Genomic DNA, 1,106,321 nt, shown 5'->3' with positions numbered 1-1,106,321 from the left:
AGCAGTCTCCATAACTTCATTTTACAAAATTGAAAATCGAACAATTAACTCCTCATGTCCTCCCCATCCCCTATTTTCTTTTTATTTCTGGGGGTATCATTAACTACTCCAGATACCTCGAATAAGTGGAATCATACAGTATTTGTCTTTCTGTGACTGGCATAATTCACTTAGTATAATGTCCTCAAGGTTCATCCATGTGGTAGCTTGTGCATTGGTTCTTTTTTTTAAAACCTACTTTTTCTTTAAAGTTTCTCTGTTTCCTTACAGAATTTGAAAAGGATTTTCCCCAAATGGCACATTAGCATTTTCTATTTTGAGTAAAAACTTCAAAAGAAAACAAGTAATACCAAGTATATATGCCAGCTATTTCCATATCACTTTCTTTACCATTTTTACCACTTTTTGTGCTGTGTTCTCTTTAATGGTTATGTATAATTTCACATCAACATTTCATAGCATGGGGTACAAAGTATGCTTTCAAAGCAAGCCATGTGATTTTGAAATTGTAGTGTATTAATAGTAATTACCATACTCAAATGCTTTTTTTTTTTTTTTTTTTTTTTTTTCTTCTTACTGCCTGCTGAAAAGGAAACTAAAACTTTGGCATGTAGTAAACGCAGTTTTTGGATTGGATATTCATTTGCCACAAAGGAAAGAAGAAAAACTCTATTCTCATTTCTTTTATTTGGCCCTAAGAAAATGCAGAGCCTCAAACTGTTTACAGTAAGGAACTTGCTTTTTGATTTTTAAATGAGATGTGGCAAGGCCTAGTGTGGAAGGGGAGGAAGAGCCTGGGCTGTGGAGTCCTATTTGGACTGGAATTCCCAGCTATTCACCATTACTAGCTGTGTGATATTTCGGAATCTAATTTTCTCACAAAATGGGTACTGACCTTGGGTGTTTATTGTAAGCGTGAAATCACATGTAAATCACTGACACATAGTTATACAGTGGTATTTGAAATTAATAACCGTATTTGAAAACTAATGATGGGAACATCTTTTAACTAAAAATAGAGTTATACTGTAATTCCATAGCACTGTAATACGTTTTATAAACTTACATTGGGGATATACATTGCTTTATTGCAAACTGAATATCCGTATATATTCTGTCCCAGTCTTACAGGTGGCATTTAATTCTTAATATTTTTATTTTTATTTTATTTTTCTCTGTTACAGCAGCTTTTTTTTTAGTTTAACTTTTTTTTTATTTAAAAAAATTTTTTTTTTCAACGTTTATTTATTTTTGGGACAGAGAGAGACAGAGCATGAACGGGGGAGGGGCAGAGAGAGAGGGAGACACAGAATCGGAAATAGGCTCCAGGCTCTGAGCCATCAGCCCAGAGCCCGACGCGGGGCTCGAACTCACGGACCGCGAGATCGTGACCTGGCTGAAGTCGGACGCTTAACCGACTGCGCCACCCAGGCACCCCTAATTTAACTCTTTAAATTTACATCCAAGTTAGTTAGCTAGCACATGGTGCACAATGATTTCAGTAGATTTCTTAATGCCCCTTACCCATTAAGCCAATTCCCCCTCCTACAACCCCTCCAGTAACCCTCTGTTTGTTCTTCGTGTTTAAGAGTCTCTTATGTTTTGTCCGCCTCCCTGTTTTTATATTATTTTTGCTTCCCTGTCCTTATGCTCACCTGTTCTGTGTCTTAAAGTCCTCATATGAGTGAAGTCACAGGATATTTGTCTTTCTCTGACTAATTTTGCATAGCATAATACCCTCTAGTTCCATCCACCTAGTTGCAAATGGTAAGATTTCATTCTTTTTGATTGCCCAATACTACTCCATTAGGTATATATACCACATCTCTTTATCCATTCATCCATCAATGGACATTTGGGCTCTTTGCATACTTTGGCTACTGTTGATAGTGCTGCTATAAACATGGGGGTGCATGTGCCCCTTCAAAACAGCATACCTGTATCTCTTGGATAAATGCCTAGTAGTGCAATTGCTGGGTCATAGGGTAGTTCTATTTTTAATTTTTTGAGGAAGCTCCATACTGTTTTCCACAGTGACTGCACCAGCTTGCATTCCCACCAGCAATGCAAAAGAGATCCTCTTTGTCCACATCCTCACCAACACCTGTTGTTGCCTGAGTTGTTAATGTTAGCTATTCTGACAGGTGTGAGGTGGTATCTCTTTGTGGTTTTGATTTGTATTTCCCTGATGAGTGATGCTGCACATTTTTTCATGTGTCAGTTGGCCATCTGAATGTCTCCTTTGGAGAAGTGTCTATTCATGTCTTTTGCCCATTTTTTCACTGGATTACTTGTTTTTTGGGTGTTGAGTTTGATAAGTTCTTTACAGATTTTGGATACTAACCCTTTATCTAATTTGTCGTTTACAAATATCTTCTCCCATTATGTCAGTTGCCTTTTAGTTTTCCTGATTGTTTCCTTCACTGTGCAGAAGCTTTTTATTTTGATGAGGTCCCAATAGTTCATTTTTGCTTTTGTTTCCCTTTCCTCTGGAGATGTGTTGAGTAAGAAGTTGCTGCGGCCAAGATCAAAGAGTTTTTTGCCTGCTTTCTCCTTGAGGATTTTGATGTCTTCCTGTCTTACATTGAGGTGTTAATCCATTTTGAGTTTATTTTTGTGTATGGTGTAAGAAAATGGTCCAGTTTCATTCTTCTGCATGTTGCTGTCCAGTTTTCCCAGCACCCCTTGCTGAAGAGACTCTTCATTCCATTGGGTAGTCTTTCCTGCTTTGTCAAAGATTAGTTGGCCATATGTTTGCGGGTCCATTTCTGGGTTCTCTATTCTGTTCCATTGATCTGAGTATCTGTTTTTGTGCCAGTACCATATTGTCTTGCTGATTACAGCTTTTTTTTTTAAATTTTTTAAATTTTTAATTTTTTTTTTTAACGTTTATTTATTTTTGAGACAGAGAGAGACAGAACATGAACGGGGGAGGGTCAGAGAGAGGGAGACTCAGAATCTGAAACAGGCTCCAGGCTCTGAGCTATCAGCACAGAGCCCGACACGGGGCTGGAATTCACTGACCGTGAGATCACAACCTGAGCCGAAGTCGGACGCTTAACCGACTGAGCCACCCAGGCGCCCCAGATTACAGCTTTGCAGTACAGTTTGAAGTCCGGGATTGTGATACCTTCCGCTTTGGTTTTCTTTTTTCAAGATTGCTTTGGCTATTCGGGGTCTTTTCTGGTTCCATACAAATTTTAGGATTGTTTGTTCTAGCTCTGTGAAGAATGCTGGTGTTACTTGGATAGGGATTGCATTGAATACGTAGATTGCTTTGGATACTATTGACATTTTAACAATATTTGTTCTTCCTATCCAGGTGCATGGAATATTTTTCCACTTTTTTGTGTCTTCAATTTCTTTTATAAGCTTTCTAAAGTTTTCAGTGTATAGATTTTTCACCTCTTTGGTTAGATTTATTCCTGGATATCTTATGGTTTTTGGTGCAATTGTAAATGGGATCGATTCCTTGATTTCTCTTTCTGTGGCTTCATTGTTGGTGTATAGGAATGCAACTGATTTCTGTGCATTGATTTTATGTCCTACAACTTTGCTGAATTCATGACTCAGTTCTAGCAGTTTTTTTTTGTGGAATCTTTTGGAGTTTCCATATAGACTTGTCGTGTCATCTGTGAAGAGTGAAAGTTTGACCTCATCCTGGCTGATTTGGATGCCTTTTATTTCTTTGTGTTGTCAGATTGCAGAGGCTAAGACTTCCAATACTATGTTGAATAATGTGGCAAGAGTGGACATCCCTGTCTTGTTCCTGACCTTAGGGGAAAGCTCTCAGTTTTTCCCCATTGAGGATGATATTGGTGTTGGGTCATTCATATATGGCTTTTATGATCTTGAGGTATGCTCCTTCTATCCCTACTTTCTTGAGGGTTTTTATCAAGAAAGGATGCTGTATTTTGTCAAGTGCTTTCTCTGCATCTACTGAAAGGATCATATGGTTCTTGTCCTTTCTTTTATTGATGTGGTGAATCACACTGATTGTTTTGCAGATACTGAAGCAGCCCTGCATCCCAGGTATAAATCCCACTTCGTTGTGGTGAAATAATTTTTTTAATGTATTGTTGGATCCGGTTGGTTAATATCTTATTGAGGATTTTTGCATCCATGTTCATCAGGGAAATTGGTCTATAGTTCTCCTTTTTAGTGGGGTCTCTGTCTGGTTTTGGAATCAAGGTAATGCTGGCTTCATAGAAAGAGTTTGGAAGTTTTCTTTCCATTTCTATTTTTTGGAACAGCTTCAAGAGAATAGGTGTTAAGTCTTCCTGAAATATTTGGTAGAATTCCCCTGAAAAGCCACCTGGCCCTGGACTCTTGCTTTTTGGGAGATTTTTGATTACTAATTCAATTTCCTTACTGGTTATGGGTCTGTTCAAATTTTCTATTTCTTCCTGTTTCAGTTTTGGTAGTGTATGTGTTTCTAGGAATTTTTCCATTTCTTCCAGATTGCCCATTTTGTTGGCATATAATTGCTCATAATATTCTCTTATTATTGTTTTTACTTCTGCTGTGTTGGTTGTGATCTCTTCTCTTTCATTCTTGATTTTATTTATTTGGGTCCTTTCCTTTTTCTTTTTGATCACACTGACTAGTGACTTATCAATTTTGTTAATTCTTTCAAAGAACCAGCTTCTGGTTTCATTGATCTGTTTTTTTTTTTTTTTTTATGATTTCAATAGCATTAATTTCTGCTCTACTCTTTATTACTTTTTGTCTTCTGGTTTTGGGTTTTATTTGCTATTCTTTTACCAGCTCCTTAAGGCATAAGGTTAGGTTGTGTATCAGATCTTTCTTCCTTCTTCAGGAAGGCCTGAATTGGTATATACTTTCCTCTTAAGACCTCCTTTGCTGCGTCCCAGAGGTTTTGGGTTGTGGTGTTATCATTTTCATTGGCTTCCATGAAATTTTTAATTTCCTCTTTAACTTTTTGGTTAGCCCATTCATTCTTTAGTAGGATGTTCTTCAGTCTCCAAGTATTTGTTACCTTTCCAAATTTTTTCTTGTGGTTGATTTTGAGTTTCATAGCGTTGTGGTCTGAAAATATGCACGGTAAGATCTCGACCTTTTTGTACTCATTGAGGGCTGATTTGTGTCCCAGTATGTGGCCTGTTCTGGAGAACGTACCATGTGCACTGGAGAAGAATGTATATTCTGCTGCTTTAGGGTGAAATGTTCTGAATATATCTGTTAAGTCCATCTGGTCCAGTGGGTCATTCAAAGCCATTGTTTCCTTGTTGATTAGTTGATTAGATGATCTGTCCATTGCTGTGAGTGGGGTGTTGAAGTCCCCTACTATTATGGTATTAGTACTGATGAGTTTCTTTATGTTTGTGATTGATTTACATATTTGGGTGCTGTCACATTTGGTGCATAAATGTTTACAATTGTTAGGTCTTCTTGGTAGATAGACCCCTTAATTATGATACAATGCCCTTCTTCATCTCGTTAACAGTCTTTATTTTAAAGTCTAGATTGTCAGATATAAGTATGGCTACTTGGCTTTTTTTGTTGGCCGTTAGCATGATAGATGGTTCTCCATCCCCTTACTTTCAATCTGAAGTTGTCTTTAGGTCTAAAGTGGGTCTCTTGTAAAGAGCATATCGATGGATCTCGTTTTCTTATCCATTCTGTTACCCTAGGTCTTTTGATAGGAGCATTGAGTCCATTGATGATTAAAGTAAGTACTAAAAGATACGAATTTATTGCCATTATGTTGCTTGCAGAGTTGGAGTTTCTGGTGGTATTTCTCTTCCTTTCTAGTCTTTGTTGCTTTTGGTCTTTATTTGTTTGTTTGTTTTTTTCTTTCATCTTTTCTCCCCTCAGAGAGTCCCCCTTAAAATTTCTTGCAGGGTTGGTTTAGTGATCAGAAACTCCTTTAATTTTTGTTTGTCTGGGAAACTTTTTCTCTCTCCTTCTATTTTGAATGACAGCCTTGCTGGATAAAGAATTATTGGTTACATATTTTTTCTGATTCAGCACATTGAATATATCCTGCCACTCCTTTCTGGCCTGCCAAGTTTCTGTGCATGGGTCTGCTGCAAACCTGATCTGTCTTCCCTTGTAGGTTAGGGACTCTTTTTTCCCTTGCTGCTTTCATGATTCTCTCCTTGCCTGAGTATTTTGTGAATTTGACTATGATATGCCTTGTTGATGGTCAGTTTTTGTTGAATCTAATGGGGGTCCTCTGTGCTTCCTGGATTTTGATGTCTGTGTCTTTCCCCAGGTTAGGAAAGTTTTTTGCTATGATTTATTCACATAACCCTCTACCCCTATTTCTCTCTCTTCCTCTTCTGGGACTCCTATGATTCTGATGTTCCTTTTTAATGAGTCACTGATTTCTCTAATTCTTAAATCGTGCTCTTTTGCCTTCATCTCCCTCTTTTTTTGTGCTTCATTATTCTCTATAAGTTTGTCCTCTATATTGCTGATTGTTTGTTCTGCCTCATCCATCCTTGCTGCCGCAGCATCCATCCGTGATTGCAGCTCAGTTATAGCATTTTTAATTTCATTCTATTTTTTACTTCTTTTATCTCTGCAGAAAGGGATTCTAATCTATTTTCAACTCCAGCTAGTATTCTTATTATCGTGATTCTAAATTCTGGTTCAGACATCTTGCTTGTATCTGTGTTGGTTACGTCCCTGGCTGTCATTTCTTCCTGCTCTTTCTTTTGGGGTGAATTCCTTCGTTTTGTCATTTTGAAGGGAGAGAAGGAATTAATGAGGTAAAAAAAATTAAAATTAAAATTAAAAAAATACTAAAATTAAAAAATTAAAACACACACACACATAAATGATGCTAGATCCTAGGTGTGTTTTGGTCTGGGTGTTGAAAGGGGCTGGATAGATTACAGAAAAAAGAGGAAAGAAAAAAAGGAAATTGTCTGAAAATTTGAAAAAATGAGTACACTGAAGTAGAATAAAATGAAATGATGGAAGTAAAATAGTATTTGAAAAAATTTACACAAAAGTAAAAAAAATATATAGTAGAAAAATATTAAAAAAATTTTTTTTTTATTTAAAAAAATTTTTTTTCAACGTTTTTATTTATTTTTGGGACAGAGAGAGACAGAGCATGAACGGGGGAGGGGCAGAGAGAGAGGGAGACACAGAATCGGAAACAGGCTCCAGGCTCTGAGCCATCAGCCCAGAGCCTGACGCGGGGCTCGAACTCACAGACCGCGAGATTGTGACCTGGCTGAAGCCGGACGCTTAACCGACTGCGCCACCCAGGTGCCCCAAAAATATTTTTAATACAAATTGAAAATAAAAATGAATTTTTTATCTTTCTGTATTCATGAAAACAAAAAGAAACACAAAAGAGAAAAAAAGAAAATAAAAGAAAAACTGAATATATGGACTGGCAAACAGATTGAAATATGACTGAAATTACTTCGTTTTCCCCTAGAAGTCAAACTGTGAAACGCTTTATAGTCCATAAACTAAGCAGGTGGAGAGACTTGTGTTCCTGAAGAGCAAGGTTAGCCCTGTTGGGTGGGGCGTAGTGTAATGGCTCCATTCTCCACTAGGTGGCGCTGCCTAGCTTATTGGGGTTGATTATTGTGGTGCTCGTCGGTGTGTGTGCGCACGCGCGTCCGCGCGCACGGCGAAAATGGAGTCATCCAGCTGTTCAAACTCTAATATCGGAACTCTGTTCTTCCCAATCAGCAATCGCGTACCAGTCCTTTGTCTTCGGCTTCCGTCCACTCCCCGCTTTTACACTGTGACCAGGCGCCAGGCAGAACCTCCCTCCTGAGTTTTATCAGATGTGGCTGTTTTTCCTGACCCCTTATTTCTGAGGGACTATGGCTTTGACCCGTTCTGTCCCTCTGCTGGAAATGACCGGGTGCTGGCTGCGCCCAGGAACGTTTGCGAGACTATGCTGCTGCTGATGCCCAGAGCCTGAGGCTGGGTGCCAGCCTGCCCCAGAAGAAGTTTATGCGGTCATGTAGCAGCAGCGTTTCAGGGATTATGGAAAATCACAACACGCATCTGGCACCAGCACCCTTAACAACCTTGTTCCAGCACCAGTGCATGTGGTTGTTCTCCCGGGTCCACTGGGGCCTTTGTCTTTGGGGGAATCACAGCCTCTACCAGCTGTCCTCCCAGCAGGGGAACTGGCTCTCCCCGTGGCCCCAAGACCTCCAGACTTCACTCTGCTCCTGGGGATTCACCCTTGTCACCAGAGCACCGCCAGGTATCGAGCTATGGAGTTTCAGACTCTGTGATCCCCCTATTTATAGAGTCTTAATGGAATTTAAACCCTCTTCTTTCTCCTTTCTCCCTTTTTTGTTCAGTCCCTGCGGCTGTTTCTGCTTTTCCACTTTCTCTCAGCTGCTTTTGGGGGGGGGGGTGTGCTTTTCCCATTTCCCCACTTCCCCCCATCTCAATCCTCTCTCTGCACGCAAAAACAGCTCCTTGCCCTCTGTGGCTTCTCTCTCCCCCAGCTCACATCTCCGTGCGGAGTACCTGCTGAATTGTGTGATTCAGGTGGTGCAGATTGTCGTGTTAATCCTCAGATCAGTTTTCTAGCTGTGCAGGATGGTTTAGTGTTGGTCTGGCTGTGTTTCATGGATGGGAGACACACAAAAAACTTCCATGCTGTTCTGCCATGTTGGCTCCTCCCACCTTAATATTTTTATTAACTAGATTTTTAAAAATAGTTTTTATTAGTTGTCATTTATTATTGTAGAGTTCCATGACAAAAGTTTCTGAGAGAAAGCCCATAAAGGAACATTTAATTGTGAGCAACTTAAATAGGGTATATGGTGAAGGAACATAGAGAACAGTATGAAATATGATGAAGCACTAGAATTTTTGCCCAAGTTCAAAGTAAAAAAAAAAAAAAATCACATTAACAGAACTGAGCTGCAATGTGGGAATTTTTACAAGATGAATGGACAGAGAAGAGTATCCTGAGAGAAGACTAAGGTTAGTGATGTGAGGAGAATTGAACTCTTGTATTTTGTGTATATGTGTATGTTACAGTTGGTATTTTCAGATTATGCAGAAATAAGTAATGTACCCTAAAAATACCCTTTAGACTGGAGAGCTGAAATGATAAAGAATTTGGAAAGGAAATGACACTTTAAATTCTGCTCAGAAATAATGGCTTTGTAGTAATGTCCTCAGGACATTTGTAAAACTCTTCAGAGTTCTTGCGACTTACACAAACATGAAGCTGGAAGAGCAAAACTTTGATTCAAAACACTATTTGATCCTCCATAAAGCGGAAGCATTGAAATTGAAAAGAATAAGCACCTCACTATATGTTGGCTACCTTAGCAGCTAAATAGTCCTATTCCATGAAGTGCTATTAGATGATTTTTCTTGTTTCAGCATATTTTGTTTTATGGCATTGCAATAGCCAACGGGTGTGAGCGGTTTATTAAGAGCATTTAGGAAAATGAGTTTCAGATGGTTTTTGGCCATGCTAGCATTGTAGTAAAAGATCTGTCAAACTGTTCACTTACTTCTGGAAAAGTAAACTATTTGGGTCTAACATAGGTCTTCCTCACAGGGTATAGTGAGGTATCAAAACTCAAATGGTGATCTAAGTAGATTTTTTATCTATATTCTCCAATCACAACATTCAGCTAATGTGAATGTCAACTCTAAATTTCAAAATCACGTATTATGTGTACCCTCAGGTGCTATTTCATTGGGTGCTTAGCCACAATTTCTTATACATCCATCTTATTTTAAGAATGTGTCCTCCCTAGAAAGATCTACAGCATGTTCAGCTCTGTGCCAAGTACTGTATATGTGTAAGTGCCACCAAGCAGAAATATCACTCATCAAGTACTTCTTAAGAGGCATCAACTTCTAAAAATACTGGTTTAATTCTGCATTGATCTCTCTAAAAGCATGTTTTATTTTACTTAAATAGCAGGTGTACGTTAGAGAAAGTCTTTAAGCAGGGAATGATCTGTTTACCTGTTTGTTCTCCTGACTCAATGTAGAAATTGTCAAAACCTCTCAGAATATCCTTTATTTGCATATACTTTGTAATGAAACCTAGTATATTCTTAACTTTGTTGTATAATAAAGCCATGACTAACAATGTATGAAGGAGAGAAAGTTTTGGTGCTGAGATAAACAATTACTCTGTCTACTATATATTTCAGAGCTTATAATACTATTAGTGGTAAGGCGCAGAATTCACCTATCTAGCTCTGTTTAGAACAGTTTATCATCTTATATGGCACATACACTGATAATTGTCCTATCCAGTGAAGAGTGCAAATGATTCTCTTTAAGTGCCGTAGCCTATCACAGTGGAATTCAAAGTACTGAGCTACACAGATCACCACCTCCTCATAGCTTTGCTTGAACCTCATACATCCTTATATAACTTGGATTGTAGAAAAAAAAAAACCTTCAAGCTATTTTTAGTGCCTGAGTACACTAATGCCTACACCTCTTTGTGTCCTTACATGCACCCATTGGGGGTCCAAAGGTCCTTGACTTTGCAAAGCTTCTTGTGTCTGTGTGGCAGATGGTTTACCTCTATTGAAACAGGACCCCCCCCCATTTAAAAAAAAAAAAAAAACATTATATTTTGAGAGAGAGAGAACGCTAGCAGGGGAGGGACAGAGGAGAGAGAGAATCCCAAGCAGGCTCTTTAGGGCTTGAACTCATGAGCTGTGAGATCATGACCTGAGCAAAAGTCAAGAGTAAAATGCTTAACCAACTGAGCCGCCTAGGTGCCCCAGAAACAGAACATTTTGATGAAAATGGAGGAGAATATAATATGCTTTTGGCAGAAATAGAGGACTTCCCCTGCCCTCCTTACCTCCTCTGATTGACCTCCCCACTTTCTCTGAAGCTTTTAGTTCTTTCCTTGCAGAATGTGTTGCAGACAACAAAGTAAATATGATAACATGCCTGATTTGGGCTAAAGTGACTTCTCTCTGATTAATTTGTACAGATCCTTACCTTTGACCAAACCACTGCCCAATGCAAGAAGAAAGACTGGAGCAAGGGCATGAAATATTAGATGTAATCACTTCCATAATCTCCTGTATGAATGTGTCCAGTTGTCAAACCTTAGGACCTTAGAGCTCTTTGGATATTTTGGGTAGAATATGATTTCTAAAAATGAATTTCTAACCTTGATCATCTTTTTTTTATTTTTTAATTTTTAAAAATTTTTTATGTTTATTTATTTTTGAGGGACAGAGACAGTGGATGAGCAGGGGAGGGACAGTCTGAGGGTAAGACACAGAATCTGAAGCAGGCTCCAGGCTCTGAGCTGTCAGCACATAGCCCCATGTGGGGCTTGAACCCACAAACCATGAGACCATGACCCGAGCTGAAGTCGGACGCTCAACCAATTGAGCCACACAGGCGCCCCTAACCTTGATCATATTTAATAAATCTAGATTATTTCCTATAGGGCTTGACAGGCACAAAGTTCACAGAAGGTGAGTGCTTCCTGGAAAACCTAGTTCTTTGTATTGTGTGACCGAGCAGGACTTGGCCAGCCATACAACATAATAACTGGACTCCAAAGACTCCTTTCAGGCTACCGTCATTGCATAGCATGGGTTCTGATCACTTTCCAGCTGTGTGGCCTTGGTCAAGATGCTTAACCAGGGCATTTTGAGCCCATTTCCTCATCTGCAGCATGAGTATGCCATCCAGGTTACAGGGGTCATCAACACACTGAGCATTTACTATGCACCAGGCACTGTTCTAGGTCCTGGGCATATAAGGTGATGAATAGCACAGACAAGGTCTTTTGGAATTTACATACTAGTGGGAGAGTCAGACCAAAAAGAAAAAAAAAAAAATCAAGATAATTTCAGATGGTAAAATGGACTGAAAAACACAGTGGTGAGATAGAAAGTGGGTGAGAGGTACTTTCATAGATAGGGTAGTCAAAGAGGGCCTCCCAATGGCACTAACATTGGGAGCTGAGCTGAATAATAGCATGGAGCTAGCTATGTGAAGATAAGGCACTGAGTGCTCTGGGCCAAGGGAGCTGCCAGTATGGAACTTTTAAGCGGGAACAATATTGGTGTGTTGAGGAATGGAAAAGCACTTGAGGAAAGCAGTCAGCGTGGCTTGAGGGCAGTGAGGAAAGGAAGGTGTGTCATGAGATGAGGTTCAGTAGAACTGGACAGTTTAAGCAAGGGGGTGAACTGATGTCGTTTCAGAAGCTCACTCTGGTCACTGAGCAGGGAGAATGGGAGAGGAGCAAGGGGAGAAGCAGGGAGACCAGTTAGGAGATTCTTGGCTGTGGAGATTAAATGGTCTTATAAGTAAAGTATCCAGCATCGCCCCAAGCAAACAGCAGCTCCCTGATAAATAATTCAGCCTCTCCTCTCATCATGTTCTTGGATCTTGTGATTTCTTTTCCCCCAACAGAGGCTCAGTATTCACCATAAGATTAACTTCACTTGGCCTCTCTTAAACCAAGCTGGCTACATCACGACAGAGCATCCCTGTCGCTCTCGGGCTGGTAGATGAGGAACTGATAAATTGTGAAGACTGCATAAGCATTCCTTCATATATTCGGTGTGCTGCCGGCCACTGCTCCTGCTACCTACTGCCCTGCACAGTGAAACTAGGTGTTACTTAGAAAAAAAGAGTCATGTGGTCAAGTAAATTGGAAACACTAGGCTAATAGGCTTTTTCAGCAGAACTTCTCATAAAGGACTGAGACTATGTACTCTGTATCCCCAGGCAGGAGACATTATGTCATATTTCCCCAACTTATCTGATCTCAGAAGGCTAAAGTTCTACTGGAAAGACTCTGGAAAACACTTTCAAGCTGTAATTGGGCAACTATTTTTCAGAGTCTGATGATCTGATTAATGGGTTAGTTAGATGTGTCAGTGTCCTTTGGCACAAACAACAGAGGACATCTCTAGCGAAGTTAAGCAAAAAGGAATTCAGTGGAAGCCTATGGAATCTCTGAGAATTGACAGTGTAGCTGGTGAGCCAAATGTGGGAATCAGCAGGACAGGAGAAAGCAGTGGGCTGAGGGAGCCAGAATCCAGCGGTGGGCAATCTGGCCAGGCTACCCACCCAGACGATCACAGCTCCAGTGTTCTGCAGCTGCTTGGTCTTTCGGTTGGAAGTGTACATTCCAGGAAGGGAGCACCACGTGGACCTTGCTTTGCAGGTTATCAACTTTTAGAAAATATGACTTTAGTGGCCACAAACAATCCTTTACTGTAGTTTGCCAAGGTCCTGTTGTTAGAAACTTGAGTTGTTGCTTTTTCTTTTCTCAGTAATGCTGTGATGAATATCACTATGTATAATACTTTTGTTTTCATTCCTTCAAAAATTTTTTGGATTATTCTCAGATATGGAATTATTGGGTCAGAGAACATAAACACTTTAAAGCTCATATTGCCAACTGTCTTTCCAAAAATGTACCATTATAGAGTTTCTGTGATGTGGGGGATGGGTATGTCACCACACCTTTGCCAACACTGGGAGTTTGTGACATACTACTTTAAAAAGAAATTCAAATTGGCTGAAATTACTTGCTCCCAGCTGGGGAGATTTCTGGAATCTATAAAACAGAGGGTGATTTTGGCAGGCTATATAGATGAGTGAGGTAACTAGTCTAGTCATCTGAAGAAATGTGTGGGTCTAAAGCAATCCTACTTGCATCAACCATACTGAGTGATAGCTATGTCCTTAGATCCACACTGATTTCCTCTGACAGGTCAGGCAAAAGGCCAAAGACTCCCAATATGAATCTATCGATTATAACTTAGTTTAAAAAAAAAATCACTAGTTTTATACTATGTTTAGAAGAGAGAAATTATTTAATAACTCAAATGTAAGTTTTTTGGGTGATGTTAGCTGTTTTCATTTATTTACATGTGATTTTTCAGGTTAGTTTTTCACGTGTGTAAGTGTATGAGTGTGGTCCTGTGTTGCGTGATGAGGATTGGGGGTGATAGAGAGAAGTATATTTCTGGTACATTAAAAGATCAAGCCAAGCAATGCTGTCTCCTTCCACCCGCCCTCCCCCCGCCCCCCAAACAAGGGACACCTAGATGGGTATCTTTTTTTTCCCTACTATATCTTGATATATTTAGTTAGGGGAAACCTTCTCCTCCCTGATGATTTTTGAGATGGAATGCTGTAAAGTCTTCCTGTACTAAGAGTTAAAAAATTGGACCTGCATGTTCTTATTCTCCAAATCTTATCTTGTGTTTGATTAGAACAGTAGCAATATTGAACATCCATTATGGTAGCAAGGTAGGGGAGTGAGACATATCTCCCCTAAACTTCCTACCCTACATCATCAGGGGTGATGAGATGTCTCCAGCTTCTGCGCCAGCGAGAACCCAGCACTTTTGGTGTGGGTTTGCCCCTTTAACAACAGAGGTCAGATTAGGAGTGAACCTCCCTTAAGCCTCTGTCCCCCAACAGCAAAGGTCAAGAAGAAGTCCTCATTTTGGGGTCAGTTGGTTAAGTGTCTGACTCTTGATCTTGGCTCAAGTCATGGTCTCATGGTTGGTGAGATCGAGCCCCAAGTTGGGCTCTATGCTGACAGCATGGAGCCTGCTTGGGATTCTCTGTCTCCCTCTCTCCCTGACCCTCTTCTGAACACTCTCTCTCTCTCAAAATAAATAAATATACATTAAAAAAAAGAAGTCCTCATATTAAACAGTGGTCAGGAGAAGACCACAGACACCTCTCCTTTCTCTCCTCACAACTTCTCACAACCACTCCTACCATTATTTTTCCTTAACCTGCCAAGACTGAATTTATCCAATTCCTTATCCCAGGTTAGGTCAGCTATCATGAGAAGCCCCAGACTCCTATGCCACCTCTAACATTTAATACCTGTCAGGCTGAATATCTCCCTTTCTGTTCAGGATTCACAGTCCAACAGAAGCAATATTCCCTATGTCCTCAACCTCCATTCTGAATGTTCTGTTGCCATCTGGTTTCCATTTAGAAAAGAGGTTGAAGATAGAGGGGATTTTGCAACTACTGGACCGTGAATCCTGAAGGACAGCAAGGGAAAATTTGTGATCTCCATGTATAATCTCATTCGGAAATAACATTGGAGATCTTAAGTTTGTGTTCCTATGTGCAGGTGTGGCTCAAAAGTCCCCCCTCCATTTTTGTGATAGACACTGAGATCTCATGGATAACCCCATGGGACTATGATTTCAAAGAGATAAAAGATCCTAGACAACTCCCAGAGTGCCTTCTGAACACAATGTGTTCAAACCAGGCCAAAACATCATGCTGCCCAAGAGGGTAGCACATTCTGGATCTACGGTATTTGTATTCAAGAGGCTACCTATCATCTTGGAAAGGATCTTGGGCAAGATTTAAGAAACTTGGGTTCTTCCATGAATTAGTTATGTGAGCTTGGGCAAGAAATGTACTGTCATTGTGCCTCAGTTTCCTTATGAGTTAAATCACTGTTTCCTAGACACTAGTCCACAGACCAGCTACGTCAGAATCACATGGGGGCTCTCAGAACTCAGATGCCAGGTTCTTGTATCTGAGATCCTGGTGCAGCAAGTCTGGGGTAGGGCCTAGGACGTGATATATATGTACTTTTTTTTAATTATGGAAATTTCAAACCTATGCAAAAGTAGAGAAGGTAGTATAATGAACCCTCTTGAATATATCACCCAGCTTTAACAATTATCCTTTAATTAATTATATGTATTTTAGTAGGTTTCTCTACAAGATACAGACTTTAAAATATTCACAATACCATTTTACACCAGAAAATATAACAGTAGTCTTTTAATATTATCAAAACTCTTGTCAATGTTCACAAATCCACAATTGTCTGATGAAAAATGGTTCCTTTTTGTTTGTTTGAATTGAAATCCAAATAAGGATCGTACAATATCATTGGTTCATATACCTCTTAAGTAACTTTTAATCCATTGGTGTTCCTCAGTTTAATTTTTTTCTCCTTTAAACCTTTTGTTGAAAAAAAACTGGGTTGTTTGTCCTGAAGACTTTCCCATAGTCTGGATTTTGCTGATTGCATCCTTACCTCCCATGTTTATTTTCTGTAAAACAGAAATTTGACCTAGAGGTTTGATCTGACTTAGGTTCAAAAGTTTTGGCAAGAATACTTCATAAGAGGTACTGTGCATTTTCATTAGGGTCACATAATGTCTGGTTGTGTCTCTTTTTGTAACATTAGCAGCCATTTATGGTCATTGCCTGTGTCCATTAATTCATTATGGTTGCAAATGATGATATCCTAACCCCAGCATTCCTTTTTCACTTATTAGGTGGAATAATACAGAGAAACTTGCCCTCATCTACTACTTACTGATTTCACAGTACAGTTCAGTAGGAAACATACCCTAAATTCTTTCATTTTCCAGTTTTCAAAGTCATTTTGATGCTGAGATATTACTATGATCCTCCAAAGTGAGCATTGAAGTTTCATTATTATTTTTAGTACCATTCTAACCTCGTGGATTTTTAACATATTTGATGTGCTCTGGTCTACTGCAATTCTTATTCTTAGAATTCCTCTCTTTGGCCAGTGGCAGCTTCTTCAAGTTTTCTCTTGAGTTCTTTGGACACATGGCATTGGTCTTTGATAGTTTCCTTGTTTTCTGAAAATGACAAGTTCTCCAGGCTCATCTTGTACATTATTTACTCCAGACTTAAAATATTGCTCAAGCTTTAGTGGAATTCATATTGTGAAGACTCTTCAGTTAATTCTGATGGGCAGCCAAGTTTGGGAACCACTGGGCTAAATCTGAGTTTCCTTTCAACTCCAAAACACTGCTTTGTTTTATTTTTTCTTATTAAAGTAGCAAAAATTTATTTGGAATGATTTTTAAATATTTATATGAAATAAACATATATTTTGACAACCGATATTCTTAGCTGCACTTTCAAATGTATCTCTCCTGAAATATCTTCATACACTTTGACCCAGAAATGCCACTTTTGGAAATCTGATCTAAGGAAATAATTTTAAAAATGGAAAATGCATTCATCAAAGCTTTATTTGCAAACTGTAAAAAGTTAGACATAGCTCAAACATCCAAAAATAGGAGAGTAGTTAGGTAGATTGCAGAGAATTTACTGGAAGGGATATCATGAGGCCATTAAATGATGCCTAGGAGGACTATGCAGCCAGATGCAAAATTGTATTTATGACATTATGTTAAAATATGCATATGAAAGTGTTTAAAATGGAATATGCCAAAATGATAGCAGTTGGTTAGTAACCTAATGGGTGATTTCTCTCTACCCTCCCCCTTTTCCGATTTTTTCCCCCAAATTAGTTATACATGTATTTGGAAATTCTACAAGTCTGTGATATTACATGATTGACTGACATGCATTCCCTTGTCATTTAGACAAGGTTTAGGGAAAAGGAGCACAAAACGTAAGATAGAACCCAGAGTTTGGGGCATTATCTGGGGAGTGGTGGGGGAGATATGAGCACCAGGCTGAGAAGGGCCAGGGTTGGGGGGGGTGACAGTGGACACGACAGTGCCCCCCCTTTAGTCTTACCTGATCATTGTCTTCATTAAGCTCACAAATGGTTCACCTATGAGCATGAGGAATCTTTAAAAGCTCTTAGGCTCCCTGTTGACCATCTCTGGCATGTCCTCATTGAGAGCACTGTGGATAGTTTTCACACCAAGGGCTTCGAAGAACGTGGCTTGATGGTGAGGATGACTGTCCATCCTGTATGGACAGTCTGTCCAACATGACTGTCCAACATGACTGGCATGTTGAGGAATTTGGCTTCAATATATTCAGGTAACCAAGGGAGTATCCATCAAAGTTTGTTTGGGGCTTGCCCTCTTCATTGCTTGGCCTTCTGACAAGCTCCTTTAGGTTGTATGTATTGATAGGTGAAGCATATTTTCTCAACTCCTACCTCCCCAGCACCTGGAAGGTCCTGCCCTGGCTTTCTCTCTCTTGACAGGAGGTGGAAGCTGAGGGTGAGGAAGCGGATAAGCACCGGCTAACCAGGCTTCTTTCACCCCCATCTCTTGACATCTACTCACGGGCACTTATCAGTACTTCCCCTGCCTGGGAGAGGAGACCTTGTGAGGGAAAAGGTGGAAAGGCAGGTAGGAGCCACATTACAGAGGACTTGGAGGGCTGGGCTGAGAAATTTAGATTTTCTCCTTTAGAAATTACAGGGGTTTTTGAGCAAGGGAGTGACGCCATCTGACCTATAATTCAAGAGAACCACTCTGGCGGCTGTGTAGGAGAGGTTGGCATGAGGTAAAATCATTGGGAGGGCAGCCAAAACCACACAGGTCAGGTGAAGAAAGGCCACAGGAGCTTGAACAGAGGTGGCAGCGGCAGGAAGGATGGATTTACCTACCCATGAAAAAGATTCTGTCGCCTTTTCCTCCTTAGCACACAGCACACTTGTATTTGTCCCATTGCCACTGTAACGAATTGCCACAAACTAGGTGGCTTAAAACAATACAAACTGGTTCTCTTGTAATCCGGGATGTCAGAAGGGTGTTGGCAGGGCTTTGTTCCATCTGCGGGTTTCTGGGGAGAATGTATTTACTTGCCTTTTCCAGCTCCTAGAGGCCACCTGTGTTCCTTGGCTTGGGCTCCTCCCTCAATCTTCAAGGACATCACTCCAAGCTGCTTGCACCCTTGCAGCCCCTTTTCTGACTTTGGCCCTCTGCCTCTCTCTTATGAGGACACTGGGATTACATTGGTCCCACCCACATAATCCAGGACAGCCTCCTCATCTCAGGATTCTTAATGACATCTGCAAAGTCCTTTTTGGCTAGGAACATATAACACAAGTTCTAGGGACATCTTTGGGGGCCATTCTTCTGTCTGCCACACTGCTCATGCTGGTCTCCCACACGGTTAAAAGAGTTATGAAGCCAAATTCTGGCCAATGGAATGTGACCAGAGAAATATGATTTTTACTCTTCCCTCCCAGGCCTGGCCCATAAAATCTCCCTTGTAGTCCTCATGCTCTGTCCCTTTCCCTGCACTGGGGACACAAAGGAGGGCAGAGTCAGAAGGTGGAAGCACCTGGGACCCTCAAGGATGAACCAGAATGCTGTCTGCCACTGGAACATCCATAATGAGCGGAGTGAAAAATAAACCTCTGTGTTAAGCCACCAAACTTGGGAGTTTGTTGTTAGCTAGCATTGCTTACCCTAGTATCTCAACTAAACTGATTATTGTTTGAGACTGAGAGTGAGGAACAGGATGGTTTAGAGCCTCAGGAAGTGGGCAGGCTGGAGGCTATTAGTCAAGATACAAATTCAACTTGGAAATAAGAATAAATAAGAATCCATTACCTCAGAGTAAAAACGAAGTAAGGCAATAGATCTAAAGATGTTTCATAAATGCTTCTCTTTTCTATATTTTTATTAGGCTTTCACAGAAACCCGTTCTGGGGAGGACTGAATATATTTAGATGAGCAGATTCATTTGTGGTCTTGCTTTGATCAGATACCTGAGAGGCTTCATAGCAACAGGGATGGAGAGTTACAGGAATGGGCCATGTCCCAGTGCAGGAGGGACAGGGCTGGAAAGACAAGGGGCTGGGGGAGAGATAGTAGCCCTGACCGGTGGTCAAGGTTTCTGGCTGAGACCAGTTTTGGTGGAAGTCTTAAGCATTTTTTTTTGTTCTACGTATACTTAGAAGTAATAAAAGAAATAATAAAACATTTTAAAATTTAAAGTGAATATGCTATAAAGTGAACATTTCCAGTGGTAATGGCTAACAACTTGTTTAGATTACCTGGGTGTTTCTCTATTCATGCGCTAACACACACACACACACACACACACACACACACACACTTTCAACTTCCTTTTTATACTTGGTATATCTTGAATAGACTTCCTAATCATTACTTATAAATATTCCTTATGCTGTAACTATTATTGATAGACATTAAGTTGTTTCCATTTTTTTCTGATTACAAATACTGTCTCAGTGAACATCCTTTGAGCACTTTAAGAGCACTTTACAGAGTCTATCCACTGGAGGACAAATAAATTCCTGGGAGTGGAATTGCTGTATTAAAGAGTAAGAATATTTTATAATTTTTTAAAAGTTTATTTATTTATTTTTGAAAGAGAGAGCACAAGTAAAGGAGGGGCAGAGGGAGAGAAGGAGAGAGGATCCCAAGCAGGCTCCACGCTGGCAGTGCAGACGCCCATGTGGGGCTTGAACCCACAAACCGTGAGATCATGAGCTGGGTTGAGATCAAGAGCCAGATGCTTAAGCAACTGAGCCACCCAGGTGCCCCAGGAATCTTTCATAATCTTGACAGGGATTTAAATTTCCCTCCAAACATATACCAATGCCCTCGTTTTGAGGGACTGAAGCTGTGGAGTCAAGGAGGTGGGGTCTGGTGCAGAGGAAGGATGGATTCTTGTGTGAAGACATGATGAGGACAGGAGGGTGGGGTGAGCAAGAGTGGTAACTCTCTGGTCTCAATAGTGCGGGGCCAAAGACAAGGCCTTGGGAAGAAAGGCACATGCTGAGCTTAATGCTCTCTTGTCAGTGTATTAACACTATTATTATTAAGTCTTACTACTATTTCAGCAAAGGGCCCCAAATTTCCATTTTCCATTAGACCCCACAAATTATGTAGCCGGTTCCCACAGGGAGAAAACTTGTCCTTGTGGTGAGGGAGTTGCTGCCTGGGTAGCACTTGGCCCTGAAATCGAAGGGAACAGGCCTGGCGCCAGTCCAGGGAGATCTGGACCTCTGAGGAGAGGGGTCACAGGGGCCTGAAAGCCAGGGGCCTGAAGAGCAGCTGGATTGGGGCATCCATGAGAGCCTGTATTCACTGGCTTCCTTAGAGTGTCCTAAAGCAGTGCCCCATTTTGTATCTCCAGTGATCCTAGAGTGTGGTCCCCATAGCAGCAGCAGCAGCTCTGGGAACTGGTTAGAAATGCAGATTCTTGGCCCCCCTCTCCTCCCGAGTCCCAAACATCAGCACAGCCAGAAATTCTGGTGGGGCCCAGCAATCTGTGCTTCAGCCAGTCTTCCAGGTGATTCTGACAGGTGCTCAAGTCTGAGAACGGCTGTCTAAACCAACTCTGAATCCACAGGAGACCTCTCAGAGTTGTTTTCCAGAAGAGTGTACACCATCTGGCCTCTCGAGGGCAGAAGTGAGCCCTACGAGAGAAGACCCTGGAGCCTGCTGGTTTCCTTGCCCAGGCTAGGGCTTCTTCCTCCTGTTTCAGCTTGACAGAAATGCTTTGGACCATTATAAGTCTCTTGGGGGTGTTAACTTGCTTTTTCTCCCTCTCCATCATGAATATAATCTATTGGGCTAATAAAATGCCACGCAGGCTTCATTTCTGTGGTCCCCTGGTGGATCCAGCATATAATCTATAATAAGTCCTCCTCACCTTGGGGGATAAAAGAAAGCTTGGCAAAGATGGATATCCTAAAAGACTTATTAATGATGTGAGTTCTGTTTTGAAGAAGCTAAAAGTCACCGTGTTAGCAAATGCTTTATGATCATAGTTTGGACTCCTGGAAGTCACACATATCTAGGTAAACATCTTTGTCAGGGAAGGGCCCTCTTGGGATGCACAGAATATGAGAATATTAGAATTGGAAAGGGCAGCTAGAGATGGTAATAAAGCTGTATCTTATCTAGCAATAATATTGAAAAATGCTAACAAATTGTTTAAACACCCTGAAGAGTCGGTTCTTTGTGCTGTGGCCAGTAGAATGGGTTGTGGATACACTGTAGAATGGATATTACAGGGACCTGTTGGGCACTGTGGTTGAGTCCAGGTCTACACCACTGTCCTCCACTTCCCTGCAGTCTGGGGCTAGAAAGGGACGAAGCCACTTGAACTTGCAGTGGCTGAAACTCAAAGTGCATACACTTTGGAACAATGCAAAGGAAATGCTCATCTCTGATTGAGTGTCCTGGATGAGGGGCATGGCAGCCTGAGGGCAAGCCTGGGGTGCCCAATGTCCCCTACCCTGGGAGCTGGATGGAGCATCCCAGCCCTTCCCCGCCCCACCCTCCCCCAATCCTGAACCTAACCTGTGGGACCCAGATCTGTCTGGTCACTTCTGTGCTGTAGGGAGGGATCAGAGCTGGTATTTGTGAGTGCCTCTGTATTTGGGCTTGCCCTTTGGAAGGGCGAAAGGATGAACGAACTCAGCCTCAAGAGCTGGAGAGCAGTCATCCTCTACCTGCCCTCTGAGGCCATATAAGCGGCATTTGGTTCTGTGGAGACAGCAGAAGGCTGCAGGTCTCCCTTATGTGCACCCAGACTTTGACATTCTCTTGGTAGCACCTTCCCCTAAAAGGAATCTCTGTGTTTGCCTTAGGCCAGCTGGCTGCAGCCGGAGCTGTGCCTGTCGGAGACATGCCGAGGGCGGCCTGGTGACAGACTGATTCATAGAATTTTCTCTAAGCTGCAGGTGTGAAAAGAAGATGGGTTTAGGGTGTCATAACTGATGAAAAGGCTCAGTGGAATAGAATTGACTTTCCAAGTCATTGACACCGGCAGGAAAATGTTAACTCATCCAAGCCGCTTGTTCTGGTCTGATACCCCGGAGTCCCCGGAGGCTCTGCTCTTTCCCATGGTGGCCGCCCAGGGGCTGACTGTTGTTCATCTTCTCCAGCATGTTTGCAGTGAGAGGGGACACGATGCTGTTGGCTGGATTTGCAAACAAGAGTGTGTGATATTCTCTAAAGGGTGTGGCGCCCTGACTTTATAGGATTAAAAAGTAAGTCTTAATGCAGGAGTATTCATCAGATGCTCTGCATTCAATTTTCTTTTTTCTTTTCCCTTGTAAGTGACCTTTTGTTCTAAGAATGGGCTTCTGACTAGCAGGGTTTCCTTGTGTTGGCTGCTTTTTCTCTTTCTGGGCTCATTCTTCGTGACATGATTACCATGTCCCTAGCCTCTATGTTGGATGCTACGATTGGAGGTTACACTGGTGAGAAGAAAAAGGCTCAAATAGATGAATTCTTAGGAGACCAAGGTCTTGTATTTATCTCGTTGCTTGAAAAAGATACAGAGTAGGGAAACACACAGAAGCTGTGACACACAGGTGGAATTATGGCTACATGGAATGCTTTTCAAAGCGTTAGATGGCATTGTTAGGTCCGTGAAGAAACTCTTCTCCTGGGAGGCTCCATAAATTCTGAAATCCAGTCAGGGCGCTGTGCAGGCTGGATTTCCACTCATTGCCTGAAGGAACTGGAATTTGTGTATGGAACAGCATTTCTGTACAGTCTTCTCTCTCTCTCTCTCTCTCTCTCTCTCTCTCTCTCTCTCTCTCTCTTCTGGCTTTGAAATTTGCATTCCTTTTAGTAAAATTCGTTGGTTCCAAAACATGTACACATACTTGTTTGTCCATGCCACTTAATCCCTAAGAAATTCGGAATTTTACAAGCTTTTCTTATTAAGAATTCAGTGAAACAGAAGCTGGTATTGGCAGCTCCCTATTTTAGGTGAGAAACTGAGGCACATTTGAGGTCTGGCACCTTGTGCAACCACTGTGTCCCCACATTCCTGATTTGGTACTGAAAGAGTCAGGGTTCTTAGCTGCATGAGGTCACAAGCTTGGATGCTTCATGTAGAGTCTGGGAATGCATGTGTTAGCCCTTTTGGCTTCTCTATGGGGATGGAGTCATGCTGGGGAAGTTTCCAAATTTAGGAAAGGGATTTGATTGCCAGTGAAGTGTCTGTTCATATCTTTTGCTCATTTCTTTATTGAGTTGATAACTCATCAAAACATTCTTTCTGGGACGCCTGCGTGGCTCAGTTGGTTGAGCATCCAACTCTTGATTTCAGCTCAGGTCATGATTCCAGGGCCGTGGGATCGAGCCCCCTGTTGGGCTCCGTGCTGAGTGTGGAGCCTGCTTATGATCCTCTCTCTCTCTCTCTCTGCCTCTCTCCCTGGCTTATGCACTCTGTCTCTAAAATTGAATTAAATTAAATTAAAATAAGTTAAAAAAAATTAAAACATTCTTTCTGAAAAGCCCTTCTTTAACATCTGTATTTGGGAAAAGTCTGGGAAACAATAAAACGCTTAGAAGCTGAGAACTGGCTTATCCCCAAACCATAAATTTAAAATTAAATGTATTTATTTCTCAGACTAAAATACTTATTGTTAGCAGTGTATTATATAGGGTTATTTGGGAATGTTTGGTGGGCAGAATTAATAAGGAGCCCTGGGATGCTTTGATCTCTCATTTTTATAGCTATCAGGCATATGACCAGAGCTGAATGTTTAAAATAATTAAACAAGTGAAGAAAAAAAAGCGTATTTGTTGTGTTTTTGATTATCAGAAAAGGTAATTCCCTAAAGCCATAACCTCAGAAAACCTAGGAACAATTTATTTTGAGCCCATTATTTGAATATCTTAGTTCTTCCATAACTATAATAAGACATTTAACCCAGAGTGCATTGATCTGCTAGAATTTCATACCACTTGCTTTAAATTGTACAATCCATTCTTCCTACCACATCTATTAACATGTATTGAACACTCAGTACAACCTATCATTTAGGAGATGTAGAAAGACCTAATCTTGAAGCATTTACCAATTAGGAGAAGTGGATCTGTTCCCTGTGAGAGCACTGCATTTAGCTACTACATTTCGTGAAGGAGCAGGGCTGCTTAACCTCCCAACCTCCGGGCAAGTCAGGCAAGGACACTTCACCACCTGATTTCTGACTTGATGATCTTGATGGTCAGGATATTTCACAGGCCTTGCTAAGATTTACATCTTGGGATCTCCCTGCTGCCTGGGTCCACACCTTTCTGGGGCTCCATTTTCTCCTCTATATAGATCCTTTCCAGAGGTACACATACTTGACACATACCTGTAACACATACCTGCCAGTCACAGGGCAGTGGCCTCTGTCAGCAAATTTTATGAGAAAGGGGAAGGAGTTCTCCAGACCTTACCTCCACAGACCAATGCAAACCAAGGGAAATCTTGGAGAGCTCCTAGATCAAGAAAACAAAATCCAAAGACCCTTAGGGAGAGTTGAGGCATCTGGGTAGAGTGGTGTTCTGCTAGATTTAGAACAGTTCTATGGTCCAATAGCAGGTAAAAGCTTTCATTTACTTTGGTGATAAGGTTTCTTGTGGAAATCATGTAGACTGGCATGCAGGGATCCAGGACTAACACTGTGTAAAGAATTGATCCCTATGATCTAAAGTCTGAGTGTTAAGACTGAGTTTATGGAACTGACGTGTTCCAAGACTAGGAGTCCTGAGGACTCACAAGAAACACTTACTCTCCCCTCTTGTCTTTGGTCCCGTACAGCCTCTCTCTCCTTTCACTTCTCCCCATAGAAGGGGGAGGGGGGGAGGAAAATGTTCTCATTTTGCTAAAGGCTTTTTCTAGAACCTCTTCACCTCAATCCTTAAAACCTTTGAGATGGTATGGAGCCAAGGACTGCAATTTTGGAGCCCCTCTTTTGAGTCTATGTGGATGGCGTAGTACTAATGTGTGACATGTGGGAATACCTGACACCTATTGATTTGTTTGTGGCCATGTGGAGCTTTGACCACAACAGAGCCTGAAAGAGGCTCACCTTAACAGCCTGGTGTGTGTGTGTGTGTGTGTGTGTGTGTGTGTGTGTGTTCTTCCTCCTCATCATTACATCTCCCAACTTGTTATAGGGATATAAAAAACAAACAAAACTGGCACGCCTGGGTGGCTCAGTTGGTTAAGCATTCGACTTAGGCTCAGGTCCTGATCTCATGGTTTGTGAGTTCTAGCCCTGTGTTGGGCTCTGTGCTGACAGCTTGGAGCCTGAAGCCTGCTTTGGATTCTGTATCTCCCTCTCTCTCTGCCCCTCCCCCACTCGTGCTGTCTCTCTCCCTCTCTCTCAAAAAAAAACATTAAAAAAATTAAAACCCCAATACTCATAAAAGAAAGTAGGTGGAGCTGAGAAGGGGTGATGGAAAAAGAAAAATACATATAAATATGGAGGGTGGCTAAAAACCACACATTTTACTATCAGTGGGCCAGCAGTTGGTTTAGAGCTTTCTAGTCGATCTAGGAGAAGCCCAGCTGGTCTTAGATTACGAGCCAGAAGGAATTTCTTTTGGGCCAAGTTAATCAGTAGATAACAATGATTAAAGTACTTTTAATCCATTTAAATCAGATTTACTTTTAAAAGCCAGACAATTTGGGGGTGGCTAGGTGGCTCAGTTGGTTGGGCATCTTGATTTCTGCTCAGGTCATGATCCCAGGGTCATGGGATCAAGCCCCGAGTTGGGCTGAGCATGGAGCCTACTTGGCATTCTCTCTCTCTCTCCTCTCTCTTTGTCCCTCTCCCCCACTCATGCTCTCTTTCTCTAAAAAAATAAATAAATGAAAATAAAAGCTAGACAGTTTTAGTGCTATCAATATCCTTTGCCCACCCTTCCTCCTAAAAAGCTCCAACATCAAACAAGTTAATGAGATAAAAATCCCTGAAAGGAACCAAATCTGATTAAAAGACACAACATTATTTCTACCTTCAGTGAGAAGCTGGGAAAATACTCTTCCCACGAATAATGTGGCAGAGTCAGTTTTCAGTGAAGAAGGAAATGAGCAGAGAGCGGTCTTTGGGTGTGGCAGCATCCACTGTATAGTTGCACCTGAGCCAATAGCTATGAGGTGAGCAAGAGACCCAAGTAGGCCCATGGGAATTCCCTTCCTGGGGATTTGACTCACAGCATGACTTAGAGGCTGAAGATGCTTGGTTGTCATTCACTCTGATGTGGGTGTCTGGATGGGGCTTGAGTCCAGTTTCCTGGATATCCCACCCCTGACAAGACCTACTGGTCCAGTCCTTTGTGAGACTCTTCACATCCCCGCCCTCTGATGCCCCCAAAGATTCCAATAAAATATATTTTAATTTATGGTGGTCAGACTCAGTTCCTATTTCTTGCAACCCAAGTATTCTGACATACTGTCAATATGGCTCCAGAGTGAAATACAGTCAGTGGGATCATTTGAGGTGGTACCAAGGAGCATTTAGAATTTTCAGTTATGTAATTATTTTATTGCATATTGGGGAAAATGGTAAACAGCACATCAAACCCACAATGTTATGGGTATTACTGCTTAGAGTGAGCATACAATTATTTAGGTCAGGAAGTGAGTTGTTCTAAAGACAAGCACTAAGTGATAGCATAGGTGTCCATGGCTATGGGAAACAAAATTCTCAAAGGTGGTGTCTGAATCACTGGTGGAGGCCATGGGGCCTGTCACATTTTTTCAGGAAAGGGGACACCTTATCTGTGTTTTGAAAAGTTCCCTCTGTGCCATTGTGGTGGCAGAGAGAGGAGAGGCCAGAGACAGTGAGAAGTCTTGTACCAAGGGCCCAGGGAGAGGGCCCCAGGGGTAGCAGCACACATGGCCAAGTGGGGTTGGAGAGGAGGGGCTGAGAAACACTTTGAGACCACCATGTGATCCTTCATCTCCCCTCTTCCTGGTTGCAGGTAGAGAGGTCAGCTGAGACAGACCTCTCTTTCCCCCCTTTTTTCCTCCCCTTGTCATTTCAGTGTGCCCTAACCACCCCCATCCCCAACTCAGACCTGTCTGGCTTCCAGGGCTGCTTGTCTCCAACAAAGGGATGAAGGTAGATCATAACTCCAATTCTGCAACCTCTCAGCTGAGGCTCAGGTCATCAGGAGGGCCCCCTAGATGCTTTCTGCTGTTTCTCCCGTTTGCCACTCTCTAAGCTTAGGCTCCACGATTAAGGTGGGAAAACTGCCAGCATCTCAGTTATCTCATCTAAAAAATAGGGATGCTAATAATAACACCTACTTCATAGGATCAGATGGATATTGAGTAACACATTCATTGAGAATATTTAGACAGTTGCAAAGTAAGTGTGCCATACATGTTAGGTATTCCCATGAAGATTTCTAGTGTCCATTTAGACAGTAGTACTTGGAAATCCAGAACCACCACTGGGAACACTTTTTGTCTTACAATAACTACAGAGGACACTCAGATGTTTTCCCTCACTCCCAACTAAAAGACAACACTGTATTTTTCTACCAAAAATTCTTTTTTTTTAAGTTTGTTTATTTTGAGAGAGAGAGAGAGAGAACACAGTGGGGAGAGGGGTAGAGAGAGAGAGGGAGAGAGAGAATCCCAAGCAGGCTCCATGCTGTCAATGCAGAGCCCGATGTAGGACTTGATCTCATGAACCATGAGATCATGACCTGAGCCGAATTCAAGAGTTGGACGCTTAACTGAGCAAGCCACCCAGGCACCTCTCTAATAGCAATTCTAACATTGAATTTGTTCTCTCACCACATGTAGACCCACTGTCAAGGGAGTTACTGAGATTTTTAAAAAATTTTCCGATGGATGATCTGAACCATATGACTTTCTCCCCAGCTCCAGGTTGCAGCTACCTTCTGATACCATAAGTCTGGGTTGGGGAGCAACGGGTATACCTTCAGCTTTTGGGCCAGGACTTCTGTTCCAGGGCTGAGAGTTTAAAGGCCTTGAAACTGTCTGACACCAGAGAGAGAAAGAACCTTGCTTATAATGTAGCAAGACAATACATTTTTATTGCTGTTTTACAAAGATGCCGAGGTTTTAATGGTGATCTGAAGAGAGAAACAGTTTCTAATGATTTTAGCAAAAGAAACATGGAAAAGGGACTTCTGATTTTGTTTGCTAAGATCCTAGAAGTCACAGGAGTTTCAGATTTCCTTAGGACTTCTCCTTAGTCTCCAGCTCTCTCATCCAACCCCATTAAGTGTATATATATATATACACTTATGTGTATATATATATATATATATATATATACTTATGTATATATATATATATACACACACACACACATATATATGTATATATATATACACACATATATAAGGATATATATACACATATATATGTAAATATATATACATATATATGTAAATATATATAAACATGTATATATATGTCATTGTCATCATCACCATCGTCAAGCTTTGAAGAACTTACCATTCAGAAGGATAGAAAGAGGAAACATTGCACATTTTTCCTTAATATTGGCATGAAATATTTGGGGGCAATAGTTTTGGAGCTGTAGGTTTATAAATTAGTCTAAAAGTGTGTGTGTGTGTGTGCGCGCATGTTTAGAGTTCTCATACAGACAGCTACTCTTTTTTTCTCTTAAGAGAAAAAAAGGAAAAAGTATCTTTAACATTCAGCTAAATAAAGTTCTTTAAAGATTAGTGGATTTTGAAATCTGGTGAAAGCCATGAAGCTATTCAATTCAGTATGTTCTTACTAACTGCATGAAGAGCAAAAAAATGGAATTAAAAATCTCCCTCAACCACCAGGGCCCATCCCCAGAGGTAACCACCGTCAATAGTTTCTATCATAAATTCTTCTGGCACTTACTGTCATCACTTTATGTAATATGCTCATCCCCCTATTTCTTGATTTATTATTTTTAAATGGAATCTTTTAACTTCCTGCCATCTGGAAAGAAGGCTTTAGCTCATTCATGTTTCTGTCCACCTCCTGCTCTCCACACTGGCTACCTGCTGCCTATAATTTTAACTACTTCTTCTAGTGGTTGCCTACATCAGCCAAGAGAATCCCTACAGATGACCCACTTACTCCTCCTTCCATCTTTTCTTGTCTCTCTCTGACCTCTTTCACTACCTCCCATCGTATGCTTGTTACAGTTACAATGTCACTGTTTGACACCTTCTGCATTCTGTTCATATCAGTACAGATCTTCCTCCACTCAGGATGGGGTTACATCCCGATAAACCCAGGGAAAATTGCAAATACCATTAAGTAGAAAATGCATTTAATACTCCTAATCTACCAAATATCATAGCTTAGCCTAGCCGACCCTAAACGTGCTCAGAACCCTTGTGTCAGCGTACCATTGGGCAAAATCATCTAACACAAAGCCTATTTTATAATACAGTGTTGAACGTCTCACTAATTTATTGAATACTGTACTGAAAGTGAGAAACAGGGTGGTTGTTGGGGAACACAATGGTTGTTTGTGTATCAGTTGGTCACTCTTGAGATGGCGTGGCTGCCTGGGAGCTGTGGCTGCTGCTCAGCAACACGAGAGGGGACCGCACCACATATTGCTGGCCTGGGAGGAGATCCAAGTTCAAAATCTGAAGTATGGTTTCTACTGAAAAGTGTATCATTTTCACACCATCATAAAGTCAAAAGGTCCTAAGTTGAACCATTGTGAGTCTGGACCATCTCTATATAACTAAGGCTCCCATCCTGTCTTTAGGTTAATTCTAAAAACTGAAAACCTATTAACAGCATTTACAATAATGTCAGTAGGTAGGTGTTGGTCATTGTAGAGCCAACTATGATTTGAGCCATATAGTTGAAATTGTAATCCTTTTTTTTTAACGTTTATTTATTTATTTTTGAGACAGAGAGAGACAGAGCATGAACGGAGGAGGGTCAGAAAGAGGGAGACACAGAATCTAAAACAGGCTTCAGGCTCTGAGCTGTCAGCACAGAGCCCGATGCGGGGCTCGAACTCACGGACCGCGAGATCATGACCTGAGCCGAAGTCGGCCGCCTAACTGACTGAGCCACCCAGGCGCCCCTGTAATCCTTTTTTTAAGGTTTGTTTATTTATTTATTTTAAGAGAGAGAGAGAGAGAGAGAGAGAGAGAGAGAGAGAGAGAATGCAGCAGGGAAGGGTTAGAGAGAGGGGGAGACAGAGAATCCCCAGGCTCTGCATTATTGGTGTGGCTCGAAGTCACAAACCATGAGATCATGACCTGAGCTGAAATCAAGAGTCGGTCACTCAATCAACTGAGTCACTCAAGTGCCCTGTAATCCTTTTTTTTTTTTTTTAAATCTTTGCTCATAGAAAAATTTTGTAAGCATCTCATCCCAGTGGATTTTCCCTTAAATTTTCCTACTTTCCTTCACTTCTATGAGATCAGTATTGCCTAATATAGATTTATTTTGCTTCATCTAATCTTGCTTTAGTTTTTTCCTATAGGGTATGTGTGTGATAAATCTTTTGGTAATTGTTTGGTACTTACTTTACTGGAAATATTTTTTTTTTGATTGGGAATATTTTTCTTTTACTCTAATGTTTGATTCAATTTGTGAGGGCATAAAATTCTTCGTAGAAACTGACTTTTTTTTAATTTAATTTTTTATTTTTTAAAATTTACATCCAAGTTAGTTAGCATATAGTGCAACAATGATTTCAGGAGTAGATTCCTCAGTGCCCCTTACCCATTGAGCCCATCTGCCCTCCCACAACCCCTCCAGTAACCCTCCATTTGTTCTCCATATTTAAGACTCTCTTATGTTTTTGTCCCCTCTCTGTTTTTATATTGCTTTTGTTTCCCTTCCTTTATGTTCATCTGTTTTGTCTCTTAAAGTCCTCATATGAGTGAAGTCACATGATTTTTGTCTTTCTCTGACTAATTTCACATAGCATAATCCCCTTCAGTTCCATCCACATAGTTGCGAATGGCAAGATTTCATTCTTTTTGATTGCTGAGTAATACTCCATTGTGTGTGTGTGTGTGTGTGTGTGTGTGTGTGTGTGTGTGTATACCACATCTTCTTTATCCATTCATCCATCGATGGACATTTGGGCTCTTTCCATACTGTGGCTATTGTTGATAGTGCTGCTATAAACATGGGGGTGCATGTGTCTCTTTGAAACAGCACATCTGTATCCCTTAGATGAATGCCTAGTACTGCAATTTCTGGGTTGTAGGGTAGTTCTGTTTTTAGTTTTTTGAGGAACCTCCATACTGTTTTCCAGAGTGGCTGCACCAGCTTGCATTCCCACCAACAATGCAAAAGAGTTCCTCTTTCTTCGCATCCTTGCCAACATCTGTTGTTGCCTGAGTTGTTAATGTTAGGGAAACTGATTTTTCGACTATTAAATATATTGCACGACTGTCCTCAGAATCCAATGTTGCTTAAGGAAAGTCTGATTTTTGTTCCTTTTTGGTAATCTCATTTTTTTTTTCCTGGAAGCTTTTAAGATTTTTCTCTTTATCCTTGGGGTCAGGAGATGTTAGCAGAATATGTCTTGATGAGGATCATTTTCTTTAATCTTGTTTGGAACTTGGTGAGCCCTTTTGGTCTGAAAAGTCACATCTTTCTTCAGTTCAGGGGCATCTTTTTTTTAAATGTTTATTTTTGAAAGAGAGAGAGAGAGAGAGAGAGAGAGAGAGAGAGAGAGAGACAGAACATGAGTGGGGGAAGGGCAGAGAGAGGGGGAGACACAGAATCTGAAGCAGGCTCCAGGCTCCAAGCTGCCAGCACAGAGCCTGATGCAGGGTTCGAACTCACAAACCGTGATTCATGACCTGAACTAAAGTCAGATGCTTAACTGGCTGAGCCACCCAGACATCCCAGAGTCATCTTCTTTTAATATAATTTTGGTTATTTTTTCTCTTCAGCTATGAGTGTACACTCTTACTGGAATTACTGTTAGATGTAAGTCAAACTGCCTGAATATATTCTCCTTCTCCACTCTTCTGTCGTATTTTCTATTTCTTTGCCTTTTTACTCTGTATATTCTGGGAGGGTCTGACTTTGCCTTTAAAATCATCAACTCATTCTTCTATCTTTCCCTCTCTTCCTTCATTTTTTATATCGATGATTACATTTTTTAATTAATCAAAATCTTTGCATTTTTTTTTTCAAATTGACCATTTTCCATAGCCCCCAGCAGCTGACATGAATTTCCTTTGGAGGTGTGTGGGTCTGAGTTTTCCCGGAGCAGGAGCCTGGTGCTTTTGTCTGAGTGGGTGGGGCACGTTGAAAGGCCCACCGTGTATGTATGTTGCCAAGTCAAGTTGGCGGGTGGCCGTGGGACACGCACACTTGCCCGCATCAGGAGGTCTCCTCTTTGGGTGGAGTGTTTCAGTGTGGCGGGCTTGCTGTGGCTCCGTATCCTCAGTGCCTTCCTTCTCTGCAACCCCGTGATTTGCTCCAGGACAGTCCTTTGTGTCTGGTGGAACCTGCTACCTCTCCAGGCCTCCCTTGGACAGACCTGCACCCTACACTTTTGTCTACTATCTGGCGGTGCCTTTTTCTCTGCTCTGTCTCCCTCAGTCCCAGGCCATTTGTCAGGGATTCCTTAAGACTTCCGTCTGCTGATGCCACCTTTCCTGGTGGCTGGGGAGGGAGATGAGATAGCCCTGGGCCCTCAGCCCAGGCAACACCAGGAGCCAGAAGCTGCAAAGTTTTTATCTTGAGTTGTTCAAAATTCTGCTCTAAAAGCCCCCCACATGGAATGCACAAAGAATCTATCAAGTTTATCTGTATGCTAGATTTCTGAGGTAGCTAATATGCCTTGCGTCTGTATGCCCAATTAGCAACAAGAAGATGAGTTCCTGCACATTCTTTGGTTAATTAGATTGGCTATGAAATCACTCATTTGATGACCACCCTAATGAAGCTAATAAAAGCCTCTTCTGAAGCAGTCTATTCTTCGTACCTTAAGTACTGTACCTCGCTCAGCTACGCTGTCTATTTTCACGCTCCGTTGATTTCATTAGATACAAAATAAAATCACTACCTATTAAAATTGCATTAAAGTACTAACTTAAACTGACAAAGGCTTAGAAACTTAGAGCCTGAGCTGTTGTTCGGCCTCCTGTATATGGGAAATTCCTGCATTAGGCAGACAGTGGATTGGGCATGGTCCCGTGCTTTATCATCTAAACATTCTGCATTTCCCCAGGCTGGGTGGGGAGCCAGGAGTGCAAGCTGCCAATGAAATTACTTGGTTTCTCATCAATCAGTGATTCAACAGCATTTTAATGGTTCAGTGGTTATTTTCTGATTTCCAGAATCAGATGCAGCAAATGTGATGATGAGAAGAGAGACACTTTTTACATGGCCAGCGTAGTGCCTTCAGAAAAGATCCCCCATGGAGACATTTTCACTGTTGATGGTTTGGAGCTGCTAATGCAGAGGCCAAGGCCAGTAGAATGGCTATATACTTCCAGCATCACATGTAATCAGTGTTACCTGATTTTTAAAAAACAAAAATTATTAAAAAAACCCAACCTTGGTTCTTATAAAAATAGGAACAGATAGCTTCCCAAAACCAATATGTGACCTGACTATATCCAGGGAGCGTGAGGCAGAATGGGAATCTGGGGGCAGGTTTTGGAAGTACGTAGCTGGCAGGTGCACAAAGAAAAAGGTATTGGCTGAGAAAAGAACTCTGTTCCTGGCCCAGATCTGGGTTAACTTGTGACCTTCAGCGCGTTACTTTGTGGACTTCAGCTTCCTCATCTGTAAAATGAGGCTGTCATGCCATATATTACTATTGCTCTCACCAACCAATTCAGTGTGTGTGTGTGTGTGTGTGTGTGTGTGTGCGCGCGCGCGCGCGCGTGCATGCATGCGCATATGCGTGTTGGTGCAAGCCTGTGTGTGAGATTTTTAAAAACTGCCCTCCAAAAAATGGCCCCTCTCCAAATTGAGTGCCACTGTTCTAATCCAAGCTTCCTGCTGCTGCCAGGTAATGTTCCCTTTGGGCCCCACATTAAGAATTTTGTTCTGATCACTTTGAGACTGTAGTTCTGATAGCTTCTGAATCTGTGCTCAGGAGAATGGGATGGTTTGTGCTCACAGGCTTCAGAGGAGGGAAGACTCTGCCATTTCTTTCCTTCCATCTTCCCACACTTCCTCACCCCCTCTATGGACTCTTATTAGCTGACCCCTGAGGTCGGGTCCTCAAGGCAGGAATCCAGAAGGTGACAGGACACTGTCCCTGATGCACATACTGAGATCCTAGCACTTGCACAGCAGCTTTCTAGGTGCCACAGCATTCTAAAGAAAGTGTCATGTAGATGAAGAGTATGACACAAAGATGTAAGGAAAAACTGACATAAAAATCAGTTTATTAACTACTTGCTCTGTATAAGGCATTGTGCAAAATCCCTAAATAATTGTCTTGAATCCTTACAACAGTCTAGTAAAGTAAACATTATTCTCCCATATTACAGATGAGAACACTGAGACCCAAGTGGTTAAGTAATTTGCCTAGGGCCTCAGAGCTCCTTAAGTGGCTGATCTAGGACTGGAGATAAGCAGAACTCCCTGCCACATGGCCAGACAAGGAAGAATCATGGAGCACACTGCTTTTTGGACTGTGGGTTGTAAACCATTAATGGGATATGAAAATCAGTGTGAAATCAGGGTTTACGAACAGCATGAAGAAAACAGAACAGACTAGAGAGTATCAATTACATCTCATGTTTTGTGAATTATGTATGAGTGTGTACATGGTTATAACGTAAAATCAGTTTCCTGTGTTGTGATAAGAAATAGTTCTAAAACTCTGGCTTGGAGAAGTTAATGAATGAGAGGGAGTGAGAAGGGCTCTGCTTTGGGGAGCCTAGGCTTTTCCCTCCAGAAATCGACCATGACCTGGTTTTGTCATTTTATTTTATTTAAAAAAATTTTTTTTTTCAACGTTTATTTATTTTTGGGACAGAGAGAGACAGAGCATGAACAGGGGAGGAGCAGAGAGAGAGGGAGACACAGAATCGGAAACAGGCTCCAGGCTCTGAGCCATCAGCCCAGAGCCTGACGTGGGGCTCGAACTCACGGACCGCGAGATCGTGACCTGGCTGAAGTCGGACGCTTAACCGACTACGCCACCCAGGCGCCCCGGTTTTGTCATTTTAAACACCCTCTTTACATCCTGATCTCCTTTCCTCATGGTTCTTTCCAGCTCTGAAATTCAGTGATTGTTTGAGAAGCACAGACAATTTGTGTCCTAGGAATTTAGGGGATGACAAGGTTGCTGGCACTGAGGAGCTTCATGGGGATGTTGTCGCCTGAATGGAGAGAGGAGGCTGGTGTTTCTGGGCAGGGGGACCAGCCTGAGCAAAAGCATGGAAGTGGACTCCAGGGGTACAGGAGTAGAGGGGTAACTCACAGGTGGGGTGGGAATGCAGCACTTCCCATGCTGGGCTGAAGAGGCTGGGCAAGGTCTTGTTGGCCGTAGGGAGTGAATGAAATCTTTGGGTCAGAAGAATGGGTTGATACAAGTACATTGAATTCTGGAGTTGCAAATTCCTCAGACGCCAGTCAGATCCCATGAGAGAATGCAGTGGACCAGGTGGGGACTCGGGAGCTATCCATCTCATGGCCCCTCTGAGGGGCAGCCACCAATGATCTCTGGAAGATCATCTTACAAGATTCAGGTCCAGTGTTGCTAAAATTCAGATTTTTCAACAGAAATCTGAATTTTTAAAATTACTTATTTATTTGGAGAGAGAGGGAATGTGAGCAGGGGAGGGGCAGAGAGAGAGAGAGAGAGAGAGAGAGAGAGAGAGAGAAAGAGAGACAGGGAGAATCCTAAGCAGGCTCCGTGCAGTCTGCACAAAGCCTGAGGAGGGGCTCAGACCCACAAACTGTGAGACCATGACCTGAGCTGAAGCTGGACGCTTAACCCGAAGTCAGATGCTTAACTGACTGAGCCACCCAGGCGCCCCCAGAAATCTGAATTTTTATGTGAAACTCCTGAATTGTAATGTAGGTAACTAAAAGACAAGACTGCTGTAACAAATACACTTCAAGATGCAGTGCCTTTAAGAAGATGGACCGTGGTTGGTTTGGGGGGGCCAGCTGTGCTCCACCTGGTCACTGAGGGACCAACGCTCCCTCCATCTTGTGCTGCCCCGCTTTACGGTATTTTACGCTGGGTCACAGGCTTGTCCCTGCTTCAGTGGCTATTTGCAGTTGAGGCCAACCTCAGAGTAGCTGGCAGCTGGGGGAAGTCTGCCAGCCACACTCCCTATAGCTGGGTGGCAAGTCCTTCCACAAACAGGTATTTGGGCAGAGCGTCTCCATATTTACCACATGCCATGATCCACCATGGCAGTGAATGTATTTCTGTAACACTATTTGTTAAGTTACATAGACTTTGATAATGCCAATATATTGTATCATATGGGGACACACACATCTGATTCCTCATTTTGGGACTTTTAGACTGTTTCTTATATTTGAAATTAGAAACAATGTCATAATGAACATTCTTAACTAAAACTTTAGACACATCCTCATTATTTTTAATGCTCGAGTTTCTAAAGTAAGATGTCAGTCAGAGAGTGTGTATTGATCTTTCTGCCTCCGATCTCATTTCCTCCCTCCCTCACTCCTACTTTCCTTTCTTCCTTCCTTTGTCCTTTCCTGGATTTGTCTTCCTTCATTATCCTTTTATTTACTTTTATCTTATAAAATACACCACGCCTAAGGAACGTACATGGATGTACATTATAATTAATATGGAAAAGACGAATACTCATACCACCAAGTCAAGAAATACAATGTCACGAGTCTCCCTAAAGCACTTCCATATGCCTTCTCCACAGAGGACCCCATCTGACTTTTGTGGAAGGCAGTTCCTTGATTTTTAAATAACATAATTTTGTCACCTATGTATATACTATGGTGTAATTTCACCTGCTCTTGGACAGGTATTATAGTATTATATGGTATAGTATTACAAATAATGTAGGCCTTGCTCCTTTTACTCAGAAGTGTATATAAGATTCATCATGTTTTTATATATACTCTGGTTCATCTCTTTTCATTTAATATTCCATTGTTGGACAATGCAACTTATTTGTCTCTTTTGGTGTTTTGGATTTTATAAACAGTGTTGTTTTGAAGACTCTGGTCTCCTGGTGCCCATGTCCACAGATTCTTCAGCACGTAGGCCCTGTGAGTAGAATTGCTGGGTCACAAGGTTGAGCATTTCAAGTTTAGTAGATAATGCCAAGACGTTTTTCATACAGTATCAATAGTTAGTGATTTTCACTAGCAGTAGATGAGAGTTCCCCTCCTTACCAACAGTTGATGTTGCCAGATTTTTTTATTTCTTTAGCAATTTGGTGTTGTGTTTCATTGTGGTTTGTGGTTTAAAAAAATTTTTTTTAATGTTTATTTATTTTTGAGAGAGAGAGAGGAGAGAGAGACAGAGCGTGAGCTGGGGAGGGGCAGAGAGACTGGGAGACACAGAATCTGAAGCAGTTCTGGCTCCAAGCTGTCGGTATAGATCCTGACACGGGGCTTGAACTCACAAACCATGAGATCAGTTTCATTGTGGTTTTTAATCGCATCTCCTTGATTACTAATGAGACCGAGCACCTTTTCATGTATATTAGTAATTTCAATTTATTCCTTTGTGAAGAGCCTAAATAAAATCTTCTGGAGTTTTTTTCTATTAGGTTACCTGCCTTTTTCTTACTGATCTGTGGAAAGTCTTTGTCATGTGGTTAGAAGTCCTTTGTCACTTATGTGTGTTGCCATATCTTCTCCCATTCCATTTGGTTTTTACTTTATGTTCTTTTTTGATGAACAGAAGCCCTTATTTTTTTAAAAAAAATTTTAATGTTTATTCATTTTTGAGAGACACAGAGAGTGAATGGGGGAAGGGCAGAGAGAAAGAGGGAGGCACAGAATCCAAAACAGGATCCAAAACAGGATCCAGGCACTGAGCTGTCAGTGCAGAGCCCAGTGTGGGGCTTGAACTCATGTACCGTGAGTTCATGACCTGAGCCAAAGTCATATGCTTAACCAACTGAGCCACCCAGGCACTCACAGAAACCCCTATTTTTAATGTAGTTACATACATATATTTTTTTTCTTTCATGGTTAGGGCTTTTGTGTTACATTCCACCACCACCACCCCCCCCCCCCCCCACTGAGATCATTAAGCTGTTCTACATTATTTCTAAAAGCATTATTGTGTTTACCTTTAACATTCAGAATTGTAATTGAGCTGGACTTGAGTTTTATATATAGTATGAGGTAGGTGTCTTTCCATTGTCATTTTTTCCCCATACGAACATCCACTTGTCCAAGCATCATTTATTGAAAGACTATCTCTGTCTTATCCTTTTGCAATGGCAGCTTGTCACAGCTCAGGGTCCATAAATGCATGAGTCTGTGATGGAGTCTGTGATGGTCTATTCTGGTCCATGGTCTATTTTTCTGTCCCTGTACTAATATCATACTGTCTTCATAATGAGAGATTTCTACCAAGTTTTTAATATCTGTAAGAGGAAGTCTTCCTATTTGTTCTCCTCTGAGCTTTCGTTGGCTTTTTCTTGACCCTCCACATTATATATCCATCAACTTTTGTAGTTAGCGGGGGTGTTGATCTGAATAACCACAATTGTTATTAGCAGAAGCAGTACTTTCTGGATAGAACATTTGAATTTGGATTTAGACATGTCACAGAGATACGTCACTCTGCAAAAGGTGAGATACTAATGTACACTCCCACAAGTGGGTCATAACAAGATTTGGAATGAAAAAAATGCTATCTATAAGGTTTGAGATTTAATTTGGGTGGGGATATAGTGTTGACATCATGCCTCTTGTAGCTGCTCAAAAGGTCTGTGCTGAATATATGAATCTTTTGGATGATAAAAATGCCAGGTGTAAAGACAAGCAGTATGGGTTTTCCCTTATCATTGAAACTGCATGTGTAGTACCCATGTTTGAAAATGATTGATTATATACTATCCTGAAAAGAAGGCCTAGAGACACTTACAGGCAAAGTGAGTGTTTAAAAAAAAAAACCCTTTGTTACCTAATAACCTTAACGGCAAGAACAAACTATGTGTATGTATATAGTTTACAGAAGCATTCAGAGGACATCGCAGATCTTGGGTGCGTGGAATTGGCTAGCACCTTTGCAGTGCTCTTGAGCCAGCAATGAAAATATTTACCATTGAGTTAATCTGGAAATAGCATGACGAGGTTGTTCAGTGAGCTGGATCCAGGGCTGCAGGTTGAGTGAGACCGCTTTAGGTGCACGGGCATAATCATAAACCCTTAGCAACAGGGAAGCTGGCAACTAAAGGGTTAATATTAGACACCCACTCCTGAACCAAAATCCAAACATAAAAACCAACCCATGGCTCCAATAAACTGTGTGGTTCATGACCTAACATAGATGAAAGGGGTGATGGGGCACACAAGATGGAAAGTGTAATAAACAAACACACAAGCAAAAAAGCCTCCGTTAATGAGCATTCTGACCACGATCAAATAACATGCAAATTGGGAGCTGTCTATTTGAATTGTGTAATTGGAACTCATCACATGGGGGAAGAAATTCATAGGGTAGAATTTGGATTGTACTAGGGAGACACTGAACTGAACCACTAAAGGTTAATGGAGCAGTTAAGCTGAGGAAAGTTGCAAAATCAATTTTACAACCAGGATGTTTGTACATTCTTTCATTCATTCACTCAACAAATATTTGCTCAGTGTGCTCAGTGTACTCCATATGCAAAGCACTCATGCTAAGTCCTAAAGCAGTTTTAAAGATGGGCATGACAGTAGTATAAAACGTTCACACTGATTTCTTTAAGTGGCAACATGTCTGCCTTTGAGTTGTTATGTTTCCCACAAATTATGGTCTTTGTCTTAAGAAACTTATTTTCTGGGACGTTTCTGAAAGACTGGAACCCTACCATTCATGGTATGTCAGATAGTTTTCTTTATTTTGTTTTATTTGAGAGAGAGAGAGAGAGAGAGAGACGCAGGGAGGGAGAGGGGCAGAGGAAAAAGAGAATCTTAAGCAGGCTCCCCACTCAGCGCAGAGCCCAATATGCGGCTTGATTCCATGACCCTGGGATCATGACCTGAGCCAAAATCAAGAGTCGGTGCCCAATAGTTTTCAGAAGAATGAAGGATGATTTTTAATTTTAGTCTGGGATTGGTCTGTCTTTAACACTTTTTAATACTTGCTAATCTTCCTCTCCTTTAAAAACAAAACAAAACAAAACAGAGATCACGTCTAAACCTTTTATAGGTGATAATCTAACTAGAATTTAATAATTTTCTTTTGGTTTTTGGTTACCTTTCAGTTTTGGAACATGATGGTTTTCCATACCATTTTTATTTATATAATTTTTATTTAAAATAAACACAGGTCAGGTCTGGAGTAAGGAGTCAGATGAAAGAAAATAGTGGATAAATAATAGAACAATATGTGCATGTGGCAAGAAAGAGGGGAAGTAGCAGTGGAAAAAGCGAAATTTGGGAACCTTACGAGGAGAAGTGAGGCGTGCTTTGCTCAGCTAACTCAGTGGTTCAAGCAGGAGCTGCAGAACACGCTAGGCATTGGCTGCCTCTTCCTTCTGTGGTAATTATGGAAGCTCCCAGAAGGAGGCTTTTCTGCCTGTCTTTCTGTGGTTGGAGACTGACATTGGAGCAAGGGGCCTTCCAAGTGGGGAAATGACTGTGGAAGCCTGAGAGTCAAGGTGTGTGCTACAGTTGACGGTGGTGCCCCAACTGAAGTATGCATCAGAATCAGCAGGAGGGCTTTTCCAGGTACTGTTGGAAATGCTGGAGGTAATATCCAGTGACTGGGGGAAGGGGAGTGTTTAAACCTCACCTGGAGAAGGTTGTTGAAGGCCATGTGAGAAGGCCTGTGAATCTGGAGAATAAACACAGAACTGGCGGTCTGGCCGCTGAGCTTGGAATGTGCATCCTTTTGTGGTTATGGACTTGCAGTACCACCAGGTGCTTCTGTTTCCTCAGTTCTTCACGGCAGTCAGTGACTAAACTCTGTTTTAGCACATTTATGTATCTCTCCCGTTGCCCATGAGACCTCCTTGCATATTAGCCCCAGTTGGGTGGCACTTTTGTGGGAGAGATTGGGAGGAGAATGCTTGGATGTGGGAGGACGGAGAGATCTTCTGATCTGGATTCTCTGTTCTTGCTTTGTATCGAAGCTGAGTACAGGGTTAGGCTTTCAGTAATCCTTGGGGGACACCATGAAGTCAGGAAGCTAAAATTCTACTGGACCTAGTTATTCATGGGGCAAAATTAGTGCCTCATTTCCAGTCCTCTTGAAATATCTATCCTTCTCTGGTGAGCGATTATAAGGATCAGCATCTGTAAATTGCTTTGAAAGTGAACCATGGTTGTGCCAGGAGATGACATTATCTACCTTCTCTTGATGGCAAGAAACAGCAATGTGGGGAGTCTTGTAGGTAAATAAAGACTTTTTGAATCAGGAGGAATCATGGGATTAAACTAAATGTGAGCCCCAAATGCACGAAGTGCATATTCAGCACTTTGCCTTGAACTACCAGATGGATAATAATCTGTTAGGGGATATTCTGTGTGGGTTATTTAAAAGGATATAAAAGATTGCTGACCCAGACTGGGACTGTATGCAAGCTGTGGGCTCATCTGCAGCGATTGTACACATATTTCTAAGGGTTTCCAGCAAAACATAAGTAAACAATTGCCTGCCTGAGTGATACGGGAATTTCATAAGGGCCATAAACACCCAAGCTGATGGCCAACATGGTTGGACAAATCCAGCTGTTTACAGAAACAAGGCCATTCAGCCAAAGCATACCAAATGGCACCATCTTTCATGGGTTCTTTTCCAACATGCCATGCCAAGCAGAAGGGTAAAATCTGAGAGATGGATGCCTAAGCATTCTGACTGGGTGACACCAGCAAAAATGCTGCAAACATGTGAAGATGTCGTGGCCTTCACATCATTATGGACAGAATTAAACAAGCCAGGGATCCAAAAGCCTCCAGAGAAGTGCCATGCATATTAATTGAGAACAATTAATTTTCACTGGAGAGGCCTTCTTTCTGTCATTAGTGACTGTTATTCCCACTTTGTCGGCACTGCTATTCTGTCAAACCCGATATTATGTGTTATGATGCTGCACATCCAATCTTCATTCTCTAGGTTCAGAGTCCAGGCCATGGCAATGGCTGAACATTGGTTTTCCATAACGGGTGTTAAGGGATGAACTGAACCAGTAGGGCTAAAGCCCAACAGTCTCTTATGTTCTGTGCAGAGGAGATTTGGGGAAAAAACCCAAAATATCCACCATTAAAATAACAGTGGAAAAATAAATTTGAATGAACCCAGGTGTTTGTCATAAAAATCACAGCAAATATCTCAGTACAATAAATTCCTAATTTCTTATGTTTTCCTGGAATTTCATCAAGTTGATTAGATCCTGAAATAAATGACAAATGGGGCATTGGCTGGAAATGAAGAAAGCAATGCATTTTCATATAAAGGCTAGGAGTTTAGATATATATTGGATTGGAATTTGACCTATGGCATTAAAATGCAGATTGTCTCCCAAAAACTGTAAGTGGGACACAGACCTGCAGATGAGACTTTTTTGCATAATAAGTTGTGTCCTAACAATGAAATCTTGCATAAAAATAGACAGCTAACAAGGCAAAGGAAAAGAAACAGTTCAACAAATCAACAAAACATTTTGTGCTCTAGAAATGAGTGTGACAGAAACCGAGCTCAAGCCGAAAGGTTGCTCCTTTGAAGTGAGTCAAACCACATGTTGTGTCGTGACTGAGAAAAGAGGAATCTGAAGAAGGACAAGGATATATCATCTGAAAACTAATGAGATGTTACATTTTGAGCCAAAGTTGCATCCAACTTTTTAGCATGTAACTAGGCAAGATCTGAGCCAGAGGATAAAGAGTTGACATAAAACTTTGGGGATTCAGAACTCAGACACTACTACAGAAAAGGAAAGGGGGAAAGGACAATCTATAGAGCTGAGAAGATGCAGAATGCAACAATCCAGGCTGAGAACTACTTTCTATCTCCAATTTTTCCCTCTGAGGGATTTGCTATCTTGTGACTGCCAAAACAATGCATGTATGAGACCATACATTCCACTTTGTTCACCAATACATCTTAGAAATTATGGAGCATACATTAAGCACAGAGGTCACCTAAGGAAAGTTGCTGTTTCTGCATAACAGTTTGTCTATAAGTTACAAGAATAGAGAGATAGCATTGCCTAGAATGGAATCTGCTTTTGTGTGTGGCACCGTGTACCGTGAGACTCATGACATGCCCCAAACACTCATTCTTCTGCAGAAAGAACCGATGTCACAGTATGTTGCTATTGTAATTAAGTGCTGCCACGATTTCTTTTTCTTTCTGTTTAATGCAAGCAAAGGAGGTATTTCTGTTGCTTTCGGCAAATACACAAGTTGAGAGTAATGGACTAGTTCTGGGAATTGTGAGCATTATTTTACTTATTTTTGTGCTAAGAACAAAATATTCTCATATGGTTGTGCAAGTTGTGTACTGCACAAAGGCTCCAGCATCTGCTCATTAGCTGTGAACCCTGACGAGGGGCTGTACCTGGGGGCAGGGAAGGGGGTAGGGAGGCATCTCTTTTTAATTTGCACTGCTCCAGGAGAATCCTCTATGAACCACCTGGTAATCTTATGTAGCCCAGAGGCGGGAATGGAGGGGACCCGTCCACCCACCTGCATGGCCCTGAGTAATTTATTGTAGGTGTTTACCCATCATTAAACATCAAAGTGGCTGCTACTTTGCTTCCTACACTCTAATGTGTGGACCAGTCACACAGGAATCTTGCTAAACTGCAGACACTGATGCAAGATGTCTTGAGCCTGAGATTTTGCATTCTAACAAGCTCTCAAGTGACCTCGTTCAGCTGATCCACTGACCACACTTTGGGTAGCAAGGCCCAGGGGACATCAAGGCCATCAAGACACACAGGTCAACTCCAGCTGTGATGGGCTCCATCCTCCCTGCTGTTTGAATACTTCTCCCCATCTTTCTGCACCCTTCCAATGTCAACCAGAACCCTTCCTGCCTGAAAAGAAGCCCTCACCAAACCAAATCCCCAAATATCCCTAACAAAAGAGGAGGAAAGAAAGTGATAGGACATCCTTCTTTCTTGTAGATCCTAAGTTCTTTCAACTTGCTTCATTCCTCCCTTAAGAGAAAAGACCCTTCATGTGGGGTGGGGGCAGGAATTACTAAGGGCTCCATGCCATGCTGTGTGCTTTACCTCTGAACCCTCCCTGGCCTTTTCTGTCTATTCTAGGAGACAGATATTATTATCCTATTTACAGATGGGAAACTGAAGCTCAAAGAGATTTCATATCTTGTCTAAGAACATTGAACTTGTAAGTAAACTTGTAGGGAATTAAATCCAGAGCTGATTCCAAATTCTGTACATGGGCCACTATCTGTTTTTAAATCTCAAAGAACTTAATTCTTTCTGTTAATAAAGAGACGGTTTTCCAATTGACCGCCTATTATCAGATATTGTGGTACATGAGGTAGAAGTCACATTGAAGGCATGAGGGTGTTACAGCAGACATACCTTTATTTGTTTTTAAACAGAATTCTATTAGTGCAGAGGCGTGTGGATGTCCCATGGAATTTCTGCCAATGTGATGTTATCTCTTCATCCTCATGACTGTTGATTTGGGTGACTGGTTAATTGTTTTTAAAGCATTTCTGATCAGGGACTGAAACTTCAGTGTCAAAGCTTCTCATGTTTTCAAATGTCGTATTTCAAAATACTCTTGAGAGTTATCTCTCCTGACTGATCAGGATGGATGGGGGCGGGGGGGGGGGCAGAGATGGGCCTAGATGGTCCACAGAGAGGGGGATGGCTGCCTCTCAGCAGATACAGGGAGGCCTGGCCTCTGAGCATCTGTTAGGGTACAGACCTTCTGTGGAGAGAACAGGCTTACTCCAAGGAGGAATTCCTGTGAACTGGAGCTCCACACTGGGGATGAGGGGCAATAATCAGAGCAAAGCACTCTGCACACTCCCAGCTTCAACCCTATTCAGTGTGTTCATAACTCACAAGTCCTGACCAACTGAGGGAGAAAGCCAGGGAAATGAAATGATTTTCAAAGCGCTTCAAGACCACTGTCTAGCTGAGGATAGCAGAAGACACAGCTTTTACTGCCACTGGGCGATGTTTGGCATGGAGATGTGGAAAGAGATGACAGAAGCCGGGTCTCTTGTTTCCAGGTAATAGTTTCTCCAAGAAGCCTTGTCCTAGAAGTTATTCATCCTTACATGCTTCAGCATGATAAATAGCTTCATTCAGCACGCTGAGATGACCCAGCAGCCTAGTGCATCAGAGGGGTAGATGTAGCCCACACTAAATTGCCTTTAGTGAACTGAGCATTGACATTATGCCATTGGATTGCATTGACTGGCCTTATAAGAACCAGCACTTTCTGCCCCAACTCTATAGTTGTTTTTATTGTAGATTACAGAGACACATTTAAGGACTTAGTCTACTTTCTATACTGCATAATTCTTTTATGAGGACCCACAGCAAATCGACCAATATGTATTTATTGAACACTTACATGCCAGATACTATGCTAGTATTGGGAAAAGAGTAGTAAACAAAGAAATCACATAAATGAGGCTTACAATAGAAGGAAGATAAAAATTTTTTTCTTAGTTTTCTGTGTCAGGTAAGGCTGTTGGTCTCCTGACCAGTTTTCTTTCTTTACACTGGCTACTGGGAAGCTCAGAACCAATTTTTTTTTTTTTTTTTTTTTTGGCTCACCTCTAATAATTGAATAAGACCTCATGGAATGAATCGCTATATAGAAGCACACCCTTGGCTTCATGTTATTTTCCATTTGATCACTTTTCTTGTATTTATCTTTGTGGGCAATCTCATATCCCTACTATCTCTCTCTCTCTCTCTCTCTCTCTCTCTCTCTCTCTCTCTCTTTTATAGGGGGCTGTAATAAAATAATAATCAAAGAGCCCAGCAGGTCCTTGGAAGCAGAGGTCAGGAAATACTGATGATTAGATGTGGTTTCTGTGAGTAAATCTGACTAAAAAGGCATGCTAATTAGTGTGATAGCAGTCCTGGCTGTGTGGCTGAGGGGGGCAGGGATTACAAGTTCGCAGCCCAGCCAGTGTTGGTGATAAATAAGGCCAGGGGAAGGTGTGAGTGGTGAGGTCACTGATGCCCATGTGGGGGCTGGGCTGCATGGAGATCCTATGATCACTGCCTGGCTAGATACTGGAATGTAAAGGTGGGAACTCAGAAGAGAAAGCACTGCTTTAAGGGCAGGTGGAGAATAAGGCACAAAGATGAAGCATGAATGAAACCAAAGCTGCAATTAGGCAGTAAGCCATCACGTTGATTAGGAGTTTTTGGTTGTAAGTAACAGAAATGGACTCTGACAAACTTAATGGGGAAGAGGGAGAATTTGTGGATGCATTTGGAGTAGCTCACAGGATCTAAAAAATAAATCCCCCAGGTTAATAGGCTTAAAGATAGGGCCCCTCTGAAAGGTTAATGGAGCATCTCTCTAGGGCCCCACTGATGGGAGGAGGAGGCTGCAACTGTTTTCTGTTTTTCAGTCTGTCTGATGAAGATTCAGACTGTCTGGCATGTACAAGGAGTTCAATACACATTGAATGAATGAATGGAACTTTCATGAAGAGAACACTTAACTTGCTAAGTCTGGGTCCCACATATGCCCCTTGGGAGGAGAAGAGGAGTACTTTGGCCAAAGTTCCCATCAAAGCCACAGTCAATGGGGCGGGGTGGGTCAGACACTGTGCCTGAAGAGAGGAAGAACGGAAGGGCAGGCCAACCCCAGAAGGATGCCTGTTGCAGGCAGCAGAGAAATGGCTGGTGGACTAGTTGTGGCAGGGGACATCTCCTTGTCCAGTTAGCTTGTCCCTAATGTCTGGTAGGAAAAACTGTGCAAAGAGACTCCAAGGCTTTGTTCCCAATCTTCTGTCTTTATTCCCACACTCAGTTAGATGTGTCTTGCTAGTATTTATTTAAGAGTTTTGTGTGTATATTAACCAACGCAAAGGACCTATTTCCTCCTCTGAAATCCTCCTCTAGTTATCATCCCCTTAGAATGAGTTGGGGTAAGTATTCACTCTTCTTCTGTTCTCTGGAAGCGTTTGTATAAGATAGGAATTATTTACCCCTTGAAAGTCTGGTAGAAAGCCTGATAAAGCCCTCTGGGCCTGTTGTTTTTCTTATGGAAAGATTTTAAATGACTACTTCATTTCCTTATAATCATAAGACTGTACAGGCTATTTCTTTGTTTGACAATTAAGGCAAGTTTTTTTTTTTTCTTCTTGGAACAACCATTTCATTAAAAAATTTTAAGTAAATTAAGTAGAGCGTTTATCTCTGGAGGTTTTTGGGCTCTGTAAAGGGCTCGTGAGTATTCATTATCTTATTTAAAATCATACGAAATAGAAGAGAGCCGCCCTTGGACTGATGATGGTGTGTTTTAAATCAAGGATTATGATTAATCCAATTCTGTGCATTTAAGTTCCACTGAAAATGCGTATTTGTTGCAAATATGAGTGAGCCAATCTATCTTGGTGTCCAGGGGTGAATCTGGCAGGCCCCCAGTGACACTGACAAGCTTGGCTGGAAATTGTCCAGATACCCTTGACTTACATTTTTTTCCAAATCCTGATCATGGAGGAAGGTCTTGGAAGATTTTGATGCCATGGGCTGGGGTACTGGGCTGACAGCACCCCGGAATGTTAGGCCCCTATTTGTCAGGGATTAGGCAAAGGTCACAGCCAATGTCCAACAGCGTTCCTTTTCCCCATCACAGGGGTCTGAGAAGAGATACTGAAGGAGCATCCTGGAAAAGACTCTGAATTGCAATGAACTAAACAGTGAGCCGAAATTAAGGACAGCCTATGGCATGACTGGCTCCTCTGCCAGTGAAATTATTAGGTGACTTATTATATGTCTGGGTCATTACCATGCTAGAAGAATAAGTGGATTCAAATGAAAAGAATTTCTGAACAAATGTGGGAAGAAAGGCATTGTTAGCAAGTCTTTGGATGTCATGACTTGTGACAAAGTTTGGAATTAATAATGACACCATGCAAAATGGTAAAATTTTTGCCAGCAAGGAGAGGGTGGAGATGCCGGAACCTGTAAATTTATGCCAGCTGAGCACTGGCTGTGGGGGCGTGTGGCAAATGGATTTACTATTTTGCCGACTCTAGTGAAGTGTTAGAAAATTGCAACAAAATTTTTCCTATGCAAACAATTGTTTAAAAAAGGGTCTTCCCTCAAATAACTGCAATTCATGGTGCTTTCTGAGTAACCACAAACCCAGAGACTAAATTAAAAATACTAGAAATTATTTTTCTTGGAATCATGCTGAATATGAAAATGGAGATTTTCTTTCCTCCACAACGCCCTCTCTCTTTAATCAGGCTTTCAGTGAGCCAATATAACTTATTTATTTTTATGGGGAAAAGGTAGAGGGAAGAAGGGACAGGGACTTTTGAGACAGCAGCGGAGGAGAAGTGGGTGGGTCCAGAAATGGAGAGATGAGAAGTCACACAATTAAACTCTACCGCCTTCCTCTGTAAACAGGGATTAAGGGCGTCTGTCCTGACCCGTTCCGAGAGGGGATGCTTGCTACTTGAGAAAGCTGCACACAAAACTCTACTCTGTCCTAGAAATGCCTCATCCTTACACTTTATCAGAACGACAGGGGGAAAAGTTATTTGAACTCACTCAGGGCGTTATGGATTTTTCTGGAAAACGGGGGAAAGTCAAGTTCTTTGAACATTTTCCTATCCTGAAAACCCATGTGAATTAGGTCACTTTTCAAGAGTCCTTGCACTCCTGAGATTCTATAAAACTCACTGAAGAATAATGGCGCAAACAGCAACATTTTAAATTTAGAAGAGTCCTTTGGCTGCGAGAGGCTACCCAAAATAGCACAAATGTAATTTTGCAGTAACTGTCAAACTTCCAAAAACTTCATCGGGCAGGAGGTAACAGAACACCTCCAGCAGATCCGCGCTCTGTTTACCCGCAGCCCGTGAGCTTCAAGACTCCTAGTGATTCGCTGCTGCTCAGGCAAGGCCTCCAGTAGGGTTCGACCATCTGGGCATCTAACACCCAATCACCGCTGAATTACTGGAGGCTATTATAAGTGTCCCCATTTTACGGATGCAATTGAGGGTATGGCTTAGTCGTCTCTCTTAGTCGCAGGAGCGAGCGATTTTTCGTCTTTTTGAAAAGAAAGCAACTCAAAATGACTTCTTACTTCCAACGACCGTGTTTCCTTTAGTCAAATCATTTGAGCTCCTCTGTAAAAGCAAGAAGCAAGGCAAGTTGGTGTGTGTGTGTGTGTGTGTTTTAAACTGCAAACTACAACAACAAAGAGGCACTACTCCCCGACCCTCCACCACCCCGGTTCCCGAGGATGTCAGTCACCCTGGAAGCGTCACCAAGAGAGGAGGTCGGGAGAGCATTTTCGGGGGGCGGCCCGAGCGGCCCTGTCCGTAGGTGGAGTAAAGCGGGAGGCAAGACGCCCCGCCTGTACACTCCTCCCGAAAACTGATGCGTCTTCTTTGACCCGGGGGTCAGAAAGATTTATTACTTCCTCAGTGAGGGAGAAACCCCAGACCAGCTGGAACGCGTGAGCCGGGAGTAGAAAGCCTGCAAGCGGCGCTCGGCGTCCTCGGAGCGCTCCGGGGAGCGGCTGTGTCCCCGGTTCCCGGAGGAGCCGGGCGGTGCAGACGCCGAGGGAAGAGCAGAGTGGGCGGCCGCTGAGGGATTTCTGTTCAAACTTTATCACCAACTCTTTCTGAGAGCAAAAATATGCGGCTGAGCCTGGCAGCGGCAAGGAGACTCCCAAGTTTCTCAGAGCCCCCGACGCCCGATCGCTCTGAACCCCGCGCTCGCGCCCAGGCTTTATGCGCACGGATTGTTACGGCCTCTGCCGTGCGGCTGGCGGCCCGGGCTGCGTCGCCGTGAATCGAGTCCCGCATCTCCAGCCCCCAAGGCGGCGGCGGCAGGAGCCCGACTCTGGGAGGAGGGCGGGCGCGGGACGGGCGGAGGAGGAGGGCAGCGCGGCGAAGGGGAGGAGCCGCAGCGACAGACGGCGGCGCGCACCAACCCGGCGCCGGCTGGCAGGAGCCGCGCAGAGGCTGGCCCGAGCGTGTTGCAGCCGCTCGGCGTAGGGGGAGTCGGGTAGCAGCATCCTCCCGGGCGCCGCTTTCGCGCGGCGGCGGCGGCGGCAGCGGCGGGGGCTTTCTCTGCCCGGATACCTCTTTGGCCAGAACTGGTCGGTGCCCGGGGGCGGGCCGACAAGGGAGCGCTGCAGACTCGGACCCCTTGGCCGATTGTTGTGTGTGTAGGGTCCTCCCCGGCCAGTCGGAGGCTGCGGAGCGGCGGGTGCTGCCGGCAATGCCGGCCCGGGCATCCTCCGAGTGATGGAAGAAGCAGCTGCTGCCGCTGCAGGGTCGCGCTGCGCCCCATCCACCGCCGCCAGAGAGATGGGAAGGTTCAGGGCGCGGAGGCCGAGAGCGAGAAAGGCGGAGCCGCTTTGCCGGGAGCTGGGTCCTGTATAAGCCCCCTCCCCCAGCCGGCTTCGCCCCCCAAAGCAAGGAAGGAAGCTGCGGTCTCGAGAGGGCAGCGGAGACGCCGCTGGAGCTGGGCACGCCGGGCTCAGCGGAGCGCAGAGCAGGGTTCCAGGCCCGGTGAAAGTTTCCCTTCCCAAGCCGCAGGGCGCCTGCCGCCCGGAAACTGCCCAGGGCTTGCGCTGCTGAGTCCCGCGGACCCCTCTGAGGCGCGGGGACTCCCGGGGAAGACAGAGAAACCGAGGAACGAGTGACAGCAGGACAGACCACCCGGCCGTGAACCCGGGCGGCTCTGGGGTGCGCCCGCGGCTCCAGGTGAGCGGGGGAGCCTGGCAGACCCGAGGGTGGGCGTTACTTAGGTGGAGGAGGCGGATGGGGAGGAGGATTGGGGCGCATCGGCTTACTCTGCTTCCCCTCGCAGGTCTTTCTCGGAGCCGCTGCCATGGGAGAGCCAGCTTTGGGCGTCGGGGACCAGCCGCCGCTGCTGCCGCGCCTGCCTCGGAGCCGCGGCCCCAGTCCCCGCGCCCGAAGTCGGCCCGCTGCGTCCCCCTCTCGGGCTGCAGGGCCGCCTCCGCCGCGCCGCCGGCCCCGGCTGTGCCTGTGATGAGCCGCAGCCCGCTGCGAGCCCTGCCCCCGGGCGCGCTCCCCCGGTTGCTCCCGGCCGCGCCTGCCGCCGCGCCGCGCGCCCTGCTCCCGCCGTGGCCCCGGCGCCCGGGCCGTCGTTGGCCCGCGTCCCCGCTCGGAATGAAGGTGTTCCGCAGGAAGGCGCTGGTGCTGTGCGCGGGCTACGCGCTGCTGCTGGTGCTCACCATGCTCAACCTCCTGGACTACAAGTGGCACAAGGAGCCGCTGCAGCAGTGCAGCCCCGACGGGCAGCTGGGTGCCGCGGCAGGGGCGGCTGGCGGCGGCTGGGGGCGCCCGGGGCCGCCGCCAGCAGTGCCGCCCCGCGTACACACCCGCCTGGACCCCCGTACGCCGTACCGCCCTCCCGCCGCCGCCGCCGCCGCCGCTGCCGCCGCCGTCGTTGGGGCGGCCCCCGCCGCCGCAGGAGGGGCGGCGGGGGCCGTAGCCCCTCCCCGCAATGGCAGTCGGGGCACCGGGGGTAGCGGAGAGAAGCGGCAGTTGGTGTATGTGTTCACCACGTGGCGCTCGGGCTCATCTTTCTTCGGTGAGCTCTTCAACCAGAACCCCGAGGTGTTCTTTCTGTACGAGCCAGTGTGGCACGTGTGGCAAAAACTGTACCCAGGGGACGCTGTTTCCCTGCAAGGGGCTGCGCGGGACATGCTGAGCGCTCTGTATCGCTGCGACCTCTCCGTCTTCCAGCTGTACAGCCCCGCGGGCAGCGGGGGGCGCAACCTCACCACGCTGGGTATTTTTGGTGCGGCCACCAACAAAGTGGTGTGCTCCTCGCCACTCTGCCCCGCCTACCGCAAGGAGGTCGTGGGGCTGGTGGACGATCGTGTGTGCAAGAAGTGCCCACCGCAGCGCCTGGCGCGCTTTGAGGAGGAGTGCCGCAAGTATCGCACGCTGGTCATCAAGGGCGTGCGTGTCTTCGACGTGGCCGTGTTGGCGCCGCTGCTGCGCGACCCTGCCCTGGACCTCAAGGTCATCCACCTAGTGCGCGATCCTCGTGCTGTGGCCAGCTCACGCATCCGCTCGCGCCACGGTCTCATCCGCGAGAGCCTGCAGGTGGTGCGCAGCCGGGACCCGAGAGCCCACCGCATGCCGTTCCTGGAGGCCGCTGGCCACAAGCTCGGTGTCAAGAAGGAGGGTGTGGGCGGCCCGGCAGACTACCACGCGCTTGGCGCTATGGAGGTCATCTGCAACAGCATGGCCAAGACACTGCAGACGGCCCTGCAGCCCCCGGACTGGCTGCAAGGCCACTACCTGGTGGTGCGGTACGAGGACCTGGTGGGAGACCCCGTCAAGACCCTACGGAGGGTGTACGACTTTGTGGGGCTGCTAGTGAGCCCCGAAATGGAACAGTTTGCCCTCAACATGACCAGTGGCTCAGGCTCCTCCTCTAAGCCTTTTGTGGTGTCCGCTCGCAACGCCACGCAGGCCGCCAACGCCTGGCGGACGGCCCTCACCTTCCAGCAGATCAAACAGGTGGAGGAGTTTTGCTACCAGCCCATGGCCGTGCTGGGCTATGAGCGGGTCAATAGCCCCGAAGAGGTCAAAGACCTCAGTAAGACCCTGCTCCGGAAGCCCCGGCTCTGAGAGGGTTTCCTGGGAGACTTGATTCCTTGTAGAGACACCCACGGGAGGATTGTGGTGTATTTAAACAAAAACAGCCCAGACCCAAACTGAGGAAGCCCACGTATTCTATTATAGATATATAATATAAATAACCACACAGGCACTTGCTGTCAATGTTTTGAGTCATTGAATTTCAAGGAACAGCCACAATACACACACGTCTCAGAAAAGGCAAGACTTGAAAGCTCTGACCAGCTCCCCTACTCTCCTCTCCCCTACCTTTTTTCTCCCTTCCTTTTTCTCCCAGTTCTTACCCTCTCTCCTACCTGCCTTGTGTTTTGAAGTGGGATGTTGATTAAATCAAGGTCCAGTAACTTAAATCTTGTTTACAAAATTTTCGTCGCATCTGTGAACACATAAAAGAGTCATTTGGATGTGGGGTGGGGTGGGGTGGAGAAAGGGGAAGTTGTCCAGGAGCACAAAGCTCCGTTGGACAAACCAAGGAGGCATTCTTCTAAAAGTAGACTTGTGTAAAAGGCAAAGGTTATAAAGTGAGTATTAATAAAAAAAGGTAATAAATAATATTCTTTTTAATATCTGCCTCCATTACTTTGGATTTACCTGTGCTACTTGTCCTGTGTAGCTTCGGACGGAATTTGCTTCCCCTCCCCCCACCCCATTTTCCCAGTCTGTTTCCTAGAAAACTGCTAGGACGGGTGGCAGCAGCTTCTGACTCCTTGATAAGAACCTTGGAGTTGTTTTCTCACACGTAAATCACAGCCTGTCAGGTGCCCAGGAATGGGAACAAACCTTGAAATTCTAAAGGCAAAAACCAAGCAAGGCACTGGAGGAGAAGGCCCACTCTACTTTCCTGTTCCACTGTGGGCACAGAAAGGAAGAAGCAACCCGTGAGGATTTGACGGCATTCGGTTTTGATTGTTGTTGGGTTAAGACTGGGGAAACTTGATGCAGAGACGTGTTTTGGTGCTGAGGTTAGTTCAGAAAAAGGATTTTGTTTTTTGACGAAAAGTGTGTAATTAAATTTTCTGAGGATTAAAACATAGACCTCGAAAATTAGTGTGAACACAGTGTTGACAATGGTAGCAACTTCTTTAGAAAAATGAAAGAAGTATGTGTGTCTGGAGTGTTTTTCTGCCTGTGACATAGTACATGGAGGCATTTGAAAAGGGGAAGTTTTTATCTGAGAACCATAAGGGTACGCACAGGCTTTTCCTTTTCTTTCTTGCTTCCTATTTAAATTAGTGCAAACAATATGAATTTATAATGGCTTACTTGGGATGCCCATGAGGCTACATTGCTTTTCCTTACTGTGTTTCCTAAAAGTAAAATTGCAAAGAAGCTATAACATGTTGCAGACAGTATAAGGCTTCAGCCAAGAGCTTCTTTTAGATATGAAAATGAATTATGGGAAAGAGGAAATGAAATGAATTATGAGTAAGTGTGTTGGATTTTGAGATTTGGTATTTTCCAGGGAGAAAACCATTCCAATTTTCCTGCAATGGTAATGGTGTTGCTGCTGTTCTGAGCCCATTTATACTGAAACATTCTGCAGAATGTCATATTACAATAAGAAGTTATGAAGCCTGAATAGGAACAAGAGACCGTGTAGTTCTATGTTACATTAAATACGGTACAAGTTCAATATCATCATGACTTTATTTTCTATAATTTATTGTGAAATCTCTGCAGGCCAAGCTGTGTTGGTTAAATGCTGAGGATTTTAAGGAAAATATGATGAAAAATTATACATACATGGGAAATATTCAACACAAGATGATTCTTAAGTATAATTTTCATTACAAGGTGAAATCTCACCACGCTGTTAAGCATTCAAGATAAAGAAGCACAGAAGTTAAAAAGAAAAGTTGTATTTAGCAGTGGATTTTATAACACATTCTAGAATGATTAGTTCCTGACTTACTAAAATAGTTTATAGTGTTGTGTTTATTAAACCAGATTGTAGCTATAACATATCGATCCTGTTTTCTATGGTGTTTTCATGGTAGCGCCTATGCTGAAGTATCATGGCCAATAGTGGAATATTTGCAATAGCTTTAATTTAAGAAGACTTTAAAATTAAATGAACAAAATTAATATGAATGTGGGATGACTATAGATGACACAGGTTTAACAGGAAATCAAGACAGCATCATTAAAAAGCAACCATTCTGAATAAAATAACCACTTAAAAACAAATTTCATACGGCATGAGAATCAGCTATCGCTTAATCACAGTAGAATTCATGCTTGGTTTTTGAGTGAAGGAGTTTTAAACAGTTGAATTCATTCTCCTCTCAGTATATCTAAGGACTTTGTGTTGAAGTGGAAATATGCTGTTTTTGGATTTTGTATTAAAAAAAATATTAGATGCTGTGTAGAGCCTTTGCAGCCTGCAGAGCATTGTGGCCTCTGCTCAGATGAAATTTTAAGCGTAAACACAGAACATTTGTCCCCTGTGCTGTGTCTGAACGTGGTTTCCGCCCGAAATACCCTTGTTTTGTAGCGATGCATTCTCTCCACTCTGCCACTCTGTAATTTGAAAGGTGAATTGTCGCTCCTGGAGATTTGTTCCTAGCTGCATTCTAGGAAAGCAAGACAAGTGTAGTTCCCACTAACGGCCGACATAGTCATATCAGTGGCATCCAGCTTCCATGGGTTTGAGAAGGAGAGATGCATTTTTTGGTGTTAATAAGCTTCTGTCAGCCCCTGGTGCAAGCAGACCTGTGTCCCAACAAATTGCAACAGAACCTGTGACGATTTCTGAGGCAGCAAACGTAAAAGAGATCCTTTCACATTTCCCAACCTGGCAGGATATCCATCAGCAGGAGGAAATATTCTTCAGAGCAGGTTATCTGAGTGATTTTTATTTTCAGATTCTGCTTAGCTGATAGCACGCCTGACTTACTCCTTTGACTTTGGAATGCCTTTGTTAATTAGAAAGCTCTGTTTAGAAAATGTAGTCTACCCAGTGCATTTAGTCAACAAATATGAGTTTAGAACAAGGCAGCGGCACTGGCTGGGTGCTTGAATTTCAGGGAGCTCAGAGGCACTCAAAGGCCTCATTCAGGCTGACCTGTGGGCACCTTGCAGGCAGGGACTGGGGTAAATCCTGTACCCTTCAGTGTCCATAGAGTGAGTACTTGACAAACACTTGCTAAGTACCTCCACGAAATCTAGAACTATCAAAATTTGGAAGTCCTCAGAAGGGCAAGAGCGGAAGAATGTGTTACCTGTTTGGAGAAACTGCCAAGCTGTTCACCAAAGTTTGCTGAAGGAAAGGGGGCCTTAGGCTCCTATGTTGATGTGGGGAATGGGCAATAGGAACATCTTCAGGATTTCCAGGGTGACTGTGCATAGGCTAGTATTTCCCACAGATGAAATAGAAACAAAAACTCAGAATTTCTGAATGTGGACAAGTAAAAATTTCCAAATGAGGAATTTGATGTTTATTCTTTGTTTTCCCAATTGCATTAACAAGATAAAGGCAGAACTCAAAACATCCCTGCAGAAGAAATGAACTCTCTGAGGGAGAGCTATGAGGTTGTTCATTATTGCAGAAGCCATGTAATATTTATTTATTATTTTGAGTGCTTTGGATGTGCAGTTTAAAGGACTTTGAGGTGGATTTCACCCAGGCATAGGAATAGTTACTTTCAGGAAGTTTGGCCTATTGTGGATGCTGAATGAGACAATGGCTGCCTGTTCCCATGCATCTCTGCCTGGCCGTGGCCAGTTCTGTCCAGGATTTCTGTTGCACACAGTATAGTTGCGGTTGGATTATGCTGTCGGTTTGAAATTAATGTGAATCTGAGTGAGGCTGTTAATTAACATTCCTTGGGTCTGAGCAATGAAATAAAGATCATGTTTGAAACCTCGTCTCTAGAGATGACTTCAGAAAGACCAAGAGGGAAATAAAAAGGCATGTCTTATCTGTAGTCGCGAATAAGGATGAGGTGTCACTTTACCACCCTCCCCCAACTTTCTTCCCTCCCCACACATGACACCCATGCGCGTCTGCACATGCATTTGAGTTCCTGTGTTGTCTTCAGTCTGGAAAAGAGAACGTTTTGACACCAGCTAACAGGTATGTGGGGAGGGGTACTTTCGATTTCAGGCGAAATTGGGAGAGTGAGTGGCCAATGATTCTATCAGAACCTATGACTGTTCTGTGTCAGGATCCAGTGTGGACACGTAGAAAATGACAACTGCAAAGTGAGGAATGGCTTGAACTGTGTAATGGGCTGTCTTGAGGTAAATGCACACGTTACAGACCCCTCTTGTCATTCACCTTGAGGAGGGCCCCTTCAAATCTGTCACGGCGAAGAACATAATTTGTTCATGTCCTTCCCCCCCTTTCTGGACTTGAGCTGCTACTTTTGCGGTTCAAATGCATGCCACTGAGCCGGCTCGGGTACAGGCTCTCGTACGAGTGTTTAATAATTTAAATTACAGGGCTTGACTTTTATTACATCTGATGCAATTCTGCACACCCTTAATCAAAGTATGCTGAGGAAATTGTTAAATTCTGAATAACACATTAAGCTTATAGAATGGGAAACTTTATGAACCAGTGCTTGGATGTGGTATTGTTTGTAAACTTGAAGGGGCCTTGAGGGAGTAGGAGCCTATCCTATACTTGGCAGGATGGTAAAGGATGATCAAGTGTGGCTAAGGCCAAAGCTTAACTTTTGGTTGAACCAGTTACTTGTAATCAGAGATCAAAAAGTGTTCGGGGACTGCTTGAACTTGCAGGTTTGTGATAGTCACCCTGCCAAGTGAATGGCGGTGAAAATGATCACCAAAGTGGCTCCCATCCCAAAGTGCATAGGCAGGGCTTGGCAGAAATTCACCTTGAAGCAGTTAATCCTCTAGACAGGACCAGCTAAATAATTTGTGGAGCGCAGTACAGAATGAAAGTGTGGAACCCCTTGTTAAAAAAAATTATGAAGCATTTCAGTTGAGCAACAGCAAAGAGTTAAACCAAGCGTGGTGTCCTTCTGCCTGCGAGGCCTGCAAACTGCACAGGCTGTGTGCCGTGGAGGCAGTCCTGCATCGGATGCAGGGGCTGAAATGCCTGACTATAGGAGAGAGCAAATAATGGTGGCATTCAAGTTCCTGGGAAATCAGTGCAAAGGTAGAAGCTATTGTGTGCAACTATAATTAAAGCAAAGACATACCAGTGAGACAAATGTACTTTGCATGATGGAATTCTAAGGAGGTGGAAGTGCACATGACAAATAATCCTTAGTAACTGCAGCCAGTGATTGACAAGGCCTTCTGAGTCATCAGTTGGGCTTGAGGGCACTTGGGACTGAGTGTTCTGAGGACTGGTCGGACAGAGACAGCCTATGCTGTTGCAGGAATCCTCACAAGAACAGGATAGACGTCTTCCAGGAGGACGGAGAGCACACTCTCCTTGTCCTCAGCAAGTGGATCCTGGTGCGTGCCGCTAATGATAAAGTTACCTTCCTTCTGGAACTACTGTGGGGCTCTGCGTTTGCTTCTTGTGTAATAGAGAGGGAAAGTCTATGTATGGAAGAGCAAAAGGTCAAGTGACAATAAACTCAAGGAGTAAAGGTGCAAGATGTACTAAGCCGACTGGTGTGTCTCTTCATTGTGCTAAGTATAGTTGGCTCGGTCTATTTTTATTGCAGGTGTGATATGTCCCATTTTCCTCCAGGTAGCAGTTCTCCACCCTCTTTCCCTGTCTCCTGCCTCCCATTTCTTCTCTGCTTTGTGGATTCCTACTCATTAGTGAAGATCCTGGATCCTTCGGAAGGTTTCATTTATTGGCCCTGCTCCAAGATGCAGAACTGTCTTTCTGTTCCCTACTTCCCCTTGTTCCTTTTGCATTGATCTACTGGTGTCAGTCACTGCAGATTGAGCTTCTTTGTTCACAGCCTCCTTCCTTTCCTAGTCTGGGCGCTTCAGGAAGGGTGGGACTGGATCCATGTGTGTGTGTATCTCCCCCACGCTGAAGCAGTGTCGCGCTCACAGGTCTTTAATAAGTGAGTGATAAATAAAAGATGTAGCCCAAGAAGACATTTGCTGAAGAGCCTTTAGAGTTAGTATGCTACATTCCATAGTGTCTTGGGCTTTGTACGTGTGGCAGACAGGAGCTGAGAAAGAAGGCGAATGAATGTGGACGAAAGGAATACCAAATAATGCCTTCCATATTAATGCCCGCCCCCCCCCCTGCAAGAAAAGTAACAAATGAACTTCAGTTAAACAGAAATGATGCAAGTTTTTAAGAGCCCAGTAGGAAAATGTATTATTGTAAAGGAGGCAGAGGCTGTGTATTTGTTTTTCACACATGGATCTCACCTCCACTGTGATTCTCTTTCAACCTCTCTGGGGACTAGAAATTTTCAACAAGCAACATGGAGGTCTAAATATTACATTTCCATTTTCAGGTGTCCCAGTTACTCTGGCAAACTCTTCTTCTCTCTAGGGCTGAATGAGCTCCTGGGAGGAATTAAAATATTTGATGTTCTTATATTGGTGCTCAGTATCTTTAGATGAAGGGCGGTATTACGTTACTCTTTTTTAAAAGAAAAATATAAATGAAACACATTTTCTTTCTGAAATAATGGCCCTCACATTTATAGTTTTTAGTCCTGTTATTTAACCAGCCCTACTTGCTGGTGAGACCAGTAACCTTCCCAGGACGTGAGTTCCAAGTGCACTTTATTTAGGGTAAGTCTCAGTTGCACATAGTTTTTCATTTGTATTTCCACATTTCCCAAGTGACTTCTTGATGTGCTGTGCTCTTTATAACTCGCTATCACCGTTTTAATTTCACTTTCAAGTGCCCTAAGTGGCAGTAATGATGGTAATAATCATAATACTATCATTTACCCTTTGTAAATCATTTGTTTTGTGCTGGTCACTGTGCAAAGCACTTTGAATTATGATCCTATTTTATTCTCGCAACAATCCTATGGATAAGTATTATTATTGTCCCCATTTTACAGAAGAACAATTTAGGTTTAGATGGGTAATTTTCCAAAGATCCCATAGCTAGGACGTGGCAAAGCCTCTTTCTTTTTGCTTGGTAGATCAGAGATCACACTGTTTCCATTAAGGGATACCAACAAGGCAGCAAATCTTTTTGTCCCAGCCAAGTGCTTTCTGAGAAATTCTTGAATGCTTGTTTCTGAATGCTTGAGGCATGATGCCTTCAGCCAAAGAAGAGGTGTTACCTATATCTTTAGAGATGCATTTTTATGCAGCAGGAAGAAAAAGGCCACTGTTGGTTTGAGTGCTGTTGGATGAAATTCCTCTTGGAATGACCCCTGTTAGGCAAACAAGTCACGGGCCATTTGGGTGGTGGGAAGAAGCTCTTCGTGACACCTGGACAGGAAATTTGGGAGTTGGGAGAAAGAGAGTGAAAGGAGAGGGGAGTGGTAAAGGGAGGAATAACAAGGGACAAGTAATAGGACAGGGGGCTCAGGATGCTGGGGCCCAAGGAGGGGACACTGACATGGTGCTCCCCAGAAGAGAATGGCCAGTGGCAGGAAGACTGATGTTCAGCTGGGCATTGTTTGCCCTACTGAGCTGCACTATAGTTGCCTTTGTTACCCAAACCTCCAGTAAAGGCTGTTACATGCCTCACATTGGGTGGGTGGTGCTTTGCAGGTGGAAGGGATCAGAGTAGTGTCAGCTAGGAAGACATGGAACAAGAAACCAGGAGAGGTGAAATGCATTGAAGCAAATGCAAATTCTGTAGTTGACCTTGGAACTGTTGGCTTAGCCCTTGAGTCCCTGGGGGAGTTTGAGAGGGAGGGGAATTTCTCTCCTACTGTGAGCTGGGGCTTCCAGGCAATCTTATTTGAATTATAAAGGACAAGGTAGCCTGAGCAAAGCTCAAGGAGGGGGCTTGTCAGCAGGCTTATATTTGTTCCAGGGTTAGGAACTCACTGGGCAAGTGGAGACCTAGCAAAGTCAGGAAGTGTTGGTATGTCATAAAAACTGAAGTGACAGAGTCAGCTCAGGCATTTGCAAGTATCAAGTGAGGTGCAGAAAGGCTGTGAGATGTACTCTGTGTCCCTAGTTTAGAGGAGGAGCACAAACTAGAAATCCCAGCTCCTGATTCCCTGTTGGAGTCTCTGACATTTTCTCATCCTAGGACTTTTTATTTTCTTGGTTCCTACCAGTCAGTCTTTTGGCCACTCCAGTATTGCTCAATGTCTCTATACTATGTCTGGGGATCAGAAGAGTGCCCTTTGGGATTCTGGTTAAGCTTTAGTAAGAGATGAGGTTGAAACCAAAGCAGACAGCTGAGTTTCTGTTCTGGGTGGTCTGAAAATGTCATTCTGTTGGGCATCTGTCAAGGTTTTTTGGTTGCAAATCTGACTCAATTACAATGAGAAAAATAAGTAATGAACTGGAAAGGTTGTGGGGAGCCACAGAATTGAAGAATAGCTAAGGAGCAATGCTGGACACCTTGCTTTCTTCTCTCCCCAGCCCTGCCCTCCCTTCCCCTCTCTCCCTTTACCTTCCCCTGTCCTCTCTTTTTCTCAAACTCTCCTTCTCTTCTCTTCTTTCTCTTCTCTTCTCTTCTCTTCTCTTCTCTTCTCTTCTCTTCTCTTCTCTTCTCTTCTCTTCTCTTCTCTTCTCTTCTCTTCCCTTCCCTTCCCTTCCCTTCTCTTCTCTCCCTCCCTGCCTCCTTCCTTCCTTCCTTCCTTCCTTTCTTTTTTCCTCTCTTCCTCCCACCATCTCTCTCTCCCTCTCTCCCTTCATCCCTCCCTCCTTCCCTCCTTTCTTTGCCTTGTTTCACACATTCAAAATTCAAAGTGCTGGATGAGAGAGTTGCATTGGCTGAGGTTGGGTCAGGTATCTGTTCCTTGGCACCTGAGCAGAACACCTTGCCACCAGTGGGTGCCACCAGTCCCACCCACCAGCATCGATGTGGGGAAGTAGTTTCCCCGTAACAAAATCAGAATGCAATTATAAAAAGTAGGGGGATGAATGCCAGGTGGCCTTAAACTAATAAATATCTTTTATATTCATTTACACACTTATTATTCTCCTGTTATCTTGAATAATTGGAGGCTATTTAGAGTCCACTGCACACAAGGTGGTTAACTCCGCATTGTTATGTTAAAATGAGGCAGAGATGTGCCTCATTAGTTAATTGGGCCACCATGCCTGTTGGACATAAAGAAGATCATCCACTTATTTACCCTTAAGTAATGTGGATGAGGGAGACTCCAGATGGAATGAGTGTGGTGAAATTCATGTAAATGCCATATTTTGTGACGTGTTTTCCTTCAGGTTTTAATAGTAATGCCACCCTATACTGCCATAATGCTTTGTAATCTGCCAAGGATGGCAGATATTACCGGTTTCCCACCCACTAACCATTCTTGTGTCTTACTCCCAGAACCTTACTTTTGTTCAAGGAGGCAGTATGCTCAGCTAAAAATATTTCCCAGTCTCCTTGGTAGGTAGGAATGATCATGTGATAGTCAATGAGTTGTAAATGGAAATCTGCTCGGGGTTTTGGGGCAAGTGTTATGTTTCTAAGAGAGACAGTTTTTTGTTTTTTGTTTTTCTTGCCTGTTTTGTTTTCTTCCTCCCTCCTTCCCTCCCTCCCCTTCTTTCTATCTTTCCTGCAGATTGAGTCTGGAAGTGGGGCCTCTATTTCAGAACTGAAAGGCAGCCACGAAGGTAAAAGCAGCTTGCAGAAAGACCGAAGCTGGGGACACTGAAGCTGGGGATACTGATGACATTGTTGAGCCACTGCATAGCCTTGGACAACCAGCCTTCGAAATGTCCTGTGATGTGGGAAAAATAAACACCTAATTGTTTAAACTGTTGCTGCCAATTTTAATTGGCATAATCTTAATGAATACACCAAATACTTTCACTAAGGCAGATATAAGATTACGATCCACTTTTATAGGAGAAGAACCTGGTAGTCAGGCTGAGTTGTTTGCTCAAGGTCTCAAAGTGTAGGAAGTGACAATTTTGATGTTCAAATTAGTGCTCTTTTCACTCAGCCAGGGGCATTCAGCTGGGTGTGGAACTGTTCCTGCAATCTGGCTGGGGGCGGGGGGTGGTGGGGGGGTTGTGGATTGGGGGCCGTGTGTGTGTGTGTGTGTGTGTGTGTGTGTGTGTGTGTGTGTTTTGCCATGACTGGGGAGTAATGCTGAATGTTTTGCTATGCACAGGACAGGCCTATGTAATGAACAATTGTTCTGCTAGAAATGCCGAGTGGTTCCATTGAAAAACACTGAGCTAAATTAAGCCAAAGAGAATTATGTACTTACTGACTCAAAATCAAGAATAAGGCTGGTTCATAATGATATTCAATAAATGTTAAATGATAATGATATCACTATTGTCATAGCATCATTATCATTGCTATTCTGGGATTTGTGGCTATCATGAATTTAAAAGTTGCATGTTTCTCTAGCTACATTCTGCTGTTTTAGGTGAGATGTGGAGAAGATCGCTGACTGGACGATGGGTAATGGATAGGGAAAAATAGGAGAAATACTGGCTTGAGACTGTCAATGAGATCAAAGATTTGAGATTTTCTGTAAATAAAAATAAAATCAAATGATATAAATAATTCCGGCAGAATAAAATATAGAACGTTGGTCAGGAATTCTTGAAAACTACATGTCTGCAGTTGTTACTAGTCAAGGGCTAAGGTATTTGGTAATTGTGTTGGATTGGAGGGGGAGATGTTGAGAAGCTGAAGGACTGAGATGTCAGATGGGTTTCCAACACAAATACTGAAGTCACGGATAATGGTGGTGGAGACCATGGTGGACAGGAGGTCATGGATCTGGGTGCTCAAATCTTGCAGGTATCTCTGGTTTCTTTCTTTCTTTTTTTAAATTAATTAATTAGTTTAGTTTTTAATTTATATCCAAGTTAGTGTATAGTGCAACAATGATTTCAGGAGTGTATTCCTTAATGCCCCTTACCCATTTAGCCCATCCCCCTTCCCACATCCCCTCCAGCAACCCTCTATTCTCCATATTTAAGAATCTCTTATGTTTTGTCTCCCTCCCTGTTTTTATATTATTTTTGTTCCCCTTCCCTTATGCTCATCTGTTTTGTACCTTAAATTCCTCATATGAGTGAAGTCATATGATTTTTGTCTTTCTTTGACTAACTAATTTTTCTTAGCATAATAACTTCCAGTTCCATCCACATAGTGGCAAATGGCTTAGATTTCATTCTTTTTGATTGCCAAGTAATAGTCCATTGCTTGAATAGTCCACTCATCCATCGATGGACATTTGGGCTCTTTCCATGCTTTGGCTATTGTCGATAACACTGCTATAAACATTGGGGTGCATGTGTCCCTTCGAAACAGCACACCTGTATCCCTTGGATAAATACCTAGTAGGGCAATTGCTGGGTTGGAGGGTAGTTCTATTTTTAATTTTTTGAGGAACCTCCATACTGTTTTCCAGAGTGTCTGCACCAGCTTTCATTGCCACCAGCAATGCAAAAGAGATCCTCTTTCTCCGCATCCTCGCCAACATCTGTTGTTGCCTGAGTGGTTAAGGTTAGCCATTCTGACAGGTGTGAGGTGGTATCTCATTGTGGTTTTGATTTGTATTTCCCTGATGATGAGTGATGTTGAGCATTTTTTCATGTGTTGGTTGGCCATCTGGATGTCTTCTTTGGAAAAGTGTCTATTCATGTCTTTTTCCCATTTCTTCACTGGATTACTTGTTTTTTGGGTGCTGAGTTTGATAGCAGGTATACCTGGTTTCTGAAGATGACACTGTCTTTGCCCACTGCTTGTTTGGTCTCATCACATTCCAATGCACAAACCAGCATCTGCATGTTTGTGCCTTGTGGAAACTTCTGTTCTGGTTCACACAAATGCCTTTTTCCTTTGATCACAAATTAGCACTCGCCTGCATAATATTTATACTGGCTTTAAAATATGATGTGTTTCAATCTAGTCTACAGTCCAACTTAATCCTAATCTCAGGAGCAATTTAACCACACTTTTTGTTTCTTGTCCCCTGCACAGAAAGTAGTGTAATGAAATATTTCTGGAGTGACTGAATCACACCACAGCTGAGGCAGAGGTGGGGCAGTATTGTGTCAAAGGCCTCCAAAGCCAATCAGTGCCCAGTCCTTTCCAAACTTTGTGTGCTTTGCACTGTGGCTGGTCCATCTGCCTCCCTCCACATGGTTGTTGATAGTATTTATCAAGTGTCAGTGCTTTTCTCCATGCTTTCACTGTCCCCTGTTTGTGCTTCTATCATGTATTTGGAGTGGTGACTGTGGGCTTTTGGCTCCTCAGCATCCAACCCTTGATTTTCTTTTGGGAATCCATGTGTCCTGCTTTCTTGGTACACGGGGTTCTGCTGGAGCTGACTCTACCCCAAACTCCAGGGTTTGCCAGGAGCAAAGTCTGACTTCTTAGGACACAGTGATTGGTTAAGGGCTGAACACGTGACCCAATTAGGACCAATAAGATACCTTGAATTTTTCCTGAGACATCTGGGATTGGCAGGCACTCTTATTAAGAGAGGGCATATGGGAGGTTCAGTCGGTTAAGTGTGGGACTTCAGCTCAGGTCATGATGTCACTCTTGGTGAGGTGAGCCCCGTATCTGGCTCTGTGCTGACAGCTCAGAGCTTGCTTCAGATTCTCTGTCTTTCTGTCTCTTTTTCTCTCTCTGTCCCCTACCCTGGCTCTCTCTCTCAAAAATAAACATTAAAAAAATTAATTAATTAAAAAAGAGAGAGAGAGAGAGGACATATGGACTGGCCAACCCATGTTGCCTCCAGGAGAAAGAAGTCAAACCACAGAAAGCAGAGCAAAGAGATGGGGAGAGAGAGAAACCACGTATTGGAGGAGAAAGGGGAACTAGGTATTGGTGACATCATTTTAGCCCTGCTTTGAAGTGGACCTGAAGTTGGCCTTACCAGGGTTTTGCAAATACAGGAGTCAATTACATTCCCTTTTTGACTTGAGCCATTTTGGATGAGCTTTTTCTTTCTTGTAATACAAAGAATCTCAATGAATACTGAATTTACCCGGGGTGTTATAAGCTGTCTCTCCTATTACATGGCCCGTCCCTCTAAGGCAGGGCCCTTGTCTTATCATCTTTGTGTTTTCTGTAGAAGGCACAGTGCTTGGCACCTGGGATGCCTCCAAATTATGTTTATTTAATTGTGAATGGAATGATCTTGAGCTCACTTTACAACTTTGCTGCTCAAAGTGGGGTCCTCAGACCCAGTCACCAGCACCAGTGCCTCATTATCTTGCCATATGGAGTCTGCATTTTAATAGGATCCCCACGCAATCAATGTGCATGTTAAGGTTTGGGAAGGGCTGCCCTGCAGACCTATAGACAACTTCGGTTTGCAAACATCCAGCCCGGAGTAGCTGTACACACGAAGCAGCACCTCTGCCAATTCTGGCTGCATTTCAGTCCTCTTCAGTGGGCATCTTGCCCACGGGGCTCCATAAACGTATAGATAAAGATGCTCAGAAAGCCAGCAGTGGCATCCGCAGCTGGTCCAGTCCCACAGGGTGAGGGAAGTGAACGACCCTCATGGCTTCCCCATAGATGCCTGGATCCCTCCCTGGCACCACGTCCTGGCAGCCTGCCAAGAGACTGAGCATTTGTTTATTTATGAATATGTTAACAACCCACTAGATTCTTTTTGGTTTGGGGAGCCTGGAGAAGGCTAATTGAAACCTGAATTCTGTCACAGTCTAGGGAATACCACACATTAAAATGAATTCTGGGCTCCCATCCTGCAGCATTTTAGCCATGAGGCTGACTCAAGAATGTGATTTTTAGAAGTCTTTTTGAGCATACATTATCAGGAGAGGTAAAGGCAAAAAAGCATCATGTAAATAGAAAAGATGAGGATCACTCTCATTTCTTATCTTCAGGTGGTGGGAAAGTTTGGTTGCCACACCCCTAAAAATCGAACGTTTGCCATAAAGGACAATGTTGATTCCTGCCCCCACCCCACGACTTCTGCTCACTCCATTTGCGAATACATTTTACCATAGGAGTTTTACACCCAGCCGTAACACATGAAGTCTGAACCAGTTTAGAAAAACAGAGTCTCATGGAAGGATCATATTTGCATGTATTTATACATATGTACATGTGACCTAAATGATCTGCACAATGTTTGAATAACACAGGGCAGAAGGAATGAGTCATTTCTCTTCTGTAACTTAAGAATTTGTTTAAAAATGACTGTTAGGAGACTTGAAGCTGGGGGCAGAAGAGGGACACACTCACGTCCTCTAACTGCGGTTTGCTGTCCTGCAAGTGGGACTTGGACTGACTCAGCATTGTCCCCACGGGGACGTGGTTCTGGCGTGGCCATTGGCAATTGCTCTTCCAGGCTTCTCAAAACACCTGAAGTAATTCAGAACTTTGGCCATCATTTCTTCCAGCCTCCAGTCCACAACTGTGTGTCAGTTGTGGATCAGCTCTGTGGGTTGCAGTCATTTTCTGATGATACTGTCAGAGGACTTCTGTGAGCTCTTAATTGTGAATAGGTTGTGACCTTACCACTCTGATAAAAATATCCCAGTGTGGGATACTTGCATTTTAATATCCAGCATGTTACTCATCCTTTGTTTCTAAGTGTCTTCATGTACACAAGTTTTGACAACCAACATAGTTTGCAATTCCAGTAAGTGGGAGAAAGCAAAACCACACTGACGAAACAAGACACATAGTGGAGCACATTCGACTAGGGGTAGCCTGGAGAAGCATTCCTTGGGCAAGAATTCTGTACAGCCAGCCAAGCTGACTCTCACCAGCAAAGGCTCAGGACAGCCCTGAGTGTAGGGCAAAGTCAAGAGGGTGGCAATACATGGTTCTGTATACATTGTATCCCTCTATCTGTGTAGATAGTATGGATTTTAAAGGAAACGATTTCATAGACAAATAGCGTTTTAACATATCAGAGCTGAAAAAGGTGGGGCTAAACACCCCACTTTGGGCTTGAGTGCACCTAACAGGTGGTATCTAATCTAACAGGTCCCTAACCTAACAGCTGGTGCAGATAATGCCTTCTTCCTCCAGAACAGATGCCAGCCCTGTTAGATTTGCCAAGCTAGTGGTTGGTTAACTTTTCAAAAGCAGTTTATATTTGCAAAGAATGGGTACAGAAGATTCTTCTTCCTTTGACTTCAGGAATTACTATCAGAGGATGATAACCATTTGCCTACCTTGATTGAGGGTACTGTTCTAGCCACTGTGCTGTGAATATATTTAATCCTCACTGTGACCCTCTGAGGCAGCCACTACTCGTATCCGTTTACAGATGTGGCTGAAAGAGGTGGAGATGGGGTGCCTGGGTGACTCTTGATTTCAGCTCAGGTCATGATCCTGCGGTTCATGAGTTCGAGCCCCACATCGGGCCCTGTGCTGACAGCATGGAGCCTGCTTGTGGTTCTCTCTCTTCCTCTCTCTCTCTGCCCCTCCTCCAACTGGCTTGCGTGCTTAAAAGAGGTGGAGTGACCTGCCGGGTGTTGCACATTTATAATCACAGGGCCATTGGCCTCAGCCCAGAGCCCAAGCCCTTACTAGTCAAATTCCCGCCCCCCCCCCCCCCCCCCCCCCCCCCGTTAAAGTGTTTGTAATTGTTCTCATCTCAGACTAACATGGCTACCTTCTGTCAAGTTAAAACCCTAGACTAGGCCTGACTGTTTGCCAACAAGAGGAAAACATCACACAACTCCTTCCTCACCTGGGCGTAATGACTGAGGAATTTTTGTTTTTCATTTTTTCAGGTTTTTATTTTTTTAAGAAAACTTTTAAATTTTATATAAAACTATCTAATCCAGAGTCCCAATTAGGATCCAATTTCTGATTTGAATCATCATCATGTATTACCCATATTTTGAATTGAATGAATGTTTTTTTTTTTTTTAACGTTTTTATTTATTTTTGGGACAGAGAGAGACAGAGCATGAATGGGGGAGGGGCAGAGAGAGAGGGAGACACAGAATCGGAAACAGGCTCCAGGCTCTGAGCCATCAGCCCAGAGCCCGACGCGGGGCTCGAACTCACGGACCGCGAGATCGTGACCTGGCTGAAGTCGGACGCTTAACCGACTGCGCCACCCAGGCGCCCCTGAATGAATGGTTTTAATGCGAAGTCCAATCTGGGTGCACGAGGAGAGCAATTATTTCTGTTTTGGTGTTATATAGAGTCAGCCAACATGAAATGATTTAGGAGGACTTATTTATGTGTTTTCTTAATCAGAATTGAAAGCAGGGGACCTCAGTGACCTCACTGTTAATAAAGATGCACATGTAAAACATAGTCACACGTGGATATTGGTTTTTTCGGGATTGGGTCCTCAAGGCATTATGAAGATATCGTATGATGTTCTGAGTAGGCTGAAAAGAAAATCCATGGGGTGCCTGGGTGGCTCAGTTGGTTAAGTGTCCGATTTCAGCTCAGGTCATGATCTCATGGTTCGTGAGTTTGAGTTCAGTGCTGACAGCTCAGAGCCTGGAGCCTGCTTCAGATTCTATGTCTCCCTATCTGCCTGTCCCTCCCTCTACTCACACTCTGTCTCTCTCTTAAGACTAAATAAACATTAAAAAAAAAAAAGAACAGGAAAGAAAATCCACAGTATTGTGTGCTTAAAAATAAGGATAAAGACATTATGTGTGTATGTATGTATGTGTATGTATGTGTGTGTATGTGCATGTATGTGTGTATATATGTAGGTGTGTGTGTGTCTGTGTGTATATGTGTATGTGTGTGTGTGTGACAACCACTATTGTTTCATGTCGTAGCTCTGTGCTCGCTGACACAGGAGGCAGCTGCAGAGCACAGATTTAGTTATCCAGAAAATACACACAAATCACTCTGGACCAGTAAACAACCAGTAAGAGGCAAAAAGTCAGGGACTGACTAAAAGTGATGTTATCAACTGATAACATCACAGACTAGTTTGGGCAAAGGACCCAGAATGATCCATGCTTTTTTACTCTGTCATGAAAGAGTTCTTGGATTCCCTTTAACTTTCCCTGAATATTCAGAGAAACATTGTATCTTTGCTTTCTTTTTCCAGGTGGTGGTCTCTGATAAAAAGATACTGTCCTTTCATTGTCTGGGGACCATGCTAAACCCTGTTTTATTACTGATTTTATATAGTTGGCAAGAAAGTTAGGTGAGATGAAACTCCTAGCAGAGCACAACACTTTGAGTGCTTGATGGTCTGATATTGAAGGAATGCTTCCTTAAACAAAAGCAAACGCTCAATCTTGACAGTTATGTTTAAAACTATGATTTGGAAGTGAGGGAAGGGTGAGGCAGGAATTCTCAACACAGTAATAGTGAGTTAGGATTAAGTTTAAAATTAGGTTTCATTGAGGGGCACCTGAGTGGCTCAGTCAGTTAAGCGTCTGACTTCGGCTCAGTCATGATCTCCCGGTTTGTGAGTTCAAGCCCTGCTTCAGGCTCTGTGCTGACAGCTCAGAGCCTGGAGCCTGCTTCGGATTCTGTGTCTCCCTCTCTCTCTGCCCCTCTCCTGCTTGTGCTCCCTGTCTCTCTCTCTTAAAAATAAATAGATATAAAAAAAAAATTAGGTGTCGTTGATACAGCATCTTTAGCAATGGTAACTTCTCTTTGTTCTTCCATCTGAGCTTGGTATTTTTCTCTCTTCCCCTTTATTGAAAACTTGGGCAACAAAACAGCCTAAAACCACTCCTTTGCCTCCCTTCCTCAAACAAACAAAACTAACCCAGGATCCACAAACATATATTTAAGACTCTGACTTGGAACTCACGGAAATGGTATTAAGCAAGGAAATTTAGTGTTTTGGTTGAAATGCCCCTTCTCCTTGGCTCATATACTTTTGCTTACAGTTTGCAGGGCTCTGAAAGAATTCATCTGGAAAAAAAAAAATCAAAGGCTTTTAACATTAAACAGCCTTTTCATGTTCATAAGCCATCTGTGCTGTGACTTCAACCAGCATAGTCTCGATGTTGCCACACTAAGTCTCCTTGCCCAGGAAGTGAGCATGTGCTGTCTCGAGTCCAAAGACAGCCCCCAGTCCAGCTGATTTCACTTAGGGAGGCATTGGCGACGGGTCTCTGTCCTACTCCAGCTCAGTCGGATGTAAACATAAGTGAGGAATATGACAGGCATCCCCAGGGTCCTGTGGAGCCCACAGCATCTGGATTCCCTTCTCTCTTAAGCAGTGGGTCTGATTTCACTCATACGTTCTCTACAACCTGCCTGGGTCTGGGGTGGGTTGGTCATATTTATGCCAAGAATATTTTTCCATGGGGCAAAACAACAGTAGCTTGAAAATTGCCATGTCGATTCTCAAAAGTATGTACTTAATAATTCAGCAGAAATTTAAAGATTTGTAAGGTGCAAGGGACACAGGTGGTCATATTCTCTCTCCTCATGGAGTGTATCCTGGAGAAGGAGAGAGAGACACTGCCAGTGTAGGACAAGTGCCGGGAGGAAGGAAAACTTCGTTGGATGGAGGAAGAGCTGATCCATACTGGGTGGTGGTGGTGGTGTTGCTCAGGAAGGTTTCAAAGAGGAAGTAATGCCTCTCCAGGGGTCTGGGAGGCAAAATAGGAATTCTCTGGAGGGGTGGGGTTAAGGCCAGGTTAGGGTATCTGGCAGAAGGAGCAGAGCCTGGGAGAAGAGTGGTGGGGTTGGCGTCGGAGAATGTGAATGGTGAGCTGGAGAGACAGGCAGGACTGCTGGTTGCTTCCCAACAGCATTATCCCTCCACCTATCCTCTTCATCAGAACCACCATGTTTTATGGAAGCACCCAGTATAAAGACTACATTTCCCTGCCCCCTTTGCAGGGGTGTGGTCCCTGTCTAAGTTCTGTGAGGAGGAAATAGAGTGATGTGTATATCCTCTTGGCTGTGCCCTTAAAGAGTGTGCCCTTCCTCCTTGCCTTTCCTGCTTCCTGAGGGCTGGAATGTGGATGAGATCAGAAATGTTCTGGGGATGGCCCTGCCCTAAGAAAGGGTCTGGGACCTTACAGTCATGGACTGCTCATGCTCAGATGGTTATATGAAAGAAAAATAAACTTCTGTCTTATTTAAGTTACTGGTAATTGGGGTTTCTGTTATAGAAGCTATATTTATGTTCATAACAATTCAAGAGGTAAGGGGCCAGATGTTTCTTTCCTCCATCTGAATAGCATGCTCACCGAGTGCCTCTTCTCTGGAGGGCTGTGTGACAGGCTGGGGTTATAGTGGTGACTGGGCTGGGTGGAGTGCCCACTCCCATGCAGCTAGAGTCTAGTGGGCCAGCGTGTAGGGCTTTGTAAGCAAAAGAATAATAATGATGATGATGAAAAAGATGATGATGATTAGAGCAGCTGACATTTATCAAGAGCTTTCTCTTGGCTACACATCATGTGGAGTACTTGTCACATTACTTCATGTAGTACTTACAGCAGCCCAGTGACTTAACTACTTTTGTGTCCCCATTTTATAGAAGAAGAATGAAGAGATTAAGTAATTCGTCTCAAGTCCCATGAAGAAGTTTATTCTTCATTTTTTATTTTATTATATTATTTCTTAATTTATTTTGAGAGAGAGAGAGAGAGACAGAGAGAGGGAGGGAGAGAATCTCAACCAAGCAGGCTCTGTGCTGTCAGCTCATGAACCGTGAGATCATGACCTGAGCTGAAATCAAGAGTTGGACACTTAACCCACCGAGCCACCGAGGCCACCCAAGAAGTTTGTTCTCCATTTTCTCAGCAGCTGGAAGCAGGGTGGGGTCGAAAACACCTGTGGGTATAAGTAGGTAGGCGTGGCCAAAAATGGGCTAAGGTTAGTGTAGGGTTTGTTTGAACTTTTGCACTTTCAGGTCACTGCTGCCACCTGTTGTTGGCTGACTTCTTAGTTCTCTGACAGACCACACAGTCTGGTTTCTACAAAGCTGGTTCTAATCACACCCTGCCCCCTCCTTGCTAACTCCAGCCACTCCCCAACCAGAACCGTCAGAAACGTTTTATTTTTTTAATGCTTGATTTTGAAATAATTTCAGATTTACAAAATATCGCAGGAATAGTACAGAAGACGTTTGGAGCCCCTTCACCCAGATTCCTCACATGTTAACGAATCTCACACACACACAGCTGCAGTGAAATGATAAAAATCAGAAATTGAACATTGATGTGATACTGTTGTATAACCTAGAGACCTTATTCACATTTCTCCCATTGTCCATCTAACATCCCTTTTCTGGTTCAGGATCCTGAGGTTAACATGTTGTGTTTAGTTGTTACGGCTCCTTAGTTTCCTTTAATTTGTGACAACTTGCTCCTCAGTCTTTGTACTTCATGACCTTGATGTTTTTTAAGAGTATTGGCCAGTTATTTTGTGGAATGTCCCTTAAATAGGGTTTGTCCAGTTTTCATGATGATTAAGTTCACATTATGCTTTTTTGACAAGAACGCCACAGAAATGATATTGTGTTCTTGTGCAACATATCAGGAGGCACATGAGATTGACCTGTTCCATAACTGGTGACATTAACTTTGATAGCTTGGCTAAGGTGACGACTGACAGATCTTTCCAATGGGCAGTTACTATTTTCCCCTTTGCAATTAATAAGGACTTTATGGAAGATATTCTGAGACCTGCGTAAATATCTTGTTTCTTATGGCATATGTCAAATGGTAATTCAGATAGGATCTTTCCATTCCCTCTCATTTATTTGTTTAGTCAATTATTTACATTGGTATGGGTTAATGAATTTTGTTTTATTCTATGGGCAATTACCTATTACTACCACTGTTTATCTTATTGCTATAATTGTCCCACATTTGGTCAATTGGTTTCTGTGTCATCTTGACATATCCCCATCATTTTTTGAGCATGTCTTACTTTTGCTCTAAATGTAGAGCTTGAACTCACGACCCCAAGATCAAGAGTCACATACTCTACTGACTGAACCAGCCAGGCACCTCTGAGCATGTCTTACTTTTTGGCATCATAAGATGACCTAGCCTCACCTTTTATTTTTTCTTCCCTGGGCTGGAATCAGCCATTTCTCCAAGGTTCCTCTTTATTGAAGAATGCTGCTTAGAAATTAAGATCTGGGTGCTAGATCTGGTCATAAACCAGAATAATTTAAGCCTCAATGCAAAGGGGCTTGGCTGTGTGTTGCCATTTTTCATTCTTTCCTGCTCAGTCACTTCTTTATCATCCACTTATTTTTGACCTGTGAGGTGTCATAATATAAGCTATTGTTCTGATAGTTACAGAAATATCAGTGTAGATATTTATTTTTATTTACTATGTTTCAGCAAATATTTATGGAACACTTACTATTCTAACAATTCATCTTTTTACTTGTGAGCACCAAAATTTATTGCTACTATAGCCAAAAAGAGAGCAGATTACGGATAATCTAAGTCTGATCATATACTTATGCTTTGGTGTGAATAGATTGTATCTATTTAACTCCTTATCAGTTGGTTAACTCGAACCATTTGCTCAAGCTACTGTTCAATTTAGTGGAGCAAAGTCATCTTGACTAGCTGTTTGGCATTGTTAGATACTAATTAACTAACACATTTTTCATTTTTTTAAAACAATTGTGCTGTGGTGTAGATATGACGTTGGCTAGAAATTCAATTTCCCAGTTTGTAATGCATTTGTCAAAATGGTTGAATCATATCAAACCTCAGCGTAGCTGATATGCTGGAACACCTATTTCCCTGAAGGATATCAGAGAATTATATACGTAGTCAACAGGTAATTTATGAACTCCAAGGCCAAATATCCCAGTGCAAAAGCTAATCTATTCTGTTTTGGTGAAGGATGTCTCTATTTCATTTGCTATGGATTCCTCATCAAATTCACTCTATCGCTCAAACAAGAGTGCAGCGAGCAAACCCTCAGAACATGATTTAATCATGTTGATTTAGTCCACAATTTCCCACATGGGTAATGCAGTTAGAGCAATCATATAAATCAAAACACCTGATTCTTCTCTAGAAAGTCAAAGACTTTTCTACATTGTACTTGATGTATCTGGTGCCAAATGATAGATTAAGAAGGAAAGATGCAAGATTTGAAGAGAGAAGTTAGAAGGGATTCTATATATTCTTTTTATAAAAATGCATTTTTGTTGTTGCTGTTGCCAGAGCCAGTCCCCCCAAAACTTGAGCAGTTCCTGGTATGATCACACATGGGTTGTCATTGTAAAAGTCATCGCTGTTCAAGATATGCATCTGAGTATAGGATGTTTACCAGACTTGATGATGGCACTGTCCTTGCAAAGAGAAGAAGATCCCCAACCGTCTTGGAAAGGTCATCCAGATATCTCTACTACTTCCTAGGTGCCTCAAGAGACTAGTTCAACAGAAGGTGTTTCATCTGAGTAGTTCTTCCCTTATCATTGTTTTCTGAAAAACTAAGGTCCATTCAACCTCCATCCTAGCCTCTCAAGACATAATATGGCACCATTTTGAAGCCACTTGGGAGCATCATTTCTTCATCCAGAGCTCCTGATGTAGAAATAGTCAATGTCTCTCTTCTCAGCACACAGAGACTCATCTTCCTGCTGCCCAGCTGATAATCCTCGATTTCAATTCTCCTTCGCAGACTATCCCTAACAGCAGGTATTGTTGTCATCATGAGAACTGTGGGACAGAGGAAAACTCATGACTGACCCAGATCAGCCAACTTGGCAACAGAGTATGTTATCCCTCAGTATTTGTTAAAAACCTAACAAACGGCCTGGTGTTTGCCAAACACCTTTTCAGCATCCCCATTCTCCCCACTCTATCCCAGGCCTTTTGATTCTGTGTGTTGTCGCTGCTGGTAATTGCCATAGAGGGTTCAGAGGGAGTTCTGTAAACTAGTTCTTGCACCCAGAAAACAGCAATTATATTTTCCTACTCTCTTGGGATTCTGTATTGATCCCCTATTACTACATTCATTCCTTCAATAAGGTGGTCATTTTCTGTATGAGAATGTTCTACCTGTTCTACCTTGGAGAGATAGGCCAATCTGTTTAAGAAATGCTACAGTGAGAAGATTTGACCTAACATGACTTGCTTTGATGGTGAAAGAAAGAGAACATAGTGCAGACTCACCCCAGGGCCTTTGCACTCGCAGTACCTTCAGTTTGGAATGTTATTTCCTGAGATCTTTGCATGGCTGTTCCTCTCTTGCCATTCAGGTCTCAGCTTAAATATGCTTTCCTCAGAGAGACTCCCCTTACCACACAGGCACTCTCTTTCCTGTCTTCCAGTTTTATTTTCTTCATAGCACTTACCATTTGATATCATTTTGTTGGTTGATTTGTTTACTTGACACCCAGGGGCTAGAATGGGAACCCCTTGAAAGCAGTGACCTTGTCTGTTCTGGTTGTGAGCATATCCCCAGAGTTTAGAACAGGCAAGGTGAAATCTCTCTTATAACAGGTCCGGGACACCTGTGTCAGCTCATAGGTAGAGCTATCAACGTCACCCAGAAGAAACAAGTCCTTGCACCTCCTTCATTGGTATGCTGTGTCTCAGGTATATCACCAAATTGTAACTCCGCCTGCTCCCGTAGCTGTCTGTCTCTTGGAATTTCATGATTATGATTGCCTTCTTTGTAGAGATTAGAAAAGATGGATTTTGGTGGCAAGTGAGGAGTCATTTGCCTCTTACTTACTTCTAAGCCTTCTTCCCCAGATGAAAATTACATAAATTAAGCGGTTGTGGTGTCCAAGCCAGCGAGCTGTCAACTGTGTGTGGAGTATAGTTCACACTGTAAGTCATTTCATAAGCAGGGGTGCAGATAGGATTTGCTTCGCCATGACATTTGGGGCTGGCTGCTGCTTCTGAGGGGCCGAGGGGAGACTGTGCCACCAGGCCACTTGACCGTGCGCGCCAGGACTGAGTCCTGCCGTCTGATGTCTCTCCCCTAGCTTGCCTCTCCCCACGCCAATTAATATTACAAAAGGGCAATGTTTATGCAAAACCACATGCCGAGAGGTCTTTTGCTCCTAATTTAAACTATTAAAATGCCATTAAGAATTGCACAGCACATTTCGGCACTGTTTTCCTTCATTATTTCTTGTTGAAGAACAACCATGTGGAAAGGAATGCATTTTGTTTCTGTGCAAAGTGGAGCTCATTTTTTCAGGAGGGTTTATGGTTCCCATTGGTGGAATTCATTTCCCCAGACCCAACCCCTCTATCTGGACATAGAGTTGGCAGATACGATTTCTGTCAGTGAAAATAAGCACAGTTCATACAAACATACCAAGGCATTTATTTTAAACATTTGGCTGAATAAAACATTGTGGCCACTGCACTGGAGACAACCTTCGTTTCAACCATGGAATGTTTTGGAGGCCATGATATTTCTATTGTTTGCTTGTTCCTTTTCGATAAAGCATCAACATTGATTGTACCATGGCTAATACCTCATCAGAAGTTACATCTGCTGCTCAGAGGCAAAACTGGTTATCGGAAGACCAGTTCATATGTCATGGGAAACTTTTCGTGAATATATAGTCTACCTGCAGGGCTTGTTATTTTTGAAATTTTTGCCCAATTTACATTTTTTTGGAGATTAAAACACACTCAGTTTGATCCCAGCTTTGACCTTTTAAATTGCTACAAGTTAATCTTTGGCTAAAAGCATGGAGAGCGGGAGTAATTATATTTTGTGAAAGAAGCAGGTTATGTGCACAGAGGGTGACCGCAGTTATGGTAATGTGTCTCTTAGACAACGTTTCGTTGCTAGAAATGGTATAAACAAAGAAAAACAGTATTTTCATGCATTTTTATTGAAAAAGTGTACTTAGATTCTAGATGGTTGCTTTGCAAACAAGCTGCTCCTGGGTATTTTCCTTCGCCTTGCTTTTCTCCATGAGCGATGGTGTTCCTTGGCAAACATTGCCCACGGACTGCCATGACATGGGGTGGGGATGCTTCCTGGCTCACGCATGCTGAGTGATTCATTTGGGGGAGCCAGTGTGGTTCAGTCTGAAGTCTGAGTCCCCTTAGGCAATGTCCTGTTGACCTTTGAAGAAAGAGTAGTTTTTGCTTTTTGCCTCCTCTGCCCTGTTAACCTCCCACAGCTGGCCACAGAAGTGGCTCCTCTGGGCCCCTCTACTTCCTGCCGGAAGGGACAGAAAAAATAGTGGAACTTGTTCAGTGCCAACATTATCAGCATTATGGTCAAGGCTTGGCATCCATGAACTTTTCTAGCCCTCACGCACCCCCCCCGCCGAGGATGTACCATCTAACCCCATTTTATTGGTGGGAGAAACTGAAGTTATTCACCTGGGAGGTGGCAGAGATGGGAGTTGGATCCAGGAGTCAGACTCCAGAGCCCTTGGAAGGCTCTAAACCATCACAACAGGTGGCCTGCCATCTAAAGGGCCCAGAAGTCCTTCAATCATACCATTTGCTTGACTGAGGAAATGAGCAGAAATTCTAGAAATCTCCAAGCCCCAATGTCTAGGGGAATACATTTTACACAGACAGCCTGATGCTGTTGTCTCTGTGGGGACAAGTACCACCAAGGCTTCACATAATGAGATCTTGTGAGTTGGGACTCAACACAGGTAGATACAATGTCCTCCAAAGTCAAAATCTAAGCCAGATTGGCTTATTCCAAAGAGCTTATTCCAACATGTTCTGTTCCTCTTTCTCCTTGTCCTCTATATCCTGTGCTGGACAATGAAGCTCCTCTTAGAAATGGAGGAAAAGCACAGGGTTTAGTGTCATCCATTGGAAGTTCAAGCCTGGGCTGTACTGACAACAAAATAAATGACCTCAATTTACTCAAACTCTCGACTCTTGACTTCCTCCTTTGTAAAATGGAGATAATTACAACCTCATCGTCATCTCCAGGGATGCACCAGTCTTTATCCTTTGAGTATTGGTTTGATCTTTGGAATAAAGCCAAAAAAAAAACCTTTGCAGGAAGGAGCTGTGAATAGGTGGGCTCTCTGGGAGTAGCTGTGCAGAGAAGATGAGACTGCCCTGCCGTGATGCTTCTTTCCTCAGGTGACCTGTGAACTGACTCTGAGGTAATTTCAGAAATGGCGTCCTCTTGGCACAATTGTGGGAAGAAGAGTAGCACCTTCCTCCCGTTGGGATGGAAAAGTTCAGTTTGCTAAACTCACTTGTGGATCATATGATGCCTTATGGATCTTTATTTCCTTAGAGACCATGGTTGAATGTTTACCGCTTCATAAATTTTCTTTGCGAGGACCTCAGGCCTGGGTAGGTACTTAATTCTTTCACAAAATGGTGAAACCTGGTGAGTGGGAATAGCCATCTTCCACTTATTCTTTATGGCACAAACTTAGACAATTAATTGAAACTCTTGAAGCTTCTGTTTCTCAACTAAGAAATGGGACATTGTTGTGTCTTTGCAGGATTGTTGAAAGGATTAGAAATAATGTATGAAAAGCATTAGCTGGTGTGAAGTAGGTACTCAATAAATTATATGTGCCATCACTGAAATTCCTTGAGCAGAAAAGGATAATCATATTCACAGCTGGCTTTAAAATGTATGCTACTTCCAACAAACTATGGCTCTCCCAAGTATTTAAGGACCTTAATACTGGTTTTAATACACATTTACCAGTACCTATGTTTGTGCCCAATTAATGAAGTATTAGTGGAGATCTGGGGTCACCTCAAGTGTGGGGAAAGCGACAACAGAGAAGGGAGAAAAAACCCTGCAGAACTGAATGAGGTCCCCATGTTACTGTGTTGGCCACGATGGACAGGTGCTGCTATAGCCCAGCCTGCTATGTTGTGGAGCCACGATGTGGAGGCAGAATAGGGTAGTGGCTAACATCATGGCTCTGCAGTCACCATCTGGCTTTCAATCTCAGTTCTGCCGTTTACTGTGCAACCTTAACCTCTCTGAGCTGCAGTGTTCTCATCTGAAAAATGGGATGACAGCATTTACTTTATAGGCTTATATAAAGTTTAAATGAATTAGTATATGTAGAGCACTTAAAATCATGGCTAGGCATACTCAATAAATGTTTGCTTCCAGATTATTGCACTGACACTTATTGAGCACCTCCTCTATGCTAGGCACTGCTCTAGGTGCAGGAGAGAGTATGGGCAGAGTGCGTGCCCTCATGGAGCTCTTAGACAAATAAGCAACATAGACTAGAAGCACTGTGAGGGAAAGTGAAGGAGAGCAAGGAAATACCTCATGAGTTAGGGAGGGTGGCCAGGGAAGGTCTCTCTGAGAGGAAGACATTTGACATGAAGATGATGGATGCCTGGTGAGTTTAGAGCCTATATGAAGAGTTGAAGGTAGAGAAACACTAACTTTCAAGAGGGTTTCAGAGCTGTGACGTGGTCCTGTGGTCAGGAACTCCCTGAGAGATATTATGTTGTTCCATAACCCCATGAGCCGGCAGTGGCCTCACAGCAGGGTCATCCACACAGAGTGGAGTGCATTCAACCAAGAATTCTCCAGAAGATGCCACAATGCACAGTGGCAGCCCATGCCCTCCCCGTCAGAGGGCTCATTGTCTTCGGGAGGTGTAGATGGAGGAAATGGCACCCAGAGAGAGACCATGGCTGAGAGACTTTGACTCTCCAGGTCACTCCATAGCTGATAACAGTTCCAACGTGAGCAGCCCTCCGGCCTGGTGTTGCCCCCTAGCGACCAAGAGCCTCTCTGGGGAGCCCTGGCTGCGGGACCTGGGCCCAGAGAGGCTTCTGTCTCCTCTCTCCATCACCCACCCTCTGCCCTCGCTGTCCTCTCTTCCCTCCACCTCTGCCTGGAAATGCCCAGAGCTGGCAGCAGTAGAGGTGGGGATTCAGGAATTCTGACAATATGACCCGAAGATCCACGTGATCCATGCCCCCTCTCTTAACAGCAGCAATTATAAAGGCAGACTTTCATTAAGCAGCTTAGGGGCTTTTAATGGAATTGGAAATTGGGTAATTATGAAAACAAATAATCACAAATGGAAGATTCTATGCAGCTGAGCAGAAAACTAAATCAAATGCACGTCTCACACCAGGTAATTCCAACGTGCTTAGACCCACTTTATAGATGTGGAAAAGTGAGCTATTAAGACTACTCCATATCCAAACTTTTCAGCATTATACATTTGTACATTAATATAAAACGCAAGTGTTCTTCACATCTGAACTCAGCAGATTACAATACTTGCACTAAATGACAGACCTGCTAATTATCTGGGCTCGTGCTTGTGGTTGTGCAAGATACACTTAGCCCAACTGTTGCGGTGGCCCTGCTGGTTGCCTATCCGACGTATACTTTCATTTTTACCAGGATGGTAATTTTGATAGGGGTTGGTGATATGTCCAGTAAAATGCACACCTCTCAGACTCCCTTGCTGCTATGAGTGGCTATGCGAATGTCATGATGACACTCATTGCTTACACTGAGTTGTAAGCAACACGCTGCTAAGTGATTTTTGGGAAAACGTGCTTTCCGGATGCAAATTCTTCCCGTTTCTATTTCTTTATCTCTTTCCTGCCGGAATGTAGATGTGATGATTGAAGGTACTGCAGCTATTTTGGAACCATGAGGCAACAAGCATGAGGGATAGAAGGCTTGTGGGGCAGAAAGAAGAACAGAGCCTGGGATCCTGATGCCGGTGTTACCTTTCTGAGCTATTGCTAGGCTGCTGACCCCCCGGACTGCTTCTCGAAGAAGACCTATAAATCCTTATCTATTTAAGTCCTTGGTAGTCAGGTTTTCTGTTGTTTGCAGCTGCCCACATTTCTAACTGGCACAAATAGCTTCCATAACAATGGGCTAGCAGACATAAATAAATTTCTCCTTTCTGAAATGGGCACTAGATTTCGTGTGAAAACAGAGGGCATATGAATGGATAATGGAAACAGTAGATAGTCTAGTTCTCTGCAGGAGAATTGGCCTATCTAGCTATTGCTTTGTATTAAATTATGGCATCTGGCCTCCTATGTCTTTTGTTCCTTAAAAAAAAATTAAATGGAAGCATTCCTTTGTGAAGACACTGACAGGCCACTGGGTTTCCAGATCTGGCTGGGCTTCGTTCTGTTCCTGTTTAGCCTGATGTCTTGTCCTGGCTCTTTTCTTCTTGGCTCCATTTACGGCACAAATACTGATCTCCCTGCAGTTGTGATTTCAGAGTTCTTGCCCTTTCATGTTGACCAGGAGTGACTTGATGTAGAGCCAAAAGAAGGGCCAGGGAGACACCAGCCTTGGTCCCATTTGCTTTTCTTGGCCCTTTAGAAAAAAATTCAACAACATTCCTAGTTAATTGTATCTTCTCTCCCTTTTATTTTGGCCCCTGGTCCACTGGATGAGAAAGAGGAATGTGGTTTTAGGCAAGGGGCTTCCAGTGTGCAGTTACAGTTTGGAGTCTGGTGCTCCCCCTCACTCCTCCGTGTGGCTTAGTAAAAGCAAGAGAGTGCTGGAAACAACATTTGCACGTTCCTTCAAGCCATCGGCACACAGGGGACTCTGATGCATGCCAAGATGTGGCCTAGCCTCCAGACCCTTCTTTGTTTGTGTCCACATCTGCCCAGGGATTTCCCAGAGAGAAAAAAATTCACATACTTCCTTTCTCAGAGTGCTGAGGGTCATGTAGAGAGCCTGGGGTGAAAAGCAGAAGCAAGCATGGCATTTATGGACTGTTCTTATATGTGGGAAATAATCACCCTCTGAGCCCTTCCTTTTCCAGCAAACATATAATTGCATCCCAAATCGAGAAGTGCCAATACCACATACCTGCGAATGCCAAAACTGGTAAAAAAGATTAAAATGAAATGGGCGTCTCCCAAGAGGCTTTGCTCTCCTGTGTGCTCTGGCAACTACCACCTGCTGCAGGCTGGCTCCTCATCCAAACTCCTTGTTGTGCAAAAGAGGTGTTTTGTTTTGTTTTGCTTTGTCCTACTGTCTCATTTCATTTCCCTTACCCCTTTGTCCTTGTGTTATTTATGGGACAAGGCTGAGGAGTGAGTTGCTGAGGCACTTTTCAGCATATGCTTCATAAGTTTTATGAACCTCAATTGGATTTGCTTTTTTGTCTCCATGTCTAGGCTGAATAACTTCTTTCTGGAATATAACCTATCAGCCTGCTAAAGGCAATGAGTACAATGCCCCTCCCACCGCCCGGTGCCTCCCCGAACCTTCCCAGCCAGCCAGCCTAGACTCTTTCCAATCATTTGCTTCATTTCCTGATGCGACGGGACACCTGAAATGGGGCACACAGCTTCAGCTGTGGCCTGTGGGACAGGCCATCAGTCACCTCCCCTGCTCCTTGGCTCAATAAATAGACGTCTCATGGATGCTGTTAACTGATGCCCTTTTCAGAAGTGAGGCTCCCTTTTCTCTGTGGGACCTTCTTCCTTCATGCGGTTTGTAAAGTGCTAAGCTAACTCGAAGTGCTCAGAAGTCAGAAGCAAATGAATTTGCTAGACCTAGGCACTTGAATAGGAAGGTGGGGTCTCAGATCAATAATCAGGCAAATTTTTCAGTCAAGTGTGGCTGACACCTATCACTGTCAGCCTTCTCAGCATCAGAGCATCCTTCTTACTGGAGACTCATCTTTCCTTGAGGGGTCTTAGAGAGGGGGAGGACCCAGATGCCCTCAATAAAACCAACGAGGGTGACAGATACTCCTTGTTTGCTTGGCAAATAAGACACTTCCTCTGAACTTGGAATTTTCAGGGAGTGATGCAGAGGATGAAGAGGCCATTGGAGATAAGTTGTAGCAGGTGGAGTGGGGTGGCCTTGGCTCTGGTTGGGGCCAGCCTGACAGCACCCTGCCTGGATCAGAGCTTGTCTGTGTTCCTGGGATGCCAGGCTTCCCCTCTTCTATTTTCCAAGCCTAGATCTCCAGTCTTCCCAATGACTCAGCATGCCCCTATTCTTTCAATATGTTGCTTTTCATACAGCCTAACTGGCATCCAACGGAAACATGAACTCTCCCACCCCTCTGCCCACCTCACAAGCCACTAGAGAAAACTCAGGAGACACTGGCTTGACCTTCCATTTCGGTCATCGTTTTTACTGGAGATGGACCACAGTTCATTTTTTATCCAAGAGGAATGACCCTACTCACCCACCCCTATCATGATCTGAATTAAGGCCAGGCTTGTTTGCTTTATTTCATTTTAGGGAGAAGTTCAGAGAAGGTGACCAATGACTGGTGTTTTTAGCACACAGGTAGTGCACCAATGCGTGCTTTTCATAAAAGGTTCAAAGAATGCCAGAATATTTAGAGGAAAACACCATAGCCTTCTCAGCCGGTGCCCCAATCGCTCTTGCCTCCTCCTGTCCCACATGGCAGGAATGGTGAACACTGCTTTGCATTTGTTTGGTCCATATACCTTAAAACACAGAATTGGGACATACTATGAGTTTTGCTTTGTTACTTGTTTTTTCAGATAATAACTTGTCTGGGATATCTTTTTTAAAAAAATGTTTATTTGTTTACTTTTGACAGAGAGAGAGAGAGAGAGAGAGGCAGAGAGAGAGAGAGAGAGAGAGAGACAGAGACAGAGAATCCCAAGCCTGATGTGGGTCTTTGAACTCACGAACCATGAGATCATGGCCTGAGCCGAAACCAAGAGTCAGATGCTTAACCAACTGAGCCACCCAGGAGCCCCTCGGATATCTTTTTATAAAGTTTCCATATATTCTCTTAACATACACACACACACACACACACACACACACACAATATTCTATATCATACTTTATTTACCCTTTCCCATTTAGGAGTTTCTAATTTTTCACTAGTAGAAAAAAAATGCTCCCATGAACAGTCTTGTGTATTTATCTTTGTGTTCATATGTAAATATCTTTTCCAGAATAGATTTTTCTGGAATTGAATTTTTTCTACAATGGCATTCCTGGCTCAAACATTATATATATTTAGTTTTGATAGGTGCCATCCAACAGCTTTCCAAAAAGGCTCCACTGATTTGCGGTGCCTCTTATAGAACAGCCCAGAGCTCAGTCCTTTAGCTCTTTCAGATTCTATAGGCGCTTAATTCTCTCTCCACTTAACATTGCCACAGTGGTTTTGATTTCCTGCAACAGAATCCTGCCTGAGATCCCATGCTATGATCACACGTCTCCTCTGCTTTAAACACTTCTGTGGCTACCAAATACAGTTCAAACTAAAACATTATATGCTTCCCTTGAGCCCCACTTTTACTCATGGCCCAGTCACAGCTTCTCTTGCCTCTGGCATCAAGAACAGCTCAGCCCGCCTTTCAGGTTCCCCAGAATCCGACTCCATTCCCTCATTAGTCAATATGGTTTTGCTGTTTTCCTACAACTCACCCTGTGCTCTCGATGTTTTGAATGAGTGTATCTCCTACTGGTCTGCTTTAATCTGCAAGGTGGAAATAAATACCTGGCACCCACTCAGAGGGACTCCTGTCTTTAGGCTTTTGCTTTTTCCCTCTAGGCTCAATTGTCGTTCCCAGCTTTCCCTTATCTGTGCACACCACTCAGGACAATCCCATCCTCTTGAAAACTGCCAGGAGGATGATGCTTGCTTTTGTGTGGGTTCTGCTCTGGTGCACAACCCCTCCCCCCCCCCCCCCAATTGAACTCAACATTCGATTGTATCAGGGTGTAAAGCTGTTCTTTGGTAATTGGTGCACACATGTGTATGTTTTGTCTCAGTTTAGATGGTAAGGCCTCCATGTAAAAGCTACCGCATCTTGTTTTCCTTTTGTATTCCAAAATGTTCAAAACAAGAGAAAAGAAAGGATTTTTACTGACTACCAATTATGGATAAAATGCTTTCTTTGCATGACCTCATTCAATTTCCACAATAACCCTGGAAAGATATTTTTACCTTTTGGAGATATGAAGCAACTTTCCCCAGGCAAATTCCCCAAATTTAAATTTAGATCTGTCTCACCACAGCGCCATAGTGCTCCTAAATCTGTTGCCTGACCAAGTGCCCCTTAGTTTTTTATACTTCTGGGGAGGGGGAAGGGATGGTGACTCCTACTATGAGTAACCAATTCATGGAACATGAAAATGGGGCTTCTTTGTCTAGATAGTGTTTCAGGATTTTCAAAGTATTTACTCTGTGTGCTTTTATTTTCTTCCAGATATTTAAAAAACTTTTTATTTTGAGATAATTTACTTACAAGGAAGTTGCCAAAACAGCACAGGAAATTCTCCAGTATACCCTTTACGAAGCTCTCCCTAATGTTAAACCTTTATATAAATATAATTACAATAACTAAGAAATTAACATTGGCCCAGTGTTAGTAATTACGGATGATGGTAGAATTTTTCCAGTTTTCCTACCGATGTTCTGTTCCAGAATCCAATCCAGGAAGCCACATTGCATATAAGCATCATGTCTCCTCGGCCCCCTCCGTTCTAGGACAGTTCCTCAGTCTTTCCTTGCTTTTCATGACTTTGATAGTTTTGAAGAATACTGATCAGGTATTTTGTAGAATGCTCTTCAATTTGGGTTTGTCTGGATTTCTCAGGATTATATGAGTTATGGATTTGGGGGAGGAATACCACAGAAGTGACTCGTCTGCCCTTCTCAGTGGATCAGATCAGGTGGTACGTGCCATCATAATATCACTAGCAATGTTGGCCCTCATCAGTTGGCATGGGTGATTTCTCTGCTGTAAAATAACCATTTCTTACCTTTAAATGAATAAATACTTATTTGGGGAGAGGATAATAGTTTGAGATTATGGAAATATCTTGTTTCTTCCTACATTTTCTCCACTAATTTCAATATCTCTCTGTGGTTTATGCCTCCAAAAGGTGTTACTGTGGTGTTCTAATAGTGATTTTCTATTTTTCTCATTCCATCCACACTTATAAATTGGAATTCTTGTGTAAGGAAGTGTTGTACTTTTTCTCCTATGTATGTATGTATATATGTATGTATGTATGTATGTATGTATTCAATTGTTTGTTTACCCAGTGTGGACTCAGGGATATTTACTTTATTTTTTGGGTTATAATCCAATAGGATTGCCATTTATTTTATTGCCCAGATTGCTCTAGCTTCAGTCATTGGGAGCTCTTTCAGGTTGAACCCTGTGCCTTTTAACATGTTTCTTTTTTCTTATTTTTAATAATGTCTTCTTTTTTATAGTCGTCTTTTTGCTTTTTACCACCATGAGACACTTCCAATTCCTCTTGGATTTTTCCTGCTTCAGCCCTGGGGTCAACTATTTCTCCAAGGAGCACTGGTTCCTTTCATTGGAGTGTGGTATTAGAAACCAAGATCAGGGCACTAGGTGTATTCATTGCTACTGGGCTATTACTACTTCTAGGCTCTCTCAGTGGACAGACTGAGTTAGAACACACATGTGTGTATCTTTACATATCTATCTATCTATCTATCTATCTATCATCTATCTATCATCTGTTTATCTGTTATCTATCATCATCTACCTATTGCCTAAAATAACCATGAGACTTGATATCAAAGCCAAAGACTATGATATCAGAACAGTGGGACAATGAGGAGTTATTGTTTAATGGGTACAGAGTTTCAGTTTGGGATAATGGAAAAGTTGTGGAGATGGATAGTGGCAATGGTTGCACCACAATGTGAATGTACTTAAGGACACTGACTTACCCATCTAAAAAGGGTTAAAATATTAAGATTTTATGTTACATATATTTGATCACAATAAAAAAAAGTAGCCATAAGTTCACGCTGCTCCCTCCCATACCCATAAAGCCCTGCAAGGTTTCTACTAGCTTTCCTCTTGCCTTATTTGTAACTTCTTTCTCTAACAGTAAGAAACTTGGTTCTCATTACCCACAATATATTTTCTTATATGTTCCATACTGGCATACATATAAAGTAATTTCAGAATTGTTAACCAATACCCTTGTGAGAAATAAATTTACCAACTAGAGTACAGTGTTTATGTACTTTCTTTTTTGTCCCTAGCCTTAGAGTACCCAGTCAAGATACTGTTTTCCAAAGTTACTTAGCTCAGTTCCTTTCCTCCTCACCCTCTTCGATGTGGTCATGTCACTCATTTGTAATACACTTGGATTCATTTGTCACAAGTGCTTGCTTGATGGCCAATGAGATAATGCATGCAAAGTGCCTAATGCACTACCTGGCATGAAACAGAGTCTTGAGAAATATGAGCTGAACCTGAATTTGTGGCAGTGATTAGTGCTGTCCATCAGCTTCATTACTCCAGCCCTACGAAATGTCAAAAGAGCTTGCATCAGGTTTCAAGGGCCATTCTTGTCTGTGACTCAGAACCAGGGTAACCAGCCCACAAAAGTTGAGTCAGAAGAGCTGCCCTCATTAACATCGTGCTTTACACGGCTGAGCTGCTTCTCCCAGGACGGTAAGTCTGTAGGTTTAAATGATGAGTAACAGTGAAAGGTGTGAATTATGCAAGGGATAGAAGACTCCACGAGTGTAAAACTATACAGAAACACAACAGAATGTCTCAAAACAGCCCTCATTTCACCTCTCATTCACTTTTCCATATCGGCCAGTCACCTCTTTATCTCGGCAGAGGAATCTCAGAGATTCCAGTCTCCCCTTGGTCAGCTGGAGATGAAGTTAGGATTTTATAGTTGCAGGCAACAGGAACCAGCTAACTTGAGCAGAACAGGAATGTGTGGGAGGATATATGGTGGATGACAGGACTGAAGAGAAACCTGCTGGACCTTGTTTCAGAACAACAGGGACTCAGAAACTCTGGGAAGCTTGGTGGCAGGAGCCAATTGTCAGTGTGCCCAGGTCATGGCTGCCAGAATGAACCAATTGCAGAATTCTCTCTGCGTCTTTCCACTCAAGACTCGATTTAGGGGAGGGTTCCATGGATCTAGCCTGGGTCACATGCCCACTCCTGGCTTGAGGGAAGGCAGAGAACCTTGCATAGAGACCCACTAATGGGGACAAGGTGGTAGATGGCAGGCAGCAGATGTCCACTACTTTCTGGGATGTACGCATCTTCCTTCCATCTGTTGTGAGCTCTAAGTTAATTTACCAATAAAAAAAAATCAAAGAAATAAGCTCCTTTTCTGCACATTCCCTACATGTATTTACTTAAATTTTAAATAGTTACATCCCCACTGCCAGGGCAGGTGTGAATTAGGCTGTGACATGTGGTTGGCTCTGCTATTGTCCAAGTGGTTAGTGTTCTAGGCCATCCTTCAGGTCAGTGAGAAGTTCATGGTCAGGGCAGGTCACTCGGACTTCTATCCAGCTTCTTTTGAGACAGCCCTTTACTGTGGAGTTTGGGTATTGGTTTGAAGCCCTTGGAGTTTCCCTGATTTCACATTGTATGAAATCCTCAAATAAAATCCAAAAAGAAGTTACGTTGGGTGTGCAAGTCAATTTAATACAACATCAAGTTTAAAAGCATGGAAATTTGGAATTAGAAAGACTGGAATTCTGGGGCGCCTGGGTGGCTCAGTCAGTTAAATGTCCCACTCTTGGTTTCGGCTCAGGTCATGATCTCAGAGTTCATGAGTTCAAGCCCTGCATCAGGCTCTGCACTGACGGCATGGAGTCTGCTTGGGATTCTCTCTCTCCATCTCTCTCTGCCCTTCCCCTGCTCTCTCTCTCTCTCTCTTTCAATAAATGTTTTTTTTTTTTTTTAAAGAAAGACTGGAATTCAACTTCTGATGTGACCGCTCATCTTCTGTGTGTTCTTTGGTGGTATCAACTTCCTTAGGGCTCAGTTTCCCCTTCTGTAAAATGTACAAAGAGTCTAGATGGTAAAGATAGAAGCAATGGGATGAGACCCTTGAGTTGATTCTCCAGTCCACACTCAATAGCTGCATGACCATGGGAAAGTCACTTGATGTCTTTCACATCTTTTCTTATCTGTAAAATAGAAATAATGGTAGTGCTTCCCTCCAAGACTTGATCTGAGAACTAAATGAAATAATTTACAGAAGTCACCAATGTTATTACTGGCACAGAGTTTTCTTGAAGATTAAATTCCTGTAGGTGAGGTCCGAGGTGTAGGGCCTGCCCTACCGTGGTAAACCTTCAATAATGGTGACCATTGATACTGCGTGTCTTAGTGGCTGTTTGTGAATTTTCTGTGCTTCCTTCTATTTGTGTGGGTAATTGAGTTTCTGTGTATGTACCTATATTTTCAGCAAATTGCCTTATATCTGGTGAGAGACTTGCTGTTGCTGTTTTTATCTTCAGAGAATTCTAAAAGATTGCAAAGACCCGAGGAGGCTTTGGAAAACTGTTTAATAAACTGATTTGACTCAACACTCTAACTTCCTCTTGAGTTACTGAGGTGGTGAGACTCATCCTTAACTGCAAGTTTCTATTTGTAGAGCTCTAAAGGTAGAGCTGAAAATATATTCTAAATGTAGTCAAATATAGATGAAGAAAACAACAGGCAGTCCTATTTCAAAAAGTCTGAGTTCTTTGTCCCCAGTTTCCTGGAGATTTGCTGAATTCTCTACTTAACTTTGTGGAGACTGAAATGTCTGACTGTGTCCCAATATTAGGGGAGGCCCACAGATCCCATGGAAGGGGCTTTAAAGCTAAATTTCTTGCTGGCTTCTGCATGAAGAGTGTTTTCCTTTCTACGACCTAGATTTCATATCTTTATCACGAGTTCTCCTATTCTGCTTTTCCATTCCTTTTGAATTCTTGGACACTGCCCTTCTGTCTTCATGATTTATCACCTCTCTGTTTCTCTAGAGGCTGCCCGATTTCTTCCCTGGAGACCTCAGTGTCTGTCACAGTCATCCCGTGATTTCATGCTGACAATGTTCTTGGGATGGAAACCACTCCATCAACTCCTCTAAGGGACAGGCTGTTCTGAAAAATTAATTTAACTTCTCAGTAACCACATCACCCCTGGATTAGCCCCAGACCCGTGGCTTCTCTGACTCCCAGACACCCCTGCCTATGAGGGGGCTGCTTTTTAGTTGGGTTTCTTGGTGCCCTTTGAGTTTCCAGCATGGGCCTCTGGGGACTACAGCTCCGCTCAATAACCTGGCATGTTCTTGTGAGATGTGCCTTTTAAATTCTTCAAAACAACTTTCTCAGGATGGCTCCCAAGCCCCTCCATCCCACAGTGACCATGATTCAGTCTTCAATCCCTTTTGTGATTCCTTTGCATCTAGTAGCACAGACAAGAGTCACATTTATGACAAAGCTATGGTTTTGGGGGGACTTTGAAGGGGGTTGCACTATTACTTTCAAAGTCTCCCTTTATTTAATTGCTAATTTCCCATTTCTTAATTTCCAAGTTCTACATAGGTGAGTTCTCCCACTGCAACTGTGAATTTTGCAAGATAAGTTCAGGGTTAGACTTCTATCCGGGATCTCTCTGAATAGTAAACTGTGAATGGGCTTTGGGAAAGAAATGTGTTGTGGTGAAAAGTCATTGTATTCATCAAAATATTAAGAACCTTAGTTTTGCTTATGAATTTTTTGGGGCATTCAGAAAACTTTTGAAATGAATTTGTGTTTAATTTCAAAGCCCATCATTCTTTTGCTAATCTGTAGCATCATCACTCGCTTACTTAACTGGAGGCATAAATAACTCGGGAGGGAGACTTGGGGAGTGAGCCAATGAGGAGTCTTCCCTGCTGCCTCTTCTGAATCTCTGCATGTGAGGTGTGAGGGCAGCGACACCATTTGTGTCTGGGTGAACTGAAGCAGGATCTGGTGACATCATATGAAATTCAAAGTGTCTTGAACAAGGTAGGATGGGCACAGGGCTCCACTTTTCAAATGAAGTCATTTTTCCACTTTGGGAAAGTACTTATGGAGCACTTACTATATACCCAACATCGTGCTTGGCAATATAGGAGGCATAATCAAATTAAAGACCTGGCTTCTGCTAACTTCAAAACACTATTGGTGGAAAGACGGGCACCTGGGTGGCTCAGTCGGTTAAGCATCCAACTCTTGATCTCGGCTCAGGTCATGATTTCCTGGTTTGTGGGATCGAGCTCTGTGTCGGGCTCTTTGCTAACAGTGCAGAGCCTGCTTGGGGTTCTCTCTCTCTCTCCCTCTTCCTCTGCCCCTCCCCCACTCTCTCTCTCTCTCTCTCTCTCTCTCTCAATAAATAAATAAACTTAAACAATATTGTTGGAAAAAGAGGTACAGATTTTGGGAACTGACATAGATATCAATTAGAAAATGGTGCACATCAGTAGAACAACCACCATGAGTGTAATTAAATTCATACGCTAAGTGCAACTGGAGTTTACAAACGTGAGAGAGAAGAAGATTACAGCTGTTGGGAGGTCTTCCTGGGGGAAGTGGGCTTTGAGTGGGTCTTTGAAGGAAGGAGGCTATATCTGCTGGTGTCCAGATATGTTGCCTTATAGACAGGCAGAAATGGGTATGAATCACATGCCTTATTTCAGAGGTTGTGTGACATTGGGTAAGTTATCTCATCTTTCTGAGCTTCAGTTTCCTAATCTGTAAAATACAGAAAACACATCACAGTGTTATGAAGATTATATATGATAACATGGTAATTGATGGAGGGGCAAAGTTGTTTCAATGGGAGAAAAGAAAAACTTTTCAACAAATGGTGCTGGAAAAATGGATATCCATATGGGGAGAAAATGAGCTTAGGCCCCTACAATGATTCATGTATAAAAGTTAATTTGAGATGGTTGATAAATGCAATACATAAAATCAGATCCACAAATCTAAAAGAAAGCATAGGAGACTATCTTAGTCACCTTGAGGGTAGGCAAAGACTTCTATGTCAGGACATGGAGAGCACTTACCATAAAAGATAAATTCATAAATTAGACTACATCAGAATTAAGAATTTCTACTTTTTGAAAGATATTGTTAAGAAAATAAAGACAAGACACAGACTGGGAGAAAATATTTATAATACATATACCTGACAAAATACATATCCAGAAAATAGCAAGCACTCTTACAACTCAACAATAAGAAGACAACTCAATAAAAACATGGGCAAAAGATTTGAACAGAACATTCAAAAAAGAAGATATATAGGTAATAAATACATGAAGAAGATAATCAATATTTTTACCCATTCAGAAGAAGCAGTGTAAAGCCAGAATAAGATACCACTAGATATCTATTAAAATGAGTAAAATTAAAACAAGTATAATACCAAGTTGTAGAAGAACTGCAACATTCACACTCTGCTGAGGAATTTAAGTGCATAACACCACGGAGAATGTTTGCCAGTTTCTTACAAAGTTAAACGTACATGTATGCTATGACTTAGCAATTAAACGTATAGGTATTTATCCAAGAGATGTTGAAACTTATGTCCACACATACAAAAAAAAGATTTGGGGCGCCTGGGTGGCGCAGTCGGTTAAGCGTCCGACTTCAGCCAGGTCACGATCTCACGGTCCGAGAGTTCGAGCCCCGCATCAGGCTCTGGGCTGATGGCCTGGAGCCTGTTTCCGATTCTGTGTCTCCCTCTCTCTCTGCCCCTCCCCCGTTCATGCTCTGTCTCTCTCTGTCCCAAAAATAAATAAACGTTGAAAAAAAAATTAAAAAAAAAAAAAGATTTGTGCAAGAATGTTCAGAGCAGTCTCATTCATAACAGCAGAAATTAGAAACCTACATGTTCATCACTATGAAAAGATAAGAAAATTAGGGGATATCCATTGTAATTGAATACTACTCAGCAATAAGAACAATGACTAACACATAACAACATGGGTAAACCTCATTATGCTGAGTGAAAGAAATCAGACACAAAGGAGTATTTACAGCATGATTCCATTTATGCTAAATTCTATAACAGACAAGATGAATCTATAGTAATAGAAATCAAACAATTGTTGTTTTTGTGGGAGGGAACTGAATGGAAAGTGGCACAAAGGAATGTTGTAGGATGATGGACATGATCTCTATCTCTACTGGACTTATGGTTACACAAATGTGTATAATTGTCAAAACTCATTGTATAATCATCAAAACTCTAATGTATGGAATTGTTGAATCATTATATTGTATACTTGAAACTAATACAACATTTTATGTTAGTTATACTTCAATGAAAAATAAACATTAAAATACCCTCATTGAGCTGAACATTTAAGACCTGTGCATTTTACTGTATGCAAATTATTCCTAAATACAAAAGGACAGCATGGTAAAGTGCTCAGTATGTGGTAATTCTCAGGAATGGTGGCTATGAGTATTACAGGTGTGGACAACAATATCAGGGGTTTTAGTTTTGATCTCCTGCCCAATAAGCCAGTGGCTTGGTCAGCCATCTGCTTTGCCAGCAGGGTCTTGTGGGACTCAGATGAAACTCTTGGCAGATGCTAGAATGTTCTTACTGTACCCATAAAAATGCACCTGAATTCTGTGTGAACACAGATACTCCTTCTCTCTCCTCAATGCTCTCTCTCTCTCTCTCTCTCTCTCACAAACACAAAATTATAGACCTTCCTTCCTTCTTTCCTTCCTTTCTTCCTTCCTTCCGTCCCTCCCTTCCCTTCCTTTCTTCTTTTCTTCCTTCCTTCCTTCCTTCCTTCCTTCTTTCTTTCTTTCTTTCTTTCCTTCCCTTCTTTCTTTCCTTCCTTCCTTCCTTCTTTCTTTCTTTCCTTCCCTTCCTTCTTTCCTTCCTTCCTTCCTTCCTTCCTTCCTTCCTTCCTTCCTTCCTATCATCTATCATCTTTATGCCACCTCATTCCAAAGTCACTTTAATGTGGATTATAAAATACATGTCAGGGGCACCTGGGTGACTCAGTCGGTTGAGCGTCCAACTTTGCCTCAGGTCATGATCTCATGATCTGTGAGTTTGAGCCCTGCGTGGGGCTCTGTGCTGACAGCTCAGAGCCCGGAGCCTGCTTCAGATTCTGTGTCTCCCTCTCTCTCTCTGCCCCCCCCCCCCCACTCGTGCTGTGTCTCTCTGTCTCTCTCTGTCAAAAATAAATAAACGTTAAAAAAAAATTTTTAAATACATGTCAGCCACTGGATAAATGGTGTAGGAAATAAATGTACAACCAAAGCCACAAAGACATAGACACCATTTGGTCCTGAACCCCTGCTAGAAGCAGGTTGCAGATAGATTTGACTCTAAGCTTCCTAGTCAGAACAACAAGAAGAGAAACATGATTAGTTACTAAACAGCCCACAGAGCAGATTAACTTGATCATAAAGCAGCGTCTTGGGCTGAGGTCTGTTGTTCAGAGCCCCAGGTTTCCAATTTGTTTGCCTGAGTGGTGGATTAGTGGTGAGGGGAGAAGGAACCAGAGAGTTTTTCACTCTTGGCTCAATTTTCCTGGCACGGAGACGCTCAGAGTTTCCTTTTGGAAGTGAGTGGAGCTGGGGCACTCCCTGCAGTGGAGACAGCATGATTTGTATTCCTAGTCTCTGTGGTCATCGTCTGTGTGCTCAGCCTGTCCTCACTGCACAGTTCATCCTCACGCTGTTTTTCTGTGATTTCAGTTTTGATGTTGACACCTTTTCTCGAGTTAAATTCTGGCAAGACAAACTTGTTGCTGAATGGTGCATCCCAGCAGTGGTCCCTTTCATTCATCTTGGCTGTGTTTCTTTGATTACGGTAGACTTCTATTTTTCCTTCCCCTTCTCAGAGTCATTTTAGACTTTAAAACCTCTTAGGGCTTTGGCTGGAGCTATCAAGTGCATGGATACAGGCATTTTTTTAGATGGAGAGCACTCTTCCATTGACCCTCTTAAGAATGAGCTTCCTAAGTGGAGGCAGTCATTGGTCTTGCAATAGAGTACAATCCATCTTCCTCTTGTCCTAAAATGTTACTACCCCTAAGAATCTGCCATTTGGTAGCTTGAAATGAGATTTTCAGGCTGGCCTCTGGACTTAAATCTTGATTTCCAAGAATGGGGAGCTTGTAAGTGTCAAGCCACCAGACTGGGTGTTGGGGGATATAGATTTTAGGTTAACTTCTGGGGCTGATGTTAGGCAGGTGACATAACCTTTCCAGAGCTGCTTTCCTCAAAGTGCAGTGGAGGAAATAGGCTCAGAAAGTTGTTCTAAAGGTCAAGTAAGATATAACTCTTGAAAGTGCTTTGAAAATCTGAGTGTTTTAAATTCTCAGTCTGGGGGTGCCTGGGTGGCTCTAATGTACTGGTTAAGCATCCAACTTTGGCTCAGGTCATGATCTCACGGTTTGTGAGTTTGAGCCCTGCGTTGGGCTCTGTGCTGACAACTCAGAGCCTGGAGTTTGCTTTGGATTCTGTCTGTCTCTCTCTGTCTCTCTGCCCCTCCCCCACTAGTGCTCTGTCTCTCAAAAATAAAAAATGTAAAAAAAAAATTAAATTAAAAAAAAAATTCTCAGTCTGCAAGGGAGAGGAAAAGAAGGAAATATATTTTCACCAGGATTGAATTTGCAGGTTGTATTCAGCGCCTTGGCAGGAGGACAAAAGAATTAGGAAGCATATTTCCTGTCCTGAAGAGTTTTAGAGTTTGAAGAATGTACATAAAATGCAAACCATTTACTCTTGAAACTCTGTCTGAAATCTTTTTTTTTTTTTTTGTCTGAAGATTTTGGGGCCAGACTTGTTTCTTTTTGTTTCCTTCTTTAAATACTTAACTTCTTCCTCCTGACATTGATATTTAGGTATCACAAGAATATCTCTTACTTCTCTTGAGAGGTATGTTTCAGATAATGAGAGTTTCATAATGCATCATGTTTCTCTTATTGCTTTGGCTACCAGGAACCTCAAGGCTACAATTATTGCTTAATCTAAATAACCATGATATCCAATTTGCTTGAGCCATTTCCTTTTGCTTCCTCTTTTTCTTACCTGATGTCTTATTTTTCTTTTGCATTTGAATAGTCTTACTGAATATCTCTCTGCTGGTGCAAGTTGTTGCAGATTTTTTTTGGAATTAGAAATAATTTATATAAATTAATTTGGAAGTATAAATAATGCCAATACATAACAACACCTAACAAACACTGTTCTATGAGAAAAATGCATTCTGAGTTCTAATTCAACATCTTTCCTCCAGTCTTAGTGGTTGAAGAGCAGCCTGTCTTGAATTCTAAAGCAACTCTAACAGCCAATGGCCACCATTGAAGAAATTAAGTACCAGGTGTGAGGCACTGACCACTTGAGAATTCTCTAGATTGGTGGAGGAACAGGACAAGCTTCAGGCCAATTCTTTCTCAGCAGCTCTTAAAAGGGTCTGCTCAAGCAGATCTCCTTCCTGGTCCCCATTTGCACATTTACATATAGTCAGTGCTTGATACTCAGAATATTTTTCTCATACTTTAACATGCTTGTGAGGGGCGCCTGGGTGGCTCAGTCGGTTAAGCGTCCGACTTAGCTCAGGTCATGATCTCGCGGTCTGTGAGTTCAAGCCCCGCATCGGGCTCTGTGCTGACAGCTCAGAGCCTGGAGCCTCTTTCGGATTCTGTGTCTCCCTCTCTCTCTGACCCTCCCCCGTTCATGCTCTGTCTCTCTCTGTCTCAAAAATAAAAAAATGTTAAAAAAAAATTAAAAAAAACCCATGCTTGTGAGTCCCCTGGACATCTTGTTAAAATGCAGGTTCTGATTCAGTATTTGTTGGATGGGGCATGAAAGTCTGCATTTTGAATGAGTTCTCAGGTGATACTGATACTGTTAGTCTGGGGAACATGCTTTGAGTATCGAGGACTTAGAAGTCATTTAAACCTGATCTGTTGAATGGGCAAATCTGACTTGTGTATGAAACATACTTCCTAACATTAGAACTGGCTATATTGCTAGACATGCTTTCTTTTAAGAATCCTAATTCTTCATAGTTCCTAGTTTTTATCAGTTGAGCATCTTCTGTTAGAAATTTATTATCTCTTCCACCTCTTGGTGAGTTTCTTCTTTCTTCCTTCACCTCCTGACCCACATCACACCCTGAAGTCCATACCTAAAGAAAATATGTTGTGAGCTGTAGTGTCACTGGATAAAGGTCTAGGCTCTCTGGTCTCAGGGGTAGACTGGCTTGTACTTTTTCTCAGAACTGGGGGTCCTGCAGGGCCTCGCACCTAGTCGGTCCTTCTTAGATGTTTGTTGCTTGATTGGCCTGTGATTCTAAATTTTTTTGATAACTGAGGAGAAAAGATCAACAGAAAAATTTATCAACATCTCTCTGCCCATCAAAAGCAGAGGCTAATGCACACTGCATTGGTTTCAGAAATTACCGGGAAGATGATGGCCCTACTCTGCAAAATTAGGGATGATGATGGGCATTGGTGTCCATGTACTGGTTGCATTTGCTCAGGTTTTCAGACAGCTCCTATAATGCTGGTTCACTTCACATCAGGCCACAGAGACCAAAGGTATTCACAAACCAGTGGCTAGAAAACTCTACAAAGTATGCTGTGGAGGCTGCATGTATGAGCATCTATGCCACATGCTGTCTGCCATGTTCCTTCTCCATTCTTGATTCTCCATCACCTTCCTCCTTGCCTCAGTCAGAGAGGTGAATCAGGGATGCCAAGTGACATCTCAGAACTTATACATCTGCATAAACGCACATTTTTCTACTGAGTTCCTCACCTTGGAATAAGCTTGTAGTTGCCCCAGTAAAGGAAGGGTTCCATTCATGTTGCAAAACATCAGTCATGCTGTGTGTCAAAACAAATTTTTTATTGGCTATGCTTAAAGCATCCAAGTTTGTTCATAGAATATATGAAAAATAAATTAGGATGTATTAAGGAGTTACTGTTTAATAATTTAATTCTCACTGATTTGCATTGATATGATTTTGTGAGTGGAAGAAGAATGTTTTGTTACAATTAGTGAGTGGTAAGTCGCATACACATCAGATATTGAATGGCACTTCTGCTATCTTGAAAAACTTAGCTAAAGTCCCCAAACCAATAATTGGATAATAATTCCTAAGGAGTTGCTGCTAGACATGTTCCTGCAGCACCTTTAATGAAGTGGCCACACCAGCCCAGTGATCTTCAGCCTAATAACCACCTGCAGCCTACATGAGGAGAACACTCGAAGTTCAAGGGGGATCATTAAGGAAATGAATCACAGGTCTTTGGGTTTTCCTTACAAGCCTGGGGCAGGGGTGGGTCCTCCAGGGCACCAACAATGTATCACAAAAGCATCAATGAGGGAGAACGTAAGTCCACTTTGTACCGTCTCCTTTTTCCCTGCTCTTACACTGGAAGAGAGATGGGTAGAGATGGAGAAGGTGTGGAAGGGCAGGGAAGTACAGACCACTCTCCACCCACATGCAGATCAGGACTAAGGTGGAAGAGAGGGTGATCAAGTTGTTCAGGGAGAGGTGGTTAAGATCAATATTTTGATTGAGATTGGACCAAGCCAGAGAGAGCCTTGATTATCAAAATGAGGCTTGTTCTTAGACATGGCAGTGATTGCAAAGTTATGAGATCTGTCAAGTGTGGTCAAGGGATAGAAAAGGGAGATCTGACAGGGCAGGTGTGAAGGCAGTGGCTGAGGAAAACAAAGCTGTTTCCCTTTTCTTTTTTAATTTTTAAAAAGTTATTTATTTATTTATTTATTTATTTAAATTTTATTTAAATCCAAGTTAGTTAACATAGAGTATAATAATGGTTTCAGAAGTAGAATTTAGTGGCTCATAAGCTGTTTCCTATTTGAACCCCACTTGATCCAGGCCAGTCAAAGCTGGTGTTTCACATAAGCCTGGGTGCACCTAAGGGAGTACATCATGTCAGTGATCATTGTCTGTCCTGGGTGTTTCAGGGAAGAAAGGGTAGAGAACCTGTGAGTTATACTTTATATTTTAGCCTCAAGAAATACCATCCTGGTGCTCAAGGGGTGAGGCCCTGTCCCATGCTGCATTCCTTGTAGATATTATCTCATTTGGCTTCTATTTCTTTGGATTAACAAACACCTTTTTTTTGCCTTTAAAAGGTTTTTAATTGAAATATAAATATTTCAGGTGGCACAGTCAGCACAATATTTCTGGGTGGCTCAGTTGGTTAAAGTGTCCAACTCTTGATTTCGGCTCAGGTATGATCTCACAGTTTGTGAATTTGAGCCCCACATCAGGCTCTCTGCTGACAGTGCAGAGCCTGCTTGGGATTCTCTCTTTCCCTCTCTTCCCCTATTCCACTGGTGCTCTCTCTGTGTCTTTCAAAATAAATAAATAAACTTAAAAAAAGAAGAAATATAAATATCTCTAGGAGGGCAGCACCTGAAGTAGTATTAGTCAGTGACTTTGGTGGAATGTCTGATGGGATCAATTCCCCATCCCTGCTCAGGAACCTTCAGTGGCTCCCCAAGGCCTGTGTAATTGAGCCTGAACAATCTAGCCTGGCACACAGTCCCTCCAGGAACTGGTTTCAGACTGCTCTTCTGGATTGGATTCCTAAATCCTCCCATCTTTTAACATACAGTGCATACAGTGTGCTCTTGGTTTTGGGGGTAGATTCCCTTGATTCATCGCTTCCATACAACACCCAGTGCTCATCCCAACCTCATATTGAATCTAATGAGACCTCTTCTCCCTCAAGAGTCATCCAGGTTCCTTCCCCTGCTGATCACATGGCAATTCTCAGAGGAGTTCCTTGTAAATTCTATGTGTTAAGGAACTGACTGATGAATACTCCCTTCCTATCTACCATGCAGCTCTTAGTGGAAGACAAATCTTTAAAAAGTTTTCTGTATCCAGGGGCACTTGGGTGGCTCAGTCAGTTAAGCATCCAACTCTTGAGGTTGGCTTAAGTGATGATCTCAGGGTTCTTGGGATGGAGCCCCCACGTGTGGCTCTGCAGTGACAGCACAGACCTTGCTTGGGATTCTCTCTCTCTCTGGCCCTCCCCCACTTGCTCTCTTTCTCAAAATAAATAAGTAAACATTAAAAATTTTCTGTATCTGTAGATTTATTGTTTACATCATCCTATAGTGTTGTCTGTACACAAAGTCCTTAACTATATTGTCTTGCTATTTTTAGTTAGTTTCTTTAATAACTTGTCTTTTATTTGCTTCAGAGCTCATCTCTACCATTGCTTCCTTGCTTCTTGTCACATGAGGCAGTTGAACACGTAGGAAGAAGTCGGTGATTGTTAATTGTTTTACTCTCTAATTAGACCCACTATGGAGTAGATACTACAGGGTATTGGTTTTTAGGGGTGTAGGAAAGTAATTTGGGACAGTCATTTCTAAAGACCAAATGTGTAAATATTAACTGAGTTTGCCTCTCTCTAGTCCTCAGGGGACTTGAAGCAGATCAACAGACTTTTCAAGAAATAAACCACAAGTAGCTGAAAAACACCAAAGTTCAAACTGCATCCGGTATAAGTCTGTGAGAGAGTTTCTGCAGCAGAAGGAAGTTTGTTGTTCTTGACCTGAACCTTAGTATTCTATGATACTTTTGGGGCTGCAAAAATGCTTCTAATCTCACTGACAAAGTTACGTTCTTATCCATAAATCATATCTGGAATTAGAGGAACTGACTGACTGATAGAGAAAAATTTCCCCAGTGACAGTAGACAATGTATGTGTGTGTATATATATATGTATTTAAATAAGTGTAATTGGTTACTATTATGAAAATATTATTTCAGTTTTAAGTGGTGTTTTTCTGAATTTGATGTGTATTATTTTAAAAATACGATACAGACATAGCTTTTAAACCACCCCCCATCCCATGCCTCTGACATTATTCATACTGAAGCTTTCAACCAGCCAACTTGGAAAGCACTTTCAACTACAACTCACATCATTAGTGTTTTTGCTGTCTAAGCAGAAAAAATTGGGATGCAGCTTAGCAAAGGCTGAGGAAAACATAAAAGAAGAAGGGTAATAGATCTGTTTCTCAAATAGTTTTCCTGTGTAATGAGCAGCCTAATGATGTTTTTCAATTAATATATTTTCATTTATCTCAAGATGAGAAACCCAAGAATATTTTGTTAGGATAATCTGTATTTACCAAGATGTGTGCACTTTGGAGTCATTGGTCTTTACTCAGCTCTTGCTCTGCCAGACTTCCCCTTCTGGGCCCTCACAGCTTGGTGTCAGCTCCTGATCTTGCTTCTGGGCTCCAGGCTGGACTTTCCAACTCCCTGATAAACATTTGAGAGAAGTCTGGTTGATATTTGTAACTAAACAGGCTAAGGTAACCTTACAATATATCCCCTAGCAATATTTGCATTTATGCCATTGACATCTCTCTGCACACCTGAATCACCTTCGACTTATTTTTTTGGTTTCCTGTAATCAGTGGCAGCCAATTCCTGTTGATTCAGACTTTAAAATATTTAGAGAGCACTTTCTCAGGTTTCTATTTCTATTTCTGCTGTCCTAGTTCAGGTCACATCCTCTTGTGCTTGCCTAGGTCATGGCAACTAATGATGGTCTAATTGATCTCATGAGCTACTGTGATTCTCTCTCAAAAACACACTTCATGTTACCCCCACAGTGCTCTTCTTAAGGAATTACTTAGATGATGCCCTTCTCCTGCTACAAGCCTTGTGGTGGATCCCCACTGCCGACTGAATCTGCCTCTTTTTTTTCCTTTTAATGATTTTTAAATTTATTTTTGAAAGAGAGAGATAGAGCATGAGCAGGGGAGGAGCAGAGAGAGAGGGAGACACAGAATCTGAAGCAGTCTCCAGGCTCAGAGCTGTCAGCACAGAGCCCAATATAGGTCTTGAACCCACAAACCATGAGATCATGACCTGAGTGGAAGTCCGACGCTTCACCAACTGAGCCACCCAGACACCCTGACTGAATCTGTTCCTAATCTAACTTTCCAGCTTCATTTTCTGTAACTCCCTCCCATCTCCCTGCTCTGAACTGCAAGCAAACAGCTCACTATTGTTCAACGAGATACTTACTCACGTTCACCCCTGTTCTTTGCTTGGGTTGTTTTCACCCCTAGATCCTCCAGCAAGACAACATACACTGTCCTGCAACTTCCCCTAGTCCCTCACCCCTGCCTGTCCCAAGCATTACTCTTTTTTTTCAGGTTGAGAAACACAATCTTTCCTGGTAGGTTTTATGGAGACCATGTTTACATTTCTGTCTCTTCTGCACATCAACTTGAGCTCCTGGAAAGTAGGGACTGTGTTTTATTTTATTTTATTTTTTAAAAATCATTATTATTATTATTATTATTATTATTATTATTATTTTTAAGATTCAACTTAGTTACATTATTAAGTGCTCAGTGAATCCTTCTTGTTGATAAATGAATTGTTGCCCTCTTTATGAATCTTTATCTGATCCCTGGAAGCAAGATTATTCTCTTCTTTATGTAACTATACTAATTTGTATATACCTCCAAGGTTTTTCTCTTTGCATTTGGTTTTTAATGATGTGGGTTAGTATGTTTTTCTTTGTATTTATCCTGCTTGGGGCTTGAGGGACTTTCTGAATCTGTGGCTTGACGTATTCTGTCAGCTTTGGAAAATTCTTGGTCATTATTTCTTCAAATATTGGTCTGCCTCCCTTTTTTTCCTGCTTCTCTTTGGGACTCTACGTCCATATAATTCTGCTGGGCCTCCTGTGTTCCTTTCTGTATTTTACATCCCCCTTCTCAGTGCTTCACTCTGGATAATTCCCACTCTTCTATCTTCCAGATTACTAGTCCCTTTTCCAGCTGTGTCTAATCTTCTATCAAATCTATTTGTTGAGTTCTCAATTTCTGATATGAGTTTTATAATTTATTTGTGATTCTTTTTTATAGATTATAATTATTTTACTTTTTATTTTCATTAATCTATACATCATAGGGGTTTTAAAGTATTTAAATAACTCCTTAAATCTCTGGAGGGTCTGTTTCTATTGTCTTTTTTTTTTTGTGCCTCTTTTTCATCTCTTTTGGATATCTGGTAACATTTTATTAAATTCTGGACAGGTATATGAAAAACCACAGAGGTTATAGATGGTACTTTCTTCCTCCAGCACCGAGATGCTGCGGGCAGCTCTGCTCAGCTTCCCGTGGTCTTAGAGGCCATTGTCTACCTCTTCATAGCTGCTCCTTCTGAACCAGCAAATGCCACGAGGGGAAATGCTGCTCTGATTGTTGGGTTCCTCCCTCTGGGGTTCCTTCTTTTCCTAGATCTGGGCCCTTTAATTCCTGGTTATCTTGCTGGCCCTGAACTCCAAGTTTTGTCTCCATATTTCTGTGAGAAAATGAAAGTGCTGCTTAGCTCTTTTGCCCCTTAGCAGTTGCGTTCTGCTTGGCTTCTCTGCCTTTCTGTATGTGCCATGCCCTGAGGAGATACGAGGTATGGAATGCTGGGCTCACCTCAGTGAGTTTCTCTTTTCTCTGGGCTTCTGGCCGTACAAAGCCTGACTTTCCTGAAAATTCCCAGTGTCTTCAAACAGATGTATCACACTTTTGTAGCTTGTTCAGTGGGATGATTGCTCTGCTATATGATAGTCTGCTATAGCTGAAAGCAGGACTCTATGTTCTATTACAGCACTTTCTTCTACTATAAATTTCTAGGTGTGTTTCTTTCCCTCATTTATAAGTTACTTGAGAGCAGGAACCACATCTTATTCCATTTATCTCTGGTAAAATGCCAATTCATTCATTAATTCTTTCGATAGTATTTTTTGAGCACCCACTATGGGCTAAGTGTGGAAAGATTCATCAGTGAATAAAACAGACAAGGTCTCAGCCTGTAGTCCTTGTAGTGGAGCTTATTTGCTAGTGGGAGAGAAGGCACACGAACAAAAAAAATGCAAAAATACCAAATAGTAACATGTGTTAGTGTAATATTAAATTAGAATGCTGGAATGGAAGGCGGGTGGCCACTTAAAGCACTCTCTACGTGGGTCATCATTAGGTTGAGGTCTAAATGACAAAAAAAAAAAAAAAAAATCAGGCATGAAGAGCCCTGGAGTAGATCCAGGTATAGGGAGGAACAATGGCAAGGGACCTGGGGTGTTTGCTAAAGTGGATTAATGTGTGAGATTCTAAATTCAAAATGTCAATGTAAGCTTTTTTTTTTTCTTAAGAGAACATTACTTTATACGTCTTGAAATGGCTTCTAATTATAAGTTGTAAATGTATCTGAGGTACTTCAGTCATTTAGGAATCTTGAATATTACTTATGGCTCCTGGAAGAACCAAGACATCTATAACAGGCATACTTCACTGCAGGAGGGTCCCTTGCCTGGCAGGGTGGCAAAGCTGAATGGAAACAATAACTGATTTTTCCTTATCTTTGAGGCTATCTGAATTTGAAATATGCTATTTTTGTTTAACAATCATATTAATAATTATTTATATATGGGGCGCCTGGGTGGCTCAGTCGGTTAAGCGTCCGACTTCGGCTCAGGTCATGATCTCGCGGTCCGTGAGTTCGAGCCCCACGTTGGGCTCTGTGCTGACCTCTCAGAGCCTGGAGCCTGTTTCAGATTCTGTGTCTCCTTCTCTCTCTGACCCTCCCCCATTCATGCTCTGTCTCTCTCTGTCTCAAAAATAAATAAACGTTAAAAAAATTATTATTTACATAAAACAATTATATTTTTATCAGGGCTCTGTATCAGTCAGGAGCTTAGCAACCAACAAATTCCGATTCATATAGTTCAAGAGACTGCAAATAAGAGGCTGCTTACAGGGGTGTAGACAGGGCGAAGGGAACAAGCAGGGATGGTGAGGGATTAGCAATGGTGGGAGCCAATACTGTCCTAGGCCTGAAGGGACAAGGGGTGTTACAAAGTCCATTACTTCAGTCCAGTGCAAGCTGAAGTCAGGGAAGGGTGCAGCTCAAAAAATATGGCCCAGAGCAGGAAAGGAGCAGGAAAGAAATGCCCTGTCTTCTCTTTCCTTCTGCCTCATCTTGAGGTGCCTCCTTTGGCCAAACCCACCCAAGAGCCAGCTGGCAGTGGAGCCTGGTTGATGCAATGCGGCCCGCAGGAGTTGGTCCCCAGAGCTCAGAGCTGCATGGACAAAGGCCAAGGATGGACCCAGGGTGAGGAAGAAAGTAAGCCACAATGCACACATCCTCACTTTTGAAATAACAAGCAATAATAGGTCTGAAGAGAGTTTGTAGGTTTCTTTTGGAGCTCCAGCCTCACTAGGACCTGTGTGATACAAAGTGCCTTTCCCCAGCTAAGGATAGAGAACCTGAGGGGTTTTCAGTCATGTCTTTAAACATAGGAAATTATTTGAAAAGAAGTTGAAATCAGCTCGGGGGACTCTGAGAATGGAATTCGCAGTGGAGTTTTTAAGGCTTGTTTTAAGGCCAAGTCTTGTGTTTGTGCTTGTGGGAGAAAGGGATAGACCAGGAAAGAGTAGGTATGAAGGTGCAGGATTGGGGGTCTGGGAAGAAGAGCCCTGTGGCTGACATGGATTTCTCAATGTATAATCATTGATACCCCCAGAAATTCTTGAAATCTAATCATATGCTGAAAATGTGTTTGCTAATGAAAGGTTCTTGACATTGATACAAGCATGGTTTTATGACGCACAAATACTTACATTTTCAATTCAGTAATTTAAAGTAGCCAAAATCTTCAACTGTCATTGCTCGACATATACAAAACGCCCGTGCATACTTGTCTGTGTATTCTCCTACATAAAATATCAATGCTCCCAGGCTCAGATACTTGGTGGATTTAGGCTAAGTCATATTTAGACCACATCTGATATTTTGTCTAAAACTTCCCGAACTGAACAACCTCTTATTCTACATCCAAATATTGTGTAATATTTCAGTCAATAATTTTTTGTTAATGTCGAACTTAGATTTCCATTGTTTCTCTTTCACGTGGAAAATAGAACAGTTTCTAGATGGGGAAGGGCATGGGATATATCTTATTGGATCAAAGGGTATGCATACCGTTTTGTTCTTGAGCACTTGAAATGATTTATGTCACATATTCCCTTCCAAAAGCTTAGTATTTGCCATTCTAACTATTTTATAAATTGTTAACTCATTAAATTTCAAGCATTTCTGTGAAGTAGGTACTATTATTATTATGATGCTCATTACACATATGCGGGAGCTGAGAATGGTGGCATGGAGGGGTTAAGTACCTAACACAAGGCTGCACGGTTAATAAATGGAATTAAAACTGAGATTTAAACAGGAAATCTGGCTCCACAGTCTGTGGCCTGCACTGCTATGCCAGGCTGTCTGCATTCAATGGTGGCTTGAGTTTTATGATAATTCCACTATTGTAGGGTTGAGATTTCCATATTATGAATCGAAGTGTGTACCAAACATTTAAACCAACATTTTCAAAAGCACCCAGTACATCAGCCCTCACATTAAAAATACTGCTAATTAGAATATTACCATAGCATTTAAATACAGAGAACAAACTGAGGGTTTCTGGAGGGGAGGTGGGTAGGGAGATGGGCTGAATGGGTGAGGGATATTAAGAAGGGCACTTGTTGAGATGAGCACTGGGTGTTAATATGTAAGTGATGAATCACTGGGTTCTACTCCTGAAAGCAATACCATGCTGTATGTTAACAAACTTGAATTTAAATAAATAAATTAAAAAAAAAGGATATTACCAAAATAGAATCCATTAATGTTTCTTTGGGCCAATAAAAGGAAAAGATTTAACAAGCATTCCTTAAAATTCACTGCAGGAATGCCGCTATAGGATGTCCCCCGTAGAAAGGTTTCTCTCAATGAGTAAGTTTGGAGAACATCATGTGTTATATCCATGTATTTGAGATTCACGACCCACATAGTAAAAGTTCAATGAAGTCCTCACTAAAGACACCTGTTTAACTTTTTTTTAGCCCAGAATTTACCAAGTTAAGTTGACAAAAATTATTTTTTCACAAAACACTTATTATCAGACCAAAGGGCCAGTGTTGTACAATTTTGAGCTGGTCCCTTAAAATTAAAGCCTTGGCTCTGAGATTTCTTGAAGGCAAACAAAAAGTGGGGAGGGGCTGAAGAAAATGACCAGCAAGCGAAATGATTCAGGCTGGCATCTTTGTGTCTTCACTGTCCAAATTCTCCTGTTAAGGTCTACAACAATCTGCTAAAAGGGTATTTCCTATCACTGAATAGCGTCGTCTGTTGGATTTCTTTCTGATTTGAGGCAGCTCTTGATGCAAATTTGGGAAGAGTAGCGGTGAATCTCACTTGCCTTTCCTGTGTGTGCTGTAGATATCTCCTCAAATAGCCTTGCTTTGTTTGACATTTTAGAGTGATTTCTGAATGTTCAAAAAGGGCAGATTCTAAATCCAGATCTGGTGAGAAATGCTGTTACTTATCTGAGAAGAGCAGCAATGGAGTGCACACACAGATGTGAAAGGAGATCTTTTTAAAACAGAAATAAGAGAGGAGAGAGATAGAGAAGAACTTGATGTAGGAATTTGATATTACTGAAGGCCCTGCAGTTATGGTAGGCACCTCATGCTGTAATTTCTCTTCATTTGGGCTGGGATTCCCAGCCACATTCTAAGAATATGGTTAAGAACATTGTATTCTCTGTACTGTAACTCTCTCTCTCTCTCTCACTCTCGCTTTCTCTCGATTTCTCAACACCAGTCAGGTTTGGGCTTATTGTATTTTTGGACAACTCGTTCTGACTCTGGCTTTGTCCTCTCTTCCCATGTCTTCCCCATGGTAGTGACCCCTCCCCCCCATCTTTTGGTCCCTCTGGACAAGTCAACCCTCCCCAGGGCAAGATGGAGAACAACTTCGCTTTCTTATAGTCATCATTGCTTCTCCTGTTTCTCCCCATCAACTGGCTCCCAAGGCCCAGGACTATCGGGAACCACTGTTGTGTGGACCCTCAATGCTGCGCTTCTATTTTCCATTAGTCTTGGGCCTGCGCCGGCAGGGAGAAAACTGCTCTCTGGAAGTAAACTTGTGACCTGTGCAAAATGAATTCACTTTTCGATGGCACCAGAGGACCATTTAGTAAATTACTTTCATTGTACAGAATACCACCCTGGTGTCCTGGAAGATGGAATTGGTGTCACATGGGTGAGCTATTTTCTCCCTGAGAAAAAGTATACTTCCATAAAGGGCTCTGGCAGGTGTGTGATGAGTCTGGTCGGGGGACAGTGGGAGGGGGGTCTGGCAGGACAGGGCAAGCATGGCGATAGAGTTTGGTCCCTAACACTTCTAGAAGTGGGTCAGGAGGGTTTTCTGGGGACACTAAAACTAATTCTTCACTGCAGTTTGTGGCAGTAACATTGACTAATGGAAACAACAACAATGGCAACAAGTGTTTACTTAGCTCCTGTCAAACTCTGGCACAGTGGAAGATACTTCACACATATTATGTCACTTAATTCAGCAAAAACAGTAAGAGATAGGTATTTTGATATCACTGTTTCATGGAAATGAGACTTTAGAGAAATTAAGCCTCATATTAAGGTCAGGCACATGGAGTGTGTTGACATGAGAGTACAAATTCATTCATTCATTCAACAAATATTTATGTTATGAGACCCTTCTGGGTGCCAGGGATATAGCAGGCAACAAACCCCCCAAATGAGAATATAGTATATTAGACAATGAAAAGTGTAATGGAGAAAAATAAAGCAGGATAAGGAGATGGAAAGCCTTTGTGTGGATGACTGTTCTATTTTATGTGAGCAGGGGTCAAGGAAGTTGTCTCTGATAAGTTGACATTTAAGTAGAATTGAAAGGAAGGCAGAAGTGAGTCACGTACATACTTCAGAGACCAGGAAACAGTAGGAGCAAGGGCCCTGTGATGAAAACGTGCTTGGCGTGGGCAAGGACAGGAGATCAATGTGACTGGAGCAGAAAGGGGGAGGGGCAGGGGTAAGAAATGAGGGTAAATGCCCTTATCAAAGAGACCTCCGAGAGCTTCCTTGCCTCTTTTGCCACGTGAGTACACAGTGAGGACTGTGGCTATCTACAAACCAAGAAGTAATCTTTCATCAGACACTGAATCTATTGGTGCCTTCATCTGGGATTTCCCAGCCTCCAGAACTGCGAGAGAGTTTTTTTTTTTAATTTTAATTTTTTAATGTTTATCATATGGGAGAGAGAGAGTGAGAGAGAGAGAGAGAGAGAGAGAACTCGAGCAGGGGAGGGGCAGAGAGACAGAGACAGAATCTGAAGCAGGCTTCAGTCTCTGAGCTGTTATACAGAGCCTGATGTGGGGCTCGAACTCACGAACCATGAGATCATGACCTGAGCTGAAGTTGGACACTTAACCGACTGAGCTACCCAGGATCCCCAGAGAAATAAATGTTTTTAAGCCACCCAGTCTATGGTATTTTTGTTAGAGGAGCTCAAATGGCCTAATTCACACTATAAAGGCTAGTAAGGGTTCTTCCTTTTGCGTGGGAGATGTCAAGCCCCTGGTACTCTTTAATTGCCCAGAGTCAGGAGGCCCAGCCTCTATGCCCCAGGAGAGGATAGTCACCCTTTGGGGTTCCATGAATGGATCACAGATGGATGCTGTAATTCTTCACTCTTCCAGCTAGGTATAGAGGAGAACAATACCCCTTTCACCTTCACCATCTCTGTGCTTTTTGAAACTTGCATGGGGAAGTGAGTTGCCCAGCAGAACAACTCTGAGGAGGCCCCTGCCACCCTCTAGACCCACATACCACTTTGAGTCACAAGAATGGACAAATGGCTTCGGGTTTTCCCACATTTCTTCCTGAGAGGTTTCCTGGGCCAACTCCATGCTGAATATGTCGTGAATATATTTTCTTTAATCCTTAATCGCCATCTGATAAGCCCTCCCTGAATGTTCCCCTATCCCCACGCTACCTGTACATGCTGAAATCTGACCCTTCTTCCATTTCTCTTCATCTGTCCAACCCTGCCTCTATGCCCTTTGGAGCTCTTGGTTGTCATTCTGTCATCAGCACACACATTCTCATCCTCTTCCCTGGATGTGCCCTTTACCCTCTCACTCCAGCTGGACCCTGGCTCTCCCTGAGGACACTGCTTCTTCTGCAGTCTTCTCAAGGAGAGACTTTTGATTTCATACCCCATGGACCTTAAAGCCTGGAAAAAAGGGCAAGTCTCTTCCTGACTTGCCTTTGCTACTTCTAATTAATCATTGCTCTTGCTTCCAACTTCAAAGCTTTCAGCCCCTTTGAAGCACATCATCTGATGTTACCACCTGCTACCCCACCTTGTTGTCATTCACTGACCTTAGTCCTTGTGCCTCCAGCACCTGCTTTGCTGTCTTTATCTCTACTGCCAACGATAATGATAGTGACAGCGCTCACTGAGTTTTCTCTCTTCTCCTGGAACTCTTCTAAACACCCCAAAAGCTTTATCTTATTTAATTCCTTTAATGCTATGAGATAGGTATTGTTACCACCCTCATTGTATAGATGAGCAAACTGAAGTGCAGAGAGTAATACACTCTGCCTAACATCACACACAGTTAGTGACAGAGTCAGGACTGGAAATGCAGGCTGGCTCCTGAGCGTGCGCACTTACACACTATATTAAGCTGTTTCCTTGTCAATGTTCTTGGCAAACTTAACAGCTATGCAGTTGACCCGTTTGACACCCTGGCCTCTCCGCTCCTTGATCTCCTTGGTTCCTCTACTCTACCACAACTACCCACACCTACAGTCACATCCATGGCCTTATCATCAGTGATAACAGCATTACCTCAAAATGTTGATTTTGAGTTTTGCACTCTTTGTGTCTTTCTAACCCTCTACAGTAGTAGTCCCAATTCAGAAATCCCTCAACCTTGGGAAAGCCTCAATTCCAACAAATGGTATTAATATATCCCGTACCCCCTGCCCCAAATCTTCATATCCTTTCAGTGGAGTATGGCAACAAGTTGAGGGAGCACTTCCTGATTTATCTAAGGCTGTATAACAAATCACCACAGAGCTTAGTGGCTCAAGACAGCAAACTTTATTTGCTCACAATTCTGCAGGCCAGAAATTTGAGCAACACTTGACTCGATGGCTCTTCTGTTCCATGTGGCTTCAGCTGGAGATCCTCATGAGGCTGGAGTCAGATGACAGCTGAGATTGGAGTGTCCACGACGGCCTATCTCAGGTCTGGAACCTCGGTGGTGATGGCTGGGATCTCTCTCTTGCTCTCTCTCACTCACTCTCAGTTCATGCAGGGCTGCCTCCAGGGTCTGTCTTGGGCTTCCTTACATGACAGCTGGATGGCAAGAGTGAGTATTTTAATTGGCAAAGCTCGAAGCTGCAGAAACTTTGCACACAGCACACAACACTTTGGCTGCATTCTCTTAGTCAAAACAAAATATACAGTGAGCCCCAATCCAAAGGGAGGGGAAATAGACTCCACCTCTTGGTGGGTGAGTGGCAGGATCATACCGCAAAAGAGCATGTGCATGGGGGGTATTGTTGTAGCCATCTTTGGAAATACATTTTAACCGTGACATAGCACTTCAATTTCCTATTTCCTGTCTCATCCTCTCCCCTTTCCTCCTTGCCTGACAATATTCCTGACCTGGTCAAACCCAACTATCAATCCACTCCATGCTTGCATTTGAGTAGATGAATGTTTCTGGAGAAAACTCATGCAACTTTCTGAATTTTTAATAGAAACGTTCTAACTTTCTAACTTTGCTTCCAACCAGCTGGCCTTCTTTCAAATTTGCATGCCATGCTCCTTCCAGTCTCTGGCCCCTGAATGTGACACTCCCCCAAACATTTGCATGGCTGTTGTCAACCATTCACATCTCATCTCCTCCCAGAGGCCTCTGAACACTTTAGTCAGGAAGATTTCACTTGCCCTCTTGTAGACACCCCATATCACATTACTTCATTTTTTCATAGCAGTCACCCTCTAAAATTTGCTTATTCATCAAATGGTTTCTGTGTTTACTGTTAATTTCCTCACCAGAATGCTAGATTTTTGAGGGCAAGACTTTATCTTGTGATTCATAGAGTCTAGACAAGGCCTAGCACAGAGTATGTTCTCTGTGGATATTTATTAACTCGCTGAACCAATGCTTTTTGATTTACTGAATCATATAAGTAATTCAAGCATATGAGAAAAATTTCAAATAACATAAAGGCATAAAATAAAAAGTAAAATTATCCTTCTGCCTTCTCCAGGTCCTGCTCCTAAAAAGTAAGTTGGTTTGGGAAGTTGTGGAATTTAGCACATGAACATCATCCCTCTCTCTCCTCTTTTTTTTTGAAAGTTATATTGTTGTTTAGAATGTCTTATTTTGTTTCCCTTTATAACTATATACCTTCTTTTGGTTATACTTTATCACTATTTCTTGGGTCCCCTTTTTTTTTTTTTTTTTTTTTTTTTTTTTTTAAATTTTTTTTCAACGTTTTTATTTTATTTTTGGGACAGAGAGAGACAGAGCATGAACGGGGGAGGGGCAGAGAGAGAGGGAGACACAGAATCGGAAACAGGCTCCAGGCTCTGAGCCATCAGCCCAGAGCCTGACGCGGGGCTCGAACTCGCGGACCGCAAGATCGTGACCTGGCTGAAGTTGGACGCTCAACCGACTGCGCCACCCAGGCGCCCCGGGTCCCCTTTTTGTAATAAGAGAAAAGGTACCATAGCCTCTCCCTTCCCCTAGTCTCTATCCCCTCCCCTCAACATGGGTTATTACTGTTACATGATCAAGGTTTATTACATTTATATTCTGATCTGTAACTATAATTACGTCTTCTGTGCTTTTACGATAGGTTAGTTTCTTAAAATCAAAAACCATTAAATGGCAATTGGAAATTATAATTATGTAAATATTATTCAGTGGAGAACCAAGTAGTTTGATTAGAGTTGTAGAGAAAGAAAAATAATCCTAAATTACCAAACTTATGGCACTCAAAGGAGAAAAGACCCAATCTTCAAGGTCAAATGAGTTCTCTGTTTTCCACTTCATATTACTTTACTTGCTAAAATCATGCTGCAGTTTAATTTGCTTTGATTTGACATATGACATTTCTTGACAGCTTTCTTTATCTTTTCTAAAATCTCTAATTGCCTCTCTTTTTTTCTTGTTGATATGAATATTATAATAATAAAATAAATCTTTTATAGCAGTTACTCAAGGTCAGGCACTAAATACTGTGCATGCATTATTTCATTTAATACCCACAATGACCCTAGGAAGTAGAAATTATTTTTATACCCATTTTTAAACCAGAAAAGTGAGCCAAGGGGAATTTAAGTAATTGCTCAAGGTCACATACTTAGTTTGTAATTTGAACCAAGCAGTCTGATTTTGGAGATGGAGACTTTAATCACGTGATTTATTTATCTAATTAGTAGGTATATCAAGCTTCTATAATTACACTGTTGTCGAAATAAATCGATTTTTTTAATTGATGGCCTTTACGGGGTGCAGGGGGCATTCCCAACTTCCTGTTTCAGTGTGAGTTTTAGGTTTTAGTATTGCTGCATAGCCGTCATCTTGACATTTTTTTTGTTGCACTTCTGGTTTGATCCACACATCTTCCTGTTTCTTTCGTTTCATTTAAATTTTTGCTGGCATACATATAAGTCTTTTAGAAAGTGTAACTAGAAAGCCAAATTTCTGAATCCTTGCATGTTTAAAAAGTTCTCGCACTTGATTGATGGTTTGCTTAGCTATAGAATTTAGGTTGAAAATAATCTACCAGAACTTTGCTGGGATTGTGCCACTATCTCCCAGGATCCAGAATAATTGATGAGAAGTCTGATGCCCATTCTTTTGTAGATATTTCCCCCATCCCCCCCTTAAGGTTTTTGTTCTTCTCTTTAACTTTGATGTTTCAAAATTTCATAATAATATGTTTAGGTGTGGGCCTTTTTGTTCAGTAATTGGTGCATCCAAGACTTGTGTTAGCTTCTGCTCTAGGAAATTTTCTTCAATGATTTATTTAATTTTCTTCCTTCCAGTTCTTATTTTTTTCTCTCCTGGAACTCCTGTGGGATTGGTGGTGGAATTCCTAGATGGAAGTTAGAGCTACCATTTTGCTTAAGTTTTTCTCCTCTTTTCCTTTAAAAATTTCCTCCTTTCCTTTCTTCTTTCTTCCTTCTTTTAAATCTCAGTCTTTTCTGTGACTTTGTCTTCTGGCCCTTCTATTGATTTTTCTTTTGACAATTATGTACTTAATTTCCAAAGCATTGCAGTTGTTCTCTGTACTATGTTCAAGTATCCTGTTCAATTTTGATGGATACAGTCTCTTTTCAAACCTGTACATACACTTTAGTAATCAGTTCCTTTGTTTACCTTCGAGATTCTTTCATGCTGTTGGTTTTCTCAAAATGTTTGCTGAGACTTGGTGGCTTGTTCCTGTTTGTAATAGAAAGATTAGATTTTTAAATGTGGGCCACTAAGGTAAATTCCTTTTGGAGCCAAGGAGATCTCTTTTTACAGCAGATATCACCATCCTTCTTTTCCAAAAAGATGTCTCTGGGCTATTCATACTCTGGGAGCAGTTCACACTGCTTGCTCCCCATATATAACCTGGTATATTTTTATCCAACTAAAACCAGAATAAAGTGAGTGCCATGGGAAGGCTTAGGGAGAAAGAAGGGGAGTCTGTCTTATAGGTGGTGGTTCTGCCACGGGTTAGTATTTTAAGTGGCTGATTGTGTACAATGGAACCCTAGAAGGTTTTTGTTTTTGTTTTATTATTATTGTTATTGTTATTATTTTATTTATTTATTTTTTTTAGCAAGAGCAGGGGAGAGGGCAGAGGAGAGAGAGAATCTTTTTTTTTTAAATTTTTTTTCAACGTTTATTTCTTTTTGGGACAGAGAGAGACAGAGCATGAACGGGGGAGGGGCAGAGAGAGAGGGAGACACAGAATTGGAAACAGTCTCCAGGCTCTGAGCCATCAGCCCAGAACCTGACGCGGGGCTCGAACTCACGGACCGCGAGATCGTGACCTGGCTGAAGTCGGACGCTTAACCGACTGCGCCACCCAGGCGCCCCGAGAGAGAGAATCTTAAGCAAGCTCCATGCCCAGTGTGGAGCCTCATATGGGGCTTGGTCCCACGACCATGAGATCATGACCTGAGCTGAAATCAAGAGTCAGATGCTTAACTGACTGAGCCACCCCGGAGTCCCTGTTTTTGTTTTTTTAAAATGAAGACTTTATTTTTGTAGAGCAGTTTAAGGTTCATAGTGAATTGAGAGGAAGGTACAGAGGTTTCCCTTATACCCCCTTCTTCCACACACGCATAGCCTCCCCCACAATGGATATTCCACAACAGAGGGGTACATTTGTTACAACTGATGAACCTACACTGACACATCCTGATTACCCCAAGTCTATAGTTTACATTAAGGTTCACTCTTGATGTACAAACGTATGATGACATGTATCCATTACTATATTATGCAAAGCATTTTCATTGCTCAAAAAGTCCTCTGTGCACTTCCTGTTGCCCCTTCCCTCTCCCTGCCCCCAACCCCTGGCAACCATGGATCTTTTTATTGTCTCCATAGTTTTGCCTTTTCTAAAATGTCATATCCAGAATGTCATATTATTGGAATCATATAGTATGCAGCCTTTTCAGATTTGCTTCTTTCACTTAGTAATATGCATTTAAGTTTTCTCTCCAAGTCCTGATAGTTCACTTCTTTTTATTGCTAAATAATATTCCTTTGTCTGGATGGACCACAGTTTATTTATCCATTCATCTACTGAAGGACATCTTGGTTGCTTCCAATTTAAAGTGTTTTTTAATGGTGGTGAGTTTTTTGTCCTTGTCTCAAAACCCATTGATCAGAACTATCTCCTCCAGCCCCGCATTATCTTACAAAGTCACTGCCCCACTGTAACCACTGGCAACACAGCCAACTTCCAGGACTCAGAATATAGAGCAACTGATTAAATCTCTGTTGTCTAAGAAGGGGCTCGGCAGGTTACCCTTGGGCCAGCCCTGGCCTCTTCCTAACTTCTTATTTCGTGCCTATTTTACCATGAATATATCTTTTTTTCCCTCGTGAATATGAGATCATTGTGAAAATTCGAAAAGTTCTGAAGTTGGAATATTAACTATCACTCAATATTATACCACTCAGTAAACAGGTGAAAAGGTAAGTAGCACATGATGTATACAGTTTTTAGTTGACTTAAAAAATTTTATAGCTCGTATTTTTTTGGTAAGTTTATTTATTTTTGAGAGAGACAGAGACAGTGTGAGTGGGGGGAGGGGCAGAGAGAGAGAGAGAGAGAGAGAGAGGGAATCCCAAGTGCGGTCAGCACAGAGCCGGATGCAGGGCTCAAACTGACGAAACTGTGAGATCATGACCTGAGCTGAAACCAAAAGTCGGATCCCTAACCAACTGAGTCACTCAGGCGCCCCTATAGCTCGTGTTTTTAAACATTCTTCAAAACATGATCCCTGATTGTTGCATGGTATTTATCACATGGGTATACTACAGTTCAATTTTTCTCTACTTTTGAAGTTTGGGATATTTCTAGGTTTTTTTTTTTTTTTTAATCATGAATGCTACTATGAGAAATAAACTCATTCATAAAGTTTTGCTTTGTTTTGTTTTCACACATTTCTTAGTTCCTTGGATTAATTCTTAGAATGCAGGTAAAAGACAAAAGTGTTTCAACACATTCTAGAGCTTTTGTTACATACTGCCCAATTGTCATCTGATGGTGAAAAATGGCTATACTTTTTGCTAGTATGTAAAAATTCCCTTTTGACTGAACTAACATCTAAACTTGATATTGTTTTAAAAAAGAGAGAGACTGGGGAAACAAAGATTTTCTATCAGTATGATAGGAGAAAATATTTTTAGGCGTTTTTTTCTCTTGCATTTTTAAAAAATCCTTAGTGAGATTAAATATGTCTGGTATCCCATTTGCATCTCTTCTTTAGCAATTTTTCCTTTCAGATCTTTTGACTTTTATTGTGCTAGTGTGCTTCTCTTTTATTAATTTATTTGTAAGCCTTTTATAAATTAAGAATTTTTCACACATTTATATGGACGTATGCATATCTATATCTACAAAATCAAACAATTTACTTAAATATTGTTTATTTAAATCTTGTTATTGTTGCGTTTCTAAAGCAGGGGTGAGATGTGAGCCCTCCATGGAAGGGTTGGGCCTCCTCTCGGAGGCACAGAGCCCACAGAGCGGTCAGCGCTGTTACCATTTTGCAAAGCTCCAGGGAAGCAAAACAAAAGAAACAGGGCAGCTTTGAAGGTCCCTGCCAAACTCTTTAGAGCAACAGGATTAGGAGGAAAATGAGGCTTCTAAGAGCATGACTAAACATTTAATACCCCCTCGGAACCCACAAAACAAAAACACAATCATCTTCATCTCACAATTAGAAAGAAATCACGAAGGACAGTGGCTTTGCTGATCTCCTTAAATGCATTATAAACCTTAGATGGAAATTTTTTTTTGCAACAACGTGGCCAAAGCTTTATGGCCAGCACAGGATAACTCAGAGCGAATCTTCAGGTACCCAAGACTTTTCATCCCTAGAAACATGGGGCTTAATTTCTACATCATACGTGGTTTTAGTCTGCATAAATTTACTACTGCTTTTGAAATAATTCAATTTCAAGAACAATGGAAGCTTGAACCCACTTTGGTGGTGGCCATTAATAGCTCTTGTTTGATGAATAATTCTGAAAACTCTTTTTTTCTCGTCACAAAAAATGAACTGGTGATGCATATGCTAGCATTAAGAAAGAGCTTAATATATTGGCAGATAAAAACACAGCACACACTGAAGGAATGTATTATGGACATAAGCCATAAAAATGTTTTCAATTTCTTTTGGTGTTAAGATGCAGCGTAAGAAACTAGTCAATTTCTGGAGAGTCACTTGAGGCAATTTGCATATAGAATGTTTATGGCAGATGTGACTGAATAAATGGAGCCAGTTCCTGTGAATGTTGCCTCCCATCTTTGTCCCGGCTACCAGCATCTGGAAATTGTGGCCATGCTGCATTAAGAAAAATGATTACAGGGATCGAAGACAATATTAGGTCTTCCCCACAAAGTTTATATGATTTTAACTGAATTTGCAGCTAACTGATGTAGTACTATTAGAGGTTTCTGTGAAGTGAGCAACTTAAGGAACTCTTTCAACAGCAAGAGAAATAAATATTTTTCTCCCAGTCCCAAAAACTTTTTTCTTTTCTTTTCTTTTCTTTTCTTTTCTTTTCTTTTCTTTTCTTTTTTCTTTTCTTTTCTTTTCTCTTTTCTTTTCTTCCTTTCCTTTCCTTTCCTTTCCTCCCTCCCCTCCCCTCCCCTCCTCTCTCTCCTCTCCTCTCCTCTCCTCTCCTTTCCTCTCCTCTCCTCTCCTCTCCTCCTCTCCTCTCCTCTCCTCTCTTCCCCTCCCCTCCCCTCTCCCTCCCTTTTTCTCTTCTCTTCTCTTCTTTTTTTCAATGGTGTAACATGAATTCACCCTGTTTGTACGCACTGACATCCTTTCGCATTTCATCCTGGAAGAGAGCTTACTGCAAAGTCTTCTTTACCGCCAGATTCTGGGGAAGCATTTATTTATGTACCAAGGGAGGGGCACTTCATGTGGATAAAAAGTGATGAAAAGTCTATGAAAATGACACCACTGAAAGAGGATCATTCGCCAAATTACAAAACGCAACAGACAATTTTCTTTGACTCCATTCCAGATGTGAGAAACAGGTAACGTAAGGCAATCATCCTGCCAACAGGACCGGTTTCCTTGGGGGCCCTGGCAGAGACAAGGAGGAGCACAGTGAGTGCCACAGATTGTAGCTCATCATGGACTTCTCAGCCCAGATGCAATGGTGAAAATAGATAGGCTCCACTTTCTGTTTGGTTACCTTCAGGGGTCAGGTCCCAGTGCATGTCACGAGCTCTGCTGGCCGGCCTCTTTCCCAGCCACCCTCCGCTGGCTCCAGGGTCTTCTCAAGACCAAATGTCACCAGCTCAGGTTGGCCTTCCGTGACCTGCCCATTTAAGTTACATCTCACAGTCACAGACACTCATGGCCTCCTGTGGTGTTCCTTCATGGCTCCCACCGTCATCTGTAAATGCTCATTCAATTGTGTGCTTACCGGTTTCTCCCGTCAGGCTGTGGTCAGGGCTCTCTTCTGCTCCCCTGCACCTGTAGAAAAGGTGCCCAGTAAACCTTGGTGGCAAACGTGGGAGATTTGTGGTTTTCTGAGGGCGACTGGTGTCCATTCTCCTGCCTTGTCCAGGCAAAATTCTCCAACAGCTTGATTTCCATCTGTTTCCTTTTTCACTTTCTCTTTCCTTTTCTCTGTCCTCCCCCCCTTCCCCCTGTTCATTTGTAACAACTTTATTGGTTTCCTTGTTTTTTTCTCCCGTGTTTCTCTAGAAGGAAGCAGATGGGTAGAGGATTTCAGATGAATACTGAATATCACATCCCCATTGATGAGATCATTTCAGAATATTCTAAAATTATTCTTCATGGTTCCATGGCCGGGGAGAAAATATCCCTGGGTTTTTGAGAGTCAGGATGCTGCTGCTGCCAGGTTTAAATCATTATTAAAGAGACAAAGGCTCACCAGGATAAAGCTGCTGGAAAGTTTTCTTCAGCAGTAGAGTATATTCAATAAATACCACTCACCTGGAGGTGTGCTGGGTGAGAGCTCCTTCTTTTGTGTGTATGTATATAGTTACTTGTTACTGTACCTAAATGCCACATCTGGGGGGAGCTTACTTTTCTTTAGAACTTTAAGATAGCATCCACCCCGGGACTACCAATAGGAGATGGCTTGGTCCTGGAAAGAATTTTTAAAAAATTTTTTAATGTTTATGTTTGAGAGAGAGAAGGAGAGGGGGAGAGAGAGAGAGAGAGAGAGAGAGAGAGAGAGAGAGGCAGAGTGCAATCAGGGGAGGGGCAGAGAGAGAGGGAGACACAGAATCCAAAGCAGGCTCCAGGCTCCAAGCTGTCAGCAGAGCCCGCTGCGGGGCTCGAACGCATGAACCATGAGATCATGACCCGCGCCGAAGTCGGTCGCTCAACCGACTAAGCCACCAAGGCGCCCCTGGAAAGAATATTTTTAATGGTACGATATTAATGGCCTGAAATTTCCCACCCCTCCTCTTATAAAAGCAATGTGGGCAACTGTGTCAGAAGGGCGATGTCATGCCTTGATACATGAGAATATGACACGTGTTCCAGGTAGTAGTGCCTACTTGCCACATTTGATCATCTCACTCTTTACTCTCTGGAAAATAAAGGACACATGGGCTTGGCTCCTTTAGAGAAGCAATCTGAACTTTGTAAGGATTAAGCCCATCAGTTGGGTGCTGAGCCATCTCTAGCTGAGTCGTTGGATTCAAAGAGCAAGCAGACCCAGCCATGTTACCTGAAAGGTAAACACCCTCCCTGCCCAGCGGTGTCCACGACAGTTTGACTCAGGTCAACTGCCTCTTTCTCTCACCTTCAGCTCAGCCCGGGAAAGGCTGCCCTGGTGCAAAGCTCTAGAAAGGCTCAACATCTCATGCAGGCAGGCAGATCTGTCAGTAACCTAGCAACGTGGCAACAAAAGCATCCTCATGCTGTTCAGCTTTTCAAATAATGAAATGATAGTCACAACATTTTGCATTTAAACTGCACTGTCTCCAAGGATCTTAAAATCTGTTGTGAATAGAAAAAAGGAGTCCCAGGAACTTGCTCCTCCTGGGATGGCTAGCTCCATTTTACAGATGGCTAAGGCAGGGCAAACAGAGCATGGAGGTCCATTTCACATGAGTGGGAGAACTAGCTGGGCATCCTACAGAAAGGACTTCTAACCAATAGAAAAAAACTGAAGAAAAGGAGCTGCAAACCAGCCCATTTTTTCTCATTAAACTTTACAACTCCTACGGAGCAGAGAATATGTTGATCATATATTTTGAAAAGTCCCAGCTTTACTGATTGCTAAATTATAGATGAGATCAATGGGTAGGTGGTCTTACAGCCACACTGCTGAATAGAGAATCAGCTCTAGGAAAAGTTTGCAAGACATGGTTAGTTTTCTAAGAATGTGATTATACCGTGATTGTTTTCTCAAGATGTAGTTCATTTCTGATCTGAAGGCAGATACTGTTGTTTGTCTCTGCCTTCTTTTTTGTTAGCAATGGTGGTTTGAAAAACATCGCTACAAATTTTTTGATATTCCTTCCAGTGAGAGATAGGGTCTTTGTAATCTCCCCTGAGTCTGGGTGGGTTTATGACTGATCCAACCAACAGAGTATTGTAGAAGTTATGCTATATAGCTTCCTAGGCTGAATCCTATAAGGTAATACAGTTTCTTCCTTATTCACTGACATTGGGAGCCCCAGGAGGCCATGTAAGGAGTCTGACTACCGTGAGGGTGGCACGCTGTGTAGAAATCCAAAGCACTGTCAGGCTATGTGTAGGTACTCTAGTTAACCATCCCAGCTGAGCTCAGCCTTTGAGTCATTCCCACCCAGGCACCAGACATGTGAGTGAAGAAGTCTCTAGATAATCATTCTGCCCTCCGCCCACCGCCCATTCATTCTAAAGGTCCCACCTGAATCCTCCAACATCGTGAAACAGATACTAGCTATCCTTTCTGTGCTGTTTTCCAAATTATCTGCAAGAATCATTAAATCATTGTTTGATGCCACTAAGTTTTGTAACCAAACCCATTTGTACGCCCAATGTGTGGTGCGGTCAGTCACTGAGACATCGAGTATGCGTCAAGGAAAGGGTTTATTTGAGAGATGGCCAACCAACCAGGGCAAGGCAAGCCTCAAATCCACCTCCCCAAGGGTCGGGGTTGTATTTATTTAAGGGTGACTGCTCAGGATGTCACGGGGGATGTAGGCTGAATGCAATATGCTTATTAGATATAGGGACAAAGGAGTGTGTCCTCCTTTCTGAGCATGAGCAGTCAGGAATCCTGTCTCTTCATGGGACATGTGTTCATTAAATGGCAGCATACACACGACAAACAGGGGAACATCCCAGGTGTGTCCTCACAGTGGTTACTTTCGTTTCCTCTTCTGTGCGTCTGCAAGAATTCTTCCCAGCCTGATCTAGTCTTAACTAGTCTCATTGGTGGTCCGTAGGCTTCTGCAAGACAATCTCGTAAATCAGTCAGATCAGCCAGTGTTTCCTCAGGGTAGGATGGTAAAGCATTTGTTAATGTGTTGGTTTCAGTTTAAGGACATTTCTTGACTAGCAACAATAACTAGAACACTAACAAGACCCCAGTGGTTCACCCTCCTCTGCATATTTGTGTTCCGGAGGAGAGGCTGTGGCCCTTTCTCAACCGCTGAGGATGAATATTTATTTGTCTAAGAGAATTATGGTCATTTCGTTTCTTTTACTACATGTTTAGATTGAGTATGGCCCAGAGATTCAATCCTGGCCAATAAGGAGAGTGGAGAAGTTTGCTGGGGCTCTGCTCTCAGGACATTTCCCCTTCTTCTCAATGAGATTTGCAGGGCAGAGTGGTTCTCAGTGCTACCTTTGGGTGCTGTTGTCTGTACATGATGCCTACTCCTGTGCTACCCATCCTGGGACTAGGAGGAGAGCCGAGAGCCCACGAGGATGAGCCACACGCTGAAGGTGATAGGTCAAAGAGACAAGGATGGAGAAGCTATGTCCTTGGTTAAGCACCACATTGGTGATGCTCGATCCTGGAACCACCACCACCACCATTTCCTCATTGTTTAAGCCTGTGTGTGTTGGGCCTTCTGAGACCCGCAGCCAAAGCTTCCTAGTAGCTCCCTGATATTTCAGAGCATAGGTTTTGGTCCTAAAGCTCTAGGTTCAAATCTCAACTCTGTCACTTACTTGCTGTGAAACTTTGAGTTGTTCTAACTCTGTTTCTTCATCTGTAAAATGAGGATAAACACGTTTTCATCGCTGAATTTTTATGAAGATATAATGATTCACTCAGTAAATACTTATCGAGTGCCTGACTCCCAGATCAAAGAGGCAGAGAAATTCTTTCCAAAGACGGCCTGCTTCGAATCCCCCTCATCGACAGAGCCTCGTCGCCTTTTTTTTTTTGCACTGTCTTTTATTTCTCTATGAACACATCCAACTACTCTTTTCTTGTTTTCTTCCTCCCTAATATTCATGGCCTGTCAATGAAGATCATGCTTAAGAGCGGTCTTGATGTCCACTCACACCTGCAGCTGAGAGACGTGGTTGAGGGGTTCTTTCCTGTGTGGCTGGAAGCATCACACATGCTACGTGCTGCCTTGCCCCTGTTTATCCCGAGGAATTGCCCCGTCTCACATTTTAGCTCTCTGGGCCTGGTTGGAATTCTGTCTGCCTGGCTGCCTAGGCAGCCCTTCAACCCTGAGTGAGGTCTTCAAGTGCTGTTGTCAAGCCCCTGGGGGAGAGAAACAAGTCACGTCCGCCCAGCCTGGCTCTGGGCTGCTGGGCCCCGGAGAACTGCAGCCGTAGAGCCATCGTGTCATGAGTGATGGGCCATGACCTCTCAGCTGTGCAGAACCTCCCCTCCAAAAATGCACATGCGTCCCTTTCCTTTTTCTGTGCACTTGCATCTGCTCACTGAGGCATCTCCCTGGAGCTCAGGATGCTGCATGGTTTTTAGGGTTTTTATGGGCTTGTCAGTTCCAAGTGCTTCTTGCAGTCTTGCAAAGGAAACCTGCTAAATCACCACGGGTGGCCAAATACTGTGGCCAGAACTGGCATTTGGCAGGGTTTCTGAGGAGGAGGCCACTGGCCGTTCAATCCTTACAATTTGTGAGGGGGTGTGGTGGTCTCATTAGGAAGGGAGCAGGCAAGTAGTTGCCTTTTGGGGTCCTACCTCTCATCCCGACTTTTTTACCTCCTTCTTTTGGTTATAGAGAAAACACCTCGCCTCTTAAGTCAGACAGATCTAGATTTGAAAGCTGAACTTGCTGATTAGACACTGTTTGTTCTTAGGTAAGTTACTTAACCTCTCTGAGTCTGTTTTTTTTTTTTTTTTTGAAAAAAGATAATGCTTAACTCAGGGTTGTTGGAAGGATTAGATGAGCTCACTATGCCTAGCGTAGTGCTCAAGAAATGTCTCATTTTAGATGTCCTCTTTGAAAACACAAGTGCACATCGAGGATTCCTATAATACAATAAGTGCTTATCAATGAGCACTCCCTCATCACTTAATGATAATTAAAGCAAGGATCAACAGGAGTTAAGTAGAGAGGGTCAAAGGAGAGAGACAGAATCTCGTAGGAAATGGGTGATAGTACCAAAGACATTGATTTTCTCACCTTGCGGCTTTCCCTGGAGTTGGGCCTTTTAGGGGAAATGACTATATATATATGTATATATATATATATTTTTTTAAATTAGTTCTAAGGTATATACTTTTTTCACAGTTTAACATCTCTGAATTTTGAATTCATCTGACAGTTTGTGGCATTTATAATTACAACTTTTTAAATGATACATAAAGTAAGCTATAATTGAGGGCATCTTAGTTTTGATGAATATGGTAATACTTTTTGTAAACAACAATAGTGCCAGGGATCTGGGGCTTTCACTGGGATCTCTTAGAACTGCACCTCCAGACAAAGTAGCCACTATCACCATGTGGATTTTCAGAACTTGAAATGTGGTGAGTCCCCCCACCGTGACATGGTGTAGTGCAAAACACTTACCAGATTCTGAAGATGTAGTATGGAAAAAAATAATGCTAAAATATCTCCTGAACACTTTTTTTTACTGATTACATGTCAAAATAATTATACTTTGGATATAGTGGGTTAACTAAACTACATGACTAAAATTGATTTCATCTTTTTACTTTTTTAAATGAAATTTTTAAAAATGTTTACTCATGGGGCGCCTGGGTGGCGCAGTCGGTTAAGTGTCCGACTTCAGCCAGGTCACGATCTCGCGGTCCGTGAGTTTGAGCCCCGCGTCGGGCTCTGGGCTGATGGCTCGGAGCCTGGAGCCTGTTTCCGATTCTGTGTCTCCCTCTCTCTCTGCCCCTCCCCCGTTCATGCTCTGTCTCTCTCTTTCCCAAAAATAATTAAATGTTGAAAAAAAATTAAAAAAAAAATGTTTACTCATTTTTGAGAGAGGGAGGGAGAAAGAGAGAGAGCATGAGCAGGGGAGGGGCAGAGAGAGAGGGAGACACAGAATCTGAGGCAGGCTCCAGGCTCTGAGCTGTCAGCACAGAGCCTGACACGTGGCTCAGACTTACAAATCTTTGACATCATGGCCTGAGTGGAAGTTGGCTGCTTAAATGACTGAGCCACCCAGGCACCTCTCATCTTTTTACTTTTTTAAAGTGGCTACTAGAAAGTTTAAATTCCCACGTGCGGCTCGCATTACATTTCTCCTGGGCAGCATTACTTTGGAAAAAGATCAGACATTGTCTGTTGTGACCACCCTATAGACTCTGGATGGACTATAGCCCCAAATTTGGTTCAGATTATAGCATATATCAAAAGGATAGGAAAAGGCTTATTATCACATAATGATGCTTTTTAGGGGAGGGTGGAGTGGATCCCAGGCAGGTCCAAAGATGGCTAGAGAGAGGAGGGAAAGGAGACTGGTTAGAGGATGGGACTGAGGTGGGCGTTCCCACCCCCAGAGATTTGTCTGACCTAAAACTCCCTCAAGGGAACACCTGGGCTCCCCCCCCCCCAGCTTTCCCAGATGTGGCACAGAAAGGGAAGATGAAAGGGGAAGGTCAAAAGTGTCAGTTCCAAGCGCTGATAATAAACGAGCCATTAGCTAATCCTGCACCCTCATTTTACCAGTGAAGACTCAGACGTAGAAAGGGGAGGTGACTTGCCTGATGTCACACAGCCAGCTAGTGGCAGTGCTTGTCACTGGGGAGACCAGAGATGTTTTCCCTTCTGTTTCACGGCTCCTCTTGGAAAGCTACCTTGGAGGACAAGAGAATCCTTTGTCCAGGGATGGTCTCCATGTTTTGTGGCTCTGTTGGGAAGGAGGAGAGGCTGAAGGGTAGTGGTCAGGCGTGGCAACAGCCCCCAGGGACTCTCTTGCCAGGGCAGAGGGAGGCCAATTTGGCTGATGTTTGCTGACAGGCTGGCTCAGGAAAATGATTTGAAAAGTTAATACTAACTCACCATAGAATGAAAAGGAAATCAAGAATCCTGAAAAAAACAAACAAAAACCAAAAAACCCCAAACACAAATAAATCCATGAGGATGGAGTGGGCATTGTGTGTACACTTTTTCTCAACATTAAAGTGGCTTTGAATCAGACCAGGAAGCCCTCACACCTACATTTTGCTTGAGGATTAAAAACTTCCAAGAGAGGTTACTAGTCCGGGGACAGAGGTCTCCCCTTGCAGGTGCACGGCTTAAATGCTTTGCAAAGAAAAGAAAATAAACTCATCGGGATTTGTTTGAAAACTTCCAGGAGAGTTGTCTTGACTGTACAGCATGAATTTTGGAAGCCCAGGTACTTAAAAACACACTTGTGAAGAGACTGATTTTAAAATCTGAAACTTTGCCTAGTTCTTGGCTTCCCTGAAGGGCCTAGTGGCACTTCAGTGTTTTCTGTTGATTGTAGCATACACAAATGCAACTGCATTAGTTTTGACTTGTCTGATTTTCTTCCATCCCGGAAGTAGAGCAGACTTCTCTTGGAAATGACATGGGGTAAAGTCTCAAATAATTACCAATTCCAGCTGACACTTGGTGGGACCCTGGAGCATGCTTATATCTGCTACCTTCTTGAAAGAATATAGGATAGAAGAAATTGATTGAGAACCAGGCAAAGAGCTCCTTGTAGATTGCGGCCAGTCAAGAGAATTTCAAGAATATTTGCACGTCGAGTCAGCCCACAGTTGCCTGGTGAGTGGGACGTGATGGATATAAACAGGTAAAAGCTGTGGTCAATACCCAATTAACTATATTTAGCTTTGAAATGTCTTTTGTTTGGTACTGTCTTCTGAATATGAGGGATTTTATGGTTGAAACAATACCCACCTATACCAAGTATATATTCTGTGCCAAACCTGGGGTAAAGTGATTTCACACTGGGGATAGCCTCTCTATTGACTCTATGATTTACTGTCTGAGGGGCTCTTTTCCTTGGAGAGGAACATTCACTACTATCTATCTTTTTACTGATGCTCAATTTGTTAATTTTTTAGATTTTATGAAACAGTAGACAGCTCTTTAATAATTAAACAGTTAGTACTCCTCAGAATATTTGTACCTACTTACCATGACTAATCAGTCAAAATTTAGGAGTTTGATATTTTCCCTCTCAAACTCAGAAACTTATTTGATTAAACTATTTTAAACAGTTAACTTTCCCAAGTCCAAGGTATCAGAGTCTTTTAAATGCTCTAAAAACCTTAAGAAGGAGATAAAACATGTGGAATACTATGAAGATTGCAGACCTTATTCTTGCAATTACAGTACAGATTCCAATGTTTTATTGTTTCTATCCATACCTGTACCCTCATTATCACTCTAATTTCTTATGCCTTCCCAAGGTAGCAGTAATTTTACCAGAGAAACTTACATGGCAGAATAAACCAGCAGAATTTTGGGTCTGGGCATGGTACCCATTTTCCAAGTTCAGGATGCTTTAAACCAGAGTCTGGTCAGTGGCCCTGACTGTGTCTGCTTTTTTTTTTTTTTCTTTAATTGTTAAAAAAGTTTTGAGAGAGAGAGAGAGACAGAGCAGGAGTGGGGGAGGAGCAGAGAGAGAGGGAGACACAGAATCTGAAGCAGGCTCTAGGCTCCACGCTGTCAGCACAGAGCCTGACGTGGGGTTCGAACTCACGAACTGTGAGATCATGACCTGAGCCGAAGTTGGATGCTCAACTGACTGAGCCACCCAGGCACCCCTGCATCTGCTTTTTAATTTGTTTCTCTCACTAATCATGAGATTGTAGGATTTTAAGGCTTTCAGACTTTTGATGTATGCTGTTTTTTTCACTGTCGTGGTGTATATTGGCCTGGCCAAGTCTTTAAGTAAACATGGAAATATAGTTACAATTTCCTAACATTTCATTATTATTAATAAGTGCATGGAGATGGTTAGCTTCATGTTGTACGTTCTCCTCTTTGGGCTACAAGGTGGATGCTGAGATATATACCTTCTAGGTCCCTCCCTGAGGACTCAGGCACTCATTCCCCCAGAGGGCAGGCATGTTGCCCGCTGATGGCTCATAGCAAGGTCCACCCTCAGAAACTGACCTTAGACAAAGGCAGATCCCTTTCTCCAAGGACAGGTTGACGTGGTGGTGCAAATGTCTGAGCCCCTTGCCTCAGTATGGGATATGTCTGAAAAGCCATTCCACTTTGAGAGCTCCCCACGGGATCGGCTTAGACTTTGGCTGCCACCGCATCACATTTCAACACTCCCCTCTGCCCCTTCCTGCCCACTTGCTTTCAGCAGTTGTTCCCAACAGGACACCCCAATAAACTTCCATCTCAAAGTTTGTTTCCATGAAGCCCATCTGTGAAGGTTGGTGCCAGGTGTAGTCCTAGGAAATAGGATCTGGGTGATGATGCCACCAACCAAGTGGCAGTGAGGACCCCATCACCGGTTGTGGCCCCCTGGTGTGCGATATGGTGCAATTGCTAAAATATGGTGGACTGAGATGGGATACTGGCAGAGTGGAATTTACCAGCAGATGAAATATTTCAGTATTTGAGAGGTCAGGAAAACTAAACATTTTTAGCATTATGAAATTGGATGGTAGTTGGTTGGGGGTACCAAGGCACTGAGAAAATGAAAGACTGAGGGTGATTAATCACCAATTTAAGGTGAAGTGTGAAACGCAGAGGGCCTCCTTGGCAGCACATAAAGAGACTCTCATTTCCTGTAGCCAAAGGGCAGAAAATGCTCAGCATTAGGTTTAGGACTTAATTATAAGGGTGATGGACCTCCAGAAGAGGTTGAATTCTCAAACTTGGTAAGTCTGCTACCCCAAGGTCAGGGTCCTGATGAGAAAGGTGTGGGACTCTGAGACTTGAGATGGGGTCATCTGGGTTAATGTACTTGAAAATTTTAATTCCTACAGTCCCCTGAACCCTCTAGGCCTGTGGAATGGCCATAGTTCTCACTAATAAAGGCTAGTTCACCGTTTTCTTGAAGACAAGACAGAGGTACTCATCCTGGCACCCTCCAAGATCTATCTGTATCTCTTCCTGAGACCAACGACTAGAGTTGAGTCACAATGTAACCTGGCCAGAGAAGTGCTGGGCCTGTAAGGGAAAAAAGGAAGTAGCAGTCCTTAGTGAATATGTGGTATCCTGATGGGGAAGAGCTGGGTGGGATGCCGGATCGAGTGGTGGTGAAGGGAAATAGAAAGTTGCCTAAAGGAGAGTTTACTGATATAGGGACACTCTCACAGGACACATAATCTGACACCCTGGAAAGAACCTTGGGGGATGGTGCCGATGTGCTGCTGGCACATTGCTCTTATAAGTTTGAAGAAAGTAATGGTCTATGCTAACTGAAGGAGAAATGCCACAACTGTGTAGCAGATGGTGGAGGGATCAAAGAGTCAGAGAAGTGAATGTGCTAGAGATAATATACTAAGTAAGGGTAAAACAAAACAAAACAAAACAACATTCCCCCCCCCCCCCCCACCAAACAACCAACTGCATTCCAAGGGAAAGCCAGAAGAATCATCCACTTCACACACACACACACACACACACACGGCAATGAGCTGGCAAGAAGGACGTTCACATCATTGAGAAGTTTGGTGGTGTTGGTGTTCTGCAGGTGCCAGGGCTGACAGCAGACAATGCTGTTAGAGCAATGAGTTCAGCAGTGAGGCTGCTAGGATTCAGGTGCTGGCACTCAACTATCAGGAAAAAGTGGAGCACCATCTTCATAATTAATGGCAAGGTCAAGGTGGCAGCTGGAAACCTTGACCCACCGAGAGCTGGAGAGATGGTTAGTAAAATACAGTATCCCTACAGGTGAGAGAGAGTGGTAGCCATCAAAGGATTGCTCCATCCATGCAACCAAAAGGTATCGAGGATAGATTATCAGGAGTTTGAGGGAACTACTCCAGTAAAAATTCATGATGTCTCGGGTCCAGTTTCCAGACCTGAGACAGTTTTGGACTCGAAACCTGTTTACTGAAGGAGAGGCAGAGTAATCAGGAGGAAGAAATCTGCAACACCATGGAAGGTGCATATGGTGATAATTCCTCTGGGTAATAATTCATCCAAGGGCCTCCAGTGGTTTTCTCAGCCAACTGTGCACTGGATAAGGGGGCATACCGAAACATTTCAGATACTGTTGGCCACAGAGTCTGAATTGATGTTAATACCTGGGATCCCTCCCTCTTAGACAGTCCAGGCCCAATTCACAGTATACACTGGGCTCATCCAGAGGTCATTTTCCTGGAACAGACATACTTGGTAGTTTGCAGAAGTGTCATACTTGTTCCTTAGCCTCTAAGCTAAGAGATAGTGCGGTGGAAAAAGCCAAGTGGAAGCCTTTGGAGCTGCTGTCCTCCAAATGACCAAATAGACAGTAACTCTGGTGACCTTCAATGAACTATGCCTCCCAATGTTTACACCTTTGTGTAGTCCCCTCCAACATTGACTTTGAACTTGGGAAAATGGATATGAGTAGGCATGGTACAAGCAAAGGCTTAATAAGAGGTTGCACAGAGGGGCTTGTCCTGGAATGCTTGCTCTTAGAATCCGGCTGCCATATGGAGAAGCTCTAGGTAGCTGCATGATGAGACTACATGGGAAGAGAGGCTCCAGCCTGCCAGCCATCTCTGCCAAGGTGCCAGCCATGTGAGTGTGGTTATCTTGACATTCCAGTTCCAGCTGCCATCTGACTGCATTTGCATGAGAGGCTCCAAGCAAGAACAACAGAAGAATGATCCAATTAAGCCCCTGAATTATGCTAAATAATAAAATAGTTGCTGTATTAAGCCACCACATTTTGTGGTAATTTTGTTATTCAGCAACGAGTAAACATAAAGAATATAATGGGGAATGGCGGAGGTTAGTATAACTGATAAAGACCTAAAGCCTCTCAAAGTGCAGAATTTTGAGTGGTGCATTTACTTGTATACTCTCATGGGAGGACAAGTGGTTCAAGGTGAGAATATGAATGAACTCTAGGCACTTGTGAATGGGTTGACTGGTTGGTCAGAGGCCTGGCAGGAGAAAGATCAGAATGCTGGGGGTAGGAAGGCCTGGGAAAGAGACATGTGGATGGATCTATGGGAGTGGCCACGAAGTGCATCCTGTGAATACTGGAGAACATTTTATTTCCCTGTTCTCACTGGTTCACTTCCATGCTGTATGTGGGAAGTACCATTCTTAAATTTAATGTTGCTCTCATTTCCTGATCTTGTTTTTGTCCTGGCTTATACCTTCCTAGGAGCAGGTAAACCATTTATGTCTAAGATGGAAATGACTTTCCTGGTAGCGGGTCTGAGTGTGGTGAGAAAACCCCAAACCTCCCTTCCTATGGGCTGGGGTAGTGTTCAGATGATTACGCAATACATTTTCTGATGTATTGGTTCAAATGCTAAGGTTTGCACATATTGTTGACAAGACTGCTGCAGCCATTATAATCAATCCTTAACTGTGAAATCTGAACCTTTAATCTAGGAAACATATCCAGAGATGGCCACGGCAGTTCGTATTATTTGAGGTAGAATATCTTATCCTTCCTTTATTAAGAGACTTGAGTAGGTACTTGATGTTGTCTTTAACTGGATTAGGTACTTGGCTGTCTTCCCAGTCCACAATAACATGCTTTCTTAGAGAAGTACACCTTCATTCCCACGGATGCGGTTCTGGAAGCCAGGTTTGTGCTACCTGACGCCTGCCTCTCTGGTCACAGCGGTTTGGACCAGAGGGGGGCACCTGACCCAAGTTGAACCAACCAGACTTTTCTCCTGGGGACTTGGAATTGAGAGTATGGCCCAGGCAGTTTGTGCTGGTCTTTTGCTGAGAGAGGACAGAATCTCGGGAGCTGGGGCACACTCACCTTCTGCTCACACGTGCATGGGGAAGCATTAAAGGCTTGTCTTCAGAGGGAAAAGAGAAACAGATGTTAACAGCTCCAGAGAGCTTTCTTCTTTTGGGGCTTTCACCCTTTTCTGATCCTACCTTTCTTTTGCCTTCTGAGATACTCCTATCTCTTTATAAAGCCTCCTCCTCCCTTTAAGCTAACTTGAGTTATTTTCTGTTACTTACAACCGAAGAGACTTAATCAACAGAGGCCCTTTTGCCTGAACATTCTGCTGGTGCCTGCACATTGCTGCACAGCTCTTCCTGTCTCCTTCTTCCCCTCTCTCTCCATCCTGCCTCCACTCTCTTTTTGTTTTTGCTTTTAATTCTTCCCCCCAACACTGCATTATGATTGTAAATTAAGGTTACAGAGGATCCCTGTTCCAACCCAAAGCCATTTTCTTGCCAGGAATCCCAGAGCTACAAACCCTCAGCTTTGAAGGGTAAATTAAGCTGAAGGGTATACCTCTCAGAATATAGTTCACAATCTCTTATCTAAAGAAAATATGCAAGGTCATTGTCTTCCCTAAAGGCAGCCTCCTCCTAGTTAAGTACCTATGTCTGGTTCTGTTTGTGTGATCACCAACAGCTCCTTTCAGTGAGAAGGAATAACAGGCACCCAGCAGACAAGGGAAGACAAGAGGGTGTTGTGGCCTTTTACATGAGTTTTTTCATCTTTCTTTATGATTGTTTAATATAAAAGAAGAGAGACTTCATAGTCCCTCCACCTGTCAGTCAAGGAAAATCAAAATGTGACTCATTTGTTTAAATATATTTGATAAGTTTCCTCCAAATTCAAGTACTCTTGCTTGTGTGGCAGAGGGAAAACAACAGAAACCTAGAAATAACAATGATTTTCAGAAATAGGGGAGTGGTTGGATAACTATAACATAGCCACCTTTCAGAAAATTGAGTATTTATTTAAAAAAAAAAAGATTCAGAGCAGCATGTATAATAGTAAGAGCTCTATCTGGGGCAAAGGCTGCTAGTTCCTACCACCATCCTCCAAATAAGTCTACCCCTTTCTGAGACTTTTTAGCTTGGACACATAGTTGCCCAGGGGAAGACTACACTTCCCGGCTTCCCTTGCAGCAAAGTATAGCCGTGTGACCAAGTCCTGGTTAATAAGAAGTGAGGGGATGTTAGGTGGCCAACTTCTGTGTTGTTCTGAAAAGAAGGAAGGGGGTGGGAAAGATCCTTTTTTCCCCTCTTTCCTCCACCGTATTTCCTGGAATGTGGCCATTTTCTGGAATGTGGCTATTTCCTGGAATGTGGCTATTTCCTGGAATGTGGTTAACAGGCCATGTGGATGAATGATTCTGCTTGGGGAGGACAGACAACAAGATAGAAAAGGCTTGAATGCCTGGCTCACTGTGTGCAGCAGAGTTCCAGAAGGCCCCTGGACCATCTACCTAGGGACTCTGAAGGCAGGAAGAAATGTCTGTCTTCTTAATTTGGATCTGTTATCTGCAGCCAGACTTATAGCCCAATTAATATCTTATCTAAGTAGGAAAAGAAATTCAGTTGTAATGTGCACAGCATGATGTCATTTAAAAGTGTGAGTGAAAGACTCTACCTTGTACACAGATGCATATATGCTTGTAAATGTTTAAATGATTATAAAGAAAGGTGGGAAAGTAAGTGACCAAGCTTCTAACTTTGATTTCCTAAGAGGTGGGGTGGGGAGAAAGTATTTAAACTTTTCTTTAACATCCTTTTTTTTTCTGACTTATAACAAAAAAAATTTTTTTAATCTACAGAAGAAATTATTTCAAGTTTTCCTGAAATTAGCATAGCTAATGCGGAAGTATTTATTTAAACCATGCAGTTGAAGGCTTTTGTGGTAAAAGCTCAGGGTCAGAAGCCCAGCCTGTCCTTCTGCCATGGTAGGGCACTCTATCTGAGTGAGAGATTTATGGTTGTGGGTCATTCTTACAAACTTGTTTCTAGGTAGAGGTGCTGCCAGCTCTTTTTATGTATTCGAAAAGGGGAAATGTTGTGTTTTGTATACAGTTGTCTCTCGATTTGCTGCCACTGTGGAGCACTTAGAGGAAGAGATGGACAGAATGAGTGAGGAAAATAATTAAGCTGTGGAAAGTCATGTCCCTAGTAACTTCTAACCAGCTGACCACATGGTCAAAGCTCAGGGTGAGAAGGGGAGTCAGATAGCCCTGAGTTACTGCCTACAACGTACCTACAACAAGTAGTGAGATTTATACATTTGCTGATATGGGCTCAGTTGGAAATGAAAATTGGGAAATCACACGCGTTAGAGTCAGTAACCAACAGCAAAAGCTTTCAAATACCTTTTCCAAGCATTTGTTTAAAAAAAAGAATTGTTTTTTTTGTATTCCACCAAATCTCCCTATTTCTCTAAGTGTGAATGCCACAAGAATACATACAGTTTGACAAAGGTTGAAACTCTGCTATTTATTGAGCATAGGAGCTAATTAAATTTTTCCACTTGGGGGACCTAGGTGCCTCAGTCGGTTAAGTGGCTAACTTCAGCTCGGATCTTGATCTCATGGTTCATGAGTGTAAGCCCCACATTGGGCTCTCTGCTGTCAGTCTGGAGCCTGCTTTGGATCCTCTGTTCTTCTCTCTCTCTCGCCTCTCTCCACTCTCTATTTCTCAAAAATAAATAAACATTAAAAAAAAATTTTTTTTCCATTTGACCAAGGACAGAGAAACCAAGGGTTTTTCATCCCTTGGTAAAGTGGAAAAAAAAATCAGTGAAAACAGAAGGGTGTGATGTACATACATTTGGAAAGGCATCTTTTCCAGGACGGAAATGAAGACTATCAAAAAAGTACTAAATAAATTCCAAATGGCATAAACTTAAAAGGCATAAAATTCTTAATTAGACATAGGTGAAGGTTACCTGGCATAGTAGGAAGAACATGGACTTTGGAATCAGGTAGGTGTGTATTCAAATCATTGATTTTACACTTATATCAGTGTCATAAGATATTAAAATAGAACACTTTTGGTGAGGCTTCAAGACCATGGGATTAACTTATATTTCAAGGTGAGGAGACCATCGTGATGACCTGCAATAAAGTGTTTGAAACCAGTTTTGGGTCCCTTATCCCCTCAGCCATCAAGGGTTTAAAAAGGTTGAATAGAGATTTAAAAAAGATTTTTGTTTGGAAGGGTGGAGCATTTTTCTTTTACCTCAAGCCTGGGGAGAAGGTCTTCAATGGAACCACCAGTGAGTTCGATGTTTTTCCCAATGAACCAACGTCTGAGTCATGCCTGAGACAGCAGAAAGGTAGACTGCTGTGGCTTTGCTTTGCTGAGAGAGGAGTGAAAAGATATTGCTGCAAAGAAGGGGAATTTCACTCCCAAGTTGTCTGGCACAAAGAATATATGTTTTCTTTTCACCAGGTATTGTTCAGGGCTATTAGAAGACTGGGGAGGGTTGTCTTCGATACCAATCAAGAAGACTGCCTTGAAGGGCAAGGTGACCCGAACAGAGAGTGGTGTTGGGTATCACTGGACCAAGTTTGATGGGAGAAACCAGGGTTGGCGGGGGGGGGGGGGGTCCTCTGAAGAACCCACAAAAGTGCTCCTCAGAAGAAAGAGTCAGTTGTATACAGCTGCCAGTCCTAGGAAGCACTGGTGTCAGGTGCACTAATGGTGGCAGGTGGGGTATAATTGCTAAAGAAGACTCAAGGTCACCAATGTCAGTGCTGACAAATCTATAGTTTATTGCAAGAGGGGATAAAATATAGCACCAGCATTAAAGCAGATATATACATTTCAGCCACAGGTTGTGTCACAGTAAGGAATCAGGAGAGACCAGGAGCAAGCTCTAACTGTCTTCCTTCTGTAAAGGCCATGGCAAGATGCGCTAACTCTCTCAGAGAGGAACCACTGTTGTATGCACAGAATACATAGGAATCGGGGAGCCCAAAGTAGTCTCAACCAGAGTTTCTTTTCTTTTTTTTGTGTTTTTTTTATTTTCACTTTTTAAAATTTACATCAGTTAGCATATAGTGCAACAATGATTTCAGGAGTAGATTCCTTAGTGCGCCTTACCCATTTAGCCCATCCTCCCTCCCTCAACCTCTCCAGTAACCCTCTGTTTGTTCTCCATATTTAAGAGCCTCTTATGTTTTGTCCCCTTCCCTGTTTTTATATTATTTCTGCTTCTCTTCCCTATGTTCACCTGTTTTGTATCTTAAAGTCCTCATATGGGTGAAGTCATATGGTAGTTGTCTTTCTCTTACTAATTTCGCTTAGCATAATACCCTCTAGTTCCATCCACATAGTTGCAAATGGCAAGATTTCATTCTTTTTGATTGCTGAGTAATACTCCATTGTATATATATACCACATCTTCTTTATCCATTCATCCATCGATGGACATTTGGGCTCTTTCCATACTGTGGCTATTGTTGATAGTGCTGCTATAAACATGGGGGTGCATGTGTCTCTTTGAAACAGCACATCTGTATCCCTTGGATAAATGCCTGGTAGTGCAATTTCTGGGTCGTAGGGTGGTTCTATTTTTAATTTTTTGAGGAACCTCCATACTGTTTTCCAGAGTGGCTGCACCAGCTTGCATTCCCACCAACAATGCAGAAGAGATCCTCTTTCTCTGCATCCTTGCCAACATCTGTTGTTGCCTGAATTGTTAATGTTAGCCATTCTGACTGGTGTGAGATGGTAGCTCATTATGGTTTTGATTTGTATTTCCCTGATGATGAGTGATGAGCATTTTTTCATGTGTTGTTTGGCCATCTGAATGTCTTCTTTGGAGAAGTGTCTATTCATGTCTGTTGCCCGTTTCTTCACCAGATTATTTGTTTTTTGGGTGTTGAGTTTGATAAGTTCTTTATAGATTTTGGATGCTAACCCTTTATCTGATATGTCATTTGCAAATATCTTCTCCCATTCTGTCGGTTGCCTTTTAGTTTTGCTGATTGTTTCCTTCGCTGTGCAGAAGCTTTTTATTTTGATGAGGTCCCAATAGTTGATTTTTTCTTTTGTTTCCCTTGCCTCTGGAGATGTGTTGAGTAAGAAGTTGCTGTGGCCAAGATCAAAGAGGTTTTTGCCTGCTTTCTCCTCGAGGATTTTGATGGCTTCCTGTCTTACATTTAGGTCTTTAATCCATTTTGAGTTTATCTTTGCGTCTGGTGTAAGAAAGTGGTCCAGGTTCATTCTTCTGCATGTCGCTGTCCAGTTTTCTCAGCGCCACTTGCTGAAGAGACTGTCTTTATTCCATTGGATATTCTTCCCTGCTTTGTCAAAGATTAGTCAGCCATACATTTGTGGGTCCATTTCTGGGTTCTCTCTTCCGTTCCATTGATCTGAGTGTCTGTTTTTGTACCAGTACCATACTGTCTTCATGATTACAGCTTTGTAGTATAGCTTGAAGTCTGGGATTGTGATGCCTCCTGCTTTGGTTTTCTTTTTCAAGATTGCTTTGGCTATTCGGTCGGCCAGAGTTTCTTATACTCTGCTGGTCATGTAGGTATATTTTTGGTATGCAACCAGCTCCAATGGCTGAGACTTTTGGGGGTCTCACTAAGGCCAGATGCAAATCATCAACCTCATTCTTATTAAACAATGCTGACAAGTTGGTACCAACCAGCCCAAAACTTGGACACATGGCTATAAAGTGACTATTAACTGTGCCTTGACCAGGATTCATTGCCATGCTGGTGTACATTTCTTTTTTGAGTAAAACAGCTCAGGTGTGTTCCAGGCTTGCTGGAATTAATCTTTGTAGTGCACCAACTCATGACAGTCCCTGTGTAGTAAGAATGTTTCCACTGCTCACTCTCCCTGCACACTAAGCCTAGAAGAGGTAGAGAATAGTGGAGGAGAACAGAAGCCCAAGATGAAGAAATAGAAAGAGTTGATCACACCTATTTCCTTCTCAAAGCATGTCTGTCTAAGGGACAGGTAAAAGAGTTCATTCTAAATGGAGTTGAATATTACAACTATTACCTAGGACTAGATATTTTAATTATTGAACTGAGAACATTTTCATGACTACAAGTACCTAAAACGCTTTTTTTTAAAAATTGGTGACGATTGACCATAAACCCATGAGACTTGCCTTAAATTTCATCTTGTGGGCAGGGGAAAAAATTAGCCCCTCAGAATGGGTTTGAATAAGTAGGAGGAGAAAATGATCAAGCCATTTGTTATTATATCACATGAGTTTGGTTCTTTTAACATATTGGTTATATGGGAATATCAGGGGTGCCTGAGTGGCTCAGTCAGTTAAGCCTCCAACTTTGGCTCAGGTCATGATCTCATGGTTCATGAGTTCGAGCCCCACTTCGGGCTCTGGGCTGACAGCTCAGAGCCTGGAGCCCGCTTCGGATTCTGTGTCTCCCTCTCTCTGTCTGCCCCTCTGCTGCTTGCACTCTGTCTCTTGCATTGTCTCAAAAATAAGTAAACATTAAAAAGTTTTTAAAAAATATGGGAATATCAAAGGTAAAATTGGACAAGTGCTAAGGAATGTCCAAGAAAAATAAATAATCAAATAGATACGTATTTCCCACTCCAAACCCAACTAGAGACAAGGAGTGGAGTCTTTTTGCTTTCCTTATGAAGCAGAAGGTTTACTTACATCATTTGGTTTTGTGATGAAGATAAAGGGATTAAGGTACCAGTTTTGAGTTTGAGAGCTTGGTTTGCAGGATTAAGAGGTATCTGGAACCGCTGGGAAGGTTGCAGGGTTGGTGTGTGAAACTGCTCTTCTAGGCTGTTAAGGCATGTGACCAGAAGCAAAATGAAAGTGCCTTTTCCCTGCCTTCCCCCCTTCCCTGCTTTGGGGTTGGTTTGATTGGGTTCCGTGACTGGATTCTGGTCATCTGATGAGGGCAGAAGTGGTATGCCACTTGCAGACCTGGCTCTTAAAAACCAAGTGGATGCTCCAGATTTCTCTTTCTCTGCTGCTGTGATGTTTAAAGGTAATGCTTTCTAGATGGAGACAGGACAGAGGAAGTTTTCCTGACCTGTTCAGGGCTTTGTGGGAGCAAGTTCAGCCATAGATATGTTGGGTTAAACCATAGGTTAAATTATCCTGACTAATACATGGGAAAAGAACTGTGAAGAAAGGAAGGAGCGGGTACGTGAAGCAGTTTTCACAGACAGAGGTCTAAAGGTGGAATCAATATTTCTTTTAGATCAATATTTGTTGAAGAGAACAGGGAATAAGGAAAGAAGAAATGACACAAAATAACTCTATCTTGTGGTTGCATTAAAAAAACTTAAAATATATACAGAAATGTACAAACATCATACAGTTTTCACAAACTGAATGTGCCTGGCATGTGAATACAAACAACCCCAAACATCCAGAGCATTACCAGGATCCCAGAAGCTTTCCTCCTGGACCTTCTCAGTCACAAGCTCGCAGGAGCACCTGCAGGCCTGACCTCTAATGCTGTGGCTGCACCTTGACCTCCACTTCACCATGTGACCTGAAAAGGATCTCCCTGCCCCAGCCTACTTAAGTTTCCATATTACCCAGAAACTCTAGGCTTCTTGAAATTTCTTAATTTTCTAGTTTTCATAACTACTAGAAAAAAATAAAGACAATGGGGAATTGAATGAAAAAATTATCAAACTGATTTTAATTCTTGGTGGACTTTAGTTTAATTAATATCAGTTTAATTTTCTTCAAATGAGTATTATACATTTTTGTATGTCCATACAAACTTAAAAAATTAGCTATATATGTTACAAAAAGGATACCTTTTTACATTTTATTTCTTCTTCTTATTTTTTAAATGCTTATTTATTTTTTGAGAGAGTGAGTGTGAGTAGGGGAGGGACAGAGAAAGAGGGATACAGAGAATCCAAAGCAGGCTCCACATTGTCAGCACAGAGTCTGATGTGGGGCTCGAACCCATGAGCTATGGGATCATGACCTGAGCCAAAGTCAGACGCTCAACGGACTGAGCCACCTAGGCACCCTTCCTTATTATATTTTAAAAGAGATTTTACAACGCAAGTTGTATAGTCATAATCCAGTATAATTAAAAATAAATACTGGTGAAAACAAAACAACACAAGAAAGCAAATACTGGAGAGTAACCAAAATATTGCTACATGGAGAATAAGAATAAACAGAAAATACTTGGTGCAATCAAAAGTAAAAACTGTAATTTACAATCTATGTACAAGCAAAAAAAAATAGCTTTATACTTAGACCTCATTTCAAAAGCTGTTCTCATAGAAAAAGTCACAGCCTCAAGTATCTTCATTAATACAGAAGGACTAAAAATAAACATATTACCTCTCTTTAAAAAGGGGGAACCCCCCCCCAATTAACCTAAATAAACCAGGAAGTGAGGATTACCATATTTCATGGTTTCTAAGACCCATTTTATTTTTTCTTTCGACATCTCGGAAATCAGAGTGCGTCCTCAATTTCTGTTGACCGTGTAGCAGGGTGACCTTGTTATTGCTCGTGCATGTAAGAATTTGTCTGTTCTTTCTGGTAGCATGATGGCAATCCCTTGGTGTCTCAGTCAAAAAACCATTTAAACACTATTTGAGGAAGGGATATGAATACTGTTTCATGACTGAAATATTTTGAATGACACTTCCAGTAACAGAGAACTACAGCAAAACTTGTAGAACAAGTATTAGCAATTTGGGAGATCACTCTTAAAAAATGCAGTGTCATCAGCACAGAGGACAGTATCGTATGGGAAAATGGTAACATTAATGAGTGAGTGGATAGTGATTTAAAAGAGTTGGGTTCTCGGGGAGAAGACATCTTAGAAATCTCTTAAGCAATTCTGTATTTTCCTTTTATGGATACACAAGAGAAATATGATTAAAATTTATGCCTCATGAGTTTCAAAAACTCTTCCAATAAGTATGAAATAATATTCTAAGTGATAAGAAGGCCTTATGTCCTAAATTATGTGAAAGTGTTTTATTTTTCTTAGTGGTGTCCAAAATAATGATGAAATGTGGTAACACAGCCAATAGAAAATGAAAAGAGTAGAATGTACAAATAAATATAAAAACTAGATTTTTGGGCGCCTGTGTAGCTCAGTCAGTTAAGTGTCAGACTTTGGCTCAGTCATGATCTCAATGGTTTGTGAGTTTGAGTCCCGCATTGGGCTCTGTGCTGACAGCTCAGTGCCTGGAGCCTGCTTCGGATTCTGTGTCTCCCTCTCTCTCTCTGCCCCTCCCTCACTCATGCGCTGTCTCTCTCTCTCAAGAATAACAAACATTAAAAAAAATTAAAAAGACTAGATTTTTGAAAAGATTAATAATGTCTACATAAACTCTTCATGAGCCTGATTAAGAAAAAAAGTGTGAGCAAAAATATATAAGATCAGGAGTAAGAAAAGAGACAGGGTTACAGACAATGCAGATTAAAACGGTAAGAGAATGGCATATGCAACTCATCAGCAAACAATGTGAAAATCAAGAAAAGGGGCTGGTGAACTTTTTCTACAGAAGGCTAGGCAGTAAATATTTTGGGCTTTCCAAGTGAAGAGGTAAATCAAGGGTATTATGTAGGTATTTAAATAACCATTTAAAAATTTATAAACCATTCTTAGCTCAAAGACTGTAGAAAAATAGATGGCGGGCCAGATTTGGCCCATGAACATTATTTGCTGACCTGAACTAGAAGAAAATGATGATTTCCCAGACAAATACAATTTCCAAATACGACCCAAAAAAGATTGGGTAATTTGAACAGAACAATTATTGTGGAAGAAATTAGAACAACACTTAAAGATCTACTAATATAAAAGACACCAGGGTCGGATGATTTCAACAGTTGAAAAATATTTAACCTTTAAAGAACAATAATGCCAAGGTTATTTCTGACCATAGAAAACTGTTACAGATCATACATAGAAAAGAGATGGAAATCTCCCAAATTCATTTAGTGAAGTCACCATAGTGGTAATATCAAACTCAGTTTTTTAAAAATTTTATTTATTTTTTATTTAAAAAAATTTTTAATGTTTATTTACTTTTGAGAGAGAGAAAGAGAGAGCGTGAGTTAGGGAGGCGCAGAGAGAGAGAGGGAGACACAGAATCTGAAGCAGGTTCCAGGCTCTGAGTTGTCAGCACAGAGCCCCATGCAGGACTCCAACCTATGAACCGTGAGATCATGACCTGAGCCGAAGTGTGACGCTTAACCAACTGAGCCACCCAGGCACCCACAAACTCAGTTGTTGCGCAGCTAGTATGCAAAACATATAGACAAACAGTACTTACAGATATAGCTGAGAAAATAAAAAATGAAATATTAGCAAAAGAATACAGCAAAGTATCAAATGAATGGCATATTTCAACCAAGTAGGAAAGGCAAGGGTAGTTAGATATCAGGAAATCTATCAGTATAATTTATCACATCAACAAATTAAGAGGAAAATCATGTGATCAGAGCAATAGATGCTAAAAGGACATTTTCTAAAGAGTATTTTAAAAGAGTTTCAAGAAAAGAAAAAAAACCCACCAAAAACCAAAAAAACAAAACAAACCGGCAGTTATTCCTACAAAAACACTCTAAATAAATGGCAATAAAAGGAGGCTTTTATCATTTAGTTATGATTAAGACTATTTTTCAAACCAAAATAGGAAATGGGGCACCTGGGTGGCTCAGTTGGTTAAACGTCTGACTCTTGATTTCAGCTCAGGTCATGATCTCAGGGTTCAAGAGATAAAGCCCTGTGTGGGGCTGCCTGCTGAGTGTGGAGCCTGCTTGGGATGCTCTCTCTCCCTCTCTCTGCCCCTCCCCATGCTTGGACTCTCTGAAAACAAACAAAAAAAATAAACATTTAGAATTATATTTCTAAAAAACAGAAACAAAACAAAACAAAAACAAAACAGGAAACATCGTTCTAAGTCCTGAAATGATAAAGGCAAGTCAATGAAATTCAGAAACAAGATGCCAAATCTTACCTTTATTATTGAATACTATTTTGGAAATTGTATTGGATGTACTAAGATAAAGCAAGATGTTTAAATATTGGAGACAAAAGAACTAAATTGATCATATTATTTCAAACCTAAAAAACCAAGAAATTCTAGTTTTAAAAATTTCTAGAACAAATAAGAGCATTTGGTAATGCTGGACACAAGCTTTTTTTAATTCCAGAAATAAGAACCTAGAAATGGAAATGAGAAAACATTCTGTTTATAACACTAACAAAAAATTTAAAATATGGATAAGAGAAGGACAGAATCTATGTACATGGAATAAATGACAATGTGAGATGGAAGGATATAAATTAGCTGAATAAATGAAAAAACACATCATGTTCTTGGATGGAAGAGTTAGTATCATATAAAATCAATTATGTCACTATTAATATATCAGTGCAATTCGAATTAGAATTCCAATGAAGGCTTTTGGGAGGAAAATTGATTACAATGATCTTAAATTTCATATGGAGGAAAAAAGTGCCTATGAATAGCCAGTAAAAGTGTAAAGGGAAGCAGAGCAAGGCAGCATCTATTTTACTAGGTATTAAAACACGAAAAAGCCACCATAATAAATCAATATGATACAAGCAACGGGACAGCTGTATAGATCAGAGCACAGATGGACAATTCAGAAATAGATCCTATTTTAAATGAGAATTTTATATATGAAAATGTGGTATTTCGACATAGTGGAAGAAGAGAGATTTACTTAATAAATAACGTGAGCACAACAGGCTATCTGTCTGCAAGAAAATTAAAGAGGACTCTCATCTAGTATCATTTATAAAAATAAATTCCAAATAGGTTAAAGGAATGAGGTTTGTAGGGTCTCTTTAAACTGATGGATCTCACTGTTGGAAATCATGCTTTGGCTACCCCATCTCTGTCGCCCTGTCCAAAATCCTCTCAGGATGAAGGGAAGCTGGGGGCTGAGGTGGGGCCTCTGTTGCAGCTGCCTTGCTGCGAGGGAGCTTGGAGGTGAGGCTTTAGACACGACAAGGAGAACAGATATTGAGTTGGAGCTAGTGTGTCTGTCCACTTAAGAAAGCCAGTTGGGGGGGTGGGGAGGAGAGAGAGAGAGAGAGAGAGAGCTCGAGGAGGAGAGAGAGAGAGAGAGAGCGCGTGCAAGAGAGTGTTAGTTTATGTTGGTGTGTGTAACCCTCCAAGCTTTCTAGAATAGCTTTTACACAGGAAGAAAAAAAATGTAATTACTGCTGCCTCTTTCTTCATACTTAAGTACTTTGGAAAAAAATAAGGAATGAAAGCCAGAAAAGTAAGCAGAAGGCTGACTGCTTTCTTCACTCATTAAAAAAAAATTTTTTTTAATGTTTATTTTTGAAGGAGAGTGAGAGAGGGGTGGGGAGGAGAGAGAGGGAGACACAGAATCTGAAGCAGGCTCCAGGCTCTGAGCTGTTAGCACACAGCTTGGTGTGGGACTCGAACTCAACAACTGTGAGATCATGACCTGAGCCGAAACCAAAAGTTGCACGCTTAACCGACTGAGCCACCGAGGCACCCCTCTTCACTCATTTTTAAGGGACACCAAAGACAGGTGTGGGGGTCATTCAGCATTTCCCCAGCAGCCTTTAGAGGAGGACCCTTGGGTAGGGGTGCTTGGAAGTGAGCATTTAAGGCCCAGTGGATAATTGCTCTTGAAGGAAATCCTATTCCCAGTGCTTCTGGCATCCTGGCCTGAGAGACAGCCAGGCACAGAGGTCACCTTAGAAAAGCAGTGGGCTTAGGGAGGAGAGAGGACAAGAGGCTGCCTGAGCAACACCGCCAGGGAGAGGCCGGTTGTGGCCCCTGATGACAAGAGGGAGGAAAGGAGTTCTCTGCTGCGCTGGCCAGGGATGTGAAGGACATTTAAGCTTGGAGCCCAAGGTGAAGCACTGTTGTAGCCACAGCTATCGTCTGAAGGACTTGGAGGGGCTGGGGGGGGGACAGGGATAGGAGGGGTCCCCAGATTCCAGATAACTCTACCCTAGGCCAGAGAGGTGTTTATGTAAGGGCTGGTACGTGAACACAGAGACAAAGCACATTTAGCACTGTCGGGGTTCTCTGCCAAAGCCAGTGCCTGGGTGGGGCCCCTGTCCCCAGGTAGTGACAGAGAGGCAGAGCATGAACAGCACAGCCCCTTGTCTCTGGCTCTCACCTACCATGCCAGCTTGGAGAACTTCCCAAATATGAAGTGGTCAGGGCTAGAGGCCCCCAGGAATGGTATCAGAAGGAAGGAATGGTTTTGGGCTTGAATCCCAAGTGACCTGCTCTCTAACTGGCTATCTGGTCATGGGCAGGTGGCCAGGTACTCTGAGCCTTGGTTTCATTGCTGTTAACATGAGAACTAAGGGACACGATGGGGCTGTCAGGAGGTTCAACAGAAATGAATTAGATAGCACTTTGCATAGTCTGCCATAAAGTAGGCACTTAGTAAGAATTTTCTTCATTCTCTCTGAGGAAGCAATCGTGGCCTCCCATGGTATGATGGAGGCCTCTCTTTAGTCAGGTCGCCTGGCCCTGCCTCAGAAGGGTGGGGTGAGTGTGGTTTAGTGAGCTGTTTCAAGGTATATTGTTATCTGCTGGTTTATCTAACTTGTTTGCTATTGCACCCCTTTGTCTAGAATAGTGCCTGGCACATGGTGGATGGTCAATACAAGTGTTCAGTGAGCGAATTAATTTGTTTCTTTTATCATTGGGCTACTTTGAATGAAACCCTAGAAATTCCATAATTTTCACCCAGACCATTTTTGTCGCCTGAGGATCTATCTTCCTTTCAGTTAGTTTTTCACAAAGAACTGACACTTTCTTTTTTAAAAAATGTTTTATTTATTTTTGAGAGAGAGCGAGAGACCACAAGCAGGGGAGGAGCAGGGAGAGACGAGAGAGAGAGAGAGGGAGAGAGAAAGAAAGAGACAGAGGATATGAAGTGGGCTCTGTGCTGACGGGAGCAAGCCCAATGCGGGGCTCAAACTTATGAACTGTGAGATCATGACCTGAGTTAATGGATGCTCAGTCGACTGAGCCACCCAGGCACCCCAGAACTGACACTTTCTATGGTCAGTACCAGGTCTCAGATCTCACAAAACATTACATGTATTAATATATACCCCAACTAAAGTCTGCATTAAAAAATAAATATTTTACTGGTATATTAATAAAAAGATTTCTGCCTGATGTTTTAGAAATTACTGGCTACTGGAAACATACTTAATTTACTAGGATTTCTTTGCAATCATTATGCCTACTCAGGAGTTTTTGCAAGGTGAGCAAAACTCACTTACAAGTGGTTTTTTGATGTGATGAAATTTTTATGAATGCTAGACTCAACAATTATGAGGTTAAAATAATATTGTATTTTGGCAATAAACATTTATTTATTTATATTTTGCTGGTTTCTTTTCATATTTGGGAGCCCGTGATTTTACATTCTGGCCTCAAACATTTCTGTAGATCTCTGAAGAACTTACAGGACAGAGGCCCTGGACCTAGAGTGCCTGATGGAGAAGATGGTCTCATAGGATCATAGACTCTGCACATTTGTAACTTATCAGGAGTGGGTCTAGGTGCTGTCTGAAAGAGGCAAAGGACATTTTAGGAGATTGTCTTTTAGCTCTGGCCTCCATTCCATTCAGCCCTGATTCTCCTTTTAATGTCTCATCCCCCCTACCCGCCCCATCTTCTTTTGGTTTTCATTCTCTGCACTCATTGAAACCTGTCAGTTGCATCACCTGCCCTCAAGGCCACAATTCCTGGCTAATTGGGCACAATGATCTGCATTATTTTTTTTTTAACTTTTTTTTTTTTAACTTATTTTTGAGACAGGGAGAGACAGAGCATGAACAGGGGAGGGTCAGAGAGAGGGAGACACAGAATCCGAAACAGGCTCCAGGCTCTGAGTTGTCAGCACAGAGCCTGACGCGGGGCTCGAACTCACGGACCGCGAGATCATGACCTGAGCCGAAGTCGGCCGCTTAACCAACTGAGCCACCCAGGTGCCCCAATGATCTGCATTATTAAATAGTTGCAGTGCTGGGCTAAGTCATTCATTTTTGTACTCCTTCACAAAGGAGGGTTAGCAAATGTGAGTTGAAGGTAAGAAATGGTGGATGGGTTCTTTGCAGTAACTAGAAGGCATCTTCCCTTCCCAGGTAACGTGGCTAGTTACAAGGCCTTCTGGTGAAGGTGCTCCTGTATGGAAATTCCTTCAGTGTCTCTCCTCCAGTTTTGTCCCTATTCAGAGAGTGGACAATGGAATGAGGGGGAGAGGAATGAAGATCACACATCTGAGATCTGATTATACAACTGCCTTTTTCAGTCTTGCCACTCAGATTATGCTTTGAGGATAAGTAGCATCTGTATCACCTGGGGGCTTGTTTGAAATACAGAACCCCAGGCTCCACCACAGGCCTGCTGAGTCAGAAGCTGCATTTGAACAGTCTCTACGTAAGTTTGTGTGAACATTAAGGTTTGAGAAGCCCTGTACCAGACATCATCACCTGGATGTCCCTTAAGTACTCAGTGTCCACTAGTATGAATCGAACCTGCTCATCTGCCCCCACAACTTGTCTTGCTCCTGACGTTTCTTTCTTTATCTGGCTTTATGGGGTATCTTAAATATAATTTCATCATAGGACTTGTGTATTGTGTATTATGTTTTATTTTTACTGCATTCTCCCTGTTATATTATAAGCTTCTTGAAGACAGGTATTAAGTCTATTCAGTTTCTATCACCAGCAACTTTCAGTGAGACTGAAGCAAGCATTGACTTCTCTATACCTCAGTTTCCTCATCTGTAAAGTGCAGGGTCTTCATCTCAAAGAGTCCTTCCAACCCTAACATTCTGTGATTCCATGATGTGCCTAAAAGAATCAGAAGTGCGAGGTTGAAGCACCTTGAAAGCCACCTAACTCAACAACTTCCTTTCCCTATCTAACGTCCCATGATACTCTTGCTAAAAGTAAACCCCTCAGCCACATCTGCCTCAAGTGATGGTCCAGCGTAAGCATAGCCATCTCTAGTAACAGAGAATTTAGGACCTCTGCATCAGTATATTCTATTTTCAGAAGACTCTACATTTTTAGAAACGTATTCTTATATTTTTGACACTTCATAGTTAAACTAAAAGAGAATGGATATTGGGATAAGATAGAACTGGTCTCCAGTTCCATGAGAGCCACTAACTAACCGTGTAAGTTGGACAGACTCTAAGATGACTTTGTGACCTCTGCCTTCTGGTGTTCATGTCCCTGTGTAATTCTCTTCCCCTGAGTATAGGTGAGTCCTGTGACTTAGTTCTAGCCAATAGAATACAATAGAATTACACTATGTGGCAAAGGTGATGTCACTCCCACAATTATATAAGATTCCATGTCCCTAACAGACTGTCTTGCTATCTCCAACGCTGGCTTTGAAGAAGCAAGCTGTCATTAATTTTATAGCCACAAGGAAACAAATTCTGCCATCAGCCTGAGGGAAATTGGAAGGGGAAACTTCTCCAGTCGAGCCTCTAGATGAGAACCCACCTCTGACTGACACCTTGATTTCAGCTTTGCAGTGGACCCAGTAGGCCTTTCTTGGCCTCTTGACTCTCAGAAGCTGTGCAATAATAAATATGTGTTGCTTTAAGCTGTTATTCATATTTCAAGAAGTGTGGAAGGGAGGGAGGTATCATGGCAGTAGTAGCGAGGTAGGGGTGGATCGATTATGTGACTTTGGGTGCAAGTGATAGAAGATTCAACTACTGACAGTGGATTGAATAATAAAGATGTTTAATATCCCATATAAGCAGTGAAACTAGACAGAAACCAGTCTTTAGGCTTGCTTAAGAAAGTAGTTCAGTGATGTCATCAAGGATTTATGCCGTCTCCATCTTCTGTCTCTGTCATCTTCAGTGTGTGTCTTTGTCTCTCAGTTGCTTCCTCATGGTTGCAAGATGGCTGCAGTAGTTTCAGGCATCACCAAGTCCAGCGATGGAAAAGACACCTTATTTTTTCCTTCTCATGCATCTTTGTTTTTAAGATCCCACCTTCCCTCTTCCCTTCCTTCATATCTCATTGGCCGAAACTGTACTACATGCCACCCCTAAAATAACCAATGGGAAAGAAAAGAGACCATCATGTTGTGATTGGTTAATGAAAATTCTCTGGGGTAGAGGAGAACCAGGTCTCCTCTGAAGTACAAGTCTCCCTAATCCTTGAATCAACTCAGGGTTCTGTTAGCAGGGGAAATAGGGTATAAGATGGCAACTGATGACATCTGCGATAGGGTGGGTGATGCCTTTGGGTACTGAGGCCTAGCTCTGTTTCAAATCCAAGTCTGAAAGTGGCTACCGTTTCTTGGATGTAGACTGACCCTTTACAAATTCTCAAGCACTTTAACGGGTAGCTGTGGGTTTTATTGGTTGAAAGTTATTCTGGACATACTAGATTTCATCAGACCTAAGAAACCACACAGTATAAGATTCACCATTATTTTATGAACTTCTAAGATTAAAAAAGTGGTTTTAAACTCTGACATAATGTCCTAGAAGTAGTTGTACGTGGCCCTTGCATCTGTAACACTAGCCCTTTGCTACCCTGAAATTTCTTTCGTCTCTTCCAAGGGATTCTGCTGTTACTACTGCTTTCAGTTGCATTGTTGGTGTGGGGCAAATATAGCTGCTTCATTTCTCGTGGATTTCTTCTTTTTTTTAGGTCTTGAAAGCAGTTGGTTGCTGCTTTGGGAGAAAGTATGGAATTGCAGTTGTTCCTATAACAACAAATATTTGCTTCACAAATGTCAATTTACACCCCACTCCTCTGCTTCTTTATGCACACACAATAGCTCATTATTTGAATGCCAAAATGTAGGATAATCTTTTGAGAGACTTTTAAATGGCATTGAACCTCAACACCCGTCCTTGCAACCACATATTGAACTCAGCCGAAATTCAGATGACAATATAAACAGCTGTGACCAAGTTTGCCATGCAGAGGCAATGACAACTATACCATGATTGCCTTGATTCTGAGGCACATTTTGATTTGAAAGATGTTAAAACGTGGGAGGAAAAAGGCATGTCTTAGAATGGATGAAATATGGTACATCTAAATAGTGCAATAGTCTTTGGCTTAATCAAAACTATTGATGGCTTCATGTTCCTCATTAACGTCCAAGAGAGTGCAGGCTCTGCAATATACTAAAAATGCAGGGAAAAGCTGGTCAGTCGTGGCTTGAATGGTTCTAATTACATCGGAGAGATGTGGAGCAAGGCTCTTTGCTGAGCTGGCTGTTCAACATGAGTGGTCACCACCGGTGCTTATGATTTTCTCATTGCTAATTGGACAAATGCTTGTGTCGTCTGTCACTTCCTGAATCTGTTTTCTGCTTCACTGCACTCTTCACTAAGGCAATAAGATACTGCTAGAAATGAAGAGGAGTATGTGTGCACGGACACACACACACACACACACACGCACACACAAGAGTGACAGAGACAGATGAGAGAGGCAGAGAAAGAGACAGAGAGAGGAGCTTGCCAGTCTTGAGTTTAGTGAAGAAAATCACTCGCTGTAAAAGGTTGGTTCCTGAAATGCTGAGATCCAGTCAGCCATGTGAAATCAGAGAGAAACCACAGCCCTTAGTGGGACTCTGTGGATGGGGCTTCTGGGCATAGTCTCCCTCAAGGGCCCTCTCTCGAGACGAGTGTGGGCTCCTGCTGTGCCTGCATCCGAACGCTGCAAATCCTGGAAAACAAAACCAGGTTCAAGACCAGACTGCCCTGCGTGCAGATACAGGTTTCCAGAGGAAAAACAAAGAAAGAAGAAAAAAAAAAAGTGTGAGAACCATCTTATCTGATGTCAAACAAGTGAACAGCACTTTCTTTTTTGATGGTTTGCTGCAGAAAAGAACACTTTTTTGGCAAAACTCCACTCTGCCTTGAAGTTGGCTGTTCTTCAGAATCCTGGTCCCTGGCCCACCCACCCTGCATGACTATTTGCTGCGTTGCACGAACTATACTAAAATGGCAGCATGTGCTTGTCAGATGCAGGAAGGGAGGACTGGAGTCACAAACATCTCTCTGATCCCCATGGTCCCCTTTTGTCCCCAGCACAGGCAAGTTGAGGCTGAGGCAGTTGGTGATGTGATTTTAGTAAACCCCATCTTTCTTCATGCTTCTAGCCCTGAAATCATTGCCTATTCTTCTAACGTTTGTGCTTTTTAAATTTTACCTCTTGCCTTGGTAGAGTGGAGGAAAAGAAAACTTCTTTCTTTTTTGCGAATAGTGTGTGGTATTAGACCACCACACATTAGTGAGAGGTTCGAATCTGATAGAATGAGGTTCAAAACCTGGCGCCTTCACACACTGATGTATTACCCAGGGTGAGATTGTTAACCTCTATAAATCCAGGCCTGCTTATCTGAAAAATGAAGGTCATAATGCGAAACACCTCCCTGATTGTTTGAGGATGAAATGAGATCCCTCATGCACAGTCATGGCTGCCTGGCACCTGCTAAATGTCCGAGAAATGGTAGCCAACACTGCTATGTTCCGTTTATGCATTTTGAGGGGGTTTAAGTTCATTATTAGCCTTTACCAATTCCATTACTGTCAACCCCTATGTTCCCAAAGGGAGGATCTGGCCCCTGACCTTGTTTGGTTCTCACAACACTCTTTCTGTGGGCGATTGATTGCACCTCCCTCCATCTTGTGTCTTCTAGTTCTCTGTTTCTCCTGTTGGTCAAGCCTCTCTTCCCAGCCCCAGATGTCCCCAGTCTCCGGCTGGCAAGACCCAGCTTGCAACTAATACTGAAACTGAACTCAGTGTCTTCTCCCCAAATGTGCTTTTCCTCTGAGGTTTCTCTCTCACACTGGCTCCCAGGCGCCCCACACAGAACTGCAGCTCATCCCAGCCCCACTTTCTCTCTGACTCTTCACTTCCAGGGATTCACCAACACTCCTCTGCCCCCTATGCTCCGTCCCCTCATTCCTGTCCCAGTGCCCGTGGACTTCTGTAGTTTTACTGTAATAAGCATTCCTAACAGGTCTTGTTTCCATTTTCTCCATCTACCAATCCATCCTTCCCTCTGTTGCTCTTATCTATTTACATTCCTCTTTAAAAACCTTTTGTGGTTCCACGTCATCCTCAGTGTAAAATCCAAACTCCTTAACAGGGCCTGCAAAACCCTTCCTGATTTGATCCACCCCTCTTGTTCCTACAAAGGGACTTTTCCCTTTGTTTTCAAATTCCTCACACTCCAGCCATATGGGAATGCTTGGAACACTCTTCCTTTTTTTTTTTTTTTTTTTTAAGTTTATTTATTTATTTTGAGAGAGAGACAGAGACTGTGTGTGCATGCTTGTCTGAGAGCGGGGGAGAGCCAGAGGGAGAGAGAATCTTAAGCAGGCTCCATCCAAGCCCAGCACAGAGCCCGACATGGGGCTTGACCCCATGAACCCTGAGATCATGACCTGAGCTGAAACTAAGAATTGGACACTTAGACTCAGCCACCCAGGGACCCCTTGAATACTTTTTCTGATCAATGGGAATCTCCTGAACTTTGCATAAATTCTTCCCTCAGTCTGGAATGCAATCTTCCTAATTTTTTCTTTGGGTTATTAATTTCATTGGGTGACTCATTTCAGCTCAGTTGACTCCCATAAAGCCCTTCCTGACTGTACTCTCAAATATGGGTTAGGTTCCCTTCCATTGCACTTCATTCCTTATGCATTCCTTGATCGTAACTCTTACCACACTCCTTAAATGAAGGGAATTTATTTTTAAGCTCTGTATCCACCATACTTAGCATTAAGCCTAGCACATGATAGAAATACAGTATGTTTTCTGAAAGAGTGAATAGAAGAAGGAAGGAAGGAATAGATCATTTTGATGGTAATAAATCTAGAAAGTACACGGTCCTCTGAGACTCGATGCAACATCTCAGTACTTGCCACAGCAGACTTTATATTGGGATATAAATTGCCTGTGTTCCCTCTCAGTTGTCTGCACATGAACAGAACCCCACTGTGCTCTCCAGAATCAAATACCATTACCTTCTAGGGCTAGGTTCCAGGCATGGGAGGAATGAATCAGCCGGCTTGCAAGTTCTGTCCTTCCGACAATGGAGGTCACATAAAGAGTTTAAGTCCACCTTCTCAGTCACTTGACCTAGGAGTACTGAAGACTCTGAGAGAATAAATGCCAAGATGCATCAGTACATCAGTCCTGATTCCGGCCTTTCTCATTGGATACTGTTCAGTTTTTATTTTCAAGCGGCCTTCTAATGGTTAATAACCTCTCTTCCGTCTCACTTTCTATCATTATTTCCTGTTTCTCTGTAACAAAAGAGAGATTTTGACAACACATGAATATATCTGTAGATCTGGGGTGCTCTTTCAAAGCTTGTGGGTTTTTATGTTTTTCATCAGATTGTCGAGACTTCTGAATCTCTAATTTACCCTGAATGTATGCCAGTTCTGAGCGGCTCTGATCAACTTAATTTTCAAAGCGTTTATCTTCCACACACGGAAGGGGTTTGAACAGTTCCTTTACTGGTCTGTGCACTTTTGGTACTTTTGTCCCTTATTTCTGGGAATAGTGGACTAAAGGACTAGGGAGCCGGCAAAGTTGGAATTTATTAGGAGGACTTGCCCCTCTCTAGATCATTAACAACTTATATGAAAAAGAAGTCATTAAACGAAAAACTTCCTGGTTTTTTTTTTTGTTGTTGTTCAGCCATTATAGATCAAAAGCTGATTTCAGATGAGGGCGAATGCCTTTTATTTCTATATAAAGGATCTTTGAAGTGCCAAGAAGGCCATGCCCATTCCTCAAGCGGGTAAACTTGACAAGGGAGGTTACTAGATTGATCCAAGGTCACACAGCAAGTTAAGTGTCAGAGTCTGGGAAGAATAAACACCCAGGCCCTGACATGCTGTCACTGCAAAATTTTGCCAAGTGTACCCTAATGGTCTGATATTTTATAGCTTAGGTGACAAACTTCCTTTATCAGTCACTGTCTTCCTTTGTGACTAGACATTTTTTTTTTTTTCTCATAAGCCCAGGAGATTTGGCCTCCTTTAAAGCTGACCTCAGGATCCTTTAATTCACAAGCTTGTCATCCCCAGGTACTCAAGACACAATGAATGGGACACACAGTTCCTAGGAGACTTGCAGACATCTTTTCCCAGGTGACACCAGCCTGCGGACGAATCAGAAATGATGTCCTGGACTGATGCCCTGAGAATCCCAGCATCCTCCCTGCTGTGTAGTTCTTGGCTGCATGTTTAAAAGACAATCCCAGAACGTAGGCCCCAACCTCAGAGATTTGTATTTAATTGGTTTGGGATGAGGCTCAGGCATGGTTATTTAAAAAAGAAATCTCTTTGAATGATTTTAATGTATGACCAGGGTTAAGAACCAATATTCTTGTCTACCTTGCTGATTTGATGCAGAATCACTTCATCCTTAAAAGCAGGCTTTGTAGAGCCATGGCCAAACAGGTCAGAACTTCACTCTATTTTTAATTTAAGCCACATTTACTATACTCTGCAGATGCTGAAGAAAGCTGGCTTATCCTAGCGAGTCACAGGCTAATGATATAACTTCTCTGTAAGGCGGCCCAGACAAATGAAGCAAACTCAATCTCTCATCTTCTAAAGCAGCTGGATGGGTAGAGCGTGAATGGAACAGGCTGGCATGCCTCTGGAGTGAGGAAAATTGTGTCTCTTGAACCTGTCAGAAGTTCTTGAAATAAAGCAGTGGATAAAAGGGACCAGTGGCTATAATTTATTTAGTTTTTTTTTTTTTTTTTTTTTCAGAAGCCTTTGATAAGTTCTTCTTAAGAAGAACTTACAGCTTGTTCTGGTAACTGGGGAGCTTGTAACTGGGGAGGAAACTAGAAAACTGCCAGGGATTGAGGACTGATCAGGAGATGAGACAGCCCAAATTAGGAACAAATGGCCATTTTTCAGTGTAGCCAACTTTGGCAGGGAACTGCACGGTGATCTGATCAACAAACCTTGTGAGTTTTACGGTTCTTTTTTGTTTTCATTACCCAATTTCATAGAACCCTTTGAGAAACAAGGCTCCTTAAGCAAATGGGGTTAATAAACCAGCTTTCTGCCCTCCTTCTTGTCCATGATGGCTTTTCCAAAACAGAGCAGCAAGGTTGGGTGGCTATTTGCCTGGCTTTAACCTCAGTTCTTGGTTTATATTATGAAAATGTAAGATCTTCTAAAATGTTGTAAAGAAAATGAATCATAGTCATTCTAGAGACTGTCTTGAAAGGCTAATGTAATGGGTTGTGGTAATCACTTGATGATAAGCAGATAGGGCTAGAGCTCTAAGAGGGTGAGTTACTTAGACTTTACACACCAGTTCCTCCCATTTTTAGGGCCTGCTACACTGGTCTGGAGACCTCGTGTTGCCCAGGTAACCGAGGCCTTCTTATCTTGGATCCTGTGGAAGATTTTGCTTCTCTACCATCTACTCCTGCCTTTTCAAAAAATCTTAGCACTGTGTTTTTGTTGTTGTTGTTGCTGTTGTTGATAAACTACTTATCACTCACTCAATTCATGGAATTCAGGTGGGACCTGTTACTAACCTGCCTGCCTAACATCCATATATCTTAGCTCCAAGGTGGATATGTCCCCTTGGCCTGGCCAGTTAGCACCCTCCATCCCTTTGTCCTCAGCGACTGAGTGTTGGTCACCTTGCTCAAGTTGGTCTAATGAACTCTGGCCAAGGGATTTTCTTGGGAGCTATTGAGAAAGAAGTTCCTTCTGTCTGTTGCATTTGTGAAGCTGGTTACCAAGGGTCACCATGAAGAGCCAAGAGATGGAACATGACACATTTCCTGACAATGTCTTTTGAGTATCTGGATCCAGTCATATTTACCAGATATGCCCACTGGACTTTTATGTTATATTAGTCAACAAATACCCCCTCCAATGTGTCTTTCCTCCAGCTGGTTAAAGCTGTGTCTCTTTCATTCATACAATCCTTTCCTTAGAGGTTCCTAGTGAATACTTTCCTATACACACTAGTGTCCCATCCAATTAAAATGAATCTGTCTCATCTCCTTGGGGCAGTTGTGCATGGTGAGCTCACCTAAGAAATGAGTCTGTGCTCCTGAGCCATTGGGAAGGGGATGTCGGGGGAGGGGGTTGTCTCAGGAAAAAGTTGATATTCTCCAGTTTTCTGGAGCCAACAGTTCTTCTTTTTTGGTGAACCCAACAGAATAGATATGAGGAAGGAGGGGTTAGGAATGAATCGTTACTGATTGAGTTCTCTGTGCTGGGTATGGTGTCAGCCGCTTCACACACATTACCTCAATTCTTATACAGATCTTATGTATATTAGTATCCCTGTTTTACAGATCAGAAAATAATATCAATAGCAATAATAGCTACTATTTATTGAGTGCTATGTTCTTTTTTTAATTTTATTTTTAATTAAAAAAAATTTACATCCAAATTAGTTAGCATATAGTGCAACAATGATTTCAGGGATAGATTCCTTAGTGCCCCTTACCCATTTAGCCCATCCCATTGCCCACAATCCCTCCAGTAACCCCCTGTTTGTTCTCCATATTTAAGAGCCTCTTATGTTTTGTCCCCCTCCCTGTTTTTATATTATTTTTGCTTCCCTTCCCTTATGTTCATCTGTTTTGTCTCTTAAAGTCCTCATGTGAGTGAAGTCAAATGATATTTGTCTTTCTCTGACTAATTTCGCTTAGCATAATACCCTCTAGTTCCATCCACATAGTTGCAAATGGCAAGATTTCATTCTTTTTGATTGCCAAGTAATACTCCATTGTATATATATGCCACATCTTCTTTATCCATTCATCCATTGATGGAGATTTGGGCTCTTTCCATACTTTGGCTACTGTTGACAGTGCTGCTATAAACATGGGGGTGCATGTGTCCCTTTGAAACAGCATACCTGTATCCCTTGGATAAATGCCTAGTAGTGCAATTGCTGGGTCGTAGGGTGGTTCTATTTTTAGTTTTTTGAGGAACCTCCATACTGTTTTCCAGAGTGGCTGCACCAGCTTGCATTCCCACCAACAATGCAAAAGAGATCCTCTTTCTCTGCATCCCTGCCAACATCTATTGTTGCCTGAATTGTTAATGTTAGCCATTCTGACAGGTTTAAGGTGGTATCTTATTATGGTTTTGATTTGTATTTCCCTGATGATGAGTGATGAGCATTTTCTCATGTGTCGGTTGGCCATCTAGATGCCTTCTTTGGAGAAATGTGTATTCATGTCTTTTGCCCATTTCTTCACTGGGTTATTTGTTTTTTGGGTGTTGAGTTTGATAAGTTCTTTATAGATTTTGGATGCTAACCCTTTGTCTGATATGTCATTTGCAAATATCTTCTCCCATTCTGTCAGTTGCCTTTTAGTTTTGCTGATTGTTTCCTTCGCTGTGCAGAAGCTTTTTATTTTGATGAGGTCCCAATAGTTCATTTTTGCCTTTGTTTCCCTTGCCTCTGGAGATGTGTTGAGTAAGAAGTTGCTGTGGCCAAGATCAAAGAAGTTTTTGCCTGCTTTCTCCTCGAGGATTTTGATGGCTTCCTATCTTACATTGAGGTCTTTCATCCATTTTGAGTTTATCTTTGTGTATGGTGTAAGAAAGTGGTCCAGGTTCATTCTTCTGCATGTCGCTGTCTAGTTTTCCCAGAACCACTTGCTGAAGAGACTGTCTTTATTCCATTGGATATTCTTCCCTGCTTTGTCAAAGATTAGTCAGCCATACATTTGTGGGTCCATTTCTGAGTTCTCTAGTCTGTTTCATTGATCTGAGTGTCTGTTCTTGTGCCAGTACCATACTGTCTTGATGATTATAGCTTTGTAGTACAGCTTGAAGTCAGATTGTGATGCCTCCTGCTTTGGTTTCCTTTTTCAAGATTGCTTTGGCTATTCAGGGTCTTTTCTGGTTCCATACAAATTTTAGGATTTATTCTAGCTCTGTGAAGAATGCTGGTGTTATTTTGATAGGGATTGCATTGAATATGTAGATTGCTTTGGGTAGTATTGACATTTTAACAATATTTGTTCTTCCTACCCAGGAGCATGGAATCTTTTTCCATTTTTTTTTGTGTCTTCTTCAATTTCTTTCATAAGCTTTCTATAGTTTTCAGTGTATAGAATTCTCACCTCTTCGGTTAGAGTTATTCCTAGGTATTGTATGGTTTTTTGTGCAACTGTAAATGGGATCAATTCCATGATTTCTCTTTCTGTCACTTCATTGTTGGTTTATAGGAATGCAAACAATTTCTGTGCATTGATTTTATATCCTGCAACTTTGCTGAATTCATGAATCAATTCTAGCAGTTTTTTGTGGAATATTTTCAGTTTTCCATATAGAGTATTATGTCATCTGTGAAGAGTGAAAGTTTGACCTCCTCCTGGCCATTTTGGATGCCTTTTATTTCTTTGTGTTGTCTGATTGTAGAGGCTAAGACTTCCAATACTATGTTGAATAACAGTGGTGAGAGTGGACATCCCTGTCTTGTTCCTGACCTTAGGGGGAAAGCTCTCAGTTTTTCCCCATTGAGGATGATATTGGTGTTGGGTTGTTCATATATGGCTTTTATGATCGTGAGGTATGCTCCTTCTATCCCTCCTTTCTGAGGCTTTTTATCAAGAAAGGATGGTGTATTTTGTCAAATTCTTTCTCTGCATCTATTGAGAAGATCATATGGTTCTTGTCCTTTCTTTTATTGATGTGATGGATCATGTTAATTGTTTTTGTGGATATTGAACCAGCCCTGCATCCCAGGTATAAACCCCACTTAGTCGTGGTGAATAATTTTTTTAATGTATTGTTGGATCCGGTTGGCTAATATCTTGTTGAGGATATTTGCATCTATGTTCATCAGGGAAATTGGTCTATAGTTCTCTTTTTAGTGGGGTCTCTGTGTGGTTTTGGAATCAAAGTAATGCTGGCTTCATAGAAAGAGTTTGGAAGTTTTCCTTCCATTTGTATATTTTGGAACACCTTCAAGAGAATGGGTGTTAACTCTTCCTTAAATATTTGGTAGAATTCCCCTGGAAAGCCATCTGGCCCTGGACTCTTGTTTTTTGGGAGATTTTTGATTATTAATTCAATTTACTTACTGGTTATGGTTCAAAATTTCTATTTCTTCCTGTTTGAGTTTTGGTAGTGTATGTGTTTCTAGGAATTTGTCAATTTCTTCCAGATTGCCCATTTTATTGGCATATAATTGCTCATAATATTCTCTTATTTTTGTTTTTACTTCTGCTGTGTTGGTTGTGATCTCTCCTCTTTCATTCTTGATTTTATTTATTTGGGTCTTTCCCTTTTTCCTTTTGATCAAACTGTTAACTCTTTCAAAGAACCAGCTTCTGGTTTCATTGACCTGTTCTACCGGTTTGTTTGTTTGTTTTTTTTTTGGTTTTGATAGCTTTAATTTCTGCTCTAATCTTTATTATTTCCAGTCTTCTTTGGTTTTATTTGCTGTTATTTTTCCAGCTCCTTAAGGCATAAGGTTAGGTTGTGTATGTGAGATCTTTCTTCCTTCTTTAGGAGGCCTGGATTGCTATATACTTTCCTCTTATGACCGCCTTTCCTATGTCCCAGAGGTTTTGGGTTGTGGTGTTATCATGTTCATTGGTTTCCATATACTTTTTAATTTCCTCTTTAACTTCTTGGTTAGCCCATTCATTCTTTAGTAGGATGTTCTTCAGTCTCCAAGTATTTGTTACCTTTCCAAATTTTTTCTTGTGGTTGATTTTGAGTTTCATAGCGTTGTGATCTGAAAATACGCATGGTATGATCTCGACCTTTTAGTACTCATTGAGGGCTGATTTGTGTCCCAGTGTATGGTCTATTCTGGAGAATGTTCCATGTGCACTGGATAAGAATGTATATTCTGCTGCTTTAGGATGAAATGTTCTGAATATATCTGTTAAGTCCATCTGGTCCAGTGTGTCATTCAAAGCCATTGTTTCCTTGTTGGTTTTTTGATTACATGATCTCTTCATTGCTGTGAGTGGGGTGTTGAAGTCTCCTACTATTATGGCATTACTATTGATGAGTTTCTTTATGTTTGTGATTAATTGATTTACATATTTAGGTGCTGTCACATTTGGTGCATAAATGTTTCCAATTGTTAGGTCTTCTTGGTGGATAGACCCTTTGATTATGATATAATGCCCTTCTGCATCTCTTGATACAGTCTTTATTTTAAAGTCTAGATTGTCTGACTTTCTAATGTCAGAGTATGGCTGCTCTGGTTTTCTTTTGTTGACCATTAGCACGATAGATGGTTCTCCATCCCCTTACTTTCAACCTGAAGGTGTCTTTAGGTCTCAAGTGGGTCTCTTGTAAATAGCATATCGATGGATCTCGTTTTCTTATCCATTCTGTTACCCCATGTCTTTTGTTTGGAGCATTGAGTCCATTGATGTTTAGAGTGAGTACTGAAAGATATGAATTTATTGCCATTATGATTCTTGTAGAGTTGGAATTTCTGGCGGTCTCTGGTCCTTTCTAATCTTTGTTGCTTTTGGTATTTATTTATTTATTTATTTATTTATTTATATTTTAATCTTTTCTCCCCTCAGAGAGTCCCCCTTAAAATTTCTTGCAGGGCTGCTTTAGTGGTCACAAACTCCTTTAATTTTTGTTTATCTGGGAAACTTTTTATCTCTCTTTCTATTTTGAATGACAGCCTTGCTGGAGAAAGAATTCTTGGCTGCATATTTTTCTGATTCAGCACACTGAATATATCCTGCCACTCCTTTCTGGCCTGCCAAGTTTCTGTGCATGGGTCTGCTGCAAACCTGATCTGTCTTCCCTTGTAGGTTAGGGACTTTTTTTCCCTTGCTGCTTTCATGATTCTCTCCTTGCCTGAGTATTTTGTGAATTTGACTATGAAAAGCCTTGTTGATGGTCAGTTTTTGTTGAATCTAATGGGGGTCCTCTGTGCTTCCTGGATTTTGATGTCTGTGTCTTTCCCCAGGTTAGGAAAGTTTTCTGTTATGATTTGTTCACATAACCCTTCTACCTGTATTTCTCTCTCTTCCTTTTCTGGGACCTCTATGATTCTGATGTTGTTCCTTTTTAATGAGTCACTGATTTCTGTAATTCTTAAATCATGCTCTTTTGCCTTAATCTCCCTCTTTTTCTCTGCTTCATTATTCTCCATAAGTTTGTCCTCTATATTGCTGATTGTTCTGCCTCATCCATCCTTGCCGCTGCTGCATCCATCCGTGATTGCAGCTCAGTTATAGCATTTTTAATATCATTCTGGTTATTTTTTACTTCTTTTATCTCTGCAGAAAGGGATTCTAATCTATTTCCAACTCCAGCTAGTATTCTTATTTTCATGATTCTGAATTCTGGTTCAGACATCTTGCTTGTATCTGTGTTGGTTAAATCCCTGGCTGTCATTTCTTCGTGCTCTTTTTTTTTGGGTGAATTCCTTCATTCTGTCATTTTGAAGGGGGAAAAGGAATTAATGAAGTAGAAAAACTGAAATTAAAAAAATTAAAATTAAAAAAATATTATAATTAAAAAATTAAACACACACACACACATCAAATAAATGATGCTAGATCCTAGATGTGTTTTGGTCTGGGTGTTGAAAGTGGTTTGACAGATTAGAGAAAAAAAGGGGGGAAGAAAAAAAAAAGGAAACGTTTGAGAATTTGAAAAATGAATACACTGAAGTAGACTAAATGAGATGATGGGAGTAAAATAGAATTTGAAAAAATATACATAAAAGTAAAGGATATAGTAGAAAAATATTAAAGAAAAATATTTTTAATAAAAATTAAAAATAAATATGAATTTTTCTGTATTCAAGAAAAAGAGAAGAAATGAAAAAGAGAAAAAAGATAAAAAAAGAAAATCGTTTGAAAATTTGAAAAAGTGAATACAGTGTAGTAGACTAAAATAAAATGATGCAAGCAAAACAGAATTTGAAAAAATTTACATAAAACCAAAAAATATACTAAAAAATTTAAAGAAAAACATTTTCAATAGAAATTGAAAGTAAAAATGAAGTTTTTCTCTTTCTGCATTCAAGAAAAAGAAAAGAAACGAAAAAAAGAAAAAAGAAAAAAGAAAGGAAAAAATGGAAATTGTTTTAAAATTTGAAAAGGTGAATACACTGAAGTAGACTTAAAATTATGGAAGTAAAATAGAATTTGAAAAAATTTACACAAAAGTAAAAAATATAGTAATAAAAATTAAAGAAAAATATTTTAAATAAAAATTGAAAGTATATATGAAAAATGAATTAATTAAAAAAAAATAAGATGAATTTTTTCTCTTGCTGTATTCAAGAAAAAGAAAGAAATGTAAAAGAGGAAAAAAAAAGAAAGAAAATTGAATAGCTGGCCTGCTAACTGATTGAAGTAGGACTGAAATTACTTCGTTTCCCCTAGAAGTCAGGTTATGAAGCACTTCATAGTCTGTAAACTAAGTAGGCGGTGAGACTTGTGTTCTTGAAGAGCGAGGTTGGCTCAGGTGGGCGGGGCTCAGTGTAACGGCCCTCCTCTCCACTAGATGGCGCTGCTAGCCATTGGGGGTGGATTGTTGCAGCGCTCGTAGGTCCATATGCGCCTGCGCAGGAGCGGTGAAAATGCGCCACCCAGCTACCCAGTCTGTTTTCCCCAATCAGCAATCATGCGCCTGTCCTCTGTCTTCAGCTTTTGTCCACTCCTCGCGTTTTCACTCTTTGTGACCAGACCCCAGGCAGTACCTCTCTCCTGAGTTTTGTCTCAGATGCGGCTACTTTCCCCGGCCACTTACTTCTGAAGGACTGCGGCTTTGACCTGTTCCACCCCTCTGCGGGAGGGTCTCACCGAGCAATGGCCGAATGAGCAATGGCTGAACGTCGGCTGCACCCAGGAGTTTTTGCTGGACCTTGCTGCTGTCGGTGCCCTGAGACTGCGGCCAGGTGCCTGCCCGCCCCAGAAAAAGTTCGTGAGATAGTGTAGCAGCAGCTTTTCAGGGATTATGGAAAATCACAACACACATCTGGCACCAGGCTTCACCCTTAAGGACCTTGTTCCAGCACCAGCGAATGTGGCCGCTTTCTGGGGTCTGCGGGGACCAGGTGGCTTCAACAGTCTCTACCAAATGTCCTTCCAGCAGTGAAACTGCTTTTCCCTGTGTGGCCTGAGAACCTCCCAGACCCCACTCTGTTCCTGGGGATTCGTCCTTCCCACCAGAGCACCGTGAGGTATGGAGCTGCGGAGTTGCAGCCTTTGCGCTCCCCTTGTTTACAGTCTTAATGGAATTTAAACCCTCTCCTTTCTCCTCTCTCCCTTTTTAGTTTAGTCCCTGCGGCGGTTTCCAATTTTCTGCTTTCTCTCCAACTGCTTCGGGGGAGGGATGCCTTTCCCGTATTCTCCCCCCACCATCTGTCTCCGTCCTCTCTCCGCCCGCAAAAGCACCTCCCTTCCTGTGGCTTCTCGCTCCCCAAATTCGCCTCTCTGCGCCGCATACCTGCTGAATTCTGTGGTTCAGGTTGTGCAGATTGTCGTGTTAATCCTCCAATCAGTTTTCTAGATGTGCAGGATGGTTTAGTGTTGGTCTGACTGTACTTCACGGACGCGAGACACACAAAAAACTTCCATGCTGTTCCGCCATCTTGGCTCTTTGAGTGCTATGTTCTAATGTTGACTACACTTCTACTCTATCCATTAGAATCATAATAACCTGCAAGGTAGAGATTATAATCTATATTTTATAGATGATGAAACCAAGGTTCAGAAAAGTTAAGTTCACCATTATGCAGCTAAATGAGGAGAAATCTGCATTCAGGCAGACCTAATTTGAAAGCCAAGCTTGTTGTGAAACAGATCTTCATTAATAGGTTTGTGATGGGTCTGATCAGGTATATATTTAGGACTAAGGAGGGCCTCTCAGCATGCCTGATATTGGAAGGGAAGAACAGTCAATAGGAATAAATCACATATGGTGCTGCCCACCTTGGGCCCTGGCATAGTGACCACCAGTTTTAGTTTGGACCTCTGGTCAGGTTACTTGCTTAACAAGATCTAAAGGAGATCTCCAATAAAAAGGAAAAAAAATGGGGAGTGCCTGCATGGCTCAGTCAGTTAAGTGTCTGACTCTCGATTTCGGCTCAGGTCATTATCTCATAATTCATGGGTTCGAGTCCTGCGTTGGGCTCTGTGTTGACATGGCAAAGCCTGCTTGGGATTCTCTTTCTACCTCTCTCTCTGCATCTTGCCTGCATGCGTGTGCGTGCTCTCTCTTAAGATAAATAAATAAACATTAAAGAAAAATAAAGGGAGTTCTTTACCCAGGACTTTAGAAAGACAACAAGAAGGAATAATTAAGACCACAATGTAGATCACAGCTCTCATCCAGCCTATATGTTGTAAAATAAACCCACACAGATCCAACACATACTGGATGCTCCTTATATTTGAGCATCTGGTGTTAATTACTAGTTGATAAAATGTGGAGCTGGCTGGGATTAGGGGTTGTTTGCCAGGGCCTATTAGTATTCTTCCCTTATGTTGTGCCAGTCCTGTTGATCTGTGCTAATGTCCTGTGGTGATTTGTGTCCCACATTGGTCCATGCCAGCCCACTTCAGATGTGTACTCTTCTTTTTGGGTCAGAGTCAAGATCCAAGTTACAAAGTGTTCTTTTTTAGAACACACCCCCTTGGAGCACAGTGTTAAAGGTTTATCAATTGCATTTTGGTTGTGCCATGTACTCCTGTTCCAATTGTTAAATTTATTAAACAAAAAGGTCACTAGACTGAGGTGTCTCTAATGCTATGGCTGCCTAATGTAAGCAAACCAAAATCTAAGCCTGTAAATGCTTCAAGATTATAAAATCGAAATGCTAAAGATGACCAATCACAGCCAACTAGGCTTTAAGCTGTAGCCAATCAAATACTTTCTTGGTTTTCATACCTTCTCCTTATAGGTCTTTTCTCTTAGCACTTATCAGCAGAGTGCTCTTAACCACTTCTGGTTTGGGGTGGCTCAGTAGAATACATTTTTGTTCAAATAAAATAAAATTTAATATGTCGCAGTTTATCTTTTAGCTGTATGCTAAAATATGGCTGTATGCTTATGGTACACTGAAAATGGCTGCCAGAGATATTCATGTTCTAGTCCCTGAAACCTGTGAATATGTCACCTTACATGGTGAAAGGTACTTTGCAGATGTGATTAAGTTCAGGATTTTGAGAGGGGGAGATTATCCGGATTATCCAAGTGGACCCAATGTAATTACAAGGTCTTTATAAGAGGGAGGATCAGGAGGATCAGGCGGCTCAGCGTCAGTAGAAGGAAATACGATAGCGGAAGCAAGGAAGTGGTGATGAGCCCTGCTCTGCAACAGCCTCCAGAAGCAGAAAAAGGCAAGCGGCCTCTCCCCATGAGCCTCCAGGAGGAGCTTCTCTCCTGACACCTGGACTTTAGACCATTGGGCCTGATTTGAATTTCTGACCTCTAGCACTGCAAGATAATAAATGTGTGTTGTCGTAAGCAACTAAATTTGTGGTGATTTGTGACAGCAGCAATGCTCCAGACCAAAGCTTAGAAGTTGGAAGGATTTTTTTTTTCCCTCCAGCAAATGCCTTCTGCCAATATCTGCCACATGGTACTTTAGTGATGTGCTTATGAAGGTGTACACATGACTTCCCCCGATCCTCCTAGATGGGTTTCGTGGGTTCCTCTGGCTTTAAGAGGGAAAAGAGTAACTTCTGATTTGTGTGCATCCTGAAAAACATTCCCCCTCCTTGGCAAGGCCCTTTTTCTCCACTTACTTCCTGTGTCCCACTAGCATTCGGTCCCCTTGCCACACCAGCAGCCAGTAAAAACTGTCTACTTGCTCTGTCACTGGTTTTACTGTGATAGAACAGTGCTTGTCAGTTAACTAATACAAAATTAACCATTTAATTCACACTTTGATGTTGTAATTTGAAGACTGCAGTGGAATGCCAGTTTCCACTGGGTTACTGAGGGACTTGAGGATGGTGACTGCATCCCTGGACTGGACTCAGCTGGATAGGAGGATGACTCAACTTGGAATAGCACTTATGGGCTGTGTGAGCCAGTTAAACTCAGAAGATACTGGGGACTAAACTTGTTTTTATCCATCCATCTTCCCTTTAGTAGGGAACAATGATCATCAGAAGCTTGCTTAGCATCTACGAAGTCACCGCAAAGGGAAGTGTTAATATGTGAAAGTTTTGAGGATATTTAATTCAGGAGAGCTGTTTAAAAGCAGGGAATTAAAAAAAATGCTTGGTGAAGTCTAATATGTGAAAGTATCAAGGGAGAGCTATTCTGGGTGCGTCAGGGTGGGAGTTCCTCCTCCGTGGTGGCCCCTGAAGGTCCTTGGAGAGCCACCGTGTTCCTGCCACGGAGAGGCCTGGTACATCAGCCCTGTGTCATGGCAGAATACACCTTGTTGATGCCAGCTGTGGAATCTCTCCCATCCAGACTGATGGGGCAAGACAAATGCTCCATGATGGGGTCTCCGAGCTTCCCCCTGTGTGCTCCAGGCCAACCACACCCCCTTGTGTGCCAGAGTCTGTTCTTAAACTGGGTACAATACAATTGATTAGGATTTATTTTTCTAAATTACAATTACAGTTCAGTTTTGTTTCTTTGAAATAACACCCTGGTTCCCTTGATTGGTGTTTTGAATGTTCCCAATCTCTTCAGTCATACATTTACAATCTTTTGGCTTATTTCTACAGATGGCTAAATTCATGCATTATGTATGGGTTTTGCAGGTGGTGTCTCAGAGGGCAAATTTATTCCTGAATATTTGTTGAGTATTATGGTCACTCTTTGTGCCACATAGGTGGTGATGGTCTCAGTTTGAGTGGAGCTGTCTACTCTCCTCATGGGAAGCCCGCTCACTAGCGCGGCAAAGAATGCCTGTGAGGGGGTTGGACAGAGAACATATTTCCTTCTTTCCCCCCAAATTTCTGAATGGGGAGGGTATCCTAAGTGTGGAAGTTGGATTAGAACTGTCAAAAGTGTATAAACTCAGCTTTAAAGCTTGAGAACCTCAAGTCATGGTTCTCTTTGTTCTACAATAATGCAAAATGCCTGTGTTTGTCACCAGTCTAGAACAGAATGACAGTTTGAACAATCAGGCAGAAACAACTTGACTGATAATGACACTTCAGTCCCAGCATCCCTATCTTCACTGAGACTGTGCTAACTCAGCTCTGCTTGGTTTAGGACTCATAGCTTTACTCTCCTTTAATGAATTAGTATCTCAGTTGAGGTTGGTTGTGACTTCTTTCTTATAATTGTGTCTAATTAACATCGAAGTCAAAACAATAGCTTTCTTCCCCCCCCCCCCCCCCCCCCCGCCCCGCATCCTTCAGCAGCTTATATAGGAGCTTCTGGTCTTCCTCTCTGCTCTAGCTTTCTCTCACTGCTGCCAACTCAGCCCTCACCCAGCTCTGAATTTCTGTGAAAGTTGGAAGAGGGGGGACGATGACCCTGGCGCATACCAATCATATGCTTCCTGTCCTCTCCACCCCCAACACTTCCGTCACATGCCAGCCATATGGTTCAACTACTGTCCTGTCTCCAGGGGCATCAATATTTTTGTTCAGAGACCCTCAGGCCCCACCTCATCTCCACAGAGGGCTTTCTCATGTTACACAGCTGTGCTATGTGTCTTCATCACTTGAACTTGACCCACTAATGCCGCTCTCCAGGGGATCCACACAGTGTGGGAGATGCATCACTGAGATAATTACATGCGATGGAGAAAAGTGTATCCCTCAGAGCAGGAACTCTTTTGAGGTTAAAGCCACCATAAGTGCTTGTGAAAGTGCTGATGCCTGGAGAGAAAGAGCTCATAATTGCCATGTGGTTCCAGGCCACCCGAGAAAGCCAAGCCTAGTGGGTACTGGAGGGAGGATGTGTCACTGTAACAAGTGTGATGGCTAGAGGTCGTCTTAATTGAGCTGCTAAATGGAGTTGTGTGTGTTTTTTCCTTTTTAATGTGGATGGGTCACAGTTTTTATGGCTGCACTTGTTTCATCTTTCTTATAACTGGCTTGGCTTTATTGGCACAGCTGGGTGTTGTGGACTGAAAATTATTAGGAGTAATTACTTTTCCCTTCAAATGGAAAGCCTTCTTTACCTCTTCCTAGGTTATCTGTCAAAAGTACTTAGTATAACCTGACCTGTGGTAGGTGACTGAATCGGATTTGCTTGCAGCTTCTTGGCATGTGTTTCTCAAAACGTTAGCATATGATGATACTAGCAGGCATTTGATACACTTACGGGCCACCATTTTCATAGGAAAAAAAAAAGATGTAACACAATTTTTAACAAAGTAAAATGAAAACTGCCTTCAGAATTGAAAACAACAGTTTTGTTTCTGTGAGAGACACGATAGAGTTTACCATCCTTCACTAATGAATCCATATGTGTATACAGACCCTATAATCTCTGTCCGGTGGTGGAGAGTCTGAGCCACAGATGAATTTCTCTATCTAGCCTATTGCTTTTTAGTTTGCATTTCTCCCAAATTTTAAAAATCTGAATTCATAATATGTCTTCGGTAATGGAGGGACATGTAGGGTGTCTCTGTCAGATAGTTCTGGGTATCTGAATATAAACCCCAAATTACTGAGTGCTTTCTCGTTATTGTCTTGGTGCCCAGAAGCCCCTCTTTCAATTAGTATGTCTGACTGTGAAAATAGAAATGTTTCAACAAGGAAGGTGATAGTGAGTGGAGACCTTATTTATTTTTTGGCTGTATTTGTAAGTCTTCTCCATATTCTTTTGTAGCATTTAGATATGGCTTTTAAAGTACTTATTTGGGGCGCCTGGGTGGCGCAGTCGGTTAAGCGTCCCACTTCAGCCAGGTCAGGATCTCGCGGTCCCGGAGTTCGAGCCCCGTGTCAGGCTCTGGGCTGATGGCTCAGAGCCTGGAGTCTGTTTCCGATTCTGTGTCTCCCTCTCTCTCTGCCCCTCCCCCGTTCATGCTCTGTCTCTCTCTGTCCCAAAAATAAAAATAAATAAACGTTGAAAAAAAAAATTAAAAAAAAAATAAAGTACTTATTAAATATTTGTTGAATAAATAAAGGTCAAGAGGTATATTAGTGACCACTGAGGTTCTCTCTGAATAATGCAGTGTGTGGATGGACATTTTTATTTGCCTCTCAAAGGGCTCCCTGGGTACCCTAACCCATATTTTGTCAGTATGACCCTAACACACTTTTCTAGTCTACCCGATGAGGCATGAAACAATCATTGTCAAAATGGAAAGTCTTTTCTGTAGCAAGGGCTTTAAGTAACAAAGGAAATGAAAAGTTAGAGGGCATTTCATTTATTTATCTCACATAAGCCAAGAGTTGATTTATACTTGATTCGTAGGTGGTATTGTCCACCTGAAACGTGAAATACCAACTAACAAACATACATGATCATAAAGGCTTTTCACCTTGAAAATTGTCGGCTAAAGTTTACTTTTGTTTCCCCTGTAAGCATATTTATAATGAAACTGGTTTAACAAACATTTTGACAAAAGCATAGCCTGACCCATTTTGCTGTTAGGCATTCAACTTTGAATGAGGTGCCTGTGGCTTATGACTCTTCTTCAACTTTGGGCCAGATCTATCAATTTTGTACAGGAATGTATTATTTTGTACTTGTTTTGGACAGATTCAAGGGTCTTATTACAGAAAAGAAGAGCTCTTTGAGCTCTAAGGATGAAGGGAAAGCTTTTTACCCTCCTCTGACAAGTTTCGTACCAAATGATGTCCTGCAAGGGGTCAGCGGTGAGGTGATCGCTGCTGAGCCACAGCCCATGTTCTCACTCGAGTCTTGTTTGCTACCTATGTGCATACCATTTTGAATCATAGTGTTTCCATTACTGTTTCTGTTTCTGCTTTAACACTCCATTGAACTCCTTTTGAATCACTGATCCATTTTTATGAATTGTGATGACATGATATTAACAACCAAAATGCATATTTGTCTAATGTAGAGACTTATGCCCAAATAAGGAGTAAACATGTTATTCCAGATAAGCTGCATCCTGTTAACTGAAGACTAGCTAACTGGAGAGCTGCTGGGGCAAACTACCCAATACGATGCTCATCTGTCATGGACCGACTTTAAAAGTAGAAGGATTTTTGTGAAAGATCACAGTTAATATTACATTTAAAGTGAGTGATCTGGCTGTGAAATAAATGGTTCTGTCCCTTTATTTTTAAAACTGCCAACCTGCCTGTACACCCCTTGAAAGATAGTTAAAGACCACCTGTTAACCAAGTCCCAAGCCTGAGAAACACAGCTCTGGCCTCAGCTACTCAAAGTGTGGTCCAGGGACCAGCAGGTCAGCATCACCCGAGAGCTGGCTAGAAATGCAGAAGCTTGGGTCCTGACCCAGACCTTAGGAATCAGAATCTGTGTTTTAATAAGGTCCTCATGGCATTCAAATGCACATTAAAGTCTGAGAAGCTATTCTAGACCTCTCTTTCTAAGATGGATGTCAGGAGGGTGTATTTACCCTCTTAATAAAGAACGGCAGCATCGCAGCCTTTAAGGATGTCAATCCACACCCACTGAATTGTCAATTGAAGAGGAACAGAATATGCCACCCCCAGAATGTGCCACTTTGGCCATATGGATCATTTTGAGTGGAAAACTCTGGGCTCGTCAGACTCAAGAAGAGCTTTTTACCTCCCTCTTAACTGCCTAAAGAATTGACATAGCCTCCTCTTGCTCCCCACCCCCCCCCCCCAAGAGAACTACCACCAGAGATAACTTTTTACATCACAAGGACATTTCTGTATGGCATAGAAAAGTTTATCAACATTTGCTCTTCCCATCTTGCTGTGAATTGTCTTCCTTCCCTTTGAAGCCCCAGAGACACTACCCCCTTCTCCTTAGCTCAGGATGGTGTATCAGCCTCAATGACCTGACTGCCAGGGAGTCTCATATTTTTATGGGGCTCCTGTATGTACAGAATTTGTTTTTCTCTTGTTAATCTGTCTTATGTCAATTTAATTATTAGATCATCCAAAGAACCTAGAAGGGAAGAATGAAAATGTTTTTCGCCTCTATGCAATCCCTGACTGACCCAATAATCATCTCTTCATTTCTGGCTGGTGCATACTGTGGGGTAAGGGGGGTGCATGGGTGGCTCTTGGTCAAGGTTTCACCAGGGAAAGGATGCACTTGGAGACCCATAGCCAAAGTTGACTGAGCCAAGGTTGGGCCAAATTCTGATGCAGTTCTCATCTTTGGAGCCAGTGTTATGAAAAGGAGCAATTTGAAGTGATTTGGCAGATGATGTTGCATGGTCACGGGGGCTTGGAGGGAGCAGTTATTTTTTCCTCTTTTGTTCAGGCAGCAGCTGTGGCTCCCTATAAATGATATCCCAAATGTGTTGTATGCCAGGGATTTAGAACTTGATGATTCACAGGTTTTGTGAGTTGGTGCTTTTGTAGCTGGACAGTGGTCTCAGAAATACATGTAGTTATAGTCTGAGGGTTGAGAATTGGCATCCTCAGCACCTCTCAGTTACTTTCTAGCCAATGAGCTCCTTCTTGCTCAAGGAAATGTGATACCACTGGACAGGCCCTCTGCCCCTCCTGACACAGCTTCCTCCCATCCTTCTTTTTCGTTAGATTGTCCTCACCACGTTCCTAGCTTTTGCAGCCAATTCTAACCACCACTTCCTCTAGGAAGCCTTTGATGACTTTCTGCAACTGGATCATGTCTCTCCTTCCTAGAAAGTCTTTGTAATCTAGTGGTTCTCAACCTTGGCTGCAAATTTGAGTCACCTTGGAAGCTTCACGAACTCTCGTTGTTCAGGCCAAAGCCCAGACCAATGAAGTCAGAACCACTGGGCTTGAGACTCAGGCACCAGTAGATTGTAAATCTCTCCCAGTCAGTCCAGTGTGAAGCTAGAGTGGAGGAGCAGGACCATAATTCTTTTTCCTTTAAAGTTCCTCTTTAAATTTTTATTTAACTTTTTTTTTAAGTAGGCTTCACACCCAACACAGAGCCTAACACAGGGCTTGAAATCACGACTCTGAGATCAAGGCCTGAGTTTAGATCAAGAGTCAGATGCTTTACAGGTGTGCTGTGTTGAAGGGACACATGCACCCTAATGTTTATAGCGGCACTATCCACAATAGCCAAAGTATGGAAAGAGCCCAAATGTCCATCGACGGATGAATGGATAAAGAGATGTGGTATATACATATATACAATGGAGTGTTACTCAGCAATCAAAAAGAATGAAATCTTGCCATTTATAACTACATAGATGGAACTAGAGGGTATTATGCTAAGTGAAATTTCTCAGTCAGAGAAAGGCAAAAATAGTATGACTTCACTCATATGAGGACTTTACGAGACAAAACAGATGAACAAAAGGGAAGCAAAAACAATATAAAAACAGGGAGGGGGACAAAACATAAGAGACTCTTAAATATGGAGGACAAACAGAGGGTTACTGGAGGAGGGGGGATGGGCTAAAAGGGGAAGGGGCACTAAAGAATCTACTCCTGAAATCATTGTTGCACTATATGCTAACTTACTTAGATGTGAATTAAAAAAATAAATTAAAAAGATAAAAAGAATAGAGTCAGATGCTTAACTGACTGAGCCACTTAGGCGCTCCCTCTCCCCTTTTTAAGGTTCTTCTTAAACCTCATTCTGCTATGGATCATACAAGAGACCACTGTTTTCACTTTATTCCTGTGCCCAGATTAGAAGCTCCCAGAAATCAGGGGGAGAGTTTTCTCATCTCTGTGTCCCTTGATAGCATCTAGCACATAGCTCAGTGAACTTGTACATTGTTTCTCCTGCTAGTCATTCACCCTGCCTTGGGTGACCACTGACCCTGATCAGAGAGGGTGTGGGTACTGTGGTTCCTGTGGTCATCATCACTTACATTTCTGGATTCAAGGATTGGAGGTGGGGAAGTCAGATATGTGTGTGCTGAGATATGCCAAAAGTTCTGGTATTCCAGGACCTTTATCCATTAAACAAAGAATTATATTCTGCTAGAAAAAATGTGCTTAAAGGTGTAGATGACTAGACTTCTTTCTGTCTGCTCAGAGTCATCTCTGAGATCCTCATTTGAGTCATCTTTGCAGCATAACAAACTAGTGGCTTAAAACCACAGTAAACATTTACTGTCTTACATAGTCTCTGTGGACCAGGAATCTGAGAGTGGCTTAATTGGGGCAGGGTTCTGGCTTAGGGTTTCTCATGAAGTTGCAGTCAAGTTGTCAACTAGAGCTTTGGTCATATGAAGGCCCGAATGGGGTGAAGGATTCACTTCTAAGGTGGCTCATGCATATGACTGACAAGTTGGTGCTGATTGTTGGCAAGAGGCCTCAATTCCTTGCCACATGTTCTCCACAGGACTACTTGAGTGTCTTTAGAACATGGTAATTTATTTCCCCTCAGAGTGTTCTAAGAGAACAAGGCATAAGCTGAAATGTCTTCTTTAATTATGTACTATTATGTCCACAATATCATATTGGATATACAGGTCAATGTGGGTGGGGACAACACAAAGGACTTTGCTTTTTCTTTAGGCAGGAGCAGTCATTTAAATGATTATGCTTGATCCTGTATAGGATGAGCATATGATGTAGGCTGGCCAACTGGATAACTCTATCCCTTGGGTGAATATTATTGGTGTAAAGGTGGGCATGTGTAGACACAAACTAGGCCAACCACTGTCATTCCTAGGATTTTGCTAGAGCATTTGAGAGAAAAGATGTCCTCTTGGTTTGGAGCTGCTGGCAGACATCTTTGCAGCTGTTGGTCCTGGTGAGAACAAGGCAAAAATGGAGAAGACCAGAGTAAGGAGAGAGAGAGAAAGGAAGCATGTTGATGGCCTGGTTTGTGCCCCAATATTTAGCTAACTTCCTCTCCTGGGCTTCTAAGTTATACAAGTGAAGACATTTTTTCTTCAGCTAGATTGACCTAGATTTTGACCTCTTGGTACCAAATCAGTTCCGACTAATCCAGGGTCTGGAAGCCTGGGGCCTCCCAGCTTGTTCTGGTTCACTCTGCCCTTTATGTGGTCATTCTCCAGTCTCTGGTCTCTCTACTGCTTTTTTTAAATTATTAAATATTTTATTTATTTTTGAGAGAGAGAGAGAGAGAGAGAGAGAGAGAGAGAGAGAGAGACAGAGAGAGACAGAGCATGAGTGGGGGAGGGGCAGAGAAAGAGGGAGAGACACAGAATCCGAAGCAGGCTCCAGGCTCTGAGCTGTCAGCACAGAGCCGGATGCAGGACTCAAACTCATGAACGGTGAGATCATGACTTGGGCTGAAGTCAGATGTTTAACCAACTGAGCCACCCAGGTGCCCCTGGTCTTTCCACTGTAAACCCCAGGAAGCTGAGGTGTATTTGTGTAGTCTCCTGTCTCCAGTGTTGGGGCATCAAAGGTTCCTAGTGCATACTGACAGACTTGTGCTAATTCCTTCTGCAGCCTGGTATATGGGAAATAATCATGATCTTTGAAGCTATACAGTTCTGGATTCAAAACTCTCATCTGCCCTTAATCAACTGTGTGATCTTAGGCCAAGGGCTTACCATCTCTGTCTCCAAGGTCCCTGCACATAAAGCAGGGCTTGAAATGTGATGTTCCCAGGGCTCTCATGAGGATGAAATGAGATATCACACATGGAAAAGTGAGGCCCATATCAAAGGGCCATTTTTTTCTTTTTTCCTTCTAGACATAGTGCCAGGTACAATAGAGCCCTACCTAGCCAGGATTTATTTCAGTTCAGTTCTGTTAAATTAGCATATCCTGAATGCTTGCATCTGCAAGATGATGAGTGGACAATGAGGTTTCAGAAGAGTGACCTGGTAATTTTGCTTAACTGAGGGCTGAGTTTCACCGTATGATCGCATTGCCTTAGGCCACGTTATGAAGTAGAGGGTATTTGAATCTGATCTCTTGCACTAAATCCTTGCTGAAGCACTCCCCTCCCACTGACCAGGATGGGGAGTATTAGGGAGGATGCTGGCATTCAGAGAAGCTGATCCCTGTGGTGTGGTTCAGATGGTCCATTCCTCTCCTTCACCTACAGGCTGGCTTGTTGGAGCTCCCCTCTCCTCCCCATTCATCGCTAAAACTAATCAATCTGTGTGATGAGGTGAGCCAAGATGTCTCTGAATTGATGTGCTTCCTGGACTCTATCATTGCTCATCTGTTCCATCTTTATTTATCCCATTAATGATGCTGACATTGGCAATTCCTAACCTTGATTATCAGCAGTACATTGTAAGGGTTTAATAAATGTTTGTCAAACTGAATGAATGACAGGTTGATGGACAATATTTGGGAGATATATGGAACCTTCCGCAGGTAAGTTTCTTACTCCTTGCAACCTCCCCCACACCTAGTCTAACAGCTGCCCTGCTCTGAATAACAAACATCTGAAAGCTTCTTTGCTAATCTCACAAGTACTTTAAGATTTTGCTTCAGGGCCATCTTATGAACATTAGTTATCCTTGAACTGTGGTACAGATGGAGAAGGGGTAGGAGACCAGATCAACACTCTGAGTAAATCAGAATATAGCAGGTAATGTATATTTTAGAAACAAATCCCTAAAGTGCTCCTTTCAAACACATTTGAATTCAGCAAATAATCTGCCTGTTTCCTTAATTTTGGTGAGCATTCCTCTTACAACCTTTGTCCTTCTGTTCCAGTCAAGAGGGAGATGGAGAGGGAGGGGAGGGAGATTAGATGAGGGAAGTAAAATCTCAGCTCAGGGCAGACCTTCAGAATGGGCAGTGTGGAGGTCTCTGGTATGAGCTGAAACTACAGTTCAAAGGCAGAATTTCTCCTTCTTCCCAGAAGCCTCAATTCTGCTCTTACAGCCTTTCAGTGGATTCAATCAGGCACACCCAGATTATCTAACATAATCTCCTTTACTTAAAGTCAACCAATTATGAATGTTAATTATACCTACAACACACACATGCATAGCAACACCTAGATTAGTATTTGATTGAATAATTGGGGATTATATGCCAGCCAAGTAGACAGGTGAAATTGGCCATTACAGTTGAGGAGAGGTTGGGCAGTTGTATAAGGCCAAAAACACAGTAACAGTAGAAATCAACATTTTTTCTGCATCTAACCCTTGTCCCACGGGAATGCCAGATCTCCCTATAAGGGATTCTCCAAGGTTTATTTCACAGGTGCATACTCTGTCCACCCACTGGATTTTGCACTCCTCAGTTCTCCATTCTGTTCCCTCTTTCTTCTTGTCAGTGGTTTACCCAGGATTTGAATGAAAATAATCTGTGATCCCTTTTGAAGAAAAATATGCTCATCCATGCAGAGATTCTGGCATCGTCTTTTCGTGGGGAGGGCATATTGGAATTTCTTTGCAGGAGTTAGAGAAAGGTGAGGAAGTTGTGGCATTTGAAAAACTCTTTGGTAAAGCTGTGATGCAAACCTCATCCTTCCAAATACACATCTTTAGGCTAGACCTTTTCCTTAAACTTCAGATCTGTGTAAACAACATCTGGACATTTCCATGCAGCTCTCCCTAAGAACCTCAGGCTCAACATGTCCAGAGTTGAATCTGTTGGCTTTTCCCCAAATCTGTTCCTCTTCCCAATACCCTCAATGACTGGAACCATCCACCTGCCGTCATGTAAGCCTTAAACTTGGGGTCATTCTGGGCTCTTCCAGCTTCCTCACTTTCCATGTCCAATCAGTTACCAACATTGTAGATTTTAGCTCTGAAACTTACCTGGAACCTCTCCTTTAGTCCATTCTTCCTGATTCTGCCTTATTTAAGTTTCTCATCATCTCTCTCCTGGGCTATTGAAATAGCCTCTTGACTGGGCTATTATGCCTTCTCTAGGCTTACTTGTACTCCATCTCCCCCCAATCTATGTAATTAACTTTCCTGTTTAAAATATTTCAATAGCTCCCCATTCTCACAGGATCATGGCTCAGACTCCTTAGTTTGATCCGTACCTCCAGAATTATCTCTTATACTCCCATTCCTATATGGTAGCCTATATGGTAGCCATGTGGACTAAATTATATGTAGTTCCTCTAATGTGCCAGGCTGCCTCACACCCCTTCGTCCATGCTGTTCCTTTTAACTGGCAGGTTCTTCCCATATTCTAGTGATCAGTCTTACCTCCTGCCCCACAGACCAGCACCAATCATATCTGCTTGGCGAAACCCTCTCATCTTTCAAGATCTCACATGTAACTTCTTCTTTAAAGCCTTTCTTGACCATGCCCCCTCCCACACCCCCATCTTGAAGCCACTTTCAGAACTGACCATACATGAATATGGTATCATTATAAAAATTAAAAATAAGGTGGATAAACCAAAGGCTCTCTTGATTCAGCCCTTGTAATTGCACTCCCCTCTTGGTTATCAGTCTGTCATGGATCTTTCCAGACTGTTTTTCACTAACAATTTATCTTGGAAATATTTCCATGTGAGTGCATGCATATGGACCCATTCTACACAGAGTAATTGCTGCAGAGAATTCCCTAGTATGAGAATATTGTGGTTCCCTTATGTTATTGATGGATATTCTCCTCCCCAATATTTTGCAATAACAGTGCCACGATGAATATCATTTTGTCTGCTTCTTTATGCATAAATGCTAAGTATTTGTTTTCTACACAGATGCCTAAAAGTAGAAGTCTGGATAGAAGGTATACATATTTGATTCTGCATATTCTTTCCATATTTTTATGTCTGGTTGAATGTTTTAATTTTTCATGCATTGGTAAGAGTTCTTTGTGTATTTTGAACAATAATCCTTAGTCTGATATACACATAGACGCACACACAAACGGAAGTATGTGCGCATGTGTGTGTGTGTATTTCTCCAAGTTTGTTTCAAATTTTGCTTATTGTCTTTGTCATAAGAAATTTTGTGTTTTTATGCAAATTTATCACTTTTTGTTTTGGGTTTGTGTCTTTCTCATGAAAACTGTTCATATGCCAAGGTTATTTACATATTCTTTTTTAATTTTGTTATCCTATAGGTTTTTTTTTTTTTAACACTTAGCTGTTTAAATTAGTTGCAATTTAGTTTTTTATGTTGTAGGGTATTACCTGATATTTTTCTTTTTCCAAATTGAAAGTCAATTGTCTGCATTACTTACTGTGTAATAGCCCATTTATTCTCAGCCCAAATTTAAATGCCATTTTTTAGTAACTAAATTTCTAACTATATTCATGAACCTGCTTCTGTACTTTGTAGTAGATTTTCTTGACCTCTTTCCTTATTTCTAGGTCATTACCACACAGTTTTGGCTACCGTAGCTTTATTGTATGTTTTGGTATCTTATAAGGAACCTATCATTTTTTAGCAGTCTGTCTTCTCCTACCAGATGTTTGATGGATGGGACGGAGTCATATTTGTCTTTGAATTTTAAGGACTTTTTATGTAGTTTTCATCCATGTTTGTTGGATGGTGCAAATGAATAAACCCAGAAGCTATTGGTACTATTGACGCTACACTTTATATTCTCAAGGTCTCAAAGATCATCGTGAAAAATAACAAATTTTTTAGTTTTTATTCCACTTCCTGTTATAGTTCAGTACTTCGATGAGTTATTCATAGGACTCTTATTATTATTTAATTTGTTTTTGAATAAATAATTCGTCCATAGTGTACAAAACCCCACAGGCACAAAAGTGATAAATTAAGTCTCCCCTCAGTTCTTAAGAGGAAATTATACTACCAATTTCTTCTTTAACCTTCCAAAATGACAGCATACCATCTACTCTGTTCTGCACTTTGCTATTTTCATTTAACAATACATCCTAGAGATCATTCCATACCAGTACATGTGATACTGTCTCATGAGATGGCTGTGCTGTGTTTTATTTAACCAGCAATTCAGTTGTTCCAATAAATATCCTTTGTATGTATAATATTCTCAAATATCTAGAAGTTCTGCACATGAAATTGGTGGGTAGAATGGTATTTGAATTTTCAGCTTTGATTTATACCATTAAATTGCTCTCCAAACAGTTTCTAGAAACTTCATGAATGAAGACCTTAATGGCACTTCCCATCAGGCTTCTGACTTGCTCTGGCATGTACTGAGTACCACGGGGACACTACAGAGGGTCTAGCTGGGAGACTGACAGTGAGTGGAACTCTGTGTGTGTGTGTGTGTGTGTGTGTGTGTGTGTGTGTGATGTATACTTAGTAAGAAGCTCAAGGAAAAACCATAAATCAATTAATTAATTAGAGTCCTGTTTAAAGCTCTAATAATGAGTGCAAGCATTAGTGGTTTGAATAAACCTCCTTTGCCTTTATTATTCATTAGAAACTGGCAGTAAATAATAGGTTTGAATTTCACAGTCCTCATGCTGCTAATCAAAGCACAGAGATCTTAAGATCATAAATTATTATCCCTCACAACAGGACAATAAAGGAAATTTGGTTTTATGAATTGCTAACTGGGACACTGGCTAGCGTCTCTCTGGGTCTTGGGCTGATTCAGAGGGAAGGAGACTGGTAATCACATCTTGAAACTGGAACACTGTCTTATAGATCAGGTGGGGCACAATTTCCTCAAACTCATGATATTTTACTTACCTGGAGTCAGGGGGACGAGTGGTCTGACCCAGATTAAACAGCCCCTTATTCTCCTTGTTGGCCGTGGTTCATGATGGTCAGCTGGAAAGGGTATTTTTCTAAGCAGGAAGAAGGCTTTCCTGTGGGCAGGAGGCTGTTTTTGCTGTGCCCTCTTAGGGAGTTGGTGCTGGGTTTAGATTGCGTGCCTTCCTCTCCCCACTCCTTCTCATTTCCATCTCATATGTCATTTTTCTCTCTACTCCTGCCTCCACTAATGTTAGTCTGTTTTGAGAGGATCTTCTCTTTCCCTGGTGTGTCTTTCTCCACACAAAGCAGCAAAACACCAGGTTCTTATCTCTTCTTTTCATAGGATGAGGACAGAAAGAAGATGAATCCTTATCTTCTGACTTGCCTTTTTATTCCTCCCCCCATTTTTGAGGCTTTTCACGATTGTGTGTGTATGAAAGTGTGAAAGGAGGAGGCTGTTCCACTCTGCCTGCCTTAGCTCTCCCTTCTCTGGCTGGCACACCCTCCCAGCCCACCAGTGTTCTCTTCTTTCTTTCAGTGGCTTGTGTGCCAGTCCCTATGGCTTTTCCTGGGCCACAGGACCCTTGCATCTCCCTTACATTACCTTTCAGTGCCTACTTCACCTGGCATTTCAAGTATAAAGGCTTAGAACTACCAATTAGCATGAGCAGAGAAAATGTCTTTATCTATCATGTATCCATCTATCTATCATCTATCTACCATCTATAATCTATCTATTTTAGGGGGAGAGAGAGAGAGAGAGAAAGAGAAAGAACACTAGAAAGTGAGCATGTGAGTGGGAGAGGGGCAGAGGAAGAGAGACAGAATCTCAAGCAGGTTCCACATTCAGTGCACAGCCTGTTAGAGGGCTCAATCCCATGACCCTGGGATCATGACCTGAGCCAAAATCAAGAGTCAGAAGCTAAGCTGACTGAGCCACCAGGTGCCCGAAAATGTCTTTAAATAAAGCATTGGCCAACACAATCATACTTTATGACAAAAGTTTATTAGGATTAGGTCAAATAGAAAACTTCATGCTTTGCCATTTGCATATTTACCCGGAATGACCAGATTATACTTAGCTGAGTATAAAACAGTTTGTGCCCCTGGATCCTACTGTTTGGAAGAAAATCAATATATGTAGCAGTGTGTCTGACACCACCATGGTTAATAGCCTAACAACTGGTTAGCAAAGCATATGCTATTTTCAAGCTTTGGGCCTGAGGAAGACATCATTCCCTACCTCCTTCAGAAACAGACCCATCATAGCCTGGGCACCTAAGACTAGAGCCTGCTTTTTTGGAGTCTAATATTAACATCTGTATTTCAAGAGAAGCTAGGCTTGAGGTATCTTTATGGCTTAAAAGGCACAGATCATGCAGCTGAATTAAAAGCTATTGTGTCGGTCTGTCTGTCATGGGCTATGAGCCATATCTTGTAAGAGGAGTCCCCAGGCTGCATCCTTGAGTCTTCAGTATGGTCTATGCATCATCGGCTCTGCTCCTCTAGCTTCTGCTCTTGCTAATCAGCTGTGGGTATTGGGTCTGGAAGACGGGTTGGGACTCCTGCACTGTCTCCTGCCACGTGGAGAACAACCTGTGCTGTGGAATCTCATTACTCAGCGTACAGAGGGGACCTGCCACAGGCCTAAGGAGTGACTCAAATGCAAGCAAGGACGGGGAGCCTTGTTCTTCAGGTAAAATATAGTATGGAGAAAAGAAAACCGCTCTTCCTGGAAGGGTCCTACCAAGTTGGAAAACGGAGCTGCATTTAGCGCAGGGTACACCCAGCTGGAACTAACCCTTTGATTCATTCCATGGGAGAAGCAGCTTGACAAGAATGCCCATGAGAACAGTGGGTCACCACACGGCACGGCTTCTGTGAGGCCATCAGCAGTGGTATCGATCCCTTGTCTGGGCTTTGCAAATAGCTCTGAGGTCATTAAGGGCACGTGGGAGTCTAGGTCTTTATAACATACAAATAATCAGGTACTAAATAACTTGGCATAACCTCCAGCTTAGGAGCCAGATGTTTTGCTCAGAAACTTTTTTCCTTATTTTTAACCTCTCCCTAATGAAGGGAATGAAATCCAAAATTGAAGCGAAGGCCTGGAGAGCTGCCTACTGAACGGAAACCCCTCAGACACAAGGGTATCTGTTCCTCCCTCAGCAGCAGCGAGACTCCTGACTCCCTCGCTTCTCTGCCCTTCCCACCTCACCCAAGTCGCTAATAAAAATGGCTGCTGTCAAAAACTTAAATTCAGTTGCATAATAGAGAGGGGTGATAATAAATTCTCATTTCTTTAGGCACCAGAGGATACTTGTGACAAGGTTTTGATTCTCTTCAATTTGTGCTCTTACTGCATTTTCCAGCTTCTATTCCCCATGCTGCCTCCCCAGCTTGGCTTGTATCTCTCAGTGAGCCTGGCATTACTTGTGATTACGTCTGCACTGTTCACCACTAATTCAGCTGGGACTGACCCGGAGTCTGCTCGAGCTTGAGTTCGTAGCTTCCTAGGCCGAGATCCCCCTCGTAAATGTTGTCTTTGCTTGGAGTCTGCGGTGAAGCTTTCTGGTCCAGACCCAGCCCTGCAGGAGGACTGCAGGGCGAGGTGGCTTGCTCCTGGTAACTCATGGCCAGTTCGTCCTGATTCACAATGCATTCTACATCTTCCTCTTTTAGCTGCTCCTGGATTTTGGGAAGAGAGAGAAGTCACTTCATGATGAAGAAAGCAAGAGCAGTCTGACAGTGTTAGAAAGTAGGGTGTTTGTTTTCCTTTCTTAATGGCCCTGACTTGCCTTGGCTGAGGTACCTGCTGCAGGCAGGTGTCGCGTTTCCATGTCTGTGGGCATGGTGGAGCATTTCCCCTGGAAGACCTGGAGGCATAACACAGCCATATGGGGCCTCCAGGCCTAAGGTGAGAATTGGTAGAGAGCGCGTGCTAACCGAGTGCCTCCTTGGGTTAAGGGAGTTAAAATAAAATTCAGTGGATTTCTTGAACTGGTACATAACTAGGTTGAGAGGAGTCAGGAGTTAGGAGAATCTTGGCACCTCAGAGTACGGAATGATTCTCAGTGTTGGTTTTGGAACACTCCTGCCTATCACGAAATTCTCAAAAGGCAGTTTCTGTTACATTTTATTTGAAAAGTGTGTCCTCACAGCATGCTTCTTGGGATGGGTATCACAAAGCTAAAAATGGTTGGAAGTCACCATAGTAGATAATGGCAGAAACTAACTGGATCTGACCAACGTAGTTTTCCTCAGACAGAGCTTTCCTTGAAGGAAAGAATAAGATTTCAACTCTTCCTTCATTGGTTTTGGGAAGACCATACAAAATCACTCATAGAATGAGCCCTGGCTAGGTGACTGAGGTCAATGGTTTCCAACGTTAGGCCGTTGAATCCCTTGGAAGGCTCATGGAAGCATAGATACTGGGCCCCAAGCTCAGAGTTCTGAGGTGGGGGGGGGGGTGCTGATAATTTGTATTTCTAGCAAGTTCCCAAGTGATACTGAGGCTGCTGGTCTGGGGACACACTTTGAGAACCACTGCCTTAGGCCATTGTGTCCTGAGCACATCTGAGACACATTTTTCTCTGTTTATGCAAGGGAGTGCATAAACCTCCAGCTGGACAACCTCCAGGGGCACCACACACTCCAAGGCTTTGCTCCTCTCCAATCCCTGATGCTGGTTTGTTTGTAATGATTCTAATTGCTTTTCAGCATTTTTTATTCCACTCCCTTGAGCTATAAAGCACAGGCCTAATATTCAAAACCTCAAAACACAGCAGTTTGTGAGGACATGTTACTTCTTTTATGTTTTCTAAATTCATTTTATGGTTAAAAATATTGATTTAAAAAAATTGTATTCTTAAAAGAAGAATGAGCCCACATAAGCAACATATGAAAGGAAAAGAGAAATGCTTCTTGGTGCAGTGAATTTTAAAACGCTTCCTCGTCAAGCTGGGAAGTAATAGCCCTGAGGTTCCTGGGCTCATCGGTATTCACCAAGCCCGGCCCACTCCGGGCAGTTACTCACCCCATAGGCCTGCGGACTGGTGAGCAGCCGGGAAATTGGCCCGCACCATTCAGGTAACGTGGTGGTCAATGGAGGACCAGAGTGGGTTAAAATTGGTTTCAGATATCTGTAAGGCCTGTTAAGGAATACTTGCCAAAAGGAAGTTAGAATTTAGTTTCTCACACAGCACAAACCTTTGCATGCAGTGAAAGAGACAGTTATGTTCACCTTTAAATCCCCTACTCCCTCATTTAGGAGGCAATTTGGCCTGCAAAAATTGCTGTTTATAATCTTTGCTCCACACACTTTTCCAGCCCTCCTGGAGGTCTTTAATCATGAAGAAATGGGGACTGGGCCAGCCAACATCAGAGAGAGGGGTGAAATGTTCCTCTTCTCCTCCCCTCCCCCCACCAATGTCTCATCTGCTTAGAGAATGCATTCTTAAGAATTATCTTAAAACAATAGCATAAAAGATTGTGTTTTCTTAAAACAGCACACATAGCTTAAACCGCCAGTAATTTTCACAAAGAAGCAAGAGGTATTTCATAAAATGTTCAGTCACTTTAGGACTGGGTAGTGAACATTGATTGTTTTCCAAAATACTTTATTTTCACTATTCAACACAGGCACTTTATACTTCATACATCAATGCGCTTCTATACAAAATTATGTAAATAAGCTGGTGCCAAGTTCATTCTATTGTCTAGCACCTGTCTTTCTTATCTCTTCATCCCAAAGTGCTCTAACAAGTTAAAAGAAAACCCTGTTCATCTAAAGCTGTTATATTTCCCTCCAATCTAGCAATAGTGAAACCCCTAGAGGCTGCCTCAGGTTGCCTTATTATTTCTTTTTTTTGCTCAAAGGAAAGTAGTGGAATTATTTCCCCATTCCATCAGACACAACTTTTAAGCTTTATATTATTTCCTCTGCTGGAGAATATTTCACCTCATCAACTTTCTGAAAAGCTATAATAAATAGAGAAAAGGAAAAAATGGAAAGCGGTTAACTTCGTTTGGCTTGTGAAAATCTGAAGTCATCCCCAGGCACTAAGGATGTGAGAGGACCTTGGAGATGGCTCTCCTGGAACCCATCTATATCTGGACACCACTCTGTCCTTCCTGTGATGCCCGAGCATGTGACAGCAGAGGGAGATGCAGCCTACAGGGGCCAGGAATCTTGTTGCCTCTGGCTTCAAATCTTTCCCCATCAAAGTGGTGATGAAACAGGAGATACTCATGAACACAGTCTAGTTATGATGTAAGGAGAGCTGCTTAAGAGCATCTATAATTCCAACTGAAAATGGAAAACTTGGCAATTCCTTTCACACGGGCAGCTGTTGTGCTCAGTGAAGGACCAGGGAAGATGTCAAAGTTCAGAGCCTGGCATTCCCTGTAACATTTTTTGAGTATGTTTGTGACTCTGGAAAGCCTGTGATGGTCTTCCATTAATTTTCATTACAAATTGTTATTTCCTTCATTGTATGGATGAATGAATGGAAGCCTAGAGATATAATGATATTAAGTAATCCAAAAGCTCCCATTGCTATTTGAATCTGCCACCATCATCACTAGCAAAAGATAAATGAGCAGGGCAGAATCATGCATGTGACCAGCTGGTTCTCTAGAGAGAAACACTTCCAGACCTTATCCCTGCTGATGAGCTGTAGACCTTCTCACATAGGGGCATGTGAGGATACATGGTCTTATTAGGGTTTATGGTGTGAACAGGTGAGCAAAAAATACTTTTGTAGGGAGGTGAGATGGGTAAGACAGATGTATAACTGTAATGTAAATCAGGGAAAATCCAGCCAATTTTATTTCAAGATGGAAAAGTGACAGTAAGTATGCAACATTTTTAGAGATGTCATATTAAAAACAAAAACAAAGGGGCGCCTGGGTGGCTCAGTCGGTTGAGCGGCTGACTTCGGCTCAGGTCATGATCTCATGGTCCTTGAGTTTGAGCCCTGCGTCGGGCTCTGTGCTGACAGCTTGGAGCCTGGAGCCTGTTTCGGATTCTGTGTCTCCCTCTCTTGACCCTCCCCTGTTCATGCTCTGTCTCTCTCTGTCTCAAAAATAAATAAACATTTAAAAAAAATTTAAAAACAAAAACAAACCTGAAGAGATTCGTCAAGGCTTTAATTGTTTCAGAGAGGCCTGGGCAACTTTCTCTATTTGAGGTTCTCAGAATATTGAAAAATTAAATTATATAACACCAAAATAATGTTACAAAAGTAAGGCACAAATTTAGAATTGTGTAATGGACATTTTCTTGTTTTAATCCTGATGAGGTATCTCTTTAAGTCTATGTGTAATGTTACTGGAGCTAACACTTAGAGGCGAAATTTTAGCTTTTTTGAATGTGAGGCCTGGACCTCAGGGGGTACCATTTGGCCTCTTTTGGATAGGTTCTGGGATTTTTGACTCTCAACGCCTTGGCATAACTGTCGTCTCTGCCACTTTTTGACTGTGTGAACTGTGGTCTAGTTATTTACCTCTGTGAGCCTCAACTATTGTTGTGAATATTAACGGGAAACAACATTATGCAAAAATGTTTTTAAACTCTCTGTGCTATTCACATGCTATTTATTTTGTTTTAAATAATTATTTTCTAAGCAATGCTTCTGAGAAACTTTTGTCTTGATCATTGTTCAGATAATAGTGGGGAGATGGAACTGAGGGTAGAGAGGAGAAAATGGCACTCCACGCATTTGGTGTGGCCTTGGGGGTCACAGGCTAGTTAGCAGGTGGGACATTTAAGGTACCCCTACATCAAAAATGGCTATTTGGGTCAAATTTTGTTGTATAGGCAGCTAGTGTGAGGTGGTAGGTGACAGGTGGGCAGAATTTATTGATGTATGACTCTTCTAGGAAACTGATGATGTTGCTTTTGCTGCTCTGATGTCTCAGTAGCTGTGAGTTCAAAGGAACGAGGCATACCCTGTGTGGCAGTGAGCGGAATGTGCAAAGCACCACCCCTAGCCATGTTGCACGTGCAGCAGAATCTATGTCAAACATCTCGGTTTGCCCAGTGCTTATCATATATCCTGTGCTCAGTGGATGTTTGTTGAATTTCTGATATAGGAAACTATTCTGGGGTGGTATGAGTGATGGAAGTAGATCCTGGGTAACTGTGACAAGAGAAGATGAAGGGGGCAGATAATAGCCAACGAACGAGGTTTTTCTGAGGATAAGAGGCTAAGAAAGGTTACGTTGAAGATGGACCTCTTGGGCCTGAGTTATTAGACTGAGGGGACCATGAAAAAAGACTGGTAATGGCATGAACTGAAGTGGTTAAAAAATAATCTGGTTTCTTACTCATTCATTTGCTCCTTCATATGCTCACACGTTTTTGTTTTATGTGCCAAACTGGTGAGGCATCCACATAAGGACATGGAAAATTAATTGCATTATAAAATGGAAAGCTCCCTGGTGTCCACACTGTGGTTTCCTTGAGGGCAGGCCTGCTCTGTTCACCTGGATACAGTGCTTCGCACATTTTAGATGTTCAAGAAATAGCTGTTGAATTAATGAAGACAACAGGCTCAGAGAGAGGAAAAGAATTGCTCAATGGAACCCGGGCAGATAGTTAATGGCAGCGCTGGGCCTGTGATCAAGGACATTTCCATCACACGGGGCATCTTTCTTCTGCTACAAAGACACTGAATGACAGGTCTCATCTGATTGGACAGCTGATTTGGAATTGAGCAATCCATGATTTTCCGAGTTCTTTATTGCTGAGCACTGTCTGGAAAGTGGCTGGATCTCCAGGGTTACCTTAATTATTAAAGAGTAAGAAAACTCTTCTGATCTACAAAAAAAACCCATGCTGCTGATTTCGCAAAATGTGTTATTTTTTCATCAAGTTCTAGTATATGTTTGGGGAGGGAGATTCCCTGTTGGGTATTTTTGGTACAGCTAGTTTTGCTTCTCTAATAAGCTAGAAATGTATCGAGATGAAATGTGAAGCTCTGGGGGGAAGAAAACAATGACTTTTCCCATCTAAAGGGCATAGGTTTGGGAATAGCAGTTTGGTTCAGGAGATGTAAGTAAAAGCTGGAATTCCATCCAGAGTTAACACACGTGCAACAAGGAAGACAATTAACAGATGCCCTTTTGTTTTTGGCCTGAGCTATCAGAAGGTCCAGAGCTAAATTTAATGCTTAACTGAACTAACATCTAAAATACCTGGCAACACTGATTTCTTTCTCTTTTTTGTTTGTTTGTTTTTAATTATTTTAAATCCTCATGTTTTACCCATTGTAAGTTGCCAAAACCAATGAGTGTACAGCCTGCTCATATGCTTCATATGACATGGTCTTACCTAGACTAGTGAGATGCAAAACCCCAAGCAAAGATGCAGCTCTACAAATGAGTATCTGCCCCTTTGAGGAGACTAAGCCCCGTTGCCCCCTACCATGGACTGAATGTCTGCATTCTTCCCAAATCCATATGTTGAAGTCCTAACCTTCAATGTGATTGTTTTTGGAGATGTTCTTTGGGAAGTAATTAGGGTTAGATGAGGTCATGGGGGTGGCCTCCATGATGGGATTACTGCCCTTATAAGAAGAAATACCAGCGTTTATTTGCTCTCACTCTAAATGTCCACAAAGAAGAGGTCATGTGAGCATAAGTGAGATGGTGACCATCTGCAAGCCCAGAAGAGAGTTCTTACCAGAACCTAATCATGCTGGCACCCTGATCTCAGACTTCTAGCCTCTAGAACTGTGAGAAAATAAATGTCTGTTGTGTAAGCCACCCAGTCTATGGTATGTTGTTATGACAGCCTGGGCAGACTAACACACTCCCTCTCTCTGGACCTCTTTAAAAATCTCTGAGAGTCCTGAAGACCTATGTTCTATCCTGGCTTTCTCTAAACTTGCCTCATCATGAAGATCATCTTGGACATTTGTTAAGAATTCAGATATCCCAGGGGCACCTGGATGGCTCATTCGGTTAAGGGTCCAACTTTGGTTCAGGTCATGATCTCACAGTTTGTGAGTTCGACCCCTGCATCAGGCTTTGTGCTGACAGCTCAGAGCCTAGAGTCTGCTTTGGATTCTGTGTCTCCCTCTCTTTCTGTTCCTCCCCAACTCATTCTCTCTCTCTCTCTCTCTCTCTCTCTCTCTCTCTCTCTCTCTCTCTCTCTCAAAAATAAATAAACATTAAAAAAAATTTAAGAGTTCAGGTTTCCAAGTCCTGCCCTGGAGATTCTGATTTGGCAGGTCTAGGAAGTGGCCTGGGACTCTGTATTTTACAGATAGTCTATATTTTAAGCGCCCCAGATGACTGGTGATTAGGCAAGGTTGGAACACGATTCTCTCTGGAGTGTTACCCTCCATAGGAGATTCAAATTTTAAATAGGAAGAAAAAGAACATAGTGTCTTACATCTACAAAGCCATCATTTTTAGGGTGAAGATAGTTATGAGGTAAGCCCATTTGGCCCAGAACCCAGGCCTATCTAATGTAATGACCTTTGCCATTTGTTCCATCTTGTCTGGGGGATGGGTCGGATAGTTGGCTCAAAAAGATGAAGCCTTGATGATGTTACACCTGAGATTGAATTAATGAAGTGTCATGTCTGAGCTTGTGTAGGAAGACTTTGTGTATATTGGGAGCATTTGCATGTGCTTGTATGTATAAGTTTGACAAATGGTCTTGCTATCTGAATAAAATACTCATCACTGCACAGCTGTGTCAAGAACAAAAGCGCATTTAGCTCTCTATAGGCTTTTAAAGAATATATTCTGTGCTCTTTCATTTATAAAACATTTCCATATGTCTTATTTTCTCCTTACAACTGTAGGTAGGAGCTATAGTCCCATTTTACAGATCAAGAAATGTATAAACAGATGGCTTTTCAATTCTCTTCTAATCTATTCTTACCTTCTTTTCCAGGGTGCATTTAGCTTCCAGTTCTGGCTTGCCTTCAGATAGTCAGGGATCAATGAGGTGGGTGGGGAAAGATAAGTACATCCTGTAGTGGAAGCCAACCTTGCCCTCTAAGCCCATACATGCCAGCAGAAAACCAGGTCCCACTTACTATTGACTTTCTGAGTCCCACACTATTATTTGAGTCCCACACTGTTATTTGAGTCCCACACAGCATCCATGAACAAAGCCAGTAGAGGATACACAAAATTTTACATATCCTATCACTCTTTGCTTCTAATATACAAATTACACCCCTTCTGCTTTGTTTCCCAGGAAATATGGCCTAACAAATTGACTGTGTGTTCCTTCTTTCCTTTGCATATATCACATTTCACAATTGAACACTCACTGTCTTGCCATTTTGGGTGAGTCTGCGATGAGCCATTCTGCAGAGAGCTGGCTAGAGGTTCAGGTTGGAGGAAGGCTCTAAGAGCCCAAAAAAGAAGCCTTCTTCTTTGAGCTATTTCATCTCTCTGTTCTCTCTACCTCGAGGGAGGACTTCCAATTTTGTACCAGGCACTTTCAGAGAACATAGGAGTAAGATCCTGTCTTTGCAAGCAGTCACTCTATTTCAAGAACAAGCTATCAAGATGGCACCTTCTACTAGGCTATTCATGAAGTTATGGTTTTAAAATAAGGAAAAGGCAGAAACCCTCTTTCTCTACACAGATGAACATATACTTCTTTGGTTGACAATTCTAACCTTTACCATCTTAAAGGAAATTGCTCTAGACAACTGCTGGGGCAGAAAGAAAGCAGCAAATGCTAGAATAAACACCTGATGCATAAGCAGAATTGCCTGCAGGAAGCCAGCAAGGAGTGACCGTATCCCCCTTCGGCCTGGTCTCTAAGCTCTGCTACTCATATGTCTAATCGGTGAATGGCTCTCCTTTCAAGGCCAAGCTGGTATGTCCCTTTCTCCCAGCAACTTTCTCAGACATGCCATGCTGAGCTGCTTCAGTTCCATGGCTGTTCTGTAGCAATGTGTATCTATCTCTCTGGTAGCATTTATCACATTGTCTGGAAGTTAATTGTTTACATCTCCATCTTCCTCTAAGCTCCTTGAGGGCAGGAACTTTATTATTATTTAACAAAATATTTATATTGTAGAATGGAAAAGGGATACATCAAACCTCACCAATCCAATATATAGCCTAATGGATCATTATAAAGCAAGGAAATCACCCAGACCAGGAAACAGAATTTTGTTACCCAGACCTGAGGCCCCTTCCAGGTATCTCATCCTAATGCAAACTCCATTCTCTCCCCACAAAGAACTACAATCCTGATTTGTACACTAATCACTTCCTTGAGCTTTTTTCCCCCTTTAATGTTTATTTATTTTTGAGAGAGAGGGAGAGACAGAGCATGAGCAGGGGAGGGGCAGAGAGAGAGGGAGACACAGAATCCAAAGTAGGCTCCAGGCTCTGAGCTGTCAGCACAGAGCCCGATGTGGGACTCGAACTCACGAACCGCGAGATCATGACCTGAGCTGAAGTCAGACACTCAGCCGACTGAGCCACCCAGGCGCCCCATTAAATGTGTTATTTCTTTTAATCTGTAGATTCCTCCTCCACCCTTTTAACTTCTCTAAAATTTATCTGCTGAAGAACCTAGGCAATTTGACCTGTGGGCTTCCCATAGTCTGAATTTTGCTGATTGCAAACTCAGGTGCTGCCCAGCATGTTCCTCTGCCATTGGTACTTCCTGTAAGTTCCTAGCTGGATCCAGAGATTGGATTCAGATTCTCTTCCATCCCGTTGGCAAGACTGAGAAAGGCACCTCATATCTGGTTGTGCCTCTTTGTGTGATTTGAGCAGCCTCTAATGTGTAATGCCTATATCTATTTGCTCACTGGGGATTGCAAATAGTGAAATTCTAATTATATATTTTTTATTATTTTATTAGTAGAATCCTTTTATAAAGAGACATTTTTCATTTATTCTATTGAGATATTCAGTGAATAGTCAAAATAGGAAAGACAAGATAAATGCTTGATTTATTCCATCTATTTATCAGTTTTCCAGATGTTTGGTTATCATCCTCTGAAAAGGACTGATTCTTTGTTTAAATATCATTATAAAGTAATGAATTTAAATGAATTTGATTGCAATTATTATCATTGTTGAAATGCAAACTGACCCATAGTTGGTCAATGGGAGTCTTTTCAAACTGACTCCTGAGTCCTATTGACATGATGCCAGTATCTTTGATAGCTTCTTTCTCATTTGTATGACAACTTGTTCTAGGCTCATCTTGAACATTGCTTGTTTCTTACCTCAAACCAACCATTTCTCCAAAATTCTCTGATTTCTTTTAGTGAGAAATGGTATTTTAACAGCAAAATCTGTGTGCCAAGGGCTACAATTTATAGTGAGGTACTGTTAAGTGTTCAATAAGTGACTCTTTTTTTTTTTTTTTAAAGCTAGATTTGTAGCATTTCCCAGTTTCCATGGTATAAACACTCCCATTATGGCTGATTTCAATATGTCAACATGAAGTCCCTGAATGTGGAGTTGGGACAAGATGTGTACAATCTGTTCTCACCAGTTAGTGCAGACCAGCTTCAACATGCCACTGGTTATATATCTCATGAGTTACTATGGATACGTCCAATTCAAGTTCAAGATTCAAGTTCTGATTCTCAAGGACATAAGGAATGGTAGAATTAGAATAGTCCATAATTACTCATTTGTTTTATCCTTTATTAAATATATAGTAGTCTCAGAATAATAATAATACTGATAGAACCACCATAAAAATTACATGATACTTAAAAAAACTTCTGCATATCCTCCCTATATTCTAACCTCTCATTTAAAAAAAAAACCCTATTGTGCAACTATATGTAGTTATACTATATCTACATTGTCAGATCATATAGCCATTACATCCTACACCCTCTCTCTTAGTTCTTGTTTAGTCCTAGCTCCCTGGGTAACTATATACTTAATGCTCACCTTCCTGCCTTATGTCAATGTTTTTCTAGTCATTTTGATTGTTTGAAGCTTGTTTTTTATTAGATTCCTCAGGAAGAACTCATGGAAAAATTCTTGAGTTCTTGAATACTGATACCAAATTGTGCCTTTTATATTTTGAAACTCTGTTTTTCTGGAAACAAAATGATTGGCTTATCACTTTCCTTATTTGATTATCTTGCATATGTTTCTAGTTTTGTTTTTTTTTTTGACATAAGTAGTTGCTACTGAAAAACATAATGCAAATACAATTTTCTTTTCTTTATAAACCACATGGGCTTTTTTTCTAGATGCCAAAAAGACATTTTATTTAAAGTTCATTAATTTTAGTAAATTTTTTCTGATGTTGGTTGTTCTAGGTTGATAGTCTCAGGTACATGGTGTGATCTTTAAAATGGGTAGTTCCAAATGTTTTAAATATGTTGTATTTCAGCAAAGTTCTCCTGCATTAATACTTGTTCTGTTTCTTTGCTTTGCTTTTTTTTCCTCAGAGACTCCTATTTCTGGATGTTTAATCTTTGGCTATCTTCAATATTTGTCACTTTCCCTTGAATCCTTTTTATCTTTTTCTTCATTTCTGTTTGATGTAAAATTTTTTTCTTTCCTTTAACCTACTATTAAGGTATTATCTGTTGTGTTTATTTACTTTTTTATTTCTTCTAATTTACTATTCATTTCTGATATGAGCTTTTTCTTCATTTTAAATTACTTTCAGCGTTTTTTTCTAATTCTGATTCATGTTGTTCCTTTATGTCATCATTTTCTTACTGTTTTAACTTGTTTTATTATAGCATATTATAGTTTTGACCTAGTTGTGGCATGTCCCTCTGGCATGCTTTGACTGTCAATAGGGATATTATTCTGTTATCTCCTTTTTTTCTTACAATAACTCTCTATGGGATTTGAGTTCTGTACTTTTCTGTTGTTGTTTTTTTTAATCTAAAATTAGTTTTCCTTAACTTATAGAAGGAGGCACTATTCAGGAAAGCTTTTTCAACTTCATAGGGCTCTCTCCTCTGTTGTTTTTATATAGTGGTAAGCATGAGATTTTCTCATCTGTTTTCCTCCTCAGCTGATCTGGACCTTGTCTTTCCTTCGTCACTATTGTCTTTGTCCAGCTCAATTTTGATTTTACTCCGGGTAGCTACTCTTGAGTGCAGGACCCTGATCTTGAAGGGCACCCTGGTGGATCCATTTTGAGAGCTCCTGACTGCTCCAGCCCTTCAGTCCTTCTTACTGGGACCTTTCATTTACTCCTGGTAGAGAGGGCAATACCCCTACCCCCACCCCCACTCCCACTCCAGTTTCAGAGATGTTTATCAAATTAGCCCAACTACCCTCTTCAGGAAATACTATTGACTATTTAGGAGTTCTTCTGTTTTCAGGTCCATCACATACTACCCTAATTGCTTCCTTTTCCCCCCTTCACAGACACTTGTGTTAATGGTGGTTTGTCTCTACTCACTTGTAACTTGGGCTTTGTGAGAAAACTTGTTTTCTCAAAACTAGTTTTGATTTGAATGTGTCCATGGATTTTTGGTTTTATTATCTAATTATTCTGCCTATTTTTATGTAGGCATTTGGAGGGATTGAAAGACTGCTGTTGATGCTTCCCAGAATGGAGAAGTGGTTCTTCACCTTCCTGGCCTTGGACTGAGAGCTTTGAAAATTTGCCCACATGCTCATCATTTGCATACAATTTCACATGACATTTCAAAGTGTTCCCAGAGGTCTTGAAATGCATCCATGCTCCCCTAGAGGTCCTGAGCTAGGAAACTCTGGTCAGGAGCAATTAAGTATTAAGAATGAGGACAGACTAAAGGCTGATAAAGTGGGGTACTTTTTACACTATTTGTATTGGAAGTTGGTTTTCTCAGTGATATCTCTAAGATCTACCTATCAAATGTTAAGATAATTCTATTTGGTTCTTTGGTTCCAGACAGACAATCCAGAGACAGAAAAAGGGCAGTGGAGTTTGTGGAAAGTTTAAAGGAAAGACAAGAGTGGTAGGATGCCGAAGCAACCAACATAAGTAGGGCAAGTGGACATCAGATAAACAAGGGGAATGTTGGAATCATGAGGCTGGAGATAAACCTGAGAGCTCATTTGATCCACAGTCTTAGTTCTTAATAGAAAAGAAAGTCTAAACCTGGGGTTTTCTCCAAGTGTGGTTACTTGACCATTTGCACTGGAATTTCCTATTTTGCTTGTAAAAATGCAGATTCCCAGGTCCTTGAATATGACCTGCTTGGGTGGGAGTTCTACTAATCTGCATTTTACCAATCCCCTAAAAACCACTGGTCTAAGTGATGCAGAGAAGAATGGCATCTGGTCTCATGAAGGACTCTGGATGTGGAGGTGCCACATTTATGAACTGCATAGTATAATAATAATAATAATAATAATAATAATAATATTTATATCACCTTTACTCTATTATTGTTTTTTTCTCCTACTATTGTGTCCTCAAGAATTTTCTCTTTGGACACAGGAGATCAACAGATTTCCAGTGATTTTTTCTGACTATCACATGCATTTGAAATCCACTGTGCCACACGGAATGCTACATTTGGCTCAAGTTGTTTTGAGAGAAAGAGTTCTGGAGTAAAATGTTGCTGCTATTCACATGGAATAGGTCTTGGCTTTTAGTGGCCTCTGGTTAAAGGAACTGCCACCCAGATCCAGACCCCCTCTGTCAGCTCACGATGATTTGACAACAGACCTTTATGGGTCACCTCCCTGGTGGTGTGTCAGAGAACTGGGCTTTGGGAAGTAATTCTACTCCAGCATTCCAAGTCTTCATTCTGGTTTGGAGGGAAATTTCTACTTGATTTCTTCCTCCAGCATTGATTGCATATGGTTTTATTAATGCTGGAGCCTCAGCTGGCTACCCCAGGATTCACATTTAAGACATAGGTGGCCAGCCCCGCCCTAGCCCTCTCTCAAGTCCCAGAAGAGTGTGTGTCTGAGGGGGACTGGTCTCCATGTAAGCATGGACAGGGATTCCTTGGGAATGCATAACTGTTCTCATCTTCTACCCCTGGGGAAATAGGAATAGTCCATTCTGTATCGGCAAGTGGAGCCTATGGGTCAGGACTCTCAGAGCATGAAGTTAAAGTAAAAACTACCTTCAATACTTTCATGGAAAGGGAGATAGCAGACACCAAATACAGATGGCTGAGGTTCTGGCTGCTGTGATTGTTTCTCAATTCGAGCAAAAGTCTCCAACTCTTTATGCCTTGATTTTCTCATTTCTAATAAGACACATGGTGCTATGTTAGGTGTTGGTTGGGTAACTATTTAGCGATTGCAATTACCTTGTGTATTTGTTTCCCAGGACTGCCATAGCAAAATACCATGGGCCAAATTACTCCTAAAAAAAAAAGATATATTGAAGTCCTAACCCCTAGTAACCACGTGGCTTAAACAACAGAAATGTATTGTTTCACAGTTCTGGAGGCTGGAGGTCTGAGATCAAGGTATTGGCAGGCTTGGTGCTGTCTGAGGGCTCCGTCCCATGCCTCTCTCCCTGGTTAGGGCCAGCAATTCTTGGTGTTTGTTGGCTTGTAGATGCGTTACTCCCATCTCTAACTTCATCTTCCCATGTTGTTTTCCCTGTCACTTCGCATGATTAAAGTTTTCTTATAAGCAAACTGGACCCATCCCATTCCAGTATGACTTCACCTTAATTAATTACATCTACAATGAACCTATTTCCAAATTAGGTTACATTTCAAGGTACTAGGGGTTAGGACTTCAATATATCTTTTTTTTTTTAGGAGTAATTTGGCCCATAACATCCTGCTTCTTCTGAAAAATCCCAAGTCTTCGGTTCATTTTTAATTTTTTTCATAGCAGTTAAAAAGACAGGCTGGGTGTGAATCATAGCTTTGCTACTTACTATCTATGAGTGGGAAAATTTCCTAAACTCTTTGAGCCTCATTTTTGTCATCCCTAAAATGAAAATAGCTTACAATAGTGACCTCACAGGGAAGAAGATTAAGTGAGATGAAAATAGATACAATTTTTAGCACAGTTTAGGGCACATAATAAGCACTCAATAAATATTAGTTAACATTATTATTATTCTTTCACTGTATCCCTTAAGGAGTTTTGTGAGTATTAGAAACATATTTCAAACATCCTCAAGTCAATTTACTCATGAAACACCCACCACATATCCTGCAGAGTTCATAATATTTCTTGTGCTGGCTGCTGGAGCCCTGAGACAAATATTGCAAACTTTCTCTCAGAAGATTCCCTTCTATTCTTGGAGCAGTGCCCCCACACAGGGTGCCCAGGGAGGCATTGCTCGTTGTTTCCTGACAGCAGGATTTCTGTGGAGCATTTACATTGTGAGGGTCCTCATAGGACCCAAACAGGACAGGAATGACCTGTCTGTAAGAATGAGGCGCTTGCTCAGAATGTGCTTGCTTTAAGATCACCTTAGAGCACCTCTTTCTCATCATCACATTTGTTTCTCTGGGCCATGGTTGTCCTTGAGGCCATTCTAACCTTCCAATACTCTAAGGACACCTTCTCTGACCTTTTAGCAAACTCAGTAGAATGCATGCCCTGTGGCTCTTTGAGGAAGACAAAACCTTTTCTTTCTCTTTCCCTCCCTCTACCATCCCTACCCCAGAAATGCTGGCTGCTGTAACCCACTGAGTTTGTTATAGGTATGGGAATCAGGGTATGTGACATTAGGTTATTTTTGAGCTATAAAATGAAGCCCGTTCAGGAGACATTAGAAGCTTTATTTCCTTTGACTGAGGAGATACAAGAGGAGAGCTCTTTGTTGTTACAGGGTCACGTGTCATAAATAATCTCATTCCCCTCTCCAGGCACATTTTTCTCTCAGATGCAATCACTTTCAATTTTTTTTTTCTTTACCTCCACCCCCTACCTGGAAATACATTTTACAATTGCCACTCAGTACATGCCCTAACATCTGCTCAATCATACATATATAACACTAAAAATACTTCTACGATGCACTTGGATCTATTCCTATTCCCTATCCAATCCTATCCCCTACCCTATTCTATCTTACCCCATTCCATTCCACCTGTCTTCTGTTATGCTTATACTAGATACGGCTAGTGTGCACCAATATCCAATCCTCCTCCTTTTTCAGGTGCCTGAAGTAGGTATATCAGCTTCCTTGAAGGAGGGGTGGGGGTAGCTATATGACTAATTTTACCCAATGTGTATGGTTCTAAGTGACTAGTGTCACTTTTACATGGAAACATAGACTGAAGACCTCTATTTCGATTAAGCCCTAATTCTGTAGGGCCTGCATGCAACCTTGTTGACTTCTTCCCTGCTACCATGACCCAAGGAGGCCTCAGGCTGAGATAGTGGAGCCACAGATCAAAGCTGCTTGGATCACTGAATTGTCATGTGGAGGATAGTGGCTGTAAAGAGTCATCCACATCCTTTGTGGCCTTTACGTGAGAGAGAAATAAACTGCTTGATGGGCCACTGAGATTTGGGAAATGTTTGTTACCATGGTATAGTCTATCCTGTTCTGACTAATACACTGCTTCTCTTCCATTTCATTTGTTGTTTAGAAATGCTGGTTCCAACCCGTTATGGGTAGCCTCGTACAGTTTGCAAATCATTTTCCCAAAGCATCTGCCACATCGATAACCCCAAAATAGAGACGGAGAGAGGGCTCTCCATAGTGGAGGGAGAACATAGACGACCACTGTCTGTCCTCAGGGTCCTAATTTCTGGAGTTGGTGGACTTCAGGAATAAGGGCTAAGTGGTTGTGTGACTAGGGTCCTAGAGAGTTAGGTTATAGTTGCTTCGGTGGGGGATGCACCAGAGACTAGGTCCAAAGGTGACTGAGTAATGGACTTACCTTTTCTGTGTGATTTTGCCTTTGAGATGTACATGACTCCAGACTCAGGTCTCATATTCTTGACACTTGAACTTCATTGCCCTCTGTTGATCTCATCCCACTTACTTTTCCAACCTTATTCCCCACACTCTTTCACAAACCTTAGCTCCTGATAAATAAAATAAAGCAACAATTCCCATTTATGTATCACTATGTTTCTGGGCCTTTGCATATGCTGTTCCCTCCATTTGAACAACTTTTCTTTTCAGCTGGCATTTGGAAATCTTAAATCCGTTCTGACACAGCTCAACTGTCACTGCCTCTGAAATCCCATTTATCTTTTATTTACATCCCTTCTAGCATTTACCATTCTCTCCCCTATGGTTATTATCGTTCTCCTCCAATCTCATCTTGAGCTAAGCTGCTTCTCTTTTAGTTTTTTCACAAAAGTCCATCCAGATAAAAGGGTTCCTATGAACAATAACCACAGTACATACCCCAAATTAGAAAATCCACTGACTTAAAAAAACAACAATAACAAAACAAGGTTGATTTACTAAGGTTGACATGGAAGGCCTTTCTAGGCTGCCACAGTTCCCATATCCACCAAATACTTTATAGATTTTTATCTTTGAATGTTCTACTTCCACTACTGAGGATGTCCTTCCTTACTTTGTCTTTCAGGGACACCTGTTTATTCTTTAAATCCTGTGGAATAGATTCCTAGTATTTGCCTAGCCAATATCCAGTCTCCCTTTCCTCCTTACAACAGAAGGAGGTTCTATTTCCTCAGCAGATTGAATGGCAAGTGAAATGGAAAAAGTTTGTTGGGTAGAATTTCTAGAGAAGCTCCTTAAAGACAGCATCAAATTTGATGTTTCTCCATTCTTGCCTGGAACTTAAATGAGCTGTCTGGAGTTCCAGCAGCCATATAGAATCTATAAGGTACACTTGGGGCAGAAGCTGTATACTCAGGACTATAAAGGAGAAAGACAGAAGGACCAGAGAAATACTGATGACATCATGGAAATCTATCACCAGCTTTATATTGTCTAATGCTTCTTTTACATGAGATGAAAACTTCTATTTTGATTAAGCCATGTTATTTAGATTTTTCTGTTATATGCAGCCAAACACAGTCCTAATGGGCATACAGCTCAATGCAAATAGTTCCTCTTTGTATCTATCCCTGTATTTTAACTAGAGGATTTTTTTCACTGGGGCTCCCACAGGCTTTCACTCAGACCTCTCTGATTACATTGATGATAATATATCAGGATTTTTTGACTATACATCTCCTCTCCTGTTAGACTGTGAGCTCCTTGAGGGAGGAACATTTTCTCATTCCTTTTTGTATCTGCAGTGATTAATGCCCCATAAACAGAAATGAGCCTTCCTAATCGATGTTTACTGAATTTTACTGAGACTTGAAAAGCCTTTAAGGTTTTCCGTTAACATGTAAATTATTTTGGGAAAGGTATTATCTAAAGCCTAAACTTTATTTGGGATTTAGTTGGCAAGAAATAAAGTCATGGGAAATGACACTGGATGGGAGTCCTAGGGATGGGGTGAGAGAGATGAGTAGGGTTGGACTGGCCCCTGGAAGGAAAGGTGGGAAAAACTGCAGCCAGAGATTCCAGTCTGCCTGGATCTCTCAAGGCGGCTCTCCTTTGCTGTTACGTTTTCCAGTATACAAAACCTCACTCCCCTGGAAAGCCCTGAGAGGAGACGGCCTGCCTTAGGAATGCTTTACATTACCCCTCCTGCCTCTCTGAAAGGCAAAGCTTCTCTCCTGAGACTGGGTATCACAGATAACTGGCTCCTTGGGCATACTTGCAAGTCCCTTCTGTGTGCCCCAACCCTGTCCCTTTGGTCCTCCTGAACCACTTTGGAAGGGTCCGTCACTCTTGAGTTGCAAGATTAAATGAATGCATGTTTGGATAAGATGCTTTTGGGCCCTAGATCAAAGTCTTCACTGTTCAGGGTCTAGACCTCTTTCAGAGCAAGTATAAAACCTGCCTTCCCCTTCTAGTGAATTATGGGTGCAAAAGGAAAGAAGTACTGCCCATATCTGCCATATCAATACATCTTCTCAGGAGCGGAGCTCAGATGGCGTACTCAGAAACCAATGTACTGAGAAAATGGAAAGACGTACTTTCTATTAAAACCACTCAGAAATTTTATTGGCCTGGACAAATATGATCCTTTGGCTAGGAAAACCCACTGGAGAGCAAGTTAAACTATGTCTCATAATATGGTTATTCTCCCCTTGTAAAAATAATAAAAAATGTTTTGGTAGGTTTGTTCTGTGTGTTTGTGTGTCTGCTTTAACAAACAGTTCCAGGCCCCCCCCCCTTTTTTTTTTTTGTAAGTCACAGATCTGGACGTATGCCAAACTGGTGGCAGGAGCTGTCCCGCTTGCCACAGAAAAGGAAGAGAAAGCACTGAGTCGTTATACAATCTCACTCTCCTAAATCAAACCTTCCATTTGCCATGATTATTTACCATTGCTTTGTAATTGTGAGCAGACAGCTGAGTGGAGCTGGAAGTCTATTCATTCTTTAAAGTGACATAAAGTGGCACTTGGAGTCCCAAATGATAATTGTTCTTTTCTCCTTGTTAATATCTAACCGCTGCTAGGAGTTCTGTGCAAGATTCATTTAATGCCAGCTCCAGAAATTTCTGTGGGATTTGGCTCTTGGCCTCTTTTTGAAACCCAATTTGAAATCACCCTGAGGAACTGGGAAGGCTGAATTGATTGTGACCTTCAGTCAGAATTCCTCTCTAAATATTTTAGCAGTATGGAGAGTTTTCCCTCATTTACATTCCTCTGCTACTCAGTAGTGGTCATGGGTAGGAAGTATTGGCCGTTTCTCAGAAATGCGATTACTTTGAGGGCATTTCCAGCTCAACCTGAATCTTAGGAATCAGAATCTGGTAAGGAAACTAGGTCTTTGGAGATTTCCATCTTAGTGTTTAGACAAAAATTTGAAGCCTATGAAAACCACTCTGCAATGGTGGACGGGTCCTTGCTTTCAGGGCTTCCCCCACCCCACACTGAAGTGATCATTTGTGGGTGAGCTGCCAAACCTACTAAAACTTTCTGTTGATCACATGAGTGAGATACAGACAGTCACATCCTTTGGCTGTATGTGAGGTTTCAAATATCCTTGCAATCCCTGCTGATTAACTACAAAAAGGGATAAGAAAATAAATATATGCTGATATTAATGGGCCTTTCTTTTTTTTCAAGCTTTTATTTATTTTTGAGAGAGACAGAGCATGCGAATGCGGGAGGGGTGAAGACAGAAGGAGACAGAGAATCCCAAGCAGGCCCCACGCTGCCAGCACAGAGCCTGATGCAGGGCATGAAACCAAGAGTCAGACGCTCAACTGATTGAGCCACCCAGGTGCTCCTCAATGGGCCTTTCTATAGCATAGAGGAGTTCCTGCTATTCTTACCTCCTGATTTCAAATTCTATGTAACGTAGTTGAGTTTCTGACCTGAGCTAGAATAAAAAGCAGTAAATTTACCCCTCTTTGACCCTCTGGCTCAGAATTGCAGTGTTAATGGTGTCTAGCATTTATTAAACACTAAGTATGTTGAAAGTTCTGTGTTAAGCACTTTACATGAATGATCTCCTTTAATCCTAGGGGGTACCTCTTTCATTATTCCCATTTTATGGGTGAGGAAACTGAGGCACAGGGAGACAAAGGAGCCATCCCATGGCCACACAGCTAGATAGTGGTAAAGCCAGGAGGTGAACTCAGGCTGCTGTCCTGCCAGATTGACTCTCTATCTCTTTGATTCTGGAGCTCAATGGACTTGAAAAGAGTCATGAGAGGTGACTCGTAGGAGGTCTTAGAAAAGACCTGCACTTTTCTGAATTCTCTGAGGCTTCTTCGGCACCATTCGCACCTGAGGCCATCACGCCAATAGGTGACTGTAGCCCAGAAACTTTGTACCAAGACTCACGGGCTTGGGTTGGGAGAATTGCCCACCATTTGGTATTTGCCATGAGAGAATTTCCTGGAGATTTCCATTTGCAAAGGTTGGATTTTAACATTTTGTCCCATGTATCACTGGTTGTTTGAGGAAAAGGAAAGGAAAATAGGGATGCTGTAGAAGAGGAACTGAGGTCTCTCACCATCCCCAGTTTCTCTTATAGTTTTGAGTTTCCATTCATAAGCAGTAGTGTTTCAAGCATTTTAGGAATTGGATACACAGTTGAGAGAGTATGAGATGTGGCTTGTAGCCCAGAACCCAGGAGAGTTTTGAATATAGAGGTTAGTAATGCAAGCAGAACTGAAAGATTCTTTTCTCTTTCATCCAACAAAAGAGAGGTCAAGGGCTTTCAAAAATTGGTGACTGTGGAAGCTTGGAGAATTTTCATATTACACATGCCATCTGCTGACTGAATAACAGTTATAATTTTCTCCTAATTGAATTTCTTTTTTTGTTGCCAATTTTAAGAGTGTTTGCAAAGAAAGGTGTGTGTGTACTCTGGAGGTGGTCGTGGTAGAGAAGGCGTGAGGGTCTCAATAAACCTTCCTAGCACCTGCCTGAAAGCTAAGGCAAGGCCCTGGGCCCGTGTGCACGGCACTGCTAGACATAGAAGCTCTGTGACCTTCTTGAGAATTAGGAGGAAGCCAAGCCAAGCGTTCCAGGACTCTTTCTGTTGATTTCTGTGGGGCTGCGGGACTCCTGACACCATTCAGAGCCCTCTGAGTAAATCTAAAATTTTGAAAGGAAGCTAAGGCATTGTCAGTACAGGCCGTGCCCAAGGTCCCCACTGATCACTGAAGTTTACCACTTGGTAACATCCCCTCCAGCTCCCAAACTTCCTTTCAGCTGGGGACTCACAGAGTGTTCTTGCTCAGGGTAAGGTTATATTGTTTTGCAGTGTGGAGTGATATTCTTTATCTCCCATTGGTATTTCCCAGTTTAGGGATGCAGTTCTAGATTTAAGTGGAGCTGGAAAGCCACCACAGCAGATTTCAGTGACTGCATATAACCATCAGAATGGTATCTTCTGGTGTCCCCCCGCCCCCCCCCCCCCCCATCAGGAGGCAAATAACTCAGATTAACTCCAAACTCTTCAGAATCAAACTGCATAGTGTCTGACAGACTGTGAAACCCGGGGCCAGTGCAGGTCACCTTTGAGTCATTATAACCCACATCATTAGAAGTCTTAAAGCAAAATGTGGCTCCCCTATTTCTGGACCTCACAAGGTGTGGGTCACCATCTCCATCTCTCAGGTCCTTCTCTGTCCTGTTAGCTGGGCTGGCGTGAGATGGGGATAATTGCTGGCAAGCAGGGAAGGCCCTAGAACTCACAGCAAGGTAGCTCTCAATGGGCAGTTGGTGTTGACTCGGAAGAGGTGGCAAGGCTGACATTTCTTCTTTGGTGCTTGACCTTTGACTTGGCCAGCTCATACTTCGGGCACAAAATTTTTCTTTGCCAATTTAGGAGACTGCTAATAAAGCAAACTGATTTATTTGAGGACTCAAAAAATAGCCTTTCAAGGGGCAGACATCAAAGGGTGCTACAGATTGAGAGGAAAAATTCTTTCACCCCTTCTTTATACTCTGGGAGTTCTTTTCCTGTGCTTCCCATTGCTAGCTTCTGGTGTGAGTTTTGTGTTTCATTTTTATGATTCACAGGTTCCTGAAGTTGAAAGAACCTGGAGCAGATTGTCCATTGTTTTGAGTTATCCTTGCAAATTTTCTCTCTTGGCCTACACAATGAAGGAACTGACTCTATAGCTATTCCCTCAGGGTTTGGAATAATTCCCATTGCTGCTATTCCTACAGGCGAGTACAATCATTTCCTCATTTTCTGCTCAGCACCTTGTCCCTCAGTGGTAATGGAATAATAGTGAGTTTATAGAATCATTGCATTTATGGACCTTTGCACTTTAATTAGAAATGGCCTGGGTTAAGAGAATTGCATGACGTGGACCCCAAAGGGGATTTTAGAGATTAAAACATTCCAAGAGAAAACAATTTGGGTTTTCCAGGAGGGCTCAAAATTATATGAAGTGCTTACTTTTAAGTATAACTAGGATGGTGTTCACAAGTAGATTTTTGCCTGTACCAAAAAAATGCCTTTTTGGAAGAAAAACAAATTTAGGCTTTTGATCGATTTGTTTTTATTCAGAAAATCTGAAATGGAATTAATTTTATGTGTGGAGAACTGGTCATTGCTTCTACTGGGGACAGTACTACAATAGGAAAAAAAGGAACATTTCCTTCTGAAGAGAATTGTAGTGAATTGAGAACTAAAGAGCTTATGGAAAATAGCTTTCAAATGATTATTTTTGTTTGCTTAAATGCTTGATTATGATGATTGTAATTCCAGCTATACACAGAGAGAGCATGGACTAAAAAGCTAAGCCTAGACTCCCATTATGACAAAACCCAAAGAACACATCACACTTTATAAAATCCAAATGCCCACAGGTTTCCTGGGTCTGCTGAGTGAAATAGAAATACACAGTTCAGGTCCTACTGATGTGCATTTTCAGGGCCAGGAATTCTTTTCAGGTGTCCTTTAAAAGATGTTCTTGGCCCTGGGTCACTGTAACAACTTAAGAAATGAGACCTGAATTTGAAATTTTCTTGCTTGCATGCAAAGGTCGGCCCTCTGGATTCCGACAGGAAGCCTCTGGGGTGGGGGTGGGGGGTGAGTAATACATCTGCAGATGGCTCAGGGTTCCAGACAATAAGCTCATTCCAGTCCCTGAACCAGACAGTTTTGAGTGAGATGATTTCATCACTGCTCTAGACGGGATGCCTCCTGCTACTGTGTCACTGCTGAGCAGAGTCCTGTTGCCAGTGACGTTCCATGAAGCAATTCTTGTTCTTTGTGTGGAAAGAGTAGAATCATTACACACATGCAGTCATTTTAACTTCTCAGACCATAACCCACATGACTAATACCAATAAACTTTGAGCCAAGAGCCTAAAGCCACAATGGCCAGACAATCAAGTAGAGAATTTTAAATGACTTTGGAAGATCCAAGGGCTGTCATGGCAATTTAAAGCTCTGATCCTTTCTGGCCAAAAGCAAACCAAATACCCTTGCTTCTGCCCTCATCCAACTTGCATCATGCCCCCAGAGATGGCGAGGATGTGGTTGCAAGAGAACTGCCACTGCTGGTGGAAGGCTCAGAGGTCTGGTAAATGGCTTGGAGAGCGTTCCATTGTCAGAATGTGAGCCTGCCTCAGCCTGAAGAAGGACTAGGGCCATTTGATAGCTGCTGGTCTGCTCAGCTGGGTTGTCAGTGGTAGCACAGGCTGGAGGCAGAGGGTTCTGTATGAAGGGTGGGTGGAGGGATGCTTCTACACCTGCTCTGTTGTAGGGCCAAACAGAAGAGCTTGGTGTTGGAGGCTTAATTTTACTGCCTCCCAAACAACAGCAGCCAGTGATATGTCGTGCCAGTAACAAGGCTGCTCTGGTACCCTTTGACTTGGCTTTTTGTTTTATTCAGTTTCAAAAATGTTTCTGAATAGTTTTAAAAAACGTTCCTTTGTCTTCACCCTATCATCTCTGAAGCTCTGGAAAAAAAGGCCAAGACACAGCAAGGGCACCTCACATTTGTTCTGACCAAAATTGACTTCCTTGTCTCCATCTCCCCAAGACCTGTTCTTCCCCCCATGCTCCCTGTCTCATTAAAAGCTCCATCATGCACTGTCATGCTCAAGCTCAAGCATGGGTCTGACCTTCAACTCTGTTTTCTCACTTCTACATCACAATTGATCAATCAGTTACCAGGTTCTGTCTATTCCACCTGCCAAAGACTTTCCTGTCTGTCCGTCCATCTGTCCGTCCATCCATCCATCCATCCATCCATCCACTTCTCTCTAGCCCACAACTTGCTGCTGTCACCCAGGCTGCCAGCACCTCTCTTCTCAGTGGCTGCAACAGTCTCCTCACTGGTATTGGGGTTCTGCTGAGCAGCCCCAGCTCACTGCCTGCCTCCATTCGCAGCCAGAGTGGTTCTTCTGCAATGTTGACTAGATTATGGTACTTCCTTACCTACAACCCTACTGAAAGCTTCCCGTGGCCCTGAGGAGTCTAAACTGGACCCTTTGAGACCCATCTCCTGCCTCTTGAAATGTAATTGCACGTGCTGAGTCCTGTCTTCTCTTATTCTTTGCACTTCTGTTTCCTCCACCTGAGTGCTGAGTCTTCCACTGTCCCTGGCTAGTTCTTCCTCCTCAGTTACTCAGGACTCAACTCAGGTGTCAAGGCCTCTGAGAAGCTCACTGTGACTCTCCCTCCTCTGGACTTCTACATCCTGAACCCACTATAACTAGGGGGGCTGTGTAATCTATTGTCAAAGCTAGGACACTCATGGGAGTAAAAGGGGGCACCTGTACATATTATGCATGGACAACAGGTGTAAATTGGGACTGACCCAGGCAAACCAGGATGTATGGTCACCCTGATTATGGCATTTATCACACCTTCAAATTGCCTGTCAGCTGGTCAGTCCTCCCCTCCCCCTACCAGGTAGTCTGCAAGTTCTCAGATGACAGAGAATACCCAGTTTCAATGTAGTTACTTCCATAAAAGGTTCTCAGTACATATATTTTTTTGTTAAACAAATGAGCGAAGGGACAAATATGGCTGAAACAAGTTGGAGTCTAGTCACCCGGTCCCAGTCTCCAGAGTCGGATGGGAAAACATTAGTCCTCAAACCCTGCTGGCAGGCATGGATGTCTAATGGAGCTAGATATTCTCTGTTTCCTCTCTGAAGAAGTCTTCAGCCATCACAAATTGCATAGAGAGGGGGTGTACTAGTTTACCTTGATAACACCCCCCAAATTCTGAATTCTAAGGCACATCTAGCTGAAACGAAGCAGATGGGTTGGGTCCCAAAGTATGTTTCATGGCAGATTAAGCACCTTATGATGTTAAGACACATTACATGTTAAATGGATTCTGGGTCTAAATAAGTCACGAAATTAAGCACATCTCTTTATGGCTGAGACCCTTCTACACTGTAAAGTAAGCAGTGTTTCTCAAATTTAGATAGGACCTATCCTCCTTACCTCTTCTCTCTCCTAGACTTCTGTCTCCTAGACTCCTAGACCCACTTTGGGAATTAATAAAATCATATTGCCCACACATCTTTAGGCAGGTGAAAGCTTTGAGTCCCTCAGGGTAAGGGCTGTGCTTTATTTATGTCTTCCCATTGCCTAGACTGGGACCTGACACATAATCAATGCTCAAAAAATGTTTGTTGCATGTGGACTAGAATGCCATGGATTCAACTGAGGACACAAGAGCTTGGGGTTGAGGGAATCCAGGTAACCCTGCCCTGCAGCATCACAGGTACCTTAGCAATAGGGAGGGTGCTGACTTGCCTAAAGATGACCAGTGAGGCTGGTGGAGCTTATCTTTCACTCCCTGTCACCCTCCTTTTGAGCAGTGCCCTCCTTGGCCTCACACCCTGTTTCCATCACACCCTCCCAGCGTCCACTCCCACAGGATTTGACTGTCAGTGTCTGTTCACCAAAATGCTAAGTTGATGAGGCTTAGTCTTACTTGGTGATGTTTGCTTACATGGTTCCTGCTGACTAACACTCTCCTGGTCTCAAAGCGATGCAGCTTGTGTGGCAGAAGCCCAGGTGGCAGGGCTTACATTGAGCAGGACCTCGCCCCCTCTACTACACATTATATTTCTCACTGGACTCACTTGTGAGGCTGTCCTCGATGGTGTACCAAAGCCTGGTGTTCTCTCCAGCACTGGAAGGAAACCTTATGGGTCAGCATTCAGAAAGGAAAAGGCTGAGGATCTTGGCTTTGAGACATCAGAAAAGAAAAGCACAAACTAACTTAAAACTACCCAGTAATGGAGAGAAAAATACAGCAATCACAAGTTCACAAGTGCAACCCAGCTCCCACAGCACAGGTTTAAAAAGTCTCTCTTGAAGAGGTTTTTTTGCAGTGTAACTTTGATTTTTTTTTCTTTTGAGATACTATTCCTTCTTTCAAATTTATTATTTATTACAGAATGAAAAAATTCCATGAAGCTACAAGCCTCTTTTTCCACTTTCCTTTCTGAAAGGGGGAAAAAAAATCAAGAAATGCCACAGTGAAATTTTGTAGTTGAGCCAATATGAGCTGCAAAGCGAGTCCAGCTGAAGAGACTGTCACCCGCACCTCTGCTCTGAGCCAGGGAGGGTAGGGCTTGAGGGGACTCTCACATAGGTTCCTTTGCTCTCACAAACAAGGGTCATCCTCTGGGCTCCTTCCTGGCCTAACCTGCTACTCCAACTGGAACAGCAGGCAAGAGCCAGGAGTTTCAAAGCAGCAGAAGCCCCTCCATTGAGCACACGGAGAACACAGAGCCAGAGGCCTTCTGTTTGGCTTAGAATCCCCTGTACCAGGCCCTGGCATGGTGCTTGGCTGCCATGGAATAAATAAGGATGATATGTAGCCTTGTCACTTTAGGTTAGATTTTACCTCTGATTAAGTTCAGTCTCAGCTGACTTTGCTATCACATGGATTGGAAGCACTTTGGATTTCAGGGCAGTTTGGATTTCTGAACTACTGGTGACAACTGGTAGACTTACACTGTCATTTCCATGTATAGCTGAGTAAACCAGATCAGAAAGGTTAGGGAATTTGGCTTAATGCCTTCATCTGTGACTGGAACCCAACTTGGCCTAGTTCCAGAGCCCATGTGCTTTCTGCTGTATCCTGCCTCCTCCTGGCCACACGAAGATCCTCTGTGCTTTCCTGTGTTTGTGGAGCAGCCCTTGTAGCTGGAGGACATCCTAGAGCTGTAAGATGAGGGGTGTGGATTAGATGATCTTGAAGGTTCTTCCTGACCTCACATTTTGTGACGAAGCAAATGTATGTTCCACTGTCTCAAATGGGGTTCGCACCTAAGTAAACACCTAGGAAGAGAAATCTGTCCCCTTCAGGATCCTTTTCCCAAATTGCAAGACCCTGGTGCCTTTTGGACCAAGTGGCATATGTGAGTCCCCAGATCCCTCTGTGCTTGAGGTCACTGCTCTGGCTACAGCAAAGGTGATCTTAACTGAGACAGGAGCCTGGGGCTGGTTAATGTTACATCTCCTGGGGGACAAAATAGAAGCCACTAACCACATTATAGGCCCCAGAGCTGTAATTAGAGCTCTGATTTCTTTCTTTCTTTTATGGTTTTTTTTTTGGAGGGGTTGGAGGACCCCCCCCCCCCCCATTAAATTGGTGAATGCGTGGGTATGCATTTCTCTTCTCATCTTTCTTTATTTTGGAGTGTGTTTAAGGATACATATTATGTGCATTCCTCTCCCCATATATCTCTATGCTTATATCAATTCATAAATAAAATATATAGCTGCTTGGCTAAAATGTATCACTTGTCTGCAAGATTCCTCCTGCAGGTTAATGTCTCCTGCCAGGGGAGCTGCCCCGGTTTGCATTGACTTTCAATGACCTACTTGTATGCACTGGTTCAGGCAGAGTTTAACAAGTGGCCTGGCAGATATGTGTATCTGCACGTATTCCTCATTCTTATAGTTGTTTTAGTATTATTTGACTTCATTCTGCCAAAAATCAATAGTATGTGCATAAAGTTAGCTTTGCCATCACACCTTTAGATAGGAAAAGGGTCATGAATAGATATTTTTAGAAATGGCTGAGAAGGGGAGGCTAATTCATGCTGTTTATCATTCTATGGCTGTTCTGTTATTGGCATAATTGACATTTTCCTGATAATTGCCTTCAGTATCCTCAGTGCTTATGGGAAAAAGGATCTTCAAGATGGAATCCACCTGAGGACTGGGCATCGTGCAAGTTCGCTTTCTGTTGTTGAATGTGATCTGAGACTGAGGTTGGTGGTTGTGAATTTTAGTAGGTTAGTGTCAATCACGAGAGCTTATCTGAGTCATATTTGGCCTGGAATTGTAAATTCCTGAACAATGTGACACTCGAGCACTGGGCAGTCTCAGAATTGGAAGTTGGTTTAATCCCCATAATCAGATTTTAAAATATGATTCCTACAGTATTTACTCATACTGAAGAATTTTATCTTTTAGCAAAAGTCAATGTCTTAAATTTCTCTGTTACCTTTGCAGGAGGTATTTATTGTTCACATCAAGCATTCAACTGGGACCAAAGTAAAAAAAAAAAAAAAAGAAAAGAAAAATTTTATAAACTTATTTGCTTATACACATGTGTAAAAACAAACAGAACAAATAAGATGGGATGATAAAACATAAATTCCTATAAAATATTGTAGAATACACTCAGCCAAGTCAAGTTCTTGGTGTATTGAGAATAATTGTTTCTTGTAAACTAAATCACAAAGTTGGATAAAGAAATCAATGGACTATTATTTATATTTCATTTAATCTAGATGCTTTAATAATGTCTATTTGGCCAAATACAGTATTGATTTTTCATTGCTGTGGGATTCACTTAACCTCAGGTAAAACTAAAAAAAAACTAAACCCAAATTGCCTACCTTCTCTTGTAATTGTTGGTGTTTACAGTGGGAAAGAACACGCTGAATGTAGGCAACTGATGGAGGAAGGGGGAAAGAATGTAGGAGTTTGGTTTTCTGCCTGCTTTCAACTGGCAAATGCCTATAGTAGGTGTGAGATAATAGAAAATATGTACGCTGGTCTCTGTCTCCTCCCCACTCCCCACTGGGCTCCTGACCCAGGGCTCCTGATACTTGGTATCTTCCTAAGTGATCAGAGTTCTAGGAGTACCACTTGTCCTAATATTTGTCTTTGCCCTGGCCCTGACCCAGGGCTCCTAAAACTCTTGTAAATTCCTAAGTGATAAGAGCACTAGGAACATTTCTTGTTCTAATGAGGCAACTCTGGGTAGGCTCCCTGATGGGGGCTGGTCACCAGAAAGACCAAGCCATGATTAGAAGCTTGGAATTTTCAGCTCCACCCTTCACTCTCCAGAGTGGGGAGAGGGGCTCAAAATGGAGCTAATAATTGGTCATGTCTACGTGAGGTAGCCTCCATAAAATCCCAATAGCAGGGGGTTTGGAGAGCTTCCAAGTTGGTGAACACATCCACATGGGGAGGGTGACGTACCCCAGCTCCACGGGAACAAAAGCTTCTGTGCTCGGGTTCTGTGCTCCAAGAACTTGCCCTATGTACCTTTCATCTGTATATTCATCTGTATCCTTTACCAAAACCTTTAACAAACTGGTAAACCTATGTTAAGTGTTTTCCTGAGTTCTGTGAACCTTTCTAGCAAATGCATTGAACCTGAGGAGGGGTCATTGGAATCTCTGATCTGTAGCTGGTTGGTCAGAAACGCGGGTGACTGCTTGGACTTGTGACTGGTGTCTGAAGGTGGGGGGCAGTCTTGTGGGACTGAGCCCTTCCCTGCGGGATCTGATGCTATCTCTGGGTACATAGTGTCATTTTAACTGTGGATATCCAGCTGGTGTCTGAGACTTGCTTGTTGTTGTGGAAAAACCACCACACATGTGGTGACCAGAAGTATGAGAAGTGGTGTGCTATGTGAGTAGTAAAATGGGCTCACAAGAATGAAACACAGTAGGGAAGAACTGGGTTTTTCCCACTCAGGAAAGAAAACAATCTGGGTTTTTCCTCTAGAGTCAGGTAAGCCTCACATCCTTACAGTGCATTTTCCAAGCTTGACAAGGCAAGACTATTGCCCAACAAGGTACTTAGTAAGTGTGTGACAAGGAAGCAGAGAAATCTAGTGGAGGAGTCTGCATCAGATAAAATTAGAAATTCCAGCTTCTATTTTACATGAACTTTATAAGGAAATTGGCTGGATTCTAAATGGGCTGTCCAAATACTAAAAGAAAAGAAATTCAGAGACAAGGCTGGGTGGATGGGAGAAGGATGGGCAGTAGCAATCGTGAAGGCCTTGACCAACAGGCCTTATATACTATAACTTCTAATAATTGCCTTATTTTATTATTTTTAAATTTTATTTGAGAGGCAGAGAGAGAGAGAGAGAGAGAGAACGTGAGCAGGGGAGAGGGGCAGAGGGAGAGAGAATCTCAAGCAGGCTCCACACTCAGGGTGGAGCTCTACGTGGGGGGCTCGATCCTACTACCTTGGGATCATGACCTGAGCCAAAATCAAGAGTTGAATGCTCAACCCACTGAGCCACCCAGGCACCCCTAATAATTTTCTTAATTAATTCTTATGGATTTGTAATTTACATGCAATGTTTCCATTTTGCACATGAAGAAATTGGGTGCTCAGAGCAGTTAAGTTACTTGTGTAAGGCCACACAGCTCCTATTTAGCAGGACTGGATTCCAGCCTTTGTGGGACAACACGCTATGCTCTTTCTGCACATGGCCCATGTGGGAAATGGAATTATGTCTAAAATAACATTATCATTAAGATTATTATTTACAATTTCAGTTTGTGCTTATGACTTGTAACATTTTCATCTGCACGGTAGAGGAGCTGACCAGAAGATCACTGAGGTCCTACGTATGCCAAAATTTAATGATTTGATATTATTGGTTTAGAAAAAGCTTGAGATTACCTCTGGCACTCCAGGAGCTGAATTTGGTTTGCAGATAGGTTTTGTTTTTCCTGTTGATGGAACAGGCAAACGTCTGATGTTTAAGATTTTTTTGAGCTAACATTAAAACAAACAAAAGCTTATCTAAAAATCTGACTTCCAGCTTTTCTTGAACAATCAGAAGATCTGGCAGTTGAGTCTGCACTCCTGAAAGGTAACAATCCCTTGCTTCTGAGTCCCAGCTGTTCACTTTAGATGTTGTCTGTAATTCTCCACTTTGCCATAGCCCCCACCAACCCGATGAAGCCACATGTCGATTGCTTTTACTTTTTACCCCCCTCAAATCTGGTAGCTCCCCTTATCTGTACTGCCTGCCTTGTCCCTGTAGGCACCTTTAGGTGGGTTTCATGATACAGGGAACAGTAGCAGCTCGAAGAGTACAGACTTGCATTCAAGAAACTACCATGTCACTGATCAGTTCTGTGATCTCCGGCTAGTCCATTAACCATTCTGAACCTCAGATTCCTCTTCTGTTGTGTGGGAATGATGAATGATTTGGGGAAGGTTAAATAAAATAGTCCATGATATTATGCTCTATATATGTTAACTGACCCTAAGGCTGTCTTGAAAACCTTCTTTAAAGAAATTCTGCTTCCCCCTACCACTCCACAGAGGATGCTATAACAGACAATGTAGCCACAACCTCTCATATCCATCTTCACAGCTAACCTAGCCACCTATACCCTTTTCTAGACCATTTCCCCCTCCCTTTCATGCTTTCTTTAGCCAAGTGATTTTTGATTGTGCTTCAGACCATTTCCAACACTATTATAATTACATAGCAACATCTTTTCATAATGTGAAGAGGAACAATTGAGCAAAATTTGCAAGGGCTCCTGTCCTCCACCCCCAACACTCCTTCACGCAGCTGCTGTTGGCACCTTTCTTTCCCTACTGAGAAGTGAGGCCCCTGCGCTTTCAGGCATTTGGCTACTACTGTGGGATTGTTCCATTGTCACTCCGGTTTCAAGGGCCTGAAATAATATGGCATTGCCCATCATGTCTGAATCACTTTTTTCTTGATTTTAATCGAGTGTCAGCTATGGTGGTGGTACATGCACATGGAATGGGGAATGAGGAGTGGACCCTGGAGTCCCAATAGTGGCAAGTAAATAGTAACCTTTGGGCTTTGAAAACCTTTGGTTTTCAAAGAGTCCCAGGCCTGACTCAGCCTCAAACAAGAGGGAACGCGGTCCGTGGGGGCCTTTACAGAAGTAACCTGCATTTCGGCAAAAGCATGAAGTTCAATCAAAATTACTCAGAGTGGAGAATGGCTTTCTCCTTGCATGAATGAGAAAGGTGAGACACAACTTTTGTTTGCCTGCTGAGTTCTCTGCAGGGTTTATCTGTTTGGACCAAGTGTTGAAGCCTCATCGCAGGGTTCAGGTTAACCACTGTGTGTCCACCTTGTGGATGAACACGACTAGAAAGTGGGTGTTTAGAGCTTGTGCTGGGCAGGTGCTGGGCAAACAGGGAAGGGAGTCTGTATGGATTTACAGCCCAACGCTGGTCCTTCCCCAGGTGTCTGTTTGCTTCTGTGCTTGAGTTAGTGTCCTTTTTGCTCTACTTATTGGATTATAGCTCTGAGCCTTGTTGCATTTCGTAGCAGGAACATGAGCTCTTACTGGGGAGGTGGAGAGGATGTGGCTCACTAGCACTATCTTGGTGTGTTTCTTTCTCTTGGGGATTCATTTCCCAAGTTCAGGATGTGGCAAAGAGCTTCCCTGGTCTTCTGAAGAGCCAAACTCAAGGCTGCTAGCAGGGCATTGGCAACAGAGGACCTGCTGCCTTGGGACAGATACTGCCAGTTAGGAATAAATTTCTTTTCTTTTTTAAAAAAAATTAATGTTTATTTATTTTTGAGAGAGAGACAGAGGGAGAGAAAGAGAGAGAAAACACAAGTAGGGGAAGGGCAGAGAGAGGGAGACAGAATCCTAAGCAGGCTCCAGGTTCTGAAGTATCATTACAGAGCCCGAAGTGGGGCTTGAACCCACAAACCGTGAGATCGTGACCTGAGCCGAAGTAGGAGCTCAATGACTGAGCCACCCAGGTGTCCTGAGGAATAAATTTCTAAGTGTTTCAGGGTGCTCAAGCACGGCTGAATGAATTCCTTGGCTGGTTTATTCTTACACTTTGAGAGCAGCTTCCATAGTGCAGTGAAAACACAGAATGCAGGAAAATGCTGTTAAGTTAGGCATCCTGGGGGCTCTGAGTAGATGGATCCGTTTTGGGAGCTTGCTCTGAGAAATTTGGAAACCAATCGTTGCAGGTAGTGCGTGTGTCCTAAACTCTTTACCTTTCTTGCTGGAGGGCAAGGAATACAGGAGCATGGGCGGTGAGACAAACCCTGGGGCTGCCATTGCTACTTTATAATCTTAGGCAAATCACTTCATCTCTCTGAGCCTCAGTTTCCCTATTTTTTAGACAGGGATCACTGCATTCATTGAGATGATGCATGCTTGCATCACTGTATGCCTGATGCTTAGCACACAGTATGTGTTCAAGGAATGTCAGTTTCATTCTCCGTTTCCGATGGCCATGTATTTGCTGTCCTAGCAGAAAGTGGGTTGAAGGCATGGAAAGAGTGTTTAATATTTTATCTGTTATCCATCATTTACTTTCTCTTTTCTAAAGCATTACAGCTCTTTTCTGAGAGGTAAAGAAGGCCCTAAGAAGATTAAATCAGCATGTAAATTTCAGCTTAGTTCAAAGCTAAGCCCCTTAAGAAACCTTTATTTTGCAGAGAAGCTGCAGCTGTAGCAGGGACTCAAGCACAGGAGCTGCAAGCCCGCGCCCTGGCAAGGCCATCGGGGCTGCTTGCCTTAGCACGCTGGTTCTCAAACAGGCAGACAGCAGGATGGCCTGGAGGGCTTGCTAAGACAGCTTGCTGTGTGGGACCTGAACATTTGCATTTTTTATGATTCCCAGAAGATGGTGACGTTCCTGGTCTGGGGACCACAGCTGAAGAAGAAACACCACTTAGTGGGAGGAGGCACGCAGGCAGTGGAGACTCCTGGGCTCTGGGCCTGTAGTGTTTTTAAGTAGCTGCATGACCATAGGCAAGTCAGTTACTTGAGCCCTAGGAGACACAGCTTCTTTGTTGGACAAGACACAAAAAGTATAATTTGGAAAAAGTGTAATTTAGAGCAGAGTTTCCTAATCTTTTTTTCTCTAGGGGGTGGCCACCCCAGGCCCTGCTGGGCTGATAGGGGCCGCTGAGGGGATGAATATCATGGTACATCTGTAACATATCCAGAGTGTTTGGCATACAGGCTGGGAAAGTCTGACCAAGTGGTTAAGAGCATGTGCTTTCGTGTTCTGGAAATCTTAGGTTAAGTACTCCTTCTGCCTTTCCATGTGGTCTTGCAGCTGTTCACTAAGGAGTCAGCCTCAGTTTGGTCAGCTGTGAAATTGGCACAGGGCTTGTACCTATATCATAGTTTTGTGGTGGATATCAAATGAATGCATTATTATTTCCATCTCTAAAATTCTGCGATTCACTCTTTGGGCCTATCCTGTACCTTATTGGAAGAAGGGGATAAACCTTCCCTGTTTAGAAATGTAAAAAGTTAAAAAAATTTTTTTTTTTGAAGTGGGGAGTGCTCTAAAAGCATGCTTCTCAATCTCTAATATGCATCCAGATCACCTGAGGGAGGACCTTGTTAAAATGCAGGCTCTATTTCCTCTGGTCTGGGGTGGGGCCTGAGATTCTGCATTTCTTTTCTTTTTAATTTTTTAATGTTTATTTTTGAGAGAGAGAGCATGTGTGTGCATGTGCAGTGTGGGGAGAGGGCAGAAAGAGAGGGAGAGAAGAGTATCTAAACTGGTGCTGTGCTGACAGCACAGAGCCCAATGCAGAGCCTGGACTCGTGAGCTGAAGTTGTATATGTAACCGACTGAGCCACCCCCGAGATTTTGCATTTCTAGACAGCTCTCAAATGATACCTGGTCCACAGAGCTACACTCTGAGTAGCAGGACTCTTGAACAGCCATTCCCGAACTGGTTTGCATATTGGAATCACTCGGTGATCTTTCAACAACCCCAGGCCATTCTCCAAAGCAATTAAACCACAGTCTCTGGGGACAGTGTACAATGGTTGAGGCTTCACATGTAATCCCAAGGTGCAGCTTCTGAAAGTTGGCTGTGTATTGGAGAATTAAAAAAAAATGATGTTTGGGTCCTGCTTCCAGAGATTCTGACTTGGTCTGCATGAAGTCTGAGCATTAGGGTTTTTAAAAGCTCTCAGATAATTCTAATAAGCAGCAAAGTTTGAGAACCTCTCTCTGAAGTCTAAAGCACTCTTTAGTAAGGCACAGGGAGAAATTGGAGTGATTCATATTCCAGAAGTTTCAAATAATTAATTTCCCTTCACATGGACCCCCCCTTCCCTAGGAGATTTGCACTGAAATATGGCCAAAATAAGAACATGTTTTACTCTTATTTTAAAGGCAAAAACCTGTTTAACATCTGCATTCAGGAAGCTGTGTTGTCTAGTAGCTCAGAAATAGGCCCGAGAGAGCATTCAGCTCCTAATCCCTTTCACCACTGCCTTCAGTGTGACCTTGGGAAATCTTTTCATGTTCATTTTCCATATTTCCTCCTTTGCAAAACCTGGCTAATCCCACATAGTGACCACAGGACTGGTTTATGGTCAGATGTGACTTCAAAAACATTCCTGCTGCACGTCTCCTAAATTGTTGTGATTTGCTGACTAACTTTGGACATTTATGCAAATGCACATTTGTGAGTCTTGAAAATCTGTCCCATTTGAACTATAGTTTTCTATGTGTTCCCTCTTTTAATGGTACCAACTACTTCCTGTTCTATTCACACAAGGTTTAGGCTTAACATACCCCAGAAATTCATAGAAATCAGCAAGAAAGCAGAAATGGTTTTTTAAAGCTGTGCTGAGAACGCTGACTGTACCCAGCTAGTGTTCTTCTCAATCCCCCAGCGGAAACGTCCCTCACTTGTCTGTGTAGTACACCTGGTGGCCCAGCCCATGCTTCTGGATGATTGTCTGAACTCCGGCTTAATGAACTGAGCTCATGAATCGTTGTTTCATCAGCACTTAGTGCACTGCCCTTACGTGCTTAAGAGGTGCCTTTCGGACAAGTGAATGAAGCGGTGGAAAGAAAGAAAATAAGATAGTACAGAAGAGCCAACGGCTTCCAGAAAACAGGAAGGAAACAATATTAAAGGCAAAAAGGAGAAAATAAGGAATTGATACTAATAAAGAGTAAAGGGAATGAAGTAAAGGGCTGAAAAAGCCCAATGAAGGAGATGTGGGAGAGGCCTGGATGTCTGAGGGAGGTGTGTGTGGAGTGGGGAGATTAAGAAGGCCCCTGAAACAGCCAGAGAAAGAGTAAAAAATGACAGAGAGAAAGAAATAAGGATAGTGAGAGGAGGGCCTAAGGGAAGCTGAAGGTAGAGGGAGAGGAGCAGAAGCTGGGAAGAAGGGGTGGGGAGAGAGGGAGGGCTGTCACAGGGGACAGGACCTCCAGGGGACAGGACTCTTTCTCTGTACCAAGGACAGCCCACTGTGGCTCTGGCCTGAGAGAGGCCTGGAGGGAAAAGCCAAACTGGTACAAGTGAAGTGGGTCACTATCAGGGATTATCACGTTTTCTGGAATTGGATGTTCAAATTGCATAATACTCCTTGTTCTCAATTATCCTCCACAAGAGAGCAGAGTCCCTCCCGTGGTACAAATGCACCTCAGCTGAGCCCCAGACAGCCACTACGAACACCACAGACAACCCCTTGGCAGCCTTTCCTGCCCTTCCTTTCTACCATATCCTGCCCTTCCCCCACAGAGCCACAACTGCATATCCAGGCATTTCCCTTCCTGACTTCTGCGCACGGCCATCTAGGCTACCTTCCTGTTCCTCCAGGGCCTCTGCCAGCCCATTCACAGCCTTTGTGCAGATTAGAAAAAGGGGCCCATGAGGGTCATGAGCAGATGGATTAGAGAAGGGTACAGATAAGAGCAAACAAGACTAGTATCACAGAGCCCGAGATTCCAAGGAGAAGCTCTCTGTGTGTGCTGGTGGTGGGTGTGTGGATAGAGCAGTGTTTGGGGAAAGTTTTTCATAGAAAGTGATATTGGAACTGACTTTCCAAAGATAAGCAAAATTTTCCCTGTTCCAGGTGTTCTTTTTAGGCGGGGAAAAGTGGAATGAAGGGAGAGGCCTTCTGCAGGGACGGGAATAGCAGGTGCAAAGGAGCAGAGGTGGGCAAAGTTAAGATACACAGTATTTTTGGAATGCTCATGTAAAAGGCAGTCAGGAGGGGCTGAGTGATGGAAATAAGGTTAGAACAGGTAAGAAGGGCCATGTCATGAAGGAACTTGAATGCCAGGCTCAGAACCAGATGTCACCTTCTATGAAATAGGGAGTGTCTGGTGTTAAGCAGGGATAAGACATGAGCTCTGCATTTGAGAACGATTACTCTGGAAAGGTATGATTCATTGCTTTTTATATATGAGCAAACTCATCCTCAAAGGTGTATTTATAAGTGAACTGTTCTGTGTCCCACAGTTAATGACAGAACCAGAATTTGACTCCATTTTGTTGTGTTAAACCACACCTCAGGTCTGAGTGACCTCCGTGAGATTTCCCTTACAGAACTTGTGAGGCTCATCTCACCTCACTCAGAAGCCAAAAAGGACTAGATTCAAGGCTAGCCTTGATAGTACTCTTTGGGCTTCCAAAAATATGATTTAAAAAAACCTAGTTCTTTCATTTCTTAGCAGAAGGACTTTATTCATGTCAGATTAGTCTTTAGAAAGCTAAACCAAAATGCTCCATTGGGCATTTATTGGCACTGAGTTCCAGAAAACATGTCTATTGTCAGCTGAAAGAAGGAAAGGGGGAAAATCGGGGGGAAGAGGGCTCAACTGTCTCTAAGATCCCCATGGGAAGACTGTAGCCACGTCAATTCTTAGTGGCCCACTGCTATGGCAGACTTGGAAGCCAAGTTGTATCCACTTGTTTTGGTCTGTTCCTTCAACATAACTTCATACCAGGTTTGTTTATGATAACAAAATTGACATTCTTCAATGTTTTTATCCTTTTCTTGTCTCTTATACACAAGTGAAAATTCTACTAACCTGAGATGGCCTCAGGGAGAAAAGAGAAAGGGCCTTGAAAATCCCTTTGATGAGGTTGATCTTGTGAATCTCTGGTTGCTTGAGCCATTCAAGGAAACAGCTTCCCCATCCCCCTTTTAATGCCCATACCTGGGAAGTGACTTTGTTTTAACTCCAGCAGCAAGAAACACTTGGGTGAACAGGGGATGTACCATGAGTCTAAGCCACAAAACCGAGAGGAACCCAAAGTCTGCTAGTCATCTGGAGTTTTATAAGAGAGGCACTTGGGATAAGGGGATGTTGGTGCCTTTTGCACTTGGCTTCAATTTGAAGACATGCAGGCCTCAGTCAAGAACTTGGTTTCAAGTTGATAGACTTGATAAAAGTCCAGCCAAGGCTGTCTCATAATGAGATATCCAACGTCTGTCTTCAGAGAAGCCAATAAATTACTCTTATCACTGCTGATAAGGCTGAGACTCTTTGAGGCTTCTCTCAATAAAGAAAATGTGAATAATAATGACTCTTCCCCAAATGTTCCCTGAGACATTTAAAATCCATTGTCTATTAGTAATTTTTAAAAACGTTGGTTTAATATCCTCCCCTTCTTTAAGTCTGGTGGCTTTAAACACGTTAGTTTTAACACACAGATCTTTCCAAAGGTTGACTGTGTACCTGCAAGCCAAAGTGAAAATTATCCCCACCCTTAGGTCACAATTCCAGCCCCACAAATTCCCCCTTAAACACACACACACACACACACACACACACACACACACCCCCCACACCCACACACTGGCCTTCTAGCTCCTCCTGCTGGTGACTGCTCAGCTCTGCTTTTAACTTTATAACTGGGTCAACTAATTGATTTATGTCTATGAATAATAACTTTCAAGAATATTTTATATTTTGATATCTGATCCTGGACCAGATGTCAAAATTAAAATCTGGGGATTAGGAAAAAGATTCCCCTTTCCTTCGCACAGGCAGTGACCAGGCAAAATCACAGCTTTTATATCAATATCTACGTGCTTGCGATTCCTAAGTGCCAACTGATGTGTGCCCTTTGGGTAGGGTGGGAAAGGGAGAGATCTGAGGGCAATTGTTTGAGAAGCTCCATGAGGCATTTCTCCTGCTGCTTCTCACCATGTTCTAGAAGGTGGTGTCTGGTCCTTCTCCTAAACCTCTTATTGAATCACAATTATTTTGTGAGGCTGCAGCAGCGACTGGTGGTGATGATGACAACACTAGAAGTACTGAGTGCTAAGCACTTTATATTCTTTACCTCATGTATTCCTCTTGACAACCATATGAGGTCGGCAACACCATTTTACAGCTGAGAAACTGAGGTTCAGAGAAGTTAAGTATATCTCATAAGTGGTGAAACGAGAATCTGAACCAGGTCTATGTGATCTTAAAGTACTGAAGGCAATTTTTGTTGCTTTGGTAAAAGTTCACAACTGCTTGGGTTTCACTCTCTTTATGACAGGGGTGCTGGGGGAGAGCAAACTGATAGGAGGAGAAAGTCTAGGGAAGAGGCAGCCAATGAAAATACAAATACTCTACATAGGGTAGAAAGCTCTCAAGGAAATGCTTTGGCAAATTTGACACAACTGGTTAGTGAAGGTCAATTCTATTTTAAAGCCCCTGATCAAAACTAACTGCCCATCACCTCATTAAAAAATAAATATGTGAAGATAAAAAGTACATCTTTAACCAGAAGTGGGCTGGCAGGAGTCACAGTTCAAGTCACACAAGTGCCTCCTCATCTCTTTTCCTGGCCTGTCTCACTTTCTCAGCTGTCAAGTGCTGGAGAAGAATATTTGCTGTTTGTCAAATTCGTATTTATCTGAGAATGGACAAAGCAGTCTCAGAAAACCTCCTTTTGTGTTATATTCTAATCAGCACTTTAATCAGATTATGAACATTTGTTTTTTTTTCTCTTTGTGCATATGATCAAAAAATCATAAAAATGGAATTCCTTAGAATAACATCCTAAAATGTGACCATGAGAAATATGGACATTGTTTTCCTTACTGTCTCACTCTACCCTCACTTTCTTCCTGAAAGATTCAAATGCACCTCGGAAGCACCACGGGGGGGGGGTTGTGGGGTCATAGTAGGAGCGCTGAACAGGAAAGCAGTGGTTTGTTGGCAGAAGGCTGAGGGCTCCCCAGAGGACCTGGCCCCCTTTTGCCATCACGTCAGCATCCACCTGCTTCCAGCTAAAAAACCTCAGGACACCAGCATCTTCTGCTTGGGGTATTGCCATGGCCTGCTCTCCCTGCTTGCCCTTTGTCCCTCAACACATTCCCTACACTTCAGTCAGAGTGATGATTCTAAAGTATGGCTTCCTTAGCATAAAACCCAGCACTGGAACCTGGTGAACTTGGCTCCTACACTGTCTGGTCTCTGCTCCTCCCCACCTTGTCTTTCCCTGTTCCAGACCTTTCTCAAATATGCTTGCCTCTTTCTTCCTCTCTTTTCTCCTGACCTGCAAGCATGCTGACTCCTTCCCCTGGTTATATCTCAGAAGGAATCTTACTTCCTCAAGGGGGTCCTCCCTACTCTCTATCCAAAGTTATGTTGACCTGTTTCCCCCTTTCCTCTTCTATAATAATTATGGGTAGTTTGTTCTTTATAATAACAAGTAACTCAGGGCTCTGCTGGGACAGGCTCCCTAGAGCAGATTAAGCACTCTTCCCAACTCTGTATTCAGTGACCTCACGTTAGTAGACTGACATCAACCAACGGTGGGAGGATTTTTACCTTATAAATTAGCATATGCTATAAAGCAGTTTTTAACTTTTCCCCCAGAGAGCTGGTTGTTAAACATTTATGAGCACACCACTGGTTATTCCCATAAGAACTGAAGGTATCCCAGTTCTGCCCACAGAGCCTGGCTCATAATAGGGTTCTATAAATATTTATGAAATTAAACAAACATAAATTGAGACTTTCAGTGTGGCCATACTGAATTGTATTTTATAAATATATATGTAAATATATATATGTGTGTGTGTGTGTATATATATATACATACATATATATAAAATCTCTCCTCTTGACAATGATCTCATGAAGCTAGTATTGCGTCCCTTATGTTTTGAATGAGGACATTTAGATTCAGCAAAGTAAGTGATGTGCCCATTGTAATAAAGTGAGTTAGCTGACGATCCCTTGAGCCTGTACCCTGGGGCATTGCTCCCACCCATTGCCTTCTGCTCTTGGCCCTCTGCACTCATGCTGTCTTCAGCCTGGCTTGGGTCTCTAAATACAAACTGCAGCTTGTCTTTTCCTGAGCGGACTTGTCTTTGTGTATTCATTTGCCTGGTCCCAGTCTCACAATCATAGCCAGTTGACTGCCCACACTCTGCCTGATCAAGGTCTCTAGTCTGTCCTCCGGATGGGCCCTGCCTTTGGACACCTGCATGTGGCCCAGAAGGCACAGGACATGGCATAACAGAAGAAGGCTGGGAAGCTTCTGGAGCCCCATGCCTGGGACTCAGCAGTAGGGTAATCAACTCATCCTGGTTTACCCAAAACTTTCCCAATTTTAGCACTGAAAATCCCACGTCCTGGAAATCCCCCAGCTGGTATGGTTGGTCACCCTACTCAGAGCACAGAGAGATCTGAGGCCATTAGAGGAAGGGAAATCCCAAGAGAGTTCTGAAAGCACAGCATCCATATAGACTTCCTTAGGTCCACCTTCATACTGCCTGCTGACTTTATGTGTCTGCATCCCCATCTTTGAGAGTGACTAGCACCAAGAGCAAGTCATTTAATTTCTCTAAGCCTCTGTTGGTTGATGTATCTACAACATAGAGATAATGAAGACTAGCTGCATAATTTGTGGGACTCAGTATAAAATGAAAATGTGGGGTCCCTTGTTCAAAAATTACTAAGAATTTCAAGATGGTGTCCACAGAGCACGGAGCCCTTCTGAATGGGGGTCTCTCTGTGGCTCCAATCCTCTCAAGCCTATGAAGCTGGGCCTGGAAGTAGATGATCACACATCTCATTCAAAGTTGTGAGGATTCAGTGGCCCAAAGCATCAACAGCACTGGGAACGATGCCTGTTTCAGGGATAATGTTCAGAAGATGGTGGTAATTGTTTCTGAGGTCTGATCCTGTTTCCCCCTCACTTGCTCAGCCTCTCCCAGAACAGACACCTGAATTCTTACCTTGACAGTAACGTGAATTCAGTAATCTTTTGTAAGTCACTTCAGCTTCTCTAGGCTCAGAGTTTTCCCTCTATGAAACATGGGGATTGCGGGAAATCTCTAAAGAGCTTACCAGCTCTAAATTTGTTTCGGCCAACTCCGTGACATTTATACATATGAGCAAGGTCTTAATGTTCTTTGGAAAGCAGTTTCTTCCTCCCTGGGTTTTCTGAGATTCTATTTGGCCTTCAAGTTCCATTCTTATCAAAGAATCTCTCTCCCTTCAACCCTGAATAAATCAAGCGTTCTTAGAATATTTCTAAAGTTCTTTTAATTCAAAAGTCAACCCATTTTATACCTGAGCAGTCTAAGGCTTGGGGCAGCTGAACACCTCACTTGAAGCCATAATGAGTTGGAGAAGTGTGGGAATCAAACCCAGATCCTCCACAGTAATATACTGTTTCTATCTTGCCTCAGGAAACACCAGAGAGTACCTTTATAATTGTACTTTGCAATTATTCTTTCCTAAAAATTTTCTTATAAAAATAGGGGCGCCTGGGTGGCGCAGTCGGTTAAGCGTCTGACTTCAGCCAGGTCATGATCTCGCTCAGAGCCTGGAGCCTGTTTCCGATTCTATGTCTCCCTCTCTCTCTGCCCCTCCCCCGTTCATGCTCTGTCTCTCTCTGTCCCAAAAATAAATAAACGTTGAAAAAAAAATTAAAAAAAATTTTCTTATAAAAATAAAGAGGAAGTAGAAAAGAAAAAAAAAGATTTCCATTTGGGCTCACTCGATGAATTTTTTTTTTCAAGTATGTCCCCATTTTCCTCAAACCCTAGGACATCTGACCTAGTTCATGATTTCTCTAGTATTTTCTATTTAGTAAGGACAAGGGTTTCCTCTCTTCCCATTTGAGTGTAGGATTCTCAGACCCTCTCAGCATGTTTCTGTGCTCTAGAGAGAATTAGCAGATGTTCCTTTAATGGCACATCTTCTTAACCTTTTGTTACCTCCTATCACAACTGGTCTCTAGGGGATATCTAATTCCCATAAAAGAAAAGGTTGGACAGAGGGAAAGAATGTTCTCAGCCATTTCTTGGGCCTGGTCCATGTGAACTCCTACTAGACCTCTCCATGGGCATCTGGTCATGTGCCTGGTAGTTGGAAATTTTTGAGCTTTTCCCAAGGATAAGAATTAAAAAAAAAGTCTCTGTCTCTGAAAATCCTGTTGCTTCCTAAAATCATGCCTACCCTTGTCTGTGCTGGTCCTTTCACCAAGGATCCTCAGCTGGACAATGGATCCAGCTTGCTTTTTGAGTAATTTATTTTTTAATATAAAGTTGTACTTCTCACACAAATTGGCTGAGGGCCAGACAAAACATGTATTGTTTTAATGGGAGTGAAGACTGTAATTTTATGTTCTTCTATTAGTTTAATCCAACCTTCTTCTGCTGCAATGTTACTGAACTGACAGATGTTCCAAGTCAACTGGAAGGAGTTTTTTGGTGCCACCCTTGGCATTCATTAAGATTTAGGGCAATATGCCATTTTCTCCACTTCAAACAGCTTAGAAAGGAAGTTCAAAGGCTCAAATTCTAAGGAACTATGATTTGCCAACCAATGCCTGAGAATAATGTTTGTAAACTAAGAACAATTTCCAGTGAGTACTTTCTTCCTTTTCCATAAGGTTGTGTAATAATCTCTTTTCTAGAAGAAATTCACATATATTTGGGGTTGCTATAAATTTTCAATAGGTATCAGGTCAACATGAGAGCTTCAAGAAGCTTGGAGTGAAATGCAGGGGTGGAGAGGCCTTTACAAATAAAACCAGAAAGTCTTACACTTCAAACAAAATCTCAGTTTAGAATCTGGGTTTGCATCTACTTCAGAATTGGATACTTTCTGCTTCCTGCCCACTATCCTGGCACGGGGATGCTTCCTAGAGACTGCAGAGACTGTAGAGTTGCAGAGATGGAGTTGTAGTTGTGTAGGTGGATGGAACATTCCTTAGAGGGCCAAGAAAGCTAGTGGGCATAATCCTGTGTGTGCAGAGAGGGCAGTGATGAGAATTGGTATATCCAGAAGAATTTGTGCCATGGTGACCCTCATATGCTCATGAGATTGTGTGAACACTAATAACACAGGTGACCATAATTTTCATGGATAGAAAATAAGAATGAAAATTTAAGTTCTAGAGAAAATTTTCTGGGCCTAAAATTCTTCAGGGCTAAAAACATCCTTAAGTCAAACTGGATTGTTTATTTGGGAGGATGTCGGATGTCCTTAGGCCTCTTATTTTAGAGATCAGGAAATGGGTGCCCAGAAAGGTTAAGTGAGCTGCCGAGGTTGTAAAAGGGAAGACTCTCTGTATAAACAACTTGATATCCACAGAACCTTTCCCATCCAGTTCAGCCAAGACTGAAAGTGGCTTCTTACCTGCCCCACAAAGTCAGTGGGAAATGGTGGTCTTTTCTTTAAAAACAAGTCTCTCTTCTTAGCTGCCTGGCATCTTTGTCTTGTGTAGGAGGGTTTATACTTTCTCCAGAAAGGGAAGAATGTCTCAGTGAGCAGAAAAGACAGTGAAGTACCCCTGATAGCCAGAAACCAAAATGAATATGCCTTGACAGTCCATGTTTTGATAATTTGGGTCCATCTAGGGAAGACCTTACATGACTGGTGAAATGACACGGCATATTATTTTTGGCATGGGATCAAATATATTCTGCATTAATAAACTAATGTGTTTGCGTTTCCTAGTGGTTATGACCCTCTGTTTTGGTTAGCCTGGAACTTTAATGGAATAAAACCATTGAAATATCATGCTTTATCATACATTTGTGTAGCACTTAGTTACTGAGAACACATCACCTCATCTATCCCAAATGTCTGCTGTGTGAGGCATGTGTTCTTATTTTTACAGATAGAGAAATTAAAAGCACTGGGAAGAATGACCTTCTCAAGGGCAGACAAAGAAGTGGCAGATGTAAGGGCTTGACCCTGGGACTTCTTATTCTGATTCAAAATTCTCTTTCTACCATATCATAATTAAATTTTTTCAGGTGGTGATAAATTCTTCTGTAGGACTCAGGTGAAAGCAGACTTTACTCCCGGGCAGGTTAAGTGCTTCTTGTACCGATAACTACACATGTTACCTTGCAGAACTAAACAACAGTAATGAGGAGGATTAGCACTAAGTAAAGTTGTATTAGAAGCAGGTGACATGGCAGATCTGATTACATAAAATAAAAATATTGGGAAAAATGTCTTTTCTGATTGTGTTGACAATGGCGGGGAAAGAAACAATGTTCTGAATGTTCTTTTGTCTCTACCTATGGCTCTGGATGAGTTTGCTCCCCTGTGTACTGAATACCATCCCTGAACATTGTGAGACTGAAAAGTGACGATCGCCATTCCATATTTTCGTTTCTTTGAGATCTTTCCAAGTTCGGCTTTTGAAAATATGTTGAAAATATATCACACTTCTTTACCTGATGGGGAAAAACTAAATGAGCTAGTACTTTTGAGGGATGAGACATATTCTATTTGTCTACCGGAAGGTGAAACAAAGTATTAAGTTCCAATCTTTCTTTTTTAAGCTCCAATCTTCAGGGGGGAACAAAGTCTGGATACTGACAATTTGGTCTGTTAAATCTTTTTTAAGTTATAGAGAATCACACCCCAGGAAAATACTCAATTGCCCTCTCACAATGTCAGAGGATATGGTGTAATCTACTTCTGTCGTTTGCTGAACAAGAAGTGATGTGTGGATGCGTGGGTATGGGGATGGTGGATGGTTGAAAATGCAGTGTAGCAAGCCTCCATCAAGTAGCAAATCAAAGGAGCAGGAATAAACTTTGGAGGAAAACTGAAGTGGTTGCCAAAAAGTTGACCCTCAGTTGTAATGTCACCAAAGCACTCCTACAAAAGGTCTGGCCTCACCGTTTCCAGCAACGTGAGCACTTGTCTGGAAAGAGGCTCTTCTTAAATCTTTGCTCCAGTCTCCATGTGACTATCTCTGAATCTGTCCCAAAGACAAGAAGCAGGTAAGCTGCTTGATGTCACACCAGTACAGTAAGCGTGGCCTTTCCAAATTGGACACTAGCTCACCAGCCCAAAGAAATCATCTGTTCCCTCATCCTGCTTTTCTTTCTAGTAGGTGAAAACCCATCCTGTCTTACACAGCTGACAGAGAAGTAATATTCTACACCTTCCTTTGGACAATTCATTCTTTGGAATAGCAAACCCAGGTTCCTAGAAATTTTTCTGTCTTGAAACTGAGTCCTTCATATTGCATCTTACTTCAGTGTAGCTGGTCACTACTTTCTAATAATATCAGGCATTTGGAGACTGACATCCTCCTCCTCATACCTCTGACCATTGCTCAGACCAAGATGGCAGCTCACACTCTGTGATAACCCCTGCTGTATGATGCTGACTCAAAGACTTCCCCAATCTTCTGTCCCAGAGAACATGCTCTCTTCAAATACCCTCCTTTGGGTCATTCTCTGGGCAAGAGAGCTAACTAATTCATCTTATTCTTTGATGAAGCTAGTGATATTACCCAAGAAACAGAACAAAGGCCAAGGAGGTTAAAAAAACTAAAAAGCTATAATTAATTAAGCTTCTACTGTGGACCAAGAACCATACCAAATTCTTCTACATGAGCCCTCACAGGTGAGCCTCAGGTAGGCCCTTCAAGGTAGGTTTGGGTGTTGCTGCTTTTGTAGTTGAGGAAATGGAGCCTTGGATCCATTGTGAATGGAAGAACTGCAGTTCAGTGTCTTGCTGATTCTAAGGCCACACAGCTTCTCACGGAGGACAGGGGCTCATTGATGGTGAAGGGTTCCAACCCAAAGCTTAAATCCTATCCGTACTTCTTTTTTTTCTTTTAATGTTTGTTGCTCCCCCTACAGCCATAGGAAAATAGCTCCACATGTGATTCACAGAACACACCCAGTAAGCAGCTGGTTTGAGATTGAAAAAGTCATCTAAGCCATAGCCCTGCTCAATCCTGGCAGTCACAATGATCAGAAATCAGGAGCACCTGCGTGGCTCAGTCAGTTGAGCATCGGACTTCAGCTCAGGTCACAGCTCATAGGTTCTAGCCTCGCATCAGGCTCTGTGCTGATGGCTCGGAGCCTGGAGCCTGCCTGGGATTCTGTGTCTCCCTCTTTCTCTGCCCCTCTCTAACTTGCACTCTTTCTCTCTCTCTCAAATAAATGAATGAATGAATGAATGAATGAATGAATGAAAAAAAAAAAACCAAACACAACAACAATGGCCAGAAACCATAAGATTTCTTCAGGCTGTCTCACCAGCATGTCAATAGTTCTATTTTCTCCCTGGATTCTCCCAAAATGTTCCAAGTGTTATTCCCATTCTACAGATAGAGAAACCCTTGTCCTGTAGTGAAAGTTCACAATTTTTTGACTGGTTGGCTTTTAGGGAACACGTGGGTCTTCTTGTTCCCTTCTGGGTAGAGGGGCAATACAGCATGTCTCTCTTCCCCTAGACTGTCCTACAGAAAGGCCTTGGCTGCTATGCTGGCTTTCAAAGTGGGAAGTGCTGCAGCACAGAGCAGGGGGGCAGAGGGGAGCACATTCCCCCTTGATTCCACATGGGCGGAGCCCATCCCCAGGGGGTGACCAGGCCAGGCCCAGGTGTGGAGCTGACAATGCTGCCAGGACCTGCCTCTTTGTGGGACCAAGAATGGGGGGTGTGCATGGGTGGAGTGGAGAGGGAATTCAGTCACCTTGTCCTTATGTCCACCTCCATCATAGCAATTAATTCTCTCAGTTATGACTTTGAAAGTCTCTGTCTCCCCACTGGACCATGAGCTTCTTGAGAACAGGGTCTGCCTCTTCCCATTTCCATCCTTAGCAGGCAGCATAGTTTGTTAGCACAGAGTAACTTTTCAGTAAGAATATATTGGACAAATGGAGGGAGAAACGTGGCTATCATGTGAAGATCACCCTTCTTTCCCCTGCTGCTGAGATCATGAATTGCTCTATTTCACTATATGTTGGGATCCCACGCTCCCTCCTGCTCACCAGCCTCTCCTCACATTGTGCTGTCCCTTCTCCCTCTGGCCTGTCCCCACACAGGGCTGACCCCAGGGAATAGAAATAAGGAACCTGGCAGACAGAGCCATCTGAATGAGCATTATGAGTTAGTATGGGGGTGGGGAGAGACTGGTTTGAATTATAGTTTTCCGGGGCTGGAAGTGGGGACTGTGTGAGTGACACACAGCAGCTGTTTCCACTTAAAATTGATTAGCAAGTATCACTACAAATGAACTCAGAATTTAAAACAAAACACCATGGAAATGAATCATTCTAAATCATTCTAAACTGGTCGAAGGAAAGACTTTCTCCAGCTGAAGACCAAAAAGATCTCCTTTAGTTCTGCTTTTCCCCACTGGCCAGCCCTCCTGGAAGCTACAGTCCCCCACATCACTGAGATGAAATGCATACCAATTCTTTCCTGCTGGCTGCTTGTCACTAGTTTTAACTGGCCTCGAGCAAATGCCCTGGCACTGTCTGCAAAACTGGAAGTAAAATGCCGCCTGAGACAGAGGCAGCCAAGGCTAGCTTTCCCCTGCTTTCAGGCAGGAGCCACATTCTCAGAGCAGCCCTGGGGGCTCTCAGAAGTGGTCTATTATGACAGTCAAAAGTGAATAGCTGATAGGCTCGTGGACAGTGCTATTTCCATTAGCCTTAAAAGGTGCTAAAGCACCTGGAAAGTTAAACATAAAATACTGTTTGGTTTTCCAAAATGTTCTCATTAGAGAATTAAGAGTTTAATTCACAGAAACAAATAACCCCAAGGTGTGATACTCAAGGAAATTTCAGAGAGTCCTGTGGTTATTAATGACCATACAATGAGCAGTCTTAGTAGAAAGCCTGATAGGGGAGGCAAATCAAATAAAGAAAATCAATTTCTGAGAATAAATTAAATTTAAAATGCGTCAGCTATAGGCCTCAGCAAAGACAAGTTATAGTACATCTTCTGGTCATCTAACTAATGGAAGTCACATTTTATTCCCATTATACTGGGCACATATTACCAAGCTCTGATCTCTCTAAAATTAGATCTTTGCAAAGATATAGTTGGCTCATCCTGACAGGGCTGATGGGTGGTGAGAGCCTCTAGCAGCAACACACTCCATCTGGGAAGATTCTGTTCTGTTCAGCTCTATAAAGCATCTTTGTGTTTCAAGAGTTGATGGATTGCTACATGGCACAAAACAAACCTTAGTGGCCCGTTGTCTTTCCACTGCTGCTTAGCACACAGAGTAAGTACATGGCTGGCCCTAGCCAAACATCCATGTCACTCCCCGACAAGAATTGGAAGATGCCACTTAGTCACTTTCCTACCTAGTTTTGTTTAAAACCATGTGTAAGAATCATGGTTCGGGAACCATAAGATAAAAAAGACCTAGGGGTTGCCTGTCCTTTGGCCAAGGAGACATCATGACACTTACTTATTGTCTATACCAAGTTTAGGCTTTTACATTATCTTTTTTAATTGGAAGAATTCCCACTTGAGCAGAGTTAAACTGAGTGTTTAATGCTTCCCCAGGGTAATGCTAAAGTATATATTAATTGTGCACTGGTAGAATGAACGTGATCCCTTGGCCCTGTTTTGTGGAAGGTACTGGAAAAGATGGAGTGTGGGATCTAGACAGACAGAAAAGACCTCCAAATAGTAGCCAGGAAGGGTCTTCGGCTGGTGAAAAGAAATCAGGAGGCAGAAAGGGGAAGATAACACCGAGATGTACCCTTGCCCAAAGCTTCATCTAGAGGGTTCTAAAATATGTTTTTGAGTTTCTGAGTAGACAAAGTTGGATTATTCTTGGCTGAGGAAGTCAAGATAGAGGGGTATTGGGTTTGGGGAGTTGGAGGGTTTACAGTTAAGATAGGAGGAGGAAATGATGAAATCACACAGGTGAAAACATCCCTCCCCCAACCCCCAATCTTTAGATATTGAAAACCACTTGCCACCCACAAGATGGCAAATTTGACCACACGGGAAAATTTTATTTTGTTTCATTGTTTCAACCATTCAACATTTATGATGTGCAATTATACATGTCAAGAAGTCTGTTAGCCAATGGGGATATAACCTTAATTATAACATAGTCTTTGCCTTCAAACTTGCTCCTATTCTAGTGTGGGAGACAGAAAGTAAACAGGCAACTTTGTTCATCTTGTTCAGAGCCCCTTGTGTTCAGTGCTCTGAGGGGGGCTAATGAGAATCTCTGGGAGTGTATGGGATAGGCAGTTATTACCAAACTTGGTGGCAAAAGGACCTCGCCTACATTGCGGGACTTCTGAGAAGAGCTGGTCTGCAACAAAGTGCCAAGCAGACAATATCCATGCAGTGACTGCCTTGGAGGTGTACTTTTAAACTGCACTGACACTGGTAGGCACAGTGCTAAGAAAATACTTGGTTTCCCTCCTCTGCCCACGTAACCCTGTCTTCTCTCTGCCTCAGCCTTATATCCAGGCAGTAGGTCTGGGTTCCCTCCCTGGGTCGCTGAGAGAGGTGTCTTTCTTCAGAAAACCTTTGGGATTTGGATTTTCTCAGGAAGATGGAGGATTGAACACCCACTCTTGGGTCTAATCCTTCCCCTTGACCCAAAACTTCCCAGAAAAATGTCTCAAAAAAGCTTTCCTGAGACTTAAGCCTTCTGCCCCACCCACTAATTGCCACTTCTCCAAGACTGGAGTAGGGCAAATAATGGGGCATTATTGAGGGGGCATTTTTTATCAGAGATATATGGAGTCAGGAGATAGCCACCTTCATGTACCGCTCTGTGCAAAGAGGAATAAAATAGATTTCTTTTCCAAAAAAAAAAAAAAAAGAAAAAAGAAAATAACTGGTTGACCCCATATCAGGCTTATAAATATATAGTGATGCATTCCAGACATTTGCTAAAATCCTGACTATCTCATAAGAATCAAAAATAGAAGAGTTGAGGAAAATCAGTTCTGCTGGAATCCGCAACATAGAATGGACACACCAGGGAAGGAGTAGAGAAGGATGATATTGACAATATTAAGACAAAATTCATGTTGAGCACTTAAAACTGTTTGCAAGTGTTACTTCATGTGATTCCCCCAACAACCCTCCCAGGAAGGAGCTATCATTATATCCATTTCACAGATGAGCAAACTGAGGCTCAGAGAGGTTAAGTAGCTTGCATGGGCACAGTAACACAAAAATACTAAGTGGTGGGAACAGGATTCAATCTTAGTTCTGATCCTAGGATTGTTGTGAGGACTAAATAAGTTAATACTTGCAAAGTGCCAGCAACAGGGCCTGAAACAGAGCCAACATTCAATAAGCATTCACCATTATAACTAATGCAGATAAATCTCTCCTGCAGATTTCTTCCAAGAGAAAAACAAATGATCTCCCTTCAAATTACCAACCTAATGTAGATCCCTCAGTGATTAAAGTCACTAATTATCTGCCTCTGAAGGAGAAAAGAAATAAGGCAGGAATTTGCCCACTCCCTCTGTCCAGTCAGGTATCGGGCACGCAGTGAGATGAGAACACGGTGTGCATTGCTCGGGCAGCCCTTCTCAGAGCTGGGCTCCCGCCTGAGGGGCTTGCTGCCCATGCACATGTCAGTGAGGCTCTTCCTGAGCCCGTGGCAGGGAGAACTCCTACCCCATTTGCCTTTTGCTTTTCTCTCAGATTGGATATCTCAGTGTTACCCAGATCAAAAGACTTTCCTTAGTCACAATCCTCCTGATTCCCATACCAGCAGGAGGGTGTGAGGTCTTTTAGGGGGTTGATAGATGAGATTTGCTGAACCACACTTCCCACCAGTTTTTTTCCAAGATATAACACTCTGGGAACTGGAGAAAACAGACATCTATTTTCCTTCTTTGAAAGAAAGCAGTATGTACAAAATTTATTATTTATTTCTAGAGATTTGAAATGTTCTGTGTTCCATTTTCTTCCTTCTTGCTCCATCCCAGTATCTTTGTAGGTCTTTGCCACCCAAAGGGATTTGTAAGATTGTTACAACCATCAGCAGTGCAGTGAGATGTTGATATATAGTTGCCTGATTTTTTTTGTTTTTGTTTTTATTTTTGTTTTTTTACTTTTTCTCAATCTACTTTCAAAAACTATACCTAAGGTTGTTTCGCCATTAACTAATAAATGCTCCTAATGAATTTCACCCTTCTTTCAACAAATCAAGACTGGGTTTTTCAAAGGGAACATGAGAAATAAATTAAAACTGTATTAGGAAGAAGCTGTCATCACTGTAATTTTTAGAATAAGATAAGCAAGCAATTTTGTGTTATTTCTTTGAGGAACTCAAAGTAACAATCAATTAACCCTGTGAAGTAAATATGAGAGAAATGTGATTAGGTACATTTTTCTCATGAGAAAACAAACATGGAGAGGAAAAGCAGTTTGCTTGTTCAGAATTCACAGTGCAGTCAAGCAGGACTTGTAACCATACCCAGACCTTAGCCAGTAAGTGTTAAGAGTCAACCACTAGAAGTAGCCATTGGATCAAATAAAACAAAACAATTGTCAGTTGCAAGCAGCTGCCCTTCATGGGGTACAAACTCTGGACTTGCCAGAGTCCCCGCCAGTTCTCCCTGAAATGGGGTAGCATCTCAGTTGTCATTCCTGTCTTTATTCAGCCTGCGATACTCAGTTATGCCATCTGCCTGAGGATAAGGTATAAGACGCCCCATCTACCCAAGTGCAGTTGTCACCATAATTGTTTTTAAAGTTTATTTACTTTGAGAGAGAGAGGAGCAGAGAGATAGGGAGAGAGAATTCCAAGCAGGCCCACTGTTAGCGCAGAGCCCAATGCAGAGCTTGAACTCATGAACCAAAGATCATGACCTGAGCCGAGATCAAGAGTTGGACACTTAACCAACTGAGCCATCCAGGCACCCCTATTCTTGCCAGGATTCTTGAAACTAGTTGCATAGGACAGAGGCAGGACAAAGGGAGTTAGAGACACGGGGAAATGCTAATGTGAATTGAAGTCTTTTTGGGAGACAGGGACATGATTTTGACCTTGCTAGAGAGGGACTGGCAAGCTAGAGAAGGGAGTGGGAAGGTGGGGGAGAAGGCATAGATTGTGATGCCACTAAATAAAGGAGTTAGTACAGTAAGGCTGGTTTTCAGTTGTCTTCTGGTTTCATATGTCACTTGCTCTGGGTCTGTGGGAAGGTCTCTTATCTTGACCTCAGTTTCTTATAATACATAAATTTGATTTCTTATAATTGTCAAACTAAAATAAAGTATCCACTATGTAAAGGTAATGGAAATTGTCATAAATTGGTCCTCCTGAAATGGCACCTGATAAAACGGGAGCTTACTCATTGCAGACCTGATCGATGGCTAGGCATGCTGGAACTCACATGCCTTGTACATGAATTGATGGAGAAGACGAGGGGCAGTTTAATAGCAGTTTGAGAATGTATGCAAAACAGAGGCTCTGGTCCCCAGGTGGGTTCTGGGCAGCCCAGGGCAGAGGCTTCCTTGGATCTCACTTTGGGTGTCCCACAAATTCTCTTTTTGACCTTGTCAAAACCACTTTGGCTGTTGCCTCATGTTTCCCATCTACAAACAGTAGCTAATGAATGATACCTACCCACAGGTTGTAGGTAGATGAATTAGTTAATGTTTGCCAAGTACCTTGAAGATCAGAGCTCTGCCTATTGTAAAAGCTTTTTCCTGCTTGTCCTGAGAAGTCTAATCCCTTAGAAAAAGAGGCCATTTCACAGGGCAGTGGCTGCCCTCTAACTGATGGGATAAGATCTTCCCCCATGTTTTTATCTGTCAGAAGAAAGGAGTTTGTTTAATTAGCAGGCAATACTTTTCTGGAAACAGCTTCTGTGAATTCGCAAAGAGGCTACAACTCCCAGTGTATTATTATCACTTATCTTTCCCCCCCAGCTGACATTTGCAGCCTGTTGCAAGTCACAAATTCCTAAAGGATGGACGTAGTGGAGAGAAAGCTAAGTGGCAATGGTGACAAGCCACTAAGGATTTCTGCTGAAATCGAAATTTGAAAACTTGCAAGAAACATCTGCAAGATTCTCAGGGCAAAATGGTAGCAGAGAGAGTGTAGGCCTAGAGGGACTATGGGCAAATGCCTTCCCATTTTGTGATTCTATTTTCCTGACTCTGAAATGGGTTGGAAGTCCTTGGCTATTCCTTTGCTTTTCTGGCATATTGTATGGGCTGGTGCTGTCACCTGGGTCCAGTGCTTCAAGATTTTTACCACAGCATGCCCTATACACATGAACTATTTGTCTATTGGAGGTCCACTTAGTTCTCTGCTACCCGGATGGCCACATTGGAGCAGCTGGGATGACGGTTCTCATCACTCTCCAAATTTATTCTGCTTCTTTGTTAGTTCATACTCTGCTTCTCTCCACTGCACTGTGAGTTCCAGGAGGCCAGCCAGGCACCTTGTTCCCCTTATTCAGTGCGGTATCCTCAGTGCCTGGGACTGGCCTGGTGCACAGTAGTTGCTCAGTGAATATTGCTTGAGCGAATTATTGCCCATCCTCTATACACTACCACTCCAATGGCAACAAACACCTGTTTGGAAGAAGAGGAAGTTTCACAATTCACAACCTGAATTGTTGTGGGTTTAATTGTGTCTCCCCCCAAAAGATACATTCAAGTTCTAACCCCTGGTACTTGTGAATGTGACCTTATCTGGAAATAGGTTCTTTGCAGATGTCATCAAGTTAAGATGAGGTCGTACTGGATTAGGGTGGGCTCTAATTATGATGACTGAATGTCTGTAAGAAGAGGGATGTTTGTACACAGAGACACAGGCAAACAGGGCAAAGATGACGTGAAGACAAAGACAGAGACTGGAGTGAAGCATCTGCAAGTCAAAGAATACCAAAGATTATCTGACAGTAACCACCAGAAGCTAGAAGAGGCAAGGAAGGATTTTTCCTTGGAGCCTTTGGAGGGAGCATGACCCTGCTGATGCCTTGTTTTCAAACACTGGGCTTTCAGAACTGTGAAAGAATACACTTTTGTTGTTTTAAGCTACCCAGTTTGTGGTACTTTGTTACAAAAACCCTAGGAAGCTAATGTGTGAATGTTATTACAGATCAAAGAGACCCTTTGGGGAATGAGATGAGAAGACTTCTTACCTTTGCTTAAAAGTTTAGTTTACTTATGGCTTCCACAGAAGAGCAAAGCAGTGTGTTTTTAATCATAGCAGATTTGTCAGAGAGGTAACAGATAAAGATGGAAAGAGAGGGAAGCGTGTGCAATCTACAGAGGCTTTCCCTTTGTGCCAAAGAGCCTCCTGATCCTTGTCTGTCTATCTGGTCTTCGAATATGGCCACCCAAAGTCCTTCACATCCCACGGTTAGCTTCACTCAGCAGGTCTAACTCTTTGTTCTTTGGTTGCCCTTCACTTTGGAGCTTTAAGTTCTTAGTTTGTGTGCCCTAGATTTTCTGTTTCCAGAGAGACAGAGGGGTCTGCCAGAGGTACTGTGGTCTGTGTGTCAGGTATGTGTTAGGACAATTCCCCTCACATTAATTTTAATCACTAAGGCCCAAAGAGTCAGCTGAAATAGTACATACATTGTTCTGAAGTATATTTCTTCTTGTAAGGAATATTTACAAATTCAATTCAAATATTTTTGGAATGTCAATGGTCCTTGATTCTGAATTTTAGATCCTTAATAAGACTCTACTCACTCTGGAGCAGTGATTCTTAGACTTGTTTAGGTGACAGATCCTTTGATGGTCTGATGATGTTATGGAGTCTCTCCCCAGGCAGGTGAACATCCACACAACATCTTGATGATGCTTTAGGCCCTGGATTCCACATTAGGAAACTATGCTCTACTCTAGGTGGATCAACTTCTCCCCCATCCCAGCTGTCAAAAGGGGAATCCACTTGATCCTTCCACTGACTTCTCAGAAGAGAAAGGGGGTGCAAAGGAGTCCTGGCCTCCAGCTTTTGGGAACACAGTAGATCTGACCTTTTGGTGGATCTCATCTGACTCTTTTTCCTTAATTTACATAGTTTACCAGTGTGATGGTTAATTTTATGTGTCAACTTGACTGGGCTATAAGGTGTTGAGTTATCTGGTCAAACATTATATTGGGTATGTTCGTGAGAGTGTTTCTGGATGACATTAACATTTGAATATGTAGAATGAATAAAGTAGAATGCCCTACCCAATGTGGATGGGCTCCAACCAACCAGTTGAAAGCCTAAATAGGACAAAAAGCTGAACCTCCCAGAAATAAGAGGGAATTCCTCCTGCCTGGCTGGCTTTGAGCTGGCCTTTTGGTGACTTTGGACTTCACCTGAAACATTGACTCTTCCTGCGTCTTGATCCTGGTGGCCTCCAGACTGGAATTTATACCATCATCTCTCCTGGGTCTCCAGCATGCTGACTGTGGATTTTGAGACTTCTCAACCTCCATAACCATGTGAGCCAATTCCTTAAAATAAATCTTTTTATAAATAGTCTATTCTGTTTCTCTGAAGATCCTTGACTAATACAGCCAGGGAAAGAGGAGGCAAGACCTTACCTCTTTTTGCCTGTAAACTAGTTCTTCCTCAGGGGATCTAGGCCTTCCTTTTTTTGTGTGTCTTCAAGCCAGAAATTCTAAGGGTTACTTTTAAGGTGTTTATTAGGACAAAATAGGATACCTATAGATTAAAAGAAAAAAGAAGTCTATCAGACCAGTGTCTGGCATGTTGTATACAATGGTAATCATAAAAGATGGTTACATTTGCTTTGTTTCTGGCATATGGCTCCATTTGTAATACATATATGCACCTTGAGCATACAAATATTTTAAAAATGGTTTCTTGAAGTTGGCTTATGTCAGTCTTCAGTTTGTCAGGCTAAGAAAATGAATGGTTACCTAATTTTCTAATTATTTAATTAGAAAATATACCTGGTCCCGATGTCTCCATTTTTCTTTGCATTACATTTATCAGTCTGCTCTTGCTGGTAGAGGTGACAATCCAGGTGAAAGCTACTTCCCTTTGCTGTCCTTTGTTGTTATCATCACCTTTCTCCCTTGCTCAACTTAAAACTCCTGCTCTCCTGGGTGGGGGCAGAGATGAGGGCAGGAGAACAGCATCAGTCTTCCTTGAATAAGACTTAACAAACAAGTGGGAGCACCATAGGTTCACTGCACTGCTTCTCAGGCAACATGTAAACCTGGTCTAAATCTTCCTCCCCATCCTCATGGCCTGCTTGGGTCCTTGAAGCTCCAACAACACAGCCCCTGAGAAAGCACTATCCAGGCAGACCAACCTGGGCTCCAGCTGCATTCAGGGGCCTTCCTCTTACTGGTGTGTGACTCCCATTGGGTGGGTTCCTCCACTTCTGGAAGCAATACCTGCATATCATGGTTTCGAGGAGTGCATAGATGTAAAAGGACTAGGGCTGTGATGATACAGTGTGGATGCTCGGTAAATGGTAGCTGCATCTCTGTTAGTCTGCATTAAGACTCTCACTGTAGCCTCTGAAAGGCTGTTTTTCCCACCTCGTCCACTACTGTCAGCTTAATCTTAAACTAATGTCACTTCTTTCATTAAAAACCTTCTTTGGAAAATAAGCAAAAATTCCCCAGATCTTTTACTCTGGTTGGTCAGATTATAGGCGACTTGCTATTTTCTTTCTTGTGTATTTCTGTCTCTTCTCACTGACCAGTAAAAGAAATAAAAAACAAGCCTCCATTTTTTCCACAATGGTGAGAACAGTTCTGAGCCTGCTCTCCATCGGCTCTGGTTAAATTTGTCCTCATTGGTCATGTCATTGTGTCAATTAACCTGTCCCAACTCCAGATTCTCCTCACCTATAAGAAGTACTTTGTGTAAGGATTAAATGGGAAAATACATGTGAAATAACTAACACAGCGCTTAAGTAATCAGAGCTTTGAGTTCCAGAAAATACCTGAAATACTGGCTTTGGTAGGTATTTGTTAATAGATATGTGGAACATAGTCAACCATGTCTCTGATTTCCTCACCCTCTATAACCCAAAACCTTGTCCTTGGCCTCAGTTCAGGCAGAGCTTACTGTCAGGTCAGGTTTTCCTCTGGCAAGGTCAACCTGGCTGTCCTTTTGATCTTCTGTCTCAGACCGCAGGCTCCCAAGGCTGGACCCTGTCTTACATGTCACATATGCAAGTCAGCATAAAAGTCTTCCAAGGGGCGCCTGGGTGGCGCAGTCGGTTAAGCGTCCGACTTCAGCCAGGTCACGATCTCGCGGTCCGTGAGTTCGAGCCCCGCGTCAGGCTCTGGGCTGATGGCTCAGAGCCTGGAGCTTGTTTCCGATTCTGTGTCTCCCTCTCTCTCTGCCCCTCCCCCGTTCATGCTCTGTCTCTCTCTGTCCCAAAAATAAATAAACGTTGAAAAAAAAAAAGTCTTCCTTAACTTTTCTAAGGGCAGAGATGCCATGGGCAGGAGAAATGGAGCAGCACAGACGCTCCTGGAAGGTCTTGGCCAGTTCCATAAGACACAACATGCCCCTGGGCTCCGTGGTGGTTTCAAACCTTTGGAAGCCCACAGCCTAATGGCAGTTAGTACCATCTGTGGCAGCACTAAAAGGGACAGTTGCAGAAGATCTATTGGTGCCTTGTCAGTAACTGTTTAAAGTGAATCCTGCAGACCTGATCTCTGCCTATAGGATCAGCTTGGGGCAAACAAACACAGGACATATCAGCCATCACTTGTCCATGTTCTGGAATGTACAGATATGCCCTCAATCGGTTCTTAGGAGTCAAAATGCATTTTGGTTTAATGTATTGCTTTAAGAAGGAATAATCTGTTTTCTTATGGTTGAAGCCCTGATACCACTTGGTATTGGTTTTTCTATTCGTGTGTGCAACTTCTCTGTGTGCCTTTATGTATGTGTATGTGAATATTCACAAAAATTCAATAAAAAGTTTTTAGCAATAATGGAAAGAAAAAAATGTATAAATCTTGGATGTGTAGTGAAAGGAGATTTTGACTATGTTTGGACTCAATTACTGGAGAAATGACTACTTTGAAGGGTATAGGGAAAAAAAGAAGAAATCCCTCCCTACATGTGTTTCATATTTTGTCAGCACTTGCTGGCTATCTCTTATTCCCAGGAACCTGTGTAGTGTTTGGGTTTCATTTCAGGGAGAGATTCTAGTCCTGGTAGGCATTGCTGAAGCCACCTAATGTTAGCGCCTGAACAGGGACACATTTTCTGGCAAGTAAAAGGACTTTTCCCGGAAGAAGCAAGAATGATCCTCTTCTGGACAGCATTGGAGAAAATTGTTCAACTGAGTCATGGTAACAAACCTCAACTGGGTACTTAACCCTGCCAGATACCCAATTATCTGTGTGTGTGTGTGTGTGTCTGTGTATGTGTGTGTGTGTGTGTGTGTGTGTGTGTGTGTTTAGAAGACTTGCTTTTCCTCCCTTAAAATGACTTGCTTTTCTCTCCTCTAGTCCTATTCTATCCTTGTTGCCAGCCAATGACCTCACCGCATACTCTATTGCAAAAAAAGGGGAGCCATCAGCTGTAACAGAAGGGAACCACCTCATCTCCCCCTCCCCAACCCCCTATCATACTCCTACCTGTCTGGGCTGCAAGCTCTATTTGTCTTTCTTCCATGTGTTTGACAACACCCCCACAAAAGCCAGTAACTCCTCATGGGATCTGGATTGTATCCTCTGACACATTTTCAGGGAATTCCTTTTTTATTCACTCTTTATCACTGATATCTTCCTTCCTACTGAATCATTTCCATCAGCTACATACAAACATGATCTAGTATCTCCCGTATTTCACTTCCCTCTACACCTTGCCCCATCTATTTACTTCCTTTTAGAGCTCCCTCAAAAAGTTAATTTATGTTTATTGTCTCTTTTTCCTCATTTTTATTCACTCCTCAATCTACCCCCACTATCTGTTGCACCTGCCACTCCACTGATTTTGTGAAGATCAATGACATCTGTGTTGCCAAGTCCAAAGGACTCCTCTCTGTGTCCCTCAGCCCTACCAGCACACTGTACATTCTTCTCCACACACTCCCCTACCTGACTCTCAGGACCTTGCTTCCACCTCCCTACTCATGGGCCTCTCCTTTGCAGTCTTCTTTGCTGAATCCCATCCCTCTCTCTAGGTCTAAATAGTGGTGTCCCTGGAGGGTCTGTCCTGAGAACTTCTCTCTTCCCCCAAATACCATCTCTCTAGCTGATCTCATCCATGGCTTTCAATAGTACCTAGAGGTTAAAAAATCATATGTATGTGTATAGATACATATCCATATATTTTCATATTTTTTTCTGAGCTCTAGACTTATATATCCAACGGGCTACCTACCATCTCCATTGGTTAATCTCAAACTTAACGTGTCTGAAATGAATTCTCAAGTCTTCCCTGCCGCCAGCCAGTCCTTCCTATCTCTGTAACTGGGATCACCACCTGGTTGCTCAAGTCAGAAACATGGAAGTCAATCTTTTCCTTTTCCCTCACCCTGCTCCCCATACCAAATGCATGAAAGTCCTGTGATTCTACTTCCAGGCTACATCTCAAAGCATTACAATTCCTTGCGTCTAGGCTACCCTTGTCTCTTGCTGCACCAGTGTAAACGGCCTTCTGACCTTCAGATGCCATGCTCACTGTCCTACAATTCTCCATAGCACAACAGAAGTGAGCTGTACAAAAGCAAATTAGATCACATTGCTTCCCTGCTTAAAACCCTTTGATGGATGCCTACTTCACTTAGAATAAAATATATACAACTTAGTCTGGCCGACAGGACCTGCATGATCTATCTTCCCTCACTGGCTTTCCCTGCTTTCGCATATGGGGTTCCTTCTGCCTGGAACCCTCTTCTATTAGTTCAAGCGAGCTCATTTTCAGTTTCAGAAAGCCTTTCCCTGACATGGCAAACAATGACCAATTGTGTAATTATTCCACCTGCTTGATTTGATTTTTGTTTTTCACCTTGCTAGATTTTAGGCTGTAAGCTATGTGACAACAGGGGCCATGTGTTCTATCCTCACACCTAGTGTAGTGCCTGGCACTTAGTAGGTACTAAATAAATATTGTAGGGTCAATGAGGTAGTATATCTTGGTGCGCTTAAAATCAATGGTCACGTGTCTCTCCTTTAGGGGCCCATTTTCTCTTGTTTTGTGCTCATAGTTCTTACAAATGGTGATAGAGGCACTCATCTATCTTGCAGTAAAATAAAATTTTTTTTCCTCAGCAGTAACGATCTTCTTGAATCTGTCAGCAGACACACATTCAGAAATAAGTCTTAGGATAATTCCAGTTGAAAAAGCTCAGAAATGGTCCTTGCAAGTATTCTGAGAGTTCAGTGGGGAACTGGAAACATATTCCCCTAGAATTTCAACCAGAACTCAACTTGTGGAGGCTCTTTCAGACAGAACAGAAAGAAGGAAGTTTAAATCCTCCAGAAATGGCAGATGATAAATCCAAATGAGTGCTAAAATTCCTCTCTTAAAAAATCACCGCCTCCTACAGTTAAAGAAAAAAATTCATAAAAGCAGACTTGGGCAATGGTAGTAAAGGAGGGTGAGAAAACTTTTAAAATGTGGGGGAAAAAGCCAACCTAGACACTAGATCAGACAGTGCACAAGAAGACCTTTAGCATGGTGCCATGTGGGATAAATACAAATTTTAATTCAAGAGGATAAGGAGACATAGCTTTTGTCTGTTTTATTTTCCCATCTCCTCTTATTACTACTAGTAGATTGATTCTATTTTTTGTGCCTTGAGGCTTTTATTGTTTCCTATCATTTGAACTTAGAAGTATTTTCTCTGCCCCCCCTCCTGTGCCCCCTCTCCCCTTCACTATTCTTAGTTCTTCCACAAACATCTTCCATCTATGGCCAGCTACTCAAGATATAGAAATACCCTCTAACATCTTTCCTGTTCAGTGTACTTGGGGATAATACTGTGATTGTAAATTAGGATGAACAAAACATTCTGACCCCAAAAGTTTGGTGTTCCCACACCGTTCTGCTATGTGGTAGTGACTAGATTTCCCAGGCTACCTAGGGAAAAAATCAAGCACACACAGTAACTTTTGTGGGTAGCCATGTCAGTTCTTCTAAATTTGTTCTAAACTCTTTGAGTGCTACCTAGCCCTGTCCCCAACTTACATGTTCCACTAAAAGTTGCAAACCTGGGTAAGCTATTCTTACTGAGAAAACATGGGTTCTGAAAGCCTCCTCTCTTCTCGTGGAATGCATGTCAACAGGGTGAGTTTTTCTATTTGAATATTTCTGCTGTATGTACAAGTACTATTTTCCCTGCCTACATGGATCTTAATTAACCAAGAGTAGATAGATACCAAGAAATCTGAGTTTTTGTTAAAAAATAAACTATTACATATGGTACTATGACATGGTGGATCAATGTCATTATATATTAGTCTAAACCCGTAGAATAAAACCCAAAGACTCTATTTTTTGTGCCCTGAGGCTTTTCCTGTTTCCTATCATTTGAACTTAGAAGTATTTTCCTCTGATCCCCTCATTTGCCTTTGTACAACACAGAGAATGAACCCAATGTAAACTGTAAGCTTTAGTTAATAATAGCGTACCAATATTGGCTCATGAATGGTAACAAATGTACCACGCTAACACAAAATGTTAACAATAGGGGAAACGGTGCAGAGATGCAGTATATGGGAACTCTGTACTTTCTGCTCAAAATTCTGTAAACCTAAAACTTCTCTGAAAAATAAAGTCTAGGGGCACCTGGGTGGCTCAGTTGGTTAAGCATCCAACTTCGGCTCAGGTCATGATCACATGGTTTGTGAGTTTGAGCCTCATGTTGGGATCTCTGGTGCAGAGCCCACTTCAGATCCTCTGTCTCCCTCTCTCTCTGCCCCTCTCCCACTAGTGCTTTCTTTCTCTGTCAAAAATAAATAAACATTAAAAAAATAAAGTCTGGTAAATTAAAAAAAATACAAAGTAGTTTATCATCCCTATGGTCTTAAGATATTTGCTGATATTGAAGATTATTCTGCTTAATTATTCTGAACAGCCTGAAAAAATTGCAACAGTGAACCATAAAGAAACAGGAGAAATTCTCCTGCCATCTTAATGGGATGCCAATATAACACTGGAGTCTAGATGTCCCTGATCATGCTTGACACATTCCCCTTCCTCCAGCTCCTTGATTCAAAGCCCTACACAGTATTCAAAACCCAGTTCCCTGTGATCTCCTTATCAGAACTTCCAACTCTCCACCTGGAAATAATTTTATCATTCTTGAACCTGGAGGTAATTTGCTTGAACTTTCCTAGCTTTCGCATGTTATACATAGGACCTCTCCATTTTTTGTTATTGTTGTTCTTGTTTTGTTTTGTTTTGTTTTTAAATCACAAGTTATCTTTAGCTGCTGGAGCATTTTTGGGTTGTTGTCCCTGATTAACTTGATCCATTCTCCTATCTGCTATGGACCCCAAAGATTGCTACAACACTACATGGGTTTCTCCTCTTGGTGACGCTGTTCTTGCCTGCCTGACAGTATGTAGGCCTGTTTCATGCTGTTCCATATCTGCATCAACTTTGCTTGACCACATTTGACCCTTTAAGGATATTGTTAAGGAGCCTTGAAAATATAACCTTATTGCCTCATGTAGGCTCCAAACTTTCCACTGAAGTTGACCTTTGCATGTGGCATTTGTTCTAAAAGGGTCAGGTAGACAAACAGCTGACTTTCAAGTATTCAGCCACTTAAGAACAGGGAGCGGTTTCTGAGCCTCCGTGCAGCCATAACCCAAACGGACACATTGCTCTATAATACAGTAAATTTTGTGATATGAGGAATGTTCCCTATTTGGGACAGCCTTACAGATCTGGTAATTTACTGTCCCTTGAAAATGTGTGTGTGTGTGTGTGGGTGTGTGTGGGTGTGGGTGTGGGTGTGCGCGCGCGCGCGCACTTGGGATGGAAGTGGTAGTAAGGAAGTTGATGGGTGAATAAAGAAAGGTGAGAACCTGATACCAGGGCCAGAACAGGGAACTCGGTAGAGCCACGAGGAATAAAATAGCCAAAATGAAAAATAAGTAACTTGTAGAAGACGTAAAGGGGGTTTCCTTTATGGGTGTTGGTGGCACAGATCTCTATTGACAGGAAATTTGAAATCACTGATTAGCAAAAGCAATTTTGATTTCCCATCAAGTTCTTGGCATGTGTGTGTGGATGATATAGGTGAATCTGGCTCGCAACTACCCATGGAGCTCACACTGCAGGCGTGCTGGACACCTGCGCGTCCATCTCACTCCGCTCCTTGGACTCACTGGCCTGGCAGGCGGCTCCTCTCGCCTCGGGGTCAACTCGCTTGCCCCTCGGAAGGAGCTCCATTCCCGTTCCATCCCCATTTCTGAGCGCCCAGCCGTCCCCCCTCTTGGAAATGCCCTTCTCTTCGGCAGAGACATTAGGGTCCTCATTGGCAGGGCCTCGGGGCCCCGGTCTCGGTCCCTGGGCTTGGTACCTGCGGGGTCTCAGAGGCTCACTGGTCCCCCAGCTTTTCTTCCACACCTACACTGCCCGCAGGCCTGGCTCTGTGTTTTTTCTTCAGAATACAGGGGGGAGGGTAATTAAGAGAAAATCCCAAGAAAGAGCCTTCGAAATACTTGTGAAACGCTGTAGGTTCAATTCGTGGGAAGCAGAATGTGGCCAGGCTTTGAACTCCAGGGTGTGGGAGACAGAGACAGTAAAGTGAGACACGGCAAGCCTTTGGACAGGCCAGAATCATCCGCAAGAGCGCTGATGTGCTGGGAACCGCCCAGCTGCATTTTAAACCAACCAACGTGGACTTTAGAGCAGGAGAATAAAAAGATAAAGCTTCATAAATGGGAAGTCTTAAATGGGTTTGTGAATGGAATACGCTCAGTCTTTTTATTTTAAATTCAGTGCCAAGTGGCAGGGAGGGGACTTTATTAGCTTCAAATCTCACATTCAACACTGGGGACAGCTAGCTCATCAGAAGCTAAGAGGGACAGGCTTCAGGCAGTCTTTGGCCATTTCTGAGGAATGTGCCCAACAGCCAAGTAGTAAGATCCAAAATGTGGAATAAATGGCACCGGGAAATATCTCTTTCTCATTAATTTTCATTTATAAGTAGACAGAGAAGTGGTTGGATATTATTTTGAGAATGTCTCTTTAAGCAAAATTTATTATTAATGGCAAATATTTTAGGACATGGTTAGTTGCACCTTCTTGGGTGTCAAGCACATGCTGTTTCCTGAAAATCATAAAATATTGTCCTTCTGTTCCTAGCGGGAGGCACATATCCCATTGTCTTGTTTCCACAATGCTTAACTGTGTTACAGCAAATGTCAATAGTGAATTAACTATCCCTTCGAACGTTTCAAAAGTGACTTTTAATTAAGCGTATTAACCTGATGTATCATCATTTGAGCAGCAAGTAAAATAAGATTATAGGCATTTTCAGCTTTTGGATGCCTGCAGAACATGAAAAGCATTTTATGAGGCTTGCATTAATGCATATTTCATTATAATGTAATTCTATATTAGATATTCCACTTATGCATAGAGCTAAAATAGTTTCTGCTCTGTAGCGATGCCGATTTAAATGAGTAAACCACATGGAATGGAGAAAGCTTAACTCTTTGTGCATCTCAGCATTATGCTTACAGAAGAAATCTTTAAGGGCAGAATTTCACCTTCAGTAGAGAGAGTATAACACTTCTGCTTCAGGTGGGATGGGGCGAGAAAGAACGGATGTAACATTTCTTCTGCACAACATTACCTGATCAGGGATAATTCTGAGCATACCCTGAGCATTTTCCCTTTATTCCACACATAGCCAGCTGATAGGTTTAGATGCACTGAGCAGTCCACAAGACCGAGTTGCACATGAGAGACTTGTGAGGGCTGGTGGGCTGCCTTGACCACTTGGATAAGTAGAGCAAGCACAACATAAATGCAAACAGAAACCCTGGGAACTAGGTGCATGGCCCTCTGCAGGGCTGCCATGAAGTATCCTGCACAATATTACTAATAGACCTTTTACAATTTTTATAGCTTCCCGAGTTATTTTTGAGTCAGTGCTAGCATTCAATTATTTCCTGTTGAATAAGGAACAAAACAGGCCTAAAGACTGAAAGGAAAGGCTGCTGCAGGGAGCGATCTCTCCAGATGGAAGTTTTCTGGCAGATTGTGATTTGTGACTCAGAATGAGCCCAGATCACTGTGCCATATGGGTGGCAGCAGAGCCTGTAGACACTGACTCAGTGAAGTCACTCAGCAACCCCTGAATTCCTACTATGTGTCAGTTACTAGCAGGGCACCAGGAAACAAACATGAGTAAGTGATAGTATGTGCAGTAAAGGAGTCCATTCGTTCATTCATTCATTCATTCATCAACATTTACTGAACATTAACAATGTGCATCATATATTCAGGGATTTGAATATGTAAACATAGAGTAAATCACCATATGGTATTATGACAAAGTCAGTTATAAAGATAGGAGGAAAATGCTTCACAAGCATGGAGATGGAGAGAGAGACTAATTATATCTGGCATATTCATAGAAATTCTCCCAGAAAAGGTGACATTCAGCCTGAATCTTGAAGAAGGATTAGGGGATTAAGTAAGGAGGAAAGAAGGACAAGGCCATTCCTAGCAAAGGAATAGTGTGAGCCAAGTCATGGAGTTAAGGATTCGTGTTTGGGAGGAAAAATAAGAAATCAACTGTGAATATAGCTTGTGGCCTCATAGGCAGGAAATGCAGCTAGAGAAATAACATGTGGAAGATCTTCTATGCCATGTTAGAGTTGTAGCTGTATTCCATACATTGGGGATGGCAAATCCCAGAATTCTGCATTTTCTATCCTCATGACAGATGTTCTCAATCTGCCATGAATGGTGTTCTTTTCTGCTGAGCCCAGGACAACCCATACAATCCTTCTCTACAAAAGACTGTGGAAGCCACCACCAACCTACTGGAACTGGTCCATAAGAGAAGAAATATATTCACCATCTTTGCTACAGGCAAAGGAAGCTAAGGGTTTTAAATATAGGAATGACAAGGTTGGATTTGATTGTTGGAGAGACTCTTTTACTAAGTACACTAGAGCATAAATTGGAGTGGGGAGACTCTTGAATCAGGAAAACTAATAGTAAGCTATTTAATAGTTTAAGCCATTGGTTTTCAACCCAGATGCATATTGAAATACTCACGTGCTTGTTAAAAATATCTTCTACTTATTTTGCTTTAAGTCAGTCAGAGAAAGACAGATATGTGATTTCACTCATATGTGGAATTTGAGAAACTCAACAGATGAACAGAGGGGAAGGAAAAGAAAAATAAGATAAAAACAGAGAGGGAGGTAAACTGTAAGAGACTCTTAAATGCAGAGAACAAAATAAGGGCTTCTGGAACGGGGGTGGTAAAGGGATGGATTAAATGGGTGATGGGCATTAAGGAGGGCACTTTTCAGGATGAGCACTGGGTGTCATATGTAACAGATGAATCACTGGGTTCTAACTCCTGAAGCCAAGACTACACTGTATGCTTAACTCACTTGAATTTAAATAAAAACATAGATGGGGAAGCAAACCATGAGAGACTCTTGAATTACAGAGAACTAACTGGGGGCTGCTAGAGGGGAGGGGGGAGGGGGGATGGGCTAAATGGGTGTTGGGCATTAAGGAGAGCACTTGCTGGGATGAGCACTAGGTGTTATATGTAAATGATGAATCACTGGGTTCAATTCCTGATACCAATACTACACTGTATGTTAACTAACTTGAATTAAAAAAAATAAATTTATATTAAAAAAAGATATTTGTTGAAAAAAAGGTACAAAATTCCCTCTCTCCCTCTACCCCCTCCCCCACTCATGCTCTCTCTCTAAAAAATAAAAAAAAATTTTAAAAATTAATAAAATATCTGATACTTAGGTCCCACCCCAAACCAATGAATCCAAGTGATTCATGTGTGCCCAAGGGTTAATATATCTTGTCTGGGTATTAGTTAATGAGAATATTTATTAAACAAAAGAGGTTTTATTCTCTTTCAGTATGAGCTTAGATAGGAAAGAAGATGATTTGGGGAAGATAGGAAAGGATTTGCCATTGTTTGGTCTTTACTCAAATACTACTAATAAAAACTGTGCTTTCTTGGTGTCTTCTGTCTATTGACTTATATATAGATATATCATTTCCTTTAATCCCCACATTAATCCTCTCAGTATGTGTTTATTATCCTCAATTTACAGCTGAGGTAACCAAGTCTCAGAGACTTTAAGTAACTTAAGATCATAAGGTAATCTGATGCCAAAAGTTATATTCTTTTTACTCCTTCTTACTACTATCAGGTCTTTTATTTAAATCACATACAAAACACAGCAAATATATTAGAAGAAATAATAGCAGTTGGGGAGTGTGTTGTTACTTTTGGGTATGATCAAATTCATGTTCAGAAACTAAAACTTGAGTACTTTTGCTGTGAAGCAGGCTGGGCTGGCCCTTTGGCCCAGGAAATAGGTGATTTTACACCTACTGAAGTCTTGGGGGGAAGACTGTTAAGAACATAAGCATTTCTCTCTGGGTCAGGATATGGTTATTCCCACCCATCAGGAAAAGTGCTTTCACTTTGTGTTCTATTTGCCTCAAATTCTACTTGTATACACATCACATCATAGGCCTGACTAGGTGCATTTGTGTGGTTGTGATTCCTGAGTACAAACAGTACAAAGACACATCTAAAATTAAGAGATATACCCACCCATTTTAAATGTCCTTTCACAAGTATCTATAAAATTTGGGTTTTACCAATTGTTATTTAGCAACCAAATAATGCTGAATGTCTGCCTAATTATTTGGGTCATTTCAGTACTAAGAAGCAGGAAACTAGTGGTAGTATTCATGGTAAACATTAAGTTCTTACTTGGTTTGAAACTTCAATTCTAGAATCTCTACAAAACCAATGCAGCTATATAGCCAGCACCCATGATGTGTGTCTAATTAAACAATCTGTATCTCATCTACAAGTCGGCAGGCTGCTTCCTGGCTTGGGTGATAAGCCATGAAGGTTGGGCTCAGAGAGGGGCATGTCACTCAGCCAGGCCCATGGCTTGCCCTGATAGTATAGATGCCAGCAGTGGAACGTACGACAGAGTGCAGAATTCCTAACTCCAAGTCTAATGTCTTCATCTGTCAGATCATACTAATTCATAGCGACAGAGCCAAGGAAGGGGTATTTTATGTATGTGTTATGATTTATTCTGTTGGCAAAATCTTATACATTTCATTAACATTTGCTTTTTTATCACTGGAAGGAGACCCTAGGACCTTGACTTCTCAGCGATGTTCTGTGGATCACCCAGATTCCTTGGTGGGTAAGAGGAGACCTAAGTGGAGGTCATGAGGAGGAGACGAAGTTGGAAGAGGGAATTGGACTTTAGACTTTAGGATATTCATTCCATTTTCAACCAGAGAAGTTTTGCTTTTATTAATTTCATTTGAAAAATAAAGGCTATAATTGGTGTGAAGAGCACTATTTCTAAGGAATCTCTGGGTAAAACATTTGCATATGTCAATCATTTGGACTACTTTCAGTTTTAATCAACTGGAAATCCAATTTTGATCCTGCACATGTTTGGAAAAAGTGGCCTGAACATAGCTGAAAAGAGTTGTCACAAAGCCCATGAACTCGATTCTCAGGAGAGGTCTGGATCTACCTGCAGGTCCTTACTCGATGGCCAGTGGACTTCAAATGGCTTTAAAGATAAGGTTTCTGATTTAACAATCCTGGTTACTAGATTTCAACAGCATATATCAGCAGAGAGCTATTGGAAGCTGACATGCTGCAAAGTCATAGATGCCACGGCAGAGGAACTGTGTTAAGACTTAGTCACCTGCTGCACTGGAAGGACTATCTCATAGTGGGGTGAAATATGGAGTCTAGACTCTGACAGGTTTGGGTTCATGACCGAGTTTGGCCCCTTACTTGCTTTATGACTTTGAGTCTCAGTGTTATTGTCTGTAAAATGGGCATAGTAGTCAAGCTGTACTTGAATCTGACAGGACAGCTCTTTCACAGAACTTCTGGACTTTCCCAGAGCTTTCCTGTCAGCCTGCTACAGAAGAATCCCCTTGGCTGGTGGTTAAACATATAGATCCTTCTACCCCCAGGCTGCCCGAATCTGAATCATCAGGGGAAGGGCCAGTAATATGACCATATAACCGAAGCCCCAGTGGATTCTGAGCTGCCCCACTTTAGAGGTAGCTTGATAAACCCCAATAAAGGTTCCTGGGGAACTAAAGAATGGGGAATTCCCAGCCTATGGTGACCCTGGCCCCATGTCCCTTTCTTCCTAAACCTGTGTCCTCTCTATTGGTAGAGGAGCATCTTCCTTGGTGCTTTGAAAGTCACAACTCATTACTGCTTCTTGTCAAGGTCAGGGCCAGAGTGCAACCAGTCAAAACCCCGTGAAGGTGAGTCACATGGTTTTTTTTTTTTTCTTTCCGTACTTAAGGGAAAGGCTAAAAGAAGCAATTGAATGCCAATTAAGTGACTTTTATATCTAAGAGACCAGCATGGATGTCCCTTTAAATAGTTTTATTAAAATGTACACTCATGTGTATTTGAAGATGAGTGATTGTGTACTTCTTGCACCAGGCTGAAAAGGGGCTACGTTATCTTAGTGGTCTTGGAGGGCTTCAAAGAAGAAAAGAGCTCTCATTTTGATTGCAGTGTCAAAGTGTTATGGCTGTCAACCCAGTTATGCCTGAATATATTTTAAGAGGCTTCATTATAAATAAAACTGAATCCTGTTTTCTGTAATATTTCTGTTTGCAGAAGGCATGTGGCATAGAGAAGGCTATTGTAAACATTTGTGACCCCATTTGGCCTGTGTGTTTTTCTGCATCAGACTGAAAATCCTGACTGGCAGACGGGGCAGTGTCATATTTAACAAACACTTTTGTGAAACCCATAGAGAGAGGGAGAAAGGAAGCAAGTAGGAGCCAGTCAACTCTGTTTAATCGTTTCTTTTTGGTTTAACTCATTTCCAGCCCGAATTGTGTGTGTAAATCTTGGGACATACATACATATATTTTTAAAGAGGTCTTTAAAAATAATGATACACCAGACTACACCCCAAAACCAGATGATGGCTTTACAGGTGCCTGCTTCCACTCACAGCAACCACGGGGTAGAAGACAAGAATTAGAATGGCCCAGGGCAATCAGTCACCTTTATGTTTAAAAAAAAAAAAACAGTCTGAGGCTTGCATGTCTAGTCTTCCAAGTTATTAAAATAATCACGAATGAGGGCATGGTGCTTGGCACTTTACCATTATAACAACAGCTTCTTCCAATTTTGAAGATTAGGAAGCAGAGATTTGAAAAAGTTAAGTACTTGCCAAGGTGACTCAGTTGTAAGTGAAAGAGACAGGGGTCTGAACCCATTGTTTTAAATCCAAAGACCTAAGTTCTGCAATGTTACACCACCTCTACCTTATACCATAAAATAAGGCCATGTGATCTGAAAATGTCCTCACCTCTCTTCTCAATTCTTGGCTGGAATTATAGCCAAGGAGTGGTTGAGAATGCTGGAAACCTTCAGACTCCATGATTTGAGTCTTACTGATGCCTCCCACATGAGACAGCTGAGGGATGGAATTTTGGCTTCCCCATGCCACTATCTGCCACCAGTGGTTTCACTGTTAATCATCATCAATAATCATTTGTGAGTCACTTGGAATTCCACCTTGCTCTATCTCACAGTCTTCTCAGGGCTCCCTCCTGGTGTGAAGGTTCATCACGAGGCTCCTTGGACAGGTGCCCTCAGCCTCCTTCACTGTTCGTATGTATCGGCTGCCATCTCTCTGTGATTAATTACAATTAGCACAGCTGCATATGAGCAGAGCGTTTGGGGGAAAGAAATGCAGTTTCTAGCTCTCTTGCTCACCTATTCAGTTCAAGCCCTGGGTGAGGGTCTTCTGTTTGAGTCCCCAGTTGGTTAATTCTTGCTCAATGCACACGTTTCCCTTTTTCGTCTTTATGTCCACTCCCCCCTTCTACACTGACATAGGACTCTGTTTCTAACATGAATAAATTACTCTTCAGATCCTTTTTACTGATGTCTTAAGACTTTCCATCACATGATATTGCCACATTGTTGAAAGCTGTTGCTGTGCCTGGTGAACAATAGTTATTAGTAAAAGTGCAGATTGTGGAGGTGCACTCTGGAGTTCTCAGCAATCACATCTACTCTGATGATTTCTATTCCTGTTCCAAAGCTGATCTTCAGTGTATTCAGTTCTGATCGTTAGGTTCGGGTTAACAACTGTTGCTCAATTCACTGTTCTTACAATTATGATTATGAATCCGGGACTGACAACTTCTTCTGTCAAGGGATGTGCTGCCTGAATTAGGGACTGTGCTACATACAATTATAGCTCCCAAAAAGGTGTTAACTGACATGGAAAAAAACCCAACCATGTCAAAGACTAATACATAGGAGAAATCTCAAAAGCATTAAGGATACAACATGAAAACTTTTGCATCATGACATTGTAAACAAAATAATAAGTGACCTGGAATCATGGTTGATTAAATTCATGTTAGAAGCCCTCAGTACTATCGTACCATGCTTAGTCTCTTGGGCACCCTTGCGCATTGTCAGCCACAAACTATAATTTCATGCTTGACTAGCCTAATACGGTCTTAGGTTCCAGATTCTGTGCACAACCACAGCGAGCCACAAAAATTAAGTGAAAAGCAAATCAATAAATAAAAGAGTGGGCAGAAATCAAAAGACAGTGCTGAACACCAACCTGAAATAGAACAAACTTCTCAGTGGAATACATCAGTGTTTTTATTGTCATTTAACTAAAGGGCCTTTTTGATTACCTGATGATTCAACATTTACTAGACATATACTAGAACACCTGCTATGTGCCAGGTGCTGTGGTAAGCCTTGGGTGGTCGGAATTTTTCAATGGAAAGCCAGAGGAGAACCCATCTCAACTACTCTCTAGCTAGTCAAGTCTTCAAAGAGACTCTCTCAAAAGGGTTTTGGTTTGTGTCTTTGGCAGCTTTCCCAGTGCTCCCTGTTTGCACCTTCAAGATTTCTGCAGGAAAGGGGGCATCGATCCTTTCTCAGATGCAATTTATAATAATTATTGACTTGACGCTTAAAGTATTCATCTGTTTATGTTTCAGAATATACTCAGAAAAGGTCTTCTGCTCAGACCTTCCTTCATTCACTAAAGATTCTCCTAAGGTCCAAAAACCTGTTAGCAGGCATCCTTTCATTTCTTCTTTCCTAGATGGTACTATGACTGGATCAGTATGAGGAAAGTAAAAAAGAGATGGAAAGTTTATTGTAACTTGTTAGTCATCAGCACAAAAGTTTGTGTTAATTTCTATATGTTTTGTGCAGTTAAGTTCATTTGAATGTTATCATTCTTGCTGGTAGCAGAATCATAATTAAAGCTGAAAAGGGTACTTAATTCTAGGGAAATTCTTTAAGAAATCCCTAAAAAAATTCTACAAACTAACCCTCCCATCATCTTCCTTTAGGCTGAATAAAATCTGTCCAAATGTCTTTTGGAACTTACATTGAATACAATCAGTTCTTTTCTCTGAGTTTATCTCAGGGTAGCATTAATTTGGTATCATTGGGAGGGGATTTTCCTTAATTAGGATTAATTAGGATTTTTTTCACTGTTCTTTTGTCCTTCTGTTGTGCAGGCCTTTTGGAGCTGAGGGCTCACAGGTGCCTAGTTCCCATGAACTTGGTTATGAGAATGTACATCTGAGATGTTACCAGTTTGGGAGCCTTCAATGCCTAAAATTAAAGACTTTAAAGGGTGGTTTGGTGGCTGCAGAATAGGGTTTAAAAGCAATAATTAATTCATAACTGCACTGTGTTGCAAAGGAGGGCAAGAGAATCATTCTAGGTCAGTCTTAGCTGTGCAATACAAATTTGTATTGAAGAATTAAAGGTATTGGAGGATATCCTATAAAAACCATTATTGGGCATCTGTGAATTAAACACACTTTTCAGGAGGTGGCAAGTTGCTTGCCATGGTATTATGAGCAGGAGAAATGGTGCAAAATGGTTGGGAAGAGATGTGGAGAGGAATAACATCTTCGGGTACCAAATTGAAAATTAAACTTCTTGAGGGATTTTTGAATCCTGGTCAAGTAAATTGACAATATATTCTTTTACTAGAACTAATCCAATAAGCAAATGCAGAAAATGGTGCCATATGAATGCTAGAGATTGAAATCTTTCACAGTGATATAATATATTGTAATACTTAATATTACCGTGAGACCATATATTCATCATGTTTTCTTTAGCATGCTTATCCACATAGACAGGACTGGATCCAGATTTTGTATAGCCTGAAGGATACCCACCCCTTCTTAATATAAAGGATATAAACTTCCGAAAATAAAATCAGGACAAATCTTTTACAAAGGGGCTCCTTTAAGTGAAGGACCCTGAAAGCTCAGTGATATTAATTCCTGGTGAATCTACTTCTGAATGTTTAGAGCTATGTTATGGGAACCTATGTCATGGGCAAGGCCTAGCTCTCCTGTCATCTCGGAAGAAGGCAGGCAAAGGTAAATATGAAAACTATATTTCCAAGGTTCACGCTTAGTACATTTGAGTGCTTTGCTGACCATCTTTGAACCTGCTGTTGACCCCTTTGGAAGGGACTGCTCAATGAAACAAACACCAGGACTTCTGCTTCCTTATGACCAGTGGGCCCTGATCCAGTATTTACTGGATTTCTTCTCAGGGGCCATTTACAAAGTTATTGCTGATGTATTTCTGTTTATTAGATTTAAAATACCCCACCCAATGTTACTGCCTATGTAGCAACCAGAGCAATATCTACAAATAAAATAATTTTCAAGGCCAAACAAGTGCTAGGACCTAGATTTGTCAAGATTAACTCAAAAAAGTTGTTACAATCAGGGAATTCTTGTAAATATCGTAACACATCACCTTATTTCATAAAAGCAAGCAAACTGAAAATTAGCTTCCTTTCCTACCTACTGGGTGATCTATTTAATCTCTCAGGCTGGGTAGGGTGTATCTAGCGCATGTTCAAGCACACACGCATGCACACACACACACTTGCGCACATGCACACACACACACGTTTTTTCTTTGTGAAAAGATAATTTCTTCTTTCTATTTTATCTCTCTTTGAACAAATTGTAAAAACAATCTTCAAATATTAGCTAATGTAATCTTCAAATGCTAGTAATATAAAAATGACTGTAATAATAAAGTGGTACTATTGCCATCCATAGCACTGGCACTTCTACTATTTCTCAAATCTGCAACTACCCTATTTTCTAGTTTTTATTCATTTATTCACTGAAATGACGGATATGGGTAGTTTAGACACCCAGAGGAGGAGATTATGATTTTGACCTTAATAGATGGTTTGACTGTGCAGAATATCCCTTGGACTTAATACTAAGAGAAGTTATGGATTTTTCCCCCCACTTGGCTCTTTTCCTCTTTATTATGAAGGAGACTAATTGTGTGATCATGAGCACATGTGTGACAGGAAATATTAAATTCCTTTTGATTTTAACTTTTTAAAAAGTTTACTTATTTTTGAGAGAGAGAGAGAGAGAGAGCACATGATCAGGGAGAGGAGGGGCAGAGAGAGAGAGAGACAGAGAATCCAAAGCAGGCTCTGAGCTGTCAGCGCAGCGGATGTGGGGCTCAAACTTACGAACTGTGAGATTGTGATCTGAGACCAAGTTGGACACTTAACGGACTGAGCCACCCAGGAGCCCCACCTTTTGATTTTTCCTTTTGTGGTGATAGGAACAGAAGGGTATTCTTTTAAAATTCTTTTCTTTTTTCTAGGCAAAGTGGGGGAATAGACAGCAAGAGTAAGTCAGTTCTCAGAATGAGATATTCTAGCAAGATGTAAAGAATGAAAAGTAATTTTCGAAAGCTAGGAGAGAGCTGCCACAGGTGGTAGTTGATCAAATCAGTGACATGGCTTCATAATGTGGTCTCAGAGTCAGCAAGAAAATGCAGGAGTCCCTATTGTGTCCCCCAGCATGAATTTAGAGGGTCTTCTGGAAGTTGGAGGGCTGTGAAGGTGGCATGTCTACTAAGATGGTATCAAAGGTGATTCATGCTTATGTATAAAAGAAAGCACTTTTGTCTGTATTTTCACCAAGGTCATTTACCCAACAGTGCTGGCTTGGAAGCATGGTTCTACATCCTGTGAGTTCCCATTTAAGGAGTTTGTCTATGATCTGAGCTCTGAGCAAGGTCCTGAGCCAAATACCTGAGCAATATTATATCTAAACTAACAGCCAGGTGTAGTGATCAATGATCTGAACAGCTTGCAAGTTATGGCTAAAAGAATGGCTTACCCATCAAAACCAATAACTCCCAGAATAATTATGATTCTAGCTTTTGGGCTGAAAATTATTTAAATGAAAGAGTATTTACAAAAGGAACAGCAGGGAGAAGAATCATGTAAATTAGATTCATTAAATGGACAGATTCACTCACAGTTCATTTTGGGATAATTTATGCCAGTTTTCTCTGATGTCATCTGTTGTTCAGGTTCATAATTAGTCATGCTCATTATTAACTGATGGAGGTTGTTTTGTATTTTGGCAGAAGGAGGCATATTATCTGGGAAATCTATGGATATTAAGCTTTCAATATAGGTGCAACATTTATTTGCAAAAATGCAACTCTTATATTTTCCCCAATAATTCACTATCCTGATGCATTTATCCTGATGCATTCTGTATCCTTACAAGGCTTTACAGAAGAATCTCTCTCTTTACTAGTATATAATCTAGAATAGGATAAAATGCTCATTCGAACTCTTAGTGTTTTCTACTTAGAATAATTTTAAGATATATTAAGAGACATCTATTTTATGGGCCAAGTTACAGATCTCCTGAAAAATCCAATAAGATGATGATGCCCATTTACAAGATTTTATGATCAGAAATTCATTTTAAAGCTGTTTTATAACTCTTCCAAATGTAAGCAATATATGTATCTAAGAGGGTAAGTCACTAATCCATTTAGACCCTTTGAAATTCTTGGTGTAGCTTGCAGTCCTTTATGTGTCTCAGTTCTATGAGTTTAGTGACTCTAACCTTGAGAAAGTAACAAGAATGATGCCCACCGTTAATGTTTCTCTTTTAAAAAACAAAATGTTTCCTAGCATGTGATTGTTTTTTTCAAAAAATAGTTGACTCTGCAGTATTGTACTTAGATCATTTCCCATTTATAATTCTTTCTTGTTTCAGTGTGTCGGAGGGAAAAAAAAAAGGTGTTATGTAGTTCTTTTTAAAAATTTTTTTTTTCAACATTTATTTATTTTTGGGACAGAGAGAGACAGAGCATGAACGGGGGAGGGGCAGAGAGAGAGGGAGACACAGAATCGGAAACAGGCTCCAGGCTCTGAGCCATCAGCCCAGAGCCTGACGCGGGGCTCGAACTCCCGGACCGCGAGATCGTGACCTGGCTGAAGTCGGACGCTTAACCGACTGCGCCACCCAGGCGCCCCAGTAGTTCTTAAAAAATTCCACCAAACAATAACAATCAGAACATTCTAAAGGGTTTATCTTGAACGTAAATTCTGAAAGTAGTAAAACTGGTGAAGGATGATTTACATAATAGCTGGATGAAAGAGAGAGTATTCAGGAAAACACTTGAGTTTTTTGCTTCCATAACAGAATAGAGGAGACACTGGATGGGGATTAGGTTTGGAGAGGATTCTTGAGTTTGGTTTTGGGTATACTGACAGTGATGAGTCTTTAAGGCATACAAATGGAGATATCAAGTAAATTGAATTTATGTGTCTAGAGTTTGACGGTTATAAATCTGTGACTCACCTCTGTTTTCATGTTATTTTAAATTAAGCTTGTAGATGGAATCATTTAGGGATAGAGAAGAGGGCCTTGGATGGAATCTTGATTAACTCCAGTATTAATGAATAGAGAAAGATGAGTCTAGAAATAACTGGCCAGAGAAGTAGGAAAAAAACTCAAAGAGAGTGTTGAGTCAGGGAAGACAAGGCAAAGAAAGAGTATTACAATAGGAAGGGAGCAACCAATGGTATCACATGCTGCTAAGAAGACATGTCAAAAGAAAACTGAAAAATATCCATCTAATTTAGGGATATGCTGGTCGTTGTTTATGTAACAAGCTGCTTTAGTAAAGTGGATGAGGTGAAAGCCAGATCTCAGTGGTCTGAGGTGTGAACAGAAGGAGCGCAAAGGAGACACTGGGTATAGTCAACTTTTCTGAGAAGTTTGACTGTGAAAGGGAAGGTGATAGAAGATGATTGACATAGGGGTTAAGGGGTTACTGGAAGCTTTTATTTATGTTGCTGTTAAATGATTAAGATGTAAGCATGCCTAAAAGCCAGTTCAAAGGCTTTAGTTGAGAAGGAATTGGTTGATGTTATAAGAAAAGAGAAAGTATAGAAGTAGGTTAGTTTTAATGTTTGATAGATGGATGAGAGTTCTCACCTAATGGCGTCTATATTCTCTGTGAAGTAGGGGGTGAGCTCATTTGTTGAGAGATGGGAAGTTGGAGAGTTGAAGTTTGAGGAGAGCAGATTAGGTATGAAAAATAATTAAAGATAAAAATTATGACAGACGTGAGGTAAAACAGTTGGGCAGTACGGGTCTGTTTGAGGTGGGTGATCAGTAATTTATAAGGGAAACAGTCCTCCCAGGTGTGTAACTATAACAGGGCTCAGCTACTCATATGTGGTCCCCCCAGAAGCAGAGAGTTGGGTTCATCACTGCTTGGGGTTTTGTCAGATGGATATACCAAAAAGAATGGGCAGGGGAATCTAGAAGTGCTTGCAAAGGTGTTACTGAAGTGATGGAGCATGGATTCCAATGTAGGAAATATGGAGAAAAGGGAGATCTTAGTGAACTGGAATCTCTATCATGCTGAAGAAGGAGATTATCTATTCATATGTCCCCTTAATAGTTTGTCTATAGAAGAAGAAAAAATAATGTCTTGTTTAAAGTTATATATCTTTAAAGTCACTGATTATAAAGAATTTCTTTTTGATTATACCAGAGGGCAAAAGAGAACTAAGCCTAATTTAACTGTTTCCCCTCCCCTCAAATTTGTAGGAGGGCCCAAGCACAGACAAAACAAATTTCAAAGACAAGCACGGGCTTGTATATATTCTTATCTGAATATAGATTTCTCCCTATCTGGCAGTTAAAACTCTCTCTGCATAATAAATTTGTGGGAAAAATACTCTCTTCATTTGTTAAAGTTAAAGGAACAATATCATGTACACAAAATTGTAGTCCAGATGAAGAAAAAAAAATGGAGAGAGAAGATAAAAACCAGAACTTTACTCAAAGGTGAACCTCATTTAATTTTCCCATTATTTTCAGTAAAATGAATGCTGAGCTAATTGCTAGAGAAAACTGATACGTGGTGTTGTAAAAAATATACTTAAAAATAATCATCCAAAGCCTCATTTTTTTTTTCTGTACTATGTGGCTTTTTAAAATATATTGTTTTTATTAAAACCTTTAGATGAAAGGGAAAGAAATAAAACACTAGCTATTAGAACACAAGAGAAACACAGTGAGAAAGAACTTTATATTCAAACTCCACAAAAATGTTCAGATGACTGTTGTCAATTTCCTTCACTACATAATAGGTGATATCACAGCCAAGGGCAAGTCTAACTTTTCGTTTTTTCCAGAAAGGAAAATGACTAGTTATTCCGGAAAAGCAAATGAAAGGAAATGGAATTTTCTCCTCACCTCAAATAAACCTCAAATAAACAAAAAGCATCGAACAGTTCAAGGACCTGAACTTGGACCTCGTAGAAGACCTATACTGAAGCAATTGCTAGAAGTCCAGAATGTGCCAATCTGTGAGCCTAAGATGATGGATAAGATTTATCTCAGCAAGGCACACCAAAGGTATATTCTGTCATTGACTTTGGTCATGTACTGGCTTAGGAACTTTCACAAGCATGGCAACCAACAGTTTAGAGTCTTAATGGAAAAGGGGCTTTATGTATGGTTTAATCAGATGGTAATGTGAGAAAGGAGCAGGAATAGTTTTGTCTGTGTTAACAAATGGAGGTGTGAGAAATCGAAAAGGGGAAATCAAGAAGATCGCTCAGATAAGTGAAGGAAGGAGTAAAAATGAAATTCCTCCAAAGAAAATTTGTTATAAGAAATTGTAGGCTTTTTTGGCTAATCCAAAATCAAATGGAAACTACTTCCAATTGAGGTCTAGAGTTATAAAGCACAAGATAGGGAAGGGGCCCCTGGATGGGGATTTCCCATGCCCTCAACTTTGCTGAGCCTCAGTTTCCCCACCTGAAAAGAGAGAAAAATGTCTCCTGGTCTGTGCTAAAACAAAAAAGGCCACCAGACTTGTCACCTGACACCCTTATCTATAGCCACCTTATTTAACTGAGGAGAGCTGGCTTTTCAACACTTCTTCCCAACACTTGGGATGTATTTTATAGATAACCTGTGAGTGAGCAGCTATTTCTAATTGAAAGGATTACTCCAAAACCTTGATGAAGCATGATGAAGAAGATCCAGTTAGAAAAAATATTTGTAAAGTGACAATTTAAGGAGCCATTTAAAAAAGATGCGTTCATGGCTTGTCAGGAGCAATGTAAGATTGCTTTTTTTGTTTCTGTCAGAAATGAGGTAAAATCAGGCCATTCTGGAAGCTAGATGAGAGGGTAAGCAGCTATTGGCGGTGGCATATTGGATTTTATTCCATTTATCTCTTCCATTTTCATGTATGCTTCCTGTGATTGAATCATAGGAAGTTAATATGTCTATTATTTACTTCCTCAGAGTCTAAGAAAGTACCATTATTAACCATATGCCATCAAAATGGGCTATTACATTCTGTTGAGTTTGTAAGAAAAAAAACATGACGAGTATGCCCTATTTCTGGAAAACAGATTCCAAGTGTGCATCAGAGAGCCAGGCATCTCTTTCCTTTCTTCACACAATACCACGAAAGAATATACACTCCTTTTCATAAAAGTGGCTTTCGTTAGGCCAAATTCTCAATGAAGGATTGTTTTAAGCACTTGCATTGTGCAATATGGTTGAAAGCATAAATAGACATACAAGACTGAAAAGCAAGCTCTAATTTCCAAGCCCATTAAAAAATGTGGAGGATACTCTGTGGGAATTATGAGTGGTCAAGGCCTCAGGGATTCCTGAACTTGTGTGCAGACCGCTATGTATTAGGGGAGTTTTTCTCACTGTTAAAGCATAGCAAGTACATTCCATGTACTGTACAGATGGGGAAACTGAGTCTTGGTGTGGTTTGTTAAAAAAACCCAGCAAAACCAGGGTCCAAAACCAGGATTTCTGACTCATAATCTTGCTACTTTGTGACCCCTGGGGCCTGACGGCATGCTCACTGAATATGGTTTCTGGCTTAGCTAGAGAATACCTGACTTTTCTCACAAGGAATACTCTATTCACTGAAAGTGATGCTTGAGTGTAATGCTTGCCATCATATTTTACGATGGAAAAACAGGCAATTTCATGGCCGGATGGCATCTCCAACCATCCTCTTGACCATGGGGCAGGAGGAAGCCAGCTGTCCCGGGTCTCAGCTGACTGCAGCCACGGGACTCCATCTTCCCCTGCTCTGAATGCCTTGCTCCTGGCTACTGGGAGACCAGGGTGAAAACACATGCAGTAGTCCTACCTCCATGTGTTTACTCCCAGTGAGGGACACGTGGCATATTCAGACCAACCACCGTTGAGCTGGAACAAAGTTGTTTTGCCTGAAAAGCCTGTAGGTGGGCTTAAAGGGATTTACTTGAGAAGAGAGGAGCTGTGAGAGCCTTTTTGCTCCTACAGAGGCAGGCGTTTCAAGGTCAGCCCTGGAAGCTCCTCTCCTTGGGCAGAACCTGGGCAAGCCTATCCCCTGGAACTAGGGAAAAGCCATAGTGTATGATCATGAAGGAGAGTGGAACACATTAATTGATGCCATTAAGTAATAATAATGATAGCAGCCCTTTATTGAGGGCCTATTTTTTTTCCTAAGCTCTGTGTTAGGTATAATTACTAAGTCTGACGTCACGAATCTTACAACAATCCTGAAAGATAGGTATTATCATGATCACCATCCCCATTTTAAAGATTAGGAAATCAAAGTTCAGAGAGTTCAATAACTTCCTCAGTATCACACAGCTAGTAATTGGCAAAGATTTAAACCTACTTATTTGACTCCATGCTGCTCCAGACCAATAAGTTTGAACTTCACTTGGTTGGATGTAGTATCAGTGATGTATTCATAACGTAAGTTAACCTGAAGGTTAATTTAAGCAAAGTCTACAAACAGAAGACAGGTTGATGTGACTGAATTTTTATGAAATACTAAAATAAGCATTCTGCCTCTTTTTGAGTGGGATATTAATGGCAGAGCATCTCACTAAGGGGGAGTAGCTCAGAAGAAAAAATGAGTTCACTCAGAGGTCTAGAGAACTCCATTTATGAGGCAAGGCTGGGTGAGTGGCTTGTTTATCCCAAAGAATAGGCTCAGCAAGAAGACAGAGCAGGCTCATATAAATAAGTTTCCACCTGGGGTGAACGAACTGCTTGTCTTCTCCATTCGAGTAGTCTGCCTGCCTTTACTCTGGGACTGGCAGAAGCAAATGTACAGTGAGGAGGGCTGGACTACTCCCCCCGCCCCTGGCACTCAGAGCCCCCCACCTCCTTGTAACTACACCTCCCTGGCCCGTCTCTCTGCAGCCTTGATACCCTTAGTAACACAGCATTGGGTTCTGTGAATTTGGGGCTAGGATTTTCTAGAATCTATCTCTTTCCTCTCTATTCTTATCACAACAACCATCACTTAGGCCTTTGTGACTTCTCCCTAATCAATGCTGTTAGATCAATCTTTCTAAAACAAGACTCTGTGTCACTCCTATGTCTACAAATCATCAGATTCCCCCTTATCTATGGAATCAAATCCAGACACCTTCATCTGATACTCAAAATCTTTATGGAGTTCCATAAACACGGCTTTTTAGTCCCTTCTCTAATACCCAACGCTAAGTGTACCACGCTGTCATCCTCACTTTATCCCAAGCATACATAATACTTCCCCACATTCTCACCTTTGCTTTGCTTAAAAAACGTATAAGCATTAGCTAGTGTTTATTTGATACTTCATAGTTTTCAAAATGGTTTCACTTAACCTTTTTCCATTTAAAAATTATGGTTGCTGAGTGGGGTAGATACAATTATACTCATTTCACAGATTAGAAAATGTTGGTTCTGAGCAGGTCTAGAACCTGAGGTTCCATAGCTGAGGGTCCAAGGCAGGTCTAGGGGCCAGATCTTCAAATTCGCTCTATTTTATAGTTCTGTGATGCTTTTCTCTCTCCTGCATCTGGCCTTTCCTCTGCCTCCCTCCAGCTGCTACTTGTCAATTCTACCATTTCCTCAAAGTCCAGCTCAGACCCACTGACTCCATGAACTCTTCCAAAATAATCCAGGAGAGTTATGGCTCTCTCTCCTCTGAGCTCTTCACAGCTCCTCCAACCTTGCCTGGCACTTAAAGCAATTAGGTGAGGAGGCCTGGGAGTTCCTGGATAAGGGCCGGAGGTCAGCTTAGATCAAGTATTAAAACTTTTTGATCATGACTCCAGTTAAGAAACACATTATATATCACAAAGCAGTGCGTACGTCATGAGTGTGTGAGCACACGCACACGCACACACACACACACACACACACACACACACACCTCTGAAACAAATTTCATGAAATAGTATTAACTTCTAATTTTGCAATACACCCTCAGATTTTCTCTACCGTGCTTTTGTTTATTAAAAGTGCTGGTTAGGAACCTGCCAAATTGATTTTGAGAACCATTAGTGAGTTCTGATCAGTAGTTTGGGAAACTCTGGTTTAAATCTAATCTGTTTCTTCCAAATGGTCTAGACAGCATTTTCAAAGATTTGCAAGAGACTGAGCAAGCAAGAGAGCTATGTTCATCAGGGATTTAATCAGTAATTCCTAACAGGAACACAAACAGCTCTCACAATGGCCAAGCCAGGAAGGAAGAGCACTAGGTTCTACTTGCTGGAAGGTCAAGGATAGGGATTATTTCCACCCCCTCCCCCCCAGCTTTACTGAGGTACAGTTGACAAATAAAAATTGTATACATTTAAGATGTACAAAATGATGTTTAGATGTATGAATACATTATGAAATGATTACCACATCAAGCTAATTAACAAATCCATCACCTTAGATAGTTACTATTTGTGTGTGTGTGTACGGTGAGAATACATAAGGCCAACTATCTTATTAGAACATTTTAAGTATATGATTTAGTATTATTAACTATAGTAAATATGCTGCACATTAGATTTTCATAACTGACTCATCCTGCATAAGTGAAACTTAATAACCTTTGACCAACATCTTCCTATTTTCCCTAAACCTCAGCCCCTGGTAACCACCATTATACTTTCTACTTTCATGAGCTTGAACTTTTTAGGTTTCACATGTAAGTGAGGTTTGCAAGATTAGGGATTCTTTTTTTAAATTGTAGTTGACATAAAATTTTATATAAATTTCGGGCATATAGTGTAGTGATTCAACATTTCTATTTATTACTCAATGCTCACTACAATAAATGTAGTCACCATACAACATTACTACAATAGTATTGACTATATTCCCTGTGCTGTACTTTTCATCTCTGTTAGTTTGTACCTCTTAATGCCCTTTACCTATTTTACCCATCTCATCACCCACCTTCCCTCTGGCAACCACAATTTTTTTTTCTCTGTATTTAAGAGTGGGTTTTTTGTTTGCTCATTTGCTTTGTTTTTTAGATTCCACATTTAAGTGAAATCCTGTAGCATTTGTCTTTCTCTGACTTATTTCACTTATCATATAATACCCTCTAGGTCTATCCATGTCATCACAAATGGCAAAATTTCATTCTTTTTTATGGCTGAGTAATATTCCACTGTATATATATATACCACATCATCCTTATCCACTTATCTATTGATGGACACTTGGATTGCTTCCATATCTTGGCTATTGGAGATAATGGTGCAGTAAACATTGGGGTGCATATATCTTTCCAAATTAGTGTTTTCACTTTCTGAAGGTAATTACCCAGTAGTGGAATTAATGGATCATATGGTATTTCTATTTCCTTTTTTAAAAAGTTTATTAATTTATTTATTTTGAGAGAGAGAGAGAGAGAGAGAGAGAGAGAGAGAGAGAGAGAGAGAGATGCAGACAGAGGAGAGAGAGAGAATCCCAAGCATGCTCCATGCTGTCAGCACAGAGCCCGATGCGGGGCTCAATCTCATGAACCGTGAGACCATGACCTGAGCCAAGATCAAGAGTTGGTTGCTTAATTGACCGAGCCACCAAGGTGCCCCAGTATTTCTATTTTCAATTTTTTGATGGACCTCTATATTGTTTTCCACAGAGGTTGTACTAATATATGTTCCCTCCAACAGTACATGAGGATTCCCTTTCTTCCACATCCTCACCAACACTTGTTATTTCTTGTCTTTTTGATTCTAGACATTCTGACAGATATGAGGTGGTATCTCATTGTGGTTTTGATTTACATTTCCTTGGTGATTAGTGATGTTGAACATCTTTTCATGTGTCTGTTGGCAATCTACATGTGTTCTTTGGAAAAATGTCTATTCAGGTCATCTGCTCATTTTTTAATTAGATTTTTTTTTGGTGTTGAGTTGTATAAGCTCTTTATATATTTTGAATATTAACCCCTTATTGGATATATTATTTGCAAATATTTTCTTCCATTCCATAAGTTGCTTTTTTGTTTTGTTGATAGTTCTTTGTTGTGCAAAAGCTTTTCATTTTGATATAGTCCCAATAGTTTATTTTTGCTTTTGTTTCCTTTGCCTGAGGAGACGTATCCATAAATATGTTGCTAAGGCCAATATCCAAGAGATTACTGCCTATGTTTTCTGTTAGGAATTTTATGGTTTCAGGTTTCACATTTAGGGCTTTAATTCATTTTGAGTTTATTTTTGTATATGGTGTAAAAAAGTGGTCTTGTTTCATTCTTTTGCATGGAGCTGCCATGTTTTCCCAACATCATTTATTGAAGAAGCAATCTTTTCCCCATTGTATATTCTTACCCCTGGTGTTATAGATTCATTGACAATACAGGCATGGGCTTGTTTCTGGACTCTCTATCCTTTTCCATTGATCTATGTGTCTAGTTTTGTGCCAGTACCATACTATTGTTTATTACACAGCTTTGTAGAACATCTTCTAATCCCAAATTATATACCTCCAGCTTTGTTCTTCTTTCTCAAGATTGCTTTGGATATTTGAGGTCTTTTGTGGTTCCATACAAATTTTAGGATTGTTTGTTCTAGTTCTGTGAAAAATGCTATTGGTATTTTCATAGGGATTGCATTGAATCTATAGATTGCTTTGGGTAATATGGACATTTAAATAATATTAATTCCTCTGGTCCATGAGCATGGTGTATCTTTCCATTTGTTTGTGTCATCTTCAATTTCTATCATTAGTGTCTTAAAGTTTTCAGAGTATAGGTAATTCACCTCCTTGACTAAATTTATTTCTAGATGTGTGACTCTTTTTGGTGCAATTGTAAATGGAATTATTTTCTTAATTTTTCCTTCTACTATTTATTATTAGTGTGTATAAACACAACAGATTTCTGTATATTAATTTTGTATCCTGCAACTTTACTGAATTCTTCATTAGTTCTGATAGTTTTTTGTTGGAGTCTTCAGAGTATTCTCTATACAGTATCATGTCATCTGCAAATAATGACAGTTTTACTTATTTCTTACCAATTTGGATGCCTTTTATTTCCATTTCTTGTCTTATGGCTATGGCTAGGACTTCCAGTACTATGTTGAATAAAAGGGGTGAGAGTGGACATCCTTGTCTTGTTCCTGACCTTATAGGGAATGCTTTCAGTTTTTCACTACTGAGTATGATGTTAGCTGTGAGGTTTTCATACATGGCCTTTATTATGTTATTTGTTTCTTCTAAATGCACTTTGTTGAGAGTTTTTATCATGTTGCATTTTGTCAAATGTTTTTTCTGCATCTACTGAGATGGTCATATGGTTTTTATCTTTCCTCTTTTTTTTATTAAAAAAATTTTTTTTAACGTTTATTTATTTTTGAGACAGAGAGAGACAGAGCATGAATGGGGGAGGGTCAGAGAGAGAGGGAGACACAGAATCTGAAACAGGCTCCAGGCTCTGAGCAGTCAGCACAGAGCCCGACGCGGGGGCTCAAACTCACGGACTGCGAGATCGTGACCTGAGCCACCCAGGCACCCCATCTTTCCTCTTTTTAATGTGATGTATCACACTGATTGATTTGTAAATATTGAACTACCATTACATCCCTAGAATAAATCCCTCTTGATCATGGCAAACGATTCTTTTAATATATTGTTGGATTTGATTGCTAATATTTGGTGAGGATTTTTGCACCTATATTCATCAAGGATATTGTCCTGTAGTTTTCTTTTTTTTTTGTAATGTCTTTTTCTGGTTCTGGTATCAGGGTATTGCTGACCTCATAGAATGAATTTGAGAAGTTTTCCTTCTTCTTGTATTTATTGGAATAGTTTGAGAAGAATAGGTATTAATTCTTCTTTAAATAATTGGTAGAATTCACCTGTGAAGCCATCTGGTCCTGGACTTTTCTTTGTTGGGAGTTTTTTGATTACTGATTCAATTTTGTTACTAATAACTGTTTTGTTCAAATTTTTCTATGTCTTCATGATTGAGTTTGCTTCTAGGAATTTAAAGGATAGAGATTCTTAATGGGCTAATTAATGGAGGCATGGGGTACATCGATTACACAGTGTGTCATCTTCAAGGGATTTGTGGGTGCCAGGGAGTTGGGGAGGAAGATTTCTTAATAAGACATATCTGCAGACTGAGAGGAGACTTATGTGCTCATCATAATCTTGAATATCATAGGAAGTTAGCTAGAATTTAAAAATAATAAAAATGTAATAAAATTGTTTATATCTGCATAGTGGGTCTGAGGGCCTTCAGGCCTATAAACCTGTCATTGAATTTAGTATCATTTCAACTTTATGAAGCACTTGATGTTTGCAAAGTGCTTGTACAATTACCAATTATAATGTTCATATTTTAAACATTTTAGTTCAGAGAAGGCCTGAAGACTTCAATCTAATAATTAAAAAAAAAAAAAACGGAAAAATAATTGGTCAAGCTAAAACCTAGGCTTTCTAAGCTTGTGCTGCTGAAGCTGTTTCAATGTGGGGCACCTGCTTCTGAACTGGGGTCCCCTCTTCCTTTTGGCACCTGGAGTCTTCAGTGCATGCAGCTAGCCTGGGGCAACCACTCCTCCTGACAGACACTGGCACGCTGCTTTTGGGAGCTCCAAGCATGGTCTGTGTCCACGTGAAGCAGGGGATGGAAAGGCAAAGCACTTGGCACCTGCAATCCCAGCACTAGGCACCAGTGCAGGATGTGGGGAGAGGGGTGCTTGCTTTCTGGGAAAGAGCAGTGAGGAAAGGGAGAAGCAGTTACCCTCTTTCCTGTTCCTTGTATTAACCACATAATAAATGATTAGAGGTAGACTTGCTTAGGAGCCTGTACATACATACAAGCTGGAAATAAGCTCTGGCCATGTTTACAGTGAACAGGTCAGCGAAACCCAACACACTGGTGGATTTCAAGAAATTCCAAGGAAATGGTTTCAAGAAATATAAAAAGTAATCGTTTGAGGATGTGTCTGTTTCCTTTGGAAAAAGGTTAGCTCTCCCCTGCTGCTTCTACATTTAAAAGCCCATAGCATTGGCTACCACTGGCAAGTAGCTGTCCCAAAAAACTTCTGTCAGAAATTCTCCCATTTCTGACCATGGATTGGTAACTGAAATATGAGAAGCTGAGATGAAAGACTGGGTTGGCTTTTTAAATTAGGAAACATTTAGAGACAAAAAAAAACCAGACTCTTAAATACATAGAACAAACTAACAAACTGGTGGTTGCCAGAGGGGAGGTGGGTGGGAGGATAGGTGGAAATAGATAAATGGGATCAAGAGTACACTTATCGTGATGAGCACTGAGTAATATATCAAATTGTTGAATCATTATATAATACACCTGAAACGAATATAACACTGTATGTTAGTTATACTTCAATAAGAAAGAGAAATAAATAAAAATGGTTAAAATGGCACATTTTATGTAGTGTGTATTTCACCACAATAAAAAAATTGCTGAAAGAACTTGATAGAAAATGCAAGATGCTTCCAGGAACCTCTTTAAGGTGCAGCATTCACATATCTTATTACCATTGCAGCATGGAGTTAATTCTTACAATCCCCGGGGGAAAGTACTGAGATGACCAACTGTCCCATTGTGCCTAGGACGGAGGGGCTTCTCAGGAAGCAGGACTTTCAGTGCCAAAACAGGAATCCAGAGAAAAAGTTGGTCACCTTAACAGTAGCCAGCAAAGGCACATCTTCAAGAAAGACAAGATGGCAAGATTGCTACTGGTGGAGGACAAGGTTAGGTAGTGCGTAGAGAGGCAGTCTTCAGATGGCAAAGCAGGCCCAATCAAGACTTCTTGCACTTACCACAATGGAAATGTTTTTTGTTTTTTTGTTTTTTTGTTTTTTGCTTTGCACTTTTATCTAAAACTGGATTGCCTTGGCTTCTTTAATTTACCTTTTTGATGACCAGTGGACAATTTGAATAAGGAAACCGTGTGGACCTGGCCTACATAGGGCTGGAGGTGCTGACAAAGAATACGCTGATGGACATAATGCAGAATGCAGAGACTGTCTGTTCTGTAAGCGTTCAAGTTAAACCCCTTGGGTCTTCTGGAGAATAAACAAACAACTGAAATGGCTTCCTCTGATGAGCCACTTGGCTGCTCAAGGGCAGAATCCCCTGATCGACTTTTTTGCTGGCTGCCAGCTACTCAGCATTGTACCCCAAGTATGAAAATCAAAATTTGTGTTCCCAAATGACTTTTCTTTTGCCTGCTCTACTTCTCTCTCTCATATTTAAATCCTGTTTGATTTTTTTTTTTGCCTTTGTTAGAGGAAATCAGTCTATTATTTCCCCTTACATACAAATCAATAGCTTGTTAATAATTTAAAAAGTAAACCAGAAAATATTTTGGTAGACTCTAACAATTATACCACTGGATCATTTTTGTTAGTGAAACTTAAAAACCAATCTCTTACTGAAATAATGTTTATCTTTAAATACATTTGTATTTTGAAACACATCCTCAGTGTTCCAAAGCATCTTTCAAAGAAGAATGAAAACATTCCTGTCCTCATTTTTACCCACATAGGAAACTGGTGGGTGTTTTCATTAGCAACTATCCAGAATCATTTTAATTTTTCTGCTCTCCCCATTGCACCACTTTCCAGATGGCCACGAGTTCTCTTCATTATAACAGATTGGACTGTGTGACTCTGTGTTTAAGGTGCTGCATTGGTTTCCTGCACTCAATAGGATAAAATCCATTTTCTTGACCATCACACAGGTGGTTCTGCCCCATCTGTCCACACGGTAACTCTCCAGTTTTGCTTCCCATTGATCCAGTCACACTGAAACTCTCACCATTTTCCAAACACCTCACACCCTGTTTGTGTCTTTGCCTGAGCTGCTTCCATTGCCAGGAAGTGCCTCACACCCTCAGCCCAGCTCCTTATAGTCTTACTTTTTTCCCCCACCCAGTTCGAAAGTTACTCTGTGTGGCTTCCCTGATTCTCCACAGCTGGTTAGTTGGCTATACCAGCCGCTGGCTTCCACAACACTTTGCTCATAACTTTAATATAGTTCTTACTCATTGCTGCTGTCTCCACCTCATTAGGATGCTGGTATCTTGAGGGCAACCAGTATTTCTTACTATCTCACCATTTCTTATTTCATGACCTCAAAAGAAGCTCGAAGACATACTTACATTAGTTCTTAGAGAAGAAGCATTAAAACTAAATTCAGTTAAGACAATGGAAGAATATTTAAACAAAATACTTATTTTTTTTTCAGGAGGAATAAATATTAAAACCAAATCTAATTCTGGAAGCATTAAATGTGTAGGTACCCTATCAATGACTGTCACACAGATGAATCAGATTTGTGACAGAAAGGAAGCTTCAAGGCCCTTCAGCCTATGATACATTGCTCTACCGTTAGCTACCTGATTTGTTAAACAAAAGTATAAAATTAATACTAATAAGAGAGAATTCTGATAATACAAAGTGTAGGGTATAAGAGTATCATCCTCTACTTCAAAGGCTGAAAGCACTGTTCTCTGGAGACTACCTCCTTTCTCGTCTTTCTTCCAATTCTGTGCCTTGCAGGCAGATCTATTCAGGCTCCTTTCGGCTACGCATGCCACACCTACACGGGTTCTCCACAGCATTCCCTTTGCCCAGTATGCTCTTCCTCCCTTCCCATTGTTTCATTTCATGTTAGGAAATCCCAATTCCCCACAGACTCCTTGCCGCATGATTAAAAGAACAGTATTTGTTTCTCCAACAATCTCTTCATCCTCTAACCACCAGGACACTGATCTCTTTGCCCACCTTTATTTATGAGTTGATTTGACGTACGTCGAGAATCTGTCATCATCATCTACCTGGGGAAGTGAACTTTAATTAGGCAGGGCCATGTCTGCCCACATGCGTTGTGTTGTGTCTATCACAACTTCACACGCAGACAAGGGCTGAATAGTGTGGTCCCCAGAACAGACCCGGTCTCTGTCTCCCTGTCAGGTGAGAATATGTGAGGCTGGTGGCAATGGCTCATGCTAATAATGTGTTTCTGGTAGCTCATGAATGTGTTGGCAGCCTGTAAATGCGTTGGCTCCTACAGTTGAGAAGGAGTGAGCAGGTAACAGTTGAAGAAAATTTAAGCAAAATACTCTTTCCCATAGGGAAGAAATATTAAACCTAAATTCAAATCTGGCAACATTAAGGTAATACATATATTTTTGTCAGTCTCAACATTTTTCCTTCTTCTTTTTTTTTCCAAATAAAATGATTCAATGCTGACCCAGAAATCTTCAAATATAACATCTTATAGCTAATGACAAAACACCACCTGAAAGGTGCAATTGAAAGATTTTCTTTATCATGAGAAGGTACAAGAGGAATAATTATCATCAAAGGCTTGTATTGCTTTCATTGTGGAACAGCAAAATTGCTGCCCTTCTCTATCAAGTCAAAATTGTTATCTATGGTGTAATTTCCAGAAAAATAACTATGGGACGATGGACTATAACTTAGAAAAATCATAAATGAAGCAATTGCATGTGCAGAACAGAGGACACAAGGAAACTGCCTAACACCACTATATCCATTGACTCAAGATCAAATAAGAAGAATTTTATATGATTTGTAGTGTAAGTGGAAGCTTTCGTTTATGTGGCAACTGAAGACTTTCCTATGGTAGTAAAATATGGCTGTTGCAACTGAAACTTGCAAGCATACAAAATAATGGATACTTTGGTCACTCAGAGATAATAAATGATGGTGAATATGAAGCAATTACATGATGTCTCCATTTAAGGAATGTAGCCATCAACAGGTAGTCGTGATAATATAATGAAGCTAACATTATTAAGTACTTATCTAAGTGCTTTGTGTTAACTCATTTAATTCCCAAAACAATCCTTGGAGGCGGGAACTTCCAGTATTTCCATTTTGCAATTTAGAGACTGGGCACGGAGATGGTGCCCAGTCTTTCCCAAATTTACACAGCTAGTAAGCAGACAGGTTACAATAGCAAATCAATATATCCTGATCTGTGAGCCAGACTTTCCTCAATTTGATAAAAACCAAGAGTGGAATGTCTAAGTGTATCTTTCTTTATACCACAGTCATGTTCCTGCAAAGACATCTGTAAATCAGAAATTTAAAAACAGAGCCAGAGTAGAATGTAAGCTTTGTGAGAATTTGTCAGTGGCTGTGTTCCTAGTGCCAGGATAGTGCCTGAGTCATGGTAGGCTCTTGGTAAACATGTAACAAGTAAGTGAATAAACAGCGAAATGAGGAGAATCTAACAGGGTACTTTGCAATGAGAAAGTGTTCAATAGATTTGTTTTTAATGGGATTTAAAGGAATTTACTTTATGAATTCATTCTAGAAGAGGAGTCACTTTCTGATTTTTTATATGCATAAATCCAGATTTTCATATCATTTGCTTAAAGATGAAATGGGAAAGCATTTTCATTTAATAGAATATTCTTAAATTTTTTATAGAAGAAAAGGAAAAAAAAATCAAGGATGTCAAAATTCTTGTAGAGTCCTAACATTATTGTAGAAAGCTCAGTTATCATCTCAGGACCTATAACTTTTCACATTCACGGTGGGAGATCCAACATTTTTGGGCAACAATTCACAAAGTCATACTTGTAGTCACTTCTCAGGCCTCCAGAAGAGTTTTTAGTCCAACTATGGAATACTGCAACGTATTTAGGCTATAGAATCTTGAGAAACCTGCACCCACTTAACTGTCTTAATCATGTTTTGGCTCTGAGAGGTAAATGAAAAAGTTTCCAGTAGTAAAGAAAAAAACCCAAAATCAAAACTAATAACTCACCAACTTTTCTCATAGATTTAGCCAAAATAGAGGACAGTAATGGGAATACCCATTATATGGAATAAGAAATCATGGAAGCCCTAAGTCAGGACCTGAACAAAAGACAGTCTGTGTTTCGATCCAGGTACCATTAACATTCCCCTACATTGGTTCTTACCAACAAGTTGTGGGAACACCAGGGCCCAGTAACCTAGTGGTTTTTTATTTATTTATTTTTTATCTATTTTTTAGTAAATTTTAATTTCATTTCACTTAGGTGCTATATCAAGGGCTATCTATAAGATCTTTCTACACCAGCACCTATGAGGACAAGGTTGACCAAAGTCAAGCTGAATACCCAATGAATTACCCACCTGGATAAGAGTGGTAGCTGCCCTGCTGCCTGGTGCAAGCTTAGCTCCTCCCTACATCCAGCTTCTCAGGGGCAAACAGTTACAATGTCCCGTGTACCATATGCAGAGAGAGTCTTTAGAAAGCTGATTACTTATATTTCCAATATTTCAAAATCTGCTTTCTGAAACCACTTATGGAATCACCTGTTTCCATTTTGCAAAGTTAGGGTTATAAATAATTTTAATTTATGGCTTTTCCAGAGAGGTCTCTCCTTCCCCACTCCTCCATTAAACTCTGGAGATGCCAGGGTCTCTCTTTCCTATGCTAAGGACCACCTGCCATTTGAAAGGGTCCTCAGAACCTAGCATATTGCCTGGCGCACAGTAGGCACTAAATAAAATGGAATGAAAGATATCTTCCTTATATCCTCTGCCTGCAAACTAGTGAAGCTTTTGATGAGCCACCAAAGAGGCTATCATATACAACTGCCAATTGTATGCCAGACACACTTGCAAACAATAATGTCACACATATATTTATGCTACCAAAACTCAGTGGATGGACCACCAGAGCCAGGACCCTTGGATTCCTTAGGTGGACACAGCCTGCTCTTTGTTGATTATGAATGCTGGCTCCAAGTCCGTCAGTAACCTTGGATATGCTTTTTCTCTCCTTTGGGCTCTGTTGCCTCATTTATAAAATGGGGATCATAGAGCTAACATTCCTTGCTCCTCTGAGAATTTTTTGTGAAGTAAACTCAAGTCATTCACAAGGCCACAGTACTACCCCAATAAATAATTCATGGATGCTGCTGCTAGTCAGAATAAGTAAAACTGCAATGCAGTGATCATCATTTAAAATGGAAATTGCTGCTCACAATATTCATACCTACGATTGAAAATAAGTACGACTGTGTGGGATATAATGAATCCTGTCAGGTTTTAGGAGGGGAAGGGTTTTTTTCTCCCTCCTTTTTTTTGTTAAGACTATAATGCAATTACATTTAAATCCATTAAATACTTGGTTCCAAGTGTCATTTTGGATGATCCTGAGGTTTGCCTTTACTTTCCTGGAATGCAGCCCCAGCCTGTCACACTTCAGTAGAGGAGGGGGTCTGGTATCTGCCACTTCTCTTGCCAGACTCTTTAATGGGAAACTCAAGAGCTGCAGCTTCCACACGTCTGCCGTGGGCCTTTCATTTTGTTGGTAATACCTCAGTGCACTCTTCATTCCAAACCAGTGATGGGAAGGAAGTCTCCATCCATGTTGTTTTCTGTCATTCTGTTACTGTGTCAACTTGCCAATCCATTATTATCTTTGCACTTTCTTACATTTATGTAAAAGGTTGGCAACCACATAATAACTCCTTATTTTCAGCTGATGTCGATATACAGGAAGTGCTAAAAATGATTTTGGCTGCCCTTTTTACTTTGGAAAAGGTCATTCTTATCCTGTGTCATTCACAATTGTAAAACTAATATATACACATGCTTAAGCGCTAAAATACACATATCTCTTAAGGAGAGACATGATAAATGATAGAATGGAAAGAGACTGTAGGAAGCAGACAGTTGAACAGGATCATTAGTCACCTATGAATAAGGCAACCTAAGATTCCCACTCCGGCTGTAACACTGTGGATCTGAGCAAATCATTTTACCCGATGCCTTAACGATATGAATAAGGGGGTATTACTTTCTGTTTCTAACCTCCTTGTTATAAGAGATTGTTAGTGAGGATGATAGATGGCTCTAAAATTTTGAGCTCTGTAATCTAATACTAAAATCCACACACAATAGGTGAGATAAGATGTATTCAAAGTCACCCAGACAGAGAGTGGGTTCTAAGCTTGATCCAGGCTTGCATGTAGCAGATGAGGTGTACTAATTAAGCCTAAGGAAGGATGAACCAACGATAGGAAGGAGGTCAGTGAGGAAACAGAGATCCATGTCTGCTGTGGTGGCTGTCCCTGCTTGGGGAGAGGGACACTGAGTCTTGGGGGTGTAGATGTTGTTTGGATACCAAATGGCAGTCTGGGTGAAAACCCAAAATTATCTATTCTGCCTTGCCCTGGTTTCAAACTCAGTTAGCAACCTACAAATAACTATTTGGGGGCACCTGGGTGGCTCAGTTGGTTAAGTGTCTGACTTTGGCTCACGTCATGATCTTGTGGTCCATGGGTTTGAACCCCATGTCGGGCTCTGTGCTGACAGCTTGGAGCCTGGAGCCTGCTTTGGATTCTGTGTCTCCCTTTCTCTCTACTCCTCCCCCACTCACACTCTGTCTCTGTCTCTCTCTCAAAAATAAATAAATATTAAAAAAATAATAATTATTTGGATTTTCCTGCTACATCAATGTCTGTCTAGAATGAAGATGCCCTGAATAGAAAATACTGCTTGCTTGCTTGCTTTATTCATTCATTCATTTATTCATTCATTCCACAAATATTTACTGAGTGTCCACTATGTGCTAGGCACTGTTCTATGCCCTGAGAACACACTAGTGAGTAAGAACAGACCCAAATACCTGTTTCAAGAAAGCACATAACCTGGTTGGAGGAGACTATTGAAACAAATGAATAAAATACATACTGTGTCAGATGGTGGGTGATAAGTGTTACGGTGAAGAATGAAACAAATAAGGGATGACGGAGACCATTTCTATGAACCTAAACCATTCTTGGAGTTTTTGGCATATTTAACGTTCTGCCCCTGAAAAGTTGAAGACCTGACCCAGAAACCGGGGGACTCCTTTATGGTGCTGTTCTTAGGGTGACCAATCAAGATTCCTAACTTTATCATCGCATGTATCTTCAACAGGTATTTGAGATGTGAGCTCTGTACTACATCATGTATTCATCACTTTAAGAGTGACTTAATGAACATATTTAGATGGGGTTTTACATGTAAAGTGAGGGATATAATGGATACAGAGTTGTCAATGAGAAAGTTCATGTAAGTATATTGATGGACCTGACGGTGAGAGATCTGGGCTTGAATCATGGAACCAACACTACCTATGGAAGCTTAACAAAGTTTTTTTAAGTTCTCTGAGACTTTGTTTCTTCCACCTCCAAAAGGGTGGTTGTAAGAATGAAATAAAATGAAATGGGTGGTTAGGAGGATTAAATGAAATAATGTACCCACTGGCAAATCATCTGTGGTCAGTAACATCGTTTCCTTTTTCATCTCCCCCTTCTCAAACTCTCCTTTGCACTGCGTGATTCAGAATTGCTGCCCACCTTGAATCACAAGGAAATCTTAATTACCCATCAATTTTGGCACCATAGGCTTCCAATAACGCTCTTGAACAAAGGAGCCCAGGTTGTTTCAGTGAAGGCCAACACAATCAGCAATCCATTTGGTTTGCACCATACTCTCTAGACCCTTCCAACCTCCTACAGAGCCGTGGAGGTGGAATGGTATTATAAATGTAAGGCACCCAACACAGTGTTTGGCCATTATTTGTCCTCACTCAATGTTAATTTTTATTATTTTTATTCCCCTGTAGTTTTTTTGGGAAAATGTTATGGAAATGTATATGTGTATGAATTATGCTATGAAAAAGTAAAAAAAGAAAACAAAACTATGAGCAACTGGGGCTTGTTTTACTGATACCAATAGTACATTAAGAGGGTCTTTCTAGGGTCTGAATTATGGGTATAAATTGAATGTGAATTGAGTACTGTGATGCTTGGTTTTATTTACTACCCCAAAATTGGTTTTTCTACTACCCAATTATTCAGTGGGTATGGGTCACTATCTCAGTCACCGATCAGTTGACTTTAAGGAGATAATCCTCAGTAATGTGAGTGAGCCTCATGTAGACAGTTGGATGACCATAAGAGCAAAACTGAGGCTTCCTTAAGGAACAAAGAATTCTGCCTCAAGACCACACCATTAGCTCCCACCCGAGAGTTTCCAGACTGAGAGCCTGCCCTACAAATTTTAGACTTGCATCCCCCATATTCACATTAGCCAATTCCTTGACATAAATCTATGTATATGTGTGTGTGTGTGTGTATGTGTATGTGTGTATGTATATGTTTGTATATATTTATATGTATGTGTATGTACATATATATCTATGCATGTGTGTGTGTGTGCACACATGTGTGTATACTCCTATCGGTTCTGTTTCTGTCTCTCTGGAGAGTCCTGATACAGGTGCATATGAAGGCTTATTTATTCTTCTTTTCCTTTTATCAGTAATTCTTTATGATGCCTAATTTGCATGATGCAATTTTACTGAAATGAAACTCGAGCAACTCTAAATGGCATAGTCAGTTTCTTTCAGCCTGTCAACAATTCTTTTTGGCCTAGGCCAGGCCACTTGACCCTGGGGTGGGGGATCATCCCTACACTGATGGTGGCTGGCACAGCCTACCTATGAGATTTAAAGGGCACATCACCCGTGTTCTAGGTGAAAAGCAGAAAAAAACATAAATGCCAGGTGGATGATTTGTTTCGGAAATACAGATGTCTCAAGAGGTCACGAGGTGGAAACTGGTTGGTTTGCTACTCTCTGGGTATGAATTCAGAGCGTAAGTAGGGTATAAAAACTTTGTTGTCTAAGTGAAAATACATTTGTGCAGTGGTGGTAGCACTGCAATTTGTAGAATGAATGCACAGGAGGACATATTACCATGAGAAGAGATGCTACTGACAGGGTAAATCTGCTTTCAGTTTTTGCAAGTCTGTCCGCAATCATATGGAAATAAACCCCTGGTGAAAAGTGAGATAAAAACTGTGACGTCATCTGAATTTAGTGTCACTGCTCTAAGCTAAAATTTTGGGTGAGTCTCTGCTTTCATTTCTGGTCTCCAAGTTATTTTTCCCACTTTACTCCTTTTCTTCATTATAAAGCATTCCTCACAGCACTGTCAGAATTTGAACAAAAACATCTTATATCTCATTTCCAATTTGTCATTTTGTGTTATTATGATTTATAATAAGACATATATATATATCTATATATGTGGTCTTTGGCCTTTAAGAATTTCCTAAGTGATTACAGCAACAATGGTATCCTTTGTTATGTTAATGAGGTGGCATTTGGACCCCACATAAGGATGGGGGCTGCTTGCCAGGAGAACCAATCTGTGATCTGAGGGCTAGATATTTCAGTTTCCCTCTCCTTCACCTCTGAGGGGCGGGGAGAGGGGCTAGAGATGGAGTTCAATCACCAATGGCCAGTGATTTGATCAGTCATGCCTATATAATGAAGCCTCCATAAACACCCAAAGGACAGGGTTCAGAGAGCTTCTGGGTTGGTGAACATGTGGGTATTTGGGGAAAGTGGTGCACTTTGAGAGGGCATGAAAGCTAGGTAACCTTTCCCACATACCTTGCCCTCTGCATCTCTTATCCTTTTATAATAAACTGGTGATACTTACTAGCTAGTAAAATGTTTCTCTAAGTTCCATGAGCCACTCCAGCAAATTAGTTGAACCCAAGGAGGAGGTCATGGGAACCTCCAATCTGTAGCCAGTGAGTCAGAGGCATGACTTGAAAATTGGGTTCAGGAACCCAAAAAGACATTTTCTTACTTTATACGTTTCATAATCAAGCAGCCTTTTGTGTATTCTTTAGTCAAATTTTTATAACTTCCTAAAAATTTGGTTATCAGATACTGTAAGCAATGGCAGGGGAAAACCTTATTTCCAGATGAGAAATCAACCTGGAACATAAACCCGCATAACTTGCTAAGAACCAGCTTGCCTTAGAGAGACCAGGAAGGCTTTACGTAGTTAATGAGATTCCAGAACCTCCAAGAGGAAGTTAATGGCCAAGACGAGTGCTTTTCAAGTGGTGGAAACCTACACTGTCCATAAAGGCTCAAGATTGATCAAGGCAAGGTATCTGTCCCAAGAGAGAAGGGCTGTGGGAAAACAAAACTGTAGGCTCAAAAAACCTCTACTTTGCACATGTCCATTTTGTAATTCTTGGAATGTTCTACTTTTGCAGAATTGCTTTTTAAAATCTCACCTGTTTTACTTTTGCTTATATCTGCAATCTTCAATTGGCTTCTCTTCATTCTTACATAATTTTTTTTCTTACATAGCCATTCCTCCAATTTGCCTTCCTTCCCTCCCTGCTGTGAATTTCCTGTATTTCTCTTGCCTCCTCTCCCATTTCCATTTTACCTCTTCTGCACCTTACTCTTTGAATTTCTTTTGGCTGTTCTTAATTCTTCCTTCTCTCCCACTGATCTGTTGTGGTTTTAATCATTGCTTAGGCACTTTAAAATCACCCAGTGACTGACATTTTCTCCCTGAAAGGAGAAGGATTTGTGACTGTGGAAAACTAACCACAAAGACCCAACACATTCAATTTTCAGCGCAGTTCTTTCCTTTCTTCCGTGGTGCTTTTGCTTGGGATTAGAGATGGACCACTTACTGCAATTCACAATGGCAAAGCCCTTCAGGCCTCACTTCTCAGCCCTGTCAGTCACAAGGCAAGGTGTATCGGAGCCACTATGCTTACACTGATTGGTAGAATGTTAAAATTGGCCTTCATGAAGAAAAGCTTACTCAAATCTGCCTGGAAAACAAACTTTTCCATTATTTTATAATGTGGTGATCAGACTCATTCTTCCTCTCAGACCACTCGTTCTCTTTGCCCCCTGCCCCACCCCATGTTTTTGCCTCATGAAACAAGAGCACACAAATGGGTTTCTGGGAGAAGGGTGAAGGATTTTTGTTGTTACCCTGGCCAACTGACAAGAAGTAAGATCTTTGCAAAGGGAAGAACAGTAAAATTAGTTCAACAGATCAGTCCTCAGGACTATACGATTTTATCATCTGGCATTTAGGGAAATATTAGGTTGCCACGAATACACTAAATTCGTTTGACTCAGAGATTTCACTTCAGCTCTTTGTAACACTTAAGTATAGACTAATTCAGCTTTTCACTTTTAGATAAATTTGGTCGTGAATTCACTTTACCTTTCTGTGTTTCTTGAAGAGCAGGAACATATATCTCAATGACTAAGTGCTTGAAGTTAATGTCTCGCAGGCAGCAGGATCTGGGAGATCATCATTATCAAAGGATACTTGTGGTCAAAGCTGTACCACATTCTGAAGAGCCAAGCACTCTCTGTTTTGGTTGTGTTTTTATCCAAGTTATTTGCTTCCTGGAGAAAGACAATAGAAAAAGGTATTGGATAAATAATCAATATAAAATATTGACATATATGATCAACATTAATATAGAATATATTCATATATTTTCACTATAAAAATACATGTCAAACAAATTTAATCACATTAAATTTTTTTTTTCTGGGTTGTGAGCATTTTTTAAAAATATTTTTAATTTTATTTTTTGAGAGAGCACAAGCAGGGGAGGGGCAGAGAGAGAGTGAGACACAGAATCGAAAGCAAGCTCCACGATCTGAGCTGTCAACACAGATTCTGATGCGGGGCTTGAACACAGGAACGTGAGATCATGACCTGAGCTGAAGTCAGATACTCAACCAACTGAGCCACCCAGGGGCCCCTGGGCTGTAGGCGTTTTTATCTAAATGGTGAAACAGCTGCCAAGCAAATGAGCTCATAGATCTTGCCGTGTGGATGAGACTCTTGTGGCATAATTCAACATTTACTTTTCCTCGTAATCCCTACTTTATTAAACATCTAAGAAATGCCACTTTTTTGACATCAATAAAAGTGATATTTCTGTCAGAATGCTGTTGTGTGATTTTTCCAGTTTACTTCTGTCAAATTTGGATGGTATTTATTTATGACTTACCAAAGGTCAAGTCTAAAGGGATGATAACAATCTAATAATTGTTAAGCTAGTTTTCATTCATTTTCTTTTTGATCATTACCAAATGCTATGGTTAATTTTTGATATCTTTCTATTTTGATTTTAAGAGTTTTGAAGTACATATTCCTTATAGAAAGCCTGTAATAATCGAATGTGCTTGTCTATTTTTTTTTTTTTTCTCAAAATGGTCAAAGTGGGAGGGAAGAAGATAAGGAATTAAAAAGGGAAAGCATTTGGCCTTTCAGACAGCCATGGTCAACCCCACCAAGTTCTTCGACATTGCCGTCGACATTAACATCTCCTAGTTGTTTACAGACAAAGTTCCAAAGACAGTAGAAAACTTGCATGCTCTGGGGAGAAAGGAATTGGGGAGAAAGGATTTGGTTATAAATGTTCCTGCTTCTACAGGATTCTTTCAGGACTTATGTGCCAGGTGACCTGACTTCATAATCCATAATGGCAAGTCCATCTATGGGGAGAAATTTGATGATGAGAATTTCATCCTGAAGCACATGGGTCCTGGCATTTTGTCCATGGCAAATGCTGGACCCAACACAAACAGTTCCCAGTTTTTCATCTGCACTGCCAAGACTGAGTGGTTGGATGTTCGGCATGTGGTCTTTGGCAAAGTGAAAGAAGGCATGAATATTGTGGAAGTATGGATTGCTTTGGGTTCAGGAACGGCAAGACCAGCAAGATCACCATTGCTGACTATGGACAAATAAATTTGACTTGTGTTTTATCTTAACTACCAGACTATTCCTTCTGAGGCTCAGGAGGGCCCCCCTTTACCCCCATTTGCTCAAAATATCCTATAATCTTTGTGCTCTCACTGAAGTTCATGAGTTCCATACTTTCCTTACTCTCCTCCAAGTCTAGCTCAATTGCAGAGGTAAGTTTATGATTATGAAATAAAAACTAAACAACAAAAAAGAAAAAAAGAAGAGAAAAGCATTTGATGGGTGTTTATGTGAGACTAGAGGATGAAGTGTGAGAAAAAGGAAAGAAGGTAAAAAATGTGAACCTTAGAGACAGATGATAATGAATATTGCAGTGTGGTAGGAAGGAGATTCAGTGGCATTTTTACTGCTTTTGTGTATCCGATTTTGCATATTAAGAAAAGAGATTTATTTCTAGGCTTCAATCTGTTGTAACTTTCTCCATCAATAAAAGCATTTATATATCTTGACATGGACTTTATTGCTTTGTTCCATTGCTTTGTTTGGACCCACAGTTTTAATCCCCAAATTGTAACATTTGTTCACAGTCCAGTAACGATGTGAACATTCTCAAGAAATGATGATGTGTGGAAGACAATTGCAACCCACGGGCTGTTCCAAAGCCAGCCCATAGATGAACCCAAGTAGATTTGCTTTCATTTATTTTATTTACTTTTCTCCCCATTCCCAGACAGTTCCACTGATAGTGAATGATAAAGAGCTGTGTTCTGCTCTCTGAAACATGTGTAGCAGCAGATGCTATAGTTCCACCCCCACAAATAAAATGGGAATACAAGAAAGCAAAATGTGGTCCATTTCTAGTTCATATCTTTTGTCTAAAATGGTTGAAGCAAAGACTCACAATAAAATTAAAACCCAATCTGGCAGCAAACCTTGTATAAATTCTTGAATGGTGTTCCCTAGAATGCCACTGTCCTACATGGTGCTGATGGAAATTTTATGTTAATTGTTTAGGAAAAGACAGGTCTGATAGTGTTGGAAAGGTCTCTTATATACGGACTTCTCAGAGGCTTTCATTTATAAATGAGCATTGTAAAATCTTCAAGAGGGAAGTGTTTCTCAAACTTGGAACCGTAGAACCCATTCATCATTCCCAAGCCCCACGGTGAGACATCTATGACCTTTTCAGGGACATTAGGTTTAAAAAATCTGTTTTCTTATAAACCTGAGTTCCATGCCTTGTTATCTAGAGTTAGACTTTATTCATCATATCCCCCTCAAAAGGAAACCAATGTCAATTTAATTTCTGTCCTTCCCCTGAGTCTTTCTATAGCCGTTTCTATCTCAACAAAGGTGTCAGATTTGCAAAATCACAGCTGCACATAGTGTTTTCTTTATTATTTTGTAACATCTGCAAACTGTTTCTGAGTCACCATTTCTCCAACAGGCATAGCTTTTGGAGTTCAGCTGGCAGAGTAAAACTACTCACCCTAAAGCAAACTAGTTAGAAAAACTGGGGGCCAACAGTAGAGAGTTGTCTATCTGTCTGTCTATCTCTCCATTTTCCTTTTCTTTAAGAACAATAAAGGACTTACAAAATCTTATCCATCAGCAGGCACAGGAAATTTTTGTTAGCTCTAACATCTACTGATGACAAGATAGTCATTGAAGAAAACTGATAGAAATTAGTGTAAGCAAATCACAGTTTGGGTTTGACTGTTCGTTTTTAAGTATAGGTGGTCTGTGTGGTGGTGAGCTCTCCCAGCCTCTAGCACCCTCTCTGCAGCAGTCCCACTGAATGACGTTTGCAACAACGACACTGAATGCTCATTAATTCCTTGGCAGCATGCTAGCCCCATTATTCAGTCATTAACTTTTTTTTTAGTCATTAGTTTTCAGCTTTCAAAACACTCTATCTATCAGGGTAGTTGTGTTTACACCTATTGTATAGGTGAGGACCTAGAGAAGCCCAGAGAAGGGAAGAGATGAGCCCAAAGTCACACAGCAAGCGCAAGCAACAGATCTGGAATTTGATTGTAGGACTGCTGGACTCCAAAGGTGATGTTCTTTTTGCCAGTATCTCACTTAGTCTTTAAGCTTTAGAAAGTACAAACATTAAATAAGTTATTGGGCTGCAGCTTCCTAGCCTGAAAAACTAATTGAAGAAATTGGATTGGCTGGTCTCCAAGGTCCTAATCATATCGAAAATATTATATTTATATATAAATGACAACAACAACAATCACAGCTGATACTTCTTGAAAACTTACCATGTGCCAGACAGTATTCTAAGTGCTCTTCATAGATTAACTCTTTTAATTATTATAGCAGCTGAAGTATGTTCTATTATCATTCCTATTCTACTGATGAGGAAACTGAGGCAACTGGGGCACAGAAAGGCTTCCAAACACACTTGGGACCTCTCAACAGCCAAGATTCCTCTCATCCAGGTGAGGCCCCAAGTTATAAGTGGGGAGTAAACTAGGGCAAAAGAATATTTGAATAGGGGGGGCACCTGGGTGGCTCAGTCAGTTAAGCATCTGACTTTGGCTCAGGTCATGATTTCACAATTTGTAGGTTCGAGTCCTGCATCAGGCTCCGTGCTGACAGCTCAGAGCCTAGAGCCTGCTTCAGATTCTGTGTCTCCCTCTCTCTCTCTGCCCCTTCTGGCTTGCACTCTGTCCTTCTGTCTCTCAAAAATAAATAAACATTAAAAAAAAAAAGAATATGTGAATAGGGCGATGAGGTCAGGATTCTGGGGTGATCATGTAAGTTAAGACAGAGCTGCTACCTACATCCCCAAACATAATGAAAATGCATGGCTCCCATCAGCTGGGTAAAGTGCTGAAGGCTTTGAAAGTGTCCCTATAGAAACTTAACATCATTGTTAGGAATTTCTCTAGACTCCTAGATACTGGTTTCAAGGGTTTTTCAAGGTCTTAGAAAAACCTTTTCTGGCTTTCTTTCCTCCTTCCCTATCCTTTTTATTTTATTTCCTGAGGGGAATATACTAGAACTCACAAGCACTAGTGAAATATCTTATACTCTATTTCTGGCAAGACTTTCAGAGATTTTTTTTGACAGTTGATAAGAGCAGCACATATTAGGTAGCACTTTGGAAAATGTTAACAAATGTAAATTTTTTTCAACTTTATTTTACTTGAGAGATTGGAGATGTTATTTATTTTACTAGTTTGTAAAGAAGCTGACTGGGTTCTAATTAGAATAAAACATAGACCATATTTTCCCAGGTGAGGGAAATGCCACTGATGACCCAGCATTGACTTTTCTGCTGATCATAGATAAAATTTTCAGTGGATATCTTAAATATCTGTTGGCCCAGTTCTGGATCCATTCATTTATTTTTCTGAAGTTATTGATGACTTAATAACTCGGTTATGAAAGGCCATCAATAAATGAGTAGAAATAAATGAGTTAGTCTACTCTGTGCTCTGCTTGTTCACTGGGGGTTGAAGATAAATGTGCCCAGGGAAGGCCAGCCTTTGCAGTCACCCTGGAACAGGAAAGGTATCTGATGAGGCAGCACCGAGGGTAAGCCTCTGGGAGGGTCCAGATGGGCAGAGGACAGCAGGTAGCATTAATTTACCTAGATTACTCTGAAGCAGAGATCAACTGACACCCAAGGACAATGGATGTGACCAGTCATTAGAAGTAGAATCTGGAATTTGATGGTATTTTCTTTATCACTAGCAGTATTTCTTTTCTTCTGAGTTCCTTGTCTCAGAGGGGAAGTGGTGTGCATGTTGGAACACACAGAGGATACAGAAACTGAAAACCAAGATTTGAGTTCTGACTCTCTACCATTTACCATTTAATAACAATACACTTATCAACTCTGAGCCTCATGTTTCACGGTTGTAAATGGAAACCAGAGATTCAAGAGCATTGAATCCTAACTTTTATTTGCCCTTGATACTTCTAAGAAGCAGAGTGCTTGATATATGTGCAATTTCTGGTTCCTTTATTATCTTCTATTTCTGGGAAAAGGTAAAAGCGACTGGGACATTAAATATCTTTCTTTTTCCTCCTTAGACAAAGGAATAAACCAGAGGTTGGGAAGTGACTGAGCACAGAAGGGAGTGAGTCCTTACCTTTTAAGTGATGCCCTCACCCTTAGCACCACCCCAGAGAGGAAGCAGTAGGAAAATTGTGAAGGTGTTCTTTGTTTTATGCTTATTTAGACCTCTGGGAGAAAACAAAAGGCTCAGGCCAGAAATCTGTGAAATCCAGACAGTGAAGCAAGAAGGGACTGTTTGTTATATTAACCTTAATGAAAAAGAACTAAGCAAATGCAAATACATTCCTCTATCAATATTCAAATGTGGGGCCTTTGTTAAGTGAACTGGATGAACTCTGCTCTGGGATAATCATGTGGGATTGCTCCTCATTTCAGGGGGATTCCATGGATTAGGAGACAGAGATTTTCCTTTCTATTTTTTGAGATTTCATATCCAATATTAATGTCAGTGGAAGTTGCACAGAATTATAATAAAGACAAATAATTATCATAACAAGCCCGTAGAGCTCCTTATGGGTTCCAGAGCATTTTTACAAGTTGTACCTTTGAATAAAATTTGATAGCAGTACTTTTGATCTGCCATTTCCCCACAATTTGAAATGTATTTATGTAATAATTTCAAGTTTATTGCCTTGATTTTCTAATTTCCAAGGAGAGGGCCAGATTCTGTGCCCCTAAGGAGAAAAAATTCTGGATTTTGAGGAAGGAGCATAATACAATTGAAGGTCAATAGGAAATTTTTCCAAATTTACATTTTAAAATGTATATCATTAATTCTTAGCCTCCACATAGAAACTACTTTATACAAATCTTCTCACCATCCCCATGCCGTGATGAATTCATAAATATTCTCTAGAAGGTATAGTCAGAAAATACATGCTTAGGGAAGAAAAAATGAAGGAAAGAGCTAGTCAAGGATGGATAAAACTGTTACGGTGACATGTAGACAAAGATAAACTACCAGATGGGCTACACTCATGGTTTAGCTACAAAGAAAGGGCTTGTTCAAATAGCCTTTCTGTATAGGACATCCAAGTTAATCCGGGGGAAAATAAATTATTTGGTCCAGATAAATATAATATTGCAGTGGTTTAAAAATATATACCCATAAATTCTTTGGCACTTTTTCCTTTAAAAGATGGAGATTGATTTCCCTTCCTACTCAATGTGGATTGTACTTAGTGACTCATTTTTAATCATTAGAATGGAGCAGAAGTGATGGTGTGCCATATCTAAGACTAGGTCATAAAAAGACATTGTGGCTTCCTCCTTGCTATCTGGTGTTAGACCATGTGAGGGAAGTCAGGGGCCATATTGTGAGGACACTCAAGTAGCTCTATGGAGGGAGAGATACATGTGGTAAGGAAATGAGTCTTCTTGATGATAGTCAGCAGTAAACTGGTGGCCTTCTGCCATCATGGAAGTAGATCCCCCAGCCCCAGTGAAACCTGCAGATGACTGTAGTTCTAGCTGACATTCTGATTGCAACTTCATGAGAGACCTCAAGTTAGAAACATTCAGCTAAGTTGCTTTCAAATTCCTGACCCATAGAAACTGTGAGATAATAAATATTTGCTGTTTTAAGCCACTAATTTTTGGGATAATTTGTTATGCATCAATAGAAAGCTAATACAACTATATACTAGAATCATCAGTTCCCAGCGTAAAAGGCATTGGAGTGGGAATTGGGAAGAGATAATAAGATGATACGTCACAACTCTGTAGTTTACAAAGTGCATTCACAAAGGTAACATATTTGGGGTATAGAAGATATATTTCCCCCTTAAGACTATATCAAAACTTATCCTAGATCTAGTATACCATGTTAGGGATTTAGGACTGAATATAAGGCATAAAATGATGGACCAATTTACAGGCAGGAGGAGATTCACATCATTTCACTATACTTCATAGTATTCTTAACTAATGCCTGATTTATATCGCAATTTAGTTGGTATGCTCTTTTATATGCATGTACACACACACACACACACACACACACACACACACTTACATCCATGTACACACATCATAATGGAAAATGCACCTTGGAGTATCTTACTCATAATGTCCCCTAGTGATGGTGTCCCAAACCACAAACACCAAAGCAAAGATAAGAGTCTCATATTGAGACTTGTGATTGGAATATATAGTATTATATATTTGAAAATAAAACAAAACAATGTATTCCCTTATAAACCTACTTCTAAAATATGTAATGGCTGACAATCATAGAATAACTGGTTTCATAAGAATATGTTAGAATTTTGGTATTAGATGACAGGCAGCAAAAGCCTGTGATTCTCAAGAGAAGGACAATGGATGAGGTGAGCCTATATTCTCCTGGACCCTGCCTGCAGGCCCTATTCCCATTGCAGTGCAAGAAGGTAGAGTCCACGCTGAGAACAGTCCAAGCAGAGAGCTGCCATCTCACTGAATCAAGGAACTAGGGACTAGAGTTTGGGTGTTGCTGAAGTGTCTGGAATTTGTTGTTGTGGTGGTAGTCTTGGGAAAGTTCTTTTAATTCTTTGAATTTCAATTTCGTAATTTATAAACTAGGGGTAGTAACAGGTGTTTTGATTGGCCACGGTAAAGGAAAGTGGGTATACACATGGCACCTAATATATAAAAAGTGCTCACTAAATGGTAGTTGCCATCTTCTTCCACTTCCTCTTTCTCATTATCATTCCTGCTTTCTAGAATATGCAATGATTAAATGTATAGGTATGAGAAATATATGGAATTTAGTCCTATGCAGTAAAAATTAGTTGGAGGAAATACACTTTTGGATGTATAAAACAAAAGTAATTATAACCCAAATAAAGTCAGTATTACCAAGGGAAAACCTAGGATATTTGCTGTGAAAAATCCCTTTTATTTTTCTCAAAATTCTACTAGTTACAATGCAACATAAAAACCCCTCATCTGGGTCAGGTCAATTTTATAGAGCTTAGTATTCTATTTCTGAAATATTTGTGGAGGTACAGTATGGAATTTATATTCTTATGAGGTCAATTCCAACAGTATAGGAGCAAGTTTGGAAAAATGTTAATTGTTAAATCTGGGGTGTGTGTGTGTGTGTGTGTGTGTGTGTATATACACACATGGAAATATTTATTCTGTTTTCTATAAGTTTCTTAGGACATTTGAAAATATTCACAGGGGAAAATTAATTTTTTCATATATACTTTTCATATATACATGAATATTTATTCTGTTTCCTATATGTTAATTAGGATATTAGATTTGAGAATTCACAGGGAAAAATTAATTTTTATTTAAAGATGAGATGATACCAGCATCTGCTAATTAACTCTTCTCCTCTTGAACCTACTTATATTTCCAGCCCTTACAACTCTAGATGACCATGAGAAATAAGTATCAATTGCAGAAGAACAAATCCTTTTATTCTTCCTCAAATGAGCGCTTTCAGATTTTAGGGGTATTCCAGGTTATGGTTTTCTGGGAATTGGCAAACAAGACTTCATTCACCTTACTCACACTCTTCATATTTTTATAGATACTTTATTGTATTCCTTCTTAGTGCTAATCTTTCTGCAGGAGAAATAGTAATCCTTTTAATCTCCCTCTGCTAAGTTATTGAAGTTGCCCTTCTCTGGACCTTTCTCAGCTCTGCTCTGACTTTCTTGAGCTGCAGTGACCAGAACTGATCCACACAGGTTACACAGAAGCATAAGTGACAACCAAAACCAGAATTTCAATGAAGAAACTATGGGAACAACAACAACAACAAAAAAATTGGAAGTGAGCATTAAGAGAGCACATAGAGAAGCACAGTGTTAAAAAAAATAAAAATTATGTTAGAAAAGATGAAAATTAACCTCATTGTAATAGTTGGAAGAGTACAGATGGGAGAAAAATGAGTTCTTAAAAAGGGTTGATTCCATTACTTCCAAGCTCCAAACCTTTAAGGGTTTTCCCTCCATCACACGTAGAATAAAACCACACTTATCACCTTGGCCAATGATTTGGCTGCTCTCTGTTTCTCCCAGTTCATGTCCGTCTCTCCTAACTTGTTCACCAATTCACAGCCACACTGGCCTTCCTGTTACTCATGGAGCACACCATAACCCATTGTGACTCTACAGCTTTCATCCTTGCGGTACCCTTTTTCTGGGCTGTTTTTTCTCCAGATCCCACACGCCTCACTTCTGCACATCATTCAGACCTCTGATAAAATGCCACTTCCTTAGAATGGTCTACCCTGGGGCATCTGGGTGGCTCAATTGGTTAGGTGTCCGACTTCTGCTAAGGTCATGATCTCATGGCTTGTGAGTTCGAGCCCTGTGTTGGCCTCTGTGCTCAGAGCCTGGAGCCTGCTTTGGATTCTCTATCTCCGTCTTTCTCGGCCCCTCCCTCGCTTGTGCTCTGTCTCTCTCAAAAATAAATAAACATTAAAAAAAATAAAATAAAAACAAAGGCCCGCCCTGATGAGGCAATAGCCTCTCCTCCATTGTTCACCATCCTCTTATCTGCTGTACTCACATCATTTACCTTTTTTCTCATCAGCATCGTCCATTAGAACAAAAGCTCTGTGAGTGAAAACTTTGAACTGGTAACTGCTGCATCCTCTTCACATGTAGAGTAGTCTCTGACATGGTGGATTGTATGGATGAATGAATGAATGCATGAAAGCATACCATTTCAGAGTGGAAGTTCTGGAACCAGATTGTCCAGATTAACATTCCACCTCTTCTTGCTATGTACCCTTGGACCAGCTATTTAACTTATTTGTATAGAGTTTCCTCATTTGTAATATGGGGATAACAATGGTATCTGCTCATAGGGATAGGGTTATCTTGGAAATTGAATTAATACAGACAAGGTGCTTAGAAGTGTTAACAATAGTCTGTACTCAACAAATGTTAGAATGATTATGAGAAAAATGGCAAAAAGGGAAAAAGAAGCAACAGTGGTTAGCCTTCTTGGGCAGCAGGAATTTCTATTAATATATTAAGGCAAGTGTGATGCTCCAGTGATTCTCAACTTCTGTGCAGTTCTGTGTTTTCAAAAACTCAGCATCAATTACAAGGAAAACCTCTTATGGTGGGAGTAGGGGAGGGGGTGGGAGTCTCAGAACTCTTTTGTTTTTGCTTTTAAATTTAAGAGACATAAAATTCACAACTGTACTATCTCCCATTTCTCAAAGAAGCACATTTGCATAGAGTACATATTTAAACTTTAATACCTGTATGTAGAACATGCTTTCTAAAGCTTTTGGGTCTGGTACAAGCAAAAGTATAATACCATTCACACTCTAAAGCTGTTGCAAGGCAAAAAGGAAAATCGTGACATTGCTGGTTAGTGACAGAAGTTTGCATTTCCCAAAGGCTGTTTTACTGTCCACCAAATGAGAAAGAAGAAGTTCCTTAAAAAATATAATAACGTGTGTTTGTTACCGATTTTGAGAGTATACAATCAGTAATTGCCATAACTGTAAAATTTTTAGCTTTTGGTAAAAATAGTCTTCCTCTTTTTCTTCTATTTTTAGAAGTTGACTGGTGCGAAAATCATCTTATTTGTTAACACAAGCCCAACTGAATACATGCAAACCAAGTGGAAACATGCAATCCTCCTAAGAATGAGGGTTTATGCTCTTCAGTCCTCCAGAGCAACAGATGCTGATAATAAGCAAAGAGATGTCAGGCAAAATGAGGGCAAAGAGGTTCTTGACACATGGTTTGGAAAGTACCAAAAAAAACACCAAAAGCAAAAACAAAAAAAACTGTCCAGGTCAGTTGGCAGCGGCATGGACACTGTTTTTTTTTGTTTTTTTTTTTTGTTTTTTTTTTTTTGTTTTTTTAATTTCTAGCTCAATGCCACTGTTTCCTATACTTGACACGGAAGATAAGAATTATTCCAAGGTTTGGAGAAAATCTCTTTCTGAAATGTAGCTACCTTGGTAGTCAAATATTATTATGAATAGGAACACTTCCAGGACACCTCTTAAAAACAAAATTATTTGAAGGAGCAGAAGTTCAGTAGGAACCATGTAATTTATAATAAGATTAGTTAGCTAACATTTGTACAGCTCTTTATGTGTCCTGTACAGGAAGCCCCGAGTGAGAAATATCTTTCAAAACGGTGGCCTGCGAAGTTTTGTACTGCTTGAGGAGAGAGTACACTTTTTCCCTCTAATGATAATAATTTAGTATATTAGTGATTATTTTTTCCTCTTTCCCCGCCTTGGCTACCAAAGCTCACTTGTGGCTTGACTAAGCAAGTATATAGGACCTTATGATCTGCTTATTCTTGATTCTCTTTATCCCTCTGGTTTTGACTTTCTGCTATTAGTAATATTATTTATTGAATTTTAAAATTCTCTTAAAATATTTTACTATTATTTTATTCTATGGGTAAGCTGCCACAAATCCTTCATAAGATGAGATGGGTTTAACTAAATTAAGTTTCGTAGTTTTCATAAATATAATTTCACTTGATCGTTATACCAATCTGGAGAAGTAGACATTATTATCAACCACATTTGACACATAGGGAAACTGAGACTCAAAGAGGCAAAACAACTGTTGGAGATTCAAATACAATGCAGTTTTCACTGGACCTAGTTGCCCTATCTCATGTCTCTAACAACAACAACAACAACAACAACAACAACAACTACTACTACTTTCTACTGGTTTAAGTATCTTCAGGTAGCAGTTATTACTGAATTAACGATGGTGTGAATGAGCTAAAATAAAATGTTTAAATTGTAAAAGGAAGGAGTTAGGCTCCCAGGTAATCTTCCTAATAATTATATGTGATTTCAAAATATTAGGCAGCTAGAGAAAGATGAAGAATTTCCTTTGATGCATTTTCTTATTCTATCTCTTTTAAAGAAAAAGATAGAAGAGAAAGATAGAATTTAGATAAAAGTTTTGCTTGAAGGTAGGAGGACGGATTAGTTGACCTATATGAGATGAAAATGCTTTTCAAAAATCAGCCACCATGGCACCTTACTAACTACTCATTACAGCCCATGAGTATAAGGAGATGGGCTTTATTCTCCCTTCTCAGGTCACCAAGCTGGCCCCAATCCCAGTATGCTGGCACACCTGCTGTGCTCACTCCTACAGTGAGGTGTGTTTCCTGGGCTATGGAGTCTGAGAAAACAGCACCAGCCTGGCCTTGAAACACATGTACAAAAAAAAATTGAAAGTACAATAAGCCAGGATCATCACCAACTTAATTTTCCAGGCCTTTTTATAGAGCACAGGATCCTTCCTTCTTTAAGTCTATGTAAACCAGGAAAGTAGCAACATTTTGCCCAGGAGCACTAACCAGCTGTGCCTCACTGATGGCATTATAGAAAAAAAAATCACAAAATAAAAGAGATGGATCCTCTTTAAATCCAGGTATGATCATAACACGAGTCATTAAGCAACATCACTTATTTATATTATACTACTGTGTCTATCTGCTTACAATTTCAACAAAAGGTGCAATTCCTACACAATTGTTTTAAGTACTGAATTAGAAATGGCTAATGCAAAATTGCCAATGGCAGATTCTACTGCGATGTCAGGTTCAAGTTCAGAGTTTGGGGAATACATTTCCTGTACTTGAGGGAACAGCACATTATTTTGAACAAATTTCCCTAAGGATTTTCAGGTCTCTTCAGAGAATGGTTGTGTGGTTAAGTTAGGAATGGATCACCTAGACAGTTTTGCTGTGCTTTTGCAAATTTTCAATGTTTCAATATTTCTATACACGTAGACCTGATTAATGAGAAGCTGTGCAGGAGAAACAGGTCCATTTGGGCATGTGTGCCCAACATGCATTGGACATGCACTGAATAAATTTCACTGAGATTACCTAGCTAGCAAGTCCCTGGGCAGAGGATTTGAACTCCAGGCTACCTCATTCCAAGAACCATGCTCTTGCTTCTATACTGTAGAGTTTCCAGCTTCTTGTTGCCACAGAGAGGGTGCAAGTGCATTCTAGTTCTAAGCATTCTAAAGGTTATACAAAGGTTATCGATACCCTGTATTCCCAGGTATTTTATAGGCATTGGATGTATTTTATCCGTGGAGGCAGTGCCCTTTAGGTTGATCCCCTTGGCCACATGCTGGACAAGCATGGAAGATTCCATGGAACAGAACATTTTATATTTCTATACTCTATGAATTGGCCTCTTTGACTTGCCTGGTGTGAGGTGGGCTCCTTCAGATCTTCATCCAGATCCACACCAACTCTGTTAAAGAAATGAGAAAACTGGTAAGAGCCTTGCTGCAGATGAGACGCAACAGTTTTGTGTGGCAGATCACTGGAACCAAATATGATACAGATCAAAGGAAAGGTTTGGCAGAAAACCATCCTACCTCTCCCTGAATCAAAAGAACCTCAAATGCATTCGTGTCAAAATGAGAACTTGTACAGCTGGGCCTCAGCACAGCTAGTGAGACTGAGCACCAACTCCTATTCCTCACTGCTGTCTCTCAATAACAGTAGGAGCCTGAGAATGTCCACAGCCCTGAAAATAGAGATCCTGGAGGAAAGGCCACCTGCTATCCCTGCAGGACTCATTGACCAAACTGCTCCCGGAATGTGGGGGCTGGGTTGGAGCAGGCTCCTGGAGACAGAAAAGAACAGGCCTTTGTCCAGATGCTCACCAAAGCTGCCAGTAGAGAGGATTCAGGGTTCTGGGGCCTGAGGCTTAAACAATTTGACGTGGGGGCCTCTTTTTAAAAGAGCCTGTAATACGGTGTATCTGGGTGGCTCAGTTGGTTGAGCGTCTGATTTCGGCTCAGGTCAAGATCTCATGGTTTGTGGGTTCGAGCCCCATGATGGGCTCTGTGCTGACAGCTTGGAGCCTAGAGCCTACTTTGGATTCTGTGTCTCCCCTTCTCTCTGCTCCTCCCCTGCTCACGCTCTTTCTGTCTCTCAAAATAGATAAACAGTAAAAAAAGAAAAAAGGAAAAAATTAATACAAAAATATGACCACAAAATTAGGTATGGAAATGACTTTTGGGAAAGAAAAAGTAAATTACAAAACGTTTCATGATTTAAAAATCTGACAAATGCAACAGACGTTTCAAAATCCATAAAATAATTAATACTCGAATTAACTGCCTAACACACTTTTAAAATAACTTTTTCCTCTGTAAGTTTTGCCTCCATACTTTGATACTTTCTTTATATGGCAATGATTTTGTACAAGAGAGAATAGGAAGATAAGGTTAGCCTTTCCTCTAACACGATCGATCGAAATTATTGATAATTGGGAGGCACTAAAGCATGCCTGCTTACAGACATGCCAGCTGTGTGCAGTGCTGCTACATATTAATGCCCTGAAAACACAAGATTTCTGGTAAATTTCATTTTGTGCAATTCCCATAAACAAAGCACAGTGGGCTTGTCAGTGTATATACTGCGTCATCGAATATATTCCTGAATTCTGTTTTGATGGGGGCACCAATGAGAACGGAATCCTCCACTTGGAATTTTACACATCTCATAATTGGAAGAATTTTCCACAGACTAGCTTCAGGCTCAGGACATTTCAAGCCTTGTTTTTCTACAACTGCCCACAGACTTCTGAAGCCTGGTGCTGTAGGACATATTCAACTTTGATTCAGCCTTGTGGCACTATTCTTATAAGCCATTCCTGCACTGGGATGGCCAGCCATGACTTGCCCATGCACAGAAGTGACTGCAGACCACACAAACATATCCTACTAAATATAAACTAAATGCATTCCCAACTCAGCTTCCCCTGAGTCGGATCCCCCAAATGCCCACTCCAGGGCCAATAGACCAGAGGAGAGGTATGACTGAGGGGAAACTGTAGTGGAAAGAGTCATCAAACCCCACTGTGGTTAAAATATATTCCTTTTGCAAATCTTGCAAAAACATAGGACCATGGGAACACAATGCTGGGTTTCTTCCCAGGGCCTCGAAAGGGCCAGAGCAGTTGAGGGTCCTGGAGTTTGAACTTCCTCTGCTCCAGAGTGGGCCTCTGTCTGTCTGGAGGCAGGCTGGGAAGACTAGGGGAGGACTAGGGGGAGCAGCTCAGGGCCTCAGACATCCCACCCAAGCTCCACCAGCACCTGTCCTGTGAATGCCTCAATTCCTAGAGCTTTGAGGTCTTCCCTTTTAACTCCTACCCCTGAAAACACTTCTTTAGCCCCCTTGCCATTCTGTTCTCCAGGTGGAGGAGGGGAAAGCAGGGTGAGGAGCCAGCAGCTGGCAGGTGTGCTGTCCAGTGAAAGGAAAGCAGCGCAGAGATAGCTTATTTAAAATACTTCTGATGCTTCAAAAAATCACTGTCTTCTGGCAATGAATAGCCTCTTCTTTCTAAACCAGGGAGCAAAATGGGTAGCTATTTATTGTATGTGGAACTGAGAAGAGCCTCTGGTAGGGACTAACCTTTGATTTTCTTAGAGTAGAAAGATCTCTTTTATCTATTTGAAGTCAGATGGAGAGAAGGAATGAGAAAAGAGGGAATGAGAAAGGAGGGAGGGATAGGGGTCAGGGAGGAGAGACAAGTAGGGATGAGGAAAGAAGAGAGGGAGAGTCACCCTGTGGCCTAATGGGTAAGGCATTGGCTTCCCAAAGAAAGAAGGGAGGAAGGAGGCAGTGCATGGGGAGGGAGGCAGGGGGAGAGAAGTCCTGGGGAGGAGAGGAGCAGGAGAAGGGGCAAGGAGGGTGGAAGGCTAGGAGAGGTGAGAGACAGGGAGGAAATGAGGAAGGGGTAGGGAGAAAGAGTGAAGGGGGAGCTAGGGCCTGGCCTTCCAAGGTGGGTCCAGACAGTGACGCTGTGGTGCAGATGGCCTGGGTCCAACCTCTGTGAACAGTGAGGGACAGGTGTGGAGACACCCTGGCCCCCCGCCTCATGATGCCAGGCCACATTCAAAGCTCTGATGGCTCTGAGCTCTCTGGCTGATGCTGAGGACCCCTAGGAGGCTTTATTTCTGGGTAAGCCTAGATCCCCCTTCTCCCTGTCCCCCTCCTCAATGGACTACCTGGCACCTATCTAGGCTATGAATTGAACTGGGGGTCCCAAAGTTCCCATTGCCGCATCTATTTAGGGCCTTTTCCTGGTTCCCTGTCTAGAAAACTCAAGAGGACAGAAATCGAATTTCACAAGAAACCCAATAAGGTTTCTTGTTTGAGGCAGTACTAAGGTTTTCCATGAAAACTTGAGTTTTCCTTTCCAGCAGCAATCAAAGCAGACGTTTCTAGTTTCAATTATTCCAGCAGCCAGATGGAGCTGAGGAATGATGGCAGCAGATTAAGTTCTTTGGTTTTATGTGAGACTCAGTGAGAAGCATCTCAGAGGCCTGAGAAATGCTGTTCTACTGGGAGCAAGAACAATGCTTCCTCCCTCCTCCCATTTCATGGAAGGCCAAAGTCTGCCCCTGGGGCCAGGCCTGTGGCCCTTTTTGGCCTTCAGCAGACTAAACATCTCCCGTGGCTTGAGGAAAGAGAAACTCTATATAAGTTCTTTCTTCCCTCTTGGGGCAGCTGTGGCCCTGTCCTCAGAGAGTGTGCAGTTTGGCAGGTTTAATTAGAAAAATCTAAAACATTTACTGTAATTTATGTGTTATGAAGGGAAGTCACATAAGAACAATATCTTCCTCTCTTGATTTTACCTCATTTGATAAAAACCCTGCTAAAATACATTACCTGGCTCCCTGCCTCCTTAAACAGAATGTGATGGGGATACTTGGATCTTTCCTGGAAGTCCCAGCACCACCACCGGCCCCATAAAGTGTAATACTCGCTGTGTTATAATGATTTCCAAGCACTATATGAACCTCTTTATGCCCACATTAAATGGTCTCTGGCTACTATTCTTTCTCTTTTAAAAATTCTTATATCTGCCAGTTAGATTGCCTAGATTTCCTGCCTGCAACAATATATTAGCAGATGGTACCTTTTAATTTAGTACGGGACTGATTGCTTGATAGTCAAATTTAATACATTTTTTCAAGTTTACAACACACAGATATGCACACATACACAACAAAACAATAAAACTGAAATGTTATAGAAGCGATTACAGTAAAACACAGTTGTTCCCTGCCCCACTCTCTGCCCTACTTCCACAGACCAAGTCCCCATTGCCTCTGAGGGCAATTTTCTACCTTTTCTCTACTGAGATAAATATACTGATATCAGCACGTGTGGCACGTTCACACAGCATCCCCAGGGTTACGCAAACATGCCAGCTGCATCTGTGTCTCTTACTCTCTTGTTCAAGAGAGCAAGTCAGAGTGTCAAAGTGACATTCTGCTAGGGTTAACTTTGAATCCACTCACTTTTAGGTATAAAAGATCATTTACACACTATGGGTTTGAGAAACTAATAGAAAGAAGACACCATGGCACACAGCTTGTAGTGGTATGTGTGTTTATAGCAGCTCCCCAGGTGAGAGATCACAGGTGTATGGCACGCATCTTTCCTGTGGTATCAAGCCCCCTTTCTGTTCATCTGATCCGGATACAGTGCCCCAGGGTTGGTAACCGGACCTGTCCTTATTTCTGAGCATTACCCAAAATGGTCCCTGAGCTGTGGCCCCACCAGATCTGCCAGTGCGTCTCCCATCGATTGAATCCCCTCCCTCTAATCTCCAGCGTGGCAACCACTGGGTACCTGTCATGCACTACCTCCTTTCCTGAACGTTCCACTACAGTCCCTAATCTTCTGATCACCACCATGAACCATCCATCTTGTTTCCCTACCTTGTTTCAGATTCCCCATCACTGTCTGCTTTCATTGACTTGGACTGTAAGTAGCTTTGTACCTCCAACTCTGATCTCTGCTCGCAGACTGAACCCTTTCTGTAGCACCTGTGATCATCTTGCTCTGGCTACTGCAACCCTAGCCCACCTTGTGTTCACCTGTCTGGTTCTACCTGCCAGTGCTCTTCATGATATATCAGCCCTAGCTGGAATCCCAGGACTCACAACTACCCTGTGGTTGCTGAGGTGTCACTGAAGCCCAGCTATTAAGAGCCTCTCACTGCTGTGTGACCTGCATCACTCACTGTGCTCTGGTTTCCTCATTACAATGGGGATAATAACAGAAGATACTCCCCAGACTTCTGGTGAGGATTCAATGAGAAAATATTTATAAAAGTGGTTAGCTTAGGACCTGGTACCTTAGGACCTGGTACCTGGTACCTGCTCTCAAGAGATGTTAGCAGCTATTGTCCATGTTATTGTTTTTATTATTATCAGTACTTAAAAAAAAATCCCTGAGGCCAATGCTCACTGCCATGCTCACTGCTCACTAATTTCAAGATCAAACCTTCTAGTCTCCAGCTCTGCAATGGACAACCCTTGAATATATTAGAGTAATACCTACAGTTGAGCCACAGAGATTTCAGAGGAAAATATTATTTTCATTTAAGGGGGGGGGCAAACTTCCAAGATTGGAATTTGTTTCAAATTTACTGGTAGGCTGTTGGAGTCAGAGGTCAAAGAAGGAAAGGAAGGTGTCTGAAGAGCAATGAGAAGAGAGGGTATGGGTAGAGCCAAGCAGAAAGAGCAGAGAGAAACAAGGTGAGAAGGAAGCACAATGTGATTACAAAGATTAGGTACAGGTGGTGGATACCTAACTGTAAAGGTGCATGCAACTGTAGAAAAGGGAAGCCAAGGGTGGATGATGAACAACCACACAGCCCCCAAAACATTTATGAAAATACAGTATAGAAAAATAAAGAACCAATAAGAGATTAAAAAGCAACTAAAAAGACTGACTGGTTAAAATTTTATACAATGTTTTGCATTCTTGATGTACCTTTTAATTTTAAGCAAGTTGAGTGCTGCCTCTATGGTATTCAAATGAAAATGAAAGTGAGCTTTGCACATATTCCCAGCTGTGCTCTCAAACATCTCACTCCGGGTTCCTCATTTACAATGAGCATCCAGCTCCATTTTCAGAGCAAAACACATCTCTGTACTACCATAATGCACTTCCCCTCCTATCGCGCCTCCATTCTTTGGCGAATTTTATTAGACATATTGAAATCTCAGGATGCTCCCATATCCAATCATGGTCCAAAAGAATGCTCCAAAGTTGGGTTTTTCTTGGAGGGGAAGCAAGGTGAGTAACTAACAAAAGGCTCACTTTTCCCATTAAAGTCAACAAAATCCATTCTGATCCTTATCACTTAGCACCTCCAGAAAGGCAGTGAAATATTACTAGGGCTTAGTCTTATTGTGTGAATCCCAATGGTCCTAGGTGCAATTTTGGTTCTTTTGAACCTCCTGCTGACAGGGGCTGGGTGGTGGGGGAGGAGATACGATTTTCTCTAAGAATTGTGTTTGATGACTAAGTGTAAAAAATGACATTTTCAGTAAGGGAAGAGTGACTGGGACAATGGAGGAGTCTTCAAGACACCCCCAGAGGTTTGGGGACTATTGTGTAGCTGGAAGAACATCACACAGGGGCCAAAATCTGGTACCACCCAGAATCACCACCCCCATCCTATATCACTTGAGTAAATATTAGTGGAGCTTGTGTATGACCCAAATTAATCTAATTAATCACTCATACATTTTATATTTGTTTTGGGGAAATAAGAAAATGAACTAAAGTAAATGAAAAAACTCACCTTGGTTCATTTTGCTATTTCAATGTGGCACAATAGTTAGGAGTTGGGAGTGTGGAGCCAGGCTATATGAGTTCAAATCTCATTTCTATCATTTACTAATTTATAACTTAGGGACAAATAACTTAACCCCTCTAAATCTCAGTTTTCTTCGTTATGAATGGAGTTAAGTATATATCTACACTATGGACTAATATAAGGATAAAATGAGTTAATACATATAAAGTGTGTAAAATATTGACTGCTACCTACAAAGCTCTCATGAAACATTAGCTAATGTTCTTATTGTTCTTGTTATTAATAGGAAAAAAATTGATGTATCCTACATTGAATGATAAATATAATATAGGTTAGGGTTGAGAATAGATATCCTATAAATGACATATGCTAGGATATAAGGGGGAATGACAGGATTCCTGCCATCAGCGGTCCAAGATCTAATAGGGAGACAGACACTGGAAACAAAGAGCTATGGTACAGTGAAATAAGCATTGTACACAGAGTTATTTGAACACACAACAAATAGCCCAACCAAGACGGGATATAGAGAGGTTGGGTACATTTCACAGAGGAGTAGGGTATTGAAAAGTGAATGCTGTATAAGTGCTGACACTAAGCTTTTTGACTGTAGTGTGAGTGACTGACATCAAGCTTTTGTTTACTGAGGCATCCATTTCAAAGTACATCCATCTTGAATAAACACACTGCCAGCTGTATGATACAGCTACTAGCTAAACAACCAGATAGGGAATTCAGCTGTCCCACTCATAAAATTTCCTCTTTCAGAAAAGCCCTGGGTAACCTAGATGACTGACCACTTGAGTGATCCCACTTCTGATTTCCCACACCCTAATTCCTGCTCTTTGCTTTACATTAGCCACTAAAGAGTGAACAAGTGAACACCTAGATACCCCACCCTTGGACCTTAATAAAGGCAGAGGTCCAGGTCCATGCCCTTTCTCTCTGTGTGCCCACAACCTTGCTGCATGGCCTCAAGCATGCCAAGTATATACTGTCCAGGACTCATGATAATAAATCTCATTCCTCAAAGTTCCCTGATGGTTTTTGCTGAAGTGTAGGCATCTTGTAATCATGATGAAAACCACAAGGGCTGGTCCAGCCACAACATTGGCCCTGGTGGAGAAAATGTCTGTGGGATCTTCTCTATGAGTAATACAGCCAGGTGTGTGCCTCAGGCATTCCTAGCCCATAGCATCACTATCAATAGGCTTGGACCAACACAACAGAAAGGATAAGTTTAATGGTAAGTGAAAAGGAATTTGGGAGAGGGCACTCCAGGCTGAGGGCATAGCATGGACAAAGGCATAGAAGTTTAAAAGTACCAAGTAGGTTTGAGACATGGTAAATAGCACTGTATGGCTACACTACAAGCGTTACCTGTGATGAGGTGGGCAGGTGAGATCAGAAAGTAATTTCAGGACAATTAAAAAGGGCCTTGAATGCTATGCTAAGAAAGTGGTTTGTTGTTGTTGTTGTTTTTGCTTTTGTTTTTGTTTCCTATAGGCAGTAGAGGTTGAAATAGATTCATGTTCTAGAAAAATCACTAGTGGCAAAATTGTGATATTAAGAAACTGGAGGCATGAAGGTCATTTAGTAGTAGACTACTGAAATAGTCCACCCAAGAGTCCATTAGAGTTTAAAGGGAGAGAGTGTGGTGGAGAAGAGGTAGATTTGACAGATGTGTACTTGGAGGGGTGGTGGTAGCACATGAAAAACTGTGTAGTGAAGGAGAGGAAAGTATTGAAATGTTTCTGAGTTTCCTCTCAGGACACCAGAATTGTTTACCCCTAACATTAACCACATTATGGGAGAAGTAGGAGAGGGAATTTTCCCTGAGGTGCATCCTGTTAGAAAGTTGAAACAAGCTCAGAGTCAGTAGGGCCTGAGCAGATATATTGTGAGTGAAGCAAGGTCAGCTCTATATATTGTTATCAGCTCAAAAAAAAAAAAAAAAAAAATAGCCCCTCCCCTTTAAGAGTTTTGGCTGTTTGCTGTCTGAAGTGGAGGTTGAGACCAAACAGTAAAGTTCAAGGAATAAAGGAGGTATAACGGGTTTCAAGGTCAAGATCAGTGGACTAGGAATGTGAATGGAAGCTGGAAAAGGGTGTGTCACGTTTGGTATCTGCAGACAGTTTGGGCATCTTATTTACAGAGAGGCTGGTAGGAAAGAGGCTCAGGAGAGTAATTTATCATAACCTTGGAAAGAAGTGAACACTTTCTGAATGAAGTTTGTGGCAATAGATGTAGAAAATTTCGGTGTGGATTAATATGCACTACATGGGACAGTCCCATATGGGAGATGCCCAAATGTAGTCAATGCGGGCTCAGTATCAGGAAAAATAACAGCCCTTCACTCCTTGTTTGCTTTCAGACGAAGGATGAGGAATTATATCAGAGGTGTAATAGAGACTCTCTTGGCCAAAGACTGGGTAGAAGATTTTATACATCAGAAGACTGGTTTTAGAATACAAAGGTTAATGTGTACTGGGAGGCAACTGGAATTTCAAATTTGGGAAGTGACAAGATGACATATCTGCCAGTGAAGTGAAGGAAGAAAAGGAAGTTCCCCAGTTTGGGGACATGAAGCATGTGATATAATTGTGAACCCCTATTGAAGAGTAAGCTTCAAGCCTGGGGATGCTGCTGAGAGCAGAGCTTCCCCTCTGGGTTTCCACCAGTGCATGGACACTCTGTCATCTGTTGGTTCCCTGTATGTTCTCCTAGGTTGCACTTTCCCACACCTGGGACATGTCTGATTACCAAATTGAAAATGGCTAGATCAAGGGTTCACGTGCTGTCTTGGTGTCCAGAGGTTGTCCACATGACTTTTATTTTCTCCCAGAGATTATGGATGAGTCTTTATCAGGCTGACCAGAGTAAAGAAGGGTCTGGTCTCTCTTTAACTTTTTGCTGACACAGTTTACTGAAAATACTAGGGAACAGCTAACTAGAGGCATATAGCATAATCACCAGGAGTTAGATGCCCTGACTAGCTAGTTCCACCATTTACTCTGTGACTGTAGCCAAGAAGCTATGCCTCAGTTTCCTTTTCCATAAAATGGAATATGAATAGTAACTGTTCCAGGGTGCTTGTGAGAAAATGCACTCAAGGGGCTCAGCACAGGACTATAACTAGAAAGTACTCAGGAGCAGTAGCTGCTACTGTTATCGAGGTAATTGTTGATGTTGTGGTCATTGCTACTTAGGCCCTCTGGATGAAGATGTAACTGAATAACTCCATCATCACAGTTATGTTTTACCTTTCCTCACCTGAGCTTAAAGTAGGTTTTCCTTGTGATTCGGGTTCCAGTGAAGGCTTATTTACAGTGTAAAGACAGATTAGAGTAGGTGTGCTCTGGATGTGTGGATGAGCTGTGGGGCCAGTGTTTGTAATGTCTGACAATTTAGAAATACATTTGGGAATATGTAAGTATGCTGGAAAAATTATGTTCTTTGAGAAATAAACACCAATAAACAAGTACATGTCACAGACACAAATGCAGATCTACGTCCTGTTCTTTAAGTCTGGCAAGACTTCCTCTGAGCTTGGAGTACTTAGTTCTGCCAAGATGTAAGCTAATTTCAGGCTACAGATAACAGTCAACCATAACCTGGATTGAGACTGAATTCTCAGACTAATTTCTTTTGACCTAAACCACAAGCACACTGACATCCTTTGGTGGGAAGACAGATACAATAGCTTATCAAGTCATCTGGACTTTCTGCCCTAAGGCTTCACTCACGGTGCCCTGCTTGGGCAATTAGGGATTTATCAGAGCCAAGGGCACATTCCCCAGAAGAGCTATCCTTTCAAGTGGATTAGCTTGTTTAAATTCTCATATGTTACCCGGTGGAGCATATTCTCGATGTCAAACTGAAGACTATGGGGAAAACAAGACATTTTATTACTGAATATGAGGTTGTTACAGGAGTCTGCTTTCTACGTTGGTATGAAACTAAAAGTGGTTGAAAATATCCCAGACTGTTAAGGGTCTGAATGAGAAGCAGAAAACTTAAAACCTAGAAACTGATGTGGTTTTGGAGTGATGGGGATTCGGAGCTGAGGGTCAAGAAAGAATTCTTGAGACATCTTTTGGTGCAAAAAAAGGTGATTTTATTAAAGCATGGGACAGGACCTGTGGGCAGGAAGAGCTGCTCCGGACTGTGAAGAGAGACTGATCATATACTTGGGAGCTGGGAATGGTAAAGTCAAAGGGAAGTTTCCAAAGGGACTTTCATATGCTAAAGAAGACTCAAGGATACTGGAGGCCTAGCTAGTCTCAAGCGGAAGGTTGTTTTTCCACCTAGCAAAGCATTAACATGAAGACAGTAGGAAGTTTTCCTGGAGAAATGTTATACTCAGCCAGCCTCAAGTATTTGTCAGTGGGCTGCAGGTTATAAGGAAATTTAATTTTATCTGCCATCTCCTTGTGCCTCTGTTGCCCACATCATAAACTGTTGTGGTTACTTCTCAAATGGCTCATATGACAGTATCAAAAGTGCATCTCCTTGTCTCACTCAACACCATTCCAAGCTATTAAGAACTCCAGGTGTTCCCTATCAAAATAACACCAGCATTCTTCACAGAGCTAGAACAAATAATCCTAAAATTTGTATGGAACCAGAAAAGACCCGGAATAGCCAAAGCAATCTTGAAAAAGAAAACCAAAGCAGGAGACATCACAATCCCAGACTTCAAGCTATACTACAAAGCTGTAATCATCAAGACAGTATGGTACTGGCACAAGAACAGACACTCAGTTCAATGGAACAGAATAGAGAACCCAGAAATGGACGCACGAATGTATGGCCAACTGATCTTTGACAAAGCAGGAAAGACTATCTAATGGAATAAAGACAGTCTTCTTCAGCAAGTAGTGCTGGGAAAACTAGACAGTGACATGCAGAAGAATGAACCTGGACTGCTTTCTTACACCAGACACAAAGATAAACTCAAAATGGATGAAAGACCTAAATGTAAGACAGGAAGCCATCAAAATCCTCGAGGAGAAAGCAGGCAAAAACCTCTTTGATCTTGGCCGCAGCAACTTCTTACTCAACATGTCTCCAGAGACAAGGGAAAAAAAAAGCAAAAATGAACTATTGGGACCTCATCAAAATAAAAAGCTTCTGCACAGCGAAGGAAACAATCAGCAAAACTAAAAGGCAACCGACAGAATGGGAGAAGATATTTGCAAATGACATATCAGACAAAGGGTTAGCATCCAAAATCTATAAAGAACTGATAAAACTCAATACCCAAAAAACAAATAACCCAGTGAAGAAATGGGCAACAGACATGCATAGACACCTCTCCAAAGAAGACCTCCAGATGGCCAACCGACACATGAGAAAATGCTCAACATCACTCATCATCAGGGAAATACAAATCAAAACCATAATAAGATACCACCTTACACCTGTCAGAATGGCTAACATTAACAACTCAGGCAACAACAGATGTTGGCCAGGATGTGGAGAAAGAGGATCTCTTTTGCATTGTTGGTGGCAATGCAAGCTGGTACAGCCACTCTGGAAAACAGTAGGGAGGTTCCTCAAAAAACTAAAAATAGAACTACCCTATGACCCAGCAACTGCACTACTAGGCATTTATCCAAGGGATACAGGTGTGCTGTTTTGAAGGGACACATGCACCCCCATGTTTATAGCAGCACTATAAACAATAGCCAAAGTATGGAAAGAGCCCAAACGTCCATCGATGGATGAATGGATAATGAAGATGTGGTATATATGTACAATGGAGTATTACTCGGCAATGAAAAAGAATGAAATCTTGCCATTTGTAACTATGTGGATGGAACTGGAAGGCATTATGCTAAGTGAAATTAGTCAGAGAAAGACAAAAATCATATGACTTCACTCATATGAGGACTTTAAGAGACAAAACAGATGAACATAAGGGAAGGGAAACAAAAATAATATAAAAACAGGGTGGGAGACAAAACAGAAGAGACTCATACATATGGAGAACAAACTAAGGGTTACTGGAGGGGTTGTCGGAGGAGGGATGGGCTAAATGGGTAAGGGCACTAAGGAATCTACTCCTGAAATCATTGTTGCACTATATGATAACTAATTTGGATGTAAATTTAAAAAAATAAAAAATTGAATTAAAAAAAAAAAAAGAACTCCAGGTGTAATGGTGGCCTGATCCCAGCTCTCCATTAAAGAGCGTCCCTGGTATGCAATGTTGATCTGAAGTGCCGTCACTTTTTTTTAATATGAAATTTATTGTCAAACTGGTTTCCATACAACACCCAGTGCTCATCCCAACAGGTGCCCTCCTCAATGCCCATCACCCACCCTCACCTCCCTCCCACCCCCCATCAATCCTCAGTTTATTCTCAGTTTGTTTTTTTTAATTTTTTTTTAACGTTTATTATTTTTGAGACAGAGAGAGACAGAGCATGAACGAGGGAGGGTCAGAGAGAGAGGGAGACACAGAATCCGAAACAGGTTCCAGGCTCTGAGCTGTCAGCACAGAGCCCGATGCGGGGCTCGAACCCACGGACCTCGAGATCGTGACCTGAGCCGAAGTCGGACGCCCAACCGACTGAGCCACCCAGGCACCCCATCAGTTTTTAAGAGTCTCTTATGGTTTGGCTCTCTCCCTAAATTTTTTTTCCCCTTCCCCTCCCCCATGGTCTTCTGTTAAGTTTCTCAGGATCCACATAAGAGTGAAAACATATGGTATCTAGTTTTTCACATGTCCTGGCTTCAGTGGGAAGGGGCCTGGATGGGAATGTGTTATCTGGATGCAAGGAAGGTATTCTCTCCATGAGACATCATCTACAAAAACCAAGAATGAACTTTGACAATGAAAGTAAACACATGGAATGTACACTTAAGGAAACATAAAATTCTCTATGCAATCATTCAGGAGCAAAGGTGACTCAGCCAAAGTGAATGATGACTAGGAGACATTTAGGTGGAATAATGTCCTGGAGGTAATCCTAAAAGGATAACAAAACTTTGCAAAACTTGTGGATGTTTATCCACAGCACAAGTGATGAGAAAGGTACAATTCCAATACTTGGTTCTGAACTCTTCATCCCCAAATGACTTTACTTGTTAGTAGGGCAGGTAATCTACAAGTTGTTTTGAGAAGGCTACCTCCCCACATCATGACCTTCTATAATTTCTAATGCCTAAATTTCCTTAGCACTGGAAAAAGCTCTTCATTCGCCATCGAAGATTAGACCTAAAGGCAAAAAACTTGGGAGATGTAATATTCAGGGTTGTATTCATACAAGGTGCAAGGGAGTAGATCAGATTTATTCCTGAGAACAGAAAGAGGTGAGAACAAAATCCCAATGGCAAAAGGGCACCAAGAGTTTGAGAGAAGGCACCATGGAGCATGGGAGTTAGGGAGGCAGAAGGTAAAAAGGCAGCTGGAGATGTAAAATTATAATAGTAGCAGCCAGCATGTATTGAATGCTTATGGAGGGTTATAATATGCAGTAGGTAATATTCATGTATTATCTACAGCATATGGAGGTTGGGAAGAAGATCTGAAGTTGTCAATGTAACACTATACATTTTAGTAATTAAAAATAAAAAAATATATTACCCATTTGTGTAAGTTAGTCATTAAAAAGCACTTGCAACTGGGTTCTGCAATAATTTTTTACCAGTAAGTCTGTTGCTTCTGGCTATCTATCACCAACATCCTACAGATGGTAGAGAATTATTAACCACGTATACTTAAAACATGAAAAAATAGCCAAAGAAGATTGTTTCACCAACACTAATAAATCATTAAAATAGAAATTGAAATAGCTTTGGGATAAATAATGGTTGCCCACACCATTACTTTAGCCCACATTTGGAAATAGATTGTGATCCATAACCTCTACAAACAACTGAAATCTTACTCTCCTTTGGGGTGCTTACTTATCACTTTGGAAGGCCATGTGATGGCCTTTGGAAGGTTAACATGTGATGCTGTTAACAGTTAGTGCCCAACTTTGTCATAGACACCTATTTACTTTTTAAATAAAAACATCTTTTGTTTATTCCAAGAAAAGTTAAACCAGAAACACCAGTCTTAATGTTGCATTATCTTGCTTTTACCTAAAAATGAATAAATATCTTATTTTTAAAAGGGAAATTGACAGGGAGAGATAATGGGTAAGCTAGGAAGCTGATATTGCATGACTCATCAAAAGAGAAGAAAATAATTTTAGTTTCTTGCTGAGAGGGATTAAAAAGTACATCACTAGAAAAATAATGTTCTTTTCTGACCAAACCAGCTGCTATTAACAATGAGGCTGAGGCACAGGCTTGCATTCAGGCCTGTGTTAAAATGAAATTAAATGTTTAAACTCTAAAAAGGAAAAGACTTCATGGTTACTGCTATGCATCGAAAAATTGCACTTTTATTTCACAATGAAAAGGTTAAAATCAGGGGTGTGAGGGAAGAATTAATGAAAGTGCCATTGGGAAGAAGTTGTCTTAGAGCAGATGAGAAAGAGGAAGACGAAAGGAATGGGTAAAGATCTGCTATAAAACTGGTTTTCAAATTACCATGAAGATTGCAGAAAGTGCACAGCATGGGAACAGAATTAGCATCAATTTGGCAGAAAATGAAATAATGAGAGTTAAGTGAATGCTCATGGCCAATGCAATATTCAGGCCTTTCCAGTCGATCATACTGCAAGATCATGATAACAGCTTAAACAACTATTGCATATGAACTGATATTTTTCTTGACACCACACTCTCTAAGTCCTAAAAGTATGTATCAACTAGGATGGGTGAACTCTTTCATTAATTCCTTTCTTCCCTGACTTCTTTCATTCATTCATGAAATCATGGTTGAAGATATATCATGACCATTATTACATGCTAGATATTGTGATAGATATAAAAAAAATGTGTTAAAGTGGATACATCCTCAAAGTACTTACACTGAATTTCATCGAATCAAAGGTGCCATCAATTATAAAGCACACTATTACTTTATGTGTTTCTAAGAAGAAACATGCTGCTAATTGTATTTCTGACACCATTGACTACAAGACACATCTTGACTTTAGATATGTTAAGACGTGAAAAAATGTACTGTTGGAATCAATGACACACCTGCACAAAATAATTTAAAAAATCCATCACTCAATAACAGTGCCAGACCATTAAGCACATCAGCCTCTGGGCATTCATGTATGAGTAGGATGTTATCTGCCCCTTCCTTGGAAAAGACCCAAACAGGTATTTTTAAATCTTTTAACAAAATGTTTCTCTCTGCTTACAGATTAAAAGATAATACATTCCCGTTCTTAATTCTATGGCAAACAACTCCAAGTCTCTAGGTGAAATCAGAGCTGGGACTAGGTGACATGAGGCACCCTCTCTCCATGGGCTATGCAAGGGCTGACTGAGCATTTGTCTGATCCTGAGAGTGTAGATTTTGCATCTTAGGTACTATGTTTGCCTCACCCTCATCCTGACCTTGGGTGAAGTAACCGCACAATTGTTTAGATTGCCCACCTGCCCCCCACCCTGCATCTTTAGGAGTTGTAGGACTTTTTCCATTTGTTCCTCTAGATCTACTCTCCCTCCTTCACTACACTGTTCTGGGCTCCAAGATGCTCAGGGATGTGGATAGCATTTACTGCATTCTCTTGTCCTTCAAACTTTGGATTGGTTTGGGCAGAAGGGGAGCAATGGCAGGATATTGGAAGGAGGGAGGAGAACAAAGACAGGATATTTATTCCTCAGGCTACCTCTGTGCCAGGTCACCATGGTTGTCTGTGTCCCTCTCCCAAAGCTTCAGCTCCTAATTGGCAGCCTTTTTTATATAGCTACTCTCTATGGTTCTGGTCAATACTCCTTCCTGTCCTTTTCAGTATACAGTGGTAACTACCCTCCACAGATTCCAGCTCTGGAGTACTGCACTAACCCTTAATGGTTTCCTAAAACCAGCCTGTGTCTTTGTAAATGTTCCCTTTATGAATTTTCTTTAAATGACACAGTTTGAATGTACTACTTGTTTCCTTCCCGTATATAGAAAATTTCACATCCATAAGCATGCAGCTACATGAAAGGTCTCACTTGAACTGGGAGCTTTTAAGTTTGACATTTCTTAAGAAACTCTTGAATATTATAAATTTAAACAGAGTTTTGTTTCTAGCCTTAAAGTTACAATGGTGGTTTTTAACTGTTTCTCTAGGGTGCCTGAATAGTCATGCCCAATTTGATATACACTGATCCAAAACCTAGGCAGGATCAGGTTTTCACAGGGAATTTATATATAAGTTGTGGCATCTGCCAGTTGCAGATGTGAGGAGTGCAGATCATACCATAAGGCACAGTAGGACCTAAACAGGAGCACTGAAAATGTTCCAGAACAGAATCCACTTATTATACCCAACGGTGAATGTGCTTTATTAAATGTTCCAACTTAAACTACTGAATTCTGTAGAAATGTTAAGCACTCTCAGAAGTCTTTCTAGAAACTGAAATTGTACCCTAGTGAAGAGTGAGGTAGAGCTCTCTAGCTCAGACTGAGCAATCTGGATCCTGCTGACCTTCCTAATGGTGAGCTTGGTGAAAACAGTTCCCATCAGGCTCAGAATTACAAGCGTAAGGGACCTCAGATCATCTCGTCCTACCACATTAAAAAAATTGTTTTTTAACATTTTATTTATTTTTGAGAGAGAAAGAGACAGAGTACGAGCAGGGGAGAGGCAGAGAGGGACACAGAATCCACAAAGCAGGTTCCAGGCTCTGAGTTGTCAGCACAGAGTCTGATGCGGGGCTCGTGAACCACGAGATCATGACCTGAGCCGAAGTTGGACATTTAACCGACTGAGCCACCCAGGCGCCCCTCATCCTACCACATTTTAAAGATAAACATGCTAAGATCCACACAGAACACTTGGCAAAAGTTGTGAGGTAGTAAGTAACAGAAGCAAGGCTTTAACCAGTTTTTAAATTTAGGTTGTCTCCTTTCAACTTTGTATGCTGCCTACCTGAAATAAACAAATGAATAAGGATGAAGGAGAACATGAAACCTTTTTTAAACACTTCAGTGAGAATGAACTATTAGGAGAGGGAAAGATTAAAATGTGTAAATTAGTGGAAGAGACTTATGTCCCAAATGTCAGCATACAACAATACTGAGTGAATTTGAAATTTGAAAGACATATGGCTGTAGTGTGTTATGATGTGGTATTTCTCAAATTCTAATAATTCACGTAGCAAGTTTGTGATTTTTTATGTAATTGAAAACTATTTCTATCCTTATTTCTTCAATATTTTTCTTTAACTTTTCTTTCTTCTATTCTGCCAGTTTGCTTCATGTAATTTTGGGTCTTCTTGCTATGAACATGTGTTTATAATTGTTATACATTTCTGATGCACTGTCATAACATATTATCATTATAAAAAGGTCCTTAGTAACATGTATCTGTCCATGTAAATGTCACAGTCCATTTTGTCTGCTATTAGCATACTATTCTGCTTCTTCTACACTTACTGTTTTCATGGTATATCTTTGCCTTTTAGCCTATTTGTTTCTTTGAATCTAGTTGTATCTTGTTTATTTTTGTATTTTTAAATCTAGTCTGATAATCTTTGCCTTTGATTAGATTGTTTAGTTGATTCACACTTAATGTTTCTATTAATATAGTCAGATTTACTTTTGCCATTTTACTAGTGGTTTTCTATATGTCTCATGTATTTTTTATTCCTCTGCTCTTCCTTTACTGCTTTCTTTCATATTAGATATTTTCTATGTTCTTTTTTAACTCCTCTAACGGCTTCCAAGTTATATTTTTTGACTTCTTTTCTGAATGGTTGCTTAAGGGATTACACTATATATCTTATCAAATTCTATTTCAGATTTATTCTATGTTAATTCCAGTGAGATATACAAAATTTGCTCCATTCTATTCTCTCCCCCTTCCTTTGTACGTTTAGTGTTATATATATCACATTTATATACGTTACAGATATAAAACTATAGTGTTGTATTGTTGATTTACATAATTTTACACCTTTTTAAGAAACTAAGAAGAAACCAGAAAACTATACAAAGTTTTTGTATTAATCTTCTTATATCTTTTTTGGTACTTTTCATTTCTTCCTGTAGACTCAAGTTACCATCTCATGTCACTTCCTTGCTTGCTCCTTTCCTCTTTGTATTATTATTGTCAAATATATGTCTCTATATGCTGTAGGACCCACAATTCAATTTTATAAATATTGCTTTATCCTGTTGTTTTAAAATTAATTTCAAAAAGAAGGGAAAAGATGTACATAATTATGCTGTCTTTTATAGTTAACGCTTAATTTTCTTTGCCAGCATTTTTTGTTTTTTTTTTTCATATGGATTAAATTACAATTTAGTGTCATTTCCTTGCACCTTAAAGAATTCTTTTAGAATTTTTTTTAAGGTAGGTCTGCTAGCTACACATTCTCTGTCTTTCTTTATGTTAGAGTATCTTTATGTGCTCTTCATTTTTGAAAGATAGTTTTGCTGGTTAGAGTGTTCTTGGCTAACAAATTTTTTTGAAGCACTTTAAATATGTTATCTACTATCATTTGAACTCCACTCTTTCTGATAAGAAGTTAGTTGTTCATGTTATTGGAATTCTCTTCTATGTGATAAATCATTTTTATTCATTACCTTCAAGATTTTCTCTTTGACTTTCAACAGTTTTACTGTGATATATTTAGATACGACTCTATTTTGGTTTTCCTACTTGGAGTTCATTGAACTTGGGAGATATAGATTAATATTTTCCATATTTGGGAAATTTCAGTCATTATTTCTTGAACACTTTTTCCCCTTTCTTTCCTCTCCTTCTGGTGCTCTCATTATATGCATGTTGGTGTGCTTAATAGTGTCTCAGAAGATCTGTTTATTTTTCCTTTTTTTTCATTAGTTCTTCAGATTGAATAATTTTTAATGACTTATCATCAAGTTCACTGATTCTTTCTTCTTCTCAAATCTATAGTTGAGCCCCTCTAGTGAATTTTCCATTTTATCTATTGTACTTTTCAACTTCAGAATTTCCATTTTTAATATAATTTTTATCTCATTTATATTCCTTATTTGATGAGTCATTGTCATCATACTTTCCTTTAATTAGTAAGCATGGTTAAGTTAGTTGTTTGAGGATATTTATAATAGCTGCTTTGAAGTCTTTGTTGCCTTCATCTAGGCCATCTAAATGTAGTTTTATTACTTGGTTGTGGTTGTTGTTGTTTTTCTGTACAAGGGTCATACTATCCTGTTTCTGTCCATGTTTCATAATATTTTGTCAAAACTGGACATTATGGATATATATTGTAACAATTCTGGATTCTGATTAGCCCCCTCTCCCATCCCCAGGGCAAGTTGATGTTGCCATTTTTGGTTAGTTTAGTTTTTTAGTGGCTTGCCTGGACAAAGTATGTGAAGCCTATTTCCATTTTGGAAGTCCTGATCAACTGATGTTTTACAAGTTTAATTTATCTTAAATAATATTTATGAAATCATGGTTTGCTATGATAGCTGTATATTTAATATTCTTTAATCCTCAGTATACCATCAGGACTCATTGGACCTAATTTTAGTTTTTGAGTTTATTTTTGAGTTCTATTTATAAGTATTGATTTTTCATGTCTTTTAAAATTATTTCTTATAAACCTTCCAAAATACAAAGAGAGGTCTTACTTATTTAGGCAAATAAAATACTATTTTTTTCCTTATAATTACTACATAGGTCCACTGGATTCTTTTAAAAATCTAAGATATATTATAAACTGATAATGATCTTATTTCCCATCTCTTGAAAAATTTTTCTGTTTTATCATCCAAAAAATTATGTCAGCATTACTCATTATTCTCAGTGATGCTAAACAATACTAGATTAATAAGAAGACAAGAAGACTGATAGGATACCTAGATATAATAGTGAAATGAGTCATCATTATTTTATTATCTTTCAATTATCTTATTATGTTACATCTGTCAAAATGGTGTAAAAGAAGACAGGAGACAAGTTCTGGGGAAAATGGCAGACTAGGAAGATCCTAAGCTCATCTTATCCCACAGATACAACTAGTTAACACTCACATTAGTGTAAATAACCCAGAAAATGACCTGAAGATTAGCAGAACACTCTCCACAGCCAGTACCCTGACCACAGACAAGACCCTTCCCCAGAGAATCAGCCTGGGTCTGAGCCACAGGGGTCTCTGAAGTGTGGGGTTCTGAAACACAGCCATGTCTGAAATAAAACTCTGGAGGGAGGTGCCACCTGGCAGGTGGACAGCTGGGAAACAGAGTGAAGGTGGGGGGATGACTGAAGCCTGAGACACAGGAGGGGTGATTGATTATGTGTTTGTGAAGGTACAAACTTCCTGCTCCAACTAGACAGCAGGGTGATGCCATTTTCACCATTAGGCCACCAACACTCATGGACCCCAGTGAGCTAACCAGCGTCACCAAGTGGAAAATGGAGAGTTTACACCAATCCCGGCCCCTCTGTACCTTCTGGGCACATCTCCACTAGGGCAAGTCAGCCTGAGAATCAGAGCAATAAGCCCCTCCCACAGAAGACCAGCACAAATCCCTTCCATGCACTTAATCTACTGCTCATAGAGTGCTGCAAATTTTCAGGGTTAGGGGAAACTCAATCTAACTTCATTTATTTATTTGTTTGGTTTTGTTGTTGCTGCTGTTGTTTTATTTTGTTTTGTTTTTTTTGCTTCTGATTTCGTTGTTTTTTCTTTTTGAATACAGAAAGAGCAAATTTTTTAATTTAATTTAATTTTATTATTATTTTTTTAAAACTTTTAATTCTTTTTTTCTTTTTTCTGTCGAGACTCTCCTTACAAGAAGACCAAAGCACCCCTGGTACCTAGCTTCCTTTATTTAATTTTCTTAAATTAAAAAAATTTTATTTAAAGAAAGAAAGAAAGAAAGAACAAGAAGAAATGATAGAGATTTAATCAATACAGATATAAGTAAGAAGTCTGAACTAGAATTTAATACAACAATTATAAGGATACTAGCAGGAATTAATGTAGTATAAATCTGAAACAGCATCTGATAAGTTAAGATATATAGTGTAATCCCTTCAACAACCACTCAGAAAAGAGGTCAAAAGATATAATTTAGAAGGCATTAGAGGAATTAAAAAAGAACATAGAAAATATCTAATATAAAAGAAAGCAGTAAAGGAAGAGCAGAGGAATAAAAAATACATAGATGACATGATATTATATATAGAAAACTCTACATATTCCACCAAAAAGCTACTAGAACTGATAAATGTATTTCATAAGGTCACAGGATACAAGATAATGAGGCAACAGAAAGAGAAGTTAACAGAACAATTATGATTGCACCAAAAATAATAAAACACCTAGGAATAAACTTAACCAAGGAGGTAAAAGACTTGTAATCTAAAAACTGTAAAACATTGTTGAAAGAAGTTTAAGATAACACAAAGAAATGGAAAGATATTCCATGCTCATGGATTGGAAGAAAAAATATTGTTAAAATATTCATAATACCAAAAGCAATTTACAGGTTGAATGCAATCCCTATCAAAACACTAACAGCACTTTTCACAGAACTAGAACAAATAATACTGAAATTTGTGTGGACTCATGAAAGACCCCAAATAACCAAAGCAATCTTGAGAAAGAAGAACAAAACTAGAGGAGGCATCACAATCCCAGATTTCAAGGTATACTACAAAGCTGTCATGATCAAAACGGTATGACATCAGCACAAAAATAGACATATAGATCAATGGAACAGAATGGAAATCCCAGCAATAAATGCATGCCTAAATGGTCAATTAGTCTTTGACAAAGCAGGAAAGAATATGCGACGGGGAAAAGATAGTCTTTCAGCAAATGGTGCTGGGAAAACTGGACAGCTACATGCAAAAGGAAGAAACTGGACCACCTTCTTACACCATATATAAAAATAAATTCAAAATGGATTAAGGACCTTAAAGGACATTAAATGTGAGACTTGAAACCATAAAAGTCCTAGAAGAGAACACAGGCAGTAATTTCTCTGACATTGGATGTAGCAATCTTTTTCTACATATGTCTCCCAAGGCAAGGGAAACAAAAGCAAAAACAAACTATTGGGACTACATCAAAATAAAACCTTCTGTATAGTAAAGGAAACACTTGACAAACCTAAAAGACAACGTATTGAATGGGAAAAAGATACTTGCAAATGATATATCTGATGACAGGTTAGTATCCAAAATATATAAAAAATGTATACATTTATATACATAATTTATTGTCAAGTCAGCTAACATAAAAAAAATTGGAAAAAAAAGAATGTATACAACTCAATACCAAGTAAACAGATAATCCAATTAAAAATGGGCAGAAGATATGAACAGACATTTCTCTAAAGAAGACATGCAGATAGCCACAGACATATGAAAAGATGCTCAGCATCACTAACCATCAGGGAAATGCATATCAAAACCACAATGAGATATCACCTCACACCTGTCAGAATGGCTAAAATCAAAACACAAGAAACAACAAGTGTTGGTGAGGATGTCGAGAAAAAGGAACCCTGGTGCTCTGCTGGTGGGAATGTAAACTGGTGCAGCCACTGTGGAAAATAGTATGGAAATTCCACAAAAATTTAAAAGTAGAAGTTAAGTTTAAGAAACAAGACAATGAATAAAGAAAAAAAGATATAAACCAAGAAACAGACTCTTAATTATAGAGAATAAACTGATGGTTACCAGAGGGGTGGTGGGGAGGAAATGAGTGAAATAGGTGAAGGGGATTAAAATTACACTTATATTGATGAGTCCTGAGTAATGTATAGAATTGTTGAATTGCTATATTGTACACCAGAAACAAATATAACACTGTATGTTAATTATATTGGAATTAAAATTTTAAAAATTAAAAAAATAAATAGATATTAAAAAAAGAAGACTGGCGAAATTTTGTCATCATCTTTTGGCTTTCACTGGATGCAATTAAGAATTGAGAACTTTTCAATTTTTTTCACCCATAATGTCAAAAAAAAAAATTACAATGAAAGGTATTTTACAGCTCTTAGACAAATGAGAAGTCAAATGCAAAGGGCTACCCAAACTCTATACTCTAAGTATGATGGTTGAATTGACTGTATTAGCAAAATCTTACACATAACTCTTCAGATAACAATATCCTACATGAATTGTTTTAAACTCAAGAATTCATTAATGAATGTAATTCTAAGAGCGCAAAGGAAATATGACATTCTCATTCAGTCATTGAACATAAAAAACTTTATCATGTAATATTTTACAAGAACTCAGATTATCCCATGTTTCAAAAGGACATATCCATTACTCTTTCATCTTTTATGTTTTTATGCCAAAATTACTCGACATGATTTGTAAGTGGACAAATGCTGAATCAGGAATGTATACAAAAATGAGTGGAAGGAAATTAAAATAATTTAATAGATTCATTATTCTAATTGCTGTTTGTAAATCTAAAATGGACATGTTTTGTAGTGTGGAATTTAAAATATGGCCTTATTCTCTTCAACAAAATTATGATTGACCAAAAGTTCCACCCAAATCTTTAATTTTTTCACTTTGATAATGTTAAGCACAAGAAAAAGATCCATAAATAATGATAAACTACAACTTCTTAGTTATGTATTTGAAATCTGTAATAAGTATTCACAAATTAAATATTTTCCAGGTGCATGTATGACAGTTGATGAGCAAATAGTTGTACTCAGAGGATGTTGTCCATTTCAGATTTCTCTTTCTCTCTTTCACAAAAAACTGTTTGATGTGTTTATATTCTTTACCAAAATTTCCAATAAAGTTGTTTTTCACTATCCTTTTATTCTTCTGAAAATTATTTGTAAAATGTCTTAAAATGTAAACAATAAAGTGCATTGGATGGCAAATGATGGTGAATATTTCTCCTATGATACTAGTGGTTAATCATAAATGTACAATTAAAAATATTTAAAGTTCATCTTCTACCACCTAAAATACTGTATTCATGTAAATGACACTTTAGGCACAGGGATGTGCTAGAATACCTAATAGGTTTGGAACCAAAATGACTCAGTTTTAATTTTGGTCCCACATATTTTGGCTGGGTAACCATGGACAAGAATCCTCCCTTCTGTGAATCTTCATTTATTAACTTATAAGAAGAGGGTAATAGAGCTTGCTTTGCAGAATTAGCATCATATTCAGTGATGAAGACAAGGCACCCAGCATACTTAGTAGGAAACAGCAGGTGCTCAATAAATGTTTGCTTCCTCATTTTTTTTCTCTTTAGTATTGATAATTTTTGTTGAGGCAGATGCATGACTAGATTATGACTAGTAGAAAAACAGGTCTGGCTCAAAATAAACATTACAAATAGAGGAATGGCACTTTGTGTGTGTGTGTGTGTGTGTGTGTGTGTGTGTGTGTGTGTAGGCATGTGTGCATATATGCATGAACATGTGTTTAAAGGCATACAATTAAGTGAAAATAAACAAATCTTAGTGGAAAAATGAGATGAAGAGTGTTTATACATGAATGAAAGAGAAGTGGGAGGATTATATTAGGGGAGTATTATACAAATTTCCAGGCCTGATAGAGACCTTGATGTGCTCTCTTAATGTTATGTACACACCAAGAGAGAGAAAGCAAGAGCACCTATTCTTGGGTCTTCAGTGCTCCAGATATCTTTTGAAATGTAAGTCTCTCTCTCTCTCTTTAAAATTTTTTTTAACGTTCATTTATTATTGAGAGACAGAAAGAGACAGAGCATGAGCATGGGAGAGGCAGAGAGAGGGGGAGACACAGAATCTGAAGCAGACTCCAGCCTCTGAGCTGTGGGCACAGAGCCCGACGTGGGGCTTGAACTCACAAACTGTGAGATCATGACCTGAGCTGAAGTCAGACACTTAACTGACTGAGCCACCCAGGCACCCATCTCTGTCTCTTTTTAAACGAAGTGAATGATTGTTTCTTAGTTTTCCCTGTTGACAATTTCATTACTATTATTCAGAAGAAAATGGAAGCAACAAAAGGGATTGATATGGCTTTCATTATTGACCAAGAAAGCAGAACAGCGATAACAAAGAAGGAATGGGAGGTTGCCATGTCATCTTGGGATTTATTAATGTGAGAAACAGAAATAGTAGACTCAGTCAGGTATATTCTTTGGCATTAGGAAGGCATACTTCATAATATTTAGGAAAAATATGGCAAAACTGTCAGTGATATTAGGAATCACTACATCTCTTTTGGAGAAAAAATTAGGCAATATATAAAAGTCATACACTATTTGGCACCAAAAGTCTATTTCTGGGAAATAATTCTGAAATTAAGCCATCCAACTGGCAATTAAAGTAAAACCCAAATTACAAGCATCATGTGTATCTACATTCCAAAAACCCATCTGAAACAATTAGGATATTTTGTCTCCTCACCTCCATTCCAATTACCCTAGAATAGCAGTCAGCAAATGTTTGATATAAAGAGCCAGTAGTAACTATTTGGGGCCATACTCTATTGCAACTACTCAGCTCTGTGGTTGTAGCACAAAACCATCCATAGACAATATGTAAACAAATGAGCATGGTTATGTTCTAATATTTTATTGTGAACATTGAAATCTAAATGTCCTACAATGTTTACATATCAAGAAATATTATTCTCTAAAAAAGTTATCTGAAAAATGTTGCTTCACCCATTAAAAATATAAAAATCATGGGGCACCTGGCTGGCTCAGTTGGTTGAGCCTCTGACTCTTGATTTTGGCTCAGATCATGATTGCTTAGGGTTGTGAAATCGAGCCCTGCATTGGGCTCTGCAATGAGCTTGGAGCTTGCTTGTGATTCTCTCTCCCTCTCTCTCTGCCCCTCCCCTGCTTGTGCTCACCCCCCCCCAAAAATAAATAAATAACTTTTAAAAAATGTAAAAATCATTATTAGTTCATATACCATACAAAAACAGGTGGCAAACTTGACTTAGGATGTTCTTAGGACCTTTCTCCCCTCTCACTCCACAATTGGGTCTGGATTTTTATAGTATCAGCCCATAGAAAATGTATATTTATTCTTTATTTGTCACCTTGGATGCCAATCCCTATTTGTAATGTCCTTTTTAAGACACAGTTTTCCATTAATCGTGTTGTGGTTATACATCCTACCTCACCAAATATTATTGATACCAAGGAGAAGGGAAAGAAGAAACAAGTATTTATTGATCACCTTCTATGGTGAAAAAACATAGGTTTTTGGAAAGGGAGTAATGGTGTTCCAAACAACATTGTGTTGTAAACTTGATGGAACACCAAATAGACTGAAGAGCAGATTGAAGAGCAGGCCCATGCCACAGATAAAAGTAAATGTGCAACCGGTTTAGTTTTGAACCATTCAATCCCTAGTGACTCTTATAGAATACTCCTGCAAAAGGAGTGTAACTTTCTAGGCTTATAGATGCATAGGGTTTTTCAAGGAGCATCTCTCCCCCCATAACCACAGCCTATGGGTTCTCTCCATTTCAGAGGCTGGTTGGCAAATTGAGGCTGACCAGGATCTTTTGAATCAGAGAGTCAGGACCCAACCAAGCCTAAGGCTCATTTAAAAGTCCATCCCAATCCATAGTTCAAGTTCTTTCCACAGAAAAATGACAAATTAAATGAATTTAAATAATGTCATGATCAAGGTTAACTAAAGCAGTGTGTTTCTTATAATATGCATATTTATCACCCAACGATTTTGTTAGCATGAAGAATCTGATTCAGCAGATGTCTTAGTCAGCTTGGGCTTCCAGGACAAAATACCATAGACTGGGTGGTTCAAACAACAGACATTAATTTCTTCCAGTACTGGAGGCTGGGAAGTCCAAGATCAGAGTGCTGGCTAATTTGCTTACTAGTGAGAGCTCTCAGATTGCAGATGGCTGCCTTCTCACTGTGTGCTCACATGCTCTCTTCTTTGTGTGTGTCTGGAGAAAGAAAGAGCACTAACTCTCTGGTACATCTTCTTATAAGGACACTAATCCTACTGGATCCCACCCTTGTGACCTCATTTAACCTTAATTACCTCCAAATAGGGGCGCCTGGGTGGCGCAGTCGGTTAAGCGTCCGACTTCAGCCAGGTCACGATCTCGCGGTCCCTGAGTTCGAGCCCCGCGTCAGGCTCTGGGCTGATGGCTCAGAGCCTGGAGCCTGTTTCCAATTCTGTGTCTCCCTCTCTCTCTGCCCCTCCCCCGTTCATGCTCTGTCTCTCTCTGTCCCAAAAATAAATAAACGTTGAAAAAAAAATAAAAAAAATTACCTCCAAATAGCCTCTTTCTCCAAATACAGTCATATTGGGAGTTAGAGCTTCAACATATGAATTTGAGGGGGAGGACACAAAGCAATCTGTAGCAGTAGGTGAGTGTGGCACCTGAGATTCTGCATTTCTAATAACTTCTCAGGTGATGTGGAGGCTGCTGGCCTTTGGACCACATTTTGGGTATCAAGGAATGAAAGTCTAAGTTCCCAAGTCCTGCTTTAGGAAAGAGTGAGGGTGATCAATGATGAATGGGATGACATATAGTTAATCATATTAATAAGGTTTGTTCAGGAATGATGCTGATGACAATAACAGCACTGTATCCTGTTTGTATGTAAGATGTCATCAAAGAAAGCACAAGACATGAAGAGATGCACGAAGAATGACGGCCTAGTCTTCAACAAATGACTCCAATTAGAATTGTCTTGAACGGTATCTTTGAGATTTCTGGACTTTTTGTAAGACATGTGAAATTCTCCAGATCAAAAGCTTCATGCCTCTAAATCTAAAAGTCTTACCAAAGACTGAGTCTCTGAAACATTATTAAAAGTTCATTCTCAACTAATGTGAAGAGATGAGAAAAAGAGTGCCATATGAGAAAAATAATCTTAGCATATAAAGAGGAAAGAAAACCCTGTCATAGTTTCCAAACTCATACTTCTATTCACTCTGCAGAGATAGGTGCAGCTTGAAGGAAGATGAAGAAAGAGGCCATTTTGCCATAATTTTATTTGGACCTCCAATTTGTACATCAGTGGCCAGGAGAAATGAGGACTGACTTTACAAAAGATCGGATAAAAAGAAAAAGAAAAAGAGAATGCCTTCCCAGATATATTTTGACAATTTCCTACAAATGAGGCTAGTTAATTCTGGGCTCAGGAATACCAGTTTTCTCTAGTGATATGTTGGTGGTTCTCAGAACTATTTTGGATATTTGTGTCATTCTTTTTCTTGAGCATGAAGTGGGCTCATTTGGATGTGAGGTCAGGCCACTGTACCCATGTTCAGTTACTGGTATTAACTGAAAGTAAAACTTTGGAAGCTTCAATTGTAAATGATGTGATGTCCTTCTATTTCTTTGACTGAAAAGTGACAAGCATAAAAAATAATTATCTGACCTTCCATGGCCTGACTTTGGAAGAATGCTTTTTTGGGATACTGGACATTTCAGACTCTGGTTCATGGCACAAGGACCAACACTGTGAGCATCCCTGGAAGCCTAGAATAGTGGTTTAACCTCCCAGTCCTTTTTTTTTTTTTTTTTTTTTTGCACAGCCTTGAACAGAGCAACAGAAAGATCTGATTAAAATCAGCTGACAGTATTCAACATTCCCATTTCATTCACAGTTTAAACCTTCTCACCAAGGACTAAGTTAACATGGCAGAAATCAGTGGCAAAGGATTAAGCAAATATACTTTGCCTGAAGCTATCCCTCTGCATCAAAGAATCAAGTCAAGCTGGCCTAAGTGGAGGCACAGGATGGAAGAGAGTTTTTCTAGGAGGCTCTCTGCTTGGCTCTTTTTTTTCCAAGTGAAAATCTTGATTGACCTGCTGCTTTTCCTTGAAGCCAGGCATGAAGACTGATTTGGATGGAATCCAGAATATTAACAGATTTGTTTGAAAGAGTTATCTGAATATTAAGAGATCTTTACCAGCAATTCTTTTATTTGATTCCCCAGATCTAAATTTTTCGGTGATATGTTGCTGGTGTTATGGGCTGCAAGGGGTGGAGGGAAGAAAGACAAAAACCATAAATAGACCTAAAGTGCTAAAGTTGTATCTAATAATCATTGAGTTTACAGTGTGAGGTTGTGTTTAATTTACTTTAGGGACAAGTCTTTTAAGAAGCTCACTTGTTTCCTTAATAGTGTGTTTAAGTTGAATAATGGGGTCCAGTTGAGGAAATGCTGTCCCCCACCCTTCATTTTCTATCTCCAAGGCAGTCCCTTTGACCTGCAGCAGAAGAGAGTGTTGGAGAGGGTGGAGCCTTCTTCTCCCTCACTTCAGAGACTGGGCTGGACATTTCTAAGATCAGCCTTTATTAAACATATACTTTTTGGCTTATTTGTCACATTAATATGTTAACTGCAGCCCTGGACTGGTGACAAAGGAATCTGAGGTGAGCAGGGGGTATATGCAGATTTGTAATGAGTATGGTGCCTCATACAGTGCCTTGACCATTTCAGGCACCTCAAACTTTATATATTTGAAATGGAAGTTTGTGTCTTTCCTTTCAAACTTATTCTTCCTTCTCCATTTTCTGCCTTGCTAGTAGTATTTATTACCTTCACCTAGTTACCCAATCTCAAACTCTTACTCATCTTTAACTCTTCTCACTTCCTATTCTCCACTTCCAGATGCCAGCATCTTTGTACTTCCAGAACGGCTTCTCAGTTTGGCTCTTCTTTTTGATCCTGCTGCATCTGTATTTTAGGCTTTTATCACTTTACTGTAGAATTATTTTCACCCTTTATCCCAGGGCATTGCTGCTGGAATTGTCTTCTTTTGCACTCTATTCCTTTTCTAATTTTTTAAAGCTGAATAGGCATATTTTATTTATTTTCACTATTTTTGTTTTAATTTTTCTAATATACTGAAAGCACTTAAAGCTATACATTTTCCTTTGAGCACAGCTTTAGCTGTGTCCTATCCTTTTTGGTATGAAGTATTTTTTTTTATTAGTCTCTAGATAATGATAAATTTTAGCTAGAGCTTGCCTATTATACCAAAGATAATTCAAAAGAATGTTTCTTTTTGCAACAAATCAAAAATTTTTGGTAATAATTTATTGTTGATTTACAATGTTACTGGATTATAATTAGAGAATGGAGCCTATCATATTACTCTTTCTTTTCTCTTTTGGATGAATGATACTTTGGCTGGATAGGATTTTAGGATCATGATCTGTTTCTATTAATAATCCTTCTTTCTTTCTATATGTGTTAATTCAGTATTCTTTAGATTCTAGTACTCCAGATGACGTATAATCTGTTCTTTCTGTCAGAAGGTCTGTAAGATTTGCTTCCTACCTTTGAAATGTAGGAATCTCACCAGAGTAAGTCTTAGGATTTTGTTGTTGCTTTCCCTCTTAATTCATCCTCTCTAGGATTCAGCAGGGACTATAATCTGAAGAACCCAGTATTTTTTCAGTTAGGGAATATTTTCTTCCATTATTTGCTTAGTACTTTCCATGCATTTAGTACTTCCCATGCACTTGTTACTTCATATCCTCTGGCATTTCCATTGTTAACATGGTAAATCCTCTGGATTGGTCTTCTGAGTCTCTTTTCTTGTTCCACATATTTTTACTTTGGGGGGTAGTTCTCTGTGTCTTGAAATGTTTCTTTAACTTGATCTTCCAGAACACAAATTCTATTCTCAGCAGTGAACATTCATTTTTTCAAATTGTCTAGTGAACTTTTAAAATTCAGAAATATCGTTCTTAGTTCCGGAAAGGCTTTTCTGTGCTCCAATTACATCTTTGTTCTAATTACTTTTATTAATGTCCTCTCTCTCTCTCTCTTCTATTAGTTCTACTATAAATGAAGCTGCCAGCTCTACTTGCTCAGTGTAGTCTTTTTCCCTCTAGTTACAGAATCCCCTTAAGTGGGCTGTAATTTTTCATTACCTACTCATTTTGTGTGCTCTCTCAATATCTGTACCGACCAGACTGTTAGGGTGTTCTATCAGTGATGGCAGAACAGGGGGCAGGAGGCATGCCAGTGTCCATTTTTGTGGCCTGTAGCCAGCAACAAAGCAAACTGATAACTTTTGCTGAGGTGCTGATTGAATCCTTTTTCAACATAACACACAGATCAGTCTGGCTCATCAGAGAAACCCCATGTAGGTCCAAGAGTGTGAGTATGATCTGGTGATCTTTTTGCATTCCATACCTGTGGTCAGGAGCAACATAGCCCCTCTTCTAAGAGACAGACATATGCCACATGGGCTTCTTCCGGGAGCCACAAAATGCAAGGCCTTCGCTTTCAGGCTCCTTCTCTGCTGTTGGGCAGCAGGTCTTGCTGAACACCATGGAACCAGAAGTCCCCAATATGCTCTCCCCTTGAAGTGTCCTCTGGACTCTGCCTCTAATCTCACTTTTGACTCCAGAGAAGGGATTGAAAAGGGCAGGGAACAAGGACCATGCTTTTTCTCTGGCAGCCACTTTCTCTGATTCCAAGTTATCTTTTTAAAGTGCAGGCATGATAATCCCAGTACATCCAGAGCCTCCCCATTTCCTGTAGCACAATGTCCAAACCCTAAATCCTTTGAGCCCTCCTCAAGCTGGATGCATTGAACCAGGCCACGTATCCTATATTCTATGTTTTCTGTCATCCTAGACTTCATGTTCTCCAAACCCATGCCATGTATTCTCCCTTCTGTGTTGATGTACCTATTCTCTTCATCTGGAAGTCCTTCCACTTTCCCCATCTTTGACTTTTGGCATCCTTCTCATTCTCTAATTCAGGTACCATCTTTTACAAGAAGCTTCAGTTGGAATCTATTCCTCACTCCCCAGTGCTCCTGTTTCTCCTATTTGTTCCCCAGTGACAGCACTTAACACAGCTTGCCTTTCTTAGATAACCTGTGTACTTTTCTCCCTCTCCCACCCCAAAACCTAAATAACGTGAAGGCAAGTTCCAGGTCTATTACATTCTATCTCTTCCTGTAGTGTCTTCCATGAAATGAGTGCCCAATCTTTGTAGGGTTGAATTGATAATGGAAAACATTTAAACTGGAAATTGGTAGATCAATCCTGACCTTTTCTTACCATAGGTGAGAGATACAGCTATAAAGATCTGCTGAAGTTTAATGGAAGAAATGAAGCCTGAGCAGCAGTTTACAGGCTTCCAACTTCATAAAAGCCCTCTGAATCCCACAAAGGACTTCCAATTATTTTATTCCATCCCATTGAGGCATTACTGTACAAAGAGCAATGGGATGTGGAGTAACAGGGACCATGGTCAGTCATAGCCACTGAATTTCATGCAGAGCCTTATCCTCAAGCATGAAGGTTAGTCACGTAAAAGATGGCTGGCTTTAGCAGCACATCCTAGAAGTTTGTCCTTTTCAGAAGGCATGTTGTACATGAACCATTAAAGAGATGAACTTTGAAGGGGAAATGCCTCTGATACTGCAGGAAGTTTGAAAACATGCATCATGTAAAGAAGTAGAAAGATTAGACAAGCAAGTAAGGGGTAGTCCTATGAAGTGCACAAGAAAAGACTTTTCTTATCAAAGGCATTTTCAAAGGTGACTCATTACAATGAAGCAAGACTTGCCCTACTCGTCCCAGTGGCAAACTCCCACTCAGACAGAAGCTGGACACTCTCCTGAGTAGGAGCCCCTGTGCAGAAGGAGGGTGTGCTATGGAAGGAGAGAAGAACAGGAACTTACCAGACCTCTGTGTGACTTGGGAATGAGCAAAGAAAAGGCTGTTGGATGAGCAACAGTCTAATCTTGACCTAGTCTAACTATTTCTCTGCTTGGGGGCTCCTTGAAGTAGCTAATCTCTGGTGCCATTTTTTTTGCTGTTGCTCTGGAAGCCATGTTGAAGGCATTAAAATACAGAGACCAGTATTATTAACTGTGTATCTGTGTGTGTTTATTGTAAAGATGTGTTAGCATGCTCCAAGCAGCTTTCCTTGGGTGAGAATATACTGCAGCTCTTCCTGGAGAGGAGCCTATTGTCCCCTTTAAGAATTCCATTAAAGTACGCTGTTGCTTTAAATAGACCATTTAAAGTTAAGGGCCAGTGCCTTACCTAGGGCCAGACACATAGCAGCCTCTTGAAAAATGTGCTGAAATTGAATAGTCAGTATTCAGTGAAAAGGCAGAGATTCAGTCTGATATTTTATTCCTTTTGGAACTTCATACCATTTATTTTTACAATTGTATTCCAGTTCTTTTTTTCCTCTTCACAACCCCTTCAAGACTATCTGTGTATTTTTGCATGTGTTTGTATGTGTATGTATATATGTGCTTTTGTGTGAAGCGTGTATGTCTTTATACTTGTGTGTATATGTGTATATCTTTATAGACATCTGTGTATGTGTGAGTATATTTGTGTGTATATCTGTCAATAAGTGTGTTTGTATCTATTAATTGTGTGTACATGTGTAGCCATGTCTGCTTATGTGTGTATACCCATATGTATATATATATGTATATATACTTGTATATGTATGTATAATTCCATATATATGCATTATGTGTGTGGGTATGTGTGTATATGTGTGCATGTATAAATTTTATGTGTATATATTAGACACCCACTACAGCCTAGTGATAAAGTAATTTCTTCATAGAAACTAGTTGAAAAGAGTCTAAATGCCATTTTGCTTGGGTTCATTCTCTGAGTCTTGTAGCATTACCTGAGCAGGATGGGGAAAGGTAATGAAGACAGAGTTACTTTAGTGGAATGGGGTGTGGGAGAACACTTTGGGATGTTGACATTAGCCATCCAATCTAAAGAGAGATATTGATGGTGCAGGAGATGGGGAGGGGAGAGCTGAGGGAGGAAAAATCTGAGAAATGACAGAGGATGGAATACAGAGCTCAGGGAAGGGTTACCATAGAAAAGAGAAGGGGCAAGTCTTTTACTGGGTTAGGAAGCTCTTTCCAAACCAGGTGACCTTGTTTCACTGCTCTCAGGGAAGAAGCAATGATGACAGCAGACTTGAAATACTCCTTGCTATGGACTGGATTGTATTCCCCTAACATTCATATATTGAAGTCCTAACCCCCAATATGATTGTATTTGGAAATAAGACTTTTAGGAGGTAATTAAGACTATGGAGGACATAAGAATGAGAACTTAATCCTATAGCATTGGTGGAAGGAGAAGGAGAAGGAGAAGGAGAGGAAGAGGAAGAGGAAGAAGAAGAAGAAGAAGAAGAAGAAGAAGAAGAAGAAGAAGGAGGAGGAGGGGGGGGAGGAGGGTGATGAGGGGGAAGAGGGGGAGAAGTAGTGGTGGAAGTGACCTCTCCACTTGCATACACTGAGGAAAAGCCATGTGATGATATAGTCAGAAGAAGGTCATCTGCAAGGCAGTCCTCAACAGGAACTGAATCTGCTGGGACTTCCCAGGTTCCAGAATTGTGAGAAATAAATTTCTGGGGTTTAGGCCATCCAGTCTGTAGTATTTTGTTACAGGAGCCCAGGCAGACTAAGACACCCCTCAATAACTCTGCATGTGCAGCCACTAACCTGTGGGAGAGTAGCCTCCAAGGCCCAGAGGGACTCTAACTTTGGGAAAAGCACATCCTTGCTTGATGTGATAGTCGCAGAGGCTGGGACAATGGGAGGCCTTCAGAAGAAGGGGTGTTGGGATTCTGTAGTCTCTTCTCAGTCAAAGGAGCTTCATTACATGCATTTCTTGTGCGTCTCTACCATGACATTCTATTTGGCTAATTCCTACTCAGTTCCCCCAAGAAGGAAGCTGACCCAGCAGGAGGTTCTGTTCTGAGCATCAAAAGGTCATAAAAATTCATGATTTATTATCTCTTCTTCCCATATCTGCTACCCAGTCTTCTTGGTAAGCCTGTACTGGGTTAAGAATTCAGTGTCTGAATTCTTCACTTACTGGTATTGTGACCTAGGGCAGGTTGCTTAACCACTCTGTGCCTTTGTTATCTAATCCATCTACCTTGTAGCCTTGCTGTGGAGGATCAAGAAAGTTAATGTATGCATTAAAAAAAAAATCTTAGCATGTGGTAAAGACTCAATGTTGGCTGTCACTATCTTTTGCCAACCCTCTTCCTCAAATTCAGCACAGTACTTGTGGAAGTTCCTGCAGCAGATGCATGGGCAGCTCAGGCCTAGGCACATACTTCTAAAGGAAAATGCTGTTGATTGTATCAGGAGAAGAAGATGGGCGCAAGCGAAGTTGGGATGGCAGGTTTGGTAGTTGAAGGTGAAGGGGTTCATACCTGTTGGCTTCTGTTTTCTCAATGAAGTGTGAACCAAGGTCATCAGTTGATAAGTGCAGGCAGGAAGGGCTGTGTTGTGTTTGTGAGAGATGGAGAAGGAATGAATTAGATGTCTAAAGGAGGGGGAAAATGAACCTTCTAGAGAAATCTAGTAAGCTTGCTAAGCAATATTGAGTGCCAATTTGAGTCTTGAGATCATGAATTTAAAGTGAAAACAGAGGCTTGATTGTGTGAATTTCTTCCAACATCCAGCAGCCCGGGTGTTGGCAGGGAGAAAGCACGGAGAAAGTAGGGAGTTGCTTTCTGATCGATTGCCCTCATTTGTGTGTGGGGGGGTGTCCACTGTCCACTAAAGTATGCTTTTATAGACAACAATTGTGCCAATTTTTTTTCTGTAACACATTGTGTTAATGATAAAGGGCAATATATTAGAGTCTTCTCACCTTGGTGCAACTTCATTTTTATTCCCTTGTTCCTTTCCCCTGAGACTACATGTTTAAATTACCAGTTTATGGTAATTTAATTTGTGGAATGCTTTGGACAAAGAACTCATTTTGTTAGTTTATGTGGCTTTGGGTCCTATATTTTCTTTTCATTATCCTTTTGGAGCTTAATTTCTGCCAAAGCAACAAAGGCACAGGGCAATAACAAAGGCTCCTATTTATAAAGCCCTTACTAGGTACCAGCCACTGTTCTAAGCACTCTGCATATATGAACTCACTCATTTTTCACAACAGTCCCATTTTACAGATAGGGCATAAATAACTTGCATGGGGTCACACAGTGAGTATGTATCAGAGCTAGTGTTCAATCCAGGCAGCCTTCCTCTGGAGTCCATGCTCTGCACTTCTCTAATGCACCCTTGAAAATAAGTAAATTAAATATTGACTTTACTAAATATTGAAAGATTGACTTTCTGAAAAATTTATAGATCTACCTGCCTCTAACTGTACCATTTCCTTAGCTTCCTATCATGCTGTATTTATCTTCCCACTCCCCACTCATTAAGGATAAAGTTACGAGTATCATCTGTCAAGCTGGCCAATATATGTTTATGAAAGGCCTACCCCATTTTAGTGCAAATGAGATAAAGATGACCAAAGCACCCGTAGACACAAGAGCTGATTGAAAAACAAGCTATGTAAAGAAAAAAAACAGGTCAATGATGTTGAATTTATTTTAACCTCAGTGGGAGCCTTTTTAGCTCCTGAGCAGATGCCAACTGGTCTGGTTGTGTTGGAGAATTGCTCTGGCAACAAGATGCCAAGGACTCTAGTCACTGAGCTCTTGAATTTCCGAGTATAGAATGCTAGGAACTAGAGGTGATGTTCTGAGTTCAGTGTTAGCAACTTTAATTTGTCTCTTTGACCAAATGGGATATGGCTGGAGCTCCAAGCATCAACCAGACAAGGTCACATCCTAGTAGTGTTTCTCATGATGGGTAAGGCGACAGTTGGCTGAATGGAGAGAAGGCAAGTTTGGAACCCCTAATACATAGGACCTAGTCTGGACCCAGTTGTTTACTGGTGGTGCTGCCTCAGGGAGGACATTTAAGCTTTCCAAACTGCAGTTTTCTAATTTACAAAAGGAGGAAGTAATACCTTCCTTGCAGGGATGTTGTAGGGATTAGCAATCAGCTTGTAAACTTCCTAGTATAATATACATTCAATTAACTAAAGCCATCCTTATTTATTATTACACAGAGTTAAACATGGCAGTTAAAACTCTCTAGAAGAATTTTCTTAAATATATCCTTCATTGCCTGAGCAGTCACCTATTCCTCCTAGTTCTATGTCACCTTGGGGATATTCAGAGAGGGTGAAAAGGCCATAAAAATGCAACTTATTATACTCATTTGTTATTTTAGAAAGTTTTCACTAGATGGCACTTAAGAAATTACATGATCATTTTAACTTGTGTTGGGCTTTCTATTACTGTATATATATAATTATGGTATTTATTATTGTTATTATTATTACTTAACACTGTGGTGAAGAGAAAGGTGAAAGAATTATTTATTGATTGTTTCTATTGACCAGGCACTGTGCCAAGTTGTTCTGCATACATTTAAATATCACAACAACTTGGGAAATTTAGTGGCAGCATTATTTACATTAAAGATAAAAAACAAGGCTCAGAGACGTTGAGTCACTTTTTGCAAAGTCACACAGCTAGCGAGTGTCAGAGCCAGTTTGGCCCCAGCCTCTCTGCTCTGACCTCCATCCTGTATGACTTCCTGAAATGGATACTTATGGTCATAGCTGTTTGATGGTAGCAGTTAAGTGACTTGTTCAAGGCCATACAGCTATTGAAGAGGAGACACAAGACTGAGTCCCAGTTTTTCTCATCTTTAGTCCAGTTTTCCTCTTTTTCCTTGACTGTCTCGGGGTAGATAATATAGAATGTTTGAGAACATGGACTATTAGGTTTCTTACTGTCAAAAATATGGAAAGAGAAACTAAAATGGTGTTGGACTAGAACTGAAGGTATTGGTGTGAACTCTCTATGCACAAATGAACATATATAGAAATGAACATTGTGTGTCTCTTTTTTCACACACATATAAGTTCCTAATCCTTTCCACCTATAGAGCCAGCCTTGAAGCAGCAATGAGCACACCAAACACCAGATCTTGGTTTCTAAATACCATTGTTCACTAAAAGGATTGAAGAGTCCTTGGAGGAGTGGAGGTTGGAGTAGGGAGGGTGCAAGATAAGCCTGATACATCTCATTGTGCCAAATCACAAGGAAGTGCTCTAAAAATGATGGAAAAATATCAAAAAGCCAGAGCAGACAGGTTGAAGGGATTCCCAACAGGCAAACTGGAAACAATCTGAGCACAGAAATAAATAATAGTAGTAACACATCATAATCCACTGAATAAAATAGAAAAGCACAAGTCATTCACTGATATAAATAAATGACTTCAAAGTTTGTAAGGTCTGGAATATTTACGTAGCTTCAAAGTGCCTTCCCACAGAACACTTATTAATTATGGAGGGCAAAAAGAGTAACTTCACAGTGGAGAAACCTAGTTGACATCATTTCTATTAAGTGATCAAAGTGAGTATCACCAACAATGTGACAAGCCTAAATCACGTGCCCCTTGAGAGCATGTAATGAGAAGAACTCAGGATCACTTCTGAGATATTCATGCTAAACATGCAACACCTGAATCTAATCATGAGGGACTATCGGATACCCCCAAATGAAAGATCCCTACAAAATATTTGGTTTGAAATCTTCAAAAGTATCAAGGTCATTAAAGCTAAAAGATTGAGGAACTACTCCCAATTAAAAGGGACCAGTGGGACGTGACAAGTAAACACAACACATGAGTTTGAACTGCAGCCTTCTGCTTCAAAGGGCATTACTAGTAGGATTGGTAAAACTTGAGTGGGGTGTGAGAAATAGATGGAAGAAATGTTTTGAATGTTAAATTCCTGATCTTGGTGTTTGTATTGTGGTTATGTAGGAGAATATTTGGTTTGTTGGAACTATATGCTAATGTATTTCAAGGTGATGATGTATCCGGTGAACAATTTACTCTCAAATGGTTCGGTAAAAAAAAGGTATATGTATTGTACTTGCAACTGGTTTTAAGTTTGACATTTTTTAAAAAAAGTTATCTTCTGAAACAATAAAAACCTCAAAACAAAAACAATAATAAAAAAGGAACACGGGTGCTGCATGCAGGGTTTATAGTAAAGTGGTTAAAAACACAGCCTCCAGATTTGAATAAGCTTTGCCACTTACTAGCTATGTGAACTTCAGTTATTTGTGACTTACTTTCTTGGTGTGTAAAATGGGGATAATAAAAGCACCAATATTGGATCCTTGTGGATTTAAATGCATTGGGAACTGAAAAGTACTTAATATCAGGGCTTAATACTGTTTGTTGTTTTTATTACATATTGGCAACAACATGATTCTCTGGGATCCATTTTCCCCTCAGGGCACATGCCAGGGAGAAAGATCTGATGTGTCCCTTCTGACTTCTTCAGCTACAAATATAATTCAGCTAGAAAACATTTGCTGTATGGTCAACTGTATTATTCAGGCAGATGGCTAGAGGTTTTATAGACTGAGGAAATTTAAAATAACACCAATATGTTTATAATCTTTGGATATATACCTAGTTTTGATGTGGGGCCTAATGGGGATTAGGGTTTGTTTGTTTGTTTGTTTGTTTGTTTTTTGACTATACATAATCATTGTATCAGGCCCAAATATTGTGTTGGGAATAATATAGGCATTAGTATGAAGACAAAGTGATTATCACATTGACAAGATGTCTCTTAAGCAATTTAAACATATACATGCATTGCTATTACAAAGGATTAAAGTATATCCACTACTAAAAATGGCTAATTCAATTAAAAATGCAAATTTAAAAACTGAAATGAAAACAATGTTCTGGTTGGAAAGGAAATATAGATAGCGTTTTAATGTTGATTCTTTGAACTTAATTCTTTTCTGCCTTTTGGATATTTAATTTCAAGCCATAATAGTGCAATACAAAGAGTTGAATTTGGGGATGGGGAGTAAGGCTAGTATTTTGCAAGTCTCTTTCAGTGTATATTTTTTGGTTCATCTCCACTAATGAAATTCAGTTTAAGAGCCCTGAGTTCTTTTCCTGTCAACTTTGGTTGACACGAGAGCAGATGGCCTCTGACAAAGCCTCTTCGATTTCTCATTTAGTAGTCTTTCAAAATGTTACTTTAAAATGCTTTAGAGGTTCACAATGACCATTGCTAATATGACAAGATGGGCTCTACTCCACCTCACAGAAAAGAGTGAAAAACTCCAACGGGTCTGAACTCTAACTTTGACCCTGGGATGCCCACTTGAATATGCCCCTGGTCCTAACTAAATAGCCACATTGGATTTTTTTCCCCCCGAAAAAGGCAGAGCATTTTTGATGCACCGTCAAGATTCCATTTATATCAGTGACATAATGGTGTCAGCTCTTTGAAGGAAGAAAGAACAGGCAGCAATGGGTATTGTATTGTTAAGTGCCCAAGAATCAATTACATCCTTGCTGAGACAAGAGGCAATTTTCCCATTTAAACTTCACAGATGTACGGACTGGCAAATTATTGTTGGGTTGTTGCTTCTTTTATTATAATTAACAATTAAAAAACACACGTTATAATGTAATTAGCTGTTTACTGACTATTACTGGCTCAGGTCGTAGTGGAGACTTTACTTTCAAGGATATGAACTACTAAAAAAGTATTTTAATCAACCCTTTTATATTCACTCACTAGTGTGGAACCACTTTGGCCCCTCCCAATTAAGCCACTGGAAATTTCCAAGCTGATCTGGGTTTATAAGAAGCATCTTGTGGAAACCTATCAGTTTCCTTTCTTAAAATAACCTGCTCAGAGTTCATTGATTCTCCATTTCTGGGAAATGTGGCAGCAATATTCTTGCATACCCCCCATTCCAACCACCCTTGTTGCTCTTATTCATCCCTAAATAAATTATTTTATCTCAGTGTAGGCTCATATTCTTAATATTTTGCAAACACACACACACATGTAGTATGCATAAGAAACTGTTTTCACTCAAGGTCAGCTAGACTTTTTGTGATCACCCTTATGTGGACAACCTATTCGCAGGAAGCTAATAATCTGGATAATAAGCAATGCCTTGTTGGAAAAAGGCACTAGAAATGGAAATTATTAAGTTTTAACAATAGATGACTGTTCATAGTTATAAGAGCTAACATTTGTAAGGTACTTATTAGGTACTAGGCACTTTTTTAAGTACTGCCTATACTATCCACATAGAAACTCATTTAACTCAGCCAAGAGACTGTACTCAGTCTCTTAGGCCATGGCTACAGAACTTGAAAGTGATGGTGCTGGAATTCAAATCCAGGCAGGTGACCCCAGAGCCTGTGCTTTTATCACTATAGTCTACTTGTATCTACAAAACATGATGACTTTTAAGCAAGGTCAAGTCAATTTTTGATTTAAAGAAAAATCCATAGAAATGAAGTAAAAGAGGCTTGAAAAGCAATTTCTTCATATCCTGATTGACAATCAATGCTGATGAGATTCCTAGTGAATGTTTCATTTGCTAACTCTGTGCCAGGCTAAGGCATGAAATGGGTTAAATGCCCAGAAAATATCCATGGAAATAATGGCAAAACTTATGCCTGTGTAATGCATTCATGCATATAACAGATTATTGAAGTTGCCTATATACCTCCTTATGTGGCCTCAGACACTAAATCTAAGAAAAGAAACTGCCATATTTTGCCACATAATTAAAGCTATTATTATTATTTAGATATTTAGGCTACTTTTTAAGTATTTAAAATTATACTTAGAGGGCTCCTGGCTGGCTCAGTTGGAAGAGAATATGACTCTTGATCTTGGGGTCATGGGTTGGCTGTAGAGATTATTAAATAAAAAATAAGGGGCGCCTGGGTGGCTCAGTCGGTTGAGCATCCGACTTTAGTTCAGGTCATGATGTCACAGTTCGTGGGTTCGAGCCCCTCATCGGGCTCTGTGCTGACAGCTTGGAGCCTGAGCCTGCCTCAGATTCTGCGTCGCCCTCTCTCTCTGCCCCTCCCCTGCTCACACTCTGTCTCTCTCTCCTTCAAAAATAAGTAAACGTTAAAAAAAATGTAAAAAAATAAAGAAAAAATAAACTTAAAAAAATAAAGTAAACCCCTTTAAAATAAAACAAGCTATTCTTGGATCTTCTTCCTCTTGCATCAGGGCATCTTGTGTAGAGGAGTAAATGGCCTTTAACAATTATCAAGTAAGGTACTTCTTACTTGTACCCTAACCTGTTAGAAAATAGGGCTAGAGGCAACTTAGGATAGGAGGTCAAGTAGCTGAACAGGGACAGGTGCTATGTGATGAAAAGGGAATGGGGTGGTGTGAGGGGTGGGTAGAAACGCTGGTTTCAGAAAATTTAGGGCTTAGACGTAGTTATTACAACTGAGCCCAGCACAAGGCAACAGTGGAACAGTGAAATGTGTTTTGGCTTCTGAGATTTCATCTTTTATCCTTGTCCCCTGCCCGGCTGCTGGCACTTAATGCTGATATTTCTCTCAGGCATGTCTCCTGCGGCTCCTTCCCCCCAGGGTCTCTTAGCTGGCTGTCAGCTCATCTCTTAGAAGCCACAGCTTGATATAGGCTTGAGAAACTACCTCTCCCGGGAGAGCTGGGGTAGAATAAATGAGAGGACTTGGAAAACTTGAAAAGGTGTTACAAGTATTTATTGTTATTATTAATGGGACATTTGAAACAGTAATACCTTTAAACTATGAAACTGAATCAAATGATAACTTAGGCAGTTATGTAGATTGTGAAGATGTTTGGATGATGTTTGAGGTGAGGGGCCCAACTTGGGACTCATAATATGACTGTGTGTAAAGACTTTGCCTTGTATGAGGGAGAGAGGAAGGGAGAAAGCAGGTGAAGGTAGAAGGCAAAGCCCCACTGAGTCTATTTTCCAGGAGGGGAGGGGAGGGGAGGGGAGGGGAGGGGAGGGGAGGGGAAGGGAGAGGAGGGGAGGGGAGGGGAGGGGAGGGGAGGGGAGGGAAGGGGAGGGGAGGGGAGAGGAGAGGTCTCCCCTTGCTACCATTCTAAACACAGTGAGAGCACTTCACCTTTACAAACATTTCTTGACTGCCTGCCATGTGCCATCACTGTGCTAGATGCCAGATGAAGCACCATGGTGACTCAGACATGTCCCTACCCTCAACTAGCTGATGGCCCAGTGAATGACACCAACAGGCAGATCCTCTCCATGACTGTCCAAACCCAGACACCCACTTTTAGAAAGTCAGGCAAAGGTCTGGGAGGAAGGATGAGACACCTGGAAAGAGATCGCCTCCACAGGGGGAGAAGCAGAGTGCGTGGCGTCCTGGTCATCACAGAGTGTGTAGGACAAAGCCTCTGTATCAGTTACACCCATGATGGCAGCTAAGTGCCAGCCAAGGCCAGAGTCACAGAGTATCCTATGTTCATGCCAGAATGTATAGACCTTAGAGGTAATCTCTTCCAAATCTGTTATTTTACAGATAAGGAAATTAAAGCCCAAAGATGTGCTGATTCATGAGGCAGTGAGAGGCAGAGCTGGGCACAGAAACCAAGTACTCTCATGCCACACTTAGGCCTGCGCCACAGGGCCTTGGCAGCTATTAAAATGAGGACACACCTAGGGGAGGGGGCATTTTCAGTCTTATGAGTCATTTGCACTTCAGGGTTAATGACTTCATCAGAGCCTTTTGGAGAATGGATTTGGGAAGAGGGTGATGCGAGATGGGACTAGGCACCTCAGGTGAAGGAGAGCAGATTGAGGCCACCGAATCAAGCTTCGCTGACTCACAATGTGGCTCAATCACACAGCCATGGGTCTCCCCACACATGTGCCTTAATATTTTATCATTTAGGCTGACAAGGCAGAAACCTCTTGTAACAGAAGTGAGCCCTGCAGTCTCAGGGAAGTGCTGAGTGTCATGTACACTCCTGCATCCTTTTTCTCCACAGAGGCAGATTCCAAAGATGGTGCAGGGGCCGACCCCACTGTTGAATCCGTGATACTCACAGACATGCACAAAAGGCAGGATACGGACGCCCCAGCTGGCCCACCCAGGGCCCGTGTGGAGGAAGCATGGCAACCGTAGCCAAGCTCCAAGAGGTGGGGAGGCTGTGCAACTGCATGTGGCCTTCTGGGGAAGCATCCTGTTTACTTGCATCAGCTGCATTAAGAACTCACGGCAGTCAGTCGCTGTCAGTCACTGACATACCTGGTTCACCAGCCCTTCTGTCCAGCCATCTTTCAGGTCGGGATGATCACATGACCCAGCTGGGCCAAAGATAAGGAAGCACAATTCTGTTGGGTAGGGTTTTTAGGAGATTTGCTTTCCTGATTAAAAAAAGGGTGACAGACTTGTGGGTTATGCATGCTCTCTTCCTTCTTCTTCTTCCTGGAACACGGATCTGTGTCAGTCTCTTATGACCATGACAAACTAACACAACAAGGATGATGGAAAGAGCCTGTTATCACTGTCATCATTGATTTTCTGTACTCGTTCTGGACTGCTTCCTCCACATATCTTAATGCGTGAGACAAATAAGGCTGTATTTGTTTAAGTTGTATAGTTGAATATTTTCCTGGTTTCATAACAAGCAATGATCCTGAGACTTAAGACCTTTCACAGTCTGATACCACAAAACCTCCCCTGTCTCACCTCCCGCCACCTTTCTCCCTTCTCCAAACCACTTTTCTCCAATTCAAAAGTTGTAGCCCTGAGAAGTCTCCCCTGGGAGAACTGCTTGCACACTCTCCCCTGTGTTCTTGCCTTGTACACACCACTAATGACAGCATGTAAAACCATGTATTATTCATTGATTTGCTAAGATTCTTTCCATTGTCTCTGAATTTGATTCCCAGCCTCCATCTTTGCCTCCTACAGTGTATTCTCAAACAGCAGATGGAGAGGCTCCTTTAAAACACCAGACTCCAACCCTCCTCTTTGCAAAACTGTCCACTGCCTCCTCATTTTTTTCAAAGTAAAAGGTGAAATCCTTATAATGGCCTCTAAGGGCCCGTACGATCTTTTTGTCCCCATTAATTCTCCAACCTCCGCTCCTGCCAGTCTCCTACTCTCTAGCTCTTTGGCCACACTGGCCCACTTTATCTTCCTCCAGTGCTCAGAATCTGGATCCTGCTTCAGATTCTGTGTCTCCCTCTCTCTGCCCCTGCCCCACTCACACACATTCCCCCCACCCTCTCAAAAATAAACAGTAAAAAAAAAAAAAAATTAAATACAGCCCTTGGGCCAGCATTCCTTTTCATGAAAATCTCACCAGACTCAATCATAAGATTTAAACTTGATAAGTTTGCTCTCGATTTTATGTAAAAATGGACGATTGATGTAGTAGCTGCAGAGATTTCTTCCCTTTGCTCAAATATGTTAGGGCAATAAGGGCTCCTCTTGATTTTACCTTTTTTGTCTTTTTGTTTAAAGGGATGGTCACTTGGGCTTTTTGAGGAGTCTTCTACAAGCAGCATGGAGATTTATTTACCTTATTCAAAAAAATTGTGGTGAATAATTTTTATTGTGTGTTTCAAGTCTCCTTATTCCTTTGATAGAAAAGTACTTTATAACTGATAGGCATTTTAGCAGATCAAGGAGATTCATTACCCTGGCGGTTTTTCATTTTCAGATAGAAATGAGTAAAAAATTATCCAATTTCTCTCTTTTATAATAACGTCCAATACATTTAGTGTCCAATTTCACACTGTCCCTTGATTTATAGCGTTTGCCAGATTAATCAAGATCTGCTGATATTATAAAATTTTGGGTGTCTCTTAACTCTACAAACCTCAGGAGGCAGGCACAGAGAACAATACAAAGATAAATCTGTTTGACTCTCAAACACATTCTAGAAAGTAAAAGAATCTGTATTCTATTTACTCATGTGTTTCTATCTTGTCCTACCCTGTCCCAAATCTGGAGGAAATGAACAGATTCTTGGCAGCAGAAAGGATCTCTTGGAAACCTTTGTTAAAATCAACTGGAAAGTAAAGAAAGTTGGAGGTACATATCAAACCTTTAGAGTTTCGATAGTCTACATGTTCTGTATCTTTGCACGTCAACTTTTCATCTAAGATGCCTTTCTACCTGCTATCTCACTAAAGCGTGATGTGCTGCAGATGACCTTTGGGTTAGACTTTCCCAGGTCTGCCACTAACTGGCTGTGTGACTTTGAACAAGTCACTTAATCTCTCTTGGCTTCATTTTCTTATCTTTAAAATGGGCACAAAAACAAGATAAGAAGTCAAGTATACGACACATAAAAGCATGATACTATAATCCCCATCTTCCTCCCTACATACATCATTTCCCCTAATTTAAGCAATGACTCAAACTCACTTCAAGTCCTAGCACCTTTTTCAAGGTAGCCTTCATTGTGAACTGTGGTATATGATGCCATATATATGTGGATGCAGTTCTATCTCCATAAATACATTGAGAGGCATTTGAAGACAGGGATTAGGTATTGAACTGTGTTCTCCTTGTTTCCTACACAGTGTACCTGCTTCATAGATGTTAGTGACTGATCACAAGAAAGAAACAAAGAAAGAAAGAAAGAAAGAAAGAAAGAGGAAAGGAAAAAGAGAAAGGGTTATCTTTTTTTGCTTATGTAGAAATCTCATGTTTAGTTTTCTGTGTGCTGACATCTCCTGCAGCTCCTCAGAGCTGAAGACATCTTCATGAAAGAAAATCCTGTAATTTTCCTTTCCAGCCTCTGCATTGTGCTGTAATTTTCCTTTCCAGTGTTCTATTGCAACTACTAACCACCTTAACCTCTTTTTGTAGGCCCTGTCCAGTTTGAGGGCACAGGTCAAAAGAAAAGTCCTCTCTAGTGCTTACTTCTCCAGAAACTGCTGATTTTCCCTCTGAAATGCTTCCTGTGCCTGCCCGGTCTCCGCATCCCTATGGCTCTTGCCCTAGGTCAGGTGCTCTTCTTCTCTCACCTGGATTCAGTTCCATCAATTTCCATCTTCCCCTGTTCGATCCATAACCTCTGCTGTGGGGCCAATTTGACTCAGGTAGAGCTCCTACCATCTCAGTGGCCCTACCCACAGAATCAAATCCCTCAGCCCCATCCCCAGCATCCTCCATGACCTCTCCACACTTAGCTCTTCCATTTCTTCATGTCCTCTGGGCTTCATTCTAACCACGCTCATGTGGTCCATCCCATGAGCCCCTTCTGATCTCTCTGTTACTACTTGTTAATCTTTCCCTGGCCACCCAATGCTGCCCTTGTCTATAGCTCTGGATCCCTGTTTTTTGTTTTGTTTTGTTTTGTTTTGTTTTAGGCATGGTACCTGTGCCTGTCTGTCATCAAGCTTTCCCATCCCTCAGCTAGAGTAAACCCCTTCTCCTGGAATCCCTTGGACCCTATGAAGACCCCTATAAAACATTTATTCCTCTCAATCCTGTCTTATATTTAATAATATATTTTGTATTACAAAAATTTCTATTTTTGGATGTCTTTTCTCTATTTGATTTTCTTGTAAGCATTTTGAAGAGAGAATGCATGTCTGATATGTCTTTGCTTTTTAAAGAAGTTTTTTTGTTTTCCCATTATAAATACAATGCACCTTACTTCTCTGAGTTGGAGGAAAGGCATTTGTAGATAGATAGTGAGAGAGCTTGAGTCCAATAGCCTTGTGTTTTCTTGGTGAAGAAGACAGCAAAGTCAAGGTTTTAATGTGAGAATTTCAAGAAAACTTCTTAAAAAAACTAATACTATTTTTTAAAAAATATTTATTTATTTTTGAGAGAGAGAGAGAAAGAGACAGAGAGCACTAGCGGGGGCGGGGGGGGGGCAGAGAGAGAGGGAGAAAGAATCCCAAGCAGGCTCTGGCACTGTCATTGCAGAGTGGGACCCAGGGCTCCAACCCATGAACCGTGAGATCATGACTTGAGCCAAAAATCAAGAACCAGATGCTTAACTGACTGAGCTGCCCAGGTGCTCTTATTTCTCTAATACTATTAACAATGCTTAGCTTATTTATTTCCACTTCCAAATACAATTTTATAGAAAACTCTATTGTCTAAAAACATTTGCCGACTACAAAATATTTGGAAAATTCAGAAGTTGGAGCAAGGGAGGAGGTCTTCACCTTGAGTCTAACACATTGCCTAGTACATTAGACTTTCTCTAAATTAATTATCTTGAAGGAACAAAGTGGATGAAATAAAGCTTTTCATAAGATATGAGACTTTGGAATGAAGACCAGGGCCATGTAAATCTGGGACAGGTGTCCAGAGCAGCTTGTAAAGTGGCAGGATTTGAGGGGGGAAAGGAAGCCCCATTTAGGTCTTTCCCGAAGGTTCCCCGCTTGAATGTCACTCAGTCCAAAATGGCACATGAGAATACTTCTCTCTGTTCCTCTCAAACCACTAATAGACCTGGAGGGCAAACACAATTATACACAAAATAGGACTACTTGGCACTTTTTACACCCTTTCCTCTTTGGGGGGACCTACTTGGGCCAGAGGTAGGACTAGGAGAACTCGTGTAGAAAGGGAAGTGATATATTATGAGCAATTATATGCCAATAAAATGGGCAATCTGGAAAAAATGGACAAATTCCTAGAAACATACACACTACCAAAACTGAAACAGGAAGAAATAGAAAATTTGAACAGACCCAGAACCAGTAAGGAAATCAAATTAGTCATAAAAAATCTCCCAAAAAACAAGATTCCAGGGCCAGATGGCTTTCCAGGGGAATTCTACCAAACATTTAAGGAAGAGTTAACAGCTATTCTCTTGAAGCTGTTCCAAAAAATAGAAATGGAAGGAAACTTTCAAACTCTGTCTATGAAGCCAGCATTACCTTGATTCCAAAACCAGACAGAGACCCCACTAAAAAGGAGAACTATAGACCATTTTCCCTGATTAACATGGATGCAAAAATCCTCAAGATATTAGCCAACTGGCTCCAACAATACATTAAAAAAATTATTCACCACGACCAAGTGGGATTTATACCTGGGATGCAGGGCTGGTTCAATATCCACACAACAATTAACATGATTCATCACATCAAAAAAGAAAGGACAAGAACCATATGATCCTCTCAATAGATGCAGAGAAAGCATTTGACAAAATACAGCATCCTTTTTGGATAAAAAGGGAAGTGATAGACATTGGCAACAAACCTTTAAGATGATTGCACACCTTTTCTTTCTTTTTTCTTTTTTTTAATGTTTATTTAATTTCGAGAGGGACACAGAGCATAAGTGGGAGAGAGGCAGAAAGACAGGGAGACACAGAACCCGAAGCAGGCCCCAGGCTCTGAGCTGTCAGCACAGAGCCCGATGTGGGGCTCAAACCCATGAACGGTTGAGATCATGACCTGAGCTGAAGTCTGATGCTTAACTGAATGAGCAACCCAGGTCCCCTGCACCAGCTTTTATCTCTAACTAACCAGTATCCAAGTCCCAACCCACGTGTACTTCCCCTGCTCCTCAAGACAGCACCTTCGTGTTTACCTACAGTCTCTCTCTCTGCCCTTCTCTTGTGCTAAATTCCTGTCAGTCAGCCCTCACAGTACCTCTCCAAGTACCAGGACTGTGGGGGCTACCCCTGGCATGGGGAGAGGTGGGTTCCATCCTGCCTGAGGCTGTGGCTCGGTGTCTGTGGGGAGAGCCCCACTGTGAGTCTCAGCGCCCGGCTGCATTCCCGGTGTGCCCCTCCCTCACTCCAGCTGGCTAATGAGCCAGAGCCTGGTCTGTGAAAATTTATTATGAGAGCATTTAGTATTAGCATGAGGCCCTGTTGCCCATCACTGCTCAAAAAACATTTTGAGGCCTTCAGGTGGAAAGTGCTATAAATGCAAAACAGCTTCAGCTAGGTCTTGTTCAGTCCATCAGCAAATGATAGGTGAGTAACTGTCCTGTTCCAATGAGTCCCTTCCACTTTGTGGATGATGATTTGTGAAAATCACAGCGGAAGCAAGGTCCTCCCCTCTCCCTTGCTTTCTTCATGGTGCAGATGGAAGAGGAAACAGTAAAAGTACAGCTGCCCTGGTTCTTGGTCTAATGCAGCAAAATAAGACATTTCCTCTTCATGGACTGTAATTTGTGGCTAATTAGGTATAAATGCATTCTGGCTTACCATCTCTGATCCAGAGGTCAGCTGGTGTGTTTCCTAATGGATCAACAAGAGAGAAGGCAAATGCTCATCACAGGGAAATGAGCATCCTCAGCTGAGATGTGCTGACCATATCTGTGTGAGCATTGGTTCTCTGTCTGGAGGGAGTCTGCCTGGGGGCCATCTTCCTTCTAGTTAACGCATCTTTAATGAGAACACTTAAACATTATTCCCTTCTAAAGGCTTTCCCCCACTCCCTGGATTATACATAGCCAGGCTGGAGCTAGATCTCCCTGTGATGTTTCATGGTACTATGTGCCATTCATGCATAGCTCTTGCCAGAATATTATCATCTCACAATTGATTCAACCTGTTTCTCCCACTAGACTCATAAGGTCCATGATGGCAGGATTAAGTCTGCCTCAGTTCCCCACTACTGCTCCAGCCACAGTGTCTTCCACTTAGCAGCTGCTCACTATGTTTTGAATGAAAGAATCATAGACCATTAGCACTGGAAGCGACACTGAAGCCACCAGACATGACACAATTTGCCCAAAGACACACTGCTCCTTGCAGCAAATCATATTTTCCTGATTCTTAGTCCCACATTCCTTTCTACAGTCACTTGTGAGTCCCCTCCCCTCAGAATGAAACAGTCACTCCAGAACCACTCTGGTCGGTGGCCTCAGCTCAGATTCCAGAATGGTGATCAGTGGATACAGGGTGGTTGGAGGGAAGGGACACCCGGTGACAGCCCTATCATATCCAGCTCCCTCAGACTGTTAATGTATCCTGCTTCCTTTGAGGCACTGGGACATTGTATTGAGTTCAAGATCTAAGACTTAACCCAGAAAACAGCTGATCTCTACTAGAAGAACATTTGAGGCCTGAGGCAGCTCAGCAGGCAGAAAAGTAGGTCAAGTTAAATTGTATAAGCAGGGGAAATCCCTGGTTAAATGATGGGAGGCATGTTGTGATCCCACTGACAGGGTCTTGGGGAAAGAAAGATTTCCCACCCCCATCCCCCCAACTGGAGGTAGAAACAATTAAAGGACTTTACTTACCAGAAACATCTATTCTGTTCAGGGAAGAAAAATAGCTCTTAAGAGTATTCATGAAATAATTGCAATCAAGAGCAAAGCTATAAACATAACAGCATGAATGGTACAGAAAGATATAAAGAGCCAGGTGCACCAGAAAACACACTGTCTTTAAGTTAAATGGCTGAGTTCTCTCTTATGGTCACTATGAAATTATAGAGGGGAGTTGTTAGCTTGGCATTTCCTTTTTCAATAGTAAATCAATGGATCCTTCATTTTCACTAAATTGTTTTCCTGCCCTCCAGGGAAAATATGACACAAGCATAATGCAGATGCGGAAAGGAAAGGCCAGGCTGGGACAAAACATTTAATTAAATCCCCTTTTATAAAACAACCTTCCTTCAGCTTGACAAATGGATGAAGCAAAATGTGCTTATACAGGCAAAACAATTAACCAGGTTCATAACAGTTTATAACTAGCATGGATCAATCGCAGGTGGCAATTCATTCCATTACACGTCACATGTGTGCTGGGGAAGGGGGAGGGGCAGAGAGGCCCAGTCTCCTCAGAGTGGTAGCTTCTGAGCAACTCGCTCCCTCATGGAGCAGAGATTTGTGGGGGGTTGGCAGTGCCCAGGGTTCTGTGTTTAAGGAGCAGGGTAGAAATGGGTTCTATGGAATATGCCCCCAGTGTACGTGCATGTGTGAGTGCAGGGAGTTGTACAAAAAAAGGACAGTCCAGTGGCCCAAGCTGCTGAACTCAGGCCTCTTGGTCTGCCCAGGGCTGTCGCTACAATAAGAGGCTGCTTCCTATGTCCTTACTAAAGTGCATTCATTTGTTAAGTCATTTGTGCAATTGCTCGATTTGTATAGCATGAAACTTGTGTGATTGCCCACTCTGTGCTACTCACAGCTGCAGGTGATGGGGATATAAAGATAAATAAGCAGTGTCTGTACCTTGGGGAATCACACAGCCTAACAGCAGTAATAACACATAACACTCATAGAAACTGATCACATGATAGGCACCATTCTAAGCCTTTTCTATTAGTTAATTCCCCACAATAACCCCAAGTTGTAAGTGCTCTTGTTCCCATTCTGCAGATGATGAAACAGAGATGCAGAAAAGGCAAAATAACTTGCCTCAAGTCACACAGCTAAAGAGATCCAGATTAGTACTCCAGTAGGTGGGCCTCTGAACCCACCTTCCTGTACACTACCTCCAGCTGCTTCCTGCTAAGACTGCTATACCTTCAGAGTTCAGTGGGGGCACAGGGACCAAGGGGTCATTTGTCTGTGGGATCAGGAAATGTTCATAGAAGAGAAGTAGCTATGATGCAGCACCAGGTGGAAGATGAGTAAGAAGGAGAATTGTGGCAAGAAAGGCAGCCTGAGCCATGGGGGTTTCAGAGGCAAAGGCTGGAGGGACCTCACAGTAGGTTACCTGTCACACCATGGCTTGTGGAGTCATGTAGCTTTCACTCTGTCCCCTAGTCAAGGGCCAAATTTTGGGATCATGCCATTCTTTTCTGTGTCCCCCATTCCCTTCCCCAGAGCTCCCGATAAATATGAGGTGAATGGAAAAGAAAGTGTGGGGCAGAGAACACAGAGACTTGGGCTCTGAGAGGAGGCTGAGTGGTCTATTATGGCCCTGGTAGGTGGAGGGGCGGCAGTTCAGGGGGATGTGGCCGCAAGCACAGCACAAAGCTGAAGCTGGTTATGCTGGGGGCAGAGGTGGCTTTTCTAAAGTTCTGGCACCTAAGTCTGGGTTTTAGGGATGCCTGTGTGGCTCAGGCAGTTAAGCATCTGACTCTTGGTTTTGGCTCAGGTCATGATTTCATAGCTGTGAGTTTGAGCTCCACATCAGGCTCTGACAGTGTGAAGCCTGCTTAGTATTCTCTCTCTCTCTCTCTTCCTCTCTCTCTCTCTTTCTCTCTTTCTCAATAAACAAACAAACAAACAAACAAACAAACTGAAAAAAAAGTTAAGCCCACATTGGCTCTAGTTAAGGAGTTCAGAGGCTACCCTGGTGCTACATTCAGTGTGCTTTGACATTGTGGGCTTTCCAGGGCAGCAGAATTAGCCAGTGCAAGTTGCATTGTCTTCATGCTCACTTAAGCCACATTCATACTGTGTTTACAGCAGGAAAGGGACAGTTAAGATGGAGTGAATGGTGCAGGAAACAAGGGAAACACATGCTGATGACAGCTGAGAATGTATTTGACTTTCATTTGCCACTTTCCTCTGCAGGGGAGACCCACCTCAGGATTTTACAAGCCCTGAAAACACGGAATTTCATAATGTTTCCTGTAGGAAATCAAAAGGGCCTTTAAGGCATTCTAATGATTTCTTTAATTGCCACTAAGCTCATGCTGCTTGAATTCTGGGAGTTTTCCCCATTGTTTATTGTTAGCAGAGTGGGAACACACCCCATTGGGTACATGAAGATATTTATGAAATGAGCCATAGGAACTTGGAGGAGTTCTCTGAGGGCCTTAGCAAGGCTTTACTTCTCAAGGCAGGGTCTTTACTGAACATAGTGATTCTTTCTTTCTGATGTGAAATTCCAGGGGGCTTTGCGGTAGAAAATCACTTGAACAGTGCACCCTCAAAAGGATTTTGGCTGGCAAAATTGAAGCTGTGTAAGTATGTTCATATAGAAGAGGCTTTAAGACAAGCCTGGCATAACTTTTTTTTTAAAGTTTTTTTTTAAGTTTATATATATAGAGAGAGGGATGTGCAGGGAGGGGCAGCAAGAGAGGGAGAGAAGATCCCAAGCAGACTCTGCACTGTCAGTGCAGAGCCTGATGTGGGGCTCAAACTCACAACTGTGAGATCATGACCTGAGCCGAAACCAAGAGTTGGATACTTAACCAACTGAGCCACCCAGGCACCCTACGCCTGGCATAAATTTTGTGAGTTGCTATTCTACAGAGCTTGCTCTAGATTTAAAGATGCTCTTCTTGGGAATTCTAGTTAATGAACTGGAGTTGCCTCCATTCCATGCTGTCAGAAGTCTGTCCATCCTTGGGCTGTACCCTTCCAGACAGGCTTACTCTTCTCCAAGATCTTACTCTGCTGATAATAGATATCCTTGCTCATACAGTGTTTTCTTTTTATCTTCTCATTTTTCTATTCCCTCCCTTACATCAAAACTCACATATGCTGTCTCATTTTCTCCAGAGTCTACTTTCTGTTTGCCCAAGTGGTAAACAGTAACTGATAATCTCATCTGTATTCATGAGTAAATGGGATATACTAGAATCCCTCTAAATTCTTCTCCTAACCCCTTTCTCCACTCTGTGGTAGAATACCTGTTTAATAAGTGCTCTTTGGGGCTTTAAAGAGTATTGCAGTCCACATGAAAAAGTGTGGAGCTATGCTAGGGAAACTGAAAGGTGTATTTGTACATAAGATGGTACCCTCACAGAAAACCTTGGATGAAAAATTTTAGCATCAAACTATGAGTCCATTCCTACTGTGTCAGATACCTTAGCATATACTCACAGCCACTTTCTTGTAGCCATCGGTTTCTCTAACTTTCCTAAAGAACCCACAAGTTAGTCAAAGGCATCCTGGCAGGTAAACAGGTATATCTCTCAAGCATTTAGGACAACCCAACACTGCAATTGCTAATTTCATGTGAACCAATATCTGTACATTTTATTTTTAAAAGAAAACCCTTCATCTTTCAATGTAAAGAGTTATATTGAAGTGGGCTTTGTGTGTCCAAGATGGCCTGTGCAGAAAGAAAGTCTTTTCTATGCCAGCTTTTTTATGGGTCCTTTCCCCAGAATTCCTTACCTTGGCCTTCCCAGAATTCCTATACCCTATGTTTAGCTATATATAAAGTGTTCTTTAAAATATCCTGTAGGCAGCAGGTCATTTATTTATCCATCCATCTATCCATCCATCCATCCATCCATCCACCCACCTACCCACCCACCCACCAACCCACCCATCCTTTTATTGAATCAGGTCACTTGTCATTCCCTTGCTCAACATTTTTCAATAGTTTGCCATCACCCTCATGATAAATCTGACTCCTTGCCATGGCTACCCACCCCTTGCCTATCCTTCCTATGACTGCACATTTCTCCCTTCACAAGCAATACAGACTTCCTCATGTTCCTTGAAGGCCTTTTTGGTCACTATTCCTTCTGCTCAGAACCTGCTTCACTGAGACACTTAACACCCTTCAGGTCTCTGATCAAAAGTTACTTTCTCAAAAGGTTTTCCTTTCTACAATAGAGACCCTTGACCCCATAGCGTCCCTTTTCCCTGCTTTAGTTTTTATCCCAACACTTACTTAAGATTATCATCATATAAGATCACAGATACTTATTTGTTTTCTACCTGTCACTCTTCCTACAATATAAGCTCCAGGAGAGAAGGATCTTAGTCTTTTCTCCTCTTTGCTCTATACCAAGACACTAGAGAAACACTTAACAATAGTTGGCAGTCCATACGTATTCATTGAATAAACGAATGGTTGTCTGAGGTAAGTACTACGTTATCCCCTTTTTAAGGTGGGGCAATTGAGACTTAGGTGACACACAGGAAGTGGTGGATCTAGGATCCAAATCTAGTTTTTTTAAAAAAAATTTTTTTTTCAACGTTTATTTATTTTTGGGACAGAGAGAGACAGAGCATGAACGGGGGAGGGGCAGAGAGAGAGGGAGACACAGAATCTGAAACAGGCTCCAGGCTCTGAGCCATCAGCCCAGAGCCCGACGCGGGGCTCGAACTCACAGACCGCGAGATCGTGACCTGGCTGAAGTCGGACGCTCAACCGACTGCACCACCCAGGCGCCCCCAAATCTAGTTTTAAATCCAGGTCCAATTCTCTTTAACCCCTAAACTCAACTGTATGCTATTGCCATACTATTTGTTGGATCCCCAGAGACAAATGGGACATAATTATTGCCTTCTGCGAATTCACAGGTAATAGTAACAGACAGAAATAGATTACATTAAGGAAGAGTGACTACCTGGATAAGGCACAGAAAGGGAAATGTTTAACTCCATACAAATCTAGTTGGAATGGAAAATATTTGCTAGTCAAAAGGGAGAGGTCATTATTGGTAGGAAAAACAATGTGTTGCAAAAGCACTGAGACTTGAAGTGTTGGGGGGTGGGGGTGAGCACCCTGAGCCGTCTGGCCTTGCTGGAGTGGTAGAGAGTGAGAAGGTGGAGTGAACCAGGGCTTCACAGGCAGGTACTGGCGCAACAGAATTCTACCCTGTAAGTCTGATGGCGACACATACATGCAGATGTACATATTGACCAAAATGAGCGTACAGGGACAATTTTATACAAACAAAAACATAGGTGTCCCATACTTTCTTAAAGGATACTTTCTCAAAGGACTCAGTATATTGTTACAGAGCAGCATCTCAGAAAGATATGCCCCCATTTCATACAACAGAGAATATAGTTTCAGCTACCCAGTTCAGAAGGCTCACCAAGCTCTCTATGCTTAAAAACCAGTGCTATCAGCTTCTGTAAATTGCTTGCTACCCGTATAAATTTGAATTTTTAAAACCCACAGGTTTCAAGTAATTTTTGTTAACATGATAAAGTGAAACAGAGCTGGTGAGGCCAGTTAGGAGAGACTAACAGAGGCACGTTTAGGTTTGCTACAGGACGGAAGGGTACACATGTAGTATAAAGAAACTATGTGGGTCCATGGGCCTGGTCTGGCTGGATCTGGGGATGAAAGACAAGGATTTTCCTACTTCATTTGGAAGAATGTTCTCCAGCGTTATGATCCATTGACTGTTTCCAGTACTTCAATATGACTGACGGCCATTTAAGCCATATAAAGTATGACTGAGGACTCTAGTTACAACCTCCGGGAAAGAGAGAGGTTTTTGAATCCTGTCTAACCCTTTCTGACTAAACAAACACAGGAAAGCATGGTATACAACAAGCCATCCCTAGAGGTTAGCAGAGCAGGGGAGAGGTAGGGAAGGTTGGAAAATTATATTTTTGAGGCAAGGTTTACAGTAATTTGTGTCACATCATGCTTTTCCATTTAGGATTTCTCAAAGCTACCACAGAGTCTGCTGCACTACTTACACATGCACCTGCTATACTGATGAGATGGGCATTGTTTTAAGGTTTTAAGCATAATAGTATTTTAAGACATAACCTCATTTGCTGCTCTTTTAATTGCTGCTTTGTAATGCTTTATCTATCTTAATTACTGTCTTAATGTACTGCTTGTACCCTGAGGTGCTTTCTGTGAATGGTACCATTTTAAGAAATGAAGAATTAAATAAATAACTTCACAGGTGAGAAATCACATTAGTCAAACCTGTGTCTAAAAGAGCATTTGTTATTTGCCTGATACGGAGTGCTAATAAGCAGTAGTCTCTCTTTCAAGCATAAGGACTGAGCTGTGATGTCCAAGGTCAGACACAGAGCATGGGTAAAACTGGGAATGGAAGGCAAGATTCCCAAGGGTTCGTTTAGTTTCCAATAACTAGAATTCATGCTATCATGTTTAAGTTTGATCTTATGTTCTCAACAAGTCTTTATGAGTAACAATAGCTCTAATGAAGGCAAAAGTATATATTTTCCACTTAACTCCAGCAGCAATTGAATTGTAGTTCTCTTGGCCAGGAAACAAATTCCATAGACCCAGTTCTTAACCTGAGTCATGTTACCCTTAGTCACACACTCGATAGCATTCCTTGGCTTAATAAAGTAGGAAATGGACTGCTGGCTTGGAGTTTCCTGACTTGAAGTAGGTGCTGTAATGACATAACTCCCCTCTACACCCCCACAGCCACACTGAGCTTTTTATTCCCGTATTTAAAGCACAGGCAAGGTCAAAACAATAGATGAAATTTCATAAAACAGTAGTAGTTACGCCTAGATGTTTTTACTAACTTCCTAAAAACACTTTGGAATCAGCTCCAACTGCGTTTATAAATGAAAAAGGAAATGAAGCACAACACCCCAGCCACAAAATTCTTTGGTCTTGAATTGGCCAGATGTCTAGATTTCCTTTACGTAAACAGGGTCAAATGTGAGGCCAACCATTTGTAAACTCCCAGATCCTCATGGGCAAGGATGCTAATGAAGTTGTCTAGTTTCCACAAAACTGTGATGCAACTTCTTAGGATGGAGAAACCAGGCAGATGGATGCAGTCGGCCCAGGGCCTAGCCCGGAGGCCTACATGGAGTAGGCCATTACTCATGGAGTAAATGTGGCTCATGGAGTGCAAAAGAAAAGAACTTTATCACACCTCCCCTTGGCCCCAATATACACATATGTACACACTTGCTTCTACAGACTCCTATGACTTTTTATAAATCTCAGTCAGCTTACAAGAGTCCTCTGGTCACTTGTAATCACAGAAGTGGTCTCAGTTCAGTAATAAATATGTTTAGTTACATGAATAACACCAGAATGTGAATATGAAATTCTCAGAGTGAGACCCCAGTTTGGGCCTGCTGCAAGGGTCAAGTCCTTCTTTCTATCCTCCTTTTATTTCCCACCCTACTCCTACTTACAGGCTGGTCTCTCTCTCCAAGGATAAGGAACAGGAGAAGGAGGAGGGGCAAATGGGGAAGAAAGGTTATGTCTGTGTGGCATAACTATGGCATTGTTTCCCTTTGGTTATGGCAGATATTGGAAACGTTTGTCAGGGCTCTTCAGAGGCCCATCCATGGCTGGGACTAATTTGTAAGTTCCTGACATGGATTGTGTTTCATCCACTTCTTCCTTGGCCCTGAACATCTGACTGTACAGACCTGGCTTTCTTCTGCTGTGACTTCCTCACCTCTCCAGGTGACATTCTAGGGCAGGGTCTAAGAGACAACTCCATATAGGCTTTCTCTATTACATCACACAATTAATAAGAAACGTACTCGTTAGGTATGTTTTTGGTGGGAATGTATCAAATTCCCAAACTGTGGATCTCACTCTGTTCCAGGCTACTTCAGCCAGCTTCTGAATTTCTCAGACCCAGGTCTGCCCCTTGAATCTTTCAGTCTTCTGGGGACATGCAGCAGTCTTGCCGATGGTCTCACTGAACTCCATCTCATGGGCTTATGATGAGGGACAAACCTTCTCTGTGTTATTCCTTTCTCACAGGAAATGGGACTCACAGATCTACCTTGGCCAATGGCATGTGAGTAGATATGATACACACCATGAGCAAGCAGAAGTTTTTAGAAACTTTGGGAGTTTCAGCTCCTTGCTCCTTTCCTTTTCCACGAGAGAACAGCATGTTCCATGTAGGGCTGCTCCCTTAGTCTGGGTCTTAGAATGAGAAAACAGATGGCAGAGCCCCGGCCAACCTGCAGTCTAGAGGAGTTGAGCCAACCTGAGCCACAGATGAGAGCCCAGTAGAGATAAGCATCCCTCTAGCTGACCCCTAGCCTTTACATAATTTGAAAAAGAAACATATCTTTGTGAATGCAAATCATTTAGATATTTGGGCTATTATTTTTGCAGTGAAAACTTGACTTACACAGTAGCCAAGTATTGGCCAGGAAGGTATTAAGGAAATTGGAATATGTCCTGGAGTCCAAGTGAAGACTGAGGTTTCAAGTAAGATGGAGGGGCAATTGAATTCAATATTGTTGACAGTCCCATAAAAATTAAAAATGAGGCTTGGCCATTGCATTTAGCAACATGGGGGGCATCAAGACTAATAAGAATAGTTTTGGGGGCAGAATGATGGGGGATACTACCTATTCATAGTAGGTTCAAGAGAGATTGAAAGGAGAGGAGTTGTAGACACTGTGAGCTGAAACTATTTTGAGAGGTTTTGTCTTAAAGGACAGCAAGGAATGAGGCTGTGGCTGGAGAGGGATGTGCAAGCAAGAAAGGTTTTTTATTTTTATTATTAAAGATGAAAGTAATTAAACTAGGTTTGAAAATTGTTCAGTGAAGAGGACAAAATGATGATATGAGAGAAAAGAGAGACAACATTGGAGTGATGTCTTCCAATAAGTGAGGGAGGATGTGACTACCACATGAATAGAAGGATGGGCCTTAACTAGAGTAAGGTCAGTTTGTTCCTCTTGATATAATGGAAGGTGGAACTTAAGGACTCTGATGCTGGAAGGTAGGTTTATGGAGAACTTGTGGAAGCTATCTTTTTATTGCTTCTATTCTCTTAGTGAATTGGGGAGATCATCAGCTGAAAGAGAAAGCTGGGGAAAAGGTAACAGGTGCTTGACAGAAGGGGAGGAGACAAGGTGAGAATGAAATTATCTGGTAGAATTGGAATGTTGATGGGCTAGGGAATTTTAGGATAATTGCTGGGCAGCCCCCAAAGTCCCTGAAAGCCTACTGCATATGAAGTGTTATGCTCAGAGCTGGGAGACAAAGGGAAGAAGAGACCCAGACATTGCCCTCAGTGGCCTCACACTCTAAGGTAGAGAGCTGTCATTCAGATAGATCAGTGAATCATGAGTTACTTCTGCGAGGTATGGTCTATTAGGAAAGGAAGTATGGCGACTGCGGTGGGAGCACAAAGCAGGGAAGAACCTATTTTACCTGGGTGGTAGGATGCTGCTGATGAGACATTCTCATCATTCTCAGAGGGGATGACTGATTCTTAGTCTAAGGCATGAAAGGCACATAGTACTCATCTAGGTAATGAGAGGGGAAGGCTGTCCTGGTAGAGAGAGAAGCCCTGTACAGAGGAGGTAGTGTGGCCTGTTTGGGGGAAATAGAAGTATTTCAATATGGCTGAACTCTGTGTGTGTGTGTGTGTGTGTGTGTGTGTGTGTATGAATGTGCACAAGTACATTGGTGTATGGACTCAAATGCATGTATGTTTGGAGGAGGGGTGTATTTGTGACCAAGTGACTCCTAGAGATACATGTGTTGAATGTCATGATCAGCAACAGTCTGCCTTCCTATTTCCATTTGATGTGTGTCACTTGAAAGTATCTCCCCCCAAACCCCACCTATTATTGCAAATACTCTTGGAAGAAGCCAAAATTATGATGATGTTTTTTATTTTTATAGCATGTATTAGAAGTAATAGGACACAATGAACAATGCAATGAGAAGTTCGTTGTAAGATATAAATATAGGCCAGATTTCCATTTCACCTTGGTGTCCTGAGTTACACAGACTAGGGATTCGGCTCAGTGACTGAAACAAAACAAAACAAAACAAAACACAATCCTAGCCAAATGTTTGTGTTGAGGATTGGAGGTAGAAATATTAAGTAAAACAAAAAAATCAAAACTATACTATCAACATACATCAATACCTTTACAAAATACATTTACTCCTACAGCTTTGTGTTTTTTTGTTGCCAACAAAAAAATTCTCCCAAAACCATCACCTCAAAGTTTACCTTGAAAAAGGAAACAGCAAAAGTCATAGTTTACAAATGCCCTGTGTGACTTCTGTTTAAAATGGTTTCGAATTAGTAGTCCCTAATGGTGCCTCTGCTAAATTCCTACTCAAATGCTTTTGAATGCCCAGAAAAGGCAAACAATTCCAATATCATTGAAAACCCAAAATAATGGGCAAGTGAATGTTATAATATCCTAAGAGTTTTTAATAATCATAAGGCTTATAGAGCTATTTTGTGAAAAACAACAAGCATCCTATCCCCACTTCATGGAATATCACATCCTTGCTTGCCTGCAAGACAGCAGAAATATACTTTGTTCTTAGTCCCCCAAAAAACCTATGGCAAAGAGTCATAGGGCAGTAGTAGAAGGTGGGAGTTGAGACTATTGTGTCAGCTACACAAAGGCAGGGACTTTTGTCTCTTCTGTTCTATGTCTTACTGGTTGCTGGCACAGAGTAGAAGCTCAATAAATATTTGTTGAGTGAATGTGAATGAATGAAGGAAAAGATGGGGGACAGAAGTCGGTATTTCCAATAGCACATTGCATTCTGTGGAGAGTATATGTCCCATATGTAGAGTTGTAGCCAAGGATGAAGGTAAAGAGATGCCAGGAATACAGTATGCTACATTGGCTCAAAGGGCCTGAAAACCAACAGTGAGGACAACAGAGAATTCCTCACACATATGGCATAGCTTCAAAGATGAATATTTGCTTGATCCTAGGGCCTGGGTTATAAATGTTGCAAATTGACTTGCTAGCTATGGCTCCAAGAAAAGAATGTGATGAACAACCAGATGGACATTGTGGGAGCCAAGGGCAATTCACACACCTGTCTGTTGGCAAATATTGAGTCTAGAGAGATTTCTCCTTATTAAAATACTAGCAAAGACAAGAAAAGTAGCACAGAGTTTATCAAGATATTCTATACAATAAAGAAAAAGAAACATCTTCCTGAAGACCTAGAAGAAAGGAGTTTCTGGAATTACAACAAAGTTTTAGAAATCTGTTAGGCATCTTCAACAACATCCAATAATTCTGGACTATAAGAAACAGGACAGAAAGTCACCAAGAAAAGAACAAATTACGTTGCCAGTGTTTAACTCACTCTTACTAGAAAGCAATTAGGCAAAATACATTTTAAACTTTGAAAAATATTCTACCCCTTGACTCTTTAATCCCATGTTTAAGGATCTACTCTAAGAAAATAATCAGAAACACAAACAGGTATATATGTATGTAATAATCATAGTATAATTTATGATAGTTTAAGATAATTCTAATTTAATTCTAATTTAATATATTCTAAAACCAATTTAGATAAATAATTGTGGTATATTCATATGATTTTATTATTCAGTCATTTAAGATAAAATTTCAACAGATATCTAATAAAATTAGAAAGCTATCATGCTGTATTTTTGAGTTAAAAAGTAACAGACCTGAATTTTGTAAAAAAGATTGATTGCCAAAAATGTCTTTGGAAATGTACTAAAATGTTAACAGTAATCATCTCTGTAAAAAGACACCAAGTGAATTTTATTTTTTAAACCATTTTTTAGTTTTTAAATTTTATATAGTAAGCACATATTAGTTTATACTCATAAAATTAAACACCTGTTTAAATTTCTGGTATTGGCTAAGGAAAAATAAAATTACTGTTTCAAACACATTTAGAATAAAACCTTGGTTTGAGAGCATAATTTGTTCTGGAAACATGCTTATAATCCAAAGTGCTTGTTTATCAAAGCGAATTTCATTTACCATTGGCTCAGTTGTGATCATGTGACATTTGGCATCATGTACTACTCGTATTGCAAGACATCGATCATTTATCAAGTTAAAATTTATTAGAAATGTCTGCTTGTCTTGCAAAACACTCTCAGAACAAGTTACTCATAATTGAAACTTTTACTGCACTTTCTCCCTTTCTTTGAGAATCCCACTGAAATAACAAGACTGCTGTACAAACGTAAACAGACCCATAAAGACAATATATTAAAGAAAGAAAAGGATGAGATTATTTTGATGACTAGACTGTAATAAACTACAACCTGCATGGACAAATACTGCAGGCCACGCTACTCTGTGGCAGAACTTTGGGAGGGCCACACCAGAGGGGCAGGTGGTCCCAGAATGGGCTGACCATATCCATTTCCAGCATTTCAGCTGCAGTTTTCCAAACTAAGGGATAGTTTGCTTGGTGGGAACTCATATGTGGGTGCTGTGCTTGAGGAGAAATAGATATAAAGAGGCTCAAGGGGACATCAGGTGACCCTTAATGTACAAATTGAAGCTTGGAAAATATGAGAAAAAAGTAGCCAATGTCACTGAAAAGCCAGCTGTTGAGATGCTTTTGTACCATCATCTCCAAATATGGGTGCTGCCTCACTACAGGCCAATTATATTTTACTTTACAAACCCAGCACTAGGTTGGGTGGAACACTCTACCCATTAAAAAAAAAAAAGCTAATGTTTTTCCAAACATTCCTTGTACTCAGTACAATGAAACCTGCATTAAAGCATATTTTGCCTCTAATGGGCAATTCCCTGTCTTAAGCAATTTCTTCAGAGTGATTCTGTATGATACAATCTGGCAATTATTTTTAAAATCTCCAGCTAAAATCCCATATTTTGGCTATGCAACTGATCTTTAGGGTGGATGCAAAATGGGAGTTTTATTGCAACTCTGGATTGTACACAGTAATTTTTCTTAAACCATTTCATTAAGGTTTAAAATGCATACTAGCAGGTAAAAGATTATAATAGATTAAAAAAAAAAAACTAAGACTTTATTTTCTGAAGAGAAGTTAAGGACCCCGGGGAATTAAATTATGTTGATTAAAACATGGAAATCTATTTCAAGCAACACTAGCTCACTGCTCACTTATAACCAAAATAAAATGGGGGGAAAGAGAGAAGTCCCACTGTTCAGTGCTTATAAAAATGACTTTTCTATATTGCTTTCACTCTTTATTTTAGGATTCTACATTACCAGGACTAGAAGAAAGAAAAGGAGCATGAACATGTTAAGAAGGATATGAGGATTTTAAGTTTTATTTCTGGAATGAGAAAAATATAGCAGACAATTTGAAGATTTTTTAACTGTCATAAAATGATATATCACACACATCAGATACACATAAAAGACTAGAGAAAATAAGAATGCAAGACCTTGATTACAAATAAAATTATAGTGGGAAATCTAATTTACCTTATTCAGAATCTGAGATCTAGTAAAAACATGGGTAAGACTATAGAGAATTGGAGTAACATAATCAATAAACTCAATTTAATAGACACAGAAAATTATACTGGGAAATCTAACGTACCTTATTTGGAATATGACATCTATTAAAAATATAGATAAGGATATGGAGAATTTGAGTAACATAATCAATAAACTCAAGTTAACACACACACACACACACACATAAATTTTTTCCTCAAAAGTAGCAAATATACATTTTTTTCATGTCCATGGAACATACACCCCAATCAGTTATGCACTTGATCACAAAGAAAATCTTATATTTCAAAAGTAGAATCACTACAGTTCACAGCCTCATAATTTGATAAATTAGGAATAAATAATAAAAAGGTAACCAAAAATTGTAATTGTTGGGTAAACTAAGAAACTTTCAAAAAATTATCTATCAAAGAGAAACAAAAATTGAATCACCTCAAATATAATCACTGATTCGGGCAAGGATCATTGACAGATGTTAAAAACAGTAGGTAAAAGATTGCTGGAAACAAGATATTTACACAGTGGTCAAGTATTACCCCATAGGTTAAAAAATAGTTACCAAGGTAAAACTGTACCTTTACAGTAGACGTTACCACCATAACCATATGAACAAACTTGGTATCATCAATAGTGGGACAGTCTGACCTTATATGTCTGCTGACATGAAATACACACTATTGAGCATATAACGTCATCCATGAATATTCTTGCCAAAAATGTTCAACCTGAATTTCAGGCCTGAACATAATTTCCAGTTTACAGTAAATGTAGCAGAGAGAAAAATACATTAACTGATGCTATGTAGAAACAAACAAGTCCAGAATGTGGAATAGTGTACATAACAATTGACCTGGTTTCTTCTAAAAATCAATGTCATGAAAAATAAAAAAGAAGAAGCTGATTTAAAGAAACTACAAAAATTTTTTTAACCAAATACAGTGTGTAACTTTGATTGGATCTTGAATTTAAAAATATCTATGCAGTATTTATTTTCTTGCAATAACTGGGGATATCTGAATATATATTGACATGATAAAAACTATTCATTGTTTTTTTAATAAGTATTTTTAAGCATAGTAATGGTATTTTGGTTAAGAGAATGTCAAAGATGTATGCTTCAGTATTTGGGTAAGAGGTGTATGATGGCTGTGCTTACATCCGATTCAGTGAAAAAATAAAAGAATAAATAAAAAGCACTTACATATTTAATATATGTGATCTATATGTACATGCAGAGAAGTATGAAAAAACAAGATGGAAAATTATTAATGTGTAAAACTAGCTGAAAGATATATGAATATTTATTTTACTATTCGTTGAACCATGTAAAATCACCAATACTTTACCATTTTTGAACTACAAAATGATAATTTTACATTTGAATATACCAATTACCAGAGGAGACCCTGGAAACGTGATTATAGACCTACTATTAAAATGACTCCAGGAACCAGATGGTTTTACAGCTGACTCCTAACTAGTCTTTAACGACTTGACCATTTTTGGGGTGCCTGGGTGGCTCAGTTGTTTAAGCCTCCGACTTTGGCTCAGGTCATGATCTCACTGTTTGTGATTTTCAGCCCTGCATCAGGCTCTGTGCTGACAGCTCAGAGCCTGGAGTCTACTTTGGATTCTGTGTCTCCCTCTCTCTCTGCCCCTCCCCTGCTCATGCCCTGTCTCTTTCTCTCAAAAAGAAACAAACATTAAAAAAAATTTTTTTTAAGATTTGATCATTTTTATGTTATTTTAGACCATAAAAAATAGAAAAGTCTTCAGTTAATGTCATGAATATACCATAGTCTTATTAATATCTAAACCTAATAAAGACAGTCTTCTCTCCCCCAAAGAGAAAAACTATAGATTAATTTCATAATTATTATAGATATAAAATTGTAGAAAAACGGCTTTTCTGAGAATATAAGGATTTTTAATTATCAGAATATCTATCAATATGTTTCATCACATCAATAAAATAGAAGAAAAAACTTTGGACAGAATTCGGCAGTTACGCGGTGCGGAGAGGTGAACTTGGGGAGCGAGAGAAGCTGCGGGAAGGGAGGTGCTTTTGCAGGCAGAGAGAGGACGGAGGCGGCGGCGAGGGGGAAGAATATGGGAAAAGCACCCCTCACCAAAAGCAGCTGGAGAGAAAGTGGAAAATTGGAAACAGCCGCAGGGACTAAACTAAAAAGGGAGAAAGGAGAAAGGAGAGGGTTTAAATTCCATTAAGACGGTAAACAAGGGGAGTGCAAAGTCTGCAACTCCACAGCTCCATACCTGGCGGTGCTCTGGTGGGAAGGGTGAATCCCCAGGAAGAGTGGGGTCCAGGAGTTTCTTGGCCACATGGGGAAAGCGGTTCCACTGCTGGAAGGACATTTGGTAGAGGCTGTGAGGCAACCAGGGCCCAGCAGACCCCAGAAAGCGGCCACATTCGCTGGTGCTGGAACAAGGTCCTTAAGGGTGAAGCCTGGTGCCAGATGTGTGTTGTGATTTTCCGTAATCCCTGAAAAGCTGCTGCTACACTATCTCGCGAACTTTTTCTGGGGCGGCAGGCACCTGGCCGCAGTCTCGGGGCACCGATAGCAGCAAGGTCGAGCAAGAACTCCTGGGTGAAGCTGACATCAGCCATTGCTCATTTGGCCATTGCTCGGTAAGACCCTCCCACAGAGGGGCAGAACGGGTCAAAGATGCAGTCCTTTAAAAGTAAGGGGCCGGGGAAAATAGCCGCATCTGAGGCAAGACTTGGGAGAGAGGTACTGCCTGGGGCCTAGTTACAGAGAGTGAAAAAGCGGGTAGTGGATGAAACCTGAAGACAGAGGACAGGTGCAGGATTGCTGATCGTGGAGAACTGCGATTGCCGATCAGGTAGATGAGTGACACCATTTTCACCTTTCCTGCGCATGCGCGCGCGCGCACGCGCTCGCGCACACACAACTACAAGCACCACCCCAATCCACCTCAGTAGGTTAGCAGCGCCATCTAGTGGAAAGCGGGGCCGTTACACTGAGCCCCGCCCACCTGGGCCAACCTCCCTCTTCAAGAACACAAATCTCACCGCCTACTTAGTTTATGGACTATGAAGCGCTTCATAGCCTGACTTCTAGGGGAAAACAAAGTAATTTCAGTCCTATTTCAATCTGATAGCAAGTCCATCTATTCAATTTTCCTTTTTTTCTCTTTCACTTCTTTTTTCTTGAACACGGAGGAGAAAAAAATCATTTTTATTTTCAATTTTTATTAAAAATATTTTTATTTAATTTTTTACTATATTTTTTACTTTGGTGTAACTTTTTCAAATATACTTCCATCACTTTATTTTAGTCTACTTAGTGTATTCACTTTTTCAAATTTTAAAACCATTTCCTTTTTTTCCTTTTTATTTTTTCTCTTCTTAGTTCTTTTTCTTGAATGCAGAAAGAGAAAAACTTCATTTTTACTTTCCATTTCTATTAAAAATATATTTAATTTTTTTACTACATATTTTGCTTTTATGTAAATTTTCTCAAATTCTATTTCATGTCCATCATTTTATTTTAGTCTACGACAGTGTATTCACTTATACAAATTTTCAAATGATTTACTTCCTTTTTTCCTCTTTTTTCTTTTTCATTTCTTTTATTTTTCTTGAATACAGAAAAATTCATTTTTAGTTTTAATTTTTATTAAAAATATTTTTCTTTAATTTTTTCTACTATATTCTTTACTTTTGTATAATTTCTTTCAAATTCTATTTTACTCCCATCACCTCATTTTAGTCTACTTCAGTGTATTCATTTTTTGAAATTTTCAAACAATTTCCTTTTTTTTCTCCCTCCCCCTTTTTTTCCTCTGTCAAACCACTTTCAACACCCAGACCAAAACACACCTAGGATCTAGCATCGTTTATTTGATTTTGTGTGTGTGTGTGTGTGTATTTTTCATTTTAATATTTTTTAAATTTTAATTTTTTTTAATTTTAATTTTTCTACCTCATTAATTCCCTTTCTCCCTTCAAAATTACAAAACTAAGGAATTCACTCCAAAAGAAAGAGCACAAGAAACAACAGCCAGGGATTTAACCAACACAGATACAAGCAAGATGTCTGAACCAGAATTTAGAATCACGACATAAGAATACTAGCTGGAGTTAAAAATAGATTAGAATCCCTTTCTGCAGAGATAAAAGAAGTAAAAAATAGCCAGAATGAAATTAAAAATGCTATAACAGAGATGCAATCACGGATGGATGACATGGCGGCAAGGATGGATGAGGCAGAACAGAGAATCAGCAATATAGAGGACAAACTTATAGAGAATAGTGAAGCAGAAAAAAAGAGGGAGATGAAGGCAAAAGAGCATGATTTAAGAATTTAAAAAATCGTGACTTGTTAAAAAGAACAACATCTGAATCATAGGGGTCCCGGAAGAGAGAGAAATAGGGGTAGAAGGGTTATGTGGGCAAATCATAGTGGAAAACTTTCCTAACCTGGGGAAAGACACAGACATCAAAATCCAAGAACCACAGAGGACCCCCATTAGATTCAACAAAAACTGACCATCAACAGGCGTATCATAGTCAAATTCACAAAATACTCAGGCAAGGAGAGAATCATGAAAGCAGCAAGGGAAAAAAAGTCCCTAACCTACAAGGAAGACAGATCAGGTTTGCAGCAGACCCATGCACAGAAACTTGGCAGGCCAGAAAGGAGTGGCAGGATATATTCAATGTGCTGAATCAGAAAAATATGCATCCAAGAATTCTTTATCCAGCAAGGCTGTCATTCAAAATAGGAGAGATAAAAAGTTTCCCAGACAAACAGAAATTAAAGGAGTTTGTGACCACTGAACCAGCCCTGCAAGAAATTTTAAGGGGGGGGCTCTCTGAAGGGAGAAAAGATGAAAATATAAATAACTAACTAAACAAACAAACAAATAAATACCAAAAGCAACAAAGATTAGAAAGGACCAGAGAACACCACCAGAAACTCCACCTCTACACAAATCATTAAGGTAATGATTTCATATCTTTCAGTACTCACTCTAAATGTCAGTGGACTCAATGCTCCAATCAAAAGACATAGGGTAACAGAATGGATAAGAAAACAAGATCCATCTATATGCTGTTTACAAGAGACCCACTTGAGACCTAAAGACACCTTCAGATTGAAAATAAGGGGATGGAGAACCCTCTATCATGCTAACGGCCAACCAAAGAAAGCCGGAGTAGCCATACTTATACCAGACAATCTAGACTTTAAAATAAAGGCTGTATCAAGAGATGCAGAAGGGCATTATATCATAATCAAGGGGTCTATCCATCAAGAAGACCTAACAATGTGAAACATTTATGCACCAAATGTGAAAGCACCCAAATATATAAATCGATGACTCACAAGCATGAAGAAACTCACTGATAGTAATACCATAATAGTGGGAGACTTCAACAACCCACTCACAGCAATGGACAGATCATCTAATCAACTAATCAACAAGGAAACAATGGCTTTGAATGGCACACTGGACCAGATGGACTTAACAGATATATTCAGAACATTTCATCCTAAAGCAGCAGAATATACATTCTTCTCCAGTGCACATGGTACGTTCTCCAGAACAGGCCACATACTGGGACACAAATCAGCCCTCAATGAGTACAAAAAGGTCGAGATCATACCGTTCATATTGTCATACCACAACGCTATGAAACTTGAAATCAGCCACAAGAAAAAATTGGGTAAGGTAACAAATACTTGGAGACTGAAGAACATCCTACTAAAGAATGAATGAGCTAACCAAGCAGTTAAAGAGAAAATTAAAAAGTATATGGAAGTCAGTGAAAATGATAACTCCACAATCCAAAACCTCTGGAATGCAGCAAAGGTGGTCATAAGAGGAAAGTATATAGCAATCCAGGCCTTCCTAAAGAAGGAAGAAAGATCTCAGGTACACAATCTAACCTTATGCCTTAAAGAGCTGGAAAAAGAACAGCAAATAAAACCCCAAAACACAAGAAGACAGGAAATAATAAAGATTAGGGCAGAAATTAATGCTATCAAAACAAACAAAAAAAACACAGAACAGATCAATGAAACCAGAAGCTGGTTCTTTGAAAGAATTAACAAAATTGATAAGCCACTAGCCAGTGTGATCAAAAAGAAAAAGGAAAGGACCCAAATAAATAAAATCAAGAATGAAAGAGGAGAGATCACAACCAACACAGCAGAAATAAAAACAATAATAAGAGAATATTCTCAGCAATTATATGCCAATAAAATGGGCAATCTGGAAGAAATGGACAAATTCCTAGAAACATACACTACCAAAACTGAAACAGGAAGAAATAGAAAATTTGAACAGACCCAGAACCAGTAATGAAATTGAATTATTAATCAAACATCTGCCAAAAAACAAGCGTCCAGGGTCAGATGGCTTTCCAGGGGAATTCTACCAAACACTTAAGGAAGAGTTAACACTAATTCTCTTGAAGCTTGTTCCAAAAAATAGAAATGGAAGGACAACTTCCAAACTCTGTCTATGAAGCCAGCATTACCCTGATTCCAAAACCAGACAGAGACCCCACTAAAAAGGAGAACTATAGACCAATTTCCCTTATGACCATGGATGCAAAAATCTTCAACAAGATATTAGCCAACCAGCTACAACAATATATTAAAAAAATTATTCACCACAATCAAATGGGATTTATACCTGGGATGCAGGGCTGGTTCAATATCCACAAAAGAATTAATGTGATTCATCCCATCAATAAAAGAAAGGATAAGAACCATATGATCCTCTCGATAGATGCAGAGAAAGCATTTGACAAAATACACCATCCTTTCTTGATAAAAAGCCTCAAGAAAGTAAGGATAGAAGGAGCATACCTCGAGATCATACACTTGATCTTAGCCAAAAGGCCGAGAAGTGATTACCTCGAGATCATAAAAGCCATATATGAAGGACCCAACACTAATATCATCCTCACTGGGGAAAAACTCCTCCCCCTAAGGTCAGGAACAAGACAGGGATGTCCACTCTCACCACTGTTATTCACCATAGTATTTGACGTCTTAGCCTCTGCAATCAGACAACACAAAGAAATAAAAAGCATCCAAATTGGCCAGGAGGAGGTCAAACTTTCACTCTTCACAGATGACATGATACTCTGTATGGAAAACCCAAAAGATTTCACCAAAAAACTGCTAGAATTGATTCATGAATTCAGCAAAGTTGCAGGATATAAAATCAACGCAGAGAAATCGGTTGCATTCCTATAAACCAACGATGAAGCGACAGCAAGAGAAATCAAGGAATCGATCCCGTTTACAGTTGCACCAAAAACCGTAATATACCTAGGAATAAATCTAACCAAAGAGGTGAAAAATCTATACATTGAAAACTATAGAAAGCTTATGAAAGAAATTGAAGGAGACACAAGAAAATGGAAGAAGATTCCCTGCTCTTGGATAGGAAGAACAAATATTGTTAAAATGTCAATACTACCCAAAGAAATCTACATATTCAATGCAATCCCTATCAAAATAACACCAGCATTCTTCACAGAGCTAGAACAAATAAACCTAAAATTTGTATGGAACCAGAAGAGACCCTGAATAGCCAAAGCAATCTTGAAAAAGAAAACCAAAGCAGGAGACATCACAATCCCAGACTTCAAGCTATACTACAAAGCTGTAATCATCAAGACAGAATGGTACTGGCACAAGAACAGACACTCAGATCAATGGAACAGAATAGAGAAGCCAGAAATGGATCCACAAACACAGCAGGAAAGAATATCCAGTGGAATAAAGACAGTCTCTTCAACAAGTGGTGCTGGAAAAACTGGACAGCGACATGCAGAAGAATGAACCTGGACCACTTTCTTACACCAGACACAAAAATAAACTCAAAATGTCTGAAAGACTTCAATGTAAGACAGGAAGCCATCAAAATCCTCGAGGAGAAAGCAGGCAAAAACCTCTTTGATCTTGGCCGCAGCAACTTCTTACTCAACACGTCTCTGGAGGCAAGGGGAAAAAAGCAAAAATGAACTACTGGGACCTCATCAAAATAAAAAGCTTCTGCACAGCAAAGGAAACAATCAGCAAAACTAAAAGGCAACTGACAGAATGGGAAAAGATATTTGCAAATGATGCATCAGATAAAGGGTTAGTATCCAAAATCTATAAAGAACTTATCAAACTCAACACCCAAAAAACAAATAATCCAGTGAAGAAATGGGCAAAAGACAGGAATAGACACTTTTCCAAAGAAGACATCCAGATGGCCAACTGACACATGAAAAAATGCTCCACATCACTCATCATCAGGGAAATACAAATCAAAACCACAACGAGATACCACCTTACACCTGTCAGAACAGCTAACATTAACAACTCAGGCAACAACATATGTTGGCGAGGATGCGGAGAAAGAGGATCTCTCTTGCATTGTTGGTGGCAATGCAAGCTGGTGCAGCCACTCTGGAAAATAGTATGGAGGTTCCTCAAAAAACTAAAAATAGAACTACCCTACAACTCAGCAATGCCACTACTAGGTATTTATCCAAGGGATACAGGTGTGCTGTTTCAAAGGGACACATGCACCCCCATGTTTACAGCAGCACTATTAACAATAGCCAAAGTATGGAAAGAGCCCAAACGTCCATCGATGGATGAATGGATAAAGAAGTGGTATATATATACAATGGAGTATTACTCGGCAATCAAAAAGAATGAAATCTTGCCATTTGCAACTACGTGGATGGAACTAGAGGGTATTATGCTAAGTGAAATTAGCCAGAGAAAGACAAATACCACATTACTTCACTCACATGAGGACTTTAAGAGACAAAAGAGATGAACATAAGGGAATGGAAGCAAAAATAACATAAAAACAGGGAGGCGGACAAAACATAAGAGACTCATAAATATGGAGAGCAAACAGGGTTACTGGAGGGGTTCTGGGAAGGGGGGATGGGCTAAATGGGTAAGGGGCAGTAAGGAATCTACTCCTGAAATCATTGTTGCACTATATGCTAACTAATTTGGATGTAAATTAAAAAACAAAAAACAAAAAACTCTTTAAAGCCCGCCCCAAAAGCTAATTGGCAGAAGTCAGAATGGAAACTCAGTTGTCTCATCCCCCCCCAAAAAAAACAAAAACAAAAAAAACAAAAGAAAAGCCTTTGTGATTATTTCAACATATGCTAAAAATGCTATTAAAATTCATCTGACATTTTTAATAAAAGCTGTGAGTAAAGCAGGGTTATTCAATGAGTGCTAGGTTCTGCTCAAAGGATATTAGCATCTATTTTGTTATTTAAAGTTCACATATTTAATCTTCGGAGGCAAATGCTGTTGTCCCCATTTTATTCTCTAGGGCAAATGTCTAGAAGGGGGATCCTGAGTCATATGGTGATTGTATATTTAACTTTATAAGAATCTGCTGCAGTGATTTACAAGTTGGCCATACCATTTTGCATTCCCACCAGCAGTGTTCCAAGTAATGTTCTAGCAATGTCCCACCAGCAATTCTTTTCAAATCTGTAACTTGTATTTTCATTCTCTTAACAATGTCTTTTGCAAAGCAAAATATATTTCAATTCAATGAAGTCAAATTTATCTTTTCCTTTTATGCATGATGTTAGTATTATAGCTAAGAATCCTTTGCCTCATTCAAGGTCATGAAGATTTTCTATTACACCTTCTAGAAGTTTTATATTTTACATTTTGATCTATTGTCCATTTTGAGTTAATTTTTGTACAAAGTTTGAAGTTTAAGTCAAGATTCATTTTTTTAGTGTTTGGATATTATATTAAGTTTCTATTGCTGTGTAACAAATTACCACAACCTTAGAGGCCGAAAATAACACCTATTTATTAGTTCACAGTTCTGTAGATCAGATGTCTGGCATGGTGTGACTGGATCTTTTGCTCAGGGTATCATAAGACTAAAATCAACATATGAGCTGGGCTGAATTCCTGTCTGGAAGCTCTGGAGTAAACTCTGCTTCCAAGTTCATTCTTGGTGGTGGTGGAATTCAGTACTTTGTGGTTGTATGCCTATGGCCGTCTTTTTTGTCAGGAATATGCTCAGAACTTAGAGGCTGCCCACATGCCTTGCATTCCTTACTACCATCTTCAAGCAGCAGCAGTGCATCAAATCCTTCTTGTGTTCTAACTCTCTGAATTCCTCTTCTGTGACCAGAGAACATGCTGTACATGTAGAAAGGCTCATGTAAACACTCCCCAGATAATCTACCTATTTTAAAGTCAACTGTACCATATAATATAAACTAAGCCTAGGAATAAAATCCATCATATTTGCAGTTCCAGTAATTATGCAAGGCATGTACATCAGAGTGAGAAGGGACAGGAAATGTTGGAAGGCATTTTAGAATTCTTCCTACCACAAATACCCAATTATTCCCATACCATGTGTGGAAAATACTATCCCTACTTCATTGAATTGCCTTTGTACTTTGCTAAATCAATGAGTCATATTCGTGTGAGTCTATTTTTGGACGTTTTTCTGTGTAGTTGACTTGCTTGTTTCTTTCATCAATACCACATTACTTGGTTACAGCAGTTTTATAGTAAGTCTTAAAATCAAGCAGTGGGAGTTTACATCTTAATTCTTCTTTTTCAAATTTGGTTTAGTTATTCTAGTCCCTTTGCCTTTCTTTCTAAACTCAAAAATAATTTATCTGTATCTACAAAATAGTCACCTGGAATTTTGATTAGGTTTGCATTAAATTTATGGACCAATTTATGGGGAATTCATAACTGTATTGAGTCCTTCAATCCATGAACATAGTATGGCTCTCCATTTATTTAGGTCTTTCTTGATTTCTTTCCTTGGCATTTTGTAGTTTTCAGTATACAGATCCTGGATGTGGCTTGTTAGCTCTTTTTACTAAATATTTAAAATTTTTAGAGCTATTGTTAGTATTTAAAAAATTTCTGTTTCCAATTGCTCACACACACACACACACACATATATATATATATATATATGTATATATATATATGCACATACACATGCATATACACATATATATATATTGATACAGAGTTTTTGGGTATTGATCTTGTATCCTAGAACCTTGATACGTACTCATTTATTATTTCTAAAAGATTTTTTTTGCAAATTCTTTCATTCTTCATAGATGATTATACTGTCTGCAACTGGGTGGTTATATGTCTTCCTTTCCAATCTTTATGAATCTTGCTGATTTTTATTGCCTTATTTCATCAACTAGGATTACCAATATAATGTTGAATAGAAGTGGTGAGTGGATGTTCTTGACACATTCCTGATATTCAGAAGAAAGTATTCAGTCTTTCATTATTAAATATGATGTTAGCTATGGGTTTTTGTAGATGAATCTTTACCAGTTTAAGGATGTTTCCTTCTATTCATAGTTGTCTAGGAATTTTTTTTTTAACATGAGTGAAAATTGTTTTTTGCCAAATGCTTTGCCTGCATCAATTGATATGATCATGTTTTTCTTTAACCTATTAATATGATAGGTTTCATTGATTGACATTAGAATTTTGGACCTGTTTTTCATTCCTAGGGTCAATCTCATATAGTTGAGATGTTTAGGTTTTTTTTTTCACATATTGCTGGATTTGATTTGCTAATATTTTGTTGCAGACTTTTGCATCTATGGTCATGTAAGATTTTGGTCTATAATTTAACTTTCTTGTGATGTTATTGCCTGGCTTTGATATTTGAGTAATCCTGCCCTCTTAAAATAAATTGGAAAAAGTTTCTTCCTCTTCTATCTTGGAAGAGATTATTTAGAATTAGTGTTATATCCTCTTCCAAAGAAGAATTTGCCAGTGAAACCATCTGGGCCTGTAGTGTTCTTTTTTAGAAGGTTTTAAACTATGAATTCTATTTCTTTAATGGATATAGGATAGATCAGTGTATTTCTTCCAGAATGGTTTTTGGAAGGTTGTCAATGATTGTTACATTTCACCTATTTTGTTGAATTTATGTTCATAGAGTTGTTCATAGTATTCTCTAAATATTCTTTAAGATCTGTCATGATATTCTCCTTTCGTTTTTGATATTGGTGATTTGCATATTTTCTCTTTCTTTTTGTTAGACTGACTAAAAATTTATCAATGTTATTTATGTTTTCAAAGAACCAGATTTTGGTTACTGATTTTTCTCTATTCTTCTATTATCAATTTCTTTGATTTCTGCACAAATCTTTTATTATCCTTCCTTTTCCTTGCTTTGGGTTTAGTTTGCTCTCTTAATCTTCTAATTATGAGAGATTAAATTGTTGATTTGAGAACTTCCTTGTCTTCTAATATCAGCATTTAGTGCAACAAATTTATTTTTGAGCACTATTTTAGCTGCATCCCACAAGTTTTGGTATGTTGTATTTTTATTTTCCTTTACTTCAAGATATTTTTTAATTTCCCTTGAGTTTTTGTCTTTGAACCATAGATTGTTTAGAATTGTGTTAATTTCTAAGTATTTGAAAACGTCCAGTTATTTTTTTTTTAATTAATGTTTATTTCTTTATTTTGAGAGAGAGAGAGAGAGAGAACGAGAGGGAGAGGGGCAGAGACAGAGGGAGACAGAGAATCCCAAGCAGGCTCCGCACCATGTGTCAAGTGCTGTGCACTTGAAAAGAATATGTATTGTTCTGCTGTTGGGTGGAGTGTTCTGTAAATGTCAGTTAAATTCAGTGGTTAATGGTATTGTTCAGTTCTTCTATTTTATTGTTGATTATCTACTTGTTATACCAATTACTTAGGGAGGAGTATTGCAGTTTTCAACTAAGTGTGGATTTGCCTATTTTTCCTTTTGGAGGTACTTGCTTTTGCTTCATGTATTTTAAGGCTATGTTATTAGGTGCATACACATTTTATATAGTCATCTTCTTGCTAAGTTGACTCTTACCATTTTGTAATGTCTTCTTTATCCTTGAGAAATTTTCTTGTTCTGAAGACAATTTTGTCTGAGATTAATATGACCACTCCAGCTGGAGTTTGGTGTTTGCCTAGTACATATTTTTTTTAACATATTTTCCACTTTTTAAATATTTAACCTACTTATATTTTTATACTTAAAGTGTGTTTCCTATAGACAGCATATCAGCATATAGTTGAGCCTAATTTTTATCTACTTTGATGATCTCTTTTTTTTAATTGATGTCTTCATACCATTTAAATTGAATATAATTATTGATATGTGAAGATTTAGATCTACCATCTTATTACTAGTTTTCTGTTTGTTCCTTTTTTCCTTCTTGTTCTCTTGCTTTCTTTGGAGCAACTCAAACAAATTTGAATTTGTTGTGTACTCCACATCATATATTTAATTTTTTACTGTATCTCTTTGTTTAGATTTTTTTAGTGGTTGATCTAGAAATTATAATATAAAATCTTTCACAGTCTACTTTGAACTAATATTTTATTATTTGAGGTGGAATATAAAAAACTTACCACCTTTCAGGTCCCTTTACCCACTCCCCTTTTTTAAAACTCCATAAGACAATGTTAAAATGTTTCTTATAACAATCATGTATATTTGAAATATATTAAGAGGAAAAATATTTTCTATTATATTAAAGAGATATTTACCATTTTTTGTTGCTCTTTCTTCATTTCTATTGTTCAAAGTTTCCCTCTAATATAATTTCCCTTCCATCTGAAGCAATCTCTTTGGCTTTTTTTGTAAGAGCAAGTCTGGTGGTGAAAAATTTTATTCTCATTTTTGTACAAATTGGATGATTTCTAATAACCTACAAGTTCACAGACTCTTTCATCTGTCATCCTTTATTTTGCTGTTAATCCAATCCAGTGAATGTTTCATTTTGTTATTGTGTTTTCAGGTCTAAAGTTTACATTTCTCTCTTTCCTATACCTTCTATTTCTCTGCTGATTTTTTTTCCCATTTTTCCATTTGTTTCCATTGTGTTTGCTCTTCCTGGAGCCTGGTAGAGTAGCTGCTTTAAAGTCTTGATCTGTTCATTCCAAATTCTGTGTGACCCTTGGGATTAGTATCTGTTGATTGTCTTTTCCCTTGTGAGATATTATGATTTTTCTGTTTTACATATGTTGAGTAATTTTGGATTTATCCTGGAAGTTTTGAATATTATGTTAAGTGACCCTGGATCTAGATACGTTACGTGACATAGGATTCTCCTATGGAGAATGTTGATATTGTGTTTTACCAGTCAATGAACCACATTAGGTCCGAGACACAAGCCTTACCAGCCTTCTGTTGCTGGTGCTTTCAATGTCAGTTGTTTCAAAGTCTTTGCAGTGTAATCAGATCTGTCCTGCATGTGCTAGGCACTGGATCTGTGCCACTCAGTGTCCAGTCTGGAATTTGAGTGATTCTCTACGTTGTAGCTCATTTCTCAAAGCCTTTGGTGTGCTATTTAGGGTCAGATATATGCATACACAACTTGGAGATAAGTTCTAAAATTTACACATGATTTTATTGGATCACTTTCTTGTACTCTCTCCACTCTACAATTTCTTCTATAGGGCTTTAATTTCCCTATATTACATGTTTCCCATAATTTTTCCTATAATATTGTGCCTACATCAGAGCTCAAGCAGTGAGAGGATTAAGAGAGAAAAAAATTCAATGGGAATTCTTCCCAAGGTCTCAGTACCTCAGTTTTTCTATTTGGAATTTTAGGGGTCTGTCCAACCGCTACTGTCATCACCACCACTGCTGCTTCAGAATTGCTTGGCATTGGGGTGAGACAGAATGAAATAAACAACAAAAACAAACCCATGGGATTTCCCCCATTCTTCTGACCCATAGGGGTCTCCTTCTCTGTTCCTTGTGCCCAGAAAAGAGCATTTCTCTTGCAGTTCTTCTTCCTTGTTGCATAATTCTGGTCTTTGTACTGCTTTTGAGTCTAGGTCAAGATATTCCAGAGAAGAAAAAAAAATAGGAAATTCACTGCTGGTTTGATAGTACATACTCTGAATTCTGTTTGCCTTCCTCAATCTGTCTGCTACTATTTACTTTTAAGAGCCCTTAGATAACTGCTACATGCATTCTGTTCAGGGCTTTTAGTACATTTAGTGAAAGACACATGAGGGAGTACATATTATTACTCAATCTTGACCAGAACTGGGACTCCCTCCACAGACTTTTGAATAGCAAGATTCATCTATTAAATTTAAAATCACTTTTTTTCAGACTTACTTAAAGTAAGATAACTTTATTGGATCATACTTTATGATAACAGGCTAATAAATTCTTTCCAATAGAGCAGAATGTTCATTGTTTGGTAAACTTAATAAATAGGTGAAGTTTATTGATACTGATGTTCTCAAGAGCATTTGGAAAAGATAAACAAGCACATGTCTAATGGAGGATAGCTGGCAGTGTGACGATAAAGCTGTTATCTCTGGAAGCAGGAAGATTCTATACACAGAAAGAAAGCATATTAAAGAACCCAGATGATGGGGCACCTGGGTGGCTCAGTTGGTTAAGCATCTGACTTTGGCTCAGGGCATGATCTCATGGTTTGTGGGTTTGAGCCCCACCTCAGGCTTTGTCCTGACAACTCAGAGCCTGGAGCCTTCTTTGGATTCTGTGTCTCCCTCTCTCTCTGACTCTCCCCACTCATGCTCTGTCTCTCTCTCTCTCAAAAATAAATGAACATTAAAAAAATTTAAAAAATTATGAAGAACCCCGACAGCATTGAAAGCAAATTTAGGAGCTTCTAGTTCATATACTTGTTAGAAACCTAGGATATTTTTAGATCAACAACAATAGGTTGTGACTGTTATCCAATATCTTTAATAGAATATGTCAAACTAGATTGATTTGAGCAATAAATATCTGGAGTTGTGGAAGAGTTTTTAGAAGAAACTACAGAAAATAGAACATAATTTTAAATGGGGGTTAAGGGTCAGAAGTATAAAGTACAAGTCTACATTCAAATGAGTACATTGGTTTTCCATGTTTCACGATGGAAGGTATTTCTGAGGTCTGTCAATTGATACAAATTAATATAAAATATTTAAATTAGTAAAAAATCAATGTAAAATAGTAAATTTTATACAAATTGATAAGACAGTACAAATTAAGTATCAGGTAAGATTGTAAGCAAAGCTTATGTTAAGAAGAAAATAGAAGCATGCTCTAGAAATAAACTTTCTGAGCTGTTGGATAATGGTAATGATTTTTGTGAGCATTTTTCTTTATCATTTTGAATGCATAAATAGGAGCTGCCTACAAAATTGATTAATCTAGTTACTACTTAAAATGAACTAAGGTCCTGGGGCGCCTGGGTGGCTCAGTCGATTAAGCATCCATCTTCGGCCCAGGTCATGATCTCACAGTTTGTGAGTTTGAGCCCCGTGTTCTCTATGCTGACAGCTGGGAGACTAGAGCCTGCTTTGGATTCTGTGTCTCCCTCTCTCTCTGCCCCTCCCCTGGTTGCACTCTGTGTCACTCTCACAAAAATAAGTAAACATTAAAAATTTTTTTTAAAAAATGAACTAAGTTCTCCAGAGACTATTTTTTTTTTTGTTTCCCATGTAAACTATGCTTTCACAAATACAATTAATTAATAATATTTATATGTATGTATGTGTGTGTATACATATGCCACAAGCAGTAAAAGAATGTTTGGATAGTAAAAGGCTCATAGTTGGTCATGGTATTGCTATAGGAACATTTGTTGAGCACTTACTGTGTGCCCTAAATTCTTTATACCTGTATCATTTAATCCTTATAACAATCCACAGAGGTAGGTATTCTTATTCCACTTTTACAGATAAAATTGAGGCATAGAGAGGCTGACTCTATTGCTCAGAATTCCACAGCTAGTAAGAGAAGGAGGCAAGGTTGGTACCCACACTGTCTTATCTCCAGTTTATGTGAACTGACTTACTGCATTAGTATACCAGTGAGGCAAATTGGTAAACATGCATGAGACTTTGGATACTAGAAAGGAAACCCAACAGAACACAACTAGGTACTGAGGAGACTTAATTATCTGAATTCCTCCATTATATTATATGGACATTTTCTTAACTCAGTAATAAAGAACGTCTGTGAGCAGGTGTATTTAACTCTGTTATTGTTTAAAATTTTAAAAATGCTCCTAAGGACAGTTCTGTCATTATATCTGTGTGTATTCCTTTGATAGTTGTTATTAAAAATTTTATAGTTAGCGGGTATAAATGATAAAGAAAGCATTCTAGCATGGCATAAAATGGGATGGGTCATAAACCAAAAATATAAGTTAAAATTTTAACAAAAATAATAATAGTGGAGACATTGTGCTGTTATTTACTCTGCAAGGGACACAGGTTAGTGTGTTAATTTTTTGTGTGATATGTGGAAGAGGTTGACAAAAGGCTGACTTGGGATCCTGGATGGGGTTGGGAGATAGGTGACAAATTCCTACAATTCCAAATTCCTATAGTTGAGGAAGACAAGCTTCCTCACTTGGCTACTTTGGACCAGGGTTTAACCTTGTTTACCTTTAACTGTTCTAGGTCAAAGAGAAAATCTGCACCAAGAAATTTCTGTGCTGCATAAGCAAGTCAACACACTCATGATGGATGAAGATTTCCTGTGTTTGTTTTTAACAGGCCTGTCTTGGTTATAAAAGCACATCTCTTTTTCCCCAGAGGACCTGTTAATCAAGGCAGATTGCAGGCATCAGGAATAAGCTAATTTATTTAGGGCCAGAGAAGAATATGCTACTTGAGCATACAGGCCTTGGGCTTAGGCTGCCTGGCCTGGCGTCTGGCTCTGCAACCCAACAGCCCAACCCTAGGCCAGTTTGCCAGGACTTACTCACCCTTGGAGGTAGCTACTATTATTATCCCATTTTATACATCAAAAACTGAGCCACAGGGAGGTTATATGACTTGCATTTTGTTAAATAGTATCTGGCACAGATTAAGTACTCAATAAAAGCTGACTATTATTGTTTGGAATGTTAGCAGCCAAAATCTGGAAGCTGTAGAAATCACCTTGCTGAGGGCACTTTCTAATGCTGTCTGGAATACAAGTTCTGTATTGCTCTGGTGTGTAAAGCTTTCTGTACTGTGGTTGAGATATTTGGAAGCATTCCTATATGGGGGGAGCCCAGGAAAGATTTGCACTGGGGTATAGGTTCCATTATCATGTGCTTTGTTAGTGCCATACCCTAAACCTAGGATGGGGCTACCAACCCAAAACAGTTACTACTGCCAGAGAGTTCTGCCCTGTTGGTCTCCGAGGTTTTATTTGTAAGCTACATGTGTGGTCATTTGGTGGATAATCCTGTTTACTGGCTTCTGTAGGGCAAAGCCTGATACGTTTGATCTCTTTTGTTTCCTGGCTAACAGCAAAGCTAATCCTTGGAGTCTGAGGGTTGGGTTTTCCTCACCACCAATATTAATGTATTCTGCAAAAAGGAGGAGATCTGGATTCTAGTCAAGAAACCATTCTTCTTTCTTTTACATGGAAACCTCCAAAATAATCCTGCAGGAGTCTATTCTTTTTCTTTAGAAATTTGAGAAACAAAGTTCTGTGATTTATTTCAAATACTGCATTAAGAATATTTTATTGTTTTTTAATGGAAAATAAAATAGCTTTAGGACAAGAAGTTTGAATGTGCTTAAGACAAGACTTTATGAAGAATTTGTTTCATATATAAAGATCATTCTGAATTTCTCTAAGCACAGGATCCTTGCTGTTTTGAAGTCATTTCCATCAACGTGCAATTCATATTAATACTATCAATTGTTACCTGATATAAAACATTTTATCTGCACATCCTACTGTGGTAGTTTGAGGCTAAATGGAAAATTTTATAGGGGTAAAAACTAACTCAAGTACATACCTAGTAATTTAAAAGAAAAGATGTAGAATTAAAGGAAATCAAGAGAGAAAGGTAATGTGAAGTGTATAAATACATTATATACCAAATGAGGATGTCTGAGTGTATTCAATATCACATTTGCATTCCTGCTTCTTGGGCTTTCCATTCTTGTCATTTTATTAAAGCTCCAATTTACTTACATCCTGGTATTTTATGGAAAAAGTCTGACACGAAAGTTGGTTAATGAGACGTTGCTCTGTAAACAAGCAAAGCTTTGAAAAATACAGTCTAAATAATGGACCACTATCATTTAAAAGCTATGATGGAACTGAAGATTTCTTTGATAACATTGTAAATCATGACAGGGAAGTGAAGCGTATGATGATGGTATCACTAACACATGACTGAACCAAATCTATGTTATACTTGTGTGTCCATTTGTACACGCATTAACTTATGTTCCTATTCTTTAATGTTTATTCTATTATATTCTATTTCCCTCCCACTAATCAATGCACTGTGACTCTTCCTTCTCAAGTTAGCCCCGGCCTTCCTCTAGTACAGGTGTAAAGAGTTTAAACCGAAGGCTTAGGTGTGCCTGGCCCTGGGCAACCCCAGTCAAATCTGGCAATATTTATTATCAGCCTCATCTTCACTCGGGGTTAGGAAGTCTAAACCAGTGGTTCTCAAGATGTGACCTTAGAACCAGCAGCATTAGCATTGCCTAGAATATGGTAAAATGCAAATTCTTAGGCCCTGGTCCAGACATATTAGGCCAGAAATCTGGGGGTTAATGAGTCCTCTGGGTGATTCTGATACTCACTCAAGTTTGAGAGTCTCATCTTGGTCTTGTTGTATCCTGTCCCTGGGTTGACTTCCTGGGTACTCACATATGTATGAATTTCGGTTTTCCTTCTTTGATTTCCTCATGACTGCATCTCTGATCTCTCTGGCTGGATTTCTGCCAATTCCAGATTTAACAGTCTAGTTCCCAGCTGAGATTTCCACCTTTCCTATTATACTGAAGCCCTGCCAGTTTCTTTCCCTAAATACATCACAGCCCTCCCTATAACCTTCTCCACCTGGCCGGTGGTCAAATCTGGCCTTGAATTGGGCCGTTTGGAGCTAATTCCCTCTGGGGCCTCTCCATTATCTGACCGCATGCTGTGCCCCCCAGCAGGCCATAATAATGCTGGCTTAAGCTGACCTCCAGACCCCTCACCTGTGGATGCTATGGTTGACATCATGATCCTTCCTTAAGAGGCTCTGTTGTATATAACCTCAGTAACCATTCTAACCTGCCTAAAGACCCATTATTAAACTCCCCTCTCCCTGATGTTCTGGATATCAAGAGAGTGAATAAGCTATGACATCTATTCAAAATCAATGGATACCTTTGGAAAACACTATAGGAAAGTTAGGTAAACACTTTAGGGATAAAACATGCTCCTGATTTAGGGATGATTTCTTCAGGGTAAAGAAAGACAACATTAGAAAATAAGTTACATTTGAATTACTTTAGGAAAATGTTGATATCACTACTTCATGTTCTAATTATTCTAATTTATCTGATGGGGTAGTTAATACTTTTATCTTGTGGAGATTAGTATCCTCTAACTTTTCTTTTCCAAGCCCTAATATTTCCATGCCTGGATCCACCTACTTAAATTTATTTTCTAGAAACCTGAACACACCACTATCTTGCTAACAGTTCACAGGGGACCCAGTGCTGTAGAGTTTAATGCAATATGTGTGCTCATCCATAGGAGCCTACAGGTAGCTACTACTGTGAAGGAAATTGCAGGTCACATTTATATGCCTAGAAAATAATTCAACAAGCATTTCAAAACTCTCCATTCACCTTTGGTCAAAGCCCTTTTATGTGTTTAGCAATAGTCACAGTACTTACTTCAAGAAGTTTTTTATTTCCTTGAATTTGTTTTAATGCATGGCCACTTGGCCCAGTTTAAGCCTAAGCTCTCTTGTACTAAAACTCTGAGTCCTGTTTCTGCTTCCTCTTTGTCAAATGGATAGAAAATTATCAGTAAGTGCTTAACAAAAGGTAATTTACATTGTGGTTATATTCATTTAATGTTTCATGTAGCAATTATTTATTTAATACTGTATTGGTGCTAGAATAAGAATCTTTGAAAGAATCTTCTTGCAAGTCATTTGATAGTCAGATGGATCTTTTCCTATTAGATGTGACTGTATGGAATTGCCTTATAGAGACTGGGTAAGGACCAGGGAGGGATTGCATGATCATCAAGATATACAGCATCGAGAAATAAAATGTGATTTACCTAAAGCACTGTTACATCCTGGGATATGACAGGATATAACAGAACCTAGGCCAAAAATATACTTAAATAAAGACAATAACATTTTAAAATAGATTTATCATTTTTACAATTGGCACAAGCTATTCATTTTAATCAAATTTCAACCTTGTCTACTATACCAGAGCCCTGTCAGCTCCCTAAATACATCACAGCCCTGCCTTTAACCAACCCTCGCCTCATGGTGGCCAAGTCTGGCCTGGAATCAGTTGTAGTTAATTCCCTCTGGGTCATCTCCATGATCTGACAACCCCATGCTGTGCCACCCAGGAGGCCATAATGATGCTGGGCCTAAGCTGCCCTCCAGACTCCTCACCTATCAATGGATGCCACTATCTACTATCAACAAATCAGTGGATGCCACTACCCATCCACTATCTATATACTTTAGGTTTATAGCGATCTTCTTCCAGGCACTTCTTGGAGGGTCTGTGACTGAAGCTTCATTGCCTTTTCCTTTGAGAAACCATCTAACTCGTGTCTACAGAGGATCCCTCTGACTAAACATATGGTTCACTAATCAAATATATTTAAGTATTTCCTGTGTCCCCAATTCTATCCTAAGTGCTTTGAAGAATTAAAAACAAAACAAATATACTTTCTCCTTGGTATTACAGTTTTTCTGTATAAATCCTATTGAATTGTGAATATCTTGAGAACAAGACCTGTGTATTTCTCATTTTTTGTACTCCAGAGAATACTACATTGTCTTCAATAAATACTGCTGAATGGAAGAATTCATAGATAAATAAATTCCTTTCTAGAGACAGACTGTAAGCAGACATCACCCTGAGAATTCTAGGACTCTTAGAAAAGTCAGTTCAGTTGGTAATAGGTCTAGGAGAGGACAGACTGTTTCACCTTGTGAATGAAAGTCAACTTTACCCTAGGGAAAGTTAACATACAGACCTGCCATTGTACTCCTGACCAAATCAGCAACACCACAAATGAGACAGTGAAGCCATGCCTCGTAGTGACATCCTTTGCTGAATGGAGCCACTCACCTGATCTGAAGCCAAGTCAGCATGGGGGTTGTTCCTCCTCCAAAGACCCAGACTGTGAAGAACACAAGGAGCAGCGTGGTGGTAAACATCATTTGTTTGGGCTGAGATTCTGTGTCCCGAATAGCTAAGGCAAATGCTATTGCTCCTCTCAAACCTTATGGGAGGAACCAAGAAAGCATAAGAGAAAATGAACATCTGCATGAAACTCATTCTCATTTTACTAAATTTATCTTTTTGATTTTCTAACAAACACAATTACTTTTTCAAATTAAACTTTTTGAGATAACTATAGATTCACATGCTGTCCTGAGAATAGAGACTTATCGTGTGCTCTCTCCCACTTTCTCCCCAATGAAAACATCTCGCTAAACAAGTACAATATCACAACCAGAATTTTGATGTTGATTCGGGTCAAGATAAGGCACATTCCCAGCCCACTAACATCCCTCATGTTGCCCTTTTATAACCACATCTACTTCCCTCCCACACATTCCCTCCTTAACTTCTGGCAACCAGTAATCAAATCTCCATTTCTATAACTTTGCCATTTCAAGAATCAAATGGAATCATGAAGTGTGTAGTTTTTTTGGAATTGGCCTTTTTCACTCAGAATAATTCTCTGGATATTCCTCCAGGTTTCTGAACATATCAGAAGTTTGTTCCTTTTTATTGTTGAGTAGTATTCCATGGTATGGATGTGCCATAGTTTGTTTAGTCATCTATCTGGTGAAGGACATCTGGGCTGTTTCCAGTTTTATGGCTATTCCAAAAAAGGCTGCTGTATATATAACATAAGTGTTCATTGCTCTGAGGTAAATGCCCAGGAGTGTAATCACTGACTGCATAGTTTTAAAAGAAATTACTAAAATGCTTGCCAGAATGGCTACATACCATTTATATTCCCACCAGAAATATACAGGTCATGCAGTTTCTCTGCATCCTAACCAGCATTTAATGTTGTCACCATTTTTTTAACTTTAGTCATTCTAATAGGTGAGTGGTAGTAGCTTTATTGAGTTTATAATTTGCAGTTTTCTTCTTTAAAAATTATTTATTTTTTTGGAGGGTACAAGTGGGGGAGAGGCAGAGAGAGGGGGACAGGGGATCTGAAGTGAGCTCTGTGCTGACATGCTGACAGCAGTGAGACTGCTGTGGGGCTTGAAGCAGTGAGGCTGATGTGGGGCTTGAACTCACGAACGGCGAGATCATGATCTGAGCTGAAATCGGATGCTCAACCGACTGAGTCACCCAGGTGCCCCAATAATTTGCATTTTACTAATAACTAATGGTGTTGAATATTTTTTAATGTGCCTAGTTGTTATCTTTATACCCTCTCAGATGAAATGGCTCTTCATGTCTTTATCTCATTTTCTAATTGAGTTGTTGGATTTTTGATTGTTGAGTTTTGAGAGTTCTTTATATATTCCAGTTTTTAAAAAAAATTTCTTTTAATGTTTATTTTTGAGAGAGAGACAGAATGCAAGTGAGGGAGGGGCAGAGAGAGAGGGAGACACAGAATCTGAAGCAGGTTCCAGGCTTTGAGCTATCCCCACAGAGCAGGGCTTGAACCCACGAACCGCAAGATCGTGACCTGAGCTGAAGTTGGCCACTTAACCCACTGAGCCACTCAGGTGCCCCTATATATTCTAGATACTATCCTTCGTTGGGTGTATATTTTGCAAATATTTCCTCCCACTTTGTAGCTTTTTACTGATTAAGTCTAATCTGTAGATTTTCCTTTTAGTAATCATGTGTTTGGAGTCAAGTCTAAGACTTCTTTGCTTAGCTCTAGGTCCCAAAGATTTTTCCTTATGTTTTTAAAATTTGTTTGCAAAAGTTGTATAGCTTTACATATTACACTTAAGTCCATGATCATTTGAATCAATTTTTGTATAAGGTATGAAATTTAGGTTGAAGTTTTATTATTATTATTATTTTTTGCCTGTGAATGTTTAATTTTTTCATTGAATTGCTTTTGCAACTTTGTTAAAAATCAGTTGGGTATTTTGTGTGGATCAATTCCTGGATTCTCTATTCTGTCCCATTTATCTCTGTATCTTTCCGTTATCTAATAGCACTCCAACTTGATTACTGTAAATATATAGTAGGCCTTAATATTGGGTATAATGATTCTTATATTTTGTTTCTGCAACTGTTTTAACTATTCTAAATTTTTTGCTTTTCCATAAAGTTTTAGAATAATATTCCCTATATCTACAAAAAAATATTTCTGGGCACAATTACTTTTAAAAAATCAAATGTGTGAGATAATAAGAAAAACCAAGCCTATGGACCACTGAAATTAATAAATAATTAAAAACTGTTTAAGAATTACGTTAGCCTGAGTACATACTATTATACTGTCTATAATCTAAACAACCTAATAAACCTGCTTTTTCTTGTTTTTTTCTTAATAATAATAAGTGAATTTTTATGACTCCACATTAAACATATTTCCAAGAGGTATGTTAAAATTTCAAATCGGAGTGTGATGATACAAGTAAAAACAGAGATGGAGGCTTTGAAAAAGAAGTAAAAGCACACATAGTAAAGTAAAAAAGTTAAAATGGAAGATCTCTCTTGGGTAACACAAGACTTGTGAGACATTTATGGGCCTTGTTATATCAAGTAACAGGTCAAATACACATTTATAAGGACAACAAGAATAAGTCTAACAGGTAGGGATTTGGCTGTTTTTATACGAAGGTTTGAATCACATACATAAGATTTCAATGGTCTATTTATTATAACATTTACTGCATCTAAATTTCCAAATTTTTATTCATACATTAAAAGAATTTTAGAAGTTAGACGCAGTGGGGGTGCCTGGGTGGCTCAGGCGGTTAAGTGTCTGACTCAGGTTTTGGCTTAGGTCATGATCAAACAGTTCATGAGTTTGAGTCCTGCACTGGGCTCTGTGCTGAGAGCATGGAGTCTGCTTGAGATTCTCTTTCCCTTTCTCTATATTCCTCCTCTGTTCACGCTGTCCCTGTGTCTCTCAAAATAAATAAATAAACTTAAAAAAAAAAAAAAAGAAAAAGAAACCGGACACAGGATAGAATGAAGAAAACTATAGCCTGGTTTATATCCCTGGCTTCCCAACTTAGATATGATGTTCCTTTCTTATCTCCACACCACGAATATACAAGAGACAAGTGGCATAACACAAGATTCAGAGGGTTAGGCTAGAGAGACTTAACATATTTTGCCTGAAACAAGGAAACCTCAAAAGAGAGAGGAACATGTACTCCGATTATAAAATACCTTCAAGGAACAAAATGTAATGGAGGAAGGAAATTATTCTAAATTTCCATGTAGACAAGGAAATTGCCTGAAGATAAGGGAGATAACATTTGAAGTAGATATTAATATAAAAAATTCTTATACATCAGAAATTCTGAACACTTGAGATGCCTGTACTTGAGAAGAAAAGTCCTCCATTAGAGATGTTCCTGCACTCAGACCCAGCTGGGAACAAAAGAGTAGGGATATTAATAACCCTTAATACTGGGGAATATTTTCATAATGTCCTCTCCAGGAAATACAAATGGTGTCATTAGGGAACAAAAACTAAAAGAAACTCTTGCAACAGACTTCTGTATCAGAGGAGAGAATTTATAGGTCAAGGTAAAGCTCCTCACAGTGTTTAATCACAGTATAAGATTAGAGATAGAAATAATCTTTTCATTTTCTCTTCTCTTCAAGCTCACATTGCTAGAAATAAAGCAGCATTTCCCCAATTAGGTGGTGAGAATTAGAAATATTAAGTGATGACACTTTAAGTATTTCTTATTTTATTGAATACGTGTGTGTGTGTTTCAACTTTGAATTTTTGTGAGAAAGAAGAGAGTAAAGACTGGAATAACAGAAAAAAGTTGTTACATTATGCTTATTGTAAACTCTTTCAAGTTAGATACCAAGGGCAAGAAAGTATACAATCATTTCTTTTCCTAAATATGTTTAATAATGTGTTATGTTAAACTAGTGTAACTATGCTTTTAAATCTAAATTATCTATACACGAGCAGTTCTTGGTTTAAAACTATACTCAAAAGATAGCTGTTATCTGACTTCATAAGAGACATATCCTTTATATAAAACTTTCTATTTACAGGAGATTCAGTGTAAAGATCTTTGAAGAAATAAAAAAAGGAAAAGTTCAGCCACTGCCTTTTACTTCTGGCAGGTTTGAGATACATTGCTAAAAGAGCCAAACTCCAAAATGTTGACAAGAGGATGCTTTCTCCACGTGATGATCATCTGACAAACCACAGAAACAGGATATTTTTAGACAGGGGATCATCTGTCTGTAGCCCTGGTCAAATGTGCCACATATGGCACATGCCACTTGTGAGACAGCCTGGCACCATGGGAAGCATGGAACTGAGACAGGTGAGGTTATAAGTGGACAAAGGTAGGCTATTTTAGAACTCCAGATAAAAACTAGTGCCTATATTCCACTCATCCTTTATGATTCTGAAGTTACTTCTCACACATTTTCAGCCTAGACTATTGCCAAACCAATGGCCATTCATTGCTTCATTCAATATACATGTGTCTTAGTTTGCCATAACAAAATACCAGATGGGCTGCCGTAGCAAAATACCATGGACTGCGTAGCTGCAATAGCAGAAATTTATTTTTCACAGTTCTGGAGGTGGGGATGGCCAAGATCAGGGTGCCAGCATGGTGGATTCTGGTGAGAGTTCTCTTCCTGGCTTTCAGAAGGCTAACTTCTTGTGCAAAAGCAAGCTCTGTATGGTGTCTCTTCTTATAAGGGCAGTAATGCCATCACAGGAGCCCCACCCTCATAACATCATCTAAACCTAATTATCTCCCACAAACTCCATCCCCAAATACCATCATGTTGGATTAGGACTTCAACATATGAATTTGAGGGGACACAATTCAGTCCATTTGCTTTGTGGAGATTCTGTGTACACCTATCCTATCTACTTACCATGGATTTGGGAAGCAGAGGGCTTTAGGATTGAAATAAATTACTTCACCTATCAGCAAAATACTAGAAATGAAAAATTAATTTTGACTTAGGAGTTTCTTTTAGCAAAACACTATTTCTAAAGAATATGTCCACTTTGCTTGGAAACTCAGAAAATCCAGAATTCATTGTCAAAACTTGTGTTTTGTTTTGTTTTATGGGTACACTGACCCTTTGGACTTACCTTTCTTTTTCTCTTTGCTTTCATCAACTAATGGAAATGATTCTATACCTTTGAGGGTTGATAGACTATACTATTACATTTTAGATGGGTTTACTTTGCAGAGATATGACATATTTCACATACTCGGTTGGAAAGTTAGCCTCATCTTGGGGAATAAAAGAATTACCTGCAATTAAATGTGGTTTCATTTAAAATTGGCCTCTAAGGGATTCTTATGTTAATTATATTGATGTTCTATTCATAACAATAGAAGACTATTGAACTAAGGAAAGCTTCCTAGCAAGGACCCCTGCTGCAGAAAATATGCAGCTTCCTGTTTATCTTTAAAGAGCAAAACTGAAACTTAATCTGCTATAAATTTGCAAATGCGTTCTGAATGGTTGAAGGTCAGATACAGCTACGTTTAAATCACAGGAATATAAGTACTCCCTAAGGCACTTTTACTAAAGGTACAAAACAACAGTCAAAAACTAAATTACTGAGCATTCACTATGTGCTATACGTTACCCAAGACACAGTGGGTATATGCAATAGTGAGGAAGTTGGGGCTCCTCTCTTGCAGGGCCCATGATCCTTCAACTATGACTGTCTTAACAGGTAAATGGAGATAAGGTACATTAAAGGTGTAAAGTGTATATTTGCATGTATAGTCTGATGAAGAAAAAGATAAGATTTCTAAACCTCATGAGGGTCCAAATCAAAACCATTGTCAACAGATATGTAATGTTTAAGGAGCTATAATCAATGGTGGGACACAAGAAGTCTTTGCATACATGGTTTTCTATACCTGAGTCATTTTCTCCCATCCAAATTCTCTCCACTTCTTTCTTTTTATAACTCTCACCTAGACTTCACCTAATTCCAACTAATCTTCAGAGCTCAAATGAGCCACTAATTTCTCTATGAAGCCTCCTCAGAGGTCTGGGCCTGGGTTGGACTAATTTATGTGCCTAGTACAACCTGTGCTTCCCTTATCAGGGGACTTATGACATTACATTGCAATTGGCTAGTTGTTGTTTATCCACAACACTTATAGCAATGCCAAGCACATAATTGGTGCTCAATAAATATTTATTGATCAATGAATGCATGAATGTTCTGTTTTTGATTCCAGATTACATATAGAAAAACAATTGATACCTTCTAGTTTAATGAAATGGTTGAGTAATTGTTTCTGCAAGTTCAGCTTCTGCCCTTTTATTATTTATTGAGACTCTTAAAACCTTATATTGAGAATCAAGAGACCTGGGATCTGTTCTCAGGCCTGCTCCTAATACGTTGTTTGGTCATAGGCAGGTTGCGTTATTGGGATCTGTATTGTCTCATATCTAAATGGAGGTTTTAAGATGAAACTTATGGTCTTTAAGTAGTAGTACCCATCAGAATCAGCTTGGAACTTAAAAATATATGTAGCTATTGATGCTAGTGTCCTGACTCTAGAGATTTGGATTCAGTGGAGAATGGGTTACATGATATCTCAGGCTCCTCTCACTTCTCACTGTACCACCTAGGTCCAAGGCCCATTACCTTAGACCCTGACTATGCTGCTGGCCAACACTCTTGGTACTTGGGCCTCACAGCCTCCATCCTCTCCTCTTTCCAGACTATATTCCTCTGAGCAGTTTCTTTCTTTATTTATTTAAAAAAAATTTTTTTTTCAACGTTTATTTATTTTTGGGACAGAGAGAGACAGAGCATGAACGGGGGAAGGGCAGAGAGAGAGGGAGACACAGAATCGGAAACAGGCTCCAGGCTCTGAGCCATCAGCCCAGAGCCCGACGTGGGGCTCGAACTCACGGACCACAAGATGGTGACCTGGCTGAAGTCGGACGCTTAACCGACTGCGCCACCCAGGCGCCCCCAAGCAGTTTCTTTAAAACCTGGCTTTATTAGGTTCTGATCAGACCCAGCAACCGTAAGTGGCTTCCCACAGCCCACAGAAATCTTTGAATCAGAACCTTACCCCACTTTTCCCTCCTCTTCTCCTAGTGAGAATTTTCATACCAACAAGATGCTCTTCATCTCTTCCCATAAACAGTTGCTGTCCTTACCTCTGTGCCATGCCCCCACTGTCAATCCCTTTCACTTCTTTCTGCATATATTCTACCCCATGAAATTTCCCCAGAATACTCCAGTCCACATTGTTCTCTCTTTCCTAGAAATCCTTAGAAATCCTCTCTCTTTCTTAGAAATAAAACATATTGTCATGCCACTTGTATTAGTAAATGATATTCTGAAATGAATCAGTGGTTTAATTTGTCATTTACTCTCAACTCTTAATCTTTTAAAGGCTGGAATTACATCTTCCTTATGCTCACAGTACTCAAAACATGAAACTCAGTATATACTTATAAATTGAAAAACTGTGTTTAGGGTGGTTAGGAAAGCCACTCTGGCTGGGTGATTTTTGAGCAGAGACTGTAATAGAATGAGGAGAAAAAACATAGAATGAGGAGAGATCATGTGGGTATCTGGGAAAAAAAGCATTCCATGCTACTGGAACAGTAGATGCAAAGTCCTTGAGGTAAGGTTATGTCTGGTATGTTCAAGTAGCAGCAAAGGGGCTGGCATGGTTGGAATGGAATGAATGTGGCAGGGGGTAGGGAGTGGAAAGAGATAATGCCAAAGAGGTAACAGAGACAGATCATTCTGGGCTCTTGAATAGCAAGGTTTTTGAAATTTTTATTTTCTTAGAATTTATTTTATTTATTTTGAGAGAGAGAGAGAGGGAGTGTGAGCAGGGGAGGGGCAGAGAGAGTAAGGGAAAGAGAGAATCCCAAGCAAGCTCTGTGCTGCCAGAGCAGATACCAATTGCAGGGATGGATTCCACAAACTGCAAGATCATGACATGGGCTGAAGTCAAAAGTCTGACACTTAACTGACTGCGACACCCAGCACACTGACTGAATTTTTTTTTTTTTTTTGAGATGGAAAATTTCAGGAAGGTTTATGGCAGGGTAATGATATGATCTATTCTACTTAAAAGCATCACTCTGGCCCTGCTATCAAAAACTGATATTGGGGCACCTGGGTGGCTCAGTTGGTTGAGCGTTTGACTTCACCCCGGGTCATGATCCTGCGCTTCGTGGGTTCAAGTCCCGTGTCTGGCTCTGTGCTGACAGCTTGGAGCCTGGAGCCTGATTCAGATTCTGTGTCTCCCTCTCTCTCTGCCCCTGCACTGCTTGCACTCTGTCTCTCTGTTTCCCCCAAATAAATAAACATTTAAAAAAACCCAAACTGATATCAAGACTGGAGGTAGGAGGTCAGTCAGGAGGCTGCTGCATTATTCTGGGTAAGAAATGAAAGAGAATCAGACTAGAGTGGAAGCATGGCAGATGCCTGACTAATTCAAAGGTTGACAATATTTGCTGATGGGTTGGATGAAGGGTATGAGAAGAAGACAGAACTCCAAGAACTTAAGGCCTGAGCCACTAGAAGAATTGGGGAAAACTGTGGGAAATGCATGTTGGTTTAGGAGGGATATCAAGGATACTGATCTGGCTATTTGAAATCCAAGATGCCTGTTGGTCATCCAAATGAAGACACTGAGTGGGTAGTTAGATCTAAGAGTCTGGAGTTCAAAGGAGAGGTTAGTCTTTTTACTGGGGAGAGTGGGAAGATGGGAGGGAAGTTTGGAGCTTGAAAAGTGTAGGAAGATACAGTTTATTTTAAACCAAGTCTGTTCTTGCCTCAAGGCCTTTGTACTTGCTGCTCCTCCTGCCTCCACCTCCTCCCAGACTGCCCCTTGGCTGTTCTTCCTCATCTCAGTCCTCAGAAAGGCTGCTCTGACCATGCCATCCAAGTATCCTCCACTTTCACCCAGGTCTTCTTTGCCTGTCTTTTATTGCACTTACCAACATCTGAAATAAATTATCATGCTTATTTTTCAATCTTTAAGATCCGTGTCCCTTCACAAGAAAGCAAGCACGGTGAAAGCATATCTAGTGCTACTGGATGAATCCATGAATGAATGGAGGAGGGAAAGGTCATATTTGCATTTGGAACACGCTGGAACCCAAAAGAAAATGAGCAGTAGATGGACACAGAAATTGACCCATCCCTTAAAAGAAAGATCTCTAAGATGAGTTATTTTGCTGATTTTCTTTCCATTTGGGATATAATCAATTGCAATCCTTTTTTCCCTTTCATTTAGAGTACTGTTAGGGGGTTGATTTCAAAGATTTTACACTTTCTTATCATTAATCTGATAAATCAAACCCTACAGTGGACCTACAATTGAATTATGTATTGCTTTTACCCTTGTGGAAGTCCCATGACCTTGCAAAGGGTAAGTAACCACTTTCAGCAAAAATGTCAGTCTGGTTTCAAAATACATTTTCCAGGATAGTACAACCTTGCTACACAGTTCCATTTTCAGTTCAACATCATTTTATCACATGGAAGCGATACCAACAGATTGTTTCAGTGGAAAAGCCTTCCACTGAATTCAAAATAAATGGAGTTTTTTTTAAAACTAAATCTGTATTAGACAAGCAGAACTTTCTTTCCTTCATCTCTCTTCCTGAACTTGAATCATTTAAACTTAAGGTCACTGAGAAGGAATGCAACATAACTTTGGTATATTTTTGCATAAAATGAAGTTTGTTTTTGGATGCCTTGAGCAGCCAGGAAGGGTACTGTAAATAGGATTAACTCTGTCACGGCTCTGAGTCAACATGCATAGATGCCTCTGGCTTTGGAAGTTTATTTTTATGTAAGTAAGGTGGATGTGGTAGTAAACTGTGGAATAATCCTTGCCACTAGCTGAAATCTTCAACAGAGTTTCAAAAGAAAGGCTAACAGATCAGAAGAAAGCCAATATTTGGTAAGTAGTACCCAACTTATTTCCAGGTTGCATTTCAAAAGTCAACTTATAAGTTTTCTGTTCAAACAAGTGGTTCTCAACTTCGGTGATTTTTGTCCCCTCAGGGAATATGTGGCAATGTCTGGAGACATTCGTGATTGTCTACAACTAGGGGGCAGAGGACACTACTGTTAATCTTGTAGGTAGAGACCAGGGGTACTGCTTAACATCCTATAATGTACAAGACAGCCCCCACAGAAAAGAATGATCTGGCCCCAAATGTCAATAGTTTGCTGGGGTTGAGAAATCCTAGTGTAGACACTGGATTGCTTTTTCCCATAGGAGCAATGTTATAAATGGTGATAATGTTCCTATTGTGGAGGGCTATTTTGGCAAAGATGGCTATTTAACCTATTCTTATCCTTCATTGTATGCTGATGTAACTGCACAAACCACATTTCCTAGCATCTCTTGCAGCTAGGTATAGACAGATGGGAGGTTCTTACAGTGAAACAAGAGCAAAAGTGACAGATGTCACTACCGGGCCAAGGCTTCTATGAAGTGGATGTTCCTACTCCAGTCTCTCTTTCCTCTTCCATTGGCCAGTTATAAATCACAGGGAGTCCCTGTAGCAGTGATTCCCACACTTTAGCTACATCAGAATCACCTGGAAGACTTGTTCAACCTCAGATTGCTGACATTCAGCCCCAGAGTATCTAATTCTGTGGGTCTATGGTGGGGCCCAAGAATGTATATTTCAAATAAGTTCCCAGGTGGTGTTGATACTGCTGGTCCAGGGACCACACTTTTAGAATTCTTGACTTAGGTAATTATGATGCTACAATATGGAAAGAGCCTGGTGATGTTTGAGTCACTATCTAGAGGAGAGGCATCATTTTCCCTGCTTCCATGTCAATATCAACCCTGGCCTGTAACATGAACCAGAGAGGAGTTACTACTATGGTTCAACCAGTGAATTTTGAGAGTCTCTGAATTCCAGCGGCTTAGCTTATCCTAAAGCTCTCTACCTTAACTCTCTCTTTCCCTACATGTCCCTGTAGCATCACAGAATACTTTTTCAACAGGTGAGAAAATAGGGGCCAGGAGTGGCCAAGGTTACATAATAAATGTTTGGCTGGTTATCAATCTGTTTCATCCCCCCTTTTGAATATTTAACTCACAACAAAGATAAAAGAATCATGGTTATCTTAAATTTGAGTTTTAAGGAAAAATGCAAAAAAGAAAATTTTCTTCCCCTCTCCTAAGGAGAAGATCAATCTGAGGCAACATTTTAAAATAGCTATTTTCCCTTTTGCTCCTCCTCCCCTACTCTTTCTGCACGACTTCTTACTCTCTTTCTTTCTCTTTCTCCTATTCTCAGCATCAGTCTCCCCTAATCCAGAATGACCCATTTTAGACTCTCCTGTCAAAACCCCCATTTCCTTTTGCAGCCAAAATTAGCTTCCTGCCAGGAAAAAAAAAAACAATTGAAAACAATCAGAAGGAAGAAATCTGTTGAGGAAGGATAGCACACAATCCTCCTGAATGGCATGCATTTAAAAATACTTGTTAACATGCATACTTTCACGTTTACTTGTGGAATTTAAAAAACAGCTTCAGGAAAGTCCAGTGACACTTTTCAGACACTAAGGGAAGTGGGTGGTGAGTGGGATGAGGATCCTATATAGGGAGGGCAAGGCTGTCATTCACAGGCAGGGCACCTGCCTTGGTGTCTGTTTCTTTCCTCATGTGGAACCATGAGTTTCTAAAGTAGTTCCTGGTGCTTTAGGAAGAAAGATTTCTAGGCAAAAGCAGAGGAAGACTGGGCAGTGGGCCTGAGACCCAGCCCTAGTCACAGAGGTTTGGTCTATCTGTGAAAGATTTGGTTGCCCAAATAGCATTTGAATCCTTCTGATATATCAGAACTAACGCTAAAAATTCCTAAATTACTTAATGGCTCTATGGACATTTAGCACTGGCATTACTGAAAGTAACTGCTTCTTTCTCATTTGTGCATATAACTTCAGTCAATCTTAAGTGACTTCTTTCAAACTCTATCCATAGAACCTGAGGGCAGAATTAGAGGGATTGGTGCTTGCCACAGACAGACATACTTTTTGAACTCAGTTCATGTGTGTTGATAGTTTTCTAAGGTTATGTCTACATTATAACCAAACAAGCAAGCAGTTAGTAAGCAAATTCAGGCAGAAAACGGGAGGAAATAAAGTAGATTATTTGTTTGCCTCAATGGACAGGTTAATTTGGTTAAAATTATCAGATATTGGTGATATTTCTGAATTCTGGACATCCTGAAAAACTGAAATGTACACAGAAATTTCCTGAATTAAATGATAAAATTATTTCTTTTCTGTATCCTAGAATCTTATCCTTGAAACAGGGAGAGGTGACAGGCACTCTGGATTGTCTCCTTTCATCACTCAGTAGCTTTCAGGGGCTGGCATGCTCCTGTTGGCTGCACTCTCTCACTAGATAGGATGATTGGGTTACCTACAAGATCTTGCCTCTTTCACACACTCAATAAATGTTTAAGTAGACTGTGACATTACGCATGGGTCAGTTTGTCCCAGAGTGGGCTACACCACATTTTTCTCATAAAAATTGGTACGTGGAGTTATAGCATTTTGACTTATGTATTTAGTGCCAGGAGTGAGTCACTGCTAGAAAGAAAGGCAGAATGTCAACAACTGTCCTTAAATGAAGGGAAGGAAGGAAAGAGGAGTCCTTGTCTTCCATGAGTGTGTCACTAACACTTCACACTGGCCTGAGATGGTATCTTTGGCAGCAATATGATAGTCAAGCCTATTTTCTGGAATTAAAACCTCAGTCTCTGATAGGAGGTTTTCCAGAGAGCAGTTGTGAGTTTATATGAATCATGTCTCTGTAAAGCACTAATGGCTGTCTCATCTGTGGTAGTTAAAGAAAGTGATAGAAACTCCCACCCGTTGAGTATTTCCTAGGTGGCAGTTCCATGCCAGGCATTTTAAATATATTTTCTAGTCTATTTTCAACATTGAACATCTAAGGTAAGTATTATTATCCTATTTTACAGCCAAGGGAGTAGAAATTTGGAGAGGGTTAATCATGTAGCTCTGTGTGGCTGAGCCTGCTTGAAAGCCTGAGCTCAGTGCACTTCACCAAAACAGCAGTTTATATTCAGAAAATATTGTGGTGTGCCAAATGGCAGAATCTAATTTGTTGCTTAAAAATTCAAGAGCTGGTAATTTTTATTATAAATTTATTTTGGAGCTAAGTGAAGAATGATAACATTTTGACCTAATAATAGGAGAAAACAACTCTATGGGGCTGGCCACAGGTCTAAACTAGTTCTCAGATGTTCTGAATTTATCATAACCAAAATAAACGCTTCTCAGCCTTTGAAGCTATGAGGATTTAATGGCATCTGAAATTCATATGGGCCTACTATATCTGTCTACTCTGTCACAGCAATGGTGCTCATGGTTATTTCTTATTCAAGGTGACTTTTTCTGTGACTGCTTGATACACCGGTTAAAACACTTCTCATGTCTCATTTCCTGCATAAGCTGGTTAATTCTGCCCCATTTGAAGACCTCAGAAGACCTATGTCAGTTGTCTACTTTGCTCACTAATGCCTACCCCAGGCCTACAGTGAGAGATGAGGGCTCAGTGGAAGTTCATCTCCTCTAATGAAGAAAAAGTTCTGAGCCTATGCTGCAGATAGTTAGTTCCCATACACTGGTAAGGGAGAAATAGTGACCTAATTAATTGCACAAGAAATGGCCAGGGAAAGAAGGATATATAGCATGGGCTGGTGAGAGAACACTGGACTCTGAGTGAGGGGACTGCAAAGAGGTAGGCCTGGCAAGGAATGCTTGACCACATCCAGTCTGTCTCTCTGGAATTATGAAGAAGGGAAGAGGCAAGGTAAGAAAGAGCCTGTTGCTTAGATGGCTCAGACTCTCAAAGAATCCTTGATATACATTTAAAGAAATCTTTTCCCAAGCTGAAGTTAGAGTCAGCCTGATCTTAATTCAAATCACCTGGCTCATGTAAGTCTCAGGGTTTTTAATGAGATTTTAGTTATTTTATTTTATTTTATTTTTCATTTAAAACAATTCTCTTTAAAAAATGTTTATTTTTGAGAGAGAGATAGATAGAGCATGAGCGGGGGAGGGGCACAGAGAGAGGGAGACACAGAATCAGAAGCAGGTTCCAGGCTCCGAGCTGTCGGCACAGAGCCTGATGTGGGGCTTGAACTCATGAACTGCAAGATCATGACGTGAACCAAAGTCAGACTCTCAACTAGCTGAGCCACCCAGGTGCCCTGAAAGATCTTAGTTTTTTAATGGAAAAACAAACACATCTCTCCAACATAAAGCAGGCAAAGATTTGAAAAATACTCTCAGATCCAAATGGTACTGTTGTGAAATATTAACAATGTTTACTGTTATCAACACTCAGCGAAGGGTGAAAATATTTTCTTTCATTTAAAAAACGAAACGTTTTAGTTGTTGATCTCTTTCCTTAAAATTATCGTTGCTTGGCTCCTACCTGTGGAACCAGGTAAGCTTGGCCTGAGAGGTTCCTATGGACCAATTCTGGAATTAGGAGTTCCTAGGGCTGACAGAACAGGAATGGATAGTCCTTAACTGGTCATTTTAGTGTAATGTACAATTTTAGTTGGGTAGAACATGTTGTAGGTTGTTCATTTATTTGCTTATTTATCTACCAATTATTTGTGGAGGGGTAGTCTGTTTCATCTAATGTGCTGAGTGCTGATGTGGGTTTATAAACCTTCTAGCATAGAAGGGATTGCAAACAGGCAAGCAAAAATTCACGGTAGAATGTGAAGGGTACCAGGAGAGGAGAAGTATTGGGTGCTCTGGAAACAGATGAGAGGGACCAACCCAGATGGAGTTATCGAGGCTTCCTATAGCAAGTGACGTCTAAGTCAAGATCTGAAGAAAAAAGAAATTAGTTGAATAACAGAGTGAAGGTCCATGGGTATGGTAAGGGTTTTGAGCAGAGGGAAAGACTGAGTGAGTAGGGGGAAAGACTTCAGCAAGCTAAAGGAAGTGGAAGAAACTCAGTAACTGGGTAAACATTGTTAATGCTGATCAGACGGCAAAAGGAAGAACAAGAAGACTGGTATCTAGGAGGGTCTAAGGCAAAACAGAATAAGGTAGAAGGAATAGATCGAAGAAAGAGGTTCAGAACAGAAAACCATGAATTGTGATTATGTTCTGGGATGTGCTACTCAAACTTTCACATCCACATGACCTACCTTATTAGAAGGCAGGTTTGGCCTCATTATTTCTAAGGAACTCTCTAGTGATGTTAACGTTGGTCTGAGGAGTGCACTTTTGGTTATCAAGGATCAAGGACATGGGAGTGTCCCTTTACATGGTGGCTGTTAATTGTCGTGAGGCAGTCCTGGTAGCTTAATGGAGTTCCATTAGCTCCGGTAGTAACAGACACAGATTCTTGTTCCTAAGCATTGCTGAGACAATGACTTTTGCTCTTTACTTTCATGAATTCCTCTTGTTTTCTTCCTGGCTGCAGTTGATATGTCAGCTGGGTAAGGCCACTTCTGAGTCAGTCTCAAATTGGCTCTGACCATGGCATGACTGACTAATGGCTCACCAAAACGACATGGGGAAAGGTGGTCTTCTCCACTTCGACAGTGGTTCTTTAGTTGTCCTTCTGTAGAATACTGCTGTTCTGTGAGCTGCTGGCCATAGTGTTCCCTAACACTTGAATAACAGTGGCGGTCTTTTTACCATTGAGGGGAAAAGATGAATGCTAATGGGAAAATTTTCTTAATTTAAGTTTTTCTTCCATGACTTTCTCTTAATCCTTTGATGCTGGCAGCCATTCGGAGGCTAATAAAGAGTGCTGGTGGACAACCAAATGAGCAACAACAACATTAAGCAGCAGAGCCTGGGGACGCTAGTGCTGCTGTCTTCATGGCAGAATGAGCTTATGGATGAGGTTTTGTATTTTATCGGTACACTCTGGCCACACTGTCCTGGTTAAAACTCTTCCTAGTTTATGCAGTAACGCACATCAGGGTTCCAATGTCTCTCCCAAGAGGAGCAGAAATGGACAAACTGGAGAAGCATGTTCTCTGACATGTTGTCAGGCTCCTTCGCCCTGCTCAGGCACTTCCAGGCCTCCCTCCCGTTCAGATGAGCACAGCGTCTCTGCACAGAGGCTCTGCAGCCCAGCAGGCCACAGTCTCCAAGTCAGTGGTTTCAGGAGGGCTGCCAGGGCTCACTTGGGCTTGGCATTTCCCCTCCTTCCAGCAACTCCTGGCTCTTATTTAGTTTTAAATTAAATAAAAATTGTAGCACATGGATTTGAATTAAAACAAGAGGCCTGATCTTTGTAATATGCGCCACATCAATAGGAAAGCTAATTTGTGCGAAGCACATCTCCTCCTTTAATTTAAACCACAGAACTCTGCCTCTTTGGTTTCAAGGGAACTGAGAGCTGGGGCGGGGCAGCTCACTCCTGGCATTAACTAGGGCTGTGCTCCAGGGCACCAGGAACAGTTTCAGGAGAGCTTAGTGTTCCTCTTAAGCCCTTTGTGCTGGGTGTCACACGATACACCAAAGCAGTTCCGAACTCCTGGCCTTGAATTTAAAGAAGGCCTTAAAAATGTCTCGGGGTAAACTTCCTCCAATTGACTCTAAACTGCAACCTAGCTACCAGAAAGAGAATCTGCATCACTGAAAGCTTTCCAAGGCAGAGAGACCACTACTGAACTTGAGGCTATTCCTCATTTTCAGGTTCCAAGTCTTTGTGTGTGTAGATTACTAGTCTGTGCCAGGTGAGGAATTCAATCTGGGTTCTGACAGTTGCTTCACTCAGTTTCACTGGCTGTAGTGGCAAAAGGTGGAGACTGGGGTGGAGACGGCAGTAGCGCTGTCACCCATGAACAATGTGAGCTTTACTCAAAAACACTGCAATCTACTCAGCACCAAGCCCTTGTTTCAATGCTCACTGCAGGTTCCACTCACTGCCAGGAGATGGGTGATAAATAGCGGGATCCCTTTGTAAACTTTCACCTCCAGGGGAAATTTATATATCTGGGGCACCCTCTTTAAGAAAAATAATACAAAAAAAATCTTTTACCAACTTTATATACCATCAGACACACTTCCAGGGCCCCTCCAGGATCTTGGAAGGGGCCCGTGTGAATGAGGAAGCCTGAGGCATACGCTTCTTTGGCTTTACAAGTGAATCCACTTCTGTTAGGCAGGCATTGCCAGCTATCCTCCTGCCCAGGGCCAAAAGGGTATGCAGAGGGTGAGGGTAAAGATGATAGAAGAGGATTTATTAGATGATAGGTGTAATCGATTAAGACAAAGTTCTTGTTCTGATCTGACTGGGTTTTGAATATATTTTAAGTTTATTTATTTATTTGGAGAGAGAGAGAGCATGAGCAGGGATAGGGGCAGAGAGAGAGAGAGGAGAGAGAGAGAGAATCCCAAGCAGGCTCTGCGCCATCAGCACAGAGCTCGATATGGGACTTGAACTCACAAACTGCGAGATCATGACCTGAGGCAAAATCAAGAGTCAGATACTTAATTGACTGAGCCACCCAGGTGCCCCTTGACTGAGTTTTGAACCACTTGAGGTGCACTGTCTTAGTGAACCAAATTTAGTCCACACAAAGCCAAGCTCTCTCTAGGCTGCAAGTCTCTTAAGGGCAGGGTCCATATCTCTGTGTTTGTTCCTAAATACCTACCCAAGAGCATGTCATTGAATGTCTGCTGAATGAATAGTTGGAGACTGTGAATGAGTAAATGTGTAAATAAGTCCACACCCCATTTTAGATAAAGGGTCATTGTTTACAATCTCTACAGGACTCTGAAAAGTGTTTTGAACTATGTAAAGAAAGGCTCCAAATAAATGTATTTTTGGAGTATGGACAACTGGATTCTGCCAGAGGGCTACTAAAGCCATACTTCTTATTGGGTAACTCAAACTACTCTAGGCATAGTTAAGAACATTAGGCTATATTATAAAGCAAATATTTTTTTTTAAATAAAATTATGCCAAGTATACTTTTATTTTTTTTTTTCATTTTTAACTAAGTATCATTTTTTTTTCTGAAATTTATTGACAAATTGGTTTCCATACAACACCCAGTGCTCATCCCAAAAGGTGCCCTCCTCAATACCCATCACCCACCCTCTCCTCCCTCCCATCCCCCATCAACCCTCAGTTTGTTCTCAGTTTTTAACAGTCTCTTATGCTTTGGCTCTCTCCCATTCTAACTTCTTTTTTTTTTTTTTTTTTTTCCTTCCCCTCCCCCATGGGTTCCTGTTAAGTTTCTCAGGATCCACATAAGAGTGAGACTATATGGTATCTGTCTTTCTCTGTATGGCTTATTTCACTTAGCATCACACTCTCCAGTTCCATCCACGTTGCTACAAAAGGCCATATTTCATTTTTTCTCATTGCCATGTAATATTCCATTGTGTATATAAACCACAATTTCTTTATCCATTCATCAGTTGATGGACATTTAGGCTCTTTCCATAATTTGGCTATTGTTGAGAGTGCTGCTATGAACATTGGGGTACAAGTGGCCCTATGCATCAGTGCTCCTGTATCCCTTGGATAAATTCCTAGCAGTGCTATTGCTGGGTCATAGGGTAGGTCTATTTTTAATTTTCTGAGGAACCTCCACACTGCTTTCCAGAGCGGCTGCACCAATTTGCATTCCCACCAACAGTGCAAGAGGGTTCCCGTTTCTCCACATCCTCGCCAGCATCTATAGTCTCCTGATTTGTTCATTTTGGCCACTCTGACTGGCGTGAGGTGATACCTGAGTGTGGTTTTGATTTGTATTTCCCTGATAAGGAGCGACGCTGAACATCTTTTCATGTGCCTGTTGGCCATCCGGATGTCTTCTTTAGAGAAGTGTCTATTCATGTTTTCTGCCCATTTCTTCACTGGGTTATTTGTTTTTCGGGTGTGGAGTTTGGTGAGCTCTTTATAGATTTTGGATACTAGCCCTTTGTCCGATATGTCATTTGCGAATATCTTTTCCCATTCCGTTGGTTGCCTTTTAGTTTTGTTGGTTGTTTCCTTTGCTGTGCAGAAGCTTTTTATCTTCATAAGGTCCCAGTAATTCACTTTTGCTTTTAATTCCCTTGCCTTTGGGGACGTGTCGAGGAAGAGATTGCTACGGCTGAGGTCAGAGAGGTCTTTTCCTGCTTTCTCCTCTAAGGTTTTGATGGTTTCCTGTCTCACATTCAGGTCCTTTATCCATTTTGAGTTTATTTTTGTGAGTGGTGTGAGAAAGTGGTCTAGTTTCAACCTTCTGCATGTTGCTGTCCAGTTCTCCCAGCACCATTTGTTAAAGAGGCTGTCTTTTTTCCATTGGATGTTCTTTCCTGCTTTGTCAAAGATGAGTTGGCCATACGTTTGTGGGTCTAGTTCTGGGGTTTCTATTCTATTCCATTGGTCTATGTGTCTGTTTTTGTGCCAATACCATGCTGTCTTGATGATGACAGCTTTGTAGTAGAGGCTAAAGTCTGGGATTGTGATGCCTCCTGCTTTGGTCTTCTTCTTCAAAATTCCTTTGGCTATTCGGGGCCTTTTGTGGTTCCATATGAATTTTAGGATTGCTTGTTCTAGTTTCGAGAAGAATGCTGGTGCCATTTTGATTGGGATTGCATTGAATGTGTAGATAGCTTTGGGTAGTATTGACATTTTGACAATATTTATTTTTCCAATCCATGAGCAGGGAATGTCTTTCCATTTCTTTAAATCTTCTTCAATTTCCTTCAGAAGCTTTCTATAGTTTTCAGCATACAGATCCTTTACATCTTTGGTTAGATTTATTCCTAGGTATTTTATGCTTCTTGGTGCAATTGTGAATGGGATCCGTTTCTTTATTTGTCTTTCTGTTGCTTCATTGTTAGTGTATAAGAATGCAACTGATTTCTGTACATTGATTTTGTATCCTGCAACTTTGCTGAATTCATGGATCAGTTCTAGCAGACTTTTGGTGGAGTCTATCGGATTTTCCATGTATAATATCATGTAATCTGCAAAAAGCGAAAGCTTGACTTCATCTTTGCCAATTTTGATGCCTTTGATTTCCTTTTGTTGTCTGATTGCTGATGCTAGAACTTCCAGCACTATGTTAAACAGCAGCGGTGAGAGTGGGCATCCTTGTCGTGTTCCTGATCTCAGGGAAAAAGCTCTCAGTTTTTCCCCGTTGAGGATGATGTTAGCTGTGGGCTTTTCATAAATGGCTTTTATGATCTGTAAGTATGTTCCTTCTATCCCGACTTTCTCAAGGGTTTTTATTAAGAAAGGGTGCTGGATTTTGTCGAAGGCCTTTTCTGCATCGATTGACAGGATCATATGGTTCTTCTCTCTTTTTTTGTTAATGTGATGTATCACGTTGATTGATTTGCGAATGTTGAACCAACCCTGCATCCCAGGAATGAATCCCACTTGATCATGGTGAATAATTCTTTTTATATGCCGTTGAATTCGATTTGCTAGTATCTTATTGAGAATATTTGCATCCATATTCATCAGGGATATTGGCCTGTAGTTCTCTTTTTTTACTGGGTCTCTGTCTGGTTTAGGAATCAAAGTAATACTGGCTTCATAGAATGAGTCTGGCAGTTTTCCTTCCCTTTCTATTTCTTGGAATAGCTTGAGAAGGATAGGTATTATCTCTGCTTTAAACGTCTGGTAGAACTCCCCTGGGAAGCCATCTGGTCCTGGACTCTTATTTGTTGGGAGATTTTTGATAACCGATTCAATTTCTTCGCTGGTTATGGGTCTGTTCAAGCTTTCTATTTCCTCCTGATTGAGTTTTGGAAGAGTGTGGGTGTTTAGGAATTTGTCCATTTCTTCCAGGTTGTCCAATTTGTTGGCATATAATTTTTCATAGTATTCCCTGATAATTGTTTGTATTTCTGAGGGATTGGTTGTAATAATTCCATTTTCATTCATGATTTTATCTATTTGGGTCATCTCCCTTTTCTTTTTGAGAAGCCTGGCTAGAGGTTTGTCAATTTTGTTTATTTTTTCAAAAAACCAACTCTTGGTTTCGTTGATCTGCTCTACAGTTTTTTTAGTTTCTATATTGTTTATTTCTGCTCTGATCTTTATTATTTCTCTTCTTCTGCTGGGCTTAGGCTGCCTTTGCTGTTCTGCTTCTAGTTCCTTTAGGTGTGCTGTTAGATTTTGTATTTGGGATTTTTCTTGTTTCTTGAGATAGGCCTGGATTGCAATGTATTTTCCTCTCAGGACTGCCTTTGCTGCATCCCAAAGCGTTTGGATTGTTGTATTTTCATTTTCGTTTGTTTCCATATATTTTTTAATTTCTTCTCTAATTGCCTGGTTGACCCACTCATTCGTTAGTAGGGTTTTCTTTAACCTCCATGCTTTTGGAGGTTTTCCAGACTTTTTCCTGTGGTTGATTTCAAGCTTCATGGCATTGTGGTCTGAAAGTAAGCATGGTATAATTTCAATTCTTGTAAACTTATGAAGGGCTGTTTTGTGACCCAGTATATGATCTATCTTGGAGAATGTTCCATGTGCACTCGAGAAGAAAGTATATTCTGTTGCTTGGGATGCAGAGTTCTAAATAGATCTGTCAAGTCCATCTGATCCAATGTCTCATTCAGGGCCCTTGTTTCTTTATTGACCGTGTGTCTAGATGATCTATCCATTTCTGTAAGTGGTGTATTAAAGTCTCCTGCAATTACCACATTCTTATCAATAAGGTTGCTTATGTTTATGAGTAATTGTTTTATATATTTGGGGGCTCCGGTATTCGGTGCATAGACATTTATAATTGTTAGCTCTTCCTGATGGATAGACCCTGTAACTATTATATAATGTCCTTCTTCATCTCTTGTTACAGCCTTTAATTTAAAGTCTAGTTTGTCTGATATAAGTATGGCTACTCCAGCTTTCTTTTGGCTTCCAGTCGCATGATAAATAGTTCTCCATCCCCTCACTCTCAATCTAAAGGTGTCCTCAAGTCTAAAATGAGTCTCTTGTAGACAGCAAATAGATGGGTCTTGTTTTTTTATCCATTCTGATACCCTATGTCTTTTGGTTGGTGCATTTAATCCATTTACATTCAGTGTTATTATAGAAAGATACGGGTTTAGAGTCATTGTGATGTCTGTATGTTTTATGCTTATAGTGATGTCTCTGGGACTTTGTCTCACAGGGTCCCCCTTAGGATCTCTTGTAGGGCTGGTTTAGTGGTGACAAATTCCTTCAGTTTTTGTTTGTTTGGGAAGACCTTTATCTCTCCTTCTATTCTAAATGACAGACTTGCTGGATAAAGGATTCTTGGCTGCATATTTTTTCTGTCTAGCACCCTGAAAATCTCGTGCCAATTCTTTCTGGCCTGCCAAGTTTCAAAAGAGAGATCAGTCACGAGTCTTATAGGTCTCCCTTTATATGTGAGGGCACGTTTACCCCTTGCTGCTTTCAGAATTTTCTCTTTATCCTTGTATTTTGCCAGTTTCACTATGATATGTCGTGCAGAAGATCGATTCAAGTTACGTCTGAAGGGAGTTCTCTGTGCCTCTTGGATTTCAATGCCTTTTTCCTTCCCCAGTTCAGGGAAGTTCTCAGCTATGATTTCTTCAAGTACCCCTTCAGCACCTTTCCCTCTCTCTTCCTCCTCTGGGATACCAATTATGTGTATATTATTTCTTTTTAGTGTATCACTTAATTCTCTAATTTTCCCCTCATACTCCTGGATTTTTTTATCTCTCTTTTTCTCAGCTTCCTCTTTTTCCATAACTTTATCTTCTAGTTCACCTATTCTCTCCTCTGCCTCTTCAAGCCGAGCTGTGGTGGTTTCCATTTTGTTATGCATTTCGTTTAAAGTGTTTTTCAGCTCCTCGTGACTGTTCCTTAGTCCCTTGATCTCTGTAGCAAGAGATTCTCTGCTGTCCTGTATACTGTTTTCAAGCCCAGCGATTAATTTTATGACTATTATTCTAAATTCACTTTCTGTTATATTATTTAAATCCTTTTTGATCAGCTCATTAGCTGTTGTTATTTCCTGGAGATTCTTCTGAGGGGAGTTCTTCCGCTTGGTCATTTTGGATAGTCCCTGGCGTGGTGAGGACCTGCAGGGCACTTCCCCTGTGCTGTGGTGTATAGCTGGAGTTGGTGGGCGGGGCCGCAGTCAGACCTGATGTCTGCCCCCAGCCCACCGCTGGGGCCACAGTCAGACTGGTATGTGCCTTCTCTTCCCCTCTCCTAGGGGCGGGATTCACTGTGGGGTGGTGTGGCTCGTCTGGGCTACTTGCACCCTGCCAGGCTTGTGATGCTGGGGATCTGGCGTATTAGCTGGGGTGGGTAGGCAAGGTGCTCGGGGGCAGGAGGGGCAGGCTTAGATCGCTTCTCCTTAGGTGATCCACTTCAGGAGGGGCCCTGTGGCAGCGGGAGGGAGTCAGATCCGCTGCCGGAGGTTTGGCTCCGCCGAAGCGCAGAGTTGGGTGTTTGCGCGGAGCGAGCAAGTTCCCTGGCAGGAACCGGTTCCCTTTGGGATTTCGGCTGGAGGATGGGCGGGGGAGATGGCGCTGGCAGGCGCCTTTGTTCCCCACCAAACTGAGCTCTGTTGTCAGGGGGCTCAGCAGCTCTCCCTCCCTTTGTCCTCCAGCCTTCCTGCTTTCCGAGCAGAGCTGTTAATTTATGACCTCCCAGACGCTAAGTCGCGCTTGCTGTCGGAACACAGTCCGCCCGGCCCCTCCGCTTTTGCCAGCCAGACTCGGGGGCTCTGCTTGGCCGGCGAGCCGCCCCTCCGCCCCGGCTCCCTCCCGCCAGTCCGTGGAGCGCGCACCGCCTCGCCGCCCTTCCTACCCTCTTCCGTGGGCCTCTCGTCTGCGTTTGGCTCAGGCGACTCTGTTCTGCTAATCCTCTGGCAGTTTTCTGGGTTATTTAGGCAGGTGTAGATGGAATCTAAGTGATCAGCAGGACGTGCGGTGAGCCCAGCGTCCTCCTAAGCCGCCATCTTGCCGCCAAGTATCAAAGCAAATATTTTTAAATTTTTTAAATTATTTTATTTATTTTTTGAGAGAGAGAGAGAGAGCAGGGGAGGGGCAAGAGAGAGAGGGAGCGAGAGATTCCCAAGCAGGCTCCACAATCAGTGTGCAGAGCCTGATGTGGGGCTCAGTCTCACAAACCTTGAGATCATGATCTGAGCTGAAATCAAGAGTCAGATGCTTAACTGACTGAGCCACCCAGGCTCCCCTAAAGCAAATATTCTTTAAAGGGACTGGCTTTCTCTTCTGGTTTCTGGGTGTTGTTGTCATACGCCCCCAAAATGCTAGACAGTGTGCTACGTGATCTGCTTCTTTACCTCCTCCTCTGGCTTATGTTACCTTAAGTTGACCTCTTAAATTATTTATTTCCTGGCAAATACATTTAAAATGTTAGATCCTGAGTGAATGTAGAACATGTCAAAATTCACACAGAAAATCAAAGCTGAGTCTGGAACACTCTTTTCTGAAGACAAATACTGCCCTGCACATGGTGAACTCACCTGATGCTTCCTACACTCCAATGGGGGTCAGTAGGCACAGTGTACAACTTGAACTGATGGTTGGGAAGGGTGTCACCCAAATGTTTGATTTGTTGTAAAATGGTCAATGACTGGGTTTGCTTGAGAGACATGTTAGACATGTTGGGATTGGCCTATGTTAGGAAGGGCCTGGTTTTAATTCTCTTGAACTTGAGGGTAAATCTGAAGTAGTGTCATGCGGGTGAGAAGGCTCTAAATTTGAAGTCAAGAGGCTTGGGTTCAAGTCTCATTTTCATCTCTAACTGGTTGTGAGATTGTGGGCAAGATAACCAATCTCTCTATGTCTCACTCACTCTGTCTCTCTGTCTTTTTAATCTGCAAGAGACTAATAATGCCTAGCCTACCTTGGTCTATATCTGAGTCTCAACTCATCGCTCCTAAAAGGTCTTAGAAAGGTTAGAGTGACTTTTAAAAAAATGTTTGTATTTATTTTTGAGAGAGAGTGAGAGAAGAGAGAGAAAGACAGCACATGAGTGGGGGAGGGGTGGAGAAAGATGGAAGCAGAGGATCCGAAGCGAGTTATGCACTGAGAGCAGAGAGCCCAATGTGAGGCTCGAACTCACAAACTAGTGAGGTCATGACCTGAACCAAAGTCAGACCGACTAAGCCATCCAGGCACCCTTACAGTGACTTTTGAGTTGAATATCTATGATTCCATTATGTAACCATATAACATTGCAATTTCTTCATTTTAAAGCTAGGAAGATAGCTTTTTAGTAGAAAATCCAATGTTTTTCCCATCATATTGGGAATATCATCAATATTATTAACTTGTAATTAAAATGGCATTAAAAATAGAATAAGTAACCCAATCTCTTTGTTGTTCAGATTCACTTCAATGTGAACAGCATACAAAACAAAAATCTAGTCAAATTTATAAAAAGAAGCCCACTTTGACTTTGAGGTCAAGCTGCTGAACTGCTAACAGTGAGTGACTGATGCCCAGCAGATGACACAGATGCTCAGTGTGGAAGACAATGGGTGTCAGTCTCTGGATTATAATCATGTACAGTAGGTGTCCTAAAAATTTGGCATGATAGTCTTTTTGGTAATTGGAACTAGCTGATTGGCATTCTCCTGAATTAAACTAATAATATCAACTCCCTTTATGTCATGGGGGTTATTGTTGTCCCTCTAGAGGGTGAAGATGCTTTAGAACAAGGCCAGATAGTAAATATTTTATGTTTTGTGGGCCATGCGGTTTCTGCGGCAACAAGTCAACTCTGCCTTTATAATGCAAAAACAGACAAGACAGTATATAAACAAAACAGTGTAGCTGTGTTTCAACTTTATTTACAAAATTGGTGTGGGCTAGCTTTGGTTCAAAGGTCATAGTTTGCTGACTCCTGCCCTTAGAATATCATAAAGATACCATCAAATTCTGGGCCTCCTAGGAGGGCCTGGGTGGCTCAGTCGGTTAAGTGTTCGACTTTGGCTTAGGTCATGATCTCAAGGTCTATGGGTTCAAGCCCTGCATCAGGCTCTGTGCTGACAGAACAGATCCTGGAGTTTGCTTTGGATTCTGTGTCTCCCTCTCTCTCTGCCCCTCCCCTGCTCATGCTCTTTCAGGGTATCTATCTCTCTCTCAAAAATAAGCATTAAAAGAATTAAAACAAAAGAGTTTTAAAAAAAATTCTGGGCCTACCCACATCCCTGGGTCATACATACTGCTGGCCTCAGTTTTTAGCACAGCTTTACTCCTAAAGCTAAGCAAACACAGAAGGTGCCAAACCCTGGAGGAACCATCAAGCCAGGTGGCCATTTGGGCAGGCGCTTCACACCCTGACATGGCTATCCCAAACCTCACACCTTTCTCAGAAGTGATCTTTGTAAAATAAAGCATTGTTTAAAATATAATACTTGAGTTTTAAAAATAAGCCAAAGTAGTTATTCTCTGGAGTAAAACTACGGATGTTTTGATGGGAAGGAAGGAAAAGTGCTTTCCAGCTTCAGAATTGGGTTGCAAAAGTGCAGCTCAGTGCTGACTTCCTATTTACAAATGATCAAACTTGCCTTTGTTTACCCATAATAGAAGTCAACTCATTTCCAAAGTTCATTGCTGTTCTAAGTCAAAGATCACCTGTCAGTTGAACTTATTCTCTTTATGACTCTTTCACTTCGGCATATCTGGAAATGGAGGGAAGCATGGTCAGAGGCCCACACAAGGGCAATTTTAAACTCTGGGTCTTCATTTTTTTTCCATACTTGATTAAATAACTCCTTCTCAACCTGGGAAGTACCCACCCCTTACTGTGTGGAACAGGCTACAAGGGAACTGAAGGTGAAACAAGCCTTTTATTCCTAGTACTACTTCTGAAAATGTGGATTTTGAGACACTTGGGTGGGTTCAAAGTGGAGTCTCACAGACCTGGATTTAGGAATGCTTTGTTCCTTGGCCAAGTTACACAACCTGTGTGAGGTTCTGAACTTCAGTTTCTCCATCTACAAAGTGGCTTAATATATACTTCATAGAACTGATCTATAGTGAGTGGCAGATAGTAGATATTCAATAAATGATAGTTTCCCTCAGTTTTTCCATTTCCCCTTGTATGCCCCAAATTCTATTTGTTTGCTCTATTCTGAGAGTGTTTATTATACTCTTACATATATTCCCACGAACTGCCTCTGAGGGTAATGTAAGTGTATTCACACATAGAAGGCATGTAAGGAAAAAGCTTTCTGAATAAGGAAAGACTGCTGGTAGGAAAATTGATTGAACAGAAAGAAATCACCATTCCCAGAGTAGTTCAAGGTCAGAAAATTCATTTGGTTTATTTTCTTTTGGAATAAGGTACCTTCAGGTATGGTTTAAATAAGTAGAACATAGCTTTTTGAGAGCAGAGAGCTTGTCAGTTAATACACCCGTGTTTAGAACTGCTCTGGGCAATAGGTAAGTGCACAATTAATACCTGTTTTCTCAACTAATAACTGAACATACTTAGATATGAGTTACTTGTGTATTAACTATGGGAAGTTCCTGGAGTTTTGCATAGGGAAGGAACAGGGATTTTAAGGAGAAGTCTTTTTTTTTTTTAATGTTTATTTATTTTTGAGAGAGAGAGAGAGAGAGAGAGCAAGAGAGCAGGGGAGGGAAAGAGACACAGGGAGACACGGAATCCAAAGCAGGTGCCAGGCTCTGAGCTGTCAGCACAGAGCTAAATGAGGAGCTTGAACGCACGAACTGTGAGATCATGACCTGAGCCAAAGTCAGACACTTAACCTACTGAGCCACCCAGCGAACCTCTAAGGAGAAGTCTTAACACTGGACAAATGTGGCACCATTTACATACTGTTTACCTTCAAGTATGCAATTTGTGAAATGACTATGCAAATTCTCTGATATGAAAATTGATCTGAAATAAGTTAGGGGAATGTCTAATACCCATTCTAGGCCAGTTTCTGGCAGATACTTCAGTTTTATTTTCCTTCTGGAAATAGAAATCCCCCTGTTGCTCAGAACTTATGGAGTACCAGCATGGCACTAGGTAATGATGGGGTAAAGAGTAGTAGATGCCATGGGGGTAAGAGAATCAGGAGGTCTCTACGTCTCCTGCTTTCCAGGTGCTGCAAAAGTATGAGAAAACAGTAGTGCTAACACACAACAGTTCACATACCTGAAAACATCATCATGTGCTGAAAATTCCAGGGGATCTTCTGTTTTCGGCCCAGATTCAGGAGGAAGGAGAGGGGGTATATGTTGCAGGCTCTGGCCAGAAAAATTGCCAGCTATAGATAAGCAAGGAAAAACATTGAGGAAAATGCTACAATTGAGGGTGCCAGTTCTTGAGCTGTCACTGTTACATTCTTAAGCTTCTCTACTTTATGACCCAGAAAACAGGGACAAATATGTCAATACGTGTATGTCCAACTTGCTGCCAAAACTCATCTTTAAATGTCAACTCCTTTCCAGAAATAATAGAGAACTCTGCTTTTCTTTGAATATCTACTTGGTTTAGAATTGTTAGCCCCATACCATTTCAATCACTGGAAATTTTCTCATCACATTTATGTTGCTGATGATTGACTCTTTGCTCAACTCTGTCACCAAATGTGAGGCAGAGACCGTTCAGAGGCTGTGGCATTATCTTCTCAAGCAGCACTTTAGAAAGGATAAATGTACTTCTGCTCATGATTGCCATCTTACTTTCCATCAGTTTATACTCCCTGTATCTAGCAAGCTTCACTTCCGTTTTTCTTTTAGTTGATTTGACTTTAAGAGGAATTGCTTGTCTAGATGTATAATACAGCTGCTGCTTTAGGAGGTATTGTGCTGAAGTCCAAGCTTTGTAGGTTAAAATCTAGGAAAATATTGGTGGGAGTCATCTCTCCCCTTTTGTCACCCAGGACTCCTGCCCTGATAGTCTGTCTATCCCAGTTTGACCTTAAATAGGATGCAGTTATTTGGGAAGAGGGAGCTACCGTCCACGATGTAGGGTTGATGAGATTGGAGAGTTCAGCTGAATGTTCAGTGAAAAGAGGACAAGAGGCAAATGCAGGTGCTTAGCTGGAGCAGGGCTTACAGAAGTGCGGTCAGCTCTCCTGGCTGTCAAGATCACCTGCCTGTGATCTGATAGGACATCTGCCTAGTTCCTAAGTGGAAAGAAGGACAACAGTTGCTGACTGTCCTTGGAGACATCCCCAGCACCTCACTATCCTTTCAGACAGACATCCATTCCTACTGGGGAATGCTTATACCCCAGGCCTAGAGCTCCCAAAGTCCTCTGCATTAAAAGTAAGGCCTGCATTTTGTTATTTTACTTATAGGAAAGGGCTATCTTATTAAAATAGACTTACATGTACACAATGATTAAGACATTGAAAGCACATCCATAATGCCAATTTCATCTGATTTTTACTCTGTGTATCCTATTTTCAAAGTCTTCACTGGAGAAAAGATTTTACCATCTTCTAATGAAAATATTTCTAAAGCTTAGTAATCTTGGCTATATTCTGACACATTCTACTGCAGATTAAGTATATTTCTCTGTAAAGAATGGATTGACATATTTTTATGTAAATGATTTATAATTTAAAAACATACTCTGAATATTCAGAAAATCAATATCTTTTGAATATTTATTTTCGAGTATTCTATTCTCCTTTAGTTTTCCTCGTTTATTTCTCTCAGTATTTTCCAAACTTCTTATCTTGAAGCATAAGCACTTAATAAAGGTCTGAATTTCTTAGCATCTTTTCTCTCCTAACTAGAAATTACGTATCTGCCAGGAATTTGAGGCTTGCAGTAAACTTGAGGAAATTACTTTTTTTTTTTTTCCAACGTTTATTTATTTTTGGGACAGAGAGAGACAGAGCATGAACGGGGGAGGGGCAGAGAGAGAGGGAGACACAGAATCGGAAACAGGCTCCAGGCTCTGAGCCATCAGCCCAGAGCCTGACGTGGGGCTCGAACTCAGGGACCGCGAGATCGTGACCTGGCTGAAGTCGGACGCTTAACCGACTGTGCCACCCAGGCACCCCGAGGAAATTACTTTAACAATTTAACAGAATGAGTAAAAGTAAGTAGTTTATTCTTTTCCCTCATCACTCCATGTTCTGTATTTCAAAGGATACAAAGGCTCCGAGTATAAAAAGAGCATTAAAGATATGATTTTGGAACGTGAACAGCGCCAGGCCCATGTAACAGAAGATGACATTCTCAGCCAAGAAGTTCATAAATTCAAACAGCTGAAAACAAAACAGAAACCAAAAACCATTAATTATGACTCAGGTTTGAATCCACTTAATATCTTGTGACTGTTTTGGTGAGTGGATGGTTTTCTTTTATCTGTGTGTGCAGCTTCTGGAGGGGTGGGTGCAGGCCCCCTGACTATCCTGTCAGGCCCTCTAACTCTACCCTGGCTCTCTACCCAGGGACAGAGGTGGCAGCCATGTCAACATCCCATCTTCCTTTCCAGCTACAAGGCAGCCAGAGATATACCTGGGTATATTAACCATCATGATCCTTCATAGAACAGTTCCTACAAGGATGAAAGACTATTCCTTGGCCTAAAACTGAAACTCAGTGACTGCTTAAGGTGTACTTTAGGAAAGGTTGCAAAGATGGTGTGGCTGCTTCTGACATTACTCAGTAGATGCACTTGGGTTCCTAGGCCCTGAAAACTGTTCAAAAAAAGTTTTAGCTAGATTGCCTTCCTCAGGTAGGCAGGAGGGACAAACTTGGAAAACTTGAAAACTTGGAATAAGAATGAATGTCAGTTATATTTCAATATCAGAATGATCAGTATATTTCAAACCCGAGACAATGAGACTCATTAAATTGACTGATGTAGGTATATCCATTAAATGTCTACAATTTCTAGCTGGTAAAAAGAAAATGATTAATCCCAGGGATCAGTTTATGCAATGAGAACACAATAGATACATCAAATTCAGTCAGAGGAATGGAGTAATAACATGCTATGCAGAAGGATGCTCCCAAGAGTTATTCTTAGATCATTAACTAAACAATTTAAGTTGAACATGAAAAACGTTCTCCAGCTTCCACATTAGAAGTAAAAGGGAAATGTGTCCAGAGGCTACAAGAAACACATATTTGGAAGAGACTTTAGTTTATGTTCCAGAATTTTCATTTGGAAGTTTCTGAAACTTCATTCTCAGACCTACATAAATCACCGTGTTAGGTAAATGTCTCTGGAGGCATTTCTCTTGACTTTTTAAGGACTCATTATTTTTTCATGTAATGTATTTATGGCCCCACAAATAATGCCCAATACCTGCTTACCGAGAGTTGACAGAAAGAAAAGCAGAATCTTGTCAGAAACATTATTTAAAGCCAGTAATAGAAATAAAGGATTAAAAAAGACACAGCTCCTGTGGTACAAGATGGTCTTTCTTCAGTGGCAGTGATCATCAATTATCCTGAGAACTCGTTTCACATTCTAGGCCTGCTCATCTTAATAAACACTGTCACCCAAATAACCACCAAAAACTTAAAACCATGGGAGAAAATAAAGGGGATAGGGAGCACTTTGCTACCTCATCAAATCTTTACTTTTGCAGAAACCGAGATTTGGCCACTGTCTTCATTTGCTCAGTCTGTCATAGCAAAATACAATACTGGGTGGTTAAAACAACAGAAATTTATTTCTCACAGTTCTGGAGGTTGAAAAGTCCAAGATCAAAGTGCCAGCCAATTAGGTTCTGGTGAGAACTCTCTCTGGTTTGTAAATAGCAGCCTGCTTTCTGTGTCTTCACATGGTAGAAAAAGAGATCATCTCTCTCATGTCTCTTCTTGTAAGAGCATGCATGAATCTCATTCATGAAGGTTCCACCCTCATGACCTAATCAGCTCCCAAAGCCCCACCAGTACATACCACCACACTAGGGGGTAGGACTTCAACATATGAATTTGGATGGGGGGCACAAACATTCAGTTCATAGCAGCTATCCAGTTCCTAACATTAATAACCACATGCAAGATTAAATTCATAGAGCCTCTTCTCCTGTCCCCATCCCAAGTACTGTAGAGAGGACATTTCACCATCTAGCATCCATTTGGCTTCTTCTTGGTGGTCACACCCCGATTTCCCTGGGATCCCTCTTCTTCCCCACTCTCAGATCACATGCTGACACTTCCATACTCAGATATAGAATATATGATTTAGGACTAAACCACTCAAATCAACGCATTTCTCTCTAGTCAGCATGTTTGGTGCAGAAATAGGTGTGGTGCATTCAGAGCCAAAGAAGTACAGTGAGATCTTGGCAGGAAATGCTGAGACAAACACCCCCACCTTTTCACTGTGTGAGAAAGTAGGATGCAGGCCAGGAGCTGCTGTTAGTCACCTTGTGATTAAGGGGAAATAGCTCTCTGAAAGAGAAGCCATGTCCTGATGACACTGCTTAATCTGTGTTCGACCTCTCCCAAAGCAAAATCTATCCTTGGACTTTTGAATTAAAAAGACAGATGAACATAGGGGAACAGAAAGAAAAATAAGATAAAAACAGAGAGGGAGTCAAACCGTAAGAGACTCTTAAAGACAGAGAACAAACTGAGGGTGGCTGGAGAGGTGTTGGGTGGGGGAATGGGCTAAATGGGTGATGGGCACTATGGAGGACATTTGTTGGGATGAGCACTGGGTGTTATATGCAAGTGATGAATCACTAAATTCTACTCCTCAAATCATTATTACACTATATGTCAACTAGCACTTAAATTTAAAAAAAGATATGACAAATTAATTTGTAGATCAATGTTTAATGAAACAAAAAGATAAAAATTTATTACCAATTTTCTGCAACATGCCAGTTTAAACATGATTTTTTCCCTGTATTCTCAGTACCTGAAGTAGACAATTTTAAGGTTTTCTAAGTAGACAGAGATAACATATACATATAAACAATGAGAATTTGTTTCTTTCTTTCCAGTTCCTATATGTTGTTTCTTTTACTCTTTCAAATTTTACTGGCTAGAACATACATCATAATGAAGTACTGATGGTAAAAAAAAAAAACAAACCCAAAAAACAAAAAACAAACAGACAAACAAAAAAAACAAGGGATGCCTGGGTGACTCAGTTCGTTAAGCATCCAACTCTTGATTTCAGCTCAGGTGATGCATGATCTCAAGGTTTATGAGTTCAACCCTCACATCAGGCTCTGTGTTGACAGTGCTGAGCCTGCTTGGGATTCTCTCTCTCTCTCTCTCTCTCTGCCCTTCCCCAACTTGTGCATGCTCTTTCATTCTCAAAAATGAAGAAATAAACTTAAAAAAAAGACCAAGAAATCACTTTTTGGTTTGAGGTAAGGTTTCTATCACTTAAAAGGATATATATATATATATATATATATATATATATTCCTTTACAATCCCGTACCAGTTTAACAAAACACCTCTCTGACTCAATATAGATTACAAAGTAAAGGGTGTGAGCAACTTTTTGATTTTTTTTCAGATAGCAACAAAATCAGTTATCCCTGCCCACCCCTCCTCCCTGCTCCCACCCCCAACTTTAATCTATTCCTCACATGTAAAGGAAAAAAAAGTATTTGGTAAGTCAGTTTTTTTCTTTTTCTGTTGGTTGTTGAGACATAATGGGAATTTGCCCTATACATTTTACATGGAGACTCATGGTATTAATTGTTTTGGAGATTTGCTTCTGTTGGAAAACTCAGGATTTTAACTTGATTTAGTCACTCAGTTTACTGAAATCTAGCACTGACCAAAATTAGAAGTAACTGTTTATATACACATTATACAGAAGTTCCATTTTCCATTTAGGTCCATTTCTAGGTCTGCTCTTTGTTTCTATTGTTATCTATTCCTCTACTAATACCATCTCTTTTTAATTAATGTAGATCCATAATACATTGTAATATTTTATAGATCTAGATTTTTCCCATATTTTACCTTCTTCAGAATCTTCCTGATTATTTTTGCATGTTAAAAAATGTTTTTTATGCTTAATCACTTAGAAGTGTATACATCACATATTTACAATTTAAGATTAAAGAAGAGAATATTACCAGCACCCCAGAATTACTCAATTCCCTTCCCACTTATACTCCACACCCTGATAGCACTGCTATCAGCACTTCTGTCATTGCACATGACCTTTCCTTCAGTTTCATGTGAATGGAATCAGACAATATATATTCTTTTGTATTTGTCCTCTTTTACTCCACATCACGTCTGTGAGACTCTTCATGTTGTTGCATATAGAAGTAGCTCATTTTTTTAATTATATGAATATGCCACAGTTGATTTATTCATTCTACTACTGATAGACATGTGGGTTGTGTTCCGTTTCCGGCTATGATGAATTTTGCTGTTGTACATCCATGTTTGCATTCCTATGGGATTGTCAGGACACAGCACCAAGCAGTTTTCCAGGTTGGTAGTTCCAATTTGCACCTCCCATCAGCAGTCCTTGTTGGCTCACGTTCTTGTCAACACCTGGCTTTTGTTGCTTTGTTTTTGAATTAATACTTTTGCCTGCTCACATTGCCATCTGAACTTATTGGGGATCAACTTGTCCATTTCCACAACAATAACCCACTGGCATTTTAGTTGGAATTGGATTAAAGGTATAGAGAAATTTGGAGAGAATGCACATGTTTAGAATATTGAAACCTAAATCCATGTACATCACATATCCTTATAAGGATTTTGTTTTTCTTTCATTTCTCTCAGTAATTTCTGCATAAAGATTTTTACATATTATTGGTTAGATTTATTCCTAGATTTTTTTTGTTACTGGTGTAAATGATACCCCTTTCAAAGTTCATTTTCTAACTGTTGGTTGCTAGATACATGTATACAATTAATTTTTTACCAATCTTGTATTCAGGGACTTACTAAATTTATTCAATAATTCTCATAGCTTTTTGGTAGATTCTTTTGGATTTCCACAATTATGTTGTTTTCAAGTAAGGATATTTTGTTTTTCTCCTTTCCATTTGTTATACATTTTGCATCTTTTTTTCTTGTCTGATTATACTTGTCAGGACATCCAGTTCAGTGCAGAATAAAAGTGGTGATGGAGCATCTTTGTCTTATTCCCAGTCTTAAAGGAAAAACTTTCAAGATTTTTCTACTAAATTCATAGAAACCCTTTAAACAGATTAAATAAATTCCTTCTATTCCTAGTCTATTAGGAATAGATATTTAAAAAAAATCAAATGCTTTTTCTTCATCTATTAAGATGATCATACAGTATTTTTTTTTTCATTTTTTAATGTTTATTTATTTATTCTGAGACAGAGAGAAAGAGAGTGTGTGAAAGGGGGAAGGGTAGAAGAGGGAGACAGAGAATCTGAAGCAGCACAATATCCCTTTGGGATATGGATTGGATATGGATTTGGATTGTGCTAATGGCAACACAATATCCCTTTGTATTTTCCTACCAAATTTTATTTCACTGTACCCATTATTGGACATTCGGTTGTTTCCAGATTGTTCCCCTTTAGACAATGCTGCATTGAGTACCTTTGTACAATAGCTCTCCCCAGTTGAGTGATTACTCCTTTGGTAATTCCTAGACATGAGCTACTTCTGTTGAAGGGTATACGTTAATTTTTCTTTTTCAACGTATTACCAGTCTGCTCTTCAGAAAGAATATACCAGTTTGCATCTCTAATAATGATGCAGAGGGTGCCCTTTCCCCACATACTTGCCAAAAGTAGTTTTTATCAATTTAAAAAAAAACCTTGACAATCTGATAGACTCACTTATTTTAAATTGTAGATAGTTATTAGCATTTTTAAAAAGATTCCTTTCATAGCAGTGTAGCAGCATTGATTAGCACTCCTTTGTCTATTTATATCATGTGGCAACATTCCTCTGAATGAACAGGCTTCATAATTTCCTTCTTGGGGCACTTAATGAAAACGTGTGGGTGAATTCAATTTTATTTCACATGAAAAATCTCCTGAAGGCATTTCAAAAGGAGAATCTATGGTAAGACCATGCTGACAGAAGTAACCAATTTGACCATTAGGACATCATTGCCTGAGTCTGGATGGAGTAATTATTGAGGGAATAGATTTATTGGTCAATTTTGGAGGGGAAAAAAACCCCCAAAAAACCAAAACCCAAACTCCATTTCCAAACTAACAACAACAACAACAACAACAACAACAGTCAACCTAGTCAATTCATGATTCAGTATTCACTATGAATAACCTCAAATGTACTTTGTCCTCACTCAGGGTCAATGAAAAAACAAAACAAACAAACCTTAACTCAACATTTTATTTATCCAGTACAGTAAACAACATTTGTTTTATTTCCATTAATTCTCAGTTGTGTGCTTTTGGAGAGGATCCAACTTAAGTTAGCTTTGCTTAGGAAAGCTTTTCTTCAGGAAAATAAAAAGCAAGTTAATACCACAAAGACTAGGGAAATATTGAAACTACATAAGAGGGCAACCAGTGTTTAAAAACTCTGAAGGTTCATGGTAACCATTCATATGTTAATTAAACAACTTAAACAATTTAGCAAATGATGTTCTCTGAAGGCTTCCTAGACGTTAAATTTTTTAGTATGAGATACTAAGAAAGTAAAAAAAAAAAAAGTCATACTTATTTTATAAAATCACATCACTAATTCTGATGGGCATTTTTCTCCTATTGGTAAAAGAATGAAACTTTACCATATTACCCTGGTTCATACAGAGAAATATTACAGTGGTGCACTGTACCGCATTCTGCTTACCTAATACCAATTAAATTCACATGGATTCCTCAACACAACTTTTATTTGGCATAGTATAGTTTGACACCATTTACTGACTTGCCTCTACTTCTCCACGTAATATGCTGAAATCCATTTTATTTGGGATGTGAAAGAAGCTACAAAACTAATAAAAATGAAAGAGAAGGAAGAACTAAAAATGTCCCTTTATTTTCTCCATAATTTTGTCCCAGGATTAATTTTTTGTTTGTTTGTTTTAAAATTTGTCTTTCTTCCTAACTGGGACCTTTCGTTAGAGAATATCTCAGATTTCATTTTTTATATACTATTGGGTATACCTATATTTTGAACAAGCTGGAGTATAAGCGAGTAATTTTTATTCCTGCATTGGAGGATTTGAAAGCAAACATTATAATATATTTTACTGGAATTATAAACTTTTGCTCCTGAGATTCTAATATTTGCTTAGCTCCAGTCCTGAGGAAATTTGTTAATGGTAAACCCAATAATTCCTATGGGATTTTAGAGGTAGCATAGGAGTTGAATGATACTGAAAACCTGTGATCTTTACCACTAGGATGTAAACGATCTAAAGGCTTTACTTCCAGTCATGGTCTTGGTTCCCAGAGTGTAGCCTCTCTTATGAAGCTAAAGATTTATAATTACATATAAGTACAACTGCAAACCTTTGAGATTCTTCTAAATTTAGGACACTGTAATAAAAGCAGTTTGACTACTTCTAAAATAGTAATAATACTAAGGGACTAATTTTTTTAGGATTTAAATTATGCTAGGGAATGTGTTAAAGACTTTTATGTACTTTAAAATGTTTTAACAGTTTTTTTATAACGACAACAAAACTCATAAAGTGATAATCTTATTTCCATTTCACAGTTGGGGAAGCTGTACTCAATGGCATTAATGTACTTGCCCACATAAAACACAACAAAGGGAAAAACTGAGCTATCTTAAGTTTTGTTCAAGGCCCACACCACTTTTGCCAGACTAGGCTGTCTCTCCATTATGTGAGTTTCAGGTTTGGGGGCAGCAAGATGTTTGTTAACAATAGTATTGGTGAACATTTATAACACCTTAGAGTTTTCAAAGCATATTTAATATATACTTTTTTGTTGGATCATCAGAGCAACTCTGGGGGTTGGCAAGGAGGGTATCTGCGACTCTGACCACATTTTTTTTTAAGTAAAGAAACCAGAAAGGTAAATTTCTTTGTATCCAACTAGTGGAAACAATAGGGGGTAACTTGAGGTGGTGGATACTTATCCTCTCCCAATGTCTACTACCACCCGGTCACCTGAACCAATCCCACCAAAAAAATCAAAAAGTGAAAACAAAACTTTTGCCCTGCAGTTGTAATGTTAAGGGAAAACTCCTTTCCAATCCTAGAGAAATTTGCATGTAATGATTATATATATATATATATATATATATATATATATATATATTAGTTTTTTTTAAGTTTATTTATTTTTGATAGAGATAGAGAGAGAGCACTTAAGTGGGGTAGGGGCAGAGAGAGAGAGAGAGAGGGAAAGAGAGAACCCCAAGCAGGCTCCATATTGTCTGTGCAGAGCCTGATATGGGGCTCAAACTCATGAACCATGAGATCATGATGTGAGCTGAAGTCAGACGCTTAACCAACTGAGCCACTCAGGTGCCCCTCCAAGATCAGATTCTTTAAGTTTAGGACTATAAAGTCTCTGAAGTGGAGGAGGTATACCACTTAAGTGTTCAGAGAGTTTCTAATTTGTCATAAATTTCTTTGAGAATTCTTGGGCTCCCTATGCACTCTGGGCTGGTACCCAGCCCTCTCCCATACCCTGAATTTCATTCTTCTTTTAAACTTAATTTGACTTTTTAAAAACATGAGAATTTCAGAAGCACAGCCTATAAAAACACAACAAAACACATTTTAGGAAGATGAATAGGCATCATTAAGTAAGTAAAGTTAATATAGGAAATAAATGTAGTTACAGCTACAAGGAATTCAGCTTCATTAAACTGAATAAATACTGTAGCCAGATTTTCTTGAAATCCTTGAGCTTATAACTTAAGGGGAAGGTTATTTTCTATGAACTTGTTAAATTACTTTAGCCAGTAAATACTGATAATAGTATTCTTATTTCAGGAGGTTTTCCATTTTTGATTCTTTTTCTTTTTTGTGGGGGATGGTAATTAAAGTGAAAGTACTGAGTTTGTAAGGTTTTATTTAAGTCAATACACTACTAAGTTAAGAATAGCTCCTCTAGTATGCAACTTCGCAGAGTGATTATCATGATATTGATCAGAAATACTGGCCCCCAAATAAGATTGGGCTTAGATCTATTTTGATGAATTGCGCACACGTGCGTGCACACGCACACACACACACACACACACACACACACCCCACAATATAGGATTACAAGATTTCAAGGATAAAGTCACCTTATAATATATGTGCAGACATCTGGCCAATGTTTGACTGCTCCAACATTCTTGTCAAGGGGCTGCTCAGCATGTAACTGAATAGTGCCAAAAGCAGAAACCTCACTACTTTCCAAGGAAGCAAATGGCATTTTTAGACATCTATAACTGTTAGAAAATCCTTCCTTATGTTGAGCTGATATGTGGTTCTCTATCACTTTCAACTACTTCTTCCACTTCTACTTCTTGGGTTCATAGAAAAAAAGTCAAATACAGTATTATTTATTGCATACTGTTTTGCTCTAGCAGCAGAAAGGGGATTTCTATCAGAATCGTTGCAGTGGTAGGCAATTCTACAGTTTAGGCAGCAACTGCCAGTTTTCATTCCACAGTCTTGTTAGTCTTGAAAATAAACATTTTGCTGGGAGTTTGTGGTTGGCATATAGGACCCCAAGTGTAGAATAACTGCAAAGACTGGGCTGGGGGGCTACATAACCAGAATTATGTTCAAAGGATCAAAGGAGTGTTCTCTAGAAGGATCGTCTCAGGAAATCTAACAGTACTGGCCCTTAGGAAAAAAAATTAAAATCGTGGCATAACATAATTAGTTTCTCTGTTGTTTTGCCAATAAATACTAGCTAAAGAAAACTAGCTGAAACAATATATTTTCTGGGCAGAAATTAAAACCACGCTGAAAAAATTCTCTTAATGAATAAACCAAGAGAAACATTGCTATTAATATTAGGTACTGGTATGAAAAATTCACACATTATCAAAAATTTTTAAAGGTTAATTTCCATTCTTTAACTTTTTTCATTTAGCTATGATGAATTTCCTTTCTTATTCATCTTGTGTGTCTTTTTATCGTTTGTAATTAGCCAATGCTAATTTTTTTCTTGAGTGGGAGTATGAAGAATGTACACACAAAAAGGGAAGATTTCTAATGATGTCATTTTTTTAGGTCTCTGAGTTGTGTACCAATTTCCCAGGTCTTGCTAGTGATCTAAGCGATAGCCTCCCACGACATGGCTGTGGATACACCTCTGCATCCACCATGAGAACAATGTGCTCTTACTATATGAAGATTTACCACTGGAAGCATACAGAAGGAATACTGAGCCCCAAATGTCATGAGCTGTGTTTGATTTTTCCATGCCACTCCATTCTCTTGATGAAAGTGTTGCAAACAAAAATACTTAGGATCAATGACATTATTAAGTGCTGCTTTTTATCAGCTATTTCAGAGAAAAATGCATTAAAATACTACTAGATATTTATCCAAAAGATACAAAAAATGCTGATTTGAAGGAGCATATGGACCCCAATGTTTTTGGCAGGCTATCAATAGCCAAATTATGGAAAGAGCCCAAATGTCCATTGACTGATGAATGGATAGAGAGGATGTGGAGTGTGTGTGTGTGTGTGTATACATATATATACATATATACATACATATATACATGTGTGTGTGTATATGTGTATGTATATATATATATGTGTATGTATATACATATATATGTGCATGCAATGGAATCCTACTCAGCAATCAAAAAGAATGAAATCTTGCCATTTGCAACAACATGGATGGAATTAGAGTGTATTATGCTAAGTGAAGTAAGTTAAGCAGAGAAAGGAGAAATATATGGTTTCACTCATATGTGAATTTAAGAAACAAAACAGATGAACAGAGGGGAAGGGAAGGAAAAATAAGATAAAAACAGAGAGGGAGGCAAGTCATAAAAGACTCTTAAATACAGAGAAAAAACTGGGGGTTGTTAGAAGGGAGGTGGGTGGGGGGATGGGCTAAATGGGAGGTAGGTATTAAGGAGGGTACTTGTTGGGATGAGCACTGGGTGTTTTATGTAAATGATGAATCACTGAGTTCTACTTCTGAAACCAATACCACACTGTATGTTAACTAAGTATGAATTTAAATAAATTAATTAAAAAAAAGAAGAACATCAGGACAAATGCAAAAAGCTAGAATCAAATAAGTATTCATTGAAAAAGGCTTTCCTTCACTATTTTAGAGTCAGAAGTAGAAACGTGCGTTTGGAATAACACTTAGTATCACTAGCTTGAAAGTTTCAAGAGCCTCTTTGCTTCATGTTACGTTTTTCCTAATAAGCACTGTCATTTATACTAGTGCATTGACCACATTCAAATTCCTTTGACAAACTTTCTAAATTAGCTAATTTTGAATATACTACTGTATGTAAGGGTATAGCAGTAATCAGAAGTTTTCAGAAAAATTTCTTTTACCATCCTTCCCCCATTTCATATTTTTGAGGGAAAATAACTTGAACACTAATTTCTTTTTTTTTTTTTTTTGGAACAATGCATGGGAGTAGATATTTTATTAATTTAGAAGGTAAAGAGATACGGATTTTTTACTTGTGTGTTTCAATATGATTTTAAGTCTAATGCATATACAACTAAGGGTTAAAATCATTTTCATTATGCAAAAGAGTTTGAATTCAATTTTTGAACTATGGTGGAGTAGAATATGGAAAGGCATTCAATAGAAGGCTTTCATTGAATGAAAAGCATTCAATGAAGTTTAGAGTAGAATATTGATTCTGCTGAACATGATGAGAAATTGGAGAGTGTGAAAGGGTCTTTATAAATCAGAGAAATCAATGAAAACGAAAGACAAAAAGCATATGACATTTGAATAATGCCATTCAATTGGATAACAGCTATCAAATGATTTTTATGAAGGCACGAATATCAATAAATCATTATTTGATGAAAATTAAGTTTGCTTGACTTGCTTCTTTGTAATAGACAGTTAAAATATAGTGGATATAGATTGTCAGTACTTACACTGAACTCGAGAAAACTCTTATTATACACTGATAAACTTCGTTGAGTTTTCATTTTCAGTAAGATTTATAAAGCCCTTCTCCTTAAAGCCTCTTTGTATTGAAACTATTGCACATCCTTGACAATATAGGTAACGTCAAAAATTATGAATTATCACAGTACAAGAACGCATTTCTCTTTGCTTCAAGGAAGACACTTATATTTTCACATAAAAACCATGCATGCATAAATCAATCTGAATGAGAGCTTTAGCTTTGACTTATTTTGGTGGTTTGGAGCTAAGTTTATTCTTGTTCCGAACTGTTTAGGTACTTCAAAGTAACCCACAAAGATCCCTCAGAAAGTTTTCTTGGGCTATATATGTATTTTTGATGATATTCGGGATGAGTTGCTATGCAAAAAAAAATATACATATATAGAGGGAAAGACTCTATTATAGATGTGCACTAAAAGCTCTTCATCAGTTGCCACTCTGTAGTTTAACCCTCCATTCCTTCTGTAAAGCGCAATGATCTATGCCTTCTGCACAGTAAGTGCTGATGGCTACTGAGTTACTCTCCAGGATGCCCAGGTCACTTCTATCCCCACCAGGTGAATTTTAGGCTTAACAAGGGTCAATCCCACTTATTTCAAAGTCAATTTTTCTCTGCTTTAAATATGTATTTGTATATATGTAATATATATATAAAGTATATATAATTTAACTATATAGATTCATTAAGTATGAATATGAAAGAGTTGATATTTTTCAAAAAAACTAAGTTAAATGTGTAGAAAAGACTTGGTAAAATTTAGTTGCTTAGAAAACCTTACTAACTGAGTAGGGAGCAGGACAACTGTAAAATGTTGCAAAAATATATGTCTAAATATAGAAGGGTTCTTAGCTTATATTGCCTTGCCAATGTTTTTGAATTCTTGCTCTGAACTAAAGACACAGAAATAGAAACTAGAAGTTCTGGTAGGTACATTTTAGGTGTGTGTGTGTGTGTGTGTGTGTGCAAGAAAGACAACCTAGAACTCTCAGATTCAAAGAAAACACATTGACTTTATCAAAAGATTGGCAAACATGCATTTATATCAGTGATAATTAAATGCTGGAGGTATTTGTGTCATTTTTTTATATGATTCCTTTCTTTGACTTTTCCATTAAGTGATGTTGGATCAAAGTAGTGTCTTTTCCTTCTCTATTTCAACTTCTTTTTTTATTTAAAAAACTTTTGTTACCATTTATTCATTTTTGAGAGACAGAGACAGAGCATGAGTGCAGAGGGGCAGAGAGAGAAGGAGACATAGAATCTGAAGCATGCTCCAGGCTCCGAGCTGTCAGCACAGAGCCCTGACACAGGGCTCAAATTCATAGACTGCAAGATCATGACCCAAGCTCAAGTTGGACGCTTAACCGACTGAGCCATCTAGGCAACACTCAACTTTTTTTTTTTTTTATATTTGGTATTTCCATTTGGTTCTTCCTACAACTTCCTGTGCTTGCTTCATGTTACTAATATCCTTTATCTCTTTAAGGATACTAATTATACCTTTTTAAAATTCTTGGTCTGTCCCAATCATTTTGCTTCATGTGGCCTATGTCATCCAGATTTTGGTCTCTGTTTTACAGTAGTTGCATTCATAGGGTATCTTGTTATTTTAGCCTATAATCTCATATCTTCTCAGGGTCAATCTTATTTGCCAACATTATAAAGAAAGGCCCATATGCACACTAGAATGTCCAGTGATTTTTAGGAGATGGGAGGAGATGAGAGGAGATGAGTTCCTGGGTCGAGAACACCCTCAGCATCATCAAATTTTAATCTCCCCCCAAAATTGATTTGGGTTCACTCCTCTGGCTATTTCTTTGTCAGGGATTTACCCCTAAATCTTTAGAATGAAGCAACACTGGGAAGAGGTGATCTCTATAGGTTATCTTCAATCAACCTGGGGATTTGGAGACACAGGAGATGGAGAAAAGGATGCCCAAGAGCAGAGCACCTAGTCATCCTGCACCTGCATCAACTTCTTTACTGCCTACATGCTACCCCTGACACTACAGAGGATGCTCTAGATTGTTGCAATGAGGCAACTCTTCAAGAGAAGAGTTGAATGTACAAGTTAAAAATCTCTAACTGATCTTTCTTCCCACTCCTGCTTCTGGCTCTTGTCCAGGTGTGATCATCCTCCATACAACTTCATGAACACCTCTGGCCTCTCCAGGTATTCTTAAAATTTTTGTAACTTGCTCAGGTCTATGTTTCCTCTCTATTATGTAATTTCTCCAGATTTGACTTGGGACGAAGGAGCCAGCAGTTGAAGCTAGTTTGCTATCTTATTAGCATTGAGTTTTGTATTATTTTTTAAAGTTAAAGTTGCTGGTTGAGAATGATAAATGGTATTGAGGGTTCTCCTCTATAGGGGTTTCTGAGTTTAATTTGAGTCCATTTATAGCCCAGATCAAAATTACTGCAGGGTCTGCTCAAGGAATAACCAGGGAAATGATGTAGTCTGTGGCTTATGCCCTTCAGTCTCTCTGTATATAGCACTTCCTCCACTTTCCATGGGTGAAGAAGTCATACGTTTCAAAGTTTTTGGGACTGATCTATATTCACATGCTTTTTCTTTTGTCCCATCTAAGTACAATTGTGCTTTTCCACCATGTGTTCTATTTTTGATTTGGAAAACAGTTACTCTATGAAAAAGATCTAATTCCTTGAACTCCTTATCCTCCAGATTCTGAATATCCTAGAATCTTGTCTTCCAGTCAGCCAAACCAATTACTTAGAAAAGTGAGTAAAGTCATGCACAGGAAATTTCTTAAAGAAGATGCACAGATGACCCCAAAACTCATCTGTAAGGCCTGGAAGGATACTGACCACATTTGTGGTGTTTGTCACTGAACACCAACTCCCAGCATAGACTTTAGCATATCATAATGCTTAATAAATACCTGTGGAATGAATAAAATAGATAAAAGGGGGGAATTCCCAGTGCTTTGTGTCACTGTAAGTTTGCACATTTTTTTCTACATGAAAATTTAGGAAAGTATAATAAAATTTATGGTTCATAAAACCTTGATTGGAGCAATTCCACCTCTGGGAATTTATCCTAAAGAACTAACATGACAAGTATACATAGATTTATATCAGGATGTTCACTGCTTAAAATAAAAAATATGGAAAACGACCAAAACATATATTCTCTAAAAGGAGAATCTTAAATGATATAAAAGGGATGACACATCTAAAGTTTCACCACCATGTATGATGTTGTCTACAGGTTTTTACAAGATATGTTCTATCAGATAAAGGAAGTCCTTCCCTTCTATACTTTGCCAAGAATTTTTATAATTAATAAGTGTTGAATCTTTTATATTCAATATTTTTTCTATATCTACTGAGATTTTTTCCTTTGGTTAATGTGTTAAATTATACTTACAATATTGTAATATTAAGAGTATCCTTGAATTGCTAGGATAAACCCAGTTCAGTCAGAATGTATTTTTTTTCCACACTGATGAATTTGGCTTGATAGTATTTTCTTCATAACCTTCATATCTATGTTTATAAGTAAGACTGGCATGTATGTTTCATTTTTTATTACTGCCACTGACAAGTTTTGATTTCGGGAATATTATAGTAGTTTCATGAAATGATTTGAGGGACCATTCCTCTGTCTTTTTTCTTGACAGGTTTGTATAAAATCGAGTGATCCATTTCTTGAAAATCAGATAGAACTCACCTATAACACAATCTGGGCCAGAAACAACCAAATCTACCAAGGATTTCTCTGTGCTACTTTAACCCTGTCCCATGGATCTACCTATATACTATGATACAATCTTGCCACTTCACACCATTATATTCACCATATTAGAAATCTATAAGGATATAAGAAAGGATATAAGAATATAAGAAAGTGTAAGTGGAAATATGCTTAAAATTTCAGTAAAACACCCTTAAACATTGTCCTGAAAAATGGAAAAAAAGGTAAAAGAAAGAAGAGGAAGAGTCTGTTTAACTTCTCATTAGGAATATTGCCTGACCCTCATTACACACACCTCCTGATTCTCATTAGGCCTCCTCAGATTTCATTTAGTTTTCATGTCATTGCTTATTTTATATGAGGGCTACATAACAGGTTCTCTTCCAGTCCCAGAATTCCATGGAGAGTAAAAGAGAAGATCGCAATCATTAATGAGCTATCAAGGAGACACATCTTCAGCACCTCCTGAATCATGTAGAAATCCCTAGTCCACAGGTCTTAGGAATGACTAGCAAAAAGCCAGTATTTTAGTTTTCTAAATATATTTTCACAAAATAATGCTCATCTTTGCTTTCAGGGTGCATGATTTTGTGAGGTAGGAAAAAATGACTTGTAAATTGAAATGAAAAATATAAATAAGAGTGTCTTATTTTTACCTTTTATAAAACTTCTAAACTTTGAAGAACTTCATATTTTTCTTAGTTTTTAGAAAAACAAATGAACAGATTTAAAAAGCTATATAATTGATTTTATCAAAACTCAAAGCTAACCCCAGTAATTACCCCTCTTTGTAATATTTAAACCTTCTGGCAAACATGAAGGGCTCATTGAAGAATAACTCTTATCATTATAGTTGTCTATAATCCCCTCGATGTCTAGCATATTCTCAATTGTTAATTGTTGAAAGACAATGAATTATGATAACATTGTGTATACTGAAGGTAAGCAGGTAAGGAGATAGGAATGAAATTTTGGTGGCATACATGTTTATTTTTACTTCTGCCCCATAAGCTATATAAAAAGAAGAAAGGCTTGAATGTCTTTTACCCAAGTCAAGCAATGAAATCCAATGGTGATGTTTTATTTTTTTGCTATGCTGAAAGGACATGATTTTGGTGTCCTTTTTGAATGCAAATTTTAATGCTGTAGCAGAACAGATGGAAGACTGAGAAGGGAAGACCAGAAAGTGGGAGGGAGATCAGGAAGGGACTGACTGTCTCAGAGAAACCAAGTGAAGAGGAGGTTTGAAGAATGTATCCATTGTCTACAGTGAAAAACTGGGCTGTGGAAGGGAATGAGAGGTTGAAGATACAAAGGGGAGAGAAGATGACCCAAGTCCTTGCTAACACAGGAGAGGAAAAGGATAGAGGCTGAAATGAGATGGGGGGTCAAGGTTAACAGAGTCCCCATCCAACTGATGGCCTCACTGTCTCAGTCAAGCTTAAGGCAGGGAGGGTGAGATTGCAGAACACACAGAAAGAGGAAAAAGGGATCAGCTTTAATAAGCAGGGAAGAACATGCAGTGACCATGTAGTTTCTTTATACGTAAATAGTTCTTTTGAAAATGCTTGAGAGGACTAGAAACAGTTTATGCACATATATTTTGAACTAAGTCCCCCAAATTGTATCTACACCAACTGCATGGACTTTCCAGAGTGCCTACCATTATGACCAATTCATGGAATAAGATCTCTTAAGAATCTACCTCTGTACTTGACAGAGATGAACACGTATGCTGAATACCATACAGATGTCAGAAGAAATTGTCAGCCTGGGCAAAATATGGGCTACTTACTTTATAAAGTGCTAGCCAAAAGAGGATGCAGTTAATTAAGGAACTGGTTCTCACATTTGTAAGGCTTTTGGAAATATACTTTTTTTATAAACTATCATTTAGATGAACACAGATTCATTATGAAAAGACCTCTTCTTGAATCGTAAGTACAGAGTTCTAGCAAGCATCAATGATATGCTAAACAGTGTCCCTGTGTGAGCTAAATATTATTTCTCCCATTTTGCAGATGAGGCCTCTGTGGCTCGGGGAGGTTCACATACTCAAGATGCCACAGCGAACAAGTGACAGGCGAGGACTCTGGCTCTATCAGCTTATTGATAGATGCTTTCTCTAGAATGTTGAAGTAGCATATAAGTCTTATCTTCTAAATCTTCCCACAATCTTCTCTTTGCCCTGTGAGTCTCCTAGGGAAACATTTCTTCATTTACTCTAGGAATTAGAATTCAAATATCAACACATCCTTACAGCATATTTCTGTGCCTGTGACTACTGAGGAATAGTGTACCCCTTTAAAATGTACTTTTTTTTTTTTTTTAATTTTTTTTTTTCCAACGTTTATTTATTTTTGGGACAGAGAGAGACAGAGCATGAACAGGGGAGGGGCAGAGAGAGAGGGAGACACAGAGTCGGAAACAGGCTCCAGGCTCCGAGCCATCAGCCCAGAGCCCGACGCGGGGCTCGAACTCACAGACCGCGAGATCATGACCTGGCTGAAGTCGGACGCTTAACCGACTGCGCCACCCAGGCGCCCCTAAAATGTACTTTTTCACTTAGATTGTACAGATGAGTTGTGGAACCAGATTTAAAATGATGCATAAATAAGATAGAATGAAACGATAACAATCCACAGGTTGTAAGAGAAATAAAGTAGATGGTATCTAGATATATCTGTTTGGCCAGTCATGACAAAAGAAAGAAGAATTAGAACTGAAGGGAAATGTTGGGGTTACAACTGTCAAGCAAACAGTGCAGGATGCAAATTTGTCCACACACAGTTTTATCCTTGACAAAATTAAAATAGCTCAGAAAGATGGAAGGAAAAATGCCAAAATATTAGTAATTACACTGGTTGCTTTTAGGCAGCAGGGTTTTCTATTAGCTCATTATTCTGTTTCATATTTACCAATTTACTACAAAACTTATGCTGTTTTTATAAATAGAAAAAAATAATGAAGTCATAGCCATCACTGAAACCTTTCGGCAGGTAGCTCTGATGGTTGTTTTAAACCCACGGTGGTGGTGGGGGCGGGGGGGGGACTACACCAAGCCCTCCAAACACAAATCCCTGCTTGTTTGGGGCAGGGAGTAAGTAGGCAAAGCAGTTGCCAGAAACACCACAAGGAAAAGTCTCTTGGGTTTGTTCTCTCATTTCAAGGGAAAAACTGAAATGCACCTTTGCACAGGATTGTTTCAATTCACTTGTGTCATAGCAGCGAGGAGTGGCCGCCCAGGAAGGCTCAGGAGCAGGCTGCTCTGTGGGCATGCGGTAATAAAAGAAAAGAGGCAGTAATTGCCCAGCAATTCCAGTTGTCTTTAATGTAACTCCAAGCTAATATACTTACTTCCTGTATTTTAGCATCCACACCAGGTTTAGAGAAACAGACCTGCCAATAATTTTAAGAGAACAAAGGCCCCTCTCAGCTCGCACATCCCCCTCCCCAGCATTGCACCCTGCCTCCTCACAGCAGCGCTCCCCTCCAGCAATCAATTCCATTTCTAAGGAGACAGAGAACAATTTATTCAGCTTCAATTTGCTGAGAGGAAAACCTCCTATTCTCTAATATTAATTCTTGAAGCAGATTCAAAAACAATTTTTCTTCCTTGCCAGGGTTTGGGGCTTTGAAAGATATTAATGTAGACAGTCTTTGAAATATTAGGACTTGGCAGCCATTGTAAGGATCTTGAACTTATCAAGGCATAAAAGGAAGTCTGAGGGCAAAGTATATGTTATTTTACGTGTTGAAATATATATCAAGCTTCTGGTCAGGGAGGGGCTTGGGCACCCCTGGGGTAGCATGGACATATGCATAGATAACTGTTGTATTCACTTAAACACAAATCTTCCTGGTAATAAGGATCAGGATTATTTGAGGCAATATTTTCTTATTTTAAAGTAGGTTTTCTTAAAATTTTTTTTAATGTTTATTCATTTTTGAGAGACAGAGACAGTGTGAGTGGGGGAGGGGCAGAGAGAGAGACAGACACAGAATCCAAAGCAGGCTCCAGGCTCTGAGCTGTCAGCACAGAGCCTGAGGCGGGGCTCGAACTTACGAACTGTGAGATCATGATCTGAGCCGGAGTCGGACACTTAACCAACTGAGCCACCCAGGCACCCCTAAAGTAGGTTTTTATATGTCTAGTTCTGAAACTATGTCCATGAGATTTTATACAAATCCACAAGCATATAGTGAACAGTGATAAGATAGCTTGATAACAAATTTCAGCACCTGTATTTCTCTTTCATAGATTTAATATTGCTATTTTTTTAAACCATTTTTCACAGATAACATGTAATGTGTTCCAGCTGCTTCTTTCTAGTCTTTATCATTAGATTAATAAACTATCATTTTAACTAAACACATTTGCTGTATTGGAGTATAGTAAGCTCCAACACATGACTAAAATGTTTAATTGATGGGTGACTCTGTGTGTGTGTGTGTGTGTGTGTGGCTAGAATTTTTTATTGGTTCATAAAAGTAAAAATCAGAAAACATCACAAAGCTGAAGTAACTAGATTAGGTTGATTTTTTTCCACTTAATTTGAGTAGATGTCTTGGTGCCACACAGTATGTGTTTAGCAGTACTGACTCAGAATTGACAAATATAAGCTCTCATGTAATAAAGACAATCCCAAGGACTCCCTGCATCAGTCCATTTTCCATCTTATTTTCTAAAACACAGATGTAGTCATGTCACAGCTTATGAACCTTAGCTGGATTCTTACTGTCTATCAAATAAAAACCAAACTGCTTCCTTTGCGTGACATTCAAGACTCAAGACCTTCTAAGAACTAGCAACATGCCCACCTCCCAATTCTTAACTTTTTGCCCCTCTGGACCTCCAGTGAGGGCAGAACCAAGGAATGGAGGGGGCCATAGATGAAATTGTTTTGTGGGGAGTTGTGGTTCAGGCACCATAGGTCTAGCCTGTGAAACAGGCTTAGCAGGAAAGAGAATGGCACCTCATGTCAAGAGCTGGGCAGTGTGTACCTGGAACAAGGGGAGAGGAATGTCACCAGGCTGGGGCCAGGCTGAGGCATGGCTAAGGCTAACTGGCTACAACAAAGCTAGATACTCAGGGCATGGGAGCAGGAGGAGAAGGAAGAAGACTAAAGCCAGAGAGAGATGGAGAAAACTATTTCCATTTCTTTTCCTCCAGGATCATGTCCATAGGCAGGCTTTGTAGAAAATATAGACACTCAAGGAAGGGGAGAGTTAGTATTCCTCTTTTGACCACTAATTTAGACCCAGGTTCCTTTTGTTCATCTTCCTTCTCTGTGCTGCAGGCTCTGTGACCTTGGTCAGTTTACTTTGCTTTTCTTGCTCCTTTTAATCTCCACTGGTGAAATGGAGACAGATTAGTACCTACCTCATAGAATTAATTATTGGAAGAATTAAACAAATTAATTCAGGTGTCTGCACATGGTAGGTCTTCTATAAATCTTACTAGTTATTATATTATTATTATGATGTTTAAGACATTTTTTTTCTTTATGCATTTAAGAAATAATAAAGCATAGAAAGCAGAATTTTACTACCATGTAATTAAGAGGGTGACCAACTAGTATCACTTTTCTGGGATCTTTTTCTGTTTTAGCACTGAAAGTCCCATATCCTAGGATCCCCTTATTACTGGGAAAACTGTTGGCTGATTACCCTACTAACGAGTGTGAGAACTCTTTACAAATAGAACATCCACTGCTTAGCAGCACAATATTGATTTAATCATATAAATTGGCCATTTTTGTAGGCCCAAACCATCAACTAGTAGCAATTTCATATGATCTAACTTTGTAGAAAGTCCTAAATGGCTATAAAGGGGCTAAGTAGTGTAAGGGGACTTCTATACTTTAACTTCCCTCTAGATTTTTTTTTTTGTGCCTCCAGATCAAAAGAAAGAAAAGACAACAAATATTTCTTAAGCAGACTGTGTACCACGCATTGGACTATTTCATAAATAAGGAGTTTATTAACTTTACTTTGGTTGATCTTTATGACTCATAAGTCAGGAGAATCAACAAGACAGAAATATGAAGCCAGCAAGAACCTTAACTCTAAAGAAAACGAAAGAAAGAAAAAAAGCCTGAAGGAGAACATATGTGTCTTAAAGATGAGAAGGAGCAAGCCAAGACCATGGAGGGAGGAGACAGACTTTGGAAACGAGGTGCACAGACTCCTGGATAATCTAACTCATTGAGGTTCAGAGACTCAGCCAAGCTTCTTGAGCAGGAATCACAGCATCTTATTTTAGGGTGGCAAATGCCTTTCTGGAAGGAAGTTAGCATCTTATGGCCTGAACCACAACACTGAGATAGTTAAAAAACAAACAAATACACACACACACACACACACAACATAAATGAAAAATTTTTATTGTATAAAAACACAAGAAGGAGATGCAGTCCAAATTCATCTTGGCTTTTGAAAAAGACATAGAGAATTTCTTAATTCATCTGAAGCATTTTGGCCCCATTTCTAGTAAAAAGAAGTTTTAATTGTTTTTGACATGTCAGCCTCCTCAGAGGTTTAGACAAAACAAGGGCATTATGACCTTTTGTTTGTTTTGTTTAGGGAGTATCATCCTATGACAAGATCTGTGAATGGATTTTGTTAATATCCAATGCTGTTGTTGGATACTTTTATATTTGGGTGAGATGAACACATTAGAGCAGGGATATTTAACTCTTAAGAAAAGTTAAAGTAAACTTTAACGAAGAGAAGAAGACAGAAGTTATAGCCTTCAATTCCAAGGACTCTGAGACCTACGAATGTTACTGGTTTCTAGGGAGAAACTGAAAAATCATAGTATTTTATAAAGCACTTTATATTCAGATAAAATTGTATGGTATTTATAAAGTACTACATTACATAAAGTTGTTGATATGTACATTAAAAAGTGAAGACTTCACAAGCAGGAGACTAGAAAGATTGTAAACTGTACCTGATGCTGTATTTCTAGGAAATTTGGCAAAAGAAAAGTCTGTCCAAGGTGTGCCCTATTTTGTTTTGACTTGCCAATAAGGGGAAAAGATGACTGCCCATCGCCCAAGTCCAGGATAGAGGAGTGCAAACCTGGAGTCATGCTCGCCTGCAGTCTAACTGGAACGTCACCTAATCTTAGAACTCAGAAAGGCAGCTGCACTTCAGATTTATGGTGCATTGCAGTCTGTGTTTATTGAGTTGGTAACATGAACTGTGTGAGTGGAAGGGAATAAATACCTGCCTTCAAGGAATTGAGAAAGTTGAGGTTTATAAACTACAAGTGGTGAATAAGCTAGTGAATTATCATGATTAGTAAAATATTCAAGTTATATTATCTAGTCAAGCCTTCTCCTTAATGACCAGATGAAAAAGTGCTCACACATTTCCTCAAGTCCACCAAAAATCTCAAAAACGCTATCCAAATAGTTGTTGCAATGCATAAAAAAGGGACAGAAGAATCAGACCAGATAGCTGTCTAAAGGGCAGAGCTGGCTTCTCATTACTCCATTAAGAAGAGTGTTATTCACTATATGTTTTCTCATCTAACCAGCTTCAGTTTGGTAGCTACTCTAACTAAATTCATTGAAAAATTACCATAACGTGATTCAGGATTTGCCTAGGTCAACCTGTCTTCTTTTAGCATTTTAAATTTGATTTAATGGAATAAGATAATCCCATTGTAGACCAGAAGCTTAAACTGCAAGATGTAATTATAAGCCCCAATTCTAGCACTCAAAAACAAAACAAAACAAAACAAAACAAAACAAAACAAGATAACCAAAACAAAACCTAACATGCATATAGTGCCACAAACACCCTGTAAAAACAAATGGGTACAAGCTAATTTGATCCTCACAACAACCCTATTCATTCATCAACAGCTATTTGGTGAGTACTGTTATGGTATGAGTACTATTATCCCGGTGTTGTGAAGTAGAAGCTAAAATTACCTCCATTCACGAATGAACTTGATTCACCTGACCCTCATGCCTCCTCTTGGGCATCCCTGGTCCCACTCAGCTCTTGAGATTTTGAATGCTCTCTTGGCAAGAAAGCAAACCACAATCCCCAAACTTCTTTCCTGGTCTCTGCCCGTAACACTCTAGAGCCTGTAGTGAATTCTGCTGAGCTTTATTTATTTGAGTTATCCTCAAAAGAGTACTAAGAGCACCTGTTCATGCCTTTGGGGACAGGGACTCAGATGAGGATATGCAGGAGCTGAAACCATGAACAGTCCATAGTCCATCCTCTTGCTGGAAGGCGCACTAAACCAGGGAAGACATCATATGTGGGAAGCTTGTCTTTAAAATCTTTAGAAAAGAGGCAGTCTACACAAAACTTTCTTTACTGAGTCCTTCTCATCTCCTCTTTATAGCCTAACTCTATAAAATACAGTGTGTGGGTGTAAATGATGAGAAATGGTAGGAAAAACAAGACCAAATGATGTAGGTTGTTGTTAGCATATACCAAAGAGTTTCATTTTAATGCAGTATATCTATATCATGGCTTGGAAAATCACCTATGACATAGTAAATTAAAAAAAAAAACTTTAAAGGGGTGACGGGGTGGCTCAGGCAGTTGAGTGTCTGACTTTGGCTCAGGTCATGATCTCAAGGTTTCTGAGTTCAAGCCCCATGTCAGGCTCTGTTGACAGCTCTGAGCCTGAAGCCTGTTTTGGATTCTGTGTCTGCCCCTCCCCTACTCATGCTCTCTCTTTCTCTCTCTCTCTCTCTGTCTCTCTCTCAAAAAAATAAACATTAAAAAGTTTTTTTAATAAAATTTAAAAAAAGCTTTAAAATAGTAAAAAGTAAAAGAGAAGAATCTTTTGTGTAGGGAAATAGCAGAAGCAGACCGAAGCTGAGAGCCCATGTCCCGTTCTTGTCCTCTACCTGCCCTTACTTCCCAGGTGTCAAGGTTGTGTTATAGACTGACCTCGAGATACACAGGATAATTTGGCACTTTTATTTTCTCACTTCTGGGCAGCATTGTGCCAGGTGTTAATAATTCAAAAAAGTCAGGGATCCAACCCAGCAGAAGATGCTTTGAAAAGGACAAATACACTGAAATCTGGGAAAAGGCAGTGAGTGAGGCTAATCAGATAGAAGTAGATGTATGAGCATACCATATGCAAAACATAGCAAAGCTGACCTTTGTTGTGTTACTGATGCATAACCATGAAGAAAAAACCTTGCATCTTTAAATACCATATATCTTTGAATCTTTTGGAGGTAGAGGCATTTTAAAAATGTATCCAAGAGAGGGAGAAAAAGAATTCAAACAGACCATTTGCAGCAAATGCGCCTCTGTCAGGGAAAGGTCTTTGTAGCTAACGGGAAATGGCATTTCTTTGTTAATGAGGTGAACATTTATGAAGAGCTATTATGCATATTTTTCAAAAAATAATAATGTAGATCTCTCCTGCAATGCAATAAATGTCTGGGTTTAGTCCACCTAACCTATTGTCTAAAATATAATGCAATTCCTAACATAAGCAGCTATGAAGAAAGTGAGTCATATACTGCTAGTTGTAACAATTCTCAAAGCTGTGGCAAAAGCTTTTGTTATTAAAGATTTCACACAGTAAAAAGTGAGTGTAATAATTGCCTTGCCCAGATTTCACCTGAAAAAAACAAACAAAACAGTTCTGTTCATGGGGAAAAAAGCCCATATTTTACACACTGAAAATTAAATCAGCTATCAGATAATTTTTGAAACACAACACCAAAGCTCATAGTAATTAAAAGATGGTAATATTTCAAGAATCAGGTAAATCTGGAAGTCAAAGGAACACAAAAATTACTTATTGGTGCTTTTCAAGTTTTTAAATTCTAAAATTATTTTTTTTTAAAGTTTATTTATTTATTTTGAGAGAGAGAGAGAGAGTGAGCCAGCAGGGAAGGTACAGAGAGAAGGACAAAGAAAGAATCCCAAGCAGGCTCCTTGCTGTCAGCACAGAGCCCGATGCAGGTCTCAAACCCACCAACGCACCAACTCTGAGCCGAAACCCAGAATTGGACGTTTAACAGACTGAGCCACCTAGGCACCCCCTCAAATGATTTTTAAATGGTGTGTAACTTCTGTCCAGCAGAGCCACAAATCAAATCATCTCTATGTTCATCAAGGTCAAAATTTGAAAGGTAAAGTGTGACTTTATGAACTTTGACTATAAAAATGTGAATTGTATATACTGGTTTTCTCAGCACGGTTACCATGAAGTCTCATATTCCTGTGGCAATCACTCTCTCCCAGAGCCTACTGCATTAGGCACTTCTTACAGAACCATGGAAATGCTCCTCCCCAGGGTCAGGCATTGATGCTTTTGAATGCAAGTGGTGGGCCTGATTTAATAGGCAGACCATTGGCTCATGTTAAGCTTCAGGGCATTCAGAGGCCCCAGACTCTTTTGGTCCACAAAGCTTGGGTTTATACTCACAAGGTGGTGGCAGGGCAGATCTGGGGGGCCTGGCACCCTCCTAAGTCTTGTGTGCTGACCAACATAGTACATATAAGTGTTTTTTTATCGACCCTAGCAGTTGCTTGGCTTGACATTTGGAAATTGGTAGAAGAGTTTGAATGATGGACAGTGGGATCAGAAAAACATACTTGGCTTATGGTTCTCTTTGAATTGCAACCCGTTTCACTGAGAAACTAACAGTATACCTAACATTTTACTTAAAAAAAAAAAAAAGGCTTATACATCAGTCATTTTTTGTGTCCTGTAGCATAAGCTGAAGCTTCTGATGTAATTTAAAATCAAGCATTTTCTTTTCAAATAGAATTCCTAGGTTGAGGCCTTTTAAAATAGTGATAAAAAAGTACCTTTGATCACATAAATCATTAGAATATTTGGGTGAACAATAGAAATGAAACTGTGTCTCTTTTCAAAGCAGATCTGAAGCCTAAATCCTGAAGGTTACCACTTAAATCGTAATAATAAATCATAAGCAAGGAAAATATTTAGAAAAGAATAACTTAAAAACACTTAAAGTGCTGAGAAGGCATATATATATATATATATATATATATACATTCAAGTCAAAGTAAAATTAAGCTATTGATGAGCATACAGACTGGCGCATTTCTTAGACAGTTGAAAACACTTCAGCATTTTGTTATGGAAATTGGGATACTTTCTACATCACAAAATCCATGAGTACATATTGTTTCTGAACAAAAAGATTCATGTTAAAAGCAGAAACCTGGAGTCTGGTTCAATTCCATCACTTCCTGCCATTGATTCCGGGTGGTATATTTTCATGTCCAGTTGAACACTGTCAGTGAATTTACATCTATTATTCTGTTTAACTCTGAAAAACATTGCATTACTTGCTTAAAATTAAGTATTAACATATGCTTTTGGATACAGGATTTTCTGTTTTTCTAAGTAGTTGAATATGTTCCTCGTGGTGATGTGAGCTTTTGAAGCACTTATGACTTATGATGCAAATGTGTTCTTTGGGGAGGGATTCAGTGAATAGAATAAGGTGTTCTAAGTTGAAAGCTCTTGAGAATGTAAAAGAATCTGAAATTTCTAATACAAACATGTGTAACATTTACACATAGATTATAACTTTACACACATATTTGATTCTTCTCTACACATTTATTATGTAGAAACATTTCACTTTTCTTTTGCACAATTCTGAAAAATTGTCAGAGTGCCTTAGCCATAACTATGGGAAACAGACATGGTAAGTGTTCTTCTAATTTATACTCAATAGTGTACATTAATTAGAATCATTGACAGTTAAGAAACACCACCTCCTCAGCTGATGAAGTTAGAGATTGATTTTAGACTCTTAGACTCTTAGACTCAAGAGCATTGAGACTAAGAAGATGTTTTTTTATTGGGGCTCCAAACAATTTTAGGTGGAGAAAAAGTGGGAAAAATTTCTCTTTCCTAGAATTACCTGTAGTAGAGGATAGTATAGGTAAGTCCAGAGTCATATAGATCCTATACTTAGAAACTTTCCAAAAGTATTTTATGAAATTCATCCTATAATAATTGTCATGTGAAACTGAAACTGGTAAATGAGAAGTAAGTTGTGATACTTTTAAGTCAGTAACTAGAGATGGAAGAAAGGAAGTTTGGAGAGGTGAGAAAGGAACTAGGTTTGAAGTGTGTACCACTCTCATTTTCCCCATCCCTACCTATTTGCTCTGTGATCCCACGTATGTTACTTACCCCCTCTGTGTCCTAGTTTCCTGCTCAGTAAAATAGCTGCTAATAAGACCTAACTCACTAGTTGTTGTCATGAAGATTAAATATAATAATTTTCACCAAACTGCTTTAGATTGGCAGCTATTAGATATTCAATAAGTACTAATTAAATCTGCATTCTACTAAGTTAAGGATTGAATAAGTGGAAGTAGAAACCCTTAACTCATTCCGGTTGGAGTTCCAGTTTTTATGCAGTGGAACAGTTTTATATGCTGTGATTGCTATAATGAGTCTGAATCTTAAAGTGAAACCTCCATTTGTTTGCTTCAGATAGGTGAGCAAGTCACCCTATCAGAGAATCTGTCAGTTGGTCTTTTTAATTTGGGCAGTGTGACTGCCTACTGAGATCTATGAACTGTGGAAACACTTATTTGGGTGACATCTCCAAAACGTCCTACTTGCAAATATGAAGTTATTTATACAGACATACAAATTTTGATGTCCCTAAGCCTCTACATCCTCACACAGAATATAAAATCCCTTCCAGAGTTTCCTTTTGTCTTAAATATTTATGGGAATCCCAAACAGGAGTTTCATGGGTGACTTCAATGTCCCCTAGGTCACTGGTTCTTAAGTATGGCTGCAAATTAGAAGCAGCCAAGGAGGTTTGAACGTTTTGGCTGCCCAGGCTGCACCCCATGCCAATTAAGTCATTATCCCTGGGGGAGGCATCATGATTTTGACAACTCCCTGGGTGATTCTAGTGTGCAGCCTGGTTGGAGAATCAGTGCCCCAGGCCCAGCAGCATGTGGTTCACACATGTCGCCACTTGGGCGGCTCCAATCTGCTGGATCAAAACCCTCACCTGTCAAATGACAGAACCTCAGTCCTACTGTATCCAGTATCTTTCCAGGCTCTTAATTTTGGCCACTCATTAGAATCACTTAGGTAGAATTTTAAAAATATTGCAACTCAGGCCCCACCACAGGGTAAGTAAGTCAGAACTCTTGGGCATGGGGATCAGGCATCTGGGATTTTTGAAATCTCCTTAGTGATTCCGATGGGCACCAGAATTGAGAATTACTTCTCTGGGAGCTTCTAACAGGAGGGAGCAGGGGTGGTTCATAGGATCAGAGTCTAGAGCTTACCATGCCTCAGCTCTGGCTGCCCATATGGTTTTTCTACTCAGCCATCCAGACACTACTTACACTGACCTATTCTTGCTTTATTCCAAGCTGCTGACCATTCTCTCCACTGCTGCCCACATTGCACCACCTGTAGTCTGCAAGTCTAGGACTGCCTCACTCCTTGCGGCACCTGACACTGGTACACCTTAAGCTCTATTCCTGCCTGATTCCTAGTCTCTGCCACTTACTTCTCTCTCCAATCAGTAGAAGAGGACTTCATTTTCCTATGCCTACTTCTTCTAGAGATGGTCTAGTAGAGTTGCTTGGATACCTGCTTAAATTATTTCAAGTTTGCTACTCAACATTCTGAACTAAGAGGAGGATCCCAGGAGTAAAACAATGTTGCCACCCCCATTTTACAATTAGTGCTCTCCCCCTCAGAGTGCAGGCATGCCAGCAGGTGAGTGGCTTTGGAGGGCCACGTTTATTTCTACAGGGTTCCACAAGAAGATGCTGACCCTCGGGATATACTAGATGCCTTCTTTATTAAAGGTTTACTTACTTCTCTCTATGTGTAACTTCTTTCTTTATCCTTTTCCTCACATATATATCACTACATGCCTAAATTCCAATTACAGATAAAGTTCAAGCTCCTTCCCTGGGATTGCCTGGATCTTGGGCAAATTAAAACCAGGGCTAAACATGTGTGTTAGTGCCTAAAAACATTCCAGAGCCTTTAATAAACTGTTTTCTTCCGGGAAAATAGGGAACACCCTCCATGAATGTTTTTGCCTTATTCCACAGGCCCATGTATCTAAGTCCTGGCAATAGTCCAACCATTACATGAAACATTCAGTAAGGCCAAATGGGGAAGAAAGGTTCCCTTTAAAATCAGACTACTTTTCCCTGGAAGGTTAGATGACCTAAAACTCTCTTAAAATACTTGGATGAAACAAAAGACTCCTGTACACCACCTGTCCCAACTTGGTACTATAAAAGCAAGTCCCAAACCAAACAATAAATCAGCACAAAGGGAATAATAGTGGTGTTTTCCCTAAGAGGGCAGTATAAATTATTAATTTATGCTAGAAATGAGTACAGGCACTGTCATAAAACTGAATTATTATAACACCAGCCTGCAGACCACCATTTGAGAACACCTGCATAAGGACATAAAAAGTTAAGCTATAAGTTTGCTTTGTGGCCCTAGGGAAGACCCTGGGGGGCTACTCACAGAACTTTACATTAACCATCCAGAAACCTGCTGTGTCAGAAGTCAGAATTCTGAAACTCACTGGTTCTGGTTCTTGTCCCACTTGCACTAGCTGCGAGCCCCTCTCTGTCTCTCTGTTTCTGGTTGGCCCAAGAGATATTCTACCTTGGCTGGCCCTATGTTACCATCAGAATAACATCTTTAGAATGGAAACATAAGATGCAGGATGATAAGTGCTGAGGTATGAAGCCATAGTCCTAGAAACCAAAAATAACACTGTCTCCAGATCGGAGTCCCAAGGACCACATTTTCACAGATCTCTGGGAAAGAGAAGAGTTGTGCAAATCCAGTTACCTGCAATGACTGAGAAAAGATTAGACATCCTCTCCCAACAGAATAATTCCTTTAGTTTTGATCGATATCTTTGTCCCTCAAATTTGCCCTTGAAATTTTAATTTGAATGGAGCAAAGCACATACAAAAAGGGAAAATAAATATGTTATAAAGCATAATTTTTTAACTGCCTGGAACCAATGGACAAATACAGCAGAAATAACTTGTTACCTGGATGTTCACTGCTAAAGCAGGTCCATTATAAGGGACATTCTCTTCTTCCTTAAGAACAGATTGGTCACTGCTGATTCCAATCAAGTTCTTTCTCAATATAACCCAGAACAATTGTGTTAAGTGACTTTCCTAAAACCAAATTCTTATTATCATTTATTAGGTTTCCCTTTCAGGTACCTTAATCAAGGTTCTATATCATATATCCACTGATGGAATTTTTTTGGATTCTTGAGCTGTGCCACCAGAAGCAATTCAATTTCTCTTCTGAAGGAATTGCACAAAGACTTAACATTTTATTAAATCCATTTGCTGCATCTTTCAAGACCATCAAGGAAATGGCATCCTTAAATTTGGCAACATTCTTTAGCAAACACACACTCCAGCACACATATTCAGCCTTGATGTTTTCTGTGCTGCATCAATAAAATTTAATTAAAATGAGTAGAAAAATTACAGTAATTTCCATTTATCATCCCAAAATGCCATTATGAGACTGAAACCCTTCATACCTGTACCTATCAAGCAGGGTAATAAAACTATAATGGGCTATTCAAGGGGGTAATGCCATTGTAATCCTTAGAAATTTTAAGGTAATAATGAGCAACCATCTGTCTTGAATGTCATTAAAGCAAGGACCAAGCCAGCTGATCTTTTAAATCCTATTCAGATAAATTTTTCCATGATGCATTGAATCAGACCCATACATAGAAGGACATGGATCATAATGGATCATATATATTTATATGTTGATATTTGAGTAATAATGATGGTATTTGGTTTTGTTTTCTAAAGGTGAAAGAATGAGAGAGAAAAAAAGTGAGACAAACAGCAAGAATGAGAACGAGAAAGAGGGAGAGAGGATTATCTCTCTGAGGAGCTAAGCCTCCACATAATGAAAAATAATACAAAGCCATTAGTTTGGAGAAAATGTAATAAAGAAAGTTAAATTTTAGGAAAAAGCTGAATGAAATAAATATATTTTCTTGGAGTTTTGGAAGTTGAGAAAGACAAAGTGTAAGAAAGCTTTGAAATCTTGTTGGCAAGAAATTTACAGGCAAATTAATATGGCCACAAAGATACTGCCTGTCGGGTAAAGATAAAGATAGTCCTGGTAGATGAATCTAATACAGAGCCTTTCACAATGATGATGAAGAAGCAGAAGAAAATAACTAGCAATACCCAATTACTCTTAGCTACATGGAATACTGATGAATCTTTTTTAAAAAATTTTTATTCATTTATGAGAGACAGAGAGAGACAGAGCATGAGCAGAGAGAGGGAGACACAGAATCTGAAATAGGCTCCAGGCTCTGAGCTGTCAGCACAGAGTCCGACACAGGGCTCGAAGTCACAAACTGCAAGATCCTGACCTGAGCCCAAGTCGGACACTCAACTGACTGAGCCATCCAGGTGCCCCCTGATGAATCTTGAAAAAAGAGAAAACCAACAGTAGCAAAATGGCATAAAATATCTGTCACAAGATAAAGAGTAGAATAGGATAGAAGAAGTGATAGCACCAACACTTTGGTGGAAAATGAAAAAACTTTCTTGGTTCTACCTATTAAGACCCTCTCAAGCCAGTGTTAAAGCTGAGAAAGGAAAAGAAGAGCAACGAGAGGAATGGTGGGTCAGCAGCAAAAAGTTTACTTAGGTTCATAGTCCTCTATTAAAGGAAAGAGGGAAGAAGAGAAGCCCAAGGAGAGGCAAGACAATGATAGTGATAAAGGAGAAAAGAATGAATTAGAGGAAACAGTAGTGGAATGGATAAGTAAATCCAAGAGCTGTTTCTTAAAATGATTGGTATAATATGCAGTTTCATAAATTAAAAAGGAGGAAAATACATACACATCATTTTCTATAGGAAAGGTACATGATCAGATGTATTAAAACAATATTAAAAAATAATGGGCTATGATGCACAACTCTATTCTTTGCAAAATCTGACTAAGAGTGGTATTTACCCCATGGATCTTTCAGTGAATATTAATTGGGATAATTGATATGAGAAACGTATTTATAGTACCTTGCACAATAGAGTTCAAGAACTGTTATTAACAATTTTGAAAATCTGGAGAGGACAAATGGTTTATTAGGAAAGTAAAGTTGACTGAAGAAGTAGAAAAATTCAGCCACATAAGAAATTGAAACCATTATCAAAATATGGCTTCCAAAAATGTCATCAGGCACCATGGTAGTTTTAAAATATGTCCACAATGCTTTCATACACCTCCCTTCAAGAGGTGGAGCTTAATTCCCCTTCCATTGAGTGTGTACTGGTCTTAGTGACTTGTTTCTAACAAACAGATTATGGTAAAAGTGACAGTGTGTGACTTCGGAGGATAGTTAATCAAAGTCATTTCTACTTTTTGTTCTCTCTCTTCTCCTCTCTCCCCCTCTCTCTTTCAGGGAAAAGTAAGCTTCTATATCATGGAGGACACCCAAACAGCCCTCTGGATGACACAGTGAAGAACTGAAACCTTTTACCAACAGCCATGTGAGCAAGCCATCTCATAGTGGGTCCTCCAAGCCCAGTCAACTGTTAGATGCTTCAGTTTTGGCCAACAGCTTGTCTACAACCTCATGAGAGACTGGTAGCTACAACTACCCAGATAGATGGATGCTCCTGGACTCAGAGCCCTCAAAAACTACATGAAATAATAAAAGTTTGTTGTCCTAAGTTTCTAAATTTTAAGGTGATTTGTTACACAGCAGTAGACAACTAATACACCAAAAGTTGCTTTTAGAGGTAGGTGCTAGGTATTTTTAGGTTGCAGTGCATGTCCCTTGAGCTCAGATTCATGTCCAGGTTGGCTCCTGGGTTGGAGAACTGACTCTACCTCTCCAAGTCATAGAACTTTTTTGGGATTCAGTTTCCTCTAATAAAATTCTGGGTTTAAAGGCTTATCTTTATAGTCTCACCTCACTCTGAACTTCTTGGACTTTATGACTTAAAAAATTCAACTGCAATTATATACCATGATAAACAAACACAGATGTGTGGTTAAAAGAGTTGGTAAGATTTAATTGAGAAGTTACAGTACAATTATAGCTTTATCAAAGAAAAAAATTACATGAAAGATTTTCAAGGGAAAGCACAGTTCATGTCTTACTTAGCTTTATTTCTCCCTGAGCCTCAGTACCTGGCATACAGAAGGTACCCACTACTAAAGGTGCCGAATGGTCATTTGTGACCTCGACTATAATGCACATTGATGTGGAGTAAGGCTTCTTAACTAGGGGTTCACAGATAATAATTCTTTCTGGGCACTGAAAGTACAGCGTGTTCTTGCCATGATGTAGGAGCTCCACTCTCATTAGCATTTAAAAAAGAACACTTATTAGCTGAACTACTAAGTGTCCTTTATACAATATAATGAGTTTCATTGAAAAGAATCACCAGCTTAGCTAAGGAGAAATTTAAACACTTTGCCATCATTTATAAATTCAACCCTTCTAGGATGGTATTTTAAAGGTACTTTGAATGAAGGGAAGAAGAAAAGTGGTAGAAATCTTGACAAAAGAAATGTAATTAGAGTAAAAAAATTAAAAAGGCAATTCTATCCTTTATGAAGATATCTTTGATCTTACTTCTCAGAAGCCAGGGAAGCAGGGGCATTGTTGCCTATGACATTCTCTCTCTCTCTCTCTCTCTCTCTCCACTGTGACTTGGAACAGGTAACTGGGATGGAACGTGCCTGCTTTTGTTAAAAGTGATGGAGAAAAATTGCATAAAACCATAATCAAAAACCACTGTAATGCAAATCAAAAAGGTGGAGGCACACTCCATGAAATTCACACAAGCAATGGAATTGTATTTGATCTTTCTTTCAATATCTCAGGATTACCCTAGACATTTGCTTTATGCCTCCAACTCATTACATTTAAATTAATGCATCATATCAGAATTAAATAAAACCATTAATTAGCATATATTGTTTCCCCTCTTTATTTTTTATCTTGGAATGTTAATGGTCATAATTCATTCATTCATTCATTTATTAATTCGGCAAGAATTTAATGAACTTCTAAGTTCAAAGCAAAAACAAATGGTAAATTTCCATAATGTTTCATATAGACCACAACATCCGAAGAAGTTAGACAGGACAAAAATATGTCTAGAGCTACAGAAGGTTAAGATAAATTTAGATGTTATATATATAAGCAGTTTATCAAAAGGAAGTGTGGTGAGCAGTGAGATGGATGTCATAGATTGATGTCATGTCCTCCATGATGCTACCTTCATTATCTTTGTAAGGCACAGATCTGATTTTTATCATCATCTCCATGCCTAAAAGCCTTGAGCAATTATTTGCCTTATAGGATACAGTTCTCTTAAATGTAGCACAGACACTAAAAGGTCTGCCTGAAATCACCTCTCCATTTTAATTCTCAGTTCTCTCTCATAACCTTTCCTTTCTGCTCCCTGCCTTATACCAGCGGCCTCAACACACTTCTACCTACTTCCCCAAGGCAACTCCAGTCACAGTCCACTCCCTCTTTGTTTCTGGGACTTGTCAAGCTCTTCCTTAAGTTTACGGTTTTGCCTACTCTTTTCTCTTTGCTTTCATCCCCCATGAAATCTGCATGATAATCTTCTAATTACCCAAACATCCAACCCACAATCAGCTTCCCATGAACACCTTGCCTCCAGGAAACAATTCCGTCCTCTGGTTCCCATGACATGTTGCACATCCCTCTGTGTTAACATTTGTCACATGGAGTTGTTGTTTGTGCATGTGTTTGCTAGCATGTGTACACACACATGTGTACGTGTGCATGTGTGTGTCCCTGCAATATTAGGAACCCCTAAGGATGAGAATTGGGTCTTATCTGCCTTTGTCTCTCTGGTGTCTAGCATGGTGTCTGCCACACAATCATGCGGTGCATAGTTCACTGTCAGTCCATGCTTGAATTGAAAAGCCGGAAAGCCCTTCAGTAAGATCTTGAGACTCAGCAGTAGCAAGGTAAACTCTGTACTCTCCACCTCAGGGATAGAGACAGTCTTAAAAAACCCATTACAATCACTTTCCAGGAAAAGATACACAGCCCTCCATGAAACTTTTCACTCTAGTATGAACCAGGGACTTCAGTTTTTGATCACTTCATCCTTGAATTTGATTCAACAATTTATTAAACATGGTCTACCCAATGATTTGTCCTCAAGATCAATGGCAAACTCTGATCTCTCCTCTCATCTCAACTGCATTGCAGTCTGTAAGCAAGTGATCTCTGCCCAATCTTAGAGAGAAGGAACAAGATGCATATCTTACGTTCTAGGTAAAGCCACAGAATATTAGGTTTAGAGCATGATCCTTAAAACCCAGTCTGGGGCGCCTGGGTGGCTCAGTTGGTTAAGCGTCCGACTTCGGCTCAGGTCATGATCTCGCGGTCCGTGAGTTCGAGCCCTGCGTTGGGCTCTGTGCTGACAGCTCAGAGTCTGGAGCCTATTTCAGATTCTGTGTCTCCCTCTCTTTCTGACCTTCCCCCATTCATGCTCTGTCTCTGTCTGTCTCAAAAATGAATAAACGTTAAAAAAAAATTAAAAAAAAACCCTAGTCATATAGTTCAATCATCCATTTTACAAATGAGAAAACTGAAGCTCACAGGTATTCAGTTAATTACCCAAAGCCTCCACCATTAGTCATAGAGATGAGGGGCAAACTCCAGCATTCTGGACTCTCAGTCTCCTTTCTACCATATCATCTGGCTTCTCCCACGTTCTAAATCTTTTTCTTGAGTTTTCTTACAAAGTCATACACAGCACATCCAATTTGGCATCATTGTTTTTTTTTTAATTGGAAATTTAAATTTGGATTTGCATTGCTGCCTTTCCATTCAATGGTGATAAACACTCAAAAGATCATCTGGGGGGAATGGAAATAAAATAAGCATCTGGAAAGAATGTGCTATAATGAATATGTCATTGTTTGCTCATAAATGCTAGACAAAGAATCTGGTTTTCAAAAATAAATGCATGGGAAAATCTATGTCAACCCCAACCTGTACTTTAGTAAGAAATAAATAAATAAATAAATAAATAAATACACTAAAATTGCTAGATTTACAAAGATTATAGAATTAAATATAAGACTGGAGCACCTGGGTGGCTCAGTTGGTTAGGCGTCCATTCTTGGTTATGGCTCAGGTCATTATCTCACAGTTTTGTGAGTTTGAGCCCTGCATCAGGCTCTGTGCTGGCGGTGTGGAGGCTGCTTGGGATTTTCTCTCTCCCTCTTTCTCTCTGCCCCTACCCCACTCATGCTGTTTCTGTCTCTCTCAAAAATAAATAAACTTTAAAAAAATAAAAAAAGAATTAAATATAAATGACTCATTACCTGAATTAGCTGAAAGTGTAACAAAGATCACCAAACATTCATGCATTCATTCATTCATTCATTCATCTATCCATCCATTCAAGGTTTACTGAATAAATGATACTAAGCCCCACAGTTGCTGCTATCACAGCTATTATTCAAAGAATATTTAGTAATAGGCAAAATAGTTTGAACTACAAGTCAAAAGATATAAGTTCAAAGTTTGCCTCTTCCACTCAGTCTTTTCTGTGTTATTCCTTAATTTTTTTTTAATGCTTATTTATTTTTGAGAGAGAGACAGAGTGTGAGCAGGGGAGAAACAGAGAGAGAGGAAGACTCCAGGCTCTGAGCTGTCAGCCCAGAGCCCAGTGTGGGGCTTGAACTGACTAACTGTGAGATCATGACCTGAGCTGAAGTCAGAGGCTTAACCAACTGAGCCACCCAGGTGCCCCTTCTGTGTTATTCCTATCAGCATATAAAAGTACTGTATTTTTCCACCTTAAAAATAAAAAGAATTTTCTTTTGGCATCATGTCTCTCTTCAGGTATCATCTCATTTCTCTGTTCTCTTTCACAGCAAAACTCCTTTGAAAAACAAGTCTGTACATGCAGTTTCCAATTTCTTTCCTTCCATCCTCTTTTGAACCTATTATAATTAGGCTTTCACCCTGACACTCTACCAATATGACTCTTATCAGTGTCATCAATGACATTCATTCTCTTCATCTTAATTGGCCATTCAGCAAAATTTGGCTGAATTCATCATGCTCCTTTTTGAGACACTCTCTTCATTTGATTTCCAGGACACCATACTTTTCTTGATTTTTCCTTCTCCATACTGGCTACTATCTCTCACTCTCCTTTACTGGTTCCCAATGTCTTACCATTGGAGTGCCTCAAGACTTGGTTTCTGATCTTTCCTCTATTTCTCTCTTAGACATCTCATCTAAGAGTTATAACCAGTCTCATGTTTTTAATATCATCTCTATACTGATGACATCAAAAATTATACTTCTCACCCAGACCTCTCTCCCAAACTCCAGAATTCTAGGTCCAACAAGGTACTCAACAGCTCCATTTTATTGACCAATATACATCTCAAATGTAACAAGTCAACAACCAATTGTCTCTCAAACCTGCTATCTTGCAGTGCTCCTTGGCTAATAAATGACACCTCCCTTCTTTTAAAATTTAAATATTATCATGCCATGCCTTTACTTAACAACCTCCAGTGTTTCCTTGCCTTGTATAGGCTCTCCATGACCTGAGCCTATGACAGGTCTCCATGGACAGGTCTCCATGACAGCTCCTTGTCACTGCTTTGCTACTGTCTTTCATATTTTCCCCTGGTCCACTTTACCTCAGCCACATTGGTCAATTTGACCCAGGTGGCCTTTGTATCTGTTGTTCTCAGTTCCTGGACAGCTCCATTCCAAATGTCCATGTAACTCTCTCTTTTTCTTCTTTCAGGTTTCACTTTCTTATTGCAACCTTCCCTGACCACCCTATCTAAAATTGCAACCCTGCTTTCCCAAACACACACTCCTAACTCCCTTGTCTGCTTTATTATTGGCCTATGACTTGTCATAAGTGCACTATATATTTAGCTTGTTTATTCTGATTATAACAAAATCTCCTCTACTAGAAATTCTTTTTTGTTCACTCTTGTACCCCATCACCTTGAACAGGGGCTGGCACAAAATAGGCCCTCAGAAAATATTACTTGAATGAATGAAGGTAGTCAGTGATAATAAAATAAGCTACCTTTTAGGTAAAAAGGTAAGTAGAAAGTAAATGAGGAAAGTATGTCATACATGTTAATGCATAATGCATGTTAATTATTCCAATTAATACTATATCTCTTGTGTATCTGTTGAAAACAATTTTTATGTGGGAACTGCAGGAAGGGAAGGAGAAATTCTAGTTAAAAGGGAGTGGTATGGAAGTATGTGGTTTTGCAAGTTAGCCTCAGGCAAAGTAAAGAGAGCTTTGGAAACACCCTGGAGTTTGGCCCAGATCACCAGCTCCCAGGTCTGCTTAGCAAGTGAGGACATGAAGGAGGAAAGGGCTGGGAGGCAGGCTGGGATTTGTATGGGTAGTGTCATAGGGTCTATATGCAGTCTTCTGGATGGTTCAGGGTGAGACCTCGAGGCTCACAGACTTCTATGTGCTCATGTCCATCTTGAGCATCTCTAGCAGTTTTCAGTTTCTAGGGCAAGAGTCCAGGCTTATAGTATTTGTCTATTTCTAGGGCTAGGTGTGCATACCCTAAAGGAAGTGCTTTGTTATGGAAATATAAATCTTTATGGTGGGTAACAGCAACGATGTCTCTATTATGCTGCTTTGTGCCTAACACATAGAGATGTTACATGTGGTTTTCATAGGTTGGAGTGAAAATTAATTTGCAAAACATATTTTAAAGTGAAAATGCTTAAAAACTGAGAACAAACTGAGGGTTGATGGGGGGTGGGAGGGAGGAGAGGGTGGGTGATGGGTATTGAGGAGGACACCTTTTAGGATGAGCACTGGTTGTTGTATGGAAACCAATTTGACAATAAATTGCATATATTGAAAAATAAGAAAGAAAATGAAAAAAAATAAAGTGAAAATGCAATTTTAAAAAGGCACTGTAATTTCTGAAGCTATAAAGGATATATAATTCTTAAAAGTCTTTGTATCCAGATATAGCTATTTGATTAGCTGATATAGCCACAGTCCATGAATACAATTCCTTTATAAATCATATCACCTTTGCATTTTATAATAAAAAGTTGATTTTCACAGATTGTCCCTAGACTTTACTAATTAACTTCCCTTGTTCCCATTAAATAGTCCTGGGGACAGAGGCACAGAGCCTGTGCAACTTCTATTTTTCCCACTGACAGTGAGAATAGTGTGGGGAGGTACAAAGAGATATTATTCTCTGTAACCATGTATTATCATATAATATTTTACAAATTTTTCCCTGTTTCAGAAAGGAAATAATGGTAACCTCTATAATACCTGCCTCAGCCTTTCTTTACAATTTGTAATTGGTTTCCCACATGGAGTTTGAACTTCGCTTGCTACACTGCTACAGATGTGGCCAAGAACTTCTTATCTGTGAAGTTAATTAAAGGGCTGGATCTCATTTCTTTCAAAGTGGTGACCTCAGACTGTCCATTAGGGTGGAGAATATGTGCGCGTGTGCATGCACGTGTGTTCAAAATATGTACATATGCTAGATATGCATATATTATGAAAGAAAAATAAGTAGAAAATGACAAATCCTGAGAGAAAAGCAATGAAGAAAGGTATGAGAAGGGAAGGGAAGGCATTCATTAAGTTTCTACTATGAATCAGGCACCCAGGAAAGGAGGTAAAGGGGGAAACAAAGATGGAGGGATGCAATTACCTGCATGTTAAAGAATGAACTTGTAAAAATCCCCTTTCTTAAAGAAGAGTACTGTAAGAAAGGATGTTGGCAGTCCATCAGGGAGTGCTTGTCAAGTCATTCAGAGGAGAACAGAAGTCTGTGGGGCACTGATTTTGGCTTTGTCTCCCCTAGGTGCTGGGTTGCTCTCTCGCCATGGGATGAGTTAACTTTGAAGTTCTGCTGAGCAGTCTAGATAGCATGACTTAAAAGTTCGAGTCCCTAACCAGAGTTTAGTTCCCCAGAATACAAATGCTCAGAGAACCAGACAAGGTCAGGAAAAACCAGCCCAAGGCATTTCCCTTTAAACCCTAGGGAATGCAGTAGTCTCTATAATTAAAAGGATTCCTATACTGGAAGTTTCTAAGTATTGGTATCATTTTTTTTTTTCATTTTTAAAAACTGTGGGTCCTTAAAATGTCTCTAATTGTATCTTTATGATTCCTCTGATTGTAAGAGGGGGAAGGGTGACCTTGCAGAGTCCCTGGGGAGGCAGGAGATAGGGTCAGGTCCAGCTGATCTTGGGACATGAAAAGAGAAAGAGAAGAAAACAATTAACTATTTTAGAGAGCTTTAAGGTAAGTTTTCAAAAACTCCTATTTAGGTTTTGCTAAGATGTCACTTTGGCTTCCCCCACTCCCACTGCCCCAATATCACATCAGATATCTTCAGCACTGATGAGCTTATTATAGAAGATTCTCTGCCTCCATTTGCATTTTGGGGTAGATTATACTTTGGTCCAATTCTTCATTATTCTCTATATCCATACTCCTTACCATATAACCTTGTAGTGCTTTCCCAATGTGGGCTGGTGACCTGCTCAGTCTCTTGACCTTGGGCTCAGGCATGTGATTTTCTTTGGCCTGTAGGATGTGGAAATGTGATGCAAGCAGAGGCTTGAAATGAACTTGCACATTGGGGCTTGTTCTTCTGCTAGGAGAAGAATGACAGACAGGGGGCACTGGGACATGCCCCAGCCAAGCCTACCTTAGACTTAAATCCTGCAAGATGTGTGCAAAATAAATGTTTCTTTTTGAATGCCACTGAAGTTAGGTTGTATGGTTGTTTGTTACACAGCAAAAGGTAACTAATACAAATGCCATTTGATCCATGCTCCTCTTCTTTGCCAGAGTGACGTTTCTAAAATGGAACACCACTTATCCCTTATCCTAAAATTACTTTGCTTAAGATACATTGGTGACTTCTTGTTATGGGCTGAATCCCACCCCCCCCCCCCAACACCAACTCCCTACCCTTCGTCAAATTCATATGTTGAAGTCCTAACCCCCAATATCTCAGAAAATGACCTAATTTGGAAATAGGGTCATTTTAAATATAGTTGAGTTAAAATGAGGTTATACCAGAATAAAGTGGGCCTCTAATCTAATGTGACTGGTGTCCTTATAAAAAGGGGAAATTTGGAGACAGACACACTCTTAGGAAAAATGTCATGTGAACATGAAGGTAGGGATCAAGATGATGTGTCTACAAGTTAAAGAATAACAAAGATTGCCAGAAAACCACCAGAAGCTAAGAGAGAGGAATAGAACAGATTCTCCTTTACGGTCCTTAGAAGGAAATAATCCTGCTGGCACCTTGATCTTAGACTTCTACATTTCTCAGACAATACTTTTCTGTTGTTTAAGCCACTCCCCATTACCTCTAGGATAAAGTCAAAACACTCTTTCACAAGGTATGAAAGTCCTTTCATAAACTGGTCTCTGGCTTTATCTATGGTTTCAACCCTCACTGTAGCCTTACCCCATTCCCTAGCCACACAGAACTAGTTACAGTGCTTTGATCAACTGCTTCAGAGATTTTGTCCACCCTCAACTTTGGTTTCAAATGCCCTTCATACTGCCTTCCCACCCCCTACTAGGTTCCACATGATTACCTAATTAACTTCTATTTGTATTTCAAGCTTAAGATCAGATATCATCTCTGGAAACTTTCTCTTCACCTTCCCAATTCTAGCTACAAGACGATGCCCTATTGAATGCTCCCCAAACACACTATACAGATATTCCTATCACAGTCCATATCACACTGTGGATAATTAGTTGTTCATTACACGTCCTTACCCTCATCAACAGACTTGATAATGAACATCTTAAAGACAAGGTCATATCCCACATCCTTTTATTCCTAGTACCTAGCATAGTGCTTGGCACAGAGGGGCTGTACAGCACATATTTGTGTAAGGAATCTATATCCAAACACATGTGTTTTTGGCATATGGAAGCTACATTCCGCTAGTGTGACAACTGGCAGCTGAGTTTACGGAGTAGTGAAAGCACCCAATTAAAGACCAAACATCACTTCCTTATTCTTCACATTTCCTTCTCTCTGTATAACTACCAATCTCACATGCTTTATAATGCTTTTAGATGTAAGTGACTGTGAATTATTACCGACTGTGGGCCTTTCATCTTCAAGACTGACAGTCTATGTTCCACATTTCTCAGGAGGGAGAGACTATTATAACTATATTTTTGCTTACCAAGAGAATTGTTAATGGTTACCCTGGAGGAAAAAAAATCTATAAATATCCAACCTATAATGAAGCCTTAAGCGTACTTTCTTCCTTCGCTAATGAAATTCTTTCCAAGTGCATTGGCAGACTTGCTACATAACCATTACACTGTGAAAAGAGACAAAGCCTGTAGTGAATTTTTTCTTTTACCTGTTTAGTCCTCGTTTTGGAATCCAATGACAGATTGTTGTAGGTATAATGTGCCTGGGTGACTCCACAGAAAAGAACAGCGACTATTCCTGAAATTCAAAAACATACTGGTCAAAACCAATTTTCTAAGCCAAAGGGTAGGGCCAAAGGGTAGGGCCACCTCAGCTAGACGAAGATGGACTAGGTGTCAGTAGAGCTACTTCTAACAATTACCATGACGTAATAGTCTCTAAAATTAAAAGAATCCTATATTGGGGTATACCTTGCTACTTATTTTAAACATGGGTCTTACAGGATTAACCTAAAGAAAAGTATTAAGAAGTACCTTCTTCTCTTGTCATGAGTTAAAAAAGTTATGCTTGGAGAAACATGAACAAAAACTATATAATCAACTCTGGGCTTCTCCTAGCCAGTGCCAACTGCATTTTTTGCATTTTACACTAAATGCTGGCATGTTCGCTCAAACATTGGCTTTTCACTGGGTACCCTGATGAACCTGAAGAGGTTCCCATCATACACAGTATTAAAAACCATGAATCACAGACCTAAGAAATCTGCAAGGGTTTTGTTGCTCATGCTGATGCCTCTACTTGCCAAGCACAAGAGGAAGGTCCTTGTTTGCCCCTATGCCTCCTTGACAGAGCTGGGAGTTCTGTTAATGCTGCTGAAGAATCACATGAGCACATCCAAGGCACACACTCCTTGCAGGTAAGCTGGTCTGTTCTTGTGTGTTTCCAACCCACAGTGGGCTCTCAGCTGCTTCTAGGCTAGCTGCAGGATTTATTTCTTAAGCCATCAGTATACCCAGCTTTTTTTTTTTAATTTTTTAAAATTTATTTTTGAGAGAGAGAGAGAGAGAGAGAGACTGACTGAGCACAAGCAGGGTAGGGGCAGAGAAAGAGGGAGACACAGGATCCAAAGCAGGTCCCAGGCTCTGAGCTGTCAGCACAGAGCCCAAGGCAGGGTTCGAACTCATGAACCATGAGATCATGACCTGAGCCAAAGTCGGCTGTTCAACTGACTGAACCATCCAGTCGCCCCCAGTATACCTAGCTTTAAATGATACATGAAACCATACATACATTAGATGTTTCCTGGGGACAGAGGAGTAGCAACCCTGAGACAGATGTGTCATTTGTCTCTGGGCTGTTATTCTCTGTTATCCCTCCTGAGCTGGGGTATGGAAGTGGTGGGGGTGGCATTCTACTTTGGATTAAATATTCTATTAATTATGGGAAATTGAGCATAGAGGAGGGCTTTGGGAAAAACACAAGATGTAAGTATTCCTCAAGTCAGACCAAGGGGATTGAATTGAATTTCAAGCAGCAGAATCTTTCCAACTAAAAACACTCATAAATTAAATGCTGATGATTCTTAAGAGTATAGAGATATGTGAACTGAATACTGACATCGCAAATGAATCTGCAATAAAGAATTTTAAAGAACCAAGCATTTTTTTAAAATGTTTAGACTGGATGCTTCTATTTATACGTCGGTTATTTCTTGGATTGGCTTTGGATAAAATATTGCTATGGCACATTTACCTAGTACAAGTGCACAAACATTTATATTACTTATTTTCTTTTAATATGCTTCAAAATTTTAGGCAAAAGGATAAAAATGACTAGGAAATTTTGCCAAGAAATATATATGCAGTAAGCATTCTATAGATTTTTGGGTAACTTTTCAGTTTCTTAGCCTCTCCTCAGAAATACTAAGAAAAGGATGCTTACAAAATATTGTATGTCACTCTTCACAAATATTCTATTAAAAAACAAACAATACCAGAGAAACTTTTAGGGTACTGAAGCACTTTAGGTACTTGAGGCACTAGGAAGATTGCCATGCATGTTATTTTGTTATCAAATATTTTTCTTTCTTTATTTAAAAACATAATTTATCTCTCTCTGCTGATTCTGTAGTCTGTTGGAGATTTTTCTGGGTGAGGTTTAGCTGACCCTCCCACTGATGTGGAAATGTTTTGATTATATATATTGATTTGTGGAGAAGTGGTGAATAAAAAGGGTGGGAGTACGTGTGGGTAGTACCTAAATGTATTCTGAGAACAAGTGGCAACAAAGAAGTGTTATAAAGGATAGGGAGGGGATTTAAGATCTGCTGAATGCCTACAGTGAACCAAGAATGCACCATTTTGTAAAAATCATCTCATTTATTGCATTGATTTATTACCTCACAACAGGCTTAGCACTATTAACCAGCTCTTCCTACTGTCTTCCCCTTTCCAGTAACAGCATCTCCATCCTTCCTGCTGTTCAGGCCAAAACTCTGGGATCACCCTTTACTTTTCCTCTCTCTGTAAGTCAGTGATTTTGTTGGCTGGTCCTTTGAAACTTACCTGAATCCAGCCACTTCTCAACGCTTCCTCCCCTAACACTCTTTTCCAGGCCACCATCACTTTTTTTTCCCTCCTAGATTACAGATTCCTGATTGGTCCCCCTGTGTCCACTGTTGGACTCTCACAGTCTAGCTTCCATAAAGCCAGAGTGATTCTTTGGACAATTCAGATCATGTCAGTCCTCTGTTCTAAACTTTGTAATGGATCCCCATGATGAAAAGGCCCTGTAGGATCTAGTCCTGCCTCCTTCTCCCCTTCCTACAGATCTCTGAGCTCATCTCCCACTATCCTCACCCCTTGCTGTACACTATATCCTTGCTAAGCACGTTCTACTGCAGTGTCTTGAGCTTCTGGTTCCCACTGTTTGGAAAGCTGTTCTTCATATATCCACATGGTTCCCTCCCTCCCTTAAGATGTTACATTATCAGACAGGCCTTCTCTATGCATTCTATAAAAATGGTCCTTCTCATCATTCTCTACTTGCCTATCTTGCTTTATTTTTGTATATTATTCACTGCCACCTAACATTTTCTATATTCATGTGTTTATTTTCTGCTTTCCAGCATTGCAAAGGAAAGCTCATGGAGTGCACAGGGATTCATTGGTCCCTAACCCTTTGAGCAAAGCCAGGCACATGGTAGGCATTCAGCGAGTGTTTGTTGAATAAGTTAATGAATATCCCTATTCCCATGTAACAAGTAAGAAACAAAAGTAATTTACTCAAGGTCACCTTGAAAGTGGCAGAGCTGAGATTCACAATTTCACAAACTCCCTGTGCTTTTCTGCCTATATTAGACTATCTGCGAATGTTTTAAGGTAATCTTAAACCATCTGAAAAAATATCATTTCTGATGTCCCAGGGAAATAGAGATTACATATCTGAGGTGGCTGGATATCTTGTTTTCCCTAGTAGCTTCATTGGTTTTCCTTTCTTTGCCTCCATTAAATACTAACAGGCAGTGTTTCTGCTAATCCTTTTTTTTTTGTTTTTTGTTTTTTTGTTTTTTTTTAGCTCTGTGTATAGATACGTCACAGAAACAATGAAAAGTGTACCTATCTGACCAGATGCTTGGTGTTGTAATTAAAACAACTGAGTTGATCTAACCCTTAGTATTAGCTACATAATCATAATTCTATACCTTAGTAATTAATTAACTCACATAAATTACTGTAATTAGTATGACTTTTACAAGCCAAAACATATTTTGAAAATGTCTCATCTAAATAAAACTATTATCTATAAATTCTCTGCCATGTAAGCAAATTCAGAGTTGAGAGTTTTCTACCTTACAGAAGTATATTTTAATTGTCATTATATTTTTGCATACCTCTGCCTGTTAGCACTAGTTGTACTACTGTTGTGTGGGGCCCTAGACAACTCTCTTACATGCTCTGCAACTCAGATTCTCAGCTGTACGAGGAGAGGGAGGGGCACCAAGTGCTCTTTGTGTGGGTCAGTAAACTAGTGTCTCAGCTCCAAACCCAGCCTCTTGTGCTTGCCCTGTGATATGGGCCTGGGACCATGCAGACCACATCTTCCTTTGCCACAGCCTGTTGAGCTCTGCTAATATGAGTCCCAGAGGGAGACTAGGATGTGAGAAGGGGAAAGGCCTTGCTCCCTTCCTGTTTGCTTGCTGCTCCTGTCAGTTGCATCTCAGCCATGGTTCTTCTCCATAGCTTTTTGAAGTTGGTTCCAGCCTCACAGGCCCCACTCAGAAGTCTGGTTCCCAGCTTCAGCAGTTACCTCTTAGGAAATTCTAGATTCTCTTCCCTTTGCTTCTCCTGGCCCAGGGTTTACACTTGCTTCCTGTAATTACTACCTGTATTGCCTCAGTGCCCCATTCTATTTTTTCAGGTCTCTATCATCTGTATACTCAATCTCCTGCATTAAACTCTGGGCATAGCTAGTTGGTTTCTCTTTTCCTGATGAATCCTGACAAGTCTTCACTTGTGGGTCCCTTCTCATTGTAAACTTTGATGGTTCTCTGAAACTACTGAAGCCATGTCATCTGGAAATAATATCCAACCTGTATCCTCCTGTTATGACTGGGACAACAGGGGATGTCAATGGCAGCTGTGATGCCATGCCAAGTTCCATTCCTACTTATGGAAGGAATTGACATTTTTAAAAAGTGATGGGAGTTTGAGCCAGTAGATTAGGACAAGAAGCTTGGGGGAAGGGAGTAAGTTAGGCCTAGAACTACTAGAGAGGCATGGGCTATACTTGGACTTGTGTCTTCTGATTTCCAGTCACATGATCTTTCCAAAATATGAGCACTATCCTACAAAGAAGTGACTGCCTTGAAGTGTGAGAAGTTTCCTATGATCTGAAATGTTTGGATTGAATGATTATCTGCCAGAGCTGCTGTGGAAAAAATTTCTTTTCCTAAAGTTTGGATATCCTCCAATTGTGTGGGTCTGTCATTTTCCTATATATTACTTTATTAATTCACTAGGATTAACACCTCAATTTAGTCTTTTTTTTGTTTTTTGTTTTTGAATTTTTATTTGTTTTGAGAGAGTGTGGGGAGGGGTGCACAAGTGGGAGAGGAGCAGAGAAAGGGAGACAGAGAGAATCCCAAGCAGGCTCTGCACTGCCAGCACAGATCCTGATATGGGGCTCCATGCCATGAACCATGAGATCATGACCTTAGCCAAAACCAAAAGTCAGACACTGAACCTATTGAGCCACCCAGGTCCCCCCCCCCCCCCCCCCCCCCCCCGCCGACCCGTTTTTAAAGTTTAGGACAAGGAACTAATACTGATTCCAAATGAATCAGACATTTTTAGTAGAGGCAGCCCAACTTTCTCAAAAGGTAAAGACAAGATAAATTTATAGATTTTCAAATATCCTTTTAAGTTTACACAGGCAATTCTTCTAAAGTAAAATTTTAAAACATATCATTATCATACCTTCTAATGATAAAAATTTTTTCAAGAGCTATGAGGTTTAAAGATAAACTCAGGAAGTCTCCTGGGTATAGAACAAAAAAAGTGTTTCTAAATCTTTAGACCACAAACTTTCAGGTCAAAGGACACTGAAAATGGTGAATTCCAATGTCTGTGTCTAAGTGACAGACACAGCTCACCTCAGAGGAACCCACTTCCTTTCTTTTCTCTTACTGCTGTTTCTTACCCCTCTGTTTTGCTTGTCCCTCTCATTCCCAGCCTGTGCTTAATTTACAGCGACCCTACTATCCTTTCCATATATCAGAAGCTTCTTGGGGGAGCCTGGGTGGCTCCCTTGGTTGAGTTTCTGACTCCTAATTTCAGCTCAGATCATGATCCCAGGGTCATGGATGGAGCCCCAAGTCGGACTCTGCTGGCAATGTGGAGCCTACTTAAGATTCCCTCTCTTTCTCTTTCTCTGTCTCTCTCTCCCTAAGCTCCTTTCCCCTACTCACCCTGTCTCTTGCTCTCTCAAAAAAAAAAAAAAAAAGAAAAAAGAAGAAAAAAAAAAAGAAAAAAAAAGAAAGAAAAGAAAAGAAAAGAAAAGAAAAGAAAAGAAAAGAAATGAAAAGAAAAGAAAAAAGAAAAAAGGAGCTTCTTGATCCCACCTGAAAGCTCAGGTGGCCTGAGCATCTGTGGCCTGAAGCATCTGAATTTGGCAAGAGAGATTTCAGAACTTTACTTAATGCCTCTGGAATGTTAATCTACATTTGAATCACCTGGAAATCTTGTTGAAATGCAGATTATGGGTGTGCCTGGGTGGCTCAGTCCTTAAGTGTCTGATTCTAGATTTCAGCTCAGGTCAGGATCTCACTGTGTCTGAGATCCAGCCGCACATCAGGCTCTGAGCTGACAGTGTGGAGCCTGCTTGGGATTCTCTTCCCCCCACCCTCTCTGCTACTCCCTCACTTGTGTGCTCACTCTTTCTCAAAATTAATAAATAAACATTTAAAAAATGCAGATGCTGCTTCAATAGGCTGGGAGTGGAGCCCATGATTCTGCATTTTATACTACCAGGGCTATCTGTGCTACTGGTCCTAGCATTGCATTTTGAGAAGCAAATCTCTGACCAACACTTTGGCACTAAGTATCAATTAATTCACTTTTGTTGTGGCTTGGTTTTGACCTTGTACCATCCAAAATGTCTTTTGCTAACTATAAAAAAAGTTTTAAAATTCTATATCTGTATTTTAGTCTCCATTTTTATTCACGTAACTTTCTAGAATTGACATGATTCTATGAAGTAATTTCAGTTTCATGGACATTTGAGGAGTTTAAAATTTTTTCATTTGGGGATTATTTATTTTTAATCCCAGCAATACTAGAATGTGAAAAGAAATTACCTGCATGGAATAAAATTGATTGTATATTTTACTATCAATAGTTCAATAAATCTTTCCCCCTCAAAGAAAAAGCAAACAAATCAAATTCTTTGATCACAATGTTATAAAATTGGAAGTTAACAAAACCATACCTTAAAAAATGTATCCATTAGGGCTTTTTAACTATATTCTCCTAGATGAAATTGAAGATGAAATCAAATTTGAAATTTTAGCTCATGTAAAATAAACAGCAATAAGTGTAGAGTAAATTCTTTATCAACACCAATGAGATAAAACCAGATTACTCAGAGGAAAGTTTACAGTCTTACATGCTTTCCATTAGGAAAAAGAAAAGGAAAAGAAAGGAAAGAGAAGAAAAGAAAAGAAAAGAAAAGAAAAGAAAAGAAAAGAAAAGAAAAGAAAAAGAGAAAAAATGGACTGTTTACCTCAAGAAGCTAGATAAGAGACATAACAATGGACCCAAAGAAAGAATTAAAAACCTAAAAAAAAAAACGAAAAAAAAAAAAGAAAAAAAAAGGAAAAAAGAAATAGTCAAAGAGAACATACAAAAACTAGATTTGGTCAGTAAAATTAAGAGTTCTAGGGGTTCCTGGGTGGCTCAGTCAGTTAAGTGTCTGACTCTCGATTTTGGCTCAGGTCATGATCTCAAAGTTTTGTGAGTTTGAGCCCAGCATCAGTCTCTATGCTGATGGTGCAGAGCCTGCTTAGGATTCTCTCTCTCCCTCTCTCTGCCTCTCCCCTACTTGTGCTCTCTCTCTCAAAATAAATAAATAAACTTTAAAAAAAGGATTTTTAAAGTAACCATATGGTTCATGCCCCTCAGGGCTTGGGGTCCATCAGGGCTTTATCCTGCCCAGGTACCACTCACTCTCTGTTCATGGCTGCAGATAGAAAAAGAGTAATGTTGGCCAATGGCTTCACTCATCTAAGAGACAATTTTTCTTATTTGGATAGCACCCATCTGTCTTACAGGTCTGTTCTGAGTATAAAGCCATATGATGGATATTAACATGCTTCATAAATTAAACATTAATAAGTAAGTACATGTAAGGTTTTACTACAATTACTAGAAGTAGATGAAAGGAAGAAGACATGAAAAGAAGGAATAACTTAGAGAAGCTCATTCCATGGATAGACACAATACTTCTGGTTTAATAAACTGCTGGGGGAAGAAGTACAAAGCCTCTAGTACATGTCTTGCATATTCTATGCCCTTAATCATTATTTATTACCATCTCTTCCACAGTAACTCCTGCATCAAGGAAAAACAAGTGAAAATGTACTCTTTATTCCTAGTAATCCAAACTTAGACAATTCTCAGTAATACTACAGTGAAGGTACCAGATTTTTGCAAGTTACCTTGGGTGTCTGCTATCATCTACTCAAATTCTATTAGTCTACTGAGGTCATTCAATGAGCAAAGCACAGGTTATGGCTATGGGGGACACAAGGATGAATATACCTGGTCTGACATCCCAAGCAGCTTTTTAACTCCTAACAGAGACAGCATGTACACAAAGACATCTAATAGCAGGTATAATGTAGTAGGAGACAGGAAAATAGAAATCCTGAGACGGTGTGATTTCTTTTGGGCTGTGGTAGGTGGAAGAGACATGGGGAAAATTTCCCTAAAAGATGCAGAGGCATTAGGGCTTTGAAAGATAGAAAGAGTTTGATGATGCAGGGTCAGAAGTAAAGAAATCAAGTGAGTGAAGAGGGCGAGGTAGGAGACCGTGGAGCATGTATGAGAAGCATGCAGCTTACCTGCACACTTAGGTTTTACTCCATCATAGGTTAGGAAATAAATACAAATTGAGTTTATTAATTATATTTTTCTAAATAAAAAATACAATAAAAGAAACTGTTATCACACTGTATTCTTAAAATGGTCAAACTAATTACTATAAGCATAAAAGCATTTAATTTACATGTTTCATTAGTCCTGGCATCCATAAAAATGTGAAGCCTCCAGTATGCCCATCCTGTGCAGGCAAGTATTATTTCATTTTCCTTTGCAACAAAAGTAAAAACTGGTCATTCTATTTCCATCTCTGCTGCAAAAACAAGCAGTCACTAAATGCAACTGCTATGTTGCATGCCTAAGATCTTGGATTCAAGTTCTATTTACGGGGTCCTGTTGCAATGACGAATGGAATCAAGTACATATATCTGGGGCCACAGGGGGTGAAACATGCTCAGAAAATATCTGGGATCTAAAATAAAAAGGAATTCTGAAAGAAATCAAGAAGTGGCCTAGAGAAAATAATAATACTTTCTGACTCATGTGTATACACAAGATTGCCTTTCACTGTCTGCACGGTGAGACTACAGTGGTGTACAAGATCCCTAAAGGGCTGGCTGCAGGGGCTCATTTATGCAATTTTAAACAAGAACTAGAACCAATACTTTATGACACTAGCTAAAAGAGCTGTTTGAGAAACCACAAAGAGGTACACAGTTAAATTCAAATTAATTGGCAAGCAAAGAAATTTAGGGAACAGCATGAGGAGGTCTGTAATTCTCTGGGAAAAATAATGATTCTGCTGGCAAGAAAATTCTTTCCATTGAGATCAGTTTTCATAGGACAATTAACACTTTCTGGTTAATGGAGTGACATGTACACTGTTCCCCTTGATTCCCACTCTTGGACCCTTTCAGAGAGCATTAGTCCTACTAAATATTGTATATCTATATGTATACATGTACACATAAAACATATGCTTACCTGAGCAAGATTCAGTGTGTGGTTGTAAATCATATAAGGAAAAATGTACTGGGTTGGACATCAAGAGACCTGGGATGTGGTCACAGTTCATCCACTTAACTAGGTGGGTGACTTGTGCAATTTAGATTCATTGCCTGGTCCATTGTCTTCTTCTCAATGAATTCAAGAAGATGGTATTCACCAAATTGGAGTATATAAGAAAACACATTGAAATATGGAAGAAAATATAAAAACTTCATAGTTTTTAATTAGAATTTTTATGTATTCTCAAGTATGTAAGTACCTTTGTGGGCAAACAATTATGCTTGTGTGCAGACAGGTGCATGATAAAGCTATTTTATTTTATTTTTTTGCCAATAAGGGTCAAGAAATGCTGACAAACACTGCTCTAGATGATCTCTAAGCACTTTCTGGTCTTAAAAATCTGTGATCTGAGTGGTTCAGCTTTTACATTTGCTTCAAGGTCTGTGTATACGGATTGAAGAACTACATGGGGCTCCAGAGCTTCACTGTGACTTCCTGTCAACTAGATTACTGGTGTCTCCCTAGATCTCAAGGACTCGGTCTACACTCCCTCTTTGTATCACCCCCGAACTCCCATAACAGTGTTCACAGACATCAGGCACAGAAATGTAGGTTGGTCAGAAGAAAGAATCTCTGTTTCAAAAAACATTTATCTGCTTTGAAAAGACAATCAAGAGAAATTAGTTTTTGATCCTCACATACAAATAGATGTTTTTCTAGACTTATTAGTGGCAGGTCCATTTTCTTCTAATATTTAAATTTTCTTATTCAAGAGTATCTTCACCTATAGTCTCTGTTACTGATAACATTATTCAGTAGTTCTTTTTTCATTAAAAGTTGATGAAGCCCTCAGATACAAAAGCGGAAAAACAAACGTCTGTCACAAGGAGCATGATTTTCTTTGACATTAAATGCAGACTTGAGGGGTTTCTAAGAGTGAAGAATATTGCATTTTTGGACAGGAAATATTGATTATATTATCAGAACACAGAAAGAGAGTGAGAGAGAGAAAAAAATGTGTCTTGCTCTCAGATGGTACTCTGAGGGGTTTTAAAGTTGATGAGTTATTTTTCCATGCCATACTTTTATTTGTTTTTGACCTAGTAAAAAGAGACATTTCTGACAGGTTTCCTACCACCACTGCTGAACGTGAACCTGGAACTGAGAAGTCAAAGATTTAACGAAATGGAAAACTCCTTCAGGGAATATGAAAGATTCCAAGTTTCCAAAGAGTACGATTACTGTCTAGTTCACCATATTTGGCAACACCACAGTTGGCAGATTAATCATGAGTCTGTGGAATACAAGGACATCAATACACAAAACAGCACGAATCTATGTTCTTATTTCTGTTTTTTTCCAATGCAGTATAGGCATGCATTTAAGAGTTACTTCCTGTCTATGTTGCAAGGTTTATAAATTTCCATTTAAAACAAAAATATCCTTCAAAATGTAGCAGAGGGTATTTATGCAAATTAAACTGAGGTCTGGAGAAGAAGTAAAACACTTTTTCACTTATATCTCTGGCATTCCATCTCAAGCATTGGTGTTCATCAAGCTTACCCTCTTTTCAGTTTTCATTTCCTTGGAATCAGCTAGCACATTTGCACCGAAGTCACTTAAATCTCTAATGAACAATGTCACTCAAGATTTCCATGTCCAATTGCCCACTATACCCTTCTATGTAGTTTCCACATTTCTGTAGCATCTAGGAGACTTTTGAATGAAGTAATTTTTGTTTGTCTCTTTCTGTTGCATGTATATTCCCCATTTTGGTGAAATAAACCGTTGATCCAGTTGATATAGGGACTTGGAGTTATCCTTGACTCTTCTTTCTCCTTCACCTACATGTTACATATTTGTGCCATCTATTTTGTGACAATTTTCTACATGCCTATGAAGAAAATGGGTTTTGTAAAAGAACTTTCTTTTGTTTCCCCTATGCCTACTGGGGTCATGAGGAGACATTAAACATTGACTGAAAACATTTACAGTGAAGAAAGCAGGGGTAAATTTGTCCACTACTCAAGTTACATGTGCAAGGTTGTTTGAATATTGAAATGATGAGCTATTCAGTTCAAGAAAGTGCAGCTGTGAGCTAATGAGTTATTATGCGAGGAGATGCACTTTACACCTGTGTTTATTGAGATGGCAACATCGCGTGTTTGCCCTTGGTTCAGTGTGGTTAACTAAGCCCCTTGAGAATTTTGGATGCCTATTACTACAGTTTGAATGCCTAATATTCTGAGCCTCCAGGTTTTATTTTTTGGCTTGGAAAACACTCATTTGTTTTTAGTGCACCTCATGTGTTAGTGAATTGTTGGCTAATTAAATGGATTCATGTGGTTCTGTCAATATGAAAGCATGAGCAGTTTTAAGCAAAGAGATGTCGGCTAATGACATGTCCTTAGAAGCAAAAACTGGCCAGATATGTTTTAAGAAACAATTCACACCAAGTCCCCTCCCAGTGATTTGTTTTATTTACTGAGATCCAGAAATATATTTTCCACCAATTCATGCAATGCATCACTGGCAAGCCAAATGGAACACATCCACCTCTAAGCTAAAGCCTTCTTAAGAGTTTCAGACAAATTTTTGCCAAGCTGAGAGAGGATGGAGGTAAGAAGTAACGAGCCAACTTACTTAGATCAAGTAAAGTCTCAACATGTCCAGTAACAGTCGCTTCATTTGGTAATCTTTCTTCCTTGTCTATTGTAAATGAGAAAGACTTTCCCAAGTTCTCCTTTTCCTGACTACTTACCCTATAAAAGCCTTTCAAGAACTGACCTGACAGATAAGCAGAACCTTAGCTTCCAAGCTTCAACTTTTCCTTATCATGACGATGTAATTAGGCCCTTGTCATTTGAGACCAACAAGAGAACAAGACTGGGTGATGGGCTTGAGATGAATTAACTGTTTATGTTGTGCCTGATGTTTTTGTGTGTTGAGTGCTGCCTTCAGACATCCTGGTTAATTCCTTCGTAAACGTGCCAGAGCATCATTCGTTTTCACCCTTCTACATTTAAAAAGTTTTTCAGAGTTTCTTACTCTCTAGAATCAGACTGCAAAGCCCAATAGCATTACTTAGTAATCAGGAGTTGTTTTTTTTTTTCTTTCAGATTTTTACATGGTTTTTTTTTTTTTTTTGGTAGATGGAGATGATTCTAAGGTGAGTAAACAGCAAACTATACCGTTTAACTTTTTGTATGAGAAAATGAGGTGTGCCAGTGGCCTTCCTCCCCCTCCTTTGCCTTCAGTGGATATAAAATATGCCTTAGGAATCTAAAAATGGAACCTGCTTTTATTACAGCAGTGCCCGGAAGCAGAGAAATCATTAGACATGGTGTCAATGTTGCCATTAGAAATCATACTCTTCGTGTGTTTAATGACAGTCCCTGTAAGTTTGCTTCTGGCAAAAACCTGACCCCCAAAGCCTCAGCTGGGAAACAGATTATAAAAATGAATTCTCAAACAACCTGTCCAGCTATGCTTTTTGGTTATCTTTATAAACTGAAAAGGAGCTTCTATCACAGGATTCAATTCCATTAGAGATTATGCTATAAATAATACTGCCAAATTATTTTCAATATTCAATTTAAAATAATGGCTCAGTAACCTAATGACTTTTAGAAAATAGAACTCTGCACAAGAAAAATTCTACCTGATCAGAAATTAGGTATGCATGTGTATCGGGTACCTCATAGAGAGAACACCTTGGGGTCATGTATTTACTCAAAAGCCACATTTTGTACCTGTACAATGTCTTTCCATTACAAAATAATAAAATCCTTTTACCTTAGCAGTAAAGAAAATTGAGATACCAGTGGATAGGATGACTTATCCTAATCCCTCAGCAAGTGAGCCAAAGAGCCAGAAACCAGAGACATATCCCTAAGTGGCTGATTTTGTAAGTTGAATGGGCACATCCATATACATTCTCTTCTTTCTATGTTCTCCTGGCTTGAAAGAACTCCCTAAAGTCCATTTCTATCTACATACTCTCATCCTCTAGAAAGACTTCTTCCTTGCATTTGACATTTTGCCCAGTCTTCCCAAATAAAAGTTTTCTCAAACTACACTTGTATATTTCCAACAGCAGAGAACCAAACTTCTGGCTAATAGAAATCAGAACATTCATTTGCATGTCTAAAAGCCACTTGTTTCTATAAAACTAAGTTCTTCTATATGACTATTGAACATTTGCAGGTGCAATTTCCAAGTGACTGAGATGAGGCGGCTGCAAATGTGGCCCTTGAAGTAAAAGATAATCAAAATAAATCAAATGATCATCATCAAATTAGTAACAACTGAAAGTGAAAGCAGAAGATGTGGTAATGAGCAAGCTCCCCTCACACTGGAGTGTTCATAATGAATCTTATAAGAAGCTGAATCGAAAATGATAATGAACACTGTGCAAACTGTCTTTAAAAGCTTGATCCTTTTTGTTTGCCTATGACTGTGCATCTGGCATAAGAGGGTCCCAAGTGTCCTAGCCTAGAGGCTGCACTGTCTTTGAGCCTCTTTCCCTTCTGATCTGTCACCAAGTTATTCAGTTTCTTTTGTGGAAATACATCATGGATAATTCCTTCCCTTGTACCATTTAGGTCTCTTTGTTTGCAAGCAATAAACACTGATTCTGGCTACTGTCATCAGAAAAGAATTTATTGGAGGGAAGAGTGATAGCTCTGAGAAAAAATGTACAAAGGCAGCCCCAGGAATCTTTGTCAGGAATAAATAGGGGGTTTCAACAGGGCTTTGCTGTTGGAAAGAACAGGTGCCAACAATCATACATCCTTCTATCTCCCTTAAAGGATCACATCCTAGGCAAAGAGTGTCTGATTGACCTTGCTTCAGGTGTCCCTATTCTCTTTGGCAGGGGAGGCTGGGACACTTTGATCAACAAGATGGTATCTGATGAAGGAGGGGTAGTTTTCTAAGCAACAACAGGATGCTATTACCAGTGAAGAGGAGAATGGGTGATGGTAGCCCAAATCAATGTATGTCTATTATATTCCTCTCAACTAGGCTCTTGTTTCCTCAGGTCTATATATCTGTATTTTAACTTAACAGTGAAGCAAATGAAATTTCTGATTAGTGTGATTTCTGATATATTCTTTAGTTGATGTATAAATCTGCTCTGGAATATACTGACCAGTGGACATATACAATCTTTAAGAATGTTATCAGGCACAGGTCACTCATTACCTTATAAAGCAATCTGTTATTCAGATTTTGGAAATTTTTCCTCTTGTTGAGCTAAAATCATTCATTCAATTGCTGAAAAGATAGTGAGTGCCCAGAAGGCTTCAGTCATACTCTTGGTGCTAATACAGCCCTCACAGATCTGACAGTCTGATGTAACTTTGGCCTATCAATCCTAATTCTACCCATCAGCTCTAGTTCTAGATTTCAGAACTACAGGGAATAGATTGAATAGCCTAGTGAAGTCTAGATGCACATAAACAAACAGTAGCCAGTTAAAAACCATAACGGAAGAAGTTTTGATTCATCCGCATACCCTCCAATATAAGATAGTTTAAAAAGTACTTAAGAAGAAATTTGTAGTTGGAGTGTGACGACAACTATAAAAATTTACTAAGGATCATAAAAGATGACTTGAATAAATGGAGAGACGTAACATATTCCTTGGTGGGAAGACTCAGCATTGTAAAAAGACCACTTCTCAAATTAATCTAAAAATTTAATGCAACCACAATCATAGTCCCAAAGTTATTTTCTGCTTGAAACTTAACAGTTACTTTCAAGTCCATCTGGAATAATAAAGATGTGAGTATAGCAAAGAAGCTCTCGGAAATGAGGAAAGGGGGTGAGGGATGGAGCTACTAGATAGTAAAATGAACAATGAAGCTGTAAAGGGTACATTTTTTAAGTTTCTGTTTTTACGTTTATTTTGAGAGAGCATGCACGTGCGAGAGAGAGAGAGAGAGAGAGAGAGACAGCTTGCACCACTGGGGGAGGGGCAGAGAGAAGGAGACACAAAATCCCAAGCAGGCTTCAGGCCATCAGCACAGAGCCCAATTCAGGGCTTGAACTCACAAACTGTGAGATAATAACCTGAGCCAAGATCTAGAGTTGGACGCTTACCTGACTGAGTCACCCAGGCACCCCTGAAATTATCAAAACAGTGAAGACCAAAATCTCAGTGGTACAATAGAAAGCCCAGAACCTGCATACACATTTATGTACCTACAGACATGGACACTATATCATAAATACATAGGTTACATTTGAAGGGTGTTAGGGTGAATGGATAACCTTCTAGGAAGATGATCAAGTCCCTACTATATCCTGTACTACATATCAAAACAAATTTCAGTTGGATTCCAATGCAAAAATAAAATTATTAAAAGAAAGTACATATTATCATTAGTAAACACTTGGGCTTTCCATGCAAAAATTAATAAAATCTTAGGCTTTCTAAGGAGGAGATAAAATTAACCATATAAACTTAAAAATGTCCATACTATCTTTTTCCTTTACTAAGCAAACAAAATATAACATATTTAAAAGATAAAACCACAGATTGGAGAATATTTATAGCTTATGTGACAGTCAAAAGGTTAATTTTTTAAAGAAATAAAAAGCTTCTAAAATTCAATGTGACAACCATAAGCATCTCAGTAGGAAAAAGGACTAAGGGCAGAAATAGGTAGTTCACCAAAGGAGAAATATAAATTGCCCATGACATGAAACTAAAATGCTTTCTTTGGTACAAATATAATAAATGTAAATCACAATGAAATGGAGGCTGATTATCAAATTAGCAAGGATGGGTAAGATTTCGTATGGTAAAGATGTAAGTAAATGAGGTCTCTTTCATTGTTTGTGGAAGTATAAAGGGTTACAAATTTTCTGGAAGATAATTTGGATGAATTTTTCCAAGATATTAAGATTTTGGCCTTCCTTTTAACCCAGTAATAGAAATGAATACATCAGTCTATAAGGATGATCATGGCAATCATATGTATAATACTGAAAAGTATAAACAATCAAAAGGAGGGGAGAATAATTATGGCAAGTTGATAGGATATCCTATTAAGCATCCATTAAATAATAGAGAAGAATATCATGAAAAATAGTCACTATAAATTCTTGAGTGTAAAAAGCAAGTTACTTCAAACTTAAAAACTATAATTATATTCTGCATGAATGTATATATTTAATTAAATGTATGTATATGCATATAATTAGATGCATATAATTAGATGTATATTAACAATAGTTATTGAGTAAGAAAACAGGTAATTCAAATATCATGTCCTTCTGTGAATCTATACTTTCTAAATTTTCTATAATGTTTATGTATTAATTTGGTAGAAAAACAGACATACTTTGTTTAAAGTAACAGAAATCCGTTTTTCAAATGAAATCTTATGTGAAAACCCAATTGATGGAACCAATAAAAGGGATAGTGTAGGGATGACAAGCCTAGCACCCTGCTCACTTGGTGGGCATCCTGGAGCACCACTTTGAAATGTCAGGGTTGGGGGTATTCTGCTGAGAAACCAGTGCATGTAAGCACCATCCCTAGGACCTACATGATGGGTTGTTCATGAATGCAGACAAGGCCCCAGGATTGCTGGTTACCTCCATGGTTACTCATCAACTGTTTATAATAGCTTATTCCACTTAGTTCCTTATATTTGTTGTCACATATTCATTTGTTATACACTTTTTAGAAAGTTTTCTAGATTTTAGCTTTGCAATATCTTAGTTTACTTGTGGATTAGAACTAAAAGGATTGTATCATTACCAGAAATAACATTAGATAATTATGTTTTTATTATTATTATTTTAATGTTTATTTATTTTTGAGAGAGAGAGAGAGAGAGAGAGAGAGAGAGAGAGAGAGAGAGAGACAAAGCATGAGCAGGGGAGAGGTAGAGAGAGAAGGAGACACAGAATCTGAAGCAGGCTTCAGGCTCCAAGCTGTCAGCACAGAGCCTGGAGTGGGCTCGAACTCACGAACTATGAGATCATGACCTGAGCCAAAGTCAGACACCTAACTGATTGAGCCACCCGGTGCCCACCCTTAGATAATTATAATTTGATGCCACTCTCAGATTTTCTTTGAAGTTGATCTGAGAAATTACTACATCAAGAATACATGTTCATCTTCCCTAAACTATTATTAAAAATATTGTCCCCTGTGGTGTTCATAGGTCCCTTATACAGGGATACATGTGATAAATTCTCCTAAAATTTTAGTACTGGAAAAAAGTTTGCCCATTTTTACAAATAAGTATGATTTCCTTTTATAATGTTGTATTATTCCTGTATAACTCATCATCTTTCCCTTTTGGCTTTGGCTGCCAGAAAGCCCAGAGTTATTATTTATTGCCAAACCACAGCAATGAACAGCTGTCTAATTTTGCAGAAAAACTCTATCCCAAAGCACTTGAGTATTTACTCTCAACTAAATGGTCCTATGATATGCATGGCTCATGTTATGAACTGTCTCAAATCCAATCTGGAAATAGGCAAGGATTAAATAATAAACAAACAAACAAACAAACAAACAGACAGACAGACACATTAGTAATTTAGACTAACCGGGCTTGGTATTGGCAGTAGAAAATGCTTACACCTAGAGTTTGGTTTCTATCAAATATTTGTTAGGCACATTGCTTAATCTGGAGTACTTCTCTGACGTGAGTGTGTTCTTGGGTGCAGCTGTGGACATTTGGGTCTTTCCACTACCATGGCCCACACATACATTCACCCATCCCATGAGGTGGTCTGTGTGGCATCCAATAAGGATATTAGGTAGAAAAGGGTGGCAAAAGAGAAACGGACAGGTAAACCAGCAATCTGTACAAGGACTATAATCTTTTAAGTAGTTACTAGAACAAGATCTTGCTGAAATGGATCAGAAACTAGAAAGACAATTTTCACACATAAAAACAAACAATTTTTAGGTATTGGTGTGTGTGTTTATTACAATGTTCAAAAGTAGACTTCAAAATAGCAGGTGAGTTAAGAGATTTCTTTACCTTTCTAGAAGGTCAAATATGTATTCTTATTGTTAACCTTGCTTACCTTTTACAACATGTTGAGTAGTGAAAAGGGCATAGAATCTGGAGAAAAGGGAACCAGAATTATTTTGAATGGCTGATGTAAATTTTTTACCTTCATTATTTTAAGGGACACAATTGATCTTTTTCTCTGGAATGAATAAGCTCTTTAGCAACCTCCCTACCAACAGTGGAAAGCACTAACATAACATTGTGTTGTGATGATTTGGATATAAGGGCCGGTAGGGTGGACTCTGGTAATGTAGCCTTGGTATACACTACCCTAAGAACTGGCAGGGTGGCTATCTGCATCAGCAACAGACACCTTCAAAGTTGTGGGGAATAGCTTGGCCCCTGTGACTCTGCAGTAAGTTGGGTCAGCTGTCCAGAACAACAGGTTATCATTACAAGAAAGATGTGCCATGCATTTCACAGGAGAGCCAAAACCAATCTATGACCAAGTGGACCAGGCAGGCTCCTGAGACACCAAATATCTTCCTTCTCATGAGGGCTTGCCTGATATTCCACAGATGGAATTTCATTCAAGATAGCAACGCTTCATGCCCAAGAGCCTAACTGTGGAATCAAATCTCCTAGTTTTAAATCTCAGCTCCATCACTTACTGTTGGCTGAGTGGCCTGGGTGTAGGCCCTAACTTTGAGTCCTGTGAATGAGCAAGGATGTGCATGAAAGGCGGTTAGCTAGCACTTGGCTCATGGTACACCTTCAGTATATGTCAACTTTTATTATTATTTAGACTTAAAGTACCACCTAATAAAATGCAAATAGTCAGAGAGGCATACCTTGTTACCAGTGAATACTTGGAGTGGGGTGAAGAATCTCACCATTTGAATGTCAATTAAGATGACAACAGTAGGGAACAGCAAGGGATCAAGGGCTGAAACCTGGGAGAAGCAGGGAACTAGGCCAAAGGAGAGAAACAGCTTTGACATTTTGCTCAGAGCCACAGTGATTCTTCTACACGGAAAGGCACCCAATCGTTGCAGCTATCCAAGCGCAAATCCTTGCTGTTGCAGAAAGGCAATCTAATTGCCGAATCCAGATCACAGGATCCATGGCCCTTGGGACATTATGGACTGCCCCTTTCTCTATTAACTGCTCTGCCTCAGAGGATTCTATATATAAACTTTCTATGGTAAGAGATATTAAATTGTAGAACCGCCACGTTAGCTCTTTGTTTTCTGTATGCAAAGATTCTCAACACTGGTGTGGGTGGAAATGTGCACGCCCTGGGCCGGCTGCCTCTACTGCCTACTTGCTGTTAGCAGCCAATGGAAAACCACCACCCTTTTCTATAAAGCACTTGTGCACCCCTTCACGTTGTGAGTAGACTTCCATTTGTAAAGTCGTCCATCACCTCTATAAATCAGTCATTTGTAGATTTTAACATACCCTCCTGACCAGTGACAGAGAAGAGGAAATAGCATTTTGGAGGCTTTCCGTTAAGTTTTTGCATACAAAATGGATGAGTTATTATCCTCCCCCCTCCCCCAGGGTACCGAGCAAAGGCTGATTCAGACACAAACCCATCTTGGAGAGAGTCCATTGCACCTCCTGCTGGGTCAGGCAGGCATACGCATGGGAGCACATACACATATCACGCATCCAATTTGCTGTGCAGAATGCACCACTGACCTGTCAGGCCGGCAGCCTCAGCAGACAGGAAGGCGCTCCAAGACAGGAGGAAAAACAGGCCTGTTTCCAGCATAGGGAACTCACACAGCTTGGTAAATTTGGTCAAGTGACAAAGACACGTTAAGGGAAACAACAAATGCTTTGAAAGCGAAATCTCCTCCTTGGCTGAGGAAAACTAATCTTGTTGTGATTGGTTTCGAAGAAGAGCACTGATTTTCAGACCTGACTGGGAGGCTGTAGGTCTCACTGGGACTGCTTTGAAGGCCAGCATGAGTTTCATGCCTCACTGGGGGCTGAACACTCCAGTAAAAATGTAAACCTGTGTTCCAATTTAAAAAAAGGTGTCTTACTAAGAAGATAAAATCACCTAACTGTGGGTACAAAACCTCCTGAATTTGGCCTTGGTCCTTGCGGTGTGCCTCTTGGGAGCCTGCAGCAGATGAGGCAAAACAAAGCCATGGAGAGTAAAGCAGGGTGAGGTGCTTCAAATATGTCAGCACCAAAGGAGGTCACTGCTCCCTGGAGAGCCATAAGCCGTGGACAGATCACCTTAAAGACTCCTCTCCTGGGGATGGAAATAGGATCAGAGCAACATTCACATTCAGTGATAGGGAAGATACCCATGCCATCTTAGTATAAGTAGGCTAGGGGAAAAAGTATATCATTTCTAGGTCAGGCAAGAAGCCCTTTGGCAGGCGATGGTTCATTCTGGCTGAGATGACACTTGGTCAATAAATAGCCTATAAATTACATATAGAGCAAAGGCATAGTGACCCAAATCATGCAGGGAAGGGATTATAGGAAGATGATTAGGAATAGGTGATCGATGGAAAAGGGTCACATCGCAACTATGCCTACAGTTAGGCAAAAAAAAAAAAAAAAAAAAAAAGAGCCCTCACAAATAAGGATATGTTATGTGGCATTTTTATGCTTCAAGAAAAAAAAAATCTAAAGAGATTCCACATTAAGAGATGTTTAGCAGTAGGGCAGGGAAGTGAAAAGCATGACCCCTGGGGCAGAAGATCAAGGTCTGAGTCTTGGCTTTGCTAGTTGCTGGCTGTGTGATTTCTGAGCAATATGTTAACCTCTCTGAGCCTCATTTCTATCCTATGTGAATTATCTGCACCAAGTGTGCAGAGTAAAATGAGATGAATATTTAAAACGTTTTTGCAAAGTTTTAGAAAGCACAAAATGCCAAGGATAAGCAAAATAACACCATGGTTGGGAGTGTAGCCTCTGGAAGCCAACTCCACTTCACTGTATCAGCTTCTTCGCCATGCTCCATAGCCATTTTGTATCTTGGTTTCCCTGTCTGAAAATGGGGATAATCATGTAACCTACCTCCTAGGTATATAAACCAGTCATTATGTGTTAAGAGTGCTTGGTATGCAACAAGGAATATATAAATTTTTCTATTAGTGTGATTTAAATTAATTCATTCTGTAAAACATCTTTCCTGGAATCAGATTCAGTAAACACCTAGGAGCAATTCTTTATCTGGAAGAAAACATGGGCTGGACCCTTTTCCAGCAATCCTTCTTGTGACTTGGAGGGCAGGCTTTGTTTTTAATGGAGTTTGTTCTTCTGAATTCCCTCTTTTACGTTATTGTAGAGAAGGCTTAGGCCACTTTGAGTAACGGTATATCAAATGGACATAGGACATTCTTCTCTTTCAACCTTGTCCAGAAAGTAATTCAGTTCTGGGTCAAGACCCCAGCTTGCATAAAGCCCAGGGACCTGTGCCCTGAGGAGCATTGCCTCATTATGGACAATGTATCAAGGTTATGATGATGGAGGGGATGGTTGCACACCTGTCTCCTCTGCAGCCTGAATTTGTGAGAGGCAAGGCCATTGATGCTGCGTGACAGATTCTCCCACTGAGACTGAGCCCCTGTCCCTTCCATCTCTCCACCATTTTTTCCAGATCTGATCCAATCTCATGGAAGACTTCCAAACTCCAGGAATTTTTTCCCTTCCCTTACCACCTTATTTACTTATGTGTCCATACATTGCTTTCATGCCAGGTGGAGAAGAGTTCCAATTTCAGCTCTTCCACCTAGGGCAGGCTCTGGAGCCAAAAGACATGGGTTTAAATCCTGGCCCTGAAATCTCCTAGCTTCAGACAAGTTGTTTAACCTTTATGTGTCAGTTTCTTTAGCTGTAAAATTGAGATAATAACTGTATCTCCTTCCCAGTGTTATTATAAAAGCTATATGAGAACATCCATTAGCAAAATGCTAATGACAATGGCTGGCAAATGGTAAAGTTCTCAACAAATGTTACAATAATAATAATAATAATAATAATAATAATTGTGTCCACTATTAATGATATGTGACCCAGAGGAGCTACTTAACCTCCTTGAGCCTCAGTTTCCTCATGTGTAAAATGAGGATAATAACAGCCTATCTTACAGGGTTAATTCAAATGAAGAGATATATATATATAAAGTCCTTGGCACATGCTAGACATTCATTAAATGTTGCTATCACCATTGCCATTACTTATTCAAAACAACATGTGGCCTCCATCATAATTCCACTTAATAATCAAGAGGCAATAGGGATTAGTGATAAAGAGCATGGTCTGTCTCTGGGTCTGTCTCTTGGTTTCAATCTTGGGTTTGAATTTTGGCTCCAATTCTTACAAGCAGCAGGACACTGGGTATTACCTTGACCTTTCTAAGCTTCAGTGTCCAATAAAATTAAAATATCTGCATGATATCATCATTGTCAGGGTAAAGGAGGTACAGTGTGTAAAACAAATAAAGGCTTTACATATCATAAGTACTGATATTAATCATTAGATTATTACCATTATTTTTATTAGGAATCAGCCCTACTTTTTCTGAGTTACTTTATTTCTTTGTCAATGGAATTGATACTCTCTAGGATTTCTGGGATAAAACTTGGGAGTGGCCTTTGAGTCTCTCCTCTTCCAATCATTAAATCCTAGAGATTCTTTTAAACATTAGTCTCCTTCTTGATGATTCTAATCTTCTTTTTCTGATTTGTCCTGTGAACCTGTTTCTTACTTATTGTTTAAAAATGGGACTTTCAATACATCACTCTCCTGAGCAGAAACCTTCAGTAGCTAACTGTAGACTATAGAATGAAACTCAGATTTCTCTGAATAATACTCCAAGATACTTCAAGGTGATTCCAACCCATTTATGTATCATCTTCCACTGCTCACCAGCCTGAGCCCTGTGGTCCTCTCAGGCACATCTGCATGTACCACATTAGCCCCATCCCCATACCTTAATGAATGCTGGTTTTCTCCTGAATCACTTATCACATAGCCTTGTTTATATCCTACCTATATTTCAGGCTCAGCCTACACTGCTATCTGCATGTAAATACTGCTTTTAAAATTATTTTTCAGAATTATAAGGTTGGCCAAGAGTCTTTTGGACTATTCAAGAAACAATGGACCCATCCACATCTGTATTTTTAGCATCCTAATAAGTTGGCTGTGGCTTTGCAACTCACCTTCTAAACAACTCTTATTGCAGCCCTTGTCCTTCCAAGTTTGTTACTAATTGAAGGTAGAGTCCGTATTTTATTCATCTTCTGACTCATGTTAGAAACCCTTAGTAGGACCTAACCTTTTAGCAGCTGCTCAGTGAAACTCTGCTCTGGGTCAGTCCCCACAAAAAAGAACCTAACATTTTGCTTTCTTTGCTAGAGACTTGACCCTTCTTGCACCCTTCTTCTTTCTCTTTTCCCCAACATCTTTGGTCTTTGATCCTTTGTCCTGCCTCTTTGGATGGCTTCTGCTAGGCCCTCATACTTGACATCAGCTTTCTGGCTTTCTTCCTCAACTCTAACTTACTTTTGTCCCATCCAACTGCTCTGACTGAACCTCTCACTAGACCAGCTTCAATCTCTGGCTCAAGTCCTCTAGGAACTCTGCCCATTCTCCTACCCTACTACTGCATAAGAGGGAATGAGACATGACACAATTGCCCATATATGGCAAACATGTCATTGCTGCCTTCCTTGCAGGTCTTCTTCTGTAAAATAGCCAGAAATGCTTCTTTAAATATACAGTGATCTTTGCCTTGGCCAGCCTTGTGATCTACTGATTGACAGAAGTTTGAAAAGGAAGAAGAAGATACCCAGTTAATCACCCCTGGTCAATCCTGTCTTGTTCTTGACTTCGAATTTTCAGCTCTTTCTCTTGGCCCTAATGGAGCCAATCCAGATCATGTCCAACTATTTTCCTAGGTGGCAGTTTTTTAGGACTGTTGCTATCCTAGGGGCAGACAGTATCAGCGGTGCTAGAACAGGCCTTGGACAAGAAAAGAGCCTGGGCCTCTGTACTGCTGGTATCAAACTGTGCCTCAAGGATGACTCAGAACTAAGATGGCCCCAGTGGAATTGTATCACACTTGAACTAGACTATCTAGCCATTCATAGCCTAGAGATTGTCCATCCTCAGAAACATTCCAGGGACACTGACAGCTCTTAACAGTCCCCAGCTATGCACACACACACACAAAGGATATCAGTGCTGTGACAACAGCATATGCAGACCCCATTGCAAACGAGCCAGCGAAGATCCCCAGGAAATTCCCCACGGACTGGAAGAATGCTGCAGCATCAAACGCATTTGGATTCTCCTTGGGACTGTAAATGGATATAGAACTGAAAAGAAAAGAGGGTGAAGGTTAGTCAGTGACTTCCCTCTTATAGCCCAAATACCAGAAGTCAGAAGTTATCACCCACATTTGAGGAGGGCACCTTCTTCTGTGAGGTTCGGTGATGGCTGGAAGAGTTCAGAAGAAACAAATGAGAACAGGGAGAGGTGGAGAAAGTAGAAAGCTTTCCTTTTCCTTACAGCCCAATCCCATGGTATCAATATATTGTTGCCAGTCAGTAAACATTTTTATATTGGAAGGGTCATAAAGAATATTGTTTTTGAGCAAACTAGGCATTAAAACATGGTAGGTGTATAAGGAATCTGCTGAGGAGATAGATAACTGTGAATTATTTAGTGGCCATATGTCTTCAGTGCTGTTATATATTCACAAATGCTCCTGATAAAAAGTGCACTTTTATGGCCTGTGCACAAATGGGCAATACAAATCACAGCGTGCACAAAATATTCTGCTGTGATCTTGTCATAAACCACAAAGCATTCCTCCTCTCCAGTGTAACCCTTCAGAAACAGAGCCCAGACGATGCGTAGAGCATCACAGTATTAACCCCTGGGGAGAGACAAAACCCTCATTTTCCCACTGAAACAAATGGCAGCAGCTGCCCGAGGTCATCTTTTAGACCCCAATTCTGGTGGCTGCCGACAGATTTATTTCCATAGAGAAAAATCAATCCGCCAATAGGCAGTCTGCTCACTTAAATATTTTTGAGGACGCTGCATTTGCTATTTTTTTTTAACCAGGGCCTCAAATCCCAGAGTGTTAATATGAAGGACAAGGTGCATCCTATTTTAGGAAATATGAACTCTGTATTGTAGCATTAAAATGAACAGACATGCTAGAACCAGTTTTGGGGAGACAAATAAAGTAGTATTTCAGGGATTTTTTTTTACAGTTTTTATTTTAATTATGAGGTCTTTAAGCAGGAAAATCAAGAGTTTTGCAAAAGGTACTGTTAGGGATTTTGTAGCAGTGTAGAAAGCAAAAAGTACACTAGACATGCTGACTTGAGATTAGATTGGATTTTACAGAGATGTAACTGACGCTTTATGGTTTGGATAATTAGAACATGTTAACTTTCTGATTTGACTTTTTGTATCTAGAGACTAGCTAAGTGGGGGTGGGGGGTGGGAGGTGTGTGGGGAGGGTGGAATGGATTCCATTTCTTCTACAGGAAGATGTGTGGCTTAAAAAAGGTAGTTTTAAATGTTCTTACTTTTTTCCCTGGACGTCTTTAAAGCATTAAAGTAGGCCAAACACTTCTACTTTGATCATGTAATTGGATAAGGAAGATGAATGTGGATCTCAAATGGAACCCTGAAATGTATGCAAGAAAAGGATTGCCTTTGATGTGTTTTCTTTTTGTAAAGTGTTGTGCTTTGCAGGAAAAAAAAATGGAAAAGCAAACCCATATTAAGGTCCTTTGTATCTGACAGTCTAGAGAATGGGTGTAAAACCCCATGACCATTATGAAACTTGGTGGCCAATGCTGCAAAGCTTGACGTGTGAGTTGACATTCACCATATTTCTTCATTCCAACGAAGGAACAATAGTGATGAGAAAACATTCTATTTGCATTCTGCCCTTTCAACAAAGAGCTTTGCATAGTAATACAGTTGTGTAAATAATTCTGTTAATTCCTGGGGCTACCAATAGACCTGGTCCATAAACAGGTACCTCTTCACCCTCATCTCCAGCTCTGCACTCCTAAAAGTATTTGTCTGTCCTTATGCTTCCTAACCCTGGAGCACCATCATCACATCTTTTGGCCATATCTTCTACCATTATTTATGTAATGTTTTTCTTTAAATCAACTCATTTTTATTCACATGCAAGAGCATTTATTAAAGAATGTTTACGAAGTCATAGGTTTGATGTGCTAATTTTATCTCTTCTTACTATATACGAGATTATGTAACTATTACATTTGATAAAAAGTTCACCTTTGTGTCACCTAAAATCATCTGGGTAACCCCACTGTTCTCAGTCTGCATTTTGGGAGACATTATCTTCCTGGGCCCTGATGCTCCACCCAGTACAGGCAAATTTCATATACTTCCTTGTGATGTTTGATTTAACTTAAAGGTAAAGGCTAACTCCCCTTGACTTATGAAGACTTGTATGTTGAATTTGCTACCCCTAAAGCTCCACAGGATGTATACATTGGGTACCTACTAAATGCCAGGTGGTGCATTAGGTGCAGGGTGTCAGGGGACAGGAAGGAAAGGGCATAGAGAAGAGAAGCAGAATTTGAGTCAAAAAACATTTTATTGAAGATATACAAGGCATATATATGGAGGCAGAGAGGCTAAGATGTAGATGACCTTGACTCTAGTCATGGTGCTAAGTGTGATTTTGTGAGAGACACACAACATTTAATGGTGCAGATGAGGCAAGAGTCACTATTTCAGATTAGAGGAGATGGCATTTGATCAAGGAAGCAAGTCAACAGACAGTGATGGGAAGAGGGCACTTGAGGCCAAAGAAAAAGTGTAAGCAAAGGCAGGAAGGAAGATGAGATGAGGGCATTTCAAAGCAGAACCGTATAGTTATGGCTGGAACACAGGGACCATGTACGTGGGCACCTACGGAGAGGGACAGATAGGTAGATGGTGTCACTCAGCTTTAAATTTCACGTTAAAAATATACAAAAGCCCTCATGTTTACATAACATTTTGTTCCCCTTATGCCTTAATTACAACTTCATCTGATCCTATAGCATTCCTGCCAAGTAAACATGGCAGATATTGTTATCCCTCCTTTTCTTTCTTTTCTTCTTTTTTTTATAAAGCAAAGAACCTAAGTCAGAGAAATTAAGACCATAGAGCTATTGTGTTCAAAATGTAGATTTTTTTTGGTTTCTCCCTTAAAATGATTTTGGGAGGAAAACATGAAATCACATCAGTATAGTTGAATGAGTGCTGCACTGACTATAAATACAGTAGAAGTTCAAGTACTAGAACATTTAATTTCATCCCTGTATGGAACATGGGCAGCCCTTTCCTTTATGCAAGGACAGAGCAGAGTGCACTGTATGGGACAATAGTACCCTCTTCCCCATCTAATTAGATGGCAAGACTTGGGGCTTCTCATGGGAACCTGCTTTCAGGCTTGGCTCCTGGACCTAAGCTTTGCTGGGCCTGGCCTGGATCTTTTTCCTCTTTCTATGCCCAGGACACGGACTGGTGCCTGGCACATGGCAGGCCAAAAAAAGGCTAACAGAATAAAGGTAGAATGATTGGAAAGTAGAAAGGAAAGAAAGAAGAAATACAGGAAAGAAGCAGGTTTACAGAAGCTAGTCTTGAAATGAATCATCATCTATGAGATTTGTTTTTATTAAGCAATGACTTTATATAGTTACATTGCGGGTACTTTTAGATTCATTAACCCAAACTGAAGATGACACTTGAGACTCTTAAGCCTTAAAGGCCTGACCCTTATTGGCTATATGGTTTGGGGCAAGTTATTTCATCATGCTCAGACTCAGTTTCAAAGTCTGTATAATGGAAATTTAATTATATTATCTCCCAGAAATGCATGAAGATATGAGGTACATTTAAATCCTGTATATTTATCTTGTTGATTGCAGGGCCATTCACTGGGTGCTGATTATGTTCATGAGAAATAAACACTCAATGAATGTTGACTATCATCATCACCATCATCATCATCATTCTGCCAAGAACTTCCACAAGCCTGACAATGACAGAGAAGAGAGTGCTGTGGCTGAACCTGGCCTCAGCTCCTACTGCAGGGAGATGGGGTGAGGCTCCCCTCCTGGCATGCTGGGCTTCCAGGTTGTTGCAAGGAACTAGGCACTTTTACCTGGGAATAGACAGGTCTCTGGGGGGAAGAAATGACAGTAGAAGTGAGGCTAAGAAACTGTCATGTTTGTTGCACAGCTTTTCATTCCATGGATCCAAAATGAAGGGAGCATCCTCAGCAGTCTGGGCAGGGATCTGTCTCAGGATAAGAACAGGAGAGGAAACTGAGCTTGAGTTGGGTCACCCCTAGGTAAGTGGCACTGCTAGTGGATTCCTAGTAGACATTCTTCAGGCCCTCTGGATTCTGGTGAGGAGTGATGTAAAGAAAAGTCAGGGAGGATGCATCTCTCTTGACTGCCAGGATTTTAGGAAGCTGTTCCCCCAGGCTCTAAATCCTGGTGAAGGAGGCATCTCTTTGGGCTCTGGTTTTCAGCTGCAACACTAAGCCTATGGATTGTAGAGCAACAGCTGCAGAAGGTGCATTCTGGAAACAAACAAGGGTTTGGGTAGCATATTCCAACTTCCACCCAAGAGAGGAAGAAATACCATGTTCCAGCAGTTTCAGCCCTTTGGACTTAAAAAGAAAACCATTTCCTCCCCTATACTGAGGGGGCTGCTTGGACAATTCGCCAATGCAAATATTGGAATGGAGAGAGGAGGAGAAGAGGAATTAGACTTTCTGTTAACCTGTGTGTGCTTGTTCTCTGGGGGCACTACTCTGAAGAGGCACTGTTTATAGCACAAGCTGGTGAAGATAGATCTACAATCCCCACATTTCTGGAAAGAATTTTTAAGTTAGATGAAACCAATATCCTTGAAAATGATATGAGCAGAAACACATAGTGGTGTTTAAATATTCATCTCATAAATTGGAAATAAGTCCAGGTTATTGATTCATTCTGTTCAGGAACAGATTATTCAGCAAAAACTAGTTTGATGATAGTATATTGTATCCGTTCTCAGAAATAAATGTGTGCAGCATCTTTTATTCACAAATTTTTGAAATGGATGAGATATCCTAAATTCCTTTGATGAAAGCAACATGAATAAGGATCATGTTGCTCACTGTATCATTTAAGATTCACAGACAGGATCACAACTCCAATGACCCATTTTTTTCCCCCATCTTTATGATGTTTCTTCAGGGAACTCACCTGGAAGCTTAGGTAGTGTTAAGAGCATAGAAACTGAATCTGGCATCTGGGTTCAAGTTTCAGCTCTACCACTTACTGCATGTGTGACCTTGAGCAAGTTACTTAAATTACATGCACCTCAGTTTCCTATAAAATGAGGATGATAATAGTAGTAACTATCATACAAGTTGCTACAAGAATTCAATGAATTAATGTTTATAAGGCACTTGCTATGGTACCTGGATCACAGGAAGAACTGGATAAGTATTTCTTAAGTAAATCTTACTTCTTCAAATAACCCATTCCTCCTCCTGCTCCTCCTCCTTCCTTTCTCTCTCTTTTTCTCTCGTTTGAACTGAGAGTTTGCTTTACTTCTAAAAAAAAGTATCTCAAATTAGGTGTCCAATTAGCACTTCAACTGAAACAGAACTGAGATGTCATCACATGTCTCTCTTACACTCTGACTCACTGGTCCCTGGTCTAGGATCTCTGGGTGTCAGGGATCATTTGATCTTAGAAATTGTTTTTTGTGGAATGGTGTATGATATGTATGCTCAATAAATGCTAGTGATGAAGAAGAAGGAGAGAGCAAAAAGTAAGAAAAAAAGGAGAAAGAAGAGAAGAAGGTACTACAATTATGCTGGAAGTGAAAATGATAAAATGTAGGGAAAGTAATCTATAAATGGTACCACCATCACTACTACCAGTGCTATCCCCTCTGTGACTCTGGTCTCCTTACCATTCTGGATCCTATTGAATCCTCTCTCTCTTGGTTTTTACAATCTTTCTTAAGATCACCTGGTTTCTAATACCGTCCACTTTGTTAATTTTCACTGCTACTGCTAAAATATTTTTCCTCACATTGGCTTGTTTAAACTACTCAACAATGCCAAGCTCCTGGGCAGTTATTCTTTCATTATGATACTGTCCTCTGACTGGCCCTCCCAGCTCCCACAGTCTACTCATGGTCCTGGGTGCCTGACGGGGAAAACCTACTTCTCCTAGCCCTAAGTCTAGTCTATTAACATGAGATCAATGTCACTCAAAGACCTTCAAAAGTAAAATATTAAAAAAACACATTGTATCCCTGCCAGAATTTTTATGAACATAATCATTAAAGAAAAAAATGAGAAAATCATTGCTATACCCAAAGATATGCAAAGGACTTACCATTTTCTCTGAAAAATCTTTAATCCCTAACAAAAATATTTCTAACTGCTGACACTAGTTTATTATAGAGTTACTGATTGGTTGGGATACATATATCTATGTGCGCGCGCGCACACACACACACACACACACACGAAGTGGTTTATTATTTTTTTCTATTATTTATTCCAACTGTACTATATCAAATCCTTCTTTGTGTGGGTATATAGTTCCATTAATGATGCCTTAGCCAAATTCCACTATTTAGTTTATTTTAGTTATTAAGACTTGGTACAGTCTAGCTTAAAACCTAAATTGTCATAGCAGTATTCTTCTCCTCCCTACAGAATGTTCTACAGCAGCAAGCAAGATGACTTGGAAGCAAGGAGAGGCAGAAGAGGTGTTCCTCCAATTCTCTTCTAGGCACCAATGTTCCCTGCTGTTGGAGGCACAGAGGAGGGATGGGGAGCCAAACTTGTTCCTGCTTGATCCCTCTCTTAGAGGCCTCTGCTGACATGGTAGCAACTCCATTTTGCTGAGAATCCCCTCACAGGCACCACTTTATCTTCCATCTGTCCTGCCAGCTATGTACATTCCCAGCCCTTTTCTATGGCTTGGATCAGGGACCATTTGGACAGCTTGGTGCCTCTCACCTTTTGTTTGACCTCCAATCCCCTTTAGTGGGCCATGGACCGCTGTGCCAAGTGGGCTCACCTTGCCCACTCCCTAAACACCCCAAACCAGGAAGCCTTCAGGTCCTGCTGACATGGACTGTTCATGCTAACTCCTTTTAGAAATCTCTAGGTCAGTCCCCAAGTTTTTGTGTACTCCCATTCCATGAAACCATATCCAAGAAACCCCTTTCTTTGTTCTATTTTGAGAGAGCCTTAGACCTTTTGCAGTTTTCTCCAATGGGGAGTGAGCTGGCAAGGCCTCTTCTTGCAGGTAGCCTCAATCTATTGGATGATTCCTTCCAGTGGAGGCCCTTCCACTTAACTTAGGATGGAGGAAGCACCCCCATGGACAGAGCTAACAGCTTCACATCTCAGACACTGCAGTCTCTCCAAGGATGACCCCATCCTTCCCTAACCCTTCATACACCAATTTGAAGCAAAGGAGATGGTGGGGAGGTTGAAGGAAATGAGACTGATTCTGTTGCCAATTAAACCAGTTGGGAGGCCTGTGGCCTTAACTGCTGGGGAGAGCTGCTGTTTTTTTTTAGTATGGAGACATTTATTAGCTTTTGTTTTCATCTTTGCTCCCTAAATGCAATTTGGAAAACAGGAAAAGACCCACAGGAGGATAAAGTTGTGACCTTTATGTCAGGGTGCGCCTAGTTTCTTTTCTCACTATCTATAGTTGCTTAAAGATTCATGTTAAGGAGAAACACAACATAGAAGGGCAATGAAAATTTGTAAAAGCTCCTCTGTTTAGTTGGCCCTAAGTGTCACAGGTAAGAAACAAAGTAGAAGAAAAACTAATTACAGTGCTATGTTGTGGTTAAATTTTTTGTCCTTAAAAAAAAAGAAACAAGTGGATCCTTATCTATTATTTATCTTTTAATAACTGTACCAACCTGCCCTTTCTCAAGAAGTTGCTTAATTATGAATAAGGAATTGATTTTTATGGGGCCAAGAATTGTGTGTACACATTGGAATTCATTCTGGCATCTGCCTGCCCATTATTCTGGCTTATGTTTTGCCAAAGGCCAATGAAGCTCTGTCAAGAGGACCTGCTGTAAAACATAATGACTTCAGGAATTGGGGGCATTCCAGGCACCCTGGGAGGTTAGAAGAGCTGCCTGTTAATAATAAGAGGCTCTATCCAGAAGTTTGCTGAGCTTGAGTTAGAACCACTGGGTTTCACCTTCCCAAGGGCCAACAACCCTGTAGGGTGGAGAGCCATATTTGCCGAGGGCACATTAATAACTCTTTCAGCTTCTGGAGGACCATTTAGTTAATGACTGTTTCCTGAGAATCCAAATTCATACCAAGGTGTGATTTTCCAAATCCTTGACAAATATCATTTTGCCATTTTGACATCTGGCACAAAAGAAAAAGATGAGGGGAATTCTGTGGGAAGTATGAGTTAATGTGTCATAGCTGCCCCCAGAATAATACAGTCTCAAGCTATATCAACTGATTCATTCCATCCATAAATATTTATTAATCACTTACTTTGTGCAGATATTGTTCTAGGCACTAAAGATCTAGCAGGGAACACAACAAAGCTTCTGACCTCATGTTTCTTACATTCTAGTGGAGAAAACAACATAAAAAGTAACTAAGCAGATAAACATATGATTTAATGACAAAGGCTGAAGAGCAAAATAAAGTAGCATGAGAGGATGGGATAGAGTGATAGGGAAACTGCTTTAGTTAGGGTGGTAAGGAAAGACTTTTCTGAGAAAGATTATTAAGTGGAGTCCTGAATAAAAAGAAGTGGAGAGAGAGACCTTTCTAAGTCCCTGAAGCAGAGCTTGCTCAGTGGGTCTGAGTTGCCACAAGGAGGCCATGTGGCTGGAAGGAAATGAGTGAGGGGAGAGTGGTGGGAGACCAGGCTGGAGATGGGGCTGGGGCCAGGCCTTGTGGAAACTTTCAGGCCATTTTTACGTCTTAGGATAGTCTTCTAGGGATTAAAGGGCAGCCACTGGAGGGTTTGGGGTCAGAGAGAGCTACAGTATGGAATATTTCAGATGAAGGCTATGTCAATATCAGAAGAAGTTGGTCCCATTGTACTCCTCAATGGCTGGAGCACACCAGGCCTCTCTTCATCAGTCCAGATGCTGCCATCATCTGAATGAGACCCAACAAACCACAGCAGACCATAGGAGAAGGAGTAAGGTGGTGAAGAGGAAGATGGAAGGAAGGAGGAGAGCTTAAAGGATAGATGAATTTAGTAGCAACAGCTTCAGTGAACATCTGAAATGTGGTCATGCAGAGGAAGGACTGGACTCATTCTTTGGGTTTCAAGAGGCAAGATACAGTCCAAAAGTAAAAATGTCAAAGGGAGAAAGATTTTAGCTTTATATTCTATTCCCAAATTTCCTAATTCTTATATCTGATGCAAAAGGAAATGGGCTCTATAAAAGGATAGTGAGTTCTCTGTTGTTGCAGATACTTAAACACAGAATGGAAGAGTTACTTGTAGGGTGGTATGGAGCAAAATTCATGCACTAGATGTGGGATAATGTGGCCTCTAGGAACCTCTCACCCCCAGAGTTATTGATTCACTATCTATTTTCAAGCTTCTTCCAGGAATACTAGGAGAGGGATGTAGGGTGCTTGGCTTTCTGTGCTAACCCCAATCCCGCTGTTGGAAATGGCTGAGCACTGTACTGCAACAGGGATGCAGTGAAGGCACCAATGATTTAGGTTGGAGCTGGGTTGATAATGACATCAAGAACAGTTACAAATTTCAACATGGAATAAAGCCTTTGACAGATTCCTAAGTGGCTCTGCTCCATTAAGTTCCAACTTTAAGGTGACAAAGAGAGCCCTGAGTTTAAAATTGGTTAAAAGGGAAGAAGAGTTAAAGGAGGTTTGTTATGAATTATGTGTGCATTTTCTTTGAAAGGAGATCTTAAATTACTTTGCAATTTAGTCTGAAAAGTCTTGTCAGAATTGAATTATTAGTCTGTGGGCTTTGAGAAATTTTCTCTTACACCTAATATTGAGAGGAAAGTGAATTTGAGATAGTCTTTAAGATAAAAGTAACTTGCAAATACTCTTCTTTTATTTTGTTTTCTTTCTTCCTTTTATGAGGCAGAAACAGGAGTTTGAATCCCACTACTGTGAGCCTATTTAAAAAAGAGAGAGAGGGACTAATTCTTACCATCTAATGGGAATTTCAACCCTTTCTCCTACTTTTCACTTCCTTTAATCCTCACTAATGAAATCTTAGCTCCAAAGAGTACTGTGGTATGTGAAACTTTTAGTCATAATAGATATTAAAAGATATAGAAAAGTAGGTTAATAGCCACTAAAGATGGAAATCTAGTTAAAATTAAAATATAATCATTAACAGGTTGAAGCACGACCAAGTATTAATCCCCAAGGTTGAAATGGAGAAGGGGGTCAGGTGCTTCAACATTTATTCAGCACTCAAAATACTATTTCTTGTATTCATACCATGGATCATTCAGCATGGATCAAGCACTATGGTAAGCATTTTTATAAACATTATCCCATTCAGCCATCACAGGACCCCCTGAAGTAGGTGCCATTGTGATTTCCATTTTACAGATGAGGAAATTATGGCTTAGAGAGATTAAGTAACTTCATATATTTCACCTCATTCAATCCTTCCAACAATCTAATGAAGAAAGCATTGCATTTTAGAGATAAACAGACTCAGGGAAGGTAAATCATTTGCTCATAGCAACTTACTAGTAAATCGAACAGGAGGTATTTAACTCAGATCTCACCAATTGAAAGCCTGTGTACAATGCAGACTAGAAAGAGGTAGCATCGGGATCTGGCACCTGAGTGTGATCACAGATAAATAACTCAACAAATGCTTCACCTTCATAGGAACGAAGAAAAGACCACTCTGGGAGTTTAAGGTTTTAGGACATCTAGTTGTGATTTGTAAGAAAAAGTGTTGCATTAGTTAATATATCCATCTCAATATGAGGAGTTTTGCTGACAACCTAGTGTTGCTTATAGGCCAGGATTTCCTCATGGAGACCTCTTTTCCATATTGAATGGTTTTAATATCTTGGCGTTCATACCAACATCAACCCACGTTGTTCATTCTATGTGGCTGTTCAGCCTGTGCTTCCACATGGTGATTTCTATCTCTTTATGGTAATTACTTATCTGTGTCTCAGGATCCTCATCTGAAAAATGGTGATGATAACAATTATGCCTCCTACTTAGAGTACTTAGAGTAGGGATTAGCTGTATCAACATGTGTACAGTGCTCCTCCCTGGGACACAGAAAGCACTCCATAAATGTTAGCTGTTATTGTTGTTACTGTTATTTGTATGGATATTATTGGAATGATCGCTATATCTTTCACCATTTGCTCAAAAGAAATCAACAAAAACTGAGCTCTAAGAATATGGAGGCATTTAGGAATTCCAATTAATGTGTCAGAATATTATAAGAATCTTCTGGAGGTGAAATGAGCAGTATGTTTAGAGTTAGATCAAATACTGAATTCATCTTTTTCTTAATGAAGCCTGTAGAGCAGAAGGCTACTGGGATAGTATCAAACAAGGAGATGCATATAAATTGTTAACAATACCTAAGCACAAAAGATCCATGGTTGTCTTGCAAATCCAATGGAGCTGAACTTCTAGCAGCTTTGCCAGAGAAGGGGACACAAAGGTAAACATACCACAGAAATCCTGTTGCTTTACCTAAGGCAAAAAATGTTCATGAACAGAGGGTGTCTAATGAAGTTGTGTGGGATTGCTGATTAGCAACAATCAAGGAAAAATCATGAAACCAATGGAGTTTGCTTTTATGGAGATCACCAATTCACAGCTCACCACATGCTACATAGAGATAAAGAAGAATCTAAAAACAGGCATTTGCTTGCATTGGGGCCTGCAATGTTTCAGACATGCTGTGTGCTGAGGACAGAGATGAGTGGCTGAATGAAATGCTAGTTTCCTCTGGCTGGTCAAAGGACTTTTCATAGACAATGGGCTGCCTTCCTAATGTAAATGCCTTTCATTCCCATATTAGACAAATCCCACTCTCATTATAAGAGATTCCTGAGACAGCCTGAGTTTTACCTGATGACAAGCAAGTTCCTGGAAAATACTTGCACTGATCAGCTCATTCCTCCAGACCCTTTCCCTACTCTTCCATTTATGAGCAATTAAGTGAGTATCTGGGCCCCAAATCACAAATTAATTTAATTAAGAATCTGCATCCATCTTTTTAGAGTTAAAGATAATTTCGCTTGAGTTCAAGGTTATCTTTGGGGGCAAAGCACACAGTTATCTTCTTAAGTTAATGTATTTTACCAAGATAGTTGCCTCACTGCCACAGATTTCAATTTTGTGCTTGAAGCATGGGACTTACAGACCAACAAATTATACCAAACAGAGTTTTGCTTCTACATGATGTTTTTATATTACATTATATGTGTCTAGCAGTTGTTATCAAGTGGATATTGTAGAATGCTTAAGTTTCACAGAAGAGTCATCTCTAATAGTAGGTCTTGAAGACACAACTTCATCTGGGATAAAAATGTGGACTTTGAGGTATATTTGAATCTCAAGCCAATACATCTTGTAAGAATTACGAGATTCCTCACTCAAGCAATTAATAGGCCTTTCCTACCCCACGCAGTAAAGACAGTTACTAAGATATGGAGGCAGAAGACAAGCACAAAGATGAACACTTCATTTCCTAAGGCCATTGCTGAGCTTTGGAGGAGTACAAGCTACCACTGGGTGCCAGGAGCTAGAGCCCTGGGCCATGAAGCAGTAGAGAATGGATTTTGCACATCTAGGCAGGCAGTAGCTCAGAGGCTGGGGGAACATGCAAGTTGGATGTCTCAGTTGGGGACTGGGGTGGAAGGAGGTCAGTGGAAGGCTTTACATCAGAACCAGGTTAGCAAACCAAAATGAGTACATAAATAACCAGTGAGGGGGCCAGGAAATCAATGATTCAAGGAGTCCAGGGATGGATGTGAACCCAACATAAATCTACACATGCACGTTTCTGGGAAGGGGATTCCTTAACTTTCATCACCTTTTCCATTTAGTTCATGACCTCAAAAAGATTAAAAACCACTGAAGCATGGGTACAAGTATACTGATAATAGAACAAGGAGGGGTGGTTAAAAGCTGAGGCAAACAGTGATCTGCAGAAGGTGAGACAAGAGGTAGAATCAGATAACCACTGCAAGGCACAGGAAACAGGAGCACCTTGGTAATGGAGGAAAACTTGTGCCTAAGTCATGACCTTTTTTCACACACATCCTGCTGGGGCAGGGATTGTATGTGGCTGATCTGGGAGAGCAGACAATGTACACAGGAACATAAGTGAATAGTGACAGGTTAGAAAGAGTGGCAATTCCTGACATTTAAGTATATCTGGATAGAAAGTTGAGGTTTTGAGAGTTATATTTGCACAGAAGTAAATGACAGAGTTAGGAAGTATATAGCAGGTAACACCATGAAGCATACATTAACGTGTGGCCTGGGTCAATCCTACTCTCTATACATGGTTTAGCTTATGTCAACTCTATTGATACAACACATCCAAAGACCCATGTCAAGACTTACTATCATCACCACTATTGGACTTGGCTTTCTGTAGGCCAACCAGAACATGTGAGACACAGCAGCTCCCAGGCTTGATTCATTGTGCCCATGACGTGATATTCAAAGGATCTTGTCTTTGTTTATACGTTATGAGAAAAAATAGGCTGATGCTCCCCCCGAAATTTGGAGGGAAATGTCCCTTGAGGGTTACATTATGAAATAAATAGCACAATGGTAATATCCTTAGGGATGCAGACGTCTATTTCTAAAATGGGTTAAAACTAGTGAATTTTTCCTATAATTTGTGAGGGAAGAAGCAGGTGGCCAGGGTGGGTCTGAAGGAGAATAGAATTATTCTTCTATCCATTTAATGGGTATGCTACTAACTAGTGTTGAACTTTACTTCTTGGGACGAAGGTTATATAGAGATTGCAAACTCTTTGAGAGACAGGGCAGAATTCAATGATTGTACCACACTGTCTCCTCTGGATTAAGTGTATTCATTAGATTTTTATTCAAACGTATTACCACCTTCTTGGTAAATTCCAGTTTTTAAAAAATGCCTCAGGGCCATTGTTAGAAAGTATCCAAATGAAAACAGAGGTGAGCCAGTGATAGGAGAATGCCATTTAGTTGAAAATAATAAAGGATTGTGGCTGCTTTCATATTCATTAACTGTGCATGCGTATGTGTGTGTGCATGTGTGTGTGTGTGTGTGTGTGTGTATGTGAGTGAAAGAGAGAGACAGAAGCTCCACAAAAAAATCTTATGCTAAGAAATAGCAAAATCCCTGTTTTTGTGTGTGAAAAGTCTGCTTTAGCACTTAATGCTAATGAAACTTTATCAGGAGGAGGTCAGTGCACAATTAGAGATTATAGCACTGTAAATTCTTATGAAATGTGATGGAGAAGGCCTAGGTAACTTCATCACAGGAAAAGTATGATAATCCCTGCAAGCCTAATGCCAGAATTTGGGGTCTATAATGAAATGGAAGGGTAGGAAAACCGGACAAGTGCTTCTGCCATTTTGCCTACTGACTTGGAATTGCATGACAATTCTTGGCTCTGAGACCGAACAGTCTGTGTAGGTGGTAGTGGAAAGGAAGGAGGGCATTGGTTCTGTTAAATTATTTACACTGAAAATGTTCAGGCTTTAAAATTCTGGGTTAAAAAAAATAACTTAAGCTGTAAGTTACCAAAATGATGAGATAGAGAAAAAATGATTTCTGGCTTTCAAACCATAATAGAATTAACTAGTAAGATATAAAAAGACAGTTTGTTGGTAAATTGAGTGATCAGTCTGTGCAATGCCAGCTTAATTTTAGAGTCTTAAATACTGAATTTGGAGAGCCTGTATGGTCTGTTTCTGCAATATGTTCCATGTTAAAATTCTCTTGGACTTTGTGCTTTCTACATTGCAATGTTAATAGCTGCCAGTTATTGAGGGTCTCTTGTAAGCCAAACATGCATTTTGTATATACTATTTGTAATCTTCACAATAATCCCATAGGAGACATAACAGTATCTATGTATTACAAGGAAGAATTGAGGAAATTGAGGAAGGTTAAGCTACGTGACCAAAGTCATGTGGTGAGTAAGTGGTAGGACTGGCATTAGAACCCAGTTCCAAGCCTTCTATGTTGCCCTCTCCCTCTCTGCTACCAATAAACTGTATGTTGTCAAGTTCGTGTATCAACAAAAGGTTAGTTATATGTAGTGGTTTCAATGGGTAAGTGCTTTCTTTAGGTAGTCTCTACTGGTGAGGTCTTTAAATTATCTACTTTAACTTGTATCTGTGTATTTCCTTAGTTCTTTCTTCATGTATTTATTTAATAGTAAACCAGAAAAAAAAAACTGGCCCCGAGAGCTACTGAAACTGAAATAGAATAGGGTTGCTCTACTCCAGACTTTCCCCTAGGCTTAACAAAATGTTTATGTTTGAAAGGTAGGATGTTTTGTTTGTGATCTGGCAAGAAGTCACATATCTGTTCTTGGCTGCTACTAAATTTTACAAATGATTAAAACATTATTTTTCTATCACAGTGGAATGTATTACCAAATGGAGACTCCTCTTGGGGCAACATGATGGAAACCTACACCACAAAAGCAAACTTGGAGACATCTGGACTGGATGTCACCAAGAAATGGGAGCCTCAATAAGTTCTCTCTGAGCTTATTTGTTCTTCAAAATACACAAGGGTTTGGGGCAGTAGTCCCTTGCGATGTAGGTATACCAACAAAAGTTTAAAATGGAGCTGGCAGACCTGATGGTTCTTACAAATCCAAGATCCTCCCCAAAGAACCATATTCCTTTGACTTCAGAGGTGGTTCAGCAAAAATGGAAACATTTTTTAAATGAGAAATTAATTATACTGAGATGCATCCTATACCAGATGATGATCTCTTCTCTACCAACGACTCTTATCAAACATCAGCCTAAGGCTACCATAACCAGGAAAAGGTACTACTGACTTCTTCTGAAGAGACTGATTATCTCCTTTCTTCATTGCTGCATTCTTTTAGAAGCTTCCCTTCCTGTTTCAGAATTTAAATCAGCACATCCTTCATTCTTGCCTAGTTTAGTGAGAATAAAATTGTTAGAATTACTTTCCTTTTGAGTCTCTCAACTAAGATGCAATGCCATACCATGAATAAATTGAATATGGTGGTGTGGCTAACATGTAGAAATGGGAGAGATAGGGGTGCCTGGGTGGCTCAGTCAGTTAAGCATCTGACTTTGGCTCAGGTCATGATCTCATGGTTCATGGGTTCAGGCCCAGCATTTGGCTCTGTGCTGACAGCTCAGAGCCTGGAGCCTGCTTTGGATTCTATATCTTCCTCTCTCTCTGCCCCTCCTCTGCTGGCGTTCTCTGTCTCTCAAAAATGAATAAACATTAAAAAAAATTAAAAAAGAAAAAGAAATGAGAGAGAGACAGACAGACAGACAGACATGTCTTATGAGCACTGAACTGAAACTCATACTTGCCCTGATTGCCAAGGCAAGTGACATGTGGAATAAATGTGGGCAATGAAGACTTCTCTGGAAAAATTCCATCAGGTGGTATTCTAATCCCAAATTCTGGCTTATTTGTGTGTAACAATTTCTCGGTTGGCTTAAATGGGAAACAAACCTGGCGGCGGAAAGGAGAGAGATGGGATATACTGCTCACTGTACAATAGATTCTAATATGCTACCTTGTCCTTTAGTAAAAGTAAAGCAATCCCTTGTGGCTGAGCTTAAAGGGAGAAGGTTTTTTGTTTTTTGTTTTTTCAGTCAATTTCTGGAGTAGGATGTGATGGAGCCTTCTGCAATACCTTCACTGTAGCCCAGATCAAAAACTTTCTCCATGGGCTTCTCTGCTTCTTCTGAGTGATAGGAGGAGAACAAACCAGGGCACAAAATGGTTCAGCAAAGTTGGGATGAAATATAATTTAATTTCATATAATATATAAATATAATTTATAAATTAAATGTATATATTTAATATATATATAATTTATAATTAAAGTACCTCATAGTTAGGTACTTCTTGTTGAGTTACTGGCTGTTTCCATCAAGGACATGGTTTATGAGATCAATAAAATGATGTGACATCATGCTAAGGGAATATGAAAAACTCATTCAAAACTCAGCGTACAGAAACTCCCCAACAATGCATAAAGTTTTGAGCACATGTCACGGCAAAATCTTTCTTCGCTTGTCTTCCTATTTACTTTCCTTCTTAAACCTCAGCAAAAAGAAAGTGCCAGAACTTTTAGCATGAGCCCATGAAAGACATGATTAATCTCAGAACTGAGTTAAAAGGAAACTGAAGCTTACTCTTAAACTATTTCACACTTACTGACTGAGATAGAAGCAAATTTAGAGGTTCCTCAAAGCTCAGAGAAAGGTGTGGTGCTGAAAGAAGCAGAAGAAAAACGCAGCTTTGATGAATTCTAATCATAACTGTTATTGCTATGAAGCAATTCTATTCAGAGTGGCATATTGGGGGGGGGGCTAAAAAATGAGTGCTGTCCTCCCTAGAATCCTAGTATTGAGAGCTAGTAACAAACAGTTGGATTTTAACTCAGGGGCCACAGATAAAAGGCTCCATTTCTGCCTATCAATTCCCTGAGCTTTCCAGTCCCCTAGGAAATTTCTTTTGAACATATTCTCATACCTTTTTTTTTTTTTTAATGGAAATGTTAGTGGGAAAAATCCACTTAATTGTAAGGGACACATTATTCTGAGAGCATAGCTTCCCTCACAAATATCAGCGTCACTTCCACTGCTCTGTAATAAGTGGCTGCAGCTGTTGCCATGGCAATTTTCATTTTTAAAAAACTGTATCCACACAAAGACAAGCAACACAGCTGTTTCCATGAGGCATCATAAAACAACCCCAGATGTAATGACGCTCGTGCCTTTTGCCAGAATGAAGGGAACATGTCTGTAAATCCAAGCAGAACCAAAGATGGGGCTGTGACTCTGCTCTGATAGGGTCTTCTTGGAGGGTCACTTAGAGCTGATGAGAGTTCAGCTTCTATCCATTTTTCTCAGGCAGATATTTAGCATCAGGTCATCACTGGTTATGCTGTTTACATAACTTGCTCCAATAGCTGTCTTTGAAAAAGACACCCTCATCCCCTAAATCTCCACATGCTACCCCAGAACATTCCAGAAGCAAGCTCTACTGACAGCACTAGCCCAGGACTTGTTTATCTGAAGTTCCATGCCCCCCTACCTACATGCTATGAAAATGCTACCAGAAAGTCAACACAGCATGTTTAAAATCATTTTCCATTTTCCTGTTAGGAAGGTGGGCTGCCTGCTGTTGTCCTTGCTCCTCAATAGGGAAGGCATTTGGTTTTCTCTGTGTGGGGTCCTGTAGGCACCAATAATACAAAGACAAAAAGATACCTGTGGAGCTGCCATTTCTTGAACAATGGAATTCTCTTAGGGAGCAGGAATCTTTTGTTTGTTTTGTTTTTTTGTTTTCAGGGTCTTGATTTGCTTGGCAAATCTGATGCTGAAAATTATGTGAGGAGAACTCACAGCTTCAAAATGTTGGTGGCCTCAATCCTTTATTTTGAACAAGATTCAAACTAGCTACCCTCCCATTGACCTGGGGCGATAGTTCTTGCTGTCACACAGGTGCAGTGGGACTGTGACAGCAGATTAAGTTGGAAAAGAAAGTCTAGGATGTGCTTCATGGGGAAAGGTTTGAAAAGAAATTATATTCCCTGTCATTCTTCCTCCCCAGCTCATATTACTATTTAACTCTCAAAAAAACATAATTATGTTTCTGGATTTCTCTACAGTTTATTAAACAGTCAGTTCCAGCTCTTTTGTTGTTATTATGAGCATTGAAATATGAACAGTATAAATCACCAAATGCCCAGGAATCTAATAATAAAAGGACTTTACTTGGAAGGCATAAGTGGTTCTTTTATTCCACGAGGAGGGCCTTTGTTTGCAAAGAAATATGGCTGTTCTTAACATTTGAGTAATCAGCAATCTTTGTGGTGGTTGTTGCTATTAAAGGTAAGCTTGAGATGTGACCTACAAATAATCCTCAGGAAACTGTGGGCTTCATGAGCTAAAAACAACGGCCAGGCCTGTGTTTGATCCTAACTTGCCACGGACACTCTCTGTGACCCAGCAAAATACGACTTCTCTCCCTCATGCTATTGCAATGCAAATGGCACTACAGGAGAAACAAAGAATCCAAATTCCTTCACAGTGCCTTAGGTGTTAAAATGTCATACATAATAAAGTATATGATGAAATGGAAATAATTAAAAGACACAAACACTTTATGGATCCCTCCATAAGAAATCAGTGTATCAAAATATTTCATGTCTCTTGTCATCTCTCAAAGTAAGAAATCAATCAATGGCTCTTCCCATTTTTTTTTTTCAACGTTTATTTATTTTTGGGACAGAGAGAGACAGAGCATGAACGGGGGAGGGGCAGAGAGAGAGGGAGACACAGAGTGGGAAACAGGCTCCAGGCTCTGAGCCATCAGCCCAGAGCCCGAAGCGGGGCTCGAACTCCCGGACCGCGAGATCGTGACCTGGCTGAAGTCGGACGCTTAACCGACTGCGCCACCCAGGCGCCCCCCCCATATATTTTTTTTAAACTCAGAAACCAAAGGAAATATGGAGGATGATGTCGCTCGTCTGAGGTCACACAGCTAATCAATAACTGTTCTATTATTTTCTGGCCTCTTCCCTACCAGCCCATTGTTGCTTCCAGATATTCTGTTATCCTGAAAGGCAGCAAAAACTGAGAAATTCCCTCTGGGTGGACTATAAGTGTGTGAAAAATATTCAAGAGTAGTACTCAATAATTTATCAGATTTAAATATTAACACGGCTAGGTCAATCCTTAAAGCTAATAACTCTACTATTTTTTTAATATTAATGATGTACAAAGATTAGTGACATTCTTGTTCCTCCAATGGGTTTGATATCACCCTCCTGAAACCCAACTCACAGTAATCAGAAAAAGTGATCAGTATGAAAACACCCGTGTTGGTCAGCAACCATGGCTAAGGAAAGAATTGGGAAATTCTCTCCTTAGAGAGGAGCTAAGATAATGAAATATAGGAGATACAGATTGTTAAAAAGACCATAAAGCTGAAATATTTTCTCCACAAATGTTTTAGACTATTTCAAATCCTCTTTTTCACTGTGCCCCAAGGCTGAGAGGAGAGACCCACTGGGCTGCCTGCCTCTCTCCTTCTTGGCAGGGCTTGCTAAAGATCAGAAAACAATGTGGGAAGGAAGCTCTGTGTGATTTATTTTAACTGATCATAAGAAAGTGGCAAAAGAGAATGTAAGCAGAAATGCTGCAAGTGTATTTAAGCACACATTTCATTTCCCTTAAACACAGGAAGCTGAGGGGGAAACAGTCTGAATAATGACAGTAGGGGAGTTATTTTTCCAAAATATCTTCTCTTACTCTTAAATATAGAGAACAAGCTGAGGGTTGATGGGGTGTGGGGGAGAGGAGAAAGTGGGTAATGGGCATTAAGGAGGGCACTTATTGGGATGAGCACTGGGCGTTGTATGGAAGCCAGTTTGACAATAAATTATATTAAAAGAAATATCTTCTCTTTGATGAAATTCTGATATGATTACTTCTATTAGGATTCATATTTATTCATTCAATGACTATTTACCGAGTACCTATTAAGTATCTAGCACTACTATAGATTCTGGGGATATCTAGGTGAATATGGGAGGTGGAAAGGCAGAGACAGTCAACAGATACGTAAACCAACAATCAGTCTTTTGAGATGGGGAATGAGCTGTGATCCTCCCCACACAAAGATTTAAAATAATTTAGACTTAAAAATTAGAAAGTGACTTCATAGACAATATCTGAGTTTCATCATATTCTAATGAAATAAATTTTGTGGTGAGCTCCATTTTGTAGATTTGGGAACTGAATTTCAGCAAAGTTAAGTGATTTGGCCAAAACCATCTCAACAGTAAACGGGGGAGCCAGGATTTAAATTCAGGACATCTTTCTTCAAAATCTCTGCTCTTCACCATATCATATCGCCTTCATAGATTGTTTTTAAAATGTGTATACCTATGTAGAGTTTCCAGATCCAGCATTAAACAATTCTCCAGATTCACGTTATTTAACCCTTCCACCCTTACTGCTAATTTATAGTACTGCAGAATTCAGATTTAACCACTGTGTTTGAATTTCACTGTGGAGAGGTAGGAGAGCTGGTGTTAGACCCTTTGGATCTAAAAGAGTTTTGTCACCCATGGAAGCAGCAATTTACTGGGCAAGTCACTCAATCTCTCTAAGTGTGATAACTTCCATGGCTGCTATAAAGATTCAGTGGGTAAGTGGCAATGTAGAGCATACCCAACAGGATGGCCACATATGCAACCCTGAGGAATCACTACTTTGCCTCTGTTGCCCAACTGGTAAAGAAGGAACAAAAATAATGTTAGTTTATCTTATTTATCTCTTAGAGTTGTCATAAGAACAGATGTGAGAAGACACTGTGAATGGTGAAGTAAAATTATTACTGAAAGAGTCCTCTAAAACAGATGCTTGATGGAAGACACATAGCTAGACTAGGCTTCTCATTTCACTCACAAAGAGAGCCCAAGTATTCTGCTGCAATTTGGGGTCATTGCCATGGTGTCAGCAGACCTTTAGCTAACAGATCAGGTGGTCCACTTCCTAGGTTCTTGTGCCCAGAGGCCTATGAAGCACACTGTTAGGGGGCTATTTATTGAGCCCATTTTGTAGCTGTTTTGTAGAACCACTCAGAAGGAAGGTCCAGTTCCATATATTTTAATAAGTGCCTATATCACATGGGATATGTCCATATGTTTACACAAGAATTCTGCTACATTTCAGACTCTTCTGCAGGAAACACCTTTGCCGGGCCCAAGACCCTCTCAGTTTTCCCTTCCCTGCATCCATGTTTTTCCCCCTTTCTGTGTCAGCTCTCCCTCACTACCCCAAGCCCATCCCTCCTCCAGTGCTCTGTGCCTGCCAAGCCCCCACCATCCCTCCCTGCCTTCACTTTGCCTTGACTAAGACTGAAAGCCCTGCTGTTTTGCATTTTCAGTTTATGTGCCATGGTCTTCCCTTGTCCTCTTCCCTATTTGTTTTAAATTCTTAGGTAATGCCTTTCTTCAACTTTTAAAAACTTATTACTCCTACAGGTTTGACTTGTCATTAACACTATCATATAAAAATTAACTTTGGGGTTGTATTACTTAATGTTTCAAAGCAGCCAACAGTCAGGGGAGAGAGGAGGTCTATTGGACCATTTTGCTTTGACAAATCTCTGGCTTGCTCACTATGGGACCAGCAGCACGTAGCCGGCCCACAGCCACCAGCCTCCTTCCTGTGCATGCTCCTGACCCAAGCTGGACACTCTGGCTCAGATCCAAGGACTCTAGGTCAACATGGCTCAAGATCTCAACAGTGAGATCTTAGCTAGAGTCCGCTCTTTCAGAAGTTCTGCCCAAGTGAGGAAAGGCAGCTGTATGAGGTCAGTTGCTCCAAACATTTACTAGAGGCCTATAAAGGGACTTAGTTAAATTTTAGCAATACTTTTACCCTCTAGAAATTCTTAATACTTAAATACATTACTTTACTTAATAGTAGTTTTGTGCTTCTTTTAATTAATAGTTCATTCATTTTTAATGTTCTAATATTTCCTTTTAAAAGGCTACAGGAAATACAGAAATGAGTGGGGTAATTCTGCATGTAGTCTAAGATGAGAGAGCCTAAAGTGTTTTTCCACATTGAATATGATATCTTATGCTTAGCTCTGTGATACTGGGTAAATTACTTAATCCAACTGTACAATATAGATGATGGTAGTGTCTGACTTTCTCCAAAGGAGTCCCCCCAGTATTGTAAGACTATTTCCTTCTTTCAGTTTTAGCTCTGTCCCTGAGGACCATGTAAAATGCAGCAACTACTAAAAGGCATTTGAAATGTCATTCCCCAGACTTGTGGGTGAGAATGCCTCTGACCACATGTGAGTGTAAAGGTTTTAAACACAAGAGCTTCTCTTCTATATTCTATGTGCAGAAATCTATTTAAGTCCTTGAGCACATTCAGATTTCTTTTGAGAAAAATGTTGACTTTATCCCTGCAGAGATGGGAAAAAAATATGCACATTAGGCCTGCACATTTTCACACTGTACCAAGTACATTTGTCTTCTGGGACTAGAAGTATATACACATCTGTCATTAATCAATAACATAAACATTGACTTCCAGCCATAGACATAAATGCTGAATAGTGTTCATGCAATACTGAAAAGTGCTCTCATGTCTGAGATTCAAGGAAGACCATCGAAAGTATATGAGTACCAAACAGTTTTCTGGTTACTATGGCAACCATCCTTTGAGATGGCCCCCAATGATCCCTGACACTTGCTATCTGCACCCATGTGTGGTCCCTCTCACACTGTACCAGCATTGGTATGTGTGACCAACAGAATGTAGTTGAAGTGATCGTATGTCACATCCGGGAGTAGATTTAAAAAGTCACTGTGGCTTCCATTTTGGTTGCTTTCTCATTCTCTCATATGCGCTATATCACGATTTTTCTCTTGGACTGCTCTCTCCAGAGTATGCCAAGTTACGCCCAGCCCTACAGAGCAGTCTGTGTGGCAGGGAAATAGAGCATTCTGCCAACAGCTATGTGAATGAGCTTCGAAGTGTATCCTTCAGTCCCAGTTGAGTTTTCAGAGACTGCAGAGCTGGCTAACAGATTGGCTGTAACCTCATGAGAGACCCTGCAGGACAACTCAGCCTAAATAGACCTTCAGAAACTGTGAGATACATGTTTGCCATGTTAAACAGCAAAGTTTGAGGTAGTTATACAGAAATATACAACTAATAGTTACTTAGGTTCTAACTTTGTTTCACATCAGATCACCAGTAACCAACTTAAAGAACTATTATAGTAGCAGTTTTATTCAGCTATGGATTGTTGCTTTACTTTTAGCCTTTATAGAGGGTGGATTTTAGAAGACCAACTTGAAAAATACCTCTTTTTTTTAATAAAGACTTTTTATAAGACTTTTATAAGGCTTTTATAAGACTAATCAAGGACATTGCCTAATATGCCACTCTATGCCCTATTTTTCATAGAGTTTAATAACAAAACTACACTGGTGAATGATATGTGTGCTATTTAACTGACTTAGAGAACTACATAAAACTTAAGTATTTCCCTTTCCACTTTGTTGCCAGGAGTCTCTGAATGAAATTTAGTGCTAATTAAGAACTTGATTTGTGCCAGATACCCGTGTTCTTGTTTCTTTTAAGAGATGTCTTATCATCTTTTACATTTACTTATCCTTTTTGAAAATAAACATTCCTTAGCCCTATAAATTAACTCAAGTCCTTTGTGAAAATTAAGTTGAATTCAAAATATTGTAAGTTTGTTGAGTGTTAGGTGATAAGCAGAGTGCTAGGATCTAGAAATGCAAAGATGAACAAGACAAGAGGTAGGGCTTCCTCTTAAGAAGGTCAAAAGCTAAATACATGAATGAATGAATGAATGAGTAAATAAATAAATAAATAAATAAATAAATAAATAAATAAATAGGTCAAAACCTAGTGATAAACCGTTATGTGAGGAACCAAGCATAAAACCAGGTGACAGCCATGCTCTTCACGGAGTGAATAAAGCAGGATGAAGGTGTCAGTGAGAGAAATAACTTCTGACTTGAGAGAGCAACCAGTACTGGCTCTGAGGAAGAAGAGGCTGACATTATGTCTCAGGGAGAGTAAGAGTCATTTAGGTCATTTAGGACATCTAGAAGTTTAGTATGGCTAAAGCAAGGGATGGAATGGAGGTAGAAGTGCATGGGGTACAAATCAAAAGCAATTAATGTGCTTCTGAGTATCTGGGAACACAATTTATATGGAAGAGATTGCAACATAATAAAGGCTATTTTTTCCACATTAGTATGGACCAAATTAATAAATAGCTAACCTACCAAGGAATAATAAAGCTATTTAATAACAATTTACAGTACTCCCACTCAGCTGTGATACTGCTGAGTTCTTGTAGGACTAGAAAGAAGAAATAATTTAGAATTGGAAGCATGTCCAATTCTTCTTAATTACCCACAGATTCTGTCAAGTTTCCAACAAGGGGCCCCCTGGTTGAGACAAGAGTTAGAGAGAGTACTGGAGTCTCTGCTTCCAAAGAAACCCCTAAACCCCACAAAGATACAAATGCACCAATACAAAGCATAAATGAAAGCCTCTTTTCCTCTTGTCTAAACCACACCAGAAGCCATTATGTTCCTATTACTGCAGTTAATGTATATATTTCCTTTACAAGATCTTGGATTTCTCCCCAAAATAAATACGCTTCCATTGGAGCATATCAAAAAAAGCAGGATCAGAGTTCTGACTTTAATGAGTTAAAGGAGTGTCTACACACTAAAGCACTCAGCAGTGAGCTAGCTTAATTAGCCCTTTACACATTTATTAGGATCTAAATGGTGGTTTATTTGATGGCAATCCATGAACTCTTTAGCTTCTTTAGACCAGAAATTGCAAACTCAGGTGCTTGCCAGGCCATGCCTACAATGTAAAGGAACAAAGTAAAGTGGTGAGAACACTAACACTTGAGCCAGTGGCTATTAGTACTGGCACAGGGATGCAGGAAGAACTGTGTTTTCCTGGTTATTTTTGTTTGCTTGTTTGTTTTTAAGAGACACTAAAAACCTTAACTATTATGCATAATTAGCCAATTTTTAAATATTGGAAACTAACATAAAATATTTAAACATGGCGTGGACAAAACAACAGATGGAATCTGGCTGGAGGACTACATGTTTATAACTTCAGCTTAAGACAATTATATTAGCAGATATTATCTTTGGCACATATTAAAGGAATTTAACAGAAACCACTTTTAAGACCTCTATTTGTTTTCAATGACCTCATGACATCACTTAGTGTTGACAGGAGTAGAGAGCAGTGTTAAGCAAGTTAAGTGTCTTCGGAAAGACATTAATAGGTTGTTCTAGCAACCAGTAGAACTAAACTAATGCAGAATTCCCTCCTGTATTAGTGTACGTAAGTTTATATGTAAATTATAACAACATTTTAAACACTTAGCTGAACTCAAAATAAAGAAATGGGAATCGCCAGGAGTAAGAAACAAAGTAAAACTCAAAGCAAGAATGATAAGCCCTATGTGATGTTTTTAAAAGAAAAAACTCACAGAAGATGAGTTTGTATCCTTTCTTTAGCTGAACTGAAGAACAATATAAACCAATCTCTCTCTTTTCATTAAAACCTTGTTTCACAAAAAAATAAAAGTAAAAAAATATATATGCGTAATATAGAAATACCACAATGAGAGGAAGGCAGAAAAAAAATTAAAGGAAAGAGCTACTACCATAAGAAATGAAAACAACTGCATAATTTAAAAGATTGAAAATCATTAATGATTATGATACCTTAAGAATAAATAAAATGATAATGATTAATGATATCTTAAAAATAAGTATAAAACATTATGGAAGAATATAGCCAATTTGAAAAAGAAACAGACAAAAATTTAAAAAGAAAACCATGGGCAATAAAATTAAAAAGTCAATTGGCACAGCTTAAAAGAGAATTAGAAGAGGATCTGAGGAAATTGTCCAGGACACAGGCAAATAAAGAGGGCAAAAATATAAAAGAATATTGAGAGCCATGCACAATAAATTAAAAAAATTGAACATAGTAATTTACTTCTAAATTCCTACTACTGAGATAAGTCACTAATCACATATCTTTAGTGAAAGAATCACTAAAGGAACAGCTTCAGAAAGAAGAAAACTGGACCCAGAGGAAGAATATGTACATTATGCAATGTGAAGCAAAGAAACTATTAAACATATAGATAAACCAAAATAAGCACTGATTGTAAAAATAACCATGATTATTGAATAGTTAAAAATAAGGTGGAATAAAATGCTAGGCAATTAATTACATGAGTGATGGAAAGAGTGAAGGGATGATGCCAGAGACATTTATTTATTTCAGACTTTGTTGATAATGTATGTTATTGTGAATTATGCATTTGGATAATGACTAAAATAATAAAAGGAACTAAAATGAATCACTTCACAGTGGTAAAACAACAACATGAACAAAGAACTCAATAGTCTAAATGAAAGCAGAAAAAGTAAAAACAGGAAGCATACAAAAAGCATTTACACTGAAAGCACAAAATAAGGTATGTGTGCATGTGAATATGTGATCAGGGATGAAAATGATGTTACCTCTCATCCTATTCTACCACATATATGCATATATCTCTCATCCTATTCTACCATATATATATATATATATATATACATATATATATATACACATACATATATATATACACACACACCCACACACTATATATATATATATGATACTATAAAATAAATGCATTGTATGTTATACTACTATGCAACGTATATGTATTATATATATAAAATTCTCACAAAGAGACATATACAAGGATATTCACATGGCATTTTTGTAACAATGAAAATGTAGCAACAACTTATAGGTTCATCAGCAGGAAAATGCACAAATAAATGGATATATTTATATAACAGAATATTACACAGCAATTAATATTAGTGGATTATATCTTGAATTTTCAATATGGTTAAGTTGCAAAAAATATAATGGCAAATGGAGAAAGGAAGTTGTAAAAGAATAACAGAATATATCATGACCAATAACCTAAAAGTCATTAATAGCCCCATTTTCATAGTGATTTTTTCTACTAAGGAAGCAGAAAAACTAAAATATTCAATATCTTTCCCTGTCTTGCAGCAAGTGGTGTATCAGTTGTAGCAAATGAGATGTAGTAATATCTTTGGGTGTCTTTTCCTTCCCAAATAAAAAGACAAAACTTAAGGTAAAAGGCTTTTGGCCATTTACTCCCCTCTTTTTCCTTCCTGGAATGTGAACTCCTGAGGTTTTGTAGGCCGCAGGTAAAAAGCCACACACCAGGATAAGTGCAACAGGATGATAGATAATGTCACTATTGTCTCTGATGACACGGCTAAGCCACTGAATCACCATTGAGCCACCTTTCCCTAGATTTTTTGTTATTTAATACTTTGTAGAGGAGTTTTCTGTTACTTGTAGCTGAATGCAATCTAATTGAAACAAGTAAGTACAACACACTACCATTTATGTAAATTTTTTAGAAGAAAGAAAGGTGCTATATGTTGTTTATAGCTACATATAGACATAGGGCATATAAAAATTGTCAGGAAGAATACACACTGACTTCAGGGTAATGGTTACCCTCAAGGGGAAGGGAGTTAGGGAAAGAAAGATAATAGGAAGAGGGCTACAACAGTAGCTGTATTTTTATTCCTGTAAAAAGAATTCTGAAATAATATTCTTTTTAAAAATTCTGGGTAATGAGTACATTTTTTTGGCTGTATATTTGTATATAGCTGAATCATTTAAAAAGTTTTCTCTAGAAGAAAAGAAATGTGAAATTATGTAAATTCTCTAGGTACCTATGATGGGTCATGGTCTGTTGTGTCCTTTGTGGGTAGTGTTCTATGACTCCATTACATGATCTATGTCCCCACTCCAGTGAGTTAAAGCAGGGGTGAAGATGAGTCTTTTCTGGGTCAGACTGTTCTAGGCACAGATCTGCTGCAACTATAGCAAATGACCTGGGAGAACACATATCTGTTCAGCAAGGTAAGTAAATAAAAATTCTGGAGACAGTGATCTAAGAACTTTAGATGACTGGCTCTAAAGCAAGCAAGCAGGAAAACATGATGATAGGCAGTTGGAGTTGGTGAGGGCAAAGATATGGTATGATGACAAGCCTGAAGAAATAAATCCCAGCTCATGGGCCAATTTGCTATGGGGGAGGCCAGCCCAGAATCAATATTTTTTCAATTACATTTAAAAACTATTTCACAATCTAGTATTTGGACAGCGAGCTAGCAATGTTGTAGTTATTAATTTTTAACAAAAGTTTAGCTATATGAGATATGTATTCTCATGGGAAAAAATGAAAAAAAAAATCAAAGAGTAAAGAGGGCATAAAATGAAATGTAAGAGTCTTTCTCCCCCTTCCCAGTCCCCAATTCCCACTCCCAGGAGTACTATTAATATTTCTTATGCTTCTAGACCTTTTTTATGCATAGATTAGCAAACAGATATCCTCTCTTTTCCAGAACAAATATGAGATAATATAAACATTATTCAGCAAATTACTTCTTATGTATTAGATGTCTTCCAAAGCAGCCACACAGAATTATTTCATTCTTTTGAACAGTTGCAAATGTTGCATAGAAGTTATCTTGTTTATTAAACAAGTTCCATATTGGTGAACACTTAGGTTGTTTTTAATTTTTTTGCTTTCATAAACAACATTGCAATGAATATCCTGTTATAATTCATCTTTTCCCTACAAGATATAAAAGTCCACTTTTATCATATTCAAAATACCCACGTGTTTATCTGAAATTTTTTTCTGACTCAATCTTCCACAAAGCTGCCAGCCTTTTCCCTCACAAGCACCAAACTTTGATGGCTGAGTTTCAGAATACATTTTAGTATCTGGTAGAGCTCGTTCCTCAGCATTACTCAGGACTTCCAGATTTTTACCTGTTATTCTTGAATGTTTTTGTTTCCAGGTAAATTTTAACATTGTTTTGTTAAGTTTAGAATATCCAATCTCTTTCTCTGAGCAGCCTGTCATTATCACATACCCCACTTCATGAGGATTTTCTTTCTTCAGAGACTGAACCAGGAATGCTCTGGATTGGGGACAACAGGCACAGAGGAGGAAGAGTGGCATGAAGAACTGAACAGAGGTGGGTTAAGCAAAAGTCCACATAATGACCTGTAAGAACCCTCAGACCCTTTTCCATACTGGGCTCCCAGGATGTTGGCAATTGACTTATACCTCCTGTTAGAGGAATTATTTAGAGAAACTGGTTCACAGATACTTAGATTTGGAGGGGCCCTCGAGTAAACACCAGTTTCCTCAATTACCTTTCAATGAGGCTCACTGGTTGACAAGCTCAGAACTTGCCTGTAGCTAACTTCCAGTGTCTTCTTAGGCCTCCTCTTTCCCCTTTCTCTTAAATATGGGTATTCAGTTAAGCCTGTCTAAAGTGGTGAGGAAAAACAGAACAGAATGAAAAGGCAGAAAAAAAGAATTTGTAAAAAGCGGACCAAATTTAAGGCACTGAAAAAAAATATCCTGAAATCTATTATCAATATTCTGAGGCAAGAGAAGATATTGCATTCATGAAATGAGAACAGGGGCCTAGATTAAGAAACAATCTAAAAATAAAAAGAGGATTTTCTAAAAAAAAAAAAAAAATACAAGAGTTGAAATGAAAATTTCAAAATTGGAACAAAAGTTGAGTAAATCACCTAGAAAATGTTTATATTAATAGATGGGAAGGGGCGCCTGGGTGGCGCAGTCGGTTAAGCGTCCGACTTCAGCCAGGTCACGATCTCGCGGTCCGTGGGTTCGAGCCCCGCGTCAGGCTCTGGGCTGATGGCTCAGAGCCTGGAGCCTGCTTCCGATTCTGTGTCTCCCTCTCTCTCTGCCCCTCCCCTGTTCATGCTCTGTCTCTCTCTGTCCCAAAAATAAATAAACGTTGAAAAAAAAAATTAAAAAAAAATAGATGGGAAGATGTTTAAATAGATATAAGGTGAAGAATTGAAAAGTAGAAAAGATGAGAAAACGAGATGATCAGGTCAGTGGGTTCAACGTCTTATTAAATGGATTCTATAAAAAGAGAAGAGAGAAAAGAGTAGATGAAATTATCAGACAAATGGTATGAGAAAATCTCCCAGACTGCATGATATAAATTTCTAAATTGTAGGGCTCACCAAATATGAAGCACAGCGAATGGAAAAGAACATTATACCAGGCACATTATTGTGCTGTTTGAAACAAAAAAAAAATAAAGAGAAAAAAAATTTAAATAATTCCTTGAGATATAAAAAATAAATCACAAAGGGATGAAAGTCATACAGCACTGGACTTTTGAAAGTAGCACTGGAAGCTGGAAGACAAGGAAACATGTCTTGAAATTTTTGAGGTACCCCGATTTCTTTTTTTTTTTTTTTTATTTATTTTTTGGGACAGAGAGAGACAGAGCATGAACGGGGGAGGGGCAGAGAGAGAGGGAGGCACAGAATCGGAAACAGGCTCCAGGCTCCGAGCCATCAGCCCAGAGCCTGACGCGGGGCTCGAACTCACGGAGCGCAAGATCGTGACCTGGCTGAAGTCGGACGCTTAACCGACTGCGCCACCCAGGCGCCCCAAGGTACCCCGATTTCTAACCTAAAGTTCTATAGCCAAAGTATCATTCTAAGCACGAGAGGAGAATAAAGCCATGTTCACCATCCAGTATCTCAAAGGAACTGATCTTTATGTTCTCTTTGTGGAAACCTATATTCATGAAAATATAGGGGCTAGGTGAAATAAGGAGTGGCTTGAAATTATGAGAATAGACAAGTTGTTGAAGGGCATAAGTACCAAGAGAGAAACACAGGTGAGGACAGATTCTTAAGGCTCATTAACTATAGTGATCAGGAGAGAGATGCAGTTAAGACAAAACAGCAGTGGCTCCAGGGAAAGACAGCTAGAGAGCCAGGTTAGTGCAGTGTAGGGAATGGATGGACACGGGGCGAGTACTCAAAGGCAGGTAGTTGAACAGTTTTTGATAGTTCAGAGAAGAAAAAAGCATGAGTTCTTGGAAAGGGCACTTTGAATAGAAAACAAGAAATGGAGAAGCAGGTTTGGTTGAGTCAATGGGAAGAAAGCCAATTTACAGGGCTTAAGGGGGGAGATAAGAAAGCAGAGTAGTAAAACTCATTCACTAATTTTGGTGATGGAAGAACAATACATTAATAGTAAAAGTAGATAGTAGTAGCAAGCAGAAGTACTGCTTAAGAAGGGGAAAATAGGAGCATATCTGAAAAGAAATAAAGGTGATGATACAGAAGAAAACACACAACGTAATAGAGGCAGAGATTCATTTAGAAATAAAATCTTAAAATTGACACAAAGGGATGAGGATCTAAGTGAAGAGATTCACTATAACAAGAAAGAAGTATAATTTATCTGAAAGTAGTGAAAAGATTAAGGAGATAAAGGTAGAAACAATTTGTGTTATGCTAAGGTCTGATTGATTGTGTAAGAGTCAATTTATAAGCAATGATTTGGGTATTCCTGTAAATCAAAACCTTTAGGAGAAACTTAGAAGGATAGTAGAAGAACAGCAGGTTGAAGGGACAAGAAATAGATCTGAAATATGTTAAATGGATAGAACACCTGGGGCTCAGAAAGTGGTTCTTTCTCACGAGAGCCATATGCTTGAAGCAAAATCTTTAATGGGATCCAATAAAGGGACTTGGTAGTAGATCATAATTAGTTCACAAGACATTTGTTGGATAACATTATTTAGTCAGAAGAATAAATTGCTTAAAATAATTATCAACATTTTTTTCATGAATAGGTAACTTGGGTGCTCAGTCTGATGTTTAGCTTTTAGATCTTTTTGTCAATATTTTCTGTACTTTCCTCTCTTAAATTTTCAATTTCTATTTTCACTAATTATTATTATACCTTTTTGTAATAGTAAAAAATTGCCAACACACATACACACAGTAAAATAAAACTAATATTCAACAATAGATGATGGGTTAAATGTTCTCAAACACTTTATGTGGCATCATACAATTTCTAAATATGGTATAGGCATACTTGTTTTATTGTGTTTTACTTTATTATGCTTTGTAGATATTGTATTTTTTTTTTTTTTACAAAGTGAAGGTTTGTGGTAACCCTGTGCCCAGCAAGTCTGTTGGCACCATTTTTCCAATAGCATTTGGTTACTCTGCGTCTTTGTGTCACGTTTTGGTAATTCTTCCAATAATTCAAACTTTTTCATCATTATTATATTTGTTATGGTGGTCTGTGATCAGTGGTCTTTGATGTTACTTTTGTAATTGTTTGGGGGTACCATGAGCCACACCCATATAAAAGAGAGAATTAATCGATAAATATTGTGTGTGTTCTGACTGCTCCACCAACTAGCCTTTCCCATTTCTTACCCTCTCCTTGGAACTCCCTATTCTCAGAGACACAACCATATTGGAATTAGGACAATTAATAACCCTGCAGTGGCCTCTAAGTGTTCACGTGAAAGGAAGAGTGCATGTCTCTCACTTTAAATCAAAAGCTAGAAATTATTAACCTTAGTGAAGAAGGCATGTTGAAAGCTGAGATAGGCTGAAAGGTATGCGTCTGATGCCAAATAGTTAGCCAAGTTGTGAATGTAAAGGAAAAGTTCTTGAAGGAAATTAAAAGAGCTACTCCAGTGAACACATGAATGATAAGAGCACAAAACAGTCTCATTGCTGATATGGAGAAAGTTTGAGTGGCCTGGAGAGAAGATCAAACCAGCCACAACATTCCCTTAAGCCAAACCTAATCCAGAGCAAGACCCTGACTCTCCTTAATTCTATGAGGACTGAGAGAAGTGAGGATGCTATTTTCAAAAGAAAAGTTTGAAGCCAGCAGAGGTTCGTTCATGAGATTTGAGGAAAGAAGCCATCTCCATCACATAGAAGTACAAAGTGAAGCAACAAGTGATGATGTAGTAGCTTCAGCAAACTATGCAGAAGATCTAGCTAAGATAACTAATGAAGGTGGCTACACCAAACAGCTGATTTTCAATGCAGACAAAACAGCCTTAATTGGAAGATGCCATCTAGGGCTTTCATAGCTAGAGAGGAGAAGTCAACGCTTGGCCTCAAAGCTTCAAAAGACAGGCTTACCTTCTTGTCAAGGGTTAATGCAACTGGTAACTTTAACTTGAACCTAATATTCACTTCCATTCAAAAAATCTTAGGGTTCTTAAGAATGATGCTGTATCTACTCTGCCTGTGTTCTATAAGTGCAACAACAAAGCCAGGATGACAGCACATCTGTTTACAACATGGCTTACTGAATATTTTAAGCCCACTGTTGAGACCTATTGCTCAGAAAAAAGATTCCTTTCAAAATATTACTGCTCATTGGCAATGCACCTGGTCACCCAAGAGCTCTGATGGAGATGTAAAAGAAGATTAATATTATTTTAATGACTGCTAACACAACATCCATTTTGCAGCCCATGGATCAAGGAGTAATTTCAGTGTTCAAGTCTTATTATTTAAGAAATACATTTCATAACGTTATAGCTGCCACAGACAGTGTGATTCCTCTGATGGATTTGGGCAAAGTAAGTTGAAAACTTTCTGGAAAGGATTCATCATTCTATAGATATTTTTTAATGTTTATTTATTTTTGAGAGACAGAGTGTGAGCAGGGGAGGGACAGAGAGAGAGGGGGACACAGAATCTGAAGCAGGCTCCAGGCTCTGAGTGGTCAGCACAGAGCCCCATGTGGGGCTCGAGACCACAAATTGTGAGATCATGACCTGAGCCGCAGCTGGATGCTTAACTGACTGAGCCACCCAGGCACGTCAAAGATTCATCATTCTAGATGCTTTTAAGAATATTCATGAGGGGCGCCTGGGTGGCGCAGTCGGTTAAGCGTCTGACTTCAGCCAGGTCACGATCTCGCGGTCCGTGAGTTCGAGCCCCGCGTCGGGCTCTGGGCTGATGGCTCAGAGCCTGGAGCCTGTTTCCGATTCTGTGTCTGTCTCTCTCTCTGCCCCTCCCCCGTTCATGCTCTGTCTCTCTCTGTCCCAAAAATAAATAAACGTTGAAAAAAAAAGAATATTCATGATTCATGGGAAGAGGTTAAAATACAATATTAACAGGAATTTGGAAGAAGTTGACTCCAACCCTCACTGATAACTCAGAGGGGTTCAAGACTTCTTCAGTGGAGGAGATAAATATAGATGTGGAAATAGCAAGAGAACGAGAATTAGAAGTGAAGCCTGAAGATGTGACTGAATTGCTACAATTTCATGATAAAAGTTTAATGAATGAGGAATTGCTTCTATGGATGAGCAAAGAAGCAGTTTCTTGAGATGAAATCTACTCCTGGTGAAGATGCCATGACGATTGTTGAAATGACAACAAGGATGTGAATTATTACATAAACTTGCTTGATAAAGTAGCAGCAGGGTTTGAAAGCATTGACTCCAATTTTGAAAGAAGTTCTACTGTGGGTAAAATGCTCTCAAGCAGCATCACATCATGTGCTAGAAACAAAATGTTAATGAAAGGAAGAGTCAACTGCTTCAGCAAACTTCATTGTTGTCTTAAAAAATTGCACAGCCGGGGGCGCCTGGGTGGCGCAGTCGGTTAAGCGTCCGACTTCAGCCAGGTCACGATCTCGCGGTCCGTGAGTTCGAGCCCTGCGTCAGGCTCTGGGCTGATGGCTCAGAGCCTGGAGCCTGTTTCCGATTCTGTGTCTCTCTCTCTCTCTGCCCCTCCCCCGTTCATGCTCTGTCTCTCTCTGTCCCAAAAATAAATAATAAAAAACGTTGAAAAAAAAAATTAAAAAAAAAAATTGCACAGCCACCCGACCATCAAGCAACCAACCATCCTGATCAGTCAGCAGCCATCAACATCGAGGCATGACCCCCTGATCAGCAAAAACATTATGACTTCTTGAAAGCTCACTTGCTGGTTAGCATTTTTAAACAATATAGTATTTTTAAAAATTAAGATATGTACATTATTTTAGACATAATGCTATTGTACACTTAGGCTACCATATAGTATAAACAAACATAACTCTTATACCCACTGGTCATATCCTTTGGTTTTGGGAAACCAAAAAAAATTTATTTGACTTAACTTTATTGTGATATTCACTCTATTGCAATATTCGCTTTATTGCACAGTCTGGAACCAAATGCACAATATCTCTGAGGTATGCCTGTACATATGTGTATATTATGTATATGTATAAGCAAAGAAATGGTATATATATAATGATGGTTGTCTTTAAGTAGGTTGGATTATGGCAGGGGTTCTAATGTACTTATTTTTGCTTGCCTACAATTTGTTACTTTTTTCTGAAGTATCTAATTTCATTTAAAGATGGGAAAGCAATAAAAACACACAAAAAAGACAAATACTAAAATTTTTCAGACTTGGGTTTTCAGATTTTTTCTTTAATTAATTAACTAACTTACTTTTGAGAGAGAAAGAGAGAGAGAGAGAGAGCAAGCATGAGGTGGGGAGGGGCTGAAGGAGAGGAAGAGAGGCAATCTTAAGCAGACTCCATGCCCAGTGTGGAGCCCCATACAGGGCTCGATTTCATGATTGTGAGATCATGACTTGAGCCGAAACAGGGTTGGACAGGTTTGCAGGAGGAACCTGGGAGTTAAGATGTTAGACTGCCAACATGAATGCCCAATTGAAAGCAGAGGTAAATAATTGCTTCTTGGATGGTTAACTGACTGAGCCACCCAGGTGCCCCTTTTCTCTTTAATTTATAAAGTTTACGTTAGTCCTTAGTTAAGTTACTTAGTTAAGTATGTCTCTTCAGCTATTAGGTTTGTTCTGTGTGCTCCTTTTATACCACTTCATATCCTTTAGATGAAAAGTTATCAAATCATGACACAGTGAAGGGAAACAATCATTTTTAACCAATTTTTACTCTCAATCTGTTAAAAACTTTTCCAAACAATTATAGCAGGCATAGCTCCAAATGTTGATTATTTAGGTTTTTTCAAATGAATACATTTTTTGAACATTTAGTTTCCCTTGTATTCTGGAGACAGAGATGTGAGTGGGTGGAGGAAACAGCAAAAAACAAACAAACAAAAAAGAGATAAGAAAGAAAACAAAGTAGTACAAACCTGATCTGTGGCACTTCAAAAATCAAAATGATGCATGAAAAAAATGGAAAAAAATTTGAGGGATCACTTTGCAGCCAATTGGTCTCCAAAGTTGTTTTAAATTATATTCTTTCCTGTAAGGTGACTAAGAACTATTCTAGGGCCCGAAAGCATGAGTGAAAAATCACACAGCAAATTAACTTAGAATGGATCTTCAATGGAAAGTCAAGAGGTCAAGGACAATGATATTGTAGAGGTCAATGTGAAGCAATTAGAGATCAAAGCAGGGGACACTTTTAAGTTGAAAGTTTGGGTCAATCATTAATGTTAGAAGCATCCAAAAGACAGTGCTGGCCTTTCTCCAAGACAGCATCCCAGCTTGCCCCACAGGGGGTGGGTCACTTCAGAGTTGCACTGGCCTTGTCTCCATGTAGGCAGTAACTGCCGTTGGTAGCATCAAGCTTGCAGAGAAGTAGATATCACTATACATGACAGAACAACAGTTAAACTTTGTACTTTCAGCCTGTTTCAGAGTCTCAAATCCTGAATACACATGAAATTGTACACATGCAGCCCATTTAAGTGGGATATTGTCTTCAAAGTAGAACCATGCTCTGTGTGATCCTATTGCCTTCAGACAATCCCTGTCACTCATGGGATAATATTTCGTGAGTAAGCAAGGAGGTGACTTCACTTCCAGTCATAATCGACCTTCAGGGTGGTGCCCTTGTGCTCTGACAGGTTTGCAAGAAGAACCTGAGTCAGGATGCCAGACTGCCAACATGGATGCCAGTTGAAAGCAGAGGTAAATAATTGCTTCTTTGAGGTGATTTCAAGGTTCCCCAACAGAACTGTGTATTTATCAAACCGCTATTTCATAGTATCCGTTTGTTTGTAGCCAAACAGACAAAAATACCTACAAGTCTGAGCTGATTTGAAATGACACGCATGGGAAGTCCCAGCTGATTTGTACCAAGTTACATTTTCACACATCCCTGAGGGCAAACTCTATGACACCTCTCACTGAAATGTTCCAGCCTGCCACATAGAGGGGAGTACTGTTATTTCAATTTGCATATTACACATAAACAAAAGGAATTACCTCAATAGCAACTTACTTAAAGAACTGCCTTAGAAACCCCAAGCACTTTAAGAAAGCTAAATCAGAGCAATATGGATTTTCCCTCCTAATGTAGGGGAAAAAAAAAAAAAAAACAGAAAGAAAACAGCAGGGGCTGAAATATGTGACAAACAATTTGGAAACAGCTGTGCTGATTGCAATAGTCTCCCAATAATATACTGCTTGTATTCTCTTCTCAGTTTGATTCCTTGACTCCAGGAACTACTGAAAAGATACAAAACATTTTCTTATGGCAAGCTGCTTTTACTGTGATCAATTACCTTCCTCCTGTATGCTGTGCTGTAGTTGAGAGTCACATGATTAATGTCTAACTCAGGGGGTCTGAGGTATATTTGGTTGCTTTTTCTTTTCAAAAACCATCTTAGAGTTGAAAAGTGTAGAAAAGGAATTCCAAGTATCAATAGAAAATGATTAATTTTCTGGCAGTTATCGACCATACTGAAAAGAAAATTAACTATAGAATCATGTAGAATTTGTGCAATGTTCTGTAATTCTAATATGTTTGAAGCCCTGGCAACCAGTTTTCAGAATATATATCAAAACTTCTCAAATTTTGCAGTTAAATCTTTTTTTTTCTTTTTTTGATCACATCTAATGACCACTAAATCTTTCACAAATATTTATTAAGTGCTACCAGGTAGTATTAAGTAGTACTAGTAACCCTAATTTTTTTGGTGATTTACAAATTTTTTACATTTAAAAATATCGTCTGGTATTTGTTTTCACATAAGTCATGATGGTGGAGTTAAAACATACTTTCTATCTTGTCTTTTTCTAATTGGCCAGCTAACTGGCCCCACTTCATCTCCTTTCTTGTTTTTCACTAAACTGTGATGCTAGTGTAAACATATAACACACATGCATGCATGCCCACTGACACACAGCTATTTATTTCTGGGTGTTCTATTTTATTCATTTGACCTGTCTATTCCTGTACTGCTGCCACCCTGCAATAATTATAGTAATTGTATCATTCTATTATTCTTTTTTTTTTCAGAATTGCTTTAGACATTATTGTAACTCTCTTATTCTTCCATATGAAATGTTAATAATTTTGTCCAATTTTAGAAAAACAGTGGTCCTATTATTTTGGATAATTGCATTACATTTTAAAATTTATTTGTGGAGAAGTAGCATCTTTAGTATTGAGCTTGCCTATGCAAGAATATAGTATATCTCTCCCCTATTAAAATTTTATATTTCCTTTCCTACAGGTTCTGAGCAGTACCTGTGTGTGTGTTTTCAGTTGCCCACCTGCTCCAGAGCAACAATCAGTTGCTTGAATGAGTCTGGGTTCTTCCTTTGTTTCCTATGGGAGTCTTCAACAAGCCATGTGATGAGTACACCATCTCTGAGAGTTAAGATTAGTGTTTCCTGGGCTCAATTTCATGGTCCTGCTTCTGGTTAGCTCTCTAAACAAGTTCCTTTACTCATTTGTGGTATGCCTGTATCAATTTCTGATCCCATTTTCCCCTCTCACCCTTGCTACGCATCGTTTGGTAAGCTGTATATTTAGTTCTTTGATCAGTCTTTCTGGCTCTCAATCATTTCTGCCTCTCTTTTCTAATGAGCCACAAAGCATATTCAGAGATACTTCCAGCCTGGGAGAAAATAGACTGTACAGAGCTCTCTTCTGATTCCAGGCACTTTAATTCATAGTCCTCCAACAGACAATAGAGTACATCTTACTGATTGCCTAATAAAATGAGGAGAAATTGCTCTCTGAATGTGCTATAATTGGATCATGTCTTTGCTCACATGGCATTCAATAGGGATCCAGGGCGATTTAAGTTTTTCTGTCTCTTTATTAGAATGAAAAAGATATAAACCATAGTTAGGACATTGGAAACTTGCCACTCCTGCGATGAGTGGTAGAACTATCAATTCAGATTCCACGTTTATGGGATCCTTTTACATGTCAGTTGGGGTACTTGGTGTTCTCACAGATACTATCTGACTATATAGCAATCTCAGTTTTTCAAAGAACAGCTATGAACCCAGGAATTTGAAATTAAAAAAAAAGCTATGAAAGCTTAAGTCCATGTATTAAAATTATCATAGGAAACCATTCAGAACCAATAATAAAATAAATGTAGCAGGCATCATTTGCTGCGTTTTTATGTATTAGGCGCTGTAAACAATTTATGATTGTTGACCTTTACAACAACTGCATGAGGTATGTATAATTATCCCCATTGTATAGATGAGGAAAACAGGTACTCAGAGCTATTAGGTACCTTTCCCAAGGGTGCACATTGTACTTGACAGAAGTAGAAATTGAATCTTTATCTGACTAAAGTTTGTTTTCTTTTCAGTACAGTATTCTGCCTCCATCAACCCTTACCTTCTATAGAAATCTAAGAAGTTTAGAGAAATTGATTACCTGGTTTTATAATGTAAAACATATTAGAAATGGCAAAATTGAAAGAGCTGAGAGACTTCTAGAGTGCAAAAACTTAGAATTGAAAATTTAGGAGAATAGAAAACTATTAAAAAAAACACATTTCGGGAAGACTGGGTTGCTCAGTCAGTTAAGTGACCAACTCTTGATTGTGGCTCAGATCATGATCTCAGGATCATGAGATCAAACCTTGCGTCAGACTCTGCACTGACCGTGGAGCCTGCTTAACATTCTCTCTCCCTCTTTCTTTGCCCCTCCCCTGCTCTCTTTGCTCTCTGTCTCTCTCTGCCTCTCTCTGTCTCTCTCTCTCTCAAAAACAAAAACAAACAAACAACAACAGAAAATAACAACAACAAAAAACTCCTGCCCCCCACCAAATGAATAATCTGGGGAAATTTGATGAAGAGAAAAATAATTCTGTATGTCCCCCAATAATTTCTGAAGTTATTACTGGATTATGTTATTACATAGCGTTAAGTTACATTCATTCTATTCTGTAAAAGTGTTGAGAAAATTTCCCAGAGAATTTTAGAGACAGAAGGGACATTTATGGATCATGATGTCAAGCTGACTTTACAGATATAAATAATTGAAGTCCATGAGGTTTTAGAGATGACTTTGACAAGTCCTGGTCACTGGCAGAGCTAAGCAAAGACCTCAGTTTTCCTAACTCATGGCTCAGGAGGCTGACAATTCCTCCTTGCTTCTGCTCCTAAGAACACTTTGTAACATTTCCTAGGAAGCCTCTCCTAAATATAGATAAAGAAAATAAATCTCTTTGTTTGACATTGTTAAAGTAGATGTCTAGCTTTTTCTTATCTATTATATAAATTACTACTTTTTTTTAAGTTTATTTATTTATTTTGAGAGATAAAGCACAAGCCGGGGAGGGGCAAAGGGAGAGTGAGAGAGAGAGAGTCCCAAGCAGGCTCCACGCTCAGCTCAGAACCCAATGTGGGGCTTGATCCTATGAACATGATATCATGACCTGAGCCAAAATCAAGAGTCAGAAGCTTAACCGACTGAGCCACCCAGGTGCCCCTCAATCCCTTCTTTTTGTACAACAAATCAGATATTAGACAAATGCTTGCTTAAAAGATGATCATGGTCTCCTTAGACAAAGAAATAAGACAACAGAGAAAGTCAAGTATGGTAGAAAAAATGTTCAAAGTAAAATGGGAACCCAGAAGACCTCTAATGTAGTTGGGATTTAGAAATAATCCAGCATAGTTTCCAAGATAGGTGTTCTTGAGTTCAGTCTTAATGGACCCCTGGGAGCCAGCCTGGCAGATGAAGGAGGAAATGGCATTCCATTTCAGGCAAAGAAATGTAATCTATCATCACATGGAGTCTGTAGAGAAATATCAGATAGCTTCATTTATTAGGTAGTAGTCAACAAACTACAGACAGCCTATCTAATCCAGCCTACTATTGTTTTTAAATAAAGTTTTATTGGAAGACAGATATGTTCATTTGTTTACATGGTGTGTTTGGCTACTTTTGTACTACAATGACAGAGTTAAATAGTTGCTGCAGAGACCATATGGGCTTGTAAAACCTAAAATATTTATCATCTGATGATTTATAGGAAAAAATTGCAGAACCTTGGATTACAGTACATGGAAGCAGAGTGGCAGATTATATCCTGATGGCCCATGGGCTTCATCTGATTGCCATGTTTTATTTGGTCTGAACACTGTCCTTTTGTTTATTTAAAAGAAAACATGAAATGCTGTCAACATTTAAAAATTAAGAAATTTCACATAAAAATCCAGATTCCTTGCTTCTCTTGAAAAATCAGAAATGCTAACAATTCTGGACCTACTTGTCTGCATGATAAGAATTAGAGCCGAGTAGGAGCAGCTCCATTCAGATGGCCTGAGCTCCCCATTTTCCCATTGTCCTTTTACTCCCAGCCTACCTCACTCATCTGTCTACCTCAGCCCTTAGCAATCTAAGTTGACAAAGTCCAGAAGAAGCTAGAGATAAAGGTAGAGGTGATTTAATGAAGATCTAGGAATGCTTTGTTGTAGAGTTTGGACTTGATCCTGACGTGTCAGGGAATCACTGAAGGGTTTGAAATAGCCCAGTGATCTCACAAGATTGGGCTTTTAAAGAACAAGACTCTGATAGAAGCAGGAGAAATGGACTAATAGAGAGATCCAAGACAGTGAGGAGTTTAGAGGCTTTTAAGAAGTCTAGGAAAAGATGGAGGAAGGACTTAACTTAGTGTCAGAGGGAAGGTAAAGAATAAATGAATAAATGAATAAATGAATAAATGAATAGGAATATTTGCATGGCAGCCAAGAGCACAACTAGGACTGAAATACAAGTAGTAGATATTAGATTGACAAAAGCTAGCTACTTTTGTTCTTGCTGGAATGGTGTGGGGGGAAAACATTAAATACCATTTCCTGAACCACTTGGATATTTCCAACAGAGTCTTAAAGTCAGGAAGATGTAGGGCCTACTTTGTGTGGCCTACTGATCAATCTGTATCAAGACAGCTTATGCAACTTTAGGAATGATAAATGTTGAAGTGGGGCAGAGAAGCTCTGGAAGAGACTATAAAAAGCATGAGGTCAAAGGCTATGGCCTTGCATAATAGGTAGAGGCAGAACATCAGGGTGATTGTAGGGAGAAATAACTTTGTTGAGAGCCTTGGGGTCCAATGTGCATCCCGGATTTGGAAAGTCTGGTATATCGATATATAAAGCTCACAAGGGCTCAAAGACAGTACTGAATCCACATGCCTCCTCCCACTCTTTCATAAATCTGTCTCCATATTGGTGTTTCTGATGGTGGGAGAGAGGCTGCCTCAGGACCAACCTGGCACTGTAACAGGAGACATACCCATCTTAACAGCCTCTCTGAATCACTTCTTGTCTGCTGGAAAGACCCTTATGAGCCTTCCAATAAAGATCTATTCCCATATAATAGTAAGGAGTATCACTATAAGAACTGAAATGTTATTATCACTTATATATGGAAAGATAATCTCAAAACAATTATGTGACAGAAAAAAAAAACAAATCGAATTTCCTAGAGATTTTGGACTAATGTTCTTTAAATGGAGAATGAAAGACATGGAGGTTTTAGGCCATTTCTCTGATGAAAAGAGAAATGGCAGTTTTCAAAGGGACTCATACCATACTACCCTGCATTTTGAAAAGTATGATAGCTTCTCCGATGAAGTCCATCGTAACAGTGAAAAGAATCTTTACAGGAGGGAAAGGATTTTTCTTCAACAACCCACAAACCTCTATCTAGTTCATTCATCAGAGTTGTTGAGGCAATTTTCTAAGCCCTGTATTTTATTAATATTATAGAGAGATGTTGAAGAATGCCCACAAGGAGTAACTGAAAGACAAGAGGAAAAGTAAGGAAATTAAAAAGGAAACCTAGAAAATGTTGTCACTGTAAAGATTATGGTTTCTGAAGCAAAGTCTCAGACAATACTCAGTATTTGAGAGAACTTGTGATAAATGCTCTAAGAGAAATTTTGTTTGTGTATGAAGAAAAAAGAAAGAAAACACATTTCCAAACAGTAACTAATATTTGGAAAGGAAGCTTACTTGAAGCAAACCAGAACCATTATGCTTGGTCTGATGAAAACGGGATTTTCAAATTAGCAAAAATTTGCATTTTATACATAATGCACACACATTTTCCATGCACAGTATTCAAATATTAAAACTTTTACAGAATCTTTTATTTAGTGTAATGCATGTATACAATATTTTGCATTGCCCCAGATAAAAATTCATCTCGTGGTGTCATGCTGTGTCAATCCCGAGGAAAGGCATACAAATCCTTATTTTACCAGGACAATAGCTTTGGGTAAGAGGATAAACTACTTCTCCTTAATCTCTACCACCCTCCAGCTGACTCCAGGGGCTACACCCATGGCCAGAGGCTTGGGGAAGAACTGAGGTGAAACACTTCTAAGAATGATCTTCTCTTTCCCAGTATCTCAGCAACCTCTGGTCCCATTAATAGAAGAAGCCAAATAATAAATAGCATTTTCATGGTATTTTACTGTTAACAAGGAGCCCATCTCATTAAGTTTTCACAAAAGTTGCACCTATATTTTGTGGATGACAGCAATGCAGGCCAAATAAGTCAAGTAACTTGTCTAGGATCATTAGGGAGGGGCAGTGGTGGGGCTTCAACCCAGGAAGTCTTTGGGCCACCTTATGCTCATTCCACTGAACCCCCTGCCATAGCTGTGAAACCCTTCTTCTCAGTGGTTCCTGGGTCTAGAATCTGGAAGTCATGACCTAATCCTTTGGTTCATTTGCACAGGAATCCTTCTCTTGTAAGGTCTCTTTCTTTAGACATTTATTCTATCCATCTCACTTCAAATTTACCAAATATCTGAGCAGTGGCTCTTTTAGTAAGTACTGCCACTTTCTAGTTGAAGAGTCTTGGGCTAGCATATCTTTCTGAGCATTAGTTTTCTTATCTATTAAATGGGGATAAGAATTGTCTATTAAATAGTATTGTTGGTGGAATTAAATGTAATGGTGTATGTAAATCACTTAGTACATAACATAGTAAACACTCAATAGATATTCAAATTTAAAAAGAAATTAGTTGAAAGTGATAATGCACAAGCTCAGGTGAAGAACATTTACCCCTCCAGTTAAACTGAGCTATCAGGAGAGCAGGCCATTATTTATTTAATGTATTTGTATTTAATATATTTTATTTATTTTATTTAATGTAGTCTGTATTCTACCCTGGGACTCCCTCGTAATATAGGTTAATCACTTCTACACATTACTTTCTCAGGAAAACACTATTTTCTCACTGTTTATGATACCTTAGAAGTAGCATGCTCTTGTTCACAATGTGAGAACTGGGAAGAAGATGTTTCCCTAAAAAGATGGATGAGGATGGAAGGTTGAAATGATAAAAGGATAGAGAGAATACCATAATAATTCACTCTTTAATACTCATTGTTAGTGAGATGAACTGTAGAGAGCTATTTGAGTCACTTAAATTGATTATTTCTGTTAGTCCAATCATTTTCTGAACAGTGAAATTATTTTCTGAACTATACTTTGGAGGTAACAGTTACATGACATAAAATAGGAGGCATTTAGTCAACACTAATTTTACAGATGGCATTAATCAGGCCCAGAGACTATGTTCAAATATGTTGTTGAAATGTCATCGTCAAACTATTTTATTATTTTCCCCAAGATTATTATATTAAAAATTTCTTCTGTGCAATAAATAAATAAATAAATAAATAAATAAAGCTCTGTTAAATGTATTTCTTTTGCCAAACAAGTTAAAACAGACACAAATAGCACCACCACAGGAGATTCACTATAAAAATTTACTAACTAAATATCTTTTGAGTAAATTCATGACTATTTCTGTTTTCCTCTGGATCATCTGCATGTAAAGAGGTCACTTTTTTAGAGATATCATAAAAGGAAAAGGTAATATTCTTTACATGTAACTGACTGCAATCAGTTACTACACAGGGGAAAACACTAAGAAATAAATGATCTGTCCACTCTCCTCATCAATTAATGGACAATCATTAATCAAGCATGGTAGCTCATCTGATCTTGAAACTACTCAATACATATATATTTAGCATCTACTAGTGCAAGGAACTGTGCTGAATGGTACAATGTGTTGATGAGGAAAACATACATGGTCCCCGTCCCTATGGAGTTTACATAATAGTAAAAGATAGTAGACAATGAATGAGTAAATAAGTGAATATATAATTGCAAAGCATGATAAGTGGGGGTATAATATTAAGAATTGCCAGTATTAAACTGAAATATTCTTTCAAGTTAAATATTCTTATTGATCTAACGCTCAGATTTAACTGGGTATCCTACATTTTTATTTGCTAAATCTGGCTACCCTACCAGTATACCAGTATAGAAGATAACTCTGTGTGTGTGTGTGTGTTTGTGTGTATGTGTGTGTTATGGGGGGAAGGCGAGAGATATACTAACTAGGATAGTCAGGCAAAGCTCACTTCAGATACTCTGTTTAAGTTGAGATTGGCCAGATGAGAGGCAGCAGCCAGGAAAGGAAGAAGGCATGCTGGGATGTTGTTGCAGGTGGAGGTGGAGGTAAAGAATTCCAGACAAAAATAATAAAATGTGCAAAGGCCCTAAGATGTTCATTCATTCAACAAATATTCACACAGTGTCTATTATAAGCCAGGCAGCAGGCACTGAGAATATAATGGCGAACAGGACAGAAGCATTCTCTACCTTCATAGACCTGTAAGTCTGAGGAACCAGCTGAGGATGCTAGGACACAGAAACAGAAAAATCATATTTCACAAGGGGAGGAAAGATAATCCAACTATGTCATTGTTATTACCTTAGCTGCTAATATGTGGCTCCTGAAAAAACAAAACCATGTATTTTTATTAAATTAAACCACCTTTTACCTTCAACTTGGCCAGGGGAAAAAAAGAAAAAAAAAAGAAATTGATAAACAACTTTTGTTATTCTTTATAATAACTGTCTTCGGGTTACTCATCAATAAGATGTCTCACAGTCAATGAGAACTAAAATAAACTCTTTAGGGAGGTATCAGACTCATTTAAATAACTCCCTAAACCAATCAATTCAAGTGGGGAGAAAAGGCAAAATGCACAAAACAACACAAAACAACCACTTAATTGATCCAGGGTGCCTGAAGAATAGCAGAGATGCTTTGTATGTGAGAAAGGAACAACAAAAAAAGAATAAATTCTAGAAATGTAGCCATCTTCATAAAGGTCCTGGATAACCACAAATACCTTATTCTCCAGGGAATTGTCTTTTTGCTCTGAACATCAGTTAATTTAGGGAAAGGTAGTTATTCTTATGGATAAGAGCATAGAGCATTCCTCTTATCACAGAAGTTAAGATAAATTCTATCTTGATAATTACCATGAAAATTTTCAGATAACATTCATTGTATTAATTATAACACAGCTCATGGGGACAAATGATCTGAGATCAGCTTTCAGGCCATGAGTTGAGTTCATTATATGAAAATCTTAGAGGAAACAATGAAATTCTGATTTACAGCTCAATTTTTAATTTGGTCGTTGGAACACATTTTAAAAATAAATTCACATTCCAATGTATTTTCTGAATACAGACTTTGCTTTAAGTATATTTCTTTGGAAATGCTCTTACCTAGGTTATTCATCAGTTAATAGCCTAAAACAAAATCTGATAGGATGATTATGATATGATAATTAATAATTCAGAGTCTAGTGGTATCAAACTAACCTTAACTACATGTGGTAGTCTATTTCTACAGCCTGTTGCTAGATTCTGAATATTTTATTCAGTGTATTTGTTATACCTCTCTGATTCCTATCAATTGCAAATCTGACAAGCCTGCAATCTGTCCCTAGATCTCAGTCATTAATAAAAGTATTAAACAAAATAAGCTCATAAATAGGCCTCTTTGCCAAGCTACTAGAAATATTGACTTTTATTGCTACTCAAATCAATACCCAATTATTTAATTTTGCTTACATCTAAGTTCTCCATATTAGTCCCAAGTTTCTGATGAGAGGCCAAGTGCCTTGCATAAATCCTAACAAAATTTGGTAGGGATTAAAAATAATCTCCACATTTGGGTCAAAAATTCTAATGCACTTTTGAAAACAGAGAAGTAAACTCATTCACAGGAGAGAAACTAGGATGACGAATGGAATCAGAACTAGGTCTTATATGAACAGAAGTAGGGATTTGCAGAGGAGAAAACAAATTCCATCTGATAGTTTCATTTTTTTCTGATATATAAATGGCTTTATTTTTTCTAACATATAAATGAAGTGTGCTCTTCCTCAATACTAAGGGTGGCACATTTCCACAGAGGTTGGTCAGGCAATGTGAGTGAGAACAGCCTTACTCTTCTACTTTTCCTCCTCTGATAGAGACATAAGTGCAAGAAATAATGCTTTTCTTCTTAATTCTCCTATAAATGGCTACTGTGCAAATTCAGTAACCCATGATCAGTGATCCCTGCGCTCAGTTTAGAGGCAATATGGAGTGTTAGGAACTATGACTAACTGCAAGTGTCATGTCTGGGTTAAAGGGGAGGGGCAGCCATCTTAATGCTAGCTAATTGTTGCCTGGGGAGATGTTATCTATGTTCCCTGATATTAGCACATCTTACAGCTTTTTCAAAAGAAACCAGAAGTCTAGGTTTTTCTGTTACCTCTCTTGATTTTTAAATCTGGGCAATAAATTCAGATTTTTCTAAAACACACACACACACACACACACACATACATACACACACACACACACACCCTTGCCAGTCAACACTGGGGAAGTCCAACAAAACCAGTCTGCTGGTTACTGTATGATTCCTAGAGATTAGACCAGGACCATGGGCTTAAAGATATAGGGAATCAGGTAAGAGATAAGTAGAAGTAAGAACTCACTGTTCCTCAGAGTTGTCCTGATTTCCCAACAGATCACCACATCTGGGTGGATTGACTTCCTGCTGGTCATGCTGGAAGGCAGTTAGTTCTACTGCTACTGAATTGATTGATCTTTAGTTTTTTTTAAAGTTTATTTCTTTATTTTGAGAGAGATAGCGACAGCATGGTCAGGGATGGGCAGAGAGAGAGGGAAAGAGAATTCCAAGCAGGTTCTGCACTGTCAGCATGGAACCTGATGCAGGGCTCGATCTCACAAAACCATGAAATCTTGACCCAAGCTGAAACCAAGAGTTGGGTCTTAGCAGATTGAGCCACCCAGGTGCTCCTGATTGAGTCTTAGTGCCTGCCTCACTCTGAGAATCCATGGTTTCAAATAAAGCTTTACCTGGGGTTCAGGGAAGGGAATCTACGGTTGAAAGATTCCTGAGAATGTTTATTGGAGAGGTAGGATGTGATCTCCATTTTGCAAAATGATTACCATTCAGAGACAGAAGTCTTGGGAAAGAAGTCCTGACTGATAAAACAATAAACACAAAAGAGTAAAGGTGGAAATGAGGGTGGCCTCAGATGGGGGTGGTAATGATAAGATTCTAATGGAATAGTTGGTCTATGGCAATTAAACCTGGTGTCTCAAACCAACTGCCTTTAGTTATGTTTGACCATCACATTGTTTAAAATTAAAATTGAACCAAAAGTACTTTTGGAGGGCACCCTCCACTTAGCCACTGGTCCCTCCATTTCTTGTTGTCTTATATCCTGGTCTATCACAAATTCACATTCCCTGTCCTGTCCCCAAAGTAGTTAGATCTCCCCCACCTCTCTTCTTCCAGCGATAACTTGTGAATTTTGTAAATATATTTTCCTGAGTCAAATACATGGTGCATAAATCTAATACTTCTTAAATATTATTATATGGTTAGGAATTTGGAACTTCAAATAAAAAATCTAAATGGAATATAGAGGGTTTGATTTGAAGGTGGAGGAAAATTTCATTTTTATTTTTGGAAGTCCAAACATTGGATAACATATCTTATATTTAGCTGGTTTGATAAGTTGTCCCCATGGTTTGGGAACCTGGTGCACCTCTTCCACAAACCTGGACACAACTCTCAGTATTAGGGCTCTATCAGGTCTGGCTGGGCCTATTCTGTTCTGAAACAGTAGATCAAGTCTCTAATGATCAGTCAAGTGGCTGGTTGGTTGGACAAAGATTTCAATTTTCAATGAATTGCTCTGGCATCAGAAACACACACTAAGGTCTGTCTCATAATTTAAGGTTTACTCTCATAATTTAAAATCAGGCTTTGCTGTGACACAAATACCTGTGATTATATATGCCTTTTATGAACATCCTCCCAATGGATCCTCACTGCATACCTATTCATTCACTCATTAGACAGAGACCTACTAACAAAAGAAGGACAGCTATTATGCCAGTTGTAGGTGCTCAGAAATCTAGTGGTAAACACAACTTAAAATCTCTATTGGGTAAGCAGAGGAGATACTTTTATTTCTATTATAAAGGTCTTTATTACTTAAATTATTTTTATTACAGAAGTAAAACAAAAATATACTCTGCATTAAAGATTAAGGCAATGCAAAAATATATAGAGTAAAATGCAAAAGACATTCCCTTACATGCAATTATATACAAATGTTATTTTTTGCATAAATGCTAGTATACAATATGTATTTTTCAGAAACATTATTTTGATTTTCAATGTTTATTTATTTTGAGAGAGAGAGAGAGAGAGACAGAAAGGGAGAGACAGAGGTGAGTGGGGGAGGGGCAGAGAGAGAGAGAGGGAGACAGAATCTGAAGCAGGCTCCAGGCTCTGAGCTGTCAGCACAGAGCCCCAAGCAGTGCTCAAACCCATGAACCCTGAGATCATGACCTGAGCTGAAGTCAGAAGCTCAACCAACTGAGCCACACAGACAGGCCCAGATACATTATTTTGTAAATTAAATTGTCTTACAGATTTTTCTATGTCTTCTACTTTTTAAAGGCTCCAAAGTTTTCCCTAGTTTGTATATAGTATAATACATTTAATCTCTTCCCTATCAATAGGCATTTTGGCTGTTTACATTTTTGTCATTCTACTGATGCACTGTCTAGGTATCTTTCTCTGCATAAACAATTGTTTATTGAGGTGTGTTACTAGAAGTAGTTTTTCTGGGTATATTTAAAATTTTAGGTGATAGTGACAAAAAGTGTGTAAGAATGCTTGATTTTCTTCATTCTTGCCAACACTGATCTGAACATAAACTCTTTAAATCTTGCTAATTGGATGGATGAAAAATATCTCATTTTAATTTGCATTTTCTTATTTATAAATAAACACAATTTTACTTGGCTATATATTTTGCATATGTATATACACTCAGAGAGAGATCTGCAAATTATTTTTTCATATTTTATTAAATTTTCTACTGTATTTTCTTTTTCACACCTATCTGTAGTTCTCTGTATTTAAAACTCTAATCATCTGAGGTGCCTGGGTGGCTCAGTTGGTTGAGTGTATTACTCTTGATTTTGGCTCAGGTAATGATGTCACAGTTTGTGAGTTCAAGCCCCTCGTTGGGCTCTGTGCTGACCCTGCTAAGCCTGCTTGGGATTCTCTCTCTTCCTCTCTCTCTGCTTCTCCTCTGCTTGTTCTCTGTCTCTCTCAAAATAAATAAATAAACTTTAAAAATTATGAAAAAATAAAACTCTAATTGTCGCAAATGTTGCCATCATTTGTTTTCTAACTAGTTCTGCTGTTAATTACTTCTAAAATTTTTGTATAGTTAAGTTGGTTAATTTTTTACTTTATTGTTTTAAAAATTTGAACTTTATTTAGGAAGATCATTGACATCCAAAACTATAGAAATTGCTCCTAATATTTTCATGTTTTTTTCCTAACATTTAACTCCAAAATCCATATACAATTTCTTTTTAGGAATGATGTGAATTAGGCATTTAACTTTTTCTCCCAAAGGAATAGCCCATTGCCCCATACTATTTATAAAAACATCCAATCTGTTGCCTTTATATTGGAAGGATAATTTGGCTTGGGTTTCACATTCTTTCCCTCATAAGTGAAAATGTGCTGCTTTTCCATCTTCTGAAATTGAATGTCACTGTGGTCAAGTCCAAGGCCAACCTGATTATTTCTGCTCTTATAAGAGACTTGGATTTTCTGCCTAGATGCCCTCATAATTCTTTCTTTAAACTTGAAATTCAGTAACTCTGCCAAATTATTTCATGGTGTTGATGATTCCAAATGAAATTTTCCTGGCATCCAGTGAGTTCTTTAAGTCTTTTAGTCCACATATTATATCATTTTGGGAGAATATTGTTTTATCATGTTTTAAAATATTTTCCATGTGTTTTCTTCTTCAAAAACACCCAAATGTCTGCCATCCATTTCTATCATATTCTTTATAGTCATTACTACATCTTTGTTCTATTCTACTTTGTTTTGTGCTATTTCAAGTCTGTTTTTTATGGTTTTGACATGTTTTCAGAGAAGTTCATTCTATTTTTGTTGCTTGTAGAGTGTCTTTTATCTCTTAAGTGATTTTATTTATCTCTCCAGTTTTTCTCCTGAGCTCTGCCAGCACACTTTTAATCTCCCTTGATTATTTTATGTCTCTTCTTTTAAATCTTAAATTATATAATAGATACAGAGAGAATCTATATTGGCCTTTATGATAATGGAGAATTCTTTTGTCTAAACTTTTCTGTAATTCTTTGGTAAATATATTTGGGGATTGTGGGCTCTTCTTTGGCTTAAATTAAAAAAAATATTTTGTAGTTCTAATGAACACGGCCTCCTTTTTAGTTATTACTCATCTTGAAAAGAGACTGGATGTTTGTTAAAGAATAGTACAATGATACAAAGTAAGGGGTGAAATAAAGTTGAATAAGCTGAGGCTGACTGCAGTTTTAATTTGGGTTTTGTTCTGTTTATCTATTGTTGTGTAACAAATCACCCCATACCTTAGTGGCTTAAGCCAACAATCAGTTATTTTGTTCACAAATTTGCAAATTGGACAGAACTCAGTAGGTTCAGCTTAATTCTGCTGCGCCTGATATCAGCTGGGGCAGCTGGAATGGGGTTGGAGGGTCAACTTCAAGGATGGATCACCCACCCATCTGGCTAGTCTTCTTGGCTGTCATTCCCTCTTCAGATAGTACTCTCTGCAGACCGTCTTGACCATCTCACAGCAAGGTGGCTGGGTTCCAAGAGGGAGTGTCCCAAGGGACAGGAAGTGGAAGCTGATGGTTTCTTAAGGTCTGGGTTTGGAAACTGGCACAGCATCTCTTCCTCTGCCTTCTATGAATCCAAGGCAAAGGAACACAGACTTCAACTCTCCATGAGAGGGGAGTCAAAGAATGTGGGGGCCATGTTTTAAAACTGCCATAAGTAACTTGTTTCAAGTATCTGTCACCAAATTTGTTCCCTTTCTCTTAGGAATACATCTTTTTGCAGTCCATGGCATTCAAATTGAGGTGGTATAGAGAAAAGACCCACAAGTTGCAGATAGATTGTTTTGATTTAGAAATCACTGCCCCCCACTCCAATGAAAATAGTCTCTTCAATGTCCAAGCTAGGAAACTAGACTGTGGGTCAGCATGACTTCTACTCATCTTTCATTTTGAAAGGTCAGACTATTTCCCCCATTTCTCCCTTGGCCCACCTACCTGATCTTATCTGTTCTCTAAACAACGGAATATTGGCTGGTCCTTTCAGTAAGTGATCTGCTGTCAGATCTGAGAAAAACCAACTTGACTTGGCATATTTCCATCTCTCATTCAAGATTTCACATTATTGACAGCAATATCTCATACTTAAATCTTACACAGTTTATGATTTGGAATTGTGGCTATTTCCATTTCATGGGCTATGAAAAACTTCTATTTTTCAATGTTCTTCATGGTTTTAATTTGCTTTGAGGGAGACTTGTAAAATATTTTACCCTGCTATCTTAAGCAAAAGCTCCATATGAACTTTAGAATCACCCTAAAAATATTTGTTGGGATTTTAAGAGGGAGATTAAACTGAAGGTATAGATTACTTGGCGGGAGAGTTGACTACTTACTCTACAATATTGAATCTTCCAATCCTATTCATAGTAGGTCTCCTCATTTATTGAGGTGGTCTTTTTTTGTCCTTCACTGAAGTTACTATTTGTCTTCTCAGGTATCTTGTAGGTTTATTTATTTAGGGCTATTCTAATGGGTTTAGATATAAAAATGCTATTGTGAACAAAATAATTTTCCCATTTCATTTTATCATCAGTTATTGCTGATGTCTAGGAAAGCTGTTGGTTTTTGTGTCTCAGTCTTCTGTCCAGCCAAATTTCTGAGCTCTCTAATATTTTGCAATTTGAGTCTCATACTTTTAATTAGACAATCATAATACCTCATCTATTGAAAATTTTATTTTGATTTTCATATTTTCAATTTCTCTGATTTTACTTTTTAAATTTCATGTTTTATGGATATAAATAGTCTCTTGTATTCATCTTAGTAAATAATTAACATGTAGGTTTTGGTTTTCTACAGTTTTATTTCTTTATAACATTGGTCTTATCTGCTTTTATAATCTATGTTTTCTGTGCAATCTCACTTCTAAAATCCCAACAAGTTTTTATTTTTTAAGATTAGGATAGATAGGTATACTAAAGTAGCCATCTTGATAAAATCAGAAAGTGGACTTAAAGGTGACTAACTTGCTCAACGGTACGATGACAGAGTCATCATCTAGACTCTCACACCAGCTTTCACTCCACCATAGAAAAGTAAAACACACTATCCACACGAGATATGTTCTAGATTAAAGTTTTCCACTAAAATATTTACCAGAATTACTAATAAAAAGAAAATTGAATAATACATATATGTATTTTTCTACTTTTCATCACTTTTTCTTATAGACATACTAATGAAAAGACTAAAAGTCAAAAGCTATAAGAACAATAGACAATGCCTAAAAATCTAAATGACAATAGTCACATAAGTATGAATTCACTCACTTAAAAAGATATTCTGATGTCCATAAAAACAAAATTAGCAGGTAAAGATGGGGATGAGGTTAAAGATAAAAAAGTATAAATTTCCAAACATATTAGAGTTAAACATTAAATCAAATTTTACCACTTAACTGCCATTCTGACAGTAGACTATTTGGCACAGGCTTTGAATTTGACTTCCATATATCCAATTTGAATTAAGCACCTTGAGAAAAATCAGATTTAACTACATTATAATTATGACACTACGGGATGATGCCAGAGCGTATATACTCTGGATTTTATGTGTTTGATTTCATATAAGAATTCCCTGGCACTCATTCCACTATCTTTTGAAATGAGAAACTCGTACTGTTAACCCATGAAAAGCAAACTAAATGGTGAAAAAATTTCTCCCTTTTCCTCTCAACACTGCATGTCATTCTGGCAATGAAAAAAAATGATGTATTTGAGGACCTCTGGGTCAGGAAAATTGATAAGAGCTCCCAACTTCTTTCTCATAAACAACCGATATTTTAAAGCTATTAACACAGGAGCTGGGCATTCAAAGACAGTTCATTTATCATCCAATAGCTGGCTAGGGTGTCAGGCCTTGCAGTCAGGCTCTGAAAAATGGGCCCTGAGTTCACCCTCTATAGCTGAACAGCTGCTCCTTCCCAAAGTTTTAATCAGATTCCCTGAGCATTACATGCCCCAGTAAGGCAGAGCCCACATAAAACTTGCAATAAGCCTGCCATGTAAATTCATTATGGAGCTCAAGTAATATAAACAGATTATGTTCTTCAGGCCAAGAGAGCACTTTTAATTTAGACCAAAATTATGATTGCATATTGATTTGGCCCATTGTTCTCTGGAAAATTTTTTCTAGGAAAAAATTCAGAAATAATCACTTGAAATAAACGGTATTTTTTTGGTTGCTCAGAATGAAGCCAGGATTGAACACATTGGAAAGAAAATATACCTTAGGACAAAAAAAAAGTCTCAACCCAGAGCTCCTGAAACTATTTATAAGTTTTGTCTTTTTGTTTAGATGCACTTCCCTTGAATCCCTTAGGTGAGAACCATAGGCTTCTTCAGACACTAAAGGAAGTTTATGACCATCCCACTAAAATTTAATGTGCAGTGTTTTAAATCATATTATTAACAGAAGCCAGTTTAACAACCTTTGGAAATTTAACCTCACATGAGGCTGAAGTCATGATTGGTTCATGTCATAGACGGCTTCTCACAGATGGCTCTGATATCTAGTTACAAATTATTCTCTGTCACTAGGCTACTGTCTTAGGGATGTATGCCACTGGTCACAACATAGAGAAGAAGAGGGAATCACCATCAATCCCCCACCAGATATTAAAGGACATTAGAATAGAGACAAATGACATTTATGCATAGAGACAAAAGTGTAATGTGTCAATCAGAAGGACTGGCTAGTCATGGAAGAATCTAGAAGAACTGTAGAATCAAACACTGTATGTGACCATTCCAGATTTATGTAAAGAGGAGAGAGAAAATTTCAGTTATCCTCACAAACTATGAGTAGTTTTAAGTTATCCTAACTGTTGGTATGGATTCAGTGGGTGGTTTCCTATGGGAAAGACTGCTTTTATCATATGATTTGGGGTACTTGAAATTCTGGTGAAAGTAATTTCCTGTGGTGAATTAATAAAGCAGATGCTTATTATGATTCTGTTTCCTAAGTAGCTTGACTATGGAAAGAAAATGAGCTGATCATGCCAGCATCTATATTCCAGTCATTGGGTCAGTCATTTCTTGGTGTTTATTATATCAGCACCCTGTCTACATCTGCCTCAGATGTACTTTGCTTAGTATAAGTCACTGTCTTACTCCATGGGTGGTCATCCTGGGCCCAGACTAGAGAACATTACCAAGTTCTTCAATGTAAACAGCTAAAATTCAAATAGAGTCTAAAAGGATTAAGAAGCTACCCATGACTTAGTGACACTGTACAGCAGAAGACAGAAATAACTTCAACTCTCAAAACTGGTTTGTTGCCTAGAACATCAGTTCAAAGTTACCTGGGCATGTAAAGGACAATTTTTAAAACATCTACATCTTACAGCACATCAACAACTGGTACGGCAGAAAATATCTCCTGCTGTCCACCCATGGAGGTAACCTTTTCCAAGAAATTGGAGAGAACTGAAGAGATGGCTTCCTAATGTGGATCATAAATCTGACAATAAGAAAACATGAGGTAAGCAGATAGAGAGTAAGAGAAACTAGGAAGATATGGTAAAGATAAAGGACAGCCTCCAGAGAGAGAATGTTATGAGTTCCACAGCTAGAAACACTACAGCTACATAGGCGAGAGCCTAAAATCTTGAAGAAAAATGCAGTGACCCTAGGGAAGATACTTTACCAGATAGGAATCCTTTGCATGGTTTGAAATTATTGAAAATTATCTAGAATTTCATATGAATTGATTTCAACATTTCTAAGCCAAATTGAAATCTGTTTTCAGACTCTTGTGCACCATTTTGAGAAATATTTTGATGAACATGGCTACTTGAGTGAAAACTGGATTGTGTTAATAAGTAGGTCTTTTGCCATCTCCACTTTCTCTACATGATATAATCTCTCCCTCCTGTATCATTTGGTGTTCACTGTTTTCAAATATTGTAGATGATAACAGAGTGCTTGGTTTTGCCTTCTTTTACATTTCTTCATTAATAATCATTATTGTTATTGTCACAGGCATTCCTGATTAAATTTATGGTTGTTTCAACATTTTTTTGCTCACCACTTCTTGTCTCCCACTTCTTTCTGAGCTGTTTCCTATTTCTATCACTGGTTATCTATGAGTGGTAAATTCTGCCTACTTGAACATATCTTTATTTCATTCTTACCCTTGAATGATATTTCAGTTGAATTTAGAGTTTAGGTTTGTGGTTATTTTCTTTTGGCAATTTGTACATATTACTCCACTGTCCTCTGGCAGCTATTATCATTAATGAGAAAACTGGTGCCATCTAAATTGTTTTCCATTGTAAGTAATCCATGTTTCCTCTCTGGTTGCTTTTAAAATTGCCACTTTGTCTTTGATGATCTCATGTCTCTCTACAATGTATTTGGATGTGAGTTAGTTTTAATTTATCCAGCTCAGGTTATAATGTGATGTTTCAATTTCTCTCTTCAATTCTGAAAAATTATCACCCATTATATCATTAAATATTGCCACAGATTGATTTTCTCTAGTGCCCCCTTTAAAAATTCTTATTGATGTATTCTGAATTGTTTCATGCTATCCTCCATGTCTCTTAGCCAACTTTTTATATTTTTCTAATCTGTGCTGCATTCTGGGTCATTTGCCAACTTTATCTTCTGGCCCACCAGCTGGATTTAATATGACATTTGTCTCATTCAGTTTTAAAGCCAGTATCTGCATTTTTCTTTTTGAAAAGTTCTTCTGTTTTCTATTTCACTTATTTTACTATCCCTATTTTCCTTGCTCCTCCATTTATCTCTTCAGTAATTTTTAATATGCCCATTTTATAATTATTCTCAGATTTTTGTAATTTTTGTTTAGTTCTTTAGGGTCCTTGTTCTTCTGATTTGATTTTTTGTTGTTGTTTATCTCCTGGCTTTTCTTCATGATGGATTTTTTTCCCCCTTTGTGGCCTATAAACTTTTACTGTGAGCTCATTTTCAAGAAAAATTATATATTTTTTTCCTGTGGGATTTCTATGTGCCTGGGTTAAGAAAAGATCAGTTCAGAGTAGTTTAGCATATTTGGAAATAAGGAAAGAGAAATGAGGCTAAGGCAGGCAATTCAATAGTAATGAAAACTTTTATATTAATTTATTGGCTTCCATTTCCTTTATCACAACTGCCCAGAGCAGGGATTTGATTCAAATCCCAGATAGATGGCAAGTCTCCTCACCATTCCTTAAAGGCTGGTGAAAGAGTCTATGTGACTGAGGGAGCACTTTGGATTAGGCTTTATTCAAAAAGGTTTGTTCAAGTTCCATTACCATGAATGAATCTATCTATAGATAGGACTCTGACTTCCACGTGGAAATAGGAGTCCAGCCCCAAAACCTCTGGGTCTATATCCTTGACAAAATCCTGTGGCCACTGATTGTGATTTCTCTCTTGTTTCTCACACCTGGGGAATTTCCTTTTCTTTTATTCAGAATCAACTCTACATTTAAAGAAGAATTTTTGCCTTTTCAAAAAAGCATTTCTTTCAGTTTGTAATGGCATAGAGCCTATCTGTTTCATTTTAATCTACCATGTTCTGAATATTTTATTATCATGAAATATGGTAGTTCTGGGATGCCTATTATACTTGCCGTCCACTTATTTTCTTCTTTTAAAAAAATCAATGTTTATTTATTTTTAGGGGGGAAGGGCAGAGAAAGAAAGGGACAGAGGGAATCCCAAGCAGCCTCCATACTCAGTGCAGAGACCAATGAGGGGCTCGATCTTACAACCATGAGATCTTGACCTAAGCTGAAATCTAGAGTCTGTCACTTAACTGACTAGGCCACCCTCATGCCCCTCCACTCAATTTCTTCTGATAATAAGATTCCATGCTACTGGCCACAGGGATGGGGAAATGATTCAGATCTGGCCAATCATCATGTTTAATTCCTTTAAAATACAATGTGATTGGCCTAGGGGTGACCTTCTGATACAAGCATAGCCAATCTGAGTCCTTCTCTGTGTCTGATATATAAATATTGGGAGAATGAAATGTCACTTTGAGTTAGAACAACAATACAAGCTTGGAGATCACATTAGCCACCCTCTTCTGCTTGTTAGAGTAAGTCATGTATCTGTACGGGAAAGAATGAAGCTAGCCCTAAGAGGAAATCAGAGCCAAGGAAGAACAAGGAAAGAGCAGACAATAAAAAAGAAAAAATAGACATGTGTGAATCTCTGAGTCCTGCCATGCCCAGAGTTAGCCCATCTAAGTTAGCCCAAAGTTTAGCCCTGCTAAAAAGGCCAATGAATTCTTTTTGCCTAAGCTAATTTGATTTAGGTTTCCTTCACTTACATCTGACTGATACACCAATAAATGAAAATACAACAGAATTAAGATAAGAAAGCATCAGTATGGACTTCTTTCATTTATTTATTTTTGGTAGGTCCATTTGTCATGCATGGCTTGACATGGAGAAAAGGAAGTTCTAAGTCACGGGGCTGAGTACTGGAGAACCAGTGAGTGAACATCAGATCTAATCTGAGAGACCAGGGACAGAGTCACAGGATAAGCCAAGGTCACTTTCCAGTAATCTGAACAGAGACATTAAGAGCTAGGGTAGGGAGATGTCAGAGTCATAGCCAGGAAACAGGAACCAGGGATCATGAATAAGAAAAAACAAACACAGCCACAGCAGCAGGCAGGGGTGTGGGCAGCAAGCACTGGGAGTTCTGACTTAAAACTGGAGGTCATCTGAGCTCTGCCTCCTAGCCACTTCTTAAAGATGCCAGGATGCCTTCCCATTCCTGCTAGGTGATGCCACCTGGTGTCCAAAAAATGAAGTTGGCATGGAATTGACTACCAGGACAAGGAGTTTTTAAGCAAAAAGGCCTATAACTTCTTTTCTTAAATTATATATCACAGCAGTATGTAGAAAGGCATCAAAATAAATGCATTTCATGCTGATTATCAGCTTCCAAGGCAAATATCAAAGTGAATTACCTTCAGAAAAATGTCAAGATATAAGAACCTTGTTTTTAAGTTAAAAAGATTTGTGAGAAATAAACTTTCTGGTTGTGATAATAGTTTTGGTTTATTCTTATCAAAAGGAGACACCTCATCACCCCTATGTTTACAACTATGGGTCAAATGAGAGAGGAAGTTGAGCTAATGAAGATAACTAACAAGCTTTTCAAATATTCAGAAGAAGCAGTATGAAGAATATTCAACCTCATCCTCTGGGATAGATTTTAATGAGAGAATTAGTAAAATGTCTCTGCCTTCATCTGAAAGGCTATATTAAATGGCTCCTTCAGTAATTATTTGAAAACCTTCCAAATAATTAACTGTGTGTTGTGGGGGACAGAGAAATGTAGAACTTGCTTTCAAGGAGCTTGCAATCTACTTAGAGATAATGGTACCAAGAGAAATAATGAATATCCTTAGTGATATATGTTTATAACCAAACCTACACAGCTACTTTCTGGGATAATTTTTAGAGCAATGTTTGTGCACATATTAAATCCCATTATAGCTATTGTTTGCCTATTTCAGTGAAGAGTTGTTGAGGACAGGGATGGGTGACTGTACCTTTCCATCTATATCACCAATGTACAGTGTAACGTTTGGCACATGTAGATCCTCAGTACATTTTTGTTGCATGAATGGATATCTCATTTCCTTAGTCACATGGTTCTTTGAGTCTCACTGCCATCCCATTAACTCCCATGTTAACTTTTCCTTAAGGTGCATGGAATACAAAGAGTGTGGTTTTTCAAAATATCACTCAATCTAAGTGCCAAGCAATCACCGGTATCACTCTTTAAATGATATTTTCTAGTAAGAACCTCTAAGTAGCATAACACTCTTACTTAAAAAAGGAAAATTAGTATTCCATTTCTCCCTTTTTTTAAATCATCTACATTGAATTTCCTTAGAAGCATTTGCTTAATAGGGAAAAAGGGCACCTAGTACGTATTTATTGTCATCTAAGAGCCAGCTGTTTAATGGGGTTCTTATTTTATCTCTAAGAAAAGCTGGAGGCATTTGCACACTGTGGAATTATTTCAAAAGTAGATGTTTCAGTACAATACTGGCAATATATCTGTTTTCCAGATAAATGACTGAGAACACTCAACAACCTCTTTCTGCTCTTTCATGGGTGGAAAAAAAAGTTAGACTTTAACCTTTATCGAATTTGTATTTAAAAAAAAAATTTCCTAATGTTTCTTTACTTTTCAGAGAGAGAGAGAGAGAGCGTGCGCAGGAGTGGGGGAAAGGGAGATGCAGAATCCGAAGCAGGCTCCAGGCTCTGAGCTGTCATCACAGAGTCCTACGCAGGGCTGGAACTCAGGAACCATTAGAATAGGACCTGAGCCTAAGCTGGAAGCTCAACCAACTAAGCCACTCAGGCGCTCTGGTAGAATTTGTATTTAAATGAAGATTGCTGGAGCGCCTGGGTGGCTCAGCTGGTTGAGTGTCAGATCAAGTTGTGATCTCAAGGTTCCTGGGTTCTAACCCCCCACTGGGCTCTGTCTGCATTGACAGCTCAGAGCCTGCTTGGGATTCTGTGTCTCCCTCTCTCTTTGCCTCTCCCCAGCTCATGCTCTTTCAATCTCTCTCTCAAAAATAAATAAATAAACTTAAAAAAATAAAAATGAAGATTGCCTATTATTAAGCATGTTCATGGGGGATTCTTTGGACCAGAGCTAATCTATTTCCAATAAATATGTATTTAGCCAAAAGAAGAAAATGAAAATCACCTTTGATCCTACCTTACACCTCAATTTTATCTATAAATTATTTTTACGTTATAATTATACATGCACACACACACAAATTTGGCTTTTTAACCAAAATAGATCTTACTGTATATTCCACTTAAACAGTTTCTTATTTTGTTTAAAAATGTATTGTGAACATCTTTTCACATCAATACATTCTCTCTATATATCATTTTTCTAATGACTGCATAAGGATTACAGGATATTAATATATTATAATTTATTCAACCAACTAGTAACTTCTGTACAACTTCTTGCTCAAATCAATGCACTCATTTCCATGGAGAAATTGTTACACAGTCCCTTACTTGTTAAGATAAATTTCTAGAAATGAAATAGGTGGATCAAAGGATTAACAAATTCTAATGATTCTTAATAAATAATGCCAATTGCCTTTGTAAAAGTTCTATCACTTTTCTCTTTCACCAACAACATAGAAGGATTCTCACTTCCTCAAACTTCAATTTACCCAAAGTATAATTGTTCTTTCATGAGATCTGAGGATCTGAAGATTTGCTTGTCAAAAAATGATACTTATTATTGGTTTAATTTGCTTTGTTATTAGTGAAGCAGATCTTATTTCATAGTGTTATCAGCCATTTATGTTTCTTCTGTTCATTACCTACTTATGTCTTTTGCCCATTTTTCTATCATGTTTACCTTTTCCTTATTGGTGTTTGACAACAGTAGTAATATCAGCAGCTAATATATAATGTTTATTGAGTGTTATAAGCCAGGCTCTGTTCTGGTATTCTATGTTTAATCTCATCTAATGAGGTGAGTGGTATTACCAGCCTTGTTTTATAACAAGGCATCTGAGGCACAGAAAAGTTAAGTAGTTTACCTAAAGTCACATAACTAATACATTTGGTAGATTAAGGAGATTTACAATTTATCATGTATGTTATGAAGACCACCAGCCTATCAACATTGTGTGTTGAAACTGCTTTCATGGTTTATCCTTCATCATTTAATTTTATTTGTGGTGACTCTTGCCTCCTAGAATTGTTCGACTGTATTGCCATCAAATAGATTGCTTTTCTTTCCTAGTTTCTGCTTTTGATACCTTGATCACCTAAAGAATATTTTAAATAAATATAATTCAAACAAATACAAACACTCAGTATAAAAAGATGCAAAATAAAGAGTTAAATTACATTTGTCCCCTTCGCATAAATCATAGTTCTACATAGCAAAAGTATCTCCTTTTAACCATTTATGGTTTTAGTTCTTCTGATGGTTGCCCTGTGACTCTAAGTGATAGGCAGATACATCCATTTCTTGATTTGTCAACTCTACACAGTGTATATTAATTACTATGAGAGATGTGACATTTTCGTTAACTTATTCCTTCCTTCCCCTCTCCCCTCCTCCAACTAACTCCCATGAGTAATATCAATTTTCGCTGTGAGTGCCTTTATAACTTTAAGTAATATACTTCAACCTCTATTTCTTGATTTATCAACTTTAGACGGCATGCTTTAACTAAGTGGCTCACTCTTAATGGGGTAAACCACATGTGAAAATGGTTATTCTCTATATTCCTTGGATCATAAAATGTCGTATTTATGAAGGAATGCTTCACTAGAAGCAGGTCTATCCTTAGTCATTTTAATGAAATGAAAGAGATCTGTGTAAGTAGAATGAAAGATCTTGATATAAATGGTTATATAAATTATAAGTATATATCTTTATATAGCGTCAATTATATAGAATTATAGTCTTTCCAACTATATTGCTTTATTTATCGCTCAGAACAATTTTGTAAAGTATATAGATATAGGCAAGGAAGCAAGCATGAAGAGCTCACAGCTGTATGGAGTCACTGTCATGGCTTCTAGTTTTGGTTTTCTTTAGTTTCTGTGCACCATCCACTTCTTTTTTGTGGCAATATCACTCTGAGCAATAATCCTACCTTTTCCCAGTCTTAGTTTATGTACTTCCTGGTGAAAATGAGCGCAGTTTTAAACTCCTGACGCATATGCCTTAGAGCTGAGCCAATAAACGCAGGACATTTCCTTGGCCACAAGAGGGTCTGAAATGGCGTCACAATCTGTCAGGTGTACTAAGATTTGGACTGGGACTAATGGGACAGAGATTCTTGCTCTATTCTCCTGAAGAAAGATATAGTCCTAGGAGATGCTGGCAGCCAACTTGGGACCAGGTGAGGGAGTTAACCCTGAAGAAGCTGAGTGAGGGGAAAAAAAAAGGAGTCCTGCTCATTTCACTGGCTCCTTTGCTGCCATTTCTACTCCTGCCGTTCAGTCAACACAGCCAACACAAATTCCCTTTTTGCTTACTCCAATTTGGGTTGGTTTCCTGTCAACTGTAATAACTGCACTGCTAATTCATGGCAAGCCTTACATCAGCTCTTTTGACTTTCTATTCTACCATATTGCCTCTGAAAGTAATGTCTTTGTTCAAGATTCAAAAACACACGTCCCTCTCCAGTATGTCTTTTGCCTTTCTTCATAGACTATTACACAATCTTTAGAAGTGCAGAACCATCATGTGGAATTCATTCATTTATGAACCAGTCCACGTACTACACTTTTGGGCATGACACTCCGTACATACTTAAAATGACAGTATGGGTAAGAGAGAGGCTAATTTCAAAAATTTTTGTTAAATAAAGTTACTTTTATTTTAAGATGAACACTTCTGGACAACCTCTTTTTAAGCTCTCGGGACACCATCCACCACCTGCTGCTGTGTACAATAGTTGTGGTCATCAAATTTAATTATACATTAGTTGTCTGAAATTCAGAGCACATTTAACCTAAGAAACAGTATTATAATTTGCCACGTGCTTCTTAGACTAGCACAGAAAAGCTGACTTAATCTAAAATGTGGCTAAATTACTATATATTTGAATGAAATGCTAGATCACAGCACTGTAAATTTTAAAAATTTAAAATTTTAAATTAAAATTTAAAAAATACTAAAACTGGAAAGGATAGTTCTTAAACAAGGACATTTGGTGGTGGGAGATGAGAAAGTAAATGAAAGTATGTGGCCATTCCAAAGGAGCTCTGGAGGTAGTGCCAAGGGCCAAAGTGGTCAATGATTTGAGTTCTTTATTATACTCGACTTCACATCAAAATGTGTAACTTCTCTTTTCCATGGCACAAGAAGAGCTGTATCACTATTCTTAAACTTCAAAACTACACAAAGATGGAACTAAGAAGAGGAAAACACAAAAGAAGTTTTATTTGTTCTTTTAATATGCATTTCAAGCACATAGATTCGCTCTTCCAAAACTCACTATCTAAAAAGGCAAATATAAGTTCAAACCCAAGATTGCCCTGCTGTGCTGGAAGGGAATTGACCAAGGTTCATGCAGGGCTGGAGTAGGAGCTTAGCATGTGGGCTAGTGGTTCCCGAAGGAGACTGAGGTAAGTGCTGAAAGACTTGATTAGGAAGTAACAGAAGCTGGGAAGGAGTGAACTCTGTGCATGTAAAGGCATGAGTTACCAGCCAGAGAGTTGTGTCAGGGTGCTGTGCATGGTTTAATGTGAAGGAAGAGAAAAGTGAAGAAACAAATGTTTGAACTTCTGGTCTGAAAGTCATGCAAAACTTTTAAATAGGGAGCAAGAAGATAGTTGGAAGAGACAGTGTGGGGATGAGGCATTAAAAGGAAAGGGAATATGTGTGTGTAAGTAGGTATATAAAAAGAGATGGTCATATGTGCTGTGATGTAAGTGTAAAAAGCAAGTAAGCAAGTGAGCAAAGTGAAGAGGACACCACTGTGGAAAACTGCACAGAGTGGAGGGTGTGGTCAGCAACAGATGGCACTGGTGGCCAAACAGTTTGGATCCCAGGCAGCGTAGGGGCATTCTACTCAATAGAGCTCAGAAAGAGGCCAGTGGGGTCCAGGTGCACCAGGTAGAAGAAAGAGCCTGCAGGTCTGAAAGTGGAGGTTTCCATGTCAAGTATTCCTAATTTAGTTTTACTTTTACTTTAAAGGTGGAACTCATTGGGTTCACTCTGCATGACACCTAAATTGCCAAACCTGCGAAACCTAAGATTTTGGCTAGAATGGCAAGTGTCCCATGCCTAGAAAAAAAAAAAGGAAAGAGATCTTTCCACGGTTGGAAACACTTTAGAAGACATGCAACACATGGGTAGATGAGTAGAAAAGGCAGTGCCAGTAATAACCATGTATTGACCTAAAGAGATAATAAATAGATTGTTTCAAATGCCCCTGGGCTTGTGCACAACAGCATCAACATTCATCCCTGGAGTCTGCATTTTAAATGGAAAACTACTGTGAATGGTAGGGCTGAAAGTGGAAAGGCCAAACCTTCCTTTGGTTGTAGCTGCATGGTTCTTTCCCAAGCGCATTTGTGCTTTGGTGGTTTTGCTTCACTTGGCCTTTTACAACTTGGCAGCCCAGGACACAAAAATGAGGAACTCAGCAGATTAAAAAAAAAATTATTCCAAATGTTCCTTTAATACTAGTATTTCTTGGACAGAGATTCCTGATGTCCTAATTAATTGTTCTCAGTGTTTCTTTAAAAGCATCCTAATTTAGCATTTGTGAATCTGCCATGGCTTTTGCTCTTAATTTGTACTCACTGGTATTTTCCTTTAATGCAGGAGAGGCACTCTCAATGGCCAGGTGAAATAACAGTTTATCTGGAGACACTTGCTTAAAATTTGCTGAGCTCAGTGACAACTTTGGGTGGTAGCCTTAAGAAATGTCAGCTGGCAGAAGAGTCGTTCTGCTCTGTGATTTCCTGCTTCCCTCCGTGAGATCTGACTTTTAAAAATCCTTTGTTACTTCACAATACATTTTCAAATGCATTTGAAGTAATTAACACCCTGAATTGAATCCTGTTGTCACATTTAATTATCAGATAGCTGTTTTCCTTTGGGTTATTTGACAGTTGCCCAAAATGTTGGTCTTAATCGAAAACCAAGAAGAGACCTTTGACATAGTGAAAGCCACCGAAGTGGCATTTACCAAATATAAATGGTAAGTGTCTAAAGGGAAGGTGAGGAAAGAGCACTAGTTTTCATCTCGAAAGGAAAATTCTTCCAGGATCAAGGGAAAATTATGTTAGCGCTTAGCTGAAGATCCATTAGTTTCACATGTGACACGATGATTTCAAGATGTGTGTACTCCTATAACACATTACATTTGCATTGAGAAATAAAGAGTATTCTGACTCTCAAGTTCTATCTCCAATTTGTCAGACTTACTATAAATACAATAGTTAGCATTAGTCCATTATCTGGAAAATGGCATGTATAAAGAAAAAAAGTAAATGATGTTGATTTGAAATGAAGGAAGCTCATTTACATGCATTTTAGGAACTCGAAGTGAATCAGCTAAATATAGGCACCTGGGGAAAAAAACAGTTACCCTCTGGGTGGTACCTTGTAATAGGTTAGAAACATGAAACTCATTAATAGTGTTAAAAATTAGGTACCTAATGAATTGTACCCATTATTAGAGATCTTCTGTGGTAACAATTCCTTAAAAACTAGAAATTGCCACACCTCTTTGACATAAGAGAAAAGATACTATTCAAGCCACTGGGAATTATCACCAAGCAGAAGCATATTTCACATGATCAAAAAAACAGAGGCCCAGTTCTAGTACTTACTATGTAAGGACAATGGCCACTGCATCATTCAACACACTCTCCCCAAACAGGAGTGTGTATAGGTCAGGGTCGACGTGCAGTTCATGGAAAATGGCCAGCACAGTCACTAGGAGGAAACACACACAAATATACAGGGTTAGCTGAAGCATAGCCATGTATTTATCCTTGGGTGTGGTCACCTCTGAAAAGAATTCATTAAATGCTCATTTTCTCAAATCAATCCTCTGTACCCACACTAGATCTTTATTAAAAAAAAAAACAACACAACTAATGAGTCATTCCCCGTTAGAGATTTCTCAGGGCTTCTCACTGCTTATAGAGAAAGTTTGAGCTCCTTGGTACAAGTCTTCTATAATCTGCACCTTGTTTACCTTCCAGCATCTCCCCCTGTATCCCCTGTCAACCCTTTGCTGCCTGCCTCAAGCCATATTGAACTTGCTACAATCTCCCCAGATCATGTAGTTTTTTAAATTAACTTTGCATTTTGGTTCACTTTACCAAGGCAGAGATTTCTTTCCCATCCATGAGCTACCATTCCCCCCTTCTTTAAACACACACACACACACACACACACACACACACACACACACCCCTTCTTACTCCAACATAAAACTTTCTTCAATCTTTAAAAACCTCTCAAGTGTTCCCCAGGACCCCGATCCCTCAGCAGACATCTGGCTCACTCCTTTTTGATCCCAGCATTTGAATCAAATCACAAAACCTATCAGAGAAAACACTGTGAGCTCCCTGGGGATAGGGCACATCTTTGCAACACAGGGTACTTGGCAAACTCTCAATAAGTGTTTGATGCATGAATGAGTGAATGAATACATTAATGTATGAATGTTGTTTCATGGCCCACTCCTGAGAAGGGAGAGGTGGCCAGCACCTGGCTCATTCTCTCTTGAGATTATACTTATCTATAAAGATGAACCCGATGTTTCTAAGAGCAAGACCTAAGGACTTGTTTCTGGCAGACTGCTGCATGGCTACTATATGCCACGTATCATACAGAAGCTCTCAGAGTACATCAGGACAGTAAATAATCACATACTGATTATCTGTGTTCACCAAAACCATTCAGTGTCTTGATACTTTAAACAGTTTTGCAAAGTGTGATCATTAGGAAAATGATCCGCTGAGTTGATTGCCAAAGGGGTAAAGAGGATGGTTGGGAATGCTACTGATGGTAAATTTTTAAGGCAGAGTGGGCATTTTCATTTCTGTTCTTTCCTTTCCTATTTCATGGACTGTGAGGTTAGTAACTATGTTGTATAAAAGAATAGTGCCATGGGGAACAAAAGCTGAGTTGGAAGGTTTTGTAAGTAGAGTGAAGAAATTTGGCACTTGTTCTGCTGCAGTAGGGAGCCACGAAAGGAATTTAGTCAGAAGAGTGACAATCTGATTTCAGTTCTGAAAATAAAGCACAGGCAGAAAGGCAGAGGGCAGAATGGACATATGGCTAGAGGCTGTCCCAAATGTTCTAGCAAGAGATGGTTGTACTAGAAGAGTCCTAGATTCAGACTCACAAACTCCTGAACATCCTGCTCCACCCTATACGTCCACCATTCTGGGTTCTGATAGGTCAATGACCACAGTGCTTTGTATTTCACTTATTCATTGATTCTCATCTTCCCTGAATGTCAGTAGCCCTTAGGACAGTGCTACAATATAGTAAGCCTTTAATGAGTGAATAAGTAAAAGGCAATGGCAGAGGGGACACAGCAGAAGAGACTCTATGTCCCAGATATTTGGGATAGAGAATTGGTGAGTCTTGGTGTTTGAGAGGCAGCAGGGAGTGATTCTGGGTTTTAATCCTGGACAATTAGTAGATGAGGTTGCATAAGAGAAATTAGTTTGTAGACAGGGGAATCCACTAAGTTTGGTTTTGGACATGCTGACTTAAATAGTCAGGTGGAATTTCAAGTGGCAATTTTAATAAGAAATCTGGAAATAAAAGGTTTGAACTCTACAGCGTTGAGGCAGACGAAAGAATTTGGGGTTAATAAACACATAGATGAAACATAAAGCCATGAGAATGACCGAGTCCCTGGGCAAAGTATATAGACAAAGAAGAGAGTTCATAGGAGATTCTTGGGGGACATTTACGGTTAAGGGATGAGTGGAGAAAAAGAAACATAAAAAACACATATGGTATATTTGCCAAACATAACTCTAAGCATGAACAAATCAGCTGGAAACTATCCATCATGAATTTCTGTAAATAGATTTTTATTTACTAAAAGTTATCCTAGAGGAAGGAGTATTGAACTCAACAACCAGCTTTGAGGTAGAAGAGACAAGAGAAATAAAATTTCATGAATTGGCATGACAATTAGCCAGATTCCATTTTACCAGGCATATAGTCAATTTCATTATTCTAGCTGCATAGGTCCTTAATTATGACAGGTAAAAGGCAGAGATGTATTCTCTAGTAGTTGGTAGCTATTCACATTTGCTACAACCCTTAGCCTTTGCAGGTAGTGGTAGTAAGGAGACGTAGCAATTACCTCTGCTAAGAAAAAGTACCTCTTTCTTCTTTTTGGGTAAAGACCCTCATCAAAACAAAGAGGCTTCAGTTAGGGGTTTTAAATATGAACATATTCCTTTTGCTAGGATCTTGTGGAACAAAAGTAAATTTACTCCTAAACTACAAAATTCTATCATGGCAGCTCTGTTGTTGACTTTAGTCTCTGTAGTTATTTGTATTTCTAAGCTCTGAAGATGACTTGCAGCTCATCTACACTCCCACAGCATTTCCTAGGCTCGCCAATAGGGACAAAGGTGGGGATTCCACTCCCCACCTCCCCAGTTATAGGGTCTCCTCTGTGCTAACAGGGACTCCTCATCTTTCCAGTGAGAACTTAGGGCATTTGAAGGGAAAGGATTTTAACTGAATATGCAGTTTTGTTCAAAACTGTTCTGACATTCCCACAATTCCTTTTGCACAAAGAACTGAACTCTACTTCATAAGCGATATCCCACACAAAAGAGAAAAGCTATTACTTTGCACATTCCTATCTACCCTGTGAAGAAATGGAATAGCTTTGAAATAAAGCCAGGCAGTGTGTCCTACAAGAGGGAATATTTGCTGGGACCACAAGTGAGTTGAATAGGTGAGTCAGGAAATTAGCAACCCACTCTTGCTGCTAAGCTTGGAGCTCTTAAACAACTCATTTAATTAGCTTGCTGGCAGGGCTCAATCTTACACAGAACGTCCAAGCCTCGTATGTACCTTCCCAGGAGACCATCTCTTGCAACAATGGAGGACACACTCACACCAGCTCTGCCCACACCTGGTTGGGTTTGTAAGGACAATCTGGGCTCAAGGCTGGCCAAAAACCAATGCCTATTTAGATGAGCCTTCTCGTGATAGTATAAGGAGAACACACTGGACAGACACCTTGTAGATAGGAAGGGGAGGAGACACAATCCAATTTCTTAAACCTCTGACTTTGGTCATATTTATCTTGGTCACACTTTAGTTCCACTTATATCTTAGTGGCAAGTTCCAGCACCCCTGTTGGGGTTTGGGGCCACCTTCTCCCTACCTGACCTTTTAGCTAGAGGAAAAACCCACTTTGTCTGTCAAGTAAGGGACACAAATAATAGATATCACACAAGTAAGCACATATAACCTCATGTGTAAATAGATCAACACACACACACACACACACACACACACACACACACCCCTATTCCAGGTAAGAGTAGTGGATGATTAAGAAATGTCATTGAATAATTAGAGATATCTGAGAAAATAATTGTAGCAGTCAAACACCAAGGGGTAGCAGGGGGCATGAATGATTAGGAGTGGTGTGGACTGCACTTCTCAGAAGCTGGTGATAAGGGATGGAAAGAGAAAAAAATAGTAGCCTATGGAGTATAAAGCCAAGTGAAGATTTCTCTTAGATTTCTAATTCATAGGCTGTGCAGAATAAGCCAGAGGAAAGAGGCTGAAGACAGAGGAAAAAGAAGGGAAATGGCTGGATCAAGGTCTAGAGAAGGCAGAGAACAATTGAGGGGTTGAAATAAAGTTGTCTTCTCAGGAAAGCAAGATCTTGCTAAGAGCAAGGAGACAAAGGTATAAATTAGAGGCTAAAAGAGGGTTGAAAATGTCTGCTGGTTGGGGGCGGGATGATTCAAGTTTTATGAAAAACTGTTAAGGTCATATATAATTCTCATTCTTCAAGAGAAAAGCTCTAACAGTGAAGTAATATGATATTTAGATTAATTTCTTCATCATACCAAGAGTCTTGTCTCCTACTACAACCTTATTACCTTATTAGATCATCAAAACTAGTATTTTATCATCTCAAATATAATAAACATACCTGGGAATAAAAATACAGATGGTGACTGCCTGACCCCATCAATGCCTCCATGTGCTGACTCTTAAAAGATGTTTTGCTTTTTTGCCTTTTTTTTTACTTCTAGCATTTTTTTTATTTTTTTATTTTTGGGACAGAGAGAGACAGAGCATGAACGGGGGAGGGGCAGAGAGAGAGGGAGACACAGAATCGGAAACAGGCTCCAGGCTCTGAGCCATCAGCCCAGAGCCTGACGCGGGGCTCGAACTCCAGGACCGCGAGATCGTAACTCCCGGACCGCGAGATCGTGACCTGGCTGAAGTCGGACACTTAACCGACTGCGCCACCCAGGCGCCCCTACTTCTAGCATTTTAACTGACCACTTTTCTAATGCTCTTGCTCTTTCAGTCACTTCGAAGTCTTCAGGGTAATTTAGTGACAGTCCTTTCCCTAGGATCTCCATTAGTAGCTTTCTGACCCATATTTTTTTGTTGTTTTACAAGGAATTTAAATTTCAAATTATATTTTAATGTGGCAGCTCTCAACGACCTGGCACAAGATCTGCCTGGGTCTATGGGCAATTCCACACAATAGTTCCTACCCCTGTTGTTCTAAGTCATCACTCAGCCTTGTCAAAATGCTGGCTTTCCCTGGAGAGTGATCTCTCTGGTTGTCTGTGCAAATCAGTATGTATGACACTTGTCCCCGACATATGGAGAATCAAATATCTCAGGCTTGTGCAGCTGAATTGCATCAGGCCTGACAGGTGGAGAACCCTGGAATTCTCATAAACAAGGTAGCATTTTTCCTTTCTAAAAGTGAGTATTGTGAAAATGCGTTTTCTTTTTCTCAGAGGGATGATGGAGGAGGAAATTTTCCTGTAACTTTCCCCACTTTTCTGAAATACTGTACATAGTGAGATTACAAGGAGAAGCTTCCAGAAAAATTGATGTATGAAATACTGGAACTCTTTGAGTCTAATCCTTCTCAGTGGAGAATCAGCAGCAGAATCAGTACACAGATTGGTTTTGCCAGTCAAGCTCTGCTAATCATAACCCAGAAATACAACTAGAAAACCTCACCCTTCTGAAATAGGACAGAGAAGTGATACTAGATCTAGAAAGTTAATCACTAGAAGTTACTTCATTGAAGTAATTCTAAATTAGAAGTTATATAAAACACCATGAATGATTTAGCCTTAAAACGTTGTAATCTTATTTTGGCCATCAGTATGATATATCATTTTGGTACAGAGTTAGTAGTGGAGAAAATACTATATGCAACCACACTATTATAGTCTTCTTCATCAGGGATCCTTAGGAGAAATAAGCTCTATTGCCTGAAGGCAATGTCTTCAAAGTATCATCTAGGGACTCCTGGAGCTTCCTGAGACCTACACAGGAAGATCCCCAAGGTCAAAACCATTTTCAGAATAATATGAAAATGTCACTTGCATTTTTCATTCTTAGTCTTTCATCTGTGTACAGTGGAATTTTCCAGGGGCTAGATGATGTGGGATAGTGCAAGTGAATGCAGAGGCAGATGTGAGAATCCAGCTGTCTTCTATTACAACACATATTTAAAAATATAAAACAATGTTACTCTTCTCATTAAATTGTTTTTGTTTTGGAAATTTATTTTTCATAAAAATATGTTATTTAAGATGTAAATAGTTTATTATTATAATTTTAAATTAACAAAATATGTTTAAAATTTTTTACATTCTAATATGGTACATATTGATAGATATAATACACATAAACTCCTTGAGGTCTTCCCTAATTTTGAAGAGTTATATAGGGGTTGTGACAACAAAAAGCTTGAGAAGCATTGTCTTAAGCCATTTGTTTATTTAATGGACTAGCTTATATTCTATGCATTAAGGGTGATACTAGCTAAGCATCACCTTGTAAAGAAATGAAAAAAAAAGTCCGCAAATCATTTTCTATAGAGCTTAATTCTCTTCTTGGATTCCTGTTGAGCAAGGCTCCCTAGATCTTAGTATCTTTTGTCATGCAATAATGAGCTAATTCTTTCAGCATATATGAAGAGGATTTCTAATAACTTTTTTGCAGGGGAAGGGCAGAGGGAGAGAGAAAGAGACTCCTAAGCAGGCTCCATGCTCAGCACGGAGCCAGAGGTAGGACTTAATCTCAAGACCCTGAGATCATGACCTGAGCCAAAATCAAGAGTCGGATGCTTACCTTACTGAGCCACCCAGGCATCCCTCCAATAACTCTTAAATGAGGAAAATTATTCTTTTCACATTAACTCCACTAGCACACTTCTGGAATCACATTTCTGTCATTATTATTTGTATTTGTTTAAGTGCTTTTTTTGGAATGTATGTGCTTTGTGGACAGAGATTGTTTCTTCAATATGTAGATGCATAATAAAAGCACTGATAATCACACATCTTTTCCTGGACTTCAAACATGGCTGAATGGTGTTCCAGAATAATCTACTTCCTCTTGTGCTTAAAAGCCAAAAATATGGTCCTTAGAAGTCACTAAGAGTATAAGAGGGTAATCTGAAGATCATGAGGTTTGACATTAAGGAGAGAAAAATAAATAAGACACATAAAAATTGAAAAGACAGAAACATGAGAATAAATCTGGGGTTGGGGGTGGTGTTTTTTAGATCCTGTATTTGGGAATTTATGGGCTGAAATATGCTGGCACTTTAGCTAGTACTTTAAAATTTTTCCCAAAGGTACCTAAAATGGGAATATTCTATATTTAACATTAGCACAGAACATAAACATTTAACAAAGACCCAATTTTCTCACCAATGGTGTTTAATGAGCCATGGTGCAGTTTAATGGGGAATCTTTGCAGTATGCCCAATATCTGAGTGAGGATGACTCATCCTGTTGTACAAGGATTCTCCAATCAGAATTATTACTTAAGCATTTTGCCATTTTAAAAATGAGCATGGTAGGCAAGGTTTTACCTACAAATCATGAAATAAATTCAGAGAAAAGCTCAGTGGAGCCATAAAGCAGCCAAAATTTGGATGGGTCCCAAGAAATCAACACTTGGAGGTAAAGATATCATTGTGGCCCATTAAATGCAACTATTGTAAGGAAAGAGGTAATTGTGTTAGTCATGATCACAGTACACATAAAATAAGTGAGCCTCACAAACAAATGTTTCTCTTGATACAAAAAGTTATAAAAACAAATAGTGTCTTATATTATCATGTCTCAACCTGTGGCTCAAGACCCTAAGGACAGCAGAGGAAGGTTTTAAAATGACAGATGAATATTCCTGTTTTCTAAGAAGATTAGCAAAACTGTTAAGAGTGAACAAAAGTAATATTGAGAAGAGTCAACACTCAATGTGTGACAGAAAGGGAAAAAAAGATATGAAGAGAGAAATCATATCATGAATCCACTCATTCCTGTCATCACTTTGTGTGGTAGGCTGAATAATGCCCCCCAAAGATGTCTATACACTAATGTCTGGAAGCTGTGCATTGATTACTTTATATGGTTACTTTATATGGCAAAAGGGTCTGTGCAGGTATAATTAAGGTTACCTTAAAACAGGTAGATTACATTGGATTATATGGTTGGATCCAAACTAGTCACATAAGACCTTAAATGCAGAGAAACTTCTTTGCCTGGAGTCAGAGAGATGTGGCCTAAGAGAAGGCAGAAAGGAGACTCAAAAAAACAAAAACAAAAACAAAAACAAAAACCCAAGGATATCAGGAAGATTTCACATGTGAGAAAGATAGCATACACCATTGCTGACTCTGAGGTGGAGGAGATCACCTGAAAGGGCCAAAGAGAGATCTAGCAGGCAAGGGTGTCCCCAGTTTTCAGTCAGCAAGGGAACAGGGACTCCAGTCCCACAACTGCAAGGAACAGATTCTGCTAACCACCTGAATGAGCCTCGAAGTGGATTCTTCTCACAGCTTTCCTGTAAGAGCCCAGCCAATCAACACTTTGATTTTGGCCTTGTGAGACCCAGAGTAGAGAACCCAGTTGAGTCAACCTGGACTACTGACCTATATAAGTGTAAGATAATAAATTTGCATTGTCCTAAGCTGTTTGTGGTAATTTGTTATGGCATCCTAGCAAACCAGTACACTCTGACCCCCTCTCACAAGAGGAAGTACAAAATGATGGGCAGGTTAAGCACCCAGGCATTTGACTTTTTATACATGAATTACTGAATAAGGATATGGCTGGAACGACCTCTCATAAGCACAGTCCTTCCTGCCCCAAGCCCACCACTGGTAGAAAAGAAGTCACTTAGACACATCTATGTTTTAGATCATGCTTAGCAAAGAAAAACCCAGACCAATGAGAAGGTTGTGGGTTTGTAGATGTGTGCCTATGGGGCCCTTTGTGCTGCTTAATTATCCATGTGTGTCACCCTCAGTATGATCATCACGCACAACATATCACTCATTTACTCAGAATGTATTCTTTTATAGTTCATCAAATCATTTTATTTTCCAGTGTATATCCTGTCTGGAATATACTGTCACGCAAAGTCAGTATGAGGAATTGGTGCTGAGGTGGGAATAACAAAGTCTAAACCAGGATGGAAGGTCAGCACAACTGGGCAAACCAAACCTGAGGAGAGCAAGCCAAAAGTTAGAAAGCATCTCTCATGATAAAAGCAAGCAATGGCCATTTTAATTTTTCTTCTTTGAACTTTGTTTTATAAATTTTATAAATTTACTATAATATGCTACTTTTAGATCAGAAAGGACAAAAGTCATTTTAAAAACTGACAAAACTTAATGAGGAGATAAAACATGGAACTCGGGAGTCTCTTCCCACATCCCAGGATACCATACATGAGGACCCCTCCCCTCCCCACTCCTTCTCAGGACTTCCTCCCTGGGCTTCCAAACTGCCAAGCCCTCTGTGTATCATGGTACTGTAGATTACTGTCTCTCCAAGTGCTCTCTTTCTTTATACTGGGGAGACTAGCCTCTCTTAGCTTCCCTTCAGCTCATCCAGCCTCTCTTTCTCTCCTTTGTGAACCTGTTCCTTTAATACAAATGCTCCCCAGGAATACCTCCTCCGTTCCCTTCTCACTTTACCAACTCATCCTGGGAAATCTCATCCACACCCAGTCATCTTAACTTCCAGCCCATCCCCTTCTCTGTCAACTACAGACTCCAATATCTAACCACTGCCAAGACAACTCCACCTGGAGTCCTTCTACTGGAATAAAAACTTAGTACCAACTGTGTGTCTGACCCTGGGTGTGGGTGTTCCCCACCCCCAAGTAGCCCCAGTCAATCTGCTGCTCTTGCTCCTGAATGACTCAGAAATGGCATCATCACCAAGAAGCTGTTTGTTTGTGTTAAAAAAATGTTGTGAGTTATCTTGTTTGAAATGGGAAGATCTCTGGACTTTAGAGGATATGATATCAAGAAGCAAGCCACACTTTGCAGTTCAGTAGTTTACAAGGTCAATCAAGGAAAGAAAAAGAAAACAGTTCCAGAGGTGCTATACTACACCAGATACTGCAGCATGAACTAGCTTTGTCATATCTGAAAATTTAGCCCTCTATGGTAATCCTTCCTGGACTGGAAAATAATATAAGAATGCAGAAGTTCAACTGTAGATAAATGCATTTTCTTATGTGAAAGCAGCACTTAAAACAAATAACCTCCTGAGAAATAGCTTACAAGCATTTTAACTTCTCTTTGAATTGGTCCTCTTGGATAAAAAGTTCATCACCACTGGTTATCGATTGTTCATCTACATATTCACCAATGCCTTTTATAGTTTCTGGAGTGCAGTAGACAATTAATTCTGTTGATTAAATGAGTGAATGAATGAATGACTCTTGAAGGTCATGCACCGTGTAGCTAACTCCTTGAGCAGACCAGCCCCAGCCTCTCTTGTATTTTCCCACTGTGATCAGTCACTTCATTGCCCACTCTCTGACCTGGCAGCACTTGTTACAAAAAGCTGTCTCCATTTCAGTTCAAAATAATAAATTGAACAACACAATGCTTTTTATCTGTAGTATCCAGGTAAAAGGTCAGCCTCTGTCCTTTCTTGGCTGTGTTCTAGGAGGGAAGTTGCTTTGCAAGGAATTCTAAAGCAAGGGGCCTCTGACAGGCAACGCAGGGCAAGAGGACCCAATCCCAGTTTGCTACTAGTGGGTGCTCTCCTGGCTCCTCTAGGCAACTCATTTTTAAGGAGGCACTCACTTTCAGGGTTGTGTAGGTGTGGGCTCTGCACTTACAGCAGCCTGAGAGTAAGTGCCATCTTCAACTTGACTCCTCAATTGCCTTACTGCTCCATGGTTTTGACCTTAGGCAGCCAAGCTGAGCCCTAGAGGGAGCCAAACAGCCTCTTATCCAAGGAAATACTCTTAAGAAATTTCCATCCAATTTGCCACAATGTGCAATATCTTCGTTCGCACCTAAATGGAATGTGTGGGCTGGATGCTGACTTCCAAAACTTCTGTCCTGCAGGTCTGCCTTTGAGTATCGCTGAGAATGAACTGCTTTCATTTAAACAGAGCCATTCTGTTCCCCAAAGCAGTGAGCCAGAGAGGTCTGTCAGCCACAGCTGTTTCCCAGCTGTCCACAGAGCTGTTGAATTGCTTCAAACGGTTTTTCAGTGTGTTCTTGGAATCCCATCCTCAGAACACCTGGAGTCTTGCTTTATCTGCTTTCAATATCCTGAAGCATTTATATAGTTGGTTGTCATCTATTATCTTCTCCAGTTATGTTCTGTGGAGCTGATTTTCCATACCTGGGTTTCTAATATCTGAAGAGAGACCTTTGTGCCAAGACCTTGCTATTTACAACTCTGTCCCAATATAGAGATAATGATTGGGAACTTGGCTCCAAACTAAAACCAACCTGCAATCAGATACTAGCTGTGATGCAAATAAACTTGGTGATTTTGAGCCAGTTACTTAACCTCACTAAGCTTTCAGTAACCTTTGTCAGTACAGTGGAGATAAAAATATTCCCTCCCTTGTAAGTGTTTTGGATAACAGTTATATGGGATAATTCATGTTAAATATCTGGTATATTGTAGCTCAGTTAAGGATGGGTATGATTACTGTTATTATTCATGTCATCAAAACCATCAGAGGGGGTTTGTCCATTATAAAATGGAATGATGCCTTCTACCTATGTGTTTCTCCTTTGACACTCAAAAAATTACTTCAAGGGAAAAAAATGATATTGTCAAGCAGAGAAGCAATGGAAACTCTTCTCTACTTCCCTCTCTCACAAATTACCCCTCAAATTTCTGCACTTGGAAAGAGTACCTAATTTTTGTTCAGTGGGCATTTACTTTCTCTCTCAGAGCCTCAGGTACTGTCTAAAAATGCAGTTGAGTGAGGTTGTCTTTAAGGTCCTTCCAGAGCTAAAATTCTGTGGCTCTCAGACTCAAACTCCAAGCCAAAGTCTCCACATGTAGAGTGTACATGTTTTCCTAATTATGCTGATGGAGCCTGGGTGCAGCATTGAAATCAGGAATTAAGCAGCAACTATATAATAGTGTCCTGGACAAATGACTGTAAATTTGATTCTTGTCTGCATGAGTGAGGAGAGAGTTATAATAGCAAGTGCATATGCCCTCCTTGCCTTGACCCTGACCCCCAGGATTATCAACTCAGGACACCCCCAAAGGTGTCTGAGCCCAGGGAGATCTTACTAAGTTTGAGCAGGTCATGTTGTCTGTGGCCCTATATGGGAATGAAAAACCTCTATCCATAGGGCCATCTCTTATAGGAGAGAAACAAGGTTCATGTTTCTTTCAAATGACATGTTATCTTCCTCAATCAGGCAAAATATTGGGTTGAGGTGAGGGAAGCTTTAAGCCTTCCCAGATCCCCTCCCCACAGGAGTGGTACAGGGGTCCATATCCCCTTCTTCTGTGCTTACAAAGCTGCCTGGACTACCAACTTGTTGGTACCAAACTTGTATCTACATCCCCCTTTAGAGAGGAGCTTCTTGAGGGCAGGAGCTGTGTCTGGTTTATTACCCCTTCCCTCAACCACTTCTACAGTGCCTACTACATAGCAGGTGCTGCATAAATGTTTGCTAAGTGAAATTAATCATAAAAGGAGAACTTGACTGTCGGGTTTCATTTTGTGCTAAGCCTAATTGGCACATCACTGTTCTATTTTGAGAAGTAGCAGTGGTATAGAACAAAGAATATTGGACATGCTTTGTCTCTCATCTCTGGCACTTATGAGCCTTGTAAATTTAAATAAACCACTTATGCATTTAGAACCTCAGTTTATTAGAATGGAGATAATTAACTGTGGTGATGATCAAATTAGATGATATATGTGTACACACTCAGTTAATGGTTGTTATCACTAGATGACATACTCCGAAGCAAAAAATTCAGATGGAGCTTTTCATTTGCTGCCAATTGGTAGCTTTGGGTTGCTTCTAAATATTGACTCAAGTGCACCATTGCTTTGATGGGTAGAATAAAGATGTTACTGATTTTAGAACTAGCTGAAAATTAGCTAAAGTCAATAAAATATTTTGATCACATGGCTGTTAGTAACTTACAAAAACATAGTCTACTTATCTAAGGAAATAGAAGTTCTGGTTTTTGTATCAATCTTTCTTCACTTACTGTAAAATCTTGAGAAAATTTTAAAAAATCCTCTGCACCCAATTATTTCACTTAAATGCACGCATCTTCCCTACCCAGGAAAACTATGTGAGAATAACTGAAGTGCTGGGTATGAAGCTATTTGAGTTCTTTGAAAAAGATACACAATATAAATCTAAGCTGTTATTTTTATTTCTGAGTAAATTTGTTCAAGAATAGAATCTGAGTTTATATGATGGTGTTTTATAGACCTGGGTTTATGTAGAGGCTTTTAAACTGATACTATCCCAGTGTGTTTAATATGGAATTGGATAGACACAGAAAATGCAGTAGAGTACTGTTAAATGACAACGTATGCAGGTTTGAAACACAATGCATAGTGAAAATGGCTGGTCTCTCTGCATTCTCCAGAAGCCTGCTGCCTTCCGTGGGAAGTACACTGGTTTAATATCCTCTGACTTCCTCAGAGGTGTAATTTTTTCCCCCTGGAATTCAATGAAAGCATAAGAAAGGGCCCTGAATACTCTCTCACTGTTTGCCTTCTCCCACAGCAATAACAATACAATACTTCTCTACCAAATATTAGATACTAAAAGTAGAGTCACCCAAGTTTCTCCCCAAAGAATTGGGCAAATGGTTCAAGGACATGAACCTTAAACTGTATGTGAGTGTTTTTTTTTTTCAGAATGTAGGCATAAAACCATCTCAGTCTCCTCGATGCTGCTTAGAAGATATTAAATGAATGTCGTCTCTGTTCTCTAAGCCAGCCTGGAAGTGAAGGAACTACTTTGTACATTTCATCTTATTTTTGACTACAAGTAGAAAGTTATTCAGCTTTCTCTTGAATTCCTGTGTAGAATATTGATAACACCAGTGATGAGAAACCACAAACTTACTGTAGTCTAAAACTCTGAAATGCATAGGCAGAGTGGGCCAGAGGTGAAAAAAGAACAATATATACGACTTTAAAAAGAAGACATGATCCAAACAAAAGAAATAAATGAAGACCGCAATTAAATATTGAAAAACAACAGTGAAAGGAGAGTGTCGACTAAAGGGACTGAAGGAAAATAAAGCTAAAAAATAAAAACTCTTCTGATTATGGCAGTTGGTAATCACTTCTCCTACGTTAAGAAAATGAACCCAAAAATCTAACCAGAAAATTCAATGATGAATGAAAAAAAAATCAGACAGCCCCATTAAGTCACCCTTACTGGAAAGGCATTTCTCCAAAAATAACAGTTCTACTTTTAATTATAGGTTCTTGGGTTTGTTAATCAGCCATCTTCCTCAAGGCTAAGCTCGGTGCAAATAACAGACAAGGATTCAGCAAAATGCCCTGTTTAATTAAAAAGAATTTAATTAAAAATATTTTTAAACACATGACCAATCACCATTATTTATGCAGATGTTCCTTCATGGTTCTTTGGAAAGGCTTTTTCTTTTCTTTTTCTTTCTTTCTTTTTTTTTTTTTTTAAATATGCTGTTCTTCTGCAAGAACTGCTGTGAAATGAGAAGCACTATGACTGGTAGTTAATACCTATTTTTATCAAAACAGCAGTGCAGCTCACACATCGCCGGTGCAGCCGTAACCATAGTAACCCCAAGTAGAAAGGGTCTTCAGATTATCAACACGATCAAAGGTAAGATAGTTCATGTGCCTCTGGAATAGTTACACTGCGGCAAACTTTAAAGGATAAAGATGGATTTCCTCCTCCCCCAACCCCATACCCTAAATGTTGAATGAAAATAGTGACTTGCAAGTACAGTGTATAAAAACGTCTCTCATTTTAGAAGACTCTTATTTCCTCAAAGTGTTAATAGAAAAGATGAAAACTCAGTGCTATGCATTTGTCCCATGCTTCTTCCTGATTATGCCAAGGAGACAATAATAGTCATTTTGTCGAGTTGGGAGAATTTGCTAGAGGGAAGACCTCACCCTCGACTGCCCTGAAGGATGAGAAGCCATATTTTGTGTCCATGTGTTTGGAGGATGGCTATGGTCAGTGGTGACTGTAGGGCACATGGGATAAGCTATATACGGTGATGCAGGGTGTGGACTGGCAGTCCACTTATGAGGAAAAGGAGCTTTTCATTAGAGAAACAGTGGAACCGGTTTTAAAAAGCAGTGTAATACCAACCCAAAAACAGACCTGAATGTGGCTTTATAGTTTGTGGTTGGGACAGGATGGAGTGGGGACATAGCAGGGAATAAAAAGCTAGAGTACCCATGATCAGTTATTTTATCAGAGGAACTATGATTTATATAATTCAAATAAAGACTAGCTAGTAGGCAAGTTAGTATACAAGCCTTTATACAACATTTTGTAATGCCTTATATGACCACAGGAGCAGCATCTGGAAATACAGGGAAATTACTTGGAATTTTAAGTACCCAAATGTATAGCAGATATTACAAAAAGTAGAGAATCCACATGAAGATAAATATAATTCAATTATTTTTCTTCTTTAAACCTCTTTATATTGGAGATAGACTATGAAAGTGGGTGAACAAGTAATGAAATATAAGAAAATAATTATTTCATCATGGCTACTTAAGAAAAGAATGGTTATCTGGCAATTTTATGTTCAATTGTAAACAAATAAGAATGCTATGATAGTATTATCTAAAAAGCCAATAAAGTGCCTTAGAAGAACTCACTGCTAATAAACATTTATTTAATAAGTTAGCAATTTGCAAATAATTTTCCATAAAGCATTTCATTTGATCTTATAGTAATTCTGTGAAGAAACTGGAGGTACTTTCTGTTTTGTTTTGCTTTTATAGTATTTATTTTAAGCATGGGAAGTGAGGTTCAGAGAAGTTAAAGCACTAAAACATAGTGCTCCATTCACCCATGACACTAATCTTGCCTTAATGAACAGACACTTTCAATATCCAGGATAATTCAGCCACTAGAAGACCCTATTCTTACTTCATTTTTAGGTAACTCTCCTACCCCATCACATATCTATTTTATTTTTAGTGGCAGTTCGTTTCTCTTGGGATTGAAAGTTTATGATCCATCCCTAACTGTGATCATTTTATGCAGATAATTTTCTAGGAGCTCTCTTACATCTTTAACCCACAGACAAAGGAGCTGGCACCATATTCCTCAGTGCCCTAGCTCACACCTCCCCTTGGGACCAATTTGCACCAGAATTACAGCGACACCTACCTGTGATTTTAGGTAGCACATACTGGGAATGTTGGGTAATGAACACTGCCAGGAGACAGCTTGGCTGGTGGCATCTCAGAAGGGAGGTCACTAATCTGAGAGGTGGATGTCTCAGAGATCAGTACTCAGCCCACTTCACTCTATAACTCACCAGTTTACTCAGAAATACAAATATTTCACTCATCAATTCCTATATTCATTAGGTCTCTGGACTGGCATCATTAGCAACAACTGGACACTTAGAATTGCAGTTTTTAAACCCACCTCAGACCTACTGAATAAGAGTATCTGGAGACAGAGCCCAGTAATCTGCATATTAACAAATTCTCCAAGTGAGTTTTAAGTACACTCAAGTTGGAGAACCACTAAGTAGAGCAAGAATTATCTCAGCAATTATCTAAGTCCTCTTGGAATTTATGAGGAAATTAAACCTAAAAAGGTAAAGTGGCCACCTGATTTTCTCTGTGAGTCAGTAGCAGGCACTAAACTAGACCTCAGATCTCCCAACTCCCAGTAATAAAAATAGCATGGTGCTATGACACTTGTCAAGTAGAGGCTGGTTGGGCTCAACATTAGCAAAGCAGAGACTTTGACTCTGTATCTATATTCCTCTTGGCTTCTAATTTCAATAAATGAATTATCATCCATGCATTTAATTTAAGTTCCAGACAGGATAATGCCAGAGTGAATTTTCTAAATTCAATTAACAAGAGCCAGTAGTCTCCTTATGAAAGCCAACATCCAGTACTCAGGGCTTCATCAAGCACTTGGGATTCTTAGCACACGTTAGCTGCCAGAGCAAGTCAAGATGTGTGACATACATGTAATACACAAAGTCACTGAATTTTTTTTTTTACTTCATGGCATGTGCAGTAATACCATATTGAGTTGGAAGATTTTCCCTTAAGATCTCCTCATCACATTTCACAGTAATTTACTAACATGATATAAAAAATGATTGGTTAATTTTCTCACTTCTATGAAATTTTGAAGAGTTCTTTTTTACATACATAGATCTGCTTCAACATAAATGCATAAATGTGATCACATTGTACATATGCTGTTTATTTGTTTACTTTGTTTTAATTATCTTTTTTTCTTTTTAACACGTCTCCCCTTTTCCCATCTCTTCCTTGCCTAAACGTGTATCTTTCCTCCTCCTAAATAACCCTATTTATACTCTAATATATGTCCACCAAATATCTTTATATTAAAATTATCTTTGTAATAATCACACACACACATTTGTAACAGATGTTAAATCAGAAGTTTAAGGAACAAAGAAAAAAATAACATGTCCTGCAGTGAGATGCACAATTTTAAAATATATATCCAAAAAAATGAGAAAATCTCTCCCTCTAGGCTCTAACCTAGAGGTGAAGATTTGTGAGGAGAGTTGTTTTCCTGCATGTGAGCTGTGAATATCACACAGGGGTGTTTGACCCTCATCTCAAGCCTAGGGGAAGGGACTTTGGCGAGGCCATCAGACAGCTTACGATGTGACTAGAGTTTGGGGACCCGGTGAAACGCTCTATGATTCTCAAATAAGAAATCTAATGGGCTATGGCTATCCAGCTGCTCTGATGGTAGCTAATTATCAATCAAATAAAACATTTCCTTACCACATCTGTGGCTCTACCTTGTAGAAACTGCATCCAGTAAAGGGTAGATGTGACATATGGGAAAGAATAAAGAACCCAGCCACACCTGTTCTCCAAAAGGTAGGCAACCTACCTTCAACAGGCTAGGGCAGATAGCGTGAAGTCTTAAATTAAGTTGAAAACTTGGGATATTACACAGGATTGGACATGTTCACTGCTGAATTGAGACTCCAATTGCAACTTAAATAGGTTTTTATCCAGCGGGTGGAAAAAAAAAATTAACCTCACTGAATACTTTTAAAGGAGTGTGGGAGACACTGGAATAGAATAGAGCCCAGAAATAAACCCATGATTATATGATCAATTAATCTATGACAAAGGAGATGGGGATATGCAATGGGGAAAATACAGTCTCTTCAACAAACAGTGCTGGGAAAACTGCACAGCAACATGCAAAACAAGGAAATGGGACCACCTTCTTGCATGATACACAAAAGTAAAGGATTTCTTTTAGGATTAAGGACCTAAACATGAGACCTGAAACCATAAAACTCCTAGAAGAAAACACAGGCAGCAATTTCTCTGACATCATCCATAGAAACATTTTTCTAGACATATCTCCTTGGGCAAGGGCAACAAAAGCAAAATTAAAGTATTGGGACTACATCAAAATAAAAAGCTTCTTCACAACAAAGGAAAAAAAATCAATAAAACAAAAAGACAATCTACTGAATGGGAGAAGATACTTGCAAATGACATATCCAATAAGGGGCTGGCATCCCAAATATTTAAAGAACTTACACAACTCAACACAAAGACCACCAATAACTCTATTAAAAATGCGCAGAAGACATGAACAGACATTTCCCAAAGAAGACATACAGATGACCAATAAACACAGGAAAAGATGCTCAGTATCATTCATCATCAGAGAAATGCAAATCAAAACCGCAATGAGATATCACCTTATATCTGCCAGAATGGCTGAATCAAAAACACAAGAAACAAGTGTTGGTGAGGATGTGGAGAAAAATGAACCCTTGTGCACTGTGGGTAGGAAGGCAAATTGGTACATCCACTGTGGAAAACAGTATGGAAGTTCCTCAAAAAATTAAATGATCCAGTAACTCCACTATTGGGTATTTACCCAAAGAATACAAAAACACCGACTTGAAGATATATTCACCCCTATGCTTGTTGCAGCATTACTTACAATAGCCAAATTACAGAAACAATCCAAGTGTCCATTGATAGATGAAGGAAGAACCCAAAGGTCCATCAATAGATGAATGGGTAGATACACAGTGGAATATTACTTAGCCATAAAAAATAATGAGATTTTTGCCATTTGCAACAACATGGATGGATCTACAGGCAATAATGCTGAATAAAATACATCAGTCAGAGAAAGAAAAATATCATATGATTTCACTCATGTGGAATTTAAGAAACAAAACAAAGAAAAATGAGACAAACCAAAACCAAACAACAAACAAACAAACAAACAAACAAAAAACCACCGGATTCTTAACTATAGAGAAAAACTGATGGTTACCACAGGGGAGGTGGATGGAGAGATGGGTGAAATATGTGGAGGGGATTAAGTGTACACTTACTGTGATGAGCCTTAAGTAATGTATGGAATTGATGAATCACTATATCGTACACCTGAAACTAATATATCAGTGTATGTTAGTTTTACTGGGAAATTTTTAAAAATTTTTAAAAATTAAAAAATTAAAAATAAAGAAGCAGTGGGAGAAAAAAAGCCTTGCTTTATATATACATATACGTTTGTATATATGTGTTAAATATTGGGATCATTTTTTATGTACACTTTTCTACTTCTTGCTTTACATAGTCAATAATGCCTCCTGGAAAACTCTCAAGTCAGCTGGAAGACCACTAATTTAACCTCTTTAATGGTTACATGATATGGTGTAGATGTTCCACGACCTTCCAATAATTTCCCTTGTTGATAGGATTCATTTTGCTCCTTATTGTTTTTTTTTCTCTACTTAAAAAAGATGTTGCAATAAACATCTTTTGTCCATATATCCTTAGGAACCCAGTATTTTTACTTCTGTGGGACAGACTCCCAGAAGTCAGATTACTAGGCCAGAAGGAACTATATACTTTCAATTCTAATACTTTTTGCCAAATTCCTTCCCAAAGGTCTGTTAATGATTTAAACTTTCACTAGCAGTATATAGCAGTCTACTTTTTGCTGTCTCCCTGTCAGCAATGACTGTTATTTGGCATTACAATTGTTGCCAAACTGCTACAGGTAAAATGATATGCTGTTACTTTATTTTACATTTCTATGACTTCTGGTGAGTACACAACTTTCCATATTTGAACCCCAAGTGAATTTGCTCTTCTATGAATCACTTCTTCATAGTCTTTGTCCATTTTTCTGTTATTTATTGCTAGATTGTCATTTTAAAGCGTATTTCTTTACACTTTGGGGAAATAGTAATATCTGTCCTCTACATTTAAATGCTTTCCCCCCAAAATGTTGTCTATTTGTTGACTTTTTAATGGTATCTTTTGTTATTTAAATATGTTTTTATATAGTCAAATACGTCTATTCTTTATTTATAGATACTGGGTTTCCATTCTTTGTTAAGAAGAATTTTCCTATTTATAATTGGCAAATAAAGATATACATATTTTCTTACAGTTCTTTTACTTCATTTTGTCATTTACATTTTAATTCTTCTAAGCATATTTTTATAAATGGTTAGATAATCCCAATTTTATTATCTTCTAAATGGCTAGCCAGTAAATTGTGCAGGTACCATTTGTTAAATAAATCATTCTTTCCCACTGGATTGAAATACCTGTTAGCTGAATATGTTTGTCAAATTCTCATTTATACTGAGATGTGTTTCTGGATCCTCTATTCTTTTCCACTGGTCTGTGTAATCCTAGAATACCATATTGATCTGATTATAATAGTTTTGTAGTAGATTCTTATATCTGGTTAGGCAGTTCCCTTAATGCTCTTATTTTAATTCATAAATATTAATATAATTTTATTCAGTTCATATTTTTAAAGTGTTATATTTTCATGAGTGTGGCATTGAATTTTTATTTAATTTAGAGACAAGTGGCATTTTTATTACATCATTCTTCTCATTACCAAAACATCGAGCTAACACAGGCTACTGGCTTCCTCCCCAAAATCAAAGATAGAGAAAGTACACAGAGAAAAATGGAATTGAGATTAACAAATCACAATAATAATACCAAAAAAACCCGGAAATTGCCAGGGAGAAGTAAGGCTGTTTTGGATTGCTGGCTAGTAGAAGGAAGGTGAGGGAAGTGGAAAGGTGCAACTTTCAAAGGGCAGCTATTCACAGCAGTGAAAAGACAAATTAAAAAAAAAAGTTTAAGATCCACCCTTTAGGCTCAACTTGCATTTCCATGAAGTAATTATTGCTCAGCTCCTTACCACACAAGGCACACATAATTGGCTAGACGCTAAGACAGGTGTTCATGGAGGGGTGGTGGTAATAACAGGGCATTACAAAAGATCTCCTGGGGTAAGAAGTTGATGAAACTGTGGCATTCTCTTTCCCTACAAATCCTGGGGCTGGTGGATTACCATTATAATTTCTCCCTAAAGGTCTTAATTAACCCTAACATGAACAATTGGGTAATGCAGGTTTCTCAATCTTGGCACTACTGACATTTTGGGCCATATGATTATCTGCTGTGGAGGGCACATTGCTCCATTGTCTTTAATTTATCTATTCAGTTCTTTACTTGGAAAATCATGAATTTTATCTGCCCTTGACCATCCTAAGATTTACTACCAGGTGTTTGTTCAAATTGTCTTCTGACAACTTCAGGAATTTATTCCATGTGTGTATGTTCTGTTTGTTCTGACTGATCTTCCTCTCTCAAGCTGCTGAAAAGTCATGTTGCATTTTTATTTTTCTCTGTTGGCTAATTGAGTATTATATTAAGACTGTTTGTTGGACTATCTTCCAGGATAGCAGTCCTGTAAGTACCATCAAGTAGACCAGTTGTATAGAAACGCTTCAGGCACTTGGAGGAAGCCACCCCCTTAACAGAGACACTAAGTTCAGTCAAGCAGGTCACCCTTTTCCATTACCAAAATCCACATATTCCTACAACTCATCTGACTTTAGCAAAATCAGATAATTGGACTCTATGTTTTTAGCAAAATCAGGTAGATTGGAGAGGGTAATAAAAGGCAAAGAAGCCAAGTTAAGGTCACCCCTTCCCTGGAAGCTACTGTTAACCTTCATGAATTTTTTAGTGACCATAATGTTTACATTAGGACCAAATGATTCATCTCTAAACCTTAGTTTACTCTTTTGTAAAATAAGCGTGTTAGATTAATTCCTAAAGTCTCTTTCTGCAAAAATATCTTACCATTTTATTATTTAAAATCACTCCTTATGTCATCTGAAGCAATGTGTAGAAAATTGGATCCATGGCTAAATAAGATGGCTATAAAAATTTTATAGGGGCACCTGGGTGGCTCAGTCAGTTAAGTGTCCAACTTTGGCTCAGGTCATGATTTTATGGTTCATGGGTTGGAGCCCTGCATTGGGCTCTGTGTTAATGGCTCAGAGCCTGGAGCCTGCTTCAGATTCTGTGTCTCCCTGTCTTTCTGATTCTTCCCCACTCACACACACTCTCTCTCTCAAAAATAAACAAACATTAAAAATAAGTTAAAAAATTATGAGACAATTTGGAAAAGTTACACACACACACACACACACACACACACACACACACAGGAATATTATTCAGCCATAAAAAAGAATGAAATCCTGCCATTTGTGAAAACATGGATGGACCGAGAGGTATTATAATAAGTGAAGCAAGTCAGACAGAGAAACACAAAAACCATATGATTTCACTTATATGTGCAATCTCAAAAACAAGACAAATGAACAAAAAAAAATGCAGAAACAGACCCACAAATACAGAGGAAAAACCGGTGGTTGCTAGAGGTGAGATGGTGAAGTGATGGGCAAAATGGGTGAAGGAAAGGGGGCAGTACAGGATTCCATGTGGAATGAATAAGTCATGGAGATGAAAGGTACACCATAGGGATATAGTCAATAGCACTGTAATAGCATTGAATGGTAACAGATGGTAGTTACACCTGTGGTGAGCATAGCATAATGTATAGAATTGTTGAATCACTATGTCGTACATCTAAAATGAATGTAACATTGTGTGTCAACTATACTTTAATAAAAAGAAAATTAGAGAAATTTGAATGTGGACTAGGTATTAGATGATACCAAAGGACTAAGGAAAATTTTGTAGGTTTGATAATGGCTTCATGGTTACATAAGAACAATGTCCATAACTGTAGAGATGTATATCAAAATACATGTGGATAAAATGACAAAACCTGATATTTGCTTTCATGTATTCCTATCTCCTGCCTATGAAGTTAAATATAAAGTATATTTGTGTTTTATAAAAGTAAAATTACTACATTACACATATTATGCTCCTAACTTTAACCAAGCAAGTCACAAATGAATTTAGTTGGTCAAGGGAGCATTCTACTAACCAACTAGGTAGATTCATTACTATTACCAGGTATTCCATTGGATTACCAGGTAATCCATTACTATTACCAGGAAAATAGGCAAAAATGTGCATGTCGTACTTGCTGATGGTAAAATACCATCCTCATTTTAGTATATCATAAAAATAACAATATAATAATAATAATAATAATAATAATAATAAATATCTCATTTAATCCTCACAAATAACATTTAAAATAAGTCTTACTATCTTCATTTTATATATGGAGAAACTGAGGCTCAAATATGTCCGACAGAATATGAATTTAAACACAGGCCTATCCCACTCCATGGACAATATTCTTAATCAATAGTCAATGACTGTTCTATTTATTCAGTAAATATTTACTATGCCCTGTGCAAACCTCAACAGGATTCTTGTATTTTGAGATCTGTAAATGCTTTCTTAAAGATCTGGTCATTGGGGCGCCTGGGTGGCGCAGTCGGTTAAGCGTCCGACTTCAGCCAGGTCACGATCTCGTGGTCCGTGAGTTCGAGCCCCGCGTCAGGCTCTGGGCTGATGGCTCAGATCCTGGAGCCTGTTTCCGATTCTGTGTCTCCCTCTCTCTCTGCCCCTCCCCCGTTCATGCTCTGTCTCTCTCTGTCCCAAAAATAAATAAACGTTGAAAAAAAATTAAAAAAAAAAAGATTTGGTCATTAAATGTTATTTAACGCTGATGATGATAAAGACAAAACAATGGATCCTATTAAGTACTATATGTATTTTGACTTGCTTAATTGGTGAATTAAACTAATAATTTACATTAACTAGATTTTTAAATTCTAAACTTAATGAAAAGAATTATAAACTGTATTCTCCCACATAGCTACACAGGTAGTTTCTATTTACTCCTTTGAGGTAAATATTTATTTCTCATATCCAGTCTTCCCAATTTAGGGCCATCAAATGTGTCAACATACTTTGAAACAGGGGTAACATAATATAAATGTCAAGTTTCTTGGAACTGTAATAATCTACATAAAACAAAACAATAATGGACATTAAAAAAACAACTCAGAATGTCAGACTTTAGGAATACGTGATTTATGCTTCTACTAAGGAAAAAAAAAACAAATTGAGACATTTGACAGGAATCTATTTAATCTGTTTCTCTCAAGCCAGAGGTTGCGGTATTTATAGTTCTGAATGGCACATACATGATATGAAAATCATACAGAGCTTCACTCTTGTTTCTCTTTGCTTTTTTTTCTGAAGTACGGATGAAACTAGTTTACAGGTTCTTATGTATTGAAGCATAAAAATAAGACTGGAAAAAGAGACTTTAGAAAAAAAAAATTCAGACATATTAGTTCAAAATCATAGGAATAAAGTGCCTGTATTTCACCAAAATGCCATAATCTGTGCAGTGCACTGTATCTACACTTAATTCTTCTACTTGATTTAAAATATTTCTGTGGTATTTTTATTAAGGATCATATTTTTGTGTGGAGTCATAAAATGCTGAACTCATTGTAATAGAGACTAGAATGTTGGTGGCCAGGGGCTGGGAGTGGGGGCAATGGGGAGATGTTGGTTAAAGAATATCAACTTCCAACTATGAGATGAATAAGTTTAGAGCTCCACAATACAGAATATTAACAGTTAACAAAACTATAATGTATACTTGAAAGTTGTTAAAAGAGTAGAACATGAATGTTACCACCACCACACACCCACCCACACGCACACACACACACACACACAGAAAGGGAATTATATGTGGGGATAGAGATGTTGACTAACTTTATTGTGGTAATCATTTTGCGATATATATGATTATCAAATGATCACATTGTACACCTTAAATGTACATATGTTATATTGCAAAAATATCCCAATAAAGCTGGAAAAAAGGATTATATTTTTTGGTTTCACCACTACCATATCTATATTGCTCTAAAATAGTGCTGCCCCACAAAAACATAACATAAACCACATATGTAATTTAAAATTTTCTAGTAACCACATTAAAAAAATAGAAATGGATAAAATTAATTTTGATAGTACATTTTTATTTAAATATTAAATGAATCTTGTAATTTCAAAATGTAATCAATATAAAAGTTATCAATGGGAGATTGTGCTTTTTTTCATATGTCTTTGAATCTAGGGTGTATTTTACACTTAGAGCCCATCAATTTGGTCTAGCCACATTTAAGGTAGCAATATGTGGCTTGTAGCCCTTATAATGGACAGAGCAATTCTTGAGTAAGCCCTATCTGAAGTTACGTAAATCAGGACAACCCGAAATAATTTTCTTGGAAAAAAACAGGACAAGTATATGAGTAAGAATTATTTTCTGGTTTTAAATACTGGACTAATACTTCTGGAGTTCAAAATAGTACAGCTGTATTTGAGTCTCAATGCAGCTGCATTATATAAAATGAAGACATTTTATTCCAAATAGGAAACAGAGAAATTGATGAAGTGAGAAAATGCACAGCCCAAATGCACTTGAATGAGTGGCTTCCTGAAGACCTTGAAAGAAATGTCAGTCCTGTAAATACCAGGATGAGTTTCTGGCATCTTCTGAGTGATTAATACTTAATGTAATGTGCTGAATTTTTCCTTTTCCTAAAGGAAGCTCCTATTGTGGACATCTTCCAACCTAAACAGTAACAATAACAACAACAACACTAGGACCTACACTACTATAAGTGCTTCTGCAAGTCTACAATCTATGGCCTGGTGCTTTCTGGAAAATTTTAAGCTACTGACCAACTGGTGAACAGGGAGAAAGAAATATTGGCTGTAATACTGGACAAGAATAAAGACATATTTTTGTGTTAGTTGAATATATCCTTTTTGGAGGACAGAAACCAACATTGCCACTCAGGTGGAAGTTTAGCTATGTGCTGGGAGTTCCACCCTTATCTTAAGTCACTGTCCCTCTTGTGGTCATGAGACTCCTTATCTCTGAGAGTGATCTGGAAAGCCAGATCAACTGCTTCACATTCCATATTTAAGAAGAGATCCTCTTTCAAGCTCCATACTCTGCTCTAGCAGTTTCTTTTACAAATATATTAATTCATTAATTTAATAAGTATAAATTAAAAACTACATACTAAAACGGAAAATGGGGGAAACCAGAAAAAAAAATCCTTCCTCATAGGGGACAAAAAACAAAGGAAATAAATAGTAGATTAATAGTGATTAGTGCTATACAAGAATGTAAGGCAAGGAAGGGGGTTGATGAGCATCATGATTTGTGGGAAACTATGTGGCAGGGGAGATGGGGTTCAATTTTTGATAGGATGATTAGGGAAGGTCTCATTGAGGTGATATTTGAGCAAAGACCAGAAGAAGGCAAGGAGGGAGAAACAACAAATGCAAATGTGCTGAGGCAGTAACAATACTGATGTGTTCAGGAACAGCACATGGGTACACTGGGACTCCCAAGTGTCTTTATGCACCTTAAAGACCTCTCTGTGTCACTCACTCCATGTAAAGGGACATTTCATACTTATTAATAAAAATCCACTATACTAAATAGTCAAATTTACTAAACTGGGACCCAAGTCAATGATGAACAAGACAGGAGGATAGTATGAGGTCAGAGAGTTCCCTTATGGGCTTTGGACATTTGTAAATTGAGGGATATTAACTAAAGCATCTATTTCCAGTTGTCATATTGTCTTTCCAGTTGTTGTCATTTATCTTTCCTCTCTTCCATCTCCCTACTTTTCCTTATCTAAACACACCTGAAGATAAGCTGGCTGATTGATCAAGTCCTCTAAGTATGTCTCTCCTCCCCTATCCTGCCATTTACCATACATGATCTCTTTGGGGGCTCTGTCTTTAATCATCCACTTTCTGTTAAGTGTTGCTGATGACCTTTACATCATCAGCAGGATCTTAGTGAGAAAAAGAGGAAATTAAATCAAACAATAGTCATATTGTCTTAACTGGAGGTAAACTGAAAATTGGCCAAGGAGAGTCAGAAACATTCAGGAAGAATTAGATTTAAGTCTAAATATGTATCTATAAAGAAAAATATGAATAGTTAATAACACCTGCCTAAGATATAACTAAGGCTAAATGGAAAAGAATTAATTTAAAGAAGGCCAAGAAGAGCCAAACCTGGAGAACATAGGTTCTTTTTCATAAATGAGGGAGTCACAATAATTTAGGCAATAAATGAATAATTGTAAGGTAAGATTAACTAGGTGTTTTAAGGTTGTTGAAGATCTTAAATTGCACCAATTTAGCAGAGTAGGTTCAGTGTGTTTTAATATAACAATTAGTTCCCAGTAAAAGAAGAAAGCTTAAGTATTCCTTTTCACATGTGGATCTCTACTATGTAAGATCTCTAACATTTGCTGAATCAGGGTTTGAGTCCAAGAATGTCTAGGTGGGGGGACTTTGGGTTGACTTTTAACTTTCTTTAAAACAAAAGCTTGTTTAAAAATGAAAACCAATCTTACAGAAATAAGAAACAGGGAATGTTAAAGCTGCAAAGAATTCTAGTCGAAACTTTTCATTTTACAGATGGAAAGTCAGTTTCTTCATCTGTAAAATGAAAGGTTTGGGAGAAATGAGATTGAATATCTTCCACATCCAAGGATGCATAAAATCTAGAAAGGCTAAATGGTGCCCAAAGTTGCACAGCTGGTCTGTGCCAGACTTGGAAAGTAGATTTGGTTCCCGGGATTCTCTTTATGGCTGTGAGTCAATTCTGTATTTTATTTATTTATTTATGTTTTTTTTTAAAAAAATTATTTTTTGATAGAGACAGAGCATGAGTGGGGGAGGGGCAGAGAGAGAGGGAAACACAGAATCCGAAACTGCCTCCAGGCTCTGAGCTTTCAGCACAGAGTCTGACGCGGGGCTCAAACTCACAAACCGCGAGATCATGACCTGAGCTGAAGTTGGACGCTTAACCGACTGGGCACCCCCAATTCTGTATTTTAAAAAGTTTAGTCAGCCCAACTGTTTGACACAATGCAGATAAATATCCATCTTACCAAGTTGGTTTATTTTTCTATTTCAGTCAGTTTTCCTGTGTCCTGGGATATCACCAGCCACAGAAGGAGCAAAGCTTTAACACAACACAATTGTGTTTGGAGCTGGCTGAATCACTCAACAGAATGCAACAAACTTGGCCTTTAGTGTTGGGACCAGGGAACAATGGATGCACTGCTTTTAAGCATGCAGATTTGTGCAAAAATGACATGAAATGGGACCTGACTGTTAAAAGCAAAATGTCCACATATAGACAAAAGAGAACAACCCTAAGTAGCTAGAAATCACTGATGGGTTGAAAATATTTCATCTTGAGTTCATGCTTCCCATGGCTACCAAGGAACTCCTCCATTTCCTTGGGGCTGTGAGAGTATAGCATGAAATCTTCCAGCAATGACTAGTGGCTAGGTCATCTTCAACCATGGAGGTGGAGCAGTCTGTCCCTATACAATGCTCTGGCGCTCTGGTGCTGTAATCTACACCGAGAGTTCCTAATCTGAGACCTCCTTTTATTTCATCTTCTTCCAGGAAGTAAGTCAATATAATGCATTAAAAAATTATTTTTCCTACCTCATACCATAAACAAAATAAAGCAGGTAAAAAAAGTTGGAAAAATATTCGTACCTTATATTATAGACAAAGGTTAACATCCCCAATACATTAAGGGCTTCTAAAACTTGAAAAATAAAGACTAACAACCCTACTGGAAAAAAAATCTTATAAACAGATCATTTTCAGGAAAAAAATACAGATGTCCCTTAAACATATGAACAAATTTTTAACCTTACTCATAATAAAAGAAGTACTAAGTCAAACCAGAGGGAGACACAAATCTTTACCTACTATAAGTAAATAACCAAAACTGTGATAGAATTCTGCATTGACAAAGTGGTGAAGAATACATACTGTCATATGTATCTGGTGTGAATGGAAAATAGTGCAAACTTTATGGAGAGGAATTTGGCATCTAAGAAAATTACAAATGCATTTACCTTTTAACCGGTTTCTAAAACCTATGCCAAAGAAACACTAGCAAAAAGTGACAGGGTATTTATTTTATTTTATTTTTTTTAATTTTTTTTTCAACGTTTATTTATTTTTGGGACAGAGAGAGACAGAGCACGAACGGGGGAGGGGCAGAGAGAGAGGGAGACACAGGATCGGAAACAGGCTCCAGGCTCCGAGCCATCAGCCCAGAGCCCGACGCGGGGCTCGAACTCACGGACCGCGAGATCGTGACCTGGCTGAAGTCGGACGCTTAACCGACTGCGCCACCCAGGCGCCCCAGGGTATTTATTTTAATATTATTAGTTGCAACACCATTCATAATTGCAAAGGACAAGAAAAAACTAAATGTCCACAAATAGACAATGGGTTGAATCATCTGTGGAGTACTCTGCAGTTATAAAAGAGAAAGAGATCTTTACATATTGCAATGGAGGACTCACCAAAACATTGTTAAAGAAGAGTAAGGTGAAGAACCATGTGTATAGTAGCATATAGTAGAGTATGTGTATATTTATGTATTTACTTAGATTAAAAATAGAAGGATAAATGAAAAACTAACCAAAATGGTTGGAAAATTAAGGTAGAGGGGACAGGGATAGAAACTAGATGTCTCTTCTTTGTTCCCATGGTTTTCATTTTGGAATTCTCTAGCTATTTAATCTAATTTCATAACAAAATTATAAAACAGTTTTTAACTAAAATAAAACAAATGAACAGTATTGCATATTCACAATATACAATCTACAGAGGAATTATTTCAAGGCTCTTAAAACAGTAATTTTTAACTGTTCATCACTAGTGAGATACTCAAAAGTTAAAAAGAACCACAGTGAAATCTTAAGCAGTTTTCAATAATCATATTTTTAATAATGTATACTAAAATTTTGAAAATATTTATTTTAAGGAAATAAATTATATTAATGTAATAATAAGAAAAAGTAGGCAGAAGAAAAATAAAAATAAAAATTTAAGGTGGTTAATTAAAATTTCTGTAATCCTAAATTTGGGCTGAAAATATTAATATAAGTTTGTGATATTGTTTCTCCTTTAAAACAAATAAAAATATTTAGAAACAATGACCAATCCAGTAGCAATGAAACCCCCTAGTGCCCAAAATTTTGGTCTATAAATAAATTTCCCTCTTTTCTTTTTAAAATTTTTTTTAAATGTTTACTTATTTTTGAAAGAGAGAGAGAGAGAGAGAGAGAGAGAGAGAGAGACAGAGCATGGGCAGGGAAGGGGCAGAGAGAAACGGAGACACAGAATTCAAAGCAGGCTCCAGGCTCTGAGCTGTCAGAATAAAGCCCAATGCGGGGCTCAAACTCATGAACTGTGAGACTGTGACCTGAACCGAAGCCAGACAGGTGCCCCAGTAAATTTCTCTCTTATAAAGAACCGAGGCTTCTTGGGGAAATGGCTGGTTCCAAGTCAGGGTACAAGAAACACACAAAATAAGGTTGGAACATCTAGTCCTACTCAAAGACAGGAAACCTATGTAAGACCATTGGGGTCATGACAAAAGGATATAGGAGAAACTTGAAGAAGCAACCAGTTGTCAAGTAGGAGTATTCTGAACATCAAAGAGAATGACAGCAATAGATTAAAACACATCAACCATATTAAAATCCATGTGTTGATATAATACTTTAAAAAAGAAAAATCTCTGTGGTCATATGTGGAGGATGCTAAGGAAACAAGTTATTATTTTGAAAATTAGTAAATAAAGGAAAAGAACAAATCATTTATCCTGCTTCCTTGTTCAAATGATATCATGGGGTACTACATAGTTGATCTGGAAAGCTGCTTATTTATAAGAGAGTACCAGCTAATAAATACAAAAGGTAGGATACAATTAGCATACCACCAGTTTGTAACCCCTAATTAATATTGGACTAATTAAGCAGTAACCATCAATGGATACTAAAGGCATTAGCCAAAATGGGGAATGCTAAAAGGTAATGCTTCTCAAATCTTAATGTGCATATGAATCACTTTAGGATACTGTTGAATTCTAGAATCCAATTCAGTAGATCTGAGGTTGAGCCTGAGGTTCTGCATTTGTAATAAGCAAACACATGGTGCCAATACCACTGGTCAGATGGCTATTCTCAAAAAAGACAAAACAGCCCCTGACATTCAGGAGCTGGCCTACTATTATTATCGGGGCTTTGGTGTTCTCCTGCGGAACGTAAAGAATTTCACAGAACAACATCAGACAAGGTCACTCTGTGACCACAATGAATCAAGACAAAAACAGAAATATTGCAGAACTGAGCCACCTGGGTGGCTCAGTTGGTTGAGCATCCAACTCTTGATTTTGGGTCAGACCATGATCCCAGGGTCGTTAGATCAAGCCTGTGGTGGGCTCCATGCTGAGCTTAAGATTCTCTCTTTTTCTCTCTCTCTCTCTCCCTCTGCTCCTCTCCCCCACTCATATATGTGCATTCTCTCTCTAAAACAAAACCCCAAAACAAAAGTAAATGAATAAATAAAACAAAACAATCCAACGACAACAAAACAATAATTTATAATCATGTCTCAACAGAAATAATGAACACTGTCCAAACTAAAAAACTGACCAAACATCTTCCTATCTTAGCTATTCTAAGTGACCACTACTTCTTTACTAATTTTAACTTTAGGCTCAATCCAATCTTTCCTGATTTTAGATAAGACTTATTAAAATGCGCTCTTGCTTCCTGACAGCATCTTATCCAGAGCAAAGCTCCAATTCCTTAAGCCCTCCCTCAAATCACCAAACATATTATGCCTGAGCCTATAACAAGTCTTTTCTAATACCCACTGAGAGGTCCCATGTTTCCTCTGGTGTGAATTTTCTCTCATTATAACATGTAATAAACACATCTTTTTAGCTACAGGTGTGCTCTGGTGGGTTTTGTTGGAATAGCTGTACAACAGTGTGATGAGTCAAGTTGACAGCTGAGTCACTATCACTACGTGATATTTTGCTATAGAAACTCACAACACCACCTACAAAGTAATCTTGCCAAAAAAGATGAACGTGAATCTCATTAAGCCTCTAGATTTAACCATCAGATTTACAAGAAACATGTGCTATAGAGGTATATTTTAAGGAGCCATATTCAATCCAACCACAAGACAAATTGCCTATTTTCCCCCCAACAAATAACTGATGAAAATAAAAGATGGAAGAAGAACATACAAATTAAAAGAGACTCAATACTCAACGCTAATCACTTGTAACATGTAGCCCTTATTTGGCCCTAATTTGTATAAATTATTACACAAACTAATAATGATAATTACAAAAAAGCAATTGGGGATATTTGAAGAGAGACTAGCTCTTTGATAAAATTAAAAAATAATTATAGGGGCACCTGTGTGCCTCAGTCGGTTGAGTGTCTGACTTTGGCTCAGGTCATGATCTCACGGTCTGTGAGTTCAAGCCCTGCTTCAGGCTCTGTGCTGACAGCTCAGAGCCTGGAGCCTGCTTCAGATTCTGTGTCTCCCTCTCTCTCTGCCCCTCCCCCACTCATGCTTTGTCTCTCTCTCTCTCTCTCTCTCTCTCTCTCTCTCTCTCTCTCTGTCAAAAATAAATAAACATTAAAATAATATTTAAAAAAATAATTATAAATATTTTTAGGTTTCATAATGACAATACCATTACAAATATTTACAAATAAATGATACAATATCTGAGGTTTGCTTTAACATAATCCAGTCATTATGAGAGGGAGTGTAGGGGGGGGTGTAGACAAAAATATTGACCATATTTGGTAACTGCTGAAGGGTATATGACAGTTGTTTTTATTATTCTCCCTACTCTTAATATGTTTGAAAAGTTCCATAGTAAACAATTTTTTGAAAATATTTTTTACTTTAAATTCAATAGGTCATTTTTGAAAGAAGACAAGTTGGAGAAAAAAATAACTCCTATAGCTCAAAATGGCTATATATCCTAGAAAAATAAGCTATAATGAATTTTAAATTCTGAAATTCCTACTACTGAAATTGCTTTCAGATCCATTTTTTGAAAGCTATTAGAATATTCGCCTGTTTCTTTTCTTTCTTTTTCTTCTTTTTTTTTTTTAATGACTTACAGATATGTCAACTACAATTGAAAAGGAATAGGAATTATTATGATGTAGACTTGGGTGAAGGACTTTAGAGAAACATTTAATATAAATGTTTGATTCATAAAAACACACACACACACACACACACACACACACAACATACGATTTGAGCAATTACCTGGATCTGTAGCAGACATCAGTGAACCAAAAAACAAACAGTCGGTGAAATGGAAGTCTCCATTTTTCAACTGGCCAGCATATACCATAGCTTTCACAAAGCCATACATAATTAACCTGTTGAAGAGAAAAATAAGATCTTCAAACATCAAGCTGAATCCTGTGCAAACCCACGCTATCATTGCTAACCTTCTAATGTGCTTCCTGAATAAACATCATTCACAAATTACTACCATTCTGCCAATTCATGGTCATGCTAGCTCTCAGTACATTGCTGGGATTTCTTGACTATGAAAGACACTTTCACCAAATATCCCCACTCATTCACCTGGCAAAAGGTAACAATATTTTCTAGTATATTTCAATGAAAATAAATAAATCTCAAGAATATAAAAAATAATCTGTCAAATATGTCATAGCAAATTATGCCCACAAATACAGCAGCTGGATTAACATCTGTACATGGATTGCTTTTCAGTTTTCATTGTTTTATGTGGTAGGGGTGTCTGAAAAGTGTTCAAATTTCAAGTCTGTCACTGGAATGAGAAGGATATTGGTCACACACAGCACACTCAGTCCAGCCAGTTACTCTATAATATATGGGTCTCTACTAGTGCTAGTGTCAGGACACTTCCACACTGGGTAGAAAATCACTGTTAGGTTAGAGCTCTTGTAACTTCAATACACTGCTGAAAAATGAATCCTGAAAGGTTTATGTTTTGATCTTCCAAGGATAGCCATTCTTTTCATGAGATTATAAAAGGTTTATAAGTTTACCAAACCCATACCATGGAACAGAGATTGTCTATATTGATCATCATTTGCCACCCCATAATTTTTAAATTGTATTCAATTACTTAACTGACTGATTTTTTCCAGCATCATACTAGAGGAAATACAGAGATTGGTGAACTGGGCCACAGTAAAATCACAGTAAGTGACTCTGACAGTCCTTAGAAACTATATACCCTTACACTAACAGATGGATGTTTAAATATTCACATGCATTGAAAGTTAATTTCTTGAAAAATGTTCTAAGGTTGTGAGCTTGGCTAAAAAGCCTAGAAATCAGATATCAGAAATTATAATGTTAATGAGAATGCAGATGTTTCAAAATATTTTAAGAAAAAAAATTCTTCATTAGAAAATATTCAGACACATCTGCATTTGAATCCAGGTTCAACCACTCACTAGCTGTATGGTTTTAGGATATTAATAAAACTTTCTGAGCCTTAATATCCTTACTAATGAATTTGTGGTAACAATAATAGTTGGCCCATAGAATTGTTTTAAGAATTACCTGACACAATATACATTTGGTTTCTGGCACAGAGCAAATTCCCAATGAGGTTATTATTATTGCCAATAATATTTATCAAAATATATAATATTTACTTACTATTTCTATTTTTTCACACGCTTTAACTAATTTAATCCACACATTAGTCCTATAAGGAATGTACGTACTATTTGCATTTTATAGATAAGAAAACTGAACACAGTATCATCAGGTAACTTGCTCAAAGTGACACAGGAATTAAGTTTTGCAACCTAGAAGCGAACTGTGTGGAATTGGCTCCTGAGTCTATAATAATATTGGTTAAATGAACAGATATGTATTTTACTTTATATATTATCCCATATAATATATTCACAATTACCCTATTAGGTGGTTGTTCTAGGTTGTATGAAGGCACAACAATGGAATATCCCTAAGAACTTGAAAATAAGTTGAACTAGTAAGACAACTCATAATGGGTTTGAACAGAGAGGGCCAATATTACTGTGAAGAGTGTGGACTGCAGTAGGGAAGGCTGAAGGCATTAACATATCTGAAACAGGCTGTGTCATGGGACATAGCAATGGTTGCTGGGAAGAAGCAAATCCAAGAGGTCTCAATCATGGCAGCTTACTCACACTTATGCTGGGAAGGGTATTCTGCCAGTTACTAGGGCATGCAGTCTCTTAACATATAGGGTAGCTTCATTCAGTTTGCTCGTTTAATAGACATTTATTATTTAACCCCTACTATGTGTCAGGTTTCATGCTAGGTGCTTAGGGTACATCAGTGAATGAAACAAATATCCCTGCCCTTATGAAGCATACATTTTAGCAGGATAGACAGTAATAAAAAAATAATAATAAATTCAAATTATATTTGTTAATTATATCACTCTCTGAATTGGAATCTACAAGTGTGATCAACCTGGGACATTCTGGACAGTTACAACATTCATGGGAATGCTCTTCAATAGTCATCCCTTCAACCTCTTCTGGTGTTCACCCAACTTCACCACCCTTTCTCATTGGAGCTATACTTCAAATATTGAGCATCAAAAGGCTCTAGAATACTGTAAACTTCATGACCTGTGACTATATTTCTAAATCCTGTGCCCATTAGTTAATTTTACAGGTTGGAAATCTAGGTTTAGAATTAAAATAACTTGTCTCATATTGCATAGAAGCCATTAGATTAGGTAAAATAAAAAATATATGCTACACAGTCTTGGCAATATTACATAGAAACTAGAAACCTCATATACTATTGAATGAAATGAATAAAAGTCTTAACTAAAGTATTAATTTTTTATATTCTATAGCTTATTAAATTGTTTCCTACAGATTTATGCCCAAATTAATCAAATATACACCAAAGGTGTATATTCAGATTATTTCAGATTTGTTATTTGTAAGAGTAAAAACTTCAAAGCATCCTAACTGTCCAGTCACTAAATTACAAAACACATATATCTGAGTTAACATGCGAATGATAATACTATGTACAAGACTAAATATTGACATATAAAAGCAAATTGATAAAGTAAATTATAAAGTGGTAATAAATAATTTCTAATTTTATAAAAATTGAACATACTTAGGCACACATATAAACAAAAAAAGACCAGAATTATATAGACTAGAATGTTAATAGTAGTTATATAATGGAATTAAATGTGACTACTTTTCTTTTTGCTTTTCTGTATTCTTCCAGTTCTTTAAAAAAATAGTAATAATAAAAATAAATAGCAACAGGGGCACCTGGGTGGCTCAGTCGGTTAGGTGTCCGACTTCGGCTCAGGTCATGATCTCTCGGTCCGTGAGTTTGAGCCCCGCGTCGGGCTCTGTGCTGACAGCTCAGAGCCTGGAGCCTGTTTCAGATTCTGTGTCTCCCTATCTCTCTGACCCTCCCCCATTCATGCTCTGTTTCTCTCTGTCTCAAAAATAAATAAACGTTAGAAAAATTAAAAAAAAAATAGCAACATACATTAGTGAGTGCTATTATATAACATAATAGGCATTCATCTGTCATTTAATCCTCAAAATTTTATGAATTAGGTGCTGTGGTTATTATTTTTTACAAATGAGAAAATTAGGTCAGAGAAGTTAAAAAGCTTGCCTAAGTTCACAGAAGTTAGCTCTCAAGAGACCTGGATTTTAACCCAGGCAGTTGGATGCCAAAGCCTACATCCTTAGCTGCCATCTTTATAAAGCTTTTGAATTGCTTTGAAATCAGGAGAGACACACATAACTGTTCACGCACCCACCCTCCCCACCTCCACACACACCCTTACACACATGATTCGTTTATTTACTCCAAATCAATTCTGGGACATAAAGTAACTATAATTCTAATAGCTTACTTGAGATAACACCAAAAAAGGAGAGAAATAAAGTCCAGTTCAGTACAAGCTCGATAATAATAACAATGGTCATCATCGCTGGTAATTATAACAATCCAATAACTAGTGTGCATATACTATTGCCACACCCTCCTTTATAAATGGGAGCTATTGTCATTGATGCTACATTATTATTAATAAAAACTAGTTACAACTATATTAATTGGGAAGCTAAAAAAAAAATGAAACCATTAGCAACCACCATGTTCTCACAGGATGGTGTATTCTATCAGCACTTCACAGGAAGTATTTCAGATGGCTCAGGATACAGGAGAGATGTGGTTTGATGGGAAGAGAGAATCTGTTAAAGTCCAATGCATACAGTGCTGTGAAGATGGGAGACCTGAGTAAGATGTTCCCCAGGGGTCAATCTGTGGTTAGTGACAGCCTGGGTGACAGGGATGGGCAGAAGCAGAAGTGACTCATAAAAACCAGAAATGTTGATAATTTGATTTTAACAAATAATCCACTTAGCGCTACTATTCTTTGAAATGCAAAGTGCTTGTGCTATGAAGGATACAATGGTAGAAGTCCATAATGCTCTCAAAGAGTAGAGTATTACAGGATGGCAGCCATGTCACTGATACTCATAGAAAGCATTGGGCAAAAGAAAATTTGGAGAAATGCCCAGCATAATACCCCACACACTCACTTTATTATTTATGATGTGTGTATTGGTTTAACATTTCATAAGCCTATTTTATACTATTAAATTTCCACATCTACAGATGTGTGAAAATGTTTCAGAACAAAAAGTTCCAGAAGGCTCAAGTGCTGTGATGACTTTTAAGTATGCCATCTTTATCTCTCCCAGTATTTTAAAGAAAGAATATATCTTCTTCTTTTTACCAAAAAAAAAAAAAGTATTGATCAAGCAACGAATAGATCAACTGGAAAAGGCAGTTTTTTGAACTGCTAGAGATAAACTGGGAGAATTGTCAGTTTGGAGATGCAGCTGTGTGGACCACTCTCATTAGGTGCTGGAAGAGTCACATCCCTGCTGGTGAAAGCGTGTGAAACAGGCCACTGCATGAAGCTCACTCTGGCAGTGGGAAACCCAGAACCAACAGCTATGGAAGCTATATGAAGGTTACAATCTACCATCTACATTTCTGATTTCTATACCCACACACTTTCCTTTAGATAAGTATCTTTCCCTAGCTATCTGTTCACATTTTATGGATGCTTTGTATCTCACATTTTCTTTTTTTTCCAGAGTATGCATTCAAAAGCAATATCCCATTGGAGAACTCATAATTTCTTGGAGGGGGGCTTTATTGAAATATAGTTAAGATATAAGAATGTATAAGCTTAAGGTATACAATGTCATGATTCAATGTATGTATATATTGCAAAATGATTAGCCAATAAAGTTAGATAACATATCCATCACCTCACAAGTATATTATTTGTGTGTGGTGATAAATTTTAAGATCTACTCTCTTACTAGCTTTCGAATATTCAATATGGTATTATCAACTATAGTCACCATGCTGTGCATTACATCCCCAGAACTTACTCATCTTATTAACTGTAAGTTTGTACCTTTTAATCATCTCCACTCACTTCTTCCACCCCCGACTCCCTGCTCCTGGCAACCACCAATCTGCTCTCTGTTTCTATGAAGAAAATGAATAATTTCTTAATGCTAGGCTACATGGGGTTGGGAGGATATTCTAGCCAAATTCATTTATTCATTCACCCATGCATTCATTAATTTGCGCATTGACTCATTCATAAAACAAAAAAATTATCCAAAGATATAATTCCTCCTCTGAGGGAGCTTACATTTTATTAGAAGAGCCAGACATTTAATAGCTAATTTATAATTATTTTATTAGTATTGTGCCTAAGTCTTATGGGAAGAAGTATAGTTTGCACATGTGCACATTTCTGTAGCTGCGGAACATAACAGGGGGACGTTGTTTTATGGAAGAGATCACAGGTTCAACTTTAGAAATGTTGAAATTAAGCAGCCAGTGAGACTGGTACACAGGTTTGGATCTCAACAAGGGATTGGCTCAGGACACAGATTTGAGAGCAGACACAGTGTGGTGTATGTTACTGCAGCCGTGGGTGTGCATGAAAGTCCAAAGAGAACATAAAGTGGAAGAGGTATATGATGGATGTGTGGGCCCAGCCTTTGAAGATGAGATAGAGACAATGAAGCAGCCAGCAGAGGACAAGGATAAGTCAGAGATGTGAATGGAAATCTAGTAGAGTGTCATAGGAGTCAAGGGAAGAAAGTGTTTCAAGAAGAGCATTGATAAATAGGGTTGAATGTTGCCAACAGGACCATTTATTTAGTGTCATTAGGAGTGTGGAAGCTCATGTGAGATTTGAATGGGTTGAAAAGCCTATGGAAAATGAGCAATTAAGACAGGCAACATACTCCACTATTCTGAGAAGTTTGACTACAAGTGAAGCCAGGTCTGTCTCCAGACAAAGAAGGGGTTTGCAGTGAGACTTGATCATAAACAGGTGAGGAAGAAGTTGTGAAGAAGCTCACATCTCATGGTGGCTCACAAACAGGGGACACAAAACAGCAATTCTGCTTTGTCAAGATTATTGGCATGAGGTGATGAGCCTGACTTTGGGTGGAATTATATGGGCTTTAGAGAGTCTGTAGGATGGTAGGCTCCTATAGGTGTCAAGCAGATGATTCTCCTCTTCTGTCACTGTTTTGTCATTTTACCAAGTCCTATGAGAAATGCAAAGATAAGCCAGACATGATTTACATCCTCAGGAAAAAGACACAGGTCACCTGCATAAGCAGAGCACAGAGTTCCTGGAAGAGATGCAGATCAAGTGCATTGAGTTCATAGAGGAGAAGAAGCTGTCTTTACTTGGGGACTCAGGATAGGCTTTGAGAGGAAAGTAGCATATCTGCTGAACCTGAAATATACATTCAAGTAACGAAACTACCAGCAGTGTTTCATCAATATGTGGGATGCCCCGACTACTTATTTTTTTCCCCAGAATTCAAAACCTTTACCCCTGAAGGTGGTTTGTTCTTTAATCAGTACAGAATGCAATGTGCAAACAAATGAAGCCCTTCCTTTGAAAATCCAGGGAACCATCTGCCATCTGTCACTCACTGTAGAAAAGAGTGGAAAAGGCCTGTCCTGACTAAGCTGTGACTCCACCTCCGGTTTTCACTTTAGAATTCAGTACAGGCTGCTCTGCTTCAAGAAGCCCTTGAAACCTGCAGCTCTGTTGTATCTGAAGCAGGTACTCAGATCTCACAGTGCTATATGGCCCCTTTGGCCCATTCCACTTTCCCCACCAATCTCAAGACTTTGTTCCTTCTGTTTCATTGAAGGTTGGGGAGAAGAAGAAATGAAAAAGTAACTTCAGTGGCTTGTGGGCATATTAAAAGTGCCTGCCCTTAATCCCTTCTTCTCTCAAAGGGTTGGAAGGAGACAGGTTTTAGAGGAAGAGGAAGCCTGCATTCAATTTTTCTGTGCCTAAGTGGAAAGAGGAAGCTGGTTAGGTAATGGGATGGTGGTTGAGGGAAGGAGAGCAATGAGGGGAGGGCTCATTGTCAGGAGCATAAGTGTGTGTGTTGAGGTTGGGAAATTCTATACTTAGGACATCTGGCCACTCAAAAATTTTGTTTGCAACAGCCATCACCGGAACAACCACACTCCTACAGTTTTTTTTTTCCTATCTCTGGCCTCTATTCTCTTCTTAGCTGCCACGCACCCCATGAAAACTTGACTTTTCTCAAGTCACCTATTTGTCATTGAATAGTGGGCTCTCTGGCCCCGAGATTTTAATAAAACTTTGGTAGGAATACAAAGTGGAGAAGGAAAGAGGGAACAAATATCTGAATACTTGTTGAGTACCTACTCTATGCCAGGCCCCATGTTAGTGCATTTTATATATTTTTCAACACACACACACACACACACCCCAGCTAGGCAGCCATCATGATTCTTATTTTATAAACAAGAAAACCCAACAAGTAATAGAAGTGAAATTTAAATACGGGTTCCTTTCTACTTTTTACTATTGGATACTAAGTAGAAAATTTAAGATATATTTGCCAACAAGTAATAGAAGTGAAATTTAAATACGGGTTCCTTTCTACTTTTTACTATTGGATACTAAGTAGAAAATTTAAGATATATTTGCCTTGGCTTCACAAATTTAACAAGTCAGTTACTATATACTCTTTGTTCCTGATAGAATGCCTTTGACATAATATTATATTGGGAGTAGCTCTTTAAGAGTTAGGAGTGGCCTGGGAGACCTTCCTTTTAGGCATTTAGTCAGGCTGTAAAAGGGTATGGAAAGCACGTGCTTTCTGTGATTTTTCCTTTAAGCCAGTTCTATATCTGGCTTCCTGTGAGCCTGAAGTGGCCACCACATTTTTTCAAGAATGGAAAGACTGCAGAGAAGAGGTTGTGATGAACTACACTGCTCTTTAATCATGGCTAAGGATCTTGGATCTTGGGTCCCTTGAAGCAAAATCAAGTGAGTTCATTTCCCAAATACTCCACTGTCCATCTGCCTGTCAACTTGCCACCTTACTGGGCCTTTCCTGGAGGATTCACTCACCCATGAATTTTTGTGACAATTTCTGCTCCCATAGCAACTTATGCAATTGCCTGAAGAGAATCAATTCCCCCTTCTGTAAAGTACTTCAAGATTCACAGAAGAAGTGTGATATAAATCCCAAACTTGAATGTGGAATGGGCATAAATTGCAATGTTGACCTGTACTAACAGGTAGAAATCTACTGAAAGATGAACAAAACACAGGTAAGAGCTTAACTGTGCATCCTGATTGTGTATCTACTCATATCTACTATCTGGGAGTATGCTGGCTCATTCAGGGGTGAAAGGGGATCACTTTTGAGAAAATCTGAAAGGAGCAATGAGGGCTGTGCAGAACTTAGCCACACTTACTCAATGACAGCCTGCACCAGCAATCTGGGATATGTAGTAGAATTCTCTGAGTAACTTGAGTTCCTCACTTCTCTCTACTCCCAGGTCATCCAGCCTTCTCCTTTCAGAAAACCATGCTTAGTGCCCCCTGGATATAATCACTGCTCTCTTTCCTCTATTCTTCTATCAACTTGTATCCCCACTGTTCCTCTGGTGTGATTTACCAAGCTCTCTCCTTTATTTCATTAGGGTCTTAAATTCTAGCCATGCATTCTTTGTGTCCACCTTACCTGAATAATTTGAAGAGAACACATCCAGGCTGTTCTGCCTTTTTCCCTCTGTGTTCCAAGCTCCATTCTACACACATATTACCCAGCCTTGCTAGATCCCAAAAGTTACAAAGATGAATCAGATGTGGCTTCTGCCCTCTAGGAGCTCACAGCTCAGGAGGAGGAATAAGTCATGTGTATAAATGACTGGACTACTACGTGAAAAACTGTAGATTCAGTAAGAAAGCTAAAGGTACAGTGAAATGGATTTCAAAGGAGGAAGGGAGAAGATGGGCTGGGGGAAGAAGGTATTGGAGATAAATATTTCTTGAAAGGCAGATGGGGTCAGACCTGAGTTGTGGTAGAAGAAGAAAGAGGGATAGTCACCACAGGAAAAGGTAACATGGGCCAACAAAACAAGCAGTAACACATGAGGTATTCACAGTGAAGGTTGGATAATTCAATGTGATGAATTCTTCCACTATGTATTGTTATATGGTCTAATTCAATGGTTCTCAAATTTTGCTACATATCAGCATTACATAGAAAGCTTTGAAAATCATGATGCCCAGGATAAATCCCAGACCAAGTATATCAGAATCTCTGTGGATGGAACCCATGCATCCATATTTTTAAAAGTTCTTCCATTGTTCTGATAAGTAGCTAGGATTGAGAACAAGTATTCTAAATCACTACATCTTGTCTCTAATGTCCAGACCAATCATCTGGGGATCAGCAGGTCTGCAGTAGGATCTGGGATTCTGCATTTTTAATGAGCCCCTAGATGGAGTCAATGCTGCTGATCCCAGGCCATGCTTTGAGTAGGCAACTCTAAATGAGAACCCTGTTAACTAAGTAAAATATCTCAGCCATCTCTGTGCATTCTAGCTCTGATGGTAAACTCCTTAATATGGCAGCACTTTGAATTCATCAATAGAGTTTGTCTGAGATGCAGTTAGATTACAGGTCCACATACAGAAAGCACATAATACCTACTGCTTGGTGGCTTGGTATCCCTGTTATGTATGGATGAAAGACAAGGATTACTGGACAGCATGTGAGGATTCAAGGGGCTATTAGTTCTCGGCTCCAATTTGGAACTCCTTGTAGAAGAAAATGAAAATGGGATAGGGGCCAGAGAGTGAAAGGATGTCTTACCCACTAAAATGTAAAATTTAACAGACGTTTATTATGCCTGTGATCTGTAGCTCCACAGAGACTTTTTTCCCTAGGTACAGAGATCCACCTTTCCCTGCCACAGGGAAAGTGCCATGATTGTTTTGGTCTCATCTGAGGCTGGTAACTGCAAAGTCCTACCAAGTGTTCAAAAGTGGTGAAGGGAATACTCAACCTTTTCTTTTTAAATATTTTTTAAAAATTCTAGCATAAATTGCATATTTGTTAAGAGCAGTTATTTTGCTGGTTATATAAAACAACAGGTTTCTTTGCTTTGGGATGAACTACGTCAACTCAGAAGTTCTGACTGGCAGTACAAAGGTGTGTATATACACACGTACATACATATAATTTTTATTAATAACAAGAAGCTTGCACAAAATATCTCAAAGTATAAAATTCATCCAGTCTGAAGTAGCAAGAGAGGCGCTTGTTGCCCTGCACATGTGGGCTCTTGGCCACTACTTTTCACTTCAAAGACACAAGTACAATTGTTACCTCATTTACTCTCACCTTTCCTGAAAGGTGGATAAAATCAAGATCCATTATTCTCCTTTCACAGATGAAGAACTGTCACAAGGACCTTAGAGGCCTACCTACCACCTTATAGCCTTTGCTCTGTTGTTTTTCCTCAAGTGTGAAACTGAAACGCTGGTTGGAATCAGTTGTTTAAATCAGGGGGAAGAAAACTTAAAATTTATTTAACACAGAATACCTATTTAAAAATCTAGAAACCAAGGGGCACCTGGGTGGCTTAGTTGGTTAAGTGACCAACTTTTTGATTTTGGCTCAGGTCATGATCTCATTGTTTGTGAGTTTGAGTCCCACGTCAAGCTCTGAACTGACAGAATAGAGCCTGCTTGGGATTCTCTCTCCCTCTCTCCCTCTCTCTCTCACCCTCCCCACCAAAAAATAAATATATAAAATTGAAAAAAAGTCATTAAAAAATATGCAAACCATGATCCATCCAAGTTAATGACTTGGTAAAAATTATATTGAACTTGGCTGGTAGCAAGACAGGACTGGAATGCCAATTTTCTTCTAAAGAGATTTTGCCAAAACTGGTAATTTTCACAGATTCTCTGCTGCCTGGAATTTTAGCAAAGGGAATAAAACTTGTGATTCGAATGTAACTTGCTAATCTATAATTCCCAGAAAATTTCCCATCCCTTTTCATACTCCCTAAAGCATGTTTATGTTCTTCAATTCTACCATTTGGAACCCTAAAGCCAATGGCTGGTTGCAATAAAATGTAAATAACAAGAAAATGCAACTCTCTGGATTTTTCCCCATTCAGATCAATTTTCCAGCAAGTAGAAAGCTCATAAATAATGCAGATGTTTAAAACATATTTAGCTCAAATTAAGATGCTACACTATTTACTGTTTGATGACTTTAAGATATATCATCATTATTGATGACAAGATAGAATGGAGAACTTATCTTCTGAGTGATGAAAATCAAATATTAATTCCTTGCTCTGATTCTTCTTTTTCAATCATTTCAATACATTTTCAATAACTTTTTGATCTAGAATGGAAATTTAAAATGGCCAGTTTTGCTTATGATGCATGTAATACAATTTATTACTTGAAATTCCTTTGTAGTTGTAAAGTGAACTTCTTTTGTAACATTTCGAATAACTTTTCAGAGCAGACAGACTGTTCTTACGGGCTTCTCTTCCAATAACAGGGTTTACCCACTATATAAATATAGAAGAAATTACCAAAATTCTCTTTAGAGACCAAAATAATAAAATATTTACTACCGTAGTTATTCCCTCATAGATCCTGAGCTTTGAGACCATTACTCCAGCAACACCACCCAGCAACACAAGTATCTGCTAAAGAAGGTCATTTGGTTTATTAAATCTTATTACTCTCGAGTGTCCCTGACATAATATTAACTGACGATACTCCAGGGCTATATGTACATGGGGTCATCCTTACCAATCTATGCAAACATTTCTGACAATCACTCAGTCATCTGATCTACACAACACCAGAAAATTAATATAACTTACTCTTCACCTGTGCCTTACTTCCTATCTACTAATCCCCATCCACTTGACCTATGGACTGGCTTTACACTACTATATATTAAACTGAAATGTAGACAGTTCTTCATGTCCCCATGTGATTTGAGTTGAATGGACTTTGAATTTAGCTGTAAGACAGAAGCTGGTGGAGTGAACCATCTGTAGATGAGGGCCAGGTAAATTGGCCAATAGTTAATGATTTCATTTCTTAACAACTTTATTCCTCTGGAGAACAAAGCACCTGTTATTACCAAGTATGATTTCATCTTTAAGGACATAACACAGAAGGAATATGTGTCTTCTTGTTTTTAAAAATGAGGTTCAGAGGAAGAGGATGTAATCAAGTTGATTTAGTCAGCCATACAATATATTTTTAATTAGTGCCTACTATATGCCCAGCACCTGATAGGGTTCTGTGTATAAAATGGAAAAACAGGTAATGGGCAGCCTGCTCAGGTATGTAGAGATAAAACAGACTGTTAAGATTTAGCATGGTAAGTGCCTCTGCCAATTTCTAGCTCTTTGACCAGAGGCAAGTTCCCTATTTCATCATTTCCTCAGTTTCCTTGTCCATAAAGTGAGCATAACAATAGTCATTGTGTTATTACCACTGCTGAATGATCCAAGGGGTTCCTTAGTTCTTCCAGCTATCATTTTTGTTGGTAAACACAAAAGGTCATTTAGTATTAACCTCTGTTTCAGAGAACCAGTGAATTGAGAAAGGCTCAAATTTGGAGCTTTCAAGAGAAGCCTTTAATAAATTGTTTTCAACACAGAAACATATGTTTTCATCTAGTTCACTATAGAAAGTTGATGCAACATAATTGGAAAGAGATTATCCTTTAAATAATTCTTGATACTTGATCTGTTGTGGCAGGCATCAAAGAGACCACCTTCATGGCAACTATGGTTAATGAAGGTGTACTGCCCATTTGAAAGTTGCTAAGAGAGTAGATCTTAAAAATTCTCATCACAAGAAAAAAAGTTGGTATCCATGTATGGTGATGAATGTTAAGTAGACTTATTGTGGTAATAATTTTACAATATATGCAAATATTGAATCATTATGTTGTAATGAAATTAATATTATATGTTAATTATACCTCAGTAAAAGAAGACAGAAGACGGCAGCAAAACAAAAGCAAGAAAGAAAAAGACAAAAACAAAAAACACCCCAAAAGACAAAAAAAAACCCAACCCAATGACACCAATTTTTCTAATACTACAACATCTAATCTCAGGTCTCCTTGAAGAAAGTAGTCAAGGAACCAAGCAGAAGGTGGTGAAGGCAAATTTTCCAGGAAGTCACAAATAGCTTACTTGGTGTAGTCACCTGCATACTAAAAATATTCAAACAAATATTACTAAATTCCCGACCCAGTGAAGTGAAAAGAGAAAATAATAAAAAGACAGATCTATGGCAACATAAGTAGTAGAGATAAGAGACCTAGATCAATGGAAGCATATTTTGCAGACTTTGAGACATACTAATTCCACTCTATTCAACATTGGACAGATCTCAGCTAAAATAGTTTCTCGTTCAAAACAACCATTTGGAAAAACAAAAACAAAAACAAAACAAAAACCAACCAACCAACCAACCAAACAAACAAACAAAGAAAAAAACAACCATTTGGAAAATGCCTCCTATCATACTAAGGGGTTAGAAATATGTTAGATGGATTAGAGGTGTAGAGCTGGGTTTGGTACCTGACAGAAGGCCAACAAGCAACATGGCACCCAGAGTTCAGAACTGGAAGGTGGTCAGGGCACCTGAATGGCTCAGTTGGTTAAATGTCTGACTCTTGATTTAGGCTCAGGTCATGATCTCGTGGTTCATGGGTTCAAGCCCCACATCAGGCTCCATGCTGACAGTGCAGAGCCTGCTTGGGATTCTGTCTCCCCCTCTCTCTATCCCTCCCCCACTCGCTCTGTATCTAGCCTTCAAAATAAATAAATAAACATTAAAAAAATAACTGGAAGGTGGTCATAAGGGAGAAAGAGGACTTAATATGCTCCCTCAGAAAGCCAGGGGGAAAAAAAGGAGGGAGTGGAGAGTGGACATTACAAAGAGTTAGATTAGCTTACTGAAAAACTGTCCAAAAAATAGTTGGAAATGCACTATTGGAGGTGGTTAGTTTCCTTCCCCGGAGCAATTTAATCATCCCTTAAGTGTTCTATAAAAAGAATAATGGTTTACGCTATTAAAAAATACAGGTATACTTGAGGGACTGAACTTGGGGGAATGGAACTAAATGACTTTTAAGGTGATTTCAAACTTTCAAAATTTATGATTTTGTAAAAATCTGAAGGACAAAATCAAAGCAAAGACCAAGAGACAAGATGAGAAACTTTGTAATTGACAATATTTTCTACAATTTAATCAGTTATCAAAGTAAAAATAAAGACAGTTTGACAGGACCTAAAACTGGTGCCAGGAATTGATTATATTAACCAGCACTCTTTTCCTAACTTGACAGTAGTTTCTTCACAAATGCTTGGTTTGGGATTAGAGTGAGAACAGATGAAGCTATCCCTGCCTATGTCAAATACCTCAACCTTCTCAGGAGATAGGAAGAGGAATTCATAAAACTCCTTTAAACTCCTCAAGACTGGGAAACAACTCATTTTGCTCCCCAGATAACACTAAACATGATGTCTAGCAGCCTCTCTATCATATATAATACCTAGACTCCTATTCTGGCCCATAGGCACCTCAAAAATCACCAGCTCTGAGCCCAAACATAGGATCTTATCCAGAATCCAGATGTTATTCCAGTGTCTCTTTTCTTAGCTAAGGCATCAATTCCCACTCAGAAAACTGTAGGTCATCGTGGACACATCTCTACCTTCTCACTGCCCTCCTCCCCATATGCGGTCCATCACTAAACTATTTTATCTCTTGAAATGGTTTCAAATACATCCACTATCTAGTCCAGGCTAACAGCACATCTCCTCTAGATATTTCTATGTCTGCTAAAATTGTGTCATTGTATCCCTTCACTTTCCACCAAAGTGTAGCCAGAGTAACTTAAAAATACAAATCTGACCATGTATCTCCATGCTCCAAACTTTTTCACGACTTCCCAATTGCTCTTAGATTATTGCCAAAATCCTTATGGGTGATTATTCTTTTCCAGATCCATTCTCCATCCTTTCCGCCCTGCTCTGTGTCTCAAGAGGCTGATTTGTATAGACTGCTTCAATGGGCTCCCTTATTCCCTGGTTTTTGGTTAAATTTGATAATGTAGGTGAAAAGACACTGACCGGAGATCAAGAGTGGGTGATAAGATTAAGTTTGGGGTATGTATTTTTTTATTATTTAAGTTCCCTCCCTTCAGGGTCTATATGGGCTCTAGATGTCCTTCCGTCAAAGGTCACAGCTCCATTAAGTTGGTCCTGTACACACAGCTCTCTTTTCAGGTTTTAGTACCACTTCATCCTTTCCCCCTTCACATAATGGTGCCCCACTGTTACTAACCATGGGGAAATGGATGACCCTTTATGGTTTTTCTTTGTCCTGCCCATATCTTTTAACTAGTCTTCACACATCACTCTTTCAAGGAAACTATTCTGCAAAAACTATTCCTGCAGAAGTTGTATTTGTTCAGTAGAATCTTTTGTAATGGCTATACTTCCTCATAGCACTTACTACAGAATTAATGAATTAGTTGTATAATTGATTATCTAATGTCTATATTTCCTGCCCGGATGAAGGCAGGGGCCATTTGTCTTAACCTATCCCCAAGTCCCTAGAGCACTTACACATAGGTGCTCAATAGCTATTTATCAAATAAAAGGGATGGTGAGAGTGAAGACAAGAAAAGATAGGGAAACCAGGGCAAGAGTGAAAGGGCCCTGGTCCGAATGACCAGAATCATCATAAACCAAGGACTCCACACTGCAAGGTCAAGAAGTAAGGGAAGTATAGACTGTCCCCTCACTGTCACAGAAAATCTGGGGAAGTCATGACATCAAAACATTGTTTGGCAGGATACATCTTACAAGGGGATCATCTATCAAAGAGGGTATCTTCAATTAAGTGCATTTTCAAAATGTGAGAGGTTTATATCCAAAAGAGTAAGTCATTTTCTTTTTTTTTTGCCTCAAAATGAAAGTATTTTTATTTGTATATGCCAATTATACTAAGTATTAATTTACTTTATCCAAACTCCTTGGTTTTCAGAGGTAAATTCTCAGAAGTTTTTCAGAATATGACTTACTAAACCAAACTAAGGATTTTTCTTTTTTGACTTATTTTTATAATGTGGTCTAGTGTTTTAAGCTGCATGTTCATTGCTAGAATATTTATGCTTGGAAACTTATATGGGTGAGATGGTGTAAATGTTTTTTAAGTGTTTTTGTTGATTACTTATAATTTAAAGGCACATTTTTTCCCCTTAAGATTAAAGTGTCTTCAGTGACAAGTGGACTCCCCACCGTAAAAAAAGAAAGTATAATTTTTTTCCAAATGGACAATTAGACAGTGAGGAATAATAAATTGACTATTACTTAAATGAGGCTAAGAGATGATTTAATGATTCTGGTGTCACTACTTTACTATTCTGTACAGTGTACCTAGTACCTGACAGACTGTGAGTCATTTATTAACCTGTACAGATGGATTTACATCCAGGAAATTCTAAGATGACTGCCTCAGTTTGAGACAGGCTGCAGCAAATACCTGAATAGCTGGAAGGAAGATTGGCCTTGAAGAAAGTAGCCTCTGACAATTTGTAACTCCCTTTCTACCAAATTTTCATTATGGAACCTCAGAATAAACGGTCCTCTGAGGACTTCTCTGTGGCCAGATTTTCTTTTTTTTTTAATTTTATTTAAATCCAAGTTAGTTAACATATAGTGCAATAATGATTTCAGGAATAGAATTTAACAATTCATCACTTACATATAACAGCCAGTGCTCATCCCAAGTGTCCTCCTTAAGGCCCATCACCCATTTACCCTCTGCCAACCTCCCCTCCAGCAACCCTCAGTTTTCTCTCTGTATTTAAGAGTCTCTTATGGTTTGCCTCCCTCTCTGTTTTTATATTTTTCCTTCCCTTCCCCTATGTTCATTTGTTTTGTTTCTTAAATTCCACATGAGTGAAATCATACAATATTTATCTTTCTCTGATTTATTTAGCTTAGCATAATACATTGTAGTTCCATCCATGTTGTTGCAAATGGCAAGATTTCATTCTTTTTCATTGCTGACTAGTATTCCACTGTATATATATATATATATATATATATGTATATATATATATGTGTGTGTGTATGTGTGTGTGTGTGTGTGTGTGTGTGTGTGTGTATCACATCTTCTTTACCATTCTATGTCATATCTTCTTTATCATTCTATATCATATCTTCTTTACCATATCCATTCTTCAGTTGATGGACATTTGGGCTTTTTCCATAATTTAGCTACTATGGGTGATACTGCTATAAACATTGGGGTGCATGTGTCTCTTCAAATCAACATTTCTGGATGCTTTGGATAAATACCCAGTGGTTCAATTACTGGGTCGTAGGGTAGGCTCTATTTTTAATTTTTTGAGGAACCTCCATACTGCTTTCCAGAGTGGCTGCACCAGTTTGCCTTCTCACCAACAGTGTAAGAGGGTTCCCCTTTCTCTGCATCCTTGCCATCATATTTTGCTTCTTTAGTTGTTAATTTTAGCCATTCTGACAAGTGTGAAGTGGTATCTCATTGTGTTTTTGATCTGTATTTCCCTGATAATGAGTGATATGGAGGATCTTTTCATGTGTCTGTTAGCCTTCGGGATGTCTTCTTTTGAAAAATGTCTGTTCATGTCTTTTTCCCATTTCTTCACTGGGTTATTTGGTTTTTGGGTGTTGATTTTGATAAGTTCTTTATAGATTTTGGATACTAACCCTTTATCCAATATGTCATTCGCAAATATCTTCTCCCATTCCATCAATTGTCTTTTAGTTTTGCTGATTGTTTCCTTCACATTGCAGAAGCTTTTTATCTTGATGAGGTCCTGATAGTTCATTTTTGCTTTAGTTTTCCTTGCCTCAAAAGATATGTCTAGTAAGCTACTATAGTTGAGGTCAAAGAGGTTGCTCCCTGTATTCTCTCCTACAGGATTTTGATGGTTTCCTGTCTTACATTTAGGTCTTTCATCCATTTTGAATTTATTTTTGTGTATTGTGTAAGAAAGTGGCCTAGGTTCATTCTTCTGTATGTCACTGTCCAGTTTTTGCAACACCATTCATTTGCTGAAGATACTGTCTTTTTTTCCAATGGATATTCTTTCTTGCTTTGTTTAAGATTAGTTGGCCATACATTTGTGGGTCCATTTCTGGGTTCTCTATCCTTTTTTTTTTAATATTTATTTATTTTTGAGAGATAGAGACAGAGTGCAAGCGGGGGGGGGGGGGGGGCGGAGAGAGAGAGAGAGAGAGAGAGAGAGAGAGAGAGAGAGAGAGAGTTGGAGACACAAAATATGAGGCAGGCTCCAGGCTCTGAGATGTAAGCACAGAGCCCAAGTTGGGGATTGAACCCACAAGCCATGAGATCATGAGAACACTCAACCTACAGAGCCATCCAAGTGCTCCTGGATTCTATTATTTTCCATTGATCTATGTGTCTGTTTTTGTGCCAGTACCATACTGTCTTAATGATTGCACCTTTGTAATACAGCTTGAAGTCCAGAAATGTGATGCCTCCAGCTTTGTTTTTTTTTTTTCATTATTGCTTTGGCTATTCAGAGTCTTTTCTCGTTCCACACAAATTTTAGGATTGTTTGTTCTAGCTCTGTGAAGAATGCTGCTGTTAATTTGGTAGGGACTGCATTGCATGTGTAGATTGTTTTGGGTAGTATTAACATTGTAACAATATTTGTTCTCTGGATCCATAAGCATGAAATGTTTTTCCATTTCTTTGTGTCTTCTTCAATTTATTTCATAAGCTTTCTATAGTTTTTAGTATACAGATCTTTTACCTCTTTGGTTAGGTTTATTCCTAGGTATTTTATGGGTTTTGGTGAGTAAGTAATTTTCTATCTTACTAAGTTACCACAGTCCATAGCAACTTTGCTAGGTTTCACATTAGTGTTACCTTGAGCTATTTTCAAAAGAGGAATGGTATTTTATTTCCCTCAAGACTCAAATGTCAATATTTTTTAGAAAAGATACATACTTAATTTCTAATTAAGTATTATCTGTTAATTATGTGTTCACATCAAAGGGGAGATTAAGGTATCTCATTCCAGACTCCTGACAGGTAGAAAAGAGTGGCCACCATTGGCTTGAGAGCCTGTGCAGGGCAGGACTCAGGTAAGTCTCTCCTGTTATAAAGTTGTAAGAATCAAGAGGAGGAAGAACACTCAGAAAAAACATCCTAAGGGAGGACAAGGTCAAAGTCAGAAAATCAGTCCATAATGGGGTTGCCAGTTCACATGGTGATGCACAGGGCTGAGATAAAACAAAACAAAAAGTTTAAACAAACAAAAATAAACAAGATGATGATCAAGGGGGAGATGGTGAGAGGAGATGGGGGAGAGATAATTCTAGAGTGAAAATCTAGGAAATTTCTACAGCCCTTTATGTGGTTCTTTTGCTGTTGGCTTGGATGTCTGGGAGGTCCATGGAAGGCAACAGTAATATTTTCATTGACTACAAATGGTGAGACCAAGAATGGGCAGAAGGGAACAAGCAAGAGAGGAGAGACAGAAGACTACAAATGAACCATAGCCTTCAGCTGCTTTATAATCTGTAGCTCCTAGAGATAAATCATTCTTTGGTGCCTCCTAGGGTGAGCATACCATGGTGAAGCTCCCCTCCAGAGCATCAGGAATGTCCTTACACTAAGCATGACCTTATACAAATATCAGTGCTTCAAAAATTCTGAGATGCAGACCAATCACTTAGGGATCTTGTTAAAATGGAGAATCAGTAGGTCTGAGGAGGGGCCTATATTCTGAATTCTAAGTCATCCTCTTGTGATATAAATATTACTGGTCAATGGACCACACTTTAAGTAGCAAAGTCCTAACAACATAGAAGGTACTCATTTTCCAATAAATGGCGCTATCTGAGCAAGGCTTCTCTCTTGCATTCCTCACCTACCACAGAGCTTGTAATCTACTGCCAGCAGCAATTGAGTGCTTTCAAAAGTGTTAGGATTGCTAGCTAACAGTAAAAAATGATACATAAGAATTCAGACTCTGATAAAAAAAAATGTACTCTTGTAAAACAAGATCTAGCAATGTTAGACCATTTTTTCCTCATGGAAATGATCCATTGGAGCTGAGTGGTGGCTGCCTGTTTAAGATGAGGTGTTTACTTTCTACCTTGCAACAGTCTGAACTGCTCTTACATCTAGGTGGCTTCAATCTTTTGCATCCCCTACTTTATCCCTCTTTGCATTTGTGTTTGTGAATTCTGATATACTAGTTTGAACCAAGATGCACCCCATTTGTTATAAGAGCATTTTGCTTCTAATAAAGCCTTTTCAGTTGTCCACACAACTTTTGAAGAGCTATGTCACTGGTATTGTGGATAGAAACAGTCCACAAATAACACATTTACTGTTGCAGGTTGGGCCTTATATATTTGCAGATAAGGAAAGAAAAAGTGACCAGTTGAACAGACACTGGTAGGGTTAGTAGGTCTACACTTTATAATGTGGATGCAACATCATGAAGTGTTTAATGTTGAAAACATTGAGAACAAAAAAGAAACATTCAGGGAAAACAACATAAAGCTGAAATAACTCCTTTTTCTTCCTGCAGTCTGGATATGCAAGCTCGCCTACTGGTTTGATTTGCACTGTTTACTTACATTTTTCTGTTCTTCTTACATATTTCTCTCCCCCACTCACAAGATTTGAGAAGAAACTCAGGGGGAAATGTTTTCCTGGCATATTTTTTTAATGTTTTCATTGAAACACCAACAGAGTCCTTGCAGAGTGAATATTTTTGCCCTTGCTATGGAACCAAGGTTTGAATGAAAAGTATAAGCAGCAATGTGCTGGATCAGGCTTAGTGATGTTTGTGCTCTGCCAGCCCCTCTTATCTGGAGCTGAATCCCTTCTGGAGTGAAATACCTGGGTTCTAACACCTTTCCTGCCCATTTCTACAACCACTTGGACAGGCAGGTTCTGTTGTTCCCTTGATCTCTTCATAGCACCCCTACAGGTAGCTCAGCCCCATTCTGCAGCAGCTCACCTGGAATAGCCTACCCAGATGGTATCTCATGGATAGAAAATTTCCTTTTCCTCAATCCTTTTTGTCAAAAATTATTATGAAATATCCACTGCCTGATGAATGGATAAAGAAGATGTGGTGTGTATATACAATAGAATGTTACTTGGTAATCAAAAAGAATTAAAGCTTGCCATTTGCAACACTGTGGATGGAACTAGAGTATATTATGCTAAGCGAAATAAGTCAGTAAGTCGCTAAGCGAAAGATAAATATCATATGATTTCACTCATGTGTGGAATTTAAGATACAAAGCAGATGAACAGATAAGGGAAGGGAAGCAAAAATAATATAAAAACAGAGAGGGAGACAAACCATAAGAGACTCTTAAATACTGAGAACAAACTGAGAGTTACTACTGGAGTGTTTGGAGGGGGCTTAAAGGGTGGGAGGCATTAAGAAGGACATTTGTTGGGATGAGCACTGAGTGTTTTAGGTAAGTGATGAATCACTAAATTTTACTCCTAAAGTTATTATTACATTATCTGTTAACTACTTTGGATTTAAGTTTAAAAAATAATAGAAAAAAAAACATTAAAAAATTATTAATTATGACTTCCATTCCTTTAGGACTCTGCTTTCTGAATTTAAAAAAAAAAATTTTTTTTAACATTTATTTATTTTTGAGACAGAGAGACAGCATGAACAGGGGAGGGTCAGAGAAAGAGGGAGACACAGAATCTGAAACAGGCTCCAGGCTCTGAGCTGTCAGCTTAGAGCCCAACGCGGGGCTCGAACCCACAGACCACAAGATCATGACCTGAGCCGAAGTTGGACGCCCAACTGACTGAGCCACCCAGGCGCCCCTGCTTTCTGAATTTTAAAGTGACAACTGAATATAGTGCAAAGAACATTTACAGTCAGAAATTCTGGGTTCAACTCCAAGCACTGATATTTGTAGTTATTTAATAGGACAACTTAGCTTCTCAGATTATCAATCTCCTTCTCTGTACAATGAGGATAACAATACTTACCTGGAAGACTATTAGGATAATACGCAGTAAGTAGGTCAAAAAATGACTGTTGAATCTTAAACAGATTTTAAAAATTCATGCTGGGGTGCCAGGGTGGCTCAGTCAGTTGGGCGTCCAACTTCAGTTCAGGTCATGATGTGACAGCTCATGGGTTTGAGCCCCACAACGGGCTCTGTGCTGATGGCTCAGAGCCTGGAACATGCTTCGAATTCTATGTCTCCCTATCTCTGCCCCTCTCCCACTCATGCTCTGTCTCTCTCTGTCTCTCTCTCTGAAAAATAAATAAACATTAAACAAAATTTTAAAAATTCATGCTAATGTGTTCATGGACATTAATTTCTTAATGTGTTCTTTCAGTTCACATTTGCTTCTTTACAGAACTCAACTCACCATTACTGAGAGGCTATAACTGTGGGCATTTGTATTCCACTGCAGATAAAGACCTCAGAATTTCCTCATGCAGGCAGGTGACTTACCATTTTCTAATATATAAGATCTTTGGGACAAGACTTGTAACTCCCTCAAGGCCCCTCCATTCTTATGGGGAGACATCTGGGCTATAGCAGTCCATGGGCACCGGATGGCACAGGCATGATGCTTAATGATAAAGTAAGTTATAAATTTAAACCGTTTTCACTTGGGGAGAAAAGTCTCCTTTTCTTGTGTCTTTAATAAAAAAAAAACAAAAACAAAACAACAACAACAAAAAAAAACCATATGAAGCCACGCAACAACATAATGTTTAGCATTCAAGTAAGCTCTTTCAGGAATGGGAGAAATTAGTTTTAAAAAAATAGAGCTTTGGGTATTCAGCTTTTAATTAATTAATTAATTAATACAGTCACTATTTTATTTGAATATTCCTTTGTTTTTTCAAACAGGGAGATGGTACGAGTCTTAACAATATGGGTGATGGTGGTCTGGAAAAATACCAGAGTCCATATTTTTATCTGAAAATAAAATACATGCAAATGTATGTGTGATGTTCCTTGTGGTAAAATCATGTAGGGCTAATAAAACCACACCTTGGTACCTGCTGTTGTCTTCAAGTGGAATACCTTTTGCCTCTACTACTCTTACCTTTTGATATCTACCTGAAATAGTCCTACTCAAATTTCAAGTCTCAATTCAGAGGGTGCTATCTTTGGGAAGCCATCTTGATCTGCTCACTATTTGCCCTGAATCTTCCAAGATAGTAGTATGTATTGTCTCCTTCCTTCTCCTATCCATAATTCCACAGTAGATACAGCTTATCATGTTGTTTTGTAACATTTGCTTACTTGCTGTAACTAAGCTGTAGGTGCCCCAGGACAGGTACTGTATGTTATTCTTCTCATCTTCAACACCTAGCACAGTGCCTGGAATTTAAGGGATGCTGAACAATTACTTGTTGAAAACAGTTATGATTAATTTTCAAAAAGCAATATTATGGTAGTAGTAGTGGATTATCCCTACTCCTGGTCCTGTGTAGGTCTTCTTCTCATTCTGGAATATCACAGTCCATTTTTCACTCATCAACAGATGTATGTAGGTTGAACGTGGTAATACTTTTTGTAGGCCAACTCTTCAATCAGAAAATCAGAAGCCCTCCTATATGAACACTCTTTAAAGATTCCTCCTGAAACACTGCTTCTACTATTGCTCCTACTATTGAGTACATGCCTAATAATTATTCAATTAAATAACTAATCTACTTGTTCTCTCATACTTGGCTGTAATTCCTAACCCTAATAGCTGGCAGCACTTTTCAAAAAGCTTCCAAATGAATGTTCTAAATTAATCCCAGTTGATATTTGTAAAGATTTTGATACACACACACACACACACACACACTACGCTTGGGTTCTTTACTGGAATTTTGAGGCAAATATTTTAAGAGTTCTATCTATATAGCTATACACATGACAAATAACTTCGGAAAAAAAACCAACAAGACAGATTTCTACCTAGGCCCACAGTTTTTCTTACTGTTCTTTTCTTGGCAATCAAAATCAGGACTCGCTGTAGGGCTCAAGGCCACCTGAGGAGGACACATTTGGTTGCCAATGCCTTTGGACCTCACTTGAGAGGAAAGAACAAATGAGGACATGCAGAGTTTTATTATTTTTATTCAAACCAGACATAAAGAGGTGTTAGGAAGCAGGCTCTCCTGCCAGTAAAAGCCTCCTCAAAATGTCTCCTAGGCCTGCAGGTGTTCTGACACACCCTTTATAACTGCAAAGAGCCAGCATTCCTTTCCACTTCCACCCTCTGTGGCTTCGAACAGTCCCTCAGCTTCCCGCTACTTTCTACCCTCCATCTACCTGTCCCTGAGGAATATATGTAGCCTTCAACAGGAAAATAGACAAAGCATTGAAAAGTACCTTCTTAGGTTTTTATGTTCAAATCTCTTTTCTAGGACCAGTTGAGAAAAGCAAAAGAATGGATAAATGAAAATGTTGGCTGTCTAGGTACAGGAGAGCCAATTTAATGTTCTGAAGCTATAACCTATGTATAGTTCAGCCCTTAAGTATTTTCCTTAAGCCTTATCTTAATTAAAAGAACAAAGTCCAGGTCATCGGATATAATTTTTGTACCCTAGAAAGGTTCAAAACTCCTTAAAATACCCCCTTATATCTCCTACCTACTGCAATCACATGCCACATCCTCAGAGTGCGTGGGAGAGAGTTATAAGAGAGGACCAAGTCTGAACCCCCCCACCCCCCCACTCACCCTTAGGCAGACAGAGGAGGAGGAATGCTGGGATTTCTTAGTCCGTTTTGTGGCATGATATAAAGCAACACTTGGACGTGATGAGTTTCCACTCCCTAAACCTGGGATACCTTGAAGGTTCAGAGATGGAATATCTGGAAAAGAGGTAATTAGGGGCGCCTGGGTGGCGCAGTCGGTTGAGCGTCCGACTTCAGCCAGGTCACGATCTGGCCGTCCGTGAGTTCGAGCCCCGCGTCGGGCTCTGGGCTGATGGCTCAGAGCCTGGAGCCTGTTTCCCATTCTGTGTCTCCCTCTCTCTCTGCCCCTCCCCCGTTCATGCTCTGTCTCTCTCTGTCCCCAAAATAAATAAAACGTTGAAAAAAAAAATTTTTTTAAAAAAAGAAAAGAGGTAATTAATAAAAAGGGAGTGAAGGGGAAGAGCTAGAAGTATGCCACAATAATCCATCCTGGCTCCCAGGGAGGAGAACTAATATAAGGGCTGGGGAGGTAGGTAACTTCCCCATAACCCCATCCCCCTAACTTCCTTCCAGCAGCCTGGGCTTTACAGAATCCCTTACAACTATCTTGGGCAGAAGTAAAGCACAGAATCAGAAAGGCAGTGATTATAGGCAGTGGTGCAAACAGAGGACAGAGGAGGAGGGAGAGATATCCTCACAAAGTAGCAGCTAAGCACAAGGAGAGAAAGTGGGGGCCTTTTCTGAAGTGACCTTTAATAAGGCAGGTTGGATGGACATCAGACAAAAGCAAATGACCAAGAGTCTACCAAAGCATTATTTTTTTTAAACAGGAGGTTTTTCTTTTATATCTCAGCAATCTGACTGTCCTTATCTAAAATAAAAGTATTATTGAAAAGATAGCCTTTAAGAAGATTGTTGTAAGTCAAAACAATTATTTTAAGTGAATGAAAGGCAGCAGTATGATATTAAGTTTTTAAGGAATTTGATGAATGAAGGGGTGGGGTTAAGAGGAGGAAATAAACTGCTTTTTCGACAGATGTAAATCTGGTAGTAGTCTCCTTCCTCCTACATTCAACAGTTTTCTGGCAAGCTAAAATGACTCATCATTATTAATAAAAATTGATGGCACACACTATGGTCAAGTCAGTGTACCAAAGCTCTGCTTTCCCTGAGTCCCACACAAACTGCAGAATCACATACGACTCAGGCTTCCCTCCTTCTATGCTTAGTCAAAAATCCTCTGGCCTTAACTTTCTTTTCTGGGAAAAGCAATTTCTTTTCACTCCCCAGACTCCTTTTGAATTTTCTTCTGAGTTTTAGTCAATTTGGTTTCAGTGGCCACTAATTACTCTCTGTGCTACATTTTCCAGGACCAATTTCTGTTAACTTACCCATTTTTTATTTCTAAGAGTCAATTATTTTAAATAATTAGTACTTTAATATTTGCCGAGTACAAAAAGGACTCAGAACAACACTACCTTGGCTGTCTCTTAACTGTCTATTTCATTTAAAACTGAATTCCCATGTAATCCCTATCCCATATCATCAGTTCTAGCTAGTGCTGATGCCACCTATTCTTTGTGTACAACTTTCAAATTGTAATTTTTTCCCTCAGTCCCTAACTATAGCTTGATGATTACTCTCCACTTCAGTCTTCCCTAAGTCAACCCAACTGGCTGATTGAGCCCTGGTACCCCTACAGATAAACAAACCCAGCGACATATAAATCTGCTCTGAGTTTCAGCATCTGCCTTCTTCAGGTGATAAAAATAATATGTCTTCCTGGGTATGTGATTGATGGAACAAATATTGCTTTTAGAAATCAACAGACCAATAAGCAGAAAAGAAAAAAACAAAAAACAAAAAACAAAACTGTGTTCCTGAAAAACAAGATCAAGACAAAAATTTTATCAGGTTCCTACATACATAGAGTTAGATGCTAAACTCCAAAACCAGGTGTTCTGGGTAGAAGGTACCCAAATCTGTCATTGCTTCAAGTGTAAGTCCATCAGGAGGCCAGGATGGTGATGGATGAGACTTCTATATCTGGTATACCAGTGTCTGGGGATTTGAGGCAGGAAATTATTTTCATACTTTTCATGTTAACCCAAAGGATGAAACAATGTCTAGTGAGCAGGCTAGGCTAGCTCAAATGACACTTCAATACTGTCAGAGTGTTGACTCTACTGGACTCAACACACAGGAAACATATTTCCCAATAACCTGACATTTCCTAACTATGCACTTTTTATAAGATAAAGAATTTGAAGGTGAGTGGTCAGTAGATTAGTGATCCAGATAAGGCAAGTTGTCTAACACCTCACCACTCCAATCACCATTCCAAGTGTGTACCTGGTCTAGGACCATCTGTATCACCTAGGAGTGTGCTAGAAATGCAGAATCTCAGGACCCACCCCAGACTTACTGACCTGGAATCTGCATTTTAACAAGATTCCCAAGTGAAAAGAGTTTCAGAAGTTAACTTTGAGAAGCATTGCCTACTGAAAAACAAAACAAAACAAAACAAAACCAATGGACAGAGATGCTAGAACAATGTGTAGATAATTGCCAAATTATTGATTTGACTTCTGGAGATGGAAGCTTTGCCATTACTGGGATTAAAGCCCATTGTGGAGACCTCTTTTTCTATGTCTTCAATCCCTATCTCATTCCCTTTGTGGAAAACCACCTTTGGATGAAGAAGACTGACCAACAGGGGAGATGATAGACAGTTGAGGACAGTCTCTTGCACCTAATTCCTAGCTAGAGAACAGCATTTAACATATTTCTCAAAACTGAACCAAAAAAATAGCTCCTTCAAATTATTTCAAATTATGTAAATAGACTTAAATAAAACTCCATTGATTGCTTCTGATGAGAAGAGCCTAATATAAAAAGCATTTAAAAAATTAACTTTTATGAAAATGTATCTGGTGAGTGAAGACAGCTATTTTACCTACACAGAGTAATTAAAGACTTCCACACCAATGGCATTCCTAGGGACCAGAGCATTCACTCCTCACAGGTAAAACACAGAGGTACAATGCAAAAAAGGCCATTAGAGGTCAGATGGCTCGAGGTCCTTGTGTTATAAGTGGGAAAATCAAGATAGGGAGTTAGAAATAGATGATATGAAATCAAAGCCCATTCTTTGTCTTGGTGAATCCAGGTGTCCTCCCACCCCAGGGAGGTTGTGACTGAACTCCCATGATTCGATCTTCATAATTGAGCATATCACTATTTTGCTGCTAAATTTCTTTGGTGTTTATTTTCCCCTCTCCTAGTATTGTATAAAGGCTTTGAAGTCATGAGATGTGTCTCATCCTTTATTCTGCCCAGTGACTATGATAAAGTTAGGAACACAATTCCAATCAGTGGTTGCCTATGGTGAGGATGAGGGCAACTGGGGCACCAAGGAGACTTTGGGGATGATGGAAATTCTCTCTGTATCAACTGAGATGGTATTTAAATGGTGCATGTATTTGTTAAAACTCATCTAACTATACTTAAAATGAATGCCTTTTATTCTATGAAAATTATATGCTGATAAAATTTATATTAACAGGTATATAAAATAATTACCACACATATTGTTAAGTTTTTGTCTCCTAACACATCATTAGATTTCTGCTTGCCCCTGAACATTCTACATAGAGTCTGTGATACATCTCTTCAGTGGATAATATTTCTCTATGAATAAGCTATAATATAAATATGTTCATATTAAGAGGAATGGAGAGGTACATGTGCATTTCATGGTCAGGGTTTTAAAAAGTATTGACACAGTTAATTAAATAATGTCTTCATATACTGGGAAAAAAGTCCATCTCCTTTCTCAAATGCCTGAGGGAAATACTCTGGGAGGATATGGGTGATTGGAAATATAGTAACCAAGATAGTAGTTATCTTTTCTTAATTCTTGAGAAATCCGTCATTGCAAAAGCACGCAGCATAAAGTTTAAAAGATTCATCCCAGTGCCTCTAAGATTGTATTTACTGCATCTGTGGGATTTCTTAATAATCACTTGAGGATTGAGATGAATCATAAAAGATTTTGAAAGTAAGAGATCCCCAACCCCACAAAAATCATGAGTAATTGGAAAAAAACAAAATGAATAGTAAGAAAAGAAGCTGTCTTCCTAATTATAGGATAAACAAACAATAAAGGCCTAAAGTTTTAACATTGACAAAGAAGAAACAAACTTTAATTCACACTGTCTGGCACACAATAGACATTCAATAAATATTTGTTGACTGGTAAGTAGAAATAAAAAGAAGTTTCCAAGTGCTTTGAGAAGAAGAGGATACAACTGTCTAAAATCTTATTATTTCTAACCAAGTAGCTCACGTATAAGATTATACTTCCAACTATAAAAGGTGAATGATAAAGAAAATATGCATTAATAAATACTTTCTCTAAAAATGCTACTTGGGGCATCGGTGAAACCATTGTTACCTTTTAAAAATCAACTCAAATGACCTTATGTATTATGCCATTTGATTTATAAACATTTGAATTATAAACATTTATAATTAAAATATATCCCTATCTACACTGCATTAGTCTTATGGGGACCAAAAATTCCCGGCCATCTTTAGGCTTGAGACTTCTTTCTCTCACTATTATTAGATTACTCTTCAGTGAATCATATTCTATTTACTACTAAGGGAAAAGACTTCTGCCTCTATCCTGCCAGAACTGTATGGCTAGCAGGGCTCAACTTTGACAACACAGGGCATCTTGGCTTTAAATATGTATAGTAAAGAAAAAAAGACAGCTAAGCAAATAAAACATATTAACTCACTGAGTGCTCTCCCTTCATAGATGCAGAAAATTCTTTTGACAATGACCCATCTTGGGCTATTACTTTTGCTTGTCACTATGGAATCTGTTACTATTGAATTATTTGTCTATGTCAACAGATTCAATCATTTAGCTAACATTAGTTTATGTGATAAATATTAGTTGATGCCTATTTTGTGCCAGGCACTATCCAGAGTGGTCACCATGTCCCTATGCCTGCTAATCAAAGTTATCACCATGTTTCCACTTCCTGCACAGATTTTATTTCTTCTCCATCTTATATTGTCCCTTAAAGTTGTTTTTAAGCCTCCAGTTGTCAGTAGGTGGAGCTACTTTAATTTGTTATTAAACAATTAACAAAAGACAACCACATTTCTAGGGACTGTGGCTATTGTGGGCTAGACACTGAGGGTAGAGTGTGAACAAAACAACATGGTGCTGCTCTCTTGGGAATTTATAGAGCAACAGAAGAGACAGACACTTAATGAGCAAACACATGGTGACTACTTATGGTAAAGATTCTAAGAAAATGACAATATCAGTGATAGATAACAAATTGGAGTGGGATGGAGAGAACTAGAAGGAAGAAGCAAGCAAAGCATCATTTAAACTGAAATCTGCAGGATGGAAAGGATAAAGTCAAGTGAAAATCTGGAAGAGGATCACTGCAGGCAGGGATAGAAGCATGGACAAAGACCTCAAGGCAAGAAGTATAGTATATTCAAGCTTCCATAAGGAAGTAGAACAAAATGGATGGAAGTGAGAGATGGGTGAGGTGAGCTTGGAGAGGAAGGTAGAGCCATGCTAGCCATGTAAAGTATTTGGATTTCATCTGAAATATAAGAGAGGCCACAGAAGGATTTCAAGCAGGGATGGGGAGGTATGTAGCCTGAGATATATATATATATATATATATATATATATATATATATATATATATATATATATATATTTCCTGAGTTATATTTTTAGAAGATTTTTATAGCTGCCTTCAAGTAAAAGTTCAGAAGTCACAAAGGAGGCTCTTACTTGTATTCAGGGGGAGAATAATTTGCTTGGACTTGGAGAGTAACAGTGAGGATAGAGGGAGGAGCATATTAAAGATATATTTAGAATGAAAAAATAACCTCACTGAAATAAATCTTGATTCATTGATTAAGGGAGTGGGGCATGGAAAAATCAAGGGTGACTCTCAAGGAAGGTCTAGTTTTAACAACTTTTGTTTCTGATAACTGATGATGGTGGAGATATTTTGCAGGGACCTGGTAACAGTTAAATTGTTGAAATGCCTTTTGGTAAGTTAGGATTGACAAAGTCTGATCATCCCCTTATAGTAGCAGAGCCATCTGTAATCTCGTACTAGTTTACATATTTAGACTCACCTCCTTGCCTTCTTGCCTCATGATGTATGCTGTATGTCAACACCTAATTCCCTCTACCATCAGGCAGTTCCCTATCTCCACATTCCTGCACATGCTATTCCTTCTACCTAGAATGCCCTCCCTCCATTACCTGGCCAACTCATTCTCATTTTTAAAACTTAGATTATGGGTAATCTCCCTAAGGAAGGCTTCCTTGCCCCCCAGGCTGAGATAAGTATCACTTCACTGAGTTTCCAAACTTTCACATTATTCTGTTGGCCCTGGAATCCGATGGACCTGGGTTTGAATTAAAACTCTGATATTTTAGTTGTGAGGTCTTGGAAAAGTTACTTGACCTCTCTACACCTCAGTTCCTCATCTGTAAAAACAGCATAATAGTATCTACTTCATGGGATGTTGCAAGGAATACACGATATAATCTAGACAGAGTGCTGGCACAAGGTCAGGGCTCTATAAATGTTAGCTCTTCTTACTCCTATCCAGGTGTCTGTCTCCTCTGCTGGTCTAGGCCTCCTTGAGAGCAGGGATTATGCCTTGTGTTTGTATCTGTGAATTGAAACAGTTCTTGGCACATGGGAAATATTTAACACATACATAATAAATGAAATCCAGATTCCTCAGGATGGCATATAATGCTTTGATCCACAAACCCCCTCCCATCCTGTCACCTCAGTCTCTTCTCCATCCACTCCTCTGTGCCAACCTCTCTCCCAACTCACCTCATTGTGACTTCTTGCCCTTGGATTTTGACCTTGGGTGCCCTCTTTTTTGGCATCCAATATGAAAATCTCTTCCTTGTTTTTGTTGGTTCCTTGTTTGTGTTGTTTCTTCTATCTGGAAGGCCTTCCCTAGTCTGAAAACTCCTACTATTACTTATCAATCAGAATCAATGAAAATATAATCTACTCTCTGTACCTGGCCAATTTCCCCCCACTGTATCCATCAAGGAGTTCACCTGTGTACTTATTTTATTATAATGTTTCCTATTGTATGGTAGGTACTAGTTATGTGTTTTCTCTTTTTTTTTTAATGTTTATTTATTTTTGAGACAGAGAGAGACAGAGCATGAACAGGGGAGGGGCAGAGAGAGAGGGAGACACAGAATCTGAAACAGGCTGTAGGCTCTGAGTGGTCAGCACAGAGCCCGACGCGGGGCTCAAACTCATGGACCGTGAGATCATGACCTGAGCTGAAGTCGGACGCTTAACTGACCAAGCCACCCAGGCGCCCCATGTGTTTTCTCTTTTATCCTGTGAGTTCCTCAGGTACAATGTCTGGTATTTTATCCCTGTATCTTATTCTCTAAATTGTATCATATATAGTAGGTAGTTGGTTGTAGTTTATTACATAAATGTTTGAGGAACTGAAGTGCCCATATCAAGGCAAGTGGGGGTAGAAAGAAATACTTATATGATTCTGGCAATCAGAACCAGAAAGGGGCTCATGAAGACTTCAAAGAGCGTGCTCGTGGAGGGTGGGTGATGGATATTGAGGAGGGCACCTTTTGGGATGAGCACTGGGTGTTGTATGGAAACCAATTTGACAATAAATGTCAAAAAAAAAAAAAAAAGAGCGTGCTCTCTTCTCGGACCCCTCCTTTGAAAGGAAGTATTTTGGAGACTTTGGCATGACTGGGTAACTCAAGAGCAAGTATTCATCTTATAACCCATCTCCCCTACTTCCTCAAACCTACTTTCTCCCTCTTGCAGTATTAAAACAAACTGACCTCTTTTCTGTTATTGTTCACCATTCTTTGGACTTCCCTTATGATGCAGACTGTCTATTTCCATATAGCCTGCTTTTCTTAAAGGATTTATATTAAGGGATGAAACAATTGGGATTCCTGTACTGCTTCTGTTTGCTTCTATAGTTCCTACTCCTCAGAACATACTTTATGCTGGGCAAGTTCTCTGTATGTCCTTCTCTACATCTGACCTGGAGATAAGAACTCATCGCTCACTACTCTCAACTAACAAGACATTTTGTACATTCCTATGCTCCTATCATATTATCATCTGTTAACAGAGTTGTGAGTACTACAAGACCAGGAACTATTTCCAATTCATATTCATATCTTTAATGCTCATCTAAATGCCTGGAATACTGTAAGCACATAATAAATGATGGATAGATAGGTGGATGGACAAAAGCAAAAGATAATGCCTTGTGAACTAACCCACCTCCTTTCCCCCATGTTTATTAAGCTTTCTGAAGTCAGAATGATTTTTTTTTTAATATAACCAGTTAAGATGCTATAGGCTTCAAGTGACAAAAATATCCTTGGCTCATATTGGTAATTTCCAGCTCTGCCATTTTCACCTGATCAACATAGACTGGTTCCTTTGTGGTCATAAAATGGCTGCAACTCTTGTTCCAGCCATGATATGTAGACACAACAACCTTTAAAAATGAAAGGCTATCTCCCCTTAGGAGAGAGGAAACCTTTCCCAGAGGCCTCCCAGAGACTCCCCCAACCCCAAACCTCATTGGTCAGAACTAGCCCAACTAATCTCTGGCAGGGAACCTAATCATACCTATAGGGATTTACTCTTGAACTAGGGAAGAAATCACCATTCTCATAGTCATGTGGATAATGGGTGGATGCCTAAACAAAATAGGAATTCTGGTAGCAAGGGGGAGGAAGAGAGGATGCTGGGTAAGTATCTGTTCCTCAGATCTAAATTCCCAACTGATTCTCTTATTCAGTGTAAATATCCAAATAAGGTTGGGTTTGAGTTCTACTGCTCCTTCCTGGGCCTGTACAGGGTCAATAAAGGGATGAGGACATTCCTCCTGCTTGTTATCAGCCTCACTTCATTACCTCGATCTCTTAATTCTCCTTTTCCATAGCTTGTTTCCATTTGTCTTCCCACCTGTGGGCTCAATCTTATAAGGTCTCCTCAGCCATACCTCTAAGCTAGAAAGACACATGTCCCCCTCTAATATCAAATATTGTTACTGTTAAGACAATCTTGGGTACAATGCCCCACGATAAACATGTGACTCTTAAGATGTGACAAAGTCATCCTTGCTACATTTATGACCCAGAATATGTCTTTGATACCCTAATTGTAGTCACACCTCCAAATTCACTGCCATTTTATGAGCAGATCCCACTATATCTTTTGCCAAAGTTATATTTGAACCAAATCATTCCTTTCCAAGTAGTAATATATCCCCATGATCTGTTTGTTTCTATCACTTTCCAACTGTCAAAGGATGTGAGACATCACTTGAAATTGTGCTCCAGTGGCTCCTTTAAGCACTTCTCTTGCCTGCCATCTGTTCAGCTACAGCAATATGTCCAGGAATTGCCTTGATGTCTTTGTCTGGTTCGTTTTCAGTGCATGACCTACCCAACAGAGTTTATTTACATGGCTTCTGTTCCTGAGGATTGGATCTGCTCCAAGAACTCTGTGCTGGTTAGTGACTAGGAGCTGTCACTTGATGTTTATTGGAGCATGTGTCATTGATTCAGAAGATGAACTTGATGACAACAGAAGACCCAGATCTCACACGTCAAAAGATAAGCACACTATGCCATGAATTTAAAATATTTCACTTTGTCTAAAATTTGGTGGCAGTTTATGCCTCTGTCAAAAATACACAATCGCCTAACTTAGCCTGCTAAGTCCTATTTTGTATTTCCATCTGTAAACATCTTAGTTTGTGTTTAATCTGTGACCTGGTCATGGACAAAGTAGAGATTCTACCAGGAAAAGTCGGAGCAACTCTTTATTGGTCTGTCCCCATGTGGCAGAGATACCTCAAGCAACATTAATAACCCTTTTTATCATACATGAAAGTGTGTGTTTATGCTGTTAACCTCAAAGAAAGAGCTTTATACAACATAGCCTTTAGCTACATGTGTGAATGTCTCAAAGAGACCTATGGGAATTGTGAATGAGGATTTGAGGACAGCCTCTGACCACTTTGACTTTAACTTCTCATTAACAAAACCATCACTTAAATGTTTAATGTCCAATTTTACAATAGACAAATCCACGCTTCAGTAGACTCCATCTAAATACCTCATTAACCTCTTCCCCAGTGATACCTCCTGGGAATCCAAGTTACTGCTGAGCTATCTTCTCTAAAGGCACTTTCCTTACTTACAGAAATAACAGTGACCAGTTTATGAACTCCAGAGAAAGGGTATTTGGGTCAGAGAAACAAAAAGTGGTAAAATACAACATGATTATCACTAGAACAAGTTTAACCAGAACCCACGGCTGTCTCAGACTGAATATGGTGAATAATAACTAACACTTAGAATGGTCAAACTTAGGGCAAAAATTGTCAAAAAACATCACCTGACCAGCATATCAGTGAGTAAAGACTATTTTGCCTTATTCTCTACATCAACTGGATATTTGACTTTTCCCCCAAATAGTCTGTTCCATGAACTATCATTACTTCTTTTTGGTTTTAGCTCAGCTCAGCTTTTGGCTTTAAAATTCTCAGGTTTTGAACTTTAAAATATACAAAGGTTGGAGAGAAAATGGCGTTGGGTTTTTCTCAAAAACTTAGGTTTTGAATGTCAAAAGCAAAGGCCTTGAAGGACTCAGGTCATAGTGAATATATATGGAAGAATAAGATTTTGGTCATAGTTAGGTTTTCCAGTCCCTCTACCATCAGCACCAAATCCAGATAAGAAACAGCTTTCCAGGCTAGGAGAGAGAAGAAATGGAAGGGATGGAACGAAGGCGAAGACAGATTTTACACATTGGTGTGTCCCTGGGCTGCAGGTTGGAAGTAGCGATGGAGGGATAGATACCACTCTTCAGAGAGACCTGGAGCAATTTGAGAGCATGGGATTTACGCATTTTTTTTCCCTAGCTAGGCCCCAGTGAGGGTGCCCACCTTACCTGGGTCAATGGTGGAGTTGAGTAGAAATGGGTCTTAGGTGCCCATGTAAATGAACCTATGGCAACTTTCCCCAAATACCTTGCTGTGATTCCTGGTACAGAGATAGGTAAGACAGCCCAGCAGACCCAAGAAGCCTTGTCATACAAACAAGGAGGACACAGTGGTCATCTACTTGGACCAAATATGAGAAACTACCCAGGATGCAGATCTGTCATAGATTGTGGACAGAGGACAATGAAATACCAGATGTCCCCACTTTCAATCAACACTATGACTCCTAGAGAGTCCCCAAGAAAAAAGAAAGAGAACACCGTGAGCTGACTGAAGATAACTTGGATCAACTATTAAAACCTTGAATTGATTGAGGTTCGTGTAACTAGTCAAAATTTTGTTCTTGCCCCTAGGTATAATGGTGATTTGAATTATAAAAAATCAAGTTACATGGCTTATATACCCAAGTTTGTTTTTGTTGACAGATTATGTGTGTGGGTGTGTGTATACACATATGTATAATTTATGGAAAAAGGAAATAAATATATAAAAACCTCAGAATTATATCTTTATTTCTTCTTTATATACTTATAAATTTTTAACCATTTTCCAAGAGGTATGTGGACTTTAATATTAGAAATAAAACTATTAGCTACTAAAGGAAGATGAATTCAATGTAAGTAACCAGTTTGTGTGCCTCAGAGAAATGAAACATCAATAAGAGAAGATCTTATCTAAGCCCTTCCTATTCTGCAGGCTGATGTGAGCACTTCTGTGGCAGGATGTAGCAGGAATTTTTGGTTGCTCATCCTAGGCCCTTTCCTTTCCTTCTTTCTGGTAGGCACAACTTTGAGTTTGTTCAGGTAGCCACCCTCAGTACACTCCAGGTGAGAGAAGACCCATGCCCAGCTCAGGAGTGAAGCATGACAATCTAAGCCAATGAAACATCAGAGGAAATATGCTAAAGAATAGGGTATTGTGGAAAATGTTTCTTAGCTCTTAAAAGGAGACTCAAGATAAAGATAACCCTTTCAGCTTCTGGATGTCTGTAAGAAATAGCTGCCGGGAAATGTGTCAGTTCCTGTCCAACTGTGAGGAGGGGAGTTAACTTGATGGGAAGAGACTGGAGACAGCAAAGTAAAAAGATGAGAGGAAACTGGCCTGAATTTAAGTTGTTCGGCTAACCAACTGTGAGACCTCCAGCTGTCTGGTTATTTGAGACAGTAAATCTACTTACTGTTCAAAGCATTTTGAATTGTTCTTGTTTGTTTTTTACTTGTAGCATTGCTACACAGTATACACACTTAGCATATGGTACAATCAATGATGACTGATTTACTTGTTTGCTACTCACCTTCCATGAGTCCTTCTTTCATCCTGCTCTGCATCATGAACTTCTTGAGAGCACAGAACATGTGTTATTTGTTTATGAGTGTATAGCTAACCCAGGGCTGTGAAAATGTAGATACTCAATGGACTTATGCTGAACAAAAAGTAGCTAACCGTAAAGAGGAGTGAAGTTTTCACATATGATATATACAACATAGATGAGATTTGAAAACATTATATTAAGCAAAATAAGCCAGATACCAAAGAGACATAAGGTATAAGTTATTACGGAACTATGATAAACACATACCTCTCCAACTTGGATATAAAATGTTATCAAGATAGTTGGAGTCCCCTCTTCAATCCCATCTCTAATCTCTTTATTTCACCAGATAGAAGAGTTTTTCAACTGTCTTTGTAATAAATCAATGTTTTAGAAACATAAATATTAGGAAATTAGTCTACATTTGCTCATAAATTCATTTATGCTTTCATTCAACTACTACATCAAGAATCTAGTGTGTGCAAGCATTATGAGAACAGCTTACCTAACCCCTACTCCCCATTCTATATTGTAGGTTCCAATTTTCCTAATTTGTATTCAGTTAAATAGCAAACAGCTGATTGCCATCTTCATAACAACCTTCATCTTGCTCAACAACTCTGATAAATGATTTTTCTCCTTCTCATCTCTAAATCATGAACTTTTAGTCTCTACAATCTTACATCCAAAACTCATTCTTCAACCTTCTAATTAATCTTCTCTTTTTTTCCAATGTTCTCATGTCCTCCTATGCATATTTGCTAATACACTAATGAATACAGTATCTATGGCTCCTAGATAATAATATCAACACTTAGCACTTACTGAGGACTTCTGATGTGTGGTTACTGTACATACAGGTACTGTCCCTAATCCCCATAAATAGCCTGTTTCAGAGGCACATGGATAAGTTATGAAGGGATCTAATGTGTTCAAAGTCACAAATGTGACAGAGTTGGGTGGGTGGGTGGTGAACTAAGGTCAAATAATGGCCATGCACTTTTCTGCACTCTCATTCTCTAGATGGCTTTATGGCTAACATAAAGTATCTTATGGCTAACTCATAATAAAGATGATCAGATTGTGAATTGTGTTGTTTCCTGGACTTCGGTCAAGGTGCACTATTTAATCTGGTTACAGCCCAATCATATCCATTTAACAAATGACAGTAACTAGCATACGCAGAATCAAACATTTGCTTTGGGTAGAAGGAAGAGTCTATTCACTAGGACACAAAATGAAATTAATGACAAAATCAGTGTTCATACATATGAGAGCCACACTTCTTGTCCTGTTGGTAAAATAAAAATTAAATTCTCCTCTTTTTCCCTATTCTCCAAAGAGAAAGCAATCATTGGGATAGCTTTTGAGAACCGACTGCCTAAATGAAAATCTTAATAATGATTAAAGCTTCTTCAATAATGTAAAGCAGAAAATATACAATAGACCCTTAAAGTCCTCAAATAAAAGGACTCTTGCCTTTTGGGGAACTCAAGTAATATTTTATTCAGCCATGGAATCCTAGACTTAAAAACATATGCTATTTGTTATGTTTTGTTCTTAATTTTTTTTAATGTTTATTTTTGAGAGAGAGATAGGCAGAGTATGAGCAGTGGAGGGATAGAGAGAGAGAGGGAGACACAGAATCTGAAGCAGGCTCCAGGCTCTGAGCTGTCAGCACAGAGCCTGATGCGGGGCTTGAACTCACGAACCATGAGATCATGAACTGAGCCAAAGTTGGATGCCCAACCGACTGAACCACTCAGGTGTCCCCAAAACATATGCTATTTGTAAAATTAGATTTGCATTAACACCCCAGTGAGTTTGGGAAACAAAAGTTGGAGATTAAGACTTTTCTTATTGTCTGCCCAACAATCTCAGGGCAAGGAATGTTGTGAATCAATACTCAACACAGTGCCTGGCTTCATGAGATAGGAACTGCTGACTAAAAGAATGAATCAATAAATCTAAGGGAAGCTAAAGGAAAAGTAGGATTATGTAAAAGCATTCAAACTATAAGCCTCCTTTTTGTCAGATTTCATGGACACTATATAAGTTTTTGAATAAATAATTTGATTTCTCAGGTTTAATGACTCAAGAAAGAATAAACTGAGTAGATGCCTCACAAATCCTGCCAACATTACAGTGTTAGTGTGTAAAATTATGGGTTATAGAGTAAGAAAGACATGAGTTCAAATCTCTGCTTTCCCATTTGCTACTTGTGCTACATTGAGCAAGTTAGTTAGCCTCCTTAAGCTTTATTTAGTGTTTTCAATAATGATTTTAATGTACCACTTTCAGATTTTCTTTTCAACCCTGTTCTTTACCATGTGCTGTCATTTCTTTTTTTGGAAATCATAACTATAAAACCTAAAACATTTTTGAGTTATGCAAACAACTTCCCTTCTTATATTTTTAATAGGCGGTGCTCTTCCATGAATCTATACCTTTATATATGTTGTGTTCCTTTTCTGGACCTTCTATTTGGCTTGCTGAGTTACCAACAATTCTTTAAAATCTATGTGTCTCCATCCCTGGGAATTTTGCTCTGCCCCTATCCCAACCCTCCACCTCCTCCCAATACCAAATTTAGTCCCTCCTTGTCTCATATTCTTCCTTATACCTGTATTATAATAGTTCATTATTATTATTTTATGTGTATTATAATAATTCACCTATATCTATTTGTGTGTCTGCTTATTTTCTGGCCTGAGAGTTCCCTATAGGCAAGACCCATGTTCTCTTTGCCATTATACACAAGCATCATGTCAAGTATTCATTTGATCATTAAATAGACATGTTTATTTAGCATCTACTACATGCCAGGCACCATTCTCAGCATTTTGATTCCAAGGTAAACAAAACAAAATCCTGCCTTGTTAGCATTTATGTTCTAATGAAATGTTGTACAAACACAGAGCTCACCCTAAATAGAGGGCTCTATGAAAGTAACTATTTACTCCCTCTTTCAATTTCTACCTAAATTTCTGGGATATTTTTAAACCCAACAGTGAGAAGCTTGAACACTGAGACATCTTTACTCTATTTGCTCTTAGTTCTCATGATATTCAGAATAAATAACTATGGTAGGTGACATCTGTAAAAGATAAAAACACAATTCTGTGTTGCTGCACACTAAGGAGAGGGTAGTTAATTGGCTCACTAATCAGTTCTTGAGCAGAGGGCTAACACAATAATGGGCCAGTAATGAGACAACTCGTCCAAGCCAGGCTACTGGCTAATCACATCTGGTTTGTAAAGTATTAATCAGCTCTGAGTCAGTGGGTAGGGAACATTAAGAATGCGGTTACTTCCTAAATAAATTATTTTCCACTTACTCTGACAATCATAATTGGTGCTTTTGAAAGAATTATTTTAATACACTTAGAGCAAAGCTCAGATACTGAGTCACTCTACTAATATTCTTTGATTAAAATACCAAGTTATAATATTTTATATTATTAAAAATTTATGGTAATAATAACTCAATAGATTTCATGCCACATTAAAAATGTCAAGGCAGTGTGTCGCATTTTAACATTTGTTCTGGAAGGATAATGCTTTTTGGGTCTTTTATATCATTTCATGATGAAAACAACATTATCTGCCTCAATATTTTAATTAGTCTTTTAACTGGAATTGTCTCCACGGGTTCACTGAAAAATTAGCTCTTTTCATTTTCCTATTACTCTTTATGTTCTAGGTATACTGAATGTTCTTCCTGTTAGTCATTTGCCTTTTCCAATTTTTCCCAAGATGTTCTCACAAAATTGGAAGCATTTTTATTTTTGGAAGACAGCAGGTAGAATAATTAAGTTTGAATCACAGAAGTAAGGCTTGAATCAGAATTCACTCAATATCTAAAATAAGAACCCTACTAAAAAGTTTTTTAAAACTCTCTTGAATGGCAAAGCTAGCAAGAACTGTGCTGATGATACATATCAATCTCAAGTTTCTAACATGTGCGGAATGAAGGTCTACATACTTGGCTTGTGCAGAAAATGTATTTTGCTTCTGAGTTGATATTACAATTTCTTCTAATATCCTATTATATACTAATGTTTTACATGCACCTACAGAAAACATGATTTCCTAGCATTCATGTTGGTATTTACTTAATTTTCTTCTAAGTACATAAAGAAGTTTTACTGTAGAAAATTTAAAAGTGTAGGAAAAATATATAGCAAGGCAGATTATCCATGGTGTCCATTACCCATTAAGACCTTACCATCATCATCATCATCATCATCATCATCATCAAAAATGCTTACAGTAAATAAATACATAAAATGAGTCCATATGTTCTGTTAGTACTTTAGATGCATCTCTTACTTAAACCTCATAAAAGCCCTATGAAATAGTATGGTGGATTTTTAATATCATTTTTGAAGGATTAGCTTTTATTCCTATTTGTGTGTGTGTGTGCGCTTTTCCCTTTATCACGGAAGTTGGAAGATGGATAATTACATGTCCTAGACCCACTTAGGTTCTGCATGCAATTTAAATTTTGCCAGTTAGTAAAATACTCTAGCATTAGATTTGGGAGACAACCAGAATCCATTCTTCTTCTAGCAGACATGTAGGCTTCAGCAGAAATTACTCTTTCAATGGTCTCTGAGTCCCCTTCCAGCTACATACTATGGGGCTTAGGCATAACTAGAACAATGTATATAGTCTTCTATAGTCCTTAAGACTGGATGGTCTCTGTAATTCCCCCCTCTCTGAAACACAGCTGTAAAATCTAATGACCACTTTCTTGACTTTCCTCTCCAGCCCTTCCAACAGTTTTTTTTTTTAATTTTTTTTTCAACGTTTATTTATTTTGGGGACAGAGAGAGACAGAGCATGAACGGGGGAGGGGCAGAGAGAGACGGAAACACAGAATCGGAAACAGGCTCCAGGCTCTGAGCCATCAGCCCAGAGCCTGACGCGGGGCTCGAACTCAGGGACCGCGAGATCGTGACCTGGCTGAAGTCGGACGCTTAACCGACTGCGCCACCCAGGCGCCCCCTTCCAACAGTTTTTTAAGCCCCCAAATATTATTACTTCCTTTTTGGTTGAAATACCTGGAATGAAATACCTGCTTTCCCAACTGAACTATTAATGTTACAGCTAAATAATAATATGACTCTTAGGATATTTTACAATACCAAGAACAAATTCTCCAATTCTCCAGACACCAACTAGGTGTCCAACAATTTAATTCAATTCTGACACTATCTACCTGGAGTTAACATCAGATCTCTTAATATAAAAGGTTTAGTCCCACAGGACTGCCCCAATTCAGATGCCAGTTGCGAGTCCTTGGGCCCCCTGTAGTTCTGACCAATCACCTATATATTAGGAGTTCCCCAAACCATCTCTCAGTTCAATAATTAGCTAGAATGGTTCAGAGAATACTGGAAAACTGTTTACTATTACCAATTTATTATAAAAGATACAAATTAAGAACATCCAAATGGAAGAGAAGTGCAAAGCAAAGTATGGGGCTGAGTGGGAGGCACAGAGTTTCCAAGTCGTCTCTAGGCACATCATCCTCCCATGACCTTGATGTCTTCACCAACCTGGAAGCTCTTTGAACCCCATCATTTAGAGGGTTTTTTTCTTTTTTTTTATGGAAGTTCTATTACATAGGCATGATTGATTAAATCATTGGCCATTGGTTACTAAACTTAATCTCTAGCTCCTCTCTCCTCCTTGGAAGTTGGAGAGTGGGGCTGAGTGTAACCATGTTTTGGACTTTCTGGTCACCAGCCCCCATCCTGAAGCTATGTAGAGATCCAAAAGAGTCACCTTATAAGAATGAACTTGGGTATATGGTTGAAAGGAACTTGTTATAAATAATGAAAGACACTCCTATCACTCCAAAAAGTCCAAAAGTTTTACACAGTGTCAGGAACCCAGGACAAAGGCCAAATATGTATATCCCACTGTACCACAACTGACATCACACAGAGGAGAACAAAAAGAAATTAATAAATTCATTTAAGGTCACATGGAAGAAAGTATTAGGACTTAGGTTTATGTCCATTGGGTCTATATTCAGAGGCAGCACTTTTGACCCTTGTGATAAGCTATATATCATTTTGACATGTTTTACATCAGGGTAATTTTTATGTATTTAACCCATTTGTGACCCATGCCATTTATAAAATATATCAATTTGCAATTTTTTACATGATGTCAAGAATTTCTTTGTCATTTATTTGCACATTTGACTAATAGAGAACTACACAACATTCAATTTTATTTAACAATATATTTAAACAGTCCCTTAATACTGGACAGTGGGGTGAATTCTAATTTTAATTCTTAAATAATGCCAAAATGATTATCTTTGTTCCCAAACTTTGCTTACATTTCATAATGTACCATAAAGAGAGATTTTTTAAAACTGGGTTACTAGATCTCAGGTTATGAATTTAAGATTTTTATACTTATATTTTAAGATACACTTAAATGAGCAAATGAAAAATGAAACAAATTTAAGGTATGTTTTAAAAGTAACAAAGTAAAATATAATTGAAAAAATTTCCTTCTTGCCCCAACTACTTATTCCTATCAACCACTATTCCTAAAAAAACAAAAACTCCCTGATTTTAAAAAAGTCAAACCCAAATAGAGTTTTTATTTAATATTTACTAAAAATCTGAGGCTTTTTGCTATGAAAGGGAAAGAATTATAATAAAGCTGATGATGTTGATAATTGTCACTTTTATTAAATTAACAGGTTGATATTTCCTTACTAAGATTATTGATCTTATGATTAATAATCACAATAAAATTAAGGAAACTCCAAGGTTCACATTTAATTTCATTTAGATAACTAAAATTTCATTTGAAGATTTTGCCTTCAAGCAATGATATTTTTTCTATAATAACATAGACAGGGTTAATCTGTCCTTTTGCTTTCTTTAAGTCACTGCCTGAACAACTAGACTAACAGTTGTCACAGTATGGTCTCTCCCTATCCCCAAAACTTCAGTATCTCCTAGGAATTTCTTAGAAGTGCAAATTCCTGAGCCCTACCTAGACCTACTGAATTAGAAATTCTGGAGAAGCAGCCCAGCAATCTCCAAGATTTATTTTTGTCTTTTTTTTTTTTTTTTAATCTTTATCTTCATCCATGTCAAGGTATCTTGGTCCCATCTATGTGTCATTCAAGATGCTATTTCTTTCAATTAGGTTTTTATTTGGTGACTCAGAGCATTAGCATTGCCAACAGGACTATCTTATTTAGGATTCTGATAAAGTCCATCTTCTTCAACTTGGAGATCCAAGAATTCTCCAGATTATGCTATTTGAAGAAGCTGCCAACTCAGTGAGAAGCCGGCCAAATTTACAGAATGACTGTTACCTCAGGTAGTATAAAATTATATGAGACTAGATCAGAAAGAACAGCATTGCTACTTTAGACAAAAAAAATTAAGAGATAGATCATATATATTAGAATATTATTATCTGTATACCAGATTGCTGTTTTGAACTATCAAGAATGTCATAGGTTGGGGAATCTGAAGCTATGTGGGGAATAAGCTTAAGAATTTCCTGAGCTTACACCGATGGGTTAACAAGGCATAAAGAATTAGAGGGGTGCCTGGGTGGCTCAGTCAGTTGAGTGTCCCACTTTAGCTCAGGTTACGAGCTTGCGGTTTGTGGGTTCGAGCCCCACGTTGGGCTCTGTGCTGACAGCTCGGAGCCTGGAGTCTGCTTCAGATTCTGTGTCTCCTTCTCTCTCTGCCCCTCCCCAACTTGTGCTCTGTCTCTCTATGTCTCTCAAAAAATAAATAAACATAAAAAAAAAAATAGAAAGGCATAGGATGTACACACCCAAGTTTGGGTAAACAAGATTAGGTAAAAAAAGATCAGGTAAATGGGGCAAAGGCCCCCGGTATAGGACAAATTGGGCAAAGGCTCCCAGTATAGGACAAAGGTATAGGAATAGGGAATTTCAGGATGAAAACATCCAGGATGAAGTAAACAAGATTAGGTATGCAGGGCAAAAGTGCCCCCCAACTTAGTACAGTAGCAGAAAGCTGCTTTCATAGGAAGGAAGGACCAAATTAGGTAAACAGGTAAATAGGGCTATAGTTCACAATGGGGCCAAGTTGCCCAGAGTGGAGCTAATTAGCAAAAGAAAGGTGCCTTGTTGACTCTGAAGTAGCATGCTCTGTGTTTGTTGTCCCCTAGACCAATTTAGGTAAACAGAGGTATGGCCTCATGTCTGTTGTAAACAACCTTCCACCCAGCGCCAGGATTTTGTTTTGTATTGACCCAACCCGCCCCCCCCCCCCCCCCCCCCGCCTTTCTCTCATGCCCATGAGTTAATCCTCATGATTCATTGTGTCTTTGTGCATGTCCATCACCACGTTTGTAAGCCTCTGATCCTAATAAAAATGGAGGCTGACTCTTATCTCCTCCCAGATATGGATAAGATGTACCATGATGTAGATGGGTCTTGTGCATAAATTAGTTTTCCCCAAACTTCAGTCATTCCCCTGTCACTATCAATTTTCATTAATATGATTCAGTTTTAAAATTAAATATATTTATTTCCATCTTAATCAATAATAGTTGTAAAATTATAGTTTCTTTAGAAGTCATATACTTTTTTCTAGTACAAATTAAAATAAATACATATGTGTTAAAATAAAGAAATCTATTTAAACAGCATCTTGCAGCAGGAAATAACAGATGTTGGTGAGGATGTGGAGAAAGGGGAACCCTTCTGCACTATTGCTGGGAATGCAAACTGGTGTAGCCACTCTAGAAAACACTATGAAAGTCCCTCAAAAAATTAAATAGAATGACCCTATGACCCAGTGATTGCACTACCAGGTATTTATCCAAGAGATACAAAATGCTGATTTGAAGGGGCACATGCACCCTAATGTTTATAGCAGTACTATTAACAACAGCCAAATTATGGAAAGAGCCCAAATGTTCATTGACTGATGAATGGATAAAGAAGATGTGGTGTATATATATATATATGTATATATATATATATATATATATATATATATATATATATGTATATATAGTGTGTATATATATATGTGTATGTGTATGTATATATATATATATATATATACACACACACACACACACACACATGCATACATACACTCAGTGATGAAAAAGAATGAAATCTTGCCTTTTGTAGCAACGTGAATGGAACTAGAGTGTATTATGCTAAGGGAAATAAGTCAGTCGGAGAAAGACAAATATTATAGGATATTATACGATTTCACTCATATGTGGAATTTAAGAAACAAAATAGATGGGGGTGCCTGGGTGGCTCAGTCAATTAAGTGTCCCACTTCAGCTCAGGTCATGATCTCACAGCTTGGGAGTTCAAGCCCTGCATTGGGCTCTGGGCTGACAGCTCAGAGCGTGGAGCCTGCTTCTGATTCCGTGTCTCCCTCTCTCTCTCTGCCCCTTCCACACTCGGTCTCTCTCTCTCAAAAATAAGAACATTAAAAAAAAGAAACAAAACAGATTAACATAGGGAAGGGAAGGAAAAATAAGATAAAAACAGAGGGAGGCAAACCACATGAGACTCTTAAATACAGAGAACAAACTGAGAGTTGCTGGAGTTGGGGGGGGGGATGGGCTAAATGGGTGATGGGCATTAAGGAGGGCGTTTGCTGGGATGAGAACTGGGTGTTATATGGTAAGTGATGAATCACTGAGTTCTGCTCCTGAAACCAATACTACACTATATGTTAACTAACTTGACTTTAAATAAATAAATACATAATAAATAAATAGCGAGCATTTTGTGAGGTACCTGGGTGGCTCAGTTGGTTGAACACCTGACTTTTGATTTCGGCTCAGGTCATGATATCACGGCTTGTGGGATTGAGCCCCATGTAGGAGTCTGTGCTGACAGCACAGATTCTGCTTGGGATTCTCTCTCTCTACCCCTCTCACTTGTGCTCACTTTCTTTTTCTCTTTCTCTCTCTCAAAATGAATAAATAAACATTTTTAAAAGAAAGCATCTTGCTTACCATTAAGATATATTTGGCAAACGTTAAATTATTTATTAAAATATCACATCTCTTCATTAAGGAATCCCAGTTAAGAATGAAAACTGTGACAAGAGAATCTAGCTATATTACAAATATATAAAACAACCTCACTAAAGGGGTATGGGAAAAGGACTGTCCTAAAACTAGAGGTAAAAGAACTGTACATAAATACTGTTCTCCATAGGGATATGGCTTAAAAATTCTGATGCTGATATATATGTATTCTAGAATTAAATAATTAAGTAAATGGTTTCTTCCTATTGGGGAGAAAATTTATAGATCAGCAAGGGGAGGAGGTTAGCAAGATCCATGTGGTAATGGACCAGAGTTTGTGACATTATTGGTAAGAACTTATGTTTAAGTTAATAATGTTACAGATGGTTACATATAGAGATACTTATAGATATATGTGTGTATATGTATATATACATATACATATACATCTATCTATCTATCTATCTATCTATCTATCTATCTATTGCATACCTGCATACATTTCTTTGCTCTGTCAGCTGATACTGCCTAAAAGAACTGACCCCAGTAGTAATGAGTATGCCCAGCACTCAGATCTTGGTTTCTGATAATCTAATCATTCTCAGTAGAAGGAACCAGTACTCCTTGGGAAAATGGTTAATTCTAGCACTGATCAAGAAATACACAACATGAGTCTGGAGCATCTTGTAGTGGCAGAAAATAAGGAAGTGACCCACCTCCATAAAAACTTCACAGTGATGAAGGTATGTCAATAGAGCATAGGAACCAAATGAAAGAGTTCCCAGTGGCCAAAGCCAATCATCAAATTATTTCAATAATTTGAGCAACAAAATAAAGTAGTATCATATTATAGACCAAGGTATAAAATAAATATGTGAGCCCATATTAAAATAAATAATAATTGAATAAATTAATAAATGGGGAGAAGAGACAAATCTCTTCATGTAGATGAATTCCAAAACAAATTATGGAGATGCTTTACTGAAAGGAAGGGGAACATAACTCTCTACCCCTTAAGTGTGGGCTTCCCATAGTGACTTCCTTCCAAAAACCACAATAAGGAAGGGGATGGAGAGGAGTAACTTTATAATGGAGAAACCTGAAAAATAAACACTAAATCAGCCAGGTGATCAAAGTCAACATTAATAGTCATAGATCATGTTGAAAGTTTGTATCCTGATATGATGTGATGAAAATGGCCCTTTACTTCTTGATTTTCTTTCTCCAAACCCATAACTCCAGTCTTCACTTGATCTTAGCAAAAGGCTGAGAAGCTACTCCAGTCTTAATCATGAGAAAAATATCAGACAAATTCCAGTAAAAGGACATTCTATCATATATTTGATCAGTGCTCAAAACTGTCAGTCATCAAAAACAAGGGAAGTCTGAGAAACAATCAAGAATTGCCTAAGGAGATATGGTAACTAAATGTAATGTGATATTCTGGATGGGATCCTGGAACAGAAAAAGGACACCAGGTAAAAACTAGTGTAAAACTTGAGTTAAATAGAGCATGAATTTGAGTTAATAATAACATATTGGTATTGGTTCATTAGTTATAACAAACATACCAAACTAATGTAAAGTGTTAATTATAAGAGTAACTACATGGTGTGGGGGTGGGAAGAGATGTCTCAGGAACTCTGTACTATTTGCTTGATTTTTCTGGTAAATCTATAACTGTTCTAAATATAGCCTATTATTTTTTAAAAATTAAAATAAATATATTGCACCTCTCTAAGGGAACCTGCTGCCTGTTTCCAGGAGGTTATCTTCAGCCCCTCTAATTGCACTGCTCTGTAGGGTTGTATCAATTTATGCCAGTTTAGTAGGGTGATTTTAAAGCTAAAATCCAATCTCCACTCTGCTTCACACCCATCAAAGACATCCCTCATGGCACCTCTTGACTGGAGAAACCAACTCTTTAACAGGCTCAGTATGTGGCTCCCTCATCATGGGTCTCCAGAAAGTGTTAATTGGAGATGACAGTTACCTGCATAGTCTATTCTCACACAGGTGTCCCTAACTTAAAACCCCTTCAGAGTTGAGCCACAATAATAGATAACTTGTCCCCCTTCTCCCCAGGGCCTCATCTCCACTCATTCACCAGTCTGCCCAGGTTCTGCATGTGTTCCTCTAACCATTAAAAGTACTTCCTGATTCTTTCGTTCTCCCCTGTCTTATTTAGATAATAATTAGAATTCACCATTTTATAGTCTAATGGTTTTAACAGACTTCCAAAATCTCTACTGGTCTAGTAGCTTTTTTAGTCAAAATGATTAAGTGAAAAACAACTTTAAATGTTTCCTGAATTAGGTAAATGAATAATGATTAAGCCTGATTAAGTGAAGAATCAGAGGAAAGGGGGGTGAGCCAGAGGTAGCTTTTTATACCAGGTATTTACCACGCCAACGTCCAAAGGAAGTTTTTAATGAGAAAGGATTTAGATGATACTTATCTAAAGTGAGCCCACTAAGGGGGAACTACCTTACATATGGTGGATACCCAGAATGCAGAGTTAAACATTCATTTTTTTTAATCAGTCCAAGTCTAATGGCCAATTAAGGCCCATTTGTTCAACCTCACCATCCTCTTTTGCTGTTTACTGCTTCAACTTTGAGTGCCAGAAGCTTTTTAAAGAAAGCTTGACCTTTACACAAAGGAGCTTTTTCCGTTTAACTTCTAATGTAATAAGACTGGCAAACAAAATATACTAGCTTGATGCTCAGGCAATAACCCAAAGGAAAAAGAGATGAGGCTTCCAGACAACACACACCACAGCAACTGACAAGTGAAAAATACTAACCAATGAGCATTTTTAAGCAACCAAAATACATTTTTATAATAAGCTTCTCTGGTTGCAAACCACTTACAAATATTTTTATTGTTGAAGTACAGGAAAGAAGACCCCAGAGAAAGAGATTTTCAAATAACTAATTCAAATTACCACAGTTTTATCTCTTGAACTATTCTCATTTTAAAGCAATACTGTATTTTTTAAAGTTGTCTTACTCCTTATCATAATTCTAGCTCAATGACTAGCCTAGGAGTCTAGAAAGAACACTAAAATCATCTTTCATGAAAACTTGACAGCTGTCCACTGCAGCCTTTATGGGATTGACTCATAAGCCTACTTATAGACTTGCAGTAATAACATCACCGATGCCTAGAACACTATAGCTGTTGTATATTTTTCTGGGAGTTCTTTTCATCAGGGCCCTGAATTTGGGCAGTATACATTTTGAATTTTTATATCAATGGCAAGTGCTAAAATTTCTATCTATTGTGTGACAAGCAATGGAGATAAGATGTTGTAGAAGATTGACAAGGTCCCTGCCTCAAGGAAATTATATTTCAGTTGAAAAGGAAGAAAGTAAATAAACACAGGATCACTTTTGGAAATTGATACCTACTATGGAAAAAAAAAAAAACATTAGATCCCTAGTCAGATGAGTTCCTCTGCAAGTGGAAGACCTGAGCAGAGACTGGATAAAAAGAAGGAACTAAGGTAGAACTAGGGAAAAGGAAAGAACAAAGGCCCTGAGGCAGGAATGAGCTCAGAGACTCTAGCAAGAGAAAGAAGGCCTGTGTGGCCTTGAACATAAACAACAATCAAAAGATCAACAGGGGATACATCATGTTACCTAGTAGGCCATGGCAAGTAGATGGAATCTTATTTCCAATATGGTAGGAAACAATTAAAGGATTTTGGTCAGAGAAGACATGGATTTCTTATATGGAGAATAGATTTGGAGAATGACAGTGGCAACAGGGGATGAGTTTGGAGGCTATTAGAGTGGCTCAGGCAAGAGAAGATGATAGCTCAAACTCACAGTGGGATGGGGGAGATGTTAGGGAGGAAAGGGAAGCGGTCCATTCATTCAAATATTTATCGAGTGCTCCTTGAGTGTCAGATATTTTCCTAGGTTCTCTTTTTTTCTCCTTTTGGAACTTCATCCCCAGCACTTCAATCATACCCCTCTCACAACACTTAACACCTTGTATTTTTATTTTCTTGTTTGTGTTTGTGACTCTCTCACATGAAAAATTGCGAGATCTTAGAGACCATGTCTGGGACACAATTTTTCTATTCCCAAAGCTCAGTGTTTGGCATCCAGTGGTCTCTCAATAAATGTTTTTGAGTTTAATTGAAATGTTGAATTGAATTCAAGACTCCCATCTCAAATTCTCAGGAAAAAAAAAGCTTGTCATCAGCCCTGCCTATTTGTGTACATTTGTCTTTTTTAAAGTGCTCAAATAATTCCTTTCCAACATGGTGTGGTTTGCCACCTGCCCAATCCAAAAATAGCACCGATTAATGTAAACAAAATTAGAAAACAGTTGGCTAGAAACCCTTGCTTTCTCAGTCATCTGCTCTCAGTTTTCCTCCCTTACCATAGAAAAAGACAACCAACTAGAAAATTTTTGTCATCAATGGTGATGGTCTTTACAATATCCAAGATGAAAATATTTCTCTCTCCATATTAAACTATGTGCCAAGTCTAATTGCTTTTTCTTTCAAAGTACTATTTTTTTAAATCCTTTTTTGATCAGATGTTACAATGTGAATCATCAGATAATGACAATACTGTGGCAAGCTGAACAACTGGCCCGCAAAATATTAAGTCCTAATCCCTAGAACCTATAAATGTTGCCTTGTACGAAAACAGAGACTTCGTAGGTATGATTCAATTAAAAATATCGAGGCAGAAAATTTATCCTGGATTATTCAAATGGGCCATAAATGCAACTACATATATCCTTATAAGACAGAGGAAGAGAGAGATTTGAACACACAGAGAGAAGGGGATGTGAAGATGGAACACAGAGAGATTTGAAGATTTTGGCCTTGAAGGCTAGAGTGATGCAGTCACAAGCCAAAGAATTCCAGAAGCACCAGAAGCTGGTAGAAGCAAAGAACCAACTGGAGGAACCAACTAGAACCTCTGGAGGAAAAGCAACCCTGCTGAAACCTTGATTTCTGCCCAGTGATACTGATTTCAGATTTTGGTCCCCAGAAGTGTGAGAGAATACATTTCTGTTGTTTTATGCTTCCATGATTGTGATAATTTGTTACAGCATCCATGGGAAAGTAATACAGCAATGCTATGCTTTATTTTATTTTTTAAAACTTCATCTTAGGGATTTGGTCTGCCTTCTGTCCTCGGTAGCTTCCCGGTTCACATCTCAACTTACTGGAAGCAGCATTTCTCTGAGATCTGGTGAAATGACCATCAGTCCAAGGTCCTGTGCTTTAGAAACCCAACTACTGACCTTGCCCAGAGGTGCCCTCCCCACAGGGTGAAGAGTGTATGGAACCAAGGACATGGGGTTACCCTATAAACCTACAACCCTTCTGTCCAAGCCACTTTCCAGTGTCTGAGATTCTGGGGTCCCCTGCCATTAATGCTTCCTCCTGAGACTATATGGATCCTCTTCCTTAGTCTGAGATGGAGCCATAGTAGGCTGGCAGCCAGAGATCAGAGTCCCATTATCTCACTGCCTCTATGTTCTGGCAGTGAACCTGGAGTCTTGGGAATTCCAAATTGGAACAGGCCTTCCAGGTAATTATTAAGGTATTTTAATCAAAGTAGAAGTATGAACATATTTATTTAGTAGTTTTCCAGCTTGACTTTTAACTTTAAATATTTAGGCACATGGTATGTAGATGTCCATCAATGCTCTGGTCTTGAGCCTCATGAATGTTAAAGACTCATGGATAGGACTGGCCTTACCAGGATGACATTATGTGACTTCCTCTGACCTGGTGTCTGATAGCTAGTTTGAAGAGCATTCCATGTTCCAAAACTACTTAATCAGACTTCTTATATAAGTTTCTTGCACATTACTGTCATCAACAGGGAATGGGACCCAATAATAAGAAGAATAGGGCTTTGGCTGATGAACATGGATGCAAAAATCCTCAACAAATTATTAGCCAACTGGATCCAACAATACATTAAAAAAATTATTCGCCATGACCAAGTGAGATTTATACCTGGGATGCAGGGCTGGTTCAATATCTGCAAAACAATTAACGTGATCCATCACATCAGTAAAAGAAAGGACAAGAACCATATGATCCTCTCAATAGATGCAGAGAAAGCATTTGACAAAATACAGCATCCTTTCTTGATAAAAACCCTCAAGAAAGTAGGGATAGAAGGAGCATACACCAAGATCATAAAGCCATAAATGAACAACCCAACACTAATATCATCCTCAATGGGGAAAAAATGAGAGCTTTCCCCCTAAGGTCAGGAAAAAGACAGAGATGTCCACTCTCACCACTGTTACTCAACATAGTATTGGAAGTCGTAGCCTCTGCAATCAGGCAACACAAAGAAATAAAAGGCATCCACATCAGCCAGGAGGAGGTCAAACTTTCACTCTTTGCAGATGACATGATACTCTATATGGAAAACCCTAAAGAGTCCACCAAAAAACTGCTAGAACTGATTCATGAATTCAGCAAAGTTGCAGGATATAAAATCAACGCAAAGAAATCAGTTGCATTCCTATACAACAACAATGAAGCAACAGAAAGAGAAATCAAGAAATCAATCCCACTTACAGTTGCACAAAAACCCATAAAATACCTAGGAATAAATCTAACCAAAGATGTGAAAAATCTATATGCTGAAAACTATAGAAAGCTTATGAAAGAAACTGAAGAAGACAAAAAAAAGTGGAAAAAGATTCCATGCTCCTGGATAGGAAAAACAAATATTGTTAAAATGTCGATACTACCCAAAGCAATCTACATATTCAATGCAATCCCTATCAAAATAACACCAGCATTCTTCACAGAGCTAGAACAAATAACCCTAAAATTTGTATGGAACCAGAAAAGTCCCCAAATATCCAAAGCAATCTTGAAAAAGAAAACCAAAGCGGGAGCCATCACAATTCTGGACTTCAAGCTATACTACAAAGTTGTAATCATCAAGGCACTATGGTACTGGCACAAGAACAGACACTCAGATCAATGGAACAGAATAGAGAACCCAGAAATGGACCCACAAACATATGGCCAACTAATCTTTGACAAAGCAGGAAAGAATATCCAATGGAGTAAAGACAGTCTCTTCAGCAGGTGGTGCTGGGAAAACTGGATAGTGACATGCAGAAGAATGAACCTGGACCACTTTCTTGCAAAAATAAACTCAAAATGGATGAAAGACCTAAATGTAAGACAGGAAGCCATCAAAATCCTCAAGGAGGAAGCAGGCAAAAACCTCTTTGATCTTGGCCGCAGCAACTTCTTACTCAACACGTTTCCAGAGGCAAGGGAAACAAAAGCAAAAATGAACTACTGGGACCTCATCAAAATAAAAAGCTTCTGCACAGTGAAGGAAACAATCAGCAAAACTAAAAGGCAACTGACAGAATGGGAGAAGATATTTGCAAATGACATATCAGATAAAGGGTTAGTATCCAAAATCTATAAAGAACTTATCAAACTCAACACCCAAAAAACAAATTATCCAGTGAAGAAATGGGAAAAAGACATGAGTAGACACTTCTCCAAAGAAGACACCCAGATGGCCAACCGACACATGAAAAAATGCTCAACATCACTATCAAGGAAATACAAATCCAAACCACCGTGAGATACCACCTTACACCTGTCAGAATGGCTAACATTAATAACTCAGGCAACAACAGATGTTGGCGAGGATGCAGAGAAAGAGAATCTCTTTTGCATTGTTGGTGGGAATGCAAGCTGGTGCAGCCACGGTGGAAAACAGTATGGAGGTTCCTCAAAAAACTAAAAATAGAAGTACCCTATGACCCAGCAATTGCACTACTAAGCATTTATCCATGGGATACAGGTGTGCTGTTTTGAAGGGACACATGCACCCCCATGTTTATAGCAGCACTATCAACAATAGCCAAAGTATGGAAAGAGCCCAGATGTCCATCAATGGGTGAACGGATAAAGAAAAGGTGGTATATATATACAATGGAGTATTACTCGGCAATCAAAAAGAATGAAATCTTGCCATTTGCAACTACATGGATGGAACTGGAGGGTATTATGCTAAGTGAAATAATGACTTCACTCATATGAGGACGTTAAAAGACAAAACAGATGAACATAAGGGAAGGGAAACAAAAATGATATAAAAACAGGGAGGGGGACAAAACAGAAGAGACTCATAAATATGGAGAACAGACAGAGGGTTACTGGAAGGGTTTTGGGAGGGGGGATGGGATCAATGGTTAAGGAGCACTAAGGAATCTACTCCTGAAATCATTGTTGCACTATATGCTAACTAATTTGGATGTAAATTTAAGAAAAGAAAAAAGAAAAAAAGAAGAATGGGGCTTTGGAATAAGAGTTGGCATTAAATCTGTGCTTCACTACTGGTGGCCCATTCTTTAAGTTCATGGAACCTCAGCTGCCTGTTACCTGCCTCACTGCGATAATTTGAGTCTCTACTCTTGCCTACCCCACACTCAATCCCTTTCCCACCCAGCAGCTTAAAGTAATCTTTTTAACAAGATAATCTGATCTTGTCACTGACAAAGACTCTCACCTTGACCAAACTTTAGTCAGGTTTCTTCCCTTTTTTGACTAGGTCCTGTCCTTGGGTATTGTCCTTATGAGCAAGAATCCTACATCAGTTTATTAAGAATCTCTATGCTCAATATCTAATCACCTTGACCTGCCTTCAGCAAGAAATCTGTTGAATTAGCTTAGCCAGAATCCACCCTCATCCCTGATGTCTCCTCTAAAAATTTTCCATCCACTGACCTCACACCCTGCTCCTTGGCTATAAATCCTCTTTTCTTTGTATTCAGAATTGCATCCAGTTCTATACTGAGGTCTCTCTATCCCTATTGCAATATTTTCCAATTCATATTGGTTTTGACCACTTTAACTACTGTGCAGCTCTGGTTTCTCTTTTTTTTTTTTAATTTTTTTTAACGTTTATTTATTTTTGATACAGAGAGAGACAGATCATGAATGGGGGAGGGACAGAGAGAGAGGGAGACACAGAATCGGAAGCAGGCTCCAGGCTCTGAGCCATCAGCCCAGAACCCGATGCCGGGCTCGAACTCACGGACCCCGAGATCGTGACCTGACCTGAAGTTGGACGCTTAACCGACTGAGCCACCCAGGCGCCCTGCTCTGGTTTCTCTTTGACATAATTTCTCTGCAGAAAATTATCCAAGTACTTCCCATCACACGTAGAAGAACCAAACTCTCCACCACAGCCCAGGGTCTGAGTCTGGCTTCTCTCTGACTTCCTCTCCTCCCTGCTTCTTCCCTGCTTACCTTTCTCTAGATCCACCTTCCTTCCTTTTGTTACTTGAAGACATAATGTTCATTTCCATTTGGGGGTCCTTTCTATCTAGTTGGAATGATCTACCCTTAGATCTCCTCAGGACTGGATGCCTTCTTCCAAGTACCTCCCAGCTCAACTATTACTTCCTGATGCCCCACTGCCTGGCTCACTCCATCACATCACTTCCCACTGGAACCACTGTATTTACTTGTTTGCTTACTTATTGACTGTCTCTCTCTCCTAGTGGAGTGGAAGCCCCTGTGTGGGCAGGAATTTGCTGACTGGTTCCCTACTGTATTCTCAGTACCGAGCATAGCTCTTGCTCTATAACTATTGCCTGAATGAACACTTGTCATAGGGTTGCTCTGAGGGTTAAATGAGTGGGTTACCCATCTCAAACGAGGCCTTTAATAAATGCTGGTCCTCCTTACCCCCTCCCTCTGATAGGATGTGTGAGTCATGGCCTTCCGGCCTCACTACCTCTTGCTACAGGAATGTTCATGCTTTATCTGATACTGCAACACTTCTTTTTCCCCTCATAAAAATCAAGGGTCACATCTTAACAATCATTTCTTTCTCACAAGTGAGAAATACATCCAATAACCCCAATGAATGTGTATGTTCAATAATACATTTAATACATATAAAATCTAACAAGAGATTTCTTCCTGGTTTTATTTATTCATTCAAGTACAGCTGTATAAGAGGTGCAGGGCCATATATGTCTATATAGTTTTAAAAATGTCTTTGTTTATTTACTTGCTTGCTTGCTAGCACTATCCTTCTTCCCAAACACACATACATGCACACACACATACATACACACGCTTAATTCACAGAAAAAGATTTCAGAAGTCTTAAAGGGGAAATGTAAAAAACAAAAGATTTCTTTAAACTATATAAAATAGTTGAAATTGGGGTAAAAGAAGATATAAGAATAAGGATAGTACTAACTGAAGACAGGAATAAAGCTAAAATTGCAGAGCAAAAAAAGCCTCAAACATAATAAAGGTGAACATAATAACATTTTATAAGTAAATGAGTAATAAAAGTATTATTTTTAACAGAAAATAGTTAAATATGGCATATTGATTTTCTAACTGAACTTAATTTTTTTGTCTTGTTTTTGTAGACCTACATTCACTTCATGAATACAAATGTAGACTATTAAAGAAATTTTTTTTTGACAGACAGTGAGTGAGGTGTGTGCATGCACACATGAGTAGGGAAGGGGCAGAAGGAGAGAGAGAATCTCAAGCAAGCTCCACTCTCAGCATGGAGCCCAAAAGGGGCTGGATCTCACAACCGTGAGATCATGACCTGAGCTGAAATCAAGAGTTGGATTCCCAAACCCCTAAGGGTTTAATAGGCACCCCTATTAAAGAAATTTTAAAGCACTCAGTTATTATAAATACTGTAAACACATAGTTTTATTTATTTGTTTGTTATTTTAAATTAATTTTCATAAATACTACACATATCTGTTTACCTTATTTGGGGGTGATAGGGTTCAGGATACACTGCACCAGAATGTAGATTTGGCATGTGGATTACTTCAAGCTGAAAACAAACGAGGCCCAAGAGAGTTGAGAAATGCTTTTTACCTCTCCCTTAATTGCCTGAAAGAATTTAGATAGGGGGCCAGGAATGGAGCTATCACCAGAAATAACTTTTCACATCAGAAGGACTTATGTGCATGGCACAGAAAAAATTTACAAAACATTTGTTTTTCCCATCTTCCTGTCAACTGTCTTCCTTCCCTTTGAATCTCCCACTACTCCATTCTTATCTCAGAATGGCATACAAGCCTCAATTGCCTGACTGTTGAGGAGTCTCATGTCTTCAGGTTTTCTGTATGTATAAAATTAAATTTGTTTTTATCCTCCTGTTAGTCTGTCTTATGTTAATTTAATAATTAGACAAGCCAAGGGCCACCTGGGTGGCTCAGTCAGCTAAGCATCCAACTCTTGATCTCGGCTCAGGTCATGATCTCACGGTTTGTGAGTTCAAGCCCCGCATCAGACTCTGTGCTAATGGCATGGAGCATGCTTGGGATTCTGTCTCTCCTTCTCTCTGCCCCTCACCTGCTTGTGCTCTCGCTCTCTCAAAGTAAATAAATAAACTTAAAAAATAATTAGATCAGACAAATAACCTAGAAGGGAAGAAGGGAAAAGTTTTTGTCCCTTACGGGGTCACTGCCACTCTTGTGACATTGAAAACAGATAGTTATGGTGTCCTTCTTTAGCATACACAATCAACATGTTTTCTTCATTTATTCTTTGTTTTCTTCCTTTCTGAAAAAAATATATCTATGTTTAGAGTTAAGAAGAAAGTTAGCTGTAAAATCACATTTCAGAAACACTACAGCAATTTGAAAGAGTCACAACCCACAGCAAAATGCTACAGCATCAAAGAGCTAGGCTAAGAATTCCATGTGTGAAGAGTTAGATGGCATTCCTTCTCTCCCACTCAGGAAAACATCCCCAGATGCCAAAGATTAAGCATGCTACTTTACAAGACTAATGTTAAATGCTTTCTACTTCATTCAAAAGAAAAAAGCAAATCATTCATAAAATTCAACATTTTAGCAGTAGCCTAATATTTGTGTCACATCTTACAAGTACAGTTGAGGAGAAAGGCTAGTTAGGCTAACACTTTTGCTCTTTAATTTCCAGGCCTAAATGGTTCAAGAGTTGATTTACTTCTTATTACAATTCTCAGTCAAAATTACCCTTGAAGATCCCTTAATTTGTCCATGAGGTACAACTATACTGGTTTCAAGAGCATATTCCTGCACAGTAATCTTTGAGCAAACCATTAATGTTTGAGAAACACTAGATAGACTAAAGTAAGGAACATCTATATGCAGATGTTTATGCATTTAAATTACTCTGCCTTTCAGATGTGATTAAACCCTAGCAATGAGTAGGGTAAGAAATCTAAATTATGCAGGCTTTCCTGTAATATTAAGCCTCCATGATCTTAATATTTGTTAGTAGTAGACTTATCATCTAGTTAGTAGACTTATCATCATAAGCATAAAATTTCATTGTAGAGAGAGAGAGAGACTCTCAAGTCAGCATCTTAGTTGAATGCATGATACCATATTGTCTTGTTATTGCAGTTAAAAGTGGCCCAAAATTCAAATGGAAGACAACTGATGCATAGAAAGAGTATTACTAAAATCCTAATCTTCAGTTATAATCATTTATTTTGAACTTTGTTCTAACTTTCAATGGAGGCTTTAAGAGCTTTAGTAAATTACAATGTGCTTGAATTTTTACTGAATTTTCTATTCTCACAAACCACATTTCTTCAAAGAGGCCCAACCTTCGTGGCATTATATATTTTTTAATACCTGTAATCAAGGCTTTAACCGAGGTCCTAGGCAAAGCTAACAAATAATTATTGTTCACAATAGAGCTAAAAACAGAAGTCTAATTAATTAAAGAACTAATTGAACTTCCCTACTACTGATACATTAGTTCCTGCTCTGACATAAACATTAATCAAAGTCATTGAATAATTCAGCTTTCTACTTCCCTCACCTGTGTAGACAAATCCACCCACTATCCAGTGGGGGTAATGTTGAAGAAATGTTTCATGATGCTATTTGATAGATAATATCTTTATTAAATATCAGGAACTGATAACCATTCTATGGGAAAATGAGAAGAAAGGTATAGGAGAAAATCAAAATGCAATTATATACATATATATAATTAAATATATATTCCCTACATATTATAAAGAATACAAAAATATGAAACATATAAACTATATTATAAAGATTTCTTTTCAAAAAAATTTTTTAATGTTTATTTTTATGAGAGAGATGGAGCTAGAATATGAGCTGGGGAGGGGCAGAGAGACACACACACACACACACACAGAATCTGAAGCAGGCTCTAGGCTCTGAGCTGTCAGCACAGAGCCTGATGTGGGGCTCAAACTCACAAACTGAGAGATTATGACCTGAGCTAAAGTCGGGCACTTAACCAACTGAGACACCCAGGCGCCCCTCTAAATTTATATTATATATAAATCTAAATATGTTTCCTCTTTGAAAAAATAATCTATGGAGAAAAGAGCCTTTTGAGGGAACAGTTTAAAGTATTTTACAAAAACTTTTGCATTTTAATGAAGTGGGCAATTTAGATTGCAACTGTACAGGGACAGTGGATTTCCTTTAATTATGTGATTAGATAAATATTTATATATTTTTTCTCTGTTGAAATCCAGGCTTCCTGTTGAGTCTAAATGCTGGCTCTCTCCCCTCCAGTTGGCAGAATCAGTTTCCAGGCCTGCTGGAGAGGATTCACATCAGATGCTGCCTTGATGAGAAAGAAAGTCATCATTAATGGGCAGTTCTGTTTTTGAAGCCAGGCTAATGGGGACCTTGTTTGGCATTGCAGGGTGAGGCAATGTTGCTGTTCTTACCACTACTCCATCAGGTTCAAGCTGTGTAGAAAGGAGATTGCACACTCTTGGAGGGCATCCTCCAAAGAATCTATCACCTTAAATTCATAGTAAGATATTCCAAGAAGGCCCCTACATGGAGACCATTGTAGATGATACAATGCATGGCCTTAATCTCTCTTCAGAAATGCAAGAATTATTTCCCTGAGGCTGAAAGAAAACCCTCAGCTGTCAGCCCCACAGATTGCCTTGGTTGCAATCTGCAATGTGATTGCCTTGGTTGAAGAGACTCACCTTGTTCAAGGGCATACTTCCTTTCAAGGACAGCCTGCATTCAATGATTTAAAAGGATAAAGATCTGGCCTTCTTATGTCAATTTAGGACAACTCTGAACAGCCATCCTGGCTCCAGGGTCTCCATTCCCCTGGGGTCAGCTGGGCCTTTGTTGGGACTACATTGTAGCTCTACTTCTTCCTCTGCCCCATTCTACCTCCTTCTACAAGCCTTCATCACAAGAGCACCTCCCAATCTCTGCACATTAACCTCTGCTTCAGAGCAGACTTCCTGGGGAACTGACCCATGACAGAGATGACAGGACGTTCCATTCCAGAAGAAGTAAATACTGTGATACTGATCAAGATCAGAGTAACAAGGTGGGCATGGCATCAATAGGCAAATACTAACAGGAGGTACAGGGGGAGAACTAGGCCGCACTGAATACTAAAACGAAGTAGGTAATGTTTCCCTTCTCCTCAGACTGTGTTGAGTCAAGCAGTTTCTGGACCAGAGCCTGGGGCATCCTCAATGAGTCTGACTGTCAAAAAATCCATTCTCTCCAATATGGCCTGCTATCAAGAGGAAAGGACAACCGGGGTTGGGAGGAGGGGGCTATTCTTCCATCCAATCTTTTTAATCACCTCCTAGACACTCATCAAACTCTTCAGAAAACAGCTTCAGAGTTACTTCAAAGAAGCCTTACTTCAAACTGATGCTCAGAGATTTTAAAATAAACTCCAGAGTTCTCAGAAATCTCCTCAGCAGCAGCAGCAGAGTGGGCACCACCCCTGCTCTTATTGTGGAAGGAAAATGGCATTCTGGGGATCTATCTCATTAGCAGAGAGAATAGCAGCCCATCTTTAGCACTGCCCATATGGAAACAAGCTATTCACAGAGTTCTAGCAGAATCTGGCCACCATCCTGTCCATTCTGAATTCTTTTTATCACTTTCACCACAGGAGGTCTGGTGGATCTCCAGATGAGACCGTAAATTTTAGACACCACTGCCTGATGAAGGTGAGACATGATTTAATACAGGAGATCTTCACCGGGCTTTACTGACCAACAGGCAAAGAAAAAACCATCACAGCTGACAGTGTAGGCCTGCCCATCTAAGGGGCATGGGGGTAGGTATTCTAAGAAAGGCAGAAGATAAAGGCAAAAGTGTGGTGGCAACTTTAAAGAATAAGTGTAGACCTAATACTTGGTGATGTCTTTGTCCCCAAAAGCCATTTCAGGCCTGCTGTCTGCACACAGCCCCAGCTCATAAAAGGGCACCAGGAGAGCTGTGTGAAAAGGTTCCTTTTCTTTTTTTAAAAGTTATCTGCTAGATGCTCTGAAAAGAGCTTTTTGTGTTGAGCTTAAGGCAGCTCAGTTTAACTAGCAGTAGGCAGAGCATTGTTAAAACGGATAAAAATGGGAGATAAGCTTTGCTCCCACAATCTGCTTCCAAAGGATACAGAAAAAAAAAAAAAAGAAGTGGCTCCTTGGAGGCACATTGTTACTGCACTTCGTGGGCTCAGAGACCTTCCTCTGGAATTAATATTTACCTCCAATTACAGTTTCCTGGGGTAAAGAGTCCCCACCAATGACTGTTCTAAAAAGCTTTGATTTATTGAAGGGTTAGGCAAATCCACTCACTTAGGTACCCCCTCACAGAAAGCAGTCAACAAAAAGATTAAAATCAGAGCAGAAGGAATGTTTTATTTACATTTCTTTGAAGTTCAGACCTTTGTTCCTTTTCTTATCCCACTCCCCTTAGCAAAATGACACTTAGGAAGTTTTCTCTGCTTTTAGAAAGCTCCCATCTTCCCCTAGGCTGTAGCTTTGCCTTGTATTTTGCCACATTTGGAAGGCTTTTCTGCTTCCTTGAAACTAGGATTTGGCCTATGTGAAAAAAAGTAGAGATGTATCACTTTGCTCATTCCAAATGCATGCAAGTTGGGGAGCAGCAGACTAGCTCAATCTTGAAGCACAACACCAAATATTGACTGAAAGCTCTACTTTCTTTTTCCCGGGTCTCCTGTTGATTGCAGCCACAGAGAGTTCCAGCCCCTTCTTTGGATGAGTGAGAGAACAAGGTAGCATTTTTCCTCCAAGAAAGGAAAGGAAAGGAAGCCAACAAGGGCTGTCCCCTGGGGCCTGATGCAGCACCAGACTTTTGTTCTTTCCTGGTATCCTTCAGGACCCTCACTGGTTATCACAAATTGAGTTTCAGAATGGGGATTACCCATGGCAACCTCAGACGGTTTCCAGGGGGTGGATGCTGTCCTCTCCTGTAGTAATTCCTGGAGCTTTGTGAGACTATGATGGCCCCTCACTATAGACAGACATGCCTGGGTGGAGAGGGTTTTAGTCCTCCCATGCCTTCAGCTCAGTCATCCCCAGCCTTGTTGGGGTCACTTGCACACCAACACTGCCCAGAGGGTGTATAATAACAGATATAAGAAAAGGTCTTGAAACTTATTTCCTAATTCTTTATGTGGAAAGAAGAAGGAAAAGGAGATGTAAAAGAATAAAACTTTTTAATAAAGAGAAAAACAGTGAAGTCAACAAAGTAAATAGATAAATTTCCAGAAATTTCCTGTTGACAGGAGACAGAATTCTACACATGTGCTGAATCTTCCCCTATAATTGGGCATGTCTGGTTGTATCAGGATTTCCCCTCCTAGTAGTCAAGAGTTGGGCTTAAAGTCCAACCAGCCTCCATAGCTTGACCACCTTTCAGACAGAGATCATGTCAGAGAGTCTCTAGACAAAAATATGAAGATTTGACAACCAGCTGGCAGAATTAATCACCTGAATTCACAACAGTGGAAGAGTGAGACCAAAGGAATAGAAAAACAAACACATAAACACTGAGATGACAAAATAAGGGGAAGTGTTCTTATAGCCTCTCTCTCTGTAAAAGTTAGTTCCAAAATGGTAACTTCAGGGTCAGGTTATGATGCTTTGGGACTTTTTCCTGTTCTTATCCCTCTGAACAGAAGTAAGCAGTCTGGCCAGGAAGCTCCTGCCAGTGAATATTTTCTATTCTTCTTTTGTCAGGGTTTTCCTTTTCAAGCTCCCAACAAGATCATTTTGCCAACAGAGCATTTTCTTGTGTATGAAGGGTTTCAGGGATTGTTTGTTCTGAAAAGCATCTGCAGACAATAATTGGGAAATGTGTTAAACCTGCCATCAATTTGTTTTATTGACATGGAAGCCTCAGTGGGTCCCTGAGCAGAATAGACTTTTCCCCATGTGAGCCAGTTACTGAAAAGGCTGAGCCACTGAAAAGGCAGAGTCAGAAAGAGGCAGACACCAGGAGAGGAAAGTGACAGTGGGAATACAGAAGGGTAGAAGCTGAGCCAGAAGTCCTGAGACAAACCCCTTGATGAAAATAAAATCTTCTTGGGGCTCCTAGGTAGCTGAGGCAGTTAAGTGGTCAAATCTTGGTTACAGTTCAGGTTATGATCTCATGGTTCATGGGTTCGAGTCCTGCATTGTGTTCCGTGCCGACAGTGCAGAGCCTACACGGGGTTCTCTCTCTTCTTCTCTCTCTGCACCCCCCCACCCCCACCACAGTTCATCCTCTCTCTCTCTCTCTCTCTCAAAAACTAAATAAATATAAAATGAAATGAAATAAAAGAAAAGAAAAGAAAAAAGAAAATCTTGAGATATTCAAAAGCAAAGCTGGTTATCACAGAAGTATCTCCAAAAAAAGAATATTCAGGGATTAAGACAAAGGTAGGTGTTGAGGAAAGATGAGAGTATGTGTATTAAAAGTGCCCCATCTGGGTGGCATGGTTTCTGTCTGTTAAGCTGTTTAGTCTTAATAAACAGTCTCTCCCCTTCCCCTTAAAATATCGCATTTCATTCTGCCATAGAGAAAACCAAAGTCGCTCAACTTGGTTTATGGTACTTGGACAAATGGTAATTTTCAGCTTATAATTCCCTTGAGGGGAGTTGATGTTTCAATAAATTATAAAAGGTGGATTTGACTCGTTTTACAGCACCATCAAACCTTGGTATGGATATATAATCTCATAAAGTGAATAGGTGGATTTGCACAATGGGTGGTATTAGGAGCCTTCAGATGTTGTCAGAGAGCACATGGGGCTGGTGACTCTCCCCAGCTGTCCCCAAGCCGCTTCAGAATGGAAAGACACTTCCCTCTCAGGAGGATGCCAAGGCTCACTGACTTAGCTTCTCCAAGGGGAACATATTTGGATCTGCACTGGTATACTCATCTGTAAGACTTAGTGATCTCCCAAAATAGTGACTTCCAAAATGACAGGTGTGTTTTCAAGTGTTTGTCATGTTCACAGGCATCTCAGAGCAAAGAAGAGTTTTACACATTACATCCAAGGGCATGGGGAAAGAGGGAGTCCCTATTCATTATGGAATCTTGGTCAAGGTAATTTAATATTAAAATGTATAATTCTGGTTTTAAAACATGTTAGAGCCCTATTAAAAGCAATAAGGCTCAACATATTTTAAAAGCTATTTATTGTGAGGCTCTTATGTAGCCATATAGAAATGTCTTGTTAAGCAGTCAGGTGGAAGATAAAGAGAAACATGGCAGTATTGATAAAGAAACACTAAGAACAAATATCATGATTTATTATTTGTCTAATTTATTTGTAATAGGTACCCCTCCAACTTCCAAAGAGAGTCTGAAGTCACTTAAAGTAAGTGTCATAGACTATGTCAAATATTTTAATATATACTTGCAAATATGTATGTTTGTGTGTATGTGTAATTTTAAAAATGTATCAGGGGAAGAATGCAAGAGAATTATGTTGGATGTCAAGAATTAAGTTAAAGTTGCTTGACTCTAAATTTCTCTTTGAGGTTCATAGAAGAAGAAAATAAATGAAAAGGGAAGGAAAGAAAAAAGAAAAGATGATGGACACCATATAACTGTTGGGGAAATTGAGGTTCTGGTAAGAAACTTGCTCAGTGGCATGTCTTAGGTAATGCAATGGCAGTTCCAGGGACCAAGTCTCTGTGGACACCATGGTAGTTATTACCATGGCATTTCTTAGCAATCAGGTCTTCTTCCTATACCTACACACAGTCTCTGTACCCACACGAAGTCAAACAAATCACTTTTCATCCATCACACTGTCTCATAAAGTGAAAATATCTAGAGGCCTTCCAGTGTCTGTCATCACAAAACAAGAAGGACACAATCCCATAATTAGACCTCAAAATTCAGGAAAGAAAAGCTCTTTTCCAAGAACACTGGCAGTCCTAAGGACTTATAAAACCTTGGAATTAAGTAATTAAAGCCATTGATGCACCAGGCAAGGGCCATACTATGAAAAACGTTACCTATTACCATATTTTTAGTGTGCTTTCTTAATAATATCTGTGCTTCAAATTGCCTGACAAACTTTAACACAAACATCCATTTCCCTTATAATCTTTGCCCAATGTTAAATATTAAGCACCCACAGATTTTTCAAAGGAATTATTTTCAAAAGCATTTATTGGATCTCCAAACATTTGTACATCAGAAACCATGGCACTCAAGAGAGTGTTGGTTTGTTAGATGGATAACCCATTTTTATAGCAGTAAATACAGATAGCCTGAAAATACTAATAGGAATAGTAACATTATAAGAATTTGTGAATTAAGGGGTGTCTGGGTGGCTCAGTCAGTTGACTGTTAGACTCTTGATTTTGGCTCACATCATGATCTCACTGTTTGTGGGATTGAGCCCTGTGTCAGGCTCCACACTGCCAGCATGGAGCCTACTTGGGATTCTCTCTCCCTCCCTCTCTGCTCCTCCCCTGCATATTTGCGTGTGCAATCTCTCTCTCTCTGTCTCTCTCTCTCTGTCTCAAAATAAGTAAATAAACATAAAAAAAAGAAATTGCACATTGAAATATTTTCAGACTTCAAAAGAAGATCAAAAAAATCTGTCTCTCTGAACAAAGGTGTATGCTTCCCTTAACTGGGCAATGAGTATTACATAATCCATTTTTGGTTTGTCTAAGGAAGCACAGAGTTAAATTAAATGTTTGAGGTAACAAATTAATACTGGTAGTTTGATTCTTTTAATTGATATCTTAAATGGTTCTGTTTGTATTTTTAATTGTCCTGTTACTATAAGCTGCTTTAAAGCATTTTTAATTTTTTTTTTTACGTTTATTTATTTTTGAGACAGAGACAGACAGAGCATGAACGGGGGAGGGTCAGAGAGAGAGGGAGACACAGAATCTGAAACAGGCTCCAGGCTCTGAGCTGTCAGCACAGAGCCTGATGCAGGGCTCGAACTCACAGACTGAGAGATCATGACCTGAGCCGAAGTCGGTCACCCAACCGACTGAGCCACCCAGGCGCCCCCTTAAAGCCTTTTTAAAAAGCAATAAATCATGTATAAATAAATATATGAAAATAAAAATACTTTGTACAGGGGCTGAGGTAAATTGTAGGATGAACCCTAGATCAGGGCACAAGAGAGGTAAGAGAATAAATGCTCTCACTTTTGATATAACAGGAACTGTCCCCTGGAAACAATGCTCGACAGGGCCAAACAGTTTCCAAATCCCAAGAGAAGAAACACCAAGCCAATAAAAAGGAGAATTCAATACTTCCTTTTCTTTTCAATAATATAGATTTGTGCACCTAAATAAAAATCAATGGACAGATTCAAAGGCCTTCAAGTTCCAAGTAGATAGTATAAATGTACAAAGTGATGAAAATTACAGGGAGCTGGGTCTTATGGGTAAATGGAGAATACATCTCCCCACCATTCAAGTTTAAATTTTTATAAAACATGCTTCAAGAAAAAACACATCTCTTGACCACATTTGTTGGCTCATTTTGTGACGACTGATCTAAATAATCAATGAACTTCATTCCACTAAAGTGTCTCAACAGCAGAACCACTGGCACTTGGAATGGAACAATTTTTCACTGAATGGGACTTTGCTGTGCATTGTAAATCAATGAACATCCGAGTCTCCCAAGAACCAAACAATTAAAAGTGTTCCCCCCAACCCTACACATTTCAAATATGTGTCTCCTGCCCCTCAAGGTGAGAACCACAGTGTCTAGTTTTATGGCTAACCTATTCTATCTCTTGACATTTTCATATCTCACCTTGTATTTTTCCTCGGTCACAATAAAGGTATAACATGATTTTCAGGACTGAAGAGGGACAGTATAATGGCAAACCCTTTCCTTTGTCTTACATCAAATTAGAAAGGATATGGTGAAGGGGTTGGCAGGAAATATGAAGATAATGAGATGAGGAGGAGGAAATGATCAAAGGACGAATCAATGCAGTCACTAGGCAAAGGAAACAGCAGGGAAAGTATGTGGGGATGGAGGCTGGACTAGTGATTTTTTATTATTGCTACCACTACACAGTTTTTCAAAGCTGCTCTCTTTCATCCTCTTCCATCATCTTGGAACGTCCCCAGAATATTCAATTTGAGAAACTTTGCATTTGTATCTTTGGCCCCTAAATAAAGGTAGAATCCTGTCTAATGAGTACCATTTATAACATCCAGTTCTACATAATGAGGCCATTGCCAACTCATGGTCAACAGCCACACTAACTGAAGGTTGCTGTTATGGATATAATTAGCTCCCTTAAATGGAAAACTCATGTAGAACAGATGTATTCTCAAGTCATTGTTCATTTACCAGTCAACCTAGTTAATAATCTATTGAGATACAGTGTTACATTTAAAACTAGAAATTACTTTTGGATGATTGCATGTTATATCCTTTGTAAATCTGGCATCAGATTTACAGATTTTTCAAAGTATGGTTCTTTTACTTCCTTTGAGTGGAGAATGTTGTAACCTATGGGGACTTAATGGCTGTAGGGTTTCCCCCTGGTAGAGTAATGACCCTCACATTTTTATTTATTTATTTTTTTAATTTTTTTTAAATGTTTATTTATTTTTGAGACAGAGAGAGACAGAGCATGAACGGGGCAGGGGCAGAGAGAGAGGGAGACACAGAATCGGAAGCAGGCTCCAGGCTCTGAGCCATCAGCCCAGAGCCTGACGCGGGGCTCCAACTCCCGGACCGCGAGATCGTGACCTGAGCTGAAGTCGGACGCTAAACGGACTGAGCCACCCAGGCGCCCAACCCTCACATTTTTAAAGAAAGTAAGAAGGTCTTAGGCATATGAAGACCTGAAGAGGTTTGGAATAAAGCTGTTAATAGAAAACAGTAATGAACCAAGGTAAGGGTTGTCAGACAATTTCAAAAGTTCAAATAGAGAGTCAGAGAAAGATAAAACAGAGTATAAGATCCAAGGCAAGAAAAGTTCAGGAAGTATAAATGACACTAAGCTTGGTTCTAGCAGAAACTAGCAGACCTAGGCAGTGGAGGGGATATACAGAAGAAACAGGGGCAGGGGGAAGATGAAGGGGCCAGCTAAGACCACATAAAACTGAGCTCTTAAATATAATGTCTGTTTATTGAGAACGAAGGGAAGGTTACAAAATAAGAGGTTATTAACAAGTTTCTACAGCCTCAGAAACTGATTCAAAATAATCCCAGACATTTTTTAAAGCATCTATACATTTTAATAATTATAAAAATATCCACAATATTCATTAGTTATGATGTAGGCAATGTGCTATCCACTTTACATGGATTAACTCTTTTCATCTCAACACTATTGATAACCTCAATTTAAAGTTGAAGAAACTAAGGTGGAGAGGATTAAATAACTCCCCCAACTTAGTCACATGGGTACTAAGGTTTCAAATCCCTTCTCTTAACCTTTAACTGACACTGCCTCCTTTCATGTATGACACTGCTATTCTCTGGACGACAAATCCGAGAACTATGGTTACATCCCTATAGTGGGCCCCAGAAACCTCTGTGCACCATCCCCTCCCCAGTACAGAATTGTTCAAATCAAGGTGGACACCTGGTTTCATCTCAGATTCTACCCACCATCCCCTCCCCCCACCCTTAAATAATTTGGATTTAGAATAGAAATAACCAGTCAGCGTGGATTGGTCTTATTTGCTGAGGAAACCATCAATGTAGGGGCTATGGGATGTCTACCTTTCTCCCTCCAGCTCCACTGAGAGGCAGAAGGAGGGGAAAGTGGCACAACACAGAAGTAGAAAGTGAGCACTTCCTCAGTTCTTAGTGGGTGTCCATCTCCTTATTTCAGGCCCTTCCTGGGGCCAACTCCTTTCCTGCCATCAGATTCAATGACATGCCCTCTGTTTTCATTATAAATACTAGTTTTTTGCTTAACTTGTCCTGAATTGATTTCTGTCACTTAAACCAAAGAGTTACAACTAAAGCGACATAGAGAAAACTGAAATCTGTGGTTTCTATTTCGTCTTATGTATTTTACTATCTTAAGCACTCCTCCCTTTTATCAATAGCGTATTCTTTCAGATAAGGGGGTCCTTTCCTAAGTCCCACTGGATTTTAGTCTTAGTAAAATAATATCGTGGCAACAAGAGGACCTCCATCTCCTACTGGAAAGACTGGAAACAAAGTAACCCAATCAAACCTGGTGGCTTGGATCTCCATGCCCAAATCTCCCACATTTTATTATGGACATTCGTAGAATGCCTACATAGCAACTGGGCAAACAGATATACGCAGACTCATACTCTAACATGCCTTTCTTTGAAATTCCCCAAATAGCCCTCTTTAGACATTATCTCCTGATGAGTTTGATGTTGTAAATACAGAGAGGACAGTACACATTTGCATCATGGAAATGGTTTAAAAATAATAATAATAACTACCACCACCATCACATCTACGGTCATCAATGCTATTTTTATTTGTAAAGTGGATTTTAATCTTAATAGTATTTTGATATTTTGGTATTTTAATTTTAATGAGCTATTTTGATAGCCTACTGATTTCATTAAAATGAAATTCTATTGCAGTCCTTAAGAAATAATTAAAATAGCCCCTGATGGAAGCTCAACTTCTATCTTCCCAAATAAAAATTTGCAGTTGGTTGTTTTACTAGTGTGATGATCCTCAAAGCAACTTTCCCACATGAACTATGTTTTTATTAGGGACATGGAGGCAAGGATAATACCTGTGATTATTTTCTCAAGTTGACCTGAACCAGTCTGAGCAATTAATATGCTTGTGGATGAACACAGATAGAATAAGGAGATTGTCTTCTCCATCTTTCTCATTTTACAGATAAGGATGCTAAGGCCTAAAGAGCAAGGTCATACAATTTAGTAGCCAGGTTAGCACTAGATCCTGAGTCTGCTGATATTCCTGACTTAAAGCTCTTTACATTTCACCTCTCTGAGAAGGCTTTAGGGATGACTTTTAGAATTTCATAACCTTCAGAGTTGAGGAACTCAAGATCAATTCAGGTGAGAAGCAGCCAGCATAATGCTGGACACTGGGAACTGGGAGTTCCAGGCTCTGCCTTTTACAGAGTTGTACTTTTTGGTTCTATTTGTAAAAAAAAGAGGAATTATTGGTTCCAAGGGCTTCTTGACATCCTGGAGAATCCTTAGATGCCTCTTGAAGAGCTGGCTAGTCCTCCTCTGGGACTCAGCTGCAGCTTCTACTGGCTTTCCTAAAGAGTGGGCAGAACCAGAAACACACATGCTCTTCTTGTAAGCCAAGGGAGTTCCCCCTTCCCTCTTCCTTCAGAACCCAGGTAAGGTACATGGGATACAATCAACCCACAGTAATATTCAGCTATCTGTGTTAGTCACTAAAATAAGAGTCAGGTAGTTCACAAGACTTGGAAATTTATAACCTTCTTTTTTTCATCTTGACTTTAGCTTACTAGACTCTGAACAACAAAATTTTGAGTTGAAAGAATCCAGTCATCTGAGTATAAATAGATCAGTTCAAATAACTGATGTGTGATTTGGTCATTGTGGTTCTAAAGAAATGTACAAACCTCTGTATGTCTCTTGTATAATAAAATACCATCATGAATTTTATACTCCTGGTTTCTGGTATCAATTCAGCCTCCTATGATAGGTGTTACTAAAAACCTTTGAAGTGCTTGTTTGTACATGCCAGATTTTTTTTAATATGCTAACTTATAAATAATTCTACTCTGCAATCTTTCAAAAGAAAAAAAATTGCCAAAAAAGACAATAATGCCATGAAAAATGTAGTAAAAAGCAAAATAATTTTTTTCATATTTATTTTTTATAAAGCACATAGAAATATGGCTCAGGATCTCCACCTAGTGGAATCTTTAAGGGGATAACTTGCTAAACCACTAAAACAAGAAACGGGAATGGGGCCATTAATTCAGATGAGTGATTTTTTTTTTCTTTTTTTTCTATATAACATGTATTTATTGAAAGTCTGATATCATAAGCCAATATTGCTCCTTTTTAACTGGGATGGTTCACATTTCCTAGGTTATTATTAAGAGATCTCCACTAAGATCTCTGACTCTTGAGAGCTATCTTTTGTCATTGCAGGCAGGAGACCTGGGTTCTTCCTCCTTTCCTTTGCCAGGTCCATATTAAAGGATTCCACTACTTTTAAAAAATTCCATTCTGGCTTGATAGGGAAAGGAACTATTGCTCAGGAAAGGTCATTTTTATCCTAATTATTGTTATCAAAAGTTTGATGGAGGAATTTGACAATAAATTTCATATTAAAAAAAGTAAGAACCAAAATTTTAAAAAATCTAAAAAAAAAAGTTTGATGGAGGAAGTCACTAATAGTATCTAATAAGTGATATAAGTGGTCTCAGCAGGTTAAAAAGATATAATAAATCATGGGGCTTTCATTTACTTTGAGGGTGAATACAGACTCTTTCTGTGCAGCCAACCGAAGAAATTTCAACGATAGCATGTCATTTTCCAGACAGACAACTTCTGGTCCTTTTTCCCCATGAAAGGTAAAACATATGCAATTCAAGTCACACTAACTGCTGCCCTCAGACTAATTTCTGAAGATGCTTAGGGTGCATAGCCACCTCATGTGGCCAGTCCAGAGATATGGAAAAGCTAAGGATTTCCTTGCTAAATCTTCCCTTCTTTTTATTATGTTGGTATTTTGTTTTAGGCACCTGAGTCCATCACCAATGATCCCCAAGAGATCACTAAATCAAGAGAAATCCCTGTTTTATAACTCCTCAGGATCAGACTCTATGAGTCTGTCATCACACTGTCTATATGCTGCCTAGAAAGATGAGGGGCATTAGGGTTCAATAAGCATCTAGTTATAATTATACCGTTCAGTAGACTAATTATTTATTTATGACTAGTATATCATATTTGGTAAACAAATGCTTATTACATTGAATAGCATTTAATTTACATGATAATTGTTCTTTACTACCAAAAAAAAAAAGTGTCAGTTGTTAGTTGGTACTAAAGATTGCTGTCTATAAAAGGTGTAAATCTGTAATCACTGATATAAATCATTGATATAAAGCTGTGCTTCGTAGTCACCCTGGGCTCTATTTAGCCAAATCCAATATTACTTTCAAGTTAGATTTGAGTTTTTATTTAGGATGAATGGTGGGATAACTGCACTAATGGCTAAAACTTCTTCATCCTTCCATCCCTTTGCTATCCCTTTTCAGTGTCTTCTCACTCTGCCTGTGGCCTCAGCCATATGGCTTGTTGGCCAGTGGGATATTAGCAGACTTGGCTCAAAGAGAGGCTTGACAAGGCACTTGCACATTTCTGCTTCCTCTCTCACACCTCTGTCATCACCATGAAAACATGTCCAGGTTGGCCTGCTGCAAGATGAGAGGCAGGTGGCCAAATTACTTTTGTCACTTCAGCCAAATATCAGACATGTGAGTAAGACCACTTGACACAGGAAGAACCAGCCAGCAGAGCAAAGCCTGAATTGGGGACCTGCAAACTCTTGAGCTATTAATACCTTAAGCCAATGAATTTTGTGGTGGTTTGTTATGCAACATTACTGAGGCAATAGATAAGTGATCGAGGGTGCACACTAAGTTTGGGAATGGCTTACGAGTTAACCAGAGGAATTTCTTATTGGAAGACAGTAATCTGCGAGCAAAGAAGAATTATAGTTTGGGACACTGAAAGATGAGTGCCAGAGGGGCAAAAGTGAGAAAGTTCTTCATGGGGAGGATAATTGACATTTTAAGAAAGTTGAAAAGGATATAATATCAGACAGGGCCAGAATCAATATAACCATACTTAGCTAATATGTATGGAAGAAAGGGATTCTGATGGAGGAGGGTGGCTACCACACAAGATTTACCCTCATCACAGATTTAAAAGTAATGTGTTTATTTTAAAAATTGCAAATTGATCATTTCTACAACTGAGTCTTGGGTTTTTTTTAGCTGTAAATGGGGGGATATACTAGAAGAGTTCCAAAGTTCCTTCCACATGTCCCATAATTTTATTACTTTAGTAAACCTATTCATTGTTTTGCGAAACAATCCTTAAAAAGCACTGTAGTCACCCCACAATTGCTGTATGCAATCAGATAGTAGTATTTATAGCATTAAGACCACTAGGATCCAGTGTGCCTAAGCTGAAGAAAACCTGATGAGAATTATGCTAATAATATGGTTAGGGAGTTTAGAACATGGGTCTCATTTAGGAGGCATGCCTCTTAATTGGATCTCCAGATATTTCTGAAGGGGACAGAATGAAAGAACCAAGGTTTGTCTAGAATAACATGGGCAAACTTCATGCCTGCTATTCATGTAGGGTATCTTCAGGGTATCTTCAGACAGGTCTGGGTAACAAGAGCTTTCAATAGGTGAATGATCTCTCACCTACATGTAATTTCCCATACTGAGTAAATTTATTTACTTCTTCCCCATGATATACACATATGAAATGGCACTGCCCTTAAGATGATTTGGTTACTGGAGTAAAAAGCATGTATATATGTGTGTGTATGTGTGTGCATGTGTAAAGTGAAAAAACAAATTAATTTCAAGGGCTGCATTAACTGACTATTGTGTTTTGGGAGAAGAAGGATAGTTTCATGGGAAATCTCTCATTAGTCTCAACTAGAAAGCTCCCTGTGGCTGGGGACCCATCTCATTAAAAAAATTTTTTTTTAATGTTTGTTTATTTTTTTAGGGAGAGAGACAGAGCACAAGTGGGGGAGGGACACATAGAGAGGAAGACACAGAATCTGAAGCAGGCTCCAGGCTCTGAGCTGTCAGAACAGAACCCTGACATGGGGCTCAAACCCACAAGCTGTGAGATCATGACCTGAGCCAAAGTTGGACACTTAACTGACTGAGCCACCCAGGTGCCCCATCTCATTTTTATACACCTGTAGCATACAAGCCCATTGTAATGAACATTGTAGACCCTCAGCAAATATGTTCTATTGTTTCTCCTCTTTTGTGGTAAAGAACTTTTAGTGCAGCCTTGCTTTTATAGAGGTGAAAGGGTTTAGAATTTCTTCAACAGTAAGTATGATTCGACTCTTCCTTCATCCTTTACAGTATGAATTTTAAAAAATTCAATGAAGGTTTAGAAATAACAACCTATTTCCTTAATGAAATGGCCTTGTAGATAGATGTCTAGTTTCCCAATTATCTTTATCATTTCATGTGTTTCTATGACACTTCTCCATCTTATAACTAAAGAGGATAAAGGGGAAGTCTAATGATTTAGAATTAACTATACAGACAGTAATTATATGTTTCCAGTCTTTCACTCCCTCAGAATTTTTTAATGATCACAGTATATTCACTTGAAGAGAGCTGTTGTGAATTCTAATGTGTGCTCTGTTTGTTGCAAAGTTTGTACCAGGCAATTAAAGATAAATAGATAACAGCGATAGAGATATGCTCCATAACCATCCCATTTGTCCCTCTAACTGGGCTTTTCCATCTTCATTTCCATTCCCTTCTTATTCTTCATACCACTTCCTCTGCATCCAACTTTCACACAACATTCATACACTGCTTTCATACAACATTCACTGGCTGATTATACACACATGAAGGGCTCTTCTCTCAATGATTCTCTGTTAGAAGAGAAAAAACATATAAACATTTCTACCCATAAATAATAGTGATGACTGTGGTAATAAGCAATCAGAATACCACTATGTTTGGATTTTTCCCAAGAATTTCACATATATTAATCATTTAATCTTCACTACTACCTGTGCTGTATTTTATCCTCAAGTTATAGATGTTGAAAAAGGTTGTTCAATTTTTTTTAAGAAAATGAAAGATTGTTCTCTTAGAATCAGATGTACCACATTCCCCTGAGCATGTTTATAGAACACTGTGTAAAAGGTATTAGACCTGGATGGAGTGCATCTCATCTAAACATAGGGGGAACTGGTTTAAGATATGAAAGGGCTTTATGTAAAAAGAACTCCTACTCAGACAAATAAAAAGACACATAGATTCTACATAGTGTAGCTGTATTACATTGAGATGTGCAATGCTATGTACATGATAGGCCCTTTAAAAGTAATTGTTGAATGAATGGCACACCATATCAATGCTCTATGAACATGTTTTCATTCAGCAAAATGTGGAAGCTAATGAAGAGAAGTCGAATTTCTTAGTAAAGTTTCCAATTCTAACATACTAATGCTATTTTACTTAAAACAAGATTAGATTCGTACCTCTGTGCAAAACTTAATATAAATGTTTATAGGTTATCACTTTGAAAAAATGTTTCATATTAAATTTGATGAGTTTTAAAAAATAAGGTCTTTTAGTTTGTTATAAAATGTTAAGCCTAGCTTACTGGTTAAAGAGTTTAAGTATCCATTCAGTTTCCCCCATTTGCTGTCTGTGTGACTTTGGTCCAATTACTTAACTTTTTTAAACCTTGATCTCCTCATCTGTAGAGAAGGAAGAAACAACATGATAGAGTTATCAGATTAAAGGAGAAAATATATGTAAAATACTTAGCAACGGACAAGTAGTGGATAGTAAATATTGTTACTACTAGCAAATAGAGATGAAACAAGGAGTTTGCAAAGTAAATGAAAACAAAATTGTGCTTTATAATCTTAAAAATACAGAAGTGGTATCTTCAGCTCTGATGGCCTGAACTTGCTTTGGACGCTGCACAGCATCATGCTTTTTCTACACTCAGAGACCCAAGCGTCTCTTTACTCCCTTGCATGGATTTATATAATCCTTACCCATGTTAACATTAGTGAAAACAAGCCCATGTTGAATTCAGTTGCTGATACCAGCCTAGTCTATTTAATGTTTTATTCTTCAGTCCCAAAGGTATTCTGAAACAAAAGCAAAACCAGTTGAAAACACTAGAAAATATGAGAACTGTTTCTTTTCCACACTATATAACAAATAGTCTCTTTTGCTATTTTCCAAGAATAGTCTTGTGGCCCCCAAACCTCCAGGAAGCTATGCTAACTTGTAATTCTGTGTTAGCTAAAGAATAAAAAGTACATACAAGCATATAAAAATGTAAAAAAATACAGCAGCAAGTTAGGCCAATAGTGAAATGAAAAGGTAGTACTCCAGGAAAAGGTCAATAAAACACAGCAATCTGTGTTAGATAAATAAGAGCATATGCTCTGGCTGCAATTCAAAACCTTTCCCCCCCAATATGACATAGAGATGGATGGTGTTTACATGCAGAATACACTCCTTTGAGTGCAGAGATAAGATATGCCAATAGCTGTGTGGAATCCCTAGGGAGCTAGCTGCAACTGTGGTCCCTTTTTCTCCAATTCAAGAGAAGGTGTATATAAATGCAAGTAAGTATTATAAGGTGGTAGGGTAGAATTCATTCTAACTATATGAAGAATATAAATGTTTATCTCTCATTGACAATGATTATCATTCATAATAAATTACTTGCAACACGTCATGTATCTTGAAGAGGAGGATTCAACCTCATGGATACATGTTATCTATAACATGCTATTCTATAAATGTAATGTTATCCCAGTAAAAGCATCTAGTTCTAGATTTTGAATCGAGATCAAACAGGTGATTTGTAAGTTAATATTAAAAATACGCAAGCAAGGGGCGCCTGGGTGGCTCAGTCGGTTAAGGGCCTGACTTCGGCTCAGGTCATGATCTCACGGTTCATGAGTTTGAGTCCTGTGTCGGGCTCTGTGCTGACAGCTCAGAGCCTGGAGCTTGCTTCGGATTCTGTGTCTCCCTCTCTCTCTGCCCCTTCCCTGCTCATGCTCTGTCTCTCTCTGTCTCAAAAATAAAATAAACATTAAAAAAAAATAAGCAAAAATAGTCAGAAAAATTCTGTGAAAAAAAGAAGACAGTAGGTCTATCATATGTTAAAACCTATTGTATAGCCATAATAATTAAGACAGTGAAGTAATGATGCTTAAAAGTAAAGACAATAAATAAAATGTATTGTTTAGGAATAGACCCAAATATATTTGTGAGTATGGTATAGGACAAAAATCATATCTCAAATAGATGTGTAAAAGATGCATTGTTGAACAAATGCTATAGGAACAAATGAATAAGGATCTTGTGTGTGAGGTTGGAAGGAGGATGCATAAAGTTAGAACCTTATATCACAATATTTGTACCAGAAATTGGAGATAGACTAAATAATTAATCCAAACACAAACCAACAGACATGAAAGCACTTAAAGAAAACAAGGGAAAAATCTTTTAGTAAAATTTAGACTGGAAAATATCTTTGTAAGAATGACCCTAAACTCCACAAAATCAAATACTGGTACCTAACACCAATTTTATAAAAAAGGATATTCCTGGGAGGAAAATAAACCTTCATCATAAGCAAATGACAAATTGGAAAAAAATATTTGCAACTCACATCAGAATGGACTAATCTCACTGATATGTAAAAAGTTCTACAACTCATAAAGAAAAAGACAAAATAAAATAGACAAAAGATATGAAGGTTATTCACCAAAAGGAAGTATAAATGGCTCTTAAATAAATGTAAAGATGATCAGCTTTACAATAAAAGAAATGAAAATGAAAACTCTAAGTTATTATTTTACACCTATCAAAATGACAAAGATCAGATCAAAAGGTTTGTAGAAAAAAAATGCTTCTCCTATAATACTATACTCCTATAATACTCTACTTGGATCCTTGATTGCAAGTACACATTATATTATATTCCAGGTTCGGCTGCCATGATAAAATACTACAGACTGGGGGGCCTAAACAGCAGACATTTATTTCTCATAGTTCTGGAGGCTGGAAAGTCTAAGATCAAGGTGTTAGCCAATCCTGTTCCTGGTTGAGAGCCTTCTTCCTGGCTTGCAGATAGTTGCTTCCTCACTGTGTCCTCACAAAGTAAAGAGAGAGCTTTGATCACTCTTCCTTTTCTTGTAAAGACATTAATCCCCATCATGGGGACCTCACCTACAGGACCTCATCTAAATTTATTACCTCCCCAAAGGCCCAACCTCCAAATGCCATCATACTAGGGGTTAGGGCTTCAACATTATCAACTGGGGGGCTGGGGAGAACACAGACATTCAGTCCATAACAATATAACAATGCAAGAAGCAAGGGAATCTTCTAACAGGCCTGAATTACAATGGCTGATAAGAGTAACCATAGGGAACAGGAAGAGGAGTGTTCTCTATACAGAACCAATACTCACTGAATGCCAACCATGTGAAGACAGCATTATTCTTTGTGATATTTATTTTGTTTTTGTGACATTTTGGGTAGGATTCTGATTCAATTACGTGTAGTGCATGGTATGTACAAAAGAAGGGAAGTAATGGAGAGACTAGACTGAGTGAAGCTTGCCTTTCCAGATTAATAATATCCTTATTAGTCACACACACATCACAGAGGCACACACCCTGAACTTGCAGAGAATAGATGCTGTGGGGAAAGGCTGGGATCGCAAGCTCAAGGACAGCTAAAGATACTAAATCAGAATTTATTTTTTACACTGAATTGTCCCATTTAGGCCTAATTTGTAATTGGAACTTTAGGAAAATCCTTAATCATAGCCAGGAATTGTATTGACATTGGGGTGGAAGCAGTTAATAAGACATTATGATTTCCTTTCTACTCCAGCTGCCAGTCCTTGTATTTTTTGCTGTGAAAGTAGAAACAACTCAGACTTTTTTCTCCTTTTGTCCTTACTAGGAGTCAGCCAGCAAAGGACTTCACTTCTTTTCACTTACCAGGGGAGAGAGAAGTGACTACATCTCATTCCTGAATTGATAGAAAGGAAGAAACAGCTTCCTTTCCAGACTACCCTCCAGGCTGGGCAGCAGAAATGGAAGAAGAAATGTTCAAGGATGGCCAGATGGTCTGCTGAGCCACAGCTGGGCCTCCAACCTAAGCAGATGGGCCCAAGGCAGCCTGGGAGGAACCTGGGATTGTGTGTGTGTGTGTGTGTGTGTGTGTGTGTGTGTGTGTGTGGTATTGGGGGGTGGGGGATAGCATAATGTTTCCCATGGGTCCCAGAATGGAATGGCACACGCATGACTCACGCTGCTGGCAGCCCTGATGAGATTTTGCTGCCAGGACAAGGAAGGGTATAAGAAATGGAACATGTGGACCAATGCCTGAAGTCCAGACTATGGCATCTCTGGGAATGTCAGCATGCCCAGATAACATCCAGGAAGCGCCTGCCCCCGAGACCCCGGTGCTCTAAAATCTTCTAGTATTGGACACAATCCCACGAAGACAAATTTAGTTTCGCCACCCAGAATACTGGGGCCTCAAAACAGAAAACAATTTTAGTGATAGAAAAGAAAATTTAAAAAAAAATTTTTTAAAAGGGGCGCCTGGGTGGCGCAGTTAAGCGTCCGACTTCAGCCAGGTCACGATCTCGTGGTCAGTGAGTTCGAGTCCCGCGTCGGGCTCTGGGCTGATGGCTCAGAGCCTGGAGCCTGTTTCTGATTCTGTGTCTCTCTCTCTCTCTGCCCCTCCCCCATTCATGCTCTGTCTCTCTCTGTCCCCCAAAAAATAAATAAACGTTGAAAAAAAAAAAAGAAAAGAAAATTTTATTTCTGGCACACTAAATCTTATGTATTAAAAAACAGTCAGTACAATCAAGTATAGATATTTGAGAAGGAAGGTTCTAGTTAAAAGGGCCTCAAATTCCAGGTTAAGTGACGTGTAGTTTATGCTATAAGTCTGGAGGCTCTGTGGTTATTTCTGAGCATTTCCTAGTTGTTATCTGAAGTGAAAAGCAGGTCCTGGAAAGAATCGTAGCACTTTAAACCCTACTAGTTAAATACTTCAAAAGGCTTTTTCAACTCAATATGATAGTATTCACCACTATTGTGACATGGTAATTAGCAAGCTGACTGGTTGCTCCAAAGGCCGGTTTGTAGAAAACTGCCAGATCATCAAACTGTGGCTGGAAACAGTGGATCCAACTGTCGTCTCCAAGAGGTCCCACCCAACTGATTCCAATTTCAGAGGCATGGCATCAGCTCTGTATTTCCATCTAAAAATTCCAGAGACTTATGGAAATAGAGTTGATTTTAATGATGCTAAAGGGTTATACTTTAAAATTACAATTGTTAGAGATCATGGTGAGTTTGGGAGTCTATTTTGTTCAGTTTTTTTTTTTTTTTTTAATTTTTGAGTGTCTATACTGCTCGAATCACTAGTTATATTAGACCAAGAATTTTTTTTTTTTTGAGTATAGATTGTACTGAACCTTCACTGTAATTAATGGTGTGCTGCTAAATGTTTAACAACTGGCTCTTTGGGGGTAAATCCCTGATTTGTGTAAGTGCACAGTGACCAATTTCAGGCTACCAATGGGAGGTCTTTGAAGTAGAGTTGGGAAGAAATGCACAATCATCCCTAGTACATACTTCCACTGTATTTCCACGAAACAGATATACTTGTAAATAACCTCAAGAACATGAATAATATAGCAAAAAATTAGAAAGTGCAAAGTTTTTAGTCTTTGTTTATAATATAATTTATGTATTTGTATATTTTTATTTATTTTTTCATAATGGTTGTATATGACAACTGGCTCACAAAAATCCTGAAACATTAACTGTTGGCTCTCATTAGCCCAGTATAAGCTACACCAGTGTACCACTGATTGTTATCCTATCCCTGGCATGGTGATTGCCACCTAGTAGGTGTTTTACATACGTTGTGTGACTGAATTAGTTCATTAGTTAATGAGTAAGTATCAGAGCCCAAAAAAGTTTTCCAAATGCAAATGCAATGTAAGACCAAAGTTTGGAGGCATCTGGGTGGCTCAGTCGGTTGAGCGACTCACTTTGGCTCAGATCATGATCTTGCAGTTCGTGAGTTCGAGCCCCGCGTCGGGCTCTGTGCTGACAGCTCAGAACCTGGAGCCTGCTTTGGATTCTGTGTCTCCCTCTCTCTCTGCCCCTTCCCCACTCATGCTCTCTCTCTGTCTCTCAAAAATGAATAAACGTTAAAAAAATTTTAAAAAAAAGACCAAAATTTGTTTAAAATCACGTAAGGAGTAATCCCTACAAGTAAAGCAAAATGTGTAAGGCAAAATTTTGTTTTCTTGGCCTCAATAAATAATAAATCAACTAGTAAACTTCTACCTTTGTTACTACACAGCATTCATATAACTTAACAGTTGGATTTTAAACTTGGTAAGATAGAAACCAATTGTGGCCCCGTCATTTAGTCTTTCTGGGAAAAGCATATTATCTGGGGGCCTTCACTAGTAACAGCGATGTCTTTTATTTCATAAGTTGAATTAAAGGTTTATTAATGTTTGATTTTTTATTATGCTTTCAGAACATCAGATAGGCATAGAGTATTTGTTAGGAGCACAGGTTGAGGCCAGATGACTTAGGTTCAGATCTCAGTTCCTTATACTTACTGTCCATGTGACATCTGCCATGGTACTTATTCCCTCTGGTCTGCAGTCTCCTTATCAGCAAGTTGAGGACAACAGTACCTGCTTCATGGGATATGTGTGAGGACTGAATACATTAAGATATAAGAAGTGCTTAGAACAAATACAGAAAAGGCAGCCTCTGAGTGTTAACTATCATATTATTATGTGAATCATGTGTTGTATTATGAAGAAGAAAAATAAAAGACAATTTTTAAAAAAAACAGAAGTTAAACTACTGTTTAACAACTATATTTTTGCAGCATTTTCTAATTAAAAAAATTCTACCCTCATTTGCTCATTCTGAGACTTTCAAATTGATCTAGTACCTATGGACAAGCCCACCCCAAGGCTAAATGAAAATCCTCCAGTGTGTTCCCATCCCCTTCTAGGACCTAGTCAGTCTCCTGTCACTTGCCTTCTTGGTTCATTTTCTTCTCAGCTTTCCTGGCTTTACAAAACCCACTGCAGCTCTTCACCAGGACCTTTGTCCCTACCTGGCCTAGAATAGGTGGCCTAGAATTAAATTTCTCATTCTCACTATGATATGTGTGAAGGACCCCAGGTCTCACTAGCCTGAGAGATTAGCAGCACCTCCTAGAACCCAGCCCTACCAGTCTTGACCCTACCTGAAGGGGGACAGGAATCAAATAACACTTAAAGCCTGTATCTGCAAATATGAATAGACTGGAGATGTAATTTTAGCCCTGGGAAGACCTTAAGGTAACAGGGAAACGAAGAGAAAAAGCATTGGGCTAAATTCAGAGTTAATGAGGTCAAATGAAATGATGCTTATACAGTGTCTGGCACTTAAGAGGTATTCAATAATTAATACCTTCCCTGGGACACATGAGAACTGAATAATAAATAACTCACTTCTTTCAAGCCTGACTAAATCATTTATCACCTCCAGGTAAAATTGGGAGGTTAGATTAGTTGATACTTAAAGCAAGTCTGCCTCAAAAAGTCATTACATATTTCCCCCCAGGCTAACATTTGATTACACTTAAAGCCCAGGGATAAGACACAACAAGCCTTGTTGAGTCAATTCAAAACCCATAAAATTGTGATTTATAAATTTTGCCACCAGAGGGCACAATATAAAAGCCAATGGCTGCTGAGTTACAGCTGGTGCAGCATTTTACTGTCTATAATTATTTCATTCTGTTGATTTTGGAATAGAGTTTCAGCTTCGTAGGTGGTGATAGTTGCCCCCTCCTGTTTAACATCCATTTTAATATAATCCACAATCCATTCTTCGCATGTTTAGGGTTTGCCTGAGTCTGAAATCTGCAAATAATTTTACCAAAATGGATATTCACATCTGCTTACTGAAACAGACCTTTTTTAAACTTCCAATTTTTCTTTCCAATAGGCAAGAGATTGTAACTTTGAAGTGATCTTGAAATCTAAACTTACAATAACACACGGTGGTGCTTTTAAACACTGCTTAAAATCAAACTTTGACTTTATGTGGGTGTTAGTGGTTAAAAAGCATGGGTGTAGTTTTACCAATTTGTTTTGTGCTCTAAGTCTAGTTTATATGCAAATCGTTGGTACACTGAAGAAATGTGCATGCCCTTACAATGTTCTAAGAAAATCTATCACCTTCAAACTTTTAATGTGTGTTCTTTAAATCTAAAACACCACATTCTTTAACTAATTTACTATTCACTTCTGTTTTCTCAAATGTTTTTATTTAAAATAGTCAGTTTGGGGGCGCCTGGGTGGCGCAGTCGGTTAAGCGTCCGACTTCAGCCAGGTCACGATCTCGCGGTCCGTGAGTTCGAGCCCCGCGTCGGGCTCTGGGCTGATGGCTCAGAGCCTGGAGCCTGTTTCTGATTCTGTGTCTCCCTCTCTCTCTGCCCCTCCCCCATTCATGCTCTGTCTCTCTCTGTCCCAAAAATAAATAAACGTTGAAAAAAAAAATTAAAAAAAAATACTGTCAGTTTGAAATGGTTTTAATGTATATTACAGCAGACTATGTATTATTCCCATCCTTTGAAGGAAATGGGTATAAAGACAATTATTAAAAGTCCTTTTAGTCTTTGTGCCAGTGGAATTTTCCCTCTCTCTATTCATACCAAATTTTGTTAGAGGCATTTCCCCCCCAGTATGAAATGCTCTTTATAGTGATTTAATGGACTTACACAGTGGAGCTGTAGACTAGTGACAAAGCATGAAATCTGAACAGTAAGGAAGGTGTTAAAAATGAACCCTAAAGCATTATAAAGTCAACTTTTCTATTCTAAGGAATATAATTTGTTATATTTTCTCCCCCCACCTTTTAAAAGGGATAGAACAGGCAATATGCCATTTAAAATATATATAATATTTATATATTATATAATTATAATATATAAGAGCTATTTTTCATAACTATAACATCTACAGACTCATGGATTTTTATAAACTATGTAAACAGAGCAAAAAAGACTAAAATTCAAATTAATAAAACAAAAGATATCATAAATATTATTAGAGGGGCGCCTGGGTGGCACAGTCGGTTAAGCGTCCGACTTCAGCCAGGTCACGATCTCGCGGTCCGTGAGTTCGAGCCCCGCGTCAGGCTCTGGGCTGATGGCTCAGAGCCTGGAGCCTGTTTCTGATTCTGTGTCTCCCTCTCTCTCTGCCCCTCCCCTGTTCATGCTCTGTCTCTCTCTGTCCCAAAAATAAATAAACGTTGAAAAAAAAAAATTTTTTTTTTAAATATTATTAGATATTAAAATAAAAAACTCTGAGGGGCGCCTGGGTGGCTCAGTCGGTTAAGTGTCTGACTTCAGCTCAGGTCATGATCTCATAGTTCATGGGTTGGAGTCCCGCATCGGGCTCCGGGCTAAGTGCATGGAAGGTGGAGCCTGCTTCAGATTCTGTGTCTCCCTCTCTCTCTGAACCTCCCCACTCACACTCTGTGTCTCTCTCTCTCTCTCAAAAATGAATAAACATTAAAAAAAAAGACAAAAAAATAATAAAAAATAAAAAACTCTGAGAAAATCTATAAAGTGGGGGGGGGTATTTTTCTAGATCAGAATTCTTTTCAATCGTAAGTAATCTCTGAAAGCAACATTTTATTTCCCTTTCAAAATGAATGAATTTCACACCATGGTAGGAGTGCTGCTTCAACTAAGGAAAATCTATCCCACATAAGTTTGTTATTTTAGAAATATTGCCAACTGTGAACACCTCCCATCATAAGAATTTTATAAAATCACTTAAGGAGTATTAAAATATGTCCTCGATATAAAAATTATCTTTTGGGAAAGCAACTCACCACGTTTAGGAACTTAATATCTATCTGGTGAAAAATTAGTTTTTTGCAGGTACCAAGGATGCCACTAACGGGCATTTTTGTCGTCTTTTCCCTGGCTATCTCTCAGACATGCCAGGCTGGTGTTGGTGCACCCATCACAGAGATCATGCCTGAAGCTCAACTCTACTGGGGCCTTCCTGGAAAACATCTATTTTCACTGAAAACTGGACAATCAGAGTTACTTGAAGCTCAGCTGCCTCAAACCAACGTACTCCATATGGAAAACTCAAGACAGGAAAGAATGTAGTTAACCCAGATTTCAAGTATCCAACTGAATTGCTTCCTTCTTCTCCCTGGCTCCAATAAAAGAAAATCTGAAGCAAAGTTATTTGAGTCAGAAGTTTTTTTTAAATAAAGCATCTTCTAGAAAAAAACTCAAAAACGCCATCCCTTAAAAATGCTTAATTTTCTGATGAACTTTAATGAAATCAGGATTTGTTCTGAGAAACTAATTATCTACCTAGTGAACTTTAACCAAACTTTTTTTTTTAAAAAAACCACAACTTAAAAACGATTTTCTAACCATTTTCTTTTTCTGTATGAAATGCCCCTACCATGAAAAATATCTTTGAATTGACCTCCCTGAGTACTACTTCTCAAACTCCCTGTGATGAAGGAACAGTAATTAACTAATTTATACTACTATTATTTCCAAACTATTGTCACTGATACTTTTATAAAATATAATAAAAATGAAATGCTGGATAAATGGTATTTTTACATTATGTAAAATACAAGCCCAGATATTTTATAATTAAATTAAGCAGATACAAAAGGATTCTCTTAAAGCACTGAGGACATGGCTAAATGCTTATTTTGAGTTTTGGTACATATTCCTCCCTATCTTGTAGTGCTTAATGTATAGAGCATCTCAGGTCTATAGACAGCACTTCCAATAGGATTATTTTAATGGCCTTTCCTCTTATAGCAAAGTTGTAAAACACTTGATGTGTCCTAATTACATTGTCTGAAGAGTACTAACACTATTTAAACCATGTTTCAAAGTATCATCTAAATAGATATGAACAACTCAAGGTTTATGTACAGTCCCTTTCATCTTGTGAAACTTTAAAACAAAGATCTCATAACTGTCACTGAATACTGAAATTCTTCAATATGGGAGAAATGGAATAAAAAAAGACTTTTGGAACTATATATTAATGCCTAAGTATGTCCCTTGTAAACTTATCCATTTGGGGGGCAGAAAAGAAGAGAAAAAGGAGGCTTAGAAATGTACATAAGAAAATATCTTTAAAAATAGCTATATTTTCCTAATCGGATATATGGAAAGTTAGTTAAGTTTAGAAGGCAAAAGAGAAAAATCTTTGGGGAGACTTCTGTACTTTTTTTTTGTCCAACAGGAAAACCAATTTCCTTACAAAAAGTTATTCTTTGGAAGTAGCCAGGCTGAACAGCACATCAATTGAAGTAATAGATCAATTGAGTCTAAGAAAAGATTAGAGACACAACTCCCAAAAAGTATAATTTGGGCTGCAATTGAGTGAGTTAATGCTGGTTGACTTGCAGGCTCTGTGTATGCAATTTCCTCTACAGATTACCTAAATACAGTTTTCCAAACTTCTGTGAACATAGCACTATTACCAGTGTAGTGCTCCTACAGTGACATCAAGCTATACTTCCAGTGTCCCTAAACAATTTCACTGGATTTATATTCATTTCTAGTAGATCTGGCTCAGGGATGTGTTTGGGGGAAATCTCATATCGCAGCTGACTTGATGTGCAACTGAAATAATAGATGTAGAAAAACAGTTCATTAAAAATTGAAAATGGTACGTTTATGTGTGTGTGTTGGTATGTTTAGGTGTATATATACAGTATAGGTAACATACCTATTTATTTATTTATTTATTTATTTATTATTTATTATTTATTTATTTATTATTATTTATTTATTATTTATTTATTATTATTTATTTATTTATCTCATTTATCGTTATTATTTATATCATTTATCATAAGTCTCAAACATCACTTGTTGTATTGAGTGCTTAAAAAGACTATAGGTTTCAAAGGATGATTACGGAAAGCATTTGCAGAGATCTAGGAAGTAGAAAAAAATAGATACCATGCCCAGTTTTGACAAATACTAATGAACAGTACATGAGAAAGTAATTTAACTACTTCAACACTCAGTTTTCTTATCCATTAAATAGGATAATTTCTGTGGTTACCTACCTTATATGCTTAATGAAATGCAAATGAAAACACTTTGTGCTGAGGAGGAAGAACTGTGAAAATAGTATATTTTGCCTATATTTCTAACACTAGAGTATCCTTCTTATATAAACAGGCCATTCTGAAATTCTTTCCTAAAGCATGGGACATCCATAGTAACCACTTTCATTCTTCAAAATGAGTCTCCATTTACTTTCCACTCTTAGAGGATCATGTTTACCTTTTCCTACATTCTTAATTTCTCTCTGCTGGGATAAGATTGTAATTGTATTTAGCCCTGTGAAGCACAGTGGGTAACTTATCAAGTAATCAGGGTATTGATTTCTGTAGAGGCCTTAAATTTGTAATCTAGAATAAATACCCTTTTTGTTACAAATTAAAAGCAACACTTTGATAATCATGTAAGCAATTTATCTACATATGCTAGAAGCCATTATTATCATGGCAATGGAGAAAACGATCGTGAGAAATGTGATTATTGAATCATGGTCAACTAATTTGACAATACATTATGATCTTTTCAAGAAAAGCTCTTATTCAATCATGACTTTGTCAATAGGATAGTTTGGACACTTAAAGAGAACAGGCAAGGCCTTCAAGAGGGCTAATATCTATTCTGTAAAATAGAAGAAATAAAGTTCAACTTGGGCAACTAAGAAAGTTTTGGTCTCACAACACCTATGCTAAGGGATTAAGAAGGAGGCCACCATACAGGTAAGGCTAACCAGAGGAAGTTTCCCTCTAGCCATAAGAGTCCAGCTCCTCCTGCTATTCTTCAGACCCCTGATACAGTTATAGAGATGAAGTGTAGTAGAGCCATTGCCAAACTGGTCAACAAAGGTACTACCACTGATATAGGCCCGGTGGACTTTGGGAATTCAGGAGAATCCTAGGTTTAAGGAAGAACTAAAAATCTCTAGTTTTCATCCAGTATTAGACCACTGGGGATATAGAAAATATCTGGTACAGTCTATTTGCCATCAAAGAAAGAGGTTGTGTTAAAGACTTATCATGTAGGCATTCTTTTCTTTTTTTTTTAATAACAGATTTTATGTTTTGAGTAGATTCAATTCACATAAAGATTAAGTGGAAAGTTCTCAAAATCTCAAAATACGTACCCATATAATTCCTCACTCCCACCCCCCAGTTTCTCCAATTGTTAGCCAATATTGATACATCATTATTAATTAAAGCCCATAGTTTACATTAGGATTCACTCTTTGTCTTTGTGGACATTCTTTCTTAAGAACCCTAAGCTTCTACTATAAATTAACAAAATATTCAGTAAGAGTTGATGCTATAAATAAGAATACTTATGAAAATGTTTTGCTAAACTCTTTAGCATTCTAAAGAAAAATAAGAAATTGTTTTAATAAAGAAAATGTGGTAAATTTTATTATGCATATAAATATATTATTATGATAAGAAAAATTTTAATGAGGAGTTGGGCTAATGAATGAGCTTAATGCAAAATAAAGCACATGGTAGTGAATGGCACAAAGTAAAAACTCAATAAATGCAAGCAATTGTCATCACTATAGTCAATACTTCTTATAATTGTAGAACTTTTTTATTTTTTTATTTTTATTTTTTTCAACGTTTACCTATTTTTGGGACAGAGAGAGACAGAGCATGAACAGGGGAGGGGCAGAGAGAGAGGGAGACACAGAATCGGAAACAGGCTCCAGGCTCCGAGCTGTCAGCCCAGAGCCTGACGCGGGGCTCGAACTCACGGACCACGAGATCGTGACCTGGCTGAAGTCGGACGCCCAACCGACTGCGCCACCCAGGCGCCCCTGTAGAACTTTTTTAAAGAGGGGACCAAGTGATATGAGGAAAAGATTGTGTAATCTACTTCACAAAGTACTGGAACAGAGGTTCCAAAAAAAAAAAAAATCCAGTCAAAATCAGGTCAAATTCATATAGATGTTAAAATCACACTTACAAATTGGTGAAAGGAAATGCAACCACAGGAAAAATAGTCAAGAATAATATGAATATAAAGATTGTAGGTACTATCATCCAGTAGCAATGACCTTCAAGATTACACTTGCTCACTGAAGCTCAGACCATGATGTCATCATTCATATTCATGATTCTGTTGATAATGTAGCTTGCCTTTTGGAAACCTTTATAGCTACCTCTCATGCAGTGGGAATTAGTAAGTAAGGGAGAAATAGAGCAATAAAGCATCTCAGAACTGTAGTTAAGATTGACTTCTATTCCTTTTATTGGGGCCATTTCATTTTAATGACATCAGAGTGTAATTGCTAAATCAGGTTGAGCACCTCCCACACTGGTAGTGCTAAAATCCTTAGACCAGAACATTGGGAATTTCTCACTGTGATGGCTCTGTGTGCCTGACTAACAGTATTCTACTAATTATCTTCTGCATAATACACATACAATATTTGACCCAGACATGTGCACAGGCACAGATTACCATATAAATCTGGTGGATATAAATTCTAAAATTAATTGATGTGGTTTAGTTTCAAAGATGCTTGAATAATATGGATTAAATGCAATTTAAAGTTATCTTGATTCTTGTAAGTAAGTCTGTCCTTACTAAATCCTAAGTAAATTATTAAATCTCTCTACCAGTTTGGGAGTGTAGCATAGCAAATTCACTTAGGGGTTTTGTTAATATGCGGATTAGGATTCAAGAGGTCTGGGGTGAGACCTAAGACTACATTTCTAACAATTTCTACATTTCTCCAGGTGCTACTGATGCTCCTGCATGTCCAAGGATGCAATTTAAGTTGCAATGCTGAGTATAGCACACAAGCTCTGGAGTCTGTCACACCCTGGAAGTTACTTAAGCAATCTGAGCTTCAGACTTCTCAGTTAAATGAAGGGAACAATAGAAGTATCTATTTCTATTCTTTGTTGTGAAGATTACATGATATAATAAATGCAGGATGGTAAGTTCAAGGCCAGGAACATAGAAAATAGATTTTAAAATGCTAGCTCTTGTTGTAACTTTTGTTGTTTCTATCAACCCCTTGTCAGTGAAAAGATATATATTTCTTAAATCTTTTCATTAATTCATTGATTCACTTGGCAACACATTAACTCTTATTGACTCTTACTAAAGGTGAGGGCATGATAACTAAGAGGTTAAATCTACTAGGGAACATAAGACAAGGATGGAAGGCAATAGCACATGAAGTCCAAACTATACTAGATTTGACAGTCAAATGCACAGTGAGCTTATGGTTAAAGCAAAAAAAAAAAATTGATAACCACTTAGACTGGCCTTTATTTCTCTAATCTGTTCAACATCCATGCTTTGTCAGTTCCATCTCCCAATATCCTCTCAGATCCAACCAAACAGTCTCTGGTTTTAAACTAATATCTCCTCCTAACTGCTCTGTTGCATCTTGCCTTGACCCCCTCTCATCCATTTTTATATTCTAGTAAGAGTGACCTTTTAAAAGAATATCTCCCCCATTTAGCACTCCACAGCCTATAGAACAATGTCCAAATTCCTGAATAAAGGTTTCAAGTCCCTGGGCTGACTTCCCCCTCCACCATCTTTATCTCCTACTGTTACCTGTCCATGCTCTGGCCTCCCTAGACAAGAGGCACATTCTATCCTCTCTGCCTGAAATGGTTTCTCCAAGATTTTTGCCTAGCTACCTCCTTTGAAATCAATATAAGATCTCAGGTTAGCAATCATTTCTTCAGAAGCCTCTTCTGACCCCCTCAGTGTGCTCCCACAGCCTCTTCCACCTACCTCGTCATAGTTCTTATCACACCAGACTCAACCCTCAAGCAGATGCTCCACATCCATTATGATCTCTTTGTACCATTTACTTCTTGTTCATACTCACTGAAGTTGTGCTTTTCTGTGTGTTTGTGTGACTCCTTCATGAATGTTTGCCTCCCTCATAGACTATAAGCTCTAGGCTAGCTGGAACTGAGCCATTTTCTTACTCATCAAGACTGCTAGGGGCGCCTGGGTGGCTCAGTTGGTTAAGCGGCCGACTTCGGCTCAGGTCATGATCTGTCTGTGAGTTTGAGCCCCGCATTGGGCTCTGTGCTGACAGCTCAGAGCCTGGAGCCTGTTTCAGATTCTGTGTCTCCCTCTCTCTGACCCTCCCCTGTTCATGTTCTGTCTCTCACTGTCTCAAAAATAAATAAAACGTTAAAAAAAATTTTAAAAAAAGACTGCTAAATTGCAACACTCAGAAAATAAAATGTTGAAAATGAAACTACTTATAATATAATACAACATTCTTAGGACTAAATTGAATAAAAGTTGTGCCTGATTCTTAGAGTGAAGACTTCAATCTTTATTGAAAGACTTAAAGAAAACATAAAAAGAGGTATCAGATTTGAGAACAAAAAAACAGTATCATATATATGTTAGTTTTCCCTAAACTCATCTCTGGATTTGATGTAGTTCTAATCAAAATACAAACACACTGAGTCAAAAACTTAGATAAGATGGTTCTAAATTTTTTACAATAAAAGAAAAATATCCAAATAGTTATGATACTTATAAAGAATAATGTAGGGGAGGTGGTAATATTTATCCTATTAGATATCAAGAGTTAATTGCTAAAAGGTATTAATAATTAAAATAGTGTGGTATTGTCACAGCACTAGAGAAACTGATCATGAATAAATCTGACAATGGTAAGCATTAATGAGGATGTGGTGCGATGGAAACACACCTACTGGTGGGGATGCCACTTGGAAAAACAATTTGATATTGCACATCCCACTCCAGGTTCACTGCTTAAAGAATCTTTTACATGGGCCCCAGGGTTCTTGGACAAGCAATTCTGTTCATAGGAGAATAGGTACAGTGTGGAAAATTCACGTATTTGCATATGATCAATAAAAGTGAATGAATTATTGCTGAAAACCAAAACATTGGTGAATTTTAGAAAAAACATGAGTGCACAAAGAATCAAAGTTTAGAAAAACCATGACAACAGAGAGTATGGTACTATTTTTTATAAAAAATATATAACATGGGAAAACTATAAATAAAATTCAGGATAAGATTTACCCCTGGGGATGGGATAGAGTGGAGAATATGGAAGAACATACAGATAAGTTCAACAGTTTGGGTAATGTAGTTTATAGCTTGGTGAAGAATTCATGGGGCTTCCATTTTTAAGAAACTCTTCAAGACCCTGGAATAAATCCCCGCCCCCCGACAATAAAATCCATGTGGCATACTTCCTTAACCTTATTTCTTCTTAAACTGGTCAAGCAAAGTGAGTAAGCTGCCAAGACCAAGCTTTTGCCATCTCCAAAGCTATCTCCATTCCCAAAGCGCCATCATCAGCCAGATGAATGTAGATGTAAACCTGACTTGACACTGACAGCCTTTGACAAGGGAAGTGTAGCTATGGAAGAAAACCCCTCAGCAGAGATGCCGTTGCATTTATAGCTGATATGGCCACACTTCCACCTCCACATTCTCTGCATCACTGGTGGTAAAAAGAGCAACTGAAGTTCTCAAATTAAATAAAACTTCTCCATAATTGCCAGCTTTAGCTGATCAAAGGCCAATTTTCCAGGAATGTCCTCTGCTTTAATAACATAAAATCTTAGTGAGCCATGCTCTCTACCTTATCTTTTGTGAGATTTATTTATTTATTTTTTAAATTTGTTTAACGTTTATTTATTTTTGAGACAGAGAGAGACAGAGCATTAACAGGGGAGGGTCAGAGAGAGGGAGACACAGAATCTGAAACAGGCTCCAGGCTCTGAGCTGTCAGCACGGAGCCCAATGCGGGTCTCGAACTCACGGACCGCAAGATCATAACCTGAGCCGAAGTCGGCCGTTTAACCGACTGAGCCACCCAGGCGCCCCTCTTTTGTGAGATTTATACATATATCTTTCCATTAAAAAATTATATCCAAACATAGAGTATTATAAGATACTTCTTAGTAAGTCATTTAAGTCATCAGGCCAGGAATTCATTCTTACTGGTTCTGGAATATCAGGAAGTCTAATAAAAAGAGGAAGCCAATGAGTTAGGCCCTCTATAGTTGACTTGATTTTCCATCATGTTTTCCTTTTGTAGCCACAGGTTTTATTCCAGGTTCTGAATCCCATTTGCTAGTATAATCTCTTGCTTTGAAATCTCTGAAGATATTTTATAATTACTTCCTGTGGCACTTTATTTGCAAATATGACCACAATAATTCTTCCCATCCCTATATGCATACACCTTTGTGATGTGACTTCATCAGACCTTCCATCAAGAGGTGAAGCCTTTCTCCACATGTCTTGAATCTTGCCTGCTCTTGTGATAATCTGACCAATACAACATGGTGAAAGTGATATTGTGTGACTTCTGGGTCTGGGCCTTAAGAAGTCTTGCATTTCTGTTCCTATCATCTTGAAATGCTTCCCTGAGACCATCATGGGAAAAAGCCAGGGCTAGCCTACTGGGAGATGAGAGGGTACACAGAACAGAGGTGAGTCCCCAGACCAACCAGCCAATAGTCAGAATCAGCCACCAGACATTTGAATGAACCCATCTTAGACCAGCCAATTCTAGTCAAGCCCTAGATGACTGTGATCACATGAAAGACCCCAGATGAGAACCACAGAACTGCCCAGCTGAGTCCAACCTAAACGGTTGAGCCACAAAATTATGAATAAAATGGTTGTATTGAGCCACTAAGTTTGGGGAGTGGTTTGTTACAAAGCAATAGGCAACAGATATACTTCCCTTATTTTTTTTATCTTTTATCCAAATGAGGTGTGGTGGTAGTGGTGGTGGGTGGTGGTGGTGTGTGTATAAAAGCTGAGCTCTTCGATCAGAGTTTGGACACATTAAGGAAAATGTTTGAATCTGTGCTTGAGGGTACTGAAGAATGACTGTAAACTGGGTAATTCCAAGACTTGAATATTTCATTTAAAAGGAATCCTATAGGCAGAATCTTTTAGTATGGATTGCTTAATAATGAGACTTCTCAGATATATTCTTTTTCAGAAAGAATATATTTCCATTATTCTTATACATTTTTCTTTCATCAGTAGCCATTTCTTATTTCACATCAACAATCTAACATGTTGGGTTTTTTTTTTTTCCTTCTACATGGCATTCAACATTTCTCTTCCTAATTTGGAGTTAGGTTTTATTTTCTTTCCTCTTTGATTCTTTCACAGTTTATTTTTCTCTGTCCTGTTCTGTCATTCTTATCCTTGACATCTTCTAAGGGTGTAACAGAAGAACTGGATTGGTGACTAACACAAAGATCCATATGGCTCTGACAACTCCTTCACCTCCAAGCTACTTTTCTGATGTTCTCCACAGTCCTTCTGTCCTACCTTTTGTTTCTTTTCATCAAAAACTTCACTCTCCTCTCTGCTGCCAGAAATACAGCCTATGCATGCTGTGATATGGATATGAGAAACCACACTGCTAAGCAGCTCAGGCTATACTTGACAGATTAGAGATTATTTTTTTCCTATTTGGCTGTGTCAGGGCAGCAGTATATTTATTTTTCTCTTTGACACCAGTGACAGCTATTACTGTGCCAGCTCCGAATCCAGAGAATAAATGAATGCACAGAGGAGGCATGGGGCCTTCCAGTCTGACTCAACACAGCCTCCCCGAGCTCTGCTGTTTTGCAGCCTACTGCAAACGGAGTCTCAGAGAGCAGCAGCCCAGACACTGTCTCATGGGATGGTGAGAAAAACATGTTTGGGAGGCAGGAGAAGAGACAGAGGAGAAGGAAGAGAGAGGTGGAGTACAGAAGAGAGAAGAGAGGAAAAACATAGGACTTTGTGGTTGATAAGCATTAACCAGGGGGATACTGGCAGATACACTCTTGGCACTTTTGTCTCCCTGCTACTGCCTGCCAAACTGAGTTGTTCTTATTAAAATACACAAAGAGAAACAATAAAAGAATCAGAGTTTCCCAGAAATGGAAGTAAGCAGTATAATCAAGCAGGTTTTCTACTTGTTCGCTCTTTTATTTTCTTTTTAACATAATTGATACATGCAAGAGAATATATTGAAAATATATGCAAGTTATATTGAATACCTGCAAACACACTCCACTCCAAGAGCCAGAATATTACCAATAACCTATCTCTTCTATGTGTTTCTTTCTATCTCATTCTTTTCCCTCTCCCCCAGAAATTACCACTTCCCTGAATTATGTCTTTTAATTCCCCCTCCTTACTACACATATGCATATATGCCTTCTCACACAGAATCATGCATGCTTAAACAATACTGATTAATCTTGGTCATTTATAAATGTTGTCATGCTACATATAGTCTTGGGACTTGATTTATTGATCTTACATGAAGTTTCTGAGTTCATCCACACTGTCATAAGCAAGTTTGTTTCATCCTTTTTTTAAAATGTCTTAATGTTTATTCATTTTAGAGAGACAGAGAGAGATAGACCGTGAGTGGGAGAGGGGCAGAGAGACAGAGGGAGACACAGAGTCCAAAGCAGGTTCCAGCTGTCAGCACAGAAACTGATGTAGGCCTCGAACTCACAAACTGTGAGATAATGACCTGAGCCAAAGTCAGATACGTAACCTACTGAGCCAACCAGGCACCCCTATTTCATAGTTTTTTTACAGCTGGGTAATATCATGTTATACAAATTTACTTGCCTACTCTCCTTTTTTTTTTTAATGTTTTTTTTAATTTATTTTTGAGAGAGAGCACAAGCAGGGGAGGGGCAGAGAGAGGGAGACAGAGGATCTGAAGCAGGCTCTGTGCTGACAGCAGAGAGCCTGATGTGGGGCTCGAACTCACAAACCAGGAGATCATGACCTGAGCCAAAGAAAGACACTCAATCGACTGAATCACCCAGGAACCTACTTATTCTTCTTTTAATGAAAAGTAAGTTGTTCCCAAGTTTTTGCTAATGTGAACAATGCTGCTACAAATATTTTTATACATGTCTCCTAGTATACATGTGCAAGTGGGTCCCTAAGGAAAATACTAAGAAACAGAGTTATAAGGCATACCAACATGTACAAAGTATACAAGAATATAATAATAAATTTTAAAATTATATACGCATAGATATATACATTGGAGTAAACTTATAAAAGTTAAAAAGTAATAACAGGTAATCCTGAAGAAGAGTATCTTTATTGCCTTATCCTGTTAAGATACAAAGACTTATAATGAAGCTGTAGCAATTAAGAAAGTGATATATTGGGGCAGAGATGGATTATAGACCAATAAAATAGAATTAAGGGTGTAGAAACAGAAACCCCAGTACATAGTACAGAAAACATAGTAGATCCTGGGGAACAGTAGAACTAGACAATAAGTGATGTGAGAATAATTGGTTATGCATCTGAGGGAGAAAAATTGGTTGTCTATTTTGTAGCATATACAAAAAATCAGTTCTAGAAAATGAACTTACAGTAAAAGGCAAAACTTAAAACACTTTAGAAGAAAATAGGTTTCTGATTCTGGAGTAGGAAAGATTTATTAGACAAAACACAAAAACACAAAATGCTAACCATAAAAGAAAAAAATAATAAATTTGACTATATTAAATTTAAGAACTTCTTTTTTTAACGTTTATTTTAGAGAAAGAGAGAACAAACAAGTGGGGAAGCGGAGGGGGGTGGAGAGAGAGAGAAAGAGAGAGAATCTTAAGCTAAGCATGGAGCCTGATGCAGGTCTTGATCCCATGACCCTGGAATCATGACCTGAGCTGAAATCAAGAGTCAGATGCTCAACCAACTGAGCCACCCAGGTGCCCACAGAACTGCTGTTCAATAAAAGACATCATGAACAGGGGCACGTGGGTGGCTCAGTTGGTTAAGCGTCCAACTTCAGCTCAGGTCATGATGTCACAGTTTGTGGGTTCGAACCCCTACATCGGGCTCTGTGCTGACAGCTCAGAGCCTGAAGCCTGCTTCAGATTCTGTGTCTCTACCCCCACTCTGCTCCACTCCCACTCATACTCTGTCTCTCAAAAATAAACATTAAAAGAGAGAGGCGGCAAGATGGCGGCTTAGGAGGACGCTGGGCTCACCGCACATCCTGCTGATCACTTAGATTCCATCTACACCTGCCTAAATAACCCAGAAAACCGCCAGAGGATTAGCAGAACGGAGTCGCCGGAGCCAAACGCAGACGAGAGGCCCACGGAAGAGGGTAGGAAGGGCGGCGAGGCGGTGCGCGCTCCACGGACTGGCGGGAGGGAGCCGGGGTGGAGGGGCGGCTCGCCGGCCAAGCAGAGCCCCCGAGTCTGGCTTGCAAAAGCGGAGGGGCCGGGCGGACTGTGTTCCGACAGCAAGCGCGACTTAGCGTCTGGGAGGTCATAAGTTAACAGCTCTGCTCAGAAAGCGGGAAGGCTGGAGGACAAAGGGAGGGAGAGCTGCTGAGCCCCCTGACAACAGAGCTCAGTTTGGTGGGGAACAAAGGCGCCCGCCAGCGCCATCTCCCCCGCCCATCCCCCAGCCGAAATCCCAAAGGGAACCGGTTCCTGCCAGGGAACTTGCTGGCTCTGCGCAAACACCCAACTCTGCGCTTCCGCGGAGCCAAACCTCCAGCAGCGGATCTGACTCCCTCCCGCTGCCACAGGGCCCCTCCTGAAGAGGATCACCTAAGGAGAAGCGAGCTAAGCCTGCCCCTCCTGCCCCTGAGCACCTTGCCTTCCCACCCCAGCTAATACGCCAGATCCCCAGCATCACAAGCCTGGCAGGGTGCAAGTAGCCCAGACGAGCCAAACCACCCCACAGTGAATCCCGCCCCTAGGAGAGGGGAAGAGAAGGCACACACCAGTCTGACTGTGGCCCCAGCGGTGGGCTGGGGGCAGACATCAGGTCTGACTGCGGCCCCGCCCACCAACTCCAGTTATACACCACAGCACAGGGGAAGTGCCCTGCAGGTCCTCACCACGCCAGGGACTATCCAAAATGACCAAGCGGAAGAATTCCCCTCAGAAGAATCTCCAGGAAATAACAACAGCTAATGAGCTGATCAAAAAGGACTTAAATAACATAACAGAAAGTGAATTTAGAATAATAGTCATAAAATTAATCGCTGGGCTTGAAAACAGTATACAGGACAGCAGAGAATCTCTTGCTACAGAGATCAAGGGACTAAGGAACAGTCACGAGGAGCTGAAAAACGCTTTAAACGAAATGCATAACAAAATGGAAACCACCACAGCTCGGCTTGAAGAGGCAGAGGAGAGAATAGGTGAACTAGAAGATAAAGTTATGGAAAAAGAGGAAGCTGAGAAAAAGAGAGATAAAAAAATCCAGGAGTATGAGGGGAAAATTAGAGAATTAAGTGATACACTAAAAAGAAATAATATACGCATAATTGGTATCCCAGAGGAGGAAGAGAGAGGGAAAGGTGCTGAAGGGGTACTTGAAGAAATCATAGCTGAGAACTTCCCTGAACTGGGGAAGGAAAAAGGCATTGAAATCCAAGAGGCACAGAGAACTCCCTTCAGACGTAACTTGAATCGATCTTCTGCACGACATATCATAGTGAAACTGGCAAAATACAAGGATAAAGAGAAAATTCTGAAAGCAGCAAGGGGTAAACGTGCCCTCACATATAAAGGGAGACCTATAAGACTCGTGACTGATCTCTCTTTTGAAACTTGGCAGGCCAGAAAGAATTGGCAAGAGATTTTCAGGGTGCTAGACAGAAAAAATATGCAGCCAAGAATCCTTTATCCAGCAAGTCTGTCATTTAGAATAGAAGGAGAGATAAAGGTCTTCCCAAACAAACAAAAACTGAAGGAATTTGTCACCACTAAACCAGCCCTACAAGAGATCCTAAGGGGGACCCTGTGAGACAAAGTCCCAGAGACATCACTATAAGCATAAAACATACAGACATCACAATGACTCTAAACCCGTATCTTTCTATAATAACACTGAATGTAAATGGATTAAATGCGCCAACCAAAAGACATAGGGTATCAGAATGGATAAAAAAACAAGACCCATCTATTTGCTGTCTACAAGAGACTCATTTTAGACCTGAGGACACCTTTAGATTGAGAGTGAGGGGATGGAGAACTATTTATCATGCGACTGGAAGCCAAAAGAAAGCTGGAGTAGCCATACTTATATCAGACAAACTAGACTTTAAATTAAAGGCTGTAACAAGAGATGAAGAAGGACATTATATAATAGTTACAGGGTCTATCCATCAGGAAGAGCTAACAATTATCAATGTCTATGCACCGAATACCGGAGCCCCCAAATATATAAAACAATTACTCATAAACATAAGCAACCTTATTGATAAGAATGTGGTCATTGCAGGGGACTTTAATACACCACTTACAGAAATGGATAGATCATCTAGACACACGGTCAATAAAGAAACAAGGGCCCTGAATGAGACATTGGATGAGATGGAATTGACAGATATATTTAGAACTCTGCATCCCAAAGCAACAGAATATACTTTCTTCTCGAGTGCACATGGAACATTCTCCAAGATAGATCATATACTGGGTCACAAAACAGCCCTTCATAAGTTTACAAGAATTGAAATTATACCATGCTTACTTTCAGACCACAATGCCATGAAGCTTGAAATCAACCACAGGAAAAAGTCTGGAAAACCTCCAAAAGCATGGAGGTTAAAGAACACCCTACTAACGAATGAGTGGGTCAACCAGGCAATTAGAGAAGAAATTAAAAAATATATGGAAACAAACGAAAATGAAAATACAACAATCCAAACGCTTTGGGACGCAGCAAAGGCAGTCCTGAGAGGAAAATACATTGCAATCCAGGCCTATCTCAAGAAACAAGAAAAATCCCAAATACAAAATCTAACAGCACACCTAAAGGAACTAGAAGCAGAACAGCAAAGGCAGCCTAAGCCCAGCAGAAGAAGAGAAATAATAAAGATCAGAGCAGAAATAAACAATATAGAAACTAAAAAAACTGTAGAGCAGATCAACGAAACCAAGAGTTGGTTTTTTGAAAAAATAAACAAAATTGACAAACCTCTAGCCAGGCTTCTCAAAAAGAAAAGGGAGATGACCCAAATAGATAAAATCATGAATGAAAATGGAATGATTACAACCAATCCCTCAGAGATACAAACAATTATCAGGGAATACTATGAAAAATTATATGCCAACAAATTGGACAACCTGGAAGAAATGGACGAATTCCTGAACACCCACACTCTTCCAAAACTCAATCAGGAGGAAATAGAAAGCTTGAACAGACCCATAACCAGCAAAGAAATTGAATCGGTTATCAAAAATCTCCCAACAAATAAGAGTCCAGGACCAGATGGCTTCCCAGGGGAGTTCTACCAGACGTTTAAAGCAGAGATAATACCTATCCTTCTCAAGCTATTCCAAGAAATAGAAAGGGAAGGAAAACTTCCAGACTCATTCTATGAAGCCAGTATTACTTTGATTCCTAAACCAGACAGAGACCCAGTAAAAAAAGAGAACTACAGGCCAATATCCCTGATGAATATGGATGCAAAAATTCTCAATAAGGTACTAGCAAATCGAATTCAACGGCATATAAAAAGAATTATTCACCATGATCAAGTGGGATTCATTCCTGGGATGCAGGGCTGGTTCAACATTCGCAAATCAATCAACGTGATACATCACATTAACAAAAAAAAAGAGAAGAACCATATGATCCTGTCAATCGATGCAGAAAAGGCCTTCGACAAAATCCAGCACCCTTTCTTAATAAAAACCCTTGAGAAAGTCGGGATAGAAGGAACATACTTAAAGATCATAAAAGCCATTTATGAAAAGCCCACAGCTAACATCATCCTCAACGGGGAAAAACTGAGAGCTTTTTCCCTGAGATCAGGAACACGACAAGGATGCCCACTCTCACCGCTGCTGTTTAACATAGTGCTGGAAGTTCTAGCATCAGCAATCAGACAACAAAAGGAAATCAAAGGCATCCAAATTGGCAAAGATGAAGTCAAGCTTTCGCTTTTTGCAGATGACATGATATTATACATGGAAAATCCGATAGACTCTAGCAAAAGTCTGCTAGAACTGATACATGAATTCAGCAAAGTTGCAGGATACAAAATCAATGTACAGAAATCAGTTGCATTCTTATACACTAACAATGAAGCAACAGAAAGACAAATAAAGAAACTGATCCCATTCACAATTGCACCAAGAAGCATAAAATACCTAGGAATAAATCTAACCAAAGATGTAAAGGATCTGTATGCTGAAAATTATAGAAAGCTTATGAAGGAAATTGAAGAAGATTTAAAGAAATGGAAAGACATTCCCTGCTCATGGATTGGAAGAATAAATATTGTCAAAATGTCAATACTACCCAAAGCTATCTACACATTCAATGCAATCCCAATCAAAATTGCACCAGCATTCTTCTCGAAACTAGAACAAGCAATCCTAAAATTCATATGGAACCACAAAAGGCCCCGAATAGCCAAAGGAATTTTGAAGAAGAAGACCAAAGCAGGAGGCATCACAATCCCAGACTTTAGCCTCTACTACAAAGCTGTCATCATCAAGACAGCATGGTATTGGCACCAAAACAGACACATAGACCAATGGAATAGAATAGAAACCCCAGAACTAGACCCACAAACGTATGGCCAACTCATCTTTGACAAAGCAGGAAAGAACATCCAATGGAAAAAAGACAGCCTCTTTAACAAATGGTGCTGGGAGAACTGGACAGCAACATGCAGAAGGTTGAAACTAGACCACTTTCTCACACCATTCACAAAAATAAACTCAAAATGGATAAAGGACCTAAATGTGAGACAGGAAACCATCAAAACCTTAGAGGAGAAAGCAGGAAAAGACCTCTCTGACCTCAGCCGTAGCAATCTCTTCCTCGACGCATCCCCAAAGGCAAGGGAATTAAAAGCAAAAGTGAATTACTGGGACCTTATGAAGATAAAAAGCTTCTGCACAGCAAAGGAAACAACCAACAAAACTAAAAGGCAACCAACGGAATGGGAAAAGATATTCGCAAATGACATATCGGACAAAGGGCTAGTATCCAAAATCTATAAAGAGCTCACCAAACTCCACACCCGAAAAACAAATAACCCAGTGAAGAAATGGGCAGAAAACATGAATAGACACTTCTCTAAAGAAGACATCCGGATGGCCAACAGGCACATGAAAAGATGTTCAGCGTCGCTCCTTATCAGGGAAATACAAATCAAAACCACACTCAGGTATCACCTCACGCCAGTCAGAGTGGCCAAAATGAACAAATCAGGAGACTATAGATGCTGGAGAGGATGTGGAGAAATGGGAACCCTCTTGCACTGTTGGTGGGAATGCAAATTGGTGCAGCCTCTCTGGAAAGCAGTGTGGAGGTTCCTCAGAAAATTAAAAATAGACCTACCCTATGACCCAGCAATAGCACTGCTAGGAATTTATCCAAGGGATACAGGAGCACTGATGCATAGGGCCACTTGTACCCCAATGTTCATAGCAGCACTCTCAACAATAGCCAAATTATGGAAAGAGCCTAAATGTCCATCAACTGATGAATGGATAAAGAAATTGTGGTTTATATACACAATGGAATATTACGTGGCAATGAGAAAAAATGAAATATGGCCTTTTGTAGCAACGTGGATGGAACTGGAGAGTGTGATGCTAAGTGAAATAAGCCATACAGAGAAAGACAGATACCATATGGTCTCACTCTTATGTGGATCCTGAGAAACTTCACAGGAACCCATGGGGGAGGGGAAGGAAAAAAAAAAAAGAGGTTAGAATGGGAGAGAGCCAAAGCATAAGAGACTTAAAAACTGAGAACAAACTGAGGGTTGATGGGGGGTGGGAGGGAGGAGAGGGTGGGTGATGGGTATTGAGGAGGGCACCCTTTGGGATGAGCACTGGGTGTTGTATGGAAACCAATTTGTCAATAAATTTCATAAAAAAAAAAAAAAGACATCATGAGCAAAGTAAAAGCACAAGACAACAAAAACTAGGAGAAGATATATGCAACATATACAGCTGAATATGGATTAACATATAAAGAAACAGGGCAAATCAATGAAATATTAAACATATAAAGAAATGTGGTAACTTAATGAAAATATGGCAAAACAACTCAGCAGGGAAATGGAGAAAAAACTTGAATAGGTATCATATGAAACTATAATCAACTTCACTAAGAATCAGGGAGGTATAAATACAATATAATTTTACTACTATTAGATTGCCAAAAATTAACTGGAAAAAATGCACAACCACCTTGGAAAATGATCTAAATTATTTTGTAAAAATGAATGTTCATTTGTAGACTCTATCATCTGGCACTTCCACTCTTAGGTGTATATATATATATATATATATATATATATATATATATATATATATGATGGCCACCAAGTCTAGGAACACACACAAATACATAATAACTGGTTTACTGTTATTATAATGATAAAATAATAGCGTGCATATTTCTAGACTTTATGACCACCCTGAATGCAGCCTAGAGGCTTCTTCAGCTCTAATTAAATATGGATATATATAAAATCCTTCCTGTCCCAACTATCTCTGCTCAGGCTCTTGAAAAACATACTAGTTTTTTGTATTTGTAGATTGCAGTTCCCTAGGAAATCTGAGTAAACAGTGAAATCTACGCAGACTCTCTTGCATGAAAAATTTGTGGAGAGTTTAAAGGGGTTCATTGCCTCCCTAAAGTCCTTCTACACCATTTCAGGAGCTGTGTTTTCTGGATTAAGAACTCTCCTCTGAGTCATTCTCTTTCCAGGGCTAGAGTTCAAGGCATTGAGGTATGGCTTGGCCTCCATCTAGGAACTATACTTCTTCAGGTTTTGATTTGAGACTAATAAATGTGTTCCATCTTCCAGATTTAGGAGTCAGCATTTCGAGAATACTCACTCATCATAATTTATCCTAGTCAAGAAAAGAGTAGCAGCGGGGGGCCTGGGTGGCTCAGTTGGTTAAGCATCTGACTCATGATTTCAGATCAAGTCATGATCTCACAGTCATGAGATCAAGCCTGGTTTTGAGCTCTATGCTGAATGTAGAGCCTGCTTGGGATTCTCTCTCTCCTTCTCTCTCTGCCCCTACCCCCCTTCCCAAAATAAATAAACTTAAACAAAAAAAAAAAAAAGAAAAGAAAAAGAAAAGAGAAGAAAAGAGCAGCAATTCCAGAACCAGTGCTAAGGGCACTTAGGCCTAAAGATCCCCAGGTCAGCAGGCATGATGACACCAGAAGGTGGAGCAAGACCTTCCACAAGGCCCCTTCACCCATATGCCTGATGGACAGGTGGACAGAGTGTCAGGCACAGCTTCTGTGGTGTGCATATAAGAAGCCCAACAAGAAAACCAATACTTCAGAGGAATGTTGATAAGAATAATAGACACATCCTCACATTATGAATTCAGGTTTTCTAGAGTGAGTTACCCAGAGTCCAGGAATTCTAACCAAGTTAAATGAATAATATCATCCCTTCAACCACTTGCATTAGGAAAACACAGGTATCATTTCTACTTTGCATTTATAGCTTATTCTTAAATATTCAGATTTTTCATAATTGTTAGCTATTGTGATAAATGTAAGAATGTGAAATTATTGAGGGCCTGGTTTGTCTGACAGATATAGTTATTAATTGCAAAACACTAGAAAAATATAAAGTATCATATTAGGAAAAAGAGCAGGATAAGATTCTAAGAGGGTTTTGAAGTCAGACTGACTCCGCCATTTACTACCATTTACTTATCGGGCAATCTTGTGCAAATCTCAACTTCAGCATCCTTCTATGTAAAATAAGAATAATAACAGTACCTATCTCACAGGAGCACTATGGGAATAAAATGAGATAGTGTCTATAGAAAGCAAAGGCACATGGGATGAGATTTAAAAAAGTAAGCTATTTTTAAAATTAATACCCCATTCTTCACATTTAGATCCATGTTCCTTTCTCCCAATATTTTTGAAATTATGGAATTTGTTTTAATTCCTCGCTAACAGAAAAACTAAAAGAGTATTACTTTTATTATTATTAAGGAAGCACTTCATGGAAACCAAAGAATTCTAAGGACAAAATGTATGTGCTGACAGAAAGCATTAGGTAGGTTGTCATTGTGATGATACATCTGTATCATACATAAGGGTAGAGACATAGGGCCAAAGACAAAGGAATAGTCTCTAAAAATGAAGGAGATGAACAGAGAATGATTCCAAATACATGGGGTTTATTCAAAAACAGGTGTATTTAAGATTTTTCTTATATGATAAGATGAGGAAAGGACTATAAAAGGTGGTTCAATTCTTTAAGAACATTAAAAAAATTAAAATTAATTTTTTAAGTTTCTCTGATTTTACTGCAGAATAGATTTATTAAACTTTCTCATAAATATAAAAGATGGTTTACATCTAATTTCTGAAACATGAATTAATAAAACTTAATTAAGAATTCTTCTTACTCACATGGATTCAGTGATATCAATTCCTATAAAGCATCTGAGTCCATCTAAAACCAACCTGTAGTTTGATTAGATCCAGTCATTATCTACATAAGACCATGGTCCACCAGCTCAGTTTTCATTCATGGCCCATAATCACTCTTCATAGAACTTACATTCTCATAAATTTCTGATCCCAGACTTCATTGTCCTGTGGCAGCTGACTCTCTAGCATTTTAGTTCCCACCCTCTCTTGCACAACTCTATGAAATCTGCCCTCCAACTTTGAATCTTATGTAATACTCCCTACACCCACTAGGACTAATGTATTTGATGCCATGGAGAAGCCAGGTACCTCATCCCTCACCATTAAATGACTCCCCAGAATCTATCTCTTCTATGAAATTATTCTCAGAGTCCAATCTATGACTGTCCTAAATCTCTCTTTCTGCCCATTTCATGTAAGTCTGTGTATATGCATAAACCTAGGCATTCTTCCTTCCTCTTAAAAATGTGAATTCCTTTTGAATGGGATTCCCAACTAAAAATCTTTCATATCTGTGAGAACTCCTCTGGGACTAATGAAGAAACAGGTGGCATGTTAGTGAATATTGACTAGTTCATTTAATTTTATTTTTAGTTTAATATTTTAAATTTTATTTTTGAGTAATGATAATAAATAGAAGTAAAGCACATTTTTGGCATTAAGAATTTTACTCTGGAACCAAACTATTTCCTTACTAATGCCAGCTCTATTACTTACACTGTGTGCTCTCTAAACCTCAGCTGTTTCAAATGTTAAATGAGGGCAATAATAGTACCCACTTAATAGGATTATTTTAAGGATTAAATTAAATAATCCATGTAAAGTACTTTTAAAAAGGGCATACTACATATCAAGTACTTGATGAATGTTGTGTTGTTCTTATTACTTTAGATTATCAGGAAAGTATAACCAGTCATTTTCTAAGGTTTGAGTGTACATTTGAATCACTCATATAATGAGAGTCACTAAATTATATAAGTGTCAGTTAAGTCTTAATTCAAGTTTGTGCCTTTCCTTCAGAAGTTTTGAAATTGTATCTGGTGATCAACAGCATAAAAATAAATTTTTTCTTATCATACAGCACCCAAAACAATTGGACTTGCCGATACTCTCTTTATTTCTGCCCTTAGGACAAGTGTGAAGTCATCTATCACCTCCTAGAGGTTTAATCCATTAGATACTCCAATTGCTGTCCCATCTGACTTCCTATTATTAGACACTGTCTACCCTCCCTTTCCCTATTCCTTTGACTTCCAGACACATGTCCTGCTTGTTTTCTTCCTATATCTTCCCAATACTTCTTAGTCCTTTGTGGTTTTCTCTTCCCTTTCTTCAGATAATTTTGTTGCCCAGGTAACCTCCTTTCTCACTCCTAACACTTGCCTTGGATTACCCCATTATCTCTCAAGATTTCAACATATTGATGATTCTATGTCCATCTGTACTGCCACTGTCTGAGGCCAGGCCCTCATCACTTCCAACTTAGCTTATGAAAATTGCCTCTTAAATGGCCTCCTGGCTGCCATCTTTTCCCTGCTTTAAGATTTCTCCTTCACATAACCGCCAGAATGACCTTCTGAAATGTAATCTGACTTTGTCCTCCTCAAGGTAAAGCTCCTTTCCCTTGCTGGATAAGACCTTAAGAAGGAACCCTAATTGGGGGCACCTGGGTAGCTCAGTTGGTTAAACATCCAACTTTGGCTCAGGGCATGATCTCACAGTTCATGAGTTCAAGCCCTGCGTTGGGCTCTGTGCTGACAGTTCAGAGCCTGGAGCCTACTTCCGATTCTGTGTCTCCCTCTCTCTCTGCCTTTCCCTCATTTGTACTTTGACTCTCTCTCTCAAAATAAGTAAACATTAAAAAAAAATTAAGAAGGAACCCTAATTGTTGTTCAGATTATGCCTCGTTCAAACAAAAGCCCATGGTTCTAAAAGTTTCCCTGGGGCTGTATTTTTTTTTTTATTCAAATCACTTTCCAGCACAAATCATTGATTGCAGCCTTAAAATCAGAAGAGGTTATAAATTCCAATAAATGAATTTTACCAGATCTCCTAAACTGAAATTTTTTAGAAAAGTCAATTATATATATACACACACACAGTACATTGTTGTTCTTTTTGAAAAAGAGATTATAGAGTTTTCATGATGGTGAAAGCATATAATATAAATACATACACTTAAATATACTTAAAATCAGTTAGACAGAGAAAATGGGGTAATAATGAAAACCGACTACTCCATAATTTAACAACATTTTCCATAAGCTTAGATTTAGATCTATTATACATTGTAGATCCTCATATTATAGAACTGCTAACCATCAATCTTTGCTAGAAAGTGATGAACACTGTTAAGAGTCCACACATCTCAGAGCCTTCTGTCAATGTATATGAACAATGTAGAGGAATGTATAGGAATTCCAAGAGAAATTGCTAAAGAAAGAGGGGATGATAGTAAGACCTGCTGAGTCAGAAGCCAAAGTCTGGATTCTGTCCTGTCTATGGCCCTACTTCATAAGACAACTAATTAGACTTTTAAGATATTATTTTTTTCATCTTCAGAATAGGGGCTTTAATTGCACAAATCTCTAAGGCCCTTGTCAGCTTTGAAATTTGAATATTAGCTGCTATGGCTTATCCACAGAATAGAACAACTCTCCTCTAAACATGCTTTGAGAAGGATAAAATCTATATTTGCCCCTTAGTCACAGTTTAAAGATCTCTTAGGTGTCCAGACTTAATGAGGTTCCTCAATCTATATTCCTGTAAGCCTCCACCTTCAGGTGCTAAAATCTTTAGCTTCTTCATCTCTCTAACTATGCTGGACATTTTCATATAATGTAGCCTGAATTGTTCTAGGCTTGAATCAATAAAAATTTAACAGAGAACTCAACATAACCCACGCCCCCTGCTTTCAGGTCCAAGTAACGATACCTCCATAGTCTTCCAGTGACGCACACTAAATACTTCACAAGGAAAGAGCTGGATAAGTAATTAGTGTGTGTGTTTTAGCTCCAGTTTCTTGCATTAGGGTTATAACATCTGTATGCAGTAAAGTTAAAGGGTAGAGTTGGCTCCATCAGACAATTTCAGACATCCACACCATCACGGTCATAGCAGCTGACATGTTTTTTGCAGTGGAGATTTAATGTATTGGATAGGATTATGAGTGAATTGGATTGGCTTCACCATTTTGTATCATATTTTGCTTTATGATGAGCTGTAAGCCAGAGTCTATATAGTTAGACTTGGGGGCTTAGTAACATAACCAATAAAATATAGTGAGGAAAAAACAAGGCAGCATTCTAGAGTATATCAAATGAAAAGCCATCCCAGCATTAAAAATTCTGCTGATATTTGGAGATGTCTGTCTCAGACTGCTCTCTTATAAATTTTCCCTTAGAAAGCACACCCTTGCCCTATAGCTACTACTGTACTCTGTCAAATACAGGTAGGGTCCTGCAAAGAAGATGAAAAAAGAATGCAGTGTGCTTACCTGAATTATTCAAGCAAAAATAAAGGAATGCAATGTGCTTCACTTAACTCAAGCCAAGATCTCTACATTCCCTAAATCAGAGGTCCAATACTCACAGAGAAAATTCAGCAATCTGATTACAGTTTGCTCTGATTTGTAGCCTTGTAAGCTTGGAATGGAATCAGAAAATATATACACCTTGGAATGGAATCAGAAAAATGTGTAAAGATGTGATATACAGAAAAAGGTAGACAATTCACCCTGTCAGTGTGAGTCCAGAAGTGTGAGATTCCTCCCACAGATGACTGGCCCCACGGCCACCTGTAACTTGAGCTCCAAAAGTCACTTACCCTATGACGATACAGGAGATGGCAGTTCCCAAGAAGGCATATGTTAAAATAGATCCTAAGTTTTGAAAAAAGTGTCTCTGGGGAGAAAAGAATAGATTTCATATAGTACGTCCATATTTTTTTCTTAGTGTAACAGTAAATAAAAATAAATGTATGCATTTTTACAGGCCCTCCCTTCCCTCACTGTTTAGGCAAATTCTGGTTTTGGAACCTTAATTCCTGGCCTTATTGCACAAATAAGGTTGAACTGATTTACACTGCAAAGGACAGACGTTTCTCAAAGAAAGGAGGAAAAATGCATCTAGAAAATGACAGGGTAGAGATGAGAGAAACGACTGCCAGAACTGGCTGGACCTGAGAGAGAGAGTAAAGGATTGGGCCAATGTCCATGTAGAACTCTGGCATGATTAACAGAAAATGAAGTTTTTAGGAAATGTTGTTGCCAGTTAAACCCCTTTAATATTTTAAAAATACTATCCTGAAATATTTTAATTGCCTTTTGACTTATTGGATCTCTGACTTCTATTTCTTTTGAATGCAATGAAACAAAACCTTAATCACCTACAACAATTTATTTTAATGAGTCACACAAATGATGCCTAGTATTAGGACTGGGGATAAGGAAGGATGAGGTGAGTAAAACCAGCCTTCTAAGTCTTCTCAAAGGTTGGCTTGGGAAAACTCCCTTCCAGTTGTGTAGTTGGGAGCTGAGCAGTTAGAAGTGACAGCAAGAGGGAGCCTGGAGTACACAAGAAAATAGGGTCTGTACTGCAAAAGCCGCCTGGCTGCAGGCACTGACAGGCCAAAGGGAGGAAGGCCCCTGGAGTCTCTGGGGTGGGGAGCAGGGAGCAGAAAAGCAGCTGCACTACCTCTGCATCTTGAAACCCACACAGGCCAGAGCCTCAATCTGCGGCACAGGAGATGCTAGCACTTAAACTATCAAGGGAATTACTAACCTGTGAAATGTGCACATTCAGGTGATACTTAAATAATGTCAGGCGAAAGCACAGAAGCAACAAAACTGGATTTCCTCTCTATGAGCATCAACAGCTGAGTATTAGCAAGGCACCTTGAGTTTTTACCCTAATTGATAAGCCCAACGTCTATCCCAATTAATAGCTAACTCTGGTTACAATCATCTAGAATGATATTGTTCAATAGAAATATGATACAAACCATGCATGCCATTTAAAATTTTTCTAGTAGGCATATTATAATAATTTTTAAAAAGGCAAAATGAATTTTGATAATATATGTCTTATTTAACCCAATATATCTGAAACATTATCATTTCTACATGAAATCAATATCAAACATAATGGAGGTATTTTTTGTTCTTTTTTTAAGTTCATTGAAATCCAATGTCCATTTTATACTTAAAGCATATCTTCATTCAGACTAGCCACATTTCAAGGCTTAATAGCTGCATGTGCTCAATGGCTAGTGTATTGTATAGATCAGATTTAGAAGAATTATAAGCATGTCAGATTTGAATCTGTATCACAGGTATCTAACATAATGATATCCTTACAAAATAAATAAGCCCATAAAATAATTGCTTTTTCATTAGCACTGGTAAAATTCTCTGCTAAATGATAAAAGAAGAAAACAACCACTGTATATTTACCTTCTTCAGGCTATATCCTGCATGAAATATAATTGGTGGCAGTAAAACATTGAAGAAGATTTCTGGATCAAATGTCATCTGCCAGAAAAGATAAAAGTATAATTACAAAGATGATCCTTTGGGTCACTAAAAATGTGCTTTAAAAATACAGTTATAGTCACCTTTGGTAAGGTTGTATGAGGTATATTAACATGCTATTAAATAGGCACAGATGAAAACTGGAAAAAATGCAAACAGAAATTCATAAATGCAACATAACTATGAAGTAACATTTTCAATGTACAACCTATACTCCATTCTATAGCTAGCAATAATAACAACAATTCAATAAAACCCTTCTAGGCAAAGAAAACTCTTATCATTGATTTTGATTAGTTATCCATTCTTCATATATTAAATATCTTTATTATACATATATATTTATTTTCTGGTCAAAGAAATTTTCTGGTAATGCTCAAGCATTTTAGCTTCTGACAAGGACTTATTTGAACTTTCCCCAAATAAAACATTTTTTAAAAGTTTGCTCTTAGTTTTTCCTACTTTATCCCATTCCAGAGTTTAAAATATTTTCCAAACTTTATGTAAAAATATATTTGAAAGTGAAAATGGATTTTTCTAGTGTTTGTTTATTGGCTTTTACTTAAGTGTTAACATAAAGTTGGCCAGAAAAAAAAAAACTTATTTGGTGTCAAATACAATGAAATGAAATAAAGAGACTCTTGAATCTAAACCTACTATTTGTTGGGAAATCTGAAGATGAAACTCTTTTAATCTTTAAAGTCTTACTTAGACTTATTTTCTTCTTTCTCTACCCCATTCCCCAAATACACAGTGTCGTTCATTATTTACCACTAAGGCCTTTTACCATTACAATATTCATCAAAATCTTTCACATATAGTTTTCACAATTATAATATCCAATTTCCCCTCCCTTTTTTTGCCTTAATTCTAACTCATCTCTAGAGCTGGATCTCAGAAGCTACTCTTCTCTGAAGTCCACTTTGATTTCCCTAGTTTCTTAGGTGTTTTTTTCCTTTATTTAAAAAAAAATTTTAACGTTTATTTATTATTGAGAGACAGAGAGAGACAGAGCATGAGCATGGGAGGGGTGGAGAGAGGGAAAGACACAGAATATGAAGCAGGCTCCAGGTTCTGAGCTGTCAGCACAGGGTCCGAGGCAGGACTGGAGCTCACAAACTGCGAGATCATGATCTGAGCCCAAGTCGGACGCTTGACCTTAATCGACTGAGCCACCGAGGTGCCTCTCTTCTGTGTTCTTTTAGCACTTTGGATCCTCCTCCTTTTCCATAATAGCCCCTCAATTCTACTCATGTAACATTTGGGAAGGGGTAGGTGGGACTCAGCCGGGTCTCAGAAACTTAATTCATCCATTGATGTTATAACATCTTGTATCAATGAACATTCAGGTAGATCAACTATGGGCCATTCATAGCTCTCTGTGCCTCAGTTTCTTCATCTTTAGAATGAAGATAATAGGAAGCGTGGGTGGCTCAGTCGGTTAAGCATCCGACTCTTGGTTTCAGCTCAGGTCATGATCTCACAGTCATGGATGGAGCCCTGCATCAGTCTCTATGCTGAGCTTGGAGCCTGCTTGGGATTCTCTGGCTCCCTCTCTCTTTGCCCCTACCAGGCTTTCTCACTTTCAAAATAAACAAATAAACATTTATAATAAAAAAAATAAAATATAATGAAGATAATAAGATGATACCTAATTCTAAGGTGGTTATAAAAATTAAATCAATTAAAATTTGTAAAGCCTTTGCAGCATTACCTAACATCTAGTAAGCACTTGTAAGTACTTATCCATAAAGAAAATAAAATATATGAATAAATATTTTCCGGTTATACTATTTGAAGAAACTGCTCTGCTGTTAGGAACTCTTGAAGGTTACAGCTGTGTAAAATCTGGCCAAAGAAATTATGAATCCTTCTAAGTTTGCTCTTTTTTCAAATATTATCTGATACACCATTATTGATCTATTTTTATGAGGCCTCTTTGAAAGTATATCAATTGCATATTTGAAAGTTTTTAGCAAAGAGATGTATTTCTGAGTGCTGGGGGAAGGAAGCAATGCAGCTGTGATCATCTGGAAGAAAAAAACACAGTGGCACAAACATTTTGGACAGCAAATCCCTTGCCTCAGCAGTTTTTCTGCAAAAATCAGGTTAATCACTCAACCAGAACATTTCAATAATCAGAATGCCCCATTCCCTGCATGCAGGTTAACTAATGTACTATTGAATTATATTTTCTGGAGCAGCCAGATGAAACTGGCAGGCTGAGAATGGCATGCAGCATACGAGGATTTATTTGTATATACAAAACAGATTTGTGTTCCTTTCAGACTTGCTATAAGCTTAGGAACTGCTAAATCAGAGTTCTGGGAGTAACTCCAAACCCAGACAATTTCTCAGAAATGGCTAGATCTGCTGCTGCACCAATCTCCAGATGGCGATTCCACATTTCATTTTCCTCAGATTTTGTGTTCAAATCATGGCCTTAGAGGTGAGACTGTTTCTAAGGCCCAAACAATTAAAATTTTTCAATATATAGTGAGGGGGAAAACATCTAAGACAAGTGAGTGGGAAAAACAGAAAGCTAAAAATATTTCAGCTAAAGACATTAGTCTTTTACGATATAAAGCATAAAGGCCAGCCCATCCAACAGAACTTCCTGTGATAATGGAAATAGACTACAATTATACTGTCCAATATGGTAGCCACTACCCACACGAGCTATTAAGCAACTGAATTTCAGGCTAGCGCAACTGAGGGACTGAATTTTTTATTTTCACATCTCCTGAGTAGTAGCTGGCAAAGGCAATTATCCTCATTTTCCAGAGACAGGAGAAGAAATGAATGGCATACTCAGTGTTAATCAGTGTGACAGGGATATCACTAAGAATTGGGCATATATGCATGGGCAAACTAAATGTGTAGTTTTTGAGGGAACATCAGGCTAACAATTACTTAGGGCAAGATTTAGGAATGTTTAAGAAGAGTTGGGACTCAGATATGATTTTACTATTTTGGTAATTCCCGATTCCTTTGGAACAGTGGAAGTGGTTAACACAATAATGTGTTCAATCATTTTCAATGATTTTTTTTCATTAAAATTTTAACAAGTCTCTGCTACAAAGTACTTAAAGATATACTGATAGATATACTGAACCCATGAAGGCTATAGTCAAAGGAAGGAAAGATGATATTCAAGCACAGTAAAAGGAACGGGGCTAGGCTGTAATTCAGAGTTCTCTAGGACAGAAACACCAAAACACCATTCTGGGCTGGCTGACCCTGCAGGGAGGCTTGATGTTCAAGCAGCATATAAGCTGGGCTTTAAAGGATGGATAGGAGTCTATCCATGGGGCACCACCATGTAGAACATGCTCCTTTGTTTACCCTGGGGGCAGTGGGCCAGGGTTCACCAAGCCACAGAGCAAATTGGTAGCTTCCTGGAGTTTCGGTTATACTCAATAGCAAGTGATTTGAAACATTTTAAGTATTAAAATAAATAAAGATTTATTAAAAATCTCAAAAAAATCTGTATGCACTTTTCCTATAAATAGGAGACTTCAAAGAAAACTTGGCTCACTGAGGGCAGGCAGCTTTGGGGCATACCTAGAGACACCTCAAGGGTGTCCATTTCCTTTCCTCTGCTCTAAGTTATGCTTTAGATAGAAGGCACCAGACACACTTGGGAAATAACAATAGATAATGCAGGGCTCCTGAGGGATGGAGAAGGAGGTTAATGCAGGTGCTGTGTTGATGGGTTGCAGGGGTGCCATGACATATCAATCCCTTCATCTTTGGGCTAAGGGATGGTCACAGGTCCAAGTCTAATCCTTTCAGCCCTGAGTAGTCTCATCAGGACCCTAATTTTCCTACAGTTTACCCCCATTGACCCGATACAATCATTTTCTGTGTCATGATGGGGATAATGCTGGCATGCACTTCTTTAAGCAAAGGTTATCTCTGTAGTTATAGATATGAAGCCAGGATAAAGATAATCACCTCCTCACTAAGTATACAGAAAATCCTTCTTCCAACTTCCACCTTTCCTTTCTGCCACCACTTTCTCTCTTTGACCACGTAGAGCTGGATTTAAACTACATTCATTCAACCATGGAGAAAAGTAGAAATGTTTTACACAAGTAAGATTAAACAATAAAATGGCCAGTGGGAGTATAAATTTGTATATCCTCTTAATAGGGTAATTTGGCAATAGATATTCAAAGGTTAAATGTCCGTACCATTTGATTCAGCAATATCTCATCCAAGAATTCATCCTGCAGATATGCCTATACATGTATGGAATGGCCCCAAGGACAGGAGCATTCATTGCAGATGAAAGAATTGGAAAAAAAAAATGTTGGGGATGATTAAACCATGAACTGGTTAAATAAATTATGGTGTAATCCATAAAATTGAATGCTATATAACTTTTTTAAAGGCCGAGGAAACTGTATATGCATTGAAATGGTTACTTTCTATAATTTGTTGTCAAGTCAAGAGAGCAAGGTATAAGAGCATGTCTGGTGTATATAAAAAAATTGCTATGGGCTCACCAAACCCATTTCATTTTTGTCCTGGTCAGACACCTGACTTCATTTCCTTGTAGTCAGGTGGGGCCATATGACAGAGATCTAGCCAAATAAATATGGACAAAAGTAATATAAATTATTTCCAAGCCTGGTCCCTAAAAACCCCCTAGATCTTCCATGCTCTATTCCTTTCTTTGTTAGTTCATCATAGAGAGCATTTGGCAGAGGTCCCAAATCCCTAGGGACTGGCAGAGCCACTAGATTAAAGGAAGTTGGGATGATTAATTGCTACTGGAGAAGACTAGTACTCCCTTTACTGGCCCAAAGGCCACACTGGATTGGGACATGAGCAAGAAGTAAACCATTATTGCCTTAAATCATGGAGATTTGGGGGTAGCTGGTTAAAGCATTTTGCTTATCCAAGGGGATGCAAAAAAGGGGATGCAGAATATTTACATACATATATATGCATACACACACATAAACTATTGGTTGTCTCCAGTGAGTCTAGGAAAGAGAAGCTGCCTTAGAGGTCACCCAATCTCAGGGTCTGCAATCTCTGCCAATCCCGAGGCTGTGTGGAGGGGGCAGGTTGATGGGAAATGGGGACAACTGCTCTGGCATCTGTCCTGGATCTGCCCTCTCGTTTCTGCCTGAGCAGTTTGGGTTTTTTACACACTGTGAAGCAGCGTCAGATTTTCTTTGAATTTAGCGTTCCGCTACTAAAAAATGTTTGAAGCCCTGACCTAATACTGTCCCCCAGAAAGTTCAAGAAACATGTGGAAGGTCAATGGGCCAGTGAGAGGCAGCAGTGAGCTTAAAAATCCTAAACCACAGTTGTTTCTCTTTTATGACATTCATATTGTTAATTTTGCTTCAAATGTCTTAAATGATGTCTTAGAATTAAAATCTCTCCCTCCACCCTTCCCTGGAGGTAACTAATACCCTGAAGTTAGAAAGTGTTTTTCTTTCCATGAGTATGTTCATGTACTTAACATATATGTGTCTGTAAGCAATAATTAATATTATTTTTACTGTAGAATATTATATGTAATCAGTGTATTTTAAAGTTTTACAGGGGCGCCTGGGTGGCTCAGTCGGTTAAGCGTCCGACATCAACTCAGGTCACAATCTCGCAGTCCGTGAGTTCGAGCCCTCCGTCAGGCTCTGGGCTGATGGCTCAGAGCCTGGAGCCTGCTTCGGATTCTGTGTCTCCCTCTCTCTCTGCCCCTCCCCATTCATGCTCTGTCTGTCTCTGTCTCAAAAATAAATAAACGTTAAAAAAAATTTTTTTTTAATTTTACAGAAACTTAATATACATATAACTAACATATTGCATTTGGTATATTTTAAAATTTTATAGAAATTTAACCATAAATATTCTTTTGTATTCTTTTTACATTCAATATTATTTTTAAAGATTTATCTATATTATTAATACATGTGGATTTTGTCCAGTCACTTAAACTGCTGTATGGTGTTCTATTGAATAAATATATCATCATTGTTTTTCCCTTCTCTAACAAGAGAGTTAGGGCAATTAAATTGTTTCTTATTTTTTGCTATTACTAAAAATAATGCAATGAATATTCTTGTACTTAAGTGCACACATGTGAAAGATTCTCTACAAGTGGAAAATACCTACAAATGGACTGGATGATAAAGTGTATAAATCTTCAACTTTTAACACGTATTGGCAAATACTTTAAAGTGGTTACACCAATTTACATTCCCACATAAGAGTATAAAAGTTTTTTCCCGCATTCTAGTAAACACTTAGTATTGACAAATTTCTAATTTTTGCTATTTGGATAAGTATGAGCTGTTATCACATTATCGTTTACGTTGCATTTCCCTTTACTAATGAAATGAGCATAATTTTCTTGTTTAGTGACCTTCTGTGATACCTCTTTAGTGAATTGTTGATCATATCTTTTACCCAGTATGATTTTTTCTTGCTGATTAGTTCATCATATAATTTGTTACTATTTTGTTTTGGTTACTTATATTTCAAATATATTCTTCTGTTATCTCCTTAAACTTTTCACCTTTGTCTTTTAACTGTGTTTATTGGGGTCTTTTTCAAGCAGAAATTTTTTATTTTAATGTAGCAAAATTTACTCCATTTTTACCTGTGATTTCTGCTTTTGGTAACTTATTTTTTAAAAAAAAATCTTTCCCTGTCCTAATGTCATATATTTTCTCCTAAAGTTTAATAATTGGCTGTTAATAATTAAGTCTTTAATGCATCCCAAGTTTATTTATTATATGATGTGAAATAGGAATCCACTTTTATTTTCTTCTATATGGATAACTAATCATCTCGGGACTATGCATAGGTGTTTGGTAGTTCATCCTTTTCTCGCTGATTTTGGTTGGCTTTCTGTCCAGTGCTTTTCAAAGATCCATAAGACATTCATTCTAATAAATACTTGATATCTATTATTCAGTAGCTTATTTAATAGTTGAAATATAAGAACAGCTTTATACACATAGGTATTCACTGAAGCATTATTTACAGTAGTGAAAATTTAGAAGCAATTCAAAAATCAAGCACATTTACTTCCATTACCCTGAATTTTTAAAAGCCTGAGGAAAGTGTTAGGTTATGATAATAAATAAAGCAAGTTAACAAAGTTTTAGAAACCATCTGACTTAAACCACATAGGAAAAAATGTATGTAAAAATACTGGATAGAAAACTATTTAGCAAAATTTACAGTGGCTGCATAATGTTGTAGGATTATTTGGATTTTCCTTAAGGGAAAAAAAAACACCTTTACAGTCTTAACCAAATGAACATCTTATAAAGTTATCATTTAGAATTATGAACATTTGAAATAGACCTGAACCTTTAAAAATATTAAGGGATAATAAAAGGTGATAAATAATATATAAAAGAAAATTAAGAATTGACCCAGATTTGTTAGGATTTTCAGGGGGATAAAATATCTCAAAGGGCCTAATATAGAATCAGGCAAATGAGCAATAAGTGCTCATTAAATAGTTAACCCATATGATGTCCAAATTTATTGAGTTATTTTCATTCTTTTCAAAACTTACTGGAAGGATAAGAATAGTTCCCTCCCATAGAACACCTAATATGAATGTTTAAAAATGGTGGACCACTGAAATATAAGCATTCTGCAATGCAATTTGTAGAAGCAGAACTAAATTACAGAGAAATGGCAAAAGGAGAACTTTTAATAGAAGAGAATTTTAATAATCATAAATTATAATTGACAAATTATGAGACTATTATACCACAAAACTACATTCACTTTTGAAGTAAGTAAAATTCCAAAAGTTAGAAATACACTATGAACATTACACATGCAAAAATGACAGACATAAGCACTGGTATTTCTCTTTTTTTAAAATGTTATTTATTCATTCATTCATTCATTCATTCATTCAGTGCATGAGCAGGGGAGGGGCAGAGAGGGTGAGAGACAGAGAATCCCAGGCAGGCTCCATGCTACCAGAGTTGGGCCTGACACAGGGCTCGATGTGGGACTCAAACTCAATAAACTGTGAGATCATGACCTGAGCTGAAATCAAGCATGGGATGCTTAACCAACTGAGCCACTCAGGTGCTTTGATGCTGGCATTTCATTGGAAGTAGGTAATGTCTACAACTCCAGGCAAAATTAGGTGGAAAATTGGGAACAAAACATTTTTATAATTCTAAATATTTAAGTTAACAGCAGGGAGTTTTGCAAAGAACATTGAACTCTGAGTCCTAAAAACAGTTCTGCAACAGATCAATCTTGATCAAGTCACATAAGCTTTCAGAACCTCAGTTTCCTACTATGAAGCATGGGGGCAATACCTGCCCACTTCATGGAATAACATTGAGATTGAAATAACAATAAGAAAAGCAAATCAACTCCTTGGAAGAGGTAATGCATGGTCATTATAATTTAGGCAGGGCTAAAGTTCAGAGTCTGCTTTCCTCATAGACTGGTTCATTATCACTTATTAGTCCTAATAATTAATAATAAAAATAACAACTCACATTTCCATAATGCCATTACAGGTTGAGAAAGTGCCTTCATACATAGTATCTCATTTTTTTTTCTTCACAGCAACCCTTTGAAAGTATGGTAAACACCCCATTTTTTACAGAGGTGAAAACAAGTCTCAGAGAGTTAGTTAAGTAACTTATCCAAAGTCATATACCTTGTAAGTAGCAAGACTGACTCAAATCCTACTTTCTAATAATGAGTCCATTGTTCTACTGATAACAATGCTGACAACAAAACTAATAGTTATTATACTTTGAATACTTACTATGAGCCAAACATTATTCTTTTTTTTAATTGAAGTATAGTAGATGCAATATTACATTAGTTTCAGGTGTACAACATAGTGACTGGACAACTCTAGACACTATGCTGTGCTCACTACCAGTGTAGCTACCATCTGTCACCATACAACACTACAACAATTTCATTGACTATATTCCCTATGTACCTTTCATCCCAATGACTTACTCATTCCATAACTGGAAGCCTGTACCTCCCACTCCCTTTCACCAATTTTTCCCAGCTCCCCACTAACCTCCCCTCTGGCAACCATCAATTTTTCACTATATTTATGGATCTGTTTCTACATGTTTATTTGTTCATGAGCTTTGTTTTTTAGATTTCACATAAAAGTGGAATATGGTATTTGTTTTTTTCTGTCTGACTTATTTCACTGAGCATATACCCTCTAGATCCATTTATGTTGTCATGAATAGCAAGATCTCACTCTTTTTATGGCTGAGTAGTATTCCATCCTATCTCCATAGATACCACATCACATCTTCATCCATTCATCTATCAACGAACACTTAGATTGCTTCCATATCTTAGCTATTATAAATAATGCTGCAATGAATATACGGATGTATATATCTTTGTGAATTAGTGTTTTTGTTTTATTTGGGTAAATATCCACCAATATAATTGCTGGATCATATGGTATTTCTGTTTTTAATTTTTTGAGGAACCTCCATACTATTTTCCACAGCAGTTGTACCAATTTACATTCCCACCAACAGTGTATGAGGGTTGCTTTTTCTCCACATCCTTGCCAACACTTGCTATTTCTTGTCTTTTTGATCCTGGCAACCATAAGGTGATTATCTCCTGGTGGTTTTGGTCTGCATTTCCCTGATGATTAGTGATATTGAGCATGTTTTCATGTGTCTGTTAGTCATTCATATGTCTTCTTTGGAAAAATTGTCTATTCAAGTCTACTGCCCATTTGTTCATTAGGTTATTGGGTTTTTGGTTTTGAGTTGTATAAGTTCTTTACATATTTTGGATATTAACCACTTATCACATATATCATTTGTAAATACCGTCTTCCACCCAGTAGATTGCTTTTAAATTTTGTTGACTGTTTTCTTCAAAGTGCGAAAGCTTTTTATTTTGGTGTAGGTCCTAATAGTTGATCTTTGCTTTAATTTCCCTTAGCTGAAGAGACATATCTAGAAAAATGTTGCTAAGGCTAATGTCAAAGAAATTACTGTCTATATTTTCTTCTAGTAGTTTTATGGTTTCAGGTCTCACACTTAGGTCTTTAATCCATTTAAAAAATTTTGTATATAGTGTAAGAAAATGGTCCAGTTTCAGTCTTTTGCAGGTAGCTGGCCAATTTCCCCAGCACCATTTACTGAAGAGACTGTCTTCCTCATTGCCTATTCCTGCCTACTTTGTCATGGATTAATTGACCATTTAACTGTGGATTTATTTCTGGGTTCTCTATTCTGTTCTATTCATCTATGTGTCTATTTTTGTGCCAGAACCACACTGTTTTAATTATTATAGCTTTGTAGTATATCCTGAAATCTGAAATTATGATACCTACAGCTTAGTTCTTCCCTCTCAAGACTGCTTTGACTATTCAGGATCTTTTGTGGTTCCATAAAAATTACAGAATTATTTGTTACAATTTTGTGAAAAATGCTGTTGGTATTTTGGTAGCAATTTCATTGAATCTGTAGATTGTTTTGGGTAGCATGGGCATTTTAACAGTATTACTTCTGCCAATCCATGAGCATAGTATGTCTTTCCATTTGTTTGTGTCATCTTCAATTTTTTTCATCAATGTTCTATAGTTTTCAGAGTACAGGTCTTTTACCTCCTTGGTTAAGTTTATTCCTAGATAATTTATTCTTCTTGGTGCAAATGTAAATTTTTTTCTTAATTTCTCTTTATGCTACATTTTTTGTGTATAGAAGTGCAGAATATTTCTGTATATTAATTTTGTATCCTGCAACTTTACTGAATTCATTTATTACTTCTAATAGATTTTTGGTGGAATCTTTAGGGTTTTCTATGTACAGTATCTTGTCATCTACAAACAGTGAGAGTTTTACTTCTTCCTTATATATTTGGATGCCTTTTATTTCTTTTTCTTATCTGATTGTTGTGGCTAGGATTTCCAGCACTATTTTGAATAAGATTGGCAAGTGTGGACATCCTGGTCTTTTTCCTGATCTTCGAGGAAAAGTTCCACATTTTTTATTATTGAGTATGATGTGACTTTGTCATATATGACCTTTATTATGTTGAGATATGTTTCCTCTAATCCTAACCTTGTTAAAAGTTTTTTAATCATTAATCGATATTGTACTTTGTCAAATGTTTTTTTGGCATCTATTGAAATGATCATATTAATTTTTATCCTTCATTTTGTTAATGTGGTGTATCACACCACATTATTTGTAGATTTATTTGAAAATATTAAGCCATCCATGCATCCCCAGAATAAATCCCACTTGATCATTATGAATAATCCTTTTAATGTACTGTTGAATTCATTTTGCTAATATTTTGTTGAGGATTTTACATATATGTTCATTAGGGATATTGGCCTGTAGTTTTCTTTTTTCTGTAGTATCTTTAGCCAGGCACTATTCTAAGTGCTTTACATGTACTTTCTTGTTTGCAACTCACAATGACCCTATAGAGTCGTTAGGATTGTCCCATTTTATAAATAGGTAAGTTGAAGCATAGGGACATTAGTTATCTCACCCAACGTCACACACTGGTAAGTGGTATTTAAACCAAGTAACATGGCTCTAGAAGCTACTCTCTTAACTACAATATTCCATTTACCATCCTCCTAGGTTCAGGTTACCCACTCCACTGTTGGATATGTCCTCATTAGCTGCAAATACATAAAGCCTACCTCGGTTTTCCAGATTATTGCCATAGCACCTAGTCACAGATGATCAGAAAGTCTCATATGTTTCTGCATAAGATTCTTTAAAAAAATTTTTTTTAATCTTTATTTATTTTTGAGAGAGAGAAGGAGACACAGGATCCAAAGCAGGCTCCAGGCTCTGAGCTGTCAGCACAGAGCCTGACGCAGGGCTCGAACCCACGATCAGTAAATTCATGACCTGAGCCGAAGTAGGATGCTCAAGAGACTGAGCCACCCACCCAGGCGCCCCTGTTTCTGCATAAGATTCTTAAACTTACCTCTGTTACCTCTCTCTTTACTAAGGTAACCATTCATTCTGGTTTGACCAGAACACTTCCAGGTAATGCCTGTTGTCCTGGCCTAATTACTCATTGTGCCCCCACTTCACTCTCAAAAGTTTCAGTTTGAAAGACAAATTATGGTTTCCTACTCCCGATCCCAGATGCCCAGATTCCTAGCCTTTCACAAACTACACATAACTTGGATTGCCTGCTGGTCCCTTCTGGGCCTGTTCTTCATTGTGTTGGTTGCCTATCTCCCCAACTAGCTGTGACACTGACATGACGGTGGAACTCCATTCTAAGACTGACTTGATAACAGCAGGGGGAGGAAAAATAATAGGTGGGTGTGAGAAGGGCCTGGTATTCCATCTCAAGTATTCATTCCTTAGTACCCAGGTGAGAATTACAAAAGAAAAGATATCCAACACAACTGAAAATTTAAACATCAAGATTGATTCCTCCCACCCCTGGAACTGATCCTAATCTTGGCCAATCTTTATTTATAGGCAAAAGAAATTATGCTTTTTAATCCTCTGAATACATAGGAGCATTGCAGTCTCACAGAGTTTTCATTTTTGCCCTATAATTTTTCTCAGTGTGAATAATCTTTTTATGCCTTTGCTTTAAAGTGTGTTTACAGCTTCCCTATCACAAGACCTCACCAGGGAACAACTGGCCTGGGGAAGCTAGACAGGGAAGGGCTGAGTCAGCAAGGACCAGTCGTAGTAGGCATGCTTGAGAAGGTATGGGGAGAGGTGGAGGCGCTGAAATCAGCAGAAAGTAGATGCGAAACAGCTTGATTTAAAATTAAAATAATGTGTTTCTCAAATGGTGCATTCATCTTAAAAATGGTGTATTAAAAAACAACATTAAACTTCCTCCATCATGCCCACCTCAAACTTCATCCCAAGGAGGAAACCCATGCCTGCCCATCAAGGGGAGATGCTAAGAAAGCAGAGTAATATTTACAGCATGCCTAACACTAAATTTTTTTTCATTTTTTGAAAAGCAACCTTATGAAATGGGTATCACTAATCCCTGTTGGTTTTTTAAGAATTTTTTTTTATTAGAGAGAGAGAGAGAGAACACGAGTAGGGGAGAAAGATGGAGGGAGAGAGAGAGAGAAAGAGAGGAAGAGAATATCCTAAGTAGACTCCAAGCTCAGCATGGAGCCTGATGCAGGAATCGATCCCATGACCCTAGAATCATGACCTGAGCCAAAATCAAGATTCAGGCACTCAAATGACAGAGCCACCCAGGTGCCCCATTAATCCCTGTTTTATAGATTTTATAGATAAACAAAAATATGAGAAGTTAACTTGTCCAAGGTTTCAATGCCGCAAGTGGCAGAGATAAGATTCAGCCTAAGTTTAATAGCAAAACCACAATGGACTGAATATTTGTGTTTCCTCAAAATTCATATGTTGAAATTCAACCCCCAAGTAGTTGGTTTTAAGAGGTACGGACTTCAGGGGGCACATGGGTGGTTCAGTCGGTTGAGCATCCAACTTCAGCTCAGGTCATGATCTCACAGTTTGTGGGTTTGAGTCCCGCATCAGGCCTGTGCTGATGGCTCGTAGCCTGGAGCCTGCTTTAGATTCTGTGTCTCCCTCTCTGCCCCTCCCCCACTTGTCCCCTGTCTCTCAAAAATAAAAAAGAGAGGAGCCAAGATGGCAGAACAGCATGGAAGTTTTTTGTGTGTCTCGCACCCATGAAATACAGCCAGGCCAACACTAAACCATCCTACACGCCTAGAAAACTGATTGGAGGATTAACACAACAATCTGCACAATCTGAACCACAGAATTCAGCAGGTACATGGCGCGGAGAGGTTAATTTGGGGAGCGAGAAGCCGCGGAGGGTAGGGAGCCACTTTTGCAGGTGGAGAGAGGACAGAGACTGGGGAGAGGGAGAGAATATGGGAAAAGTACCCCTCCCTCAAAGCAGCTGGAGAGAAAGAGGAAAATTGGAACCAGCCACAGAGACTAAACTAAAAAAGGAGAAAGGAGAAGGTTTAAATTCCATTAAGACTGTAAACAAGGGGAGCACAGGGTCACCCAACTCTGCAGCTCAATACCTGGCAGTGCTCTGGTGGGAAGGGTGAATCCCCAGGAACAGAGTGGGGTCCAGGAGGTTCTCAGGCCACACGGGGAGAAGCGGTTCCACTGCTGGAAGGACATTTGGTAGAGACTGTTGAAGCCACCTGGTCCCAGCAGACCCCAGAAAACGGCCACATTTGCTGCTGCTGGAACAAGGTCGTTAAGGGTGAAGCCTGGTGCCAGATGTGTGTTGTGATTTTCCATAATCCCTGAAATGCTGCTGCTACACTATCTCATGAACTTTTCCTGGGTCGGCTGGCACCTGGCTGCAGTCTCGGGGCACCGGCAGCAGCAGGGTCCAGCAAGCGTTCCTGGGTGCAGCTGACATTTGGCCACTGCTCGGTGAGATCCTCCCACAGAGGGGCGGAATGGGTCAGAGCCGCAGTACTTCAGAAGTAAGGGGCCAGGGAAAAGAGATGCATCTGAGACAAAACTCAGGAGAGAGGTACTGCCTGGGGTACGAAGAGCGAAAAAGCAGGGAGTGGACGAAAAGCTGAAGACAGAGGACAGGTGCGCGAATGCTGATCCAGGAGATCAGACTGGGTAGCCGGGTGGCACCATTTTCACCGCTCCCACGCATGCGCATATGCACCTACCATGCACTGCAGCAATTCACCCCAATAGGCTAGCAGCGCCATCTAGTGGAGAGCGGAGCCGTTACACTGAGCCCTGCCCAACAGGGCCAACTTCCACTTCAAAACACAAGTCACCGCCTACTTAGTTTATGGACTATAAAGCACCAGATAGACTGACTTCTAGGGGAAAACGAAGTAATTTCAGTCCTACTTCAATCTGTTAGCAGGTCAGTCTATTCAATTTTCTTTCTTTTCTTTTCTCTTTTACCTTTCTTTTCTTTTTCTTGAATACAGAAAGAGAAATAATTCATTTTATCTTTATTTAAAATGATAATTCATTTTTCATATTTATTTCCAATTTTTATTAAAAATATTTTTCTTTAATTTTTATTACTGTATTTTGTACTTCTGTGTAATTTTTTTCAAATTCTATTTTACTTCCACCATTTTAGTTTAGTCTACATCAGTGTATTCACCTTTTCAAATTTTCAAACAATTTCCTTTTTCTTATTCGTCTTTTTTGTTTCTTTTCTTTTTCTTGAATGCAGAAAGAGAAAAACTTCATTTTTACTTTCAATTTCTATTAAAAATAGTTTTCTTTAATATTATTACTATATTTTTTGCTTTTATGTAAACGTATTCAAAATCTATTTTACTACCATCTTTTTATTTTAGTGTACTACAACGTATTCACTTTTTCAAATATTCAAACGATTTCCTTTTTTTTTTTTTTAAATCTTTATTCTTTTTGGTTTCTATTTCTTGAATACATAAAAAGAAAAATTCATATTTATTTTTAACTTTTATTAAAAATAGTTTTCTTTAATTTTTTCCTATTATATTCTTTACTTTTGTGTAAATTTTTTCAAATTCTATTTTACTCCCATCATCTCATGTTAGTCTACTTCAGTGTATTCATTTTTTCAAATTCTCAAACAATTTACTTTTTTTTTCCTCCCCCCCCCTTTTTTTCCTCTAATCTGTCAAGCCACTTTGAACGCCCAGACCAACACACCTAGGATCTAGCATCATTTATTCTATTTGTGTGTGTGTTTAATTTTTTAATTTTAATAATATTTTCATTTTGATTTTTTTAATTTCAATTTTTCTACTTCATTAATTCCTTTTCTACCTTCAAAATGACAAAATGAAGGAATTTACCCCAAAAGAAAGAGCACAAATAAATTACAGCCAGGGATTTAACCAACACAGATACAAGCAAGATGTCTGAACCAGAATTCAGAATTGCGATAATAAGAATACTAGCTGGGGTCAAAATAGATTAGAATTCCTGTCTGCAGACATAAAAGAAGTAAAAAATAGCCAGAATGAAATTAAAAATGTTATAACGGAGCTGCATTCATAGATGGATGCTATAGCAGCAAAGATGGATGAGGCAGAACAGAGAATTAGCGATATAGAGGACAAACTTATAGAGAATAATGAAGCAGAAAAAAAGAGGGAGATGAGGCAAAAGAGCACAATTTAAGAATGAGAGAAATCAGTGACTCATTAAAAAGGAACAACATCAGAATCATAGGGGTCCCAGAAGAAGAAGAGAGAGAAATAGGGGTAGAAGGGGTGAACAAATCATAGCAAAAAAATTTCCTAACAAGGGGAAAGACACAGACATCAAAATCCAGGAAGCACACAGGACCCCCATTAGGTTCAACAAAAACCAACCATCAACAAGGCATATCATAGTCAAATTCACAAAATACTCAGGCAAGGAGAGAATCATGAAAGCAGCAAGGGAAAAAAAAGTCCCTAACCTACAAGGGAAGACAGATCAGGTTTGCAGCAGACCTATCCACAGAAACTTGGCAGGCCATAAAGGAGAGGCAGGATATATTCAGTGTGCTGAATCAGAAAAATATGCAGCCAAGAATTCTTTCTCCAGCAAGGCTGTCATTCAAAATAGAAAGAGAGATAAAAAGTTTCCCAGACAAGCAGAAATTAAAGGAGTTTGTGTCCAGTGAACCAGCCCTGCAAGAAATTTTAAGGGGAGGCTCTCTGAGGGGAGAAAAGATGAAAGAATGCATACATACATACATACATACATACATACCAAAAGCAACAAAGATTAGAAAGGACCAGAGAACACCACCAGAAACTCCAACTCTACAAGCATCATAAAGGCAAAAAATTCATATCTTTCAGTACTCACTGTAAACGTCAATGGACTCAATGCTTCAATCAAAAGACATAGGGTAACAGAATGGATAAGAAAACAAGATCCATCTATATTCTGTTTACAAGAGACCCACTTGAGACCTAAAGACACCTTCAGATTGAAAATAAGGGGATGGAGAACCATCTATCATGCTAATGGTCAACAAAAGAAAGCCGGAGTAGCCATACTTATACCAGACAATCTAGACTTTAAAATAAAGGCTGTATCAAGAGATGCAGAAGGGCATTATATCATAATCAAGGGGTCTATCCACCAAGAAGACCTAACAATTGGAAACATTTATGAGCCAAATCTGGCAGCACCCAAATATATAAATCAATTAATCACAAACATAAAGAAACTCATTGATAGTAATACCATAATAGTAGGAGACCTCAACACCCCACTCACAGCAATGGACAGATCATCTAATCAACAAATTAACAAGGAAACAATGGCTGTGAATGACACACTGGACCAGAGGGACTTAACAGATATATTCAGAACATTTTATCTTAAAGCAGCAGAATATACATTCTTCTCCAGTGCACATGGAACATTCTCCAGAATAGACCACATACTGGGACACAAAGCAGCCCTCGGCAAGTACAAAATGATCGAGATCATACCGTGCATATTTTCAGACCACAACACTGTGAAACTCAAAATCAACCACAAGAAAAAATTTGGAAAGGTAACAAATACTTGGAGACTGAAGAACATCCTACTAAAGAATGAATGGGCTAACCAAGAAGTTAAAGAGGCAATTAAAAAGTATATGGAAGTCAATGAAAATGATAACACCACAGCCCAAAACCTTTGGGATGCAGCAAAGGCGGTCCTAAGAGAAAAGTATATAGCAATCCAGGCCTTCCCAAAGAAGGAAGAAAGATCTCAGATATACAACCTAACCTTACGCCTTAAAGAGCTGGAAAAAGAACAGCAAATACAACCCCAAACCAGCAGAAGAGAGGAAAAAATAAAGATTACAGCTTAAATTAATGCTACCAAAACAAAAAAAACAGTAGAAAAAATCAATGAAACCAGAAGCTGGCTCTTAGAAAGAATTAACAAAATTGATAAACCACTAGCCAGTTTGATCCAAAAGAAAAAGGAAAGGACCAAAATAAATAAAATCAAGAGTGAAAGAGGAGAGATCACAACCAACACAACAGAAATAAAACAATAACAAGAGAATAGTATGCCAATAAAATGGGCAGTCTGGAAGAAATGGACAAATTCCTAGAAACATATACACTACCAAAACTGAAACAAGAAGAAATAGAAAATTTGAACAGACCCATAACCAATAAGGAAATCGAATTAGTAATCAGAAAGCTCCCAAAAATCAAGAGTCCAGGGCCAGGTGGCTTTCCAGGGGAATTCTACCAAACATTTAAGGAAGAGTTAACACCTATTCTCTTGAAGCTGTTCCAAAAAATAAAAATGGAAGGAAAACTTCCAAACTCTCTATGAAGCCAGCATTACCCTGATTCCAAAACCAGAGACCCCAGTAAAAAGGAGAACTATAGACCAATTTCCCTGATGGACATGGATGCAAAATCCTCAACAAGATATTAGCCAACTGGCTCCAACAATACATTACAAAAATTATTCACCATTACCAAGTGGGATTTATACCTGGGATGCAGGGCTGGTTCAATAGCCGCAAAACAATTAACGTGATTAATCACATCAGTAAAAGAAAGGACAAGAACCATATGATCCTCTCAATAGATGCAGAGAAAGCATTTGATAAAATACAGCATCGTTTCTTGATAAAAACCCTCAAGAAAATGGGGATAGAGGGAGTATACCTCAAGATCATAAAAGCCATTGATGAACAACCCAACACTAGTATCATTCTCAATGGGGAAAAATGAGAGCTTTCCCCTAAGGTCAGTAAAAAGACAGGGATGTCCACTCTTGCCACTGTTATTCAACATAGTATTGGAAGTCGTAGCCTCTGCAATCTGACAACACAAAGAAATAAAAGGCATCCACATCAGCCAGGAGGAGGTCAAACTTTCACTCTTTGCAGGTGACATGATACTCTATAGGGAAAACCCAAAAGATTCCACCAAAAGAACTGCTAGAACTGATTCATGAATTCGCCAAAGTTGCAGGATATAAAATCAACGCAAAGAAATCAGTTGCATTCCTATACACCAACACTGAAGCAACAGAAAGAGAAATCAAGGAATCGATCCCATTTACAGTTGCACAAAAACCCATAAAATACCTAGGAATAAATCTAACCAAAGAGGTGAAAAATCTATATGCTGAAAACTATAGCAAGCTTATGAAAGAAACTGAAGAAGACAAAAAAAAGTGGAAAAAGATTCCATGCTCCTGGATAGGAAGAACACATATTGTTAAAATGTCGATACTACCCAAAGCAATCTACATATCCAATGCATTCCCTATCAAAATAACACCAGCATTCTTCACAGAGCTAGAACAAATAATCCTAAAATTTGTATGGAACCAGAAAAGTCCCCAAATATCCAAAGCAATCTTGAAAAAGAAAACCATAGTTGGAGGCATCATAATTCTGGACTTCAAGCTATACTACAAAGTTGTAATCATCAAGGCACTATGGTACTGGCACAAGACAGACACTCAAATCAATGGAACAGAATAGAGAACCCAGAAATGGACCCACAAACATATGGCCAACTAATCTTTGACAAACCAGGAAAGAATATCCAATGGAACAAACATAGTGTCTTCAGCAAGTGGTGCTGGGAAAACTGGACAGCAACATGCAGAAGAATGAACCTGGACCACTTCCTTACAAAAATAAATTCAAAATGGATGAAAGACCTAAATGTAAGACAGGAAGCCATCAAAATCCTCGAGGAGAAAGCAGGCAAAAACCTCTTTGATCTTGGCCGCAGCAACTTCTTACTCAACACGTTTCCAGAGGCAAGGGAAACAAAAGCAAAAATGAACTACTGGGACCTCATCAAAATAAAAAGCGTCTGCACAGTGAAGGAAACAATCAGTAAAACTAAAAGGCAACCAACAGAATGTGAGAAGACATTTGCAAATGATGTATCAGATAAAGGGTTAGTATCCAAAATCTATAAAGAACTTATCAAACTCAACACCCAAAAAACAAGTTATCCAGTGAAGAAACGGGCAAAAGACATGAATAGACACTTCTCCAAAGAAGACACCCAGATGACCAACTGACACACGAAAAAATGCTCAGTATCACTCATCATCAGGGAAACACAAATCCAAACCACCATGAGATACCACCTTACACCTGTCTGAATGGCTAACATTAACAATTCAGGCAACAACAGATGTTGGCAAGGATGCAGAGAAAGAGAATCTCTTTTGCATTGTTGGTGGGAATGCAAGCTGGTGCAGCCACGCTGGAAAACAGTATGGAGGTTCCTCAAAAAACTAAAAATAGAAGTATCCTATGACCCAGAAATTGCACTACTAAGCATTTATCCACGGGGTACAGGTGTGCTGTTTTGAAGGGACACATGCACCCCCATGTTTACAGCAGCACTATCAACAATAGCCAAAGTATGGAAAGAGCCCAGATGTCCATCAATGGATGAATGGATAAAGAAGAGGTGGTATATATATATACAATGGAGTATTACTCAGCAATCAAAAGAATGAAATCTTGCCATTTGCAACTACATGGATGGAACTGGAGGGTATTATGCTAAATGAAATAATGACTTCACTCATATGAGGACGTTAAAAGACAAAACAGATGAACATAAGGGAAGGGAAACAAAAATAATATAAAAACAGGGAGGGGAACAAAACATAAGAGACTCATAAATATGGAGAACAAACTGAGGGTTACTGGAGGGGTTGTGGGAGGGCGGATGGGCTCAATGGTTAAGGGACACTAATGAACCTAGTCCTGAAATCATTGTTGCACCATACACTAATGAATTTGGATGTAAATTAAAAAATAAATAAATAAATAAATAGATAAATAAATAAATTAATTAATTAATTAAAATAAAATAAAATAAAATAAAGAAAAAAAATAATTTAAAAAAAAAGAGGTGGGGCCTTCAGAGGTGATTAAGTCATGAAGGTAGAACCCTTGTGAATGGGATTAATGCCCTTACAAAAGAGATACAAGAGAGTTTTCAGTTTCTACCATGTAAGGACCCAATGGAACGACAGCCATGTAGGAAACAAAAAGCTTGCCCTCACCAAACACAGAATCTGCTGGTGCCTCAATTTTAGAGTTTCCAGACTCTAGAACTATGAGAAAACAAGTTTATTGTTTAAGTCCCCCAGGCTATAGCATTTTTGTTACAGCTGCCCAGGCAGACTAAGACAAAAAATCTTATGCACTTCCCTATATCACCTTGAAAGCCGTCAGAGTTTAACCTGACAATATAAAGCTCAAATAGCAGAATTTTGTGACAATCACCTTGTGGGAAAGGACTTTTTGGTGAGGTAAAAAATGAGGTGTTTGGATATTTCTAATTCTCCTAAAAATGAAATTATATAGGAATATATTCAATGGTGTGCTGGTAAACCATCTCTATGGATGAAAAAAAAAAATAAGCCCACAAGCCTTGACAATTTCTGTCATGTAAACAAATATTCCTACCATGGCCCATTTCAATCTACAAATGTTTGAGCAACTGGCATATAAAATACTTGGATATTTAATAAATAATCAGCTCTCAAAATCCAGGACAACCCTACTCTAGTACTCCACTGTGTCATTTTATTCCAGCTATATGTTAACTCTTTAAGTACCATTCTTGAGCACAACATCTATATAAGATCCTAGCCTATGGGAAGTATAGGATATCAGGATATGCTCCCCCCTACCTGCTCCCTCCTCCAGAAAAAAAGTCCTTTGAGCATAAGAATTATTTTGTACTGATTATTTTGAAGAGAAGCTCTGAAGCTCTGAAGACAGACTAGAAGTTATCCTTTTGTAAGGAAAATTTACACTAAGAAAATCTCCATTTGTAAGGAAGCCTGTCTCCTTCTTAGTACCAAGAAGAGAAGTATGACTCTAACTCATAAGAAATGTATCAATGGAGAAGGCATAGACTTAAATCTGCATAACAACCTTACTCTTGTTTATATTAATTTTCCTGGCCACCTTCTTAAAACTTGCCTTCTTTCTTCTTTTTTTTAGCCAAAAATGTCACTTTAGCCTGAATTCTAAGCCCTAAGTGTCCCTAGTCAAGAACTTAGACAAATAGAAGAAAAGATTTTTTCCTCCCCTATGTGGGTCAGTATGTTGGATACTGGGATTCTCCTTCAGTGAAGGACTTGTCCCTGCTGCTAGAAGTGCTGTTAGCCCCTTCAGGGATTGTCAAGACTGCAAAAAGCCACCTCATCCAAGGTCAGCCCTTTTTCAGAGTAGCCCGTATCCAAAGATAGAATGATTTGGTATTTTAGAGCCCAGGCCATCTCAGTCCAACTGGGTATAAGGCTGAAGAGCCATCCTAACTCCAGAGCTTCCCATGGGGTTAGCTAAACTTGTTGGGCTTGCATCATAGCTTAACTTCTCCCTTGGCCCACTCAGGCTTATTTATTTTTCCATTCATAAGGTGTTGATCTCAAGGGCATTTAACCATCCCACTTATAAACTCCACCTCAGAGTCTACTTCTTTGGGAACCCAATGTGCAACAGTGAGAAATAAAGGTGAAGATCACCTAAACATGCTGGACATTTTTGCTCCACACACCCTCACCTGAGGCAGACGTCCCTAAATCAGACAGTGTCCAGTTAGTCTTGTAATCAGAAATGGGAGCAGCTGAGACCCCTGACTCTTGCTTAAATAGCAACAGGAGACAAGCCATTTAAATGCAGAGTTTCCTTATGGTTCCCATCCTTCTTGATGGTTTCCACCCCTCCTGTGCTGACAGATGTAGTTCCTACCCTCAGACTGTATAAACCACTAATGAGCAGCTTCTTACGGACCTTAGGGGAAAAAAACAGGAAATACAGTGGGATGGAACCTTATTTAACTACTCACTGGAGGCCAGCGATGATAAGTGTGCATTCTTTCCACAGTTTAATGTTTTAAAAGGAACAAAGCAAAGGGGGAAAGAATTGGAAGATCCATTGTAAGTTTTATCTACTCAGACTAAAAGTCTGATGGGAAATCTCTCTTTCTCCCTCCCTCCCTCCCCTCTGTTTATCCTGTGCCCAGCCTCCTTTTCTCTGTCTCCCTCCATTCCAACTTGATTATTTGAAGATGAGATTTGTAACAATTCCACTATCTGAGTAACAAACAACCAATCAGAGAGTCCTGGTTCTTCACTCTGAGAGGAAATCCATGATACATATTGGGTGTAAAGTGGCTAGCAAGTAAGACAGTGCAGAGTAGAATGAAAAATAGCCATTGACCACAGGAGAATGATACATTATTATCTCATCGACTCAGGACACACAAAGCATCTACCATGTGCCAGGCATCCTGCCTTGAACTGGGAATACAGTATAACCACAGATAGGCCTTGTCCCTGCCCTCTTGGAGTTTTATAGTCTAGTGAAGAGATAGACATCAATGTAAACACCACATATATAAATATTAATTTATAACTCAGCTAAGATACTAGTGGGAGAACAATAGGTGGCACTATGAAACAAAAGAATTGGATACTGGTGTAAAACAGCATGGAGTCACTTAGAGTGAGGACAAGTATTTCCACAAAGCTGGTCAATCCCTAAGAACACCCTTATCTCAGGCCAAGAGCCCAATGTATATATTGATGCTGATGAGACTTGTAATATAGTATTTAAGAGTTCAGAAAATAGCAGAATTTTTGAAGAAAGATATCCAAAACAGCTAAAATAAAAAAAAATTAATAAAATATGACCTAATATCTCTAAGTTGCAGTGTGCATATGCTAGCGAGTGAACAAGATGATCCCTTTGGGTATGAAAAGAACCTTTCATATTTTATTTTTATCGCATCCTTTTAAAAGTTCTAATTTGAGGGGCACCTGGATGGCTCAGTCAGTTAAGCGTCCAACTTCAACACAGGCCATGATCTTGCGGTTCATGAATTCAAGCCCCGTGTCGGGCTCTGCACTGACAGCTCAGAGCCTGAAGCCTGCTTCAGATTCTGTCTCCCTCTCTCTCTGCCATTCTGCCACTTGCACTCTATCTCTCAAAAAACAAACATTAAAAAAATTAATAAAATAACTTTAAAAAATAAAAAATAGAAGTTCTAATTTGATACTGCTTTATAATGTACATAATATGTTGCTATAGTGATAATGTACATAATATATTACTACTTGCATTTCATATGTATAAATTGGCATATATTAGATACATACACTCAAGAGTGTTTTACTGATGGGGTACACAATCAAAAGTTTTGAAAACAGTGTTTTAAAAGTACTTAGCAGTTAGCTGGTACATAATAATAATAATTAACATTTACCAAGAATTTACTACATGCCTGGCATATTAGCCTTTTATATGAATAATTTCATTTATCCCTCATAATAACATTTTGAGGTTGGAACTAGTATTGCCTCACTTGATAAAACTAATGCACTGAGGGTTAGGTTACATGCTGAAGATCACCCAGCTGATTAAAGGTAGACATGGTGTTTGAACCCAGGTATTCTGAGTGGAGTGGGATTCCAACTATGATATTGTGTGGCCTTATACATGCCAGATTCCTAACACATTATGTGTTGATGTTTAAAACAATAATATTTTGGAGTTTTTTGGGAAGGTTACTTAGGAATATTTTGGAAATGACACATAATAAATACAAGGCTCATCAATAAGTACAGAAAATAGTATCAAATAACAAGTTATGAGTCATATTTTTTAAATATCAGTGTCTCATGGAAGGTAATTCACCATGATCTTTAACTGAGTAGGATAGGGAAATGGGGAGGAGAGCTTCAAAGCCCCCAGCCACCCACTCTACCCCAAAACAGTGTGAAAACCTGTCCTTTAGTACCTAAGTGGGTAGCAGCTACTCAGCATCCCAAAGGATTGGTCTAGGGCATGTTCTGCTATGCTAGCTACCATAGCTCCTAGAAGATGTGTCTGTGCTACCACTGTAAGTCATTTCTGGCACTAGACAAATAGATGCTCAGATGGATGAAACCCTGGGTTTCTTTTCACGGCCAAAGCTGCAGAGGCCCAAGGACTACTATCATGTCCTTGGTGACTTAAGATGGCCCACAACCAGCCAAAGGTCAGAAGGCAGAGATGATTGGGAGATGAGTGGGGATCCCACTTGTTTCTTCCCATTGTGGTCTGGAATATTTTCTAGGGCTTGAAGCCAGAAATTTGAGAAGCCGTTGACTTCTAGACACTCACCTCTTACCAAATTTTATCATACTAGAAAGAACACTAACCCCAGTGATAAAGATATCCATACACTTTCACATAAATGCTTTCTTTTAACAACTAAGACTGAGTGTGAGACTTTGTGCTCGAATCACATGGCACTCCAAGGGCTCACTGGCACCAACAGCCTTTACATTATTTTGAGTAGCTAGGATTTTTGTTAAGAGATAAAACTGAACAGCTATTTGGAATGTACCCCCTGTCTCCAAATAAATGTTTCAGTGGTTAGTTTCCTCAGAACATAAGTCCTGAGTGGGGTGCCTGGGTGGCTCAGTTGGTTAAGCATCTGTCTCTTGATTTCAGCTCAGGTCATGATCTCACAGTTCACGAGTTTGAGCCCCACTTCAGGCTCTGTGCCGACACTGTGGAGCCTGCTTGGGATTCTCTCTCTCCCTCTCTCTCTGCCCCTCCCCTATTCATGCTTGTTCTCTCTGTCTCTCTCTGTCCCTGCCTCTGTCTCTCTCTCTCAAAAATAAATAAATTAAAAAAAATAATACTTAAAAAAAAGAACATAAAGAACGTAAGTGCTGAGTGATGATTTGAGAAGAAGAAAAAAGTCCTCTATCTAGAGGTCAGAAGAGTTCCTGAGTGCCTTATCCATAGCCCTGTATCAGAAATCTAAGCTATATTCCAGGTGGCAAGGGTTTACCCCAAACTCTCCCAAACATATCTGGTAAGGAATGCTGTCTAGGATACTTCTTAATCCTGCAATTTGGGGTGTTCTCAGCTACAAAGTGTAGTAAAACAACTCCTTTGGTGTTTACGTTCTGCATTCTAAAGGGAAGCCTGGCTAGAGTGCCATGCAGAGACTGCCAGGCTTCCTGTTAATTCTGCATTTTGTTCATTTTCACTCCCCATCCCAAGTTGATGTCTCTTTTCTCCTCCACCCTTCTTTACCCCAACAAATAGAATTTTTCCAGGATTTTTGGTATAGACAAAATGGTCTTGAATACTGATGAAAAATATAGCAAAGGCCTGGTAAGGGAAAACATGACTTCCAGAAAGCTAAGGCATTTAATGTTATTTAGTTTTGCCCCCTGCTTTGAAATTCTCTTCTTCCAGATCTCTGCATGGCTCATTCCCAACTTCATTCAGATCTTAGCTCCAACTTCACCTCCTCAGTGAGGCCTTCCCTGCAGGACACACTTAAATATACTTCGCTCCCCATCCTCTTATTTTGCTAACTTTTCTACATAGCACATGTCTCTATCTGACATTACATTATAGATGATTGTGCTAAACTGTCCTTTGTCTATCTCTACCCTGGAATCTAGGCTCCACGAAAGCAAGGCCTGGCATATGATGAGTGTCCAACAAATAAATATTTGTTCAATGACTAAATGAATGAAGAAAATCTATCCAATTACTAAATTAAAACCAAATGAAACTAATCCTCAGGGAAATATAAACCAAAACTACAATGAGATACCATGTCCTACCTGTTAGAACAACTATTATCAATAAGACAAGATATAAGTGTTGGTGAGAAATGTGAAGAAAAGGAATACTTGTGCCCTGTTGGTGGGAATGTAAACTGGTGAAGCCACTATGGAAAATAGTATGGAGGTTCCTCAAAAAATTAAAATTAGAAATACCAAATGGTCCAGCAATCCACCTCAGGGTATTTGCCAACAGAACTGAAATTATGAGACTGACTCAGGACCAGAATTGAAATTAAGATCCCCACAAGATATCTGCCCTCTCATGTTCATGACAGTATTATTTACAATATTATTATTTATAATTATTTATAAGAGCTAAGATATGAAAACAAAGTGTCCATAAATGAATGAATAAAGTAATGTGGTACACACACACACACACACACACACACACACGCACACACACACACACACACACACACATACACACATGGTTATTATTCAGCCATAAAAAAGAAGGAAATCCTGCCATTTGCAACAACAGGATTGACCTTGTGGACACTATGCTAAGTGAAATAAGGTAAAAAAAAATACAAATACTGTAATACCTCACTTATGTCAAATCTAAAAAAATGAAACTGGAACAGAACAGATTGGTGGTTGCGAGAGGTGAGAGGTGAAGGGTCAGGGAAATGGGGGAAGGTGGTTACAAGATACAAACTTACAGTTATAAGATAAATAAGTCCTGGGGATGTAACGTACAGCATGGTGACTATAGTTAATAGTATTGGATTGTATATTTGAAAGTTGCTAAAGAAGTAGAACTTAAAAGTTTTATCATACAAAAAAATTTTAACTATGTGAAGTAATGGATGGTAACTAAACTTGTGATAATCATTTCATAATACCTACATATATCAAATCATTATATATCTTAAACTAACACATTCTTATATGTTGATTATATCTCAATAAAACTAGAAAAAATAAGAATTAAATAAATAAAAATACTTTCACAGCAAAAAAAAAAAAAATAAAAAAAAATAAGACAAAAATAAAAACAAACCCAAATGGAAAAATCTTAGAATCTTGAGACATTTCTGAAATCATCTCTCAGGCTAACTTTTTGCAAAGAAAATTGGACAGAGGTGGAAGAAAACAGCTAAAATGAAAAAAAAAAAAGAACTGTTAAGTTTTTGAATAACAATAGAGATATTAACTATCCATCCTTAATAGAGGTTTAGGATGACAGTAGCTAAGTCTATTCCACTCACTGCCAAGTTTGAGAATCCCCCCTGGTACTTCTCATGTTGTATTATCCAAGACTTGTCACGATAGCAAAACATAAATCATGAATCCCTGTTCTCTACAGGATGGAGGAATAATTGATAATATCCTACAAATGTTTCTCCAAACTCCAAGTGCTGATTTATCATGATGCTTTCTTCTCTCAGTGTGCCGAGAACAATTTTAGAGGAGATTTCTTTCCTGTCTTTTCTTATTCTTTCCAAAAGTGTCCTAGCATTAACTGGACATATTTATCTCATGGTCCAGTGACTCTTTCTGGTCAAGCTTTTCCTGTTACCAGAAGAGGTTTGCTCTCTGGCCTCTGGAACCAGAATAATCAAGCAAAGAGAAAGACTGGAAAAAACAAAAATCGTTCACAAGTAAATATATAAGAATTAAGAATGAACCACAAAAAGTCTAAATTACCATTAGAAAAAGTTGGACAGTGAGAATAAAAATAAGACACTGATGTTTTAATGCTGCAAATACAAAATTATTTATAAAAGTCACATGATTAGCTGTTGCTATAAAGGCTTCCTTAAAATATTTCAAAAATATACAGTATTACCAACACAATTGATAATAGCTTCAGTGTGACCTATTTGCAGCCTCGCAATTTTCCTTATTAAAACAACAGAGAGAACTGATTACTCAGCAGGGTAACCTTCTCTAAAATAACTTCCTTGACAAAATGGATAGTGTCACTTGTCACACAGGAAGTGAAGACTTGGCAGAATTTTCTCTGGGTAGTTTCCTTTGACTTTTCACATTACAGTCAACTGATTTACGAATAATAGGAAGTATAAATTTAACTGTGCTGACAACTCTTTGGAAGTGTACTAGATCTGCAAGACCTTTCCAGCCAAATGGTCTCCTGACCCCTCCAACTCAATACGGCAAAAACATAATGTGTTAAATCAATAATAAATAAGTTAGTTATGAAATGGATTAATTCATTCATTAATGTTAAACCATACATGTGAAGTTCCCCTAACCTGCTCTTTCCCCTAACTTCTAACTTCCCCATTTCTGCCGTACCACCTCTATGAACCCATAAGACCTAGGTAGCAGAGTAAGCCATTCTCTATTCTCATGTCCAATGGGTCCAAATTCTGCAGCATCTTCCTTCCTTGCTTCTCTTCCATTCACCCCTTGATTACCATCCAAGTTTAGGCCTCATTTGTCAGCTTGCTTTCACTCTCTACCCTCTACATGACAGGCAAACTATCCCTTTGATTTTATCAACATAACACCCTTCCACTGACTACAAATAGAGAGTGCATTACTCAGCTTGGCATTCAAGGGCTTCTGTAATCAAGCTCTGCCATTATTTCTAACCCTACATTTTATTGGTCTTTCATATACCAACAAATTGAAATTGTTTTTCTTAGAATATTCTCTTTTTTTCCACTTCCATATCATGTTTTTGCCTTTGCTTATAATGACACCCCCACTTCCATACATTATATACACCACCACTACCAAAGTTAGTTAACCTTTCTTTCTTTGAAAGCTTTCCTATCACCTTAGTAAGAAATAATATTGTTTTTCCCGAGTGCCTGTGGTACTTGGCCTACTCCCTTAATACCAAGCTTTGTGGTATATTTATTCATTTATTTATTTACTGTGTTTTCCCCTGATTTATTAATAAACTCCTTGAGAGCATTCATTACTTTAGAATTGAGGCTGATGGGACTCACTCAGTTCACCTGTATTGAAAGAATGAATAAATGAGTGATAAAGTTCTTTTATAATCTGCTTTTCAAAAGCAAGTTTTAAACTCTCTATTGATATGAAATTCAGAAATTTTTAGTAGACATTTGGTAGTTTAAATATTATATAACAAATTAATATAAAATAATCATGTAACAGAATATAGGCCTCACTCAGCTAAAACTAGTTAAAGATTATATATATATGAGGGGGGGGCGCCCATGAAGAGGGGAGAAGGGCGGAGTGGGGAGAAGGAGAGAGAGAAAGAGAGAGAGAGAGAGAGAGAAAGAGAATCTTAAGCACACTCCAAGCTCAGTGCAGAGCCCAACATGGGGCTCAATCCTATGACCTTGGGATCATGACCTGAGCCACAATCAAGAGTTGGATGCTCAACTGACTGAGCCACCTAGGCACCGCTATGTATTATATATTGATCTTTTCTCCCCCAAAAATGTTAAATGAGTGAAAAAAGCATGCACACACATGTCCTTAATCCCTGGCATTTATTAAGCATTCCAACATTATCTTGTAGCAGCAATGATAGCATTGGTGTTAGAGATAGAAAGAGTGAAGACAGCACACAGGGGGATTGCACAAGAAAAACTCTTCCCCAAAAACATTGGCTGGGAAAAGGAGAGGGGCTGACTACCACAAGCTTTTATAAGCAGTGGAGCTCAAAGGCGGAAGTTTAAGAAGTCTGCACCATTGCAAGGGTCATGTTTAATGGGCTTAGTGCTGCTCCTGTGGGGAAAAAGAGTGAAGCCCTAGGAGTAGACAGTACAGTCTGAGGATTCCCTGGGTCACACAGGAGACAGAGTTCCCCTTCTTCAAGTGCATTTGGGATAGGTGGCATGGCCTCTCCAGGTACAAAAGAGCTCGCAGGTGCCAATGTGCTGCCCTGTTCATTAGCATAGGAACAGAGACACTTGCTGAGGGCAGCAAACCTTGGTGCCAGCTTTTTGCTGTGCTTTACCATAAAATAAAATTCAAACCACTGTGTGGTCATGTGACTGCTTTTCTGGGACAAATGACCACAATGTAGTGAGACCCTCCCTAAAGGATCAGCACTGATCCCCCCATGCTGGGTTTTTAAAATTTGTAGTTCTGAAGCCCTGACATGTGCCTGAGATAAAACACAGGAGTACTGTGCTTCCTGGCAGGCAGACAGAATGGACAAAGACAGGCTGAAGGCAGGGATCTGATGGAAACTGGGGGACACAAGAGGGAAGACTGCTTACTCTTCTGTGAGGGCTTTCTGAAGAGTGGCAAATGCGAACTCCCCACTTTGGGGACGAAAGAGTGAGGAGATGCCTTTTCCTCCCAGCCCATCAGCACTAATGACTTCAGTGAGCAACACAATGCCCCCCAAGTGGAGGCTGGAGCCTCTTACACTAAGCCCCATGCCCCTGTGTCCTGCAGGTGCATCTTCACTAGGGCAAGTCAGCCTGAGAATCAGAACAGCAGGCAGAAGACCAGCACAAAGCCCTCATATGCACCAAGTCTACTGATCATAGAGTGCTGCAAAGCTTCAGCTCTAGAGGAAATAGGATCTAGCTTTTTTCAACAAGCAGACCAAAACACGCTTACTTAAAATTTGCCACAGAATAGGCAAGGTCCAAACACCCGCCACTGAAGGCAAGGAGAAACTCTGCAGAGGACGGATGAGGGGAGGAATCGCCAAAACACAACAGTAGAATTCACACTCTGAAATACTTCCTGAAGCACCAGGCTCAAGACAGTATAGAACCTCTCCTTAATATAGCCATTACTCTCAGGAACAGGAATATTACAGGCTTTCCTAACAATCACACACACACACACACACACACACACACACACACACACACAGTGACCTAGACAAAATGACAAGACAGGAAATTCACCACAAAAGAATGGGAAGAAGTAACAGCCAGGGATTTAATAAAAATAGATATAAGTAATATGCCTCAAGCAGAACTTAAAATAACAATCATAAGGATACGAGCTGGGCTTGAGAAAAGCATAGAAGACACCAAAGAATCCTTTCCTGCAGAGATAAAAGAACTAAATCTAGACAGGCGAAAATTTTAAAAAAATGCTATAACAGATGCCAAACCGACTGGATGCAATGACAATGAGGATGGATGAAACAAAGAAATGAATCAGTGATGCAGAAGATAAAATTATGGAAAATAATGTAGCTGAAAAATATTGGATCACACATGTAGGTTTAGTGAACTCAGCAACTCCATAAAGTGTAATAATATTCATATCGCATCATTATCCCCCAAGAAGAAGAGAAGGAGAAAGGGGCAGAGTTTACTTTATCAAATTATAGCTGAAAACTTCCCTAATCTGGAGAATGAAACAGACATCAAAATCCAAGAGGCACAGATAACTCCCATTAAATTCAACAAAAGCTGGCCTATACATTTCATAGTCAAATTCATGAAATACAGACCAGGAAAGAATCCTGAAAAAGCAACAAGGGAAAAAAATCCTTAACCTACAAGGGAAGACAAATCAGGTTCACAGATCTGTCCACAGAAACTTGGCAGGCCATAAGGGAATGGAATGATGTATTCAATGTGCTGAATGGGAAAAATATACAGCCAAGAAAACTCTATCTGGCAAGGCTGTCATTCAGAATAGGAGGAGAGATGAAGAGCTTCCGGGAAAAATAAAAACTAAAGAAACTCATGACCACTAAATGAGGCCTGCAAGGAATATTAAATATTAAAGGGGACTCTTTGAGTGGGGAAAAAATAGACCAAAAGCAACAAAGACTAGAAAGGAACAGAGAACATCATAAGAAACACCAACGTTCTGGGTAATACAATGGCTTTAAATTCATATCTATCAATAATCACTCTGAATGTAAATGGACAAAATGATCCAATCAAAAGACATGGGGTTTCAGAATGGATTAAAAAAAAAGAGATTCATTTTAGACCTAAAGACATCTGCAGATTGAAAGTGAGGGGATGAAGAACTATACATCATGCTAATGGACATCAAAAGAAAGCTGGAATAGCCATACTTATATCAAACTGTATTTTATATTTTTTATTTTTTTAAGTTTATTTATTTATTTTTAGAAAGAGAGAGAGTGCAGCATGAGCAGAGGAGGGCAGAGAAAAGGAGAGAGAGATACCAAGCAGGCTCCATGCTGTCAGGACACAGAATCCAATGTGGGCCTTGATCCTACAAACTGCAAGATCATGACCCGAGCTGAAATCAAGAGTCAGATGCTTAACTGACTGAGCCACCCAGGCACCCCCAGACAAACTAGATTTTATGTATGTATGTATGTATGTATGTATGTATGTATAAATATTTATTTTTGAGAGAGAGAGAGAGTGGGGGGGGAGGGGAAAAGAGGGAAGAGGAGAGAGGATCTGAAGCAAGCTCCATGCTGACACCAGAGAGCCTGACACGGGCTTGAACTCATGAACTGTGAGATCGTGACCTCAGCTGAAGCCAGACACTTAACTGACTGAGCCACTTAGGTGCCCCCAAGTTAGATTTTAAACCAAAGACTGTAACAAGAGATCAAGAAGGGCATTATATCATAATTAAGGGGTCTACCCATCAAGAAGTTGTAACAATTGTAAATAGTTATGCCCCAAACTTGAAAGAACACAAATATATAAATCAATTAATAATAAACATGAAGAAACTCATAATAATACAATAATAGTGGGGGATTTTACAGCAATGGATGGATCATCTAAGCAGAAAATCAACAAGGAAACAAGGGCTTTGAGTGACACACTGGACCAATGGTCTTAAGAATGGACCAGATGGACTTAACATATTCAGAACATTCCATTCTAAAGTAGCAAAATATACATTCTTTTCAAGTGCACATGGAACATTCTCCAGAATAGATCACACACTGGGTCACAAATCAGGCCACAACCAGTATAAAAAGACTGAGATTATGCTATACATATTTTCAGACAACAACCTTATGAAACTTGAAGTGAACCACAAGAAAAAATTTGGAAAGACCACAAATACATGGAGGTTAAAGAACGTCCTACTAAAGAATTAATGAGTTAACAGGAAATTAAAGAAGAAATTTAAAAAGACATGGAAGCAAATGAAAATGAAAACATGACAATCCAAAACCTTTGAGGCAGCAAAGGTGGCCATAAGAGGAAGTATACTGCAACACAAACAAGAAAGGTCTCAAATACACAACATAACCTTACACCTAAAGAGCTAGAAAAGGAACAGCAAATAAAGACTTAAGCCAGCAAAAGAAGTGAAATAATAAAGAATAAAGCAGAAATAAATTATACAGAAATAAAACAAAACAAAACAAACAACAACAACAACAAACAAATAGAAGAGATCAAAAAAACCAAGAGCTGGTTCTTCGAAAGAATTAATAACATTGATAAACCCCCAGCCAGGCTTATCAAAAAGAAAAGAGAAAGGAACCAAATAAATAAAATCATGAATGAAAGAGGAGAAATCACAACCATTACCACAGAAATACAAACTATTATACGAGAGTATTATTAAAAATTATGCCAACAAACTGGGCAATCAGAAGAAAGTGATAGATTAATTCCTAGAAACATACAAACTACCAAAACTGAAACAGGAAGGTATAGAAAATTTAAATAGACCTATAGCAGCAAAGAAATTGAATCAGTAATCAAAAATCTCCCAACAATAGTGCAGGGCCAGATGACATCCCAGGGGGATTCTACTGGACATTTAAAGAAGAGTGAATACCTATCCTCTAACTGTTGCAAAAAATAGAAATGGAAGGAAAACTTCCAAATTCATTCTATAAACCTAGCATTATCTTGATTCAAAAACCAGAGAAAGACCCCACTAAAAAGGAGAGTTATAGGCCAGTATCTCTGATGAACATGGATGTAAAAATTTTCAACAAGATACTAGAAAATCCAATTCAATAGTACATTCAAAGAAATATTCACCATGATCAAGTGGGATTTATTCCTGGGCTGCAGGGCTGATTCAATATTCACAAATCAATCAATGTGATATACTACATTAATAAAAGAAAGGATAAGCATCATATGATCCTGTCAATAGATGCAGAAAAAGTGTTTGATAAAATACAGAATCCATTCTTGATAAAAACTCTGAACAAAGTAGGGATACATGGAACATACCTCAATATCATTAAGGCCATATATGAAAGACTCACAGATAATATTGTCCTCAATGGGGAAATCTGAGAGCTTTTCCTCTACTGTTGGGTACAAGACAGAGATATCCACTCTCACCATTACTATTCAACATAGACCTGGAAGTCTTAGCCTCAGCAGTCAAACAACAAAAAGAAATAAAAGGCATGCAACCGGCAAGGAAGAAGTCAAACTTTCACTATTTGCAGATGACATGATACTCTATGTAGAAAACCTGAAAGACTCCAGCAAAAAATTTCTAGAACTAACACATGAATTCATCAAAGTCTCAGGATATAAAATCAATATACAGAAATATGTTGCATCTCTATACACCAATAATGAGGCAGCAGAAAAAAAATCAAGGAGTTGTTCCCATTTACAATTGCACCAAAACCCATAAGATATCTAGGATTAAACCTAACCAAAGAGGTAAAATATCTGTATTCTGAAAACTAAAGAACACTTGTGAAAGAAATTGAAGAGGACACAAAGAAATGGAAAAGCATTCCATGCTCATGGATTGGAAGAACAAACAATGTTAAAATGTCTATACTACCCAAAGCTATCAGCACATTTCATGCAATTCCTACCAAAATGCCACCAGAATTTTCACAGAGTTAGAATAAACAATCCTAAAATCTGTATGGAACCACAACAGACACCGAATAACCAAAGCAATCCTGAAAAAGAAAAGAAAAGCAAGAGGCATCATAATTCTGGACTTCAAGCTATATTACAAAGCTGTAGTCATCAAGACAGTATGGTAATGGCACAGAAACAGACACATAGATCAGTGGAATAGAGAACCCAGAAATGGACACATAACTATATGGTCAACTCATCTTTGAGAAAGCAGGAAAGAATATCCAATGAAAACAAGACAGTCTCTTTAGCAAATGGTGTTGGAAAAACTGGACAGCAACACACAGAAGAATAAAACTGGAACACTTTTTTACACCTTACATATAAGTAAATTCAAAATATATGAAAGACTTAAATGTGACATAGGAAACCATCAAAATCCTAGGTCAAACATCTTCTTTGACCTTGGCTATAGCAACTTCTTACAAGACACATATCTGGAGGTAAAGGAAACAACAGCAAAAATGAACTATTGGGACTTCCTCAAGATAAAAAGCTTCTGCACAGCCAAGGAAACAATCAACAAAACTAAAAGGCAGCCTATGGAATGGGAAAAGATATTTGCAAATGACCTATTGGATACAGGGTTAGTATCCAAAATCTATAAAGAAGTTATCAAATTCAACCCACAAAATTAAATAATCCAGTGAAGAAATAGGCAGAAGACATGAAGAGACATTTTTCGAAAGAGAATATACATATGGCTAACAGACACATGAAAAGCTGCTCAACATCACTCATCATCAGGGAAATGCAAGTCAAAAGCACAATGAGATAGCACCTCAGGCCATTCAGAATGGCTATGATTAACAACACAAGAAACAACACATGTTGGGGAGGATGCCGAGAAAGGAGAACCCTCTTATACTGTTGGTACATGCACCATGATATTTATAGCAGCATTATCAACAATAGCTAAATTATGGAAAGAGCCCAGATGTCTCTCCACTGATGAATGGATAAAGAAGATGTGGCATATATATATATATATATATATATATATATATATATATATGATGGAATATTATTCAGCCATCAAAATACATAAAATCTTGCCATTTTCAACAATGTGGATGGAGCTATAGTGTCTTATGCTAAACAAAATAAATCAGTCAGAGAAAGACAAATACCATATGATTTCACTCTTAGGTGGAATTTAAGAAACAAAACAGATGAACATATGGGAAGGGAGAAAAACAAGAGAGAGAGGGAAGCAAACCGTAAGAGACTCTTAACAATAGAGAGCAAACTGAAGGTTGATGGAGGGAGGTGGAGGGGGATGGGCTAAATGGGTGATGGGTACTAAGGAGGGCACTTGTTATGATGAGCACTGGGTATTACATGTAAGTGATGAATCATTAAATTCTACTCCTAAAACAAATATTACACTACATTAGCTAACTAGAATTTAAACAACATTTTGAAGAAATAAAATATGTAAAAAACAGTAATATAAATCTACTAAGAAAACCAGAAAAAAATCCAGGATATGGGACATTGTACAAATGACTTGGACACTTCAAAAAGTTCAATGTTGTGGGAGAAAAGGACTTTTCCAGATTAAAATGTGGGCAAAAACCTTGATTAGATCCTGGATCTATATTTAAATTATGTCCTAGATGAGGACACAGTTTAAAAAGACATTCTGGGACATTAGGGGAAATTTATCTCATACAAATAGATTATATTAGATGCTATTGAGTTATTGTTAATTGTCTCAAGTATGACAATGGCATAATGGCATTGTCCTTTCAGCTTTTAAATATATTTTAAATTCTTGATCTTCATCAAGACTATTAGCATAAATTCAGCTCTTCTATGAACTTCTAAAAATACAAGATTATAATCAATTTAAAAAAACAGCAGAAGATTTAGAAGTTGTTCCTATTTATTTCAGAAATACATTATTCAATTTGTGTTTTGCATGCTTCAATTTACTTTTCTAAGTTTGATTTAGGCTCATATTATAATTAGTTTTACTTTCCTGAGCCCTCACCACGTGCTAGGAGGAAGTTAATCTAGAAATGCACTAGTGGAAAATAATGGGAAAAAAAACACTAAAAATTATCCATCTTGAGTGAGGAAAAATGACAGACCAAGTATGTCCCTTCTTACCCCAAATCTCTCAAAATAGAAACAAATGTGTGTGTGTGTGTGTGTGTGTGTGTGTGTGTGTGTGTGTGTGTATTAAAAGAAAACTAAATCCGTACGGGTGAAAGTGATAAAATAAATTTCCATCAAGGAAAGTTCTGTCATGAGTCACCTAAGATCCTGGTTCCTGGGGCACCTGGGTGGCTCAGTGGGTTAAGTATCCAACTTTGACTCGGGTCATGATCTCACTGTTGGTGAGTTTGAATCCCATGTCAGGCTCTGTGCTGACAGCTCAGAGCCTATAGCCTGCTTCAGACTCTATGTCTCCCTCTTTCTGTGCCCCACCCCTGCTTGCACTCTATCTTTCTCTCTCTCAAAAATAAATAAACATTAAAGAAAAAGATCCTGGTTCTTAGTGTGTACTTATGATATTAAACACAAATTCACTTATTCTTTATTTCAAAGACTAATCCAGAATTCATAATACACTACAAGAGGTAATCTTACCTATTTTCTGACCCAGAGTCCTGAGAACAGAAGGAAGTTTCCTTTCAATAACTGAAGCAGTTCACAAATTTGCAATAAGACCATTTTTAAAAGATGGGTCACTAGGGGGGCACTCTTACACTGTCGGTGGGAATGCAAACTGGTACGGTCACTTTGGAAAATAGTATGGTGTTTTCTCAAAAAGTCAAAAATAGAACTATCCAGCAATTGCTGGATACAAAAATACTGATTTGATGGGATACATGTACCCCAATGTTTATAGCAGCATTGTCAACAATAGCCAAATTATGGAAAAGCTCAAATGTCCATTGACTGATGAATGTATAAGACAGATGTGGTGTGTGTGTGTATATATATGTATGTATATATGTGTGTGTGTGTATGTACATATGTACGTACATATACATACATACATATACGTACACAAGTACATACACACACAATGGAATATTACTCAGTCATCAAAAAGTTGAAATCTTGCCATTTACAATGACATGGATGGAGCTAGAGAGTATTATGCCAAGTAAAATAAGTCAGAGAAAGACAAATACCATACGATTTGACGCATATGTGGAATTTAAGAAACGAAACAGATGAACATGGGGGAAAAAAGGAGAGAGAGGCAAAACATAAAACAGATTCTTAACTATAGGGAAAAATTGAAGGTTGCTGGAGGAGAAATGGGAGGAGGGATAGGTTAAATGGGTGACAGGGACTAAGGAAGGACATTTATTGTGATGAGCACTGGATATTGTATATAAGTGATGAATCACTGAATTCTACTCCTGAAGCTAATATTATACTATATGGAATACAACTGGAATTTAAATAAAAACTTGAAACAAAGAAACAAAGATGGGTTACTTTACAATTTTTCTTTTTCCTACCTAAGATTTCTAACTAAACTGGTGGAATCAAGGTCTCTTGAGATTGACTGTGTGTCAGTAAATTTATAAACAGCCAAGTGGCCAGTGTTCTGTGTTGGCAGCCAAAAGCTAGTCACCTTAAATCAAGATTTACAAGCGCAAAATTTTTATTCCCCTCATTTTCCTTTTGACTTAAGGAATATTTGATCTGAGTAGCCAGCTGTCAATATATATAATGACACATGAACACATGTGTAAATATTTGAAACAAGTATCATGACAGGCAGAGTCAGAATTATCTGTTTATCGAATGCATCCGTGCTTTGCAAAGCAATTATATTAAAAACCATTCTTTTGCAACTTCTAGGAAAAAATACAAACAACTAAACTTACAATAAGAATGTATCAAGGCATTAACCCCTCAGTCAACTAAATTGGCCCAACAGTGTGCTGTTTAAAAAGAACATATACACGTGTATTAATGTATTACATATGATGGTTCAATTTTTTTATACTTGAAAACAAAAATATATCACCAGCTGTAATCCTTACCTTTTCAAGTATAGCATTGCCTTGGTGAGGATTGATGTTATGTTGGCTTATTTCTCTCTTGTATTTATATTCATAAACTTGGTCAGTGATATTAATCAGCAGAGTTGATGGACTGAAGGCCAGTTTTCCACAATCATACACAGTTCCACTTTCAATATCAGTTGGTGCTGTAGCATATCGTATGATTAATCCCATTATTAGCCCTAAAATAAAGAATAAACAATTGCACTGGAGGAACTGAATCTAAAATGTTCACTACTGGGTGCTTTTAAATATATGATTTTAAACTTGTAGAAGTGGCAGAAGAAAAGGTTATACATTGCCTGGTTTAGAAATTGCTCACTATTCCATAGATACTGGTTCAATAGATTGACTGTACTAAGATATTTGTGGTGTGGACACTATTGTTCGAATATCCAGCACATATTTCCCCCCTTCTTTCTTTCCTAATGGAGCCACAAATTTTGGAGGGAAAAGCTACCTGCTTCTTCAATCTACCAAAGTGATTCAAGAAAACCTTTGCCCTGTAAAATATTGAGTAATCTAATAATCAGTCAGGAGATAAAATTTCCCAGAAAGTTTTTGGTTCACAAATTAGCACATGTATAAGATAGACTCATCAAACTAAAAGGAAGCACTTATATACCATTGTTGGGAGAGCGGTGTTCTTGTTTTCTCCCTTGGGACATGACCAAGACAATTTATTTCTCCATTTTTTGCTGAAAGATATTTTGTGACCTTAAGGGGATCCAGTCCAAGGACATAGGCAATATACTGAGAATGGTAGGGCCATGGTACAGACAGAACTCAGTTCCTGATGACTTCACTGAACAAATGGATCAACCTATTCTGGAGCTACCCTACTGCTAGACATAATATATTCTTTAATTTTTCAAAAGACTTTGAATCAAGTTTCTGTTTATCTGTAGCAAATGCATTCTAAAGATACAACATTCCTTTCAGTGAAGGTTGAACTCAAGTAATAATCCTTGACTTTTAAGTTTACATACTCTGTTAGGATGCTCACGGTAATCTGGTAACTGTAAACTTTCCTAATATTATGGATATATTAACAAATAGCAAAGAAACTTCAGAGGATTTTACATTCCTCAATTTAAAATTAGGACTGATACATGCGTTTTAGGGTAAATCCACAATTTACTCTTTAAACATCAAATGTGGGAGGTTTTACAACTCTTGTGAATCCAGTCATCTAATGGACTTTCATTTATTTATTAATACTTTGTTGGGTACGTATTTTGTACAAGACATTTCTAGATTTAAAATAAAAACAGTCCTGGCCCTATAGCTCAGGTTTGTAAAATGCAAACCCTTAAGCAAACAATCATAATACAATGTGACATGTGCTATGACAGTTAGTAAGCCCTCTGTGTTATATGAGTATAGAGAGAAAACGCTCTAAAGCCCTTTGAATGATGCAAAGCTTTAGATGAATCTTAAAAGGTCATGTAAGATTTTTTCAGATAAGCTGAATCAGGGAATAAGTTGGGATCCAGGTTGCACATGTGGGTGGCAGTACATAACAGCAGAGCTAGCTAAAACTTCCCCAGGAATTGGAAGGATATATTCAATGTGTTGAATCAGAAAAATATGCAGCCCAGAATTCTTTATCCAGCAAGTCTGTCATTCAAAATAGAAGGAGAAATAAATTGTTTCCTAGGCAAACAAAAACTAAAGGAGTTCATGACCACTAAACCAGCCCTGCAAGCAATTTTAAGGGAGATGGATACTTTGAGTGGAGACAAGATGAAACAAAACAAAAAAGACCAAAAACAACAAAGACTAGAAAGGACCAGAGAACATCACCAGGAACTCTAACTCTATAGGCAAGACAATTGTAATAAATTCATACCTTTCAGTACTCACTCAAAATGTCAATGGACTAAAAGCTCCAATCAAAAGACATAGGGTACCAAAATGGATAAGAAAACAAGACCCATCTATATGCTGCTTACAAGGGACCCATTTTAGACCTAAAGATATTTACAGATTGAAACTAAGGGGATGGAGAACCATCTATCATGCTGATTGTCATCAAAAGAAAGCTGGAGTAGCCATACTTATATCAGACAAACTAGATTTTAAAATAAAGACTGTAACAAGAGACGAAGAAGGGCATTATATCATAATTAAGGAGCCTACTCACCAAGATCTAACAATTGTAAATATTTATGCCCCCAATGTGAAATAGCCAAAATATATAAATTGATTAATCACAAACATAAAGAAACTCATTGATAATAATACCATAATAGTAGAGGACTTTAACACCCACTTACAACAATGGGCATATCATCTAAGCAGAAAATCAACAAGGAAACAATGGCTTTTAATGATACACTGGACCAGATGGACTTAACAGATATATTCAGAACATTTCATCCTAAAGCATCAGAATACACATTCTTCTTGAGTGCATATGGAACATTCTCCAGACACAAACCTGCCCTCAACAAGTACAAAAAGATCAAGATCATACCTTGCGTATTTTGAGACCACAACACTATGAAACTCGAAATTAACCATAAGAAAAAAATTTGGAAAGACTATGAATACTTGGAGATTAGATGAACATCCTACTAAACAATGAATGGGTTAACCAAGAAATTAAAGAGGCAATTAAAAAGTGCATGGACGTCAATGAAAATGAAAACATGACAACCCAAAATCTTGGGGTGCAGCAAAGGTGGTCATAAGAGGGAATTATACAGGAATTCAGGCCTTTCTGAATTGCTTCCTGAATTCCTAAAGAAGGAAGAAAAGTCTCAAATATACAACCTAACCTTACACCTAAAAGAGCTGGAAAAAGAACAGCAAATAAAGCCCAATACCAGTAGAAGAAGGAAATAATAAAGATTAGAAAAGAAATCAATGATATTGAAAAAAAAAAACAAACAGTTGAACAGATCAATGAAACCAGGAGCTGGTTCTTCAAAAGAATTAACAGTATTGATAAACCACTAGCCAGATTGATCAAAAACAGAAAGGAAAGGAGCCAAATAAGTAAAATCACAAATGAAAGAGGAGATCACAACCAACATTGGCAGAAACACAAACAATAGGGGCACCTGGGTGACTCAGGTGGTTAAGCCTCTGACTTCGGCTCAGGTCATTATCTCATGGTTTGTGGGTTAGAGTCCTGCAGCGGGCTCTGTGCTGACAGCTCAGAGGCTGGAGCCTGCTTCAGATTCTGTGTCTCCCACTCTCTCTGACCCTCCTCTGCTCATTCTCTGCCTCTCTCTTTCAAAAATAAATAAACATAAGAAATACAAACAATAATAAGAGAATATTATGAGCAATTATTGCCAATAAATTGGGCAATCTTGAAGAAATGGACAAATTCCTACAAATATATAAACTACCAAAACTGAAACAGGAAGAAATAGAAAATTTGAAAAGACTATAATCACTAAAGAAATTGAATCAGTAATCAAAAATCTCCCAAGAAACAAGAGTCCAAGGCCAGATGGACTATCAAACATTTAAAAAAGAATTATAGCCTATTCTTTTGAAGTTGTTCCAAAAAATAGAAATGGACAGAAAACTTCCAAACTCAGTCTACAAGGTCAGAATTATCTTGATTCCAAGACCAGACAAAGACCCCACTAAAAGGGAGAACTACAGACCTATTTCCCTGATGAACATGGATTCAAAAATTATCAACTAGATACTGGCAAACCGCAACCAACAATAAATTTAAAGAATTATTCACCATGACCAAGTGGGATTTATTCCTGGGATACAGGGCTGGTTCAATATCTGCAAATCAATCAAAGTGATACATCACATTAATAAAAGAAAGGATAAGAACCACATGATCCTCTCAATAGAACCAGAGAAAGCATGTGACAAAATATAGCATCCTTTCTTGATACAAGCCCTCAAGAAATTAGGGATAAAAGGACCATACCTTAAGATCATGAAAGCCATATAAAAACACCCACCACTAATATCATCCTCAATGGGAACAACTGAGACCTTTCCCCCTAAGGCCAGGAACATGACAAGGATGTCCACTCCCACCAATGTTATTCAACATAGTGTTGGAAGTCCTAGCCTCAGTAATCAGACAACATAAAGAAATAAAAGGCATCCAAATTGGCAAGGAGGAAGTCAAACTTTCACTCTTTGCAGATGACATGATACTACTCTATGTGTAAAACCCAAAAGACCCCACCAAAAAGCTGCTAGAACTAATACATGAGTTCAGCAAAGTTGCAGGATATAAAATCAATGTACAGGAATCAGTAGCATTTCTATACACCAATAATGAAGCAATGGAAAGGGAAATCAAGGAATTGATCCCATTTACAATTGCACCGAAAACCATAAAATATCTAGGGATAAACATAACCAGAGCTTGAAAAATCTATAGACTGAAAACTATAGAAAATTTATGAAATAAATTGAAGAAGACCCACAAAAAAATCGAAAAACATTCCATGCTCATGGATTGGAAGAACAAACATTGTTAAAATGTCTATACTGCCCAAAGAAATCTACATATTCAGTGAAATCTCTATCAAAATAACACCAGCACTTTTCACAGAGCTAGAACAAACAATCCTAAAATTTGTTTGGAACCACAAAAGACCCTGAATAGCCAAAGCAATCTTGAAAAAGAAAACCAAAGTGGGAGGCATCACAATACCAGATTTAGCCTCTACTACAAAGCTGTAATCATCAAGACAATATGGTACTGGCACAGAAACAGACACATAGGTCAATGGAACAGAATAGAGAACCCAGAAATGGACTCAGAAACATACGGCCAATTAATCTGTGACAAAGCAGGAAAGAATATCCAATGGAAAAAAGACCGTCTCTTCAGTAAATGGTGTTGGGAAAACTGGACAGCGACATGCAGAAGAATGAACCTGGACCACTTTCTTACACCATACAAAATAAACTCAAAATGGATGAAAGACCTAAACATAAGACAAGAAGACATCAAAATCCTAGAGAAGAAAATAGGCAACAACCTCTTTGACCTCAGCCACAGCAATCTCTTACTTGACATGTCTCCAGAGGCAAGGGAAACAAAAGCAAAAATGAGCTATCAAGACCTCATCAAGATAAAAACTTCTGTATAGCGAAGGAAACAATCAGCAAAGCTAAAAGGCAACTGATGGAATGGGAGAAGATATTTGCAAATGGCATATCAGATAAAGGGTTAGTATCCAAAATCTATAAAGAACTTATCAAATAATCCAGGGAAGAAATGGGCAAAAGACTTGAATAGACACTTTTCCAAAGACATCCAGATGGTTAACAGATACATGAATAGATGCTCAACATCACTCATCATCAGGGAAATACAAATCAATACCACAATGAGATACCACCTCACATCTTTCAGAATGGCTAAAATTAACAACTCAGGAAAGAACAGATATTGGCAAGGATGTGGAGGAAGGAGAGCCCTTTTGCACTGCTGGTGGGAATGTAAACAGGTACAGCCACTCTGGAAAATGGTATGGAGTTTCCTCAAAAAATTAAAAATAGAGCTACCTTATGACCCAGCAATCGCACTACTAGGTATTTATCCAAAGAATAGAGGAGTGCTGATTAGAAAGGACACATGCACCCCAATATTTATAGCAGCACTATCAACAATAGCCAAAGTATGGAAAGAGCCCAAATGTCAACTGACTGATGAATGGGTAAAAAAGATGTGGTATATATATACAATGGAATATTATTCAGTGACCAAAAAGAATAAAATCTTGCCATTTGCAACAACACTGATGAAACTAGAGTGTATTATGCTAAGCAAAATTAGGGAAAGAGAGAGAACAAGAGAACACTAGGACTGCAGACCATAGGCAGAGACCAAGCCATATGACTTCACTCATATGTGGAATTTAAGACACAAAACAGATGAACATAAGGGAAGAGAAGCAAAAATAATATAAAAACAGAGAGGGAGATAAACTATAAGAGACTCTTAAACACAGAGAAAAAACTGAGGGTTGCTGGAGGAGTGTTCAGTGGGGGGATGGGCTAAATGAGCAAGGGGCCTTAAGGAGGACACTTGTTGGGATGAGCCCTGGGTGTTATATGTAAGTGATGAATCACTAAATTCTATTCTTGAATAATTATTACACTATATGTTAACTAACTTAGATTTAACTTTTTAAAATGAATGAATGAATAAGTGAATAAATGAATAAAAGTTCCTCAGGATTTATGTTTACCAATGTGTAGCATAGTTCTTGGGAAAGTTGGTGCTCAGCCAGAGATTGTGTTTCTTGGCTATCTTGTCTCTGGTTGGGTTCTCACCAACAGAATACAAGCAGAAATAATATGTGCCACTTCTGGAATACAGCTTTGAATGGGTAGGTGAGTTTTCCCCTTCTCTTTCCCATATATCTGATAGATGGAAACAAAGGCCCTATAGGTAGACAAAGCCACCAGACTGAAGAAGCCTGGGTCCCCAAGATACCAGGAGGGAGAAAGCCATCTGCCAACCAGGAACACCTACATTGGACTGCTATGTGAATGAAAAGTTAACTTCTGTTGTGTAGTCACTAAAATTGTAGTATTTTTGTGTTAACTGCCAACAGGATAACCTACTGAAGATTATGTATAAATACATGACTTAAGAAATCTGGTGGATTTAGAGAGTTAGTAGTGGTGTAAGAATAAAATAAATGGAGGGAAAGAGAGATGAGAGATGAGAGATGAGAGATGAGAGATGAGAGAGAGAGAGAGAGAGAGAGAGAGAGAGAGAGGAGAGAACTCTAGGACAGCAGACCATAGGCAGAGGCCAAGTCATAAAGAAGTTCCTGGGTATGCTAAAAAAGTTTTTATTTTTAACCCAATTGTAATGTAAAACTATTGAAAGATTTTAGGCAGGAGTGTAAAACAATAAAATTTCTATGTAAGAGCTATCACTTTGACAACAGTGTGGAGAATTAAACAGAATGATGGGGGAGAATAAAAACACTTCTTTCAAGAATATTTTTACATCATTCCAGCTTCAGTGTTTGGCCCACTCCTCCAATAACAGTGAGAAACATTGTATCCTAACCTTTGTTAGCAAGAGAAAGTAAGTGATGGATATGTAACCACTATGAATGCTTTATCCACCATAGAACAGTTGGCAGCCTTTCATGTTCCATGCCAATTGATTACAATAAAACTAGTCAGGAAAGAGAAGGGAAGACACATTATGCACACTGCCAGTAGTTTAGGGTACCTGTGAAGAACATCATTTTTCCAACACTCTTTGACTAGGAAGGATTCATTTTCTAAGTTATTCAGCAGGTACCATGAGTGATACTATGACCTCTGCTTGCTATTCAAGTGGGATATAAATAAGGAAAGCACAAGACACTAACTTCATAGGGCCTGAATAGAGAGAACCTGTATTAATACCATTTAAAGTTCCCAGAAGGTGAGCCAATTATTTTTGCAATATGCTTTCAGTGCAATAACAAGAAGTAAACATGAAGTGTCCACTGTTTTTCCCCAAGCAGGGAACTCAATTATTTGTTATAGTGAATGCCTAGTACTTGGGTCCCTGTGGTTAAATTCATACAACGTCCCAAAACCTAAACAGCCCTGCCTGAACCTTTGCACCAGCTCTAGTCCCAGCTTTCAACAAGAGGCACGTTGGAGTAAATAGAGTAAGCTGCTTGCCACCAGAGGTGATCAGACGTAATGGCCATGACGGTGCATCTCTCAGACAGATCTCCTACTATGAGGACTGCAGTTGACCAATGGTCTCAGCTACTGTGCTCTGGAGTCCATGACCAAATTCACTGAGGCCAGACAATGACTGAGTTCAGTAGGGGTACTAAGGCAGGGAGGCGGGGCTCCTCTGAAGGGTCACTATGGCTTAAGGATGCCCCATGAGTCTCACTAAACCTTTCTTAGAATTGTGCCATAGCCTGGGGCACCTGGGTGGCTTAGTCGGGTAAGCATCCAACTTTGGCTCAGATCATGATCTCGCAGCGCATGGGTTCTGGTCCTGGGTCAGGCTCTGTGCTGACAGCTCAGAGCATGGAGTCTGCTTCAGATTCTGTGTCTCCCTCTCTGTCTTCCCCTCCCCCACTTGTGCGCTCTCTCTCTCTCTCTCTCTCTCTCTCTCTCTCAAAAATAAACATTTTTTAAAGATTAAAAAAATAGGGGCGCCTGGGTGGCGCAGTCGGTTAAGCGTCCGACTTCAGCCAGGTCACGATCTCGCGGCCTGTGAGTTCGAGCCCCGCGTCGGGCTCTGGGCTGATGGCTCAGAGCCTGGAGCCTGTCTCCGATTCTGTGTCTCCCTCTCTCTCTGCCCCTCCCCCGTTCATGCTCTGTCTCTCTCTGTCCCAAAAATAAATAAACGTTGAAAAAAAATTAAAAAAAAAAAAAGAAAAGAAAAGCATCGCCTTGGAGGAGACCAGCTGCTGTGATGGCAGGTGAATGGCAAAAAAAAAAAAAAAAAAAAAAAAAAAATTAAAAAAATTAAAAAAGAATTGTGCCATAGCCTAAACATTTTACTACATAGCCTTCTTTCCTTCCCCACCTCCACAGGGTATGCAGCTGCACCAGGGTCTGGCAGTTGTCCCAGAATTCAAAACTCCCTCCCCATTTTCCATCAAAAAAGTTTTTCCAATAGGTCTTTCACACAACTAGTCTCTTCCCAGATTCTCCTTCTTGGAGGACCCAAATTAATATACTTGACAAAAGGCTCTAGCCCTGCTTCTCTTCAACCCCAAGTCTTGAGAGGAAGCAACATCTTGACACAGTGTAAAGGCCAGTGGGGATACTGCAGCTGAAAGTGTGCTCAGTTAACAAACACATACATCCATTTGTACACCCCCACTGCAGTAGCAGCAGCTGGAAAATCCTTAATATCTGAGGCCAGACACCTGCCTGTAGAGCCTGATAATGCATCTGACAGCCAAACGTCCACTCAGTGCTTTAGCTATATGTTGAAATAAATATGGAGTGTTGAATTAATGCACTTCCAGCACAGTATTGTTTGAAAGCAGGCGAGAGATAAAGTATGATATCTGGTAGGAAGAAAATGCTAATGAAAGGGGTTGTTTGTATACCCCACAAAGACAAAGGATAAAGAAAGCAGCAACCACCTATGCACAGAGGGAAACAAGAGACTGTCTGCTATAGTTCCATGGACACAAACCACTGTTCTTGTTGGTAACCCATGAACTACGACCTTACCTTCCCAGGAGAAAAAGAGGCAGCTTGTCCCAGCAAAGCAATACAATGCAGCACATGTGTGCACAGGCCTGGTTCCAGATTATATCCTCACAAGCATGACACTTCCCTGAGCTTTGCCCCCTAGCCAGCTGATGGTATCACCTTCTCCAAGTAAAAACTCCAGTCCAGATGCATCCCCTGCCCCTACAAGTTTAGGCATTTGGGCAACTAAGGCAAACGTTGTATATATGTGCTCTCCAGGGAACCCTGACTTCTCCCGAACAGGATACAAGCCCTAGGTTGAAGCTTGGACAACATATTTTATCTCTAAGGCACTCACAGTCCTACAAACTCTATCTCAAGTCCCACCTATGGGGGACCATGCTCTGATGCAGCCTGTGCTCAATGAGTTCCCTCATCTTTGATTTCTTATAGCATTCATAGTTTAAACCACACCCTTTGTGGGCCAATTTAATAAAGGCTTACATTGTTCAGCATTGCTTTGTAGACCTTGGCTTTGTCTCCCCCACTAGACAATGAGACTGTTTACGACAGAGACTCTGTGCTATTTTTCATCTCTTTTTCCTTTAAAAAGCTACACTTTAGGCAGAATTGTAACCCAACTTTCCCTAAGTCCACAAACTCCCTTGGAGTCAAGAGGAAAATGATCCTCCAAGTTTATGTAATTGGTCAGTGACCAACATCTTAAAATGTAAAGAACATCACACCAAATGCTGTGATGTTCCTGTCCTGGCTGAGCTTGCAATATACCTCCCATAGCAGATGCCTGAAAGGCAAGTGACACAATGATGTTTGCAAGAAGGAAGGAGGAAAGAGGCTCATGGGCACTCAAAATGAGAAACATTTAGAAATATGAGCCTTGTCTTTCTGGACTGGCTTTCACTTCATTCTCCACATTGAAAATACAAGAAAACCCCACTCCTTCCTCCCTCATTCTGCTTTCATGCCACAGACACACAAGGCATTGCTCTGAGACTTGAATTATAAAATGAATAAGACATGGTCCAGACCCTAAAATATTAAAATATTTTAATCTTACAGGGCCTTTTCCTCTTGTCCAATATTGTGATCCTGATTTCCAGTGAAAATAAAGTACAAATGTTTTCTAAGGCTCTTCTCATATTAAGCCTGTATTTCATAGACAATCTGCCTGCATCTTGTTGATGATCATTCTACATGATGCTGAAGCATTTCCCAAAGGGGCTTTTTTAAGAGGAACATGGATGGGAATTTACTCGCATATATAATGATTATATTTATGTACAATGGAACAGATTACAGAATGGTTTTGAAAATAGTACTAAAATCTCTCTGTGATCAGACCTATGGTTGTGTTTATACACTATCACACACACACTGCCACACTGCATGGCAGCACACCGTAGGAGGCTCCCTTCAGAGTCTTTTTCTGGAGGAGTGGTGCTCCTCTGACATCACACAATGCAACAAGCCCATCTACACACGTGTCTAATCAGACTAGTTCATAGGTATATATTTAAATGCTACATGATACTGGAGAGAATTTAGGAGCCTAAAGCAAAGGTACATAGTTACTATATGAAGATTGTAGAAGAACTGAGTTTTGTAAGTTCTTTCATTCTGTATGCATTGAATGGCAACCAAGAATAATCTAGATAAATGAGGCATTGCCCCTTACTAAAACAAGAAGATAAATCATTAAACTATATAATACTATATATCAACTTGATTAGTGTATCAGATACTATTGATTGCCAACCCAGCATCCATCCTGCCTCTTTCCCAAAAAAGCCCTGATTTGTACAGCTAGCCACCCCTCCTCCCACAGCTATCTACTCAGGATAAGTTGACCTTTCCCTCAGCTCCAAGGGAGTTCCCTTTCCCCTTGCTGATAATTGGTACTACAATGGCCATGTGACTCTATTCTGGTCAATAAAAAGTGGAGGGAAGCTAGCTAGGGAACTTCTTAGAAAAGCTTTGATATCCTAAGAGAGAAACAGAAGAGCAATGAGCTCTCTTATTCCTCAGAATATTATTGGGCCTGGTTAAGATACCAGGAACTTCCATACCCACGTTACTCCTCACCTGATGTTAAAGTCAGACTGGGAATAGCAGAGCAGAGCAAAGGAAAGAACCTGGGTCCTTGATAACAATAATGGGCTGCTGAATCAACCGGCCTTGCAGACTGTTCTCTGGAGTTCTAGTCATGGGAGCAATAAATGTCTTTATTGCTTAAGTCTGTTTCAGTCAAGGTTTCTGTTATTAGCAACTGCATGCATCTTAATATATATAAACTTTTCTTTTAAACAAGTTCTAACAAAGTTCTAAGGAATCCTAAAGGAGAGACCAACTAACTCCTTTCCCCAAAGTATTAGGGAAAGCTTTACATAGGAGATTCTTTTTTTAAATTATTTTTTAATGTTTATTATTTATTTTTGAGAGAGAGAGGAAGAGTGCAACCAGGGGAGGGTCCGAAAGAGAGGGAGACACTGAATCCGAAGCAGGCTCCAGGCTCTGAGCTGTCAGCACAGAGCCCGATGTGGGGCATGAACTCACGAACCACAAGATCAAGACCTGAACCGAAGTCAGACACTTAACTGACTGAGCCACCCAGGTGCCCCTAGGAGATTCTTAAGGATTTATAGGAAATCTCCAGGTAGAGTAGACGACAAGGACTTTCTAGAAAGAGAAATTCATAAATCAGTGACCACAGTGCTAACCAGGTATATCAAGCAGTTTGGGAAGGCTGACTAGGGCAACTGAAATCAGGGGCTGTAGCACACCTGAGAAATAACAGAGGGTGTTCAAGAAAGAGAGATGATTGGCAAAAAGGTCTTGAGAAAGAACCATGAGAGATTCTTGTTGGAAGAGAGATTTGCTGTGGTTTCCAGAAGAGGTAACAGCTTTGGAGACAATCATCTTAAGGGAGAAAAATAAATTAAGGTATGGTAGGGACATGGAGAGGAAGTTAACATCAGACTTTGTCTTATATTTCTGTGAGGAAGAATTTAGCAAATAAATTTGAGTACAGGAATGTCAAGATGACAGTAATAAAATTAAGCCCAAGGAAGAGTATTGTTTACCATTATTAGTACTTTTTATTATAGTGTGAGACTCTTTAAGGCAGGGAATCTGGGATACTATTTCAGTCACCCAGATTCAAAAAATATGAACTAGGGATTCAAAATGTGGAAATAAAGAAGAAAAGGGTCTGACAAATATTCTAAGGAAGCCAAATCAGTGCACACCATTTAACTATGTGCAACATAGTATTCACATATATCAAAGTGTCATCTCCACAACTTTTACATTTTTACTTGATAGTTATGTATCTCACCCCTACTCAGTCTTATCAAAATTGTTACCAGAACACTGATTTAGAGAAATGATATGGGTTTGCATATCAAATATTGCATGCATTTCCTTTTAGCAGTTTAGTTTTACACTGAGATTAATCATAGATAGAACCAAAAGTAAAAATATGCAATGCCTTCTGATTATTTAGGGATTTCATTCCTTCTCTGCCCTCCCACCAATCTTCTAAATTCAAAGGACTTAAGGAAAGTGTGGGTGTTGCTAAAAGGGACACAATTTATTGCTCTGTGCTGGTTCACTATCAACTTGCTTTGGTGAAGAAAAAAAATCCTATAAGGGTTTCAGAACATGTCTGAGGCAAGAGTAAAAGTAAGAGTACCCAATAAGAGTACCCCATGATGTTTCAAGGTGGGAGGGGTCCATGAACTGTCCTACCTTAGGAAGCCTCATTCAAAGTTCTGTCTTCTCACAGGTTAGAGTCACATGGGAAATGACAAAAAGACACAACCACCAGATCTTCTACCACAGCAAAGTGTCCAATGTTTTTCTCCATCCTTGGTTTATACCAATAATGCACATAGGCACACACACATGCACACAACATACACAGAGATACACACTACATATTTCATAGCACTCTGGGGTTCTCAACATAGGATTATAGACAACTTTTCTCTAGAAACTATCTCAGCCACCAGCTTATATATAGCTCAAACCAGTTGCTGCAAGCATCTTAGGAGATTTACAGAAGAAATATAGATATGTAACTAGCCACATACTAAAACAAAATTATTTATAATGTTTACACAAAACAGTCTATTTTTTTGTTTTGTTTTTGTTTTCTGTAAAACCAGAAGGGGAAACATTATAAACAAATATAAATAGTGAAAAAGCAGAGGGGGGTGGGGAACTCTCTAATAAGTGAAGATTCTCTCCCAGCCCTCCTTTTCATCACAGGATAGTAATGTAGTGAGGAAGAGAAAAGAGAAGAAAGTAAAGGATACAAAACTAGGAACCACATATTGAACTTTATTTTCCTAGTTCTGAAACTTTAGTGTATCAGAAGTCTCTGGAAGCTTTGTTAAACACAGACTGCTGGACTCTGCCTCAAGTTTCCTACTCAGTAGTGGGTCTGGGTTGGGGCCCACATTCTTGCATTTCTAAAAAGTTCTCAGGTGATGTTGTGAGAAGCACTGTCGTATAAGACAACAAATAATTCCCACCGTTATGAGTGCCATCACAATCCTAGAACTCTGTCAAAGTCCAAACCACCTCATGCTCATGCACACAGGTTTCATAGAGCATAGAGAGCCCAGAGGCATAATTAAAGATTCTACCTTCAGTCTCTTCCAAATATTCAAGTCAATTAAACTAACATATGATGAAAGCCATTTTGTATGATTCATATGAATAAGGCACTTACAGAAACTTCCCCCACCCATTCTGACAACCACAGATATTTAAAACAAGCATTAAGTGTGGACTTGCAACACTGCTTTTCCTGATGCTGGGACAGGTGTTTCCAAGTCAGCCTCATCACTCTCTGTGGGACAGTTTAACCCAGCTTCTTGGCATGGATGTACTTTCACAATATTGCTCCCATTGAATTTCCCATGCTGGGCTTTATGCTATGACAGGATAACATTTCTGAGGCCTTAAGGTAAAAGAAAAACTTAACTACTTGCCTCATTTCCCCACTCCTGACTACCTATCAACAGCAGAAGCTTTCAAGGTGGTGTTTTTGCCAATTATTCTGTGCAGCCTTAGCCAAAGTTGTAAATTTTTGGAATTTCTTTTCACTTATATGCAAACTGAATGAAGATCATTGTATTATGCATGGATGTCCTGAGGATTAGCAATAATATTTATACTTAAGATACCTCAGTCTCTATCTTTCTTCTGTAAACTTTCTAAGATACCATCACCTGGCACAGAGTAGACATTTATTAAATAATAGAAACTCTGGGGCGGGGGGGCAAGATGATGGAACAGCATGGAAGTTTTTTGTGTGTCTCGTATCCATGAAATACAGCCAGACCAACACTAAACCATCCTACATGCCTAGAAAACTGATTGGAGGATTAACACAACAATCTGCACAACCTGAACCACAGAATTCAGCAGGTATGCGGCACAGAGAGGTGAACTTGGGGAGCGAGAAGCCACGGTGGGGAGGGAGCCACTTTTGGGGGCAGAGAGAGAATGGAGATGGGGGGTGGGGACAGAATATGTGAAAAGCACCCCTCCCCCAAAGCAGCTGGAGAGAAAGTGGAAAATTGGAAACAGCCGCAGGGACTAAACTAAAAAGGGAGAAAGGAGAGGGTTTAAATTCCATTAAGACTGTAAACAAGGGGAGCGCAAAGTCACCCAACTCTGCAGCTCGATACCTGGCAGTGCTCTGGTGGGAAGGGCGAATCCCCAGGAACAGAGTGGGGTCCAGGAGGTTCTGGGGCCACATGGGGAAAAGCAATTCCACTGCAGGAAGTACATTTGGTAGAGGCTGTGAGGCAACCTGGGCCCAGCAGACCCCAGAAAATGGCCACATTCGATGGTGCTGGAACAAGGTCATTAAGGGTGAAGCCTGGTGCCAGATGTGTGTTGTGAGTTTCCATAATCCTGAAACACTGCTGCTACACTATCTCGCAAACTTTTTCTGGGGTGGGCTGGCACCTTGTCACAGACTGGGGGCACCGGCAGCAGCAGGGTCCAGCAGGCGTTCCTGGGTGCAGCCAGCATTCAGCCATTGCTCATTTGGCCCTTGATGGGTGAGACCCTCCCACAGAGGGGTCGATGGGGTCAAAGCTACAGTCTTTCAGAAGTAAGGGGCTGGGGAAAATAGCCGCATCTGAGACAAAACTTGGGAGAGAGGTACTGCCTGGAGCCTGGTCACGGACAGTGAAAAAGCGGGGAGTGGATGACAGCTGAAGACAGAGGATGGGTGCACGATTGTTGATGGGGTAAACAGAGATCCAATACTAGAGACTGGGCAGTTGGGTGATGTCATTTTCACCACTCCCGAGCATGCGTATACACACCTACCTGCACCACAACAATCCACCTCATCAGGCTAGCTGCGCCATCTAGTGGAGAATGGAGCCATTATACTAAGCCCCGCCCAACTGGGCCAACCTGGCGCTTCAAGAAAACAAGTCTCAATGCCTACTTAGTTTATGGACTATAAAGCACTTCATAGTCTAACTTCTAGGGGAAAACAAAGTAATTTCAGTCCTATTTCAATCTGTTAGCAGATCTATCCATTCACTTTTTTTCTCTTTTTCACTTCTTTTTCTTGAATACAGAAACAGAAAAAATTCATTTTTATTTTCAATTTTTATTAAAAATATTTTTCTTTAATGTTTTACCATATTTTAAACTTTTTTGTAAATTTTGCGAATTCTATTTTACTTCATTTCATTTTAGTCTCCTTCAGTGTATTCACTTTTTCAAATTTTCAAATGATTTTCTTTTTTTCTTTTTCTTTTTTTCATTTCTTTTCTTTTTCTTGAACACAAAGAGAAAAAATTCATTTTTATTTTTAATTTTTATTAAAAATATTTTTCTTTGCACTTTTTCTACTATATTCTTTGCTTTTGTGTAAATTTTTTCAAATTCTATTTTACTTCCATCATTTCATTTTTGTCTACATCAGTGTATTCATTTTTTCAAAGTCTCAAACGATTTCCTTTTATTTTCATTCGTTTTCTTTTCCCCCTTTTTTCTCTATCTATCAAACCACTTTCAACACCCAGACCAAAACACACCTAGGATCTAGCATCATTTACTCGATATTTTTCTGTGTGTGTTTTTAATTTTTTAATTTTAATATTTTTTAAGATTTAATTTTTTTTACTTTTAATTTTTCTAACTCATTAATTCATTTTCTCCCTTAAAAATGACAAAACGAATGAATTCACCCCAAAAGAAAGAGCACAAAGAAAAAAACAGCCAGGGATTTAATCAACACAGACACAAGCAAAATGTTGGAACCAGATTTTAGAATCACGATAATAAGAATACTAGCTGGTGTCAAAAATAGATTAGAATCCCTTTCTGGAGAGATAAAAGAAAAAAAAACTAGTCAGGATGAAATAAAAAATGCTATAACTGAGCTGCAATTACAGGTGGATGCTGCAGTGGGAAGGATGGATGAGGCAGAACAGAGAATCAGCAATATAGAAGACAAACTTATGGAGAATAATGAAGCAGAAAAAAAGAGGGAGATTAAGGCAAAAGAGCACAATTTAAGAATTAGAGAAATCAGTGACTCATTAAAAAGGAACAACATCAGAATCATAGGGGTCCCAGAAGAAGAAGAGAGAGAAATAGGGGTAGAAGGGTTATGTGAACAAATCATAGCAGAAAACTTTCCTAACCTGGGGAAAGACACAGACATCAAAATCCAAGAACCACAGAGGTCCCCCATGAGAGTCAACAAAAACTAACCAACAACAAGGCATATCATAGTCAAATTCACAAAATACTCAGGCAAGGAGAGAATCATGAAAGCAGCAAGGGAAAAAAAAGTCCCTAACCTACAAGGGAAGACAGATCAGGTTTGCAGCAGACCTATCCACAGAAACTTGGCAGGCCAGAAAGGTGTGGCAGGATATATTCAGTGTGTTGAATCAGAAAAATATGCAGCCAATAATTCTTTATCCAGCAAGGCTGCCATTCAAAATAGAAGGAGAGAGAAAAAGTTTCCCAAACAGAAATTAAAGGAGTTTGTGACCACTAAAAAAGCTCTGCAAGGAATTTTAAGGGGGGGGCTCTCTGAGGGGAGAAGAGATGAAAATATAAATAAACAAACAAACACCAAAAGCAACAAAGATTATAAAGGACCAGAGAACACCACCAGAAACTCCAACTCTACAAGAATCATTAAGGCAAAAAATTCATATCTTTCAGTACTCACTGTAAACGTCAATGGACTCAATGCTTCAATCAAAAGACATAGGGTAACAGAATGGATAAGAAAACAAGATCCATCTATATTCTGTTTACAAGAGACCCACTTGAGACCTAAAGACACCTTCAGATTGAAAATAAGGGGATGGAGAACCATCTATCATGCTAATGGTCAACAAAAAAAAGCCAGAGTAGCCATACTTATACCAGACAATCTAGACTTTAAAATAAAGGCTGTATCAAGAGATGCAGAAGGGCATTATATCATAATCAAGGGGTCTATCCACCAAGAAGACCTAACAATTGGAAACATTTATGAGCCAAATCTGGCAGCACCCAAATATATAAATCAATTAATCACAAGCATAAAGAAACTCATTGATAGTAATACCATAATAGTAGGAGACTTCAACACCCCACTCACAGCAATGGACAGATCATCTAATCAACAAATTAACAAGGAAACAATGGCTGTGAATGACACACTGGACCAGAGGGACTTAACAGATATATTCAGAACATTTCATCCTAAAGCAGCAGGATATACATTCTTCTCCAGTGCACATGGAACATTCTCCAGAATAGACCACATACTGGGACACAAAGCAGCCCTCGGCAAGTACAAAAAGATCAAGATCATACCGTGCATATTTTTAGACCACAATGCTATGAAACTCAAAATCAACCACAAGAAAAAATTTGGAAAGGTAACAAATACTTGGAGACTGAAGAACATCCTACTAAAGGATGAATGGGCTAACCAAGAAGTTAAAGAGGCAATTAAAAAATATATGGAAGCCAATGAAAATGATAACACCACAACCCAAAACCTCTGGGATGAAGGAAAGGCGGTCATAAGAGGAAGTATATAGCAATCCAGGCCTTCCCAAAGAAGGAAGAAAGATCTCAGATACACAACCTAACCTTATACTTTAAGGAGCTGGAAAAGAACAGTAAATAAAAGCCAAAAACAGAAGAGACAGGAAATAATAAAGATTAGGGCAGAAATTAATGCTATCAAAACCAAAAAAACAAAAACAAAAACAAAACAAAGAGCAGATTAATGAAACCAGAAGCTGGCTCTTAGAAAGAATTAACAAAATTGATAAACCACTAGCCAGTTTGATCCAAAAGAAAAAGGAAAGGACCCAGATAAATAAAATCAAGAGTGAAAGAGGAGAGATCACAACCAACACAACAGAAATGAAAACAATAACAAGAGGACAGTATGCCAATAAAATGGGCAGTCTGGAAGAAATGGACAAATTCCTAGAAACATATACACTACCAAAACTGAAACAAGAAGAAATAGAAAATTTGAACAGATGCATAACCAGTAAGGAAATCAAATTATTAATCAAAAATCTCCCAAAAAACAACAGTCCAGGGCCATATGGCTTTCCAGGGGAATTCTACCAAACATTTAAGGAAGAGTTAACACCTATTCTCTTGAAGCTGTTCCAAAAAATAAAAATGGAAGGAAAACTTCCAAACTCTTTCTATGAAACCAGCATTACCTTGATTCCAAAACCAGACAGAGACCCCGCTATAAACAAGAACTATAGACCAATTTCCTTGATGGACATGGATGCAAAAATACTCAACAAGATATTAGCCAACCGGCTCTAACAATACATTATAAAAATTATTCACCACGACCAAGTGGGATTTATACCTGGGATGCAGGGCTGGTTCAATATCCACAAAACAATTAACGTGATCCATCACATCAATAAAAGAAAGGACAAGAACCATATGATCCTCTCAATAGATGCAGAGGAAGCATTTGACAAAATACAGCATCCTTTCTTGATAAAAACCCTCAAGAAAGTAGGGATATAGGGAGCACACTTCGAGATCATAAAAGCCATATATGAATGACCCAATGCCAATATCATCCTCAATGGGGAAAAACTGACAGCTTTCCCCTTAAGGTCGGGAACAAGACAGGGATGTCCACTCTCACCACTGTTATTCAACATAATATTGGAAGTCGTAGCCTCTGCAATCAGGCAACACAAAGAAATAATAGGCATCCACATCAGCCAGGAGGAGGTCAAACTTTCACTCTTTGCAGATGACATAATATTCTATATGGGAAACCCAAAAGATTCCACAAAAAAACTGCTAGAATTGATTCATGAATTCACCAAAGTTGCAGGATATAAAATCAATACACAGAAATAGGTTGCATTCCCATACACTAATAATGAACCCACAGAAAGAGAATTCAAGGAATCGATCCCATTTACAGTTGCACCAAAACCCATAAAATGCCTAGGAATAAATCTAACCAAAGAGGTGAAAAATATATATGTTGAAAACTATAGAAAGCTTATGAAAGAAACTGAAGAAGACACACACACAAAAAAAATGGATAAAGACTCCATGCTCCTGGATAGGAAGAACACATATTGTTAAAATGTCGATACTACCCAAAGCAATCTACATATTCAATTCAATCCCTACCAAAATAACACCAGCATTCTTCACAGAGCTAGAACAAATAATCCTAAAATTTGTATGGAACCAGAAAAGACCCCGAATAGCCAAAGCAATCTGGAAAAAGAAAACCAAAATGGGAGGCATCACAATTCTGGACTTCAAGCTGTAGTACAAAGTTGTAATCATCAAGACAGTATGGTACTGGCACAAGAACAGACACTCAAATCAATGGAACAGAATAGAGAACCCAGAAATGGACCCACAAACGTATGGCCAACTAATCTTTGACAAAGCAGGAAAGAACATCCAATCGAATAAACATAGTGTCTTCAGCAAGTGGTGCTGGGAAAACTGGACAGCAACATGCAGAAGAATGAACGTGGACTACTTTCTTACACCAGACACAAATAAATTCAAAATGGATGAAAGACCTAAATGTAAGACAGGAAGCCATCAAAATCCTCAAGGAGAAAGCAGGCAAAAACCTCTTTGATCTTGGCCTCAGCAACTTCTTACTCAACACATCTCCGGAGGCAAGGGAAACAAAAGCAAAAATGAACTACTAGGACCTCATCAAAATAAAAAGCTTCAGGGGCGCCTGGGTGGCGCAGTCAGTTAAGCGTCCGACTTCAGCCAGGTCACGATCTCGCGGTCCGTGAGTTCGAGCCCCGCGTCGGGCTCTGGGCTGATGGCTCAGAGCCTGGAGCCTGTTTCCCATTCTGTGTCTCCCTCTCTCTCTGCCCCTCCCCCGTTCATGCTCTGTCTCTCTCTGTCCCAAAAATAAATAAACGTTGAAAAAAAATAAATAAATAAAAAAATAAATAAAAAAATAAAAAGCTTCTGCACATCAAAGGAAACAATCAGCAAAACCAAAAGGCAACCAATGGAATGGGAGAAGATATCTGCAAATGATGTATCAGATAAAGGGTTAGTATCAAAAATCTATAAAGAACGTATCAAACTTTACACCCAAAAAGCAATTCAGTGAAGAAACAGGAAATAGACATGAATAGACACTTCTCCAAAGAAGACATCCAGATGGCCAACGGACTCATGAAAAAATGCTCAACATCACTCATCATCCAGGAAATACAAATCAAAACCACAATGAGATACAATCTTATACCTGTTAGAATGACTAACATTAACAATTCAGGCAACCACAAATGTTGGTGAGGATGTGGATAAAGAGGATCTCTTTTGCATTGTTGGTGGGAATGCAAGCTGGTGCAGCCACTCTGGAAAACAGTATGGAGGTTCCTCAAAAAACTAAAAATAAAGTACCCTACGACCCAGCAATTGCACTACTAAGCATTTATCCAAGGGATACAGGTATGCTGTTTTGAAGGGACACATGAATCCCCCAATGTTTAGAGTAGCACTCTCAACAATAGCCAAAGTATGGAAAGAGCCCAAATGTCCATCAATGGATGAATGGATAAAGAAGATGTGGTATATATGTACAATGGAATATTACTCGGCAGTCAAAAAGAATGAAATCTTGCCATTTGGAACTACATGGATGGAACTGGAGGGTATTATGCTAAGTGAAATTAGTCAGAGAAAGACAAATATCATATGACTTCACTCATATTAGGACATTAAGAGACAAAACAGATGAACATAAGGGAAGGGAAACAAAAATAATATAAAAACGGAGGGGGACAAAACATAAAAGACTCATAAATATGGAGACAAACTGAGGGTTACTGGAGGGATTGTGGAAGGGGGGATGGGCTCAATGGATAAGAGGCACTAAAGAATCTACTCCTGAAATCAATGTTGCACTATATACTAATTTATGTAAATTAAAAAAAAAATTAAAATGAAATTCAAATAATCAATCAATCAATCAATCAATCAATAAATAAGTAAGTAAAGGAAGCCTTCTAGAGCTAAACGTGTGAAAGAGTATGGGTTTTATGGTCCTGGGCTTAAAGAAGCTCAGCTTGCTGTTGGTTCCCACCAAGTCACTTCATGTCTCTATGTGCCAGTTTCCTTATATGTTCTTTTCTTTTTTCTTTGCTTTTCTTTTCTTTCCTTTTCTCTTCTCTTCTCTCCTTTCCTTCTTTTCTTTCTTTCTTTCTTTCTTTCTTTCTTTCTTTCTTTCTTTCTTTTTCAAGAGAGAGCATGAGCAGGGAAAGGAACAGTGTGTGAGAGAGAGAATCTCAAGCTGAGCATGGGACCCGACATGGGGCTCAATTCCATGACCCTGAGATCATGACCTGAGCCAAAATCAAGAGTCAGAGGCTTAATTGCCTGAGCCATCCAGGAACCTCAGTTTCCTCATTGTAACATGAAAATGTTATACCTCCTCCCCAACACACACACATGCACATACAAACACACCAAGGTTTGTGATACCCAGTGGTCGCATGGAGCCAAACTACCAAGGTTTGAGTCCTGGCTATGGCATATCATAGGTATGTGATCTTTGACAAGTTATTTGATTTTTGTTGTCTCAGTTTCTGCATCTAAAAAAAGGCTGTTGTGAGGATTAAATGAGTAAACACATGTAAAGCCCTTATGACAAAATAGTTCACATAGTAAATGCTATTTGTGTTAGCTATTTTCATTATTATATTTTGATGTAATAGATGTTTAACAAATGTTGGTTCTTGATATTTCCACTTCTTTAACCATATGATTTTAATTCAATTTAGACTATAATAATATCTCTGTAAACAGTTTGAATCATAGATTCATTTTCTTGATGTGTACACTCATTACCTTTTAATACACTGAGAGGGGAATCTTTTGAGGAATCATAATAGTTTGCACTCAGGGCTTCCTCTGTAGCTCCTTAAAGATCCAGAAGCACAACAGGAATGTATAGGAGGTTATTTTCTTAAAATCAACTTTTGAAAACCTACAGAGAGCAATATGCCTTGAAATTTTTCATTTTTTCAACATTTGGCTAACACTTTACCGCACAGAAAATCTTGCCCTGATCTCTGAAGCTTCTTAAAGTCAACCTTTTTACACTAAAGGGAAAACAAGTTTAGTTCACTGGGCTCTTGACCCTAATTAACTTTCCTACAGATCCCTTCAAATTAAACCAGAACCACTCTGATTTTCACATGACATGCATCCATAAGCCCTGAATCTCAACCTGCTCTCCCTGTTCTGATGGTATAACTTGCTCTCCTTACCTTTCTGACTGGAATTCAATAGCATTTACTGAGCGCTCCTTACAAAATCAAGGCAGGACTAAAAGAACTAAGAGTGGTAAAATAACACTAACTAAAATGCTGTCTGGAAGAAAGGCCTGAATATCATTATAGGCTGGTAGGGTTCTGGAAAGAAAGCTACTGGTTTGGTTGGAGTGACTGAGAGACGCCTGACAGCTGAAGTTAGTCTTTGCCTAAATTTTGAAGGACTTTTGAAGCTGGAAGGGAGCTTTCATTTTTTCCTCTTTTTGCAGATAAGAAGAACAAGGCCAGAGATTAAGTCACTTGGCCAAAGTAATGCATCTAGCTACTGGGGAAAAAAAAAAGTCATCAAGATTGAAAAACCCAAATCCCCAAGAGAGAATCAAATGCTTTCTCCATTAAAGCATACCACATTTGAATAAATACAAAGCCTCAGAAGAGCCTTCCAGGCAGGGGGAGGAGGGCAAAGTGGGCAAAGTGGCAGTAAACAACTCCTATGGGCCTGGCAGTCAAGGAGTCAGTGCTGGACAGGAGCAGAGCAAAATGGATCAGTAGGGTGGAGCCCCATCATGTTCAGCAGCACAATTTTTATCCTGAGGAACTTCCAACTAGTGCCCTATGATGTTTTAAGAAAGATAGCTTTTAAAACCTTAGTGATTCACATGTAACTGCATTATCTTTAAATTTCAAACAAAAAAGCTATTGAGTGAATTATTTAACCTTATTGTATTGCTAAGTATACTGTTAGATGACAAGACATAGTTTACATAGTTTAATATGGCATAGTTTGATGAAATCAAAATCTAAACTTTGTGGCTTGGAATTTCTTGGAATTTCTTTTCTGTCCACTAAATAGTGAGCAAATTTCCACATGAGTTCAGAGACTGTCCCTTATATTGGAAGGCCATAAATCAAAGATAGACTTCTAAGAGGTTTGAATTGTTCTGTCCCTAAGCTTAGATCCCAACCCTCAAAGGTATGGCATTATGAATGTCCTATAAAGTATGAGAACCTCCAGTGATGTGTAATGAAATTCTTAATGCTATCGGGGAATAAAGAGAGATTTTTCTTTTACGAACTATGAGCATGGGATACAGGGCCCTAAGTGAGCAGCACTAAGTGCACCAGCTGCTGTCAGTCAATATTTTGGCCATTAATAGTCATTTAAGCTATTAGTCCAATTTAAATGACTATCATCATGGCTTAAGATATAAACCAGTTATAGATTTCAATCCTTAAATTTTGAAATAATGAGAGCCGCAGAATGTCATGAAACACAATTACCCATTACTGTTCCTCATGAAGCAAAAATATGGTTATAATGCTGTTACTGATTTTTAAAAGCATCCTAGGACCCTTAATGTCAAAAAAGAAGATATTTTTCATATAATAGATTATTTGTAGTTGGGAATATCAGACTGATCTCCAATGAACACAGAATCAAACTGAACACTACACATGATTTTTCTTGGCCTCCACAACCCCTCATAGGATATTTTAAGGTTAACAACTTGGAAATTGTTTCTATCAATAACTATAAGAGAGCAATTAAATGTTCTATTTGATAACTTTTCCCCTCATTTTTCTTGAACTGCTCATTTCCTAAGTCCCTGCTCCTTAGAATTTTTAAGTTGGATTCCTGATCTACTGATAAAATGCATTAACATCTAATCTTTCTTCTAAAGGATATTTGACACATTTCAGCAGAATAACCAGCAGAAAGGCAGAATGTCTTAGTAGAGATGGAGGTTGAATCCCAACTCAGCAGCTAATTACATGACCTTCACCTAGCTAAGTTTTCCTTTCCTTGCCTGTGAAATTAAGATATTGGAATTATGATCTCTAAGACTCCTTCCCAATTTGTGAATTTCAAATTCATTTATAGGCATTGGGCACTTCATTCACTTGGCATTTCCTTTCCCCTTCTCATTTAAACGTGTTTATTAGAATGTCCAATCTTGTTCCTCTGTTGTAGTTTCAGACTATTTTATCACTGATAGAAAGTCCCCAATAAACAGTTTAGATACAATGATGAACAGGAGCCAACTTTATAGACATGTGTATGTATAAAAGCAAATGGACCTTGCTATGAATAACTGTTCAGTTTTGGGGAAGTTAGTTCACTGCTCTGAGATTTAGTTTCTTCCTCTGTATAATGAGGGGGCTGGAGAAGATAACCTCTATGATCTGCTTAAATTTCAACAATTATAATTCTTTACCAACAACAAAAAAATAACACTAAAATAAAAGTATTTTCATTCATTTATATAGTTTAAGATAACTCAAGGAGACTCAAAATTTTAGTAAAGGAATAGTTATGCATACATATGCATGTTTTCATAATTTTTATAATCATTTTACTTTGCATTGTTTCAGAATTCGCTTTCAATAACTTACATATAAAAAAATCAGAGGAATGGAAATCAGACAACTTAATCCCACTCTTATAAACCACAAGCCTTAAGAATAGCAGTTTAAAGAAATGCTATCTGAACCATTCTGCAATACACTAATATTTTATGATTTCAACCTCAACTTGAAAGTATTTCATGAAGTTTTTAAGAAGTAAAGGTAATCTGGGACTTTTTTCAGGCTCAAAAGTAAAAGTTGCACTTATATATTATGAGTACAAACTATGGTTGAATTTTAATAAATCATCAAAATTTAATCAAATGTTGACAAAAGAATGTATCCATCATGGATTAGCTGAAATTGGTAAAATGAGTCATAGTTTAACCGTATTCAGTGCCGTGAAGAAATCTTCTAATAAAGGTTTATAATTTAAAAATCTGTGTTGTTATACAAAACCATATATAGCCCTTTAATTTAATGCCAAGAATTACATTGTTTCTGGCTTCTCAGATTACATCCCATATCCTCTTTGATTATTTATTAGCCAAGTCAAGAGAAAGATCATGGTTCACTGTTGATGGAGAAAAGCAAATGACCGGTACCTCGGGCTTTACACCTGACAGAACCACTTCCTTTCTGTTTGACATTTTCTGTGTTTTCCCCTCAAATGAAAGTTTTGTTTTTTGCTTTAAGACCCTCAGTGTTTTCCTGTGTTTTCCCCTCAAATGAACCTGACTGTGTTTTCCCCTCAAATGAAAGTTTTGTTTTTTGCTTTAAGACCCTCAGTACAAAAGAATTTAACTCTGTGCTCGGAAGGGATCAGCACATCAGTCTCCTGAAAGACAATATACTGCTTAGCCTATAACTTTTAGTTCCTAGCTCAAGTATCTCACCATGGAATCTAGTTTAGGCATAGAATTTCTTACAGTCTCAAATCATGACTGTACATTATTATCATCACAACATCACATGGTTAGCATATAAAATTGATCCTGTGCCCTGAACCTCAGGGATATAAAAGGCTTTAAGACTTCCAAAATGAGGGAAGAAAAATATAAAAGTACATTTTTTGCTATGAATTATAGCAATGTTTCACTTGTTTACATTGTCTTCAAAGTTCCTATCCATTACCAAGCTGAGATAAGAATAGTATAGCAAGTTTTAGAACTACTGGTGTCTTGCATTGTACTTTCAAAGATGAGAGTACAGCATGGATAATCTCTGCACATTTTACTAAACTTTCTGAAAGGAATGACACGGTAAATTGTACAGAAAGAGCAATACTTCAGGAGTTTAAAATATTAAATGCTTTTTCAGATCTTTCCCCCTACTCCCCGCCAAAGGCACATAGCATATAATATTAAAAATGACAGTAATTATAAATTAGAAAGTGTAAAATCAGGCTAAGAAATGAAAAGTATTGCGTGAGGAAACTTTTGTATAAGAAAATAAAACATTGCCCATATAATTAAAATGGGTTTGGATACAGTTTTTCCAATAGCATGGGTGGGGTATGTTTCTGCCAGTTTCCTTTTTGAAACTAGTTGACATAAGACGATTCATTCCATACAGTTTTAAATAATGCTATTTCCAGAACGCTATAAAACTCATCAGTCCCTCCTGTGAAAGATTGCTGCTCTTTGTGACTGCAGAGTCCTGACTTCCCAATATCTATCATTACAAAAACAAACAGTTTGCTCGGCTGGACTCCCCACATGACAATGGACCCGCATCTGTCAACAGACTCGCATTATGTGCCGCCTGAGAACACGACTATGACATTTACTCTTGTGACAGGGCAAATTTCAGCAGCTCATCTGGAAAGAGATGGGCATTCATTATGCTGCAGCACCTTTCATCAAGCTAATGACATTTCAATCAGCACATTTTCTCCAGTTTCAATACTTTGCCATCTGAGCACAAGTCTCTAATTACGCCCAAGCAACAAGTTTCACATCAATCCTACAATTTCTGCACTCACCATACACCATTGCTCCTCCGGTTTCATGCAAGAAGCGAAATCGATGATTTTTAAATAACCAGATTGTCAAAATGGTAAGGATGAGCAAAAAATTAAAGACAAGCAGCTCCACTGCTCCCTGATGTTGAAACTGATACTCATCCTTCTCTGACATAAACCTTTGCTGTCTCTCCATTCTCTGGTCTTCTCGTAATTCCTTAGACAAAAACCTGGATAAGGGCTATTTTATCCAGATTTGCCTGAAACAGTCTAGCTGCCTGAAGATTTCAGAATAAACACTGCCACTTAAGTTGCTACTTCATGAGCGTTCTGCCTTAGTATTCAGATGGCTTCTCGTTACAACTTCCTGTTTCTCTTAAAGCAGCCCTGTCTCTTTTCAAACTCCAGAGTGTAGTTTCATCATGGACTCTTACGGTCTTGAAACAATCCATTCCACGAAATTATCTCTCATGTTGGACAAACCTGCAAGCAATCATTCTGAGATCTTGACTCATGATTCTTATTGTTTTAAACAAGCTCCTTAAACTGCATAACTGGTGAACTATAGATTAAGAATAAAACAGATCACCTTTCATCAGCAAAATTTTCTAAGTTCAAAAAGCTAATTCCGAATCATAACCTCACTCACACGCCAGATTTCACCTCTCCAACCAAAGTCTACCAATGTGACAGGGTTTAATTGATGGCTCTGATTTGACCTAAGATGATTTCACAGGAATTTTGTTTTAAGGTGAGAATGAAAAAAGAATTTAGTATATGACTCCTCCTCCCTCTCTATGGCTTTATATAACTGGTAGTCACAAGTGCAGCATTTAAACTGCTCCCTTTTACCAAGAATAAATGAAAGCAAAAGACACAAAGAAAATCCTGTCCCCATCTCTACAGCTGTGCTGTTTGGATATGTTAAGTCAAAAAAGAAAAGACACTAAACACATATCTTTGAAGGAAGAAACCATATAGCCATCCTCAGCAATACTACGTACATGGGTTTCTCTTTATAGAGCTTCTGGTCCAGACATCCAGGACCCACAGAAATCTGCCATAGATCACAAACTTCCTCTGTCCTGTGGCAAAACAATGTGGTGAGGTCACTGAGGAATAGTCTGCCACCAGCAACAAAGGCTCCAAAAATCACAAGACTTAGACCATAACAGTGATGATTCTTCAGCTCACCTTCCATTTAGCAGGCCGTTTCTGTTTGAATTCATATTTTTATGCTTTTTGAAAAAGTTCAAGACAATATTACTACCAGGGGCTCTGCTAATTTTTCAGCAACTGCTATGATTTGTTGGCCTTATTGGTTCTATAGATTAGATACATCCAAGGGTTCAGTGAGTTTTTTTCTCATTTCATGGGTTAAGTGAGTTTTTATCATTTATGGTACTATTGTAACTCAGGAGTATAAATCATTTAGTATGCCTACATTCAACAGAATTGGCATTCAGTGTGTAGAGTGTAAATGATTTCTTGAGTAGAGAAAGTCCAAATATATCCTCCAAAGCTCTTGTCACCAAAAGCTAGAGGTCAAACATATAATATATTGGAAACTAACTAGCTCCCCAATAACAGTTTCACCCACAGGAAAGTCTCTCAACCACTTACTGTAAAACTGCTGTTTCAGCTTCTTTGCCTTCTGCAACTTTTGAAGCTGATTTCCTCTCTGAGTTTAACTCAGTGGGGGGTATTTATGTGGGCTGCAGATGTTCTTTTAACACACTACCCTTTTTGGCAGGCATATATGTGATGACTAATATTCGCACTGTTTTGAAATCTGTCAGCTAACGCTTGTGAGAATTTCATGAAGCCTTAGTTAGCAGGTTCTACCTTTACAATTTTGCAATCCCACAGGTTTAGTCTTGAGTTGTTAGATTTACAAGATAACCCGAATTCAAAGTCTAGCAATTCCCTTTTCTTTTTTTCTGTTTTGATCATCATTTAATTACTTTGGTTTCCTTTTAATAATGGTAATTACTCCATCTGGATAGAATAAACTTTCTTTGGTTGTCTTATTATGACATCCAATTGCATTCTCTTACCCAATAACACAGCTCAATGAGAGGATTAAAGTCCCTGAAATGTTTTGATTGGCTAATACATTGTTTTTAAAAGTCCTAAATTTGATGTCAACATACTCAAATAAGTATATTTCACATTGAAAACTATATATATGGCTTCTCTAGAAAAACAAACAAACAAACAAAACTGGTAAGATCTGGCCCACTGGGTTCTCCTTCCCATATGGCCACAATCTGTTAGTGCCTGTTTGCCACAAATCCCATTCATCCCATTTCACTCATTCATGTTCCCTGTGTGGCCCCTGCAGTCATTTGGAAGTGTGGCCCCTGGTTCACTCTACGAATGGAATATATTCACTGTTCTGCTGTTCAATATCATTTTATTTTCTGTTGCACCAATAAAAGTACAAAAAAATGAAATAGAAAAACATATTAATATGGCACCTACCATGGACAGGAAATATTTTAGGAAATTTAATTTAGTCTAAATTAATGTTCGTAAAAACTCTTCTTTCTACAGCTGAGGGATTTAAGGCTTAGAGTTGACAACATATGTAAGGGTGTATAACTAGTGGAAGTTAAATTTCTGTCTGGGGTTTAATGGCCTTAAGATGACATTTCTACAGTGATTAACTCATCTTGGTTTGTCAGGGACTTTCCTGGTTTTAGTACTGAAAGTCCTGTATCCCAGGAAACTCCTTAGTCACAGGCAAACCAATCATCCTAACAGCCAAGGTTTCCAAAATGTGAAAATTCTCTTCTATCAATAATAACTATTCTTTCTGACATTCCTGAGGGATAATTCACACAAAGAAGAATATCAGTTAAAAATTAAGGCACTGTTTTATTAGCTGGTGACAATAATCCTTAGTGCCAGGTTCTCTGATGAAGTTGGAATGGAACCCAAAATTTAGGCACAAGGCTCAAAGAAACATTCTTGATTGTTCCTTAATCCCACTCTTAGAACCTGCTGGCCAGTGAGTCAAAAGTTCTTGCTGCAAGATGCAACATGCAGGTGAGAGGAAGTAAAGAGAAAAACAAGATGGCACAGCCCATTTCAGTGAGTATGCCCTGCCTTAGCTTGCCTATCCAGCACCATGGAAGAAAAGACTTGAAGAGAGGAGCCTCCCAGGCCCGGTAACCTTGTATTGCATGGTAATACCACCACTAGTGAACATGACCAGTTAGAATGCATAGACTGAGTTTCAGAATCTAACCAATCATTTGAGAGTTCCTTATTCTTGGAGAGGACAGTGGAGATTGTGGGCTCAGAGGATCAAGAAGGGAGATTTTCCTAGGGTTGAGGAGAGATGCTGAGAGTTCCCTTTCCTCAATCACTAGAGTCCCACCCTGCCAACTTCTCCCTCAACCACTGTGTTTAACAGAAAATACTTATGCCAACCCAGTGCTTCATTCACTTGGCCTATCTCCCAATATTCATCCCTCTCTGAGACCGGTGAAGTGGGGCTATATATTTTGCCCCCAAAATTTCTGAAATGGGCCAGGACAGGACTGTAATTAAGTTTACTTAAGGAGCATACCATGTCCTGAACCAAAAATTCATGCCCCACCCCCCATTCTATTGTCAAATTCATCATAAATCCATCCATTAAAGTAATGAAATAAGGAGACTATTAGGCTGGGGTGGCTCTAATGCCTTGGTAGCCTATGCAAACAAACCAAATCTAAGCCACAGTCAATGCACTCAAATCTAAGAGTGAAACTTAAGAACAATCAATTACAAACAGCCACCTAGACTCTCCCAAATAAGGCAATCACTTAAGTGATACCCAATCAAATAATTTCTGAGACTCACTTCCACATCTTTTCTATAAATACTTCTCTCTTAGCTCCTGTTGGTAGAGTACTCCTAAACACTTTCAGTTTAATGCTGCCCCAGTTTAAATGGATATATACTCCCAAATAAACTTTTACAAATTTTAATGTGCCTTAGTTTACCTTTTAACACATCTCAGCTTCCCTACCCTCCAAAAAAGTCACATTAGCACAAAAATGTCCCGAATTTGAAGAATATGTACCCCTCCCATTAATAGACTCTACAGAAAAATAAGAGTTCAAAAATTTCACAAGGAAGTTAAATTGCAATAAACACTTAAACAATATTAACTTCCCCAAAACTTACTACCCAATACCTGGTTTTTCTTTGTCTGCCTCTGTAGAGTCTTGGGTCTCTGGAACCCAGGGCCAAAAACTCTCAGTGGGGGAAAAACACATTTTGGAACAATGCTCGAGCCTCTGACCACAGCAAACCCCCTCGGGCATAATGTCCCTCTCTTAAGAATGTAACAGATACCACCTACTCCCCCTCAGGTTCCCCTCAGGAATTGGACAATCAAAATACCTAAGGAAACTAAGTAAACCATAAAACTTATGTTATCTGAGGGACAGTAAGGCCATGTCTGACTCCTCACACAATGGAATGGAGCCAATCAGAAATGGACAACCCAGCATCTAGAGTTATCCAGCCAGTAAGGGTAGAACCTGAGAAGGAATGAGGGGGAAGGGAAGAGGGTACTGAACAGAACCTTATGAAACAAAGACCCTTGCCTATAGTCATGGGTATTCACCCTCAAATGCCCCCTCTCTGTAAAGAAAGCTTTCATACTACTCTTATTTTCTAATCTTATACTCTAATAAACTTTTGCCTGCTGCTTGTTTTGTGTCCAGTTCTTCATTCTTGGAAGCAGCAAGACAACAAATCCCCAGTACGGAGGTAAAAAATCCTGCAACATTTCTATTCAACAACTCAGGTACAGAAACATGTTTGGCATAAATGAGGATCTCTTCTTTCTTCTACCCTACAAGGTGTGTTCCTTCAGTGCTCTGAAGTGGGAAAACCGGGATATAGACCTCACTGTTTTTTCCCAGGTGACAATTTATCTCTGGATTGTTGATCTTTGATGGCCAGGAGTACATAAGAAGTTTCCCTATTCAGGGATAACCAGAAAGAAAGTGAATCCCCTTCCACTTGCACTGGATGCCACTTACTGGCCTTGCCCCAGACAACATATATGAGATTCCACTTTTTATTTAGGCATTTATTCATTGAAGAATTCCCAAAGCTGTACAGAGTGGAAGAAAAGCAAATTTGGCATTGTGCTTGTAATCTAGCCACATCGGCCCTATGCCATTAAAGGGCAGTGGCTTCACAGCTAAAGCCTCAGGAGTGAGGAGGGTCCCAGATGGATAGCCCTGGATTCTTAATTCAGCTTCTTCTCTCCTTTTGTCTCCAGCTTTGTCCTGGCAACACATCACCACTTTTCTTTTGTAGAGAGAAACAATAAATGGTACATACTAATTATATCTCAATTTGAAAAGGTTAAGAAAAAAGAAATAAAAGCTTTGGTCCATTTATCCCCTCTTCTGTCTTGCACATATTGAAGAGTCAGGCATGAGAAACTCATTGGCTTTTTATTGTATTTAATCTCTGTCAGCTTTTCACAAGGTAAGGTAAATGCAAGCTGGCCATAGTGGCTTCCCCCAACCTAGGAAGGAAGTTTCAGAGATGAAGGGAAGTATGAGCTCCGGAGCCAAGGACAGGGAGGACAAAATGGAAAACTGCCACTGGAAGCTACAGCTTATTTTAATGAAAATTTCCTGCAATCAAAGACCTGAGAAAATGCATTTCTTTGATTTCCTATTAACTGTCCACATGATAAATTAACATTCTTCTTAGGATATAACTTCTAGTCTATGTCTTAAAAACTAGTAAGTCTGACCTCATTAGCTAAAAGACATTTTGCCCTATCACTTCTGTTAAGTTATAAAATGTTTATATGAACTAAGAAGAAAGGCCCCATACCCTTCATCTCTCCCTAATTTCTACACTTTTTTCCAGTGAGAGAAAGGGACAAAAGAGAAGGGAAAGCAGAATTTTCAAAAAGGTGACACTGAATAATCTTAAAAATATTTTTCTGAAATGAAGTATGTAAATGGCAAGCAGGTTTTGACAGAAATACCTCTAGTGTCTCTTAAATCTATTAAAAATCCAGCCTTTGAGGCAGGCTTTGTTGGATGATGTCTCAATGTGGGTTCCCTCAAAAGCAGAGCCTAAGACAAGGACTTAGGTGCAGCTAGTTTATTTAGATAATCCCAGGAATCACAAGTGAGGAAGTGTGCATAAAGACCAGGAAATACCATTATTCAGAAATAAAATTATAAGCCTCATTGGAGCCATTCCCCATTTCATCCATATCTTTACAGGGTCTGTGTACTTTGAAACTTTAATTTATAGGTATGCTGAAAACATTCCTTAAGCAGCACCTAAGATTAATTTTATTTATGCTTGAGGCAACTAAATTACATAATAAATTCCATGACAAACAACATGGGTCTCTTGGATAAGAAGGGAAATCATGCCCTATGGCCAGCGGAGTTAAAGTCCCATATCACCTGTGGAGACGAAATTCTATATGCTTTGAAATGTTATTTTATGATGGTTATAACATATCTAAAGTTTATGCTTTAAATTAAAAGTTCAAAACTACCCTGGGACTCTTTGAAGACTATGTAACTTGGTGTATGCACATATAAACATACATTACATACAACCCCAGGATTGTACTCCAAATAAAGTTTAAATTAACAATAGGTGGTTAAATATTCATTTTAATCCAGCATTAAACGTTTTAAGGGATTTCATAGGAAAGTGTGATTATAGTTCTATAAAAATGTCCTACATTACTTTGGAAGAAAACGACAAATTCACAAAGCTTTTCAATGGCATTTCTTTAGTGTGTTCTTATTACATTAGATATTAGATCCAAGAATGTTTCTTCATTACCTAGACTAAGTATGGATATGAAAATAACAATTATATTATTCAGTTAGAAGATATAAGTAAGTAATCCATTCTCATTTCTAAGCTCTAGTTGAATGTATATGCTCCCTCCCATTCATATGTTGAAACCTAATCCTTACTATGACAATATTTGGAGTTGGTCTTTTGGGATATAATTAGGGACTAGTGCCCTTATAAAAAGGACCCCAGAGAATCCCCTTGGCCTTTCTATCATGTGAGGACACAGCTAGAATATAACTGTCTATATATGAACCAGGAAATGGATTCTCAACAGACTCCAAATCTGCTAGCATCTTGATTTTGGGCTCCCCAGCCTCCAGAACTGTGAGAAATAGATGTTGTATAAGCCATTCAGATTATGGTAATTTTGATATAACAGCCCAGACAAAGACACTAGGTAGGGGAAAGAATATTCCTCAAAATACTATCAGGACACATAAATCTCAGAGAACATTGTATTATAGCAGCTGTCAGAAAGTCTCTTCAAGTTTCTCAGATTCCTTAACAAAATTCTTGAAAAGATAAGACAATTATGAACATTTACTCACTCTTCATATTCTCTCTACAAAAATAGTTTTTCTATAGCACATTTGGGCTCCACAACTGAGGGACTATAAACAATATACAGTTTGTAAATGTTAAGTGAAGAATCTTTTTTTAAAAAACAAAAATGTCTTCCTGTCTCTACTTTGAACATACTTTGAACCTTGTCTGTTAATGCACTATAATCTTGAGAAATGTTAAATTTAGAAAAAGCAGAATCAATTGATTGTCAGAAATTTAAGATTGAAACAGTGCTGAATTCCACCAAAACTCACTCTTACAACTAATTTATATCCATGTGAAAAATGGAATTGTTCTATTAGGATTCAGCACTTTAACCTCAGTTCCTCCCTTTCACTATCTTAACAAAAGAAGAATATACACAAAATAAAAACTGAGCAAGAACACAGTTATACCCGAAGTATAAGACTTTTGGTGAACTATGTTTGAGAATCTGGCTTAGACCAGAGGCCTCCCACCTCACCCAAAATCTACATGGGAAAGTAAGGAGACACATTCAGAGACACACCTCCTGAGGTAAGACCAGATCTGCAGGGCAGACTCCACATCCATGCACTTAGCCTGTTTTAAGAAGGGAGGTCTCCTGCAGAGACAGCAGGAAAGAGAAAGAAAAAAAAAAAAGAATGTTAGCGCTCTACCCACCCCTCAACCTTCAGGGCTCACTTCAACTGCAATGATCAAAGAAGGAGATAAAATGTTCAACCTTCTCTGCTCCCAAGCACTGGAAACTCACCTCCAGTAAGGTGTAGCTCAACTGATATGAGAGTGGGATCACCCACTGAACATTCCTGTTCCAAGGGATCAAGAGAGAGGCAGAAGCCCCCTCGTGACACCTCCAAAAGGTTAGATGTATAGGTAGAAGTTTCCTCCTGCATGGACCACTGCAAAATGTGGGGATAGTAGCAGAAGGATTGCCCATTAAGTCTCCTCAGGTATTTGTGCTTTAAACCTGTTGCATTTAACTGTCAAGCCTGTTAGGCTGTCAGGCTGACCCACTCCAGAGAGGAAACCAGCAATGTGTCTAAGCAATTCTCCTGTATTCAAGAGGATGCTTCTTTTGAATCCTCCTGAGACCAGTGTGTTGAGTGATCTAACTGTTGCTCCCTGCGAGAAAGGATAAACATTTATAAATTTGCCTTAACTCCACTTCACACCAAAGGACGAAGAATTATTCCTATTCAACTCTTTTGTGTGTAAATTGTGTTGATCTGTATTGTGCAACCAGTTTTTTTTTTTTAAAAAGTAAACAGGCTCCATGTGCTAGCATAAAAATACTCAAAAAATGCTCAAAAAATAAAACAACAAACATCCCAAATTTGAACACTGATTATTTGATTATTAAGTTGAAAGCGTAAGTGCTAAAATTCTAAATCAAATTCCCTTTCCCCTTGTAAACTAAATTCATTTTTTTCTGTGTAGTTTCTGATTTTGTTGGATTGGTCTCATTCTGATGGGGCCAGATTTCCTTCAGCAGCTGTAGTACTTTAGACCATCTCTGAAACACTGAGATGACTATAGCTTCTTCAGCAACTACAAAGTTGAATTAATCCAGCCACAAATATTCATTCTGCTGTGCTAAAGAAAAGGACACCCGAGAATCACAGCACCAGACTTACTCTAATAAGTTAAGAAAACACAAGCAAGCAATTCCCATGCCACTTAGAGCATCATCCCAATCAAAATTATCTGTCCCCATTTTTGTAATTAGTACAACCCAGGTCTATATTTTTGTCATCATTCATGGAACATTGCTGAGAGTTTTTACCACTGGGAAATGCAGGCATGTGAAGAAAACACAAAGTTACAGGTAAAATATTTTGGTATCAGGATGACCAACACAAATGTCCATATGGGCATGTGGGCCAGAGGAATTTAAACCCACAAGGGAGGAAGTACCCATTCACTGGCACATTGTGTTTCCTACACTAATAGGGAAATTCACTTGGATATATACTGCACTGTCTCGCCATTAGAGAGAAACATTCAAAATACTATCTTCTTTTTTAAAAAAAGTTTATTTTGAGAGAGTGGGAGGGTGAGAGTGGGGGAGGCGCAGAGAGAGAGGGAGAAAGAGAATTCCCAAGTGTCAGAATCTGCACTGACAGTGCAGAGCCGATGCAGGGCTCCAAATGACAAACCATGAGATCATGACCTGAGCTGAAATCAAGAGTTGGATGCTTAACCCACCGAGCCACCCAGGTGCCTCAATACTATCTTCTTTTAAAACCATAAAATGTGCAGTGATGACACCTCTAGTCCAGTTCTCCAATAAATTTAAATTTATTGGCCTCCCTGTGTTTGTCCTGCATGTTGAAAACCTCTTAATTATTAATGAAATGACAAACATCTAGACCTTTAACATACTCCGCTATAAAATCATGTGAGGGAATTGTTACGATATGAATGGCAACAGTTTTATGGTTTGTTGGGGCTGCATGAATATTGTTTTATTTCCTCTACTTTCATGTGAGCTGAAAATCTCCATAATAACCTTTTTTTCAAATGAATTTTTATGTCTTTCTTGATTGCTGCATTATGCTTTTTTTTCATGTGATTTTCCCTAAAACCTTGACGTTCCTTGGCTTTTGGACTTACCAATCCTTGAATACATTTTTCCCGCATAATCAGTGATGCAACTATTCCTTCAGATACATCTTTTCTTACAGCAGTTTGATAATCCCCTAATATTCCATTCCCTTCTGTTCTTCCATGAATCCTACAAGATCAGCAGGGCCTTGAATGTTTTTTCCTCCTGGGTAGCATTGATAGCTGGATTAGAATGCCTGACGTCTTCTTTCTTTAAGACAAGACAGTTATTCTAGGGTCCCCCATACAAAATTAATGAGTTCCAAAGCAATCAAATGTGTTCACTGTTTAAAAATATCCAGTCGCCTTCTTCATCCTAAATTGTATAATTCTACCCATAAGTTATCTTCCATCTGCCCAGCAGCTAACCCTGGCTTGTAAATTATCTCTTTTGAATTATTGGGCTACTTTTACAGTGACTTATCGTCCCTAAACCCTTGTTCAGAGTCCTAACTCTATGAATTTCCTGGACATCTTCCCCCAAACCATGGCCATATGAGTTTTGCAAACTAAAGTGATGGTGTCACCTTAAAACTTATCAAACAATGTTTAATGTATTCTCTGCTAATCTTCCAGTCCTTTTATCAAATATTTTCCATTCTTTTCTGAAAACACCATGCAACATTTCCACAAAATTTATATGTATATGCAGATACATAAGGGGAGTATTTTCAGGTTTACAAAAAATTAAGAGACAGATACAGAGATTTCCCTCATATCCTTTGCCCACACATGTATAGCCTCCTCATTACCAGAATCATTCATAAGAATGGCACAGTTTTTTTTACCAAGAACAAACTTACATTGATATATCATAATTGCCCAAAGTTCATAAAGTTCTCTTGTGGTGTTAGAAAAATGTATAATGACATATGCCCATCATTATAATATCATACAGAATATTTTCACTGCTCTAAAAAAACTTCCGTGCTCTGCCAATTCATCTCCACACTGTCTCCACCTACCCCTGGCAATGACTGATCTTCTCATCTCCATAGTTTTGCTTTTCCCAGAATGTCATATAGTTGGGATCAAATAATAGTAATGTAGCCTTCTCATATTATTTTCTTTCCCTTAGTAACATGTATTTAATGTTCTTCCATGTGTTCTCTACCTGGGCTTTCACTGGGGGAGTTAACCCAGTTAGCTTTCTCCATCTTACTGTTTTTATTTGTTGTCTTGAGCTCTCCAAAGTCCTTGACTGGGTAACACTAAAATATTTCCCTTTTTGCTAGTCCCATCTTTTTTCAAGAATTCAATCTTATTTCACCTCTATTTCAAAACATATTACTTCATTTTACTTTCAGTTTTCCTCATTGATGCTCTGATTGCAAGGTCAAACCTCTTTCCAAAGAGTTTTCTGTCCTTGATATATCACTAAACAAACCAAATTCCTAATGTCAGAGTGTTCTGGTAAAAATCTTAGAATTGTTCCTCTTTAGCCTTTGGTTCATAATAAGGATGGTTTTGTTTTGCCCTCTACTTCCACTTAAAAATGTGATATAGCCACTATAGGAGAAAGCCAACATTCCTCTTTCTTTCTTCCACTACCCTTATGTGGTTAAAACTAGTTGCAGTTTCTGAAATCTACACCCATGAGCAGAATTCTAAACATATCCAATTCAAGACAATTTATGACTGGAGGTACAGGTCAGGGTATTTCCAGAACCCTCTGCAGTAGACTCATGAGCCCTAGAAATTATTTGTCTCTTGATGTAGTTTAAAACAAAGTAAAGAAGTCAGAATTTGGAACAAGTGCTCTAGAGTTGCTACTGAGGCCTGATGCTGAAAAACTAGAGGATGAAACGAACACAGTAGTAACCAGTGCCCCATGGGAAACTTAACTTACAGACCTGGCTGAGAAGCACTATGTGGGGGGACAAAAAAGATGCCATGAAAATGATAATCATTCTTTCCACAAATGTCTAAAAAGGCCTCGAATAGTGAAGATCATCTGCTTTGAGGTGGAACTCTATAACTGGAACTCTGCTTCTGAGCATCCTTGTGTCTGATGTACCAGCTGTGGACATGCTATAAGCCACTATGAGCTGTCCCAGCCTAAGTTAGCCACCAAGTCCTACCCTAAGATTCTCAGTCTCCTTAGATTTCCTTATAGTGACCAAATGCCCATCTTGCGTATCTACTTGTTTCCCAGCCCATATTTTTGAGGTATTTTAGGTTAAAATTTTCTCTTGCTCACCTCCAGGGCGTTGACTGAGGAAGTGAATACTTAAAAAATAGATAGCCAACTGTATTAATGCCTTAGCAGTGCTTCTGCTGAAGTATATTGGAGAATGGAGCTTGGATCTTAGAATTAGAATCTGCACATCACAATGGGGCTGTGTCCAGGCTGCAGACAAGACTGTGCAGCCACTTACCAAGCCAGCTTCAGGGACAAGCCTACATTGGGCTCGGTCTCAAATAGGTACTGCTGCCTGTAGAAGGACGTGACCCCGGTGGGCTACTGCATTGCCACAGAAGTGGAGGTGAGCCTGTTTGCATCTGAGAGCTCAGGGGGTCACAGAAAGAGAGAAAAGTGGTCTCTTCCTCTGTTACAAGCATAATCCTCCAGGGTTAAATATAGCTTAAGTATCACTCTGCCTGAGGAGGGTGGGAGGAGGGGCACAAGCCTCTTAGCCAGGATTATTCCAGAAGGAGAGAAGAGTTGGTGAATGTGTCTTTCCTTCTGGGCCAAGATGGACTCATGTGAAGGAGAGAAATTTTCCACCATAACTCTTCTAAGTTTTAGTTTTTAAAATTGAAGAGACCACAATGGGGGAGGCCAGACCTTCAGATGAGTCATCTAATCAGAGAAAGTCACAAATTCAGAAGCTTTCCCTATGAGACATCACAGAATTCTGATTTTAGTATTCATATGATAATATAATTGATAACTTTGTATTGTAATGCTTCTAACAAAGTTTTTCTAAACTCTAAAAATTCCACCCTTAAAATACAACCTTGTATTTCAATATCTCTTCAGTAATAGTAACTTCACTCAGGAGGAACACTCTATTATTGGTCAAATATCGTGGTTCTCAAAGCAAGGTCTGGACCAGCAGCATTAGCATCACCTGGGAACTTGTTAGAAATGCAGATTATTCCACCTCAGCTCACTGCATATGAAACCCTGGTGGGGTGAAACCCAGAAACCTGTGTTTAACAAGCCCTCCAGATGATTCCAATGCTCACTAATGTTTGAGAACTACTGGTCCAAGACATGCCTTGATAGACAGATGCTTCAGTGGAGCAATAAATGACTCATGTCAAAAAGTGAAAGGATCTAATACACAAATGAAAAAGTGCTCAGGTCTGGTTTAAAAATACAGATTGAGAGGTGTCTGGGTGGCTCAGTTGGTTAAGCTTCTGAGTCTTGATTTCAGCTCTGGTCATGCTCTCATGGTTTGTGGGTTCCGAACTCTGCATTGGGCTCTGCACAGAAAGTGTGGAGGCTGCTTGGGATTCTCTCTCTCCCTCTGTCTCTCTGCCCCTCCTCTGCTTGCACTGTCTCTATCTCTCTCAAAATAAACTTTATAAAAAAATATAAATTGAAATAATTATTGTATAAAATCACATGTAAACAATACCACACATGCAAAACCTCAAGGTGATACCAATTATCCCACTCACAGATAAATTGAATGCCAATGCACTGTTATTTAAGGAACAGTTGTATGTGACCAGTGCTATATTTTTTTCTTTTTCTTTTTCTTTTTTAAGTGTACGAAAGGACAGTAAACATCCTGTTCATTCTCCCAGGCATTGCATCACTTCCATTCCCAAGGGGTCGGCATCAGCTCCTGGCTGCAGTGTCCCACAGGCTTGGCCTCCTCTCTCCTCCTTCATCATTTATCTGATTCCCCTTCCTTGTTATACGTTTTGCCTCCATAAAAAGGTATATTGCTGTTTTGAAATAATATTCAACATGGTTCTGCCTACATTGCCACTAAGAGTGTTGACACAGTAGACACAAAGATGATGATTATGCAGACATCTAGGATAACAAATGGTGTTTTCTTATCCTTTGTCCCTTTTTTTCTCCTATCTCTCTAACTCCTCTACTCTAAGGAAGCTCCTCCAGATACGATGTCCCTTTCCTCCTTTTATGCATTGGGTGCTAGCTCCACACTGCAGTCCCAGCTGTCTAGTGACATCTTTGTGAGTCCATGCTTGTCCGTCATGCTTTCTTTTCTTTCTTCCTTTTATATTATCTCATTTTCTCCCTTCTTTTGCATTCTCTTTCCTTTCTCTCTAATTTCCCCTACTCCTTCTGTATTCCCCTGTCTTCTCTCCCTCACCCTTCTTTCATCTTATTTCCCCTTTCACCCCAACTTAGGAGACACTGAGCCAACTGGGAGGCAAACAGGAAACATGCAAGGTACTTTGGGGACACTGAGAACACTTGATGCTCTGAGGGTGAAGGGTCCAGTCCTGTGCTGGGTGTCCCTGGCCATAACAATATCTAGAAGCCAGGACTGGCGTGGCATTTACATTCTATGCACATTTTCCCCCTGGAGTTCACCCTACTAAATTATTCCAGTTTCAAGTACTTACTTTCTTTGGCCTCAGTTTCCTGTCTCTCTCCCCCAATTCCAACTTCACTACACCTTGGGAATATCTGTTATAAAAAATAGGCAAGAATGTTTTCTTACTACCCTGTTCTTATTAGTATAAAACTATTGCGGAAGAAGTAGTTAACAAACAAAATGTACATATGCCATTAAATCACAAGGTAACAGAGATTTAAACATCTCACGGAATTCTCATTCTCCCAAGGTGTGTACTATTCCTATAAACTCCTAAGTTTTTTTTTCTATTTTTTTAAAAATATAATTTATTGCCAAATTGGCTTCCATACAACACCAAGTACTCATCCCAAAAGGTGCCCTCCTCAATGCCCATCACCCACTTTCCCCTCTTCCCCACTCCCCCATCAACCCTCAGTTTGTTCTCAGTGTTTAAGAGTCTCTTATGGTTTGCGTCCCTCCCTCTCTGTAACTTTTTTTTCCCCTTCCCCTCCCCCATGGTCTTCTAATAAGTTTCTCAAGATACACAAAGTCATAAATTCCTAAGTTTTAACAAGAAATCCAGAGGGCATGTTAGAGTTCTACTGGTCTGGCTTTCTGAAAAGCACATTTCTGGGCAGCCATTTGCTCCTTGCTGTGGCAAGCAATAATTCTTCAATAATTTTTGATAATTTTCTTCTGTTAACAGTGGATTTCTATTCAGGAACACCTCTGATTTCTTGTTGAACACCACCCTCTACATCTCTCAAATTCAAATGTGTCCCCCCCTCCCCTGCCTCAATGTCCAGTAACTATTGTTGCCTTTAAGGATGGCAGAACAGAACCAATGTGTGCTCTGTGTCACCTCTCAACAATCTGCTCTTTAGTATTTGACACAGGTCCTGCAAGAGGCATGTTAACGAGTCGAGAGAACAGATCTAAATAATAATCATTTAAACTCCCAAAATGCAGAGATGCAGCACTGCTACCCTGGAAGTCAAATCTACCTTCACTGCCACTCCAACCAGGCTAGAAGTTTAGACAACTTTTATAGTATTTGTCTTACGTTCCCATTTCTTAGTTTTGCCATAGTTTGGGTTTTTACAGATAGTAATAATAGCTAACATTACTGTTACCATAGGAATTCATACAATCAGCTCAATCACCCAATGAAATAGGTACTATCACTATGCTCATTTACAATAAGAGGAAACTAAATGCAGAGGAAAGGCACTTGTCCAAAGTCCTACAGCTAGGAAGTAGTACAGCTGGGATAGGACATCACTTTATCATTCATCTTTGGATTTGAAAATGATAGTGAAAATATAGACTTAATTAAGACCCTTTTGTATTTCTATTTGAGTTTTCTTCTTTTTCCCATTTTTGATCTCATATCACACAAATCCTCCTAAGTCAGAATTTGGATAAAAGGCCTTGAAATGCATAAATTTGTTCTGAAAAATAACACCATTAATTAAAAGCGAAATTTCTGTTTCATCAGAAAAAACATGATTAAAATTGCCAGAACATTTTCTTGGGTTGAAAGTGGAAGAGGATTCTGACCACCACACTTCTGAAGGAGCTTTTAATTATTATTCATTGCTTCCATTTTTAAGGGTGAACATGAAACCACTTCATGCTTAGGCAGTTAGATATCTGACTTTATTTTGCCCCTGTTTTTTTTTTTCAACATGTAATATTGAAAAGAATTGTTTTACTGCTTATAACGACGTACATCAAGAAAATAATGCCTCATTTATTTTATGTCAGGATTGGATAAGGCTCTTGGTGTGTGTCTTAGTCAATTTGAGCAGCTATCACAAATTACCACAGATTGGGTGATTTATAAACAACAGAAATTTATTTCTCACAAGGTGGGAAGCCCACTTCCTGTTTCACAGACAGCTGTCTTCTAGCTGTCTTCACATGGTGGAAGGGACAAGGAAGCTCTCAGGGATCTCTCTCTCTCTCTCTCTTTTTAATGTTTATTTATTTTGAGAGAGAGAGAGAGAATGCAACCAGGGGAGGGACAGAGAGAGAGGTTAGAGAGCATCCCAAGCAGGCTCCACATTGTCAGCTCAGAGCCTGATGAGGGGCTTGAACTCACAAACCATGAGATCCTGACCTGAGCCAAAACCAAGAGTCAGACACTTAACTGACTGAGCCACCCAGGTGCCCCAGGTGATTAGAGTTTTAAATACACAGAGAACTACAAATCAGTGTGAAAAAGAAAATACAGGAAAAAATTCTATAAAATATGAATAAATAATTTATAGATCTGTGTATATACAAACTATAGTCAAGTAAAATGGGGTTCATTTAATAACAAGAAAATGCAAATTAAAATGAGATATTTTTCATTTTTCATCCATCCAATTAGCAAAATTTAAAGAGTTTATTCATGTTCAGATCAGTGTTGGCAAGAAAGAAGAAAAGCAAACATTCTTACACACACTGGGATCTCTCTTATAAAGGTACTACTCCCATTGGGTGGAGCACTAATGACCTAATTACCCCCTAAAGGCTCTACCTTATAATACCATTACATTGGGCATTAGGTTTCAGCATATGAATTTGGTGGGGGGAGACACAAAACTATTACACAATTTATAGTAGTACAACAAGTAGACTTAAGTTCATTACTGGTAAAATATATTCTTTCCTTGCCCTCTTCCAATGTTTTACATAAGGGCAGTTTATTCTCAAGTACAAGCAGTCTCATAGGTTAGCTGGACTTTATTTTGAATATACATATAAGATATAACTTTAAATGCTTAGGGCTTCCTTTCATGGGCTGTGTCACACCCTGCATATCAAACTTACATGAGAAAGCCAATTACACACTGGACTGTTAGATTCTTTGATTTTTAATTCTGAGTCTGCCACAGGCATATGTCTCTGAGAAAGTCTTTGAAAAACCTTGTTTTCACTTCTTTCCTTATAAAATGAGATTTTACAATCTGCTAGAGAAATTCTGAGGATTACATATCAAATGATGGCAAAGCACTTTGAAAGTACTAAATGCGATTATTAATAATTTAAGAGAGAAGCAAGCCTTCATCTGAGTTGTTGAAAGAAATATGTGGCATATTTATTTCAATCATTTATCATTTCACTGAAATTTCCTCTACCTTGAGCTCCTCAGAAAACACCTGATTCTTTTTAAAATGGGACTTTAAAACTGGTTTTCTTTTTATAGTTTTTCAAAGTACTTTCATACCAGTTACCTTATTGGAACCTCACAAAAACCTCAGGAGGTATAAATAACATATTATGTAGGAATGAGGCTGCAAGAAATAGAATACCCCAAAAATATTCTTTTAAACAAATAGCGTTTATTATCCTTGCTTTAAGGAAAAGACCAGGGTTAAGAAGTTCAGGGCAGATCAAGAGACTCAGTGGTGCCATCAAAGATTTAGACTTTTGTCTTTTCCCTCTGCTATCTTTGCTGAGTTGGCTCTTCACTTCATGTTCACAAAATGGCTGCTATGGCTCCCGAAAAAATTTGTTTTCAAGGTAGAAGGAGACCACACTAACCACATCTGTTCCTTTACAAGTAAAACAAAAGCTTTTCTAGAAGCTACCCCTGGCAGAATTACTCTAAAACTAGATCATATGACCCTTGCCAGGGCAAGAAAAGGGAAGGCAGTGAGTGTATGGTTTTTTATGCTCTGTAGAGAAAGACAGAAGGGAAGGAATAAGGGGGCTGAGAACAACTCTGAGAACCCAATGCCAGTATTGATGAAGAATGAGAAGCATTAAAAAGTAATTTTTTCCAGATGGCACAGCAAAGAAGATTAAAACAGATCCGAATTTTTCTGCTTAAGTGGAAATATATAACAATAAATTATAAAGTCAACTGAAATTTTTTAAGGGGTGACCATGCTGAGGCCTACTTCAGCTACTCTTACTGACATATACTCATACATATATGACCCCAGGTACCTCCATAACAGTGCTGAAGCAGAAGAATGACTTTCCTCCTGTGCACATGATCAACTTGCTAGTTTTTGAGGAATCACCTTTTACCAGCAGTCCAACATACAGCCTGCTCTCCTTTTCTTGTTCTCCATTATAAAGGGAAATTCAGCAAGGCCATACTGAGTAAGTTGGAAAAAGTAATCATTTTAAAGAGGACAGCAACAGGGAAAACAACTTCTGTGTCTCCCTGTCTGAATCAGTCATAGTTTGTGTGCAAGAAAAAGAGCTTAAAAAATACAATGCAGGTAATTGTGTGCTTAGGTGTGTTAGAGACAATAGAGGAGTAAGGTACAGAAATGACTCCCAGTCAACATCATACAACATGCTTGTCAGGAGAACTGCTACCTCTGACATATTCAGAGATGTGGGACTTCAGAAGGTGACTTTTGGGTTGAGTGACCACAAAACTCATTGCCAATTCTGTGATGCAGGGTCCAGGAAGCTACAGTCACCTCCCTTCCCATCACAGCTGCTCCTTGACACACCTATCTGGTTATCAACACACTAGACTTTTGCTCCAAAAAAAACCCAAAGTCTTCACAATTATGTTTGCCAGTAGAAAGACCCAAAGCAAGATGGCACCCATCTCATATCTACCTTAAAGGCTCTGCATAAGTGCATTCAGTTAGAGTCTAATTTGCATCCAAAACACCAGCCTTGTGGGAGTTTAGGAAAGGTAGGATTTAGTACGCCAGTCTCTGCATGATTCTACACACACATGGAAGTTAGAACTGATGCTGAGTGCCGTCATGTCCATAACACTGCTGCCCCTTTCAAACACAGATGGAAGACAGGGACCAAAGGGTTAACAGTAGAAAAGAGTTTTCCATTAGTGTCTACCTTTTGGCCAGGACTTGTTCATGATGTATGAATTTAACTTGGTCATAAGTTCCAGTGACAAAGGCTTAATTTAGCATAAATTCCACAGGATATCAGATCTGCTGTCTGGTATATAAAAAGCAACAGTCATTATTTACTGAGGACTTATTTTGTGCCAGACAGTATTATTAACGCTTACATATAATTTATTAAAACTCACAATAACTCTGTATGGTAGGAAACGTTATTAGAGCCAATGTTCAGATGATGAAATTGAGGAACAGAGTCCTGAATATTGTAGAGATACCAGTGGTGGAGCCACATTTAGCAGACCAGTCTGACTCCAGAGTCCAGGTTCCAAATAACTATAATGTATCGCTGCTCCATAAAATTAGTTTAATATACAGCTATACTGGAGGAATTTGCCCTTCACGATCTCCCTTTTGATTTACCATTAGGATTCTGCTGGCTCCCTGATCAATCAATTTTGATGACTTTTATAGAAATAATCCAAGATGGTACAGTTATAAGCATTCCTGTTCAGCTAATCCTATTTGCCACTGGTATCTATCATAAAATTAGATCTTTATTTTGCTTGAGATTTTTTCTGAGATTGAAACTCACATTGAAAGAAATTTATCATTTTCCTAAGAGTTCTCCCAAAATCAAAAAGGAGGACCACTCATTTTACACTTTTCTCATATCAGAAAAAAAGGCCTTAATTCTTCAGAGGAGGCTTGGGGGGCCAAATGTTATAGGACTCTCCCCTTAGGCACACTTCATTAGTCTAAGGTTTTTCACAAGATAGTGAAAACTGTAACTAAGAAAAGAGCCTTAATTCTTCTTAGGGGGCCAAGCTGTGAACTGGGAATTAGAAACACATACTATGAAAATGAAGCCAGATGACCTGAAAAAATGATACATGGGAAAAGAGAAGTACCAACGACCAACAGATAGGGGGAAACTAATATAGAGAGGGTTAATTGTGGAAGCGATCAATCTGATTATAGCTGTGCCTGACTGACATCAAGCTGCATCCCCTGTCTTTATTTCACGACAGTACCCCAGAGGTCTTCTCAAAAACTTCCAATAATTTCCCCTCTATTTTACTCATTCATTCCTATATAACAACAAACCATCCCAAAACTTTGTGGCCCCAAACAACGTTATCATTTATTTTGCTTATAAATCTGCAGTTTGGGCAGAGCTGGGAGGCAGCAGTTTGCCTCTGCTCCAGTCAGCACCAGCTAGGATGGCTTGTAGGTTGAGGACTACAGGCGTCTGAAGGCTGGCTCATTCACTCCCAAGCCTGGCAGCTGATACTGGCTGTCAACGGGGACCTCACTTGGAGCTGGGGAACACCTTCACGAAATTCTTCAATCAGAGGGGCTACCTGACTTCCTTACAAGGTAGCTAGATTCCAAAGGCAAGCATCCCTGGAGAGGAAGAGAGTTGGGGCAAGTATATCAGCTTTCATATAACCATGAAATTAAAAAATGGTCACCTCCACATAGTCACAGGCCCACCCAGATTTATGTGGAATGTCAGCATCATATTGTAAGAAGAGCTTGTGGTGTGTACTACATTGATGTGGATATCTTTGGAAAATATGATCTGCCACATCCTCTGTAAGGTGCTATTGTGATGATATTTATTTATTATCTATGTATTTATAATATAATCAAATGTGTGTGTGTGTGTGTGTGTGTGTGTGTGTATGTGTGTGTGTGTGTTAGTCTTTGTCCCTGACTTCTGGCACATAACTCCTAAAACCCTTGGAATCTCTGGAGTGACAGTGTCTCTTATATTCTAATGAGATGACTGCTGGCTGAGGATCCCTAGGCAGCTTCAGGATGGGGACTGGTTGCCAGAAAAACCATGGCATGAATAGAGGGTTGGAACTTTGAACCTCACCCCCTGACCTACAGGAGAAGAGCCAGTGATAGAGTTAATCACCAATGGCCAATGATTTAATCAGTAATGCTTGCATAATGAAACTTCCATTCTAACCCCTGAACGACAGTAGAGTTTCATCAGCCTCCAGGTTGATAAACACAATGAGGTGCAGAGAGGCTGGCAGGCCCAGAGAGGACATGAAAGCTCTACACCCTCCCTCCCCATACCTTGACCTATGCATCTCCTCCATTTGGTTGTTACTGAGTTGAACCCTTTATAATGAACATGAAATTGTTAAGTAAAGTGTTTTCCTGAGTTCTGTAAGATGTTCTAGCAAATTATCAAAACTGAGGAGGGAGTCATGGGAATCCTCAATTTATGGAGGCCTGGGAGTTGAAATTGGTATCTGAAGTGGTGGCAGTCTGTGGGAATAAGCCCTTAATCTATGGGGTCTGTGCTAACTCTGGGTAGTTAGTGTCAGAATTGAATTGAACTGTAGAACACCCACCCCCAGTTGATGGTTGAAGAGTTGGAAAATTTGTTGGTATTAGGAAAACACCACACATTTGGTATCAGAAGTGTTGTGAGTAGAAACAGCACAAAGTTATTTAAAAGTGTTTTCTACTTACAAACAAGTGTGTTTAAGTTTTAAATAGATTATATATTTGTAGGGTACACAAAAAATAATTTGTGTGTGTATGTATATAGATAGAAATATAATGAAAACTGTCACTCCCCCCCTACCTCCCAGCCCTCCAGTTTCCTTCTGTAGGGGCAAGACATGTTATCAGTTTCCTGTAAGTCTTTCAAGAGTTATTTTTTGCTGCTATAATATACATAGACCTCTCCTTCAACTATTCCATGCAAATGATATCCACTTTCAGCACTTCATTCTTTCAGTTATAGAGATTACTATGTATATGTATATTTTTTCTCAGCCTTTTAAAGGGTACTTAGTATGCCAATATAAGGATGTACTATAATTTATGTAACCAGTAACTTATTAATAAACATTTAAGGTTGTTTCCAATAAAGCTTTTACCAACAACTCTGCAATAAACAACCTCCTATATCTCTCCCTTTGCATGTATATGAGTATATTTATAGGATAAATTTACTGGAAATATGACTTATGAGTTAACAATTATAAGCCTTGGCAATTTTGTTAGATTTTGCCAAATCCCAGTACTAACTCTGAATACTCGTTTCCAACATGTTCCCTAACACAAGATATTATCAGAATTTCTGATCTTTGTCAATCTATCGGGTGAAAAATAGTATACCTGAGTAATATGTGTTTCTCTCTATGAATGGTGGTGAGCATCTGTGTATGATTTTCTTTGAACTGTCTTTTCATATCCTTTGTTCCTGAAGGACTATTTTAACAAGCCTGGCAGATATCTGCAACCACTGCCTAAATGCCTCTGCCAACGCAGAGGTTTAAAGCCAGGACAGAGATAGGACCTAAGACAGGGAGAATCTCAAAACTATGTACATCAGAGAAGAAACATCTTTTAAAAAAGGGTTTTCTTTTTTAATTTCATGACTTACATATATTTTTTAAAACGTTTATTTATTTATTGTTAGAGAGAGTACATGCATGCACAAGTGGGAGAGGAGCAGAGACAGGCAGAGAGAGAATCCCAAGCAGACTCCACACTCAGCACAGAGGCTGACACGGGGCTCCATCCCACAACCGTGAGATCATGACCATCTTAAAGTATCTCTGAGCAAACAGGGTAACTTTCTTTATTTTCAGTAACTTAAGGAATCAAGTACATGACAATATCCAAGGGAGGAAGAAGGGAGAAGACCATTAAATACTAACTTAGGTGAACTTCCAACTTCTAGAACTTTGTCTCTAGGGAAGGACAAGATTTCCTGAAAGGTCGTTCCTCCCCTTAGTTGAGCCTTTTAAAACAAGAAAGAAATGAATTTCACAGGAGTGTGGACTGTTAACTAAATTTTCAGGCAAGATTGTTTTGATTAAAATTATCATGGTAACAATACCTGAGTGAAAAGTGGTTCTTCTGTTTTTCTTCCACTATAAGCACAATCTATGGGTTTTGTTTGCTTGTTTGTTCCTTTTTACTCACCTAATTGAATTTCCAAGCTGGAAAATATACATTTAGTTATAGAATAGGATTCTCTGGGTTTCTTATTATCAGCTAAAAATGTAACTGAGGATGAGGATCCTGTTCAGCTGCAGTTTGGGGGTGCTTTGTGGCAGTTAACATGGGAGGAGAAGGGTATGTTGACAGTCCACCAAAATGGAAGGGCTGATAAGGCAGTCTCCTCACCAGGCTGTGAGGCAACTGGTCTGGACACGCCAAACTTTGTATTTTCCATGGTACCGAGGTTAGTAGGAGAGAATAGGAAGTGGACATCATGGCAAATACAAAGAGGACAAAAGAGCATTTTTCCATTACCTCAAGCCTTTCCCAGATACCTTATAAGTAACGCAGATGAATAACTGGATTCCCTCCTTCCTTGCTTTGCCATACTCTTGGGGAGTCTTACAAGGGAGTAGGGACCCAGATAAACCTCGAACTTGTAGTCTACATTCATTGTGTTTTATAATCTTTCCAGTCCAATAGGTGGTGGGGGGTGTGAACCAAACTTACTGTATATATCTTAATCTCAAAGTAGAAATAGCAGCCTTGAGTTTTGGAAGTAGAACAGAGTGATAATGTGAGTCCGAATGTTTTGATATAAAAAGGGAGTGTTGATTATTTCCCCTGCATGAGGTAAACATCACCTGGAATCTAGATGTGTGGACAAAATGAAAGATACCAACTAAGACTCGTTATCATCAGCCTTGTGACTCCAATAGACAAACTAAACATTCCCTTTGTGCAATGAGAACAGTCATAATAGAAAGAAGAGGGTAGCCTGGGCAAAATGCTGATGCTCTCTGTGGGCTTCCTCTCTGAGTCCTTTTCCCCACTCTCACTTGTCACACACACAAGCTAATTGTAGCTAAGATGTCAGTTTCAAAGTTTAAGGTTTGACTTTCACAACCGTGACATTTAAGTAAGGGTCCTTTGAAGCCCAAGAGTTTTCCAAATGTGGATGTGAACAGCTGAACTTAGATACTAATAGCTCTTGCATGTGGGTTGGCAGAAGGATGGAGCAGGACCACTAAGACAGGAAGGTGGGGATGGCCAGGCTAGCATGGATCTGTCAGGGTTAATGAGTATAAGGAGCAGAGTAATGTTTTCCAATACCACCCAGTATCTCTTCTGTGCAATGCAGGTGGGTTCCCCCCCGCCCCTTTTTAGCTTTTCACTATAAAGAACAATTGATGAAAGCAACAAACTGAAGTAATATCTAAAGAAAACTTGTTTGAACTTTTTTTCCAGTGAGACTCTTTTTTTCTCCTGATAACCTAACTTTTCAATGGTTTTCTTAAATATCCCATAACTGAGTTTTCACACATCAAGATCGAACGCTTGAAGATCAGATAAGGAGGGGAAAGGACAAAGTTCAGAAGGAAAAATCTCATCCAGAGTCTAGAGGAAGAGAACTAGTAATAAAGCAAGTCTCCTGGAAGTCTGAAGAAGAGCAGGCTCTGGAAAATTGAAGTCAGTGGGACAAATTATCTTCTTTCCCTGTGAGAAACTTCCAGCCTGCCAATCCTGCCTCCAGTCCAGCCTGGGCAAGGTAAGGGAGCAGTAGTTGGGGAATTAAGATACAGTCATCTCAGAACAGCTTCATAGATCCCAACCATTCCACTAGCCTTTGGAAAAGCAGTCAGTGTTCTTGAAACCTTGAGGAAGGGGTCCCCAGAAGACCTGCAGTCAATTGAGAAGGCTACATTGTGAGAAGAGCTGACAATTGAGGGCAGTAGCAAGGTTCATGAACATGCTAAATTTGACCTTACAGGCTCTGGGCAAGGCATTCAGTCTCTCTGAGCCTCAGTTTCCTTATCTGTATACATCTCACAGAGCTGAGATGGGAATTACACATGCTAATACACTTTAAGTTCATAGAACAATGCCCTTTCACATAGTATGTGCTCAATAAAGGCTTGTTGTCATCAACATCAGTTGTAAACACTGTTCCTAACACCAAGTGAGACCAGCTTCGCTCCTATGGTTGACAAAGCAAGACCCTAGTCATTAAGAGGCAAAAGACATTGTGGCAGATGTGGCAAGTGGCAAAATAAAGTGAGATACTGTAACCAGGGTCAACAACTCATGAACCATGCCCCCAGATTTACATCAATCAGATAAGGAAAAGATGGAATAACACAGACTAATTACTCACAATACACTATTTTAAACTGGATGAGATGGAAACAATTCACTCAACAAATCAAATATATTTTTTTAAACATTTATTTATTTTTAAGAGAGTGGAAGCAGGGGAGGGGCAGAGAGAGGGGACAGAGGATCTGAAGCAGGCTCTGCACTGACAGCAACCAATCCGATGTGTGTCCTGAACTCACAAACTACAAGATCATGACCCTAGCCAAAGTCAGATGTTCAACTTACTGAACCACCCAGGTGCCCTCAAATATTTTCTGTGGTCAAGAGGCTTGTAAGAAGGTAGAGGAATACGGGAACAGATATAAAAAAAATAAAGGTAGTTCCTTTTCATGCACATTTTATAAGAGTACATTAAATTCTGTCATATGGTTCTCTGGCCTTGTTTTTAAGGAAGTTAATTTAATTTCATGCACATTTGATTCATGCTCATTTGATTCATGTTCATACTGGCCTACACCTGTCTAGGGAAGTGCTAAGGACTGCCAGCATTCGTTGATCAGTAGTTTCTCTGGCAATTGAATAATTTTTAACATAAATTTTATATACTTGATTCTAAACATAATAAAATTTGAAATTTAAACAAAGTATAAAGAAGAAAATTTCAATCACTAGTTATTACACAAACCAGAATGAACTATAGTGAACACTGTAAGAATTTTCTCCAATTTTTCATTTATGCATAAATTTTTAAAATTACATTTATATGATATCTAAAATTTTGTATTTGTTTTTTTTTTTACTGAGCATTATATCGTGTACATTTTTCTGGAATTACCCAGAAGTAAAATTTGTTTGGAAATCATTTTAATATCTATATAATATTCCATCATGTGAGTAAATAAAAATGTGTTAAATTTTTCCTTTATTGTTTGACATTTAAATTGTTTCCAATTTTTCATTATGATTAATAATGCTATATTGAAATCCTTTTACCTAAATTAATTGCTAGGTCATATTCTGGATTTCTAGAAGAGAAACCACTAAATCCGTAAAATGTTATCAACTTCATATACTTTACATTCTTATTTCCAAATTTTTTCCCAAAAATGTCTAAATTTATATTTCTTTAAGCAGTATATGAGAGTGCCCTTATCAACTAGTTGGTGATGAATCCTTTGTTTAAATAAACTCTATATTTCACCAGTGTTTTTCTTCTAGTCATCCATCCATTAACTCATTTATTCAACAAAAATTTAGTGAATGCCTGCCCTGTGCTAAATATAGTTCTAAGTGCTGAGTGATAGCCATAAACAAAATCCCTGCTCTCACAAAGGGGTAGGTTGTAAATAAGGTCAGAAATGCAGCCAGCACCCGATGGCCTAGCGCCCTCTGTGCCACAGTATGTAAGGACTTTGAATTAAATTTTATATGTAACGGAAAGCCATAAAGAAAGTTCAGATAGAGCAATGACATGATCTTGTTTACATGTTTAAAGGATCATTCTGACTGTTGGTGGTGAAAAGAACATAAGGAGGTATGAGAGGCATCCATTACCCTAAATTCCTATTCTTACAGGCCAGGAAATTGGTAAGAGGGCTAGGACAGGGAGGTAGGGTGCAGGTGGTGAAATATGGAATCTAGATGATTATTTATAAAAGATTTTTTTACATAATTATGGTAATCTGCCTTTTATTTATTATTTTGTTGAAAATATATTGCTGGTTATCATTTAACTTTTAAATTTGTATATGCTTTTTGACATATGATTTTTGACTTAACATTTCTATGTATCAAATCAGTTCTTTTCATCCTCTTTTGCCCTGAAATTTATTTTTTGTGGTTAATGGGTTTATGAAACATGATATTAAACTCTAATTCTTTCTGTCACATTTTTGTCGGAGGCCTAAAAAGGTTGTGACAAAAACAAATGGGTGGCAGGTGCTCCCACATTCCCAAATGTCTCAACATCACTAGCAAATGAGTAACAAACATCAGAGTGTGACCCTTAGCCAAACCATAGAAAACGGCTTAAAAGGACTGACAATGAAAAAGCCAAAGGAGGGTGGCTTTTTATTTTATTTTAATTTTATTTTCTTAATTTTTTTTATGTTTATTTATTTTTGAGACAGAGAAAGACAGAGCATGAGTGGCAGAGGGGTAGAGAGAGAGGGAGACACAGAATCAGAAGCAGGGTCCAGACTCTGAGCTGTCAGCACAGAGCCCGACACGGGGCTCAAACTCACAAACCGTGAGATCATGACCTGAGCCGAAGTCGGTCGCTCAACCGACTGAGCCACCCAGGCGCCCCGAGGGTGGCTTTTTAGAGAGAATACTTGGTGTAGGTTTCATACCTACCCTGAGAGGACAATTAGAAACTTTTCCTCTTCATCTCAAGCCCAGTTGGGGGCTTCTAGGAGGCCATCCTTGGAGCATGGTATGTGGTTCCCTGGCATTTGGGGACTCACGGGACTAGAGTGACTCAAGCCACTTGCCAGTCTCCAGGGACATATTAGCCAAAGTGACCCATGGCAGCAGAAGGCCGCATTTAGGTAGTGATAGTGGGTCAAAGTGCTTATTTCTCTGGAGGCAGATGTGAACAAGCATGGTGGTGCAGAAGTATTATTTAATAGGAAACTTCTACAGTGACTAACCCTCTGATTTGTCTAGGACCGTCCCAGTGTTAGTGCTAAAAGTCTCACATCCTGGGAAACTCTTCCATCTCAGGTAAATCCGGGTAGTTGGTCATCCTACACCTTAACCAAAAAGTCATGAAAAAAGGGAGATAGAGGCTCAGTGGGCACAGAGGCAGGAATTAGCCCATGAAAAGCTCTGCAGTAGAAGGGGCTAGCAGGGGACTCTTCCAGTAGTCCCCCCAGAAAACCCCTGCATGATAAAGAGTCAGTTTTAAACATCTGTGACAGTCAGGGGGAGCAGGCTCAGAGTACCTTACTAGCTGTCAGAACTTTCTGCTCCTCACCACTCCTACTTTTATGACTGAATGTAACTTGAGAGATTTAATACCTAAAAGGGTTGGATAAATGATGGGACCTATGTGTGCAGGGCAGTACCCAGGTACAAGGGAAGAAAGATGCTGATGTGGCAGATTCACAAGGATGGCAGTGAGAAAGTATGAAACTAACTGATGTTGCCTCCCCTCTTTCAATGTCAGTCACAGTGTCATGAAGGGAGATGAGGGTATTACTGGATTCTTACCCAGAAGCCAGTTTTCCAAGGGTACATTTGTCAAGTTCTATCTCTTTTTCACTAGGTTTATATGTTAAACTCTGTTTAAGGCTATCTTTGATTCTTTGTTGGTTCTTATAAAAATATGGTATTTCCATATTTACATATTATAAAATACAATTTCTATATTTCAGTTATTAGAGTTTTACAGTATATAATCATTCACTTTTCAAGATACACTTTGAGAAAAATCTCACAAATTCTCAATACTCAGCACATCAGGATTTTAATTTACATTATAATAAAATATATTAATCTGGCAAGCCTTAACATTTTAAAAAGTGTAGTCTTTCTAGACCGTCTGTGTTTGAATGATGACTTTGCCACTTGTGAGCTCTGTGGTCATGGGCAAGTTTCCTCATTTATAAAATGAGGCTAATAATCATATTTACTTCAGATAGTTGTAGTGAGGTGTAGAATGAGTTAACAAATGAAAAATACTTAGAAAGGTGTCTAACATGTAGCACATGCTATGTGTTTGCTATTATACTATTATTATTATCGAGAGACATGGTATGTATGGTTGCTTTATACAGGGTGAACATAGCAAATCTGGAACTATGCTCTTTATACTTTCTTCTCCTATGTGGTTCCGGTTAGGGTTGGCCACAGAAGAAATGTAGACAAGAGTTAAGGGAGGAAATGAAGGACTAATTGGGCCTACAGCTCCTCCAGTTAATGTCAGACTTCCTTCTTCAGCTCTCTAAATCTGAGTCAAGTTTATGCTCCAGGCTCACACTGGGTAAGGGTGTCAGCTTGTCCTGCAAGAGACCTGCATCATTGGAGTTGGAGGTGATGAAAGAAAGACACAATTTCCAGTCTTTCCCTGCTCTCCCCCACTTAAGACCATCTTTTTTTCCCATTTGCCAACTCTGTTGACACAAGGCCAGCACTAGATGCAAAAACAACTGCCTTAAAAATAATAATAATAATAAAAAATAGGGGCACCTGGGTGGCTCAGTCAGTTAAACGTCTAGCTTCAGCTCAGGTCATGATCTCATGGTTTGTGGGTTCAAGCCCCATGTCGGGCTCTTTGCTGACAGCTCAGAGCCTGAAGCCTGCTTCACATTCTGTCTCCCTCTCTCTCTGACCCTCCCTCACTCACACTCTGTCTCTGTCTCTCCCTCTCAAAAATAAAAAAAGAAGGGAGGAAGGAAGGAAGGAAGGAAGGAAGGAAGGAAGGAAGGAAGGAAGAAAAACATAAAAAAAAACCACAAACAACTGCCTTACATTGATTTCTCAACTTGTTCCCACAGTTGTAAGGTCTAATTCTTTAATAAATCCCTTACTCTCCATCACTCATAATGGTTTTGCTTCACTGATAGAACCCTAATACAATTTCTCTCCATTTATTCATTTATTTTATTTGTACTTGTCAGTAAATGTAATTTTCACCATGTATGTTTTGTACATTTCTTAATAGGCTCAATTCTTATTCTATTTTATGTCTTTGGCTGACATTGAGAATGGGATACTGTGTTTCCCTTACCATGTCTTCTAATAGGTAAATTTAGAGAAACTACTCATTTTTGTATATTTTATACTGTATTCTGGGCACTATAGCAAACTCCCTTATCAGTTCTAGAAGTTTTTACAGGTACCCTTTATATTACTTAGGAAAGGAGAAAGTATTGGGAGCACAATACTGTTACTTTCCTTCTTTTTAGGCATGTCTCAGCCTTTCGAATAATAACCGTTTTTGTTCTCCTCCATTCTTCCTTTCACCCTGGTAAAGGGTAGTCTTCCTTAGTTCTTGAGCAGAAATTTCAAGCTTCTTTCAGTTGTTCTTTGGAAAATAGTGTTTGTGAAACTCTTCCATGATATTCCACTGCTAAGAAATAAATGGAAAGCAACTATCCTCCAGACTCCCAATTTCTTCCAATTTTACTGCAGCCCTTAGGATGGGTTATCCAGTTCAATCCACATAATAAAGCTCTTAGTGTTTCTTTTCAGCCAGTGATAATCAGATCAAATTGCAGGCTTGAAATGTAAATGACCCAGAATCTGAAACAACTCACCACTGGTGAAATATCAGCCCCACAGAAAATTGGGTCTGCTTTACTCTGAAAATCTAGTACTAAGCCAAAAAAAGCCAAGAAGCCTGAGAAGAGGGACAAAGATTAAATAAGCAAATCATAAACACTTTAGAAAAAGAATAATTTTCCTCAGTCCATGAGCCTATTAAATATTCAGTTCTTAATGACCAGAACATAACATGATTGCTTACATAAAAAGGACTATTCTTCATCCACAGCTCTTCTTAGCTGAATCACTGGTATTATCCAACACAAATCATACTTTAAAATGTTGTAAGTTTAAAAAAAAAAGAATAAATGCTTTTGCTAAATGAAAATACCGTGCTTCTTCTGAAACAGATGGAAGCAAAAAGCTTTCTGTTCACTGCGAGCATGCACCAAATCATGCCCACAACCTCTATTATATGAGCTGCAGGCTAAGTAATGACTTTTCTTTTTTCTTTTTAATTTTTGAAAAACATCAAATGAATGTATTTTGTAATATATTGAAATTACATGAAGGTTAAATTTCAATGCTGCTAAAAGGTAAACTGAGGCATATTAAAAATGTTTTTTAATTTATTTGAGCATAAATCTACTGCAATGGAGCATCACCAAATTGGAAGTGATGGCAGAGCTCCACTGACAAGGAGCTCAGGGAGAGACTTTCACACAGAAAAGGGGGAAGCAAAGTAAGGAAATTATTAACTGGCTATAACTTAAAGCCTAGTTGGCTATTTGTGATTGGTTGTCCTTAGGTTTCATTTTCATAAATCTGAGTCATTTATAGGCTAGGATTTTAGTTTGCTAATGTAGTCCACCATTGCAACAGAGCTACCTCAACCTAATGGCCTCCTGGTTTAATTAATTTAACAGGGTCCATCAAGAAAATTTTATTGAAACACATACATGCTCATTTGTTGACACATTGTCCACAGCTAGTTTCACATTACAACCTGAGTAGAGTTGTTGCAAAGGAGTATGACCTAAATGCTTACTATCCATTCCTTTGCAGAAACAGTTTGCTCACCCCTAGGTAGACCAGTTTGAAAACCTTGGCACTATTGATATTTTGGACCACTTCCCATCCACCCTTAACAAAAATGTCTCCAGATTGAGAACCACAGTTCCAGATGATGAAAATAGCACCCCTGCAATCTTCACAAGGACCTAAGGACAATCCAGGTTGCTGAAAGGTAAGAAAGAGGAAAGGAAAGGAAAAGAAAATACTACAAATACTATTTGTATGTAATTTTAAAACTCCCCAGGGGGCACCTGGGTGACTTAGTCAGTTGAGTGTCCCACTCTTGCTTTCAGCTCAGGTCATGATCTCATGGTTCATGAGTGTGAGCCCCGTGTCTGGCTCTGTGCTGCCAGTGGAGAGCCTGCCTGGGATTCTCTCTCTCTCTCCCTGCCTCAAAATAAATAAATAAACTTAAAAAAAAACCCAAAAAACTCCCAAGTATAAAGTATATGATGGTATCAAAAACTGCAATTCACATGGATCCTAGGTATGTAGGGAACAAGTAGTTACTTTTGGTTTTAAGACATCAGTCTTCCTCTTAGCAGTATAATGTAATATAGCACCTCCTACTTGCAAGGATTCCTTACATGTTAATTTTCTGATAAACTCTTAATTGTATGCTAAAGATGCTATCTATACATTTAGTTTGCTACAGGCTATGGGACTTACTTCTTTAGGTTCCAGAAAGTTCTCTGATAAAAGAGAATTTCCTTAGTTCCCAGAAGATTCACTCTGGGGAGGGAAGTTTTCCCCTCGCAATTTTTTTTTTGTTTGTTTGATCTTGTTGAACCTTTTCTGACCTCAGTCTCCTTGACTTTACTCTTGCCGTGACTCCGAAGACCGGCTTCTCATCAGTCTCTAGAAGTCCCATTTTGAGTTTAGCCTGGGATTCAGACATGTCTGACATTTCTAGGAATTGTGTACTGAGCTCAGTAGCAGCTTGTCTTCCCAAGAACCTCCTAAGGGAAAATTCATCCTGAGGGAAATAGGTGCCAAGCACAGGGGGCTTAGCCCAGAAACATCTGAAGGGAGGGAAGACTGTGAACATAGTAAATTGTCTGATATGTACATTCGTCTCTGGGTCTAGTCCCTACTGTGCCTAAATGTCCCTAAAATAATGTGCCTCATGTCCCTAAAATAAACCTGGGAGAACTACTGCCCTAAAAACACCTTTAAGACATCAAGCATTTGTCTACCTACATAACAAATTTTGACATTCAAAAAGTATTGAACTATTTTAATTTTCAAAAAGTTAAAAACATAACTTTCACACAAATATAGTGAGCACGTATCAAATATTTATTTAATTCAGTAATGAAGGAACTAACAGAGTCTGGTTTATTTTTTTTTTTAATTTCTTTTTTAACGTTTATTTATTTTTGAGACAGAGACAGAGCATGAACGGGGGAGGGGCAGAGAGAGAGGGAGACGCAGAATCGGAAGCAGGCTCCAGGCTCTGAGCCATCAGCTCAGAGCCCGATGCGGGGCTCGAACTCACGGACCGTGAGATCGTGACCTGAGCTGAAGTCGGATGCGCAACCGACTGAGCCACCCAGGCGCCCCCAGAGTCTGGTTTAAAAAAGAATGTAAGAAACAATTATTCACAGATTTGTATTTGTAAACTTGTCTACTCACTAAGATTTAATTGTAACCCCAAATCAATACTCGTGGCACTTTTGCACTCATTCACGAAGGCTTTGTGCAGAGGTGTGGTGCAGAGAAGTAAAAAAATTGAATTTCCCAACATCTAAGTTGCCAGCTGCCAGCAAAGAGGAAGGAGCTCTGCCTTCTTACTTCAGCTCTCATGCTGTAAATGAGTATCCTTTTTGATGCCTATTTATTGCCACATTTTACAAAATTTTTGTATTTTTCTTGGTGAATCTACTGTTCAAAATGACTCCCACACAAAGTGTTGGGATGCCATCTATTGTTTTTAAGCTCAAGAAAGTTGTGATATGCCTTACAGAGAAAATATGTGTATTAGATAAGCTTCTTTCAGACATGAGTTATAGTGCAGTCGGCTGGGAGTTCAACATTAATGAATCAACAATATATAGTAAATAAGGTGTCTTTAAAAGAAACACATAAAAATCAAGGTTATGTGTTGATTAATTGATGAAAATGCGATGAGAAGCTTGAAGGAATCTAACCATGTCTTTCCTCAGTAAAAATTTTGTACTAGACAGAAATCTTGTGTTGCTTATCAATTTTCTAGAAGGTAACATGCAACTTTACCGAGCAGAAACCTAATGGTTCATTATTCACTAATTCAGTGTTCACAGTGACTTTATAGAATGTAACTGCCACAAACACTGAGCATCAACTATATATAAATTCAGAGAAGAAAAGAATTCTGGAATAGAATTGCAAAGTTAGATTTAAAAAAACTGGTCAATGACTACCATTAGTAGTACGATAAAACTTTTGTACTAGATAGAAATCATTGGCAGCTTATCAATCTTCTAGAAGTTGACATACAACTTTACATCGTGGAAAAATAATCAATAGTAAGTAGAAAGTCAAACCTGCAGTCTGCTAGAGCATCAGCTGACTCTTAATCAGGTTTGGAAGACAATGCTCTAGTATAGGTTTCTTGACCTCACTACTCTTGACACTCTGGGCTGGATAATTTAGATCACCATTGCTGGAGGTTGTCCTATGGGTTGTATGATGTCCTGTAGCACCTCTGCCTCTATTCACTGGACACCAGTAGCACCTTACCTCCCAATCTTAACAATTAAAATTGTTTCCAGATTTAAAATAACAACCACTAGGGGTCAAAATTGCCCCTGGTTAAGAACCACTAGTTAGTATGATTTTAAAAGAGCACATGGTTATATTTTACTTTTTTCTAAGTTTTGGATGTTTTTTCTTAATACACTCACAAAAGGGGAAGAAAGATGTCTTTTGCCCTCTGCAACACACATGGACACATGCAGCATAATTTGGAATCCTGTGTATATTTTATTTTTCACTTGTTTATAGTCTATCTCAAACACAGAAAACATTCAATAAATATTTCCTGTAGGAAGTCATAAAGCTTGAAGTTTCCAGAGTCTCAGTCTAGGGTGAGGCATTGGGACCAGGGATGGAGAGGGCAGGTGCCTGAGGAGAAATATGTTATGGAAGCTGAGTCATTGCTGCCCATAGGAGATATCTGCCTACCTTCTCCCAGAAGGACTGGAGGGCTACACTTTATAAGGGATGAGGGCCTAAATGATGAGGAAAAGAGATGTCCAGTTGGAACTGTGACTCCATTTGTAGACACAAGCTGCTAAGGCCTGGGGAATTAAGTGATACTGACATCAGCCAGTGACATTATCACAAGGATGGCTCCATAAAAGTAGTATGGCCTCTAAGGGATTAGAAAGGGTATAATTCCTGGCTCCCCCACTGATTAGCTTAACTTCTCAGAGCTTCAATTTCTCTATAAAATGGATATAATAGTAGTACTGTTATGAATTGAACTGCATCCTTCAAAATTCATATGTTGATATCTTAATGTTCAATTAATGTCCAATGTTATTTGGAGATGAGGTCTTTGGGAGATAATTAGGTTTAGATAAAGTCATAAGGGTGTTGGGATTAGTGCCCTTATAAGAAGAGACACAAGAGAACTTGCTATTTCCATCCAAAAGAATTCACTCTCTCTCTCCATCCAAAAACACCAACGAAAATTCATGTAAGGACACAGTGAGAAGATGGTAGTCTAATACCCAAGAAGAGAGCTCTCATCAGGTACGAACCCTTATGGTACCTTGACCTTGGATTTACAGGCTCTAGAACTGTGAGAAATAAACTTTTATTATTTGAGCCACCCAATCTATTGTATTTTCTTATGGCAGCCTGAGCTAAAACAAGTACTAGCCTCACAGAATTACTGGAGGGATTAAATGAGAAATATATATACATCTCCTAGCATAATATCTAAGCACTCCTTATATCTTAACCAAATGACACATATAAGAACTCCCTACATTTTAACCAAAAAAGACAGAACCCTCAGCTGACTTATAAGTGCCCCATTATACACTGCAGTTCTCTTGTTGCTGAAAATTTTGGATCCCATGATGCTTTTACTGGAGAAGCTGCTATTTTTACTAATTTATTCTGAATTTAGAACTGTGAAGTAATACCAGTCCCCATACCAGTCTCCATAGCAGAGTATGCAGTTTGATTGTTTTTATAGCTACAAAAATGTATTGGGTCTAAACTATAAGAGTAGATAAATAATGATTCAGCGTTGCCTTTTTGAAGGGTTGTTGCATGTTGTGTTCCATTTACGCCAAACCCAATAGAACCATATAATATGCCACCTGAAAGAGTTCATCTACATGTGGAAAGTAAGGATATGCAGCCTCTATACAAATAATGTAAAGTTTAGTCTCATACTAAACTTGGAAAGTTCTATGTCAAATAGTTGTGGGCTCTGTACACAGCAAATCTGAATTAATGAATGATGCAGTATGAACACCAGGCTTTTACAATAGAGACATTTTCCACTTTTTTTTCTAGTAGCATGTGTCACTGTCAGTACCTGATGAATATTGAAACCTTGTTTACATCACCCTCTCTTTCCATTGTCAGCTCCTTTAAATATAGTGACCATCTCTTTCCATGTTTTTGCGAAATGGCCAAAAAATAATTCAGAAAACAGACATTATCCTTGGCTATCCTTAGAACTTCAGTCAATAAAGAATAGGCCAAAGCCAAAGTGAATGGTAATTTTGAAAGGACAGAAAAAAGCATTAGATGATACATTCCAGATATTTTGGAGATTTCCCTGATACATGTTTCCCAGAAGAAACTTTATCCCAGAAAACACTTTATTTGGGTAAGTACATGGCAAATGGAAAAGTGACTTTGCTTACAATATTGGGACAGTACACATTTCTGACTTAGAACCCTGTTTTAAACATCTTGGCATATATAAAACGGCCATTTTTTTCAGAGAATTGGGAAATGATTATAAGTTTTGCAAAAAGTTTCTACCTGTTGCTTAAATGTAAAAGTATTTATAGATGTATGGCAGAGAGTGTAGCACTCAGGTCTCGAGCAAATGAAGGGCTGCTGAACCAGGGTACCAGGTCACCTCCCTTATAATCTCAGAATACCTGTGCTGGCTGGATGGGCAGAGGGTCAGGATCATGGTTACAGGCTCAGGAAGTATTCCTCTTGCCCCAGTCCTCTTTCAGATCTAAATCACAGGGCATGTAAGTAATCTTTTGAGGTACCCTCCCTGTGGCCTTAGAAAGATTTACAGGTATAAAGAGAAGGGTTAGTGCTTTAAGCAAATTCCTGACTAGCAACCTAGCCAATGAAGCTTATAATAATTTTACCCTACAGATTCAGATGTGCAAGAATGTCATGTTTCCTTACTCAAATCAAATTCAATCTCAGTCTATGTCTTGATTGTCCAGAGCTATTGGGAAATTGAACTTCAGGATTATTAGGCTTGCTCATGAGGGTTACAGGAAGGCCCTGGGGGCCTTCCACAGAGGAAAACACTTGGAAGGGTGAGAAGCAGCGAGGAGTTCAGTCCTGATAAATGCAGATTATCAGGCCCTACCTACTGAACTGAATCTCTGAGTTAGGGACCCAGCAAGGTTTGTTTTAACAAACCCTTCATGTGACTCTGATGCAAGGCTAATTTTGAGAAAGACTGACCTAATACATTCCATTCAATTAACTCATGTTTTTGAAAGCAAGAGCATCAGTCAACTTCTATTTTCCAGGCTCCAGTATAGCTCCCTTATCTTAATTCAATGCAAGGGAAGGAAGAGCCCTGGCTACATAATCAGAAAATAAACACAAAATGCAAAACATAAGCACCTCACACAGCAAAGGATCTGAACAGATATTTCTCCAAAGAAGACATACAGATAGCCAACATATATATGGAAATATGCTCAACATCACTAATCATCAGGGAAATGCTAATCAAAACCACAATGAGATAGCACTTCACATATCTCAGACTGGCTATAATAAAAAAAGAAAAAGACAAGAAATAACAGGTGTTGTAAGGATGTAGAGAAAGGAAACTTTTCTGCACTGTTGGTGGGAATGTTCATTGGAAGAGCCACTATGAAAAATAGTATGGAGTTCCCCAAAAAATTAAAAATAAAACTACCAGAAATTCCACTTCTGAGTATTTATCCAAAAAGCAAAACAAAAACAAAAACACCAATTCAAAGAGATATATGTACCCTTACATTCATTTGCAACATTATTTACAATAGCCAAGATATGGAAACAACCTATGTGTCCATCAATGGACGAATGAATAAAGAAAATGTTTTGTATATATACACAATGGAATATTACTCAGCCATAGCAAATAATGAAATCTTGCCATTTGTGGCAACATGGATGAACCTAGAGGATATTATGCTAAGTGAAATAAGTCAGACATAAAAAAGACAAATATTGTATGATTTCACTTATATGTGAAATCTAAAAAATAAAACAAATGAACCAACAAAAAAACAGAAACAGATTCATAGTTACAGGAAACTGTTGTTTATGAGTGGGGAGGAGTGGGGAGGAGTTGGGGGACAGGCCAAATAGGTAAAGGGGATTAAGAAGTCTAAATCAGTCATGGAGATGTAATGTACAGCATAGGAATATAGTCAATAATACTATAGTAACTTTGTGACAGATGGTAACCAGATTTATTGTGGGGGTCATTTTATATTACATAAAAATATTTGGGTCCCTGGGTGGTTCAGCCAGTTAAGTGTCCAACTCTGGATTCCAGCTCAGGTCACGATCTCAGAGTTCGTGAGTTCGAGTCCCGCATCAGGCTCTATGCTGATGGCACAGAGCTGGCTTGGGATTTTCTCGCTCTCCCTCTCTCTCTCTGCCCCTTCTCCACTTGCACTCTTTCTCTCTCTCCAAATAAAAAACTTTTAAAAAATATTGAATCGCTACAATGTATACCTGAAGCTAATAGGATATTGTATGTCAATGATACTTTAATTTAAAAAAAATAGGGGAAAAAAAGTGAGGCTTCAGAATGGCTTTAAGGTGATGATTGAAAAAAAGGCAATGACTTAAACTGCTCAAAAGACAAAGTGCTAAGGAGTCCTGAGTGTCCTGAGGCTGTGAAAGACAATTTCCATCTTCCCTTCTTGTATGCAAATGTAGAAGGACCTGCACACGTAGGCACTTAGCTAGGGACTGCGAGGCCCCAGGCCCCTTTACATCTAGGTGGGGCAATGGAGTGTCAACAGAAGTGTTGTGTGTCACTCTAGGCTTGGGCTTTAAAAAAATGTACATGCAGCTTCCATCCTACTTTTCCTTTCTGTGAACTGAAACAGAGAAGTGCTTGTGACCCACCTTTTACCCTTGACATAAGGGTACCAACCTACAGCAGAAGCAAGAGAGAAGCTACACATCCTGGACCACTACATGAGAGGAATTACATTTCTTAATCCACTGGTTTGTTGGGTTCCTTGTTATACAACTTAGATTTTCATGTTACTAATCTAAAAACAAAGGGACCACCTGAAAGATCAAGGCAATGCTTACAATTCACTTAAGTCCAAATAGCACCAAAGCTCCCACAGCACCTGGCACACAGCAGGTGCTTTATAAATAGTTATTAAATGAAGGAGTGCAGCAACATTAGGAAGTATTGGGATACATTAGGAAGTAAGGGATTCCCAGTTGTCTCATAAAATAATCTGCCTGAACGTAAATCTAAGTGGTGTGTTGCAATCTACAATGAGAAAAGTTAACAGCACACAAATAGCAACAATGGGTTAAAATCAAATGGGAATCTTTGTGTGTACAATGTAGAAATGATTGTTAATTATACAGCAGTCATTTAAATGATTTGCAGATAGTAATCACAGTCACTGTCATTTTCCAAAACAAAAGACCTATACATGCACAGACGTATACAGACAGGTAAATTCTTCTTTTAACAAGCTTGATGAGACATCAAACTTGCTATGCTGTACATGGTCTGTAAGAAAATGAAAATCCATTGCTACAATATTTAAAGTGAATACAAAGTAGCTTTTTATTTACCCTGTAAAAAGCAGTTTGGGGTAGCATATGGTATATGACTCTAATGCCATTTGCTAAACATTTTTGAGGGTCTACTATGTGACAAGTATTAAACACAGTGAAAAATTCAAAGATAACAAAAACAGGCATAAAGATATTGAAGGGAAAGAGTGTTACATAAAGCATAGGTTTGAGTGCCTAAGAAATGGTAATTAAAGGATATCTAAACAGTTCTGACTATGTTGAAACTTTCTGTAGTGTCTCTATTTGATGCCTATGACAAAAGTTATTCTAGAGCTTAAATAAAATAACATACATAAAGCACATGGTTTATTCAGTGACCCCCAGAAAATGCTAGTTCTTTTCTTCATACCTTGTAGTATATTGTCTTAAAATTTGAAAAAAAAATTCAAAATATTTCATTGGTAATATGTTCTAAAGCCATAAAAATTATATTTGCCTATCCCAAGTCCCACATGTACGTATGTGCTGACACATACCCTTCATCCAGAGCATGTAAAGAGTACTGCATTTTGTAAACCAAAGGATAATTGGCTATAATGAAGATCAGGGGTTTCAGATACAAGCAAGAAAATTCCACTCTATTTTTGCTGAAAGCTGATTTATTGGAAAGAAATTCAGTAGCTTACAGAATCCATAGAAAGCTCAAAAATGATTGCCGGTTTCCATTTTTCACTAGCATGGAGACAGTTGTTGTAATGACAGTGTTGGAAATACCAGATACTTCCTCCAGGGTTGTGAATAATAAATGTCTCTATTTCATTCTCTCTTGTGGTTTGTTGTTGAACTGCAGATCACCATCTGGCACCTTGTGCTCGACCTAACAAATGTTAATTTAACAAAATCGTAACTTAAGTATATTAGACCAATTTCCTGGCAGAAGTAAGTAAGGGGTACCGAAGAATGGGTACTTTTTAATTTTTACAAGGGTGTCAGAAGAATTAGCAGCAGCTCTATCCAGCCAGTTTCCTTTGAACTCAGAACTTCTCTGGGCACATTGGAAGGTGCCCCTACTGCTCCTAACTAAGTTGCTTTGTCCTGAGTGGATACCACCATTCACTACCATTCAATAGCCAAAGTTCAACTGAATCTAGGCTAGAGTGTTTAATATAATTGGAGGTTAGGAGTTTACAGAGGAAATTAAAATAGAAACAAGGGAAAGTAAAGCTCTGTCAATGTTTTTACCTTACCTTGGGCTTATCTGCTACCCAACTATCTCTTTAGCCCCCAGATAGATCCCATGTTTTATAGCCAGCCTACTGCCCAGACATAGAAGTGCCTTTGACAATGTCACAAGGGTTGAGAAATATTATTTCTTTCCACCAACCTATCTTCAGCCTGATGTCCATTCAATGTTATGATAATCTCCATAAAAAACAACAACAACACGGGGGTGCCTGGGTGGTTCAGTCAGTTAAGCATCTGACTTAGGTCAGGTCATGATCTTGCGGTTCGTGAGTTTGAGCACCGTGTTGGGCTCTGGGCTGACAGCTCAGAGCCTGGAGCCTGCTTCTGATTCTGTGTCTCTCTCTCAAACTCTCTGCCTCTCCCCCACTCATGCTCTCTCTCTCTCTCTCTCTCTCAAAAATAAATAGTAAAAAAAATTAAAAACAAAAAACCAACCAACCAACCAACCAAACAAACAAAAAAAAACCCCACTCTGACCAAAGTGAAGACAATCTACTGTGTGTGCTAATAATGCAGCTCATTTTACTTTCTCTATGTCCTGCCTGGGACATTCTGGAACCGAATTTTTCTTTACCTTTGCATAACAAAAGGCCCATTAATAGATTTTCTTTCTTGGGATGGCTGGATGGCTCAGTCGATTCAGTGTCCAACTTCTGCTCCGGTCATGATCTCACGGTTCATGGTTTGAGCCCAGTGTTGGGTTCTGTTCTAACAGTTAGGACCCTGGAGCCTGCTTCGGATTCTGTGTCTCCCTCTCTCTCTGCCCCTGCCCTGCTCATTCGCTCGCTCTCTCTCTCTTTCAAAAATAAAATAAAAATTTAAAAAAGAAAGAAAATCTATTTTTTTTAAATTTTTGAATGTTAATTTTGAGAGAGAGAGAAAGACAGAGTGTGAGCAGGAAAGGGGCAGAGAGAGGGAGACAGAGGCTCTGAAGCAGGCTCCAGGCTCTGAGCAGTCAGCACAGAGCCCGACGCGGGGCTCACACCACTCAGATAGTGACCTGAGCTGAAGTTGGATGCTTAACCGACTGAGCCACCCGGGGGGCCCCTACCCATTAATACATTTTCTTAAAATAAACTCCATATGCCCCTTGGCTAAAATAACAAATTACCTACATTTCCTGCAATCACTCCTTCAGAATCATTAGGGTTCAGCACTGAAGCATCTTACTACACAATGAAATATTTAAGGAGCTCTTTTTTAGAAGCCAGACCCTGGACTAAGCAGTAAGAATATCAATCAGGTGTGGTTATATTCCAGCTTGGAGAAATTGGCAGGTAAATAAATAGGTTCAAGAAATTGGCAAAGGAGTGACCATAAAAAAATGTTCAGGTTCAAACAGCAGCATGAAAGAGGAAATGGCTCTTTTCAACTGAAGTGGGAGGGGAAGGATTACAAAAGTTTCAAAAAGGAGATAGTCACAAACTGTGGGCATGGTAAATAAGGGATGAAAAAGACGTTCCTATTAGGGTAGCATATGCAAAGATATTTTTAGAAAACCTGAAGCAAGTAAGAATGTCGGAGTGTAGGGACATGAGGAAATCCCTACCAAGAGACAGAACTAAAAATCCAAAAAGCATGTAGATGATGGAGGGCCCTTTATGCCGTACTAGGAAATTTTGACCTCAAAAACACCTAAGACTGAGGTAGAATAGGTTTTCTATTTTTTTCTCTTTTTTAAATGAGGTATAATTTACATGTAATATCCTATTAGTTTCAGGTGTACATCACTGTGATTCAATATTTGTATACATTATAAATGTTTTAATGATTAGAGAGCTATGATTTTAGTGCAGCCATTTGGGGAATTGATTAGTTGGAGACACCAATTGTTAGTGTCATGGTGGTCCAGGTGAAAGATCATGATGACCATCACCTGGCAACCCCAGAGCATTCCAGCAGCTGAAATGAATGGATATGGAACGTGTCAGGAATTGGAATTCAGTTGAACTTTGTAATTTTTTAAGAGTTGTCCAGGTAAAGGTGAGAAAGAGATGAGTCTGTTGGCATACTGCATTTTGGGGTGAGGAAGAAGGTGTTTTATAGTATTTTGCTGAGGCACAAAACAAAGAAGGAGGTAAGTATGGACTTCAGGGGGAAGGGAAATTTAAATAAAATTAAAGCAGTGCAGGTTCTAAAATTATCATCATGCCCATATTTTGTGCACCTGAATCTCTCTGGATATGCCTGATTCTCTGCCTAAGGAACTCGATCAAATCTTCCCAAGTGCAGGCAGTTGGAGCAGGGAATTGCTCCAGCCTTCACTTTCCTACTTCAGGAGGAGCAACATGCTAATGCATTTATCACGTCAAGTCTGGATTCTCTTGGCTTCCCATCTCAGCTGGTACTCCTCATCAGGGCACTCACTGGACATTCTGTCTCATGATGTGCAATCAAAGACTCCAGATATACCACCAGCAGACACCCAATAAAAAGCAAGTACACAGTACCTAACTTGGAATAAATTAGTTAGTAAGGTGTGATATGCATCCATCTGACTATGAAACTACGGTTTATGCTCTAGAATCAATTGCTACCTCCACAGACAGCACATCTTAAATAGTAGGTGATAATGCCAAAGAGCATCAGGAGTGGCCATGCACCTGCATGCAGGTCTCCAGAAGCACCCTTGTTGTATGGGGGGATCAGCCCAGCAGAGAGCAAAGAAATAGGGATCTCGAGACATGCAGAAAAAGTTAGACCCTATTTTTACCGAATCTTGGAAATCTAAAGAAAATCAGAGAAGTATATATCAAGGAAAACCCCAAAGCCTCCTTTACCTTAGTAGAGGTTAAACATTTTCTATTTCTTGGAATAAAATGCATTCAGAAATTTCATCTTAAAGCCAGTAAGAGTCATAGCTATTTCTTTTTCTCTGTAGTTTCTGTGGGTTGGTTTAGAGGTTCTCTTAAAAAAAAAATGTTCCAGCAGGGGTCTCTCTTTGCACATGGTACAAAAAATTCTTAGAAGTTGCAATGGAACATTTTTGTTTTGCTTATCCATCTTACAATGTAAATGGATGTGGCTGCAAAATATGTCAGGCTCTTACACTATTAGAAAACCATGGGAAAGCTATAATATAATGTTTCATATCATGGTTTGGGTGATGATTAAACTAGTGTGTTCACTACAACATAATGTGTCAAGCAACACATTTATAATCTTTAGTCACTTTTTTGTTTATATATTATACTTCAAAACAAGTTTACTTTTTTGAAGGTATAATCCTCAATTTGACGTCTGTTTGCATGTTTCCTCACTTCTTTGTTTCATGTTTCAAGTAACTAGAACATCAGGAATTGACCATTTTATTTACGTATCACATTCAGTTTTATACATATTTTATAAATAATGACATTTTTGTGTGTGTTGGCAGAAAAAAAGGAAAAAATTAAAACATAACTGCAATATTCAAAAGAAAAATGAAACTTGTTTGTGAGGATTATACACTACAAAGCTTTGCATGGTTTTCAAACCATGAACTTTCAGAAGGAGGTATCATTATTGGTATCCAAGTCTTGGGGATGGATCCAAAGAGAAGATGGATATTTGTGCTGTGATATCTCTGGAGCTTTTACTTCTGGGGGGAGCAGGTCAGCAAAGGGCCTCTGGACACTAAAAATTTGGGCCTTCTTAAAGAGGTTTGTTCATCCTTACTGTAACCAGTTGACTTATCCTGAACAGAACAGAACAGAAATGGCCACAAACCACCCCTTTGCAAGTTAGTAAATGACACCTAAAATACAGTGCTTGAGAGAAATGCTTGCCATTAAAAAATTTTAAACTAGGGAAAGAAATTAAATCCTGTTAAAATCCTCGGGACCAAATTTCTGCAAACCACCCAGACTGTTGGTTTTATTTTTGTGGTTTAATCTCAAGCTTCATTCTTTTTATTTTGCTTTAGTTAAGACTACAACTATCACTTCTTTCTTTGCCTCTCTTTCTATTCCCTCTGCAATCTCTCATTTCTTTTTTTAAAAAATTTTTTAACATTTATTTATATTTGAGAGAGAGAGAGAGAGACAGAGTGTGAACAGGGGAGGGGCAGAGAGAGAGGGAGACACAGAATCCAAAGCAGGCTCCAGAGCTGTCAGCACAGAGCCCAATGCGGGGTTAGAACTCATGAACTGCGAGATCACGACCTGAGCTGAAGTCGGATGCTTAACCGACTGAGCCACCTTGGTGCCCCTGCAATCTCTCATTTCTGAAAGTAATTTCTTAAAAAAAATATCAACATTTTAGTAACACCTTTTAATAAAGTACACATTTCTCTTCACAAAAATTAATATTGGGCCATAAAAACTTTTGACTTATCTGACCACTAATAAAACAGAAAATATTAAGTGAAAGTGTTTTATTCCAAATGACATTGCCACCTACTTTTTAATAGTATTAGAATAATCATCTTAATTCTCTCTTGGAAAGAAAAATCCATTAAGATCCTTTAATGAAGGAAATATATATTTATAATGGACCAAATGGCAACATGCCTTTGTCTAAAGCAATCATACTGCCCAATAAAGGAAGATCCACATTTAAATGTGGTGCCTCTGAACACCAAATATTACAAGAATTCCTAGTCAGCAGGATGCTATGCCAAAAGCACTCCACAGATTGGTTTACTCCTTTTTACTATCCTGTTGCCTCATTCTCAATATTTCTTTAATATTAATAATAGCATACTGGATTGTTCCGACAGCATAGACCTTAACATCCTATGCTCATTTATCTCTGGATCTCAGAGCTATTCAAATCAATAAATATTACAAATCCTTCTCACTGAAAACATTTTTTCACTATTTTATGTTTACATGTTTCTTCCTGCCTTCCTCTTTCCTATGCAAGCCACGTCTCTGCCCTCTGTTTTGCTTATTGTTTCCTTTCTCTCTTGTTTGTTCAGCTCTGTACAATCATTTCTCTTTGCTCTGGCCTTTGCTCCAGCCTCATGTTCATTTCAGCCTCCACCTTTTTCCCTTCACAAACGTCTTTGATTCTAGTTGACAGTTTAAGATTTTTTCTTTTACTTTCCAGAGGCGCCTGTTGCCATAGTGACACATGACGATGATAAAGACCATGACTGCTTCCTCTGGCACTCCAGTTGCTATAACAATGCCAGTTAGCTGAAAATTCTGTGGAAACTTGTGAGAAGGATGCTAGTTCACACCTTTTTGTGGGACAGTCTGCCAGAAAATGCTTCTTAGTTAATGGTTGTTTGTACCAGTAAAACTTGAGTCCATTAACTTAAGGGCAGCCCATACTTCAATAACTAAAAAACTGAAACACCATTATTTTACCTCTTTATACCCTAGAAAATTCTCCCTTCCCTGTCTTTGTTTGACTCCCTTCCTATTTTATTTATTTTTATATTAAAAACATACCTGATGTAGACTGAATTGTGTCCCTCCAAAATACATATATTGAATTCTAACCTTCAGTATGACTGTATTTCGATACAAGGCTTTTGGGAGGTAACTAAGTTTAAATGAGGTTATAAGGGTTGGGCCCAAATCTGATCGGATTGGTAGCCCCAGGAAAAAAGGAAGAGAGGTAGAGATACCTTGTCTCTCTCAACCATATGAGAACGCAGCAAGATAGGCATCTACAATTCAGGAAGAAAGCCCTTACCAGGAACTGAATCTATCTGCACCTTGACCTTGGACTTCCCAGTCTCCAGAACTGTGGGAAAATAAATTTCTATTGTTTAAGTCATGCAAGCTTATGGAATTATCCATATTATTATATTATGCATATTATCAAGCTTATGGAAGCTTGAGCTAATACAATACCTTAATATTAATATTGCTGGATCTTGTTAAGTGCTTTTGATTGTCAAAATATCAATTTCTGGAAATGTACCCAAATGAGGTAATTATAAAATATTGCAATGTTCATTATCAATATTTCATCATTGAGTACTAGATGAACTAAGAGAAAAAGATGAAAACATTCATTGATATTTTTGTGTCCTTTGTGTTCTTGTTACAGCTGTCTTATTCTCAAGAAAATATAAATAAATGTGTAATTATCTTCATCTTTATAGTTACTAGAACTCACTCATCAAAAGATAGACAAAACTTTTACTTTGTTGCAATTGTGTCACCTCCCTGGGATGTAAATCTAAGCAGTTTGCAACCACTGGTACTGGTCTCCTTTGTGCCAACTCACATGGAGGAAGGGAGCAGCTAGATGATCAAATCTTGCTTAGGACTGATGTCAGAAGACCTAAAACTGCTTTTAAAAAATAAAGACTAGGGGCACCTGGGTGGCTCAGTTGATTAAGCATCTAACTTCAGCTCAGGTCAGGATCTCACAGTCCATGAGTTGGAGGCCTGCATTGGGCTCTGGGCTGACAGCTCAGAACCTGAAGCCTGCTTCAGATTCTGTGTCTCCCTCTCTCTCTGCCCCTCCCACACTCATGGTCTGTCTGTCTGTCTCTCTCTCTCAAAAATAAATAAACATAAAAAAAATTTTAAATAAAGTCAATTTTTTTTAAAGTATCTGTCTAGTGACACAGTTCTAGTATTACAAAATGTCAGAAGAAAGTTAAAAGCAACCATGCACAACCATAAAAGAAGAAGAAAAACTTGGTACATCTCAAAGAGTGTTAAAGTAAGAAACATCAGAATACAGAGTTTTGCTAGAGAAGATATTATGAATTGGCTTATTCAATGGCTCCTACATTTACTTCTACCAAAGATGTTAATCAACATGACATTAATTTATCTGAGTAGATGTAAGACTTCATCATGTTGAAAAAAAGTGTCAATATGCTGTATTTTCAGTGCATAAGTTTACAGATAATTTTGAAGTGTAAAGACACTGAAATCGTTTGAGAATTCCTAGGGAATTTTAAGGAAAATGAAGGTTATCCTTATACAATGATACTGAAAGTAGTGTCCAGTTACACAGAAAGTCCCCAACTTATGATGGTTTAACTTACAATTTTTCAACTTTACAATGGTGTGAAAGTGATAGGCATTCAGGAGAAACTGTACTTCAAATTCTGAATTTTGATCTTTTCCTGGGCTAGTGCTATGCAGTACCATACTCTTCCATGATTCTGGGCAGCAGCATCAAGCTGCAGCTTCTAGTCGGCCACGTGATCATGAAGATAAACAAATGATAACACTTAAAACCATTCTCTGCCTACACAACCATTCTGTTTTCCACTTTTGGTACAATATTCAACAAATAACATGAGAAAGTCAACACTTTATTATAAAATAGGCTTTGTGATAATTTTGCCCAACTGTAGGCTAAGTGTTCTAAGCACATTTAAGGTAGGTTAGGCTAAGCTATAGTGTCTAGTAGGTAAGGAGTATTAAAAGAAATTTGTACTTAAAATATTTTCAACCTATGATGGTGTTATTGGGACACAACCCTATAACTCCATAAATTGAGGAAGATCTGTATAATTGTTCTAATTGTATTATAAAACTACCTGATTTTTCTTATTATGGTAGAATAAGATCCTCTGTGCTATTATCAGTAATAAGGATAAATAAAAGGGCGTCTGGGTGGCTCAGTTGGTTAAGCATCTGACTTCAGCTAAGGTCATGATCTCGCGTTCCTGGATTCGAGCCCCACATCCAGCAGCTCAGAGCCTGGAGCCTGCTTTGGAGTCTGTGTTTCCCTCTCTCTCTGCCCCTTCTTGGCTCCCACTCTGTCTTTGTCTCTGTCTCTCTCAAAAATAAATCAACATTAAAAAAAATTTAAAAGAATAACAGTAACTTCCTATTATGTGCCAGGCACTATTCTAAGTGATTCACATCCATTATTTCTACTTTTCATTACAAACTTGAAAGGTGAGAAACTAATACATGGAAAAACAGGTTGTGGGAAGTAAGATAACTTATCTAACTTGGTCACAGTTCCAATATTTCCCTTAAGGTTCAAGAATTTAAACTAACACCACAGGCCAAAACATGATCAGTCAAAGGAGCATACCAGGAACCCCAAGGTTAGCCCTATATTCAGTTGCATAAATTCTGGAATCACAACTGCATCAAATTGGCTGGATAATTGCTATATATGTATATTACCTTTAATGCCACCTGGTTTATTTATTGAACTATCTAGACATTAACTCCAATTGCTTCTCCTCACCACTCTGCCTTGATGAACCAGTAGAATATAACTTGAAAAAAGCAAATGAGATTTATGAAAACTTAAGTGGTTTCAGAATGGGTTTAATTATTCAAGAGACCTTCAAACCTGGAAATGTAGAATTTGATCTCCAAATTGCTTCAGCTTTCAGTGATTGAGTGGTTCTGTGTGTGTGTGTGTGTGTGTGTGTGTGTGTGTGTGTGTGTGTGTGTGTGTAGAGAAACAGTGGACGTGTGAGCCAGAATGGGAGTGGACTGACTCAAAAGGAATCACATCTGTCACTATATTTTGTAATTTCATTGGTCACTTTAAGAGCAATAGATTAGAAATTGTTGCAATATGTAACCACAACCAATTTTAGGACACCTATATATTACTAATTGACATACAATATAAATAAATTACCCTTCAGAGTGTTGTAATTTTGCACACACTTTAGTCCCTGGAAACCCCAAAGTATGAATGATTCCATCTAATATCCAGACTCTCAGTCCAAACCTTTCTGGTTTCTTAAGGGGGAAAGAATCCCATCAATAAAATGTCTTCAAAGAACTGTCTTCTTTTTGAAAATGTTCATATTATACTGAGCTGCTCGACAAAAATATGAGGATTTTATTTCTGAGAGATGTTCCCACTGAAAGGAGAAGAGAGACTGGAATTAAAAGGATAGCCTGGAGGAGGACAGACTAACACTGTGGGCAGTGAAGCAAAGGCCTGTGGACTTCTGGACTTCTGATCTCTCTAGTCTCTGAGCTCTCAACTCCCTTTCCTGTGCTAACTCCAAAGAGTAGAGTATTATTAGTTTTTAAGTCTTGGGTCATCCTGAGCACATCCTCCAGGTTTAGAAGTATTTAGAATATAAATCACTTGTAATGAGAAGTAAGGGTCCTCCTTGATTAATCCCTAGAAATTAGCAAATTAGTAAGTGCAGTAAGAAAGTAATTAAGAGTTTTGCCTTTTTATCCTAGCCTTCTCACTCCCTGAGTAACTTTGGGCCAGTTATTATTTCTGGCCTCAGTTTCTTCTAAAGATTTAGGGGTATTATGGTATCTCCATAATTAATACTATGGCTAATAAACTGAGGAATAACCTGTATGCATTTCAGCTCTTCAGACAAGAATGATGTACAATTGTTCCCTGGGAACAATGATGCTATAACACATTCAAGGGAGGAAAGGTAGAGGACTAGATGAAATAAGCCTCTGGTGCTTTGGGCTAAGATCCTGCAATATTGACAAATTTATCCCCCTTGTTACAAAAAGTATTCGAGGTGACCTACAAAGATACATGACAAGCAGAATAAAATAAACTGATGAGGTAAAGTTGGAGTAAAAGAAAAACAAGTTTAGTCTAATACAAGCACATCACATAGAAACAGAAAATTTGGAAAATTTGTTTTTGACTATTCTGATAGGTGAATTAAAGAGAAAAATATGGTCATTTCTAAAATTCACTGTCTTTTAAGTCCTATGTTGCTGGTAGTTGGAGGGTAGATAGAAATGGGGTGATTTGCTCAGAACAGTTGTTCCTAGAACTGAAGTAAGAGAGATGTTTTTCATGGTTCCTTATAAAGGAAGAATATGTGATGTACTATACTGATTTTCAGCTGGGATATGCAACAGAAGAGGACCTTTGTTAACATATGCAATTATATGTTAACATATAGAATCATATCCTTGGGACTCAGTCTCAGATTTATGATTATCTTTGCATCTATGCATTTGACAAGAGCTTCAAGTGGTTTTGATCTAGTCAGGTCTACAAACATGCTTTAAAGACCCACCCCTGCAATGAGGATAATGGTGAGTTTCAAGTGCTGTTTTCTCAATACATTCTTCAATAGAGGCAGGTGGCATAATGACAAAGCACAATTAAATAAAAGTAATTTTATGAGGACCAAAAAATATAGTCTGGGTACATAGCTCTCTCCAAAATCTATGTCTGATATACAATGTTAAAATTTTAAACATCAAGAAGAATTCAAAAATAGGTAACTCCCTATTGTGTTTCCCTTTAAAGTGAATGGAAGCTGGTCCCAAACAACCTCACTGTCTGTTAGAAAAGCATAATGGAGAAAGTCCAGAAGCATGTGCAAAATTGTCTCTTCCTTTTATTCAAAATGATTATTCCAATTCCTACATAATTCACAGGAAGACTGAGATTCAGGATTGGCTTCTTGACTTTCATTTGTCTATAGTTCCTTAGAAACTTGAAGCTTAATTTTTAAACTATGAAGGTACCCCTATGTGAATTTTCCTCTGAGGTTGGAGGTTGGAGGATGGCCAGGAAACTCCTCCCCTTTCAATCTTCTCTGCCTCCTCTCCTCCTTCCACCCCTCCATCATTTTAACTCTTGGTTTGCCTCACCCTATTTTTTTAAAAAACAACTTTACTGAGATACATTTACAAACCAGCAAGTTCAAAGAACATACTTCTATAGTTTCTAGTATATTCACAGACCAGTATGACCATAACCACAATCAACTTAAGACACTCCAAAGAAAAACCCTTACTCCTCAGTTGTCATTACCTGTGGCCCTTCCTCCCAGTTTCTGGCTACCATTAATTTATTTTCTGGTCTCTATAGATTTGCCTGTTCTGGACACTACATACAAATGGAATCATATAATTTTGTCTTCACTGTCTTTTAGAGTCCACTCTCTTCTTCCTCTGGTTCAGCCTTTTGTGCCAGATTATTTCTAAGCTAGACAAGGTGAGGGATGGGAAGAGCTTCTAATGTTATATTAGGAGGTATATGCAAGGTAATCACACTACCTGTTTAAGATCTTTTTTGGTAGGCCTTTCAACCAGCTTTATCATCCTCACCTCAGGAAGTGACTAGGTCCAAGGAGGATGAGGAAGGCACAGGGAGGGAAATAAAACCTTTTTAAAAACTGATTTTTTAAAATTAATAAACCTCATTTTTTAGAGCAGTTTTAAGTTCACAGCAAAATTGAATGGAAAGTTCAGAGAGCTCCCATGTACTTCCTGTCCCCCTACACATATAATCTCCCTAATTATAAATATCCCCCACCAGAGTGGTACATTTGTTACAACCCATAAACCTACACTGACATATGTATCAATCAAAGTCTACAGTTTACATTAAGGTTCACTCCTGCTGTTGTACATTCTATGGATTTTGACAAATGTATAATGACATGTATCCACCAATGTAGTATCTTACAGAATGGTTACACTATCCTAAAAATCCTCTGTGTTCTACCAATAAATTCCCCACCCCTCATCCCCAACTCCTAAAAATTACAGATCATTTTACTGTTCCCATAGTTTTGTCATTTTCAGAGAGTTACATAGTTGGAATCATATTGTATGTAGCTTTTTTAGAGTGACTTCTTTCATTTAATGATATGTATTTAAGGTTCTTCCATGTCTTTTCATGGCTTGATCATTTCTTTTTTAGCACTGAATAATATTCCATTGTCTGGATATACCAGTATATTTATCAATTCGCCTACTGAAGAACATCTTGGTGTCTTCTAAGTTTTGGCAATTATGAATAAAACTGTTATAAGCATCCATATGCAGATTTTTGTATGGACATAAGTTTTCAACTCCTTTGAATAAATACCAAGGAGTGTAATTGCTAGATCATATGGTAAGAGTGTATTTAGTTTTAAAATAAACTGCCAACCTGTCTTCCAAAGTGGCTGTTTCATTTTGCATTCCTACCAGCAATGAATGAGAGCGCTGTTGCTTCATATCCTCACCAGTATTTTGTGTTGTCAGGGTTTTGGATTTTGGCCATTATAATAGGTATGTAGTGATACATTATTGTTGTTTTAATGTGCAATTCCCTAATGAGATATTTTCATATGCTTATTTGCCATCTGTATATTTTCTTTGGTGAGGTATCTGTTCAAATCTTCTGCCCATTTTTAATTGGTTTGTTTATCGCTGAATATTTAGGAGTTCTTTGTATATTTTGGATAATAATCCTGTATCAGATGTGTTTTTAGAAAAAAGAAAAAAAAGATGTGTCTTTTGCAAATACTTTAACCCAGTCCTGATTTGTCTTATTTTCTAGACATTGTCTTTCACAGGTCAGAAGTCTTGGGTTTTTTTCTTCTCCTCTGTACTTTACTTTTTTTTTCCAGTTTGATTGAGAATTGATATAATCACTGTGTAAGTTTAAGGCATACAGGAAAATGGTTGGCCTTACATATATCATGAAAGGATTACTACAATAGGTTCAGCTATCATTCATCATCTCATATAAACACAAAAAAAGAAAAAAAGTTAAAAAAAAAGAGAAAAAAATGTTGCTTGTCATCTGATGAGAACTCTTAGCTACTCTCTTAACTTTCCTATATATCGAACAGCAGTACTAACTATGGTCATCATGTTGTATATTACATGCCTACGTTTTCTTTAGCTTATAACTGGAAGTTTATAACTTTTGACCACCTTCCTCCAATTTCCCCTTCCTCCATCCTCCACTTCTGGTAATCTAAACTCTCTTTCTATACGGTTCTTTTTTCTTTTAGATTCCACATATAAGTGAGATCATACAGTTTTTGTTTGATTTATTTCACTTAGCATAATGCTAAGTGGACTTCAGGATCCATTCATGTTGCAGCAAATGGTAGGATTTCCTCATTTTTTATGGCTGAATAATACTCCAATGTGTGTGTGTGTGTGTGTGTGTGTATGTGTGTGTGTGTGTGTTTGTGTGTGTGTGTATGTGTGTATCATCATTTTTGTATCCATTTTGATGGATACATCAATAGACACTTAGGTTGTTTCCATATCTTGGCCATTGTACATAATACTGCTAGGAAACTGAGGGTGCAGACACCTTTTCAATTTAGTGCTTTCATTTCCTTTTCATTTCCCAGAGGTGGGATTGCTGAACCATATGGTAGTTTTATTTTTAATTTCTTGAGGCTTCTCTATATTGTTTTCTATAGTGGCTACACCAATTTACAATCCCACCATGAGTACACAAAATTTCCCTTTTCTCCACATCAACATTTATTATTGATCATAATCAATGTACATCAACATTTATTATTGCTTGCCTTTTTGATAATGGCCATTCTAACAGGTATGAAGTGATATCTCATTGTGGTTGCAATCTGAATTTCTGAATGACTAGTAATGTTGAGCATGTTTGATGTACCTCTTGGCCTTTCATATATCTTCTTTGAAAAAATGTCTATTCAGGTCCTGTACCTATTTTTATTATTTTTTTTTCTTTTTTAAACATTTATTTATTTTTGAGACAGAGAGAGACAGAGCATGAATGGGGGAGGGGCAGAGAGAGAGGGAGACACAGAACCAGAAGCAGGCTCCAGGCTCTGAGCCATCAGCCCAGAGTCCGATGCGGGGCTTGAACTCACGGAACCTGAGATCATGACCTGAGCTGAAGACGGACGCTTAACCGACTGAGCCACCCAGGCGCCCCCCTGTACCTATTTTTAAAGTAAGCTATTTGAGGGGATTTTTTGTTTTTGTTTTTGCCATTGAGTTGTAGGAGTTCTTTATATACTTTGAATAATAACCCCCTATTAGATACAGGATTTTGCAAATATTTTTTTCTTATTCCATATGTTGTCTTTTCACTTTGTTGATGGTTTATTTTGCTGTACTGAAGCTTTTTTAGTTTGATGTAGTCCCACTCATTTATTATTATTTTTTTTTTTAGTTGATTGTGATTTAGGCGTCATATCCATCAGGGAAATGTACATCAAAACTACACTGAGATATCACCTCACACCTGTCAGAATGGCTAAAATCAACAATATAAGAAACAACATGTCTTGGTAAGGATGTGGAGAAAAAGGAACTCTCATGCAGTGTTGGTGGGAATGCAAACTGGTGCAGCCACTCTGGAAAACAGTATAGAGGTTCTTCAAAAAGTTAAAAATAGAACTACCTTATGATCCAGTAATCTCCCTACTGGTATTTACCCAAGTATACAAAAACACTGATTCAAAGGGATACATGCACTCCTATCTTTATAGCAGGATGACTTGTAATAGCCAAATTATGGAAGGAATCTAAGTGTCCATCAGTAGATGAATGAATAAAAAAGATGTGGTATATATATATGCATATATACGTATGCATATATATACATATATACACATACATATATATGCCCACCCACATTATATACCCACATATACACATATGCACAATGGGATATTATTTAGCCATAAAAAAGAATGAAATACACCATTTGCAATGACATCAATGGAGTGAGAGTATAATGCTAAGTGAAATAAGTCAGAGAAAGACAACACCATATGATTTCACTTATATGTGGAATTTGAGAAACAAAACAAATGAGCAAACAAAAAAAAGAGAGAGAGAAACCAATAAACAGACTCTTAACTATAAAGAACAAACTCATAGTTACCAGAGGGGAGGTAAAGGGGATGGGTGAAAGAGGTGATGGGGATTAAGAAGTGCACTTGCTGTGATGAGCACTGGGTGATGTATGGGACTGGTGAATTGCTATTTATGCACCTGAAAATAATATAACACTGTATTTTAACTATACTGGAATTTTAAATTAAATTAAATTCAAAAACAAAATATCATTACCAAGATCCAGGTCAAGAAGTTTTATTCCTATGTTTTCTTCTAGGACTTTCATAGTTTCAGGTATTATATTTAAGTTCTTAATCCATTTCAAGATAACTTTTGTGAGTTGCATAAGATTGGGGTCCAGTTTCATTCTTTTGAATATCCAATTATCCCTGCACTATTTATTGAAGAGACTGTCTTTTCACCATCGAGTATTCTTGGTTCCCATGTCAAATATTAGTTGACTATATATGCTCGGGTTTATTTCTGGGTTTTTTATTCTATTCCACTGGTCTATGTGTCTGTTTATATGCCAGTATAATTGTTTTGTTGTTGTTGTTGTTGTTATATTATAGCTTTATAGTATAGCTTGAAATAAAAAGTGTTATGCCTCCTGCATTGTTCTTTCTCAGGATTTCTTTGGCTATTTGGGATCTATAAGTTCCATAAAAATTTTAATGTGAATTTCCTCTACTTCTGTAAAAAATGCCATTGGAATCCTAACAGAGATTTCACTGAATCTACAAATGGCTTTGGTCAGTATTAACATTTTAACAATACTAATTAATTAATATCAATTCTTCCAATCCATGAACATGAGATACCTTTCCATTTATTTGTGTTCTTTGATTTCTTTCATAAGTGTCTTATAGTTTTCAGAGTAGAGAACTGTCACCCCCTTGATTATTTTTTTCCTGATTTTTTAACTGTTTTTGATGGCTAGTGTAAAGAGGATCAATTTAATTCTTTTTCAGATTTTTGTATGTTATTTTTTATCTTGCAACTTTACTGAATTCATTGATTAAATCTAATGGTTGAGGCTTTAGGATTTTCTATACACAGTATGTCATCTGCAAGTAAAGATAATTTTACTTCTTCCTTTCCCATTATGATTGTTTTATTTGTTTTTCTTGCCTGATTGCTCTAGCTAGGAATGCCAGTACTATTTTCACTAGAAATGGTGACAGTGAGCATCCTTGTCTTGTTCCTGATCTCAGAGGAAAAGCTTTTAAACTTTCACCATTGAATATGATGTTAGTTGTGGGCTTGTCATATATGGACTTTACTATGCTGAGATATGTTCCTTGTATGTGTAATTTGTTAAGAGTTTTTATCATGAATGTATGTTAAATTTTCTAAAAATGCTTTTTCTGAATCCATTGAGATGATCATACTTAGGGTTTTTTTTTTCTTCAATTAATGTGATGTATCACATGAATTGATTTGTGTATGTTGAACCATCCTTACATCCCAGGAAATAATCCTATTTGATTATGGTGAATGAACCTTTTTTGAAGTGCTTCTGAATTTGGTTTGCTAGTATTTTATTGGGAGTTTTTTCATCTATATTCATCAGGGATACCTTTTCTGGCTTTGGATAATGCTGGCCTCTTAAAATAAATTTGGTAATTTTCCCTCCTCTTTGATTTCTTTTTTTCTGAAGATTTTGACAAAGACTGGTGTTAATTCTTCTTTAATTGTTTGGTAAAATTCACCAGTGAAGCTTTGAATTCCTGGCCTTTTCTTTGTTGGGAAATTTTTGATTAGCCATTTGATAACCTTACTACTAACTGATCTATTCAGATTTTCTACTTTTTCCCAGTTCAGTCTTGGTAAGTTATATATTTCTAAGAATTTTTCATTTCTCCTAGGTGTCTAATATGTTGGTATACAGTTGTTCATAGTGCATTTTTATGATTCTTTGTATTTCCGGGGTATCGGCTATAATGTCTCCTTTTTCATTTATAATTTTGTTGATTTGGATCCTGTTTTTTCATTAGTCTAGGTAAGGATTTGTCAGTTTTGTTCATCTTTTCAAAAAACAACTCTTAGTTTGGTTAATCTTTTCTACTGATTTTCTGTTCTTGACTTCACTTATTTCTGTGCTAATCTTTACTATTTCCTTTCTCCTACTAACTTCAGGCTCAGCCTTTTCTTCTTTTTTTAGTTCCTTAAGGCATAGAGCTAGGTTGCGTATTTGAAATTTTTATTGCTTCTTAATATAGATGTTTATTGTTATGACCTTCTCTCTTTAAAATACCTTTGGTGCATCCCATGAGTTCTGGTATATTATGTTTCCATTTTCATTTGTTTCTAGAAACTTGTTTATCCCTCTTTAATTTCTTTGATCCATTGGTTTTTAAGGGGAGTGTTTAATTCCCATGTATTTATGAATTGTCCAGTTTTCTTCCTGTTACCAATTTACAGTTTTATGCTATTATGGTCAGAGAGGATATTTGGTATGATTTCAATCTTCTTGAATTTTCTAAGACTTGTCTTCTGGTCTAATATATGGTTATCTTAGAAATTTTTCCATGTACACTTGAGAAGAAGGCATATTCCGCTGCTGTTAGGTAGAATATTATGTATGTCTGTTAAATCCACTTGGTCAATAATTTGTTCAAATCTGCTCTTCCTTCATTGATTCTGTCTGGATGGTCTATCCATTGTATAGTGTGAAGAATTAAAGTACTCTACTATTATCATTTCTCTTTTTGGTTAGTTTTGCTTTATATACTTAGGTGTTCAGGTTTTGGGCACATATATATTTACAATTGTTATATCCTCTTGATGAACTGACCACTTTATTATCATGTAATGATCTTGGCTCTCTTTACTATTTTTAGTTTAAAATCTATTTTATCTGATGTAACTACCCCTGCCTTTTTTTTTTTTTTTTGGTTACCATTTGCTTGAACAACTTTTCTCATTCCTTCACTCTCAGTCTATGTCTGTATTTAAGGTTAAAGTGAAGCAACACCCAGGGTCCCAAGAATAAGAACAGGATGCAATGACAGCTGGCACCACTGAAAGCTGTCACATACCAACCTTCCCTCCAACTGCAAACAATACCAACCACCTCACCTGCAGGGCCCTCATTTCCTTCCAAAGAGAAAAATACAGGAGACACAAGACCACCACTCTCTCAAGAAAGCTCACACCTTTTGGAGAAATAATGGACCCACTATGGCTGCAAATGTGCCACAGGCCAGAATTCTAGACAAGATATTGTATGCTCCCACTATGATTTGATGAGAAGAACAGTCATCCCTGTGGTCTTCTACCTGAAAGCCCAGAACCTTATCTTACATCAAATAGACCTTGAATGAGGCTCACTGACAAACTCTGACAGCCCTGAGCAGGTTCAGAACTGTGACATGTAAGGTAGGCCTGGTTGGACCAGACCTGAGAAGGATGCCTGGGAGATAAAGCCTTGCATCAGGCAATAGACCAATGCTGCTTCCATGGTTTGGACAAAAGTACTGTGGAAACCTGAGATGCTGGCATCAGCAGGAACTGAGCAAGGAGTACAGGAGCCCTCTGCACCATCTCTGCAACTTCTCTGTAAACCTAGAATCACTTAAAAGTAAAAAAAATATATATTAAAAAATAACAATGAAAATAAAGTGAATCTCTTGTAAGTAGTATTGCATTGGGTCTTGTTTTTTGTCCATTCACCCATTCTATGTCTTTTGATTAGAGAATTTAATCTATTTACATTTAAAATAATTATTGATAGGTAAGGACTACTACTGCCATTTTGTTAATTGTTTTCTGGTTGTTTTGTATATCCATTGTTCAATGTTCCTTATCCTGCTATCTTTGTTCATGTTTTGATGTCCTTTGGTATCCATATGCTTTGATTTCTTCTCCTTCTCTTTCTCCATCTTTTTCTTCCTTCTTTTTAAAAATCTATCATTGTTATAGGTTTTTCCCTTGTGATGACCATGAGGCTTACATAAAATATCTTAAAATTATAATACTTCATTGCATACTTTATACTTTTACTTCTCCCTCTCACATTTTAGGCTATTGCTGTTACAACTTACATATTTTCGTAGTGTATAATTAATAAGAGATTATTCCAGTTATGGACATTTTTATTATATTTATTTTCTTAACTTTAAACCATTGTTGTAAGTAAATTACACACCACAATTACAAATTACAGAATCTACCCTTGACTATATATTCCATAACCAGTGACCTTTACACTAATTTTTTACGTTTTTATGATGTTAGCTAGGCTCTTTTTATTTCCATTCAAAGAACTCCCTTTAGCATTTCTTGTATGGCAGGTCTAGTGGTAATGAACTCCGTCAGCTTTTGGTTTTCTGGGAAAGTCTTTATCCCTCCTTAATTTCTGTAGAATAGCTTCACTGGGTATAGTATTCTTGGTTGACAGGGTTTTTTTTTTTTCTTTTAACATTTTGAATATGTCATCCCATTCTCTCCTGGCCTCAAATACTTCCGTTGAAAAATTTACTAATAGCTTTATGGGGATTCCCTTGTAGATACTTCTCCTTTCTATTGATGCTTTAAAAATTTTTTTGTTGTTGTTCTGGATCAAACATTTTTATTTATTTGTCTGCCAAACACAAAAGCTGATTTCTATCTATAATTATTTTTTTAAGATAAGAAACAGTGAGTCAACTGAAGAAACAACTGTGGCCTAACTGTGAAGACTATGGCGCTCACCATGAGGCTGTAGGGAGAAATGGTAATGACATTAGCAGGCTTTCTCCAAGAAGGCTCTGCAGCACCTCACACACTGCTAGTAGATAGTCTCAAAGTCAGACTCATTCCCATAATAAATAATAAATTGTTTCAATAATAAATTGTTTTTGTGGATAGCTCTCAAGTAGTTCAACTTTAGATTTGCATTTCTTTTCCTATTCAAGTATCTCAGATTGCTTTCATCCATATGTAGTATATAATCAGATGTAGCAAAGTCTTCTTTGGTAACCTGCCAGGCAATGTTAACCCCACAGACTGATGGGAATAATATGCTTTTTTATTTAATTGTGCCCTCCATAATTGCGAGGGTTTGCTATTTCATATGTAGATGTCACTACATTTTCTATCCTCCAATTATTTGAAAGCTTTTGATCAGTTACAAGTTTTCTGAAAACTTATTCTGCAATGGGTGACTGACATGTTACCCAGACACAAAGAGCACAGACTTGGATACCTGCTCAGCCATCGTCCCATGCACCAGTATTATATTTTTCAGCTCTAGAATGTTTTTTTTTCTTTCTTTTTCTTTTTCTTTCTTTCTCTTTCTTTCTTTTTTTTTCTTTTCTTTCTTTCTTTCTTTCTTTCTTTCTTTCTTTCTTTCTTTCTTCTTGCTTTCCTTCTTTCTTTCAATTATATTGCTTAGTCAAACTTTTCATTTTGTTCATGCTTTGTTTTCCTAATTTTGTTTAGTTGTCTATGTGTTCTTGGAATTCACTAGACTTCTTTAAGAAAATTATTCGGAATTCTTTGTCTTATAGTCCATATATCTCCATTTCTTTAAAATCATCTATTAGTGCTTTATTAGTTTCTTTTGTTGGCGTCATATTTACCTACTTTTTGTGATCCTTGATTCCTTATGTTGTTATCTGTGTATTTAAGTAATCAGGTTCCTCTTTCAGACTTTACAGGTTTGTTTTGGCAGAGACAGGTCTCCAAACAGTCAAATTCAAACAGTCAACAGTTTGAGTTTCTGGACATGTATACTGGTAATGTTCTTGGGTAGGTGGGGCCTGTGATTATGATTTATTTTGGGGTGAGGCAACTGTGCAAGTTCTGAGGCCAGGGATGGAGATGGTGGTGCCACTGGGTGAGAACAGTTGAATAGGGCTGCTTTTTTGGTTCACTACCCAAGTGAGGCTGTAGGATGGGTTCCATGACTGTCTAGATTCTCTGTTCACACTTACTAGATGGTTAGGTTTGGGTACTATATTCATTAATAGATGAGGCTATGAATTATCTTTCCTTCCCTGACTGGTCAGCAGTATGGGACTTAGGGCTTGTACAGCTCATTGTTTGGGGACCCAAATCAGGCAAAAGTGTGCACTAAATTTGCTTGTCAGCTGAGGCCACCAATTCTTCTTTGCAGACAGGGAAAGTCACAGATGGCTCTCTGTTCAAGTGTCACTGTAAGCAGGGCTATTGGATAGACTCTACAGCTTACCATGTGCTCTGGTTGGGTTCCTTGGTTAGGCAGGCTTGAGGCTATATGCAGCGATAAGTGGGGCTACAATTTAGTTTCTCTATATGGGCATAGTGGGAGAAGCAGCTGTAAAACTGGCAAAGCTCTTTGTTGTCTTAACTCAAGCCAACCTGTGCCCCAAATTCCCTGGCTGGAAAGGCCCGCTGGCTTTGCTCTGAAAACTATTGGTTCTGCCTACCTGTGTCTAAGCTTAAGCACTACTGCAGCACACAGCTCCCAGGCATCCTTGCCAGCTCTTCTGGTCAGGTGGGACAGGGAGCCACAGCAGGTAGGCCTATGTTCCAGCTCCCTTGTCTGGAACAAGGAAATGGGAAGGGTCACTCCAGGCAACTCTCAATTTCCCAGACTATCTAGCTGGGAGGGGTTGGGAGCTACCCTCAGCTTTGGCTATGAATTAATCCTTCTGCCTATGTATAGCACAGAAACCTTCCTGTGCCTGGTACTGGCTTTGCTCTGGAGGTGATAAGCTCTACCTACCCACCTCTCAGTTTGAGCACTACTGTTCTACACAGCTTGTAGGTGTTCCTCTGGCCAGTAGATGTGACCAGGAGATACTCACCATAGTGGGCAGGGCCATTATTCAGCTCCTTGCCTGAGAACGGGCAAACAAGGCTCTAGGGCTAGCAATACCCTTCATTTAAAAATTCAAATCAGGCAGATCTGCACCCCAATGAGTTCCCTAGTCAGACTGCATTACCAATATGTTTCTTCAGATGAGCAAAACCATTGGTTGGGATTACTACTTTATCATTGCAGGTATAAACTTGATCTGCCAAGATCCATGTGCTTGTTGTTATAAGATCCTCCCTGCTTCTCCATCATAAGTCAGATTCCCAGTGGTCAAGCCCCCAAGGTTCCCCTGAAATCCCCATGGAGTGAGATGAGAGTAGAGGTTCCCACAAAGCAACCCCAATGGTCAGTGGGGAAGACTGGTTGTCTTCCCCTGGGTTCTCTTTTTGTCTTACTGGAGGACCTAATGGCTCAAGGAAAACCCCTCCATATAGTGTTGCACTGGTCTGAGGGAAGTGAAAAAAAGTCATTAGGTAGTCACTTCTCTTACCCTTCTAATGCAATCTGTCTTGTCTCTGTGGTGTAGGGGGTGATTTAGACTCACCCTCATGTTCTAGAATTCTTTCAGTGAAGTTCTCATCTTGAATAGTTGCTAGCTGTCCTTCTTGTGATGGGGAGCAAAGTCAGGAATGATCTACGTTACCATCTTGGTGAAGTCTAGTTTTAATGAAGTCCAGCTTATCAATTGCCTCTTTCATGAACAATACCTTTGTTGTTGTATCTAAAAGTAGTCACCATATCCAAGATCACCCAGATTTCTCCTGTTATTTCCTATGAGTTTTATAGCCTTTTGTTTTGTATTTGGAACTCTGATTCATTTTGAATTAACTTTTGTAAGGAATGGTCTATGTCTAGATTTATATTTCTGCATGTGGTATCCATTTTTTCCAGCACCATTTCCTCAAAAGACTATCTTTGCTTCATTTTATTGTCTTTGCTCTTGTGTTAAAGATAAGTTGACTATACTTATGCTGGTCTATTTCTGAATTCTCTATTCTGTTCCAATGAACTACTTTTCTATTCTTTCAGCAATACCACAGTTTTTTGAATACTGTAGCTTTATAGTAAGTTTTGAAGCTGGGTAGTATAGTTCTCTGAATTTGTTCTTGTCCCTCAATATTGAGTTAACTATTCTGGGTCTTTTGCGTCTCCATGTAAACTTTAAAATCAATTTGTTGATATCCACAAGGTAAGTTGCCAAGATTTTGATTGGGATTGCATTGATTCTCTATAGATAAAGTGGGAAGAACTAATATCTTGACAATATTGAGACTTTCTATCCATGAACATGGAATGTGTATGTATGTATGCATGTATTTAATATCTTTCATCAGAGATTTGTAGTTCTCTTTACATAGATCTTGTGCATATTTTGTTAAATTTACACCTACATATTTAAATTTGGGGGGTACTAATGTAAATGGTAATATGTGTTTAATTTTAAATTTACTTATTAAATGCTGGTATATAAGAAATTGATTGACTTTTACTTAGTCCCCATTAAAGTGTGTACTGAGGGCTCTGCAACTGTACTAGTTACAGGGCATGTATAATAATAACTAGTTATAGTTATCAACCTCAAGGAGTTAGGGGGAGGCAAAAGAGAAGGAAACATGTAATCACATTTTTAGACAAGAAAAAGCTATCCCAATCCCAGTCTGAGAAAAAAAAAAAAACATGTTTTGAGTGATATAATTTATTATGTTCTTTTGGGAGAAAGCATTACTCCTAATTAATTTTTAAACAATTTCCCTACAGATTTTAATAGATGAAAATTTGCTCTGGGGAATCAAGTGACTGGTTACCCTGATGACTGCCAATCAAGAATCTGATGATCTTTTTTTAAAAAATTGTCTAAGCTTATTTAATTATTTTGAGAGATTGCATGCATGAGCAGGGGGTAGGGGTTGGATGTGGGGGAGGGGCAGAGAGAGAGAGGCAGAGAAAGAATCCCAAGTAAGCTCCACACTTGGCATGGAGCCTGACATGGGGCTTAATCCCATGAACCATGAGATCACAACCTGAGCCAAGACCTAAGAGTTGGACACTTAACCGACTGAACCACTCAGTTACCCCTAGAATCTGGTGATCTTTAACCAAACATTCTTTCTTCTTTTTTATATCTGATTCGACAATAATTATGTAATCATTCTTCTAACTACAAAATTTCTTACAAGAAAGCATCTTTCAATTGGCTAATATACACTCTTACAGGTCTTTTCCTTGCAGCAAAGTTCTAATAAACCTCGACACATGCTCATAACTAAATTGCCTGAAAAGCTTTATTTAACATTGTAATAGAAAATTAGTCAGAGTTGTAATAGAAGTTATCACAAGGATGTGGGGAGCACTTGAATTTTGGATGTATGAGTGGGTGGGGGTGGAGGAGGAAGGCATTCATTCAGAAGTGACATCTAAATTGAATACTACAGAATGAGTAGAACAAAGGGCAGTAGAGAGATGGGAGGAGTCTGAGACAGTAGCTAAGAAAAAGACCTAGAAGGGAAAAAGTATTATCTGTGTAGCAGGTGGCTACCCTGCCCATGTACATTGGGCTTGAAAATGTCCTGTTCTCCAGCGCACATTCACCTTGCCTGTATCTGCATCTAAACCTGAGATTTCCCCCAGGAAGCAGAGGGGCATTCTTCCCTTTTTTGGGAAATGCTGGTAAAAAACCTGGAAGGAATATAACATCCCCAAGGGTTGTCCTCAACCAATGACAGAGTGGTGTAGCTGTTACGTAAATTCCCCCATTTATTCTCCCCTTGGATGGGATAATTCTAAATATGTTTCACAGTGTTTCCCAGAATTTCCCCAGGCATTTGGCGCCAGTCCAACTGTGGGCACTGGGTTCCTTTTCCTGTGTCACTGCCCCACTCCCCACCAGTATGTTCTGAGCTTCCCAAATAAAGTGCTTTGCACACCAGGCCTTGTCATAGGGTCTGTTCTGGGGAATTCAGACTGAAGAGCCTGTTTGGGGTAACTGCAAGCAGTTAAGCAACAGAGAGAACTTGTGATATGCAAAAAGGTAAAAGCGAGGTTGGGCTAGAGTATGTAAGGCCCTGATTTGCCATATTCAGCAGATAAAAATCACGATGCCCAGTTAAACTTTAATTTCAGATAAACAACAAATAACTTTTTAAAATAAGTATGAATTGGGCATAGTTATACTAAAAAATATTGTTTATCTAAATTAAATTTACTGGGTATCTTGTATTTTATCTGGCATTGCTATGGGATCTAAAAACGATTTGGAGCTTTATCAGTAGGACACTTTGGTTCCAGTGTGGAACATGGGTTTGAGAAAGGCTGGAGAAACCAGTGAGAAGACATAACCACTGCCCAGAGATGAGGCCTGGGTCTGGGGCTTTCAGGGAGATGGGAGAAGTAGATGGAAGGCATAAGGGAAAGTTATCTGCACTTAAACTAGCTGCCAGGGCAAAAGAACTATCTCAATAGACAGGATGGGAAAAGACTACCAAAAATGAATGCAAAGTCCCGAAAATGCCCCCAGAGTGTTCAGAAAAAGACATCAAACTATGAATGCAAGGCCTCCCTTCCTTTCCTCCTTGATGTGCTCATGCCCATGGAGTAGAATGCCCTTTTTCAGGCCAAAGCACCTTGCCCCCTGAATCAAACTACAGGAGTAACTATAGGCCTGAGCACTCCTCCTGAACCTCTCTGATGACCTAAATTAGAATGGGCTCAGCTCAGCCCTGTCCCCAGATGAGCCCTTGACCAGAGCCTCTGGAAATTACCAGATGTACATGGCAAGGGACACTAAGAAAAAGCAAATTCTCTTTAGCTTATTTTCTCTTTGTTGCTGTTGTTCCCTGAGATGGACCTTGCCCCATACGATAACCCCAGCCATGGTGCACACATTCCTCAGAATGATGTCACAGAAAATCCAGTCTCAACATGGAAAGGGATAGGAAGCACATTTGGAATCACACGGTGTTCTCTGTGTGAAGAGCTCTTCAGTTTCATTTCAACTTTCATGAAGGAAATTCTATTCCTGTGGGAAACCACTTCAAAAACAATATATTGAAAAAGAAAGAAGAAAAATGAACTCCATTATACCAATGGTACATTCCTTTCTTCTGTTTTGCTCTGTTTCTCCCATTTGTAAAATGCACACCAAAGACTATTAGAGAATACAATTTGAACTGCTTCATTCCAAAGTTAAAGTGTTGAGAGTTAAAAAAAAAAAAAAACGACAGTGAAATAAAAACAGGTCTCCCTTCATTTTTTAACACTTGAGTTTGATTATAACTTTCAGTTCTGAAATTTGAAATTGTACAGGGCTATTTCCTCAAACTAAATTATACATACTATTATCAGACAGTAAAAAGCATGAGTAGTTATCTGGAAATTATGTGTTTTCTACCCACATTCACATACGCACACAGAGACTGTAGTATGAGCAATTTGTATAAGACAAGCTATTGATCACACATTCATCTACCCCATAATAGTCAAGTTGGCATCCCAGGGTCTCTGGGTCTACTCTGTGCCAAAGATCATTTTGATTGTTTACATATAGTATATATATAATTCTCATAAGAACCTCATAGGGTAGATATTCCTCTCCCCACTTTACAATGTAGAAATTGAGGCTCAGAAGGGTTAAATAACTTTCCCAAGGTCACACAGTGTATAAGTGACATGTATGGGCTGAATTGTGTCCCTTACAAAATTCATATGTTGAAGTCCTACCCTTCAGTACCTGAGAATGTAATTGTATTTGGAGATATGGTATTTAAGAAATAATTAGGTTAAAATGAAGTCATTAGTATGGACCCTAATTCAATATGATTGTGGTCCTTATAAGAAGAGAGAGACATTAGAAATATGCATCCACGGTGGAAAGACCATGTGAGGACACTGAGAAAGCAATCATCTACCAGCCAAGCAGAGAGGCCTGAGGAGAAACTGACCTAGCCAACTCCTCAATCTTGGACTTCTAGCCTCCAGAATTATGAGAAAATTAATTTCTATTGTTTAAGCCACCCAGTGTATGTTACCTTGTAATGACAGTCCTATAGCAGCCAACCCAGAATTTCCATCTGATTTGCAATTTTCCTGAAATCATCATTTTTCACCAGAGAATCAGGTCTGGGAGAAAATGGGGTTAAGGGAGAATTAATTTTACTTAATATTCAATGTGCCAAGGCAAACTAGGGTTTAGCTCAAGGTAACCAAATTACCCAAGATGGCCCAATGTGGGGGTTGTGGTGGTAAATGTGGTGATGTTGGGAGTTCTAGGGAGGAAGGGCAGTAATAACTCAAGCCCAGAAGAGCTAGAAATAGCATTTTTCCTTCAGGTAATCAGTTTATTAAATCAGACCTCAGACGATGACCAGAATCTCAGATGCAGGATCCAGGCCCTGTCATGTAACCCAGCACGGGGAATTGGAAAAAGTGTAGTAAGGGTCCCCAAGTCACCCTCTCTCCCACCAATTTTCCATATATTGCACTGAAGCCTTGATGACTAAGTTATTAGGCCCCTCTTCTGGTCCAACATGGATCTGCTGGGGTAAGGGAGAGCAGAGCAGAAACTGGGCCCATGCCTGGTGACCCAGACAAGCTCCCCAGAATGCTGAAGGGGGCCAATTCTCCTCCTCATGATGAATTTTTCCTTCTCAGAATTTCCTCCCAAAGGAGAGAAAGGGAGCACAATTATCTATGGAATCCAGTTTGCCTAGATGTCACTTTAAATGAATAGGAGCCAGCTTCAAATAAAACAACTACTCCCTCTTTCTGGTTTCCCGGGGCAGAGTCTGTGATTTTCTCCACCTACTCTTCCCCACTCTCCTACCACTATCACAGGTGAGGGTTCTCAGCCCTGCATCTTCTGGCCTTGATGGATACCCAGTTCAGCTCATAAATCCCTCTCTTACAAATCTCATTTTTTCTATCAGTTACCAAACTTCCCCAAAAAATATTCTCAAGTCTTTGAAATTTGATATCTGTGATATGCAAGCTGCCCAAAACCCAAGGCTTGGGCAAGAGCCGTTTCTTCCCAGACTTAAGGGCTGTACTAGGCTTTATAGTTCCCTAGAGAACTAGAGTGCTGAACAGAAAATTGAGGCAGAAACAGTACTGGCTTTCATCAATCTCTTGGGGCAGGTACTTATCAGCATGGAACTCCTGAGTTTTTAATATACAGGGCCCCAAGGCTTGCTAAATACTGAACCTGAAACTGTACTCCACTCTACCTCTCACTGTCCCCCCACTGGCAAGATGAAAGCTCTAATGCTCCTGTTTGGTCCTACTATGGTCAGAGTCAGCCAGAATAGGACTCTGCAGATCCATCTTTACTTCACCTTTTCTTGAGTAGACAATGAAGTAACTTTATTTAAAAACTTGACTAATGTTTAACTCTTGGCATTTTGAACCTTTTATTCAGTGATGTATAAAAGAGTTTATTAATTTATTTGGGGCCTGACAGATATAAGGGAGACTTCCCTACTTTTAGCCAAATATTCACCTAAGTATTCTAGAAGAAAAATAAGAACTAGGGGGAGATGAGGAAGAAGGAAACAAGGAAAGGGAGGCGTAGGGAAAGGAAGGAAGGGAAAATTTCCAGCTCTTTGGATCTAATGGACTAACCTGCTTCTCTTGCCTGTTAGGAGTGAGTGGTCTGTTTAACTTCAGTTCTGTCTAGATAATGAGCAGATAACAGCATACCTACCCCTTGCGTAGGATCTCATGATGACTGCTATATCCTAGGGCTTCATTATCCTTGGCATGGGTCTCTCTAGGCCTGTAGCCTTTCACTATGTGATTCCTTAGAAGGACCTTGTGAAAAGGTGAGCAAGTAGTGCCTGATCCCCAGGAATTCTCAGCCAAAATCCAAAGGTGGATCTGACTTCTTTCTTTTGAGCCCTTAACAGAACTCCAGTTTCTTGGTATTACTTGGCTCAGAATAGTAGTATAAGAACTACACTTATCAAGTTGGCCCTCCTGGATTTCCCTGGCATAGTAAAAATAGATATGGCTTCCCTGTGTCTAGGTTCAGATTTGCTGATGTGACTGTCAGCCCTTCTTGGGTCAAGAGTTCAAGATATACAGATGTAATCAACTGAATGTTTGTGTCCCCACAAAATTGATATATTAAAGCCCTATCCCCTAATGTGATTATATTTGGGAATAGGGCTTTTATAGAAATAATTAAGGTTAAATTAGGTCATTAGGGTAGGGTACTAATCCAATAGGATTAGTGTACTTGTAAGAAACATACCAGAGCTTTCACTCTCTCCCCTGTGAAGGTACAGTGAGAAGAGAGCTGTCTATGAGCCAGAGAGAAAGCCATTACTAGAAACAAAACCTTGCCAGACACTGATGTTGGACTTTCCAGCTTCCAGAACTTTTAAGAAAATAATTTTCTGCTGTTTAAACCATGTAGTCTGTTGTATTTTGCTACGGAAGCCTGAGAAGACTAAAACAAAAGAGTAAAACATATGCCTCAGTTTTCCAGGGAAAATATAAAGGGAACTTTGATTTCCACGTGTATATCATTAGACAATCTACAAAGGTTGTCGCAACCATTATTTTAAAAGTTTCTAACTGCAGACCTAAATGGTACATTATGATACTCATTTTACAAAAGGGAAAACAGGATAGAAGAAGGAAGGTGATTCGTGCAGTGTCAAATGTAAGGGAGGAGGTCAAAATCGGAACTCATACCGAGACCACTGTTCTCTGCACAAAACTAAGCTGCTCTATAACAATCAATCTTCACACCATGATGTCATCTGCAAATTTGATAAGAAGGTTTCAATGTCTTCACACAAACAATAAAAGTATTTAACGGGGGAATTGTTACTTACACTTTCTAACCTGAAGACGACAAATGGGTTTCATCTTGCAAGCCAATTGATTTTTTGGCAGTGGCTGCCAATCCTGTGTATTGATAAGGGTTGTGAGGTCACGTTAGGAAAGAAAATCTGGATTATCTATCAACATTGGTCACAGGCACAGTAAGTGAGTATGAAGCATGTAAACCTGGGATCACACATGCTACTCCAATCCCCAAGACAACATGGAGTCCTCATGGATGAACAAAAACACTTTCCAGCATGAAGAACAAAAATATATAAACAAGGTCAGCCAAGGATAATTTTTTTTCTTAGAATTATTTTTTGAGTTACGTCTCCCTGATTGCTTCTCCCTCAATTTTCATTCTTCTCTGTCAGAAAAGAAAGTTGGGGCCTTGAAACTAAATTTCAAAATAAATTTCTTACATGAAATTTTATGTAGGAGATAACTAGTGTCTAAGAGACAAGTTCTTCAAGATTTTATAATAAACACAGAAGCAGACTTCATGAAGGACTGAGAAGGAGGAAAAAATTGGTTCTCAAGAACATTCATAGCAACTGTTTCATGGTTGGTAGAACAATTGGATATATAATCAGGGAGTAAACAACTTTGATTATAGTGGATTATACCAAGACACATAATAATATGGCTGTAATTATATATCAGCAGTTGTGCCTCAAATTCTTTTGGAAAATAGCTACTACAAGTTTTACAGAAATAGATTCAAGATAACAAGAAACATAAAGATCACAGTAAAAGCCCTTTGAGACTAAAAAAGTGGCATCTTGCCTCTCCCCATTCTTCAAATCTTAAATATTTTCAGAAATAAATCCTTACTGTATATGACAGTAAACTACAAAGCATGTCCAGCTTATTTTCCCCCTAATTATTCAGTCCTGCATAAGCTAGATGGATGCTTTCAAAACAGATACATGCTTAAAATTATTTAAGAAATAAAATGGCTCAAATAAGACTAATTTATCAATACTTAATAACAGAAGCAACTTCATATAACTACTTTTCTTACCAAAGATTATCAAATGCCACTTTCATTGACCAAAACTGATAAAAGCTGTTTTTATTATGGAAACTAGAGATATATAAAGAAGATCTTAGAAAAAAATTAGAACCTGTTTTAATTCCATCTTGTTGATTTTTTAAGAATAACTTCTGATTCTTGAAGATAAAGCTTTTTCCATTAATTTTGAAAAGTAATACTCCTAGGGGCGCCTGGGTGGCTCAGTCGGTTAAGCGTCCGACTTCAGCTCAGGTCACGATCTCGCGGTCCGTGAGTTCGAGCCCCGCGTCGGGCTCTGGGCTGATGGCTCAGAGCCTGGAGCCTGCTTCCAATTCTGTGTCTCCCTCTCTCTCTGCCCCTCTCCCCATTCATGCTCTGTCTCTCTCTGTCTCAAAAATAAATAACATTAAAAAAAAAAAAAGAAAAGAAAAGTAATACTCCTAAAGGTTTTATTGGAGCCTTCCACAACTTGGGTTCTATGACCTAGATGTTCTCTACTCCTAGTATTTACGTTCCTGAGAAAAGCTCGCTGGTAACATAAATAATGAAGTCAAACTTCTGATCTTTTTGTAAAATAAAAGTAAATTATAAAATTGGTACACAGAAAAATTGAGAAAGTGTGAAGCTCTAACAAAAGCACTTAAATTTCATGTAAAAACTAAGGAAGAAGATCTAAACCGACTTAGTGACAGGTTTGATTTCAGAAAAATGAGACACTCTTCTTATTTCACAAAGTACTTATTTTCAAATTAATAATCAATTACCCAAATACTCTTTCTTTGAAAATAGGCTCAAATGAGGTAAGAGAAAATAAACCTGAGTTCTAAAAATACACAAAGGCCTCAAACAATACATTTTCTTAAAGTCATAGAATTGGACACTTAAAATACTCCATTGGGTTTGTATCAGAAGTAGTTAACTTTTTGATACAAGTTATTGGACAGAAAGTAATAATAATATCTTAACTTTGTTAAGTGCGTTAGTGCTCCCAATTCACACATGTCATTGGTGCCCCCTTCCTGCTTGGTCTGGGGGAGACTGACTTGATCTCTGCTTGGTGAAAGAAAGCTCTGAGCTTTCCTCAAATTTCCCACAGGTACAAGGTGAGAGAACAGAGAATATTCCATACTCTTAAGGTCATTTTGGCTTCCAGGCTATTTCTGCCCAATTCCAGTGTTAACTCAGATGCAAGACATCCCCTTTCTTGAGTTCCACAAAAATTCTACTCTCACAAAGCTTGTGAAAGTGTGCAGAATTTCTGAAGATCTGGGGTGTCATGAGAGACTTGGAAGAGGTTTATATTGCAGCACATAGGTAATCTCAGATGAACAGATTCATCTCTATTCTTTTCCTGTGGTTCAGTTTCTTCAACACTGGGAATGTACATCTGCCCATCTCCCTATACTTATGGGTGACTATAGCCTCCCTGTCTCCCTCACTTCTTGCCCCCTACTCTTAGGAGCAAACAAACTCCTCTTTTTGTCTAGAGCCACAAATTCTCCAACAAAATACCCATCAGGATACCATCTGTGCCTGAATATAAGAGATCCAAGAATGCATTTTCCAAAAGAGAAGATCCCCTTTAAAAAGTTTCTGGCCAACATTAAATGATTGACATAGGAGAAATAGTCAAATGTCTTCTTACGGTATTGAGTTTATCAACTGAATCACACGATTATATTTAAAAACACACATGAACCTATACTGCTTTATAAAATACTGGGTTTTTATCCTCATTCTCACAGTTCATGAAAATTCTTCACAACTGACATGAGTGTCTTTGCCATCAATAGAGCCATTGTTAAGTCATCTGACACAGTTCCTTCAAACACATCAAGTTTGTTTCTTTCTAACTAGTTGGAAGTACAGCATTTTTAATCCTGCCAGACTGCTTAAACTGAAATTTTATCCCAAGTCGTAAGAATCAACTTGTTATTTATGTTCTCCATAATGTAACCATTTAATTTATTGCTTTTTAAAGTGACACTTAAGCCTTATTTACAATGACATTCAACACTTACAATTCAGAGGTCACCCTAGGGAATAATGATTATATTAGCGGGGTTAAATTTCTTTGCCTTCTTTTTTTTTTTTTTTTAAATAACCAAGAATCTCAGGTGACCTTTATAAGTAACTGAAATTAACACTGACTGAAGCTGTTTCAGACATATACTCTCTAAATAGTTATTTGTTGCCCAACTATTGAAAGAATGATGTATGAGACTTGAATTTAAGGTTGCTCTCTTTTATGGAGGGATAATTTTGATGGGGAAAAAAAACTGCAAACTCTCACCTTATAACCTAGCACATAGGCAACTGTCCCTTAACTCCTTCCCTAGAAGCACTGTGGGGCCAATTGTTAAAATTTTCCTTATTATCCATACACTAACTATATCATTTAATATTTGTAACAGGGCAAATATTAATCCTATGTTACAGATGAAGAAACTGAAGTTCAAAGAAACATAATGACTTGCCTAGTGTCAGATCACTTGACAGTGGGTGAAGACTAGTCAAGTGGTTTTCCTTAGAATAAAATAAAAACAAAACATAATAACCTTTCAAAGTTGCTAAGACAGTAAATCTTAAATGCTATCACCACAAAAAAGAAACTGTAATTATGTGAAGTGATGGCAGTGGTAGCTAATGTTCTGGGATGATCATTTTGAAATATATAAGTGCATAAAATCAACATATTGTACACTTTAACATACATGATGTTGTATGTCAATTACATCTCATTAAAGCTGGGGGAGAAAATGTGTATAATGACCTCATAGTACTGTTGTAATAATAATAGAAAAATGAAAGACCACCAAATTAATGATTAAAAAAATAATAATGCAATAACCTGGATAATGGTCTGTGATGAAGAGGAATGCTTTCCCAGCAATTGACTTTGTAATCTAAAAAATAAATATAATTCTTTATGTATTCTTTCATTGCCTGATATTTTAAAACATCCCTTGGGGGGCGCCTGGGTGGCGCAGTCGGTTAAGCGTCCGACTTCAGCCAGGTCACGATCTCACGGTCCGTGAGTTCGAGCCCCGCATCGGGCTCTGGGCTGATGGCTCAGAGCCTGGAGCCTGTTTCCGATTCTGTGTCTCCCTCTCTCTCTCTGCCCCTCCCCCGTTCATGCTCTGTCTCTCTCTGTCCCAAAAATAAATAAACATTGAAAAAAAAATTAAAAAAAAAAAAAACATCCCTTGGAATTCTTTTCAAGGCCTTTCTGGTTTTACCTGTAATTGGATCATTTATTACCGAATTCAAAGGTTTAAATAATTATTTTCTTTTGCTTTAATTTTCACATTTTTTAAAGAATTTGTGACTATGTTAAATAAGAAATCATCCAACTGATACTTGTTTATTTTTAAAACTAAAATGACACATTATTTTAGTCTTTCCAAGGAAGTTTTTGTTCTCATTGCTATACTGATGTAATGGATTTTTTTTTTCTTAAGAATCTCGGGGACAATTCAACAGGAGGAGGGCATTCAGAGATAAGACTGCTCTTCTCAGGGGAGAACAGGCCTGATGGTAGGCAGGACTTTGAAAGGGGTAGGGTTTGGGCTGAGGACTGTGAAATTTGGGGTGTGTGTGTGTAAGAAAGAGCACCACCTGCAAAGAAAAGGGGTGGGGAGACAGGTTGATTTTTAAACAGCTACTCCAAGGATGAAAACATTGAGGAGAGCTGCTGCTAGATCTACGGGAGCTTTGCTGTACAATGCACAACGTGAAATGACTGTGCCACCCCTATAAAAAACATAGCAAAGTCCAAGTTTCTTTGCTCTTTCATATAGACACGAAAGTACTTTGTGCTTTGTGTACAAATCCCTTTTGGGGTAAACAGGAGAGCACAAAGAAGAGGTAGCCAAGCTAAATTCTTTAAACAGAGGCTGAGTGGAGCCCAGGACCCGGGACTGCTAAATTCTGGATTCAGACCAACCTTTTAACATTTTTAAATGCCAAATACTTTGCTTTTGTCCTCATTCAGGAAACATAAGACCTGAGCAATTTTCATGGTTCCTAAAATGAATCCAAACTGAAAGAAGACATCAGTTCATGCGTAACAAAAACTCTGTCTCATAGATTGGAGTGCCTACATCTTTACCATGGTCACCTCCTCAGCTTGAACTCCAAACATCATCAGAAACCACCTAATTAATTCACTGTAAGAAACCACTACCTCGGGAATTACAAAGGACCAAATTCATATAATCAGTATATTTTTCTTCTTGTAGGTGAACACAACTGAGCAACCAAATCAGGAGAAGGCCCCTTGCACAGAAGGCCCTTTGGTGGGATGAAATCAGAGCAAGCAAAAACACTACATTGAAACTCAGAATGAGGAAAGTCTTATTTGAAAACAAAACAAAACAAAACAAAACAAAACAAAACAAACACTCTCAAAAGTCCATTGGGAATACCCCCTGGATCCATAACTACACTGGAACTCATCTGAGGTCAAATACTCTGAAGTCTTAGCAGCTAGGAAAACTGTGCTGCTTGACTAGGTAGCCCTCACCTTATTAAGAACAGTCTTTCTATGGACATAATGATTCATTCAATCTGGGGACAGCTCAGACTGTCTTTCCAGTGACTTTGCATACCTATGCAATTATCTTCTCTGTTTTGACCTTCAAGTTTAACTGTCAATAAGAAATCTTATTTCTTTCATTTCTTGCTGAAGCCCACACTGCAGGTTTCTGAGAAAATACTACCATTCTCTCCAAAATAACAGGGCTATCATTTCTGTATAAGAAACCATACTGTCACTTGTTCCTTTTTAAAAAGAATTGTTCTCTAAATATCTATTTCTCCCTTTCTACTTAATTCTAAAGACTCTAAGAAACCTGTAGAAACTTAAAGGTATAAAGTCTTGCAAGGATTTTTTAACAACACTTGTTCTTAAAAGTTTAGATTTTGAATATTAGAAGATGTGTCTTGGTAAGTATCCTTGTCAGCACCTCATTTTGCTCCTTTTCAACATGTTTAGATTCAATAGCAAATTCTTACCTAATTGCCTCTTCATCGTTAAGTCGAAATGAAATTCTAGTATATCAACTACTTATGTGGTTTACTTGTTTGTTTTTAATTTTGTGTTCTTCAGTAAAGCTAAAGCAACAACAACAAAAACAACAACAATTCTGGAATGCATTTCAGAGGGCTTTGTGCTTTCTGGGACCATCTAGTATCACAGCAACCACTAAAAGTCTAAGTATCCTAAAAAATAAAAATAAAAACAGGTCTGCAAAATGTTACTTGGCCTATTTATATATTGGGCCTATTTCCATGGCATTCCAAGATTTAAATAATGCATGGAGCCCTTCCCTACCCATTCTGATTAATTATTCATTCACAAATATTTATTGAGCATATCTACTTTGTGTCAAGGACTATATTAGGTATGAGCCATACAACAGAGAACAATGAGCTTTATATCTAGAGTCAGTGTCTACAACCTTTTTAATTTGATCCATGCTCTTAGAAAAAAAGGCACTACACTCATTAAAAAAAATTATTTATAAATCACATATATGTGTTCCCATTACTGATATCTTATAGATTATGGGAATTCATTTAAAAAAACTATTTTAAATAGATGAGATTTTCAAAAGTTAACAAGAAATATGTGTTCTAATGTTTTCTTGCCACATACCCCCTGGTTCAATTTGCATAGCAACTAAGGTGTGTGCATGTCTCACTTTGAAGACCACTGAATCTGTTGTCCAAGGTTTAATGCATCTGTCGTTGATATTTAAATAGTGAATTTGTAAAGTGCAAGTGTATTCATTGAACTATTTCACAGATGAATACACCTCTTTCAAAATGTAACGTGAATTCAAGAATTACATGTCAGAGTAGGAAAACAACTTAAGAATATGTATATTTTTTTGTTAAACTTATGCAATTTCCCAGACACCAAATTATGTTATGATCTTAGATTGGTAACTTACACAATATATGACATGAAATAAATACTCAAGCTTGAAATTCTGACAGAGACTATAAATATTTCATTTTATAGTTCTGTTTCTTTATCTTTGCACTAATCAATATGAATTAAATTTAATGCCATGCCAATATACAAGATAGTCATTACATAGGGTCTATTATGTAATTGATAAAACATTGATTAATAGTTATCATTCTTTAGTGAATTTTTCTTTAATGAATAATGAAGGTATTGTTTATTATTATAATTCATCTTATTACTATACAAACAATTCTTTAAGAGAGCTCTTTGGAAGATGAATGAAAAAGGCAACAGCCATTGACAGACCTGGTTTCTAGGATCTGTCATTTTTAAAGATACTAAAATCTTAAAATTTAAAAACATATACATATTTATAAATAAATGAGCTTGTGTGTGTGTGTCTATCTATAAACCATAGGGTCTGAAAAGAAGTAATACTATAATGAAAATTCCCTTCATAGGAGAGCAAACTTTTGAGATTAAGGATGAAAATAAAATATTGGTGGTCAAAAGGGGAGAAAATAGCTTCTTGGGAAACTTCAGTAATGATTTCCAAAGCTTTTAAAAGCCTCACTTTAGATCTAATGTGGAATCAGAATATTTTAAATGGAAAAAAAAGACTTTAAGTGAAAATTATCAGCTGGACTATTATAAAAAAGGGGATGGCTATATTTGAGATATCTTGATCTCAAGGAAACTTAAATAGATATTACTAAGTGAAACAAGCTTACCTGAAAAGTTATACACTGTATGATTCCAGCTATATGACATTCTGGAAAAGGCAAAGCTATGTAGAGAGTGAAAAGATCAATGGTTGCCAGGAATAGGATGATTTTAGGGTAGTGAAACTATTCTGTATGATACTGTGGATCATACAGTACTGTATAATATTGGTGAATACGTGTCATTACACATTTGTCAAAACCCATAGGATGTACAACACCATGAGTGAACCCTAACATAAATATGGAGTCTGGGTGATTATGATGTGTCAATGCAGGTTCATCAATTGTAACAAGTGTACCACTCTGATGGGAATGTTGATAATGAAAGTGGCTGAGCATGTGTGGGAGCAATGAAGTATAGAAGAACTCTCTGTACTTTCCTCTCAATTTTGCTTTGAATCTAATACTGCTTTAAAAAACAGTCTATTTGGGGTGCATGGGTGGTTCAGCCAGTTGGGTGTCCGACTTCTGCTCAGGTCATGATCTCACAGTCTGTGAATTCGAGCCCCGTGTCAGGCTCTGTGCTGACAGCTCAGAGCCTGGAGCCTGTTTCAGATTCTGTGTCTCCCTCTCTCTCTGCCCCTCCCCCACTCACGCTCTGTCTCTGTCTCTCTCAAAAATAAATAAACATTAAAAAATTTTAAGAAAAAAAGTATATTAAAAAGCCTATATGCTCTGGTATGCTGCTATTTTTTAATAAGAAGTAAATATTTTTTCAAATAAAATTGTAACATCATTTCTTTAGGTTTTTAACTAACACATTCCATTATGCAATTTTACAGGGAAATTATATGACTAAAATGAGCCATTTACACATAGATGGCCCAATGAGTATAATAAATATTGACCAAGTTTTGGTTGGTTGAAGTACTTTTATATAAATGCCATTGACTATTTCTGTAGGCTCATTTAAACAGGTAAAAGTAATGATTAATTGGAAAACATTTTTAGTTTTGCATGTGTTCAGAAAGACAATGATTCAACATATTCAATAAAAGGCCATTCTGGAGACTATACTTTGAAGTAAAGCAGGGGATTGAATGAAAAGCAATTAATAGATCAGGATAGAGACAATTGTGAGACAACAGGTCAAAGGAAAATTACTGAACTTCCCCAGGAAACTTCTAATGATTTAAATCTGTCTTACTAATAATGTTGGAAGAAACAGTTCCTTTTAATTGCATTTTTTACCCTTAAGGAAAGATATGGGGGGGTAAATGCTTCATTTTTTTGGTTTCTATAGTACTTATCTCATTATATACAAATGTTAACATGAATGTCTCCTCTTATGTCTCAGAACTTTTGATGTTATAAGGAACAGAAAAAACTTAAGCTGTGTGACAGGTTGCTAAAGCTATCTCCTAAATCTATTTTCCCCTTCTTACTGAGTAATCAAGTTTTAGAAAGGCACGCAGGTAGAGACTCCATTTCCCTGTCAGCTTTGTAGTTTGGTATGGCCAGGTAATGAAACTTAGAACCAATGATATGTGAATAGAAGTAATGTTTCCCATTTCTAGGCTTTGGCCTTAAAATATTGGGGATACAATGCCCTAACCCCTCTTTCTTCTTTTCCTATAGGGTGGGCTATAGACCAGGCAGTGACCCAGCTTCAACCATCCCCAAAAGGAGATCATCCTAGTGGCAGCAGAGTAATAATATGGATGACTCTAACTCCCTGGATCACCTCATTTAACAAAGCTGCTCCTTTAGGCTTAGATAGTGAAGTCAAACTATTACGCCAGAAATAAACTATCATCTTATTTTAGCAATCAGTTTATGTTGTTTCTTTGTTAAGCAGCTTAACATTTACTGTAAAATAAAACAAATTTAAAAACAAAAGAGATTTATTGACTAATGTAACTGGAAAGTCTAGGTCTTCAGTGGGCTTCATGATTGGTTTGATCAAAGACTCATTCCTTTCCAGGTCTCTTGTCCTCTATGTATTAACCTGGCTTACTTATTATGGTGGTGCAGCCATTAACCAATCATTGAGATCAGAACATGATAATATGTTTTCTATCTTAGACCTAAGCTTCCTCCCCTACCCTAGAGCCAGAGGTGCATAAAGTAGTTGTGGCTACCAAAATGAAAGTTCAGGAAGGTTTCTAAGAAGAGACAAATAGATGCTGGGGAAACAGCCACACCACAATATTTACATGTGTTTCTCAACATTCCTAGTACAGTGGGATTTTTTTTTTTTTTAAAGAAAAGAAGGGTCACCTGAGTGGCTAAGTTGGTTAAGGTCTGACTTTGGCTAAGGTCGTGATCTCACAGTTTGTGAGCTGGAGCCCCACATCGAGCTCTGTGCTGACAGCTCAGAGCCTGGAGCCTGCATCGGATTCTGTGTCTCCCTCACTCTCTGCCCCTCCCCCACTAGCACTCTGTCTCTCTCTCTCTCTCTGTCTCTCTGTCTCTCTCTCAAAAAAATGAATAAACATTAAAAAAATTTTTTAAAGAAAGGAAAAAATGTTCCCAGATCTACCCCTTCTCTCTGACGTCAGCTCCTCTGAGAACATCTGCCTTACAAACTGTGATCTTATTTGTTGTTGCTTCCCCAGGACTTAGGATATGTGTCAAGCATATAACAGAAGCCAAAAGAAATTTTTTAAGTGAATTCATTTAAATTAAGTTTTAAAAGAATACTTAAGAGAAAAAGATCATATCTAGGCAAAATTCTAGGTGTACATTTTTAACTTGAATTTTAAGTTTGGGATATTGAGGGAACTAGATTGAATCAAATATCTTTGAAAAAAACAGAATTTTTTTAGATGGAGTAATAATTTAAAAATTAAAGGGAAGATACAGAAATCATTATCATTTCTTTTATAAGGCTTTTGTTACACTCAATCAGGGAAATAGAGGAGTAAGGTGGGGTTGGGATATTGACCAGAAATAGCAGCAACCAGCATAGAATATTGCATGAAGAGATTAAAACTACAGAGGGTCTACTCGATCTTTAGCCTGAACCCCAGCTGATAATTATAGACAGAATTCTAGTGTTCAGAGTTGGGCAGCAGGCCAGAAAAGCAGCACCCAAAGAATTCTGTCTTGAGGAGCTTATTTCATTCACATTGTGCTCCTTCTCAAAACCAACTTGGGAAGCAGGAAAACTTAAGACCATACAAAGTATAATTATTATCATTCCAGCCTCTGAAGTCCATCTTGTCTATGCAGACACATTGTGGAAAATCACGCCCTTTAGGTTTTTCCCAGAAACCATGTGTTCAGGGCCTGCAAAGTTCCATTTGAGCAAGAGCATCTGGCTTTGTGGCTACATCTCTGTGGTCCATCGCCAAAGGAAAGATCTTTTATTTTTCTTTTTACTAGGCTGATGTAACCATAGGGTAAGAGTTGTGGAGAACCAGATTCCAATCCTAGACTGGCTTTAAACATACCAGTTAGGAGAGAAAGCCTAATAAAACAAATAAGGGTGAATGATGAAAGGCATGTAAGATCTACAGATATTAGATTATAAAATTCTTGACAGAAGTACATTTGTCTCACCTGTACTCTTAGTCCTCTAATAATGGACTCAACATAAAAAATTTATTCATACAGAAACAGTCATGAGTTTAACTGAACTGCAGGCAAAGCATACATTAAATCGGTAGCTACTGACAACTCCTAAAGTCTTGGCAAATATTTTAGATCACTTTGATAAAGTATGCCTGGGTGCCTGTAAGTACAACCTAATCATTATTGTTATTAAATATATAACCACTATTCTCTTTTTTATATTCATTTGCCCCAAACTAGTACCCAAGCAGTAATTTTTACTTTTTATACATTTGTTAACAACAATAAAAACACATTGTTAAAAATATGTATTTTACAGGCAAAATTAATTTATGTTGGTAGAAGTCAAAATAATGCTATGGGATGGATGGGTATCAATGGGGAAGGAGTAGAAGAGAACTTTCTGGCAAGGTTGATCTTGATCTGTTGATGGTTATAGAGATTTTATATGTATATAAAAATTCATCCAACTTTACTTTTAACATTTGTGTATATTACTATATGTAAAATATATCTTTATTTAAAATATTTTCAAAATACGCATTTTGCTTAGGTAAAATTCTAGATTTAGATGCCTTTGGCTTCAAAGAATTATTTCATTTATAACAACATGAACATAAATGATAAGTACCACATGTGCAGGCAGTATTTTCTTCATGGGTGGTCAAAAACTTGTATTGAAATTCTCATCACATTCTACGTAATAAATTATTCATGAAGTTCGATAATATCTCTGGAAATTAATGGCCTTTTAAGATAAATTTTTTAAATGGGAAATTAATGAAATTCTGCTACTCCAGCTAATTTTGCTGTAGTTTTGTGGCAGTGTATGTCTGTCTTTGTCTGTAGTCCAACCACCACAAAATCCTATACCCCTGAAATTATAATTTGTGGCTATGATTATATCACTGGTTTCAATATAACTCTCACTATATTTAAAATTTGAGAATAAATATAAAATTGGAAAGAAAAAATAATATATGGTATAGCCAAAGCTCTAAACACAAAATTCAGGGTTAGGATCAACTCAAAATATTTTTTTCTTTTTCTTTTTCTTCAAGTTTATTTATTTTGAGAGAGAGAGAGAGAGAGAGAGAGAGAGAGAGAGAGAGAGATAGTACAAGTGGGGAAGGGGCAGAGAGAAGGAGAGAGAGGGAATCCCAGGCAGGCTCCATACTCAGCACAGAACCTGATGTGGGTTTTGAACTCCCAAACAGTGAGATAATGACCAGAGCCAAAAATCAAGAGTCAGAATGCTTAACCGATTGAGCCAACATGGCACCCCAACTCAAAATATTTCCTTATATTTTTCATTCCTTTTAGACACTCCCATGACCACCCTACTTTGCCCACTGCTCAAAACACAAAGCCTGTTTAGGACATTAATCCCTCCACATAAAATTACAAATCCTAATACTTGGAGGCAGGCAAAGCTGTGTTTACCAGACATTTAAGGAAATATCTTATTACATTTTCTTTTTAAATCTTTTCAAAGATGATAATTTTAAATAACAAATGTTCAAATCAACTAATAGATGCCAAAAATAATTGAATGAAATAGCGGTAGTTTTCCTAGTGACTAAACCCAGATATTTTAATACCTTTTACCAGCATTTCTCAAAATAAAGTCTATGAAGTGTTAATAAATCACATTCAAAAAAGGTTTCATGGTTAAGTAGGCTGGGGAAATATTTTGTGAAGAAACTTAAACAGGTTAGTTACTGTAATACCTCCCAGAGCCTTTAATCTGCTCCTGTGCATTGCCATCCTTTAAGAGCAGGCTATAGTTAGCCTTTGAACACTCCTTTACAGAGACTCATAAGATTAGTGCTCCAAGAAGTGCATTTCAGGAAATACATTTGTTAATGAACAAATGGTTCATTAATGGAGTTTTAAAGTGATTTTTTTTCAACAGCAGATTCTTTGCATACACATACCTAGTCAAACCAGTAACATCTCTAATTGTCATTAAGATAACATAAAAAAAATTACCACTTGAGTTCTATTTCATCATCTCTCAATTATATCATGGTAGCATAACACCTGACAATTTAGACTAATTAAAAAATATATACAGAATATTAAAGTGGTATCAAAGATGAATAAACATTACACTACTTGTTTTAAAAGACCTAATGGGTATTTGGTGAGGTGATTCAAAAATACCTGGGTCCCCAAATCTTGGTTTGTTACTAGTATCAAGGTTGACCTTATGGATAATGAATTTTCTCTAAGGTAGGAGTTACCAGAATGGCTTTTTAGCCTCACCGTGTTCCCCAGGGTAGCTGTCAGCCCCATCTTCATAAATTCCTTATTTACTTTTTAAGGCATATCTTGAAATCCTCTAATAAAGAGAAGTCCCTCCCTGAGGGTTAGTTTATACTCAGCAGATTGATCAGGTATTTTCTAAGTGAGAATCAGCAGGAAGCTTACCCTGAGAGAACAGAGAAGCAATACACTTTAGTTTGAGAGAGAGGAAAGATTTGTGCCCAGTGTGGATTTCCCTTAGGACCCGGCAGTTCAGGTTGGGAAGGCAGTGAAATATCTATGTCGGAGTGAGTCACTCCAGAGTTATAAGAATTTTTCTCTTTTAGCATATGTCACTCAAAAGTCTGAGGGTGATTCAGTCTGTTAAGGTCAACCTCCTATGAGACAAAGGAGGTCAGAGAAGGGGGAGTAAGAAGGTGGGAGCAAATGAAGTATAACCATTACATCTCCAAGGGCAACTGGATAGTGATACATGCTACTATTTAAAAATTTCTTCTCCCTAACTTATGTTGGCAAATTTTTACTTATTATGCAAAATAGAATATATCTGGTATCTTCAGCATGGTTACACCCAGGCCAATCAAATGCAGCCCACTACTGCTTGCTTTGTAAATAAAATTTTACTGAAATCCAGCCATGCCTATCAAGTCTAGTAAAGGCAGAGTTGTGTACTTTCAAGAGTGACCACATGACTGACAAAGCCTAAAATATTTACAACCTGGTTTTTGACAGAAAAGCTTTGTCAACCCCTGATTTAAACAGTCCTTCTTTTCCTTTCCATTCTAATTTTCTAAAATATTTTCAAAGTGACTTAAAGTTTATATTTTTGGAATCAGATTTTCCCTATGAAAAGACTCAGGTTATTTTACACTAAGAGCAAATTATAGCTAAGTCAGTATAATAGCTAAGCTAGCACATGCAGCTGAAAAGTAGGGAAATAAAATGGTTGTTTTGAAAATATCCCTTTTTAAGATCACAAACATCTGGATATTTCCCAAGACATCTGGAACACCAACTGATTGACTTATTTATATTTAGCCACGTGCATTTTGTAAACACTTGAGGTAAAAACTAAACATTAGAAGTAAAAATAATAATTTCATGTAACATCTTTGTTCAAAATACTTCTAATTTTAAATATCAGCTTTATGCTCATTTAAAATGCACCAAAAAGTACAACAAAGTCTATAATTTTATCAGACATTTTGGAGAATTTAAAGAACATGATACTGCTTTCTTTCATTCTTTATTTGGTTATGCAATCTCTATTCTCATTGTCTGAATGATAAAAAATAGCATCATTATGATTTTTTTAAAAGGCCTCAAAACTTAGAGTAAACAATGTATTTTTCAGTTACTCTATGGTAGAGAATCAGCAAAATAGTAGGAAGCATGTCCCATCTCTGAGCAATTGAATTGAAATAAAACATGTTTCTTGGTCTCTCAGTGTCCTCTCAATGTTGGAATGACCTTTGGTTAGAGCTAAGTAGATTGTCATGAAAGGATGTGGGGCATTGGAGCCAGACTAGGGTTCGACTGTTGGCCCAATTACCTTCTAGCCTATTTTGGCCCAAGTTTCTTCTCAATATAATGAGGATGATATTTTTATTGGAAATGCAGTATATATGGTACTTGAAAAAAAAATAATAATAAAACAATGGCTCCCATTGATTGACATGCTTACTGTGTGCCAGCCACTAAGCTCAGTGTATCATATACACCTTACATCACTTAATCTTCACAAAAGCCTTAAAGGTAGTCAACTGTTATTAGCTCTAATTCAGAGATGAGTTCACTAAAGTGTTTACTTTCAGTTTACAAATTCTACCCTTAGAAGAGCAGCTACCAATCATCTAGAGCCAACTACATGTCCGAGACTTCACATATATTTTCTCAATTAGTACACAGTGCTAACAGGTAGCTGTTTTCATTATCTCATTTTCAAATGAGGAAATTAAGGTTTAGAGAGGTTAGTTTTGCCATAGCTACATAGCTATTAGGCAGAGCTGGGGTCAGAACACAGGAAGAAAAACTCCCAAGGCCTGTGCCTTTAACCTTAACTATACTACCTCAGCAAATAGCTATTATTATTGTTGTTGTTGTTATTATTATTATTATTATTATTATTATTATTACCACCACCATAGGTATACTGTTTAAAAAAAACCCATAGGGGTGTCTGGGTGGCTCAGTCGGTTAGGTGATGAGTTCAGCCCAGGTCATGATCTCACGGTTCGTGAGTTCAAGCCCCGCGTTGGGCTCTGTGCTGACAGCTCAGAGCATGGAGCCTGCTTCCGATTCTGTGTCTCCCTCTGCACTTCCCCTGCTCATGCTCTGTCTCTCTCTGTCTCTCAAAAAATAAATAAATGTTAAAAAAAATTTTTTTAAACCATAAAATCAGTACACTAAAAAAACACATGTATGCATATATATGTATGAAACTTGACAAACAGAGGGAATCAAATAGCTCTATGTATAATTTCTCAAATTGAGAGTATTCACCTTTGTACTGAATTGCAAAATAAATATGAGGATTACTGAAAGTCAAAATAAAGCTAAGTACTTCCCACCTGGATTCACTGCCCCAAGACAGTCTTTCTAAAAACAAAATTTGAAATTTTGTATTTCAAAGTTATGTAATGCCTACATCAGATATCTTAAATAGTGTGCCTTGCTGAAAATTTACAAAACCTACAATTATGTCATCTCAAGCTCTGAAAAACAGGCAGTAATGTTTATGAAAGAGCAGGGTGCCAGATATACCCCATGTCAGAAAAATCTATTTGAGTTATAATGCTCTTGTACCCTCACTGCAGATTGTCAGCCAGAGCAATATGCAGAAAATATATAGCTTGCCTGATGGTACCCTTATTATAATAGTCTCAGAATTATGGGATAGATGAATTAGAATTTATACTTGAATAGACCTTTTTCTCTTCTGAGCTTTTGTTTTGTTTTTTTTTTTTTTTTGTTTTTTTGTCCATCATTAGATTTAGGGATGGTTGCTTAAATGTCTAGAAAGAAATGGTAAATAACCAGAAAAATTGCTGCAAAAGTATGATTTTTGTTACAACATGCGGGCAAGTTTTGAAGAAGAGGTCTTAAAACAATAAAAGACATTGTTCACAGAAAATCAATTTTTTTTTGACCATCTAATTCTCAGCAAGTCACTTCCAGCAAATTCTGCAGGAAGCATAGAATTAGTCCATACTGTGTAACCCCAATGGAGAATGAAAATGTTAGAAATGCGAATAGCTTTTCCTGTTTTGCCTTTTCACCATTCTATTCTTTCCATACTTATAATGAATGGAATTCATTCTAATACCATAATTAATACTTCTTTGGGTCACCCACCCAATGGAGAATTTCTGAACACATGAGTATGCCACCCACTGGTGGAAGGGTATTAATCTACATTTGCAAAAGGTGAGAACTTCTATGGATCCTTTAAGAAAATGGTAGTATCTTTGAGATTTCTGCTTGAATGACCAATTATTCAACTGATTTGTTTCAATTATGCTGTTTTTCCATCATTAAGGTCAAGTTTTATTCACTATCACCATTTAATCTTAGTTTTAGCTGGTCAGTATTATATAGCTAGGAAGAAATAAAGGTCTATGGCCTGAAGAATACCTGTCTTTCTCACACTTCATAGGAGTAGAAAGAGAATGCAAAATATAGTCCCTGATTCAGAGGTTATGCTGAAAGTGTACTTCACAGGTCCTAAAAACACTTACAATTTTATTTTTTTACCCTAGGTATAAGATTTGATAGTTCAAAAACAGATACTGAAGAATCTAAATTCTAAGCTCATTTGGAAAATCTATAATGCATAAGAACTCACCTCATTTTTATGACTGCTCTATTAATAGCTTAAAAAGACAAAATTAAATTCATTCCTAAGGATAATAGACTGTTTTATGGTACCTTTGTACAGCTGAAGATAGAGGATTAAATTACCACTTCAACAGTGAATTATTTTAAATATTTTAATAACATGCTGAATTTTACAAGAGAACAACCTTAACTGTTCCTTCATTAGTAACAAGTAGAGTTGCCACCTAAAATATAGGATGCCCACTTAAATTTAAATTTCAGGCAAGTAATGAATCCATTTTTTAGTATGTATATATTCCCTGAAATATTTGGGACATACATTGCTTTAAAAAAAGATCCTTCTTCATCTAAATTTCAAGTGTAACTAGGGATCCTATATGTTTATTTGCTAAATCTAGCAACTTTATTGGTAGCCCAACCCTCTGAATGGTTTTCAAGCAGTGATCAGGAGTTCAGTTGGCTATCAACATCCTTTACATTCACCCATTCATTCACTAACTCACTCATTAATTAATTTAACAAGTATTGGAATACCTCCTTTACTGTTGTCAGTATCAGGAATAGTTTTGCAAAACCCCCTGCCTCATGGATCAGTGGTCCTCAATCTTGGTTGTCCATTATGATCAGCTGGGGAGATTTTTTTTTTTTTAATGGAGTCCTAAATACAACCCTCAAAGATTCTGAATTACTTGTTCTGGGATCTGGCCTGGTTACCAGACTTTTACAACCTCCCCATATGATTCGAATATATGACCAAGGTTGAGAACCACTGCTGTAGATGGAGACAAATTATATATTCTTAGCCATTTTTTTTTTGCAATCCCTGCATCTGCCATAAGGCATGCCTATTAATGGTTGAGTCACTCAGCAGATCAACTCTTCAGAGAAGCAAATTGCAAATAATTTTCACTGAGATTTTTCTAAAGCAATGTAACTATTAAGCTAGCATTATACATTATTAAACTATTTTGCTTCAATTTTAGAACTATGAATATTTAAATGAATGCATTTATCCATTCATTCAAAAATACCTAAATTTCTGTCCAAGCACTGGGCACTGAACCAGGCACTAGAGATGGAGCCATGAAAAAGGTAAAACTCCTATTCATGCAAGAGGGACAATTAGTGTGAAAGCAAAAATTAAACACTTCCTATGAAGAAAATGAATCAAGGAGTCAAAGGAATTAAGTAGTGGGGAGGAGTGCATTTTAGAGCAATCAGGAAAATGTTCTCAAGGAACATCTGACCAGACACCTGAATGATGTGAGGACAGAAATTATGCAAATATCTCCAGTGAAAGGTAAAAGAAATACCAAGGAGGTCTGAACAAGTTTGGTGTGTTCACAGGAAGAGCTGAAAAGACAGTGTGACTACAGCAGTGGTAGGAGGACAGTGATACAAGATGAGGCCATACAGAAGTATAGGTAGCTCCTTAAACCAATATAAGGACATGGGACCATATTCTGGGCTGCAGAGTAAGAGATATGGTTTAATTTACATTGTTAAAAATATCACCCTGGCTTCCTTATGGAGACTTGCTGGTAGGATGATGGTGCCATAAAAGAGGCAGATTACTGTAGTAGTTAGGGTGAGAGATGATGGTGACTTGGACTAGGGCAGTAGCAGTAGAGTTTTTAAGAAGTGGTTGGGATATAATTTGAAAGTAAATCCAACAGTTGTTTCAGATAGGTTGGATATAGGGTGTGAAGGAAAGAGGAAATAAGAATATCTTGGAATTCAGCTTCTACTAAGATGGAGATAAAGGACTGACACAAGAGTTCTGGAAGGACCAGGTTAAGTTTGAGGTGCATAATCATTATCCCAGTGGATAGGGTCATTATGGTAGATATGTATATCTGGATCTCAGGGCTGCAGATATAAATTTAGATTATCATCTATATATAAAGGTGTACTTTTTTCCTCTATTAAGTTTAATACATTGGACTGGTTTAAACAAAGTGGGGCAGTCATTTCCTTTCAAAATGAATTACTTCCTTTGGGAGTTCTACCTATGACCTAAACACTGGCACTGATGAATTATAATCCTTTACTACAGAAAACATATATAAAAGGAAATATTGCCCCTACAACTTTTTAAATGTCCTTAGGATTGATACACGAAATAATTATGAAAATTATTTTGATGATGCATGAGGTCTTTTTAGGCTATGGCTAAAAAGAACTTCTCATGATCAAGAAATAATTTTCAGGGCTCCTGGGGGATCAGTCGGTTAAGTGTCCAACTCTTGATTTTGGCTCAGGTCACAATCTCACAATCATGAAATCGAGCCCTGTGTTCAGCTCCATGCTGAGTGTGGAGCCTGCTTGGGATTCTGTCTGTCTCTCTCTGCCCTCTCCCACTCACTTGTGTGCACAAACTTTCTCTCAAATTAAATAAATAAACATTTAAAAAAAGAAATGATAATTTTCAGCTGTAACTTTTATTCTTAAAATTGTTTTATCATATGTCGGCAAGGATGCAGAGAAAGGGGAACACTTTTGCACTGTTGGTGGGAATGCAAAATGGTATAGCCACCCTGGAGAGTAGTATGGAGGTTCCTCAAAAAATTAAAAATAGGGGCGCCTGGGTGGCACAGTCGGTTAAGCGTCCGACTTCAGCCAGGTCACTATCTCGCGGTCCGTGAGTTCGAGCCCCGCGTCGGGCTCTGGGCTGATGGCTCAGAGCCTGGAGCCTGTTTCCGATTCTGTGTCTCCCTCTCTCTCTGCCCCTCGCCCGTTCATGCTCTGTCTCTCTCTGTCCCAAAAATAAATAAACGATGAAAAAAAAAATTAAAAATAGAACTACCCTATGACGCAGCAATCATACCTAGGTATTTATCCAAAGGATACAAAAATGGATTCAAAGGGGCACATGAACCCCAATGTTTATAGTAGCACTATCAACAATAGGCAAATTATGGAAAGAGCCCAGATGTCCATTGACTGATGAATGGAAAAAGAAGATGTGGTGTATATATATATATATATATATATATATATATATATATATATACACACACAATGGAATACTTCTCAGCAATCAAAAATAATGAAATCTTGCCATTTCCAACAATGTGGATGGAACTAGAGTATATTATGCTAAGTGAAATAAGTCAGAGAAAAGACAAATATCATGTGATTTCACTCATATGTGGAATTTTAGAAACAAAACAGATGGACATAAGGGAAGGGAAGGGAAGGAAGAATAAGATAAAAACAGAGGGAGGCGAACCATAAGAGACTCTTAAATACAGAGAACAAACAGGGTTGCTGGAGGGGTGTTTGGTGGGGGGATGGGTTGAATGGGAGATGAGCATTCCTTAATGTTGGGATGAGCACTGTAGGTTATATGTAAGTGATGAATTGTTAAAGTCCATTCCTGAACCCATTATTACACTATACGTTAACTAATTTGGATTTAGATAAAATTAAAAGATTTTTTAAAATTGTTCTATCATATAGTTTAATATTAAAACAATCCAGAAGTATTTTTTAAAGGTAAATGATGAATGAGGGGCACCTGGGTGACTCATTCAGTTCAGTGACCGACTCTTGATTTCAGCTCAGGTCATGACCTCATGGTTCATGAGTTTGAATCCTGATCAGGTTCTGTACAACAAAGCCTGCTTGGGAATCTCTGTCCCACTCTCTCTGCCCCTTTCTCTCTCTCTCTCTCTCTCTCTCTCTCTCTCTCTCTCTCTCTCTCAAAAATAAGAAAATCAATGTAAAAAGAATGAAGGTAAATGATGAATGAAAAGTAGATTTTTAATCTACTGTATTTTTTAGAATGAGGTTAATACAAGTAGCATTAGTTTCAAAAGGTTAAAAGGAGAATTTTAATACATTAAATAATCTCTATTTCAATATTTGCTAGAGTATTCCATTTGTAAAGTTTTTTCAAACCTGAGTTGTACTAGGAAAAAAAAAAAGATTTGGAGCTTCATATTGCCACTAAACCAGTTATATGGTTGAACACAAACTGTTTAACTGCCTTGAACCTTAGTTTTCTTATTGGTAAAAAAGCTTTAAATCTACTTCAAAGGTCTTTTGTATAAATAACATAATATATGTAAAAGTATTTCATAAATAAAACACACCAATGAGAGGTAAATAAGTCATGGCATAGTGTCCACATACTCTTCTATTGGTAAATATATATCCTGTACTCAAGAATTCAAAGCAAATGGCAATGATGTTAACCTCACTACAATAAACTAGTGAAAAAGTATTTCAACCTCAAGAACATAGAGTCAAAATTCTTGTCTCTTTATTATTTTTTTGACTTGTTTCTCTGGTGATATTTGTTTATTTTTTCTTGAGCTATTAAGGTGATTGGGTTTATCCTTTTCTCTCTGTCTTTGATGAAGATAAATGAGATATGTGACATGGTAAGAATAAGGAGTAACCACTGACAGATGGAAAAAAAAGAGAACTATAAAGCATTCAGATAAAGCGCAAATAAACAGCAACTCAACTCTCCTCTAAAATTTACAGTATACAGTAGTGTCAACAATAGCCAAATTATGGAAGGAGCCCAAATGTCCAACAACTGACAAATGGATAAAGACATGGTGTACACACACACACACACACACACACACACACACACACAATGGAATTATTACTTGGCAATCAAAAAGAATGAAATCTTGCCATTTGCAACAACATGGATGGAACTAGAGTACATTCTGCTAAGTGAAATAAGTCAGTCAGAGAAACAAATATCATATGATTTCCCTCATATGTGGAATTTTAGAAACAAAACAGATGAGCACAGGGAAGGAAAGTAAAAATAAGACAAAAACAGAGATGGAGGCAGGGGCGCCTCTGTGGCTCAGTCAATTAAGCATCTGACTTTGGCTTAGGGCATGATCTCCCAGTTTTTGAGTTTGGCCCTGGTAGGGCTCTGTGCTGACAGCTCGGAGCCTGGGGCCTGCTTCAGATTCTGTGTCTCCCTCTCTCTCTGCCCCTTCCACACTCGCGCTCTGTCTCTTTCTCTCTCAAAGATAAACATTTAAAAAAATTTAAAAAAAAACAGGGAGGCAAACCATAAGAGACTCTTAAATACATAGAACAAACTGAGGGTTGCTGGAGCGATGTTGGGTGGGGGTGGATGGACTAAATGAGTGATTAAGGAGGGCACTTGTTGGGATGAGCCCTGGGTGTTATATGTAAGTGATGAATCACTGAATTCTACTCCTGAAATCTTTATTACACTGTATGTTAACTAACTTGGATTTAAATTTTTTTTTTCAACATTTATTTATTTTGGGGGCAGAGAGAGACAGAGCATGAACGGGCGAGGGGCAGAGAGAGAGGGAGACACAGAATCGGAAACAGGCTCCAGGCTCTGAGCCATCAGCCCAGAGCCCAACGCGGGGCTCGAACTCACGGACCGCGAGATCGTGACCTGGCTGAAGTCGGACGCTTAACCGACTGTACCACCCAGGTGCCCCGAATTTAAATAAAATTTAAAAATTAAAAAAATTACAGTGTAAGCAATATATAATTATGCACTTATATTAGTAATTATTTACTGCTGAAAGTTTTTTTTTCTTTTAGAGAGTGAATTTTAACCAATCAGTAAAACACCATTATCAGTCAGCCTTTGGAGTACAGAAAAGAGTTGTATTAAATAGTAATAGGATTCACTCCCATTTCCCTAGTTCTACCCTTGATTCCTGGACCTGTGAATCTTGGTTAAGGGAGAACCAACACTATATACTGGATGCTAATGTAAACATAAATAGCCTCCTGGATGATATGGGAGTGACATCACTCATTGTTACTCTTAGTGTCCACCAACAATATTTTTTTTTTTTTGCTTTCTGTACCCACAACTTTACACTCTGTTGGTCCAGATGTTTGAGTTTCAAAAGGAAGAATGCTTCTAGGAGACACAGGGAGAATACCACGTGAAGACAGAGTAATGCATCTACAAGCCAAAGAATGCCAAAATTTGTTGGCAAACTACCAAAAGCTAGAATGATGTAATAGGGAGTATTGCCCTACAGGCCTCAGAGGAGCATAGGCCTGTAGACACCTGATTTTAGACTTTTAGCCTCCAGAACTTGAGACAATAGATTTTGGCGTCCTTTTTTTAAGCCACCTAAGCTTGAGAAAAGTAATACAACTACTATTCTAATAAATCCTCTGCATTTAACAAGGCCCAGTATTTGTTTAGGGATTTACTATTTTCTAGGAACTATTAGCTAATGGACTGTGTCTCCTGTTTTTCAGAAGCAGTTAAGGAGAAACAAGAAGGATAATTGTCAAGATGTAGCACAATCTTTAAGTGAAAAAAATGTTTATGCTCTTCATAATAAAGCACCTTTTTATTTTCACTTTCGGAGAACAATAGGGTATTTTAGACATGGGAATAACATTGGCAAGTAGACTTGGAGAATATGAGCCAGTTTTATAAGTGTAACAGAGGATGAATTAACATTCATTGATGTACTTTTAAACTTCACCAGAATCAAGGGTCTAAAAGACAAGGGAGGCCATTATGTTGCCCAAACTTCTAAAGTAATATTTGATTTCAGCCAAGGAAGTACAACACTACAGACAGATAGGGGAGGGGAAGCAGGGGGAATTTAAATTATCTCATAAGGAAACATTTAAAGGAGTATAACATCCATCATTTTGTCAACAGTGATTGGGTAAGGCTGAGATTTTAGAAGTTCAACAGGACTTTGAAATCTAAAATGTGTTATTTTACTGCTCAAATACATTTTAATACATTGATACAATTCAACACTTTATCACTAGTTATAATCACCAGATAATCTGCAGAAAATATCTATGTCATAGCCAGAAATTCTTTAGATCTTGAAGAGAAAAACCAGAAAATTCCACTTTGTGTGCAAGAAAATCATGGAATTGCAGATGGGTTAAAGGGGAGATTTCAAAAGTGGTTCCAGGAGATAGTAACAAGATATATTTACTGATGAAAGTGGTAACTAAAAGTTGGCAACTAGTTTATAGTTAAAAGATCAGCTGCCAGAAGGACCCCAAATCATAATCTTATGTGAAGAGTTAGTACACAGTGCAGAAAAAGAAATTATCTAGACAAAGGGATGTGATAGGAATGAGATCATTCTCATTAAATGGTTGGACTGACCTGAAAATATTAATAGTTGTACAAGGCTTTGATGATTCATAACCTCTACATGAAATAAAGTAGGTTAATGAAAATGGATTTTATTATTGCCTTACCCAGGAATATTTCAACATTACCTCTCACCTGAAGCTTCAGAATGTCTGGTAGTTGGTATTTAAGTAGACGTGGGCCCTGGAATGAAGAAATCACCACTGAAGATGTCACCTTCTGCTGTGCAGGGCCATACTCTCTAGAGGAATAAGTATAATCTATCAACTATATATTGATATTTTGAAAAGAGCAACTTAGTTCAGGCCATCTTCTATAGCCCCCTCAGATTTTATGTTAAGTCTTTCGACTTAAGAAAAAGTGATAAGACTGCATGAAACATTTTATTATCAGGCCTGGAAGTGGGTGTATCTTGTCCATCAAGCTACTTTGGCTAGAATCCTGTCACAAGACCATATCCATATTGCAGTCTGGGCTGGGAAAGATAGTGACCCCATGTGGAAGAGGAAATGGAATTGATAAGCATCTAGGAATTAGTGTGAAAAAACTGATACATATAAACATACACATAAGTTGAAAAAACATCTATTTCCCCTTATTCAAAGCAGCATTAGTGACAACAGCCAAGACATAGAAACAAACCTAAGTGTCCATTGATAGATGAATGGATAAAGAAGTTGTGGTGTATATATACAATGGAATATTATTCAGCCATAAAAAAGAGGAAATCGTGCCATCTGCAACAACATAAATGGACCTAAATGCACTATATTAAGAGAGGTAAGTCAGACAAAGACGAATACCATATTATCTCACTTATATGTGGAATCTAAAAACAAAGAACACCAAATTCATAGAAGAGATCATAATGGTGGATACCAGAGACAGGGGTGAGGAGAGGGGAATTGGAAGAAGGTGGTCAAAAAGGTACAAACTTCTAGTTATCTTATATTTACCTTATATCTTATATTTATCTTTACCATATAAAGTAATAATATGGATGTAATATACAGCATAATGACTATAGTTAACACTGCTGTATGGTATGTAGGAAAGTTGTTAAGAGAGTAGAACCTAGGAGTTCTCATCACAAGGAGACATTGTTTTTTTCTTTTTCTTTTTCTTGTATATATATGAGATGGTGGATGTTAACTACTGTGGCAATAATTTTATAACATGTAAATCAAACCATCATGCTGTATACCTTAAACTTATACAGTGATATATGTCAATTATTTCTTAATACAACTGGGGGGAAAACATGCACAAATATCCCCTATTTTCATTTTGTGGGCACTTGCAGCTATGTCTATACCCAACTATTAATTTTTAACCTTTCTGGATTAGATTGGATCTCATTAATCTACAATTTATACTTGGATTTTGCACTGTGATTCAATCTAAGAGTTTTCTTTACTAGGTAAGTTTATTCCATATAAATTTATTGATCTGAGAGATATATTTGACTTAGTTCTGTCAAATTATTTTATGTTTTCTTCTTTTACTTTTTAAATGTTTACTACAAGTTTTTGGTTTTTCTTTGGTTTAATTTTAGGCTTCTTTATTTTCTTTATAATAATTTAAGTGGTTTCCTTTCTAAAAGCAATATAATATATCCTCTCATTTTTATAGGTTTGAAATGTCTGTTAGCTTAAACTTGTGCAATAATTGGTTTAGTATCAAATTCTTAGGATGTTCTTACTTTTCCTGAGGAAATGTAAATACTGTTTCATAACCTTCTAGCACTGATTGTTTCTGGGATGAATTTCTATATAATTTTCTCTTCATTTTTGGAAAAAGGTAAATTGTTGGGTTATTTCTTGACATCGACTTATTTGTGTAAATTCCTTCTAAAATAAGATGTTGTGAAACTGCTAATTCATTTTCTAAAGTGTTATATAATTTTTCAATCCCACCAGCATTGTTTGAGTTTCTGTTGTTTCACATCCTTACCCATACTTGGTATTTCTAATCCTTTTCATCTTGGCCATATTAAGGGTATACAGTCATTTGTTCTTTGTTTCAGTTTGCATTTTTCTGATGGGTATTGATAATCAAAATTTTTTCAGTATTTATTTACCACTTACATATTATTTACATATGATTTTTATAAAATATAATTACAATATAAATATATTCTATATTACATAAATTATATACATATATAATTTAATAGATATATGTACATAATTTTTTTCCCAATCTATGGGTTGCTTTTTCATTTTCTTAATGGGATATTTAAAAGAGAAGTTATCTTGAGAAAAGAACAAAGTAGGAGGCATCACACCCTTCCTGATTTCAAGCTATATTATAAAAGTATGGTAATCAAAATAATATGATACTGGCATTAAAACATATTGACCAATGGAGCAGAATCAAGAACCAGAAATAAACCCATGCTTATATAGCCAACAAATATTTGACAAGAGGGCCAAGAATAGTCAATGGACAAAAGACAGTCTATTCAATAAATGGTGCTGGAAAAATTGTAGATATTCCCATATAAAATAATTAAACTAAACACCTGTTTTATACCTCTCACGAAAATGAACTCAAAATGGATTAAAGACTTAAGTATTAAGTTTGGAAGTCAAATAACTCCTAGAAGAAAACATAGAAACAAAGTTTGAAATGGTCTCGGCAATTTTTTGCATATGACACCTACCTAAAGCACAAGTAACAAAGTCAAGAATAAAGAAGTGAGTCTACATCATACTAACAAGCTCTACACAGAAAACAAAAACAAAAACAACAAAAAAATTGACTAAAGTGAAAATGGGGGAAAATACTTGCAAACTTCAAAATAGGAAAAAAATACTTGTAAACTATATATCTGATAAGGAGCTAATATCCAAAAATATAAAAAAACAATTCATACAACTCAATAGCAGAGCCCCCCAAATAATACAATTAAAAAAATGGGCAAAGGATCTGAATAGACTTTTTCCAAAGAAGATATACAAATGACCAACAAGTACATGAAAAGGTGTTCAACATCACTAATCATCAGGGAAATGCAAATTAAAACCACAATATCACCTCACATCTGTTAGAATGGCCATAATAAAAGAGATAAGAGATAACAAATGCTCATAAGGATGTGGAGAAAAGGAAACACTTGTGCATGGTTGGTAGGATGGTAAGTTGGTACAGCTACTATGGAAAACAGTAAGGAGGTTCCTCCAAAACTTAAAATTAGAACTACCATATATCTGAAGGAAATGAAAACACTATGTGAAAAAGATAATCTGCACCCCTATGCTAATTAATGATAGCATTATTTACAATAGCTAAGACATGGAAACAACCTAAGTCTCCATACATGGATGAATAGATACAAAAGTTGTGATATATTGCAACTACATGGATGGAACTGGAGGGTATTATGCTAAGTGAAGTTAGAGAAAGACAAAAATCATATGACTTCTCTCATATGAGGACTTTAAGAGACAAAACAGATGAACATAAGGGAAGGGAAACAAAAATAATATAAAAACAGGGAGGGGGACAAAACAGAAGAGACTCATAAATATGGAGAACAAACTGAGGGTTACTGGAGGGGTTGTGGGAGAGGGGATGGGCTAAATGGGTAAGGGGCACTAAGGAATCTACTCCTGAAATCATTGTTGCACTATATGCGAATTTGGATGTAAATTTTAAAAAAATAAAGAATAAAGTTTTTTTTTTAAAAGTTGTAGTATATACATACATGCATACATACATATAAACACATACACACACACATATACAATGGAATATTATTCAAAATAAAAAAGAACAAAATCTTGCCATTTGGGAAAACACCAATCGACCTTGAGGACATTATGTTAAGTGAAATAAAGACAAATACTGTATGATCTGACTTATATGTGGAATCTAAAGAAACAAAAAACAAAAAAATAGGGTGCCTGAGTGATTCAGTCAGTTAAGTGTCTGACTTCGGCTCATGTCATGATCTTGTGGTTCCTGAGTTCGAACCTGCTTCAGATTCTGTGTCTCACTCTCTCTCTGCCCTTCCCCTGCTCACACACACACACACACACACACACACACACACACCCTCTCTCTCTCAAAAATAAACATTAAAAAAAAATTAGGGGCGCCTGGGTGGCTCAGTCGGTTAAGTGTCTGACTTCAGCTCAGGTCATGGTCTCACGGTCCGTGAGTTCGAGCCCCGCGTCGGGCTCTGGGCTGATGGCTCAGAGCCTGGAGCCTGCTTCCGATTCTGTGTCTCCCTCTCTCTCTGCCCCTCCCCGGCTCATGCTCTGTCTCTCTCCGTCTCAAAAATAAATACACGTTAAGAAAAAAATTAAAAAACCAAAACCAAAACAAACAAACAAAGAAAAAAACCCTCCAAATTCATAAAAAAAAAAAAAAAAAAAGATCAGATGTGTGGTTACCAGAGGCAGTCGGTGGAGGAGGGTGGAATCTGATGAAGGTGATCAAAAGTTACAAACTTTCAATTATAAGATAAATAGTACTACAGATGCAATGTACATGAGGACTATAGTTAACACTGCTGTATGGTATGTTTGGAAGTTGTTAAGAGAATAAATTCTAGGAGTTCTCATCACACAGAATAAGACATTTTCTTTTTCATTTTTTTTGTATCTATATGAGGTGATAAACATTAAACTCATCGTGGTAATCTCTTCACAAATATCTAAGTCAAACCATGCTGTACACCTTAAATTTATACAATATTGTATGTCAATTATATCTCAATACTTGGGAAAAATAAAACAAAGATACTGTTTTAAAACCTAAAGTGATGGGGCGCCTGGGTGGCGCAGTCAGTTAAGCGTCCGACTTCAGCCAGGTCACGATCTCGCGGTCCGTGAGTTCGAGCCCCGCGTCAGGCTCTGGGCTGATGGCTCGGAGCCTGGAGCCTGTTTCCGATTCTGTGTCTCCCTCTCTCTCTGCCCCTCCCCCGTTCATGCTCTCTCTCTGTCCCAAAAATAAATTAAAAAAAAAAAAAAACCCTAAAGTGATAACAATAACATTTATTAAATCCACTCCAAAAGGAACTAAGACTGTACCTGTGTCAGAACAAAAACTATATAATACAGATTTACACGTAGGGAATGGATAATAAAACAATCCTGAGTGGGCAGCATGGAAGAAAAGAAGAAAGGCAGTTATCACTATGGGATTTTTCAGCACCTCTATAGCATCAAGCAATGAAAAACAATTCAGTAAGGATAAGCTGGATGAGCACTGTAAACCAACAACAGCTGATAATTAAGAAGAAACTGAAAAGGAGAAAAGGAGTAGGAAAGTCAGAATCATTAAAGGATTTTTACAAAAGAATATGAGATTTTACGTTAGTCCTAAGACATATAGCTGTTTTTTGCATCCTACCTTGGGATGAAGTGTGGCCTTACCTTGACAGATAAATTTAAAGACTGAAGAGATTTCCTGGCATTGAGCATCACTTCAGGATGTCAACAGAATCAGGATGATCTCAGCATGGATGCCTGAAATTTATGTATTCAAACAATTATATCTCAAATTCCACATGTTCACTCAATAATCTTAACTTTTTTTTTTTTTAATTTTAGAGAGCAAGCATGAGTAAGGGAGAGGGGCAGAGGGAGAGAGAGAATCACAAACAGGTTTCATGCTCAGCACATGGCCTGACGCGAGGTTTGATCTCAGAACCATGGGATCATGACCAGAGCCGAAATCAAGAATCAGATGCTCAACTGACTGAGCCACCCAGGCGCCCCTCTCTCAATAACTTTATAACCAGTGCCCCAGTCACTTTATTTCCTTATTTTATTAAATAACTTATTAAATTATAAAATTTACAAAAAACATTTTAAAAATTAAAGAGTTTTTAATTTTGATAAGTAAATTTAACATTTTTTGCATTTATGATGGGAGCTTTTGGCATGTTATCTCAAAAATCTTTCTCTATCCCAGTTCTGTAATAATTTTGCCTTGGTTTTCTTCTAGAAGTGTAACAAAGTTTTTGCCTTTATGTTCAGATCTCTGATCCATTTCAAGTTAAATATCTGTATTTTTTTTGAAAGTTAAATCAATTTTACATTTCTAGAATAAGTACTACTTGGTAATGATATATTATTTTTATGTTTTGCTGGATTAGATTTATAATATTTTGATAAAAATTTTTTCATCTATGTTCATGAGGGATATTGATCTGTAGTTTTGTTTCCTTGCAATGTCTCTGTCTGGTTTTAGGGTATTAGGACAATGTTGGCCTCCTAAAATGAGTCGGAAGTATTTCATTCCCACTGTTTCCTCAAATCTGTATAACATTAATGTCATTTTTCTTTTAATATTTTCTTAAATTTACTAGTCCTTCCACGTGGGAGTGATGTTTTTTTTTTTTGTTTTAGAGGTGGGGAGTTTTTAAATAATAAATTTCATTTTTTTTTAATAGGAGAATTTTTCATATATTTATTTTTTCCCTGTGTCAATTTTGTTCAACTGATCTCTTAGACATTTTCAATTTTATCAATTTTAAGTAATCCATTTTCCCATGAAATATGTCCGTTTATTCTTTTAATGTATATAAGCTCTATAGAGTTTTCTCCTTTTACATTCCTATCTTTGGCAATTTTTGTCTTCATTTTTTTCTGATCAGCCTAGCAAGGGGTTTATCGATTTTACTGATATTTGTTCAACTGATTTTTTTTAACTTATTATTTTGATTCATTATTCTATTCCTTATTTCATTCCTTCTACTTATGTTGGGCTTAATTTTTTTTACCTTTTTAAATAGAAGCTTAGGGGCGCCTTGGTGGCTTGGTCGGTTAAGCATCCGACTTCGGCTCAGGTCATGATCTCACGGTCCCTGAGTTTGAGCCCCGCGTCGGGCTCTGTGCTGACAGCTCAGAGCCTGGAGCCTGTTTCAGGTTCTGTGTCTCCCTCTCTCTCTGCTCCTCCCCTGTTCATGCTCTGTCTCTCTCTGTCCCAAAAATAAATAAACGTTAAAAAAAATTTTTTAAATAAAAAAAAATAAAAAAAATAAATAGAAGCTTAGATCATTGATTTTTTAAATTATTTTTTAAAAATATCAATAATAATAGATATTAATATCATTTAAAAAATATTTGCACTTAAAAGCTATAAATTTCCATGTAGGCATCACTTTAGCTGCCCCTACAAATTTTAATGTGTTACTCTCACTTTAATTCAAAAATAATTTCATTTCATTTCATTTCATTTCAATATTTGTTTTCTAATTCACTATGTTATTTATTCATTGAATCTGGGTTATTTAAAACTGTATAGTTTAATTTTCAAATATTTAGGTATTTATTTACAGATAAATTTTATTTATTTTTATTTTATTTCATTATGGTCAGAGAATAATGCTGTATGATTTTGGTTATTTTACGTTTATTAGAATTTTTTGTGGCTCAACGTAAAATCTATTTGATGAATATTTCCCATGCACTCAAAACAAGTATGTATTTTTTGTTAAATGTAGTTTTCTATATTTCAATTTAGGTCAAACATGATGATATTGTTGTTCATGTCTTCTATAAACTTAGTGATTTTCTGTAGATTTCCTTTATCAGTTACTGAATTGTGTTGAAATCTTCAACCACAATTACAGATTAATTTAATTTTCCTTTCAGTTCTCTTAGTTTTGGTTTCACGCATTTTGAAACTCAGTTATTAGGTGAATACAGGTTTAGGATTTTTATGCCCTCTCAATGAATTGATCCTTTAATTATTATAAGATGACATTCTTTACTTTGGTAATATCATTTCACTTTAAATTTATTTTGTCCGATATTAATACAACCACTTTAGCTTTTTTACAACTAAAGACCTACCATTGTCTTTATATTCAAAGTGATTATATGCACACCATCAAGTTTGCTTTGCTTTTTCATCTAGCCTGAAAATCTGTCTTTAATTGGATTATTAGAACAGTTGTGTAGAACCAAATTTCTCTCTGGCATTATTTTTATTCAGTCTAAAATAACTTCCTTAATCATTTCTGATAGTGCTGGATTGTGATACATTTTCTTAGCTTTGTCTGAAAATGTCTTTACTTTGCCTTCATTTTTGAAGGATATTTTAACTAGATATAGAATCTGATTGTAGATTTTTTTTCTTTCTGTCAGTACTTTCAAGATGTTTTTTCCATCACCCTCCAGCTTATATTGTTTCTAATGAAAAGTCAATATTAATTCTTATCTTATTAATTTCACTACAAGTAAAATGCTTTTTTTTTGTCTTGGGTTCATTTAAAAAATTTTTTGTCATTAATTTTCAACAATTTAAGTCTGTTGGTATGATTTTCCTGGTGTATACTCTGTTGGGAACTAACTAGACTTCAGGCTGTTGGGAATATATGATTTTCTTCAAATTTGAAAAATATTTGACTGCTGTATCATCAAAAAATTTTCCATTCCCCCTTCCTTCTGGGACACTATCTGTACTTATGTTAGATTACTCGATATTGTCCACACTCACAGAGTCAATGTGTTCATTTACTTTTGGCCCTTTTGTTCTTTGTTCTGTAAACAGTTTGTGGTTGTTTGCTACATCTTCAGTTATCTTTTTAAGTTTATTTATTTATTTTGAGAGAGAGAGAGAGAGAGCAGGGGAGGAGCAGAGAGAGAGAGAGAGAGAGAATCCTAAGCAGGCTCCACACTGTCAGTGCAGAGCCCAATGCAGGGCTCAAACTCATGAACTGTGAGATCATGACCTGAGCTGAGATCAAGAGTCGGACACTTAACAAACTGAGCCACTAAGGTGTCCCAGTTCATTAACCTTTTATTTTAGTGTACAGTCAGCTATTAAGCTCACTGTTGTTTTTGGGTTTTGTTTTTCTTCATTTTGGAAACATTTTTTACATCTAAATGTTTCATTTTAGTTCTTTTTTCATATCTTTCACTTGTCTCACTTTCATATTTCCTCTCTTTCAAAATATTTATAATTAGTATTTTAAAGAATGTGTCTGCTAATTTCATCATTATATTTATTTCTATTAATTAATTGCATTCCTAGTTATTAGTTGCTTTTTCCTGCATGTATAGTAATTTTTTATTGAATACTGAGTATGAGTTTTATGTTGCAGAGTCTGGATTTTAGTCTTTCTTTAAAGAATGCTGAGTTTTTTGAACTATTGGGACCTCATGAAGATAAAAAGCTTCTGCATAATGGGGCGCCTGGGTGGCGCAGTCGGTTAAGCGTCCGACTTCAGCCAGGTCACGATCTCGCGGTCCGTGAGTTCAAGCCCCGCGTCGGGCTCTGGGCTGATGGCTCAGAGCCTGGAGCCTGTTTCCGATTCTGTGTCTCCCTCTCTCTCTGCCCCTCCCCCGTTCATGCTCTGTCTCTCTCTGTCCCAAAAATAAATAAACGTTAAAAAAAAAAAGTTTAAAATAAAATAAAAAAGCTTCTGCATAGCAAAGGAAACAATGAACAAAACTAAAAGGCAACCAACGGAATGGGAAAAGATATTTGCAAATGACAATCAGACAAAGGGCTAGTATCCAAAATCTATAAAGAACTCACCAAACTCCACACCCAAAAAACAAATAATCCAGTGAAGAAATGGGAAGAAAACATGAATAGACACTTCTCTAAAGAAGACATTCAGATGGCCAACAGGCACATGAAAAGATTCTCAACGTTGCTCTTCATCAGGGAAATACAAATCAAAACTACACTCAGATATCACCTCACGCCAGTCAGAGTGGCCAAAATGAACAAATCAGGAGACTATAGATGCTGGAGAGGATGTGGAGAAATGGGAAGCCTCTTGCACTGTTGGTGGGAATGCAAACTGGTGCAGCCATTCTGGAAAGCAGTGTGGAGGTTCCTCAAAAAATTAAAAATAGACCTACCCTATGACCTAGCAATAGCACTGCTAGGAATTTACCCAAGGGATACAGGAGTGCTGATGCATAGGGGTACTTGTACCCCAATCTTTATAGCAGCACTTTCAACAATATCCAAATTATGGAAAGAGCCTAAATGTCCATCAACTGATGAATGGATAAAGGAATTGTGGTTTATACACACAATGGAATATTACTTGGCAATGAGAAAGGATGAAATATGTCCCTTTGTAGCAACATGGATGGAACTGGAGAGTGTTATGCTAAGTGAAATAAGTCATACAGAGAAAGACAGATACCATATGTTTTCACTCTTATGTGGATCCTGAGAAACTTAACAGAAGACCATGGGGGAGGGGAAGGAAAAAAAAAAGTTAGAGAGGGAGGGAACCAAACCATAAGAGACCCTTAAAAACTGAGAATAAACTGAGGGTTGGTGGGGCATGGGAGAGAGGGGAAAGTGGTGATGGGCATTGAGGAGGGCACCTACTGGGATGAGCACTGGGTGTTGTGTGGAAATCAATTTGACAATAAATTTCACATTAAAAAAAAAGAATAAACACTAAAAAAATAAAATAAAAATAAAAAATGAAAAAAAATGTTGAGTTTTGCTGTGGCATTGTTATTTCATCCATTCAAGGTTTTTTAAAAAGCTTTGTTCAGGTGATGACAGAATATTCTTAATATGGCCAAATTTAGCCCTATTACTAAAACGGGACCATTTTGGGATCTCTACGGAATGCCTTGATTGCTCAACAATGTTTCTCCATTCTGGCTGCTCTAAATTCAAATATTTCCCAGGTGTGTTCATGCTCTCCTTTCCTGCTCTGCAGTCTGTAAACTGCCTCCAGTTAGAAAGTGGAATGATTGAGAAGCGCCTAGGTGGTTCAGTTGGTTGGGCAACCGACTTCGGCTCAGGTCATGATCCCAGAGTTTGTGAGTTTGAGCCCCGCGTGGGGCTCTGTACTGACAGCTCAGAGCCTGGAGCCTGCTTCTGATTCTGTGTCTCCCTCTCTCTCTCTGCCCTTCCCCCACTCATGCTCTGTCTCTCTCTGTCTCAGAAATAAACATTAAAAAAAAATTAAAAAAAAAAGAAAGTGGAAGGATTGAATAACTTATTTCATTTGTTTCCCTTCTCTTTAGGATCACACTCTTCTACTGCCTGTTTTTCAAAATCTGAACACAGTTCTTCCCCACATTTTGTCCAATTTTTTAGTTGTTTATGGTGGAAGCACTAGTGTAGTATTTTTTACTTGTTTTATTTATTGTCTTTTTATTATAAGATAAAATCACAGAAAAACACACAAAAGAAAATGTAGCTTAGTGAATTACTATAAGGGTAAATTCCTGCTTTGTTTTAAATGTTTGTATCCCCCTCCTTCAAAATTCTTAAATTGAAATCCTAATCCCCAAAGGTGATGGTATTAGTAGGTGGAGACTTTGGGTTAGTTCTCTTATAAGAGGTTCCAGAGAACTCCCTGGCCCTTTCTGCCTACTGATAATACAAGAAGTCTGTGACTAAGAAGAGGGCCCTACCCAAGCATGCCAGTGCTATGATCTTAGACTTCCAGCCTTCAGAACTGTGAGAAATAAATTTATGTTGTTTATAAGCTACCCAGTCTGTGGTATTTTGTTATAGCTACACGAATGGTCTAAGAGAATACCCTTATAACCACCATCCTGGTCAAGAAACAGAAATTGGTTAACCATCCCAGAAGCCTCTCTGTGTGCCCTTTTGCACAGATAGCCCCCTCCCACCCATATACACTATTGCAACTTTTATGACACTCATTTCCTTGTTGTTTTTATGGCTTTTAATGATCCAAGTGGACATCCCTAGACATTATAGTTTAGTCTTACTCATTTTTCTTAACTTGAATGGTCTTTTAAGACTCCTTTTACATACAGGTGTTCCTGGTATCCCTTCTTTTCCTTACTATTTATTTGTTGAAGAAATGAGATGTTTGTCCAGTCTGGTTTCTCATAGTCTGGATTTTTTTTATTACATACTTGTGATTCAACATGTTCTATTTTATTCTATTTCCTGCAAACTGTCTTCAGGATCTAGAAGTTTGATAAAATTACACTTTTATCCCCTTGGTAAGACTATAATCTTTCATCTAAAGGTACACATAATTTGTTTTCTCTCAATTTTGATGCAGCAGCCATTTGTGCTCAATGTCTAAATTCCAGTTCATTGGTATTTATAAAGTACCTATGATATGCTAATATTTGTATTGATTAGCTAGAATAAGTTAATAAGAAGACAATTCCTCATTTGATACTTACCAAGTGGTATAGTTCATTTAGGAAAGGAGAAATGAATGCTTCCTTCTCTTTTTGGTTTTTTTTTTTTTTTAAGATAATGATTTCTGACTGTATTAGTTTTTTTCAGTTGCTGTAACAACCACAAACTTGGTGCCTTAAAACAACATCTATTTATTCTTTGATAGTTCTAAAGGCCATAAGCCTGAAATAAATCTTTTGCAGCTAAAATCAAGGTTTCAGCAGGACCACAATCACTACAAACATTCTAGGGGAGAATACTTTCCAGAGACCAGTGCTGTATGCCCTTGCATTCCTTTCCTCCCTTCCTCCATCCTCTTCCTCTATTTCTATCACATGACATTCTTTTTTGTCTGTAGTCAAATCTCCCACTGCCTCCCTTATAATAGTACTTGTTATTATATTTAAAAGTCAGAGGGTGAGAGAAAGAGAGAGAGAGAGTCCCTATCTCAATATCTGTAACTTAATCACATCTATGAAGATCCTTTTTCCATATAGTAAAATTTCTAACAACTGAGCATCTTTAGAGGCCTGTCACAGTGACCAATGAAGTCTTCAAAACCTACTGTTTAATATTGTTATGAAATCACAAATTTTAACATATTTGATTAGTTTAAATCCATTGTGATCTTTATATAACCTATGGCCAATGAGGGATTCAATTTGACTTCTGAATTCTTTTGATTATTTCTCTGATATGCAGTATTTCAAGATGTTCTAGTACATTTTTTTGCATAAACCTAGAGTCAGTCATTTCTTGAAGCAGCCATGGTTTCCTTAAAAAAGGCAGTGGGGGGCAGGGGGAAATGTCAAAATGATAATCTGGAAACCAGGGCCACTATTTGCTTCTGGTTGGTAATTTGTTTTTTCTAGGATTTTACAAATTCAGAGTTTTTATACAGCCTTTTCAGTTTTTTAACTCTTTTCTTCCATACTGATAATCTGCTTCTCAAGGTCACACAAATAGATTTAGAATATATAATTAGTCATTTGCTTTGTCCCATTTATGCCTTGTCGCATTTAAATATTTTAAATGTGTTATTCTATTTTTTGGCATAAAGCATTGATGTTAAAAAAAATCCCGTGATAATATCACTTTGATGCCTTTATTAAACATGTGCTCTTTTCCCTGGATTCCCAGAGGATTTTTTTGTTTCTTTAAAGTCCAGTCATTTTATTAGAATATGTCTTGGTCTTGATTTTTTGGGGTTGATATTATCAGGTAATAGAGTGCTCTATTAACATATACTTTATAATAATACTTTCAGCAAGTTTTTAGTATTCTTTTTTTTAAGGAACTGTTATTTCATATGTTGAATTTTCTTTTTGTATCTTCAGTATTTGTCATTTTCTCTCATATCCCTTTTATCTCTTCATTTTGTTTGATTTTTGTTTTAATTCTCTTCTTTTAATCTACTATTTCTAACAAGAGATTACTTGAGTTTGGGGTGTATATTTTCTCTAGTTTATTTATCAGATCTGGTATAGTTTTCAATTATTTTTTGAGCTGTATCAACTAATTTCTGAGTTTTCCTAGTTCTGATTGTTTTTTCATATCTTGTATCTTTTCCTAATTTTTTATCTCATTTTGAAGTGGTATGTTTCAATTTGCATGTATGTTGAATATATCTTTCTAGCATGTTTTCTTTGCCTATAGGTTTATTCTATTATTGTCATGTTTTCTTATAGTTATTTGTCTGGTATTTTATTTCAATAGTTTTCTAATGTTCATTTCTATGTTGATTTAGTTTTCATAACTTCTTAGAAGATTTAGTTCAGATAGCTTCTCTGCTTAGATTCTTTTTATATTATTTTCATATATTAGTAAAACTACAATGGCTTGCTTGGGGCAGATTCTAGCTGCTTCCCTTTCCCTTTTATCTGGACCACCTTTTTCCTTCATTTCAGTTGTTCCTAATCTAAACAATTTTGTTTCATCCCAGCAGTTTCTGTTCAGTATGAAGCCTTGTACATGGAGGAAGCCCTAGTGGGTCAGTTATGAAAACTTATAGGAACTAGCCAACTTACTGGTTATTGGAAAATGTTAAACCTCTTCCAGTTTTAGCTACTATTCTCCAATTGAATTGCTATGATTTCCAGTGAATAACTTTTACTTTATGTGGGGTTCTTCAGTTCTCAGGTCATTCGATACTCCATTACCTCTCTCTGCTTTTCCCTGAATAGACACTGACAAGATACAATGGTTTCTCCCTACCTTCTTGTATTCTGAGGCTGCCAGAGTAAAACTTTATTAGGGTGATGCTAATAGAAATAAGATACAAATGGTAACAAAAAGAACAGTTTCTTTCTTGTTTGTCTTGTGACAACCCTTTATTGCCCCCTATTGCCAGAACTTAACAGGGAGTAAACTGACCAATCAGAAATTCAATTTTCAGAGTTCTAATTCCAGCATTACAAAGCAAAATATAGAAGAGTAAATTTGAAGCTGAGATATAATACCTTAAAAACTGGCTTCTGTTATATGCTCTTTGTAAACCGTGCCTTTTGTCATTGTATAGTCTTTATTTTATTTAGAACTTTTAATCTTAATACATTTTATCCGATTTTGTATATGCAATTGCTTTTCTTTTATGCCATTGTTTTATTTTCAACATTTCTTCACTGCTCTGTTTAAACACTTTTTTTAAAAGAATATATTGATAGGTTTCGGTTTTGTTTTGTTTTTTTTCAACCCAATCTGAGAAGCTGTTTTATACACTGGAGAAGTTAATCATTCATGTTTTCTTCCTTTCATCCTACTTTGTTTGCATTTAAAAAAATATTTCCTTATTTTCCTTTAACTATTTCTCTTAGTTTTCCTGTTTGATCATTACTAGTCTCTTTTCCTTGTTTTAATTATGAAATTCTATTGTACTTTTTCATGCAACTAGTGATTATATTTTCATACATTCAAAATTAAATCCATATGAAAGTAAGGGTTAAATGGAAATGAGATACCAACTATTCGTTTGCTAGGTGCTCTGTTCCTTCACTGGATGAGCCCTTTGGAACACTTTTATTTCCCCTCTCCCTGGCCCCAAACTCCTACGATTTGTTGATATATTTTAATTGCCTTTAGAGTCTATTATCAGGGTGCCTTTGCAGTATGCCACTTTTATTTCAAGAAGCATCAGTTAGTATTTATATTACACACACTCATTCACTCTGCATCTGTTTAGATATCTCTTTAAGGTAACAATTGTGTCAGAGCTCCTCATTCTTTCATTTACTCTATTTTCCCATGTCTGTAGATCTGTATTTTCTTTGTTGTTTGATTACAGTCCTTTCCTTTACTACTTCCTCAGTTGTGCTGCTGAGTGATATATTCTATCAATCTTCACATGTTTATAAACAACTTTCTTTGAAATTGACAATTAAATGATACCTTGATTGTATTAGAATCAATGGATCATATAGTCCTTTCCCTAGATATAAATTATACTAAATTTACTAGCTTCTAATATTGTAAATAAAGTGTTGGTTCATCTGATTCTTTTCTTTCATAATTATTCTTCCTCCATTAGCTAATTAGACTATTTTTTCTTTATCCTTGGGACTCAGAAATTTAACTAGATTATTTCTGACATGTCTATAACAAGATAGCATTAGGTCAGTGTGTGGAAAAAAATGAAATCTCAACAAAATGACAGCTCCTTGAGATATTGATAGATTCCATGACCATTTCTAATTGTATGATATTAGCATCTCCTTTGGGTAACCATTTTGTTTGCTAATTTGTGACTACTGGTATTTCCTTTTTCATTAACTGTTACTGAGGTCCTATCTTTTCTAGAGACTATAATGCAAATCTTGGAATTGGGGTTTGATTGCACCATTGTGTACAAATATACTATGATAATTTTGTCGCATTAAGAAATCAGTTTTAGGGGCGCCTGGGTGGCGCAGTCGGTTAAGCGTCCGACTTCAGCCAAGTCACGATCTCGTAGTCCGTGGGTTCGAGCCGCGCGTCGGGCTCTGGGCTGATGGCTCAGAGCCTGGAGCCTGTTTCCGATTCTGTGTCTCCCTCTCTCTCTGCCCCTCCCCCGTTCATGCTCTGTCTCTCTCTGTCCCAAAAATAAATAAAAAACATTGAAAAAAAAATTAAAAGAAAAAAAAAAGAAATCAGTTTTTGGGGTGCCTGGGTGGCTCAGACGGTTAAATGTCGGACTTCGGCTCAGGTCATGATCTCACGGCTTGTGAGTCCGTGCCCCTTGTTGGACTCTGCTGACAGCTCAGAGCCTGCAGCCTGCTTCGGATTCTGTCTCCCTCTCTGCTCCTCCTCTGCTCACACTCTTTCTCTAAAATAAATAAACATTAAAAAAATCTTTAAAAGAAATTGGTTATGATTGCTCTGCAATAGCTGATAGGAACTCTTCCTTTTCTGCAATGTCATTTTTAGTAAATAACTAAGTCTTTTTTTAAGTTTTGAGCCTATGGTCTTCTTTTCCAAAGTAGTGTTTTTCTTCATCAATCCTGCCAGTGTGAGCTCTTTTATTCTGTGGACAAAGAGCTTTCTCAAGTTCAAGACATTTTTTTACTATAAAATACTAAATTATTGATGCTACTCCATCGTTATTCTTCCACCTTTTGGAACTCCTGTATTATTCACTATTGGGTCTTCTGTATGTGTCCTTCAGTGCTCTGATCTTTTCTTTCGTACTTCCTGTCTGTTTATAATTTTGTTCTGTGCTTTGAGATATTCTTCCACTTGATCTTTCATGTTCCTGATGTGTGATTCATGTGCTAGTTTTCAAGTATGAAAATCATGATTCAAATCCTTGGGTTGGGATAGCATGAGATGTGGATACTACTTACTGTTCTCTAAAATTTCCAGGCTAAAAACTCTGGTCTCAAATAAGCATATAACATCAGTGGAAATGAGGCTGGTCTGAAATAAGCATGTAAAATCAAATAATAAATTCTGTTAGTTTGCTAGGGCTGCCATAACAAAATACCACAGACTGGGTGGCTTAAACAGCAGAAGTTTATTTTCTTAAAGTTCTAGAGGCTGAAAATCTAAGATTAATGTGCCAGCAGTGTTGATTTCCTCTGAAATCTCTTTCCTTGGCTTGTAGATGGCTGTACATTTGCTGCCTGTTCACATGGTCTTTTCCCTGTGTGTATACACCTCTGGTATCTGTTTATGTATCCAAATTTCCTCTTTTTATGAAGACATCAGTCAGATTGGATTAGGACCCATCCTAATGGCCTCATCTAACTTAATCAAGTTCTCTAAAGAACTTGCCTCCAAATATGGTTACATTCTGAGGTGCTGGGGGTTAGGATTTCAACATATGAATGTGTGTGTGGGGCGGGGGGGGGTTACAAATCAATCATAACAACTGTCATTGTAAGAAGAGATTATTTGTTGACAATACACATTAAATAATTCTCATACCAACTGATGTGTAACAATTCAGCTCAATTCTTAGCATCAAGCTCTACCAGTTTAAGAATTTAGTCCCTCAAGATTGCACCCACTTCAGAAGCTATGCAAATAGGGTGCCAAGGATACTTACAGTTCTGCTCAGCAAACTAAACATTCTTGAGTTCCTGTGACTGCCTCCCTAGGTTTGATAACTCACTAGAACAAGTCACAGAACTCAGGAAAGCATTTTACTTGTGATTACCAGTATAATATTAAAGACATAACTCGGGAACAGCCAAATGGAAGAAGTGCACTACCTACCTTGCACCTTAATGAGTTCAACTGGGAAATTCTCTGAATCCCATCAATTAGGGGTTTTTTATAAAGATATTATTACATAGGCATGAGTGATTAAATTGTTTCTCATTGGTGATTAACTCAATCTCCAGCCCCTCTCCCCTCCCTGGAAGTTTGGGGTGAGATTGAAAGTTCCAAGCTTTTAATCATGGATTGGTCTTTCTGGTGACCAGCCCCCATCCTGAAGCTACTAGAGGCCTGCCTTATCACTGAGGAAATTCCAAAGGTTTTAAGAGCTTTGTGTCAGGAACCAGGGACAAAGAAAAATATTTTATTATAGCGTATTTGTGCAAAAAGGTGACACACTGCTTTTAAACCCTTGATGAATACAGACCATAAAAAAGTCATTTAAAAGCTGTAGGTCTACCTTTTAAGAGATTAAATTTACCTTTAAAGCAGACTTTCTCTTCAAGAATGGCCTGTAAAGTGAATGCAAATCAATTTACTCTTACTCTTGGGAAAACTTCAGGTATCTTCAATGTAAGTATCTTAGAGAAGCTAAGCATTTGTTTTGTAAACTGAATGTATCTAGGTGTTTGGTTTCTGCAGCATTTTTGGCTTCCTTGAAAGAAGTGTTTTTTTCTCTTTGGATTTGGATTGCCATGTGTATTATTGTTGCCGTTTTTCCTTGAACTTGTTGGAACCTTTCTTTTGCACCTTCCAGTCACCACATGGCTTTTGTATTTATTGCCTAAGAATAATGCTAATGTGATGCCTAATTATTGATTTTGTACTTTATATAAATGGAATAATACAGAATGTACCATCTTGTCTGGTTTTTCCTCATTTTGTGAAATTTGTCCATGTTGTTTAACACAGTTGTAAATGGTTTTATCATATATATTGCTATATCATATTCCATGGTGTGAATATACCACAATTTATTCTTTGTTAATGGACATTGGAATATTCTTCAGTTTTCTGCTATTTCAGTATGGCAATAAATATGTCTGTTGGTGAATGAATCCATGAGTTTTCTCTTGGGTATAATCTTAGAAACAAAACTGTTAGGTCACAGGGTATGCATATGTTCACCTTTAGTAGACACAGCCAAACAGTTCTCCAAAGTACCAACTGACATTCCAACCAGTATTGTATAAGAGGTAGGATTTCTCCACATTTTTGCCAAATCTAGTATTAAAGGTAAGATTTATTGTTTTTAAATGCCTTCTTAAGTCTTCTGCTTGTTGTCTCCCTCCCCCACCAACCATCATTGGGTTTTTTTCTGATTGATTTCTAGGAGTTCTTCACATAATCTGGATACCAGTCTTTGTCAAATACGTGTATTGAAAATACTTTCTCCTACTCTGAGTTACTTAATCATTCTCTTAATGAATACAAGTTCTTAATACAGACAGATTTATCATTTTACCTTTATGTTTAGAGCTTTTGGTATTTATTAAGAACTCTTTACTGATGTGTAACAAGATTAACCTTGTCCAAAGAAAGGTATGGCCCTCATCCCAGTAACTTAGTTACTGGGAGGTAACTGTAAGCCCTTGGAATGTCCTGCCGCAAAGGAGTGTCTTTGTTTACCTGGGGGCTTTAAACCATGCCAAGTAGTCTATACTAACAATGTGATTTATGGTGAGGACCTTGTCCCATGTGGTATCACACTGACCTCTGGAGGAGCAGAAGACTAAGATCAGCAATATGGGAAGAGAGCCATGACTATGTAACTTACCCCCCAAAAAACACTGGGCACCAAGGTTTGGTTGAGCTTCCCTGGTTGACAACACTCTGTCTGCATCACCACATATCACTGTTGGGAGAAGCAAGCACTGTTCACACAATGCCACTGGGAGAGAACAACTAGAAGCTCTCTATACCAGGTCTCTCCTGTACCTTGCCCTATGTACCTTTTCCTGTTGCTGATTTTAATCTGCATTTACCATGGTATAAACTGCAACCATGAATATACCAGCTTTGCTGAGCTCTGTTCTTCCCTGGGGGTGATCTTAGGTATTTCCTGAATCACAACCTATTATAAGTCAGACAGAAGTTCTCCTGTTACCTTTGAAAAGCTTTAGTATTTTATCATTCACATTTAGTTTGTAATTCCTAAAGGAAATTGATTCTGGTATTTGGCATGTGAAGACAGATCAATATGTACATGTTTTTTCATAATATTCACTTGATCTTGTATCATTTATTATAAAGACCACCTTGGGAACTACACTGTTTAATCACTTTTGTTTTAAGTCAGCTGACCACCTGTGTGTTTTTACTGTTTGTATTTACTAAGTACTCCAGTGTTTTGTTCTTTAAGAATAACTCGGTCATTCCTCATTCTTTGTAGATATGTCTGAGTTTTCAGCTTGTCAATTTAATTAAAAAAAAAAAAACACACAACTTGGGATTTTGAAGGGGGTTATGCTGAATTATAAATTAACATCTTTGTAATATTAAATCTACTAATCCTTCAACATGGTATATCACTCTCTCCATTTATTTAGACCTTTGTCTTTCAATGATTTGTAATTTCCAGTGTAGAGTTGGTGTCCATCTTTCTTTCTTTAGCATTATTCCTATCTTTAGATTTATTCCTAAAAAACATAATATTTTAAATGATGCTGTAAGTTATATATTTGGTATGTATAAAAAACCCAGAGAATCTACAAACTATAAGAATTAATGAGAAATATAGGGGCTTCTGGGTGACTTAATCAGTTGAGCGTGTCAGACTCTTGGTTTCAGCTCAGGTCATGATCCCAGTGTCACACTAGGCACTGAGTGTGGAGCCTGCTTAGGATTCTCTCTCTCTCTCTGTGCCCCCCTCACATGTGTGCTCTCTCCCTCTCTCTTTCTCTCTCTCTCTCTCTCCCCCCCAAAAAAAGAAAGAAATGTAGAATTGTTGTTATATGTTATAATAAAATATTATAATAAAAATACTTTAGTTCTACATATAAGCAACAAATAGAAAACAAAATATAAAAAAGATAGGCTAATGTTTTAGTAGAGAAAAATATTTCTCTTTATGGCTTTTACAAACTTAAGAGGAATTTGAGAATAATTTTTATTTTATTTTTAAATTTTTTAATGTTTATTCATTCTTTGAGAGAGACAGAGAGAGAGCATGAGCAGGGGAGAGGCAGAGACAGGGAGACACAGAATCCAAAGCAGGCTCCAGGCTCTGAGCTGTCAGCACAGAGCCCAATGAGGGGCTCAAACTCACAAACTGTGAAATCATGACTGAGACAAAGTGGGACACTTAACCGACTGAGCCACTCAGGTGCCCCAAGAGAGTAATTTTTTAAAATAGAACTTTTAAAATACTGTCCCTGAAATTTCCTTTGCAATTATTTCCAGTTTTAAGAGAAAAAAACAATGTAAGAAATGTAAGTTATTGGTAGTCATCTTGGTAGAAACATATATTCCAATAAATGAATAAACATTCATATTATAATTTAATGATTTTTATAGGAAAGTTTTTTACTATTTACTGTTGGTTATCTCTTTGGTATTTGAGACAAACACTGAACTTTTTCTTTTTTTATGCAGATTACATTACTTTGCTTCAATGTCTTTCATTACATAAAGTTCAAAAATTGAGTACTAGTATCTTAAAGACTTACAAATCAAAACTTAATAACAAAAACTAAAATCTGCTCTTATTTAGAGTTTAAAGCTTGCTTTTAAACAAATCCTAGGACTTCGATTACTGTATTTACTACTAAGTCGGCAAACTTATAACTGCAATTAGATTCTATTTTATTTTAGAATGATATATTATCTATAAAAAGACTAATTATGACATTCCAGTTTAATCTACTAAGTTGCTATTTTTAATTTGTCAACAAGTTCTAATAATGGTCTTGTTACCTTGTGATTAGATCAGCACACCATATATTTATATATAATTATTTAAGTTCTAAGTATCAGGCTAATCTTCAAGGAAGCTTAATTATAATAAATAAATATGTACTATTTTGTGATTAATTCCTGGCTTCTCAAAAAAATAACTAGAACTCTACTATTTCCTAAGGGGGAAAAAAAGAGGAAAAAGTCCTGCATATCAATCCACTTTCTTTAGTAAGTACAAGGTAGCACAAGGACAGAAAGTAGAAGATGGTCTGTCAAATCAGACAGATCAGTGAATCAGTTACATTTCAAAGAAGGTAAATCTGTTGTGGACTAATAGTTCAATGGGCCACACTCTGGAATTAGATTACATTGGATGATATGACATCTCTACAGTTAGTTCCTGTGATAATATGATTTATGACAACCTTGGAATTTCCTGAGCATAAGAGCAATGGAAACATTGATTGTTATATTTTTTCTGTCTTCAGTTCCTGAAAGAACTTCAGAGCCATAAAGGTAAAATGAGTGTCTTGTTATTCATAACATGCCTCTTTCCACCACAACTGGGTTTACATTAATGGGTCACTTTTGAAAAGCACTGAAGGATGGGGGCTGGTTGCCAGGTGAACTAACCAGGAATAGAGGGTTAGAACTTTTAGTCTCACCCCTTGATAAGAACAGAGAAGAGGGAAGGGAGGAGCTAGAGGCTGATCAGTCACTAGCGGATGGTGATTTAATCAATCATACCTATGTAATAAAGCCTCTATAAAACCCCAAATAGATGTTTTGAGAACTTCCAAGTTGGTGAACACATGGTCAGGGAAAGTGGCACACTTGGGAAGGTCATGGAAGCTCCTAGTCCTTTTCCCATACCTTGCTGCATGCATCTCTTCCATCTGACTGTTCCTGAGTTACATCTTTTTAAAAAAATTTTTTTTCTAATGTTTATTTATTTTAGAGAGAGACAAAGCATAAGTGGGGGAGGAGCAGGGAGAGAGGGAGACACAATACAGAGCAGACTTCAGGCTCTGAGCTATCAGCACAGAGCCCTACGCAAGGCTTGAACCCATGAACCGTGAGATTATGACCTGAGCCAAAGTTGAACGCTTAACCAACTGAGCTACCCAGGTGCCCTGAGTTACATCTTTTTGTAATTCATCAGTAATCTAATGAATAAAATGTTACTCTGAGTTTTGTGAGCCACTCTAGCAAATTAATCAAAACCAAAGAGAGGGTATGTGAGAGAAGATAGGTGATAACCTGGACTTGCTACTGGCATCTGAAGCAGAAGCACAGACAGTCTTGTAGGATTGAACTCTTAACCTGTGACGCAAAGAAGGGGTCATGGGAATCTCTGATTTATAGCTTGTCATTCAGAAGCACAGGTAACTACCTGGTCTACCAGGTAGACAGTGTCAGAATTGAGTTAAATTGTAGGACACCCACTTGGTGTTGGGAGAATTGCTTGTTGATATGGGGAACCCCCCCAACGCACACACATACACACACACACACACACACACATATCCCATATGTTAGAATTGGTGGCCACAATCTTTAGTGTTCCAAATGGGAATTCTTAATTAATTACCTACAGGGTTTATAAGCCCTTTTGCAAGGAAAAACAAAAAAACATATCTCGACTATATAATTTTGAATACTAAATACATATTATGTTTGATACCCAAGTACAAAACATAAATAGCCTTCTTCAGCTGTGGATCATCTTTACAACTGGCACAGCCATTAGGCTAAAGACTATGGCATGGCAGGTCTTTTACCTATACATGTGATTTCCATTAAGGGATCCGGTAAAGATACCTTACTTAGAAGTCCAAGCTTTAGCTACTCAGAGGATGCTTTTGCTCTGTAAAGGGCAGCTGAGGCTCCTCTTCAAGCTTTCTGGCAGACTTGCTTAGCCACAGCAGTGGGCTATAGCTGCTTTCATTCACCAGCGGTGGCCAGTAGATTCATTCACCATCTACAAGCCAGTAGATGCAGAGAGGTAAGAGACATAGGATGTAAGGCTTAAGAAAACAGGCTGTTAAAGGAGAAAGAAGCAAAATTATTTTAGTGCACACAACTTACTCTCCCAAAAGGAGTTCAATGCAAATATAATGTTGGTAACTTCAGGAATTTCTAACTTGTTTATGCTCTTTCAATATTGCTTAGACCTCACTATATATCACAGATATATAATAAAGCTGGTATATATCTCTGTCTCATCCACTGGACTTGGAGAACCCATACCCTCAGATTCTTGAACTTGGGGTGGAACTGAATAAAGGGAACTTTCCGTATGTATGCCAATCCATAAAATAGGTAATAATAATGTTAACTTACAAAGGTGTACACGTTTTGGGTTAACTTTTCAAAAGATCTTAATAACTGGGTATGAAAGTAACCTCTCATTGAAATGGTGTTAATTTTCTGTATTTTCACATATTATTTCCTTTGCGGAAACAATGTGGGAAAAAAACAGAAGTATTCAAAATTTACTACGAGAAAAACATGCCTCTCTGGATCAGCCTAGCCAATAACAATGAATGTTAATTTGAATTAATATAAATCATGAATTAAAGGTTCCAGTTGCATTTGAGCTAAATTGCATTGTTTTGCACAAGTCAGAAAACTACTATAATTCAATTATAACAAGCAAAGTCCTCTGGTGTTTATGAGTTTTATACATCCAATGGAGTCAACTGTTTGATGATAGTGAACCTGTCCTAAAAATTACCTACATCTAGTTTTTGATTTCAAATACAATAAAATGTGTTTAAAATACCATTAAAACACTATACACAACCTGTCCTTAAAGTAATCAAATATATACCAATTAGATTATTAACATTACTTGGTAAAGAGTTACAACTAATGCTGTCAAGTGTTTGAACTGTAGGCAATGGAGTTAGAAACCAAGGTAAAGATCCTGTCATTTGTGGGAAAATGACTGTGTAAGTCTTTTAACTACACTGAGACTAATATATTATTTACATCTTGATAGATAACTATAACTGTAAGATTCAACAGCTAACTTAAACTTAGAAACACAAATGTGGCACTAAAGAAAATGGACAGAGGGAATTGTATTTGTATCTGCCTCATTCTTTTCTTCTCAGTATCCCCATCTCAGCAAATAATAAATCTAGTGGGTTAGGATAAAAACCACACAGTGAGAGCTGTTGCTTCCCCTTCTTTCACATCCAAACCTTGAGTAAATTATGTTAGGTATGTATTCAGAATATATCCAGAGTGTTCCCACCAGTGTCCTTGCTATCACCCATCCACCTATCCGGTAACTACTAGTAAACAACTTCTTAAAAAAATAATGTTTGAGGTACTTCAGTACACAGAGAATGGCCCTTTTGGCCTTTACAAAAGAAATAAACTTCTTACCTATCCTGAATCTCACTACAGTGCGTTGTTCCAGGACATAACTGCCAGGGCACCTAAAAGTCAATATTGAGAAAATTAATGGCTAGGTAAGATTCTAGCAATAAATAAATAATATTCACCCATGAAAACTTAAACTAAATGATAAAAATCCCAATCTCACTAAGAAATACATTTCGATAAAATATTACTTTCTATAATTATTCAAAATTAGGATATTTATATGTTGATCATCTGTATATTAGTAACAGTCACAATGATTAAAAAAATTTTCCTGGATTGACTTAATTTTAGAACACTAGGACCACAAGATATGGAATAAATATTAATATACACATTTTTTTTTGCTGCAGCAAACAATGATAACCAGTAAGACTTTTATGCCTAAAACCATTCTATATAAGAATAGAATTCTGTAGGTCTGGGTTTCTTAGTAGCATACCACTACTGACATTTTGGGCTAGTTAATTCTTTGTTGTTGAGAGTTGCTTTGTGTAATGCAGAATGTTTCACAATATCCCTGGCCTCCTCCCACTAGATACCCAGTAGCCCCCACTCCCTAGTTATGATACCAAAAATGTCTCCAGATATTGCCAAATATACCATGGGAGGGAGGCAATAGTCCCTGAGAACTATTGCTGTGAATGTAAAGGACAGAACAGCAATATAATGTAATACTTATTCAAGCAAAGTGTTAGTTCACTTTTTAAAAATGGATGATGAGTATCAAAATACTATATTTAATTCCATTGCATATATTTAAAGGAGTGACTGCTACTGTAAAATGCCATTTTACAATGCACTGGAAATTACATTATTGGCCATTATGTAAACTTATGGGGAAGAGCTTTGGATGTTAGCTTATATTCCATTAGTCAAAAGCATCCTGTAATTTATAGGATAGGTGGGTAATGTACTGTATCACTCACTTACTGATCTTTCTTCAAACCCTAATATAGTACTTAGAACACTCTTGAGTTTCTCTCTTATAGCTCTAAGCCTTTTTGTTTTTTACCTTGAGAAATGTATTAAATTTTTGAACACTATCTATCTTGATAAATGTCTAGAAAACTTAACTGAAGGTATCAAGGCTTTTACACAAATGTAAAATATTTAGAGACAAAGCAAGTATTTTTACATTCAGTTTGTGTAGACTGGTAATCTTTTGTATTTCCACTCTTCAAATGATGCCTAGAGAAATCCAAGGATTTGGAGGCTGAGAATAGTTTAAGAACTCCCAAGATTTTGTCCACACATAGAAGCAATTCTTAAATCCTGTTACTAGTCACCTAACTAGTCTCTAAGTATGGTCCAATTCTCTCAGCTTAATCAGTTTACTGTCAAGGATGCTAACGGATTCATTCTAGCTATAAACATAAAAATGTATGGAGTGTTTTGTTTTAAAGAATTTTCACATAAATTATCTGGTATTAATCAAACACATCTCCAGGACAGGTAAGAAAGATATTAGGGATAGGAAATTTTTAGTAGAGTAAATGACTTGCCTAGTTTACAATTCAGCAGTGGCAGTAGCAGCAGCAGAGTTGACATCTCCAGACTAATGACACCAAATGCTTTTCTTAGGAAATCCTCATTTGAGATTTTGCTCATAACTTCACATTGTATGGAGTTCTGGGATGCTTGAAGGCAAATTAAATAAAATTACTGCCAGAGGTGGCAGAGAGTCCTTAGCTGTAGAAGCCAAATTTCTTAGTCATTTTATACAAGGCTCTGAAGACTAAATCTTCCAAGTTGTCTGTATTCAATGTAGTATCATTTAAAAATCCCTTCTATGTTGAATATTGAATTCTTATATCAGGAAGGACAATACATTAAACTCAACAGTACTTTGCAAGAGGATGGCTTCTTTTTTTGCAATCAAGTAACTGTTGAGGACGATACAGTGAAGTAAATTTGATAATCCAGAACAGAGGTTTCTTATTAAGCCCTTGTAGAATTTATCTATACATGACAGTTACCAGTGTCTTCTAAAAATCATTGTTCAATCCCTGAAGTGAATTCAGTAAAGCCTCAGATTTTTAATACCGTATCAGGAGCCACCTTTTTCTCAGAACTACTCCCCATGTTAACTATTCGAGCGCTTAAGCTAAAAACGGTTCTGTATTTTCAGCTACTGCTAAAGAGCCCGGGTCCCCTAAAACTTATACCAAAACAAGGCGCTATAGTTCAGCATTTCCGAGTTAGTTTTGCAGTCGTGGCGTGAATCTGAGCCAAAGAGCCTGTGTGGAGCGCCAGACAGCCCCGAGTCCCCATGGCTACCGCCACAGCAACGCGTCGTAGACCGCGGGGCAGGCCCGGGCCCGGGGACGCGGAGGGGCGGAGCCGGGGGGGGATGGGTGGGCCTGAAGCACCAGCCCGCTCCTCACGGACGGCGCCGGGAAATTCACTTCTCTGAGCCGGAAAAAACGGCTTTAGGGCCGGGCTGTGAAAACAGGCGGGCAGCAAGGCAAACATGCCAGCTGCTCATCCCCGATTCTTCGCAGTAGTTAGGGCAGAACTCCCGGCGACACCAGGCCGCGTCGGTTCCCTCTCCATCACACTTTAACTTCGTTTTTTCCGTACCCGCTTAGGAAATTTAAGATGCCTCCGCAGATAATAACAGACGCCAAAGACGCGGTCCCCAAACCGTCAGCCAACAACTCACGCCTTTCCCACGTTTTCACCGCAGGCCCGCCCCCGACCTAGAGCGCGCTGGCCTTAAGAGACGCGATCTCCCGCCAGGCGTGCCTTGTCTCGCTCCGCCCCCAGGCGCGCTACCCACCCTTGTCAGAGGCGAGAAGCACGTTGCCCCGCCCCCTCTGCCTCCGCCCGGCGTGAGCAGTCCGGTGAGTGAGGGGGTGGCAATTCTGCAATTCTTTTTTTCTTTTGGCCCCTCTTAGAGGACCGTTTCCATGATGGCAAAAGAGAGGCCCCAGTAAAACTCAACAATCACAAGAGGTTAACCGTTAACTAAAAGTCATTTTACCACCAGATCTCACCAGCTATCCCTCCTCCAAAAGCTCGAGCTCCGCCCCCAAGGAGCCGGCCCCCAAAGCCACCCCCGCGGGCTCGCGCTTACGCTTTCCGGGCGGCGCGCGACGCGCTCGCTCCGCCCCACCAGCCCCGCCCCCTGGCCCCCTCTCCCTCTCTGGAGAGCCGGCGCGTACGAATCGGGGCGTGAGGCGTCAGGGACGCGCGGGCACCTCATCCTTCCCACCTTCCTACACTGTTGCTACTTTTCGCTGTGAGACACTCCAGCTTCTCTTCCCCTTCCGTGAGTCCCTCCTTCCCTCTCCTCAGAGACCCCGCTCGCCCCACAGGCGGCCGCCGCCGCAGCTCTCGCGCCCCCGAGCGAACAGTGCGCGTGCGCGCGCGCGGACGCGCGGCCGTCGGGTCCCCGCGCTCCCTCCCCCTCCCGCTCCTCTATAACTTGGTTGGCGTGAAGGAGGCGCCGCCGGAGTCGGAGGGCGGGGAGCTCGGAGGAGGGAGCTCGAGAGTTGTGGAGTCTAGTGACTGGAAGAAGTCGCAGCCTGCTTTGGTCGGCTCCTTCCCGCTCCCCGTCTTTCTCTCTTACACACCTACTCCGCCTCCTGCCCCAGCCCGCGACCTCGCTCCTTCTCTCGCCCGGGGGCCCCAGCCGGTCGCTCTTCGGGTTTCGGCGCGGCGGGGGCGCCCACGGGGTGCCCTCGCCCTCCGGGTGCGTGTGGACGGGCGGCGGGCGGGATGTGGCGCCTGGTGCCCCCGAAGCTGGGCCGCCTGTCCCGCTCGCTGAAGCTGGCGGCGCTGGGCAGCCTGTTGGTGCTGATGGTGCTGCACTCGCCGTCGCTGCTCGCCTCCTGGCAGCGCAACGAGCTGGCCGACCGGCGCTTCCTGCAGCTCAATAAGTGCCCGGCGTGCTTCGGGACGAGCTGGTGCCGCCGCTTCCTCAACGGACAGGTGGTGTTCGAGGCGTGGGGCCGCTTGCGCCTGCTGGACTTCCTCAACGTGAAGAACGTCTACTTCGCGCAGTACGGCGAGCCCCGCGAGGGCGGCCGCCGCCGAGTGGTGCTCAAGCGCCTCGGCTCGCAGCGCGAGCTGGCGCAGCTCGACCAGAGCATCTGCAAACGGGCCACCGGCCGACCCCGCTGCGACCTGCTCCAGGCCATGCCCCGCACCGAGTTCGCGCGCCTCAACGGCGACGTGCGGCTGCTCACGCCGGAGGCGGTGGAGGGCTGGTCCGACCTGGTGCACTGCCCCTCGCAGCGCCTGCTCGATCGCCTGGTGCGCCGCTACGCGGAGACCAAGGACTCGGGCAGCTTCCTGCTGCGCAACCTCAAGGACTCGGAGCGTATGCAACTGCTGCTGACCCTGGCCTTCAACCCCGAGCCGCTGGTGCTACAGGTAGGCGCGGAGCCCGGGAGGGGACGTCCTGCCGGGAAGGGCCGCGCGGGCGAACTGGAGTCGGAGAAGTGGCTACACCCGCGCTCGTTGCCCAGTTTGGACCCGGCCCGGCTGGGCCAGCCTGCGGGCGTGGGAAGGGGGCGGCCCTGGGGGACCCTTGGGCACTGTGTCGGATTGCGGAGGGCGACCTGGCTGGTGGAGAGTCTGCTCTTGGCACCTAGACTCGAGCGCATCTTGGATTTGACTGCGGATCCTTTAGACACCAGAGGGAGCGCGTCTTGTACGTTCCCAAAATGTCTCTCTTGTGAGTTTCCTTGGGCTCTTCTCCCAGCCTTTCTGCTTTTATCAGCCGGGGTTTGCGCTTCCACGGCGCAGTCTGTTCATGAGCCCTTGGATCTTTCTTAGTTCTTCTCAAGTGTTTCTGTACCGCGTTTGCTCTCCCCTTCAGTACTCTTTGTGGCTGGTCTAACTTCGCCCCCAAAGTCTTTGTTTTATTCTTTAACTCATTTATGTGGCAGCTAATTTGAGGAAAAGCTGGGGAATGGAGACTGCGGTCAGGGATGAGGTTAATCCATAAATCGTGCTTTGAGTGGGACTAGGAAGGGGAGAAAGTAAGGCATCTTTGGACTTGGACTGGGAGGGTTTGAGGCCAAGACCGACATTTTCATCCTGATTCTGTGACCTGCCGTATTCATGTAGTAATTTGACTGCAGGAAGAAGATGACATGTTAGGCCAGGGTGAGAAACAGGGGAAGGAGATTCTCACCTCTGGTCCAGTTGAGTTATTGGCTCTCACGCGACTTTAGTTTGAAAACAAACGTACATTTTAGGGGCGAGTAGGTTGGCATCTTCTTACTGGTGACCGCAAAAAGAGAAAACAAAACCCGAAAAACTGTTGACCATTGGAGTAGTTCCTGAGTTTCTACACATTCCCACCCAGCTTCAGTGCGGTGTCCTTGGATAGTGGTGACTAATGTGGGATTGTGATCCCTCCTGTAATTGCAGGAAAGTTACCTTGCTCCTTTTCCATGCCTGTTTGGCTGTTTATCAAATACAGGGTGGGGAGGATAACTTAAAATTAATCACAAGTAACTTTGTTATGCTTCAATCTCTTTCTGTTCTGCTGAGAATGTCACTAGTGGGGGGTGTGGTTGTGCAGGATTCTTGGTTTTCTTTTGTTTTTTTAATCTGAAGCGCGTGAGTAGGAATATATGGTATTCATTTATATTTCTTTTCTCAAGTTCTCCATCACCCAACTTAGCTAAGAGAAACCAGCTTCGTTTAATTAGTTCAGCCAAGTAATTTTAACACGAAGTAAATACTTTGCCTCAAGACTTTAGTGTGACTGTTCATAAATTTTAAGCTGTCATAGGATGTATGTAACGAGTCACATAGAAAGTACAGATTGTATATTAAACACTGCTCTCTTTAACAGTGAATGGTATATAACATTTAGAGGGTAAACTTCCCTGCAAGAAATTATTTTACCAAATAATTTCAATAAAAGCAGTCAGCCTGTGAAGCTTAAGTCCTCATTTATATACATTTGATTTGAAACTTTTTTTTCATTTATCTTTTTTCTTTGAGAAATAGATGTTTGTATTAGGAAGGAGATGTTTATATTAGGAATGTTGGTCCTTGTAGAAAGCTTCAGCAGTGTATTTGCAGATAGTCTGTCAAGATTTAGTAAGGAGCTATCTTAGTACACGTTTTCTCACTTGTAATAGAGGGTGCCTGTTGAAAGATTTTTATCAGGTAATTATGAGTATTGATGTATTAGAATCAACAAATACTAGGACTAATGTTTTAATAACATTATCCACTGCTTTATAAAAATATCTTGGCATTCATTTTGCACTATGGTAAGTCTGCTTTATATGAGAAGCTTTTATATTTTTGAATTTTGAAGTTGTCTTGACATTTTCAGTTTACTTTATAGTTGAGATAGCCAAGTGTGCTTGTATCTTGTTTTCTGATTAACTCTTACCTCAAACTTAACTCTTTCTCTGTTTCCATCTTTAGCGATAAACAACTTTAAAAAAATCAGTTGTGTTCTTGTAATTTAAACTTAGTGACACAATTGCTCTGATCTGGTGGGTGGGTGAGAGATAGGTTATGGGATAAGAGTTTGTTTTTAGTATGTGAGGACATGTACTTATCAACATTGTTAATTTTGACTTTTGTATTTGCATTTTAAATTCAGGCAACCTGGCTCTCTAACTATTGAGTGATATGAGAAATATAAATTTGAGGTCCTGAATACCAGTCATTCATATTGTTTTTTTTTTAACACGATGACAAGCAAGTTGAATAAGATTTATCTTTAAGAAATTTTCCTAGAGCTGCTACTTTCTTTATAGAACCCTTTCCTCTTTTGGAAAAAAATAGTGAGTTAAGAAGTATGAACAATGTAATTAAGGTTTGATAATGGTATAAAACCATTACAGTGAAAGGAGTCTTAAAATTCTGTGATTAGGTACAAAGATTGTTACATACTAAGTCAATGATGTTTAATTACTTTCTGTTAACTAGACAAACAAGTACAATTTTAGTATTTATATAGTTTCTATAAAACTTAATAGCCATTTATGATAGTATGTGGTATTAATAATGATAGAAAATTTGGCTGTATAGATGTACTTTTTGGTTCATGTATTTTTAAAAATATTTTTAAAGATCCAAGCATGTATTTTACAGCATGAAGAGGAGCTCACATTTTTTTTTTTTTTTTTCCAGGAGAGGGAGCTACTTATTGAATTTTTGGACAGTTGGTCACAAATTAGATTTTTCTTATATTGTCCAAAAACTCCCTTGGAGAAAAACAAGTATTTTGAACTGACTTCATCAAACTGCTCTTAACAAAAGTTCCAGTGTGGTAAACATGCTTCCAAAATAAATATTTGAACCAAAACATGTATATAAATTTAGCCCATTAAAATTGCCTCTTCTGATGTTAAGAAACAACAAATTGAATTTTCTATTATGCCTTGAAAGAAGACATGAAAGGTATTAAAAGTCTGTAAAACTTATTACACTCATACCTTATGTATGTAAGGCTATATAGATTTGTAACACAGCCTTCCCAGTATGAAATAGTATGAAAGTACAACTCCCTTCTTATTGTTGGTTAGCTTTACTAGCTCTTACAGCAGCTTATCTAGTTCAAAGGAAGGTTTTCAGCCATAGGATTATCATTTTGTAAAAAAATTTTGTGAACATCAAGTAACAAAATGCTAGAACCTTTATCTTCTACTCTGATACTTTTTCTTTTCACAGAAAAGAATGAAGAGAGGAAAAATGGAGAGAGGGAATTATTTATTCTATATTTTTTTATTAATTTTTTTTAATGTTTATTTATTTTTGAGAGAGAAAGAGACAGAGCATGAGCAGGGGAGGGGCAGAGAGAGAGGGAGACACAGAATCAGAAGCAGGCTCCAGGCACTAGGGTCTGAGCTGTCAGCACAGAGCCCGACGCAGGGCTGGAACCCACGAGCCTTCAAGCTGTGAGATCATGACCTGTGCTGAAGTCAGCCACCCAGGCGCCCCAGTTTATTCTATATTGTTAATAGCATTCTTGGAATATTGGAAAATCAAGATGTTAAAAGTGTTTGGCAAGATGGCAAGATGTTTTCTGTTATTTTCTTGGTAAATTTTCTACCAATATTTGTAGTTCCCTATTCTTGAGTTTATAGAAGCTGTGTGTTTGCTAAAGAAAAATGCTGTCTGGATTTCCTGAAGCCCAAACTGTATATCTGACTTGACTTAGAGATAGTGATGATAGTCTTACTTACAGAAATAAAGAAAGCTCATGTTTGTGTAGTATGAAGGAAATGGAAATTTGTTTCACTACATTTGTAGAACTTTTTCCTAAATTTCCTGCATCATGGGTTTAATAGGAGTTCCTTAATTTTTACAGTATGTAACTGTCACTTACAGTGTGGGTTTTTAACTTTTATTTCAATTCTTGTACATGACATAATAAATGCGAAACACATTATATAGTGCCACATGCCTAGTAAGCACTCAATAAATATTAGACATTAAATAAGGTAAAAGTAACTGTATCTAGTGTATTTGACCAGTTGGTTTGTAGTTTGGTTGGAATATGGATCACTTTAAAGGTAGTTATTAGACAATAAGCCATTACTTATTTATATTAATTTAGTCCATTCCTATATTACAGGATGAATTTTTACAGAAAACTTTGAGTGAATGTTATTTTGTCCTTAACAAATCCTTCTTAAAGGAAAAATATTTTTAATGTGTACTGCCTAATATACAGTTTTTGAAGTAAACAAAAGATTATGGTCATTTAACAAACTGTCTTACTTTGGACAAATTGATAAACTTCTTTATGGGATTCGCTTACCTACAAAATGAGGCTATTGGAGTAGGCCCTTTTCCTTTTTAGCCTCAATAACTGTGAGTCTCACACTCTTGATTTGAAAAATTTTTCTTTTTCTACTTCTTTTCTAAGCTTGACTTTAACTGGTAATTTTAAACTTCTAAAAGATTGGGGGTTTTGGTGCTTGGTCCCTTCCTGGTAAGAGGGTATGAGAAGACCAGGTTGGAGAACCCTGTTTCAAGCTTGCCTTCCTCCCCAATTTTTACATAGCCACAATCAGTTTCAAACAAAATGAACAAAAACAAAGATTGCCTTTAAAGGGAAAAAATACGGAGCTAAATGTAGCCTAGTGTCTTGTGGGGCAGTAGCAAAGTTTTGAAAGGATGTTCCAGACTGTCTCAGGAGTTTCTTTGCCAAGTAATAGCTTAGGGAGCCACCTACTTCTCTCCCACCAGATACAATTGTGGTAACTGCATTCCCAGATTTAGTGTTCAGAGATGTTTCTCACTAGGTATTTCTAAATAGAGCACTTTTTTATCTAATTCATAACCTTAAATCTAGAGGTTTTATTGTTTTTCTGCTTTTTTTTTCCTCAGAGGTTGCATCAACACTTGATGAAAAAACTGAAATAATAAAATAATTCTGTCTACCTCTCATCCAAAAAGAGACTTTTATTTTGGAACGCCCATAGAAACAGGCAGTCACTCTTAGGAAAGCACCACTTCCAGATCAGTGGAGCAAAATAATTTTGCTCCACTGGCCTATTTTCTGAATTTATTCATATCTTCTCACCATTATTAATTCTGAGGTCCTTTCTGTACTTTTGTCTGATCTTCCAACTATTTTCCTTCATATTTCCACTGCATGGATCAGCACATACTCCTCACATGTTAGGGAATAGATAAGCTTACTTTTTGGGGTCTGCTTTCTGGGCATGGGTAGTCAGTTTGTTAGCGGATCATCAGACTGGTTTTTATTTTGTTTTTCTGGTTTATGGTCTCTGGCCTACTTCCTGTGTTGCAGTCATTACTGCTAACTTCACAGAATGCTGACATTTTTTCTTTCTTAACTTTCCATTCATTATGTATAAAACTACTACTACCCTGAATATAAGCCCTGCATTTTCCCTGCACTTATAATGAACATTAGTAAATAATTGTAAATTACTACTGTAAGACGTGAATGGTTACACATCCCAGTCATAGACCCTGAAAGGTTTGAAATTATGTAATCAAATCTCTTATCCAATTTGCATGTCCTTACTAAAATTGATTCTTGATAGGGAGTTATCTATGAAATGCCTGGAAGCTCTTTGGACTTGTAGAACTGGATTTTATTTGTTCATTTGGTAAATAGTCAGTTATAAGATACCTGGATTCAAAGGATCTGTCTAGGCAGCAGGTAACTTACTATGTAGGGGGTATGTATATAAATGAATATTACAATCACTATAGCATTATAAGCCCTACCAAAAAAAAAAAAAAGGTGCCTGCACTCTGTCAAATGACTCGTTTAGGGAGGGACATCTTAACGTATCTTTATAGGAGTGGATACCAGGAAAAATTTCACAGAGGAATTGAGTTCTAAAGGATAAATGGGATTTAGCCTGTGGATGGGGTCAGGGGGGATGAGAGGAGTGGTAGGGGCAGTATTGTGATAGCATTCTCTACTACCTCAAAGCTATTGAATGGTCACTTAAAGTTTTAGAGCCTCGGATTTTTAATGAAAAAAATAGGAATTATAACAGTTATCTAACAAGATTGTTTTAAAGATTAAAGGAGATGCAACTATTCAGTAAAATACACAAAATGTCTTTGATTGTAAAGTTTTTTACAATATGTTACTACTTTGCAAATCAACTCATTTCATTTTTAGATAGGTGTAGTAGTTGAAAAGTTCTTTAGTACGTTATGTTGATATCTTAGAAATACACATTTTACTCTTCCTTTGACAAACCTTCAAAATGTCACCTTATTTGCATATATACACATCTTAAATACCTCTGTAGCAGCTTTAGGCTATAGGTATTTTTTGAGTAGTAATTAAAAGGAGGGTTAGGGATTTGTCCCCGATGAAACAGAAAGACTGTTGTAAGAAATAGGGTTTAGATAAAGATTCAGTAATATAAAGCAAAAGTTTACTTGTTCTCTGTAAGTTATTACAGGTTAATAATTCTAAATAGTACAGAAACTAAATGATAATTTTAGAAATAAAGGTTAGGTCTGGTCTAATTTCTTAGACTCTGAGACAGAATCTTAAAAGATCCATCTATCATCATGGGGGCGCCTGGGTGGCTCAGTCAGTTAAGCTTCTGACTTTGGCTCAGGTCATGATCTTCGGGTTCATGAGTTAGAGCCCTGTGTAGGGCTCTGTGCTGACAGCTCAGAGCCTGCAGCCTGCTTTGTATTGTGTCTCCCTCTTTGCCTGCTTCTCCCCAGCTTGTGCTCTGTCTCTCTCAAAAATAAACATTAAAACAGATTAAAAAAAAAAAAAAAGATCTATTATCTGAGGTAGGTATGTTGCCTCAGGGTCTCCATATTTTGCCTTTCTCATGCCCACTTGGAGTTTTAACTATGAGGTGAAAAGATCTGGCAGGAATTCTGTGGCATTGCTCAGTAGTTCCAGGAACTGATCTATATACACTTAGGGTACAGTGAAGATGGCAGGCCAGGTCACAGTTTGTGCAGCCTTTGTGTTCTGGGGCACTAGGTGTAGACAGCAAACAAAAAACAAGGTAATTTCAGATTTTACATACTACAAAAATAAAGCAGACTCTTGTGATGGAGAATTGGATTGGGGATAGAATATTCTAAATTGGGTGGTCAGGAAAAATGACAGGTTAGCTGAGGTGTGAATAATGGGAGAAAAAGCCAGTGGTGCAAAGATCTGAGGGCAGTGTTTTTGAACAAGAGATATTGCAAATCCAGAGGAGTAAAGAGCATGGGAGTAGGAAAGCATGGTAGAATAGAAGATCATAGAGGGAGACAAGGATCATATCCTATACAGCCTTGTAACCTTGCTAAATGAGTTTAGGATTTTATTTCAGAGCAATGTGAAACAATAGAAGTGTTTTGAGTAGGGCTTGGTTTGTGGAGAATGGGGTGTATGGGGTAAGAAATCTGAAAAGCTTTTGCACAAGTTTTGGGGAGAGCATGGTGGTTTGGATTAAGATGGTTGCGATGAAGGTTATAAAAATGACAGAACCGATATATTTTGGAGAAGTAGCTCCAATGACTTCCTGATGGGTAAGGTGTGATGGAACAGAAAAATAAAGTCTTTCTCCTGGGATTTTGGTCGGAGCAACTAACTAGAGAGTAATTCTTTATGATGATGAGGAACCCCAGGCTTTGGGGTAGGGGAACCAAGAGTTTTGTTTTCTTTATTGAGTTTAAAGCAACAACAGAAACACAAATCTAAAACCAGGCATTAGGTCTAACAGATACTTTGCAACCAGAGGATATTTGAGGCTTTTTTGGAAGGGTGATGTTAATTCTGCTTACATTTTTAAGGAACCAGGGAAGTAAGTTACTACTTACTGTTCTACTTGGCAGACTCTTTAAAGAAATCAAGTCTTGACTGAAGAAAGCAAGGTAGCATTCTTAGGTTAGTGGGTCCAAAAGAAGCTTATTATATTCTTTTTCTTTCTTGGAAATTTTGTCTTATTAGAAGTCAGTGTTTGAGTATGGTGTTTATAGATACGTATTTCAACTTAGAAATGTGAATCACACTTTCTGATTGTGACAGTAGTTAAGAAAACATCAGTTGAAACTAGTAAATTTATGCATATTTAAAATATGTGGCCAAGTGGGTTTGTTTTTTTTGTTTTGGTCCGGAGAGTGTATTTATTCATCTTAGACTATTAATTTCTATTAAACTTATACAGATTTTTTGTTGATGCATTTTGACATTAGTTTCCAATTTTGGAAATAGCTGTTGACATGATATTCAGTGAAATAACATAACTTTGGTATTTTAAAGGCATTGCTTAATATTGTTGGAATTCGAGGTGGGTAGAAGATGGCATTCAGAAAATTATTTAGGGGTGCTTGGGTGGTTCAGTCAGTAAAGCGTCTGACTGTTGATTTCGACTCAGGTAGTTAATGATCTCATGGTTCATGGGTTTGATCCCTGCATTAGACTCTGTGCTGAGATCGTGGAGCCTGCTTAGGGTCCTCTCTCTCCCTCTCACTCTGCCCCTCTCCCCGCCACATGCTCTCTTTCTCTCTCTCTCAAAATTAGTAAATAAAAACTTAAAGGAAAAGTTACTTAATGAAGTAAATAGAACATATTCTTAATTTGAAAATCTTGAGATTATTAAGATTCTATACTATTTACAATGGAGTTTGGCCACTATTTGGCAGTATAAAATTAAGAAGCTAAAGTCTCAGAGAAGTTTTAGCAAAAATTAGGTAACCATTAAATTATCCCAGTAATTTTACTATGTTCCCCCTCCAGACAGTTCACAAAACTGTGAACACATTAGTCTGTCACCAGTACAGTTGACTAATCTCTGTGAACAGCTGTTATAACAAGCATTACTACAGTGGGATTTTGTTCAGATTTGGGCTTTTAAAAATAATTTGAAACAAATTGAATCTATTCTTTTGGTACCATTCATTTTTTATAAGCATTCCCAAGTTTAAATTTGTGTGTGTGCCGAAATGCCAGTCCTGTAGAAAACCTATAGATTTTAGATTGTATGTTTTGATAATAGATTTTTTTTCAAGTCAGTTTCTTTGTACTAGGGATTCTCTTCTTTACAAAGTGAATCTTGTAATACATCTCCTCTTTAGGTAAACTTCAAAGTTACATTCCTTTTAATGGAATGTTGTGAGTTAGTAAATGTCATTAAAATAATTTATTTCCTGTATTAAAGGAAGTATAGTCTTTTAAATTTAGTATGCAAACCCTACTTTTGGTCATGTAAGGAGAAAGAAAAAGATTATAGATCACAAGTGCTAGAGTTAACTTTATTTTAATCTGTTTTATTTGTATGTTGTATGTGTTCTTAAAATAACTGTTCTGACAGTATAAAATGACCTTAGTAATCTGGTAGGACAGTGGTTGTTAAAGGGTATTGTGATAATTGTAAAAACTTGTGTTTTTTTGTTTAATTGTAAAAACTTTTTGTTGTTGTTAAGAATAACATGTCACAGGATATTTAATTCCAGTATGTGCAATGTTTCTGAATGTTAAGCCTTTTTTTGTTTGTTGTTGTTGTTGTTGTTTTCCAAAGCATATAGACCATGTTGAGGAGTTTGTGTTTTATTGTGTAAGTCCCAACATAATTTGATCCCTTCCTTCCTCTCCAGACTATTACCTGAAGCCATTTCCTCCTCATTTATTTTTCTGAAGGTGATTTGGCCTTTTTTTCAGTTCTGAGAAGATGGTTTCTGTCTGTACTGTGTGCCTCGAACTTTCTGACTGCCCCCTCCCCAGTCTATCTAATACTATTTTCATTCTTAGATTTCAGCGTAAGTAGCACTTCCTTAGAGAGGCTGCCCTTTCTTTACCACACAGTCTGAAATAGGTCTCTACTCTTTCTCAGCTACTCTTACTTTGTAATTTGTAACAAATTGTGTAGTTTATAATTTATGTGTATTTAACAACCATCCTCCCAACTCTGGCTGAAAAAGCTTCCTGCGAATAGGGACTATGTTTTATTTACAACTGTTTACTTAGCATTTCATGATGGTGTTAGGCTAGATCTAGAATTTTTTAATACAAAATTTATATTCTCTTCATTCCACACTGAATCTCCTAACTCTCTTTTACTCCAGCTGCTTGAGTAGTCAGTGGAATGTGAGTTAACCTACAGTCCCTTACCTGCAATTCCAGTTTAAAAACTTGACAAAGGTTTTGTCAAATTAAAAACATATATATGAAAGCACATGAGATAATTTATGTAATTTATCCCACTTAGAATGTATAAGCTTACGTTTTTTTCTCAGCAGAATATGTCCCAGACTCTGCATAATAGGTGTATGTAATATATGCACTGTTACCTTTCCAAAATTTGGAAACTTCTGAAACAGGAGGATATTGGATTGAGGGGTTGTATCAGCCTTTTATCTGTGTGACTTTGGGCAAATCATTTAAACTGTGCTAATACGATTAAACTAGATTTACAACTCACATACATTCCAACTCTAGAATTCTTAGATTTCACATCTTCTTTATAAATCATGTAAACTATCATGATGGTTGATTTTGATCAATAAATAGGTGATGGATTACTTCAGCACTTAGAATTTATTCTGTGGTACTTAATATTGTAAATGAAAAGTGAATTACAGTGTTGAGTTTATGTGTATATATGTTACCAAGTTTTAATTTTTTTTTGTATTTTTGGTGTTTTTTTAGATGCCCTACACATTTTTCATTACTTAAAGTTTGGTGACTAACTAATATATTTCATTGTAAATTAGAAACTACTAGAGGACAGTAACAATGCTTTTCTAGTTTGGTAGTTCTTGACTGTATTTGGAAGATGTTCATTATTCCTAGATGCCTTTCAGTAAGTGATATGAAAATAAGAGTAACTCTTGATGAATATCTGGACTTCTTATTTAGCAGATTTATTTAGGAAGTATAAAATAAATAGGAAAAATAAAATGTTTTGGTAAGCATTTCTTCATAAAATAATATTAAATCTGCAAAGTATATTTTATACTATTTTTCTTTTGGTCCTTGGATTGCCTTGATGAATATATGTGGTGGTACAAATATTATTCCAGTTTTACAGAGGAATAGGCTAAAGCTCTAAGAAGTTTTGGCTTTGCCACAGTCACTGTTAGTGAGATGCAGAGTGAAGGTGGACCTTAAAGCTACTCTTATGATTTCAATTCCATTATTCTACTTGTATATTATATTGTCTTTTAAGTATACAAATTTTATAAAATGTTATATACCATAAAGAGCATAAGATATCTACATTTTCTGATCTTTAATATCAAATATGTACATATAATGTCACCAGTGGTTTTGTTTACTTATTTCTGTAACTTTGGCTTTAAGTTACTGTCGATGCATGTAATATTGTTATTAGTAGTATTTGGGTTTTATCAGGTATCCAAGAGATAACTTGCAGTTTTCTGTTACCAGAGAGAGAGAGATTTGTCTTAGGTTTCATACTCAAAATACTTTATATTTTATAAATTAACAGTGACGGCATTTAATATTTATTTAAATCTTATCAGTCATGTGTATCTTAATACTTGAATATCCATTTTTAATTTCTACATTGCTAATAATACTTGTAGAAGTTTTCTTGGGTTCTCACCAACCTAATTTTAAAAAAATACAGTAATGGAAATACATAGTTTTATAACTATTTTGTAACTTTGTACATCTTTGAACTAATATTTAGTTTTAAAGACTTTACATATTACACTTTGATGTAGGTTAAGACCTGATAAAAAACCATAAACAATTAATTGGAGTGCCTCCAGTCCAGTTAGAATTTAAATCATTCCAAGTTTAAAGACTCCTTCCTTCAAATGATAAGTATTTGTACATATTTTTTCAATTGTAAATAACTTATTAAAATACACACACTTTATGTCAGGTTACTTTATTTTTTTTTTTTTTATTTTTTTTTTTCAACGTTTATTTATTTTTGGGACAGAGAGAGACAGAGCATGAACGGGGGAGGGACAGAGAGAGAGGGAGACACAGAATCGGAAGCAGGCTCCAGGCTCTGAGCCATCAGCCCAGAGCCTGACGTGGGGCTCGAACTCACGGACCGCGAGATCGTGACCTGGCTGAAGTCGGACGCTTAACCGACTGCGCCACCCAGGCGCCCCAATGTCAGGTTACTTTAAACTATGTGTCCGTTGTTCTAGGCAATTTGAAAATCTGATTTTAAGGTTTGTTTTAAAATAAAACCTGTGGACCTCAGCAATAAACTTCTTATTCTAGCTGCTGTGTGTGTGTGTGTGTGTGTGTGTGTGTGTGTGTGTGTGTTTGTTTGTTTTTGCCCTGTGGGAGTTTGGGAGTCAGAGAGTAAGAACTTGTGTTTCTCATTGCTTGATATATTTAACAAGTCCAAGTCCACTCTGTAACATCTTAAAATTTTGTCTCTCAAACTCTGACCATGGAAATTTGATGCTAAGCCAGAATTGTTTTAAATAAAAATTATATTTCAGCTTCCTTTGAGCACTTTCTTTGTACTGTAGTGTGTTCAATAGAATTCTTTTCTCATTAATGAAATCTGACTATTTTGATTATACAATGAAAAAATGTCATCTGAACTAGTAGCATGAATTCATTTATTAAAGTTCTTCCAAAAGATTAGATAGCAAGCTATGTGAAAGAATTGTAGTGCACTTCTTAAAATGAGGCATAACAGGATTTTAGTTAACTTTGTCAAAAATCATTGTATGAATATAAAATTGCTCACTGTGACATTTGTTCATATATTTTATCCTCTTCTATGAGGGCCTTGGGTAATGAAGTGTATATTTAACTGTCGTTTGCCAGTTGGAAAGTCTCCAAAAACAAGGAGGCATTTGTACATGTGCAGATGTTGGCAGGGTTCCCTTTTCTCCTGTTGTCAAAGACCATTTTATTTTCACAAAGATATGTTTGTATCTGTTTTACAGTATGGCATGTGAATAATATACCAATAGTGTATGAGGGAATTTTTTTGTTTTACTTTTTGCAGGACAAAAGTATATGATCTCCCATTTACCAATTGTTAGTGCTTTCCTTTTTTTTGTTAATGTCAGGTACTTTGTACATGAATACTTCTGGGAAACAGTTAAATCTTTTGTAATCATTTGTGTAAATTTTCAGGGTCATGGAGGTATTTTGAAATTGAGAAGAAAAAGTTGAAAATATCACATGGTTAGCAAACCGGATTTAGCAGTTCACTTTGGACATGAGCAGTCTGTCACTTTTCCCAGTATCCATAAGAAATAAAAAATTCTCAGATACAAGAGGAGAAGGGTGCTTCCCTCTAATTGCTAAAGAATCAGAGTAGATGTTGGATCTGAATTAAAATTGAATCAATTCATTTACTATATGTAAAGATTCATACTATCATATCTTTAATTTACATAATTAGTGTTTTATCACAAAACTGCAGATACTAATACTTAAAAGAAAGTTACATACACAAAGAACAAGTAGTTACTGTTCATTAATAGTTATAGTTGAAAGAAATCACAAATGAAAATAGGTAATTATGGATGAAGTTTAGTTCTAAGAACCTTTTGCTTTTAAGTTGACAAACATTTTAATGTTAAGGATATTATTGAATTGTTTCACTTTTATGAAAGTTCAGAGTTAAGTTAATATTATTTTTATAAGGGGTCCAAGAAGAAAGGCCTCATCTCCAGCTCTTTAAATGTACATAGATTGTTCAATTCTTAGCAATAGAAGTAAGCTGTATTTATATTCTGCAGTGTTTTCCTTTGTTTCCCCTGCAGTGTTTGTGTAAATACCATCTTACAATTTTTCCCCCAATTCAAGGAAAGATGCTAGGCTGAAGGAATGGCACATAACATAACTTCCTCTAGTCATGTTATCTTCCAAGGAGTTGTTTAAAACATTACTTCCCATCCTTTTGCACTACAATGCTCATTTTTGTAGTTGGGCATTTTAGCACTGGAAAGTATCTTAGATAAAGCCTGACATTTGAGTTGAAAGTGACTTGTTCATCAATATGGAAGACTTTTGTTTTAGCCAGCTAATTTTCCCAGTGATTACAAAACCTAGAAAACCTTGCAAAGATTAAGATAATAAATAATTTTGAAGTTGAGCTAAAGGTGAACAGAAAATACAGTGGGAGTAGGAAGGGACTTGGGACCAAAGGTACCTGGAGTGCAGGTTGCATCAATAGGATATCAGACTGCTTTTTACCAATCTTGGAGTATAGGTTAAGAGACACTTCTGTGAATCCCTTGCTAAATTCTACCCCTGCCCGCTTTTGGACTAGGTATAGCCTCTATTAAATGCTCCCTTAGGACCTACACTACTTCTTAATAACTGACATTTATTATACTCAAAATTACTTGCTTGCTATCTGTCTTCTCCTCTAAAATTTTTATTTTAGAGACTCTGTTTAGTTCATTCACTCTTCTTGCCAGTACAGCACAGTGTGTGCTGCCTGGTAAATACTTGCTGGCTAATAGGCCTGTAGTGCTGTTCATTCAAAGGAAAGGATGGTTGAATGTACTTAAACAAATTAGAAAGATAAAGGAAAATGTAAATACTTCTAGATTTGGTAATAAGGAAGGTGGCTTATGTTTTGTTGATCAGTTTGGTTCTGAAATTTTGATAAGCAAGACTTACTCTCTTTTAGCTTTATAATGTAAAGTTATCTATTTAAAAAGATTTTAGGTCCATAGTAATGTTATGAATTAGAAAAGAAATCAACTTTATTTCTCTTCAACTCCTGAATATAGTAAGAAATATCAAGTGCATGCCTAGTAACAGTCTCTGCTAAGAGGATCGGGGGAGGTGGGGTAGACCTAGGATATCTTCATCAGGATCTTTTGTAATATGAAGATAATTCTTTTGTAGAGTTTTCCATCTGATGAAGGTTGGCCATTTGCAAAATATCTTGGAGCTTGTGGAAGAATGGTGGCTGTAAATTACGTTGGAGAAGAACTGTGGAGTTACTTCAATGCACCATGGGAGAAACGAGTTGACCTCGCTTGGCAATTGATGGAAATAGCTGAGCAGCTTACAAACAATGACTTTGAATTTGCACTCTACCTCCTGGACGTCAGCTTTGACAATTTTGCAGTTGGTCCTAGAGATGGGAAGGTAATCATTGTGGATGCTGAAAATGTTTTGGTTGCTGACAAAAGGTTAATTAGACAAAGTAAGTATATAAATTTTAGATTTGCTTTTTGTACAGATTTTTTCTATGATAAAATAAAGTTTACATTTATATGAAACAAACCTTTAGTTTCCTTCTTAGATGGCAGCCTTGCCTCTGTTTTTTTTGACCATTGTCAGTAAACACATACTAGTTTATTATACTTGTACTTTTAGTCAGAGTTTCTCCATATTTAGTAAAATATCCTTTGAGTTCAAATGTCCAGGTATACTGTGTGTGTGTGTGTGTGTGTGTGTGTGTGTGTGTGTGTGTGTATTTTTCATGTAGTCTGCTACAGTTTGTGGTTTAGGAGTGTAATGCAGAATTAAGTTTTTATATAGTGACAGACTACCAGAGTAAACATGGAGGTCTTATTTTCCTGTGGGATCTCTTACAGTGATGTTCTGTGTTCCATTGTTCTGTGGGGTTCCAACGGTGATTTTTTGTTTGTTTGTTTTGTTTTTTGTTTAACCGTTAGATGATTTCTAGCACTGCAGATCCCTAACTTCAGTTTGACAGTATTATATCTTACCCAAAACTTTTCTCTCCATTTATTTGTGAGCTTTTCATCGGATAGGTGGGCAGACTGTCTGAAGTGTTTTGAAAATTAAATGCCACAGGAATTTTAAAGTGTCAGAGACAAAGCCTGTAACTCTGTAATTAATCTACTTAGTAAAGGAAATTAAAGATTGTTGCTCTATGGTGAATGTCTTATATTTTTAATCCCCTCTTCTCCTGTCTTATGAGGATTTTTTGATGAACTCAGACCAAAAATGTATGGCATCTGGGAAATGCAGGAAATTAACAAAAATTTATTAGTTTGACACTTAGGTTTTGCACGATCTTCTCTTGATCCTGTTAAATACTTGGTTTTTCCCAGTACCTTGTTCTGATTCTATACTCACCAAACTGTTTTCTGATTATTTCTTGACTTGCTATGTAGATCCTCCCACAGGGAGTAGACAGCCTGCTAGAGTGCTTTATTCCCCACTTACTTCTTCCTGCATTTGTGAGTGTCGCATCGGATTCCATCATGCTTTTCTTTTTTAAATGTATAGTTCAGGGGTGCCTGGGTGGCTCAGTCAGTTAAGCATCTGACTTTGGCTCAGGTCACGATCTCTGGTTTGAGTTCAAGCCCAGTGTCAGGCTCTGTGCTGACAGCTCAGAGCCTGGAGCCTGCTTCAGATTCTGTGTCTTCTTCCCTCTGCCCCTCCCTGGCTCACACTCCATCTCTCTCTCAAAAATAAACATTAAATTGAAAAATAAAGTGTACAGTTCTGTGGCTTTTAGTATATTCACAAAGTTGTGCAACTTACCTCAACTTTCAAAATTTTCATTTCGGTGTTTGTAAAAATAATTTCTTGTAATTTTTTTATCCAGACATTCTTGGAATACGTGTCACAGTTTTATACCAACTAATTCCTAAGCTTGAATAAATACAACTACACAAGTGTATTCATATAGTGAGCATTGCTCCAGTGCTACTTTAGCTCTGGCCACTTTTGAAATGTCTCATTGAAGGGCTGTTTAATTTTTTTTTTTTTTTTTTAACGTTTATTGTTGAGAGAGAGAGAGCACGAGCAGGGGAGGGTCAGAGAGAGGGAGACACAGAATCCGAAGCAGGCTCCAGGCTCTGAGCTGTCAGCACAGAGCCCAACGCAGGGGTTGAACTCACGAACCCTAAGATCATGACCTGAACTGAAATTGGATACTTAACCGACTGAGCCACCCAGGAAAGCTGTTTAAATATCTACTTTACAAAATGTCATATTTATTTATTTACCTTATTTTCTGACCTCTTTCTGGGAAATGATCTTTATTTTTTCTTTCACAAGGACACTGAGGTTTCGCTGTGGCAACTCCCGCAGTGTCCTTTCCTTTATTATCTAAACTAGTAAAAAAACATACACATTAATTTCTCTATTTCAGAGTAGAAACTTCTCTGAGAACTTGTTGTGTTATTTATCTTCAGCTTCCCACTCCTTCCTTAAAATCCAATTTCTCTTCCCTCCCCATAAGCAAATATGTCTAAGACTTTTCCAAGGCCCTGCGTTTTTCACCTGTTTTTAAATACATTGTTTACTCTTCCTGTTTCTACTCCCTCAGCCTCCATTCATGCCTCCACCCATTAGAACCTGACTTAAAATCCTGTATTACCATTAGCAACCACCTAATTGCCAAATTCGTGAAGTGACTGATAAAGTAACAACTTCCTGCAATTCTTCCATCCTTTGGTTTCCTTCTACTCACATAGTTTCTTTCTTAAAACATAAAGCTGATCTTATCACTCCCTCGCTTAACATTTTTAATGACTTCCCATTGTTCTTTAAAATTCAAACTCCTACTTAAATATCAACACCAAAAAAACAATCCTATTAAAAAATAGGCAGAAGACCTGAATAGACATTTTTCCAGAGAAGACATACAGATGGCCAACAGACATCTGAAAAGATGCTCAACATCACTGATCATAAGGGAATTGCAAATCAGAACTACAATGAGATATCACCTCATACCAGTCAGAATACCTAGTAACAAAAAGAGAAGAAGTAACAAGTGTTGGTGAGGATGTGGAGAAAAGGAAACCATCACGGACTATTGGTGGAAATGTAAATTAGTGCAACCATTGTGGAAGACAATATGGAGGTTCCTTAGAAAGTTAAAAATAGAAACACCATATGATCCAGTAATTTCACTACTGGGTATTTTCCAAAGAAAACAAAAACATCAATTTGAAAAGATGTATGCACCCCTATGTTTATGGTAGCATTATTTACAATAGCCAAGATATGGAAGCAACTTAAGGTGAATGGATAAAGAGGAAGTGTTGTGTGTGTGTGTGTGTGTGTGTGTGTGTGTGTGTGTGTATAAGGGAATATTAACCATAAAAAAGGATGAGATCTTATCATTTGCAAGATGGACTTAGAAGGCATTATGCTAAATGAAATAATTCAGGAAGAAAGAGACAAATACCATGATTTCACATGTGGACTGTAAAAAACAAAATAAAACCAGACTCTTAAATACAGGGAACAAACTGATGGTTGTCAGAGTGGATAGGGGCAGAATTGATAAAGAGGATTAAGAAATACAAACTTCCAGTTATAAGTCACAAGGATGAAAAGTATAGCATAAGGAATATAGTCAATAATATTGTAATAACATGGTGACAGTTGGTGACCACATATCATAGTGAGCTTTGGATAATATATAGAAGAGTCAATATGTTTTGTACCTGAAACTAATAAAACAATGTATATTAATTATACTTCAATTTACAAAATAATGTAAGCGCTTAAGGTGAACCAATGTTTTATTTAAATTTTGTAACGTATTTGTAAACGTTTCAAGTGAAAGATTGAGTTATATTCTCTGTGTACAAAAGAAATGTTAAAGAGACCTAAAGAAAAAGTAAAATCAAACTTCTTACCAGGGCCCAATCTGCATCACTTTTAATATCCCTCTGTCTACTGCCTTTGATGCTTTAGCTACAGTGGCCTTTTGGTTTCTTGAATGAACCTTTTACTTCTGGGCTTTCCCATAATGCAGTGACCTCTGCCTAAAATGCCTCACCTCACCTCTTTCCCATAAATAGGTAGCTACTTGTCCTTTGAAGCTTAGCTTAAATGTTATACTTGACCACCGTATCTAATGGTAGGGAGGGTTGTTTCTTTCTAAAACCTTTCTACTGTTAAAAATGTTTGTTTCCTTCATAGCATTTTCCACTGTTTATGATAATGTTTATTTAATGACCATTTCACATACTTGATTGTAAGCCAGTGAAGGCAGGAACCATCTATTATTTTATTTGCCAGTATATACCCTTGCCTGCCATAGAGTAGGCACTCAAATAATGATTTGCTGAATGAATTTTTTTCACTAATTTCTCCTCTACCAACCCCTTAAGTCCCAAAGGTTCTGCCCTTTGTTTCTTTCTTTGCTTTCAACACACTTTCCAATATAATTCAGTTCTTCTCTTGGTTCCATCAAGCATTCTTATGTTGATGCATTCTAAATATGTGAACTGTACCTCTGACTTCAAAGTACTAAGTTTCGGGGCACCTAGGTGGCTCAGTCGGCTGAGTGTCTGACTTCGGCTCAGATCTCATGGTTTGTGAGGTCGGGCCCTGAGTCGGCCTCTGTGCTGACAGCTCAGAGCCTGGAACCTGGTTCAGATTCTGTGTCTCCCTCTCTTCTGCCCCTCCCCGGCTCGCGCGCGGGCTCGCTCGCTCTCTCTCTCTCTCTCTCAAAAATAAATATTAAAAGTTAAAGTACTAAGTTTCAAGTCAATTTCTAATTGCACATATGATATGCCTACCTGAATACCTCATAGGTACTTTATATTTATTCTCTCCATATGAAATGTTAACCCTGTTATGTAAATACTGTTGACCTCATCATCCATTTAGAACCTTCAACTTAAACTTACCTGTTAATTTTTGTCTCCTACGTTTCTACAATGTGGCTTTTTTATCTGGACTATTAGTTGCTCTCATCATCTTAATCCCTCCCATCTTCATTCTAGAGTCACCTTTTCTTTTTCTTTTAAGTGTATTTATTTTGAGAGAGAGTGAGAGAGATTCTGAAACAGTCTCCATACTGTCAGTGCAGAGCCCGATGCCAGGCTCAAACTCACGAATTGTGAGATCATGACCTAAGCAGAAATCAAGAGTCCGATGCTGAACCCACTGAGCCACTTGCGAGCCCGCAGAGTTACCATCCTGTAAAAGAAATCATGTTCATGACCACCCAAGTTTCAACCTATTTCTCTAGGCTCTTCTATACTTTCTCGCCAGGAGCTGTCTCACACTCTAGCCTCAGTGAACTACTTATCTCCTGAATCGGCTGGAACAATCCCTTAAGTCCTTGCCTTTGCACATACTATACTGAGCCTACACTACTGTTTTCCCTCATTTCTTTTCAGACTTAGCCTTTTGTTTTAAGACCTAAATCAGATATTCTCCCTGCAGCCTTCTGTAGCCCCAGGCAGGAGTACTGCTTCCTGTGTACTGTTGTAGCATTGTGTCCTACTTCTCTGTATGGTACTTCCTCTGTATGGTGGAAAGTTTCTATCCAGACTAAACTCTTTAAGTAGTAGGGGCCTTATCTGATCTTTCGGCCTGACGTTGGCTAACTCCTGATAAATGTTTCTATAAAAGTTAATATATTTAAATGTTTAAAATTATAATACAATCAGAGCAAGAAATACTACTGTGGTAATTAGTGAAGTGTATTTTGGGAAGCAATGAAAACATTTTTAAAATGTATTTTTCTCTTTCTGCTTTTCCCCCTTTCACAGATAAACCTGAAAATTGGGATGTATGGTATGAAAGCAAATTTGATGACTGTGATAAGGAGGCTTGCTTATCATTTTCGAAAGAAATTCTTTGTGCTCGTGCGACTGTGGACCACAATTATTATGCTGTTTGTCAGAACCTCTTATCCAGACATGCCACCTGGCGTGGCACTTCTGGAGGACTCCTTCATGATCCACCAAGTGAAATTGCCAAAGATGGCCGACTAGAGGCCTTGCTGGATGAGTGTGCCAACCCAAAGAAACGCTATGGCAGATTCCAAGCTGCAAAAGAGCTGCGTGAATATCTAGCACAATTAAGTAACAATGTGAGGTAGTCTATGCTGAACTTTCCTTTTTTCCATTTAAATAGCACTGGCTGAAACTAAACCACCAAAAACTATATGGCAAAATGAAATTTGGAAGTAATACATTCAGAAGATGATAAAGTTGCACTGATAGATCTTATGTTAACATCAAAATAAGACATTACTTCAAAAATTACATGACGCTTCTGCAAATAAGTTTGTTCTTACACTTTGGAGACTTGAGCTATCATTGACTGCTTCGCTCCCCTGAATGCCTGAGTGGATTAATGAATATCGTGAAGCTATTGGAAATGAGTCTGATAGTTACTTTGGCTTGTGTATCAAAGGGTACTTGGTATTTGACTTAGTTTGCATTACTATCATGATTTTGTGAATCTCTTGCATTTACTTTGAATGTCAAGTTAGATTGGCCTGTTTTATAGGCCGCTTTTTCCTTCTGATGTGTAGGTGTTCCCCACCCCCATTTTTATGTTTTTTATTAAATTTTACACATTCAGGTTACTCTAGTTGTTTATTTAAATTTGAACTAGTTTTTGTTCAGTGCTATGCGGTACACATTTACTGTTAGGGCAAGATTCCCAAGTTTACTGTTTTTTTCAGAGCTGAATATTTTATTGTGTAAATACTTTTCTCTCCACATTCTGTGGTTTCACCATTGCATGAAATCATTTAAGATTATTTAACAGTTACATCCCTCTATGCCTATAAGTGTACACTAAACATGAAGTTTGGCATATGTTGCAAAATGTCATCTTGTCCTTTAAAAGGCTTTAAGAAGAGTATGCTAGCAATCTTCACCTTAACATTAATTTTGATTGAGGGAAAAAACAACACAGTATTTTTTAAATGCTAACTAGTCCAAGATAGTAATGCATATGCCAAAGAAATGTTAGATCTAGTATCATGGTTAGATTTTAAAATTGGTCACCTACTACTACTTCTTATCACACTTTCAATAATAGAACTCTGTCACTGTTACATTCAGATCTCCCTGGTTATTCTTTTATGTTCAAAAGTTAAGCTACTGCTTCCAAGCATATGTGACTTAAAGATATCCTACCTTGTATTCATTGGTAGTTTCGCAGACATTAACATGGTAGTCATCATCTTAGTTTAATTGGGCATTATAACATTATTTACTGATGGACTAGTAATTTTTATTGAAAAGCATAGTTTAGCCAGTCTGCCCAACTTGGTCTCCATTACCCCATTGTTAATCAAATTTAAGTATGTGGATAAAAAATTAATGTGTGAAATTTGTGGGCTATTCTAAAAAGTTACAATATGTAAATTGACTATCACTGACCTAGGTGATCCTTTTTTTGTTTATTTGCTTAGAATTATTGCTTTAGCTTACAGCAAAGTTTGGTGTAGTGTGCAGTACTATTTAGTTCTAGACTGACCTTATTCTAAATCAGAAAGTGATTAAAATGTGCACAACCAAAGCCAAGTTTTTCTTTTCTTTTTCATTCATTCGGCAACTATTTATTGACCATCAACTCTGTGCCAGGCACATTACTAGCTGCTACACACTGTCTGAACGTGACATATGGTTAAGTAACTTTACAATGATTATCAAATACTTTAATGTAGATATTTAAGTTGAAATAGCATTGAGATAAGATGGTGCATTCATGTTATTTTACTGTTGTGATAGAAATTCTGCTTGTACCATCTATAACTGGGTTGCTACAAAAAAGCATGATGAAATCAATAATGTTAATCCCAGTATAAAAACTGGGAGAAGGGTAAGGTCTCTCCATTATAAAATAGATTGCATTTTGTTAATTTTTATACATCCATATATTACAGGTATCAACTGGCCCTCAAAGAAACATTTAAGTGCTAGAAATTTTACTAAGCTGACTTTTTACAACTTCAGGAAACTTTTGAGGGGAGTAGGTAAAATGATTTGTCAAACATTCTCCACTTACTCAGAACTTCAAATAAAGTACACATTTTCAAAACAGCACCTTTTATATTTGATAAGTGTTCATTACAAACTTTAGAATGCCAGTCACAGAGGGTTGTCTTCATGTGGCTTAGCAAACGTTCATGTTACTTTGGAAAAGTGATTGTGATTGCAGAACAGGAAGTGAGAAAACACTGCCAGCAGTGATTGCTACTGGAGGTAGTTGTTACAACTACCATTTCCCCCATGAGATTATGTGGAAAGATTGAGAAGATAGTAAAAGAATTAGGAATTTTAAATTACAGGGAAAAATATGTATGTGAAAAGCAATAAATATTTTGTTCACTTTGCTATCAAGATGTTCACTATCAGATATTTATTATACAGCAGCAATTTATATTTTTAATCATTGCCCATTAATAGACACAGTAAAATATTTTTGAATCAGACATTTGGGGTTTGTATGTGCATTAAAATTGTCTTTTGTACTGTAAGTTACTGTTTAATTTGAATATTTTATCAGAACTGTCTCCCTGTGCCTTTATAATAATAAAGTTGTTTCTACAACTTTTAATGATCTTAATAAAGAATACTTTAAGAATCACACTTTTCATACTATCTCTTAACTTCAAATATACAAAATTTTTTTAATGGAAAGAGAGGTTATGTAATCAGTTTTTTTCCTCTTGCATGTATATTTTTTCCTCTTGCATGATATCATTTTCAGAAACTATGGTTGGATATGAGCTGAACTTAAGTTTGTGTGTTTTCTCCTGGTTTTCTGTTGTAAACTTTTTTAATAATAGGTAACTTTTACTCTTGAAATGGGAGTTTTAAAACTTCATTATGGATTTTTTCAACTGTATACAACAGAATAACATAATGAACAATAGTTGACTATAGTTTTATACTAACTTCAAAAGTTAGCAACCTATGGCCAAACTTATTTTATCTATATCCCAACCTACTTGCCCCCAGGTTATTTTGAGCAAATCTGAGAGATGTTATTTGATTTGACATAACACATTTCTCTTCCAACAAAATCATGGTACCATTTCACATCTAAAAATTAACAGTAATACCTATCAGTTCTCACCAAAGCAGGAAAGCTCTCAAATACCACCATCTTTTCTCAGAAGTAATTTGATAATCTCTGTATGGATAAGAGATTATGGACAATAACTACAATGGACCAGAACAATTTAAATGTGTAAATTATGCATTCCAAATGTTAATAGCAAACAAAGATAAACCAATTCAGTCACCTTTGAAGGGGTATTAAGGAGTTATTCTGGAAACTGATTACTTGGGGACAAAGAAGCATTCATCCTGCCTTATCCTAAACAAATAATTGAGTGGAAGAATTTATAAAATATGTAGAATTATTCCAGTTAATAAATGCAGGAGTGTTAGAATATCACCATTTCACAATTCCTAATCAGAGTTAGGCAATGGCCATCAATCACTCCTGAAGCCATTAATTGAAAAGCTGAGGAGGAACTTTGTGTGGGTACATCAAGATGACAAGAATTGAACTCATTGGTCTATTTTAATATCCCTTATACTATGACTCAAAAGAAAAAAAAAACTGATCAAGCCCCTAGTTCTATTAATAGGAAGTACATGACACAAGGAAACATGTTAAAAGCTACCGTGGGCAAGCAGTCAACAAAATCTATAACGGGCAATTCTACAGGGTAACTGACTTGGTTTTGTTTAACAAATTGCAAAGAAAAAGAGAGGGACCCTTTACGTTAAAGAATCTTAACACATAGAGTAAATGCAAATGCCACCTTTGAATCCTGACTTGAACAAAACAACTTTAAAACTGGAAACAAATTTAGACAACTGAACCATAAGGTCTTGGGTAACCTTACCTACTTTAATTTTGCACTTGCTCTAATATGTGAAAAACCATAGAAGTCCTTATTTTAGACTGAGTTATAGTCTGTACTAGTATAGACTGTACTAGTATAGTCTGTACTATAACTCAGTCTATACTAAGTTAACTATTGTCTAAATCTTGGATAAGAATATTTTGCTTTTTGTTTTGAAAAATTATTTGCCCGTGGTCTCAAAAATAGATAGTGGCAGAACTGGAACTCAACAATGATTTTCTGATTGACTTCCAACATTCTTCCTACTATACCATATTGCAACTCTTGAGAACCAGAAGCATATATATAGTTGAAGGAAAGATTATGTAAATGTAAAAAACATATGCATTTCCTCAATTATTATAAATTAGGAGAGGGGAAGATTTGTGAGGGCAAGGAGAGGTAGATCCTGAGTGAGATACAGATGAGGTAAAAAAGAAGAGGAAGTCAGGGTTAAGAGAGATGAGGAAAAGGGTTTGAAAACGAGAAAGAAAATCTCAAAAGGGTAAAATCTTAAGGCTTCTCCTATATCGATATTGACTTAGATTGCTATTCCCATCATGAATTTACTAGTATACTATCTCTAGGGGTCTACTAGCCTTTTTTTTTTTTTTTTTTTTTTTTACTTTCACCTTCTGTATCCTACAGATATTGTTTAACTGTATGCTATGTCTTGTACCCTAAGTTCTAAGAATATGGCCTTGTAAGATAGTCTACCTTGTAAGGTGACAGACCATTTAAAACTCAGCAGTTTGAGGGGCGCCTGGGTGGCGCAGTCGGTTAAGCGTCCGACTTCAGCCAGGTCACGATCTCGCGGTCCGGGAGTTCGAGCCCCGCGTTGGGCTCTGGGCTAATGGCTCAGAGCCTGGAGCCAGGTCACGATCTCGCGGTCCGGGAGTTCGAGCCCCGCGTTGGGCTCTGGGCTAATGGCTCAGAGCCTGGAGCCTGTTTCCGATTCTGTGTCTCCCTCTCTCTCTGCCCCTCCCCCGTTCATGCTCTGTCTCTCTCTGTCCCAAAAATAAATAAACGTTGAAAAAAAAATTAAAAAAAAAAATAAAACTCAGCAGTTTGAGTTCAGTCAAGCATGGTTTTTTTGCTATTTTAGTTTTCCTATGTATATCTCATATGTTTAGGTAATTAAATACTGAAAGAAATCTCTTATAGGCTGTTAGATGAAGGTAGAGCTGGTGAAAGCAATGATCTTTCAGCATTTCATTTTAATCCTGAAACAAAGTCAATGGTCCTCCAATGCCATTAAATAGTCTCTTTAATTTTCTTTTTTCCTTTTTGTAGTTAAAGATCTTGTTACTGATTTTAGTTTCCTGTAATGTTTTCATCCATTTTTTTAGCTACCTAAATTACTTCATTATACTTGCAGTCTCCTAAGGACTTGTATGGAGGTTATCTTTCCATTTTTTGAATAATCAGTAATATTGGGTTCGTGGGAAGGGAGTGGTGAGGAAAATACACCCAGCCCAAATTATTTTCTGAGATTTGCTTTAAAATGCGTGTTTTTTAAACTGTCTTATCAACAATTCTAAAAGTCAACCTTTTGGATTTGTTTTTTAATCAATGCCTATATTTTTATAGTAATACCATCATGGGTTGAGTTTCTTTGATTTACTCACTTTTATTCGGACACTAATCTTTTGCAGTCCTTTTATGTAATGATTTTCAGACAATTTTCAAATGTTTAGGAAAGTAGGATAAGGTAAGAATTGAATCCTAGGCAGATTTTGGTCTTAATGAAACTAGTTAATGATATTTGGTGCACCCTTAGATATGATGAAGTTTTGAGGATAGTTCTTCCCTATCTTCCTCTACCTGTATTCTTTAAAAAGTCTCTTGCTGTTGTTAAAGACATAAATAGGAATCTCTAACACTTAACACTTGTCTCCCATGGAAAAATAATGTTTCTCTTATTTGAGAAAAGGCAATTAAAAAGAAGAAATACAGTCATCTTTGAACTGTTAAAAGTGTATACTTAGATGTTTCTGAGAGGCAGTCTGAATCTGTCCTTTGACAGTTGCCAGTTTTTAGCCTAGACAAATTATTTAACATCTCTGAGATAGTATTCACATTAAAGAAACTCAGAATTTCCTGTTTGACTCTGACAAGTTTACTGGACAGATGGGATAATGTATAGGAAAACACTTTATAGCTGCAAAGTGCTATTACAAGTATATTGTAATAAATATAGATTGCTTGCCCAGAGAAAGAAGGAGCTTCATTCAAGAACTAAATAATTGGCTTTTTGCTAGCTATCAGTGAACAGCCACCATGGCTTTTACCTCTTTATAACTAAGATTAAATAGTTTTAGCAGTGGGAGAGGCAGCAGATATTTTCAGAAAACTTTTCGTAGTTTAGCTGAAATTGCCAAAGATGTGATTCAGCATGATAATTTTAAGGGGTTCCAGTTTCTGGTGCTTAATGGGATAATAATTTATAATCAAGAAAAAAAATTCACAATCTTTTGAGGAAGGAGGGTTGTTCTCATTCTTGAAGCTTCATTTTTTTCATCTTCTGTTGAAATATCAAAAGTAAGAAAAAAATGTCAGTTACCATGATACTTTAGGTATGTCTACTTGTCTTCAGCTCATGGTTTCATTTAGAATTTTCTTTAGTTTATCTGATCAAATTTAAAAGGAACCAGTTTCTATAACTTAAGTCTTAAAATTCTCAAAAGAGGAAACACAGTGGAAAAAGACATGGCAAAATATGCAAGCTTACCACTGATAATAAACTACCTCATCTCAACCTTCTTCATTGGAAGGTGGCAGTACCAGTAAAAATGGTAGGATCAAATGAAGAGTTTTCCTCTCGGCTTGGCAGAGCAGGAGTCTTAGGCAAGGATTTAGTGAAGGGACAGGGAGTGCTAGGAGGCAAGAGACATTCCTGGATAGAAACATACTTCCTTTGCCGCCTCCCCACACCCACCCTGTTCGTGTACCTTAGCCTTTCTTTTCCTCAGTAAGTAACTGCTTAATGCTGTTTGTGTTAGATTGCATTACATACATATAATTTATATAGTGGAGATCATACTGTATAATAGGGATCATGTGAGTCTTCAGCTGTTTTTGTTCTAATTTTTTTTTTCATGATCAGCCTCGATCAGTCTAAATTTATTTCATTCTTCTAAATCAGGGTGCAAACATTTTCTTTAAATATCAGATAGTAGGGGCGCCTGGGTGGCTCAGTCGGTTAAGTGTCCGACTTCAGCTCAGGTTATGATCTCTCGGTCTGTGAGTTCGAGCCCCGCGTTGGGCTCTGTGCTGACAGCTCAGAGCCTGGAGCCTGTTTCAGATTCTGTGTCTCCCTCTCTCTGATCCTCCCCTGTTAATGCTCTGTCTCTCACTATCTCAAAAATAAATAAAACGTTAAAAAAAATTTTAAAAAAATAATTATCAGATAGTAAATATTTTAGACTTTACAGGGTATGTAGTCTTTGTTGCAGTTACTAAATTCTACCATTGTATACCACAAAAGCAGCCACAGACAATACATAAATTCATAAGCATGGTTGTTTCAATAAAGCTTTATTTGTAAAAACAAGACAAGTTTGGCTCATAGTTTCAGTTTACCAACCCATCCTAAATTATTACATCGTATTTCTGCATAAAAATAGTCATACTTTGGGGCCCCTGGATGGCTCAGTCGATTAAGCTTCCAACTCTTGATCTTGGCTCAGGTCATGATCTCAGGGTTTGTGAGTTAGAGCCCCCGTGTAAGGCTCTGCGCTGACAGAGCAGAGAGCTGAGCCTGCTTGGTATTCTATCTGTCTCTTTCTCTATGACCCTCCCAACTCATGCTCTCTCTCTCCCTCTCAAAATAATTAAATAAATATTTAAAAACATAGGTTCTCTAGTTAACCATATTCAGTTTTTCACTATTAAACATTACCATTATGAATATCCTTATACAAATAATCCTGTATATGTGTGAGTACTTTGTAGGAAGTGAAATTCACAGGTCAAAGATGTGTGTATTTAAGTATAAATAAAGCTTCTAAATTCTCCAAAGGCCTACTAGCTTATACTTCTGAAAACTATATAAGAATGGGCTTCTTATTGCCTCCCAACACTACTATTTTTAAAATTTTTACCAATATTATGTGCAAAATACTATTTCCTTGTTTTTATTTGCAACTGCTTAATAATTTGATGAAGCTTGAGAGAACCAGTAACACCCCTTTACCTTCCTGCATGATTTAGAATAAATTAAGAGGCATATGTAGGAGTCAAGATATAGACTATCACCTATGCTATTGATAAAGCTGTTGGACAGCTTGGCCTATATCTGTGATAACTATAGTTTTCCAAATACAATATCCTAGAATTAATCTTCCCCACTTTTATCACAGGAAGAATAGGAAAACAACAGACCTTCTGCCATTAGCAATCTCTCCTTGGAAAAAAATACATGAAGAAACAGAATTTGTGATTCATGGGATAGTCATATCCTAGAAGGAAAGAGAGAAAGTGGCTGAACTGCACATGACAAGTTCCCTTTCCCAAACTTACCAGTTAGAAGAGTCACTGGGAAAGGGACGAAGACAGATCAGGACTGCCACTTTTAGGCAGTCCTTCCATCAGGAAAAATGAATAGGAAGTCAATGTTTTCCCCCAACACTCCAGCCTTAGGCTGACCATCTTTCCAATGAATTTGATGGCTATTTAGTTTTTTGTGAACTGCTTATTCTTATTCCTTGCCCATTTTTAAACCCTGACTTGTTCACATTTGTCTATAGCTTTGTAGGAGTACTCCGTTCTTATTAAAGATATTAGTCTTCGGTTATTCGTTGAAATTACTGTATTTATTGAAATCTAAGATGCCGTTGCTTATAAGACACTTTTATTTTATGTACTTCTAAGGGGGAGGGGAGGTTTAAAAAAACAGTTAAGTAAGCTGTCTCACAGTGAGTCTTCTCACTCAGAATTTTTGTATTAATTAAAACAGCTTGCTTAGACTTTTTTTGTATGTGTGTATACTAAAAGAGAAAATATAAGCAAGATAGATTGACTAAGGTATTCACAGAACGTTTTATATGAGTTCACAGAACGTTTATAAGAGAGTTCACCCACCCTCTTAACTCAGTTTTCTATTCAGAGCCCTTGCTGTACATGGTTTTCCACACTATATATCATCCTCTATGTCATCAAATGCATTGGTGCAGCCATATTTCTCAGAGCCATATTTCTTCATTACTGTCTTTAGAATTTTTTTTCAAGCCATAGCCACCAATTCTGTGGCTGGCACTTTCTTGATGCTGGCACTTTCTTGAACTTACAAAAACAAGACAAAAAGAAAAAAAAAAAAAACTAGGATTCATATTTTCCTCCTGAAACGGTTCTTGAATACTGTGTTGGGTGAAGTGTTCAGGGTTTGTGCTTTTCTAATAATAATCTGAATAACCAACCAAATTTGAACCTGTGTGGGCAATGGCTCCATCTCACAACTACTGCCTGAAAGACAGCAAATGTAAGACACCATTGATTGTAAAACAAATGTCCATTTGAGATATGTTAAAATTCAAAGACATGTTTATGTTATAATTGATGACTTAGAGTGCTCTTTTCCTATGTGTCATGAGGTTGTTTTTTTTTTCCTTTTCATGTTATGTGGTAAATCATATACAACAAAATTTATCATTTCACTGTTTTTACATGTACAACTCAGTAGTATTAATTACATGCACAATGTTGTGCAAATATCACCACTATCATTTCCAAAATGTTTCATCACCTCAAACAAAACTCTATCCATTAAGTAATAAGTCTCCATTTCCCCTTTTTTCGGGCCCTGGTAGTTTCTGATCTCTAAGAAGCATCTTGTAATTTCTCATTTGATTTCAAATTTCTTCTTGTGATGCATACTTTTCTCAAGTACAGATTTTTCAGTTTTGATTCTGAGAAAATGATTTGTTCACTCTTAATGAGTTAACTAAATTCTTAATTATAAGTATGCTGTTACCATCTTAAAAATCTAGATGAAACTTGGCAAATGGGGTGAAAAATGTTAAGTACTTCAGATCTTTAGCAACACTTTTGTTATTCTGACATGTTTTCCAGCCTGTCAGAAACATATCTAGGTAATTTGGAACTTGAAGAAATATTTATTTATGTCATAAGTTTGCATGAAGAAACCTTTAAAAATAAACAATTCAATAGTTTGGATCCCATGTGAAATTCTTACTCCTTAAGAGTTTTTACTAAACTAGCATTAGTTATTTTAATTAAGAAGCATTTACTTACTGCCTTTCTTGTGCATTCTATAGGGATAAAAAGAGTGATTTTTAAAACCATGAATTAATTCATGCCATCAGTTTTTTATTTACCCTTCATGTATGGTTTCAATAAAATTTCTAAATCTGAGTATTGACAGCTGCTAAAAGTAATGTTCATATCTGTTTTGTGTTTCTTTTTAAGATACTCTTAAGTACATGTTAGGAAATGACCCATCAGATGAGATTAGCTTTTTAGTTACATGCCACCTCAAGTTATATTTAGTGCTACTGGCAAAAAATTTTATGGGTCTGCAGATCTTTCAACTTTGTTCAAGGTTTTGGCAAGATTTTTCACTGTGTGTGATATTTGTTTCCTTTTGGCAAGTTTCTGACAACTTGATGCTTTTAAAAATATATGTTTGTGATGTGATCTTCAATACTTCCCTTGCACCATTTTATTTTTTGACACTAAAAAGTTAGTTTGTACCAGGCCTTGAGCTGAACAAAATATATGCTCATAAGTGTTGCCACATTTTGAGAGGTAGTCCTTTCTTTGGAGGGCATTTCTATTTGTGGATGAATGTACTTGGAGTTACAAAAATGAGATACTAGAAAAAGAAGAAGAGTTGTGGCCACAGGAACTTATCCTTCATCCATTTGCCTCCTATCTCCAGCAAGACTAACAAGAAATGCTCTAACAGTTTTCAACTGTTTCCAAACAAGAGACTATTGAAAAATCATTCTTAAAGGAGGGAAAGGCCTAATCTAAAAAAGTGAGACACATTCATTAATTTTTTTCTGTCAATTTTGATTTGAAGTCTTTAGGAAAGCAATTTCATTTTTACTTTTATGTTTTTGAGAGAGAGAGAGAGCATGAGCAAGGGAGAGGGGCAAAGAGGGGGTAGAGAGGTTGGGGAGAGAGAGAGAGAGAGAGAGAGAGAGAGAGAGAGAGAGAGATTGAGAGAGAGAGAATCTTAAGCAGGCTCCATGCTTAGTGCAGAGTCTGATGCAGAACTCAATCCCATGACCCTGGGATCATGAACGGAGCCAAAATGAAGAGTCGGATGCTCACCCAACTGAGCCACTCAAAAGCCCTGAGCAAGTTTATTTTTATAATTTAAATGAGTTAAAATTATATCACTTTGGGCTGTCTTATCACATTTAATCATTAGGCCGTTAGTATACTGTATGTTAAAAGTTTCGGGAAATTCTGGGTTTTCCCCCTTATTCCTCTGAGCAACTGCCTTGTAAATAAATGTGCTTGCCTGGTCAGTAGAGGGTTTGGCTGAAGGAAAGAGAGCATTTAGGACATTTCTTTGATCTCTACTCAGAAACAAAAAATTCCAGTTGTATGCTTTACTCTGCAAGATACAAGGAGGCAGTCCTTGATGACATTGTCCAATGTGATTTCCATATGGACTCCAAGGTCTTAAAAGAACTCTCTCTAATCTTCTGTCTTATAATGTTCCAGATTTAAATTCCATCTATACCCACCTTTTAGCTCCTTTGCTGCCACCCCAGAGCTGAGTCACCATGAATAATCTCTCTTCGTCTTTGAGGCTGGGTCAAGCCTGAAGGATAACATGAGAAAGCACCTCATCCTTAAGGTTGAATTAGCTCTTTGGATTTCAGAATAGAGGTTCTTTGCTGAGAGCTATTACAATGTCTACCTAAACATTTTCATCTTAGACAATGGTGCGGCAAGGTGAGGATAGCTGCAACCTCAAGGCAGAGGCTATGTTTATTTCTGTTAAACATGATTTGGCAGAGATTTAAATGCTGCTATTTTGTTATGATAAAACTAGTGGTGCCTATGTATAAATTTAAAGACATGCATTCTCAGTATATTTAAGCATTTTAAGGATATTTTATACAATTCTTTAAAAAGATTCAGTTTGCTAAATAATTCAGAGTATTAAAATTGAAGATCGAGAGAATTTACTAAGTTTTAGCGAAAGGAGACATAATTTAGATGCCAGGATATTCATGATTGTCTTTACCACCAGTGAGCTGAATAATCTTGGGAAAATCACTTTGTTTCTTTGGTTGTCAACTTTCTCTTTTTAAAAGGAAGTAGGATTAAATTATTCCTAATGACATTTTCAGCTGCAGTTTCCTATAGTTTCAAGTTCATACAAATTTATTGTGGTCTTTAGAATACACTTAAACACCTTATTTTAAGAATTCTCAAAAATTGATATTCTAACATAATAACTATATTCTAAAATAATAAATACTATATCATTGGGTAAGTCATATTTAACAAGTTACTAAAGAGTTGTTAAATATTTTAAAGTATTCTTTTAATAGATATCTAAGCCTTTAAGGAACTGTAGGTCTGTCAGGACAATGAGAAGTGAATTTTTTTTTTTTTAATCCAAGTTAGTTAACATATAGTGTAATACCAGTTTTAAGAGTACAATTTAGTGATTCATCACTTCCCTATAACACCCAGTGCTTATCCCAACAAGTGGCCCCCTTATACCCATCACTCATTTAGCCCATCCCTCCACCCAACACCCCTCCAGCCACCTTGTTTGTTCTCTGCCGTTGAGAGTCTCTTATGGGAATGCCTGAGTGGCTCAGTGAAGCATCTGACTCTTGGTTTCAGCTTAGGTCATGATCTTACAGTTCATGAGTTCAAGCCCCACATGAGCTCTACTCTCACATAGAGGCTGTTTGGGATTCTCTCTCTCTTCCTCTCTTTCCTTGCACTTACCCCCACCCCCCCAGCTCATGCTCTCTCTCTCAAAAATAAATTAAAAAAAAAAAAGAATATTTTATGGTTTGCCTCCCTCTCTGTTTTTATCTTATTTTTCCTTCCTTCCCCCATGTTCGTCTTTTTGTTTTTTTAAATTTCAGGAAGTGAACCTTTATAACTATAGTGTGAAGCAAGGTGACTTATATTAAAAGCTTGCTGGAGGATAGATGTATTCCGTAAACTGTGGTGGGTCATAACAAACTGTGTGTGAGAAGCATGTTGGTGCAGAAAGTAAGACCAAGGGATAAAGTTCTTCTTAGACATATTTTTCCATACTTTCCTGTGATTGATTTTAGTGCCTAAGTGAAAAGTATTTGCTTTCATACACATTTGTGTATATGTGTGATGTGTTCTTTGTTGAGGGGGAACGTGGTGATGATGCAGATGATGCGGAGGATGATCTTGTTGCTAAATAAGTTCAATTCTCTAGAATTTGTAAGTCTTTTTTATTTATAGGAAGTGTTTTTAAAGCATTATAAAATAGTGTTTCCTTTGCACATTATTCTAAGTCTCTAAATAGTTGTTTATTCTATTAGATCCTGAACTCACTAAGGTTCTCATCAAATTTATCTCAAATATTTGTAAAATAAAATTATATTCACATTTGAAATACAGCATTAATGTTTCCCTGTGGAAATGATTCATAGAATATGACTATGCCCTTTCCTTGGTTTATTTTTCTCCCTGGCGCTTTTTATCATCTATGTACTATACATTTCAGTCATTCATTTTTTCATTCCCACTTGCATAAATGACTGCCAAGATCTCAGCTCAGTCTGTTGAGGGACATTTGAAAGAGAATAAAATAAATGACTAATGAGCTGGTCTACACAATCCCACTTAGATATATATATTAGATTACTAGATTATTCCATTACACACCTATTATGAGCTCCAAACCCTAAAATATGAACACATCACATCTTCAATGTCTTTCTTTATACACTTGACATTGGAGTTTCCATTAGATATCACTTGTTTAAATAAGGTTAATTTTTTTAATTAAGAATATGTATTGGCATAATTAAGTGATTGTAGATGGATTACTAAAATCATCTTAGAAAGGGTAAGAATCATTCATTTATACTAAGATTGGAAGTGACTTAAAAATCTGAATCTTTCTAACAATTGTTTGTTTCCAACAACTTTTTCTTCTGTTGAAATTGTTTATTACGAGGAGGAATGATAATGGCTATCATAAAAAGAGAATTTGTGTCCTTAAGAGACCTTGGCCTTACCAGAAACAGATTCTAAGTTTTTTTTTTTAATAGTTCCTAGTATCTCTTTTCCTGCAGTTTTATCATCTATTCCTAATTTTGTTTTCACTATATTTACACATGAGATTAAAATTGATATAGTCTATAATACCTACCAAATATACTGAACTTAAATTAACAAGTGGGAAGGAAGCTGTGACATTTCTTTTACATATTATTCCTGATCAAAGAATATAGCATGGGTATTTTGCTCCAATAGAACTCACTTAGAAACTTTCAATGATATGAAGGCAAATATTATAAGAATGCTTGTTAAAATATTTATAGGGGAAAAATAAGACTCTAATGTCAAAGTGAATATTAAGAAAAACATGAAAACATGACAGGACTAGGAAAATGAACACATTATATTATCAAAGGGTACAGCCATCAAGTGAAAAATATGATATAAATACCAGCTGGGCAATTTGAAGGTTAGATACTCGAAAACAGTACAAACCACTAGCATTTAAGAAATAACAGAGTGTCTATTGAAACTTCTCTACCATCAGGAAGAAAGTGCATGGGAAAGCTGACCAAATGTGGTCACTTACCATTATATTAAATCACTGGGTACATAGGTCATAGCTGGCATTAAAGAGAAACACTTGCAGGATAGAGGGAAAGTGGAGAGAGTGTTATGGTTAGTATTCTTTGACTGTAAGTAACAGAGTAACTCAAGCTACCTTATGTAAAAATAGATTTATGTTATATCATATTCTATTTTATTATGATATGATGATATGATATGATATGATATGATATGATATGATATGATGTATTAGTGTCTCATAGTCCAACAACATGAATGTGGCCAGGCTTTAGGAAGGGAGTGAATCCAGGGACTGAAAAACATCAGTTTCTCCCCATTTTTTGTCTCTTCTTCTTCCTGTAAGTGTGCTTTGAGTACAGGTCTAACTCCTGGCTGGGAAGACATACAAAGATCTTTTCTACATAGACTTGTAAGATAAAGCTAATGTGTTTGATAAAGTGTTGGTCAGTAGCAGAAGGTTGGCCTCTAACTTTTCTGTTAGAGCTGGGAATCCTCAGGGCTTGCATTACCATGGGAGGAGTTTGGGGGTAGAACAGGTGTGTCATAGTAGGGCAGGTCAGAAAGTCAGTGTTCATAAGACTTGACGTCCAGGAGACAAAGATCCAGAAAAGGACTAAGGGCTTGGCTTGGGTCTTATAGGGCCTTACCTTGCCCTTCCTGCTTTTTTAATCGGGAGAGTGGTCTTACCTGGGCTCCTTGTATGGCTTGCATTCTATCTCAGCCTAAATGTCACCACACAGAGGCTTTCCCTTACCACTCTACTTAAAGAAACCTCCACACAACACTCAGATCACTCTTTTATAACTGTTTTGTCTCCTTTGAAGGGCTTATTTTTCCGAAATTATCTTATTTCTATACTTACCTATTTGTTTGTCCGTACCTTCTGCTGTTTCTGTTTTCCAGTCCCTGGATTCACTCCCTTCCCAGGCCTTTTCTGACTCGTTCTCCTTTGTGTCTCTATCATCTAACACAATGCCTAGCACATAGCAGATGCACAATAAATATCTGTTGGATAAATGACTAGGAGCATAGACTGCAATTGTAGAATTGGAGCTAAGAGCAGTATGTGGTTCTAGAAGCGAGGAGATTATATATGGTGCCTTGTTCTGGAGCAGACTGAAGGTCTTTCTAGTCCTATCAGAAGCAGGATCTACCCACCCCTTGTAAGTGGGGGACTTAAAGTACTTACTTATTATATCTATGTTTCAGTGAGGTTAGGAAATCAAGATTTATCATCTAGTTTGGGGTCCAATATTAGTACGGGACAGGGGATTATGTGCTCAAAATGTAAAGGGTCCTGGGGCATGTCAGACACCTTTATGCTCTCTGAGGAAGTGTTCAGCCATCTGTTGCAGATAATTGTTTCACAGCTGTTGCCAATCTCCCAGATTTAAAGGGAGATGAATAGAGTTTTTGAGAAGGAAAGAAGTGACTTGCAGCTATTTATTACACCAGATTTCTAACAGAGGTTTTTTTTTTTTTTTTTTTTTTGGTTAATGAAGGAAGAATTATTTTAAATCGTCTCTATACATTTGAAAGACTTAAACTACATTATATGAAAAAATAAGATATCTGCAGCTAAGCCTGAATATTAGTGTTAGGACCTCATGGTTTTCTTTTCCTTATTTTTTTTTTTTAATGTTTATTTATTCTTGAGACAGAGAGAGACGGAGACAGAGACAGAGACAGAGACAGAATGGGGGAGGGGCATAAAGAGAGGGAGACAGAATCTGAAGTAGGCTCCAGGCTCTGAGCTGTCAGCACAGAGTCCGACGCGGGGCTTGAGCTCACAAACAGCAAGATCATGACCCAAGCCAAAGTCAGACGCTTAACCGACTGAGCCATCCAGGGGCCCCAGGACATCATGGTTTTCTAATGAAGTTTACTGCTGTCTTTCACATCATGGGAGTCAAGGTAATGTAAGTGTACAGTTTTCCTTCTTTTCTCTTCATTTTTGGCTGTCTTCCTGAGGAATGAACTTCATGAAGATATAAGATATTTGTTCACTTAAACAGGAGGAGTTTCTCTGAAAGAGAAGCTGGGGTAATGTTTGGAAGAAGGCAAAGAAACTGGTCCATCACAAGCATTAACTTTTGCACTAGAACTTCAACTTGAATGTCAGGTTTTGGTAACACAGCACTAAAAATGTGCTGTAAGTTGGCCTATATTACACCCTGAAAATCATTTTTTCTGCAATGGTCATTTCTTGAATTGTTTTGCTCTAAGAGCAAACTTGCTTTTGCACAGCCAGAAAACATTGCACTCTAAAGGTCAAGTTTCAGCAATCTCAGACTAAACAAATAAGTCTAACTTTGGTAACTTGTGGCTTTCACTACAGTTTTTTTCTCCTGATATTTATGAATTTAGTATGTATACCCTATTCTGGAGGGAATTAAATAACGCAATTAAGAGTGCTTATTCTACAATATGTAAGGAAAGGGGAGACTTGGGCATATGTTCCTCTTGAGTTCTCCCCTTAGAAGAATTTGCACCTTCAGATCACATGCACTTCTTAGATCTGGTGTGAAAATACATTAAAAAACCCAGGTCTTGGGATGCCTGGGTGGCATATCTGGTTAAACATCTGACTTTTGATACTGTCTCAGGTCATGTTCTCATGGTTTGTGAGTTCGAGTCCTGCATCTGGCTCTGCACTGACAGTGCAGTCCTGCTTGAGACTCTCTGTCTCCCTCTCTCTCTCTCTCTGCCCCTCTCCTGCTTGCTGTCTCTCTCAAAATGAATAAACATTAAAAAATTAAAAAAACTCAAATCTTCAGAGAGCAATGTCAGGTCATAATCTCAAGTCTCTATCCTTAGTTCCAAGCTTCTCTTGAAACTGTGCTGGTTGAATCTCCACTGACTTTTCAGAAAAACTCAGTTCTTATACAGAAGCATAGGATCCAGGTCCATTATCTATCACTTTTTTCCTAATGGTACATTTCCCTAAGGCTGAGGCATTCTGGGAGTCAGTGAAGATAGGGGTTAGGGAGACCAGGAAACTTAGTGGTGTCTAATGGAAGGCCAAATCCCACAGAAAAATTCCTTTCTCTTCTGACTGTATAATTTCCAAATCTAGTTTTCTTCAGGTTCTCACCAGACTTCTTCTTTTGGCCATGAGAGAATAACAGAGATTGAATTTATTCTTTTTCAGGAAACAAACAAGGAAACAAGACAAAATATATGATAAAATAATCTTTAAGGCCCTGGACATCAGGCAATGAAAGATAGTGATACTTAAAAGATGGGAAAACAGAGAACACATGAAGTTGGCCCTGTTATTGCCTGTTTTAGTGCCTGATAGAGTCTCCAGGCTGTGGTGCTGGGAAGAGAAACTAAGGCAGAGGACAATGGGCTCCCTGAGTTAAGGAGATGCTTCGGGGTGTCCAAAGAGATTATGATAACAAGTAGGGTTCACAAGGATGAGTGCTGAAAAGAGAGACCTACACAATGAGAAAACCTCAGAAATCTGCAGAGGGTTCCCTTCTAGGATTCAGGAGAGTCTTAATAAATCCATGCATGTGAGGAAACTATGTATGAGTTCAAGGAAAGAACTATCCAAAAAATGATTAGAGGTAATAGAACATTCATACAGTGCCAACAAGGCCTGATTGCATCAACCACACTGGAAGAATCTCACAATTCACAGGGCGTTGAGTAGAGGGCTCAAAAGGGTCATGGTAGTGGACAATAGTTAATTAGCTCTAAACTAAATGCTACTCTAGTTCTACATAGCAAATCTTAAAAAAAAAATTCAAAAAGATTAAATTTTTCCCAAGTAACTTAGCTGTATTGAAAAGGAAAGACTACGAATATTTATACAAAAATATGCAGCCCTCAATAATATAAAATCAACAATGTCTGATATAAAAGGATTACCAGGCATTCAAAGAGGCTGGAATATAGGACTCATAATGATGAAGAAAAAATCAAAGAAAGCTGACTCAGAATTGGGTTAAGATAAATACATTGATACAGTTATTAAACTACATTCCATATGTTCAAAAAGCTAAAAAGAATAATTTTAAGAGACCCAAATTAAACTTCTGAAGTTGACAGCCAGAATGACTGAGACCTTAAAATATACTGAATAGGTTAAACAGAAGATAAGACACTGAAGGGGGGGGGGGGCGGGGAAGATGAGTACACTTGAAGACATAAGTACAATTTATCCAAAATGAACCACCATGGGAGAAAGGAACAGAAAAGAGCATCATTGAGGTCTGGGAAAACTTCAAGCATCCTAGAATGTTTGTAATTGGAGTCTATGAATGAAGGCAGGTAGAGAAAAATACTTGAATAAATAATGGCTGAAAAAATTTCAGACTTGTTGAAATTTAAAACTCCACAGATTCAAGAAGCAATGGACTCCATGCACAAGAAACATGAAGAAAACTATACAAAGGTAAATTTTAATTAAATTACCTAGAAAGAATGACAAAAGGATAATCTTAAAAGCAGATGGAGAAAAGAAAAAAAAATACAAAAACACACTATAGATGAATAAAGATAAGGTTCACAGCAGATTTGCTAGAAACAATGCAAGACATGGATGTTTGTTCTAGTATGGAGGTTTTTGCTTCCTACTTTGCCTTCTTTGACACTATGGCCAGAGAGAGTTGGAACACCTCATTATATCTTCACAAGGCTAGACTTCTAGGCTTCCCACTCATCCTTGGCTGGCATGGATGTGGATGGGGCCTTGCTTTTTTCTGTGATGTTTGGCGAGAGTATAATAATTGTCTAAAGGGTCCTGTTTTCGAAGTTGTTCTTTTCCTGGTCCTTTGGCTAGAGGGAGCAGGCTTTTGTTGGGCCTTTTTATTGTCTGCATCCATTGGCATTTATGGATCATTGGCTTCTTCAGCTCCAAGTCTGGGATATCTGAGACAAAAATAAAACCCACAGAACCCAATACTTGGCCATCCTTCAGGTCCCAAATTCCCCAGCCAGTCTGCCTTTTTCTCTCCATCTTTCAGAATCTTCTTATGTTTATTTTATATATAATGTTCAGAAATTTTAGTTGTACTTCATGGGAGAAATAGGAAAAGTACATTAGCTATTTTCTTGGTAGCAAATTCTGGACAACTGATTGCTCACAAATTGCCAAGGTGATTCAGTGGAGAAAAAAATAGTCTTTTCAACAAATGTTACTGGAATAGTTAGAAACTACATGCAGAAAAAATACTTGATTCATAACCATAAAATATAATAAAATTAACCTTAAATAGAGTTTTAAGAATAAACTTTAAAACGCTGAAACTTCTAGAAGAATGCATAAAAAAAATCTTTCTCATCTTAAGTTAGGGAAAGGGCTTCTAGATACAGTAGTGCCCCCCCCCCCCACATCTGTGGTTTTGCTTTCTGAGATTTAAGTTACCCACTGTCAACCATGGTCCAGAAGCAGATACTCCTCTTTCTGATACATCATCAGAAAGTCAATAGTAGGTCACAATACCTGCATCATTCACCCCACTTTGTCTCATCAGTTAGGCATTTTATCATCTCACATCATCACAAGAAGAGTGAATATAGCACATTAAGATATTTAGAGAGATAGACCAGATTCACATAACGTAGGTTAAAAATAAATTGCTATAATTGTTCTATTTTATTATTGTTGTTAATCTCTTACTGTGCCTAATTTACTTATTAAACTTTATCCTAGGTATGTATGTATACATAGGAAAAAGCATGGTTATATATATAGGGTTTGATGCAATCCCCGTTTCAGGCATCTCATGGGGGTCTTGGAACATAACCCCTGTGGATAAGGGAGGACTCCTCTATAACATAGGAGTATGGTCCCTGAAAGAGCAGACTGATAAACTGCACTTCATCAAATGCAAACATTTTTGTCTTCAAAAGTCATGTCAAGAAAGTGAAAAGACAAGCCATAAGCTTGGAGGAAATATCTGCACAGCACACATCTGATAAAGCACTGACACCCAGAACATATATATAAAGTTCTCAATAGTTCATAAGAAAACAAGCCTCTGAATTTAAAAATGGACGAAGGAGTTGAAAAGACAATTCACCAAGTAATAAAATGTAACCACACTGGCTCCTCATTCTTACATGGCAACAATCGTCTGGAGCTGAGTAGTAGTTGCTACCTTAGATTGGGCACTGGTTTTCTGGTTTTCTTCAGTCCGTACCTGTTACCTTTCTGGTCCTTGCAGGAACGTGAGTTACCTGATTGATCTCTGTTCTAAGTGAGGTTACTTCTGTCATTGTCAAGTTTGTGTTTCACATTAAAGTAGAGGCAATTCTCTTCCCCCCCTACTTGCTTTTCCCCCAGACTCAACTTTCACACTGGATCCCTCTCGGTTGGCTTGCTAAGCTACACAGTCTCCACGACGACTTTGAAATTACTGGTTGTAAGAACTTGATTAATTACTTCTTTTCCTATAAACCATTCTTCTCTCTATCTTTAACAGTTATAATAAAAAGAATGATCTAAAATAGCATGAACTCTATAAATAAAAATTTGTGTTAAACATAATTCATCAAATTCAAATTGATTTGAAATCCTAAAATTGTACTGAAAATGGAATTTATTCTATGTGTCCTTGTTTTAACATGATTGTCTTAGCCCCTACTGGGCATTAAGCCCTCAGTGTAATTTATGATATGGAATTAATTATTTTGCTCTCTAGTGCTACCGACATCACACCCTTCACTTGCTGCATGAAAGCACAGGATCTGAGGCCTCTGAGGATAAGCTTCTGTGTTTGCTTATACAGCCTTCTCCTTTTTCTATATGTTTACTCTAAAATAGACACCAAGCATGGTTGGTATACAAATATGTACTTCCCAGTAAATAATTCCTCTTTGTCATTTTTATTTGGCATTGAGACTTTCATTCTATCAATTGAAGATTGATAGAAATTAATTGAAATTAATCTAATATTCTTCAAATGGAATTTTTACAATACCAGGATATATAAATTCTCATAAAATACTAACTGCTAATCTATATTTCTAAAAAAATTTTTTTTATTTAGAGAATTCTTAATGTCCCTGGGAAACTCCACTCAGAGGACAAGGCTGCAGTAAATCTTTGTGACAATTGTACTTCTACGGGATTTGTGTGGTGAGGTTGGATCGAAAATTTACATCCACATAAAAGCCTGCACATGGATGTTTATAGTAACTTTATTCACATTTGCCAAAACTTGGAAGCGACCAAGATGTCTTTCAGTAGGTGAATGAATACATAAACTGTGGTACATCCAGGCAATGGAATATCATCTAGTACTAAAAAGAAATGAGCTATAAAGCAATGAAAAGCCACCAAGGAACCTAAAAAAGCATATTGCTAAGTGAAAGAAGACAATTTGAAAAGGCTACATATGGTACTATTCCAGCTATCTGACATTCTGGAAAAGGCAAAATTATGGAGACAATAAAACAATCAGTGATTGCCGGGGTAGGGGGGCAGTAAGAATGAATAGGTAGGGCACAGGGGATTTTTAGAGTAGTGAAACTATTCTGTATGATACTACAATGGTGGGTACTTATATTACATCAGTGTCTAAACTCATAGAATATACAACACCAAGAGTGAATCGCCTGCAACAAGTATAGCACTCTGCTTGGGGGTACTGATAGTGAGGAAGGCTATGCATGTAGGGTGCATATGGGAACTCTGTACTTTTCATTCAGCTTCTGCTCAGCTTTGCTATGAATCTAAAATTGTAAAAAATGAAGTTTATTAATTTAAAAAGAATGTTGGATGGCATTTAGAATTGAGAAGTCATTTGACACATTGGAAGTAACACAGTCCTTGAATCAGAAAACACTATTTGAATTTGACTCTACCAATCATTCTGTGGTAACTTGGTGAGATTTAACTTCTCAGGGCCTTGGTTTTCTTGGGAATAAGTTAAATGAATAATATTTATTTTGCAGGATTGATATGGGGAGTAATTGCCGTACCTTCCTACTGGGGCCAAGGGATTTATTCTTCCCACCAGCGGCAGAATAAGGAGGAATGCCCATTGGTGTCATGTTCCCAGGGCCTGGAGGCCCTTAGAAGGCAATAGATGAAACTATACCCTTTTCAGGAGCAATATACGGGAGACAGAGGAAAGAGTAAATCCAACCAGTCTCAAGTATATTGTGTTTTTAAGTTTTTCCTTTTACTCTTGCTGTGATAATGTGAGATCTCCTTAGATAAACTGATGCTATTTTTAAAATACCACACATACTCCCATCCCTGGAAAAGAATTAGAAATGATACTCAAAAAGCTTTCATGTCTTGATTAATTTTGCCTCCAAATATTAGGAATTTGACTAATATTTCCAAAAATATTTCCAAATATTATTATTTCTGAAGAAAGAAAAATACCTACATGAAAAAAATTACTAGGAAGAAGTAGTCCCAGTATAATGGATCCTAGTCACTAATCTCATTGAGAAATTAAACTTGTAATTAAGCACATAAATGGAGAGCAATGACAGGCAAAGTATCTTGAGAAATATGAAAAGAGAAAAATTAAGGCAATTGGGAAGAGTGGATAACCACAAGAACTGTCAAATGGGTTCTTTTCCATTTTCTCCTTTACCCCATCCCAAAAATCCTCACTTAAAAAAACAAAGTAGTGTCTAGTGGCAAACCAACAAACTCTACTTCAGCATTCATTTCTTCCTTTTTCCTTTCTAACAGTTCCCCTCATTTTTTTTGTTGCTATATCTCTTTGCCCCTTCCAACCAATGGGCTTCAGGTAAAAAGACATTTTTCCCAGCTCTAGGGATTGGTGTCATTGACCTAAGATAATCCCTCTTCTTTGGCCAGTGATGGCTTTAGAAATGGGAATGTGATGTGACAGTTTGTGCTAGTGAGATGTGAAGACAGGTTTGCTGAGGGTTTCAGGTAAAGAAATTTCCTTGTGGTTAAAAAAGAGCCAATCAAAAAAGATAGTCTGTCTTTCTCTGGTCATCATGGTGATGCAGATAAAAAGCTCAGAATTTACACAGCTCCTTTTTGCTTATGCAGAAGCTAATCTTAGGATGAAATTAATTCACAGTGGAGGACTTGGTGGAGGGAATTATGGAGAAAAAGGACCGGAGTTATTGGCTTGTTCTAAAACTGTAGTCTGCCTTCCCCTGGAATTCCAGGTATATGGGCCAATACATATCTTTATCTGAACTAGCTTAATTAGATGTTTATTTGCAGCTGGAAGCATTCTAGCTAATATCAGCCAACTAATGAGGTATTAAAAATAGTTATTTTATTAACACAGGCACAAACAAAGTTAACAAAGCTATGGTAAGATCTTTAGATCATGGCACAGGATAAAGAAAATGAGTTATTTGATACTGTGGGAAAGAATGCTAAAAAGACAGTTGACTTGCCTATCTGAAGCTACCACCACTCATTTTTGAACGATTAAGACATTACGTTAATGTCTTTTCGATTCACTTGTTTTTGACAGCGTTTTGAATTGTTACATGGTCTCATACTTATCTGAGTTTGAGACTTAGCAGAAACACCATGAATAGCTATGTAAGAGAGTTGGAATAGACTCAATGGAACTTAATCATATCATGGATAATGGAAGCTGAGTAATATTGACGGTTATAACAAAGATGATGGCAGGGAATTTTTTATAAGGGGGTTTAATGCAACATTGAATCTAGATGCAATAGCATTTTAAGACTAGGTTTGATAACAGGTATTTTCAAAAGGTTGGAATGTGCAATCAAACTGTGGAGATAGACTCACACTGATATTTCCCGTGATATGAAAAATCCCTTGACTTTTCAGCATATAATTTCTAACATAGAAGAGGAGAGCACACATTCCCTATTCTGAAATGACTCTCACTTGTCAACCTTCTTAATGGGGATGGGATTAGAATGTCATTGATTCAGAGTAAATGTAGCAGGTCATTCATGATGAAAGAAAGTGTTTATTTGTGGAAGAAAGGAAAGAAGGGAGGAAGGGAGGAAGGGAGGGAGGAAGCAATTTATTTCAATGACCACTTAAACTACTGGCCTATATAAGGAGTTCTATACTGTTAAGATGATGAATTCCACAAACCACTCATGAAACTCTTCACCTTACTTTACTGTTGGTTTCACTGTATACTCTGGGTCCAGATTCATCTTTCCAGATGCCTATAGAATACTTTCACATGTATGTCCCACTATAAGCTCAAATTTGGATATCCCAAATCAAGCCTCTGTCTCATCTGGAGCTTTTCCCCATCCTCCCACTTTCCTTGTATTTGGGGGCACACCTTTCCCCCAAGGGATGCATCAAGTCACTATTCATTTTCTTCCTCTCCATGATCTCTCTTACTGAATTAGCCCTGGAGTCTTGTTTACTCTTCTTTAAAGTGTCTCTGGTTTCTTAATCCAATGGTTACAAAACCTCAACTGACTCATTGTTGTTATAGACATGTCACTACTTTCCCAGGTTTTATTTACCCCCAATTCAAATCACACCACACACTTCTGCCAGATTAATCTATCTAAAACATTGCTTTTATTGTGGCTTTCTTTGGCTTGAGAGCTCACAGTAACTGTATATTGCTTGAAGTTTGAAATCCAGTTGAACTTGACTGTCATTCCAGGTCTTTTATCATTGGTCTAAGATTATTTACAAAAATTGTCTTTTAAATCTCCTCACACTATACTCTTTGCAATAAATTGGTTTCTGGCATGTACTAGGTGCATTTCCCAAAGCCTTGCCTTTGCTTATATTGTCTCTGCCAGACGTGCCCATTTTCAAATCCTTCTCCAACTCAATCCTTTCCCTTGCTTTCTTACTTTCACCCTGACTCTCAATGCAAGTATCCATGCCAGGTTTTCTTCCTGTTCAGCTAAGTCTTATCTATGTAAATATTTTTCACTATCTCAGTTCACAGTTATTCCTTTCTGAAGGAGCATCCCCCCAGGGTAAATTGCTTTAAGTTGTGTAAAGTTACGCAACTGGATGTCAGTATTATGCAGCTTTGAAAGGAATGAGCCTTTGATCCCATCTCTGGCTGGACCCAAACAAGAGCACTAGGATTATGATACTAGTCATAATGTAGCCTGGTGTTTATCTGCTAACCATGGTCTTCCTCATCATGGCTTCCCTATTACAAATCTCTGTAATGGAAAATAACAATTAAATCCTTACTTAAAAAAAAATTCTTTCTTGGGGCTCCTAGGTGGCTGAGTTGGTTGGGCTTCTGACTTCGGCTCAGGTCATAATCCCACAGCTCCTGAGTTCAAGTCCCACATCAGTCTCTGTGCTGACAGCTCAGAGCCTGGAGCCTGCTTCAGATTCTGTGTCTCCCTCTTTCTCTGCCCCTACCCAGTTTGTGCTCTGTCTCTGTTTCTCTCTCTCTCTCTCTCAAAAATAAACATTAAAAAAAAAGGAATTATTTCTTTTTTTTCACAATGGCATTTTTCTTTTTAATTTACATTTTAATCACCCATTGCTCATCACAAGTGCACTCCTTAAGTCTCATCACCTATTTCATCCATCCCCCCACCCACCTCCTCTCTGGTAACCATCTGTTTGTTCTCTATAGTTAACAATCTGTTTCTTGCTTTGCCTCTCTCTCTCTCTTTTTTTCCCCTTTGCTCTTTTGTTTCCTTTCTTAGATTCCACATATGAGTGAAATCATATGGCAGTTTTCCTTTCTCTGACTTATTTCACTTAACATTATACTCTCTAGCTCCATCCATGTCATTGCAAACGGTGAGATTTCATTCTTTTTATGGCTGAATAATGTTCCATATCACATCTTATTTATCAACTCATATATTAATGGACACTTAGGTTGCTTCCGTAATTTGGCTATTGTAAATCATGCTGCTATAAACACAGGGGTGGATGTATCCCTTTGAATTAGTGTTTTTGTATTGGTGGGTATATGACCAGTAGGGCCATTACTGGAGAGTAGTTCTATTTTTAACTTTTTGAGGAAACTCTATACTGTTTTCTAGAGTGGCTACAACAGTTTGCACTTCCACCAAGGGTATATGAGTTCTTTTTTTTTTCCACATCCTTACCAACACCTGTTGTTTCTTGTGTTGCTGATTTTAGTCATTCTGACAGGTGTGAGGTGATAACTCATTGTAGTTTTGATTTGCATTTCCCTGAAGATAAGTGATGGTGAGCATCTTTTCATGTGTCTGTTGGCCATCTGTTTGTCTCCTTTGGAGAAATGTCTGTTCATGTCTTCGGCCCATTTTAAATTGGATTATTTGTTTTTTTTTGGGGTGTCGAGTTTTATCAATTCTTTGTATATTTTGGATACTAACCTTTTATTGAATGTGCCATTTTTCCCCATTCATTTTTATTGAATATGTCATATTTTCCCCATTCCCTACATTGCCTTTTAGTTTAGTTCATTGTTTCCTTCACTGTGCAGAAGCTTTTTATTTTGATGTAGTCCCAATAATTTTATTTTGTTTTGTTTTGTTTGTTTGTTTGCTTTTGTTCCCCCTGCTTCAGGGGACCTGTCTAGAAAAAAATTGCCAGACTATGTAAGAGAAATTACTGCTTATGCTTTTTTCTAGGATTTTTATGGTTTCATATCTCACATTTAGGACTTTAATCCATTTTTAAAATTTTTTATTTATTTATTTTGAGAGAGCATACACATGCATGAGTGGGGGAGGGGAAGAGAGACAGGGAGAGAGAGAATCCCAAGCAGGCCCCACGCTGTTAGGGCAGAGCCCAACACAGGGCTGGATCCCAAGAACACTGAGATCATGATCTGAGCTGAAATAAAGAGTGACTTAATCAAGAGTGACTTAACAGACTGAGCCACCCAGGTGCTCCAGTATTTAATCCATTTTGAATTTATTTTTGTGAATGGTGAAAGAAAGTGGTCCAATTTCATTTTTTTGCATGTTGCTGTCTAGTTTTCCCAGTACCATTTGTTGAAGACACTGACTGTCTTTTTCACATTGGATATTCTTGCCTGCTTTGTTAAAGATGAATGACCATGTAATTGTGGGTTTACCTCTGGGTTTTCTATTCTGTTCTTTGTTCTATGTGTCTATGTTTGTGCAAGTACTATAATGTTTTGATTACTACAGCTTTGTACTATAACTTGAAGTTTAGACCTGTGATATCTCCAGCTTTGCTTTTCATTTTCAAAATTGCTTTGGCTATTCAGGGTCTTTTGTGGTTTCATACAAATTTTAGGATTCTTTGCTCTAGTTCTGTGAAAAATGTTGGTATACTGATAGTGATTGCATTAAATGTGGAGATTGCTTTGGGTAGTATAGACATTTTAACAACGTTTGTTCTTCCAATCCATGAGCATGGAACGTCTATTTCTTTGTGTCTTCTTCGATTTCTTTAATCAATGTTTTGTAGTTTTCATAGTACAGGTCTTTTACCTCTTTGGTTAGGTTTATTTTTAGGTATCTTATTATACCTAATTATATATATATATATATATATATATATATATATATATATAATTATACCTAATATATACCTAATTATGTAATATATATATAATTATATATTAATCCCAATTATATATGGGATTATTTTCTTAATCTCTCTTTCTGCTACCTCATTATTGATGTATCGAAATGCAACAGAGTTCTTTATATTCATTTTGTATCTTGTGACTTTACTGAATTTGTTTATCAGTTCTGGTAGTTTTCTGGTAGAGTCTTTCAAGTTTTCTATATATACTATCATGTCATCTGCAAAGGGTGAAAGTTTTACCTCTTCCTTTCCAATTTAGATGCCTTTTGCTTCTTTTTGTTGTCTGATTGCTGTGGCTAGGCAAAATTCTTTCTTATGCTTAAGTGCACTGTGGTTGTAAAATCTACCCTGTGGTTAGAGAATCCATTAAAACAATTTAAAATATTTAGAAAAAGACTGTAATCCCTGGGCTCTATCACAATACAGAAAAAGGCAGAATAAAAACTTGTACATAATATCTTGAGTATATCAAAATATTTCTATTCTAAAAAATACTGGAATATTAATATTAACAGTGGTCATTTGGGGATGATAGCATTGAGTGACTTGCTATCTTTTAAAAGATGGATGTATTTTAATTTGTGTTGTAGAATAGTGGAATAAGGTCTACTCCTAAGTGTTCTGTAAAAGTTAACAAATTAAGGCCTAGAAACTTGTTGCTTTTTTTTTTTGAAAAGTATTAAAAAATATGAATAAATAGGAGATCAAATATTATTTGTTAGAACTTATGGGACAGGAAGATAGTTAAATGCAATATTGTTTTGAATATTTACAGTAAGAAAGGATGGAACAGAAGCAACTTAAAAAATAAATAGCTTTGTTTTGTTTTGTTTATTTATATTTATTATTATAAAAAATTTTAAACATACCCAAAAGTAGAGAGAATACTATATATAAAATAATCCATATATCTACTACTTGGATTTTAAAATTGTTAAAACTTTTTCTGTATTTGCTTCATCTATTTTTTATAAAGTCTTTTAAGATAAAATATCGACATCATGACATTTTATTCCTAAATACTTCATGGATTTCTTAGAAAATGAAAGCAGTTTCCCACATAACTACAAATCTGTTATCACAACTAAAAATATAACATAATTACCTTACACTATCTAGTACTGAGCCCCTATTTAAATTTTAAATATTCTGTCCTGTCCCCAACATATCTTTTATAGCCAGTTATTGAAACCAGGATCCTAATGGAGGGACACATAGTACATTGATTTGTGATGTATTTTGACTGTTTTTATCTACAACACCTGCTTTTTCCTCATTCCCTCCTTTACTTCCTTCCTCTCCATGATATTAACTTGTTGATGAGACTGGGCCAGTTGTCTTGTAGAACAACCTGCTTTTTAAATGTGTTTAATTGCTTTGTGGTGGTGCTGTGTTAGCTTGTTCTTCCGGCTCCTGTTTTACTATAAACTAGAGGTTCAATCTTTAGGAGTGATGACATTCAGGTTGAACATTTTAGGCACAAATATTTTATGAGCGAAGCCACCTAGTTCCTAACACATCCCATTAGGAAATGCATGATATATGGTTGCCCCTCCATCATCATGCCAAGACTGATCTCTGAGTCAAAGAGGCCCCAGGTAGATTCCTTCCCACAAAGCCATATTTCTCCCATCCAACCTACATTGATGCTTACTACCACGTAGCTGGATTTTAAGATTGATCACTTTTTTAAAAAAATAGAGTCCTCCGTATAAGTTCATACTTAAATATACTTAATTTTAGAAAGCCCTTGGATTATATGAAAACTGTTTTTGACTTTGAAATATGACCACACAAAAGCAATGTCCTATAATGAGCAATAAAACCATTGTATTAGACCAAATGATGTAATTTTTCTTCAGCTATAAGCTCAATTCCTTTAAAACTTTCCTGTGTGTTGTACTAAATAAAAATTTTGATATGTTTCATTCATATGGCAGAACTTACGGTTTTTGCTGTATAAGTATCCAGGGGCCCTAACATTGCTTCTTTTCTGGTGCTCTCAGAACACAGAACACAAATGTGCTTTTGTGTGCTTTGTGGCTTGCCGTCTGCCAATCAAAACTGACCGTTCCCTCTGTGCCAGCCTTTTGCATGGTTCCTGGGTTTTTGCCAGTTCCTAAACCTGGCAATAGAACTTATGCTGCAAAAATTTGTGTTTCTACATTTCCTACTCACTTTAAATTCTGGGCAAAAATAAACTCTTTTTCTTTGGGAGGGTACTTAAATCTTCCTTTTTAACTTTGAACTCTGGGCGCATGCACTATATGAAAGGTGCTAAAATTTATGCAATTTAAATAAAGATTTAAATGAACACCTATAGGGGCACACCTTTAAGGGTCCAACTTCGGCTCAGGTCATGACCTCTCGGTTCATGGGTTTGAGACCCACATGGGGATATGTGCTGACAGCTCAGAGCCTGGAGCTTGCTTTGGATTCTGCATCTAGCTCTCTCTCTGTCCCTATCCCGCTCATGCTCTGTCTCTTTCTTAAAAATAAATAAACATTGAAAAAAATTTAAAAAAATAAATGAATGCCTATAACCATGATCAACTGTGTATATTTGTTGTGATGGTCCCTAAGACATCATTTTCTTAATTAATGGAATATGGACTAGATTTGTTGATATTTTAGCAACATTTCAGAATGGCATCTAGAATGCGGCACCTAACTTGCTCTTCAATTTTATATTATTCTTAGTAGCATTTTCCTTGGAAGCCATGTGCTTAAAATGAGTAGGGATTGATCACTTAACTTAGTGTTTAACTTAGCAGATATAAATCTTAGGATGCTTTGTCCTTAGGTTGTTTTTGCATTAGCAAAAATATACCTGTTTAAATACGGGTTGTTGGAAACAATGTAAAAGTTAGAAATACTAGAAAGGTAGACAAAGAAGAAGTAAGTAGAAATAGAAACATTTATTTTTCACAGTTATCAATAATCTGCTTTCCTTTTTAGAAATGCCTTTGATTGGGAGGGATTATATATTGTATGTTCTCCAAACTTTATGTAAAATTTTATTTCTCCATGAGTTCTTAAGCTAGAAGCCAAAACAATGTTTTGGGGGGCCTAAGTGCATTGCTTGATCTTGCAAAGCCTATTTCATGGTCTGCTGGATTCTAATGGAGATAGTTGGTAATAAGATAATGTTTATTTATATAGAAAATAAATTTATAACAGAGTGCAAAAAGCATGTAAGCAAGCAGTACCAGCTTTAAAAAATTTATAGTAAAACCATATGGATGTTTCTAGTTTCTCCAGGAAAACACTTTCCTCACACATATACTACAGATACCTCATGGACATACCTATAAACATATATACTTTCCTTTTACTCAAAGGTATATGTGTACCTTGAGGTGTCATTGTGGGGGATTCTTACTCTCTAATTTAAGCTTTAGGATTCTTCTATCCCAAGAGCTATTCATCAGCTTGCTGCTCCTTGAAATCGATTGATAGCAAATGTTGAATTTATTTGCTTAAAGCAAGTTCTGTGCCCCAGTTAAGTGATTTATATATTTCACCATCTAAGAACAGTAAAAGAAACTTCTATAGTGTCTTTTGCTGACCTTGATAGCTGATGTGTTAATAACATTTCAGACAGACGATTTGCAGCAGGCTTTTTGCCCAAAGCTCTGTAGTAAATTATTGCTGCATTGCAGATTACAATTTAATTCCTTAAAAAAAAAAAAAAAAAAAAAGCCTGTATTCTCAGATCCTTGTTTGGGCTGCAGAATCTAAAACCACACTCAGCCTGTGGCATCTTGGAAAAACCATCCTTGTAGATGGAACTTAATGTTATTCATAAATATGCTGTGTGCCAAAAAATGTATAGTGTGATACCTTGATTAGTGAAAACTCTGGGAACTGATCTCCTTTATAATGAAATTGGCAGTATTAAAACTGTGGAAAGTGAAGCTTTGTATGTGGTAAGGCTTGACAAATGACACTGCACAGTTTCCAATTGTTCCATCTAAATACAGGCAGACAGGGCTACAATGAGCAAAATTGTGAGGCTTTCAAAATATGTTTCGCCTCCTTTTTACTTTACCTCCTTAAACCACTGGCTTCCTGCTGTCTTTACCCTGAGCTTTGCCCAAAGAGGAAGCATTTATAACTTTCACTTCTACCAGCTTGCCTAGTTGACTAAATACTTTTTGATGAGCACTTGCAAAATGGCAATCTGTGTCCTAAGTTTGTCAGGCACAACTGCTTCCCCCCCCCCACCCCCCCCACCCACCCACCCCCGCCCCACAGTGTTTTGTTTTGTTGGCTTTTATGAGTTAGTTACCAATGTTTGATGATACAAACAGTTTTACAGAAAAATAGGGATCAGCATCTCTCTTGAAATATAAGAAGCTCTTGAAATATTTGTAACCACCCAGGCTTTCCCTTGGCCACCCTCAGTTGAAGCTGGATGACAACTGTTCACTGTTGACAGGGCATGTCTTCTGCTTTAAGTATCCCCTCCCCCCACCTCAACTGCTTCACTTGCTGTCCCTTGTGGGCGTTTGTTTTGACTCTTGTATTTAACGACAGTTTTATCCTAACCAGCACTTATGTTTTATGAACGTAAGTTTTATACCTAGTCATTCAAATTATCAAGGGAAAGACTATCTTAAAAGACTGTCTGACCTTGGGGAGCAAGTATGTGAGACTCAAGTCATGAGGTGTCTAGATCATGAAAGTAAAGTTGAGTTATTCCTATCAGATACTTGGTTTTTTTTTTTTTTCCTTCGAATACCCCTTTCTTCCAGTGTCTCCCTTTCTTTCTACCCGCCCTGGGTCACCAGTGGCAGTTACAGAGATGGCTGCATCTAGATGAAATTGTGTTCTTCATCACCGTGACTTGCTGAAACCTACACTGCCCTGCCCTTCAGCAGGTCACTCCGCGCACCTTTTCCAATCAACGTTTCCCCAAACCTACCACCTGTCTTGACAATGGGGTTACTATTGGGTTTATTTACTAAAATCCAGTAGCATGATTTCTCCTCATTTACTTCTATCCTACATCATAGGAGGCCTATTTCGTGTTTTCCAGTGGAATTGATGCTATTTTGTTTAGTATTTTGTCATATTTGTGTATTATATATCATACTTTTACCCTCCTGTATGGAGTTCTGAAGCTAACACCTCGATCTTTGGTGTTTTTTTTTCTGTCTTGCTTATGAAATATCTGATGAATAAGTGTGTCATTGGAACACATTCTCTTCATTAATAGAGGTATTACTGCAAGCCTATGTTAATGTCCCACTGGAAATAAGCCTGCAGGAGTGCTCATATTTTCAACAGGTTTTATTTGCTGAATTTCTCCCTGGTGCATTCTTTCAGAATAAGGTAAGGAAATGCATTTTTATGCCTGACATTTGGGTTTTATTTTAATACTGCCCATTGTTTTCACATACAGTTGTAAACACTGCCGCCTAAGGCTGCTTTGTAAAATTGCTTGTCTTAGAAACCTGTTGATCATAAAAACCTAATTTTGGGCTTTTCTGTTCTGCCCTAAGTTGAGTGTGCTCAATAAATGTAGACAGAGCAGCCTGAGTACATTCCTGCAAGTCTACTCAAGAAGGGATCATGTACAATGCTTTCTATTCTATCTACCTGGGATGTGTGGTGGTGGGATTTTAGTAATAAAATATTTGTCAGGGGCACTGGTAGTATTAATATAATATCCTTAGACGGAGAATATTCCTTTCTCATATGAGCTTAGATACAAAGGCTTAGTTATCGAAGCATGACAGAATATAGCATGTTCAGAGTCAAGCTAGGACTTCTGTGCTCAGTGGCTATAGAGACCTCAGTGTAGTTGAAGGAATATGAACTGGGAGATCGGGGAAAAGCATGTGTGAGACACCAGAGAGAAAGGACATGTGATGGGGAAGAGAGGAATAGCATGAGCTTTAATCAAAAACCTCAAAGGAAGTTCGAGGGATATTTCTTTAATCAGTCTGCTTTTCCTTCCCATTTTACTGACTTCTTAAATAAGTAGACATTCCCAAGAGTGTGCCTGTCAGTGGAAAACTAAGTTGGTCCAGTCAAGGCATTAGGTCCAAGAGTTCTGAGGGACCCATTTGAGTAAAATTTTCAATAGTATTGATTATGGTCATTAACTAGACAATTACATTTGAGGATCATTATGACACCAATAGAATTGTATTTGAGTAAAATTTAATTTTTAAGTTGCATTTTTTAAAACTGCAGAGAGGTCTCAATATGGCATGTTCAGAGTCAAGCTAGGACTTCTGTGCTCAGTGACTATAGACACCTCAGTGTAGTTGAAGAAATGCCTATGATGTGACTGTAATTCATCTTTTCAGACTTGTCTCTTGTGATATTTGAATGCTGTGTGACATTGAACTGCTGCTTCTAGTCCTTTCCCTTGATGAAAGAGTATGAAATAATAGAAAATATTTATTGGTCTCTGTCGCTGGTTATTGGAACTCCCAAAACCTTTGTAATTTCCTAAGTGATAAGAGCACTAGGAGCATCTTTTGTTCTAATATTTTGTCTTTGACCCTTGTTCTTGACACAAGGTTCCTAAATCCCTTGGAATTTCCTGGGTGATAGGAGTGTCTTTTGTTCTAATGAGGTGACCTTTGATTAGCTGAATGGGGGCTGGTCACTGGAAAGACCAAGCTGTGATTAAGAAGTTTGGAACTTTCAGCACTGTCTCCAGTGACATTGCTCCCCCCGCCCCTCACCTCTCCCCACCCATCCTCTGGAAAGGGAAGAGGAGCTGGAGACTGAGTTAATGATCAATCATGCCTACATGATGAAGTCTTCATAAAAAATGTCAATAATTTTGGGTTTGAAGACATTTTGGATCTACATGCCTGGAGGGTGGCAAATCCCACCTCCACAGGGAGAGAAACTCCTGTACTTGGGACCCTTCCAGACCTCATTCCATATGTCTTTTCATTTGACTGATCATTCATACCCTCTATAGTATCCTTTATAATAAACCAGTGTTACAGGATTTTTTACCTCAATACTCAGGGTTCATTGTCTTACTGCTTCGAAGAATGAAGAGGTGGACACAAAACAAGCAGCAGGCAAAAGTTTATTAGAGTATATGATCAGAAGGTAAGAATACTAGGAAAGTTCTCTTTACAGAGAGGGGACATTTGAAAGTGAAAGCCCATGACAATAGGCAAGGGTCTTTGTTTTATAAGGGTCTGGTCACCTCATCCCTTCCTTCCCCTTTGTTCCTTCTCAGGTCCTACCCTTCTTGGCTTGATAGCTCTAGATGCTGGGTTGTCCATTTCTGATTGGCTCTGTTCCATTGTATGAAGGGTGGTCTATGGCCATACCATTCCTTGGGGGGCATATGTTTTATGGTCTACCAGTTATTTTTAGTTAGGTCTGTTGTCAAATTCCTGAGGAAAACCTGAGGGGGAATAGGTGGCGTCTGTTACATTCTTGAGGAACCTTACACCTGAGGGGGTTTTCTGTGATCAGATACTCCCAGCATTGTTCCAGAATATGTGTTTTTGCCCACCCAGTTACCTCAGGTCCTAATCTTTCTCTCTCTGCCCACTGAATCCTATCTTTAACTATCATACCAGTAAATGTAATTGTTTTCCTGACTTCTAGCAAATTATAACAAATTATTGAGCCCAAAGATGGGGTTGTGGGAACTCCAAATTATAGACAATAAATAGGTCAAAGGACAGGTGACTGCAATTGGTGTCCAAAATGGAGGCAGTCTTGTGGGACTGAAAACTTATGGGATGTGATGCTAACTTCAAATAGATAGTTTCAGAATTGAATTGAGTTACAGAGCAACCATCTGGTATTGTAGAGAATTGCTTGATGTGTGGAAAAACCCACATATCTGGCATCAGAAGTATTAAGTGTATGAGTAAAGGGAAACACAGAAGTGCTTTTCCTAGACAATGGAGAAATATCCTTCTATGCACTTCTGCTCTTTACATGCCACCCACATTTGAAGACCCAGCTCAAATGTCACCGACTCCATGAAGATTCCAACATCATCTCATCAGAAGTAATCTCTCCCCCACTATATTTTCCTTATATTTATAGTTGCTTGTGTTTCTGTCTTAATTCTCACAAGTGCATATATATGTGTGTGTGTATACACACACACACACACACACACACATATATATATATACACACATATATATATATATATATATATATATATATATATATATATCTCCATCTTCTCACTGTGTCCTCACATGGCTGAAGGAGCAGGGGAGCTCTCTGGGGTCCTTTTTTATAAGGGCACTAATCCCATTCATGAGTGCTCTACCCTCATGACCTGATCACTTCCAAAGGCCCTACTTCCAAACACCATCACATTGGGGATTAGGTTTCAGCATATGAATTTGGAGGAGAAGGGGGGAATACATTCAGTCTAAAGAATGTTGCATTGACATATAGTTACTATTAATATTTTGGCATTTTATTTCCAATCATATTTTTATATTTTACACATATATATATTTTTTTATGTATATTTACACATATATATATATTTTACACATATATAACACACACACATAACACACATAAACACACATTTGGAGGGAGGAAAAACTCTCTCACTTATTTAATATCAAGGCTCAGAAAGGGCAGATGCTCAAGGTCATTATTGATTTTTTAAAAGTTTTTTTTATTATGAAAAATGTAAAAATATACATAAAAGTATTCATAAAATTGTATAAATCTCCATACTCAGCCTCAGTAATTATCTCATAACCGATCTTGTTGCATCTATGCCCTCACACATTTTTCTGCCTCCTGTATTATTTTGGAAGAAATCCCAGATACTAGTATGTGTTTCTAAAAGATAAGGATTCTTTTTTTTTAAAGCATAACCACAAAGCATTATCACAAATATAACTAACAATGTTCCTTCTTACCGTCAAAATCCAGTTAGCATTCAAATTTCCAAATGTCTCCAAAATGTCATAGTTTCTGTCTTTATTTGCATTTTTACCTGAATTTATTTAAATTATTTAAAATCAGGCCCACATATGATTAACATGATTTTAAGCCTCTTAGTCTATGTGTTTCATACCTTTTCTCTCTTTTTTCCCTTGTGATTTATTTGGTGAAGCAACCACATCATCTAGCCTGTACCTTCCTACAACAAATTCTCTATTAATTTTTATTCAAATAAAACCTCAGAGTTTATAGCTACCCTTGGTCTACCATGAGAGGGAAAGGAATTAGAATTTACCGGAAGATATAATTAGCAAGCCATGTATGGTGTCTGAAGGATAGCTTTTGTGTCCTGACGTTTCATTGGCATTAAAATCATATCCATATGATCATGAAATTTCAAACTCAAAAGCATGAGCTTTTTCAGAAATTAATTTCTAAAAAGTGTCTAGTCCTTGCATAGCATTCCATATACTACTGTATCAAAACCCTAGAGGTGCTTGCTAAGAAAATCTAATGCCATGAGTTTAAAGTCAATAATAAACATAGTTTATTGTCTTTTTGTGTGTGGTAACATTGTATTAAGACAAAACAAAGCAGTATAAAAAAAACACTAAAAAGAACATAAGTATTTTGAAAGTATAATTGAAAGTATTAGAAAAATGTAATTGTCAAACTCTCAAAGGTCTTGGACATTGTATTCTTGGTCTTTTGTTTGTTTGTGTTTCAAGAAACAAAGACACACTCAAGCTGACTCAGGTGAGAGGCATTTGTTGTCAGGATGCATGGGAAAGAGTGGAAGACCTGGAGCTGCCATCTAGTCAGGAATCACTGGGCACAGCAGTGGTCCTTCAGTTGGCCTGCAGCACTCCATGAGACCCAGTGGAAGCTCTAAAAGCTATTGTCTTCAAAGCCAGTAACCTTACTCTGGAAGGGCTCCATATGACAATGATCCACAGAGCATCATCTCTGCTTCTATTCCTCTTGCCTCTATTGACTTGTCTCCATTTTCCTTCTCTCAGAGGCATGGGGTTTTTTTTTTTTTGGATGCTCTATGGCTTTTACCACCTCATAACTTTTGCAGATAGGTAAATACCTTCTTCTTCCTTCATTCATTCTGGGTGTCTCTCCGCCTCTGATTCTACTACTCCCTCCTATTTGTCTGTGTTTTGCATTTACACTCTACTTTGGGAGACTCTGAGTCAGTTCCTCCCCATTGTCCTTTTCTTGCAGAGCACGAGTACCAGGTATGTTTTTAGTTTTTACTGTCTGGTTATATTTATCTTTTTGTATACTCCCTAGCTTAGTTAGTGGAATCAATGATCCAAACCATGAACCTGGGAGTCTTCCTTTATCTCATCTTCACTAGCCAAATGGTCACCAGCTACCACTGATTCTACATCATGAAGTGCTCCCAGATGATCTTGATCTCCTTGGCTACTCCCTTATTATCTTCCATTAGGATTATTATAGCACTCTGGTGGGTCTTCCCATCTATAATTTCTTCCTTTGCTCTAACCTCCACATTATCACCAGAGTGATCTTTGAAAACTACAATTTTTCAAAAGTGGTATTTGACTTGCTTTTAAACTTAAAAAAAAATGCCTTATTGTCTATGGCATAAAATATAAACTCCCTAAAATGCCCTACAAGGTTCTTCACCAGTCATCCCCATACTCCTCTCCAGCTTCATTTCCCACCAGCATCCTCCCATGGGCACTGTTCTCCAGCCACTAAGAATTATCATCAGTACCACAAACAAATTATTGCTTATTATTCCTCTATGCCCTTTCTCGTGCTGTTCCTCCTCCTTGAAATATCGACACCTTCTGCCTCCCTTCTGCGCCTATTAAAATTCTACTGCCCTTCAAGGCAAAACTAAAGGTCATTTCATCAATGATTCCCCAGGATGATGGAGCTATTCACCTGCGGTGTTTCCGCAATATTTTATATGCTTGTGTCAGAACACGAATCACATCATCCTGTGGTTATTTACTCCCACGACTATTTCTACCATTGCTGTGGGGACTCTTTTAGGACATGTTCTATGATTTATCCTGCTGACCCCTGATGAGTGAAAGACCTGACACACAGTAGGCATTGACTAGCAAAAGTGGTTATTGTATAATAATAGCCATGAAATTACTCTTCTTGCTCTAGTGTTTACAGCTCTTTGTTTATATTAAGGACACAAAATTGTTAAGGCATCATTTGTGAAACATTATCTTCCTGAAATATGCACAAAATGAAGTTGCTGCCAGTGACAACTCTAGCTAAAAAGGAAATCTATTGTTACTAAACTTCACTAATTACCTTACCAGCAGCTATCACTAGAACTTCTGCTTGGGAAGAAAGATCTCTTTTTGTTTTGTTTTGTTTTTTCATGAGTAAAAGTTATCTTTCTGATTAGAAAGCAAACAAAAGAAGTGCATAGGAATGTTATATTATTGTCTGAAAAGCATCATTCTGCTTTCTGTCCATATCTTTTGCTCTCATGTAGAACAGATAAAAGAGAGTCCCTGGGGGTCCTGAATCTGTGGGAAATGATTCAGCAGCAGGTCTTGAATGAGGAAAATAAAAAAAAATTATTCTTTGACCTAAAATACTCATGTCCCGCAATGACCAGATCTTTCAAGGATTCCAGTGCTAAGTTATTCTGAAGTCTACTTCCAGAGCCTTTCCTTTCTACACCCATGCCATATGCCCCCCACGTGATTGTCTCATGATTACCCTGAGGTGGGAAGAGGGGAGTTGATTTTAAAAACTGGCATTTTATTTTTAAAATTTTTTTTTAATGTTTATTTATTTTTGAGACAGAGAGAGACAGAGCATGAACGGGGGAGGGTCAGAGAGAGAGGGAGACACAGAATCTGAAGCAGACTCCAGGCTCTGAGCTGTCAGCACAGAGCCCGATGCAGGGCTCGAACTCATGGACCGTGAGATCATGACCCGAACCGAAGTCGGACGCTTAGCCGACTGAGCCACCCAGGCGCCCCAAAAAACTGGCATTTTAAAAAAGGTTTACTTTTTGAAAAAGTTGGCCTTTTATTTTATTTTTTCATGTAAAATTAAAATTTGGTCTTCAAATAGCTGACTTTATCATGTGACTTTTCTTGTATAACTTACTAAAAACTCAAAAGCAAACAACAAACAGAAACTACACCATGATTAACTTTTTTTCATGAGAAATAGCTTCCTGTGGTTGTTAAGGAGTTATGGTGCTAAGTTTATATTTTAATGCTGTGTTTCAACTACCTTTGTGATCTTGGGCAAGTTACATGGCCTCTCTGTGCCTAAGTTTCCTCATCTGTAAAATAGAAATTATAAAACTATCTACTTCTTTGGGAGTTGTGGATTAAACAAAATGTTGCTTACACATTGCTTAGAATGATGTCTAGAATATAGCAAGGGCAATATAGTGTTTGAAAATATATAAATATTCTCCTAAGAGTTAATAATGTATGTTAGTGTTGTCTGTTAAGTTGTGCACTTTGGTAGGAAAAAAAAGATTGAGAACTATAGCTTTACTTATTTGTTTTTAACTTTTGAAGCACTGTCCCATGTATTATCTTATTCGATCTTTACCACAATACCCTGGGAAAAAGGAATGATACATAAGGTATTAACACCTGAATGGCTTGCCCTAGGTAATCCAGAGAATCAATGGCAGGAAGAGAGGTGCAGGTAGAGTCTCTTGGCTTTCTAGGGGCATATGCATTTTTACAAAATTGGACTATCTGATTAGAAATCAATATACATTATGTTTAAAATTTTTTTATTGACAAAATGACAAACTTTAGCCTGTTTATTTATTTATTTTTTTTTAATTTTTTTTTCAATGTTTATTTATTTTTGGGACAGAGAGAGACAGAGCATGAACGGGGGAGGGGCAGAGAGAGAGGGAGACACAGAATCGGAAACAGGCTCCAGGCTCTGAGCCATCAGCCCAGAGCCTGACGCGGGGCTCGAACTCACGGACCGCGAGATCGCGACCTGGCTGAAGTCGGACGCTTAACCGACTGCGCCACCCAGGCGCCCCATAGCCTGTTTATTTTTTAAGTGTTTATAAAGATAATTGAAAAATCACTTTGTCCAACATTATCGTACAAAATTCTGAATCCTGATTATTGATTTATTTTGATATTGTCAATAAAAATGTCAATATTTAATATAGTAAAATAGCCTGTGTTTATGACCAGAGCTGTTCAGCAATTGTTAGGTTCTTTCAATAAGTATTAGGAATTTCTGGTGATTCAAGATCCCACCACCAGGTACCAGGGATATATTAGAATCAGAGTAAGTCTTAGGCAAATTCTATCAAGGAAACCATTACTTATCAGTAAAGAGGTACCATATAACCTATTCATGAACCTTCAACACCCTACCCCCTGTCATCAGACAATTAATCAATGAGATATTAGGTTTTATTCTCAGGTTCTACCATGGATATAGGAAAAGTAATTATAGACTCAAGCTTTTGAAAAGAAAGCTTTTGTTATTGGTATAATATTTACTTGCAGGAAGAAACAAGAGAGCATCTTTTAGTTAGAAATCAGACACTTCAATCCTCAGGGCATTAAAAATGACTCAAGTTTATATTTCAAAAATTGGAATAATAACAGTAAATTAGATCAAAATTGAATTAGGAAATTAAAATATACAAGGGAGACACAGTAAATAAAGTACATATAGATTTGAAAAGAAATTCAGATATACATTGACAAGAATGAGAGTCATGGTATTATTTTGGAAGAAGAAAAAGCAGTATGACATCGAAGGGCCCATGAAATTGGTTCCAGAGAGTAAAATTTAAGGGTTTTTTAAAATAAATTGAGATTATAAATTCTAGAACATTTAATATATATTTCTGTTGATTATATAGGGACTGTTTTTGTCATCATATTCTCTCCTTTTTGGACATAAAAAACCACACATTTATTCCTATATATGTTTCAGCCTCAACTCTGCCTTTTTAATCACTCATATTGTTCACTGTAAGAAACACTTGAGGAAGGTGAAGAAGTGTAAGAAGTGGGTTAGAAGGAACCTCTTGGTAGGCAGCAGCGAACTACAACTGTAAAGGAGGTAAAGGCAGAATGAATCCTTATAGCCACTATTAGAGAGTGGCTTTTCAAATTCATAATACTGTTGTGGTTATTTGTCCTGTGTCTCCATGCACTTACTTCCAGACTTCCTTGTTGTAGTGTTGTATTGCCAATTATATGGAATTGACTCACACAATTATGGAGGCTGAGAAGTCCCACAGTTTGTCATCTGCAAGCTGGAGACCCAGGAAAACCAGCAGTGTGGTCTGAGTACAAAGGCCTGAAACCAGAAGGACCAGTGGTGTAGGAGCCAGTCTGAAGGTTGAGGACTGGAGTGCCCAGAGTGTAAGTCCAAGTCTAAGGGCAGGGGAAGACTGTTTTCAGCTCAAACATTCAGGCAGAGAGAAGAAATTCTTCCCTCCTCTATCTTTTTGTTGTATTCAGGTCCTCAACCAATTGGATGACGCCCACCTACATTGAGGAGGGCCATCTGCTTTACTTTCTCTTGGAAATGCCCTCACATACACATCCAGAAATAATGTTTACCAGATATCTAGGTACTCTGTGGCTCAGTCAAGTTGACACATAAAACTGTCACAAGTATATGTGGTCTTTCCAGGGATATACTGAGCCCCATTTATGATTGCTATTTCAATTTTTCTTACAACTTCAAGAGAGTGGTGATCCAATAGCCCACTCCTCTGAATTCCATTTATTCTGATTGCCTAATTCTTATTTGTAGCCATAGAATTCTGTAGCTCCCTCCCAGGTCAATCTCCTTGCTCTGGTACCCTGGAAAATAGAGTCTTGGGATCTGATGGAACGTTGCATTCTTTTATATTCTTCAGATCATACAATTCTTAAAAATACCTAATATTATTTTAGTTAAAAGTATATATTTTATGTGGTTTTGTCTGACTCCTGGTCATGCCTTATGGAGTCTTTCTACTAATATTTTCCATGAATCAGAAAATGTCTTTTCACTGATGTATTTATATTTATATGTTATAATATTCTTCATGGATATAATAAATGATTCAGTAAGATCTGCTTGATTGAATATAAAACTGAATAGAAACTTTGTTTGTTTGATTATTTTTTGTTAGCCTTTTCTTTTCCATGTATCATTGTGGATTTATGGCTTTTCAGATTTAAAGTATGACAGTCAACTTGAGCCACCTTTCTCTGTTTGATGCTCAGATTATCATAACTTTGGCCAGTGGGACCCCCAATGTGATTGCCTCTGGTGTAATTTTGACATGACTCCATAAACTTTGAAAGCTTTCTTGCTTGTTGGCCAATAGGAAGATCTTCATTTGCCTTGGCCCTTCTTGCCCCAGACATGGCATGTCATTTTTCTAGGAAACCTGGAAAAAAATAGTATTGGAGGTCATAAAACCTTGTGCTAGTTTTGAAAATAACATTTTAGAAGTGACATTATAGAACTAGGGAAGAAAGTTGTGGGGGGGTTTCATTTCTTTTGTTTTTTAAATTGTGTAAAGATATAAGATAATTTTGCCTCATTTCCCATGGGAAATTTTCAATCCCATTCTGTCAGTAGGGTGTTCCTACCTTAATTCTTGATTTTAAAATATTACCTTCTTTCTTTTACACTGTACAATATATACTACACTTTTATATATATATATCTTACTGAATTCTAGATTCCCAGCACAATCAACATAATTAGTTATTTACTAACAATATTAGAGTTCCACGGTAAAAATACAAAGTTAATACAAACCATAAAAGGACTAGACTAAAGTCTAAACATTTCTATGTATTTCCTTTAAATTTTAAACTGCATACTCTAAGGATTTGCAGGTAATTGCTTTGTTCTAGAAATTATGTAGTTTTTGGGTGGCTATATAATTACTAAGTGATTGATAGTTTGGTTCAATTGTTTCCATTAGCTTTCCTTTTGAAGGCTTTGGCATATTATCAGCTGAAAATCCAAATGCTTAAAACAGTGGAAACTTTTAGCTGCTAGTTTTTTCTTGGTGGCTACTGTCAATGAGAAGAGAGAAGAGTCTGTTCTACTTGAGATTAAGTGAAACGCAAATAGCTCAATCTTTGAAATTCTGTACATCATCTGTAACACCATCATCCCTAATAAAAACATATTGTTAAACTATATTGAATTTCTAGAATATCAGAATCTATATATTTTATGTACTTACATATTTTTTATTTTATTATTTTTTAATTATTTTTAAAAATTTATTTATTTATTTTGAGTGAGAGAGCGTGAGTAGAGGATGGGGCAGAGAGTGAGGGAGAGAGAGAATCCCAAGCAAGCTCCATGCTGTCAGTGCAGAGCCCAACATGGGTCTCAATGTGGGGCTTAAACCCGTGAACCCTTGAGATCATGACCTGAGCAGAGATCAAGAATCGGACACTTAATTGACCCTCCCCTGGTTATATATATTTTAAACTTTACTAAATCATCTTCTGATCTTTCAAGTTTTTAAATTTATTTTGCTTCTTTTTCTGAGCTACAAATTCTTTTTTATTTTATAATCTGTAACATCCCTTTAAAAACCCAGCATCTCATGACTTACATTGTTATACCAAGTTTAAAGTGTATCAATCTAAATCTCCCAATTAGGATCATATTAACCTAATACAGTCAAAGTCTTTAATTTTGCTTCAGGAATATCAAGGCAAAAACTCATATTTACAACTCTTGTGATTATCAGAGAACAAAGCATGGATACATGGACTTTTACACATGGGTCACAACGAGTCAAAGTAATGGGTCAAAAATACTTTGTACATATTATTGGTGTCCTTGGTTTAACAGGTTTAATAAACACAGTTATTTTTCAGAAGTCTTTAGATAAGTACAAATAGATATTTTCTTAAGACCTAAAAATTCAGAATTCTAAAATCCAACTAAGAATGCTATAAAAATATCAAGAGTACATCAAAATAAAATGCAGTCAATTTAAAAAATAAGTGGAAAATGTGGAAGATTTTATGCTCAAGTGGAAACTTTTCTATGGTTTCATATAATTTTCGGATCATCCGGGTCCCGTTAGAATTGTATTTGTAAAGAACGTGCAGGTTTACAACTACAACACATTTCAGTTGCAATTCATTTCAAATGAAAGAAATATCATGTTTTACATAAAATGTTAGCTCTTTAGTTATAGTGCAGAAATTCAAATTCTTAAATAGAAACAAATATGCTGTGCCCAAGATTTCCAATTTCATATCTTATGGTAATTGCACTCATAGCTATAGTATACAAGGTAAAATTGTATTTCTTAAAACTTTATGCAAACCAATAGAAATTTCATTTTTATTATGCAATATTTTTTAAAGTTAGAATTTTATTTTAGTTATATTATTATTTTATTTAGTTATATTTAGTTTAGTTATATTTTATTTAGTTATATTATATTAGTTTAGTTATATTATTATTATTATTTTATTTTATTTTATTTTATTTCATTTTTTGAGGGAAAGATAGAGAGCATGCAAGTGCACATGAGCAGGGGAAGGGCAGAGGGAAAAGAAGAGAGAGAATTTTAGGTAGGCTCCACGAAATGTGAGATCATGACCTGAGCCGAAATCAAGAGTCAGATGCTCAATAGACTGAGCCACCCAGGCACCTCTAAAATTAGAATTTTAGACTTAAAGTGAGCCAAATATATGTTTAACTCATTAAAGAGGGACCGAGCAGGATGGCAAAGTTGGATCAAAGGAGAATTAAAAACAGAATGCTAAAGTAAGAGTACTAAATTAGGTGCAAAATAGGACAATAAAGCTTTAATCACTGGGGTTGTATTTTCTACAGGATAGAAATTATTTACATCTCTACCAGACCAAAATCATTTGCAACTTATCAATTTTCTACAAGTTAAAACCTAACTTCCTGAGTCTGAACTTTAATCAATGGTAAATAGTAAGTTAAAAATATAATCCCCTAGGCAGCTGACTTATTAGCCAATGCCCCAGTATGTCAGTGAAAGGACACAGCCATCCTTTTGCCTTATTTCCATATATTGGATAAATTTTTCCTAACCAGGGGTATTTAAAACACCAGCAACAACAAAACATCCTCAAACTTGTAATGAATGTTTTAGAAATAAAAGTGAGATAAAATATGAATATTTTATTAAAGAAAAGAGAGGTAATTAGGTCAACCCCTTCCCCGGTTTTCTAGAACAAGTGTTCCCTGTTTGCAGATTGTAAACTGATATCTTTTCTCCCTTTTCCTCTCTCTCTCTCTCTCTTTTTTTTTTTTTTTAGTCTCTTTATTTATTTTTGAAAGAGACAGAGACAGTGTGAGCAGGGAAGGGACAGAGAGAGAGGGAGAAGGAGAGAGAGAGAATCCTAGCAGGCTCCACACTGTCAGCACAGAGCCTGATGTGGGGCTTGAACTCATGAAACCTCCCAGAGATCATGACCTGAGCTGAAACCTAGAGTCAGAGGCTTAAGTGACTGAGCTACCCAGGTACCTCTCCCTCTCTTTTTATTTACTTTCAGAGGCTAACCTCAGGCACAAGCCTATTATCAATTACTGGCATGTTGCTGGTCTTTTTTTTTTTTTTTAATTTTATATATATATAAAATGGTTATATATATATATATATATATATTATTTTGAGAGAGAGAGAGAAAGAAAGGGGAAGGGACAGAAAAAGACAGAATCTTAAGCACTGTCAGTGCAGAGCCCAGTGAGATGCGCATTTTCATTAACTGTGAGATGGTGACCTGAGCCAAAATCAGGATTTGAGTGCTTAATGGACTGAGCCACCCAAGTGCCCCTTGTTGCTTGTCTTTACCAGGCCAAAGATAACTTTTTATTTTGGAGCTTAAGATAATTTATTTTTTTATACACTCACTTTATGTGACATCCTGACTTTCTGGTTAAAATATCAACTGTGATATTTAATCAAAATAACCTAATATATATCAACATATTTTATACTTTTTAACCATATATATTTAAAAATAGAAATTTTATACAGTTATGTATTTGGAGCACTCCTTCCCAAACAGTTCTTAAGATTCTTAAAAAAAAAATTCTTAATAAATTAATTAATTATTTTCAGGGTAACATATTCTTTCATCTATAAAAGAGAGATTACATTACAATATAAAGCAGAGTTACTTGCAGATATAGCTGTTTGGATGTCAACATCTATGCACTGTTTGCTGCTAGACTAATAATTTCACAGTCCTTTGTAATTCAGGCTTACTTGAGGAGAATGGTTATTTTGATCTACTTCCTATTATTTAAAAGTTAAGGAATAGACAGCAAAAGAATTAGTTTCTAAAAAACAGACCTTTTCTGGGGATCAGTCTTTGTTCCGTTCACCGTGAAGCAGAGTGGCCACCGCTGGCCATTATTTCTAAGGTGTGACCTCCTCAGGGCTAAGCAACTTCGATAATAATGTTTTGAATATTTAATCTTATGTTGAAATAACTGTATAGAAACTTTTCTGGCATCTCTGAAGAAGGAAATCTGGAAGCTGGTAGGGGCCCACTGCATGGGTTGTTGTAAGTCTAGGAACAAAGTATAAAGGTTATTGGGGTTATCAGGTACTCTTTCATCAATACCAGGTGTTTCACAGGGATCCATACTCCTTAACACAGTCTGGTAGAGGAACCTGGGCCCATACCCCTTTTAAGAAATAGAGAACAGGACTTTTGCTCCTGGGGCCTTTCAGCAGATAGTTTTACAAGGCTTGCCCCCAAATTCTTCTCTGCCTCTGTCCCTCTCTGTCTCTCTGCATTTCTCTCTCTGTACTCAGTAAAGTTTCCAGACTTTCCTGGATGTTTGAAGAGTCAACTAAATTTTAGTTTTCTTTTGTATGCTTCTTTGTCCCATAGATACCAGACTTCATCTGGCCAGGATGAAATTTTTCTATTAGAAAAACAATTCTGTTTTCTCTTAGGTGATTCATGTCATGATGGTTCTGGAAGTCATCAAGGGAATACTTTGGGTCATCTCTGATACACCAAATTATGCAGAATAGAGTCCATTTGGTTGAAAATAACTGAGCAAGGGTGGGGTTTCAGTTTTCTGACTCTTAGAGAGAAGAGTGCCCATAAAAAGTGGGTCTTGCCTACACATGAAAATAGGCTAACTAGAAAAAATGATTTATGAAATCTACAAAAATGTGTTAAGTGGTGGGAAGCAATAACAGAGGAGAGACAGAACAAGCAAACACAGAGGAAGGACTCATTATGAGCCCTACTTGAAATGATAAAAGTCTTTTGAACTGAAAACTGCTCAAGGAAGCAGTATTTGGAAGTGGTATTTTTTCATGAGATTTTTCAGTGAGATTTTTTTCATGAGATTTTTCCTGTAGCCGACCACTTCTTTGTCAGGATCTGTTCTGCCAGGCCGGGTCAAGACTACACCAAAGTGTGGTGTGGAAAGACCAAGAATGGTATTTGTCACTTTGGAGGATGAAATGGTCAATCATTTTGTCCAGAGTCAATTGATTATCACACAATTGTTTTTAAACCAGCACTTTAAAAGCAATTAGAGTATTCATTTTGCCAATTTCAGAGATCCAGGGAAAAATGTCAAATACACATTTGAAAAAGATATTCGGACAAACATTTTAATAAGAAGGAGCATGACAGTAAACAAACATTTGAAATAAAAGGGATTCAAATATTGCTTCAGAAGAACAGAGAACAGTATGACCTTGAAGGGGTCATGTCATGTCATGTAATATATTCGAGGCAGTCAGCCTTTTAAAGATATTTTTATTATTAGAGTTTCTAACTTTTAGAATACAGGACATAATAAAGTTCTATGGGTTAGGAGAGCTTCTTTCATTCACATTACTTACTGGCAGTGAGACCTTCAGCAAGTTGTGTAAACTCTCTGTGCCTCTGTTTCTTTATTTGTGATATATAGCACTGCATATCTTAGAAAGTGTAGACAGACTGAATGAGTTTCTACATGTATGAGGTTTAGAACAGTGTCTGACACACAGTAGGTGATCAACAAATGTTAGCTTTTACTGTTTTGAAGATGCATTCTGACATAGATACAAATGATGATCTGCCAGTCTAGGGGACCAACGAGTGCTCTGGTGTGGTCAGGCTACAAGGTCATCTGGGAAGTGGGGAAGACCCAGAACCCAATGGAGCAATTGGCTTAGAGTGTTGAGTTTCCTGGCTTTTTATACGTACTTCATCACTGGTGTTACGATCAGGTAAAATCAGGTACAATCAGGTATGATCAGGTTAAACACCATTGAACATCTTCTAGTTCACCCATAAAAATTATTTTCTAGACATACTATCTTAACTAACAATATTCTGATATAGATTTCGACAATGGCATTTGAAGTGGACTCCTCTGTCATGTAGATTTCTGAATGGGGGTCTTCCAACCACTAACAAGCCACTGTGGGGATACAGATTAAAATTAAGTTATACATATATCATACTGTTTATGCTTAAAGTAAATTACCACACAGATAATTTGACCTCTCAGTAAGTATGGAGTGAAGTTTAAGTTTTAAGACATAAATCAACTCTGACCTTTTACTTTTTAGATTCCTCTGTCACATATGACTGTACAGGAATGTTTATAAAGCAAAACCTGCATTTAATATTTTTACCATTTTTCATCTTACCAATAAAGCTGCATTGATTCAACTTAGGTATCAGGGTAATATTCATAAAGTAAAATATTATGACAGAAGATAGTTTGTGTGATAGGAAATCAACCATGTGAGCCTTATGAAGAAATCTAAATCTCATTATAACAAAATTACAATTTTTCATATTTGTGTGGAAAATTCTCTTAAATGGAATGATTAAGTGAAGATTAAAGGAAATTGTGGTGTGACACATATAGAAATATTCTTTTTTTCGGAAAAGGGACTTTGAGACCTGAGAAGGCAGCTTTGAAAATACAGAAGTATAAATTCACAGAAAATGCCTCCCTTGTTTTAAAATACTTTATGAAGGTGAAACATAAATAAAAAATTTTTAAGAAATTCAAGTGAAAAAATAATGATGCAAAAAATAGAGATTCTTAAATCTAAAAAAAATTAATAAACTTTTAAATATTAAAACAGTTTTAGATTTATGGAAAATATGTGAAGACAGTACAGAGAGTTCCAATGTATCCCACACCCAATTTCCCCTATTATTAACATCTTACATTAGTATGGTACATTTGTTATGAATAATGAACCAATTTTGATACTTTATTATTAATTAAAGCCCATGCTGTATTCAGATTTCCGTAGTTTTTAACCTAATGTCCTTTTGTCTGCTCTAGGATACTACATTACATTTAGCCATCATGTCTCCTTTAGGATGTAACAATTTCTAAGACTTTTATTGTTTTTGGTGACAGTGACAGTTCTGAGTAGCACAATTCAGGTATTTTGTAGACTATCCCTCAATTTGGATTAGTCTGAAATTCTTCTCATTATGAGACTGGGACTGTGGGTTTTGGGGAGGAAGACCACAGAGGTAAAGTGCCATTTCATCATATCATGACAAGGGTAACTGCAACCAACATGGGTTATCACTGTCGGTACCGACCTTAATCACTGGTCTGAGGTTGTATTTGTCATGTTTCTCTACTGCAAACTTACCCTTTTTCCCCCTTTTCATTTTGACTGTTTGCAAGGAAGTTATTAAGCACAACCTACATTTAAGGAGTGGGGAGAGAATCTTACAGTTTTAAAACTATAAGAGTAATGCAGAAAACAAATGCCCATATGCATCCTTCAGTAGCTTACTTTTTTCACCTGTGAATATATTGTGAACATATTTTCATGCCAATAAATGTTTCCACAACATGATGGCAACAGCTGCAGTTATTCCATGGTGCTAATATACCATCATCCATTCAGCTGTCCACTGTTGGCTGTGTAAGTAGACTCTCAGAATAGTAAATCCCAAGGACATGGGTGTGCAGAGCAACTTGGGAGAAGGCTGTTTGTTGTCATTAATTTTTTGAGTCTTTATAGTGCCATGATGCAGAGAAGGTCACCTATTTCCTAATTCTATTCTCTTAATGGGGAAAAATATAAGACCATATGGTAGAATGTATGTAATACATTTCAAAGATGCAGAGAAGACATAGGCTAATCTCCAATATTGTCAGGAAAATTATTTGAAACATTGAAATAGGTAAAAAAAAAAAAAAGGATTATTGAACATTCTTTCCATGCGGTGCTGGGCTTCTACTGACTAAGCCATTTACAACTCTGTAGGACAGAGGTTAACTTGTAGATTTTTGTCAAGTAGATATGCAAATAATTTCTGTACAGTGGAACAGATAACCTCTGTTGTTGATCAGTAACCAGGTTTAAATCTAACCTGGTAAACTTATCCTAACATTTTCTCATTAAATTGTCTACCTACACCTTTTCAAATGCTCTTTGGACCAGTTTTGGAATCTTACCAGTTTTCTCATTAAATTATCAGCACTACTTTAAGATCCTGAAATGTGTTATGATTATGATGCTTTGGCAGAATATTATTTGCTTCTAATGCAATTTTCTATATAACCTAATAGCACAATATTATGTGACACATTCTTGTTTAATGGACACTTATTCATTGAAAAACTGTTAACCTGATTATATACTTAATAAGAATTTTTTATTCCTTACCTATTTGTGAAAATATGGGTTTAGTATAATTAGAAAAGGCAGTTGGAATAAATTCCAAATGCTAAAATCATTAGGTAAATCTTGATAGCATTGTTGGATTTGATTTTTACACTGGGGTTTGGCTTTACTCAGGGGTTAGCATACTATGGTCTAGGAGTCAGAGCTGGCCTGTCACTTGTTTAGTTAGTAAAGTTTTATTGGCTCACAGCCACATTCATTCTTCTTTGTATTGTGTTTGGCTGCTTTTTTGCTACAACTGCAGAGCTGGGTAGTTGCATCAGAGACTATGTGGCATGTGAAACCTAAAATATTTACTGTCTTGCTTCTAACAGAAAAAAATTTGTCGGCCCTGGGCTTTACCTGTTCTAGGGTATGGCTTCCCATATATTTGAGTAATGTTACTACTTTACTAACATAGAGGACATTGAACAGGAAAATGCCCTATAACAGCAACAGCTGTTTTTCTGTTTTGCAATGGAAATACTTTAAAAAAACCTAATCTACCTCTAATATTTTATTGATCAACATACATATTTATTATATTTATTAAATAAATATACTTTGAACTTCTCATTCATGAGCTAGTCCTATGTAATCAAGCTTTCTAAAATATTTGCGTTATACTGTTGACAATTGGTTCTGAGTCATAAAATATTTTAATAGTTCAGTCTGGCAAATAATTGCTTGCCTGAGGCATATAATGGCCTTTGCTGAGTGAGGAGTAAAGAATATTTCTGTCATTTTATTCTTGGCCTACTTCCTGATGAAGTGATATAAAATAATAAAGTTTTGGTAATATTTGTAAAACTGCATTTTGGTAAGTGTGTTTTCAAACAGAAGAGACCAAACTTCATGTTAGTACAAGAATAGAGGAAACACGTTTTCCTATATTGCATAGAGAACATTTTTTATTCCATGAGTTAGTAATTTTCAGAAAGCAAAAAACTTTAGGCATTCCATAATTAAGAGAAGGCAATTTCTGAAAATACCATGTCTTTGAAATCCAGATAATACTAATGGTACCTTGATTAATTTCCAAACCCACTTAGCCAACTTCTGCCTGTAATTCTTTCTTCCAAATTTTTTTTTTTTTTTTTTTTTTTTAATTTATAAGTGGATCCATTGGCTCTTGTCTTTCGATTTATTGAAATGTTCCCATTCTCAGTTCTGGGCTATGTGCCTTTCAACAGATGCTCACCAAGGGTTTCCTGGGGGCCATGGGGGTTGAGTGGTGTTTATAAAGTAAACAAGAGGATAACAGGGAAAGGACCTTGATGTACTCGTCTTTCTGTCTGACTGGACCCCTGACCCTGATAGACACCTAACGTGCATTTATTAAGGATGACAAAGGGCACCTGCCAGCACCTCTTGCTCCTGAGAGGCTGCTCCTGACTCTGGGATTGTGTTTCCCAGCTGCTAGGCAATCACGGTGGCTGCAAGCTTCCAGGGCTCTCCACCACAGAACTATCTCTCTACCCTCTGAGGTCACCAAGGAATCCATCACAATGGATTTCTAACTTCTGTTAGATTCACTGTTTGTTTTTTTCATACCCCACAGAGGCTGCTGTTGGGAAGCTAAGAGGCCATCTCCGATGCTAGCTCTAAAATATGAGATTTACAGAGTTGGTTGGATTTATATAACGTCCCAGCACATGCTTGCTGCGTGTGCTCCACAACTAATGATTTCTTGCTTATTCCTTCCAAGCCAGAGCCCTGAAGTTAGCTGGGAGTTTTCTTGATAATTCAATCACATAGGTGATGGATTTTGTGAGATTTGAGCATGCCAGCTTTTTAAGGCTGTTTGTCTTCAGACATACTCAGAGGTACAGGAGGATCCTCACATTGCTCTCCCTTGCCCAGTGTATTCCATTTTAGACAGACACTTGTAGTTTCAACTTCTTTGTGCTCAGGGAGAAGGAACTGGGGAGTCCCCAAACTGGAAGTGCAGGAGACACCTCATGTGCCTTTAGAAGTTCACAAGAGGATATTTTGGTCTGTGCCTGTCAATGCTCTGTTCTGCTGCCCCTGGGATGTAGCTGAGTTCATCCTGCCTGATTTCTGTAAAATCAGATCCTTTTTTTGTTGGCCTAATTGGGAATTGAGGCAATGCTTTTCTAAGTAATTGTTGAAAAAATCATTAGGATAATTAAGATAATCTTTGTTTAAAGAAGCAAATACAGGAGCTGTAATCGGAATCATGCTAGTGGGTGAAGGGGGGAAACCTGAGACAAATATTCTCCTTTCTCTGATTCGCATTCTGGTAATCCTTTTACTTTTCATTGCCTAATGATATGGCTCACTTATTGTCAACTTGATCAGTCCTTTGTGTCTACTAATGGCTAACCTATGAAAAAGACAGGGCACCTTCATCTAGTTCACGGAGGACTCAACTTTCAACTCTGCTTCAAAACATTACTCAGGAACAAATATATCCAAAATTGGGGCTTCTTCTGTGTTGTACAGAAACAGTTAATCTCGCAGTCTTTGAATTTTTCAATTTTAAAATCTCTTCTTTGTCTCGTTCATGGACACGTATGTTTATGGAGGTTAAAATAATGACCATAAAGGAATTTTAATGTTATGCTGTAAATGATACTTGAACTTGACAATAGCAAAACCTAAATTACACAAGAAGCAAAAATGGAATGACAGGTAATTTTCTAAAGTCAATGATATAGACCAGCCCTAAATTGAAGGTTATTCAGATAAGGGGAAATTGGCAGGCTTGCAGACACTGTGTTTGAGTTTTGTTCCTGTCGGAGAACTCTCTGAAAGGTGCCAGGCTTAATGGAATTTAGATAAAGACATTCTCATTTCAGCCAAAAGTTGAACATTCTTCTGTGTCTGATTTATCCCTGTAATATTGCCAAGTCTGATAGGATTTCAGAAGCTCTTCAACCTTTCTAACAGTCTCAGTTCCTGAGTAAGCTGTCATGGCATCTCAACCCAGAGGTTAGGAGAAAATAAGGAGAATCATAGTCAGTCCAGCCGGGTGAACTTGAGAGGTGCCAAATAACGGAAATTTCCAGTTTAATGTCACAGAAGAGCAAAAGTGAATCAGCTGACACAGGTGAATTTAGGTAGTTTCAATGGGTTGGTGTTTAAGGAGTCCAGAAAAAGCCCCATATCCTAGCTCTAGAATCTGTCTCTCATTGCCCCTGGATCAGATATTTCTAAAATAAAGCGTAGGTCAAAAAACAACTATTAACATTTTATGTGAGTCAGTTGACTAGCTTTCTCTTGCCATGTTGCAACATACTAAGGACAGGTGCCTATAACAACAATACAAAGGATGGGTAAAGAGCAAGAAGGGGCTGGAGTGGGGCAGTTGATGGCAGGCAGCTTGGGCAGGTTACTGCAGTAGTGGGTGCAGTGTTGGTGCTTTGGAGAAAAGAAATATGGAAAAAGCATCAGGGGAAGAGTTCAAAAGGCACACTGTCTGTACTCTTGGTGCTTGAAGTGTAATGTGTGTGGGCCAGCAGTAACAGAAGCACCCAGGTGCAAATTAGAAATGCAAGACCCAGATCTGCTGACTCAGAATGGGTATTTAACCAGATCCCCAAGTAAGTCATAAGTACACTAAAGTTTGGGAAGTACTTGTCTGCATGCTTCTTTTGTCAAGGGTCTGTTCAAGCAAAATGGGGTTCTGTGTTCCTCCGAGGTCACTGGCAGACCTTCAGGATGCCCTTTCAAGCACATGGATTCACCGGCCAAGTGAAGAATTGGATTCACTTTACAGCAATGTCATTTCTCTTAGCAGCTAGTTTAGCAGAGAGAAAAGAAATTAAAACTTATCTGTTGCTATGGATGAAGGTGTCTTTGAGCTGCCAGGAGGAAGAGTCAATACCTGTTACCACAAGCCGGCTTATGGTAAGTGCTATAATGGAAGATAATGAAAATTTTGTGCTTTATCAGAAGAAACAAAGGAGTGAAAGCAGAGTAGAAGTAATTGAAGTGGGGGTTGGAGGGGTTGGCCTCATGGTACTTGGGATATGTAATGTAGATTTATCTCAGTATTTGACCCCTTTTCGAGTGCTACAAGAACTTTCTAGTTAGCTACCCAATACCTATAAACAAATTGGCTTGCAGAAAACACCAGCTGCTGTACTATCAAAATTCCTCTTTTGCTTTGATTCCTTGTTGTGTCTTAGTTGCCAAGACTTAGTGGTGATTTAATAATACGATTCTTAAATGTTGGAATGCTTTGCATAATGTTTAATTTTAACATGATCGATGAAAATAAAAATGAGCAACTCTCCCTCTATACTGTACTTAGTTGATTAATTGGTTTGGGGTTCACTACTCTAAGTTGCCAATAGAAATAGTTGTTTGAGAGCAGAGCTGACCTGTGACAACTTTTAGAAATCAGTGACACTTTATAACCTCATCCCTATTCCTTGGGACTCCTGCAGAGCCTCTAGATCCGCAAAGCCCCCTAAGCTCAGGTACTCCATTTTTATGAAGAATCCCTGACCCTTGCTTCATGTACATCTAGACTTTCTTATGCTACAATCCACAGCAGCCTCCTTAACCAGGCTCTTGTCCTCATCTCCATCATCAAAGCCTAGCTGTTTTGTGTTTCATTTCTGTCAGTTTCAGACTAATTTTTTTCTGACTTTATAAGCTAAGGTAGTATGATAACTGCGATTATTAATCTTTTTCCTTTCAGATAGGATTATTACATTTAACTATCATGTATGCCTTTTATATCATTTATATCCTAAAGGAGGAAGTACAGTGGGAATTCAGATACTGCTTGAGAAAAGCATTCAGCAAGTTACTTCATGTGTGGGTTTCTTTTTTTTTTCTTTTTTATTCACCAGAAGAAGCAAAATGGTGGTTGGATAGGGGCCACAAACATTTTTTTGTTTGTTTGTTTGGTTGGTTTAGCCTTCAGTGTCTTGGGGTACTTTTTTAACCATTAGTAGTGAATATATATAAATGTGAATTTCTAGCTTCTCTTGGTGAATCTGAAGTTGTGGTTCCACCCGGTCCATATTCTGTCCTGGCAAAAGTTAGCTGGTGCTGAGTGGCAGCTGCCTCCTGTGAGTGGGTCCTGCCCTCTTACTGAGAAGTACAGTTCTACTTTTCTCATATTCTTTACCTTCTTGACCCTGCCTGGCATTTGTGTTTGGAAATCCTGGTCCAGTTGGTCTGTGTATGTGCCTGTCCTTAGATTTAGGGAGCAAGTAAGACTAACTAATAAATTAAATATTCTGCTTTGACATCAAACTGAAGTTTAAATATCAACCAGCTCTTGGGGAGCCTGGGTGGCGCAGTCGGTTAAGCGTCCGACTTCAGCCAGGTCACGATCTTGTGGTCTGTGAGTTCGAGCCCTGTGTCAGGCTCTGGGCTGATGGCTCAGAGCCTGGAGCCTGCTTCTGATTCTGTGTCTCCCTCTCTCTCTGCCCCTCCCCCGTTCATGCTCTGTCTCTCTCTGTCCCAAAAATAAATAAACGTTGAAAAAAAAATAAATAAATATCAACCAGCTCTTGAATAATTAAAAAAAAATTCTTTTTAAAAACATTAAAAAAAAATTTTTTTTTTCAAAGTTTATTCATTTTTGGGACAGAGAGAGAGGCAGAACATGAACGGGGGAGGGGCAGAGAGAGAGGGAGACACAGAATCAGAAACAGGCTCCAGGCTCTGAGCCATCAGCCCAGAGCCCGACGCGGGGCTCGAACTCACAGACCGCGAGATCGTGACCTGGCTGAAGTCGGACGCTTAACCGACTGCGCCACCCAGGCGCCCCTAAAAAAATTTTTTTAATGCTTATTTATTTTTGAGATTTCTTTCTTTCTTTCTTTCTTTCTTCCTTTTTTTATTTTTGAGAGGGAGAGAGAGAGACAGAGTGTGAGTGGGGGAGGGGCAGAGAGAGTGAGGGAGACCCAGAATCCAAAGCAGGCTCCAGGATCTGAGCTGTCAGCCCAGAGCCCGATGGGGGCTCGAACTCACAAGCGGTGAGTTCACGACCTGAGCCGAAGTCGGAGGCTCAACCGACTGAGCCACACAGGCACCCCTAAAAACATTTTTTTTATGCTTATTTATTTTTGAGGGAGAGAGAGCACAATCAGGGGAGAGGGGCAGGGAGAGAGGGAGACACAGAATCTGAAGCAGGCTCCAGGCTCTGAGCTGCCAGCAGAGAGCCCATGCGGAGTTCAAACCCGTGAACCGCGAGATCGTGACCTGAGCAGAAGTCGGACGCTTAACTGAGCCACCCAGGCACCCCAGAAAAAAATTCTTTTAGATTTAGTAAGTTGGCTAAATCTTTTTAAATCACAGGTAAGTTCTTGTATTACTACGGTCAAAATTAAGCATTATGCAGAAAATAAACAATTTTGTCTATTGAGAGGATTATCGTACTTTGCCGATATATTTTAGGGGCCTATTGGTAACTGAGCCCATAGTAATAAGAGGAAAAGGAGATGCTGAGTAAATCTCAACAAAGCTTCTGCTAATAGTCTACTTTGATGAAAACTTTGGAAAACCTAAAAGTTGAAAGTCTGTCAAAATTAAAGGTGGATATTTAATTTCTCTTAAGAATTAAGGCAGAAAGTTAAGTATAACTAAAAAATGATAGGCTTTTACTAGGAAAGGCAATAAAATTACTAAGCAAGATATTCTAACACATTACAAACTTAGCTGTGCTAATGTACGCTTTCCATTTAAAAAATGATTTTGCTTATTAGTCTTTATGATTGAAGTTATTACAAAACAGGTGAACTTATAACTGAATTTTAAGTTCTTTGCTTCAGTGCAGAAGTTCTTTTGAAGCAAGTAAAGCAGATAATAAAAGATAACCTTAGTTTAAAGTAGATTGAAGTAGAACCAAGGGTTTTCTAGCTTACTAAGTAGTGCAGGAGAACTTTTGAGTGCATATGGTGGGGTGGAAGAGAAAAGTGCTTATGCAGGTGCTCAGAAAGTGTGGTGTGTGTAAACCCTTCTGAATCGCAGAAGCAAAATAATTGGGTTTTCTCATCTCAAAGTTTGTTTTTATATACTTGCAGTAGATTTTGCCACAGGTTTTCAATGTTTCTTCAGTCAAGGAATGAAGAGGCAGGCATATATATCTCTTTGAGGGGTGTATGTGTGGTTGTGTGTGGGAGGGTGCAATGAAGATTTTTGCCTATTTTCTATAATTGTTTTATTATACAGGTTTTGAGGGTTTTGTCATTGTTGTGTGTTTGTTTGTTTTTGTGAGTAGGTATTGCCTTTATTACAAACTTCCAATTCTGATTTTGAAACACATCAACCTTGTGAGAAATGGACTTTTTTTTTGAAAAGCGGAGTGACTTTGCTCTAGGCTGGAAACTCAATGACCCGTTCAAAACCTTCTCTATTGCTCTTTTGTTTTTTAGCTGGAAGCTATTATCTAAATGTCTAAGCCTCCTCCCCAAAATGTCATTTTGGTAGGCAATGGATTTGAACATTGGGTTTTGAAGCCAGAAGCCTAGATCAATTATTGTCCTTTTCTTTCTGTAGTTGTTTATTAGTTTAATTTATACTGTTAGAAAGAGATATAGAAATTTAACTCTTGATTGGGAGTTTCTGATTTCTTTTTCATTCAGTTAACAGTTTGGGCAGCAGAATCAGCTAAAGAAATAGAAATACAGGGGTCCTGTATTTGAGACATGAGGATTGCTTATTCACTCTGCATCTCTATAATTTTTCCCAAGGCATTCGGAGATGTACAAGGGGCTGGCCTTCCTGAGCTTAGGGTTTGGTACTTGTAAGAAACCTAGGAGATCATTTCTTTTGTTATGTTAAAAGGAGAGATAGTGCTAAACCCCAGGTCAGTAAACCAAGACTTAATACCTAACCTAAGTGCAGTTTCAAAACCGAAGGAATATAACCTTAAATCAATCAACATGGAATTGCTTGGTCAGCACTAGTGAGATACTTTATTCCATAGACCACTTCCATTCCCCTTAGAAAGGGGACTTAGTCTGAAACAACCTGTTCTTTGCTAGTAATATCCTTTTCATGTACCCTTTCCACCTTTAAACAGCTTTCTTTTTCCACACCTTGGTAGAGTTCCTTTATGTTGCTAGATGGGGTGTTGTCTGATTCATGAATTGTTGAAGAAAGCCAATTTGATCTTTAAATTTACTCAGTTGCATTTTTGTTATTTAATATTACAATTTGTCTTTGTCCCCTGGGTCATTCATTGTCTCCCCTATCTTTCCTAAAGCATAGGTTTATTTTAAGTGTTAAAATTAAATACGAAATGGATACCTGACTTGAGAATTAATTCCCTGAAGCAGACAAAACCATTTAAGCCACATAAGCAAAACAAAGTAGCTTATTCCATGACACAAGCTAACCTTAAGTTGTAAATGCCTCTGACAATCATAAAATTTATGTCACCTTCCTAAAAATAGTATGAGATGATCACTTTTAACCAATCCCCTGCCTTCCAAAAACTTGAGTTGCAATGACTGATCATTGTAAAGGGTTAACAGCTTCCTCATTTTCCCTGTATAAGGCATCCTGTAACTTCATGTCCCTGAGTCTCATACCAGTCTTTGAATTTGAAAGCTCACAGTTCATGAACTGTTCTTACATGTGCAATAAACTCTTTCTAAATATTATTTATTGACTTGGTGGTTTTAACTTTGCTATTTCTGGATTTATTACACACACAAAAAAATTTTGTATCAATATTTTCCACATTTGTTATAAAAAGAACTGAATTTTTCAGACACATCATTTGAAACTTATGTTTGAATTGTGAAAATTGGCTTTGATATCACTAACAACTCTAGGGAGCTCAGAAGTATATGGGAGCCTCTTATTAAAATATGTCTATAACTTATAGTTTCTTCCCTATTAAAGTAACACAAAGTCACAATAGAGATATTGGAGAAAACTTTAAAAAACATTAAGGAAATAGAAATCATCCATAACTTTACACGGAGAGGAATCTGATCTATTTGCTTCAAATATATTTTATGTGTTATTTTACATTTGCATTTTTTGTTACAAAATTTAAAGTCATGCTATGTATTTTTGTATTCTGATTTTTAAAAATTAACATTTTTGGGGCACCTGGGTGGCTCAGTCAGTTAAGCGTCTGACTTTGGCTCAGGTCATGATCTCTTAATGAATTCCAGCCCCAGGTTGGGCTCTGTGCTGAGAGTTTGGAGCCTGGAACCTACTTTGGATTCTGTGTCTCCCTGTCTCTCTGACCCTCCCCTTCTTGAGCTGTCTCTCTCTTCCACTCAAAAATGAATAAATGTTAAAAAAAATTTTTTTTAATTAAAAAAATTAACATTTTATCATGAAAATTTCCCTGTATACTTTTACATTCTTCAAAATCATTTTGTTTTCTTTGTTTTTTAAAGTTTATACATTTATTTTGAGGGAGGGGGAGGGATAGAGAGAGAGGGACAGAGAGAGAATCCCAAGCAGGCTCCACACTCTGCCAGGACCCAACTTGGGGCTTGAACTCAGGAACTGTGAAATCATGACCTGAGATGAAATCAAGAATTGACATTTAACCAAGTGAGCCACCCAGGCACCCCCCAAAAATATTTTGAATAGCTGAATAGTATTCTATTTATAGAAGGAACCTAATTTAATTAAGTACTTATTTTCACTCATTTACATCATTTCCAATAATTTCATATAAATGATTCTGTGACATCTTTTTACTTAAATGCTTTCTGTGGTCCTTTAATTATTTCCTTTGAATAACTTTCTAGAAGTAGAGTGATTGAAACTGTTTCACTAAAACACCAATGACCTCCAGGTTTCAAAATCCCAAGGACACTTTTTTCTTTGTATTATTCTGACTTCTCAGAAGTGTACCTGCAACACTTTTTTTTTTCATCCATAATTCAGCAATTTCACCAGCAACATCCTTTTCTCCCTCTACTCTTTTCTTAGCCTATTTTATCTACTCCCATGGCTTTAAATGTAAACTGCGTGTTGACAATTCACTAATCTCTATTTCCCATTAGGTCTTTTTCCTGACCCGTCTTCACTTTCAGTGTCTCACAAGCATGGTACATCTAGCATCTTCAGACCCCATCTCCCTCTCCCCTTCCTAGCCTGTTCCATCTCTGAGGTTTGCCCCTATTAATGACTGAGCCACTGTCTACCCAGGTGCCTCTTGGTCCCTTGCTCATGCTAGGGACTTGTTCTTGACAAGAACAAGTTGAATTCTATGTCCAAAATAGATCTCAAGTCCATTTCCAGAGGAAGATAGAGAAAGAGACAGAATCTTAAGCCCAATGTGAGACTCGGTCCCACAACTCTGGGATCATGACTGGAGCCAAAATCAAGAGTCTGTCGTTAATCAACTGAGCCACCCAGCTGTCCCTAAAGGTCTTTAATTTGCTCTAACGTGTTACTTTTTCTTTTATCACCCAATATATGTTCATAGCTAATGTTGATTGATTAGGGATGGTGTGTGTGTGCGCGCGTGTGCGCATGTGTGTAAGAGAGAGAGAGAGAGAGCATTCTAATTCTTTCTGTCCTAAGTCCTTTACCATTGATTTCACCTTGTTTATGGAGTATGAATTCACATTTCCACTCTTCCTATTTGCTGTATATTAAAAATTTGGGGCGCCTGGGTGGCGCAGTCGGTTAAGCGTCTGACTTCAGCCAGGTCACGATCTCGCGGTCCGTGAGTTCGAGCCCCGCGTCGGGCTCTGGGCTGATGGCTCAGAGCCTGGAGCCTGTTTCCGTTTCTGTGTCTCCCTCTCTCTCTGCCCCTCGCCCGTTCATGCTCTGTCTCTCTCTGTCCCAAAAATAAATAAACATTGAAAAAAAATTTAAAAAAATTTACTGGGGCGCCTGGGTGGCGCAGTCGGTTGAGCGTCTGACTTCAGCCAGGTCACGATCTCGCGGTCCGTGGGTTCGAGCCCCACGTCAGGCTCTGGGCTGATGGCTCAGAGCCTGGAGCCTGTTTCCGATTCTGTGTCTCCCTCTCTCTCTGCCTCTCCCCCGTTCATGTTCTGTCTCCCTCTGTCCCAAAAATAAATAAACGTTGAAAAAAAAATTTTTAAAATTTACTGTAGCTGGAGGTAATAATCTTTATTTTGGGTAATGCTTCATAATGGTCAAAACACTTTTATGCCGTTTTCTTATTAAAATCTCAAATAAGTCCTTGAGGTTGACAGAACAGGTATTATTAAACCCATTTTGTAGATGAAGAGATATGAGAGTTCATTTTACTTTAATTAGCACGACTAGTAGAGGGTGTGTCTCAGATTAGAATTTGGCTTTCTTTAATTCTCAGTCCAATATTATTATATTACTTGTGATTAAGATAGAACCTTGTAATAACAACCTGCTTTATTTTTGCTGTTGTTGTTGCTGTGTATTGTGAAATGAAATTGCTTACATTTCAAGTTCTGTTAATCTTGCATAATTGAAACATTTACTTTTAAAAAATGATGCTAATTTGAGATTGAGAGCACTAGTTAAATTTGTAGCAATGTGTAAAAGATGACTCTGGTTCCTCCAGAATAGACTCAATATTTTCCAAATTTATTTCCCTTCTTAGCATTATAACAAAATCAGATGGCTCTCACCATTCACCAAAAGCTACCTGGACCCACTGATCTTGGCTCAAAGTCTAGCAAGAGGTTAAAGCTTGAGATTTTGGCCCAGAAATCTGTACTTCAAACTGAATGTAGTCTTTCAAACAAATAAATTAGTCTTCTCAAAGAAAGGAAAATGATTTTATATTTCTAATAATGCTATTATTTCTTACACTTTAATGGCATTTTTGCTCCAAAGTTCTTGAATGGTAACCTTCATTTTTTCTGTATCTAGTGAATCTTTTAAACTGGAGTTCTATTTGAATGGTTGTTCAGGGTGTTGGCAAGAGTTATAAAGCATTTATATTTTATTCTTGACTGGATTCTGGTTGAGAAATCGAATGGCACAAATGTTGAAAGACTAGCTTGCTGTGGACATAATGAAGCAAGCAAAATGAAATCTCCCAAGGATAAAAGTGTAATGTCCTTTACTTTTTATCTTTTAGGTACAGGCTTGTGCCATATCTTACTTTCTTGCTGTGGGCAAAATGGAGTCAGGGTGAGGGGGCAGGTTCTTATGAAAAAGATCAAAAGGAAAAAAGAAAGTAGGGGTATGGCAGAAAGGGAACTGAAATACACTTGGGGCACAGATATCACTGCCCCTAAACTTTCTCTTTTGAATTGAATTTAAATATTCAATTGAGTTGGATTGAACTTAAACATCCCTCCAGCATTAATGAGCATTGGAAGTGTATTTATTCTTTTATTTAAAAGGGTAGTTTCTCATAGTTCACAGCACAATTTGTAGGGGTAAGTTTTCAAACCTGGTTTTAATAAGGAGACTTATGAAAACATTTACATAGAACTGTAGAAGGATGATTCAGATAATCTAGGAGATTCAACACTATATATGGATCTTTCTTGATTTTTTAAAAAAAAATAGTGATTCTTATTTTTATTTTCATTCCCATGGCAACACACTAAAAGAGTCTAGCCAAGGTCTCTGAAACTAGAAAATAATCTTTTCTTATCTGCTTCTAAGAGTTTATCTCTTTCTATCTATCTGTTACCTAACTTCAAAAAATAGAAATCTTGAGGGGGGTGGGGAGCAGGGGTGGGGGCAGGGAAAATGGGTGATGGGCATTGAGGAGGGCATTTGTTAGGATGAGCACTGGATGTTGTATGTAAGTGATGAATCACAGGAATCTACTCATGATGCCAAGAGCACACTGTATACACTTTAGGTTGGCTAACTTGACAATAAATTATATAAAAAATAAATAAATATAAATTAAAAAAAATAGAAATCTTGCTCATTACCAAAATGTTTATTGCATAAATTGGATAATTTACAAAAATGTAATGAAGAGAGTAAACATAGAAAGTAACCCAAAATTCTACCACTCAGAAATCAGCATTGTTTTTTTGTTGTTGTTTTCTTTTGGTCTTCTTTGTAAAGAATAAACAAATAAACAAACCAACAAAAAACCATTTAAAATATTTGGAGCAACCTGAAAATTTTAACTTTGTTTTCTTTCTCTTTGTACTATACAGTGTTTCTTTTTATATAATAACAAATATTCCTCTACAATATAAAAAGTGTACTGGACCAAGACCAAGTCATCAATATGTAATATAAAGCCACAGAGCCTTGGAAAACAACTATAACCAAGAAATTCTTTGTAGTATTCTTTCAGTTTTTCTATGGATCATTGTATGTATAGGTGCTCAAAACATACATTAGTTGAATTAGTTGAATGGATGTTGAATTTCAATGAAAATAAGCTAAAGGAAAAAGGAGCATTATTTTTACCTCTTTTTCCCTATTTATTATTTTCAGTTCTTGGAAAAGCAGACACCAAGATGAGATTAGACTGCAAGAAATTGATTGGAGAAAACACCTGTGTTTTAGTCCATTTGGGTTATAACAGAGCATCATAGATAAGAAGGTTTATAAACAACAAAAATTTAATTCTCAAAGTCCTGGGGCTGGGAAGTCTTAGATCAAGGTGCTACAGATACCATGTCTGGTGAGAACCTGCTTTTTGGTTCATAGATAGCTGTCTTCTTGCTGTGTCCTAACAGGGCTAAAGGGACAAGGGAGCTCTCTGGGGCCTAATCCCATTCATGAACGTTCCATCTTCATGACCTAATCATCTTCAAAGTATCTGCCTCCTGATACATCATACTGGCAATTAAGATTTCAACATATAAATTTTGGGGAGATACAAACATTCCATCAATAGCTTTCCACCATTGTCCTCCCTCTAGTTCATATCCATATTACATGCAAAATACATTCATTCCATCTCAGCAGCCCCAACAGTCCAGCATCAACTCAAAAGTATAAAGTTCAAAGTCTCATCTAAATACCATCTAAATTAGATATGGGTGAGACTCAAAGTACAACTCATCCTGAGGCAAACTCTTCTCCAGCTGTGAGCCTGTGAAACCAAACAAATTATGTGCTTCCAAGATACAATGGTAGAATAGGCACAGAATAGACATTTCCATTCCAAAAGGGAGAAATAGGGAAGAAGAAAGGAGTTAACAGATCCCAAGCAAGTTCAAATACATGCAAACTCTATGAAATCTTAGACTTGTAAATAATCCTCTTTGTTTCTCCTCTTCAGGCCCAATTGAGAAGGCAATGTCACTCCTAGGGCTCAATGGGACAGCCCTGAAGCAGCTTCCTGCCTGGGCCTGGGGCTCTCCTGGGTTGGGGTCCTAAGCCAGAAGCTCGGTTGGAAAGCCTTGTCCCTTGAAATCCAGGTGAAGGCTTGCTTCCCAGGCTTACATGGATGTTGCCAGAGTGTGCTGCCTACACCCTCTATAGAGGCAGCCAAAGTAGCCTGTGCTGCACCAGAGCCTCCAGATCTGTGCCATTGGAATGCAGAGAGTGGAGGCTGTGATGTGAGGCAGCACTGGGGAACTCATGCACATTGAGGTCCCACAGGCATTAGTCTTTTGATTTTGAAATTACTCAGCTCCTCCTGTCCCCCCACCTCTCATCCCCACTCTTACACTCTGGGACCATGGTGGCTTTGGAAACTCTGATGCTCTCTGAATTGCCTTTGGAATCATTTTTCCATTTGTAGAATAGCACTTGGCTTCTGTTGAGATAGGGGACTAGGTCTGTGGTTCACACTTATCAAAAGTGGTTACTTGGCCACACCCTTAGTTTTCTCTTTCTGTCATGCTATCGCAAGTGTTTGCAATATCCATTGGCTGAGAATTTTCCAAATCTTTAAGTTTTAGTTCCTTTTTGGTTACCAATTCCATTTTTAAGTCATTTCTCTTTTCTCACATTTTACTATAAGCAGTCAGGGGGAGCCAAGCTGTACCTTCGACACTTTGCTTAAGAAATTGCTACAGCTAAATATCCAATTTCATTGCTCACAAATTCTACCTTCCCCCAAATACTGGAACACGAACACAATTCAGCCAAGGTCTTTACAACTTTATGACAATGATTACCTTTTATTTAAGAGAGAGAACAAATGGAGGGTTGGTGGAGGGAGGTGGGTGGAGGATGGGCTAGATGGATGATGGGGATTAAGGAGGGCACTTCTTGTGATGAGCAATGGGTGTTATATATAAGTGATAAATCACTAAATTCTATACTTGAAACCAATATTGCACTGTATGTTAACTAGAATATTTTTTAAGTTTGTTTATTTATTGAGAGAGAGAGAGAGAGAGAGAGAGAGAGAATTCCTGGCAGGCTCCATGCTGTAAGCTCATAGCTTGATATGGGGCTTGAACTCACGAACCATGATATTATGACCAGAGCTGAAGTTGGACACTTAACCAACTGGGTCACCCAGATCCCCCATTAACTAACTAGAATTGAAATAAAAATTTTAAAAGAAAAATAAAAAAGGATTCCCTTTTATCCATCCATATGTTCCTTATTTCTGTCTGAGACCTCATTAGAATGGCCTTTACTGTCCCCATTTCTGCCAACATTCTGTTCATGATTAGTTAGATATTCCCTAAGAGAGTGGATGTTGTCTGTCCAGCTGTCCTCTTTTCTTTGGGAGCTGTCACCACAATCACCTTTAACAGTCTATTCATAGCAATGTAGACTTTTTCTAGCATGCACCTGCAAGCTCTTCCAGGCTCTACCTGTTACCCAGTTCCAAATCCACCTCCACATTTGGGTATTTGTTACAGCAGCATCTCCAGTTCTCAGTACTGACTTCTTTCTTAGCATGGACTGCTGTAACAGAATACCATAGGTGGGGTGGCTTATGAACAACAGAGATTTATTTCTTATAATTCTGGTGGCTGGAAGTCTGAGATCAGGTTGTCAGCAGGTTGGATTCTGGTAAGGGGCTTCTTCTGGGTTGCAGATGTCCACCTTTCATTGTATTGTCATATGGAAGAAGGGGTGGGGGAGGTCTCGGGGGGGTTTTCATACAGGCACTAATTTCATTCATGAGGCTCCACTTTCTGATGTAATCACCCTCTAAAGGCCCTACCTCCTAACACCATCACATTAGGGGTTCCAATTTCAACATGTGAATTTGGGGGGAGGGGTGGACATAAACATTCAGTCATTAGCAACCAGTGAGGGAGAGCTGGGAGAGAGCTGGAAGAGGCTAGAAGAGGCTGAAAGAGCTACCAGCCCAATGCAGGTCTAACCTCTGTGAAGGAGAGATGGCAGGAAAAGGACTGGACAGGCTGAACCTCAGATTGCAGCACACTTCTAAGAAAGCTGCAGCGAGAAGTTCTTAAGTCAAATTTGCCTGTCAGAGGAGTTTCACATATTGCAAGAAGGGGCCTGCCTTAGTATTCCTACCACATCAGTTATTGGCTGAGTCTGGGGGAAAGCACAGCCTTGGTGCTCACGCAGTGGGGGATTCAGAGCCCCTGGAGTCCTCAGTCATTCCTCTCCCTGAAGCAGGAGATCTCCCTACTGCCCTTTCATGGACACTACATCCTAAATTTGTTTTTTATTGGTTTTTACTATAAAGGTTAAAACTGATATCAGCATCTCCCTATTCTGTCAACCTAGAAGTCTAAGCATCATAAGTGACTTTTCAAGTCTTTTTGACTTTTTCATTACTAACTTTCACAAACTTCTCTCCTTGTTCAGTTCAACCACTATCACAGTGTCAAGTTGTTGACAATTGTCATGCAGGTTATTATAGCTGCCCTCCACTGGTTTCTGTGCCTCTAGTCACTGCCTCAACAGTATACTTCACATGCCAGAAAACTATTCCTAAAACATGACTTGCTCTCTTGCTTACAAACACTTCATCTGCGTTGTTGTCAGCTACCTTCAAGACAAATTTGGAATTCATTTACCAAATAGACAAAGCCCTTCCCAGCCTTAGCCCTTATCACTCCACACTTTGTATACTCATCTAGAACCATACCGGATTTCTTGCGAATCCCTCAGTACAACATGTTTTTTAATGCTCCCATGCCTTGGATCATGCTCTTCTCTATCCTGGAGTTCCCGTCCTATGTTTTCCTTTGAAGAACTTAAATTGATACCTTGCTCTCCTCTCACCACCTCCCCTTTCCCCACCAAGGATTAAGAAACGTTGATTTTTGTCTTATTTTCTTCAGAAATTTTTATAGCTTTATTGAGATATAATTCACATAACACAAAATACACTCATTAAAGTATTCAATGTTTTTTTATTTATATTCTTAATTAATTTTAGGATATTTTTATCACTCCAGAAGAAATCCTATGCTCATTAGCAGTTATTCTCCATTCCTCCCTTCCAGCAGCTCCTGGCTTCTTTCATTCTGCATAATATTTTAAAGGTTCATCCATATTTTATGAAAACCTCATTTTATTGCCAAATAATATTCCTTTGCATGGACATACCATATTTTACTTATCCAGTCATCAATTGATGACCATTTGGATTGTTCTCATTTTTTGGCTTTTATTAATATTTGTGTATGAGTTTTTGTGTGGACATATGTTTTCATTTCTCTTTATATACTGTTAAGTGAAATCACTGGGTCATATGGTAACTTCATGCTTAACTTTTTGAAGAACTGCCAAACTGTTTTCAAAAACATTTAAAATTTTAAATTCCCACCAGCAGTGTATGACGATTTCAATTTCTCCACATCCTCATCAACACTTGTTATAATATGTGTTTTTTATTCTAGTCATCCTAGTGGGTGTGAAGTGGTATCACATGTCTTCAAGTTACATTTGCTTTATGGCCTAAGATTTTTGTTAAAAATAAAACTCTTTATAATATTGTATTGCATATTTGAAAGTTACTGAGAGCAAATTTTAAAAGTTATTATCACATGCAAGATCAACCAACCAACCAAATAAAAAACCTGAATATCTCTTCTCCTATTTTTTTTTCTTTTTTGAGAGACAGAGAGAGACACACACACAGAAAGTGAGTAGGGGAGGGTCAGAGGGAGAGGGAGAGAGAATCCCCAGGAGGCTCCATGCCCAGCACAGACCTCAAAATGGGGTTTGATCTCACTATTGTGAGGTCATGACTTGAACCAAAATCAAGAGTTGAATGCTTAAATGATAAGCCAGGTGTGCCCTCCCCCCACCCCAGATATCTTTGCTCTTAGGCCTTCTTTGATTGCCTGGATCACCCCCATTTCTTGTATTCTCGTGGTTCTCCATACATGTCACTATTACCCCAAGTATATTGGACAGTCACTATTTGTTGTTGTGCAACTCCTTCCTAAACTTTGAGCTCCAAGGACAGAGATTGGTCATTTGTTCATTTTTCATTTCAACCTAGATCTCATTTCTCCACTGTGATTAAGAATAGACTGATAACAAACTATATAAGAATATATCCTTTGTATTACCCATTATCTTTATGGCATAGATGTGTCCTTTTCATTTCTGCCAGGAAGTTCCCTAGTCATGGTGTGTGATGGGATATATGTTAGAAAGGCATTCTGCACAAAGTTAATATCTTCTATGTGCTTCTATCTGAGTCTTCTCAGAACTATTCTCCTTGTATGACTCCATCTGCATGTGGGAAATTAAGGCAGTTTACCAGAATTACTTCTTTATTCTCTTACCACATTATCTTAATCTATTATTCATCCAATAAAATTATTATATTTAGTACTTCTAGAAAACAAAAGAGATCCTCTTAGATGTGTATATATTGATGAAATACCTTGTTGGCCATTCTGCTACTATCTTTCAAGATCCTATATCCCATCTTTCTAACTTTTGAAGATAAAAACTTATTACTTCTGGTCTCTCTTATAGGCTCTTTAATGAATACATGATATGTCAAAATTATATTAACAAACATACATGTTTAAATTAAAAACTCAGGGGCATCTAGGTGGCTCAGTTAAGCATCCAACTTCAGCTCAGGTCATGATCTTGCAGTCTGTGAGTTTGAGCCCTGCGTCGGGCTCTGTGTTGACAGCTCAGAGTCTGGAGCCTGCTTCAAGTTCTGTTTCTGTCTCTCTCTCTATCTGCCTCTCCCTTGCTCGTGCTCTGTCTCTCTGTCTCTCTGTATGTCTCAAAAATAAACATTAAAAAATCAAAATAAAATAAAATAAAAGTTACAAATGAATGTTAAATTAAAAATAAAGTAAAAATTCAAATGTATGTGTGTGTGCATCTTTGTGTTTGTAAGAGTGGAAAGGCTATTATTTTAACAGTTGCACAAATGTTATTTGGAATGGAAATTTGTTTGGAGGGAATAAAAAACTCTCTATAAGCTTATTGAAGTTAGAAACTAAGGTCCTGAGGGTGAAGGTAGGAAGACCTCTTCCCCTCTTCTTCCTTCCTTCTTTTCTTCCTTTTCTCCTTCTTCTCTCTGCCCTCCCTTCATTCCTCCCTCTCTTTCTCAAAAATATTTATTGACCTCTTGCTCTAAGGCACTATTCAGGGTAATGGGGATAATAATTAAATCTTAAAAATGAAATAGGTAAACACTTCAATATAAGAAAAAAATAGGAATTTGGGGAAGTAGGGAAAAAGAAGAGTGCAAGAAGAGAAAGCAGAGAGAAGAGAGCAGACATGACAGGCAGCTTGAGCCAGCTGAAATGGGTAGTCAGTAAGAAATCCTGGTGTAGTGCCAGGAAGATGTTTATTTTATTTGAATACTGGCTGTATTTTAGTCATGGTGATACACATTGGGGATATAAAGCCCATTGTCCCTGCCATGTCTGGAGAGTTTTTATTTTTTTTAAGTATTCAGGTATAATTTATATAAGATAAAGTTCATTCATTTTAATGTATAGTTAAAAGAATTTTTTAAGTGCAACAGTCATGTAATCAACACCACAATCAAGAGACAGAGCAATTCTATCACCCCACCCTAACATTTCCTAGTACCTCCCTATAGTCTATTTCTCCTCCATCCGCAGCCCCTGAAAACTATTGATCTGTCTCTAGAGTTTGCCTTTTTCAAAGTGTCATGTAAATGGAATTAGAATGTGTAGACTTTTTAGCCTGACCTCTTTTGCCTAGCATAATACTTTTAAGATTTATCCATGTTATTGTATGTATCAACAGATTGCTCCTTTTAATTGCTGGGTAGTGTTCCATGCTAAGGATATACTATAGTTTGTTCATCCATTTATAAGTGAAGGGCATTAGAGTTTTTGGAAATTATGAATAGCTGTGAATAGAGTTTTGTTTAAAGATAGGATTTCATTTCTCTTGGGTAAATATGTAAGAGTGAATTTAGGGGTTTCGTTGGAAATGTTTGCTTAATCTTATATGAAGCTACCAAATGTTTTTCAAAAGTAGCTGTATCATTTTGCTCTCCTACTGGAGTTCTAATTACTCCACATCATTGGAGGTTTTTGAGACTAGGAATGTCTATCATCCTCTTTCTGGTTGTTTTCAGTGCTGCAATGTTATTTCATTTAGCTTCCCCAATTCTCAGTTATTTATGATATGCCTATTCAGCCCTACATGGTGGAGAACGATGAGGTACATGAAAATATTGGGAAATATGGCCTGTACCTGGTTCAGCTCATCATGGATACCCACACAGAGACTGTGCTTGTCTTTGAGGGGGATTAGTACCCAGGTACTCTAAAGGTCACCAGCAAACTATGGATCAGATTGGAGAGTGATAGAGATAAGATCTTGATGAGGAAAGACAAAGGCCAAATGAATGGCTCAGGAGTGGACATGATATTAACCCCTCTTTTTCCAGAGTCTAGTATATTTAGGCAGTTCTGCTGGATCCAGTTTGGACAAAGCTCGTGGGAGACAGAAACCAATTCAGAACTGGGAACTGACTGTAGGAAAGAATGTAAGGGTGACATTAATTATATATGATATAAAAGACTGTGTGATGGTACCCAATTTATGTAAGACTTAAAAATTTTTTTCAATTTATTTTTGAGAGAGAGAGAGAGAGACAGTGCAAGCAGAGAGAGACAGAGAATTGAGGGAGACACAGACTGTGAAGCAGGCTCCAGGCTCTGAGCTAGCTGTCAGCACAGAGCCCAATGTGGGGTTTGAACTCACAAACTGTGAGATCGTGATCTGAGCTAAAGTCAGACGCTTAACCAGCTGAGCCACCTAGGTGCCCCTAGACTTTATTCCTAAAATTATACCAACCCCAGAATGAATAAATGAATAGGTAGGCTTTAGTTTTCAACAGCATCTGTATATAGCTTCAATGAAATGATTACATTAATAACTTGAAAAGGTCTTTAGGAATGTAAATATGATTTTGTAATTACAGTGATCCTCTCCATATTATAATGGTGATATTTCCAGTATTTTAATGTAGCAATTCTCAACAATTCACTTAGCACAATGTCTTCAAGGTTCACTCATGTCATCTAATGTATAAAATTTACTTCATTTTTAAGGCTGAATAATATTCCATTGCATGTATATACCACAACCGTTCATCTGTTAATGGACATTTGGATTGTTTCTACCTTTTAGCTATTGTGAACATGCTGCTATGAACATGGGTATACAAAATCCATTTTGAGTCCCTGCTTTCAATTATTTTGGTTATATACCTAGGAGTGAAATTTCTGGATCATATAGTAGTTTTTCAATTTTTTGAGAAACCACCATACTGATTTACATAGTGATTGTACCATTTTACATTCCCACCAGTAGTGCACAAGGGTTCCAATTTTTTCACATCCTTGTAAACACTTGTTATTTTCTGGTTTTCTTGGATAATAGCCATACTAATGGGTGAAAGCCATGCATTTCCCTTATAATTAGTGATGTTAAGCATCTTGCCATGTGCTTGTTGGAAATTTGTATATCTTCTTTGGAGAAATGTTTATTCACGTTCTTTGTCTTTTTTTTTTTTTGATAGGTGTAGTCACCATCTATCACCAATAATGTTATTACAATATTATTGACTATATCCCCTATGCTGTACTTTTAATCTCCATGGTTTATTTTATAACTGGAAGTTTGTACTTCTTAATCCCCTTTATCTATTTCACCTATCCCCTTGCACACCTCTCCTCTGGCAACCACCAGTTTGTTCTGTGTATTTAAGAATCTGCTTTGTGTGTTTTTGTTTGTTCATTTGGTTTGCTTTTTGGATTCTACATATAGGTGAAAGCGTATGGTATTTATCTTTCTCTCTCTGACTTATTTCACTTAGCATAATACCCAGTAGGTCCATTTGTATGGTTGCAAATAGCAAGATATCATTCTTTTTTATGGATGAGTAAAATTTCATTGTAGATATATAAAACACATCTTCCTTATCCATTCATCTATCCATGAACACTTAGGTTGTTTCTATATCTTAGCTATTGTAAATAATGCTGCAGTAAAATATAGGGGGCATATATCTTCTCAAATTAGAGTTTTTCTTTTTCTTTTCTTTCTTTTTAAAAATTGTAAAAGACATTTGTTAATTTTTGAGAGAGAGAGAGAGAGACAGAGAGTGAGTGGGGAAGGGGCAGAGAGAGAGGGAGACACAGAATCTGAAGCTGCCTCCAGGCTCTGAGCTGTCAGTACAGAGCCCAACGCGGGGCTCCAACTCAGGAACTGTGAGATCATGACCTGTGCTGAAGTCAGACACTTAACAGACTGAGCCACCCAGGCGCCCCTAGAGTTTTTGTTTTCTTTAGGTAAAACCCAGTAGTGGAATTACTGGATCGTATGGTAGTTGCATTTTAATTTTCTGAGGAACATCCATTCTGTTCTCCACAGTTGCTGCACCAGCCTGCATTCCCACCAACAGTGCATGTGAGTTCCTCTTCCTCCACATCATCACCAAATGCTTATTATTTTTAAAAAATCAGGTTGTTTGCTTTTTTGTTGTTGAATGAGAATCATTTTTAATGGTTCTTTAAAACAGACATTCTCAATTTTTATTTTGATAATCAGAGTGAGGTGCACTTCTAATAAAGTACAAAATTCTTATGTTCCTTAATTATGGCACTTACCACAAGCTGGTTTGTACTATGACTAATTATCTTCACTTGAACAGCTGGAGGACAAGAAATGTTATTGATTCTCACCTGATAAGTCTTAAGTTCCTATGAAAGTGGCTAGTGAATCAAGTCCAAGAGAGTGAGTTAGGGTGCATGGATATTTCAGGAAAACTCTCAAGTTTTTCAGGTTTCTATTTCTGTATAACAAACTACCCCACAGCTGAGTGGTTTTTTAAAAAAGTGAACTATTTAATTTCTTATATTTCTTATGATTTTGTGGGTTTGTATAGTGGTTCTTCTACTAGTCTTCTCTGGGCCCCTCAGGTCATTGCATTCAACTGGCATCTGGGCTGGATGGGAAGGTCCAAGATGGCCTCACCCACACTATCAGTTTGGGGGCCTTGATGAGGAAGGATGTCTAGAAGGCTGAGAAGATTTTTTTTGAATGTTTATTTATTATTGAGAAACAGAGAGAGAGAACGAGCAGGGGAGGGGCAGAGAGAAGGGGAGACACAGAATTGGAAGCAGGCTCCAGGTTCTGAGCTGTCAACACAGAGCCCCACGCAGGGTTCGAACTCACAAGCTGCGAGATCATGACCGGAGCCAAAGTCAGATGCTTAACCGACTGAGCCACAAGACCCCCCAAGGCTGAGAAAATTCTTACGGCCATTTGTCAGTCAGTAGTCTAGCCCTAGCTTCTTTACATAGTGTACTGGTTCCAAGAATGTTAAAACAGAAGTTGTAAGTTCTGTTAAGACATAGGTCCAAAACTCACAAAGCACCAAAGTCAAAGTAAGTCACAGGCCAGTCCAAACTTCAAGTGGAGGGAAAATAGACAACACATTTTGATAAGAGGAGGGTACAATCACATTTGTGAAAGGTCATGGGGGATGTGAGGGATCGTGCCATCATTTTAGGACATAGTCTATCACACCAGGTGATTCTGAGGTCTCCCCAGGAACATGACTCCTCTAGTTCGAGAATCACGTGTATGTAAACTCAACTACTTCAATGACTGCTCTATTGTATTGTTCTCTTTCTTCTACTCTGCAAATGCTCTGATCCTACATTTATTCCTTACAGTCAGGAGGCATAAGACACAGAAAAGTAGGTATCTCTTGTGTGAATGCATGAAACTATAGCAACAGATTTCTAAACTCTGTATCGAGGCTGTGGGAACAGAAGGAGTCCTAAAGAATGACAGTTTTTGAGTTGGCTATCGATAATATAATTTGTAAATACATTTTTCATGTGAGAAGATAGACCCCAAATGGAAGAGCATTAATTTTGAGTTGTTTTTATTCACTCACCCACAACCTTTCACTGATAGGCCTTGTGGCCCACAAAACACATGTATGAGACAGCTGCCCGGATCAGGTACAGATGAGCTGAAAACCTGCACAAAATAAACTGATACAATAAGGTTTGCATCCTCTACCTTCACTTAATGTGGAGCAGACCAGTGTGAAGAAGCAGAAAGAACCCAAGATCTAGACTTACCCTTACTGCCAAGTTTTGGTACAACCTTGGCTGGGTCAGCTAAGAGATCCTACATTTCGGTGTCCTCATTTGTAAATTTATAATACATCTCTCAGTTTTGGGAAATTAACTAAAATGACCTAGGTAACAGGTGGCATTATCTGTTAGCTGATGTATAGCAACTAGCATCCAGAACAGTTAAACAAGTAATAGGGTTCTGCTGCTAAATTATGGTACACTGAGCTCTGATACTGGCCTATTACACCTATAAGCAATTTCCAGGGGCTTTTTCTGGTTGTATTTGGCTTCTACTCACTCTGATTAAGTCATGGCTGCAGCTGCTGCCATGGTTGCTCACATTTGGTTGTACTGGTAAATGCATGATTAAAATCAAAAGGAAATGCAAGAATGCTATTCAGTTTATAAAATTTTAGTGTTCATCACAAGCATATTGTATTATTACTTATCTTGTGTGTATATCCAGTTCCTAAATTAGATTGGTTAGTTTTTGAGGGCAGACTTTGGGCCCTCATGCTATTTGAATCTCTTGCATCTACATCAGCCTCTTCTTAATATTTGGTGATAATCAAGATCAATAACTTACTGCATAAAATGTGCACTGGTCCTCTTAAAATGTGCACAACATTTAGGTGGTAATGTCTTGTTACTGGTGGAATTGCATCCACTCCAAATTCATATGTTGAAGTCCTAACTCCAGTATCTCAGAATGCAACCTTATTTGAAGATCAAATCTTTACAGAAGTAATCAAATTAAAATGAGGTCATTAGGGTGGGCCCTAAGCCAATATGACTAGTGTCCCAATAAAAAGGGAAAATTTGGACACAGAGATGCACACAGAGGTAAGACAAGGTGAAGAGAGACAGGTAGAGTCAGCCATTGATAAGCCAGGGAGAGAGGCCTGGAACAGACCCTTCCCTCACAGTCCTCCGAAGGAACAGAGCCTGATGACACCTTGAGTTTTGGATTTCTAGCCTCCGTAAGTGTGACAAAATACATCTTTGGTGTTTAAGCCACCCAGTCTGTAGTACTTTGTCATGAGGTCCTAGCCTACTAACACAAGTCTTGGGGAAATGGGCGTGGCTCTGCCCAGCGTCTTTTGTATCTTGTAGAGAGGAGTTGTGTATTGTCAGTGAACTCATCTGCAATAATGACAATGACAAATACAAATCAGGGAAATTCTGCAGCCCTCTTATGAGGCCTGTATGCCACCTTCTTTCTGATAATCCTGTTTGATACGTATCTGGAAGAGAAGTAATAAAGATACTTCTAAACTCATATCTTTCTCCAGAGAAAAATTGGAGACCGAGTTATGAGTCTTATTTCCAGTTTTGGATTGGATTGCGTTCCTTTCTGTAAGAATCTTTTTCAAGCACAGGGACAGCTTTTTAGCAAATGGATGAATTACATGTTTCTTCCTAAGAGCAAACATTCCTTGATGAGTTGGTATCAGAGTAGGTAATTTGCATCAGTGTTATTCTGCATGATAATAACATAATGAGTGGTGAAAATCCAGCATTAATTCATATGGGAACCTGTTAACCAGCTTGGGGAGAGCAACACAGCCTCTTAGCCAGGTAACTCTGAACCATAACAGTTGGGCCACACTGTGCATTTGGAGTAGATCTTAGTGTTATTTTACTTATGTTTGAGACTGAAGATATCTTATTCTAACCCTTTTTGCAGTGAATATCTATTATATGCCATGGAAATTTACGTTTAAGCTGGCTAAGGGCATGTTGAATGAGTACATATGAAACTTCCTGAGGCGAATTTCATTATCAAGTTCAGCGTCTGATGACTAGTTTGATTCTGTTTAAAGGCATAGATATAAGCACTGCCACCCACCCCTCTACCCTGCTTTTTTACTGTATAATTGTAAGTGTTGCTTTACTCACTAGTTTAAAAAAAAATAAAATTGTGAGAAATTCAAAACTTAAGGAATCCCAGAGAAAATGATAAGCTCTTTTTGCCTGGGCTTGCATCTTCACCCAGTTTTAGGAAGGAAAGACATATTGCAGCTTTTCTAATACACAAATAAGAAAATAAAATGAGTGAGCATGTGCGTGTGTATGCACCTGTGTGTAGTATGTTGCATGCTGTGAGAAAGATGGAGAAGCTCAGTTGATTGTGATTCTGCATTCTGCCCCAATTTTCTTTAAGGAAAAGGGTGAGGAGGCAGCAGAATCAGAATGGAAAGAAGCACTCCTTAGTGAAAAGCCACAGGGCTATAGGGATGGTTAGAGTTATATTCAACTAGAGCATACACTGTTCATCCTTCAGTTCTGTTTTTACTTAGGAAAATCCCTTTCTAAGGCTAAGATAATGAGATAAGTCTTTCTTTCCTCCTGCATCTTTGAATGAAGTAGCTTAGATAAAGCAGTCTTTGGAAACTATGACTAACCGTGAGATGTGGTAAGTAGATTTTGTAGAAAGATGTTGTAAGGAGTGTGATGATAGATATGGATACACTGTAAGTTCCTAAGGAGAAAGTTATTACTATAGTAAGAAGTGTTACTATTCACAATAGTCTTCGTTAGACATCTGGGTAATACATTTTTTTCTGGTTTTAAACTTTATGTATGTCCATGATTAATTATGGGATTGTGGCTTGGTTAGATTTGTTTTTTGTTTTTTGGTTTTTTTTTTCAACGTTTATTTTTTTTGGGACAGAGAGAGACAGAGCATGAACGGGGGAGGGTCAGAGAGAGAGGGAGACACAGAATCGGAAACAGGCTCCAGGCTCTGAGCCATCAGCCCAGAGCCCGACGCGGGGCTCGAACTCCTGGACCGCGAGATGGTGACCTGGCTGAAGTCAGACGCTCAACCGACTGCGCCACCTAGGCGCCCCTAGATTTGTTTTTAGAGGAAAAAAGTTGTGTTCAATTTGAAATGTTAAAAAATATCCACAACATAGAGTCAAATCGAGAATAAGGATTAATCTTGTATGAGACAACAGGGATACTTGGAAGAATTTCTGTTTTATTCCGCCATTGCTTAGGTGAAAACAAAACTGGAGCATCCAGAATATCAGCAGGCTGTCCACATACTAGCATGATAGAGTGAGCTTTGGGATAAACAGACCTTGGACATTTGCTAGCTGTTTGGGTTTGGTCAAGTTATTGAATTCCTCTGAGCCTCAACTTACTCAGCTGTAGAAAGAGAACAATACTGACTTATCCATGCTCAAGTGATGTACTGAAAGTTCTTGGCTGTTAGTAGGTACCGAATGTTGGCTTTGGGCAGTGGTACTCTTACATCTGTGGTAGGAGGCACTTTAACAGAATAGAAGAAAAGCAATTGAACTATTTCTGTGAAAAATGCAAGAATTTAGGAAAAGACTTTCCCCATCTGCTTTTCCAAGAGTTTGTGCAGTGAGCAGCCTTTCTCACAGAGAACATTTGATTGTGGAGTTCCTTGAGTAAGAGAAAAAATTAAGGATTCTATTGTTGTGCTTGTGAATACACATTAATATTTACCCTCTTTTATTTTACCTATATTCTGCATGTGACTTTACGTTCTGTCAAAGTAATAAACATGGGAAGTCAGAGGCCTGCTTTGTGAAACTCTAGAGTATTTAAACTTTCTCTTTTGTATTGTGATTGCTTCAGTCTCTGATAAGAATGCTTGAAAGGCAACTAGATCTAATTCAAGAGATAAAAGGCAGATCTCTGACAGAAAATTGCCATTTGATGGAAGCATTTTCCATTTATACAGTGTAACTTATTTCAGTCTTTCATATTAGTGTGGTTTTTGAAACATCAGTCTGATAAAACTCCAAGAGGCAATTTCTAGATAAGATGCGTGTCCAGTAGAATGATTTATATATGATATATTTAATTATATAAATAAATGTTATTTCTTCTGAAATGGAAATTTTCAGCTATTCTAAGAGTCTCTCCTTCCCTGACCCCCACTCTCTTTTATTTGTCTTTCCCTATAATAGCATTTCTGTAATTTAATCAAGTTGCATCCATTCCTTGACCAGAAAGGAACAGACCAGCACAAATAAATTTATGACTTGGTTCTTATTGCATCACTCATTAGTTTTAATTTGATTGTGTTTATCTCTCCTTAGAGTCCACCAAATGGATAGGCTTCATAGGGGGACAGTATGGAATTTATAGACATTGGGTTTATGTGGGAGTCACTGAAGGATGGTATCTCTGGCAACACTTAGTATGTTTAGATCTAGCGGAACATCAAACCAAGTCACATCCTTACTCACCTCTAGACATCATTTGCTTATTTACCGAGGATTATGAAGAAGGAAGAATAGCTTTTGGATTTGTCTTTTCATTATTACACTAGTTCAAGTAACCTTTCAAGGAGTCATATAAATATTCAAGCATATACAATATAACTTTTCTTTTATACAAAAGTCACAAGCATTCTCCTATTTAAATTGGTACAGCTGCAGAGTTACTCATAATGATTATTTTAAGCTTTTCTAATAAAAAAAGGGCGGGGGCTCAAAGGGCTGGAGTGACGTGTACAAAGGCATGAAGTTAGTCAGTGACAGAGCTGAAACTCAAATCTGAAAGTCTCGCTTCAGTGCTTTTTCCTATGAGCCATTCTGTCTTGAGTGGAGATTCGAGGGCCATGGTGTCAAGGCAGACTCATTTCATGGGGAAAAAAATCATATTATTTAGGGAAAGAGTGTAAGGTCTGATGTGTCCTTGGCAAAAGATATTATTTTGGAGTTAGAGAAGCACAATAAAGACTTGGCTCTGATCTTATGTAAAAAAGTCAGCTCTGTCATTCATTGTTCATCTTAAAAGCTTCAATTCCACGCCTAGTATGGTTCAGCTCTTGAAGAGTCAGGTAAAGCCAAATGAGATATTGTTGAGGACCTTGAGGAGCTTATAATTCAACACTGGGCCCTAACTATCCTTCCTCCCACATTGAGGTGGAGGAAGAGATATTAAAATGTTTCTAAAAAATAAGAAAAACCTTTTGAAAAATATAGCATACAGATCAAAGTAGCCCATGCTACTGATTTATAAATCAATATACTTATGTTGGAGATGAATATACTAAATTTTTTGCTAATAGGGATGTGTGACCACAATGTTTGCAGATTCTGTATAAGGAGAGCAATAGGTAAGCCTAGTGAATTTGCAGATAGGTGTGGGGGAAGTAGTTTTTATAACTGGTTTTTATTTTTTTCAACGTTTATTTATTTTTGGGACAGAGAGAGACAGAGCATGAACGGGGGAGGGGCAGAGAGAGAGGGAGACACAGAATCAGAAACAGGCTCCAGGCTCTGAGCTGTCAGCTCAGAGCCCGACGCGGGGCTCGAACTCACGGACCGCGAGATCGTGACCTGGCTGAAGTCGGACGCTTAACCGACTGCGCCACCCAGGCGCCCCTATAACTGGTTTTTATATTATGAAGGAATGATTCTCAAATGGAAAGGGGGATATCCCCCAGTAATACATATCATAATTTTTAAAAGGAAGAGCATAGTTTGAAAAAAGTGATGCATTGTCCTATAGCTTCAATTTATTTTTGGAATGAAATACTTAATTTTCAATTTTGCTATGGGACAGTGAGAATTTTTGTTTATCATGAAGAGTCATAGAACAAGAAAGAATGAGATAGAACTATTAATTTTTTTAATGTTTGTTTATTTTTGAGAGAGAGAAACAGAGTACGAGCAGGGGAAGGGCATAAAGAGAGGGAGACACAGAATCTGAAGCAGGCTCCAGGCTCTGAGCTGTCAGTGCAGAACCTGATGTGGGGCTTGAATTCAAGAACCTTGAGATCATGACCTGAGCTAAAGTCGGATGCTTAACCTACAGAGCCACCCAGGCACCCCGAGAAAGAGATTTTAAGGGAAGTTTAGAAGAAAAAATGTGGACATTGGAATCAATCATTAGGACATTCACACCTTTGCTGGCAACCCTGGTCAAATCCTTTAAACTGAGACTAACTCGGTTTCTTCATTGGTAAAGTGAATATAATAGTAACAATTTGGTAAGATTGTGGTGATAATTAAATTGAAATAAAGTATCTGGCCATGTCCATACAGTGCCTGATAGATGTTAGACAAAGCAATAGATATTAATGCTCTTCCTTTGAAATAAGAGATCTTAAGGGTTAAATACACATTAATGTTAAACATTAGCTTCTAAAGGTTAGCATTCCATATGAACCCTTCAGTTGTTTATAAGTGATTTTCACATTGCCTCGAGTTATTAACTGTGACTGTTGACATCTTGATAAGATCTTCATATTTGTTCCATAAAGAAGTACACGAAGCAACTGGCAGCATTGTAGTGAGACTTAAAATTCTATTATGGATTTAAAAACAAGTTGAGAGATTAGTAAAACAAGGAAATAAAAAAGGCAAGTCACAGCATGAAAAGAAATTAATTGTACAACTCCTCGCCTTCCTACACTGGGACTTGAAATGTTCATATTTTCAAAGACCTCTCTGACAAGTAGGGCTGAACGGTTAAGACAGTTAACAGAAGATAAATTATTTAGTCAAAGAAAAGATGAGAAAGGAGCTTTAAAGACTTCCAGAACATACTAAGTAGATTAGATAATTGTGGAACAAACATAGTTAATTGAGCAAAATAAGAGCAGGTGAAATTCAACATAAGCAAATGTGAAGTAGGGCACGCTGAAGAATAGGATGTAAATTACCTGCACACAGTGTACATTCCTAATTGATTGTGAAACATCTGTGGAAAAGAATTAACAGGTATTGTGAGTTAAAGAAGCAACTTGCCTGGTACCTGAAACCTATCATAGGGTGAAAGAGCATTTTCTTATTAATGGCCTTATCTTAGTTCTCAAAAATATTATACAGTTGACCCTTAAACAACATGGGTTTGAACTGTGTGGCTCCACATACATGCAAATGTTTTTTGCAATAAATACAGTACAATGTTATAAATGTATTTGCTCTTCCTTTTGATTTTCTTAATAATGTTATCTTTCTGTAGTTTATTTTACTGTAAGAATACAGTATATAATACATGAAACACACAAAACATGTTAATCAACTGTTTATGGTAGGCTTCTGGTATCCAGTAGGCTATTAGTACTTAAGTTTTGGGGGAGTCAAAAGTCATATGTAAATCTTTGACTATGTGGAGGTGGGAGCAGTCAGCACCCCTAATCCCTGCATTGTTCAAGGTCAAGTGTATTTGTATTCAATGTAGAACATTGCAAAAAGGAATGGGAAGATTCTTGGAAAACAGCAAGTAGAACTGGAGTGGAGGGAAAGGAAAAGCACACAAATAACATTTGTTGAATATCTAATAGGTACCAGGAACTGGGGTACCATAGTAAATTGCATTGTTTTCCTCAATTTTTGCCATTGTTTGTATCTAAGCCCTTTGCTCCATGACTTTGCACTTTTCCCCTACCAGAGGTAGATATATTTCCATGGCCCATTAACATTGAGCTTTCCACGAGGCTTGTTTTAGTTAATCAAATGTCAGCAGACATGATATGAACAGATGCTCAAATGTGCTTTTGCATGCAATGGACGTTCTCATGTGTTTCTGCCATTGCTGGAGATGATATCTGGGAGAGCCAGTGGTCTAAGGAGAATGAATGTTCCTGGTAAATCATTAGAACTTTGTAGTGATGGGTAACTTCATGTGTCAACTTGACTGGGTCACAAGGTGCCCATTATTCCGGGTGTCTGTGAGGGTGTTTTTGGATGAGGCAAACATTTGAATCCAAAGACTGAGTGAAAGAAATTGCCCTTTCTAATGTGGGTGGGGTTCATGCAGTCAGTTGAAGGCCTGAATCAAACACAAAGGCTAACCCTCCAGTGAAGAGGAATCTCTTCCTCCCTGACTGCTTGAGCTAGAACATCAGTCTCTTCTTGCCTCCAACTCAACTGAAGCATCAGCTCTCCTAGGGTCTGGAGTCTGTCAGCTTTTGGAGTGGGACTTACATGATCTGCACTTCTGGGTCTCCAACTTGTTCACTTCAGATCTTGGGACTTCTCAGCTTCCATTATCATGTAAGCTAATTCCTTATAATAAACCTCTCTCTTTGAGAGGAATTGTGGCTTTTCTAGATTTGTATTGAAAAGAAAAAGTTGCATTCAATTTGAAATATTAAAAAAATACAATATATTGTATATATATTTATATGTATATATGTATGTGTGCATATGTGTGTGTATGTATGAGAATATATATATGTGTGTGTGTATATATATATATATATATATGACCATTTGCTTCATTAGCATAAAGTTGATACATTTATAACATTTGTAAGTTGCTATCTTACTTAATTCTCATGATTATCCCCTGTGGTAGAATTTCACCCCCTCTTTCATAGATGAAAAAACTCAGGTTCCAAGTGATTAAATGACTAGTATAGTATCATATGGTAAGGTGATTACATATGATAGCACTGAGATTTAAATCCCGGTCTCTTTAGTTTCAAAACTGATGTTCCTTGTAATGTGCTATGGTTGTTTTGAAAAACTCAAAAGGGATAACAAGCAGAGGATATTAGAAAGTCAACTATGGTGCAGTGGTTCTTTTTGAGAAATTATTTTAGGCTAGGTTCACTATCAAGCTGGACATCACTCTGGTGCTCCAGATATAGAACCAGTAGTCTAGACTGACCCAGTGATCACTCCCATTGGGCTAAGAAATTCTAGATGAGCACCTAGCTCTTGAGCTACTTCCTACCTGAATATTACACAAGGAATGACTACTGTTTCTGTCACTATTTTCTTTATTCATTATATCACATGGGTCATTTACGTCTTTACCTATATACAAGTGGCTGTGGGAGAGTTGTCCTTAGGAGAAACGAATGTCACAGACAAGTTGTTGTAACCCACATGGCTTCCTTTAAAATAGCTAGGAAGGGAAAATACTAACCAATTTCAGAGGAATCCAAGAATTTTGTGTCTTGTTGACTATTGAATTCTACTCTAGCCTAATTATAGTTAATGTCAGCATCAATGTGAGTCTAAATAGACAAAACCAGTTTAGTTATTTGTTTTTTATATACTTTCGTTACATTTGACCTAACAAATTAGATTGCTTAATTCTAAATTTAGTAAGAGTCTCCTTCAGAGCTTAAGACTTCACCTATACTTGTTACAGCTTTTTTTTTTTGTCAGGAGTTATGGGACAAGATGTTTCCAACATATTTTAACCATAAAATTAAAATTGAATTTCAGTTAACATTTTTTTTACTGTTTATTCATTTTCGAGAGAGAAAGAGAGCGAGTGAGCATGTGCAGGGGAAGGGCAGAAAGAGAGGGAGACACAGAATCCGAAGCAGGCTCCAGACTCTGAGCTGCCAGCACAGAGCCGGACATGGGACTCAAACCCACCAGCCATGAGATCATGACCTGAGCCAAAGTCACTCTTGACCAACTGAGCCACCCAGGTGCTCCTGAAGTTTCAGTTTTAATGCTTGATAATAGAGTTAATTTAATGGGGTGGTAATTTTTAAACACAGGTTTTCTATCTTGAAACTTAGTGTTACCTTTTCTCCCTCAGAGGTCTTCTCCATGTCTGGATATGTTTCTCTATCTCCTGTAAGTATACAGAAACCTGTTATGGAAGAAGACAGAATATGCTTGATTCTACCAGGAATGTAAGAATAAATAGCTCATTCTTTGTAACTGGAACTATGTAGACTTGAGATAATTGATTCTTACATTATGCCCCATTGGACTTTTTTTGAGTGTGATTTTTAGTCAGTATGAGTACTTATGAAACACACCTGCTTTTTCAGAGACATTTATGTTTAAATGTCTTTTTTTAAAGTGTTTGTTTATTCATTTTGAGAGAGAAAGTGTGGGCAGGGGAAGGGCAGAGAGAGAGAGAGAGGGAGAGAGAGACTCCCAAACAGCCTCCATGCTCAGCGTGGAGCCTGATGCAGGGCTTTATCCCACAACTGTGAGATCATGATCTGAGCTGAAATCGAGTTGGATGCTTAACTGACTGAGCCACCCAGGCACCTTTATGTTTAAAATGGCTTATCTAGATTTAATAGTGGCTTTATCATCACTTTATTTTTGAAGTTTTAAATATTTCCCCTTTCTGTTTTTAAGAGTAATATATGTTTATCATGGAAACCTGGAAGAATACCAAAATGGTATAAAGAATAAAAATTGCTCATATATTAATAATATGGACTGAATAACTGATAATAATTTGACTGTTTTATAACTTTTCTATGAACACATATTAACATTCATTGCCACCAAATATATATGTATAATAAATATAAATATATATTATAAATATATATTATATATGTATATGTGTATATATATATGTACACACACACATATACATATATATATTACTTAAAAACATTTTCTGAGAATTTTCCTATGTCTTTGAAAACATTTATTTATTATTTTTTATTTTCAATTTTCCCTTCTTAGGGGAAACTCCTTGCTGGACATTTTGACCTGGACAAACTTCCTCCCACTTCAACACAATAAGCCCTGGGGTGCCTGGGTGGTTCAGTCTGTTAAGCATCTGACTCTTGGTATCAGCTCAGGTCATGATCTCACAGCCCTGAGATTGAGCCCTGGGCTCTGTGCTGAGTGTGGAGCCTGCTTGGGAATCTCTCTCTCCCTCTCTCTCTCTCTGTCCCTCCCTTGCTCATGATCTCTCTCTTTCTCTCTCCAAATAAATAAAAATTAACTTAAGAAAAAAGCTCAATAAGCCCCAAACTGTCCTCACTTCCTCCTTAAAAAAAAAAAAAAATATATATATATATATATATATATAGTTAATATATATAGTTAATATATATAGTTAATATATTATATATATCTCCTTCAAAATATATATATAGTTTATATATATATATATATATATATATATATATATATATATATTTCCCAGTCTCTTAGTGAATGGTGCTAGAATTCTATTGGTAATATAAGATAACAATCTTTTAATCCTCTTGCATTTTTCTCTCTCCCATCCCCCTGTTTCCAATCACTCAGTATGACCCAATGACATCTTGGCAACGTCATTCATATTCTTCCTTCCTTCCTAATCCCATTGGAACAATTCTGTGAGTAAAGCCTGTAGCACAGAAGTGTGTGCCCCCTTACTATGGACACCACTGTCTTCTTCTATTGCCACCTCTGTAGTGTAGGCCACCTCTGGATTAGTGGTGACCTTCCTCTGGATTATTATGATACACTTTTAACCAGAGAGCAGCTTAAGCCAAAGCAGGCTCAAAAGTCCTTGAGGAAGTATAGAATATCAGGGATGAAGGAAGCTTTCATCTAGGAAGGGAAATGATGTTTGGAGAAATTGAGAAATGTCCTTGATGTTAAATAAATATAAGTGGCACTAGAACCAGGTGTCCTAATTCTTACTCTAGAATTCTTCAATTCCCTCACATCCTTTCTAGAGCTTTCTTAATGTGTGTCCTGCAAACACCAAAAATCCTTAGTCAATGATTCGAGGTCCTCTACAAACTGACTCCCAGTTCACACTTCCACCTTACCTCTCCTTGTCCTTTGGAGACTTCCCAACATTATACCCTTTTGCTCCTGCCATCCTCTGTGTAATAACCTCTGTGTCTCCATCCTTTATCAGTTGAAAATATTCTTATGGAGGTGCCTGGGTGGCTCAGTCGGTTAAGCATCAGACTCTTGATTTTGGCTCAGGCCGTGATCTCATGGTTCATGAGTTTGAGCCCTGCGTGGACCCCGAGTTGGGCTCCAAGCTGACAGTACAGAACCTGATTGGGATTCTCCCTCTCTCCCTGTCTTTCTTCCCCTCCTCCACTCAGGCTCACATGCTCTCTCTGTCTCTTAAAACAAATAAACCTAAAAAAAAAAAAAAGAAAAAAAAAGAAAAGCTTCTTATGATTCAGAGCCAAGAGGTAACTTAGTCTATTTAGTCGAGTCTTTCTTGTAGATCCTGTTGAGATGATCTTCTGTCTGCCCTCTAAACTTTAAAGCATTTGAATGGACTGTTGTTATCACTTCATAGTAATACGGATTTTACATAAAAGTGTAGATTTCAACATTCCTACAAATTCTATGCTTGTTAAGCGCAGGGAAAAGCAATTCTTAATCTTTATTTCACTCAAAGCATGTAGAATGCAGCTCTTTGTGCAGTTCAGGATCATGAAATATTTTTAGACAAATAAGTCATCTTATCTGTTTAGGTACAGGTATTAATTATAATTATACTCACAAAGAAGATGTCTAATAGTATGAAAATTTTGACAAAATAGCCAAATTACTTAATTTTTGATATCCTATGTTAGAGTGTTCACACCAAAGGGAGTGCATGATATTGGAGTATGAGATGAAAATATTAGAACTCTTCTCTTGATCTTTTAAAAATTGCTATTTCTTGTGCAGGTTTTATAATGTATATAATTGATTACTAAAGAAATACATGCAGATAATTTACAAATGAATTCATTTGTAAATAGGAGGATATGAAGGATATGAAGTAAAAAACTTACACTGCTGGCGTGCAACCAGAAATGTATGAATGAGAGTTCCATTTCTGGCAGTGGCTGACAAGACTGTTCTGGACAAGCCACCCACTGCTTTAGAGTTTCTCCAAATAGCTTGCTATAACTAAAGTCAGGGGAGTTTCTCTTTGCCTAGTATTCAAAATAAATGTTATGCATGCTCACCTACATTGTAGTCTTGATTCCCATGTCTAAGAAAGTTCCAGTCTCCTTAGTGATACAAGTGAAGCTTAGGGTTGATCTTTATTGAGGGTCAAGTCATATTTTTCTGGCTTTTGGTAGATGAACTAGTGGATAGGGAAATGTATTGGCACCTTTCCTGACCTGAAGGTTCTCTTTGTGAGTGGACTACATGGCTGCCACAGCAGCTGACTGCAGGATACTGAAGTTTGGATGTCTACACATTATCGATTTCCAGATGTATAGTTTTATGAACCAATATCAACTACCCCATATGTATTGTTCCTAGGAACAATCAATAATTTGTGAGCAAAAGACTGTTTTTTAAGTCAGAGGTTTATATATATATATATATATATATATATATTTAAAGTTTATTTATTTATTTAGAGAAAGAGAGAGGGAAAGGTGCAGAGAGAGAGAGAGAGAGAGAAAATCCCAAGCAGAATCCACACTGCCAGCTCAGAGCCTCACAAACTGTGACATCATGACCTGAGCCAAAATCAAGAGTTGGACGCTTAACTGACTGAACCAACTAGGTGACCCATATTTTTATACTTTTTAAATGTAAAAAAATGTATCTTTCCTGGATAGAAATGTATATTCTGGGTTACTTTTTTTAACTTCTGATAATACTGGGAACATTTGGTAAGATAGGTATGAAGCAACCTTTTAAGATTTATAAAGCATCTATCATAACAAATTAAAAGTGTTTTATTTACCTTTGAATAGGCAGTACATACATATAAATACTCAAAAAATAGAAAATAATTTACAGTGAGAAAGACCTTTCTCCCAACTCTGTCCCCCAGTTGTCAAGTTCCCTTCCACATTGGTAATCAGTGTAACTTGTTTCTAAGCTATTTCTCCCTTTCTTGAGGAAATAGTACACTACAGGCATTCTTTTCCTGTGCTTCTTGGAGATATTTCCACCTTAGTATATGTATCATCACCTCAGTCTTTCTTTTTTCTTTGTGTTTCCTCAGATTTATAACCATTTCTGTACATATGCAGCCAAGTTTGTATTTTTTTAACCAATCCCCTATTGATGAACACTTAGATTTTTCAATATTTAAAAAACATAAATTTGTGATGAATTATCTTATTACCAAAGGTACATCTGCAAGATAATTCCCTAAAATTGGCCTTTCTGGGTCAGGGCATGTTCATTTGTGATTTGGAAAGCTACAGGCAACTTATCCTCACTAGGAGTCAACCCAGTCTCCAGTCCTGTTAGCAACACATGTGGTTCCTGCTGTTTGAAGTTTTGCCCATAGAAGGCATTACCAAACTTTTGGACCATTGCCAATCCAATGGGTAAAAAATGGCATCACAATGTAGCTCTAATGACCATTGCTCTCATTGTGACTAAGGGTGCATCATTTTCTTGTAGTTAAAAATCATTTGTACTACTGGGTAGCTCAGTTGGTTAAGCGTCTGACTGTGACTCTTAATTTCAGCTCAGGTCATGATCTCATGGTTGTGAGATCACACCCCCTATCAGGCTCTGGGCTTGAAGTGTGGAGCCTTCTTGGGATTCTTTCCCTCCCTTTCTATCACCCCCTTCCTCTCTCTCTCTCTTTCAATAAATAAATAGATAAATAAATAAATAAATTTTTAAAAAAAGAATCATTTGTATTTCTTCTTTTAGGATCTGTCTTTTCATAAACATTGCTCATTTTTAAAGAATGTTTATTTATTTATTTAGAGAGAGAGAGAGAGAGAGTGAGCATGAGGCGGGGGGAGGGGCAAACAGGAAGAGAGAGAATCCCAAGCAAGCTCCACTCTTGGTGCAGAGCCAGACACTGGGCTTAATCTCATGATCTTGGGATCATGGCCTGAGCCAAAATCAAGAGTTGGTTGCTTAACCAACTGAGCTACCTAGGCACTCTAATTTGCCCATTTTTTAATGTTTTTTTTTTCTTTCCATTTGAAGGAGTTCTTTTTCTATTTTTTGCACATATATATGAAATCAGCCCCTTCTCTGTGTGTGGATTGCAAATGCTTTTTTTTTTTTACTAGTTTGTTTGCTGTTCATCACAATTTTCTCTGAAATCCTTTGCAACATTAAATCACTAATTTACTGAATTTCAGTCAGAATAAAAACAAGAAATACAACTAAACAGAAAAGTTTTGAAGAGAAAAATAAATTTTAATGTGGGATAATTAACAGTAAATTTCAAAGTAACATGTGGCTAATTCCACTTAGCTGAACAAACAAACAAAAGCAGAAGCAGATCCATAAAACACAAAGAACAAACTGGTGGTTTCCAGATAGGAGATGAGTGTGGGGGGTGGGTAAACAGAATAGGTGGAGGAGAGTAGGAGGTCCAGCTTTCCAGTCATGGAATGAATAAGTCACAGGGATGAAAGGTGAGCATAGGGAATGTAGTAGCGTTGTATGGTAACAGATTGTAGCTACACTTATGGTGAGCAGAGAATAATGTATAGGGTTTTTTTTTTCAATATATGAAGTTTATGGTCAAAGTGGTTTCCATACAACACCCAGTGCTCATCCCAGTAGGTGCCCTCCTCGATACCCATCACCCACTCTCCCCTCCCTCCCACCCCCCTGTCAACCCTCAGTTTATTCTCAGTTTTTAAGAGTCTCTTATGCTTTGGCTCTCTTCCACTCTAACCTCCTTTTTTTTTTTTTTTTCCTTCCCCTCCCCCACGAGTTTCTGTTAAGTTTCTCAGGATCCACATAAGAGTGAAACCATATGGTATCTGTCTTTCTCTGTATGGCTTATTTCACTTAGCATCACACTCTCCAGTTCCATCCACGTTGCTACAAAGAGCCATATTTCATTCTTTCTCATTGCCACGTAGTATTCCATTGTATATATAAACCACAATTTCTTTATCCATTCATCAATTGATGGACATTTAGGCTCTTTCCATAATTTGGCTATTGTTAATAGTGCTGCTATAAAGATTGGGGTACAAGTACCCCTATGCATCAGTACTCCTGTATCCCTTGGGTAAATTCCTAGTAGTGTGTATAGGGTTTTCAAATCTCTATGTCGTACACCTAAAACTAACATAACATAGTGTGTCAACTAGAGTAACAAAAAAAATTAAAAAGGAAAAAAAGTAACATGTGGAACTTACGAAATTCCTTCTTTTCAAATGAAGATATTGTGGCTCTGAGATGTTAACTGCCATACACAGTCATATAGTAACATAATGGTAGACTATACAGTAAGCATTGTTGGTTGTCAACCTAAGACCTTTCTTTTCTTAAGAAAAAATTTATTTATTTATTAAAGAATTGTTTTTGATGTTTATTTAGTTTTGAGAGGCAGAGAGAGACAGAGCCTGAGTGGCATTGGGGCAGAGAGAGAGAGGAAGACAAAGAATCTGAAGTAGGCTCCAAGCTCTGGGCTGTCAGCACAAGGCCTAATATGGGGCTTGAACTCATGAACCACGAGATCATGACCTGAGTCAAAGTCAGATGCTTAACCTACTGAGCTACCCAGGTGCCACCAACCTAAGACCTTTCATTCTTGGTAGCTGATTCTGATTTTTCAAGTGTCCACCGTTGTGTTACTGCCCCAGAGCTAATCCTGATTGGTCTCAGCCTTAAGAGGGGTCTTGTCAACTCATACTGGTAACTGGTCAAAGAATTGTTGAAGGGCTTTCAGTATAAGTTCTTTGGCTCAGGGCATCTGGGTGGCTCAGTTGATTAAGCGCTGCCTCTGGATTTTGGCTCAGGTCATGATCTCATGGTTTGTGGGACCCAGACCCATGGCAGGGTGCTTGGGAGTCTCTCTCTCCCTCTCTCTCTGCCCATCCCCAGCTCATGCTCTCTCTCTCTCTCTCACTCTCAAAGTAAATAAACATTAAAAAAAATTTTCTCTGGCTCATGCAAGTAAACACATACCCTCCTTTCTTTAGCTGCACATTGCTGAATGAGATTTGATGCCTAGAACTGAGGCAGCCATTTTGTCACCATGAAGGGCACTAGCCTAAAAGGGAACTGCATGCTGAAGATGGCAAAGAAGAATGGAAATCTAGTGCATGTGCACGTGCATGGGAGAGTGGGTGATGGATGATGTTGTTGAGCTGCAGAATTAACTGGTTTCAGAAACTTTCTGCAGTGGATTCCTAGTTATACAAAACAATAATCTTAATTGCTTAAGCTAATTGAGTTGTGTTTTTTTCCTTCCTTCCTTCCTTCCTTCCTTCCTTCCTTCTTTCCTTCCTTCCTTCCTTCCTTTCTTCCTCTTCCCTCCCTCTTTCCTTCCTTCTTCCCTCCCTCTTCCCTCCCCTTTCCTTCCCTTTCCTTCTCTTTCCTTCCCTTCCCTTGCCTTCCCTTCCCTTCCCTTCCCTTCCCTTCCCTTCCCTTCCCTTCCCTTCCCTCCCTCCATCCCCTCCCCTCTCCTCTCCTCTCCTCTCCTCTCCTCTCCTCTCCTTTCCTTTCCTCTCCTTTCCTTTCTTTTCCTTCTCTTTCTTCTTTCTTTCTTTCCTTCTTTCTTTCTTTCTTCACTGGGAGCTCAAAGTTTTCTAACTGATACAATACAGAACCTAAATCTCCTACTCCAAGCTAAGTGAAGTTTTTGAGTATGTTATGTTTTGTGCACACAGACATCAGATATGAAAATTTTATAATTTTTATGTAGAAATATATTAAAAACTTTTTTTCTAGGATAAAAGCAGGTATAGAAATACATATTTACAAACCTAACTAAATGAAATGCATAGGTCTTTACCATTATTTCTCTTCAGTCAGGCGAAGTTACTTGTTCTTTATTGCAATTATTTTTCCAAACGGGTGGAAGTTTTGTTTCTTTGTGATACTAAAGTCAGAGCTGATTCTTACTGTAAAAGATCACACTTGTGCATTTGTTTTAGCATTCTCCTTCTTGACAGGGGGGTGTAAAATATAAAATAAGAGCCTCTGTGTATCACTCAAGGCCCTCCAATTCCATCTTCAGCTTATCTCTCCAACCCAACTTTTCACCATATGTCTTGATTTATCCTTTGTGCCAGAAAACCTGAATTAATGTCCTCCTCACCAGCCCCCCCGTCCCCCCTCCACCTCCCCAGCGAGCTCCTCATGTCCTTGCTGCTGTGTTTACCTCACATTGTTGTTTCCCTCTCTTTTCAGGGCATGGCTTTATGTCTGTGCTGGATGTCCAAATCCTGTCCCTCCCATCTTCAATCCCACCTTCCCTGTGAAATTTTCTATGATACTCCCTTTCTCTGCTCTCAACCCTGGTGGAAGTATTGCCTTTGATTCTGAATTCCCAGAGCGTTTTATCTTTGCCTTTTTAAATAAATTAATGCCTTGTATTTATCTTTATTATTTTTTTCTGTATTTTTCTTCTGGCTACTTTTCCTTGCTTTTTGAATATTTCAAAATTTGCAAGTATGACTTTAAAAAGGAAATATCTAAATAATTTTGAATAACCCAACTGGAACCTAAGCTCCTTGAGGAAATACATATTTGGTTCATTTTTATAACTCTCCAATAGCATAGCACTAACACTGAGCCTTGCCTACAAGGTGCAGCAAATATTTGTAAAATAAATAAATATGTTGGATATCTTGCCATATTTTTCTCAAATACTACTTTTATAGCTTGCTTATGTGTACTTGTATCAATTCAACTAGCCATCAATAAATCTCAAGAATGGTCTCTTGGCGTTGAAGAGTCAATTACACCCTATAATTCTTCAAAAAGGAAAGGATCTGAATAGTGTCAGCTACTGTTGGTCAGAGTAACCATAGCTACAGTTCTTGCTAGCCATGGTAGGATCTAATAATTAAAAGTTGGATTTTTTTCTCTGAATTACTGCCCCACCTTCTCCCATTGTCCCTAGAACATATAGAACAGAAAGCAGGACAGAAAGACTCTAAGAAATGTATCTATTAAGTCATTAAACTTTATTAGCTTTTTGGGCAGTGGGTATTGAGCTATAATTGTTTTGCAGTGGACTGATCATAATGTGCTTTTAAATTTTACATGTTTCCATAGTAATATAATTTATATTACAGATTATGTATATATAATATAGATTTATATTATCTTCTAATTTGTGTTATATTCTAGATTATAAATTCCTTATGGGGGGACAATATTTTCTCTTTATGTCAGTGCAGGTCCTCCAGGAAGCAGAAACTAAAACAGTAAGAAGTACAGGAGACTTACTGGGGTGAAAGATAAAGGTGAGAGAGAACAGATGTAGGCAGGGAAAGCCTTTGGATGGGAGTATAGTACTCACACAGCGAGTCCTGTGACTTGGGAGTAGGATGGAGGGAGGTATGGTCAGAGCCTCACACTGGTGCAGCCCCAAGAAAGTCTTGGCCAGACCAACAGAGAGCTCTGGTGCAATGACGGACCACAGAGAAGGACCACGTTGGGCGGAAATAGTTGGGCCCTCCCATCCTCCATGCTCCGTCGTCAGCTGGAATTGAAAACTGTAGTTGATGGACAGGGTGGCACACTTGGGTGCTTTCAGCTACCGGCACGTTTTGCAGCAAATTCTCCCTTGAAGGAAAAGCTCAGGGACTTCCTCCATGTTTAGTGCCGCACTGAACGTGATAAAACATATAGACTGGTAGAGAGCAGACCTTTAAGAAAACGAGTGTATAAATGGAAAGTATTTAGTTTTCTTCAGTGCTTCTAACAATGCATACACTATGGCCCATTCATAGATGAGCAAGTCTTTCCGTGAAAGTTATTACTCAAAATTGGAGAATTAGCATAAGCTGTGACTGCATTTTTTCCAATATTTCCAAGTGCCTTTAAAGTTTGCTTAGAAATCATGGACTCTGAATGACTAAATCATGTTTTTCACTTGGACAGTGCTTAATTTGCCTTGGATTAAAGCTATGGCTAAATTTAAATATGGGTGGAAATATACACAGCCATATGTTAAAGCTAGTGGTAACTACTCCAACTTGCTGTCATGTCATGCTATGACTGTGTTTACACTTCACACATGAGTGTACATATTGATCCTTCACCTTGTAAGGAAGGTGTGATTATCTACGTTTTATAGACAAGGAAGTTGAAGCTCAATAGGGGAGATCTCCCAAGTGAGGTCACACATTTAGAAAGTGGCAGGGCTTGGAATGGAACCCAAGAGTCTCTCACTTCTCAGCTTGTTGGTTTTCTACTTGCTAGGATGCCTCGCTTGATAGTTTTCACACAAACAATTATATACACAAGTTAATCTCAAGGTCTGTGCAAGAAGATAGGAGGAAACTAAGTTTTGCTGAATTTTCTTTTATTATATCACTGTATTAATTCAAATATTTGAAAGGTGAAAATGGCAATCGCTTTAATTCATAGCACATACAATTTAACTGGAGAATATTAGCAAGATTTTATTACATGCCAATTATAGCAGTTCATGTGTGCACAAATGAAATGAATACATACTACAAATTTTTGTGAAAAGCACTAGCTATATTTTTTTCTTCCAGTTGGCTAAACATTATGGCTATTTATCTCTTCCTTACCACTTTCCTATATTTTTGTTCACTGACAGGTTTCTAAATTCATATCAACAAAAGCATTTCTTAAGAATCTACAGGAGTGCCTGGGTGGCTCAGTTGGTTAAGCGTCTGACTTCGGCTCAGGTCATGATCTCGCTGTTCCTGGGTTTGAGCCCCACATCAGGCTCGGTGCTGACAGCTTAGAGCCTGGAGCTGTTTCAGATTCTGTGTCTTCTCTCTCTCTGCCCCTCCCCTGCTTGTGCTCTCTTTCTCATGCTTTCAAAAATAAATAAACATTAAAAGAAAAAAGACAACTATCATGTTCTTAAAAAAAAAAAAGAACCTACAAGTGTGTGGTGTTAGAATTTGTACTTAACGGAAATTAAAGATATTCAGAGTGAGCTAAATGGAAGTCATTTTACCAAGTCAGGAAACCACTTTACATGTATAAGATGCCCAAAATATATTTTAGGAACAGATATTGGCCTTTTTGTGACAGCATTATTAGATTACTAGCAAATTCTTAATTTTTTATTTTGAAAATTCAAAGTATAACAAACAAGTGCAGTGAATAGCCAAAAGAACACCTGTGTCCCCCTTATATTGTTATGCCCCCCCCTTGCTTCACATTGTTTCCTTTTTAAAAACAAAAAAAATGTTTACTTATTTTTGAGAGAGAGAGAGAGAGAGAGAGAGAGAGAGAAAGAGAGAGGGATTGTGAGTGGGGAAGGGGCAGAGAAAGACAGAGACACAGAATCTGAAGCAGGCTCCAGGCTCTGAGCTATCAGCACAGAGCCCAGTGTGGGATTCTAACTCATGAACTGTGAGATCATGACCTGAGCTGAAGTCAGACACTTAACCCACTGGACCACCCAGGTGCCCCTCATATTGTTTCTTAAAGTATCACAGATATAGGTGAAGCACTTCTTGTCACACTCCCAGATCCCATTCCGTTCCCTCATGTATTAAGGATGACCTCTGTCATGAAATTGGTGTTTACCATTGTCATTCACATTTTTATTCTTAACTCCACTTACATATACATATATCCACACAACTCATGAGTAGTATATAACACTGTGTTGCAGGTTTTCAAAGTTTGTATAAATAGGATCAGACTACACATTGTTTCTGAGGTTTATCTATTTTGATACTTGTTATGTAATACATGCTCTAGAGGTCATTCATTATAGCTGTTATGTAATAAACTATTAAATGAATATTGAATATATGACATGCTCAGAATCCATTCCCCTTGATAGGTAAGAGGTTGTTTCTAATTTTCACAAATTAGTGTTTTTCTACTCTTTTCTACTCTGGGGCAACAAAAATACTTTATATTTTTTCTCAATGTTTGAAATTTTTACTGCTTTACATTTAAATGTTTAATTCATCTAGTATTATTTCTTGGAGTGAAGTAAGTGGGGATCTAATTTTTTTTCATATAGATAATTATTTTTCCAATATCACATTTACAATAGCTCTTATTCCACTGTGATGGTTAATTTTATATGTCAACTTGGCTAAAGTACCCAGAAATTTGGCCAAACAGTATTCTAGATGTTTCTGAGAAGGTACTTTTTAAATCTGAAATTAGTATTTAAATCAGTAGAATTTGAGTAAAGTTGATTACCTTCCATAATATAGGTGGGTGGGCCTCGTCAAATCAGTTGAAGGCCTTAACAGAAAAAGACTGACTTCCCCAGAAGAGGAGGGAATTTTGTTAGCAGATTGCCATCAGACTTAAACTGCAGCATCAACTCTTCCATGGGTCTCCAGCCCGCTGGCCTACCTACTTACTAAGGTTTGGACTTGCCTGCCTCCACAACCATGTGAGCTAATTCCTTAAAGTCAATCTCTCTCTTTCTCAATAGAAATGCACATGTAGATATATAGGTGTATGGATCTACAGACATACATGTGCACATGGATCCTATTGCTTCTGTTTCTCTGGAGAAACCTAACACACTCACTGATTTGTATGCTATGTTATTTCCTCACTGCCAGATACCAAGTTTCTGTGTATGCTCAGATCTTTTTCTGCCACTATATTGTCTGTTTTTCTACTCCTTTTCAACTTAATTATTATTTAATATCTGGATACTTCTTTTATGACTCGCTTGACGATTTCTTTAAAAACCAGCTCAAATTTTCTTGAAGTTGCTTCGAATTTATTGATTAATATGGTGAGAATAAATTGTGTTACTGAGTCATTTTATCCATGCTATGGTATATCTCTCTACTTATTCAAACTTTCTATTTCATTTCTTGATAATCTCTATCTTTGCCCAAAGACTTTTTGTGGCTGATTTTTGTATTTATTTTGTATTTTTGTATTTATTTATTATCAGTGGGAACTTTTTAAAATTAGTTTTACTATTGTGTTTCTATCCATTTTCTGCCTATATCTATCTATCTATCTATCTATCTATCTATCTATCTATCTATCAAGTAGGGGATCTGCTGACTTAACTGGTAATGGGTTGCCTGAAACAAAGACCACATTTCTCAGCTGCATTTGAAGTTGGGGGTGGCCATTTCACTAAGTTCCAGCCAATGGTATTCGAGTGAACATGTTCCGTGAGGTGTTGAGGAAGTGTACTTAAAGGAGGGGTCATCCTCCTCTTGCCCTTCCCGTTGGTGGTATAAGAACCTGGTGACTGAAGCATTAGGCAAGTGGTTTAAGGACCTGTTTACGTGCACTTAATATATTCCCTGGATCTTACTATGGAATGGAGTTTGTGGTCAAGTTGGCGAAAACGGGAAGTTCCCTGATTTTTAAAAATTTAGAGTTGTTTCCTTTGGCAAAAACCTGAAACTTTAAGACTGAATTAACGCTTCTCATTAATTTTTTAAAAACCATGCCGAAAAAAAAAACATACTGAATTTGATGTGCCATTATTTACTTAGTATTTTTGAATCTATGTTCATGAGACAGATATAAATTTTCTTTTATTATACTGTTACTATTCTGTGGTGGTATTGCGGTTATATTGGCATTCTGAAATGAGGTAAGTAGACTTCTTACATTTTCTGATCACTGAAACAGTTTCTGTAAGATTAATATCAGTTACTTGAAGTTTTTGTAAAACTGCCTACATAATTTTCTTAGCCTGATTTCTTTTGGTTGAGCAAACTTTGGCTCACTATTGTTTCTGCATTGGCTATTGTTTTATTTCAGTTTTCCTCATTTATTAAAATGTTGATTTATTTTTGAGAGAGACAGAGCACAAGTGGGGGAGGGGCAGAGAGAGGGAGACACAGAATCCAAAGCAGGCTCCAGGCTCTGAGCTGTGAGCACAGAGCCTGACTCGAGGCTCAAAGCCACAAACTGTGAGATCATGACCTGAACTGAAGTCGGGTACTTAACCGACTGAGCCACCCAGGCGCCCCTCCTCCTGTTTTTAATATCTACCTTCTCCCACTCCTCACCTCCAGTGTTTCTCTGACCCATTGAGTCTTCCTGTCTTCCCTATATTTGCTGACTTCATGAACCTGTACCACTGATCACCTAGAATTTCACGATGGAATTCACTTGATAGTTTGCCGCTGCCTCCCTGCTGTGCTTGGAAAGAGATAGGAGCAAGCAGACCCCCTTCCTTCCTCTTTTCCACCTGGTATCATCAGTCTTACCACAACTGGTATCCTATACTCTTCCAATAGAAGCAATTTCTTTACTGGAAGACTAGCGCCATTATGTTTGCTTTTCTGCTGGTTCTCACAGGGCAAGCCCGATGAAGTCTGAGGTACTGTATACAACATATTGGGGGGTGTCTCTGGTGACACTTCCTTTTGCTTCTGACCTGACTCAGATTCTCCACTCCCATGCTCCAGCCACCCCTGTCCTCTTCTCGCTGTCTAAAAATACCTTCCTCAGAGGAAAAGATCTGGCCTCTTGCATCATTTCTCTCTTTTCTTATTTAGTGAACTTCCCTGTTTTGCATATGGGAGAGGAGGGGTTTCAGTTCCAATTTAAGTTTTCCTTTATGTGCTGTGAGTCATGGATTTATAAACTGTATGCCTAATAACGGAATTTTAGTAAAATTTTAATGTTAGTGAAAGAGTCGTTTTTTTTTTCCTTTTTGTTTTTCCTGAGAATTTGATTAATATTAAGGCCCTCGTTCTGCACCAGGAGACACAAGGAACACCTGTTTTCTTTCTTGCTCGCTCATCTCAGGGGCCGGCTGGTCTTAGGAAAAGAGCTTCACTAACTTTTAGTGACCGTTGTCTCCCACCCTGGAAAGTGTGACCTTTATTAAAATTATTTGGAATCAGCAGTTCACTTATGATGGGGAGAAAGAAGTAGGAGAGGGAGGTGGAACAATTAGCAATTCCTTTCAGCCTACATCGCTCTGAGAAAATCACCTCTGTTTTCTGAATTTCCAGAAAGCATAAGGACAAATGATAATAATAGTAATGATGATAAATATGTGTTCAGTTCTTCCAGGCCTTGTGCCAAGGACTTTACATGCATTACTTTATTTAATTCTTACAACAACCTTGTAAGTTACAATAATTACCTCCATTTTATGGATGGCGAAACTGGTTTAGCTGATTAAGAAGCTTATCCAAGATCACACAGCTGTAAGTGATGGGACCAAATTGAGTAATAGGTCTGATTCCAGAGACCACATTCTTGGCCATGAATACAACAAATAACATGTTATCCCTTGTGAGAGGGGAACCCTTCTCTTAAAATGAAAACTTGGCAGAGTCCCACTGGGGGAAACCGCCTCGTAGAGCAGCTCCAAGTCCATCACCTCCGAGGCACCCATGCAGCGACCCCGCCCCTACGTGCAGCTCTGGGTTGGTGGAGCCCTGTTTCCTCCGGAAAGTTTCACCACTGAGATAGACTGGCATGAAAAGACACAATTACTTTAGTCACTGCTGAGGGAGAACATGAGGAAAGTAAACCAAGAAAACACCCAGAGCGTAGAAATCATCCAGCTGGCAGTTTGATGATCCTATTCTTGCCTGTTTCCTCTCCGGGCTAGAGGTCTGTCCCCATCCTGGAAGGTGGTCCCAAAGGACTGGGACGTAGCTTTGCTCACCTTATCAGGGAGCCAGTTTCCAGCTTCAGCCGGCACCTTGCTTCCCTCCATCACGTGAGGCCGCTCCTTCCTCACTCAGTTTGCCCTGATCTCAGAGAGCTGGGCCTGCTGCCACGTTGATCTTCCAGTCCTAGGAGCCTCCTCTTCCTCTAGCAGCTGACAAGACTCAGGTGGTTAATGCAAGAATGTGCTGTTCCTGTAGATTCAGGCATTTGCCCTGAGCCTGGAGGCTAAGGGCAATCACAACACCTCCAGAACTCAACAGCACAAGCAGAAGTGACAAGGCCTGGGTGGTTTCACCACCGTGCTCTGCTGTTCATCACCTGAGGTAAGCGGTTGTAGGAAGAAGCTCATGGCAGCTTGTTTGTTCAGCAAGTGAAATCGTTCTGTAGAGAGCTAAATGCAGCATAGCCCAAGTAGACCAGTGCACCCAGCACCCTCTGAGTGGGCTTTGCTGGTTCACTCCCTCTGATCCCCATCTTCACTCATCTGCATGGAGCCTCAACCCATGGAGGGTGGGGAAGAGACTGAGCTCGAGGGGGATGGGGATCGACTTCTAGCAGCCCCTGTGCCTACATCAAGGGGGAAAAAAACATGCATCCTATATATCATTCTTGGCCTTCCTCATTCCTGTCCCTGAGATCTCTGCCAACCCTGACACCCGCCCTCGGAGAACATAAATTCAGCTGCAGAGCGAAGCCTCTTTCTTAGGGCAATTGTCCCAGTAAGTATCTCTTAACATATTTATTTTGGGTTCAGAGTAGGCCTTTAGAAACTCTTAGTTGTGATTTTTATTTATGGAAAAGATGTTGCTAAATTTGTATAATTCTAGCATTTCTCTCAGCAAGATGCTCAAGACTTTGGAATTCCATTCCCTTCTGAGTTGCTTTCCAGCTTTTAGGGTGCCAATATTGTCTACACTAAAAAATCCCATTTTGCCGAGACCGAGGCTCACAGAATATGAGTAACTTACAAAGAGGGCTCTGCTATGTATTGTCAAAGTGTGGCCTTTCTCTTTGTTTGTTTGTTTGTTTTTAAATATCAAACAAACATTTTAGGGCCTATGAATTTAGCCAAGTATCACTAGATTTTAAGGAGTGGAGAAAATTCAGAAGCCCATCATAAAAGTAAATGTGGAAGATGGGAGAAAGTGTGTGAGGTCAGGAACCCTGTTTGGAGAGAACCATGCTTCCCCAGTCATGAATGGTATCTTTTTTCTTCTTCTTCGTATGTCTCCAGAGAATCTTAGTCTCCAGCTTTTTCTCACATTTGATTCTTAGTCTTATATAATTAACTGCTGAGTGTCAGGAAGAACTTGCTCTAGGTAGTCGTTTTCCAAGGAAGATGAAAGACATCTGGGGTAGATCTGGTCCCAAAGTGCATTCTGGAGCCAACTCGCAGTCTGGAGCTGTCATGCTTGCCAAGCTAAATGGCATGTCTGAGAAAGATTGATGCTTATGTTGTAGTCCCCCGAGTTTGGGGATATTTTCTTATGCTGCATTATTGTGGCAGGAGCTGACTGATACATCATCCTTCTTTCTCCATTCTACTTTCTCTTGTGAAACAACACAATTCCTGCACCCCTGGCTCTGCCTCCATTTCTCTGGATCATTGGGACACAAGAATCTAATGTCTCTTTTTCTCTTTTGGAACTCTGTGTTGAAGCTGGGAAACAACACGGTCTTTTTTTGGATATAAAATAGTGTGAGCCTGAGGTTATAGGAAACTGAGTGTTGTCTGTGTGTAATCTCAGCTGTCAGGCTATAAAGCTAAAAAGTTTGCCCTGTGCTCTGAGAAGAATTTAATCATTCCTTCCACAATTGTTTCATGTTCTTTGGAAAATCAGAAATTTCTGATCACTGGTACATCTCAGGACAATTGTACAATGAATAGGAGGATTGCTTAGTGGTAAAACGGAGTGCTGCCTTTCCCCTCCAGAGGGCCAAATACTTCAGATGTGGCAGGGTCCATTTAACTAGATCTTGCTAAAAAGAATCTTAGCTATACATACATTTTTTATCTTTGAGTAGCTATCAAAATCAGTATGTGGCATTTTATAGTTTTCACTTCAGAATTTCCTAACTAGTAAGAGTAAAACAATGTGTTAAAGATGACCTAGCCTGGTCCATACATCTCCACTGTGAATTACCTAAGTGGCCTTGAAACGTTGTGATGGAACAAATGGCAACACAAGTAACTTCTATGGTACCTTTGTCCAAGAAATTATGAGGGACCATTTCATTCCAAGTAGGTCCTTGCATGACTGTATTAGATTACGACAAGAGAAATCCATAATAATAGAGGTGAAAAATGGCATTACTCTGTGCAAGACCCCCAAGTTCAAAATTCATGACTACATGTGAGTTGTAGCTTCATCTTCCCTCTGCTTTGGATGATTTCAGGCTCCTTTTTCAATCCACATTTTACTAGTTCTTCTTTGTCTATCCTAATTCCCACAATCTCTTATCTTTTCTGACTCATTTTGCTTTTTTAATTTAAAGCATGTAGGTCCTACATTCAGGGGGAGCTGCTTTATTATTCCAAGGTGTTATAGAATCCATCTACACTTACAAATATTTGCACAACCAGTAGAGGTTGAAAGTATAATCACAGTCATACAGTCATATACGTTCCCTTGCCCGACACACACACACACACACACACACACACACACACACACACAAGGATCCTCACAGGGCTGTCACGTACAACTGTATAGCTTGTACACAATAAACTGTACGTGGCCCTAGATCCTCATGCTCAGGATGAAACTCATTTGGCTACACCACACATTTTAGTACTTGTGTTAGTGGTGTTCTCTAATTATTTTATATCCATAAGGCTTGTCTCTATGACAAGGCAAAGTTCTTAAGGGCCAGTCCTCAAAAAGAACGTCTTTAGAGCTGCCAGAATTCGACACATACCACTAGAAGCAAAATAAGCATGTCTTGTTGCATGTATTTTTCCAGCCATCCCACCCCTTCAGCATACACCTGCACAGCCACTGTGTTCAGACTCCATCTCCTTCCTCTTCTTCAGGAAGGGGAGTTGGGAAGACACACGGTGCCCTTTTCTCCAAAGAGTAATTAGAATGCCTCTTATTTCAGTTACCAAAATAAGAAGACAACTCTATCATGAGTCCATACGAGTAAAATGTGTGGGTGGGGTATGCATGCATGCATACATACACTTAGTCTTAGGATACGTAAGTCCAGAAAGACAAGATCATAAATCATCTACCTTTATTAAAACTCATATTGAATACTCTCACCACTTCAGCACTATCACGTCCAGCAGTAATGACCTGGACTAATGGATGGTAGGAAAGTCCTAGAATTGAGGGGATGGTTTTTTAACTTTTGCTTCTGCCACACACACAGGTGAGTGCGGAGGACAAGGACATGTGCTCAGGAGCTGACTGGGCTTAATTTGCATTCCTGCTTTTCTACTGCCTCTTGTGTCTGCTTGTGAGATCTTGACTAAACTCTGAGAGCCCTCTTCCCTCATTGGATCATAACTACCTTCCTGCCAGGGTTCTTGTGAACATTAAATGGGTTCACACATCTCAACACCAAGAGCAGTGCCAGTAGAGTGTAAATACTCAATTTAGTCTTAAATATTTTTGCATTATCTCCTTTCTCTGAGCTTCAGATCCCAGATGATAAAACCTGTAGGATTCAAAAGATTAGATGAGGTAAATATGCAAAAGTGCTTTGCTCTGTATAAAGAACTACACAAATACAAGGCATTAGTTCTTTCAAAGGGCCACCTTTAAACATAGTATTGATTTCTTTGTTTTTTCTTGGAAATTTCTCCCAAATTGATGAGTTCTTTGCTTATGTGATTTGAAAGCAGAATCATGTTGGCTATTACTTCAGACACTGTTGTTAAGTAAAAGATGTCAGACCATACTTCTAAAAGTTAATTCAAGGAACAAGGCGGAGTGTGAGGGAAAGAAAGGAAGTGAGACTATGAAGGGAGCCATGGTGAGGGGGAAGTTATTGAAGGAGCAAACTGAGATGTGGCCAACTGCCTGGTGTACATGAATTCTCCTGTCATGAAACTGCTGTGAAACTCTTGAGTTTTCTGGTAGCTGAGTGATACAAGTTACAGGCACTACCCAGTTGGAGACAAAATCCCACGCTGCTTTCAGTGGTACATGCCACCCTTGACATCACTGCCTGTGGTTGCACAAGCTGTCAGGGGCCAACAGGAGAGTGCCCCACACATGTATGGGACCCTGTCATCTCATTTCACAAAGAGGCTTGTTCTGGTTCTCTGCCACTTGACTTCTAATTCAATGTGCTGATCCATGTCAATGTGTAGGTGGCCTTGCTACCTCTGTCTCATTTGAAATTGTTTAAAGGAGGGCACAACTATGTCCTTGTTTGTGCTGAATTACTTATACCTCAGTTCACTGCCTATCATTAAAATTGAGGTTAGGCTTAGGCAAACACCGGCACTTGAAGGAAGAAGGTGAAATTTAAGGGATGAAGGTCCCAGAGTGTCTGACTCCTAGCCTCTGCAGGCCTGTACGTTCTATAACTTTGTGTGCTTTTTTTTTAAATGTTTGTTTTTGAGTGAGGGAGTGCAAGTGGGGGAGGGGCAGAGAGAGAGGGGGGTACAGAGGGTCTGAAGCATGCTCTGTGCTGACAGCAGAGAGCCCAATGCAGGGCTCAAACTCATGAACTATGAGACCTGAGCTGAAGTCAGATAGTTAAATGACTGAGCCACCCAGATGCCCCTATAGTTTTGTGTTCTTAATCCCCACCTGCAAGTTCAGCCCTAGGCCCACGCATGTTAGTATGTCCTTCTTTCCTCTCTCCCTCCCTCCCTCCCTCCCTCCCTCCCTCCCTCCCTCCCTCCCTCCCTCCCTTCCTCCCTCCTTCCTTTTCTTTCTTCCCAAATATTTCTGAGTACCAACTCCATATCAGATAGCCAGGATTCACCAATAACTAAATCCCCATCCTCATGAAGTTTACATTCCAATTTTTAAGATAAAATCAGACTATAGAAAGTAGAGATTTCATTATTTAAAAAAAATTTTTTTTTCAACGTTTATTTATTTTTGGGACAGAGAGAGACAGAGCATGAACGGGGGAAGGGCAGAGAGAGAGGGAGACACAGAGTCGGAAACAGGCTCCAGGCTCTGAGCCATCAGCCCAGAGCCCGACACAGGGCTCGAACTCACGGACCGCGAGATCGTGACCTGGCTGAAGTCGGATGCTTAACCGACTGCGCCACCCAGGCGCCCCGAGATTTCATTATTTTTATTTAAAAAAAAAAAAAAACTTTTAAGTATGGTTTTAAAATTACAGAGGAATTCATGCTTGTTATGGACTGAATGTTTGTGTCCTCCCAAATTGAAGCTCTCGTGGCCAGTGAGATAGTATTTAGAGATAAGATGGTGCTTTTGGCAAATCAGGGTTAGATGAGGTCATGAGGGTGGGGCCTCCATGATGGGATTAGTACCCTTATAAGAGGAGACCCCCCCCCCCCCCGCCCCACTCAAGAGCTTGTTCCCTCTCCCTCCCCTTACATGCACAGAGGTCATATGAGCACACAGAGAATGTTGGCCACTACAAGCCAAAAGAAGAGGCTTCAGAAAGAAATCTTTCCAACACCTTTATCTGGACTTTCCAACCTCCAGAAAGATAAATAAATTTCTGTTAAGGCACCAACTCTATGGTTTTTGTTATGGCAGCAAGAGCTTACTAATACAAATGCTCACTATAACACATGCAACAAATAAGAAAGTATAAAGTTAAGATCACAGACTTAAGGGTCTAGAGGTGACATTAGACGTGAAGATATATTTTGTTTGGCTCACTTGGTATTTTTTAAACAGTTTTGTTGAGATATAATTTACATACCATACAATTCATCCATTTATAATGAGCAATTCAGTGGCTTTTAGTATATTCACAATGTTGTACATCCATCATCACAATCAATTGTAGAACATTTTCATTATGTCAGAAAGAAACTGTGAACCTGTTAGCAGTTACCTCACCTTTCTCCTCATTCCCCCCTCCCCCCCCAACCCCTGGCAACCACTAATCTTCTTTCTGTCTCTATAGGCCTATTCTGGGGATTTAATTAAAGTAGAATCATATAATATGTGGTCTTTTGAGACTGACTTCTTTCATTTAGTATAACGTTTTCAAGGTTCATCCATGTTGTTGCGTGTATCAGTACTTCATTCTGTTTTATTGCCAAATAATATTCCATTGTATCCGTATACCCCATTTTGTTTTTTCACTAATCGGTTGATGGACATTTGGGAATTTTCTACTTTTTTGACTATTGCAAGTATATTTATATATATAATATTTTTTGAGGATGTTGGTTTTCTTATCTCTTGGGCATATACCTAGGAGTAGAATTGCTGGATCATCTGGTAACTCTAAATGTTTAACCACTTTAGAAACTTCCAGACTATTTTCCAAAGCAGTTGCAGTGTGTGAGGGTCCCAATTTCTCCACATCCTCCCCAACACTTATCACTTGACTTTTTGATTTTAGTTATTCTAGTGAGTGTAAAGCAGTGTCTTCTATCAATTCGTGGTTTTAATTCATTTTTCCCTGATGGTTAATGATATCTCTTCATGTTGTTCAAGGCCATCTGTATGTCTTTTTGGAGAAATGTTTGTTTAGATTATCTGGCCATTTTTTAAATTGGTTGATTTGTCATTTCAGTATTTTTTGAAAAATGAGCTATCACTTCAAGGCCAGAAGAGTTTATATACATACCTGAATCTCAGATGTCTGTGATAAAAATTTCCAGATCTGGTTCTTCTGGGCTGTAATTAAGGATTTGGGTAGAGTATTCTTTAACTATGAAAATTTGAAGCAAATATCTATACATTAATTTTAGGGAAGCTTATGTGAATTGAGGCAATCTGAATGCATTATACTAATATTCATAGCTTTTTAAAGTAAATTAGGCACATGTCTGGCAAAGCAATGCTCCTGCAAACTTTGTTGCTTCTCTCAAAGAAATTTCTTACATCAGCCTGATTCACTTGGTTTTGTTGCCTGCCTCGCCCTGTAGGTATTTATGATTTTGAACCCTGATGCTTCATTTGCCTGACACAACTACTGTTAATAGTTTGGTAGATATTCTTTCTGATTATATCTCTGTAAAATGAGGTGAGGACATTTACTATTTCCAAAATAGCCTTCACTTTGAGTAGATTAATCTAGGAGGGCAGCAACTGTTTTAGGGAGATACCTGCATATTAGTGGAAGAAGACAATAGTGGGTTGGTTTAATGGCCATGAAAAGTAAAGATTCAGGGATTAGTTGAATGAGAGCACTTAAGACCCAGAAGAAACCAGAATTGTTGTGTGTTATGAAGTAGGTGTTGTTTTCCTGTTAGAGCTACATGAGCATGAGCGTGGGGTATATGTGATGAAGAGAGCCGTGGATATGGGAAAATGGGAGATGGGAGCTCAGGCCCATCAGTAAAAAAGCTGGTGAGGGAGTTTCACGGGGTTGCTGGGAATTAGGAAGACTGCAAGTACCAGAAAGCCCGCCCTGTGCTTTTAGTGAGTGACGCCCAGCGCTCTTTTTCAAGTTGTTCTCTGTACTAAGTTGCAATGACCTTCCATTATTCACAGATCTTCAGTGGAAGTGCACTACACAAAACAGCCTTTTCTTACTGGGTATAGAGGGAATGAAAAAGGGGATAGATAGTCCCTCCTTGTGCCCTGTGGTGGGGAATAGGACAGAACATGCTGGAGGGACGGCTGGCCAAGGGCTGACCAGGAAATTGGAATAAGAGTTGACAGGGGCAGCGTCTAAGAGAGGGTAAGCTTCCTCCCTAGAAATGTGCCCCTGCACAAAAAAAGTTAAAAGTGATTCCTTGAATACTTAAAGGAAAGGATAAAAATTGGAAAACGTGGGATAGCTAGGTAAAATTTAGATGAGATTGGACTATTCATACTATTTTGCACCCTTTTTTTAAAAATATAATATTTATCCTTCATATACTCAACAAACATCTATTGAACAACAACTACATGCCATGCTCTTTTTAGGCACCAGGGATAGAGCAGGGCATGATGGTGTAGACAAATTGCTTGCTCCTTGGACTTACAGTCAGAATATAGGTAAGCCACATCTTTTAAATAGTTGTGAAGTGTGTTATATTGTATGGCTGTTATCACAATTTATTTAACCAGTCACCTATTGATAGACCTTTAAGTGTTTTCCCCCAGTTTTTTGCTATTAAAAAAGAATCTCGCAATGAATAGAGGGGAAGAGATTAAGGAATGCTGTGGAACTCAGATTCTCACTCTTTCTGCTTCTCTTTTGAGCATGACTTTTGTGTGCTGGTCTTTTTCTTGTTGGCTACCTGGGCTTCTGTGTTGTTTCTGTGCCTGAGTTTTCCTTCAGCTCCATGGAGTCTTTGCTGAACTCCACACAGGAATAGAGTTTTCATTCTTGCCTGACTTGCCCTGGGACTGACTACTAGCCCTCCAGGCACTTGGCCTTGTTTAATGACTCAGATTAGCTTCTTGGGGCTCTGTCCCACCCCCACTACTGGAACCTCTCTCCTTGCTCCCTAGCATCACCAGAAGTCTGGGATATTCACTGGCTTTGTGATCTTATGTTGGATTTCAAGCACTGGCAATGAGTACAGTCCTTTCCAAGGCCAAACTTTTTAATTTTTTATTAGTGGTTTTTATTTTGAAACATTGTCAACTTTCCAAAAAGGTGCAAGTACAGTAAAAGAAACTTGTTTTTATGGAACTACTTTAGGGTAAATTGCTAACATGATGTTCTGTTACCTTTGCATATCTTAGTGTATAATTCCTAGAGGCAAGAACATTCTCAGAGAGAGTCATACTACAACCATAAAAATCAAGAAGTTAACATCGGCACATTGTTAACATTTAATTCTGAGATCCCATTCAAGGTTCCTTAGGTTTTTTTTTATTTACTTTTGTTTTTTGTTTTTATTTTTTTAGTAATATAGCTATAGCAAAGTATCCAGTCCAGAATCATGTGTTGCATTTAATTGTCATGTCTGTCACAGTTTCTCAGTCTTTCTTTGAGTTTCATGACTACTGTTTGAAGATTACACGCCAGTTATTTTGTAAAATGCCTCTCATATGGGTTTGTTTTTGTTTTTGTTTTTGTTTGTTTGTTTTTTTAAATGATAAGATTCAGGCATCTTTGTCAGTCCTGTCTCAGAAGTGATGGGCACTCTCCTCATTGCAATCCCATCAAGTGGCACATGATTGCGATATTTTCCATATCTGATGACATTCATTTTGATCACTTGATTAAGGTGGTGCCTGAGAGGTTTCTCTACCATGAAATCACTCTTTCTCTCTTGTGATTAGTAAGCAGTTTTTGCAAAGGTGATTTGAGGTAACTGTCTCTTATCAGAGTCTTCATTCATTCGTTTATTCATTTACTCGTTCATTTATGTAAGTTTAGGCTCATGGATTCCTATTTTATTTAATTGACTATTATCCATTCCTTTTATTATTTATTTAGAGACTCAAACTATCCCAGGAGAGATCAGCGGGAACCCCTTCAAGCTCAAAGCCAAAAACTCTTACCACCTACTTCATAGTGCCCTCTTCTTTCCAAGTGTAACAAATTCTCTACAAAGGTGATGTACTCTTCTACTATCCATTTGTTAGCTAAGGGAGGTTTCTCACCACTGAGAGCTTTTATTGATTTCCATCCCAGAAAACCCGGGTAGATTACTGTACCTAGACACTGAATATCAGTATATCAGAGTATCAAATTTTTGGCTCATGTCAATGTTTATTCTTGCTTGTTCTTCATTTATATACATTAAATTATTTTAAAAACAACTAAAAGTTATTCTCTGAGTACTAACATCCCTTAATTATGACACAGTTTGCTATGAAATAATCAGCTTTTCATCTCTTGTTTCCCAGACTTAGAAATATTTACAATATTTATTTACATGCTTAATTCTAGCCACCTCAAAAAAGAAATACAGTGTCCCTATAACATATGAAATAAGAGAGTTAATAAGAATTAATAAGAATGTAGGAATAGAAATCATTACAAGAGGAGAATAAATGTGTCATTCCCCTCTTTCCATCCCTGCCCTGAGCCTCTGGCAACTACAAATCTATTCTTTGCTTCTATGATTCAGTTTTTTTTAGATTCCATATATATGTTAGATCATGCAGTATTTGTCTTTCTCGGTCTCCTTTCACTTAGTATAATGCCTTCAAGGTCCATCCATTTTGTCACAAATGGCGAGATTTCTTTCCCTTTTATGGCTGAATAATATTTCATTATATATACAATATTAATCCATTCATCTGTCAATGGACAAAGGTTGTTTTCATGTCTTGCCTATGGTAAATAATGCTGCAATGAATATAATGGTGCAGCTATCTCTTTGAGATTGTTTTTTTTTTCTTTAAATACATACTCAGAAGTGGAATTGCTGTATCATATGGTAGTCCTATTTTTAATTTTTTGAGGAGCTCCCATATTGTTTCCCCTCATGGCTGTACCGATTTACAATTCTGCTAACAGTGTACATGGCTTCCCATTTCTCTACATCCTTGCTAACACTTGTTATCTCCTGTCTTTTTGATGATTGCCAGTTTAACAGATGTGAGATGATATCTCATTGTGGTTTTGCGTTGCATTTCCCTAATGATTATTGATGTTGAGTTCCTTTTAATGTACCTGCTGGCCATTTGAACGTCTTCTTTAGAAGAATTTACATTTCTCACATGTTTCCATATGATGCTGGTATCGCCAGGAACCATACTTTGATAACCACTGCTCTAAACAAATTGTCAATTCTGTGTACCTAAAATAACAACAACAACAACAACAACAATAATGATATTATTATTATTACTATTATTAATTTTTAGCCATTGCCCCTTTCTGTCAATACTTTTTCTTCTACCTCCACCCATCAAGATTTAATGTTCCTTCCCTTTGTAGCGTATTTCCTATATGCTTCATCCATAAAGATCCTACCCCTCCTTTAAACATATGGGTTCTATCCTTCCCTGAGCCCCCATTACTGCTCTGATTATAGAATATGCTTTCTTTATCACTCTGCCAGATACAATACTCCTTGATGAGAAAGGACAGATTCTTAATCTTTTGAAAAATCCTTTTAAATTGTTTTTCTAATTTAGCAGATCTCTTAAGTGGGATTCAAGTAGCATACAATTATATCTATGGTATGTTTTGGCTATTTCTTCTACCCTTGTTGTATAAAATCTAATATGAACTATAGCAAGACCCAGTATGTACATTTCCCACATTTTTCCATACTGGGAGCCAGGCTTGTATTTGACCTATTATATTAAAAGGGTTCTGTTTGTTCAGGGGTTTGTGAACCCCAAATCTCTTCTTTAGCTTTGTGTTTAATCCTTTCTAAAACAGTCTGTGACAGGAAAGGGAATGACTCTCAAATAATCCAAATTTAATTAGAAATACTGCATGCTTGTGTGTATGGTGGTGGGGAGGGGTGAGAGAGAGAAAAAGAGAGAGAGAGAGAGAGAGAGAGAGAGAGAGAGGGAGAGAGAAGCTCTGTCCCATTTGTTCTGCAACTAGTTCCAACCTTGCCTCAACCCCATGTCTCTTTCTGGCCATTTCTCTGTCCTCCATTAAATGCAGGGGCTAAATTCCCATAGCTTCATTTTTGTGTGTGTGTGTGTGTGTTAGCATGTGACTTTGGGCTGTTACACAGATATTTAATTACCAAAGAAGTCTAATAAGCTAATGACTGCCTGAGGCATTTGCTGGGAAGGGGCTTTGTTGACCCCCTCTCTGAAAGCTCTTTCTGCCAGTCACCTGCCTAGACACAGAGAGTCTTGCACTCACATAATTTCCCCAAAGAAGGGTAAACATGGGGGTTACCTTGGAGATGGCTTTTCCCAGAGTTTGAATACTTGCTTTTCCCACCCTTGTCCAGAGAGGCAGGTTGCCAGAACATTATACAGAGTTAGCCTTCTTGGTTATCTCATAAGAACAAATATTCCCCAGACTGTTACTGTGGGAAAATATTAAAAATAATATTTTTCAAACTCTGTTATAAAACTTTGTCACCTATATTTTTGCTAATTTTTGTAAGATGAGAAAAATATGCATTTTATTTGGAAGTTAGTCACATTTTTTAAAGAAAGAAAAATTAATTGTTTAAAATTGTTCCATAATTTGTTTGCAGAATGATTAGTAATCTTTATTAGTTAATGCTCTCTCCCACCCCCAAGAAATCATCCTGAATGACAAGTCTTTTTCTTTGACATAGAAACTTGAATTGGCTTATTGTACATTAAGCCTTTTGGACTTGAGCTGTGGCCTCATAAAAGTTTCCTGGTATCTGTAAGCCCAGTTTGGAAGGCCTCAGATGCCTTCCCAGTGTAGTAAGGTTGTATCTGCCTATATTGGTGCCCAATATTTTTCAATCTCTTACCCTATTCTTCTATGATTAGGGTTTCTATATTCCAAGAAAATAAGGAAATAACATGGTCCAACTCTAAGAAGATTTAAAAAGTTGTTTCATATGCTATACAGTGCTTGTGTACAAAGACATAATGGAAATGGTCTACATATAAAACTGACTAAGTAATAATAATGAGTGTGATTTGGAAGCAAAAAAGGAGGTCTGAAAGGATGCACTCCCAAAGTGAGAAAAATATGTTATGGGATACATCACAGACCTGACCACCCTCTAGGGCTTAAACTTTCCAGTCCACACAATTTCCAACACAATGTTTAGGTTAGAACTTGAAAATGTAGTTAGAATGGGCCTTTAGGTATAGAGGCCAAAAGAAGAAAATATTTAAATACAACTCCTATAGTTCAAAAACTATAAAAAATGTGAATTACTTACCTATAAAGAAGAAACAGCTTCAACAAAAGTGATGTGGAAGAATATTGATGAAACACAAAGGTGGCAAGTCACTGGGTCAGTGCCCAGATACTAAGACCTGTGGGTGACACAGTAACCCAGAAACACATGATGTGGCTGCTGGGGACAGGCAGGAGAGGTGGGGTGGCAATGTGTAGTGGGTAATGTAATCCCAACACGGGCAGTGTATATGCTATGCTGGGTTGTGTTTTTACTGTGCCTCATGCCACTCCCTGACGATGCTCTATTTAACTCGATCCCTTTTAGCCTTTCTAGGGTGACGGCTTGATGGGAGCAGCCTGACGAGATACGTTGGGTTCTTTCTTCTGATGAGGTCACACCAAGGTTCTACTAGCTGTTGGCTCATGAATTTGTAATGCAAACGGGTTCTCCTGGAGGCTATATAAACGGAAATGAAGCAGAAACATTTTGCTTTTTAAGGGGCAGATTAAGTATTAGATGTCACTGCTGGGATGTAAATTACAGTTCCAAGAACAGTTAAGTCGTGGGTACCTTGATTGGGGTGGATGGCTTTATCATTTCCTCCACTCTGCAGCTTGTTTGTTTATAATTTGTCCATCACGATCACTAACAGAATAATAATAATAATAATTTCTAAAGTAAGGTTCCCCTCCCCCCTCCATTTTTTAAAACTCTTTAATGGAAATTTAGCAAAAAACTTTAGGTGATTTAAGACTAACTTTCATGACCAGAAGAAGATTGAATTTGAATTAGAGGCAGCACATGAGAGTGAAAAAAGTGTGGATGTAGGAGCTAGGCAATCCTATAATTTAAAACCTGGTTTCTTCCTTGAGACCTGTGTGACCTTGGGCAAGTTAACTAAACGTGTTGACCTTCAGCTTCCTCATTTATAAAGTTGAGGTAATCACGTCTACCTCACAGAGTCATCCTCGGATTAAATGCAGCATGAATGCTCAGCATTGACACAGTGCCTGGTTCACAAACAGCTTGCAATCAATATTCATTTCTTTCCTCCTTATATCAGTGATAAAAGCTAAATGATTCATTTTTTCAGCTTCGGCTGTTAGGAGCACTATTAGTTGGTGTGTGTGTGTGTGTGTGTGTGTGTGTGTGACCACTTTCTTTCTTTCTGATGTTACAAGATGCTCCAGGTTTTATTTCTTGCCCTAGTCCAAGAATCAGCCATTTCTCCAAGGAGCCTTTGTTTTTAGAAACCAAGATCTGGGTGCTAGATGTACTCACATGTATTACTATCCCTTTAAATACATTTTATTTCCTACACGAGTTTTAGATTTACAGAAAAAAAATTGGAAATGTAGTTCAAAAAGTACCCATATACTTGTTTCCTCTATTGTTAATGTATTGTATTATTATGGTATGTTTATTATAGTTAATGAACCAATATTGATACATTATTATTTAAAAGAATTTTTTTAATGTTTACTTATTTTTGAGAGACAGAGACAGAATGTGAGCAGGGGAGGGGGCAGAGAGAGAGAGGGAGACACAGAATCCGAATCAGGCTCCAGGCTCCATGCTGTCAGCACAGAGCCCCACTTGGGGCTCAAACCCATGGACTGTGAGATCATGACCTGAGCTGAAGTCAGACTCTAAACTGACTGAGCCACCCAGGTACCCCAATATTGATTCGTTATTAAGTAAAGTCCAAACTTTCTTAATGTCCTCTTTCTGTCCCAGGATTATATCTAGGATACTATATTACCTTTAGTTGTCATGTGTCCTTAGGCTCCTCTTGACTATGACAGTTTCTCAGACTATCATTGTTTTTGATGACCTTAAATGTTTTGAGGAACACTGGTCAGGTGTTTTGTAGGGTGCCCCTCTAATGGAATTGGTGTTTTTCTCATGTTTAGAATGGAGTTATGAGTTTTGGGGGGTAATATCCACAGGTGAGGTGTCATTGTCATCACATCATATTAGAAGTTCATACTGTCATTATGAGTTATCACTGTTGGTATTGACCTTGATCACCTGACTGATGTGGTGGTAGGGTTTCTCCACTGCAAAGTTACTTTCTTGTCCCCCCACTTCTGTGCTGTTTCTTTGGAAGAGAGTTCCTATGCTCAGCCCATATTTAAGCAGGTATTAGTTTCTCCCTCCTTAAAGTCAGAGTATCTACATGAATTATTTGAAATTCTTTGCATGGGATTTTTAATCATTTTTTTGGTTTTGCTTTCTGATATCCATTTCACATTGGTGGAAATGAAATGCCTGTTTATATTGGGCAAATATATGCTCTTGGACTTGCTAAATATTCAGAATTGATAATAGATAGGCATACTCTCAGTCCCACATTACTCATGTCTCAGTTATTAAATCTGTGATAACATAGTGAGCCTTGTTCTGTTTTTCCTATTTGAATACCCGTTTCTTAAATAACACTATTTCAGCTTAAATCTATTGAAATATCACTACTAATTAAAAGTTGCTTTTTATTTTTAATATAGCTACTAATTTCTACATGGTGAAACATTTCTGAGTTTTCTGATGGCCAACCGGGGCAGATTAGGCTCTGATCTTATTTTGAAAAATAATTGGCCACTAAAAACATGAGGCAAACTAGACCTACTGTGAAGAGCACATTTCCCACAATAATTACTAGGTTGTTTTCTAATAAATGGCTGAGCTGTACAGCATCACATTTAGTATGAGAATACATAGAAGCTGAGAGGAGTTTAAGGTTAAAAGGAAAACAAAATACTCCCTGGGGTTTTAATCACTAATTACAGGTCTATAAATAACCATTTCTTGCATGCAGCAGGCATTTGGTCTCCTGGATATGATTTAGTTTGGCATATGGGCTTGCCAGGTTTTTTTTTTTTTCCTTCTTCCTTTTGTGAACTGCTTGAAATGACTGGAGAGGTCAGACATGAAGACAGGTGGTGAAAATGTTCAGGGAAAAAAAAAAATACAAAAAGTCATTGTCTGGAATTGCCAGCAGTTCTGTTTAGTGACCTAAAGGAGTTGACCCAGCACTATATTTAGATTTTGCAAGATGGTATACCGCAACACACTGTTTGGAGGCCTTCATCTTTCTGAGTAACTATTGTGTTTTCATTGAAAAGATGTACACTGCTTTCTTGTAGCATCTGGCCCATGCAATGTATAAGGAAGGCACGCATAGTTGATGAGAAATGCTCGCTGAAAAAAAAATTTTTTTGAACCCCAGAGAAGTGTACTTATTTTCTCTCCTTTTGAACACAGATTTCTAAGCATTGCAAAGTAGCCCAAAACTTTAATATATTTACAATAATAAGCATGGTTCTTTAAAAAAAGTAGTATTTTAATTTTTAGAAAATGTCTGTTTTTGAGAGAGCGAGAGAGAGAGCGAGCGAGCATGAGCAGGGTATGGTCAGAGAGGGAGGGAGGCACGGAATACCAAGCAGGCTCCAGGCTCTGAGCTGCCAGCACAGAGCCCAATGCAGGCCTCAAACCCATGAACAGTGAGATTCTGACCCACGCTGAAGTCAGACACTTAGCTGACTGAGCCACCCAGGCATCATGAGAAAAGTAATATTTTCAAATTGAACTTCGCATAACCTGAATAAAGCCTTGTATGGTTTACCTGCCAATATTTGTATTCCTTGTTTTATAGATCATTATTCTGTGTAATTTAGGATTATGTCTGTTTTTAAGGCCCTGCTGGCCCTGGGATTATTACCTATTTCCTAGTACATGAAGGAAAATTCACACCCAGATGCGAGTTTTGTCACCTATTTTGATAGAATCTATATTCATATAAAACATAATTAGGTTGGCTTTAAGGCACATCCTAAGGAATCAGAAAATCTCATTTTGTACTTCAAAGAGATAGAAGATGGTTGAATGTGAGTTAAAAGTTACACTCAATCAGAAAATAGCACAGTTTCTTTATTTCATAAAGTTCAGTTTTCCCCTCAAACTACTCCCTGTTTTACATATATTATTTCACATTTTTTGAAGGTGGACCAGGGTTTAACTTTGTATCTTTACATTATGTAGAAGAGCTTGGGGGATTGAGATGTTTTAAGTCAATGGGTCAGCCATAGACCAAGCATTTTGAATGTTAACCAAGGACTCATTCTACCAGGATCTCATACTAAGATTCTGAAACTACAATAATAGAGGTATGATAATAACCTTCCAGAAGATTCTCTTTACTTCTTTCTCCTTTTCTCCCAACACATTCTGGACCTTCAGGGAGGAACACTTCACAGTTCTAGGGCCTGGGCTGGGTGATTTTTAAAGTGAGTCTTACAAAGCAAGAAACTGGTTGAGATTCGATAGAGTTTATGACATAATAGCTTTGGATAGGTAGATACATCAAGGCAGTGCTTTATGCTGTTAGTCTTGTGGGGTAAGCTATTTAGCTGGTTCTACAATCTTGTGTTTGAGGAGCAAGTGTTTTCTCAAGCAATTAGCTATTTTATGCTTGTTCTCATTAGTGTTTAACATAGAGAAAAGAAAATATGCCCAGTCCCAAGTCAGGGACAGAGATCATGTTGGTTTCAGTCCCCAGTATATACACATTCAAACTCTCAGCAACTCTTGCTGGCTTCATTTCCTTCAACCCTCCTGCTAAGACTGCAGCTTAAACATCATCATTTCTCACCTGGAATGCCTCAACAAATTTCAAATTCCTTCTGCTTTTCTTTTTATTGTTCTAAAATCCATTCTCTACACAGTTGCTAACTGAACACTTTTGTCCCCTGCTTAAAATCTTTCAAAAGTTTTACATTGTACTTGCCGAGCAAGTGGCATCTGTTAACTACCAGCAGAAGTCAAGTCTGAACACTTCTGCCCAGTGCCTCTTAGTATCAGAGTTGCCAAGGAAAGCACAATGCAGTCAAGCACTGAACGGAGCAATGCTTTTACTCACACAGGGAAGAAACCGATAAGATGAGCTTCAGTGGTAGGTGTCAGTCCCCCATGGACAATGGGTCCCTCCATCACAGCTGATGCAGGGCAGTTGGCCTACATGTGCCCTTCTTGTGCTTCCTGTCCCCTTACTGCATGGGACAGATATAGTAGTGGGGTTGACCAGCTGCCATATGGCCCACACACTTAAGCCGACCAAGAGAGTACACACTGAGTCTGAAACAGGGAAAGATAAACCCACACAAGGTGATAAGGCCAGCACAGACTGTGAGGCTGTGAGTGCTCTTTAGCTTTTGGTAGGGAAGGCCCAAGACCCATTTTTATGTAGCCAAAAGGGGATCAAAAGACTGCATGAATGAAATTACTTTCCCCAGCAGCACTCAGAGTGAAGCCAAAGGTTCTGACATTGACAGAAAGCCCCTGCTGTCCTCTCTGACTTTAACTTGAAATATTCTCTCCTTTGGTCCGGACTGTGTTGTGGTCTTAGGGACCTTTCTTCTGTTCCCACCTTGTGGCATATGGACAGTTCCCCCCCAGGCTTGTCTGGTAGATCTCTGCCTCCAGTTTTGGAATAATTATCTCTCTCTCTCTCTCTTTTGTTTCTTTTTATGGAATTGAGATCTTATCTCAAGGATCATTTTATCAGAGAGAACTTCCTAGACTACTGAATCCAAAGCACTTCCTTTTGTCCAAATATATTATGTGATCTAACTCTACTTTTTCATATGATTTACTATTATTTGAAATTATTCTATTCACTTACTCATTTACTTGTTTATTTCTGCCTTTTGTCCTGTGAAATGTAAGCCAGAACCTCTGCCTTCTTTAATGCTGTATTCCCAGTACCTAGAATGTTGCCTTGTACATAGTAAATATTTTTAAACATTTATTTCACTGTGTTTGTGGGGATTTAGGAGAATACTCTGATGCTATGCAAGTACAAGTGTAAATTGCTACAGTCCAGCAATATCTATTAATATTGGAAATGCTCATATTTTTTTGATGGATTTCTGTGTCTAAGTATTTACCCTACAGGTATACTTGCATATGTATGTGCAAACAGGTATGTGCTAAGATATTCATTATGCAGAAAAGGGTTAACATGGCAAGTCTGGGGCTGCTGTCTTAGAAGGGCTTGCTTACATGATTGGCTCTTGGTTGGCTTCTGATAACTTGGCTGGTAAACAGTTCCCTGTACTGATCTGAAATGTTGCCAAAGTGACAAGGCTGTTTTACCCAATTGGAGCACTAAACAACTACTTTTATAATGGAAATTTGGGGCTTTAGTAGTTGCTAAGCAGGGGGTACCTATGTGACCAGTCCCCAAGGAAAACCTTAGCAGTACGTCTCTAATGGGTTTCCCTGGGCAGAAATATCAAACATGTGTTACTGCATGTTTTGCTGCTGAAGGAAAGTGCACAGGCTGCATCCTCTCACTGGAGGGAAAGAACATAGGAAGCCTATGTTGGATTTCTTCAGGCTCTACTTGTGTCTCTTCCGCTTGCTGACCCTCTTGCATAGCCTTTTACTGTAATAAACCTTAGCAGTGAGCACAACTATATTCTGAAAACTGAAAGTTCTTCTAATGAAATACATGGATGGTCTTGGGAATCTGTGAAACACTCATTATGAATTTTATTCACAGAAAAATATTAAGGCAAGCAAAATGTGCTTGGATAGAGGACTAGTTGTGGCGCGCACACACACACACACACACACACACACACACAAAGGAATGCTCTGCAGTACTTCTGTGTGAGGCAGTCTTCTATTCTGAAATGGAAATTATGACCCAGAGTTTTCAGGGAAAAACCAGAATTCAAAGTGGTTTGTGTAACTTGTATGCGGCTATTTGTGCACACACATATTTTACAGATATACAGAGTATCCCGGGAAATATGCTAAAGAATATGATAATAATGGATGCCTCTGAGAAGAACTTGATGGTTGAACAGAAACAAAGGAAAAGAGGTTTTACTATCTATCTTGCACTGCTATATTGGCCACTAGTCCCATGTGGCTGTTTAAATTTAACTCAACTAAAATTAACTACAATTAAAAAATTCAGTTTCTCAGTTGTAGTAGCCATGTTTCTTGAAAGGCACATATGGATAGTGGCTACAATACTGGGCAGCACAGATACAGAATATTTCCATCACCGCAGAGTAATGTTTTGGATAGCACTGACTTATATCCTTTTGTTTACCATTTACTATTTATACTTATTTTTCAAAAAGTGAATTAAAACAAAATAAAACAAAATATTAGTTGAATGGATGAATGATGAAAGTTGACCAAAAACTTCTCTACTAACAAACTCTTCTAGGAATCTCAACAAATACAATCAAATCACCCATTTTTATGCTAGAGGTTTACATCCAGTTAAAGTAGGTAAGATGAATGGCAGCTTAAATTCTTGGTACCTATCTATAAAAGCAAATCTTCAGCCTAGGGGCTGAAGTCAATTTCAGATCTTGGAAACCCTAGCAAATTCACCAGAGAGTGTGAAGGAGGACAGAGTGGGATTATTAGCCTCTCCCCTTCACCAGTTCCATCAACTTCCTCCATAGGTGTTTGGCTAGTTCCAACACACTAGTATGCAGAGTGAAACAGACCTCCTTGCTTTTCACTCTCTCACTCCCTCAGGAAATAGCTCTTGTAACTGTCCAAAAAGAAATTCCAATCAATTTTATATGCTTGAATTGAGAGATGTCAGTAATGGTACTATTAGAAATTTTACAGTTCAGCTCATTATTTATTAAGAGCCTACTGAATAATAAATGACCTTAATCCTTGAGATTCTTATGGTCTAGTATGGGAGATGGAAAAAGGGAACAGACTACATTGATACAATAACATTATTGGTGCCAATGTACATATTTGCTCAAGATGCAATGAGACCTGGAGGAAGGCCGCCTGGTCCAGTCATGAAGGTTGTGTAAAGACGTTTTAGGCATGGAGAGTAGGAAGAGCACTCTAGGCAGAGGGACGTAACCTTGGCAGATATAAGAGAGTATGAAAGAGCATGTCCTGTCAGGTGTCCTACAATCCTTGAGTACTGGTATCCAAAACTACAGGTGGAGACTAGAGCAAGAATTAACAACAAAGGCAAATAAGGGTTAAGTGGTGGGAGGCTTTGTGCTGAATGCCAAGTAGTCTGGATTTATTTGGTGGGGGCTGGAAAGAGGAAGAGACTTGGAGCAGGGAGAGGGGTGTCATGTTTGTGTAAATTTCCCTGAATGCATTTTGAGGGATAGATTTAGACAGGCAAAACCCAGGCCAGGTGACCGATTAGGAGATTGTTGTCACAGTTCAGAAGAAAACTGATGAAGGCCTTTTTTATTAATGCCTTTTTATTGCCCTTTTTCTCTTCTCTGTCTCAGTTTTTTCTACTTCCCCACTTGTGCTCCTTGACATCATCTTTTGGATAAACTACTTGAACTCAAGTCCTATCTCAGGATCTGCTAGAGGGAGAATATAAAGTAAGAAAAGAAGCAAGTGGCCAGCAGAGTCAAATGCTGCATAGAGGACCAGTATGATAAGAAGTGAAAGTCTTCACGGCTTTCTCAATAAGGATGTAACATTGGTCACTTTTGTAAAAGCAGTTTCCATGGAGCCATGGCAGCAGAATCCAGATTGCAGAGAACCAAGGAGTGGTTTTGAGGTGAGGAAGAAGGAAAATGAATATAGATGCAGCTTCCAAAAAGTGTGGCAAGGGATACTGTGATAGCTACAAGGAGACACAGACTCAAGGGTGGAATCTGCCAGAATAGGAGAGGTTTTTACAATGGACATGCCAGACAATCCTATAATCCTACTCCTCATACAGTTGCCTCTCAAATAATCTTGCAGGGTCTGAAAAGACACCAACATAGTAAAAGAAGGACAGGGATAGAAAAAGGTAGATAACTGATAGCATAATTTGAGCTCCTGGATCCAGTCATGCCTAAATTTTCCAGATTCCTCACCCTTTGCCACTGGACTCGTGAGTTAAGTGAATTCTCCATTTTACCTGAGTCAGATTGAGTTAGGTTTCTGTAGCTTGAAAATCATAAGTAGTATTCAAGCCTTTCTTCTCGAAGGCTAATTGGAATATGTTTCTATTTTTTACAACATACACACACACACACACACACACACACTTAAAAGTGCTGAAAGGTGGAGAGAAATAGTAGAGTGAGAAAGCAATAAAGTGGTATAAGACCAAATTTATGAAACAAGGCCCTTGAGAGGATGATAGCTGATGGAACCAAGAACTTGAGTGAAATGATTACTTACAAGTAATTTTTACAAAATTTTGGTGTGATGATTTTAAATATGCAGGGAGTGCATGAGGGGCTCAGTTGATTGAGTGTCTGACTCTAGATTTTGGCTCAGGTCATGATCGTAGGGTCGTGGGATCAAGCTTTGTGCTGGGTATGGAGCCTGCTTGAGATTCTCTCTCTCTCTCTCTCTCTCTCTCTCTCTCTCTCTCTCTCCCTCTCTCCCTCTCTCCCTCTCCCTCTCCCTCTCCCTCTCTCCCTCTCCCTCTCCCTCTCCCTTCCCCGCCCCCTCTGCCCATCTCCAGTGCTCATGCTCCCTCTCTCTCTCAAATAAAAATTAAGAAAATTAAAATAAAGTAAAAATAGAATGTGCAGCAAAGTTAAATAATTGTGAAGTTAATAATCATATATCTATCACTTGGATTCTACCATTAACATTTTGCATTTCCTATTTTTGCTTTATTACATATCTCATTTATCGATCCTTCTATCTATTCATCAAGGCATCTTATTTTTGATGCATTTTAAAAGAAGTTGCAGATATTCGTACACTTTATTCCTAAATATTTCAGCAATCATATCATTAACTTGATTTCTAAATCCATTTAAGGTGAAGTGCCTAACACTTTGAAAAAAATTACCCTTTGATCTTTGAAAATTCAAGCACTGCTATTAATTTGTTCTGTTATTATAATTTTAAAGGATATTTTCATGTTCCCATCACATTTCAGAGCATGACCCATTAGACAAATACCTGAAAAATATAAACTAAGCTTATTCAAGTAGGTTTCTAATATGTTGCTTTATGAAGGAGTCTGAAATAATCATGCATAAGGGTATGAGGTTTGACATATGTCTACTCTGGTCTAGAAAGTCAATTGCATGCTAGTAGCTCTTGCATCGCTACATTGCTAACAGCCTTGCGAATGACCATGAATGCCTAAGTTTCAATTACCATCTTCACTGATAGAATGTTGACCCTGAAAGGCCTTGTGAGCCTAGTTGAATATCTTTTTGAGAAAAAATAGAAATTTAAATATCCCATACAGATAAATATTTTGTACAAGCATCTACCTTGGTTCTTGTCCTAGCCTTTAACTGTATCTAAATACTTTTTTCTCTTTATATTGTAAATCTTTGCTCTTTGAGTTTGATTTCTGGATGTATGTATGTTTCTTGGCCTGGCATAATTTACTATTTTGTTGCTGAATCCTGCTGGCTGCTCGTGAATCCATCATTGCCCCCTCTTCCTGACCTCACAAGGACTCTTTGAACAGTGGCTTCATGTGATTCTATTATGGACATCCAGAGGACTAGGATAGAGCTGGCAGTATGCAGCTGAAAAGAAACTGCAATCCGGGTGCCTTCACTTTGCTCACAGTTGTGAGTTTTTAGTTAAGTCCTCTGTGTCATATATTCATATGTCTTGTTGTCCTCTTTTTCATGATCAGATTGAACAAAAGCGTTCTGTTGATTGAACATATATAAACAATTTGTCTGAAAAAGAGTATAGCAAAGAGTCTTTTGGAATCTGAAAGAGCTGCTCTGCTCTTTCATCTGTGGCTGATTCCCCCAGCTGAGCTCTGGATCTCAATTTGTCTCTCTTTTTTGTGGAGCTTCTGCCATCACATATACCCTTTGTCTCTGGAAGCTTCTATGTCACCCTCTCTATTGTCTATTTTTTATCATCACTCAATCATTACATATATCACCTTTTAAACTTTTTTAAATTGTTTGTTTGTTTGTTTGTTTGTTTGTTTAGAGAGCACAGGCTGGGGAGGGGCAGAGAGAGAGGAAGAGTGAGAATCCCAAGCAGGCTCCATGCTGTCAGCATGTGAGATCATGACCTGAGCCAAGATCAAGAGCCAGATGCTTAACTGACTGAGCCACCCAGGCGCCCCATAACATTTTTTTAAAGTCCTTCTATGGCCTCATATTTCCTTTTGGAAATGATTTTGTTTTTTATCCTTCTTTCTTCCAGGACTTATCCACATTTTCCAACTCTCCTTTGTCTCTTTCACTCCTCAGATCACTGCAATATGACTTTAGTTGTCTCCTTCCAATGTTAGAGTTATTTTCCCCAAAGTCACTAAATTAATGGACATTTTCAGTCCTAATCCCATTTCATTTCCTTTGGAAACAAATAGCTAATATTTTTGAAGGCTTACTATGCATTAGGCATTAATGGAACTGCTGACCTAAAAATAATCTATAAGGTAAGTACTATTTTTTTAAGTGTATTTGGAGAGAGAGAGGGAGAGAATGAGCAGGGGAGGGACAGAGAGAGAGGGAGAGAGAGAGAACCTCAGGCAGGCTCTGTGCTGTTAGTGCAGAGCCTGACTTGGGGATCAGTTCCACCAAGTGTGAGATCATGACCTGAGCCGAAACCAAGAGTTGGATGCTCAACTGACTGACTGAGCCCCCCAGGTGCCCCTGGTAAGTACTATTTTTATCCCCATTTGTTACATGAAGGAACTATTGCAAAAGAGGCTGGGAAATGTCTCCAAGGTCACCTAATAATAAGTGGTGCATCTAGAAACTGATGCCGGGCAAGTGAGCCCGGAGCCCCTAGGGGGATGTCCTTGACCATTCTTCCCTCCCTCTGACCTGTGGACATTCTCTTGACTCTTTCTCTCAAACTGTCTGCTTTTCTCTACCTTATTACCACTATCCTGGTTTGGAAGACACTAGCTCACTAGGGTTATTTAAAATGCTTCCCAATCAGCCACTCTGCTTCCAGTCTTGCCCTGTCCAATCCATTTCCTAGACCAGAGACAGAGTGACCTTGCTGGAGTTCAAGCACAATCACAGTACACACTCTGCTTAAAATCCTTCAATGGCTGCCTGGTTTTTAATCAAAAGTACAATTCCTTTTATGTGGTCTAAAAGGAACTTCAATATCTGAATCCTGTTAAATTTACCTCTTTGGTTTCATTTCTGGGCAGTCTCCATTGGCCTTTGAGGACCCCAAGCTACTGACCAATGGTCCACACTCTCTCTTCCTCCAGGTCTTTTTTAAGGTTCTCTCATTTTAGAACTTCCTGGAAAGTTCTTGCTGTCAGCAACTTTAGTCTTGTCTCATTTTAGACACTACTACTTGGAAGCCTTCCTGTGACCCCACATCCTGGGTTACATGGCTCTCTGTGTGCCCCCACAGCTCTCACCCTGTACTTAAAGCCTAGGGCTTACCACTGTGTCTTTTTAATCACGCAGTGGTGCTTGTGTTACCCATTAGAGTATGTCTTGCTCACCTAGCCCAATGGCTGATACATGGTAGGTGCTCATTAAATATTTATTGAATGACCAATGAATGCAAGCATTTTAGAAGTTTTGAATAATACTAAAAAATGGATCCCAAAATGCATTTTTGCTGGCTTCATGATGCTTCTGGGAACCTCTTTCTTCACTTATGAAATGGCACTACCATAGATATCATCATTCTGATATACTTTCATACGGAAATCACACGACTTAAGGAGCGCAAATTCTATCTCAAAATGTATACAGAATTTTTTTTATTAACAAGGAAAAGCAGAATTAAATGCTTTATAGACATTTATATCCTCCATATTTTTATGTTTTAATCTCATATTTTTTTTGAGAAATCAGCTATTTAGGATGAAAGATTAATTAGGTGGCAGTGTGTTCATTTTATGTGTGAAATAAAACCATGATCCTATAGCTTTTCAATTGGTAACTCAAAGGAAGAAATGACGGTGGTGTCAGAACGATGGAATGGTACATTTATGTATAGAATAATAATCTCCAAAAATAAGCAGATTATTTCCAAACACTTATAAAAATAAATTGTTCTAAGGGTGCCTGGGTAGTTCAGTTGGTTAAGTGTCGGCTCTTGATTTCAGCTCAGGTCATGATCTTATGATTCATGAGTTTGAGCCCTGTGAGGGGCTCTGCACTGACAGCATGGAGCCTGCTCGAGATGATGTGTCTCTGCACCAACCCCATGCGTGCTCTCTCTCTCTCTCTCAAAATGAATAAATAAACTTAAAAAGTAAATTATTCTATGAGCTATTTTTACTTTGCTTGAAGAGCAGTAGGAAACATAAGGGGATTTGTATTTATTAGGTTTATGCATGTAGCTCTTGGCTCTTTCCTCTTCCTCTTCTTCTTCCCCTTCCTTCTTTCCTCTTCCAGCAGATGTTCCCCCCTGAAATCCATCAGTTCAAGTCTGCTTTGCTATCCTTTTTGCATTCTTTTTCACGCTTCTAGGTTTTTTATGTTTTTTCTGGCTTTTTATGACTTTTATCATTTATATCTGATTTCTGAATGGCCAGTGAAAGCGTTATCTAGACTAATGTCCATTGGAAAGTAACTATATATACCAGTTAGGATATTGGATTATGCTGAGGTAACAAACAACTCCAAATATCTGAGACTTCAAATAACCAAGTTTTATTCCTCATTCAATAAAGTGTATTATGGATCCTCAAGAGGTTAGATTATCATAGCTCTTTAGGAACCCAGGTTGAGAGAATAGCTGCCCATCTTGAATGTGGCCAGGCACTTTGGCTGAAGGATTTAAAAAAAAAAAAAAAAGAAAAAGCTGAAGCATCTCCCACTGGCCATTTGATGCTCCAGCCTGGAAATGACATATACTTCATTTAAGCTTATGACTCATGAAGTAAAAATAGTCACATGGCTCTACCCTTAGGGACACCTGGAAGTTCCTGGAAGATGGAGAACTGGGCATACGTGGCAGACTATGCTGAGTACCTGGGTAGATACCTGTTATCTTCAATACCACTATAGCATGTCTTCCAACCGTGCTTTGTAAACAGGTTTCCTAGCATTTTCTAGGTGATCTTTATTAATACCATGCCAGATTTCAAGACCATCTGTTTATCTTATCCTCACTCTCTTTCTCTAATGTTCAACACAAAAGCACAGAGTCACTGTGCTGTGCATGAGCACGTTCCTCTCCTTGTCTGGCTTCTGTAGTCACTGCTGTACTGCCCTGTAGCTCTGACCTGGAACTTGTTTTTCTCTTTCTGAGCATCATATTATCACTTCTGAATCACACACACTTCCTTCTCTCCCTCAAGAGCATCAGCATCTGAAAGAAATGCGTAATGGTCATTTCCAGGGACTCTTTAAAAAAAAATTTTTTTTTTTTACATTTATAGATTTTTGAGAGACAGAGACAGAGCACAAGTCGGGGAGGGACAGAGAGAGGAGACATAGAATCCAAAGCAGGCTCCAGGCTTCTAGGTTTCAGCACAGAACCTGACACAGGGCTCGAACTCACAAACTGTGAGATCATGACCTGAGCGGAAGTCAGATGCTGAGCCACCCAGGCGCCCCTGCAGGCACTCTTGTAATGGAATTTAGGATCATAGAATCCTAAATTACTTATATTACTTTAAAAAATGCCTAAGTCTGCCTCCCCATAACCTAAGACTCCAATTTGAAGGCAGCAAATGCCAGTGGAGCACAAAAAGAATGGCTTTGTAATGAGAACAGGACTCCAGAGGTTTACCACAGATCAAGGACCACCCAGGCCATACAGTGCACTGCATTTGTATGTTTTCCTGTTTGTTTGTTTGTGACTATATGGCTGTATCAGCTGTGACCACCCTTTCATGGACAAAGATTTTAAGATTTTTTTTGTTGTGGTCATCATGGTTTTGTTTTTTTTTTTTTTTTCATTTATTTTATTCAGCACTTAACATTGAGAGTAGAAAAATGGATGTATAGTTGGTAGTTTGGTTACCTGCAGTAGAAATGTGAATGGCAATGGACTTATCACAGGTGTATTTATTTGTTTGTTGATCTGTTTATTTATTTATTTTTGAAGTATCGTTGTCATACAAGATTATATTAGTTTTAGGTGTACAGCATAGTGATTTGACAGTTCTGTACATTACTCAGTGTTCACTCTGGTAAGTGTGTCACCATCTGTCACCATACAAAGTTATTACAGTATTGTTGACTATATTTCCTACACTGTACTTTTCATCTCTGTGACTTATTTCTTTTATAACTGAAAGCTTGTACCTCTTAATCCCCTTTACCTATTCTGCTTGTCCACCCACCTCCTTCCCCTTTGGCTACCACCAGTTTGTTCTCTGTATTTATGAATCTGTCTCATTATTTTATTTGTTTGTTCATTTGTTTTTGTTTTTGTTTTTTAGATTCCATGTATAAATGAAATCATGTGGTATTTGTCTTTCTCTGCCTGACTCATTTCACTTAGCAAAATACCCTCTAGGTCCATCCACATTGCTATATTAGCAAGATATTATTATTATTATTATGGCTGAGTATCATCCCATTGTGTGTGTGTGTGTGTGTGTGTGTGTGTGTGTGTGTGTATCTCACACCTCCTTCATTCATTCATTTGTTGATATATACTTAGGTTGTTTCCTTATCTTGGCTATTATAAATACTACTGCAATGAATATAGGGGTACATATATCTTTTCAATGAATATAGGGGTGCAATGAATATAGGGGTGCATAAATACTATTAAAATGCATAGTATTTTAATTTCTTTGGGTAAATACCCTGTAGTGTAGTTACTGGATTGTATGTTGTTTCTATTTTTAATTTTTTGAGGAAACTTCATGCTGTTTTTCACAGTGGCTACACTGTCTTACATTCCGCAAACAGAGTGTGAGGGTTCCCTTTTTTTACATCCTCACCAGCACTTGTTATTTCTTGTCTTTTTGATACTAGCCACTCATTGCAAGAGTTTTCCCAAAAGGTTCCCTAATTAAGAGGACTTAGATAAACTATGGCTTTGCACAGTTTTGTACACATGTTTGAGTGTAGGCACAACATTGAAAATTAAAGAGGAAAAAGCCAGATTTTCTAGGTCTTCCATGCTACTTTGGGGAATCTTATAATACAATAGTCTTTTCAATATCTTCTCCCTTGTTTTTGTTTTAATAATCATGACATGAATTTCAAAACTGTTTAATATCTCCCTGAGATACATACTAGTGTTCTACAATTTCTTTGCTTCCAGAAAATAATCGATTATAGCACCTATGTAATATAGGGATTCAATGAGAAGAAAAAAAATGACTCCAATAAGGGGCTGCTTTGGGTAAAGTCTTTACAAAGATTCTTTCTTTTTCTCCAAACAGAACCTTAAAATAAATTTGGAGTGTGGAGCAGAGTATAATTGTGACAGCAGTGTGCCTGCTGCCTACCAAAAGTCGAATTCTGTGTCAGGAATGATAATTACTGGCTCTGAAGCAGAAAAACTATCTACTCTGTCCTGATTACTAATTAATCAGGTGCTAAAGGCATTTAAACCACTGACCTTATTTCAGTGATGGAAGTTACAAAGTGATGCTTAAGATTTAAAGGGACACCGGGTCCTTCTCCTCCCCCCCTACACCTCCAAAGGTTAAATGCAGTATGAAAATAATTCTTTGTGTGTGTGTGTGTGTGTGTGTGTGCACGTGTGCACACACGCACACACACACACAAGAGATTATTTGTCTTATTCTCATTGAAGCAGAGCCAACAGAGAGAGTGTGGTTTTTCTGAAGGCTCACTTTTCAACTATAGAATATCCTTGGAAGGGTCCCTGGAGATTTTAACATTCTACCTCCACATTGATAAATAACTCAGATTTATCTTAATAGATGCTTTGTTGGCATTTAAATTGTTTGGATTCTGTCTTTAGGTAATGCGTGTTTATTGATAAAATTTTGAAAAATTATGGATAAGAAGAAAAAATACTTACAATGTTACTGCCTTACATTTTGTTATCTATTTTCCATGTATTTTATTTTTTATTGATAGAACAATTTATTAAATCATGCTGTACCTTTCTTCTATAACCTGATATTTTTATTAACTACTTTGTAGCATGAAATTTACTTTGTCACATGACATGATTACTTGGTGGTAGTCGATGGAATAAATGTAAAAAATGTATTTACGCAATCCCTATTAATAGACATTTTAATGATTTCAACTCTTCACTCCTATAACACTGTATTTTGCACAATTATTGTTGTACATCTCCATTCCTTAGAATAAATGGTTAGAAGTTGAGTTAATAGGTCAAAGGACATAAACATTTTTATGACTTTTGACATATTACTAAATTGCTATTCAGAAAGTTTGTACCAGATTTCATCAATACCAGCAGCATGTAAAAGGACTCTTCTTGGTAACCCGCAGAAATACTGAGTATTAACATACTTATAAATCTTTATCAGTGGATAGGTGAATATGAAATGTTCTTGTTTAAATGTGCATTTCTTTGCTTTCTGTTAAGATTGAACATTTATCAAGAATTCCTATGGATACTTTTCTCAATTGTCTGTGAATGTCCTTTCTATTTTTTCCTTTGGTCTGTTAAACATTTTACTCATTGGTAGAAATAACTTTCTAAGGTTATTAGCCTCTTTGTCTTATATAATGCAAATTTTTGTTCTAGATTGTTTTTTACACTAGAATTTCTTTTGTCCTTTGAAATGAGAATATTGGTTTTTAGTTATAATATTTAAATATGTAACCTAGAGAAAGGAATTTATTTTTCTGGGACTCATTTATCTTGTCTGTAAAATGTGTGTAGGGGGGAGAGGGTGGGGAGGCGGGGGTGGGTGGGGAGGAAGAAACAAAAGAGATTGGATGAAATGATCTGTTACTACTCTTTCAGGCCTAAAACTCTATGATTCCATTACTTCCCAATTCTATCCTAATTACTGCATATAATCAAGCCATATGGTACTTTTTTGATCTTGTAAATTTGGGGCAAGCATTACCATTGCTTATTAAATCATGGCACTACAAATTCAGGGTTAATTTTCTTTTAATGAAGAAACTTCTGCATGACCCCAGGGCTTTTTTCTTCTGTTAAACTGTTATGAACCATTTCCATTTTAAAAACACCAATAGCTTTAATGAGTTGGGCCTGCCACTTTCATAAAATTGCAGTTAATGAATGACCTTGCAGACAGAAATGGGAACACAATTAGAGTTACCAAAGTTTTCTTTCTGACTTTGAGCCTGTTTAACTTTTTCATTATGTACACGGACACACACATAGAGCCTCTGAAAATCAGGTGTACAATATAGTTGTGGCTGCAGTGTTAATCGAAGAGACAGTGTAGTTTATATCTGAAATTATTGGCAGTGACGTCTGCTTATTAGGAGACACTGCAGATTGTTGGAGGGTGGTTTTTCATGGTGATTTACAGCTAATAAGCTTGGAGATGTCTGTATTTCTAGATTCATCTATTGTATGGAATAGTCTCTATTTTTATGTTTTAGTTGGAGTAGCTTGGAGAAGTTCCAAAGCACTTTTTTTGTTTTTTGTTTTTTTGGGTTTTTTTTGTATTGGAACAGCATGGTTCTTCATGATATTGCACGGTGTTGAATAGGATAGTCTTGAATGTGTATGGGTGCTCTACCTTGTTAAATCACAGGAGGGCCCTACAAGGAGCTGAGTGATTCTCCTTTTTTTTTAGGCTAGTTTTTTTTGGCATAATGTAAAAAAAAAAAAAAAATATATATATATATATTGATCATGAACTCTAGAAGTTGTCATTTCCTGTAGAAAATGTCTGTAAAGAACCCTGACACCAGATTGTATCTCATTAAGGTGCTGCGTTTCCTGTTTTGTTCGTTATAGTTTTGAAAGATCCATCTTACAACCAATTTTGCTAGACAATCTTAGTTTATAATTACCCAGAATCAGCACTTTATTTCTAGTTAAAATGTTCCCTTCTCCCTAAGAATCATTGGAAGAAGACCTGGAGATATCTCTTCAGGAAATGACTTCCATGGGCTGACCTATCGTGGATTCCTGCTCCTTCTTTGAATCCCAGTCCCCAGACTAAAAGAGTTGTTGTTACCTTTTTCCTTCTATCACCGAGTATTTGAAGATGGTTCTTGCTATATTTTAGCTTACAAAGTAGCACAGTGTGTATGATATTTTAGAAAGCTTCTTGATTTAGTTCTCATTGTTAGTAAGTTCTCCTTCACTCCTTCACCATTGTCCCATACCCAACAAACCTGGAGCCTGGAAGAGGAAGATCTGGTGTTTGGGAAAGAAGACAGGAGGAAAAAAGTAAGAGACAAGTTCCTGATGGCAGTTTGAGGATTATGGGGGAGGAAAAGGGTGAGAGGTGAGAGAGATAAGGTGAGACTGAGCCCTAGGTCATTTCTCTGGTTTTGGCCTGGGCATGGTGATTAGACAAGAAAAAGAGAATGATGCTGACAGAGTTTCCTTGATTCTTTTTGGGACTCTAGAAGACTTCCTCGCACTTTGCTCTCTACAAACCTGGAGCTGGTCGTAACTGAGAATGCTCCATGGCCTAACATAGCGAAGATCTGGATTTTCCTTTGGCAAGTGTGTGATCTAAATAGAATCTATAGGTTCTCACATGCTCCTGTGGGAGATATAGAAGTAAGCTGATTCTCTGGCTGGACACCTTCCTAGCACACAATGATAACACTTATAGTAAACACTTATATAACACTTACATGTGTCAGATTCTTGCTCAAAATATTTTATCTTTATTAATTCATCCTCATAGCAATTCTGAGAGGTAGGTGGTATTATTACTATCCTCTCATTTTATAGATGTGGAAACTCAGACACAAGGATATTAAATAGCTTGCATAAGGTCTCAGAAAGGAAGCAGTGATCTGAAAACAGACAATCTGGTGTCTGAGTCTGGAGAATAATCATTGTTAAGAATGAAGTGGTCTTCTAACCAAGGCCTATAGTGAAGGCTGCCTGGGCCAGACCTCAGGATGCCCATACCATTATGAAGAGTAAACTAAAGCAGCCTGCGGAAGCCTAGTTGAATGAAGAGGTAGATAAATGATGGACTAATCTTTACTATTCAGTAACAGTTGTTAGAAGGCTCAGTGATGAGGAGAATTACACAAGAAACATAAATACATACACATGCCCTTCGCCCACTGCTGCAACACCTGTCAATCTCTGTCATATACCTGCTGCCAACTTGAGAAAGGAAGGAGTAAGGATAAAGAGCAGCTTTTATCAAAAGACAACTGTGTGGCCTAAGTTGATGTTTCAGTGATGGGTTTGGCCTGGGAACACTCTATTGGACTAATTAGTCCTAGTTATTTTCTCTGCCACCATGTAGGTGGGACTCAGGAGGGTAGCGAAATATTTATAGATAAGTCAAGGGAGCAAGGTCTTCCCTGCACATGAGTATAATGTAAGTATCTCAAAGACCAGAAGTAATTTTCTTTTTCTGTGCCTTGAAGGTACTGGAGTATAGTTTTGTTACCATCCATAGGGGACAAATAAGTTCTAGATGTATTATTATTATTATTATTATTTTAATGTTTATTTTTGAGAGAGAGAGAGAGAGAGAGAGAGAGAGAGCATGAGTGGGGGAGGGGCAGAGAGAGAGGGAGACATAATCTGAAGCAGGCTCCAGGCTCTGAGCTGTCAGTACAGAGCCCAACACGGGGCTTGAACCCATGAACCGCAAGATCATGACTTGCGCTGAAATCGGATGCTTAACCAACTGAGCTGCCCAGGCACCCCTAAATATGTTATTATTATTTTCCCTAACCAGAGTGAAGTATGACTCAACCAAAATCATCTAAGTGGTTTTTGTTTTATTTTCTATGTAAAAATTACTATAATTATATAACTCCTGAATTATTTAAGATTACTGCATCTTTCTTTTAAAATAACCATTAGAACACAAATCCCTTAGGGGCACCTGGGTGGCTCAGTCAGTTAGGTGGCCGACTCTTGATTTTGGCTCAGGTCATGACCTTATAGTCATGAGATTGAGCCCCACATTGAGCTCTGCACTGAGCGTGGAGCCTGCTTGGGATTCTCTCTCTCTCTCTCTCTCTCTCTCTCTCTCTCTCTCTCAAAATAAATTAGTAAACTTAAGAAAAACAAAACAGAAAAACCACAAGTCCCTTCAGCCACACAATTTATTCTGATCAGGATGGTGTGAATGTCCAGAGGGCTTCCCAGGTAAACAGCAGTCTTCAACTACACTTTGGGTTTCTCAGGCCGAATCTAATGAAACTGCCTGAGAGCAGTTTAGGGCAAGACGGTCCTGGGATTAAGGTTTTGTTGCTAATTGGAATATGCCTGGGAAACTCTGGGGTTGGATGCAATCTTTCCTGGATTTCATAGAAGTTCCTATCTTTTTAGGGTGCTGTGCCCCAAACTTTAAGCATTAGAGGACTATCTTTACTATGACTACTCCTGGTGTATTTTATTTAATACTTTTGTTTACATTGATTCACTGTGTTCACTTAGATACATTTGTTTAAAAATGAAGCTTTGCACGATCATCATAAATGATTAAGAAAGAGACACCTTTGTAATAATTAGGAGGTCATAATAAATATAAATACTATTCTATTTTCTCCTTATGTAAAAGAGATTGAAAGAGAATTGAAATGATGCTGTGTAACTCTGTGTCCAAGTACCACTGACAACCATCTGCTATATTACTTAAAATCATCTCAGTGAATTTTTTTGATGACCATGGAAAACCAGTTTAGGAGAAAATGTGTGATTCTTCTGCCCAGGACAAGCTGGTCCCACCGGCACCAGCCAGAGACACTCTGGGGCACTGCTGGCACTGCCCTCCTAAGGAGGGGGGGCTGGGAGCAAACAAGTGGTGGGCTTTCCATTGGAATTAGGTGGTGTAGGCTGTAAAATGCCTCCTAACCAACACAATCTGTGGTGTAGTGTATCACAAAGCACCCGGGATTTTCTCCTTATATTGAGGTGAAAATTGCAGTGAAAGGGAAAACGAACACTTTTTTTTGGGGGGGGGTAATCCAAACTTTTTTTTTTTTTTGCCCTGGGTTTCATGAAATCGACAAGATGGCTGTATTTGTAGATTGCAAAGGGCCTTGAAAAGAAGGTGGCCAATGTACCACGATGTGTGACATTGATGAAGTTGGGGAAGGTATTAGATTCCTGTAGCTGCTATAACAAATCACCATAAATTTAGTGGTTTAAAACAGCAGGAATGGATTCTCTCATAGCTGTGGGGGCCCAAATTTGAAATCAGTTTCATAGCCCCAGATTCAGGTGTCCCCAGGGCTGTGCTCTCTCTGGAGGCCCTGGAGAAGAATCACTCCTTGCCTCTTCCTGCTTCTGGTGGCTACTGGATCTCCTTGGCTCATGGCCACACCACTCCCTTCTCTCCTCATGTGGCTATTGTTGTCTCCTGTTCTGTGTACGTACTCTCCTTTTGCCTTTCTTGTAATGATGCTTGTGATTAGATTTAAGACCCATACATATGCTCTAGGAAAATTTCCTCCTCTCAAAATCCTTAACGGTTTGAAAGTTTCTTTTTAGCAAATAATTTACATTCATAGGTTCCAGACATCAGAATATGGATACCTTTGGGAGAGTTCATTTTTTGTCATACTACAGGGAGGGAGGGTTATCAGATTTGAATGGAAAGGTAAGGTTCATTAAAACACCTTCTGAACCAGACACTGTGCTGAGTATTTTGTGTATTGTTTACTCCTGACAACAATCTCATAAGTTATTTTCCATATTTCACAGATGGGAAAACTGTTAAAAGGAGCTTTACGTGTCCAGGCTTGTAAAACTTGCAAGTGGCAGATGCTTTAACAAGCCTAGTTTTCAGCAACCACATCACATTGTATTTATAATCTCACTGGTCTTATGTCATCAGGTGGACATGATCTGCTGTCCTGGATGCACTGGACCCATCTAGTGCCTGCTCAAGCTCCTTGTTTTCTGCTGAAGCACCTTTGTTATAAGCCAGAGTGAGGACATAATTCCAGACAACGCCCTGTATTCCTGATGGTACTGAATTCATGGGTGAACATAGGCTTCCTTAAATAAAGAGAGGGATGGGATCCACCCTGGTGGCTACAACACATCACATATCTTCTTATTTAACATCCAACCTGCTTCAGAGTTAGTCTAGTATTCAGTACTTTTGTTGAGTGTATCAACCACAATGACAAGCTGGTTATCTTGCTCATTGGAGGCAGAAACTGTGCAACTGCTCACCCTCACACTCCGGCTTTGTGTGTCTCTATAAATTATTTTTAGCAGGTGCTGTAATTGCTGCTAAGAGTGGAGTTTACCAAAGCTCCCAAACATGAACCTGTCGAACAGCTTTACTTTGACAGAAGTTTCTCAAGGGCTATGAAACAAATATTCAGGCAGGAACAAACTTGCCTGGGACGCTTCATTCAAGGTCTAGGTTTGGGGAAAATTTTAACAGGACTTCCATGTGTCCTCATTCAATTCAGTTGAAATTAGAAAGAAAATTATGATGAAGTCATTTACCACAATCTGGTTAAAGTGGAGTTCTCTAATTGTGTCATAGGCTAAATTTAAAGAGGAAGAGTGGCAGAGAACTACTTCCTTGTAGACAGGAGTCATGTTGACGCTGTTGAAAACTCCTGTCAGGGTCTGGTTTCTGCATTCCCAAATATAATGCCGCTTTACAGGGAGAGTGGAAAAGAAGTGACCTAGGGCATCGGCTGTGGGGCTCTCTGTTGACTCAAGATGGAGGGACAGCTCTTGGGTGGGTTCACCTAAGAGAGTATTCAGCATTTTGCGCCAAATATAAAACTTTAACAGTCATGTGTGTGTTTTTGCAGAGGTGAGTCTAAGACATACAAATAAACAGATTGTGGTCTTCGTTCACGTAGGAAAACCAGACTTCATACTTATGATTCAGAGCTGTTTGCTTTGGAATGCTGCATTTTCCCTTTGCAGGTTGGGTGAATCGAAGTTGTCTTTCCAGGTCTCCTTCCTCATACTTCCCAAACTTCCACCCCAGGCAGTTTCCCCGTGATACTGAACAGCTGCTCCTTTCCAATCGCTACGGGTTTATGTCGTAGCTCTGTATTTATCTTGGATACTCCAATGGGTTGAGGTTATTATCTTATTGCGTTGCCACTGCAGAATTTATTGAATGAAAGGGGGCTGCTGCCGGCTGTGAGCTGAGTGGTAAGTCCAGAGTTTCAGAGCCCTTGTGAATTAGGGCACCAGATGCATAAGTAAGATAAACCTGTTACCCCTCTAGCCCTTGGGATGAGATTTCTCTCTTCTGAGTGCACCTTCTGCAGAGTTAACAATTTAGATTAAATTAGTTCAGAACACAAGAAGGCAATTTTCATTTGTAAAGGGATTAGTTTTTTCTTTTTTTCCTAGGCTGGAACAACAATCTAAACACAAAGATAAATTGAAATGGGATTTCATTTTTAAATGGCTTTCACTAATACAAATAATAATATGAAAAGAAAGCTGTTTGAGGGATGCTGAACAGCATCTGACCATAGCATTTTAATAACTGTAGGTAATAAATTTAAGGTTTTAATTTGTGATGCTGCTATTTTAACTGCTTTACCGAAATATATCAGTGTGGACTGACCAGGCCTATTAGGACCCTTCCTCTAGGAAGACTCATGGAGGTGTTGATCTCTCAGGTCCTAGGGTGATATCCTAGGGCTATAGAGAGGTGAACCAGGAAGGAAGTCATCTTTGGCTTGGAATAATTTGCATTCCTAATGCACCTTAATCTGTAAAACATTTGGCTGAATGCTTTATACTGGGGAAACTACTATTCATTCATGCTATAAAACATAATCAAATGCATTTCATGGTAACAAACTACTCAGGTTTAATGAATTTTTCTTTAAATGTGGAGCTAATGTTCTATTTTAGAATTACTTTTGTCTGGTGAGTATTTAAGTGAATGATTACTCACTTAAATATTCTATGGAGTCTTTCCCAGACCCCAGCAAAATGGAGATAAAATGTCAGTTCCTCATTTCCATTTGCCTAAAAAGTACAATTATTAAAAAATAAGCACTATGGAGATTCTAACATGTTGAGACAGTCCCCACTTTTGTGTAGCTCTGGTGACTTCTGAAGGAAATCGTGCGGTCCCGGGTTGCCACCTGCTTCTCTGGTCATAGATTAATAACATCTGACCAAGCATGAAGGCATGCTGAGGCCATCTGCCGCCACACATAGCAGGACGTGTCTCAGCTTCCTCAAGTGGAGTTCTGACGAACGACATGGCTCCTCTGTCCGTTGACTGTCATCCTATTGAGCCACATGACTCGGTTATTTTGATAGCAGGAATTCGGCCCTCATTTCGGTCAAACCAGAGCTACATAACCTGCTTGGTAGTGGTTGAGGTATTAGGCCACCTATATACTTTCAATGATAATGATGAGCTCTCTTTTCTGTTTATGTGGTTATAGGATGTCATAGAAGACCATTGCATTTGTCCCTGCCCTTTGATGTGCACACAGCTGAGGAAAATAGATACCAAGAACATCCACTTTTAAAATAAGTTGGGTTCTCTTTCCTCCACACCTCCTAACCACCTTCACCATCAGGATCATTGTAACTGTGACCACTCTGCTTTCTGGAACCAAGGGATACTTATGCAATCGCCTTTTGGTTCCAAGGAGCTGAGAGCTGACTCTATAGACGATAGAAAAAGATGGAATTACAGAGAAGGATGAGAGAGAAGAATGCCCCCCTAGCCTGGTATCCATACTATAAAGGTTCTTATGCATCAGTGATTCAACCCTTTCCTAACATGTCCCCTTCGGTGTATGGAGAGGTCCCCAATGCCATCATTACTAGCGTTCCAAAGGAGGCCTACTGAACAGCCAGAAAGTGGTGGGTGCAGGAGAGATGACATCAGCCCAAGGACTAGAAGGACTTATTCTTGTTCTAACTATAACAGCTGGGCCACCTAGGGCAAGCCATTTGATCTTGCAGTGTGTTAGTTTTTTTCACTGAAAAATGAGAGGACTAGAATTGATGGTTTGAAATTGTGTCATAAAATTTTAGAATGGTGTCTTTAGGACTGCTTGCCAGACCTCACACCCCCCTTCCCTCTTCATCCCATCTGGAATGAGAATCATTACCTGGCAGTGAAGCTACTACCTTGTGATCATGAGGACGAAGGCTGCACATTAAGATTTGTGGATCTGGGCCCCTGATGAGATCACATAGGTGCCATCCTGCCCTGGACTGCCTTTTCTCAACTTCTTGTGTAAAACAATGCACTCTTCTATAGGGAAGCTAGTCTTAGTTGGTTTTCTGTTGCAAAGAGCTAAATGCATTTCTAATGAATGCAGCTTTAAACAGTGCAGCTCACCAGGCAACATTGAGATCAATAACCATAGTTAGCATTCATTTGGTATTTTGTAACCATCTCCAGTATAAACCTTGTTTTCATCAGATACTTGAAGGATTTTTTATTTCTTTTAATGGGGGAGTTTTTAGCACCCCTGCAGATAATATCGCTTTAATGTTCTTTTATAAATGTCTTGTTTTTAGATGACAAATCTGAGCATAATATTTATACTCCACTCCTTCCTTATTATACCAATAACACAGAGAAGGTGATTCCACGAATCACAATATGAAATATTAAACCAGAGAATCTACTCCATTATTGACAACTAGTATAGTTAACTATGATTGTTTAGATTAAATGAGGGAATGGTTCTCTTATGCCCTAAATTAACTAACCTTTTGCTAATTTTCAAATAGGCAGACTTTTACTTCTTTTTTGCTTTTAATAAAACAAATGCAATTATTTCCTTTAAAACTGAATGGCAATTTTAATTTTGAAATATAACTTGGATCTGAATTGCATTTCAGCAGTGCAACTGAGTTAAGTAAATATAATATCCTTAAAAAACTTGATTAAAATATTCTACTCTTCTATATGTTCACATCTTGATGAATATTAGTAGATTGCTAAAATAATTTGAAATGTAACTCTGGTCCTCAAATAAACACAAAAATCCTTTGGAATAAGATTCTGGCTTGAACTTTGAAAATGTTGAAGACGTATTTGGTTGAAAGATGTAGTGGAAACATGTTACCTAGGTTACATGAATTTATGACAAAAAATATAAAATGGATCTCTGAAAAACGTGTAATCCATCCTCCTCCAATTTAAATACATCTGAAGTCTGTTGCCAATTTGATGACTCTTGCTTTATAACATCACTTATATTTTTGATATCAAAGGGAAAACAAATTTCAAGAGAGTTCTATCCCCATTCTATAAAGTTACGGTAGTTTATTTATAATATGTCATTTTTATCATAGGTCACTAGAGAGAGATATCAGGCTTTCTTTGAAAGAATTCAGAATGATAAAAGAAACCTTAGTTTGGATTTTGTATTAATATGTTAAATTTCTATAAAACAATTTACATTTTGTATAGCAAAAGAGCAGTGAAAGGGATACAACCTTTGAGGTCAAACAGGCTTGTCCTGGAATCCTGGTTGTCCTAGTCTTTCTGTGGGAGACACTGGTTCAGCCCATCAAAGCCCAATTCCCAGCCTCCTCTGCTTTTCCCAGCTTCACACAGAGAGGCTGAGAAAGTAAGATTGTAGCTTCCCCAGTCTCCCCTCCAATGAGGCAGTGTGAACCACTTAGGTCCATTCAGCTATAAGGGAAAGCTCCTGGGGCATTTCTAGAAAATATTTTCCTAAAACAGGAGAGAACAACATGAGGAGAAAGTCATTTTCTTTTTGCCACTGCCCTTACTTATTCCTAAACTGGAGCTATAAATGGATAAAATGGTCATAGTTACCTTCTGACCAAGAAGGTGGGCAACAAGAAGATGCCTGGGACCCTGACCTAGTGGCCCTACTTGGGTGAATTCATTGACCCAACCCTGGGGTTATTAACTTTCTAATTCCTTGTAAGATGATTTTAAAAAATACTTTCATTGTTTATAGCATTCTTACTGACTTACAACATTTATTTCGATGGGCAAATATTTTAACTTCTCTGAGCTTCAATTTCCTTGTAAGTAAAATGGGAATAATAGTACCAGCTCACAGTTGTGGTGGTTATTTTGTAAAGATTCATGGAAATCTGCATTTAAACCGACCAACACATAGTAGAAGCTCTTTGGTTATGTTATCAGACTGCGTTGCATTAGCGAACTTGAAGAAGACAAATTTAATAAGTCTCTACTAGTTTGCAAAAACTATACAATATGATCTAACTTATAATTTCTCACTTAATCCTTCCAACAAATCTACAAGGAGGACATGATTTTTCACTTACAGATGAGGAAACTGAAGGTTAGAAATAGAGTTCCAAGGGCACACAATTTGAATGTGTCAGAGCTGGTGTTTATACCCTAAAGTTCACCCCACATGCATTAAGAGATAGGAGAACCCTGAACTGAGACCACTGGAAGGCACCACCTTAGAGAAACATCAGGTTTCAAACTCAGAGAGGCTCACCATGAACACCGAAGAATGATGCTGAGAGTTCTGGCATGTGTACTTGCATATCTAAGCATGCTAGTCAGAGGTAGAAGGGAAGACCTGGGCAGCAGCTGGGTTGGAGTGCAAGAGCTGTGGCCAAGAAACAGAAGCCAAGGATCAGGTCCAGAAAAAAGGATAAGTCTGGTGGCTGACTCACATGCCTTCATGAGCCAAGATGGTGACATGAATGTGTGACTCTGGTAGAAAGAAGCAAGACAAAAATGGATGAAGGGGGACTAGATGCTCAAAAGAGGGTGCATGCCCCATCAAAGGCATTTGAAAAAATTTAAACACTGTGCTGTTGAAATAAGACATGTCCTTGGAGAGTATTGGATTGCTGGCCACTGGTTTGCAATCTGGAAAATAATGTAGCAGAATATAGAAGTCCAGGTTGTAAATTACCTCAAAGCCCAAGGTATTTTCCTTTCCTCTCCTTATTTTTTATTCATTGACTCCTTCATTCATTCATCGGTTTTACCAAGTAACAACATCATTTGGTTTCTTTGTTTCATGTGCACTGTGCTACGTGCTGGGGTTATTGAGACTCCAGAATGGAACAAAACACAGTCCCTGTCCTCAATAGAAAGAACGTCATATTGTAAATTGCAGAAGACCAAAAACAGCTTCAGAAGAGATTTTTTGTAATGCCTTAGAGAGAGAAGGACAGAGTAGCTGAATCTGCCGGGAGCCATCAAGGGAGGCTGCCCAGAGGAAGTAAGACTTGACTAACTTGTACAAATGAATAGGATTTTGTTTTTGCTGCAGGGTGTGCATGAGGTGACAGCAGTGGTTGGAGTGGGGAAGATTAAGGAGAAGAAACTCTGCTTTGGTGAATAGATAAGAACAACTTTACATGTCAAAGTTTCTGCCTTAAGTATTCCTTTGCATGCAGAGGGAACAGCATATGCAAAAGTAAGCAGACATTAGAATGGGTGAAAGAGTTTTGCTTATCAAGGCTTAAAGCCTGGAAGGAGGGCCAGATAATAAAAGGTTTTTTTGACAAGTTAGGGCATTTAGATTTTATCCTGTAGGCCTTTGAAAGATTTTACTTAGTAAAATTCATCGGTATTAGCATTTAGCACTGGAGTCTCCATGGAGGGTGGATACGGAAGGAGCAAAATTAAAGACAGAGAGACTACACAGAGGCTTCTCCTGTAGTATGGATGACACATGGTAAGGGATTGGACTAGGACAAATTCTCAGATGCTGCTGCTGTGGCTACTGGTCTGGGTTCCACCCTTTAAGAACCTCTGGATTAGGTAACATGCTTGACTCTGCCTTGGATAGGTGATGGTTTAAATCTACTCTTGCTTAAATTTTAGAAGTTGAGGCAAGTACGGGATTGGCAATTTATCTTATTAACAAGTTATAAACAACTTGTATCAAAATAAGTGACCAGATAGGAAATTCATGATTTGTTAAATCTCTGATTCTAATATGGAGTAAGATCAAGCAGTTTTATTTTCCATGAATGGTGTAGAAATTCAGGCATAAAGAAATGGAGGGAACTTCATTTTTTTAGGCTTCCATAATTAGGAATGTAAAATAATTTGGAGAGATGATTCCACAAAATCCCTTTGTTATATTTATCATAAGAAGAACTTGTAAACAAGCAAGTAATAGAAAGATTGAAATAATAATTCATACCCTGTAGAAAATATCTTTTATGAGGAAATACAGGAAATTCTATTTTCTTAGAAGAGCATCCAATGAGTAAAGTTGGCTGGAAGATAATAAATGAGTCTATTATTTCCTGAGGCTTTTTATAGATTTCTACCATTCTCAATATCTCTTCAGTTCTTTGATTCCACTTTTCTGTGGGTTTTTCTAGGTACTGCAAACATATTTGGGTGTTTGATGGAGCAACTGTGGCTTTTGAGAGCAGAACTTTAAAAATGTGGTCCCAGGACCTCTACCAAAGGTTGACTGAAACCAGAATCTCAGGGGATCGAGCTCTAAATCTATATTAACAAACTCCCCAGGTGATTCACACAGTGAAGTCTGAGAACCAATTGCATACATATTCAATTTCCAGACAATTCAATGTCTCTTATCTCAAAAGACATTCTTATGCTTATGTTGGTCTTCCTTGTAGTGACTCTCCACTGTTGTCTCTTTCTTCCCCTGGTTTTATTGAGATATAATTGACATATTGTGTAAGTTTAGGGTGTACAATGTGATAATTTGATATATGCATATGTTGTGACATGATTGCCACAATAAGGTTAGTTAACAGCTCCATCACCTCACATAATTGTGTGTGTGTGTGTGTGTGTGTGTGTGTGGTGAGAACATTTAAGATCTATTCTCTTAGCAGCTTTCAAGTGCATAATACAATATTGTTAACATTGTCTCTTTACAAGAAATTGTAGTAGATATTCATCCTAGTCTACAAACTCTTGGGCTTAAGAAAACAGCTGTCTTTCCTTCCTCTCTCCTTCCCTCCTTCCCCTTTCCTTCATTCCATCTCTCTTTTCCTACCTTTGCTTCATTTTCCATTGGGTGCTGTCCCATTCTGCCTGACTGAAATGTGGTTACTTTCAGTGCAAAGGTTTGGGGAGCAGTATAGATTTCATTTTAAGCCAGCGGCATAAGTATTACACATATGACTTTCACTCATGTCCTGTGGGTGAGAACTCAGCCACATAGTGACTTTTGGGTGCAATGGACCTGGGCAAAATCTTCTTGGCTGGGCAACCTCATGCCCAGATCAGCTATCATAATTTGGAAGAAGGAAAGATTGGATTTTGGAAGAATAACGGGCAAGCTGCCACACTTCGTTTCTAGTTTTCTTTCCTCCTAATTTTTGTCAGCCACCTCTCTAGAGATTTGCCTGAATATTGATATCAAACATTTTCTTCCTCAAAGCTTGAGCAATATTATTTGAAGCCTATTTTCTTAAGAATTGAGGGGCGCCTGGGTGGCTCAGTCGGTTAAGCGTCCGACTTCAGCTCAGGTCACGATCTCGCCATCCGTGAGTTCGAGCCCCACGTCAGGCTCTGGGCTGATGGCTCAGAGCCTGGAGCCTGCTTCCGATTCTGTGTCTCCCTCTCTCTCTGCCCCTCCCCCGTTCATGCTCTGTCTCTCTCTGTCTCAAAAATAAATAAAACGTTAAAAAAAAAAAGAGAATTGAGGAGATGCCTCGGAAAGGACCTGTGTTTGTTGCCAAGTTGAAGAAAAGTCTGGGCATGGGGGAACTGGTGAATGTCCTGACAGAAGTCTGTGTAGAGGGAAGGACCTCCCCAGGGAGATCTTTGGAAGCTCGTGCAGGCATGTGATTGTCACCTAACCACTGATAGCACATTTGGGTCATTGGGAGGAGGACCATTGTGTAACTAACACCCAAAATAATTTTCTTACCAAAACTTGTAACACTTTTGGACCCAAGACACACTGCTGTTGGGGACCATTCCAATAGTTTTTAGCATGAATAGGAGAGCCAGTTTCCTCCCATTGCATGATAATGAGCGTGCAGTTGGACACCTCACAGAGCCAGGAGTGCATCTGTGCAGGACTGTGGGGTCTGAGGGAGCCCCAGGGAGGAGGACCTTCCACGTGGAAGTAACACAAGGCATCTTGAGTATTTGGTGGAACTGTCATTGGCATCATAGTGAGCACAGTGCCTTGAAGACACCTATCCCAGCTAAGGGAGAGATTGCTGTATCCAGATAAAGCACTGCGGAAGTTCTAAGAAGAGAAGCTGAGCAGATTAACAGCAGTGGCTGGGAAAGCAGCTTGGATAGTGGTGCACGAAAGCTGCTGGTTGAGCTCATGCGAGACCTTTGCAGGCACCCCTCCGACAGGGAGTTTCCAGACAGCCAGAGCTCTTGCTTAAGTTGATGGGAGCCAGGGTCAGGGCAACTTAGATTCCTTCAGATAGAGACCTGTATGACTTAGGCCAGGTGCAGAACATTCCCCTGTACTGCTAAAAAGGGACTTCCACTTGATGACCTCCATATTTTAAAGCTCAGCCATTAAAATTTGAAAATATCTCACAATTTAAATTGTACTGATTTAAACTAAAAAGTACTCTCCCTAACCCTGATCTGCATGCCTTAAGTGATTTGAGTTAGTGGGGAAGGGACAACTATTCAAGGTGAGACAGCACGAATTATATTACTGCTAACCCTAGAGAATACTAGCTGATAATCCTTGCTCCTTGGGCCCTTCCCACACTTTGCATTTCTCCTTCCCTTCTTTGCTGTCAGCCTTTTATTTTAAGTTGTTTAACTTTTAGAAGCTGGAAAATACCTCTGACATTAGTTATAATCAGGGGCATGTGCAGCCAAGCTCAGAAGGAAAGGTTAAGTGACTTGCTTAAGATCACACAGTTTCTTATTCCCTCTGTCAGATTATAATGTCCCTGAGGACAGGTGCTGCAGCACCAGCTGTGACATGCTCTGCAATGCCCAGTGCCTTGTCACTGACGGTGCAGTAGGACTCAGCTGAAATGAGCTAAATTGAATCTTACTTATGTGTGATGAATTTTATCTTGGAAAATAGAAACAAAAGTACAATCTTGAGAGAAACCATACTTGAATTTAAAGACCCATTTCTATGTGAGAAGCTAGGACTTGGATGCATCCTCTATTGGATGAAACTGAAACAAAAAATGTATTTAACTCACACTTATGTAATTCTTCCCGTGTGTCAGGCATTGTTCCAAGTGCTTTCCAAATTTTAATTCCTTTGGTCTTCATACTAGTCCTAAGAGTTAGGTCCTCTGATCCTCAATTTACAGATAACGAGAGTAAGGCATGGAGGGGCACACAACTTATGGAAGATCAGACGGTGAATAATAACAGACCCGGGATTCAAACCCAGTCAGCCTGGCTCCATGTGGTGTCTCCAAGGGTGTGGACCATGTTAAAACTTCTGGGCGATTTTCTCCCTTTTAAAATTGTTACTGCAGTGCAAGGCTTCCTTTGACGATTTCTGCAGCCTGGTCACAGGCACCGTGTGAGGCTTGCCACTGGCACAGCAGACACATTTTCAAGTCTGTGTCAGCACAGGATCCACCATAGCCAAACATGACACAACGGCCGAGGGGCTGGGACGGAAGTCCTGGCAGGATCCTGGGGCAGAGTCAGTGCACGGCACTCGTGTGGCTTTGCTGACACAGCTGGCCAGCCTCGAGAGGCTTCTGTGGTGGCCGGGGCGGCGTGGAAGGAAGTGAAAACATCAGCGGTTGTAACTTTCTTTCTGTGTCTTGCAGGGGTTGTAATTCATTCTGGCGAAAGCAATGGAACTTCAAGCGTTAGAACTGTGTCCTTGAATAACTTTTCTTATCCAAGAATTGAACAAAGTACAAAAGTGGTTAGGTTGTCGTTTAGACTTGCCAGAGAACAGAGAAGTGACTGGAACAACTTGCCATAAAAGGAAAAGTACTCATTTTCAAAGCCTTTACTGAAATGATTGCTTTACTCGAATTTCAGATTTTCCCTGTAAAGATACAAAACTGGCCAGAGGCTCTTGGTTCAAACTGAACTTGTTTTATCTTAATAATACATGGGATTTAATAGTAGAAAACTGGGGAGATTTTATACCTCAAATGTAACCTACAGCTGGTATTTAGTGGGATAGTGGGAAATGGATTGAAAATAAGTTATGGGTGAATACCAAAACTTTAAAAAAAACTTTGAAATGTTCTTGGCTGTGATTGTCATACAGTATCAACTTTCATTATTCTTATTTTAGCTCTTTTGAGTTCCTAGGCTGCTATGCTTTGACCAGGGTAGAGAAAGTGGTCGTTCACTAACGTATGGTAATTTCCCAGCCAAAGCCCTATCTTTTTTTTTTTTTTAATTTTTTTTTTCAACGTTTATTTATTTTTGGGACAGAGAGAGACAGAGCATGAACAGGGGAGGGGCAGAGAGAGAGGGAGACACAGAATCGGAAGCAGGCTCCAGGCTCTGAGCCATCAGCCCAGAGCCCGATGCGGGGCTCTAACTCACGGACTGCGAGATCGTGACCTGGCTGAAGTCGGACGCTTAACCGACTGCGCCACCCAGGCGCCCCCAAAGCCCTATCTTGGGACAGACTGCTTGTCATCTGCTTAGTTGTTTCACAGAGATTCGATAAAGGGAGCATCTTTTCCATTATAAAAAGGCAATTCCATTTTAAAAAGTTGGAGAATTGTACACAGTTTAAATCAACTCTGAAATAATATTGGAACCAGATCAGATTCTGGGGTTAAAATAGATATCTTGGGACATATTCAACAGTTTGATGACAAAAGCCCACCTCCTGGGATTTATAGCTTGAGAGGCATTCATTCAATTTAGAAACAAATTAAATGGAAAGTTTTGAGCTGAAATGTGCAGCTCCTGACAATATGTGGGGCTTCGTTTACCATGCGTTTTTTCAAGATCAAAATACATACTGAATTGCAACTAGATCCCAGGTACAATGTTGTACAGTATGAATAAGAGATACTTCTGACCTCAAGAAGTTTACAAATTACGGGGCATCTGGGTGACTCAGTCAGTTGAGTGACTGACTTGATTTCCACTCAGGTCATGATCCCAGGGTCATGGTCTCAAGCCCCACATCAGCCTCCATGCTGAGTATGGAGCCTGCCTGGTATTCCCTCTCTCCCTCTCTCTGCCCATCTCCCCTTCTTGTGATCTCTTTCTCTCTAAAATAATAAGAAGAAAAGATTCTCTTTCTCCCTTTCCCTCTGCCCCTTCCCTGCTTGCTCTCTCTCTCCTCTCTCTCTCTCTCTCTCTCTCAAAAAAAAAAAAAGTTTACAAATTAGATTGATTTAAGGAATTATTATTATTATTATTAGTTTTTAATCTTTTTGGGGTCATGGACATTGGATTGGTTAGGGTTAGATTTAGCTGGAAGTGACAGAGAATCCTGAATAACTATGGTTTAAACAAAGTAGTCGTTTATTTCTCCTTCCTTCAAACCTAGGCAATCCATAACTAGAATATTGCCTCCATGTTGCCAAGGATGTAGACTTCTAATCTACTCTCCTGTCATCTTCAACATTTGACTTCCCCCCTACACTCCAGGATGTCTGGTGAAGTTTTAGTCATCATGTTGATGGAAGGAGGATGGAGATGATCTCTTCCTATTTAGGAACATGTCTACCTGTTCATGCCTTGCTGCAAGGGAAGTTGGATAATAGAATCTTTATTTTGACATTTCCATTCTCAGCTAAAAATGAGGGGAAGAATAGATATTGGGAGGGTTGATAATCATCATTCTATGTGGCAGATGCCTTTAAGAATTTTTGTAAAAGCTAAGACCCCTTTATAAAAACTCACCTAGGCACACATACATTTTTATATGTTTTTACAGCTTTTGTGGAATTCCTTCCTTTTGAGTCCAACCAAGTTCTCCAGGAATATGAAAATACATTAATGATAATTTTCATCAGCACCACCAGTGTCAAAGATAGAATTCTCTGGGAAGCAGATCTGAGATGGAGTTGGAAGTCTGAAAAGATTTTGAGGGGAGAATATTTGTAGAAACAAAAGGGGAGGAAATAGGGTCGGGCGGTGGGAGTCATCAGATAATTATGTAGAACTGAGAAAACTGTACACGCAATGGCACAAGTTGTCTGTTAGAGGATCTCACACTGGGCAGGAATGGCTTGGCCCTTACACCACTGCCTTGCTGTATTGTTGACTGAAGGCTTCCCTGGCTAGAGTGACACCTTGGCGGTAATTCTTAAAGGGGATCCTAAAGGAAATATAAGCTGGAGGCTATCTACTAATCATAGTCTTTGCAGATAAATAGCAAGTCCTTTCTTGAAGGAACTTGAGTGGTGTATCCTGATGTTTGTCACAGCTGGCTACCATTCAGAGGTTTAAATTGCTGTAAGTCCTTGGGGCACCTGGCTGGCTCGGTTCAGCAGCTGACTCTTGGTTTCAGCTCAGGTCACGATCTCATGGTTTGTGAGACTGAGTCCCGCGTCGGGCTCCATGCTAACAGCGAGGAGCCTGCTTGGGGTTCTCTCTCTCTGCTTCTCTCTCTACCCCTCCCCCACTCTTACATGCACATGCACTCTCTGTCTTTAAAAATAAATTAATTAATTTGAACAAATAAATTGCCGTAAGTCCATGAAAGCCAGTTGTGGGTGTTTGTTACTCTTGTAAAATTTTACCTCTAGGTTAGCACTGACATTCTTGGAGGTTTTCCTCATTTGTTTATCTTGCATACTGAATTTATGATAAAGCCATTGAATCCCTCCTGACTCAATCACTTTGGCCATTTGTAATGTATAGCTCAAGAAAGGAGCAGGGCAGCATCCCTCTAGGATAAGGAAATGGAGGAAAACTTTCATCACCTGAACCATCCGTGGCTGAAATGTCATCTCTACCACCACCTACTAACATGAGAGTGGCTAATGCTGGTCAACAGTTTGAATCATAGACACTCCTCATTATCTGAGAACAAGTTCAGTGGTAACTATTACTCATCAGGGCAAAGAGGGATATGCCAATGCTCCATGTCCAGTTCAGAGAGGAAGAATGCAGATTCTACATAAAGAACGGTGACAAAATAGCTCAATTATTAAAATGATCAAAATGGAGCTCAGTTAGTATTGTAGAAGTTCAGCTCACATTTTGTCATGAGTCTTGATTATTCGCATAACTGAAAGCCTAGGAGCTGTATCATAATTAGGAAGGTATCAGTGTGATGCTGCATAACCTTTCTACAGTCGATGAGCTTGCTCGGTGCCAGGAGGGCCTTTGCCATGACAGTATGTCAACCATCTAGTGAAAATGTGAATTTAAGATCTATAGTGTCATGTTTTTCTTCGTTATTTTCTTATTGGACAGCAACTGCTGAGACTTAATTTAATTATACTCTTTGGTTCCTGACATACTAACTCATTGTACTATATAAGGCTTTAACCTTAATATAATTTTATTTTCTCCCTGTTATTCTCAGCCCCGGTCTTTACCCCTACAGAGGACTTCCTTCTAATATGGCTGATACCTATACTTCAGTAGTCTGTATTCTCATAAAAATCTGTAGGGTTATTTGTGTATCTGTATTTTAAATTTCTAAAGAGCTTATTTTTTTTTTTCAACGTTTATTTATTTTTGGGACAGAGAGAGACAGAGCATGAACGGGGGAGGGGCAGAGAGAGAGGGAGACACAGAATCGGAAGCAGGCTCCAGGCTCTGAGCCATCAGCCCAGAGCCTGACGCGGGGCTTGAACTCACGGACCGCGAGGTCGTGACCCGGCTGAAGTCGGACGCTTAACCGACTGCGCCACCCAGGCACCCCTGTATTTTAAATTTCTATAAACTTTACTGTACAGATCCCCCCTTAATCTTGAAACATTTAATATAATATTTCAAAGTTATACTCATTGCTATAGAGTCATCTAGCTCCTTGCTTCTAACAACTGCCTAGAATTCCAGAGCATGCATCCAATACCATGTTTTGGCTCCTTCCCTAGTGACAGCTCTCTTAGATCACTTCCAACTTCTTGATACCACAATCAGTGCTTTTGAGAGTCACATGTCCTGAGATAAGATACATAAAATACAAGAGGTGACTCCATGCCTTTAAGGCATTTTCTGAGTTGCTGGAACAGCACCAAAGCTTCTAGCACAATTGTACTCAACAGGGTGCTTTGGTTCTCCTCATGTCAGGAGACATTAGGCAAATTCTGGAAACATTTTTGATTGTCATGACTGGCAGTGGGTAGAGACTACGGACTCTGCAATACAAGACAGCTCCCTACAGCAGAGTATTGTTTGGTCTAAAATGTCAATTACACTGAGATTGAGAAACCTTATTATAGCAGAATTCTTTTTAGTTCTGCAAATGTATTTCTTGTATACATTCTTTGAGTCTTGATCTGGTTTTCTTTTCCTGCCTCTACTTCCTTGCTGTTCTGTTACACTGATATTCCTTTCCTCATTTGCCCTCCTTTATTTATTCTGTTTTCTCTTGTTCTTTTGTGGCCACCTGTTTTGACAGGGATCAGTTCTTGGCAGCTTCTTTCTGCAAACCTGCAGCCACGTCCAACTTGATGGCTTGATTTGAACTTCCATTTCAATTCTGTCTACTCCTTAATAAAATGCAGTAATATTTCTTGCTGTAAGTTAATAATTTAATATTCTGTGAAATAGTCTGTGGAAGAGATGTTAGTTACCTAATAATTTCCATTCTCTACTTCTACCTTACTGATAGAATCCCAATTTTATTCCAGGTGGAATCAGTAAAATATTAAATATCCAGGCTGCCTGTTCAGTTATTTGAGATATATAAGCAATGATTGTTGGCTGGATCTTCCAAAATGTCCCTTAAAAAGCAGGCCAATAACTACCATGCCTTTCCCCTCACCTCTACATCTTCTTCCTTATTTCTTTCTGTAATGTGGACATAATTATCAGCGCTCCAGCAGCCATATTGTGTAATGAGGCAAACTTGATGGTAGAAGTCTATTGTAAGAATAGCAGAGTAGAGATAGAGTTTGGGTCCATGATGATAGAGCAACCACTGCAACAGCCCTGGTTCTCATGTCTGCATTATTATATGTAAGAAAGAAATAATACTCGGGGTGTCTGGGTGGCTCAGTTGGTTGAGCGTCCGACTTAGGCTCAGGTCATGATCTCACGGTTTGTGAGTTCGAGCCCCGCATCAGGCTCTGTGCTGATAGCTCAGAGCCTGGAGCCTGCTTCAGATCCTGTGTCTCCCTCTCTCTCTGCTCCTCCCCTGATCACACTCTGTCTCTCTCTCTCAAAATAAATAAAGATTAAAAAAAAATTAAAGAAATAATACTCTATCTTATTAAAGATAGTGTGAGCTTAGCTCATGTGAATTCCACCCCCCACCCCCACCCCAGATGGAAGGAGGTGTTTTCAGTGTGCTGGCAAAATGAAGTTTGAACCTAGAAAACTAAAGATCCCAGATCATGCTGGACTCATGAAAGTATATTCTTCTCTGTGAGATCTCCTAACTTTCTGCCATGTTTCCCAGGTGATAGACTTTGACCTCATCTGCCTTCATGCTTCAAGATTCATACCATCATAAGCATTCAATATGAACTATCCACTCATGAAATCATCTTTTGTATTTCTAGCAAAATATTATTTTAGAAGATGTTAGCCATACATATGCAATACTTTGAGATATTGTTCACCTGGAAACATTAACAAGAGGCAATGTTTCCTCATGATCTGAAAAGGATACTGACCTTCCAAGCTGAAGAAAGTACCAAATTTCCAACTTGACAAAGAAAATAGTCAAGAACTATTACTGCTTAAAAAAAAATTCAGGGGTAAAACTTAGATTCCATCCTGAAATGGTTTGCATTTTTGAAGAGCTATAGAAGCATGTGGACTTTATTCAAGGAAGCCAAAGAGCCCATGTTCAGAGGACCTGTGCCAACAGATGTGCTAAATCTTTCATTGAGGCCTGCTGAGTGATTAATGGGTTTTTCCTTCATTGTCTCCATTCTGTCCTAGGAAAAGACATAGCTAAAGATTTCTTATGGTATTGGTGGATATACACTTGTTCTTTGCATCTTGAAAGGAGGTTTTGCCATTATCGTTTAGGTCACGGGGGGCCAGTATGAAGGTGACACTGAGCTCGTCCTCAATTATGATGTTATTTTTATGAGGCTGGAGGAACAGTTGCATAAACAGTATCCCTGTCATCCAGAGATATCAAGAGTTAATATTTTGAATGAACGACTAAACTAAGGATGTTTCATACACTGTAAGATGAAAGTGACAATAATCCTTCTTAGGACACTACAAGTGTTAATGTGGAATCAACCTCATGGATTTAGAAATGCCAGTGTAACCATCTCAGAATAGGATATCCATTTATCATATAAAGATCATGCTAAATCAAGATTTAGAAGTGTTACAGGAGCTGGTGAGGCTAAGATTCACTTTTCCTAGTCTGGGGTGTTTTTAGGCTATAGTCTTGGGGTGCACTCTAAAGAAATTGCTTTTTGCATGAAGTAGTGTTGAGTCATGTGCATTTATCCAGTACTCAGAGGAGCTTTATGAAAGGCTTACAAGGTCTTTTTGTTTTTGTTGTTGTTTTTGTTGTTTTTTTTCTTTTTTGACATAATCTGACAGAAGGTACAAGATGAGAGAAGTTAGAGCTAATTCCTGGGGCAAAGCTTGAAGATGGAGACCATCAGGTCATAACAAATAGTATAGTATTAGGGAATACAGGTGTGTATAGCTATTTTTTTAGATGGGTAACCTTAAATCTTTCAGTCTCTTGGTACAACTTTACTCCTTAGGATTTAATCAGATTTCTTTGAACCCCAACCCTGTGGTCCTTCTCAATATCTGCAGAGATCTCAGAAGCTTAGTTTTCCTGATTCACTTTAGTTTTGAGTTCTGACTTCTCAACTATCCCTTCTCTGTTGTGAATTTTATGTACAGCTTCTTTATACTCAGCATCACCAAGCTGGATAATTATCTACATTTTTCAAAGTACAAGGAAATATGTATTTCAGTTTCCCTGAAGAAAGATTAATTCTTTCACCAAAGTGGTTAAGTAATTTGCCCAAAGTCACCCAACTAGTAAGTTAGAAAGACTACAGCATGGATCATCTTCTCAGGGACCTCATAGTCTTATGATGAGGCAAGCAATGGCCACACAAAATGATAAGAAGAGTTGTATTGGAGGCATGGAGGGGACTGTGGGGTTTTCTGCCTGGCAGAGAAAGAATACCCTCAGACTGGGAAGATTGCATTACACTGGAGTCAAGACCTGAAAGATAAATAAGCACTCAAAAGTTGGTGGGAGGGTGGAAGGGAGGAAACATGGGAACAAAAACCCAGAGGCAGGACAGTATGATGGAGAGTATGGTGGCATTCTCAATCACCAGGTATGGGAAGAAGCAAATGTAGATAAAAGGCCACTTACATAGAAATATGCCATGCTGCAGAGTTTAGGTTTTATTCCATAGGCATCAGGAGGCCACTGAAAGACATTGAGCAGGATCGTGGCCTGATTTGATGTGTAGGTTATGCTACTTTAATGAGCTCTCTGCTCACTGGCAGCATTCTTATTCCTTACTGAAGCCTGTTAACAGGTGTGCTATGAAACATGGGTCTCGGTACTCAATAACTGTCCAGCATAAGGTGACTCACTGTGAAAGTAAGCACTGTTCCTGGCATGACAACATTTCCTTCCCTATCACAGGGAAGCCACAGAATTTTTCTCCATCAAATCTCTGGTGTTTGGCTATCACAAGTCAGAAAAAGATAGTGTCAGAGCTCTGAGCCACATTCCTTCCAACTTCATCTCCAACATCCCAGTGGAAACAGAATTATAGCCCATGGAAGAAGAGGACCACCCTGACCAATCCATAGGCCCTTTATTACATGTGATGCTTGCCTCAGCTAAACCTTCATGACCTACCCAATCAAATCTTCTTTTTCTTTTTTCTTAAAGAACCTAGGGACCTAAACCAACAACCCCTTCCCTCCATTGCTGGTGTCTCAGAAATGAAGCTATTTGCTCACACTTAACAGTTAAAGGCATAATGTGCTCTTGAGAGGGACTCTCTTTGGTTCTGAAAAATAATGCTCTTTTAAATATGGTGAAATTGCTCTCTTATAATTTATTTAAGATGTCATAAAGTTTCTGCCAACTCTGCCCTTTCAAACTCCAACCTCAAATTCTCAACTGGAGCACTGAGTAGCAATTATCTTAAAATCCTCCTCATCATTCTGCCATAAGTAACCTTTCCCAAAACAATCTAATAGCATGAGTGTTTTCCTTCAAAGGAAATGTTCCAAACTTCATTTCTAATATTTTTTCCCAAGGCGGTTGAAACTATCTGAAATGTACACAAGACTTATAAAATGGCAATACAATTACCTTAGTAAGGCTTTAAACTCATACGGAGTTTCTGAAGTCATAGTTCTCCTTCAGGACAGGCCTGAGGCAAAATGATACTGTAGGAAATGTTTACACATACTCTGTTAGCAAATTTTCTCTCAACCATGTCTGCTCATGGATTTCATACCTCAGTGTGACTGTATAGTCATGTACTACCTCTCCCAAATTAATTTTCATTTTTAGACTAATTGCTACATTACAGGGTCCAGATTTACCCTGAGACTTGGATGAATCCAAGTAGTAGGGTTGGATGAAATATATCCCTCTTTAATGAAACCATTATGTATAGATATATATACATATTATATATATATTTATATTAATTATATATAAATATATATGGTACTTATATATAATATATATACATATACATTATATGTATATATATTATATATACACACATATATATTATATATATGTATATATATTATATATACACACATATATATATAATATATATATGTATATATATTATATATACACATATATATATATTAACCTGGGAAATAAGAATTTTCTAGGAAAAATATCTCTTGAATTTACAAATTGCCTTTGGACTTGCATATGCCTGATGGATGTGGGGGTTAGGGAGCCCAATATCAGTAATCATATGATTATATATGTGTATGATGATTTGGTTCCTGTTTACTTCTTCCTTCAGGCTGTATACTCCATGCTGGTAAAGGCCTTGTCTGTTTTTTCTCATCATTATATTTCCCACACAAAGCACAGGGTACATAAGTGTAAATCAGTATTTATAGGGGAGAATGAAATGGTCTGGAAGCTACTTGAGAGAAACAGACACAGAAGAAAGAAAATGGGTGTCTTAGTCGTCTTAGACTGCTCTGAAAAAATAGCACAGACTAGGTGGGTTAACACAGACATCTATTTTTCACATTTCTGGAGGCTGGAAAGTCTAAGATCAAGATATTTGTTGATTTGGTTTTTGGTGAGACTCTCTTCTTGGCTTGCAGATGGTTCCCTTCCCTTTCTGTGTCCTCACGTAGTGGAGAGGGAGGGGAGGGTAAGAAGGATGGAGACAGACATAGAGAGAGAAGAGGAGGGAGAGGAATCTCTTCCTTTTTTCATAAAGCCAGAGTCCTACTAGATTAGGGTTCCATCCTGATGACCTTATCTAACCTTAATTAATCCCTGAAGACTTTATCTCCAGATTTAGTAGCACTGGGGATTAGGGCTTCAACATAAGAATTTTGGGGGGGACACAAACACATAGCAGTGGGCTTCAGAGACAGAAGGACTTGAGGTAAAATTAATAATAATTTACTTATGATCTATATAGTCTCAGACACTTTAAAGTTTCTGATCTCAGGTCCCTTATAAAAATGAAGATAAATAATACTTACCTGCAAGTTTATGAAGAGAATAACTAATATAAATACAACCCTTGACTCAGGGCTTACTCAAGGCAGGAATTTAATAAATATTGCTCTCTCTTTATTACCCCAAGGGGCTCTGTTTGGGGCTGGTCTCAGATGGGACTGAGATCTGTCTGGCAAACACTGGTGGGGTGGGATGTCCAGAAGCCTCTTAGCATGGAGATCTTTTATAAAAGAAGAATCTGGGCTTAAAAAGCCTGACTATTAAATATCACCTGCTCACCGTATAGGTGAGAATATAGGTAAAATGAGTTAGAATGACAACTAGTCCCTCAGTTGTCTGAGCCCTAATTCAAATTATGCCCAAGTACTATGGTAACTGTGAGCAGGAACAAAGATCCCAGTAAAAATGATTAGCAATTTCACTATAAGGCCTGTGTATGGAATATTACTAGCCTTATTTGGGAATTTCTGTAAAAGAATGAAGAGAGAGGTGTCTGAGTGGCTAAGTTGATTAAGTGTTCTACTCTTGATTTCTGCTCAGGTCATGATCTCATGGTTCATGGGTTCGAGCTCTGTGTCTGGCTTTGAGCTGACAGCATGGAGCCTGCTTGGGATTCTCTCTCCCTCTCTCTCTCTGCCCCTCCCCTACTTGTGTTCTCTCTCTCTATGTCTCTCTCTATCCCTATCAAAATAAATAAACTTAAAAAAAAGAATGAAGAGGAAGATTGAGAAAAAGAGAGGGAGAGAGAGAAATTCTTTGTTATAACACAATAGAAAGTACAAATCCGGAATCTTGAGTTCTCTGTTGTCCCAGTGTGACTGGAGATTAAAGTGTCCTGTGAGTATCTGATGAGAAAAGTGGTGCTGTCTGGTCAGAAGGAATGCTGCAGAATTTGTATCCAGAGTGGTCTCCTAGCTTCTTTTCAGGTAGATCAAGTCAAATGGAACACAAAAGGGCCAAAGATGGAGCAATCTGGATGATTACTTTTAATTTGACTTCTTTGGGCTGGTAACTGCCTGGCATTTTTATTGGCTATTTAGTGAGATATACTGGAAAGAGAGCTGGACCTGCAACCTGAAATCCCACCTAAAGAAAACTCAGTTATGTTGTTTACCAAGTAAATAATCCTTTTTTTTTTTAATGCAAGGTTTATTTTCCTTATATGTAATATGATGATGGTTATATTTCTCTATAGGATGATTTTATAGATTGAATGAGATGAAGTATGAAGTACTTGGCACCTAGTAGGCAGTGAATACGTTTAGTGAATTCAGTTGCCTGGGTAGCAACACTCAGAATTTTGTCAGCTTTGCCATCAACTAGCTGTGTCCACTTTAGCAAGTGTTTAGTTACTGGATTTTGCCTTCACACAACCTGTCGATCTTACCACCTTCTCTGATCCATTTCTACTTTGCCTAGGCATCATATGTTCTATTTTTTAAAATGTGTTTTTTAATTCATTGGTAAAAGGGGCTGATTGTGTGATTACAACTTCATTGCTGAGGCAGCATTTTGAGTGGACCCCCATAGAGTCTCAGGAAGGAGGATTCCTTTTGGACTTTGTGATGCATCAAAACAATGAGACCATTTCTGAAATGATATTTTCCAGAAGAACTATGTCTCCATGTTTTCAAGAGCAAACTTGAGACACTGGTGAAGTTATTTATACTCTTTTCAGCTAAATTCCTAATTTATAAATGGGAAGGTGTTGAGGTGGAGAACATGAATTTTAAAAAAAAATGTAGTGAATCAATGCTAAGGGCAAACAGTCTGGAAGAGAACTTGGTTGGTCTACCCTGATTTAGATCCTCCAACTTTAGCAAATGTTAAGCTTGGAGAGTAAGTTAGGAGAAACGAATTGGCACCATGCATTATTTTTCTGGCTTGTGTGTTTTCTCTAAAGAAAGAAGAGGACTAAAATGGGCTTCTTCCCAAGGTCTGAGCTCTCCTTGTCTCCAAAAGAGGATTAACAGACTTTCATGAAAAAGAGTTTCAGGCATACCAAAGTTGACCCAAGAAGCAAGAGATAACTCTTTTAGTACTTTGTATTCTCAGTGGGGAATTGCTCTACCTGAGAGTTTAATGACTCAAATACCGAGAATGAAAACAGAGGGGTTGCAGGTGACCCAGTGAAGGAAGGCTCAGACACAGAAGCCTGGAAGTGACAGGACCTTGAGTTGAATGCCTACCTGTGAATATGGGGGATGGGCACTAGACTCAATTCACCCCTGGTGATGCTTAGTGCAGAGCAAGTGGAACCATAGAACTTTGAAAGGGTTTTGTAAAAGTTGTCAGGAAGAATCCTCGCCATCAACATGGTAGACTGATAACTAGGTGCCTCATTCTTGTCCTCGCAGATTTAGGTTCTAATAAAATGGATGCGAGGGTAGGAAACCGTTAAAATTTATGGTATCCAGTATTTTGTTGATGTTAGTCAATAGATGCAGGATCTTATGCATATTACTAGTCCACTTCATTCTGGCATAAAAAACTACTCCCTCAGTAAGTCATTTACATGTCTAAGTGGGGACCACTCATGAAACATTTATTGTTTTATAGATAGGAAAGATTTCTTAAAAATATAAAACAAGCAAAATGGCAAATCAGCCTATTAAAAATTTAGGAGAAGCCTAAATATCCATTAGCAGAGAATGGATAAACTGTGAAGTTTTAATACAATACAATTGAATGCCAGTATTTCTCAAACTTTAGAGTGCATCTAAACCATGCAGGGATCTTGTTAAAATATGGATTATGATTCTGTAGTTCTGCAGTAGGTCCTGAGATTCTGAATTTCTTTTTTTAAATTAATTTTTTTTAAATTTATATCCAAATTAGTTAGCATGTAGTGCAATAATGATTTCAGGAGTAGATTGCTTAGTGCCTCTTACCCATTTAGCCCATCCCCCCTCCCACAACCCCTCCGGTAACCCTCTCTTTGTTCTCCATATTTAAGAGTCTCTTATGTTTTGTCCCCTCCCTGTTTTTATATTATTTTTGCTTCCTCTCCCTTATGTTCATCTGTTCTGTGTCTTAAAGTCCTCATATGAGTGAAGTCATATGATATTTGTCTGACTGACTAATTTCGCTTAGCATAATCCCCTCCAGTTCCATCCATGTAGTTGCAAATGGCAAGATGTCATTCTTTTTGATTGCTGAGTAATATAAACAATACATATACATATACATACACATATACGTATACATTTTATCCATTCATCCATCAATGGACATTTGGGCTCTTTCCATATTTTGGCTATCGTTGATAGTGGTGCTATAAACATTGGGGTGCATGTGTCCTTTCGAAACAGCATACCTGTATCCCTTGTATAAATACCTAGTAGTGCAATTGCTGGGTCGAAGGGTAGTTTTATTTTTAGTTTTTTGAGGAACCTCCCTACTGTTTTCCAGAGTGGCTGCACCAGTTTACATTCTCACCAGTACTGCAAAAGAGATCCTTTCTCCGCATCCTCACCACCATCTGTTGTTGCCTGAATTGTTAATGTTAGCCATTCTGACAGGTGTAAGGAGGTATCTCATTGTGGTTTTGGTTTGTATTTCCCTGATGATGAGTGAATGTTGAGCGTTTTTTCATGTGTTGGTTGGCCATCTGGATGTCTTCTTTGGAGAAGTGTCTATTCATTTCTTTTGCCCATTTCTTCACTGGATAATTTGTTTTTTTGGGTGCTGAGTTTGATAAATTCCTTATAGTTTTTGGATAGTAATCCTTTATCTGATATGTCATTTGTAAATATCTTCTCCCATTCTGTTGGTTACCTTTTAGTTTTGCTGATTGTTTCCTTCACTGTGCAGAGGCTTTTTATTTTGATGAGGTCCCAATAGTTCATTTTTGCTTTTGTTTCCCTTGCCTCTGGAGACGTGCTGAGTAAGAAGTTTCTGCAGCCAAGATCAAAGAAGTTTTGCCTGCTTTCCCCTCAAGGATTTTGATGGCTTCCTGTCTTACATTTAGGTCTTTCATCTGTTTTGAGTTTATTTTTGTGTCTGGTGTGAGAAAGTAGTCCAGGTTTATTCTGCATGTCGCTGTCCAGTTTTCCCAGCACCACTTGCTGAAGAGACTGTCTTTATTCCATTGGATATTCTTTCCTGCTTTGTCAAAGATTAGTTGGCCATAGGTTTGTGGGTCCACTTCTGGGTTCTCTATTCTGTTCCATTGATCTGAGTGTCTGTTTTTGTGCCAGTACCATACTGTCTTGATGATTACAACTTTGTAGTACAGCTTGAAGTCCTGGATTGTGATGCCTCCTGCTTTGGTTTTCTTTTCAAGATTGCTTTGGCTATTTGGAGACTTTTCTGGTTCTATACAAATTTTAGGATTATTTGTTCTAGCTCTGTGAAGAATGCTGGTGTTATTTTGATAGGTATGGCATTGAAAATGTAGATTGCTTTGGGTAGTATTGACATTTTAACAATATTTGTTCTTCTTATCCAGGTACATGGAATATTTTTCCATTTTATTGTGTCTTCTTCAATTTCTTTCATAAGCTTTCTATAGTTTTCAGTGTATAGATTTTTCATCTCTTTGGTTAGATTTATTCCTAGGTATTTTATGGTTTTTGGTGCAATTGTAAATGGGATCGATTCTTTGATTTCTCTTTCTGTCACTTCAGTGTTGGTGTATAGGAATGCAACCGATTTCTGTGCATTGATTTTATATCCTGCAACTTTGCTGAATTCATGAATCAGTTCTAGCAGGGTTTTTTTTGTGTGTGGAATCTTTAGGGTTTTCCATATAGAGTATCATGTCATCTGCGAAGAGTGAAAGTTTGACCTCGTCCTGGCCAATGCGGATGCCTTTTATTTCTTTGTGTTGTCTGATTGCAGAGGCTAAGACTTCCAATACTATGTTGAATAACAGTGGTGAGAGTGGACATCCCTGTCTCGTTCCTGACCTTAGGGGGAAAGCTCTCAGCTTTTCCCCATTGAGGATGATATTAGCGTTGGGTCTTTTGTATATGGCTTTTATGATCTTGGTGTATGCTCCTTCTATCCCTACTTTCTTGAGGGTTTTTATCAAGAAAGGATGCTGTATTTTGTCAAATGCTTTCCTGCATCTATTGAGAGGATCATGAGATTTTTGTCCTTAATTTTATTGATGTGATGAATCCCATTGATGGTTTTGCAGATATTGAACCAGCCCTGCATCCCAGGTATAAATCCCTCTTGGTCGTGATGAATAATTTTTTTAATGTATTGTTAGAGCCGGTTGGCTAATATCTTGTTGAGGATTTTTGCATCCATGTTCATCAGGGAAATTGGTCTATAGTTCTCCTTTTTAGTGCGGTCTCTGTCTGGTTTTGGAATCAAGGTAATGCTGGCTTCATAGAAAGAGTTTGGAAGTTTTCCTTCCATTTCTATTTTTTGGAACAGCTTTAAGAGAATAGCTGTTAACTCTTCCTTAAATGTTTGGTAGAATTCCCCTGGAAAGCCATCTGGCCCTGGACTCTTGTTTTTTGGGAGATTTTTGATTACTAATTCGATTTCTTTACTGGTTATAAGTCTGTTCAAATTTTCTATTTCTTCCTGTTTCAGTTTTGGTAGTGTATATGTTTCTAGGAATTTGTCCCCAGATTGCCCATTTTATTGGCGGATAATTGCTCATAATATTCTCTTATTATTGTTTTTATTTCTGCTGTGTTGGTTGTGATCTGAGATTCTGAATTTCTAACAGACTCCCAGGTGATACATTGCCGCCAATCCACAGACAGTACCTGGAGTAGGAAAATTCTACCAATAGTTAAAATGAACCAAATCCTCACCTGCCACGATAAATAAATCTCTAATGTATAACTTTGAGGCAAAGAATTAAATTGTAGAAGGATATATAGGATATGATACAATTTATATAAAATATAAATAATGCAAATATATTTTTATCCATGTGTGTCACGTGCAGCGAAAAAGTAAAAAGAAGCATAACAACGATAAACATTAAATTCATAATAGTGGCTATCTGGTGAGTGGACAGGAAAGATGCAGAAATTATATGAGGCTTTAATATGGTCCACGGTGCTTGTTTCTTAAGCTTGGTGGTGGGTACAGAGGTGTTTGGAACATCATTTTCTATATTTTTGTGTGTCAACATTAGGACTTAAAGGTATGGATTTGTGTGTGTGAGCATGTGTTAGTTCAGTAGTCTAAAAAATATTTTTTAATGTTTATTTATTTAATTTGAAAGAGAGCGAGAGGGAGATTGGGGAGGGGCAGAGAGAGAGGGAGAAAAAGAATCCCAAGCAGGCTCTGTACTGACAGCACAGAGTCCGATGTGGGGCTTGATCTCATGAACTGTGAGATCATGACCTGAGCTGAAATCAAAAGTCAGATGCTTAAATGACTTGAGCCATCCAGGGACCCCTAGTAAAGATTTTTTATAAAGATGTTGGGCCTTTTTCTTTGTGGTATTTTGTGATCTTTTTCCTTATGATCTCTTCAACTACAGATTCAGTAAATATATTCACAACTGATTTTGTTCCCCGGAGACATGGAAGATGGATAAAGGATTATCAACAGTGCTATATTTGGAAAAGGAAAGAAAAACTTATTTAAAAAAAATATACATTTTCTTAAGTATCTTTAGCAGAGGTTTCTGTTTTTTTCCATTACAGGTAATTCTACACATTCTTCATTGTCGACATTTAAAATGTGCCAAAAAAAAAAAAATGTTGACACTCTGGCGAAAGAAGAGCTTATAACACATTAGAAGGGTGTCATTTAAAAACAGCTCATGTTTTATCATTAGTTACATGTAATACTGATATACTTACAGAGAAACATTTTCCACTTAGTTATTATATTTTTGTTTAAAATTAGTTTTAATTCTTTTCTAAAGGAAATTAAAGTAGAACTAGGGATTTTAATGAGTAAAAATAAATGTTACAACTGTAAAAACTGGTTAGATATACAAGAGTTAAATGAGAGAAAGATGCAAATAGAATTCTCACAAAAGGGGAAATACAATTAATATACAGATATTTAGAATTATATTCAAGTTCACTAGGTTTGAAACAGTGCATAATAAAACAACTATGGATGATGGTTTTTGCCCTTCTAATTACTAAAAATATTTTATTATTTAAAAAAAATTTTTTTTTCAACGTTTATTTATTTTTGGGACAGAGAGAGACAGAGCATGAACGGGGGAGGGTCAGAGAGAGAGGGAGACACAGAATCGGAAACAGGCTCCAGGCTCTGCGCCATCAGCCCAGAGCCTGACGCGGGGCTCGAACTCACGGACCGTGAGATCATGACCTGGCTGAAGTCGGACGCTTAACTGACTGCGCCACCCAGGCGCCCCTATTATTTTTAAAAAACTGTAACATTTCATTCTGTTGAAGATGTGGTAATGCAAGCAGTTTTGTTATTTGTATTAGAGTAAAGTGTAACAATTTAAGACACTATTTGGTGATATGTGCCAAGAGTTCTAAAAAATGTTCATATTACTACTGAAAATCTCTTTTTAGAATTTAATCTGAAATTCAAGAAATTATGCATAAATATTTTCATCATAATTTTGTATATAGCAGTGAACATTTTTGAAATAGCCTATGTTGATTTGGATCCTATAGGATGAGGATGTGAAGGTGAGATTATATATGTGAGAAATTTATTGTATGAAACTCCTAGAAAGTCTTGGCTATAATCATTGGGGTCCTTGAACAAAGGTCATAGGATCCCTGTTTTATGTAGGAAAATTCTGGCTCCAGTGCCCACTCTATGTCCTGTTATTGGCTGGAAAGAGCTCAGGAGAAGCCTGGACTTGGTGTGAACACAATGGCAGAGCCAAAGGAATAGTAGTTGGGTCTATCAGTTCTATACTAACTGCTGAAGTTTCTCCTGGAGGAGATCTGAGCAGTGCACCTCCATATCAGCCACATAACCAAAATGTCTAGGTAAGCCATGTATTCATCAAGTTAGGCTTGATGATATAACAAACAACCACCTGCATGACATAATACAATGAAGTTCTAATTCTTGCTCATGTCACAGTCACATCAGGTATTGGGTAAATGGCCTTTTATGTACTGATTCAACAATGCAGATTCTTTTCTCCTCTATGATTCCTGAGCCTTCAACTTAGTCTTCTTTATCCAGCTGAGGGGAATAAGGAAGAGAACACACAGAGAATTATGTGGAGGAGGTTAGGGACAGGCTTGGCAGTGACCTGTATCACTTTCATTTATGTTCCCTTGACTGGAATATGGCAGATCTAAATGCAAGACACCTGGGATTAAAGAGAAGCACATAGATACTGGTACTAAGTTTACTAATATCCTGCCGCATTCATGCTACATCCATTCAGTAGAATATTGTGCAGATATATTCACAAGTGTCTTTAAAACTAATTCTATTTTTAGGGGCTCTTGGGTGGCTCAGTGGGTTAAGCATCTGACTTCGTCTCAGGTCATGATCTCGCGGTTCATGGGTTGGAGCCCTGCATTGGGCTTTGTGCTGACGGCTCACAACCTGGAGCCTCTTTGGATTCTGTTTCTCCCTCTCTCTCTGCCCCTTCCCAGCTCATGCTCTGTCTCTCTGTCTCACTCTCAAAAATAAAAATAAACATTAAAAACATTAAAAAAATTAATTCTAATTTAAAATGAATTATTGAAAGCTACAGGTAAATTTCATAAGCTTTTAAAACTATACAATAAAACTAGATGGATGGATAGCTGGATAGATATATAGATAGATACAGATATATCAACCTTAGAAAACAACCTAAATCTATGAAGATAAATAATTCAAGAAATAAACTTTCTAGAATATTAGCATAGTTGTCTTAGAATGTGCCATTGAGGAAGTTTTCTTTTCCTTTTTCTAGTTTATATTTATGATCGCTTTTACAATAGAAAATAAAGTTGTGGGCTTTTTTTAATGGCAAGGAAAACAAAATAATTTTAAGTGTTTATTATTTTTCAATCATTTTTCTCTACATTCCTGTAAATTGCTGTTGTGTATATATAAACAGAATCCATAATAGGTGATGTGAAAGAACGAACTCTGGGGTGCTGGTAGGAATCACCTAAAGATTGGGCTGGGAATGAGAAAGGGTGACTGGAGAAAAAAGAAACAAAAATATTATAGCCAAATAAGTAATTTATAAAAGTAATCTACCCTGCAGACATTTAGGACAGAATTTTAGCATCAATTAAAGTTTAAATTTTGGGACATAATATTGTTTTGTTTTTGAAAAACACATTTTATGTCATTCTAATGATTAAAGTTAAATTACTGACCTTTGTACATTTAACTCTTAGAACTTAAGGAACTTCCACATTGTTATCACAGGGTATTTTGAATACAGGCCCCTGATGCCCTGAAATGTCTGTATTCTGTCCCTCTCCTCTATCTTTGGTCTGCCTCTGTTCTCAATAAGGCAGCTGCCATCGCCTACTGCTAAAGCTCTGGCTTCCTCCAATGCCACGTTCTTTCCCAGGAGGTTAGTGCTATTTAACTAAATGACAGCTTTAATGTCAGCCACCACTGCAGCCTTTAAGCCATTCCTGATTAAGTAGGATTCATGCCACATATGTAGTGAAACTAGTATTTTAAAACAAAGCAAAACAACACACACACACACACACAACCTTAAAAAACACAGGGTTTGACACATTTTACAGTAAATTTCTCTCCTAGACAGCCTGATATGAAGTAAACAAATGGTAAATTTAGTTTCCTTTTCAAAACCAATCATCCATTTCCAAAATAAATTAATCAGGCTCTAGCGGTCTCCAGTTTATGGTGATGTTTACTTCTCTTCATTGGCTTCAATCTTGGAGTCCAGATGGGACTAAAACCAGCTCAACTTTCTTTTTGATTGGTTGGGGGTTGCTGGAGCAGCTGGGGGCAATGTCTGGCATATTTGGTTGATGTGATTTCTGCCCCTCAAATGAAGAGGATCGCTTATCCTCAACCCTGAATCTCTAATAAATCTATTTCCCATGTACAAATACTAGTAGCAGGATGGCATAGAATTTTAACCATTGCTATTTATTTGATGAGACCTCACCATAATTATCATTATCTGGTCCAATTTTGTACTGATTAGTAGAGTGGAAGCTGATGTGGAATAATTGAAAGAAATTGCAAGTGGCCCATTTGCTTAAAATAGCCATATGTAGTGCACTTGCTTCATAATATGCTAGTCCGAGTTCATTTGTGTTGAGAAGGAATATTCTAGATTCCTTCAAAAGCCATAGAAATACCATAGCTAACAGATGTTCTCTGGAATGAACCTTGATATTATCATGAAACTTGGTCTAGTCACTCTTCAGTTGTAGTTCTTGGGCTTTGGAGCCCAGATTATGATGAACAGTCTCATTAGGTGATTTTATGTGTGAACCTAATGCATTTGTGAGAACTGGCATGCCTGTAATTTGTGAACTTTGGATTTTAGATATGCACTTACACTCAATTTATTAATACCTACAGTTCCAAACATGGGTGTTAGATGAGCGATTGCTGATGACTCTTCAATATGTCCAATTTTTTTTGCAATCTTTTACTTTTTATTAATATTTATTTTATTCCCCACTGCCCAATTTAAAGACCCAGATATATCTGACCCACGGAGATGATGATGTAGAAATATTCTGCTCTTTTTGTCCTTGGATTTCAGATAAACTGTTGTCTAAGGTAACAGTGGGAAAAGAAAGTCTTCAGATTCATTCAACATTTGGCTTAGATTTTTATCAACATGTTTACAGGATTGTTACCACAGTGTAATTAATAATATTCTCTCTTCTCCATGTTATTTTCTTTGACTTGTTGGTATGATTCCTAGCACTTCTTTTTTCCTGTAATATGTTGAAGCTATACATGAAAGTTAGCATGGTCAAACAATGTCAGGCATTGGTATATATATAACCAAAAGAGAAATGCTGATTTGGTCTTCCACCACATAACTTCTTCATACTTGAATTGTTTTTAATGTAGCAATTCTTTAAACTGTTTCCATATTTAGTTTCAATGTTAATTCCTGCCTTTCAGTAATACTTTTTATTTTAATGGAGTTTATCCTTCCTATTTTTCCACACGTTGGAATGATTAGTGTGCTGAGCACTGGATCTCCCCAACATCTGTGGTGAAAGTGCAACATTAAACTGCTGTCTCCCTTCTCATGAGTCTGAGTCCAGTTGATGTAGGTGCAGGAAAGAAGACCAATGTGCCATTTCCATACTATACAACCTTTGCAAAGAGCCAGGTGCACAAAGATATACTGTGATTTGAAGATGGCTGCTCCCGTAAGGCATAACTCTCCCATGCCCATCTTCTTCATTCTGGAGCTTATTCATCAGTCACCTGTGAGAATAATTACAGAGGTTTGAGAAATTAATATGCTGAATGCTGGTAAACTCTTTAAAGATGAGAAGTAGTTTATAGCTGCTAAGTATAATTTTTAAAAATATTTTTACTTTCTTATTATGTGAAATGTTATCTATGGAATTTTTGTTGACAAGTTAAATGCACTGAAACATCTTTGCTTTGAGGCAAGACAAATAAAGTAGTTTAAGCCAAAATATTGATTCTAAAATTTTTCTTTTGGGACTTTTGGCTTAAAACCAAATTAATTCGGGGCACCTGGGTGGCTCAGTCAGTTAAGCGTCTGACTTGGGCTCAGGTCATGATCTCACGGTTCGTGAGTTCAAGCCCTGAGTCGGGCTCTGTGCTGACAGCTCAGAGCCTGGAGCCTGCTTTGGATTCTGTGTCTCCCTCTCTCTCTGCCCCTCCCCCACTCATTCTCTTTTTCTCAAAAATAAATGAAAACATTAAAAAATTTAAAAAAAAAAAAAAAAAACTAAATTCAACCAAACCAAAATAGACGAAGCCAAATCAACCAGTCAGTAATGTCTTTATCAATGGCCAGTATACCTTATTATTTCAGCATATAATCAGGCAATTTTATATGCTTAATATTGTGAGTTCTGAAGTTGCATAAACTGGGTACAAATCCAAACCTTGCCAATTACTAGCTGTGAAATATTAGGCAGTTATTTAACCTTCTTAGATATCAGTTTATTCATCTGTAAAATGGGATGTTGTGGAGACTAAGTTCTATAATGTGTTTGTAAAATAGTGACCCATTCAAAATAAGTGCTTGATTAGTCTGTTTGGGCTGCTATAACAAAAATAACATAGACTGGGTTGCTTAAACAACAAATACTTATTTCTCACGTTTCTGGAGGCTAGGGAGTGTAAGTTCAAGGTGCTGGAAGATTTGGTGTTTGGTAAGAGACTGTTTCCTGGTTCATAGTTGGCCGTATTTTTGATGTGTCCTCACATAGCAGAAATGGTAAAAGGAGTTCTCTGGGGTCTATTTTAAGAGAACACAAATCCCATTAATGAAGGCTCCACCATCATGACCTAATCACCTCTCAAAGGCTCTACCTTCTCATACCATCACATTGGGGGTTACAATTTCAACATGTAGATTTGGAGGAGGAGTGACACAAACATTTAGTCCATAATAAAGCTCAATGAATACTAGGACTTACGAGTTATAAAACATTGACATTCAACCAGTGTTGCAGTATCTTATTTTTCCAAACCCATGATCTATGGCCAGTATCTGGACTGATTGGTGATGTCTGAACCTAATTAATTGTGTGCTTGGTGTATTGGTAGTTAAACTACTGCATAGGTAGCAATATGTTGTTGTGGGACTATTTCAAAGCTAGAAGTCTTTGTATTCTCCAACTCCTAACACTTTAAATTCCAATTCTCTCACTCTTTTACCACATCTCCCAATAAAAAGAAAGCAATAAAAACAAAAATCCAGTCCAAACAATAAAATGCTCCTTTAGGAGACCATTTTATTGATGTGTTGTCTAAAGAAAAGTGTAAAATATAAACAACAATAGCAAAAAACTAAAAGTCCATGTTAGTTTCAGAAAATCTTCCCTAAGCTATTAAACTTTAGTTATTTCATGTTTGACTGAGTGCCAGCTGCCTGCTTCCCTTTGTTATCTTTTGGTTGATCTTCTGTTATCTGGAGCAAAGTATCTCTCTCTTTCTCTCTCTCTCTCCCTCTCCTTCCTCCTCCCCTCTCCTAGTCTGTAGAGGAAGTAGCATAGCTTTTGTTGATTCCTGACTTAGCCACTGACTTGCTATGTGACTCTGGACTCCTCATAACTTTTGTGGTCCTCAGTTTTCTCTACTCTTTTGATAGTATGATGTATGTAAGTAGTAATTATTGGGTTTTAATAATGATGTTATTTTAGCCAAATATAAAAGAATTACTAAATCTGGACTAGAATTTAACCTTGCCCAAGGAAACTTCTGGCCTTTGCCCTTGACTGATAGAGATTATCTCTAGATTCTTTGAATGTCCTGCCTAATAAGAGTGTCTTTGTTTACCTAGGGATTTTGAGCCATGTCACAAAGTCTAAAATGTGATTTATGGTAATGACTTTGAATACTACAGTATTAGCTGATCTATAAAGAGACTGGAGACTAATGTGGCAGTTGATGGAGCCTCAATAAAGACACCAGAGCTTAGATAAGCTTTGCTGGTTGACAAAGCTCTGTGCATATTGTCACACATCATCGTCAAGGGGAGTTAATACTGACTATGACTCCACACGGAGAAGACAACTAGAAGTTCAATGTGCAGAACCTTCCTGGACTCTATGTGTCTCTTCCCTTGGCTGATTTTAATTTTCATTCTTTAGTTTATAATAAACTCTCATTGTGAATATCAGCTTTCACTGAGTTTTGCGAGTCCTTCTAATGAATTATTGAAACTAAGCGTTGTTTTGAGGACCTCTGAACTTTGAATTAATGTCAGCAGTGAGGGTGGCCTTGTGGACTGTGCTCCTAAAGGATTGACTTAGATTATATATGTTAAAACACTGAGAATAGTGCCCAGTACAGAGTAAACCTTAAATAAATCAGCTGTTTTAATCGTCATTATTATTTCATGTCTTCTAAAGTAGTACCATCCTGGGAATGCAGGACCTGAGAAGTTTTTCAGCCAGGGTTGTCAAATGTAGCGAGTAAGAATACAGAACACAATTCTACTTACATTTTGTTGTTGTTATTGTTGTTGTTGTTGTTGTTGTCGTTGTTAATCTGAAGTTAAAATTTAACTGGGCTTCCTATATTTTATCTGGCAACCCACAACATAGTCCAACATGTTCATTTTCTAAATAAAGAAGCTATGTCCACAGAGGTTAAACATGCCAGTATCCATAGTTAGAATGTCATTTCCTGGGATAAAAAACAGATCTTTTGATTCCTATTTACTTAGAAAAAGGCCTAAAATACGCTACAGGTAAAAGAGAAATTCTTTGAAAGGAAAACTATTAAAGGAGTGTAAAAGCTGGTGATGTGTAATGAGGGATTTAAGTCTGCACACCTACAGCCTCTCAACTGGGGAATCCTAACAGGTCTCCTGGGTTTTTTCTAGACAGTAATCACTTGACAGAAATTTAAACTTTATATGTTAGAATAGCCATTTGAAATATATTCTTAATGTAACTCTAGTTAATGCCTTGATACTATAAACATTTTCCATGCCTGTTTTAAGGAAGTTGGTATTTTCTGGGTACATAGGACATGTACTTGGAATTTTACTCATGCTGTTCCCTTATGCTTGTTTAGTTCTTTACAATTTATGAAGTATTAGTGTTTGAATCGTCACAATAATTTTGAGGGGTAGACTGAACAGATAGTAAAATTTCTGTTTTACAAATAAGTAAACTGGGACTCAAAGCATTTTTGGCATGTCCAAGTTCACTGGCTCATGAGCTGAGGAGAAGGTATGAGATATTCCAACACCTGGCCCAGGGATTCTTCACGATTCAACAGTTAATGATTCCAGACATATATAGCTGGATTATAAACGAATAAGAGAACCATTTCCTTCTATGTTAGTCTGCTCTTGCAACCATAACAAAATAACATAGACTTAGTGGCTTGAATTACAGAAATTTACTTAAAGTTCTGGCAGCTGGGCTGTCCAAGATGAAGGTGCCAACAGGATTGGTCTCTGTTGAGGGACATCTTCCTGGCTTGTAGATAACTACCTTCTTGCTGAGACTTCATGTAGCCTCTTCTATAAAGAGAGAGAGAGAGAGAGAAAGAGAGAGAGAGAGATACAGAAAGGTATCTCTGGTGTCTCTTCTTCTTAAAATGACATCAGTCCTATAAGATAAGTGCTCCACCCTTATGACCTAATTTAACTACCTCCTTAAAAACCCTATCTCCAAATACAGTCACATTAGAACTTAGGACTTCAGCATATGAATGGTGGGGGGACAATTCAGTCCATAACATCTTTATTAGGTACCTTAGTGTGCTGAGCTCAGTGTTAATGCCAAGTGATGTAATGGGAAAGAGTGAGAGTTTTACATGATGCTAATGAGATCCACTCCTACCTTCACCACACCTACTTCAGGCAGTTTATCCTCCATGAGCCTCAATAATAACAACACCTAAAAGGGCTATTGTGTGCATGAAAGTGAAACGATGTTGGTAAAGCATCTGACATGTATGTGTTTGTGTGTGTGTGTGTGTGTGTGTGTGTGTGTTCAAATGTTAATTTGCTACCCCTTTTAGTGTTACTAACAAAGCATACAATGAAACATTGATTCACTTGTCTCAATTGATATATTTTGATTTGGGACAGAGAGAATTGTGAGATTGTTCACCAATCATATTTTTAAATAATAGTTTTTCTACACTGTTTCCACAGGTTCCTAGTTTTAAAATGGCATTTGCCTTTAAACCATATTTTTATGGAGTAAACATTCATGTTTAACTTGAAGTATTCCCTATAAAAGTCTTGTCTCCGGGTGGTCTAAAACTGAGTGTTTTAGATGAAACTGTTTATTTTGCAGATAACTCAGTAACAATCTTGTTTTGACTTTCCTACCCTGGATTGCATTACATTTTACAAACATACGAGTGAAACATGCTGATGTGAAAAACAAAGATGTGTTCATTCAGAACACACACAACCTTCAAAATCATGAGGATCAACTACAGACTTGTCTATAGAATTCGTCTGACTAATGTCTATAACACACTTGGCTACAGAAATTGTTTGAATCATCAACATAAAAATATACAATGCTTACTTTACAATGTGCCATAATTTAATTTTTGTGTTGGGAAAGAATTGCAACACCACTTGGACCACAGTGAAAGCAAAGCCAGTTGATTTGGACTGATGATGTTGAGAGTCTTCAACTTGATTTTGGATTTACAAAACTTGGGAGCATGTGAAAGGGTGGGTTCATCCCTTCAAGTATTCGTTATTTTGTTACACCCCTTGCCATACATCCTTGGACTATTCAAAGCAAGAAATTTTTAGCTTCTAGCTGCCCCTTTTTCTTAGAACATTGGTTGTATATGGAATCACCTGAAGTTTTTAATATCCTGATGCCAAAGCCACTTAAACCAATTGAATTGGAACTTTTGGGGTAGAACATAGGCATCCATGTGTATTTTTTAAAGTTCTCCAGGTATGTCCAGTCAAGATTCAACCACCATCTTAGAAGAAAAAAAAGACAAATCTTTTCGACCAGAACTGTAGCTTTCAACCAGCTGAACATTAGGTCACCTGGGGGAATATGGAGAGACTATCCGTGTCTGGGGCCCTACAAGTGAGGTGCTATCATTTCATTTGTTTGGGATTTTTTTTTTCTATTAGACAACACCTTCTCCTTATTCATATCTAGAGCTAACTCCAAAGGTGTGGGCCATAAGAGCAAAAGTAAGTTCCTTTTCTCACCTCTACAAATCTCTGGATGGTGCTTAGGTATACATTTCTTAGGTTGTATTGTATTGTATTGAATGTTTTTACCTTCCACGTCCATACAATTACTCACATGGTTAAAACAAAGGAAAAGATAAATGAGTACTTCCAAAAAGATGAATTGCACATATAAGACGAACAAAAATACTTTTTAAGCCAAAAATGTTAAACACACACACACACACCACCACCACCACCAATGATTAACTTTTCTTTGAGCATTTACAGTGCCAGGAACAATGCTAAATATTTCTTGTTTAATATTTTCTTATTTAAGAATCTAAGAATCCTGTGAGATAAAGACTACTGTTAACCTCATTCTTTCCATGTGAAAACTGAAGGTTCATTTCCAAGGTCACATGCCTATTAAGTGGCAGACTGTCAGGTCTGAGATTTACCCTACTTGTAAGCTAGCACGTTAGCCTCTCATTTTCATGGATGCTGCCAAAGATAGGAGACTCCTGGGTCAAAGACAAAGGACAGAGCAGGCAGCATGGATTTCATGTTCCTATTGGTTACCCTTGCCCCACAAATCCCTGGGAAATAATGTGGATGCAGACCCAGGTGGTTTTAATGGGTTGCATGCAAACTTGTCCAACATTTGCCCTGGATGGAGACATTATTGTAGTGGAGAGCAAATAAATATGCTCTCTGTTCAGAGATGCATGGACCATTTCTGTGTTCCAAAGTTGTTCACCATTCAAATAGCTTTGAAAAATATTCCCATATAAAGGCTGTCAGTGCCTTAGCTGGAGAAATGTGCAGAAATGTGAGAGACCATGGAGAATTTTCTTCTAACATAGAGTCATATTTAGAGCCCAGTCTGACCCTAGTCTGTATTTTTAACTACTTTTTTTTTTGATAAACTGGAATAAGTAATCAGAATAGAAGAGACAGAAAGATAAAGAGTTCAAAGAAGTAGAGCAGGAAATTGTGGAATCAGTGTTGAAGTTGAGAGACAAAATAACTAGTTCCATTTTTCGTGTACGAGTTACAGACTTAGGGATATGAACCACATTTACCAGGAGCTAGTCTCCATTCTGTTTCTCATTAGCTTGCTTTTTCTGGGAATAATTGAGATTCTTTACTCACTTCCCTGCTGCTAGCACCTGGAAAAGTTAATGAAAAAAGGTATAGAGATTGAATGTTTTCCCTGCTAGAACATCATGCCAGGAGAAGAGGTCTTGGAGCTTCCTCTAGGATAGAATGACTTTCTTCATAGCCTCAACATTGTAAATAAGACATTATTATTAATACATTTTTGAACTGTAACCAGATTGTGATATCCATAATTGTATTGTTTCTATGTGAAATGTCATTCTAGGCACCCAGCCTTCGAACAAACTTTTGGAATGTAATTCGTTATAAATGGAGAGTATTTCTGTAATATCAGTTGTTTGTGCATATTTCTTTTAAAAAGGTAAGTTTTGAAGCCCAATTTCCAAAGGTTTCTTGAATGCAACATGACTAAGGTGCCATATATCCTACAATAACTATTTTGTGGAAAAATTCAGCGAAGCACTGACAGAAAGTGTCTTCAATACAACAAGGCTGCATGCATTCTAATATCACTGGATAAATTACCCACATATATTACACAATTTAAGAGTAGGATAATAGAATATAAACTGAAATGGTGAATACGTTAACATGCCATGAATTATATTGTTTTAAGACATAAAGTGTCTGTTCCTCAATTTATAGATGGAGGCAGAGGTTCAGTGAGTGCTTTGCTGGCTGCCTCCCCTTATGAGAACAGCCAATAATTATCTTAATATCTCCTGAAATGATCTACAAGTAATTCAAATTGATGACAACTTGAGTGGTGCCAAACAACTTGGCAGGAAGACAGAGACTTCTTGAACATGACCATTCGTGCTGACCTGCTCTGTAACCTGATATAATGTGATTTGACTGATGCAGCTAACATTAGGCATCTAGTACAAAATTGGGAAGCAGCACTCTCTCCAAGCCATCAACATGAGAAAAATATGACTCTGACCTGCATTTGTTGAAAGGGATTTGTTTTCTTCTAGCTATTTGCCAGTTTAACATGTGACTACTGAGTCCTGGGACAACTTGCCTATGTAAATTAGCTGGACATACCCAGGAGGATCTGTGGTGCTTCACTGTCCAGAGGTAATCAATGGGCCAATAGGTGGACAGATAGTTGAAAGAAGAGACACCTTTTTCTGCAGTGTTATTTCTTTATGAAGTGATGTCTCAGAGAATCTATTCCTGCATTGTAGTATCACTTTTTTTAAAAGGATCATTTAATCCCAACTCTTTCCATTCCTAGGTTTTATTGAGGATGAACAGATAATCCGTTTACTGACTTGAAATTATCCCTATGGCATTCTTGGCAATTAGATTACTTCCCTAAATAAACCAACTTAATTTTTCTCCAGGAATAAATTGACATGGTCTTGGGCATCAGACACAGCATGGTATCTCTTCTACCCTGTCTCTTACTTGTGACAATGGTGACATTTTATGACCTATCCATTTCAATGTGTATCATGGATCACACTCTTCCATTTGTTACAATCTTCTTTTCAGTGGCTTCCACATACTGAATTTTTGCTCAGGGAAAAATGTTTTATTTTTATAAAAGATAATGTCAATATTAGGCTAAGTTTTGAATAGAAGCTAATTAAAAATATTTTTTTATTTATTATTTTTGAGAGAGTGAGTGGGGAAGGAGCAGAGAAAGAGAATGGGATAGAGGATCTGAAGTGGGTTCTGTGCTGACAAGCAGAGAGCCCAACACAGGGCTTGAACTCATGAACTGTGAGATCATGACTGGGTCAAAGCTGGCTGCTTAACCGACTGAGCCCCCCAGGCACTCCTAGAAGCTAATTTTTGAAACCTGTTTACTAATGTCACTTAATTATTAGATAAATAATAAGTGTGGACCAACTATGAACCAAGTGGAAGGATATATGCTGTGGACAAAGAGATGAATTATACATAGTCTCTACAGTTAGAGTTTATAAGCCCTGCCTGTATCAGAAGAAGTATCAGTTCTCATTGCAATTAAATCACTTGATTAAAAAATTTTTTTTAAACTATTTGTTGGTACAGATATTCAAACGAAAATTTGCAAAAACGCACATGCAGCAGACACAGCTGTACTCCGAGATCCCCATTATCTGAGCTAGCAGGGCTCAGCTCCAAGCCCTCTCCTGGAATTGTCCTCAGCTGCCCCATTCAACAATGTGTCCCCTTCCTAGAGCATCTGGCTTCCAATGACTGGGCAATGAAAGCCCAGCCCTCTTGCCCTAATTCAGGGCAACTCTTCAGGGCCATCCCAGCTCCAGAACTTCCTTTGGAATTTTTAAATAGCTGGTGTAGGCATGAGTTTTCTAAAATTGAGAATATAATCACATGAAACATGTTAGAGATTCAACATGTTAATTTAAGTCTGGTCCTCCCTGGAACCCTACTAAAATGACACCTAAGGAATAAAGAAGATTAAAAAAAAACTACAAGAAGAGAAAGAATAAAAGAGAAAACTGCAATAAACTAAAAACATAAAATTTGTGAATTCTGGGAAGCTGATGACTGAGTGGCAACTGATGCATCAAACTACAGGAATCTTAAATCTCAGTTTGCTAGTGGGACAGTCAAGAAGAACCAAGCCAATTTGTTCTATAGATGCTTGGCAAGGCTAAATAATGAGTTGGTGGTATCAGGTACCTCAGGAAAGGATATAGGATTGGACTTAAACAGGAAAATCTGACGAAAGTCTTGAAAATATCAGATTACTAAAATGCCTTCCTGACCACACAAGACTACTTTTCTCGAACCCATAAAGAAGCCTGGAATAAACTTTTCTTACTAAGGACATTGAGTGAGACAAATTCTGAACTGGTGAATGAATATTGAACACACCCAGGGAAGCTATGATGGGCCACACTGGAACTGCAGGAATTAAGTGAAAAGCTACATACTGCGCTATGAGATCCTTACACCATTCTTCCCCTACTTAGTTCCTAGAATGTTCTCATTTGGGTGATTTCCCTATGCAAGAGGTTGGAAAATCACTTTCTGGGGAAACTGACTAGCCTAAGAAAAATCCTATATGCTGAATTTGGAGTCCTCAATGAAATTGTAGGTTTTAAATTGATCATGCTACAGTAAAGCCCAGCAATTGTCAAGATGGATACAGAGCTTCCAATCATCATTTTAGTGCACTGTTCTTAAATGTGAAAGGATACACAAAAATCCCCTAACTTTCAAGGAAACCTCTGTAACAGAGAAAGAAAGAAGAGTAGGGGAAGGGAAAGAAGAGAAGGGGATAATAGAATCAGAAGAAACAGAGGTAACCCTGGGAGACAAACACGTGTGTGTGCTCACACTACATACACACACACACAAACACACACACACATACACACATACTGCTATAGCCTGAATATTTGTGTCCCTCCCAAACTCATATGTTGAAACCTGATCCCCACTCAGACAGTATTTGGTGGTGGGACTTCGGGAGGCAGTTATGTCATGAGGGTGGATCCCTCCTAAATGGGATTAGTGCCCTTATAAAGGAGACCTCAGAAAACTCTTCCATTATGTGAGGACCCAGTGAGAATATAGCCATCTACAAACCAGGAAGTGGGTTCTCATCAGAGAGTGGATCTTCTGTGACCTTGATCTCAGGCCTCCCAGTCTCCAGAACTATGAGAAATAAATTTCTGCTTTTTATAAACCATCCAGTCTTTGGAATTCTGTTGTAGCAGCCTGAACAGATGCACACACACACATACACACACACATGCACACCCCTACCTTAATTAAAACCCTGGTAAAGATTGTGTGCATTAAATAAGAACAAGAGACCATAAAATAAAGAGAAGTCAGATAATTAAAAAAAAGAGCTCTTAGAAATTTAAAAAATGGTAGCATAAATTAAAAGTCAAACACAAGGATTGGGAGATAAATTTTAAAATATTTTTCAAGAAGTACAATGAAAATAATAGAAACAAGTTAAAAAATGACAAATCCAAGAGGTCTTACATTCAACTAATATGAGTTCCAGAAGGAGAGAACAAAGAAAGGAGGAGTGGAAATCATCAAAATGTACAAACCTTCTGCAGAGTCTCCAGTTTGAAAAACTCACTAAATTTTCAGCAAGAAATCTCAGGGGCCTAAGAAAATATATCATCTGGATAGTTAAATTGTCAAATCTGAAGTAAAGAATCTTTAAAACTCTAAGATGTTAAAAAGAAAAAAAAACAAGTTACATGTAAATGCATTAGAAATCATAATGGCATTAAGTAACACTAGGATCTAGAACAAGGAGTAAAAAATTATGATCTGTTTTTGTAAATAAAGCTTTATTAGAACACTGCCATGCCCATCTGTTTACGAATCTTCTATGACTACTTTTGAGCTACAACATCAGAAATGAGTACTTTGCAATAAATATCACACAGCCTGCAAAGCCTAAAAATTTAATATCTGGTTCTTTATAGAAAAAATGTTAGCCAAACTGAAAGCCTAGAAGACAATTGAGTAATGTTTTCAAAATTATGAGAAAATATGATTTATAACTGATAATGCAATCCAGCCACACTAAAAATCAATCATGAATGTAGAAACATGGTATTTTTCAGATATGTAAAATCTTGAACATTTTACATCCCAAACACCCTTTCTCAGAATACTACTAAAAATGATAAAGGGGGTTTGTGATAAAATTGATTTAAAAAAATGTTAGGATAAAATCTGTAGATCAGATAATGCAATCTGAAGTAGGTAGATAAAAGATTAAAACAATATTTTTAATGTTTATTTTTGAGAGAGAGACAGTGTGAGTGGGGGACGGGCAGAGAGAGAGGGAGACACAGAATCTGAAACAGGCTCCAGGCTCTGAGCTGTCCGCACAGAGCCTGACGTGGGGCTGGAACCCATGAACTGTGAGATCATGACCTGAGCTGAAGTCGGAGGCTTAAAGGACTGAGCCATCCAGGTGCCCCTAGATAAAAGATTTAGTAGGGATATTCCAATGAATCGATAGTGTTGTTAGAACATTGGATAAACGTAGAGAAAGTTGGAACAACTGGGATAAATTAGTGTTAGGTATGCATACATTTTAAAGCAAATACAAAATATATGGCAAGTGTGTCTGCAGGGAAGCAAAGTTTGTACAAGAAAGAAAATGGAATAATAACATACTTAGGTTAACTGTAAAGAATATTTACCTGGTCATAATAATATAAATACTGAATACTAATTTAATCCAAAAAGGTGATATAACCATATTTGATGGATGAAGATGAAGGAAGTGTGTGTGTGTGTGTGTGTGTGTGCGCGCATGCATGCATGTGCACTCATGAATGGAGAATGGTACATAAGACAGCTAATCTTTCTCTCCATGTAAGAATTAAATAATTAATAGCCATATAATCATGTTATTTTGAAATATGGATGTAAATACCCCAAGCAAAAACTAAAAATGATGAAAGTGGTTACTTTTTATGAGTGGAAATCAGTTGTTGGCAAGGAGACTCTGGAGTGGGAAGAGACGAGACAGAAGATGGCAGTTTTTCATTTTGTCTAGTATATTCTTTGTTTTTTAAACTGCAAACCTCAATTACTTTCATAAGATGAAAGTAAATTGTAGTAAAAAAAAATTAGAGATCTGAAGTGTAACCATTTAATAATTTGAGCTATTTGAAATTCTTCAATTGTCAGCTTTCGCATACAAAATCAGACATTCATGGATGCTGAGATTTTTTTCAGGGTACAATGTCACCATTTTAGATAAAACTTCTCCTCATTTTCATTGCACGTAGCTATTTCAGAATGAAGGAACAGATCTGAATCACTGAGAATCTGAAAATGGCTCACCTTCCTAGAAAGAGGTCACATATTCAAGAGAAAAGGAGTGAAAATATATTTTTCTCTATCAGTTCCAGCCATCTATAATAAAGGCAGTCATTGAAAAGATTTTTAGAATGTAAAACTAACTTCAAGGCTGATGGCTTAATGCCAAAAGAAATTAATAATCCATAATTATAAGAGATGAAAATAAAAATGACAGATACAAATATCTGCTTATTAGATTGAAAGATTAACCCGACCTACAATTTGGGAATTTCAACTTACATCCTTAAACAGATGACTGCACTCACAGTAACAGTAACAGCCCCATCTTTTATGCATGCTTAATAACACACTTCCACTGGTGACCATGATTTATAATGCAATGCATATTTTATAGAGATTCAATCACATACGTTCCAAAAGAAATGTTTGTCTCAAGTCCTATTGGAACCAGAACCCAAAAGTTCACTAATGGTCTCACTAAAATTCATGGAAACACGGTAGTGCTCTTAGAACAATTAGAAATGTAATTCATTTTGATGTCAAAAAAGAATAAAATGTATGCATTAATTTCCAGAAATATAAAAAATTATGAGAACTAGGCAACTTCCAATATCCCCAACAATAAATCTATCCCCAATTCTTGGGGAAAGCAATTGAAATGATAAAGAATAAAATATTTTGCATATGCAAAATAGTGTAGGACAAAGATAGTTAAGAGTCAACATCATACTGTGGAAAAGGCAGTTATTTTGGAATTTGGTTGTTGGGACTTGGATTTTAGAGTTCCACTCTCCTGATTTTTGTTTTTGTCTTTATTTTTGTTTTTGAGAGAGTGAGGGAGAGAGAGAGAGAGAGAGAGAGAGAGAGAGCGAGCATGGGGGAGGGGGGAGGGGCGAAAAGCAGAGAGAGAGAAAGAGAGAGAGAAAGAATCTCAATCAAGCTCCATGTTCTGTGCAGAGCCCTACATGGGGCTCAATCTCATGACCACGAGATCATGACCTGAGTGGAAATTAAGAGCTGGATGCTCAACCTAGTAAGCCACCCAGGTGCCCCTAAAATTTATTTTTAAAAGCTTTATTCAAAATAACTCAATTGGAAATAGTTTCTCAAGATTTCTGGTGTGATGTTAGAAAGGAATTTGGATACTTAAAGGAAAAAGAACTCAGCAAATGCCCAGCACAATCCTACTGCTGTGGCTGCCTGAAAATCCTTTCTTCAAGAAATAACCAGCCTAAGATTGTATAATTATTCTATATGCAGCCAGGTTACAGTGCTCTATTTTGCCTAGAGGCAAATAGAAGGAATAATGACACGAAGTGGAGATTTGCCTAGAGGCAAATAGAAGGAATAATGACACGAAGTGGAGATTGGGCCATGGCTAATGGTTTGGCCACATGTTTGGAAAATTGGAAGGAGTATAACTGGAGAAGTAGTAACAAGAAGATCTGGAAGAAAAATTTTAGATGAATCTCTCAAACTAAGTCCCCAAATGCTCATCTGAGTCTCCAATATAAAGGAACTTCATAAAAATCAGGCGGATAGGATGTCCACTCTGATTTTCAGTCAACCATTTAACCACTGCCATTCTAAAGTTTGTTTCATGAGCTCGTAAAGAAAATAGTCATATTGGTAGGATAGACTCCATGCTTAGGTTCAAGAGCATATACTTCACACCAAGGCTGATGTGGGGATAACAACTACTGGGAGTCCAGTTTGCAAGAAAGCAGCTACCAACCTGGGGCCTTAATATAATTTTGTACCTCTGTGACTATGGTAGCAGACTAACGATGTTTGGAACTGTTGCTGTTTAGACTCACTAGGATAGATATCTGTTCTAAATTTGCATTGCTTACTGACTCTGCATATTGATGAAATTCCTGATACCCTGTAATGATTTTCCTTATTTTATGACTTTTAACCAAGGGATTTGGTTTAAACTAAAGAAGTAAAGCAACAAGTTCATGTCCATAGGATTCACTGGAGTCATAAAATAGTTTATTGAAGGCTCATTTATGATTCCATTTGACACCTATTAGCTTATGAAATTGGTGATTCCCTAATTTCAGAAGATATGGATTTAGTAATCCAGAAAAATAGGTGGAGGGAGCTGGTGTTCACTTTTTGACACTATAACTCTTGCCACTCATGTTAATTTTGTTTCCATTTGAGGAATGTTTCCACCAGGGAACATAGCAATGTGTTCATTGCATTTGGACTACCATGTAGTAATTTTGTTTTGTCATACAACTGGGAAAATTGTGAAAAACAAAGTTATGGCATTCATAGCCTTATTGGCCCTGCCTATCTAGGGGAAATAGGGTTTTTGCAATATGATGGGGAAAGGAAGATGGATGGTAAGAACCTGAGAGACAGTCTGGGGTATCAACTTGTTTTAGTATGGCTAGAAGAAACAGTTAATGTAAGACTATTATATTCTTATATATACACATTACTACCAAGTACACAGATCTCTCAGAATAGAAATTTTGATTACATTATAAAACAAATAACTTACCAGCTGGGATACTGGCTAAAGGCCATGAGAACCAGTAGAGGAAAGAAGTAAGAAATAGCCTCATGATTAATAGCAGAAATTATGGAATTAACTTTTACTATTATTTTCTTCCTTGTATGTTATATACACATCTCTATATTTTAAATCAAAATCTCTTCTTTTTCTTTCATTACCAAATATTTTGTAAAAGATATTATCATGGCGATTAAGTTTTCCATTCAGTTCTAGGTTGTAGAATATTAAGATGGGATCATAAAGGAACTAGAAGAGAAAAATTATAATGACAGAAACTGTGTGCTTGGATCTAGATGAACTTTGTCTCTGGGAGAATAGATGAATTTTGTCATACAGGGATATTGTGACAGTTTAGATTTATAGATATTGTGTACTGTAGGAGGTGGGCCACAGCAAAAAATTTTTCATTGTTAATACAGCATAATTTCCTTTATTTTTATTTAAAAAATTAATGTTTATTTTTGAGAGACAGAGAGACAGAGGACTAGCAGGGAGGGGCAAAGAGAGATGGGGAGACACAGAATCTGAAGCAGGTTCCAGGCTCTGATCTGTCAGCACAGGGCCTGACATGGGGCTTGAACTCATGACTGTGAGGTCATGATCTTAGCTGAAGTTGGATGCTTAAACCACTGAGCCACCCTGGTACCCCAATTTCCTTTTATTTTTTTTAAACCAGCCTTCAATTACTTCTTCTGTATTAAATAGAGTCTTGTGGGTCTGTTTTAATGTTCATATCCTCCCTTAGCCAAGGGGCAGCACATAAGCCAAGAGAGGTGACTTGGATGCCCTTTTCAATCTTGATCAATAAAATAAGATAACTGGTTGTGTTTGGAAGTAGATTTCATCGTGATGGTGGGGATGTATTGGCTAGATCGTCCATGTCGTAGACTAGTTTGTTCCCTACACAATTCCTGCACTAGGCTTCTTACTTTCAAACTGTATTGCAAGATTTCAGTGACCTTCCAATAACTTCTCTTTTGCTTAGATTAGCCAGAGAATCTTAAAATTATAGTCTGTGTGAAAATCAAAAGGACAGGTGTCATAAAAGTACACTGAAAATATATGAAATGCCATACAAAGGCATTAATATTATAATGGTTATTATGACTATGATTGTTGTCATTACTTGAATCCAGTCATATTGATTCATGAAATTTTCTCTTTGAATCATTAAAAAAAATTGCAGGTGAAAAATGGTGCTATAAGTCACTGGGTATAGTAGTCTAAACACATCCTTTATTGTGGGGAAGTTAAAAAAAATACAGCAACAGGAAAAACTCTATTGACTTCATGGTTTCTATCCATATAATGAATGTTGAATATTAATATATGCATTTTATAACTTTTTTCTTTTAAATAATGCATTTTAAGTTTACTTATTTTGGAAGAGAGAGAGAGAGAGAGAGAGAGAGAGAGAAAGAGAGAGAGACTGAGAGAGAGAAAACAGGAGAGGGGCACAGAGAGAAGGAAGGAGAGAATCCCAAGAAGGTTAAATGCTGTCAGACAGAACCCATCATGGGGCTTGATCTCATGAATCGTGAGATCATGACCTGAACTGAAATCAAGAGTTGGTCACTTAACCAACTGAGCAACCCAGGCACCCTAAATAGTAAATTTTTAAATTGTCTTTGCTTATTGAATCCATAGAAAAAAAAACAGCAAATGTGATGGTATGATAGAACTATCAGTGAATTTGGAGTCAGAAAACCTAGAATCAAAATTCAGCTTTACATCTGTGTGAGCCTTCTCAGTCACAATATTCTCCACTTTTATGATGGGAATAACAATCCCTACTCTCAGTGTTGCTATGATCATTAAATGAGACATTTTAAATGAAAATATTTGCACAAAACATAAAGCAGCATAAGTAAGTGAGCAATTTTTATTAATAATTAATAGAATTTTAGTATATCTCAGCTTGTTCTTCAGAAAACCAACCAAAGTAAGACAACATTCATTCTTTCTTCCAGAAAATATTTACTAAGTTATTACTATGTATCTGCAGGATTCTCAGAATTAATGATAATGCAGCAAACAAAACAGACAAAGTTTCTGCTCTCATGAAGCTTATGCTAATGATCAGAGAGAAAAGAAGATGCCAAAAAATGGGGACAAGGATTATTTCATTTTTTTTTCTTGTGGGTAATTCAGTAAAACAAAGTGACATGAAATAGGGTATTGGGAAAGTTAGTTCATGTTACATTTTTAAGAGATGGCTGCCAGAATTGTCTGGAGCCAATAGTAGAAGTCAAGAATTTGTCCATGGCATACTAAAGTACTTTGCTATGTCAGGGAAGAACATGATGTTTAAAGGAAAGATTTAGGCTCAGATATAAATTTGGGAGTTTTCAGCATCTGGAAGTTGTCTAAAGTCATTGGAGAGCATGACATACATTACAAAATTAGAAATAATTCCAGGTGTCAGCCCTGGGGAATTCAGGTATTTAGAATTGGGTAGTGGAGAAGAAATTGCAGAAAGGAGTAAGATTGAATGGCCAGAGAGGCAAGGGGGAAAACTCAAGGAGTATGAAGTAATGGGGCAAGAGAAGAGAGTGTTTCTAGAAGGAATAAGTGATCAGCTGTGTAAAATACTGTTAAGAGTTTGAATAGTATGAGGAAAGAAATGTGATCATTGGACTTGACAATATGGAGGATACTGGTGACCCCAAAAGCAATTTATGGAGTGTTAGCTTTCTGAGGAATGAATGGGAATTGAAGAAAATTGGATTACTGGTGTCACTTGAGAGCTCAGTGTTTTAAGATGGCTAAGAGATGGGGGCTGGGGCAAGTCTGACTGAGAAATAATTGTGATATGAGAAAGCAGGGAACACGAATGGAAGGTTGTGCTGATGAAAATTTAAGAACATCGAGAAACCATTGTTCATGTTTACCTGCAGGAGGACAAGGAATTTTGGGGAGGTAATAGGGGACTCACTATTAAGTTACTACTATGTGCCAGGTATTTCCAGATGTTGCATTTAATTCTTATAATCCTATGAGATATGTTGGAATGTCTCTAATTACTTGATATAAAAAAATGAAAGTGACATGTGCACAAAATCTAACAGACCATCCCAGTTCCCACTACGGTATGTGTTTTTCATTCTTCTATTTGAGAAAAGAGAAAAAAAATCACGTGTGTGAAAAGATTTAACAGATTCCAACAAGCAGATCAATCACTTGCATCAATGAAAATGTCCTTCCCTGGAAGAAAGATACTGAAAAAATCGGGAGAAAACTTAAAAAATTTCATTGTGGAATCATGGGTAAGGGCACAAGTTTTTGTCCAGAGTTCTGGCTCTGTCATTTCATATGCAGAGAACTTTGCTCTGTAACTGTGATATTTCTCCCACTACAGGGGCAGGGTATATTTTCTTGCTTCAAGACTTTAAGTGCAAGCATGTGATGCGAAGAATTGATGTTATGTCCTAGAAGAGGTCTTAAGAGACCTTGCATGTTTTTACTTGCCCCCTTGCATCTTTACCATTATCACGAAATGACCATGTGTGGGCTGGCTCACAGTTCCCAGCAAGAGGAGGAGAGACACATAGAGCAAAGTTGATAAGTTGACTTAGATAAGTTCACCATTATCAGCCAACCTACATCTAAGTCCCAGACCCTTGAGTGAGCCCTACCAAGTCTAGTGTGTGTCTATGTGATGTTACTCCAGCTTTATAAACCCTAGGTTTCTTGTCTGTTAAATATGAATAATCTAAAAGTATAATGTATGTAAATTACATGAAACCTAGTAAGCATTTAATGAAATTAATATTACCTAAAACAGCATTTCATGAAACTATTTTAACAATTATTATTTAATAAAAATAATATTCTTGAAGAGATTGGGAAAAAATTGGTTGCTTTGGAGAGAGCAAATACAATAGCGAATGAAATAGTGCAATGAAAGTACTGAGTAAAAGTTTGCATACTGAAGGAAAATCTGATTCAATTTTGTGCTAGGTTTAAATGAAAGCTCAAAAACTTAATCAGAGAAAAAGCTTTTATGAAGAGAAGAGTATAATAAGAGCAAACACAAAAGCCTTATAAAGGCAGATCTAGTAGATCCAAATGTGTACAACAGAAATTCCAAATGTCAGGAACTAAAGCAAAATAGAAAAAATAATCAAACACATATTAAATTAGTTGACTTCGAATGTAGACTCACATCTTCAGAATTATATGACTTATTAAGTAGCAGATACTTTTGAACTTTTTATTATTGAAAATTGCAAACCTATACAAAGGTAGAAAAAATAGGTATTGAATTCCCATCTACTTGTCACCCAGCTACAATTTTTAAGCCTTGGTTAATCATGCTTCCTGTACATCCACATCAATTACGTTCTCCCAAATTATTTGGAAGAAAATCTCAGACACTGTATCATTTCCTCTATAAATATTTCAGTTTTTATTTCTAAACAATAACTTTTTAAAAGTATAACCATTATCATTCTTAAAATTTAATTATTAATAGCTCTTTAATGTCATTAAATATCAAATGTATTGTTTGAATTTGTATTAATCTTAATATTATAAAATGTTTTTTACTGTTTACTTGAATCAAAGTCCAAATGAGGTCTTCACACAGGAATTGTCTGATATGTGTCTTAAGTGCCTTTTTAAAAATAGGTTTCCCTTCCATATGTTTCTTTATTTTTATGATTATTTGTTGAAGAAATAAAGCTTGTTTTTATCCTGCAGTTTTCTAGTCTGAATTTTGCAAGTTGCTTCCCTGGTGTGTTGAATAAAAAGATATTCTAACCTCTGAATTTCCTAAAAGTTAATACATGAATCTAGAGGTTTGAGCAGAAAAAAAAAAGATTGATTTCTTTTTTCTTTCTTTTCTTTTTAAAATTTTTTATCTTTATTCTTTTTTTTAATTTATTTTTTTTTAATTTACATCCAAATTAGTTAGCACATAGTGCAACAATGATTTTAGGAGTAGATTCCTTAATGCCCCTTACCCATTTAGCCCATCACCCCTCCCACAGCCTCTCCAGTAACCCTCTGTTTGTTCTCCATATTTATGAGTCTCTTCTGTTTTGTCCCCCTCCCTGTTTTTATATTATTTTTGTTTCCCTTCCCTTATGTTCATCTGTTTTGTCTCTTAACGTCTTCATATGAGTGAAGTCATATGATATTTGTCTTTCTCTGACTGACTGATTTCATATAGCATAATACCCTCCAGTTCCATGAGCGTAGTTACAAATGCCAAGATTTCATTCTTTTTGTTTGCCGAGTAATACTCCATTGTATATATATATATATATATATACCGCATCTTTATCAATTAATCCATCAATGGACATTTGGGCTCTTTCCATACTTTGGCTATTGTGGATAGTGCTGCTATAAACATTGGGGTGCATGTGTCGCTTCGAAACAGCACACCTGTATCCCTTGGATAAATGCCTAGTAGTGCAATTGCTGGGTCGTAGGGTGGTTCTATTCTTAGTTTCTGAGGAACCTCCATGCTGTTTTCCAGAGTGGTTGCACCAGTTTGCATTCCCATCTTTTCTTTTCTTTTCTTTTCTTTTCTTTTCTTTTCTTTTCTCTTTTTTTTTTTTTTTTTTTGCAAGGTGACTTCATAAGTAGCATTGTGTTTCTATCAAGAAGCATACAGTGTCTGAGTTTTTGTCTTCATGATATTAGAAGCGGTGGATGATCAATGCCTAGATCCATTATGGTTTGGAAAATAGTGATACTACAATTTTATCATTTATTCCTTAGGTATTATCTGGAATAGTTCTCTAAAACAAACTTCCCTCATTATTCTCTGGTTACCCACATACAAAGTTGCAAAGAAAAGGCAGGATAGATGTGTGATTCTTTCCCTTTTTCACTTGTTTTTAAAATTATGAGTTGGTTCACTAACATCCTACAAACTTAACTTTTTATATCATAGATGCTTAGAGATTAAGCATTTATGATGAGTTTCAAACTACCTGATTTATTATCTTTTTAATGCCGAAAATTTCTCTCTTTGACTAGTGTGAAAGATAGACTTCTGGTCTTTTCATGTGACCATGGTAGTTTCAGAGAGTTTTCTTGCTATGTATTATGACACAATATACTGGGTAAATCTTGTAAAATTTTTGCTGCAGCCCTGGAATCAGCCATTTCTCCAAGGAGCCCTGATTCCTTTTAGTGGGAAATAGTATGTGATTACCATAAGGGCATTTCTTATAAGTGGCTTGGTCATTGTCTCTTGGCTTTTTTTAGTATTCAGAGTTAGGGAATGCTTTTTTCAAAGGAAAACTCATCATAGATTTTGCACTGGTACTTTTGATTGCAATTCAAGATTATAAGAGATTTTACTTAATCATTTCAATATAACATTTGTAACTCCCTTTCCTCATGCTGAGAATAATGCCTGAGAAACATGCCTGTTTCTCAATAATATGGAATAACTGTAGAATAAGAATATCACATTCATAATTTTTTTTCCCCAAAATATACCCACAGCAGATTCAAACTAATAACACCAACACTTCAGCTCCTATATGATTACTAAAAAGTGTTTTTCATTTCTTTTACTTACTTAAGTATATCCTGGTGGGGATATATAAATTATTGTTCTTTTAAGTCCCTAGGAACAATCTCTGGGCCATCAACTAAATGAACATTGTTTATTCCCCAAATTTTATTTTCGTTTGTCAAGGATTGCTTTTTTTTTTACAAAATTTTTTCTAAATGTTCATTCATTTTTGAGAGACAGAGAGAGACAGAGCTCAAGCAGGATTGGGGCAGAGAGAGAGGGAGACACAGAATCTGAAGCAGGCTCCAGGCTCCAAGCTGTCAGCACAGAGCCTGATGCGGGGCTCGAACTCACGAACTGTGAGATCATGACCTGAGCTGAAGTTGGACGCTCAACTGACTGAGCTACCCAGGTGCTCCTGTCAAGGATTGCTTTAAAAATAATTTTATTTATAATTATGTGAAGTCTAAAAAAACAAGATATATCCAAGGAAATGTAGACCCTTTGTATTCTTTCTCTCCTTTTAAAGGAAACCATTGCTTCTATTTTATGGTTACTTTTCTATTGTTTACTTTTTAAGATAAGAGGATATATAATAATGTTAATATTCTTCCTTTCTGACCTGAATGATAGCATGTACGCAATTTTCTCCACCTTGGTTTTTAGTTCTTTAATTTAATTAAATTATATTTCTTGGGAATCACTCCATATAAGCATCTAGAGATATTCCTTACTCTGTTTTAGTGTTGCATAGCGCTCTTCATAGGTATACCCACTCTTTAATTAGCTCTGTTGAAGGACTTTTAGGTTTTTACAAGGTAATGATCTTCAGTGAATAACTTTGTACAAATGACTTCATACTTTTGCCAGGTATCTTTGGGAAAATTCTTAGAAGTAGAATTGCTGGTCAGAAGGTAATATATAAATAATTTCACTAGGTATTAACAAATTACCTGCCAGAGAAGTTATGTATTGTTATTCAGAAGAGCAATATGTGGGATAAACTATTTCCCTATTGCCTCATTGACAGAGAATGTCAAACTTTCAGATTTTAATAGCAGCCACATTAACAACAACCAAAAAATGACACATCTAGAATAAATCTTGGCAAAAGCTGAATTTCCGAAACCAAAAGGAAAACTACACACATTTTTCACAGAATAGTAACACTCCTCCTAGCTTTGTTAAACTAAAACAGGTTACCTAACAAAGAGTTAAGAAACACACACACATACACACACTCTCATGGTGACATTAAATCCCCCATAACATTAAACGAAGGAAACACTGGCATAGTTGCTTCACAGTTTTCAGGGGATAATTGTGACCAAAGCATTCTATAACTTATGAATTCATATTCTTAAGTGAAGGCTTTATAAAGGAATTTTATTTTTTACTTTTATTTTTAAAATTTTTTACATGTTTATTTTTCAGAAAGAGACAGAGCATGAGCAAGGGAAGGGCAGACAGACAGGGAGGGAGAGGAAATCCCAAGCAGGTTCCACACTGTCAGCACAGAGCCTGATGCAGGACTTGAACCTATGAACCATAAGATCATGACCTGAGCTGAACCCAAGAGTCAGATGCTTAAATGACTGAGGCACCCAGGTGCCCCCTGGAGGAATTTTAGGTAGATTTTACATAGAATGATTTAGAAAGTAAGCAACTCAAATAGACTTCCTGAAAAAAAATGCCAAAGTAAATGAAACCAAATAAATATATAAGTTATACAGAAAAATTGAGTTTCAAAAAAAATTGTTAGCATAGTTATGAAGTATTGTGTCAGCATATTATTTTATCAAGAAAGGATACAATAAGAAGATAAAAAATAAAATTTCAAGATTATTTTAATGAACACAATGAGTATAGAATGAAACAAGTAAATATAGGGTAAATTTTTTATCTTACTGATGGGAGATTTCTTTTACTTGATTGTAATAGAGAAATAATAGCTAAATTTCTGATAGTTAATTTAACTTAAGGATAAACACTGAAAGCAAAAATTTAAACCACTTGACAAAAAATGTTAAGAAAACTTGAGTAATATAGAGATATTAGAAAAATAAATCACAAAAGTGAAAGAAAACATAAATACCAAAAAACAAAATAAGACCAAAGACAGGACTTTATGTAGTTTATTCTTAACATACTTAAGTTAAAATATTCACAGAGGAAAATTAAATATAAAAGCCTACATAAGTAATAGTGAATATTTATTATATTTTTTGATTATCCAGCAATTTTGAAAGGCTTCCTATGTTTGCAGGATTTCTTACTTATGTGTTCAGCATCCTCAAATTAGAAACCAGAAAAACCATTTTGTCAGCCTCTCTTGCACTTAAGGGATACTTGTGTGTTGTAAGTAAATCTGATTACACTCTGGTGCCAGACTGTGGTTCAGAAATGAACTATATAAGAAAGGAGGCTCCGTGAAGAATCCATTGTACTAGCCACACTAGCCAGTTCAATCCTTAAACATTTGGCTCCAGGGGTGAACTGCCTACAGGATTGAATTACTGGCACAGAAGTGTGTTTAGCATCAGATGCAAATAAAGTCTTATCACTGGCAGTCATAAAAACTTGAGTATCAAGTGCTCAGTATTACTGGCAGTCACTGTTCCCTCCTTGGGCTGGTTCTGTGATATGGTTGTGGGCATACTTTCTGGAATCTTAGCCTTTAGCCTTTCTCACCACCCCTCTCAAAATTTTGTCAGCTGTTCAAATCTTTATAATAAACTCATTTTCTGCTTAAGCTGTCAAAATTAGCTTCCGTTGCTTACAATCAAAAACCATGACTTATATAGATTATGACTCCAGAAGTCGTTTTAGAAGACAGAACCTCAGCAAATAGGAAGTGTTTGGAATTGGTTATCTAGGCTCAGTCAGAACAAAATCTCTGAAATCCAGCCAATATGAAAGGCTCTTGGCAAGCAGCGTGAAACAACCTTCTAAATTTCATCAGTGGTCACCTGCAATGAAGTAGTCATGGAAGGCGAATCTTTGAGGGAACCAGAGCCGCAGCCAGAGAATAATATGCAGGAACATAAAGAATTCAAGGAATATGGATTGAGTGTTTGATTCTGATGGTACTTGACAACCTAAAAATAATTACAAACCCAAAATCCATTGTTCAAGAGAGAGAAAGAAAGTCATGGAATTTCTCTGCCAAAAAAAAAAAAAAAATACTTGATTAATTGTGTCATGGAGCTGAAATACCTAAAACGAAATTCAAATGACCCTGCACTTGCTACTATTTTTCCATTAAATTCACAGCCATGTCGGTTCTCTTGTGTGAAAGTTAGGGCTTTGGGAAGGAATCTGAAGACTTAGATAGGATATTGAAATTGATTGCTCACATACAATATATTCATTTACTCTCCAAAAATGAGAGTAATACCAACCTCCAAAGAGTCTTTGGAAAAGACTCTCTTCAAAAATGTGTTGGTGTAAAAGAGAAATTAAGAAAACAATCCCATTTACAGTTACAACAAAGATAATAAAATACCTAGGAATAAACTTAATCAACGAGGTGAAAGACCTATACTCTGAAAATATAAAACATTGATGAAAGAAATTGAAGACAACACAAACAAATGGAAAGATACTTCATGTTCATGGACCATAAGAAAATATAGTTAAATTGTCCATACCACCCAAAGCAATCTACAGATTTAAACCAATCCTTATCAAAACACGAACAGCATTTTTCACAGAGCTAGAACAAACAATCCTAAAATTTGTGTGGAACCACAAAAATCCTCGATGAGCCAAAGCTATCTTGAAAAAGAAAAACAAAGCTGAAGGTCACACCCCCAGATTTCAATATATACTACAAAGCTATAGTAATCAAAACAGTATTGTACTTGCACAAAAATAGACCCATAAATCAATGGAACAGAATAGAGAAGTCAGAAATAAAGCCATGATTATATGGTCAATTAATCTTCGACAAAATAGGCAAGAATATGCAATAGAAGTAAGATAGTTTCTTCAACAAATAGTGTTGGAATTAAAAAACAAAGTGTTGGGAAAACTGGACACTTACGTGCAAAAGAATGAAACTGGACCACTTTCTTACACAGTACACAAAAAATAAACTCAAAATGGATTAAGTACCTAAATGTGGGACCTGAAACCATAAAAACCCTTGAAGAGAGCATAGGCATACTTTCTTTGACATCGGCTATAGCAACATTTTTCTAGATAGGTCTTCTGAGGCAAGGGAAACAAAAGCAAAAATAAAGTATTGGGACTACATCAAAATAAAAAGCTTCTAAACATCAAAGGATACAATCAACAAAACTAAATGCAATCTACTGAACGGGACAAGATATTTGCAAATGACATATCTGATAAAGGGTTAGCATCCAAAATATATAGAGAACTTACATGACTCAACACCGGAAAAGACAAATAATCCAATTTTAAAAACAGGCAGAAGACACGTGATAGATCTTTCTCCAAAGAAGACATCCAGATGGCCAACAGACACATGAAAAGATGCTCAACGTCACTCATCATCAGGGAATACAAATGAAAACCATAATGAGGGGTACCTGGGTGACTCAATCAGTTGAGTATCTGATTCTTGATATTGGCTCAGGTCATGATCTCATGGTTTCATAAGTTCAAGCCCCTCATTAGGATTTGTGCTGACAGTGAGGAGCCTGCTTGGGATTCTCTCTCTCTCTCTCTCTCTCTCTCTCTCTCTCTCTGCCCCTCCTCCACTCACACTTTTCCTGTCTCTCAAAAGTAAATAGATAAACATGAAAAAAACACAATGAGATATCACCTCACACCTGTCAGAATGGCTAAAATCAAAAGCACAAGAAACAAGTGTTGGGGAAGATATAGAGAAGAAGAACCCTCATGCACTATTGGTGGGATTGCAAATTGGTGCAGCCACTCTGGAAAACAGTATGGAGGTCCTTAAAAAATTAAAAAGAGAACTACCTTATGGTCCAGTATTCACACTACTGGGTATTTACCCAAAGACTATAAAAACACTAATTTGACAAGATATATGCACTCTAATTTTTTTTTAATTTTTTTAACGTTTATTTATTTTTGAGACAGAGAGAGAGCATTAACAGGGGAGGGTCATAGAAAGAGGGAGACACAGAATCTGAAACAGGCTCCAGGCTCTGAGCTGTCAGCACAGAGCCCGACGCGGGGCTCGAACCCACAGACTGTGAGATCATGACCTGAGTCGAAGTCGGACACTCAACTGACTGAGCCACCCAGGCGCCCCTATGCACTCTAATTTTAATTGCAGCATTATTTATAATATCCAAGTTGTGGAAGGAGACTAAATATCCATCAGTAGATGAATGGATAAAGAAAAGGTGTTACACACACACACACACACACTGGAATATTACTCAGGCATAAAAAGAATGAAATCTTGTCATTTGTAACAATATCGATGGATGTAGAGAGTATAATGCTAAGCAAAATAAGTCAGTGATAGACAACTACCATATGATTGTACTCATATGTGGAATTTAAGAAAGAAAACAAAGAAAAAGAAGAGACAAACCAAAACCAGACTCTTAACTATAGAGAACAAACTGATAATTACCAGGGGGAAGAGGGTGGGGGGGGGAATGGATGATATAGGTGAAGGGGATTAAAAGTACACTTTACTTGGTGAACACTGAGTAATGTACAGAATTGTTGAATCACTATATTGTATACCTGACACTAATAACTATACTGTAATTTAAAAAAAGGCATTGGTGAGAGTTGCCCTGTCATCTTTGATGAATGTTCTGGAAACTGTTTTCTGTTGTCTTTGGAGACAGGGTCCTGGAATGGTAGATCCCTCACAGCAGCCCTTAAACGTCAGAGGCATAGACATGGTTGCAGTAACTGGTAAAGGGATAGATGTGGTCATTGGAGAGGTTTAGCTCACGGTGAAATATGGTGGTAGGTAATTGCTACTGATCCCTAGACCTGAAAAAAAATGAGAAGTCTACCAGGATCCTACTTGATTTTTATAACTTAAAAAAAAAAGTCTAGTGAACAGAAATCTGACTTAAGAGGCATAGCTTTCCACTCAAATCTCAAAACTTAGTCTGTTCACAGACTAAAACCTCTGAAAAGAGGGATGGCTTTCTTGAGGACGGAGCAGTTGCCAATCTCACAAGAATGTATGATACCCTTCTAAGTGTCTTCCAAAATGTCATGTGGCCATTTACCCTAGTAACTATGTTCTGGGAAAACAGAAATGATCACATATTTCAGGCATTGTTGGAAATGGACCTGAAAAGACCTAAATCCTTGGGTCCCAGGCATCACTTTTGTCCATCAGTCAGAATTGAAGCTTATGTGGATCAAATGAAAGAAATTTTGATCCAATTCAACTTCTTGGATAGCTCATTGGTGCCTCAAAACCATTATCTGGCTATTTTCCAACTTCTGTGCATGCAATTGTCACAAATGTACTTAGCAAATTATAGAATTTCCACAATCCTAAATCTTTGAGTGACAGATATTATGATACAAGGAACTATGTATAAGCCCCTCAAGTTTCCTCTTTGGCCAACATTAAAAAACCAAGAGCAAATTTCTTACCAAGATATCTTGATAAGACAAATGCAAAATGCATGCTAGCAGATGAATTCAATTCCATGAAAACAGAGGGCTTGTTTCCTTATTAACATTTCTGAGGTTCAGCAGTCTGAGTCTTGGAGGGAAGTCTGTGCAAAGGTAAAGGACAAGCTGCTATAACTTGGATTTTGGAGGCAACATATATTACAACTGAAAGTGTTATTTGTTTATTATTGTTTATTTATGGTCAAGTTACTAGAAAATCCCATAGCAAGGGAGAAGGAGCTCGCATCCAGTTCTAGACTTATATTTCTCGATTTGATTTTGGAGGAAAATAACCAGCTTTAGAGGCAGATCTTAGAATAGGGAGAGTTTGACAGTTGACGCAGGTTCAAAAGGTGTTAATCCTATGTGTGATCTAAGTATTATGAAACCCAATTTGATTGTGACAAGGAATTTACTTGGCATGGATATTTTAGAATTAGGTTTGTCAATAATTTTTTCTTCACATGTTTTGTCATACACAAAGAGAAAAAAATGTGTGAATCAAATCTCAGGAGCAGGGCCAGGTATGTGAGAGAGAGCTGAAGGATCTCTAACAGCTCCCCTACCACGCCCTCCCCCCAAACCAAAACAAACCAAACCCCAAATGTTCATTATTAATGATGAAAGGAGCAGGGATAGCAGGGTGGATTTCTGAATTATTTAGTATATTCTAGAGAAATTGCCAATTTGTGGTGGATATAAAATATATTGCTAGGGGCACCTACGTGGCTCAGTCGGTTGACTGTCCGACTCTTGATTTTGGTTCAGGCCATGATCCCAGGGTCGTGGGATCAAGTCCCAAGTTAGGCTCTGGGCTGAGCATGGAGCCTGCTTGGGATTCTCTCTCTCTCCTGTTGCTCTCGCCCCCCAAAAACATTGTTGGATAATAATGGTTTTGAAACCCTATTCTTGGATAAGTTTTCTGCAGAAGTTTCATAAGCCTTGAGTAATAGTTTAGATGAAAGAATTTATCATTATGACACACAGTCAGATTTAATAATTCCTTTTCTTAGCACTGTTTCCTAATCACTTGTATTGTTATGTTCAATTTTATGTCCTATTCATGAATATGCATATAATTTGGCTTCTTATGTCAATCCCTACTTAAATTTGATTCCTTTAATGTCAGGGTTGTGATAATTTGGAAATGGAATAAAATGAAAGTTACCATTAATACATACTTATCATATTTAAAAAATGCAAATATAAATAACATTGGAAAAATAATAAAAATAAACTACTCATACTTCTTGGAAGATTAAATAGAGGTTAATTTTTCACTGATTATTCCAGAATTTTGAAAAATTAATATTATATACAAATCTAATTCCCTTTGTTATTTTTTAGCCTGTTTCTGCTGTTGAGACAGCTCTAATATGAAAATTTGGGGTGTTATTTCTTATAGACAGGTATCAATATACAATATACTACTATTATGTATACTGGAAAATGGACATGTTCTTTTTAAAATGTAAGTATATTGCTGGGTTCTGGCTCCATCTTCCTCACTACCATGATTTTCCATAAATTTACCCAGTAATTTTTCCCTATATTTTGTTTCAGAGATTAATATACATATTTACATTTATATTACTTAATAATTTATACTATATTGTGCTAATATATTGATATACATTTCCTTTATATATATATATATATATATATTTTTTTTTTTTTTTCCATGTGTTACGTTAGCTTTGGTTGCAAACTAACCTTTAGCAAGTTTGGCTTTATCCACCAGTTTGTGTGGCTTGAGCTGTGAGTAGGTGCCTCCATAGGAATTTGATAATTTTCCCCCCATATTCCAAAGCCACCAATTCAT

The 1,106,321-nt window shown here is 38.9% G+C and overlaps 3 protein-coding genes, 3 long non-coding RNA genes and 1 pseudogene across 9 annotated transcripts; 3 read left to right on the top strand and 4 right to left on the bottom strand.

Moving 5' to 3' along the window:
* The first annotated feature begins 51,361 nt into the window (after window positions 1-51,361).
* CHST2 (carbohydrate sulfotransferase 2) lies at window positions 51,362-57,254 on the top strand. The gene is made up of 2 exons (XM_043595211.1): window positions 51,362-51,478; window positions 51,585-57,254. The coding sequence occupies exon 2, from the start codon at window positions 51,767-51,769 to the stop codon at window positions 53,381-53,383; it is 1,617 nt and encodes a 538-aa protein (XP_043451146.1). The 5' UTR covers window positions 51,362-51,478; window positions 51,585-51,766; the 3' UTR covers window positions 53,384-57,254.
* A 54,769-nt stretch (window positions 57,255-112,023) lies between these two features.
* Window positions 112,024-120,402, bottom strand: LOC122491898. Its single transcript, XR_006299478.1, has 2 exons — window positions 120,142-120,402; window positions 112,024-112,304 (listed from the first exon to the last, which is right to left on the bottom strand). It is a non-coding gene; the product is annotated as an uncharacterized LOC122491898 (long non-coding RNA).
* Window positions 120,403-149,699: 29,297 nt separating this feature from the next.
* On the bottom strand, window positions 149,700-154,535 carry LOC122491897. The gene is made up of 2 exons (XR_006299477.1): window positions 153,987-154,535; window positions 149,700-151,677 (listed from the first exon to the last, which is right to left on the bottom strand). It is a non-coding gene; the product is annotated as an uncharacterized LOC122491897 (long non-coding RNA).
* Window positions 154,536-181,524: 26,989 nt separating this feature from the next.
* Window positions 181,525-885,304, bottom strand: SLC9A9 (solute carrier family 9 member A9). Of its 4 annotated transcripts, none has more exons than XM_043595208.1 (20): window positions 885,135-885,304; window positions 882,555-882,607; window positions 880,980-881,199; window positions 862,901-862,993; window positions 857,645-857,757; window positions 735,789-735,991; window positions 696,360-696,437; window positions 694,733-694,809; window positions 583,896-584,011; window positions 550,439-550,544; window positions 482,650-482,788; window positions 478,140-478,245; window positions 458,052-458,140; window positions 414,995-415,108; window positions 413,038-413,149; window positions 384,842-384,995; window positions 297,758-297,806; window positions 284,158-284,237; window positions 184,574-184,679; window positions 181,525-183,225 (listed from the first exon to the last, which is right to left on the bottom strand). In XM_043595208.1, the coding sequence occupies exons 6-20, from the start codon at window positions 735,981-735,983 to the stop codon at window positions 182,998-183,000; spliced, it is 1,749 nt and encodes a 582-aa protein (XP_043451143.1). In that variant the 5' UTR covers window positions 735,984-735,991; window positions 857,645-857,757; window positions 862,901-862,993; window positions 880,980-881,199; window positions 882,555-882,607; window positions 885,135-885,304; the 3' UTR covers window positions 181,525-182,997. The 4 variants fall into 4 exon arrangements, with proteins under 4 accessions (XP_043451143.1, XP_043451142.1, XP_043451144.1 ...); XM_043595207.1 differs by having other exon boundaries at window positions 857,652-857,757; XM_043595209.1 differs by lacking the exon at window positions 857,645-857,757.
* LOC122491896 lies at window positions 822,177-823,659 on the bottom strand (annotated as a pseudogene).
* Window positions 885,305-885,683: 379 nt separating the features above from the next.
* DIPK2A (divergent protein kinase domain 2A) lies at window positions 885,684-910,244 on the top strand. The gene is made up of 3 exons (XM_043595210.1): window positions 885,684-886,931; window positions 901,804-902,107; window positions 907,404-910,244. The coding sequence occupies exons 1-3, from the start codon at window positions 886,275-886,277 to the stop codon at window positions 907,733-907,735; spliced, it is 1,293 nt and encodes a 430-aa protein (XP_043451145.1). The 5' UTR covers window positions 885,684-886,274; the 3' UTR covers window positions 907,736-910,244.
* A 163,089-nt stretch (window positions 910,245-1,073,333) lies between these two features.
* LOC122491892 lies at window positions 1,073,334-1,079,000 on the top strand. Its single transcript, XR_006299475.1, has 2 exons — window positions 1,073,334-1,073,555; window positions 1,078,662-1,079,000. It is a non-coding gene; the product is annotated as an uncharacterized LOC122491892 (long non-coding RNA).
* The last annotated feature ends 27,321 nt before the right edge of the window (window positions 1,079,001-1,106,321 follow it).

This window comes from Prionailurus bengalensis, chromosome C2 (assembly GCF_016509475.1).
Source record: "Prionailurus bengalensis isolate Pbe53 chromosome C2, Fcat_Pben_1.1_paternal_pri, whole genome shotgun sequence".
Taxonomy (NCBI): domain Eukaryota; kingdom Metazoa; phylum Chordata; class Mammalia; order Carnivora; family Felidae; genus Prionailurus; species Prionailurus bengalensis.
The sequence above is the reverse complement of the archived record's forward strand: the minus strand, read 5'-3'. Positions and strand labels throughout refer to the sequence as shown.

What these genes read in the sequence shown, in the direction of transcription:
- CHST2 (XM_043595211.1), top strand. Translation starts at nt 51,767, where the DNA reads ATGAGCCGCAGCCCGCTGCGAGCCCTGCCCCCGGGCGCGCTCCCCCGG.
- SLC9A9 (XM_043595206.1), bottom strand. Translation starts at nt 763,284, where the DNA reads ATGGAGAGACAGCAAAGGTTTATGTCAGAGAAGGATGAGTATCAGTTT. An exon ending in ATGCTGTTGTCACAGCACTG is followed by an intron (nt 478,246 to 482,649) that starts ATATCCTTTGTG and finishes TGTCTTTGTCAC; the next exon opens with TTGACCAAATTTACCAAGCT. An exon ending in CTGACTTGGCTTCAGATCAG is followed by an intron (nt 297,807 to 384,841) that starts GTGAGTGGCTCC and finishes TTTCTTTAACAG; the next exon opens with AGTTGGTGTGGATCTGGATG.
- DIPK2A (XM_043595210.1), top strand. Translation starts at nt 886,275, where the DNA reads ATGTGGCGCCTGGTGCCCCCGAAGCTGGGCCGCCTGTCCCGCTCGCTG. An exon ending in CCGAGCCGCTGGTGCTACAG is followed by an intron (nt 886,932 to 901,803) that starts GTAGGCGCGGAG and finishes ATTCTTTTGTAG; the next exon opens with AGTTTTCCATCTGATGAAGG. An exon ending in CAAAAGGTTAATTAGACAAA is followed by an intron (nt 902,108 to 907,403) that starts GTAAGTATATAA and finishes CCCCTTTCACAG; the next exon opens with ATAAACCTGAAAATTGGGAT.